The following is a 1153433-nucleotide window of genomic DNA, read 5'->3' as shown; positions in this document are numbered from 1 at the left end:
CATGTCTGGAAATATCTCCAGTGAATAACACACAAGTCATATAAAATTATTAGTGGTTTGCAATGGTAGTTTGTTGTCTCCCTGAGACGGCATGTGGACTACATAGTGGTGACTCTGAGACAGAGGTTCGTCATTCCCAGCATGGGAGATGAGAGTTAATTGTTTATACAGTCACCCACCCATGTATGTTCATAACAGTATGAACCATAATGGCAGTAGCGCAGCGAGAGACCAGTAGTCATGCTGATCTGCTTCTAACACATACATAGTGGAGCCCATAAGATACACATCATGGTGAATGTAGTGGCAGCACTGGTGTGTGGCGTGAGGAGGTGTGGTCCAATGCAGAACACTTGGACACTTGCAGGGACAATATGATACGGTGTTTGTTCAAATAAACGCTTGAAATTGCTTCTATACTATCCCAGCAGTGATGAAATTTGTTTAAACATTAAATACTAGTATAGGCATCACTAGTGCTGTTCATGTTGTCTGGTTATAGTGGCTACATTTTTAAAAAAATATTCTGCATCATTGCTAAAAATTGGATGGGTTGATGATCTAGAAAACGACCCAAAAGTAGACAGCTAAAAGCATAGCAACCCTCATTTCTTATCTGTATGAAACAGACTTTATATGAAGTGGGAGTGTATTTGTTTAAATAATAACTTTGCTAATTACACCATGCGATATCAGCGTAATTTGTAATATCAAGACTGTATTTGTTTAAATAATGCACTATGGTAACACTAAAAGTCTTGTATTTGTATTTATGATAACAAACATGTTTCTTTAGATGGCAATCTTGAAACAATGGATATTTGGAATACTGGCTGAAAATGTGCCCTGTTTCTGCAAATCTGTAACATCCCCAAACTGTAAACATCAATGGAAGGTGGTCATATGTTGAAGCATTGGCAGATACAGAAAAATCTCAAGGAGGGGGCGCTAACGATATCTTGAGTTACCTTTACTTTTACCATAATAAAAAGTAATCAAGTTTAAGAAAGTTTTATTTAAACTGGTAATATACATATGCAAGACAATGCCGACTTATGATGTAAAAAAGTTACAACTGTGGTTCTCGTCCTTAAATGATGAAATCCATGCGCCTGTTCTTCCTGGCAAATTGATTAATTACATCGTCAATATGACAACCAATGTCAGGGTGAGTGTTCAACAGAGCTAAAACATCAAGTCGATCCTCCTTCACTGTCGACCTCAACCATGTCTTTGTACGTCGCAATGTTGAAAAACTTCTTTCTACTCTAGTAATAGATGCATGTAGACAAGCAAATATTTTGCACAGCATGTGCGAAGTAGGACAGTCAGATCTAGGACAAACAGGCAACGCTTGCATAGGAGAATCACGATCATTAAGGGCGTTTATGCTCGTTTTCTCGTATTGAAGAATCTCTCCCATTAGTCTCCTCACCCTGCAAGGAGGCGGTGGAAGAGGTGGGGGGGCGGCGGGCTGCGCCCCCATATGTATCCGTCACTACGTTGGAGTGCCAATGTCAGACATGAATAGTAGGAGTAAGCCACAACTTCGAATGGTGGTGGGGTCAATTACCGCCAATGGGTTAACCTGCCTTTTGTACACTAAACAACTGAACTAGCGGAGCAGGGGATTTATAAGCTAACCATTTTTGGTCATAAATTATAATAACTTGTGAGCATCTGGTCTTAAATTAGGCTTGTGTAAATGCATCTAAGAGTATATGTACCCAATCTATTCAAATTAGGATCATAAATTAGACTTACACAAACATAACTCAAGAGTACAGGTGGGCAGTTTGTTTTAGTAAGGCCGCTAGGCCAAGTGGCATGTTTGTTTACATAAGGAGAACAAGGTTATTTTGTCCTCAAACTAGTAGAGCTCCACTACTATCGTGGCCCAAATTATTGCCTTTAGGGAGTTATTGATAGTATCTAGAGACTAATACGCCATCCATCGAAGTAATTTGATATGTACTACAGATTGTATCCACCATCGCTTCATTCAGTCGATGAAAGAAGGCATGTGTCAACATGGATAGCGAATTACAGTAAAATCCCATCCATCCCGATTTTTCTAGAACAGGCCGTATTTTCAAGAAATAACCTTGGTATATAGTGCACCATGGTTGGTTTTCCCTTTTTTTTTTCGAGTTAACTGGCTACGCACAACGATTTCATTACGAGCACTGTGCTAATTTCCCTTGTATTACTTGCTTTATTGAAGGGTTTTCACGATTGTGGCATAATGCTTTATTCTCTCGAAGCTGTGTCAAGCCTCAAGAGCAATACACAGTATGGATTTTGTTGGAAACTCGAAGGCATCGTGGTCCCATGAACAATGGGACTTGTTCAGACTTCGGTGTTCGTTTGTCACAGCAATATTGTCGTTTGTGGATAATATTATGCTATAGAGTTTAACACATCGCTGGTTCCAGTTCTGCAGTTATAATTTTAGTAAATATTACTGATTTATTTCCTATGATGTAACGAGGAAAAGGTAAGTGGAAGATGAACAGCAAATTGTTTCAAGACTCTTAATTCACAAAATTCATGGTGAGACTGTTTAGACAGAACAGTTCGTAGTGAAAAATTCAGAACTGGACGTGGGAGACGAATTAACATCGCATATCGCAAGAAATTAGACAGACGTGAAGTTTTTGTTGCATACTAACTGTACCTGGCCTGGCTCTGTTGTGTCTCAGTGGAAAAGAAAGTAAAGGGAAAGCACACATTTCTAATATTTACGGGAATTGGATATACGTCCTAATCTCCTTCTCTCCCCTGCTTCTGTCCAACTCCTTCCCCAACTTTCTTTGTACATCTCCTCCTGCTTCCCCACTCTCTCTATCCATCACCTTCTCCCTCTTTCCCCATCCATCTTCTCCTACTCCTCCTCCTCTCCATTTCCTCCTGCCAACTCTCTGCTCGTCTTCCCCTTCCAGTTTTCTATGTTCATTTTTTTCCCCTCTGTCCATCTCCTTCTCTCTCTCTCTCTCTCTCTCTCTCTCTCTCTCTCTGACCTTGAGCCTTGTTTATTGTTATTGCAAATTCAGATTCTGTAGTCGTAGTAGTAGTAGTAGTAGTAGTAGTAGTAGTAGTAGTAATCTAATCGTAAACCAATAAGCCAGGCAGAGTGGCCGAGCGGTTCTAGGCGCTACAGTCTGAAACCGCGCGACCACTACGGTCGCAGGTTCGACTCCTGCCTCGGGCATGGATGTGTGTGATGTCCTTAGGTTAGTTAGGTTCAAGTAGTTCTAAGTTCTAGGGGACTGATGACATCATTAGTTAAGTCCCATAGTGCTCAGAGCCAGAGCCAATAAGCCATAAATACAACTTCCTTGTTTTATAAGAACGTTCCACAATTATATATTTTATAAAATTTTCACATTATTGAAAAATGATATTAGAATGCCACGTTGTCAAAATTTTAAAGCTATCGTTCAAGAGCTTTCGGAAATACACGATGCTGAACAAACGAACATTTACATTTCTGCTTAAGATAAGTCGTCGAGCCTCAAAATAGATGACTATCTATCGGTGAAAATTGTCACTGAGAAGGAAAAGCGAATTGCCAGGTAAGTAGATATATTTGCGTATCACACCTTGATGTACAACCACTGTTTCAGATTAATCGATTGCACTGATGACGAAATTAGGACGCTATCGAAGCAGAAGTTTCAGTGCTCTGAGACTAAATAGAAATAAATTGCTACGAATGTAATTACGCTTATCACTGTGGAACAACTATTGGAAAATACAAGAAAACAGTTTTTTAAAGTAATTATCGATTCTTCCAGTCTCTCTAATTTCAAGTCAGTTCGGTTTTTTACGCATATACAAGTGTCAGAAATTTCACTTCAAAACTTGTAATAAATGCGTGTTGGTAGTGGCATGTCTAATGAGATAATTATTCTCCTTTTTTATAAATAAATTGCTGGAATGTTACAATAATCAAAAATTTAACTACGTCTTGTCTTTTACGTACTTGTTCTAGATTTTCGTGCAATATTTTGTAAATTTCCTGTCCTTGCTTAAAAATAAAATGCGAACACTAGTGACATTATAGTGACTATTTTTCATTCAGTATTGTATTCGTTGCTGTTTGAACTTGGTGTAACCATTGTGTGAAGTGGAGTAGTTGTCGTAGCCATTAGGTACACAGACAAACCGTTTTTTAAATTTCTGTTCAAATATTCTGACGGAAACGGGAAGTGTCGAACTGTGAGCACATTAATCGAACTCTACCAAATCGCTACTCCTGTATTTCCTGGCCTATCGGATATATTGATTAAAATTTCGTCGTTATGCAAGCTTATTTTCTGTACAGAAAAAGTCATTCGATATTTGAATAACGATGTGAGTTTATAATGGCTATTGGATATGTCTATTCTTACAGGAAGTTTTCATGTGGAGATGACAGCACAGTATGCCCAAAGGTCGTGCACGTCTTCGGACTCTGAGAAAAGTCTTGTCAGCGGTATGAGGGACATTGGAGTATCATATCGACAGATAGTAAAGACAGTTGGTTGCAGTCCAACGACTGCAGAACGGAAGATGACGAAATGGATTCAAGACAATAGTGTGGCAAGAAAGGCAGGCATGGGTCATTCCAGCAGGACAACACCATGTGATAATCATAGGAGTGTTCGAGTGCCTCTGACGAATTTTCGGATAACAACAGCTGAAATATGGGTACAAGTTACGGGCAGAATGTCACCACGAACTGCAGGGAACGAAATACTAAAAGCTAGTTTGAGATCTCGAATTGCAATGCGTCATTTACCGTTGACACCACACAACCATACACTGACACCACAGACTTGCACAGCACCGAGTCAAGGTTAACTGGGACATTGAGTGGCATTCTGTGGTGTTCAGCGGTGAGTTACACTGTTTGTGGCGATAAAATAGATGCCAATGTGTTCATAGGTCATAGGAAGCAACAATTGTCGAGAATCATGCCTCTCCAACTACTGGAATTTCTGTGTCGGTAGCTATGGGATATGACAGCAGGACTGATTTGGTAATGCTCGCCAGTATGTGGCATGAACGGTGAACCCTGCTGGCTTACTCCTAACGAATAAAACGGTCTATTCGTGCCAATAGGGGAACACAAGTCACACTGATGTTGATAACCGACAACAATTCCTAATGAAAAGTTTAATCATTTAACGCTCGATATTCGATTGAAATCAACACATAATTGTAGATGTAGATGACAATGTAGATCCATACATATTATCAAAAAGAATGTGTGTATGTGTATGTTTCCACATCTTCTCCTGAACCACTGGACTCATTGAACCAATCTTGGTACACATTCACTTACTGTCCAGAAGGAATCGCTTTGGGTCTAAGAACCATGTACCCATCAAAGGGTTGAGATTGGGAGTGAAACAGCAGTGTGGCACACAAAGCGCGAATACCTTTAGTTTAGTCATCTAGTGCTTGAGAATTAGAGCACTTAGCGACTTACAACAATTTCAAACATTTACGGAACATTTTCTTCCTGACAACCCCACAAAATGATGAAACGAAACAATTTTATAGCTTACTACAACTACGGTGTTGATGCAGTAAATCTACAGCGTGAAGCATGACGTTTTCATGTATTACTTCTCTACTATTAACTATATTCGCGATTCCTGACGCATATTACCGGCAGTATTCAAATACACCACGGAATGTACCAAAAAAATAAAAATGTAAATGCCGTGTGGCTAGAGCCTCCCGTTGAGTGGACCGTTCGTCTGGTGCAAGTCTTTCGAGTTGACGCCACTTCCGCGACTTTCGTGTCGATGGGGATGAAATGATGATGTTAGGGACAACACAACACCCAGTCCTTAAGTGGAGAAAATCTCCGACCCAGCCTGGAATCGAACCCGGGCCGTTAGGTATGACAGTCCGTCGCGCTGACTACTCAGCTACCAGGGACGGACACCAGAAGAATTATATCATTGTACGACAAATAGTTCAGGAGAAATGATCTCATAAATACTGAGATGCATGAAAAATTGCCGCATCATGAATGACGGTTTAATTTATTACTTCTTTACTACTAACTTTATTCCCCTTAGTGTGCCCTGGCAGAAGCTGGAGAAATCCTAGATGGTCCTAATTTTTTTTTCCTGAAGAACAGTGCATCTGTTGGCTACATAACGGCAACAGGCTTTGTGTAGAACATAAAGGAACCACGACGCCAGTCTGTCGCTATGAAGATAATGCACCACTGGGTACCACGGTCTCTGTGAAAGTAGCAGGGAGAGACAGGAAGACATTTACGAGCCTTCGCCCTCGGCAGAACACGTCACTCGAGGAGTGAGGATTTTGTAAAGTGTGAGACAGCAGCTTTCTCATCCCAGAATACTTGCAGTTAGGCCCTTGTGAGAAAAGCAGATAAGAATCTTAGGAGATTTGGGGACACATGCTGTTATATTGAGTAATGCGGTTGTTTGACTAGCCGACAGGACAGAGCCAAAACAATTTCCTTTCTTTAGCTTAAGTAATGTAGCCCTTTGGGTATGTAAATGTGGGAATTTCATGGGAATTTCATTGGACAGACTGCAATGATGTAGTACTTTATTTCGCAGACAGTAGCTACATATACCACTGGATGTACCTGTAAATTCTTTTACTGTACAGGACATAGCTCTGGAAGTATGACGCCATAAACATTGAGCTGCACGAAAGTGAAATTACAGGGTGAAATTCGATAGACATACAGGTGAAGTGTATGTACAAATACGTGTGAAATATTTTATATACAGTATGGCCCACTTAAACGTTTCAGCGCAAATATCTCTGGAACAAAATTAGATATTGAGAAACGACTTTCACTGGTATGAATGTAAGGCAGAGCATCATGAAAATAAAGACCATGAGACATTCTGAAACGTAACCAAATATTAGTTTCAACAGAATCTTATATTTTTTAAATGGACACCCATATTATTTCTTACGCAGTTAATAAAACAAAAAATCAAAAAAAGAATGGCGTTGATTACATTGCAATACGTCAGTTAGAACCCGAGAAACTGCAAAGCGGACCTGATGACTGAAATAAACGAAACACACTGCTGGTGCAAACGTGAACCCCATGTTGCTCATAATCACGATGTGATTGACGTACATAATCTTATTGTCACTGTTGTCATGAGAGCCGAAAGTAATATTAGGGTTTCCTGCCACAAACAGTAATATATGGGGACCACGCTTGTATCTGTGGATGTGCGATAAAGGCGCATTCCGTTCATTTCAAGTGTGAACTTCACTCTGCAATTTCACAGGACGAAATTGACGTTCTGTGATGCAATCAACGCCACTCTTTTTGTGATTTTTCAAGTTAGTGATTGTGTAAGAAATAATATGGAGTGCCCGTTTAAAAATCCCAAGTTTGTGGTGAAATAAGTATTTGCTTACTTTTTAAAATGTCACAGAATTTACTTTTATGAACCGTGCCTTACACTCAAACCCACGAAAGTCGTTTTTCTGTATCTACTTTTGTAACAAAGGTTTAAGTAGGCCAGCCTGTATCTGCTAAATAAACGCTGAAGCGTCAAAGAAACTGCAATAGGCATGTGTATTCAGATACAGAGATACGTAAACAAGCAAAATACGGCGTTGCGGTCGACAACGCCTATACAAGACGGCAAGTGTCTGGTGTAGTTGTTAGATCGGTTACTGCTGCTAGAATGGCAGGTTAACGAGATCTATTTGAGTTTAAACGTGGTGTTATAGTTGGCGCACGAGCGACGGTACGCAGCTTCCCCGAGGTAGCGATGAAGTGGGAATTTTCCCGTACGACTATTTCACGGGTGTACCGTGAATATCAGGAGTCTGATAAAACGTCAAATCTCCGACACCACTGCAACCTAATGGATCCATGAGCTCTTCATGTCAGCAGGGGACTGTTCAAGCTGGTGGAGGCCTTGTAATGCTGTGAGGGGTGTGCAGTTAGAGTGATATGGGACGACTGATACGTCTAGATACGACTCTGACAGGTGACACGTTCTTAAGCATCCTGTCTGATCACCTTCATCCATTCATGTGCACTAAGCCCTCCGACGGACTTGGCCAATTCCAGCAGGACAATGTGACACAACACACGTCCAGAATTGCTACAGAGTGGCTCCAGGAAAGCTCTTCTGAGTTTAACTACTTCCGCTGGCCACGAAAGCTCGCCAGTCGTGAAAATTATTGAGCGTATGTGAGATGCCTTTCAACGTGACGTTCAGAAGAGATATCCCCCCCCCCCCCCCCCCCCTACGCCCACTGTTCTCAGCACGTGTGTCAGTTTCTTTGGCTCTTCAGTGTCTGGCAAGTGTCAAAGCCACGACTAAAACGCCAATCCAAAATTCCAGGAACGACACCAATCAAGTTTGGTGCACACATTAGTTACAAACTGGAAAGAACTATTGTGAGGGGTAAGACCCACCAGCCTCCTATTAGAGTAAACGTGATAACATGGAGAGAGAAGGAGTGACGAGGAAGGGGGAAGGAAGGGGTGGGAACAGATAGTTGGGGGGACGAGGAAATGGACAGAGAGAGGAAGAGGAGGAAGTGGAAAGAGAGGGGAAGAGAGGGAAAGCGACAGAGAAAGGGGAGAGGCGGATATAGAAAAAGACAGGGTGAGGAAGGCATAGGAGGAGATGGACAGGGGAGAGGAGGAGAAGGACTGAGAGAGGAGCCGCAGGAGATGGAAAGAGATTTTGGCGGCGGGGGGGTTGGAGAAGGCGGACAGAGAGAGAGGGTGGAAGAGGAGATGATTAGGGACAGGAGGAAGGAGCAGATGGACTAATAGATGATGGCAATAAATACATACTCAGGCAATGCCCTGGTTCACGGCTAATTGTACGATAAATACCGAACTGATTATTCACGGAGTAACACTTTCCACATTCGTCAGTATATTTTTCACCTACGGTCTTTAGCTTTCATATCCTTATTTTCCTTCTCTAGTGGTCTTGGTGTCGACGAGACGTTAAACGCTTATTTTCCGTCTTCCTTCCTTCTTTGTTATTAATTTCAATAAATTATACTCGACAGTTAGTGGAATCACATGCACACCTAGACACAGAAGGCTTCCCGTACACGGGTAAAATATCGGTGGAGTTTGTCACAGGGTCTCGGACTGCTCCCGGAATAGTGGCTTAAGAAAGCACTTTTCCATTGTTTTGTCACACTACTACGGGGAAGCATTACGTGAGCGCCGGCGCGGGCGCCTGCAGGGTAAATGTTAGTCTTGTTGCGACGCGACGCTACCGAAAACAGCCGCTAGGGCCCTGTAAAAGCACGACGTAGAAGGCTCTCCCAGGAGCACCGACTCCAAGGGCCCCGCCATTAAAGCGGCCGTCCTTCCATAAACGACAGCGGCAGGAGACGACTGGGCGGCGCCTCGGTCTGAGGCAGTTCCTGCACGAGAAATAATATCCTTAATTTTCTGGAGAATCGGCAAGCGGTTATGAATACTGTCTTTGTGATACATGTTTGATAAAAATTTTTTTTATTTATAGACACAAGCACATGTTTATGACACAGTCATAACCGGTTTCGGCCATACAATGACCATCTTCAGATGCCAAAACAATACAAAAGAAAATTTATATTAAAACCTAAAAACAAATGCAATATTTAACGAGGCTTATATAGTGATCTAACTGAATTTTTGCGAAATACATATAGTTCATACCAAAAGGCGGCATAAACTGCACACAGGTTCATGCGTTGTCAAACTAGCTATAAAATGTAAAACACCGGTCTTACATAGATATAAAAATTTGTTAGATTTTTTTGTATGTCCATCCTTTTAGCAGGACGTTTCTGGGACGACGGCCGTTTACTATCGTGACAAAAAATTAAAACACCTAGAGCCGTCCTTATGATTTAATTTTATTTCGTCGCTACCAGTTTCGACTCTTCATTGCGTCATCTTCAGGCTGTTTTGATACAGTACAGGTTGATACGATCCCCATTCATAAGCCATCAGTTGCCAGCATTACTGGATTCGCAGATAACGTGTCAGCCCTCCAACCATAAACCGTCAACTGACACGAGAACGTGTTCATTCTGTTCATTGAGGAGTCTGTCAGGTTCTCCGGGTCCCTGACAAACTCCTCAATGAACAGAATGAATTTGCAACAGACGCATACTTCAACATTTACGACGATCTGTTCATCTGAGCGAATCGTTTTTACTACATACGTGCTTCAGCTGAGGATGGAGCCTTCCGGCGGTCGAGTACTGCACTGCCTAGTGCGGGCCGCAGCAGATGTCAACAACCTCTGAGGCGGTGGAGCGTGCCAGCCACCTGCAGCAGAGCACTACACTCGTCGTCCTGCCCGTGTCGTCCCTGTAGTACCAATGGACAAAGGCATAAACAGGCCATAGCCGGAAATACAGCGCTATCGGGCGTCAGAAATACACTCTACAAGTGCTACTACTATTTTCATCTATAGCAATGTTTCTCCTTGTTCTGAAATGTTATTCTACTGATTTAACGATCTGTTCTGTAATCTTAAATTTTATGTACATTTGACTTAAATATTAAAAGTAAATTTGTATATTTTAGGCTTTTGAAAAATTAAGACTATCTTATAGAGGACGCGCGTATCTAGCGCAAAGAGGGTGAACAAAATCTAACAATTTTTTATATCTATATAAGACCGGTGTTTTACATTTTATAGCTAGTTTGACAACGCATGAACCTGTGTGCTGTGTATGCCGCCTTTAGATATGAAATATATGTATTTCGCATAAATTCAGTTAGATCACTAATAAGCCTGGTTAAATATTGCATTTATTTTTAGGTGTTAATATAAATTTTCTTTTGTATTGTTTTAGCATCTGAATATGGTCATTGTATGGCCGAAACATGTTATGACTGTGTCATAAACATGTGATTGTGTCTATAAATAAACAAAAAAAAAATTAACCAAAGAATCAATCACGCACTCCCTAGACAAAATGTCGTTTTCTCCAAAATACATGTTTGATATTGCGAGTGTGATACAGAGGTATTTATATCGCACTTTTTTTTACACTGTACTCAGGGTAAACAGAATTACATGTTGCACGACATCAACAGTTGAAACTACTTCAACACCCAAAAAGTTAGTCACCCCAAGAGAAATCATTACAACCATCGTTTAATAGCGTGTAATTCCACCCTTGCACTTGCTAACCGCCTGGAACCGTTTGTGAAATGAGACTACAAGCTTGCGCATGTCCTTCGCACCAACGTTAAGATACTCGCTTCGGATTTGTGTGCGTAGTTCAGACAAATTCTGGGGATACTGAGCAGCTGTTCCAACATGTCTCATATCTCTTCTTTTGGGTTCAAGAGGCTTTGCAGGCCATTCAAGAAGTAATAGGGTGTGTATAAAACCAGTCACATATTCTTCCAGCTCGATGAACTTTGCCGTTGTCATCTTTATATTTCTATGTGAGCAAATGATCTCTTGGGAGGTGATAGACTCCAAATGTTCATTGCATGAATTTACCGTCGCAAAGTTCTCTCGCTAGCAGGTCCGGTGTGGTGTGGAAGCGATTTTGATTCACAAGCCGTGAAATGTTTCTCCGACTACAATTCTGACGTTGTGTGGCCACGTGTGTCACACTACTGCTTGTAGACACGTTAAAGTCTGACGCGAAACACCAACAAATCCAGAAGTTTCACACGCGGCCAAACACGACTGCCCCTTTTTGCCACTCTGTCACGCCGTTACATTTAGCCATGTTTACGTAAGATGTCCGCTTGAAATATAAATGTTTCCCTCATCATTACTACCTAACGATCACGTAAGCCCGTGGTTGAGCTTGGGACTCGATTGCTGCGCCGTATCTAAAGGCATAATGATTCATCTGTGACTAATTTTTTTGTCTGAGTTTATGATTATTCCATTGCGGTATGTTTCAGTCACTACTGTCTTGTTCGCACCATATTCTACTGAATGAATTTTTCAAATCGGCTGCAACAGCCGCCAATTTATTGAAAGACAATTCCATTTCCCACCTTGTCTGTATTACAATGTGTGCCTCCACAGCTGAGTGGTCGGCGCTGCTGACAGTAATGCGGGGCACCCAGTTGCTTCTCAGTACTGCCAGCAATTTTTATTTATTTATTTATTTATTTGTGGAAGCATTGTGACGGTGTGCACACAGCTTCGTGACGCCAACTGAGGCTGACTGAGTAGCAACGGCACGGGATATGCTAACTCAACTGCTGCCGGGAAAAGGCTGTGCCTAACCAGTGGCTCTCCACACGGCATCCGCATGCCGCCTCTGGCTGAGGATGACACGGCAATCGGTGGGTCCCAGTTTACCCGCCTGTGACCAGAATAGCAGTGCTTTCGCCTCACACCCCCTGCATTACAATCGCAGTCATTCATTAAGCTGATTTCAGCAATGAGCCATTTTAAACGCTTACTGATTATCTCGTAATTGTACACAGTCGGCTCGCGTGTGTATAATGTACATTTGCTATTCAAATATCTAACTATTGTCATAGTAGACTGGACGCGAACACCATTTATGAATATGGAAATTTCTTCTCATTCGAGTTACCACGGCATCAGTTATGAATGCCAGACGTACATTAAACTGGGTGAAATCAAACTTCGCGTACTGCGACGCCACAGTGCGATTCCTTTCACATTAACAGTACAGAAACGTCCAACATACTCTCGTTCAGTGCATAGTTTCGGCAGAAAATGGACGTAAAAACGAAGGAAATCTGTCAACACTTTAACCACATATAGACAAGCATATTGCTTCGGTAGTACGTAACTGTGTTGCTCAGTGAGTGTGGTAGGTAGCATTTTACGTTGAAATACTCGAGATCGAGATTTAGATTCCGGGTCTGCGTGTAATTCTTTTTTATTTTATTTTATTTTATTTTCGAATTTCAGGCGGGTTGATATTATACAGCAATTGCAGCAGATCGTAAACCAAAAACGTTCCCTTATTTAACACTAACCCACAAATTAGAGTTCCGACATGTTTATAATTTCACCTTTAAAGACATATTTTGCCTTCAAACGCGTAATCTGTTCTCTGTCACGCGCTACACCACTCCACACTTTCCGTACCATCATCAGCACTGCTTCGATTTTCTCCCCCCACTAGACACACACACCCACAAAAACACATACACGTACACACACTCCATCTCCTCCTTGGTCTGTCCTTCTTTAATACCACGTAGTTTTCCTCCAGCCATGGGACATCGTCTGCGTATATTCAATCGCACCACTTGATCAACTACACACATCAAAAAAAATTTTGCATCACCTCGGTTCCGAGACTTCCGGAACCTCTACAGAAAACTGGAACAGAGATTAACATAAACATCATTTCCGCCGTTTTTGTTGCTAATGAAAATCACACTTTACATGTTGTACCACCATACAGCGAGACCTTCAGAGGTGGTGATCCAGATTGTTGTAGACATCGGTACCTTTAGTACCCAGTAGCATGGCGCCTTGCATTGATGCATGCCTGTATTTGTCGTAACATACTATCCACAAGTTCATCAAGGCACTGTTAGTCCAGATTGTCCCACTCCTCAACGGCGATTTGGTTTACACCCCTTGGTTGGTGGGTCACGTCGTCCATAAACCGGCCTTTCAATCTAACCCAGGAATGTTCGATAGGGTTCATGTCTGGAGAACATGCTGGCAACTCCAGTCGTTCTCTTGAAGGAAGTCATTCCCAAGATGGGCACGATGGGGGAGCGACTTGTCGTCCATGAAGACGAATGCCTCGCCAATATGCTGCCGATATGGTTGCACTATCGGTCGGAGGATGGCATTCAAGTATCGTACAGCCGTTAAGGCGCCATCTATGACCACCAGCGGCGTACGTCGGTCCCACGTAATGCCACCCCAAAACAGCAGGTAACTTCCACCTTGCTACACTCGCTGGACTACGTGTCTAAGGCGTTCAGCCTGACCGGGTTGCCTCCAAACACGTCTCCGACGATTGTCTGGTTGAAGGCACATGCGACACTCATCGATGAAGAGAACGTGGTGCCAGTCCTGAGTGGTCCATTCGGCATGTTGTTACGCCCACCTGTACTGCGTTGCATGGTGTCGTGGTTGTAAAGATGGACCTTGGCGTGGACGTCGGGAATGAAGGTGCGCGTCATGCAGCCTATTGCCCACAGTTTGTGTCGTAACACGACGTCCTGTGCCTGCACGAAAAGCATTATTCAACATGCTGGCGTTGCTGTCAGGGTTCCTCCGAGCCGTAATCCTTAGGTAGCGGTCATCCACTGCAGTAGCAGCCCTTGGGCGGCCTGAGTGAGGCATGTCATTGACAGTTTCTGTCTCTCTGGATCTGCTATGCGTCCGAACAACATCGCTTTCGTTCACTCCGAGACGCCTGGACACTTCCCTTCTTGAGAGCCCTACCTGGCACAAAGTAACAATGCGGACGCGATCGAAGCGCAGTATTGCCTGTCTAGGCATGGTTGAACTACAGACAACATGAGCCGTGTACCTACTTCCTGGTGGAACGGTCTGCAACTGAACGGCTGTCGGACCCCCTCCGTCTAGTAGGCGCTGCCCATGCATGGTTACGTCCTTGGGTGGGTTTAGTGACATGTATGAACAGTCCAAGGGACTGTGTCTGTGATACAATACCCACAGTCAACGTCTATGTTCAAGAGTTCTGAGAACAGTGGTGATGCAAAACTTTTTTTGATGTGTGTACATTGAGACTCTCTTGCTATCAGTGCCACGAGTAGAACTCAAAACGTAAGTTACACTTTATTATGGCAGGCCAAGCACCTTTTATTTTCAATGGTACACTAGACTTCAAACTGAAAGATATGTGTTGCACTATTTTTCAACATGCTCGCCAAGACGGACCGTGCTAATACGCATTCAATTCCGCGGCGATAGTTTCCACTCTCGGTCACCGAGTCGTTCTAGAAGTGCTGTGCGAACGTTCTGATCGTAGTAAAATCTTTTTTTCCTCAGATGTTATTTCAGTTTGCCAAAAAGATAGAAACTGAATGGTACGAAATCTGAACTACCGATCAGCATCGGCCGGCCAGTGTGGCCGAGCGGTTCTAGGCGCTTCAGTCTGGAACCGCGCAACCACTACGGTCGCAGGTTCGAATCCTGGCTTGCGCATGGATGTGTGTGATGTCCTTAGGTTAGTTAGGTTTAAGTAGCTCTACGTTCTAGGGGATTGATGACCTCAGATGTTAAGTTCCATAGTGCTCAGTGCCATTTGAACCATCCGATCTGCATCACCCGCGTCTGTGCAGCCCTGGTCAAATTATTAGCACCGTTTCACTACGGCTTGACGCGACACTGCATTTGATCCACATACCGCCACAATTACACAGTTAGTCTGAGTACGATTTACACATTTTGCTTAAAGGGCTCGTACTATCCAGCACACATCCAGTTTGGAGCACATTTCCAGTCGGTGCGCTGTTTCACTCCGACACAGTGAGACCCCTGTTTTCCATACCGCAGCAGAAATGTCTCTGCAGGAAACCCGGAACATGCAGGCCTACTCTCTTCTGACAACGTACCATTGTTGTTACACAGTGGTCTTAGCGTGGGACAACATGCGTAACCTCCTTTCTGAAGTCCCTGCGTTAAATGAAAACGAGACAGATGGAAATAGAGAAAAACGTTCAAATGTGTGTGAAATCTTATGGGACTTAACTGCTAAGTCTCTAACCTTACACACTACTTAACCTAAATTATCCTAAGGACAAACACACACACCCATGCCCGAGGGAGGACTCGAAACTCCACCGGGACCAGCCGCACAGTCCGTGACTGCAGCGCCTAAGACCGCTCGGCTAATCCCGCGTGGCCATGGAAATAGAAATTGGCCAAGTGTAAGACTCACGGTCTAAAGGTTCCTTACAAACCTGGTTAAGTGAACAAATACTTCACCCTTTCCAGGGATCGAGTATCTCGATGGTTTTTGCCCTTATCGGTATCGGTATTGACAATATGTCGAAGTACGAGATATGTTCCAAAAATTCTGGAACATTCGTAATTATGTACCGCTGGTGTGATGGAGTGAAATGCGGTTGGCATCCCTACACACACCTGTATTTAATGGGTAGGTGCCGGAAGTTTCATTGTTGTATGTCTGTTAGCTATTTTTCAGTGCTGTATTGACTAGAATGTTGTGTCGCACAGTTTGAGGATTTCGAGATGGCAGAGTTAGATCAGCAACGCGTCTCTCTTAAATTTTGCATGAAACTCAAGGAAACCTTTACATAGATACACCAAATGATACAGGAAGTCTATAAATGGAAATGCCGTGTGGCTGGGGCCTCCCGTCTGGTAGACCGTTCGCCTGATGCAAGTCTTTCGAGTTGACGCCACTTCGGCGATTTGCGTGTCGATGAGGATGAAATGATGTTGATAAGGACAACACAACACCCAGTCCCTGAGCGGAGAAAATATCCGGCCCAGCCGGGAAACGAACCTGGGCTGTTAGGTATGACAGTCCCTCGCGCTGACCACTCAGCTACCAGGGGTGGACTGGAAGCCTATCGTGACGAGCGCTTAAGCAGTACCCGGTGTTACGAACAGTTCGCGTTGTTTAAAAATGACCGGACTGAAGTTAAAAATCACCCTCGTTCCGAACGCCCTTCGACATTTACCGATGTCAGGAACGTCAACGGACTTATGCGTGCCAGTCGAATAGTGATTTCTGAAAGATTGCAGAAGAACGTAACATTTCAGCTGGATCACGTCATGAATCCTGACATATCATCTTGGAATGCGTCGTGTTGCCACCAAATTCGTCCCACGGCTCGTGAGTCAAGGCCAGAAAGACCTTCGCCTCGCAATCTGTGGACTGCGCTAATGAGACCGTGACGTTCCTTAAGAGAATCATAAATGGTGATTAGACATGGGTCTACGATTATGATGTTGAGACCAAGGTTCAGTAGTCGCAATGGGTATGGAAAATTTCTCCAAGTCATGCTGATAGTTTCCTTTCACTATGAGGGATTAGTTCATCATGAATTCGTGGCACAGGAACAATCTGTTAATAGATGGTACTATCGGGACCTGTTGCGTCGCCTGTGAGAAAAGGTGAGAAGGAAACGGCCTTAAATGCGGCGAGACAATTCATGGCTGTTGCATCACGACAACGCATCCGCCTATTCATCTCTGTTGGTGCGTGGCTCTTCCACGAAATCGTTGTGGTGCCTCATCCTCCGGAGTCTCCAGATCTCACTCCCTGAGGACTTTCTTTTTTATTTCCAAAGTTGAAAACCCCGTTGAAAGGACGAAGATTTGCAACGATAGACGAGATAAAAAAATTCGCAGTCGTCTCTTCGGGCATCCAACAAGAGGCGTACCAACGCTGCTTCCAGAAGTGGAAACGGCGTTGGGAGCGGTGTATCAATTTTGGAGGAGGGTATTTCCAAGTGACGATGCACAGGAAGCAGAAGGTAAGAGTAGAAAAAGTTTGTAGACAAAGTTCCGGAATTTTTTGAACAGACCTCGAAAGTGACATGAATGGCTGTATCTTCTGATTGCATTGACGTAGAAGCGTAACGCTTTTGCATCGGCAATTGACCGTAGAGCTTAGTATGTGGCATAAATTTCAACATGATACGTCTAACCGTTCCGGAAAAAAATGGGATCTTAACAGAGGGACGGACAGCCAGGCAGGACAACACATGATAAAAAATATTCTTTTTCGTCTGATATAGTTATGAATTAAAAATATTCGGATTTTTTCCCTTTTCTTGTACTGTGACGCATTGCTTTTTCCCAAAATTAATGATTCTAGGTCAATGGGAAGTACCCTATATGACTTGATGAGCGCGTTTGAGAGTATCAAAATACGTGACATTTTGTTGTTGTTGTTGTTGTTGTTGTGGTGGTGGTGGTCTTCAGTCTGAGAATGGTTTGATGAAGCTCTCCATGCTACTATATTCTGTGCAAGCTGCTTCATCTCCCGGTACGTACTGCAGCCTATATCGTTCTGAATCTGCTTCGTGTATTCACCTCTTGGTCTCCCTCTACGATTTTTACCCTCCACGCTGCCCTCCAATACTAAACTGGTGATCCCTTGATGCCTCAGAACATGTCCTACCAACCGATCCTTTCGTCTTGTCAAGTTGTGATACAAACTCCTCTTCTCCGCAGTTCTATTCAACACCTCCTCATTAGTTATGTGATCTACCCATCTAATCTTCAGCATTCTTCTGTAGCACCACATTTCGAAAGCTTCTATTCTCTTCTTGTCCAAACTAGTCATCGTCCATGTTTCACTTCCATACATGGCTACACTCCACACAAATACTTTCAGAAACGACTTCCTGACACTTAAATCTATACTCGATGTTAACAAATTTCTCTTCTTCAGAAATGCTTTCCTTGCCGTTGCCAGTCTACATTTTATATCCTCTCTGCTTCGACCATCATCAGTTATTTTGCTCCCTAAATAGCAAACCTCCTTTACTACTTCAAGTGTCTCATTTCCTAATCTAATTTCCTCAGCATCGACTACATTCCATTATCCTCGTTTTGCTTTTGTTGATGCTCATCTTATATCCTCCTTTCAAGACACTGTCCATTCCGTTCAACTGCTCTTCCAAGTCCTTTGCTATCTGTGACAGAATTACAATGTCATCGGCGAAACTTGAAGTTTTTATTTCTTCTCCATGGATTTTAATTCCTACTCCGAATTTTTCTTTTGTTTCCTTTACTGCTTGCTCAATATACAGATTGAACAACATCGGGGAGAGGCTACAACCCTGTCTTACTCCCTTCAGAATTTGAAAGAGAGTATTCCAGTCACCATTGTCAAAAGCTTTCTCTAAGTCTACAAATGCTAGAAACGTAGGTTTGCCTTTCCTTAATCTTTCTTCTAAGATAAGTCGTAAGGTCAGTATTGCCTCACTTGTTCCAGTGTTTCTACGGAATCCAAACTGATCTTCCCCGAGGTTGGCTTCTACTAGTTTTTCCATTCGTCTGTACAGAACTCGCGTTAATATTTTGCCGTTATTGTGTGACATAAAAAACTGTATTCTCTGAGTGAGTTAATGTAGAAGCTTAAGTTTTTTTGCAACACCAAGTGATCGTGCAGCTTAGTATGTGAAATAAATTTCAACGTGATATCTCTACCCGTTCGTGAGTGAAAGGGATCTGAACAGACGAACAGCAGAGAGATCGTATAACGGTTTCGTCGTTACCGACTGAGGTAAGTAAGCTGTTTATTATTTCAAAGGTAATCGCCATAGGTGTTAACGTATTTATCCCACTGCGGGACAAGATAGTCAATGCCTTCATCGAAAAATGTTTGCATTTGCCAACGTAACCATGATTTTAGCGTGCCGTGCTCCTCTTCGACGAAGCAAACAGATGGCCGGGAATGTCTTTCCTTGGGGCTCGAAAAAATGGAAATAGCATGAGGAGGCATCAGGACTGTAAGGAGGACGTATAAGAGCTTCTTAGCGAAACTTACACAGCGTACTCCAAACAAATTTGTCAACATGTGGGCTCGCCCACATCTCGCCACATCTCGAGTACGCTGCATTAAGTTTCGCTAAGAAGCCCCTACACGTCGTCGATTAAGTTGGAGCAGTAAAACAACGCCGTTATGTTCCAAAACAGTATCAGTGCCGAGCTGCTTGACACAGCAACGTCGATGAAACATCTAGGCCTGACGCTGCAAAACGAGAACTTATGGACAGTTGTAGAGAAAAAGGATGGTCGGCTTCGTTTATTGGGAGAATTCCGGAAATGTGTAGCTCAACGATAAAGAACACCGCGTATAGAACATTAGTGCGACACATTATTGAGTATTACTCCAGTGTTTGTGATTCTCACCAGGTCGGATTAACGGAGAATACCGAAGCAGAGTTTATAGAACGGGTATTTGCGACAGACTGCGGAGCAGTCCTATTGTCACCGACGTATACTCGAGCAAGTATCGCGAATGCAAGGTAAGAGGACTCAGGGCCAGGAGCATATAGTCCGTCGTTTTTCCTTCGCTCCATTTGAGAGTGCAGCAGGAAAGGGAATGGTCGTGCTGCAAGGTACCCTTGGTTATGCACACTATGCTAGCTTGCCGACTATGTATGTCGATGTACACTCATGCTCATAAATTATGGATAATGCCCATAAATCGTGAAACAACGTTCTGGTGGGCGGTTTGCGGATTTAAATCACCTCGGGGTATGACCATGCGCTGCATTTGACCTGCGGTCGTCACACGGTGGCGCTGGCAGCAGTCCACATACGCAGAGGTGTGTTGGTGCATGTCAGAGTATGCTCCAGCAAGTAAGTGTGCAGACATTTTCAGACGTGCTATTGGTGACTGTGTGCTTAAAATGACTCAAAAACACATATTGATGACGTTATGACGGATAGAATACTAGGACGACTGGTATGGTTCAAATGGCTCTAAGCACTATGGGACTTACCATCTGAGGTCATTAGTCCCCAAGACTTAGAACTCCTTGAACCTAACTAACCTAAGGACATCACACAAATCCATGTCCTAGGCAGGATTCGAACTTGCGACCGCAGCAGCAGCGCGGTTCCCGACTGAAGCGCCTAGAACTGCTCGGCCACAGGGGCCGGATAGAACGACTGGAGGCTGGTCAAACACAGCAAGTCGTAGCACGGGCCCTCCGTGTGCCACAAAGTGTCGTCTTACGATTATGGTAACGATTCCGTAAGACAGGAACCGTGTCCAGGTGCTACAGTACGGGACGTCCACATTGTACAACACCACAAGAAGACCGATATATCACCATCAGTGCACGAAGACGGAACGGAGTACTGCAGTTAGCCTTGCTCGGGACCTTACAACAGCCACTGGGACAGTTGTTTCCAGACACACAGTCTACAGACGACTGAATAGACACGGTTTATTAGCCTGGAGACCTGCAAGGTGCATTCCACTGACCCCTGGTCACAGGAGAGCCCGTAAAGCCTGGTGTCAAGAGCACAGTACATGGTTATTGGAAAAGTGGTCCCAGGGTATGTTCACAGACGAGTCCAGGTATAGTCTGAACTCACCGGGTTTCATCTGGCGTGAATCAGGAACCAGATACTAACCCCTGTATGGATTTCGTGGTTTGATGGTGTGGGGTGGGATTATGATTGGTGCACGTGCACCCCTGCATGTCTTTGACAGAGGAACTGTAACAGGCCAGGTGTATCGGGACGTCATTTTGCACAAGTATGTCCGTCGTTTCAGGGATGCAGTGGGTCTCACCTTCCTCCTGATGGATGATAACGAACGACTTCACCGAGCTGCCATCGTGGAGGAGTACCTTGAAACACAAGATATCAGGCGAATGGAGTGGCCTGCCTGTTCTCCATACCTAAATCCCATCGAGTACGTCTGGGATGCTCTCGGTCGACGTATCGCTGCACGTCTTCAAACCCCTACGACACTTCAGGAGCTCCGACAGGCACTGGTGCAACAGTGGGAGGCTATACCCCAGCAGCAGCTCGACCACCTGATCCAGATTATGCCAACACGTTGTTCGGCCTATGTACGTGTGCATGATAATCACATCCCATATTGATGTCGGGGTACATGCGCAGGAAACAGTGGCTTTTTGTAGCACACGTCTTTCGGAACGGTTTTCTCAACTTATCACAAATACCGTGGACTTACAGATCAGTGCCGTGTGTGTTCCCTATGCGCCTATGCTATTAGCGCCAGTTTTGTGTAGTGTCACGTGGTGTGGCACCACATTCTACAGTTATCCTTATTTTACGAGCATGAGTGCAGATGCATATGTTGAGCTTGTGCCCGAAGGCCACCTCCATGCTTAGGTAATAGGAATGTGCTACATCATGCTATTCGGTATAATATCACAATATTACTATACGTAATACCAGACCAGTCAGCGCAGAAGAACCATCAATTACAGCCTGCCTCTCACTGACAGATCGTCCACAGGTCGGAAGAGGCTGATGGCAGACAGCCGCCACCACGATCACGGCGATAAAACATGGCAGGACCACCACGTAAATAGTGACTGAACCACTTTGAGTTCCACTACTGTGATTTCTTTAGCAAGGAAGAAACAAATTGCAACAGGGACTGTTAGTGACTTTTGGTCTTTTCATTGAAGAAAGAGGCTGCGTTTGAGAGATCAAATCCTGAGTATTCGACTCAAGTAGCTGTTCAGCATAACAGTCTGTCGGTAATCAGCAACCAGATGTTTTACTGAGTGAGAGATACAGGAAAACTGCTGATTAGGCCAACAGTCGAACACACTCGGTTATCGGAGTAAGTACAGGTTGCATGTGGTCCAGTGTTATCCTGTTGAAAGATAGCGTTATTGAGACACTGAAATAGGACACAGGCACCTTACGTATCACCTCAGTAAGGGACAGGTGTTGTGTTGTCTTCATCATCATTTCATCCCCATCCAGCGCGTAGGTCGCCAATGTGGCGTCGAATGTAATAAGGCCTGCACCAAGGCGACCGGACCTACCACATACGGGGCCTCCCGGCCAATGACGCCAAATGCTCATATCCATTTACCTCAGTAATGTAACGCTCCAAATCACTGTCTGCTCTATGCGAATCAAAGCTGATCGTGTTGCATACCCACTCCCACCCCATATCATAATGCCAGATGCCGGATCTGTATGACGATGACGAATGCAATCTGTCAACGTCTGTTTTCCTTGAATCCTCCTTATGCATACATCCATCATGACAGTGCATGCAGAACCGGAACACGTTTGAATAGACAACGTGGTGCCTTTCCTGTGTCCAGTGTTGTCGTTGGGCGCATCCCTGTCTGCGTGCTTCTCTTTGCTACCACCTCCAGGGAATCCGCAACATTGGTCGCTCTGCTGACAGTTCATAGTGCTTCACACACATCTGTACCGCATGGATACCTATCCTGTTGGAAACAAGCCCATTTTCTGTCTCAAAGTATGAGACAAGGCTGTTGAATCCTCCATGGTCGAGTGAAGAGAGTATCTGTCCTCTCGGGTGCTGGTCATTTGGAATCATTAAGATCCTGCAGGACAATTAGTAGGACCCTCACGAACCCATCGATTCCATACTCTTGTAACAATCAAAGGATCCCACCCAATGTGAGCAATAATAACTCGGATCCCATCTTATACCCAATGGAAGGCTTAATACTTTTTAAGAGGAACCAATACAAATTAGAAAACTGGATGTACTTATACTTGTATGTTTGTATGTACGAGGTGAGTCAAATGATAACCTTAAATTTGTAATAACAAATCAAAATTTCGCGCCGTTATCCTGTAAGTTGCTAAGCGTGCTACAAATGTGCAGAATGACCTGTAGGTGGCAGCATAGTGCAGATGCATACATACCGTCGCAGTATCAGTATAAAGGTGGCTGCCCCACTTGCGACTTGCACCCGGGAAGAACAGCGTTCTGATATTCGGTTTTTGCGTAGTGAAGGTGTGAAACCTATTGAAATTCATCGATGAATGAAGGTTCAGTACGGTGATGCATGTTTGTCACAGCAGCAAGTCTACGAATGGAGTAGGAAGTTCGCAAATGGTGTGACTTCAGTGGAAGATGATCCTCGTCCAGGTCAGGCACAACGAGTTATGACTCCACAGAACATTGCAGCAGTTGAAGCCATAGTGAAGGAAAACCGCCGAGTGACACTGAATGACATTGCAGCATGTTTACAGATTAGTCATGGGTCAGCACACCACATTGTGCATAATCTGCTCCAGTTTCACAAAGTGTATTTAAGATGGGTGCCACGGCAGCTGAATCCTGAAATGAGAGAACGACGTGTTGATGTTTGTGAAGAACTTCTCCGGCGCTTTGAACGAGAAGGTGATGGTTTCCTTGCAAGAATCGTTACTGACGACTAAACCTGGGTTCACTTCCACCAGCCGGAAACGAAGAGAGCGAGCAAGGAATGGCGCCATTCCTCATCACCAAAACCAAAGAAGTTTCGAACAGAACCATCAGCAGAGGGTTATGCTGACTCTCTTTTGGGATGAAAAAGGCGTGATTTTGGAGCGTTACACGCCTGGAGGGACCACTGTCACCAGTGCATCATACACAGATCTCCTAAAAAATCACCTGCGGACTGCAATCAAATCAAAGCGACGTGGATTACTGTCAGCAGGTGTCCTTTTGCAACATGACTATTCAAGGCCCCACACTGCTCGTACAACAGTTCCAACAATCACAGACCTGCATTTTGAGTGTCTTCTTCATCCACCATACTCACCAGACCTTGTCAAGTGCTTTCCATATGTTTGGACTACTCAAAGACGTTCTGATGAAGAGGTACACCACGCGATGCATGAGTGGTTGCGCGGACTACCAAAAGAATTTTTTTCTAAAGGAATTTATGCACTTTGTAAGAGCTGGAGGATTTGCATTGAGCATGGGGGAGATTATGGTTAAAAGTGATACAGCTTTTTACCATTTCTGCACAATAAGTAATATTTAAAAAATATTTAAGGTTTTCATTTAACTCACCCTCAAATGGTTCAAATGGCTCTGAGGACTATGGGACTTAACATCTGAGGTCATCAATCCCCTGGACTTAGAACTGCTTAAACGTAACTAATCTAAGCACATCACACACATCCATGCCTGAGGCGGGATTCGAACCTGCGACCGTAGCAGTCACGCGGTTCCGGACTGAAGCGCCGAGAACCGCTCGGCCACCGTGGCAGGCAACTCACCCTCGCATGTATGTATGTTTGTATGTTCCGCACCTCCTCGTAAATCACTTGACCGACTACAACCATGTTGGTAAGTGTATCACTCACTGTTTGGAAAACATCTCATTTGTGACAATAGCCACCAACCACCTCCTATTGCAGAGAAAATGACGAGGTGACGAGAGATGGTGAGGGGGGCAGCGCGGGGACGACGAGATGAACAGGCAGTTAGGGAAAAGGAAGAGCTGGACGCAGATAGCGCGAGGAGGAGATGGGCAGAATGAGCGGAAAGCAAATGCACACAGAGAGGAGAGTGAAGGAGATGGCCACATGAAAGAAAAGATGGACAGACAGGGGGAAGAAGAGATGCACAGAGAGAGAGAGAGAGAGAGAGGAGGAGATGAATAGAGAGATGGAGATAGAAAATAGACATAGAAAATAAAGAGGAGGATATGGACAGAGAGCAGGAAGCGGAGGAGATGGACAGAGAAAGTAAACAGGAGTAGATGGAGAGGGAGAGGAGGAGGAGGAGATGGATAGAAATAGGGTCAAGGATGAGACAGATAGAGAGAAGGGATAGAGGAGCTGGGCTAATAGAAGATCGAAATTAATACGTACCCAAGCAGCGCCGGATCTTCAGCTAGTATTCTATAAACTTCCATTGTATATAACGTCTTAATATTACAGAACAATGTACTGCACAGTACAAGCATCCATCATAGCTTGCCACACGTTAGCAGATCTTCCACAGGTCAGAAGAGGCTAATAGCAAATCACATTCACCCCCAAGGTAGCACTTCACGCAAATAGTCACCAAGGACCTTTTTGGTCCAAGCCTGATAAAAATTGAGATATCTTTAACAAGCAAATAAGAAATTGGAACGAATATTTTAATGTATATTAGCGACGTCGTCGCTTTCTTTTTTCTAAACCTACGGCGTAAGTGTGAAGATGTCAAGTATGCCTGCTGCTGAATAAGAGAATTACGCGCATTCAGATAGCATTATTTTAATTGAAATGTCTTAAACATTACCGTTGATAATATGATTACTTAAATTTCCACCCTCTGATAAGTATTGATACACATGGCCGTGTTTAGTTATAACATTATTTTTTTGCTGCTGCGTATATATTCCCAGTGGAAGTGGGTTTTAACTAGCTGATGAACGTTACATTGTTTGGGGCGTTGCGCAGCGAGCCGGTATTTCGCTATCAAATTATTCCATGAATATGCATGGGCCGTAACTATCTGCCGGTGATGCTCTCACGTCCATTTGTTTTTGTTTCATGAGGGATGTGAGTGTCCTGCAGGGTTTTCAATTATGATTCCCTCTGTCTTTGTCTCTCTCTACATATATCTAGCACCTCTCTCTCTCTCTCTCTCTCTCTCTCTCTCTCTCTCTCTCTCTCTCTCTCTCTCTGTGTGTGTGTGTGTGTGTGTGTGTGTGTGTGTGTGTGTGTGTGTGTGTGTGTATTCTACAATGGGAAAGGAACTTCCGCTCAGGCAAAATTTATTTAATTGCTATTAAACACAACTGCTCCGCTTTCCACCACAGCCTACCATCATGGTATGAGGTCTGAAGATGGTCAGTATCACACCAAATCTGGTAACAAACAAAATAAAAGTTTCTTGCGGACGAGACTGTTTATGCTCATTTTAATGAACATTTTGCTATAGACAATTTTATGGGAATTAATATAAAAACTTAACCGTTGTTTTACCTTATTTATTTTAAAAGTTACTATTATTTTTTAGTTTCAGTGATAAACTTTATATTTAAATACGAATAAACAGAAACAATCACTGAATAATACACCATGGTATACTGTTAAGGAATTCTTTTCTGTATATAATTCTTCGTCATCTTTGATTATATTTGTGAATATGCCCAATTATAGTTGTGATAACTCTAAGTTTCCTGATTCAATAATTAAATAGCAAATAATAAGTGATAGTAAATTTTTGCTAGGTCCATACGAAACAAAATGTAGAATAGTTGTAAAATGATGTATTGTATCAATTTGTAGGATCTTTATGGTAAAAGTTGTCATCAGTGACCGAATTTGTGCAACAGCGTAAATGTTAAACCGAATGTTCTCAAAATGAGAGGACAAAAGCAGTGATCTGTTTTACGTGCTAAAAATATTCTACAGCCAAGGTCGCATAAATATTTCTTTATTTAAAATAACTAACTTTGACAGGCCTTATTGTCATCTTCAAGTCTTAAAAACCTTTTCATTATGAAACGTACTATTTTTATCCATATGACAACTTGACGTGAGGTCCAGCTTAAAATGAACATATTTCATAATAAAAAGATTTCTTAGGACATTAAGATGACATAAAAGTCTGTCGAAACCAGTTTCAATAAAGAAATACTTACGCGATCTTGGCTTTACTATAGTTTTAGCAAGTAAATATTAAATTTATCATTTAAAGAAAAAGAAATAACATGATAAGTTATCTTCGATATCAAATTGCTCAGTGCTTTAATGCGTATCTAAGTATATTTCGTTATTTTAAAATAGCCTTTTGATTCTAAAGTTGTAATTTCATGTAATTCACTATCTGTGGCTGACACTGTCGCTGAGCCAGATGCTGTCGCCTGTCCTGTTTCACTCAGGCTGCAAGATCCGGGCAATCGCAGAGGATGGGATTATTGGTAGTTGGGAGCTCCAACGTTAGGCACGTTATGGGGTCCCTTAGGGACTTGGCTGACAAGAAGGGTAAGAAATCCAATGTGCACTCCATGTGCATACCGGGTGGAGTCATTCCAGATGTGGAAAGGGTCCTCCCGGATGCCATGAAGAGCACAAGGTGCAGCCAGCTGCAGGTGGTTGCTCAAGTTGGTACCAATGATGTGTGTCACTTTGGATCAGAAGAGATTCTCTCTGGTTTCGAGCGGCTAACAGAGGTGGTAAAGGCTGCCAGTCTTGCTTGCAAGATGAAAGCAGAGCTGACCATTTGCAGCGTAGTCACAGGACCGATTGCGGACCTCTGGTACAGAGATGAGTGCAGGGTCTGAATCAGAGGCTCAGACGGTTCTGCGACCGTGTAGGCTGCAGATTCCTCGACTTGCGCCAAAGGGTGGTTGGGTTTTGGGTTCCGCTGGATAGGTCAGGTGTCCACTATACGTAGATACAGGAACCATTGGTATCACAGTTGTAAATTGTCGTAGCTGTGTTGGGAATGTACCAAGGCTCCAAGCGCTATTGGAAGCACTGATGCTCAAATTTTTATAGGCGCTGAAATCTGGCTAAAGCCGGATATAAGCTCAGCCGAAATTTTTGCGAAGAACGTAACGGTGTTCCGAAAGGATAGGCCTTAACACGGTTGGCGGAGGCGTGTTTGTTGATATCAGAAGTAGTTTAACTTGTCGCGAAATTGAAGTAGATAATTCCTGTGAGTTAGTATGGGCAGTGGTGATTGTTGGCAACCGGAATAAAATAACAATTCTATCATTTTACTGACCTCACAATTCAGATGATACAGTTGCTGAAAGGTACAAAGAAAACTTGATGTCAAACACGTACCCGAATCATACGATAATAGTTGGTGGTGACTTTAATTTACCCTCGATATGTTGGCAAAGATACATATTTAATTCCGGAGGTACGCATAAAATATCATCCGGAATTATGCTAAACGCATTCTCTGAAAATTGTCTCGAGCAATTAGTTCATGAGCCCACGCGAATAGTAAACGGTTGTGAAAACACACTTGACCTCTTACCAACAAATAATCCTGAGTTAATAACGAGTATCAAAACCGATTCAGGGATTATTGAACACAAGGCTGTCGTAGCAAGATTGAATATTGTACTCCACAAATCCTCGAAAAATAAGTGAAAAATATACCTATTCAAAAGAGCAGATAAAAATTCACTTGACGCCATCCTAAGAGACAATCTCCACTCATTCCAAATTAATAATATAAGTGTAGACCAGATGTGGCTTAAATTCAAAGAAATAGTACCGGCAGCAGTTGAGAGATTTATACCAAATAAATAAACAAATGACGGAGATGATCCTCCTTGGTACACAAAACGGGTTAGAACACTGTTGCATAAAAAACGAAACAAACACGCCAAATCCTCCTTGGTACACAAAACGGGTTAGAACACTGTTGCATAAAAAACGAAACAAACACGCCAAATTTAAACAGACGCAAAGTCCCCAAGATTGGCGATCTTTTACAGAAGCTCCAAATTTAGCGCGGACTTCAATGCGAGATGCTTATAACAGTTTGCACAACGAAACCTGACAGAAAATCCAGAGCGATTCTGGTCGTATGTGAAGTATGTTACCGGCAAGAAACAATCAGTGCCTTCTCAGCACGATAGCAATGGAGATACCATCGAAGACAGTCCTGCCAAAGCAGAGTTACTCAACACAGCTTTCCGAAATGCCTTCACAAAAGGGTACAGAGTAAATATTGTAGAATTCGAATCAAGAACAGCTGCTAACACGAGTAACGTAGAAGTAAATATCATCGGAGTAGTGAAGCAAGTTAAATCACTTAATAAAATCAAGTCTTCTGGTCCAGACTGTATACCAATTACGTTCCATTCGGAGTATGCTGATGCATTAGCTCCATACTTGACAGTCATATACAACCGTTCGCTCGACGAAAGATCAGTACCCAAAGACTGGAAAGTTGCACAGGTCACACCAATATTCAAGAAAGGTAACAGGAGTAATCCACTAAATTACAGGCCCATATCGTTAACGTCGATATGCAGCAGGATTTTAGAACATATATTGTGTTCGAACATAATGAATTACCTCCAAGGAAACGGTCTATTGACAGACAACATGGGTTTAGAAAACATCGTTCCTGTGAAACACAACTAGCTCTTTATTCACAAGAAGTGTTGAGTGCTATTGACAAGGGATTTCAGATCGATTCCGTATTTCTGGATTTCCAGAAAGCTTTTGACACTGTACCACACAAGCGGCTCGTAGTGAAATTGCGTGCTTATGGAATATCGTCTCAGTTATGTTACTGGATCTATGATGTCCTGTCAGAGAGGTCACAGTTCGTTGTAATTGACGGAAAGTCATCGAGTGAAACAGAAGTGATTTCTGGCGTTCCCCAAGGTAGTGTTATAGGCCCTTTGCTGTTCCTTATCTATATAAACGATTTGGGAGATAATCTGAGCAGCCGTCTTCGGCTGTTTGCAGATGACGCTGTCGTTTATCGACTAATAAATAAAAGTTATCAGAAGATCAAAACAAATTGCAAAACTATTTAGATAAAGATATCTGAATGGTGCGAAACGTGGCAGTTGACCTTAAATAACGAAACGTGTGACGTCATCCACATGAGTGCTAAAAGGCACTCGTTAAACCTCAGTTACAGGATGAATCAGTCTAATCTAAAAGCCGTAAATTCAACTAAATACCTAGGCATTACAATTACGAACAATTTAAATTGGAAGGACCACAAAGAAAACGTTCTGGGGAAGGCTAACCAAAGACTGCGTTTTGTTGGTAGGACACTTAGAAAATGTAACAGACCTACTAAGGAGACTGCCTACACTACGCTTGTCCGTCCACTATTAGAATACTGTTGCGCGGTGTGGGATCCTTACCAGATAGGACTGACGGAGTACATCGAAAAAGTTTAAAGAAAGGCAGCACGTTTTGTGCTGTGGCGAAATATGGGAGAGAGTGTCACAGAAGTGATACAGGATTTGGGATGGAATCATTAAAAGAAAGGCGTTTTTCGTTGCGACGGAATCTTCTCACGAAATTCCAATCACCAACTTTCTCCTCCGAATGCGAAAATATTAGTGGCGGGCTCTGTTTGACGTTGTGGGTTAGCGCAGAATAAAATGGGTCTTACAGCGGGTGGACAGGGGTAGGAAACTGAGCTGATGTGCAGAGTCTCTTAGAATGCCCGTAATGTATGCGATCGCGCACTGCTAGCCAGGCATTCGTGAGCAGGGACGAGCAAGTAGCTGACGTCTGCGCAAAATACTTGCAGTCAGGGGCGTCTAGCGGGTAGCCTACACTACCTGCGCCTTCATACAAAGGTGATGAGGGGCATGGCGTTCGGCGTTCGGTATGTGGAACGTGATGGTTTTTGGTCTCGGAGAGGATTTTTATCTAGGTCGCGGGACGGTGGTGTTGGACTTACGGAGTGGCCTTCTTTGATTTTCATTACTTACGGAATTTAAAGCTCATTGCCCACACATTAATTTTCTAAAGCTGTATGATAGAATTCTCAAGAGATCTCGAAAAAATTTCCTTTGAAAATTAGAATTCGGAGTGGTGCTAAATACAAAACATTGTAATTAAGTAATATAGTCGTCAGTAGCTGAGTGGACGGCGTAAATATCTGAAATTTATAACACGACTTTTATTACTTTTATTTAAATTCCGAATTTATTAACAAACAGAAATATTAATTAACAAATTGTTGAATTCCAATTTTTAATAAAATAAGATTTTTATTTATAATTACGCATTCCATTAAACTGCCAGTATTGACAATAAATTAAAATTTTGGGAATTTTGCGGCAAAAATGTGGAATTTCATGAAGGGAATTACACAATTTTTGTTTTTAAAAACTGAACAGTATTGACTGATTTAACTTCTTTCATTTAACAGAAAGGGATTTCACAAGTACGTATAGCCACTAATAATATTAAAGCAGCACTCATATGAAAACTAGGCAGAAGAAAGAAAGTAAAGGGTTTATTGTTTCGAAAGTAATTGTTGTAACTCTTAATACATTCGTTACACTGTGAGACAGGACAGGCAGTGCTTACATTGAAAAATGTTTGTATCTACTTGTGAAACCATGATCGTATACAGGTATGCATCTCTTTGTCCAAAGCGAATCAATGGCCACGAATGTCTTTCTTTAGAGATCCAAAAATATGGAAATCTCTCGGGTGTCCACGTGGAAACTTTGAGAAAATTTAAGTGCGCGAACAAACCAAGACATCAGGAATGTTGACAGACAGCAATCTCTCGTTGCAGGATGTCTGCCCGCATGTTGCCAAGGTTATTTCGACTATGCTGCACAAGTTTCACTGGGATGGTTTACATAGCCTCCAAACGGTTCTAACCTCTTCCCTTGGGATTTCCATATTTTTGGAGCCGTGGAGAAAGACATTTTTGGCTGCTGATTTGCTTCAGATGAAGAGATGCACGCCTTGGTACAAGTGTTGTTCTGTAGACCACTGCAAACATTTTTCCACGAAGACGGTGACCATCTTGAATGAGATTTTCACTCTGCAGCGGAGTGTGCGCTGATATGAAACTTCCTGGCAGATTAAAACTGTGTGCCCGACCGAGACTCGAATTCGGGAACTTTGCCTTTCGCGGGCAAGTGCTCTACCAACTGAGCTACCGAAGCACGACTCACGCACGGTACTCACAGCTTTACTTCTGCCAGTACCTCGTCTCCTACTTTCCCAACTTTACAGAAGCTCTCCTGCGAACCTTGCAGAACTAGTACTCCTGAAATAAAGGATATAGCGGAGACATGGCTTAGCCACAGCCTGGGGGATGTTTCCAGGATGTTTCGCAGGAGAGCTTCTGTAAAGTTTGGAAGGTAGGAGACGAGATACTGACAGAAGTAAAGCTGTGAGTACCGGGCGTGAGTCGTGCTTCGTTAGCTCAGTTGGTAGAGCACTTGCCCGCGAAAGGCAAAGGTCCCGAGTTCGAGTCTCGGTCGGGCACACAGTTTTAATCTGCCAGGAAGTTTCGGTTACCATCTTGTCTCTCCTGACAGATTAAAACTGTGTGCCGGACCGAGACTCGAATTCGGGATTTTTGCCTTTCGCGGGCAAGTGCTCTACCAACTGAGCTACCCAAGCACGACTCGAGACCCGTCCTCACAGCATCAATTCTGCCAGTACCTCGTCTCCTACCTCCCAAACTTCACAGAAGCTCTTCTGTGAATCTTGCAGAACTAGCACTCCTGGAAGAAAGGATATTGCGGAGACATGGCTTAGCCACAACCTGGAGGATGTTTCCAGAATGAGATTTCCACTCTGCAGCGGAGTGTACGCTTGCGAGAAAGGCAAAGCTCCCGAGTTCGAGTCTCGGTCCGGCACACAGTTTTAATCTGTCAGGAAGTTTCACATTAGCGCACACTCCGCTGCAGAGTGATTCTGGAAATATCTCCCAGGCTATGGATAATCCATGTCTCTGCAATATCCTTTCTTCCAGGAGTGCGAGTTCTGCATGGCTGCCCATGAAAGGCAAAGTTCCCGAGTTCGAGTCTCGGTCTGGCACATAGTTTTAATCTGTCAGGAAGTTTCATGTCAGGTCTCACTCCGCTGCAGAGTGAAAATCTCATTCTGGAAAAAATAGTTGTTCAAATTTATTCCCTGGTTGTTAATAATATTCAATCCAATTCACTTCCAGCATAATAATTTTGTGCTGTTAACATTCTGTTCTTGATGTATTGCGAATACATAGAAAGAAGGATCCTTTATTGTATGATTATATGATAGCAGTTACTGCTGTAAAATATCCGGGGGTATGCGTACGGAACGATTTCAAGTGGAATGATCATATAAAATTAACTGTTGGTAAGGCGGGTTCCAGGTTGAGATTCATTGGGAGAGTCCTTAGGAAATGTAGTCCATGAACAAAGGAGGTGGCTTACAAAACACTCGTTCGACCTATACTTGAGTATTGCTCATCAGTGTGGGATCCGTACCATGTTGGGTTGACAGAGGAGATAGAGAAGATCCAAAGAAGAGCGGCACGTTTCGTCACAGGGATGTTTGGTAAGCGTGAGATGTTTAGCAAACTCAAGTGGCAGACTCTGCAAGAGAGGCGCTCTGCATTGCGGTGTAGCTTGCTGTCCAGGTTTCGAGAGGGTGCGTTTCTGGACGTGGTATCGAATATACTGCTTCCCCCTACTTATACCTCCTGAGGAGATCACGAATGTAAAATTAGAGAGATTCGAGCACGCACGGAGGCTTTCCGGGAGTCGTCCTTCCCGCGAACCATACGCGACTGGAACAGGAAAGGGAGGTAATGACAGTGGCACGTAAAGTGCCCTCCGCCACACACCGTTGGGTGGCTTGCGGAGTATAAATGTAGATGTAGATATGTTGTATTGGAACTACTGAGCACCGACGTTCGGTCGTCCCTAGACTTATAGGTGGGCCAAAGATATATAAAGAAAGGCTCGCAATTAATATTTTAAAAGGTGGTGTCGTTTATTAGGATTGCTGCCTTATGACTGATGGAAATTGTGTTGAAAAGTAGATTAAGTCAAGTCTTTCACCTGATAACAACACCAATTTAAAAATGGACTTGCGTAAACATCGAACTTAATTAAAAATGCGCCTCCTGTACTGGAAAGAACACAAGATTCGCGACAAAATCCTGGAATAATCCCTGCCTTGTTGCTTCAAATTCGTAATCCCTGTTGGTATGTGATGGACATGGAACTGGTACACATTTCTCTCTCTCTCTGCCTCTGACGCAGCAAGGCAACGCGCGTGTCGTTCTCAGAACTGCGCCCGTTCTGCCGCCACATTAGCAGTGAACCCTGCCGCGCAGTCCCGTGTGATGTGCTGCCTTGCGCGCGTCACGCTGCCACGTACCTGCGCACGCGCCGTGAGCTAGCTGCTGACCTGCGCGTGCTTTGTGTTACAGGGCTCGCTACTCGGACGGCGCAGGGCCTGCCCGGGAGACCAGCCTCGTGCTGCCGCTGCTCGACGGTGAGTTATGAACCTGACAGAATAACACCTGAAGCCACAATAACAGCTAAAATTCGAGTAATAAACTTCTCTTAGTGCAATAGACTTTATGCAATAACAAAAGAATCGAAATACCCGATACAAAATTAAAAAGTACGTGAGTCAATTTATTACTCTAGTAAGGTAAAACGTAGTTAATAACATTTCCTTTGCAAGAAAAAATTGTAATTACGAAACCTAATTACAGTGATCTAACTCGCTTTGAAAAGGAATTTCCTTGCCGTATCTACACTACTGGCCATTAAAATTGCTACACCACTAAGATGACGTGCTACAGACGCGAAATTTAACCGACAGGAAGAAGATGCTGTGATATGCAAATGATTAGCTTTTCAGAGCATTCACACATGGTTGGCACCGGTGGCGACACCTACAACGTGCTAACATGAGGAAAGTTTCCAACCGATTTCTCATACACAAACAGCAGTTGACCGGCGTTGCCTGGTGAAACGTTGTTGTGATGCCTCGTGTAAGGAGGAGAAATGCGTACCATCACGTTTCCGACTTTGATAAAGGTCGGATTGTAGCCTGTCACGATTGCCGTTTATCGTATCGCACATTGCTGCTCGTGTTGGTCGAGATCCAATGACTGTTAGCAGAATATGGAATCGGTGGGTTCAGGAGGGTAACACGGAACGCCGTGCTGGATCCCAATGGCCTCGTATCACTAGCAGTGGACATGACAAGCATCTTCTCCGCATGGCTGTAACGGATAGTGCAGCCACGTCTCGATCCCTGAGTCAACAGATGGGGACGTTTGCAAGACAACCACCATATGTACGAACAGTTCGACGACGTTTGCAGCAGCGTGGACTATCAGCTCGGAGACCACGGCTGCGGTTACCCTTGACGCTGCATCACATACAGCAGTGACTGAGATGGTGTACTCAACGACGCACCTGGGTGCATGAATGGCAAAACGTCATTTTTTCGGATGAATCCAGGTTCTGTTCACAGCATCATGATGGTCGCATCCGTGTTTGGCGACATCGCGCTGAACGCACATTGGAAGCGTGTATTCGTCATCGCCATACTGGCGTATTACCCGGCGTGATGGTATGGGGTGCCATTGGTTACACGTCTCGGTCACCTCTTGTTCGCATTTACTACACTCTGAACAGTGGACGTAACATAGCAGATGTATTACGACCCGTGGCTCTATCCTTCATTCGATCCCTGCGAAACCCTACATTTCAGCAGGATAATGCACGACCGCATGTTGCCGGTCCTATACGGGCCTTTCTGGATACAGAAAATGTTCGACTGCTGTCCTGGCCAGCACATTCTCCAGATCTCTCCCCAAGTGAAAACATCTGGTCAATGGTGGCCGAGCAACTGGCTCGTCACAATACGCCAGTCACTACTCTTGATGAACTGTGGTATCGTGTTGAAGCTGCGTGGGCACCTTTACCTGTACACGCCATCGAAGCTCTGTTTGACTCAATGCCCAAGCGTATCAAGGCCGTTGTTATGACCAGAGGAGGTTGTTTGGGTACTGATTTCTCAGGATCTATGCACCCAAATTGCGTGAAAATGTAATCATATGTCAGTTCTAGTATAATATATTTGTCTAATGAATACCCGTTTATCATCTGCAATTCTTCTTATTGTAGCAATTTTAATGACCAGTAGTGTACTAGTACCCGTTTCCGGCGTGCACAAAACCGCTTCATTCGACACTAGTTTATAACCAGTTAATTGGTGGGGTTGTTTTCTGCACCAAAATTTGTTTTAACATTAATATTATTTTCCGTCGCTGCTTGGCAGAATAGGATAATATTAAAACGAGAAAAAAGCACCTCCTAATCTCCTGCAAAATTATGTCGTTTTGGTCACAAACCAGGTTTCGGCTTGTCGGTCGATCTGCAGGTGACAACTGAATATCGCAAATAAAAAGATGATATGCGATTAGAAATTATTTGTACATTAGGTACAAGTATGAAAGTATTTACACAGGAAAATACAGGGTGGGGCAAATAAAAATGGCCCGTCGTGTAGACACGGTTGGGCGTGAGTGTATGCGCATAACCACAACCCTACAGTTACTTCCAACAGTATGGAGCGATTGCCCATACAGCGGGCCGAGACTCGGAGCGCATTTGCACAGTCTTCACGCCTGACAGAGTTGCTAGCAGAGGTCAATTTGAAACTTCCTGGCAGATTAAAACTGTGTGCCCGACCGAGACTCGAACTCGGGACCTTTGCCTTTCGCGGGCAAGTGCTCTATCATCTGAGCTACCGAAGCACGACTCACGCCCGGTACTCACAGCTTTACTTCTGCCAGTATCTCGTCTCCTGTCTCCTACCTTCCAAACTTTACAGAAGCTCTCCTGCGAACCTTGCAGAACTAGCACTCCTGAAAGAAAGGATATAGCGGAGACATGGCTTAGCCACAGCCTGGGGGATGTTTCCAGAATGAAATTTTCACTCTGCAGCGGAGTGTGCGCTGATATGAAACTTCCTGGCAGATGGTAGAGCACTTGCCCGCGAAAGGCAAAGGTCCCGAGTTCGAGTCTCGGTCGGGCACACAGTTTTAATCTGCCAGGAAGTTTCATATCAGCGCGCACTCCGCTGCAGAGTGAAAATCTCATTCTGGAAAGATCCCCCAGGCTGTGGCTAAGCCATGTCTCCGCTATATCCTTTCTTTCTGGAGTGCTAGTTCTGCAAGGTTCGCAGGAAAGCTTCTGTAAAGTTTGGAAGGTAGGAGACGAGATACTGGCAGAAGTAAAGCTGTGATTACCGGGCGTGAGTCGTGCTTCGGTAGCTCAGATGGTAGAGCTCTTGCCCGCGAAAGGCAAAGGTCCCGAGTTCGAGTCTCGGTCGGGCACACTGTTTTAATCTGCCAGGAAGTTTCATATCAGCGCGCACTCCGCTGCAGAGTGAAAATCTCATTCTAGAGGTCAATTTGGTCGCTACCCTAGATGGCAACCCAGGTCGCCTGATCTGTTAGTGTGCGATTATTTTGTGTCTAAGGCCAACAACCCTCATAATCTTCAAAAACAGCAGCAGAACATTTCGGATGTGACTGCAGCAATTCCAGCAGTCCAGCTTCGATCTGCCTCCAGCAGCTTACTGATCAGGGCCCAAAAGTGCCAAGAGATGAATCTGCTAGAGTCAGGTTAGTACTTTATTTCCTTTCCTGTGCTGTCTTTCTTTGTGCCCTAGAAGTATGTTCTCCAGAACTCTTTTATTTGCCCCACCCAGTATTATTTTTTGCCGCTCAGAAACACTTTACTAATTAAGTAAAAAGATGGTTTTTTATATGAAAATGCATTTTTATATGAAGATACATTTAACAGATGATGAGAAATAACAGAAATTTACAGTTTGAATTTAGTATTTGCACTGAAAACATAATTTAAGAAAGGGGAAATTAAATTAAGTTCTTATTGCAAATACTAGATTCAGACTGCAAATTCATCTTATTTCTCATCAATTGTTAAATATATCTCCACCTAAAAACTTCGTTTAGTCCCCTTTACAGTTTGTCATGTTTCTTAAGCGACAAAAAGTAACGCTTTTCTGTGTACAAATTATCTCTGTGTAAGTCGCATTTAACTGTCACCTGAAGATGGCTTGAAAAGCCGAAAGCCGGTTCTTGATCAAATAAACATAATTTTTTAGAACGTTACAAAGTGTTTTACCTCGTTTTTAACATTCTCTTTGTGAATTCAAACGCCTTTTTCGTGCAGCAATATAATATTTATGTACCGGTATGTTCCACAAGCGTTTTACACGTATTCACAGAGACTTCTCTAGTCGATTTCCCCCTTTTTTTCGTGAGTAGCATAATTTTATTTTTCCACTTACAGATTCAAAACAGTTCATACATAACCTTTATGTGAATGAAACGTCACTTACACTTACTTGTGTGTCATGTCAAAATTGCTTTTCCTATCTGAAGACTTTCGAGATCTTTTCGTTTCCTTGTTTTCACAAATCCCAAATCCCTTTTTTCATTAGCTAAATGATGTGAAGGATTTCACTGCTGATCTAGCTAAAACTTCAGATTTACAGTACAACAATTGTGTATCTGTTTGCTGCTTTGAGTCTCAAAACGAAAACTTTTACACTCATAAGAGTAAAAAGAAAAAAAGTTTCCTTTTTTATTTCCTGTGATGCTTTTCATCAGAAATTTTCTTCGCAGAAACCACCAGTAGTACTGAGTTATACAGTTGCTACACTAGTCATCTGAACAGCAATGGGAATGTAAAACTCTGTAAATAACGAAAATAGACACACAATTCAATGTTTCGGTTGAAGGCCACTTTAGTAATCATTCAGTCTTACATTAGCTTATTAATGCAACAAACCAACAATGGAAATGAATATTCTTAGTTGATTCCTGCAAATAAGTATCAAACACAGACAAGTTTGTCATAACAGTGCATCAGTCTCTGTTTATTTGCCATCATGTGCAACTCACACTCACATGATACTCTAATATCGGTCTTTAGTTTTCCTGTGCTTCTGTATTTTCCGTAATTCTTTAATTAATGTATTTTTTTAAAGTAAACATGCTCCAAATTCATGTAGCTAAATTTTTATGCACGGTAACTTTCACAATATATATATACAGGGTGTATCATGCTCCTAGAGGCTATAGCACTAGTCAAAACTAGGAAAAAAGCTTTATACACAGTTACTAGGCGAGCTGTGAGCTATTCGCGCCAGTGACTGTCATCTGTCCGTGTGAACTCAGAGGCCACGGTACTGGACATCTCGATCAATCTAACCATCGCTCATTTAGAGTTTATATTAGGTGCTATTGTACAAAGTATCGAAAATGTAATGCTGCCCTGTCGCGCACAAAAGACAACTGTTGCCTTTCTGCAAGGACAACGTTCTTTTGTAGTGCGGGAAATTTGTAACAAATAGCGTCTAGTTATTTATCCCAAGTATTTGTTTCCGGACATATGTCTATAGGAATTTTTCCTCAGTTTTGACCATCACTAGCTACTAAAAGTTAAGGATCAGTCTTGTTACAACTGTTCATCTTTCAACGGTATCAAAATCTGTCGTTACCTCTTTTCTGCGGTCTTTGTCAACAGTCTTTCCGCATGTCTTTTAATTATGCGTTCTTCTTTTTCATCGTTCTTTATTCCGTATCTACATCGGTTCGGCTGTTAAATCTTGATTTGACACGTTAGTGCTGTAGGGTGGCCAGATACCCTTGCTGTTGCCACTTTAAATTTGCATTACTTTTGGATATGTTTCAACGTGATTTAATTATTTTATCAGATGCCTTATTTTTTTCGAGTGTAATCTCTACATCTAATCTTAGACTTTTGTTTCCATTTTAGTTGTGATCACCACGCATGTATCCTGAAGTCGAGCGATGAACCCTTATTTCTGTTTCCGGGATTCTTAATTTTTTTCTGTCAGTGTAAAACGATCCCGTGTGTTAAAAATTAAGTGAATCACTCAGAAAAGGAGGAGGAGGAGGAGGACGAGGAGCAGAAAGCGAAACGAAACTTCACTGTTTGAGAGAGTATGTGACGTTATTTCAGTGATTACAATATCGAGTAAAATTTAACAGAGCACCTGGCACTATGAGCCCACTTATCAGTATGACGTTGCATCCCTTCTGGCCCTGATGTGTGCACTTGGGAGAGTGTCATAAAGCGATTGTATCATCTCCTGGAGGAAGCTGCCCCATAACTGATGTAACTGGTACATGACTTCCTAGATACTGGCACTGGGACGGAACTGATGTCAGAGCTGGTACGACACATGTCCCACTGGGGACGGATCTGGGGATCGTGTCGGCCACGAGCCTACCTCAATATCAATCAGACACTTCGCAGAGGCACATGTCCTTTGTGGACTAGCACTGTGGTGTTCAAAAATGGCACCACGGTATCATCACACTGATACTAACATTCAACGATGCAGAATGTCCTTGATGTACAGTCCATACTTCCTGGTCACAGCACAACGCTATACGTAGTCCTTTGTCTTGGGGTGTTAAGGACAGCCTCCGTATTTGTCGGTAATTCCCCACTCCAGCTGCAGCTAGTCTCCGACCAATCATGTGGGATAACACGGAATGTCGCAGGGAGTCCATCATCCGTTTTCGGATGACAGGCGCAGATGTGAAGAGTTATGGTGCGCTTGGTGTGTAGTACGGCAATCCCCCGTTGGGGTGTCGAGACGTGCTCGATCAGAAACTTGACTACAAGTACGCTTGCCCTCTTGTCCCCATGCACACCAACATCGGGCCACTACCGCATCCGAATTCCCCACAAGTCTGGATATTGTAAATTTCTATCAGCCTGCGTAATGGAGTCCCACGACGAGGCCCATTTCAAACTGTGTCAGATGCTGGTAAAGCTGTTGCACTGGAGTACGCAGCATCTCCGTCTCCTTCACGGCCATTACGCAACATCTGACGCTGTTCGTGCCCCTTATACAGGGTGAAGAGAAATTCGCGCACTCGTGCTTCGCAGCGCAACTCCTCGCATACCAGCGATAAAAAAATGTCTTTAGCAAAATTTCATCCGGCGAGTGTATCCGACAGAAATAGGAAGTTAAAGAGAGGTAATCTGGCAACACTGTAACCACGTGTACGGTAAGCAGGTTTATCAGTGGACATTAGCTGTTCTGCACAGTTGCTGCAGTGAATAGCGTTTTTGGTTCGCATGCAGGAAGTGTTGGGTTCGATCCTCGATTGGGGCGCATTTTTTTATTTGCTAATTTCATTCTTACATTTGATACTGTAATATACGCCGTTTCTTACGTCACATGTATCCTAAATTTACAACATTTTTGTAACTCTGTAGACAGTTGAAGCAAATGACCCGTCATGGGACAGAAAAACTACAAACACAATATCAATTTCGAGATGCGTGTTCCATGTAATACGCATTACCCCACTGACAGATATTGTTCTGCACGATTCATACCCGACGTCGCTAATTGTGAAATGTTCTGTTTCGAGTTATGCTGTGTGTCCCTAACGGTAATAGACGTGATGTTTCCACAATCCAGGATAATAATGACAATAATAATAATAATAATAATAATAATAATAATAATAATAATGCATTGAAATGCGTACTAAACAGCGTAGGGTTACCAGACTCAGTGTTGAAAGGCATGGGACCATGGTGATAACACAAACAAATAATAACCGAGTTTGGACATTACTTACAAAGCAATTTGGTAGTCCCATTGGTAACGTAAGGCCCTAACGAAACGCATGGACCTGAACGAGGCAAGAATAATAGTTGCTACTAATTTCTGGGACCATTGGAGGAGGATACAAACAAAACAGGTTTCACATCTAGTGAATGTGGTAATTGTGAAATTTCATGACATGAGAAGAGCTTCTTTCAAAGCTGATCAATCTTCCATTTCTATGATTGTAGTATGTAAGTACTAGTGTTTTCTAGAGGACCCACTGCAATACTGTTGACGATTAAGATGCCGGATACCGTACCACCCGCACTATATTTACCAAATAAAAAACATAGGCCTCAACCCAGGATCGAACCATCGACCTGCTGCATGCTAACCCAAAATGCTATTCACACCAACTGTACAGCACAAAGAAAGTGTACTGACGTAGCTACCGTACATGTGGTTACAGTGTTGCCAGACTGCCAATCTTCCACGTCTTTTTTCTGCCGGATATACTTGCCAGATGAAATTTTGTGACAGACATTTTTTTATCGCTGGCGTGCGAGCAGTTACGCTGCAAAGCCCGAGTGCGCGAATTTCGCTTCACCCTGTATATCCAGTCATCTATGGTAATAACGCTAAATACGAACAACGCTGATGTCCTCTAGTGGTCGTTCTGCGTGTCACAAAGAATTGCAATTCTAATTATTTGCGTACCCGCCGATAGCGCGTATATGAACGAACTTACGTTGACTTGCGGCAATGTCTCCTGGGTCCCTCAGATTTTGTCTAGCGTTGTATGTAAGAAAAGTTCCTTTAAGATGCATCAGACTTAACGTTTCTTCTGCATATATGCGCAGTTCCGAAGAGAGTCATCTGTCAGAATTGTTCCCAGCCATCAAAATAGCGTCAATACTAGACATTCCTTACAGACACTGTGCTGTCATTGAAATCTTGGTTGCCGGAAACCGTAGTGAAGATGAACTTCCATTAATATTTGTGTGCAGTGTATGGTAATGTTGCGTTTGATAGGAATAGAGTGATAGGTAAAGAGAGTCGAAACGCCAGAATCCGTCACGTTATGGCGTCCTGCCATAGCCATTCCTCCTGACATGGTGAATCGTGAGGACCCATTATTCGTGTAGACCAGCGCATCACATATCGGTAATAGCCCATTGCAGGTGTCGAAACATGGGTGCACCAATTTGAGCCGGAAACAAAAAGGCAGTCACTAGAGCGGCACCACTCTGCAATCACAAAGAAAATATTGAAATAAATTTAAGGCAACTTCCTCTGGTGGCCAGTCAAGATGACAGTCATTTAGGACTGTGGTGGCCTCGTTCTCGTGCATGTGTTGCCAGAAGGATCAGTCATTAATTCAGAGTCGTTGCGAAGACGCTGAACCCGCCCAGGGGCTCTATTCTGTATCGTTCATACCGATCGGTGTAGCAGGTTAGTCTCGGTAGTGACGTCATTTTCGGTTCTTTATGGAAATATCCTATTCAGTAAGCTTCTGAGACTTGTTACCGAACGGTCCTGCCACCGATTTTACAGTTGTACCGAGAGGTTTTGGATTTCGGTCTGGCCCTGTCGATCGGTGAGCTGTGGTTTATGTACACCTATAATTTGTTATTTTAAACACATTAAACGGTTTTAGCTTTGGATTTAGTGATTGTGTTACTAAAAAATCACCAGAGGACTTATCCAGTTGGAAAGTGAGTTCGTAATGGACTATTTTCCTTTGTTAGAAGTATTGTTAGGTTAGGCTGTTACTGTGAATGTGAACTGATGTTACTAGTGCCTTTGTGTACTTTGGGTTAGTTAGTAATTATCGAAACGTGTTTACAACTTCCAGGTAACAATGGAAAGCAATTATATGAAGCCAGATATTGGAAACCTTCCAAACTATCACGCATTTATGACATACGCAGCAGCGTTTGGCAACGAAATCAGCCTACGTTGTTCTACACAATAATACAATAATTGCGCACTTTGTGTCTGTTGATTGGCGTGGCCAAGTGGTTAGCGCGCGGGAATACGATTCGTACGAACACGGGTTCGCGCAAGGGTGGATGCAAAAAAAAAAAAAAAAAAAAAAAAAAAAATTCTTCTTCATATATGCAACACGTTCTGAGACACTGTTATTCGTGTAAGTTAAAATTTGTTCTGCAATATTCGTTATTATGTACATGTAAGAGCGCACTTCCTCAGTAGTGATTTCGTGATTTCTGTGTGTTTAAAATACGAAATATGAAATAGCTGTGGATGAAACAACCAACAGTCACCTTTATATTTTTTCTTGTCAGAAATAATTCACCATTTTTCCGAATATGTAGCGATTTCCGAGTGTGCTGTTAGACAGGAATCTAAGAGCACAACTTAAATTACTGGGAGTGTAACTAGCAGCAGTCCTCTTCAAAATCTCGGTTGTCACAAGTATTTATCTGTGATCGAATCCTCAGCCACAGTAGACAGAGATGAAAGATCACTGCCGTAATATTTTAAGACTGATGCACGTTGTAAACTTCGACGAACTGCAGGACCTCTCGAAAATGCGTTTTTTTTTTCAATTTTGTTTTTAAGACCCAAATCGTTGACGTATCATATAGGGTAGTGGGCTACTTAATCACTGGGATCTCTAGGAGCTAGTTATAACCACATTCTGTTTATCTTTTTATTCTTTGAAACTCTCATAATCAATTTTTCGGGTGTTTTTATTGTTGTATTAGTACAATGTGGTACTACTCACTATTACTAACTCATTTTCTGAAACGTAAAATTCAAAACACGATTTCAGTGTGAATGAGAATAAGATGACATAATGCAGCATTTACGACAATCTGCAGAAACACTCAAATACGCTATTGTTATTATGCATACATGGAAACATGGGGTCAGAGAAACTGTAAAAAATTTTATGCATTTCAACTGAGAATCATGGAAATGGATATACTGCGCCTGATGCTGGTAAGGAGGAGGCAAGGGCGATGTAGGCGGGCACGTCAGCTCGATGCGGCGTCATGCGTTATGGCAACGTAAACGCAATTTTCGGTACTTGGAAGAGTAGCGCGCCTGTGTCGTCTGCTAGCCTCTTTGTGTTCGTGGTGCTATGCGCACTGCAGTGCGCATGCGCGGATCTGCGGCCGCTTGCTTTTGATTGGCTTGCGCGACATGAACCGACTACAGCACTTCAGTTCTCTAAGCCCGAACGGTATTGCTACCGAAATGCATACTGAATAATGCAGGGACTCTAATTCGAGTACTAGACCTTTCGGTACTCTTGAATACCGAAACGATCGGCAAAATGGCGTAAAGATACAGAATAGGCACCCAGGTAGCTGTGCGTATTAGCACGCCACTTCCGTGACTCGGGAAAGTACGCCGGTCCCGGATAAAATCCGCCTGACGGATTAACGACGAAGGTCGGTGTGGCGGTCAGCCTGCAGGCGATTTTAGGCGGTTTCCCACATTGGACTAGTGAATACTGGGCACGCACCTTAGTTACACAATTCGCAAACATTTAGAAAACAGTGCATTCTGTTTTTTGTGTACATAAATGATCTGGTGACTGGGTGGGCAGCAATCTGCGGTTGTTTGTTGAGGATGCTGAGGTGTACGGGAAGTTGTCGAAGTTGAGTGTCTGCAGAAGGATACAAGATGATTTAAACAAAATTTCTATTTAGTGGGATGAGTGTCAAGTGGCTCTAAGTAGAAAGATGTACGAAAACACAGCTCTAATGTTCGGGAACAGAATTAGTAGTGTCCTGCTTGATACAGTCGTGTCGTGCTAATACATGAGCGTACCGCTGCAAAGCGATGTGAAATGGAACGAGCATGTATGGATTGTGGTAGGGTAAACGAATGGTTTACAGGACGAATTTTGCGAGAGTGTAGTCCATTTGTAAAGCAGACCACATACAGAACGTTTGTGCGACCTATTCTTGAGTACTGTTCGAGTGTTTGGGATCCGCACCATGTCGGATTCAAAGAACACATCGAAGCAGTTCAGAGGCGGGCTGCTAGACTTGTTACCGGTAGGTTTGAACAAGACGCAAGTGTTATGGAGGTGCTTCGGGATTTCAAACTGAAATCCCTGGATGGACGTTCTCTTCGAGGAACACTACTGAGAAAATTTAGAGAACCAGAATTTGAAGCTGACTGTAGAATGGCTCTACTGCCCCCAATATCTACACTACTGGCCATTAAAATTGCTACACCACGAAGATGACGTGCTACAGACGCGAAATTTTACCGACATGAAGAAGATGCTGTGATATGCAAATGATTAGCTTTTTAGAGCATTCACACAAGGTTGGCGCCGGTGGCGACACCTACAACGTGCTGACATGAGAAGTTTCCAATCGATTTCTCATACACAAACAGCAGTTGACCGGCGTTGCCTGGTGAAACGTTATTGTGATGCCTCGTGTGAGGAGAAGAAATGCGCACCATCACGTTTCCGACTTTGATAAAGGTCGGATTGTAGCGTATCGCGATTGCGGTTTATCGTATCGCGACATTGCTGCTCGCGTTGGTCGAGATCCAATGACTGCGAGCAGAATATGGAATCGGTGGGTTCAGGAGGGTAATACGGAACGCCGTGCCGTACTGGCGTATCACCCGGCGTGATGGTATGAGGAGCCATTGGTTACACGTCTCGGTCACCTCTTGTTCGTATTGACGGCACTTTGAACAGTGGACGTGACATTTCAGATGTGTTACGATCCGTGGCTCTACCCTTCATTCGATCCCTGAGAAAGACTACATTTCAGCAAGATAATGCATGACCGCATGTTGCAGGTCCTCTACTGGCTTTTCTGGATACAGGAAATGTTGGACTGTTGCCCTGGCCAGCACATTCTCCGAGCAACTGGCTCGTCACAATACGCCACTCACTACTCTTGATGAACTGTGGTATCGTGTTGAAACTGCATGGTCAGCTGTACCAGTACACGCCATCCAAGCTCTCTTTGACTCAATGCCCAGGCGTATCAAGGCCGTTATTACAGCCAGAGGTGGATGTTCTGGGTACTGATTTCTCAGGATCTATGCACCCAAACTGCTTTAAAATGTAATCACATGTCAGTTGTAGTATAATATATTTGTCCAATGAATGCCCATTTATCATCTGCATTTCTTCTTGGTGTAGCAATTTTAATGGCCAGTAGTGTATTTCGCGTAAGGACAACGAAGATAAGATTCGAGAAATTAGGGCTCACGCTTTCTCCACCGCTCTCTTTTCGCGTGAAACAGGCATGGAAATGATTAGTAGTGGTACAGTGGACCTTCATCCACGCTTGTGGATTATGTATGTAGTTAACACTAGACGCAGACAGTAGACGCAGACAGTTGGGGTACACAGATTCCATCCAGGGGGAAAAGCGCTGGCGACTGTTCGCGTATCCGGCCACTCTTTAATATTAACAAAGCCAAATCTGAAAATTAAAATGCTGACCATGTGTCGATACGAAATAAAGGCAAAAAAAGGAAGTGTGAAGACGCTGAACAATCTCAACAATAGTTTTCGACGTGTCTGACACGAATCCAAAAGAAATTCTGTTTAAAAGCGATAATGCCCGCCCACACACAGGTCTCAAAAACCGGCAACACATCAGCAAACTGGATTGGACATTACTGTCTTATCCGCTCTGTAGCCCGGACTTAGCGGCCTCCGACTTCTGTTCGTGCCACTTACAGATTCTTTAGGTCGGACATAGTATCAAGATGATGAGAGCGTAATTTAAGCAGTGCAAATGTGACTACTAGCACAGGAAGTGAGATTTTACCAACAGGGGATATGTGCTTATACAAGGCTGGCGTGAGACCATAGAACGTGATGGAGACTATTTAGAACAATAATTCGTGTAAAATAAATTATGACTGATTCTAATTCTTAAGAATAAATATGTGCTGAGGAAAAAATCATGGTGCATCATTTATTGAACAACCCTCGTTACACTAAAGCTAAGGTTACTGGAAGTGAATAATATCACAAATAAATTGAGGCGAATATTCTTAATGCGATTCTATAGAACCTCCGTTCGCGATTTTGGTGTTTCCTGTCGGTGCGGATATTATGTTTCCAGTGTTTTCATAGAACCGATATGATAACAAAACCAGTGAAAAAGCGAAGAGCAACGCGTAATTCTATCAGCAGGCATCCTGGAACAAAAGTTCTGTGAAGGGAACATTCCGGAGAGCGGCGTGGCCATTGTACGGAGCTACATGCTACCCGGCGCTCACCAATACGTTGTCGACCGCTTAACATGTTTCTCCGCATAAACATTTGCTGTTATTCCTAGCTGTGGGGGTGGAGGGATAAAATGTTAATGTTGTCTAATTTCGATGAAATTGAGCGTCCTGTTACTCTTAATTGGCGCTGCCATGAACTAATGGAAAAACTAAAAACAAATAATAAAATAGCTAATTTAATGTCAGAGACCATATGGCACGCAGCCATTATCCGATATGCAGAATAATGCTGGACCAAGCGACAAAAATTCAGCCATTGAACAAGGTCGAATTCGGTATCAGTTAATTAAATGCTCTTTATTGGCCAGTTTTAGAGTCTTCCTTTATCTTCCCTATTTAATTCCCCAATGCTTATGTAAGGAAAATACAGGTCTATGTGTTTCCATCTACTTCGTCTACCTCTCCTCCCCCTCTCCTTCCCACTCTCCTTCCCGTCCCCTCTCCCCCCTCTTCCCCCCCTCTCTCTCTCTCCCTCCCCACTCTACCCGTTCCTCCTCCCACCCGCCTTTCCCCCGTCTCTCTCTCTCTCTCTCTCTCTCTCTCTCTCTCTCTCTCTCTCTCCCTCCCCCTCCCTGTCACTACCTGTCCCTATCCCTCTCTCTCCCACTCTCTTTCCCCCTTTCCCTCACCCCTCTCCCTCTCTTCCTCTTCCACCCTCTCCCACTTCCACTTTCCCCCTCTCTTTTCCTCTCCCCCATTTCTCCCATCCTCCCTTTCTCCCTCTCTTTATCGCCATGGAACACACACACACACACACACACACACACACACACACACACAGAGAGAGAGAGAGAGAGAGAGAGAGAGAGAGAGAGTCAGATAGGGGCAGTGAGAGAGAGAGAGAGAATCAGTCATGGCATACAGTAGTGCCAACAAAACAATCATACGTCTTCTCTGCAATACACTATATGTACGCTGGTGTGCAATCACATGTTTCACAACCGATCGCCATTTGTTTGGCAACTCCGGTATGCGCGCTCCGTCACGAATCCACTCACGGCTGTCAGTGTTTGTCGTGTTTTTGCAGAGCATGCAGCGGAAATACGAGCTTTCATGTTGGCACCTGCTGATACAACACGTCTTTTACATGTCCTAATAGGGAAAATTTCGCGGGGGTTAGGTCCGGCGACAGTGCTGGAAATCCCTAAATGGGACTTCCCCGTCCAGTCCATCGATGTGGGAATTGGTTTAGCGCCTGTCGCGCCACCATGGCAATATGCGCAGGGCATCCATCATGTTGATACCACATTATTTGACACAAATGAAGGGGTAGGTCTTCCATCAGTGCCACTAAGGTACATCTCAGGAACCTCTTGTACTTTTGTCCGTTAAGAGAGCTATCAATGAAATACATGCCAATGATGTGACTTGAAATACCACGCCATACATGGACACTCCACTGATGCTCATGTTCAGCCTGGTGAACCCAGTGTGGGTTTTCTGGTGAGCAGTAGTGCATATTGAGTCAATTGACGTTCCCATGGTTTGCAAACATGGCCTTATCTGTAAACAGCACCCTACAAGTCAAGTCATGCCCTTGCTGCGGAACCCACTGAGAGTATTCCAGGCAATAGTGAACGTCGTTTTCATGGACGCCTTGATGTAGTACCACGTGATACGGATGGTACCTATGCCTGCGCTTGTTCGAGGGATTCCCATCTGCCTCTCCATTTCACGAGTACATGCGTGAGGGTTTATTACAGCGGATGCCAGAACAGCTACCTCTGATGCTTCATGTGTTACTCCTCTGCTTGCGATCCGCGTTCGTAGATTCTAACAATATTCATAAAGGTAGGACGGGTCAGGGTATCGATGGGCATATACCTGCGCCACATGTGTGCCATTTTAGTGACATTCCCTGTACAGTAATATCATGTCAGCTATTTCCTCATTTCTGAATATCACGTCGAATCCCTAGAACGAATGGACATGTAAATTAACATCACGATTATAACAGTGACACTAATCACAGTTTACTGTACACTGGTCTCATGTACTAGTGCGCCCTTCCATTCGATCCCTTCGTAGTCAGTGAGCCGTTCCCACACAGAGCGGCCCAATCTTGTACACCACTGCAGGGGCGAAAGGTAGACCGGGGCGGTGTAATGGGGCGGCGTACACCGGCCGGTACTGTTCCGTAGTCTGTACGTAGATAAATACTGTAAAAACACGTAAGTACGAAAGTGACTTTCGCGTCATGTGTCATTGGCCGTTGGCAGGGGAACATACACTACTGGCCATTAAAATTGCTACGCCACGAAGATGTGCTACAGACGCGAAATTTAACCGACAGGAAAAAGATACGGTGATATGCAAATGATTAGCTTTTCAGAGCATTCACACAAGGCTGGCGCCGGTGGCGAAACCTACAACGTGCTGACATGAGGAAAGTTTCCAACCTATTTCTCATACACAAACAGCAGTTGACCGGCGTTGCCTGGTGAAACGTTGTTGTGATGCCTCGTGTAAGGAGGAGAAATGCGTACCATCACGTTTCCGACTTTGATGAAGGTCGGATCGTAGCCTATCGCGACATTGCGGCTCGCATTGGTCGAGATCCAATGACTGTTAGCAGAATATGGAATCGGTGGGTTCAGGAGGGTAATACGGAATGCCGTGCTGGTTCCGAACGGCCTCGTATCACTAGCACTCGAGATGACAGGCATCTTATCCGCATGACTGTAACGGATCGTGCAGCCACGTCTCGATCCCTGAGTCAACAGATGGGGACGTTTGCAAGACAACAATCATCTGTACGAACAGTTCGACGACAGGAGCGCCTGCGGTGGTGTACTCAACGACGAACCTGGGTGCACGAATGCAAATACGTCATATTTTCGGATGAATCCAGGTTCTGTGTACAGCATCATGATGATCGCATCCGTATTTGGCGACATCGCGGTGAACGCACGTTGGAAGCGTGTATTCGTCATCGCCATACTGCCGTATCACCCGGCGTGATAGTACGGGGTGCCACTGGTTACACGTCTCGGTCACCTCTTGTTCGCATTGACGGCACTGTGAACAGTGGACGTTTTATTACAGATGCGTTACGACCCGTGGCTCTACCCTTCATTCGATCCCTGCGGAACCCTACATTTCAGCAGGATAATGCACGACCGCATGTTGCAGGTGCTGTACGGGCCTTTCTGGATACAGAAAATGTTCGACTGCTGTCCTGGCCAGCACATTCTCCAGATCTCTCACGAATTGAAAACGTCTGGTCAATGGTGGCAGAGCAACCGGCTCGTCACAATACGCCAGTCACTACTCTTGATGAACTGTGGTATCGTGTTGAAGCTGCATGGGCAGCTGTACCTGTACACGCCATCCAAGCTCTGTTTGACTCAATGCCCAGGCGTGTTAAGGCCGTTATTACGGCCAGAGGTGGTTGTTCTGGGTACTGATTTCTCAGGATCTATGTGCCCAAATTGTGTGAAAATTTAATAACATGTCAGTTCTAGTATAATACATTTGTCCAACTAATACCCGTTTATCATCTGCATTTCTTCTTGGTGTAGCAATTTTAATGGCCAGTAATGTAGATTGAGGAAACATTTACCACACATAGAAAGAACTGTTACAGTATTGTACAGAAGCTTATTGAAGAAAATACGCAATGAGACGAACAGAAACTACACTTGCATTCAAGGACAATAAATACATTGAAGTCACCGCGATTCACGTTGACCTCTGGACATTATAAAATGTGTGATATGGTTAATGTGTGATACGGTTCTTAATAGGGTTTTTCATCGCCAGGAATGGAAATGCATGCTTGCTACGTGCTCCCATGCTATTCACAAGGTTGGTAAAATAGTTCTTGGGGTAAGGCATTCTGTTCCTCCACTAGCGCGGTTGACACCCGCAAGACGGTCGTTGGTGCCTGTGGACGTGGTGCAGAATGTCTTCCCAACGCGGATTTCACAAGTGCTCGATAAGATTTAATACGGAGGAACGTGCGGGCGAGTCCATTCGCCGACTATCTTCTCCTTTCAGTAAATCCTCGATTGCACAGTTCGGTTTGGTCGCGCATTGTCATCCCTGAAAAGAAGTACTTTGGAAAGGAGTACAGAGCCACAACAGTGTTTGCCAGTGAATTATGTCCTGGGGCCGTCATGAATTGCGGTGATTTCAGTGTAATTATTATCTTTGAGTAAAAGTGTCATATCTCGTCGTCGCATTGCGTGTTTCTTTCATTTCTGCACGATATTTTAGCAGTTCTTTCTATCCGTGTTCGAAGTTTCATCGAACATGTTACTTGGCAGTGACACGTCACGAGAAAATTACTTTCGTCCTTAAGTCTTGCATACTAGTGTACATGTACACCGGCTGTCCCTTATAAGCGTCTTCGCGCATTTTCTCTGGTTTTTCGGTAGATATTTGCAATTTAGTATTTTCGGTGTGTAGCCTGTAACAAGCCCGGGAGTACAAATAGATGGGGTACCTTTAAACTGGTTGTCGTTTCGACCGTGCCCCCTGACCACACCATGTACCTGGTAATCCCTCGGCGGTCGTATTGTTCTGCTCCACACTGCTGCAGGCTTGCCTGAAATTATCTATCTAAATATGCAAGCGGGCTTAGGGGAGCCAGTCAACGTCAAGCACAACACTGTCCTACGTCTGGTATGAACGTCTGTATTCTGAGACGATAAGAGATCACAGGTTGCACTGCTTGCAGTCTAAGTCATAAGTTTCGATGTCAACTTCCAGGCGATTGTCTGTCCCACAAATCACTTGGACGGACGTACGCGTAAACGAACGCGGTGCGGACGATTGCTGATGACGCGAAAGCCGAGTAATCGAACGAAATTTCTTACGCTCACCACGCATACACAGATTTTTGGTACCAGTCCTCCTTGACACTAGTAATAAATTTTAACACTATTCACAAAGTTAAATTTACAGTTCACAGTTCTCAGTCGTACGAGCGTGTGCGTAACCGTCGCGGCGCGGCTGATTGTTGATGGTGCGGAAACGCGATGACCGAACGCACGTTCTCACGCTCGCTACAAGACACTGGCACCTGGTTGCACTCTTTTATGGTAACTAATTTTTTGCTGATTCACATTAGTTCATTCTGAGAGACGGAACACGACGCGGATGATTGATACTGTACGGTACGACACGCAACGAGAGGATACACAAATACGTTATTAGCAGCACTGCTCATTTTTAAATTACTTCTTGACGCACTTTCCTCTGACTCACTTGCATATTTTATCGCTTTACTGTAATAACACTTGTAGCAACACTTCAGCTTCCATACTAACAATACTTCTTACATGCAGAGCTACACACAACACAACATAACAGTTCCGTGTCCCGCGCTCGACTCGACAGACGCGGCTGCCCGCAAAGATACTCCACAACTAAGCCAGCAATATGACAGTACGCTTACAGCTGGAGTCAGCCCAAACAAATACCTCATCACATTTTGCATGCGACGCCGATTGTCGATAGAAAGCGTCGATTTGTTTATGTAACAAACAAAATATTTCTGAAAGAGTAATTTTACGTGCCCATTAGGTAGAATGGCCCCAAATTAGTGTTGCATGATATTCATTTTATTTATATGTATTAACAGGGACAGTAAAACAGGCAGAATAACCAGTACTCCATCATCGGTTGAGCAGCGCTGCTGCATGGTGGTAGCAGATAATGGTATCGCTGCTGGTGTACTGGTTATTCTTAGAGTTTTATTGTCACTTTTACCAGATATCAATGGAATGAATAACGTACTATACTAATTTCGGATGACTGTATCGAAACGGCACGTAAAATCCCGCTTTAAATATTATGATGTTTGTAACAGGAAAGAACCCAACGATTTCCGTCGACATTGGGCGTCAGATGAAAGATGGGCTGTACTTGTTTGAGCAATTATAACTATATTTACTGTGCAAATAAATTGCCTACTGAGAAACAATATTGTGGTGTTAATTCATCCATGGATAGGTGTTGGCGAATGGTAGCTTCGTTGCAGAATAAGTGAATTCTACGTCGAAGCACCAAAGAAACTGGTCTAGGCATGCGGATTCAAATACAGAGATATGTGAACAGGCAGAATACGGTTCTGCCGTTGCCAACGCCTATATAAGACAACAAGTGTCGGGCGCAGTTGTGAGATCGACACTATTGCTACAATGGCAGGTTTCAAAATTTAAGGGAGTTTGAACGTGGTGTTATAGTCGGCGCAATAGGACACAGCATCTCCGAGATAGCGATGAAGCGCGGATTTTCCCGTACGACCACTTCACGAGTGTACCATGTAATCCGGTAAAACATCAAATCTCCGGAAAAATATCTTATAAGAACGGGACCAACGACGACTGAAGAGAGTCATTCGACGTGACAGAAGTGCAACCCTTCCGCAAATTGCTGCAGATTTCAGTGCTGGGCCAACAACAAGTGTCAGCATGCGAACCATTCAACGAAACGCCATCGATATGGGCTTTCGAAGCTTAAGGCCCACTCATGTACCCCTGATGACTGCACGACATAAAGCTTTACGTAAAGCTTTTTTTTAAATTACCGCTAGCGGTCACAAACTTTGTCAACTATTGAATCACTTATTTATGTAGCGACTCGTTTCGAGGGTTAAACCTCATCTTCAGGCTAAATGGCATTACAAAAACAACTTTACATTAAGGTCATACTGATGGTACATAGACTTTTCGTAAATGCTGGGGTCATCTTTGTTCTTCTGGCGTGGTATTCTCGTTGTGATGCGTTGTGGTGTTTCCGTTTCCGTGGTTCTCTTTGTCACTGTTCACAAGTTGTCGCTAACATAGCAGTAACTTGGAATCACGATCACAGGGTTTGTTTCTTTACAATTATCACTTGTGAACGACCTGTGCACAACGTAAAATCATGTAATTGATTCAGTTTCTTCAAAAATACCAGGTAGATTCTGTAAAGACTTTTACATTAAAGGGATGGCGGAATATTAAAACAAGCGGATGTATCTAATGCGCATTATGGCGCCGAGCTGAAATCCAACTTTATGGTGGTAAAAAAGAGAGCAACTATTCGGTACGCTAGTTTTATTCCGGTTGTGTTATTTGGTCTTGACCGTGTGGCGAGGTATCTTTCCACACAGAGATAACATTTATATTCTTACAGTCTAGACCGGAGTTTACACACAAATGAGTTGGCATACCGTTCGTGCAGGAAAGAATCGTGTAACTCCAATGCGCTAATTTTCGTTAGAGCAAACGAGGAAAGATAAAACAGAAAAAAAATGTGTGCCAGTAGTGAACAGAGATGCACAAACGAAGTGGGTGGGTAGACCAGAGGTGTGTTTTTGTTGGCACACGGTGTGTTGGTTTTGCGCGGACGAGCTCGCTTTGCAGGCGCAGTTACTGCTCGCGCAATTGAGGTACGCAACGCGAAATTCGGCATATCAGGAAAGGTGTGTCGCAAAATTGTCATCCCTGTGTCTACGTTGTTGAAAGCGTTCACCTCGATGGCTAGTCTCAGCTGTCATTGCGTTGCAAGGTGACGGACGAAGCGACTAACATAATAGCACAGCCTCAAAATAATCCTACTTTCTGCTGCGTAGGAAAACAAACTCATTTTGCCGTTGTGGTAGTTGCGTGAAATGTCTATTGTATCATAAATTATCAAACAACATCGGGGTATCGATTTAGTGAGGCGCTACGCAGTAAATCATGCGACACCTAACGTCAACTATGCTTATGACGAAAGCAAGACAGTAAACCTTTATTTAAAAGCTAGTTCTTTCTTCGTAATTTGTTTCATTTTGCCCTTTTCTCGAGCACGGGGTCGCGGGTTCGATTCCCGGCGGGGTCAGGGATTTTCTCTGCCTCGAGGTGAATGGGTGTTGTGTGTATTTCATCATCATTGACTCTCAAATCGCCGAAGTGGCGTCAGCTAAAAAGGACTTGCAATACGGCGGTCGAACAACCCCGCATAGGGTCTCCCGGCCAACAATGCCATACGATCATTTCATTTCGTTTCATAGTCTACTTATAATTATTCCTGTTACAATCATCGATGTACACGTCATACGCCGGCAGTAGTTGTACAATGCACCCATATAGAAATCACTTCTTTTGAATCAGTGTATGCTCATCTCAAATCCTGAGTTGAACTTTTTCTAAGCTCTGTTGCTGTTTTCCTTTATCAAATACTAAACTTAATTTAAATTCCTCTGTTGAATTTTAAAAGCCACAACGAATTTCGAAGGTTTAAACCTCCATTATCAGGTGGATTTACATGTGTTAGTACAACATGTTTTTGTGTTGTGTCTCGACTTTGGGGTAACCAGTGGCACCGTATACTGGGAAAAAAACACACTATTCCATAGCATGGGTTTTGGGAGGTTTTTGAGTAAACTAAACGTATACCTAAAAGTCAAAATAGAAAAGCTAAAACAGAATACCTCCAGTGGTCATAGACTCATTTCTCCGTCGTAATAAATCACTGTCACACTTTGTAAATGAAAATGGGGTCTGGAAACTATTGGGTGCAAAGAACATGTAGTTTTGTGAGTTAGATAAGTTATTGTTCACTACAAAGGTATCAAAGGAAACATGCAAAGCACTAAATTAACTTCTGGAAAATGGGAATAGGGGTGGAGGCATAGAGTAAATAGCCAAATTAATTCATGGAAAATATGAGGGGTTTCTTAAGAGTACATGTGTTACATGCTGTAACAAAATAAATGTTCAAGTAATACATTGGTAGTGCTTTAAAAACACACAGATAGTTATACAATTTGTGCTGTGAGTTGATATATATAGTCTCAAGCTAACAGAGAGTACAAGCTGTTGATGTGATGGTATTTTTGTAAATGAGGTCATTCCCTTGTTCATTTGGGATATGTCAGGGTAACATGACCAATTATTTTATGATAAATAAGAAGGGCAATGGTTTTGGGTGTGTTTGCCACTCAAATTTAAGAGAGCAGAGATGATACTATTGCAAATGTCTTTTTTGTCGTTTAAGATGGATTCAGGTTGTTTTCTTTGGTGTTTGTGTACTTGGAGTGTTTCAAGGATGTCCATTTTATGTCGTGCGGCAGGCTTCCGATAATATTCACATTGTTATCTATTATCGGAAGCCTACCGTAACACAAACTACTATCCACAGTTCCTCCTGTCATCCCACAGCCCATAAAATTGCAGGATTCCGGTATATGACCAACAGAGCAATCCAACTACCACTCCCTGACGATAAATATACAAGAAATTGAAATGATAAAACAAACAGCTATTGGAAATGGCTTTAACAATCCAATTGCAAACACCCTAAAACACTCAGTAGTGGAAAAATAATCACATCACAAAAAAAGGAAAATAATATCTTCCATGTAATTCCATTTCTGGATAGCATTTCATATTAGGCTGCCAATGTCTTCAAACGAAAGTGTATAAGTACATCCTTTACCATGGATATCAAGACTGGGCAAAGGTTACCTCACAACAGAAACACTCGTAATCCCCTTCACCATGTACATGTGTGCAAAACACAATGTTTGGACTGTGACTGTTTCTACATAGACCAGACAGGTGGATCATTTTAAGTTACATTCAAACAACACATGACAGCACTAAAAAACAATAGTTCCCGACATCAGCAATAACCACACACCTGTGTGAAAAAAATCAAAATGTCAACAACACAAGTATCAGCATCCTACAAATCCAAACTAAAGGCAGGAAACTAGACACCCTTGACACACTCCAAATGTACAAACACCAAAGACAAGAACCTGAATCCATATGAAATGATAAAAATGAAAAGATTTACAATAGTATCATTTCTGCCTTAGATAACAGCCTAAATTAATAAATTTGCAATTCACACATACACATACACACAACCTCTACAATCGCTTTATGTTTACCATAAAATAATTAGTTATGTTACTCTGACATTCTCCAAATGAACAAGGGATGACCTCATACAGAAATATACCACCAAAGCAACAGCTTGTACCCCCTGTTAGCTTGAGACTATAAATGTATTAACTAACAGAATAAATTGCCCCATGTCAGTCTGATATCTGTTTATGTTATTAGAGCGTATCTATCTGAATATCATCTACTCAGTATCAGTGTGTAGCTAGAATAGTTACTTAGTTATAACACGTAACGCATGAAAGTTGAACGACTCCACTGCCCCAGCATACCCTAAAGTTAGGTGTCTTTCTAGCAATTATTTCATCCTCTACCTCTGAATTCGTGACCGCTACGGTCGCGGGTTCGAATCCTGCCTCGGGCATGGATGTGTGTGATGTCCTTAGGTTAGTTAGGTTTAAGTAGTTCTAAGTTCTAGGGGACTGATGACCTCAGAAGTTAAGTCCCATAGTGCTCAGAGCCTACCTCTGAATCCCAGTCAAAACTGTTCTGATGGATAATTTTTCTACTGTGGCCAACATAGTTATTGTACTTAAGATTTCCAATACGTCACCTGATTATATAAACGGGTATGAAGTTTAAGATACATAAACGTGCCAGAAAAGGGCTTGTATACCACTTGTATACAGGGTGAGTCGCGTAAGACGTAACACCCCCATTATTCCGGGGGCGATTGCACCTATCGGCATGCGGTTTTCGGCGAATCATAGCCGACTATGGAGCACATACGTTGGTACATGCACAATAATCACAACGTTTATATTGACCGACATAATGAGGCAAGTACATGTTTTTTAAATGGGACGCTATACTTTTTTTACCATCATTCGAACGCTCTGGAAAAGACGCGTATAGTGATGTAACGTATGTTGCTATTGTGATTCAAACTTCGCTTAAAAGACGCTGGGAAAAATTGTACGATTTGAAGGTCGAGACGGTCGGAAGCTGCTGCAGACTGTAAACACGCCTCGCGCGACCAGCAGGCCGAGTTGTCGTGCTCTATGCAGCATACACGGCCTGCGCTACGTAGGTAAATCCTCATCTGCCCTCTTTTACGCGTCTTTTCCAGAGAGTTCGAATGATGGTAAAATAAGTATAGCATCCCATTTAAAAAACATGTACTTGCCTCATTACCTCCGTCAATATAAACGTTGTGATAATTGTGCATGTACCAACGTTTGTGATCCATAGTCCGCTATGATTCGCCGAAAACGGCATGTCGATACGTGCGATCGCCCCCAGAATAAAAGGGGTGTTACGTCTTACGCGACTCACCCTGTATATTCATAATTTTAATCATAGTGTCCACACGTCTTTAAAACATATTATGAAATAATAGTGTTGTTTTCCTACATATTCTTTGTACTTTGAGTTAATGTTTCTGTTTTGCTCATGTTCTTTGCGCCTAATAGTTTCCGCACACTATTTTCATTTACAAAGCGTAGCAGTTGTTTACGTGTGATCTATTGCGACAGAGAATTGATCTTGTGACCACTGGAGGTATTCTGTTTTAGTTGTTCTATTTGCACATTTAGATGTACACTAATAAGCCAAAACATTATGACCTGGGGGACTGATGGCCTTAGCTGTTTAGTCCCCCTTAAACATCCCAACAACCACCACCACCACCACCACCACCATTATGACCACTGCCCAGCACGACCTTTGCTGCGGCCTGGTGGCGTTGCAGGCACTTGACGTGGTAACAAGAGTATGTATGCGGAGCAGACACGGACTGGGTGATCACCCTAGCGAAGATATGGTCTGCACGTGGGGAAATCCTTTGAGATAAGCAGCTTTGACAAAGGGCAGGTTATTATTATGCAGGGCCTGTGAACGAGTGTCTCGAAAATGGCAAGTTGGTCGCATGTTCATGTGCTACTGTCATGAGCATCTACAGAAAGAGGGAGGAGGACAGTCAAACTACCACTAGCTGTGAAATGGTTGGACGTCGACGACTCTTCGCAGAACATGGGTTCGGAGGCTCGTCTGGTATGTAAAGTAGGATCTATGGCACCTCTGCCGAAATAGCACAATGCTGATGCAGCACAAGTGTTTCGGAACGCACCCCTACGTGTTCACATGTTGTCCCAACGATGCTGTAAATTCAGATTGCGGTCGGGATTCAGCCGTCGATCAATGGAAACGTGGCGGCTCCTTGGGCAAATCCCGTTTCTGCTACACTAGGTCGATGGTCGTCTCCGCAAACGCCTTCATCGAGGTGAACTGCCGCTCGAAACGTGCAGCGCAGGCTGGTAGGAGGTCTATTATGCTATGCGAGTCATTCTCCTGCACTTGCATGGGACCTGTGATAGTAATCGAAGACACGCTGGCAGCTGTTAACCTCAGCAGTATAATCGTTCGTGTCACGGAACCAGAACCATGATACAGTGGTTTGAATAATGGTTTCATAATCAACTCAAGTTACTATCTCGGCGACCAAATTCGCTGATGTAAATCCTATGCAACCCATCTGGGTCGCTATTGGGCGCCATTACCGCGTACGCAAATCAGCGGCCCGTTAATTACACGAATTACGTGACCTGTGCGTGGACATGTAATGCCACATACCTCCAAAAACCTACAAACAATCTGTCGGAACCGTGATGCGCAGGGCCAGTGATGTATTTCGTTCCAAAGACGGACAAACAAACTATGAAGCAGGTGGTCATAATGTTTTGGCTCATCTTTGTACTTTTAGTTTAGCCAATAATCTCCCAAAAACGATATTATGGAATAGTGTGTTTGTTTCTGCACTATAGAGTGCCACAGGTTACGCCAAAGTCGTAATACAACACACACACACACACACACACACACACACACACACACACACACACACGTTTTACTGCCGGCTGGAGTGGCCGAACGGTTCTAGGCGCTACAGTCTGGAACCACGCGACCGCTACGATCGCAGGTTCGAATCCTGCCTCGGGCGTGGATGTGTGCGATGTCCTTAGGTTAGTTAGGTATAAGTAGTTCTAAGTTCCAGGGGACTGATGGCCTCAGCAGTTAAGTCCCATAGTGCTCAGAGCCATTTCAACATGTCGTACTAACACATGTAAGTCCTCGTGTTGATGGAGGTTTAAACCTTCGAAATACGTTGTCGATATAAACAAAAAGTGACTGGTAACTGTAAACTTGTTGTTTCATTCGATATACCCTCTTAGCGAAATAATCTATTGTTTACTCCGCCACTTACTGGATTGAACTGAACATTTCTTGCATTATTTGTAACTGATTTCTTCTGCTTCCACTTAGCACACCATATGATCTTATAACATCTTCGTTATGCTTGCTTTTTGCACCGATTTAATATATTATATGTTTGACTAGCATAGAGATGTTGCTGTAGTTTAAATAAACAAAATGTGATGAGGTATACACTTGGAGTTCAGCAAAAAGAACGCAAAAGATAGATCTGAAATTAGACTCTGGCAGTAAAATTTTCTACCAAGTATCGCTGCCTTTGTAATTTACCCGACTATCACATACACCACAAACGGTGAATGATGCAGAAATTGCTACGTTGTAAAGAAACGCCCTCGTTTTGTACGACAGATTTTGTTCATTTCCAATATTTCTTCCCTTTCACGAACGCATCCAAATATATTGAACGAACTTTTGGACTAGTTTAACCAGAGAGGCCATGAAATCGACACGTGAGCAGTACTCCTGCCTGTGTGTACCTCTCTTTTCTCATTGCGCAGCTCCCCCGTCGCCACGCCACGCTGTCCGAGCATGAGGAGCGAGAAGAAGAAGAAACTGGAAAGTGCTACATTTACATGGCAATGCAGTCGTACTGCATACGGCTTGCATTCATATTTTCATAACAACGTAGATCACAAGCAAACCAAAGTTACGTGTTGTTTAATTAATTTAAACGCACTGATGACGTAAGTTTTATCTGGTACCAGCTGTCGGCATACGGACAAAAGTCGAAAATTTCGCAAATTTTCATACTGAAATTGCCACGTAATCGGACTTATTTAGATTCATAATCGAAAGAAGCCTTTCACACATGTATATTGATCCAAATATTTTATCAAGTTTGCAACCTCGTTATCGAGATCTAGAAAAACTTCCTGAAGACAAGAATGTAGACATTCTAGACAGGTTTAACGTAAGTGAATTTGTCTTTTAGATGAGAACTACATTGCAGATTAATCATCTCTATCTGTACATTCTTAGGGGCGCTTTCAACAGAAAAGGCAAACGAACTCGAAAACAGAAAACAGGTGTAAAGTTGGCAGTGTTATCAAACCGTTTAGAAAAGTAAACTTGTAATTCTTTCAAGTTCACAGTTAGTTCTTCAAAACCTCGCCTTTATTTAACGCCAGTTAATTTACAGAAATGGACGGTATTTTTGTCGGAATCTCTAACTTTCATAATGGGATTTTTTTTAATGCATACTTACCAAACCATAAGTAAGTTGTTTCTCACCTCACCTTGCAATGTCTTACTGTGGGCAGTGTGTAGTCAAGTTCACTTAAAATGCGAGGTCTGCAATCCATTCCAGATGTGTCAGTTTTCGCTCCTTCTTTCCTTTTCCCTTCATAAATTCAATATAGCGGGTTTTATATCGCAAAGGCCATTCCAGGAATGTCCTTTGACTTAACCAACGTACTTTTCAGTAATACACGAAGTCTCTATATTCTTCGTTCAGTTCCATCGAAAACTGTTGCAACTGACGCTGTAATAATGCGTGCGACTTGGCTTCACAGAATTAACTGTTCGTATCACCAAATTAAACACCTGCCTCATGCCTACAAATCTGACACAAAGTGGATTTTGCTGTACAGATCGATAAATCCCTTCTGCTGATCATTGTATTCTTTTGCACTTTCATCGTCTACTTTATCTTTAAGGTCTTTCTGGATGATGTTGTATAGCTGTTCCGTAGCAAATTTTCGGTCCTGTCGATTACGCGACATCATAATGTATACTGACACTTCTCGTCCTTCTCTTGCGACAGTCTCATTCATTTTAAAAGCTTCTTACGATGGATTGCTGGACTGCCTTTCTTGTGCAAACATCAAATGTACCTGTGAATTTCCTTTATGCCATGAATAAATATCAAAGTCTAAACAGCACTGACATCACAATTCTGCCGAACTGACCGAAAAGTGCCGCACTGCTGTGTTATATCAAATTCCGCGCTATACCTGGTACTTCTGAGAAGGACCCAGCAAAGCACATATAAGCCGAGCCTTAGCTCTCATGCGTGCAGCACGTCATGTTCATGTGTTGTATGGGACGCGGAGATCGACCCTGGATTAGACAATAATGAATAGACTAAAACTGAAAACTACGATTTTGCGCTGTATTGTGGCATTTGGTGACAAATTCAGTGACTTTTTTCTTCATATGATTTTGGTAGTCCTGTTAGAACTTTCACAAACTAGGGTGCTTTTTCTCAGTTTGCTGTTCAAATAATATAATTAATTATTACATATTATTGTTTCAAACTATAGATTTTCCTTTCTTACTATCCACTATTACAACTGCAACGGCCTTGCTGCAGTGATAACACCGGTTCCCGTCAGGTCACCGAGGTTAAGCGCTGTCTCGCTTGACTAGCACTTTGGTGGGCGACTGCTCGGGTCCAACGAGTGGTGCTGGCAAGCGGGGTGCACTCAGCCCTTGTGAGGCCAATTGAGGACCTACTTGATAGACAATTGGCGGCTCCGGCCACGAAAACTGACAGTGGCCGGGAGAGCAGTGTGCTGACTATTTCCCCCCCCCCCCCCATATAGGAATCCAATGACACCTATCAACTGAGGACGACAAGGCGGTCGGTCGGTATCGTCTGGGGCATCCAAGGACGGAGTTTACGAGTTACAGTGTATGTCCGTGTGTGTCTCGTAAAAACAGTTAAAAATAATAAAACAACTATGTGATAGTTATACCGTGTGATCAAAAAGTCAGTGTAAATTGGAAAACTGAATATATCACGGAATAATGTAGATAGAAAGTTACAAATTGACACACATGCTTGGAATGACATGGGGTATTATTAGAACCAAAGAAATACAAACGTTCAAAAAAATGTACGACAGATGGCGCTTCATCTGATCAGAATAGTAATAATTAGCATAACAAAGTAAGACAAAGCAAAGATGATATTCTTTATAGGAAATGCTCAATATGTCCACCATCATTCATCAATGTGTTGTGAACAGCACTGTAAAGCATGTCCGGAGTTATGGTGAGGCATTGGCGTCGGATGTTGTCTTTCAGTATCCCTAGAGATGTCGGTCGATCACGATACACTTGCGACTTCAGGTAACACAAAAGCCAATAATCGCACGGACTGGGGACCTAGGAGGCTAAGCATGACGAAAGTGGCGGCTGAGCACACGATCGTCACCAAACGACGCGCGCAAGAGGTCTTTCACGCGTCTAGCAATAAGGGGTGGAGCACCATCCTGCATAAACATCGTACGTTCCAGCAGGTGTTTATCAGCCAGGCTAGGGATGATGCGATTCTGTAACATATCGGCGTACCTCTCACCCGTCACGGTAGCAGTTTTGCTGTCCAGAACCATCTGTCAGACATTTTGTGAACTGTGTTTTTTTTGTTTTTTTTTGTTCTAATAAAACCCCATGTCATTCCAAGCATGTGTGTCAATTTTTACCTCTCTATCTACATTATTCCGTGGTTTATTAAGTTTTCAAATTTATATTGACTTTTTGATCACCCTGTATATAAAAGGAATAACATAAAGGTAATATGAACTCAGCTATTGTTGAAATTATTGATACTGTTTCTTCCGGTGTCAGTCAAAGGTGAATTTCATAAATTAGTGTATAATTCCTGCTTTTGTCAATTGTAGTTTTAAATGTGAGCCATCAACAATCTGTAATAGCACACTTGACTTACTGTCTGTCGTCAGCTTGTAAGGTCAGAGTGTTAAGATGAGGACCTTAGGACCTCCATGACCGTCGATTGACATTGTCTGTACATTAGCTGTTTCTCTGTATACTACTTCCAATATATCTGAAACGATCTTATGTATTTGCACATGTAAGTACTTGTTTTAGTTCAATACTTTGTGTATATTGCTTTCCCTGATTGATATTTGTTCAAAAACAACGCCCTGGGGTGCAAAGGATCTCACAACAGTACATATAAATGATCTACACATTGTTGTTGTTGTTGTGGTCTTCAGTCCTGAGACTGGTTTGATGCGGCTCTCCATGCTATTCTAGCCTGTGCAAGCTTCTTCATCTCCCAGTACCTACTGCAACCTACATCATTCTGAATCTGCATAGTGTATTCATCTCCTGGTCTCCCCCTACGATTTTTACCCTCCACGCTGCCCTCCAATACTAAATTGGTGATCCCTTGATGCCTCAGAACATGTCCTACCAACCGATCCCTTCTTCTGGTCAAGTTGTGCCACAAACTCCTCTTCTCCCCAATCCTATTCAGTACCTCCTCATTAGTTATGTGATCTACCCATCTAATCTTCAGCATTCTTCTGTAGCACCACATTTCGAAAGCTTCTATTCTCTTCTTGTCTAAACTATTTACCGTCCATGTTTCACTTCCATACATAGCTACACTCCATACAAATACTTTCAGAAATGACTTCCTCACACTTAAATGTATACTCGATGTTAACAAATTTCTCTTCTTCAGAAACGCTTTCCTTGCCATTGCCAGTCTACATTTTATATCCTCTCTACTTCGACCATCATCAGTGATTTTGCTCCCCAAATAGCAAAACTCCTTTACTACTTTAAGTGTCTCATTTCCTAATCTAATACCCTCAACATCACCCGACTTAATTCGACTACATTCCATTATCCTCGTTTTGCTTTTGTTGATGTTCATCTTATATCCTCCCTTCAAGACACCATCCATTCCGTTCAACTGCTCTTCCAAGTCCTTTGCTGTCTCTGACAGAATTACGATGTCATCGGCGAACCTCAAAGTTTTTATTTCTTCTCCATGGATTTTAATACCTACTCCGCGTTTTTCTTTTGTTTCCCTTACTGCTTGCTCAATATACAGATTAAACAACATCGGGGAGAGGCTACAATCCTGTCTTACTCCCTTCCCAACCACTGCTTCCCTTTCATGTCCCTCGACTCTTATAACTGCCATCTGGTTTCTGTACAAATTGTAAATAGACTTTCGCTCCCTGTATTTTACCCCTGCCACCTTTAGAATTTGAAAGAGAGTATTCCAGTCAACATTGTCAAAAGCTTTCTCTAAGTCTACAAATGCTAGAAACGTAGGTTTGCCTTTCCTTACTCTTTCTTCTAAGATACGTCGTGAGGTCAGTATTGCCTCACGTGGTCCAGTATTTCAACGGAATCCAAACTGATCTTCCCCGAGGTCGGCTTCTACTAGTTTTTCCATTCGTCTGTAAAGAATTCGTGTTAGTATTTTGCAGCTGTGGCTTATTAAACTGATTGTTCGGTAATTCTCACATCTGTCAACACCTGCTTTCTTTGGGATTGGAATTATTATATTCTTCTTGAAGTCTGAGGGTATTTCGCCTGTTTCATACATCTTGCTCACCAGATGATAGAGTTTTGTCAGGACTGGCTCTCCCAAAGCCGTCAGTTGTTCCAATGGAATGTTGTCTACTCCGGGGGCCTTGTTTCGACTCAGGTCTTTCAGTGCTCTGTCAAACTCTTCACGCAGTATCGTATCTCCCACTTCATCTTCATCTACATCCTCTTCCATTTCCATAATATTGTCCTCAAGTACATCGCCCTTGTATAGACCCTCTATATACTCCTTCCACCTTTCTGCTTTCCCTTCTTTGCTTAGAACTGGGTTTCCATCAGAGCTCTTGATGTTCATACAAGTGGTTCTCTTATCTCCAAAGGTCTCTTTAATTTTCCTGTAGGCAGTATCTATCTTACCCCTAGTGAGATAAGCCTCTACATCCTTACATTCGTCCTCTAGCCATCCCTGCTTAGCCATTTTGCACTTCCTGTCGATCTCATTTTTGAGACGTTTGTATTCCTTTTTGCCTGTTTCATTTACTGCATTTTTATATTTTCTCCTTTCATCAATTAAATTCAATATTTCTTCTGTTACCCAAGGATTTCTACTAGCCCTCGTCTTTTTACCTACTTGATCCTCTGCTGCCTTCACTACTTCATCCCTCAAAGCTACCCATTCTTCTTCTACTGTATTTCTTTCCCCCATTCCTGTCAATTGTTCCCTTATGCTCTCCCTGAAACTCTGTGCAACCTCTGGTTCTTTCAGTTTATCCAGGTCCCGTCTCCTTAAATTCCCACCTTTTTGCAGTTTCTTCAGTTTTAATCTACAGGTCATAACCAATAGATTGTGGTCAGAGTCCGCATCTGCACCTGGAAATGTCTTACAATTTAAAACCTGGTTCCTAAATCTCTGTCTTACCATTATATAATCTATCTGATACCTTTTAGTATTTCCAGGGTTCTTCCATGTATACAACCTTCTATCATGATTCTTAAACCAAGTGTTAGCTATGGTTAAGTTGTGCTCTGTGCAAAATTCTACCAGGCGGTTTCCTCTTTCATTTCTTAGCCCCAATCCATATTCACCCACTACATTTCCTTCTCTCCCTTTTCCTACACTCGAATTCCAGTCACCCATGACTATTAAATTTTCGTCTCCCTTCACTATCTGAATAATTTCTTTTATTTCATCATACATTTCATCAATTTCTTCGTCATCTGCAGAGCTAGTTGGCATATAAACTTGTACTACTGTAGTAGATGTGGGCTTCGTATCTATCTTGGCCACAATAATGCGTTCACTAAGCTGTTTGTGGTAGCTTACCCGCGTTCCTATTTTCCTATTCATTATTAAACCTACTCCTGCATTACCCCTATTTGACTTTGTGTTTATGACCCTGTAGTCACCTGATCAGAAGTTTTGTTCCTCCTGCCACCGAACTTTACTAATTCCCACTATATCTAACTTTAACCTATCCATTTCCCTTTTCAAATTTTCTAACCTACCTGCCCTATTAAGGGACCTGACATTCCACGCTCCGATCCGTAGAACGCCAGATTTCTTTCTCCTGATAAAGACATCCTCTTGAGTAGTCCCCGCCCGGAGATCCGAATGGGGGACTATTTTACCTCCGGAATATTTTACCCAAGAGGACGCCATCATCATTTAATCATACAGTAAAGCTGCATGCCCTCGGGAAAAATTACGGCCGTAGTTTCCCCTTGCTTTCAGCCGTTCGCAGTACCAGCACAGCAAGGCCGTTTTGGTTATTGTTACAAGGCCAGATCAGTCAATCATCCAGACTGATGGACTCGCATTCGGGAGGACGACGGTTCAATCCCGTCTCCGGCCGTCCTGATTTAGGTTTTCCGTGATTTCCCTAAATCGTTTCAGGCGAATGCCGAGATGGTTCCTTTGAAAGGGCACGGCCGATTTCCCTCCCAATCCTTCCCTAACCCGAGCTTGCGCTCTGTCTCTAATGACCTCGTTGTCGACGGGACGTTAAACACTAACCACCACCACCACCATCCAGACTGTTGCCCTTGCAACTACTGAAAAGGCTGCTGCCCCTCTTCAGGAACCACACGTTTGTCTGGTCTCTCAACAGATACCCCTCCGTTGTGGTTGTACCTACGGTACGGCTATCTGTATCGCTGAGGCACGCAAGCCTCCCCACCAACGGCAAGGTCCATGGTTCATGGGGAATGGAACAAAGTGGTGCACAACACTAACATACTGAACTCTTACGCGTATCGAGGTACGGGGAGGTTCAGATTACGATCTAGTCAACCAAATTTGGCTTTCATGCAGTTTACGTAAAAATGAATACCGAAATTGTTACACGTTTGTTTGTTTTTGTACGTCGATCTTTTCTAGCATTGATTCGGATACATCTCTAACTTCATCCGTTTTAACAGTTAGCGATACATACAGTGTGCTGTCCACAAGTTCTGGAACAACTTTCTTTTTTCAGTTAAGCCTTTGTATCGAAGCACTGTGTCAGTACGCATTTCGAGCTCTCCAGCAGTCGTATTGAGAGGTAGATGACTAACTGTTGGTGTCGTGGTGTGCGTGTGCGTGTGCGCTCGCGCTCGCGCGCCTGTGTGTGTGTGTGTGTGTGTGTGTGTGTGTGTGTGTGTGTGTGTGTATGTGTGTGTGTGTGTGTGTGAGAGAGAGAGAGAGAGAGAGAGAGAGAGAGCAGGGGGGGGGGGAAGAAGTGATATATATTTTAGATTAAGTTATTTCGCATGCTAGGTTCCGCATGGATCGGTACAAAAATCCCTTATGTCTAAAAAAATCCATATTCTCAAATGCCAAGATGGTGATGAATCTAATCGTGTTTTTCGGTAAGAGTGGCGTTGCCCACAATTAATTCGTGCCTGGAAGGAACACACTAAATAACGTAAGCCCTTGGCACGAAGACGCTCCTGGTCATTCAGAAGTAATGAATAAAGTTTCTATCTCATTGTTGCACCACCTGTCGGGTTCACAGGATTTGTCACTTCCACACTGTTTCTACTTCTCAAAACTTTAACACTACTGAATGGTAAGATATGACTCGATTCCATGAGCACTTCAGTGCTGTGACAGACGAAACCTTCACTATTCCGAAAGAACATATACCACTTACTATGGATATTTAAAAACCATTGTGAGCAAGCTATAGTGCCAAATCTGCCACATTGAGTGAGTCAGCAGGAAAAATACGTACTCTTCGACTTTAAATTTGTTATTATATCAGTCTGAGAACTTGTGTTTTGTACTACGTACGTGCACACAGCCGGTAAGTTCCCTACTCGCCTACTCCAGCGTACATCTTGTGACACACGTGACGAGTTACATGCTGTAGACCTAGCAAATCGCCATCGTCAGATGATTCGGCAATACGAGTTCATCTACGAAGAACCACAGGCTAAAATATTGAACTAGAAATAAAGTTAATGGCCAGACTCAATAACACACCTTAAATTTCGAGTTATCTGTTCTATAGAAATTAGAGTGATGTTCTGACTACAGTGTAATGCACAGGAATTACCTGTAAACGTTTCTGACGTTAAAAATCGTGCGTCTAGCATCCACACAGATGCGCTGTGTTTCTGGCAATGTTCGCTACCGCTAGCGCATCTCGCCTCAACTGCATCACATCTAATACTGTTCTGATTGAGTCGTGCTGACGCCACCAGCGTACGATCCTGTTAAAATTCCGCCTGTGCTGTAGAAAATCACCGACGCCACCGAATATTAATTAAGTTGGCGCAAGGTTCGGGTGCAGCGCAGGTGCACTGCAGGTAGCGTTTCCTATCCCGATCACGCGCCGCGGGGAACTTTGCAGGGGTTGATGACAAGCGCAGGAGCGTGATGCTGCTACGCTAGCGAGTGCACACCACACACCTGCGGGCGTCGAACCGAGCGGAAGTTGTTCGACAGCATCTAAACTCTGCAGATCCACATCCAGCAAAGAGCTAAAGACAACTGTAGAATAACCTGTTAATAAAAGAAGTAATAGTAAGATTTTGTCGGCTGGGAGACATTGATGGGTTGTTCAGGCATCCAATCGGAAATGATTTTCTTCCTTGTGGTTGGAAAGTTATGACTTAAGTGTACAGAGGTTGGATTAAAATGTGAAAACATTGCGAGAAATGGATGCTTAAACGTAGATGCAGATGATAGCCAAATCAGGAAGTAGCGCTTGTGTCGTCCCCTCTCCCCTTACGTTGTCGCTGTTGATGTTGAGCCGCTGCTGCTAGAGCTCGGTCGGTGGAATGGAAACGCGACGCCCAGTGATGGTTGTCCCGATCGGATAACGTGGAACAGCACCTGAAAATCTCTAAAGAAAGTTGTTCCTCGCGTAATGTATGAAAGTCTGTTTGCGAGTCTGCACAGTTTCTCGGCGATGCGAACTGCTGATTTTAATTGTCTGTTATGGTTTTATGATGATTTGCTACGCCCGGTTAGTTAGTTATTGCAGTATCACCGGCGTCGTTTCACACCACTGAAGCGAGGAAAAATTCATTTGCGGTTCAGTATCAGTAGTTGTTGTTACGCTGCTAGGCAGAATTGTCCACTACGGCACGACGTAAATCCGGAGATAATCTATAATGCTATCTTGCTTTCGTGCGTCGTAGTATTATTTCGGCAAAACCCTCCTTTCAATTTTCATCAAGTCACTCTTTCAATTAAAATGTTCACAGTTAATTAATTTTGATCATCAACTATCACACAGTTCAATTAATGATGGAGCCAAATTATGACATTTCCATTACTGACGAACAATTTTTATTGTTCCTTCTTAGCAGTTAGCTTATAATCATCACACCACACGCACACCGATGGATCATATCAATTACGATTCTTTTCAGTTCGGTGATCGTGACAATTACGAAAAGTTTTACTATCGGCGTATTTGCATTATCTTGGTGTGGTCGTATTAATGTTTCCTACTCAAGGCTAATCAGGTAGTGCAGTCTTCGATACTATGTCCATTCTTCGTTGTAACTGTTCACTTTGATGAAGGCTGAGTCCAACAATAATATCTCCCAAGATAAATGTTCATTAATTCGTCGTAGACTATCAGAATATCACTTCAGTTGAAGTTCTCAAGTCAGAATAACTGAGAAGAAAGTCCGCGCATCTCTATCATGCAAAAGTACTTTTTCTGAATAGAACCAGTCTCGTATCGTTCCGTTTGTAGTACTATAACAAACGGTGCTCTCTCACGAGTTGATAGCTAGCAAGCTAGCAAGCGACTAACATTTCCATGATCGAGCATTGTAGACGCATCATTGAATTTCCTTTTCGCGGAGTTTACAACTCTCTTTCACAATAAATGTTATCTCTAACCGACGTATTACTTTGGACTTAACTTTCGTCGTACTGATTTGCAGTTATTACTGAGATGTTTGATGGTTAATGAAAAATAATCATCCTTTCTTTCTACCTTTATATCATGACGCACTCAGTAATTATTGAAATTGGTGTTCATCAAAACTTTAAGGTGTTACATTATTGTCAAAGTTGTCGTACCTGTCAGGGTAACACTGTTCCCTTCTTTAAATTACCATGGCATTCTTATTTTGGTTTCCGGGTTTCTTGGAGTGTTACACGCTGTTGTATTTGACCACAAATGGCACCTATGCAATGGCATCAATACGTTGCTAGTGTCAGTCGTATTCAGAGCACTGTTCTGTGTAGTTGAGACTGCTAAGCGAAGTCGGAGATTGGCAAATGGATGGGGCTCGCATGGTGTGTGCTTCCGTAACCAAGGAGGCCAAAGTGTTTGGTGTTTCAAGAGTCACCGTAAGGAAGATTCACGCCGCATACAGGAAAAGGGGAAAAACATCATCCGCTAGGTGACAACACAGACGAAAGTCAGTGTTGACTCATCGTAACGAAAAGTAAGAGAATGAAACCTGCAAAAGTCATTGCAGAACTGAACGTCGCAGTCCTGAACCCTGGCATTACCAAAACACCACGAAGGGCGTGCTGAAATTCCAAACCTACTCACTAGTGGTACAAACATCCGTAACAGAAAAACGTGGTGCCGAAACCATAAATCCTGGCCTATGGAGCAGTGTAAGAAAGTCTTTTGATCGGATGAGTCTTGTTTCACACTGTTTCCAACATACGGACAAGTTTATGTCCCAAGAGTGGGGTTCAGTTATTACACCAAAGAGCCAAAGAAACTGGTACTCCTGACTAATATCGTGTAGGGTCCCTGCGAGCACATAGAAGTGCCGCAACACGACGTATCATGGTCTCGACTAATGTCTGAAGTACTGCTGGAGGGATCTGACACCGTGAATCATGCAGGACTGTCATTAATGCGTAACAGTAACAGGCGGTGGAGGTCTCTTCTGAACAGCACTTGCAAGGATCCCAGAAATGCTCAATAATGTCACGTCTGGGGAGTTTGGCGGCCAACGGAAGGTTTTAAACTCAGAAGAGTGTTCCTCGAGCTACTCTGTAGCAATTATGGACTGTGGGGTGTCGCACTGTGCTGCTGGAATTGCCCAAGTCAGTCGGAATGCGCGATGGACATAAGTGGCTGCAGACGATCAGATACGATGCTTACGTACGTGTCATCTGTCAGAGTCGAATCTAGACCCATGTCACTTCAGTTGCACACGCCCCACATCATTTCAGAGCCTCCACCAGCTTAAACAGTCCCCTGCTGATATGCAGGGTCCATGGATTCACGAGGTTGTTTCCATACCCGCACACTTCCATCCGCTCGATACAGTTTGAAACGAGACTCGTCCGACCCGGCAACATGTTTCCAATTATCAACAGTCCAACGTCGGTATTGACGGGTCCAGACGAGGCATAAGGCTTTATATCGTGCATTTATCATGGGTGCAGGAGTCGGCCTTTGGCTCCGAAAGCCCATATCGATGATGTTTCGGTGAATGACGGCCCGGCATTAAAATCTGCAGCAATTTGCGGAAGGGTTGCACTTTTGTCACGTTGAAAGATTTTCTTCTGCCGTCGTTGGTCCCGTTCTTGCAGGATCTTTTTTCCAGCCGCAGCGATGTTGGAGATTTGATGTTTTACGGTATCCCTGATATTCACGGAACTCTCGTGAAATGGCTGTACGGGAAAATTCTCAATTCATCGCTACCTCCCTCGTGCGCCCACTATAACACCACGTTCAAATTCACTCAAATCTTTCAAATCTGCCATTGTAGCAGCAGTAACAGAGCTAACAACTGCGTCAGATACTTGTTGCCTTATACAGGCGTTGCCGACCGCAACGCCGTATTCTGCCTGTTTACATATCTCTATATTTGAATTACCATGCCTATACCAGTTTCTTTGGCGCTTCAGTGTATTTGGGTAATCATATCGTAGCATTCCATGAGCCCCATGGTTACTGTGCAAGATCGCATTACTACTAAGCATTATGCGATCACTTTGGCTCATCAGGTCCATCCCAAGGTACAAGGTTTGTTCCCCAGTAGCGATGCTGTTTCTCAAGACTACCAGACCCCTGTTCACACAGCTCGCATAATCTAGGACACGTTTTGACACCACTGGGATGAACTGAACTGTCGTGCCTCCCCTGACCTCCACAGCTACCACATTTCAATATTACTGCGCCTTTGTAGCCTGCTTTGGCCAGAACCGTGCATGATATAGCCACCTCCATCACTGTTATCTAAACTTGACACTATTTTTCAGGAATTGTATAACATTCCCTCCTAAACCACACACGACCTGTATTCATACAACCCGAGAGGACTGGAAGCTGTTTTCAATACTAACGGTTTTCCTACACCGTATTAGTCCTGGTAATGTGATGTAGCTTTGCTGTTTCCGTATTTTTGTCGTTTATCTTTTCAGTGTAGGTGAATTTTAGGCTTGGAATGTCTTTTAGTTGTATGGTGATGAGACCAGGGAGAGGGTAAAACACGATGCCAGCACACAGTCTTTTCCTCTAGAATAGCATCGTGGGAACGATACGCTTGTCGTCTCCATCCCACCCAAGCATCACCATCAAAAGGGTTGCATGCACTTACTTCATGAGAAGCTTGGAATTTAATCCATGACACTGGTGAAAGTCTGACGAGGTACCTTAACGTAACGTGCAACCTCTCCTCTTCTTATCGGTGAAACGTAGGTGGAGAAAATTTCTTCCACCAGCAGGATTCGAACCAAGTACCTCCGAGGCTAACGGTACCTGACAGTCGATCTCGAATACTTTTTTTTTTTTTGGACCTTCCAGTCCATCGTCATAAGCGCCTTCACGCGTGTCGGTTTCTTCCGTCATTCTGTATTTAGCATTGTTATTCCATATAAATTGTTGTAAAGTAAATCCGTCATCCGCACGAATCGGATTTCCACCAGAAACCTTGTCAACTTGATTTGAAGTTGTTGAAATCAGAGGAATGTTCTCTTAAAATGAAACAAAGTTATACTTATGAAACCTTCCCGTCTCCTCTATATCTCTTTTGTTACGCAACCTTCCCTTCTACAATAACCTATGAAACTTTCCCTTAGGATTTCTATCTCTTGCTCAATAATAACAAATCAAATCTTCCCTTTGAAACTAATTCTCTTTCTCAATCTTCGCATACAAATTTAAATGCTATTTATTAAAAGTGATTTTCTTATTATTTCGACGAAACATAGAATGTCGTCGTCGTGGCCCTCAGTCGTTATCTGCAATAACCCAAAACTGTTCCTTGCCTTTTTTACTGTTACTAGATCGCCATCTGACAGCTACATCGAACTGCAACATGAATATACTTCCTCTGTTTTACTTGTAACCTCCCCACAGAATTTTTTTGTAATGACATTAATTAAATGTAAATGGGCATCGTGCTAAACGTAACCTCCCAGCAGATTTTTACAAGACAATATAAATGTTAATGTGAATAGAGCCAAGTGTAATCTCCCCACAAATAATGTAAATGACAATAATTTCCCCGCAAATAATGTCAAAACAATAACCTCCCCGCAAAAAAGTGTAAAAGACTATATTTGAATGTTAATCGAAGTAGAGCCAAATGTTGTTAAGCTCCCACAAAACATCGTTAAATTGAAATAAAAGCGACTGTACCTTCGCTACAAAAATATTGAAAAACAGTGTCCGAATGTAAACTCGACACAAAAATTAAGAAATCAAGATTAATCATTAAACCCACAATAATAGGGCAGCATTGCTGACCTTAGGCCCTGTGCAATAATTAATCTGTTAAATTGATTCTGGGAGGAAAAGCACAGGAAACATTGTTTCAATTGGAATGATTCTTTTCTTAAAAACGATTGCTCTGAAAACAAAATTATTATTGGGGCATTTCTTGAACAAATTAATTACAATTAACTGATGTTATTGGGTGAGCGCAATGCTGCTTCATTACCTTATTTAACAATATACCTCGTCCCGAACCGTGACCAGAGACCCATGTCGACGCCCGCCGACTCCTCACACACTACTCCCGACTGAGTACAACTCGCAACTGAACTCTCGCGCGGTCAAGCGCAGACTAGCAACGTTAAACAACTCTCTGGTCAGAGATTCTGTCATGCCTCGCCATCGCTGGTAATGAAAACATATGAAACGTACGCGTTTCGTACTATACTCTGTTAGCTGCTGGTGGGCTGTCACAATAAGTGGCTGTATTTATTACAAAAGCTGACGTTATTCTTTAATAGCAAAGCTGACGTTTTTCTTTAATTAATTTGACTGAAGTTACGTAATTCATAGTTATAGTTTTTCTTGACAACAATAAAATTTTGCAAAATTTTACGTTGATGGTTTTTGGGATGGATTATAATCAGTAATGCTATATTGCTGTCAAAAATTAATCATATTCTGAATGAAATGATTTTACAAACGTTCAAATGGGACTTACTTTTTACAATAATCTTACAATTAACATTGCGCAAACATACCTTCAGCAGTCTTGAGTTTCTCAAAAAAATAAATCAATAATATAAGTTCCTCTTATGATAATAGTTAGCTGATGTCTCTGTACATCCGTTTATAATCTCTTGTAAATCGTAGCTGGTAGCTGGCAGGCACACCGCTCCTCTCAACCTCTCGCATTAGATCTGCTACCGACTCGCTTCACATCTCGCTTACTACTGACTTCCAACGAGCGCTAAAGTGCGGTCACTCCCGCCAACAATGCTTTCTGGTGTTCTGGTGCAGACAATCCCTGCTACCATTACAAAATGTATCAATGCGCTGTCTCTCCCGCTCTTTTCTTAAAATGTATCCATACGCGGTCTCTCCCGCCCTTTTTAAAATTATATCAATGTGCGGTCTCTCCTGCCAACAATACTTTGAAGCAGACATTCCCTGCTACCACAACTATTCCAGAATGACAAATATTAATTATTCCTACTTAATCCTATTAATAAAATATAAACATCTTTCATAAATTGTGGTTTGACAATAGACAATAGAAATATACACGTATTACACTTACATATCTTAGTAAGTTCGGTTCTTGAATATGCGCAGCGCTCGTACTGCTGCTTGAGTCAATCTTGTAAAGGAACTAATTATAACACAGAATGCTAGAATCGCTCATTCTCGTGTATACACTCCTGGAAATGGAAAAAAGAACACATTGACACCGGTGTGTCAGACCCACCATACTTGCTCCAGACACTGTGAGAGGGCTGTACAAGCAATGATCACACGCACGGCACAAAGGACACACCAGGAACCGCGGTGTTGGCCGTCGAATGGCGCTAGCTGCGCAGCATTTGTGCACCGCCGCCGTCAGTGTCAGCCAGTTTGCCGTGGCATACGGAGCTCCATCGCAGTCTTTAACACTGGTAGCATCCCACGACAGCGTGGACGTGAACCGTATGTGCAGTTGACGGACTTTGAGCGAGGGCGTATAGTGGGCATGCGGGAGGCCGGGTGGACGTACCGCCGAATTGCTCAACACGTGGGGCGTGAGGTCTCCACAGTACATCGATGTTGTCGCCAGTGGTCGGCGGAAGGTGCACGTGCCCGTCGACCTGGGACCGGACAGCAGCGACGCACGGATGCACGCCAAGACCGCAGGATCCTACGCAGTGCCGTAGGGGACCGCACCGCCACTTCCCAGCAAATTAGGGACACTGTTGCTCCTGGGGTATCGGCGAGGACCATTCGCAACCGTCTCCATGAAGCTGGGCTACGGTCCCGCACACCGTTAGGCCGTCTTCCGCTCACGCCCCAACATCGTGCAGCCCGCCTCCAGTGGTGCCGCGACAGGCGTGAATGGAGGGACGAATGGAGACGTGTCGTCTTCAGCGATGAGAGTCGCTTCTGCCTTGGTGCCAATGATGGTCGTATGCGTGTTTGGCGCCGTGCAGGTGAGCGCCACAATCAGGACTGCATACGACCGAGGCACACAGGGCCAACACCCGGCATCATGGTGTGGGGAGCGATCTCCTACACTGGCCGTACACCACTGGTGATCGTCGAGGGGACACTGAATAGTGCACGGTACATCCAAACCGTCATCGAACCCATCGTTCTACCATTCCTAGACCGGCAAGGGAACTTGCTGTTCCAACAGGACAATGCACGTCCGCATGTATCCCGTGCCACCCAAGGTGCTCTAGAAGGTGTAAGTCAACTACCCTGGCCAGCAAGATCTCCGGATCTGTCCCCCATTGAGCATGTTTGGGACTGGATGAAGCGTCGTCTCACGCGGTCTGCACGTCCAGCACGAACACTGGTCCAACTGAGGCGCCAGGTGGAAATGGCATGGCAAGCCGTTCCACAGGACTACATCCAGCATCTCTACGATCGTCTCCATGGGAGAATAGCAGCCTGCATTGCTGCGAAAGGTGGATATACACTGTACTAGTGCCGACATTGTGCATGCTCTGTTGCCTGTGTCTATGTACCTCTGGTTCTGTCAGTGTGATCATGTGATGTATCTGACCCCAGGAATGTGTCAATAAAGTTTCCCCTTCCTGGGACAATGAATTCACGGTGTTCTTATTTCAATTTCCAGGAGTGTAGTTTGTAAAAAGGGAGTGGAGAGATTGGATGTAGGGAAGGGGATGTAGACGGAAGGTATTTGGTCTTGGGATTACGGTGCGGGCGCTATAATGGCGGTGCAGTTATGAAAATTAGGTTTGTATTTCGTTCGCAGGCGCTTAGTTAGATACTAGTGATGAGTTTCATGCTAAGCCCGTGAAATCTTCAAGATCGATATGTGCACTGTGTAGGACATCGTACTCGAAGTTCCATACCAGGTACACGTAGCTGTAATGTTTAGCGAGTGGGAAAAAATCGAGGTCCGAATGTAGCAAACGTGATTGTGTGAGGCGCCTTCCTGGTGTTGAGACTCAGTTTCATTCACGTCATATTCCAAATGACCTTTTGGTTTCTATGCAAGACCCATCGTTCGACGGTACGGGAAATTTGACAGTGGTTGCAGAGAGGGCTCTGTGCAAAATTGGCTCGATTCATTTTCTCCCGTGTAGGCACTGTGTTGGGACCGTACACAGAGGTGCGTATCACTCGATTTGCTCGTCCCACGGACAAATTGAGTTGTGGAAACTTGGCTACGATGGGGCGCGGCGGAAGAGGGCTAAGCAAAATACAGAACGTGAGTGACGGAGGGATGCGAAACAGTCCCACCCGCAGCTGATTCAAGGCTTGGTAGTATATGGTAACTTTTCCTAGTACTTTAGCAGCGGCGTCCCCATGCAGCGATGGATCAATTTGCTGGTGGAACGCTGCATGGAGGTATTAAGTTTTATGTGTCGTTAGTATTATTGATGATTTTCTACGCCCCTTTTAGAAGAATCGTTGTGCAGTAGATTCCTGGATTTTTAAGAGCATGTCCCCCTAACTTGCTGGATGTGGCCGTGGCTTTGAAAAGTACTTTGAATATGTTGTATTGCCAGACATACTAAGATGTTAAGCACTCCGTCTAGTGGCCGCAAGTGGCCCATCGGGACCATGTCATCCTGAGCTGAGGATGCGGATAAGAGGGGTGTGTGGTCGTTATGATGGTTTTCTGTGACCGGAGCCGCTACTATTCGGTCGCTTAGCTCCTCAATTGGCACCACGAGGCTGAGTGCACCCCGAAAAATCGCAACAGCCCATGGCGGCCCGGATGGTGACCCATCCAAGTACCGGCCACCACCAACAGCGCTTAACTTCTGTGATCTGACGGGAACCCGTGTATCCACTGCGGCAAGGCTGTTGCCTCAAGATGTTAAGCCAAGAACTAATTATTTGACCGCTTTAGGCAAGGGCAGCACTGCCCTTATATCCTGCAGTCGCTTAAGAATGCACTGATTGACGAAGGCTTTGGGGTGATCACGGTATGTATCTCATGTCTTGATTACGAAAGGGTGGCTTTCATATTTTGCATCTTAATGCACCAGTTTATCCTTATTTTATCGTTTGGACAGGCAGCAAAGAACATCCCCAACTGTTTCCGGGTGCTTTCTGGTGGCAACCACGGATGGTTATTTAACACGTCGACTGCCACGAGACCTCTAGTGGGTGCAGTACAGCCTCACTCCTCAAGCCGTGTGTCCGCCAGTGGCAACAAGCTCCACTCTGTTTAGTAAAGTATATCTTTTGATGGAAGGTTGTAATTCAGTCACAGGCACACGCGGTTTGTTGTTGAAACATTTACCATAGGCGAACGTGGCCCGCAAATGCGATCTTGGCTTTTACTATCAGTCGTGCCCTCAAAGGCATCTTCAGGGAACTCCGATGATGCTACATCACCGACCTCAAAATCTGTTTCTCCCAACGTCCTCAGTAATTATTCATCAGTAAAACCACTTGTTTTTCGACGTTTACAATGTCGCGTCGTCCCAGTCGTTTCCGGTATGGGATCCATTTGAGCTAAAACCATTTATGCTCACACTATATGAAAAACAAATCCCACTGTCCATAGAAACATATAATTGTCAGTCAGTTTTATAATGGTTGTGGAGCGACGTTGCAATTTCACAGTAAATAATCATAAAAGCGGTACTGAAGGTAAAGTTGCGAAACAAAAGATTCACAACGTTGAACAAGACATCGTACCTGACTTCCTGCACACTGACATCAACTCAGTGAAGAAACACAAATTAATGCATGTCACTGGACTACATGATGAACCAGAACTCCACCGACAAAATTTCGGAGGTTGTTCAGGGATATTTTGCGAGTATTTTGGTATAAGGAAACCGTAGTCTACGATGGCTCCTTTCTGAGTAGTCTTCATTTATATCTGTATATGTATTGCCCTGAAAATATCAGCGTGTACAGTGTTTCTTGTTTGGAAACAGGTGTTCCATTCACTTATAGTACTTGCTGTTGACAACAGCAAAATCCGCATTACTCTTCCGTAATGTCGTCCAGTATATTTCGTTTTTTATTTGTTTATTTTTCTATGATTTAGTCGTCAGTTAACAGTGATATACAGCAGTACAGATAGTTTTTCTGACGTAGATTTTGCAGAAATGCATTTCTTGTATGGGTTCACTGAATGAATTAGCCCGTATTTTACGTTGTCGTATTACAAACCTTTTCATTGTTGTAACGGTATTTTCCCACAAATAAAGGTAACTGAGTTAACACCGAATAAATCATGATTACATCATTACCATTTAACGGCCACAGGAAACCACGGGTTCGTATTACAAAACACTCAGAAAGTATCCCCGGAGAACGTCAGAAATTTTGTCGGTGAAGCTCTGGTTCACCCTGTACTTAATGTTTTAAACAGAGTGCAGCGTGAGGCCACCGTCATTCCCATGGCGACAGGCGGAACGACAGCATGCAATTATCATTAAATCTATTAACGATGAGCAGGGGAGAGGCGTGACAGTGATGATGGAAAAGCTGTCGAAATGTGCAACCAAAGCGTTAAAACTGAGTTAGTCGACAGTATGCAAAGTACAGAGTATGGAACGCGATGCCAAATGGAGTGGGAGTCAATTATCTATCCTAGAAATGAAACACCAAAGTGCACACCCTTTATATCTCATTTACGACGCACAAAAATGTGTAATGGATGGAAATTTATTATACATTACGAATAATACAACTACCACCTTTCCGGGAACTTTGCTGCACAGAGCTATACTTCAAGGCTAGCAAGGAAACACAAAGATAAATTTTTCTGTCTGTCGAGTTTGGTTTTAAAAGTGGTCGGAATAAAAGAGTCAATATGTGCGAACGAGACGTCATAGTATCAGATAATCATATATTAGATCTTTACAAAAAATGGAGCATCAAAATTGTAACGGGTAGTGGTTATGCAAACAAAATGTGGATGCATACACATTTCACTGTGGATCGATGCCACTACAGTGATATTGTATGCAAAGCTTTGTTAAACAAAATGTGTCGTGCAGGGCATTGTACAGATTTTGAAAACTAACTGTCGCCTCCGTCAGTTTAATAGCTCGACCAAAATTCGAAGTATTTGTTTACAGCTGTTTTCTGGCAAGCCCACATGAGAACGCATCTGACAGCAGTTCATGTGGCGGCAACAGTTAACTTTCGCAAGCACAGAGGAAGAAGGGCTCATGAGTATCAGTAGAAAATAAATGAACGTGGTAGTTGTTCAAATGGTTCAAATGGCTCTGAGCACTATGGGGCTTAACTTCTGAGGTCATCAGTCCCCTAGAACTTAGAACTACTTAAACCTAACTAATCTAAGGACACCACACACATCCAGGCCCGAGTCAGGATTCGAACCTGCGACCGTAGCGGTCACGCGGTTCCAGGCTGTAGTGCCTAGAACCGCTCGGCCACCTCGGCCGGCCATGATAATAGTATTATTTAAAAAGAAATTGAAAGAGGAATAACACAGATACGAAGTGTAATAGGATCTGTTATAAGAAAACGTCCCTTCGATGCACATTTTTGTACAGTTTATGTAATCTACCGCAACTCTGAATAATACATACGCTAGAATCATTGATCTTTGATTACTATCGAACCTTTATACGCTTAGAGAACCTTTATATGCAGCGAGTACTTGCTGTACTGCTGCATTAATCAGCAGTCTCCTGTATGATTATCTACTCAAAAATCTTGGAAGTCACTTATTGCACAATACTCATAGCTTGGAAGAATGTGCAAAGCACGAGGCGCTTTCGATAATAAATTCAACACTTTTTAATGAAAGAAAGTTGATTTTATTCGCGATTCCAGATACAATATTATTCCTCACACTTCCGGTTGTAAAACATTCTTTCTCAACATGATGTTCAAATGTGTGTGAATTCCTAAGGGACCACACTGCTGAGGTCATCGGCCCCTAGACTTACACACTACTTAAACTAACTTATGCTAAGAACAAAACACACACACACACACAAACCCAAACCCGAGGGAGGACTCGAACCTCCGGCGGGAGGGGCCGCGCAGTCCATGACATGGCGCCTCAAACCGCGCGCCCAGTCCGAGCCGCTTTTCTCCACATCATCTCCGTTCAATGCAATGGCCTTAGGAACCTTACTGGGAGGGTCTGTATGCCTCCATGGTACTAATCTATTGGTCGACAATGGAGATAACGTTTTGCTGCATCAATAACCTTCCAAGATGCTACTCCAGGCGGGTGTAAAAATAAATGTGCGCAACGGAAAATAATAAACGCTAAAATGAAGATTTGGCCATGTCTGACTACTCCGTGACGCAGATATTACGATCTCTTAATGGACTTTGACATACAAATTACAACCTAAACATAAATTAATGATAAAGGCAACTAATACTACTAAATGATAAACGTTGTTCCTGCTTGCATATTTATTGTATTTTAAAAAGAAACCTTTATATTACAAGGTTTGCATTTCCTAAATAAAATTATAAGTCGATTGCCCAACTCTGCCCCTTATTATGACTGCGCGATCTAATTTCAATAACGCCAAAAGACTGGCATCATCTACGTACCAAACACTAGAGGACACTACTTCAAAGATGACCTACGGTGGTGTGGAACCTTAGTAGAAATAAACTAACGTGATCACAGCTGTTTAGCTTTTATAGCCCTAATAAGCGGAAGCAATTTGCGATATCACCGTATGAACTGCGTCCGCTGCATCGAAGTGATGGTTCTCGTACTCGTCTGTGACGATGGAAGAACTCCATCCACGAATAAACTCTTTCAAACAGTAGGACGGCAGAAGGGGGTTCTCTGACTAATATACTCTAATACTGTCTTCTCCTCTCTGTGTTCGCAAACTCTCAGCCACAAGGACAGAGTTCAGATAACATCTCAACGTAAGTATAGGCAGAGGAAGTGCTCTCAGTTACTGAACGCTGCGTAATCAATGACGACTTCCAACCCGGAGGTGAAGTCCAGAATCGTATAGGTTCGCAATAGCACAGTGCCTAACTGTTCTAACTATAAAATCTCGTGAGAGCAAAGACAGCAAGTCCGTCTGAACCAACAAAAGCTGATATCGAGCGACCGTCACACACGGGCACTCACAACGGTAGACCTCGTCTCTCCACCGCTGGTCTCCCAGCAAGGCTCGACTCCCCACTCTCATAATTCCGAAAACGAATCATATTCCCGAAACCGCGGAATATTCTCCCTCTCTATACATTCTTCCGTACGCCGACCAACCATATTTCAGTCTTTTGTCGTCCAGCGCTGGAAGTTTGCGAGGAAAAATCTATACTCGTACAACGGTACACTTCTGAGTAAAAATCCTCGGAAATAATCCAGCCTGTGTGGTTTCTGAGGTGACGCTTCATCGTTCCTCTCAGCTACGTCCAAGATTTTCGTGACCGAGCGAGGTGGCGCAGTGGTTAGCACACTGGACTCGCATTCGGGAGGACGACGGTTCAATCCCGTCTCCAGCCATCCTGATTTAGGTTTTCCGTGATTTCCCTAAATCGTTTCAGGCAAATGCCGGGATGGTTCCTTTGAAAGGGCACGGCCGATTTCCTTCCCAATCCTTCCCTAACCTGAGCTTGCGCTCCGTCTCTAATGACCTCGTTGTCGACGGGACGTTAAACACTAACCACTAACCACCACCACCAGTAGTTTCCTAAGTACAATCCTTCCGGTTCAGCTACAAAACCGACCGGTCGCGACTCTATTATGCCCCAGCGCTCAGGTGTCCCAACGTCCGTCCATCTTGCTACTTCCTGGGTTTAAGCGGGACCAACACACTTGTGTGGGCCTTCCACACAGGGCTTGAGTTACGCCTGCCGTTTCATTTCCACTGTCGCTCCAACCTCTACTAGTATCATAATAAAGACACTCCATCACCTTTCATGCAATAATCATTAACAATTATTTACAAGGCGTACGCGACAGTGTCAGTCTCCTTGATATATTCATATATACGATGTACAACATATCACATGATATCTAATTGTGTTTGTAGATCACAGCAAAGCGTTTGGTTGAGTGCTTGTAAGGTGCGAAGTTATAGCCACCTTACAACCTCACCATTATCCACGAACTGCTTCCCACGGACTGCATCCTTGATTGGGCCGAACAGATGGAAGTTGGAAGCCGCGAGATCCGGGCTGTAGAGTGGATGAGGAGGAAGAGTCAAATGAAGTTTTGTGGGCTCCTCTCGGTCACGCAAACTGATTCGGGCCTTGTCACGGAGAAGGAGAAATTAGTTTGCATTTTTGTGGCGACGAACCTGCTGAAGTCATTTCTTCAATTTTCTGTGGGTAGCACATGAGGGAAGACATCAGAATAACACCTTCAGAGTCCCAGACGACCGTCATCATGACTTTACAGGTGAGGGTCCGGCTTTCAACTTTTTCTTCGAAGGAGAGGTGGTATGACGCCATTCGATAGATTGCCGTTTTCTTACGGTTCGAAGAGGTGAACAGATGTTTCATCACCTGCGACGATGTTAGATAAAAATTGTCACTATCAGGCTCGTAAGGCGCAAACACTTCCTCACACACACGCCTTCGCTGCTCTTTGTGACCTTCTATTAGGCGGCGAGGGACACAGAGGGCGAAAACCGTGGAGTACCTCAACTGTTCGACGAGTGTGTCAGCGCTACCAACAGAAACTTCCAGTAGTGCAGTGAAGTGTTTGACTGTGACCTGTCTGTCACCTCGAATGAGAGTGTCCGCACGTTCCAACACTGCAGGAGTCACAGCGGTGTGCTGGTGTCCTGCACGCGAGAGATCGGACTGCTTAGCGCGATCTTGTTGCGACGATGACAGATGCTTCACCCAGCGACTAACCGTGGTTTTGTTCAATAAAATAGCTCTCTAGACACTCTTCAAATGGCTATGAATACGAACGATACTCTGTTTTTTTTTTCCAAAAGAAAGTCGATGACAGCTCTGCTTGAGCACACCTCCGTTACAGACGCCATTTTGAAGGCTATGTATAGCGCCGCCGCCACCTATCTGAACTTTAAGTGTAGCGGCTGAAGGGGAAATATTTCACGATACCCACAGCTAATTTCGTATATTTTCAACCGAAACTGGCAGAGAAAAAAATAGCTTATTGAATGCCCCTCGTATATGTGACTGGTGGTACTGTTAAACAGAGCGTTGGAACACAGTATGGCAGTATGGTGATGCGTTAGCAGATGGTTGCGGGGAAAACAAAGGAAGTTTTGGAAGAAGAGTCATATAGATAGTAGGTTTGCTAATAACTTTTTCTGTCAGAAAAACCACTCCTTTTACAGAGTAAGAAGATGAAGATCATTGATAAACACTGAAATTCCAGCTAAGTACAAAATATTCGTCTCTGTACAGACTAAACAATATAATAGTGTAAAAAAATGAAACTGATTTGTTACTGAATGAAAGGGTGGGTTAAAACCTAGTATGATAGTGGATGACAAATGGCAATAGAAGGTGTGGATATTCTGGTCTACTCGGGCGCACGACTCAAACTCACCTACAAGTAACTGAGTTCCATTTTCAGTCTAAATGAAAAAAAAAACTGTACATAACTGCGACGTCAGGAAAATAAGTTCGTCCTACATGAATGCAGCCGGGTATACTATCAATGCGTGTTTTAAGCCAAAAGCATGTATTGATCTCACCAACAAATTTGCAGCGATATGAAGTGAACTCGGCAACCGATAAGCGCGTGGTCGACCAGAACCAAGACAGAACCATGAGTAACTGAATCACAATGGTCCCAAATTTAAGTGAATTCTCACGTCAGGTCTGATGGGCCCCTAGCACCAAAGAGCATCCTGTGTCAAACGTCACGTGCCCAGCTACCTGCGTCTCCCAAGAGCTACGCAAGACAGTACAGCATAGATAGGTACGTATACAGTGTGGTCCACTGATAGTGACAGGGCCAAATATCTCACGAAATAAGCATCAAACGAGAAAATTACAAAGAACGAAACTCGTCTACCTTGAAGGGGGAAACCAGATGGCGCTATGGTTGGCCCGCTAGATGGCGGTGCCATAGGTCAAACGGGTATCAACTGAGTTTTTTTAAAATAGGAACCCCCATTTTTATTACATATTCGTGTAGTACGTAAAGAAATATGAATGTTTTAGTTGGAGCACTTTTTTCGCCTTGTGACAGATGGCGCTGTAATAGTCACAAACGTATAAGTACGTGGTATCACGTAACATTCCGCCAGTGCGGATGGTATTTTCTTCGTGATACAATACCCGTATTAAAATGGACCGTTTACCAATTGCGGAAAAGGTCGATATCGTGTTGATGTATGGCTATTGTGACCAAAATGCCCAACGGTCGTGTGCTATGTATGCTCCTCGGTATCCTGGACGACATCATCCAAGTGTCCGGACCGTTCGCCGGATAGTTACGTTATTTAAGGAAACAGGAAGTGTTCAGCCACATGTGAAACGTCAACCACGACCTGCAACAAATTATGATGCCCAAGTATGTGTTTTAGCTGATGTCGCGGCTAATCCGCATATCAGTAGCAGACAAATTGCGCGAGAATCGGGACTCTCTAAAACGTCGGTGTCGAGAATCGATTGCACCCGTACCACATTTCTGTGCACCAGGAATTGCATGGCGAAGACTTTGAACGTCGTGTACAGTTCTGCCACTGGGCACAAGAGAAATTACGGGACGATAACAGATTTTTTGCACGCGTTCTATTTAGCGACGAAGCGTCATTCACCAACAGCGGTGACGTAAACCGGCATAATATGCACTATTAGGCAACGGAAAATCAACGATGGTTGCGACAAGTGGAACATCAGCGAACTTGGCGGGTTAATGTATGGTGCGGCATTATGGGAGGAAGGATAATTGGCCCCCATTTTATCGATGGCAATCTAAATGGTGCAATGTATGCTGGTTTCCTACGTAATGTTCTACCGATGTTACTACAAGATGTTTCACTGCATGACAGAATGGCGATGTACTTCCAACATGATGGATGTCCGGCACATAGCTCGCGTGCGGTTTAAGCAGTATTGAATAGTATATTTCATGACAGGCGGATTGTTCGTCGAAGCAACATACCATGGCCCGCACGTTCACCGGATCTGACGTCCCTGAATTTCTTTCTGTGGGAAAAGTTGAAGGATATTTGCTATCGTGATCCACCGACAACGCCTGACAACATACATCAACTCATTGTAAATGCATGTGCAAACATTACGGCAGGCGAACTACTCGCTGTTGAGAGGAATGTCGTTACACGTATTGCCAAATGCATTGAGGTTGACGGACATCATTTTGAGCATTTATTGCATTAATGTGGTATTTACAGGTAATCGCGCTGTAACAGCATGCGTTCTCAGAAATGATAAGTTCACAAATGTACATGTATCACATTGGAACGAACGAGATAAAATGTTGAAACGTACCTATGTTCTGTATTTTAATTTAAAAAACCTACCTGTTACCAACTGTTCGTCTAAAATTGTGAGACATATGTTTGTGACTATTACAGAGCCATCTATCACAAAGCGAAAAAGTGGTCCAAGTAAAACATTCATATTTCTTTACGTACTACACGAATATGTAACAAAAATGGGGGTTCCTATTTAAGAAATCTCAGTTGATACCCGTTTGACCTATGGCAGCGCCATCTAGCGGGACAACCATAGCGCCATCTGGTTTCGCCCTTCAAGCTAGATAAGATTCGTCCTTTGTATTTTTTTCGTTTGACCCTTATTTCGTGAGATATTTGCCCCGGTCACGATCAATGGACCACACTGTATATGTGGGTGTCTCTTTTGGTGTGCATGGCAGCATCATGTTAATGGGTCAATGAAACGAGTCAGCGTGGAAAGCAAACGCGTTTCAAGGTATTGTGTGAAGGAATCGTAGAAATAGTGTTCGCCGTACCACCCCGTCCGCATTCGAGGGTTGGATTCCCTCTCTTCTTCATCAAAGAGTTTCACTGCCTGGGCTACTCTCAGGGTGCACCTTCGACGTGGAAGATCCCCGCCGTTTCCCTGCCGTGTCGTCTGCTCGCCGCCGCCGCCGCCGCCGCCGCTTGGTTGCCGCCTTCCGGTCCTCGCCGCCGCCGCCGCCGCCGCCATCCGGTGCCGCCTGGTCGCCGCCATCGCCGCCGTCCTGACCCTGGTCTACGGCCGTCTTCGTCTTCATCCGTCTTCGTCTTTGTCTGTCCCCAGTTTCTGTCCTTTCCTCTTCGTTCTGTTCGTTCTTGTTTCTCTCTCCCGTCATGTCCGCCCCCACCACCACTGTCACTACTACCACCACCGCCATTGTCTATACCTCCCCTTCCGCCGCCTCCACCACTATAACTTGGTGTGCCCAGTCCCACCCCCCTCCTTCCATTCCGCCTCTCCTCACTCTCCCTTCACCCTCTATCTTTGTCGCCCCCTCTCCCGCTTCTTCCTCCCGCTCCTCTCGTTCTGATCCCTTCCCCCCACTCCCCCAGCCTGTCACTGCAGCTCCGGCTCGGGTGGTGGCCCGTCGGGCCACTGCCCACGCCCAGCTCTCCCCGTCACCTTCGCCATCACCGCCGCCACTACCACCGTCATCGTCATCGCCGCCGTCGCCTTCGCCTTCACCGTCACCATCACCATCTCCGGCGCCGACTCCGGCCCCGGGACCTGCCCCTCCCCGCCACATTCCCGTTGTTCCCGTCCCCCACACCTCCTCCTCCACCGTCAAGCACCCCTGTGGCACTCCTGCTTCCTCTGCTTCCAAAAAGGCTGCGCCTCGTCCTCCTTCCCCCACCCATGATGCCATGGAAGTCTCCCCGCCTGTCCCTGCCCCCTCATCCTCCTCCTCTCCCCCATCCTCCTACCGCTACCTCCTCTCCCGTCCTGATCCCTCTCTCCTTGAAGCCCGGAACCTCACCCTCTTCCTTCGCCAGCATTGTCCTGGTGCCCCCATCTCCCTCCTCACTCCTCGCCGAGATTCGGTCCTCATCTCCTCCCCCAGCCCAACCCTCCACACCTACCTCCTTTCCGGCATCCCTGTCACCCGCTTCGGCCCTCATGCCTCTCTCACCCCAGCTCCTTCACCACCTCCCTCCCGCCAACCCCAACCTCCGCATCGCCCGCCAACTCTCACCGCCATGATCACTCGGCTTAGTCCAGTTATCACGGAGGAGGAGGTGTTGGCGGAGCTCAAGGCGCATCCCCATTTGGAGGTGCGTGCGGTTCGCCGCATACATAACGCTGCCAGCCCCACCCGCCTTATGCGGGTTTTTTCTGAGCACGCCCCCTCCATTGACCGTCTCCTGAAGGAGGGTGCCCTCCTTTTTAACCAGCGGTACAAGGTCGACCCCTCCCGTTCCCCTCCTCAATCCCTGCGCTGCCAGAGGTGTCTGCGCTATAACGCGCACCCCACAGCTGAGTGCCGCGAGGCCCCCACCTGCCCGCATTGTCGGCAAGCGCACTTCCTCAGGCAGTGCCCTAACCTCCAGTCCCCTCCTTCCTGCAATACCAGCAATCTCCCCCATCCCACCTACTCCCAAAAGTGTAAAGCCCGACCCCCTCCAACCACTCCTGAACTCACCGTCCCTGTCCGTCCCCTGGACGCCCCCACCCCTCCTGGCAATTCCCTTCGTCCCCCCCCCCCCCCACCGCTGAGGACATCATAAGGTTCCTTACCATCGTCCTCCAGAATGTTCATCCCTTTCAGCGCCCACACACCCTCCAACAGACCTCCCTCGCCACCCGTTCCATATTCCAACTCAAGATGTACGCCACCTACTCCAACAACCAGGCCCATTTCACCTTCTCCCGCCTCGACACCCTCGTCTAAATCCCTATCATGGTGCGACAGCAACGTATCCTTTTCAACAACATCCGCTCCCTACCCGCCAACAGGAACCTCTTCCTGCACACCCTTGCCACCCACCGCGTGGATGCCTTCCTCCTTAATGAAACCTTCCTCCAACCCCACCACACAATTCACACTTCGCCCTACCTCCTCCACCGCTCCGATAATCCCCTCCCGATTGCGCGTGGCGGAGTTGCCATTGGTCACCACCGCCAGATCCCCGTTCGGCTCCAACCTCTCCTTCCCGACCCCACCGAACACCTGATCCTTAGTCTCTTCTTCCCCGGCCTTACCGTTACCTGCGCCACCATCTATGTCCGCCCCAACGCTCCTATTCCCTTCGACTTCCTCTCCCACGTCGATCGTACCTTTTCCTCCTACGTGATCGCCGCCGACCTCAACATCCATAGTCGTTCCGCTGCCCAGTTACGGCGATGGCATCGGTTCCTCTCCACCCTTCAAGGTGACCTCGTCCCCATCCCCCGGCATACCCGTCCTGAATGCAACTCCACTCCTGATGTTATCCTCTCCTCCCCCAACCTCCTTGGCCGCATAACGGTGGATGTCCTGGAGCCTATTGGTAGCGACCATCTCCCTGTCCTCCTCACCGTTTCAGACGGTCGTCGCCCTCGCCCCGACCCTCGTACTGACCCTCCCCCTAAGTATGTCCACGACTATTCCCGAGCCGACTGGAATGCCTACCGGGATACCCTTTCCACCCAGGTCGATAGCCACCCTCTCACCTACCACCACCCTGCCGATGTCACCCATGCCGCCTCCTTTCTCCAGCAGACCTTGTCTGAGGCCGTGGAGGCCCACGTTCCTACTGTCGCCATCCACCCCCACCGTCCTACCTTACCCCCACAGGCCGTTCTCCTCCTCCGTGAATCCCGTCGTCTCTACCGTGCCTTCCTCCGCACGCGTGACCCGGACACACTACGACGCCACCAGCAACTCCAGCGACACGTTCGTAATTTGCTCGCGGCTAAGAAACGCCGGGACTGGCGACAGACATGCACCCGTTTAAATGCAACCCTACCAATAAACTCGTCCAAGTTCTGGACGGCCTTCCGTCACCTTACCGCAACTAAACCCTCCCCCTACTATCCTCTTCTCCATGATGATCACCCCTTCCCTGACACCCTTAGTAAGGCTAATCACTTTGCCTCCTACCTCTCCGATGTCTTCTCCATCCCCGACGATCCCCAGTTCGATTACTCCCTCTTCCCGGATATCCGCGATCGAACTGACACTGTCCCTCCCCTCGCTCCTGGTTTCCAGTACTTGGACAACATTACACACACGGAACTCAATGCCCCTATCACTACACAGGATCTCATTGTTACACTCCGCACCAAACGCAACACCGCTCCTGGTCACGATCGTGTCACCTACCGTCACCTTCGTGAAGCTCCTGTCTCTTTCCTCTCCACCCTGGCCAGGCTCTACAATGTAGTCCTGTCCACCGGTTACTACCCCAACCTGTGGAAAACCTCCCGTATCCTCATGTTCCTTAAACCTGGCAAACCGCCGTCCGCCGTCTCCTCCTACCGTCCCATCAGCCTTACCTCGGTCTTCAGCAAGGTCCTGGAATCTATCCTCACCCGTCGCATCCACCAGCATCTCCGCCAGCACCGCCTCCTTCCCGTCACCCAGTGTGGCTTTCGGCCATCCTTCTCTTCCGACGACCTTCTCCTTCACCTCACTCATCTCCTTTCCGAACAGCTTAATTCCCGTCGCTCCGCAATCTTCCTCTCCCTGGACCTCGAACGTGCATATGACCGCGTATGGCATTCCGGTCTCCTCTTCAAGCTCCAAACCTTCGCCCTTCCCATTAACTACGTCCGTCTGATCGGCTCCTTTCTCTCCTGCCGTCCTTCCTATGTCACCATCCATAACACCGATTCCTACACCTTTTTCCCCTCCGCCGGTGTGCCCCAAGGCTCCGTCCTCTCCCCCCTTCTGTACCTGTTGTACACGGCGGACATGCCGCCGCCGTCACCCCCCGTCCACCTTCTCCAGTTTGCCGATGACACCGCCTTCCTTGCCCTTGCCCCCACCCTACAGCGCTCCCAACGCCTTCTCCAATCCCATCTTGACCGGTTCACCGCTTGGTGCAACCAGTGGTTGCTCAAGGTCAATCCTTCCAAAACCCAGGCGATCATTGTAGGCAAAACCACCCCTTCCTTCCGCCTCCTTGATTTCTATCTCACCGTCTATGGCCGTCCCATCGCCCTCACTCCCACCCTTAAGTACCTTGGCGTCACCCTCGATCGTCGCCTCTCCTGGACTCCCCATCTCCAGACAATCCAAGCCAAGGCACGTTCCCGCCTCCGTCTCCTCAAGCTCCTTTCCGGCCGTACGTGGGGTCTGGACCCCTCCACCATCCTCCACACCTATAAATCCCCCATCCGCCCTATCCTTTGTTATGCCCATCCAGCATGGATCTCCGCTCCCCCTACCTTTTATAAATCCCTCCAAATCCTTGAACGCCATGCTCTCCGCCTTGCCTATCGCATCCGTCTCCCCTCCCCCACGCGGATCCTCTACGATCTCATCCCCTTCCCCCACCTCCTCCTTTTCCTTGAAAGGATACGGATCCTGTACACCTCCCGCAAACTCGATCCTCCTCACCCGCTCGTCTCCCCGATCCTCTCCCACCCCCGCCCGCTGCCGCGCCTGTATTCGCACGTCCCACCCGGTCTCCACCTCTCCACCCTCCTTACCCTCTCCCAAGGTGGCTTCCGCCAGCTCCCCCTCCCTGATGATGCCCTCCTCCCTTCCATCTACCCCTCCTACCAACTTTGATCCTCCCGCCCTCCTCCTGTACTTATTCCTCCGTGCACCCTCCCTCCCTCCTCTCCCTTTTCCCTCCCTCCTCCTTTTCTCCCCCCTCCTCCCCCGGGCCTCCCCTCCCCTGTTCCTCTCCTCCTGCCCGCGACTCCTCAGCCATTGGCATCCTTTTTCTCCCCTCTCCCCCACCTCCCCCTTCTACCCCTCTTGGCAGGTCCCCGGACTCGCACACATTACGTGGACATTCGCGCGCCAGAGGTCGCCGCCATCAGTGTTTTGTGTGTTTAGTGTTTAGTGTTTAGTGTTCACCGTCCCCTCCATCGTTCACCAGTGCCATCATCATCTTCAGTGGTTGTGCGTCGTCTCATCAGCTAGCAGTGTGGATTATCGACGAGTGTGAACGGCTCCGTGATTGTCTCTGTGTGTCTCCTGTTTTATTGCCCACCGCTCTGTGACTTATGTGTCTTCTCACTGTTTTTGCTGCTTGTGTCTTCTATGGCTGAAGAGCAGCGTAGTGTGCTGCTGACAGCCTGCCTGTTGTACAGGTTTTAAAATAACAATAAAGTAAAAAAAAAAAAAAAACACCCCGTCATGTTTACCGGACGTAAATTCACGGTGCTGCCGTCGTGGCCAAGTGTTCATTTCGCTTTGCCAGGTAATACGAGGGTGAGTCAAATGAAAACCTTAAATTTTTTTAAAAATATTATTTGTTATGCAAAAGTGGTGCAAAGCTGTATCACTTTTCAACATAATCTTCCCCACGCTCAATGCAAGTCCTCCAGAGCTTACAAAGTGCATAAATTCCTTTAGAAAAAAATTCTTTTGGTAGTCCGCGCAACCACTCATGCACCACGTGGCGTACCTCTTCATTAGAACAGAACTTCTTTCCTCCCATTGCGTCTTTGAGTGGTTCAAGCATATGGAAATCACTTGGGCAAGGTCTGGTGAGTATGGTGGATGAGGAAGTTCAAATGGCTCTGAGCGCTATGGGACTCAACATCTTAGGTCATCAGTCCCCTAGAACTTAGAACGACTTAAACCTAACTAACCTAAGAACATTACACACATCCATGCTCGAGGCAGGATTCGAACCTGCGACCGTAGCAGTCCCACGGTTCCGGACTGCAGCGCCTAGAACCGCACGGCCACCGCAGCCGGCGATGAGGAAGTGGTTGGTGGAAGTGAACCCAGATTTCGTTCCCAGTAACGATTCTTTCAAGGAAGCCATCACCTTCTCTTTCAAAGCGCCGAAGAAGTTCTTCACAAACATCAACACATCGTTCTCTCATTTCAGATGTCAGCTGCCGGCGGACCCCTCTTGCAGACACTTTGTGAAACTGGAGCACATCGTGCATAGTGTGGTGCGCTGACCCATGACTAATCTGTAAACATGTTGCAATGTTATTCAGTGTCACTCGGCGATTTTCCTTCACTATGGCTTCAACTGCTGCAATGTTCTGTGGAGTCACAACTCGTTGTGCCTGACCTGGACGAGGAGCATCTTCCACTGATGTCACACCATTTGCGAACTTCCTACTCCATTCGTACACTTGCTGCTGTGAGAAACATGCATCACCGTACTGAACCTTCATTCGTCGATGAATTTCAATAGGTTTCACACCTTCACTACACAAAGACCGAATAACAGAACGCTGTTCTACCCTGGTGCAAGTCGTAAGTGGGGTGGCCATCTTTATACTCATACTGCGACGGTATGCGTGAATCTGCACTATGCTGCCACCTACAGGCCATTCTGCACGCTGTTTGTAGCACGCTTATCAACTTACAGGATAGCGGCGCGAAATTTCGATTTGTTATTACAAATTTAAGGTTTTCATTTGACTCACCCTCGTACAGTGCGTGGAGTCACAACCTGTTAATATTCGCCGAAATAAAACGCCAAAAATTCTTCAAAGCAGAAACTAATGATCGGCCGGCCGAAGTGACCGTGCGGTTCTAGGCGCTGCAGTCTGGAACCGCGAGACCTCTACGGCCGCAGGTTCGAATCCTGCCTCGTGCTTGGATGTGTGTGATGTCCTTAGGTTAGTTAGGTTTAATTAGTTCTAAGTTCTAAGGGACTAATGACCTCAGAAGTTGAGTCCCATAGTGCTCAGAGCCATTTGAACCATTTTCAACTAATGATCGAATAATATAAGCTTCTCATCAACTACGTGACTTTCACTTTTACTGTCACTGACGCGTGGTCGAAAATGACAGAGCCGTGTCGTAGAATGTGCTAGAATTACACCGCTTTAGGAAAACAGTAAGTGCAGTGTGCGTAAGATTCTAGCAATAAATTCTCGTTCCGAGTTAACCAGCGTTTTCTCGCAGTGATAAGGAATGGCGCGCTCTGAAACTCTCAGCGAAGTCTAGAACGGAGCTGTGCGAGGGCAGCAGATAATCTGTTTTTGTGTGAGATGCTATTTTTTTGCGCTTGGCACGCACTGGCGAGCTCCCGCAAAGCTAGCTGGCTGGCACTCTCCCACACCCCGCGCGGCTTCTCTCAGCTGGCAGTAGGCAGGAGCGAGCAGTGAGCAGGCAGCCACTGCATTTACACCCTGATGCGCCGCTCTGGCGCCGCTGCCCGCCAAACAACGCGCTTTCTGGACGGCAGCCAACGCCCGCCACAAAGGCCGCTACAGAAAGGCGACACAGTTTCAAAACGCCGCCCGCCAAGGAATCTCTGAAATACGGCTCCGCATCTCGCGTAAAACGGACTTCTGGCTTTAGAAACGCGGTGGTAATGATGTATTCTCAATCTCCGACCGGAGTTTGTAGACTGCAATTTTGATTTGTTACTTGGCGCTCAGGCACATTAGTGCGGTACCACAGCCAGTGTTGCTCACGTCTTTCTTACACCCAAACCTCCAGATGTCAGGCACTCAGATCGATGCCAAACGTTGTATGTTGATAAGAGTGTCGACAAAACTCCGATTTAGTTCGTACTATGTACTGTCGTCCAACAGAACAGACGTAAACGTAATTAAAAGCAGTAAGGACCACAGGAAAAGCACAACTGTGAGTAATTAGTAAGTATGGCTTCCGTGGGGAAATTTTTAGAGTGTTAGATCGTCGTACCAAAGGTCCTGGGTTCACACCCTAATGATGACAATTTCTTGCTGTGTTGTTGTTGTTGTAGTCTTGAGTCCTGAGACTGGTTTGATCCAGCTCTCCATGCTACTCTATCCTGTGCAAGCATCATCATCTCCCAGTACCTACTGCAATGTACATCCTTCTGAATCTGTTTAGTGTATTCATCTCTTGCTCTCCCTCTACGATTTTTACCCTCTACGCTTCCCTCCAATACTAAATTGGTGATCCCTTGATGCCTCAGAACATGTCCTACCAACCGATCCCTTCTTCTAATCAAGTTGTGCCACACACTTCTCTTCTCCCCAATCCTATTCAATACCTCCTCATTAGTTATGTGATCTACCCATCTAATCTTCAGCATTCTTCTGTAGCACCACATTTCGAAAGCTTCTATTCTCTTCTTGTCCAAACTATTTATCGTCCATGGTTCAAATGGTTCAAATGGCTCTGAGCACTATGGGACTTAACATCCATGGTCATCAGTCCCCTAGAACTTAGAACTACTTAAACCTAACTAACCTAAGGACATCACACAACACCCAGCCATCACGAGGCAGAGAAAATCCCTGACCCCGCCGGGAATCGAACCCGGGAACCCGGGCGTGGGAAGCGAGAACGCTACCGCACGACCACGAGATGCGGGCTATCGTCCATGTTTCACTTCCATACATGGCTACAATCCATACAAATACTTTCAGAAACGACTTCCTGACACTTAAATCTATACTCGATGTTAACAAATTTCTCTTCTTCAGAAACGATTTTCTTGCCATTGCCAGTCTACATTTGATAACCTCTCTACTTCGACATCATGAATTATTTTGCTCCCCAAATAGCAAAACTCCTTTACTACTTTAAGTGTCTAATTTCGTAATCTAATTCCCTCAGCTTCTCCCCACTTAATTCGACTACATTCCATTATCCTCGTTTTGCTTTTGTTGATGTTCATCTTATACCCTCCTTTCAAGACACTGTCCATTCCGTTCAACTGCTCTTCCAAGTCATTTGCTGTCTCGGACATAATTACAATGTCATCGGCGAACCTCAAAGTGTTTATTTCTTCTCCATGGACTTTGATACCTACGCCGAATTTTTCTCTTTTTTCCTTCACCGCTTGCTCGATATACAGAGTGAATAGCATCGGGGAGAGGCTACAACTCTGTCTCACTCCCTTCCCAACCACTGCTTCCCTTTCGTGCCCCTCGACTCTTACAACTGCCATCTGGTTTCTGTACAAATTGTAAATAGCCTTTCGCTCCCTGTATTTTACCCCTGCCACCTTCAGAATTTGAAAGAGAGTATTCCAGACAACATTGTCAAAAGTTTTCTCTAAGTCTACAAATTCTAGAAACGTAGGTTTGCCTTTCCTTAATCTTCCTTCTAAATTAAGTCGTAGGGTCAGTATTGCCTCACATGTTCCAACATTTCTACGGTATCCAAACTGATCTTCCCCGAGGTCGGCTTCTACCAGTTTTTCCATTCGTCTGCAAAGAATTCGCGTTAGTATTTTGCATCCGTGACTTATTAAACTGATAGTTCGGTAGTTTTCACATCTGTCAGCACCTGCTTTCTTTGGGATTGGAATTATTATATTCTTCTTGAAGTCTGAGGGTATTTCGCCTGTCTCATATATCTTGCTCACCAGATGGTGGAGTTTTGTCAGTTTTGCTGTGTTATTCCGTAGAAATATTATATGGGACTATTAATACATACGCACGTGTGACGCAATTGTTTCTTTATTCCACTGTCCCGACTGTTTATTCTGTGAAACTACAAATACAAAAACAGCTTTATCACAAGTGGTATCTGTTCTTCGTCCATGTCCTGAGAACACCGCACCTATCTCTACAAATGTACTCAATAGGTTTGCCACTTTCAACTAACGAAGCGAAAGCAGACTGCCAAAAGAACATTGCTACAAACTCTGAAAATTCCTTTTACAAGTCAGAAAAATGTTCTCCCATATCACAGTTTCACGGGCAAACAATTGAAATAAATCGTCATTTTTAGGATCTGGTCGCCAGACCTTCGGTACGACAACCTCACGCTCTATCAACACACCCACGAGAGATCTACAAAACTGTCACTCAGAAACGCATTTCATGTGCTCCGTAGTTCTGGTGCTACTTTTAATTACCGTTTACGCATTTTCTACAGGCAGACAGCACACAGCACCAAGCAAATCGCTGTTTTGGTTGATACTCTGTCTACATAAAACGTTTGGTATTGATCTGAGTGTCTAATACCTGGAGGTTTGGGTCTTAGCGAAAAGGCACAGTGATTAAGACAGTGAAGTTGAACTTCGGACGAAGTGAGGTTCACGTTTTCGCGTGGCCACTTTGATGTATTTTACCAGGGATTCCCTAAATCAGATGAGGCAAGTGACAATATGCTTTCTTAGGCGTGGGCATGACCAATTACATTTCCCACCGTTATTCAATTCAGAGGACTACTGCTTCCAAAGTAGCTATACACAAAACAAAAAATCTTAATTTTTAGTTACCATCGATTAATTATCGTCGCACAATGAACAGCATATCGAACAAAGCTCACTGAAACAGAAGCACCTGTTATTGACGCTAAGGCAGCTACACTTTCGGCACTATGTACTCGTTCGTACCACGGCCAGGAAACTGTTCTTAAGATCGAAGAGGATAAATTGTTGCTCTTACGTAGGTAGCCTTGATGAGAAAATGAAATTGTGAACATTTCATTAAAACGAAAATTTAACTTTTAGTGAGCTATCCCACGGAGAATTAAATAGCCTAGGAAAAGGTCACGGAATGCGCACTCGCACGTTGGGCTTTTTGCCGCTCGGTGATTATGTCATGGGTTTACCGCCAGAGTGCACCCTTCCATTTACATCTACAGCTACATAGATACTCAGCAAGCCACCATACGGCCCATGGTGGAGGGTATTTTGTACCACTGCTAGTCATTTCCCTTCCTGTTTCACTCATAAATGGAACGAGGAAAAAACTACTGTTTCCGTTCGAGTACTGATTTCTCTTGTCTTCACGATCCTTACGCGAGATGTACGTTGGCGGCAATAGAATCGTTCTGCATACAATTTCAAATGCTGGTTCTCTAAACTTCCTCGATAGTTTTTCCCGAAAAATATCTTCTTGTAGCCAGGGATTCCCATTGGAGTTAATTATTTCCGTAATACTCGAATGTTGATGTAACCTAACGGTAAAAAAATCTAGCAACATGGCCCTGAATTTCTTCGATGTCTTCCTTTAATCCGACCTGCCACGGGTTCTAAACATTCGAGCAGTAGGTTAATCAGGAATGGGTTGCACAGGTATTCTGCACACTGTCTCCTTTATACTAGGTCTGTAACTTCTCTGCCGCCATATTTTCTCGAAGTTCGAGGCTTTTTTTTAAAAAAAAAACTTACAAAACATTTACGATTCAAAGTCTTGCCCATCGATAGGCAACACTTTCTCCCATCTTTCGGGCAGCATATGAATCCCGCGGAGGAAGATCTGGGCGTATTTTGAGGATATCCATGAAACGATCTAGTTTCGCACTTGCTCATATGACAGGAAGTGCTGGTCAGCCAGGCCGCGTGCCATTTATAGAGAAAGGTGGTAATCATAGGGTGCGATGTCTAAAGAACACGGCGAGCGGGGTAGGACTTCCCATTTAAACGTTTCCAAATATGTTTTGACGGGTTTTGAGACTTGGGTCCAGCATTGTCATGCTGCAAAATCACATTTTCATGTCTATCGTAGTGCCGTTGTTTGTCTTTCAGTACTTGGCTCAGACGCATCAGTTGCTTTCGGTAATGATCTTCTGCGATCGTTTCCGTCGGTTTCAGTAGCTTCGAAAATTGCTCTTCTACCGCCATGCCTGTCTTCGACGTCAAAATCACCGTTCTTGAAGCGCTGAACTCATTCTCTCCAGGTTCTTTCATTAATAGGTGCTTCACCATTAGTCTTACTCAGCATTTCATGAGCCTCAGCCGAAGATTTCTTCATGTTACAGCAAAAATCGAAACTTCCGCAAATAAATAGAGGTGGGCTCATAAGCTGATACATCAGGTCGAGAATAACTTTATGATACCATCACAAATTGACAAGTAATTTGATAACTTTATCCAGAATGAGATTTTCACTCTGCAGCGGAGTGTGCGCTGATATGAAACTTCCTGGCAGATTAAAAATGTGTGCCAGGAAGTTTCATATCAGCGCACACTCCGCTGCAGAGTGAAAATCTCATTCTGGAAACATCCCCCAGGCTGTGGCTAAGCCATGTCTCCGCAATATCCTTTCTTTCAGGAGTGCTAGTTCTGCATGTTTCGCAGGAGAGCTTCTGTAAAGTTTGGAAGGTAGGAGACGAGGTACTGGCAGAAGTAAAGCTGTGAGTACCGGACGTGAGTCGTGCTTCGGTAGCTCAGTTGGTAGAGCACTTGCCCGCGAAAGGCAAAGGTCCCGAGTTCGAGTCTCGGTCGGGCACACAGTTTTAATCTGCCAGGAAGTTTCATATCAGCGCACACTCCGCTGCAGAGTGAAAATCTCATTCTGGAAACATCCCCCAGGCTGTGGCTAAGCCATGTCACCGCATGATCCTTTCGTTCAGGAGTGCTAGTTCTGCATGTTTCGCAGAAGAGCTTCTGTAAAGTTTGGAAGGTAGGAGACGAGGTACTGGCAGAAGTAAAGCTGTGAGTAGCGGACGTGAGTCGTGCTTCGGTAGCTCAGTTGGTAGAGCACTTGCCCGCGAAGGGCAAAGGTCCCGAGTTCGAGTCTCGGTCGGGCACACAGTTTTAATCTGCCAGGAAGTTTCATATCAGCGCACACTCCGCTGCAGAGTGAAAATCTCATTCTGGAAACATCCCCCAGGCTGTGGCTAAGCCATGTCTCCGCAATATCCTTTCTTTCAGGAGTGCTAGTTCTGCATGTTTCGCAGGAGAGCTTCTGTAAAGTTTGGAAGGTAGGAGACGAGGTACTGGCAGAAGTAAAGCTGTGAGTACCGGACGTGAGTCGTGCTTCTGTAGCTCAGTTGGTAGAGCACTTGCCCGCGAAAGGCAAGGGTCCCGAGTTCGAGTCTCGGTCGGGCACACAGTTTTAATCTGCCAGGAAGTTTCATATCAGCGCACACTCCGCTGCAGAGTGAAAATCTCATTCTGGAAACATCCCCCAGGCTGTGGCTAAGCCATGTCTCCGCAATATCCTTTCTTTCAGGAGTGCTAGTTCTGCATGTTTCGCAGGAGAACTTCTGTAAAGTTTGGAAGGTAGGAGACGAGGTACTGGCAGAAGTAAAGCTGTGAGTACCGGACGTGAGTCGTGCTTCGGTAGCTCAGTTGGTAGAGCACTTGCCCGCGAAAGGCAAAGGTCCCGAGTTCGAGTCTCGGTCGGGCACACAGTTTTAATCTGCCAGGAAGTTTCATATCAGCGCACACTCCGCTGCAGAGTGAAAATCTCATTCTGGAAACATCCCCCAGGCTGTGGCTAAGCCATGTCTCCGCAATATCCTTTCTTTCAGGAGTGCTAGTTCTGCATGTTTCGCAGGAGAGCTTCTGTAAAGTTTGGAAGGTAGGAGACGAGGTACTGGCAGAAGTAAAGCTGTGAGTACCGGACGTGAGTCGTGCTTCGGTAGCTCAGTTGGTAGAGCACTTGCCCGCGAAAGGCAAAGGTCCCGAGTTCGAGTCTCGGTCGGGCACACAGTTTTAATCTGCCAGGAAGTTTGATAACTTTATGTTTACAAATGCCTAAGCTTATTGTACGACACTTACAAGCTACCACCAGCATCACTACTTGCATTGCAAAAAGATGGAAGCAAAGTGGTAGACTTAATAGATGAGCTATACCCATGCAGAATTCTCCCAATAAGCCTAAGTCGACAATTCTCATTCTCTAAAGCCGACGTTATATGCTCGTTCCATTTCATATCGCTTTGCAACATTACGCCTAGATGTTTAACTGACGTAACAACTTGAAGCAGCTCACCACTAATACTATGTTCGAACATTGCAGGACTGTTTCCGGTATTAAGTTACGTTTTTGCACGTTTAAAGTAATCTGACATTTACCACACCAAACAGAAATTCTATCCGAGTCAGCCTGTACCCTCCTACAGTCATTAATGGACGACACTTTCTCATGCCTGTCAGCGTCATCAGGAAATAGTGGCAGATTACTGCTCACTCAAGTTCAAAAATGGCTCTGAGCACTATGGGACTTAACTTATGAGGTCATCAGTCTCCTAGAACTTAGAACTACTTAACCCTAACTAACCTAAGGACAGCACACCCATCCATGCCCGAGGCTGGATTCGAACCTGCGACCGTAGTGGTCACGCGGTTCCAGACTGTAGCGCCTAGTCTTCATATTGTTTACCCCTGACAGTCGCTTTGCTCAGTTCCTTGAAGATTTTGTGGTGTTTCGTAAGGTTGGTGCGCAGAAGAGTTCGTGTGGGTATACGTTGCCACACTTTTTAAAAACATGAAAGTTGAAGTCAACCTTCTGGAACACAGACGGTAAACACGTCGGCTATAGCCCTAAAAGTTAGCTGTAGTCCTATGATGCATGTTGCTTCAATTAATTCAAAGTGACAAAGAGACTGTATACGCAGTTCCAAAAAGACAGTAAATAAAATTCTTCACTCTCGTAAGAATATATTAAGCATCTTCAGTAACACATCACAGACAAAATACCCTGTTTATACTTAATCTGACTTACTTCCTTTGTAAAACTGAAGTACATCATTTGATGAAAATAATCTTCATAGTCTCAATAAATTAGTTCACTACTCTCAGGTAATGATATTCACCTTCACACTGACAATACCTTCCATTTCCAACCAACTTCAAAATTTTTATTGTTGTGTATATATACTGCACATAGAAGTTAACAAGACTGCGTTTTAACATGAACTAACTTTTGAATGCATCAGACAGAACAGGAAATTATAAGGAGTCATTCGAACTCTTATGGTACTGTGACATTACTCGGCGCTTACAGGGAGAATACACGAGCGCTTCTCTGAGAAGCGATGGCCTTCGACGCCTGGCAGATGATGACCATGCAGTCGGCCTCACGTTTTGGTCTTCAGAGGCTTCACGCGTTCTCTCAGTAACCAGCCACTTCATGACAATAAAAAGTTCAGTTTCTGTAGATACGTAGCAAACACATATTTTAACACATAGTAAAACTCGTGAAATGTTAGCATATATATGTGATGCGGTGTTTGCAAGTAGGGAGAGTCACAAATAAGTCCAACGTTGAATTGGAAGGGGACGTTCTATGAAGTATGATAACGTTCAAACTCTAGCCTCTTCGTCACCCTTCTAGGAGTGGATCATCATGGAAGCTACCAAAATCCTACACTTTTTTCCTTTTATGTCTTATCAACCGTACAATTTGTTTATATTTCTCAGTTTCATTTCAGTCACTTTATGAAAACAATTACACATCTACACCAAGACTCTGCAAACTATTGTAAAGGTTGTGGCAGAGCGTACCTCCAACTGCACTGCTTCTTTCTTTTTAATTCGTGTATAGAACACAAGAAGAATAAGTCTTTAAACTGCTGTGTGTGCGCTCTTTTCTTCCCGGTCGCTACCATAATTACAAAGTAGTTAGGGGTTGTAGCATATTCCTAGGTTCCTCAATATTTCTTCTTGAAACTTTTAAGGATAGTGGACGTATGTGGCTCACGTTTTCCTGCTTTTTCTCAATTCTCTCAGATGGCTCAAACAAACCTATAACCATACGTGCTACCACTCTTCGTACTCGTTTAGTAATAGTCTTATTTGATATGAATTCCAAACACTTCAGCAATATTCTAAGAAAGGTCATTCAAGCATTTTGTAAGCAATCTCCTTACTAGGCATTGCACTTTTCACAAGACCGAGCCTATGTGACTGCTCTATCTCATATCATTACAAATAGTTACATCCAGGTATTTCTGTGAGTTGATTGCTTCCGATTGTAAGTAACTAATACTGTGGTCATTTGGCTGACAGCCACTAGGTACATTATCATCACACACCCGAGAAACATGCACATTAGTTGCGCATCTACGTCAAAGTAACATTTATACAGTATTTTGCTTCCTTCTCTTTCAGTTTTATGTATTTTAACGCGTCTAAAACTTCACAACCCATTGAGTTACACAAAAGAAGCAAACACCGTCCTATCAGGACTTGAAGGCCCAACGATATCGACATGCTACCGAGTCATTCTCAGCACTTAGATGTCACCATTTGCAGATATGGAGTGGTATGCAGTCAGCACACTGCTCTCCCCACTGTAGTCAGTTTTCGTGACCGGTGCCGCTACTTCTCAATCAAGTAGTTACTTTATTTGGCCTCATAAGGGCTGAGTGCTGCCCCCCCCCCTCCACCCCCCTCCCCCTGCCCGTAGCACTCTGCAGAGCCGGACGGTGACCCATTCAAGTGCTGACCAGGCTTGACAGCACGTAACTTCGGTGACCTGACGTGAACCGACGTTACCACTGCGCAGGGCTGTTGGTCATTGCATTGCACATGCTGACAAAAGAATTAAGTGCCCAGAAGGGAGGACGAAATTAAATTAATCTTGATCTTGCTTTAGTGATTACGAGATCGACTCTAATTTACAAAAATGTTGACTATCTCAGCCTATTTATCATTATGACAGTGCACCCATTCTGGCCCAAATACATATACACACATCAAAAAAAGTTTTGCATCACCTCAGTTCCGAGAGTTGCGGAACCTGTACAGAAAATTGGAACAGAGATCAACATAAACATCATTTCCGCCCTTGTTATTGCTCATGAAACCCGCGCATTGCATGTTGTACCATCATACAGTGAGACCTTCAGAGGTGGTGGCCCAGATTGCTGTACATACCGGTACCTCTAATACCTAGTAGCAAGTCGTCTTGCTTGATGCATGCCTGTATTCGTCGTGGCATACTATCCACAAGTTCATCAAAGCACTGTTGGTCCAGATTGCTCCACTCCTCAAGGGCGATTCGGCGTAGATTCCTCAGAGTGGTTGGTGGGTCACCTCGCACATAAACAGCCCTTTTCAATCTATCCCAGGCATGTACGATAGGGTTTTTGTCTGGAGAACATGCTGGCCACTCTAGTCGAGTGATGTCGTTATCCTAAAGGACGTCATTCACAAGATGTGCACGATCGGGGCGGGAATTGTCGTCCATGAAGATGAATGCCTCGCCAATATGCTACCGATGTGGTTGCACTATCGGTCGGAGGATGGTATTCACGCATCGTACAGCTGTTACGGCGCGTCCCATTATCACCAGCGGTGTACGTCGGCCCCACATAATGCCACCCCAAAACAGCAGGAAACCTCCAACTTGCTGCACTCGTTGGACATTGTGTCTAAAGCGCTCTGCCTCACTGGGTTGCGCCAAACAAGTCTCCGACGATTGTCTCGTTGAAGGCATATGCGACATTCATCGGTGATGAGAACGTGATGCCAATCCTGAGCAGACCATTCGGCATGTTGTTGGGCCCATCTGTGCCGCGCTGAATGTTATCGTGGTTGCAAAGATGGATCTCGCCGTGGACGTCGGGAGTGAAGTTGCGGATCATGCAGCCTTCTGCGCGCAGTGTGAGTCGTAACACGACGTCTGTGCCTGCACAAAAAGCATTAATCAACATGGTGGCGTACCTGTCAGGGTTCCTCCGAGCCATAATCCGTAGGTTGCGGACACCCACTGCATTAGCAGCCCTTGGGCGGCCTGAGCGGTTCATGTCATCGACAGTTGCTCTCACTCTGTATCTCCTCCATGTCCGAACAACATCGCTTTGGTTCACTCCGTGACTTCTGGACACTTCCCCTGTTGAGAGCCCTTCCTGGCACAAGGTAATAATGCGGACGCTATCGAACCACGGTATTGACCCTCTAGGCATGGTGGAACTACAGACAACACTAGCCATGTACCTCCTTCCTGATGGAACGACTGGAACTGGTCAGCTGTCGGACCCCCTCCGTCAAATAGGCGCTGCTCATGCATGGATGTTTACATCTTTGGGTGGGTTTAGCGAAATCTCTGAACAGTCAAAGGGACTGTGTTTGTGACATAGTATCCGCAGTCAACGTCTATCTTCAGGAGTTCTGGGAACCGGGGTGATGCAAAACTTTTTTTTATGTGTTCATGATTTGGTTGTATCCTCCCCCGAGGCAAGCCGGCCCAGAACTGTTGCAGCTAGTCGTTGATACTCTGGTAACTGCCAATGAGGCAGAGTTCACTTCCAAGCCGGTCAACACATGTTCTCTCAGGGTCGGGTCTGGGGATCTTGCTGGCGACGGGAGTACCTCACCATTACGGAGAAAGATTATTGACGCACTTTCCATATGTGGGCGAGCATGGGGCTGTTGAAAAATGGCATCACGATACTGTCGCATGAGAGGAAACACATGAGGGCGCACGATGTCTTTTCCCTGAATCACTATCAGCCGTGACCTCAAGTCATACACGATGAAACCCACAACTGGGCCTCTCCAAAATATTTGAAGAATGGGACCTGTCCCCAGGTCGCCACCATGCTCCCGTATGAGGCTCATCCAGTGTAGAGCAGAATCGTGATGCCATTATCAGCAGTCTACACTTTTTGATCATGGTACCACCTGAATGGATCTGGTTGTGTTGTACTGTTAACAGGAGCCTACGAGTGGAATGGCAATCCCCTAGTCCATCTGCTGTTAGGTCCCGATCAATGGTGCAGAATGACACTAAATGTTGCATGTAATCCATTATTTGTTCTCGGGTGGCAGGCGCAGATGTGAAGTGGTTACGATGTGCTTGGGGCGATCCTCCTCAATGGAGACGTTGTCGACCAGGTACATGACAACAAGTATGCCTGCTCTCACGTTCCAATATAGTCCAACATTGGGTCACTTTCCAACTGAAGGCCCGAAAAATCCGAAAACTGCAGACGGCCAAATGGAGGGCCTTAATGAACCCCATTCAAACTCTGTCACGTGATGATAACGATGTCTCAGACCAGTACCGGCATTACATGTCCTGACGCTGTTCACGGACGTTATATTTCGTGCCAGGCCTGGTAACAACACTAAAAATGAACAATACCATTGCACTCTTATGGCCTTTCCACCCTGCAAGAGACCCCACCTCCCTCCTTACTAAATCTCCATAAATGTCTCAGTTTAGCCGGTGAGTCCGTAGATTTATTTATTTATTTATTTATTTAACCTGGCAAGATTAGGGCCATCAGGCCCTCTCTTACATCTAACCAGGCTTTCTACTTATTTTACATTCATACGTTTTAGTAGGCATGTTAAACTACATCTACTACAAAAAATGAAATAAACAATTAGAAAGGTACACCTGAAAAAATGGTGGTATAAGGGGTGCACAGTGTAACTGGGCATGCTTACCCACCCGATTTTTGCAGTAATTAAACCATTCCATCCTTGCACTGACTTAGTAAGCCACCGCGTAGGAATTCTACCTACCTGTTGTGTGGTGATGCTCTCGTTGTTTTAAGTCGCCCTGCAGAGCCGTAGCAGTGCCGTCGGATTCTGAAAATGAAATGCTACTTCTATCTTTTGCGTAATGAAGTTATGAGAGCATGGTCTACCGCATGACTAGGTCGAAAGGCATCCTATCCACGACTGCCGACTATGGCGCCCAGTCTATAACTTGAGCGTATCATCGGTATAGTTCGTATAAGATCGTACATCTTCGGTTAGGCCGAATTTATGCATTTATTTATGAAAACCGACGTTCCCTGGCATTTTAAAATTACTGAAAGATAGTATTTGTGACCCGTAGGCTACTCCTAATGTCTGGTTGCAGAAGGCAACTTTCGTTAGCAATTGTTTATTAATAGCAATTACTTCATTCGCGCTAGAAAAACTGTACTTTCCCTACATATCTCTTTGCTGGCGTCACGAGCTATTTGCGCATCAGCACCTCACGCCACTGTCTCTGAAAGCGCCAGATGGTCAACAGCCTCTGATAGCCAGCGTGGGAACCTACCGCTCGCTCCTTACTCCATAGATACAGCAACAGTGATACATTCACTTCACGTGTATAAAATAGAAAAACTGGAAATAAAGTAAAACGCACTTTTATCTGCAAATAAGGAGTACCTTACAGCTTCTCAAAGAGAACTGAAATTCTAATTATTTGCATATCCATAGATGGTCTGTAAGTCAACGAAGTCTCACTGACATTCGATCGTGTCTTCAGGGTTCTTCACTTTTTCGCCAGGTGGTGTATTACGTCGCTCTTTGTAATACAATAAAGTCACAGTAGTGAATGCTTCGAGTTATCGTTTTTTGACGGTTATATATGTTCTCAAATGCATCCTTCGTTTTTCGTTAATACGGTCCCCCTACAGTATACAGGAGGACACCCCATGGAATGCGAGCCACTCGATTCTAAATCTGATAGGAGAGGAATTTGTACCGCATGTGACGACAGAGCTTTCCCGTTCTTCGCCTAAAACGAATAACGTGAATCCCTTTGAAAAGGAGATCGCTGATTTTCTTACATCTCCTTGCTACGTCTCAAATTTGCTCATCTCTGGAGCGTGGAGCCAAATCTTCCATTCGCTTTCCAGACACGTATTAGGTGCATTTCTCGTCATTCTTTACAGGGAGCACCGTACTACTTTCCCTAGTGCCATTTTATTCGGTAACTAGTTAACCAGACTTTAATATGTTGAACGACAGCACAGAGCTCCTCACATTATGGAAATTATAATAACACCATGTGATACAGTACAGTTCTTCGACCGCCAGCGAGCTATTGACCTAACAACGGAATAAAATGCCAAACAGTAATTAAAGAGGATCCACAATTTTCTACGAAATAGAGGAGTTGTTTGAGAGAAAACAGTGTCAGAAACTCTTTTTTAAATGTATGTACGTACAAAATAGCAATTGCTACTGCCAGTCTTGGATTTTTTTGAGTTTATTTACCGCACGTCGCCTTTTGGGAAATGGACTCCATTATCAATTGCATGTTTCGTGTACTATGACGTTTTTTAGGTGTGATGTTTGCAGTGTTTGACCTTATTAATTATTCAGATGATTTTAAATTTCTTGTTGCCTTCTGATGTAGAAACGCACACAAAGCACACATCATTTCACAATATGACTCCACGGCATGCGTTAAAAAAAGGAACATACATAAACAAGCACTGAAAAAGCTATTCATTTGTTAATGTGTGTCTCTGATTTTCATGTGTACTTTGGACTGCGAATCGTGAACTGATGTATTCTGTGTGTGAGTTTCTAGTGTATACTGTGTGTGAGTTTCTAAAGAACAACAGGAAATCCTATACTCACCACATTCATGCAGCAGCTCACACATCGCACACATTGATATTGGGAATTGCTTCCCGAAGCGCTTCTTGCGAAGAACAGAGAAAATTGTGACTGACAAGTTTTCAACAAACATTTCATGTTGGAGAAAAGAAAACCATTTGTCGGTGCCTGATTGAGTCAATCTGAGTAATTGCGTGTGGCAGGTAATCTTATCCATTCAACATTTGAAACTTGCGATGAAAATAACAACTTCTGACTACTGCTGTCCTCTTCTCATTCCTGTAAGTAGCAAAGAGGAACAAAAAAGACCGGCACCTTTGTATATGAGGAATGTGTTAGTATGAGAAAAATAAAGCAGATCCGTTTCTTGTTATTTTTAGCATACAGGAAATAAGAAGTTAAACTTGCAGTTATTACTGATTTATACAACCATGTTATTAGAACCTGTAAATCATTATGTGGTTTTATGGATTTGATTTATAAATATAGCAGTTTAACACGCATAATGTGATCGTACTATTTTGTAGTGACAGACTGTTCTAGTCGTCCGCTGAAAGAGAACAGGTGTGCACGCCCGTGGGAAGAAAGGTAGAAAAACGTGAGACGAAGAAAAGAGTAAAAAATGTAGACGGAGTTGAGGAGCAAGAGAGGGAAAACTGTACATGGGTGCTTCACTGAGCAACCAGCAAAGAAGAAAAAGAAAATTAGAAGCAAGGAGGAAACAACAGAGTCATCAGGGTAGAGGGCACACAAAAAAAGTTGGCAAGTTGTGCAGACGGCGAGGTAGGGGAGGGAGGAAACGCATTGGTGGGGGCTCCACTGTGAAGCAGGGGAGGTGTAGTTAGACAGCTGAAACCTATCTCGCGTAACCTACAAGCGACAGCTAGCGAGTCTCAAGATGCCCATATTAGCAGGTTTTGTCTGTACAACCAATCTAGTCACTTGAAGTCAAGTCAGTAGTTTCCCACCAGAGTACTGAAAAATAGTCTCATAAAGTATCAACCAAAGCACAACAAGTCCAACAACGAGATTCCAGATCTCATAGAACATCAGAGGGGTAAAAAATGTAGCCCAGGAGACAACGTCAGTTACTACAATATTGACAATCCACAACGGAACGCGACTTGCAGTGACGAGCCGGTGGGTGGCACGCAAGGCTGGAAACAAATGATGCGTCGAGAGTAATTGATGGATAAAAAATCGGATGACAGATTGAGGATCTTTTGAAGAGGAGCAAGCAGCTGCTCTGTCCGTAATTTGCACATAGTTTGATTTCGAAGTTTCTAAACTTTCAATTGCAAATTAAAGCAATCTAAATAATTACAGTAACAAAAAGAATGTTGTAATAATAATTCTCTACATACAGAGGAACCGAAACAGACCTCGGCTGCGAAGGAATTAATTTTTTTTCAAAATGGCGGCAGACGTTAAAAAGATTAAAGTTGAAACCGGCGTCTTGTTCGTTTTGAAACGCGCACGAACGCGTAACATCCCACCATCCCAGTGGCCGAGGCTAAGTCAGGTTAGCAAACTTCTGGAGCGAAAAGGAAGCGGCCAAGTCTATGAGCCAGCAGGCGCCAGCTAGACACTTGACCACCCAGCATGTTGGCACCGAACCTACTTCTTTTAGTCGTAGACATATTTGTTTGACGTGTCTACCAACTAACAAAAGCCCTGAGCATCGCCGCTCCAGCCATTCTGGAACGTCTTCCTGGAAGGTCCACTAGCTGCCGTTTCGCCCGCGATCTTCTACTGTCCGTAGGTATTCTTGCCATGCAACGGTAAAGATGAACGGTTCGTGACTTCGGGCGTTGTCTTGTAATGATAATCGTTTTCTATTTCCGTTTCAGGAGTTTGACAATTGTGAGTAATTCGCGAGCAGAGCTAACCATGCGGTAAGGTTCACCGAATTCTGCCACCATCCTACTTTTTTTGCAGAAACACAGTTCTCATGATCCAGTATTCTCTCTCCAAAGTATTCTCGGTTAAACTTGTGTAGCTGTGAGTGAATGCTATTCCTATGTCATTCTGTGAATGTGTATATACCAGTGGAGGTGCTTTCGGTTAACAGCACGTTGTTCCGTGCTAATTTCAGAAAATGTCTCTTTGTGCTAGGTTCTGGACAGTTTATTTGTGTCCCGATTCCTACCACCTTCCCCCAGCATCCATTCAAATCAATAGTTCCTTGTCAGTAGCGTCGTAGTCCACGATTTTCCACGTTCTGATACTGGGTACGATTATAACTTGAGACCCAGATGGCCTATCTGGTATTAATCTCGCCAACTAATTGAGCCAACCTCTTTTCATTCAGGCCGCCCCGGATACGGAAGCTGTGCCATTATATTTAGGTGTGGTTGCGCAGACTGACATAGATGTTTTCCTGTAGCTCCCGTGATAGCTTCTATCTGTACCATGAATATTTAAAGACAGCGGGTTTTTACATATATTGTCCATAGGGGACAGCCCGCTTGTACAAGCAGGTTGGTATTAATGCTCAGTTTTGCAGACGGGCTTTGCATTTTGTATACCAAACAATGGAGGTGACCCTAGAGGAGCACTAAAAGCACTCCGTCTTCAGGCCACAAGTGGCCCATCGGGACCATCCGACTGCCGCGTCATCCTCATTGAGGATGGAGATAAGGAGGGACGTGTGGTCAGCACACCGCTCTCCCGGTCGATTGATGGTTTTCTTTGACCGGAGCCGCTACTATTCGGTCGAGTAGCTCCTCAATTAGCATTACGAGGCCGAGTGAACCCCGAAAATTGCATGGCGGCTGGATGGTCACCCATCCAAGTGCCGGCCACGCCCGACAGCGCTTAACTTCGATGATCTCACGGGAACCGGTGTATCCACTGCGGCAAGGCCGTTGTCGGAGGAGCACTAAGGCGTATAAAATTCTGTTTTCGTTAAAACCATACAGTCAGTAAAGCTACAGCAAGTGTACGGTGAAGATGCACTAAATCGTGCAATACTGTTTAGGTGGTTCAATGGTTTCAGATAAGGTTGACTTGTCTGTATTAAGTAAGGTGGGCCTGGTGTTTCGAATTCTGCTGTGACTGAAATCAACATCAACACAGTTGCTGTGATCGTCCTTGAGGATCGGCGAATAACATTACGTAACCTCAGTGAAGTGTCGAGATTTCATATGACAGAGCGTTCTCCATATGACACGTGTTTGCGCCCGTTGGGTGCCACGTCTGTTGACTCCCGAGCAAAAGGATTTTTGCTGATGGAGGGGATGCATTTCTGGAATCTATTATCACAGTTGATGAGTCATGACTGTATCATTATGATCCTGAAGGAACGAGCCAGCACAGTGTGGAAATCCCAGGTTCTGCAACACCAAAAAGGCCAAAGTTGTTCCATTTGCAGGGAAATTGAGGGTGATCACATTTTTTGATTGTCATGGAATGACTTAGCAGCTTGCAGTTTCTTCTCATACCCACCTACTCTTACAGGAGCATTCTGCACGTCAGTATTGGCTAAATTGAGGAAGAAAATTGCAAGGAAAGGACCAGAACTTTCTGGGACTGTGTGGCGACTTCATCATGACACTGTGTGGCCTTACGTCGAAAATCAAGTCATGCAGTTTCTGGCTCAGTTCAACAATACTTGAGTACTGCGTCCAACTTGTAGTCCCCACACTCCACCCTGAGTTTTAATTCCCGTCACTAAAGGCAAAGATTCGGGGCATTCTATCTGAAATCCCTGAAGCAGTGCTCAAGAAAACTGAGGCGTTTATCAAGGAACTGACAAAGAGTGGTGTGCCCCATGTATTCGGGGCCTGACAAAGACGCTATAAAAAGTGTGTTCAAGTAGGAAGGGAGTACTTTGAAAAAAATTATGTAAACATTGAAATGGAATAGTAAACATCTGTGAAGAAATCAGTCTCAGTGTTTGTGTATCAGCCCCCGTAAAATAAAGAACAGGGGTCACGTGGAAATTAGAATGTCAGTCCCATGAAGCCGTGTTTGGCACTATTACGTAAAAACAAAATTTTCTCCTTCTTTCACATCTCCCTAACGTAGTTAAGACTGGGGAAATACTTGCAGGTATATTCATCTTTTGGTTTTGCTGTATTTACATTGGCGGTGTTTGCAGATAAAATTACTGGATCTAAGGTACACCTGTTATGAAAAACACAGTTTTTCATATGAAGCCAGATATGTTTCAGCACTTTTGTTCCATCGTCCATGCGTTTTCTTTATTCAAATCAATAAAATATGAACATATTTTAAGGGATAATTGATCTACGAAAACTAGCAGACACCCTAAGATACTAAAACTGAGCCTAAAAACAATTGTCAACGTCGTTACTTTAATTTTGAATTATAGGGTCATGCAGAACCCTCTGTTATATATCGGAAACAGTTAGCTTGTCATCTGCAACGAATTACATCTGTTAATGTGAATTTGGTTAACGATTTAACACATAGCTTTACATCTAAATGTAATTTTGTTGTGTGTGTAATTATCTCACGACTACATTTACGATTACTTACATTAAGCTTTCGTAAATTTTTTTAATCTGCGTTCCCGTGAGTTGTTGAGAAACACACAACAAACACTATACATACTTCGCAGAACTTCGTTTCAAAAACATGTTGCTGTTGTTTGTCCAGTCCTAGCTGACGTTCACTTGAGAGAATTTGACGCCAAATTTGAATTTTATTTATTTTCTTCCTCCCTCTCTCTCTCTCTCTCTCTCTCTCTCTCTCTGCCTGTCGCTTTGTGTGTGCGTGTGTGTGGGCGTGTGTCTGTAACACGCTCGGGAGGTGGTGGTGGGGGGGGGGGGGGGGTTACCTTAAACTGACTTCTCGTTTCGTGACCGTGCGCCCTGTCCACACCACGTACCTGATAATCCCGCGGCGGTCGTATTGTCCTGCTCCACACTGCTGTTGGCTTGCCTGAAATTATCTATCGAAATATATTTGGGGGAGCCACTCAACGTTAAAACACAACACTGTCTTATGTCTGGTATGAACATCTACATTCTGAGACGATATGGAAACCACAGGTTGCACTGTTTACACTCTAAATCGTAAATGTTTATCCCAATTAACAATCTTAATGATTAACAGTCCAAAATATAATTCAGACGAGCGTACGCGTAAGCGACACGACGCGGGTGATTGTTGATGTTGCGGAAGCCGAATGATTGTACAAAAGTTCTTACGCTCGTCAAAAATACAGATATCCTCGTTGTCACTAGTAATGATGTAGCACTGTTCGTAAAGTTAATTTTTCAGTTCTCAGTTCTCACTTGTACGAGCGTACGCGTAACCGTCACGGCGCGGCTGATTGTTGATGATGCGGAACGCGATGATCGAACGCACGTTCTCACGCTCACTACAAATCACTGACACTTGATTGCACTCTTTTGTGGTAAATAGTATTACTGATTCACATTTGTTCATTCTTGGATACCGAACACGGCGCGGATGATCGATGCTATGCGGCACGCAACGAAAGGATACATAAATACGTTATTAACGCCACTGCTCATTTTCAATTACTTCTTGACGCACTTTCCTCTGAACCATTTCCATATGTCATCACTTTACTATAATAGCACTTGTATCAACACTTCAACCTGAGTACTAACAATGCTTCTACATGTAGAGCTACACACTACACAACATAACAGTCTCGTGTCCCGTGCTCGACTGTCTAGACGCCGCTGCCCGCAAAGATACTCCACAACTATGCCAGCGATATGACAATACGCTTACATTCCCACACGAAAAAGTTTTCGAATCGTCGAAGAGAATCTCGAAATATGGATAATTCCCTACTGCAGGGGGTTAAAGAGATGGTGTGAGGGGAGGGGGGGTATACTGCCCATCCCACAGTTATATACCATTGCTACTCGTGGACCAGACATGAGTTACACATAATCATGGAAACATAAAGAACAGTTGTCAAATATACGAAATTCTACACAATAAAAGAACCCTACCTACAGTGCAACCTGTATAGCAAAACACAGTTACAATGCAGTGGATAAACAAGGAGTTAATACAATAAGACACTAAAATATTTTCCCTGAAGTAGAAAGTTTACAATTACAAATAGTATGGGTTAGGTATGATAGGCAGGTGCCTCAAAGAAAGAGATAAATACAAAAAAATACAAAAAAAAGAACACGCGTTCACTGCTACTTTTGGTAGATAAATCACCGGTAACACTATTAGGCATGAACTAGAGAACCTCCATCAGCACTAGGCCGTCAAACACAAAAAAATTACTTCACTACTCACAACACTGCATCACATGGGAGCGTTCTTTGCACTGAAAGGGGGCGGGGAGTGACTGTAGTGTCGATGCTGTGCAGACCAGCAGATGTGCAGTATAGTCGTCAGCTCGCCACTCTCGCCTCGCGGTATTCCGTCCATTGGCGAACATGAAACAGGTTAATGGTGTTCTCAATGTTGCCCTAGCAATGTCTATTCAACTTATCCTTAGTCTGTTACTACTACAGTAGACATTACGATGTTCTATATGACATAATAAACACACAGGCTATTAAGAAGAAAAAAATATGGATGTCCACTAAATTAAATTTAGTTACTAAGTGAATGCTACAAAAAAAAATAATCATTAAGCAGGAGTAGTAGGAAACTTCTAAATGAAAACAACTTTTGGATAGCACAACCTACATTAGACTCCAGTAATCACTCAAACCATATCACTGTGTGGGCAAGAAGAAATATATTACATATAATCTAGTTCGAAAGACAGAAAGTGAAAAGAAAGAAGAAAAAAATTGCATATGGTAGTAACACATCCTAGTTAAATCTCACTCGATTAGTGTGTCCTCTTGAAACCTCATAATAATCAGAAATTAATGTCTGTACTTAAGGATAATAGCAGTTGACATATACAGGGTGTTACAAAAAGGTACGGCCAAACTTTCAGGAAACATTCCTCACACACAAATAAAGAAAAGATGTTATGTGAACATGTGTCCGGAAACGCTTACTTTCCATGTTAGAGCTCATTTTATTACTTGTCTTCAAATCACATTAATCATGGAATGGAAACACACGGCAACAGAACGTACCAGCGTGACTTCAAACATTTTCTTACAGGAAATGTTCAAAATGTCCACTGTTAGCGAGGAAACATGAATCCACCCTCCGTCGCATGGAATCCCTGATGCGCTGATGCAGCCCAGGAGAATGGCGAATTGTATCACAGCCGTCCACAATACGAGCACGAAGAGTCTCTACATTTGGTACCGGGGTTGCGTAGACAAGAGCTTTCAATTGCCCCATAAATGAAAGTCAAGAGGGTTAAGGTCAGGAGAGCGTGGAGGCCATGGAATTGGTCCGCCTCTACCAATCCATCCGTCACCGAATCTGTTGTTGAGAAGCGTACGAACACTTCGACTGAAATGTGCAGGAGCTCCATCGTGCACGAACCACATGTTGTGTCGTACTTGTAAAGGCACATGTTTTAGCAGCACAGGTAGAGTGTCCCGTATGAAATCATGATAACGTGCTCCATTGAGCGTAGGTGGAAGAACATGGGGCCCAATCAAGACATCACATCACCAACAATACCAGCCCAAACGTTCACAGAAAATCTGTCTTGATGACGTGATTGCACAATTTCGTGCGGATTCTCGTCAGCCCACACTTGTTGATTGTGAAAATTTACAATTTGATCACGTTGGAATGAAGCCTCATCCGTAAAGAGAACATTTGCACTGAAATGACGATTGATACATTGTTGGATGAACCATTAGCAGAAGTGTACCCGTGGAGGCCAACCAGCTGCTGATAGTGCCTGCACACGCTGTACATGGTACGGAAACAACTGGTTCTCCCGTAGCACTCTCCATATAGTGACGTGGTCAACGTTACCTTGTACAGCAGCAACTCCTCTGACGCTGACATTAGGGTTATCGTCAACTGCACGAAGAATTGCCTCGTCCATTACAGGTGTCCTCGTCGTTCTAGGTCTTCCCCAGTAGCGAGTCATAGGCTGGAATGTTCCGTGCTCCCTAAGACGCCGATCAATTGCTTCGAACGTCTTCCTGTCGGGACACCTTCGTTCTGGAAATCTGTCTCGATACAAACGTACCGCGCCACAGCTATTGCCCGTGCTAATCCATACATCAAATGGGCATCTGCCAACTCCGTATTTGTAAACATTGCACTGACTGCAAAACCACGTTCATGATGAACACTAACCTGTTGATGCTACGTACTGATGTGCTTGATGCTAGTACTGTAGATCAATGAGTCACATGTCAACACAAGCACCGAAGTCAACATTACCTTCCTTCAGTTGGGCCAACTGGCGGTGAATCGAGGAAGTACAGTACATACTGACGAAACTAAAATGAGCTCTAACATGGAAATTAAGCGTTTCCGGACACATGTCCACATAACATCTTTTCTTTATTTGTGTGTGAGGAATGTTCCCTGAAAGTTTTGCCGTACCTTTTTGTAACACCCTGTATACAGATTCAGACATGTCACAATATATCAATCAGTCATTAATCTTGCTCACTATAGTATAGTTTAATATTTTCCACATGGTGTTTGCCCTTGTGGCATGAGGTATGCTGTTGATTACACCCTCAAAAATATGTTATATATGCTTTCCACTTGCTATGTTTCCTGTTTCATACTTGGTCATTCAATGCATTGTGTCTTGAATTCTGATATCCGTAGCAGTAGAGCTACACACTACACAACATAACAGTTTCGTGTTCCGTGCTCGACAGTCTAGACGCCGCTGCCCGCAAAGATACTCCACAACTAAGCCAGCGATATGACAGTACGCTTACATGTTTAGCTGTTTCTGTCAACCCTTCTAGATTTTAGTATTTTGAAATCTATTTCTATTTTAGTTGGGTGATGGGCGTGATCTCTTAAGTGGTCAGCAAATGTGCTACAGGGGCTGTTGCATTTCAAAGCTCTTGGCGTTTTGTGGATATCTTGTTTTAAAATTCATTCACTTATGTCTTATGTATACTGAATGACAAGTATTGCAAGTGCGTGATGCGTTGAATTTATCTGTGGGTGTTTCCTGTGTTCTGAGTTTTTCCTATGTTGCGTTTTCTGTCCCGTATCCTATTTACGGTCCATGTTTCTTTAAAATCTTGCCTATTCTGTGAACTGTTTTTATTACTGTGGCCGCGCAGTGTTGCCGTGCGGTCTCGGGCGTCTTATCACGGTTCGCGCCGCTCCCCCCGTTGGAGGTTCGAGTCCTCCCTCGGGCATGGGTGTGTGAGTTGTCCTTAGCTTAAGTTAGTTTAAGTTAGATTGAGTAGTGCGGAAGCCTAGGGACCGATGACCTCAGCAGTTTGCTCCCAAAGGCCTTACCACAAATTTCCAATTTTTTATTACTGTAGGTGACTACGTGCCATTTTATTGTGTGTGGGTTGCTGCTTTGTTGTGTCTTGTACGTGACCATTGCCAGTGTGTTGTGTTCTTCTGTGTTGTTGTGTACTTGTATCCTGTTCATTGCATTTCCGTTTACGTACTCGTTGTATTAGTTTTTCTGGAATGTGGGTATCATAACAATTTTCCACTGCTTTTGTTTTATTTTGTTTAGCCCCTGTGTGTAGTCCCTTTTCCTTATGGGTGTTCCGTTTAGTCTTTGGAGCATGAACATGAAGCTTGCTTGTATGGGTGTTAATGAATGGTCTGATTGAGTGTGAATGGTGGCGCTCATGATCGCTGGTTCCCTGAAGGTTCGAAGTGTGTCTTTTATTCTTTGTAATGCCAGATCCAGAAAATTTAGTGTGTAATCCGTCTCTGTTTCTAGCGTGAAATGAATATTTGGTTTAAATTGCTTATTTCATTATTTGACTATTCTGTGTGTTGATATGGTTTGTAGATCAGGCATATTATATCATCGGCATAGTTTATCCAGTACACAAGGTGATTCAGGTGTCCCTTCTGATGGATTTTATGCAACATGCAATGCCTTCAAACACCATGCGTGTGATTTTCATATTCTCTCGCTCACTATGCCGAAACTAATAGTCCTGAAGTAAAAATGAACAGGTCTTTTTTGTAGGAAATTGGATGTAGTTAAATTTTGTACTGGAATACGTTTTCGCTAGAGGTCACGATTTTCGTGTTATTCAAGAAAAACGCATGTGAAGTTCACTTTTGTACGTTTTTCTTGAATAATTCACAAACCACACACTCTAACGAAACGTATCTCAGTACAAAATTTAAACACATTAAATTTCCTACAAAAAGGTCGTCTTCATTTTTTTCTGTGCTACTAACAGTTTGCATACAGTGAGCGAGAGAATATGAAAACCTTGCATGAGGCATTTGAAGGTGGAACGTGTTGCATAAAACACATTGGTAAGGATAGCTGAATCACCAGGCTAAGTTTCGTATTGTTTTGATTTTATTATGTGTCTAAAAATCTTGTTCTCTAAGTGATCCCACTGGCAGTCCTTCATGTTAGGACTAATATTCTTTGTTAACAGGAAGTAATTTTGATCTGTAATGGTCCAAAGTACGATTAGCATTTCATCGATTTATGCGTCTGGTGTGTGGACTCGTTTTAGTCCTTGTGTAATGGTGTTGATTGTTTCATCTATTGGAATACAAGTGTACACTGATGTGACATCAAATGATAAAAGGCCTATGTTCTTGATTCTGTCTATTAATTCCTTTGACTTTTCCAGGGTCTGTTATTTTCAGAAGTGTACATTCGCTTTTAATAGTGTGTGTGTGTTGCCTAGATAACAGAAGGAAGTTATGAGGTTAATGACTTTGACTGTGCGCTTTGATAGGGACTGTAGACTGGATGCCTTCGGATATTTCCGTGTCATTCTTTCTATCTGGCAAATTGTGAATGTATTTTTAATGTATGGAATGTTTTGTTGGATGAATTGTTAATTTGGCATTATAGTTGTCCAGGAGATCTAGCATTTGGTCTATGAATTACTTTTTATTCATGTTCTCAATTTTATTGCCTTTATTTACATTTATTTTAGCTTCTTGGATGTGATTTCATCCAGTGTTCTGTTATTGGAGATTGTGGTGGATTTTTGTGTTCTGATTATTTACGTTACTTCTGCAGCTACAAATTCTCTTAAAATTGATGTGCTGAGTATTTCTTGTTTTTTTTTTTTTTTTTTTTTTTTTTTTATAATGTGTTCAGATTTCTTTATGAGTTCTTCTATTGTTTTGTGTGATGTATGTGTGTTAATGTTACGTTTTGGTCCTCTTTTTAGTAGGTGTTGTGACTTGGTCAGACAGCCAAGCCACTATGAGATAGCCGAAAGGCACGCGTTTAAGCTCACGCAGGCTGGCGTGAGGTCTGGAACAGTTAAAGGAGTTGAGTCTAGTAAAAAAAGTTACGGAGCTTCTGGAATACTTAACTTTAATCCATAATTGGTGAACATCGCTCTTGACGGTACATGTTTTATAGCATCAATAGTGACTGGTAATGGCGCCTTGGCTCTGAGCACTATGCGACTCAACTTCTGAGGTCATCAGTCGCCTAGAACTTAGAACTAATTAATCCTAACTAACCTAAGGACATCACACACATCCATGCCCGAGGCAGGATTCGAACCTGCGACCGTAGCGGTCACGCGGTTCCAGACTGAAGCGCCTTTAACCGCACGGCCACACCGGCCGGCTAATGGCGCCTTGCTAGGTCGTAGCAAATGACGTCTCGGCAAATGAGAGCGTAATTTGTCAGTGAACCATCGCTAGCAAAGTCGGCTGAACAACTGGGGCGAGTGCTAGGAAGTCTCTCTAGACCTACCGTGTGGCGGCGCTCGGTCTGCAATCACTGATAGTGGCGACACGCGGGTCCGACGTATACTAACGGACCGCGGCCGATTTAAAGGCTACCACCTAGCAAGTGTGGTGTCTGGCGGTGACACCACAGTAGGCACTTTCCTTGTTTGGTCAGTGTGGTTAATGATTCTGTCATGCAATTTATATGTTCGATTCTGATGTTTACATGCAGTGGGTGTACTTATGCTGTTTATGATACTGTGGAGTGTTTCTCCATTTTTGTATGTGTGCCTTTTCTCTTTCTTCTTATTTCATTAAAGTGAGCTGAATTGCTAATTAATTTAATTTATTGATCAGGCCTCCGCTAAAGACATACACATACAGAGAGAGAGAAAAAGACAGAGAGAGAGAGAGAGAGAGAAAGGGTGGCAGGGGAGAAGTGAAGGAAATTCATATTTGGCGCCAAACTCACGAGACCAAGTTTTACACCGAGTGAGGTGTCGCAGTGGTTAGCACACTGGTCTCGCATTCGGAAGGACAATGGGCTAAATCGGCGTCCGGCCATCTTGATTTGGTTTTTCCGTGATTACCCTAAATTGCTACAGGCAATACTTCCCTAATCGGATGGGACCTATGACCTCGCGGTTTGGTCCCCTCCCCCAAATCAACCAACCACTCTCATTTTTTCCTTTTTCCGTCGTTCCTTATCTGCTTCAAAATTCGTGTAGGCCTACTGAAGTCGTAGATGTGCTAAGCGAAATTTTTCACCTCGTTTAAATGAACTTTTATCTTTAAAAAGGATTATTTCATTTGTTCAGTAAAAGACGAAGTTATTCTCTTCATCTTCATCAGCCTTCGACACGCAACGCTGGCTGAGGATTGCCTCCAAACTTTCCCATTACTGTGTTCAGCTAAATTAATCAATGTCGCTCCCGCAGGTTTTCTAATGCCGTATACACTAAGCAGCCAGAACATTATGACCACCTATCGAATAACTGGTATGTCCACCTCTGTTCCGCCCTAGCAACTAAATAAAAGACAGTTTGTTTTGTGCCACAAGGGTTTCGCTTCTTTAATTTATTGAGCATTTCCAGTGGCCTGTAATACATGTTTCTCTTTATATGCATAAAAATGCATTATGTAGTAGTTGCATGTATGTTGTGTTACGTTTTCTCATGTTTTCCCCTTGTTTTTCAGGCTAGAAGCAACTTTTGTAGCCCGAAGTTCTTGAAGCTATATCAGCGTTTGGTGTTAGCATTTCCAGTGTTGCTACGACATGTGTGTGGTCCTGGAAATGGATTTACTCGGTCCCCATATTCCAGATTGCCGATTTCCAACGTTTTTTCACCGATATCTATTACAACACTTCACTTGTAGTTTTCATTGTGAGATGAACGTGAGTTAGAAAGTAAGCAAACAAACAAATAACATCAAACGATAATTTAACATCACGAAACTTGTACTGGAAAAGTTGTTTATAACCTGAAAAACAAGAGAAAAACAGGATAAAACGTAACATAGTAACTACTCCATAATGTATTTGTTTTAAACACACACACACGCACACACACACACACATATATATATATATATATATATATATATATATATATTTACGTATATTTCAGGCCACTGAAGCGGTTTCATAAAAAAAACGCGAATGGGGAAGGGGAAAAAAACGAACTCCCTTTCATTTAGTTGCGAAGACGGAACACACCTCCATGAATTTATAATGTGTTTTGGCAATCTTGAACAGTGTTGTCTACAAATGAAGTTCTGCAAAATATGTGTACCTTTTGTTTATGCCTTTCAGCAACTCGTGGGAATAGAGATAAAAAGGATTTCCACTCAAATTTTGTATAAGTTTCCATTCTCAAGTGCACAATCCCTCAATCACCGTAGAAAATTACGCCATGGAATGGGGAATTATGCTCAATCCACTTTTCTGATACTTCATTGTGCCGCTATTTTTTTCACATTTACTAGATTGGTGCATAAGTTCGTATCGTTCTCCCATAAGTTTAATAAATACAACAAACACTCCGCAATCGCCCGCATCTCGTGGTCGTGCGGTAGCGTTCTCGCTTCCCACGCCCGGGTTCCCGGGTTCGATTCCCGGCGGGGTCAGGGATTTTCTCTGCCTCGTGATGGCTCGGTGTTGTGTGCTGTCCTTAGGTTAGTTAGGTTTAACTGGTTGTAAGTTCTAGGGGACTGATGACCATAGCTGTTAAGTCCCATAGTGCTCAGAGCCATTTGAACCACTCCGCAATCGAGGCTGATAGTTTCTTATACATTCTTATATACGAATAAAAGAGACAAAATCAATAACACATTCTCCTTCACTATTTACAACAGGCTGCCACTGCTGGCGTAACTTTCCGAGGCCGCGACAGTAGAAATCATGTGATTTTGAGGCGAAGAACTTGTCGAGGCACGTTAGGAGAGCACTTTCATACGCAAAGGAAATTCCTAGAAGATTGTTCGACAGAGAGCGGAAAAGGTGGAAATCTGAGGGCGCGAGATCAGGTCAATAAGGAGGGTGCAAAATGACTTCCCAGCCTCACTCCTGTACAGTGTTTTTTGTCAGTCCAGCAGAATGCGGGCGGACGTTATGGTGAAGTAGCGTCAGTTGACACATTAATTCTGGTCGTTGTTCGTGGATTGCGCTTGCAAAACGTCTTAGTTATTGGCCATAAATATCGGCAGTGATGGTTCCACTTCGGGGAAGCAATTCTTAATTCACCTCATTGTCCCTGTTCCACTAAATGCATAGCATTTTCCTTTGTGAATTCGCGCAGGTCTTTGTACCTGGAGTTGCTGCTATGTTTGGGCGCAACCATTCCTTTGTTTTCCTTATGTTAGCGTAAAGACATCATATCTCGTCACCAGTAACGATACAGGATAGGAATGGTCCGTGTCGTTCACGAGCCAAGTGATGACGAGCAAGCAGAGATGCGCGTATGGTCACCAGCTGATTTTTGTGACTTTCTCTTAGAGCATGCGGTAACCGTACACCCGATTTTTGAACCCGCCACATTGCATGCAAATATCGCACGATGGTGGAATGAACACAGTTGCCAGTTCTCGAGTACACTGTCGCGGATTATGGTGGATTAAAGTGTTTAAACGTTCTTCATGAGACCCCGAAGATCTTCCTAAACATGGAGAGCTGCTAATGTCAAAACAATCTTCCTTAAAACGAGAACACCATTTTCATGCTGTGCTCTGTGCAGTGGCATTATCCACATATACGGCACAAATATTTCTTGCTCGCTGCTGTCACCCCTCTGTTGAACTCAAATAGGAGAATATGTCAGAAATGTTTCGATTTCTCAGCTGGCACTATATTTTTTAGGGTCCGCAGCTCGACTCACTATCTCCAAATGACAAAATTAAGAGGGTCACTCCAAAAGAAATGCACACTATTTTTTTGTAAAAATACAGTTTTCATTCTGCATGTGTGAAACTTTTGCAGTGTGTAGATACATCCTTCCCGCTTGTTTTCAAACTTAGTTCAACCTGTTCCCGTGAGTGGCGCCATCACAGCATGTCTTCAAGATGGCTGCTGCACTTGACGTTCGTCAGAAGCAACGTGCTGTCATAGAATTCCTGTGCTGTGAAAACGAGACAGTGGGAAACATCAACAAGAGGTTGAAAAAGGTGTATGGTGATGCTGTTATCGATCACAGTACAGTTAGTCGGTGGGCAAGCAAGTTACATGATGAAAGCGGGCACGGAAATATTGAGGATTGTCCTCGCAGCGGCAGGCCTCGTACTGCACACACTCCAGACAATGTGCAGAGAGTTAACGAATTGGTGACTGCTGACAGACGCATCACAGTGAACGAATTGTCACGCTACGTTGGGATAGGGGAAGGAAGTGTTTGCAGAATACTGAAAGAGTTGGCGTTAAAAAAGGTTTGTGCCAGGTGGGTTCCCAGGATGTTGACAGTGGCTCACAAAGAAACAAGAAAAACGATATGCAGCGAACATTTGGAACAGCACCAGAATGGTGGAGATGAATTTCTCGGAAGAATTGTGACAGGTGATGAAACATGGCTCCATCATTTTTCACCAGAGGCGAAGAGGCAGTCAATGGAGTGGCATCATGCAAATTCACCCAATAAAAAAAATTCAGAGCTACGCCTTCTGCTGGAAAAGTTATGGCTACGGTGTTTTTCGATTCCGAAGGACTCTTGCTTGTGGACATCATGTCAAGTGGAACTACCATAAATTCAGATGCATATGTGACGACACTGAAGGAACTTGAAGCTCGACTGAGTCGTGTTCGACCACATCGGCAAAAGCAGGATGTTTTGCTGTTGCACGACAATGCACGTCCACATGTCAGTCAAAAAACCATGGAAGCGATCACAAAACTCTGATGGACAACACTGAAACATCTGCCTTACAGTCGTGGAAGAAGGTTTGAAGACGATGACTCTCTTGTGCACGCTGCCAAACAGTGGCTCCAACAGGTTGGTCCAGAATTTTACCGTGCAGGTATACAGGCGCTGGTTCCAAGATGGCATAAGGCAGTTGGAAATTATGTGGAGAAATGAAAATATTGTTCCTAAAGGATGTATCTGCACACTGTAAAACTTTCAAACATGTAGAATAAACGATGGATTTTAAAAAAATAGTGTGCATTTCTTTTGGAGTGACCCTCGTACAATACTTAAACTCAAATAGCAACAGTGAGCTACAAATAAAAAGTGACAGTCGAGAAATAAGCCCATAGCAACTGGATTACCAACCTGCAAATAGAAAACGACTCGACTTATGCACGAACCTCATAAATTTATGTTGTATAATAAGACTTATGCACGAACCTCATAAATTTATGTTGTATAATAAAAATAGAGAAACTACAGCAATTTTGCATAGAGTTAGTTTTAAGTTACTTTTTACGAAAGTGTGAAAATGATATTTTTTACATAAGTGCACACTATTCACCCATTTCCCCATACCCGAAAACTATATCTGTTCTCTTTATACTCAGTGCAGCTTACACATAAAATCTCTCTGTTGGCCTTGCATACAGGAGCTCTACGATAGAATTACAAGACTCAAAGGATAAGTGCTTTTCGGAAAGGAGAATCCGTTCCTTGTCGTTGGTCGCCGCAGAGTTGGCAGTTTCGCAAACAAAGTTTGGGGTTTAACGTAATCCGGTTTGCCACAGTGCGGGTGGTTGCACCTGCGGCTGTATCCCGCACTGAGCCACCACAGAAGAATTTGTGCCGGTGGGGCGAGTACAGTGGAAATGGAATAGCTTCCGCGCGTCCCACCACCAGCCATTCAAGTGCTAACGACTTTGCTACAGAACGGCGTGTTGCCACCCACTCGGGGTGCACACGTCCAACTGCACATTGATATACAAAGTGGGGCGCCCAAGGCCGCTTCCTTGCAATAGTAGCTTACATGAACGACAAGTGAGAAGGCGATTGAATGTACAATGAAATATATGGACCCTTGCAGGTGAGATTACGACCAGGCTACTGTTGCTGAAAAACTCTGTCAGTTGCTATGAATCCTCTTTCAATGCGGCTGAAATAGCATTGTAAGGTGTAACGAGAGAAATTATATTTACTTCTGTGAAGCTTTTAGGTCTTGTGTGGTTTCTGAAAAAATCAACGCCTGTAGTTAAGATAAATTAGTTGCAAATAAAACAACAAAGAGCACATATCTCCAGAGATAATAGTAATGCAGTTGCTCTAGTGTTGCACGTAAATTTGAGCTACTTTCTTAAGCCATATACTTTCTTGCCGCTGTGCTGCGCCTAAGACGATAATAATATAGTTTACTCGTTGTCGATGGTGAGTGGAAACCACGCAACTAAGATGTTTTTTCACTGACGAGTCTTTAAAAGTCCATCGGTGGTGCAAAGCCAACTTATACTGTTCCTCTTTTTTTTCTTTGTAATAAAGTTATTGAGATCTGACTTCGGGCATAATTCAAAGCCAAATAAATGATAAAACCAAATGAAATTGATTTCTATTATCTATAAACAAATAAGTAAAAAGGAAACATACCAGAAACACCATACGACTGGGTTAAAGTATTTCAGTCACAGTGGCTCTAATAGACATAGCGCTGTAACTTCCTGAGATCGCGTAAATTAGCTGACATTTCGGTGGAAGGCGGTAGCTTAACGCCACTCTCTCTCTCTCTCTCTCTCTCTCTCTCTCTCTCTCTCTCTTTCTCTCCCTCTTCCCCTTCCATTCTCAACTCCAAGGAGCAGAGAGGACGGTTTGCCGTTTGGCCCATTAAATAGTCGTGCAGTCAAACGTCCCATCCGGATGAGTAAGGGGCAGAGGGAATCACAATTAGGCATATTTGGGAAGGGCTTCCAGCTCCGCCACTCGCCTGATAATCAGTAGTCCAGTCGGCAGGTACAAGGTCCTCACGAGAGGTCCATATTTTATGAACTTTTGATATGTTGTATATGGGTTCTCTGTGCTGTATAATCCAAGTATTCAACTCACGAACCTGTGCTAACTTGGAGGGAGCTGAACAACCGTGAAAGTTTGGCAATTTTTCCAGGTTTTTCTCTATAATTTTTTTCCTTACGTCGTACTACAAATTGCGCTCATGCTCTTCTTGTGGAGCGTGAAATTTACTACAGTTTGCAGTGGCCAAACGCACATTTACATCACAATATTTACCAAGATACAGAGTGAAGTGTTGGCAGAAGAGCCAACACCGTGTTGCTAGAGGAGGCCGAAATGCACGTTTTTAAGCTCACGCAGACTGGCGTGTGGTCTGGAACAGTTAAGGGAATTTATAGTAGCAAATAAAAGTACGTAGTTGATGTAATACTTAACTTTAATCCACAATTGGAGAACATAGCTCTTGTTTAGACATTATTACAATCTGAATATAAACTGGTAATGGCGCCTTGCTAGGTCGTAGCAAATGACGTAGCTGAAGGCTATGCTAACTATCGTCTCGGCAAATGAGAGCGTATTTGTCAGTGAACCTTTGCTAGCTAAGCCGGCTGTGCAACTGGGGCAAGTGCTAGGAAGTCTCTCTAGACCTGCCGTGTGGCGGCGCTCGGTCTGCAATCACTGACAGTGGCGACACGCGGGTCCGGCATATACTAATGGACCGCGGCCGATTTAAAGGCTACCACCTAGCAAGTGTGGTGTCTGGCGGTGACACCACACAGAGCTTCAAAGGAACAGCAAAATTCATTCATAAAACAATGAAATTATCAGTTTTAAAACTGTCAAAAATATTAAGGCATGTTTAAGAAATATCATTCTACACTAAGGTGACACAAGTCGTTGGACATTTCCTAGTATCGTGTCGGACCTCCTTTTGCTCCACATAGCACAGCAACTCGACGACGACGATGATGATGATGATGTTTGATTTGTGGGGCTCTCAATTTCGCGGTCATCAGCAACCCATACACATTCCCAATCTTTGCACAGTCCAATCTAGCCATGTTCATGAAAGATGATGGAATGATGAGGACAACACAAACACTCAGTCCCCAGGCAGAGAAAATCTCAACCCGGCTGGGAATCGAACCCGGGACCCCGTGATTCAGAGGTAGCAACGCTAGCCACTACACCACGAGCTGCGGACCAGCAACTTGACGTGTCACGGACTCAACAACTCGTAGGAAGTCCCCTGCAGAAATATTGAGCCATGTTGCCTGTACAGCCGTCCATAATTGCATAAGTGTTGCCGGTGCAGGATTTTGTGCAACACTGACCTCACAATTATGTCCCATAAATGTTCGATGGGATTAATGTCGGGCGACTAGGGTGGCCAAATCATTCGCTCAATTTGTCCTGAACGTTCTTCAGATCAATGACGAACAGTTGTTGCCCGGTGACATGGCACATTGCCACCCAAATAAATTCCATCGTTGAATGACTGCAAATGGTCCCCAAGTAGCCGAACACAACCATTTCCCGTTGATGATCGGTTCACTTGGCCCAGACGATCAAGTCCATTCCATGCAAACACCGCCCACACCATTATTGAACCACCATCAACTTGTACAGTGCCGTATTGACAATGTGGATCCATGGCTTCGTGGAGTCTGCGCAGCACTGGAACCCTACCATGAGCTCTTGCCAACTGAAATCGGGACCTATCCGACCAGGCAGCAGTTTACCAGACGTCTAGGATCTAACCGATATGGAGACTAGCCCAGACAAGGTGCTGCAGGCCATGTCGTGCTGTTAGCAAAGTACTAGCGACGGTCGTCTGGTGTCATAACCCAATTCTCTGCGCCTTTTTTGCCGTTGAGGTTTTCCTTGCCACCCGCAGCAAAGGGCCCTTGCATGGTTCTATCATCCAGTCTAGGTGAGATCTCCTTTTGTTTACGAGGTTGTAACTTCTCATTCCCTTTCTTCACCGTTTGCATGATGAGGCCCTGGAAACAGTAGAGCAGTAAAAGAAGATCAGAAAGAAGCAGGAATAACGCACTTCATTACACCAGTCAGAAAAAAATTACCCAGGAAATTCATGATCGGACAACTGGCCTGGCAGAAAAACCCAGGAAGACCGGAAAAACTTGGTCTGATGAGCAGTTTTGCAGTTTTCATAGATATTACTTATGGTGGTTCTACGAAAATTTTCAGATGTAAAACGTCCATAAAAATATTGTAAGAAATATTTTTAAAATCAGCTAAAAAGTGTCAGGTTTACAATGTTTAAGTTTCCTTGCGCACTACACTGTCGTTACTAGTTTGGGGTTTCTGTGCCATATCTCATAAAAAGGGATCTTATTGCGTTGTGAGTCGATGAACGCTAAGAATGGCAACTCTCTGTCTTTTGATTTTCGGTTTCCAATTCCAGTTTAGCTTAAGCAATACTAGAGTCAGCACTTTAATACAGGAGCCAAGGGCAGGAAAGAATACGTAGAAAAATAAATTCGGAAAAGTTCTTCCAAACCGGGTCAAAAGAACAAGCTATAAATTTCGTCTTACTGTACGCGAGTGATGTCCAACCATGGAATAAACGCTGCATTATACCAAGAACTGATGTCCCACTGAACTGAACGCAATGTGAAACCAGAATCTTCACAACGAAAACAACAATATGTTCCCAAGTGCAGTGGTTACTTTCACTGTACCTTATTACAACTTGCCAGTCGATTTCGAGGATTCGGAAAGATGGACTCTGAAAATACGCCGCTCTTATGTTTCAGGTTCATTGAAATATTGACCGACCTTCCACGCCGAAATCTGAAGCAGAAATTACACACAGTGTCTGCCTTCTTAGCTCACAGTCTCGTGATACCAACAGAGGATTTACTTGGGTAATAAGTAGTAGCTACAAGGTTTTGAATGCTAACCACGGCCGGGGGAGAAGTGTGTTGACCCCCTACCACTCTATACTGCAGTCGTATTACACAACTGGCAGAGGATGACACGGCGGCCGGACGATACTGAATCGCCTGACAGGGCCATTAGACAGAGTATTTTAAATACTCTCGGCTGAATCTCACCGAACACGTCATCACTGTTTCTACATGTCAATGTTCATAGAATCAACGGCAGCGGAGGATACTGTTACACGGATTTCAGCATGTTTTTGCGCACATTCTAGATAAGGAGTAGCTCAAAAGACTATATGACAAGCTATACTCTATCAAAGGTCTTTATTATCATCAAAAACTTTCGTCGTACATTGCTGTCACGAATTTCCCATTTTGCATTCTTCCAGCCTGCTTTTTTATTCATTTGGTGTAGCCTTAAGAGACGTGAGAAAAATATTGCGCTGCCCGTTCTGTTCATCGATTTCTGTGTCTTGTTCTGTTTAACGGAGAGTGATCATTTCGGTGTGGCAACTCTCTTATTCAGTGAAGTAGGTGTGAAGTAAAATGCAGTAAAATACATGTTATACATTAAAGTGTATAGTGACTCATACTTGAAACCACTGAACCAAAATTCATTTTCCAAATATTTCTGGATAACTGAAATCAGCTACAGGATATTTTAATCTATATTACGCAACAGCTGATCCGGTTCTTGGCATTCGGTTCCCATTGCAGCCTACCTATATGTCTAACTGCTTCCAGGAACAAAACAAAATTGACTTTCAAATTTTACATATTTTTTGACAGAATTAAAATATTAAAATCCTGTCGTCATCTACGCAGGAATAGATATAACCTCATGTTAAAGACAAATATTACTGTCTGAAACTGTGTATATTTATTCTTCTCCTAGTTTACTGTGCGTAAACACATTTAATAATGAAAGCACTTAACCACCTCCAACAAACTTTAAACATAATTTAAAACATTTTCTAAACTCTTTCTTGCTTACATGTTTAGCCTTAAACATTTAACTCGTGCACTCATTCTTTAAGAAATCAACAGCCCGAAGCTGTTTTATACAGGGGGATTCAGGTGCCCCTACTTACGGGATGTATTTGACCCGCAACACATTCATAAAAAATGGCTCTGAGCACTATGGGACTTAACATCTGTGGTCATCAGTCCCCTAGAACTTAAAACTACTTAAACCTAACTAGCCTAAGGACATCACACACATCCATGCCCGAGGCAGGATGCGAACCTGCGACCGTAGCGGTCACGTGGTTCCAGACTGAAGCCCCTAGAACCGCACGGCCACATCGGCCGGCGCAACACATTCCTAAACCGCCAATCAGATTTTCATATTCTCTCGCTCACTACACAGAAGCTATTATTCGTACAGAGAAAATCAACAGAACCTTTTTGCAGGAAATTTTTCTGTATTTAAATTTTGTACTGACTTATGTTTTCGAAGGACGACAAAGTTCTGGGGTTTTTGAAAAAAACCGTATTTTAAGGTTACTTTTGTACGTTTTTCTTGAAAAATTTTAGTGAAAACATTTCCCAGTACGAGATTTAACTACGTTAATTTTCCTACATATTCATTTTTTTCTGTAAGACTACTAGTTTACGAGAAGTGAGGGACACAATATGAAAATATTGCTCAAGCTATTTGAAGGTGTTGCAGGTTGCATAAAATCCACATTTATGGAAAGCTTGATCACCCTGCATTTGAGAGTCCACGTCTTTAAGGAGTCGGGAGTTTACTGGTATACAGGGTGTTACAAAAAGGTACGGCCAAACTTTCAGGAAACATTCCTCACACAAAAATAAAGAAAAGATGTTATGTGGACATGTGTCCGGAAACGCTCAATTTCCATGTTAGAGCTCATTTTAGTTTCGTCAGTATGTACTGTACTTCCTCGATTCGCCGCGATAATTTCATACGGGATACTTTACCTGTGCTGCTAGAACACGTGCATTTAAAAGTACGACACAACATTTGGTTCATGCACGATGGAGCACCTGCACATTTCAGTCGAAGTGCTTGTACGCTTCTCAACAATAGATTCGGTGACCGATGGATTGGTAGAGGCGGACCAATTCCATGGCCTCCACGCTCTCCTGACCTCAACCCTCTTGACTTTCATTTATGAGGCACTTGGAAGCTCTTGTCTACGCAACCTCGGTACCGAATGTAGAGACTCTTCGTGCTCGTATTGTGGACGGCTGTGATACTATACGCCATTCTCCAGGGCTGCATCAGAGCATCAGAGATTCCATGCGACGGAGGGTGGATGCATGTATCCTCGCTAACGGTGGACATTTTGAACATTTCCTGTAACAAAGTGATCGGTGGACATTTTGAACGTTTCCTGTAACAAAGTGAAGTCACGCTGGTACGTTCTGCTTCTGTGTGTTTCCATTCCATGATTAATGTGTTTTGAAGAGAAGTAATAAAATGAGCTCTAACATGGAAAGTAAGCGTTTCCGGACACATGTGCACATAACATATTTTCTTTCTTTGTGTGTGAGGAATGTTTCCTGAAAGTTTGACCGTACCTTTTTGTAACACCCTGTATACTAAATTATGTACAGATGATATGTAAATAGCCATAAAATTTCGAAAATGACACGTGAGGTATTCCAAAATTTCGAGGAAATTTTGCAGCAGATAACAAGATACTCCTGCATTACCCTGGCTAAAGAAGCGTCATAATTCGTTGAGTAATTCTTCTATAGCGGCTACAACACAATTGCAAGAAATGCTTAGGAGACTTTAGCATCACCTGCTTGATTTAGGAAGGCTGTATTTTCCCTTTTTTTCTTCGAAAACTTCTTTCTCAACGCGCATGTGATCATAAGAAATTGCTTGTATAATGGACATGATATTAAGCCTGCGTTCTCACTGCAGTTCACGCATAAACAGGGCAATTGAGCTTGTTTGCACTTTTCAGTCCGCCAACACATTTCAAAGGGTCATTTAAATTTCGTTTCAGGCGCCCATTATACACTCCTGGAAATTGAAATAAGAACACCGTGAATTCATTGTCCCAGGAAGGGGAAACTTTATTGACACATTCCTGGGGTCAGATACATCACATGATCACACTGACAGAACCACAGGCACATAGACACAGGCAACAGAGCATGCACAATGTCGGCACTAGTACAGTGTATATCCATCTTTCGCAGCAATGCAGGCCGCTATTCTCCCATGGAAACGATCGTAGAGATACTGGATGTAGTCCTGTGGAACGGCTTGCCATGCCATTTCCACCTGGCGCCTCAGTTGGACCAGCGTTCGTGCTGGACGTGCAGACCGCGTGAGACGACGCTTCATCCAGTCCCAAACATGCTCAATGGGGGACAGATCCGGAGATCTTGCTGGCCAGGGTAGTTGACTTACACCTTCTAGAGCACGTTGGGTGGCACGGGATACATGCGGACGTGCATTGTCCTGTTGGAACAGCAAGTTCCCTTGCCGGTCTAGGAATGGTAGAACGATGGGTTCGATGACGGTTTGGATGTACCGTGCACTATTCAGTGTCCCCTCGACGATCACCAGTGGTGTACGGCCAGTGTAGGAGATCGCTCCCCACACCATGATGCCGGGTGTTGGCCCTGTGTGCCTCGGTCGTATGCTGTCCTGATTGTGGCGCTCACCTGCACGGCGCCAAACACGCATACGACCATCATTGGCACCAAGGCAGAAGCGACTCTCATCGCTGAAGACGACACGTCTCCATTCGTCCCTCCATTCACGCCTGTCGCGACACCACTGGAGGCGGGCTGCACGATGTTGGGGCGTGAGCGGAAGACGGCCTAACGGTGTGCGGGACCGTAGCCCAGCTTCATGGAGACGGTTGCGAATGGTCCTCGCCGATACCCCAGGAGCAACAGTGTCCCTAATTTGCTGGGAAGTGGCGGTGCGGTCCCCTACGGCACTGCTTAGCATCCTACGGTCTTGGCGTGCATCCGTGCGTCGCTGCGGTCCGGTCCCAGGTCGACGGGCACGTGCACCTTCCGCCGACCACTGGCGACAACATCGATGTACTGTGGAGACCTCACGCCCCACGTGTTGAGCAATTCGGCGGTACGTCCACCCGGCCTCCCGCATGCCCACTATACGCCCTCGCTCAAAGTCCGTCAACTGCACATACGGTTCACGTCCACGCTGTCGCGGCATGCTACCAGTGTTAAAGACTGCGATGGAGCTCCGTATGCCACGGCAAACTGGCTGACACTGACGGCGGCGGTGCACAAATGCTGCGCAGCTAGCGCCATTCGACGGCCAACACCGCGGTTCCTGGTGTGTCCGCTGTGCCGTGCGTGTGATCATTGCTTGTACAGCCCTCTCGCAGTGTCCGGAGCAAATATGGTGGGTCTGACACACCAGTGTCAATGTGTTCTTTTTTCCATTTCCAGGAGTGTATTTTAGGGAGGTTGGGCTGTCAGTGCAGAAAGTTGTCTCCCCGGCTGGCGTACACTACGACGTCATCATTCGAAATGAAATGAACCTGGGATGAAGCACCACTTGTGTGCCGTGTTAGGCTGCGATGGTGAGTCGTGGCGAGGATGCAGGCTAGTAGCAGATTAGGAAAAAAGGCATCAAATGTTAAATTTTCATCACAACTCATTTCATTACACCCATAGCCTCGTGTTGCAGCGGGCACTCCCCTATCATCACGTAGTGGCAGTTAGCTGACGGCTAGTGGGCCGTGACTGCTGCACCCAGAATCGCTGACACCTGGAGCTTGCCAATTGGCACTCGCCCCAATTAGATGGGGCGCTGCTACTCGTGGACGTTGTCATTGGCGCAGAAGACTGCTGAAATACTTGCAAGGGATGCCAGCCTCCGATGCTGAAACTCGCCCCAGCGAGAGGTGGCAGTGCTTGGTGTAGTCTGCGTCTGATCCATATACAGCCCTGTTGCTATAGCTGGCATGCCGATACCTCAGCCCCCGACTGCGACAACACGCAAAATATAGCGGTGGCTGTATAGAACAATCAAATCACAATAGTGAGACACATTAAGTTGAAGACATTCTAAACATTCTGCGTGGTGTCTGTTTGTTCTATGTCGTGTCTCCCTACCACTTTCTCGCAACGACGCTCTGAGCGTATTTTTTAGGGAATTGACTAGTTTGAACCTGGGACCTGTTGCTGGTAAGGAGACGCCAGACCACACATGACGTGTAGAATTCAGACGAGTGCAGTGAGACTAGCGATGATATAACCAAATGCTTAATGATTTCAGCGTCTGCTCCACTGCACTCCCTCTAAAAGAATCTTAATACTAACTAAATTTAGTGGAAGGGGTTCAAGGCTTACCTATTTTTAGTTAGCTAGTAAAATAATGTCGAAAGAGCAGTTAAGTTTACCATTGGAAATTTTATTCTACTCACGAAACATCGTTTATAAATTGCACTATTGATAAAAGGAAATGTTTCAATACAGGATGGTAAAAACCAACTGCGTTCAACAAAAATGTGAACGAATATTCCCTGGATGGGTTTCCAAGTTCTACAACCTACGCCGTATCACATCTATAATCTAGGTTTAAATTAAGTTTCACGAGAGAGAAAACTATCAAAATTGTCTACAGTGACGCTCAATTATCTTTAATTACTTATCTAACTTGTTGTAAATTACAGTGGCTGATGTGGCTTCTCAATAACTATATAACAGAAAAATCATCGAGTTACAGATTTTTACTTCAAGTGGCAAATGTGAACACCATGAGCTTTAATTGACGATCGACACTAGTATCACGTAAAGGGGATGTAACAGATGAGACTTCTGCAGTTCTGAGTGAAGCCTTATGCGCTCAAAAATGCGGCATCACGTGCGTTCATTACCTCGTCGGTGTTCGTCAGGGGGCGGCGGCCGGCGCAGCTCCGTCCAGCTCGCCCTCTCGGAAGCAACTCTCTTAACTTCTCCTTACTACAATTTACCGAAGTTGGTTTAAAAAAAACTATCTGGCTGTGTTTTCATCTGACCAATCAGGGTCTCAATGTTAACCTTAAGCTCCGCCTACAAAAATTCTGTCTATCCAATGAGAAACGTTATACTTTTCGTGGTGGGGCAATGTTTTTGAAGTTTGCAACGTAACAGAGACGCGAAAAAGTCTCACGCTAAAACTTGCAGCTGGTGTGGTCCTTTTAGCGTTATCGTAAGATCTATACTGTTCTTCTGGAGGGCTCTATCTTTTAACATGGGCTGGGGGGTGGTCCTAACGTAACAGAGACGCGAAAAAGTCTCACGCTAAAAACTTGCGGGTGGTGTGGTCGTAGCGGTTAGCTGGCGACGTGGGTGTCCGTCCATTATCGTAGGGCCTTCTCGCTTAACACGGTTCTCATCTCGGCTTCTGTTCTCGTTTCTCCCCTCGGAACTGCGTCTGTCTCACGGTGGGAAGGTATGACATGCATTTAGGCATTCTTGTGTTAGTCTGTGGTATTCCATTTGCTCGCACATTACTCGTATTACTTTGGTTAATTTAATGTCACGATTTATTTGGAGCTATGTGACATACTACTGGATTTGTTTATCATGTCAGGGTTTTCATGGAAGGTTATGGATTTGCCTGACACCTTACAACATGTCTTATAGTAGTCGCCTGTGGTCAGAAACATCAGCTGGTGCCAGCTGTATACAGATTATCTGGCTCGTAGGTATCACAAACTAGAAGGCCAGAGAACTGCACTTGGTGGCACCTGAGAGTGCTGTGTCGACGCAGAAAGTAAGTATCCGTTTCTGCACGACAAATTTTGCCATTAGCTTTCCATTATGAGTAGCAGTACTAACACCTGGCATCATAGTTCCTGAAGGTGAGCAAGGAAACACCTGGAATGGAGCATCGATCACTTGCTTCGGTTTTTTTTTTTTCTCTAAAGGGTGTGGATTTGGTCTCAAGTCTGGTTATCGTTGTAGAGGAGTATGGAGGCTTCCAGATTCCAGTGTATGTCTTGGAATGCAGTCACAATAGTTCAGCATAGAGATCGGTCGGTTTTGAGCCAGTAAAATGTAAGAATGTTAAACCATGCAAAAAAAAAAAAATAAACAGCTGGCATAAGGGAGAGGTATGGACTGTCCCCACTGTTGTTCAGCTGTGCGCTAGAAAAGATAATCAGGAAATATAGGAAAAGAACAGAAGAAAAACGAATTAGAAGACTCAGAATTGGGAGAAAAGAGGATAATCAGAGTTTTGGCTCAAGTGGCTCTGAGTACTATGGGACTTAACATCTATGGTCATCAGTCCCCTAGAACTTAGAACTATTTAAACCTAACTAACCTAAGGACATCACACACATGCATGCCCGAGGCAGGATTCGAACCTGCGATCGTAGCGGTCATGCAGTTCCAGACTGAAGCGCCTAGAACCGCACGGCCACACGGGCCGGCTTCAGAGTTTTGATTGTCTGGCTTTTGCAGATGATCTTTCTATATTTGTTGAATCTGTAGTAGATACAACAATGCAGATAAATATCCTACAAGAGACAGCTTCAAAAGCATATCTTTGGAAAAAAAAGAGTACGTGACAGATGTGAAGGACGCACCGAAATGTATGGCAACTGGTTATGATAGAATCAAAAAGTCTACAAAATTTAAACATCTAAGTGACATAATACAACCAAATGCTTTAGATAAATAAGGTAACCTATCAAGGGCAAGGGAAATGGAGGTGGCTATTCAACTAACAGAAAATCTGTATAGCACGCATTCTATTTCCATACAAGCAAAACTTCGGCAGTATAAACCAGACAGAATGCCTTTCGTTAAATACAGCCAAACAATCAGGTGAAATAGAAAAGAAGGAAAGGAAAATAATCAGGAAAATCTTGGGACTAAAATATGAGAATGGGAAATTAAACTTCAGAAGTAATAAAAAAGTTTATGAAAGCTAGAGCGAATATCAGACACGGTGAGAAAGAGAAGAGTTGCATTTTATGGACACACAAAAGGCTACATGAAAACAGGATAGCAAAAAGACTTTAATTTCTTTACAGAAACTCCAAAACATCAATGATGTGGATAAAAGAAGTTGAAGCTGACCTGAGGAAAGTGAAAACTATGGAGGACGATTTAGGAGAAAGAGAGAGGTTCAGAGAAAAACTAAAATGTTTCAAGGGCTTCCAACAGAAAACAAAGAAAAAGACAGGTGCAATATTGGCAGAAAAACGAGAGAAAAACATAGCCAAAGAATGAAAAATCACTCAAAAGAAAGAAAAGAGGAAAGAAATAATACATGTTTCTTTATGTGGTCCTCAGTAAGCCCAACCAGTATAAAAGAAAAAAGGGAAAAATGACACACAATGAAGGAATTTTTCGAATTAGACGGAAACATGTGGATGTGATGTAAATATACAGACAAACCCAGTATTACAATATCACAAAAACTAGATGTTTTATTCAAGAGAACAAGTTCCACAAACTGAGCAAGTCAATAACGTCAATAACACACTGAACCACTTCTGGCTCTTATGGAAGCATTTATTTGGGTTGACACTGATTGATAGAGTTGTTGGATGCATCCTGAGGGATATGGTGCCAATTTCTGTCCAATTGGCGAGTTAGATCATCAAAATCCCGAGCTGGTCCTGATCATAAAGCTACAAACGTTTTCAGTTGTGGAGACATACGGCGATCTTGCTTGCCAGGGTTTCGCTTGGCAAGCCATTTCCTTTCATAGCAGCGTCCAATTGATTGTTATCCACGGCGCCGTTACCGCACAGCGGTACGTCGACAATGTTCTACGACCCGTTTTGTTGTCTTTTATGGCAAGGCATCCTGGACTTACATTTCAGAAAGATGATAGCCGCCCACCGCGCACGACGAGAGTTTCTAATGCTTGTCTTTGTGCTTGTCAAAGTCTCCCTTGACCAGCAAACTCACCTGATCTCTCCCCAACGGAGAACGTTTTGAGCATTATGGGCAGGGCCCTCCAACCATCTCGTGATCCTAACGATGTAAGGCGTCCCTTGGACAGAATTTGATACGATATGCCTCAGGAGGTCCTCCAACAACTCAATCAATCAATGTCAACCCGAATAACTCCTTGAATAGAGGCCACAAGGGGATCAGTGCGTTATTGACTTTCTCAATTTGTGAAGATCTTTCTCTTCAAAAAATGATCCATTTTTCTGAAATTGTAATAATTTGGCTGTGCGTGTACATTACATCTACCGATTTCCGTCGCGTTTGGTTAATTCTTTCGTAGTGGATCTTTTTTCTTTTTTTTAGTGTGTACGAAAGAATCAAGCGAATGAAATGGTTTGCTGTTTATGACTTCATGGACCCAAATTACCTTGCTTGAGACCAGTTGAATCTTGCAGTCCGTCGTCGCAGAAACACTTCTCACACAGTGGATGATCTCAGTGAGGGCCACAGTCGAAGAGTGGAACAGGCTTCAGAAGTAAGCAACGTTCGACCACCATTGCGGGCGAGGAAGACCCAAGAATGTTACAATGGAAGAGATGGTGTGACAGGTTGTTGAATGTTATCCACTAGCACATTTTGATTTGGTTATTGATTCGTTTTTATTTCATAGTACACTTTTTTATTTTATTTTCATTTTTCAGTTTTTTTAGATTCATTCTTTCATTCTGTCCCGAGATACTTTCGCAGACAGGAGTTGGTGTGAACCTTTTCTTGGAACAGTTTATTTTCTATGCAAATTTCAGTATGCAGTGAAACGGCAGGAGGAAGGACGCAGTACTTCCTGACTTTAAAAGCGTTGAGCATAAAATTTTCATGACAGAGTGGTTTCCTTTCTTAGAAGTTAACCGTAACCAGAATCTTGAATATTTTCTTGCAACACTTTAGTGTTACTCCAATAGGAAGTAGCAGGAGTGGAAATTATGCACGCTGCGGCTTTCCCAATCTTTCTCTGAATGACACACTAAGGAAAACGTGTAATTTGAAAATTGTTACGCAGTCGTCGAGCAATCACACATCACGACAAAGCCAATTTTTGATGCCGTTTCGTTGATTTCTGCATTATGGTAGTTGCGTTCCATTCTGACTAAGTGTTAGCTTTTGTTACCTTGAAATATGACTTCAGACAGAAGCAGGATTTATTGCTTACAATAAATAATGGGCGTTTCCCCCTACCCTCCTCTCCAAAATAAACTTGTGTTCCGTCTTCAACGAAAACCTCGTAGACGAGACGTTAAATTCTATCTTGCCCTCTTTCGTTCTATGCTGAGTAATATTTTCCATTCACTTCGGTGTTTTCTAAAACTCTTTACCAGTATTATGTATATTACGCTGTGATGCGTTACATGGCTGGTTCTGTAAGTAAAAATGATGTAGGTAAATTTTTTCTTTGCGCTGTATCTAAAAATCTTATTTATCACGTGATGCTTAACAGTCGATTTTCCTGTACAAGTCACAGCAGTCTTTTCTTTTCTGAATGAAACTAACTTTTGGAAATAGAGCTCTCTTCCATGACTGGACATATGGAGGGCTTATTTCAATAGTGGTACAAGTCCATTTTTATCCCATCTGAGATACAGAGTCCTAAAGTTAAATGAGCGCTGAAAAATTTGCAGTTGAGATACCAGAAATATTCAAGTATATATGCTTGAATATTTCTGGTATCTAAACTGCAGATTTTTCAGCGCTCATTTCACTTTAGGACTCTGTATCTGAGAATGAACAAAAATAAACTCTTAACGCTATTGAAATAAGCCCTTCATATGTAGTGCCGATTTTCACTGATCTAGAAGATGACGTACTTCACGTAGTTTTCAAAGATTGCAAAACCTCTACCAAAAATATTTATTTTCGTTTATAAACATCAATCCTTATTTCTAAATATATCTGAATGTTGATCTTAAATCTCTTATTATCTTTCTAGTAATATAATCATATACACAGAGTATAGGAAAACACACATCGTTACCTAGCACTGCGCATACAAAATCCGGTTCACATTCGTAACTATGACGCAAAACTTTTATGCCAATGAAATTTTCGTAACGTAACACAAATGCGCAGATGAGGCACATAAATAAGCCAGATAAAAATGTATATTGCCTAAATGGATGAAAATTGCACAAAGTCGTCCGAGAACTGTGTTTGCAACAGCAAATTAGAAGTCTTGTGTATTCAAGGCGCAATTTAACCGTTATAGCTACCACGTAAAACCCACCCTTGAAGCACTAAGGCAACTTTACTTTGCCACAAAACCCGTTACTGCAGTGAAGTTGTGTGAATTTTGCTCATTTGTATGCCTGCTGAGAGGTTGGTAACAGTGCATAGTTTCACCTGTATAGCTCGTTCACTGGCGCAGCTCGCGGCAGACACTTGCTGAAAGTTAACGCACCGCGCAGTGCATGCAACCCTGCTGGAACACTCCAGGCCTCGGAGCCTGTTGCTGACGTCAGCAGCAGCTAACTTGCGCCCTGCTTCAAACACTAGCTGCCGTAACGCGGCACAAATGAGCGATGGCGTGCTCAGATCGTTACAGCAGCCGCCTGGAGGAGAAAGCAGTCTCATGACCTAGTGATCTACTTACGACTTCATCTGTTCCCATAAAGTTGGGTCACCGTCAGTGGACTATAAAATTCAAAACTCCAGTATGCTTTTTTGACGTTGGGTATGATATTTTGCCTCGATAATCCTCTTCATTCAGAAGAACAGTAGCATTCCCCTTATTAACAGGAAGAATCACTATCTCTTCATGTGTATTTAAATCTCTAAAAATGGTTCAAATGGCTCTGAGCACTTTGGGACTTAACGTCTGTGGTCATCAGTCCCCTAGAACTTAGAACTACTTAAACCTAACTAACCTAAGGACATCACACACATCCATGCCCGAGGCAGGATTCGAACCTGCAACCGTAGCGGTTACGCGGTTCCAGACTGAAGCGCCTAGAACCGCACGGCCACACCGGCCGGCATTTAAATCTCTAAGAGCCTTTCTTCCACCTAGCGTTAAATTACTTTCCAAAAGTTTACTGTGGCACAGTACTATGGTGGCTTCAAACCGGACTGCATTTGCAGTTTCTTTGGGGGGAGTGTGTATATCTGCTTCTACATTCGCGACAATATCCTCAGCCGGCCGAAGTGGCCGTGCGTTTAAAGGCGCTGCAGTCTGGAACCGCAAGACCGCTACGGTCGCAGGTTCGAATCCTGCCTCGGGCATGGATGTTTGTGATGTCCTTAGGTTAGTTAGGTTTAACTAGTTCTAAGTTCTAGGGGACTAATGACCTCAGCAGTTGATTCCCATAGTGCTCGGAGCCATATTATTACAATATCCTCAACTGGATGTCCTCAACCCGTTTTTAGACCAACAAAGAAAATAGGTCAAGTACTCCGATATGTAGAGCATAAACGTCCTCATCTCTCAGCATGTGGCGTGTATACAATTCCGTGAACGTGTCGTAAACTCTATATTGAAGCGACCAAGAAAAGCGTGAATAGATGGCCAAGGGAACACAAAAGTCTTTGCCAACTAGGGAGAATCGACAAATCGACTGTAACAGAACATGCTCTTCAATCAGGAAGTTACGAAGTGAAGTTTTCTGAAACAAAAAAAATCATCGTCGACGCTGAATTATTATCCACGGCTATGTGGAGAAGCTATTCAAATATGTAAACATAGGGATGATTTTAATAGGAAAGAAGGGGCTGTGAAACTTACCGACGCATGGACAGTATCTCTGCCGGCCGCGGTGGTCTAGCGGTTCTAGGCGCGCAGTCCGGAACCGCGCGACTGCTACAGTCGCAGGTTCGAATCCTGCCTCGGGCATGGATGTGTGTGATGTCCTTAGGTTAGTTAGGTTTAAGTGGTTATAAGTTCTAGGGGACTGATGATCACAGATGTTAAGTCGCATAGTGCTCAGAACCATTTGAACCATTTGACTGTATCTCTGCAGAAACGCTAAGCAGTCTTTTGTCTTTGACAAGACGACACACGATAGTTAAATTTAATCTTTGATTAGGATCATCTCTGCTCATCACGTGTAAATCCGGCCACGCCCGCTTTTCTGCAGTATATATGTCTCTCTAGAGTCTGACCAGTCAGACGGCAAGACTCAACGGAAGGGGAACGCCTATGAAGATGTCAAGCGTAGTTCTGAATGAAACGTTAGGAACAGAAGAGGTTTTTGGACCACGACATTATACCCAGAAATATGTACCAGTAGCTACTTCATCCGGTCGTGAATGCATACATTCTACCATATCTTTCTGAGATTCGGTACGATATACTAAAAAATGGATGTTTAATGTGTACTGCGCTGTATTGTTGGTCACCACCGTACAATAAATTGTAAGTTGAAACACATACAGTTTGGGCGATTCTGCGATATATAATTATTGCGAAGGAAATTAGTAGGGAATGTGAGCTGTCATGTATATACACACACATCAAAACTAGTTTGGCATCACCCCAGTTCCCAGAACTCCTGAAAATATATGTTCATTGTGGATATTGTATCACAGACACAGTCCCTTTGACTGTTCAGACATGTCACTAAGCCCGCCCAAAGATGTAAACAACAATGCATGAGCAGCGCCTCTTAGAAAGGGGGGTCCGACAGTCTATCAGTTCTAGTCGTTCCACAAGGAATGAGGTACACAGCTCGTGTTGTCTGCAGTTCAACCGTTCCTAGACGGTCAATACCGCGGTTCGATAGCGTCCGCAGTGTTACTTTTTGTCAGGAAGAGCTCAAATCAAGGGAAGTGTCCAGGCATCTCGGAGTGAACCAAAGCAATGTTTTTCGGTCATGGAGGGGATACAGAAAGACACGAACTGCCGATGACATGCCTCACTCAGGCCGCCATAGGGCAACTGCACAAGATTATAGATCGGAGGAACCCTGACAGCAACGCCATCATGTTGGATAATGCTTCTCTTGCAGCTACAGGACGTCGTGTTACGACTCAAGCCGTGCGCAACAGGCTGCATGATGCGCAACTTCACTCCCGATGTACATGGCGAGGTCCATCTTTACAACCACGACACCATGCAGCGCGGTACAGATGGGCCCAACAACATGTCGAATGGACCGCTCAGGGTTGGCATCACGTTCTCTTTACCGATGAGTGTCACATATGCCTTCAGCCAGACAATCGTGGAGACGTTTTTGGAGGCAACCCCGTCAGGCTGAACGCCTTAGACACACTGTCCAGCGAGTGTAGCAAGGTGTAGGTTCCCTGCTGTTTTGGGGGTGCCATTACGTGGGGCCGATGTACGCCGCTAGTGGTCGTGGAAAGCGTCGTAACAGCTGTACGATACGTGAATGCCATCCGACCGATAGTGCAACCATATCGGCAACATATTGGGGAGGCATTCGTCTTCATGGACGACAATTCGCGCCCTCATTGTGCACGTCTTGTGAATGATTTCCTCCAGGATAGCGACATCCCTCGACTAGAGTGGCCAGCGTGTTCTCCAGACATGAACCCCATCGAACGTGCCTGGGATAGATTGAAAACGGTTGATCATGGACGATGTGACTCACCGACCACTCTGAGGGATCTACGCCGAATCGCCGTTGAGGAGTGGGACAATCTGGTCCAACAGTGCCTGGTTGAACTTGTGGATAGTATGCTACGACGAATACAGGCATGCATCAATGCAAGAGGACGTGCTACTAGGTACTAGAAATACCGGTGTGTACAGCAATCTGGACCACCACCTTTGAAGGCCTCGCTGTATGGTGGTACAACATGCAATGTGTGGTTTTCGTGAGCAATAAAAAGGGGCGGAAACGATGGCTATGTTGATTTCTATTCTAGCTTTCTGTACAGGTTCCAGAACCCTCGGATGTGTGTGTATATACTTTATATTTCACGCATAACGAATTTTGTCACTGTAAATAACAAGGATGTTTAGAGGATGACGTGGTAGTCAAATTCTTCTCCAAAGTTCCTGCGATCTAGCGTATTTTCTAACAGGTGTAACTGCATTAGATCATCATCATCATCATCATCATCATCATCATCATCAGTGTTCTGCCAAAAGGCAGGTTTTCACATGATAGTTCTCTAGGCTGTCCAGTCTTCTACCATCGTCTTCAGGTCTGCATAATTTTCTCTTCCCTTTATGTCGTCTAGCACCTTGTATCTCCTTCTTCCTCTCAGTCTTCTCCCACAAACCAGTCCTTCCAAAGCATCTGCTAGCAAGCACTCCCTTCTCAATGAATGTACCAACCAGTTCTTTTTCCTTCCAAATCATGTGCTAGCAAGCACTCCCTTCTCAGTGAATGTCCCAACCAGTTCTTTTTCCTTTCTCTTAGAACCTTCAGCAGACATCTTCTCTCTCCAATCCTTTCCAATACTCTTTCATTACTCGCTCTTTCCATCCAGCTTATTCTCTCCATTCTCCACCACGTCCACATCTCAAATGCTTCTAACCTTTTCTCATCCTCTCGTCTCAGCGTCCATGTTTCTGCCCCATGTAGTGCCACACTCCAGACAAAACATTTGCCAAGCCTTTTCCTGAGACCTTTATCTAATTTACCACATAAGTCTCCTCTTTCTGTTGAATGTCTCTTTCTCTATAGCAATTCGAATTTTGACCTCCTGGTGACGTCACAAGTCTTCAGTTATTGTGCTTCTAATGTTTTTAAATGCACTTACTTGGCTAATGGTAGATTGTCCTATTTTGATATTGGACAGTCTTCATCTTGTACTGATGACCATACTCTTTGTTTTCGCTATGTTTGTTTGCATCCCATATTCCACGCAAGCTTCATTCAAATCTTTCAGCGTGTTATTCACTGTCCACTCACTTTCTGCCACTAATACCATGTCATCAGTAAATCTTATGCATTCTATTCTCCTTCTACCAATACATATTCCGCTTTTCCTATCTAAGCCTTTCGCAATAATCTCTTCAAGGTATGCATTAAACAATAGTGAGTAAAGCAACTACCTTGTCTAACACCTCGTCCAGTGTTGCTTCCATCTGACATTTCATTTCCAATCTCTGTATCAGTTGTCTCTCTTTCCAATCTACTCCTTTCCTCTTCAAAATATCCATCAGCCTGTTCCACTGAACTCTGTCGAAAGCCTTTTCTAAATCTATAAAAACAGCAAAGATTTCTCTACTTTTTTCCATATATCTTTCCCCTATAGTTCTCAACAGGCCGATAGCATCTCTTGTTCCATTTCCTCTTCTAAATCCGAACTGCTCCTGTGCATTCCCTCTAGCTTGTCAAATAGCCTTCTATTCAACACTCTCAGCAAGACTTTAGCTGTGTGAGAAACCAGACTGATGGTCCTACGCTCTTCACATTATTTAGTGTTTCTCTTTTCCTCTATTGGTATCATAACTGTTGCAAGGAAGTCCTCAGGCCATTTCTCTTTGTCATATATTTCGTTACAGAAGTAGAGTACTTCTTTTCTTGCCTTTTTTCCCAGGCTCTTCAACGGTTCCGCTGGCAAATCATCAGTTCCACATGCCTTGCTATTCTTCATCTCCTTTAGCGCCTTTTCTACTTCTGCTTCCAAGATGGTGAATCCCTTTCCATCTTCCTGCACATATTGCTCCTCTTATACCTTAATTTTGCTTTGTATTTCATCCCCCTTATACAGACATTCTGTGGTGTCACCGCCAGACACCACACTTGCTAGGTGGTAGCCTTTAAATCGGCGGCGGTCCGTTAGTATACGTCGGACCCGCGTGTCGCCACTGTCAGTGATTGCAGACCGAGCGCCGCCACACGGCAGGTCTAGAGAGACGTCCTGGCACTCGCCCCAGTTGTACAGCAGACTTTGCTAGCGATGCTACACTGACAAATACGCTCTCATTTGCCGAGACGATAGTTGGCGTGGCCTTCAGCTGCGTCATTTGCTGCGGCCTGGCAAGGCGCCATTACCAGTTATATTGAGAGTATATTAATGCATGTACAGTCAAGAGAGATGTTCTACAATTATGGATTAAAGTTAAGTATTACTGCAACTGCGTCCGTTTTTCTGAGTTCTCATTTCCTTGCAATGTTCCAGACCTCACGCCAATCTGCGTGAGCTTGAAAGCGTGCATCTCGGCCTCCTCTAGCAACGCGGTGTTGGCTCTTCTGCCAACACTTCACATTCAATATATTTTTCCCATCTGTTCAAAACCTCTTGTGGTTCTTCTGCTAGAGTACCATTCCCTCTTTCTATTTCTCTTCTCGTCTATCTTTTCCAACATGTTTTCTGTTATCCATTCTTTGAGTCTGTGAGCCCTTCCCTCATTTTTATCCATTTGTCATTAACACTTACATCAACACTACCTCTTTCCCATTTTTCCATAAATCTGTTTTACGTATCTGATGCATTTCCTACCACTTTGAGCCTTTCTATGTTTAGTCTTTCTTTTGCTTTACCTCTCCAGACTTTTTTTCAACTTCGCTTGTATTTCTCCCACTACTAGGTTGTGGTCTGAATTTATATCCGCTCCTTGATAACGTTTGGCATTCTTCAAACAGTTCCTAAGCCTTTTTTGTATCAGGATGTAGTCCAACTGATATCTTTCCCTATTCAAATTTTATATCCATGTGTAACATATCCTTTTGTGGTGTTCAAATAATGTGTCACCCAGTGGTAATGAATTTTCTTTACAGATACTGTTTAGTCGTTCACCTCTCTCATTTCTTATTCCTAATTCAAATTTTCCTACTGTACCTTCATCTCTTCCTTCACCCATCACTGCATTCCAGTCCCCCACGATGATAATGCAGGTATTTCTATTTTCTTTCTCGATGGGTTCTTGTATTTTCTCATAATATTCTTCCACTTCTTCATCTCTATGCTGGCTGGTTGGCATATATACCTGTATTAACACCAAATCTTTTTAACTACCCTTCAGTCGTACCATCATCAGTCTTCCATAAATATACTGTACTTTCATTACATTATTTTTCAGCTTTTGCCCCATCATTTTTCCTACTTTATTTTCACCACTCTTGATTTCCTCTGAGTAAAAGAGTTCACAATCTCCACTTTCTATCTCCCCATTCTCTCCTCATATCATTTCACACAAACCAAGGGCATCTAATCTGTTCCTTTTCATGTCCTGTTTTGCATTCTCTAGCTTTCCTGCTTGCAGCAGTGTCCACACATTCCATGTTCCATTCCTTATCTTTCCTTCCTTCACTGTCCCTTTCTTCCATTCAAATATGTCTACTCTCAATGTGTTCCACTCCTGGAGATCCGAATGAGGGGAAGTTTTAACTCCGGAATCCTTCACATGGAGAGACATACCATGTACTGCTTGGGTATGTAATGTGGTAGTTTCCCGTACTTTCCTCATAGGCAATAGGATGCCCAGCCTAAAATCAGCCGCTGTATGTAGGTGAGCTCTTTGTTAACGAACAATCTTAACGCAATTATTTCAGTCTTTACACAGCGTAGACATGCAGTGCTGGTGAATGCAGAATTGTCAGGTAACAGTATTCAGTTGAATCTGGAATTTACAGAAAGAAATTCAGTGAGCCTTCCTCGTCCAGAAGTGACAATTTCTTGTCGCACACTTACAAAAAAAAAAAAAAAAAAAAAAAAAAAAATTATTTAAGAACAGTTAACTGAACATCACTTGTTTCATTCAGAGTAGTGTAGTGGAAAGAACGTAACATTCTTTGCCAACTTTAGTCAGAACCAAAAAGTTATTTTCTGAGGTTAAAGTACGAGGGTTGGAACTTAAATAGTGGCAACTATTTATTCACAACCGACAGAAAAGAGTTACATGTTTGTACCTGTTACTGTCCTTCAAAGTAGTCACCAGCGTTGTGTAGTACCCGGGGTCAGCGATGTGGAAGGCGTAGTATACCGTTAGCAGAGCCTGTTCTGTTGATGGAGCGAATGGAGTGGTCTAAAGTTATGGTGATTCTCGTGTACGACTGTGATGGTGTTATCCTAACGAATTACGTTCCTCCACGACAAACCGTCAGTGCACAGAATTACTGTTCGTTTTTGGAGCATCACCTGCGACCAGCTTTGTGAAAGAAGCGGCGACAAATCTGCGCAACCCACCCATCATTTTGCAAGACAATGCGTGGGCGCATACAGCTCAATCTGTGGCTGCTCTGTTCGGTCGATGGGACTGGGAAGTACTGTACCATCCACCATACTCCCCGGACTTAAGTCCTTGTGACTTTGATTTGATTCCGAAGGTGAAGGAACCACTTCGTGGCATTCGCTTCAGAACTGTTCCAGAGAATCAACAGGCAGTGAACCGCTCCGTTTGCACCATCAACAGATCAGGCTCTGCTAAAGGTATACTACGCCTTCCACATTGCTGTGAACGGACTCTACACAACACTGGAGACTACATTGAAGGACAGTAACAGGTGCAAACATGTAACTCTTTTGTATCGGTTGTGAATAAATAGTTGCCACTATTTAAGTTTCAAATCTCGTAATTTCGAAAATACAATTTCCAAATTTTATAGTGACCCCTATAACAGTCCCAGTCAGGTGGGCCACCAGCATAGGATAAGCCAGACGACACTGTGGAACGTTGTCCACGACAACCACCCTTGTCTGTATCACTTAAAAATAGCAAAGCAAAGCCTTATTACCAACGGATTTACGTCGGCACCGACGGTTTTGTCGCTGGCTTCTGCTGTTTCCGTCTTCCATTCTGTTCACCGATGGTACTACCTTCACAACAGCCACCTGTGAGCTACAAAGAATCCGTGTTGTGCAGTCGAAGCGAACTATCAGCGCCAGAATGGGTGCACGGGATCATTGACTACCGCCTCGTGGGACCAGTCACCCTTTCACAACGTCTCACAGGCGAGACGTATCTGCACTTCGTGCACGTGACCCCGCCTGCCACACTGGAAGATGATGATGATGTTTGGGTTGTGGGGCGCTCAACTGCGCGGTTATCAGCGCTCGTATAACTTCCCAGCATTTTCTCAGTCCAATATTGCCACTTGCGTGAAAGTGAGGACAACACAAACACCCAGTCATCCCGAGGCGGGTGAAAAATCCCTGACCCCGTCGGGAATCGAACCCGGGACGCCGTGCTCGGGAAGCGAGAACGCGACCGCGAGACCACGAGCTGCGGACCCGCTGGAAGAGGTACCCTTGGTTGTACAGAGGATGATGTGGGTACTCCGTGATGGTACTGCAGCTCACTGCCCTCTTTAGTGTGGAGCTAAAACACTAGTACAGACAGAAGATTCCCCTGGAGTAATCTTACGTATGCTATCAATCATTGAAAACTACGTTGTCAAAGATCTTTTATCTCTACGTTCAGGTGGGTGTTAATCAAACGCCCTATTTCCATACGACGAGCTACAGTATATACGAAGGGTATTATAAAGTTTTCATTATCACCACGAAAAAATAAAGTTACATAATTACAATAATTATTTGTTCTTTGCAGATGAACTCTGTTAAATTGGATCGTGACTGGGCCAATCAGTAGAGAAAATTATATGACATCAAACTAAAGCATACACATACGGACTATGAACAAAAAAAATACAGTTGCAATTAGTAATACGTCCAGCCAACCGCAGCGTCGATTAATGCTTGAAACCATGTTTTCTACGTATTCATGTGGAAAAGACCTGCAAATGCGCCGAACCTGCGTTAAAGCTGTATCAAAGTCAAGATCTTTTTTCCTTGAAAGCTTGATTTTGTATAAGACCATACTTTTCAATAGGATTAGCGTCAGGCGACTGTGAGGCCCAATCCAGTGTCCGCACACCTTTCTCCTGTTTCCAGTCGCTGCAAAACCTGCTGCGGTGATTCGAATTATTGCCCTCCTGCAGTATGCAATCTTAGTTTTTGTCGATGATTCAACGTTTGGCCATCTTCGATAAATCTGTAACATCTTCTGTGCATTTAAATTACCAGTAAACACGTTGAAATCTCAGTCAAGAATACAAAGAAAACTAACGCTTTGCGGGCATAGCAAGAAGGACAAAGGTCCTCTCTAGTGGGTTGTGCAAGAAATAAGGCGATATCTTTTACCAACTACACTCCTGGAAATGGAAAAAAGAACACATTGACACCGGTGTGTCAGACCCACCATACTTACTCCGGACACTGCGAGAGGGCTGTACAAGCAATGATCACACGCACGGCACAGCGGACACACCAGGAACCGCGGTGTTGGCCGTCGAATGGCGCTAGCTGCGCAGCATTTGTGCACCGCCGCCGTCAGTGTCAGCCAGTTTGGCGTGGCATACGGAGCTCCATCGCAGTCTTTAACACTGGTAGCATGCCGCGACAGCGTGGACGTGAACCGTATGTGCAGTTGACGGACTTTGAGCGAGGGCGTATAGTGGGCATGCGGGAGGCCGGATGGACGTACCGCCGAATTGCTCAACACGTGGGGCGTGAGGTCTCCACAGTACATCGATGTTGTCGCCAGTGGTCGGCGGAAGGTGCACGTGCCCGTCGACCTGGGACCGGACCGCAGCGACGCACGGATGCACGCCAAGACCGTAGGATCCTACGCAGTGCCGTAGGGGACCGCACCGCCACTTCCCAGCAAATTAGGGACACTGTTACTCCTGGGGTATCGGCGAGGACCATTCGCAACCGTCTCCATGAAGCTGGGCTACGGTCCCGCACACCGTTAGGCCGTCTTCCGCTCACGCCCCAACATCGTGCAGCCCGCCTCCAGTGGTGTCGCGACAGGCGTGAATGGAGGGACGAATGGAGACGTGTCGTCTTCAGCGATGAGAGTCGCTTCTGTCTTGGTGCCAATGATGGTCGTATGCGTGTTTGGCGCCGTGCAGGTGAGCGCCACAATCAGGACTGCATACGACCGAGGCACACAGGGCCAACACCCGGCATCATGGTGTGGGGAGCGATCTCCTACACTGGCCGTTGAGCAAGGATCACCTTTTCAGTCTCTGAATGAAGTCAGTAGGTGACATAGCGGACAATCAGACATACACTGAATGTTACACCATTAAGGACGATGACTCATTAAGAATTATAACCACAAATTAAAGAAGATTCATTTAAAGCAATTAACATCAATAGCAAATAATTAAGTCACGTCTCAGCAAATGTATCAAAACCAAATCTTTCAGTTCTATAACAATGTTGTATCGTGGAGTACGTCGGGTTACCGACTCAGAAGGCTAAATTTGACCGAACAGCAATTTCTCCAAACCTATAACTATCTTAATAGTGTACAATACTTAGGTTAATGCAGAACTACTCTAATTCGCCTTTCTTGGGGATAACGGTGGAGTAAATAATTAACCACTCATTTCATTCTCCTGGAACACTGAGCGGCAATAGACACTCGAGTCAACTCTTACCCAGCGTGACTCGGGAAAGAGGCTGGCTCCACCAAGAGGAGGAGGAAACATTTACCCGAACTGGAAAGGGAACTCGTCTAACACGAGGCACTAGGTTGGACGAATACCAGTTGACGATTTTTAATCATTAGCCAAAACTTGCTGGCCAGCGGACGAAAATTACAGAGGCAAAGGTAGCTTTATTGGAGCTCGCAAGAATTAATAACTTCTGCAAATGAGATTCCGGCAGAACTACCGCCGTAGTATCAATACGGGACTTCGGAGCTGAGAAGAGCAAGTCAACAACGGTCTCTACCCAATAAGCCCAACATTTAAGACAGACCGAGCAACCGACATCAGTCGTGGCTTGGCGGATTACAAAATAGAAACTCTAGCACTACCTTAAATATAATTAAATAGAGAACTTAAATTCCACGGGGACTCAACTCCTTAACACAAGAATATATACACAAGTTAAATGTGCCTACGTACTAAAACACAACGGATATTGATGAACATTAACATAATCTCGCATTTCAGACATCCACAAAATTAATTGGCTCTGTCTCTCCGCGAGACAGTACAAGGTTATTTAACATTTTACAACGTGCTTATCCAAACAGTGGCCTACGGCGTCCATGGGAAAACAACGGCTTGCAGAAGGTCCACATCCAAAAAAAATTCTTTTTTTCCTGTACGACGCCCGCCTTAAGTCAGCATGGCGTTCCAATGCACAATCATGCAAGGGGGCAGTAACACACGCGCAAGGCAATTTCCGATCACAAACTCAAAGCAGAGAAACGTTGCTGTGGTGTCACCGCCAGACACCACACTTGCTAGGTGGTAGCCTTTAAATCGGCCGCGGTCCGTTAGTATACGTCGGACCCGCGTGTCGCCACTATCAGTGATTGCAGACCGGGCGCCGCCACACGGCAGGTCTAGAGAGACTTCCTAGCACTCGCCCCAGTTGTACAACCGACTTTGCTAGCGATGGTTCACTGACAAAATACGCTCTCATTTGCCGAGACGATAGTTAGCATAGTCTTCAGCTACGTCATTTGCTACGACCTAGCAAGGCGCCATTATCAGTTGCTATTGATATTGTAAAGAATGTACAGACAAGAGCTACGTTCAACATTAATGGATTAAAGTTAAGTATTCCACCAGCTACATCCTTTTTTTCTAGTCTAACTTCCTTGTCCTGTTCCAGACCTCACGCCAGCCTGCGTGAGCTAAAACGCGTGCCTTTCGGCTTCCTCTCATAGTGGGTTGGCTCTCTTGCCAATCCACAACAGTTGCCACACAGTTATTAATAGCTCCCACAACGCCGAGAGATTGGCCCCGACAGACGACGACCGTTGCACTAACTAGATGAAAATATTACATTCAGTGACGACACAAGCTTCTGGAGGTTATTGGCAGCCGCAGACGGACTTCATAGCTTCCCCAGCCCATGAATGGAAACAAACGTTGTCCACAGACCTACGGCCTCTTGTGTCCTCACGCCCCGGGTTTTTGGGCTCATCCAGACTTAGCATAGAGGGCCGAACGTCCCGCCGCAGACCGGTCGTCCAGGGCTAAACAGTCGTCTCAACTGCCTCGTCCGCCCTCCGCACGGCACACAGCGCGTCCTCCCAGAGGGCGCGCTAGCAGCGCGCTCGCGTAGGCTACGCGACAGAGTTCAATAACGTAACAACATCCTCTGTTCCTATATTCTTAGCTGATCCTCTGTTATAAAATATTATAGAAGCTTGTGCACTTTCGTGTCCTCTGTTGATAAAAGGGTTTAATGATTGTAAGCATGGAATTTCCAGATGTGATCAGAGCTGGAATACTTAAGTAGGTTCTAGAAATCTTCTGTTGCAGCCGAAGAAAATGTGATTAACATCTTCTCATTGCCACATTCACATGAAGAAGATGCGACCATGTTGAGGCGGTGGATATGTTGCCGGAATCTCCCGTGAATGGAGCGAATTCGTGCCGTTGTCACTATGAATTTTCTGTTGCGTATGCAATTTTGGTACCAAGTACGCGATGGGAAATGAGGCACCACTGCGGCATAATGCCTTTTTTAATTTCGTAAGATTGATGCAGATTTTTGTTCCATGAGGCCTCTGATTGTAGTCCTTATGGTATGAAGAATATCGTTGGGTGGCACTTTATTGTATTTCGCTGAACCAGCGTACGCAACTTCTTTGGCCAGAGTATCCACTTTTTCATTTTCTTTTATTCAGCTGTACACTTTCACCTATAACATGATGGTCGCCTTATTTACACGGTAAAGCTCCTACATTTCTTCTCTGTAAAATGCGATGTACTAGCAAATTTTTGGTATTGTTGACGTCGTTGCATTTTAACAGCATCAATGCTGATCGTGAGTCTGATAAAATTATAATTGTTTCTTCTTACACTTCTTTTCCGCATTTAAGTCCCTTTGAAATCGCTGTAGAGAGTATAGAAGTTAATTCCGAGAGCTCGAATTTGCCTCCTCCATTAGTCTCGCCATTTATGAATGCACCCCTTACCCTGTCTTTTTGTTTGGACTTACCTGTGTAAATCTGTCTTGATGATGACGAAGCTACTAGGTTGTCAGCTATAATTTTCTTATTCAGTGAACCTTGGCTGAATGGAAGGTGCGTCTTGACATTCAGCTTAAGTGACTATGATTTTTACTAATAAATTGTCATTTAAGAATTGTCTGTACTGGAGCATTCAAATGTACCCCAATTAACGTTTTATTGGTGGTATAATATACTGAAGAGTCAACCAAACTGGTACACCTGCCTAATATCGTATAGAGCCCACGTGAGCACGCAGAAGTGCCTCAGTACTACGTGACATGGACTCGACTAATATCTGATGTAGTGCTGTAGAGAAATGACACAATGAACCCTGCAGGGCTGTCCATAAATCCCTAAGAGTACTAGGGGGGTGGAGATCTCTTCTGAACAATACGTTGCAAGGCATCTCCGATATGCTCAATAATGTTTATGTCTGGGGAGTCTCGTGGCCAGCGGAGGTGTTTAAACTCAGAAGAGTGTTCCTGGAGCCACTCTGTATCATTTCTGGACGTGTAGGGTGTCGCATTGTCCCGCTGGAATTTCCCCAGTCCGTCGGAATGCACAATGGACATGAATGGATGCAGGTGATACGACAGGATGATTACGTACGTGTCATCTGTCAGAGACCTACATAGACGTAACAGGGGTCCCATTTCACTCCAACTGCGCACGCCCCGCACTATTACAGAGCCTCCACCAGTTTGAACAGTCCCCTGCTGACATGAGGGGTCCATAGATCGACGAGGTGCTCTCCGTATCCTTACACGTCCATCCGCTCGATACAGCTTGAAACGAGACTCGTCCGCAACATGTTTCCAGTCATCAACAGTTCAGTGTCAGTTTTGAAGGATCCACGTGAGGCGTAAACATTTATGTTGTGCAGTCATGAATGGCACGCGATTGGGTCTTCGGCTTCGAAAGCACATATCGATGATCTTTCGTTGAATTCGCACGCTGACACTTGATGGCGCAGCACTGAAATCCGCAGCAATTTGGGGAAGGGTCGCACATCTGTCACATTGAACGATTCTCTTCAGTCGTCATTGGTCCCGTTCTTGCAAGATATTTTTCCGGCTACAGCAATGACGGAGATTTGATGTTTTAACGGATTCCTGATATTCACGGTACACTCGTGAAATGGTCGTATGGGAAAATCCCCGCTTCATCTCTACCTCGGAGATGCTGTGTCCCATCACACGTGCGGCGCCGACTATAACACCGCTTTCGAACTCACTTAAATCTCGATAACCTGCCATTGTAGCAGCAGTAACCGACCTAGTAACTCCACTAGACACTTCTTGCCTTATATAGGCGTTGCGGACCGCAGTGCCGTATTCTTCCTGTTTAAATTTCCCTGTAATTGAATACGCATGCCTATACTAGTTTCTTTGGCGCTTCAGTGTATGAAATGTCATTAGAACTACAGAAGAAATACATCACAGTCAAATTCCTCTTGAACTCAACCGTCCAACGTAAAAGCTCCCTCCATCATAGATCGTTGTCTACATTGGACCGAGCATTGGCTTCAGGAGGTAAGGACAGTCACAGGTAATTAGATAACAACAGCTACTGACTGAAGACGATGACAACACTGATTCAAAATTCAAGTTCAGGTGAAATGTAGACCACAGGATCCTTACAAAGTATACTCTGCAGTTCAAAGTGTGTAGGGAAGAATACGTAGTATGTTAACATAAATTTCCTCTTTTCTATTCCAGTTGCGAATTGTGCGTGGGAAGAATTATTGTCGGCATATCTATGTATCTAATTTTACTGTTGCGTGTTGGTCGGGATGTGGGGATGAAGATGCTCAGTTGTCTCTATATAAATGAACCAGGCGACAACCGCAGTATTGTGAAACATTTCACTTTGTGATATTTCAGAGGCAAAATTTTTCATTCCTCGCTGTGATAGTTACTTGACGAATACTCTCCACTGCAGCCTTTTCGCCCAGTCGCACCACGAAGAAAAAACGGGAAATGAAAATCCTCTGTGCGTGTTTTATAGCCTACTGATTCGGTAGTGCTATTCTCATTCGATGAAATAAATGTTACCAGCCATAATGACTTTCTCTGATATGAATGTTCATTGCATGTAAATTTTCATTCTTCTTTAATTCATGAGCTGTCGCTTGCTTCATAGATTATTCACACACGCACTCGCTGGTAGAATAAGAATGTTGCCCAGTGCTGTACAATTTTTCGTGACCGGTATTGGCGTATAAAAAGCAATAACGCTTCGATTAATGCAAATTTTATGCGAGAAAGTGGCGCTAGGAGAATATGCATGAACGTAGTAAAAGACTTCAATTTCGCCAGTAACATCGAAGAAACGTGTTCTCATAACAAGAGAGAAACTCACTTCTTTACATTGTCTGCTTCATCTTTTAATTTATTACTTCGTAAGATCTTAAAACTTACGTGAACAGTCTATCACAAATTTTTTTGTAGATTAAATGTATTAAATTTCTCCTAATCTCGTATACTTGTCACTCAATGTACTTACTTTTGGTGTTTTAATTTAGTTCTCATAACGCTGTGATACTGTATTTTCCTTTAATCAACCTTGGACTTTGTGTGTTTCGTATCCGGTTACTCGTTTCACTTAATTTTACCATTCGTTGATATTATGACCTGTACCACGATTTGCGGTTTGCTGAAACACCCCTTTGCAATATTGTCCATTCCATGTAATCACCTAGGCTGTGCCTAACCAGACAAAATGCTACAGTACAATACGGTATGCCAAGACGAAAATATCTGCAAATAGTTCCTACACTGACAGAAAAAAATGGAAACACCAAGAAGGTGTTGTGCGACAAAAGCAAAAGTTGGTAGGCCTGTTTCTACGTCTGAAAGAAGATGTCTATTCAGATTTCACGCCAGTCTCATAAGAGCAGCGCTATTAGCGCTACAATGAAGATGCAGATCAGGTTTGAGTTAAACACACGCTGTTACGGCGTTCAGCGTTATTTACACTGCTGGCCATTAAAATTGCTACACCACGATGATGACGTGCTAAAGACGCGAAATATAACCGTCAGGAAGAAGATGCTGTGATATGCAAATGATTAGCTTTTCAGAGCATTCACACAAGGTTGGCGCCGGTGGCGAAACCTACAACGTGCTGACATGAGGAAAGTTTCCAACCGATTTCTCATACACAAACAGCAGTTGACCGGCGTTACTACGGTCGCAGGTTCGAATCCTGCCCCGGGCATGGATGTGTGTGATGTCCTTAGGTTAGTTAGGTTTAATTAGTTCTAAGTTCTAGGCGACTGATGACCTCAGAAGTTAAGTCGCATAGTGCTCAGAGCCACCGGCGTTGCCTGGTGAAACGTTGTTGTGATGCCTCGTGTAAGGAGGAGAAATGCGTACCATCACGTTTCAGACTTTGATAAAGGTCGGATTGTAGCCTTTCGCGATTGCGGTTTATCGTATCGCGACATTGCTGCTCGCGTTGGTCGAGATCCAATGACTGTTAGCAGAATATGAAATCGGTGGGTTCAGGAGTGTAATGCGGAACGCCATGCTAGATCCCAACGGCCTCGTATCACTAGCAGTCGAGATGACAGGCATCTTATCCGCAGGGCTGTAACGGATCGTGCAGCCACGTCTCGATCCCTGAGTCAACAGATGGGGACGTTTGCAAGACAACAACCATCTGCACGAACAGTTCGACGACGTTTGCAGCAGCATGGACTATTAGCCTGGAGACCATGGTTGCGGTTACACTTGACGCTGCATCACAGACAGGAGCGCCTGCGATGGTGTACTCAACGACGAACCTGGGTGCACGAATGGCAAAACGTCATTTTTTTCGGATGAATCCCGGTTCTGTTTACAGCATCATGACGGTCGCATCCGTGTTTGGCGACATCGCGGTGAACGCATATTGGAAGCGTGTATTTGTCATCGCCATACTGGCGTATTACCCGGCGTGATGGTATGGGGTGCCATTGGTTACACGTCTCGGTCACCTCTTGTTCGCATTTACGGCACTCTGAACAGTGGACGTAACATAGCAGATGTATTTCGACCCGTGGCTCTACCCTTCATTCAATCCCTGCGAAACCCTACATTTCAACAGGATAATTCACGACCGCATGTTGCAGGTCCTGTACGGGCCTTTCTGGATACAGAAAATGTTCGACTACAGCCCTGGCCAGCACATTCTCCAGATCTCTCAGCAATTGAAAACATCTGGTCAATGGTGGCCGAGCAACTGGCTCGTCACAATACGCCAGTTACTACTCTTGATGAACTGTGGTACCGTGTTGAAGCTGCATGGGCAGCTGTACCTGTACACGCCATCCAAGCACTGTTTGACTCAATGCCCAGGCGTATCGAGGCCATTTTTACGGCCAGAGGTGGTTGTTGTGGGTAGTGATTTTTCAGGATCTATGCACCCAAATTGCGTGAAAATGTAATCACATGTCAGTTCCAGTATAATATATTTGTCCAGTGAATACCCGTTTATTATCTACATTTCTTCCTGGTGTAGCAATTTTAATGGCCAGTAGTGTACCTTGACATTGGATGTGGTGACTTCACTTCAGTCAAGAATGCTTTTAAGGGGACAAAGAAGCCGTTATCGACACCTCACTGAGTTTGAACTAGGTCGTGTAATAGGCCTACCCCCAGAAGTTGGATGTTCCTTCTGTGATACTGCAGAAACCCTTGGGAGTAATGTATTCATTATACATAATTGCTGGCAGCAATGGTCATTAGAACGTACTGTCGCAAGAAGGCACGGCTCTGGATGGCCACGTTAAGGAGAGGGAAGACCATCTTGTTGTGCGTATGGCTCTGGCGCATCGCACTGAATCTGCAGCAGCAATTTGTGCAGCAGTTGGCACCACAGTGACACAACGAACTGTTACAAATCGCTTATTTCAAGCACAGTTCCGAGCCAGACACCCTGTAGCGTGGATTCTACTGACCACAAAACACCGCCGTTTGCGATTCCAGTGGTGTCAAGATATAGCTCATAAGAAGGCAGGGTGGAGGTCTGCTGTGTTTCCTGATGAAAGCTGGTTCTGCCTCGGTGCCAGTGATGGCCGTGTGTTGGTTAGCAGGAGACTAGTTGGGGACCTGCAATCAGCCTGTCTGCGTCCTATACGCGCTCGACCTACGTATGACGTTGTGTAGTTTTCGTGTGACAGTAGGAGCACTCTCGTGGTTAACCCACGCACCCAAACTGCAAATTTGTACGTCAATCTGCATGCTTGCATTCAGCATTCTGGCGATTACACCGGTTATTAAAGTGCCAGCATTTCACATTTGCAATACGCCGGCCGCTGTGGCCGATCGGTTCTAGGTGGTTCAGTCGGAACAGCGCGACTGCTACGGTTGCAGGTTTGAATCCTGCCTTGGGCATGGATGTGTATGATGTCCTTAGGTTAGTTAGGTTTAAGTAGTTCGAAGTCTAGGGGATTGATGACCTCAGATGTTAAGTCCCATAGTGCTCAGAGCCATTTGAACCATTCTAAGGGCATTTAGTGACGTACGTCAATATCGTCTACGAAATTTCTAGCAGATAAAGTAACACAGAAGCAATAAACTTAAACGTCACGCACGATATGGTAGTTTTTCACGAATCTCACTGTTTGTGACGTCATATCTCCAGAACTTTGATGGAGGAGGTTGTTCTTTCCCCGACATCGACTGTTGCCTGAAAGTTTAAGAGAGATGTGAGACACACACACACACACACACACAAACACACATTTTTATAGTATGTATGGATTTGGTTTCATTATTATGCGCCGAGCGTTAAATGCTACTCGGATCGAAAAACCCTGTGCTTGCCAACAGATTATAGATGCGTCATACATTACAAAAAAACCTAAACAACACGGCCTATAAGCCGATTTAGAGGCATCAGAAATGTTAACAAAAAATTAACAGCATCTGGAGTGAGCCTGAAGCTTACTATTCAGGAGCACACTGAGGTAAAATAGAAAGACAGCAAAAGAAGAAGAGGTCGCGAAGACGGAGGAAAGTGAACTCGGAAGCAATTATTTCACTGCAATTGCTCGTGCGAGTTTGTCACCAAATTCAGTCAGCTGCCGCAGCCTGCGTACTTTAGTGAAAACGCAACCAGTAGCTGCCAGTTTATTCACACGAAGGCAACACGTGTCCGCTCTCTGGCAGAGAGCAAAGTGCCTATCGGTGTTAACCTTTCCCCGTAGGCGCCGCCGGCCATTTCTGTTGCTGGGAAACGTTCAGCCCCAGGCCGTTGCGCCGAGTGGCAGTTTGTTGCTGTGGCAACTGTCCAGTCGTCCGCATCTAGCATCCACCCACTGCACTGCCGCCAGACCTTCCATGCCTTAGCGTGTTCGCAGAACTGGCGAGCAACGAATCATGTCTAACACACGGTGATGAAGAGACACACACAAACAATAATCCACAAAACTATCCGAACTTTTTTCTTGAAATTATACACTCTAGAAGCACTCAATAATTTACTAGCGTACCTTTCATCTGGAATTTCAGAACCTAAATCTTCGACAGCTTGATTTTCAGTTATTCTTTTACATTAAGTTGTTCATTATCGTTCACTTCCTAAATCTGCCTTGAACTCATCTTTGCGTATCTGCTGCCCTTCTCAACAATCTGTTTTACAGAACGACGTAATTTTCACCATTCTATTTGTTTAGATCTGTTTTACTTAATGTAATCTTGTCTACCTAATAATTTTTCTTTACTTGAAACTGATTATAAGACAGTTTAGATCGGCGTCATGTGGGTGCGGTATGAAGGGGCATGTGGACAGCACACGCCCTCCTCTCTCTCTCTCTCTCTCTCTCTCTCTCTCTCTCTCTCTCTGCCCCCACCGCACCCCCTCCCCCCCCCCCTCCCGGCCGGATTTGCAGATATTGCAGACAGGGCAGCCGTTGCTACTCTGTACAGCAGCTCCTCATTTCGCACACGAGGCTGAGTACACCCTTTACCAGTCCTCCCACCAAGGAAAAATCCTGGTTAGTTCCAGGAATCAATCTCGGATCCTCAGCATGGCAGCCATCTATGCTGACCACATAGCTGTGGTGGTAGAGTAACTGTAAGCTACACTGAACTGCCAGAGAAACTGGTATAGGCATGCGTATTCACATACAGAGATATGTAAACAGGCAGAATACGGTGCTGCGGTCGGGAACGCCTATGTAAGAAAACAAGGGTGTAGCGCAGTTGTTAGATCTGATACTGCTGATACAATGCCAGGTTATCAATATGTAAGTGAGTTTGAACGTGGTGGACGAGCGATGACACCCAGCATCTCCGAGGTAACAATGAAATGGGTTTTTTTCCGTACGACCATTTCATGAGTGTATCGTGAATATCAGGAATCCAGTAAATATCAAATCTCCGGCATCGCTGCGGCTGGAAGAAGATCTTGCAAGAACGGGACTAACGACGACTGAAGACAATCGTTCAACGTGACAGATGTACAACCCTTCCGCATAGTACTGTAGATTTCAATGGTGGGCCATCAACAACTGTCAACGTGCGAAGCATTCAACGAAACGTCATCGATATGGGCCTTCGGAGCCGAAGGCCAATTCCTGTACCCTCTATGACTACACGACACAAAGCGTTACGCGTCGCCTGGGCCCCTCAACACCAACATTGGACTGTTAATGACTGGAATCATGTTGCCTGGTTGGACTGGTCTCGTCTCAGATCGTATCGAGCGGATGGACGTGTGGGGTATGGAGACAACCTCATGAATCCATGGACCCTGCGTGTCTTCAGTAGACTGTTCAAGATGGTGGAGGCTCTGGAACGGTGGAAGGCGTGTTCAGTTGGAGTGATGTGGGACCTCTGACATGTCGAGATACGACTCTGATAGGTGACACGTACGTAAGCATCCTGTCTGATCACCTGCATTCATTCATGTTCATTGTGCATTCCGACGGACGTGGGCAATTCCAGCAGGACAATGCGACACCTCACATGTCCAGAATTGCTACAGAGTAGCTCCAGGAACACTCTTCTGAGTTTAAACACTTCCGCTGGCAACCAAACTCCCCAGGTACGAACATTATTGAGCATTATCTGGGATGCCTTGCAACGTGCTGTTCAGAAGAGATCTCCACCCCTTCGTACTCTTAGGGATTTATGATCAACCCTGCAAGATTCATGGTGTCAGTTCCCTTCAGCACTACTTCAGACATTCATCGAGTCCATACCACGTCGTGTTGCGACCCTTGTGCGTGCTCGCATGGGCCCTACACGATATTAGGTAGGTGTACCAGTTTCTTTGGCTCTTCGGTGTAGTACCCAAGATACCTGATATGTTATCTTTTCATACTTAAATTAACTCCAAAGATATGGATATCAACCTACATCTGAAACAGACGAATTCAGCAGCGTCTCACTTTGGAGTTCCAATAAGTAAGTTCGGAGAGGATTTCTCAAACATCAAACTGATTGACATGTGGAATAATCGGGTCTACTGCCGGATGTTTGTGTCGCTCTGGCACAATATTTCGGCCACGTAACTTGTTGCCTTCTGCAGATGCTACCTGAGACTGCCGTATTGGAGGATCTTGTCCAGTATTGATGCCCAGAGGGCACTGGGTGCTCTCTTTGCCGTCCGCGCCCGCCTGGCGCTGCTTATAATGTGTTGTCTCTTCCCCGGTGCTCCCTCGGACGTCCGCGCCCAACTTGGTTGCCATCTGTGGCAGCTCTCTGAGGCCCGTCCTGTGTCGGGCGTTCCGTTCGCGGTCCGCGCCCGCCTGGTGCTGCTCCTGAGGTTTTGGCCCTTCCCTGGTGCTACCACGGATGTCCGCGCCCAGCTCGTCCACCATCTGCGGTCGTGGCGGCTGTCCCCGTCCTACGTCGGGAGTAGCGTTCGCTGTCCGCACCCGCCTGGCACTGCTTCTGCGGTGTTACTACTTTTTACGGAGTTTCTTGGTTCCTTTCGTTGGGTCCTGATAAGATCCAGAGCCGGACTGCACGCCGAGCTGAGCAGGTAACCGCTGTCTCGGTTTATTAGGTAGTCTGTGACCTTGATCTTGATGGCCTCCTTTATGACACTGTCCCAAAACCTTGGCGTCTGTGTCACAATTTTGGTGTTGTTGTAGTCTATTGAGTGGACGAGCTCCAGACAGTGCTACGGTATGGCAGATTTCGATGCCTGTCCGAGTCTGGTGTGCCTCTGGTGTTCTTTGCACCTGACGTTCACCGTCCTGGTTGTCTGGCCAATGTATGACTTTCCACACTGTCACGGGATGTTGTAAATGCCTGGTTTACATAGCTCCAGGTCGTCCTTCACACTCCCTAGCATTGTCTCAATTCTGGAGGGTGGACAGAAGATACTCTTTATATCATATTTTGAAAGAATTCTGCTGATCTTTGCAGAAGTAGGTCCAGCATATGGCAGGTATGCCACCTTCTTCGTCTCCTCTGGCTCCGCTTCTGTACCCTGTGGTTGGCCGGTAGCACGAAGTGCCCTTTGGATGTCTGTGGAGGAGTATCCATTTCTGCTGAACACCAGCTGTAGTTGTTCTATTTCTGTGACCATAATTTCCGTATCTGACAGAGCCCGAGCCCTGTGAACTAATGTTTTCAAGACTCCATTCTTCTGTGCCGGGTGGTGGCAGCTACTGGCTTGAAGGTATAAGTCAGTGTGGGTGGGCTTACGATGCACACTGTGCCCCAGAGTGCCATCCGCCTTCCTCTTAATCAGGACATCCAAGAATGGGAGTTGTCCATCCTTCTCTAGCTCCATAGTAAATTTTATACTTGGGTGGCGTGAATTTAGATGTTCAAAAAGTCACCTAGCTTCTCCCTGCCATGGAGCCAAATGACAAAAGTTTCATCGACATACCTAAGAAAGCACTTGGGTTGGTAAGTGGCTGATGCAAGTGCCTCCTCTTCGCATCTTTCCGTGAAAAGGTTGACAACCACTGGTGATAAATGACTGCCCATTGCCACTGCTTCAATTTGCTCATAAAATTGACCCCCGTGTGCCAGAGCGACTCAAACATCCGGCAGTAGACGCGATTATTCCACATGTCAAGATCTCGCCGGGAAAGCCTGAAGAGTTACATCAAACTGATTGGTCGTTTGTGCACAAGATCTTGACTGCATACTGAAATAAGGAAATAAGTGTCATTGGATGAAGAGGAAATGAAATGTTGCGCCACCGCAATGTGAGAATAAAAGGAGAGGAGAGGAAACGCAGCTTTGGTCAGGCTCGGAAAACTAAGAGTGTGTTCAGCCATCCAGAGACGCCAATAGAATACTGAAAAAGATCCCAGAAGAAAGCTCAAAACGTGGAGGAGTGAAGAAGTTTGAAGAGAAATGACATTGCCTAACGACTCAGAAGATTTTATCACCAAACTAAAACTGGGCTGGAAATTATTTACAATAAAACTGACGTGGGGTTGATCCTTATTGATGAACAGCGCAGAAGGAAGCCACGGTTGACGTCAATGTAGTACTGTGCTCGATTTATCAGACTGTGTGACGCGAGTAGCAGCTCTGCCTGAGGGATAGCAGCGACAGCGGTTTGAGTGTCCTGCTGCAGCTCTTCCAGTGTGTGAGGATTGTTTGAGTGCAGCTGACACTTCAATTAGCCCAACTGGTATAAATCACAGGGAGAGAGATCAGGCGATCGAGGTGGCCGGGATATTGCACTGCCTCAGGGAGAGCTGCTACTCGTGTCACACAGTCAGTTAAATCGAGCACAGTGCTACACTGACGTCAACGGTCGTCAGTGTTGGCTATTTCTGCTATCTTCTGTGATTTGCATTAACAAGGATCCACCCTGTGACAGTTTCATTGTAAAAAGCTTTTGGCCCAGTTTTATTTTGATGACAAAATCTTCTGAATCTTTAGGCAACGTGTTCTCGCCGAACGCTTCATGTACTTGTGACAAAGCTGATACGGTTCTAACTGCTGTTGTTCCGTCTTGCTGAAAATATCCATACAGTCGTTCATTTTCTGTGAGTTGATCCACATATCGAGTAAACAGTTTCTGAACATACGGGTTAGCGTTATCAGTTTGGTGAAAGAACTGAGCTGATATGTGGACACAAGACATCGTGAACCGAATAACAATTTTGTGATTATGCAATGGCTGCTGAAAGTACTGACGGAGATGTTTTTGATGCATAATGGCGATTGTTCTGTAAAATCACATACCCCGACAGGCTGAACTAGGCCTCATCTGAAGAGATGAAAAGCCGAGAATCCAAAAGACCAGCTTCCACTTCATCCAGAAACCACTGGCTCGGCTGACTGGTGCCTCTAAATCACGGTTTCCAGCATTTTCCGTGATGGACAGTTCTCCTGTTCATTAAAAAGGGTTAATTCCAGATCACTCTTACATTTTCCGAGCCAGTTTTATTGAGCACACCCTATATTCAGAATTTGCGCTGTTTCTAATGTTTACTCTCGTTCAGCTAAACCAAACTGAAGCGATGTAATAATTCTATATAGTTCCTTATAATATACTGTATCAGATACTTTCCCATAAGACACTCTTTAATGTTTGAAACAGAGTAATTTTAAGTTCTGCAAATTTGCAAGTTTTCTGTAACATGGATGTGTGTGATGTCCTTAGGTTAGTTAGGTTTAAATAGTTCTAAGTTCTAGGGGACTGATGACCACAGATGTTAAGTCCCATAGTGCTCAGAGCCACATACCACCGGACTTACGGTAGAATCCCGAAGACAGATAATGTGAGAACTATCGCACAGCTTATGCACCCAAGTTTCTATTAATAATAATATAAAAAATGGTTCAAATGGCTCTAAGTACTATGGGACTTAACATCTGAGGTCATCAGTCCCCTAGACGTAGAACTACTTAAACCTAACTAACCTAAGGACATCACGCACATCCATGCCCGAAGCAGGATTCGAACCTGCGACCGTAGCAGCAGCGCGGTTCCGGAGTGAAGCGCTTAGAACCGCTCGGCCACAATGGCTGGCAAGAATAATATACAGATGACTGAAAAATAACAGTGAGCACCTGTTGGTAGCGTTCATATTAGCTTTAGATGAGATGAAGACACCACGGAGGCAATTCTAGCGTTGCGCCTGATAATGAAGACAAGATTAGAGAAAAATCGTGACACATTCATAGCATTGATCGATCATAAAAAGCCTTCGAAGAAGTAATAATGGCACAAGATGTTTCAAATACTGCAGAAAAGTAGGTATGAGCTGTAGGGTAACACATCTTGGATGCTTTGGGTAAACATATTGCAGCAAGACGTGCGTTCGGGAGGCATGTCCACATGCAAAAACGACCACCCAGCAGTTGCAGTAATAGAAGGCCCTACCAGAGAAACTCCTTACCATCCCCAGCAAGTGAGCACGTTGCAGAGAATGCATTGCCGTTCTTGGAGATCACACACTAAGAACTGTGTCCCGCTTTTTGTAATGTCGCGCCTTTGTGATTCGCAGTTACTTCAGTGTAACTGTTATCTTTGAAAAAAAAATGTTCCATTTCTGTTCATCTCATTGCGTGTTTCTTTTATTTACCTTGTGTACTATATTGTAAGTTATTTCTACGTATGATCAAGTTTCGTCGAGCAATGTTGCTTACCAGTGACATAACATGAAGTTTACTTTCGTCCTTAAGTTTTGCCCACCAGCGTACACTGTGTACAAGAACCTAGGCAAACATTAAACATGTAAAACTGATAGACAAGCGCTCGCATTAATAAGGTCGTAAGGCAGGGATGCAGTCTTGCTCCCCTACAATAAAACCTACATTTCGAAAAAGCGATAACGAAACGAAAAGAAAGTTTCGGGAGTGGGATTAAAATTAAGGTGTAACAGTAGCAATGATCAGATACGATAGTCTCATCATCTCATCTTATTATTGATATTCTTTCTAGAAGAATGGAAAAACACGTAAAGTCGACTTCGGAGAGGATCATTTGGGATTCCAGTTAAATGTAGGAGCACTAGAGGTTATAGTGACCTTACGACTTCGTCACTCTTGTAGACTCAGAGAATACCTTTGACAATGTTGACTGGCATACTCTCTTTGAAATTCCGAAAGTAGCAGGAGTAAAATAGAGGGAGTGAAAGGCTACACTACTGGCCATTAAAATTGCTACGCCAAGAAGAAATGCAGATGATAAACGGGTATTCATTGGATAAATATATTATACTAGAACTGACATGTGATTACATTTTCACGCAATTTGGGTGCTTAGATCCTGAGAAATCAGTACCCAGAACAATCACCGTTGATACGCCTGGGCATTGAGTCAAAGAGAGCTCGGATGGCGTGTACAAGTACAGCTGCCCATGCAGCTTCAACACGATACCACACTTTATCAAGAGTAGTGACTGGCGTATTGTGACGAGCCAATTGCTAGGCCACCACTGACCAGATGTTTTCAGTTGGTGAGAGATCTGGAGAATGTGCTGGCCAGGGCAGCAGTCGAAGATTTTCTGTATCCAGAAAGTGCCGTACAGGACCTGCAACATGCGGTCATGCATTATCCTGCTGAAATGTAGGGTTTCACCGGGATCGAATGAAGGGTAAAGCCACGGAGCGTAACAAATCAGAAATGTAACGTCCTGTGTTCAAAGTGCCGTCAGTGCGAACAAGAGGTGATAGAGAGGTGTAACCAATGGCACCCCATACCATCACGCCGGGTGATACGCCTGTATGGCGATGACGAATACACGCTTCCAATGTGCGTTCACCTCGATGTCGCCAAACACGGATGCGACCATCATGATGCTGTAAACAGAACCTGGATTCATCCGAAAAAATGACGATTTGCCATTCGCCCACCCAGGTTCGTCGTTGAGTACACCATCACAGGCAATCCTCTCTGTGATGCAGCGTCAAGGGTAACCGCAGCCTCGGTCACCCTTGTTCGAATTGACAGCAGTTTGAACAGTGGACGTTACATTTCAGATGTGTTACGACCCGTGACTCTACCCTTCATTCGATTCCTGCGAAACCCTACATTTCAGCAGGATAATGCACGACCGTATGTTGCAGGTCCTGTACGGGCCTTTCTGGATACAGAAAATGTTCGACTGCTGCCCTGGCCAGCATATTCTCCAGATGTCTCACCAATTGAAAACGTCTGGTCAATGGTGGCCGAGCAACTGGCTTGTCACAATACGCCAGTCACTACTCTTGATGAACTGTGGTATAGTGTTGAAGGTGTATGGGCAGCTGTACTTGTACATGCCATCCAAGCTCTGTTTGACTCAATGCCCAGGCGTATCAAGACCTTTATTACGGCCAGAGGTGGTTGTGCTGGGTACTGATTTCTCAGTGTCTATGCACCCAAATAGAGTGAAAATGTAATGACATGTCAGTTGTAGTATAATATATTTGTCCAATGAATACTCGTTTATCATCTGCATTTCTTCTTGGTGTAGTAATTTTAATGGCCAGTAGTGTATATCTGAGAATGTACCTCTGGAGCACAGCGCAGTATAGAAGTGACGTATGGACAACGGGAAAATCAGTAAAGAAGGAAGTAGAAGCATTTGAGATATGATGTTACAGAAGAACGCTGAAAATCGAGTGGATTGTTAAATTAAAAATGAGGAAGTTCTCTGCACAATCTACGACGGAAGGAATATGAGGAAAACAGTGACTAGAAAAAAATGGCTCTGAGCACTATGGGACTTAGAACTACTTAAACCTAACTAACCTAAGGACATCACACACATCCATGCCCGAGGCAGGATTCGAACCTGCGACCGTAGCGGTCGCGCTGTTCCAGATTGAAACGCCTATAACGGCACGGTCACACCGCCCGGCAGTGACTAGAAGAAGGGGCAGGATGATAAACATACGTTAAGACATCAGGAAATAACTTCCGTGGTGATAGAAGTAACTGTGGAGGACTACAACCGTAGAGCAAGACAGATATTTGAATATATCCAAGACATATTAATTGAAGGTGCTAATCTGAGATGCAGAGTTTGACACAGGAGAACGAACACAGGGAAATTAAAAGAAAACGGATTGGAATCGTCACAGATAATAAACTAAACTAAACTCCACCCGAACGAGCCATGAAGGCCCAACGGTATCGACCTGCTGCCCTGTCAGCCTCAGCCCACAGGCATCACTAGATGTGGATACGGATGGGAAAGACAAATTAGCTCGAGTTGTGTCCGCGCAGTTAGACTGGTAAGGCATGAAGCACTAAATTCGCGAAAAGGAAGTTTCATCAAGTGATATTCGTACAGATGTGAAGTTAATCTTGTAACGTCGATAGAATATTATTGCAGTAGCAAGTCGAGATAAATCCAATAAATGACAAGGTCGTAATATTGGTCTTAAAATGGAGCATCACTACAGGTGCCGTATATGAGCAATAATTCACTGAGCTGTTTATGGTGTCAACAATTACATTCAGATGTGTACTAACTGTCAGGACTAGGTCATTGCTTTAACCAATCTGGACGCATTTTCACTCGTTAGCAGATGTGTCTAATGTCCGGTATCGCAATCAGTATCCTGCATATAAAACCGAGCCATGTTACCAATTAGATAGTTAAAACGGTAACAACCTAGTTCCTCGAAAGAAAAGTCTGCAAGGTACTACCTATTCACTGGAAATGAGTACGGTAGCACAGCTCATAGAGAGACGATCAAATGAATGTAATAGCGTATAGCTCAACGATGTGTAGAGAACACGGGATAGTGTGAAAATTGCGATACTAGCTGTTTACTGCATAGGTTAAGGAAATATTTCAAGTTAAAACTAAGATTCACGGTCAAATATTTATAAAGAGAAAGATTTATCTGACAGAAATATCGCGAAAATAGCCTTACAGTTGTATTGGATACAGCGACACACAATTCGGGCATTAAAAAAAGATATTTATTGTGAAGAAATCAACGCTAGTACTACAAAAACATTTTAGCTTTGTAACTCAAATTGAGTATGAGATAGAAAGATACAGAGGAATAGAGTAAGGTCCGATTCCACCCATTTGCTTTGAGTAATAACGTAATACTACTAGTCAAGACTAGCGTTTACCTTGGTTACTAACACAACCACAGATAACAAGCCAATTACACTGTTTAAGACTACGACCACAGGAATAGACCATAATGTTTATAAATAAACGCAAAAATTAGGAGAAGTATTTCAGTCACCACAGAAAATGAAATTAACAAGACAACGGCGGGAATAAGGTGGTTTTGTGAGAGGCAAACTTAAAAAAATGTTTTACAAAGATTCATTCCAGAGCAACCAAAAAATCAAAAGATACGACACGTTGATTCATCTAGAATGAACGGAACGAAAATACATAGAAAATGCAAAACTGAAATCGAATAATTCCCTCAAAAGAAGACAGCGATACCGACAACAGCAAATGGAATGGTGAAAAGCAGTGTCGCAATTTTTATCAGGTTCATACACGTGAAACTCATGGATTATTAACAAAAACATAGCCCTGCAAATGAAGATAACGAACTGAAAAATTGAAAACCGTCCATGGAAATAAATTTCGCTTCTGGAAACAAAACGCAAACATAAGTTAAATAACGGATATCTTTGAAACGTAATTATCATGCGTTACCAACACCAAACTAATCTAGGCTGGCCAGCAAACGTACTCAAACAACAGGCATACAAACACATTTACACAGACAAATACAAGCTCAAACGAAGACAACGACGCCAGTCATCCCCGCCACAGAGGAACCACATACGAAAAATAGCACACAAATTCATTCAGAATAAACGAAAATAAAAGAGGAGACATCCATTTGGAGTAGTACATTTTGCGTGACCTATATAGCTCAAATGAAGACAGGGATATCAGATACACCTCCATAAAGCAACGAAAACGTCGAACAGTACGCATAACTTCTTCCAAAATAAATCGAAAGACAATTTAAAAGCAAACACGTAAGGGTAATTGGAACGTATGCTAAACCTAAATATCTCAAAGAGAGCGATAGCAGTTACCAGCCTCCACCAACCTCAAAAACAGAAATGAAAATAAAAGCTCCAGCCTCCTTAAAAAATTGCAATCGAATTCTCCACTTGACGTAAATAGTTGAAAAGAAAACGGGATGCCATACACAACAGAAAGCAAGGAATCAATCGAAGAAAGGGACACGCAATTTCCTCCAGAATAAACCGAAAGAAAATCCATCCAAAAATTATCATAATACAAACGAAAGCCAATAACCATAAGGAAAGAAAGTAATCGATAAATACCAAAAACACAAGCCAAATCACAAAAACACACGTCCACTGAAAAGTGATCCACCACAAACAACAGCACGACAGCGAAAAGAACAATCGATTTGGTACATGCAATGTCTGCACGAGGTCAAATTTGGGAAAAAAACTCCTAAATATATGTAAGAATCAATATTATAAATAAGGTTATTCCTCGTTTCACTCGCAACCATTTGAGTTGTTCACGTAGGCTCATGCCTAACTTCACAGTCAACATACGTGCCACATTGAGAAAACAATGAAATAAAGCAAATAATATAATAAACAACATTATAATTATAATCACTAATCGTTTCACTCGCAACAGTTTAAGTTGTGCTCTTAGGTTCCAGCATAATATTACCGAGCGCTCAGATTCCAAATTACCACACTCCAGTACATTGTGACATATTTGGAATAAACAACATGGTTTACAAACATCAAAGCTTACAAGAGCTACTAAGACAACCACAATAAAAGACCGCTTACATCCGTCGGAAAGTAAACTCTAGACGTCACACGGGACGTCATGGGTCAAAGCAGATGGATGGAATAGGACCGTGCGCTTGATCCGATACGGATGTATGTACGTATCAGGAGTAAATGGCCATGTTCACACTAACATTAACTGTGTGTCGGAAAGAAAACGAATCGAGCATAGACAGAAAAAGTCTACAGCTGTGATGTGACCATAACACAAGGTACGAATTTTTTTTAAAATATATATCTTGTATCTTACACAAGGCAGAGATTAAGAACATAATTTCTCTCGAAACCTACTAGTATATAACAACGATAGTATGTAAGCAGGCTGTTTAGGTTTTCTTATTGGTAACGCCACGTAGCGCTCTGTATGAACATCACTGGCTGTGCTGTGTGCAGTCTGTGGCTAGTTTGCATTGTTGTCTGCCATTGTAGTTTTGGGCAGCTGGATGTTAACAGCGCGTAGCGTTGCGCAGTTGGAGGTGAACCGCCAGCAGTGGTGGATGTGGCGAGAGAGATGGCGGAGTTGTGAGAGCGGGTGATCTGGACAGAGACAGTAAATTTGTAAGACTGGATGTCATGAACTGATATATATATTATGACTTTTGAACAATATTAAGGTATATACATTGTTTTTTCTCTATCAAAATCTTTCATTTGCTAACTATGCCTATCAGTAGTTAGTGCCTTCAGTAGTTTGAATCTTTTATTTAGCTGGCAGTAGTGGCGCTCGCTGTATTGCAGTAGTTTGAGTAACGAAGATTTTTGTGAGGTAAGTGATTTGTGAAACGTATAGGTTAATTTAGTCAGGGCCATTGTCTTGTAGGGATTATTGAAAGTCAGATTGCGTTGCGCTAAAAAATATTGTGTGTCAGTTTAAGCACAGTCATATACAATTTTTCTAAGGGGATGTTTCAAGTATTACAGAGGAAGACAACTGAAAACGAGCAGCAATAAATGACGTCACAGCAGCCGTCGTCTCTACATAAATGATCAAAGTCGACGGATAATATCTTCTAGACGGTGCAAGGGAATTGATAAGCATTAAAATGAGTATTGCAGCACTGCACACAAGCAATCAATCAAATGCGTGCAATTGCGTTTAGCTCTTCGATGTTCGCACTACTCGGTAGCTTCCCTTCGCTTTTGCAAGTACGTTTATCCTCTATAGTAGTTACATAAGTACCCTACAGCACGTAATTAATGATGAAGGCGTGTTTTATTTGCTGATGTAGAACTGGATAAGCGTTGGGTCCACCTGCCTCTGGTGGGTTTCTCAACGAGTGCTATATGATTTGCCAGGTCATGTTGCTTGCTTCTCCTTCGGTCCCTTGTAGGACTTCGGCCTTAATTTCTTGGCGTTTTCGTCGTCTGCCTTCAAACTATTTATATCATCGTTTCGAATTTCCATTACCTTGCACTATTATGAGGGCTCATTTTTTGCTACCGAAGTGGTCTGAACATTATTTCTGTTGCAAGTGTATTACCGATAATAGGAAAAGCATAGTCTCTGTAGTTCCTATAAACGACTCCTATGACGCTGACATAATATTCATCGCACACCCCGTATAGTTACCACCGAATATCACTACGATAATAAGAAGGATACGAGACCTTATGCCGGTAGTCCAGTACTATTAACTGTCACAGACGAATTTCTATCACATTTTACTAAAGTTCATCGAACTGCTTACACGAAAACCTACCTTCAGCACATTCATACGGTTCCTTGACCCGCAACGAACTTGAGAGACCGACTTCTGTAGTACATCTGTTGCTAGGCAACTGTACTAACACTGTTGACTGCAGAACAAGAGACGATAACATCCGAAATAATTGCTCGTATCCGCTAAACAGCCGCGGAGTTGACATCACGAGAAAGCTGTCAACAGACGCCAAACCGAGCCGACGTTGTTCCTGGAACTCTTTCGGCGAATGCATTAGCTCTGTTTGCTGCGTATATGTGTCCAACTGGCACGGACGGCAAAGAATCTTAAACTGAGTATTCTGAAATAAGGCGCAATAGGTCTTAACTGAATATTTCAGGTGTTACGGCACGCCGGCTAGAGTGGTCGGGCGGTTCTAGGCGCTTCAGTCTGGAACCGCGCGACCACTACGGTCGCAGGTTCGAATCCGGCCTCGGGCATGGATGTGTGTGATGTCCTTAGGTTAGTTAGGTTTAAGTAGTTCTAAGTTCTAGGGGACTGATGACCAAAGAAGTTAAGTCCCATAGTGCTCAGAGCCATTTCAACCATTTTTTGTTACGGCACTGTTAATCAGCATGAGAGAGAAGATGATGTTTTCAAAATCTCATGTATCATACCAAACAATGTCTGCCCCATGGACGGTATAGCACTACCTTGAAAAGTGGTTACCCATAACGTGTCCACAGAGGAATCGATCACTATTTATAATTCATGGATGGTTGAAAAATATGGATATTACTCGTTACAGAAACTTGCCAACACGCGTTTAAAGTCATTCCTCCGTGAGATCATACAACTAAAGTGCCATCAACATACCGAAACCAACAATTAGGCTTCTTATTATGCGTCCGAAGGATTGGTTCTTCCATGCTTCTCTTATATCATTTTACGATAACTCCGCTAGCTGGTTTCCCCATGGATGTCCAACGATACTCATAGGAATTGTCACATTGGACTGATATAAGTGAATCTCTTTTGTTACGGAACAGAAAACAATTCGGACTTCATTCACTAAATTTGTAAAGCATTCTCGGATAATGGTTTCCATCATCCTCTTCACATACGTTCCATGATTTACAGTTTGAGTGAGTATTCAATAGTTCCTACATTTTCCTGTATGTAAAGACATAACGTTTGTCTTGGCAGCCATTTTCGTCTTATGTCCTGCGTAAATTGAAGTTTTTCTTACCAAAGTGTTTTGCTTCTAATAGCAAAGCAGCATCAGTGATTTTAACCACCTGTTGTTCGTTTTACGATTACAACTAAGTTTTTCTTTCGTTGTAACAACTGATTTCAGCCTGAGCTGCACAGCATTTTTATTGGTCAATTCTTCTCTACTCTTAGAAGACGTTTGTTTGTGGAATGTGTACCTACGTAAAGGCTACAAAACACAAACTACTGCAAAGAGCTTTTGCAGGCTACATGCAATATGAAATGAGGAAAAGTCAAGTTTACAAGGTAACTACTACGAATACACGAAAATTTTGAAACAGAGAAGAAACGACCAGCGAATGTGCGGTCCCGACAGACATTAGCCCCTGCTAACAAAGGAAAGTAAAAAACAGTATTTAAAAAAATCGTATTTATATACCACCAAGCGCTGCTGATAAAATATACTGTTACTCGCTACCGATCGAAACCACGCAGCGACTTCTGAAAGTAAGCTACACATGTTCCACGCGAGGACCAGTGCACAACAAGAGTGGTTCCTTGTCACAGGAAGAGTACACGTTCTGGGTTCTCTGCAGATACAGTTACTGACAACGGGTGGGTCACAGTCTGGTAGTGAAATGATGCAGCAACTCGAAACGTACTCCAAAGATCAAGTAGGTGGGATAGTACGATTCTTGCGGGCAAAACGCCTAAATCGAGCAGAGATTCACCGTGAATTTCTGGTGGTTCCGTGCGTTGTTTGTAGAGGCTTGGCGACTATGTTGAAAAATAGTGTCATGTATATGTGTCACATTGAAGTATTGTGCAGCATTCAACAAAGGTTACTTGGTCTGCCATAATAAATGTGTAACTCACTCTTCGTAGTTCATTTATATAATCATTAAGCAACAACAAAATCACTAAAGCATTCTATATGATATCACATATACTGTGGACTCACTAAAAATAAAAATATGAAGATCCTTATTGTAGCTAGGAGTAAGTCGCAGATGTCTTTATTATAATTTTAGCTTCATTTTCGGCACAATAACAGCGAGTGTGGACAAGGTCTGTAGGCAAAGACCTAACCAGTAGCTAGCTAGAGGTGGTTTTTAATGAAACTTATTGACTTGGCGAAGTCTAACTGATGTCAGTAAATTGCATTTCTTCCAGTGGCAATTTGTGTTATGGAGTTGTCACTTGAATGTAAACCTAACATGTTGCATTTGAACGTTTTGTGGAGTTGCTAGGAGCCACCTGCTGGCAGTATATAAACTGTTAGCGATGCATATTTTCCAGTCAAGTGGTCAATATTGCAGTCTTTCTGAATTTAACTACATGCCTATAAAAAAAAAGTGAATCACGCATAAGACATAGTTGGGTGTGAATATAACTTCGTACGCGTACATACCAACAGCAGGTATGTAAATAATTACAGTTACCATTATGATGATTATGATGATGATGATGATGATGATAATGATGATGATATTTGGTTCATGGGGCGCTCCACTGTGCGGTTATCAACGCCCGTACAAATTCCCAATATGTACACAGTCCATTTTCGCCACTTTCTCGAATTATGATGAAATGGTAGGGACAACACAAACACCCAGTTCCTGAGCGGAGAAAAATCCCCGACCCGGCTGGGAATCGGACCCGGGACCCCATGATCGACAGGCAGCAATGGTAAACACCAGACCACGAGCTGTGGTCCTACCAGTCTCTGTGACAGAACGACCACCAGAGAACACAAATGTTTTCATGCTTAAGTATTGTCACCGATCTTGGTAATGTTTATATCGGGCGTGAACAGCGTCAGGTGTTGACTGATCACTGTGAAGGATGCGCAGGCACCTCGTACTCGTGTGAGACAGTACAAGACATGGTTAGAAAACACACCCGCTGTGGATCTCAGTTTAGTCGGCTGGTGGAATAGTGCAGTATCCAGGTTTGAGGTGCGTTCAGATGTGACAGTGGACCGAAGTTGGATTGCATGGGGGCAGGCACACTAATCGTCAAGCTCCCAGTTAATAACGTCTTATCTGCACAAGAGTGAGAGAGGTTACAACGTGGAAAAACGACGTTTAACTTCTTCAGACTTACGTCTGCCATCCGACAACAAGTAATGGACGCCCTACAACGTTCTTTGTCATCCAGCCCATAGCGAATGGCAGACTACGGAATTAACGTCTCGTGGGTGGGCTGCCATTAGCATCACAACACAAAAGGGTGCGGTTGAAGTGGTGCCGTTGCACGGAGACATGGACTGCTGATGAATAGCATCCCACTGAGTTCAACAACGAATCATGTCATGCACTACCCAGCATGACCATCGTCGGCAGGTGAGGCAGCAACTCGGGCAGAGGTGACATCCTTCCAATGTTCTGGGGAAACACAGCTGTGTTGCTCCTGATGTCTTGGCGTGAGGGGACATTTTGTGTGACATCAGGCAACGGCCGATAGGAAATGAAGGAACTGACAACCAACGGTACATCACTGACGTACACTACTGGCCATTAAAATTGCTACACCAAGAAGAAATGCAGATGATAAACGGGTATTCACTGGACAAATATATTATACTACAACTGACATGTGATTTCATTTTCACGCAGTTTGGGTGCATAGATCCTGAGAAATCAGTACCCAGAACAACCACCTCTGGCCGTAAAAACGGCCTTGATACGCCTCGGCATTGAGTCAAACATAGCTTGGATGACGTGTACAGGTACAGCTGCCCATGCAGCTTCAACACGATACCACAGTTCATTAATAGTACTGACTGGCGTTGACGGGCGTATTGTGACGAGCCAGTTGCTCGGCCACCATTGGCCAATTGGTGAAAGATCTGGAGAATGTGCTGGCCAGGGCAGCAGTCGAACATTTTCTGTATCCAGAAAGGCCCGTACAGGACCTGCAACATGCGGTCGCGCATTATCTTGCTGAAATGTAGGGTCTCGCAGTGATCGAATGAAGGGTAGAGCCACGGGTCGTAACACATCTGAAATGTAACGTCCACTGTTCAAAGTGCCGTCAATGCGAACAAGAGGTGACCGAGACGTGCAACCAACAGCACCCCATACCATCACGCCGGGTGATACGCCAGTATGGCGACGACGAATACACGCTTCCAACGTGCGCTCACCGCGAAGTCGCCAAACACGGATGCGACCATCATGATGCTGTAAACAGAACCTGGATTCATCCGTAAAAATGACGTTTTGCCATTCGTGCACCCAGGTTCGTCGTTGAGTACACCATCTCAGGCGCTCCTGTCTGTGATGCAGCGCCAAGGGTAACCGCAGCCATGGTCTCCGAGCTGATAGTCCATGCTGCTGCAAACGTCGTCGAACTGTTCAAACAGTAGAGTTTCGCTTTTGTTTCTTCCTCCGCTTCTGGGTGTTTTTTTTTCCTTTTTTCTTTTCAGGCGACGTATTTTAATTACATTCCTGCAGCTGGCGCATCTAATCCAATATTTTTTTTATTTAAAATGTCGCACACAAATTCATTACTTTAATTGATTTCTCTGACTGCAATAGATGCAATTAAGTCCATTATTTGTAAGTAACAAATGTAATTAATGATCCTCTAATTGGAGAGACCGATAAATTCAGTAGCCCAAAATTAGGTCGCACACGGTGACCTAACAAACTACACAGTGTATGGAAAGTTCCATTCACCTCCCATTTCCCCACCCAGCTCTACACACACACACACACACACACACACACACACACACACACACACAAACCCTCTCCCCTCTGTGCTGGAGAGATGTTTGCAAAACGTCCATGCAATAGCATGTATTCTTGCACGACGGGTGTGCAGATAAATACATATAGTATATAAATAAATGAGCTTCACGCGATGCAATCTATGTGGATTCTGTCATTTGGATAGCACAGTATTTTTTTATCTCTGGGACCGATATAAATTCGCGGCAGTATTGTTACAGTAATAGAAGCAACTGCATTTCGAACAATGTCTTTGAGGTAGTAAGTTCTCTGGTAACGACTGTGGGTGACTTCCTGTTTGCCGGCTCCACGTAATACACTACTGGCCATTAAAATTGCTGCACCACGAAGATGACGTGCTCCAGACGCGAAATTTAACCGACAGGAAGAAGATGCTGTGATATACAAATGATTAGCTTCTCAGAGCATTCACACAAGGTTGGCGCCGGTGGCGACACCTACAACGTGCTGACACGAGAAAAGAATCCAACCGATTTCTCATACACAAACATCAGTTAACCGGCGTTGCCTGGTGAAACGTTGTTGTGATGCCGCGTGAAAGGAGGAGAAATGCGTACCATCACGTTTCCGACTTTGATAAAGGTCGGATTGCAGCCTATCGCGATTGCGGTTTATCGTATCGCGACATTGCTGCTCGCGTTGGTCGAGATCCAATTACTGTTAGCAGCATATGGAATCGGTGGGTTCAGCAGGGAAATACGGAACGCCGTGCTGGATCCCAACGGCCTCGTATCACTAGCAGTCAAGATGACAGGCATCTTATCCGCATGGCTGTAACGGATCGTGCAGCCTGAGTCAACAGATGGGGACGTTTGCAAGATAACAACCATCTGCACGAACAGTTCGACGACGTTTGCAGCAGCATGAACTATCAGCTCGGAGACCATGGCTGCAGTTACCCTTGACGGTGCATCACAGACAGAAGCGCCTGCGATGGTGTACTCAACGACGAACCTGGGTGCACCAATAGCAAAACATCATTTTTTCGGATGAATCCAGGTTCTGTTTACATCATCATGACGGTCGCATCCGTGTTTGGCGACATCGCGGTGAACGCACATTGGAAGCGTGTATTCGTCATCGCCATACTGGCGTATCACCCGGCGGGATGGTATGGGATACCATTGGTTACACGTCTCAGTCACCTCTTGTTCGCATTGACGGCACTTTGAACACATGACGTTACATTTCAGATTTGTTACGACCCGTGGCTCTACCCTTCATTCGATCCCCGCGAAACCCTACATTTCAGCAGGATAATGCACGACCGCATGTTGCAGGGCCTGTACGGCACTTTCTGGATACAGAAAATGTTCGACTGGTGCCATAGCCAGCACATTCTCCAGATCTCTCACTAATTGAAAACGTCTGGCCCATTGTGGCCGAGCAACTGGCTCGTCACAATACGCCAGTCACTACTCTTGATGAACTGTGGTATCGTGTTGAAGCTGCATGGGCAGCTGTACCTGTACACGCCATCCAAACTCTTAGTGACTCAATACCCAGGCGTACCAAGGCCGTTATTACGGCCAGAGGTGGTTGTTCTGGGTACTGTTTTCTCAGGATCTATGCAATCAAATTGCATGAAAATATAATGACATGTCAGTTCTAGTATAATATATTTGTCCAATGAAAACCCGTTTATCATCTGCATTTCTTCTTGATGTAGTATTTTAATGGCCAGTAGTGTACATTATCTCATTGGGGAGACCATGACGGAGGTGCTGACGACACTAGTGGCCCTGCTCCAATACATTTGTACCTCAGTAGAGTGTTCCTTCAGGCCTGTTCTAAAATGCGCTGATGCCTCATTTCGTTGTAACAAGATTTGACGAAATTGTCCCAAAAGCTGCAGTTACAGGTCAAACCAGACATGTAGAATCGCTGTAAGTGTCACCTGATTCATGACTACAGGACATCACTCTCATGACCTAAACGTGTGGCAGACGTTGCAGCTCGTGTCACTGCACGAGGTGGATTCCTTTACAACTCTTCAAAGAATTTTGGATTCTGCTCATACTAAATACACGCATAATTCTCTCTTTTGCTACAGGTAATGGTGTGAAGCAGCATTACATCTAATCTGTAAATCATGTAACTGTTCTTGAGCTGAGGTACTCTTGACGATTTGTTGCTCCAAGATGTAACACGATACATTGGCCATTGTTTTCACAATGCAGCCTAAAAGACCATACGGAACGCAGTTGGGTGGAAGACTAACAGACTTTCTGAATATCACATTACGGTTATACGTTGCGTCGTGTCGTATCGTGATTGCGCCTGTGGATTCCGCAATCTGCGGAAAACAGGCGACCGAGATCTGCTTTATAGTGCAAAAACGCCATCAGAACTTATATCTAGCTTCGCATCTTTGCCCTGTCGTCCAATGGATGCACTAGTCACACCGAGCAAATCATTTAGAATATCAGTAGGGGTTAGTAAAACTCCAAGGCTCCAAACTGTGAACAATCAATGCTGGATCAAATGGCTTCTGATTTTATTAGATCTGTGTCAACTAACAGAAACTATAGTTCCGCATTTAATTTCACTGAATATTATTCTCGTTCCAGTCTTCTATTATACAGGATTATTTTGTTAAATGTGGACAAACTGCACGAATCGATGCCTGAGAGGATAAGGATCAAAAATGGTCAACTGGACATACGGCTAGAAATGCGTTCCAAGCCAGGCATATAGAAGTGAAGGTGGAGATGAGTGACCATGGTATCAGCCATTACACATATCACTTATAATGCGAGCAGGCCTTATCACTTACGGACTTGCCTCCACGGGGATGTTTTTGTAGCTGGATCGTCCCACAGGCCACAAAGGTCCGCGGATTTCTGTTTTCCACCCTACAAATACATGAGACTGCTTTTATGAGGGGGAATGTCCTTAAACTTCGCAATACTCACCTGTGGGCTACGGAGAAACACCATGGTTTGGTGGGAACCAAACATTAGCTCCGGTTCTGCATCAGTGTGTGAATGGGGATTATTGGCGAACTCCTCAAGGGAACAGTGATCCTTCCACAACTCTCCACAGACGAGGCAAATGTGCACTTACGCTGCGGATGACTTCGCCTCCCCCTGCTGGGAGACGTACCTTTGGAGGTAAGAAGGGTAATGTGATTACTATATGATAGTGCTCCATCTCACTGCCCAATTGATTGTGGAGCTAAATTACAGATAGGCAGTACATTCTCTATTTGCCTGGTGTTCTCATGGGTGCTTTCAATCATCGCTGTCCAAAGTCCACCTTCCAGTGGATGTAAGTCGCTTGGAACCCATTTCCAGCCGTATGTCCACGTGATCTATTTTGCTCCTTTTTCGTCTGAGTGATAGTTTCCTGTAGTTTGTCTATATTCATCAAACTCATCCTGTACACACTAGAATGACTGAGCCACTAATTTTTAACTAGGTGCTAAGATCATGAAATCATGAACAATGTAAAAGAAGCAGATCATCTCAATTTTTAACTAGTTGGGAATAGATCAACAAATTATGACCAATCTGAAGGAAGCAGATCATCTCACCGAATGCTGCTAACTGCTAGTCAGGCCTCCACTGCGTCCGTCCGCCAGCCATAAGCCCTAGTGATAAAAGTATTGTGTGAATGGTGTCGTCACAACATGTGGAATGCCACCCAACCGGTGGACGGTAGCTATCTCCACGTTAATTTTGCTTTCAAAACAGTTTATAATGTACCAATACATGTTGTTGTTGTTGTGGTCTTCAGCCCTGAGACTGGTTTGATGCAGCTCTCCATGCTGTTCTATCCTATGCAAGCTTCTTCATCTTCCAGTACCTACTGCAACCTACATCCTTCTGAATCTGCTTAGTGTATTGATCTCTTGGTCTCCTTCTACGATTTTTACTCTCCACGCTGCCCTCCAGTACTAAATTGGTGATCTCTTGATGCCTCAGAACATGTCCTACCAACCGATCCCGTCTTCTAGTCAAGTTGTGCAACAAATTTCTCTTCTCCACAATTCTATTCAATACCCCCTCATTAGTTACATGATCTACCAATCTAATCTTCAGCATTCTTCTGTAGCACCACATTTCGAAAGCTTCTATTCTCTTCTTGTCCAAACTATTTATCGTCCATGTTTCACTAGCATACATGGCTACACTCCACACAAATACCTTCAGAAACGACTTCCTGACACTTAACCAATTTCCCTTCTTCAGAAACGCTATCCTTGCCATTGCCAGTCTACATTTTAAATCCTGTCTGCTTCGACCATCATCAGCTATTTTACTCCCCAAATAGCAGAACTCATTTACTACTTTAAGCGTCTCATTTCCTAATCTAATTCCCTCAGCATCACCCGATTTGATTCCACTATATTCCATTATCCTCGTTTTGCTTTGGTGGTGTTCATCTTACATTCTCGTTTCAAGACACTGTGCATTCCGTTCAGCTGCTCTTCCAGGTCCTTTGCTGTCTCTGACAGAATTATAATGTCATCGGCGAACCTCAAAGTTTTTATTTCTTCTCCATGGATTTTAATTCCTACTCCAAATTTTCTTTTGTTTCCTTTACTGCTTGCTCAATATACAGATTGAATAACATCGGGGAGAGGCTACAACCCTGGCTCACTCCGTTCCCAACCACTGCTTCCCTTTCATGCACCTCGACTCTTATAACTGCCATCTGGTTTCTATACAAATTGTAAATAGCCTTTCGCTCCCTGTATTTTACCCCTGCCACCTTCAGAATTTGAAAGACAGTATTCCAGTCAACATTGTCAAAAGCCAATATATATGCAAACCAAAATATCTTCCCAGATCATTTGGAGCGAGACTGACCGTCTTTGTCAATTTATGTTGAATGAAAATAACATTTTAACATAAATAGATGACACACAATTTAAATGAAAGACTGATTTGTAGAGTCATTATTTGGCGGTAACTGCAGTTCTTTAGGTACGCGCGACTAGCTACAATCTTGTCCCCGTTTCCCGCCACCGAGTAACAGTTCTTCCAGGGGCAAGCAGACGTGTGACCATCCGCCATGAGTGCATTCTGTGCGGCCGCATCAAATACAAAGAGTTACCCTACCCCCCAAACGTTCGCCTCGCATTTTGTTGTATTTCTGAAAGAAGGACGAGGGGGAGTAGGAGTCGGTGCCTTCCGGGAGGTGTTGCTCCGAGTACAGAATTAATCCACATGCAGCAAGAATAACATCATTTGTTCCTTTTGTTAGTAATATAAACTTTTTTATTTACATGTAGGTGAGGTTCGTGTCCCGTACATATGGCGGTAATGGCTTTCATATAGAAAGTGATGTATAGTGCATGGGGAATCTCCTTCCTGATGCAGTTACTCAGCAAAAGAAGGACGCATTTATAAGAGAAAAAATAAAATGAATTTCTCGTTTATTTTGCCGCGAAGAGCCAATTTGGTAGAGCAGAAATGTATGCAATATGCAGGGTACTTACAAAAAGTATCACATATTCTTGCAGGAGGTAGTATCGGTCAAAACTACACTACTGGCCATTAAAATTGCTACACCACAAAGATGACGTGCTACAGACGCGAAATTTAACCGACAGGAAGAAGATGCTGAGATATGCAAATGATTAGCTTTTCAGAGCATTCACACAAGGTTGGCGCCGGTGGCGACACCTACAACGTGCTAACGCGAGTAAAGTTTCCAACCGATTTCTCATACACAAACAGCAGTTGACCGGCGTTACCTGGTGAAACGTTGTTATGATGCCTCGATGCGTACCATCATGTTTCCGACTTTGATAAAGGTCGGATTGTAGCCTATCGCGATTGCGGTTTATCGTATCGCGACTGCTGCTCGCGTTGGTCGAGATCCAATTACTGTTAGCAGAGTATGGAATCGGTGGGTTCAGCAGGGAAATACGGAACGCTGTGCTGGATCCCAACGGCCTGGTATCACTAGCAGTCGAGATGACAGGCATCTTATCCGCATGGCTGTAACGGATCGTGCAGTCACGTTTCCATCCCTGAGTCAACAGATGGGGACGTTTGCGAGACAACAACTATCTGCACGAACAGTTCGACGACGTTTGCAGCAGCATGGACAATCAGCTCGGAGACCGTGGCTGCAGTTACCCTTGACGCTGCATCACAGACAGAAGCGCTTGCGATGTACTCAACGACGAACCTGGTTGGACGAATGACAAAACGTCATTTTTTCGGATGAATCCAGGTTCTGTTTACAGCATCATGACGGTCGCATCCGTGTTTGGCGACATCGCGGTGAATGCACCATGGAAGCGTGTATTCGTCATCGCCATACTGGCGTATCACCCGGCGTGATGGTATGGGGCGCCATAGGTTACACGTTTCGGTCACCTCTTGATCGCATTGACGGAACTTTGTGCATTGGACGTTACGAACCGTGGCTCAACCCTTCATTCGATCCCTGCGAAACCATACTTTTCAGCAGGATAATGCCCGACCGTATGCTGCAGGTCCTGTACGGGCCTTTCTGGATACAGAAAATGTTCGACTGCTGCCCTGGCCATCACATTCTCCAGATCTCTCACCAACAGAAAACGTGTAGTCAATGGTGGCCGAGCAACTGGCTCGTCATAATACGCCAATCACTGCTCTTGACGAACTGTAGCATCGTGTTGAAGCTGCATGGGCAACTGTACCTGTACACGCCATCCAAGCTCTGTTTGACTCAATGCCCAGGCGTATCAAGGCCGTTATTACGGCCAGAGGTGGTTGTTCTGGGTACTGATTCCTCAGGATCTATGCACCCAAATTGCGTGAAAATGTAATCACATGTCAGTTCTAATATAATGTGTTTGTCCAATGAATACCCGTTTATCATCTGCACTTCTTCTTGATGTAGCAATTTTAATGGCCAGTGGTGTAGAAGAAAAGTTGTTATAAGAATATGTCCTGAAAACAATACACATTCAGATTCAGGGCAATGTGTCCTCTTATTCACGTCAGTATTTACGTAGAAATATACACTACAGGCAGTGCTGCATGTGGTTACTACATGTCCTGAATCATCTTTTACCCTTCTACACTGTGAATCTTGCACATTTTCGAATATACCTAGCTGCATTTGGTTTGCATCACATGCTCTGATCACACGCTTCTGTGACATCTGCATTGGCGACGGGTTTCCAAATAGCCAGAAATTCTAATAGTTCCGGTCCAGTGAACAGGGAGGCCATGCTACAGGATCACTGCGACCCATCGATCACCCATGAAATTCGTCGGTGAGGTACTGTCGCCGTAAAAACTGATGTGGTGCCCTGTGGTCCATAAATGACACTCGTTGTATTTCTGTGGGAGTAACGTTCTCCAGTAGCACTGGTAATTCATCGAGCGACATCGATAACCACAGGTGTAGCATCAAACGTTGCCCTTGCTACTTTTAATATTTTTAACTACTTTAAATACAAAACTATAACTTTTTCATTCAAAAACAGATGACGTCTTAACATTGCTGAACAGTGCGATTGACATCGTACCGTTTCTCACTTACTCACACAAGACGCATCAAAGAACAGCCATATTCGACGATGTTCGTCACGTAATTTCTGTTTATATGTTTAGCTTTAGTTAGTTTCTCTAATAAATAATGTTGCAGATATGAAACTTCGGTATGATTAAGGATTCCAGTGAGATGAGCTTGGCTTTTCAATAAGTTATTTATTAATTATTGACCTGTGAAGGCCGCGCGGGGTAACCGTTTCGTCACGGTCCAGGCGGCTGCCCCCGTCGGAGGTTCGAGTCCTCCCTCGGGCAGAGTCTGTGTGTTGTCCTTAGAGTAAGTTAGTTTAAGTTACATTAAGTAGTGCGTAAGCCTAGGGATCGATGACCTGAGCAGTTTGGTCCCATAAGACCTTACCACAAATTTGCACTTTTTAACATCTGAAGTTATACATATTCCTGTCAATTTTCATTGTGAATTTATACAGTCTGCCATAGCTCACGAACAAAGTCTCGTACTGGTTGAAAGTTTCCCGTACTTATTAGGTCCACGTGTGCTGACCATATGTCATTGTAGATGAGTAACCTAACACCTCTTCTGTAACCACACCCACAGCAGTGCTGTAACTCTTAGTGAAATTATATCATCACTCTGAATGTTACGTAAACACCACAACCAGGCACTAAAACTTCTTGTCTCCTCTACAGACGTTCTGTTCTGTTATGCCATTTATTGTAGACTGTCATGCTGAAACTTTACTTTCGTCCATACCTCGGAGCATCCGTAGCTTGCCGCAAAGCCACACTCGCAGCGTCGGACAGAATCCATGCGACGAATTGCTCTACAGATATAATCGGAAACGTTTATAAGTAGACCCGTATTAATTCTCTGCAATGCTACACGTAAAAGCAGTATAAATTCTGGTCCCTAAGCTCGCTCTGCCCCTCGAACAGGGTTAAAATAACAAGTTTGTTTGTGTGGCCATCCTCCGCAGCAAGCATTCTTTCGAAAATAGAACTGCCTTTTCCTGCTGCTAGTTACCTCATTTATCCCATACGCGTTTCGCCTTTTCCTGTTCTAAGGCATCATCAGTTCGATCTATAACGATACAGTTTTTTTGTTTTAGGTTATTAAACAGTTCACTTCGCGATTTTTTGTAAAAGAAAATAAGTACTTGCGATTTGCTAATCTGCATTTCCTCACGTCTGGTCTGGAGGTCGCACTACCACTTTTATCACTGCCATATAATCACAAGTTTGTGTTCTGGCCTTCTTCACACTGTTCACTTTGTTTCTCACTCATTTTTTGGTGGTGTACTATTGTTCTTTTGTCACTCGATACAACTATTTCTTCGTACACTGTTTTTCACAACGAAAATATTGCGACTCCATTACGTGTTTCATCCTCTTTGGTATGTTTACCTATTTGTTGCAAACCTAACGATTTAGATGTTCAGGACTAACTTCTATTTATGATGTTTATATCAAATGGCTCTGAGCACTATGCGACTTAACTTCTGAGGTCATCAGTCGCCTAGAACTTAGAACTAATCAAACCTAACTAACCTAAGGACAGCACACACATCCATGCCCGAGGCAGGATTCGAACCTGCGACCGTAGCGGTCACGCGGTTCCAGACTGAAGCGCCTTTAACCGCACGGCCACACCGGCCGGCGATGTTTATATCGTGTGTGTGTATGAGTGAGAGAGAGAGAGAGCATACAACTATTTCGTCGTAGACTGTTTTTCACAAAGTAAATATTGCGACTCCATTACGTGTTTCATCCTCTTTAGTATGTTTACCTATTTGTTGCAAACCTAACGATTTAGATGTTCGGGACTAACTTCTACGAGTATTTATGATGTTTATATCGTGTGTGTGTATGAGTGAGAGAGAGAGAGAGAGAGCATACAACTATTTCGTCGTCGACTGTTTTTCACAACGTAAATATTGCGACTCCATTACGTGTTTCATCCTCTTTAGTATGTTTACCTATTTGTTGCAAACCTAACGATGTAGATGTTCGAGACTAACTTCTATTTATGATGTTTATATCGTATGTGTGTATGAGTGAGAGAGAGAGAGAGAGAGAGAGCATACAACTATTTCGTCGTACACTGTTTTTCACAACGTAAATATTGCGACTCCATTACGTGTTTCGCCCTCTATTTGTTGCAAAACTTACGATGTAGATGTTCGGGACTAACTTATATTTATGATGTTTATATCGTGTGTGTATGAGTGAGAGGGGGGGGGGGATAGAGCCGACGAGTCTTTTTTTTTTTTTCTCTCTACAATCAGGTAGAACATTTGATGTCAGATACAAAGAACGCATGAGAGCCTGTAAATGTAGAAACCACTCCACATTTGCAGAACCCCTAAGAGAAAATGACCACAAACCAACCGCTAGAGTAGATGACATGAAAATGATTAGAATCGACAATAAAAAACACCTCCTAAGCACGCAAGAAAACTACTTCATACAGAAAACTAAAGCAGAAGGGAAAATACTGGTGAATGACCAAGTAAACATGCCAAACAATTCATTATTAACACTAGTAGATAAAATAATATAATAACGCTCGCAAAAAGAATTAATATAATAATACTGTCCAATATAATAATAATAGAACCCAACATCGTTACACTCACTCATCCATGAACCCCTCCACAGAATATTGAAACGACAAGTCAAATCAGCTGTCACCAAAGTTTTCAACCACTCGCTAACAGCTAGTACATACCACCCCCCCCCCCCCCCCTCCAAAATCCTCGTCGGCTCTACCTTCCCCCCCCCCCCCCCAATCTCTCTTTCTCTCTCTCTCTCACTCACTCATACACACGTGGTATAAACTTCACAAATAAAAGTTAGTCTCGAACATCTACATCAATAGGTTGGCAACAAATAGGTAAACATACCAAAGAGGATGAAACACGTAATGGAGTCGCAATATTTACGTTGTGAAAAACAGTGTACGACGAAATAGTTGTATCGAGTGACAAAAGAACAATAGTACACCACAAAAAAGAGTGAGAAACATGATGAACAGTGTCAAGAAGGCCAGGACACAAACTTGTGATTATATGGCAGTGATAAAAGTGGTAGTGCGACCTCCAGACCAGATGTGAGGAAATGCAGATTAGCAAATCGCAAGTAATTACTATTTTGCGAAAAATATCGCGAAGTGAACTGTTTAATAATCTACGACAAACAAAACTGTATCGTTATAGATCCCGCTGATGATGCCTTAGAACAGGAGAAGCCGAAACGCGTATGGGATAAATAAAGTAACTAGCAGAGGAAAAAGCAGTTCTATTTACAAAACAGAGTTAAAATGCTCACTACATCGAAGTATGTAATTAAAAGCCTTGTAGCAAACCACGTACTTTCGTAAACATTCCGAGTACCGGCCACTGAACTACAGATGTTCACTGCTTCCAATTGGCCCCTAACCTGTCGATAATGTCCGCACAACAAAACAACAGAACAGTTCAATGTCATTAAACGGAAAAGTCTAACTCCAGCACCACACTCAAATTTGAACGATGACATTAGCCAAGTCCGTCAGTTTTATCGGACACTATCTCAGCTATAGCAAGTCTGAAGACGTGAAAAAGCTGAAAGTTCCCGCGCCGAATTCAATAACTGCGCACGAAAAAGTGCTTTCGCTTTGTGGGCTTCCAGTACCGGAAAAGCAACATCGGTAATCACGACGGATCACTAACTATGTAGCTGCGAAAAGATAACGACTTTAAAACACAAACTGCGCTCTAGAGGGTCAAAAACTTGGAACGTCAACCCAACGAGGGCTGCCTGACTATTTCACTAGCTTGAAAACTGCTACACGAAGTTGCGTAACGTATTCGCCTTTCAGCCAATCACAGACAGGAGCACAATGTATGCATCGTAGCTGGCCTTTTCCTCCTTACAGCTTCTCTTTATGGTGCTGCCTTCTAACAGGACACAAGAAATTCTTCAGCAATGGACTTTGGTCACACCCTCCGTCATGGGAAAATTGCTTTCCCTGTAAGCCTTTCACAAGACTGCAGTACACATTTTTTGGGGCTAGGAAAAGACTGGTCCACCAGCTCCAGGCTGAAGAAAAGAAAAATTCCTCCTGTAATGACAAGAATAGCGAACAGGGCTAGCAGACATGGGCATTTACAAGGGGAGACACTAAAAGCAACACACTGTAACATAGAAGACGCTTCTAAGTTGATGTAATCGGCCAGTAAGAAGCAGTATAATTCAAGATCTGGGAAATTCAATTCGGGATGAGACTTCGCCGTTTAGTAGTGTACCTCTAAGGTGTTCACCCATAAAAGTTGTAAAGCGCGATGGACAAAGACTCCGAGAAAATCGGCTCTATGTTTTGCGGGCAACTCATAAATGGTTCAAATGGCTCTGAGCACTATGAGACTTAACATCTATGGTCTTCAGTCCCCTAGAAATTAGAACTACTTCAACATAACTAACCTAAGGACATCACACACATCCATGCCCGAGGCAGGATTCGAACCTGCGATCGTAGCGGTCACGCGGTTCCAGACTGAAGCGCCTAGAACAGCACGGCCACACCGGCCGGCGGCAACTCATATACCGGTAAACTTAAACGTTATGGTAGCTCGGCGAAATGGCTGCGCCTGTAGCGGACTCACTTGGTACAAGGGCGAGCCAGGTTCGACCCTGCCTTCAGGTAACTTTTTATTTCCTTATATAAACTGGTTCAAAAATTATAATAATTTTCAATAAAATTAATGACTTAAAATATTATCAAGTAAATCATAAAAAGTTTTATTTTATTTGTGAAACGACTATTATAACTAATTAACATGAAATGTTAATTACAGTTAACATTTTCTATTTAAAAAGCTCGATAATTACAAATACTTTAATTACAACTGTAACAAAATTTCGGGTAAGGTTTTATTTGCATAAAATTCTTTTACAATATTATTTATTTATCAATTTTGTGTTTTACATGCCAGCAACGGAATGATAATTAGCATCACAAAAACAATGAAAGCGAAGTTTTTATATCTTGCACAGTCTATGAAGAACGATCGTTTACATGAACGATCTCGTTATCATATTTTAAAAGATCTTTTGGAAAACATACTCCGTTAACATTCATGAAAATTTATCTTCCTTCAGAAAGCCTGGAAGCGTACCTATCAGGCATATCGGATCATTTCATTACAAATTGGCAATGGCAGTTGATGATGCACTATTATAACTTTATTTTTATAGAATCTTAAATGGAATTTATATCTCTATTATTTTCCGTCAGATAACTGCCATTTTGTATACGCTTTATTTCATTATTTTACCTGTCTGTAAAAATATACGTCACAAGGTTGAATAAGAGGAGTACATTTCGGAGGAATCACTTTAATTCTACGTGTCAGTTATTCCTCGTCATCTACAAAGATTTTGTCATATAATTCAGGCATTAGTTGTCCTCCTCAAGAGTTAATAATAATAGAAACTGTTCTTTTGCCACATAAAAATTTAAACAACGGGTGAGAACGTCAACATTCAGCACTGACGTTTGTTTCCTTATTTTGAATTTAACATTGTGGGTCATTAGGCAGGGTCGAACCTAGATCGCCCGCGTGGCAAGAGACTCCTCTACAGACGCAGCCATTTCGCTGTGTTCCCAGAGCATAAAAATTGACCTGTATATGAGTTGTGCGTAAGACTTTAGAGCCATTTTTCTCGGAGTCTTCTGGCTAGTGTGCAGACACAAAGTAAAAGTGATTTTTCGTCCTCCACCCAAGACAGCTGCACTTGTGGGCTCCGTCAAAGATGATTTGCTGCTTCAATTTCTGGAGTTTACAAAATTCAATGTGAATGTGGCCTTTAGTACATTGGATAAACAACTCGTACTGCCCAAGAAAGATGTACAGAACCCCAGAGGTACACACGACTTTTAAACCTAACAAGTCGGCAGTGGCAGAGCACTGTATTGACACTGGTCACGGTATGTTGTATGACAACGTCGAAATTTTGGCAACTGCATCACTTTTTTGGGACTCGAAGTCAAGGAGGCAATTGAAATTCGCTTGACGTCGAATTTAATTAATAGAGATAGTGGTTTCAACCTTGATAAATCATGGAATCCCGCACTTGCTGTAATAAACTCACAAAGACGCCGTCACAGTGCAGCTCACAATGATATATCGACATGCCAACACAGATCGACTGCGGAGTCTTAGATGTAACTTGCGCATTGTGCACGTCTCTGCCGTCAACCAACGTCTCTGGCGCACTTGCATCTGTGGCCGCATGCGCAGTTGCACGCTACACGAGTATAAAGGTACGAAGCGAGCACTAGAGCGGCAGTCTTGCTGCTCACTCTGAAGATGGCTGAACGTTACGTGGCCGAAATATTACAAGAAGAAGGAGAATTCTTGCGGCTGCGCACCCGAAACTTAATGGAACAGTCTTTGCGCCACCAATACCTGAAGATTCACATCCTAAGGGTGTTCCACTGGTTTCAGGTCGAGATTCTGGGCTGGCCAATCCGTTTCAGGAATGTCATTGTCCACTTCCCATCATCTCAAAGAAGCTACTTTGTGAGAGGGTATCTAGCTGATACAGTCATCATCTGTTTCTCTACTGCACTGTACGTTTCTTAAATTGGCGTACAGAGACTACACGATAATCAGAGCAAACCCCCCTCCCCAACTTAACACGATTTCCTCTGTACTTCGCTGTTGGCACTAGACCTGATGACAAGTAAATTTCAAAACAGGAATTCGCCAAACCCAGACTGTGGCATCGGATTGGCACAGGGTACGGCTTCAGTCATCACTCCTAATCACTCGTTTCCAGTCGTCCAATGTCCAGTGACCTACTTAATTAAGTCAGTTGTTGTCGGAAGCTTTTAATACCCACTCCCTCATCATCGTTAACTCCAATTATTTCAGGTCGCCAGCCCCACTACCAAAGGTTCACCCCGTGGGACGAAGACCATTATTGGAAACAGAAACCAGTGGTCCACCTCACAGTGGCGAAGAGCCAGCGTTCCTTCATAAGGATCGTCGAACTGCAGGAAAACCAATGCAGAGATGCTGCTGTCCAACACTTCACAGTTTCACTACCGGTCCCGACGCCTGACCAATACTCACTGCCTTCACTACACTTTTCACGCCTGTACTCTGCTACACCAATCTTGGACTCTGCCCTCTAATGATTACCTGTTCCACAGACACCAACAGCAACGAGCTGTCATTGGTCACTCTTTTTCCTGCTACGCCCACTGCCCCTCTTTGTCCTTCCACATAAATTTCTCAGTATAACGTTGGCCTGGGAACCACAGCTACTACTATCCGTGGGAAAGTAACCCTTCGCATAATTGCCGACACACCTCCATTCCGGCTTTGCAAAAGAGCCTCGGAGTTCCCAGAGCCGCCATGGTTCCACATCGACTCAGGGGTCACAATACGTATTGACGAACATTTGCGAGAACGGGACAAATTCCCTGTGTCGAGCGTTCCCAGGGCTCTCGTCAGCGAGCGACCGGCTGGTCACCCTCTCCATCGCCGGAAGCCGCCATCCAGCCAGCCTCTCTGCTAGCAGCCGAAGGGGGAGGCTGCCCAGCCGCTCTCTTGAATTAAGACATGACCAGTATCGAGCTCAACCTTATCTCCATATTCTATGGCCAACTAAATGAGTCGTTACACATTGTATCACATTCTTTTTATCTTCCTGTGCACAGTCTATGTGCTGGACTACTGGTAACACTTTAGGTCTCACGGGGTTTTCCTTCCCTGATTTGGTGCTATCTTTTACAACCACCTTCCGCTTTCTTCGGCGGTCCCTGTCCGTCATTGTTGGAGTTCGCATGATGTTGATTTAGGTGAGGTTGTTCCTACGTGTTCCCACTTTACTACCAGATCACCAATAGTCGACTTAGACAGCTTTAGAAGGTCTGAAACGTATCTGCAATATAACTTACGCGGTGGTATGTACGTTTTCATAGATACTCCAGAACGTACCATATGGTGAGTGGCCGAGGGTACCCTGCACAACTGCTAGTCGTTTACTTTGCTGTTCCACTTCCAAGTAGAGAGAGAGAGAAAAACGACCGTCTAAATGCCTCAGTGAGAGCCATAATCCTGTACTCTTATCTTTGAGGTCCTTACGCGAAATGTATGTTGGCGGCAGTGGAATCGTTCTGCAGTACTCTACATTTTCTCAATAGTACTCTTCGAAAAGAACGTCGCCATCCTCCCAGTAATTCCATTTGCGTCCCGAAGCATCTCCATAATGCTTGGGTGTGGTTCGAGTCTACTGGAAACAAATCTAGCATGCTGCCTGTAAATTGCTTCGATGTCTCCCTTTACTCCGACTCAGTGCAGATCCCAAACACTAGAGCAGTACTCAAGAACTGGTCGAACTAGTGTCCTATAGGCGGTCCCCTTTACAGGTGAACCACGTTTTCCTAAAATTCTCCAAGAAACCGTAGTCGACCATTAAGCCTTCCTTACTACAATCCTCCTTACGTACTCCTTCGATTTCACATCGCTTTGCAACGTTACGCCCAGGAATTTAACAGAGTGGTCTCTCTCAAGCAACAGACTCCTAATGCCTATTCGAACATTACGGGATTGTTTTTCGTACTCATCCGCAGTCAACTCGTAAAATTCGCAAAAGTAAATTACATTATGTGCCATAATATAAAGTAAAACAATTTGTGTCTTATAATTAACAGTATAAATGTAACCCTTAATAAATGGAATGGTTCCGTTTTCTGTTATTTGTCAGTTAAATTTCTGTTAAACCAAGGTGACTAGTAATTACATATAATAAACAGTATTAAATGCTGTTGATCGCCGCTGGGGGTGTTGCCATCTATTCACGTGATCTCAGCACGCCATTTAAGCCCATACGAAGGGTTAGTCTCGCATAGTTTCCAGCCGTTATGTAGACAGGAGTGACACCACCAGCAGTCGACCAATGGGTAACAAATTTTAAATTTACCTAATTGTAGCTGTCGTATAATGGAGTGTTTCTGACGGATATCTCTAATTTCACAGTGTAAACGCGTTGAAGATGACTCCTACGTCGGGTCGAAACCGGCTGGCGGTATAATAATAATAAATGCGATTAAGACTGTTTCTGAATAATTTTCCTAAATGCTTTCTCCGAAAATTATTTCGAGCAGTTAGTTCACGAACCCACGCGAATTGTAAATGGTTGCGAATACACACTTGACCTCTTACCCACAAACAATCCAGAGCTAATAGAGAGCATCATGACTGATATAGGGATTAGTGATCACAAGGTCGTTGTAGCTAGGCTCAATACCGTTTCTTCCAAATCCACCAGAAACAAACCCAAAATAATTTTATTTAAAAAAGCGGATAAAGTGTCACTACAAGCCTTCCTAAGAGACAATCTCCGTTCCTTCCGAACTGACTATGCAAATGTAGACGAGATGTGGCTCAAATTCAAAGATATAGTAGCAACAGCAATTGAGATATTCATATCTCATAAACTGGTAAGAGATGGAGCTGATCCCCCATGGTACACAAAACAGGTCCGAACGCTGTTTCAGAGGCAACGGAAAAAGCATGCAAAGTTCAGAAGAACGCGAAATCCCGAAGATTGGCTAAAATTTACAGACTCGCGAAATTTGGGACGGACTTCAGTGCGAGATGCCTTTAATAGGTTCCACAACGAAACATTGTCTCGAAATTTGGTAGAAAATCCGAAGAAATTCTGGTCGTATGTAAAGTACACAAGCGGCAAGAGTCAGTCAGTACCTTCGCTGCGCAGTGCGATGGTACTGTTACCGACGACTGTGCCGCTAAAGCGGAGTTATTGAACGCAGTTCTCCGAAATTCCTTCACCAGGATAGACGAATGGAATATTCCACAATTTGAACACGAACAGCTGCTAGCATGAGTTTCTTAGAAGTAGATACCTTAGGGGTTGCGAAGCAACTCAAATCGCGTGATACGGCCAAGTCTTCAGGTCCAGATTGTATACCGATTAGGTTCCTTTCAGATTACGCTGATACAATAGCTCCCTACTTAGCAATCATATACAACCGCTCGCTCACCGATAGATCTGTGCCTACAGGCTGGAAAATTGCGCAGGTCGCACCAGTGTTTAAGAAGGGTAGTAGGAGTAATCCATCGAACTACAGACCTATATCATTGACGTCGGTTTGCAGTAGGGTTTTGGAGCGTATACTGTATTCAAACATTATGAATCACCTCGAAGAGAACGATCTATTGACACGTAATCAGCATGGTTTCAGAAAACATCGTCCTTGTGCAACGCAGCTAGCTCTTTATTCGCACGAAGTAATGGCCACTATCGACAGGGGATCTCAAGTTGATTCCGTATTTCTAGATTTCCGGAAAGCTTTTGACACCGTTCCTCACAAGCGACTTCTATTCAAGTTGTGGGCCTACGGGGTATCATCTCAGTTGTGCGACTGGATTCGTGATTTCCTGTCAGGGAGGTCGCAGTTCGTAGTAATAGACGGCAAATCATCGAGTAAAACTGAAGTGATATCAGGTGTTCCCCAGGGAAGCGTCCTGGGACCTCTGCTGTTCCTGATCTATATTAATGACCTGGGTGACAATCTGAGCAGTTCTCTTAGGTTGTTCGCAGATGATGCTGTAATTTACCGTCTAGTAAGGTCATCCGAAGACCAGTATCAGTTGCAAAACGATTTAGAAAAGATTGCTCTATGGTGTGGCAGGTGGCAGTTGACGCTAAATAACGAAAAGTGTGAGATGATCCACATGAGTTCCAAAAGAAATCCGTTGGAATTCGATTACTCGATAAATAGTACAATTCTCAAGGCTGTCAATTCAGCTAAGTACCTGGGTGTTAAAATTACGAACAACTTCAGTTGGAAAGACCACATAGATAATATTGTGGGGAAGACGAGCCAAAGGTTGCGTTTCATTGGCAGGACACTTAGAAGATGCAACAAGTCCACTAAAGAGACAGCTTACACTACACTCCTTCGTCCTCTGTTGGAATATTGCTGCGCGGTGTGGGATTCTTACCAGGTGGGATTGACGGAGGACATCGAAAGGGTGCAAAAAAGGGCAGCTCGTTTTGTATTATCACGTAATATGGGAGAGAGTGTGGCAGATATGGTACGCTAGTTGGAATGGCAGTCATTTTTCGTCGCGGCGAGATCTATTTACGAAATTTCAGTCACCAACTTTCTCTTCCGAATGCGAAAATATTTTGTTGAGTCCAACTTACATAGGTAGGGATGATCATCAAAATAAAATAAGAGAAACCAGAGCTCGAACAGAAAGGTTTAGGTGTTCGTTTTTCCCGTGCGCTGTTCGGGAGTGGAATGGTAGAGAGATAGTATGATTGTGGTTCAATGAACCCTCTGCCAAGCACTTAAATGTGAATTACAGAGTAATCATGTAGATGTAGATGATTAACCATACGGTTTAAATGTACCGGATACGGCCCGTGTCCTGTCAAGAAATGGACCATCCCCCGGCTTGGGTCGACATTGTTAGACAGTGTATCTTACAGTGTGTTTTAGGATGATGTGAGACGGAGCCGCCGTGTTGCAGAGTGCGAGCTGCGGCTGTCGCCGGCGCAGGCGGAGGTATCGTGGCTGGAGGTGCCGGCGCCGGCGGCGTGGGGCGGCTGCCGGCTGCGCTGGCCGGGCCCCTCGGTGCTGGTGACGCTGCTGCGGCTGAACGCGGCCTGCGACGGCGGCGGCGGCGGCGGCGGCCGGCTGCGGCTGGGCGCGCGCGCCCTCTGCGGCAAGCTGCAGGAGCTGCCGGCGGGCGCCCGCTCCCAGCACCTGCCACCGCCCGCGGCGCCGCTCCTGCTGGCCGGCCGGCCGCGCTTCGCGCTGCGCTACCGCCTCGTCGACGCCTGCTACGACCAGCGCCTCGACCGCCGCAACGGCTCGCTCGCCCTCGACGTGCCGCCCGGCCTCGACTGCACCTTCCGCCTGCTGCAGCCCTACGGCCAGCGCGTCCGCCTCGAGCTCGCCGTAGGGCGCGGCGCCGACGACGTCCAGCAGGTACGCTCCCCTCCTCGTACGCGCTTCCCCACTTCCACTGCTATTTCATTTGCTCTTCTCCTGTGGGCAAACTCGGCGAATGACATACGTACGAGCACATGTCGTGCAGGTCATCGACGTGACTATGACAGGGAACAAAATAAAAACAATATGGGATATAGTGAAAGAGGAGAATAATAGAACCTGAAAGGAACAGGAGCAAAAAGCATTAAGCCTGACACATTAGTAACCGATGGGCATAGTGTGGCAAATCTATTTAACAAGTACTTTATATCCGTTACTGATAGAATGTGATTGTCAGGATCAGTAAATAATGCCCTTGATTATCTGAAACTAACCTTCACAAATAACTTCAGGAACATGAATATGTCACTCACTTCACCACAATAAATAACTTCCATAATAAAATCTTTAAAAACAAAGGATTCTAGTGGTTAAGATCAAATATCAACAAAGTTAATTAATCCATGTTCTTGTGAGTTTAGTACAATTCTAAGTTACTTGTGTAACCAGTCAATTATAACTGGCGAAAATATGCAGATGTTAAGCCGCTATTCAAGAAAGCGGATAAAGAGATACCGTCAAACTACAGACCGATTTCACTTTTGCCAGCATTCTCAAATATTTTAGAAAAAGTAATGTACAGTCAGCTTCTCAACTATCTAACCACAAATAACATATTATCAAGAACACAGTTTGGATTTCTGAAGGGTTCTGATATCGAGAAGCCTATTTACACCTACAGTGAAAATGTACTTAATACATTAAATAACAAATTACAAGCAGCAGGTATTTTCTGTGATTTGTCAAAGGCATTTAATTGTGTGAACCACAACATCCTTTTAAATAAATTAGAATTCTATGGTGTCACAGGCAGTGCTGCGAAATTGTCCAAGTCAACAGGAAACAAAGCGTGTCAACGCAAGAGACTAGTGAATTAAGTCGTCAGTCATCACCAGAATGGGAAGAAATTACATGTGGTGTCCCACAAGGATCCATCTTAGGGCCACTCCTTTTTCTTGTGTACATTAATGATCTCTCATCAGTTACACTGCCAGAAGCAGAGTTCGCTTTGTTTGCAGATGACGCAAGTATTGCAATAAATAGTATGTCGACTGTAGTTCTAGGAAGATCTGCTAATTCATTTTCATGGATATTAAAAAATGGTTTAAAGCCAACTCACTGACATTAAACTTCGAAAAGACTCACTATATGCAATTCAGAACCTGTAGGAGGTTTCCACCCAGCATATGCATAAAGTATGAAGAAGAGCAGATAGAAGAGGTTGACAGTCTTAAATTCCTGGGATTACAACTTGATAAGAAATTCAGTTGGGAGGAGCACACCACAGAACTGCAGAAACGCCTCAACAAATCTGTATTTACAATTCGAGTGTTAGCTGACATAGGCGACATAAAAATGAAAAGCTTGCATACTTTGCCTACTTTCATTCCATAATGTCATATGGTATAATATTTTGGGGTAACTCTTCAAGTCAACCAACAATTTTCAGAATCCAAAAGCGTGTAATACGCATTATTTGTGGAGTAAATTCACGGACGTCCTGTAGAAACCTCTTCAAAGAACTGGGTATATTAACTAATGCCACTCAGTGTATTTACTCCTTAATGAAATTTGTCCTAAATAATATATCTATTTTCCCAACAAATAGCTCTGTTCATACATACAGTACCAGGAACAAAAATGATCTGCACAAGAACTTAAAAGCACTTACTTTAGTTCAAAAAGGGGTCCACTACTCAGGAAAACTCACCTTCAATAATTTGCCAGCAAACATAAAAAAATTATTTACAAGTAAAGAGCAGTTTAAAAGGAGCCTGAAAGACTTACTAGTGGGCAACTCCTTCTACTCCGTTGACGAATTTTTTAATAGAAACAAATGATGTATTATATATATTCATACTATTAGTATTGTTATTTCAGCTTTTTTTTTTTTTAAATAATATGTTCCACATCCACGAGGATCTCCTCAGCACGGATCTATGGAACGAAAAACTAATCTAATCCAATCTATGTGAGTAGCCCTTTGGCACATGTCTGTACACTGATAACCCACAACACTACGACCACCGCCCACCGCCACGTTGGATCCCGCTGGGCGGCGCTGGCTCTGTCGGCACGTGATGTAGAAATAAAAGTATGTATGTTGAGCAGACACGGACTTGGGTTCACATTGGCGAAGATGTGGGCTACAAATGGGAAAATCCATTGAGATAAGCGACTTTGACAAAGGGTAGATTATTATTACGCATAGCCAGTGAACGAGTGTCTCGAAAACGACGAAGCTAGTCGAATTTACACATGCTACTGTTTTGAGTATCTACGGCACTAAAAGAAAGAAAAGTGCGAGGTCATCCACATGGGTACTAAAAGAAATCCGGTAAATTTTGGTTATGGGATAAATCGCACAAATCTAAAGGCTGGCAATTCGACTAAATACCTAGGAATTATAATTACGAGCAACTTAAATTGGAAAGACCACATAGATAATATTGTGGGGAAGGCGAAACAAAGACTGCGCTTTGTTGGCAGAACACTTAGAAGATGCGACAAACCCACTAAAGAGACTGCCTACATTACACTTGTCCTTCCTCTGCTGGAATATTGCTGCGCGGTGGGGGATCCTTACCAGGTAGGATTGACGGAGGACATCGAAAAAGTACAAAGAAGGGCAACTCGTTTCGTGTTATCGCGCAATAGGAGTGAAAGCGTCACTGATACGATACATCCTCGGGCATGGATGTGTGTGATGTCCTTAGGTTTGTTAGGTTTAAGTAGTTCTAAGTCTAGGGGATTGATGACCTCAAATGTTAAGTGTCATAGTGCATAGAGACATTTGAACCATTTTTGAGCATTACAAGAGACTACCGTACACCTCTCGTGGTTGTTGAGGGCGATCTCACTGCTCTGCCATACAAAGACGAGATTCTAAAATGTGAGTCACTAACTATTGCTACCAAGAATAACTCCGAAAGTATGATAGGAGCTGATAAGTTTGTGGGACAAAAATTGCACGGGTCAAGGGGGGGGGGGGCATTATATGACGTTGGTGTAATGTAGCTAGGTGGGGTCGCTTCAGAGATATGAAGGTCAACTTTTTTTTTTTTTTAATTGGGTGCTTTAGTTTGGTACTTATTTTCTGATAGAGGCTATCAAGACGAATCCAATGATGTGTAACAGTAAGGTCTTTGAAGGTCAATGAAGGTCACAAAGGTGGCATGAACGTCTATTTACAGAAGGTGTTCGAAGTGAAGACCATTGGTATCAGTTATCGTGGATTGAGTGGTATTCCATAACACGTCGGCAATTATCGAAGCTTATGCTCTGACAATTCTCTCTCGCATATCTTCAGGTGTAGTAGGAACGTCTTTATAAACAATGATTTTTACGAATCCCCACAAGGAAAAATCCAGAGGGGTCAAGTTTGGTGGACGAACCGGCCACGACACATCTCCTCCGCATCCAATCCAACGATCTGGGAACTGCGTCTGTAACTCATTTTTAGCCATCGGGGAAAAATGTGCCGAACACCCATTGTGTTATTACCACATTCTTCTCCTTGTTCCTAAAGGTGTTTCTTCCAATAACTTGCAGGAATGTGGTGTACTTCCTACCAATAAGATTTCCTTCGATGAAATAGGGTCCTATAATACTGTCCTCCAAAATCCCACACCATACACTCACCGACCACCGTGGTTGGTGTGCAACTTGCGGCAGCCAACAAGGATTTTCAGTTGCCCAATAATGCATATTATGCAAATAAACATTTCCGTAGTTCGTTAATGTAGCCTCGTCAGTAAATAAAATCAAATTAATAAATCTGAAGTTGAATCTTTTGTGTTAGCAGAAGAGCCAACACCGTGTTGCGAGTGGAGGTCAAAATGCACGCGTTTTAGCTCACTCAGGCTGGCGTGAGGAGGAAAGAACTATACTGACGTGAGGTCTGTAACATGACAAGGAATGAGAATTGAGAAAGCGGACGTAATTAGTTTGATACTTAACTTTAATCCATTAATGATGAACGTCGCTCTTGACGGTACATGATTCACAATATTGTCTGTTCAGAATACATTCTTGAAGATAGTAATTATAGTAACTGAATATGGCGCCTTGTTAGGTCGTAGCAAATGACGTAGCTGAAAGCTATGCTAAACTGTCGTCTCTGCAAATGATAGCGTATGTAGACAGTGAACCATCGCTAGCAAAGTCGTCTGTACAACTGGGGCGAGTGCTAGGGAGTCTCTCTAGACTAGACCTGCCGAGTGGCGGCGCTCGGCGTGCAATCCTGATAGCGGCGACACGCGGGTCCGACGTATACTAACGGACCGCGGCCGATTTAAAGGCTACCACCTAGCAAGTGTGGTGTCTGGCGGTGACACCACAGAACCCATCGGCAGAATTCAATGCGACGCGTACAATCCGTACTTTGTTCTTGGTGGAGATTGATATGGTAAGGGTGATATGCATGGCGATGCAGAACATGAACAACACTACTCTGACTCATGCCAGATTCCCTTGCAATCTGACGCGAACTAACACAAGGATCTCCAACCACAATGGCCAGAGTATCAATTTCCGTTTCCTCGTTAGTAGCTTTCCTTTCTCGGTTATGTTTCCGATGCGTTAAAGATCCATTTGTTCTCAATTTATCATACACATATTTAAATGTACGACGTGTAGGGTGAATACGTTGAGAATATCTTCCAGCGTATAAGTCACTAGCTCTCACTGAATTTCGTTGGCATTCTCCGTAAATGAGAAGCATATCGACTTGTTCTTCGAAGGAATACATCACTGACATTCGCTTGATTCAACGGTACTAGTCTTACCGTTCCTATTAGTGTTGTATTGCGAAACCGTCGAATGTTGTTTACATGTCAATGGCACGTTAGATGGATACACTGTTTTCGGCAAACATTTACTATCTGCACGATATAAGAGAGACAATTGCCAGAGCACGTGCTTCGATAAGTGCCGAAGTGACAAGGAATACCACTCAATCCATAAGAAGAAGATTGCAGCCCTGTACTGATACCAATGGTCATCACTTCGAACACCTTCTGTAAATGGACGTTCATGCCACCTTTGTGACCTTCGTTGATCTTCATAGACTTTACTGTTACTCCTCTTCGGAGTCGTCTCGATAGCCGCTATCAGAAAATAAGAACCAAACTATAGCATCCCATTTAAAAAAACGAAGTTGACCTTAATATCCCTGAAGCGACACCACCTAGCAACAAAAAAACCAACGTCATATTATATCTCCTGTTGTCCCATGCAGCTTTTGTCCCTCAAACTTTTCAGCACCTATCATACCTTCGGAGTTATTCTAGGTGGTAATAGTTACTGACTCACCCTGTGTAACCGTGGTGGGACCGTATCGCCAACGTTTTAGTTTTATTTACTACTGACTCTGAATCTTAGAACGACATGCAACGTGCTGAGTTTTTAGTATCCGATTCCCTTCTTCCACCTACGTCCTGTACCAACTCATAAGTTTTCACACTTTATCAAACTCCTAAAACAGCTTTGTCTGTCCCATATTTCTCGTAACTATGGGTCTTGGCACTCTAATGTGTCTCATATCCTGCAAAAGCCTGGCCCATACCAACTCATCGCACCTTCAAACCAAATCAAAACTCTCCGAACGTCTTCCATTGTGCTTTTTAATACTCTGAGGGAACATTGAAGTATCACGTGGTGTACTGTTTACCGCTCTTCTCTACAGTACCATTTGCTGCTCTTCTCTACAGTCACATTCAGAGGATGACTTCCGTCTTCATTGGTGCAGCAATGCTCCACATCTGTTCCGGTCAGTTCTGATGAGGTTCAGTAAGCACCATTGTCTTCGGTAAATGAAAAACCTTCTGGTCTCTCCCAGGGAGTTTTAATTAGTTGTTGACGCACGCACCGAAGTTCGCTCCTGCCATTGATTGCTCCAGGAATCTTGAATATTGTAATGGCTGTTCGACTGACTCACTGCTGTGTGCCACAATAGTTATTTAGGCCTTATTCGCCAATGTTCTAAAAAATGAATGGAGTGCTAAATTTATTTTTGCTCACGCGTTCAGTAATGACTGTGATTCTCTTACGGTTTATGGTGTCATATTGCTAAGAACCGGTCCAGTGCGTGTTAGTGGAACGAATACACCCTGTGATGAGGCGCGTTCCTTTATCGAGCCGTGTGCTAATTATTTTGGAGGGTGCACAAGTGGAACAGCGGTATTCTGCAACTGGGTATGAAAGAGCTACGGCTGATGAATTGAGAATTGTTGCAGTGGCGCCCCAATCAGTTATTGTTAACTTCTGGAGTATATTGTTCCGAGTTTTGATTTCAGTTGCCAGGATGGATTACGTTTGTCAATGGCCTGTCTATGGTCACTCTTAGACGTTTTACAGAATTTCATTATTGGAGAGTTTAGCGTTAGGCTTGTAGTACCGCGCGTAGTGGCCGCATGGTTTGAGGCGTCATTTCACGGAGCGCGCGGCCCCTCCCGCCGGAGGTTCGAGTCCTCCCTCGGGCATGTGTGTGTGTGTGTGTGTGTGTGTGTGTGTGTGTGTGTGTGTGTGGTCCCTTAGGAATTCACACACATTTGAACATTTTAGGTTTGTAGTTTGCGTCTTTATTCCGTAGGTGAAAAGTTGATACAACCGCTTTGTGTTTTCAGAACTGGCAATTCCTCATTGGCATTACGCTGCATGAATAAATTTTATGAGATCGCAGTCAGTTCACTACCGCTATCAATTACAATATTGACTGGGATATGCTTTACCATGGCCTTCACAATTGGTTGAATTTGAAAGGGATGGTTCTGTTCTTCTTCTTGCATCAACGAATCCTCCACTGAATCATACATGAGTCTTTTCAGGAATTTCCCTTGTGAATCGAACTTCCTGTAGGATACTTTACTTCTGCCAGTACCTCGTCTCCTACCTTCCAAACTTTACAGAAGCTCTCCTGCGAACCTTGCAGAACTAGCACTCCTGAAAGAAGCTGTGAGTACCGGGCGTGAGTCGTGCTTCGGTAGCTCAGTTGGTAGAGCACTTGCCCGCGAAAGGCAAAGGTCCCGAGTTCGAATCTCGGTCGGGCACACAGTTTTAATCTGCCAGGAAGTTTCATATCAGCGCACACTCCGCTGCAGAGTGAAAATCTCATTCTATGAGGAACTCTCTCTAACCGGAGGCGCATAATATCGTCATATAGAGCCTCTGACCTTAGAACCAGTGTGATATAAATAGCACATACACTGTGATCAAAAGTATCCGGACAGCTAGCTCCAAATGACTAACAAGTTCGTGGCGCCCTCAATTGGTAATGCTGTAGTTAAGTATGGTGTTAGCCCATCCTTAGTCTTGATGACAGCTTCCACTCTCGCAGGCATACGTTCAGTCAGGTGCTGGAAGGTTTCTTGGGGAATGTCAGCGCATTCTTCACGGAGTGCTGCACTGAGGAGAGGTATCGATATCGGCCGGTGAGGCCTGGCACCAAGTTGGAGCTCAAAAACATCCCAAAGGTGTTCTATAGGATTCACGTCAGGACTCTATGCAGGCCAGTCCATCACAGGAATGTTACTGTCGTGTAACCACTCCGCCACAGGCCGTGCATTGTGAACAGGTGCTCGAGCGTGTTGAAAGATGCAATCGCTGTCCCCGAATTGCTCTTCAACAGTGGGAAGCAAGAATGTGCTTAGAACATCAATGTAGGCGTGTGCTGTGATAGTGCCACGCGAGACAACAAGGGGTGCAAGCACCCTCCATGAAAAACACGACCACACCGTAACACCATCGCCTGCGAATTTTACTGTCGGCACTACACATGCTGGCAGATGACACTCACCGGCATTCGCCATACCCACATCCCGCCATCGGATCGCCACATTGTGTATCGCGGTTCGTCACTCCTCACAACATTTTTCTGCTATTAAACAGTCCAATGTTAGCGCTCCTTACACCAAGCGAGTTGTCGTTTGGCATTTACCGGCGTGTTGTGGGGCTTATGAGCAGCCGCTCGACCATGAAATCCAAGTTTTCTCACCTCCCGCCTAACTGTCATAGTACTTGCAGTGGATCCTGATGCAATTTGGGATTCCTGTGTGATGGTCTGGATAGATGTCTGCGTATTACACATTATGATCCTTTTCAAATGTCGACGGTCTCTGTCAGACGAGGTTGGCCTGTACGCTTTTGTGCTGTACGTGTCCATTCACGTTTCCACTTCACTATCATATCGGAAACTGTGGAACTAGGATCTTTACGAGTGCGGAAATGTCGCATACAGACGTATGACACAAGTGACACCCAATCACCTGACCACGTTCAGAGTCCGTGAGTTCCGCGGAGCGCCCCATTCTGCTCCCTCACGGTGTCTAATGACTTCTCAAGTCGCTGATATTGAGTACATGGCAGTAGGTGGCAACGCAATGCACCCAATAGGAAAAACGTATGTTTCTGGGGGTGTACGGATACTTTTGATCATATAGTGTACACGTGTTTGTTTCGAGCGCGAGGAGAAGATTTAGTGTCCTGAGTTTCAGAGATACACGCTGAGGCTGTTCACAAGGTAGTTCTGTTCCGAATGATTCACTGGCTGTTCTTTCAGTTGTTTCTCACGTCGCTTTGGACGCTATACAAAGGACGGCCTTCTAATGGTGACTTAGACCACATGAAGATGGCCAGAGTACCATGGAACTGCAAAGAATCTGTTCGTAAAAATGTGACGGCCAGGAATCTGCTCTCGCAGTCAGTTAGTGAGTAAAGAAGTGAGTCATGGCCTTTCGCCACTGGTGATTTCGGAACGTACGCTACATCGCTGTGCACTTGAAGGGAGGAGGGAAGGCAGATAGTATCAGTAGAGCTACTCCGGAGTAAGAGTTAGGGCAAGAAGGATGTGGAGCGCGTGTGTGACGATGCAGTACACAGGATGGAGATGGCATCCGGTAGATGGCGGCAGAAGTACAAGTAGGCCAAAATCATTATCGGATTTTTAAATGGCTGTAACGCACGGGCTATGGTGTATGTGGAGCAAAGTTAATGAGATGTTTAAGAAATGGCATGTTTGGCATTATTTCCACACAGTGTGGTCTTTCACTTTGTACACCTGCTTAAGCCCTACTGTCGGGTAATGACTACGGAAGAAGATTAACCTGTAACTCGCCACATTCGACGACAATCATTTGTACAGATCCAGAGAATATCAGAAATCAAAGTACAAATGTTGGTCGAGACCCTCGAGACTTATCTAGAACACAAGCGTTACGAAGAGCGCCAGTTCCCGACGTAGTAGCGCTGATTTTTCTTTTCTATTTGCGCTGGACTACATCACACATTACCGGATGCGTATCCCAAATGCTGCCGCGCTACATTCCGATGGCACTCGAAAGGGTACATGTTTTCACTGGTAAAACGATTCTAAAACTGAGAGATGCATTTTGTAGTATACTAGGAATTACATGATAAATGCATGAATTATGGAACAGATTGAATAGGAAGACGTGACTATGGCTCTGATTAAATTAAAATAGAGGTACGTGGGACAAGAAGCCAGACGAAAGGATGGTAGACGTATCAAGCACGTTCTCTGCTGGATTCCAAGGGATACTAGACCTTGGCATAAGAAAACATCCAACGGTTATGTAAATTCGTATCGGTATAGAAAGTATTGCATGAAGAACTGTAGTGCAGGCCTTTGTCCAACAGTGCGTGTTAATTGATATGATGATGATAGAATGGATTCTTGCCCGAATTTTCATAGCCAAACGTTGATTCGGAAACGAACAATTGGGAAATCGAATTAGCCAGCGTGAAGTATAATTTTGCAAAAAAATTGATTAATTAATTAAATATTTAATTATTTACATGTAATTAGGGTGATTAAGAAAAATATAAATAGTGGTTTGAAGGAAAATTTAAATATTTCACGTACACCTACTAAAAGAAGTATAAATAAAGCATCAAAATGGTTAAAATGGCTCTGAGCACTATGGGACTTAACTTCTGAAGTCATCAGTCCCCTATAACTTAGAAATACTTAAACCTAACTAACCTAAGGACATCACACACATGCATGCCCAAGGCAGGATTCGAACCTGCGACCGTAGCGGCCACGCGGTAAGCATCAAAAAGTTTGCCTCTCCGAGGTGTAGCTATTTTGGGCGTAAGAAATTACATTGATGCAACATTTGAGAAATTCTTTCTTTTATGCTGAATAACTAAAGTTAATATCAAATTACAACATAAAGTGAATTGCTGAGCTTTCACCACATCTATATACTCTTAATAATAACAGAATACCGATCGATATATTTCACGCTTTCTAAACAAAATTTTAAAATAAAAAATGGAAAAAACTAGCCAAATGTCTTGTGAAGTGATTTGTCTAAAAATAAGAAATAAAAAAATAGGTTAGAGAAATATGTGACGTGCCTCATTTGCTGTACATCATTTCAAGCGTCGTTCAAAGGCGCATCGTATGTTTCTCTAAGCTGTTTTGTTTCTTACGTTTAGACAAGTAATTTCACAAAACGTTTGATCGTTTTTTTAAAGGTTTTTAGTGTGTTGAACCGTTTATAAAGCTCATTAATGCCGTCCTTGTCATAATCCCGCGTCACCTGTAAAACACAAAAAATACTAAAATAATAAAACTTAAAATATTAAGATATACGACGTTTTGATCGAGCTGCAGCAGCTTTCCTCAGAGTGTGGATTGATTTATTGGGGTAAAATTGAAATACATGTTTGCCTAAATGGTTCATCGGGTTTCAAAACACTGTTTATTGACAAGTATACGACGTACAGAGACATGAAAAAAGAAATACACTCACCAAGTTTAAAAAGCCCACCTTATGGCTCACATGCACGCTAGATTCCAGGCCTGCGATAAGACGCTACAAGATGGCGGCAACGCACGGGAAGAGTTTGCGTGTGTTAAAATGTGCGAACTGTTCGTTGGTTACGAGAGTCCGGCATGCGCTCGTACGCAAATACAGAAAAGCGGTACCCAGTCACCAGAGCATTTTGTATTGGTTTCGCCAGTTTCGTGACACCTGTTAGTGAGGGAAAAGCACGGGACAACCGCCTGTCTCAGAGGAAATCGTGGAGCGCGTGACAGAGAACTTTGCGCGCAGCCCACAAAAATCAACTGTTCGTGCAAACCGTGAACTGGGCATTGCGCAGCAAACAATGTGGACTGGTTTGCGGCTGCGTTTCCATTCCAAAACCTCCTGCTGTTTGTAACTACTACAACGCCCGACACCAGATAATTATGCCCACCAATCGGAGTGCTGTACCCAAATGCAGCAAGCCATGGATATGATAGCGACTTTGCAGGGACACTAATATTCAGCAAGGAGGCGATTCACCATTTGTTAGGAAACGTGAACTGTCAAAATGTGAGAGTGTGGGTGATGAACTGCCGCATGTCCACGTGAAGTTCAAAAATGGTTCAAATGGCTCTGAGCACTATGGGACTCAACTGCTGAGGTCATTAGTCCCCTAGAACTTAGAACTAGTTAAACCTAACTAACCTAAGGACATCACAAACATCCATTCCCGAGGCAGGATTCGAACCTGCGACCGTAGCGGTCTTGCGGTTCCAGACTGCAGCGCCTTTAACCGCACGGCCACTTCAGCCGGCCCACGTGAAGTGGAAAGGGATTCATCAGAAGCGATTGCCTTCTGTGTCGTTTCCAGGAAAAAGATGTATGGCCCCCTTTTTCTTCATCGAACAGACGGTGACAGTTTCCGTGTACCTGGATATGCTGCAGATGTTCTTGTCGCCACAACTGACTACTGACTTCTCGACTTTCATCTTTCAACGAGGCTCCATCTCGCTTGAGCACAACTGTCTGCCAACGCAACGGCCCCTCCCCTCACTCCCCCCCCCCACCCCCTCCCCCACCCATCCACCACTCCACGACATCAAATTTCACGCCTTGTGATTTCTTCCCGGAGTGTTATGTTAAGAACAAAGTTCACGAACCCTCACTGCCAAGAACGCTGCAAGAACTGCCGGCCGCGGTGGTCTCGCGGTTCTAGGCGCGCAGTCCGGAACCGCGCGACTGCTACGGTCGCAGGTTCGAATCCTGCCTCGGGCATGGATGTGTGTGATGTCCTTAGGTTAGTTAGGTTTAAGTAGTTCTAGGTTCTAGGGGGCTGATGACCACAGCTGTTAAGTCCCATAGTGCTCAGAGCCATTTGGCTGCAAGAACTGCAGGAACGCATCACTGCTGCTGCACTGCACACATTGACGGAAACATGCTTGTGAACGTGTGGTGCAAATGGGTTACCGTTAGGGTGTGTGCCGAATGACTGTACTAATTCTCTATTATTAAAATCTCGTACAGCGCGCAGTAAAAACAAACACTTGTATCTTTCGGTGCGAGCTCTGATTTCCCTTGTTTTATTATGGTGATACTTTTTCCCTATGTAAGACATTAGTAGAATCTACTAGAGATATGGTGAGTGTATCTAGTTTTTCATGTATCAGCCGTCTTTGTACGTCGTGTACTTGTAAATAAACAGTGCCTTGAAACCTGATGAGTCATTTAGACTAACCCTGTATTTCAAATATAGCTGCTGCTATCTAGGCAAATGAATGCTGCGTTTCTGTGTCAAAAGACCAACCAACCTGAAATTTCTTAAATTGCCATTGGTTGGTGCTAGGTGACAGGGAAGGGTTGTATGGCAGATCATTCGTGGAATACGCAGCTTGCTGGTAATTAACAGCACACTGCCAACCGCTGACAAGCTTGTGGGAGTTTTTTTTCTTCAGCTTCATTTTGCAGAAAATTGTTCACTCTCCCCCTCTCTCTCTAACACTGAGCAGTGGCAATTAGGGACAATTAAATCTAAGAAATCTGACACCAATGATATTTTAAAACCATTCGAAACGTAACACGTACGCACATCTTAGCTAAATTAGTCTGAGCGGGCCAATCAGCACATCCGAAACTTCAGATGCTTTAGACTTTTTTGGGGGGGGGGGGGCATTTACTAATACACAGCGTCACAGGGTCAGGTCTGGTCCAACTGTCTCGGTGGACAAGTGAGAGGAGACTAAAGAAACGCCTGAATAACAGCCGAGCATAGCACGTTGAAGGTGTGGCGGTGGAACTGTAAGTTCCGTCCTACGGTGGAAGTACAGAGGAGGGGATCAATAATGCGCCAACTCTATCGTCAAAAGGGAAACAGTGGCCGGACGAGAACAAGCCATTGCTTGTGACTGCACGAAACGGATAGGAAAACGTGGTCGTATTGGGCCTTTCGTCAGTCACAGCCCGAATCCGAGTCCTCTAGGATGTCGGTGCCAGCGCCATGGAACTGTAGTGCCGATGGTTTAGAGTCCTGCGACCGTGTCACGGAGGGCGTCCTCTTTATTGTATAGTTGGCGAGCCTTACGGCGAATGGTCGTCTTGAGAAGGGCCGTATTTGTCACCTCATACAGAGTGACAATCCTGGTGAATGGAGGGGCGTGAAGACTCCACCTGAGAACTTCATTCTGTACGTGCTGGAGCGTCAGCATCCGGGAATGACTAATCGTGGCCCACACAGAGAGACCATATGTTAGTGAGGGTAGGACAACGGAGTGATATAGCCGGAGCTTGGTATCTAAATTCAGCTCTCGGCTGAAGAAGAGCGGGTATAAGGCCCTTGTCAACTTTAACCCTTTATGGGTGGTGTATTCTGCGTGGCGGTGGAAGAAAAGTTTCTTATCCAACGAGACCCAGAGATACTTGGTAGCTTGGGCCCACGGGATCCGGACGCCCCTGGCTTTAGTAGCTTAGCGTTTCAGTATTTTATTAGCGACCCTCCCCAGATTCATACGGGTTACGCCAAGTATCCATCGCTGGACAACTTGCATAGTGTAGTGGTGATTTAGGTTATGGCCTACCGCGTAGTCATGGCTAAATTTTAGAGATCAACATTAGGTAACTGAATATCATTACTTTCATACGATTTAAAAGATGCACACAATGAAAGGTATCAGAATTCCATATTCAGTGGGCATTTTGGAGCGACATCTTGTGGCAGTGCTGTGAGGGGTGAACTACTGCGCCAATCGGTTCGCTTAACTGCAGCTCCAGTTCAGTGTGGGCTGTGTCCACTTACTGGCCACGTGAGTCGAGCGTCAGTCTGGCACGACCTACTTTTTCTGTGCGATCTTTTCTCGCATTTTTCCAACGTAACATCGCTGCGGAGCACCGTCTGCTACGAAACATTGCACTGAAGCGTTCTCTGCCATAGTCGATACAGAACACCCTCTGCCACGCGCCGTTAGTACGAAGCAGTCCACCCCGCTTCCCCCTTTGGTGAAAAACACTCTGTGATACGCAAAATTGGTAAGAAACTCTCCCTGTCATGCAACATTGGTACGAATCATCCTTCCCCACGTAACGTTCGTACAAAGTACGCTTTGCCAGTAACATATACACAAAGAAACCTCCGTCATGTAACATCAGTACGGAGCACCTTCTTCCATACAGCATCGATGAGAACACTGCAACGTAACTTCGGTACGAAGCACTCTCTGCCACACAACATTGATATAAAGGATTATTCCAAGATATTCCGACATCCACTGCTATATACGAGTGTAGCAATGTCATCATTTCATGATAGTTCAGTCAACAGATAATACCAACAGCAACAGAAAATGGTACAAACGGAGCAGAATTCGTTATGAATAGGAAGGCAGGACAAGGAGTGAGTTACTGTGAACAGTTCAGTGACAGGGTTCTTCTCGTCAGAATCGACAGCGAATCAACAGCGACACCAGTAGTTCAGGTATACGTGCCGACGTTGCAAACAGAGGATGAAGAGAGAGGGAAAGTATGTGAGGACTCTGAATGGATAATTTAGCACTTGAAGGGAGATGAAAATCTAGTAGCCTTGGGGGATTGGAATGCGGTTGTCGGGAAAGGAGTGGGCGATAGGGTAATGGAAGAACATGTGCTTGGTAGTAGGAATGAAAGAAGAGGTAGACTAATTGGCTTCTGCAATAAATTTCAGCTAGTAATAACGAATACTCTGTTCAAGAACCACAAGAGGAGTAGATGTACTTGGATAAGGCCGGAAGATACAGGTAGCTTTCAATTAGATTACACCATGATCAAGTAGAGATTTTCAAATCTGATGTTGGATTGTAAGGTGTATCCAGAAGCAGATATAGACTCAGATCGCAATTTAGTAACGATGAAGAGTAGGATGAAGTGAAAGGGACTAGTCAGGAAGAAATAATGCGCAAAGAAGTGGGATACGGAAATACATAGGAATGAAGAGATATGCTTTAAGTTCTTTAGGTTTATAGATACAATCATAATGAATATCTCATTGGACATTTCAGTTGGAGAGGAATACACATCCTTAAAGAGAGCAATCGGAGAATTTGGAAATAAGAACGTAGGTACAAGGAATGTGAATGAGAGGAAACATTGGTAACAGAACAAATACATCAGCTGATCGATGAAAGAAGGAAATGGAAAAATGTTCAGGGAAACTAAGTAATACAGAAATAAAAGTCACTTAGGAATGAAATAAATAGGAAGTTCAGGGAAGCCAAGGCGAAATAGCTGCATGGAAAATGTTAAGACATCTAAAAAGAAATGATTGTCGGAAGGACTGACTCGGCATATAGAAAAGTCAAAACAACTTTCGTGGAAATTAAAAGCAAGATTGGAATCTGAATTCCACCGTTAAATGCAGAGGAGAGCGCAAATAGTTTGGGGAAGACTTGTCTGAAGACGTGACAGGAGAGGAAACGGGAGTCGATGGAGAACAAATAGGGTATCCAGTATCAAAAGAGCTCTGGAAGACTTTAGATCAGATAAGGCATAAGGAGTAGATAACAATCGACCAGAATTTCTAAAGTCATTGTGGGAAGTGGCATCAAAACAACTGTTCACGTTGGTGTCTGAATGTAGAAATTTAACGATAGACCATTACACTTTCGGAAAAATATTATCCACATAATTCCGAAGATAGCAAGAGCCGACAAGTGTGACAGTTATCACACAATCAGCTTAACGATTCCTGCATCCAAGTAGCTGAGAAGAATAATGTACAGAAGAATGGGAAAGAAAATTGAAGATTGTTAGATAACGATCAGTTTGGCTTTAAGGAACATAGAGGCATCAGAGAGGCAGTTCTGACGTTGCGGTTGATAATGAGAGCAAAACTGAAGAAAAATCAAGACACGTTCATAGGATTTGCCGACCTGGGAAGAGCGTTCGACAATGTAAAATGGTAAAATATGTTCGAAAGTTTGAGACAAATTGGGATAAACTATAAGGAAAGACAGGTAAGCGGGAACAATAAGAGTGGAAGACCGGTAACGAAGTGCTCAGATTAAAAATGATGTGAGACAGGGATACAGTATAAAATTTTCAGTCTGCCGCGGAGTGAGCGCTGATATGAAACTTCCTGACAGATTAAAACTGTGTGCCAGACCGAGACTCGAACTCGGGACCTTTGCCTGTCGTGGGCAAGTGCTCTCCCATCCTCGTCCTTTTTTTCTTTTTTTTTTCGTTGTATTTGATGGTCGTAGCAGACATCACGTGACATCCATTCAATTTCGTTGTTAATCCTTTCACTCAGTTTTTTATTACACAGTTCCGGCAGAGGTTCGAGTCCTCCCTCAGGCATGGGTGTTTGTGTCTGTCATTAGGATACTTTAGGTTAAGTAGTGTGTAAGCTTAGGGACTGATGACCTTAACAGTTAAGTCCCATAAGATTTCACACACATTTGAATATTTTTTTTTATTACACAGGCCAGCCAGCTCTCTGACCTAAAACACCTGAGCTGCCGTGCCGGCACCATCTGACCTACCCAAGCACCACTCATGACCCGTCCTCACAGTTTTAATTCCGCCAGTACCTCGCCTCCTATCTTCCAAACTTCACAGCAGCTCTCCTGCATACCTTGAGTTCGAGTCTCGGTCCTGCACACAATTTTAATCCGCCAGAAGGTTTCAGGGAAACAGTCTTTCACCTTCACTGTTCAATCTACACATCGAAGAAGCAATGACAGAAATAAAAGAAAGGTTCAAGAGTGGGACTGAAATTTAAACTGAAAGGTTGTCAATGATAAGATTTGATGATGACATTACTATCATCAGTAAAAGTGAAGAAGAGTTACAGAATCTATGGACTGAACAGTCTGATGAGTACAAAATATTGATTGAGAATAAAGCGAAGAAATATGAACGTAATGTAAAGTAGCAGAAATGAGAATACCAAGAAACTTAAAGTCAAAATTGGTTTTCACGAAGTAGACGAAGTTAAGGAATTCTGTTACCTGGGCAACAAAATATCCCGTAACGGACCGCGCAAGAAGGACTTAAAAAGCAGACTAGAATTTGCAGAAAGGGCATTGATGCCAAAAAATGGTTCAAATGACTCTGAGCACTATGGGACTTAACTGCTGAGGTCATCAGTCCCCTAGAACTTAGAACTCCTTAAACCTAACTAACCTAAGGACATCACATCCATGGCCGAGACAGGACTCGTACCTGCGACCGTAGTGGTCACGCGGTTCCAGACTGTAGCGCCTACAACCGCTCTGCCACCCTGGCCGGCGGCATTGATGCTCAAGAGAAGTGTACCACGACTAACATAGACCTCAATTTGTGAAAGAAATTACTGGGAATGTGTGTTCGATGCACAGCATTGTATGGTAATGAAACATGGACTGTGGGAAAACCGGAACAGAAGAGACTCTAAGAATTTGAGTGGGATGGTACAGGAAAATATTCAAAATTAGGAAAATTCGGCGGGCTAATACGATAAAAATGGGAAGGTTCTCAGTAGTATCGGTAAAGTAAGAAACAGATTGAAAACACTGACATACAGAAGGTACGGAACGATAGGACACCTATTAAGATGTAATGGAGTAACCTCCGGAGTAACCTCCATGGTACTACATGGAAATGTAGAGGGTAAAAACTGTAGAGGAAGACAGAGATTGGAATACAAGCAGCAAATAATCGAAGTCATGGGGTTATAAGTGCTACTCTGAGATGAAAAGGTTGGCACAGAAGATTGATGGCGGGCCGCATCAAACCAGGCCGAAGACTGGTGGCTCAAAAATAAAAGTAGTAAGTTCAGCCAGTCTGCACGAAATATTTATAAATTATCTACATAGACCTTCTTTGTGAATCAGTCTATCTATTAGTGAGAACTGTATCAAAATCACTGCAGTTGTTCCCGAGATTTGACAGGAACATGCAAACACAACAGTAGGAGGGGGGCTCCTATTTATACACTCCTGGAAATGGAAAAAAGAACACATTGACACCGGTGTGTCAGACCCACCATACTTGCTCCGGACACTGCGAGAGGGCTGTACAAGCAATGATCACACGCACGGCACAGCGGACACACCAGGAACCGCGGTGTTGGCCGTCGAATGGCGCTAGCTGCGCAGCATTTGTGCACCGCCGCCGTCAGTGTCAGCCAGTTTGCCGTGGCATACGGAGCTCCATCGCAGTCTTTAACACTGGTAGCATGCCGCGACAGCGTAGACGTGAACCGTATGTGCAGTTGACGGACTTTGAGCGAGGGCGTATAGTGGGCATGCGGGAGGCCGGGTGGACGTACCGCCGAATTGCTCAACACGTGGGGCGTGAGGTCTCCACAGTACATCGATGTTGTCGCCAGTGGTCGGCGGAAGGAGCACGTGCCCGTCGACCTGGGACCGGACCGCAGCGACGCACGGATGCGCGCCAAGACCGTAGGATCCTACGCAGTGCCGTAGGGGACCGCACCGCCACTTCCCGGCAAATTAGGGACACTGTTGCTCCTGGGGTATCGGCGAGGACCATTCGCAACCGTCTCCATGAAGCTGGGCTACGGTCCCGCACACCGTTTGGCCGTCTTCCGCTCACGCCCCAACATCGTGCAGCCCGCCTCCAGTGGTGTCGCGACAGGCGTGAATGGAGGGACGAATGGAGACGTGTCGTCTTCAGCGATGAGAGTCGCTTCTGCCTTGGTGCCAATGATGGTCGTATGCGTGTTTGGCGCCGTGCAGGTGAGCGCCACAATCAGGACTGCATACGACCGAGGCACACAGGGCCAACACCCGGCATCATGGAGTGGGGAGCGATCTCCTACACTGGCCGTACACCACTGGTGATCGTCGAGGGGACACTGAATAGTGCACGGTACATCCAAACCGTCATCGAACCCATCGTTCTACCATTCCTAGACCGGCAAGGGAACTTGCTGTTCCAACAGGACAATGCACGTCCGCATGTATCCCGTGCCACCCAACGTGCTCTAGAAGGTGTAAGTCAACTACCCTGGCCAGCAAGATCTCCGGATCTGTCCCCCATTGAGCATGTTTGGGACTGGATGAAGCGTCGTCTCACGCGGTCTGCACGTCCAGCACGAACGCTGGTCCAACTGAGACGCCAGGTGGAAATGGCATGGCAAGCCGTTCCACAGGACTACATCCAGCATCTCTACGATCGTCTCCATGGGAGAATAGCAGCCTGCATTGCTGCGAAAGGTGGATATACACTGTACTAGTGCCGACATTGTGCATGCTCTGTTGCCTGTGTCTATGTGCCTGTGGTTCTGTCAGTGTGATCATGTGATGTATCTGACCCCAGGAATGTGTCAATAAAGTTTCCCCCTCCTGGGACAATGAATTCACGGTGTTCTTATTTCAATTTCCAGGAGTGTGTATGTATAGATAGAAGCAGAAATAGATAGAAGACAGCTAGATAAGACAATACGCTAGTGCACCGAGAGGAATTTTAAGGAGACTAAATGGAAGCCTACGTATATTCATCGTTTACGGAATTATTACGGTTTTGCACTTTAGACAACTGTGACCTGGTGCCCCGAATATGGCAAACTCCCATAATCTCCCGTAGTTCCACATCGAGCCAACTCAGTATGCGAGACGACTTGGCCGGCAATCGGCCCGAATCCGGCTGCGGAGGGAACTTTTGCGCAAGTTTGGCGACCCACTTGCCGGGCCAAGTGGCTGCGGCCCTAATCCGGACGCCTTCTAAACGGCGCCCCACTTCCTGCCCGGCCCACGCGGTATTTAACATTCAGCCCGCCGCCGGCTCGTACATCTCTTCATTTCTTTAGTCGCGCTACCGCCCTGCGCCAACAACGATGCTCTCTAGAGCTGGAGCGAGCCATGCATTACGGCGGGATCGTATTTAACGGATGACGACGCTGCTGAATGCTGCGTATTAAAACTTTACTGACCGTGCGGCAGTAACAAACGAAACTGAGTTCCAGAATGGCTAACTTTGTCAGTTAGTTTCGCACTACACACAAGCGGTTTAAAAACTGTGCGAATAAAGTAGTGAGACTCCCCAGTATAAAGTACGCCAAAACGTCATTCTCCTCGTGACCATTAGAAATACGCCACCAGTATCCAATGGCAGTTCCACCGTAGTAATACCACGTCTTATGTTTTCTTTGCCACGTTTTTCGTCATAAATTCCGCCTTTAGCGACGCTGCTGTAAAACTCACAACCTACAAATCGGGTGCCGGTGGCCGGAAAACCAGGAAATGGACTTAACAATTAAGCTAATGATCACGATGCTTTTTGTCACTTTTCAGAGAATTAACGAGCAACCACCAACGTAGTCCAGACAGAGATTTCCCCTGACAAAGAGGAGGAAAGGGAATGGACTAATGGCCGAAACCTCTTGGCATATGAATTCCCCATGATTCAGCAAAATTAAAATCATCACCCTCGAACTGGAACCTCACATGAACATCGAGTGTAAGAATCTTTCGTTACGAGTGTATAATCTCTCTCAAAGGGTTGCTTTTAGCCGGCCACTGCAGCCGAGCGTTTCTAGGCGCTTCTGTCCGGAATCGCGTTGCTGCTACGGTCGCAGGTTCGAATCCTGCTTCGGGCATTGATGTGTGTGATGTCCTTAGGTTAGTTAGATTTAAGTTCAAATGGTTCAAATGGCTCTGAGCACTATGGGACTCAACATCTCAGGTCATAAGTCCCCTAGATCTTAGAACTACTTAAACCTAACTAACCTAAGGACATCACACACACCCATGCCCGAGGCAGGATTCGAACCTGCGACCGTAGCAGTCCCGCGGTTCCGGACTGCAGCGCCAGAACCGCTAGACCACCGCGGCCGGCGCTAGATTTAAGTAGTTCTAAGTCTAGGGGACTGATCTACATCTACATCTACATCTATACTCCGCGAGCCACCTTACGGTGTGTGGCGGAGGGTACTTATTGTACCACTATCTGATCCCCCCTTCCCTGTTCCATTCACGAATTGTGCGTGGGAAGAACGACTGCTTGTAAGTCTCCGTATTTGCTCTAATTTCTCGGATCTTTTCGTTGTGATCATTACGCGAGATATATGTGGGCGGTAGTAATATGTTGCCCATCTCTTCCCGGAATGTGCTCTCTCGTAATTTCGATAATAAACCTCTCCGTATTGCGTAACGCCTTTCTTGAAGTGTCCGCCACTGGAGCTTGTTCAGCATCTCCGTAACGCTCTCGCGCTGACTAAATGTCCCCATGACGAATCGCGCTGCTTTTCGCTGGATCATGTCTATCTCTTCTATTAATCCAACCTGGTAAGGGTCCCATACTGATGAGCAATACTCAAGAATCGGACGAACAAGCGTTTTGTAAGCTACTTCTTTCGTCGATGAGTCACATTTTCTTAGAATTCTTCCTATGAATCTCAACATGGCGCCTGCTTTTCCCACTATTTGTTTTATGTGATCATTCCACTTCAGATCGCTCCGGATAGTAACTCCTAAGTATTTTACGGTCGTTACCGCTTCCAATGATTTACCACCTATGGCATAATCGTACTGGAATGGATTTCTGCCCCTATGTATGCGCATTATATTACATTTATCTACGTTTAGGGAAAGCTGCCAGCTGTCGCACCATGCATTAATCCTCTGCAGGTCCTCCTGGAGTACGTACGAGTCTTCTGATGTTGCTACTTACTTGTAGACAACCGTGTCATCTGCAAATAGCCTCACGGAGCTACCGATGTTGTCAACTAAGTCATTTATGTATATTGTAAACAATAAAGGTCCTATCACGCTTCCCTGCGGTACTCCCGAAATTACCTCTACATCTGCAGATTTTGAACCGTTAAGAATGACATGTTGTGTTCTTTCTTCTAGGAAATCCTGAATCCAATCACAAACCTGGTCCGATATTCCGTAAGCTCGTATTTTTTTCACTAAACGTAAGTGCGGAACCGTATCAAATGCCTTCCTGAAGTCCAGGAATACGGCATCAATCTGCTCGCCAGTGTCTATGGCACTGTGAATTTCTTGGGCAAATAGGGCGAGCTGAGTTTCACATGATCTCTGTTTGCGGAATCCATGTTGGTTATGATGAAGGAGATTTGTATTATCTAAAAACGTCATAATACGAGAACACAAAACATGTTCCAGTATTCTACAACAGATTGACGTAAGCGAAATAGGCCTATAATTATTCGCATCTGATTTATGACCCTTCTTGAAAATGGGAACGACCTGCGCTTTCTTCCAGTCGCTAGGTACTTTACGTTCTTCCAGCGATCTACGATAAATTGCTGATAGAAAGGGGGCAAGTTCTTTAGCATAATCACTGTAGAATCTTAAGGGTATCTCGTCTGGTCAAGATGCTTTTCCGCTACTGAGTGATAGCAGTTGTTTTTCAATTCCGATATCGTTTATTTCAATATTTTCCATTTTGGCGTCCGTGCGACGGCTGAAGTCAGGGACCGTGTTACGATTTTCCGCAGTGAAACAGTTTCGGAACACTGAATTCAGTATTTCTGCCTTTCTTCGGTCGTCCTCTGTTTCGGTGCCATCGTGGTCAACGAGTGACTGAATAGGGGATTTAGATCCGCTTACCGATTTTACATATGACCAAAACTTTTTAGGGTTCTTGTTTAGATTGTTTGCCAGTGTTTTATTTTCGAATTCGTTGAATGCTTCTCTCATTGCTCTCTTTACGCTCTTTTTCGCTTCGTTCAGCTTTTCCTTATCAGCTATGATTCGACTACTCTTAAACCTATGATGAAGCTTTCTTTGTTTCCGTAGTACCTTTCGTACATGATTGTTATACCACGGTGGATCTTTCCCCTCGCTTTGGACCTTAGTCGGCACGAACTTATCTAAGGCGTACTGGACGATGTTTCTGAATTTTTTCCATTTTTGTTCCACATCCTCTTCCTCAGAAATGAACGTTTGATGGTGGTCACTCAGATATTCTGCGATTTGTGCCCTATCACTCTTGTTAAGCATTTCTTATTACACTTGTAGTCATTGATGCAACCACTGACTTATGATCACTGATACCCTCTTCTACATTCACGGAGTCGAAAAGTTCCGGTCTATTTGTTGCTATGAGGTCTAAAACGTTAGCTTCACGAGTTGGTTCTCTAACTATCTGCTCGAAGTAATTCTCGGACAAGGCAGTCAGGATAATGTCACAAGAGTCTCTGTCCCTGGCTCCAGTTCTGATTGTGTGACTATCCCATTCTATACCTGGTAGATTGAAGTCTCCCCCTATTACAATAGTATGATCACGAAACTTCTTCACGACGTTCTGCAGGTTCTCTCTGAGGCGCTCAACTACTACGGTTGCTGATGCAGGTGGTCTATAGAAGCATCCGACTATCATATCTGACCCACCTTTGATACTTAACTTAACCCAGATTATTTCACATTCGCATTCGCTAATAAGTTCACTGGATATTATTGAATTCTTTACTGCTATAAATACTCCTCCACCATTGGCGTTTATCCTATCCTTGCGGTATATATTCCATTCTGTGTCTAGGATTTCGTTACTGTTCACTTCCGGTTTTAACCAACTTTCCGTTCGTAATACTATATGCGCACTATTTCCTTCAATAAGAGATACTAATTCAGGAACCTTGCCCTGGATACTCCTGCAGTTTACCAATATTACGTTAACTTTTCCTGTTTTTGGTCTCTGAGGACGGACGTTCTTTATCAACGATGATAATGTCCTCTCTGGTAAGCCGTCAGGTATTTTATCGTTTCGCCCAAGGGGGGGTCCCTCTAACCTAAAAAACCCCCGTGTGCACGCCACACGTACTCTGCTACCCTAGTAGCTGCTTCCGGTGTGTAGTGCACGCCTGACCTGTCTAGGGGGGCCCTACAGTTCTCCACCCAATAACGGAGGTCGATGAATTTGCAACCATTATAGTCGCAGAGTCGTCTGAGCCTCTGGTTTAGACCCTCCACACGGCTCCAAACCAGAGGACCGCGATCGACTCTGGGCACTATGCTGCAGATATTAAGCTCAGCTTGCACTCCGCGTGCGATGCTGGTTGTCTTCACCAAATCAGCCAGCCGCCGGAAGGAACCAAGGATGGCCTCAGAACCCAAGCGGCAGGCGTCATTCGTTCCGACATGTGCTACTATCTGCAGCCGGTCACACCCAGTGCGTTCAATAGCTGCCGGAAGGGCCACCTCCACATTACGGACGAGACCCCCCGGCAAGCACACCGAGTGCACACTGGCATTCTTCCCCGACCTACCCGCTATTTTCCTGAGGGGCTCCATAACCCGCCTAACGTTGGAGCTCCCTATAACTAATAGGCCCGCCCTCTGTGACTGTCGGGACCTTGCCGGAGAATCGGCCACTGGCCCAACAGGCGAGGCATCCTGTGGTGGCTCGGAAACGATGTCATCACCACTAGGAAGCACCCCGTACCTGTTGGAAAGGGGTAAGGCAGCTGCCACGCGGCCAGATCCCACCTTTGCCTTTCGGCCAGGCACGCGCGAGCCCACCACTGTCCGCCATTCACCCTGGAGTGATGGCTGACCGGTAAGATGCTCACTGCCGGAAGACGCAGCGACATCAGGGGTTCCATGTGATTCCAAGGCCACCGAAGTAGGCATAGGTCTCACCACAGGTGCCCCAACGCCACTACGAGCCGACGCCTGCGCCTCGAGCTCGATGAGCCTAACAGACAAAGCCTCCACCTGCCCCCGAAGAGTGGCCAATTCTCCTTGCGTCCGCTCACAACAACCACAGTCCCTACACATGACTATGTTTACCCTACTCTATACGGTGACAAATTCCCAAGATAATCTTCTGATGAGCTACTCTGATAATCAAGAAACACTCACTGAAATACGAGACGCGAAAACTACGCTAGGTTTTCCCAGAAAAACTATTTAAAAGCTAAGCGCAGCAAATAAGTACAAAAACGCTTTATACAGACAGTACTCGCTGCTGCTGGTGCTCTCGCTCTGGCTGTCACAAGACAACTGCTGATTCAAGTGACTAGTGGCTAACGGTCGCGAAACAAACAAAAGACGGTTTTAGGGCGCTTTCTGTTCTAAACGATCAAGAAAACACTAAGAAATCTAACACGAAAACTACGTAAAGTTTTATCAAGAACTGTTAGTTACTATGCAGAGCAGATAAACACAAATAGAATCCCTTCCTTAGTGGATGGTCGTAAACAAAATGCAAAATAAACGCTTTATACAAACAGTACTCGCTGCTGCTGGTGCTCTCGCTCTGGCTGTCACAAGACAACTCAGATGTTAAGTCCCATAGTGCTTAGAGCCATTTGAACCATTTGGTTGCTTTTAACGTACATTTTCACGAAAAACATCCGGCATATCGTTGTCATCGCTGTAGCTATTGCCCACATTTCTCAAGAACTGTGGTGTCACGCACTACACATATTTTTGTTTAATGATGTTAATACACTCAGTTTGAATCAAATCATCTTCAGCTATACGAACATTTCAATCGTGAATCATGTCCTCAAACACGATTTTATGCCAAGTAATGGTGAGCGTTAATCCACTGTTTTATAGACGCCAGTTATTTGGCGTATAAATCTCAGCTGAAATTTTAGCTTCGTACAACTGAAGATAGTCTGCAATGTCGAAGCTGTAGCTCATCACGGTTTAATGTTGAAGAGAGTAGTTTGGAAGAACAAATAATGACATTTGCACAAAACTTTATCTAGAGATGTGAGGAAAGATGTAATATGAAGAGAAAGGTCACTACTCTGAAGTTTTAAGCTCTTCGTAGGTACGAGGTATATAGGTTGTCGCACACCAACATTATGGCGTAATAGGAGCGGGGGATTGACACCTTCAGGCGCAATTCTCCTGTGTTACGGTTCATAAATCACATTGTAGGAGTGAAAATGCCACGGCAACTGGAAACGTACTGCAAAGTTGGAAAAACGGGACAGTATGATTCTTCTTGTCAATACGCCTAAATTTCACACAGATTGTGCTTACAATAATAAATTTTCCTTGTTATTGAAAAGTTCATGAATCACTGACTATAACGTCCTCTTGGCAGTCTAGTGCAGTAATCGCCACCCACACGGTTCCATCAACGACAGATGCTCTCTACTTCTTAATTTTCTTCTGTCATGAAAGGAAAGAAAAAAAGAATGTCTCTGTGGTAATTAGGTGCATGAAGTGTATTATCGTTAAAGTGAATGTATTCGTGAGGGGGAACTAGTAGTACAGAACTTTCATTGGCATCACATTTACGTACGAAAAGGATCCATTGATGAACATTGTGCCAATCTACGCTCACTTGACTGCTTAATTTGGATGCACTCATTGCTAAATACAAAACAAGTTCAGTATACCATAGTAGCTACATACATGCCTTTAATACTAGCAGTAGTTAAAGTCGCCGCAGAGGTTCTGAGAGCTAAAACATCGATAGACTTTAAAAATAAATACAGTGTTAAGTTACATACAAGATATAAATATCAATACATGTATACCATGCTTCTAAGCTACTGCCAACTACTCTTAACATGCTCCTAAGTGCCCCAAAACAGGTACTTTATGCAGTCGGTAGCTAAATAAGTTCCAGGAAAGCCTTTATGACGTCAAAAATCATAGCTTTTGCTGCTTGCTTTTCGAATAATAACTTCGTATGAAAGACACAAGCTCTTTCTTTTGCGTCTGCCAAGACTCTAAAACTGGAGTAACACGGTAATTTTATCTCTCTTACTCCCCAGTACACAGAAACAAACTGCTGCTCTGCAAGACAAGTTACTCTGGCGGTTATCTGCGGTGCATTCCTAAAAGCGTCCCAGCACTGACATCTACCTCGTTGAGTGCGTTTTATTTCTTCTTTCCAAGTCAAGAAAAAAGACAAAAAAAAGGAATGTTAAGGGAGAGCGCAACAAGCCACAATGTTTTTAGGCAGCTCTATATTGCTGTCATGGCCGGTTTAGGGCTATTATGCTGATTGTCTGATGGCTACAGTGTTCTAGAACATTGTCAGTGTTCTCAGTAGCATTTCGTCTGCTTGTGTAATACATTGTTGTGAACGATGTTTCTCCTTGTTTCAGTTGTTACGCATTTCTGAGAGAAATCACAAAGTGCTTAAATGTAACCAACATTCACATATTATACAATCAACTCTATCAAATACTTTCAATGCATCTTCTACTGCCGCCGTCGTAAAAAGGGGAAATACGTATTGCCCGACCATGTCTTCACTTCAGCCAGTCCTCATCTGCTTTATATTATCAACAAATATTTGTGAGTTCTTAGTATGATGTTAACGGAGGCCGAGTGCGTGTGTCAGTAGTTAAGTTAAATACTTTTCCGTGCCCTCATATGGCAAGAGATTAGAACACATAATGCACCCAGGAACATTGTTAAACATGACACAGTTTTGATGGTATTGCTGTTATGGTACAGGAAGGCATAACGTTGCCTGGGCATGTTGCCGTCCATGTCTTTGGACACGGCAGACTCACTAGTGAGATTTTTGTAAATCTGTACTCCTTCGATATGTGCATCTTTTCGTGAGTGCATTCGACCCTCATTTCATTTCTGTGGATGACAATGCACGAGCTGTCGAGCAGTGCAGAAGAAGGTAACAAGAAGATTTTCGGCGAATGGACGGACTTGGCAGTTTCTCTGACTTAAATCCCACCGAGCTCTTCTGTGATGTGCGTTAGGGGAAGACGGGTTGCAGCATGTCCTCATGACCAACAACCATCCAGCTGTTGTCAACCTTCAGTCTGGAACCGCGCGACCGCAACGGTAGCAAGTTCGAATCCTGCCTCACGCATGGATGTGTGTGATGTCCTTAGGTTAGTTAGGTTTAAGTAGTTCAAAGTTCTAGGGGCCTGATGACCTCAGATATTAAGTCCTATAGTGCTCAGAGCCATTTGAACCATTTAGTTGTCAACCGCACTGGTGAAGGAATGGAATACCCTGCAAAAAGAACTCCTTACGAATCTTGTGGTCAGCATGAGAGCACGTTGCAGACCACACCCTACCGTCTGTAGTCATCACATGTCCCATAAAGAACCAATCCCGCCCTCTGCAACGCCAAGAAGGCCATCATGAATCACGGTGACTTCAGTGTAATTATTTTCTTTCTTTCTTTGTTGTGATTTCATTCCCCTGCCCCATATGGGCAGGGGAGGGCTGTCAGCAACGCAATACGCTCTTCAGCCAAGTGATATGACAGCTAATACAAGAAGAAAATGTTACATATAAGGCGATAAAAAAGGGGGACATAAAACAGAGTAAAGCGAGATAATGGAGATAAAAATACACTGACATGGAGACGTTCATGGGGGGACAATTAAAAAAGTCTACATAAGATTAAAAAAACACAGCTCGCGATTCGTAGAACATAAAAACGACACTGAATTCACACGCTCAGGTTAAATTTTTCCCGAGGACATGCAGCTTTACTGTATGATTAAATGATGATGGCGTCCTCTTGGGTAAAATATTCCGGAGGTAAAATAGTCCCCCATTCGGATCTCCGGGCGGGGACTGCTCAAGAGGACGTCGTTATCAGGAGAAACAAAGCTGGCGTTCTACGGATCGGACCGTGGAATATCAGATCACTTAATCGGGCAGGTAGGTTAGAAAATTTAAAACTGGAAATGGATCGGAGCGTGGAATGTCAGATCACTTAATCGGGCAGGTAGGTTAGAAAATTTAAAAAGGGAAATGGATAGATATAGTGGGAATTAGTGAAGTTCGGTGGCAGGAGGAACAAGACTTTTGGTCAGGTGATTACAGGGTTATAAATACAAATTCAAATACGGGTAATGCAGGAGTAGGTTTAATAATGAATAAAAAAATAGGAGCGCGGGTTAGCTACTACAAACAGCATAGTGAACGCATTATTGTGGCCAAGATAGACACAAAGCCCATGCCTACTACAGTAGTACAAGTTTATATGCCAACTAGCTCTGCAGATGATGAAGAAATAGATGAAATGTATGACGAGATAAAAGAAATTATTCAGGTAGTGAAGGGAGACGAAAATTTAATAGTCATGGGTGACTGGAATTCGTCAGTAGGAAAAGGGAGAGAAGGAAACATAGTAGGTGAATATGGATTGGGGGGAAGAAATGAAAGAGGAAGCCGTCTGGTAGAATTTTGCACAGAGCATAACTTAATCATAGCTAACACTTGGTTCAAGAATCATAAAAGAAGGTTGTATACACGTAAGAATCCTGGAGATACTAAGAGGTATCAGATAGATTATATAATGGTAAGACAGAGATTTAGGAACCAGGTTTTAAATTGTAGGACATTTCCAGGGACAGATGTGGATTCTGACCACAATCTATCGGTTATGAACTGCAGATTGAAACTGAAGAAGCTGCAAAAAGGTGGGAATTTAAGGAGATGGGACCTGGATAAACTGAAAGAACCAGAGGTTGTAGAGAGTTTCAGGGAGAGCATAAGGGAACAATTGACAGGAATGGGGGAAAGAAATACAGTACACGAAGAATGGGTAGCTCTGAGGGATGAAGTAGTGAAGGCAGCAGAAGATCAAGTAGGTAAAAAGACGAGGGCTAGTAGAAATCCTTGGGTAACAGAAGAAATATTGAATTTAATTGATGAAAGGAGAAAATATAAAAATGCAGTAAATGAAGCAGGCAAAAAGGAATACAAACGTCTCAAAAATGAGATCGACAGGAAGTGCAAAATGGCTAAGCAGGGATGGCTCGAGGACAAATGTAAGGATGTAGAGGCTTGTCTCTCTAGGGGTAAGATAGATACTGCCTACAGGAAAATTAAAGAGACCTTTGGAGAGAAGAGAACCACTTGTATGAATATCAAGAGTTCAGATGACAACCCAGTTCTAAGTAAAGAAGGGAAGGCAGAAAGGTGGAAGGAGTATATAGAGGGTTTATACAAGGGCGATGTACTTGAGGACAATATTATGGAAATGGAAGAAGATGTAGATGAAGACGAAATGGGAGATAAGATACTGCGTGAAGAGTTTGACAGAGCACTGAAAGACCTGAGTCGAAACAAGGCCCCGGGAGTAGACAACATTCCATTAGAACTACTGATGGCCTTGGGAGAGCCAGTCATGACAAAGCTCTACCATCTGGTGAGCAAGATGTATGAGACAGGCGAAATACCCTCAGACTTCAAGAAGAATATAATAATTCCAATCCCAAAGAAAGCAGGTGTTGACAGATGTGAAAATTACCGAACTATCAGTTTAATAAGTCACAGTTGCAAAATACTAACGCGAATTCTTTACAGACGAATGGAAAAGCTGGTAGAAGCGGACCTCGGGGAAGATCAGTTTGGATTCCGTAGAATGTTGGAACACGTGAGGCAACACTAACCTTACGACTTATCATAGAAGAGAGATTAAGAAAAGGCAAACCTACGTTTCTAGCATTTGTAGACTTAGAGAAAGCTTTTGACAATGTTAACTGGAATACTCTCTTTCAAATTCTGAAGGTGGCAAGGGTAAAATACAGGGAGCGAAAGGCTATTTACAATTTGTACAGAAATCAGATGGCAGTTATAAGAGTCGAGGGGCATGAAAGGGAAGCAGTGGTTGGGAATGGAGTGAGACAGGGTTGTAGCCTCTCCCCGATGTTATTCAATCTGTAAATTGAGCAAGCAGTAAAGGAAACAAAAGAAAAATTCGGAGTAGGTATTAAAATTCATGGAGAAGAAGTAAAAACTTTGAGGTTCGCCGATGACATTGTAATTCTGTCAGAGACAGCAAAGGACTTGGAAGAGCAGTTGAATGGAATGGACAGTGTCGTGAAAGGAGGATATAAGATGAACATCAACAAAAGCAAAACAAGGATAATGGAATGTAGTCTAATTAAGTCGTGTGATGCTGAAGGAATTAGATTAGGAAATGAGACACTTAAAGTAGTAAAGGAGTTTTGCTATTTGGGGAGCAAAATAACTGATGATGGTCGAAGTAGAGAGGATATAAAATGTACACTGGCAATGGCAAGGAAATCGTTTCTGAAGAAGAGAAATTTGTTAACATCGAGTATAGATTTAAGTGTCAGGAAGTCGTTTCTGAAAGTATTTGTATGGAGTGTAGCCATGTATGAAAGTGAAACATGGACGATAACTAGTTTGGACAAGAAGAGAATAGAAGCTTTCGAAATGTGGTGCTACAGAAGAATGCTGAAGATAAGGTGGGTAGATCACGTAACTAATGAGGAGGTGTTGAATAGGATTGGGGAGAAGAGAAGTTTGTGGCACAACTTGACTAGAAGAAGGGATCGGTTGGTAGGACACGTTTTGAGGCATCAAGGGATCGCAAATTTAGCATTGGAGGGCAGCGTGGAGGGTAAAAATCGTAGAGGGAGACCAAGAGATGAATACACTAAGCAGATTCAGAAGGATGTAGGTTGCAGTAGGTACTGGGAGATGAAGAAGCTTGAACAGGATAGAGTAGCATGGAGAGCTGCATCAAACCCGTCTCAGGACTGAAGACGACAACAACAACAACAGGTTAAAAGTTGGCCACAGTATTAAAAACACTCCAGAACAGCACACTTTAAACCTACTTGGATCACACACGATGAAGAATAAAACTGCCAGGAGGGACCTGCCGAGGGAGAGGCCTGAGATGATGGAAAAGGAGGGGAGAGCAAGGTGCAGCAGGGGAGGGGGTTTTTGTCTTTTTTTTATTTTATTGAGTTTCTATTCCCCCCGAAGGGGGAGGGCTGACAGCAGCTTAGTACACCACTCTTCAGCCTACAGAATTTGTTTTAAAAAGATGGAGATAATAAATAATAAAAGCAGGCGATAAAATTGGTGACTTAAGTGGTAAAATGGCGGAAAATTATGGAACTTGAAACATAAAACAAAGGGTTGATGATGCTAATAAAATATACAGGACGCAGAAAGGTAAAATAATAGACAAACAATTAAAAAACACGGCGACTGTCTGGTTTCTGTTTACAAGAGATATAAAATTCACACTCAGCAACAGCATGATTTCTGTTCGCAACACTTTGGAAGACACGCAATATTGAACACTCACTTGACCACTGCACTAAAAAGTTGGCACAAATATGGCATACCATAGCCGAGGGCAGAGGGGGGGGGGACCTGGATAGATGATGGGAAAGAAAAGGGGGGAAGGAGAGTAAAAACGAAGTGGGAAGTGGGGGAGGGGGGAAGGAGCCAATGGAGAACCACGACCCGTAAGAGTGGGGGGGGGGGGGGCTGGGCAGATGCGACAGGGATTAGGGAAAGGCAGAGGAGGGGAATGCAAAAGGACTTGTGGGGAGGGGGAGAAGGGAGGCAGAGAGAGGTCTGGTGAGGAAAAAGCAGGTTGGAAGGGGGGGAAGAGAGAGCCCAGGGAAAGAACAGAGGAAAGGAGGGGGAGATGAGGATCAGAGTTAATAGGAGGGATGGATGAAGGGAGAGAGGGCATCATCTGGGAGGGGGAGTTGACGAAAGCCACCTTGGGAAAGGAGATGAAGGGTGTAGAGATGGAGGGTATGGGGGACACAACAGTGAAATAGTGTCAGAGGGTGGGAGTTGGAGAGGAGAGGAGAGGAGCAACCAGGGAATGAGGGGGTCAAGGCGGCGGGAGGTGTAGAGTATGCAGATATGTTTGAGGAATAGGAGCAGATGGGGGAAAGAAATCAGGTCGTAGAGGATCCACGTGGGGGACGGGAGGCGTATAGAGAAGGCGAGGTGGAGTGCATGGCACTTTTGGTCTTTGAACAAAATTGTCATTTATGCTCAGATCATTGCGTATTTCTTTCAGTCACTTTCCTGCACTATACTTTTTTTTTTTTAATGGTGACAGTTTCATCGATCTACGAGAGATACCCAGAAAGTAATGTACCGCATTTTTTTTCTCATACGAAAACAATGCAACGAATGCGAAACGATACGTACGTATTATTTGACGTCTCCTGAGTGAGCGGGCCTAGTTTCCGTCACTTCCGACAGATAGCGTAGCTGCAGGACAGTTTCAAAATGACATCTGTAGGTGATGTACGTTACAAGCAACGTGCCGTCATTGAATTTATCGCTGCAGAGAAAGAAACTTTGGAGAATATTCGCAACCGCTTACGCAAAGTCTATGGAGAATCTGCTGTCGACAGAAGAACAGTTAGTCGCTGGACACAGAGGGTGAGGTGAATAGAACGCGGTTCGCCAGAGCTCCACGATTTGCAGATTTCGAGGAGACCATCCACCGCTGTCACACCTGACAGCCCTGGCCTAGCCCCCTCGGACTTCCACTTGTTCGGTCCATTAAAGGATGGCGTTCTTGGAAGACATTTTGAGGACGATGAGGAAACGATTCATATAGTGAAGCATTGGCTCTACCATCAGGACAAAGATTGGTACCAACAGGGCATACACGCCCTTGTTTCACATTGGATGAAGACCGTAGAACGGGATGGGGATTACGTCGAAAAATAGGGTGCTTAGATAAAACATCATTATTTCGTTTCTGTAATCCTCATTATGTTTAATAAAGAATTATTGAAGAAAAAAATGCGGTGGCAGTGGGAAATCGAGCGAAATTCACTTTCGTCCTAAAGTTTTGCACACCATTGGCGTTTGTCAAGTGATTGTACACTGAGGTGACAAGCGTCATGGGATACTTCCTAATATCGCTGTGTTTCTCCTTTTGCCTGGTGTTGTGCAGAAACTCGACGTGGCGTGGACTCAACAAGTCGTTGGAAGTCACCTGCAGAAATACTGAGCCACACTGCCTCTATAGCGGTCTATAATTTCGAAAATATTATCGGTGCAGGATTTTCTGCACGAATTGACCTGTCATTAAGTTTAAGAGGATACACGTCGACCGATGCCCGTGGCCAAGTCACTCGCCCGAATTGTCCACAATGTTATTTAAACCAGTTGCGATCAATTGTGACCCACTGACATGGTGCACTGTCACCCATAAAAATTCTATCGTTGTTTGGCAACATGAGGTGCATGAATGGCTGGAAACGGTCTCAGAGTCCTGTTAATGATCGGTTCACTCGAACAGAGGGTCAGTCCATTCCATGTAAACACAGCCCACACCAATATGTAGTCACCACCAGCTTGCACAGTGCCTTGTTAACAACATGGGTCCATGGCGTTGTCTGGTCTACATCACACTCGGACCCTACCATCAGCTCTTAGTAACTGAAATCGGGACTCATCTGACGACGGCTTGGTTTTCCAGTAGTCTAGGCTCCAACCGACATGGTCACCAGCCCTAGAGAGGAACTGCAGGCAATGTCGTGCTGTTAGCAAAGGCACTTGCGTCGGTCGTCTGCTGCCACAGCCCATTAACGCCAAATTTCGCCGCACTGAACAAACGGAGACGTTCACCATATGCACCACATTGATTGCTGCGGTTATTTCACGCAACGTTGGCTGTCTTTTAGCACTAACAACACTACGCAAACGCCGCTGCTCTCAGTCGTTAAGTGACAGCCGTCGGCTACTGAGTTGTCTGTGGTGAGAGGTAATGCATGTAATCCAATTGATGTACTCTTTCTACGGGGTCAAACTATTCTCCCAACCAGTTTCAATGATAAGCGACAAACAATCAGTTATCTTTAACGGTATTAAAGGAAATGATTAATTCGCCCCAACGCTTCACTTTAGATTTTGCATTTATTGTCACACTCTTCACTGTAAACCACAGAACAAGCAAGTGTAACAATGAGAGAATATTTGCAATCGTAATATTTGCTATACAATCTAAGAACTAATAAACAATAGGAATCTAAAATTAGTCCTTTTTAACAAACATTTTAATACCATAAACAATAAAGATCAACGGTTAGTAAAGTCCCATAAACTTGAGCGAGGATCACCTTTTCAGTCTCTGAATGAAGTCAGTAGGTGATATAGGGGACTATCAGACGTACATAAAATGTTATACCATTAAGGACGATCAGTCATTAAGAATTGTAACCACAAATTAAGGACAGACCGAGCAACCGACATCAGTCGTGGCTAGGCGGATTGCCAAATAGAAACTCCAGCACTGCCTTGAATATAATTAAATAGAACACTTAAATGCCACGGGAACTAAACTCCTTAACACAAGAATATATACACAATAACGACTAAAGTTAAATATGCCTATGTACTAAACACAACAGCTATTGGCGAACATTAACATAATCTCGCATTTCGGACATCCATAAAATTAATTGACTCTATCTCTCCGCCTGACAGTACAAGGTTATTTAACATTTTACAACGTGCTTATCCAGTGGCCTACGCCGTCCATGGAAAAACAACGGTTTGCAGAAGGTCCACAGCCAAAAAATTTTTCTTTTTTGTTTCTTTACGACGCTCGCCTTAAATCACTATGACGTACAAATGCACGATCATGTAAGGGGCAGTAACACACACGCAAGGCAATTTTTGATCAGAAACGTTGCTACACAGCGACTAATAGCACCCACAACGCCGAGAGATTGGCCCCGCCAGATGACTACCGTTGCACTAACTAGACGAAAAATCTTACTTTCGGTGACGATACCACCTTCTGGAAGTTATTGACAGCCGCAGACGGACTTTATAGCTTCCCCAGCCCATGAACGGAAACCAAACGTTGTCCAAAGATTTACGGCCTCTTGTGACCTCACGCCCCGGGTTTTTGGGCCCATCCAGACTTAGCATAGAGGGACCGAGCGTCCCGCTGCAGAACGATCGCCCAGGGCCAAACACTCAACCCCCTAGTACGCCCTCTGCACGGAACACAGCGCCTCCTCCAAGCGGGCGCGAAAGCAGCGCGCTCGCGGAGGACCCGCGACACCACCTAGGAAAGCGCGGAAACTCCAAACAGGAGTAAACCAAGGGAAAAACAGGAAACTTGGTAAACGACACGGTTCACCGGTATTATCGACACATTCTTGACACTGTGAATCACGAAATTTTTATTTCCCTAAGATTTCCGAAATGTAATGTCCCATGCGTCTAGCTCCAACTACAATTCTGTGTTCAAAATCTGTTAATTCCTGTCGTGGGACCATAATCGCGTCGGATATCTTCTCAAATCTTCTCATATGAATCAAATTGGTTCAAATGGCTCTGTGCACTACGGGACTTAACATCCGAGGTCATCAGTCTCCTAGGACTTAGAACTACTCAAACCTAACTAACCTAAGGACATCACACACTCCATGCCCGAGGCAGGATTCGAACCCGCTACCGTAGCAGCAGCGCGGTTCCGGACTGAAGCACGTAGAACCGCTCGGCCACACCGGACGGTTCATATGAATCACCAGAGTGCAAATGACAGCTTCGCGAATGCACTGTCCTTTTATACCTGGTGGACACGGTGCTACCGCCATCTGTGTATGCGCGTATCCGTGACTTCTATCATCTCAGTGCATGCTGTGTTTGTGTTACATAAAGCGATAGGTTAGGATGTGTGTCGAAGGCAGTGCGGCAGAGCAGGTAGTGGTGCAGCCCATCCTACACGGTGACCTTTTTGCAGGAGTCGGAGCCCTGGCAGTCGGGGCCGCCCGTCGCCCGCTGCGACCCCGGCGTGCTGGTGACGCTGAGCGCGCCCCGAGACACGGCCGACGCCGACGCCGACGCCGACGCCGACGACGAGGCCGGTGCCGACGAGGCGAGTGGGGGCGGCAGCGGCGAGCAGAGGGTTCTGCACTGGGGGCTGTGTGCCGAGCCGGGGACGGCGCCCGTTCGCGTCGTCCTCACCGCCCCCGCCAACGCCGCCACGCTCAGGGTGAGCCGACCAAGCAAGTACTCTGTACCCTACCCGTGACATAGGGAACGTGACACGATACTCTGTTAACTAAACGAAGCATTTTAACCTCCTTTTGCTGAGTTTATTGTTACTGTACAATGTAGGTTTCTCGTAATAAGCTGTTTTCCTAGCGCAAGAGGTTTGTTTTTAGACAGTGTTCGCCCTGAGCAAAGCACTGTTTTTACACTACTGGCCATTAAAATTGCTACACCACGAGATGACCTACTATAGACGCGAAATTTAACCGACAAGAAGAGGATTCTGTGATATGCAAATGATTTGCTTTTCAGAGCATTCCCACAAGGTTGGCGCCGATGGCGACACCTACAACGTGCTGGCATGAGGAAACTTTCCAACCGATTTCTCATACACAAACATCAGTTGACCGGCGTTGCCTGGTGAAACGTTGTTGTGATGCATCGTGTAAGGAGGAGCAATGCGTACCATCACGTTTCCGACTTTGATAAAGGTCGGATTGTAGCCTATCGCGATTGCGGTTTATCGTATCGCGACATAGCTGCTCGCGTTGGTCGAGATCCAATGACTGTTAGCAAAATATGGAATCGGTGGGTTCAGGAGGGTAATACGGAACGCCGTGCTGGATCCCAACGGCCTCGTATCACTAGCAGTCGAGACGACAGGCAACTTATCTGCATGGCTGTAACTGATCGTGCAGCCACGTCTAGATCCCTGAGTCAACGGATGGGGGACGTTTGCAAGACAACAAGCATCTGCACGAACAGTTCGACGACGTTTGCAGCAGCATCGACTATCAGCTCGGAGACCAATGCTGCGGCTACCCTTGACGCTGCATCACAGACAGGAGCGCCGGTATTGCTGTACTCAAAGACGAACCTGGGTGCACGAATGGCAAAACATCATTTTTTCGGATGAATCCATGTTCTGTGATGGTATGGGGTGCCATTGGTTACACGTCTCGGTCACCTCTTGTTCGCACTTTGAACAGTGAACGTTACATTTCAGATGTGTTACGACCCGTGGCTCTACCCTTCATTCGATCCCCGCATGTTGCAGGCCCTGTACGGGCCTTTCTGGATACAGAAAACGTTCGACTGCTGCCCTGGCCAGCTCATTCTCCAGATCTCTTACCAATTGAAAACGTCTGGTCAATGGTGGCCGAGCAACTGGCTCGTCACAGTACGCCAGTCACTACTGTTGATGAACTGTGCTATCGTGTTGAAGCTGCATGGGCAGCTTTACCTGTACACGCTATCCAAGCTCTGTTTGACTCAATGCCCAGGCGTATCAAGGCCGTTATTACGGCCAGAGGTGGTTGTTCTGGGCACTGATTTCTCAGGATCTATGCACCCAAACTGCGTGAAAATGTAATCACATGTCAGTTCTAGTATAATATATTTGTCCAATGAATACCCGTTCATCATCTGCATTTCTTCTTGGTGTAGCAATTTTAATGGCCAGTAGTGTACCTTGTCTTTTTATTTCCCAGAGATGTTTTGCAGAAGTTTCAGCGTCATTAGTGGACTTTTTGTCTTTCTACAAAACAGGAAAAAGCTCTTTACTACTTTTACTCATATAAATTTGAGTTTTTAAGTCATAATTTACAGTTTTGAAAAAGAAAGTTTTGTACCGGATGGTTATAATTAAACTTTCCATATTTTACACGTTATAACAAGGAAACTAACTACTGTACGAGTACAAAAGTAGCATTAATGCCCAGTGTATGGGGTGCATGATTTCCATCCATCACAGCGCTACCCTCCAGTTTAAACTATGGCCACCACATGATCAGTCATCTGGATTCATAGCCTCTCACACGTGACGAGTCGCAGCACTCTTATTGGCGTGTCAACATGAGCTTGGACAAAAGGTACAGGGCATTGTTGGTGAAGCTCTGTTATCAAAACAACAGTAATGGTGCAGCTGCACTTCGACAGCATCGCCGTCTGAAAGGAGCATGAGGATGACATTCGAATCAACTGGAGAACTGAGTGTCGTTCCGGGAAGAGGTCGACGACCGGTTGCACCCCAGATTGATGAAATCGCTGTTGCTATGGCAGACCGCAATTCCCGATCGTCAGACAGTGCGCTTGCTGTGTCACGGCAGTTGAACATCTCGTAGTCTACTGTACTGAAGGCGCTTCGAACCATTCCCAAATGATATCCGTACAGGGTCCTTATGGTACAGCAGCTTGCACCACATGACGCACAACGAGGTGTTCACTTCGCTCTCCACTTTCTCGCAAGGATTGAAGTCGACGAGGGCTGGCCCTGGACCAGCCTATGGACAGAAAAAGTTCACTTTTCTCCGACGGGTGAGGTGAACACACAGATTTTCCGAGTCCGTGGAGATCTTCATCTCCAGTCACTGTGCATGAAGTTTCTCTGTATGGTGAACGTGTCACCATATGATGTGCCTTCACCGTTACGTTCAACATTGGCCTATTGTTTTTTTGAACAGCACCAGAGACGTGCAGTGCGACTGTCCAGCATTACTGCGATGTGCTTCGGCAGCATGTCATACCCGCCCTACAGGAGAGAGACGCGTTGAACTCGAAAGCTTTCATGCAATATGAGTCTCACCGCACATTGCTCGTGACGTTCACCTGCTTCTCCGAAACGATCGAATTATCAGCCGATCGTTTCCAAATGCTTGGCTGGCACGATCACTTGATCTCTATCCATGTGATTTCTGGTTGTCGGTCTACCTGAAGGACAGGGTTTACGAGGGGAACATTCATACATGTGCAGATCTGAAGCGCAGCATACCAAGGGAGGTAGCCAGGATACCTGCGGCGATGCCTCGTTCTGCAGTGCAGAATGAAATCCTGCGCTTTCAGACTGTTCTGGACACTTATGAGCATCATATTGAGCCCATTTTGTAGCAGTAACGGTACCAGTATGTAATGGGGTGATATACCGTAGCAGCACATTAAAAGTGTTTCAATTGAATTCATTCTGTATGTCGTTGACATTACTGCTACCAAGTTTGATAATAGTACGGTATTTAGTTTCCGTGTTATAACGTGTTAAACAAGGAAAGTTTAGTTATAACCTCCCGGTGTATTTTTTCCTAAATTATGTTTTTTTTATTGTAATTGTTTACTTTCACAATTTGTCATCTGCAACCACACAGAAATTAATGTAGAACAGTTATTTACTTCGAAATTTTAAGACTGGGAATGTCACAGTGTGTGTGTGTGTGTGTGTGTGTGTGTGTGTGTGTGTGTGTGTGTGTGTGTGTGTGTGTGTGTGTGTAGGTTAACGAGTGTTTTTTATTTAATTTCTACCTTTTTCTGTTTATATTTTTCATTTTTTAAATAAAAATACGAAAAATGATTTAATTAAATAAACAAAACCCACCCACACCCACACATACACACACAAAATTGCACACACGATTAGTTAATTTGAAGCGTAAGGGTAAGATTTCCAGTCGTTAAATTGTGAAGTAGGTAACTGTTCTACATTAAGTTTTGTATGAGTGCAAATAACAAACTGAGAAAGACTCAACTGCAAGAACAAGCCTCAAAATTCAGGAAAACGACAGCATTTGGTAACAAAATATATATAAAAACTTTGTCTGTTTGTCAGATTTATAAATACTGTCTCAAAAGTACAAGTATCAAAGAGCGTTTTTCCTGTTCTATAGAAAGATAATAAGTCCACTGATGATGCTGAAACTCCAGACAAACATGTCTGGGAAATAAAAAGAAAAGATAAAAATTGTGTTTTACTCAAGACGGACCCTCTCCAAAAGCAAAACGGACAAGAGAGCTTCAACCATAAGATGATTATTTCTACACAAGACTGAGTCCAAACGGGGACAAAGCAAAGATAAACTCGTCAACTTGTTAAACTATGACTTAAACTACGAAAGTTGCTGACAATTTTCACAGAGCTGCATATGTATTTTACAAAATGCAAGCCCACACTCAATAACTGATTGTGCCAGGTCGTATGAAATTAATACAATGCTTGACAATTGCTAAGGAACAGAGACATAGCAGGATAACAGATACCAATAACGTTCATGTTTGACACACATCAAACTCCCAACATAAAGGTCGATATCGGATTCTCAGTATGGAACATGCCCTCCTCGGACACTAATAAACATTTTGCACTTGTTATTCATGCTGGCTATCAAACTGTTGAGGAGTTCGTAGTGAATATTATCCCATTTCTCTCTCAAAGCGGTTTTCAGTTCTTACATAGTTCGGGCAGAGGGTGTTCAATGAGAAATGCGTCTGCCAAGAACATCCCAGGCATCCTCTATAGTCATTACGTCCGGCCAGTACGCAGCTCATTCCATACGTTCAATATCTTCACTTTCCAATGTGTCAGACTCCTCAGATTTCCTGTGTGAATCGGCATTGCCGTCCATAAACAGAAATTCGAGACCTAACAGTAGCTCGCACAAAGATATGCATACCTCCGGCATGCTTTTGCATAGCAGCTCCACGTTCAGCGCCCTTCTGGACACACCCATTACTGTAGCCACAGTTGAGTCACTTTGACCGGCTGCTCGTCCATGATCGTAAGCATTCAAATGGTGGCTTGCAGACGTGTAGCCGTACCATACGAAACGGCGTACTAATCGGTTCCTCAGCAATCTTCGTCAAACACAGTACTGCACCAGCTGTCGAATGCATAAACAGTGTTCGTGCTGCTCTGTTAGGAGCGGCTAAGGCTGTGGGTGAATGTGTTGAAATAAACTGCTCTGACACCTTTTCTTGAGATGAGACCATTTATTGGCAGAAAAATCAACAGATTTGAATTCAAATGGGCAACATGAGTCAGGCCTGGGGTGGCGAGGGTGAGCCAAGACGTAGTGGTGGGCGAAACATAGTTCGCAGCAAACTTAGGCGAAGTTAAAGAAAAGTGGTGGCTGCTATTCAGACAAGTCCGAATGGCGTGGCGGCTACAGAAACAGAGTTCGGCGTCGCAGCACCGGGAGGAGAAGATGATGTTCACAGCCACAGGGCGCGCGCCAGAGAGGGAGCGTTTTCGGCCGACGGGCGGCAAGGTACCTCCAGCACAGCCACGCGATCTCCTCCGCCCTGATTGGCCAGGAGCCGAGCATTTTATGTTATTGTTATTTGTTAATATATCTGCATTGTTTTCAATTTTGCTTTATTCTGTCTGTATTTTTCTTTCAATGGGATCATGTAGTTTCTGTACTGTGTTGTTGGTGTGTCCATGGTTTTGTGCTATGTTCACGATCATGATCATGTTAGAACAAATTTCAGTTAGAAAAAAGATAGTCTTCTTATCATATTAACAGAATCTTCCGTCGGTTCTTGGTAGAACAACATTATAATAAATGCTTTTGTTCTACAATGTTACTTTTATTGCTAACCGGTTTTCGGCTTACAAGGCCATCTTCAGACATTTACTGGGTATTATCACAAAAGAAGTTAAATGTTAGCAGACAACATTGGAAGAGAAGTAACACTTCTAGACTGAAGTAGAAACATACAGTAAGTAACATCTTTGCAATGAAATAGTAAAAACTGAACAGTACATGAATAATAATGGAGTTGACAGGAAAACCTTTAGCACAAAATAGGAATAGCATGCCTACATAACAGTTTCTATTAATAAACAAAACTAATAAAATAAGATAAAATTAGTACTAGACAAGGCTTCATCAAGAGGTATGAAACATGGAGAGTGATACACAACCAATTAAAAAAGAAGAGACAGTTATCAATGTAAATACAGAATACATAAGGACTTAAGCAATATCAATCAGATAAACATAAATTAATAAATGCAGGAAAATGGAGGTGTTTGAGGGAACCTACAGTTCGAGAGTGTGGTGGTACTGCATTTTAACATTAACATTATAATCAAAGCAGTGGCTGTGTACCAGTTTTCATTAAATAAATGAGCAAAGTAAAATATGAACAGTATTTGATGAGACAACTATAAGGGGAGTTAAACATGGACAGTAATACAAGTACAAGTTAAAAGGAAACCCTTGACTATTGAAACTACAGCCTATGTGGAATACAAAGACAACTGCAACAAATAAAACAATACTCAGTAAATGTCTGAAGATGGCCTTGTAAGCCGAAAACCGGTTAGCAATAAAAGTAATATTGTAGAACAAAAGCAAACTGGTGCTTTTCATTTATTATTAAAGACTATTTATATTTATAGCTGAAGTTAAGATAATTGATAAATTCTTCTCGGTTTATCTGCCGAGTTGAGGCATCGTCTTGAAGCTACATTTCGGCGTGTTCCGTTTCTGTACCTATAGGCGAAGTACGAGGTTCCTGTGGGATGTGGTCTTTCACAATTAGTAGGCGGCAGCATTTTCCATCGAAGGAATATTGTGTGAGCCAGTGACTTGCCGCCGTAAAAGTGCGTTCGGCCTGTTGTGGCTGCTGTAGTGGTGGTGATTATGATTATGCCTGTAAATCGGCTGCTTGCGCCGTGCTCACACCGAAGTATTTTTTCTTGCGGTACTTAGTTATAATAGCTGTCACGTTAGACAGGATGGTTGTTTACTGGTGTGTTCAAAATGTTCAAATGTGTGTCAAATCTTATGGGACTTAAGTGCTAAGGTCATCAGTCCCTAAGCTTACACACTACTCAACCTAAATTATCCTAATGACAAACACACACACCCATGCCCGAGGGAGGACTCGAACCTCCGCCGGGACCAGCCGCACGGTCCATGACTGCAGCGCCTTAGACCGCTCGGCTACTGGCATGTTCACCGTGTCTTTGAGTACCCGGTCCAGTAGTAATAAAATGTTCCATCCCACAGAACACCGACATTTTGCCTGGAGATTTCGGTGCTTCAAGCTCACGCCGTCACTTGGCGGATACCCGTAACGACTTCATCACTGAAATTAGCCCAGAAAGCCTACATTTTCATGTAATAAACGTAATATAGTTGAGAAACGAATAGAAACGCTATACTCAAGCAGGTACCAGCCGAGAGGCAATTATATCTACATCTACAGCTACATGGATACTCTGCAAATCACTATTAAGTGCCTGTCAGAGGATTCATCGAACCACCTTCACAATTCTCTATTATTCCAATCTCGTATAGCGCGCGGAAAGAATGAACACTTATATCTTTCCGTACGAGATATTATTTCCCTTCTTTTATTGTGGTGATCGTTCCTCCCCATGTAGATCGGTGTCAACAAAATATTTCCGCACTCGGACGAGAAAGTTAGTTATCCGAATTTCGTGAGAAGATTCCGTCGCAACGAAAAACGCCTTTCTTTTTACGATTTCCAGCCCAATTCCTGTATCATTGCTGTGACACACTCTCCCATATTTCGCCATAATACAAAACTTGCTGCCTTTCTTTGAACTTTTTTGATGTACTCCGTCAGTCCTATCTGGTAAGGATCCCACACCGCACAGCAGTATTCTAAAAGAGGACGGACAAGCGTAGTGTAGGCAGTCTCCTTGGTAGGTCTGTTACATTTTCTAAGTGTCCTGCCAATAAAACGCAGTCTTTGGTTAGCCTTCCCCACAGCATTTTCCGTGTGTTTCTTCCAATTCAAGTTGTTCGTAATTCTAATACCTAGGTATCTAGTTGAATTTACGGCTTTTAGATTAGACTGATTTATCGTGTAACCGAAGTGTAACGAGTTTCTTTTAGCACTCATGTGGATGACCTCACACTTTACGTTATTTAGGGTCAACTGCCACTTTTCGCACCATTCAGATATCTTTTCTATATCGTTTTGCAATTTTTTTTTTTTTTATCTTCTGATGACTTTATTAGTCGACAAACGACAGCGTCATCTGCAAACAACCGAAGACGGCTGCTCAGATTGTCTCCCAATTCGTTTATATAGATACAGAACAGGAAAGGGTCTATAACACTTGTGGTGTCACCGCCAGACACCACACTTGCTAGGTGGTAGCCTTTAAATCGGCCGCGGTCCGGTAGTATACGTCGGACCCGCGTGTCGCCACTATCAGTGATTGCTGACCGAGCGCCGCCACACGGCAGGTCTAGAGAGACTTCCTAGCACTCGCCCCAGTTGTACAGCCGACTTTGCTAGCGATGGTTCACTGACAAATTGCGCTCTCATTTGCCGAGAGGATGGTTGGCATAGCCTTCAGCTACGTCATTTGCTACGACCTAGCATGGCGCCATTGTCATTTGCTGTTTGGCTTGTGATGCATGTACCGATGCTCACCAATTGTGGATTAAAGTTAAGTATTCCAGAAATCACGTAATATTTTTGCTACTATAAGACCTTGACCTGTTCCAGACCTCACGCCAGCCTGCGTGAGCTAAACGCGTGCCTTTCGGCTTCCTCTCCTAGTGACTTGGTTGTCTCGCCAAGTCACAACAACATTACCTTGGGAAACGCCAGAAATCACTTCTGTTTTATTCGACGACTTTCTGACAGGAAATCACAAATCTAGTCACATAACTGAGACGATATTCCATAGGCATGCAATTTCACTACTAGCCGCTTGTGTGGAACAGTGTCAAAATTAAATCTTTATCGCCTTATATTGCAGCATCTCACACTGTGGTACGCCATACTCACTTTGATTTCCTGGAGTAGAAGCGAGTAAATGATGGCGATGTTTTGGAATTGTGACACGGGGGCATTGAATGTACAGGTGACAGTAGCGCAAAAGGGAGCCGTGTTCACGTGCGTGGGTGTCCTCGGAGACTCAACAGGTGGCGCCCGGTGGCTTTGTTTCGCTGCGGCTGCAGCTCCGCTACAGGCCTGTCTCACCCGCGCCCGCACTTCGCGGCACCCGCTTCGATAGTTGCGTACCGAGCACATGCACACTAACGTAAAACGAAAAACGATCACCCAGCAGCAGTGGTCCCAAATGGATGAATTTTTTTCGCGTATCGTACAGACTGTTTGTAACCATAATGGCAGTGCTGTCTCTGGACAAGTTATCTCACACGACATACACATCGTTATCTTCGATATCTTACTGCTGATACACTGCAATTCTAAAAAAAAAGTACATAACCATAACATATACGTGAAGAATATTACCTTAGGAGAGACCATCTCACGCTGCTTCCACCTGTTGTCGCAATGGTTCAAGGAATTTTTTAAGACCTGAAGTGGTCAGACATGTGGAGTATTTGATCTTAATTATCATTAGTGTCTCAGTACATGTTTTGTACAATATAGCAACATACACAGTGATTCTTATTGGTTCAAATGGCTCTGAGCACTATGGGACTTAACATCTATGGTCATCAGTCCCCTATAACTTAGAACTACTTAAACCTAACTAACCTAACGACATCACACAACACCCAGTCATCACGAGGCAGAGAAAATCCCTGACCCCGCCGGGAATCGAACCCGGGAAACCCGGGCGCGGGAAGCGAGAACGCTACCGCACGACCACGAGCTGCGGACTGATTCTTATTAACGTTCAAAAATCACGAAGCAATGTAGTTGACGCTGAGACAAGTAATTTAATGTGAGGCACGTGGCGCCGCTGAAGTCGGGAAGTGACCCAAAAATGGATGATAACTGCCGAACTTGCGACGTCGCCAGACAACGTATCTCGTCACACGTGCAGCGATTGGGATCGTCGATCCTACCGTCAGCGGTAGAGGGCAGTGCTACACATCGCTCCACTAGGTTGCCATTTTCTCGAACACCTTTTGTGTGATATGCGTTAAACGTAGAAGTTACTAAATCATTATCCTATCTGTATACAAGCCGCCCTTGTAGCTAAATGGTCAGCGCAACGGAATGTCATACCTCACGACCCGGGTTCGATTCTCGACTGGATCGGAGATTTTTCTCTGCTCAGTGACTGAATGTTGTACTGTCCTTATCATCATCATTTCATCCCCACCGACACGCAAGTCGCCGAAGTGGCGTCAACTCGAAAGACTTGCACCAGGCGAACGGTCTACCCTACTGGAGGCTCTTGCCACCCGCCATTTCCATCCAAGAAAAGTTGTTATTATTTTATGTTTGTTTCCTTTTGTTACTCCTAGTCTGGTTCACGAACTTAACTTAGTAACAAAAACGTAGGTCATTTACTGGTAACGACACAATTCGAAGCTTATACTCATTTACCTGTGATGCGAATTGCTAGGTTTCTGTTATACTGTAATTTGCTATAAATCTGTAAATAAAATAGTAAATATTACTCTAATGTAGACACATAAATGTCTAGCGCAATGCAAAAATATACTGCGAACATGTGGCATGTTGAACATAAAATGTAAAATGCAAGTGATATATGTGATGTGTTGAGCCAAGTGTTGATGAAAGAACGCCGGAAATTGGACAAGTGGAACATGGAGACTAATGAACACATCTCAAGGACCACACACATGGACCAACAGCGCTGGAAATCGCCACTGAAGATGCATCACAAATAGAAGCGAAAAGCATATGGTAATGAAAAAAAAACCGCCTTCAGTTAGTTGCATAGAAGGAACATACTTACACAAACTTAGAAAATGCTACAGGTCTACTAAAGAGACTTATTACACTACGCGTGTCCACTCTGTTCTGGAGTTTTGCTGTGCGGTGTGGGATAGAACTAACGGAGGACATCGAAAAAGTCCCAAAAATGATAGCTCGATTTATATTATAATGAAATAGGGGAGGGAGTGCGACGGATATGGTAAGCAATCATTAAAACAAAGGCGCTTTTCGTTGGGCAGGATCTTCTCACGACATTTCAATCAGCAATTCTGTCCTCAGTGTGTGAAAATATTTTGTTGGCGCCCACAAACATAGGGAGACATGATCATAAAATAAGAGAAATCAGAGCTCGCACGGAAACCTTTGTGTGTTCATTTTTCCCGCGCTGTTCGTGTGGAACGGTAGGGAAATGGCTTGAAGGTGATACAATTAAGCCTCTACCAGGAACTTAATTTCGAACTGCAGAGTAATCGTGTACTTGTAGATATAGATGTCCATCTGATGTACGCAACACGTAATATTGTAAAATGTATTCATAGCATTTACCGGCGCCTTAAGCACTATAAGAGGACCACATTCTTACCACGAAAAACACTCCGAACCATAACACTACCTCCTCTGTACTTCACACTTTAGACTGGACTTGACAGATAATGTTCTCCAGGAATCTGCTAAATCCAAACCCTCCCATCGGATTGTCGTAGGGTATAGCGTGATTCATCAATCCAAATCACTCGTTTCCAGTCGTTACCGGCCGCTGCGGCCGAGCGGTTCTAGGTGCTTCAGTCCGGAACCGCTCTGCTGCTACAGTCGCAGGTTCGAATCCTGCCTTGGGCGAGGATGTGTGTGATGCTCTTAGGTTAGTTAGGTTTAAGTAGTTCTAAGTTCTAGGGGACTGATGACCTCCGATGTTAAGTCCCGTAGTGCTTGGAGCCATTTTTTTCCCATCCGTACACTGTCCAAAAGTGCCGGTCTTCACACCACCTCAATCGTTGCATAACATTAGGTACGGATACGTGTAGCTTATCATGACTTCTTGACATTGGAAACCTATTCTTTTTTTTAATTACCTACAAAGGGTGTTGCGCTAGATGGACTGCTGGTAGCACACTGGAACTCAAGAGTGTTTGCTTCCGGTGATTTCATGCGATTTTTTGCAACCACAGTCCATAGTAATCGACAGTTGCTTCAAATGGTTCAAATGGCTCTGAGCACTATGAGACTTAACATCTAAGGTCATCAGTCCCCTAGAACTTAGAACTACTTAAAGCTAACTAAGCTAAGGACATCACACACTCCATGCCCGAGGCAGGATTCGAACCTGCGACCGTCGCAGCAGCGCGGTTCCGGACTGAAGCCCCTAGAACCGCTCGGTCACAGCGGCCGGCGCTCACAATTACAACCACGCATCGTTCAGCGTTCAGCGTAACCAAAGCAATTGCTTTTGATGCAAGTACGGTTCACATGCACGAACACACTAAAGTAAGAATCTCTCTCTCTCTCGCTCTCTCTCTCTCTCTCTCTCTCTCTCTCTCTCTCTAGCGCTCTCTCTCTCTCTCTCTCTCTCTCTCTCTCTCTCTCACACCTTGTACTCAACAGAACGTTCTCATTCACGATCACAGGAAAGAATTTCCTGGTATTATCGATGAGAGGGAAAGTTGTTTATGAATAAGAGAAACATGTTTTGTATAAGCTCGACGAAGTACTGTAGCGGTGTTATGTTTTTGTTTTTTGTCTTTTTAGTTTTATCTTTTTCCGATGAAACTGCATTTCCTGGAAACTGTGTGTCAATTTTTTTTCTTTTTACTGCAACATTCTTCTGTTACAAGTAGCTAATCAACAATTTTCGAATAAAACTTGAATTTGACATTGACAGTTTCAATTTTGCTATAAAGACAGTTCATTTGTAAGCAACAGGTAGGAGAATATGTACGTAGAAAAAAATGTTACGCAGATCACGCTGCCCTTTTATATAGCCTCAAGCAGTTTCTAGGTAGTTCATCGGTTCCGGTTTTTTGGGATATTTAACAAGACACTGATTACATACGCATACAAAGCTATCGAAATGAGGTAGCGCCCGTCAAGTATGCAACACACCAACGCCGTTACTATCATAAATGACCAAAGGTACTATAAAAACTACCGTGCACTCCCCGTAGCCTTTGGGATCCTCTTACCCTCTCCCATCAACATGCTCTACTAATGTATAAAATTCCCCAATCTGATCTTCCATCTTGAACATCTCCGAGTATCCTACGTTACGCTTAGTCTACACCTAGTTTCCCCCCTGCTCACCAGTCCACGTGCGTTGCCGCGCCTCTACCACCGCGAACTTCCACACTAAGCCCCCGCATGCTCTCCCAACGAAAATTTAATCGCCTTCCCTTACCCGAACATGAAATCCGCCTCGATGTATAACAGTCCTAATCATACAATGAAGGCTTTCACCACCGGATGTTTCAGCTGGGCCGACCTGTGTGGCCGTGCGGTTCTAGGCGCTTCAGTGTGGAACCGCGTGACCGCTACGGTCGCAGGTTCGAATCCTGCCTCGGGCATGGATGTGTGTGATGTCCTTAGGTTAATTAGGTTTAAGTAGTTCTAAGTTCTAGGGGACTGACGACCACAGATGTTAAGTCTCATATTGCTCAGAGCCACTTGAACCTTTTATTGTTTCAGCTGCCGAGGATTCTTCCGGATTGTATGGCCGTGGTCCATGGAACTCCTTTATCCCTGACATTTCGTCCAAAGCTACGTTGGATATCTTTGGAGGTGCAAGACTCAGCACAACCCGGAACACATATGAAGATGTCCAACGTAGCTTTGGATGAAATGTCAGGGATAGAAAAGTTCCATGGACCACGGCCATACAACTCGGAAGAATTTTCGTCGGCTATAACTCTCCTTCCAGATATAGGAGATCCCTACTATCCACCCCTTGTTAGGGTTCCCTTTCTCTTTCCCTTCGCATTCAATCCTCTCCGTCCACTTTCTAAGTCATGGTTCGCAACCGTATCATTCTCCACTCTTCCTTCCCCAACCCTCTTCCAAACGTCCATCCACACACATTTCGTTTTGTTTTCGGGGGGGGGGGGGGGGGGGGGTAGGGGAGATGACATAGCCATAAAAAAGAAAACTTCCGAAGTCTACGCTTACTCTGCGGGCCGCAGTGGCCGAGCGGATCTAGACGCTTCAGTTCGGAACCGCGCTGCTGCTACGGTCGCAGGTTCGAATCCTGCCTCGGCCATGCATGTGTTTGATGTCCTTAGGTTAGTTAGGTTTAAGTAGTTCTGTCCGGGGACTGATGACCTCAGACGTTAAGTCCCATAGCGCTTAGAGCCATTTGAACCATTTTTTGTTAAGTCCCATAGTGCTCAGAGCCATTTGAACCACTTTTTTTTCTACGCTTACTTATGATAGACTACTGCAGCCTACAGTAGTTTCAAAACTCTATGTGGGGCTAATTGGGTACTTTTGATCAGGCAGTGCACAGTCTTGTGAAATCGCATGATATTTATTTTTTGTGTGTGTGTGTGTGTGTAATCTTGCATCTCGTGTATTATGCCCTCGCCGTAGCTGCACAAGACTGCAAGCCCGGAGGCAGTGGTAAGTGTGGTGACGCAGTGCTGTGGCAGGTGTTGGCGTCGTCGGCGGGCCTGGAGGCAGCGGTGCCGCTGCGGCTGCGCTACGCCGCGGTGGCGGACGCCGAGCTGGAGGCGGGCTGCGGCTACGGCTGGTCGGCGCTGTCGGAGGGCCGGTGCGCCGCCGCCGTGGCCGCCGCCGACGCAGACCAGCGCCTCAGCTGGCCGCGCGCGCAGCAGCGCTGCCGAGACCTGCGCGGACACCTGGTCAGCGTCGCCTCCTCCGCCGCGCAGCTGCGCCTCGACCGCCTGCTGCGCGCCACGCACAGGTGGGTTGCAACGTGTGCGGCTGCCGCCTCACGCTGTGCGCAAGTGGATTCACTTCGTCCCCTATCAGCCCTTGAACCAAAGATATTTAAACAAAACATTGTGCCGGCACGCTTGCTTTAAAATGAAGTTTGCATTTACCTTTTCGCTGCTGTATATACTCTCTGCTGCGTCGTGCCACAGGTGCTGTGGACGTGTAAACATGCGCTGCTTGGTTTTCCCTATAGTGCTGTGGAAACTTTGTGCATCTGAGCAGCTTACAGCATCAAACGAGTTACTTCCTTATCTGACTGAATAAGAGGTTTAAAAAAAAATCCTTATTGCTGTGGTGTGCGTACTGTGAGACCATCAGTACACACACCATCAGATAATTTGACTTGTCGCTCTAACGAAGTAGGCGAGTGTCAGCAATATGTCTCGTGGTCTTATCGTGGCGTGTTTCTCTTCTGCCGTTAGGTCAGACGATAGAAATGCCACTTGCACGCTTAGAGTAGCAGATTGACGGTGACCAACGTTAAACAGAACCTGATTAATCTTCACACACATTTATTAAAATAATAAAAAGCGTAGACATTACGTAACTTGATTCTGGACGCTGTTTACAATTGACAATCTGAAGTTCCTTTGGTCTTGGTACGTTAATCTTATTCTCACATATCTCTGATACTTGACAAAGTGTCTATTCATTTATCTTCATGGCTATGTACAGGAATATGGTAATCTTATTAGGCGCAGACTGAAACTTGACTATAGACTGTTACAGACAAATGCAGACTAATGCAGACTGGTACAGACTGATGCAGACTGACTAATCGGAGGTCTGTACACTAGTTATAATACCTCGAGCGTTCAGGTATCACTGCGCGAGTGTGATCCGCGAGGAGAAAAAGTTCTACGTTAGCAGCAATCTCATTGGCTGCGTTACATATTAATACACGGATCGGCGGAAGCAGAATTTGGTCCGTCTCTAAGGCAGCGCTATCTCGTAGTGCGGAGACGGACGAGCGCTGCGCCTGCGCTGTTGTGCTTAGCGGGGCGCGCTCTAGTGGGAAAGTTGTGTACGCGCTGACTACGCAGAACTATGTACACAACAATTGCAAAACATAATAACAATTATAGAAAATAACCCACCACCTTAATGATTAGTTGGTTCTAATGTTAATACAATGTTGTATGTTATTTGCATTTATTACAGTTAATTTGTAAGCTACAGACAGTGTGAACAGTGGAGGTTGATGGGCAAAATTACGATTTTGTTAAACTATACACTACTACCTACTTGTTAGTAATCCCAAGTGCCTGCAGCGTTACCGATGTGTCAGTATAGATACAAACCTACTACAAGGCCTTGCTCATCGAGCTAGTCCCGATGAGCGTGCCCCTGACACTGGGCAGGCCAAAACTACTAGTCGCTGCAGGTTCCCATTTTAGTATCTATTTCTAATCCTACTAACTACTAACTAACCTACGTCAGACCCGGTGCTGTCATAATCGTGAAGTTGGTGTACCCGTCCACCGAGCCCTGCACGTGTCGGGTTCTAACTAATAAGTCGACCTGTCCACGCACAAGCGGTACATGATCAGGGTACTAGGACACGTTCAGTAGTTGGTTCTAATCGCGAAAGTCCCTCAGGTATTCAGTCAGAACTTTACGTGATACCTCATTTGCCAGGTTATTCAAAGTTTCAAAAGTCTCTTCGTGTCTTAGTAAGTCGTATGTGTTATTGTTTGGTAGTTGTTGAATAAGAGGTTTCGAGTATTTATCACACAACATACACTGACCAGTCAGAACAGTATGACCACCGACCTACTATCAATATAAACCTGTCCAGGTGATGGCAGCCTCACCTGGCGAGGAATGGCTGTTAGTCAGAGACAGATGGTTCAAATGGCTCTGAGCACTATGGGACTTAACATCTATGGTCATCAGTCCCCTAGAACTTAGAACTACTTAAACCTAACTAACCTAAGGACATCACACACATCCATGCCCGAGGCAGGATTCGAACCTGCGACCGTAGCAGTCGCGCGGCTCCGGACTGAGCGCCTAGAACCGCTAGACTACCGCGACTGGCGGTCAGAGACACAGATGGTGCGTGTAGTATCAGTGAGTGTGCTGTCCGTGTGTGACATGGGGAAGGTGCGTGATATATCTCTGACAGAGGGCAGATTTTGATGACCCAGAAGTTCTGAATGTGCATTTCGGAAACTGCCCGACTTGTCGAGTGTCCGAGGAGTACTGTGGTGAGTGTCTTCAACATGTCGTGAAATCAAGGTGAACCACGACCACACATCGTGGTATTGGGCGGCCAACCCTCATTACAGATATCGGATGTCGTAGGCTGGGCAGACTCGTAAAACAGCTGACGAACTGTGGCGGAACTAACATCAACTGAACAGAGTGTGTCTGAACACAGTGTGTATTGAACACTTCTAACGATAGGCTTTCGCAGCCGACGACCCATGCATGTGCCTCGGCAACTACGACTGAAACGGGCACGTGACCATCGGCACTGGACGTTGGCGCAGTGATAGAGCGTTGCATGGTGTGATGAACCCAGATCCCTTCTTCATCATGCCGATGGGAAGGCGCGAATCCGTCATCTTCCAGGGGACTATTTGCTTCACACTTGTACTGGGGGACTCAGACAAGGCCGGCCGGAGTGGCCGAGCGGTTCTAGGCGCTACAGTCTGGAACCGCACGACCGCTGCGGTCGCAGGTTCGAATCCTGCCTCGGGGCATGGATGTGTGTGATGTCCTTAGGTTACTCAGGTTTAAGTATTTCTAAGTTCTAGGGGACTGATGACCTCAGCAGTTAAGTCCCATCGTGCTCAGAGCCATTTGAACCATTTGACTCAGACAAGCCGGCGGTAGCTCCATTGCGCTCTGGGGAACATTCAAGTGGGCATCGACGATCCAGTGGAGCTCGCGCAAGGCACCGTGACGGCCAAGGTGTATCGTACACTGCTTTCAGACCAGATACATCTCTTCATGACGATCATGATTCCCGATGGCAGGGGCATCTTCCAACAGAATAATGCGCCTGTGACAAGGCCAGGAGTGTGATGTTGGTGTTCGAGGAAAACAGCGGTGAGTGCTGGCCTCCCAACTTGCCAATCTGAAACCGATCCTACACATCTGCGATGTGACTGAACGTCGTGTCACAGCTCTTCACCTCTGCCGCCTCCCCGCAATTCACGGGAATTAGGTGACTTGTGTGTTCAGATGTGATGCCAACTCCCTCCAGCTACCTACCAAGGCGTCATTGCTTCCGTGCCACTACACGTCGCTGCTGTTATCAGTGCCAAGCGTGGACGTGCGTCTATTGGGTAAGTGGTCATAATGTTCTCGCTGATCATTCTGTGTGCTTCACTGAGTGCTATAATTTGCAAAAATAAAAAAAAATAAAAAAAAGAAAAAAAAACCTCTATGAGACGTCTTGAATCGTTTGTGAGATATGAAGGTTGTTACGATCAGATGACTAGTAATGTCCAAGGACGTGAAAGGAAACTTCACATGGGACCGTCCAATATAAAACCCAATAACTCGAGAACGAAATTAGATCTCGTTCTGCTCTCAGTTTTAAATAAAATTTCGGTATCTTATCTACATTTCATTAACTGCAATGTACGAGCGAAAATCAACATACGCACCGTTTACGCAATGCATTTTCACCTCTGTTAACTCTTTAAAATTTTGTGCAATGTTTTGCTTAATTCTTTATCGAGTGATGATATCTGACTGTAATATGTGCAAAAATCAAATTTTTCCTCTAATAGTTTTCGAAAAATTGGATGATACTATTCCATATCGGTCGGAACGCCGTTTCTCAGCACGGGCACTAGAATTTAGCGGACAGCATAGCCATAACAGATGCCAACCTCAGCACAGAATGAAGGGAGCACGTCCATAGCAGCGGAAGGATTAAAAATATTTCAAGATTTGTCTCCAATCCATAGCACGAAGTTCGGTAAAATTTAAGTTGTTATAGTTTTTCTTGGGTGAACTACTGCCATAAGAGGCCTAAAACAAAAATTCCCTGGTAAATTTAATTTATTACAAAAATCGCAACAGGCGTCCTAGATTTCGCATCTGACTACATTAAATAACGTTCGGTCGCTATGGGCACCACTAGACGAACCAAATAATAGCAAACAAAGAGGGGAAATGTCAAACGTGGTAAGTGCCACATCTGACATTTGTCGGGAGAATAAAATATCACTATATCTCTTTTTGTAAGCAATTCGCTTATATAAAAAAAGAGAAGATATTAAGATACCACGGAATTATCCTGCTCAGTTAATCACCGCAAAAAGTAATGATATAAATTAGATGATGAATAATTTAGTGCTACCATTGCAGCAGGGAACTGATATTCTACCATGAAACTATTTCTAAGTGCCAACAAAAATATTTTTGTTTGTAGTTCCGTTAATAATCGGGCACTAGACTTTATTTGTAATTATAAAAGTTCAGAAATGCAGCGTTAACATTTTAACTAGCAGAACTATACTCAGCCAAAACCATTTCTAAACCTTTTAAATGTTTTACAAGAAGCTAACACAATTAAATTAAAAAAATATCTCTCAGTATTGACTTCTGTTTCTTCCGGAACTCCGTTCTTGCGGTAAAGTGTGCTACAGAACTCACTGCGCTGTTGAGGATTAAATGGCAACATCGTCTACGGGTCTTTGTGTTGTGCAACTGATAAATGTGGCTGGTCTTTTAGATGCTGTACTGCATGGCAAATAGAAGTTATCGTCTTTCTTCTTTTGAATACACTGACATTTTTCCATTCTTCTGCATCGGAGTAACAATTCTACGTGGATGAACTTGAGACAGGTTTTTATTATACTGCATTTGGATATCTTACGCGCCTGAATTGACAAAAATGCTTCAGAATCACCTTTAAAATTCAATACGTCGGTTGTATGTATTAAAAGAACGTGGAATAAGTTCACAGTTTCAGACGACTCAACAGTCTTTTGTAACTCTTGTGGAACAAAACCCTTGCGTACCTTTCTTGTATACAGTTTTTTACTAGTTTTGAAACCGAAATTATTCCCTTCCATTCCAAAGACTTTTTATTGACATAGACATAAGTTTACACGCACTGAGCTTACCACACAATCATCACAGCAACTAAATGGAGGAGACTTAAAGACTCTGACGTAAGGCACTTGGAACTTCATAGGGAAGCAGTGCTTGGCACAAAGACAACACATCATCAAATAATGAATGTTTGAAACCTTGTTTTCATTTATTTTGCACTTGGAATAAGTGTAGGGACGTGTTACGTACTACCAACAGCACAACAGTACGACAGCACTCAAAATGCATTTTGTGAAAAATATAGCACTTGGAACGTTTGGATTTTCTTCTCTTCAACTGATAAATTGAAGAGAAAAAGTTTGTCTCAGCTTAACACACCATTTTTTAAAAAATTATATTGTGCAAAATTACTGAGAATAATATGAGAATAGTATCATTTCAGTTCACGATGTAAAATCAAACCACTATTCTCTGAATTTAAAACACAGAATATGTTCTCTGAATATTATTACAGACACTGCCCCTCGTTGAAATAACTAGCAGTCTTTCAAAAATACCAGTCATAGCTGCCGTAGCTCTGGCGCAATTATACATCGATCTCTCCAGAAAGAACACAATACAACGACTGTCCATTACGATGTCAAATTTGTCTTCCTTTCTTCGTCCCAAAGAAGGGTTGCGGATGTTCTCCTCTTTGGGTCACAGCTCCGTGCAACAACCGCATCCACATCAGTGTCACACGTACTGCATTCCTCAGAAGGCGAAGCTGTGTATCAGTTCAGGTATTAATTTCAGTTTACGTGAAACAATTCTTTTCACAATTACTAACTAAATTATTTTTGCTAGTTAACATTCTTCTTGCAACATTAAGAAACAGTTTGTTATTCATAATCCTATCATTAAGTTTGAATTTACTATTTTCTTCGAGAAATAAAGCAACGTGTATAGCTGGAACGTTACAAGGTTCAAAAGTTAAAAAAAAAACATAGTGTAATGCGACATCTCCACTCGTCATTACTGTTGACAACATAATGATGGGGGCTGGCTTAAACAGCCAGACATTTCACTCGGGAGTTGCAGGTGGCACATGGCGAATGTCCTTTTCACTTACGTAGAGTCTTCTATAGCCATGTCCCTTACGCAGAAGATACCACACGAACGTAGATCCGTTGATAGCACCGATAATGACTGTAATGAGGATCGCAACAAGTTCCGTGTGCTTCTCGGCTATCGACGGCGTTTATTTAAATAATTTTTAGCAATGCAGCACTTTCTTTGACAGTTAGTTGTTTGAAAATATCTCAGAGTAAACAACTAATTGTCAAACTTAAGTTTCTACGACTGTCAAAATAATAAAAAGTTTATTATAATACTTGTGCAACAAAAAATTATCGAACAACTTTCAAACGTTACTGAAAAAAATATTATATCCAACAACTACAGATTGCAGTAATAGTTTATTCGAAATTGACATATATGCATTACGATGTCATAATCTGTACTGATGAAGGCAATAAAGGCGAAATGAGCTTACATACGAAAATAAAATATCAAGCAGCATACTGTCTACCAGTTCTCGACATACTCTTATAAATTACACTCAGCAGGGTATCCGAACAACAAGTATTGTCTCCTTTCTTATGGATTGGTGGACTACCCCTAAGGTCCACTCTTCTGACATTCTTTCCTAATCCTGTATCAGCTTGACTAGTTTGTGGATTCAATTATGGAGACCAGTTCCTCTATTTTTCAACAGTTTTGCTGTTATTTCATAAGTTCCTGGTGCTTTGTAGTTTTTTAGACATTGCACTACCTCCTGTTCCTCCTGTAATGTGGTTTGTTCTATCGCTGGATCTGCAGTGCAATAGAGTGGCTGTACACTTCAGGTAGGACTGTCCTCCAGAAATCCCTTGAAGTATTCTCTCTATCTATCCAGAGCATCTTGTTTATCTGTCAGCAAATTTCCCTCTTTGCTCGTACATTCAGTTATTTTCGATCTATATTCTTAAGTTGTTTATTTAATTTTCTTACAAGACTTTTTGTAATGCCTAATTTGAGTATGTACTTCGCTGTAGGCATTTCACTCTTGACTCCTTTTTCTGTTCCACTGCGTGTCCGCGCTCATCATGCTACCAATCTTCCTTTCTAAGCCTCCTTGTTTTCCCCATTATTTCATGTAATATTGTCAGAATAGCATTTTTGATACAATTCGATTCTTTGCCTATATCGTCTTCACCATATTTTGTTTATAACTCCTGTCTCATTGTGTTCTGATACTCTTAAACAGTAGACGTATCTTTCAGTTGTTCTATATTCCGTTTGTTTACTCTGGTACTATTTCCTTTGGTAGCCACAGCAAGTTTCTGCCTCATTTTGGCTCCTGCTATATAATGGTCTGAATCTGAATCAGCCCTTGGAAAATTGCGCACATTTTCCTTATCAGGTAATTGTTCCTTGTATTTTCCAGGTCTTTTTGTAGGTATCTTTCCTTGGGAAACAAGTACTTACTGACTTTAATTTATTCGCAGAGTAAAATGGGCATTCGTCATAGCAATGACAGATCTGCACACATCTTTAGATACTACAAACCCAACTCCAAGCTCCCCTTGTTGTTCGTCTTTTGCCTGAATAATATAGGGAGAATTTATGCTTATGAATCTCACCCTTCCCCTTCCACCTGATTTCCTAAAGTGCAACAACTCCCATTCCATACCTTAGTGTCTCTCTCTTCTGCAGTACTATTCATAACTCCTATATGCAGCAGTGTAAGCACTTTCCATATTCCAAGTTTAAGTGCCGGTATATCCACATTCCTGTTCCTTGTTGGAATTCGTTTTCGTAAGGGCAGTCTAGCATTCCTTGTTAAATTATTCGCGATGATAGGCGTTTTACAAGGCAGGGGTATCGGCCCTAAGCACTATCTCCAACCTGGAGGACCAGGCTTTTACTTCGAGGTTAGCTTCCCTAGAGGGGTTGGCGATCTAATTTTTAGAATCCCTCCTGCCCTACGGTGTCGAGAAAGTTTCATCTGGCTCATCTGCTGGGGCCAATCCGGCATGGGTGATCCTGCTAGAAGCTACGCTACCGCCGTTACAGCCCACAGCTTCTTCAGAGCTCAGAGGCCATCCCGCCCGGCACATAAGGTGCCTTCGACAAGCGGTATCCTCTGGGGAGGCCATTTTGGGTTCTATTAGTTATTTATTCATCGATCCAGTTACGTACTTGCGACGATACGCCACATGGTAGTATCTTAGTTAGTAGCGAACATGGTGTTTCAGTATCGAACGCCTTACGAAAATAAATTGTAGTCACTGTTCATCCAGAAAGTCCTCTCCATGTTCAAAGCATGGTTCTCGCACTCGGCGAGATTTAGAATTCGCAACCCCATTTTGAACTTATTTTTCGAGCAAAACACTGACAATCTACATCTGGCGAAATACTACAAATTAGCCAGACAACAGAAGATTCCCCAATGCAACCAGTTGTGAGAAATAGTATCTATTCTTTTTTATCAGGTTTCTTTCCTTACTGTTGTGATAATACTTTTCGTCTTGGTGTTATTTCCTCATTTCAGCCATCTGTATTCTTTCAACTTCATTTTTCATCGTCTGTCTTCGGTTTTTTTCTTCTTCTTTGTTCTTCTTCTCTTTCGCTGTTACGAGTCTGACTTCGTAACACCACGCCCTTCTTCGCTCACAAACTACATAACATGAGCATTTATGTAAGATTTACTAGTCTGTTTTGAAGCCAAGCAGTTTTACTGTGGCATAACTGATATTCGTGAATCGCAGCATCATACATTCTCTACGAATATTCGTTATTCATGGGGAATGTTTCCTAAATGTCAGCCGGCCGTTGTGGCCGGGCGATCCTAGGCGCTTCAGTCTGGAACCGCGCTGCTGCTACGGTCGCAGGTTCGAATTCTGCCTCGGGCATGGATGTGTGTGATGTCCTTAGGCAGATTTAAGTAGTTCTAAGTCTAGGGGAGTGATGACCTTACCTGTTAAGTTCCATAGTGATCAGAGCCATTTGAACCCTAAATGCCAGTATGTAGTGATGAGCCAAAACATTATGACCACCTGCTTAATATCTTGTTTGTCGCCTTTGGACCGGAATATATCACTGATTCTGCGTATCAGGGATCCGAAAGTCCGTTGATAAGTTTGTGGAGATCTATGGCAACAGATGTCTACGCACAGGTCATGTATTTTGCGTAAATAACGGGCCGCCGTTCTGCGTACGCGGTTATGGTGACCAGTAGCGACCAGGTGGGTTCCATAGGCACTAAATTAGGCGAATCTAGTCACCGAGACATCAACTTGAGTTTACTTTAATACTTCTCAACTTGAGTTTACTTTAATACTTCTCAAATCATTCTAGCACGATTCTGGTTCGGAGAGAAGGACAGTTATGCAGCTGAAAGATGACGTCGCTGTCGGGGAAGTCATCTAGTACAAAGGGATGCCTATGATTTGCAGCTGTCAGCGTGTCTTCGATTACTACCACAGGTCCCACGCAATGGCAGAAGACTGTCTCCCATAGCATAATACTGATCCCACCAGGCTGCGTCTACATCTACATCTACATTTATACTCCGCAAGCCACCCAACGGTGTGTGGCGGAGGGCACTTTACGTGCCACTGTCATTACCTCCCTTTCCTGTTCCAGTCGCATATGGTTCGCGGGAAGAACGACTGTCTGAAAGCCTCCGTGCGCGCTCTAATCTCTCTAATTTTACATTCGTGATCTCCTCGGGAGGTATAAGTAGGGGGAAGCAATATATTCGATACCTCATCCAGAAACGCACCCTCTCGAAACCTGGCGAGCAAGCTACACCGCGATGCAGAGCGCCTCTCTTGCAGAGTCTGCCACTTGAGTTTGTTAAACATCTCCGTAACGCTATCACGGTTACCAAATAACCCTGTGACGAAACGCGCCGCTCTTCTATAGATCTTCTCTATCTCCTCCGTCAACCCCATCTGGTACGGATCCCACACTGATGAGCAATACTCAAGTATAGGTCGAACGAGTGTTTTGTAAGCCACCTCCTTTGTTGATGGACTACATTTTCTAAGGACTCTCCCAATGAATCTCAACCTGGTACCCGCCTTACCAACAATTAATTTTATATGATCATTCCACTTCGAATCGTTCCGCACGCATACTCCCAGATATTTTACAGAAGTAACTGCTACCACTGTTTGTTCCGCTATCATATAATCAAACAATAAAGGATCCTTCTTTCTATGTATTCGCAATACATTACATTTGTCTATTTTAAGGGACAGTTGCCACTCCCTGCATCAAGTGCCTATCCGCTGCAGATCTTCCTGCATTTCGCTACAATTTTCTAATGCTGCAACTTCTCTGTATACTACAGCATCATCCGCGAAAAGCCGTGCTGCACATTTCGAACCGCCGTTCGCCTCGACCACGGCGTTTGTGGAGACGACCATCGTCCTAGTGTGGCAAACGTGTGATTCACCCGAAAATCCGACAAGTTTCCATTGATCGACGGCCGAATCCCGACGGTCCAGTGCCCCCTGCAATCGTAAATGACGATATCGTTGGGTCAGCATGTGAACACTGTGCTCTTTCGGCAGAGATGCCGCAAATTTCCACCTGCACTACTTTACAGAGCATACAAACCTCAGAATCCAACTATTTAGCACCTGTTGGTAGTTTCACTGGCCTTGTACCACTTTTCGTTGATGTTCACGACAGTAGCACGTGAACATTCGATCAGCTTCGCCGTTTTCGAGATACTTCTCCATAGGCTCTGCGTAATAGCAATCTGTCCTTTGTCAAAGTCGATTATCTCAATGGATTTTCCCATTTGCAACCCATATCTTCGCTACGGTGATCCCTTGTCCGTGTCTGCTCAGATTCGTACTTTCGTTACCGCGTCACATGTACGCAACGCCACCAGGCTGCATCCAACGTTGCGGTGACCAGTGGTCATTATGTATCGGCTTATGAGTGTAAATGTGTATCATTACAATGATGCAGCTATACATTCTAGAAGCAGATACTTGAGTTTCACTTATTTGTTTTTTTATCTGTCCCTCCGCTTCTCGTTCCCGGTCTTCGAATAGTTGCCACAAGAACTTCACTAGTTTTGTCGTCTATTACAGAAAACGTGAGAAGAAGGAACTAATGCCAGACTTAAAACTTGAAATAGGCCACTGTGCCAAAGGTCCTTCTTTCTGTTTATCTTTTTTCCAGTGCATGAAAATAATGTAATGTTTCAGCAATACCTCACTTCATGCTTAACTTTCTGATAAATATGCTGACAAAATTCCATATCCTTCTTTTTACAGAAAGCACACCAAATAAATTCGAAAGACAAAATCATCCTCAAATACTTTGCATCCTGTCGTTTGTGGAGAATTCTTCATGCGATTTCCGAACTTCATAGTGTACCTACTGCGTTAACTACGCCTGAAAATTGAAATGCAGTTCTAGAGAAAAAGAATTTTCAAACAATAACAATAGGCTGTTTTTCCACACCACGGTGCCCTACAGAGAAACTCGTCAGTCGTGAAAATATCTGATCTTTACAATGTGTTGGAAAAAATGGAGAATTTTTTCCAATTTAATTAAATCCCTGAGATTAAAATTCGCAGCTTTCGCCTTTGGAGACAAACAGTCAGAGGAGCATTAAGAGACTATTTCCGACAGGAGATGAAAATTAAAAAATATTACCTGTCCTTAATAACTTCGATCCGAAGCGCCGGCTTTGGAATGAAACGCATTCCGCCATCCGGTAGTCCCGTTATCCACAAACAAATACATTTGAAGGTAAAAACTGATTTCAAATGTAGCTTATTATCGAATACCATTAAGCCACACGCCTAATATTGAGGCGTACATTAAATAATATTAAGCAGTTCCTAACACTCTCAATTATCTTGAAATATTTTCCATAGCTGTTTACGCTTAATTACCAGATTTTTGCACTGTGAATATTTTTATACATGCAGGTGCATCAACGAACCATTTCCGGTTTATTAATGACAGGAAATAATTTCTAAAGTAAACTGTTTCATTAATAAAATTGTTTCGGAGCGATTGCAGAAATTTCGTAAGAGGTATTAATAACCACTTGTGGTTTGCCTTCTTTGAAGAAAAAAGAACGGTATTATTAGTAACGACGTCTTTATTTTTATATACGCTAAAAAATTTAAGTAACTTTACATATGCAACAGTGAAAGATGATTTCATGTCTAGGCCATATGAGGTTTGGAAGTTAATGTTGCGAATTATAGCATGTCGTTTGCAGAAAGAAATTTGCAAGTAAAGTATGGAAGACTGTCTTCAGAGTATTTAGAATAAGAAAAAGATGTGTCCAAAGTTTGTTCTGCACACCGTGATCCCCGAACGAAATCAAAGACTCCGATTTAAAAACAGGGACGAACGTTAATCACAACCTGCAACACTTTCTTACACGACATTGGCCAAAGCATGCTTAAATCTATACGATTGGCTCTAAGGCGAGGTGGGGGTGGCATACGCCTCCTTTGGCTCCTCTAACGACACATATTAAATATTTGCACTGCCGACTGAATCGTCTATCCACACGGCGGAGTTACTGGCCGTCAGAGAGACTATTTATTATGACAAACGGAATTTCTGGTCCGTTTTGATTCTCACGAACTCACAAAGTGTGCTGCAGAAACAACAACATCCGGGGTTCTATGAACAGATTAACAGATATTCCGGGATGTCCTGGAGACCCTACTAGAAGTGCGGGCCGGCCTGAGTGGCCGAACGGTTCTAGGCGCTACAGTCTGGAACCGCGCGACCGCTACGGTCGCAGGTTCGAATCCTGCCTCGGGCATGGATGTGTGTGATGTCCTTAGGTTAGTTAGGTTTAAGTAGTTCTAAGTTCTAGGGGACTGATGACCTCAGAAGTTTAGTCCCATAGTGCTCAGAGCCATTTGCACCATTTTAGAAGTGCGGACGTTAGGTATTGACGTTCGCTTACTGTGTGTAAAAAGTTATAGAGGCTTTTTCCGCAATGACACTGTTGACCGCCTCACTAAAAGGACCGTTACGGAAGGACAGTTTCACCCAACACCAATCCCGTATATGGATTTCAACTAGACGCTCAAGCAAGCTGCTTATCACGACTGGAATTGTGAATATCACACTTAACAGCAGTATAAGAGCGGTCACCTGGTGGCCATACAGCCGAAATTCAACCATGGTTCACCTCGGTAAAGCTTAGCAGATGTCATGTGACCCCTACCATCCGCATAAGGCTGGGACACGGGTGCTACCCCGCTTACCTATACCAGTTGAAAATCATCGCTTCTCGACACTATGATCAAGACGCAACGGCGTGGCGGATCTGAACCACGTCATACTGGCGTGCACCACATACTCGGCCATACAGGCGGTCCGGAACAAAAACCCCGTTGTGTGAGGCTACCCCCTCCCAACAGGTGCAACTGCTTTAATTCCCTGGTTCTATATATGTACATACTCTTTGCTCGCGAGCGATTTAAAAGACGCCATTATCCAGCTTTGACCTATAAGTTTTGTGGATCTTGTCTTATTATGGAACCAGCCTGGTTCAAATGCTGGAAAGTCTGTTTGTGTTTTTACACTTTGCATTACGAACTTATCTCTGTAAACAGCGCCGTTATCCAGCTTTCAGTTATAGGTTACTGTGAGTGTAATTCTCCTCTGGAGCCGACTCATTTCGAACCCAGTGTCGTAATTTTGTGTTTTGTAATTCATATAACTAATTCATCTCTGTGCTTCATACTCTTAGCATTGTTCCATTGTGAAAATTGCACTATTGTTATCTTGGAACTGTTGTAGATATTTCTGGCTGTCTACTGTTCGTCTTTAAATGTTTCTCTTTTATTTTACATTAAGAACTTATGTGTATTCATCAAACTCTCTTTATTGTTCTACCGTGGATATTGCAGTTATGTAAATATGGCACATTTGTAACTACTACTGGCTTTATGGTTGTTGCTGCCCAAAGCCAAAAGACAAATAAATAATAAAATCAAAACAAGTGGATGTCTGCCGTGACGTGACATTTCTTTTATGGCAAAAATAAATATGGCTGAAACGACTTGATGTTATCGATACGAATCTACCAAATGGTTCAAATGGCTCTAAGCGCTATGGGTCTTGACATCTGAGATCATCAGTCCCCTAGTCTTAGAACTACGTAAACCTAACTAACCTAAGGAAACCACACACATCCATGCCCGAGGCAGGATTCGAACCTGCGACCGTAGCAGCAGGCAGTTCCAGACTGAAGCGTCTAGAACCGCTAAGCCAGAACGGCCGGCAGCGTGTCACAGAGTCATGTAACGCGAATGGGACAGAGACAGGGCAACACGTGGTGCCGCCGATAAGGATATATGAATTTCTACTTCTGTTTTCGTTGCACACGCTAAATCTCTAGAGAATAGACCTTCGAATTGAGCATTTTCCCGGTCCTGATACGGAACGTTTGACGCCAGTGCATGCACTGATTCCTGTATAGAGAATCCGAAATCTTTGAGTGCATCGGGACGAAAATTTTTTCTACTCCAGCATACTTCATAACAAATAGAGAGATATTTCTGACAACCTCTTTACATGACGCTTCTGTTCGACACGGGTCTGGTACCGGAACGCTGTGGCCACCGTAAGACGTGACAGTTGTAATGAGTTGTAATGTTTATTTCTAACGCAGCAATTCCGATCCGAAGATAAGAGTGCCAACTGACCAGTGACGCTGAGACACTCGTGTCCATCTGGAAAGTGACTGTGGCCTACGAACAGATCGATTAATAATTTGTGCGAATTACCCTAACGGAGACTAAAAACTAAACTCCACCCGAACAGGCCATGAAGGTCTAACTGGACCGACCGGCCGCCGTGTCACCCTCAGCCCACAGGCGTCACTGGATGGCATATGCTCAGCACACCGCTCTCCCGGCTGTATGTCAGTTTACGAGACCGGAGCCGCTACTTCTCAGTCAAGTAGCTCCTCAGTTTGCCTCACAGGGGGCTGAGTGTATCCCGCTTGCCATCAGCGCTCGGCAGACCGGATGGTCACCCATCCAAGTGGTAGCCCAGCCCGACAGCGCTTAACTTCAGTGATCTGACGGGAACCGGTTTTACCACTGCGGCAAGGCCGTTGGCGCCTAACGGAGACGCTGTCTAGTAATCTTGTAGACTTGTTTGCAGGAGGGATAGACGCGGTGGAAACACTGCCTATGACATACAGCTACGAAGTTCTACAAGGTAAAAAATACAGCATTTTGATACCGGCAGCGACGCTAACGCTCCAAGCGGCTAGCCTGTAGTAACAAAATAATGGCATAATATAAACTGAAAATTGCTGTTGTAATGCTGTTACTTCCATATTTCCCATTCACTAATTAGGGCGCTGAATTTTCCAATAAGAATAGGAAAACGAAATTAAACTAACGTCCCATCTTCTGCTAATGTGGACATATATTAATGAAATTTGGGCGCAATGTAATCGTTTCATCGAAAAACATTTTCGGGCAGCAGGTACCTTGAAAATTATGAAAATGTGAAATTTCTTTTTACTGATGGTTTAAAGTCTGCTTCGTGCGAATAAAACAGTATTTTGGGCCAGATCCTTATTTAAAGCTCCAACGTCAATTTAAATGGCAGCTTGCAGTGTTAGCAAGCCTAATGGTTGCTCCGTCACTTCACTTCTTTTTATTTATAAGGCTAGGCGTATTTTTTTCCGTTGATTTGAGATAGCAGTCGCTAGCTACATTCCAGAATGAGATTTTCACTCTGCAGCGGAGTGTGCGCTGATATGAAACTTCCTGGCATATTAAATCTGTGTGCCGGACCGAGACTCGAACTCGGGACCTTTGCCTTTCGCGGTCAAGTGCTCTAAAAACTGAGACTGAGGAGACGAGGTACTGGCAGAAGTGAAGCTGTGAGGACGGGGCGTGAGTCGTGCTTGGGTAGCTCAGTTGGTAGAGCACTTGCCCGTGAAAGGCAAAGGTCCCGAGTTCGAGTCTCTGTCCGGCACACAGTTTTAATCTGCCAGGAAGTTTCGTTAGCTACATTGTTTATTGTCTTGCATTCAATTGTTTCCTGTAGTAATAACGCAAGAAGTGCTTTTTTTTTTTTTTGCTTCTGAGCAGAAAATGCTGAGATCGACCTCCAAAATTATCAAGAGAAGATCTGAAGGACATTGAAGAAAGAAAACAGTGAATATAGTGAAAACAATATACGGTCTGTGTGTGGCCTGCACAAAAATTCAGAAATATAATTCTTCACTTCATGCTGCTTGCAAATCAGTGGCATGGTAATTTATAGCAGATACAGTGAGGAAAGCCGTGAATTTAAATGAAGAGTGCGTACCAGGAATGACTTTGTAAGTGCAATAAAACTTTGAAATAAAATTCCAGTAACTTCTGTTTTTTGTAGCCTAATGTACCTTTGCTCTGAAACCATTTATCCCAGAGCAACGAAATTCTAATAGTCAGCTACCGTTGTGCACATGCAAGAAGTGATATTTTTTGGCTTTCTAGCTATATTACAAAGGAACGTATGGTCTTTTTTATTTTAAAAATTTGCCCGAAAAATGGAACATTTTAAAAAATTATAAATTTAATGTACTAGTCTTGAAAAATGTCAGATCGTTAGCAAACAGTTTAAATGTATGTGAAAAAAATTTCAGTACTCTTCTGTTAGCACTTCCTGAGAAAAGGTACACTGAAAACTGTCAGTTTAACATGGAAGAGATACAAGATACCTTCTCCCCTTAAGATAAGAAATGAATTGTAACCTGAAGTGTTTAAGTTCAAAAGGAATTAATTCCGAGTATATCCTTGTGCTTTTCACATATTTTCTAATGCTTTGCACCGATTGTAGTACGTTTTGCGAGTTTCTTTGTGGATTTCAGACATATTGTAATAATTAAAAACTAGGTACGAGTTTCTTAACACTGTCGCACGTTAGCCTCTACATCTTCTTACAAAAGCCCTGTTGGGATGTCGTTTCTTTTATACCTTACGCGTGTCATGTTTATCTATTCTGCTTCCCAGGTATCAATTTTGTATATCTCTTCAAGATCCTCTATCCTGTCTGTAACATTAAGTCCTCTATCATGTCCACGTCTGATGCACATGTTCCATTACATTTAGCATAAAACCCAATTTCTGATCACTTTCGGCTATCACTACTGCATCATCAGTGCATTGAACTGTGCTAATTTTTCTGTCTTTGAGAAACAATCAGAATCCTTTACGTGCCTCGTTGCCTTTTCAGTGTACAAAATAAGCATTAGTCGCGACAGTGAACATCCTTGCCTTGCCTTGCATCTTTCCCGATTTTATTTCCTACACAATTCTGTCAGTACTCTCTGTACTGATTCGTTTGAAGAAAGACAGTGGGTTTCCATTTCTCTCTGTTATCTATACCACACTGTTTAAAAAAGTTTAATCCCAGACTATAAAAAGCTTTTCCATATTTATAGCACCACACTAAGCTTTAAAATATTATGTCATTTGCATTCTGAAAGTGCTTTCCACTCCATATATACAACGTAAAATCGTTTCGAAGCGGGTTTAAAGTCCAGCCGTTTGGCAGCGCTTCACCAACAAAGTTGAAAAAAAAAAAAAAAACCGTGGGAATTGCGTGACTCGTTGTCTTGGAGTCTTGGACTCTGGCGAGATTTACAACCACGGATTAGACTCCATAAATCTGTCAATCTGTCACCCACGCCTGATGCGACTGGTTGCACGTCTTGTGACACTTGTTCAATGCTAGTCTATACGATGATATTCTATGTATCATATACCGCCATATACGCGAGAAAACTGCAATTCTTGATGATTCTCTAAGGAACACAATTTTTGAAACATCTGAGCCCCCTCCTAAGGAGACCAAAAGAAGAATAAATGGGTTGACGAGACGGATCCGCTACTTTACTAAGCACGTTATTAGTGTAGTCGCTGAAGATATAATTTCTACTCGTCTACTCCTCGTTGAGCGGGTCAGACAAGGATGACGCTCGATTTTGGAAACGATATTCATGATTATTTTCGATAAAATAACTAAAAAATCACAAAACCGACTCTAGAACTTTACTGCACATCCTTAAGTTTGTACTGTGTATTTTTTAGCTAAAAAACTTGTACCTATAGGACACTACATGCCACTGACGGCAGATATTCGCCTAGTGCGAGGTTGGTTGATGGGAGCTCTGGACGACACAAGTTTCAACCTGCTTTCAAACCGATATCATGTCAATGTCTAACGTAGTACAAATGTATATTTTAAAACAAGGTTTTTAACAGAATGGCGGCATTCTGAAATAAAAGTCAATGCGGGGATCGCCAGAAGGAATCCTTCAGAGCACTCTGTCGTTGTTTCATGGGAGCCAGCCTGTCCCTGCTTTGCTGAAGACACTCGAGGAGAAATTGCTCCATGATAGGCGCCCTCAGGTTCGGAAATTCTCATCGCAATTGTTACGAACAGTGAAGTCCTCCGCTCGTGTGGCGTCTTTGGCAGGCGAGACGTTTCAACTCGAGTGGGGTGCAGTACTGAGCACTTTGGTCTTGCTACCTACGTAGGCGTCAGTGTCGGATATACTGTACCACATTCCATAGTATTAACATTAACCTCTTCACTCGTGAGATAAAAGAATTGGAAGGAAATTTTTCTTTTCACGTTGTCCGCCAAACGAATATACAAGCACGACACAAATGCAAATGAAATATTTTTGATGATTCACATATGTTGACGTCAAGTCTCACTTAACGTGAAAACGTACTAGTCTTTTTGCAAATTTGTCATATGATGGCATGATGGAGACCGTGGCTGTTGTTTGAAGACAAATTTTCATGGTGTTGGGACAGAAACCAGACACAGATTTACTTTCAGTTCCTTTATTCAAAGGGTACCGTTACCAGTTTCGAATCGTTGTGATTCATCCTCAGACTGTTTACACGCTTTCTGTATGCCATGTGGTGTGTTTTTTACAGATTAATTGTCCTAAAATATAAATAATACATAATTATAAACACGCCGCACACAGATGGTTGCGTTACAGATTTTTGTTGCATGTGACTTACGTGAAATGTCGGTTTGGAGTGTTTGTTTTCATAACATTCGTCCAACAGATGTGAATACATTCCCACTGCATTCTTATTGTTGCACACGTAAATTTTCCTCACTGAACACTTTAGATTTGTCACTGAGGAGATTTCTACCATGCACCACATGTTTTGATTTATACAAAGAGTTTACAAACATATGAATACCGAAGATGCTATGATATATTGTAATATTTGACGATGATGTCCTATGTTTACAAAGGATCATATATTCATTTACGCAACTGTAATGCCTTTTACACTAGTGCAGAAACATTTATTTTTTGAGTTGATATTGTTACATTAATTATAAAGAGTTTTTTAATATATATAATAGTACATTATTTAATTACATTTAGCATCATGAAAATTATAGTAACATATAAATTTTCTATCTTACAGAAACTAGCAGTACGGCAATAACAGCCATTCAAACACGCCACTAACGGCAATCAAGTAATTTATAGCAATACAACAACTAAGAAAAAAATTTAAAAAAAACACAGAAGCTAGCAGTACGGCAATAAACTACCTTTTAAAACACGCCACTAACGCCAATCAAAGTAATTTATAGCAATACAACAATTTTAAAAAATTTAAAGAACATTAGTAAACAGGCTACAAAAGTAAATACAGAACTTTGTTAATAAAGTACGGTGAGGTAGTGAAGCTACCAACACCGCCATAAAAAAAATTAAACAGGTCTGAACAAACACAATTCATGGCAATAAAAGGAACTGACAAACTTGGAGGAATTTAAAATTTTTTTTAAACAAAAGTGTCCTGGAATATCATCTGAACTAAACAGATATGACGGACCCATGTAAGGCGACCACAAATCACCCACCCAGGGATGCTCAGGCTAGGCAGAGTACTGACCAATTTAAATACGCCCTTAAACACAATTGCCACTCTCAGGCTGGTCACTGCACCGACTTTTAGCCAGCGAAAACTTGTTATAAGATGGCTTAACTTGCTGACAGAATTAGAGCTAACCTCGTGCAAGGAAACATTACACCACACAGTCCTGAATGAGCGACCACATGATCAACCAAAAAGAAGCATGAATTTACTCGTAACACACGACAGAATAGCGAAACAACTAAACTGCCAAAACTACACCTCCCATCGGACAGTAACGAGAGGAGGCGGAAAGATCACTAATTACACCAGTGATGGGGACAGGAAACCCGGTCGCCGGTGGCCACAAGGCAGAAGAGACGCTGGTTACACAAAATTATTACTTAATGATTAAACCTTCCACAAACTTAACTTGCAATTATGCTCAAACAGGCAGTACACGACCTCCGATGGCAAGGATCCACACACCCGACCGCGCACGCGTCGACAGCGTATCCAACACGCCACGGTCACACGACAACACGCTCCGTCACTGGAGTTCACGTCTTCTTTGCAACGTTGACGGGTAGTGACCGCTTCTTCATGTTAGGCGTCTCCTTTTAAACTCCAGTGTTGAAATGGGGGATTTAAAGAAGCTTGTTACCGCCCCACCAAGGCGAAATGAACAACAAGTACTCGTGGGGCGGTTCTGTATACGACCAACACGCGGGGAGCTCTTCCGTCTACTCGACCCTCTTGTTTCACACAGCCGACATACATCACGTGGCGACGCGGTACAACCGACCACGCCTGCTTCGCGCTGGAGAGCCATACTGCCCACCCGTGTCCTCCACACTCTCTCTGCGCGCAACGCCCCTACTTCCGCGCCACCACACGAGGTTACAACTAGTCAAAGATCTCACTTCCTCCATAGAAGTTACAGGGAAGCAAAAACGCAGATATCGATAGCAGAGGGAAAAGACAACCAAGCAGCCACTTAATGACAGAGAACATATGAAACAAACATATCAGGGAAAGAAAAGGAAAACCAATGCAATCTAAACACAAGGTGTAGCACGAGTCGATACACGGCTCATATATAAACACTTTATAATTAATGTAACAATATCAACTCAAAAAAATCAATGTCTCTGTACTAGTGTAAGAGGCATTACAGTTGCGTAAATGGATATATGATCCTTTCTAAACATAGGACATCATCGTCAAATATTACAATATATCATAGCATCTTTGATTGTATACATCAAAACATGTAGTGCTTGGTAGAAATCTTCTCAATGACAAATCTAAAGTGTTCAGTGAGGAAAATTTACGTGTGCAACAACAAGAATGCACCGGGAATGTATTCACCTCTGTTGGACGAATGTTATGAAAATAAACACTCCAAACCGACATTTCACGTAAGTCACATGCAACGAAAATCTGTAACGCAACCATCTGTTTGTGGCGTGTTCATAATTATGTATTATTTACATTTTAGGACAATTAATCTGTAAAAAACACACCACATGTCATAAAGAAAGCGTGTAAACAGTCTGAGGATGAATCACAACGATTCGAAACTGGTAACGGTACCCTTTGAATAAAGGAACTGAAAGTAAATTTGTGGCTGTTGCTGTCCCAACACCGTCAACATTTGTACTAGTCTTTGCTTAGGATAAATTCAGTTCAATTTTCTGTTTGCAATGTGTGTGTGTGTGTGTGTGTGTGTGTGTGTGTGTGTGTGTGTGTGTAGCAAATTGTATATGCTAATGCACACAGAAAACTGGATTTGAAATATATGACTTCCAATGCAGGTTTTTGTTGATGCACTAAAACTACTCTTAAAACCTTACTTCTGAATCTGGTTGCAACAGAGCTCTTCTTGGCATTTTATCTATATTTTCTATAGCATTTTCGTCTTCACTATCAGAGGAATTCACTGTGCAAGGATGTCCTCTTTCTCCCAGTTATTGGCACGACATCTTCACGTTATTATTGTTTACCAGCCAGTTTCACCAGGCTCAACGGGACCAGTCTTCAGTCAAAAACAAGAATTCGTCATCCTCGCAATTAGATAATTCCGGATTTTGTCATTAAAAAGAGCTTCTAGTTCCTCATCAGTCAATATTTCATGCATTTCTGTAGAGTATAGAAATAAGTTATTTCAGTATTCCATTATCGAAGATCAAATTAATAGTAGCGAATATGCATTACAACCTGAGGTCCACGTTCGAGGATCTACAGAAAATGAGTTTTTACATAGTAACGAACAAAATTTATACACGTCTGAACTAATTCTCAGTATCTAGATTTTTGGAGATCGTTAGGAAAAATATATATTCTCAGCCTAGTAATTAGCACAACAATTATTTACATACCTTTTCTATGTGTATAAGTAATCATTGTCCGCGAAAGAACTGCTATAAACTAGCACGAATAGTACCTTGCAATGTGCTTCACACCGTTTTTAGAAGGTCCACTTTCGCGGACCATCGATCTATAAGCGGAAAAGTATTCCTATTCACGGAGGGGGAAAAAAAAAACGAACGAATGTTCACCATGTGTGGCTCGAGTGAAGCAAAACAGAGGAGGTGAAAGCGTTTTTCACTTTATGCTGACAAAGCAGTAACGTGGCATGTTTTTGTTTGTGTGTGCAGCGAGGACGCTGACGTGGCCTACTGGATAGGCGCCACCGACCGCACGCTGGAGGGGGACTTCCACTGGAGCGACGGCCAGCCCTTCCAGTATTCCAGTGAGTACTGCAGCTTATGGCACATTTAATATCCAGAGAAGAGCGAAAAGACAATTTGTAAAGCGTCATTTAACACACTAACACATTTGATACATCATCATCATCGTTGTCGTCGACGACGTCGTCGTCATCATCATAATCATCATCATCAGCAGCATCATCACCACCACACATTCGCGGTATTTGGCATGCTCTCGTTATACTGCTAGATAAATTGTTCCACCTAAATACCTCCTTCCTTGGGACTGATACTAGAGCATATTCTGCTGCTGGTAAAGCCTCTGATCAGTACGCTACTTCATTTATCGAGTGCTTCAGAGAGATGCCATAGTAGTTAAGAGCCAAGACTCGCATTCTGGAAGAGTAATTTGGACTTTCCATAATCGCCTTCAATCTGTGAATGATAATGGTGGGAGTATTCCACTGAAAGGGACACGACCGATTTCCTCCACCTCCTGGTCTCATCCGAGAGATGCTCCGTCTCTAACGACCACGTCATCAACGGAACAGTAAACCCTATCTGTGTTCCCCTAAATCAGTTTGGGAAAAGTGCGTTAAACCTAAATCAAGACAGCCGGACGGAAATTCGAGGTCGTCGTTTTCTTACATTTAAGGATTGCGCATATGTCTGTCCCGTATTCGTAAAGTGTAGTAAGTCCATCGTTTCCATGATCGACCTACTTAACATCCCACTGCGTTAAATCAACCTTGCTGAGAATTCGTGTACTAGTTCGCAAGGTTCGCGTTTTGGCACTTACGGATGTGAAGAAGTACGATACAGATATACAAGGGGCGTTCAATAAGTAACGCAACGCATTTTTTTCTCGAAGCAGGTTGGTTTTATTCAGGATTCCAAAACAACATACTATTCCCCATTCTGTTGGCTAAAAAACCCAGTTTTCAATATAATCTCCTTATCAGGAGAGCCTGTGCGCCCGCATACGTTGACGTCGGGGCGAGCGTCTTGCTGCATCAGTAACCTCCCCTCATCCACGAACTGCTGGCCAAACAGATGGAAGTCGGAAGGTGCTGGATATGGGCTGTAGGGTGGAAGAGGTTGAGTCCAATGAAGTTTTGTGAGATCCTGTCGGGTGAGCAGACTTGTATGGCGCTTTACGTTGTCATGGAGAAGGAGAATTTCCTTTGCATATTTGTGGCGGTGAACACGCTGAAGTCGTTTCTCCAGTTTCCTGAGTGTAGCACAATACACTTCGGAGTTAACCGTTGCACCATGAGAGAGGGCATCTAACAGAGTAGCCCCATCGGAGTCCCAGAAGACGGTCGCCAGGACTTTACCGGCTGAGGTAGCGGCTTTGAATTTTTTCTTCGGAGGAGATGTGGAGTGGCACCACCATATACACTCGTGCTCATAAAGTAAGGATAATTGCAGAATGTGGTGTCACATAGTGTGGAACTACACAAAACTGGCGTTAATAGCATAGGCACATAGGGAACACACACTGTGGTGTCACCGCCAGACACCACATTTGCTAGGTGGTAGCCTTTAAATCGGCCGCGGTCCGTTAGTATACGTCGGACCCGCGTGTCGCCACTATCAGTGATTGCAGACCGAGCGCCGCCACACGGCAGGACTAGAGAGACTTCCTAGCACTCGCCCCAGTTGTACAGCCGACTTTGCTAGCGATGGTTCACTGACAAAATACGCTCTCATTTGCCGAGACGATAGTTAGCATAGCCTTCAGCTACGTCATTTGCTACGACCTAGCAAGGCCCCATTACCAGTTACTATTGATACTGCATCGTGTACAGTCAAGAGCGACGTTCACCATTAATGGATTAAAGTTAAGTATTCCACCAGCTACGTCCGTTTTTTCTAAATTCTAATTTCCTTGTCCTGTTCCAGACCTCAAGCCAGCCTGCGTGAGTTAAATCGCGTGCCTTTCGGCTTCCTCTAGTAACACGGTGTTGGCTCTCCTGCCAACCACAACACACACGACATAGATCTGTAAGTACACGGTATTGGCGATAAGTTGAGAAAACCGTCCCGAAACACACGTGCTAAAAAAAGGCCACTGTTTCCGGCGCATATACCCTGACATCAGTGTGGGATATGATCACCATGCACACGTACACAGGCTGCACAACGGGTTGGCATACTCTGGATCAGGTGGTCGAGCAGCTGCTGCGGTACAGCCTCCCATTCTTGTACCAGCGCCCGTCGGAGCTCCTGAAGTGTCCTAGGGGTTTGAAGACTTGCAGCGATACGTCAACTGAGAGCATCCCAGACGTGCTCGATGGGGTTTGGGTCTGGAGAACTGGCAGGCCACTACATTCGCCTGACATCTTCTGTTTCAAGGTACTCCCCCACGATGGAAACTCGGTGGGGCCGTGCGTTATCATCCATCAGGAGGGACCCATTGCACCCCTGAAAAACCGGACATACCGGTGCAAAATGACGTTCCGATACACTTGACCTGTTACAGTTCCTCTGTCAAAGACATGAAGGGGTGTACGTGTACCAATCGTAATCCCACCTCACATCATCATACCACGACCTCCAGACACGTCCCTTTCAAGGACATTAAGGGGTTGGTATCTGGTTCCTGGTTCATGCCAGATGAAAACCCGGCGAGAAACACTGTTCAGATTATACCAGGAATCGTCCGTGAACATAAACTGGGACCACTGTTCCAATGATCATGTACTGTGTTTTTGACACCAGGCTTTACGGGCTCTCCTGTGACCAACAGTTCAGTGGAATGCACCTTGCATGTCTCGGGGCGAATAAACCGTGTCTGTTCAGTCGTCTGTAGACTGTGTGTCTGGATACAACTGTTCCAGTGGCTGCGGTAAGGTCCCGAGCAAGGCTACCTGCAGTATTCCGTGGCCGTCTGCGGGCAGTGATGGTGATATATGGGTCTTCCTGTGGTGTTGTACGATGTGGACGTCCGATAGTGTAGTGCCTGGACACGTGTACTGTCTCCTGGAATCGTTGCCATAATCTTGATGTGACACTTTGTGGCACATGGAGGGCCCGCGCTACGACTTGCTGTGTTTGACCAGCCTCCAGTCGCCCTAGTCATCAGCATGTGTTCTTTGAGCCATTTTCAACACAAAGTCACCATTAGCACCTCTGAAAACGTCTGCACACTTACTCGCTGCACCGTACTCTGACATGCACCAACAAATCTCTGCGTATGTGGACTGCTGCCGGCGCCACCGTGCGACGACTGCAGGTCGAATGCACCGCATGGTCATACCCCGAGGTGATTTAAACCCGCAAACCGCCTACCAGAGCGTTGTTTCACCGTGTATCAGCATTATCCGTAATTCATGTGCATGAGTGTAGATTGCTGTTTTGTTTCCGGTTCGAAGTGTTGAATCCATGTTTCATCGCCTGTGACGATATTCGACAAGAAATTGTCACTATGAGCCTTGTAACGCGCAAGCGGTTCCTCAAAAATAGTCCTTCGTTACTCTTTATGGTATTTTGTTAGGCGGCGAGAAACCCAGCGGGCATACACCTTTAAGTACCCCAATTGGAGGACGAGCGTGTCAGCACTACCAATAGAGACATCCAGTTGACCAATGAGATTTTTGATTGTGATCCGTCAGTCACATCGGTCCGCATGTTCCAACATGTAGGAATCACAGCTGTGTGCGGCTGGCTGGCACACGGGAGATCGGACGGATTTGCGCGACATTGTTGCAATGATGACAGGCCCTCGCCCAACGACTCACCGTGCTTTTGTTCACTGTCAGGCCTCCGTAGACCTTCTGCAGGCGCCCACGAATATCTGCGGTGCTCTGGTTTTCCTCCAAAAGAAGCTCAATGACAGCTCTCTGCTTGGAACGTACCTCCGTTACAGAGACCATTTTGAAGGCTATTAATAGCCCTCCTACCAATAGGAACTTCTTGAAACTATAGGCGCTGAAGCGCGGATATTCCACGATGCCCCACAACAGCCTTCGAATTTTATCTACCGAAATTGCGCGAGAAAAAAGTGTTGCATTACTTATTGAACGCTACTCGTACTAGAAATCCCATAGTTGCTTGGATGACTGCAGAAAACAAGACAATGGTAGCTATAAGTTACCCCATCCCTTCACTTCAGAAAACACCTTTGTCCTTTCGTTCATACAGTGGTGTCGAAATACCCTCCGGTGGCTAACTGCTGTCCTGTGTGACAAATTCCCGTAAGCTGAGTGCGGCATCCATTCCATCAACCTGCGGCTGAATACCGCGAGAGACTATTGTTCGGCAAATGTAATTAAAAACGGGGACATTAGCGCCGGAGGAATAAATCTGCCAATTCCACGGTAATTGCCTTTTCATTTAACCACAAACGCCTCTCTGCGGTGCGGAAATATGTCAGCGGCGGTCATTAAAAAATACACCGACGGCGCATGCTGTTGCATACGCGCAGCCCGGTAATAGGAGAACACTTCCAGCCCTCTCCCCTCCCTCCACACACCTACCCCTCACCATGCAGCACTTTTAAACTGAACCTCCGTCCCCTCCAGTCCCCGCCTCACAAACACACACCCACACACACACACACACACACACACACACACACACACTCACACATTCAAGTACATTCCTCTATTCGTCCAGTATGCTAAAATTTTTATTTCTTACAGGAAACCACCGCGAATGAAAAGATCGTTCTATCGTAACTGCCAGCTTTCAATAATTTTGCGTTAAACTAGCTTTTTACAGCGAAATTCGCGCACTCGGGCTTCGCAGAGCGACTCCTCACATGTCAGCGATAAAAAAATGTCTGCTACAAAGTTTGGTCCGGCGAGTACATTCGGCAGAAAAAGAATGTTGCAAAGTGACAATCTGGCAACACTGTAACCACATGTGTGGTAACTACCTCTGTCAGCACATATCACCTGTGCTGTAGAGTTGGTGCAGTGGATAGAGTTTTGGGTTAGCATGTAGGAGGTCGATAGATCGATTCTGCGTTGGGGCATATGTTTTTTATTTGGTAAATGTAGTGCAGGTCGTACGGTATCTGGCATCTTACTGGTCAACAGCGATTGCAGCGGGTCGTTTAGAAAACATTTACACTTACATACTACAAGAGCAGAAATGGAAGATTGGTCAGCTTTGGAAGAAGCCCTTTCCACGTCGTGGACGTGAATTTATTCGCACCACTTCAACCTGTTTTCTTCGTACCCTACCACAATGGTCCCATAGACTAGTACCAACTATTATTTTTGCCTCGTCCAGGTCTATTACGTTTCGTTAGGGCCTTATACTGCCAGTAGGACTAGCAACATGCTTTGCGAATAATGTCCAAACTCTGTATGTATTATCACTATGGTCCCACTAATTATGCCCTTCAACACTGAGTCTGGTAACCGCATGCTGTTTAGTACGTACATCAGTGAGTTATTATTATTCTATCAATCATATTGTGGAAACATCACGTCTATTACCGTTAGAGAGTCCGCTCGTGGTAGCTGAGTGGTCAGCGCGACGGAATGTCATACCTAATCGTCCGGGTTCGATTCCCGGCTGGGTCGGAGATTTTCTCCGCTCAGGGGGGTGTTGTGTTCTCCTTATCATCATCATTTCGTATCCATCGACACGCATGTCGGCGAAGTCGCGTCAACTCGAAAGACTTGCACCAGGCGAACGGTCTACCCGACGGGAGGCTCTAGTCACACGGCATTCCCATTTACCATTAGAGAAACAGTGTAATTCTCGAAACCACACATTTCACAATTAGCGGTGTCGGGATGAATCACGCAGAACAATACCTGTCAGACGTCAGACGGGTAAGGTGCGTTAGGTGGAACAGCATGTACAACTGACGGCGTGCTTGTACGTCATGCGCAGTCCACCAGAGAGAGACTAGTGGCGAACGGAGTAACGAGCCCGTGAAAGACTGCAATGTACATACGTACGCGTATCGAATTTTCTCATTGTAAATCTCTAAAACAGTGTGGCAGACGTATGGCATGCATTTTTTTTTTTTTTTTTTTTTTTTTTTTTGTCATCAGTCTACTGACTGGTTTGATGCGGCCCGCCACGAATTCCTTTCCTGTGCTAACCTCTTTATCTCAGAGTAGCACTTGCAACCTACGTCCTCAATTATTTGCTTGACGTATTCCAATCTCTGTCTTGCTCTGCAGTTTTTGCCCTCTACAGCTCCCTCTAGTACCATGGAAGACACTCCCTCATGTCTTAGCAGATGTCCTATCAGCCTGTCCCTTCTCCTTATCAGTGTTTTCCACTTATTCCTTTCCTCTCCGATTCTGCGTAGAACCTCCTCATTCCTTACCTTATCAGTCCACCTAATTTTCAACATTCGTCTATACCACCACATCTCAAATGCTTCGATTCTCATCTGTTCCCGTTTTCCCACTGTCCATGTTTCACTACCATACAATGCTGTACTCCAGACGTACATCCTCAGAAATTTCTTCCTCAAATTAAGGCCGGTATTTGATATTAGTAGACTTCTCTTGGCCAGAAATGCCTTTTTTGCCTTAGCGAGTCTGCTTTTGATGTCCGTCCGTCATTGGTTATTTTACTGCCTAGGTAGCAGAATTCCTTAACTTCTTTGACTTCGTGACCATCAATCCTGATGTTAAGTTCCTCGCTGTTCTCATTTCTACTACTTCTCATTACCTTCGTCTTTCTCCGATTTACTCTCAAACCATACTGTGTACTCATTAGACTGTTCATTCCGTCCAGCAGATCATTTAATTCTTCTTCACTTTCACTCAGAATAGCAATGTCATCAGCGAATCGTATCATTGATATCCTTTCACCTTGTATTTTAATTCCACTCATGAACCTTTCTTTTATTTCCATCATTGCTTCCTCGATGTACAGATTGAAGAGTAGGGGCGAAAGGGTACAGCCTTGTCTTACACCCTTCTTAATACAAGCACTTCGTTCTTGACCGTCCACTCTTATTATTCCCTTTTGGTTGTTGTACATATTGTATATGGCATACATAAACGATGAATAAGTGGGTATGCTGCTGGTCCGCGTTGCATCTGATAGCCGAGCTGGTGTTGCCGCTCGTGAGTATACTGCTAGATATCCTCGTCAACTCCATCCAAATAAAAACGTGTTTCGTCAGCTGGAGCTGCGCCTTCGGGAGTCAGGTTCTCTCCTTCCACCATCGCGTGGCAGAGGTCGTCCATGGACTCGACGTACTCCAGCTACTGAGGAAGCTATTCTGGAGATCATACACGAAGAGCTCCAGTGAAGTACACGTAGCGTAGCGAGGCAGCTGCGTGTCTCACAACGCACGGTCGTTAACTTGCTGCACGAGCATCGGCTGCATCCCTATCATTATGCTTTCATGCAGCACCTGCATTCTGCAGATCGCCATCAGCGGATGCAAATTCTGTGAATGCTTCCAACAACAACAGGAAGCCAACGATGACTTCGTGAACATCCTAATATGATCGGATGAAGCAGCATTCACTCGTGAGGGGTGTCTTCAATAATCACAATGCCCACCATTAGTGTGAGGTTAACCGGCACGTCACTCGCAACCGTGGATATCAAGTCTGCTATGGTATCAACGTGTCGGCCGGAATATTGGGCGACAGGTGTTTGGGCCCCTATATGTTGTCTGACAAGTCGACTGCACGAAGGTATCATGCATTCCCCTCAAAGTATCCGCCTGACGCTCTGGAAGAGGTCCACTACATGTTCGGCAGAGGATATGGTTCCAACATGATGGTGCACCTCGACACTCTGGAATTAATGTGCGACAGCATTTGGACGGAAAATTTCCAGGGAAATGGCTCGGACGTGGAGGTCCAGTTGTATGGCCATCGTATTCACCTGATCTACATCCCCTGGATTTCTTCCTGTGGGAACACCTGAAGGAGCACGTGTACTCTACTCAGCCGACGAATATGGTAGAATTGTCATAGCGTGTTCACGCTGCTCTTTTTACTATGGACGCAGCTTTGCTTGGAAGGGTCCAGAGCTGTATGAACCGGCGGGTTTCGCAATGTTTGGATGTGCAGGGATGTCGCTTTGAGCATCTGTTGTTCTGAGGACAACTTATTCTGTTGTGAAAGTCGTGCGGTCATTAATATGGACATTATTATTGTCGCTGGTTGCTAATGTGCGACATCTGAGCGCTCACATTACGTGTAGTATAAATGTCAAGTAGATGTGTTACATTACTATGCTGTCATCTTTAGCATCTCGAAATTTATATTGTTTTGTGGTTATTCTATCCTATGATAGGTCATTTGTTTCAACTGTCTATTTCTTATTTCTCTAACCACGTGTTTCTTATGTTCGCGTTACAAAATATATCCCAACCCAGGATCGAAGCCTTCACCTCCTGCAGGCTAACCCAAAACTGTATCCACTGCACCAAATGTACAGCACGACTGCCATTTACTGACAGAGGTAATTACTAAGCATGTAGTTACAGTGTTGCCAGATTACCACTCATTAACACCCTTTTTCTGCCGGATCACTCGCAGGACGAAATTTTGTGAGAGACATTTTTTTCTCTCTGGCATGTGAGGAGTCGCGCTGCGAAGCCAGAGTTCGCGAATTTCGCTTCACCATGTACAGGATGTCCCGTTTATCTTGACCCCCCCTAAATAACTGTTTGTCGAGATGCAAATTACAAAATGTTTCAAGCAAATGTTCTTTAGCCGTCAGGGGGACATCAATCAGCATGATTGCCTTCGTTGTACCTTTGATTTTTACAAAGATATGAACAGCGGTATGACTTTTTAAATGGCACCGTGTATTTTTTATTCGGTAATTCATTTCCATTCTTAAAGACATATTCAAAAATGTATACAGTGTACCATTTACTGAAACACAATGTTATTAATTACATAACACAACACTGACTTTGAGCCCGGGATCAGAAACTCATCCACTTGCAGGAATTGTCAGAAAACAAAAGAAAACCAAGTAAAAACATAGCACAAAATTGACTTTGACTCTCCTGTACCATTGCCCAGGAGCAGATCATTCAAAGGTGCTCAAAGTGGTGACCCTGGACACCGATACACTGGTACACTCGTTGAATGAAAGAAATATTTACTGCTTCCAGTGTTGTCTGGTGACGAGAATTACAAGCAAGCACGATACGTTCCTGCATGTCCTCTGGAGTTGTTGGAATATCGCGACAGACAACGTCTTTAATGCATCTCCAAAGAAAAAAGTCCAGAGGATTTAAATCAGGAGACCTAACAGTCCAAGTAACGGTTCCTCCTCGGCCAATCCATCTGGCAGGATACCATCGGCTCAGAACACGACTGCAAGCAAGGCATTATGTGCTGTACATCCATCGTGTTGATACCACATAAGCATTCTGGTTCTTAGCGGCACTTCATCCAAAAGAGGAGGAAGAATTTGTCTGAGGAAGTTGGCATACGCGGTGCCGTTTGGACTACCATTGATGAAATAAGGGCCAATAAGTGTAGTACCAAGCATCCCACATCAGACGTTAACTCTCCATTGACACTGATGTTCCACCTGTCTAAGCCATCGTGGGTTGCCGCTGGACCCATAATGCACGTTCCTTGTATTTACCTGTCCTTTGTTTAAGAAGGAACATTCATCGGTAAATAGAACATTGGAGAAGGAGTTCGGGTTGGGGAGGATTTGCTGCTGTGCCCACTGACAGAACTGTACACGATTCTGGAAATCATTCCCATGCAATTCTTGATGTAGGTGTACACGGTAAGGATGGAACCGGTGACGTGTAAGAATACAATGTACACTGGTTTTAGGAATGCCAGTTTCGTGTTCAACCTGTAGTGTGCTCCCATGTGGATTCATAGCAACGGAAGCGAGAACAGTAACTTTGGTAGCTTCGTCTGTGCGAGTCCTACGACGATTGCGTTGTCGTGTGTTGAAACTTCCCTGAAGCGTCGCAACAAGACGAGAAAACATCCGTCGGGAAGGTGGGTTCTTGTCAGGAGATCGCTCCCTGTACAGTTCCGCTGCCTGCGTATAATTTCGCCTACCTTGAACAACAACAACAATGAAAGAAACGTTTTGTCGATGCAGTTTGTACGAAGGACAGCCTTTACTGTATGCCTACACTACACTACAGTATTTAAAAAGGACTAAACTACTGTAGTAAATGAACCTGTACGTAAGAAAACAGTATAGCAACTACTGTTCTGCTAACTAAGATTCCCCATAGATGAGTAGCATTTCTACCTTCTCTTCGTTGGCGTACATTCTACTCACACAACTCTTCAACTGACGATGGTTGACGGAATGACTGGTGTGCGTTCTACTTGTGTTTACATTTGTCCTCTGTCAACGTCGGCACGTGGATGTGTTCCATTACCCCGAGTACCTGGACTAAGCGCTGGGAGCGTCAACGTCAATGTTGTGTTATGTAATTAATAACGTTGCATTTCAGTGAATGGTACACTGTGATACATTTTTGAAAAGGTCTTTAGGAGAGGAAATGAATTACCGAATAAAAAATTACAGGGTACCATTTAAGAAAAATCATACCGCTGGTCATATCTTTGCAAAAAACAAAGCTACAACGAAGGCACTCATGCTGATTGATGGGTGGTCCAAATAAATTGGACACTTTTTCCTGCATTATCATTTGAATTCTGAGGAAACTGTCTGCTTCTCCGCTGATTTGACATCATGCGACTCCAGACAGGTCTCCATACGTAATTGTGATATAAAAACTTTTCGCATGATCTTTGGCCCCAAAACATGCTGAAAACTTGTTTACTCCCTGCTGTACTCATTCTCGCGATCTGGTTGACGCATTGAACAACACAAGTTAAGGTAATAAGGGGTGACATGTATAATTGTTTGACAATAACCTTCTGGAAATTCTTTCCTGTATTCAGTTGACTTACCTCTGCCCTAGGGGTAATAGAGGTCTCTTATTAGTTCAGCATTTCTATGCAAATAGTGAGTCATGTATTTACCAAATTTGGTTGAAATTTCTCCAGGCCTCCTTGAGTAATGCTTTTATGTCACATCCCACAATCACCACCGTCAACAATAGCTCTACTTCGGCAATCTGACTGTTGTAGCAATTTTTTCCGTTTCGCAACTGATATTTTTACAAAGTCTGATAAAAATTACTTTAGATGTTACAGATATATGCCGACAGGTTACTGTCTTTCTGTCATTTCGTTTCACACACGTCTAGGGGTAGAACGTCAGTGGGACTGTCACCAGTGACTCTAGCGCCACCGAAAACTATGGACTCTACTGATATCGGTCGTGATCGAATATTTATACATGTGGTGGTTTCTGAACCCATATGCCCACCTCCTTCACTACAGGAGTTGTAGGAGTATGGCTGTACTAATTCAGAAGCCTTAGGAAGTGCATACACAACAGCTCACCAGAGTTTCATTGTAATCGAATGAATGGTATGGAAACACATAGAAATGAACAAACAACCAAACAAATATCCATTTTGATACATATTATTTGTTGCAGGCAAATTCACAAGAAATAGCGTGATGTCAAATTAACTAACAGTCTGCAGTGCGACAATAAGCTATGGCTAGCGAGTTGACGTAGATTAGTAATTAATGTAGACTTTTAAATTTATTGTGCGCCTTCATTATCAGCAGCCGCAGCAGCAGTATTTTGACATCTTTTGCTGGAAGAAGGCTTCTGCCAAAATTTTTTTTTTAATGAATTACAGACTTCAGCAATATTCACCCATGCTACTCCAGTGTGTATGCCAGTGCCATCCACCCATTTCTATTAGATCGTCTAGGTTTCCCTTTATCTCTCGGAATTGACCAAAGGGTCTCTTTAGACACAGACAGTCGCTTAGGAACGAAATAAAGTTCAGGGGAGCTAAGGCGAAGTGGCTGCAGGAAAAAGGTACAGTAATCGGGAAAGAAATGGTGTCAGAATTACTGATTCAGCATACTGAAAAATCAAAACAACTTTTCGTGAAATTAACCGCAAGGGTGTCAATATTAAGAGCATATTCGCGATTCCAGTGCTAAGCGTAGAGGAAAGAGAGGACAGGGGGAAAGAGTACACTGAATGCCTCTATGAGGATGAAGACGTGAATCAGGAAGAAATGGGAGTAGATATGTAAGACCTAGGAAATCCAGTATTAGAGCCAGAGTTTAATGCAGCTAGAGTTTAATAAGTCAAATGGTATGGACAACATTCCTTCGGAACTTCGGAAAAACAGCGATCAATTGACTATTCGAGTTGGTTGTGTAGAATCTTTGAGTTTGGAGACATAACGTTAGACTTTCAGAAAAATCTTATCCACCGAATCCCGAAAGTAGAAAGTGCATATGAGTGCGAGAGGCATCCAAGCTGCTGACAAGAATCATGTAAAGAAGAACGGAAAAGAAAAATGAGGATCTGTTAGATGACGCCGGCCGAAGTGGCCGAGCGGTTCTAGGCGCTACAGTCTGGAACCGCGCAACTGCTACGGTCGCAGGTTCGAATCCTGCTTCGGGCATGGATGTGTGTGATGTCCTTAGGTTAGTTAGGTTTAAGTAGCTCTAAGTTCTAGGGGACTGATGAGCTCAGATGTTAAGTCCCATAGTGTTCAGAGCCATTTGAACTTTTTTTTTTTTTTTTTTGTTAGATGACAATCACTTCGGCTTTTGGAAAGGTAAAGGCATTAGATACGCAGTTCTGATGTTGCTACTGATACTGCAAGCAGTAGTTAAGAAAAGTAGAGAAACGTTCATAGGGCAAAGCTACCTGAAAAAGTCTTGGACTAAATTAAAAAATTCTGTTGCCTTAAAGAAAAATATCAACCCGCGGACGAATCAAGGACGACATAAAGAGGAGGACAGCACAAGAAAAGAAGTCTGCTAGTTCCAAACATCGGCCTTACCCTGAGGAAAAGGATTCTGCGTTTGTACGTTTAGTGAGTAATATTGTATGGTAGTCGATCATGGAACGTAGCAGAACCGGGAAAAAGAGTGTCGAAGTGTCTGACATGTGGTGATGTGGTGCCGTAGTAGGATCTTGAAAATTAGGTGGACTTATAAGGACTGACTAGATTCTCCGCGGAATCAGCGAAAGAAGGAACATATGGGAAATACTGACATGAATTTGGGCCAAGATGGTAGGACAATTGTTAAGATATCAGCGAATAGTTTCCATGGTACTAGAGGCCACTGTAGAGTACAAAAACTGGACGGGAAGATAGAGATGGGAAATATCCGACAAATAATAGAGAACGTTGGATGCAAGAGCTACTCTGAGATGAAAATGTAGGCACAAGGAATTCGAGGCTGTCCACATCGCACCAGTCAGAAGACTGATAACTCAAAGATGACATTTGCACGTGCTATCTGCTTGTCTACATCTGCGAACCACATACATTTCATTTTCATTACACTTAAAACTACATTTCCCAATCCAAAAATTCCCTGATCCATCGGTTTGTTTTCTGTGTGTCTTTCCAGTTCCTATTATGTACTAAACAGTCCCCATATTTTGAAAGTTATTCACACTGAAAGTGCAAGTCACACTGCCATAAGTCAAATTTGTTGTAACTCAGTCATTGTAAACATTCCACTTCGGAAGAATTGGAAATTGATTTCCGAAAACTCTGTTTATTTCCCAAAACGGGTGCACGAAGTTATTAATCTTCTGATCAAGTCTATAGCCGTTAATCCAGTCGCTGTCTTGAGCTACACTAAAAGCGAAAACTCATCAGTTTGTTTTACGATTTCATTCTTCATTGCTACTGTTTTCTTACAGATGTGTCGTCCTTACATTGTCGTTTCTGTATTCTTCATTACAAAAACTGGTTTGACGCAGCTCTCCAGGCTACTCTGTCCTTTGGAGGACTTCCAGTCTCTGCATTACTGCTGCTACCTTCTTCAACTTTTCCCTACAAACTGTATTCAAGCCTGGTTTTCTCTCTGCAAAATTAACTGCCCCACACAAATCCCTCGGTTACTAATTATTGGTTCATACTCTCCTGTTTCTGCTTTCGATCAGCTTGTGCTATAAAGGTATTTTCTCCACTGTTCGGTTCAGCACGTTTTCATTAATTATTCGGTCAACCCGTTTAATCTAGCGCATTCTTCCGAAACACAGTATACGAAAAGCTTCTTGTCAGCACTGTTCATTACCCTCGTTTTACTCTGGGTACAGCACTGCGCTCCAAACAAATACGAGTAGTCTGATGAAACTTCCTGACAGATTAAAACTATGTGGCGGACCGATACTCGAACTCGGGAAGGTAGGAGACGAGGTACTGGCAGAATTAAAGCTGTCGGGTCGTGAGTCGTGCTTGGATAGCTCAGTTGTTAGAGCACGTGACCGCGAAAGGCAAAGGTCCCGAGTTCGAATCTCGGCCCGGCAAACAGTTTCAATTTGCCAGGAAGTTTCATATCGGCGCACACTCCACTTCAGAGTGAAACTCTCATTCTGGAAAGTTTGAGGAAAGAATCCCTGACACGACCAAGCGAGGTGACATAGTGGTTAAAGAATCTGGATTGCACTGGAGAGGGCGGCTTTCAGATTCAAGTTTTGCAATCGAAACTTAGGTTTTCCTAAATCATTTAAGGCGAATTCCGGAATGGTTCTACTGAAAAGGGAAAGTATGACTTCTTTTCTCTATCCGATCCTGTTCATCTGTTCTGACATCGTCATAAGCGGGACTCTAAATTCTAAGCTCTCTTACGAGTCTTTTTTCTCATTTTTTACTCACACTAAAATTTATTTCGATGTTAACATACTTCACTTTTACAAAAATCTTTTCTTCTTACCACCAGTCTGCATTTTATTTTGCCTTAATTCTGTTGTCGTCACTTATATATTAGTTGAAGAGTCTCATTTACTAGTATAATTTTCTCACCATTACATGATTAATATGAAACGACAAGTAAAATAAGGAAAGGATATGAGATGAGATGAGATAACATAAGGGATTAAAATTGAGTTACGGGTTGGACAAGGCCGTTGTCTTTCATCTAACCTGTTTAATGTCTGTTTAGGTAATTAATTGGAAAACTGCTTTAACCGAAAAAGTCTGTAGGGCAATAGGAAAAGGATAATTAAATGTACAAGATTTGCGGATTTCAAAGTACTAGTAAATCAAAATGAATAACCAATTAACAGTATGTTAAAGCGGCTGAACTTCAGATGTGAAGAATATGGAAAGAAAATACATTTGCAAAAGACTAGGGTATGTTTAGCTAATTTTTTTCAAGGCAGTCAAGGGACAAAAGTGAAAAGCTAGTCAGCTATTTATTATGCAAAGTAACCAGTTACGTGATTTGTTAGCAATAAACAACCATGAAACTAGCTACTGCAAAAGAAATGTTTCACAGAAGTACTAGTGCTTCTTGAAGTGCTTTGTATAATGTGTTGCTGGGCATGGTATCGAACATGGACGGTGCGACGGTGTCCAAAGATGGATAAACAATTATTATGCAGGAGGTCATAATGTTCTGGCTCATCAGTGTATAACAGTTGAGTTTCAGGCTGTCTTACTTAATTTCCTGCAGCAGGAGTAAACAGGACTATGTCATCAGTAAAATAAAGTTCGTTCAGATATTTTTCATGAACTCGCGTTCCTTGTTTGTTTTCCCATATTAATAGCGTTATACACCGCCTGACAAAAAAAGTAAAGCAACCGGAACGGGAGGAGGAAACGATATGAATCTTCACAGCTTAAGAGGTTGCTAGTATGATCCTACTTGTCAGTATAACACTGCAACTGCTGTGACCTGGATGCATGCACTCATTCGCTTGGGAGAGGTTATATTACCTCCTGAGGCTAGTTAGCCCACAAATATTGTAACTGGTCAATGATATCCTGGATACTGGCACTGCGGCTGAGTTGAAGTCCCAGCTGGTTACACACGTATTCTATCGGGATCAGATCTCGGGATCTTGCAGGCCACGGGAGTCACCCAGACGGTTCATAGATATGCATGCCATGTGTGTATGATCATTGTCTTCTCAGAAAATTACACCACGATACTTTCGTATCAGAGGTAACACATGAGGACGTAGGATTTCCGTGTTGTACCAGCGTTTCCTCAGATTTCACTAAATAATTACCAGCCGTGACGTGAAGTTACACACGATGGCTCATCAGTGCATGAGGCTAGGAGTAATACTGCCGTGCCTCTCTAAAACACTGCATGAATGGAACATCTCCACAGTTCTCCATCACACTCCCCGACAATGATCATCCGGGGTAGCGCAGAACCGCCATCCATCACTGAACACAGTGGGACTCCATTCATCAGCATTGCATGCTTCACGGTCGCGGCTCCATTTCAAACGCAGACGTTTATGTTGGTTTCTGAGAGCCTACACACGGAACGGTAATTTAGTACAGCTGCTGCTAGTCTCCAACCATAGGTACAGGATTTCACAGAATGTTGGAATGAGCCCATAACTTGTTCTCAGATGACAGGTGGAGTCCAGTATCTGGCTATTGTCACATCTGAATGCCCCAAAAATTGAACGATTCGACCAGCCGGCCAAATGGAAAACCACACATTCTAAGTCTGTCAGTTTCTGATAACGCTGTCTCACACGTGTACGCGGCATCTCCGTGTCCTTCACAGTGATCACTCAGCATCCGACGCTGTTCACGCTCCTTATATAGCCTACCAGACCTTTTAACAATAATGAACATGAACAACACCAATGCACCTCGGTGGCCTTTCTACCAGTCACAGTGAGTTGCAGCTCTATAATCATTTACATACCTGTCGATGGTTACATTCACATCCGATCATGTGTTCTGGTGCTTCACTTATTTTTTGTCACTTATTTTTTACGTATCGACCACTGTGTGCGACGGCTCTCGTAATCTTGATATTCGTTGACTAGATGGCAGTGGTTAGTCTGCGTTAATGTTGTATTTCTTCTAATCTGAGGGCGTGTTAACAGTTTTACTTTTCGTACAATGAAGGCTTTCACGACCGGATGTGCAGCTGCCGAGAATTCTTCCGGGTTGTATGGTCGTGGTCAATGGAACTCTTCTATCCCTGACATTTCGTCCAAAGCTACGTTGGACATCTTCGGAGGTGCTCCTGGTTGTGCTGAGTCTGGAGCACCTCCGAAGACGTCCAACGTAGCTTTGGACGAAATGTCAGGGATAGAAGAGTTCCATGGACCACGGACATACAACCCGGAAGAATTATCGGCAGTTTTCCTTCTTTTTTTCAGAAGATACCACAAATTACTGTCTTAAAAATTTGTCGTAAAACAGGATTCGTAGTAGAACTGAATATTTCGTAATATCTTTATCTCTTTAACTTTGATTGGTTAATCAACGAATGAAGTCGATAACCTTTGAGCAAGTCCCGTCCAAATTAATTTTACACTTTTGCAAGTAAGTTAAATTCACGGGAAAAGCTATTTTTGCGAGTTATTATAAAGTCAATATTCATTAATGCTGGCAGTCAAAGATCCTATGCGTATGTTAATTTTGAGTTCTATTTTATTAAAAAATGGGCGATCGCCGCGCAGGGCTGTGTAATGTAGAAATAAAAAATAATTAATTTTCTCATAGTTTAAGCTTTGAATTAATTTCTGTCCATTGAAACCCCCTATCTCACTTCCCTGAATTCGCTTGAAAAATTAACTATCATTTCCTTTTTAATAATACAACTGTTCCCTCTCACAAAGATAATTACTTTCAGATAAAGGGGAAGGTACTTGCGAAATTAAAATTTTGAATACTTTCACGGTATATACACACATCAAAAAAAGTTTTGCATCACCTCGGTCCCCAGAACAGCAGATTGACGTTGACTGTGGATATTGTATCACAGGCACAGTCCCTTTGACTATTCAGAGATGTCACTAACCCCGCCCAAAGATGTAAGCAACCATACATGAGCAGATCAGATCAGTGTGTGTAGTCTAACCACGCCTAGACGGTCAGTACAGCGGTTCAACGGCGTCCGCATTGTTATTTTGTGTCAGGAAGGGCTCTCAACAAGAGAAGTGTCCAGGCGTCTCGGAGTGAACCAAAGCGATGTGAACTGTCCATGACATGCCTCGCTCAGGCCGCCCAAGGGCTACTACTGCAGTGGATGACGGCTACCTACGGATTACGGCTCGGAGGAACCCTGACAGCAACGTCACCATGTTGAATGACGCTTTTCGTGTAGCCACAGGACGTCGTGTTACGACTCAAACTGTGCGCAATAGACTGCATAATGCGCAACTTCACTCCTGACGCCGGCTGGGGTGGCCGAGCGGTTCTAGGCGCTACAGTCTGGAACCGCGCGACCGCTACGGTCGTAGGTTCGAATCCTGCCTCGGGCATGGGTGTGTGTGATGTCCTTCGGTTAGTTAGGTTAAGTAGTGCTAAGGGACTGATGACCTCAGAAGTTAAGTGCCATAGTGCTCAGAGCCATTTGAACGATTTGAACCACTCCTGACGTCCATGGCTGTACGATACGTGCATGCAACCATTTCGGCAGCATATTGGCGAGGCATTGGTTCTCATGAACGGCAATTCGCGGCCCCCACCGTGCACATCTTGTGAATAACTTCCTTCAGGATAATGACATCGACTAGAGTGGCCAGCATGTTCTCAGACATGAACCCTATCGAACATGCCTGGGTTAGATTGAAAAGGGCTGTTTATGGACGACGTGGCCCACCACGTTGATGAGTGGGGCAATCTGGATCAACTTGTGGATAGTATGCCACGACGAATACAGGCATGCATCAATGCAAGAGGACGTGCTACTGGGTATTAGAAGTACCGGTGTGTACAGCAATATGGAACACCACCTCTGGAGGTCTCGCTTTATGGTGGTACAACATGCAATGTGTGGTATTACTGAGCAATAAAAAGGGCGGAAATGATGTTTATGTTGACCTCGATTCCAATTTTCTGTACATGTTCCGGAACTCTCGGAACCAATGTGATGCAAAATTTTTTTTGATGTGCATATTTTCACAATAAGCGGTCAAACGAGCTAACACAATGCAGACAACGTAAGGCAAGATGAGGTGGAATAAAACGACAAAAAGAGATCGAGACACTACTGCCTCAACTATTTATAGACTTACACAAAACAAATGTTGACATAACTATAATTTCTTACGTCTTGTAATATCTCTTTATATTCGATGAATTATCCTGATACAATTCTACCCTTGAATGACGTTTACTAATTTTCTATCTTCGTACTCGCAGAATCCATGCGCAAAATAGTTTCATACAATAGCTATTCCATGAGCGTATAATTATTCTTTGTAGTACTCTCTCTGGTGGTTGTTAGAAAAAAAGCTTCCGAGATTGTCTTCGTGCCGATTAGCCTGAGCTTTGTTTGAAGAACTGTAATTTGATTATTGAGATTTATGACGGAAGATAACTGATACGAACTGTACGATTAAAAGGTTCAAAAATGGTTCAAATGGGTCTGAGCACTATGGGACTCAACATCTTAGGTCATAAGTCCCCTAGAACTTAGAACTACTTAAACCTAACTAACCTAAGGACATCACACACACCCATGCTCGAGGCAGGATTCGAACCTGCGACCGTAGCAGTCCCGCGGTTCCGGACTGCAGCGCCAGAACCGCACGGCCACCGCGGCCGGCAAATTAAAAGGGAAATATACATATATATTGCTCCTTCATACAAAAGGTGTGTATTTGACATTTGAGAATTAATGATATTCTTCGATATATTGCGTAGTTGTTAATCAGAAGGGAACTTCCGAAAGACTGGATACGAACCTGCATTTAATAATCCAAGAGCTCCATTACTTCTTCAGAAGGTCAAACTTCATTAAAGCCAAATATCCGCTTAATCTGATGTTTCTGGACTGATTATACAACGCTCCCAAAAATTACGAGGCATTTTATTTTTACAGATTAGCAGACTGCCGCAAAGCACGAGCCTCCAGAGAAGAAGATTCATCGCCTGATTTCATTCTAACAAGTAAAATTTCTGAATCATTTTGAGTGAATGAGCTATGACTGCGTTTCATGTTATGAATTACTGATTGCTCGAACGAATTGAGAGCTACATAATTACGTAGATAGGAGGAAAAATTACAGTCTAAAGGTTCTTAGTATACTACTTATTCTTTTGAAATGGTTGTTCTTAAATAATTCATAATTATACGCAAAATAGTAAAGACGTTATTTTAAATTATGCCTTATATCTGTGTAAGAGTGGCTTCATGTGCCAGAAGCACACTAGACAGTGTTCGCAAGTAACGGCAGCGTGTCCGTGTTGTGTGGTGCCGGCAGACTGGTTCCCGCAGCAGCCCAACGACGACGCGCTGGCCGAGCAGAACTGCGTGGAGGTGCGGCGCTCGCTGGCCGGACACCGCGACCGCTCCTTCCGCTGGAACGACCGCTCCTGCGCCGTCCGCAACGCCTTTGTCTGCCAGCGGCGGCGCGACACTCCCAAGCAGCAGGTAAGAGCAGTGCTCCGTACCAGCGCAGACTGTCTGCTCGAGGGCGTGAGCGCCTGTGGCGTTCTGCCTCACAAGGGGAAGGCCTCAGACATGGCCAACCGATTCGGCTCAAATTTGGCAGGTCGCTTGTGTACAACCTAAAACGAAGAATCTAAGATATTTTGGGTCAACACCCCCTCGTTTTTGAGAAAATCACCCCCAAAGGTAATGACGAACAATCGACTCAACATTGGAGGGATCGATAGATAATTGTAAAGACAGCATTTTTCATCATCAGGTATGGGGTCCGCAAACGCAAACTTTTCCAGAAATCGAGGTAAGAAACTTTTACAACTGCCGCTTTTGTACCCACATGGTAAACTCCTCTCGCCGCCATCATCGATAGAGAAACGGCCAAGATAACTGCCTGGGAATCGGAGAACCCGGGTTCGAATCTCGAAGAAACCTAGCTGATATTATTCGTTTGTGTTTTTCCGTATCTCAATTGATAGGGATAGGAGGGTTAATAAGGTAAGTAAATCAATAAGGAATGATAATAATAAGGTAGTCAAACTAATTTTGCAAACGCCGTGAGTTACTTAAGTATTAAACTTTTAAGCCCTGTAAGAGTGCTGCGAATTCCTCACGAGGGATCACAGATAGCCAACCGCGCGACGCTTGTTTACAGCGAGGCACGGGACAGAATCCACGCGGGGAGAGTTATGTTGTCCCGGTTGCGTCTTCGTCATATCATGGTTGTGAACCTGGAAGAGTGAAGGTGTCCAGCACGAGCCTTATAGAAGGCAATCGGAAAGGGTTGTTTTCCGTCATTAGGCTGATGATGATGAAAAATGCTGTATTTACAATTATCTATCGAGCCCTCCAATTTTGAGACGATTGCTCGTCATAACCTTTAGGGGCGATTTTCTCAAAAACGCGGGGGTGTTGACCCAAAATATCTTAGATTCCTTCGTTTTAGGTTGTACACAAGAGACCTGCCAAATTTGAGCCGAATCGGTTGGCCGTGTCTGAGGCCTTCCCCTTGTCAGTTGTGCGACTCGCTTCGTGATTTCCTAAATCCACAGTTCGTAGTAACTGACACGAAGTCATTTAATGAATCCGAGGCGATATCAAGAGCTCTCCAAACAAGTACTGTTATAGGCCTGTTGCTGTTGATCCCAACCTTGACGGGCGGGAGGGGGGGGGGGGGGGGTTGGGGAGGGAAGGTCGTGAGAGATTTGTTGGTGGGCACAGTCGGATAAGTCATAATTTTGTACTGGGTGTTTCCGTAAGAGAGTGCAAAAATTTAACAGAACAATGATGATGCTCCACTGAACAGCTTGATGCAGGCAATTTTGGGTCGGTGAAGTCAGCGTAAGGAGATAATGGGAATAAAATCACAGTACTGTGTACTTTTTTATTTAATTAGATACAGTTAACTGCAAATACCATCAATGACACAATGGACGTATCATTTGTACTGTATCTTACAAAACGTTCCCAAAGTGTCAGTCATCAACCTCAATGCAAGCGTGACGTCGGCGAACAAGATTCTGACACATGCTGACAAATATCTCTGGTGTGTTTCGAATAACGGCACAGACAGCTACAATTCTTGCAAATGGCTCTGAGCACTATGGGACTTAACTTCTGAGTTCATCAGTCCCCTAGAACTTAGAACTACTTAAACCTAACTAACGTAAGGACATCACACACATCCATGCCCGAGGCAGGATTCGAACCTGCGACCGTAGCGGTCACGCGGTTCCAGACTGAAGCGCCTAGAACCGCACGGCCACCCCGGCCGGCCACAATTCTTGCAACTGATTCCATTTCCGTATCCACTGGGGTCTCATACACAAGTGACTTAGTATATCCCCGATGGAAATACTCAAGATGATTCACGTTAGGTGACCTCGTAGGCTATGGAATAGGACCTCCCCTTACAATCCAGCGACCAGGCATTACTTCCTAGTAATCAGGTTCGTCGTCCTGGTTTCCTTGCAGGAAATCGAGAATGTACATGTAAATAAACAACACAGTACTTGTAAACTTGTACGCATATTAGTTGTAAATAAGCTGGAAAACAGTACCGTTAGACACAACGGTAGTCAAGTTTACCTCCATATCTCCTTAAGCTGATTTCTACACCCCCGGTTCCCTACCTCAAATTTTTCAATGTTGCGTTCTCTACGTTCTGTTACGTTTTTGCACGCTCTTGCGGAAACACCCTGTATATATATGACATGTCCGAAAGAACAGACACCATTTTGATCCAACAGCCACTACGAATTAAGACACAAAGAAATCACAGGAACTGGCTGCGAGTGGGCATTGATTTAAATCAATGGGGAAAGTTAGAAATTTGTGCCGGACCGGGATTCGAACCTCGGTCTCCGACTCACTACGTGGATGCTATGACCACTTGCATTTCGCCCGTTGTATTTGGTCGTAGCGGACGTCACATGACATCCGTTGAAGTTCGTTATTGATCCCTTCACTCAGTTTCTTTATTACTGGCACCAGCGAGCTCCGTGACGAAACCGCTGAGCTACCGTGCCGATAAAGCCATCCGGACACAGTGGTCATCGCAATTCACGGACTACCCTAGCACGCCTCCTGTCAGCCCGAAATTCTCAACTTATCCACACACTACTAATGTAGTGCTCCTTCCCCTTTATCCTCATTATTCGCAGGATTTCGCCGATTCTGTAAGGGGACGACCAATAGTCACTTCGGTGCGGACGTACATCAGGTTAGGACTATTACGGAAATCGGCGAAATGCCACAAGTAACGAGGATAATGGGCAAGTGCATTAGGAATGTTTGGCTAAGCTGATAGTTTGTGTCTGAGGGGAGGCATGCTAGGGTAGTCTGAGCAGTTGCGATGACCACTATGTCAGGATGGCTCAGCAGTCAGTCTCTAGGTAGTTCATTGAGCCCTTAAATATGCACCACTGATCAAGCATGCACTGTAGCTCAGCGTGTTCGATCAGAGGGCTGGCTGCACTCTGTAATTAAAAAAAGGGGGGAAGTATTCAATGACGAACTGAAAGTGCTGACATGTGACGTCTGTCCAGACAAGACGCCGAGAGCAATGACGAACAAAGTGAAAGAAAATAAAGTGGTCAAAGCATCTGCTTAGTATGTTGGAGGCCCGGGTTCGAATCCCGGTCGGGCACAAATTTTCAACTTTTCCCATTGATTTAAATCAATGTTCTCTCGCAGTCAATGTCCGTAATTCCTTTGTGCCCTTCACCAAGTTATTGCTGACACGACACATTCTTCAGTCTGTGCTCTGCATTCCCAATTCAACATTACGCATCTTGTGCTCTGTAGAATTAACAGTATTTTTATTGGTTTAATACATTAAGTGACAATGTCTGCTAGAAGAACACTATAATGAATGACATATTAAGATTCATGTTCGACGAACAGTGCAAATCTTGCAAGATTATGTAGATCTTATAATTAAAATTTCCCCAAGACATTTAAGTCTCACGTTTATCTACCATAATTATGGAAGCTGAAGAAATGAATTAAAATTTGTGCCACGGCTGGAACTCGAACTCGGGTCTTCTTGCTTACTATGCTGACCATAGTACTGCGTTGGTGTAATGGTCAGCATTTCTGCCTAGTAAGCAAGAAGACCAGGATTCAAGTCCCGGCTGTTGCACAAATTTTATTTTATTTCTTCAGCTTCCATCACTATCCTAGCAAGATCACCCTTCACAGTTGATATGCATGCACCTCCTGATGAAATACGAGAGGATGCAAAAGAATTTAAATGCGAGTCAAGTACTAAAGAATAGTGTCAACGAATGGGATTGGAAGAATTTTGGGCCAGTTTCTTCCTATTTATGCGTCACTGGTAAAAGAAGCCTTCAATGTCCATACGAGACCGGATTCTCGACATTAGCCGTCACGAAAACAAAACACCGCAGTCACCTACACGTGGAGAGTGACTTTAGATACGCTTTAACTTGTATGAAACCAAACGCTCAGGAGTGATTAAGGATAAACAATTTATTCTTTGATTTTCTCACACTTGATCTGTTGTCATTCGCCTAGAACAACAATTTCAACCGCCTCCTAATGTTTTGAAATTTGCTTGTGATTTTCAGCACATAAATAAAGTTAGATGTGAAACATGTTGTTCAATTGAAAACAATGTCGTTAGATATTTAAGTAAAACATAAAGACATTTCCGGCCCCTCCCGCCGGAGGTTCGAGTCCTCCCTCGGGCATGAGCGTGTGTGTTGTTCTTAGCATAAGTTAGTTTAAGTTACTTTAAGTAGGGTGTAAGTCTAGCGACTGATGACGTCAGCAGTTTGGTCTCTTAAGAATTCACACACATTTGAACATTTTTTGAACAGAAAGACAGTTCTATTGTGGCTTAGAATTCCTTTGAAACACTATAGTTTCGCAGTACTCTACAACCGATAATTCTCTATTACTAAAGTTCGGATTGCATATTATTGTTAAATAAAGTTTTTCGAAAGAAGCAAAAACATTACTTAATAAATAAAATAAGTAAACATAGGGGGCATGAGATTCTCTGCAGTTGCAAATGGAGGTATCAGGTAGAAGAGTTTGGGGATCGCTGATCTAAATAAACCATTTACGAGACAATCTGAACAACCCTCTTACACTGTTGCAGATGATGCTGTCGTATACCTCTAGTAAAGTCATCAGAACACAAGAGCGAGTTGCAAAATTATTTAGATGATTGCTTGGTGCGGTAAATGGCAATCGGCCCTGAACACTAAAAATGTGATGTTCTGTACACAAGTACCAAAAAATCTGTTAAATTGTTTTACGCAATAAATAACACAAATTTAAGGACTATACATTGAACTAAATGCTTAGGGATTACAACTACTAACAACTTAAATTGGAACCATCGCATAGAAAATGTGGAGATTGAGAATAAAAGCCTGCGTTTCAGTGGCAAAACACGTAGAAGAACCAACATATGTACTAAAGAGACTGGTAATCTCCTCGGGTTAGCTGCTACATCTGAAAATAATCATGATATTTCGAAGGGCCATCTGTCCGCCAACTTCAGGAGAGATGCTGCTACCACTGAGTCCTGTGGAAAACTCATATCAAGACTGGAACTCGTCCTTTTATATAATCCCCCCTACCGTACAAAGCACGTGCGCCACCCAACACGCACTGCCCGCAGTACTGCGCTTATGGCGCCGCCCCTAGTGGACTCCGGGGCTGACGATTTATCGAACCAAATGTCAGCCTCAAAGACTCAAACAGGTCACACCACAGAAAGTAGAACTTTTATAGGGATAATACTGGATTTCATGTCCTGCTAAGAGGAGTATCTATCAGTCAAGGTGTCTGCCAACCTAACTTCAGTAGACTCCTTATAAAAACTGTCCCAAAAACAGCACGTATCGTAACTCTAAGGATCTTGCCAGATCTCATCCCGCGTACCTCGTTTAAACACAGCTCTTCGACCGCCGAATTTTCACGTTGTTCTAGCCTGGTGTGACGGCCACGTTCTGTGCACTTGTGCTGAACTGTCCGAATCTACCAACTGATGTAAGACTACCCAGTCTGACCAAAGCCACAAATCATCTTTGACGGAGTCGAATAGTTCCCTAATTTTGGTTCAAAAATGGTTCAAATTTCTCTGAGCACTATGGGACTTAACTTATGAGGTCATCAGTCCCCTAGAACTTAGAACTACTTAAACCTAACTAACCTAAGGATATCACACACATCCATGCCCGAGACAGGATTCGAACCTGCTACCGTAGCGGTCGCGCGGTTCCAGACTGTAACGCCTAGAACCGCTCGGCCACGCCGGCCGGCTAATTTTGGTAGATGGATGGAACACACTCTTGATATTAATATTCCTTAAAATTCTTCCACTCTGAAAGGATGCGATCCTGGCATAAGGAATAAAAGCCACAGATCTATACTCTTCTTCTTGCACGTCCTGAGGTGATCCAAATTTCGTAGCCCAACTAATCTACTTCTCGGAGTATCCATTTTCCTTAAACACAGACGACAACTGTGCCATTTCCTTTGTTAAATTATCTCCGTCAGAAATAACACTTTCTGTGCAAGGGACTCTGCTACACAGGGCATATGCTGTTCCCGAAGCGAATAGTCTGAGGAAAACGTCTACCTAGGAATAGCTAGATCACAGATTCAGGGTTGTAGAAACGCGCATAACTAGGGGAAACACAGACGACACCCCTACGCTTTAACAAAAGAGCACATTGGAAGAAAGAGAAGCAGCTAAATGAGTATAAAAAAGCTCACATGGCAAGCCAGTACTATTCAATGAAGGGAAAGCTGAAAGGTGGAAATTATACGTAGAAGATCTATATAAGGGAAAAAAACTATAGGACGATAAGCCGTTCAGACAAGGTGGGAACAGAAGCTTTTGAAATGTGATGATGTAGACAAATGAAGATGATTAGATGGGTTGATGGAATAACAAATGAGGTGGTAATGAATCGAATTAGAGAAATAAATTTATGGTACAACTTGACTGAAAGAATGGATCGATTGATAGGACACATAATGACGCACCATGGAAGTGTTAATTTGCTAATGGAAACAAAATCTGTAGAGGAAGACCAAGGGATAAAAAAAAGTAAGCAGATTCAGTTGGAATTAGGTTCCGATAGTTATGCAGAAATCAAGCGGCTTGCACGGGATAGATTAGCATGGAGAGCTGCATCAAACCAGTATTCGGGTTGAGGACCACAACAACAAACAACCAGAGTCCTAAGGACGTAACTGCCTTAGCACGGCGGGTGGCAACTTTATTCATGAAAATGTCGGTCATTATTCGTCCGTTTCTGGTAATTTCCAAGAATACCATCACGTTTTCGTAAATTATTACATCCAAAACTCCAATCTTTCATTTTAATCCTCCATGGTAAACGTGTGACTTGACGTTGGCATGAAGACATTTGAAGTGATCCAAATACATCATGTCCCCGGGTCTAGACAAAAAGCGTCAGCGCATCTCCCGAAACATTTGGGTTTCAGAGCCGATGTTCTCACTGCTCTATCCTTAAAGTCCTCCACTTGTAAACAGCTATTTCTGACGTGTATAGTCTAACATAGAATCTGGCACACTTGGCGTACGTGTAAGGGAAACTGATAATCTGAGAAGATTCGTCGATGTAAAGGATTTGGACCGTCTTGAAGATGCGTGAAGAGCAGTATAGATCGGTGGCTCTCATTTCTTAAGTTGGCGTGAGACCCTTAATGACTGGAACAGTCTTAAGGAGATTTGATATTAAGAATGTTTTCTGTCCATCTGCAAAGATTAGGGCACAACACGACTCCATCAAGGATGATTTGGGTTTTGGGACTTGGAGATTTGGGACCTAGGCAGCTCCGCGTATACAAAATTCCGTGTCATAGTGAGAAGGGCAGGTAATGCGCACAATTCAGGACTGGTGGGTGGAACTACTCGTCATACGAGGCTACAACAGCCTGAAAAATCGGCGGTAGCGGAGCACTGTTTAAATGAGATATACGTTTAAAGCGTGACGCAACCCTAATAGTGGCTGGTGCGTCCGGTTTCCAGAACGTGTTTATAAGGAGGCAACTGAAATTGGGTCGGAAGACAACTTGATAATAGAGACAAAAGTTTTATTTTTAGAAGTATGTGCAACTCTGTTTTATTCCGCATGAACGTGCAACGTTCTTTGGTGCGGTCGGCACGAGTGTTTGCTGATAGTCTGACTGCGATGCGTCGTAACGCTGTCGTTTACTACGGGCGGTGCAACAACCCGTCTTTGGGGGCAGCACAGGTGTTGGACTGTGCATGCGCCCAATACAGGACGGTAGGCTACATAGGACGATCGTTTCCAGCTTTGGAATCGGTTTTCAGCGGGATTCAGCAGTTGCAGCGTCTTTCCTGAAGATGGCGGATAGATCGAACGCTGAAACATCGAGTAATTTTGATTTTGGGATCCCACAGCAAGCTCCAACAAAATGCCAATATGTACTGCCCCTGGAAAGCCTGTGCACTGTTACTAAAGAGAATACCTCCATTGTCCGTCTTCTTGTGGAGTATTGTTGCTTGGTATGAAATGCTTACCAGATAAAATTTCCAGGGGACATCTAAAGAGTTGAAAGAAGGGTAGCTTGCGTTTTATTATTCTGAAATAATGAAATGAGTGTCACAGGTATGATGCGTTGACAAAGTCGTTTATCGTTGCAATCTGCAGGACATGCTGGTTTTCAGATACCAGCAAACTATACAGTACCTATGAACTGTGTACTTTTAGAAGAGAATATTTTTAGTAAGGATGTACTTTTAGCGTGAGACATCCGCTAACAAATAACGCGATTGGCGCGGAAAGGAAATCGAGCCTATTAGATGTAAGCAGAGAGCAAGTTTAGCAGGACAATAAGGGAACACAATAACCGCTGCATAGCTTAAAACGATGCTCTCCTTGAGTGCCAGTACAACGTTTGACGACGTCGCCATTAGATGGTGATATTCCATTCACTGTGCAACAGAAGCGGGCTCTGCCCGACTCACTTATCTCATACCTGACTCGTCATGAATGTTGTGACTTAGGAAGTCAGGATTAGCATGGAAGATCAAGGCACCTATCACGTCACTCCTTAAACACAACAACTAGTAGATTAATAAATTAACAATTTATTAAAGACCACATTTATAATATAGCTAACATACAATCAACACATGGCCGTCTTAAAAAGAATATCCAAAATGACCAATAACTTCCTTTTCACGCAAGCAGCAAATTAAAATTACTTAATGAACAATAAATCTGAAGTAATTTAAAGGTGGCTCAGATTTTTTTTTAGCAATACACAACCAGGTGCCGGCCGGTGTGGCCAAGCGGTTAAAGGCGCTACAGTCTGGAACCGCGTGACCGCTATGGTCGCAAGTTCGAATCCTGCCTCGGGCATGGATGTGTGTGATGTCCTTAGGTTCAAATGGCTCTGAGCACTATGGGACTCAACTGCTGAGGTCATTAGTCCCCTAGAACTTAGAACTAGTTAAACCTAACTAACCTAAGGACATCACAAACATCCATGCCCGAGGCAGGATTCGAACCTGCGACCGTAGCGGTCCTGCGGTTCCAGACTGCAGCGCCTTTAACCGCACGGCCACTTCGGCCGGCTGATGTCCTTAGGTTAGTTAGGTTTAAGTAGTTCTAAGTTCTAGGGGACTGATGACCTTAGAAGTTAAGTCCCATAGTGTTCAGAGCCATTTGAACCATTTTTTTAACACAACCAGGACAATACGTTACACTTAATATAATTCATTGGCAAGCGAAGGTAATTTTTTTTTTAAGTACATGAGGGATGTTGAAACGTCCCCTTCGAAAAATTAATGATTTGCTGTGCTGATAAACCTCTACGTTATTTGATCTTCAAACAGCTGAGCAGAACTGAACGTACTCAGACATTTCTCTATTTACTTATTCTGATAAACACTAAACTGACACACAATATTTTTAGCGCAACGCAATCTGATTTTCAATAATCTGTACAAAAGAATGGCCCTGACTGACAATAACCTATACCTTTCATGAATCACTTACCTCACAAAAATCTTCGTTACTTGAACTACTGCAATACAGCGAATGCCACTACTGCCAGCTAAATAAAAGATTCAAACTAGTGAAGGCATTAACTACTGATAGGCATAGTTAGAAAATGAAAGATTTCGATAGAAACAATGTATTTACCTTAATAGTGTTCAAAAGTCATTATATATATATATATATATATATATATATATATATATATATATATATATATCAGTTCATGACATCCAGTCTTACAAATTTACTGTCTCTGATGGACACACGTCCAGATCATCCGCTCTCAAAACTACGCCCTCTCACTCCCCACATCCACCACTGCTGGCGGCTCACCTCCAACTGCGCAATGCTACGCGCTGTTAACAAAAAAAATGGCTCTGAGCACTATGGGACTCAACTGCTGAGGTCATTAGTCCCCTAGAACTTAGAACTAGTTAAACCTAACTAACCTAAGGACATCACAAACATCCATGCCCGAGGCAGGATTCGAACCTGCGACCGTCGCGGTCTTGCGGTTCCAGACTGCAGCGCCTTTAACCGCACGGCCACTTCGGCCGGCCGCTGTTAACAGCTAACTGCCCAATACTACAACAGCATATACTCCAACAATGCAAACCAACCACAGCCTTCACACAGCACAGTCAGTGATTTTCATATAGAGCTAAATAAAAGATTCAAACTAGTGAAGGCACTAACTACTGATAGGCATAGTTAGAAAATGAAAGATTTCGATAGAAACAATGTATTTACCTTAATAGTGTTCAAAAGTCATTATATATATATCAGTTCATGACATCCAGTCTTACAAATTTACTGTCTCCCGATGGACACACGTCCAGATCATCCGCTCTCAAAACTACGCCCTCTCACTCCCCACATCCACCACTGCTGGCGGCTCACCTCCAACTGCGCAACGCTACGCGCTGTTAACAGCTAACTGCCCAATACTACAATAGCATATACTCCAACAATGCAAACCAACCACAGCCTTCACACAGCACAGTCAGTGATTTTCATATAGAGCGCTACGTGGCGTTACCAACATAAAAACCTAAACAGCCTACTTACAATGTTAGATATTTATCAAATGGGCAGTGTCTCCAGCCTTCCCTGGACAAAAGGTGACGTAACTTAAAATGCCGGAAGCAGCAGACCAGCCGTCCAAAACAACACCTAAACGCCCGGACCCGACCGGGAGTCACTTCCCATTAGACGACACGCCACAGCTTCTGAGCACCGAAGCGGAACGTGGCGCCACTCCCACGCACCCCAACTCGCAGAAAACTGGAACACAAACAGACTGCAGAAAACACGGCAAACACCAAGCAAACATCAATTAATGTAAGTTAAGGGATCAATAAACAATATAAGTTAAAAAAAGATAAGTGCATTCAATGGAAACTAGTTAAATTTTGCACCAATATCAATGCTGTAAAACATTTAAACGAAGACTTGTACACAAATGGAATGCTGTAAAATAATATAGTTTAAATGGTTCAATACCTCTGAGCACTATGGAACTTGCCATCTGAGGTCATCAGTCCCCTAGAACGTAGAACTACTTAAACCTAACTAACCTAAGGACATCACACACATCCATGCCCGAGGCAGGATTCGAACCTACGACCATAGCAGCGCCTAAAACCGCTCGACCACAACGGCCGGCTCTTATAGTTTACCCAACAACATTTACACATATGATTCAGGCCGACAATGTGTACCAAGATGAAATGGAAATAATTTCAAGATAATATCACGTTATTCAAATGCACAACTTCACAAAAGAAACTAGATTTGTGCTCATTTTAAAATATAGGCTATGAAACAACTTTCGGTGAAATTAAAAGCAAAGGCGTCAACATAAAGTGTGCAAGAATAATTCCTATAGATCGAAAGAGTACGTTGAAGGTTTCAACGAAGCGCGTTGACAGGCGGAGAGACGGGAATTAACTATGACGGGACAGGAATATGATTTGGTACGGATTAGTATGGAACACATAACGTGTCCAGTACTAGAGTCAGAGTATAGTAGAGTTATGGAAGACCTGTCAACAAATAACGCTGAAGGCACAGACAACATTCCTTCGGAATTACTAAAATCACTGGGGGAAGCAGCAACGAAACGACTATTCAAGTTGGTCTGTGGAATCTACGTGTCTTGAGACATATCATCCACAAAATCCAGAAGATAGCAAGGGCAGATAAGTGTGAGAAATATCGCACAGTCAGTTTAACATCACATGCATCCACGTTTCTGACAAGTATAATATGCAAAAGAATGGAAAAGGAAACTGAGAATCTATTACATGACGATTAGTTTGGCTTTAGGTATGGTGACAGCACCGGAGAGGTAGTTCTGACGATGCGCTTGATAACGGAAGCAAGACGTAAGAAAAATGGAGACACATTCATGACATTTGTCGACCCACAAAAAGGTTTCGACAGTGCAAACTGTTTCAAAGTGTTCTAAGTCCTCATGGAAGTGTGTATAAGCTAAAGACAAAGACCGATAATATAAAACATGTACAAGAATCAACACAGAAAAACATGAATGTAAGACCAAGGACGAAGTTCTTGGATTAAGAGGGTTATACAACGGAGCTGTAGTCTTTCGCCCCTACTGTTGAATCTATACGCTGAAGACGCAATGATTGAAATAAAAGGAATGTTCAAGAGTGGGATTAAAATTCAAGGTGAAATGATATTAATTGACAAGATTCGCTGGTGACATTACTATCCTTAGTGAAAGTGAGGAATATCTGTGTGACCTCCTGAATGGGATGAACAGTACACAGAACATGTATTGGGTGTAAACTGAAGAAAGGCGAATGTAATGAGGAGTAGCAGAAATGAGATTATCGACAAAGTTAACATCTGAATTTGGCGACGACAAAATAGACGAAGTGATAGAACACGGTTAATTTGGAAGGAAAATGATATATGGCGGACAAAGCATGGATTCTAAGAGCAGACTGGCTTAGGCAAAGAGGTCATTTCTGGCCAAAACTAGTCTACCAGAATCAAATATTAACATTAATTTGAGGAAGAACTTTCGGAGAATGCTCGTTTGGAGCACAACATTGGACAGTACTGAATCACAAACTCTAGGAAAATCGAAAAATAAGAGAAACGAAATGTTTGAGATGTGGTGCTAATAAGGATGTTGAAAATCAGGTGGACTCAGAAGATAAGAAACGAGGAGGTTCTCTGCAGAAGGCGCTAGGAGAGGAACGTGTGGAAAACGCTGATAAGGACAAGGGACAGGATGGTAGGACATGTATTAAGACATCAAGAAAAAGTTCCATGGTAATAGAGGAAGCTGTAGAAAAACAGCAGGGGTAGAAGATATTGAAATACGAGTATATCCAACAAATAACTAAAGGCATTTGGTGGAAGTGTCACTCTTAAGATTGGTTGGCAAGGGAGAGGAATTCTTGGCGGGCTGCATCAAATTAGTCGGAAGACTAATGAGACAAGAAAAAGAGAGAAAGCATTGTGTGGTCTTTTCAAGCAGTCCTCTAGCAGTTCTTCGAAAATGAAGCCTAAACAAAAATTGTGGTATGTATATTTGAAATCCATCGAGGGTCTTAGTTGTTCTGTTACTTCTCTCTGCCAGCATCATAAGAATGTCATCGATGATATTAAGAAATACGAAGCAAATGGAGAATGGTTTCGCTTGGATAAGAGACGGTAGGATTCCTGAATCTATTCCTTTGGCAAAACATTTGTTCGTAGACTTTCAAAGCTACTGGATGGCCGGACGATAAATTACTACTATAAAATTTTGACGTAACTGGTACCGGTGGAACAACCAAGGACAGAAGAAGTAGAAGACGAGAAGTGCGTTGATGGGATGTTTTTTACGTGAGACTGCACAGTGGTGCATGCTCGCACAAAGCAACTCATATTCATATCTCGTCGGCTTGCCACGAACGCATCTACGTTCTGCGTGCTTGACCTTTCGCGCTGCGGGACAAAAAGCTGATGCGGGCCTCTAAAGTTTATGGCTAATAATGACCCGTATGCATACCGTCCGCTGTGCGCGGTTTTCGACGAGCCGTGGCTAATAAGCAGGTTTACAGCGGTGACCCCTTCCCGGTTTATGCGGCGCGGATATTTACCAGGAGAAAAGCCCTCGTTTAGTGGAGGGCATCTCCACAGGCCATTGTCCTTCCGTATACAAGCCTTTCTTTGTACGCTGGCCTCTGGCATGTGGAGTAATCTCAAATTCCTTCATAAAAAAAAGTTCTCTGAGGTTTCACTACGAGATTCATCTTACAATAAATGTATTGTTGCCTCTTTTTATGTCCTGTACAAGTCTACAATTTGGCAACAACATGCTCTAATGTGTTATATTACCTGAAAGCTATCCGATAGGCATGTCTTACAACCCAAACAGACTTTCTCGGTGAATTAAAGTAATCAGTAACACAAATCAACTATAAAAAGACGTTTTCAATAACAGTGGCTAACTCTTGTGGTTTTTAGTGTAGTGGATCATAATATAATAATAACGGAGCCGTATCGACGACAGTTTTTTTTTTTAGAATTAAGACTACATACTCTAAAAAATATATACTTAGCGATACTTTTTTTCCGTCATCAGTCTTTTGAATAGTTTGAGCCTGCTCGTCACAAATTCCTACCATATGCCAACTTCTTTATCTTAGAGCAGCACTTGACCCTACGCCCTCAGTCATTTGTAGAATGTGTTCCAGTTTCTGTATTCCCCTACAATTTTTATCCTCTAAAGATCCCTCTAATACAGTGTAAGTTTTTCGCTGAAACCTTAACCATTTTATTATCGTATCCCTTCTTCTTGTCTATGTTTTCCATGTGTTATTATCTTGTCCGATTCAGCGTAGAGCTTCATCATTCATTATCTTATCAGCCTACAAAATTTTCAGCACCCTTCGGTAGCCCCACACTTGACATGCTTCGATTCTCTTCTTTTTTCGGTGCTCCCATGCTCCATGACTCACTGTGCTGTGCTCAAAACGTATGTTCTCAGAAACTTCTTCCTCAAATTAATATATTACTATTTCAGTTAATATCAAGCTGAAATTTCGGTGGAAGTGCCGGCACTGGTTACTTAATATATTTCATAACTATTACGAAAAAAAGGGTTCATATTACAGTTGTTGTGGCAACATGCTAGAAAAGTGAAACAAGTTAGAATTTTTATGAACATCAAGAGTCACTTTTTTAACAGTCACCTTGATTGCTTCTCCCACTCCCCGTCCCTCCCCCTCCTCCCTTGCCATCAAAAATCTGTACGCTTTCACCAGCAGTACATTTAAATGATGAAGAGATAGCATCAAGAATACGAACTCCACTGTATTAGTTCACCGAGACGTACAGTTGACATTTCATCGGACCTAGTTTACAGTGCCTTTTTAATAATATTTTAATGTTTATGTACATAGTGAAAAATTAAATCATTTTCGTTACAATTTCATGTATTCGCTATCTATTTTTTTGTTTGTTTTGTTTATAATGAAATCACGTTGTGGCATATCCAGCAGCAAATAATATCTTCAGATCAAGCTGTTACCTAAGAAAAATATTTTGTCGTTGACCTGTGTAATTTAGAATACGTATAGAAATAATGTTAACTTCAGTTTTTGTGTCTGTTTTGTATCTATTCACGAGAAAAGCGAAACAGTGGGCTTCACAGGAAGTGCTTCGTATGGCTATGAAATGATTTTCATGCTGAATTGTGCGTTCGTGTTTTTATTTCTTCTCGTGTTTCGGATTTTTTTCTTTCAACCGTCTGCAAAACACGAAATGTTTGTATTTCAGTTTTGTTACACAGAAAGTGACAAAGACAATCATTTTCACTTTTTCAGAAAACAGAGGCTAAAAGTATGAAAATCTCGGCACTTTTTTTAATTTCTCATTTATTTGTGGCTGAAATAATACGGAGTTTTTAAGGGTCTGCCCCAGCAGGATGTTCACTACATTAGGGATGATTTCCAAGAAAGGTTGGATGGATGAAGAACTCGCAATAGACAACGTGGTCTAATACTGAACAAGAAGAAAAGGATGAGAAATATGTTGCGGCTCTCAGTGACATTCTACTGCACAAAGACAGTGTATGATCTTTTGTCAAGGAACATAATTCTTTTTAAGCTGTCTTTTACGAGTAAAAGACGCAAGACGTTTCTAACGTCTGACAGTAAACAGCAAATATTATGAGCAATTATTAATGATATGTTCACATATATTTGCAATACATGTCTATTCTGTCGTCACTGTAACTTATTACATGTTTGGTATCTTCCCAGAAGTGACCACACAGTACCGTAGAGCGTGGCAACAGGCTCTTTGAGGTAGACTTACTAGACTCAACTGTGAGCATTCCGACAGTTGAAACAACTCGCAATTGTAAAGTAGGCGTCATCTATCAAAAATGGTTCAAATGGCTCTGAGCACTATGGGACTCAACTGCTGTGGTCATTAGTCCCCTAGAACTTAGAACTACTTAAACCTAACTAACCTAAGGACAGCACACAACACCCAGCCATCACGAGGCAGAGAAAATCCCTGACCCCGCCGGGAATCGAACCCGGGAACCCGGGCGTGGGAAGCGAGAACGCTACCGCACGACCACGAGATGCGGGCAGGCGTCATCTATCAGTAACACTTGTTTTCTGGAAGGCGACATTACTAGATGATGAACGAACACTTTGTACATTATGTGATGAGTGCACAATCCCGTATTCGTGTTCATGTTGCTTTAAGTTGCCTCTATATCTACGTGTATAGGATGTTTCAAAGTCTCGGGGTTCGAGATCACGTCATGAGGAACAATTTTTGTTTGAGACGAAATGTCCATTGATGCTTCTACGCTAGGTCCAAGAGATTTCTCCGAATTAGCAGGGTCTACTAACCAGGCGCGCTGCACACTACCTATCCAGTAAACTGACAGAATGATTTATCAAACTGAAAACTTTAACAAAGAGTGTCTCTAAGCAGAGAAAGATATTTTAGAAGCAACTTTAATTTTGCTAGGTCCATCCCCTTTCACATAGAGCAGGCGACAGAATTATAACCAACACATAAGGCATTTTGCACACCGCAGGGTGCCTATGCACTGCGCTCTCAGGAGCGCAACTAATACAGAAGGACGCCTAGTGTTACTGGGAGGCCGGCCAGGGTGGACGAGCGGTTCTAGGCGCTACAGTCTGGAACCGCGCGACCGCTACGGTCGCAGGTTCGAATCCTGCCTCGGGCATGGATGTGTGTGATGTCCTTAGGTTAGTTAGGTTTAAATAGTTCTAACTTCTAGGGGACTGATGACCTCAGAAGTTAAGTCCCATAGTGCTCAGAGCCATTTGAGCCATTTTTTCTGTTACTGGGATGCGTCAGCCGATATTTCGTCTCTAATTAAATCGCCACCGCGCTAATAGGGCATCAGTCAGGAAATATCTAAAATGGACTTCAACACATTGACGTGCTGCTGAAGGGTAGCCACAGCTTTTAGTGCTAGAAGGCATTTAATCAGATGGATGGGTATGAAAGGAACGAGCTACAGAATTCATGTTGTATGCTATGAGGAAATCAGTGACTGAAGCTCTTCTAGCAAGTAAACGGTGCCTTTACAACAGAAACAAGCTATCCGGCAACACAACGAAAGCTTTCCCCTAAAAGGAAGTCATTAAGCTGGAAAGGATGTAAAGTATTTAAATGGCAGGCTTAACATTTTAGAGATGCATAAATTGTTTAAGGAGAAACATTCCCACATGCAACATTTTTCAAGGAAAATTTCAGTTTGTATTTCGGAGTCCCTCAATCCACTGCTACTCTACATGTGAAGAGCTGAAGGAGAAAATGAAAAGCCCTCCATCACCTTCATGATGTTGCAAAGCGATGTGCTAGTGGAGAGAGAAGGGTTCAGAAGAGACGGCCCAAAAGATTATACTAAGTTTACAGCAGAAGCTAAAAGGACCGACGAGCCCCATGCAGGCCAACCTGCTATTAGTTTTGACCACATGTAAAATGTCCAGATTGCACAGATTTCTGCCCTGCATACAATTTATCTGCGACAGTTAACAGCTGGTGTATTTTGTATTCATGACATTACAAGAAAAAAAAAATTATGTACACATACATATACACTGCCCTCCAAAAGTTTGGAAACACCAAGTGATTATGGACAATGCAAAGGAAATACATTATAAAATTGCATTTTATTGTTTTCTAAATGTCTATTAAGCTCAAAGGTAAGTGCAACTATTAAATTTTTGATTCCTCAACATGACCACCCTCTGTTTTAATCATTGCCTTGCCCATTCTCGGAATGCGAAGGATGAATTTTTCCAGGGTTCCTTTTGGAATTAGTCTCCATCCTTGCAGTAAGACCTTCCACAAGTGTGCCTCACTCATGATTCCCCGTTTTCGGCTCTTTCTGTCCAGCTCATCCCATAGTAACTCGATTGGATTACAATCAGGCGACCGGAAAAACCACTCCATGTTTTTCAAAATTTTCTGAACCTCTATAAACTGCACATAGATTGACATAATCGGGATGTGTGTTTCAGGTTGTTGGCTTGCTGCACGACAAACCCTTGCCCAATCAGATGCAAACCAGATGTCTTAGCATACCGCTGGAGAATAGTATTATAATCCTTTTGGGTTATTTTTCCATCTGCTTGCACTAGATTTTCTACTTTATTCCCTCCAAAGGTCCTCTTACCATCACAGAACTACGCATTGAGAATTTAAGCGCTCATGGTGTAAACAGCGTGCGAATGGACGGCTTTTACTTCTAAATAATTCGATCCTGGATTCATTAGTAAATAAGACTCTTTCCCAAAACCCCGCTATCCAAAGTTGGTATGTCGTAGGCCATTGAATTCTACTCTTCATGTTAACCGGTCGCAATAATGGTTTCCTTGGTGCTACATAAGCCTGGAGGTTGTTTTCTGCCAAGCGTCGTCTCACTGTTGACTTACTCGCTCGTGCATCCATAGTTGTCTTTAGTTTAGCAGTCAATTCACAGTTGATTTTGAATCTGTTACGTTTACTGGTCACTACCAGATACCGTTCCTGGTGTTGTGATATAGTCCTGGGAGCGAGGACCATCGACATAGGAGCCTGTACCTCGGTGTATGGTCCTTACAACTACGCTACCGGATATCTTCAATTTCTTTCATATTTGTCTGACACTGTTGCTCTCTTGGTGCAAAGTGAGTTTTTTCCTCGTGAATGATAAGGAATCTTGCATTATGGGGACATTTGCAATTACTTTTCTGCGTGTACTACCTTCCTTCATGGCGTGTTTTACCTTCATACAAACGAAACTACAAGTGAACAGGACTGCAAACAACGTACCTCTACAGAGTCGTGCCGTCTACAGGCGCCGCCTGGCGTGTTTAGTGGTACTGCTTGGGCAGATAAAGTCATTTTATATACAACAGAGCTTCCTCTTTAGTTAGTGCCATTGTCCCACAGTTTTCACAGAGTCGGCATGGTTACAATCGGACTTGGGATGGTTAATTAGAAGGGGTGGCCAGATGCTCTTTCCGCCGCCACCCCGTACCTCTCCCCCGCACCCTCCCAGGATGGAATCAGTGTACCCCAGCTGTCTGCGTCTAGAATAAATCATGAAATAGTGTGAAAGTGTTTCAAATGTCTGCGAGTCGTGTAACTGAGGCAAGACGTGGGGACCAGCCCAGTATTCACCTAGTGGGGTGTGGAAAACCGCCTAAAAACACATCCAGGCTGGTCAGCATAGGCTAGTGCATGTATATAAAACAGAGCAATACCAATACATACCAAAATGTATGTATATGTACTATAACTTTCTGTACAATACAGCCCGGTATTCACCTAGTGAGATGTGGAAAACCGCCTAAAAACCACATACAGGCTGGTCAGCACACCGGCCATCGTCTTGAATCCATCTTGTGGATTCGAGATGGGGCCGGCGCTGGGCGCTCCTACCCGAGGCCAGGTAGCAGCGCATTAGCGCTCTTGGTTAACCTGGCAGGTGTTTTATATACAACAGAGCAATACCAATACATACCAAAATGTATGTATATGTACTATAACTTTCTGTACAATACAGCCCGGTATTCACCTAGTGAGATGTGGAAAACCGCCTAAAAACCACTTACAGGCTGGTCAGCACACCGGCCATCGTCTTGAATCCACCTTGTGGATTCGATCCGGGGCCCGCGCTGGGCGCTCCTACCCGAGGCCAGGTAGTAGCGCATTAGCGCTCTCGGTTAACCTGGCGGGTGTTTTATATACAACAGAGCAATACCAAAATGTATGTATATGTACAATAATTATCAGTACAATACTGTGTCATTATTAATCGTTACCGGAGCATTCTGATCTGTGGCCTAACCATTAACTCACATAGATCACTCCCATCTTGCTTCGTTGTAATACGCAACTTGGTATTTCCGAGGCTAGTGCATATATATAAAACGAAGGCAGTGGCAAACAAGGGCCCAGCGAAGTATGAACTTTCTCTATAAATTTCTGGAGAGCGTTGCTATATTAGTTACTGAATTAAACTTATAATACGAGAGGTGTTGAGGACAGAACAAAAAGTGTGTAAAGTATGTTCTATCGAGAATGTTATTACTATTGGCCAAGTGTAGCTGGTTAAATTTATTGTGGCAGAAATTTGCTAATATTGGCTATCATTCAAGCCACGGTTGAACGCGTTCACTAAAAGAAAAAACAGGGGCTACTACAGGAAATCCCGAAACGTGCTAAAAGAACCTCAGGAAACGTGCTAAAAGGACCTGAGTCCTCAAAGTTTAAACTTTTTTATGTGCAAAATTTTTATTTTTCATAATGTGAAACGAACCCTGATATTCAGAACAATAGTGTGCATTACTGATATTTTTCAGAGAAAAAGAAAGAATAGTTTACGTGTAGTTACATTTTTATCATTTTCTCGAAACTGGGTTGGAATGACCATTCCGTTGTTCACCATAATGTGATCTATCATCCCTAGATGTTGCATGCAAAGACTTCGAAACACCCGTCGTACACTGCAAACCATTGTGAAGTGTAAAGCACATGGTACTTAGAATGGTACCACATGTTATGATCTGTTTCATCTCCATTCGTGTGTGGAGCATGGCGAGGATTACTGCTTAAATAGCCGGATCCTTGCCGTAATTAATCTGATCTTGTCTTCACAATCCCTACGGGAGTGACACGTAAGGTGATGAAGAATATCTCTGTATTCTTCACTCAACACTGGTTCTTTAACGTGTGTAAGAAGGCTTTCGCGACGTAAGTTGAGTCCATCTTCAAGAACCTGCAAAATTTAGGTTTACCCAACATTACCGTAAGACTTTAATGTGAGTCAAAATAACCCGTGACCATTCTTGCCACCCTCCTTTCTGTGTTCAGTTCCCTGATTAGTCCTGTTTGGCTTGGGTCCCACTCACTTATCCAATATTCTTAAATGAGACACAGAAGCAGTGTCCCTTGTAGACTGCATTTTATCAGTATACTTTCAGTGAACCAAAGCCTGTCAGCTGCCTTACTTACGACCAGGCTTACGTGATCATTCCATTTCATAACCCCCTTACTCTAGTAGCCCAGGTATTTGTATGAGTTGACTGATGCTAATTGTGAATCAGTGACATTGTTTTCATACGATACTACCTCCTTTTGTAAACAGCATAATTGTGCATGTATTATAAATCGACAGTCTTTGCATAACTATCAAGATCTGACTGGATATTTGTTTACATTCTTTCCCGACAGTATTTCGTTCTAAATAACTGCATCATACTCAGTATGTCTGAGGTTACTTTTAATATTGTATGCCAGGTCATTAATACACAAGGCAGCTGCTTCCGTTAATGCAACAGCGCAAGCAAGTACAGCCTTCGTATGTAAATTATTTTTACGAACTCTATACAGGAGCGACTTGTTTTCAGTTACTTTTGTACTTAGTAGTTTAATTCTTAAATTTCTTGCTTATTTGAATGCTTACTAGGCATAGTCTGGTGTTTTAATAGCTGGGTGGTTTAGATTTATGCCGCCTTTGGTATGGATAGGGACTATGATTACTGTATTCGGATGCAGGCCGAGTTGGTGACCTTCTGCTCCCATCTCCTGGCGGAGCTGGGTTTGGCCACGCAGCTCGAGGCTGTTGCCAATGGATGTCACTCTGGGACACCGCATGTGGGGATTCGAGGGACGTCTATTACGTCTCACGTGTCTTCCCACTGGTCCACTTCTGTGGCTGTCTTGGCTACTGACTGCACTGAGGTTGACCCCTCACCTGTCGCCTAGTGGGAAGCCGTCCGTGGTCTAGCAGACCGACTTTCCGGGAGGCCGATCGAAAAGCCTCCTCGGTTCGGTTTAAGGCGCTGTCTGTGGTTTAAGAAATCCTGAGCCAGATGTACTCGCTTGTCCTGTTTTAGCGGAAGTCTCTCAGCCTGCAAGATACGGGCAGTCGCAGAGGGTAAGATTTTTGGTAGTTACGAGCTCCAATGTTAGGTACGTAAGGGAGCCCCTTAGCGAAAGGGCTGCCAAAGAGAGGAGTAAGTCCAGTGTGCACTCCCTATGCGTGCAGGCAGAGTCATACCAAGTATGGAATGAGTCCTTCTGGATGCCATGAAGATCACAGGGTGCAGCCAGCTGCAGGTGGTGGCTCATGTCAGTACTAATGATGTGTGCTGTTTTGTTTGTGTGTTCTATTTCCGGCTGCTGTCTGAATCGGTAAAGACTGCCATGCTTGCTTGCAATATGAAGCCAGAGTTCACCAACTGTGGCATCGTCGATAGTACCGATTGTGGACCCCTCGTACAGAGCAGATTGGAGTGTCTAAATCAGAGGCTCAGATGGTTCACCAGGCGTGTAGGCTACAGGTTCCTCGACTTGCGCCATAGGTTGGTGGGGTATAGGGTCCCGCGGAATAGGTCAAGTGCCCATCACACACAGGAGGCGGCTACACTGGTAGCGTGGACTGGGCTGTTTTTTTTGGGGGGGGGGGGGGTTAGAGGATCTCGGAAAGCAACAAAATGGTTTCACTATCAACTGGTGCAGGTCACAAAGGACAAGGGCTGATATATGAACCATAGGTATTATAGTGATAAATTTTTGTAAATGTGTTGAGGAACAACCAGAGCTCCAGGCTCCAAGAGAAAGTACTGATTGAAGCACAAGTCGCTGTAGCTACCAAAAGTTAGTTAAAGCCGGAAATAAAATCAGCCGAAATTCTTACAAAGGACCTGACAGTGCTCAGAAAGGGCAGGTTAAACTCAGTTGGTGTTGGAGTGTTTGTTGCTGTTAGAAGTAGTTCATCTTGTAGCCAAATTGAAGTAGATATCTCCTGTAATATAGTATGGGTCGAGGCTATACCTGACAACAGGTACAAATTAATTATATTGATTCCTTTTACCGACTTTCTGACGCAGATGATACAGTTGCTGAACAGTTGGGAGAAGACTTAAATCTCATATCAAATACGTACACTATTATGGTTGGTCGTGACTTCACTCTACGCTCGATATCGTAGTGAAAATACTTTTTTAAAGTCGATGGTAGGCACAAAACATCGTCCGGAATCGTGCTAAGTAAAATTAGTTCAGAATCCCATTCGAATTGTAGATGTTTGTGAAAACACACTCGACCTCTTAGCAAGAAATAATCCTAAGCAGATAGGGAGCAATATGACGGATACAGGTCACCAACCAAAAGGTCGTTTTAGTGAGATCGAGTAACGCGACATCCATACCAACCAAAAATAAACGCAAAATATATTTATTTAAAAAAAAACAGATAAAAATTCGCCTTTCGCCTTCCTAAGAGACAACCTCCATACATTCCGAGTAACTAAGTAAGTGTAGACCAGATGTGGCTTAAACTCAAAGAAATAATATGCACAATGGAGAGTTTTATACCAAATAAATGAATAAGCGACAGAACTGACCTCCCACAGTACACAAAATAGAACACTGTTGCAGAAGCAAAGAACAAAGCACACCCATTTTAAAAGAACACAAAAAAATGAGAACGGGGGAAATTTTGCAGGAGCTCGAAATTTAGAGCGAACTTCAATGCGAAATGCTTTCAATAATTTCCACAACGAAATCTGGTGGAAAATTCAGAGAGATTCTGTTTGTATGTGAAGTACACCAGCGGCAAGACACAATCAACAATTCCAGTGTTTGACAGCGATGGTAATGTTACTGATGACAGTGCCACTAATGCAGGGTTACTAAATACGGTTTTCCGAAATTCTTTCATCAAAGAAGAGGAAGTAAATAATGCAAAATCAAGAATTGCTGCCAACAGGAGTAACTCTGAAGTAGATGGTGTAGCAAAGTAGCTTAATAAAGGAAAGTCCTCCGGTCCAGATTGCACAGCCATTAGATCGCTCGACGAAAGATCCACACCTAACGACTGTAAAATTGCGAACATCACACCAATAATCAAGGAAGGAGAAATAAAACAATGAGTTACAGACCTACATCAGTGACATCGATTTGCAGTACGCTTCTTTTGGAACATACTAGTACAGTGGGTTCGAACATTAAGAATTACCTCGAGGAAAATGATCTGTTGACATGCAATCAGCTTGGATTCAGAAAATTTCATTCTTATTTAACAAAACAAGATTTCTATTCTCACGAAGTAATGAGTGCTATCGATAGGGGATCTCAAATCGATTTCATGTTTCTAGTTTTAAAGGCTTTTGGCACCGTTCCTAGCAAGCGGCTTCAAATCAAATTGAGTGCTTTTGGAATATCGTCTCAGTTCTGCGAATAGATTCGTGATTTCCTGTCAGAAAGGTCACAGTTCGTAGTACGAGGTACATTCAAGTTCTAAGGCCTCCGATTTTTTTTCTAATTAACTACTCACCCGAAATCGATGAAACTGGCGTTACTTCTCGACGTAATCGCCCTGCAGACGTACACATTTTTCACAACGCTGACGCCATGATTCCATGGCAGCGGCGAAGGCTTCTTTAGAAGTCTGTTTGGACCATTGGAAAATCGCTGAGGCAACAGCAGCACGGCTGGTGAATGTGCGGCCACGGAGAGTGTCTATCATTGTTGGAAAAAGCCAAAAGTCACTAGGAGCCAGGTCAGGTGAGTAGGGAGCATGAGAAATCACTTCAAAGTTGTTGTCACGCAGAAACTGTTGCGTAACGTTAGCTCGATGTGCAGGTGCGTTGTCTTGGTGAAACAGCACACGCACAGCTCTTCCCGGACGTTTCTGTTGCAGTGCAGGAAGGAATTTGTTCTTCAAAACATTTTCGTAGGATGCACCTGTTACAGTAGTGCCCTTTGGAACGCAATGGGTAAGGATTACGCCCTCGCTGACCCAGAACATGGACACCATCATTTTTTCAGCACTGGCGGTTATCCGAAATTGTTTTGGTGGCGGTGAATCTGTGTGCTTCCACTGAGCTGACTGGCGCTTTGTTTCTGGATTGAAAAATGGCATCCACGTCTCATCCATTGTCCAACCGACGAAAAGAAAGTCCCATTGATGCTGTCGTTGCGCGTCAACATTGCTTGGCAACATGCCACACGAGCAGCCATGTGGTCGTCCATCAGCATTCGTGCAACCCACCTGGATGACACTTTTCGCATTTTCAGGTCGTCATGCAGGATTGTGTGCACAGAACCCACAGAAATGCCAACTCTGGAGGCGATCTGTTCAACAGTCATTCGGCGATCCCCCAAAACAATTCTCTCCACTTTCTCGATCATGTCGTCAGACCGGCTTGTGCGAGCCCGAGGTTGTTTCGGTTTGTTGTCACACGATGTTCTGCCTTCATTAAACTGTCGCACCCACGAACGCACTTTCGACACATCCATAACTCCATCACCACATGTCTCCTTCAACTGTCGATGAATTTCAATTGGTTTCACACCACGCAAATTCAGAAAACGAATGATTGCACGCTGTTCAAGTAAGGAAAACGTCACCATTTTAAGTATTTAAAACAGTTCTCATTCTCGCCGCTGGCGGTAAAATTCCATCTGCTGTACGGTGCTGCCATCTCTGGGACGTATTGACAATGAATGCAGCCTCATTTTAAAACAACGCGCATGTTTCTACCTCTTTCCAGTCCGGAGAAAAAAAATCGGAGGCCTTAGAACTTGAATGCGCCTCGTAGTTGACGGGGAGTCATCGAGTAAAACAGAATTTATATCTGGCGTTCTCCAAGAATGTATTATAGGCCCCCTGCTGTTTCTAAGCCATTTTAGATTGTATGCAGATAATCCTGTCATTTACCGTCTCGTAAAACAATCAGAATATCAGAGACAATTGCAAACTGACTAATAGAATATATCTATATGGTCAGAAAAGTGGCAATTGGCCCTAATAATGAAAAGTGCGAGGTTAAATTGCGGTTACGCCATAAATCACATTAATCTAAAGGCTGACAATTCAACTAAATGCCTGTTGTTGTGGTCTTCAGTCCAGAGACTGGTTTGATGCAGCTCTCCATGGCACTCTATCCTGTGCAAGCTTCTTCATCTCCAGGTAACTACTGCAACCTACATCCTTCTGATCTACTTAGTGTATTCATCTCTTGGTCTTCCTCTACGATTTTTACCCTCCACTCTGCACTCCAATACTAAATACTACGCCTCAGAACACGTCCTACCAACCGATCCCTTCTTCTAGTCAAATTGTGCAACAAGTTCCTCTTCTCTCCAGTTCCGTTCAGTACCTCCTCATTAGTTACGTGATCTACCCATCTACTAAATACCTAGAAATCACAATTACGAATAACTTAAATTAGAACGATTACATAGATAATGTTGTGGGGAAGCACAACAAAGACTGCTTTGTATCGGCAGAACACTTAAAAAAATGCAATGAATCTACTAAAGAGACTGTCTACACTAAGTTTGTCCGCCCTCTGCAAGAGTATTGTTGTGCGATATAGGATCCTTACCAGATGAGATCGATGGAGGACATCCAAACAGTTCAAAAATGGGTGGGGGGGGGGGGGGAGGAGAGGTGGGGGGGGGGGAGAGACTGTCACGGATATAATAGGCGAGTTGGGGCGATTATAATTAAAACAAAGCCGTTCTTCGTTGCGGCGAGGTCCTCTCATGGAATTTCAATTTCCAGTGCGAGCCTCTAAATGCGAATATATTTTGTTGACACCCACGTACACAGGGAGAAATGATCATCATAATAAAATAAAAGAGTTCGCACGGAAAGATTTAAATGTTCGTGTCTCTGGCTCGCTAGAGAAATAGCTTACACTTAAGTGTGAATTACAGATTAGTCATGCAAATGTAGATGTAGACACAACATGAACAGCAAGGATTCCAGTACACTTTTCAGGCCTTGCCTAAATTTACATCTGATTCTGTCGCTGATTCACTATCCAAGATAACACTCTGTGTCCTGCCTACCAAGAATTCCTCAATAAGGAAATGACAAAACTTTTCCACTTGGTGCGTAGCATATATGAGGCGGGTGAAATATCCTCAGACTTCAAGAAGCATATAAAAAGTTAACTTCCAAAAAAGGCAGGTGCTGACACGTGTGGATATTACCGAACCATCAGTTTAATAAGTCATGGTTGCAAAATACTGACACGAATTATTCGAGGAATATCAGTTTTTGTGCTAGAGGATACCAGGTTTACATTTATAATATATAATCAGTATGTTTGTGTATTCATGGTTGTCGTCTAAACAGACAAGTCACCAGACCCGGAAGTCTTTGGATCATACTGCAGGTGCGGGGGTGTAATTTTACTTTTCCGATTATGCTTCAACTATCCAATGCTTCTTCACAGCTGTATCTGCTTTAATATCTTTTGTAACTGATTTCAGTAGATCTCGGCTTTTGTTTTACTTGATTTCCTAATATTTTGTCGTTTTCTTTCCTGTTCTTTGCAATTAAGGTCTAGTTGTCTTGACGGTGCTCATTTAGCTTTCGATATTCGCGTATGTGTGTTCGGCTGAGATAAAGATGTAGTTTTTCACAGATTGTCTAATGACTTCGTTTTATGTGTGTACAGGATTACACATTTTTGGGTTCGTGGTTAGCACAAGGGCCAACGGCCTTGCCGTAGTGGTAACACCGGTTCCCGTCACATCACTGAAGTTAAGTTCTGTCCGAATTGAACTCAGAACCTTTGCCTTTCGCGGACAGTTTTAATCTGCCAGGAAGTTTTAAAGGAAACATGATTCCGTATTTTATTGTCGCTGATACTGGAGACTTTTCTTGTGGTGAAGACAGGAGCACTCCGTGTCTGCACAAGAACCTGAAAGTAATACCTCCGAGAACTTGTATTGCCTACTACTCGTCGCAGTAATTTCAAAACTCTGTCTAGACCAGTTATTTTCTCATCCGCGGATAATAAAGCAGCTCTTCTACCATTGGTCTTCGCCGGTAAATACATGCGCTGCATTTTGTCACAACTGAGCGATAATCTGTGTTCGACAAGCGACGTAGTGTTGTTACTTACTTCGCCGTTTGATACATCGAATACATTACATTGCCCCAAACATTTTAACAAACGTACTGATGGCAACTACGAATCAGCCGTATGATATCTGGCATTATATTACTGATACACTTCAACTCACCTTCAAAACAACAAAGCCCATATCAATGTTGATTCCTACATTCCTTTGTTTTACAGCTTGCTCAAACCTCATGCGTACTTCTGGTAATCCATTGTAGTTTATGACAATTGTTTGAGGTTTGAATTGTTTCAAGCAATTTTCTAATATCAATGTTCTTTTTCTCTCCAAGAAAGAAAGAAACACGCTCATCAATTATTCTTCAAAATTTCATATCTGCTTGTCAGACTCATATCTTCAGTTTATACATTTGTACTTTACTTTCGCTTCTATATGTATGAACTGGAACAGAACTAATATGCGTATATCCCTTCGTGAAACATTAGTCATATTCCTCTGAATATTTCCTAGGATGCTTCGAAATTTGTTCTGATTCTCATGAAGGTGTACGTTCTTTCCAAATATACTTCTAAATTACTTAAGATGTTTTAGAACTATACACTTTAAATAATTATAGAACAAAAAGTACAGGCTGTTTTACGTATCTTGCAAACGTGTTGCAAGGTTAGTTTAGGTTAGTGTTTTTTAACGTCCCGTCGACAACGAGGTCATTAGAGACGGACCGCAAGCTCGGGTTAGGGAAGGATGGGGAAGGAAATCGGCCGCGCCCTTTCAAAGGAACCATACCGGCATTTGCCTGAAACGATTTAGGGAAATCACGGAAAATCTAAATCAGGATGGCTGGAGACGGGATTGAACCGTCGTCCTCCCGAATGCGAGTCCAGTGGTGTTGCAAGGGAGTCAATAAAACGGTACCTGAGACGCAGGTTCCGATTTAAAATCTAGAGAGACAAAAAGGAATTTCGTTTCACATCTTGCCAACTGAAACTTTATAATTAAACAGCTAGATCCAGTTCTACCGAAGATAATATGCCGCAGTTCCCTTCGACAAAAAGCTGTCGACTCAGTTTCTGAAGTTGGTGGAACTGCGCGCCAGCTGCCTGTGACTTCCGGCAGTTGTTTTGTCAAGTCGGCTGTAATTCTCCGGGAATTTATTTCTTTCCAAACTGTGACGTGCGTAGCCGTCTAGAGTACTCTCGGATGGTGGAAATGACGAGAAATGCGCGAGCCTGAAGCACTGCTGATGCAAAACCTTTGTGATCTAATGACAGAGACCAGTTGCGCTCCTCGGTAATTTTCTTCTTTTCACAGTTCATTCGCCCTCTGATATTTTGTGGTGGTTTTAAATTAGGTGCAAACTTAATCATGGGATGAAATTTTCTGTGTTATATTTATTAGTATTATCACTCATGATGATGGTCAGCTGTAGAATGGTGTTCATAACTTTCATTCAACAGCTCAGAAACCTTATATACAAATGACGAAAATCGATAATTACATAGCACTAGACGACATGTAAATATGCTGGTTGACACAGAAATTTACAAAATTCGTGCTAACACAAACTGACTTTAATCAATGCGTTATATGTGTCACTAATTGACATGAAGCTCCACCTCACGAAATTGGGCACCAAGTGGCTGCGCATCACTTCACATACCGAATACTAATCACGAACTGACTTAGTTTGTGTATTCTTTGAATGCTCGCCACCTATTGACTCACATACACTACATGGTCAAAAGTATACGGACACGTGGCTGAAAATAACTTACAAGTTCGTGGCGCCCTCCATCGGTAAGGCTGGAATTCAATGTGTGTTTGACCACCCTTAGCCTTGATGACAGCTTCCACTCTCGTAGGCATACGTTCAGTCAGGTGCTGAAAGGTTTCTTGGGGAAGGGCAGCCCATTCTTCACGTAATGCTCCACTGAGGAGCGGTATCGATGTTGGTCGGTAAGGGCTGGCACGAAATCGGCGTTCCAAATCATCCCAAAGGTGTTCTTTAGGATTCAGGTCAGGACTCTGGGCAGGCCAGTCCATTACAGGGATGTTGTTTTCGTGTAACCAGTCCGCCACAGACCGTCCATTATGAACAGGTGCTTGATCGTGTTGAAAGATGCCATCGCCATCCCAGAATTTCTGTTCAATAGTGGGAAGCAAGAACGTGCTTAAAACAGCAATGTAGGCCTGTGACAGTGCCACACAAGACAACAAGGGGTGCAAGCCCCCTCCATGAAAAACATGACCACACCAAAACACCACCGCCTCCGAATACTGTTGGCACTACACACGGTGGCAGATGACGTTCACCGGGCATTCGCCATACCTACGCCCATCCATGGGATCGCCACATTGTATACTGTGATTCGTCACGCCACACAACGTTTTTCCACTATTCAGTTGCCCAATGTTTACGCTCCTTACAACAAGCGAGGCGTCGTTTGGCATTTACCGGCGTGATGTGTGTTTTATGAGCAGCCGCTCGACCATGAACTGCAAGTTTTCTCACCTCTCACCTAACTGTCATAGTACCTGCAGTGGATCCTGATGCAGTTTGGAATTCCTGTGTGATGGTCTGGATAGATGTCTGCCTATCACACATTACGACCCTCTTCAATAGTCTCTGCGGAGCACCCCATTCTGCTCTCTCACTATGTCTAATGACTACTGAGGTCGCTGATATGGAGTACCTGGCAGTAGGTGGCAGCACAATGCACCTAATATGAAAGACGTACGTTTTTGGGGGTGTCCGGATGATTTCGATCACATAGTATACAACTTTACATAATGACCACTGGAGACACATGGACTTGAAAATAATAGTGATTCACACTGAACGTTAGAACGATCGCATAGATAATGTTATGGGTAAAGCGAATCAAAAAGTGCGGTTTATTGGCAGAACACTTAGAAAATACAACAGGACTGCTAAAGAGACTGCCTACACTACGCTTGTCCTCCCTCTCCTGCAGTACTGCTGTACTCTATAGGATCCACATCAGAGAGGATTGACAGAGAACATCGAAAATGGTCATAGAAGAGCAGCTCGTTTTGTATTATCGCGAAATAGGGGGGAGAGTGCCACGGATCTGATATGTGAATTGGTGTGGCAGTCATTACAACAAAGACGTTTTTCGTTGCGAGAGGATCTTATCCGGAAATTTCAGTCACTGACTTTGTCCTCCGAAAATATTTTGATAGCGCCCACCTAACACAGGCAGGAATGAGTATCGTAATAAAATAAGAGAAATCAGAGTTCGCACAGAAAGGTTTAAGTATTTGTTTTTCCTGCTCGCTCTTCGAGAGTGGAACGGTAGAGAAATAGCTTGAAGGTAGTTTGCCGGGTAGTTGATTGAGAATTGTAGAGTAATCTTGCAGATGTAGAACATTTCACAGTATATTCGACCATCATTCAGGTGTGGATCTTGAACAGCAGTATTTCTTCTTCCAATATTTCCGCTGATAACCGTATACCCACTTTCGAGGTGAGTCGGAGTCTGAATTAAAACCACTTGGCGCAATGATATACTGTGAGGTAAAAGCCAGTGCGTCAGAGATAATAAAGTCGGTACAAGCATGGAGATACAATAAGAGGAGATGTCATTACGTCAGAAACTTGAAGCCGCCACGTTAGTTACCCCAAACATTAGCTTCTGATGGAATTGTTCTGGTAAAAAATGCCAGCATGCGTCATCTGCTAATCTTTTTTGATTATAGTCTAAAGCGTAAAGGAATCACGTTTCAATCGTAGGTGGACTCGCTCAAGCGATATTCTTCTTTAGAGGCAAGAATTTTGGTTGCGAGATTTGCTTATACTATAGTGATTTTAATTCTGTCTATTGACTTCGGATTTCCTATTAGTCCTTGTCGAAAATCTGTTTGGGTGAACTTTGTGAGAAGGAAAGATTGGAAGGCGACGAAATACAGCAAAATATGTTCTCATCCTTTTCGGGAAGATGATGCAGATCGAACATCAGTTTCGTCAGTCTGCCTCTCTTCTTGGTTAGGTACTGGAAACGTATAATGAAAAGAAGCGAAATGCGTCGTATAACTGGATCAAATATGCACGCGTCTAACTATGCCTTCCTGTGTTAGTCACGAGTGCACTGCAACATTTTCTATTTAAAACAAATGTTGCGTGCGCACGTCAGAAATTAAGAACAAAACGCAATCATCTGCTAGTGTTCTGAGGTATCTAACACGGCGGCGCCGGTTTCAGAACCAAGTACAGCGTAAGTCTGTAGCGTCATCTTCCCTTATTATCCCTCCATGGGCAAAAGAGCGTCGGTCATAGATAAAGCTCTGTGCGTCTGAGAATAAAACGTAGCAACTGCTCAGTCAGCAAACACACAGTGTTTATGAATTATTTGCTTGATTATTTTGTATTAACAAGAGGTAATGTGATTAATTATTAAAATAAATAGCATTTGTTGGAATGTCACGCAGCGAAGACTCAGAACAATAATTTCTGTGAGATGGTAGGCATAAAATGAATTGTTTACAAGATTTGTTGAGCTGTAAATCCACGTCTCGGTTGAGCAGATCGTCAGCTGAAATACCGGAAGAAGAAATATTCCAGGATGAAAGCACGAATGGTGATGGAATATTCTGTCCGCTGGGAACACTTCAAGAAACAGAATCTAGTGCAGGGTTTGACCTGTTGACTGCAGGCTACAGACTGACAGTGGCTTGTGCTCGACACCTATTTAAAGCCGAGTGTACATCAGATATTGCAAAATGTTAGACTATAAGGCTACCACATTTTACACGTTGTCTTCCTTTTTTCTACGTCTTTTTCCGCAGTTGCAGTTGCAGCACAATGAATTTTTCACCCTGCATCGGAGATAGCGCTATATGAAACTTTCTTGGCAGATTAAAACTGTGTGTCGGAACCAGACTCGAACTCGGGACCTTTGACTTTAGCGAGCAAGTACTCTACCGACTGAGCTACCCAAACACAAATCGGGGCCTGTCTACAGAGCTGTACTTTTGAAAGTTTCGAAGGACAACTTCTGTGTAGTTTGGAAGGTCAGAGATGAGATATACTGGCGGAAGAGGAATTGTGAGGACGAGTCGTGAGGCGTAGTGGTGTAGCTCGGTCGGTGGGGCACTTGTCCACATCTCAAGACTCGGTCCGGCATGCAAGTTCAAATCTGTCAGGAAGTTTACTTCCTTGTTAGCAGCTTGTGGTCTAATGGAGCCAGTCTGCCATCGGCTGTGCTACAGTGCGGACACGTGCCTGCGTTCGGTGTGTGGGCAACGCTTGCCTTGTTTGTTTTTATATCGGTCGCTACACGCAAGGCGGCTGTACTGGCAAGACCACACAGGGAACTAATCTCTTAAAGCATCCCTACGATTCACGATTCGCGACCCAGAGCACTCGATGTGTAAGGGCTTTTAAGAGACAAGATAAAGAGGCCATCATCGGACATCATAGGCATACATTTTTTCCATCGTAAGCAGTACAACGTACGTGAAGATTATTAATGACGCCACGTGTGACAAGACCATCACGGAGGCAAGTCAGGAACTCTGCTTCTGTCACGCGGATGAAAATGTAGGCACTGTGACCATTGATCACGATTGATTAGGCGTCCGAACAATTAGAGTTTTCGATCTGCCTCTTGAGCTATCAGCTGGAGCTGTGATATCCGCCCTCCACCCCTACGGCACGGTTCTCAAACACGTAACCGAGAAATAGGCACAGTCCAAGACATCTCCTGTCTTGAATGGTGTGCGACAAGTGCTTCTCAATCTCCGTAACCATGTACCCTCGTACCTCCGCACTGAGACATGTACGACAACGAACCGCGTACGTGCTCGGGATCCGGAAACGAAGGACAAATTCGGTCGGAATGTATACAGTGGCAGCTTGCACAATTACCATCTATGGACGTGACGCCCCTACCTAACCCGTCTGCTCTACCGCCGACGTATGCAGCAGAGATTTACCCCGCCACGATTTCTCGAAGCCTGCCACTTAGCCTCCCCATCCCCAATACACATCACAGAGTGACGATTTGGACGACGCGAAGGGACCAAAGGTAAAGGGCAGTAAAGGAGGCCACCACACAGCAGCGTCCTCCACCCAACACTACGACCGGCGTTGCCACTATATCAGCACCTGGTTCCCTCGTGGTGCCGATGGAAGCATAGATGGCAGGACTCGATGCAATCTGTGCAGGAGGATATGTTCGCAAACAACGTTCACGACGCTGGTGCAAGCGGAGGTACAGGTCAACACCAGGAACCAGTGACTATTCCATGCACGAGGATGACGACGTCACGTGTGCGAACGACGCCCACCTCCCGATGTCAGCCGACGGTGACAGTGACGGACAACCTTACAGAACGATCCGGCCAATGCCCGTCCTCTCTGCGGACGGCGTAAAGAAAACCGCGTGGATGGAAGCAGTTGTCTCCATGCTGGTATCGTACAACCACCCCGTCATAGGGGAAGACCTTATGGACACTGAACACTCCGCCGCCACAACGACATCGGGAGATGATGAAGACACGTCGGTCATCCCACTGCGATCGACGCACCCACTTAGCCCTACTCACCAATGACTTACAAGTGTTTCCCCGGCAGCCAGGAGGCAGATGGGGTGGGGGGGGGGGGGGAAGGAGAGTGACGTCACAAGTTGACTAAACTCACATCCTCTCTCAGTGATGGTGGATCAACTCTCAGCAACACCGCTACAAGCGTACATAGTGGCCACAGTCAACACCAATATGATTCGCAGTATGGTGAAGATACAGTTACTCTGAGACATGTTTACCACGTCAGATGTCGACGGTTCCGTATTACAGGAGGTGCATATTTCAACGATTCTCGAAATTTGTAAATACACTAGTGGCCATTAAAATTGTTACACCAAGAAGAAATGCAGATGAAAAACGGGTATTCATTGGACAAATATATTATACTGGAACAGACATGTGATTACATTTTCAGGCAATTTGGGTGCATAGATCCTGAGAAATCAGTACCCAGAACAACCACCTCTGGCCGTAATAACAGTCTTGATACGCCTGGGCATTGAGTCAAACAGAGCTTGGATGCCGTATACAGGCCCATGCAGCTTCAACACGATACCACAGTTCGTCAAGTGACTGGCGTATTGTGACGAGCCAGTTGCTCGGCCACCATTGACCAGACGTTTTCAATTGGTGAAAGATCTGGAGAATGTGTTCGCCAGGGCAGCAGTCGAACATTTTCTGTACCCAGAAAGGCCCGTACAAGACCTGCAACATGCGGTCGTGCATTATCCTGCGGAAATGTAGGGTTTCGCAGGGATCGAATGAAGGGTAAAGCCACGGGTCGTAACACATCTGAAATGTAACGTCCACTGCTCAAAGTGCCGTCAGTGCGAACATGAGGTGACCGAGACGTGTAATCAATGGCACCCCATACCATCACGCCAGGTGATATGCCAGTATGGCGATGACGAATACATCCTTCCAATGTGTGTTCATCGCGATGTCGCCAAACACGGATTCAACCATCATGATTGTGTAAACAGAAACTGGATTCATCCGAAAAATGACGTTTTGCCATTCATGCACCCAGGTTCGTCGTTGAGTACACCATCATAGGCGCTCCTGTCTGTGACGCAGCGTCAAGGGTAACCGCAGTCATGGTCTCCGAGTTGATAGTCCATGCTGCTGCAAACGTCGTCGAACTGTTCGTGCAGATGGTTGTTGTCATGCAACCGTCCCATCTGTTGACTCAGGGATCGAGAAGTGGCTGCACGATCCGTTACAGCCGTGCGGATAAGATGCCTGTCATCTCGACTGCTAGTGATACGAGGCCGTTGGGACCCAGCACGGCGTTCCGTATTACCCTCCTGAACCCACCGATTCCATATTCTGCTAACAGTCATTGGATCTCGACCAACGCGAGCAGCAATGTCGCGATACGATAAACCGCAATCGCCATAGGCTACATCTGACCTTTATCGAAGTCGGAAACGTGATGGTACTCATTTCTCCTCCTTACACGAGGCATCACAACAACGTTTTACCAGGCAAAGCCGGTCAACTGCTGTTTGTGTATGAGAAACCGGTTGGAAACTTTCCTCATGTCAGCACGTTGTAGGTGTCGCCAACGGCGCCAACCTTTTGCGAATGCTCGGAAAAGCTAATCATTTTCATATCACAGCGTCTTCTTCCTGTCGGTTAAATTTCGCGTCTGTAGCACGTCATCTTCGTGGTGTAGCAATTTTAATGGCCAATAGTGTACGACTTGTATCACTCCACTGGTAATCACGCCGGGTGCAGGGTGGCGATATCCGTCCAAGAGGGGCTACTCGCCATAGATGTGACCGTAGTCCCATCCACATGCGACATGGTCCTTATCATATTCGAAATGTATACCATCAGTCTGTATGTTCCGTCAGGCACATACAACAATCGTTCTACTTCTTACTCTGTAGTCATCGCCATCCTTTTCTTGGTCTTTTCGACCACACTGTTCGTGGTGGCGATTTTAATTGCATATTGCATCCGAAAGGCCAACATCTCAGCTACTCACTGTGCCCTGCCCTACGTACAAAGGTGGCAGAACTTCGCCTTATTGATTCAGGGCAGAAAGTCTGCAGCGACACCCCTGGTCATACACATCTTACAAGTGTTTCTGCCAGCAGCATAGATCGCATCTACGTCTCCCACACACACAAGTCCGGAGTGCTCGCTGCGGAAAAATGGGAAAATTGCCTTTTCCGACCATTGCTTGCTCACCGGCTCTCCCCTACTTCCACCGCAGTCAGTCTGGCGTAACCGTGGGACATGGAAGCTTAACACGTCCCCATTCCATGACCGAGTCAGCAGCGTGTCGCAGCGGTGTGGACTTCCTGCGAACACCGCCTTCCCAGCTACCCCTCTACACCTTTGTTGAGGCTCAGCTGTGCCAAATCAATTATCACGAGGTAGTTGGTCCAATGCAAGAAGAGTCGGCTGCGTGGCAGCGCGGAACTATCAGTTATCACCATACCATGCTGCGGGAACTCGACATCCAACCTCCAACACCCGAAACCCACAGGAAGCGACAACACTTTAACGCCAAGCTCCTTTCATTGACACGCTGTAAGATACAGGGTATGATGCTATGCTCCATACCACTTCCGACCATCGTCATCGTCGTCACAGCTTTAATAAGCTCAAGAAAGACGATAGGGGTGTCAGTATACAAGCGAGTATTGCCTCCACCATTGCTGTCCACTAGACGACTGTCGAAAAATTTACAACGACAGAAAAGCAGACGATGCGACATCTGAGGACGATCTCAAACACGTCACACGTACTCTCGGCGCTACAGAGGCTACATCCTTGGCGGCGCCAGTTACTACGGACGAGGTGGCAGACGCTATCGTCAAGGTGCGACGAAGAAATAGCTAGATCCAGATGGCCTACCGGCTGAATTATATCGAGTATTCTGTGACCTGATGATCCAGCAGTGAACCAATGCTCCAGGAGCTGCTCACTCACAAATTCCAAATATCAGCGGCCTTTGCGACAGGCATTTTAATTCCAGTACATAATCTGTCTTCTCAGTGTGGACTATAAGGTCTATACGCGCCTACAGGCGCTGATTCCTTTGACCAGAGCAAACGTCACACAGCCGTCGTGCCAATTTGTAAACTGCCACAGGAGAATGTCGGGATCTCGTCATGCTCGCCACGTCCTGCCGTCTCCGTACGTCACTGGCGTCGATCGACTTCGATAGTGCCTTTGATAAGGTCCGACACCAGTACTTTCTGTCGGTGGTGAAGCATATAGCTCTCCTATCCATCGACAGCCTGGGACACGTGCGTGCAGGTGCCACATCAAGTATTCAAGTCAACGGTCGACAGGCGGTACCGATTCCAATACGGCGTTCCGTCAGACATGGTTATCCCGTGTCCGCTGTGCTGTTCTCGATCGCCCTCAAACCACTTACCAGAGGTCACCTACTTCGCCTCACGGGATTCACCCTATGCAGCCAAACCTTCCATTTCTGGGCATACCCAGATAACCCCCTGCTCTTGCACTTATGGAAATACACAGCGCCTCTGTATTGACCCGACAGCATGGAAGAACCTCGGGAAACATCCTCAATGTGCTCAATGTGGCCAAATTAGAAATTATGAACATCTCTCGTGATCTCCAAGACGAAGGGCACATCTGGCGCCTATAGTGGACAAACACCGGTACATGGGTATCACATTTACCGGACGTACCCACCGTAGGACGGCACTCAAATAATGCCTTTTTCTTCAGACGATACGAGCCAACATCCAACATAGCCTCCGCCACAGCTTGAATCCGCTCCAGTGAGTGGCCTACATCGACAGCTATGTCGCGCCCAAATTTTCCCTTTGCAGTGGCCCCAGAACGCCCAGTCACCTTTTGGGTGCTTCGTATTGACAGAAGCCATCTTTAAGGTCCGCTACGACAACCTCACCGTCTACAGCAGGAGGACTCAGTCTCGTCCATGTTAGAGCCGGGATATCCGCTTTATACTGTACTTAACTGCTACAAGGCGTTGCCGCTGCCCTTCAACGTCCCTTACACGCAGCCTCTTGCACGTTCTTACGCCGGCCTGTCACATAGTTCAATGTGGCCCACACTGCCCCAACACTTTCCCACATATCGACCTACTTTGTCGAACTCAGCATTGTACCCGATGCCCTTCTGACCACGCGCGCATCACGGGGAAGACTTTTACAAGTTGTTTTCGCAACGCTACCTCGTAATAAGTTCGAGGACACGGCCGAGATACTCGTTGGTCACCAGTGTACAAGAACATCCATGTACCCTTGCTTGCAACAGTTGCACGAGCCCCGTGGCGCCGCATCATTTATGATAAATACCTGACAAACTAGCGATTACACCAAAAGTGGACTGGCCGAATCACCGTTATATACTTGCTATATCACCGTTTCACATGTCCGTCGAGACACGATGTCTGGCAACTCGTGCAACGGATACTGGCATGTTACCTCTGTGCCTGCTGACGTCTGTCAGTCGCAATTTTTTCTCCTTCCAGAGTACATACATTTTCCACTTACCCAGCGCCACACTATCAGACGGTTCAAGGGTCTGACAACTGCATACCTCTCCAGCGACGGTGCGCACTCCAAGCTAGACTTTTGGTTTCGTACCATGTTTTGGATGCTCACACTGCACATGAACGAACTCAGTACTACCGCCGTCAGTTTGCTGATTACTTAAACAGTGTAATTTACGACACCCCGCCTCCCCTAAGTTGGGGGATACCCGACATTCAAAGTGCCTGATACCTCACACACCATTTTTCCCTACGATATGGTGTACAGCCTAATCCTGGCCAGTGAGTGGGAGACGCGCTCCAAGAAGTGCTCTCTACGCCTCCCAATTTATCTTTCTTTGTTTTTTCCTTTATTCTTCCTTCTGGTTTCTCTCTCTTCTCATGGCCCCAATGTTTGTAGACCTCGAGCCGTTGCAAAAGTCTGCCCTTATGAAACACAGTCAGGACAAATAAAAATAACAAGTAAACTAAAAATCATAAAAAAGTTCTATACATTTCCTAACCCATGCAATCGTTGTCTCTCTTCCTTAAAAAAAAAAGTGCTTAGCATGCCTGCCTGTAGATTACTGGGCCCCAGGTTCGATTCTCACCCTTGTTAGGCATTTTCTGTGCTTGGGACTATGTTTATGTGTTGTCTAAATCGTTTTATCTCTCTTTCATCTGATGCATAATTCACCAAAATGGCGTCAAATAGAAAGACTAGCCCCTCGTTTCTGAAGAGCCAGGGAGGGTATTTCGCGTCCAGTGGTGCAGCAAAAACAGTATTTCCTTGCGCCTTTACTGTGGGCATTTTAATTTCGTCCTTGCAGCTACGGGAAGTGCGTGTTTTGTCACCAAATGCGTTTTTTTTTTCATTGAAATAAAACATCACTGTCTATAATGACTGACTTGCGTTCCAGGCCGAAAAACAGTTCGTTACAAGATATTGATTTTTACTTACGGTACAATGGCGTTTTTTGCTCACGTCAGGAACCTCTGTCTGCAAGGACGTTTTCGGGTTATTTCTGCGATTGCCTCTGTTGATTCTGGCCTAATCCCACACTGCTTAGCAAAGACATGCATTTTTTAAGGTTAAACACAACACAATGTAGTACGGCCACTGTTTATTTGTATCCTTGTGGCTACATATATGTGTATGGCTAAATATAGCCGGCCGGTGTGACCAAGCGGTTCTAGGCGCTTGAGTCTGGAACCGCGCGACAACTGCGGTCGCAGGTTCGAATCCTGCCTCGGGCATGGATGTGTGTGTTGTCCTTAGGTTAGTTAGATTTAAGTAGTTCTAAGTTCTACGGGACTGATGACCTCAAATGTTAAGTCCCATAGTGCTCAAGTCGGCCGAAGTGGCCGTGCGGTTAAAGGCGCTGCAGTCTGGAGCCGCGAGGTCGCTACGGTCGCAGGTTCGAATCCTGCCTCGGGCATGGATGTTTGTGATGTCCTGAGGTTAGTTAGGTTTAACTAGTTCTAAGTTCTAGGGGACTAATGACCTCAGCAGTTGAGTCCCATAGTGCTCAGAGCCATTTGAACCATAGTGCTTAGAGCCATCTGAACTATTTTTGAACCTAAATATATATTTAGCCACAAAGGTACGAATAAACAGTTGTAGTACTACATTGCGTTGTGTTTAGCATAAAGAAGCACAGTTTTGCAGTGTGCGATTAGGTCAGAATCAACAATGCCAGACGACAAAATAACCTAAAAATGTGCATGTAGACGGTTTTTCCTGCTTTGAGCGAAAAACAAGGCATCGAATGCCGTAAGAAAAATGAACAGCTTGTAATAAACTGTCCTTCGACCTGGAATGCAATTCAAATCTAAATGTCTTTTATTACAGACCACTCGTCCATATTCCATTTCAGTGAAACGAAAATCGTTTGCTGTCAAAACACGCAGTTTTATTTAAACGAAAGCAGTTTGCTGTCAAAACACGCAGTTTCTCGTAGTTGCAAATACGGAATCAAGATACACTCAACAATTGTAGAGCAATTAAGGACAATATGACCACATAAATGAAGAACCCAATGCATTTGTCCGAGCCAAACTGGGTAGCCGAGCGGTATGAGGCGGCTTGCCACGGTTCGTGCGGCTGCCCCTGTCAGAGGTTCGAGTCCTCCCTTGGGCATGGGTGTGTTTGTAGTCCTTAGCGTAAGTTAGTGAAGATGGATTAAGTAGTGAGTAAGCCTAGGGACCGATGACGTCAGCAGTTTGGTCCCCAAGGAACTTACCACAAAAATTTACCATTTGTCCGAAGTAGCATGTTAACTACGGTGTGCCGGCCGGGGTGGCCGAGCGGCTATAGGCGCTACAGTCTGGAACCGCGCGACCGCTACGGTCGCAGGTTCGAACCCTGCCTCGTGCATGGGTGTGTGTGATGTCCTTATGCTAGTTAGGTTTAAGTAGTTCTAAGTTCTAGGGGACTGATGACCTCAGAAGTTAATTCCCATAGTGCTCAGAGCCATTTGAACCATTTTTTAACGACGGCGTAGCACGTATCAGTGAGACACTATATAACAGCGAGGCTCTGCTGGTGCGCTGTGCAGGCGGGCGGCGCAGACACGGAGGCGGCGTCGGCGGCGGCGTCGGCGTCGGCGTCGTGCCGGCGGTCGGTGCGGCTGTCGAGGGAGGCGCCGCGCGCCACTGCCTCCTCCCCCGGCTTCCCCCGCCACTACCCGGACAACGCCGACTGCTTCGTCGACGTCGCCGCCCCGGACGGCTACCGCATCGTCGTCGACTTCGAGGAACTCGTCCTCGAAGACGAACCCACGTGAGTACCACTACTCAGCCTACAGCCCTCCTCGGCTATATCTAATCTACAAATATGTTTCGTAAATAAACTGGCGGAGCGACCATCTGTCGCCTATCATTCACATATTCAGAGACGGAAAGATGTCTGTACATCACTTCTTGTTTGAACGACATAAGTTTATGGGAGTGACAGTGACAATATTATAAAACAAACGTAATTTGAATGAAATTTATTAAAACATTCAGTACAAAGATGAGATTAGATAAGCAATCACCTGTTTAGTTAATTTTCTAGCTCCATTGCACCCAAATGATCTTGTGTTTATCTTGTAGCGTTCAGAATTTTTTTTCTTTTTCTTTATTGTTATTTTTAAACCCGTACAAACAGGCAGGCTGGTAGCAGCAAGTTACGCTGCTCTTCAGCTATAGAATAGACAAAGAAACAACAGAAGGAATACACATAAGTTACATAACAGTGAGTAATAAAACAGTAGACACATAAAGACAAACGCAGAGCCGTTCACACTCGACGATAATCCACACTACAAACACTGAAGACGTCGATGGCACAGGTGAACGATGGAGTGCAACGGTGAACACTGAACACTAAACACGACGGCACACACGAGACACTGGTGGCGATGATCTCCGGCGCGCGAATGTCCACATAGCGTGTGCGAGTCCGGGGATCTGCCAAGAGGGGAAGAAGGGTGAGGGGGGGAGAGGGGAGAACTAAGATGCCAATGGCTTAGGAGATGGGAGGAGGAGTAGAGGGACAGGGGAGGGGAAGCCTGGGGGAGGAGTGGGGAGAAATGGAGGAGGGAGAGAAGGGGAAGAGAAGGGAGGGAGGGTGCCCAAACACAGGAAGAGGGAGGGAGGATGAAAGTTGGTAGGAGGGGTAAATGGAGGGGAGGAGGGCGTCATCAGGGAGAGGGAGCTGGCGGAAGCCACCTTGGGAGAGGGTAAGGAGGGTGGAGACTGGGTGGGAAGTGGGAATACAGGCGCAGAAGTGGGCGGGGGTGGGAGAGGATGGGGGAGACAAGTGGGTGAGGAGGATCGAGTTTTTGGGAAATGTACAGGATCCGTATCTGTTCAAGGAAAAGGATGAGGTGGAGGAACGGAATGAGGTCGTACAGGATCCGTGTGGGGGAGGGGAGATGGATGTGATAGTCGAGGCGGAGAGCGTGGCGTTCAAGGATCTGAAGGGATTTTTAAAAGGTAAAGGGGGGGGGCGGATATCCAGGCTGGATGGGATAGGGCGGATAGGGGATTTATAGGTGTGGAGGATGGTGGAGAGGTCCAGACCCCACGTACGGCCGGAAAGGAGCTTGAGGAGACGGAGTCGGGAGTGTGTCTTGGCTTGGATTGTCTGGAGATGGTGTTCCAGGAGAGGCGACGGTCGAGGGTGACGCCAAGGTACGTGGTGGGGGTGAGGGCGATAGGACGGCCATAGATGGTGAGATAGAAATCAAGGAGGTGGAAGGAAGGGGTGGTTTTGCCTACAATGATTGCCTGGGTTTTGGAGGGATTGCCCTTGAGCAACCACTGGTTGCACCAAGCGGTGTAGCGTTCAGAACAACATCTGCACTCTTTATGCACCTTTTCTTCCTTTGTTTCCAGCTGGTGTTTGCTTCTTCATGACAGGAGCTCCTTCACATGAATGCCGTATGAGCGTATCTGCAACTGTTTTCGAAATTTTGTGATGGATATTTTACATCTTGGAACGTATACAGGGTGGTCCATTGATCGTGACCAGGCCAAATATCTCACGAAATAAGCGTCAAACGAAAAACCTACAAAGAACTAAACTTGTCTAGCTTGAAGCGGAAAACCAGATGGCGCTGTGGTTGGCCCACTAGATGGTGCTGCCATAGGTCAAACGGATATCAACTGCGGTTTTTTGGATAAGAACCTCCAATTTTATTACATATTCGTGTAGTACGTAAAGAAATATGAATGTTTTAGTTGGACCACATTTTTCGCGTTGTAATAGATGTCGCTGTAATAGTCACAAACATATGCCTCACAATTTTAGACAAACAGTTGGTAACAGGAAGGTTTTTTAAATTAAAATATAAAACGTAGGTACGTTTGAAAATTTTATTTCGGTTTTTCCAATGTGATACATGTACCTTTGCGAACTTATCATTTCTGACAACGGATGTTATTACAGCGTGATTACCTGTAAATGCCACATTAATGCAATAAATGCTGAAAATGATGTCCGTTAACCTCAATGCATTTGGCAATGCGTGTAACGACATTCCTCTCAACAGCGAGTAGTTCGCCTTCCGTAATGTTCCCACTTGCATTGACAATGCGCTGACGCATGTTGTCAGGCGTTGTCGGTGGATCACGATAGCTAATATCCTTCAGCTTTCCCCACAGAAAGAAATCCGGGGATGTCAGATCCGGTGAACGTGCGGGTCATGGTATGGTGCTTCGACGACCAATCCACCTGTCATGAAATATGATATTCAGTACCGCTTCAACCGCACGCGAGCTATGTGCCGGACATGCATCACGTTGGAAGTACATCGCCATTCTGTCATGAAGTGAAACAGCTTGTAGTAACATTGGTAGAACATTACGTAGGAAATCTACATACATTGGACCATTTAGATTGCCATTGATAAAATGTGGGCCAATTATCCTTCCACCCATAATGCCGCACCATACATTAACCCGCCAAGGTCGCTGATGTTCCACTTGTCGCAGCCATCGTGGATTTTCCCTTGACCAATAGTGGATATTATGTCGGTTTACGTTACCACTGTTGGTGAATGATGCTTCGTCGCTAAATAGAACGCGTGCAAAAAGTCGTCCGTAGTTGCTCTTGTGCCCTGTGGCAGAACTGTACACGACGTTCAAAGTCGTCGCCATGCAATTCCTGGTGCATAGAAATATGGTACGGGTGCAATCGATGTTGATGTAGCATTCTCAACACTGACGTTTTAGAGATTCCCGATCCTCGCGCAATTTGTCTGCTACTGATGTGCGGATTAACCGCGACAGCAGCTAAAACACCTACTTGGGCATCATCATCTGTTGCAGGTCGTGGTTGACGTTTCACATGTGGCTGAACACTTCCTGTTTCCTTAAATAACGTAACTATTAGGCGAACGATCCGGACACTTGGATGATGTCGTCCAGGATACCGACCAGCATACGTAGCACACGCCCGTTGGACATTTTGATCACAATAGCCATACATCAACACAGATATCGACATTTTCTGCAGTTGGTAAACGGTCCATTTTAACACGGGTAATGTATCACGAAGCAAATACCTTCCGCACTGGCGGAATGTTGCTTGATACCACGTATTTACATGTTTGTGACTATTACAGCGCCATGTATCACAAAGCGAAATAAGTGGTCCACCTAAAACATTAATATTTCATTACGTACTACACGAATATGTAATAAAAATGGGGGTTCCTATTTTAAAAAACGGAATTGATACCCGTTTAACCTATGGCAGCGCCATCTAACAGGCCAACCATAGCGCCATCTGGTTTCCCTCCTCCCCCCCCCCCCCCCCCCGAGGCTAGAGAAGTTTCGTTCTTTGTAGTTTTTTCGTTTGACGCTTATTTCGTGAGATATTTGACCCGGTCACGATCAATGGACCACCACTCACAAATGGCTCTGAGCACTATGCGACTTAACTTCTGAGGTCGTCAGTCGCCTAGAACTTAGAACTAATTAAACCTAACTAACCTAAGGACATCACACACATCCAGACTGTAGCGCCTAGAACCGCACGGCCACTCCGGCCGGCGCGCACTGACAACAGCGGGCTTCAAAAAAAAAAAGATCGAATTCTAACTTTCAGTATCATTTTACTGTCTTTCCCAACGGACCGCTAATAGTACTCGCCTGATCAGAGAGGTCAATAGCAGTTTTTCCGTTGTTATTCTCAGTATCAATTTTTGGTTTTCTATATACCCCTCTTTTGGCTGTCATCTTTTCCATTTTAATGGAATGTCGGGCAAAAAAACAAAACGTCATTTTTTGTCTTTCCATTTGAAGAATGTAATTCCTTGAGTCTTCTGTTTTGTAATCACTTCCCTGCGTTACAATTTGGTGGTTACAATTTCTTTTGAAATTCCTTTTCAATTTACCCGAAGGGGACTAACCAACAGCCTTTTTTTTTTTATCCGTTTACTTAACAAATCTACACTGGTATACCAGTTATCGGTACATTGTATATAACCCTTATTGAATAAATCTTGACACAAAATCATCAAACATTTGTTGGCGTGGTATTTTCTTCATCAAGAACTTTGACAGTGTAAATTCTAATACTGTAGCCTTTTGTATTAAATACTGCTTGAATATGATTCGTCCTCGGAATGGTATTGCAGATTCATCCCCACATAGTATTTCGGAAGGGTTATTTAGTTATTTATTTACTTAATTTATTTCTGTTCAGTTCGTCGACAATGCAAAGTATTTGATATCTGAACATCCACAACTGTGGAATATATTTATAGGCTCATCTTCCGTTGCCAGTAATTTCGTAATTTATTGCACGAGCTGTTTCGGCCGATGATCTCGCTGTTAGGCCCCTCCCCCAAATCAACCAACCAATCATCGACCAGTTTCGAAGCATAAAGCTTCATCTTCAGGTGTTACCAACTGCTAACAACAGGAGGGGCCACTAGTGTACAAGTACTATGACGCTGACATACCAGAATGGTCGTCGATAATGAAACGAACTTTTGAGAGACGATCTAAAGCATTAGCTTTCGTATTTTCTGCAAAACGCACCATTCTCAATACAATTTCGAAATTATCTCTACACATTAACTTTCGTGGGAATGTTTGAATAATCAGTGGATCCTAAAACCAATATAAATGTATGGAAAAAAGTTTCGCCAATCCCCATCACAAAAACAATCCAAACAACCGTTTTATTTCATCCTTGTTTGTTGGCACCCATTGATTCAAACGTTTAGAAACTATTGTCGTTTCTGCAGGATAAGTATTTGTTTGTTCCCTGATGCCTTCAAATATTTCATCTTTCGTCGAAATTCATAAAACATTTCGACTTTGTTACACTTTTGTACATTTTTATCACTCACTTTGGCACTAAGGTCACTCGTAAAGTGCACAGTGTTCAGGTGATTGCCTCGAGGATCATTCCGTGAACTTTGATCACTTACTGAACAATCAGACGAATTCCCACCTTCGGCTGATGGCAGTCGCATTACACGGCGACGTTTACGTGGTACAAATAACGCACTCGATGAATCACTGTATTCTCCTCGCGACGTTTTTGCTACTATAAGCTACAAAGGTTTTTGAGAATAAGCGCTGTGAAACTAACCCCTCATACCCAATCGTGACTTCTCTAACTGGTCGTTCCTTGGAGGCTGTCTTCTGAGCATACCACTACTGAACAGTGGTGTGCCGGGCCGGTGTGGCCGAGCGGTTCTAGGCGCTTCAGTCTGGAGCCGCGCGACCGCTACAATCACAGGTTCGAATCCTGCCTCGGGCATGGATGTGTGTGATGTCCTTAGGTTAGTTAGGTTTAAGTAGTTCTAAGTTCTAGGAGACTGATGGCTTCAGATGTTAAGTCCCATAGTGCTCAGAGCCATTTGAACCATTTGAACAGTGGTGTACATACATTTTATTTATTTACCCAGCTCGGCGGCAGTTGCCGAGCGAATTTTCGCCACAGCTAGCAATTTCAAGGTAATTTTAATAGAAAAGAAGAGGCCTTGAAATTAAGCGAGATGTGGACAGTGGCGTTACATAATCGATAAGTGATTTTTATCTATGATGGACTATTATCGATAGTTACATTTTATCTTTGACTAGTTTTCTCTCTGCTACTATGTGCAAGCTAGACCACGCCCACTTTCCTCAGTATTTAGGCCGCTCTCCGACGCCCGACTTGTCAGTCGCCAGGACTCAACAGGACCAGCCATACATCTGAGGATGTCCAACTTAGTATTGGACGAAACGTTAGGAATAGAAGTATTCCATGGACCACGGCCATATAACCCGGAAGAATGATCAACAACAAAGATTTGAGCAATTGGGAAAGATTTTAGTACAAAGCACTGTTACTACGAACAGGTTCTGATCGCGACCAAACAGTGCGCCAGCAAGCAGTTGCATTGCGTTTCATCGTGATCGCCTCGTGGTACCGCGGCATAGCGTGTCCCCACTGGACAACAGCATCTTCTGCATGTCCAGCCTGTAGCCCGCCCCGTCTTCAACTGTCCGCCGTTCGCTCCTCAACACCCCGGAGAGGTCGCACTTTCTGGCGCACATTTCGTCCAATCACGGGCCTAGCTTCCACGCGCAATACAACGGCCCAATCGGTTCGCGTCAAAAAGTGTGCCCTACAGATCCATTGTTCGTCAGTTTTAACTGACAGAGTTGCTCGAAAGAACTAGAAGTTTCTTCCGCGACCTTCCAGTAACCAATGGAAACACATGGCCACGAATTCTGGCGTGAAAGAGCGTTGCACCTACGCGCTCCAAGTCACGTTCGCCAAGACAGAGAGGCGTGCGGTCCTCTGCCATCATTTCTCTCGTTCCCCCACCCCATTTCTTCCTGCTATTATCCTGTGCGGGCTCCAACGAGTCAGCCCTACGTTTTCAAGCTCGGAGAGAGCAGTAAATTCGCCTTATCCCACAGCCAAACTAACATGATGCGTTTCATGCAAGACAGGGAGTGTTCATGAAATAGTGGCTACTGGTTATAAAGGGAAAGTTAAAGGTTAAATAAAACATCTCCCACAGATCAATTCCTATAGGCAGTGGTCCGAGTAGAATTTGATGAAGATGGCATATAAAAAGGGTAAAAAGACCTAACCTAATTAATAGGATAAATTCTAATGAAAGATGTACCCACATGAAACGTACGTCTTTCAAAATTTAATGGCCCAGTTTTCTGTTGCTGTCCAGTCACTTGCTGGAGCAGCGCAGGCAATAGCTTCGTTTACAAACACGTCTCCACAGGCATATTCACTTTAAGATGTCCTGTGATGTTAAGGAAAGTGTCACTGTTAGAAATGGGTCAGTTTGAGGGAAAACCATCCCCAGAAGTTAGCTGTTTAGTCGTGCTGAAGGGGGAGACTATAACGACTGTCGAAACGTCGGTTTAAACAGCGGATTTAGTTTCAAAATGACGCTGTGTAATTTCCACAATGATTTCAATCAAATACACTGCTGGAAAAAAATTAGTACCCCCTTTTAGAAGTCTACAATTCACTCAACACTTATTGTTGCAGTATTTCATATGGAGCACATGAAATTATTACATTTACAGATCAATAGAACAAACGCGTCTGTGGTACCAGGTATGGACTCATGCTGAAAGACCCATATTATTACGCCGTGTAGCTTCCACGGGAGGCAATACAGGCGCTGACTCTAGCATCCAGTCGACTCCACAGCTGGCGAATACTGTCCTGGGGTACGTTGTACCACACCTACTCGACGTACTTTTGTAAGAGTTGTTGGCTAACGAGTCAAAAACATGGTTCAAATGGCTCTGAGCACTATGGGACTTAACCGCTGAGGTCATCAGTCCCCTAGAACTTAGAACTACTTAAACCTAACTAACCTAAGGACATCACAAACATCCATGCCCGAGGCAGGATTCGAGCCTGCGACCGTAGCGGCCGCACGGTTCCAGACTGTAGCGCCTAGAGCCGCTCGGCCACTGTGGCCGGCGCCAACGAGTCACACGAATCATTTCTCGTCCCATCATATCCCATACGTGCTTGATTGGAGACGAGCCCGAAGATTATGCTGTGAAAATAAGTTACTGCACTTCTTACAGAGCACGTTGAAGTTCACGGGCAGTTTGTGGGCGGGCATTATCCTGTTGGAACAACACATCAGCTCCCTGTTGCGAGAATGGCAAAACAATGGGCGTAACAACTATCTGCACTTACCGAGCGCTGGTCAGCCCTATAGAAACAGCAAAGATCAAAGAGAGTTGTAGCTTATCGCACCCCCGATCATAAGGCCTGGGGTTTGACTAATGTGTCTTGGACGAATGCACTCCGTGAGCCAGCCTTCACCAGGTCGTACGCACAAACGACCATCTCTTGCGTGCAGGCAGAATCTGCTTTCATCGCCGAAGACCACCGCGCTCCGTTCCATCTTCCAAGATATCCTCTGACGGCGCCAGTGGAGTCTTGTACGTCTATGCTGTGGCTTGAGTGAAAGATGGGTTAGAATTGTGCACCACTATAGTTCCACTGCTAATAACCAGTTCGCAACAGTCTAGTTTTACATGTCTGGGCTCACAAACCCTCTTATCTGTGTTGTGGTAGCTGTTCGAACCGCCGCTGCTGCCTTTACAATACGACTATACTGGCGGGCGTCTGCACTGCATGTGCATCCAGGACCTCCTCTGCAGGTGTAAAAATTTTCATGTGACCACTAACACCAGCGTCGTTGAACAACTGACGCAGCACGTCCGACTTGGGTGGCAATTCTCCAGGAGGACCATCCCACCACTCGGAAGGTCACAATTTGACCCCTTTTACAGTCGCTCATTAGGCTACAGGAAGCACGAGTGCGTCTCTGTAGTATGGCTGCCTGCTTGTTTCACGCATGTGCACCACAATGAACGTTCTGTTTTTTTTTCCTTTATTGAGTTTCGATTCCCCCTGAAGGGGGTGGGCTGGCAGCAGCTTAGTACGCCGCTCTTCAGCCTACAGAATTTTAAAAACAGAAGAAGATAATAATAAACAATAAAAGCAGCAATAAGAACGGTGACGTTAATTGTAAATTGGCGGAAAATTGTGGAAGTTGAAACATAAATCAAAGGGTTGGCGATGCTAATAAAATACACAGGTACCAGACAGGTAAAACAGTAGACAGACAATTTAAAAAAAACACTGCGACAGTCTGGTTTCTGTTCGCAAGAGATATAAAAATCACACCCAGCGATAATATGATTTCTGTTTGCAAAACTTCGGAAAAGACGCACAACACTTAACACTCACTTAAGACACTGCACTAAAAAGTTGGCACGAAGATGACACACCACAGCCAAGGGCAGATGGGAGGGGGGGGGGTACCTGGACAGATGAGGGGGAGAAAAAAGGTGGAGGGAGAGGAGAAACGAAGTGGGCAGAGGACTCATAAGGGGGGCACGGCAGGCGCAAGAGGGAGTTGGGAAAGGCAGAGCAGGGGAATGCAAGGACTCAGGGGAGAGAAAGGAGTCAGAGACAGGGTAGGCAGGGAAAAAACAGGATGGAAGGGGGGGGAGCCCGGGAAAAGAACAGAGGAAGGGAGGGGAAGGTGAGGGTCAGAGTTGATAGGAGGCATAAATGGAGGGAGAGAGGGCATCATCTGGGAGGGGGAGTCGATGGAAGCCACCTTGGGAAAGGAGATAAAGGCTGTAGAGGTGGAGGGTAGTGGGGTCACAATGGTGAAGGTGCAGCAGAGGGCAGGAGTTAGAGAGGAGAGGAGCAACCAGGGGATGAGGGGGATCAAAGCGGTGGGAGGTGTAGAGGACGCGGATATGTTCGAGGAAAAGAAGCAGATGGGGGAAAGGAATCAGGTTGTAGAGGATCCGCGCAGAGGACGGGAGGTGTATACAGAAGGCGGGGCGAGGTGGAGTGCATGGCGCTCGAGGATCTAGAGAGACTTTGGGGGGGGGGGGCGGATATCCAGGTGGGACTTGCACAACATAGGATGGGATGGATTAAGGATTAGTAGGTGTGGAGGATGGTAGGGGGGTTCAACCCCCATGTCCGACCAGAGAGGAGTTTGAGGAGTCGGAGGCAGTTGTGGGCAATGTGGATTGGATAGAGCAGAGATGGATCATCCAGGTGAGGTGACGGTCAATGGTGAGGCCAAGGTAGGTGAGACAGGATGGGTGCAGATGGTAAGGGAGAAATCAAGGAGCCGGAAGGAGCGAGTGGTATGACCTACGATGATTGCTTGGAAGGATTGATTTTCAGGAGCCACAGGTTACATCATGCAGCAGAAAGGTCAAGGTGATTCTGGAGAAGGCGTTGGGACCGCTGAAGGGTAGGAGCGAGGGCAAGGAAGGCGGTGTCATCAGCATACTGCAGAAGGTGTACTGGATGGGGGGGGGGGGGGGGGCATATCTGCCGTGTACAGGAGGTAGAGGAGAGAGGTGAGAGGACAGATGAGCCTTCTGGGTGTGAGCATTCCCTATAAATGAGTAGCCACAGTTGGCGCTCTGGTAGCTATGCTACTACGTTATCTGTTGGCAGATGAAGTTGAAACATGTGTCACCCCCAGGTTGCATATGCCATCATCGGACCATAATCGACGTAGACTTTCCAGGTGTATCTTTTTTTTTATCCTGGTGGTGTATAATTCAGCCTTTCGATGGAATCAAACGAAAATTGTTTTTCCCCTTTTCATTGGTGCTGTCGAAACAGGTAGTCTAACAGCACGCGACTATTATTCACGTGTGCGAAATGACTGTAGATGGTGAAGTATTATGAGCGAGTGTAAAACCGAGTTTGATAAGTGGCTCTCGGCATAAAGCGGCGTGCACCGGGCTACAGCGGCAGTAAAATCGAGAGAGCGGCCCGACGAATTAGAGCGCTTTTACGCGGCGTCGCGAAAGCCGGCCGGAAACACGAGTCGGCCACGGCGGCTTTTAGCCGTCCTCGTAAAGGTGCTCTTTATGTGCCGCCCCACGGCTGCTAATGGCCGCCACGCCGCCGGAGAGTTTTCACGCTGCCTGGTGCCTGCGACACTCTAAGGTCGCGCTCTCCGTCTAGCTGCGCCTTTACCCCCGTAAGAAAAGCCGATAAGGAAACGGCAACGGGCCACAAGCTGCTGAACACCTAGCCGACAAGCCTTATTACATTAGACGCTCGACCATAACATTACCTGCTTTGTAAAGTTTTCCGTCGCCCTCAATAGAAGAGTTGATTCCGGGTGTCAACCCAACTTGATGAGTCAGTTTTCAGCGACTACAGCGAGGAAAATGCAGAGACATGGCCAGTCACAGTAGCCCAGGAAAGGAAGATGGAAGTGGCGGAAATGAGGATGCTGAGGTGGATGTGTGGGGTAACAAGGAAGGACAGGATCAGAAATGAATTTGTTAGAGGAGCTGTGAAAGTGGGACCCATGGAGAAAAATATACAAGCGAGCAGACTAAGGTGGTACGGCCACTTACAGAGAAAATGGGAAGAGTATATCGGAAACAGTTGAAGATATAAAGATTGAAGGAGCGAGAAGGAGAGGAAGGCCGAAGATGAGGTGGAAGGATAAGATATCCGTTGACCTAAGGGAGAAAGGATGGAAGAAGGAAGAGGCAATGGATAGAGTACTATGGAGGAGAAGCATCCAGAAGAGCAACGCCGACCCTACGTGACGTGGGACAAGGCGACGATAAAGAAGAAGAAAGGAAAATGCACTAAAGCGCCAGAGAAACTGATATAGGCATGCGTGCTCAAATACAAAGACATGTGAAAGGTCGGAATACGGGGCTGCAGTCGGCAACGCCTATGTGAGACAGCAAGTGTCTGGCGCAGTTGTTAGATCGCTTACTGCTGCTACAATGGCAAGTTATCAAGATTTAAGTGAGTTTGGACGTGGTGTTATAGTTGGCGTACGAGCGATGGACACAGCATCTCCGAGGTAGCGATGAAATGGGGATTTTGCCGTACGACATTTCACGGGTGTGCCGTGAACATCAGGAATCCGGTGAAACATCAAATCTCCATCGCTACGACTGGAAAAAGATCCTTCAAGAACGGAACCAACGGCGGCTGAAAAGAATCGTTCAGCGTGACAGAAGTGCAACCTTTCCGCAAATTGCTGCAGATTTCAATGCTGGACCATCAGCAAGTGTCAGCATGCGAGCCATTCAGCGAAACATCATCGATATGGGATTTCGGAGCCGGAGGCCCACTCGTTGACCCTTGATGACTGCACGACAAGAAGCTTTAGGCCGCGCCTGGGCCCGTCAACACTGACATTGGACTGATGATGACTGGAAACAAGTTTGCTGGTCTGAGACTCTTGTTTCAATTGTACCGAGAGGATAGACGTGTACAGGTATGGAGACAACCTCATGAATCCATGGATCCTGAATGTCAGCAGGAGACTGTTCAAGCAGGGGGAGGCTCTGTAATGGTGTAGGGCGTGTACAGTTGGAGTGATATGGGACCGCATGTACGTCTAGATATGACTGACAGGTGACACGTACGTTAGCATCCTGTCTGATCACCTGCATCAATTCATGTCCATTGTGCATTCCAACGGACTTTGGGAATTCCAGCAGGACAATGCGACACCCCAGACCTGCATAACTGTTAAAGAGTGGCTCCAGGAACACTCCTCTGAGTTTAAACATACTTTCGATAGCCACCAAACTCCCCAGACAGGAACATTATTGTACATATCTGGGATGCCTTACAATGTGCTATTCGGAAGAGATCTCTACCAACTCGTATTCTGACGGATTTATAGGCAGACCTCCGGAATTCATGGTGTCAATTCCCTCCAGGACTACTTCAGACATTATTCGAGTCCATGCCACGTTGTGTTGCGGAAATTCTGCGTGATCGCTGTGGTCCTGCACGATATTAGGCGGGTGCACCTGTTTCTTTGGCTCTTCAGTGTAGAAGCTGTTACACCATTACCAATTCGATCGAACGCTGCCATCCAACACTTCTGTATTCTAGTACAGAATAAAGACATTCATATACATGTTCCGTTAGGACTGTGGCTATGAAAAATAGTAGTTGTGAATTATCCTCATAAAATCACTGTATTTATTCAACATCGTGTCTCACTGAATTAAAACACAGCTGAAATCGTTTTAAAACTGTTGTGAAACAGTTACTGTAGTGTTTTTTTGGAATTGCATTAATACTGTAGTACAATTTCCTTGGCTGTCCTTAACTGCGTAGTAACGGTGTCCATTCACTGTCAACTTCAATCTGGAGAACAACCAGAAAGTCGGATATGGCCAAATACGGCGTGGGTTAGGGCGTCGTCGTGGAGGAGTGACTAGGAATCTGCGTCTCGGTATTTGGGGCGAAGTCGATGAATTCTTGCCCACAAACACAAAACTTAACACAGGAGTTGATGTTCTACATCTACATCTACATCTACATTGATACTCCGCAAGCCACCCAACGGTGTGTGGCGGAGGGCACTTTACGTGCCACTGTCATTACCTCCCTTTCCTGTTCCAGTCGCGTATGGTTCGCGGGAAGAACGACTGTCTGAAAGCCTCCGTGCGCGCTCTAATCTCTCTAATTTTACATTCGTGATCTCCTCGGGAGGTATAAGTAGGGGGAAGCAATATATTCGATACCTCATCCAGAAACGCACCCTCTCGAAACCTGGCGAGCAAGCTACACCGCGATGCAGAGCGCCTCTCTTGCAGAGTCTGCCACTTGAGTTTATTAAACATCTCCGTAACGCTATCACGGTTACCAAATAACCCAGTGACGAAACGCGCCGCTCTTCTTTGGACCTTCTCTATCTCCTCCGTCAACCCGACCTGGTACGGATCCCACACTGATGAGCAATACTCAAGTATAGGTCGAACGAGTGTTTTGTAAGCCACCTCCTTTGTTGATGGACTACATTTTCTAAGCACTCTCCCAATGAATCTCAACCTGGTACCCGCCTTACCAACAATTAGTTTTATATGATCATTCCACTTCAAATCGTTCCGTACGCATACTCCCAGATATTTTGCAGAAGTAACTGCTACCAGTGTTTGTTCCGCTATCATATAATCATACAATAAAGGATCCTTCTTTCTATGTATTCGCAATACATTGCCTCATTGCTCCACCGTCATTTTCCGACGTGTGTTAGACACTGTCATATTACCCTCCCACACATCAACATTAAATTTTCCAGTATCTTCATTAGTTTCAAAAGCTTCGAGAGGCGTAAGGTACACAAGAAAAAGCTTTTTTGCTTATCTTAATTTTCTCGGTGTTGGCTGCAGTCACGTCTATGGGCAGGACCTTTTTTCAACTCTGGATGTTCCAGTTGACATTATAATGTTTGAAGATTTGCTTGTCTTACTCTTGAATTTCATTTTTTGTCACATTTTTTTCAATATCGCACCGTCTTTACAATTTCCACTTCTATAACACCACAAACTACATTGTTGTTACCAGAAATAAAAACACATCCGATTCCATCCGAGGCATGCCCACTACTACTAAACTCATTATGCGGTACTAACAATATTCCAATAGTTCTGCAAGGTTCGCAGGAGAGCTTCTGTAAAGTTTGGAAGGTAGGAGACGAGATACTGGCAGAAGTAAAGCTGTGAGTACCGGGCGTGGGTCGTGCTTCGGTAGCTCAGATGGTAGAGCACTTGCCCGCAAAGGCAAAGGTCCCGAGTTCGAGTCTCGGTCCGGCACACAGTTTTAATCTGCCAGGAAGTTTAATATTCCAAAGAGTTTACAAAACAAAATGGTTTACGAACTTTCTTGACAAAAGAAGGATCTTCATCAAGTTATATCTTTATTTTATAAATGACACCAGAAATAAATTTAATAATTAGTCGCCGGCCGGAGTGGCCGTGCGGTTCTGGGCGCTACAGTCTGGAACCGAGCGATCGCTACGGTCGCAGGTTCGAATCCTGCCTCGGGCATGGATGTGTGTGATGTCCTTAGGTTAGTTAGGTTTAATTAGTTCTAAGTTCTAGGCGACTGATGACCTCACCAGTTAAGTCGCACAGTGCTCAGAGCAATTTTTAACAATTAGTCGTAAATTGTGAAATTATTAATATGATATTGGAAGGTAGGTATTTCGTAGGTCAGATTTTTCAGATATTTCGTAATTTCAGATATTTCTAAAAGAAGAGTAAGTTTAGCTGTACATATCGATTGTAACAAATTAATTTCTTTTTATGCATTTTAGCCTGAAATATAATGTATTGTATACAAAATGATATTAAATTCATTTAGTTGAATAACTGAGATAAGGTTCACCTATACAAGATTCGAAATCATTCCTAGCATCGGCTACTATTACATTCGCGGCCAGGGTCGCTACAGCGATGTTAGAAGGGCTTTGACTTAGTACACGGCCGCTGTTGGAAATGAGCGTTTGGCGTTATTGGGCGGGAGGCTCCTTACGGGGCAGATCCAGCCGCCTTGGTGCAGGTCCTATTACATTCGACCCCACATTGGGCGACCTGCGCACCGGGCAGGGATGAAATGATGATGAAGACAGCACAACACCCAGTCCCTGAGGAGAAAATTCCCGACCATTCAGCAATCGGGGCGGACACGGCTGCTGTTAAAATGTCAAGAATCGTAACGTCGCAATTCGCCACGAGATACCGTTGCAGTTTGGAATTTCACACAAGCAATCCTAACGGAACTGAAGTCATACTGACAAGGGAACATCCCCATCGCAGCCCCCTCAGATTTAGTTATAAGTTGGCACAGTGGATAGGCCTTGAAAAACTGAACATAGATCAATCGAGAAAACAGGAAGAAGTTGTGTGGAACTATGAAAAAATAAGCAAAATATACAAACTGGGTCGTCCATGCCTAAGATAGGCAATATTAAGGGCAATGTGAGCCGAGGAGCGCCGTGGTCCCGTGGTTAGCGTGAACAGCTGCGGAACGAGAGGTCTTTAGTTCGAATCTGCCCTCGGCTGACAATTTTGCTTTCTTTATTTTCGCAAATTTATGATCTGTCCGTTCGTTCATTGACGTCTCTGTTCACTGTAATAAGTTTAGTGTCTGTGTTTTGCGACAGCACCGCAAAACCGTGCGATTAGTTGACGAAAGGACGTGTCTCTCCAATGGGAACCGAAAACATTTGATCGCAAGGTCATAGGTCAACCGATTCCTCCACAGGAAAACACGTCTGATATATTCTATACGACACTGGTGACAGCATGTGCGTCACATGACAGGAATATGTTGTCGACCCACCTAACTAGTACACTTGGCGAATGGGTGAAAAGATTCTTCTACCTTGCCCGATTTAGGTTTTCTTGTGGATGTAATAATAACTCCAAAAAAAGTGATGAAAACATAAGGGTTTGTCACATAAACTGAAAATAAAAAGTTAAAATTTTCGGTCGAGGGAAGATTTGAACCAAAGACCTCTAATTCCGCAGCTGATCACGCTAACCACGGGACCACGGCTCTCCTCGTCTAAGACTGCCCTTAATATTGCCTATATTGGACATGGACGACCCAGTTTGTATATTTTGCTTATTTTTTCATAGTTCCACACAATTTCTTCCTGTTTTCTCGATCGATCTGTGTTCAGTTTTTCAAGGCCTATCCACTGTGCCAGCTTATAACTAAATCTGAGGGGGGTGCGATGGGGAGGTTCCCTTGTGAGTAATGGCTGTCATACTGAGTAATGGCTGTTGGGTGTATTGGAACCTTTCAGGTGGAGATCACAGCACAGCAAGGCCAGAGCTCATGCATATGCAGCTTATCGCCATTTCTTTAACTTTGCAGAAGGACGAATAATATGGAGCACGGCAACATCATACACATAGATCGTTCAGACAGTTGGCTGTAATGCAACGCCTAGTGATGAGGTGGACTCAGGATAAAAGCATGGCAAGAAGAGTAGATACGGGTCGTTCCACAGAAGTATCTCTTGAGAGGGAAGGACATAGCATTGTTCCACCGGCTCTGACAAATAGACGAATGCCAACAGCTTAAATCCAGGTGGAGGTTACAGGCAGAAAGTCACCATGAACTGTCGAGAACACATTAATCATTTGCCGCTTACGCCTCAGTCAACAGATACTTTCATGGCATAGTACCCATAGTCAGACTGGACATTTGACAATCTACGGTGTTCAGCGACGAGTCTCGCTTTTATTTGCGGCGTTCAAATCGAAACCAACGTGCCCGTTACTTCTGTTTTAGAATTTAATTCCTGTTACTGGTTATTTATGGAGTCTTCCTTTTTGCCATATGTCATGCGCTTCCTGCAACTTCTATTGGTAAGCAGGTAGAGTCTCTTTACATCCTAATTCCACCGACATGCAATGTGAAGTGAAACCGTTAAAAGAATATGACCCTTCAAATTATATCAAAAACGCATAGGAAATTTGATTACGATTTCACACGACTGTCAACGGGATTGAGTGTATCAAACTACTCTTCTTATTTGTCAGGCAGGCATTGTTATTTCTAGTGATACTAATTTTGCAGAGGATGTGGGAAGATGGCGGAATGCTAGTGCAGGTAAGGGAGGGGAGACGAAGAACGAAACCTGAATTACTTTACATAAGATGTAACATTAATTGGTCTCTTAATCTCCCCTTCCTCACCTCATTCATCATGTACAATAAACAAATGGTTCAAATGGCTCTGAGCACTATGGGACTTAACTGCTGGGGTCATCAGTCCCCTAGAACTTAGAACTACTTAAACCTAACTAACCTAAGAACATCACACACATCCATGCCCGAGGCAGGATTCGAACCTGTGACCGTAGCGGTCGCGGGGTTCCAGACTGAAGCGCCCAGAACCGCTCGGCCACTTCGGCCGGCTACAATAAACAGAACAAACTTATAGCTATGGTTCCTTAAGTAGGGGACGAGGGTGTGGGTTTCCAACAAATATCAGCCTTGGTAAAGGACCATTATGGAGGTGTACTTGTTAACGTAATAAGTTCTAAATACTCGTAATATTCCAACACTTGTACCATTTATGCAAGTAAACTACAGGAGGGAAGTACACAACCAGCGACCGCCCGGATAGACGCGCGAACTAACGCGTTGCTTCCTGAGCGGGAAGGCGCGCCGTTCCCCGGCACGAATCCTCCCTGCGGATTAGTGTCGAGATCCGGTGTGCCGCCAGCCTGTGGATGGTTTTTAGGCGGTTTTCCATATGCCTCGGCGAATGTGGGCTCGTTCCCCTTATTCCGCCTCAGTTACATTATGCCGGCGATTGCTGCACAAACACTGTCTCAACGTACGCACGTACGCGGACACCATAATTACTCTACCATGCAAACATTTGGGGTACACTCGTCAGTATGAGACGTTCCTGAAAGGGGGGGGGAGGGGGGTGTCCACTGGGGGACGAATCGCACAATAACCCCGGGTTCGGTGCGGGGCGGCGGTGGGGTGGATGAACTGCTGTGGCCTGTTGTGGGGTTGTGAACCACTGAGGGCTACGGCGGGACGCAGCCTCTCCGTCGTTTCTAGATCTCCGGTTCAATACACAAACACAACCGGAATGCGATCTCATCACAGGTGAATGATAAAGCAAAGCCCAGAAACTAAGTTCACCCTGCTCATGGGGATTCTAATAATCCCAGCAGATTTTCGAACTACTGATGTCTCCCCCGTCTTGCCTGCGTTCATAATTCTCAAGAACTTGCGTAGAATAAGACGCTGTGGCAGTATTATGAGCGAATCGACACCTTAAAAGTCATTCTTCGAAAAAAAAAAAAGAAAAAAGAAAAAAAAAAGCAGAGATAATTCGTCAAAGTCGTCACACACAGACTTAGATATCGATCGTGGTGCCTGTTCTAGCCAGCTTAGAATGCTCTGATTAATCGTTAGAGTGATAATTTGATTCAAAACACTGCACTAATGCCTTGAAAACGTAAAAGCAACCGATATTAGAAAAATTATTTTCTGCACATGTTACCAGTGGATATTAACACTCTTGGAACTTCAATTTAAGTAACTGAATAAACGCCTACATTGAATTACAAAATAACCAAACCGAACTTGGAAGTTTGTGATAAGGTCTTATGGGACCAAACTGCTGAGATCATCGGTCCCTAAGCTTACTCACTACTTAAGCTAACTAACAAGAGCCTCGACCGCGCGGCCAAACGGAAGAAAACAGAATGAACTCATGTTAGAAATGGCCGCGAGAGAAAGTCTTGCTGACCTCGTGGTCATAACTTAAATGTTCTCTTCAAACATTTAAAATATTCACACTAGCCTCCTCTTGGCCAGCGCGTCTTTACAGGGTGGAGGTCGGTCAGTCGCCAAAACTACCTGGCAACGCCAGGCGCTCGTACAATCCGGTGGGCGTTAGAAAACCGCCAGAAATTCGCTTTCTTGTTCCCACCGAAGTTACCAAACAATATTCGAACAGGAAAGTCAGTGGAATTTCCCACAGCTTCCCACGCTTGTTTTTATTTGACCAGTCACAGAGTGTACTTTTTAAAAAGAGCGGAAAGTTCGTTGCCTACGGCGAGCCCAAACCACAAGCCAGGCGTAAAAAATAAAATTCAACTGAAAATTACTGAGCCTCTACAAAGAAGGAATAAGGCAACCTACCCTGATTCTCTAGTTACAACTGAACGTTTAATTAATCATTCATCTGCGCATTAAAGAGGTTGTTGCTGAGGTGATGCGTAGCAGAAGGGTAACATAGGATGCTGATGTGGATTGATGCATAAGTTCGTTGTGTTTTTTCATAAGTCTATTAAACATAACAGATAGTCATAACAGACACTAGTCATCAATTATACATTTTCACTCAGTATTTACAACAGTGGCCAACACTGAGGTAACTTTTCGATTCCGGACTGTAGAAATCACGTGAGTTTGAGTTGAAGAACTCGTCGATCCATGTTCGGAGAGCATTTTCATCCGGACGGTTGTTCAATAGAGAGGGAAAAACCTAAAAACCGAAAGGGCACAGGATCAAATGAATAAGATTCGTGCGGAATGACTTCCTAACCCCCAACTCTTGTATAGAGTTTGTCAGTCTCGCAGAATGCGTTAGGGATTATCGTGGAGTAGCATCACGCCGCTTTCCTAGTCGTTGTTCTTTAACTACGTTTCTGTTGTTGGCAATAAGTGTCAGCAGCGATGGTTTCACATCGGGGAAGCAGTTCGTAGTACACCACATCGTCGCTGTTCCACCAGATGCATAACATCTTTTGTAGATGCGTGCAGGTCTTTGTACGGGGAGCTGCTGCTTTGTTTGGGCTCAACCATTCCTTTCTTTTCCTAATGTTAGGGTAAAGATACCATTTCTCGTCAGCAGTAAGGATACAGGATAGGAATGGCCGGTGTTTTTCACAATCCAATTGATGAAAAGCAATAAGAGATGCGCATATGGCCACCTGCTGATTTATGTGATTTTGGCTTAGAGCATGCGGTACCCATACACCCGATCTTTGAACCTTTCCCATTGCATGCAAATGTCGCACGATGTTGTAATGATCACAGTTCACTAAATTTGCCAGTTTTCGAGTTCACTGACTTTTATCAACTTTTAACAGAGGTGGAGCCCCTCCACGCCCACACCGGAATGATGGCCAACTCAAAAGTTCTACTGCCATATCTGCTTAAGGATTAGTTTTCAATAAAGTGAGGTGTCGCAGGATGTGGGTACTGCGATGTTTGCGTGCATCTGGTTAAGGTTAACCATTAATACGCGCTCATCTGGAGATAGATTGGGTCGAAGTCGAACGAAGGGTAGCGGTTTGAATGGCTGAGCAAAAAAAGTGCCAAGGCAAGAGCCAAGGGAATAAAACCTCTGCGATAGTTATGTCGGGTGGTAAGAGCAGTAGCGGATGTCTTGCTGCCTGCGATAGGTCGTGCATGGGTAGGCTTTGTTAGTAGTGGGTGTCATGCATGTCAATACCTTTGACGTTGTGCGGTGGTGTTGCTCGGCGGCTGCCGCTGGGTGCCGGTGTTGAGCTCTCGTTGAGCGTCAGCAAGCTGCAACAGTTAGGTTTATCCTCGTTTTTGTGTCCGATAGGTTATATATCGGATGCACAGTGTAGGGTGATGTTGGCGAATTGTTTGTGCGTCAGTGGGCGAGCTCGTCGGTGTCCCTGCTGTGGCCTGCTGGTCGGCTCTAATAGCAGGTGGTAATTACCAGTCAGTGTTGCTGATATGCAGGGGCTTGCCGACGTTTATCGCTTGTTGGTGTATGTTAGTTTACCATAGGTGGCTATGCCCTAGCTAGTAGTGTCTTTGGCCGCTTGTGCTTCCACCTATGGTTGTGATGACTTCTATCAACGTCGATTAATGCGTTTAAACATATCTTCCTCCAACCCCGATGGTCTTCCTGAACGTAGAGTGTCACTAACGTCAAAACGATGTTCTCTAAAACGGTAAAACCATTTTCTTATCGTACTTTGTACAACAGTATTATCGTCACATACGGCGAAAATTTTTCTTGCTGCTTCCTCTTCTGTCGCCCGTCTATCGAACTCAAACAGAAGAATATGTCGAAAATGTTCCGATTTCTGCAATTGACACTCTATTTTCTAGCATTCACAGCTTCACTTACGGTCTCCAAATGACAAAATGGCAACAGCGAAGTACAAATATAAAATGACAATTGATAAATAAAACCTTAGCAATCTGAATGTTACGAACTTATGCACCAAACTAATGGTAAAACGAAATCAGTGGACAATTGTTCCCTAGACAATCTTTCTTCCAGTTATTATTTATGAAAAGCAAACGGCAGCAGAGAAACCTGCTACATAAACTGAACCTAAATTGACTATTCCTGACGAGTATTGCGTGGAAGGGACCTGCTACAGTACACTTTCAAATAGATGACCTGGCGAAATGTCACAGGAAGCAATGCCTCGCCAACTCGTTGTATGGGGAGCTACTAGATTTAACAACAGGTTTGATTTGCTTATCGTTTGAAGGCAGGGGGAATGCTCTTCAGTAAATGGCACGAATGGTAAACCTGTTGCTTTATTCTTCATGAGCAGGATACCAGATGTCACATTCCAGCAATGTAATAGAAGATCCCCACACAGCAGTTTACACCAAAAACAGCTTGAGGAATGTATGCATCCTTGACTGACCTGCCTGATCCTTGATTTCTCTCTTAAATCATACGTCAAATGCCGTGGAAGGACACACTTTTACCAGCCACCTGTCAACAATGACCATGAAATGAAATGACACAGCAGGTTTTTCAGACATGGAAAGAAATTACAGACCAGTGACCTTAACATCAGTTTACTGCAGAATTCTAGAATATGTTCTGAGTTCGAATTTAATAAATTTCCAAGAGAGTGACTTCTTAAGTAATAGAATCCAGTTTGATATATGATCTGCCGGACAGGGTGGGCAGCAATGTGTGGTTGTTTTCTGATAGTGCTGTGGTGGACGAGAAGGTGTCGACGATGAGTGACTGTGTGATAATACAAGATGACTTGGACAAACTTTCTAGTTCGTGAAATGAATGGCAACTAGCTCTGAATGTAGAAAACTGCGTTACCAAAAACAAACCTGTAATGTTCGTATACAGTATTACTAATGTGCTGCTTGACGGAGTCATGTCGTTTAAATATATGTGCGTGACGTTGCAAAGCGACATGAAACGGAACAAGCAAGTGAGGATTGTGCTAGGGAAAGCAAATAGTCGACTTAGATTTACTGGGAGAAATTTAGGAATGTATGGCTCATCTGCAAAGGACACTGCATATAGGACGTTAGGGCGACCTATTCTTAAATACTGCTCGACTTTTGGGATCCGCACTAGGTCTTACTAAAGGAAGACATTGATGCAATTCAGATTCAGGCTGCTAGATTTGTTACTGATAGGTTCGAACAACAAGTAAATGCTTCGGGAAATGAAATGGGAATCCCTGCAGGGAAGGTGACGTTCTTTTCGAGGAACACTACTGAGCAAGTTTAGAGAACCGGCATTTGAAGCTGACTACAGAACGAGCCTGCTGCTGTCAAAATAAATCTCGCGTAAGGATCATGAAAATAAGATAAGAGATATTAGGAGTCATACTGAGGCATATAGACAGTCGTTTTCCCTCGCTCTAACTCCTAGTAGAAAGGGAGAGGAAACGACGAGTGGTGGTACAAGATACCCTGTGCCATGCACCATACGGTAGCTTGCGGAGTACCTACGTGGATGTAGCTGTAGAAATTTCTCAAGATGGCATTCACAGCCTGTTTGCTTTCATGCCACAGAGCATATGGACATCCATGAGAATGACACCCCATACGAATGTTGAAAGTAGACATTAGTTCCGAACAGAATTAAAGTTTAATCATGTAATAAGTTACACGTTATATAATGAACATCTCTACTAAGTCTGATAAATATCGGGCAGGTGCTTCAAGATGTAGCAGGTTCCACTTCCGTCAGTGTACACTCCTGGAAATTGAAATAAGAACACCGTGAATTCATTGTCCCAGGAAGGGGAAACTTTATTGACACATTCCTGGGGTCAGATACATCACATGATCACACTGACAGAACCACAGGCACATAGACACAGGCAACAGAGCATGCACAATGTCGGCACTAGTACAGTGTATATCCACCTTTCGCAGCAATGCAGGCTGCTATTCTCCCATGGAGACGATCGTAGAGATGCTGGATGTAGTCCTGTGGAACGGCTTGCCATGCTATTTCCACCTGGCGCCTCAGTTGGACCAGCGTTCGTGCTGGACGTGCAGACCGCGTGAGACGACGCTTCATCCAGTCCCAAAAATGCTCAATGGGGGACAGATCCGGAGATCTTGCTGGCCAGGGTAGTTGACTTACACCTTCTAGAGCACGTTGGGTGGCACGGGATACATGCGGACGTGCATTGTCCTGTTGGAACAGCAAGTTCCCTTGCCGGTCTAGGAATGGTAGAACGATGGGTTCGATGACGGTTTGGATGTACCGTGCACTATTCAGTGTCCCGTCGACGATCACCAGTGGTGTACGGCCAGTGTAGGAGATCGCTCCCCACACCATGATGCCGGGTGTTGGCCCTGTGTGCCTCGGTGGTATGCAGTCCTGATTGTGGCGCTCACCTGCACGGCGCCAAACACGCATACGACCATCATTGGCACCAAGGCAGAAGCGACTCTCATCGCTGAAGACGACACGTCTCCATTCGTCCCTCCATTCACGCCTGTCGCGACACCACTTGAGGCGGGCTGCACGATGTTGGGGCGTGAGCGGGAGACCGCCTAACGGTGTGCGGGACCGTAGCCCAGCTTCATGGAGACGGTTGCGAATGGTCCACGCCGATACCCCAGGAGCAACAGTGTCCCTAATTTGCTGGGAAGTGGCGGTGCGGTCCCCTACGGCACTGCGTAGGATCCTACGGTCTTGGCGTGCATCCGTGCGTCGCTGCGGTCCGGTCCCAGGTCGACGGGCACGTGCACCTTCCGCCGACCACTGGCGACAACATCGATGTACTGTGGAGACCTCACGCCCCACGTGTTGAGCAATTCAGCGGTACGTCCACCCGGCCTCCCGCATGCCCACTATACGCCCTCGCTCAAAGTCTGTCAACTGCACATACGGTTCACGTCCACGCTGTCGCGGCATGCTACCAGTGTTAAAGACTGCGATGGAGCTCCGTATGCCACGGCAAACTGGCTGACACTAACGGCGGCGGTGCACAAATGCTGCGCAGCTAGCGCCATTCGACGGCCAACACCGCGGTTCCTGGTGTGTCCGCTGTGCCGTGCGTGTGATCATTGCTTGTACAGCCCTCTCGCAGTGTCCGGAGCAAGTATGGTGGGTCTGACACACCGGTGTCAATGTGTTCTTTTTTCCATTTCCAGGAGTGTATTTTGACGACTGATCTAGTCGTTTTCCTCTCGTCCTGCGATAGTCTTAAATGTAATCTGCAGTCTGTACTGCGATATCATGTTGAAACGGAACTTCTTGTCCTATTCCACATTTCTCTCAATAAATTCCGGTACAGGAGAATTGTAATGAGAGTTTTTTTTTTTTTTACTCTGCAGAAGTAAGTCTGTGGGTAACAAGCAGAAGAGTATGGGCCAAGCGGTGTTTATTTATTTCTTCATTGATATTTATTTCGTGTGTGCCGCGTTTCCTTGCATCCTTTCCCATATGCGGCCTTGGACTGTATGAATGAGATATTATGTGAAGTAGCAGAAAGTTTTGGTCAGAGGTCGTAGCATTGCATGCGTAGAGTGGTTCTGTGGTAGCATAGTACAAACCCCCTAAACGCGAACAAGTCTGGCAAAGATAGTGTGCAAGTCAGGTCAGAGAGAGCGCGAAGGTACGAGTATTGGCTCTGTCAGGTTGACGAGCCATCCCCTCCACCACCTTTTGAACGAACAACGGTTAGGCGAGGTGTCCGGAGGGCCACTTGTTCCTGGGTAGCGGCGCTGGACAGACATGAAGACGCAGCTCTCGATTTTGGTAATGTTAAAAAAGATATCAGAATGTCTCAAAACTGCTAATAATAAAGTCCAGATGTTGAAAACGGGTGTGAGATTACCACCAAACCTCCATAAGGGAGTTTAATTCCATAATTTAGTCAAATTTCAGTAAGAACTTTGCGTTTGTGCCTTGGTCAGGCCACGCACCATGGGCCTTAACCTCACAGTCGCATTATTGCTCTGCCTATAACGGCATTTAATGTATTTTAATGTGGTTTTCCTTTTACAGTAATATTTTGGGAGATTTTTATTTGTTTTTCGTATGTTTCCTTTGTGTTCCTGCTTTTCCGCCACGTGGTCGGTTGGAGCAACTACCACATTAGTAAACTGTAGTTTCGGTCTGGAAGTGTATAGTAGACGAGTGTATAACCGTATGATAGTGAGTGTAAGATAGGGAAGGAATGATGTTATCTGTCCATATTTTTGAATTTCTGTTGGTTACAACTACTTGGCCAAGTGTGAGGAATAGTACTGATGTGATAGTTAATGTTTCTTGTGCCCCCCCATAACTATTTGATTTGCTCACAATGAAGTGCAGTACGTAATATATACGGGTTAAACACTTGCGTCTAGGAAAGTTCAGGTTTTAATGCCCATTGATGGATTGAAGACTTGCAAAAGTTTCCTGCCATATGATAGTAAATGTTATTTCCCCCAAGCTCAGTAACGTGGTGTTTCTGAAAACAAGATTAAACCAAAATTGGCATTCTTAGTTAAGTGCACCTCTTGCTACCCCTTCTTCAGCGTTCGTTTTAATGAGAATTGAAATATTTAGGCAAATACTTTGCTGAACTTGTTCTGCGTGACCTATAGTAATTGATTGTAATAAGCATGGGTTTAGGTATAATTGCGTCCCTGCATAAAATTACATTGAAGCCACGTCTGCGCTCCCCTCTCCCTCTCCCTCTCCCTCTCCTTAATTACGTGGCGAAAGTGAATCGTGTTAACTAGAGAGACCAGTTGTGATGATGTATATTCCAACAGCTAAACGGCTAGTTATTGAAATGTCATCGGTATTGAATAAATACCAATTAACCTATACCCTCAACTGATTATATCCTCCCTTCATCATAAAGAATAGGTGAAAGTCAGTACCACAGTTGAATGCTGGGTAATGAAAGTAAATAATGGCTCTATGCTTCCTATTAATCCCTGCGTAGGTCCCTTCTGTAGTGGTTCTAAAAAAATATTGCGTTATCCGTTGCGTTCTAATTTTTACCGGTTGGGTTAAACCTTCCGCTAGAAATTATTAGTACCCGTCAATAACTCGCAGGGGCCCGTAATTTCGTGGACCACATCAATTTGATAAACCATTACTACAGCCGGAGTGGCCGAGCATTTCTAGGCGCTACAGTCTGGAACCGCGCGACCGCTACGGTCGCAGGTTCGAATCCTGCCTCGGGCATGGATGTGTGTGACGTCCTTAGGTTAGTCAGGTTTAAGTAGTTCTAAGTTCTAGGGGACTGATGACCTCAGCAGTTAAGTCCTATAGTGCTCAGAGCCGCATGACAAGCAACTGTAATCTTCCTACCATGGCGAGTTATAACCTTAACTATACCACCACCAGTACGAAAGTTACGTTGCAATGTACTTGCCCGACGTTTCTACATCGTTAAGACACAGGATGTGTGCATGAGAAGAAGCAGGGCTCACATTCCCATCTGGACCTTCTAATTACGGATGAGGCATCTCTTCCCTGTACCATTTAATCCTTTCCTTCCCAAACTATGAAAAATTGTACCCAACGATTTAATATTTGTGAAAGCTATTCCACTGCTCTCAGTTGCAACAGTTTCCGTTGAGAGAAATAAAATAAGAGTATGAAACTGTACCATATGTTATGGCAATGTACGTTGGTTAAGTGAAGGGGCATGCCTGGAACGATTACTTTATTTAAAACCCACTATTGTAGAATTTATGAAGGAAAGAGAAGAGCAGGAGCGAAAATTGGAACTTCGAGAATGGCTTGCAGACTTAGTATTTTAAGTGAACTTGACGTACACTGCCCATAGTAAGACAATGCAAGGCAAGAAACAACTTATTTCTGATTTGGTGGTGGTGCATTTGTAAAGAAAATCGCATTGCGCAAAGGATAAATTCTGACAAAAAACACCATCCTATTCCCTAAGCTGAATGGCGTTAAAGAAAACGAGAATTCATTGTGGCTTTGAAAGAATTACTAGGATACTTTTCTAAAGGTTTCAAGGCCCCTATCAACTGTTTTCGCGCTGTCTTCTACGCCATTTGCCATTTCAGTTCAAAGCACCACTGTGCATTTCCAGATAGAACTGGCTAATCTGCAAGGTACAGCCCGCCCGGCTAGCCACGCGATCTAACGCGCTGCTTCCCGAGCGGGAAGGCGTGGCGCTCCCCAGCTCTATTAGTGTCTAGGTTCGGTGTGCTGGCCAGTCTGTGGATGGTTTTTAAGACGATTTTCCATCGGCCTCGGCGAATGTGGGCTGGTTCCCCTTATTCCGCCTCAGTTACATTGTGTCGGCGATTGCTACACAAACACTGCCTCCATGTACGCATACACCACAATTACTCTAACACGCAAACATTTGTGGTTACACTCATCTGATGTGAGACGTTCCCGGGGTGGGGAAGGGGGCCCCTGAGGGCCGGACCGCACAATAACCCTGGGTTCGGTGTGGGGCTGAGGGCTACGTCGGGGACGAAGCCTCTCCGTCGTTTCTAGGTCCCCAGTTCAATACAATACAATCTGCAAGATAATTCCTGTTTTTGAGGACAAATCGGCTTACGTTTAAATAGTCCAGGTGGTCTATGTTGTTTTCATTTGGAAGACTTTCCACGTCTCCTCAATGAGGTTTCAAACGTGAAAAAGTATTTCGATCGACACATATGAGTGGGAGGCTTGTTTCGATTATGAAACTAAATAAGTCATAATTACGTGGCAACATGAGTGCGAAAATCTGTGAAATCTTTGTGTCTGTCCGTATGCCGTCAGATTGTACCAGATAAAAATTGTATTACGTCTTCAGTGCGCCAAAAATGATGAAATAATGCCGAAAATTTGTTTCTTTCTGATATTTGATATTGAGAAATATGAGATCAAGTCGTATGCAGTGCGACTGCATTAGCATTTAAATGTGTCTCTTTCTCAGTTTTCTCCTCTTCCCCCTGCTCACGTACAGACAGTGTGGTATGGCAGTGGGGGAAGTGTGTAACCAGGTGAAACAGCTGCGGCATGTGATCAAAAGCACGGCTTGCATTCTAAATTCTTCACCATCAGTGTCTTAATTAGTAGATTATGACAGCAAAATTCGGAAAATAACTGTAGGAACTAGTGAAAATCAAATTTTGGTTGCCTTTGGAAACCGTTAGACAGGCAGCGAGCTACTGTGACCTGGTAATATACGGGCTGTAACGGGTATTTTTATGTGTGATTCCTTAATATGAACAGCCGCGCGGTGTAGCCGCGCGGTCTCGGCGCCTTGCCACGGTTCGCGCGGCTGCCCCCGCAGGAGGTTCGCGTCCTCCATCGGGCATGATATGTATGTTGTCAGTGGAAGTTAGTTTAAATTAGATTAAGTAGTGTGTAAGCCTAGGCACCGAGGACCTCAGCAGTTTGGTCCCATAGGAATCTACCACAAATTTCAATTTTTTATTTTTATTTTACATGCACACACGTCAGTGTGTTGGTTGTTTTTTCTTTGCATCGAACAGTATTCCCACAAATACGTCACAAACTTCCCGCCATGCCGTTTTCTGAATGGTTCTAACTGCAGCACTAAGTGGACTATACCTGTCAGTATAGATTAATCGCGGGCCTGAGTGGCCGAGCGGTTCTAGGCGCTACAGTCTGGAACCACGTGACCGCTACGGTCGCAGGTTCGAATTCTGCCTCGGGCATGGATGTGTGTCATGTCCTTAGGTTAATTAGGTTTAAGTAGTTCTAAGTTCTAGGGGACTCATGACCTCAGCAATTAAGTCCCATAGTGCTCAGAGCCATAGATTAGTCGTTTTGCATCCGTGCCTCCACACATACCTAAAAACATATGACTTGTAACATCTATAATTATTAGTCAGCAGACGACGTAAATAGTGATGTAATGTTCACCAACCTCAGTCACCAGCATAAATACATTCCGTTACACCCCATAGATTAGTAATAGAGATTTTGAAATTTCCTGGCAGATTAAAACTGTGAGCCGGACCGAGACTCGAACTCGGGACCTTTGCCTTTCACGGGCAAGTGCTCTACGGGGCGTGAGTCGTGCTTGGGTAGCTCAGTTGGTAGAGCACTTTCCCGCGAAAGGCGAAGGTCCCGAGTTTGAGTCTCGGTCCGGCACACAATCTTCCAGGAAGTTCCATATCAGCGCACACTCCGCTGCGGAGTGAAAATCTCATTCTGAATAGAGGTTTTGTTTTCTCTTATGGTGTGCAAAGACTTTAATGCCACGCAGTGCAGTAAAGAGTTAACAACGAGAATGCCTGAAATGTATAGGTCGGCAGGCAACAACAAGCTGAGGTGACTGAACCGTGAATTTACTTTCAAAACCTTTTCTTAATAATTTACTTTATTTACTAGCGATTCATCAAGAACATTAACACATTTAATCACACTATGTGAGCGTGGAAGTAGTTGCCAGTGGGTAACTGATGAAAAGAAATTAAATTTCTTTCAATAAATGGGAATTTTATTCCTAAAAGCCCTTTTTTCTTTTTTAAAACAGATTGAAACTTAAAATCAGAAAGCACCCTCTAAATATCGCCGTAGTCACGACCGCTCACAACAACCTCTGAAAGACTGCACTGATGCAAATCTGCAACACACCAGATTACTTTAAACTAAAAATTTTAACAACTCACACAAGCACATAAACTATGCACCGCGTAGGAGGGATGGAAATGGTACAAAACACCAAAAATTAAAAAAAATCAACTTGCCACCGAAGGTGCAACTTGATTTAAAAAAAAAACTCTTACGGTGGAAGGATGGCAACTTTATATACTAAAATGACCATTTAAATAAAAGCCCATGAATTGCAGTCTTACATAAAGTATACAAACATGCTCTACATTACACTTATACCGCCTCTCAAGATGATAGGCAAGATAAAAACATACTTCAGGAATTCGGCCGTTACACTTAAAGGAATAAATTCGTTAACACCGAATCCGACAAACATGACAGAGGCAGCAATTAACGCATGGCAGACCGACAGACAAACAGGCAGACACTAACTGCCTAACACATGCGGACGGGAGACAGATGAGCAAGCTGGGGACGAGAGACTGACCAAGAAAACAAGTAGAATTTAACAAGTAAATGAAACAGCATTTCACGAGTCACTTAACTTTTAATAAACTGCAATGTCTGGCGAAGACCTGCCGCAGCACTCCCAAAACGCTCTCCTGAGCCGTCCGCTTCAACGGACGCAGGAAGGCGCGCCGATCTCCCGTCTCACGGCGTCGCAGCTCGCGCTGGCCATACCGATGTCGTGGGTTGACTCCTGTTGCTCTCGTGTCGGCCGCGAAGCCACTACCCCTCGCTATACGGCGCGGCCCACTGGACTGACGTGGCGACCTCACATGCGCCAACGCTCAAGACGGACAAGTCATCTTCTGTCCCAACACGCGACCGACCAAACCGATTTTTCCAACCGCCAATGACAATTGCCTGACCAAACTCGAGCAGACTGGCGGCCTAACACATACTAGCTCTTCGGACGACAGACAGACAGACAGACAGACACTAATTGCCTCACAAATGCGGACAAGAGACAGACCCAGACTGACTCGGGTGACCAACTGACTAGACTCCTCGTCTAGCGAGCTCATAGCGCCCCTTAAATGCACGTGAACCGGCTACCTTTCCCCTTTCCCACCAGAGGGAGACACAAAAACTGCGATTACCACAGCGGCGCCACCGCCAGAAACCGAGAGCGACAGCTTCACACTACGCGCTGCGGCGCGCTCTTCAAAACAGCAAATTTTACCAAGGCTCAGTGACCGCCACTTCGGAACAAGGGGATGATATCACCCCGCTCTCACGATGAAAATGCGTTTCTGCTGCGGTACCACGAGATTTTGCACGAGCTGTACGTCGAACGGCTCCGCGCTCCCGATCAGTATCGCTGAATAGCTTTGATAGAGACCGATGCATGCTTGTGATCCTGCAATAAGATAGAGGACGGTGAGATTCAGTAGGATTTCCCGCGCGACTCTTCACTCATGTACATGAGGAGGTGGCTAGCGAACGCCGCCGTAAAGGTCACGGTCACGAGTGGCGGGGTTTTTACTCACCGTTATCTGGCTCGCGCCCCTGTGAGTAATTAATCTGGCTGACGGCGCTCGCCCTAATGAACAGCCACAGTGGTCTGTTCTGGCTACCCCCGTGCCAGCGCCCTCCGCCATTCAGCGCGCCCGCCGTCCCGTCTGCGTCAGCGTCGCCGGCGCTCGTGAGTCATTAATCTCGGCTGCGCGGCGCACAAACACTCCCGTGGCAGCCAACTGTTCCCCCAGCAATTAGCGGGTCCTCCTCCCACCAGAATGGAGACTTGCCTCTCCACGTCAGAAACCAACGTTGCTGTGGTCGTCTGCGTGGAAGCAGCAGCTCGCGTTACAATCTGTCACCATTTGTAGCACTACGAGAGTGCTTCCTTGCACTTCCTCCCGTCTCTTTCTTGTCTTTTTGGCCTTCTGGCATTGGAGAAGGCGACGCTGTCGTCAAAACTATGCGGTGTGAGCTCCGAGATTCAGTGATCAAACGGCAGCTTGCAGTGTCAGCCCAATTGTGGAACTTTTAAACAGTTTAAATCAGCCAGTGAGATGTCTTGCTAGAACAAGTTGAGGCAGAGAGCCAAAACAAGAATTCAAGGAAATTCTTCCAATACATAAAATATCGGAAACGTGGATTTCAGAGCCCACCTCTTTTCATTAGAGATACACTACTGGCCATTAAAATTGCTACACCACGAAGACGACGTGCAACAGACGCGAAATTTAACCGACAGCAAGAATATGATGTGATATACAAAATATTAGCTTTTCAGAGCATTCACACAAGGTTGGCGCCGGTGGCGACACCTACAACGTGCTGACACGAGGAAAGTTTCCAACCGATTTCTCATAGACAAGTAGCAGTTGACAGGCGTTGCCTGGTGAAACGTTGTTGTGATGCCTCGTGTAAGCAGGAGGAATGCGTACCATCACGTTTCCGACTTTGATAAAGGTCTGATTGTAGCCTATAGCGATTACGGTTTATCGTATCGTGACATTGCTGCTCGCGTTGGACGATATCCAGTGACTGTTAGCAGAATATGCAATCGGTGAGTTCAGGAGCGTAATACGGAATGCCGTGCTGGATCCCAACGGCCTCGTATCACTAGCAGTCGAGATGACAGGCATCTTATCCGCATGGCTGTAACGGATCGTGCAGCCACGTCTCGATCCCTGAGTCAACAGATGGGGACGTTTGCAAGACAACAACCATCTGCATGAACAGTTCGACGACGTTTGCAGCAGCATCGACTATCAGCTCGGAGACCGTGGCTGCGGTTACCCTTGACGCTGCATCACAGACAGGAGAGCCTGCGATGGTGTACTCAACGACGAACCTGGATGCACGTATGCAAAAGTCATTTTTTCGGACGAATCCAGATTCTGTTTACAGCATCCGTATTTGGCGACATCGCGGTGAACGCACATTGGAAGCGTGTATTCGTCGTCGCCATACTGGCGTATCACCCGGCGTGATGGTATGGGTTGCCGTTGGTTACACGTCTCGGTCACCTCTTGTTCGCATTGACAGCACTTTGAACAGTGGACGTTACATTTCAGATGTGTTGCGACCCGTGGCACTACCCTTCATCCGATCCCTGCGAAACCCTACATTTCGGCAGGATAATGCACGACCGCATGTTTTAGGTCTTGTACGGGCCTATCTGGGTACAGAAAATGTTCGACTGCTGCCCTGGCCAGCACATTCTCCAGATCTCTCACCAATATAAAACGTCTGGTCAATGGTGGCCGAGCAACTGGCTCGCCACTATACGCCACTCACTACTCATGATGAACTGTGGTATCGTGTTGAAGCTGCATGGGCAGCTGTACGTGTACACTCCATCCAATCTGTGTTTGACTCAATGCCCAGACTATCAATGCCGTTATTACGGCCAGAGGTGGTTGTTCTGGGTACTGTATTCTCAGGATCTATGCACCGAAATTGCGTGAAAATGTAATCACATGTCAGTTCCAGTATAATATATTTACCAATGAATACCCGTTTATCATCTGCATTTCTTCTAGGTGTAGAAATTTTAATGGCCACTGGTGTAAGAATGGCAACTTGGTAAATGACCAGGAAAAAATTGTAGAAAGATGGAAAGAATACTTCTCATAACTGTTGAATCGCCCAGACCAAGATGAGGTATTACCTGCACTACGGAGGAAAGATAAGATGAAGTAGCGTGGGAAGTTAGTGAAGAAGAAATGAAGATCGCAATCAATGGTGTCAGAAACAACAAAGTCCCAGGGGAGGACAGAATAACATCATAATTAATCAAGGAGGGAGGTGAGAGCTTACACTTAATATATATAAACTGATCTAATTGATATGGAAGGAGACACTGCCAGAAGAATGGAAACTGGCAATAATATGCCCAGTATACAAGAAGGGAAGCAAAATGGAATGCGGTAACTACAGAGGAATCAGCTTGTTGAATGTAACGTGTAAGGTGCTGTCCATCATTATCCTCAGAAAATTGCAACCATTCGTAGAGAACAACATACAGGAGTACCAAGCTGGTTTTCTACCAAACCGATCGACAATAGATCACATTTTCACACTAAGACAATTGTTTGAAAAGCACTGGGAATATGATAAAGATATCTACAGCCTGCTCGCCGATTTTCAACGTGCGTATGACAGCACCCACAGGAATAGCTTATACAATGCAATGTGTGACTTCAGAATACCTGAGAAGCTAGTGAGAATGGTGCAAGCTTGTATGGAAGGGTCAGAGGGAGCAGGAGGAGGAGCCACATCAGAAACATTCAAGACTGAGACAGACCTCAGACAAAAGGATGTTCTCTCATGTGTTCTGTTCAATGTCCTCTTCGAGAAAGTAATAAAATAGTATGGGCATCAGGCTCTGAGCACTATGGGACTTAACATCTATGGTCATCAGTCCCCTAGAACTTAGAACTACTTAAACCTAACTAACCTAAGGACAGCACACAACACCCAGCCATCACGAGGCAGAGAAAATCCCTGACCCCGCCGGGAATCGAACCCGGGAACCCGGGCGTGGGAAGCGAGAACGCTACCGCACGGCCACGAGATGCGGGAATGGGCATCAGGAGTGGGCTGGAGTAAAGATGGACGGTAACTTTAGTTGTCTCGCTTATGCAGATGACATAGTACTACTAAGTGAATCAAAGCACGAGTTGAAAGAAATGTACCATAAAATGGACAGGTATGCACAGAAACTAGGGCTCGAAGTGAATCGAGACAAAACAGAGTTCATGCAGTTAGGAAGAAGACCAGGAAGAAAATCTTGAGATAGATGGCAAGAGGTTCAAGAGAATATACCGCTTCAAATACTTGGGATCTTGGTTTACCACGGACAACAACATAAAATGAACATCAAGGAAAGAATAGCAGTGGGAATGGACGTTCGGTTCTAAATCGATCTCAGTGAACACTGATATGAAAATCTACAAATGGTTCAAATGCCTCTGAGCACTATGGGACTTCACATCTGTGGCCATCAGTCCCCTAGAACTTAGAACTACTTAAACCTAACTAACCTAAGGACATCACACACATCCATGCCCGAGGCAGGATTCGAACCTGCGACCGTAGCAGTCGCACGGTTCCGGACTGAGCGCCTAGAACCGCTAGACCACCGCGGCCGGCTAAAAATCTACAACACAGTGACATGCCCAGCAGTAATGTACGGTTCAGAAACATGGAGCATGACTAAGAAAAACTATTAATATTTGAAAGAAGAGTAGGGACCAGTTTTAGACAACGGAGAATGGAGGAGGAGGAAAAACGAGGAAATCTACCTTCTGGTGCGACAACCAGCTATCCTACAGAAGAGCAAAAGAATACAATGGGTAGGCCATGTAGCCCGTATGTCAGATGTAAGACAGGCGAAGATGGCACTAGCGGGGAAACCAAACACCAAAGGCCCCATTGGACGACCAATGCAGCGCTGGATGGACGACCTGGCGAAGGACCTAGGAGCCCTGGGAATTGAAGACACCTGGAGGAACCGAGCACAGAACAGGAAGGAATGGAGGCAGTTTGTGGAAGCAGCGCGTGGTTTGCAGGGCCTGTGATCGCTGAATTTCTATCTATCCATCCATCCGTCTATTAGTGAGATGTCAGAGGCTGTAAATACTACGATAATTAGTGCCGCGTTAGGCAGTTCAGTGGGAAAGAAGTGGACGTCCCTAAAAAATGGCAATCACAGGATTCGGACAGACAAACATAGGTACAGGCAATGTAAATGTGAAGAAAACTAGGATAACAGAAATAATACTCGTATTTCACCTTGGTCAATGATAAAGGTAAATACAAAAATATATGCAGGAAAATAAAATAATATCCCAACACAAGTAATTTGGAAATAAAATCAATAGTAGGTGCAAGTGAGCGGAAGCGAAATGGATACAGTAAAAGACGGAGAACCCGAAAAATAAATTGACGCCAAAAGGACAGATTCGTCATATGTCAAATCAAACACCTCTCAACCGTCTAATTTCCAAACTGTTATTTCTATTGGTTACCAGTTTCGACGATTTATTACACGATCTTCAGGTCATCTGACCGATGTATGGGAAGATTCCAACCTTGTTACGGTCAAAATGGGGCCAGACTGGCATCTACAGGGTGTTACAAAAAGGTACGGCCAAACTTTCAGGAAACATTCCTCACACACAAAGAAAGAAAAGATGTTATGTGGACATGTGTCGGGAAACGCTTACTATCCATGTTAGTGCTCGTTTTATTACTTCTCTTCAAATCACATTAATCATGGATTGGAAACACACGGCAACAGAACGTACCAGCGTGACTTCAAACATTTTCTTACAGGAAATGTTCAAAATGTCCTCCGTTAGCGAGGATACATGCATCCACCCTCCATCGCATGGAATCCCTGATGCGCTGATGCAGCCCTGGAGAATAGCGTATTGTATCACAGCCGTCCACAATACGAGCACGGAGATTCTCTACATTTGGTACCGGGGTTGCGTAGACAAGAGCTTTCAAATGCCCCCATGAATGGAAGTCAAGAGGGTTGAGGTCAGGAGAGCGTGGAGGCCATGGAATTGATCCCCCTCTACCAATCCATCGGTCACCGAATCTGTTGTTGAGAAGCGTACGAACACTTCGACTGAAATGTGCAGGAGCTCCATCGTGCATGAACCACATGTTGTGTCGTACTTGTAAAGGCACATGTTCTAGCAGCACAGGTAGAGTATCCCGTATGAAATCATGATAACGTGCTCCATTGAGCGTAGGTGGAAGAACATGGGGCCCAATCAAGACATCACCAACAATGCCTGCCCAAACGTTCACAGAAAATCTGTGTTGATGACGTGATTGCACAATTGCGTGCGGATTCTCGTCAGCCGACACATGTTGATTGTGAAAATTTACAATTTGATCACGTTGGAATGAAGCCTCATCCGTAAAGAGAACATTTGCACTGAAATGAAGATTGACACATTGTTGGATGAACCATTCGCAGAAGTGTACCCGTGGAGGCCAATCAGCTGCTGATAGTGCCTGTACACGCTGTACATGGTACGGAAACAACTGGTTCTCCCGTAGCACTCTCCATACAGTGACGTGGTCAACGTTACCTTGTACAGCAGCAACTTCTCTGACGCTGACCTTAGGGTTATCGTCAACTGCACGAAGAATTGCCTCGTCCATTGCAGATGTCCTCGTCGTTCTAGGTCTTCCCCAGTCGCGAGTCATAGGCTGGAATGTTCCGTGCTCCCTAAGACGCCGATCAATTGCTTCGAACGTCTTCCTGTCGGGACACCTTCGTTCTGTAAATCTGTCTCGACACAAACGTACCACGCCTCGGCTATTGCCCCGTGCTAATCCATACATCAAATGGGCATCTGCCAACTCCGCATTTGTAAACATTGCACTGACTGCAAAACTACGTTCATGATGAACACTAACCTGTTGATGCTACGTACTGATGTGATTGATGCTAGAACTGTAGAGCAATGAGTCGCATGTCAACACAAGCACCGAAGTCAACATTACCTTCCTTCAATTGGGACAACTGGCGGTGAATCGAGGAAGTACAGTACATACTGACGAAACTAAAATGAGCTCTAACATGGAAATTAAGCGTTTCCGGACACATGTCCACATAACATCTTTTCTTTATTTGTGTGTGAGGAATGTTTCCTGAAAGTTTGGCCATACCTTTTTGTAACACCCTGTATAGATTTCTGCTTGATACAAGGTGATCACTGTACCAAGCAGACGTCTACAGATACCAGTCTGGTCCCAGTTTGACCGGAACTGTGGTTGGAATCTTCGTACACATCGGTCAGGGGGCTTGAAGATGGGGTAATAAATCGCCGAAACTGGTAACCAAATAAAATAACAGTTTGAAAATTAGACGGATGAAAGGCGTTTGATTTGACATTCTACACTGGACACCCGAGTTCCGCATCCGTCTCTGAAACGATAGATACACAGAGATTCAGCATATGAAAAAGTCAGCCGGCCGCGGTTGGCGTGCGGTTCTAGGCGCTGTAGTCCGGAACCGCGGGGCTGCTACGGTCGCAGGTTCGAATCCTGCCTCGGGCATGGATGTGTGTGATGTCCTTAGGTTAGTTAGGTTTAAGTAGTTCTAAGTTCTAGGGGACTGATGACCTAAGATGTTAAGTCCCATAGTGCTCAGAGCCATTTGAACCATTTGAAAAAGTCAAAATAACTTTAGGTTAAATTAAATGCAGATGCGTCGACATTGAGAGTACAAAATGAATTCTACTACGAAACGCAGCGGAGGGAACGTATAGGTGGAAAGAACACACTGAGGGCATCTACGAAGGTTATGAACTGCTTGCTGACTTGACAGAAGAAGAAGAAGTGTGTATCGATTTGAAAAACATAGGGGCTACACTATTAAAGTCAGAGCTTTACAGAGTTCTGGGAGACTTGCGGTCAAGCAAGGCTATCGGCATATATAAAGTTCTGAAATCATTCGAGGAAGAGGCAACAAAATGGCTATTCAAGCAAGTGTGTAGAACCTGTGTGTATAACCTGTGAGCATATTCAGGAGAACATTATCCACACAGTACCGAAGACAGCTACGGCAGACAAATGAGAGAACAGACGAGCTTAACAGCACATGCAACCAAGTTGCTGACAAGAACAATACGCTCTAAGAAAAAAAATATACCACAAACGAATTATCCGGATGGAAGGGAAGTCGGTATATGTGATGTATACAGGGTGGAGAAATTATTCGCCCACTCGGACTTCGCAGTGCGATTCCTCAGATAGTAACAATACAAAAATGTCTCTCACAAAATTTCGTCCTGCGCATATTTCCGGCAGTAAATGGACGTCAGAGATTGGTAATCTGGCGACATTGTAATCACGTGTACGGTAACTACCTCTGTCAGCATGTCGGAGTAGTGCTGTGCCGTCGGTGTAGTCAACAGCCTTTTCGACTAACACGCTGGACGTTGAGGGCTTGATTCTGGATCGTGGCGAATTTGTTTTTGTTAGCTAAATGTAGTTTACGTGGTACGGTATCTGGCGTTTTAATCGTCGTACAGTGATTACGGTGGATCTTCTACAAAAGATTTGCACGTACGTACTACGAACACAGAAATGGAAGTACAATCGTTTTCATTGGTCATTTTTTAAAGAAGTCATTTACACGTCGTGGACGCCAACTGTTTAGCACCACTGCATCTACTAGCTTCCAAACTGTTTTCTGTGTACCCTCCCGCAATTCCTCATCGATTAGTACCAAATATTATTCTTATTGTGTTCAGGTTCATTACATTTCGTTAGGAATGTACTATGTAAATGTCGGACACGTGTGGCTTAAGTTAAGGTGTATACTACAGTATTGTGCGGCATAACAAAATTGACAAATAAAAACAAACACTCCTCGATCAGGAATAGAATCCTCGATCTTCTGCATGACAACTCAAAACGCTATCCACTGCACCACCTGCATAGCACCAGACCTGTGCCCTGGCAGAAGTAGTTACTGTACATGTGATTACAGTGTTGCCAAATTTGTCAATCTTTAATGTCCGTTTACAGCAGCAAATACTCGCAGACGAAGTTTTGTGAGACTTTTTGTATTGTTAGTATGTGAGTAATCGTGCTGCAAAGTCCGCGTGCACGAATTTTTCTTCGCCCTGTACGTACAGGCAAACATCTACATCTACATGAGTACTGTGCAAATCTCATTTAAGTGCCTGGCACAGGGTTCATCGAACCACCTTCACAATTCTCTGTTATTGCAATCTCGTATAGCGCGCGGAAAAAAACGAACACTAATATCATTCCGTACGAGCTCTGATCTCCCTTATTTTATCGTGGTGATCGTTTCTGCCTATGTCGGTCGGTGTCAACAAAATATTTTAACATTCGTAGGAGAAAGTTGGAGACTGGAATTTCGTGAAAAGATTCCGACGCAGCGAAAAACGCTTTCTTACAATGATGTCCAGCACAAATCCTGTATCATTTCTGAGACACTCTGTCCCATATTACAGGATAACGTGCTGTCCATCTTTGAATTTTTTCGATGTACCCCGTCAGTCCTATCTCATAAGGACCCCAACCGCGCAGCAGTTTTCCAAAAGTGGACAGAGAAGCGTAGTGTAGGCAGTTTTCTTAGTAGATGTGTTACATTTTCAAAGTGTCCTGCCAATAAAACGCAGTTTTTGGTTAGCCGGCCCCACAACATTTTCTGTGTGTTCCTTCCAGTTTAAGTTGTTCGCAATTGTAATACCTAGGTATTTAGTTGAATTTGTGGATTTTAGCACTCACGTGGATGACCTCACATTTTTCGTTATTTAGGGTCAACTGCAAATTTTCACACCATTCAGATATCTTTTCTAAATCGTTTTGCAATTTATTTTGATCTTATGATGACTTTATTAGTCGATAAACGACAGCGTCATCTGCAAACAACAGAAGACGGCTTCTCAGATTGTCTCCCAAATCGTTTATATAGATAAGGAACAGCGTAGGGCCTGTAACACTACCTTGGGGAACGCTAAAAATCACTTGTTTTACTCGATGACTTTGCGTCAATTACTACGAACTGTGACCTCTCTGACAGGAAATCACAAATCCAGTCACATAACTGAGACTGAAATCACTTGTCAATAGCACTGAACACTTCATGTGAATAAAGAGCTAGTTGTGTTTCACAGGAGCGATGTTTTCTAAACCCATGTTGACTGTGTGTCAATAGACCGTTTTCTTCGAGGTAATTCACAATGTTCGAACACAATATATGTTCTAAAAGCCTGCTGCATATCGATATTAACGATATGGGCCTATAATTTAGTGGATTACTCCTACTATATTTCTTCAATATTGGTGTGACGTGTGCAACTTTCCAGTCTTTGGGTACGGATCTTTCGTCGAGCGAACGGTTGTATACGATTGTTAAGTATGGAACTAATGCATCAGCATGCTCCGAATGGAACCTAATTGGTATACAGTCTGGACCAGAAGACTTGCTTTTATTAATTGATTTAAGTTAAGGATATTTACTTCTACGTTACTCATGTTGGCAGCTGTTCTCGATTAGAATTCTGGAATATTTACTTCTTCTTTTGTGAAGGCATTTCGGAAGGCTGTGTTTAGTAATTCTGCTTTGGCAGCACTGTCTTCGATAGTATCTCCATTGCTATCGTGCGGAGAAGGCATTGATTGTTTCTTTCCGCTAACATACTTCATATACGACCAGAAAATCTTCGGATCGTCAATCTTTGGGATTTTGTGTCTGTTTAAATTTAGCATGTTTGTTTCGTTGTTTCTGCAACAGTGTTCCAACCCATTTTGTGTACCAAGGAGGATGAGCTCTGTCGTTTGTTAATTTATTTGGTATAAATGTCTCAGTTGCTGCCGATACTATTTCTTTGAATTCAAGCCACATCTGGTCTACACGTATATTATTAATTTGGAATGAAAGGTGATTGTCTCTCAGGAAGGCGTCAAGTGAATTTTTATCTGCTTTTTTGAACAGGTATATTTTTCGCTTATTTTTGGAGGATTTGGGGATTACAATATTCAATCTCGCTACGAAAACGCTTTCACTAATCCCTGTATCGGTGTTGATGCTCGTTATTAACTCAGGATTATTTGTTGCTAAGAGGTAAAGTGTGTTTTCAGAAATTTTACAGTTTCAGAAAAATTGTATGATTCATTCAAGAGGAAGACTTTCACAAACTGAGCAAGTTTGTTGGCCCACCACCGGCCTTTAAGCAAGCAGTTATTCGGCTTGGCATTGACTGGTAGAGTTACTGTACGTCCTCCTGATGGATACCGTGAAAAATTCTGTCCAACTGTCCCCCTAGATCGTCAAAATCCCCAGATGGTTGGATTGCACTGCCAGTAATGCTACAAAGGTTCTGAGTTGGGGAGAAATCCGGCAACCTCGCTGGCCAAGGCAGGGTGTGGCAAGCGCGAATGCAGGCAGTAGAAACTTTCGCCGTGTGCGAGCGAGCTTTATGTTGCTGAAAGTTAAGGCTAGGATATGGTGGGCGACAGTCATGTTCGTATCTCACCGCTGTCGGGGTGTCTCCAGACACGTCTTAGGGCTGGAATCTCGTTGACTGGAGTAGAATTTTCTTCAATAGTGAGTCACACTTCGTAATGAGGCCAGATGACCAGTGACTGGTGATGGGGTTTTACAGAGTGTATATGGAAAAAATGGAAATTAGAACTAACAGTCTGTTACATGAGATCAGTTTGGATTTAGGAATGGTAAAGGCACCAGATAGGCAGTTCTGACATTGCGCTAGATAATGGAGAAAAGACTGAAGAGTAATCTGTCTTTCATAGGACATGTAGACTTAGAGTTCGACAATACAAAATGGTGCATTTTACTTGCCGTTATTGGAGAAACTCGTATAAATTATAGGTAAAAATTATATTCCCCTCCCCGTCCGGCAGTACAAAAAGTTGCAAGACTGGATTAATAAAAGAGTAAAGAAAAGTTGACACGGTGGTTTTACTGCTTCATGTGCTCCACATAGCCTTCCTCCACTTGAGTACAACGCATAGAACTTCATAGAACCACGTGAAACCGTCAGAAAAGTCCTTCTTTGGGATGCTGTTAAGTGGATTGAATATCGGTTCTGTTGTAAGATTTCTGCACTTTGTCATTTTGTGATAGGTTCGTACTAATAACACCAAATCTTGTCTCCAGTGATTATTTTCATTTTGCATTTCAATCAAGTCGTGGGAGTCGTCCACACGTTGTTGTTTTTGTTAATGAGTTACATAGTGCGGGACAAACTTTGCATACACTATTCTATTCTTCCAAACGTTCTGGAGAATGTCTTGAAGACCAGCCTTACAGATGTTGCTCCATTGCGTTTTTAGTGCAATAACGTTGACACGCTGCGGCCCAATGTCCACTATTTAACACTGACGACTGTTCCAGCGCACATATTTTGTTTGCAGCTGTTATTTCAAGCTGTCACCATACTCACAGCGCTGAAATCGCTTATACGCCGGGAATGAAATCATTCTCGGAACTTTTTGGACGGACAGTATACAGTACGTACGTGAACCAAAAGGGAAAAATAAGAACTGAAAACAAAGAACAGCTCTGAACGGATAACACAAGAAGCAAGAATTTCGTATTTCTTCCCTACCTTTCAACCTTAACTTAGAAACAAAATGAAAGTTCAGAAGGTGGACTAAAATTCAGGGGAAACGGATATTAATGACAACCTTCGCTGATGACATCGCTGTCCTCAGTGAGTGTTGTAGCTATTCTTATTTTTTGCGTTTGCTAATAAAAACTGAAGAGAAATTTCGCTTCATGCAAGACACCGTTTTATAGCTTTGTTATTAACCAAACATGATTCTGCACATTTTGTGCAAATTATTGCTGATCCAAATGATTCAATTTTTCCACTTTTTCCACGAAGAAATGACAACATCAAAAGAAATAGGTGCTTTCACAAACAAGAGAAGCGACGCCACTACATTAAAAAGACCATGTCAACCTAATGGAATCACGTGGGAACGAAAGAAAATAAACAAAAATATCCCACAAGAAATAGCGCAAAAATGCTGAATCATGTTTGAGTAGTAACAAAACTAAAAAATGTCTTGTATCAGCTAAAATTGCTCTCCAGAGTTAGAGGAAGAATTACTGCATGTGTTAAATGGAATAACCATTGTAATGAGGGGGTGGGGGGGGGGGGAGGGGTCCTGTAACTTGAGACACTGCTGATCATGATTCGTCTGTTGGATTTGGCTCCCTTGTTATTATTACATATTAGAAGACTATGCCCCGCCGTTTGGTATTTCCTTTCCGTTTTTTTTTTATTTCTGTGGTACTGCATAAGGAGACTCACACGTAACTCTGCACGCCAAACGCTTTAACCCAGGCTGTAAAGGGTGAGGCAACCACGATAGGCCAACAAAAAAAATATACAGGAGAAATTGTGGCGTAGTCTTTGCTGAGTTACAGCGGACAACACGGTAAATTTCCTGAAGCTCCTGGGACCCTGGACGTTTTGATTACTAATTAAAGACACTATCCCCAGGCCATTGTAAACTTATGCCCTTTCAACTTTCAATCCAAGAACTTCTCTCTCGGTCTCGCAGATTATTATCCCCTCCTGGTTATTGTACGAGGGCAGTTCAATAAGTAATGCAACACATTTTTTTTCTCAGCCAATTTTGGTTTAAAAAACCGGAAATTTCTTGTGGAATATTTTCAAACATTCCCGCTTCGTCTCGTATAGTTTCATTGACTTCCGACAGGTGGCAGCGCTGTACAGAGCTGTTAAAATGGCGTCTGTAACGGATGTGCGTTGCAAACAACGGGCAGTGATCGAGTTTCTTTTGGCGGACGACCAGGGCATCTCAGATATTCATAGGCGCTTGCAGAATGTCTACGGTGATCTGGCAGTGGACAAAAGCACGATGAGTCGTTGGGCAAAGCGTGTGTCATCATCGCCGCAAGGTCAAGCAAGACTGTCTGATCTCCCGCGTGCGGGCCGGCCGTTCACAGCTGTGACTCCTGCAGTGGCGGAGCGTGCGAACACACTCGTTCGAGATGATCGACGGATCACCATCAAACAACTCAGTGCTCAACTTGACATCTCTGTTGGTAGTGCTGTCACAATTGTTCACCAGTTGGGATATTCAAAGGTTTGTTCCCGCTGGGTCCCTCGTTGTCTAACCGAACACCATAAAGAGCAAAGGAGAACCATCTGTGCGGAATTGCTTGCTCGTCATGTGGCTGAGGGTGACAATTTCTTGTCAAAGATTGTTACAGGCGATGAAACATGGGTTCATCACTTCGAACCTGAAACAAAACGGCAATCAATGGAGTGGCGCCACACCCACTCCCCTACCAAGAAAAAGTTTAAAGCCATACCCTCAGCCGGTAAAGTCATGGTTACAGTCTTCTGGGACGCTGAAGGGGTTATTCTGTTCGATGTCCTTCCCCATGGTCAAAGGATCAACTGTGAAGTGTATTGTGCTACTCTTCAGAAATTGAAGAAACGACTTCAGCGTGTTCGTAGGCACAAAAATCTGAACGAACTTCTCCTTCTTCATGACAACGCAAGACCTCACACAAGTCTTCGCACCCGAGAGGAGCTCAGAAAACTTCAGTGGACTGTTCTTCCTCATGCACCTTACGGCCCCGATCTCGCACCGTCGGATTTCCATATGTTTGGCCCAATGAAGGACGCAATCCGTGGGAGGCACTACGCGGATGAGTTATTGATGCAGTACGACGCTGGCTCCGACATCGTGGAATGGTACTGTGCAGGCATACAGGCCCTCATTTCAAGGTGGCGTAAGGCCGTAGCATTGAATGGAGATTACGTTGAAAAATAGTGTTGTGTAGCTAAAAGATTGGGGAATAACCTGGTGTATTTCAATGCTGAATAAAACAACCCCTGTTTCAGAAAAAAAAAGTGTTGCATTACTTATTGAACTGCCCTCGTATATATTGTATATTACTGGTCGTTTGATACCAGTAGACACCACACAATACATTATTTTTTGTGGAATTCGAATATCGTGTACCATTTTCCGTTGTCGAACTTTTTTGTAGCTCGAAAAAATTCGATGAACGGGTCTTGTTAATTCTTAAGTCTTGCCTTCATTATAAAGCGGAGTTTCTGGACAGCCTCTCTGGTGTTTTTACCTTTCCTCGAGTCGAGCTTGTCGTCATGTAACTCATACTCATACACATTGTCAGTTCCTTATATTATTCTTGGCAGTAATCTGGATGCATGATTGTGTGATAGTTATTTTCTGGATTATGTGGACGACATTCTTCAGAGATTCTGAAGATATGTCTGCTTTCTCCCAGATTCTACGCACCTACTTGAATAACCGTTTTATTACCACTTCGTCCAGTAGCTTTATAATTTCATAACTAATATTATGTTTGGCTCCTGCCTTATTCAAGGCAGGCAGACGATCTCTGGCTCTAATACTAGGTCTCATATGCCTTCCAAATCGACTTCCATTGCTTCTTCTACAACATCACCAAGCAGTTCTTCCCGTTCATAGAAGCCTTCAAAGTACTTATACTCACTGCACCCATCCGTTCTCCTTCTGCGTTTATCAACGAAATCGTTTTCGCACTCTCAATGTTGCCGTCATTGCTTTTATTTTCAGCGAAATTTATTTTGACTTTTTATGCTGTCTTTTCAAATATCATTTAATTTTTTGATTTCGCAACTTTTTCCTGTAGTCATCATCGTTTAAATAATTGCGAAAACCATGTTAATATTTTATCTGTTTAACATTTTTAAACCTATTTGTTTAAATGCGTGTTGCTGACGAGCGGCGTTTTGTACCGCTAGCAGACCACTAAAAATATCTGTGTGAACAGTTCGAGTCCATGCTGTAGATTTTCTTTAAACGACCGGGTTAAATCATAACAAGTATTTCGTATTAATTTCAATTTTAATAACCAACAGCCTCAGTTGCACTGTTTACCTAGAATTTACCTAGGTTTCAGTTTGGATAACCCATCTTTCTTCAGAATGAAAGTAACTACCGTTTGTCCATAGTGGACATAGTTAAGCTAAAACTAAAAATCCCTAAATTGTCGTCAGACTGTAAAAACTTATCTGAAACTGCCTCGGCCCCACTTCGCGACCGCTATGCGGCAGCCACGAATGCTGTACTGGAACTATTCGCGGTCGCGAAGTGGGTCCGACACAGTTTCAGATAAGTTTTTACAGTCTGACGATAATTTAGGGATTTGTAGTTTTAGCTTAGCTATGTCCACTATGGACAAACGGTAGTTACTTTTATTCTGAAGAAGGTTGGGTTATCCCAACTGAAACCTAGGTAAATTCTAGGTAAACGGTGCAACTGAGGCTGCTGGTTATTAAAATTAATATTTATACAGTTGCTGACAGGGCCGCGAAATGTTGAAAATACTTATTTCGTATTAATATGTAATATAATTATCAATCTCTTTAATATAGTAACTACACAGGGTAGTATAATGGTTACAGAATATATTAATCATAGTTCTGGAGTGTCACAGGCCGCTGACTGCAAGACGGGCCGGCAACATAACAACTTTGCGCTGTTTTTCGGTTTGCTTTTCGACGCTGCCGTAACTCTCGCATTCACTCGCCACTGGACTTTTCAGGATTTTTGCATTCATTTCGACGCGAGCTTTCCCCTCACTTCAGTTTTCTATCATTCCGAGCAGATTTACGAGTCATATGAAACACTATCCTTCATTATTTTGTAATTATCAATTTAATATCCATTTTCACCTATATTCCAGAGAATATCGTCATTGTCTCACTTTCTGTCTTAGCAAGACAGCTCTGCAAGCTCTTCACAGTGATACAGAATCAGCTTGCTATCTATAGCGTTTGGATACTGCACCAGTTTATAACTTTACACAAAGCTAATTCGTAACAATCACATTTTTGCGCCTACATTGGTATCGTGACGTTACGGACAAAACAAATACTTTGCGACAAACACGTGCAGATATGATAATTGTTTACGCATTATTCATCTTGTAGCTGAAAGCGATTCAAATCTTAAGGTATTTTCTTTTTTATAGAAGCGAGTTCTACCGACGGGTGAATGGCCCTTAGATGTTTTCATGTCAAAAAACAGACATCATGTTTAGAACCAATTCTTATAGTGGGTTATGAACCTTATCGTAAAGAAAGTATCTCTGTAATATCAATGGTGATAAAGCTCGGCATCGCATGGTGAATCGGCTAGTGTTTTGTCAAACTGACGGCGTCCTCTGATGGAAGTACTAGAGGACTGTGTTGTGTATCTGCAGCAGAAAACGCTACGCTGAGTGGGTCAGGGGCTGCTCGGACAGGCGGTGTGGCGGGCGGCCGACTCTGAAGGGGCTCGCCTCACGCCACGCCATTACGGGGGTGGATGTAATGAGGTGACCTGGCCGCTAACCGTCCCTAATTGGGGTGAGCACCCCCTGACATCCTGCTAGACGATATTCTGCGCTATTCTCGTGTCTAGAGGTCCGTTCACCTAACCACCTGCCGCTTCGTGCAAAACATAGTTTGCCTACAAAGTTTCACGAAGAGACCGATAGCTACAAAATAACGTTTGTTAAAAATGCGTGTTTCGAAAACATGAACAGACGCATGGGAAGAGATGTCAAGAATTGTCCCCAACGAAGCTTTTTTGGTGAACTGCAAAAGTTAAGGTAGACAAGAAAAGCCTAAACAACGACCCTGTGGAAGGCGATCATATGACAGTTGGGCATACGTTTAAATGAAAATAGTAATGCAGTGAAAAACTAGAGGGTGCTTTGCCCAACCCTGGATTTCAGATTTATTATGATGTAATTATTACTATTACTTTTATTATTGTTATTTACTTTATTTATTTATTTAAATTGTTTAGACCCATGGAGGAACACACAAAGCGAACTACGATCTGTGGCTTCTATTTTTCTTGTCGTTTCAGAATTGTTTCATCCTCCCGCTCTGTTTACCTCGACGTTCTTTCGCCCAATTACCTTAGATCTTCTGGGTTTTTCTCCTGGTGCAACTTCCCACCAGTAGATCTTCGATCTGCGGTGTCGGATCTGATGTTGGCACTTTTGAGATCAGTTTGAAATTTTTTGATCCAGACTGTCGTCGTTTTTAGTTTCTGTGAGTATATTAGAATTTTCTTTGTTAATCTGTTGTCATCCAGTCTCATGATGTGTCCATAGAACTTCAGTCGTCGTTTGCGGAAGTCCGTTTCAATGTTGTCGTGTTTCATTGTAGGCGATATCTTTCGTCTGTGACCTTTGGACCCACGATTTTGTGAATGATTTTCCTTTCAACTTTTCTGACGTTGTCGGGATCCCCTTTGTAATTGAGGTTTAGGTCTCGCTTGCATACAGTGTTTCGGGTTTGGTGACAGTCGCATAGTGTCCAATTTTTGTTTTGATATTCACCCACCTTTTCTTGTAGATGTTCGCACTTTCCCCTTATGCTTTTCGCATATTGACTTTTTCACTTTGCAGGATTTCTTGGAGGATCTCTGTGGTTTCCTGAAGAGATCGTGGCCCCAGATTATTGTTATTATTGTCTTGATATTGACCAACTGGGATTACATAAGTACTTCATTTCTTCTGTTATTTCCTATTTTTTCAGTACTCACTTATCTTCTCCCAATGTTGTCTTTTCCTTTCTTCCACCCATGCTGCTCTCCTTGTCCTATTTATCCGATTTGGAAACTTTCTAAATTCCCTAACATAAATGCATAATCTGCAGCTGTGATACATATTATGTAAACTGAAGATGGCTGGGGGAGAAGGGAAGGGTAAGGGAAGGAGCTAATGGCATCAACTGCATCGGGAATTTATGCACAATGTGTGCCAAACTGGGACTGAAGCCTAGGTCTTCTGCTCACTGGGCAGCTGTGTTAACCACTGCGCTACCTGGTAAGAGCTGAACCAGTCGTTCGGGAAACGTAAAATTGCCGGCAACGCTCAGGACGCAACGCTTCTGAAATTTTTCCTATGGGGAAAAATAAAGCAACAGAACACCGACGACTCCTGTAAACATGTATTGATCTATACCAAGCGCTTGTGCTACTGTAATTCCAGGTGAAGTACGACGTACAGTGTTGTCTGCCCGGAATCGCTCTTCAATATTTAGCAGTGTTTTAGGTCAACATTTTGGGCACTTGATAGGACAGTCGTAATAATAAACATGCGAACCCTACCTGAGTTGCACGACGTTTTTGAGACCTCCTGACTGCCGAACAGTGCTTTCTTGCTCTCTTATTATTCAATCAATTTACACACATGTTTTGTCGTTGATTCCTCTTCTAACTCTCTTTACAACACCAAAGAAAGAGTATATAATTCTGTTAAGAAACTTTCCTAATTTGGTAGACATGAGCGTTAAAAATTAGTTTCATTAATCAGAGAATTGACCTCATCGTCCGCTGTCGGAGTGATCTCCCTTCGGTGCTTCATCCTGTATACAGCGCCAAAGAAACTAGTATAGGCATCCTTATTAAAATACAGAGATACGTAAACAGGCAGAATATGGCGCTGCTTTCGGCAACGCCTATGTAGGACAACAAATGTCTGGCGCAGTTGTTAGATCGGTTACTGCTTCTACAATGGCAGGCTATCAAGATTTAAGTGAGTTTGTACTTGATGTTATAGTCGGCGCACGAGCGATGGGCCACAGCATCTACGATGTAGCAATGAAGTGGCAGATTTCCCGTACGACGGGAGTATACCGTCAATATGAGGAATCCACTAAAACATCGAATCTCGACATCGCTACTGTCGGAAAAAGATCCTGCAAGAACGGGATCTACGACGACTGAAGAGAATCGTTCAGCGTGACAGAGGTGCAACCCTTCCGCAAATTGCTGCAAATTTCAATGCTGGGCCATCAGCGTACGAAACATTCAACGAAACATCATCGACATGGATTATCGGAGCCGAAGGCCTACTCGTGTACTCTTGATGACTGCTCGACACAAAGCTTTCCGCCTCGGCTGGACCCGTCAACACCGACATGGGACTGTTGATGACTGGAAACATGTTGCCTGGTCGGATGAGACTTATTTCAAATAATATCGAGCGGATGTACGTGTCCGGGTATGGAGACAACCTCATGAACCCATGGACCCTGCATGTCAGCAGGGGACTTTGAAACTCGTTGAGGCTCTGTATTGGTGTGGGGTATGTGCAGTTGGTGTGGGACCCCCGATACCTTTAGATACGACGCTGACGGGTTTACACGCAGGTAAGCATCCTGTCTGGTCACCTGCATCCATTCATGTCCATTGTGATTTCCAACGGATATAGGCAATTCCAGCAAGACAATGCGATACCCTACACATCTAGAATTGCTACAGAGTGGCTCCAGGAACACTCTATGAGTTTAAACATTTCCGCTGCCCACCAAACTCCCCAGACATGAACATTATTGAACATATCTGGGATTCCTTGTAACGTGCTGTTGAGAAGAGATCTCCACCCCCTCCTACTCCTACGGATTTATGGACAGCGCTGCAGGATTCATGGTGTCACTTCCCTCCAACAGTATTCAGACATTAGTCGAGTCCATGCCATGTCTGCGTGCTCGTGGGGGCCTTTCACGATATTAGGCAGATGTAACAGTTTTTTGGCTCCTCAGCGTAGGAAATATATTGTCTGACATAAAATGTAAAGCACACAGAAGACATAGACGAATATCAGTATAACTTACACACCATCGACAGGTACGTAAATGATTGGCGTTGCAATTCTCTGTGATTAGTAGAACGCCCACCAGAGTGTATTAGCGTTGTTCGCGTTTAGCGTTGTCACCAGGCCTGGTAGGTTATATAGCAGCGTAAACACCGTCAGCTGTTGAGTGATCGTTCTGAAACACACGGGTATGCTGCGTACTGGTGCGAGACAGCGTTATCAGCAACCTGATATGATTTGAAAGTTATCTCATAGTGTGTCTCCATTTGCCAGCTGGTGGAATCGTGCAATTATTTGACACTCGGATGCGACAATAGCTCGATGTTGGCCTGAATGGAAACGAGTCGTCAGGGTTCCGGTCGACCATGTTTGATCACTACAATCGATGGTCGTCGTATGCTTCATCACGTACATAATAACTACATCACATCTGCAGCTGCCATCCGAGAAAAAATGATGAACCCTTTGAAACAGCCGGCCGTTGTGGCCGAGCGGTTCTAGGCGCTTCAGTCTGGAACCGCGCGACCGCTACGGTCGCTGGTGCGAATCCTGCCTCGGGTATGGACGTGTGTGATGTCCTTAGATTAGTTAGGTTTTAGTAGTTCTAAGTTCTAGGGGACGGATGACCTCAGAAGTTCAGTCCCATAGGGCTCAGAGCCATTTTGAACATTTGCAACACTCTGCGTCATCCTGCACCATTGGTCGGAGAATAACAGCAGCTGGAGTACGGAATTAGCATCCCAAGAGTAGGCTAGTGTTAACACAACAACACATATGGTTTCATTTGCAGTAGTGATGAGCCAAGGAAGGATGACTGCTCATGAATTGAGTCGCGTTATTTTCAGCGATGAGACGCGGCTCTGCACTACCCCGGATGAACATTGTCGACCTTTATGGCGGTGGCTTGAGGACTGGTCTAATTCTCTCAATGTTTTGGAAAGGTACAGCTGTGTTACTCTTGATGTCAAGGTGCAGGGAGCCATTGGGTATGACGTGAGGCCCCGACTGGTAATGATTGAAGGAACTCTGACTCAACAACGGTACTTCAAGGACATTCCGCTTCCTCATGTGTTACCTCCCATGTGAGAGTATCTTGGTGCCATATTTCAACAGGCCAATGCTCGTCCACGCATGGCACTGTCTGCTTGATGATGAAGTACTCCAGTGGTCAGCAAGACACTCAGATCTGTCCCCGATACAACGTGTATGGGAACAGCTCGGACCACTACTCCTTTCCAGCCCCAGTATTCACACTGGATGAGGAATTACGCCTTATGCAAGACATCTTTTGAATTTTGTTTTACCCAGACCTGTTTAAGCATTTTTTGTGCTATCTTCAGTGGATTCCTTTATTCCCTTTCTTACATGAAGCGACTGAATGGCCGGCCGCGGTGGTCTAGCGGTTCTAGGCGCTCAGTCCGGAACCGCGCAACTGCTATGGTCGCAGGTTCGAATCCTGCCTCGGGCATGGATGTGTGTGATGTCCTTAGGTTGGTTAGGTTTAAGTAGTTCTAAGTTCTAGGGGACTGATGACCTCAGAGGTTAAGTCCCATAGTGCTCAGAGCCATTTGAACCATTTAGCGACTGAATGTTTACATTGGTAGCTGTAAGTCTGCTGCACAATCCACAACTTGTCATGCTTTGGTATTGTGGTGTTAGTCTCCTTTGTTTGTGGTTTGATAACACACAGATTTCTACCACTTTTGTAGTTTCACAGGCATTTTCTCCGATTTTTCGAACTTGCACAGTGTTTTTGCCGCCATTGCGGAATTCCTCATCCAACTTTTCTTAACAATCACGGAAATAAGAACTGCAACCTCACAAGATGCTAATACCCAGGACATTAAGGATCCGTTACAACAGTTTGGAGCAACCTTACCTCAGAATTGGATACAACGGTCTTATGATATCCTTCAAAACCGTATCCAGGCCGTAGGGAATGCACCGTACTGACAAATAGGCTCATAGTGGCAGGTTCTCCGTAAATTTGACTCAATTTTGTAATCGCTCGAATAGCATCACATACTTTCTCAACCCATGTAGCTATATTTCGTTTCTCCCCCCTCCCCCACCCCTTTTTTTAGGCAGTGTATACAAATGTGAACTGCTCGTAGTATGTCTGGAGATGAACATTGTGTTCTAAACAAGTCATCGAAAATCTGTGAGTACATGCAACAATGACAAAAAATAGAAGCAGTGAAGTCACTACTAGTTATTGATCCATTCAACAACATCATACCAAAATTCCAAGACCAAATGTATGCCCCTAATTGTCTCATATTGTATAACAGGTACAATAGACAGTCAACCAGTATCAATAAATGGTGGTTTTCAAATAACCTCGCCGGCCGGTGTGGCAGTGCTGTTCTAGGGGCTTCAGTCTGGAACCGCGTGACCGCTACGGTCGCAGGTTCGAATCCTGCCTCGGGCATGGATGTGTGTGATGTCCTTAGGTTAGTTAGGTTTAACTAGTTCTAAGTTCTAGGCGACTGATGACCTCAGAAGTTAAGTCGCATAGTACTCAGAACCATTTTTTCAAATAACCTTTATCACTTTTCGACCAATTTAAACCCGTCCTCCTCACAAAGGTAAACAAACTTCGCATTAACAACCAGTCAGTAAATCTGTCTCCACATAGTCTATGTATCGGCAACGGTCTGTATGATCATATATAAAAATTAAGGCCCCTACAATCAAGGATTTATCACATCATTAAAACCAGTCTCTTAAAACAGACCGTTTTAGTAGCCACAAGGCGACTGAATCTTTCTGAGGAAGATGGATTTGAATCCGTTGAAACCATGGTAATGCTTATTTGAAAACCACCATTTATTGTCAGTTGTTGTCTGTGTGTTATATCTGCTATCCTGTAACCGTTGCTGTAGTGCAGCCATGTTCAAAATATTCATACTGTATATCTTTCTTTGCGCCGTGACGTCGATCACGATGGACGCGGAGAATAACTGATGGCGGCAGTCTCGGAGTCTGAACGCAGAAAAGTCGGTATGTATCAGCCTTGCTGGCCGAGCAGAGCCGAGATAAGCTTGCGCTGGAGGACCCCTGCCTCAATATGTCCGCTACGTTGCGACCCTTTCTATCTTTCCAGAAACCTTGCAACGCCACAATGCGCCCCGGGCCGTCTTGTGAATACTCTGCGAGATAAGCCCGGTGCCGCTACCAAGTTCCGCATAAAAACGAGCAGCTTCGTTGGTTGGAGATTGTGGCATGGTGCCAGAGGGCTGTGGGGGTTTCCCAACAGGCGTCGGAGGAGAAATAAGCGAAATAAGCGTCCAATCCCAAAGAAAGCAGGTGTTGACAGATGTGAAAATTGCCGAACTATCACTTTAATAACTCACAACTGCAAAATACTAACGCGAATTATTTACAGACGTATGGAAAAACTGGTAGAAGCCGACCTCGGGGAAGATCAGTTTGGTTTCCGTAGAAATATTGGAACACGTGAGGCAATACTGACTCTACGACTTATCTTAGAAGAAAGGTTAAGGAAAGGCAAACCTACGTTTCTAGCATTTGTAGACTTAGAGAAAGCTTTTGACAATGTTGATTGGAATACTCTCTTTCAAATTCTAAACGTGGCAGGGGTAAAATACAGGGAGTGAAAGGCTATTTACAATTTGTACAGAAACCAGATGGTAGTTATAAGAGTTATAAGGAAACAAAAGCAAAATTCGGAGTAGGTATTAAAATCCATGGAGAAGAAATAAAAACTTTGAGGTTCGCCGATGACATTGTAATTCTGTCAGAGACAGCAAAGGATCTGGAAGAGCAGTTGAACGGAATGGACAGTGTCTTGAAAGGAGGATATAAGATGAACATCAACAAAAGCAAAACGAAGATAATGGAATGTAGTCGAATGAAGTCGGGTGATGCTGAGGGAATTAGATTCGGAAATGAGTCACTTAAAGTAGTAAAGGAGTTTTGCTATTTGGGGAGCAAAATAACTGATGATGGTCGAAGTAAAGAGGATATAAAATGTAGACTGGCAAAGGCAAGGAAAGCGTTTCTAATGAAGAGAAATTTGTTAACATCGAGTATCGATTTAAGTGTCAGTAAGTCGTTTCTGAAAGTATTTGTATGGAGTGTAGCCATGTATGGAAGTGAAACATGGACGATAAATAGTTTAGACAAGAAGAGAATAGAAGCTTTCGAAATGTGGTGCTACAGAAGAATGCTGAAGATTAGATGGATAGATCACATAACTAATGAGGAGGTATTGAATTGAATTGTGGAGAAGAAGAGTTTGTGGCACAACTTGACAAGAAGAAGGGACCGGTTGGTAAGACATGTTCTGAGGCATCAAGGGATCACAAATTTAGCATCGGAGGGCAGCGTGGAGGGTAAAAATCGTAGAGGGAGACCTAGAGATGAATACACTAAGCAGATCAGAAGGATGTAGGTTGCAGTAAGTAGTGGGAGATAAAGAAGGTTGCACAGGATAGAGTAGCATGGAGAGCTCCATCAAACCAGTCTCAAGACTGAAGACCACAACAATAACAACAACATGTGATGCTCAAACATAGCCTTCAGAGTGCTCTTGCAAATACTGCATTTCTTTTATGAACTTTATTGTATTCTCCGTGCGTATTCTGTGTAAAAGTATAACGATTAGCTGCTACAACTATTAAATAAAATTAAGACTACCACATTCTAAGGATTTGCAACACACTAGAAAGTAAGAAGAAGAAGGTTGTACTCCAGCGTCAACAAACAGAAGTTTGAATTAGAAAGGAGTCAGATAAAATGGGGATGGAGAAGGGGAGGCGGGGAATGACACAGGACTCTGTTTAGCGTCCGTTGCTTTTCTTGACATACATCAGTGATCTAAAGGTAAACAAGACATTACTCAATTCTTTTTCTCTTTGCTGTTGACGCGAGCCCTATTGTGGAAAACGTAGAATGTAATGTAAATGATGTAGGGTAGTCGGGAACATCAGAACTTAGTTTTGAGAGAACAGATTAACGCTTAACTATAACAAAACACGTTGCATAGAGCTTGTGTCGCGGAAATTTCATTGCCCAAGGTACAAAACAGTCAGTAAAGTCGACCACTTCAAATTCATAGGACTGAGGGTTTGTGGAAAGCTTTCTTGGAAGTATCAAGTTCTCGTGCAAAAATTGACTGCTGTTACCTCCACTTGAAAAATAATCTTCACTATACTAGACGAAGAAACGCCAGTGCTTATTTGCTTACTTTCACTCTACTATCTCATAATGCGTTACATTTTGGGGCGCCTCTTTGCACTCAAGAAGAATATTCTTAGCGCAGAAAAAGTTGGTTAGACTATCCTGCAGAGTCATTTCGCGAACTTTTTATAGATTGTCGTACCAAATTCCAGCTCTGTAACTCTGTGGTGTCTCAAATTTGAAGATAATTTTTTTTTGTAATTAAATGTTTTTATAGATTTCTTTGAACAAATCCAAGTGTTGTTTGGAAATTAGCTAACAAAATATTACATGGGCTCTGAGCTTAGAGCTTTCGTTTGCGACGTAAATTACAGCACAGTTCTTAGTCACATTTGCTTTGACAATCATGACTTGTGCCTTGCATCTCGTTACTGTGACTGCGTGTGGTAAATGCTGTTACAAGAAACAATCAACAAAAAAATAATCTGCTGACGATAAGTGTCAGTCACTACGTCTACGTAAAATACCTATTTTCGCACCGCAGAGTCAACTATGGCGCTGTAAATGACTATCATTATAGCTATTTCTCATTCTAATGGTTTAACAGTGCTTAGTCTCACACATTTCCGATATAACATGACTTGAAATTACGTCTTTGTTGGTTCGTAGCCAGGCCAACTCAAAAATCATTTGTTGTTCATCTACTTGTTTCGACATAAATAAAATCTCCTCCAGATCCGCAGGCTCCTGTGAAATAAAAATCTTGTACTAGCTACGAGACCATTTGCGAGACTGCAAATAAAAGTATTAAAATTCTAATTTGCTTCGTAATGGCGGCTATCTTGCAACTCTTGCGATGCTACATTGTCTCAACTGCCAGCGTGCTAGAACTGTTCTAAATGCTTCGTTATTTGACACAAGGCGATTACAACAACGAAATGAAAGCATTAAAAACAGTTTAAGTTAAAAATCTATTCACAATTAATATCACATTATACAGCCGTACAGACCTGGAACACGCAGAGCGATCTTATAACAATGACACAGTCAGGGGAAGAGCGCCAGAAAAATGGGCATTCCATTAGCGTTTCTGCTATGAGGAGCAGAATAGTACCCCACGGCTTGAGTTCACATTCACTTTAATGTTTAGCTTATGAAAATTTGCATGACATTTCATCATATCTACTTTCTTACAGGTTGAAATTAAAATTTATGGAACTTATAAATTCGTATTTTGTATTGCATGTTGTAATGTATATTATTGCAACTTAACTTGTACCTGCTTTTTAGGGCTGCTTGAAAGTAAACAGTTTAGCACTGTTCTTATAAACTACTTTTGTTTGGAATGGAGATTTGTTAGCTTGAGTCGATAGAAAGTTTGTGGTTCTCCTATTACGGTGCCATTTACTGGGGAAACGGCTTGAAAGAGCAAGAAAGGACCTGTATCCACTCCCAGTTGGCCCACGTATTACTTTCGTCTAGCGTTTGTAAAATATTTGATTCAATGAGAGCTATTATGCTACCATTTTAGAGCTATGTATACATCCGCGGATCAAACGTGAATGCATAATTATTTTTTCTACAAGCATGAAGTTTTACAGAATTTCTCTAAAGAGAGTGGCTTTCCAGTTATACGGTGCAAATATTCTTAATTCTTCAATATTCTCTGTCGTATGAAGTCTCCGACAACGTAGGCGAAGTTTTGCTGCCGCGTCGTTGCAGACCGAGGCAGTCTAGGTGTATATGTTGAGAAACACCCGGGAGGAACATTGGGTCGAACTCCGAACTCCCAGGAGACAACTACTTGGCTGCTGCCGCCAACTTTTCTCTGCCTCGTGCCCGCGAACTTGGACTGATTTCGGCGGCACAGCTCCACCATGCGTGTCCCTTAAAATGATTAAAGTACAGCATTGCACACAGATTAACTTAGATGTTTCATGCTGTTGTAGGATGAATGACATGAGTATTATCCATTATTATTGTTCATTCAGGACCAGTGCTCAAGATTATTTGGCTCACCGATTTATTCTCACACGTCTTCCACATTTATCGAACATGCCACTGTTTTCGGTACGCAGAATTTGATACACGTAAACACACCGTTGTCACATGACTTTTCTATCGTTTGTAAATTCACAGAGCGCGGACGCTCGCGGGTACACTGCGTTCTGCATACATCCAGTGCTGCGATCGTACATTGCCTGCGGCTCATCACCGACAGTTAGTGAGGTACGTGGACTGTTGTCTGCGAGTGGATTTCAGCAGTCCCACACACATTGACCTCATCTCATCCGTACGTAATCACTGCCTATACTACACGACTGGCCATTAAAATTGCTACACCAAGATGAAATGCAGATGATAAACTGGTATTCATTGGACAAATATATTATACTAGAACTGACATGTGATTACATTTTCACGCAATTTGGGTGCATAGATCCTGAGAAATCATTACCCAGAACAACCACCTCTGGCCGTAATAACGGGCTTGATACGCCTGGGCATTGAGTCAAACAGAGCTTGGATGGCGTGTACAAGTACAGCTGCTCATGCAGCTTCAACACGATACCACAGTTCATCAAGAGTAGTGACTGGCTTATTGTGATGAGCCAGTTGCTCGGCCACCATTGACCAGACGTTTTCAGTTGGTGAGAGATCTGGAGAATGTGCTGGCCAGGGCAGCAGTCGAACATTTTCTGTATCCAGAAAGGCCCGTACAGGACCTGCAACATGCGGTCGTGCATTATCCTGCTGAAATGTAGGGTTTCGCAGGGATCGAATGAAGGGTAGAGCCACGGGTCGTAACACATCTGAAATGTAACGTCCACTGTTCAAAGTGCCGTTAATGCGAACAACAGGTGACCGAGACGTGTATCACGCCGGGTGATACGCCAGTATGGCGTTGACGAATACACGCTTCCAATGTGCGTTCACCGCGGTGTCGCCAAACACGGATGCGACGATCATGATGCTGTAAACAGAACCTGGATTCATCCGAAAAAAATGACGTTTTGCCATTCGTGCATCAAGGTTCGTCGTTGAGTACACCATCGCAGGCACTTCTGTCTGAGATGCAGCGTCAAGGGTAACTGCAGCCATGGTCTCCGAGCTGGTAGTCCATGCTGCTGCAAACGTCGTCGAACTGTTCGTGCAGATGGTTGTTGTCTTGCAAACGTCCCCATCTGTTGACTCAGGGATCGAGACGTGGCTGCACGATCACTCACAGCCATGCGGATAAGATGCCTGTCATCTCGACTGCTAGTGATACGAGGCCATTGGGATCCAGCAAGGCGCTCGTATTACCCTCCTGAACCCACCGTTTCCATATTCTGCCAACAGTCATTGGATCTCGACCAACGCGAGGAGCAATGTCGCGATATGATGAACTGCAATCGCAATAGGCTACAATCCGACCTTTATCAAAGTCGGAAACGTGATGGTACGCATTTGTCCCCCTTACACGAGGCATCACAACAACATTTCACCAGGCAACGTCGGTCAACTGCTGTTTGTGTATGAGAAATCGGTTGGAAACTTTCCTCATGTCAGCACTTTGTAAGTGTCGCCATCGGCGCCAACCTTGTGTGAATGCTGTGAAAAGCTGATCATTTGCATATCACAGCATCTCCTTCCTGTCTTCCATCTTCGTGGGGTAGCGATTTTAATGACCAGTAGTGTACTTCCACTGCCACTTTCACACAGGTTTTGTACGCCCGTCTTTAATACATAGCTTGGATTTACGAGACAACAGGCCGATATCGACGTTTCGACGTAGTCAGTGTTTTTACACATAATGTTCAATATTGCACTGTTTTCTACCAAGTTGTGTTCATTCTTCAGTACACATATATTGTGAATCACAGTTTCAAGTCACTAACACGCTTTTGTGTTATGGACGAGAACATGAGTGCTGCTTGCTGGTTACCGATCCTGCCCTGACTTTACAATAATCTTTACCGTATAGTCAAATCATAATTATAATTACTGTCAGAAGTTAAATCCATTTGTATATTAATTCGTTAGGAGTACAGTGTATGTTCCCTATTACAACAACACATGCGAATCCTGAAACTAAAGAATCATGGCTATTCATCCACTTCCATGTGAAGTTGTGCGTGGAGAAGACGCACACTTTTCCTATAATGTTTTACTCTTGTACAATGCACAGTAGTAGTCTGGGTATTACAATACAAAATCTCTACTAGTTTCAAATTCCCTATATGGCATTCAAACATTATTGCTTAAGGCACTTTACATTACTTTTCAATTCAATATTTACTTTGACCTGCAGTAAGTCTTGCCTAACAGGAAGGCTTTCCTTTGGCAAATTACTGTTCATTATACTGCTGAAGACACTTCTTCCTTTATCTACAAATGTTCAATCCTGCCTGGTGGCCAAGTAACACACACATACATCCTAAACACAAAACACATTTCACACGTAAATGGTTGGAAAAATACTAATTACCATAAACTTATATCTACTATTTACAACTTACAACTACTGTATACATTTCTATAAGTCTTTGTAGGGATACAAACCCTTTATTTTATTTGCCTTGGTGACAGCTAACAGGTAGATACACCCCACGTGGTATCCTTATTATCCTGTATGGCCCTCCGTGTAGCATTTCCAACTTCTTGTTTATTTTGCGCGTAATAGATGACTTCGTGTGAGTCCTTAACAATACCAAATCATTTTCTCCAAACGATAGTGCAATCTTCACACCACGGTCATATTTTAATTTCCTTGCTTGGGCAGACTTCGATAAGTTAGCCACGACTTCTGAGTATCTCTGTTCTTTTGACTTTCCTATCCTTGGTAAGCCAGGTAATGGAACAATTCATTCGTTTCTTTCCTCCCTACCTAGTGAGCAGCCATTCGCGACATGTGGCAGATAATTATGAATCTACATCTACATCTACATGACTACTCTGCAATTCACATTTAAGTGCTTGGCAGAGGGTTCATCGAACCACAACCATACTATCTCTCTACCATTCCACTCCCGAACAGCGCGCTGGAAAAACGAACACCTAAACCTTTCTGTTCGAGCTCTGATTTCTGTTATTTTATTTTGATGATCATCCCTACCTATGTAGGTTGGGCTCAACAAAATATTTTCGCATTCGGAAGAGAAAGTTGGCGACTGAAATTTCGTAAATAGATCTCGCCGCGACGAAAAACGTCTTTGCTTTAATGACTTCCATCCCAACTGGCGTATCATATCTGCCACACTCTCTCCCCTATTACGTGATAATACAAAACGAGCTGCCCTTTCTTGCACCCTTTCGATGTCCTCCGTCAGTCCCACCTGGTAAGGATCCAACACCGCGCAGCAATATTCTAACAGAGAACGAACGAGTGTGGTGTAAGCTGTCTCTTTAGTGAACTTGTTGCATCTTCTAAGTGTCCTGCCAATGAAACGCAACCTTTGGCTCGCATTCCCCACAATATTATCTATGTGGTCTTTCCAACTGAAGTTGTTCGTAATTTTAATACCCAGGTATTTAGTTGAATTGACAAGCTTGAGAATTGTACTATTCATCGAGTAATCGAATTCTAACGGATTTCTTTTGGAACTCATGTGGATCACCTCACACTTTTCGTTATTTAGCGTCAACTGCCACCTGCCACACCATACAGCAATCTTTTCTAAATCGCTTTGCAACTGATACTGGTCTTTGGGTGACCTTATTAAACGATAAATTACAGCATCATCTGCGAACAACCTAAGAGAACTGCTCAGATTGTCACCCAGGTCATTTATATAGATCAGGAACAGCAGAGGTCCCAGGACGCTTCTCAAAGATTGGCACATAATCCGCCAACTTACTGTGTTGATTAGGTATGTGGGTTCTTACATTCTCTATTACCGACCTTAGGTGCTCGTTCCATTTCATATCCTTTTGCAAATACGTAAATGTATCAAGTATTACACATTAATACCGGACTCGAAAGCTAAAGGTCTTTTTTTCTTACTGATATGCAGTAACATTTATTTTCCTACATTTAGAGCAAGTGGTCATTCATCACATGAGATATCAGTTCTGTTAAAGTCATCCTATATGCTAATACAGTCGCTCACGGAGAGTACTTTCCAGAACGCCACAGCTCGTTAATACACGCTCCAAGATTAATGCTCATCGTCTCCGTCAGTTTCTTACTGCATTGCTCAAATTCCGTTGTGCGTGACGTAACTAGTCTAGCGTATTTTTCATGGTCCTTTTTCACGCTCTACACTTAAAATGGTTTCTTGAAATTTTGTGGGTGAGAGTTTCGTCATTCTGCTCCTTCATGTTGTCTAAATCCATCTCCCCACCTGTATAGGCCGTTGTCTCGCTCTTCTCGTATTGATTTGGAATCCAGTGAAGAAGTTTCTTCATCATACAACACCCATTTGCCTGGTTATCTGTCTCGACCACTTCTATCCACTTTTTGGCAAGATGGCCACATAGCCAAGAGCCATAGAAATTTATTACAACACAGAAGGTACACGATAACGTTGAGCAACTGAAACAGCTTCCTAGTGAAGGCAATATAAATATCGTCCTAATCAGCTGTGAAAGATTGTCACTAATATGATGTTGTTGTTGTGGTCTTCAGTCCTGAGACTGGTTTGATGCAGCTCTCCATGCTACCTTATCCTGTGCAAGCTTCTTCATCTCCCAGTACTTACTGCAACCTACATCCTTCTGAATCTGCTTAGTGTATTCATCTCTTGGTCTCCCTCTACGACTTTTACCCTCCACGCTGCCCTCCAATGCTAAATTTGTGATCCCTTGATGCCTCAGAACATGTCCTACTAACCAGTCCCTTCTTTTTGACAAGTTGTGCCACAAACTCCTCTTCTCCATAATTCTATTCAATACCTCCTCATTAGTTATGTGATCTACCCGTCTAATCTTCAGCATTCTTCTGTAGCACCACATTTCGAAAGCTTCTATTCTCTTCTTGTCCAAACTATTTATCGTCCATGTTTCACTTCCATACATGGCTACACTCCATACAAATACTTTCAGAAACGACTTCCTGACACTTAAATCTATACTCGATGTTAACAAATTCCTTTTCTTCAGAAACGCTTTCCTTGCCATTGTCAGTCTACATTTTATATCTTCTCTACTTCGACCATCATCAGTTATTTTGCTCCCCAAATAACAACACTTCTTTACTACTTTAAATGACTCATTTCCTAATCTAATTCCCTCAGCATCACCCAACTTAATTCGACTACATTCCATTATCCTCGTTTTGCTTTTGTTGATGTTCATCTTATATCCTCCTTTCAAGACACTGTCCATTCCGTTCAACTGCTCTTCCAAGTCCTTTGCTGTCTCTGACAGAATTACAATGTCATCCGCGAACCTCAAAGTTTTTATTTCTTCTCCATGGATTTTAATACCTACTCCGAATTTTGCTTTTGTTTCCTTTACTGCTTGCTCAATATACAGATTGAATACCATCTGGGAGCGGCTGCAACCCTGTCTCACTACCTTCCCAACCACTGCTTCCCTTTCATGCCCCTCGACTCTTATAACTGCCATCTGGTTTCTGTACAAATTGTAAATAGCTTTTCGCTCCCTGTATTTTACCCCTGCCACCTTTAGAATTTGAAAGAGAGTATTCCAGTCAACACTGTCAAAAGCTTTCTCTAAGTCTACAAATGCCAGAAACGTAGGTTTGCCTTTCCTTAATATTTCTTCTAAGATAAGTCGTAGAGTCAGAATTGCCTCACGTGTTCCAATATTTCTACGGAATCCAAACTGATCTTCCCCGAGGTCGGCTTCTATCAGTTTTTCCATTCGTCTGTAAAGAATTCGTGTTAGTATTTTGCAGCTGTGACTTATTAAAATGATAGTTCCGTATTTTCACATCTGTCAACACCTGCCTTCTTTCGGATTGGAATTATTCTATTCTTCTTGAAGTCTGAGGGTATTTCGCCTGTCTCCTACATCTTGCTCACCAGATGGTAGATATTTGTCAGCACTGGCTCTCCCAAGGCCGTCAATAGTTCTAATGGAATGTTGCCTACTCCTGGGTCCTTGTTTCGACTCAGGTCTTTCAGTGCTCTGTCAAACTCTTCATGCAGTTTCATATCTCCCATTTCATCTTCATCTATATCCTCTTTCATTTCCATAATATTGCCCTCAAGTACATCGCCCTTGTATAGACCCTCTATATACTCCTTCCACCTTTCTGCTTTCCCTTCTTTGCTTAGAACTGGGTTTCCATCTGAGCTCTTGATATTCATACAAGTGGTTCTCTTTTCTCCAAAGGTCTCTTTAATTTTCCTGTAGGCAGTATCTATCTTACCCCTAGTGAGATAAGCCTCTACATCCTTACATTTGTCCTCTAGCCATCCCTGCTTAGCGATTTTGCACTTCCTGTCGATCTCATTTTTGAGACGTTTGTATTCCTTTTTGTCTGCTTTATTTACTGCATTTTTATATTTTCTCCTTTCATCAATTAAATTCAATATTTTTCTGTTACCCAAGCCCTCGTATTTTTACCTACTTGATCCTCTGCTGCCATCACCACTTCATCCCTCAAAGATACCCATTCTCCTTCTACTGTATTTCTTTCCCCCATTCTTGTCAATTGTTCCCTTATGCTCTCCCTGAAACACTGTACAACCTCTGGTTTAGTCAGTTTATCCAGGTCCCATCTCCTTAAATTCCCACCTTTTTGCAGTTTCTTCAGTTTTAATCTACAGTTCATTGCTAATAGATTGTGGTCAGAGTCCACATCTGCCCCTGGAAATGTCTTACAATTTAAAACCTGGTTCCTAAATCTCTGTCTTAACATTATATAATCCATCTGATACCTTCTAGTATCTCCAGGGTTCTTCCATGTATACAACCTTCTTTCATGATTCTTGAACCAAGTGTTGGCTATGATTAAGTTATGCTCTGCGCAAAATTCTACCAGACGGCTTCCTCTTTCATTTCTCTCCCCCAATCCATATTCACCTACTATGTTTCCTTCTCTCCCTTTTCCTACTGACGAATTCCAGTCACCCATGACTATTAAATTTTCGTCTCCCTTCGCTACCTGAATAATTTCTTTTATCTCATCATACATTTCATCAATTTCTTCATCATCTACAGAGCTAGTTGGCATATAAACTTGTACTACTGTAGTAGGTGTGGGCTTCGTGTCTATCTTGGCCACAATAATGCGTTCACTATGCTGTTTGTAGTAGCTTACCCGCACTCCTATTTTTTTATTCATTATTAAACCTACTCCTGCATTACCCCTATTTGATTTTGTATTTATAACCCTGTATTCACCTGACTAAAAGTCTTGTTCCTCCTGCCACCGAACATCACTAATTCCCACTATATCTAACTTTAACCTGTCCATTTCCCTTTTTAAATTTTCTAACCTGCCTGCCCGATTAAGGGATCTGACATCCCACGCTCCGATCCGTAGAACGCAAGTTTTCTTTCTCCTGATAACGACGTCCTCTTGAGTAGTACACTGCCAAAATCCTAAAACCTGTGTCATGCACTGCACTCTGAGGAATATAGTCGCGGCACTGCCAAAATAGATCGTTGATGACGAGCCTAGAACGCATACAGATTGGCGAGGTATTGGGCGATATTCTATAAAGACCGTAGCGGTCGCTCTGTTCCAGACTGTAGCGCCTAGAACCGCTCGGCCACGCCGGTCGGCATCGTGAAGTTGTCTAATATCACGTGGTTCGTGGACGAGAGCTAGTGCCGGCTCCACCGGTGGATGTGGCGCACCCAGTAGCGCAGTCGTTGTCGCAGTCAAGATGAGCTGCAGTCGAGTTGCAGGCGTCTTGAAAGGCCGGCTACCCGCAGCACTCGGCTGTGTGGCTGGTGGCAGCACCAGCCAGACGCTACAATATTCATTACAGCCACTACGCTGTAAGGGGGGACAAAACTTTTCTTCGTGGTGCCTGAAATTTTTTAATTGGTTCTGTGGTTTTTGGTGCTTCTGATTCCTAAACTGCCATCCATTTTGTTCTGTCAGCTCTAATTTATGATCTATTAATGACATACATTTGTCTTACGATTACTTTTTTCTTACCCCACTGTTTGTAAATTGGTTGTTTGCAAAAGACTAATGGATTTTATTCAAGATCTATTCATGTTGTAATTCTTCATATTTTCCCGCCGATGTGTTTACATGTTCAATAATCTGGTCTTCTGCCGGCTGTTCACGTCGTCCTCGCACGATGTTTTGACGGCGTGACTCGCTGTCTTCTTCAGGTGTTGTTGATACTTATGTAATTTAACAATTCTGACATCTGTTTTTTGTAGGCAGTAACATGACTTCATCAAAAAGGAAATGTATGAATTATCTTCATGTGTTTTGTTTCATCTGCAGCGGGTACACATTCAGGAAAAAGAACCCATAATGGGCTTCATAAAAATGTTTTTTTTTTTTTGCTTATTTCAAAGTAAAGTGGGAGACCAGGATCAGACTTGGCACCTCACATAGTATATAAAACGTGCAATGTGCATCTGTGCCAATGGACAAATGGGAAATGGAAGTGCTTGAAATTCGGGGTAACAATGATATGGCAAGAACAAATAAACCACAGTAATGACTGAATGTAACGGGTACCAGTTGCAATAACGGTAGAAAGTGAGTGTGTCCCATTCTACCCACCGCAAAAAGCCCTGTTCCACATTCAGAGGAGATGTCTGTTCCTGCATCCGTCTTCCTGACTCATCAGAAGAAGAGAACGAATCAGCTTAAAGCTGCACTCAGCTCGGTGACAGTGATTTTACAAGACGTTCATCAGCTGCAACCGACTTTAACCAATCGGAACTGAATGCCCTCATCAGAGATCTAAGTCTTCCAAAAAATGTCGTAGGGATAGTTAGCTTCAAGGCTGGCAGAGAAACACCATTTGTTACGGGAAACAAAAGTCATATTCTATGGCAAAAGGGAAACAGATTTTCTGCCATTCTTCACAACACCAGACTAATTTCTTTTTTGCAGCATCGTTGAAGGACTGTTAACGTAACTGAGTTAAGAAAATACACACCAAGTGAATAACGGTTATTTGTAGATAGATAGCTAAATGTGTCCTTTTGTACATTGAGAACAAATGTAGGTCAATCCCAATTACTCAGTTGCTTAGAGAGAAGAACAAGCTACAGTAGCATCAGTCACGGAGAAGATCTACCGCAGTCATCAATGGCTTATCCTTACCTGGATCGATCTCAAAATGGTGGGTTTCCTTCGAGGACAAGAATGGGGCTACACGTAACACCCATGCTGTATGTGTCTTTGTAACTGTAGAACAAAACTGGTTGAGAAAACAGCGGCTTGTTAACGAAAGCATGATCCTTGGACAAAAAAAGGTCACCACGGAATCTTTGATTGATAGAAACATCATCATATTGCTACTAGTGCATATCAATCTTAGGTTCTGAAGCAGTCAGTCAAGGCTTTGAATAGAGATGGAGCTTGTTTGGATATATATGTATAAAATTTCCTGCACTGAATATGTTGAAAATAAAAACCGCTATATCTGATGGATCACAAATCCGCCAAATCTTAAATCACCAGAAATTTCAAGATTCAGTTAATGATACTGATGCAGCTGCCTGGTCGTCGTTCTGTATGGTAGTGTGGAATTACCTCGGAAACTATAAGGCTCCTAACTATGAAGAAGTAGTGAAAAATATGCTCATTACTTTTTGTGCCCTTGGTTGTAAAATGAGTATAAAATTATACTACCTGCACAGTCATTTGAGTCGATTTCCAGATTGCGTTCGAAATGTGAGTGAATAAGAGACAGGGTAAGCGTTTTCACCAGGAAATAAGTTCATTGGGATAACAATACTGTGGACGACGGGATACAGATATGATGCCGGAGTACTGTTGGAGTATCTAGCGTGAATGTACAAGATCAGTACATTGGAGGAAATCACTGGAACGAAGATTCAGTGACTTAAGGGAAGAAAATTAATGAACCAAATGCGACTTATGTGTAATAAGTATGGGTGGTTAAATTGATGCAATTTCTTAATAAAGTATATATATGCACATTGAAGCGAGAAATGAGAATTTGTACCAAGCTTGGAATTCAAACCTAGGTCTCTCAGCCCAACTGCACGAATACTCGATATATAACAGATGTTTGCGACTTAAAATGTCTCTGGAGCCAAACAGTTTCATTTGAAGCAAGGAAGTGCCTGAGTCAGCCACGCGTCTTCCGTATTTAATTGTATGTGAATAGTGTAGTTGTATATGCGGACCAGTATGATAAGATTGACATATCATGCGAATAAACTGCATCTAAAATACTAGAGCTGATAGTGCAAAACTGAAAGCACATTTGGAATGAGTAATCCAAACATAACCAGAAATAGGTCAAAACTGTAGGAGACCAAAATCATTTTTCCCCATGTTATTGCTCCATTTTTTCCACACTCTACAATTAATTGTCAATGCCCGTCTCTCCGCCGCTGGCTGATGAACCCTCAGTTCTTGTATGGTTTTCGCTTCCTCTCTCTCTCTCTCTCTCTCTCTCTCTCTCTCTCTCTTTCTCTCTCTCTCTCTCTGTTGCAAGTTAAGACTAGTAATACAGATTGAGTACAGACTTAAGTAACAGAGGAGGAATCCAGTAAGATAACATACAGAATAACAGAGCTATGTCGTCATAAAATTCGCACTGAAATGATTGTCTCTGAGTATACGTACCGTCATTTTTTTTCATTTGGCGACAGTAAGTGGAGCTGTGGACACTAGAAAATGAAGTGGTAAGTGGAGAAATCGGAACATTTCCGACGTATTCTTCTGTTTGAGTTCAGTAGAGGGGTGGCAGCAGCGGAGAGAGCCAGAAACATTTATGCTGTGTGTGGGGATAACGTCACTGGACAGAGTACGGCAATAAAATGGTTTCCTCGTTTTAAGGAGGAGCCTTTTGACATTAGCGACTCTCCACGTTCAGGAAGACCTTCAGGGTATGACGAAGATCGCTTAAACGAATTAATCCACAATGATTCACGTTAGTGTACTCGAGAGCTGGCAGGTGTGATGGACTGTGATCACTCCAACATCGTGCGACATTTGTATGCAATGGGGAAGTTTAAGAAATCAATTCTATGAGTACCGCATGCTCTGAGCCAAAATCACTCAAGTCAGCGGGTGTCCATATGTACATGTCTGCATGCTCGTTATCAATTGTCTCGTGAACAACACCGACCAAGCCTGTATCGGTACTGGTGACGAGGAATGGTGTCTTCATGCTAACATGAGGAAAAATAAGGATTGTCTGAGCCCAACTCCCCGTGCAAAAGAGCTGTGCGCGTCTACAAAAGACGATATATACAACTTGTGAAACAGCGGGGGTGCGATGTGCTACGTATTGCTTCCACGAGATGTAACCATCACAGCTGACATTTATTATCAACAACTGAGACGTCTTGTAGACGGAATCCAAGAAGTAATGTTACTCCAAGATAACGCCCACCCGCATTCTTCTAGACTGACAAAAAAACACTGTATAGGAGTTATGTTGGGCAGCCATTCCGCACGCACATTATTCACCTCATCTTGCGCCCTCGGGTTTTCACCTTTTCCTCTCCCTATCGAACAACCTTCAAGAAACTTACTTTCCAGATGAAAATGCGCACCGAACATGGCTCGACAAGTTCTTCCCCTCAAAACCACGTGATTTCTACAGTAGCGGAATCGAAAAGTTAACAGCGTAGGCATACTGTCGCTAATAGTGATGGAGAATATACTATTGATGACTGAAGTCCCTGTGTGTGAAAACCATACGAACGTATGCTGCTGACCAATACAACGTGCACAAGCATTAATTTAACCAAGAAGATATGAACAAGTCCTACTGCTGCAACGGGAAGTACCGTTTCACACATTCCATAACCATTTCGGTCACGTTCTGAAACTTTCACAGACGCAGTAATATGGGATACACATATTCCGTCCCCGGGAAAAAAGAGTGGCGAAAGGAAGGGCATCCGGTCACGCTCCACCATTCAAATGGTTCAAATGGCTCTGAGCACTATGGGACTTAACATCTATGGTCATCAGTCCCCTAGAACTTAGAACTACTTAAACCTAACTAACCTAAGGACAGCACACAACACCCAGCCATCACGAGGCAGAGAAAATCCCTGACCCCGCCGGGAATCGAACCCGGGAACCCGGGCGTGGGAAGCGAGAACGCTACCGCACGACCACGAGATACGGGCGCTCCACCATTAACATTTCCAAATCCACACTAACATGCATATCCTGCGAATATACAGCTTAAGGCCAGAAAAAAGAAGAGCAAACACCAGCAAAAACAAAACAAAATGTAACACTGAAGCAGAAGAAGACGTTAAGAAAGTGAGCACAATACAAGAAAACGTAAGTAATCTAGAACAGTTCAGAAACATTATATAAAAGCCTTTTTTGAGTCATCGGTCTTCTGACTATGATGCGGCCCTCCACGAACCTCTCCCTTGAGCCAACTTTTTCATCTCACAGTAGCACTTGCGATCTACGTCCTAAAGTATTTGCTGGGTGTATTCCAGTCTCTGTCTTCTTCTAAAGTTTTTGCACTCTACGGCTCCCTCTAGTATCATGTAAGTTACTCCCTGATGAAACTTCCTGGCTGATTAAAACTGTGTGCCCGAACGAGACTTGAACTCGGGACCTTTGCCTTTCGCGGGCAAGTGCTCCACCATCTGAGCTACCGAAGCACGACTCACGCCCAGTCCTCACAGCTTTACTTCTGCCAGTATTTCGTCTCCTACCTTCCAAACTGAGTCGTGCTTCGGTAGCTCAGATGGTGGAGCACTTGCCCGCGAAAGGCAAAGGTCCCGAGTTCGAGTCTCGGTCGGGCACACAGTTTTAATCTGCCAAGAAGTTTCATATCAGCGCACACCCCGCTGCAGAGTGAAAATTTCATTCTGGAAACATTACTCTCTGATGTCTTAATGGATGTCCTCTTATCCTGTCCGTTCTTCTTTCAGTGTTTTTCGAATATTCTTTTCCTTACCTGTTCCGCGGAGAACCCCCTCATTCCTTACCTTATCAGTCCACGTAATTTTCAACATTCTTCTGTAGCACCACATCTCAAATGCTTCTATTCTCATCCGTCTATTCTTTTCCTATAGTCCATGTTTCACTGCTATACAATGCTGTGCTCCAAATGCACATGCTCAGTAATTTCTTCCTGGGGTCAGGACCTACGTTTGATACTAGAAGACATCCGTTGGCCACAGTATACACTTAAACAAAGGGAGAACACAACGAACACATGAAGAGAACTTTGGGAAGAACGAACGACTAAAAGCAAATAATGACGAATCAAGTTCAAACGCTATCTTAAAAATGCATATTCGAAAGTAGTACTAATAAATAATAATATTAATGCTAAATGTGAAAAATGTAGTAAGATATAAGAATAAAAATGTTAGTGCTCTAGTCAATTCTAAGAAAGAGAAATGCAGGGTTATGTCAGCTTTGGGATAAGGGAAGATCTCGTGGCGATAAGAGAGTAATGTGTTGGAACGGAGTGCGAGTGCGTCCAAAATCAAGAGGAAATTCTTGTTCTCGGCGTAATAAAAATGACTCATGCGGAATAAAACTTTATACAGTAGACAAAAGAGGGGAACTGTGAAAGGCTTTACTTGCTGGCGTTTCTCGCCGCCAGATGCTGTCAGAATAGCGAAAAATACCCACCGGAAGAGTTACGCAAAGGGCCAGCTGGCAGCTGGAGAGAGCGCAAAGAAATAAAAACGTCGGTGCGGCATGTAGCGGCCTGGCACGCAGATTGCACGGCCTCAGTGACCGCGAGAAGCGACAAGTGTTTAAACTCCCCCTTCCCCCTCCACCTGCCGCACTCCCTGATCCCCCACTCCGCAAGCACCCTCCACCCCCACCACTGCCTCTGTTCCCCCTCCACTGCGCTTACTCCGCGACAGGTGCTGCACACTCCCCTGTTCTAATCTGAGCCGCGACCATCACCCAGAATGCCACACCATCCCCACCCCTGCCACTCTCCCTCTCCTCTCCGTACTCAACAACCCCACTCCAACTGCCAACTGCTCCTCTCATTCCATTTTTTTTTTTTCACCTCTTCCCTCCATCTCTTTCCACCCGCGCAACTGTTTCTTCCTTCCTCTCAGCGTTTGAGGGAGCGGAACGGTGAGAGTTATCTCGCAGATTAAATTTCTCGCGGGATTTAACTGAAATTGCAACCGCGCGCTGTTGGCGCCATCGGCCGTGCCCGGCGAGTGATTTGTGAAGCGGCTCTGGTGTCGAGGCGAGATTACCGGGCCTCCTATTCATCTGATAAATACAGAGCGGCCGTCATGTTATAGCGACCCCTCCAGGGAATCTGTTTGACTGAAACGAAAGCTTTTCACGAGGGGTAACGGCACGGGCTCCTCGGGTGTAATGTTCCCCCTATACCGGGCTATCATGCTGAGCCCACAGCGAAATCCTCTGGAAATTCAATTTAAATTTCTTCCATAAGTTACTTTTGAGAAGCACCATTCTCCTCCTGATTTCTGCTGCTGACTTGGTACTAGAAGACCAGTGTTAATCTGCCAGCAAATACACATACGTTTATAAACAATGGCAGTTCTGATTTCCTATGAGCAAACAACACGTTTTTTGCCCCTTTTTCCCATACAGTCAAGACAGATGATCCTGTGATTTTATTCTAGTAAAGCTATTCCTAAATCCTGAAACTGCCACTATATGAACCAATGATCACAAAACGCACACGCGCACATATTACAGGTGAAACGTCCCCTTAGAATAAATTAATAAATTACTGTGCTGATAAACATCTTACGTTATTTGATTATCAAATAGCTCAGCAGAACTGCTCAGACATTTCTCTCTTTACTTATTCCGATCATCACTAAACTGACACACAATATTTTTAGCGCAACGCAATCTGACTTTTAATAATCTCTACAAAAGAATGGCCCTGACTAACAATAACCTATACCTTTCATGAATCACTTACCTCACAAAAATCTTCGTTACTCGAACTACTGCAATACAGCGAGCGCCACTACTGCCAGCTAAATAAAAGGTTCTAACTACTGAAGGCACTAACTACTGATAGGCATAGTCAGCAAATGAAAGATTTTGATAGAGAACAAACAATATATTTACGTTAATAGTGTTCAAAAGTCATTATATATATATATATATATATATATATATATATATATATATATATATAAAACCCCAAAATTTCAACAAAAGGACACCATTAATCCCCAAATTTGACACCAGTAAAATCCAACCATCATTATTAGCAGACGAATTTGACAAAACAAGTGCACAAAATTGTGAACAACTCAAACACAAGATTATCAAAACAGCTCAAGATCAAATTCCTTTACGAAAACACAAGAAACATGCTTGGTGGAATGAAAACTGTGATCATGCAATCAAAGCCAGACAAGAGACATTTAAAGCATGGAATAGCAACAAGACAGAAGACACATATGATACATTCCTGACAACTAGAAAAGACACTTCAAAACTAATTAGACAAACAAAAAGACAATATGAGAATAGTCAACTCTTAGAAATTGAAGAAGATTTTCAGAAATACAATACCAGAAATTTTTATAAAACTTTTAAAACCAAAATAAAGGGGTACCAATCCCAGAATCTTTGCTTCAAGAAGGAAAATGGACAGTTGGCTCTTAACAACCAAGAAAATTGCAAAGAACTTTCTAAATATTTTAAGAATCTTCTAAATTGCCCCGAGCCCACAGAAAGATTTCCACCAAAAATTCCCCAACAATGCAATCCAGTTTCACTTGCACCAAATGAAGAGGAAATCATTAAAGAAATTCATAGGTTGAAAAACAACAAAGCATCTGGTGAAGATGGAATTGTTGCAGAACTTTTAAAGGCAGCTGGTCCAAAAACCGTTAAAGAAATTACTTCAATCATGCAAAACATTTGGCAAACTGAAAAAATTCCTGATGAATGGAAAACCGCCTTGATTCACCCACTTCATAAGAAGGGAGACAAAACTGATGTTAATAATTACAGAGGAATTTCTCTTCTTCCAGTCACATAAAAAATCCTCTCTCAATGTCTTCTGAACCGAGCACAACAACAACTTGAATGGAAAATTGGCGAATATCAAGCAGGTTTCAGGCCAAATAGATCTTGCCCAGAACAGATTTTAGTCCTCAAACTAATTCTCAGACATCAAAAAATTTACAATAAAAAACTAGTTTGTACCTTTGTAGATTTTAGAAAGGCTTATGACTCAGTGGATCGTGAATCTCTTTTCCAAATTGTGAAAGAACAAGGCCTGGATCCTAAAACCACGGCAATTATCAGAGACACGCTAACTGGTACAAAATCAAAAGTAAAGTTCAGAGGAGAAATTTCAGAATCCTTTGAAATAAAAACAGGCGTGAGGCAAGGTGATGGACTCTCTCCGTTGCTATTTAACTGCGTTCTAGAAAAAGTAATACAAGAGTGGCGCGAACGAAAATTGGAGTTCAAAATTGACCAACCAGTGAAATTAGGACGAACAAATATTCGAATAGACTGTTTGGCCTTTGCAGACGACTTGGTTATTCTAACGCAGGACATCCAAATTGCTCAGAAACAAATAGAAATTCTTAAAGAAACAGCAGAAAGAGTAGGTCTCCAAATCTCATTTGAAAAAACACAGTATATGACTAGCAACAAACTGGCACCCAAACTTTTGGAAACTAAGTATGGAAAAATCAAAAGAGTTTCGCAATTCAAATATTTAGGTGAAACAATCTCAGAGACTGGTCTGGAAAAAATTGGAAATGAAATTCGTTGTCAAAAGATGGAGACAGCTTTCAGACTTACAAAAGACATCTACAACAAAAAATGTCTCTCGAGGTACTCTAAATTGAGACATTACAACACGGTCATAAAACCAGAGTGCCTTTATGGGGCTGAAACGCTAATTTTAAACAGAAAAAAGGACATTCAAGAAATCCAAAAAAGAGAAAGAAAAGTAATCAGAAAAATTCTAGGTCCAAAATATACTGAAGAAGGAACATACAGGCTAAGAGCAAATAGTGAAATTCAACAATACACCAGCATACATTCGGATATGAAAAAACGCAGATTAAAATTTTATGGGCATATTAAAAGAATGGATGCTACCAGACTAACTAAACAAGTAGTGGAATTCTACGAAAATCGAAGTAAAGCTAAATTTGAGACAATAAAATGGATTGCTGCTATAAAAGAGGACATGAAAGAGGCAGATATAAAACAAGATGAAATTCAAGACAGAAAATTATTTAGGCAAAAAATTCATGACTGGGTAGTTGGTCAAGCTGAAAAACCAAAGAAAACTGGAACCACATGGTCTGATGAAAGGAAAAGAGCTCATTCCGAGAGAATGAAAACAATTTGGGCAGAGAGAAAGTCTAAAAGAAAATAACTGAATGCCCCGTGATTGTACTTCGCGTGGTCCAGTAGGGCCCAAACGTGAATAATAATAATAATAATATATATCTATATATATATATTAGTTCATGACATCCAGTCTCACAAATTTACTGTCTCTGATGGACACACGTCCAGATCATCCGCTCTCAAAACTCCGCCATTTCTCTCCCCACATCCACCACTGCTGGCGGCTAACCTCCAACTGCGCAACGTTACGCGCTGTTAACATCCAGCTGCCCAAGGTGATCCGGTATAACGTCAGAGACCAAGACCAGCGCATATTGCAGACAGTCGACACAGATATAACAGTTAATAATAAGAAGCGCTGAAGACAGTTTAAACCGAACATTCAGACACAGGGAAACATTAAATTCCCGTACAAGGCTGGGTGCGTAAGACGCGAATGTTGTGTGATGTTTAGTGCGTAAAGCGGACGATTACATCAACTATACTAAATACACGCTAAAGAAACTGGTATAGGCATTCGTATTCAAATATAGAGATATGTAAACAGGCAGAATACGGCGCTGCGGTCGGCAACGCATATACAAGACAACAAGTGGCTGGGGCATTTGTTAGATCGGTTACTGCTGCTCCACAGGCACGTTGTCAAGATTTAAGTGAGGTTGAACGTCGCATTATAGTGGGCGCACGAGCTATGGGACACAGAATCTCCAAGGCAGCGATGAAGTGGGGATTTTCCCGTACGACCATTTCACGAGTGCACTTGGAATATCAGAGATCCAGTAAAGCATCAAATCTCCGACATCGCTGCGGCCGGATAAAGATTCTGCAAGAACGCGACCAACGACGACTGAAGGGAATCGCTAAACGTGATAGAAGTGCGACACTTCCGCAAACTGCTGCAGATTTCAATGCTGGGCCATCAACAAGTGTCAACGTGCGCACCATTCAACGAAACATCGATGTGGGCTTTCGCAGCAGAAAGCCCACTCGTTTACCATTTATGACTGCACGACAGAAAGCTTTACGTCCGTCCGGGCCCGTCAACACCGACATTGGACTGTTGATGACTGGAAACATGTTGCCTGGTCGGACGGGTCTCGTTTCAGATTGTATCGAGCGGATGGGCGTGTGCGTGTATGGAGACAGCCTCATGAATCCATGGATCCTGCATGTCAGCAGGGGCTACTCAAGTTATGGAGGTTCTGTAATGGTGTGGGGCGTATGTCGATGGAGTGATACGGGAGTCCTGATAGGTGTAGATACAGGTCACACGTACCCAAGCATCCTGTCTGATCATCTGCATCCATTCATGTCCATTGTGCATTCCAACGGACTTGGGCAATTCCAGCAGAACAATGCCGCAACCCATACGTCCAGAATTGCTACAGAGTGGCTCCAGGAACACTCTGGAAACCAAACGCCCCACACATAAACATTATTGAGAATATCTGGGATGTCTTCTGAACAGCATGTTCAGAAGAGATCTCCACCCTCTCGTACTCTTACAGATGTATGGACAACCCTACTGAATTAATGGTGTCAATGCCCTCCAGCACTACTTCAAACATTAGTCAAGTTCATGCCACATCGTGTTGCGGTACTTCTGCGTGCTCGCGTGGGCTCTAAACGGTATTAGGTGGGTGTAGCAGTTTCTTTGGCTCTTCAGTATATATCGTAATGCCAATAACTCATTGAGATAATAATCTATACTATGGAAACAGCGTAGAAATAAGATAGGCTTGTGGTATTGTAAGGTGCAATGTTGTGATAAGGGGCAGTCAAACGAAAACGTGACAGATGGGAAGAAGTAAGTAAACTTTGCTATTTCAAAAGTAGTTGTCACAAATGTTACTACATTTATCCCACTGTGAGGCAAGAAGCTGCTGCGGAAGCAAAGGGAACTTCACAACAAACATAAACATAGCCAAAGCCTTGCAGACAAACAAAAATTACGCGAAGCGAAATGTAGTGTGAGGAGGGCTATGCGAGAGGCGTTCAATGAATTCGAAAGTAAAGTTCTATGTACTGACTTGGCAGGAAATCCTAAGAAATTTTGGTCTTACGTCAAAGCGGTAGGTGGATCAAAACAAAATGTCCAGACACTCTGTGACCAAAATGGTACTGAAAGAGAGGATGACAGACTAAAGGCCGAAATACTGAATGTCTTTTTCCAAAGCTGTTTCACAGAGGAAGACAGCACTGTAGTTCCCTCTCTAGATTGCGCACAGATGACAAAATGGTAGATATTGAAATAGACAACAGAAGGATAGAAGTAGTGGAGCAATGGGGCTTCAAGCACCAGCGACGTCACAGCCTATCTCTGACGTCACAACAACGTAATGATGACGTCACAATGACGTAATGATGATGTCATAATGATGTAATTATGACATCACATTCTCAACCTATCTATGACGTCATAATGACGTAACTATGACGTCATAATGACGTCATGCTTATTTCCGCATGTTTTGATACTGACCTTACATAATATGACATCTTTAGCTCAATGCAAAAATTTTTTTTATGAAGTTATGATATACTTGGTGGACTTTTGCCAACAGCGTTGACCTTATTTCCACATGTTTTGATACTGACCTTACATAATATGACGTCTTTAGCTCACTGTGATAGTGTTGACAGTGCCACAACCTACATAGCTATATTTTGTTAAGTCATGATGATGGCATGGTGATGTACTTGATGGCACTGACCTTACGTAAAATTCACACACACACACACACACACACACACACACACACACACACACACACACACACACACAAGGTGTGCAATAAAAACAAGCTTATATGTTTATTCAGATATCATTTAATGTAAAAAAAATAATTTTATTACAAAATGTTATTAATTTATTTTACACTTTTACTTAAATCTACTACATCATCTGCCAGATCAGGTTTATTTTTCAACCATAAATACATGCAACCAGGGAACCAGCGATAGTGTTCACCCCATGGATCATCACCATCAACCCAATCATGCAGTGTGCCACCACAGTAGAAGCAGGTAGTGTGATCAGCAGTACCAGAGTAGAAGAAACCTGCTTCAGCCAGTTCTTCAGCCTTTACTGGGATATACGAGGGCCAATCATGGAAGGACTGTTGACGTACTTGTTGACAGCAATACTGAGGCCATGCTGGTTGTGCTGTATGCATCAAAGAGTGTTTTTTAACTGTACAACAAGGACAACATGTGTTGATACCACCAAGATGGTATGATGCAGGACATATATGTCTCAGAAATGGTATGTCATCAAATTGCCAGTTACTCTCTTCAATGTTACAATACATACATTTTACAGTATCATCGTTACTGTTGTGATTTGGTCTATAGAAGCCCATCTCTGCTAGGTCTTCAGGCTTCAAAAAGTCGATGGGCCAGTTACCATTCTCAAAAGTCTTTAGACGCTCAGCAAATGTAGGGTACATTGTGTGGCCTGCTTACAATTCTTAGTGCACATGTGTTATGTGGTCACTGACTCGTTATTTGCTCTTTATATATTCTAATGATTAGATAACCAACTCTTACATAATTATTCCAGCTTCTCGTAATTCTTCTTCAATAGAAATAATCTCATTGTCATGTGATGAATTACCTGCTGCTTTTGACCCATGCAAAAAGAAAAGACGTTCAACAAGTTCATTTGGGTCATCCCAGTACACATAATCAGGAGGTAAATTGCTGCTATGTGTCTTCCACTGTTTTACTTCTGGAACATTACCTTCTGTTTCTTTCTCATCTACAGTAATTCCTTTACCACTATGAATACTAGGTTCACTTTCCAAAGTTTCCTCACTTAGCTGACGATGTGCTTTTAGTAAATTTGCTCGAGATGATTTTCGAACTTCGCTTACATCAGACCGATTTAAATGAAGTATGCGTCGTATGATTGTTTTATATTTTATACTGTTATTAATATTAACTGGTTTATGAGCAGAATAACCTTTCTTATGGGCATTGGTAGCTTTTAAAATTTTTGCATACGTAAGAAGATCAGATTTTGTATAGCTTCTAGCTAAAGGTTTTTTTCTAAGAAGTAGATTATATAATCCTTTTGAACCATTGTATGTTACATCATTAATGATTATATCCGCTCCATCAATTACCGCTTTTTCATTCCCTATCATCCACCCATTACGGAGATCATATCTCATACCATACACTTCATCACGTTCTTTAGGAGGAATTTGCCTTAATATTGATGATACTAATGTCTCATCAGGTGAAGTGAGAATATCTGGTTTCTCATCATCTTCCACTTTTTCCTCTTGATCATATGATATAACATCGGGTGAAATAAGATTTTCTGGTTTCACTTCCTCTTTATAATGAGATGCTGTAATTGTAGGATATGAAAGTTTTTCTCTTTTACTAATAGAAACAAGTTCTCTCAGAGGATCAGAAACTGGCTTCAATTCTTCCTCCAATTGTTTTTTTCTTTTAATCTCTTTTTCCTTAAGGGATAAAAATTTTTTACGTATATTTCTTCTAGCAGACATAATTTGCCTTTTCAATTTTATATTGCGGTTTGCAGCCTGTTGAAGCATTTCAAGTTATTTGTATGGTTGGCACTAGATAATGATTGAAACAGGTACTGAGGTTACATCTCATCTGAGAAATATAGTCAAATTACAGCATATTTATATTACCTCATATTCAAATTCCACGTGAAGACCATAATTTCCCAATTGAAATGGGTGCGGTTGTTTAAAACTGAATTTATCTCCTTCCTTCACGCTTAAGGGTACATTTAACGCAAGCTCAGTTTCCTTGCCATTGTGTACAAATGTAATCACTTCCAAATCAGGTGATGCTGAGCGTAGTTTCATAGTTCCTGTATAAGGAATATCATATTCATACTTTCCATTATGTAACAAATATTGTATAGAATTAGGATTTGTGGAAGGTATGCTATCTATGCGTAAAATGAATTTCTGACTTACTTTAGAGAGCGTTTTATCTACATATGCTTTGTTAGCTGCATCTGTTTCTATTATTGGTTCTCGCAAATTTGCAAGACGCTTATGTTGCATATCAAACACTCGATCTGTTACACCAAAGAGATCTAACATATTTATATTAGGCTGTGACATTTTGACTCGAATATTATTCTCATTTTCTAACATAGATGTTACTTTATGATCGATTTTTTTTACAATATTTTCAACATATTTCTTATTAACAGCATCATACATATTAATTGGATCCAAAACATTTTCAATTCTCATATTGTTTATATCAAGAACACCTTCCCTGACTGATAAATTATTCAGTAGTAAATCATTCTGAGGAATCTTATAGGAATCGACAAGTGGTCTGATTTTTACTTCTAACTGATTATATTTTCTATCCACATAACCCTTTGTAGCCACATCACTTGATATTAATGGATCTATGACCCCACTTAGTCGTTTACCTTTAAGTTGCATGACATTGGTTCTATCATCGGACTCTAAGAAGCTCTTGTTTTTCAAGTCCATTTTTTGCTCAAACTGCTTCTTAAGCTGTATAAATGAATCATCCACATATTTCTTTGTGCTAGCATCATTATTTTCCTTAGGAGAAGAAAGGTTGCTAATGCGTTTCGAGTTTAGTCTGATAGAATCACTTAAGACATCGAATGCACTTAAAACAACATTAAGTTTGTTCCAGGTAACTATATTGTCAACAAACCTTCTAAGACTAGTTATGGAACTATCAACATACTTTTTGGTAGATGCATCACTGTTCTCCAGTGGATCTCGCAAACCTGAAACACGTTTGTTTCCAAAGTTGACTGCATCATGTGAAAGATGTAGTATACTGAAAAATGATTTTAGCTGCGGAATCCATTTACTGATTGAAGCTAAGAAATTGTCAACATATTGCTTTGTAGCTACATCATTCACTGCTTGTGGTTCAGAGAGAACAAGCTGAACATTTCCAGAGGACTGCATTGTGCAAACTAAAATAAAAGTAATGCGAAGTCTTCTTAAATGCAAAAGTACTCATCAAACTTCTTGCGATAACGTCCATTGTGAATTTTATCATCTTTGCTGATAACTAAGAAACTGTGTGGTTCACTATCCCAAACTTGTTTACACAAGTTTAGAAATTGAGCATAATCCATATCTGTATTAACATGATCATTGTATACATGCCTTAAATTACACTCATCTTGTTTGAATAGTATAATCATGTTAGCATTATCTCTAATCAGTTGCTTTGGGATCCGGCTGTATGTCTGACATAGGTAAAGGCAGTGAATATCATAATGTCGCCCCATGCAAAAATAAGCCCTTATGTTGTCCTGTTTGTCGCATATAACATCATCAAAAACAAAAACTGAAGATGGTAAGGCTTTATCAGGTAAAATAACATCTTCATTGTTTGAAAATGTAAAGAATTTGATCCCTTCAAGCCCAGATAATATGTGTGTGAGAAATTTATACTTCGCTTGATGCAACGATTTTGAATATATATAAATATTCTGAAATTTTAGACCATTTTCATGAATTAGAAGATTCACTACAACGTTAGTTTTTCCACAATTTGAGGGTCCGCAAATAATGCATCGCACAGTATCTGGTAACAAATCACCATGTTTCTTCCTCTTACCATCTACATTATCAAATGAAATATTTGTAACTGGTAGTTGGAGTACATGTTTCTTCAAGCGCATGTTGGTTAAAAGTGTTACAGATGCTTGGTGTAATGTATATAAAAGTAGATTTTTCCTACCAATCTAATCATTTAATGGCTAGACACGCTCAGAGGAAGGTTGGCAGAGGTATTTTAAACACAGCTATTAACAAACTCCCTATAGAATTGCACCTACCAGGATACAATTATTGTGGTCCAGGTACCAAACTACAGAAGAGATTACAACGTGGTGATCGTGGTATCAATCCACTAGATGATGCATGTAAAGAGCATGACATAGCATACGCCACATTTCCAGATAATCTTTCACAAAGACATAAAGCTGATGAAATGTTAGCAAAGAAAGCTTGGGAACGTGTTAAAGCAAAATCCGCAAAGCTTGGTGAGAAACTGGCGGCATTAGGAGTTGCAGGAACAATGAAAGCAAAAGTTAAATTGGGGATGGGCGCAAAATATACTTCAAGGAGGAAGAAAGACACATTGAAGAAGGTTATTACAAAGGTAGGTAGAGCTATGAAGGGATTAAAGAAGAATGGGAATCTTCTTAGTACAGCTAAGATTGCTCATAAAATAGCGGTAGACAGTGTTCGAAAGACAGGAGTCGAAAATTTGCAAAAGAATAAGACTCGTTTCATACCTATTCCAAAAACAGGTGGTGCTTTACCTCTTATACCTATTTTTGCAGCTCTTTCTGCTATTGGAAGTCTTGCAGGTGGAGCCTCTGGTATAGCTAAAGCAGTTAATGATGCAAAAAGTGCCCGTAAGCAGTTGGCAGAGATGCAACAACATAATAGAAAGATTGAAGCTATAGCTTTGCAAAAGGGTAATGGCCTTTATTTAACCCCATACAAAAAGAATGGTATGGGACTTTATCTAAATAAAGGAACTAAAAAAAAAAATTCAGTTGATCTTACCAGATCGACCTCTTACAAATATCGATTTGAGACTCTATGCAAAAAAGTTGAAAATACCTAATTTCCGAGGTGTTTTCATGAGAGACACATTACCTAAAACAGCAAAAAAATTTGAAAGTGCAATTGTGAACTTGAACACTTCAAAAGAGCCTGGATCACACTGGGTTGCATACAAAAAGAAGAATGATACTGTCTACTACTTTGATAGCTTTGGTAATCTACCACCACCTTATGAAATCTTAAAATATTTGAATCATTGCACTTTTAAATATAATTACAATACCTTTCAAGCAATTAGTAGTTACAATTGTGGTCACCTGTGTTTGAAATTTCTTTGTAAAGAATAAAAGGAGCTACAAGTGTACATACATATGCATTCACACAATGGATATTGGACAAGGTAAAACATTAATTGTTAGTGGAAAAAAATCAGTGCTGGTAACAAAATTTAATCCAGCACTGGACGTATCAAATGGTGTCTATGAAATAGCGCTTCTGAACTATTTTTCATACAATTCGATACCTAATGTTACTCCACAGAATTGCAATTTCTATTTTTCTAAACATAATGAAATATTCCAGAAGTTTGTCATTCCCACTGGTTCATACGAATTGCAAGATATTTTCTCTGAACTGTTAAAACAAACAGATGAATATAATGCAAAATTAGCAAGCTCATCTCTCAAAATTTTTCTTGACTTTGATTATGATAAACATCTTAATCGATGCAAAATAAAGCACAATGTTACACTAAACTTTGATTTAAATAACAATCTTGGATCCCTTCTAGGATTTACAAAAGGAGTGTTTAAAGGCAATAAAGATGATCACATTATATCAATAGCTAACCATTCTGTGAATATTCAGAACATAAATGTTTTAAATATAGAATGTAATATATCAGGTGGTTCCTATATTAATGGTGAACCTTCTCATGTTATTCACCAGTTTTGGCCAACAGTAGCTCCAGGATATAAGATTGTGGAAACACCAAATTCACCCATTTATATGCCAGTCATTACAAGATACATAACAGATTTGATAATATCTATTTGTGACCAAGACGGGCAAGTTGTACCACTAGATGAAGACGAAATAACTGTTAGGCTTCACTTGAGACGAATTAAGTAATGGGAATTGTGTATAAGGAGAACTGTAATTTTAGTAATGGAAGTGGTGTCACTATCAAAAAAGTAAGAAAAACTAAAAAAAAAAAGTTTTTAACTATATACAGTAAACAGCTATTGAAGTCATTAGGGTACAAATTAGTATAAATACTATAACACCATAGATGGTAACAACACTTCTGCATGGATTGCTAAACAGTGAAAAAGGAACGATGAGCAGTATTTTGAATGTTCGTGAAACCATTACTTTCGATGATTCAATTCATCGAATTGAGAACCATGCATACAAACCGTATGGACAATCAGTATTTGGGTATAATGATTCAGTATCAATTGTCATTCAAAATGAAAACAGTTACTTATTACCTTCGGAAAGTAGATTATTCATTGAAGGAAAAATAGTAAATACGGCTAAAACTAAGGCAACTGATGCTAATTTAGGCAAAAACTGTGCACTTTTCTTATTTTCAGAACTTCAATATCGTCTTAATAATGAAGTTGTTGACCATGTTCGTAATCCTGGAATTACTACACTTCTGAAGGGAACCGCATCTTTTACACCTGATCATTCCAATATACTGTTAAATGCAGGATGGGGCTCAGTTGCAAACATCAAAGAACTTGTAGATAGTAAAGGACATTTCAACTTCTGTATTCCTTTGAAAATGATATTTGGCTTTTGTGAAGATTATAAAAAAATTATACTGAATGCACGACATGAATTAGTTTTAATTCGTAACAGGAATGATACATCGTCCGTATTAGCAACTAAATCAGATCCGGATGTGCAAATAATACTGGAAAAAGTGTGGTGGGAAATGCCTCATGTGCATGTATCAGATAAAAATCAAATTCCATTGTGGAATATTTTGAAAAATGATAGAAGTTTAAGACTTGCCTTTCGTCATTGGGATTTAATAGAAAGCATAGCACCAGAGATTAATTTTTGGTCCTGGCAAATTAAGTTCACAACACATCTGGAAACTGCTAGATATGTAATTTTGGGTTTTCAAGTTGATAGGGAAGCCTATGACAAAGATTCTAGTATATTTGATAGTGTAGATATAAAAAATTTGAAAGTGTATTTAAATTCTGTGCGATATCCAGAAGAAAACTTTCTATGTGATTTTGAAACCAAAACATTGGCTCAAGCATATGATTTATATTCAAGATTTCAGCCTTCATATTATAATTATAATGGATTAAGTAAACCACTTTTCAGTCCAATTGAATTCCATAACAACCCCATATTTGTTATTGATTGTTCAAATCAAAATGAATCAATAAAATCCTCCATAATAGATATGAAGATTGAGATAGAAACAAAGAATCCTTTTAAAAGAAACACAATGGCATACTGTCTTGTAATACATGATGTTATTATTGATATGAACCCCACTACCAACCGCGTGATAAAACGTGTGCAGATATAAGCTTATAAAGTTATATTCTACTGTTAGTACTGCTCTTGTAACAGACTGTATCAAAATGAATAAGGTAATAATCATTGAATCAAGACACAATATTGTGACTTGTTTAATGGTGAACTTGATTGAGGATGCTGAAAAAATATTAAGTGTTCATACTGTACCTTATTCAGCAAGTACACTGGAAAGTCTTATAAGAACCTTGCTTCTAGCGCACAGAGAGTGTAAAACAATTGCATACTCTAGAAATCATCTGCAAATGGAAATTCTACGGTGCTTGAAGAATGTTATTCCGGATGACTTAAATCTCATACAACTTGAAGATTATGGTTTCCAAGAAGATGAGTGCGACGTTTTTATGGTGTTTCAGTGGTTAAAGTCAATAAATGTTTGTAAAACTATATTTAGAATATATCTTAAACTGGGACAACCTCAAAATCTAAATGGTTTAGATTATTATCTATTTCCTGTCAAGCTCTTACCTAAGTTAATCTCAGTTCCACAAATCTTTAAACTGTTACCACAATGTATGCAAGATGATGAATATTTAAAATGTTACCAATATTGTTATCGACTTCATGCCAATGATGTTAGAGATAATTGTTAAATGTGAATGTAAGTGATAAGGTTTATTTTTTTAATAAAATACTGAACAACTTATATAGACTTACTATTTTTATTTACTTTATAAGTATACATTTTACATATCACAAGTTTTGATAATGACATATTGTGCTACACATCCGAAAGTTTTTCTATCCTATAATGTCCCCATGGTAATGTATATACACCATTTTTTTCCACATACCTTTTATCATCATCATATGTTAATGCTAATTTTCTTTGCTTTATAGTGTGTACTATATGACAATTAGATTGAATAGTGTATTGTGTAGTCATTTTTGGTACATTATCCAATATGCAACTACGATAGTCATCAATACTTATTTCCTTCAGAGATGCACGTTTCACACCTTTCGCCTTCTTTATAGTAGAATGAGAATCAGTATCTATTACATACATTTTTGCTCTGAGACCAATAAATTCAGTTACAATCTCTCCATTAAATTCATCTTTCATTAAACCAATTACACGTTTGTTACATATTGGAATATTATATCTATTTTCAGATGAATATCCAGAGGTATCAAACATACAATTAATGTCGGGTCTGATATCACTATACAAATCACTTGTAGATATAAGATATACAAAGCTGTCAGTATCAGTGTAACACATTTTCACTTTTTGTAGAGGATACTTTTTCAACATATAATTATAATGGAAGTTAAACATACTTGTTTTAGAAATGTCAAGGATTGTCATTCCTACCGCAATCGGTTTATCAAATACTACTGATGTTTTTGCCATTTCTATAGCAACTAAAGATTCATCGAAAATAACCCTCTTCTTAAAATTTGGTTGGGCAATATATGCTGCTGCACCATACCTACCATTCCATGAGGTTACCAATCGAACATCTCGCATTTTTCTTACATTTTGCATAGTCTTACCAAAGGTACTATTATTCATTAACTTAAAAAAGTTTTTTTCAAAATCGTTTTTAGCTTGAATCCTTTTTCTTGTGTTGATTTCAATATATGGTTTCATCCATGCCTTCTGAGAAAATGATAGAATTCTGTGAATCTTTTCTAATTCAAGACCTAAAGAGAGGCTTTGTTTAAGATTTCTGTAATGTAAAACATATTTCGTTTTATCATAAAGTGTACACATTAATCTAGGTGGGGCTTTACTATTACTCTTAGGAGATTTCATTTTCTCAGGGCACAAAGGAAAATCTTGATGTTGGTCATGACATTTTTTGGGATACTTCAGATCAACTTCTAATATGTATCCAACATCAGCTTCATCCAATACATTCATTACATTGAATGTTTGTACCTCATCTGCTGTTAACCACTTAAAATTACCAACAGGTAAGTATTGCATCATTTCCCACCCATACAGATTATTTACATCAAAATATCCAATGAATGATTCTTCCTTAGAAGAATCATAACTCTTCATATGCTTGTTATTAGCTACAGCATGTCTGTGTGAGCAATGAACAATACCTCCTCTGATTCCTCTTTCAACAAATTGTAATTGGGTTACATCTGTAATTAACTCCAATATTACATTTGTAGATTTAAGAAGAGCATCCCAAGCTAAACCTGGTGATGTTACATAATGAGCAGGATCTAATTTATATGTATCAAGACATAATTTTCTGAAATTTTCAAATACATCTGCAAGCAATAGAACATCAGATTTTAAGTATATATCTGAATAATCCCCAATAGTTTTACATTTAAAAAGAGCCCATACATCATATGCACGTTTATACTCTAAGTGTGATACAGTTTCACCAGTTAGAAGACTTTGGAAATGTTCTCTCTGTGGTAGTTTTGTTTCTTGCAATTTCATTTCATCAGTGATATACTCATATGGGAATATACCTTTCTGACATACTAAACTGAACTGATTTTCATCATTAAAATATTTTCTTGTTAGTTGTAAAGAGCATTTATCCATATATGAGACACATTTTTCTAATGAACAAGCTAAAAAATGTAGAGAGTCTATAAATCGGTATTTAATGAAGCCAAATGATTTATCACCTATTACTTTTTTCACATATTTTGTAAATGACTTGTATTTTTCAGTATTTGTAGGTATTAAGGTGACACGGCTTTCATTCTTTTTTGAAATTTCTTTCTCCTCATCAGATACCTTGCATTCACATAAATCTTTTATAAGAAAGTGAGCATCATAGTTCGTTAAGTTATGGAATATTACTGGTATTATCACACTAGGCTTATAATTTAAATTACAAGATTGATGTGCTGCTCCACGAAATTTTCCAGTAAAATGACAATGATCCTTGACTCTTACATCAGTTGTAAGGAAGTGTTTTTTACATATATGGCATGTTTTAGCGTTTTCAAAGAACTCTTTGTCCTGATCATTCATCTGTAATTGCTTTTTATTCTTAAAGTACTGTAATATATTGTCCGAAATTGCATTTAGATTATCAGTAAACCACTTCATACAATCTAACCCTCTATACAAGTAAAAATTGGAATATTTTTCATCATGAGTACAATGTACATACATTGCAGCACTGTATGGAACATGAACATGAACAGGTTCTGAATGAGATCTCTCACTACTTTGAGAACATGTTGTGAGAGGTTGTAACATACATTCAATATCACCATAAATAACAAATGGTACCTTTTCCTTATTGCAGTAGTTTTGAAATTGTATAGTTTTAGTTTCTTTACTTGGCATTACTGTTCTCACAGCCTGAAATTTAATACAATCTTCCAAATGCACCTTCAGTTTATCCTCTGTGTAAAAGTAACACAAACATCTTTCACAGAAGTGAATCGATTGTTTATGGCTTGTTAGTGAAGATCTCATCAAACGAGATAGATTGGTTATGCAGTAGAGGTGATAAATATTAGAAAAATCAGTTTGAAGTACTAATAGATTTGCATGCCTATTATATCTTTGTTTGCTTATATGTATAGGTACAAAATTAAACTCTTTATTTTGAGTAATATTTTTCCTTGCAACCATCCAATCACCATTATCATACTGAATTCCATAGACATTAACTGATATACCTGGATTCTGCCTCTCGAATTGAGTAAGATATTTAAACTCCATTGGAAATGGAATTCCAGTAAAATTAAGTTCATTTTCAAATTTTTTATAATTAGACAACTTATATTTATTCTGTTTCACTGGATACAAAGCACATAACACTGCCCATTTAAAACATTCATTATCACTGCTATGTATGCTAACTACTGCTCTCTTGTCTCTAATTACATCAGGCAATTCATGATTCCTCCCAACTCGAAAGCCTTTATTTACATTAAGATTTACACAAAGCTTTACAATTTCCTTTAATGCTAAACCTGAATCTCTCTCTTGAAATGAATCAAATTTTTTCATGATTGCCTCCACAACATGTTCTGTGTACCATGCATATATATCATCAGAAATAAAAAACTCTTTATTTTTAGAAGAAATATAAATTTCCTTTTCCTCAGCAGATATTGGTGAGAGGAATATGCACAAAAGAGAACAATTGATTTTCAAAGCCTGATGTTTTGTTTCAACATTTGTTTTAAACAATGGAAAACACCTTTCCAAAAAAAGTCGTGGGTCTTGAATGTTATGATTATATATTTCACCAGTACAAATACGTTTTCGGAATGCTGATTGTCTATCAGTCCATTCTAATTCTACATCTGCTTGCTCACTTCTTCGCTTTTGCGGTAGAGCACTAGTAGCCATGCCCCCACAGTTTGTACAGTCTATCTGTACCGAGAAGTAATTGCTTACAATTTGAATATACACACTTGATTTCTCTGTTTGAGAAATCTGTTTTCAAATGATACTCTGCTTCACATTGGTCATATCTACAGAACACAGAATCTGATATCGAAGATGTCTGTAATATATATAACAATTCTTTGAAGTAGTGTACTCCAAGTTCTTTTGGATTGAATACGAAAAGTTCAGTCTCATAAGTACACTGGAGTTTGCTGTATCTCAGATAAGCTAAGTAATGCTCACCTTTACAGAACTTGTCATTTATTTCTTTCAAAATTACTTCTTCCAGAAGCCTTTTATATTCTAAAAAATTGTTACTGACACTGTGTAATCTAAACCTGAAGTTGAGTGTATCCTCATCTTTAAGTTTTCTATCACACCCATCATCCACAAAACTGTTGACACCTACAACCTTCACATTCCCATGTGCACATACTTTATTAAATTCTAAAGACATTTTTCTTCTTTCTAAACGCAAAGTAATTAGTCACACTATAAAACACTCTACAAGACACACTATAAAACACACTATAAACACTCTTCTTAGTCTACACAAAAACTAACTGTGTCCATATTATTTTCCTCAACTCTTCCAGTATATGTTAAATGAACTTTTCCACTGTTGAGGTACTCCAAATCTTCATCGCTCATCTTAGAAAACCGAGTAGGAAGAAAGACTTTTGTGCTTTCTAATTCCACAAGCACCGCTGGACCAAAGGGTGTAGTAACCCTTTTTGCTCGTAGTATTGTGAACTTCTCATTTATAGGTAATGTTGACAACCTCGTTGTTGCCTTCTGTATGCTAGCCCCACTGCCAAGAGCATTAAGGTTCTGCAATGAAGGATTCCTATCTTAAGATATAGTATAAACTATTTCATGTTTATGTTGATGCTTAACTATGCTTAAAGCAATACATATACTTACATTTTGGTAGGTCTTTGAAGCAAGATCAATAACACAGCTATTGACTTGTAGAACTCTAACTTCTCTGATCTGTGAATGAGCTTATATACACACTCCACCAGGATATCTCTAAAGTTCCACTTTTTTGACTTAAAAGGTTATCCAGAAGGTTAGAAGATGTAATGCTTTGCAGCTTCTACAAAACTAAAAGGTTATCCATTAGGTCAATGTGCTGAAATGTGACATCAGCATGCAGGCTGATGAAATTTGTGTCCCACGCAGAGGGTTATCCATAGGTCAACAGTCTAGCAGTCTTAATTATAACTGAAAGCCAGCTAATTAATCGATGTGATACCAACCAGTTGGCAAACGAAATGTTTACAGATTATCCATCAGGTCAACAGCTTGAATTGTGATGTAAGCTTGCTGGCTGATGAAATTTTACCCTATGCAAAGGGTTATCCATAGGTCAGCGAGCTAGTAGTCTTAATTACTCCCAGTGTCTGCTAATTAAACGATATGCGATTCTGGTCTGTCTGACAAAATTTTACCACATGCACAGGGTTATCCATAGGTCAACAGTCTAGCAGCCTTAATTATAACAGAAAGCCTGCTAATTAATCGATTTGATACCGGCCAGTTGGCTAACGAAATGTTTACAGATTATCCGTCAGGTCAGCATCTTGAACTGTGACCTCAGCCTGCTGGCTGATGAAATTTTATCACATGCAAAGGGTTATCCATAGGTCAGCGAGCTAGTACTCTTAATTACACCCAGTATCTGCTAAATAAACGATATGCAATACTGGTCTCTTGGCTGACGAAATGTTTACCACAAGCATAGGGTTATCTACATAGGTCAATAAAACTAATGATTTGTTAACTCCATGAGGAAACACCCTTTGAAAAAGGTTATTCATAGGTCAGCGAGCTGGTGGTCTTAGTTCCAACCAGCAACTCATAATTAATCGATAAGTGGTATCAGTCTGTTGCCTAACGAAATGTTTAGCGTATGCAAAAGGTTGACAATAGGGTCAACACACTGCTTAAAAATACTCAGCTCTTTATTATATAGCCAGCCCTTGGAAGAGGGAATAAAGTGGAAGCTATTTACGACATTGCAATGAGCTAAAGGCGTTATATTTATTTATCTGTAAATTATCTCCTCAACCAAACTAAAATGTATTTATACCACAAATTTGTGAAGCTTATTAGTCAGTTCACTCTTCACCATTCTGGTGTGTGTGTGTGTGTGTGTGTGTGTAAACTTCTTTCAAGATGTATACTGTAATCTTTGACTGTCAAGGCTTCAAGACATGTGCGAATGAATTTGTTCCTAAGGACTTAGCATTCCAAATGCTGTGCGATGATGGAACAGTGTTTGCCTCTGGAAGCTACATTCTTCAATGTACAACACCGCATTATGAACTTGATATCGAATCAGCAAAATGGTTGGCAGAGAACCATCACCACTACAACATTAATTCAGTTGGAGTCTCGCTAGATAGTGCATTAAACTCCATCAAATCAGTGGTACCAACTAACTGCATTGTACTTGTTAAAGGTACTGAAAAAGTGAAATGGGTAAGAGAGTTCTTACCTGACTGCCTAATAACTAATGCGGAGGAGAAAGGCTGCCCTTCACTACATGCTCTACGTATGCTGAATGGTATTGGCAGGTACCAACCAGTAACTGCGAAATTGAACACAAATCTGCTGGTGAAGTGGTACAAAGAGTACTACTTAAAAAATGATGCCAAACAGTGTGGTGTAAAGAGTGTGATGGACCCATACTAAAACAGGCAAGTGTGAACTGATAGACAATTGTGAATCCTGTGAAAACTGTGAAGCTTATTTTCATTTCCTAGTATTCAGACCTTTTTTGTAAATGCTTTAAAAATTCCTGATGTGTTGTTTGATGGTGTGCATCTGTGGTATAACTATTAAGAACTTGAAGAAGCAGTTGTTCGTTTAGTATATCTTTAAAACATAACTGTAATTTTATATAATTCTTTAAAAAAACTGTAATTTTATATAATAAAATTACATGTTATGTTACTGTAATCCAACTGTTATGTTTTCTATCAAAACCTAACCATTTCACAAATGCTTTATTTCCTTTCCTGTACAATACTTTCTCTACTAGATAAGTATTGGGGTATTTTGTTTTTTGTAATTCATGACCATAAAACGCACCAGCAATATTATTTAGTTCAAAATCTTGCAGAGTGTATGTCCTAGGATTTGTTTCTTGGACTCCAATTATCTTAAATATTTCTGTAGACCAATTTGGTGTGTATCCTTTATCAAAAATGGCTTTGTTTTTACTGATTCTTACGAACTCTCCTACTTTAAATTTCTGCTTTGATTTGTCTATGGTACGTATTTTATTATATACTGTGGATAAAAGGTGATTATCATTAACATCGCAAGGTCGCATCTTAATTGTGGAATGCTTTGTTCTATTATATTTATCAATTAAATGTGGTAGAATGTTAATCCACCTGTAAGAGCCTGTAGCTGTAAATTCTTTAAACATTAGTCCTTTTAATGTTCTGTTGAAACGTTCAACAACTGAAGCCTTCAGATTGGTATAAGTAGAATAATGATGGATGTTAAGTCGCAGCATTAACATTTTAAATTTTGAATTATAGAATTCTTTTCCAAAATCTGTTTGTAAAAATGCGGGTACTCTCTCACTGTGTTTGTACAATTTCTTAATAGCTTTTGTAACTTCATCTCCAGACTTGGTCTTTAAAGCAACTGCCCAAGCATATTTCGAGTACACATCAATCAGTGTTAGTATATACTTGTAACCTGAATTGTATTTAGAATATGCACTCATTTCCACTAAATCAGCTTGATGCAAGTCATCAAGTCCTTTGGTAATAACTGCTCGCCTAGGATACACTTTTCGAGCACTACGATGGAGCTCATTAGCAATGGCACGTTGTGTCATATTGAGTTGTGTAATTAGAGAAAAGTGATGTCATTTACACATGTCTGATGTTCTTTATACGTGCAGAATATATGAAAAAATTCAATGTCACTTCAGTGTGTGTGTGTGTGTGTGTGTGTGTGTGTGTGTGTGTGTGTGTGTGTGTGAATTTTACGTAAGGTCAGTGCCATCAAGTACGTCACCATGCCATCATCGTGACTTAACAAAATATAGCTATGTAGGTTGTGGCACTGTCAACACTATCACAGTGAGCTAAAGACGTCATATTATGTAAGGTCAGTATCAAAACATGTGGAAATAAGGTCAACGCTGTTGGCAAAAGTCCACCAAGTATATCATAACTTCATAAAAAAATTTTTGCAGTGAGCTAAAGATGTCATATTATGTAAGGTCAGTATCAAAACATGCGGAAATAAGCATGACGTCATTATGACGTCATAGTTACGTCATTATGACGTCATAGATAGGTTGAGAATATGATGTCATAATTACATCATTATGACATCATCATTACGTCATTGTGACGTCATCATTACGTTGTTGTGACGTCAGAGATAGGCTGTGACGTCGCTGGTGCTTGAAGCCCCATTGCTCCACTACTGATAGAGAAACAATTAAAATCGCTCAAAAGAGGAAATGCCGCTGGACCTGATGGGGTACCAGTTTGATTTTACGCAGAGTACGAGAAGGAACTTGCCCCCTTTCTTGCAGTGGTGTACCGTAGGTCTCTAGAAGAGCGTAGTGTTCCAAAAGAGGGCACAGGTCATCCCCGTTTTCAACAAGGGACGTCGAACAGATGTGCGGAACTATAGACCTATATCTCTAACGTCGGTCAGTTGTAGAATTTTGGAACACGTATTATGTACGAGTATAATGACTTTTCTGGAGACTAGAAGTCTATTCTGGAGTAATCAGCATGGGTTTCGAAAAAGACGATCGTGTGAAACGCCGCTCACTCTATTCGTTCACGAGACTCAGAGGGCCATAGACACGGGTTCACAGGTAGATGCCGTGTTTCTTGACTTCAACAAGGCGTTCAATACAGTTCCCCACAGTCGTTTAATGAACAAAGTAAGAGCATATGGGCTGTCAGACCAATTGTGTGATTGGGCTGAAGAGTTCCTAGATAACAGAACGCAGCATGTCATTCTCAATGGAGAGAAGTCTTCCGAAGTAAGAGTTATTTCAGGTGTGCCGCAGGGGAGTGTCGTAGGACCGTTGTTATTCACAATATACATAAATGACCTTGTGGATGACATCGGAAGTTCACTGAGGCTTTTTGCGGATGATGCTGTGGCATATCGAGAGGTTGTAACAATGGAAAATTTTACTGAAATGCAGGAGGATCTGCAGCGAATTGACGCATGGTGCAGGGAATGGCAATTGAATCTTAATGTAGACAAGTGTAATGTGCTGCGAATACATACAAAGAAAAACCCTTTATCATTTAGCTACAATATGTCATGTCAGCAACTGGAAGCAGTTAATTCCATAAATTATCTGGGAGTATGCATTAGGAGTGATTTAAAATGGAATGATCATATAAAATTGATCGTCGGTAAAACAGATGCCAGACTAAGATTCATTGGAAGGACCCTAAGGAAATGCAATCCGAAAACAAAGGAAGTAGGTTACAGTACACTTGTTCGCCCACTGCTTGAATACTGCGCAGCAGTGTGGGATCCGTACCAGATAGGGTTGATAGAAGAGATAGAGAAGATCCAATGGAGAGCAGCGTGCTTCGTTACAGGATCATTTAGTAATAGCAAAAGCGTTACGGAGATGATAGATAAACTCCAGTGGAAGACTCTGCAGGAGAGACGCTCAATAGCTCGGTACGGGCTTTTGCTGAGGTTTCGAGAACATACCTTCACCGAGGAGTAAAGCAGTACATTGCTCCCTCCTACGTATATCTCGCGAAGAGACCATGAGCATAAAATCAGAGAGATTAGAGCCCACACAGAGGCATACCGACAATCTTTCTTTCCACGAACAATGCGAGACTGGAATAGAAGGGAGAACCGATAGAGGTACTCAAGGTACCCTCCGCCACACACCGCCAGGTGGCTTGCGGAGTATGGATGTAGGTGTAGATGTAGATGTAGATGCCTTCATGCAAGAATGTTTGCGGTTGCCTACGGAACCATGATTGTACGCAGGCATGCACCTCTTCATCCGAAGCAAATCGACAGCCATGAATATCTTTCTTCAGGCCTCCAGAAATATGCTAGTACTCTATGTAGGATGTGTAAGGGCGCGTACACGTGTTGAAGATATTACTTCGAGTATGCTGCAGAAGTTTCTCTGGGAAGCCCTTTCACATGTTTCACGCAGTCCCGATCACTCCCCACGCAATATACGTAGTTTTGGAGCCCTGCAGAAACACATTGGTGTTCCTCGATTTGCATCGGACGAAGAGCCGCTCGGCTGGATATAATCGTGTTCTCATGGGCAGCCGCAAACATTTTTCCGTGAAGGCACTGCCCGTAATTGTCTCACAGTGGGATAAATGTGTTAGTAGTTACGGTGATTACTTTTGAAATAGTAAAGAGTTTACTTTCATCTGTCTCGAATGCGTTTCACTGCCCCTTGTACAATGAAATCTAAAGGCTAGGGGCTTTAGTTTTTGCTAATGTGCAAACAGGATAAATCAAATATTAATTTAGAAGGGTAGATCACTGAGGGTGAACTAACAATGGAAAGAAAGAAAAAGATTTTGGACGCTCCTATTTGGCACTAGCCAAGTTAGTTATTTTTACCCATAGCCAGTGCCACCTAGCTGATGGTCCACGCCCTCCTCTACGACCTCTTTTGAGTCCACGCTTACTCATCTACAAGACTCGCTGAGAAAAACGGGAAACTATCTAAGGAAATAAAAGAAAGGTTCAGGAGTGGAATTAAAATACAAGGTGAAAAGATATCAATGATACGATACGCTGATGACATTGCTATCCTGAGTGAAAGTGAAGAAGAATTAAATGATCTGCTGAACGGAATGAACAGTCTAATGAGTACACAGTATGGTTTGAGAGTAAATCGGAAAAGACGAAGGTAATGAGAAGTAGTAAAAATGAGAACAGCGAGAAACTTAACATCAGGATTGATGGTCACGAAGTCAATGAAGTTAAGGGATTCTGCTACCTAGGCAGTAAAATAACCAATGACGGACGGAGCAAGGAGGACATCAAAAGCAGACTCGCTATGGCAAAAAAGGCATTTCTGGCCAAGAGAAGTCTACTAATATCAAATACCGGCCTTAATTTGAGGAAGAAATTTTTGAGGATGTACGTCTGGAGTACAGCATTGTATGGTAGTGAAACATGGACTGTGGGAAAACCGGAACAGAAGAGAATCGAAGCATTTGAGATGTGGTGCTATAGACGAATGTTGAAAATTAGGTGTACTGATAAGGTAAGGAATGAGGAGGTTCTACGCAGAATCAAAAAAAAAAAAAAAAAAAAAAATAGTTCAAATGGCTCTGAGCACTATGGGACTTAACAGCTATGGTCATCAGTCCCCTAGAACTTAGAACTACTTAAACCTAACTAACCTAAGGACAGCACACAACACCCAGCCATCACGAGGCAGAGAAAATCCCTGACCCCGCCGGGAATCGAGCCCGGGAACCCGGGCGTGGGAAGCGAGAACGCTACCGCACGACCACGAGATGCGGGCTCTACGCAGAATCGGAGAGGAAAGGAATATGTGGAAAACACTGATAAGGAGAAGGGACAGGATGATAGGACATCTGCTAAGACATGAGGGAATGACTTCCATGGTACTAGAGGGAGCTGTAGAGGGCAAAAACTGTAGAGGAAGACAGAGATTGGAATACGTCAAGCAAACAATTGAGAAAGTAGGTTGCAAGTGCTACTTTGAGATGAAGAGGTTAGCACAGGAAAGGAATTCGGGGCGAGCAGCATCAAACCAGTCAGTAGACTGATGACAAAAAAAAAAAAAAAAAAAACTAAGCAGAATCCGACGCCCACGCACGGGAACGCATTTTTGTCTGTCTTCTGTCCCGCGTTAAGTAACTTTCTTGATCACGTAGGATGATCTAACCCTGACTTTAAAAATTCACAAATGAAAACGCCACCTCCAAGCCTGAGCACACACCCTCGACACCTGCCGGCTGGCTACTAGGTTTTGCAAGCTCCAAACTGCTCCGCGAAATCATTCGACATTCAGGCCTGTCAGCCAGTTAGACTGAGCAGCCGAATGTAGACATTTTCATGGGGTTCCGTAAGGTGCTGCTTTCTGACAGGACCTTTAGAGCTCACTCTGCAAAGAGTGTTGGAAACAGCGGCCGTCCTGGTGAAACTACTCGCCCTTAAAATCCGTCTAGTTGGCTCGGACCACCACCCATTTAGGAAGATTACGGAAAACCAGTCCACAACCTTCAGGCGTAACAAGATCTTCCTTACCCTCTAGCTACGGAAACCGGCTGAGATAAATACAAAAGCAGACAGAGCTAGTGCGAATGCTAGCCAGAAAATGGTATGTTGCAAATATACGGCGTACTTACAAGGGAAACTCGCCGTGATTCCTCCCCCCCCCCCCCCACGACACCCCCGCCTCCTCCCCCCCCCCCCCCCCCCCCCCGCAACTCAGATTCAGACGGAGTCCCGGGTTAGATTCTCACGGGATCAGAGATTTCCACCTGTCTCGAGATGACTAGGTGTTTGTGTTGACCTCATCATTTCATCATCATTCATGAAAGTGGCGAGTTTGGACTGAGTGAAGTTTGGGAATTTGTAAGGGCGCTGATTACCGCGCAGTTGAGCGCCCCGCAAACCAAACATCGTCATCATCATCATTATCATCATCATTTCTCAGATTCAGTTGTAAGAGGGCCCAGTGGACAGGCCGTCAAAAACTGAACACAGATAAAGATGAAAACAGGAAACAGGTGTACTGCACTGTAAAGAAAAAAGGCAAAATATAAACAGCCTGAAAGAGCAAATGGTTCAAATGGCTCTGAGCACTATGGGACTTAACTTCTGAGGTCATCAGTCCCCTAGAACTTAGAACTACTTAAACCTAACTACCCTAAGAACATCACACACATCCATGCCCGAGGCAGGATTCGAACCTGCGACCGTAACGGTCGCGCGGTTCCAGACTGTAGCCCCTAGAACCGCTCGGCCACTCCGGCCGGCCCCTGAAAGAGCAAAGGCGTCCAACATAAGTGGTGACGGTGTTGGACTGCCAAACGAGCGACCCGTGTTTAAACCTCGCTTGTGCCATTTTTTTCGCCTTCGCTGTATTCAAATTTGTTACTGTGTCGTGCGGTAACGTCCGGATGCAACAGCGACGTGTAAGGTAGGGGCTTACACTACTGGCCATTAAACTTGCTACACCAAGAAGAAATGCAGATGATAAACGGGTATTCATTGGACAAATATATTATACTAGAACTGACATGTCATAACATTTTCACGCAATTTGAGTGCGTAGATCCTGTGAAATCAGTACCCAGAACCACCACCTCTGGCCATAATAACGCTCTTGATACGCCTGGGCATTGAGTCAAACAGAGCTTGGATGGCGTGTACAGACACAGCTGCCCATTCAGATTCAACACGATACCACAGTTCATCAAGAGCAGTGACTGGCGTGTTGTGACGACCAGTTGTTCGGCCACCATTGACCATACATTCTCAATTGGTGAGAGATCTGGAGAATGTGCTGGCCGGGGCAGCAGTCGAACATTTTCTGTATCCAGATAGGCCCGTACAGGACCTGCAACATGCGGTCGTGCATTACCATGCTGAAATTTAGGGTTTCGCAGGGATCGAATGAAGGGTAGAGCCACGGGTCGTATCACATCTGAAATGTAGTGTCCACTGTTCAAAGTACCGTCAATGCGAACAAGAGGTGACCGAGACGTGTAACCAAAGGCACCCCTTACCATCACGCAGGGTGATACGCCAGTATGGCAATGACGAATACACGCTTCCAATGTGCGTTCACAGCGATGTCACCAAACACGGATGCGACCATCATGATGCTGTAAATAGAACCTGTATTCATCCGAAAAAATTACGTTTTGCCATTTGTGCACCCAGGTTCGCCGTTGAATACACCATCGCAGGCGCTCCTGTCTGTGATGCAGCGTCAAGGGTAACCGCAGCCATGGTCTCCGAGCTGATAGTCCATGCAGCTGCAAACGTCATCGAACTGTTCGTGCAGATGTTTGTTGTCTTACAAACGTCCCCATCTGTTGACTCAGGGATGGAGACGTGGCTGCACGATCCGTTACAGCCATGCGGATAAGATGCCTGTCATCTCGACTGCTAGTGATACCAGGCCGTTGGGATCCAGCACGGCGATCCGTAGTACCCTCCTGAACCCACCGATTCCATATTCTGCTAACAGTCATTGGATCTCGACCAACGCGAACAGCAATGTCGCGATAGGGTAAACCGCAATCGCGATAGGCTATAATCCGACCTTTATCAAAGTCGGAAACGTGATGGTACGCATTTCTCCTCCTTACACGAGGCATCACAACAACGTTTCACCAGAAATCGGTTGGAATCTTTCCTCATGTCAGCACGTTGTAGGTGTCACCAACGGCGCCAAGTTTGTGTGAATGTTCTGAAAAGCTAATCATTTGTATATCACAGCATCTTCTTCCCGTCTGTTAAATTTCGCGTCTGTAGCACGTCATCTTCGCGGTGTAACAATTTTAATGGCCAGTAGTGTATAATGACAGTTGGTAATGCACAACTACTCTATTAGCAGCCGAAAGGAAGTGGCTTTCGAATGGGAACCCCCTAACGTTTGATGACAAGAAGGCAAATCAACCGAATCCTGCACACAGACAGATAAAGTAAGAAATGAAGAAGTTCTCAATATAATGTATGGGAATCGAAAATTTGTGGAAGAATGTTTTCAGAAGAAGGGAAAGGCAAATGGGATGCATTATACGGAATCCAGGCACAGTTAATTTATCGCTGACGGGAGCAGAAGTAAGAGACAAAATAACGAGCACGAAAGACTAGAGTATGCAAAACAGTTTATGGACGATGTTGGGTGTAATAGTCTGAAACGCGTCAGCTGCCTCCCTTTACATTAAAAGAGCAAAAATATGAGACATTATGAGAGATATGACCGACCATCTGCAGGCTGATGCCGTGTTTTTCCAGCTCCTTTCCTGCTGTGAACTGTTACAGCAGTCCGCTAGCAACTTTCATAATGTCGCCAGTTGTCAGTCTCCGTACGTTTGCTTCTCTGAATAGATATGGTGATAGCTGGGCAGAGATATCAAGCGTCTTTAGTTGCAGAATACGGCAGGGTCCCGTATTTTGCGATTGCCTCGCACGCTCAATATTATTGACACAATAATACTGTGCAATTTTATGACCGGTAAGCTTCAGTTAAAAATTTACCTTCATAGCGAACATGTCGGTGTTCGATGATGTCGCTCGTATTGTAATCGAGCTGTTTGCCTTGCAGTAAGTAACAACTGTTGTAAGCGAAATAAAACAATGGCTTACTGATTACTGACTGCAACTTACATTATCTTCGGCCTGTGCTGTGACAACTGTTGCAAGATAAACAGACGTGTACGCTCACTTAAAAGCTGATTTTATTTGTCAATGCTTAGGACTGCTAAAAATATAACAAATAATTCCGCCTACTTTCATCAAACCACGATCTTCAGTTTCCTCTGCTGTTATGAACAACGAGATATCTGGAGTTTCCTGATCAGTCAGGAATTTCATTTCACAAAGTGCCAAGTGGTGCTTTCATATACGTCTTCAAGCCAACTTTCATATCTGTTGTCATTTACTTTTTTCAGTTCTACCGGAAGTTCGTTCGGAGATAACTGAATTTTCCATCTTGTCGGCAGGAACTGCCGTGTACTACGCAGTACCACTCTTGCACGGTACAATACACTGAGCGAGAGTTACTGTTTTCAAAACGTCTGCAACAATCTTCAAAATATTGCGTAAACCGTCAATACCTATCTCATATTATCAATATTATTGCCAAGTACTCAGTACTTCGCAATAAATATTGAGCGGTTGAGGGCCCGTTAGATTTTGGCGGGATGCCTGGGGAGGGGTGGGGGGCGGAGGGGGGGGGGGGAGTGTAACATACCGTCGAACGTGATCCCACGCCTCTATTTGACAGTGACATTGTCTTCCCTCCAATTGGTTCTGTTCTCTTGACATCAAGTCTGAATTCACCTTTAGCATCTTTGTTTGTAGACAAGGTCAGTATTTTATCATTGATGTCCTCGTATTTATTACGATCATTTCCTTCTATTTTTTCTATCTAGCCTGAGGTAGGTACAAATCTTTTTCATTATGTGTGTGTGTGTGTGTGTGTGTGTGTGTGTGTGTATGTGTGTGTGTGTGTGTGTGTGTGTGTGTGTGAATTCCTAAGGGACCAAACTGCTCAGGTCATCGGTCCCTAGACTTACACACTACTTAAACTAACTTATGCTGAGAACAACACACACATCCATGCCCGAGAGAGGACTCGAACCTTAGGCTGGAGGGGCCGCGCAATCCATGACATGGCGCCCCAGACCACGCGGCCACTCCGCGCCGCTCTTTTTCATTCGGCTCAGTCTTGTACAAGAGATCTGAATTCTTAAATCTTAATTCTCATCACCATTGATTGTTTTCCATGTTCCGGGTGATCAAAAAGTCAGTATAAATTTGAAAACTGAATAAATCACGGAATAATGTAGATAGAGAGGTATAAATTGACACACATGCTTGGAATGACATGGGGTTTTATTAGAACCGAAAAAATACAAAATTTTAAAAAATGTCCGACAGATGGCGCTTCATCTGATCAGAATAGCAATAATTAGCATAACAAAGTAAGACAAAGCAAAGATGATGTTCTTTACAGGAAATGCTCAATATGTCTACCATCATTCCTCGACAATAGCTGTAGTCGAGGAATAATGTTGTGAACAGCACTGTAAAGCATGTCCGGAGTTCTGGTGAGGCATTGGCGTCGGATGTTGTCTTTCAGCACCCCTAGAGATGTCGGCCGATCACGATACACTTACGACTTCAGGTAACCCCAAAGCCAATAATCGCATGGACTGAGGTCTGGGGACCTGGGAGGCCAAGCATGACGAAAGTGGTGGTTGAGCACACGATCATCACCAAACGACGCGCGCAAGAGATCTTTCACGCGTCTAGCAATATGGTGTGGTTCTAATAAAACCCCATATCATTCCAAGCATGTGTGTCAATTTTTACCTCTCTATCTACATTATTCCGTGGTTTATTAAGTTTTTAAGTTTATACTGACTTTTTGATCACCCGGTATTCCTCCTGTGTGCAGTCCGGAATCTTGCCTTCTTCCTTTTGCCTTACGACACTGAGTCCATCATTCATACTAGGCTTCATATTTAAAAAAATAATTCTGCATCCACTGAAGAGAGATCCTGCGGTAAGTTCTATCGGTATGTTATATATATATATATTTAAAAACAAAGATGATGTGACTTACCATACGAAAGTGCTGGCAGATCGATAGAAACACAAACAGACACATACATACACACAAAATTCAAGCTTTCGCAACCAATGGCTGCTTCGTCAGGAAAGAGGGAAGGAGAGGGAAAGATGAAAGGATGTGGGTTTCAAGGGAGAGGGCAAGGAGTCACTCCAATCCCAGGAGCAGAAAGACCCACCCCAGGGGGAAAAAAGGACAGGTATACACTCGCACACACACACACACACATCCATCCGCACATACACAGACACAAGCAGACATTTTCAAACAAGTCTGCTTGTATCTGTGTATGTGCGGATGGACATGTGCGTGCGTGCGAGTGCACACCCGTCCCTCTCCCCCCCCAAGGCAAGTCCCCCCGCCCCTGGGACTGGAACGACTCCCCACCCTCCCCCCAAAACCCACATCCCCTCGTCCCCCCCCCCCCCCCCGACACGAAGCAACTGTTTGTTGCGAAAGCCCGAACTCCGTGTGTATGCCTGTGTCCGTTTGTGTGTCCATCGACCCGCCAGCGCCCCTGCTTGGCAAGTCTCATCATCTTTGTTATATATATCAATATAATAGAGGGAAACATTCCACGCAGAAAAAAAAAAAAAAAATATATATATATATATATATATATATATATATATATAATCTGTCTTTCGACTGATTTGATGCGATTCTCCACATTTACCTACCTCGTGGTAGGTCATTTGACGAGTGCGAGAGGGTCTCCATTTTCTTCAATACCCCAAGAAAAACATGTTCATTTGATTGTTTTTCACGTACGTAACTACGAAGATAATTTATTTTAATAATGGGCACCGACGTACAAGGTCAGCGGATAGGCCCTATGTATATTCAGTTTATTCATTTGGATCAGTTATCGTTAAGCTTTCAATAAACCACTGGAGGTGAAATAATCTCAATATTTATTCGTTCGAATAATGCACGCGCTAGTTTTATTCACTCAATAATAATTTTGAGGCCATATACTCACTGGACATAAAAAAAACCATCATACTTTTTACAATAACTCAAACTAATCACGCGTATTTGGGAGCGGAGGACCCGGATATTGAGAGGATAGTTGCTTGTCCAGTCGTTTCGTACGGAAAGGTGAAAGTGACGTTATAAGATACCTTCGAGTACTAAGGAACTATCTTGTTAGAGGTTGTTAATGGACAAAGAAAATTCATAACAGAAGTTATTGACAAAAATTGCTTGATCGCGAAAATATATACGCACAAACACATCAAACAATATTTAGAAGACAATACATACAGCCTATTTATATTTCCATCGTGCCTTGATTTCTTTCTAATTGTCAGTTATCGTCAGAAACACTTGCATTTTTCTTATTATATGAGCTGACTTTTTCGCTGTTAAAATGATTTTTAAATAAAAATTATTTCATCAATTTACGTTCTTATTTGCTCAAAATATAAGCTTTTCCCATCTCCTAGGTACTATAAAATCTATTTTTTTCTGTTTTAGATATTTAGTTACTTTTGTGGAAGAACCCTGCTCGGAATAATATCGACGTCCTCATGGAATCTTGGCAAAGTGTAATGAAAACAAAGCAAACAATCAAGTAAACACTAAGAAGACAAAAAAGAACGTAATCGACTGCTATAACGTAAGTGACCGGAAGCGGAAAGGAATCGTTAACTATCGATGTTAGGAGCAACGACACACACTCTCTCTCTCTCTCTCTCTCTCTCTCTCTCTCTCTCTCCCTCCCTCCCTCCCTCCCTCCCTCCCTCCCCACCACATACCTTCGTCAACGTCAAAACGACGACTCCCTTTTGCGTTCTGTTCAGTTACGTTGAAGGTCTTAGGCAATTATGCCATTTTAAATGCGTTGTGCATCTTGCGCATTACTTTTAGATTCCATTCAATCCCACTCCGTTCCATCAAGTGTGGATTGTGCTTAAGACGAACTACTTAGCCATCCACATTGTGACGAGTGTGTGCTGCGTTGTGCTTCGGAGAGAAACAGACAGAGCAATTCAAAAAATACGAAACACCATCCTTTAGAGTCCATGTTACAGGGATGTCATACAATCCTGACCCATTTCTAAAAAATTCTGCTTCATCTCCCAGTACGTACTGCAGCCTACATCCTTCTGAATCTGCTGAGTGCATTCATCTCTTGGTCTCCCTCTACGATTTTTACCCTCCACGCTGCCCTCCAATACTAAATTGGTGATCCCTTGATGCCTCAGAACATGTTCTTCCAACCGATACCTCCTTCTAGTCAAGTTGTGCCACAAACTCCTCGTCTCCCCAATTCTATTCAATACCTCCTCATTAGTTATGTGATCCACCCATCTAATCTTCAGCATTCTTCTGTAGCACCACATTTCGAAAGCTTCTATTCTCTTCTTGTCCGAACTATTTATCGTCCATCTTTCACTTCCATACATGGCTACACTCCACACAAATACTTTCAGAAATGACTTCCTGACACTTAAATCGATACTCGATGTTAACAAATTTCTCTTCTTCAGAAACGCTTTCCTTGCCATTGCCAGTGTACATTTTATATCCTCTCTACTTCGACCATCATCAGTTATTTTGCTCCCCAAATAGCAAAACTCATTTACTACTTTAAGTGTCTAATTTCCTAATCTAATTCCCTCAGCATCACCCGAGTTGACTCGACTACATTCAATTATCCTCGTTTTGCTTTTGTTGATTTTCATATTATATCCTCTTTTCAAGACACTGTCCATTCCGTTCAACTGCTCTTCCAAGTCCTTACTGTCTCTGACAGAATTACAATGTCTTCGGCGAACCTCAAAGCTTTTATTCCTTCTCCATGGATTTTAATTCCTACTCCGAATTTTTCTTTTGTTTCCTTTACTGCTTGCTCAATAAACAGATTGAATAACATCGGGGAGAGGCTACAACCCTGTCTCACTCCCTTCCCAACCACTGCTTGCCTTTCATGTTGGAACACGTGATGCACTACTGACCCTACGACTTATCTTAGAAGCTAGATTAAGAAAAGACAAACCTATACTTCTAGCATTTGTAGACTTGGAGAAAGCTTTTGACAATGGTGACTGGAATACTCTCTTTCAAATTCTAAAGGTGGCAGGAATAAAACACAGGGAGCGAAAGGCTATTTACAATTTGTACAGAAACCCTCAAGTGAAAAGACGTAAAATCATGAAAACAAGAGGAACACTCTGCCGAGCACGTTAAATATGATTTGCAGAGTAGTCAAGCAGATGTAGATGTAGGTGCTGCCTCCGATGTAGATACATGTGCCACAAAATCCTAGATTAATTGCTGGAACCTGGAGCAGACTTCCAAGAGGATAAGTCAATGAAGTGATGCTAGGTATAAACTCGGATCAGAGTTTCTCATCTGTCATTTACGCTCTTCTGTCTAGTGGCCTCTCGTTTGTCCAAGGCAGCTTCCCACTGCCTCCCGAGAGGACGAGCCATCACGTTCTTCAGTCGAGAAGCCTTTAGTCTACTCAACGCTGCTTACGTCTGCTTTCAGAGAGGGCGAAGCGAGAAGTATTCCTCGCCAGCACTCGAGTGGCTGCCACGCTGGGAATGCGACGGCAAGGTACTCGCGCAACGGCGAGGGAATGCGCCTATGTTGGCTCCGTAGCGCCATAGAACTGCTTTCCGGGCAATGTGGCCCTGCCAGCCCAAGAGCTTGTAGAGGGCAAAGCATTCGTGAAGAGAAACTGTCTGGAATATCACTCGCCGGGGACATCGTGAAGGAGACTCCGGGCGGGACGAATATCGTCATTCTGTGACACACAGCTTTTCCTGAAGGGTGAGCCTTCACGAACTCACATCGAAGCCCGTAGTGCTACCACAGGATCTAACGAGGAACTAACATGGCAAGTGCCATAATCCGATTTCCCAGGAAATTTGGTCAGTGGAAGACGATTCAGAATAAGCGTGTCTCGGCTTGTCGGTAGATTCACGTCCGTTTCTGAAAAAACGACGGTCAAAATTTTCGAGGTATTTTCCATGCCTTTTACTGTGTCCCCGGAAGCAGTGGTGGCATAGTGTTTAGCGTCGCAGGGTCTTGCGCACAGTGTTCGAAACCCGATAACTGTTTTTTATTAATTTTTATTGTCTTCATGTACCTACCCATGTCCGTAGAAGGTTACTACACGAATGCTTCTTGCCATATCAGGGGATACAAGGGCAACATATTAATTGTAAAATTATAATTGGATTTCACAATAAGTGTCACAAATTTATTGTACAGGGTGTTACAAAAAGGTACGGCCAAACTTTCAGGAAACATTCCTCACACACAAAGAAAGAAAATATGATATGTGGGCATGTGTCCGGAAACGCTTACTTTCCATGTTAGAGTTCAATTTGTTACTTCAAATCACATTAATCATGGAATGAAAACACACAGCAACAGAACGTACCAGCGTGACTTCAGACACTGTTACAGGAAATGTTCAAAATGTCCTCCGTTAGCGAAGATACATGCGTCCAGCCTCCGTCGCATGGAATCCCTGATGCGCTGATGCAGCCCTGGAGAATGGCGTATCGGATCACAGCCGTCCACAATACGAGCACGAAGAGTCTCTACATTTGGTACCGGGGTTGCGTAGACAAGAGCTTTCAAATGCCCCCATAAATGAAAGTCAAGAGGGTTGAGGTGAGGAGAGAGTGGAGGCCATGGAATTGGTCCGCCTCTACCAATCCATCGGTCACAGAATCTGTTGTTGAGAAGCGTACGAACACTTCGACTGAAATATGCAGGAGCTCCATCGTGCATGAACCACATGTTGTGTCGTTCTTGTAAAGGCACATGTTCTAGCAGCACAGGAAGAGTATCCCGTGTGAAATCATGATAACGTGCTCCATTGAGCGTAGGTGGAAGAGCAAACTAAACTGAGCTCTAACATGGAAATTAAGCGTTTCCGGACACATGTCCACATTACATCTTTTCTTCATTTGTGTGTGAAGAATGTTTCCTGAAAGTTTGGCCGTGCCTTTTTGTAACACCCTGTATACGTGTGTGTATGATAGGTTGGTGATTATAACCTTTTTAATTTCTCATATCCTGATATTTCATTCTCTTGTCAATTCTTATATTCTGTCCGTATGTTTATTTCTCAGGAAGATTTAATGCATTCCCTTGGATGATACCGATCGTAGAAACATTCGAAACACAGTTATTCCGAACACCACGAGCATCCCATAAATGTTGGTTTGCCGCAATGACGTTTCTTCGTATGAATCTCACTCGGGAAAGAAAGGTCGTCAACACTGGTTAAGATTTCGAGCGTTGGCAATACTTTCGCGGTAAACCATGTATAACGGATCACTTTTTACGAAAAGTGGTGCTTGCAGTTGACTATAAATAAAGATTGTGTGTGTGTGTGTGTGTGTGTGTGTGTGTGTGTGTGTGTCTGTGTGTATTGCACCGGGGACCTAGAAACGACGGAGAGCCTTCGTCCCACTGTACTCCTCAGTGGTTCACAACCCCACAACAGGCCACAGCCGTCCACTCACCTCACCGCTGCTCCACAGTGAATCCAGGGTTATTGTGTGGTTCAGCCCCCAGTGGACACCCTCCCCCCCCCCCCCCCCCCCCACCCCTACCCCCCTCAAATGTTTGCTTGGTAGACAGTGTTTGCGCCGCAATCGCCGACTTACTGTAACAGAGGCGGAATATGGGGAACCATCCCGCATTCACCGAGACAGATGGAAAGCCACCTTAAAAACCATCCACAGGCTGGCCGACACACCGGGCCTAGACACTAATCAGCCGGGAGGACTCGTGCTGGAGACCGCCACGCCTTCCGACTCGGGAAGCAGCGAGTTAGACCGCGCGACTAGCGAGCGGGTTATAAATATACACTACAGGAATTTCAGCGAAAGCAAATAATCCTTATTCTTTTTTCTTTGTTTTTTTTAAATTCATCTGATATCAGAAAGAGGTCCGACAATATGTTAGGAGGTATCCCTTTATTACCTCAGTGTATCGCACCACGTACCCGTAACACTACAAACCGGCATACAGTCTTGTCATCATGGTTTGTCTCATCAGTGTACTTGTGGTGTGATATGCATACAGAATGCCTGCCACAGGTGTTTGTGTATGTGTTGTTGACAGATGCAGCTACGACTACCTGCAGATCCTGGAGCGAGTGGGAAACAGCAACAGCAGCGTAGCGACGCGACGCCTCTGTGGAGACTGGAGCTCTCGCCTCAAGAAGCTGCGCTACGTCAGCCAGGGTCCCGCCCTGCAACTCAGGTTCTTCTCCGACTACTCGCACCACTACAGCGGCTACAAGGCGCGCATCTCCATGGAACAAGGTCCGTACATCAAGTTTTGGTTAACAGCTGAATATTTTAATTGTCATAACTCATTATTTTATACTACTCTCTCCCTCTCTCTCTCTCTCTCTCTCTCTCTTTCCCTCTCTCCCTCCCTCCCTCTCTCTCTCTCTCTCTCTCTCTCTCTCTCTCTCTCTCTCTCTCTCTCTCTCTCTCTTTTATAAAACACCCACCCACACACACACACACACACACTTCATTAAATCTCTAATTTATTCACCCTCTGTCCGCCCCCGGTAGCTGAGTGGTCAACGCGACAGAATGTCAATCCAATGGGCGCAGGTTCTATTCCCGACTGGGTCGGAGACTTTCTCCGCTCAGCGACTGGGTGTTGTACTAATCATCATCATTTCATCCCCAGCGACGCGCCAGTTGCCGAAGTGGCGTCAAATCGAAAGACTTGCACCCGGCGAATGGTCTACCCGACGGGAGGCCCTAATCACACGACATTCACCCTCTATTTGATCCAATCTCATTCAGTCACACTGTAATTTACTCAAATGTCTCACTCGTTCATTTGGCCTCTCGTTCACTTATTCACTCACTTCATCTCTCACTCAGTCAACTCGACACGCAAGTCGGCGAAGTGGCGTCAACTCAAGGACTTGCACCACGCGACCGGTCTACCGGACTGGAGGCCCTAGCCACACGGCATTTCCATTTGCTCACTCAACAACTCATTAAGTCATTTTCCCTCACTTATTCAGTGTGTCGTTCACACTTCCGCTTACTCAGCCTTGCACTCGCTCAAATTCTTACTAAAACCCTCATTTAGTCACTCTCTCCCTCGCTGGAATTCATAACTCATATTCTCACACATTCAGTCTCTCACTCACAGTCTGCCCTATTCACTTACTCACTCACTTACTTAGTCTGTCACACATTCGCTGATTCAGTCATTCACTGTCTGTTACTTTGTTTTCCTCTTTTAACTGAAGAAAACAGTATATCTGGTCTCCAACCCTGAAATAATCTTCTGTATCGATGTGCTATGTTTTGGCGTTACTAATAACAGTACCAGGTTGTCATAATTAAACTGCCAAGCTTGGTAGCATTAATGCACAGTGCAAGGGCTGCCTGATTTCCATGCGTCACAGCGCCGCCGTCCAATTACAACTATGGCGCCACGTGAAGTTATCAGTCATCATGATTCGTAGTCTCACACTCCAGTCACAGCGCACTTGTTCACGTGCCATCGTGGGCTTGGACAAACGGAGCAGGACATTATTGGTGAAGCTCTATTATCAACACAACAGTAATGCTGGCAGCTGCACCACGAGAATATCGCCGACTGATAGGATTACGGAGGGGTCCTCTTACTCCACCTACTGTGCGGAGCGTTATGAAGAAATTCGAATCAGCTGGAGAACTGGACGTCGCTCCGTGAAGAGACCGACGACGGTTTGCACCACAGGTGGTTGATGAAGCAGCTGTTGCTGTGGCAGACAACGCAGCGAGCAATCCCCAATCGTCAGGCAGTGCGCGTGCTGTGTCAAGACAGTTGAACATCCAATGCACCACTGTACTGAAGGTGCTTCGAACCATTCTCAAATGGTAGCCGCACAAGATCACCTGCTTCTCCGAAACATATTTGGGAAAAATTGAATTATCAGCCGATCATTTCAGAATGCTTGGCTGGCCCGATTACCTGATCTCACTCCCTGTGGTTTTCGGTTGTGGGTTTACCTGAAGGACAGGGTTTATCAGGGGAACATTCACACATGTGCTGATCTGAATTGCAGCATATCAATAGAGGAAGCCAGGATACCTTCGTTCTGCTGTGCAGAATGCAATCCTGAGCTTTGAGACTCTTCTGGACACTGATGGGCGCCACATTCAGCCACTTTTCTAGCAGTAATGGTATCGGTATGTTATGATATGACTTATCGTAGCAGCACATCAAAAGTGTTTCAATTGAATTGATTCGTTTCTTCCCCATTTTCCTGAGATTAATGCTACCGAGTTTGGTACTCGCACGGTAATTAGTTTCCGTGTTATAACGTGTTAAATATTGAAAGTTTAATTATAACCATCCGGTATTTTACCGAAAAATTCTTTTCCATATTCCATACTTAGCCAAGCAGAGTTCATTTGACGACTTGTTACATACACATTTAACAGCATACCTTTTACCATGATCAGTTTTGACTTAACTAGGTCATCTTCAAAAACTGCTTGCTCTCAGCCTGAATGAAAACATTCTGCCACATTAGCTGCCATTGAATGGATTAAATATCCCTTTACTTTGATTTAATTACTAAGCTGTTTAGGCCGCTTAGCAGTTTGCAGACGATTGTCTGAAATACAGACCAGACGTAATGTATTTCAAATACAACATATAAATCAAACATTAGTTTTTTAGTCGAAACCATAAGAGGTCTTAATGCCTCACGTATCAAATGGACATCCTCAGGGTGTACTTCAAGCACTCTTGATATCACACAACAGTGTGCAATAAAATTCAACTTACGTTAAGAAGACTTAGGAACGGTGGACATACAACCAAGAAAAGATTATATAGCAAAATAGTTTACAAATCGCCGCATTACAGAAATAACAAGTACGTCTTGGACAGCAGTGACGTAGCGTACCGCCTAGAAGTGTAAGAGTGACTAGACTTTTTCCTCATGGTCAGCTGCGCGACAACATATGACCTATGTGTCGTTTAAATAATTTTCCATATAACTTTTTACCCTAATGAAGTGACACAGTGCAACTTATGAATGGAACAAGGGGAAGAGGGATTAGGGTTCCTGTATTCTGTGAACAGGGTTCATAGTCTCGTCATTTGTTCATCTTCTCTCGAGGTAGAAAAAACGGGTATTATCGTAACTACAGTTGTTATGATGGTAAAAAACGATATCACTTCAGTAGCAATTTTGTTTTACACAGATACGGAATATAGAAAATTGCCCTTAAGCATTATGTCGTATTTATTTGGATTAAACTGATGTTGTAGAAAAAGTTTGATACGTGCTGAGTTTTGAATCTATACTTATCTACAAATAATGCGTTGATTTGCATAAGTGGACAGGTCAAAGTTCCTTTATGACTTTTGATCCTTTTATCCAAAGGTTCATTCATTGCTGTTATTGTTAAGAACGAAGAAAGTGTGTTTTCATGTAATTTTTTCCACTTTCACCGTGATGAAATGTAGGTAACTATATATTTAAAATCAACATTTGTTAATTTTTTAGAAAAATACTTACAGAATCAGTTTCTGTCTTCCTTCTTACCAACAGTAGTAAAGGAAAACTTCAATGTAACAGATGAAAAAGTAAACAGACAAAAAGACTTAAATCAGGCTCCTAATTAGTTTTATACAACCATATATGTTACAACCACAATGAGATAAAAGTGACAGTGAAACCAGTACGTTAAAAGAAATACAGGCTAGTCTCCACACGCATTTCTCTTTGTTATTCTTAGAATCCGTAGCAATAAAAATAACTGCATAAAACTAAAATCTTTAATAACAAAAAGGCGGAAGTCAGGGGCCCACACAGAGCAATCCCAAACTCCATCTGTGTAATTTCATAGGTTTTTCAGGAATATTTTCACAGCATTTTGTGTAAGAAACTCATGGTGTCCAGTGGCTAGTTACAAACTGAGATGGTTTCGTTTGATTTCTTACCTATATTTACCTCTGCAGCTGTACTGCCCTTAATGTATTTGCACAATAGCACAAATTTCGAAGGTATAGGCTCTGCATCTTGTACAGAAACAAACTTGTTCCATTCACTGACAGTACTTTCTGCCGACAGTATGTGTTCCCACGTTATTCTGCGTCATTACGCTTGCTATCAGTATTACTCGCTTCTGACTCAACTTTTTCCGATGCTGTTAGTTGTACCACAGTCTAATAAATACAGTTACCACACACTCTGGTTAGGAAGTTGTTACCGTTTGACGGCTGGAGCGACTCTAGCGCTCCAAGCGGTGAGAAAGCAGTCACTCACATGTGTCGTAAGGACAACGTTCGTTTTTAATTATTTTCTACTTAATTAATAAAATACTTGCCATAATTGTGCTTTCCATGCATTAGTAAACTACAAAAAAAGATGAATTATCATCAAATGCATGTAAAACCAGCCGAATGACACTAACTGAATGACATAAGCTATAGCTTGTTTATGAAAACATACTTTCGAATATGTGTATATTTGCAGCTTACGCCGTTGAAAGAAAATAATATAAACATTTATACCATGCATGCGAAACCCATAGTGCTGTTGTTATCTGTTGTTGTTATCACAGACACACTCCTCGACACTTAAAAATTTTTATGGAGTCTAATGATCCGTTCATTCTTACACTTCACTCGGCTTTCTAATACACGGATAATTTTTGTAAATGTAATTACTTTCGCTTCAAAAATGAATGTGTTGAAAATTCTTGCCATTTGTGGCTCAAATTTAGAAACAGTTGTAGACCTGGCTTACCCTACTTTGGGAAACAATTATCATCACTTGCCTATGGTTTTCTCTTAAGCTACAGCTGTTGTGGCTTATTTCACACATTAAACAATGTAGTTATTACAGTCCACGTAGGATTTCAAATTCACTGTTTTGGCTGAAAGTGTAGCGAACAAAACTCCACTTTCTTGTTATACAACGTCTTTCTGCAAAGTGTCAGGTCTTCCGGTATTTACCAACAATTTTTTGCTGTTAAAGGAAAATGACATTATTCGGTAAATAACTGTGCGTTACAAGAGAATCGTAAATGATGTGCCGTGTAATGTACCGTTTCGTACGTTCCAGGGTTCTTAGGAAATTAATGTATGTCAAATGTCGTATCTTTTTGTAGTTATTGTAGATTGTAATGGCGCAACATAGATTCCCTGTTGTACAAATTATGTTACAGATCAGTACAAACGTTAGTATTCGTACTCATCAGATCCCGCGACTGTTACTTTAGGCTGTGGTTACACGCAGCAGTATGGACAGGCTCACTGATATGTGTCTCGTGTGTGAATGCAGTGAAAGGGCGGCGCAACGATACTAGTCGAGCTGTTGCTGCAGCAACGGAAATTATACTCATGCTAATATGTTAAGGATAATGCTGATACATGGTGAGACAACGCTCTGGTGGGCGGTTTGCGGGCTTAAATCACCTCGGGGTGTGACCATGCGGTGCATTTGACCTGCGGTCGTCGCACGGTGGCGCTGGCAGCAGTCCACATACGCAGAGGTGTTGTTGGTGCATGTCAGAGTACGGTGCAGCAAGTAAGGGTGTAGACGTTTTCAGATGGGCTAATGGCGACCGTGTGTTGAAAATGGCTCAAAGAACACATATTGATGATGTAATGTGGGGTAAAATAACAGGGTGCCTGGAGGCTGGTCAATCACAGCAGGTCTTAGCACGGGCCCTCCGTGTGCCACAAAGTGTGATCTCCGGATTATGGCAACGATTCCAGCAGACAGGAAACGTGTCCAGACGCTACAGTACGGGACGTCCATAGTGTACAACACCACAAGAAGACCGATATCTCACCATCAGTGCCCGCAGACGGCCACGGAGTACTGCTGGTAGCCTTGCTCGGGACCTTACAGCAGCCGCTGGAACATTTGTCTCCAGACACACAGTCTACAGACGACTGATCACACATGGTTTATTCGCCTGGAGATCTGCAAGGTGCATTCCACTGACCCCTGGTAAAGCCTGGTGTCAAGTACACAGTACATGGTCATTGGAAAAGTGGTGCCAGGTCGTGTTCATGGACGTGTCCAGGTACAGTCTGTACAGTGATTCTCGCCGGGTTTTCATCTGGCGTGAACCAGGAACCAGATACCAACCCCGTGATGTCCTTGAAAGGGACCTCTATTGATGTCGTGGTTTGATGGTTTGGGGTGGGATTATGATTGGTGTACGTACACCCCTGCATGTCTTTGATAGGGGAACTGTAACAGGTCAGGTGTATATCGGGACGTCATTCTGCACCAGTATGTCCGCCTTTTCCGGGGTGCAGTGGGTCCCACCTTCCTCCTGATGGATGATAACGCACGGCCCCATCGAGCTACCATCGTGGAGGAGTACCTTGAAACAGAAGATATCAGGTGAATGGAGTGGCCTGCCTGTTCTCCAGACCTAAACCCCCTCGAGCACGTCTGCTCTCGGTCGACGTATCGCTGCACGTCTTCAAACCCCTACGTCACTTCAGGAGCTCCGACAGGCACTGGTGCAAGAATTGGAGGCTATACGCCAGCAGGTTGTGGACCACCTGATCCAGAGTATGGTAACCCATTGTGTGGCCTGTGTATGTGTGCATGGCGATCATATCACATATTGATGTCGGGGTACATGAGCTGGAAACAGTAGCTTTTTGTAGCACACGTGTTTCGGGACGGTTTTCTCAATTTATCATCAATACCGTGGACTTACAGATCTCTATCGTGTGTGTTCCCCATGTGCCCATGCTGTTAGGGCCAGTTTTGTGTAGTGCCACGTTGTGTGACACCACATTCTGCAGTTATCCTTAATTTGTGAGCATGAGTGTAGATCACTCGACTTTGGAATCTGAATGTGGTTGCGTTATTACACCACAATGAGCCACCGCGGATGACGACTACCAAAAAACTCGGAAAAGTCTCTGAAACATCGACGGAGTCAACCAGTATTAGCCATGATGAAGTTCTAAAATCAGTTAGGACCACAGGCTAAAATTCAGAAAACAGACAAACCACACAGATATACACGGTCCAGTCATATCAACACGACTAACACCTATGTTCGGCGTCAACGTGCAATGACCACGCATAGACAGCAGGTCGCAGCATTAGAAATGGAGAGTATATAAAGCATGTCGGTGGAACGTGGAAATCCAGATCCTCGAGCGCCACACACTCCACCTCGCCTTCCGTATACGCCTCCAGTTCCCCACGCGGATCCTCTACGACCTGATTCCTTTCCCCCACCTGTTCCTATTCCTCGAACATATCCAAGTCCTCTACACCTCCCACTGCCTTGATTCCCCTCATCCCCTGGTTGCTCCTCTCCTCTCCAACCCCCGCCCTCTGCAGCACCTGTACCCCCTACCGTCCACCTCTACACCATCTCCTTTCCCAAGGTGGCTTCCGTCCTCCCCCTCCTGGATGCTGCCCTCTCTCCCTCCATTTATCCCTCCTATCAACTCTGATCCTCATCTGCACCTCCCTTCCTCTGTCATTTTCCTGGGCTCCCTCTCCCCTCCTTCCATCCTGTTTTTTCCCCAAGTACCCTCTCTCTGTCTCCCTTCTCTCCCACGAGTCCTTTTGCCTTCCACTCCACTGCCTTTCGCACTGCTTCTCACATCCAACCAACCGCCCTTTTTTCTACGCCCCTTCCTTCCCCCTTCCTCGCCTTTTTATATATCGTTTGTTCTCTCACCATTGTTTGTTTAACTTTCCTATCGGCTGTAGAGCAGCGTATTGTGCTGCTGTCAACCTGCTCCTCCCCGGGTGGGTGGGGGGGGGGGAGGGGGAGGGAGGGTATCGAAAATCAATACAGGAAAAAAAAACGCTGGTAGCAGTGCAGCCATTGTCTTAATGCAATTTGTAAACCGTTAGCGTGCCACCGGGTTTAAACTGTATGGTGCATGGCAAATAGGCCCCATCCAGAACAGGCACCGAGTTAATTGTGGTACACCACGGGTCGTAGATGAGAGGGGCAAACGACGGCTGCAGAGAAGTGTGTTAGCGAATAGGCGTGCAACTGTTGAACAACTGACTGCACAGATCAACCAGGAGGCTGCCACAGTATCTCCTCAACGATCGTTCAGTAAACGTTGCTGCATATGGACCACCGCAGCAGACGCCCGGTTCGTGCACCCATGCTGAATGCTGGTCCTCGGCGATGAAAGCTGGAATTTACATGTCAGTAACGAACCTCGACGTCCACTGAGTGGCAATAGGTGGCCTCTTCAGATGGATCACGTTTTATGATCCATCGGACAGATGGCCGTTAGCGTATAAATCGTGGAACGTCTGAAAACAAACACCCTAAAACAATCGTCGTGTGTCTCGCGGCCGGAGGATGGAGTGTTGTGGTATGGGGAAAGTTTTTGTGGCATACACTGGGTGATCTTGTCATTCTGGAAGGCACAGTGGCTGCGCGGGGTAGCCGCGCGGTCTAGGGCGTATGCCTTGTCACGGTCCGTGCGGTTCCCCCCGTCAGAGCTTCGAGTCCTTCCTCGGGCATGGGTGTGTGTGTGTGTGTCGTCCTTAGCGTAAGTTAGTTTAAGTTAGATTAAGTAGCGTGTAAGCTTAGGAACAGATGACCTCAGCGGTTTGGTTCCGTTAGAAGTTAGCACGAATTTACAAATTTTTCCGTAGGCACAGTGCATCAACATAAGCATGCTTGTCTCCTAAATTCTGTTTCTTTTTCCTCTGCACGATAGCATCTAGCAGCAGGATAATACAACGTGTCACACAGCTCTTACTTTACTTGCGTGGTTCGAAAAGCACCAGGAAGAGTTTATATTACGCCCCTGCCCACCAACCTCCCCGGATTTAAACTCAATCGAGAATCTGTGGACTACTTACTACGGATACTCGGCCGAGAAACCTAGCGCAGCGCCTGAACGTCTCGCAACGGTCCGCGCTGTGAAAGCTGGTTATTCAGGGTTATGACAAGTGGTCACATTAATGTGACTGGACACTATATATAGCCTCAACGCAAGCAACATGGATCTGGAACATAGTACATGCCTGTCTCAAAATGTAAAGCACAGGGTAAGAATGGGGCATCTTAATCCAACCATTGAGAGACAGTATCGAAGAACAATATCGTTCACTCAATTTATGATTACTACGGATCCAACTGCGGCTAAAGTAATGATTATTGGTTGTTGTTAGCACGTCTTTAAATTATTGTACTTGCTATTTTAGAAGACGCGAATAATAGGAGAGACAAACAAAATAGATCAACACAAGGAAGGAAGTGCTTAACTTACGAAATTCTTTCTCTGGTCCAGTAAAATAAATATCAGTACAAAATTTACTACTTATTAAGTAAATTTACAGGTGATAGTAGCAGCGCATTGGTGACTGAAAAAATGCAGAAAACAGTAAATGTACATCAAATTATCGTAGAAGATCTTGGTAAGTATACTGTGTGATCAAATGTATCTGGACACCTGTCAGAAAATGACCTACAAGTTCGTGGGGCCCTCCATCGGTAATGCTGGAATTCAGTATGGTGTTGGTCCGCCGTTAGCCTTGATGACAGCTTCCACTCTCGCAGGCATACGTTCGATCAGTTGCTGGAAGGTTCCTGGGGAGTGGCAACCCATTCTTTACGGAGTGCTGCACTGAGAAGAGGTATATCAATGTCGGTCGATGAGGCCTGGCACGAAGTCGGCGTTCCAAAACATCCCAAAGGTGTTCTATAGGATTCAGGCCAGGACTCTGTGCAAGCCAGTCCATTACAGGGATGTTATTGTCGTGTAACGACTCCGCCACAAGCCATGCATTATGAACAGGTGCTCGATCGTGTTGAAAGGTACAATCGCCACCGACGAATTGCTCTTCAACAGTGGGAAGCAAGAAGGTGCTGAAAACATCATTGTAGGCCTGTGCTATGATAGTTCCACGCAAAACAACAAGGGATGCAAGCCTCCTCCATGAAAAACACGACCACACCATAACACCACCGCCACCGAATTTCACTGTTGGCACTATACACGCTGGCAGATGACGTTCACGGGGCATTCGACATAGCCACACCCTGTCATCGGATCGCCACATTGTGTACCACTTGCAGCGGATCCTGATGCAGTTTGGAATTCCTGTGCGATCTTCTGGATAGATGTCTGCCTATTACACATTACGACCCCCTTCAACTGTCGACGGTCTCTGTCAGTCAACAGACGAGGTCGGCCTGTACGCTTTTGTGCTGTACGTGTCCCTTCACGTTTCCACTTCACTATCACATCGGAAACAGTGGACTTAGGGATGTTTAGTAGCGTGGAAATCTCGCGTACAGACGTATGACACAAGTGACACCCAATCACCTGACCACGTTCGAAGTGAGTGAGTTCAGCGTAGTGCCCCATTCTTGTCTCTCACGATCTCTAATGACTTCTCAGGTCGCTGATATGAAGTCCTGGCAGTAGGTGACAGCAAAATGCGTCTATGAGAAACATACGTTTTTGTGGGTGTCCAGATACTTTTGATCACATAGTGTACCAGTATTTCGAAATGATGAAACCACAGATTGTTGAAACCTTAAGCTACGGCAGACAGTAGTAAAGATACATAATGGGAATTGAAGAAATCCGTTCAACAAAACGAGCTCTATCGTATATTCTCATACAATGGAGAGAAAGCGGGCAGTCATCGACGACTTGGGAAAAAAAGGGATGCGTATTTCCATGTGGCTGTGGTGACCTAGAGGATAGACCGCTAGACACTGGCCCTACGAGTCCTTGGTCCAATGTCGGGCAGGAACTGTGATATTTCCTCTTCCAGCCCCTCCAGGACCGGCCCAGCCTGCTGTCAAATTGAACCCAGGGGTGGGGGGACAGGGGGAAGAATGGAAGGTGGGCAGAGCGATGGCGTAGTCAGCCTCTCTTTCCTAGTGCCTCGACGAACGAAAGGCTACATCTACCATCAATCACCAGAAGACGTTGCAGTGTTGAGCTCCACAGACTTTGCATTTTCACATTTCCATGCAGAAAAGAGATTTAAAGTTGCCGCGCCTACGTTTGTCTCCACCAACCCTTTCCATAGACAGCCTTTAAAACACAGTAGTTTTCCCAATATATACACAAATTTTCTGTTTTATTAGACTACTGTCGGTTTCAAATATATTGGGAGTTTACGTTATTTATATACTTCGGATCATAATAATAATTAAGAGAGACATATCGATGCCGGAGTAGGTAACCGATCTCCCATGCACAAGGAGTCGAGTGTTGATTGTAGAGGCTTACTAACATGAATGGTCGGGAATTAATGAAAACTGTGGTGGAAGAACTTAAGTCTTCTGGAATAGGTGTTTGTGGTGAGAACATAAACGATTAAACGATTGCGGTATTCGTTCGGGACAGCTCTACTGCTGTTGGAGTCAACAAATAGGTAACCATTATAATGAACTAAATACACACATAAAAAGAAACTGAATCACCCCCCACCCCCCACCCCCCACCCTCCGGCTCCCAGAAATCCTGAAGATAGACGTTGATATTGTATCACAGACAAAGTCCCTTTGACTGTTCAGACATGTCACTAAAGTCACCCAAAGAAGAAAAGAACCAAGCATGAGCAGCGGCTATTAGACGGAGGGCGTCCGACAGCTGATCAGTTCCAATCATTCCACCAGGAAGGAGGTACACGGCTAGTGTTGTGTGTAGTTCAACCATGCCTAGACGATGCGTACACATTGTTACTTTATGCCAGGAAGGGCTCTCAACAAGGGAAGTGTCCAGGCGTCTCGGAGTGAACCAGAGCGATGTTGTTCGGACATGGAGGAGATAACAGACAGACCGGAGCTGTCGATCACATGCCTCTCTCAGGCCGCCCAAGAGCTACTACTGCAGTGGATGACTACTACCTACGGATTATGGCTCTGAGGAACCCTGACTGCAACGCCACCATGTTGCATAATGCTTTTAGTGCTGCCACAGGACGTTGTGTTACGACTCAAACTGTGCGCAATAGGTTGCATGATGCGCAACTTCACTCCCGACGTCCGCGGCGAGGTCCATCTTTGCAACCACGACACTATGTAGCGCGGTACAGATGGGCCCAACAACATGCCGAATGGCCCACTCAGGTTTGCCATCACGTTCTCTTCACGGATGAGTGTCGCGTATGCCTTCAACCAGACAATCGTCGGAGACGTGTTTGGAGGCAACCCGGTCAGGCTGAACGCCACAGACACATTGTCCAGCGTCTGCAGCAATGTGGAAGTTCCCTGCTGTTTTGGGGTGGCACTAAGTGGGGCCGACGTACACCGCTGGTGGTCATGAAAGGCGCCGTAACGGCTGTATTGTACGTGAATACAATCCTCCGACCGATAGTGCAATCATATCGGCAGCATACTGGCGAGGAATTCGTCTTCATGGACGACAAATCGCGCCCCCATTGGGCACATCTTTGAATGACTTCATCCAGGATAACGATATCGCTCGACTAGAGTGGCCAGCATGTTCTTCAGATGTGAACCCTATCGAACATACCTGGGATGGACTGAAAAGATCTGTTTATGGACGACGTGACCCACCAACCACTCTGAGGGATCTACGCCGAACCACCGTTGAGGAGTGGGACAATCTGGACCAACAGCGCCTTGTTGAACTTGTGGATAGTATGCCACGACGAATACAGGCATGCATCAATGTAAGAGGACGCTCTACTGGGTATTAGAGGTACCGGTGTTTACAGCAATCTGGACCACAACCTTTGGAGGTCTCTCTGTGTAGTGGTACAACACGTAATGTGTGGTTTTCATGAGTAATAGAAACGGCGGAAATGATGTTTATGTTGATCTCTATTCCAATTTTCAGTACAGGATCCGGAACTCTCGGAATCGAAGTGATGCAACACTTTTTTTGATGAGTGCATTTCTCATTTGACTGATCTTCTTTTTAAATGTTAATTTCTAGAAGACAGCCGTTATGAACCATAAATCACGCATTAATGGATGTGAGACGTCATGTAGGCTAGGGTTGCACAGCCAACATGTTCGGCGAGTGCGTGCTGATTGCGTATTCAAATGGTTCAAAACTCCGAGCACTATGAGACTTAACATCTTAGGTCATCAGTCTCCTAGAACTTAGAACCACTTAAACCTGACTAACCTAAGGACATCACACACATCCATGCCCGAGGCAGAATTCGAACCTGCGACCGTAGCAGTCGCGCGGTTCCGAACTGAAGCGGCTAGAACCCCTCGGCCACCGCGGCCGGCTGCTGATTGCAGACCTGCGACCAATGAGCACTGAACTGTACCCCTCTCACACAGAAATAGTAGACATCGCCTGTTTCTCATTCTAATTGATTTTGTTATTTTTACAACAAGAAGTGTGTAAGTCACTGTATATTATGTTTCATTCCTATAAATGAAACAAGTAAGCTACAGAAGTAATGCTGCCACATTATTTCATTATTACGTTACTGGCCATTAAAATTGCTATACCAAGAAGAAATGCAGATGATAAACGGATATTCATTGGACAAATATATTATGCTAGAACTGACATGTGATCACATTTTCACGTAATTTGGGTGCATAGGTCCTGAGAAATCAGTACCCAGAACAACTACCTCTGGCCGTAATAACGGCCTTGATACGCCTGGGGATTGAGTCAAACAGAGCTTGGATGACGTGTACAGGTACAGCAGCCCATGCAGCTTGAACACGATACCACAGTTCATCAAGAGTAGTAACTGGCGTATTGTGACGAGCCAGTTGCTCGGCCACCATTGACCAGACGTTTTCAGTTGGTGAGAGATGTGGAGAATGTGCTGGCCAGGGCAGCAGTCGAACTTTTTCTGTATCCAGAAACGCCCGTACAGGACCTGCAACATGCGGTCGTGCATTATCCTGCTGAAATGTAGGGTTATGCAGGGATCTGATGAAAGGTAGAGCCACGGGTCGTAACACATCTGAAATGTAACGTCCACTGTTCAAAGAGCCGTCAATGCGAACAAGAGGTGACCGAGACGTGTAACCAATGGCACCCCATACTGTCACGCCGGGTGATAACGCCGGTATGGCGATAACGAATACACGCTTCCAACGTGCGTTCACGCGATATCGACAAACACGGATGCGACCATCATGATGCTGTAAACAGAACCTATATTCATCCGAAAAAATGAAGTTTTGCCATTCGTGCACCCAGGTTCGTCGCTGAGAACACCATCGCAGGCGTTCCTGTCTGTGACGCAGAGTCAAGGGTAACCGCAGCCTTGGTCTTCGAGCTGATAGTCCATGCTGCTGCAAACGTCGTCGAACTGTTCGTGCAGATGGTTGTTATCTTGCAAACGTCCCCATCTGTTGACTCAGGGATCGAGACGTGGCTGCACGATCCGTTACAGCCTTGCGGATAAGATGCCTGTCATCTCGACTGCTAGTGATACGAGGCCATCGGGATCCAGCACGGTGTTCCGTATTACCCTCCTGAAGCCACCGATTCCATATTCTGCTAACAGTCATTGGATCTCGACCAAAGCGAGAAGCAATGTCGCGATAGGATAAATCGCAATCGCGATAGGCTACAATCCGACCGTTATCAAAGTCGGAAACGTGATGGTAAGCATTTCTCCTCCTTACACGAGGCATCACAACAACGTTTCACCAGGCAACGCCGGTCAACTGCTGTTTGTTTATGAGAAATCGGTTGGAAACTTTCCTTATGTCAGCACGTTGTAGATGTCGCCACCGGTGCCAACCTTGTGTGAATGCTCTGAAAAGCTAATTATTTGCATATCACAGCATCTTGTTACTGTCGGTTAAATTTTGGTGTCTGTAGCACGTCATCTTCGTGGTTTAGCAATTTTAATGGCCAGTAGTGTAAATAGGTACATATTTCTCACATTTCTTAATCAGTCATTACACATGAAAAGATTTTTAATCAACTTTCGTATTCTCGAGCTTCTTGCTCTATTTCCATTTGCATGAGCGTTGGTGCGTATTGTATATGTGGCGTGCAGTTCAGTTTTCAGCCTGAAGATGAGTTTCTCAAACGTTTGTTATCGTTTCTCATCGTTGAAAGTAGTTGTTCACATACGTACGTGGAATGCTACATTCGTACTGCATCTGTAGCCGCCTTATCGAGCGAGGAACCTCAGTGGTTAGCACATTGGCCTCGCGTCCAGGCGTGCGACTGCTCAATCCCGGATCCGGCTACCGGGATGGCTCCTGTGAAAATGCACGGCTGGTTTCCTTCCCTACCGTTCCCTAATTCCAGCTTGTACTCCGTCTCTAATAACGTCGTTGTCTAAGGGACGTTAACCGCTTATCTCCCCCCCCCCCTCCCCTCTTCCAGCAAGCATCTTGCATAACCGAGGAAATCGATCCTGACGAAAATGCTTGTATAAATCTGAAATGTTTCTCTTGTTATTGAATTTTTCCTTCCATTCCCTGCTGCACTAAAAGTAAGTTACGTCGAGTTGCAGAACAAAGCAAATTTAATCCCTGTACATTGAATATGGAGAGAAAAACGGATGCAGGTCGCCGCGCGGATTGGCCGTGCGGTTAGAGGCACCATGTCACGAATCGCGCAGTCCCTCCCGCCGGGCTCCCCGCTGTGACCGAGCGGTTGTAGACGCTACAGTCCGGAAGCGCACTGCTGCTACGGTCGCAGGTTTGAATCCTGCCTCGGACATGGGCGTGTGTGATGTCCTTTGTTAGGTTTAAGTCCGGTTTAAGTCCAGGGGACTGATCACCTCAGATATTAAATCCCATAACGCTTAGGGCCATTTGAACCTCCCGCCGGAGGTTCGAGTCCTCCCTCGGTCATGGGTGTGTGTGTTGTCCTTAGCGTAAGTTAATTTAAGTAGTGTGTAAGTCTAGGTGCCAATGACCTCAGCAGTTTGGTCCCTTAGGAATTCACAAACATTTGAACATTCTGATGCAAGTCATTTTGTACTTCGGTCAAAATGGAAATTTTCCTTAAGATTAAGTAGAATAGGTGGATAACGTCCAAAATTTGTTAATAACGAAGTCCTTCCGTGAACACAGCTTTGGAAAATGAACTCTATTCTCTATTCGGGTCTGCCCAAAGTGACAATTTCAGTTCGAATGGTTTTATACGGCTGATGAAATGCATTATCAGCAGATCTTAAACCTAAGATATTCAAGCCGTTCGAAGGCTGGTTGTATCGTTAAGGAATGGAAAATCACTATTCGATGGAGGTTGTTTCATTTCAGAAATACACACGTTACTAATTTTCATAAACATACCTCCCTCGTCTAAACGACAAAAAATAATCGATTTAATAACGAACTCCGATTAAGCCAGTGCACCCTACTGTAATAACGTGGACTTCTTTGCTAGCTGTCGTTATCTTTAAAGAAATTCTCTAACTGGCGCTGTTGAAGTCCATGCTCTCGTGTATCGTCAGCTGTACGAATAACACTCATTACATTTTTCAAAGTGACGTTCTTTGCACATGATGACTCTTGCAGAGATCACCTCTGATTTCAATGGCTACTAGAATTTTTTTCATTCTTTCGTTCATTTGCGCTACGAGTATTGATTTATTTTTAACACGGTTCACACTCCGCCTCTCGAAACAGAACCTAATAAATTTCCTACGCTTTCTTCAAAGCTGCTAAGAATCTTCCTCATTACTCCTAAGAAATCGAGCTCTTCTCAAGTTCACTGTTTACGCCTCTGATAAAAATGGCTAGCTGCGCTCTAGCAAACTCTTTTCAAAGATTTGCTAACTGACTGTTGAAGCCGTCTGCCATATCACGTATGCGACGCACTATTGTCATCTTTGATAGCGGCGCTTTGCGAAGCTGAAGATTCCTTCCATTGCGGCTTGAAATTCCAAGATATTGCCCTTATTAATTATTTGCAAGCGATTATTTTTAGGTACGATGATAGAAACGAGAATCTGTCGCCAACCTTGTAAATTCTTCGAAATTCTAAGGACTCATTCACTACTCAACCATTAACGTAGTACGCACGTTTTAGTTAACCATTCTTTCTTCGTAATCGCGCAATCAGTGAGCATTCATAGCTAATTTGTACTTTCACAATTTTTAGATGACCACATAACAGCTATCCCGTATCTTCGGTTCTTTGCCAAGGCCTTGCACATTTCACGCTAAGCGATTATTCATTCTGTGTTGTTCACGGTCATGAATTTCACTGCGAGCTTGTAATCAAAGTCGTATTCAAGTATTTAAAGGGCAGACTATTGTAATAAATTAATTTTGTTTGGAATCCTATTTCATTTCGTAGGCAGATGATGTCCCTGTAATTAATTACATATTGCTATGTGGTTGATTCATAACTCATGTTTTATCAGGGCCAACCTCTTACATTTAATTTAATCCGTTGTACACAGTTTTAATTAAAATACATGATCCCATGGAAGCTTACACATTGCAAACGGTATAATGGACTTCAGGGATCTATATGAGATAGTTAAACGAAATTTATTTGGGGATCATCGTTTATTTACGCATCTTATATCACTTAACACTTTTCTATTGACATAATCATCCCGTACCCAGCTACGGCGTCTACAAACAACACACAGATTCAGATGCCATCTACCCGGCCATTTACCTGAATCACACATCCTCGTATACCGTGAATAGTAACTATCCCTGAGGTACACCCAGAGCTCCATTCGCTTCTGTTGATGACTGAGAACGGCGAACTGATTTCTGTTTGCAACGAGCATTCTGTTTCTACACGAGAATTTGTCTTATTCTGTGTGGAGTTCAGAAATGGCTCTAAGCACTATGGGACTTAACATGTGAGGTCATCAGTCCCCTAGAACTTAGAACTACTTAAACCTAACTAACCTAAGGACATCACACACATCCATGCCCAAAGCAGGATTCGAACCTGCGACCGTTGCGGTCGCGCGGTTCCAGACTGTAGCGCCTAGAACCGCTCGGCCAACCCGGCCGGCTCTGTGTGGAGTAAACATTGGGTAGAACGCATGTGACAACTTGAAATTGTGTCCTGGAACCGGCCTGTGAGCTATCAAGTACACCATCTAAATAAGCGTCAAAGTCTCAAATAATGGCAGACTCCTCCACTTTCCTCCCAAACTCAGCACTATGGCGCTGTGAAATTAGCACCACCGAGAGGAAGGTAACAGTGGGGAGTTTGCTCATCCACAGCCTCACCGTTGTTGCCGAGAATTAACTTTCCTGCTGCATGTCGAATATACTCCACGTTGATAGTAACTCCAAGTCTGGGCGGAAAGAGGGGAAGTTGTCTGTAAGTTGAAGCTTTGAGTATATCAGTGCTCTGATGTTGAAACAGAAAGGACATTGCCCACATCAGACAGTGATCCAGTGATTAGTCCTGGTACAGCATACAGCGAAGCTTATCACGTAAAAGTCTTCGGTACCTAAATGAAAATAATCAGTCGTGATCGCAAGTTAAAAAACTTTGTTGTAGAGGGACTGATGTACAAGGTGTACGTATATTGGAGTAGTTCCTGACATCCCTAACACTTGTCTGAATATGTTCTCCTAAGACTTAAATCAGTCACCAGTAATTAAATGAAACAACATTTGCGATCATGTAGAATGCAAATTTATTACACTCACTGGTCACACTCGTAGATGATGAGCAGAACTGTAGCATACGCCGGACGTAGGGTTGCCATATCTAGCGGGAAACTCGTCGGGACCTTCTGAGGTGGTGATGTAGAAATGAAGTAAAAAATTTGTTTCATGTAATTACTTTTTACATACAACGTAATTATATGGAACTTGTTGCGCTAGTAGCAGTTGGTAAACTATATTTTTCGAAAGATTTCGCTTTTTTCAATACGTCTTTCTTCGCTTTTTCGTATTTATAAAACTCCATGCAAGTCATAATACCCATAGTAAACACTTCAAACATTACTAACTTGCTCTCGTTGTTCGTATTACGTTTAGAAAGAATTGTCTTATCAATTTGCTATTCAAATGGTAACTGCCGGTTCTTCCCCGTGGTACTGCTTACATGCAGTGAAAAGCCAAAGAAACTGGTATGGCTGCCTAATATCGTTGCAGAGCCGACGAACACGCAGAAGTACCGCAGCATGACGTGGCATGGACTCGACTAATGTCTGAAGTAGTACTGGAGGGAACTGACACGTGAATCCTGTAGGGCTGTCCATAAATCCGTAAGAGTACGAGGGGGTGGAGATCTCTTCTGATCAGCATGTTTTAAGGCATCCAACATATGCCCAATAATGTTCATGTCTAGTGAGTTTGGTGGCCAGCGGAAGTGTTTAAACTCAGAAAAGTGTTCCTGGAGCTAATATGTAGCAATTCTGGACTTGTCGGGTGTCGCATTGTCCTGCTGGAATTGCCCAAGTCCGACGGAATGCACATTGGACATGAATGGATGCTGGTGATCAGACAATATACTCACGTATGTGTCACCTGTCAGAGTCGTATCTAGACGTATCTGGGGTCGCATATCACTCCAACTGCACACGCCTCACACAGTTACAGAGCCTCCACCAGCTTGAACAATCCCCTGCTGACATGCAGGGTCCATGGATTCATGAGGTTGTCCGCATATCCATAAACGTCCATCCACTCGATACAATTTGAAACGAGACTCGTCCGACACGGCAACATGTTTCCAGTCATCAACAGTCCAATGTCGGTGTTCACGGCCCCAGGAGAGGCATAAGGCTTTGTGTCGTGCAGTCATCAAAATTATACGAGTGGGCCTTCGGCTTCGAAAGCCCATATCGCTGATGTTTCGTTGAATTGTTCGCACCCTGACACTTGTTGGTGGCCCAGCATTGAAATCTACATCAATTTGCCGAAGGGTTGCACTTCTTTCACGTTGAACGATTCTCTTCAGTCTTCGTTGGTCCCGTTCTTGCAGGATCTTTTTCCGGCCGCAGCGATGTCGGAGATTTGATATTTTACTAGATTCCTTATATTCGCGGTACACTGGTGAAATGGCCGTACTTCGCTCATTGCTATTTCGAAGACGTTGTGTCCCGTCGCTCGTGCGCCGTCTGTAACACCACGTTCAACGTCATTTAAATCTTGATAACCTGCCACTGATGATGGTCGAAGTAGAGAGGATATAAAATGTAGACTGGCAATGGCAAGGAAAGCGTTTCTGAAGAAGAGAAATTTGTTAACATCGAGTATAGATTTAAGTGTCAGGAAGTCGTTTCTGAAAGTATTTGTATGGAGTGTAGCCATGTATGGAAGTGAAACATGGACGATACATAGTTTGGACAAGAAGAGAATAGAAGCTTTCGAAATGTGGTGCTACAGAAGAATGCTGAAGATTAGATGGGTAGATCACATAACTAATGAGGAACTACTGAATAGGATTGGGGAGAAGAGAAGTTTGTGGCACAACTTGACCAGAAGAAGGGATCGGTTGGTAGGACGTGTTCTGAGGCATCAAGGGATCACCAATTTAGTATTGGAGGCCAGCGTGGAGGGTAAAAATAGTAGAGGGAGACCAAGAGATGAATACACTAAGCAGATTCAGAAGGATGTAGGCTGGGAGATGAAGAAGCTTGCACAGGATAGAGTAGCATGGAGAGCTGCATCAAACCAGTCTCAGGACTGAAGACCACAACAACAACAACAACAACCTGCCACTGTAGCAGCAGTAACCGATCTAACAATTGTGCCAGTCACTTGTTGTCTTATATAGGTGTTGCTGACCGCATAGCCGTATTCTGCCTGTTTACATATCTCTGTATTTGAATACCCATGCCTGTACCAGTTTCTTTGGCGCTTCAGTGTATTTTCCTCACTGTAGTAGCTGAAAAATGGAATCATCAAGTCGGGTTGACACCCGAAATTAAATTTTCTACTAAGGGCGTCGGAAAACATTACAAAGCAAGTAATGTTATGGTCGAGCGTCTAATGTAATTAGGCTTCTCGGCTAGGTGTTCAGCAACTTGTGCCTCGTCGCCGTTTCCTTATTGGCTTTTCTTACGAGGTAAAGATGCAGCTATATGGCAGGACGCGACCTTAGAGTGCCGCTTCACTGCAGTTCCAGCCCCGTACTCTGGTATTTTCTCGAATGATGGCTCTAGGTTCTAAAGGTTGTTGCGTCACCGATACAGGATATGCAACATGCATCTGTGAGACGACATTGACAACATAAACTTGTTGACAGAAATAAAACTGACGAGGGCTGCTTTTACACGTTCCGCTAACAGACGGTGTTACTTCATTACTTGAGACAAGCTCGTAACAGTATTCTGCAAAATCTGGATCAAAATGAGTCTTTTCGGGATGTTGGTACACGAAGGTCCGTAACGGTGACGGATGGCAACCCTGGCCAGGAGGCACCTGTCGTCACCAGCTGTGTCACACGCGAATGCTACGCGTTATAAAGGAGAAGCTCCATCCATCGTTCTGCACGCGATCAACGAAGAAACCGTTGAGAATTAAAACCCCATAACTATCGTATGTCTAACATGAAATTACGCGCAATACGAATTTAAAGCCGTAAAAATGCATCTAAACAACATTTACAATAATTTAAAAGGGAAAACGAAAAAAGAAAGCGTGAAAAAGGCTAGGATCAGAAGTAGTATCCGATTTGTGTCCGTAAACTGGGATAAAGTGGATGAAAATTTTAAGTTTTTTTTCTTTTTTCAAGAAATTAAGACTTTATTAACGATCATCTACAAGAAATAGCTATTATTTTACATTTATGGTCTTCCACATGTCACAAACATTGTACTTTTACAGGACACAGTTGCCAGCATACAAATTTTAAGGGTATAAGAAGCTTTAATTCATTACTTAGTGTAAAGCGGATTTTCGTATTTAAACTACTTTATTCCACTCAAGGTCTAAAGTGGATCATTGTTAAGAAATTTTAAAAGAAACTATGGCATAGCTTTAAATAAAAAATACGTTCAACTTTAAAATTACATTAGAAAATATCGTTTTCAAAAACTTGAACAGCGATCCAACAACATAATAATGTTACAAAATCAAGTGGTTCAAATGGCTCTGAGCACTATGTGACTCAACATCTTAGGTCATAAGTTCCCTAAAACTCAGAACTACTTAAACCTAACCAACCTAAGGACATCACACACACCCATGCCCGAGGCAGGATTCGAACCTGCGACCGTAGCAGTCCGCGGTTCCAGACTGAAGCGCCAGAACCGCATGGCCACCGCGGCCGGCACAAAATCACATATGGCAATTCTATTACTCCACAATGTTCACATTAATCTCTGCAACATCATACCTGCCCCTTCTCAAATATTTCCCCTTATCTTACAAATGCCGTTTGATATATAAACTTTGAATTTCAGCTACATCACGACTCACAAAATGTGTCTGTTTCTTGCCATCACTTTTTCTTAAAAAACTGTTCAAAGCAGTTCTTTACCTGCCTTCTAAGTCTTTCCTATATGACATCTATCTCTTTTCTCGTTGTTTAAGGAAGCCAGGATGTAGTAGCCTTTGATATAATGAATTTCAGAAACTTTTCCCAAAGTCATTACTTTCTGTTTACTTTTTTCACTGCTCCGCGTATTTAAACTTAATTATAATGTCTTTTTTCTCTGCTCCAAGCTTCTTTATATATTTTCGGGGTATGACTTCCTTTATCCCCGCATTTTACAAAAAAGTCATATTTGGCACAATAACGAAAAGTAAAAGTTCTCTAAAAAGTGAATTTTACGTAGATTGCACATAGGCCTACTGTATATCTTTGATATAATTCAGCTGAAAAATAGGTGTAGTTTCTCACCTGTGGGCACTGCAACAGTTTGTTTACGTTGAAATGAAATGACAAAGATTTAAAGGCACTGTTGATAATAATTGGTTGCCCGATTTTCGTTTCTCGTGATACAGGTAAGAAACATAGTGGTCACAGCTTTGGAAATACATCTCAGTTTTTGTGTTTGTTTCTCCCGTTACTCAGATGGCACTGATTCCGTGCATTGTGTCTTTGAACCACTGTACCCCTGTGATCCGCTTTACCCTATTTTACCCGCTAGTACATAAAACTAATCGAGCCTGTCGCCAAGATGTAAACATGCGTCCCTTTTCCACCCAATAAAACGACGTATGCATCGTCATATTCCTGTCACATATTATGAAACATTTACATAGACGAGAACAGCGAATTCATATACAAACGAAAAAATAATATATCTGAAAATCGAAACTTATTGAAAATTCTGTTTTAGTTAAGAAAATACACATTGAGCAGGGTAATAATTTATAAGTGACGCTAGCTCACAAAATTATGAATAAATACAACATGTAATGAAGAAGAGTAACATTATTATTATTTATAAAACAAACATCGTCCGAACAGGCCTTGAAGGCCCAACGGTACCGACCAGCCGCTGTGTCTTCCTTAGCCCTTAGATATCACCACACTCAGATACGAAGGGGCATGTGGTCAGCATATTGCTCTCCCGGCTGTTGTCAGTTTTCGTGACCGTTGTCGCTAGTTGTCAGTCAAGTAGCTCATCAATTGGCCTCACAAGGGCTGAGTGGACCCCGCATGCTAGCAGCATCTGGCAGACCCAGACGGTGACCAATCTAAATGCTAGCCAAACCCGACAGCGCTTAACTTCTGTGACCTGACGGGAACCGGTGAACCAGTGCGGCAAGGCCGTTGCCAGCATTATTATTTAATTTGTACTAAATGAGAGAATCCTCTGAGCAAAACTATAATGATGTAAAGCAAATTCTATATTGCAACAAATGAGTGTGAAAGCGCTAACAATGTCGCTAAATATCGCGAAATTTCCAAAAAATAAAAAAAAATGAAAGAAAGACAGTGAGGAGCTGATAAGTTAAAATATGTAAAACTTTAAAATCTTAAAAATATATAACATTAAAATCTTGAAAAACAGAGGAGCAGCATAGCTTTATAACAGGTCTTCTAAAATACCATAAAAATATTTCTCGTTGAAACTGAGTTGTTCGTTCAACTGACTTGTGACTGATTTTTATGTCGAACTATAAATCACCTTCTTCTCTTCGAGTGCATCTAGTAAAAACCATTTAGAGGCGTTACGTCATTGATTGACCCTTCTGAATATTTACTCTGTTCCAAATTTTGACGAAACAAATATTTGCTACATGTAACACCCATTGTATGTTCTTTGAAACGTATCGTAAAGTTACGACCCTTTCGTCCTCTGTATTCTTTATCGCAGTCGTAGGAGGTGAACATTCAGGAAGTTCAGCCTTCAGTGTCTGTTTTGATTATCCTAAGCAGTATTTTGTTTATTTCATCCTTAATTTGCTCTATAACTGCCAGAGATTGACTGCTAATTCTGCTAAAAATGGTTCAAATGGCTCTGAGCACTACGAGACTTAACTTCTGAGGTCATCAGTCCCCTAGAACTTGGAACTACTTAAACCTAACTAACCTAAATACATCACACACATCCATGAGTCAGGATTCGCGAACCTGTGACGTAGTGGTCGCGCATTTCCAGATTGTAGCGCCTAGAACCGCTCGGCCACTTTGGCCGTCCTAATTCTGCTACGCTGAAGCTGTGAATAAATGAGGAAAGCATAAATACCTTTCTTTCCTCTCTTTCTAATAGTGACGAATAACCGTAGCAGTCCAGTGTAAAACATTTTGCGAGTAAAGGTCTGAGTTTTTATGAAATCGTAAAGTAGCAGTTACAAACGCGGCTTCCAACGCGAGAATTCTAAGTGGCCAATTAATTGAAAAATACCAGTCGAGAACGGCAGCGATCCCACCGCGGTATCCCATTTGCGTCGCGCATCACCCTGGGCCGTTTGGAGGGGGAGGTGGAGGTGATTTAAAAGCGGAGGGAAGCGTCCACCGCGTCGCCTAAACGGCTTCCTCTGCAGCGTAGCACAATGGCGGAATCCGGCGAGAGATGCGCGCTTTATTCGCCTTTGAAGCGGTGTCGGTTTTTGCGCTCTTTATCCGGCCCTTTTCCTTTTAATTAAATCGTCCCCCCTCCTCACCGCTTACGCCCGCCCCGATCCCGAGGTATTAATACTGCAGCGCGGATGCCGCCCCGTCGTGATAGCCGTCATTAGGCAGTGCTGCAGATGCTTCGAGTTCTCGGATTCGGCCTCTTTGTTCCGAAAATCGTCTCGCAGCTACGACAACGCTCTCTTCTTCCTCTCTCTCCCCCTCTCTCTCCCTCCCCCCCCCCTCTCTCTCTCTCTCTCTCTCTCTCTCTCTCTCTCTCTCTCTCCGCCTTTGTCGGAGTCCCTCTGAGCGCCAACGCCACAAGCACTGTCTTTGGGGATTTCCGTAGGCTCGAAGGAAAGGAGTAAAGTGCGGTTAAATCTTACAGTCTTAGTCTGTGAGTACGAAACTTAGGCGACTTTCTCGAAAATTGTACTGTACACGTTTTTAAGATTAGTCAACAGATTCTCGGGAAGAACAAGAATTCAAAAGAAAGTTGTTATACCGAAGGGACTGAGACAGGGATGTTTCTAAGAATAGACATCAGCCTCTTCGGAAATACAGAAATTTAAAATAAAACTGTGATACCGAAGGAACTGGGACAGGGTTGTAAAGCATCCCCAGGTTATTCAGCCTGTGCCACGATCAAGTACTAAAACCAATTAAAGAGACATTTAGAAAGGAATTTAGTGCCCATAGAAAAATAATTAATAACTTTAAAGTGTATCGATAGCATTGCAGTTCCGTACGGGACTGAAAAGAACTTTGGGATCAGTTGAACAGGATGTTTAGTGCTTGAAAAGAATACCAGCTAGGTTCACATGGTTTTATAAGTAGTGCTTTGAAATTTCCTCAATTTTGTCCCACGGAAATTTTCTAACAGACATCGCATTTTAACTTAGAAACACCTGAACGTGCAAAATAACAGGACTGTTCTATGTTACGACAAATTTGTGATATCAATGTGTTCAGTGATCTGAAGCCTATTTTTAGGTTGCTTTTCTGATGTGCAAGTTTGATTTTATGTGGAATTTTTCCCCAGTCTATTGTAACGGTGAGCTGTGTACGTTTGCTATAATTCGTCCTTTTAACGTAATGTTGTATTTTGTTTTATTTTTATGTGTGTGTAGTTTTCTGTTACAAATTTTGTCAACAATGGGAGAGTTGAAATCATTTTTTACTGTTCTTCTTAGAGTTTTTAATACAGATGCTATGTTTTCTTTAGTCAATGGATACTTGTTGGGCTCTTTGCATAGGTTCGAGAGTATGCTTCTTTGTGTGCTTTTGAATGACAAGAGCTATTGTGTATTACACAGTCTGTAGTTGTCTGTCTACGGTAGATATTCAGTCCATGCATTGGTCCATTCCTTGTGATTTCAAGATCTAGAAAGATCTACTGTAATATTTATGTTCGAGTTTTAACATAATATTTTTATGTAGGCTATTCCATAGTGAGTCGAAGATGTCTATTTCTTTTCCTGTTCTTCAAATAAATTAATGTATCAGATTGAACATTATGGTTCCATAGACCTTAAAGTCTGAAATCTACGATGTATACATCCAGACTTAAGCGACCAATGAAAATTTTCATAGTTGTCAGAGCTTGTACCAGAAAACTAGACACACGTGAAAACAAGAGACTACATTACCTTAAAAGGACAAATTATAGCAAAAACAAACAGTTCACTGTGATATTATACTGGAAAAAAAATTTCTGCTAAATCAGACTTGCATTTGAAAAAGCAACCCAAAAATAGGCTCCAGTACACACAACACATTGCGACCGCAAATTTGTCGTAACATAGATCAATCCTGTAAATTCTCACGTTCAGGTGTTTATAAGCTAAAATGTCATAATCGTGAGACAACTTACATGGAACAAACTGGAAGAAATTTCACAACAAGAGTTAAAAACATCTGAACCTATCTGACATGAAAATGTCTTCGTTTATGGACACTTCAGAGAACAAAACCACACAGTCTGTGACATGAACAATGATACTCTGTGCTACAGATTCCTGATAAAGGCAGCTTACTAAATATTTTGGAAGAAGCAGAAACTTCAACATATATAACTAAATACCCTGACATTATTTTAAACGAACAGACCGGGCTTAAAAAAGATTGTCGAAAATTTCGGTAGTGGTCCTTAATGACAACAAAATGGGAACACATTTTTTAGTTCAGCTAACAGAGAGAATACAAATAAGAAGTAGCTTTATGTGTACAATATAGTGTATGATGTATATTAAAAATAATATTTACACGCACAGCAATTGCCAATGGTAACTGCGTACATTTTGGTAAAAAATTCCTTATGCAGATTACCTATAGAAAGTATAACTTATGTAACCTTATTATAACATGAATATTACAAAACATTTTGACTGACATATGCTAGAGATCATTACACACAAGACAGGTCACATTAAAATACACTGAAAACTCTCATACTCCTAACACACTACTACATACACCGTAAGTAACGTACTGTAGGAAACATGTGTCTCTTTTATAGAACAATTCCGTAGATAATTGGCAACGCCCGACACTAGTCCGGTAAAATAAAGTACTACCAACAAGCAGCTCCTGTCAAACTACCAATAATAAGACGCAATTCACAGTAAAACATGCAAGGCAAAGTGTAGTCGAACCAGATCGGGTGATTTTGGATAAAATAATTTTGGGAACTAGACTGAGCCATTGTGAACTACCAAAACAACTAAATTTCCGACGTTTCGACCGACTTGCTGCGGTCCTCTTGAGGGCAGTTCGCTGCGAACAGTGAACAGCCCTGAAGAGGACCTCAGCAAGTCGGTTAAAACGTTGGAAATCTAGTTTCTTAATAGTTTACAATGACACTACCCAGTCCCCAGAAACATTTTATCCGGAGCGACACCGGCCCTGGACGCTTACGAATTTAAATGAGGTGATATTTTATGATCAGTTGGTTATCGTTAAAAGCCGAAAGTAACAGGATATATTTGTCCGATTTGGAGATGTTTCGTGTGTGACGCCCGAATGTTAGAGCTAGATTGTATTGTGATGCTGGTTTGCCGTGGTGCAAATTGGTAATGGACCCCCGAAACAGCATATAAGCATCCAATGCCCTATATGCTGATAATCTAAAGTGAGCGACGAAGGAACTTAGCCGCACGGAATTAGCCGAGGGGTCTCAGGCCCTGGAGTCATGGATTGTGCTGCTGGTCCCAGCGGAGGTTCGAGTCTTCCCTCGGGCATGGGTCTGTGTGTTTGTCCTTAGGGTAATTTAGGTTAAGTAGTGTGTAGGATTGGATTGGATTGTTTGGGGGAAGAGACCAAACAGCGAGGTCATCGGTCTCATCGGATTAGGGAAGGACGCGGAAGGAAGTCGGCCGTGCCCTTTCAAAGGAACCATCCCGGCATTTGCCTATAGCGATTTAGGGAAATCACGGAAAACCTAAATCAGGATGGCCAGACGTGGGATTGAACCGTCGTCCTCCCGAATGCGAGTCCAGTGTGCTAACCTAAGTAGTGTGTAAGCCTAGGGACTGATGACCTTAGCAGTTAAGTCCCATAAGATTTCACACGCATTTGAACATTTTGAACAGAGGAACTTACCATTCGGTAACTACAATCACGTCGCTGGTTTATAATGGCTACAAGATCAAGAATGGAAATTGACGTACCTCCCTTTGGCTTAACTATGCTCTTTCGCAGTTGGAATAAAGCAAACGTACGCAAGGGATAGACGCATAGAGATCGCGCACTGAAATTTTAATACAACGTAAACAACTAGAATCTCTGCTTTGGTCCATATATAAATGCTTAAATAGCGATTATGTATGTCTTACCCTTTCGAACGATAAAATATTGTGCCAAAATCTTAATTAAATATTAACTTCTGTCTCAAAGTTTTAGAGTTTTTGAAATATGATCATTTGACCTGTCTTTTATCACTCGCCAATTATAGTAGCAAAGCTGTAGATAATTACGAAATACTATTCATCAGAGAATGGTCAACGGCAAATGGATATCGTTCACAGATCGTGCAATTATATTCTTTAATTTTTTTTTCTTATGTACTTTTCGAAACTGTTTCCTTTCCTCTACGTATTTTTATCATTATAGATTAAAGTTAAGTAAGAAACTGGCTGCGAGTTATTCAAATAGTATTAGCGCCTGTCCATAATCTACCGTACATAAAAACCCGACATATTTCTATCTACTTTTTTCTCTCTTCCTTTAAGCTTTGATCATGCAACAATAATAATTTATATTTGAACTCTATTGATATTAATTTGACTTTACCGTTTCCTCTAGGACCATAAGTGCTTACTAATACATTAACTAATACTGAATGAGAAGGTCACAATTTATGCTATTTAACACTTTAAAGTCGAATAGTTTTATTTTCAAAGAATATCAAGTATACATGCCGAAATCGGGCTCCAGTGTAATGAGACATAACTGAGCCTCTGCTCTTAAAAATATTATGTGCCATCGCTGCTTGATCCCTACCAGTACTACATTAATGCAAATATGTACAACTTCAGGCGTTGGCGACTTATTGTTGTTGTGGTCTTCAGTCCTGAGACTGGTTTGATACAGCTCACCAAGCTACTCTATCCTGTGCAAGCTCCTTCATCTCCCAGTACCTACTGCAACCTACTTCCTTCTGAATCTGCTTGGTGTATTCATCTCTTGGTCCCCCTCTACGATTTTTACCCTCCGCACTGCCCTCCAATACTAAATTGGTGATCCCTTGATGCCTCATAACATGTCCTACCAACCGATCTCTTCTTTTAGTCAAGGTGTACCACAAATTTCTCTTCTCCCTAATTCTATTCAATACCTACTCAATAGTTATGTGATCTACCCATCTAATCTCCAGCATTCTTCTGTAGCACCACATTTCGAAAGCTTCTATTCTCTTCTTGTCTAAACTATTAATCGTCCATGTTTCACGCCCATACATGGCAGCACTCCATACAAATATTTTCAGAAACGACTTCCTGACATTTAAATCTATTCTCGATGTTAACAAATTTCTCTTCTTCAGAAACGCTTTCCTTGTCATTGCCAGCCTACATTTTATATCCTCTCTACTTCGACCATCATCAGTTATTTTGCTCCCAGATAGCAAAACTCATTTACTACTTCAAGCGTCTCATTTCCTATTCTAATACCCTCAGCATCACCGGATTTAATTCGACTACATTCCATTATCCTCTTTTTGCTTTTGTTGATGTTCATCTTATATCCTCCTTTCAAGACACTGACCATTTCGTTCAGCTGCTCTTCCAGGTCCTTAGCTGTCTCTGACGGAATTACATTGTCATCAGCCAACCTCAAAGTTTTTATTTCTTCTCCATGGATTTTAATTCCTACTCCGAATTTTCCCTTCGTTTCCTTTAGTGCTTGTTCAATATACAGATTGACTAACATCGGGGATAGGCTACAACCCTGTCTCACTCCCTTCCCAACTACTGCTTCCCTTTCATGCCCCTCGACTCTTATAACTGCCATCTGGTTTCTGTACAAATTGTAAATAGCCTTTCGCTGCCTGTATTTTACCCCCCCCCCCCCCCCTACCATCAGGATTTGAAAGAGTTTTTCAGTCAACATTGTCAAAAGCTTTCTCTAAGTCTACAAATGCTAAAAACGTAGGTTTGCCTTTCCTTAATCTATTTTCTTAGATAAGTCATAGGGTCAGTATTACTTCATGTGCTCCAACATTTCTACGGAATTCCAACTGATCTTCCCCGAGGTCGGCTTCTACCAGTTTTTCCATTCGTCTGTAAAGAATTCGAGTTAGTAATTATCAGCCGTGGCTTATTAAACTGATAGTTCGGTAATTTTCACATCTGTCAACGCCTGCTTTCTTTGGAATTGGAATTATTATATTCTTCATGACGTTGGCGACTAACTAACCCTATTTCCCAATGTTTGTTATAGACGTGGTATGGTATTCGATTCTGCTTCCATAAAGTGTCTAATAGCACTGCACGATGTCCTGCTCAATAACAGAATGAAAATTGGAATTCATTAAAACAATCTCGTTATGTTAAGGGTAAATATGCCTTGCTAACGGCTCAAACCTTCCGGTAGCAATGACATTGTGCCTGCTGCAACAACAAATCTGATCTTGTGTGTCACACTATTAGTTAAAGCAACTCAAAATATCCATCATACGATGAAACAGCAACCACTCTCACTCGAAATGATTCTGCGCAGGACCACTACTACACGCCGTAACTAATCGGAACTTATACCATTCCAAATATTATTCTACACACACCAACAAAATTACGTTCAAATTGTTATAAAAAATGTGCTTTTTAGCAAACAATTCATTGTGTCCGATGACCGTCAAAGCATGTTTCAGCGGTCGGCTGTGGCTCGTTGTATACAGGGTTTGGATAAAAATATCAACAGTAACATGCCTCATAGGAAACCTGTTCGCACCCATAAGAGCTTCCAGTCCTCTAGGAATGGACAACTACAGTTCCTGTATGGTTTTAAAGGGAATCTTACATCATTCTTCCTGCAAAACACAGACAATTTCAGCAAACGACGATGGAAACAGCTAGGCATGACGCACTCTTCTCTCCAAAGTAGACCACAAAGCCTCGATATTACTGAAGTCGGGTGACCGAGCTGGCGAGGGGAGAGGTGACAATACATCCTCGTGGTCCCAAAATCAGTCAGGGACGATGCGAGCTGTGAGCTGTGTTAACGAGGGCCCTGTCGTCTGGAACACAGAATCACCGTTGGGGAACAAACGTTGTACTAAGGAACGAAACTGATAAGCCAAAGTGGTCACGCAATCCTGAGCAATAACGCGGCGTTGCAGGGCAACCAAGGGGCCCGTAGATTCCTACGATACAGTTGTCTAAATCACCACCGAACCCACGCTATGTTTCACTCTTGGGAAGTAAACTCTGCCACAAGTTGGAAGATATGTGAAACTATTAGACCAAATGACTTTCTTCCATTGTTCCAAAGTCCAGATTTTATGACTTCGGCATCATATTTTCTTGCTATGGGCATTTGCATAATTGGTGAGCGCTTTTGCAGTTCCAGCCCATCCTGCAATTCCCTGCTTATTGAGATTCATTCGTGTTGTATCGTTCCTGACACGGTTCGCGAGTGCAACTTTCAATTCTGCAGTGACTTTTGCAGCTGTCGTGCTCTCATTTTTCGTCACAGTCCTCTTCAGAGAGGTCTGTCACCAACGCTCAACGCACACTTTCCAAAACGTTGTGACTTAGCGGATGATGTTTTTCTGCTTTCCCTGTATGCCGTATGGGTCTTACATGCGGCGCCTCTTGAAACACCAAGCATTTCGCCTCCTTTGGTTAAGGAAGACTGTACGAAAACCAACAATTAGCCCACGTACGAATTTATTCAGCTGCGACGTAGTGCACACACAAAACACTGTACTTACCACGACTCACTCTTGCAACGTATCGAGAGCATTGCACAGGTGTCTTTCGCTGTCAAATGCGACATCGCAACCTGCAGGCTTGGTTGACATTAGCATTCATGCTCAGGCATCCATTTTTCGCGGTATTCCCACATTTTTGCACAACCCCTGTACTCTTTGCCACCAACAAGTTACACCATAGCTGGATACCCTCCACACAAACAGCTCGCGGGATCTTTCTCTCTGCCTTCATCTACAACAATTTTGTACAATAATTTACATCAAAGAGTCTCAAAGAAATTACAAGAACCTTTAATTCATGTTTTTGTTGTTACCGCCTAATGCTTGATCGGTGAATAAGGTTGGGCGACAGATGTTTCGTTTTCCGGTGACAAACGCCGCGTAAATTTTGGCACGTTACAACACCCCGGCGAATGATGAGAGTGTAGCCACAATATCTGAGCAGGCTGTTACAGACAAGTGAGTAGTGAGAATTGTTGTCTACGACTTCGTACACAACAGTAAGGAGAGGTGGCCTACGGAGTTATGTGGCAACTATCGTCGCAAGAATGACGGACAGGAGCAGAAATGATTAGCAAACAAGATAACACAGCAGACAGAATATTGAATTAACTTGTAATAAATGATAATCGGTAGTTGGCTTTTGTTCTACAGTATTAATTTTATTGTGTTGACCAGTTTTCGGCTTACAGGGCCATCTTCATACATATACTGACTATTTGATAATTAATTGAAACCCTCAGCTGCCGACAGGTGTTGTTGATATACCTCGATGGGGACAGCTGAAAATGTGTGCCCCGAGCGGGACTCGAACCCTGATCTCCTGCTTACATGGCAGACGTTCTATCCATCTGAGCCACCGAGGACACAGATGAATAGTGCTACTGCAGGGACTTATCCCGTGCACGCTTCCCGTGAAACCCACATTCACAACTGTCCATAATCTACATACGTAATGTTGCTAAAAGATATTTGCCCATCCATTCATTACTCGCGCATACCAAGGTGACGACGCCCGTAAGAGTTCGAGGTATATCAACAACACCTGTCGGCAGCAGAGGGTGCCAATTAATTATCATTTATTCTAGAGAAGCTGCACGGTCATCAATGGTACCTGTTCTTTCGAGAGAAATTACTATCATCATATTTACTAACTATTGTTGCCAAATAAGTTACAATGTTTGTAAACGGTATTGGAAAAGAAGTTACAAATCTAGATTGAAACAGAAACGTACAGTAAATGAAAATTGGAAATTGTGGTGGGATCTTATGGGACCAGACTGCTGAAGTCATCGTTTCCTAGTCTTTCACACTACTAAATCTAACTTAAATTAACTTACACTAGGACAACACACACATGCCCGAGGGACGACTCGAACCTCTGACGGGGGATCCGGTACAGTAAATAACGACTTAAAGAGTGTGGTAGTAATGCAAAGTTAAAAGCACTAGTTCAAGGCTACTAATTTTGTTTTATTTTATTGGTTTTATTTATTAATGTAAACTGGTATGTAGGCTTGCTGTTACAGTTTTGCGTTAAGGTTTTTTCCTGTTTACTCTATTTGTATTTATTTATTTATTTTATACAACTTTTTACTTTTTACATAGCATTAGTACCTCACTGTCAAAGATGTTATTTACTGTACGTTTCTGCTTCAATTTAGATATGCAACTTCTTTTCCAATACCGCTTACAAACACTGTAACTTCTTTGGCAACAATAGTCAGTAAATGTCTGCAGATGGCACTGTAAGCCAAAAACCGGTTAACACAATAAAAGTAATGAAACTTCCTGGCAGATTAAAACTGTGTGCCCGACCGAGACTCGATCTCGGGACCTTTGCCTTTTGCGGGCAAGTGCTCTACCATCTGAGCTACCGAAGCACGACTCACGCCCGGTCCTCACAGCTTTATTTCTGCCAGTAACTCGTCTCCTACCTTCCAAATTTTGCAGAAGCTCTCCTGCGAACCTTGCAGAACTAGCATTCCTGAAAGAAAGGATATTGCGGAGACATGGCTTAGCCACAGCCTGGGGGATGTTTCCAGAATGAGATTTTCACTCTGCAGCGGAGTGTGAACTGATATGAAACTTTGCAAGGTAGGAGACGAGATACTGGCAGAAATAAAACTGTGAGGACTGGGCGTGAGTCATGCTTTGGTAGCTCAGATGGTAGAGCACTTGCCCACGAAAGGCAAAGGTCCCGAGTTCGAGTCTTGGTCAGGCACACAGTTTTAATCTGCCAGGAAGTTTCATATCAGCGCACACTCCGCTGCAGAGTGAAAATCTCATTCTGGAATAAAAGTAATACTGTAGAACAAAAGCAAACTAGCGTTTTTCATTTATTATAATGTTGTTCTACCAAGAACTGACGGAAGATTCAGTTAACATGAATTAACTCGTGTTTCCCCTAGTGTACAAAGACTCATTATAAATACTGTGGCAATAAATAGAGACCAGCTCCTACAACAGCAACAAGGATCAGGCTTTTCTGAACTAAAGCACACCGATAGTGTCGGAGCCATGACTAGGTGGCGTCCATGTGACGTCAAGAAGCTAAGTGGCTCCGAGTGTGAGTGGGCTGTGTGGTTCTCTTTTTTCTTCTCCACTCCGCCACTCTTCAGCCGAGTGACATGACAGCTAATACAAGAAGAAAATGTTACATATAAAGACGATAAAAAGGGGGGACATAAAACAGAGTAAGTGGAGATAATGGATGTAAAAATACACTGACATGGAGATGTTCATGGGGGGACAATTAAAAAAGTCGACAGAAAGTTAAAAAACGCAGTTGGCGATTCGTAGAGCACAAAAAAGACACTGAAGTCACATGCGCAGGTCAAAAGTTGGACACAGTATTAAAAACACTCCAGAACAACACACTTTAAACCCACTTGGAGCACACGCGATGAAGAATAAAACTGCCAGGTGGGACATGCCGAGGGAGAGGCCTGAGAGGATGGAAAAGGAGGGGAGCAGCAGAGGGGCCGGAATATAAAGAGTAGGGGTGTCAGCAGGTGCACCAAGAGGCAGGAGACAGGTGTGGTGGGAAATGAAGAGGGAAGACAAGGCAGGAGGGAGTGCAGAGAGACTCAAGGGGAGCACGGGAGAGGGAGGGGTCGTAGGAGGGGAAAGCCACTCAGGAAAATGGAGGGGGAGTAGAGGGAGCCCTGAGGAGGAGGCAGGAGGAAGGTGGGGTTAGAGTTGGTAGGAAGGGTAGACACGTGGGCGAAGCTCATCATCCAGGAGGGGTAGATGCTAGAAGTTGCGTTGCGAAATGAGGTGGAGGGTGTGGAGATGGAGAGAGGGTTGGACACAGTGGTAAAGTCACAGCAATGGACTGGGGTAGAGAGGAAGGGAGACACCAGGGGGTGAGGGGGATCGAGGCGGCGGACAATATACATGGTGCAGATGTGTTCAAGGAAAAGGAGAAGATGGGGGAAGAGGATGAGGTCGTAGAGGATGCACATGGGGGACGGTAGGTGGAGGCGGAGTGCGAGGATTTGGAGGGCTTTATAGAACCTGGGAGGGGCTGTGTGTCTGCCGCTGGCCTTCTTATATCGCAGTGGCGGAGGGCGTTCGTGGTACAGAGGGTATGGAGCCACTACAAACGTGGCTCAGTGGGCGCACACCATTGGCTCCGCCAGACCCTGCACGACCGCGATCGGCGTCTGACAGGTACTTACAATTCCGTTGCCAACATCAGGACGCCTGTGGAGAGGTATCAATATGTGCCAGCACAAGAATGGCAACATGTCACGACTTAACCGATTTTGAATGTGGGTTGATAATCGGTGCAAGACACATGGCTCATAGCATATCGTAGATTACATAATAATTCGGGCTTCTACCGTAAACAGCGTCTAGAGTGCATCTTCAGCAGGGGAGAGACAATGTTTCCACACGAGTGAAATGCCGCACAGCATTACAAGTGTTTGGCAAACGGACGCCACGTCAGCTCTATAAAACCACAAGGGGTGATCGATGGTCTTCTGTGAGTCAGATCGCCGCCGATTTGGATGTGTGGCGTCAGGAACCCATTTCTGCCTCGACTGTACGGAGAGAAATGCACTGAATAGCATTCAGCAGCCGACTGACAATGTTGATATTCACTGCTCTCACACAACAGTTGGCCAGTCAGTGTATTTTCCACGCCTGTCATAATTCGAAATAATTACGAACTTTTCTACTGTACGCTTCAATGAAATTCATTTTTCTTTGCTTGCTTGAAGGTTCCTTTATTTTAAAAGTTGTCTTTCACATTCAGAACTTTAAATAAAGAATTTATTTCGCTTGCTTTTAGATGGTCTTCAAAGATATATTCTGTACCGCGCTATCGGTCTCTGGAAGCACAATTTTCTTTGATACGTTCAGCAAATGGCAGGAGCAAACTCTTTGAGGTTCCGATATCCGCGAGCCAGTGAGAAACAAGCGCCGCACGTGTCCGGGTAGAGAAAGGTGTGTTTGAAATGACAAACAGAGAGTTGTGTGGTGTCCAGTTTAGTTGGGCGCTGCGTCTTGAGATAGGCAGGTGTGGTAAAATTCTTTATACGTGTATAAGATTTGATTACAGTTGAAGTCAGAGTCTGCTGTTAACTCGCAGACGTATTAAAATTACTGTGTGTCATTTTTCTGGTTCGTACTGCAAGACTTGGAGTGGTGATATTCGCAGTATTTTCAGAACTTTAGTGAGTGATTTCAATGTCGATATGATGCGCTCGTAGTTTTGTAAAGTGGGTGAATAGCAAAGAACGGTACAGAATTGTTTCCGTTAAGTCACTCGAATATCAGAGCACTTAAAGTTGTCACATTATCATTGAATGAACTTGTTTCAGTATTTTCTGACATGTACAGATCTTCTTTTGTTGTAACGCTTCAGGTGTTGTGGTTGTTTGTACCCCGTGCTACGTACACGTATGCTGTGTGTGTGCCTTGACTTAATCATACTTTGCCGGCCAGGGTGGCCGAATGGTTCTAGGCGCTTCAGTCTGGAACCGCGTGACCACTACGGTCGCGGATTCGAATCCTGCCTCGGGCATGGATGTGTGTGATGTCCTTAGGTTAGTTAGGTTTAAGTAGTTCTAAGTTCTAGGGGACTTATGACCTCAGAGGTTAAGTCCCATAGTGCTCAGAGCCATTTGAACCATTTTATCATACTTTAAATGCAATTATACATTTTCCTACTCAAACATTTTAATACTCACTTGTGATCTCTTATTGTTAGTTTCAAATTCTGATGTCTTTCCGGCCAAGTTATACTTCGCAGTCAGCAACAAGCAATTCCGCGTAATATGCTCTCAAGTTATTCCGTGCGATGTGAATTTTGTCTTCAGCAAAGCCAGTAATTTTTCCGAATTATCACTGCGAACATTATTATGTATTTGAGTAATTGGATTGAGCAAAACGCTTCATCTTTTTCTGCATGATTTAAGAGAAGTGAAGCTAAATCAGTCGCTGCAGTTGCTAAGGGAGCGGGCTGTTCATTACTTAAAATAAAGCGTGATTGATACTTTACGCCTTACATTTTCAGGTTTCAGAACAGGAATGTTATGCTAACAGACTGAGCCAAGCGTACCCTATACATAGAACGTAGGTACAAACCCAATTGCTAAGACAATATTCACGTGAATGTTTACCTCAGTTTAGCAGCTGCACGCAATTCTGTTAACTATTTACTTATGCCCACTATTAGTACTTCATGCAAAGTAAGTTACTTCTGTTCTTTTGTCATATTTCCGTAACAGCGCAGTCAGATAGAGATAATACATGAGTTCGTCAGTCTAAATTTAATATACCCTACTGGCCATTAAAATTGCTACACCACGAAGATGACGTGCTACAGACGCGAAATTTAACCGACCGTAAGAAGATGCTGTGATGTGCAAATGATTAGTTTTTCAGAGCATTCACACAAGGTTTGCGCCGGTGGCGACACCTACAACGTGCTGACATGAGGAAAGTTTCCAACAGATTTCTCATACACAAACAGCGGTTGACCGGCGTTGCCTGGTGAAACGTTGTTGTGATGCCCCGTGTAAGGAAAGAAATGCGTACCATCACGTTTCCGACTTTGATAAAGGTCGGATTGTAGCCTATCGCGATTGCGGTTTATCGTATCGCGACATTTGCAAGACAACAACCATCTGCACGAACATTTTGACGACGTTTGCAGCAGCATGGACTATCAGCTCGGAGACATGCTGCGATTAACCTTGATGCCGCATCACAGACAGGAGCGCCAGCGATGGTGTACTCAACGACGAACCTGAGTGCACAAATGGCAAATCGTTATTTTTTCGGATGAATCCAGGTTCTGTTTACAGCATCATGATGATCGCATCCGTGTTTGGCGACATCGCGGTAAAAGCAGATTGGATGCATGTATTCGTCATCGCCACACTGGCGTATCACCCGGCGTGATGGTATGGGGTGACATTGGTTACACGTCTCGGTCACCTCTTGCTCGCATTGACGGCACTTTGAACAGTGGACGTTACATTTTAGATGCGTTACGACCTGTGGCTCTACCCTTCATTAGATCCCTGCGAAACCCTACATTTCAGCAGTACAATGCACGACCGCATGTTGCAGGTCCTGTACGGGCCTTTCTGGATACAGAAAATGTTCGACTACTGCCCTGGCCAGCACATTCTCCACATCTCTCACCAATTGAAAACGTCTGGTCAATGGTGGTCGAGCAACTGGTTCGACGCAATACGCCAGTCACTACTCTTCATGAAGTGTGGTATGGTGTTGAAGCTGCATTGGCAGCTGTACCTGTACACGCCATCCAAGCTCTGATTGACTTAATGCCCAGGCGTATCAAGGCCGTTATTACGGGCAGAGGTGGTTGTTCTGGGTACTGGTTTCTCAGGATCTATGCACCCAAATTGCGTGAAAATGTAATAACATGTCAGTTCTAGTATAGTATATTTGTCCAATGAATACCCGTTTATCATCTGCATTTGTTCTTGGTAAAGCAATTTTAATGACCAGTAGTGTACATTAGAAGGTATTTCAATTCAGGCCATATTTAGGATACAGATTTCGATGTAACCCAAATTCAATGAGGCTTTAAACTTCGTTGATAATACGGATAAAATTTGTGTGTCATGAATCTGGATGTTAAAGCACTACTAAATGGGAAGCACGAATTATCTGAGTTGCCGCTGTGAGTGACGTGTGCCACTTCAGTTTTTCCACTAATTGTCAGTGAGTCTGTTTGCTTGTTTGCTGTTGCAGCCGCGGTAGAGTGCGCAGACGAGCGGCTGCAGGTGTTCAACAGCTCGTGCTACCTGTTCGTCAGCTACCCGCAGGTCTCGTGGCAGACAGCCAGGCAGACCTGCCAGGACAGGAAGGTGAGTGTCACACAACTGTTCGCAACGTAAGCGTCCACGCACAGACCCTGTCGCACTGAAACGCTGAAGTCACAGGTTGGTGAGTAACAGAAAAAATGGACACACCGTTCTAACATTTGGGGCATCCATTTCGACCTGGATTAGCCTGATACTCAGCATATGTGGACTTTCATTCATTTATTTGCTTATCTTTTCCTCGTGGCTTCAATTTTACTTGTCCCACAGACATACTGCACATATCTGCTCATCCTTCTCTCTGCCCATCCCTCCTCCCTCCTCCCCCTCTCTCTGTCCATCCTACCCTACACCTCTCTCTCTCTCTCTCTCTCTCTCTCTCTCTCTCTCTCTCTCTCTCTCTCTCTCTCTCTCTCTCTGTGCGTGTGCGTGTGCGTGTGTGTGTGTCTGTGTCTGTCGTCCCCCACTACCTTCTCTCTCTGTCCATCCCTACACCATATCTTTCTCAAACTTCTCCATGCTGTGCCCATCCGCAGATGTAACCCCTGCAAAACAGATACACAAAGCAGCCCAGTGTTTATCTTACAACACACCTGTTGGGCAGGGCAGCCTATGTGTTGAGGACTGCAGAAACGTTTCTTGCACCTGATATGCAGGCTTCCCTGCAAAAGCAGGTCGCTAAGGTATGCTGATACTATTGCCACACAACATGCCTGTCATATAGGGCAGCTTATATAACAGAGGTGAACCAACAAGCAACTCTAGTTGTGTAGGAGTTAGGAGGTTATGAACTTCCTAGTGCTGATATTCGTGAACACTGCTATTCATGTGTCAAATTTGAATGAAATTGATCAGAAGGTTTCGAAGATCCTGGAAGTATTGCGTGTGTGTGTGTGTGTGAACATCGAAGTCCTCTGTCTGGACATCACATACATGCTGTCTATTCCCTCCACCCTCACACACACACACACACACACACACACACAGTTCCCTCCACTACCAAACTATTCCCTGATACCTCAGGATGTGTCCTACCAACTGATCCCTGATTATAGTCAAGTTGTGTCATATTGCTCTTTTCTCGCCAACTCGATTTATTGCCTCATCATTAGTTATTATTGTTGTGACGTCACAAGACTGTTACGCCACACTGAAGTAGCCGAAAGAAAGGCACGCGTACACACACGCCGACTGGCGTCAAGTCTGAAACAGTATAGGTGATGAAAGCTATAAAGAAAAGAACGGAGCTTCTCATATACTTAACTTTACTGTCTTGTTGTACATTGTTCTTGGTAATACAAGTGAGACTCTCTCCAGATATGAATAACTGCGCCTTGCTATGTCGTAGCCATGGACTTAGCAGAAGGCTATTCTAACTGTCTCTCGGCAAATGAGAGAAAGGCTTCGTCCGTATTGTCGCTAGCAATGTCGTCCGTACAACTGGGGCGAGTGCTCTATCGTATATCGAGACCTGCCTTGTGGTGGCGCTAGGTCTGCGATCACACAGTGGCGACACGCGGGTCCGACATGTACTAAATGGACCGCGGCCGATTTAAGCTACCACCTAGCAAGTGTGGTGTCTGGCGGTGACACCACATTCCTCCCCCGCAAATCGGCGAACGGTCGTGTGATAAGGCTTCCGCCCGCCGTGGGGAGGACCCCATGTTGACGTATGCGATGAGGTGGGGAGCCTAACAACAGGCAAGGCTGTGCCACCCGCACCCAGCCATTCGGTCCGAGGGGATCTAGGAAGCGCCTGAAAACCTAGTCCAGGGTGCACGTCAACATGCAGTGTATGCGCCCGTAAAGAGACAGGAGGGGCCGAAGGGTCGACCTCCATTGCGTCGGGGTACCCGACGCGCGATGACGCCATGTGGTCCGGAGTGGGCAAGAGGTCCATGGCGGAGGACGGCTGGTCACGGGAAGCGATCGGCGGCGCGTGACCCAGGGAGGCGCTTGGCGGCTGCAGCGAAGCGTCGAATGCGGGCGGCGCCAGCGGGAGAACAGGCGGCGGCGGCGGCGGCGGCGGCGGCGGCGGCTGCGGCTGCGGCGGCGCGTCGCCACTGTGTGATTGTCTGATCTGAGCTTTTTCTGGCAAACACTTTGAACATGTCCTTTCCTATTGCAGAAAAAGCAAATAGCTTGGCGTGACGGGCAATGTTCACGCGAATGTCGAGTAGCACACCGCGGGCATGATTTCACTGCATTTGTGTGCTGGCGCGGCACACGTGGCTTAGAGCGCGGCGGCAGCTGCTTCGACGTGCGCGAGGGCAAGTTACCGGGCCGCGCAGCTCGCCCGGCAGGCTGGTTAATGTTACACACGGCTGGCGAAGTTTCAAAAGATTTCTGATCACAGTCAAGTGTGTCTTGTCTATCCAATATGTCTATCACTTGTTGAAGGGAGGGATTTACTAGTTTCAAAATTTGCTCCCGTATGCGAACATCAGAAATGTTCTGTGCAATTGCATCACGTACCATTGTATCTGAATAAGAAAGGCCACAGTCACAGTCAAAGGCACAGTCCCTAGTAAGTCCTTGCAATGTTGTTACCCACTCCCTATTAGATTGACCGGCCGTACGTTTTGTACGAAAAAACGTATACCGTTTTGCAACTACATTAACTGTTTCTTTGAAATAGGCATCTAAAGCAGACAAAATTTCTTCGTAGGACAGAGCTGCTACGTCGCGTCGGGGAAACAATTTCACTATCACACGGTAGGTGGACACACCGACACAAGAAAGCAAAAACGGCTGCCGCTCATTACCTTGAATTCTGTAGGCGGCTAGATGAAAGGCGAACTGGCGGGACCATTCTGGCCACGATTCGTGCGCCGCGTTAAAACTGCGAAACGGCGGTGCAACGACATGGTGTGGCTGCGGGAGCGGTGAAACGGCGGGTGCCGCATCGGTTTGAATGGCACGTATACCCTGGACGAGCTGTCCAAGGGCATCCAATAACACCTGCGTCTGCTGATTCTGCAAGCGATAAAATTCGGACAGTACATCTGGATATTGTGGCGAAGCCATGACACAAAGAAATGTAAGCAATTAGAAAGAACAAAACCCTTTCCGTTGCCTCGTCGCCAATCTGTTGTGACGTAACAAGACTGTTACGCCACACTGAAGTAGCCGAAAGAAAGGCACGCATACACACACGCCGACTGGCGTCAAGTCTGAAACAGTATAGGTGATGAAAGCTATAAAGAAAAGAACGGTGCTTCTCATATACTTAACTTTACTGTCTTGTTGTACATTGTTCTTGGTAATACAAGTGAGACTCTCTCCAGATATGGATAACTGCGCCTTGCTAGGTCGTAGCCATGGACTTAGCAGAAGGCTATTCTAACTGTCTCTCGGCAAATGAGAGAAAGGCTTCGTCCGTATTGTCGCTAGCAATGTCGTCCGTACAACTGGGGCGAGTGCTCTATCGTATATCGAGACCTGCCTTGTGGTGGCGCTAGGTCTGTGATCACACAGTGGCGACACGCGGGTCCGACATGTACTAAATGGACCGCGGCCGATTTAAGCTACCACCTAGCAAGTGTGGTGTCTGGCGGTGACACCACAATTATTTTGTAACACAACATTTCAGAAGCTTCCATTCTCTTCTTGTCTGTACTTCCGTACAAGGTTAAACTTCTAACAAATGCTTTCAGAGAATACTTCTTAACACTTAAATTTCTATTAATTGTTGACAGATTCTTCTTTTTCATAAAATCTTTTCTTACTGTTTCTGATCCGCATTTGATGTCTTCTGTACTTCAGCCATCATCTTCCAAAATACTAAAACTGATCTAAAACTTGTGGTTTGTGATTTCCAACCTACTTGTCTCACTACCATTAATGGACCTAAGAAAGACTGTAACCTATAACCAACCTTATTTAATAGATACATAAATTATTTTATCAAGATTTGGATACAGGAAGTAAATCTAGGTAAACACACAAATTGAAATGAATATGTTAATATCGTTTTGGATGCACATGATGTAACAATTCTGGAAGGAACTGAAGATGAGCTACTGAAAGTAGTGTATAGACAACAACATGTAGAGGGAAAGGAATGTAACCATTATATATCCTTCATGTTAAATACCCCATCTGCACAAAAATGATAACAGTTAATGTACCATTTGAGCAAGTCTACAACTTAAATTTTTTATGTGATGTTAGGAACGAGAATATAGGAAATAAGATTAAAAAATATCAGTGTATATACTGAATCATAAATAAAACATTTTAAAGCAGATTTAAAAGTTTATAAAACTGTGGCTACATCTGTATTGCTATACAGAAATGATTCGTGGTCCCCTAAAAACCTGATAAAAATAAACTGCAACCAGCATAAACGAAAAGTTTTACCACATAAGATCATATAATAAATGAGGATGGAATCAACTAGATTTTTGTTACATTAATGAAAAGAGTGAAGAAAATAATACTTCATGGTAACATCAAATACAAAGAGAGAGTGTAAAGAGAATTCCACGTCAGGCCATGCCTTAACATCCAATAGTCGAAGGAGACGTAGGAAGATTCAGAATGCAATGACTTTGGAAACTGAAGATGAACTGGTTCAGTTCCAAACATCGAACAGCAGAAACAGAAGAAGAAGAAGAAGAAGAAGAAAAAGAAGAAAATGTCTATGCTCAGCACCGCCTAATTTAATTTTACTACATTCCATTACCATTGTTTGACTTTTATCAATATACTCATCTTGTAGCCTCTTTCCAAGACACTATCTATTCTATTCAATGGCCTCCCATTTCTTTTGCCATGTATCACTGAACTGTAATTTCGGCAAACTTCAAAGCTTTTATTCGTTCTCCCTTAACATTAAACCCCTTTCCAAATATTTCCTTGGTTTCCTTATCTAGTTGCCCAATGTACAGACTGCGTAACATGCGTTAGGCTACGACTCTGACTCACTGCCATCTCTACAACATGTTTCCTTTCACGTCCTTCGAGCCTTAAAACCGCATCTGGTTTCTGTTCAAGTTACAGACAACTTGTCACTCCTTGCATTTTATCCGTTCTTCCTTCAGATACGAGGTGTTATACAAAATTTTTGGGACTGGTGCTGCCATCTGTTGAAAAACTTACGAGGGCAGTTCAATAAGTAATGCAACATATTTTTTTTCTCGGCCAATTTTGGTTGAAAAAACCGGAAATTTCTTGTGGAATATTTCCAAACATTCCCGCTTCGTCTCGTATAGTTTCATTGACTTCCGACAGGTGGCAGCGCTGTACGGAGCTGTTAAAATGGCGTCTGTAACGGATGTGCGTTGCAAACAACGGGCAGTGATCGAGTTTCTTTTGGCGGAAACCCAGGGCATCTCAGATATTCATAGGCGCTTGCAGAATGTCTACGGTGATCTGGCAGTGGACAAAAGCGCGGTGAGTCGTTGGGCAAAGCGTGTGTCATGATCGTCGCAAGGTCAAGCAAGACTGTCTGATCTCCCGCGTGCGGGCCGGCCGTGCACAGCTGTGACTCCTGCAATGGTGAAGCGTGCGAACACACGCGTTCGAGATGATCGACGGATCACCATCAAACAACTCAGTGCTCAACTTGACATCTCTGTTGGTAGTGCTGTCACAATTGTTCACCAGTTGGGATATTCAAAGGTTTGTTCCTGCTGGGTCCCTCGTTGTCTAACCGAACACCATAAAGAGCATAGGAGAACCATCTGTGCGGAATTGCTTGCTCGTCATGTGGCTGAGGGTGACAATTTCTTGTCAAAGATTGTTACAGGCGATGAAACATGGGTTCATCACTTCGAACCTGAAACAAAACGGCAATCAATGGAGTGGCGCCACACCCACTCCCCTACCAAAAAAAAGTTTAAAGCCATACCCTCAGCCGGTAAAGTCATGGTTACAGTCTTCTGGGACGCTGAAGGGGTTATTCTGTTCGATGTCCTTCCCCATGGTCAAACGATCAACTCTGAAGTGTATTGTGCTACTCTTCAGAAATTGAAGAAACGACTTCAGCGTGTTCGTAGGCACAAAAATCTGAACGAACTTCTCCTTCTTCATGACAACGCAAGACCTCACACAAGTCTTCGCACCCGAGAGGAGCTCACAAAACTTCAGTGGACTGTTCTTCCTCATGCACCCTACAGCCCCGATCTCGCACCGTCGGATTTCCATATGTTTGGCCCAATGAAGGACGCAATCCGTGGGAGGCACTACGCGGATGATGAAGAAGTTATTGATGCAGTACGACGTTGGCTCCGACATCGACCAGTGGAATGGTACCGTGCAGGCATACAGGCCCTCATTTCAAGGTGGCGTAAGGCCGTAGCATTGATTGGAGATTACGTTGAAAAATAGTGTTGTGTAGCTAAAAGATTGGGGAATAACCTGGTGTATTTCAATGCTGAATAAAACAACCCCTGTTTCAGAAAAAAATGTGTTGCATTACTTATTGAACTGCCCTCGTACCTTTGGACTACTGGTCACCAGCACCCTCGAAGAAGTTCCCATCCGAAGGTACACACCGGTCCCAGCGCTTCTGCCACTGGTGAAACGTTTTCTGGAAGTCCTGTTCTATGAGGTTATTTATCACCGTCTCTCCACAGTGTCGAATAGACGGCCTTTGAACTTGAGCTTCAGTTTTGGGAATAGCGCGAAGTCGCAAGGTGCCATATCTGGTGAGTACGGTGGGTAGGGTACAACCGCCATGTTGATTTTCGCCAAAAAGGCACTGGTGAGGAAGGACGTGTGACAGGGCGCGTTGTCGTGATGCAGCAGCCAGTTCCCTTGACGCCAAAATTCGGGCCGTCGCTGCAGCACGTTATCACGAGGTAGTCGCTAAACGTCACAGTAGTACGAGGAATTCACTGTTTGGTTGGGTGGGATGAATTCATTGTGTACAATTCCCTTGATATCAAAGAAAACGATCATCATGCTCTTCACTTTGCTCTTCACCTGTCTCGCTTTTTTTGGGTCTTGGAGAGCCCAGGCTCTTCCACTGGGACGATTGTTGCTTTGGGTCATAACCGTAAATCCAGCTCAGGCTGCCGGTGATAGCCCTTGACAAGGAGGTCGGATCATCAGATGCGGTCTGACGAAGGTCCGTGTACACTTCAACACGCTGTGTCTTCTGATCGGCAGTCAAGATCCTTGGCAAAATTTTGCGGCGACACGATGCATATCCAATTCATCAGTCAACATTCGTTGACATGTCCCATAACCAATAGCCACTTCATCCGCAAGGTCTTGAATGGTTCGACGTCGATCCGCAAGAACCACTTGTTGAAGTTTGGAAACTATGTCTGGCGTTGTGAGGGTAACGGGCCTTCCAGTGTGAGCATCACCTTCGACGTCTGTACGGCCGGCCCCGAACCGAACATGCTACTCAAACACACACGTAAGGCTCATGCTCTGTCCCCCAAACACTTTCTGAATCATTGCAAGGGTCTCCGTAGCCCTTTGCCGAGATTCGCACAGATACACACGTTCTGTTCTGTTCGCGGATCCATGGTAAAATCGCCACACACCAGAGTATTACGGAAATCACTGTGGACATGCAACACGTCCTGCTGAATGCCACTCCGCACACTGACTCATCAGATATGCAGCTCTCACCAGCTAGCGGTGCAAAGATCTTCTACTCCTCCTTTCCAGATGGCAGCACCAGTCCCGAAAATTTTGGATTCCACCTCGTATAATACATAACGCAAAATAATTGAAGGGTAATTTTTGAAAACCTGTCATTTTCCCCCATTATGAAGCAGAAGAGTTAAATATGGTTCAAAGATACCTAAAATCTTCCTTTGTAATCGTGGATTTCGTTTAACTGTTTTGAATGGTCGCTGGTGGTTGTACTATCTGTACCAGGTCATCAAGAACATCGTTGTGTTACACGTCGCAACTCAAAATTCGTTTTCGACCGTGAAATGAGTTTAAACTAACGCCCCCAAGGCAAAGGACGATTCCGTTGATGCCATTTACGCCACCCCTCGAGTCGATTCTGAGCGGCAGTGAGTCTGAAATGTTTTCTTCAGCCACCTATAAGAAATCTGCATGATTTCAACGCTGGACGTCTCTGTTCTGACCTGCATCACAGAGGTGTCAAGAGAAGGGTTTATGTGTGGGTAAGAGGATGATGTGACGGGAGCCTTCCCTTCGTGTTATGGTGGTGGTGGGGAGAATTTTGGTGAAATTTGGTGCGAATGTGGCACTAGTAACACATCTTACACGTAGCATGAACTACTGAGCCCTGCACTTTTTTTCGCATGCATGGACACTTTACTTTTTGAAGCGCCGCCGAGACAGATAGCGACGTTATACAGGGTGTTCGGAAATTCTCATTACAAACTTCAAGGATGTTTAGAGGGGAGTGAGTACATGATAGTTTCAACAGGAGCACATGTCCGGAAACATGTCGTTTCCGTTCTACGACAGTTTCAATTCAGATGTGTTACTTATCCACTTCTGCTGGATGAATTAAATTCGGTATGACGCAGTAGGGCCTACAGTTATTAGATAACAATTCTAAAGGAAACATAACGAAACACCCATTTATCACTTAAGTATATTTTTATATTAACATTTAAGCATTACTTGTTTGTATTATTCCGAAATAAAAAAGAATCCAGTATACTGTACGTACAGAACAGTAATGATGCATTACAACAGCAGCACGATGTGACAACCGCCAATGTTGTTAGAGACGTCGTACCTACGAAGCACGTTCTGGTACACACACTATATCCTACATAGTATCTCCTCAGTTTCTAGTGCAGCGGCGAGAACTCCTGCCAGCACATCTTCCTGTGTCTCTACAGAAGTTTGGTCAATTAACCTTTGCATACGACTCCATAAGAAATAGTCATTAGAAGTTATACCCGGCGATCGCGGGGGTCACGCGTTTGGACCACCTCAACTATCCGTCTTGAGGTGTCTCCGAAACGCACGTGAGAAGTGAGATCGTGCTCCATCACGCTGAAACCAATTTCTTGACGTACTTTCAGTGGCACAGCTTCCAAGAGCGGGTTCAATACATTTCGCAGGAAGATCAACTACGGAGGACCAGTAAGCTTGAGTGGAAGGAGGTATGACCGTCCACACGTCAATATCAAACCGGTGCTGAAATCCCTTAAAGTGTGGGGCACGAGAGTTTTCGTCTGCCTAGACACGGCTGTTTCGCAAATTTAGAACAGAGTCCGTAGTGAACTGACAGTCATCTGTGAACAGAAATCGTCGTGGAGGCAAGGATGTGTCGATGCAGCGGTGCAGGAACAACGTGCAGTAGGCAACGCGTTGTGGAGAATCGACTGGACGAATAGCGTGAAACCTTTTGTAAGTGGTACGGATGTAACTGTAGCTCACGCTGAACGCCCCAGACGATAATGTGACTAACACCCACTGCACCCGCAATTGTTCGAATACTCGTTGACGGGTTCTCTTCAGTGCTATGCTTCTTTAGATTCGGGCGTGCGGCGTTGCCGTGGAGCACCACAGTCCTGTTTCCTCACCATGGAGATATGTTTTTCGGAGCCGCTGTATAACTTGCACAAAACGTTTGTGCGATGGCGTGCTACGTTGCACCAGATGTTCGTGATGCAGACGACTAGGCAGCTATTTCGTTGCCTCGAGCTTCGCGGTACACAACGAGCATGTCTGTGTATTCCGAAAAATTGTACCGAACCACATTCATTGCATCGAAGACGCACAGGAATTAACAGGTCTCGTAGCAAGGCGGACGTTGAGCGACGTCAGGTGACCATCTGACGTATCGCACATCATCCTGTCTACCCAAGCGCATACCAGAAAAGTCAACTCTGAGACTTTTCTCTTTCCCTCAGCAGACGTGGACGCCTTACACATCTGAACTGAAACCGTCGTCGAACGGACCCGGTACGAACCGCACGTGGGTTCCTACTCAGAATACTTTACATCAAAAAACGTTTTGCATCACCTCGGTTCCGAGAGTTCCGGATCCTGTACAGAAAATTGGAATAGAGATCAACATAAACATCATTTCCACCCTTTCTATTGCTCATGAAAACCACACATTGCATTTTGTACATCATACAGCAAGACCTTCAGAGGTGGTAGTCCACATTGCTGTACACTCCGGTACCTCTAATACCCAGTAACACGTCCTCTTGCATTGATTCATGCCTGTACTCGTCGTGGCATACTATCCACAAGTTCATCAAGGCACTGTTGGTCCAGATTGTCCCATTCCTCAACGGCGATTCGGCGTAGATCCCGCAGAGTGGTTGGTGGGTCACGTCGTCCATAAAAAGCGCTTTTCAATCTATCCCAGGCATGTGCGATAGGGTTCATGTCTGGAGAACATGCTGGCCACTCTAGTCGAGCGCTGTCGTTATCCTGAAGGAAGTCATTCACAAGATGTGGACGATGGGATGCGAATTGTCGTACATTAAGACGAATGCCTCGCAAACATGCTGCCGACATGGTTGCATTACCGGTGTCGGAGGATGGCATTCACGTATCGTACTGCCGTTACGGCGCCTTCCATGACCACCAGCGGCGTACGTCGGCCCCAGATAATGCCACTCCAAAACAGCAGGGAACCTCCACCTTGTTGCATTCGCTGGACAATGTGTCTAACAAAGGGAAAGCCTCAGACACGGCCAACCGATTCGGCTCAAATTTGGCAGGTCGCTTGTGTACAACCTAAAATGAAGGACTCTCAGATATTTTGCATCAACACCCCCGCAATTTTGAGAAAATCACCCTTAAATGTTATGACGAGCAATCGACTCAACATTGGAGGGATCGATAGATAATTGAAAGAAACTTTTACAACTGCCGCTTCTGTACCCACACGGTAAACGCCTTTCACCGACAGCGCCGATAGCACAATGACCAAGATAATTGGCTGGGAATCGGAAAACCCGGGTTCGAATCTCAAAGGAACGTAGTGGATGTTATTCTTTTCGTTTGTATTTTTCCATATTTCAATTGATAGGGATAGGAAGGTTAATAAGGTAAGTAAATCAATAAGGAATGATAATAATACGTACCTCACTAACCCTCCTATCCGTATTAATTGACATATGGAAAAATACAAACTAAAAGAACAACATCCGCTAGGTTTCTTCTAGATTTGAACACGGGTTCTCTGAGTCCCAACCAGTTACCTTGGCCGTTGCGCTATTGGTGCTGTCGGCAAAAAGCGTTTACCATGTGGGTACCGAAGCGGCAGTTGTAAAAGTTTCTTACTTCGATTTCTGCATAAGTATGCAATTTCGGCCCCTATACATTTTTTTTTTCATCAGTTCAGTGACTGGTTTGATGCGGCCCGCCACGAATTCCTCTCTTGTGCTAACCTCTTCATCTCAGAGTAGCACTTGCAACCTACGTCCTCAATTATTTGCTTGACGTATTCCAATCTCTGTCTTCCTCTACAGTTTTTGCCCTCTACAGCTCCCTCTAGTACCATGGAAGTCATTCCCTCATGTCTTAGCAGATGTCCTATCATCCTGTCCCTTCTCCTTATCAGTGTTTTCCACATATTCCTTTCCTCTCCGATTCTGCGTAGAACCTCCTCATTCCTTACCTTATCAGTCCACCTAATTTTTAACATTCGTATATAGCACCACATCTCAAATGCTTCGATTCTCTTCTATTCCGGTTTTCCCACAGTCCATGTTTCACTACCATACAATGCTGTTCTCCAGACGTACATCCTCAGAAATTTCTTCCTCAAATTAAGGCTGGTATTTGATATTAGTAGACTTCTCTTGGCCAGAAATGCCTTTTTTGCCATAGCGAGTCTGCTTTTGATGTCCTCCTTGCTCCGTCCGTCATTGGTTATTTTACTGCCTAAGTAGCAGAATTCCTTAACTTCATTGACTTCGTGACCATCAATCCTGATGTTAAGTTTCTCGCTGTTCTCATTTCTACTACCTTCGTCTTTCTCCGATTTACTCTCAAACCATACTGTGTACTCATAAGACTGTTCATTCCGTTCAGCAGATCATTTAATTCTCCTTCACTATCACTCAGGATAGCAATGTCATCAGCGAATCGTATCATTGATATCCTTTCACCTTGTATTTTAATTCCACTCCCGAACCTTTCTTTTATATCCATCATTGCTTCCTCGATGTACAAATTAAAGAGTAGGGGCGAAAGGCTACAGCCTTGTCTTACATCCTTCTTAATACGAGCACTTCGTTCTTGATCGTCCACTCTTATTATTCCCTCTTGGTTGTTGTACATATTGTATATGACCCGTCTCTCCCTATAGCTTCCCCTACTTTTTTCAAAATCTCGAACAGCTTGCACCATTTTATATTGTCGAACGCTTTTTCCAGGTCGACAAATCCTATGAAAGTGTCTTGATTTTTCTTTAGCCTTGCTTCCATTATTAGCCGTAACGTCAGAATTGCCTCTCTCGTCCCTTTACTTTTCCTAAAGCCAAACTGATCGTCACCTAGCGCATTCTCAATTTTCTCTTCCATTCTTCTGTATATTATTCTTGTAAGCAGCTTCGATGCATGAGCTGTTAAGCTGATTGTGCGATAATTCTCGCACTTGTCAGCTCTTGCCGTCTTCGGAATTGTGTGGATGATGCTTTTCCGAAAGTCAGATGGTATATCGCCAGACTCATATATTCTACACACCAACGTGAATAGTCGTTTTGTTGCCACTTCCCCCAATGATTTTAGAAATTCTGATGGAATCTATCCCTTCTGCCTTATTTGACCGTAAGTCCTCCAACGCTCTTTTAAATTCCGATTCTAATACTGGATCCCCTATCTCTTCTAAATCGACTGCCGTTTCTTCTTCTATCACATCAGACACATCTTCACCCTCATAGAGGCTTTCAATGTATTCTTTCCACCTATCTGCTCTCTGCATTTAACAGTGGAATTCCCGTTGCACCCTTAATGTTACTACCGTTGCTTTTAATGTCACCCAAGGTTGTTTTGACTTTCCTGTATGCTGAGTCTGTCCTTCCGACAATCATATCTTTTTCGATGTCTTCACATTTTTCCTGCAGCCATTTCTTCTTAGCTTCCCTGCAGTTCCTATTTATTTCATTCATCAGCGACTTGTACTTCTGCATTCCTGATTTTCCCGGAACATGTTTGTACTTCCTCCTTTCATCAATCAACTGAAGTATTTCTTCTGTTACCCATGGTTTCTTCGCAGCTACCTTCTTTGTACCTGTGTTTTCCTTCCCAACTTCTGTGATGGCCCTTTTTAGAGATGTCCATTCCTCTTCAACTGTACTGCCTACTGCGCTATTCCTTATTGCTGTATCTATAGCGTTAGAGAACTTCAAACATATCTCGTCATTCCTTAGTACTTCCGTATCCCACTTCTTTGCGTATTGATTCTTCCTGACTAATGTCTTGAACTTCAGCCTACTCTTCATCACTACTATATTGTGATCTGAATCTATATCTGCTCCTGGGTACGCCTTACAATCCAGTATCTGATTTCGGAATCTCTGTCTGACCATGATGTAATCTAATTGAAATCTCCCCGTATCTCCCGGCCTTTTCCAAGTATAGCTCCTCCTCTTGTGATTCTTGAACAGGATATTCGCTATTACTAGCTGAAACTTGTTACAGAACTCAATTAGTCTTTCTCCTCTTTCATTCCTTGTCCCAAGCCCATATTCTCCTGTAACCTTTTCTTCTACTCCTTCCCCTACAACTGCATTCCAGTCGCCCATGACTATTAGATTTTCGTCCCCCTTTACATACTGCATTACCCTTTCAGTATCCTCATACACTTTCTCTATCTGTGCATCTTGAGCTTGCGACGTCGGCATGTATACCTGAACTATCATTGTCGGTCTGCTGTCGATTCTGATTAGAACAACCCGGTCACTGAACTGTTCACAGTAACACACCCTCTGCCCTACCTTCCTATTCATAACGAATCCTACACCTGTTATACCATTTTCTGCTGCTGTTGATATTATCCGATACTCATATGACCAGAAATCCTTGTCTTACTTCCACTTTACTTCACTGACCCCTACTAAATCTAGATTGAGCCTTTGCATTTCCCTTTTCAGATTTTCTAGTTTCCCTACCACGTTCAAGCTTCTGACATTCCACGCCCCGACTCGTAGAACGTTATCCTTTCGTTGATTATTCAATCTTTTTCTCATGGTAACGTCCCCCTTGGCAGTCCACTCCCGTATACCTAATGATGAAAAATGCTCTATTTACAATTATCTATCGATCCCGCCAATTTTGAGTCGATTGCTAGTCATAACCTTTAGGGGCGATTTTCTCAGAATTGCGGGGGTGTTGACCCAAAATGTCTGTGAGTTCTTCGTTTTAGGTTGTACACAAGCGACCTGTCAAATTTGAGCTGAATCGGTTGGCCGTGTCTGAGGCCTTCACCTTGTAAGGCATTCAGCCTGACCGAGTTGCCTCCAAACACGTCTCCGATGATTGTCTGGTTGAAGGCATATGCGACACTCATCGGTGAAGAGAAAGTGATGCCAATGCTCAGCGGCCCATCCGGCATGTTGGCTGGGTCCATCTGTACCGCGCTGCTTCGTGTCGTGGTTGCAAAGATCGACCTCGCCGCCGACGTTGGGAGTGAAGTTGCGCATCATGCAGCCCACTGCACGCAGTTTGAGTCTTAACACGACGGCCTGTGGCTGCACGAAAAGTATTATTCAACATGGTGGCGTTGCTGTCAGGGTTCTTCCGAGCCATAATCCATAGGTAGTAGTCATCCGCTGCAGTTGAAGCCCTTCCTCTGTGTCTACACCATGCCCGAACAACATCGCTTTGGTTCACTCCAAGACGCCTGGACATTTCCCTTGTTGGGAGCCCTTCCTGGCAGAAAGTAATAATTCGGACGCGATTGATACGCGGTATGTACCGTCATGGCATGATTGAACTACAGACAACACGAGCCGTGTACCTCCTTTCTGGTGGAATGACTGGAACTGATCGGCTGTCGGACCCCCTCTGTCTAATAGGCGCTGCTCATTCATGGTTGTTTACATGTTTGGACGGTTTGAGTGACATCTTTTAACAGTCAGAGGGACTCTGTCTGTGGTACAATATCAACAGTCAACGTCTATCTGTAGGAGTTTTGGGAACTGGGGTGATGCAAAACCTTTTTGATGTGTGTATTATGTACTGACTCGCTCTACATGTCCTGTAACGGGAATTTCCGATCACCGTTTAGAGGAAAACGCTTTCGAATCATTATAGAAGGAGGTTTTAGGCAACTTTGAGCCAAATTTCACACTTCTGCATCGCATGCGTATGAGTAGAAAGAACAAACTTGTAACGTTCGGCTACTGCGTTACTAGTGCCCTGCTTGACGCAGTCGTCGTTAAATATCTGAGCGCAGCGTTGCAAAACGATATGAAATGGAATCAGCATGTGAGAACTGTCGTAGGGAAGCCAAATGATGGATTTATTGGGAGAATTTTAGGAAAGAGAGGTTGACGTGTAAAAAAGACCTCATATAGGACGTTGGTGCTAGAGTGTTTTAGGTACGTACCAGGTCGGATTAAGGAAAGACATCGAAGCAATTCAGAGGCGAGCTTCTAGATTTGTTACCGGTAGGTTCGGACAACACGTAAGCGTTACGGAGATGCTTCGGGAACTCAAATGGGAATCCTAGGGGGAAGGTGACGTTCTTTCTACATCTACATCTACACTCCACAAGTCACCTGATTTTGTGTGGCGGAGGGTACCTTGGGTACCTCTATCGGTTGTCCCTTCTATTCCAGTCCCGTATTGTTCGTGGAAAGAAAGGTTGTCGGTATGCCTCTGTGTGGGCTCTAATCTCTCTGATTTTATCCTCACGGTCTCTTCGCGAGATAAACGTAGGAGGGAGCAATATACTGCTTGACTCTTCGGTGAACGTATGTTCACGAAACTTCAACAAAAGCCTGTACCGAGCTGCTGAGCGTCTCTCCTGCAGAATCTTCCACTGTAGTCTATCTATCACCTCCGTAACGCTTTCTAACGTAGTCTATCTATCACCTCCTGTAACGAAGCGCGCTCCTCTCCGTTGGATCTTCTCTATCTCTTCTATCAACCCAATCAGTATTCAAGCAGTGGGCGAAGAAGGCTACTGTAACCTACCTTCTTTGTTTTCGGACTGTATTTCCTTAGGATGCTTTCAATGAATCTCAGTTTGGCACCTGCTTTACCGACGATTAATTTTATATGGTCATTCAATTTTAGATCACTCCTAATGCCTACTCCCAGATAATTTATGGAATTAACTGCTTCCATTTGCTGACCTGCTATATTGTAGCTAAATGATAAAGGGTTTTTCTTTCTATCTATTCACAGCACATTACACTTGTGTACATTGTGTTATGTCCGCACTATAACACAATAAATATTCCGTGATAACCAAATCTATTTTACCTTCCGTCACTCAAAACAAAACTTAAGTTCGACTACACAACACTTCTCTGGCTGTAGCGCCAAGGAAAAATCAGAGTCACTAGTAGAGAATAAAAATCCAAACCACTGTCAATCAGTCGATACCGACGCGTCGCAAGTTTCCAGCCAGGGAGGCCACAGTACGGTTCGGTCGTCGTGAATCCAACAGCCGGGTAGTAACACAGTCATCGGCGAAGATTGAACTGGTTAAACGGCCTCCGGGAGCTCGCTTAAATCCGCAGGTCCGGTCAATCAGAGTGTTGATAGATGGCGCCCTTATACGGTTGCTCACTCTGGTGGCAAGGGCAGCGCCGCCAGGGTAATCCGTATCGATAGTGGTGTGTACGCTGCCGCTAACCCCGCGACGACGCGTTCACTTGCGCCAGTTGTTGACATCGTGTGCGGCGCCAGTGGTACTCGCTGTGTGCCGCGCGTGTTGTAGCACGCCTCGCCGAGTTGACGGCTGCTGTGCGGCGGCCGATACGACACATTGAGATTCAATTGCCATTCCCTGCACCATGCGTCAATTCGTTGCAAATCCTCCTGCATTTCAGTACAATTTTCCAGAAACACTGTTGATTAAATTTAGAGAACCGGCATTTGAAGCTGACTGCCGAACGGTTCTACTGCCGCGAAAATATGTTGCACGTAAGGACTACCAATGTCGACAGTTGTTTTTCCCTTGCTCTGTTTGCGAGTATAACAAGAAAGGAGAGGACCAGTATTGGTATGGGGTATCGTCCGCCGTGCACCATACGGTGGCTTGCGGAATGTCTATGTAGATGTAGATGTTGATGTAGAATGGGGGAAAATTAAGGGGTTTCAGAAAGATTGCCCTTTAATTGTTTCGTGCAGTGTACTTCGCAAATATTGTCTTAGTTTCGTGTTTACAAATACTAGCTAAGACCTTGATGGGGAGCTGTATCTGCGTTGAGGGGCACGTGTGGTGTTTGCAGGCGGAGCTGGCGAGCATCGGCAGCCCTGAGGAGCAGAGCTTCGTGACTGCGAGCATCCGCAACTCGCCGGAGTACAGCACGGCCGCCGTGTACTGGCTGGGAGGGCGCGCCGTCCCTGCCACCAACCCCTCCAGGGGGCGCGGCGCATGGATCTGGGCATGGGCCGACGGCACGCCCATCTCCTACTCCGGTCAGTACACATCATCTGCTGTCACTTCAACAGATGCAGGGCGCCCACCGCGCATCGTGATCAGGAAAAAACAGAACACCTTGAACGACTACAGACAGGACGTTCATATTCACAGGACATGTACATTGCTGTGTTGTGCAGAAATGATTAGCATTTGAATTGCGTCGGCCCGCGGCTTCAAGGTCAACATCGATATCGCGGCGCAACACCACCTACCGGCAAAATATGCCTGTTGCTCTCGTTGTTGCTACACTACTGGCCATTAAAATTGCTACACCACGAAGATGAAGTGCTACAGACGCGAAATTTAACCGACAGGAACAAGCTGCTGTGATATGCAAATGATTAGCTTTTCAGAGCATTCACACAAGGTTGGCGCCGGTGGCGACACCTACAACGTGCTGACATGAGGAAAGTTTCCAACCGATTTCTCATACACAAACAGAAGTTGACCGGCGCTGCCTGGTGAAACGTTGTTGTGATGCCTCGTGTAAGCAAGAGAAATGGGCACCATCATGTTTCCGACTTCGAAAAAGGTCGGATTGTAGCCTATGGCCATTGCGGTTTACCGTATCGCGACATTGCTGCTAGCGTTGGTCGAGATTCAATGACTGTCAGCAGAATATGGAATCGGTGGGTTGAGGAGGGTAATACGAAACACCGTGCTGGATCCCACCGGCCTCGTATCACTAGCAGTCGATATGACAGGCATCTCATCCGCATGGCTGTAATGGATCGTGGAGCCACGTCTCGATCCCTGAGTCAACAGATGGGGACGTTTGCAAGACAATAACCATCTTCACGAACAGTTCGACGACGTTTACAGCAGCATAGACTAGCAGCTCGGAGACCACGGCTACGGTTACCCTTGACGCTGCATCAGCCGGCCGTTGTGGCTGTGCGGTTCTAGGCGCTTCAGTCCGGAACTGCGCTACTGCTACGGTCGCAGGTTCGAATCCTGCCTCGGGCATGGTTGTGTGTGATGTCCTTAGGTTAGTTAGGTTTAAATAGTTCTAAGTCTAGGGGACTGATGACCTCATATGTTACGTCCCATAGTGCTCAGAACTATTTGAACCACCAACGCTGCATCACAGGAGCGCCTGCGATGTTGTACTCAACGACGAACCTGGGAGCACGAATGGAAAAACGTCATTTTTTCGGATGTATCCAGGTTCTGTTTACAGCATCATGTTGGTCGCATCCATGTTTGGTGACATCGCGGTGAACGCACATTGGATGCGTGTATTCGTCATCGCCATACTGGCGTATCACCCGGCGTGATGGTATGGGGTGCCATTGGTTACACGTCTAGGTCACCTCTTGTTCGCATTGACGGCACTTTGAACAGTGGACGTTATATTTCAGTTGTGTTATGACACTTGACTCTACCCTTCATTCGATGCCTGCGAAACCCTTCATTTCAGCAGGATAATGCACGACTGCATGCTGCAGGTGCTGTACGGACCTTTCTGGATACAGAAAATGTTCGACTGCTGCCCTGGCCAGCACATTCTCCAGATCTCTCACCAACTGTAAACGTCTGGTCAATGGTGGCCGAGCAACTGGCTCGTCACAATACGCCAGTCACTACTCTTGATGAAGTGTGGTATCGTGTTCAAGCTGCATGGGCAGCTGTACGTGTATACGCCATCCAAGCTCTGCTTGACTCAATGCCCAGCCGTTATTACGGCCAGAGGTGGTTGTTCTGGGTACTGATTTCTTAGGATCTATGCACCCAAACTGCGTGAAAATGTAATCACATCTCAGTTCTAGTATAATACACTCCTGGAAATGGAAAAAAGAACACATTGACACCGGTGTGTCAGACCCACCATACTTGCTCCGGACACTGCGAGAGGGCTGTACAAGCAATGATCACACGCACGGCACAGCGGACACACCAGGAACCGCGGTGTTGGCCGTCGAATGGCGCTAGCTGCGCAGCATTTGTGCACCGCCGCCGTCAGTGTCAGCCAGTTTGCCGTGGCATACGGAGCTCCATCGCAGTCTTTAATACTGGTAGCATGCCGCGACAGCGTGGACGTGAACCGTATGTGCAGTTGACGGACTTTGAGCGAGGGCGTATAGTGGGCATGCGGGAGGCCGGGTGGACGTACCGCCGAATTGCTCAACACGTGGGGCGTGAGGTCTCCACAGTACATCGATGTTGTCGCCAGTGGTCGGCGGAAGGTGCACGTGCCCGTCGACCTGGGACCGGACCGCAGCGACGCACAGATGCACGCCAAGACCGTAGGATCCTACGCAGTGCCGTAGGGGACCGCACCGCCACTTACCAGCAAATTAGGGACACTGTTGCTCCTGGGGTATCGGCGAGGACCATTCGCAACCGTCTCCATGAAGCTGGGCTACGGTCCCGCACCCCGTTAGGCCGTCTTCCGCTCACGCCCCAACATCGTGCAGCCCGCCTCCAGTGGTGTCGCGACAGGCGTGAATGGAGGGACGAATGGAGACGTGTCGTCTTCAGCGATGAGAGTCGCTTCTGCCTTGGTGCCAATGATGGTCGTATGCGTGTTTGGCGCCGTGCAGGTGAGCGCCACAATCAGGACTGCATACGACCGAGGCACACAGGGCCAACACCCGGCATCATGGTGTGGGGAGCGATCTCCTACACTGGCCGTACACCACTGGTGATCGTCGAGGGGGCACTGAATAGTGCACGGTACATCCAAACCGTCATCGAACCCATCGTTCTACCATTCCTAGACCGGCAAGGGAACTTGCTGTTCCAACAGGACAATGCACGTCCGCATGTATCCCGTGCCACCCAACGTGCTCTAGAAGGTGTAAGTCAACTACCCTGGCCAGCAAGAGCTCCGGATCTGTCCCCCATTGAGCATGTTTGGGACTGGATGAAGCGTCGTCTCACGCGGTCTGCACGTCCAGCACGAACGCTGGTCCAACTGAGGCGCCAGGTGGAAATGGCATGGCAAGCCGTTCCACAGGACTACATCCAGCATCTCTACGATCGTCTCCATGGGAGAATAGCAGCCTGCATTGCTGCGAAAGGTGGATATACACTGTACTAGTGCCGACATTGTGCATGCTCTGTTGCCTGTGTGTATGTGCCTGTGGTTCTGTCAGTGTGATCATGTGATGTATCTGACCCCAGGAATGTGTCAATAAAGTTTCCCCTTCCTGGGACAATGAATTCACGGTGTTCTTATTTCAATTTCCAGGAGTGTATATCTGTCCAATGAATTTCCGTATATCATCTGCATTTCTTCTTGGTGTAGCAATTTTAATGGCCAGTAGTGTATTAACCGAAGGCAACGGATCAGTGTGACTTGAGCAATCGTGCAGGATGCCTCGCGGACATATGCGCGAACCGTATCGTCAAATCAGTGGGTTTGAAGGACTGCACGTTATTGGCACGACGGAAAGTGATGCATCCGTCCTGGAAACTGCTGGTCGTGTGGCTCGAAGCATTTCGGCAGTGCAATGTGTGTGTGCAGAATGGTTCACGGAAGGCCGTACTACACGACGAGATGGGTCAGGTCTCACCACCCAGGCACCACTCCCCCTCCGCCCTCCAAGAAGATCGACGCCTCAACCGAATGGCATTCGAGGACAGATGTACGTCTTCTTCGTTTCTGGTGCAACAGTAGAACACATTGTACACTGTCCATTATAATTATCCGGGCTGTTATGCCGTGGTCGGTTGATGAATTCTGTGTCAATTCCCAACGAGTTGCTCGACGCTGAGAGGGAACATCTCCACAATGGACTAATGAAGAACGGATATTCGTCCGCCGAAATAAAACGTGCGTTGAGGCAGCCACGCAGAAATCATACTGACGTACAGGCTACTGCAAAATCTAAGGTTCTCCTACCGTTTGTTAAAAATGTAACGTAAAGAATAGGGAGGATCTTGACGAAGCGGAATATTACCGTAATTTACAAGCCCACCAGGAAGATACAGGAATACCTTAAGCCTGCCAAGGACGCTCGTAAACCATTAGAAAAAGCTGAAGTGCATAGGATCCCATGCAGCTGTGGAGATGTTTATGTGGGTACCACCAAAATAACTGTTTCAAAACGTTTGGAAGAGCACAAGGGCAATTGTAGAAGAGGAGAAACGGAACGGTCAGCTGTTGCGGATCATGCTTTCCAGCCAGGTAACCACCATATTCATTCCGAGGAGACGCAAGTACTAGCGGCCACAAGCGGATATTACGAAAGGCTATACAGAGAGGCATTCGAAATCGCCAAACACCCTAATTATTTCAATCGAAAGGAGGGCGGCGTGAAACTAAACGGTATATGGATGCCGGTGTTCAAGTAGATGTGTACCACCCGTCCACTACTGGCTGATGGCAACGGCGATCGACGGCAGCGGACAGCGGCCACTTCACTGACGTTTTCAAAACACGTGACGTCACGCCTCGACGCAGGAGCGCGCGGGCACGGAATTTAGCGGCAGTCAGTAGCGAGCCAGTGTGTGTGTTGGACTCTCCATCGAGCTACAAACCCCCTTGAAGATGTCCCCCGCAGACGGGGACGAAACGTTGGGAATTAACGCAGAATTCATCAACCGATCACGGCATAACAGCCCGGATAATTGTAATGGACGTGACATTTCCGGCCGTAAAAGTCTACATTTTAGTAACATTGTACACTATCGGGAGTGACATCCGTCGCCGTTTATTGCGGGATCGTTACGTGCACCTCGTCCACTTCTCCCCCTACCGTTGACTAATGTGTAGAAAAGCACTAGACGGCAATGGTGTACGGAACAACGTCACTGGGGACAGGAATGGTATCAGATAGGTTCTGTTTGTTTGAAAATGATGGCCGCATTTTAGTTTGTCTCAGACAGGGGGAGCGGCATAACAGGTGACTGTATTCGCATAAGACATATAACACCAACTCGAGGTCTTATGGCGAAGCGTGCTATTGAGTACAACCACAAATCACAGTTGCTGCGTGTCCAAGGCTCTGTGACCCGTGTGACCTATGTGAATGACATCCTGCGATCCGTAGCCATACCCATTTTGCACAATATCCCAGACGCCACTTTTCAACCAGACAATCCAGGACCACATCTTGCTGCACGATATGCCCTACACACCCACCGTCGTGGCGACTGCACAGATATCGCTTCACCATTTCCCACCGGCAGCGGAGCTGATCTCAAAAGCTTGTGTATATATTGTCTCGACTAGTTAAGAGCCATTCCCTGCCGTGTGCGTCGGGCATAAAGCATCTCTGAATCACGTTGTGAATCTAATTGTGTGAACTAGCAGTTGAAAATTGATCTCGTTTTCTATTTCCAGAGATATTTCATGCACTTTCAGCCACGACGGATCCAAAGACAGTGATTTTATTGGCGGCCGAAGTGGCCGTGCGGTTCTAGGCGCTGCAGTCTGGAACCACGAGACCGCTACGGTCGCAGGTTCGAATCCTGCCTCGGGCATGGATGTGTGTGATGTCCTTAGGTTAGTTAGGTTTAACTAGTTCTAAGTTCTAGGGGACTAATGACCTCAGAAGTTGAGTCCCATAGTGCTTAGAGCCATTTGAACCATTTTTTGATTTTATTTACTGCTCGGGAATAACATGGCAATCGGGTTCCAGTCTATTTTTTCTAATTTTTGTTTCCCAAATAATTTGATTTAGTTACCTTCGTAGTCAATATGCCTTCGTTAAATCCTATTATCTATAACAAGTTGATCAGTTCTCAATAACCTTGAATATTCACAGATATAATTGTCTATGTACTAGCTGATTTTTGGCATTTAGAAAACACGGAGAATGTCTCGTATATATTCTGTTTTATTGACACAATTCACTTCTTAAATTAATGAGAGATGGCATTGGGGAATCAGTGGAGGAGAAGTTGATCCTAGTGTGTATCGTTTCGGTATAATAACAGTCAGTCCGTACCACATTCCTTCGCGTTCCTATCACCAAAGATATGATTTCCCATGAAACTGTCCTTTACCATTAATATCTGATAAATCATAAATATGTCTCTGGCTTTACATTGTCTAAGCTTCTTAGTTCTCATAACACGAAATTAATTATAAGTTCGAGTTCTTTCAATATCTGTTCAGCACAGATTTAGTCTTTTAACGGGCACTATATCTCACGTCTCGTTTATTAGCAGAATCGCCTTGACAACGATCGGCAAAGATATTAGAATGATAAGGTCCAACTATTTTCTCTCCCAATATATCAAAATAATAAAAATGGCTCTGAGCACTATGGGACTTAACATCTATGGTCATCAGTCCCCTAGAACTTAGAACTACTTAAACCTAACTAACCTAAGGACGTCACACAACACCCAGTCATCACGAGGCAGAGAAAATCCCTGACCCCGCCGGGAATCGAACCCGGGAACCCGGGCGTGGGAAGCGAGAACGCTACCGCACGACCACCAGCTGCGGACTATCAAAATAATATATTATCCATCACTCCACTGTCTAATCCAGTTATCAGAATGATATTTCATAAGGGCTTACAATCCATAACTTCCGACTACCACGGAAGACTGCGAACATGCACCATTGAGAACAAAGACTCAAGAGAGCTAACAATGCTGCGCATTTTGTTTGTATATTATATTCGAAACAAGACGCAGCTCTGTTATATCTTCCTTGGATTCCCTTTGTACTACTTTGCGTTACTCTATTTCAAATATCTACTCTTTGTAAAATTTTATCTAACTATTACTTCGAAATACAACTACCGTTTTTTGGCTCTTGGGTCATTTCGTACTGAATTTAATATTCGTTTCTGAACACCCACTCTCGAAAGAGCGGTTACAACTAACACGTCCCTTCTTGGTGTCACGGGATCTCAGCTTTTCGCCCCTGCCCGCCAGATCACCAGACTTGTCGCCAATCGAAAATGTGCGCGATAGAGAGAAACGACAACTGCAGCGCTGTGACTCGATGCCGACTGCTACACATGAACTTTGGAACCAGATGAATGCAGCTTGGACGACAGGATGCCATTCGCGCCTTATATGCGTCGATGCCACCACGAATGGAGCAGTTTATCAGGATCCATGGCAGACCCTCTGCCTACTAGGCAGCAGGACACGTGCTGGATCGAGGTGCCTCACTTTCTGCATAACACGCTAATGTACATGTCCGGTGAATATGATTGTTCTATCTCTAGTCGTTCAAGATGTTCTGCTTTAACTGAACGTGAGTCCACATTAGCTTCTTATAGTACATAGGCTGCATGACGTAGTGAAGACCCCAACACCGCTACAAAAGCTCTTTCTCCAACGTCATCCTATACATCCCAGAGTCTGCAAAAAAAGTGAGATGAAGAAATGAAATGAAACTTCACGAGTTGCGAGGGTATGTGATGTTAATTCCGTGATTACAAAATCGAGCCAAATTCACAAAGATGCTGACCGACCATTTATCAATATGACACTGCCCACTCTGGTCTAGATGAAAGCACTGATTCGGTTGGAAAAGGGTGTCATACAGCCGTTATTCCTTCTCTTGAGGCAAGCAAGCCCAAAACTGTTGTAACTGGTCAGTGATATCCCGGATATAGACACAGGGACAGAGTTGACATATTGTACATGAGAATCTCGAAGGCTGTGAGAGTACTTCAACATCATGCAGACAGTGTATATGATACGTCATACGCGACACGATCAAAAACTAACCAGAAATTTTTAGTTTTGAGGACTTCATACATCCGATTTTAAAAACTCTTTTACTTTGTTGATACACATGTTCCTGATGAATGTTTGCATTTTCAGCTGTTTTCAACATTTAGTTTCTTGTTGACCGTTGAAAATGGCTCAAATGGCTCTGAGCACTATGGGACTTAACTTCTGAGGTCATCAGAACTAAGAACTACTTAAACCTAACTAACCTAAGGACATCACACACATCCATGCCCGAGGCAGGATTCGAACCTGCGACCGTCGCGGTCGCGCGGTTCCAGACTGTAGCGCCTAGAACCGCTCGGCGAGTGCTAGGCGAAAGTAAAAACACTTACGAAAAATATGGATAAAATAATTTGCATTTTGATTTGAAAATGTCATAAAGTGCAGCACCCCACTCTAAATGTTGACTACCAGCCCGGTTAGCCGTGCGATCTCACGCACGGCTTTCCGAACTGGGAAGGAGCACCTGGTCCGCGGCAGGAATCCGCCCGACGGACTTGTGTCAGGGTCCGGTGAGCCAGCCAGTCAGTCGATGGTTTTTAGGCGGTTTTCCATGTGCATCGGCGAATGCGGGCTGGTTCCCCTTCAAAGTATTCCGCCGCAGCTACATTACGTCGGGGATTGCTGCGCATACGAGTTCTCCACGTACGCGTACACCACCATTACTCTACCACGCAAACATAGGGGGGGGGGGGGGAAGGGGTCCACCGGGGAACGAACCGCACAATAACCCTGAAAGAGTAGTTCGATGTGGGGCGGCGGAGGAGTGAAGTAGACTGCGTTAGTCGTCGTGGGGTTGTGGACCACTGCGGCTGTGGCGGGGACGGAGCCTCTCCGTGGTTTCTAGGCCCCCGGTCAGCACACAATACAATACTATACTATGAATAAGACAAGAGCTTACGAGTGGTATAAACGTTTCAAAGAGAGTCGAGAAGACTGAAGATGACGACCGCCCTTGACGCCCTAGCACATAAATTACTGTCGAAAATGATGAAGAAGTAAATAAAATGGTTGTGGAAGATCGCCGAATCACCATCAGGAAGATTTGTGATAATGTGGGCATATCCTTCGACTCATTCCAAGCAATTATTTTCTGATTCTTTGGACGTGAAACGTGTAGCAGTAAAGTTTGTTCCGAAACTGTGGAATTTCGACCAAAAACGACGTCGTAGAGTCATCGCTCAGAAATTGCTGAATGAAGTCGACAACGATCTAGAACTTCTAAAGAATGTTTTAACAGCTGATGAAACCTGGGTATACGGGTATGACGTTAAAACAAAGGCCCAACCATCCCAATGGAAACTGCCTGGCAAGCTAAGACCGAAAGTATGAGGAGTTCGATCATAGGTGAAAATTCTTCTGTTTTCTTCGATTACGGTGGGATAGTGTAACATGAGTTCCTGCCTTATGGTCGCACGGTCAGTAAGGACTACTAGCTGGAGATATGCACCGTTTGCGTAAAGCAGTCCAAAGAGAAGGACCTGAATTGTGGAAAAGCACTCGTGATAATTGCATATCGATAATGCTCCCGCTCACACCTCAAATGGTTGTTCGCAATTTTTTTTGGCAAAAGAAAACAGTTATGTTGCCTCAGCCACCGTATTCTCCGAACATTGCCCCATGCGACTATATTCCTGAGGCTGAAGGAAACCATGAAAGGACGCCGTTTGACACTACCTGATCAAAACAGAATCTCTGAAGAAGTTGAACACCATACCGAAAAATGAGTTCAAGAAGTGCTTCCAAGATTGTAAAAAACGCTCACACAAGTGTATTTTATCTGAGGGGGAGTACTTTGAAGGGGAGGAAGTTGATGTTGATGTCCTTATTGTACAGTACGGCAATCCTCCTTTGTGGTGGTCAGACGTCGTAAGCCCCAACCTCCACAAGGAGCATGCCTGAGCTCACGTACCCAGGCCGTTCAACATCAGGCCATTCCACTCGTCGTCAGTTACAGTACTGATTCAAGAGGGATGTGTGAGGAGACACGGAACGGTATTTCTGTGTTCTCGTAACAATTTGAGCGCAAATTTTAAATTCCGGGAACTTTTGGATACCACCTCGTAAATCTAGTCCTATGGAAAATATGTCCAAACTAATACGCTAAGTAAATGATCGTTCAACCGGTATTCGTTCATCGTTCTGCGATCTTTATAGAGTTGGATTAATGAAAGAGATGCAGGAATTTAGAAAAAACACTGTGGTTCGTCCAGTTTCTTTATGTAGGCCTAGAACGTCACAGAAATGCACCTCTATCGGGAGACGGCACGAGAGAGACGTTGTGGACCGTGGAAAATGTACTCTCAAAATTCCGAGAATCCGCGTTCCAGTTCTAGTCAAGAAATATATTAAAACTTCCTGGCAGCTTGAATCTGTGTTGCAGGCCGGAACTCGAACCCGGAAGGGGAGAGGTGATGATGATGATGTTGTTTGTATGGTGCTCAACATCGTGGAAACTCAAACACCCAGATTCTGGACGGAGAAAATCGCCGACCCGCCGGAAACCGAAACTGGGATCCCGTGATCCAGAGCCCCTAGACGACGAGCTGCGGACTAATGGGAGAGGTACTGACCGAACTGAAGCTGTGAGTCGTGTCTGGGTATCTCGGTTAGTAAGAGCATTGCCCCCCAGGGTCAAGGCTCCAGGTTCGGGTCTCGCCCTGATGCGACGTTTTAATCTGCCAGGAAGTTTCAAAAGAGAGCACTCTCCGCTACAGAGTAAAAGATTCATTTTGGACGAAGCAAATTCCTTCGTCCAACATATATCTTTCGTAATGGGTAACAGAAGGCATACGCGTACTTCAAATGATAGACGAATGAATGAAGTACAAAGCGTTCAGATAAACTCAGGACTGAAGAAATATACGACACTTAGGAATGAAATAAACATAAAGTGCACCAAAGTCGAGGCGAATTGGCTGCGGAAAAAAATGAAGTAATCGAAAAAGAAGTGGTTGTCTGAAGGGCTGATACAACATGTAGGACAGTTAAAATAACCTTTGGTGAAATTGAAAGCGAGGATGTCAACACTAAGAGTGCGATGGGAATTTCAGATGAAAAGAGTACATTGAAGACTTCTGTGAAGTGAATGACTTGTTCAGATGACACGATTGAGAGAGAAATGGAAGAGCACGGGGGATCCAATATTAGAGTTTAATACAGTTTTGGAAGACTTGCGATCAAATAAGGCAGATGGGATCGATAGCTTTAGATAGGAATTTTTGAAATCATTGGGAGATACGGGAACCAAGATACTATTCTAGGTAGTGTGTAGAATTTCTGAGTATGGAGACATACCGTCATATGTCCGGAAAAATATCATCCACAAATTCCCGAATATAGCAAGAGCAAATAAGAGCGAGGCGTATCACACAATTAGCTTAACGGCCCATGCAGCCAATTTGCTTACAATGACAATATACAGAAGATTACATAAGAAAATTGATAATCAGCTTATATTTCGGAAACGTAAGGGCACCAATTACTTTGCAATTGATAAAGGAAGTAAGACTCGGAAAAAATTAAGACACATTCAAAGGAATTCTCGATCTAGAATAAGCGGTCGACAATGTAAAATGCACAAGATGCTACAAATTCAAAGAGGAGTAAGTTATAGATAATAAAAGATAATATACAATATGTACAAACGAATGGAAGATCAAGAACGAAGTGCTCGGGTAAAAAGAATCTAGGACAAGGCTATAGTCTTTAACCCCGACTATTCAATCTATGCATCGAAGAAGCAATAACGAAAACAAAATAAATGTTCACGAGCGACATACAGATTCAGAGCGAAAGAAAATAAATATCAGGACTCGAAGAAAGATGAAAGTTATGAAGAGTAACAGAAATGACATTAACGATAAACTTAATGTCAAAATTTGTGATCATGAAGTAGACAATGTTACAGAATTCTGCTGCCTTGGAAGCAAAGTAACACATGACGAACGAAGCAAGACACAAAATGCTGACTAGGACAGTAAAAGAGGACTCTGCAGGCCAAGAGAAGTCTGCTAGTATCAAAAAATGGGTCAAATGGCTCTGAGCACTATGGGACTCAACTGCTGAGGTCATTAGTCCCCTAGAACGTAGAACTAGTTAAACCTAACTAACCTAAGGACACCACAAACATCCACGCCCGAGGCAGGATTCGAACCTGCGACCGTAGCGGTCTTGCGGTTCCAGACTGCAGCGCCTTTAACCGCACGGCCACTTCGGCCGGCTGCTAGTATCAAACATAGGCCTTAATCTGATGATGAAACTTTGTAGAATGCACGTTTGGAGCACAGTTGTATATACAAGTGGACCATGGACTGTAGGACAACCGCGAAAGAAGTGAATAGAAATGATAGTGATGCGGTGCTATAGAAGATATTGAAAGTTAAATGGAACGATGAGGTAGGCAATGATTATGTTCTCCGTAGAATCCGCGAAGAAACAAATACACTGAAGCACCAAAGAAACTGGTATAAGCATGCGTATTCAAATACAGAGATACGTAAACAGGAAGAATACGGCGCTGCGGTCAGCAACGCCTGTATAAGACAACAAGTGTCTGGCGAAGTTGCTAGATCGGTTACTGCCGCTACAATGCAAGTTTATCAAGATTTAAGTGAGTTTGAACGCGATGTTATAGTCGGCTCACGAGCGATCGGACACAGCCTCATCAAGTTAGCGATGAAGTGGGGATTTTCCAGTTCGAACATTCCACGAGTGGACCGTGAATATCAGGAATCCGGTAAAACATCAAATCTCCGGCGTCGCTGCGGCCGGAAGAAGATCCTGCAACAACGGGACTCTCGACGACTGAAGAGAATCGTTCAACGTGACAAAAGTGTAACCCTTCCGCAAATTGCTGCAGACTTCAATGTTGGGCCATCGACAAGTGTCAGCGTGAGAACCATTCAACGAAGCATCACCGGCATGGGCTTTCGGAGCCGAAGGCCCACTCGTGTACCCTCGATAACTGCACGACACAACGCTTTACGCCTCGCCTGAGTCCATCAATACCGACATTGGACTGTTGATGACTGGACACATATTGCCTGGTCAGAGGAGACTGGTTCAAATTGTATCGAGCACATGGATGTGCATGGGTGTGGAGACAACCTCATGAATCCATGGACCCTGCATGTCTGTAGGGGACTGTTCAAGCTGGTGGAGGCTCTGTAATGGTGCGGGGCGTGTGCAGTTAGAGTGATATGGGATCCCTGATACGTCTAGATACGACTCTGACGGGTGACACGTACGTAAGCATCCTGCCCGATCACCAACATCCATTTATGTCCATTGTGCATTCCGATGGACTTGGGAAATTCCAGCAGAACAATGCGACATCACTCCACATGTCCAGAATTGCTACAGAGTGGCTCCAGGAACACACTTCTGACTTTAAATACTTCCGATGGCCATCAATCTCGCCAGATATGAACATTATTGAGCATATCTGGGATGCCTTACACTTGCAACGTGCTGTTCAGAAGAGATCTCCAATTTTACGGATTTATGGACAGCACTGCAGGATTCGTGGTGTCAGTTCCCTCCATCACTAATTCAGACATTACTCGAGTCCATCCTACTACGTGTTGCGGCACTTCTGTGTACTCGATATTAGGCAGGTGTACCAGTTTCTTTGCCTCTTCATTCCGATACCAGAAAACATGGAAGACACTGACAGGAAGATCATACAGGATGATAGGGTATGTGTAATGACAGCAGAGAATAACTTCCTTGCTCTTAGAGAGAGCTGTAGAGGGTAAAAACTGTAGGAGAAGACGGAGATTGGACTAAATCCAACAAATATTTGAGGACGTAGGGGAGACACGTGTAATGACATTAGAGAATAATTTCCATGGTCTTAGAGGAAGCTGTAAATGGTATAAATTGTAATGGAGTACGGAGATTGGAATACATCCAACAGGTAATTGAGGACGTAGGCCGCAAGTACTCCTCTGAGATGAAGACGTTGGAACAAGAGAGGAATTCTTGGCGGACCGCATCGGAGCAATCAGAAGACTGATGACTTTAAAAAAGACATAAATAAAGATGACCACTACGATTGTATTAGAGCGAGGGGTTGAGTAGAGCTAAATAAAAACAACTACATCTACTAGGAATACTGAGGGGTTGAGGAGAGTTGAATAAAAACTACTACATCTACGGCATCTAGTAAATGCAGTCTTCCCGAAAGCACATTGAATCTTCAGAGTTTCCAAGAAAAAACAAAACTCATTGGCGTTTTGGAAAATTTCTCAGTCTTCCGACAATTTGGCTGCAAACCACGTGTAACGAGACATTTTCGTAAATATCCTGCCGAAAACTGGCGAAGTACGATTGAATGTATTTTGATAGCATCTTCATGAGAAGCAGTTTCTCGTTCGTTGTCAGTCAAATACGAAGACGTGTGAAGGCTCTTGATAAAGTTTTTATATTGCCTATAGAAATAAAAGTAGCATGATATTTATTGTAATAATAAACATTAGTAAACAGCAAAAAATATTGAAAATTCAATTACGTTTATGCAGATACAGCTGTCTCCTTATTATATTACCTTTGAAATATAACATGAGCGAAATAATATCACTAGTGTTGGAAAAATATAAATTTACAATAAAGGATGAGAGGGTTTCGATTCAGCGATCCCCCGATTACGGAGCTTGAACGCTAACAGCATAACTGGCACCATGTCGTACTTAGGGGCGCAACGCACCGGTATATCACTGACGTTTAAAATTTCTCTTCTGATTTTCTCGAAATCGCCTAAGTAGTACGCCTTACTACTTGCACTCTACGTTGTCCTTATGGAATACTAAAAGTGTACGAAGTTCGATGTAAATCCGTGACCCGAACATCACGACCTCCCCTTGTGAGTATACGGAATGAAATTTGCAAACACGTTATGGCCTGGTATCGGTATGTCACCTGTTTACTATCCTCAGCAATTCTGCTGTGCCATTGAGCACTTTCATTCATCGGCCGCCAGAGTATACAACTATTCATTTTGCGTCAAAACCTGTATTAATGTCAATTCGTACATCTCCTTTGTGGTACAACACAGTTTTTTTTTTGTCTTACAGTACATCTAGATGTGAAGGGTAGAGTTGTAGTGTAGTGTGGTCAGGTCTTGTGGTGCTGCTGCTGATTAGATTAGATTAGATTAGTACTTGTTCCATAGATCATGAATACGATACTTCGTAATAACGTGGAACGTGTCAGGTTAATAAAATGTGTCTATACAGATATTACATTACACAAAATATTACATGAGACTTAATGTTTTTTATTTATTTATTTTTTGGGTGGGGGTGGGGAAATTACCCACTTACTATATCCAAAAAATTAACTAATGAGTAGAAGGAGTTGCCATTCAGAAATTCTTTAAATTTGCTTTTAAATTCTATATGGCTATCTGTCAGACTTTTGATGCTATTAGGTAAGTGGCCAAAGACATTTGTGGCAGCATAATTTACCCCCTTCTGAGCCAAAGTTAGATTTGACCTTGAGTAGTGAAGATCATCCTTTCTCCTAGTGTTGTAGCCATGTACACTGTTATTACTTTTGAATTCGTTCGGATTGTTAATAACAAATTTCATAAGTGAATATACAGGGTGTTACAAAAAGGTACGGCCAAACTTTCAGGAAACATTCCTCACACACAAATAAAGAAAAGATGGTATGTGGACACGTGTCCGAAAACGCTTAATATCCATGTTAGAGCTCGTTTTAGTTTCGTCCACCTACGCTCAATGGAGCACGTTATCATGATTTCATACGGGATACTCTACCTGTGCTGCTAGAACATGTGCCTTTACAAGTACGACACAACAAGTGGTTCATGCGCGATGGAGCTCCTGCACATTTCAGCCGAAGAGTTCGTACGCTTCTCAACAACAGATTCGGTGACCGATGGATTGGTAGAGGCGGACCAACTCCATGGCCTCCGCGCTCTCCTGACCTCAACCCTCTTGACTTTCATTTATGGGGGCATTTGAAAGCTCTTGTCTACACAACCCCGGTACCAAATGTAGGGACTCTTCGTGCTCGTATTGTGGACGGCTGTGATACAATACGCCATTCTCCAGGGCTGCATCGGCGCATCAGGGATTCCATGCGACTGGGGGTGGATGCATGTATCCACGCTAACGGAGGACATTTTGAACATTTCCTGTAACAAAGTGTTTGTAGTCACGCTGGTACGTTCTGTTGCTGTCTGTTTCCATTCCATGATTAATGTTATTTGAAGAGTAATAAAATGAGCTCTAACATGGAAAGTAAGCGTTTCCAGACACATGTCCACATAACATCTTTTCTTTATTTGTGTGTGAGGAATGTTTCCTGAAAGTTTGGCCGTACCTTTTTGTAACACCCTGTATATATTGTGAATGTCTGGTCTGGTTGGGGCAGGCTGGCTGCGGGACCAAGAACACACGCCGCAGTCGGGCGCGTGCCTGGGTCTGCAGTGGGTGAGCTCGCCCAACCCGCAGGTGCCCAGCGGCCTCTACTGGCAGCGGCAGCGGTGCTCCGCCGTGGGCGGCTACGTCTGCAAGAGGAGCAACCAAGGTGAGCACGCGCCCGCTCCCCCAGCCCGTGAGTCCACGCCGCTGCCGAGAGACTGCGCATGCGCCGTGCCATTCGCTGACCTCCAGCAACCCCGAGGTACAACGACCGCACGCTAATAACAACCAACACACTCCCAACTGCTAGCCTGCAATTTCTCTCGAAATCGATAACTGTCCTGTAGAGAGCGTGTCTGATGAAGTACATGTGTAACGAAACGACCACGCATTACGCAGAATGGTCGCAGATCACGAACGCTCTGTCTAGCACAGCGTTTGACGAGTCGCATACTCGAATGAAATGTGTCTTCGCCTGCAGGCAGGTTCGCAGCAAAGCTCTCCCAGTAATTATTAATGGCTATGTTTCACATTTTGCAACAAAATACACGACGGCAAAAAATCACAACACCAAAATACAATTAATTCAGAATAATGAAATTTCTAGCATTTGTAGACTTAGAGAAAGCTTTTGGCAATGTTGACTGGAATACTCTCTCTCAAATTCTGCAGGTGGCAGGGTAAAATACAGGGAGCGAAAGGCTATTTACAATTTGTACAGAAACCAGATGGCAGTTATAAGAGTCGAGGGACATGAAAGGGAAGCAGTGGTTGGGAAGGGAGTGAGACAGGGTTGTAGTCTCTCCCCGATGTTATTCAATCTGTATATTGAGCAAGCAGTAAAGGAAACAAAAGAAAAATTCTGAGTAGCTATTAAAATCCATGGAGAAGAAATAAAAACTTTGAGGTTGGCTGATGACATTGTAATTCTGTCAGAGACAGCAAAGGACTTGGAAGAGCAGTTGAAAGTAATGGATAATGTCTTGAAAGGAGGATATAAGATGAACATTAACAAAAGCAAAACGAGGATAATGGAATGTAGTCGAATTAAGTCGGGTGATGCTGAGGGAATTAGATTAGGAAATGAGACACTCAAAGTAGTAAAGGAGTTTTGCTATTTGTTGAGCAAAATAACTGATGACGGTCGAAGTAGAGAGGATATAAAATGTAGATTGGCAATGGCAAGGAAAGCGTTTGTGAAGAAATTTGTTAACATCGAGTATAGATTTAAGTGTTAGGAAGTCATTTTTGAAAGTATTTGTATGGAGTGTAGCCATGTCTGGAAGTGAAACATGGACGATAAATAGTTTGGACAAGAAGAGAATAGAAGCTTTTGAAATGTGGTGCTACAGAAGAATGCTGAAGATTAGATGGATAGATCACATAACTAATGAGGAAGTATTGAATAGGATTGGGTAGAAGTTTGTGGCACAACTTGACTAGAAGTAGGGATCGGTTGGTAGGACATGTTCTGAGGCGTCAAGGGATCACCAATTTAGTATTGGAGGGCAGCGTGGAGGGTAAAAATCGTAGAGAGAGACCAAGAGATGAATACACTAAGCAGATTCAGAGGGATGTAGGCTGCAGTACGTACTGGGAGACGAAGAAGCTTGCACAGGATAGAGTAGCGTGGAGAGTTGCATCAAACCAGTCTCAGGACTAAAGACCACCACAACAACAACAGCAATGAAATTTTTGGAATACATTTGTCTAGGTGACATATTTAAACGATTAACATTACAAAATCACATCCACATCCACATACATACTCCGCAATCTACCATACGGTCCGTGGCGGAGGGTACTTCGTACCACAACTACCATCCCTGTTCCACTCCCAAACACAACGAGGGAAAAATGACTGCCTATATGCCTCAGTACGAACCCTAATCTCTCTTATCTTATCTTTGTGGTCTTTCCGCGAAATGTAAGTTGGCGGCAGTAAAATTGTACTGCAGTCAGCCTCAAATGTTGGTTCTCTAAATTTCCTCAATAGCGATTCACGAAAAGAACGCCTCCTTTGCTCTAGAGACTCCCACCCGAGTTCCTGAAGCATTTCCGTAACACTCGCGTGATGATCAAACCTACCAGTAGCAAATCTAGCAGTCCGCCTCTGAATTGCTTCTATGTCCTCACTCAATCCGACCTGATAGGGATCCCAAACGCTCGAGCAGTACTCAAGAATAGGTCGTATTAGTGTTTTATAAACGGTCTGCTTTACAGATGAACCACATCTTCCCAAAATTCTACCAATAAACCGAAGACGACTATCCGCCTTCCCCACAACTGCCATTACATGCTTGTCCCACTTCATATCGCTCTGCAATGTTACGCCCAAATATTTAATCGACATGACTGTGTCAAGCGCCATACTACTAATGGAGTATTCAAACATTAGAGGTTTCTTTTTCCTATTCATCTGCATTAATTTACATTTATCTATATTTAGGGGTAGCTGCCATTCTTTACACCAAACACAAATCCTGCCCAAGTCATCTTGTATCCTCCTAGTCACTCAACGACGACACCTTCCCGAACACCACAGCATCATCAGCAAACAGCCCCACATTGCTATCCACCCTATCCAAAATATCATTTATGTAGATAGAAAAAAACAGCGGACCTACCACACTTCCCTGGGGCTCTCCAGATAATGCCCTCACCTCCAATGAACACTCACCATCGAGGACAACATACTGGGTACACGTTAACATAAGCGTGAGATGAGCCATTGCAAATACGAAACTCTGGTACCTTAATAACGGGTGTAATCGTCAGACTGTTGAATGTAAGTATGCAAACGTGCATGCATTGTGTTATTCAGGTGTCGGGCATCAGTTTGTGAGATGGAGTTCCATGTTTGTTGCGCTTCGTCGGCCAATACAGGGACGGTTAATGCTGTTTGTGCATGAAGCTGGCGTTGTCGTCCGATGATATTCCATATGAACTCGATTTGAGACAGATCTGGTAATCGAGCAGCCCAAGGCAACATGTCCACACTCTATAGAGCACGTTGGCTTGCAACAAAGTTATGTGGACGGGCAAATCCTGTTGGGAAACACCTCCTGGAATGCTGTTCATGAATATCTGCACAACAGGTGGAATCACCAGATTGACGTACAAATTTACGGTTAAGGTGTGTGGGATAACCACAAGGGTGCTCCTGGTGTCATACTAAATCGCACTGCAGATGAAGTGTGCCTAGCACGCAGAGGGTTTGGTTGCGGGACGTCAATTGGACTACTCCTAACCAACACACAGCCATCACTGGCACCGAGGCAGAATCAGCTTTCATCAGGAAATATAACAGACCACCCTGCCCTCCAATGAGCTCTTGCTTGACCCCACTGGAGTCGCAGATGGCGGTGATTTGGGGTCAGTGGAATGCACACTACAGGGCATCTAGCTCGGAGGTGCCCTTGAAGTAACCGATTTGTAACAATTCATTGTGCCACTCTGGCACCATCTGCTGCTCAAATTGCTGCTGCAGATGCAGTACGATGTGGCAGGGCCATTCGCCGAAGACGGTGGTCTTCCTTCTCGATAGTGCCACGTTGTCTCCCGGAGCCCGGTCTCCTTGCCGCGGTACATTCTCCTTATCACCGGTACCAGCAATCACTTATAGTGGCTACGTTCCTGTCAAGTGTTTCTGGAGTATTCCAGAACAAACATCCAGTTTCTCATAGCCCTATTACATATTCTCGTTCAAACTCAGTGAGGTATTGATAATGACATCTTTGTTGCCGTAAAGGCATTCTTGACTAACATCAACTCACCACGTCCAGTCTCAAAGGCAACTAACCCTCACCACCGTTACGCCGTGTATTTAAGGCAAACCTGATTTGTTCCCTCACAGTTGCGCTACTAGCGCCACTCTTACGCTACTTTTGCCAAATTTAATAGACACCATCTTTCAGGTGTAGAAACATGCCTACCAACTTTCATGTCTGTCGCACAACTCGTTCTTGATGTTCGGTTTTTCATTTCGTCAGTGCACCTAATCGTTGTATTCGAATACGGCCATTGAAATCTAATTCAAGTAGACCTCTCAATGAGGAAAGTATCCACCATAACTTACCTTCAAACGAAGAGCTTTGCTCAAATAATCTTTTGGAAGCGCGTGTATGGTCATAGGGGAGACGTTGGCTAGTTGGCACATATTTTGGGTTTTCGATTTTTCTATTTTCTGCGCAATGCTTGGAGAGATTGTAATAAATGCGGCAGGTAGCTTGACATTGTGACTGCAGAATCATGCACGACCCATTAATTAAATAATGTTTAGGTAACCCCAAAAATACATTTTATAAAAAGAATGAGATTTTCACTCTGCAGCGGAGTGTGCGCTGATATGAAATTTCCTGGCAGATTAAAACTGTGTGCCCGACCGAGACTAGCAGACCGAGGTTCGCAGGAGAGCTTCTGTAAAGTTTGGAAGGTAGGAGACGAAATACTGGCAGAAGTAAAGCTGTGAGTACCGGGCGTGAGTCGTGCTTCGGTAGCTCAGTTGGTAGAGCACTTTCCCGCGAAAGGCAAAAGGACCCGAGCTCGAGTCTCGGTCGGGCACACAGTTTTAATCTGCCAGGAAGCTTCACATTTTATAAAAGTTTACATCTATTCAGGGTTAGTTGGCAAATCCCTAGAGGCTAGTTGGCGCAATCTGATTTGAATAGAGATACTTAGCCAGAAAACAGTAATATGCGAGGAATAAATTTTTCTTTAATCAAAACGGAGTAACTTCCTTTTCGAAGAATAAATTCTTCAAAACACAAATTCCTCTTGAAGAAATAATGCGTGAACAAAAGTAAATTCTGCTCGAATGTATAAACAGTACCATGAACTTAAATTTATGAGCAAACAATGGATTATTCAAGGACAATAAGTTCTGCTAACTGTTATAGCTACCTGTAGTTATTCAAAAAAGTTAGCTCATTTAAGTCTGCAGGCTTTCGTGGCCGTTGTCACTGAAGTTAAAATCTTCTGGGTTATTAGGCCGCGTCATGTTTCTTCTAAAATGTTTGACGTTTTATTAGGCCGCGTCATGCTTCTTCTAAAATGTTCGACGTTTCGACCCCTCTGCTGGGATCTTCCTCAGGATCTTTCGGTGTCCACTACTGCTGCTCTAGCAGTAGTGGACACCAAAAGATCCTGAGGAAGATCCCAGCAGGGGGGCCGAAACCTCGAACATTTTAGAAGAAACATGACGCGGCCTAATAACCCAGAAGATTTTAACTTCAAATTAGTTCATTGTTTTGAATCAATCGTGAATGTAGGAGTAGGGCGCTCGCGTATTTGAACAAATGGTTTAAATTTTTTTGCTCAATTTTACATTGTTCGTACCAAATTGAATAATCCTCGTCTGTCTATCTATCTCCAATTTTCCACTTTTCGACCATGGTGGAAACGAGACTCTCGTTGGCATCAGTTTCGACAAACTTTCCAGGCTACTGACGGGCATGATAGTTCACCAAACCAAAGCGATTTAAATGTATTCAGGCTATCAGGAGGCCCTTGAGAATCTGGGGCATTCCTTGTTGGCCTTTTTCGACGTGACCTGTTGGTATAGCTACGCCAACTGATCCTATAACTAACTATGCCAATTAGCCCCAAATCGATATGAAAAACAAAATCAGTACCACACAATGCCATATATCAGAAACAAAAGATTATGATAACATTCATGCAACCATAGTCATTCACTCTTTCGAAAACCGCCATCAGGAGCGCCTCAATCCGATGTACAAAAGAAAAAAATTACGACTAAAAAATTTGTCCAGTCCGAAAAACGATGAAACGGGGTCCTTGCTCTGTGAAGTTTCCAAACAAACTGAAGCATAACCGCAGCGCTGTAACACCACGGTGGCAGTCAACAGAAGCTGTGTGCTGCAAACTAGGTCGTCTAACCCTGGTTTTCCCCTCTAGCATGTATTTCTGGATTAATGACACCGACATCCTTCTCCCTACGTTTCTGTAATGAAAAAATAAATACAAACAACAAAGTAAAATTCTATTTTTAAAGAAATAATTGTTGATTAGCATGGGAAACAGATATTGTGAAATATACATATTTCATTAACAAAAACCCTTCGTCTGTCTGTGTTTCAGTATTTTAGGTTTTTATTCCCGATATTTATTTCAGAACGGAGCCCCATCATCAGATTCAAGATTCACGTTAGGCTTTTCGTGACGACCTGATGAACCAATCTGACCTGTATATTGCAAGAATATGCTTCGCTATTTGCCCGTTGGCGCAGTTCCCCAAGGTTCTTTTGTTTTCTTTGCACATGTTCGCCTACAAACTGAATTATGAAAGCACTGAAATGGATCACCTGTGAAGTAGATTCTCGCAATTTTTAGGTTTGACTGCTTGGCCAGGTAATAACGAAATGACTCAAGTGAATCTTGAAAGCCCTGAAGGTTGTGTTATCTCCTTCAAAAACTAGAAAAAAAAGAAAACAAAATACTTTCGACAGACGTTTATTCATAACCTACGTAAGAAAATTTTAATTGTGTTCTTTCATTTGTAATTTTTCTGACTCATAGAGACGAGACGGATGGAGAGGCGCATTGTCAATTAAATAAAATCGGTCGTCTCCGTTGAACTACAGAGTAGTGAAACCTCTACCCAACACTGTTTATGAAAGACAAACACACAGCTAGCGTAACTAGGAAGTATATGTGTCACTGCTGTTTGTTGCTGCCTTTTGACGGATAGTTACTTGTTAGTGTACGGCTACGTTCCACTACAGTGCATTATTGTGAATGCTGTTGTGCTTGTGTAAATTAGCTTATTTAGTCCTCAAGAAGTTAGCTGTAGTTGAGGCCTCACTTCGTTCTCAGTTGTTTGAAGAAAAGCATAAAGTGTTCGTTGATAAAATTTCCGAATGCCATATCCCTGCGATGAATAGTACACATGATTTAGTTAAAAGATGGCGTAGGACAGGTTCGCTTTCAAATGCAAAACGAAATAGGCAAGCTTCCTTTACGGCTCCACAGGCCTTTACCGATCATGTAAAGAGAATTATTGCCAGTCCAAAAAAATCAATATCCCATCAATTTGCTGTTAAATATAATTCTTACCTAAACTGAGGATGGAGGGTGGACAAAGGAAAGGAAAAGGAAGGAACTATTGATGACAGCTGCATCGGGACTTCGAGGAATCAGCGGCGACGTGTAAAAATTTGTACCTGACCGGAATTCGAGCCTAACTAGGCGGTTGTGTTAACCACTGCATCACACGGACACAGCCTTTATTCCAACGGTCGCGACCGTTTGTAGCTGTAGTTTATGACGGGTCATGGTCCATAGAATATAGGCCGGTGTGAGGTGGAGCGTACACAATTAAGTTAAGTAGTGGTTTTGACTTTGTACTTATGTATTGTTTGTGTTTTTCTTTTCTTTTTCGTTTGTAAATGTATAGCTATGGTGTTCTTTTAATCATTGGCAAGGGTCTTCTTAGGCATTTGTGGGTTTTATTGTTGTTCTGAAGAAGGTGTAGTTATCTACGCCGAAACCTGGGTTAACACTTAACACCAGGTACTTTTTTCGCAATCGAGGCGGGTTTTTAGTTTTTTAATATAAGTTCCCATCGGTCGCGAAATGGAAACCACAGTGAAAACCAGAAACATTTTATTTGCAACAGTTAGGTACACCTTCCACCTACTTCTCTACATAGTCGCAACTCCAACTTCGAGTTTTGTCGTAGTGTTGTATCAACTCTCCAATATCCTCGTCATAGAAAGCAGCTGCCTGTGCTTTCTGCAGCTCGCTGCCTGTGGAAAAGTTTTGTCTTCATAGGCAGCGATTCTTGTGAGCAGAGATGGGACTCAGAGGGAGCCAATTACGGACTATACTTCTAATCGGAAACGCTGCACGAGCGTCTTCATTGCCCCTGCAGTGTGCGGCCGAGAATTTGCATGGAGAAGGAACTGCTCGACAGTTGTGTTATGTGGGCTGCGTGACGCAGGCGAAATCTCTAAGCAGGCCCTCACACTTGGCGGGAGACGCTATTCCCTACGCATCTTTACGCGCTCACTGTTCACTCAAAACTGAAAAGAGCGGCGCAACACGATGGCCAGGCATACTAGAGACACTGTCCATCACATCTGTGCAAAGCTTTACCGGATTTTCGCACTGGTTTCCATTTCGCGACCGATCGGAAATTACTTTCTGGACAACCCTCCTAAATACAAATCTTGTCATAAAATTCTTCATGAATTGAAATTGAACTGAAGGAGCCAGGAAAACTGAAACGTACTGATTACTGTAACTGGCTTCTCGAAAACATTACTGCTGGACAGGCAGACTCAAAGTATTTCTTGTCAGACGAGGCATTGTCTCATTTATCGGGCCATGTTAATCGGCGGATCATCAGATATTGGAATGGAGGAAATCGTCGCGAGACGTTCTAGCGTCCACTTCATGATGAGAAAATTGGTGATTGGTGTGCCGTTTCCGGTAGTGGTATAGAGGAGCCAATAATTTTTGACTGGACTGTCAATACACAAGTTTTCATGACAAATTTCGAAGAATTTTATGAGTAATTAACAGATAGTGGAAATGAGTACAGCTTCTTTCCAACAAGATGGCGCATCGTAGCAAACGACTCACTGAATCGCCTTCAAGCAGCTTACACATCTGATAAAAGTTCTTTCAGACATGCATGTATGTATCACAAGCATAGGTGGACAAACGACAATAACAATACTGGTCTCAATTCCTCGTGGTCTCATTCTCCTTGTTGCGGGAATCTAAGTGATGGATTTAGTGGAGTACAGTAATAGTATGTATCCAATGTGACATATGGAAGTTTGTGCCAATCCAGGAAGCGTGCACGGATAGCCGAAGCTGTTAAGGTGACCACTCGCGATAAGAGGGAAACCCGGGTTCAAGTCCCGATCCAGCACAGTTTCGTATGTCACTATTGAGTAATAGATCTGTACCTAATACAGCTGATGTCAAGTGTGTCTCAGTCAGCAGATTAATTTCGATGTATGTCAATAATTATTTTGAACCTGTCGGTTCTAATCTGAATATGGTTGAATCGTACTTCGGCTCCCTGTATTTAGTAACTGACTGTAGATCGGGGCATTATGCAAACTACGTATGTAAGATACTAAAGATGAAGGAAGAAAATTATTTGCTCAAAGTGACGTAGTCCCTGAAGTAATTACCGTATTTGGACGATGGATGTTGTAAATAATTTCTAATTCGAGTGTTCGAGTGAGTGGAGAGAGAGAGAGAGAGAGAGAGAGAGAGAGAGAGAGAGAGAGAGAGAGAGAGCGGTAAAGTGGAATGAGGGCGTGAACGTTTGCTACTTTAGAAAGCTAAAAGCATCATTAGTTTTCAGTACGAATATTACGTGTATTGAATGTATATGCCTTTCAGCTAATGAGGAAATCAGTTAATTACTCTCATGAGTGGCCGTAGCTGCTCCAATCATAGCTGGAGTTCGATATCTAAAGCTCGATGTGGGCTTGAAATCAGCACAGGCAGAAGCACATGATGCAGCGAAGAAGTTCACGTTGTAAATTTGACATTCATTTTTCTCATGAGGAAAAATATCAATGGAGGGGCTGTTAATGAAATATATCAAACATCTTAACCAATGAGTTTTATCCCAGTTATATGGCATTGCAGAAATGTTGTTGCAACCGATTGATATTTCTTGCATAAAAAAGAAAAAGTTGGATGGCAATTGAAACATGGGTTAATGCAATAGTCTTTTAGAGTTTTAATTATTATTTTCAGTTTTCTTCGAGGGAGTATTCAATACAATTACAGATTTGATGCACGTATCTATTTTAGAGATTTAGCGTTCGTAAGAACTATAAGGCAAAAATGCAAGTCGTAGAAGTAGTTACACGAAATAGCATGTATTTTTTCCATGACGCCAAACTAATGTACTGAACTTCACATCACACACAGCTGACGATAGGACCATAATAACTAGCTAACTGGTAACAAATACAATTCTTTTAGATTGATTCATTGTACAAAATGTCAAAATGATACAAATATATCAATTTCATATGGGAATGGGGACTCTACTATGTAACCGGTGATAGAAGTGCATGCTTATGATGGACGATAGGTACCGTCTACAATACGTCCAATCCATAAACCATGATGCTCAAGGTGGGGGGGGGGGGGGAGGGGGGGAGAGGGGAGCGGAGAAAGAGGAAGAGTAGTGGCTAGGCTGAAACTCCGCGATACTTGCATAAAAGGAGTTGAGACAATGCAGTAACTGTGCAACGTTTTACGTCTTCATTCGCCGGCACGTGTTCCCTTATTTGGATATGAAATCATTAGCTCCCGCTTAAGATTGTAATTAATTTGAACTTCAAAAAAGAGAATTCCCAAATTATAGATACTCATTTTCTCCCAACAACTTACCAAATTTCATAAACTGAGACTCCGTTGGGTACTTCTCTTCCAGATCTAAAATACTAGCAGTAGAAATGAAACTGATTTTGATAACTCTGTTATTATTACTGGTATAACAAGGGAAAAGGATGGAAGATACGGGAAGAATCCTGTTAGATTACATCACCATCAGGCACAGACACCGAGATCAGATATTGGATTGTAAATGTACCCAGGAGCAGAAACAGACTCAGATCACAGATTAGTAACGGTGAAGAGTAGGCTGAAGTTTGAGAGACTAGTCAGGAAGAAACAATGGGCAAAAAAGTGGGATATGGAAGTACTAGGGAATGAAGAGTGGCTATAGATACTGAAATATTGAATAGCCCAGTAGGCAGTACAAATGAATAGGAATGGACATCTCTAATAAAGGCAATCACAGGATTTGAGAGAAAAAAAATAGGTACAAGGAAAGTAGCTGTAAAGAAACCTTGCATAGAAGAAGAAATACTTCAGATGGTCGAAGAAAAAGGGAAATGTAAAAATTTTCAGGGAAAGTCAGGAATACAGAAATACTTGTAATTTAGGAATGAAATAAACAGAAAGTGCAGGTAAGCTAAGGCGAAATGGCTACGTGAAAAAATGCGAAGAAATCGAAAAGAAAATGATTGGCAGAAGGACTGATTCAGCATATAGAAAGTCAAAAGAACCTTCCGTGAAATTAAAAGAGACGACTGCAACATTAAGGGTCTAATGGGAATTCCACTGTTACACGCAAAGGAGAGAAAGGATACGTGGAAAAAGTACATTGATGCACTCTTTGAGGGGAGGACTTGCCTGATGATGTGATAGAAGAATAAACAGATGTCCACATCGAGGAGATAGGGGGTCCAGTACTAGAGTCAGAATTTAAAAAAAAAAAAAAAAAAAAAAAAAAAAAAAAAAAAAAAAAAAAACTTTGGACGAAATAAGATTAAATAAGGCAGAATGCATAGATAACATTCCATCTGAATTTCTAAAATCATGGGGGGAAGTGACAACAAAACGACAATTCATATTGCTGTGTAGAATCTGTGAGACTGGCAATATACCATCAGACTTCCGAAAAAACATCGTCCACACAACTCCGAAGATAGCAAGAGCCGACAAGTGCGAGGATTATCGCACCACCAGCTTAACAACTCATGCATCCAAGTTATTGACAAGAACAATATACAGAGAAGAATGGGAAATAAAATTGACGATATGTTAAATGACGATCAGTTTAGCTTTAGGAAAGGTAAAGACACCAGAGAGGCAGTTCTGACGTTGCGGTCGATAATGGTAGAAAGACTAAAGATAATCAAGGCACGTTCATAGGATCAGTCGACCTGGAAAAAAGAGTTCGACAATGTGAAATAGTGCAAGATGGTCGAGATTCTGAGAAAACTAAGGATAAGCTATAGGGAAAGACTATGAGAGAACAAAAGACTGGAGCACAAAGAGCGAAGTACTTGAATTAAAAAGAGTGTAAGACAGAGATGTAATCTTTCGCCCTCCTTTTCAAATTACATATCCAAGAAGCAATGATGGAAATAAAAGATAGGGTCATGAGTGGGCTTAAAATCCCAGATGAAAGGATATCAATGATAACAATACAGTACCTAATGACAGTGAAAGTGATGAAAAGTTACAAGATGTGTTGAAAGTAATGAGAAGTAGCAGAAATGAGGCTAGCACAGGCAAAAATGTCATTCCTGTCCAAGAGAAGTCTACTAGTATCAAACACAGGCCTTAACTAGAAGAAAAAATTTCCGGGAATGTACATTTGGAGTTCAGCTTTGCATGGTAGCGAAGCATGGACTGTGTGAAAACCGGAACACAATCGAAACATTTGATATGTGGTGCTAAAGAAGAATGTTGAAAATCAGGTGGACTGATAAAGTAAGTAATGAGGAGGTTCTCCACAGAATCGGAGAGGAAAGGAATATATGGAAAACACTGACAAAAAGGAGGAACAGGATGACACGACATTTGTTAAGACACCAGTGTTAAGGCATCAGGGAATAGCTTCCATGGTACTAGAGAGGAAGAGAGTTTGGAATACATCCAGCAAATAATTGACGACGTAGAGAAAAGCTGGCACGGGAGAGGATTTCTTGGCGGGCGGCAGCAAACACATCGGATGGATAAATAAAAGGGGGAGGGCAGAATATACGTACTGTATATATCGTAGAGTGGGCTCTGTTACGTTTGCTATGGATGATAACGGATGACAATGTCTTTGAACGGTTCTGGAAATATTCCAATTTTCCAGGTAGATACGAATAAAAAGAAAGAACTGGACATAATGAGTGATCCACAATCCTTATTTCTGGAAAATGCACTTGTTTCCAGTATGTCGATTCTGGAAATATTCCAATTTTCCAGGTAGATACGAATAAAAAGAAAGAACTGGACATAATGAGTGATCCACAACCCTTATTTCTGGAAAATGCACTTGTTTCCAGTATGTCGATTCTGGAAATATTCCAATTTTCCAGGTAGATACGAGTAAAAAGAAAGAACTGGACATAATGAGTGATCCACAACCCTTATTTCTGGAAAATGCACTTGTTTCCAGTATGTCGATTACTTTATTATTGTGGTAAGATTGCCAATTCCAGGTACTATAGCCCGTAATCCTAGACGCACAGTAATCCATTTCACAGAAACAGTCTCGCTGTAGTGTGTCCATAAGAAGGTGATCGACTGACTGAAAATACATTTAACTTCTATAAACAGTCTGTTAATTGGTTGTTAACAGAAATTCTCGCAGCTCAAAGCAGAGTTTCACAAAATGAGCGAAGGTTCTGCACTTCTTTTCTTCAGGTTTCCCTAACTGGCGTCATCCGTGCTCAATCGTATCAGTTGCTGCAATCTAGGAAAATACTCCTCGCTTGGAAGTCCAGTATTTAACAATACGAGCATCAGACAACAGAAGACGCCCAAAAAGCCGATATGCATATTTAGAATACTTATTCGTGACACAAACTGTTTTTGTGTACGATCTGCATCTGCATAGTTTACGAGGTGTATGAGTAAAGTAATGAGACTGGCAACAATGCGAGTGATCTGACAACACTGTGTGGTTCTACTTGTGTAGAGCGGTGTGTTCATCCCTTCCAGATGCTCAGTCCGAGTTTTAGCTCCTTACACTCGTCACGTGATTTTTGAGAGCGCCATCAGTGAAGTTGTGTTTTTGTTGTGTTTTACAAAAAAGGAACAGCGGAATTTAGGGAACGTGTGCGTGCTCTTGTGAGATCAGGCCAACGTTTAACAATACGGATGACGGGTGAGCTGTTAAACCTGAACACTTTCCCCTTACATCAAATTTTGAGCGAAGTTGTGCACTTGCGAAAGGTTTGTGCCGAAATGGTGCCGAAAAACCTCACAGCTGAGGAGAAGGACACTGGAAGAAACGCGTGCGTTGATGTTGAGAGGACTGCCAATGACCACCATTGGTTCAGTGGTGTGATCACAAGTAATGAATCCTGGATTTTTGTGTACGATCGTGAGACAAACCGACAAAGGAGTGGCACACTGAGACATCTCCTCGGCCGAAAAAAGCTCGAATGAGCAAATCAAAGAGCAAAACATTGCTGATTAGCTTTCTTGACAGTGGGGGTATAGTTAATAAAGAATTTGTTCCTCCAGGATAAACCTTGAACTAAGTGTTTTACAAAGATATCCTTGAAAGGCCCAGGAAAAGGGGGAATCGAGTGAGACTGGACATCGGAGAAAAATGGATGCTGAATCATGACAACGCCCCACATTACACGGCCACTTCCATCACGAAATTTTTGACCTCAGAAGGCATTGCTGTTTTTCTGTTGTTCACAGCCCCCCCCCCCCCCCTATTCACCTGATCTGAGTCCATGTGCCTTTTTTCATTTCCCTAAATTTCAAAAGTCTTAAAAGAACTTCATTTTGGGACTCTGGAGAAAAGTCAACACAATGTGGCCTATTTGTTAACTCTACCAACTCAACCGTTTCAGTGGTGCTACCAAGACTGGGGATGACGACTCAACTGCCAAAGGGAACTACTTTGTAGTGGACAATATTGATGTTTGAAAAAACTAAAAGCTTTGGTGGATAAAAAATCAATCTCATTACTTTTCTCGTACACCTCTTATATTCAGACATTCCATGCTTTGACCGGTTTCCGTCAGATCACCGAAGTTAAGTGCTGTCGGGCGTGGCCGGCACTTGGGTGGGTGACCATGTGGGCCGCCATGCGCTGTTACCATTTTTTGGGGGCACTCAGCCTCATGATGCCACTTGAGGAGATACTCTACCGAAAAGTAGTTGCTCCGGTCAAAGAAAACCATCATAACGACCGGGAGAGCGGTGTGCTGACTGCACGCCCCTTCATTCCGCATCATCAGCTGAGCATGACACGACGGTCGCATGGTCCCGATGGGCCACTTGTGGCCTGAAGACGGACTACATTCCATGCTTTGAGATAGAAGGAAATGAAACCATACGTTTCTAAATCCAAAGTGGAGAGCATAAAACCTAACCCATAACATAGTCACCAAAGAATATAGAGATTATGCTGGTATGAAATTTTATGAATGATGTGAATTTAAATGTGACACTTACTAACATTATTATTACAAATGATGTGCAGAATGTCCATGTGGGGTGTCGATGCACTTGTGTGCTTGGTTTATCATTGTCCAAGGCAAATCGCTGTTGTCAGTTACGTTGATTTCTCGTTGAACGTTCACCTTCAGTTCCTAGATCATGCGGGGACTAGATGCTTAAACTCTCTCCCTTAAGTAACACCAAAGGAAAAAAAAATAGCAAGTGCACTCTTTGGGGATAGCTGTTTATTTAGAAAAGTACCTTTTCTAAGTAAACAGCTTTTATCATTAGCAAAATACGGCCTGCCGATGTGGCCGAGCGGTTCTAGGCGCTTCAGTCTGGAACTGCGCGACCGCTATGGTCGCAGGTTCGAATCCTGCCCCGGGCATGGATGTATGTGATGTCGTCCTTAGGTTAATTAAGTTCAAGTAGTTCTAAGTTCTAGGGGACTGATGACCTCAGATGTTAAGTCCCATAGTGCTTAGAGCCATTTGAACCAATCAGCCCCAAAGGGATATGAAAAACCAAAACAATACCACGTAATCCCATACATCAGAAACAAAAGATTATGATACATTTATGCAACCATAGTCAATCACTCTTTTGAAAACCGCCATCAGCAGCGCCACAATCCGATGCAGAAAAGAAAAAAATTACGACTAAAAATTTCCTCACCAGTCCGAGAAACGATGAAACGGGGTCCTTCCTCTGTGAAGTTTCCAAGCAAACTGAAGCGCAATGGCAGCTCTGTAGCACCACGGTGGCAGTCAACAGAAGCTCTGTGCTGCAAACTAGACCCTTATGCCGTCTAACCCCGGTTTTCCCTTCTAGCAAATGTTTCTGGATTAATGACACTTGACATCCTTCCTCCCTGCGTTTCTGTAATAAAAAAAGAAATACAAACAACACACTAAAATTCTATTTTTAAAGAAATAATTGTGGATTAGCATGGGAAACAGATATTGTAAAACATACATATTTTATTAATAAAAATCCTTCGTCTGTCTGTGTTTCGGTATTTTAGGTTTTTATTCCCGATATTTATTTCAGAGCGGGAGCCCCATCATCAGAATTCAAGATTCACGTGAGGCCATTTGAACTTATATATAAAAAATCAGTCTACAACCAGAGGGTTAGCTTTGTTCAAATGGCAAACAAAACAGTTTCCACGTCAGTCACTCGATCATTTTGCTACTACGCTTTCCCATGGTTCATACCATCATCTTCAGGTGAAGAATTATTTATTTACATGGCTGGTGTTGGGGAAGAGTACAGACATCTTTTCACAGTCGCAGACCAAGGGCAGTATATATATATATATATATATATATATATATATATATATATATATATATATATATATATATGCAAAGTAATCTACACTGCCCTTGGTATGCGACTGTGAAAAGATGTCTGTACTCTTCCCCAACGCCGGCCGAAGTGGCCGTGCGGTTAAAGGCGCTGCAGTCTGGAACCGCAAGACCGCTACGGTCGCAGGTTCGAATCCTGCCTCGGGCATGGATGTTTGTGATGTCCTTAGGTTAGTTAGGTTTAACTAGGTCTAAGTTCTAGGGGACTAATGACCTCAGAAGTTGAGTCCCATAGTGCTCAGAGCCATTTGAACCATTTGAACTCTTCCCCAACACCAGCCATGTAAATAAATAATTCTCCACCTGAAGATGATGGTATGAACCATGGGAATGCGTAGTAGCAAAATGATCGAGTGACTGACGTGGAAACTGTTTTGTTTGCCATTTGAACAAAGCTAACCCTCTGGTTGTAGACTGATTTTTTGCCCCTGCGAGCGCCAAGTAGTGACGAATTGTGTGGGCCGGCAGTGACGGAGGGCGGCGTGCAGCTGAACCGGACGGTGAACGGCACGGAGGGCTTCCTCACGTCGCCCAACTTCCCGGGCGGCTACGGGCCCAACCTGGACTATTGGGTGCGGCTGGCGGGCCCCGCGGGCTCGCGGCTCGTGCTGCGCTTCACGCGCCTCGACCTGGAGCCGCAGCAGGACTGCCTCTACGACTACATCGAGCTGCGCTCCCTGCTGCCGCAGCCCGCCACCGGCGACGACGACGCCGACGCCGAGCGCGCGCCGGATTCGCGCGTCGTCCGTTGCGGCCGACACGACGACGCCGACCTGCACAGGTAAAACACGGCGCCTCAAACAGATCCCCAGAGCAAAGTGATCGCATAGAAAAGCGTAAAATAACGTTGTCTTCCACCAAGTATGTGGATTCTGTGAGAGATTTCGCCTGTAGCTATGCAGCCCACATAACATGAATGTCATGCGTTTCTTTCTTCACAACAATTTCAGCCGTATTCTGCAGGGACAATGAAGACGCTCCTGCAGTATTTTCCATGGGAAGTGTTTGATCACCCACAATACAGCCCTTACTTGGCTCCCTCCATTGTTCATCTCTGCCTGTAGCTGTGCACCACACATAACATGAATGTCAAGCGTTTCTTTCTTCACAACAATTTCAGCCGTATTCTGCAGGGGCAATGATGACGCTCCTACGGCGTTTTCCATGCAAACTGTTTGATCACCCACAATAAAGCCCTTAATTCGCTCCGATCATTGTTCATCTCTCCTCACATGAACTGCTGGCTACAAAGACAACATTCTGGCAAAAACAACGATTGGCAGACCAGCATAGAAAATTTACAGGAAGTACATGTGGCAGCTTTCTTCGCGTCCCAACATCCCTACAAGACTCAGTTTGATCCCGATTTTGCAGAATACTGTTACGAGCTTATCTCAAGTAATGAAGTAACACCGTCTGTTAGCGGAACATGTAAATGCAGCCTTAATTAGTTTTATTTCTGTCAACAAGTTTATGTTGTCAATTTCGTCTCACAGATGGCGTTGCATGTTGCATATCCTGTATCGATGACGCAACAACCTTTAGGACCTACAGCCATCATTCGAGAAAATACCAGAGTACGGGGCTGGAACTGCAATGAAGCGGCGCTCTAAGTTTGCGTTCTGCCGTAAGAAAAGCCAATAAGGAAACGGCGACAAGGCACAAGCTGCTGAACACCTAGCCGAGAAGCCTAATTACATTACACGCTCGACCATAACATTACTTGCTTTATAATGTTTTCCGACACCCTTAGGAAAAAATTTAATTTCGGGTGTGAACCCGACTTTATGATTCCATTTTTCAGCAACTGCAGTGAGGAAAACACACTGAAGCGCCAAAGAAACTGGCACAGGCATCGGTATTCAAATACAGAGATATGTAAACAGGCAAAATATGGCGCTGCGGTCGGCAACACCTATATAAGACAACAAGTTTCTGGCACAGTTATTAGATCGATTACTGCTGCTACAGTGGCAGGTTATCAAGATTTAAGTGAATTTGAACATGGTGTTACAGTCAGCGCACGAGCGACGGGACACAGCATCTCCGAGGTAGTGATGAAGTGGGGACTTTCCCGTACGACCATTTCACTAGTGTACCGTGAATATCAGGAATGGTAAAATATCAAATCGCCGACATCAGTGCGGCCGGAAAAAGATCCTGCAAGAACAGGACCAACGACGACTGAAGGGAATCGTTCAACGTGACAGAAGTGCAACCCTTCCCCAAATTGTTACAGATTTCACTGCTGGGCCATCAACAATTCTCAGCGTGCGAACCATTCAACGAAACATCAGCGATATGGGCTTTCGGAGCGTTTCAAATTGTATCGAGCGGATGGACGTTTACAGGTATGCAGACAACCTCATGAATCCACGGATCCTGCATGTCAGGAGGGTATTGTTCAAGCTGGTGGAAGGGGATTGTTCAAGCTGGTGGAGGCTGTGTAATGGTGTGGTGCGTATGCAGTTGGAGTGATATGCAACACCTGATACGTCTAGATACGACTCTGGCAGGTGACACATACGTAAGTATACTGTGTGATCACCTGCATCCATCCATGTCCATACTGCATTCCGATAGACTTAGGCAATTCCAGCAGGACAATGCGACATCCCACACGTCTAGAATTGCTACAGAGTGGCTCTAGGAACACTCTTCTGAGTTTAAACACTTCCGCTGGCCATCAAACTGCCTACACATCAACATAATTGAGCATATCTCGGATGCCTTGCAACGTGCTGTTCAGAAGAGATCTCCACTTCCTCGTACTCTTACGGATTTATGGGCAGCCCTGCAGAATTAATGGTGTTAATCCCTCAGCACCACTTCAGACATTATTCGAGTTCATGTCACGTCGTTTTGTGGCACTTCTGCGATCTTGCGGCGTCCCTACACGATATTTAGCAGGTGTACTAGTTTCTTTGCCTCTTCAGTGTACATCACTGAGTTCGTATTTCATCAGTAGTCGGACTGCTTCCAAGCGTGATGTTTCAGAGCGTAATTCGCACAGATCCTAGTAAAGCTGATTTTCGTAGTTGGCTCAGTGATACTTTCATCATTGCCAATGGTTTTCAAGTGTCCAGCATGATCTTTTCGCATTCTTCCCGTTGTGTCGAGAACCGCTGGTGCCGTTTTCACTGGTTCACGTCGAATCGCTGTAGTTTGACTTTCGAGTCCTCGTATCTGATAGGTTTTCAACTTGTTTCTCGTCGATTCTGCTATCACCTGGAATGGCAGTGTCATGCTTGCTTCACCACAGTTTTGAAGTCTTGTGTACTTTGTTCCAGCATTCGACCTGTCTAAAGTCGGAATCCCACAGTAATTTGGCAAGTTCGTTCCAGAAAACTTTTTCTGGCTTGTGTTGCCAGCATTTCCTAGTCCTTGGCAGACGGTAATTATAGCATAAGTTCCAGTGGCTCTTTCATGGCACGACATTGTGCATCTGCTTGTAATCGGTCTGGTGACATGGTCACTTGTATCGTCAGCTCTTTTGCAGACCCTAAACTTTGAGTCTTTTGCCGCTTTCTCGATTCTGACTTTGATTACGTTAGTTCCAATTGATTGTTCATGTGCAGCCTATATCAGTACTTCAGTTGTTATTGTTATTATTATTATTATTATTATTATTGGTCTTTGGTTTACCAGCCGACAGTCAAAGCTGGAAATCAGGTATTTCCACTTCTACACTCCTGGAAATGGAAAAAAGAACACATTGACACCGGTGTGTCAGACCCACCATACTTGCTCCGGACACTGCGAGAGGGCTGTACAAGCAATGATCACACGCACGGCACAGCGGACACACCAGGAACCGCGGTGTTGGCCGTCGAATGGCGCTAGCTGCGCAGCATTTGTGCACCGCCGCCGTCAGTGTCAGCCAGTTTGCCGTAGCATACGGAGCTCCATCGCAGTCTTTAACACTGGTAGCATGCCGCGACAGCGTGGACGTGAACCGTATGTGCAGTTGACGGACTTTGAGCGAGGGCGTATAGTGGGCATGCGGGAGGCCGGGTGGACGTACCGCCGAATTGCTCAACACGTGGGGCGTGAGGTCTCCACAGTACATCGATGTTGTCGCCAGTGGTCGGCGGAAGGTGCACGTGCCCGTCGACCTGGGACCGGATCGCAGCGACGCACGGATGCACGCCAAGACCGTAGGATCCTACGCAGTGCCGTAGGGGACCGCACCGCCACTTCCCAGCAAATTAGGGACACTGTTGCTCCTGGGGTATCGGCGAGGACCATTCGCAACCGTCTCCATGAAGCTGGGCTACGGTCCCGCACACCGTTAGGCCGTCTTCCGCTCACGCCCCAACATCGTGCAGCCCGCCTCCAGTGGTGTCGCGACAGGGTTGAATGGAGGGACGAATGGAGACGTGTCGTCTTCAGCGATGAGAGTCGCTTCTGCCTTGGTGCCAATGATGGTCGTATGCGTGTTTGGCGCCGTGCAGGTGAGCGCCACAATCAGGACTGCATACGACTGAGGCACACAGGGCCAACACCCGGCATCATGGTGTGGGGAGCGATCTCCTACACTGGCCGTACACCACTGGTGATCGTCGAGGGGACACTGAATAGTGCACGGTACATCCAAACCGTCATCGAACCCATCGTTCTACCATTCCTAGACCGGCAAGGGAACTTGCTGTTCCAACAGGACAATGCACGTCCGCATGTATCCCGTGTCACCCAACGTGCTCTAGAAGGTGTAAGTCAACTACCCTGGCCAGCAAGATCTCCGGATCTGTCCCCCATTGAGCATGTTTGGGACTGGATGAAGCGTCGTCTCACGCGGTCTGCACGTCCAGCACGAACGCTGGTCCAACTGAGGCGCCAGGTGGAAATGGCATGGCAAGCCGTTCCACAGGACTACATCCAGCATCTCTACGATCGTCTCCATGGGAGAATAGCAGCCTGCATTGCTGCGAAAGGTGGATATACACTGTACTAGTGCCGACATTGTGCATGCTCTGTTGCCTGTGTCTATGTGCCTGTGGTTCTGTCAGTGTGATCATGTGATGTATCTGACCCCAGGAATGTGTCAATAAAGTTTCCCCTTCCTGGGACAATGAATTCACGGTGTTCTTATTTCAATTTCCAGGAGTGTATTTTCCACCACGTTTGCCGGCCGGTGTGGCCAAGCGGTTAAAGACGCTACAGTCTGGAACCGCGTGACCGCTATGGTCGCAGGTTCGAATCCTGCCTCGGGCATGGATGTGTGTGATGTCCTTAGGTTAGTTAGGTTTAAGTAGTTCTAAGTTCTAGGGGACTGATGACCTTAGAAGTTAAGTCCCATAGTGCTCAGAGCCATTTGAACCATTTGAACCACCACGTTTCTTGACTCGATATGAGACACCTACCCTTTCACTGGTGGATGTGCAGTTACTTTATACTGGACAGTGAATTCTGTAGATCTGTAGAAATAAGATCGTGACTGACGCGTCCGAAAGGATAAAGGAGGGTTGCAAGCCAGTGCGCATCATATGAAGAGTGCAGTGTTCTAAATATGGCGTAACATGCAACACAATAAACATTTGTTGTCCTAGAAGAAATTTCGACTGAATAATGGTTCTGTGACTGCCTTAATTGCCTGTCGTATGTGCACTGTAGTGGAATTGTATCATTAGCAGCGAAAGGAGTCAGGCATCGTCCGAGTGCCGATTATCAAATGAGTCTCGGAAGTATCAGGTCTTACGCACTGTCTATAATTTACTTTAAGACATGGAATTACTATAACAATCGATAACAACAGGTATTAGCTAGGCGTTTAGTTATAAGACAGTATATAATTTAAATTTAAGAGAGGTGATGGTTATTTCAGAACTTGAAGGACAGTACTGAATAATGTATCAGACATTATACAGTGAATAACGACATCTCATCACGAAACTCATCATTTCGATACTAACAAAGAACGTAGACATGGTGTGATGGGAACAAATGTTCCTTGCTGGGCACACAACTTGACTATTCCTGACGGGTTTGCGTTTGTGTTTACTCCCATCTATAGGAAGTACCGTTAATAGTGCGGAATAAGTAATGGCGAACTCTATAACGATTGACATTCACATCCTTAAAACATGCAACGGTAATACGATACCTAGGTATATACTTAGAAGAGTGTAATCTACCCCCTCCTTCCTACTTGCAGCTATTGTCCACAATAAGCAAAGTTTTTTATGAAAAATCTGAGAGGAGCAAAGATTACAATAAACTTTCTAATTTTCTTAGCTTTTCGTGTAGAGTTGGTTCCAGTTCTTCTTGTCTAGGGGTCTGATTCTTGAAGCTGAAAATATCACAATTTAGGTCCTCACTGTTGGATTGATGTAAATAAATTTGAAAATTCTTGTTGCAGAATTTTTGTTGTTGCGTTAATATATTTTGTCACATTTTAGTACATTATACAGTCTTTTGATTTTTCACATTAACCAAGTCGCAATTACATTGTTTGCACAAAATACAAAAAAATGTCCGATCACATCTGAGGCATGCGTACTATTGTCTCACTCAGCGAAAATAACTATACTCCAAATGGTTTGCAATTTCTCTTGACAAATGAATTTCTATTAGTTTCTGTTAGATTATTAATTTTGATTATCATTTCATAAATGAATCGAGAAATAAACGTAGTAACCAGTACAGTATTGCGTAATTAATAACAGAAATTTTAAGTGTGCCAATAGTTCGTAATTTCAAATGTTTCTAAAAAAAATTAACTGTACATTCAGAACTAGTACATATCGATTGTAACATTGAGACTAAAACATTTTATAAAGTAATTGATTTTCATAAATTTTAGTTTGAAACATAACATACTGTGTATAAAATTATACGAAAGTTTTCAGAAAAGCAACTGAGATAATACTGACCTGTCCAAAATTCGAAAAATAACAATGGTATTGACAACTACTGTTGAAGAAAAGTAATGCTAGAGGAGGATGTCCCGTTACAAGAGGAACTGTCATCAGAAGTCATGTGAACAAACGGAGTGAAAAGTAATTTAATAATGTGAATGAACAGTGGATACTCCACAATGTTAACGCATGCCCGCGTACGGCCTACATTATTGAGGAATTTTTGATAAAAAGGAAAATGAAAGTTGTGCATCTTGATGTTTTCGCAGGGTAACGATTGATCCATTGCATTTCGGGAGCAGAGTCGCATAATCTATTCTAATATTTCGGCCGTATACGATGTGGCCGTCTTCAGACTGAACTAACAGGTTAAAGATACAGTACACTTTAGTACTTGATCTGTCGTTTTAAACCACAGAAACACAAGCACCAGACACGCTGAGCGGTGGCAAACTATATGCACCAACTGAATCTGTGGCTAGCCGGTGGATCAATACTGTGATATCGATGTGTCATTATTAGCTGCACTGTGGCGACGTCTTTGCAAGTTAGTTAAAGAAAGCGTCAGATTCCATGATTTTTCCACGTTGGAACCGCTACGTTTATTAAGTAAAGTATTCACCAAGCGAATTTCAACTGCTACTTTCACCATCTAGTGCTATAAAGATTAAGTCGACACTAGAATTGCATTTTCATACCACACAGAGTAACTGGTCTCGATGCATTGCGTGAAAATGTCGGAATTTTTCCGTAGACTTCATCTTTTTGGAACTCGGTGGTGAAAAAAGCAGTTGAAATTCGTTTAGTGAAGAAGTAGCAGAAGAAGTAGCATCCATCATAAAAGCATTAAAATATAAGTATTCCAGTGGGTATGATAACACGTTATCGAAATTAATCAAAGAGTGCTTATGCAAGTTGAGTTCTATTTTAATTATTTGTGTAATCAATCTTTTATCAGCGGGACATTTCCAGATGGGCTAAAGTGTGCTGAAGTTCAGCCTCTTTACTAGAAGGGGGATAAAGAGATATCATCAAACTATAGACAAATTTCACTTTTGTCTGCATTCTCAAAAATATTTGAAAAGGTTGTGTTCAAGCATCTACTTAAGAATCTGACTGCAAATAATATATTGTCCAACTCACAGTTTGGATTTCTTAAGGGTTCTGATATAGAGAAAGCTATTTACACTTCCAGTGAGAATGTACTTAATTCATTCGATAATAAATTTGAGGCTACTGGCATTTTCTGTGACCTGTCAAAAGCCTTTGACTGTGTGAACCACAGCATTCTCTTACATAAATTAGAATATTATGGTGTCGCTGGCAATGCTGAAAAGTGGTTTGAGTCTTAGCCATCTAACAGGAAACAAAGGGTGTCATTGCGAAATACCTGTGCAGTAAGCAGTCTTCATCCGATTGGGAATTAACTACATGTGGTGTCCCTCAAGGTTCCATCTTGGGTCCATTGCTTTTTCTTGTATACATTAATGACCTCTGCCGGCCGGTGTGGCCGTGCAGTTCTATGCACGTCAGTCTGGAACCGAGAGACCACTATGGTCGCAGGTTCAAATCTTGCCTCTGGCATGGATGTGTGTGATGTCCTTAGGTTAGTTAGGTTTAAGTAGTTGTAAATTCTAGGGGACTGATGACCTCAGCTGTTAAGTCCCATAGTGCTAACAGCCATTAATGACCTCTCGTCTGTAACATTGCCAGGTGCTAAGTTTGTTTTGTTTGCAGAAGATGCAAACATTGCAGTAAATAGCAAGTCAAGTACTGATTTGGAAATAACTGCTAATCAAATTTTCGCTGACATTAATAAATGGTTTACAGCTAATTTACTGTCATTAAACTTTGAGAAGACCCTCTATACGCAGCTCAGAATCTGTAGGATATTTCCTTCCAGCTTGTGTATAACATATGAAGACATGCAGATCGAAGAGGTTGATAGTGTTAAATTTCTGGGGTTACAACTCGATAATAAATTCAGTTGGGAAGAGTATACTATAGAATTGCTTAAGCGCCTAAACAAGTGAGAATGATGTCAGATGTAGGAGATGTAAATACAAAAAACTTGCATACTTTGCTTACTTTCATGCTACTATGTCGTATGGGACCATATTCTGTGCTAACTCATCAAACCGAGCAAAAGGTTTCAGGTTGAAAAAGCGTGTGATAAGAATCATTTGTGGTTTAAATTCAAGAACATCATGTAGAAACCTGTTCAAGAAACTTTGTATTTTAACCACTGCTTCTCAGTATATTTATTCCTTAATGAAATTCGTTGCAAGTAATATATCTCTATTTCCAACCAACAGCTCAATACGTAGTATCAATACTATGAATAAGAACAATCTACATAAAGACCCAAAATCACTTACCTTGGTCCAAAAAGGGGTCCAATATTCAGTAACACACATTTTCAATAAATTGGCAGCAACCATTAAAAACTTGGTTTCAGATGAAGTGCGGCTTAAACAGAGTTTGAAAGACTTTTGATAGGCAACTCCATCTGCTCTATAGATGAATATCTTAACAGAGACTGTTAAGCAAGATCAAGTAAAAGTAGATTTCAGTTTTGACAGCACTTGGTCACAACAGTCAACATTACGAATTTTGTGTATGATAAAGTTATTAATAGTGCATAACAATGTTTCATTCTGATAGCATATTAATTCTGTAAATATTAGCTGTTCTTGTTTACCGCATTTTATTCACCTATTTAGACAATCTTTTGACAAATTATCAGGGTTTATATGATCAGGTATTATATATCTCAAATGGTGTGACATGTTCCACACCCACCAGAATCATTTAATGTTTTGGGTCACTGGAACGAAAACTGAACATAATCTAATGTTTAATTAATAAACGTAGCGTTTCCAACCTGGAAATATCTTGGAATGTGACACTTTATTTAATAAATTCACAAAGACATCGTTACACTGCAACTAATAATGAGACATCGATATCTCAGCAAAGATCGACCTTATAGCCACAGTGTCAATTGCTGCATACTCTTTTCCGCCGATCAACTTGTATGGCGACTGCGTTTCTGTGGTTTAAACCGACGAAGCGTAACATTCATTTCACAGGAATTCCTGCAAACTTGACGATTTTTTGACGTCACATCTAATATCAACAACTACAGGAACTGCTATCGACTTTCGTCTGCGTTTGGTTTGGAGGAAGCTATTGAAATGAGTGTTACCTGTAGAGTATTTATGACGAGGAAGAATACGAATTTTATTGCTGTTCGTTTGAATGGTAGCGATTAAAGCTGTCCTCTTGGGTTCCTGCCTAACAACACACTCGGAAATCGTCATATATTCGGAAATAAAAAACCAAGTATTTATTTTACCCTTCGTTCTCTAACCATATGAAAATCTTAAATATTATCGCATGTTGCAGAACATACTTGTATTACATTCATGGAAAGTCCCAGAATGTGTTTACAATGCTACGATGAAAAAAAATTAACATGTAACAGGATGCGAACCTGCATCCTTTACTTCCAGTAACCACAACACTATTCGTACCGCTGCAACTATATCGTCCGATTTTTGTCTCATGTCTCGGTTATCATAGCATCTCTGGAAGGCTTCTACTGTTGACACGTTTAATGATAAGGGTGACGTGGTTCAATGCGCCATTGCGTTGAAACAGCATAGTATTATTATAAAAAAACATCTAATTATACCAAAACGAATATGGTGCCTGCCGCATAGATTGTCGATATTGGTGTCGTTTGCAGGAAGTCTTGTGAAATGAGTGTTAGCCGACAGCGAAACAGGTACGGTGGTGTACTGTAGCTATGTTCTGCCTGTTCACCCATGGCCAGAATATTAAAACAAATATTAGAAGAAATGGAGTTTATGCGACGAGTCCACAAATTTAATGAATCGAGATGACAGTTGTTTCCCACCTGCCGTACTCAACTAGACTTATCCCCGAGTGTCTCCTTCCTCTTCCCCAAGATGAAAATAAAGTTGAAAGGGCGTAAATTTGATACAGTGGAAGAGATTCAAGTGTAACCCTAGTGGGTACTAAACACCCTAACAAAGAAAGACATCCAGCATTACAAAAGTGCCAGAAACGTCTGTATCGGTGTATTCACGATGAATGGTAAGATTTAGGTACGACGTTGTGATTTTTATTCATATATTTCCGGAAATTTTGATTACCATCTAGTAATTTCCGTAGAGGGCATCGACACTGCAAATATTGTCTGCTACTGCCGTTCAAAGACTAGGTCGTAATCAGCTTGTGTGTGAGTGCCGGGTACCCAGAAGATGGAAGGTAGTATCAGTGACAGGGATGAGACGGTGATGACTCTGCGGAAGTGGAGGCGAGCCGAGGCGAGGAAGGGCGCGCCTCCTGCGTGTGAATAATGCAGGGACGCCGTCGGCGGCTGCTGCTGCGGCCACAGGTGCCGGGCGCGCTGCATCTTTGATACGGCCGCCTCCCAGCACTCATCTGCAACCGCGTTAATCTTGCACCAGCCGCGCTGATGAGGGCGCGCCGAACGTGTTCCCCACTACCGCGGCTGCAAAGAAAGTCTGCAGCAGGCGCCTGGCGAATGAGTTTCAAGCGTTCCGTCTCACGTTTCCCTGTGCTGTGTGGCGGCCAGTGCACTGGAATCTGTCCACGACGTTCTTTCATACGAGGGGCGTTCAACAGGTACTGCAACAAATACTTTTTCTTGGTCGATTTTGGTTGGAAAAATGCGCAATTTGATGTGGGACATGGTGGAATATTCCCGCTTCTCTCCCTATAGTTTCATGAAGCTCAGATAGGAGGCGGCGCTATAGGTAGCCTTCCAAATGGCTTCCTGTTTTTGGCGGAAAAAAGAGAGCATCGCAGATGTTAATAGCCGCTTGAAGAATGCCTACGGAGTCCTGATATTGAATAAAAGCACTATGAGTCGTTGGGCGAGTGTTTGTCATCACAGCAACAAGGTCGCGCAAACCTGTCGGATGGACATCTGCACACAGCTGTGACTCTCGATAGATTGGGACGTGCGGACACTCTCATTCGAGACGATCTAAGGATCACAACCAAACATCTCGCACCTCAGCTGGACGTTTCTGTTGATAGTGCTGATATATTTATCCACCTGTTGGGGTACTCAAAGCTGTGTGCCCTTTGGGTTCCTTACCGCCTAACAGAATACCATAAAGAGTAATGACCATCTGTGCGGAAATATATGCGCATCACTAGGCTGATGGTTCAAATGGCTCTAAGCACTATGAGACTTAACATCTGAGATCATCAGTGCCCTAGACTTAGAACTACTTAAACCTAAGGACATCACACACATCCATGCCCGAGGCAGCATTCGAACCTGCGACCGTAGGAGCAGCGCGGTTCCAGACTGAACCGCCTAGAACCGCTCGGTCACAGTGGCCGGCTACTAGGCTGACCGTGACAATTTTTTGTCGAACATTGTAAGAGGCTATGGTACACGGGTTCATCACATCAAACCAGAAACAAAACGGCAGTCCATGGAGTGGTGCCACACCATCTCTCCTCCGAAGGTAAAGTTCAAAGCTGCACACTCATCCGGTAAAAATGTGACGGTCTTCTGGGACCCTTTTTTTTTTGGTCGTCAGTCTACTGACTGGTTTGATGCGGCCCGCCACGAATTCCTTTCCTGTGCTAACCTCTTCATCTCAGAGTAGCACTTGCAACCTACGTCCTCAATTATTTGCTCGACGTATTCCAATCTCTGTCTTCCTCTACAGTTTTTGCCCTCTACAGCTCCCTCTAGTACCATGGAAGTCATTCCCTCATGTCTTAGCAGATGCCCTATCATCCTGTCCCTTCTCCTTATCAGTGTTTTCCACATATTCCTTTCCTCTCCGATTCTGCGTAGAACCTCCTCATTCCTTACCTTATCACTCCACCTAATTTTCAACATCCGTCTATAGCACCACATCTCAAATGCTTCGATTCTCTTCTGTTCCGGTTTTCCCACAGTCCATGTTTCACTACCATACAATGCTGTACTCCAGACGTACATCCTCACAAATTTCTTCCTCAAATTAAGGCCAGTATTTGATATTAGTAGACTTCTCTTCGCCAGAAACGCCTTTTTTGCCATAGCGAGTCTGCTTTTGATGTCCTCTTTGCTCCGTTCGTCTGGGACCCTAAAAGGGGATTACTCTGTATAAGAACCTCCCTTATGGTGTAACGGTGAACTCGGAAGTGTATAGGGCTACCCTCAGAATATTGAAGAAACGACTTCAACGTCTTTGTCGTCACAAAAAGGCAAACGAACTTCTCCTTCTCCATGTCAACGCAAGGCCTCAGACAAGAATGCGCACCCGAGAGGAGTTCACAAAACTCCACTGGACTGTTCTCCACCCTACAGCACAGATCTTGCATCTTCCGACTGTCATCTGTTCGGATCGATGAGGGATGCACTCCGTCGGAAGCAGTAAGTGGCTGATGAGGACATTGTTGATGCAGCAAGACGTTGGTTCCGACGTCGGCTTGTAAATGCTACCATGGTAACGTAGCGTAAGGCCGTCGCATAGAACGGAGATTGTGTTGAAAAATAGTATTTTGAAGCCAAAAGAGTAAGAAATAAAACCAATATCCTTTCCGAAAAAAACGTTGCATTACTTGTTGAAAGCCCCTCGTAATTTCGTTTCATCTTGATCGTAACTGTACATGCTGCTTGTAAGTAGGCTGTTTAGGTTTTTATGTTGGTAACGCCATGTAGCGCTCTATATGAAAATCACTGACTGTGCTGTGTGGAGTCTGTGGCTGGTTTGCATTGTTGGAATTTGCTATTGTAGTGTTGGGCAGTTGGCTGTTAACAGCGCGTAGCGTTGCGCAGTTGGAGGGGAGCCGCCAGCAGTGGTGGATGTGGGGAGAGAAATGGCGGAGTTTTGAGAGCGGATGATCTGGACGTGTGTCCATCAGAGACAGTAAATTTGTAAGACTGGATGTAATGAACTGCTATATATATTATGACTTTTGAACACTATTAAGGTAAATCCATTGTTTGTTCTCTATCAAAATCTTTCATTTGCTAACTATGCCTATCAGTAGTTAGTGCCTTCAGTAGTTTGAATCTTTTATTTAGCTGGCAGTAGTGGCGCTCGCTGTATTGCAGTAGTTCGAGTAACGAAGATTTTTGTGAGGTAAGTGATTCATCAAAGGTATAGGTTATTATTAGTCAGGGCCATTCTTTTGTAGGGATTATTGAAAGTCAGATTGCGTTGCTTAAAAAATATTGTGTGTCAGTTTAGTGTTGATCAGAACAGGTAAAGAGCGAAATGTCTGAGTATGTTCAGTTTTGCTCAGCTGTTAGAAAATCAAATAACGTAAGGGGTTTACCAGCATAATCATTCATAAATTTTTCTAAGGGGACGTTTCATACTGTCTGATCAAAAGACTCCGGACATTACTACGTAATGCAGAATTGACCACTATACGTCACGAGAAGTGGATCCGCCATATAAAAGGAGACAGAATGGGCCCGTCCGGAGAGATTACTACCATCGAACGTGAGCTAATCACAGGGTGTCACCTGAGTAGTATATAGTAAAATATGAAGGGGTTAGAGAGATATGGTCATAAGCCACACGAAACTAGTTTGGAGATACTGCAATTTTAAAGTTTCTTGGAAATCTAAAAATGTTTAATACAAAATAGAAACCTTCTTTGTACTTCAAACACTTCCATAATTTTTGCAAAGCATTTAATGATATACTCAACTCTCTTTATGCTACATGGTATTAATTTTAGAGCAAGTTTAATTAAGAATTAATAATTTAAAACATGAAATACAAATTTGTGACGATTTATTTCGAACTACTCTTATACAGTGACTGGTATTTATATTTTTTACACATTTATACATACATTACAAGTAACTGAGACTAATAAGTTATATTACATTGTGACAGTCACATCAAGGAAGTTCCTCTGCCTCATCATTGTTCACGTTATTTACAGTACATGATCGAAAGAAACCTTAGTTTTCTGTAGGTGCGTGTGCCACACGCGACAGTAAATCATCAATTTTTTCTGGTTAATCGGAAGTGGCAAACCGGGGTATCTGCCCAGCACGGCATTTTCAGGGAGGGGGTGGGGGTGGGGGGGGGGGGGGGGAATTTATATTCCTGATGAAAAAAGTCTTGTTTCACAAAGCTCCTAGCATCCGGCGCACGTTGGTCTGTCGATTATTCCTACGATTTTGAGACGCATCCCTGTTGGTTTTGAACATTTTTGAACACATTTTTGTTGATTTATGGACGAATCATAAGTTGATTTTTAAATGCGCGCATAATATACGCGATGTCTCTGCCAGGGGAGTCCCTGTTGTATCTAGAAATAAAAATTTTCTCGCAAAAAAAAAAGAGATCGCGGCTATCTGAGCTGAGCCGAATAAACCTGAACGGGTGAATGTCAATCTCTGTTCAGCTCACTTACCCATCCAGTTATAGGAGACCAACAGTTTAACGTGGATTCCGAACCACGGAGCAAATCGGCATTTTTCGCATCGAAAACCATTACCAGAGGTGAAAGAAGTAATAATTGACACAGAAAAATCCTAGTATTGACCGAGAATCGAGCCTAAGGTTTTTGGATTTGTAGTCTGGCGCTCTTTAAGCGCTGTCGGGCGTGGCCGGCACTTGGATGGGTGGCTATCCGGGCCGCCATGCGCTGTTGCCATTTTTCGGGGTGCACTCAGCCTCGTGATGCCAACTGAGGAGCTACGCGACCGAATAGTAGCGTCAAAGAAAACCATCATAATGATCGGGAGCGCGGTGTGCTGACCACACGCCCCTCCTATCCACATCCTCATCTGAGGATGACATGGCGGTCAGATGGTCCCGATGGGCCACTTGTGGCCTGAAGACGAAGTGATTTTTCTTTTAGTCTGGCGCTTTACTACTTTCTTCTTTTTTCGACTTTTTTATTTTATTGATTTATTTTTATTTTTTAGTGAGTTCTATATCTCGTATGACAACGTGTGAGCTCATGTTGACCTAGTATGTTCTTTTTTTCCCAGCACTCTAGTTTTACTTATCTATTTATTTTTATTGTTTTAGTGGAACATATGAGGGAAATATAAACTATGTTCCCAAAGAGACAATACACCAAATGAGCAGATAGTCAGAAAATGCAAATTGGGAAAATTGGCCGTTCGTCGTAAGCAGACGGAAGATAGGGTGACGGGAGATGATTACGTGTAGGCCGCCTCCATCTCGATGGCAGAGCGGGAGATGGACTGGGCAGGGGTCGAACACATGAGACCTGGCCACGACATCCCCAACACCACCCAACCAACCAACCGGAAGTCAACAAGAGGGACAGTCAAGGGAGGATATAATTACAACCATGAAATTTCACCGTGTGACACAGCAGTGGTAGGTAGGGGAGAAGGGAATGGAAAACAAGGACTGTACGGCATCAGGCGCTGCGCCTGCTACGGGTTTTGAAGTGTGGTGAGGGGTTGCTAGTAGTACACCTCGAGAGCAGTCGAGCTAACCGCGCCAGAAACGTTCCAGCTGAGCGGGGATCGCGGAAAACCCCGCGGAGGTAATAGGCGAAATAGGCGATGTAGCGTGGGTGTCGTTCAGTCATCACATGTTCATTCTGTAGGAGGGATTTGTCCCCATCTCCATAAAGGTAAGAGACCGTCCATCGTTTGACCCAGGCTATCGCAGCAGGCAAACACACGTCCTCCAGGGCTAATGAAAGCATACTGTTCTACCATGGATGGAGGGGCGTGGAGGTAACAGGCGACCATTTGCTGCCCCAGCGTCCAGACTTCACGAAAACCAGCTCAGGCCAGGCTATAAACTTCATCGTCCACTGAGTGACATGTGGAGCATAAAAGAGTTTCACACCAAACTAATCGCATGTAAATGCTGGTTGGTGGGGAATTTTCCACATGCGACTTAATACCGTGTCGCTCAGACTAATGTCGTGAGGTATGGCTGTTCAAAGTTACGCCACACCACCTTGTTAATGGATACTTGATCTCAACGTTGTTGCAAGGTACACCACGCAGCAGTTGAATGTAGAAATCCTTCAGACAAGACATGGACAGAGTGTGGAGTGCATCGTACATGGGAGACCAGTATGTACGTAGCTCAGGTCTACAAAAGACAGACAAGCGTTCAAATAGAGGCACAACATATCGTACGGAGACCGGCAGACAGATGGAGACTGGTGTGTAAATGCCTGAGACTCTTTACGTGAGTGAATTCCCTGTGTCCGATCACTGTTTGTTCATGGTTCTCCGATACAAGACCGCCTTGGTGAGTCTAAGTCCCCTGGCTTTCCAGAGGAGTGTGAGTGTGTTATATTTTAACTTAAAAATGTTACAAGCCGTCATGAAGTAGCTCAATGCAGCCTGTATGTTGCAACCAACCGCCGGCGACATCGGAAGGTCGTGGTCTATGTGCACCAGCTGGAAACTACATGAACGTTCAGATATTCCACACACTACAGTGCATCAAGGCAGTGGAGGCGATCTTGGCGAAAGGTCATCCAGCTAGCCTGGAGGGTCCGATGGGTGATGGAAGTAAAGACGATTCCAAGGTATCGAAAGCTCTGGACGCAAGGTAGAGGAGCCAGTTTTTATCGAGTGAGTCCGAGGCCAGTTGACATCGTTGTAGATTTGGCAGCACTCAAAGCATTGCCTGCCACGTCACCATACGTGGAGATCAGATCAAGTATGTGTGTGACCTCTTCCTGTGAGTATACCACAGAAACAGGTTACCTGCATAGGCATGAGAGTGGAACGTGTATTGCTGCAGTGTGGATCCTGACAAGTGCGTTCTGAGACGGCCAATAAGTGGTTCCAGGGCGAGATTGTAGAGAAGCATTGATGGTCAATATCCGTTACGTAACAGCCAGCGGATCAGTACCGGTCATGCGATATGATTATTAGTCTGGACAAGGGAGCAGTGAACTGGCATAGAGACGTCGTAGGGTACCAGTGAAGGTGACCGAAAGGCACATCCGATCCATGACAGCAAAGATTTAGCCATGTTACACCCAATCAAAAGTGCTATCAAAGTTACGGCTACCAGTGGTGCATGGATATTGCACACAGCCCATTAGAGCAATTTCACCTTCACGTTCACCAGCGGCCGTCTGGGCATTGTGGGTCCACCTGGAATCGTCTGTTCCGTGGATACTATACTCAGAAGGATCCGACGGCATCGAGTCGCCGTAAAACGTGCAAATATCTTGTAGTCGGCACTGAGTAAGGTTAGGGGGCGGTGATGCGCAACTGTACTCCCCTACGATGGCCTGTGGGATAATGATGGCGGCGGAACCGTGGCGGCTGTCGTCAGCAGTTCTTCGAACATTGTGGTCAGCCTTGGAGCCATGAAATCTTGGAAAGGCCGGTAAAATTCCACAGGGAGACCATCCACACCAGCGACCCTTTGCTATCGCATCCTTGACGTCGTCACAGGTGATGTCCTCCATCAGCGTTTCTATTTCGACACCCGAGATGGAGCGAGTGCTGTGGGACGAAACTGGCTCCATATCCTGAACTTGATGTTGCTCTTATTGGTAATGTAGCGAAATTGTTCCACAAAGACAGTGACGATATCCGTCTGCTTTGTGACCCAAGAACTTTTTTATTGAAGAGTATTTTCATTTCTGCAACAATGTGTTGTCCTCCCATTACACGCAGTCTTGCCGGCCGGTGTGGCCGTGCGGTTCTAAGCGCGTCAGTTTGGAACCGCATGACCGCTACGGTCGCAGGTTCGAATCCTACCTCGGGCATGGATGTGTGTGATGTCCTTAGGTTAGTTAGGTTTAAGTAGTTCTAAGTTCTAGGGGACTGATGACCTCAGTAGTTAAGTCCCATAGTGCTCAGAGCCATTTGAACACGCAGTCTTGTCTGCTGCGGATTAAATTTATTATTTCACTTCTTGTACTGGATAGAACGCGGTGAACCAATGATTAAGACAGTGAACTCATATTCAGGAGGATGGCGGTTCAAATACGCATCCAGCCATCCAAATTTAGATTGTTCTTGGTTTTCTCTAATTTCTTAAGACTAATGCCGTAATGGTCGTTTGAAAACGAATGATTTCTCCTCAAATACGAGCTTGTACTGGGTGGCAGCTACTCACAGAGGTCCAGCATGCGTTGCAATTGTCGTATGGCAGCGAATCTTGGTAAATATTCTAATGTGTTAAAGTGGAATTAATTTATACTGGAAAAAATTAATTGCAGCTTTGGCCACCTGGTGCAAATCTGGCGGTGTGAATGCAAGAAAGAAGTATAGACATGTTTCCGTATGTAATGGATTAGGCGTGGGACGTGGGTAGAAAAGGTCAAACAAGTGAGAAAGGCATAATTTTGATATTATTATAAACTGCCGCTTACACAGTTTGTTCAATATGAGCACCGGGGACCTCGACGAGATTCTGCACAGCGCGAGATTTGCACCTGGTTACCAAAATTGGAACTTTTTTCCAGCGTAAACCGCTTCCGCCTTAACTCATTAGCATATCTATCAATTTTCACTGCCATCAGATAATTGCAGCCTACCCTGGACCTCTGTGAGTAATTGCACTGTAATTACACCCGGTACTTCATCCTTAATTACCTCGCATTCGACAGGACGCTCAATCCTAGTCTCCCTTCCATTCTTCCCTTTCATTTTTGGTTATAACGAAAGCTCATAATTATCTACAATTACATTACTTTCTAATCCCATTAACACTTTCCTTCTCAGCCTTCTGTCTTTCACATCTCTGCCTCTGCTCATTTCCATTCTCTCATCTTTCCTAATCTTGCATTTTCCTTAGTTCTAGTAAGTTGGAAGGTAAGAAGGTGGGATGGAGTTTAACATCCCACCGATATTGAGTTCATTACAGATGGCATAAGCTTGAGCATTTCCTCAGTTATACTTGGATTTTAAAACACTATCACGCCTACCCCTGCACCAGTTTCTCTGTTCTTAACAATTCGCTTCTGTATTGCATTACTTCTGAAGCTACCGAATTACCATCAGTGTGTCTATAAACGGCTAGCATAACTCATAAAAAATAGAAAAGAACCATAATACACGAAGAAATCAAGAAAATTTTAGCAACAGAGAAATGTGTTAGTGAATTACGCGGCGGGTGAATCTAACCCATGTTAATTTACGCATGTATTTGACTCATTTCTGAAAAAAACTATTTGATGCAGGACCTTAATATTTTTACTGTATGTTACATGATGCTAATAGAGTCAACTGTACTAAAATCTACTATATCCATTTCATAGTTTTTTAAAGAAATACTTTTTCAAATTTATCAACAAAAAATATTAATTTTTTTATGCAGAAAATATTTTTTGTGAACTTCCTAATGGGGGAATATTAATGAATGTAGTACCAGAGGTGGCTTTTTATGTTATGCAGTGTATCTGAAAATTTCGTTCATTTATCTATGATATTTTCTGATATAATGGGGTATTTGTACTGAAAACTTTAGTTTGTGGGAAATTGACTTGAAAGAAAAAAGTTTTGAAATTTGTCACTCACAGTTAATTAAAACTGTTCTGCTGCATGTGATGGCCCTTCTTTGGCCTCTAGTAGGTCTTACAGCTTCTTTTTCACCTTCCTGGATGTTATCCTTCCTTTCTTGGCGATATTAGATGCAGACTTGTCTGGATCGGCTATCCTCATTTTATCGTAATGTTGCAGCCCAGTGATCATATTTTCACCAGGATTAATTCCTAGCTTTTTCAGAACCCAACACTTTCCAATATTACCACAATTTAATGTAATAACAGCATCATGAGCTCCTAGTTTCATTGTATGCATGCCTACAAATACAGTTTCAGGAAGGCGGTTCCAAATTATGCTGTTGAAACATTGATTTGGGTTCTGTGTCTGCCCATGCAGACATTTCCTTAGAAGGTCCGGATGAGCAAAATCTCTGAAAATAGGTTTAATTGCTGCAATAACGGTAGCAGGAAGAGAATGCTGGTGAGAATAAGATTCTCCAGTTGTCTGAGGCCTATGTATTTGCACCACGAATTTTCTCCTGATGGACACAATCCATGACATGGCTTATGATCAGTAGAGGACTTATGGAAGAATATGGCCCAAACATCTCTCTTCATTGCCTCCAGCCTTTCTTTGTTTCTCCTTATTTCCTGCCCATAGGATACCTGCAAGTATTCTATTTCAGTTTTAGTTAACTGACCCTGTCCGGTCAACAATTTTCCATCTTCTAATTTTTTTCCTGTCATATCAACAGTGTTTTCCCAGCCTTGAACCCAAACGTTTTTGAACATGGCCTACACATTCTATTTTGGTAATAATGGCATCTTCATATGGCTTAGAGAAGGCAGTGGGTAACAGAAAAGTGGGCGTGGCACATAAACACAAGTGGTAGGAAAATGCTCTTTAAATGCTCGAAAAAAAAATTTTTCAGCAAAATCCTTTTCAGAGTACTTAAATAAAACCTTAATCTATCGACATATGATGAAAACCGAAAATCGATTTTTTTGGACCTGAACCACGGTGTGGTCCCCTTAATTCTTAGTAATGCAGTATAACAGGAGCAGCATTGTTTCTTGGAGACGTACGTTAACAGTAAGGGAAACGTAAATTAGATTTAAATAAATGGAGAATGCCTGATATTTTACGCTGTTGCGAAAAAAATGGTAGGAAATGAAAAGCGGCTTTTACCACAACAAGAAAGGGCTGCTGGATTTTTAAAGTTCTATAAAATTGTCAAATGGAAACTGAGTTGATTATATTTAATTTCCTGCAACAAGATAACATTTTCTTGAGCTGTCGATTGAAAATCAAAATCTGTCTCGTCTCAGTTACATTTAATATAATATTTGACAGTAATTGTCGAAATGCTACTAACATAAGGGCTAGAGATGGGCGTGTATGTGTCCATATGAACAAATATAACACTGGTTTCTTGTTACGTACATGTAAATAGTCTGCAATGGGATGTTATGTTGTATATGAAAAAGAAACTTCAAAGAAATTCATACTTTCTTACTTACACTGATTAACCTACTACACACATTAATTTGTGTTACGTTTGTTTTGTTAACTATATGTATCCATACACTTCCAATTTTTACTTGCTATTCTAGACTTTTACCAGTATTCAGCAGCAATGTGAAGTTAAGTCTTCCCAGCTCGGAAATATAGAAAGACAATTTGTGCTTGTAAAACAGAAAGACGTTTACAGAAGGCAGCTACGTAAATCTGGTAAAGCCTTTTCAGTGTATGATGAAGCTGTTGTCTCTCGCAGACTGAACTTCGTGTCGGAGAGCAACGAGGCGCTGCTGCACTTTCACTCGGACTACTCGGTGTCCGGAGGAGGGTTCTCGGCGTCGTGGCAGGCGGTCGACGTGTCGGGCTGCCCCTTGCAGACGCTGACCGCGCGCGAGGGCCGCCTCACCAGCCCCAACTACCCGCACTTCCTGCTGGCGCATCTCGACTGCGCTACCACCATACTGGCGCCAGGTACGTGTGGCACAACCCACTGCCCCAGTCACCTGCACTTCCAGCAGGTCCACCTCGACTGCGCTACCACTACACTGGTGCCAGGTACGAGGGGCGGTTGAAAAGTCCGTGCAAAATAAAAACTACTTACGCGTTTGGGGTAAACCTTATTTACTTTTCGAAATAGTCTCCTTTTAGACTTCGTCCAACGCTGTTCTAATTTGTTGATCCCTCCCGAATAATAAGAATTGTCCAAGTCAGCAAAACAGCTATTAGCTGCTGCAATCACCTCCTCGTTTGAATAAAATCTTTGTCCCACCAGCCATTTCTTCAAATTGGGGAATAGCTAACAGTCCGAGTGAGCCAAGTCTGGGGAATAGGAGGGATGTGAAACGAGTTGGAATCCTATTTCCACTAATTTTGCGACCACAACTGCTGAGGTGTGTGCTGGTGCATTGTCGTGATGGAAAATGACATTTTTGCGGTCCAATCACCGGCGTTTTTCTTGCAGCTCGGTTTTCAAACGGTCCAATAACGATGAATCATATTCACCTGTAATAGTTTTACCCTTTTCCAGATAGTCGATGAGGACTATCCCTTGCGAATACCAAAAGACAGTTGTCATAACATTTCCGGCCGAAGGAATGGTCTTCGCCTTTTTTTTGGTGCAGATTCTCCCTTGGTAACCCATTATTTAGATTTTTGTTTGGTCTCAGGAGTATAGTAATGTATCCATGTTTCATCCACAGTGACGAAACGACGCTTAAAGTCCTGTGGATTCTTCCTGAACAGCTGCAAACCATCCCTGCAACATTTAACACGATTCCGTTTTTGGTCAAGCGTGAGCAATCGCGGAACCCATCTTGCGGATAGCTTTCTCATGTCCAAATGTTTATGCAAAATATTATGTACCCGTTCATTCGAGATGCCCACAGCACTACCAATCTCACGCACCTGAACTCTTCTGTCATCCATCACCATATCATGGATTTTATCAATGATTTCTGGAGTCGTAACCTTCACAGAGCGTCCAGAACGTTCAGCATCACTTGTGCCCATATGGCCACTCCGAAAATTTTGAAACCACTTATAAACTGTTCTAATCGAAGGTGCAGAGTCACCGTAATGTTTATCAAGCTTCTCTTTAGTCTCCTGAGGCGTTTTGCCTTTCATAAAGTAAAGTTTAATCACCACACGAAATTCTTTTTCGTTAATTTTTTGACAATCACTAGACTTCCTTGATTCACATGAATGTCAAACACAAAGAAATAGACCAATATGGGTGAAACTTGGTGTGCGTTCTTTCCAAAGATGCTACTAACTAAACATGACCTCTATACGCGCTGGTGGTGCCGTCTTTCGGACTTTGCACGGATTTTCAAACGCCACTTGTATGTGCGGAATATAGCGTCACGCCTCGCAGACCCCAACTACGTGCATTTCCTACTGGCACATCTACGCTCTGCTACCGTCATACTGGCGCCAGGTATGTGAGCAATACAGTGGCACACCACGTTTGTTCCAACAACTCGCACTTCCTGTTGGCACACGTCAACTGAGATACCATACTAGCGCCACATAAGTAGGCAATATTGTGTAACTTCTTGTACTTCCTGCTGGTGTGCGTTGGCTGCCTTACCGTCGTAGTGGTGCCACGTTTGTGAGCAATGTAGTGTAGCAACACGTCAGCGCTAACCACCTGTACTTCCTGCTGGCATACCTGGACTGCGCAACCCCTGTACTGGCGACAGGTAAATGAACAATGTAGTGCCACATCGCGCCAGCTCCAGCAATCTGAACTAATACCCACGCTTCCTGACGGCGTTCAATCCCGCGTCCGGCCATCCTGAGTTAGGTTTTCCGGATTGCCCCGAATCGCTTCAGGCAAATGCCGCTATGCTTCCTTTGAAAGGCACATCCGACTTCCTTCCCCATCCTCCCCTAATCTGATGAGACATAACCTCGCTGTTTGGTCTCCTCCCCCAAATCAACCCAACCCAATCATGCTGGTGCTCTTCAATGCGCTTCCTTAGCCGGCCGAAGTGACCGTGCGGTTAAAGGCGCTGCAGTCTGGAACCGCAAGACCACTACGGTCGCAGGTTCGAATCCTGCCTCGGGCATGGATGTTTGTGATGTCCTTAGGTTACTTAGGTTTAACTAGTTCTAAGTTCTAGGGGACTAATGACCTCAGAAGTTGAATCCCATAGTGCTCAGAGCCATTTGAACCATTTGCGCTTCCTTCACACTGTTGCCAGGTAACAGGGCAATATAGTGCCGCACATCACCAGGGCCAACTATCTGCACTTCCTGCTGGTTAGCATTGCTGCATCTGGATCATGAGGTCCTCAGTTCGATTCCCGGTCAGGTCGGAGTTATCTCCAACGGGGGACTGGGTGTTTGTGTTGTCCTTATCATTCCATCATCATTTGGGAAAGTGGAAAGACTGGACAGTGAAAAGATTGGGAATTTTTATGTCTGCTGATAACTGCACAGCTACCAAATATCATTATAATCACACTGCTGGTGCACATTCACTGCATTACCAACATACTGGCAACAAGTAAATGGGCAATATAGTGTTCCCTCATGCCAGCCGCAACTACCCACACTTCCTGCTAGTGTATCTTGACTGCCCTACCACTATACCGACACCAGGTATGTGGACAACACGGTGTTACACCGCATCATCCCCAACTACCTGCACTTTCCATTGGTGCACCTCGACTACACTACCAGCATACTGTCGCCAGGTAAGTAGGCAACATAGTGTCACACATTGTAGGTCCCAGCTAGCTGCATTTCCTGCTGTCACACATCGACTGCACTGTCACTGAACTGGTACCAAGTAAATGGACAATATAGCCTCACATCCCTACAGCCCAAACAATCTGCAGTTCCTGGTGGTGCTCCCCTACTGTGCTACCGCTAGGCAGGTAAGTGGGAAATACAGTGTCACACCTCGCAGGTGACAACTACCTACACTTCCTGGTTGCACCACCAGCATACAGGCTTCAGGTAAGTACATCCACCCACACGGCTATTACTCTGCACCAGATCAACTACCGAATCTTCTGGCTGACATACCTCACTGCACTATCACCATACTGGTACCAGGAAAGCACACTGAACAAAAAGTTAGACCTCCCCGGGATTCACGCTAATAAGGTGTAATGCAGTCTTAATAATCTTCACAGCTCAGTGAGGACGGACGAGAGCCCACAAGTTTCTTCAAGTATCCCTTATCCAGCTGATGCCTATTGACAATTAGACCCGACTGAGCTACCAAGTAGTGAGGATGGTTCACCTGCTGTTCCAAGTAGTCCCAGACATTGTATATGCGATTAAGTTCGTGTGATTGAGACATGAAGTTTCAGATAACCATTCAGGGCCTAATTGTTCATCAAGCCATGAACGTATATGTGTAGCCCTGTAAGCTGAGGTCATCTTGGAAGATGAAAGTGTCCACAGCATACTAATCATCAAGATGTAGAAGAAAGCGTAACACTTAATCATCAGTATTGTCGAAATAAATACCCTGGTTGTTATTTGTGGCAACTTGAATGATTGGGCCCATGTCATGGAATAGCAAACACCTCCAAAACATCATAGAAACATCAAAGGCCTGAGTCACATCCTCTGCACATCACAGACTGAACGCTTCATTAGGTCATCAATATACTCGACGCCTTGCATCACTTAAATAGTGGCAAGATCGTTGCTCGTAGCACCAGACTACCCAGCAGTCATCAACCGTCGAGTTTCGTGTTTTTTGGTCCACTGAAGACTGAGATCTTTATGTGCCACTGTGAAAAATGTCCTTTTGTGAGGTATCCGACTCCAAACGTACATTCTTTTGCAGATCCTTTCGTAAAGTAAAACTGATTCAGCTGGACCTGCCATTACTAGAAGCAGCTACTTCGGTCATGTCTGAAACCGATTGTCATTGACAAGGCATCTCTGGTCCCTGACAGTACCGATCTCTTTACTACCGCAGTTCTTACGCCATGTTACACTCCTGCAGGTGGTACATTCTTTTTTCTGGATACGATGGACAGTCAGCATTGGTATACCATACAAATTGGGCAATTTCTTTCACCGCATGGTCATGTCCAAATTTAAATACTATAGCTCACATCTGCCATTGTGTAAGTTTTCATGTGGTCACATCCTACTACGTTGATTTCATACAGCTTACTGACACACACACACACACACACACAAACACACACACACACACACACACACACACACACGTCATTTTACATCTATAATTTACGTCAGCAGTGGAGTGTCAGATGACCATCTGGGGCCGGCCGGTGGGGCCGTGCGGTTAAAGGCGCTTCAATCTGGAACCGCGTGACCGCTACGGTCGCAGGTTCGAATCCTGCCTCGGGCATGGATGTGTGTGATGTCCTTAGGTTTGTTGGGTTTAATTAGTTCTAACAAGGGAACCTCCCCATCGCACCCCTCTCAGATTTAGTTATAAGTTGGCACAGTGGATAGGCCTTGATAAACTGAACACAGATCAACTGAGAAAACAGGAAGAAGTTGTGTGGAACTGTGAAAAAATAAGCAAAATATACAAACTGAGTAGTTCATGGCAAGATAGGCAACATCAAGGACACTGGAAACGCAGGAGCGCCGTGGTCTCGTGGTAACGTGATCAGCTGCGGAACGAAAGGCCCTTCGTTCAAATCATCCATCGAGTGAAAAGTTTAATTTTTTATTTTCAGTTTATGTGACAAACTCTTATGTTTTCATCACTTTTTGGGAGTGATTATCACATTCACAAGAAAACCTAAATCGGGCAGGGTAGAAGAATCTTTTTACCCATTCGCCAAGTGTACAAGTTAGGTGGGTCGACAACATATTCCTGTCATGTGACGCACATGCCGTCACCAGTGTCGTATAGAATATATCAGATGTGTTTTCCTGTGGAAGAATCGGTTGACCTATGACCTTGCGATCAAATCTTGTCGGTTCCCATTGGAGAGGAGCGTCCTTTCGTCTACTAATCGCACGGTTTTGCGATGCGGTCGCAAAACACAGACACTAAACTTATTACACTGAACAGAGACGTCAATGAACGAACGGACAGATAATAACTATGCAAAAATAAAGAAAGTAAAATTTTCACTTGAGGGAAGACTTGAACCAAGGACCTCTCCTTCTGCAGCTGCTCACGCTACCATGAGACCACGGCGCTCCTGAGTTGACAGTGTCCATGATGTTGCCTATGTCGCCCATGAACTACTCAGTTTGTATATTTTGCTTATTTTTTCACAGTTACACACAACTTCTTCCTGTTTTCTCAATTCATCTGTGTTCAGTTTATCAAGGCCTATCCACTGTGCCAACTCATAACTAAATCTGAGGGGGGTGCGATGGGGAGGTTCCCTTGTAAGTTCTAGGCGACTGATGACCTCAGCAGTTAAGTCGCATAGTGCTCAGAGCCATTTAAACCATTTTTTGACCATCTGGGAGCATTTCTCATCATCTACAGCGCTTCAAAGCGACCAGTTTGATCTTTTGAGGGTGAGCTTAAGTGTCTGCTCAAGATTGTCACAACTTCCTACTGGCGCTACCACCATAGTGGCGCACTGTTACACACAAGCTCCATTAGTTCTTGCACTCGCGCCACTATTGCGCTGCCACCACCAATGGCGACAGTTAATATGCAAGAGTGCAAAATACTATCACTTCTCAGCAGATAAATCATGGCACATTCTAGTGGAAATATAACAGTTACTTGCGCCAGATAAGTGCTCGTGTGTAAATTGCTGTCGCACACCAACCCCAGAAATTCCCGCTGACATATTTTAACTATGCTACCATTCTCAGTGGCTACAGTTAAGTGCCTCTGCAGAATCTGTCGCGACATCTCAGTAACACAACAAATAGTGCTTCCTGCTGGCCCCACAGCCACAGTGGCATCAGATAAGAGCTTCTGTGCAAACTGTCGTTATACACCAGCCCCAGCACTTGCTGCTTCCCTATCTCGACTCGAGTACCGCCCTATTGGTACTAGGTAAGGGCCTTGTTGCAGACAGCTGTCACAGCTTCGCGCTTTCCCACGTTGACGACTACACTGGAGCCACGTAAGTACCTCGAAGCACTTGGCTCTCACACGTCACCAGTGTCAATTATTTGGATTTTCTACTGGAAAACTTCGAGATCTCTAACACCTTACCAGCGTTAAGTGCACACTGTTTTTACGTCTTACCAAGCCCAAACACCAACTTTCTGGTCCTCGCTACTGTACTTGCGTTTGGTAAATGTTACGTCTAACAGTTTGATACGCCCCCTAAACCCACTGGGCAGAACAGGTGATTAAGATTGTGGAAAGGGCCAAATAAGGTTGGGGTCAGTTTCACCTTAAAATTGTACTTTATTGTAATTTAATAACACATTTACAACCGAAGCAGCACATAGCTGAACTTTTACGAGTTTCAAACTCCCCATCTTTCATGGCTGAAGGCCTCCAAACAGAAATCTTAAAAGGCAACGAGATAAAATGCAGTTAAAATTGCAAATAAAATTATAGGTGTGTGTGGCAGGTAGGTTGAAAGCCTCAATTCAAGGGTGGATAGACAAACATAAACAAGATGCAATACAAACGGCTGAAGGCCCACAATAAAATTTTCAAGATTTTAAAACAAAGTACCATAACCTTTCAAAGGCAGAAGGCCGAAATGTTTAAGCTGGAAAGGTAATTTTAAGAATAAGGTTCCAAGGCTGAAGGCTCACAATTAATTTTCCAAAATTTTAAAAAATATATAACCATAGGTCTTAAGACTTAAGCTGCTGAAATCGGACTAAAAGAAAAGACAACACAATGGCAGTAACCTTTGAGCAAATATCCGCTTGCCGGAATTCAAACTTACATAAAAACAGTAAAACCAAGAATTTTCTTTTATCATTGGCTATGATAGATTATAAATAGACAATTAAACACTGGTGAGAAAAACAGTAAGACAACAGTACTCAGTAGCCTCCACGGGGTCGATCTGCCCTTGTTCACTTAAGTGAGACAGGTGGTGAGCCCAACTACACTTGATACGTCGGAAACCCAACAAAGGGACAGCCACGGACCGACCGACAAAACGACTTGCTTGCCACCAATCGGTACATGAGAACTCAAACACAAAATGTTACGAACATCATTATCCACAATGAAATATGTATTAAGCTGTCAAAACTACACACCACGTTGGACAGCGACAACAGGTGAGGAAAGGACGCTGCCCTGAAATTACGTTAGTGGCCGGGGCAGGTAACCGAAACACTAACGGCCACAAGGCAGAAAATACCGCTGGTACACTTGAATTGTAGTCATCCAATATAGTTAATTCCACCGCATGGCTGCTAAATTTCAGCAACAAACACTCGGTGTTGCTCACAGGAAAATCTCCCCAACAGCGAACCACCGAAACGAACCACACAACATAAATGGACGTGGCTTGGATACTTAAAACACAACTCAACTTTGACGTCCTGGGTCGGTGAGCCACGAAGCTCGTAGCGATCGGACAGCTCCACACACGCTCCGACACAGCGCAGGGACCGCCAGCAGATCCAGCCGACTGCACCGCGCGGAGATAACTTCCCTGGTCCGCAGCAACCGACCGACTCCTCTCAGAATGCCGACAACATCTAAAATAGTTGTCAGTGGAAATAACGCCAACTACACACACAACCTGACAAACACTTGCACGAAGACCTGAACGATACCCAACAGTAAATAAGCACGCACGAAGACAAATCGGGAGTCGATGCACACACACATAGCCGAGTCATGAACGATCGGCGAGCCAAAACGCTTCTTCCGGTAGGACGACCGACCGACGATCCACCAAGACCGTGGCCCGGCTCAAGTGATACGTGGCGGCAATGGTCATGCGAGCCACGTCGACGCAGACTTCACTGCTACTCCAACCCGACTGCACTAGTGCCGCATTGCAACTCCCAACTGACTGGCAGACCCGAACTGCCTTACGACAGACAACAACCGGGAAGTAATAGTAGTGGAGCAAAGATACTACGAGAGCGGATATATCGATAGGCGCTGCTAGCGCCGGTCACGCTCAGGCAAAGCAGCTACTCAGTGAAATTAGTAATTTAAATTAACGTAGTGAGGTGGAAGTACGTTAAAAACAGGGTGTAAAATACAGGGTGATTCGAAAAGAATACCACAACTTTAAGAATTGAAAACTCTGCAACGACAAAAGGCAGAGCTAAGCACTATCTGTCGGCGAATTAAGGGAGCTATAAAGTTTCATTTAGTTGTACATTTGTTCGCTTGAGGCGCTGTTGACTAGGCGTCAGCGTCAGTTGATGCTAAGATGGCGACCGCTCGACAGAAAGCTTTTTGTGTTATTGAGTACGGCAATAGTGAATCGACGACAGTTGTTCAGCGTGCATTTCGAACGAAGTATGGTGTTAAACCTCCTGATAGGTGGTGTATTAAACGTTGGTATAAACAGTTTACAGAGAATGGGTGTTTGTGCAAAGGGAAAAGTTCTGGACGGCCGAGAACGAGTGATGAAAATGTAGCACGCATCCAGCAAGCATTTGTTCGCAGCCCAGGAAAATCGACTCGCAGAGCTAGCAGAGAGCTGCAAATTCCACAAGCAACTGTATGGAGAATCCTACGAAAAGGTTAGTTATGAAACTTTATCGTCTGAAATTGGTTCAAGCCCTGTCTGCAGCTGATAAGATTAAAAGAATCGATTTCTGTGATTTTATGCTTGCTCAAATGGAAACAGATGAATCTTTCGTTTCAAAAATTGTGTTTAGTGATGAAGCAACTTTCCACAGTAACGGGAAAGTCAACCGTCACATTGTCTGTATATGGGGCACTGAGAATCCGCGGGAAACAACTTAGTATGAACGTGACTCGCCTAAGGTGAACGTTTTCTGTGCCATTTCAGCCAATAAAGTTTTTGGTCCCTTTTTCTTCGAAGGTGCTACTGTAACTGGACTACAGTATCTGGAGATGTTAGAGAGTTGGCTGTTCCCTCAGCTCGAACAAGAAGCACAACAATTCATATTTCAGCAGGATGGAGCGCCACCACATTGGCACTTATCTGTCCGTAACTACCTGAACGTCAACTACCCGAGGCGATGGATCGGCCGCCAGGCAGCCCGTGACAGAGCAGTTCATCACTGGCCTCCAAGAAGCCCTGATCTTACCCCCTGCGATTTTTTCTTATGGGGGTATGTTAAGGATATGGTGTTTCGGCCACCTCTCCCAGCCACCATTGATGATTTGAAACGAGAAATAACAGCGGCTATCCAAACTGTTACGCCTGATATGCTACAGAGAGTGTGGAACGAGTTGGAGTATCGGGTTGATATTGCTCGAGTGTCTGGAGGGGGCCATATTGAACATCTCTGAATTTGTTTTTGAGTGAAAAAAAACCTTTTTAAATACTCTTTGTAATGATTTATAACAGAAGGTTATATTATGTTTCTTTCATTAAATACACATTTTTAAAGTTGTATTCTTTTTTAATCACCCTGTACATCATGGTGAGAACGTGAGCCACGTACGGCTCAGTTATCCCTTCTCGACATCCCAGTTTACTGCTCACCAAAAATTAATCCCCAGTGCACACTAGGAGGTTCATCCTTGTTCTGTAGGTTGTCTCTGTTAACGTTTGTGCAGCGGGAAGACGCGTATGGTTGGAGTTCTCGGAGTTCTCGATCGGCGCCGGCGAGGCGCTGCTGGAGGTGGACCTGGGCGGCGGGCAGGCGGCCTTCCAGCCGTTCCAGTCTCCCACGCACCTCACCGACGGCGTCTTCCTCTCCGTGGGCGAGCGCCTCCAGGTGCGGCTGCGCACCGCCGACCGGCCCTCTGGCGCCGGCTTCAGCGCCGTCTACAGGACAGGTACCCGTGTGTCTCTGCACTAGCCGCCCTCTGTGGCTCTCGCAGATGGTGTGCTGCTGCTTAAGACCTTATCTGCCAATTAAATAATTTTCAGGCGCTGTGTTGCACTGCCTGAACAGTCTTAGTAACATGGAATGAAGACTGGGGATGGTTGACTGTACGTTTGGTGTGCATTTTCCTTGCATTTCATTTATTTACGATCAGCTCCAGCAAGTTATGTTAGCCCTGGTACTTGTATCGTCTGCTAGTATAGGAAAGTCAAATTCAGTTTTGTGTTAAGTTTTCAATAACGTCAAGTTTGCGTAAATGGAGCACAGTGATGAAGTTGTGGACAAGTATTGAGGCGATGAAGTGGACTACCAAATAAAAAAAAAATACAGAATCCTGCTTAAAAAAGGCTTAGTGGTGTCCATGTCTTCGTAACGAGCGAGGTTACAAGAAAGGCAGTCATATTGCTTAATGTCTCTTTAATAGCGAAACAATAATTACTTGATATATTTTTTATTTTATTTATATATATTTGGAGAGAACATTATTTGAGGTGGTGAAGACAGACAGGAAAACATGTATGTCTCGCAATCTTGAGAAAAAGATTAGAGAAATTATAGCGTCTAAAAAGGCATATCCATGCATATTATAAAAATGGGTATTGTGTATATGTATGTACGGGCAACGTCTGCTCCTAAATCACTGGACCGATTTCAATGAAAGTTGCTTGACGTATCGCTCACTGTCTGGATGGAATCGCTGTAGGGGTGGGAACCACCTACCAGTTAAGGTGCGGGGTTAGAGGTGAAAAGGCACTGTAACTCACGACGTACGAATTCTCAGATTTTATTCATCCAGTTTCTTAACAGTGAGAGCACTTAATGACTTGCAACAAACTGGAAATATAATTTCAAAATCCTTTCGAAACTTTTTCACCCCGACAACTTCTACGAAACGATGAAACGAAAAAAGGTTTATCTTTTAGTACATTTTCGTCGTTCACACAGTGAAATTGTTGCATTAGGCATGATATATTATTACTTCTTTACCACTAACTGTATTCACAACGTATTTTGCAGACAGTATTCGCATGTACCACTGAACGTACGTGCCTAATTATATTATTGTACAACACATATTTCCGGAGATATAACGTCATAAACACTGCGTTGCGTGAAAAGCTGCAGCATCTTGCATGTCACTTAAGTTTATTACACCTTTACTGCTTATTCTATTGGCAACACATTTCGTAGACAGTATAAAAATATACCACGAAATCTACCGGCAAAGTTATATCTGTATAAGACACACAATTCCGGAGATATGACGTCACAAATACTGAGATGCGTGAAAACCTGCAGTACCATGCATGACCTTTAAATTTATTATGTCTTTACTGCTAACTCTAATTTCGCAGACAGTATAAAAATTTACCACGGAATGTAGCCACGAAATTCTATCATGGCACGACACATTGTTCAGGAGATACACTCCTGGAAATGGAAAAAAGAACACATTGACACCGGTGTGTCAGACCCACCATACTTGCTCCGGACACTGCGAGAGGGCTGTACAAGCAATGATCACACGCACGGCACAGCGGACACACCAGGAACCGCGGTGTTGGCCGTCGAATGGCGCTAGCTGCGCAGCATTTGTGCACCGCCGCCGTCAGTGTCAGCCAGTTTGCCGTGGCATACGGAGCTCCATCGCAGTCTTTAACACTGGTAGCATGCCGCGACAGCGTGGACGTGAACCGTATGTGCAGTTGACGGACTTTGAGCGAGGGCGTATAGTGGGCATGCGGGAGGCCGGGTGGACGTACTTCCGAATTGCTCAACACGTGGGGCGTGAGGTCTCCACAGTACATCGATGTTGTCGCCAGTGGTCGGCGGAAGGTGCACGTGCCCGTCGACCTGGGACCGGACCGCAGCGACGCACGGATGCACGCCAAGACCGTAGGATCCTACGCAGTGCCGTAGGGGACCGCACCGCCACTTCCCAGCAAATTAGGGACACTGTTGCTCCTGGGGTATCGGCGAGGACCATTCGCAACCGTTCTCATGAAGCTGGGCTACGGTCCCGCACACCGTTAGGCCGTCTTCCGCTCACGCCCCAACATCGTGCAGCCCGCCTCCAGTGGTGTCGCGACAGGCGTGAAAGGAGGGACGAATTGAGACGTGTCGTCTTCAGCGATGAGAGTCGCTTCTGCCTTGGTGCCAATGATGGTCGTATGCGTGTTTGGCGCCGTGCATGTGAGCGCCACAATCAGGACTGCATACGACCGAGGCACACAGGGCCAACACCCGGCATCATGGTGTGGGGAGCGATCTCCTACACTGACCGTACACCACTGGTGTTCGTCGAGGGGACACTGAATAGTGCACGGTACATCCAAACCGTCATCGATCCCATCGTTCTACCATTCCTAGACCGGCAAGGGAACTTGCAGTTCCAACAGGACAATGCACGTCCGCATGTATCCCGTGCCACCCAACGTGCTCTAGAAGGTGTAAGTCAACTACCCTGGCCAGCAAGATCTCCGGATCTGTCCCCCATTGAGCATGTTTGGGACTGGATGAAGCGTCGTCTCACGCGGTCTGCACGTCCAGCACGAACGCTGGTCCAACTGAGGCGCCAGGTGGAAATGGCATGGCAAGCCGTTCCACAGGACTACATCCAGCATCTCTACGATCGTCTCCATGGGAAAATAGCAGCCTACATTGCTGCGAAAGGTGGATATACACTGTACTAGTGCCGACATTGTGCATGCTCTGTTGCCTGTGTCTATGTGGCTGTGGTTCTGTCAGTGTGATCATGTGATGTATCTGACCCCAGGAATGTGTCAATAAAGTTTCCCCTTCCTGGGACAATGAATTCACGGTGTTCTTATTTCAATTTCCAGGAGTGTATGACGTCGTGGAGACTGTTCTACGTCAAATCGAAACTGGAGAACAAGATTCATTACAGATGCCGGTGAAATATGTGAACAAATATGTGTGAAATATATTTAATATATATGAAACATCAGTGACGTGTGCACTCCGCCATAGCTGTGGCTAAAAAGCTCCTCCCAAGCACCTGGATGGATTACAAGCAAACGAGGTACACGTATTACTGTATGTTAAGAGATACTGTGGGGTAAGAGCCAGCAACCTTCTACTGGGGACTGGATTATAAATTGGAGAGAGAAAGGGAAGAAAGAGGTGTACAGAGCTAGGGAAGGAGGATATCGACAAAGATATGAGTGAAGAGGAGCTGGAGATAGCGAGGGGCCAGGGGGAAGTGGACGGAGGGGGCAGGAGGAGATAGATGAAGGAAGAGGAGGAGACTGGCAGAGAATGGTGGAGGACGAGACAGGCAGAGAGACAGTAGAGGAAAAAAACAGAGAAAAGGAGGAGGGGATAGAGAGAGAGAGAGAGAGAGAGGAGAGCTGGAGGAGTTGGACAGGAGGAGGGAGCGGAGGAGATCAGACAGGGAGAGGGGGCAGGAGGAGATAAAGGGAGAAACAAAGAGATAGAGGGGCAGGACGAGGACTGAAAGGGAGAGGTGGAAGAGATGGATATAGGGGGAAGGAGCAAATGGACAGATGGGGCAGGAGCAGATGGACAGAGAGAGTGGGGATTACAAGGTGGACAGAGAGAGGGAAGAGGAGGAGATGGGGAGAGAGAGAGAGAGAGTGAAGGAGGAGATGGAATTAGATGGGGGAGGAGGAGGTCAGAGGGGGAAGGAGCAGATGGACAGGAATGGGGGCAAGATCACATAGACAGGGTAGGAGATGGAGAGAGGAAGAAGAGGATATGGTCAGAGAGTGGTGGGATGGAAGATGTGGGCAGAAAGAGGGGTTGGAGGAGATGGACAAAGGGAGGAGGAAGGAGGAGATGAGCTAATACGAGGTGCATTCAAGTTCTAAGGCCTCCGATTTTTTTTCTAATTAACTACTCACCCAAAATCGATGAAACTGGCCTTACTTCTCGACGTAATCGCCCTGCAGACGTACTCATTTTTCACAACGCTGACGCCATGATTACAGGGCAGCGGCGAAGGCTTCTTTAGGAGTCTGTTTTGACCACTGGAAAATCGCTGAGGCAATAGCAGCACGGCTGGTGAATGTGCGGCCACGGAGAGTGTCTTTCATTGTTGAAAAAAGCCAAAAGTCACTAGGAGCCAGGTCAGGTGAGTACGGAGCATGAGGAATCACTTCAAAGTTGTTATCACGAAGAAACTGTTGCGTAACGTTAGCTCGATGTGCGGGTGCGTTGTCTTGGTGAAACAGCACACGTGCAGCCCTTCCCGGACGTTTTTGTTGCAGTGCAGGAAGGAATTTGTTCTTCAAAACATTTTCGTAGGATGCACCTGTTACCGTAGTGCCCTTTGGAACGCAATGGTTAAGGATTACGCCCTCGCTGTCCCAGAACATGGACACCATCATTTTTTCAGCACTGGCGGTTACCCGAAATTTTTTTTTCTGGATTTAAAAACGGCATCCACGTCTCATCCATTGTCACAACCGACGAAAAGAAAGTCCCATTCATGCTGTCGTTGTGCGTCAACATTGCTTGGCAACATGCCACACAGGCAGCCATGTGGTCGTCCGTCAGCATTCGTGGCACCCACCTGGATGACACTTTTCGCATTTTCAGGTCGTCATGCAGGATTGTGTGCACAGAACCCACAGAAATGCCAACTCTGGAGGCGATCTGTTCAAACAGTCATTCGGCGATCCCCCAAAACAATTCTCTCCACTTTCTCGATCATGTCGTCAGAGCGGCTTCTGCGAGCCTGAGGTTGTTTTGGTTTGTTGTCACACGATGTTCTGCCTTCATTAAACTGTCGCACCCACGAACGCACTTTCGACACATCCATAACTCCATCACCACATGTCTCCTTCAACTGTCGATGAATTTCAATTGGTTTCACACCACGCAAATTCAGAAAACGAATGATTGCACGCTGTTCAAGTAAGGAAAACGTCGCCATTTCAAGTATTTAAAACAGTTCTCATTCTCGCCGCTGGCGGTAAAATTCCATCTGCCGTACGGTGCTGCCATCTCTGGGACGTATTGACAATGAACGCGGCCTCATATTAAAACAATGCGCATGTTTCTATCTCTTTCCAGTCCAGAGAAAAAAAATTGGAGGCCTTAGAACTTGAATGCACCTCATAGAATTGGAATAATTACATACCCAGGCAATTTCGGTTACTCAGCTAGTACAAAATATGCGAGAATGATATATGCCAGAAAACAATACAGGTATGATGTACTGCCCACCACACAGTGTACAGTGGCCTACAGAGAATTTATTGAGATACAGATATTTTTTTATTATTTCTATTCACCTATTGGACGATACAGACACCTGTACTGGTCAGAGCTTGTGTAAAACTAGTATCACGTGACGTTCACTACACCTGTGGCTGGCAGTGGGCGCGGCGCTGGAGCGTCGCGTGCTGCGGCTGGCGAGCGGCGCGGTGGGCTCTCTGCTGCACCTCAACTGGCCGCGGCCGCCGCCCCCGCACGTCGACCTGGCCACGCTGCTGGTGGCGCCGCCCGCGCACACCATCCTGCTCGAGCTGCACCACGTCGCGCTCGCTCTCGCGCCCACCCCCGCCGCCGACGCCGCGCCCCCCGCCTCCGGCACCGCCGACGCCGCCACCCCCTCGTGTCCCGACGGTGCAGGGATACTCGAGGTAAGCACTTCCCAGTTACTTCGACTTCCACACGCAAAAAGGTTACAATTTCCCCAGTCTGCCAATTAACTACATCCGAGAACAGATCGTACCTTACTGTACTTGCCCTTACCTGACAAACATCTTGGGATACCTCCTTCGAACGTCCTAGTGCCCCGCATACTGCAGCAGCATGACGTGGGACGGACTCAACAAATCGTTGGAAATCCTCTGCAGAAATATTGAGCCTCTACAGCCGTTTATAATCATAAAAGTGTTTCCGGCTCAGGAGTTCGAGCGTGAACTGACCTCTCTATTATATCCCATACATGTTCAGTGGGATTCATACCGAGCTATCTGTGTGGCCAAATCACTCCCGAATTGTAGACAATGTTCTTCAAACCAATCGCTAAAAATTGTGGCCCACTGACATGACATCATTGTTCGGAAACGTGAAGTCTCTGAATGGTTGCAAATGTTATCCAAGTAGCTGAACAAATCCATTTCCAGTCAATGATCGGTTCGGTTGGGCCAGAGAACCCAGTCCATGCTATGTAAACACAGCCCACACCATTATGGAGGTACCACCAGCTAGCACAGATCCTTGTTCACAATTTTGGTCCGTGGTGTTTGCCCCACACTCGAAGACGCTCCAGTCGGTCGTCTGCTGCCACAGACCATTAACACCAAATTTCACCGCGCTGTCCTAACTGATACGTTCTTCTTATGTCCCTCGCTGCTTTCTGCGGTTATTTCATGCAGTGCTGCTTGTCTGTTAGTGCTGACAACTCTACGCAAACGCCGCTGCTCTCGGTCGTTAGGTAGAGGCCGTCGGTCACTGAGTTGTCCCTGGTGAGAGGTAATGCCTGAAGTTTAGTATTCTCGGCACGGCCTTGAAACTATCGATCTCGGAATACCGAATTCCATAACGATTTGCGAAATGGAATTTCCCATGCGTCTAGTTCAAAGTCCGATATTCCCCGTCGTGCGGCCATAATGACGTCGGACTTTTTCGCATGAATCACCTGAGCACCAATGACAACTCGCATATGCACTGTCGTTTTATACCTTCCGACATCTCTATATATGCATATGGCTATACCATGACTTTTGTCATCTCAGTGTACTCATGTTAAGCTCCCTTTACACCGAAGCTAACACAAGCGAACACGCAAAAGCGAACGAGAATTCTCTCTGGTGTAAACAACTGGCGAGTGGTGTTTGGCCTTGTGTGGGTCGCATTCGCAAGCGTTCCCTTGTGATCAGCTAGGTGTCAGTTTTAGAGCGAACAATAAAAGAAAGTTAGCGTCTCTCCGCTTCGGCGCTAACTTCGAAGATATACACAGCGCATTCGCTTTGCCACAATGTTCTATTTTTCGTGCGCAACGTGTTGCTGGTGTTGTTTATTTTGATATTGCGTGGTGACGGAGCGATTGGGTGAAGGCGTAGTTTCGTTGATAGAAAAGTACAGATCCCACAGGTGTTTATGGGATCATTAAGATCACCATCAAAAAATGTTAAACAAACAAAATGATGTGACTCTTCAGGCTTTCCCGGCGGATATGTTGTAAATAATCTTCACGGGTGTGCCGCCGGATGACGTTGTGCAAATCCCACACTATTTCTTCGGAGCAACTGTCCGACATCATCAGGTGGTTGAACCTCGCTGGTGGCTAGGTACGACTGACAAGATCCGCATGTCGACGCCGCTGTATATAGAGCACGCGCGTGAAGATTGCGCAGGCGCGGGAACCACACATGCGCAAAAATTTACAGATAGATGGCGTCAGACTCAAACGCCCTCTGCCGGGAGACGTAGAGCGGCCGTTCTGCGCGTGCGCTGACGCTGTGTTTACTAACATGCTGCCAAAGTTATGACGGGTCTATTGTCGAAAGCTCTTCGCTTTCTCGTCGTGATTTAACAGCAGCCAATGCAGGGTTCCAGGCTGTACTCAATTGAAATCCCGCATCCCTGTTGATAAGGTTATCAGCTGTACGGATATGTATTGCCTCCTTAATGACGCAATCCCAGAAAGAGGATGCTGGGGATAAAACTTCCGTCTTTTCATAAATCATGCGATGTCCTGTGTTCAGACAGTGTTCTGCAATTGCCGACTTCTCCGGTTGGCGTAGGCGTGTAGGACTTTGAAGATAAAGCACTACAGTCAGCCACTCTCAAACCCTCTTGTTTTCTGCAGTATGTTGACGATACGTTTGTGGTGTGGCCACATGGACTGGATATTCTACCTACGTTTCTTCAACATCTAAATTCGCTCCATCCCAATATTAACTTCACTATGCAAGTGGAAAAAGATGGCACTCTACCTTTTCTTGATGTTTTGGTACGAAGGAAAGCAGATGGAACCTTGGGACACAACGTATATCGCAAGCCAACGCATACAGATCTATATTTGCAGGGCACAAGCTGCCATCATCTAGCACAATGCGGTAGTGCATTACGCACGCTAGTTCATAGAGCGCGTTTGGTATCTGACTCTGCCGAGTGAGATGCAACATTTGAAGACAGTCTTCCGTCAAAACGGTTATTCTGAGAGACAGATACGTTATGCATTCAGGCCCAAGCGAGTTCAATCTATGGAACAGAATGAAGATACGAAGACACCCACCACCTTGGCCTTCTTGCCGTACTTTGGTGCCATGTCGTCAAGAATCGGAAGAGTCCTTGAAAAATATGACACCAAGTGTGTGTTCTGACCATCTGAAAAACTGAGGAACCTGTTAGGTTCGGTTAAGGATGATCTCGGTCTGAGGAAACGTGGTGTGTACAAGATTCCTTGTCAGTGTGAGGCGGCATAAATAGGTCAGACATGTCGGACAGTACAAGAACGTTGCAATGAACATCAGAGTCATACACGCCTACGCCAACCGGATAAGTCGGCAATTGCAAAACACTGTCTGAACACAGGACATCACATGATTTATGAGAAGACGGAAGTTTTATCCCCAGCATCCTCTTCCTGGGATTGCGTCATGAAGGAAGCAATACATATCCGTACAACTGATAACCTTATCAACAGGGATGCGGGATTTCAATTGAGTACAGCCTGTAACCCTGCATTGGCTGCTGTTAAATCACGACGAGAAAGCAAAGAGCTTTCGACAATAGACCCGTCATAACTTTGGCAGCATGTTAGTAAACACAGCGTCAGCGCACACGCAGAACGGCCGCTCTGCGTCTCCCGGCAGAGGGCGTTTGAGTCTGGCGCCATCTATCTGCAAATTTTTGCGCATGCGTGTTTTCCGCGCCTGCGCAATCTTCACGCGCGTGCTCTATATACAGCGGCGTCGACATGCGGATCTTGTCAGTCGTACCTAGCCACCAGCGAGGTTCAACCACCTGATGATGTCGGACAGTTGCTCCGAAGAAATATTGTGGGATTTGCACAACGTCATCCGGCGGCACACGCGTGAAGATTATTTAAAACAAAATAATGCTCGGCAAGAAATTGCCCAAATGCTGGCAGTGCCAAAAAAAAGCAAGTTAAGTTGTCACATGTACAGTAGTTTCTGTAAGTAAAGTAAATGTCATTAAAATAAACAGACACCGTAGATAACTTAAAATAAAAATACACAAAAACCTGGGCATTCCGCGTGGCTTACATTGCCGGTATCAGTCTTCAGAAATGTGTGTGAAATCTTATGGGACTTAACTGCTAAGGTCATCAGTCTCTAAGCTTACACACTACTTAACCTAAATTATCCTAAGGGCAAACACACGCATCCATGCCCGAGGGAGGACTTGAACCTCCGCCGGGACCAGCCGCAGGCGTACCGGTCCCCGGCACGAATCTGCCCGACGTATTGGTGTCGAGGTCCGGTGTTCCGGCCAGTCTGTGGATGGTTTTTAAGGCGGTTTTCCATGTGCCTCGGTAGATGCGGGCTGGTTCCCCTTATTCCGCCTCAGTTACATTATGTCGGCGACTGCTGCGCAAACACTTTCTCCACATACGTGTACACCATAATTACTCTACCACGCAAACATTGGGGTTACACTCGTCTGGTAAGAGACGTTAGGGGGGGGGGGGGGGAGATCCACTGGGGGTCGAACCGCACAGTAACCCTGGGTTCGGTGAGGGACGTCGGTGGGGTGAGTGGACTGCTGTAGCCTGTTGTGGGGTTGTGAACCACTGAGGGCTACGGCGGGAACGGAGCCTCTCCGTCGTTTCTAGGTCCGCAGTTCCAATACAGTCATAAGGATACGTTTTATGCTGTGTTACACGCACATAGGCTGAGAGGTAATGCGGGACAACAGCTTTACCGGTGCATTAAACTTAGACAGCACTGGTCTACCAGTGGTCTAACTAACCTGCAATGAAGTAAGCAATTTCAGTTCAGACGTAAAACGAGACGAGCAAAGAAAGAATATAGCTTCGAATGTCATTTAATTTTTAAAGAGCATGAAATAATATTCGACTAAACTCCAGCACTATCGCGCGTTTCTTAGGTGACCAGACGGAAAGCATAAAATGCTCACGTTCTCACCTATCATAGTATTCTAATTACGAAGAAGAGTGATGAAAATTCCTACCCTTAACACAGGGTAATTTTTCTGAGCGAGCTATGTGTGGTGCAAAAGCATACTGCAGGCATTTCACCGGTTGAATACTGAAGCCATGAAGGTATTAATTACAGACAGTCGTCTGGTATTCTCTTAGCTCCTTCCCTATCCGAATCCGAGATACACATTTCCGTTCTGGAACCGTCATCTGCTACTTTGATAACGAGACGATAAACAACGGCATCCACGAAGCCAATTTTCTCCTCTTCTTTTATGACGAGCCGTTCTACATCCCGCCAGCGTTCGACAGTGACAGGTGAAAGAGCTGTGTGCTTCAGTTCCAGTACGTCTGGCAGCTAAACAGTCTTGTCATTTCTCCGGAAAAAATCCCTTGTCTTGGCTCTAGATCAGTTCTGTTGGGTACTGTAATGGTGAACTAGCAAACAAAGAAATGCAGCATTTGTACTGTGTGTTCGATGCTGCGAAAATGATTTTCATGTTTCTACTACACTTACCTACATCTGTGGTATAAAACAATGGACATAGTCCAAATAAAGAATATTTGGTTTTTCATTTTTGCTTTAAGAAAGTAAATTGTTGTGTTTTCTTAATTTGAGCAACTTTTATTAACAGTATTTCATAAAATATCGATGATTAAGAATTTATGTTTGAAATGGAAACAGGAATTTCGCGTGCCGCATGTAATTATATACAAGAAGACTTGCATTATTCATAAAAATGATGATGAATTTTACATAACGAGATGTAGGTATTTCAGATTGAACGAGAAGAGAAAAATGACTCAGATGTTATTTGGACCAGCATACCATGAATTGCAGTTATTTATCAATCCACTACGCTACCGATTTCACTACGTATCTACCTCGTATTTCTGTAGCTAATACAGTCACTTGGAGATCTTCATAGCCGAATATCTCTGTAAATTTACGGAAAGCGTTAAGAACAGCCTGTTTATTGGCACCTTTTATCCATGTTCTACACGCGTGTATCACTTCGGACAGGAAGCAGACTCAGTCATTTTCGTACTGCGTATTAACAGCGCGACAATCAGATCACAACAGTGCAGAGGCTGTGACTGTACAGGATTTTTGTGGTAAAAAGTATATAGCTAAAGCGTGATTAAGTAAGACGTTGATTGCTGTTAACATATCTGAATATCTTAAAGTTTCATTTAACGTAACTTAGTAATAATAAATCTAATACATAAGTAGGACCTACTTAAAAGAGCGCATCAACGCCAGTGTACGTGTGCTACGACGTATGACCAATCATCGCTATTGTGTTTGTTTACTTCAGGTTTGTCCTTATGATGAACGGAGTAGAGTACTGATATACGAATAAGATGAGCAAATAAATCCTCGTTGCTTTGACAAAATAATACCTGCAAAAATTAAATCTTACAGATAAGGCGAGCGAATTCTATGGTTCAAATGGCTCTGAGCACTATGGGACTTAGCCGGCCGAAGTGGCCGTGCGGTTCTAGGCGCTGCAGTCAGGAACCGCGAGACCGCTACGGTCGCAGGTTCGAATCCTGCCTCGGGCATGGATGTGTGTGGTGTCCTTAGGTTAGTTAGGTTTAACTAGTTCTAAGTTCTAGGGGACTAATGACCTCAAAAGTTGAGTCCCATAGTGCTCAGAGCCATTTGAACCACTATGGAACTTAACTTCTGAGGTCATCAGTCCCCTAGAACTTAGAACTACTTAAACCTAACTAACCTAAGGACATCACACACAACCATGCCCGAGGCAGGATTCGAACCTGCGGCCGTAGCGATCGGGCGGCTCCAGACTGAAGCGCCTAAAACCGCTCGGCCACCCCGGCCAGCCGAATTCTATGCTCCCAGCTTTGACGGAATAATAAAAAAGTTATACTTGTAGTGGGCCACTGTGCACTAGAGCAACTCAAACGCACTGTAGTGAACTAATTTGAAACATAGCCCCGTTATATTTATTTTTAAAGGCTAGTCTAACCAGAACAAGTTGAAAGGTCTTCAAATCTAAGTCACGACTCAAAACGATGGTAATTTATTTGCTCTAATGATTGACATGAGGCACAATTAAATTAACACACAGAAAATTTCTACGTTGTTAAAACCAGATTGCAAAATGATGCTAACACAGAGGGGTCTACGAAAAAACTGTGGAAAACTGTATGGAGCTAGCACACAAGATCTGCTTATCTTGGCACCTCGTGTAATGGAGGACAACGTTAGAGCAAAGAGCCTCAAATGTAATCAAAATAAGCAACACAAGTTGTGTGTCAAAGTCAGCAAGTAACGAGCTGCACAAGACATGGATCGCTACCGCAATTGTGTAACTTACATCCACTTAAAAACCTAATATGGGCCATCAGCTCCAAACGGTGGTTGGAGATAAACGACGGTCCGTGGCAAAGTGCTCAGTATCCATGTTCACGACCCTCAGCCCTCTGTTCTCAAAAACTCTACATACTGTAGAGGGGATGCTGTTGCCATCGTTATGGGCGACCGTTGTTGCTAAATCTGTGAAGGAGCAAGGGACAGCACACGCAACTTCCCTCCTTTTGCGTACAAAAAGCACATTTTAACACGAATTAGGCGTTCGGCAATAGCACTGCACAAAGACCTCTATCCAGAGCAATGCAATACTATTGGCTGAACCAAATTTTTAGAGCGAACGCCACCGATTCTCCCATGCTAGCAAGTTGGTGCCTTGGCATCTCCCTTTTGAATTCATGCAGAAAAGAAGGAATGTTGCTCTCAATCATTCTCTGGAGGGCTGTAGGGTGGCCATGGCATACACTGTCCCCGAGTAGGGAGTCGGTGGGAGTGGGGTTTGCAGGAGTCAGCCTGGCTTTGAATAGCCACATATTGGCTCTTTGCCCAAGTTCTGCTAACTGCCTATTCGCCCCGCCCGAGTTAATGAGATGCAGCGACGGTCTTTCTGCGAACAAAAGAGGCTATAGGAACGCTTCCAGCCGAAAATAACCGGCCACGGCGTTTGCAGGCCTGTTTTCGCAGACACACTGCTCCAAGTCACAGGCGGCCGCTGTGGTTCAAAATGGCTCAAATGGCTCTGAGCACTATGGGACTCAACTGCTGTGGTCATCAGTCCCCTAGAACTTAGAACTACTTAAACCTAACTAACCGAAGGACATCACATACACCCATGCCCGAGGCAGGATTCGAACCTGCGACCGTAGCAACAGCGCGGCTCCGGACTGGACGGCCGCTGTGGCCGAGCGGTTCTAGGCGTTTCACTCCGGAACCGCGCTGCTGCTACGGTCGCAGGTTCGAATCCTGCTTCGGGCATGGATGTGTGTGATGTCTTTAGGTTAGGTTTAAGTAGTTCTAAGTATAGGGGACTGATGACCTCAGATGTTAAGTCCCATAGTGCTTAGAGCCATTTGAACTATCTAAGTCACGACGTAGCTGCGTAATAGTCGTAGAAAACGGGATATGTGACTGAAACGTCATCAGGTGTTACGATATGGGCGTGTTTTCTGCAGATAGGGTGTGGTCTCTTCATTGACTTTCAGCAAACATTTAATGCAGAACGGTGTGAACGCATTCTACAGTATCTGTACTGTGTACAGTATAGGAACAATACAGAGGTGGTTACTTTATCAGCATGACAATGCCTCCTGTCATAAAACAGTACTTGTGACGAAGCTGCTTGAGGAGAATAACATTCCTGAAATGGACTGGCCTGCCCATAGTTCTGATGTGAACCCAGTGGTACACCTTTGGCCTGAGGTAGAACGTCGATTTCAGTCAAGATGTCAGCATTCAACATCGCTACCATCTCCGATTTCGGCTCTTGAGGAAGAATATGCTGCCATTCCTACACAGACATTAATACACCTCACTGGAAGTGTCCCCAGTAGAGCTCAAGCCGTCATACAGGTGAAGACTAGACACAGCGTAATTTATGTCCGCTAGTAGGAGTCTGGATATTTTTGAACAGATAGTGTATATACGATATGAAATCGTACCTTATTATACTTGCATTACATTACTAATATTACTGGTATTTACCATGTAAAAAGTGTGTATCTACGCCTCAAAATGCTGCGTGATCTGTCTGATTTAAGATGTGGTATGGTCACTGTAATCATGGCCTATGGGCCACTCTCACTGTCCGTCGCTCATGGAGGAACGTCAATCCCGTAGCCGTTCTTTCACTCAGGCGTTGAGAGTTCGTTCAATGGTCCAGGGACTCAGGAGTACATCCAAGGTGAGGATGGCTGCACCAAGACGGATGTATCTCATTAAAACTCGCCTAAGCCCAAGGTGTCTTCGTGCCCACTATAGCAGAAGCGGCCGTGTCTGAAGACCACGTACGCTGCTTAGGTGATCCACGTGTGCAATGGCCTCAGGGACAGGAATGGTGCAATAAGTGGAGCGAGACGCAACTTGGTATCGACCTGCCATGTTCGCAGGATTCAATTGACAGCCTGGAGGCATCGAACCTCGGATCCCGTTTTTACTGGATAACTAAAGCACGGCAACTTGTCCTGCAAATTTCATGGTGCTAAACTGACTCCCTAACCGCCCCCCCCCCCCCCAAAAAAATCCGCGGATTTGCAGAAGTTTCTCACTGGCAGAGGAGTTCGTTTTGAGTTTTTTCTTTGTGGTGCATTCCTTAATAGCCCAAATTTGGACACTGCCGTTATAGAGTATAAATGAATCATCAGGGAAGAAAGGGCAGTTACTTGCGGTCCACGTGCAGCAGCTTATTAAGAGAAACGAAGAAGATACTACCGTATACTTGTGAACGCTTCACACTGTTGATGTGACATTTGTTTATTTACTTATTTATTAGCTGGTATACATATTGCCTGCTACACGGAAACTATAACAGACACTAAGTTTTAATTGTTTATCACAAGTATATTTCTACAAGTTCATTTAATAACTATACTGTTTCCCAGATACTTCCCTAGAGACTATTAAAACACCAATTACTAGCAGAATTTAACTTATTAGTAAGTTTCCGGGCATTTCGTTTTGCATAGATACTAAGTTACTCATGACATATACGGTAGCAGTTCTAATAATTATTACTGTCCTTCATAAACAGCCTGAAATTTATAACTTGACTGTACTTCAAAAATAAAGGGTGTAGAACTTTGCTTCCGCCGTTTGCCAATAGGTGGCGACAACGGTAAGTAGCGGTCGAAAGAATCAGATCGCAGACGTCAGGCAATTAGCTTGGACGTCGGTCAACATAACCTCATTCAAATATTAGTCGATTTGTGTCTGCATCATAAAGTTGTTCTTGATTGAAAATGCCAGTTTACGAGCCTAATTCTCGTCATTTGCGGGAGGTATTACTGTTTTGTTTCAATATTAAGAAAACAGCGGCTGAATCTCATCGAATGCTCTCATTCACGTATGGTAAGGCCGCTATTAGTGAAAGAACTTGTCGTGAGTGGTTTAACGCTTCAAGAACGGTGATTTTAACGTCGTAGACCGACGTAGTGGTGGAAGAGAGAATGTTTTCGAAGATGCAGAGAAATTGCTGAGTGAAGGCCCCCATCAAACATAAGAAGAATTGGCACGATTAGTGGGAGTGACAAGGAAGACATTTCAAAACGTCTCAAGGCTATGGGCATGATTCAGAAAGAAGGAACTTGGGTCCCGTGAGCTAAAACCAAGAGACGTTGAACGGCATTTGTGTGTTGAGAACAGATTCTTCAGAGGCAAAAACGGAAGGGATTTCTGCATCGCACTGTGACCGGGGACGAAAAATGGGTTCATTCCGATAACCCCAAACGCAAAAAATCATGGGGATATCCCGGCCATGCATCCACGCCGAAGGCCAAACCGAATATTCACGGCTCCAAGATCATGCTCTGCATTTGGTGGGATCAGCTCGGCGTCGTGTACTATGAGGTGTTAAAACCAAGTGAAACAATCACAGTTGCTCGTTATCTAACGCAATTAATGCGTTTGAGCAGAGCATTAAAAGACAAACGGCCGCAATACAGCGAGAGGCACGATAAAGTGATTTTGCACCACACCAACTCTCGACCCCATGTTGCAAAAGAGGTCAAAATGTACTTGAAAATGTTAAAATGGGAAGTCCTACCTCACCCGCCGTATTCTCCAGACATTGCTCCCTCTGACTATAGGACGAAACTGCTGAGGTCATCGGTCCCTAGGCTTACACACTACTTACTCTGACTTAAACTAACTTACACCCAAGGACAACTCACACACCCACGCCTGACGTAGGACTCGAACCTCCGACGGGTGGAGCCGCGCAAACCGTGGCAAGGCGCCCAGACCGTGTGGCTACCCCGCGCGGCTAAACAAGTTTTTCTGAAATAAGTTGAAAACTGTGGCCTCCAAAGAAAACGTACACCAGTTTAAAATTTAACTATTTTAAATGTGGTACAAATGGTCCAGTTCATTTTTTTGTCTAAGAGTAATAGTTTGTGCATAGCGAGCAGAGGAATGTGAAAATCTTTGAAGGTGTTGCGGGTTGCATAAAATTTATACGTAGGGGTAGCTGAAACACCATGAGTGGAATACAGACGAACGGCGAATGATTCTTCGCAAACGCAAATGGAGAAAATCAACTGACATAAGCAACTGTGAAAAAGGGCAGATTGATACGGGCCTGCACCTGAGAGCGAGCATCCCGGAAATGTTGAAACTGGCTGGCTGATTGCATGCTATTGTGTCGGCATCTATCGAGAGTTTTTGAAGAGCTACGAAACCTTGATTAGTTAAAAAAGTGTTAGACGTCCACGCCTCATCAAAGAACGCTGAGAAGGGAGGCAGATCTGACGACAGAGTACGAGACTGGTGCAGACACAACTGTTTCAGAGCACATTGTCTCGCTCACATTGTTGAACATGGCACTCCACAGCAGCTGATCCGTATGTGTTCCCATGTTGAGCGAACGACATCGTTACTTACGATTACTCTGAGCATGGGATTATGGAAATGTGACTCTGTATCAGTGGGAAAGTATCGTCTAGTTGGACAAATTGCGTTTCTTGTTACATTAGACTGGCGGGCGTGTCTCGGTACGTCATCACCCTGGTGAAACACTACTAGAAAAATCCGCATGGCGACGGACGCAATCGGAAAAGGCAATATTGTGTCATGGGGCACATTGACATGGTCTACCACGGTAGCTGATGTTATTGACTGTATCATGACAGATGTGGACTATACGAACATTATTTCGGACGACGTGAATCTCTTTTTGCTTCATGTATTCCCTGACTGTAATAGAATCTTCCAGCAGGATAATTGTGGGTGTCACAAATCCAGAACTTGCTTAAGTGGTCTGAGGAGGATAACTATGAACTTGATCTCTTGGCCATAAAATTCACCTGATCTGAAACTGACAGGACACATTTGGGACCCTATTGGGCACCAGCTCCACGTCCAGAAACCGCCGATCCGTAATTTATGGAAATTGCGTGACCCATACATAGATGTCTTGTGCCACTTATCTCCAAAAACCTTCGAAACACTGTCAAATTCATGCCACTCAGAGTCGCTGCTGTATTCCGTTGGACCAACAAGCTACTAAGCAAGTGGGAGAAATGGTTCAAAAATGACTCTGAGCACTAAGTGACTTAACATCTGAGGTCATCAGTCCCCTAGAACTTCGAACTACTTAAACCTAACTAACCTAAGGACATCACACACACCCATGTCCGAGGCAGGATTCGAACCTGCGACCGCAGCAGTCCCGCGGTTCCGGGCTGCAGCGCCAGAACCGCTAGACCAGATGTCCTTAGGTTGGTTAGGTTTAAGTAGTTCAAAGTCTAGGGGACTGATGACCTCAGATGTTAAGTCCCATAGTGCTCAGGGCCGTTTGAACCATTTGAACGCCCTCATAGTCCTAGAAGACCATTGCCATGACTTTACTGGCAGAGGATACGGCCACTTCATGGATTGCTGTTTTGTTTTCCGTTCGAGGTGATAAAGCCATGTTTCATTGCCTGTAACTATGTTAGACAAACCACCGTAGCCTCGTAATGCGCAAGCGGTCCCGCACAGATGGTCCTTCGTTGCTCTTTATGGTCTTCTTTTAGGCGGCGAGCAACCCAGCGGACACACGCTGTTGAGTACCCTAAGTGGTACACTAGTGTGTCAACACTACCAACAGAGCCGTCCAGTTGTGTAGCGTGGTATTTGATTGTGATCCATCCATCACCTCCAATGAGAGTGTCCGCAATGCAGGCTTTGAAATAATAGATGATGTGATGGTGTGGTGATGCCCCTCAGCTAAGTACCCTCTGACTCAAAGTTGAAATATTAAAAGTTTTGGCTGGTTTCATTGTCTAGGGGCTGGGATATGTAATTGCAACATTAAAAGCTAAATACTGCTGACTCTAAACAATGTGAATAGACACATGAATGGATGGTCGAAGGTTCCTATCACTCGGCAATTGCGAATTTTGAATGTTGTATAGAAATTTATAAATGAAAGATTGCAATTAAATAAATTCTGCAGGTACTATTTTAATGACTCTAAATGATGGGTACAATAGCAGAAGTACCTTCAAGAATGCCCTTTATTACTGTAAAACACTTATTGGTGTCGATGGTCCAGCAATTAAATACGAGTTGAATAACAGGGAAACAATAGATTACTACCTCACGTAATTAGTTATGAACAACAACATAGCTCGCAAGATATTCACTTATAAGCGCATACTACGTCTTCACTGTAGAAGCCACGGGAACAAGTGCACAAGCTGGCACTCCGAAGGATTTCTATCTCCCGCGACCACACGCAAACCGCTCCACACTCTCAAAGTCTCTCCTGCGACTGTGCGTCAGTCGCGGCGTACTTTCCAGGACTCTCCGTGTCCTGTACGACTGTCCGTCGCACTGCACTGTCCTCTCCCGAACGGTGCTCCTCCCCCACCTCCATACGTCCTCCCATGTGTCCTTTTTGGAACGATCGCTATGACTGGCTAGAGCGCTCCCACCCTGTCTCCAAGCCAACGTACACTCACAAACATAATGAAACACGTTCCAAATACTGGATTTACATTTAAATAACTGGAAATTAAATAAATATTGCTACGGCTGGACCATAAGCCCGCTCTAACATACATTATTAAATACACAAACAAATTAAATAAACATATATCAAAGGAATAGAGGCAACGGCCTTGCCGCAGTGGATACACCGGTTCCCGTCAGATCACCGAAGTTAAGCGCTGTCGGGTGTGGCCGGCACTTGGATGGGTGACCATCCGGTCCGCCATGCGCTGTTCCCATTTTTCGGGGTGCACTCAGCCTCGTGATGCCAACTGAGGATAGCTGACCACACGCCCCTCCTATCCGTATCCTCTTCTGACGATGACACGGCGGTCGGATGGTCCCGATGAGCCACTTGTGGCCTGAAGACGGAGTGCTAAAGGAACAGAAGTAAAGCAGTAGCGTAATGTATCTGTGCTTTCTAAAACACAGTAAATGTTTGACCAATTTCTTCATGAATAGTATATAAACAAAGACATAGACGAATAAATATATCTATAAGCATGCTGCTACCAAATCTGTTCAAATGCGTGTGAAATCTTATGGGACTTAACTGCTAAGGTCATCAGTCCCTAAGCTTACACACTACTTAACCTAAATTACCCTAAGGACAAACACACACACCCATGCTCGAGGGAGGACTCGAACCTCCGTCGGGACCAGCCGCACAGTCCATGACTGTAGCGCCTAAGACCGCTCGGCTAATCCCGCGCGGCCCATGCTGCTGCCGTTTTTTCGTGTAACTGTGGAGCACTTATGCCCTGATGCGATCAATAGTAATAAGCCACTTTGACCTGCAATAACTCATGTACTATTCAGGTTACATGCCTGTAATTTATACCAATTTAGGTTTACACTAATAGCTTTCTAAAGACACGTCGATCGAGAAAATCGGATGAATCGTTTACATTTTGGAAATTCGTTTCTGGGTGTTACTTGTATAATTTATTGACAGATACTAAACTTTTAACTAATAAAGATATTGAAAATGTGGTTATGCAAATAATGGTAATGTACATGTATCTTTTTGAGGTATCATCTGGCAACTATTAATTTCTATACGAATTGTGAAATGTCTGCCATGGTGGTTTAACAAAGTCCGCCATCTTTGGCACTCTCGCCATACAAGTTTTTTTCATCAGCATAGCGTCACCAAGGAATTCCCAGCCACGTGGTCGGCCTGGACCCCGGCTAACGTTCGGCAGCACGCGGCCCGCCGAGAGGCCCAGCGCGGCCACGCCTACTCCGAACTTAGAATATTTTCAGGGCGCCACAGCTCGCCCGTTACCTCACAGCACGTTCCAGGTTTGGGGGACTTCGTTTCGGTGATGACGGATGTCTCGCCCAAAAACTAACCGTGCTTTTGATCACTGGCAGGTCTACATCTAAATTCATACTCTGCAAGCCACCCAACGGTGTGTGGCGGAGGGCACTTTACGTGCCACTGTCATTACCTCCCTTTCCTGTTCCAGTCGCGTATGGTTCGCGGAAAGAACGACTGCCGGAAAGCCTCCGTGCGCGCTCGAATCTCTCTAATTTTACATTCGTGATCTCCTCGGGAGGTATAAGTAGGGGGAAGCAATATATTCGATACCTCATCCAGAAACGCACCCTCTCGAAACCTGGCGAGCAAGCTACACCGCGATGCAGAGCCCCTCCCTTGCTGTGTCTGCTAAACATCTCCGTAACGCTATCACGCTTACCAAATGACCCTGTGACGAAAGGCGCCGCTCTTCTTTGGATCCTCTCTAACTCCTCTGTCAACCCGACCTGGTACGGATCCCACACTGATGAGCAATACTCGAGTATAGGTCGAACTAGTGTTTTGTAAGCCACCTCCTTTGTTGGTGGACTACATTTTCTAAGGACTCTCCCAGTGAATCTCAACCTGGCACCCGCCTCCGTAGACATACCTCCGATACTCTGGTTTTCCTCCGAAAGTAACTGAGTGACAGCTCTCTGCTTGGAACGCACCTCCATTACAGACTCCATTTTGAAGGCTACGCATAGCGCCGCCACCCATCGGAAATTTGTGAAACTATAGAGTCTGAAGCAGACATATTCCAGGACGAAACTTCCTGGCAGATTAAAACTGTGTGCCGGACCGAGACTCGAATTCGGTACCTTTGCCTTTCGCGGGCAAGCGCTCTACCGACTGATTTACCCAAGCACGACTCACGCCCTGTCATCGCACCTTTAATTCCGCCAGTACCTCGTCTCCTTCCTTCCAAACCACAGAAGCTCTCCTGCGAAGCTTCTGTGAAGTTTAGAAGGAAGGAGACGAGGTACTGGCGGAATTAAAGCTGTGAGGACGGGGCGTGAGTCGTGCTTGGGTAGGTCAGTCGGTAGAGCGCTTGCCCGCGAAAGGCAAAGGTCCCGAGTTCGAGTCTCGGTCCGGCACACAGTTTTAATCTGCCAGGAAGTTTCATATCAGTGCACACTCTGCTGTAGAGTGAAAATGTCATTCTATATTCCACGATGTCCAACAATTGATTGCGCATATTTTCAACCGAGACTGGCCGAGAAAAGGATGTGTTGCATTACTCACTGAACGCCCCTCATATTTATATGGTAAGTTACTTATGGTGACTGAGGCGTTCTGCTCTCTACTGTATAGATTGTCGGCTAGGTGTGAGAGTGTTTGCGTGTCGCAGGTGCGGGACAGCTACGCAGACAGCAACGGCACGGCGTGGCTGCTGTGCGAGGCGCAGAACGTGCCGCCGCTGGCCATCGCCTCCTACCTCAACACGCTCACCGTCCGCCAGCGAGGGGCGGACGCGGGCGTCACCCTCAACGCCACGGTCCGCGTGCAGCCCGGTCAGTACTCTGTCTGCTGCCTCATCTCCTGCTGCACCTCAGGGGCAGGGAAAACCTACCTGTATGTTAGTTCTCAGTAACCGATATCTTGCAGTATCTGTTTGGTCTCGCTCATAGCAGGTATTTTTTAATTTTTTACTAATAACCGAGTAAAAACCCGAAATACGAGGGTCACTCCAAAAGAAATGCACACTATTTTTTTTAAATCCATCTTTTATTCTACATGTTTGAAAGTTTGACAGTGCGTAGATACATTCTTTAGGAACGATATTTTCATTTCTCCACGTAATTTCCATTCCTCTCAACTGCCTTACGCCATCTTGGAACCAGCGCCTGTATACCCGCACGTTAATATTCTGGACCAACCTGTTGGAGCCACTGTTTGGTACGTAACGTTAGCGACAACCCCGGCGGACAGTGCACAAGTCCCGCCCAATCACCCCCCACCACCCCTCCCCCCCGCTCCACACCAATCCATATCCTAAGCTCCGCCCATGGTCTGCCGCATGTTCCAACATCAAAGTTGTTCGTATCACAGATATGCCAGTCATAACAAGGGAGAAAATCAGTAGTGGGTATGAAATACAGTTTTTCCGGTACCATTGTGAAAACAATTAGAAATATGTTAATTGAATATGCTAGTTGAAAAATCATCAATAAGAATGGAAAATAAAAATGGTATCCACACTGTCTTTTTTATTCCATGAGCTTTCATCTGCACTGTATCAAAACATCTGATATTTGTTAACTGCAGTGATCGCAAATTTCCGTCACCTCGCGTAGTGTAAGAAATTCTGTTGGGAAATATTAATTGGTAGTATCGCCAAGGATGCTGTCCATTATCTTGATTGTCTAAAGTCAATGTTATGCATAAACAAGGCAAAGTCGATGTCTTGGTTTGTTTCTGATTACCTCATTAAGACTAAAGAACATAAGAGTGGGATAATGTAGAAATGCGTAATGCAAGGAGTCAGATATTTATACAGTGACATTCTTCATAAATATTTGCCTGTGTAATGGGTGAATTTTTACTTGTGAGCTCTTATATGTTGTGACTTGGCGAGACAGCCAAGCCACTACGAGGTAGCCGAAAGGCACGCGTTTAAGCTCACGCAGGATGGCGTGAGGTCTGGAAAATGACAAGGAATTGAGACTAGCAAAAAAGGTACATAGCTGTTGGAATACTTAACTTTAATCCATAATTGGTGAACATCGGTCTGACGGTACATGCATCACAAGATAAATAGCAAATGATAATGACGCCTTGCTAGGTAGTAGCAAATGACGTAGCTGAAGGCTATGCTAACTATCGTCTCGGCAAATGAGAACGTAATTTGTCAGTGAACCATCGCTAGCAAAGTCGGCTGTACAACTGGGGCGAGTGCTAGGAAGTCTCTCTAGACCTCCCGTGTGGCGGCGCTCGGTCTGCAATCACTGATAGTGGCGACACGCGGGTCCGACGTATACTAGCGGACCGCGGCCGATTTAAAGGCTACCACCTAGTAAGTGTGGCGTCTGGCGGTGACACCACATAATGACTGCATGCTTATAGCAGACACGAGATTACTTTGAGTTCTTCTTCAGTGTTTGAGAGCTTTAGAACAGCCTATTGTTAAACATATGTACATAATTTCGTCAGTGTCATTCCAACACATGTTATCGTACTTTAATGTCTGTTAGATATCAAGTTTGACAGCAGTTGGCCACAACAGTCAAGATTAGAGTCCTTGTGTATGATAACTTTATTGAGAGTGCATATCTATGTGTCATTTTGACAGTATTACACAAACTGCTAAGAAGTACTAACAGCACAACACTGCTGGTATGAACAACCGGGGTAAAACAAAAAATGGGCGGGGCTTGTGCAAATGAACGGGGGCTGTCGCTAACGTTTCCTCTCTTTGGCAGCGTGCACAAGGGAGTCATCATCTTCGAACCCTGCTCCACGAAGAGAGTCTTTCAGTTTCCAAAAGAGATGACAGTCACATGGAGCCAGGCTAGGACTGTAAGGCGGGTGTTTCAGTGTTGTCCATCCGAGTTTTGTGATCGCTCCCATGGTCTTTTGACTGACATGTGGCCATGCATTGTCGTGCAACAGCAAAAGATCCTGCTTTTACCGATGTGGTCGGATACGACTCAGTCGAGCTTGAAGTTTCTTCAGTGTCGTCACATATGCATCAGAATTTATGGTGGTTCCACTTGGCATGATGTCCACAAGCAAGAGCCCTTCGGAATCAAAAATGTTCAAATGTGTGTGAAATCTTATGGGACTTAACTGCTAAGGTCATCAGTCCCTAAGCTTACACACTACTTAACCTAAATTATCCTAAGGACAAACACACACACCCATGCCCGAGGGAGGACTCGAACTTCCGCCGGGACCAGCCGCACAGTCCATGTCTGCAGCGCCTCAAACCGCTCGGCTAATCCCGCGCGGCCCTTTCGGAATCGAAAAACACCGTAGCAATAACTTTTCCAGCAGAAGGTGTGGTTTTGAATTTTTTTTTTTTTTCCTTGGGTGAATTTGTATGATGCCACTCCACTGACTGCCTCTTCGTCTATGGTGAAAAATGATGGAGCCGTGTTTCATCGCTTGTCACAATTCTTCCAAGAAATTCATCTCCACCATTCTCGTACTGTTCCAAAAGTTCGCTGCATACTGTTTTTCTTGTTTCTTTGTGAGCTACTGTCAACATCCTGGGAACCAACCTGTCACAACCCCTTTTTAATGCAACACTTTCAGTATTCTGCAAACACTTCCTTCCCCTATCCTAACGTAGCGTGACAATTCGTTCACTGTGATGCAGTTGTCAGCAGTCACTAATTCCTTAACTCTCTGCACATTGTCTGGAGTGTGTGCAGTACGAGGTCTGCCGCTGCGAGGACAATCCTCAATATTGCCGTAGCCGCTTTTATACGTAACCTGCTTGCCCACCGACTAACTGTACTGCGATCGACAGCAGCATCTCCATACACCTTTTTCAACCTCTTGTGGATGTTTCCCACTGCCTCGTTTTCACAGCACAGGAATTCTATGACAGCACGTTGCTTCTGACGAACGTCAAGTGTAGCAGCCATCTTGAAGAAATGCTGAGACGGCGCCACTACGGGAACAGGTTGAACTAAGTTTGAAAACAAGCGGGAAGGATGTATCTACACACTGTAAAACTGTCACACATGCAGGATGAAAACTGTATTTTTACAAAAATAGTATGCATTTCTTTTGGAGTGACCGTCCTACATTTCAGCGATAGCAGCACTACTAACTTTTTTTCGTTTTTAAATAAACCCCTTTTGAATAAGAAGTAATTTTTATTTATATAATTTGCAATAGTTTGAAACCGCGCGTTGTTATAGAAAATGGGGAAAGAAATCAGTGTTATTTAAGTAACAATGCCGAGAGAAACGAGCAACGAACATGTGGCTTAAGAACTGATACAGCATTGCTGAGACAATAATATCCCTGTTGCAGTGTGCTTTGATTTAACGTACGTGTGTACGTTCAGTGTTCCAAGACTTGTCCACACTAGGTCTATTTTCTCGCTGTTGTCGCTGGACATCTGATGTATTGCAGAATGGCACCAACCCTAGTCTGGAAATACTTTTATGAAGCGACGTAGAAATGAAATACAATGCTTCATTTGCTTTAAAACATTAAAGATTAATATACTATTTCTATGAAATAATAAAAGGGGAAGGAAGTTATGGTAACAGTAACAAATTTAAAACCTAACAACAATTCAGTCATAGTATACAGTACAAACAGAAAGTACCTGATATGTTGCCTTTGTCTACATGATATACCTTTATCTGCTTGTAGTGCTTGAAAACAAACAAATTAACAAGAAAAATATTCTTAAATCTCAGTTTTCACCCTTTAGCACTCACTCTGTGTAATGCCCAATGCGGTTGTTGTTGTTGTGGTCTTCAGTCCAGAGACTGGCTTGATGCAGCTCTCCATGCTACTCTATCCTTTGCAAGCTTCTTCATCTCCCGGTACCTTCTGCAACCTACATCCTTCTGAAACTGTTTAGTGTATTCATCTCTTGGTCTCCCTCTACGATTTTTACCCTCCACGCTGCCCTCCGATACTAAATTGGTGATCCCTTGATGCCTCAGAATATGTCCTACCAACCGATCCCTTCTTCTAGCCAAGTTGTGCCACAAATTTGTCGTCTCTCCATTTCTGTTCAATACCTCCTCATTAGTTATGTGATCTACCCATCTAATCTTCAGCATTCTTCTGTAGCACCATATTTCGAAAGCTTCTATTCTCTTCTTGTCCAAACTGTTTATCCTCCACGTTTCACTTCCATACATGGCTACACCCCATACAAATACTTTCAGAAAAGACTTCCTGACACTTAAATCTATAATCGATGTTAACAAATTTCTCTTCTTCAGAAACGCTTTCCTTTCCATTGCCAGTCTACATTTTATATCCTCTCTACTTCGACCATCATCAGTTATTTTGCTCCCCAAATGCAAAACTCATTTACTAATTTAAGCGTCTCATTTCCTAATCTAATTCCCGCAGCACCACCCGATTTAATTCGACTGCATTCCACTATCCTCGTTTTGCTTTTGTTAATGTTCATCTTATATCCTCCTTTCCGTTCAACTGCTCTTCCAATTCCTTTTCTGTCTCTGACAGAATTACAATGTCATCGGCGGACCTCAAAGTCTTTATTTCTTCTCCATGGAATTTGCTACTCCCAATTTTTCTTTTGTTTCCTTTACTGCTTGCTCAATATACAGATTGTTGGTATGACTCCTGATTACAAAATGAGCTCTGAGCAATATTTTAAGCAACTGGAATCAGCAAGAGAGTACTGGTGATTTTTTGTAGTATTCGAACACGTATCACTTCTGGAGAAAAACAGCGAACCGTAGACAGACTATTTAATTAAATATTTGGATTATATGTATCTTGAAAATGAGTAAGTCAAAATTTTTCGAACTTTGTCCGATTTCTAGATTTACTACAGGAAATAATAGGAATAGACTACCAAAAATCGGTTATTCCAGAAACCGGTTGTTCCAAGCGGTTTTAACAGTCAGGTTAAACTAGCGTGGGAAAAAACCGATACTACCGAAAACCGATTGTTTCAGGACTGCATCATACAGGTCTGCTATGCTATACATGTATCTATGAACGTACGCCCATTAAAGTGGCCCCATCAAGGAAATAGTGAAGTAAGCGACTGAAAAAGAATAAGTGTGGAAGAAGAAAGTGCTGCAGTGCCCGCTGTGAAGAGAAAAAAGACTCTGCGAGAGAATGGTCGGGTAATATGGTGAGTTTCGGAACAAAAGTTACGTGCAAATAGTGACCGTTCGTGCTTGGCATCAGTAATTGGCTTCGGTACCTTCAAAGCCTCCTGACTTCAGCCCTTCATTCCTGTAACAAGTGAGGACCCTTAACGACGACCTGTTTAATTATGAAACATCCCTGTCAGTATGTTACGAGGGGTGGTTAAAGATTTAATCAGCACTACGAAAAAAATCTAATTGTTACCATGACATTTGGTGATGGTGTTTGCCTTACTCTGCTTACTCACTCTTCAATGCGACACATTTTCTCCAACGACGAATGCCCTGGTAGAGGTCTTGTTTTTATAAGACTGCATTTCGGCCGTTCAGCAAACACTCCATCTCGGAAACACATAGTCGCCACACTGAAAATGCCTGCAACGCAATGGTTTCTTCGATCGAGGAAATAGGAAGACGTTACTCCGTGCCATGCCAGGAGAATACGAGGGATGAGACAATCCAAAGAAGCGCAATGAGCTTGGACGTCGTGGAGCAGCAATACCACCACTCTGCAGTGGAATGTGCACTGATCTGAAACTTCCTGGTAGATTAAAACCGCATGCCGCACCGAGGCTCGACCTCGGGACCTATTCCTTTCGCGGGCAAGTGCTTTGCTAATCCAACAAGCATCGCAGGAGAACTTTCGTGGAGTTTGGAGGATAGGAGATGAGGTGCTGATCGAAGTATTACTTTGAGGATGGATCATGCGTCTTGCTGGGGTATCTCAGTTGCTAGAGCTACTGCCCGCACAAGGTGAAGGTTCCCAGTTCAGGCCTCGGTCCGGCACACAGTTTTAACCTGCCCGGAAGTTTAATATCACCATGGATAGCTTCCTGCGACGCTTCGTCATGAGTAATGTAACCTTGTCAGAAGATTTTGGTAGTATGTTCCTAGTATGTTCCTGCGACTGTCTGCCCTTTATGAGCATGTTCTGCTAGCACGCTGAAAACCGATCCACTGTCCCCTCGATTGTGATACGCTTATGGTTGAGTACCAGGACCTCCACTTCCCTTATGATTCCCAGTTCTTCACAGAGAGATAGCTTGCTACTTCGTTATTCGTGTTTCAGACTTGTTTGACCAAAATTGAAGCGTCTACTTCACCTAATCACTGTGTCAAACTATGGTGTACTGTTACCGTAAACTGCCCGCTAACTGTGCATGGATTGTCGCAGCTTTGTTCCCCTTCGAAAAGATGAGATGAAATTTCCCCGCGATAGGTCTACTACATTTTACCAACGCGATTTCTGGATTTTTATAATGCCTTGGAAGTAAAAAGGACAGTACCTCTGATTGTCAGACAATAGGTTGTGACTAGTATGGTCAGCAATGTGGCCACGGCGTACCTTCTTCCGACTACACAGATGAGATGAGGTCCTTCTCTCTGATCTTAATTCAGAACACAACCTTATGACCCATGGCTTCTTGCTCCAGCGAAAGAACGTTCCAGTATGTCGTGCTGTTGATGTACTGATCACAGTGCACTACATTGTAGTTTACTGTGTTTTATCTTCAGACAAGAGGGCAGGGATTAATTTACTTCCATATTTGGTGTCTATTTTACCTCACAATCAGATTAATGAGGTTCGACTTTTAATGTTTAGTGAAACGTCCGACTCGAAGCCAAGAACACGACGCACTACGAAGGAATTTTCCGAATGGGACGTAAATCGATGGATGTGATGTACATGTACAAGAACGAACAAACGTATGATTAAAATTTCAGAAAAATGGTATAAGTTATTCAAGAGAAAGAGCTTCACAAATTGATAAATAACATGTTGGTCCACCCCTGGCCCTTACGCAAGCAGTTATTCGGCTTCCCATTAATCGATAAAGTTGTTGCCGCCCGGAGTGGCCGAGCGGTTCTAGGCGCTTCAGTCTGGAACCGAATCCTGTCTCGGGCATGGATGTGTGTGATGTCCTTAGGTTAGTTAGGTATAAGTAGTTCTAAGTTCTGGGGGACTGATGACCTCAGATGTTAAGTTCCATAGTGCTCAGAGCCATTTGAACCATTTTTTTTTTTTTTTTTTTGATTAAGTTGTTGTATGTCCTAGTGAGGAATATCGTGCCAATTTCTATCTAACTTGTTTGTTAGAAACGTCATAATCCCGAGGTGGCTGGAGGGCCCTGACTACAATGATCCAAACGTTCTCAAATGGAGAGAGAGCCCGCGAATTTGCTGGCCAAGGTAAGGTTTGACAATCTCGAAGACAAGTAGTAGAAACCTCGCTGTGTGAGGGCGGGCATTATCTTACTAAAACGTCTTTGCTAATCATCGGGTTCAATTAGATGTGGAATTCGTCAAGCAAGAGAATTCTACTCAGTCAGTGAGATTCCAGGCCGAAGACGTGTCTGGAGACACCCTAGACAGAGACGGGATACCAGCCTGACTATCACCAGTCATATGGCCCCGACAGCCAGGGATGATGCTCAGGCGTGCCATTTCTCTTCCTGTAATCGTTATCCGCGGCACCCTAACAGCACAGCGGCACGTTTCTTTGCCCCTAGAGTCAAGTCTTTCTGGATTTACATTTCAGATTGTAGCTGCCCACACACGGTGAATTTCTACTGCTTCTCTTCGTACTATCCAAACCCATCTTGGGCACCAATGTCGCCTGATTTCTCCCCAATTGAGACTGTATGGAACATTATGGGCAGGAGCTAACGCCCCATTTCGACAGAATTAGTCACGATATCGCTCAGGAGAACATCCAACAACTCCCTCAATAGCTGTGGAGCAATACAACAGCTTGCAATAGGCTCAGAGGTGGATCAACGTGTTACAGACGTGCTCAATTTGTGCAGTTCTTTCTCTGCAACGAATCCTCCGATTTTCGATAAACTGTTATCATTTATTTGTCTGCACGCATACATCACATCTACCGAACTCTGTCCCATTCAGATAATTGCATCACTCTGTGTTGAATTTTTTTTTTCTCAGAGTATGTTAGGGAGTAGTGTTTAATATGTTATCATAGAGGCTGGCCGACCCATGTTTACTGTATTCGATCAGCTGGCCGCATGTCTTTATTGCTGTTTTAGCTTTACTCTCCTAACTTCCATAAATTATAAGGAAAGTTTAGAATATTTCACCAAATTAACAGAATTTTAAAGGTTGTATGATTGTGTGAATATGCGGATGATCGTCACAGGCATTAGAGGAGAGAGCGTGCTACATTAAGCAAGAATGTCCTTACCTCCTTTCAATGTTTTAGACTTTTTAACGACATTCCTTTCTAATTATTTTGATAATGGCACTGATAACCTTGCCAAATTCAATCTCTCTCCTTTCTCTCTCTCTCTCTCTCTCTCTCTCTCTCTCTCTCTCTCTCTCTCTCATCTACATCTACATGAATACTCTGCAAATCGCATTTAAGTACCTGGCAGAGGGTTCATCGAACCACCTCCACAATTCTCTATTATTCCAATCTCCTATAGTGCGCGGAAAGAATGAACACCTATATCTTTCCGTGCGAGCTCTGATTTCCCTTATTTTATCAAAAAAAATGGCTCTGAGCACTATGGGACTTAACATCTGTGGTCATCAGTTCCCTATAACTTAGAACTACTTAAACCGAACTAACCTAAGGACATCACACACACCCATGCCCGAGGCAGGATTCGAACCTGCGACCGTAGCGGTCACGCGGTTCCAGACTGAAGCGCCTAGAACCGCAAGGCCACACCGGCCGGCCTTTATTTTATCGTGGTGATCGTTCCTCCCTATGTAGATCGGTGTCAACAAAATATTTTCGCATTCGGAGGAGAAAGTTGATGATTGGAATTTCTCTCTCTCTCTCTCTCTCTCTCTCTCTCTCTCTCTCTCTCTCTCTCTTTCTTTCACACACACACACACACAAGCAAGCATTGGGATGAGCAAGAAATTTTCTGTTTCCCTCCTAACATATAAACAGTGTAGACTACTGCAAACAGCGTACAGAAGCTGTTAACAGTATAGCTCGGATGACCTATTTGTTGCAGACGCCAACTACAAGCTGAAGCTGCTGCGAGGTTCTGAGGACGGCAGCGTGGAGTCGTGCAACCCCAGCCCCTGCCTCAATGGAGGCCGCTGCCTCAGCAGTGGCAACCGCCACTCCTGCCAGTGTACCAGCCACTACACAGGTACACGGCTCACAGCCATGTCCAGCCCTTACAGTAACACCTCGCGACAACCGGAAGTAAATCAACTTCAAACCTAAACTAGAACTAACCTTTATTACAACAAATGCACCATACCCATTTAACTTTAATAAAAACCAGCAAAAATCGTTCTGCCAGGAATGGAAGCTTCTACATGAGCCTTAGAAAGCCAAAAATGAACCAAAAACATTGTTAATCTTTTCATATTTTTGGGCCACAGGCCTGTCATAACGTTTGACTGATTTTATACCTTCAGCAACTGTACTATATAACCAAAGAGATTGGTGTATACACTGCGACTCTGTCACATGGCACTTGGTATATATTTGTTTAGAAACAAGCACGCTTGATATAGTCTTATGTTACCTCCTTCACCTTTCTGTCCCCCTCCCCACTTCCCTACCCCACGCTTCCCTTAGCTGGTGCTAATTTTTAATCCTGAATAGAGTTTTGTGCTTATCCATTAGTTCCACCTTGTGTAATTACTACTTCTCTTTTATAATCCTATAACACACACACACACAAACACACACACACACACACCTCATTCCACATTTACAAACATCCGATTTTTACATGAATTGTACATTTAACACCTTATATTTCATGCATTCTATCTCTTCTACAATATATTGGTTATGACATATAATGTCTGAATGGCAAACTTCCGTAATTTTCTGTACCATATTTCTGTGTAACACATGGACCCACTTTATAACAAGATTAGACAGGTGTGTTCTGTCATAATTATAATTGTTCTACGCTGTACTGACGTATGGGTGTTTCTTATTTAAACCAGTTTATGATGTAGGTCACTCCTTTCGGCATGCTGTCATATTTTCGCCCTACCAATCAACCAATAACTTCGATAGTATATTTCCAGATCATTTCCACTGCTGATGTATCTACTGTATTGATGTTCATGCTAAGGCTTAATTGTTTTATGGCTGGAAAATATGTTTCTTACTTGTCTGCCATACATTTCCGTGATTTAGTATTTACCTACATGCTGGAACACCCAATTCAATAGATCTTGATGACTTCACTTAAACAATTGTAATTATATCCAATAGGTAAGTAGTATTATTTCGATTATTTTTAACCTAACATTGGAGTGGAAAACTTATATTAGATTCTGATCCTTCTCACTTTCTACACATTTGTACAAATTTTTTTTCAGTGCTGTACTTGATCATGTCTTAAGGCCAAAATCATGATAGTAATATAAAATGAAATTATACAGTCAAATGGCAGTAAAATCATTCAAACAAAAACATTATAATATTAACTTAAAATGCCAGAATTATAAAAACATAAAGCATAAAACAATATGAACCAAAGTCAAACAATGAAGGAAAATAAAGATCATTAGCAAAGTCATAAACATTAAATAATACTAACATTGAAGGTAAACTAGCAACAGAAGTACAAAAAATTAACAAACATCAGCCTGAATGCGTTCATGTTGATAATCTCAACCTAAAATTAAAAGTAAAACAGGAACAAATCTCTCCATAAAAGATAATAAACTCAATCTTGGACATCAACAATAGAAGATGATCATTAAAATCAGAATCATAAACACAAAAAAATGGTTTGATAAGGATATAAATAAATACAAACTGTAGCAGTAAGCATTAAACAACAAATACAAAAACTAAATCAGACTAAAAGAAAAATAATCAATACACATTTATATCTAATTATATTTAAATCAACATATGAATAAATACAAATGATAAAAACAAAACTAGACAGAATTATTAGAGAATGAACCAATCTTTAAGAATTATTTAATAAACATAGAGGAATTAAGTACATAGTTACAAATATTATTTTAAAATAAAGATAGCCAAAAGAATTAAGGAAATCATTACCATGAGAACAAACTGTTCAAATCAAAATTGAATGAAGCTCAGAACAATATAAAAAGATGTGTGTTATCTATTAAATTATTTCACACCACAATTTTTATATTGGTATGTAAGCTGTTGTAAACAACTTCAGGTCACCTGAGCAATATCTGAAGACTGAAACCAGTTGTGATTAAAAATTATTTATCAGTATGTCTTGTTGATTGAAATATGACTTTGTTTTCAAATATTTAAGAGACATTGGGCACAAAACGCGTAAGATATCCGTACTCAGCACACACTGATCTTCCTGCATTAAACATTTTTAACTTGAATGCATATAATCAGTTCTTCTGGATCAGTGAGCTCTGCGAGGGAAATGGTTGCTATGTATGCGTTTCACATGTGGCTGAACGCTTCCTGTTTCCTTAAATAACGTAACTATCCGGCGACTGGTCCCGACACGTGGATGATGTCGTCCAGGATACCGAGCAGCATACATAGCACACGCCCGTTGGACATTTTGATCACAATAGACATACATCAACACGATATCGACCTTTTCCGCAATTGTTAAACGGTCCATTTTAACACGGGTAATGTATCACGAAGCAAATACCGTCCGCACTGGCGGAATATTACGTGATACCACGTACTTTTACGTTTGTAACTATTATAGCGCCCTCTATCAGAAAGCGAAAAAGTGGTCCAATTAAAACTTTCATATCTCTTATGTACTACACGAATATGTAAAAAAAGAAAGTGGGGGTTCCTATTTAAAAGAACGCAGTTGATATCCGTTTGACCTACGGCAGCGCCATCTAGCGGGCCAACCATAGCGGCATCTGGTTTCGCCCTTCAAGCTAGACAAGTTTCGTTCTTTGTAGTTTTTTCGATTAACGCTTATTTCGTGAGATATTTGGCCCGGTCACGATCACTGGACCACCCTGTATACGTTTCTGTTATAGTGCAGCGGCTCCTAGACGTTTGTTTCAGTGCGGGTGTTCTAATATTGTCCGAACTCCTATGAGAATCAATAATATGAGATTAGGGGGTTAATGGATGCTGTATTGGAGCATGTGATAAGTTGGTTACTTGAGTCGGCCAGGGACCTTGTAGGGATGACGAAAGCGGCCAAGGTAACTGCTCATGGCCGGCCAGTGTGACCGAGCGGTTCTAGGCACTACAGTCTGGAACCGCGCGACCGTTACGGTCGCAAGTTCGAATCCTGCCGCGGGCGTGGATGTGTGTGATGTCATTAGGATAGTTAGGTTTAAGTAGTTTTAAGTTCTAGGCGACTGATGACCCCAGAAGGCTCAAATGGCTCTGAGTACTAAGGGACTAAACGTCTGAGGTCATCAGTCCCCTAGAACTTAGAACTAATTAAACCTAACTAACGTAAGGACATCACACACATCCATGCCCGAGGCAGGATTCGAACCTGCGACCGTAGCAGCAACGCTTGGCTACACCGGACGGCCGAGGGAGGTGGCGCAGTGATTAGACACTGGGCTCGCGTTCGGGAGGACGACGGTTCAAGCCCGCGTCCGGCCATCCGGATTTAGATTTTCCGTGTTTTCCCTAAATCACTCCAGGCAAATGCCGGGATGGTTCCTCTGAAAGGGCACGACCGACTTCCTTCCCCATCCTTCCCTAATCCTATGAGACCGATGACCTCGCTGTCTCGTCTCCTTCCCCAAACAACCCAGCCCAACCCAACCCACACCATTTGAACCATTTTTTTTTTAACTGCTCACGAGAAGCAGTAAATCCGGACCCGACTTCAGTTGCGCCACAAATTTTGAACGTTCGTCATTGCAATACCACAGTGCCCTGTACAGCTGGAAGTCACGGATTCCCACCCATCCCTCCATTTTCTTGCCTCATTCTCTGTTTCGTACACAGAGGTCGTGTAAATGTACGTGCTGGCCTGTTTGCCTGAGTGTGTTTACGTGGTGCGCAGGCATGTTCTGCGCGCTGACGCTGTGCGAGCTGGAGCCCTGCCTGCACGGGCAGTGCCGGCTGACGGAGACGGGGTACGCCTGCCACTGCCAGCCCGGCTTCACGGGCGCCACCTGCGACCGCAAGCAGCGGCCGTGCGCCGACAACCCGTGCGAGGGCCGCGGCGAGTGCCTGGAGCGCGGAGACGCCTTCCACTGCCGCTGCCACGCCTGGTGGGAAGGTCAGCCGCGGCTGCAGCCCCTCACTCCACACAAGCAGCGCCCACTCACCGCACGAACTACACATTGATGTTGCCAAAAGCCGAGAAGCGATTCTTCTTGGTGTTTTAGTTCTCTGGGGCACTCTGGGATACTCTCTGAGGTACTCTGGGATTCTCTCTGGTGCACTCTGGGATGCTATCTTTATCTCATTTTCATTATTTGTCTCCATCCTCTGATTATCTATCTATTATTTTTAGATCCTTTATTTCTTATTTTTAATTTTATTCTTCATTATAAAGTTGCGAAGCATCCTTATCTATCTCGTGAAATTTTTTTTTTAAAGTTTATCTCCAGATTAATTTTAAACTCTTGTCTTTTAGATCTCTAAATTAATTATTTATTAATTATCATTATAGGCCGCCTTATAGGCAAGATCAATGTGTAGTTCTATTCAATAGATAATTTAGAGATCTAGAAGATAAGAGTTTAAAATTAATCTGGAGATAAACTTTTAAAAAAAAAGAATCTCACGAGATAGATAAGGATGCTTCGCAACTTTATAATGAAGAATAAAATTAAAAATAAGAAATAAAGGATCTAAAAATAATAGATAGATAATCAGAGAATGAAGACAAAGAATGAAAATGAGATAAAGGTAGCATCCCAGAGTGCACCAGAGAGAATCCCAGAGTACCCCAGAGAGCATCCCAGAGTGCCCCAGAGAACTAAAACACCAAGAAGAATCGCTTCTCGGCTTTTGGCAAGATCAATGTGTAGTTCTATTTAATAGATAAATTCTTTGTCTTCATTCTCTGATTATCTATCTATTATTTTTAGATCCTTTATTTCTTATTTTTAATTTTATTCTTCATTATAAAGTTGCGAAGCATCCTTATCTATCTCGTGAGATTCTTTTTTTTTTAAGTTTATCTCCAGATTAATTTTAAACTCTTATCTTTTAGATCTCTAAATTAATTATTTATTAATTATCATTTCTGTGTGGGTTTCAGGGGTTAAGACCTCTGGGGAGGTGGGTGGGTGGTTATGCATGGCTGTGTTGACCGCCTTATAGGCGGGTGACCTTGAACCGGACTTTGCCGCAGCGGATCGCGCTAAGTTTTAACTAAGCGCGATCCGCTGGAAAGACCCGCTTCCGGTGCCGCCATTGCGGTTTATCAGCACGCTACTTCCGGTGCCGCGCCCAGTTGGGCGGCCCTTATCACTAACAACATCCGTTCTGGGGTACTCTGGGATTTATTTTTACCGAGCTTTTATCATGTTACATACTCTAACAACCCTACCACAACAAAGGTCAAAAATTAATTATAATTCTAGTGTTGCTCACGCTGCTAAATATTGCATTTTCGGGCAACAACAAAGTTATATTATGTGGCAGGTATCATTAGGGCGCAGTTAATAAAGTCATTTCATGAAATAATGGATTAACTAGGAACTCATCTTTTCGTGTTTCCCACGCTGGTCTCGTTGTGAACTCATGGCTCAATCGTCGAAAATCTAGGTAGTGATGATTCCAAGCTCTGATGCAAAGAGGCCTAGGTGTTATTCTGCGATATTCAAAAGTTTTATAGAGCTATATAAGAATATGGAGCTATATAAGAATATACAGCCCACAGTTGCTATGTAAGAATATACAGTTGCTATATAAGAATATACGGCCCACAGTTGCAGGTTAACTTTATCGTTTACCTAGGTTTCAACGTTAATAATAACGTCTTCTTCAGAACCTTTTTTTTTTGTTTTTTTTTTCTTTATTGTATTTCAGTTCCCCATCAGGACGGGCTGGCAGCAGCATATGCGCTGCTCTTCAGCCGAAAGACATAGAACAACAGAAGACATTTAAAAATAACAAAGGAGAGAATATGGCGAACATAGATATAAAAAGGGGGGAACATCATGGAAGGCAATAGACAAAAAACGGGGTGACCGTGAAATGGAAATAAAAAAACTGTTAAAACTGTTTAAGATTAGCACACACAAAAAGCCACACACTGCGACAATTAAAAGAACACAAGGCACAGTATGACTGGAGCATAAAAGGTATCGACAGATGGCGTAGCACACAACAAACACTGACGGCGAACCTCAAGGCATTACACAATTAAAATCACACCTCTTGACGCACAGGAGAAACAGCACTAAACACAACACTGATGTGGCACACTGACGATGATCAAAACGGAGGATCTGCCGGGCGCAAAGAGATGATGGAGACTGGCAGAAGGGAGGGAGGAGAAGAGATGGGGGAGATGAGCGGGGGGCGCACTGAAGAGGGCCAGGTAGGGAGGGATGTGGGAAGGAAAGAGGCAAGTATGAGGTGCATGGTCTCAGGGGAGGGGGGGGGGAGGAGGAAAATCCGCTCTGGGGGAAGGAGGGAAGAGGAAAAAAGGTGGCCCTGCGGAGGGGGGGGGGGGGGGGGGGGACAAGGCCAGGTTATAGTTGGAAGGAAGGGTAGATGTCACTTCAGAACCTGTTTTTTTTTTTTTTTACTTTATTGTTATTTTAAAACCTGTACAAATCAGGTAGGCTGGCAGCGGCACACTACGCCGCTCTTCACCCATAGCGTTTACAATAGTATAAGAACGGAGAATGATAATGAACAAAGTGACGGGCAACAGAGAGAGGTCACAGAGACACAAAAACACGGAGCCGTTCACACGTGACGATAACAACACTGAAAACACGTTGGCACGGCGCACAGAACACTGATGAATCCGACGGCACAAGTGAACATAGTAGTGGGACGGCAGACACCAAAAAACACTAAACGACGTCACACACACGAGACACAGAAGGCGATGATCTCCGGCGCGCGAATGTTCACTATGCGTGTGCGAGTCCGGGGACCTGCCAAGAGAGGAGGAGCAGGAAGGGGAGTGGGAGAGCGAGAGGGGAGAGCAGGGATGCCACGGGCAGGGGTGAGAGGTGGGGAGGGAGGAAGGGGGAGAGGAAGCCCGGGGGAAGAGGGGGGAGGGAGGGGATGGGGAAAAGGAAAAAGAAGGGAAGAGAAGAGAAGGGAGGGAGGGTGCCGAAAGGAAAGGACACCGGAAGTGGGGGGCGGGGCTGGGTCAAAGTTGATAGGAGGGGTAGATGGAGGGGACGAGGACATCATCAGGGAAAGGGAGCTGGCGGAAGCCACCTTGGGAGAGGGTAAGGAGGGTGGAGAGATGGAGACTGGGCGGGACGTGGGAATACAGGTGCGGCAGCGGGCGGGGATGGGAGAGGATCGGGGATACGAGCGAGTGAGGAGAATCAAGTTTACGGGAGGTGTATAGGATCTGTATCCTTTCAAGGAAAAGGAGGCGGCGGGGGAAGGGGAAGGGGATGAGATCATACAGGATCCACGTGGGGGAGACGGATGTGATAGGCTAGGTGGAGAGCATGGCGTTCAAGTATTTGGAGGGATTTATAAAAGGTAGGGGGAGCGGAGATCCATGCTGGATGGGCGTAACAAAGGATAGGGCGGATGAGGGATTTATAGGTGTGGAGGATGGTGGAGGGGTCCAGACCCCACATACGGCCGGAAAGGAGCTTGAGGAGACGGAGTCGGGAACGTGCCCTGGCTTGGATTGTCTGGAGATGGGGAGTCCAGGAAAGGCGACGGTCGAGGGTGACGCCAAGATACTTAAGGGTGGGAGTGAGGGCGATGGGACGGCCATAGACGGTGAGATAGAAATCAAGGAGGCGGAAGGAAGGGGTGGTTTTGCCTACAATGATCGCCTGGGTTTTGGAAGGATTGACCTTGAGCAACCACTGGTTGCACCAAGTGGTGAACCGGTCAAGATGGGATTGGAGAAGGCGTTGGGAGCGTTGCAGGGTGGGGGCAAGGGCAAGGAAGGCGGTGTCATCGGCAAACTGGAGAAGGTGGACGGGGGGTGACGGCGGCGGCATGTCCGCCGTGTACAACAGGTACAGAAGGGGGGAGAGGACGGAGCCTTGGGGAACACCGGCGGATGGGAAAAAGGTGTAGGAATCCATGTTATGGATGGTGACATAGGAAGGACGGCGGGAGAGAAAGGAACCGATCAGACGGACGTAGTTAATGGGAAGGGCGAAGGTTTGGAGCTTGAAGAGGAGACCGGAATGCCATACGCGGTCATAAGCGCGTTCGAGGTCAAGAGAGAGGAAGATTGCGGAGCGACGGGAATTGAGCTGTTCGGAAAGGAGATGAGTGAGGTGAAGGAGAAGATCGTCGGAAGAGAAGGACGGCCGAAAGCCACACTGGGTAACGCGAAGGAGGCGGTGCTGGCGGAGATGCTGGTGGATGCGTCGGGTGAGGATAGATTCCAGGACCTTGCTGAAGACCGAGGTAAGGCTGATGGGACGGTAGGAGGAGACGGCGGACGGCGGTTTGCCGGGTTTAAGGAACATGAGGATACGGGAGGTTTTCCACAGGTCGGGGTAGTAACCGGTGGACAGGACTACATTGTAGAACCTGGCCAAGGTGGAGAGAAAAGAGACAGGAGCTTCACGAAGGTGACGGTAGGTTCAGAACCTGCAACAAGTTAATATTATAATGCGCTAGTAAATTATATTAGATATGGTCATCCTACACGATGCAACGTATAGTACTTACATAAATTATTATTTAAATGTTTGCCTAAAACAGGCCACGTCCCAAGTCAACTTCATTAAACTTGATGCATAACTGTAAGGTTTTGTCACTTCTATTAAAGCAGCTGTAGAAATTCACTCGAAGCCCGTTGTATGGGCCTCGTCGTGTGACCAGAGACTGCGGACCGCGAGGGCTTCGCGGTCTGCCTCACAGAGGGCGACGCGCATGCGCGAGACGTATAGAGTCAAACTTATTACGCACGCGTCAGATAACCTTTTTGCTATGAATTAATTTTATATTTTACTATTGTAAGTTAGTTACAATATCCAGCATGACTACGTTTTACATTCTGTTACAGAGTTTTCTAAACTGACCAACAAATCTCGTATGAACATCTGTAGGAAAGGATCTATTATTACAGAAACTGTGAGGTCACATGCATTATGAATTATTGTAAACCTAGTATAGGTTGGAAGCCTTCGAAGTATGCCCTATTTTTTAGACACAGTTGATCGTTCAGTAAATTGCCTCTATCTGTAATTAGGTGTGCATAAATTTGTAGTTCCTCAAGCGTGTCGAGTCTATATCCCTTAACTTCATGATGTAGTACCTCTATGTCACGTAAAGGTTTAGGTGTATGAGCCATTTGCATCAGATGTTCCGCAAAGGCTGACCCCCGTGTTCCTACGCCCTTTATTGGAAGATGTTCTTTAAACCTTACTGCTATAGCTCTGCCTGTTTGACCTATGTAATAACATGGGCAATCATCACACATAATCTTATATACGTCTGATTTCGCTGACTTGTCACCGTCTTTCTCAAGGGAATGAACCAAATTTTGCTTTAAACTATTACTCGTCGAGTAGAAAATTTTAAAACCTGAATTTTTCAACAGACGCCCTATCTTGTATGAGACATTACCTATATAAGGAACCGACAACCATTTCTTGGTCTGATCTTGGGTTTGAGTATTTGTGTTTACTAAAGTCGTTGTCCTTTTTCGCGTTTTCTTATGATGTTAAAAATTATTTTATAGATGCGTTTCATAAACCATTCTTGAATATTACACTTTTGCAAGTTAGCACAAAGGTGATGTAAAAAAAAAATCAGCACTCCTAATTTACGTTACACTTCTTTTTTATTATTTTTGTAGCAATATCACTTCACAATATAAAACATACTTGAAAATATCTTCTTCACTGTTAAAGTTCGCATTTCATAAACTGACTACAATTTGCGTCTTTTCAACATGACGACCAAGACTTGACTCTGCCATAACCGCTTACGCGCCCAAAAATCAGAGTTACAAGTACGACAAAGATCGTAGTGACAAAAGAAAGAATACACATAAGGATAATATCATTGCAATATAAACATATCGATGTATCAAAGTACCTGTACATTAATGAAATCAAATCTGAATGTTGTCTCAGAAATATGTCAACTACTTTACTGCACGCCCACACCGCCATGATGGCCAACACAAAAGGTCTACAGCCATCTCTGCATAAGGGTTAGTTTTCACTGAAGTGAAAGATTGTCGGTATGCCTCTGTGTCGGCTCTAATCTCTCTGATTTTATCCTCATGGTCTCTTCGCGAGATATACGTAGGAGGGAGCAATACACTGCTTGACTCCTCGGTGGAGGTATGTTCTCGAAACTTCAACAAAAGCCCGTACCGAGCTACTGAGCGTCACTCCTGCAGAGTCTTCCACTGGAGTCTATCTATCATATCCGTAACGCTTTTGCGATTACTAAATGATCCTGTAACGAAGCGCGCTGCTCTCCGTTGGATCTTCTCTACCTCTTCTATCGACCCTATCTGGTACGCATCCCACACTGCTGAGCAGTATTCAAGCAGTGGACGAACAAGCATATTGTAACCTACTTCCTTTGTTTTCGGATTGCATATCCTTAGGACTCTCCCAATTAATCTCGGTCTGGCATCTGCTTTACCGACGGTCAACTTTATATGATCATTCCATTTTAAATCACTCCTAATACCTACTCCCAGATAATTCACGGAATTAACTGCTTCCAGTTGCTGACCTGCGATTTTGTAGCTAAATGATAAGGGATCTTTCTTTCTATGTATTCGCAGCACATTACACTTGTCTTCATTGAGATTCAATTGCCATTCCGTGCACCATGCGTCAATTCGCTGCAGATCCTCCTGCATTTCAGTACAATTTTCCATTGTTACACCCTCTCGATATACCACAGCATCATCCGCAAAAAGCCTCAGTGAACTTCCGATGTCAACCACAAGGTCATTTACGTATATTGTGAATAGCAACGGTCCTACGACACTCCCCTGAGGCACACCTGAAATCACTCTTACTTCGGAAGACTTCTCTTCATTGAGAATGACATGCTGCGTTGCGTTATCTAGGAACTCTTCAATCCAATCACACAATTTGTCTGATAGTCCATATGCTCTTACTTTGTTCATTAAACGACTGTGGGGAACTGTATAGAACGCCTTGCGGATGTCAAGAAACACGGCATCTACCTGGGAACCCGTGTCTATGGCCTTCTGAGTCTCGTGGACGAATAGCACGAGCTGGGTTTCACACGATCATCTTTTTCGAAACCCATGCTGATTCCTACAGAGTAGATTTCTAGTCTCCAGGAAAGGTTCTAGGCGTTTCAGTCTGGAACCGCGCTACTACTACGGTCGCAGGCTCGCATCCTGCCTCGGGCATGGATGTGTGTGATGTCCGTAGGTCAGTTAGGTTTAAGTAGTTCTAAGTCTAGGGGACTGATGACCTTAGATGTTAAGTCCCCATAGTGCATAGAGCCATTTGAACCATTTGGCTAAGTTTCATTGAAGCTCGAAATTTAGTGCGGACGTCAATGCGATATGCGTTTAATAGTTTCCACAGTCCACCCGGTTGGCCGCGAGGTCTAACGCACGCCTCTCCGGGCGGGAAGGAGGGCCTGGTCCTTGGCACGAATCTGCCCTGCGGATTTGTGTCGAGGTCCGGTGAACCGGCCAGTCTGTGGATGGTTTTTAGGCGGTTTTCCGTCTGCCTCGGCTGGTTCCCGTTATTCTGCCTCAGTTAAACTACGTCGGCGATTGCTGCGCAAAAAAGTTCTCCACGTACACGTACACCACCATTACTCTACCACACAAACATAGGGGTTGCACTCGTCTGGTGTGAGACGTTCCCTGGGGAGTCCGCCGGGAGCCGAACCGCACAATAACCCTGAGTTCGGTGTGAGGCGGCAGAGGGGTGAAGTGCACTGCTGTAGTCTTCGTGGGTTTGTGGACCACTGCGGCTGCGGCGGGGACGGAGCCTGTGCGTCGTTTCTAGGTCCCCGGTTCACATTCAATACAATACAATACAACACAATAGTTTCCACATTGAAACATTGTCTCAAAATATGGTAGAAAACCCAATGAGATTCTGGTCGTATGTAGCTACAGTCAATACCGTCACTGCGTGATAGCGATGGAAATATTACCGATGATGGTGCCACTAAAGCGGAGTTACTAAACACAGTTTTCCGTAATTTCTTCACGAAAGAAGACGAAGTAAATATTCCATAATTCGAAGCCAGAACAGCTGTTAGCATAATTGACATAAAAGTAGATAGGTGTTGCGAAACAACTCAAATCATTTGAGAAAGGCAAGTCTTCCGATCCAGCTGGTATACCAATCAGGTTCCTTTCAGAGTATTCAGACACAATAGCGCCTTTCTCAGCAATCATATATAACCGCTCACGTGACGAAAGGTCTGTTCCTAAAGACTGGAATGTAGCACAGGTCACACCAATAGTCAAGAAACGAAATAGAAGTAACCCATTGAATTACAGACCCACATCACTGACCTCGATTTGGAGCATATACTGTACTCGAATATTATGAATCACCTTGAAGAAAACGACTTTTTGATACATAACCAACACGGATTCCCATAAGGTAATGAGTGCTGTCGACAAGAGATCTCAGATCGATTCCATATTCCTAGATTTCCAGAGGGCTTTTGATATCGTTCCTCACAAGCGACTATTAATCAAATTGCGTGCATATGGAATCTCGTCGTCAGTTGTGTGACTGGATTCGTAATTTCCTCTCAGAGAGGTCACAGTTCGTACTGATAGACGGTAAATGATCGAGTAGAACAGAAATATCTGACGTTCCGCAAGGCAGTGTCATAGGCCCTCTCATGTTCCTGATTTATGTAAATGATCTAGGTGATAATCTGAGCAGCCTCTTTAGCTTGTTTGCAGATGACGCTGTAATTTATCGTCACGTAAAATCATCAGACGGTCAATTCCAATTACAAAATGATCCAGAGAGGATTTCTGTATGGTGCAAAAAGTGGCAATTGGCACTAAACAAAGAAAAGTGCAAGGTCATCCACATGGGTACTAAAAGAAATCCGATAAATCTTGGGTATACGATAAATCACACAAGTCTAAGGGGTGTCAATTCGACTAAATACCTAGGAATTACAATTACGAGCAACTTAAATTGGAAATACCACATAGATACTATTGTGAGGAAGGCGAAACAAAGACTGCGCTTTGTTGGCAGAACACTTAGAAGATGCGACAAACCCACTAGATAGACGGCCTACATTGCACTTGTCTGTCCTCTGCTGGAATATTGCTGCGCAGTGTGGGATCCTTATCAGGTAGGATTGACGGGGGACATCGAAAACGTGCAAAGAAGGGCAGCTCGTTTCGTGTTATTGCGCAGTAGGGGTGAGAGTGTCACTGATATTGTACGCTAGCTGAGGTGGCAGTCACTGTAACGAAGGCGGTCTTCTTTGCGGCAAGCTCTATTTACGAAATTTCAATCACCAACTTTCTCTTCCGAATGCGAAAATATTTTGTTGACACCCACCTACGTAGGGAGAAATGATCATCATAATAAAATAAGAGAAAGATTTAGGTGTTCCTTTTCCCATGCGCGATTCAAAAAATGGCTCTGACCACTATGGGACTTAACTGCTGTGGTCATCAGTCCCCTAGAACTTAGAACTACTTAAACCTAACTAACCTAAGGACATCACACACATCCATGCCCGAGGCAGGATTCGAACCTGCGACCGTAGTAGCCCCGCGGTTCCGGACTGCGCGCCTAGAACCACTAGACCACCGCGGCCGGCTTGCGCGATTCGACAGTGGAATGGTAGAGAAGTAGTATGAAAATGTTTCGATGAAACCCTGTGCCAGACACTTGAATTGAAGAGTAACCATGTAGATGTAGATGTAGCGGTCTCATAGGCTATGGGCACTGCGATGTTTGCGTACTTCTGATCAACGTGAACCATTAATACACGCCCATCTGGATATAGACTGGGTAGAAAGTTGAACGAAGGGTAGTGGTTTGAAACGCAGAGGGAAAAAAGTGCTGACGCAAGAACCAAGGGAAAAAAACGTCTGAGATAGTTGGGTCGGGTTGTAAGAGCAGTAGCGATTTTCTTGCTGCCTGCGACAGTCTGCAAGGGTAGGCTTTGTTAGTAATGCAGGTCGATACCTTTGTCGTTGTGCGTTGGTGTTACTCGACTGCTGCTGCTGGGTGACGGTTTTGATTTCTCGGTCAGCGTCAACATACCTGTAACCGTAGGGTAATGTTGGCGGTTTGTTTGTGCTTCAGTGTGCGAGCTTGTCGGTTTTCCTGCTGTAGCCTGTTGATCGGCTTAGATAGCAGCGGGTATAGCCAGTCAACGTTGCTGATATGCAGGGGCTTGCCGATGTTGTCGCTTATGGGTGTATGTTAGCTTGCCATAGGTGCTTATGCCCTAGCTAGAAGTGTCTTTGGACGCTGATACTGCCACCTATGGTTGTGATCGTAGGTTCCCAGAGTAAGGATCAAAGGATTATTCGAGTATCTCGAAGTCCTTTACAGTCGTGTGGTGTGTTTTTTGAATACTTTCTTGAGGATCTCAAGGTGGTATTCATTGTGAAGATCAAGGGGGCGTGTGTAGCGTGGAGCGTTGTTAATGCTGCGTGGCACTTTGTTCTGTATGATCTGCAGGCCGCGCAGACGTGTAGGAGCGGCGTATCCCCAGACGGGAGCTGCATACGTCATCAGAGGTCTAATCAGTGTCATCTATATGGACCTCGAGACCTTCCTATTCAGTGTACTCTCCTTGTTGAGCACTGGGTAGAGTTGTTTGAGCCTATTGTGTTTTCTGTTGGCAAAATATTCAAAATGGTTCAATGGCTCTGAGTACTATGGGACTTAACTTCTGAGGTCATCAGTCCCCTAGAACTTAGAACTACTTAAACCTAACTAACCTAAGTACATCACACACATCCATGCCCGTGGCAGGATTCGAACCTGCGACCGTACCGGTCGCGCGGTTCCAGACTGTAGCGCCTAGAGCCGCTCGGACACCGCAGCCGGCAAAATATTCGATGTGGTCCCCACATGTAAGTTTCCGGTCCAGCCAGACACAGAGATTTCTGATTTCTCTAGGAAACGTATTGGGAAAAAAAAAGCAGGGCAACAAACATGCGTTCTCCGTTTATAGAAAACAAACTATGACTGATGCCGTGATCCCGAATGATTCATGCCATCCGCAGGCTTATAAAGAAGCTGCTTTCCGTAGTCTCGTGCATAGGGCAACCAATATACCTATGAGCGAAAAAGGTAGGGAGACTGAAATTAATACCGTTAAGAGAATAGCGATGAACAACGATTACAGAATAGATATGGATAAAAAACTGTTACGGAAAAGTAATAAGCGCAAAAAGAAAAATCGTGATGGAGAGAAAGTGAAAATTATCACGATGCCATACTACGGAACAGTCTCACAAAAGATAGCAAATATTTTTAAGCCACACGATGTTAAAATAGCTTTTCAGTCTAATAACCTAGTGAGGTATAGCCTTAAGCACGATATTGGCGAGAAGAGAAATAAGTTTGAAAGATCGGGAGTTTATAAGATTCAGTGCAGAACTTGTGATGCAGAATATATAGGGCAGACACGAAGATCAATCGCGATCCGGTATAAAGAACACAAAGATGCGTTCAGCTTAGGAAATTATGACAAATCAGCTTTTGCGAACCATATATATGAAACAGGCCGTCCCCTTAATAGCATAGAAGACAACGTAGAAATATTGCATGTAGAAAAGAAAGGGAGGAAACTTGATTTATTAGAGGAATTCGAGATAGCTATCCATGAAAAGAAACAAAGCAATATTCTAAATGCACAAGATAATTTTAAAGAAATGAGATTTTTTAGCGGGTTTTTAGAATTATTTTAGGGTAGGTATGCGACTTTAAACTTGTAGCATGTCACTGACGTAGTTGCGAGAGGCTAACGATGGCAGACCAATGCAATAAGGAAATCAGGCGCCCAATAGCATAGCGTTACCGTCAAGCACACGGCTGTAACCACGCCAAAACACCTAGGAACGTCAGTCCACAACAGCTCCCGAGCCGGCACAGTGCGACAGCATACTTGGTAGCTATGGGACGGCCATCGACTTGTGTCAACAACTTCAATGTAAGACGAGGACCCACAGTCCAATATACTTTTAATTCTGTTTTACTCTACGGACTCCCAACTATTTATGATGGTATTTTGTCTTTTTAGTCCGTTTAATTTCATGACATAGATTTTACAACCTGATGATTGGAGCATTGCCTCTTGAAACGCGTTGTTAAAATATATGTATAAGAATCGCGGTTGAATGCTAACAGTGATAACCAGTATTGGACGTACTTGTTGTTACCTGTCGACAGTGTTGATGTTTGCGCAGTAGCTTCGGTCTGCCTGTGAACAGAACTGCTTCGCACTTGGCGACGTATACTTTAATACGCCATTATTCCAACCAAGGCTTGGCAGTTCTGAGTGCTGTCTGTATTGGTGAATTTATGTTCAATGGTTTCCAATCCTGCGCAAGGATGGCTCTGTCATCCGCGTAGATGGCTAAAGTCATGTTTTGTTTTGCTGGATAGTCATTAACGTAGAGGTTGAACAAGATGGGCCCCAGGATGCTTCCCTGGGGTACTCCAGCTTGGATACCGGGATGTGTCGATTGTTTGCTCTGCACGTCAGTGTGAAAACATCTCTTTGTGAGATATGAGTGTATGAGACGTACTAGTCCGCCGGGGAAACCAGCATCGCTCAGTCTGCATATAAAGCCATTGTGCCAGAGACGGTCGAAAGCTTTTTCGATATCCAGGAACACGGCCCCTGTGGCCTGGTTTCTTGTTTTAGCCGTGTGTAATATGTTCGACTACACGGAAGAGTTGTGTTGTTGAGTTATGATTCCTAAAGCCGAATTGCTCCGGTCTTAGGGTGTGGCTCTGAGCACTATGGGACTCAACTGCTGAGGTCATTAGTCCCCTAGAACTTAGAACTAGTTAAACCTAACTAACCTAAGGACATCACAAACATCCATGCCCGAGGCAGGATTCGAACCTGCGACCGTAGCGGTCTTGCGGTTCCAGACTGCAGCGCCTTTAACCGCACGGCCACTTCGGCCGGCTAGGTCTTAGGGTGTCATTGGCAATGCAGAGCCTACTGATGCGCTTTAGTATTACGTTCTCAACAGTCTTGCTGAGCGAGCACAGCAGAGTGATGGGTCGGAAATGTTTCAAGATGCCATTCGTTATGTGTGCAAGGTATTCTACGGCTCTATCTGTGAACTCGTGGAGGACACGGTTTTGAATGCCATCGGGCCCAGGGGGGGGGGGGGGGGGGGGCTTTCCTAGCATTGACATGTTTGATAACCCAAGTAATATCGTTTGTACTAGTACGTCTGATTTCGTCGCTCGTGTGCTGGGCTACAAGTTGTGTAACTCGTCCGTTTCAAGTGTAAGTACTGGGACTCAAGAGCAAGATTCGGAATGAAAGACGCTGCAAGTGTTGTGGCCATAAGCTCTGCCTTCCCCTTCTCGGAGTAAGCTGGGCCGTCTGGTCCTTGTAGAGCGGGATGTGCTACAGAGGAGACGGCGTGCTTTATAACACCAGCTGATATTGGGAAGCATACTACCACATCCGTAAGACAATGAAGACGTGCTGACAATCAGATAAAAATCTCCAAAAACATCTGCAGAAATGCTATGGCTCTGAGCACTATGGGACTTAACATCTATGGTCATTAGTCCCCTAGAACTTAGAACTACTTAAACCTAACTAACCTAAGGACATCACACAACACCCAGCCATCACGAGGCAGAGAAATCCCTGACCCCGCCGGGAATCGAACCCGGGAACCCGGGCGTGGGAAGCGAGAACGCTACCGCACGACCACGAGATGCGGGCAGTAATGCTATGAGCGCACAAAAATAAATCACGTGATGACTAAAATGGGCGAGTAGTCTGATACGTGTCCTGCAAAAATAAAAATAAACAAGTAGCCGTGTCTGATAAGGTGTTTCAAAGTCATTGCGACAACCGCCTAGGAGTGATAGATCAAGTCATGCGGTACAACTTTTGTTAGAGACGAAATGTTCGCTGATGCTTCCCGACGACGCTAGGTGTCTTATAGAATTGATTAAGTCATTATACCCTTGAGAGGCGGCAGGACGTAGGCAATCTGAGTACTACACAATATCTGTTGCCTATAAGCCAGTCATCTGCACCATGTGCAACCATATTGGCCGATCTTTTAAAATACACTATAAGAGAAAAAAAAAAAAGGCGGCCGATGTGATCGAGTGGTTCTAGGCATTCAGTCCGGAACTGCGCTGTTGCTACGGTAGCAGGTTCGAATCCTGCCTCGGGCATGGATGTGTGTGATGTCCTTAGATTAGTTAGGTTTATGTAGTTCTAAGTCTACGAGACTGACGACCTCAGATGTTAAGTCCCATAGTGCTCAGACCCATTTGAACCATTTTGAACAAAAAGAAAAGCACACACCATGAATGAATAGTCCAAATGGAAAGAAATCGATCGATACACAATTTCAGAAAAACTGGATTATTTTATCAAGAGGAAGACCTTCTGGTGGGCCCTGCCCGCAATGCTCTAAATGTTCTCAATAGGGGAGAGACCCGGTGAACTTGCTGGTCGAGGTATGGTTTGGCAAGCACGAAAACAACCATTATAAACTCTCGCCATGTGCGGGCGGGCATTATCTTGCTGGAATGTAAGCCCAGGATGACTTGCAATGAAGGGCAACAAAACGATGTGTAGACTATCGTCGACACACTGCTGTGTTGTAAGGGTATCGCGATAACAACTAAAGGGGTCCCGCTATGAAAAGAAATGGGCTGGTTGCCGGGCCATATGGCGGGCGACAGTCAAACCTCTACATCTACATGATTACTCTGCTATTTACAATAAAGTGCCTGGCAGAGGGTTCAATGAACCACCTTCAAGCTGACTCTCTACCGTTCCGCTCTCGAACGGCACGCGGGAAAAACGAGCACTTAAATTTTTCTGTGCGAGCCCTGATTTGTCTTATTTATCGTGATGATCATTTCTCCCTATGTAGGTGGGTGCCAACAGAATGTTTTCGCAATCGGAGGAGAAAACTGGTGATTGAAATTTCATGAGAAGATCCCGTCGCAACAAAAAACGCCTCTGTTTTAATGATTGCTACTCTAATTCACGTATCATGTCTGTGACACTATCTCCCCTGTTTCACGATAATACAAAACGAGCTGCCCTTCTTTGTTCTTTTTCGATGTCATCCGTCAGTCCCACCTGATGCGGATCCCACACCGCACAGCAATACTCGAGAACAGGGCGGACAAGCGTGGTGTAAGCAGTCTCTTTAGTAGACCTGTTGCACCTTCTAAGTGTTCTGCCAATGAATCGCAGTCTTTGGTTTGCTCTACCCACAATATTATCTATGTGATCGTTCCAATTTAGGTTATTTGTAATTGTAATCCATCAGTATTTAGTTGAATTTACAGGCTTCAGATTTGTGTGACTTATCGCGTAATCGAAATTTAGCTGATTTCTTTTAGTACTCGTGTGAATAACTTCACACTTTTGCTTATTCAAGGTCAGTTGCACTTTTCGCACCATACAGATCGGTTTTGCAAGTCGTGTTGATCATCTCATGACTTTATAAGACTGTAAATGACAGTATCATATGCAAACAATCTAAGACGGCTACTCAGATTGTCTCCTATCTCGTTAATATAGATCTGGAACAATAGAGGGCCTATAACACTTCCTTGGGGAACGCCGGATATTGCTTCTGTTTTACTCGATGACTTTCCGTATGTTACTGCGAACTGACGTCATTCTGACAGGAAATCACGAATCCAGTCGCACAACTTAGGCGATACTCCGTTGGCACGCAGTTTGGTTAGGAGACGCTTGTCAGGAATGGTGTCGAAAGCCTTCTGGAAGTCTAAAAATATAGAATCAATTTGACATCCCCTGTCGATAGCACATGAGTATAAAGAGCTAGTTGTGTTTAACAAGAACGATATTTTCTGAAACCGTGCTGACTATGTGTCAATAAATCGTTTTCTTCGAGGTACTTCATAATGTTCGAATACAGTATATGTTCTAAAACCCTACTGCATATCGACGTTAGTGATATAGGCCTGTAATGAAGCGGATTACTCCTACTTCCCTTTTTGGGTATTGGTGTGACTTGAGCAATTTTCCAGTCTTTAGGTATGGATCTTTGTGTGATCGAGTGGTTGTATATAATTGCTAAATACGGAGCTATTTTATCAGCATACTCTGAGAACAACCTGACTGGTATACAATCTGGACCGGAGGCCTTGCCTTTATTAAGCGATTTAAGCTGCTTCGTTACTCCGAGGATATCTACTTCAGTATCCCATCGCCGTCCGAGGCATCTCCAGGCGCGTCTTCGACCTGGGATCTCACTGACAGGACCAAAATTGCCTTCAGTGACGAGTTCCCTTGGCCAGTGAAGGATTGTCTGGAGGCGTCCCAGGTAGTGGTAGGATATCAGCCTGCCTGTCGCCCAGCGTACGGCCCGACAACCAGGAACGATGATCTGGGGGCGGGGTATTTCTTTTCATAGCAGGATCCTTTTGGTTGTCATCTGCAACACTCTTAGAGCAGAGCGGTACAACGACGATATTCTATGCCCTATTTTCTCTCCCTTCATGGCAGGCCAACCTGAGCTTATATTTCAGCAACATGATGTCCACGAGAGTCTCTACTGCTCGTATTAGTGCTTTCCAAATCCTTCCTTGGCCAGAAAGGTCGCCGGGCTCTCACCTATTGAGAACGTCTGGAGCATTATGGGGAGGGTCGTCCAACCAGCTCGGGATTTTGACCATCTAACGCGCCTTTCCGACAGGATTTGGCACGATATCATTCAGGAGGAGTTTCAACAGCTCTGTCGGTCAATGCCAAAGTGAATATCTGCTTGCATGCTAGCCACAGGCGCACCAATGCGTTATTGACTTGCCAGAATGAGATTTTCACTCTGCAGCGGAGTGTGCGCTGATATGAAACTTCCTGACAAATTAAAACTGTGTGCCGGACCGAGACTAGAACTCGGGAACTTTGCCTTTCGCGGGCAAGTGCTCTACCAACCGAGCTACCCAAGCACGACTCACGCCCCGTTCTCACAGCTTTACTTCTGCCAGTACCTCGTCTCCTACCTTCCAAACATCCCCTAGGCTGTGGCTAAGCCATGTCTCCGCCATATCCTTTCTTTCGGGAGTGCTAGTTCTGCAAGGTTCGCAGGAGAGCTTCTGTAAAGTTTGGAAGGTAGGAGACGAGGTACTGGCAGAAGTAAAGCTGTGAGAACGGGGCGTGACTCGTGCTTGGGTAGCTCAGTTGGTTGGGAAATTGCCCCCGAACGGCCAAGGTCCCGAGTTCGAGTCTCGGTCCGACACACAGTTTTAATCTGCCAGGAAGTTTCGTTGTTCAGTTTGTGAAGCTCTTTGTCTAGAATAAATCATCCAATCTTTTTTTAAATTTTAATAATTTGTTTGTCTCTACATGGACATTACATCTCCCATTCGCATAATTTCTACAAACACTCATCCTCATAAATTAAGGATAATGTTGATACATGGTGAAACAACGCTCTGGTGGGAGGTTTGCGGGTTTAAATCACCTCGGCGTATGACCATGCGGTGCATTTGACCTGCGGTCGTCGCACGGTGGCGCTGGCAGCAGTCCACATACGCAGAGGTGTGCTGGTGCATGTCAGAGTAAGATGTAGCGAGTAAATGTGTAGACGTTTTCAGACGTGCTAATGGTGACTGTGTGTTGAAAATGGCTCAAAAAACACATATTGATGACGTTATGAGGGGTAGAATACTAGGGCGACTGGAGGCTAGTCAAACAAAGCAGGCGGCCCTCCGTGTGCCATAAAGTGTGATTTCAAGATTATGCCAACGATTCCAGCAGACAGGAAACGTGTACAGGCGCTGCAGTACGGGACGTTCACAGTGTACAACACCACAAGAAGACCGATGTCTCACCATCAGTGCCCGCAGACGCTCACAGAGTATTGCAGGTAGCCTTGCTTGGGACCTTACCGCAGCCACTGGAACAGTTGTCTCCAGACACACAGTCTACAGACCACTGAACAGACATGGTTCATTCGCCCAGACACCTGCAAGGTGCATTCCTCTGACCCCTGGTCAGAGGACAGCCCGTAAAGCCTGATATCAAGAACACAGTACATGGTCATTGCAACAGTGGTCCCAGGTTATGTTCACGGACGAATCAAGGTGTAGTCTGAACAGTGATTCTCGCCGTGTTTTCATCTGGCGTGAACCAGAAACCACATGCCAACCTCTTAATGTCCTTGAAAGGGACCTGTATGGAGGTCGTGGTTTGATGGTGTGGGGTGGGATTATTTTAAGTGCACGTACACCCCTGCATGTCTTTGACAGAGGAACTGTAACAGGTCAGGTGTATCGGGACGTCATTTTGCACCAGTATGTCCGCCATTTCAGGGGTGCAATGGGTCGCACCTTCCCCCTGATGGATGACAACGCACGGCCCCACCAAGCTGCCATCGTGGAACAGAAGATATCAGGCGAATGGCGTGGCCTCCTGTTCTCCAGACCTAAACCCCATCGAGCACGTCTGGGATGCTCTCAGTCGACATATCGCTGCACGTCTGCAAATCCCTACGACACTTCAGGAGTTACGACAGGCTCTGGTGCAAGAATGAGAGGCTATACCCCAGCAGCTGCTCGACCACCTGATCCTGAGTATGCCAACGCGTTGTGCGACCTGTGTTCGTGTGCATGGTGATCATATCCCATAATGATGTCGGAGTACATACGCAGGAAACAGTGGCGTTTTGTAACACATGTATTTCTGGACGGTTTTCTCAACTTATCACCAACACCGTGGACTTACAGATCTATGTTTTGTGACTTCCCTATGTGCCTACGCTATTAGCGCCAGTTTTATGTAGTGCCACGTTGTGTGACACCACATTCTGCAATTATCCTTAATTTTTCTTCTTAGAGTGTATCTTTCTCCACTTAGAGACACTCATTCTTCAGATTTTCTTGCTGATAATCAGTCGATTTTTTAGACTATGCAATGTAGCATACCTGTTTAGTAGACAGAGCTAGTTTGCTGAAATTTCGTCGTCCCACGGCCGACAAGTACGCCACGTGGCGTCAGCAATCGTACGGGAACGTTTTGTCTCTAACAGATGTTGTACCCCTAGACGTGATCTAACATGACAAGATGTTTGTTGCAACAACTTTGAAACGCCCTGTATTTATAAATAATCTCATTCATTAAAAGCATAGCCCTGTTCTTTTGAAATGAAAGATTAATTTTTATAAAAATTTAATTTTTATATGTGCTAGAGTAGTCTTCTACGACCACTGTCACCTTCAACAACATGTTTCCAGGCATATAACCACATTAGCATCTTGTTTTTATATACCAACATTTCGCTTCCTGTTGCAAGAAAGAGGTCTTCATCTGTATAGTGGTATTTAATCCTTCACCAGGCTCTTCGTATTTACTCATTCTGGTTAAGGCCCGTGAAACAGGGATCGAAATTTTAGTCTATAAAGCAGCATAACGAAGTGGTTAACTACACAGATAAATATTATTGAACGTAATTTTAATGACTGCTTTATGTGGCAATCTCATTGCTTGTATAGTGTGAAAGTTTTTACCAGAGATAACAGTTGTCTTAAGGGCATATTACACTACTGGTTTACCTGTTTGGTTCACGTGCACACACACTCTCACTATGGTACACTTCAGAGGCTTCCAACTTCGCTTGTGATCAGTCGGACGCTCCCTTGTTCATCTACATTCCTCTTCAGCTCCCCCCATCATTAATTCCATTCTTCACGGAGTATAGGAAGGAATGTACATGAACATCTTGGACAAAATAGAAATCTGTACATATTTGGCAAAAAGTCCAAATAACATTTTAAAACGAACGAACGGAACTCAGAAAGAAAAAAAAGTATTGAGAACTTCGATAAAATTCTTATGAGTGATAGATAATTCAGGACAAAAGAGAGTCCTAAGTTTAACACGTTACACAAATCAATTTTCATCAGAGATATTATTTTAATAACACGTCATATCTCTGAACCATTATTATAACAGGCATGTACAAACGTGACAAAACAATAAATACATACAATATCTTATTATGCAAGCAAAACTGATACATACAACCAAAACGTCGTCTGTACATGGTCTTTCAAAATTACACCAACAAACTGCGAGGGTATGCAAAAGGCGCCTTCAGAAACAGAATGATGATGGGAACCTGCGTTCGTAAAGGCCATCCAATGACAGTATAAAGCGTCGAAATTATACGCACGGGCCCCTGCTGCTAGGCCACCCCTTCAGCAGCAAACGTTACTTTGTACACTGATGGACGGTAGGCGGAACGTCTCGCAGTGATGTTTGTTATTCAGTGATCGCTACTGATTGCCTAGATGGACAGTGAAGAAGATGGAACTAGCTGGTGCGGAGACAGGCTATGTCTCCTATGAATGTAGTGCTCTGTTGCCTCCGTGGATGACGGTTGCAGACATGGATTTCCATCTCCAGTTCATTTCTCTCCTGAGTATCGAAAAATATATGAGGTTTTAGACGGTTCCAGCATAAAAATAAACTATGGATAGAACAACCATGTCTGAAACCGTCATCCAAGATAAAAGAGCATCAAATTCTTAGCAGACAAGGCCTTTCTACATAGCATCTACGTTAACCTCCTCCACTGGCGATAGTTGAAATCAGACGCGATCGCTGAATAACAAGCAACACTGCGAGACGTTCCGTCTACGGTCCGTCAGCGCCAAAGTCAAGTTTGCTGCTGAAGGGGTGAACTGGTGGCAGGAAATTACGTCTATATCTTCGACGCTCTGTAGTGTTCATGGATGATGTGGCACACATTCGTATCCTCGATTTCTTCCTCAAGACACCTTCTACTGCCCCCTGAAGTTGGCTGGTGTAATTTTGAGACACCCGGTATCCACCGCTTGTCATACCCAAGAGTCATCAGCCGCATTTCCTCTGGTGTTTCTGCAGATATCTGCAATTTCGATTTTTCAGTGTGTAGATGGAGTCGGTCCAAACAAATGTTGTTCATCACGTCTTGCGTATAATGCCCGGTGTCAGCAGAAAGCGTCGGTTTGCTCCCCTTTACAGATAAAATTATTTTTAAAGCGTAATATTACATGCCTATTCGGTAGAGCGGCCCCAGATTAGTGTAATGTAATATACGTTATACCTATATGTACACTATTGGTCATTAAAATTCCTACACCAATAAGATGACGTGCTACAGACGCGAAATTTAACCGACGGGAAGAAGATGCAGTGATATGCAAATGATTAGCTTTTCAGAGCATTCACACAAGGTTGGCACCGGTGGCGACACCTACAACGTGCTGACATGAGCAAAGTTTCCAACCGATTTCTCATACACAAACAGCAGTTGACCGGCGTTGCCTGATGAAATGTTGTTGTGATACCTCTTTTAAGGAGCAGAAATGTGTACCATCACGTTTCCAACTTTGATAAAGGTCGGATTGTAGCCTATCGCCATTGCGGTTTATCGTATCGCGACATTGCTGCTCGCGTTGCTCGAGATCCAATGACTGTTAGCAGAATATGGAATCGGTGGATTCAGGAGGGTAATACGGAACGCCGTGCTGGATCCCAACGGCCACCTATCACTTGCAGTCGAGATGACAGGCATCTCATCCGCATGGCTGTAACGGATCGTGGAGCCACGTCTCGATCCCTGAGTGAACAGATGGGGACGTTTGCAGACAACAACCAACTGCACCAACAGTTCGATGACGTTTGCAGCAGCATGGACTATCAGCTCGGAGACCATGGCTTCTGTTACCCTTGACGCTGCATCACAGACAGGAGTGCCTGCGATGGTGTACTCAACGACGAACCTGGGTGCACGAATGGCAAAACGTCATTTTTTCGGATGAATCCAGTTTCTGTTTACAGCATCATGATGGTCGCATTCGTGTTTGGTGACATCGCGATGAACGCACATTGGAAGCGTGTATTCGTCATCGCCATACTGGCGTATCATCCGGCGTGATGGTATGGGGTGCCATTGGTTACACGTCTCGGTCAGCTCTTGTTCGCACTGACGGCACTTTGAACACTGGACGTTACATTTCAGATGTGTTACGACCCGTGGCTCTACCTTTCATTCGATCCCTGCGAAACCCTACATTTCAGCAGGATAATGCACGACCGCATGTTGCAGGTCCTGTACGGGCCTTTCTGAATACAGAAAATGTTCGACTGCTGCCCTGGCCAGCACATTCTTCAGATCTCTCACTAATTGAAAACGTCTGGTTAAAGGTGGCCGAGCAACTGGCTCGTCACAATACGCCAGTCACTACTCTTGATGAACTGTGGTATCGTGTTGAAGCTGCATGGGCAGCTGTACCTGTACACGCCATCCAAGCTCTGTTTGACTCAATGCCCAGGCGTGTCAAGGCCGTTATTACGGCTAGGGGTGGTTGTTCTGGGTACTGATTTGTCAGGATGTATGCACCCAAATTGTGTGAAAATGGAATCACATGTCATTTCTATAATAATATATTTGTCCAATGAATACCCGTTTATCATCTGCATTTCTTCTTGGTGCAGCAATTTTAATGGCCAGTAGTGTATTAACATGGTCAGTAAAATGCGAAGAATAGCCTAATCTCCAGCAGCGATTCGTGTGCCGTCCTGGCCCTCCCTCACTGCTGCCGCAATGCAGCAGAGCTGCTCAGTGGCTGCTGGAGTACTGGTTGTTCTCATTGTTTTAATGTCCATATTAATACATATAGATATAATTTATATGACACTAGACTAATCTGAGCAAGTAAAATTTCTCTTTAAAAACTATTTTGTTTGTAATGGGAAACAAACCGATCATATCCACTGACACTGAGCATCTCATAAAAGTCGTGATGTGCAGTATTTGTTTGGACCAACTCCATCTACATATTATAAAAACTAAATGCTAAATGACAAATACCTGCCGAAGTACTCTAGGTACCGCTTGAGAATGAGTCATAAGCAGTTCTGATGGGTTACTATTACAATCATATGCATTTCATACATTTTGAAGAGGCCCCAGAGTAGTATACATAAGAAATATACAGTACAGAATAAATTCGCTGGTTTGCTCGACATGTGTCGCTGTCATATAGAATGTCCTCTTTTTTTTTTAATATTTTCAACCTCCACTCCAAGGACAGGAGCTGGCTGTTCAAGATCCGGCCTATTAAGAGTCACGATTTTACTCAGGCAATTATCAGAAAAGCTAGTAGCGGGGTTGACGGGGATCCCTACTGGGAATAAATGGAAGGGGCTTATCAGTTCTGCCATACACCTTGCAACCAAGGGAAACCCCTTGGAAACTTTGGTCGAGACAGGGGATTGTAACATTATTTATTTGTTTCTGAGACATCGTACTTCATCTGCAGCCAAAACTTAAAATGTTGTGTATCCATAAAGTGTATATATGTCGTATGTATCGCACCCCGGCAGGAACAGTGACACAATTCAGAAATGCAGCACTTGAGAAATAACGAGTTGAGGAATAAATTGTATAAAACTGATAATGAAATAATACTAGCTTCTTATTTTTTTAGTTGTGTCACTTTGATTGCCAGAGTGTGATGTACAGACCGTAGTCACAAATAAAAATTTATACCAAGGCCAGTGTTCGAACCCGTGTCTCGTTTGCCATCTTGGCACACTGGCTTTCCATTACTGCATGGGTTGTCCTAGCACACCCCCCTCCTCAATTCAAATTCCCACCCACAAAACAGCCCAATTGGTATTCCCCCTAAACTCGAACAGCATTGCAGAGGCTCTTCAACTGCATCGGAACAGAAACTTGGCATCGAAGGACAGAAGCCGGCGGAGTGGCCGAGCGGTTGTAGGCGCTACAGTCTGGAACCGGGCGACCGCTACGGTCGCCGGTTCGAATCCTGCCTCGGGCATGGATGTGTGTGATGTCCTTAGGTTAGTTAGGTTTAAGTAGTTATAAGTTCTAGGGGACTGATGACCAGAGCAGTTAAGTCCCATAGTGCTCAGAGCCATTTGAACCATTTGAAGGACACAAGCGCCGGCCGAAGTGGCCGTGCGGTTAAAGGCGCTGCAGTCTGGAACCGCAAGACCGCTACGGTCGCAGGTTCGAATCCTGCCTCGGGCATGGATGTTTGTGATGTCCTTAGGTTAGTTAGGTTTAACTAGTTCTAAGTTCTAGGGGACTAATGACCTCAGCAGTTGAGTCCCATAGTGGCTCTGAGCACTATGGGACTCAACTGCTGAGGTCATTAGTCCCCTAGAACTTAGAACTAGTTAAACCTAACTAACCTAAGGACATCACAAACATCCATGCCCGAGGCAGGATTCGAACCTGCGACCGTAGCGGTCTTGCGGTTCCAGACTGCAGCGCCTTTAACCGCACGGCCCCCATAGTGCTCAGAGCCATTTTTGAAGGACACAATCGGCCTAATAAGCGTAAACAAGGTCCATAGTAGGCTGTAATGCAATGTTTATTTAATCGTGCGATTAGCTAATTTCGACGAAGCGTCATTATCAAGCCTACTTGTACCATCTGTATTTCATGCCATTTTTAGATCACTCTTAATTACATGAAAAACTAGGTGCTTTAATCACCTGAAACTACGTATTTTCAGAGACCTTTTCAAATTCCAAACATGCATGGTGGATACAGGGTGTTCGGATACTCCCATTACAAATTTCCAGGACTTGTAGAGAAGAGTGAATACATAATATTTTGAATAGGAACCCATCTCCTGAAACGTTATCCAAAGACGCTACAGAGCGCCAAAGTTATAGGCACCGGCGCCTGTAAACGTATGTATATGCAGGGCGACTCCACGATGATGTTAGTAACTTGAAGATTTCTCAGGATGATAGAGACATACGAGGTATGTCCACAAAGTAAGTTCCGTTTGGTTATATAAAACAAACATGTACAGATACAGAAAAAATATTTATTGTACAAAAATCAACAACTGCAACTGTAAAACAACTTTTCTACATAGCTTCCGAAATTTTGTACGCACTTGTCATAGCGTGACACAAGTTTTTGTATGCCTTCTTCATAGAAGGTTTCCGACTGTGTATTCAACCATGTGGTAACATGTTCTTTCAGCTCGTCATCATCGTTGAAGTGTTGACCACCAAGGACAGATTTTAGGTGTAAGAACAGATGAAAGTCCTAGGAGCGAGGTCCGGGCTGTACGGAGGATGATCAAACGCGACCCAGTGAAATTCCCGTAAGAGTTGTTTGGTTACATTCGCCGTGTGAGGTCGGGCATTATCGTAGACAAAAAAAACACCTTTTTACAGTAATCTTCGGCTCTTGTTCTGTATTGCGCGGCGCAATTTCATAATATATGGAGATGGTATCTGTTCTTTCGGACATGTACGAAAGAGCAGATACCATCTCCATATAGGTAAGGCTAACCGGCCATTGACCTTCTTCTTCTGTTCGGATGCACACCCATTGCCCGAACTCTTACGGGACTCGGTAAGATTGTCTACCGCGAGTAATGAGTGTAGTGGGCAGGGGCACTACTAATGTAGTGTGTCGACATTAAGTTGGGAATGTGGGTCTCACGGGGAGCGTGCAAGGGATAAATCCCTGCAGTCGCACTATCCTCTGTACCCTCGGTGGCTCAGATGGACAGAGCGTCTGTCATATAAGCAGAAGATCCCGGGTTCGAGTCCCGGTCGGGGCACACATTTCCAACTGTCCCCGTTGATGTATATCAACGCCTTTCGACAGCTTAAGGTATTGATTTAATTATCATTTTAATTTAGTAATGGTCTCGCAGTAACCATGTGCATTGATTGTTTGGCCTCATGGTAAGAAATCAATCAGCAAAATGCCTTTTATGTCCCAATAAAACGGTGCACTTAACTTTGCGAGGTGTCAAGATTTGCTTATGCTTAACCTTCATTGGGGATGACGTGTGCCTCCATTCCATTGAGTGCCGCTTTGTTTCAGGGTTGTCTCACGATACCCACATTTCATCCCTCGTGACTATCCTTCTTCATTGTAGCGTGTCAGAAACTGAAGTTCACTGCCCATCCGTTGTTTTTTACGTTGTTCAGTGAGAATTTTGGGTACCCAACGTGAGCAAAGTTTTCGAAATTTCATTTTTTCAGTAACAATTTCATGAATTAGTGATCGTGCGATTTGCGGAACTTCCATAGCGAGGGCACTAAGTGTAAACTTACGGTTGTGCTGAATCCTCTCTTCAATTGTGTGAACCAGTTCATCAGTAACCACAGACGGGCGTCCACTTCGTTCTTCATCGTGCACTTGATCACGTTCTTCATCGGACAGTCTGACCCATCTCCTAACCATTGAATCACTCATAACATTTTGTCCGTAAACCTCGCAGATTTGCCTATGAATTTCCTTTGGTTTAACTTTCTTTGCATTTAGAAAACGAATCACAGATCTCATTTCACACGCGGTGGCATTTTCAATTACGGCTGACATTATAAAGAAGTACTACAAAGCACACGTCGACAGCAGCGATCTGAAAATGGCGTACATGTCTTCTCCTTGAGTCAGAGTAACTGCCGCGCATGCTCGGAACTGCGATCGTAGCGCTGCCGCGGATAGAAACAGAACTTACTTTGTGGACGACCCAAGTACAAATGTATCAGTTTGAGGTGAGGGTCCCTCTACCAGAAACGAACGACTCGAAATTTATAAGCGAAACCCGTTCTGATACCTCTGACAGCGAACTACATATACCATGAACTAGTAGTGCTGTTGGACAAAAACAAAGAAAATGAGCTCTAGAATGTGTGCCTTAAGAGCTGTGAGCACTTACTCAGCCGTTTGTGAAAAGTGCAACACGGAGAAGAAATTACCCGAATAGTGCCACACTTTGTGGAAGTGGCAACGGGTATGCAAGAAATACGTGATACTTTTTGCGGCGACATGGGGTACACGTAGGCCGAGCAGAGCCCTCTCGTGTCGGTCCGACAGGGTCGCCGTTGCGACTAATATAGGCGATGCAGAACTGTCACACAAGGTGGAAACAATACAGTGAGTGTCAGTATGCCTCGTCGACGTGAAAGGGAGCCATATTGCCATGCGAGAGAGTTCGAACCGGGCAGAATGATCGGTCTCCAAGAAACTGGGTTGTCATACCGAGACATTTCGGCTCGCACAGGACATGCTGCTACAACAGTGATGCGTGTGTGGAAGCAATGGATAGAGGAAGGTCGTGCGCACCGACGAACGGCAACTGGACCACGGAACATGACCACAGCACGGGATGACCGTCATCTTGTCCGCATTGTCGTTACGGACCGTACAGCGTTGTCCACAGTGTTGGGTCGTCGCTGGAGCATTGCAACAGGTGTGAACTTGTCTGCATCGACGGTTCGTCACCGTCTGCTGCAGGTTGGCCTGGTTGCACTTATGCCATTACGTTGGCTTCCATTGTCCAGAAACCACAAGCTCCTCCGACTGCAATGGGCACGTGAACACCGTCACTAGGGTGATAAGTGGCAACATGTAATCTTTTCGGATGAGTCCCGCTTCAACGTGTCCTACAGTGATGGCCGCATACGTGCCCGGAAGTACCGTGGTAACCGCAACCTGGACGGCTGCATTGTAGAGCGGCATAGCGGACAAACACCAGGTGTAATATTCCAAACTTTACAGAAGCTCTCCTGCGAACCTTGCAGAACTAGCACTCCTGAAAGAAAGGATATAGCGGAGACATGGCTTAGCCACAGCCTAGGGGATGTTCCCAGAATGAGATTTTCACTCTGCAGCGGAGTGTGCGCTGATATGAAACTTCCTGGCAGATTAAAACTGTGTGCCCGACCGAGACTCGAACTCGGGACCTTTGACTTTCGCGGGCAAGTGCTCTACCATCTGAGCTACCGAAGCACGACTCACGCCCGGTACTCACAGCTTTACTTCTGCCAGTACCTCGTCTCCTACCTTCCAAACATCCCCTAGGCTGTGGCTAAGCCATGTCTCCGCCATATCCTTTCTTTCGGGAGTGCTAGTTCTGCAAGGTTCGCAGGAGAGCTTCTGTAAAGTTCGGAAGGTAGGAGACGAGGTACTGGCAGAAGTAAAGCTGTGAGTACCGTGCGTGAGTCGTGCTTCGGTAGCTCAGATGGTAGAGCACTTGCCCGCGAAAGGCAAAGGTCCCGAGTTCGAGTCTCGGTCGGGCACACAGTTTTAATCTGCCAGGAAGTTTTATATCAGCGCACACTCCGCTGCAGAGTGAAAATCTCATTCTGGAAACATCCCCTAGGCTGTGGCTAAGCCATGTCTCCGCTATATCCTTTCTTTCAGGAGTGGTAGTTCTGCAAGGTTCGCACCAGGTGTAATAGTTTGGGACGCCATTGGTTACAACAACAGATCTCTCCTGGTTCGTATTGCGGGCACTCTGAACAGCAACCGGTACCTAACGGAGCTTGTGGGGCCTGTGGTACTCCCCCTGCTTCAGGCATCTCCACAGGCCACATTTCAACAGGACAATGCCAGGCCACTTCTTCGAAGAGCGACGGGTACCATTACTTCCCTAGCCTGCATGTTCGCCAGACATGTCGCCCATCGAACATGTCTGGGATATAGTTGGTCGGCACCTGGTGTGTCACGGTCCTACAGTAACTGGTGTCACGGATTTGTGGGCTCGGATACAAACTGCTTGGAGTGAAATCCCTCAGGAACGTATTCAGAACCTTATTGATTGAATGCCACGGCGTGTAGCAGCTCTAATTGCAGCGTATGGTGACCACACGACATACTGAATAGTAGGGCTCAAAGAACATGTACAGATTTGAAAAGGTAAACATTTGTTACTTGTCATCTACCTAACCTGTGGTATTAAATTAATTGAATTCATGCGTTTCCTTCTTGGTATTGCAATTTCCACAAACGGTAGTGTACGGGGGGCGTTTGAAAAGTCCATGCAAAGTCCGAGAGATGGCACCACCGGCGCATCGAGGTGATGTTTATTTAGCAGCATCTTTGAAAAGAACTTACACCAAGTTTCAACCATATTGGTCTATTTCTTTGTGTTTGGCATTCGTGTGAATCAAGGAAGTCGAGTGATTGTCTAAAAATGGACGAAGAAGAATTTCGTGTGGTGATTAAACATTACTTTATGAAAGGCAAAACGCCTCAGGGGACTAAAGAGAAGCTTGATAAACATTACGGTGACTCTGCACCTTCGATTAGAACAGTTTATAAGCGGTTTCAAAATTTTCGGAGTGGCCATATGGGCACAAGTGATGCTGAACGTTCGGGACACCCTGTGAAGGTTACGACTCCAGAAATCATTGATAAAATCCATGATATGGTGATGGATGACAGAAGAGTTAAGGTGCTTGAGATCGCTAGTGCTGTGGGCATCTTGAATGAACGGGTACATTATATTTTGCATAAACATTTGGACATGAGAAAGGTATCCGCAAGATGGGTTCCGCGAATGCTCACGCTTGACCAAAAACGGAATCGAGTGAAGTGTTGCAAGGATGGTTTCCAGCTGTTCGGGATGAATCTGCAGGACTTTAAGCGTCGTTTGGTCGCTGTGGATGAAACATGGATACATTGCTATACTCCTGAGACCAAACAACATTCTAAACAATGAATTACCAAGGGAGCATATGCACCAAAAAAGGCGAAGACCAGTCCAAAGGTTACGGTGACTGTCTTTTGGGATTCGCAAGGGATAATCCTCATCGACTATCTGGAAAAGGGTAAAACTATTACAAGTGCATATTATTCATCGTTATTGTACTGTTTGAAAACCGAGCTGCAAGAAAGACGCCGGCGATTGGACCGCAAAAAGGTCCTTTCCCATCACGACAATGCACCAGCACACACCTCAGTAGTTGTGGTCGCAAAATTAATGGAAATAGGATTCCAACTCGTTTCACATCCCCCTATTCTCCAGACATGGCTCCCTCTGACTACTATTTGTTCCCCAATATAAATAAATGGTTGGCGGGCCAAAGATTTTATTCAAACGAGTAGGTGATTGCAGAAACTAATAGCTATTTTGCTGACTTGGACAATTCCTATTATTTGGCAGGGATCAACAAATTTGAACAGCGTTGAACGAAGTATTTAAGTCTAAAAGGAGGCTATGTCGAAAAATAAAAAAGGTTTACCCCATACACGTAAGTAATTTTTATTTTTGCACGGACTTTTCAAACCCCCCTTGTATTAGGGAATATATGTTTCACACTATTGAAGATGAACAAGTGCTAATAGCTCCGCACGCATGCATTTTAGAGCTCATGGTTAATAGACAGTTTTTCTGGTTTTAGTGCACACTCTGAAACTTGCTTAACTTACAATCTTAGCAAAAACAGTACCGGTACATGTATTCTGATGTCAGAAGTATTGGAACCGTTTTCGCTCATAACTTTCAAGTCTTTCGTTTCTGGTACAGGGGCCCTTGCCTCAAACTGATACATTTATCCTTCTCCATCGCTCTTGAATGTTTGTCTCTCATCACGGAATCACCCTGTATGTACATATACTAACAGGCACCGGCGCCTATAATTTTAACGCTCTGCGGGGCTTTTGGAAGACGTTTCCGGAGAAAGGTTCCTATTCAGAACATAACGCACTCACTCCCCTCTACAGGTCCTAAAAGTTTGTTACAGGAATTTCCGAACACCCTGTATATGCAGACTGAAGTGAGCTGAGACTTGATTGAGGAGGGAGGCGTACTCGGAAAGTCCATGCCATTGTGCAAAGCCTCTGTGTCAGTGGTTAGCGCTTCTTCTTCGTGAGCAGGAGACCGAGGTTCGAATATCGGCATTGGAACAAATTTTCATTCATTGTTTCAGTCTCCATATACAGGGTGGTCCATTGATAGTGACCGGGCCAAATATCCCACGAAATAAGTATCAAACAAAAAAACTACAAAGAACGAAACTCGAATAGCTTGAAGGGGGAAACTAGATGGCGCTATGGTTGGTCCGCTAGATGGCGAGGCCGTAGGTCAAACGGATATCAACTGCGTTTTTTTTTTAATAGGAACCTCCATTTTTATAACATATTCGTGTAATACGTAAAGAAATATGAATGTTTTAGTTGGACCACTTTTTTCCCTTCGTGATAGATGGCGCTGTAATAGTCGCAAACGTATAAGTGCGTGGTATCACGTAACACTCCTCCAATGCGGGCGGTATTTGCTTCGTGATATATTACCCCTGTTAAAAAGGACCCTTTACCAACCGCGTAAAAGGTCGATATCGTGTTCATGTATGGCTATTGTGATCAAAATGCCCAACGGGCGTGTGCTATGTATACTGTACGGTATCCTGGACGACATCATTCAAGTGTCCGGACCGTTCGCCGGATAGCTACGTTATTTAAGGAAACAGGACGTGTTCCTCCACATGTGAAACGTCAACCACGACCTGCAACAAATGATGATGCCCAAGTAGGTGTTTCAGCTGCTGTCGCGGCTAATCCGCACTTCAGTAGCAGACAAATTGCGCGAGAATCGGGAATCTCAAAAACGTCGGTGTTGAGAATGCTACAACATCGATTGCACCCTTACCATATTTCTATGCACCAGGAATTGCATGGCGACGACTTTGAATGTTGTGTACGGTTCTGTCACTGGGCACAAGAGAAATTACGGGACGACGACAATTTTTTTGCACGCGTTCTATTTAGCGACTATTTAGCGACGAAGCGTCATTCACCAACAGCGGTAACGTAAACCGGCATAATATGCACTATTGGGCAACGGAAAATCCACGATGGCTGCGACAATTGGAACATCAGCGACCTTGGCGGGTTAATGTATGGTGCGGCATTATGGGAGGAAGGATAATTGGCCCCCATTTTATCGATGGCAATCTAAATGGTGCAATGTATGCTGATTTCCTACGTAATTTTCTACCGATGTTACTACAGGACTACTGAATGACATAATGGCGATGTAGTTCCAACATTATGGATGTCCGGCACATAGCTCGCGTGCGGTTGAAACGGTACTGAATAGCATATTTCATGACAGGTGGATTGGTCGTCGAAGCACCATACCATGGCCCGCACGTTCACCGGATCTGACGTCCCCGGTTTTTTTTCTGTGGGGAAAGTTGAAGAATATTTGCTGTCGTGATCCACCTACAACGCCTGATAACATGCGTTGGCACATTGTCAATGCATGTGCGAACATTATGGAAGGCGAACTACTCGCTGTTGAGAGAAATGTCGTTACTCGCATTGCCAAATGCATTGAGGTTGACGGACATCGCCGGCCTGGGTGGCCGAGCGGCTCTAGGTGCTACAGTCTGGAACCGCGTAACCGCTACGGTCGCAGGTTCGAATCCTGCCTCGGACATCGATGTGTGTGATGTCCTTAGGTTAGTTACATTTAAGTAGTTCTAAGTTCTAGGTGACTGATGACCTCAGTTGTTGAGTCCCATAGTGCTCAGAGCTATTGTTGTGACGGACATCATTTTGACCATTTATTGCATTAATGTGGTATTTACAGGTAATCACGCTGTAACAGCATGCGTTCACAAAGGTACGTGTATCACACTGGAACAACCGAAATAAAATGTTCAAATACGTTCTGTATTCTAATTTTAAAAAACGTACCTGTTAGCAACTGTTCGTCTAACATTGTGAGCCATATGTTTGTGACTATTACAGCGCCATCTATCACAAAACGAAAAATGTGGTCCAACTAAAACATTCTTATTTCTTCGCGTACTACACGAATATGTAATAAAAAATTGGGGTTCCTATTTAAAAAAAGTCCGTTGATATCCGTTTGACCTATGGCAGCGCCACCTAGCGGGCCAACCATAACGCCATCTGGTCTCCCCCTTCAAGCAAGAGAAGTTTCGTTCTTCGTAGTTTTTTCGTTTGACGCTTATTTCGTGAGACATTTGGCCCGATCACGATCAATGGACCACCCTGTGTACATCATAGATGTTTGAGACTTGAATAGGTCTCTGGCACCGCATAGTTTCACGTGTGTATGTATGGTGTATGTGTGTTTGTCTTACTGAACGGAGTGAAGTGTTGTATTCAGTATGTCTTCTTACGTAGCGCAGTGACGAGGTAGAGCAGCTGCGACTTGTGGAACGGACGCCGGTGGTGTACGGCTGGGCGCGCGCGTGTTGCAGGACAGAGGTGCGAGCGGCGGATGATGCACATCCCGTTCAAGCCGCTGTCGGAGCGGATGCTGCAGGAGCCGTTCTGGCTGGGGCTCATCACTGTGACGGTGGTGCTGCTGCTGATCGGGCTGGTGTGGTGCGCCAAGCGGCACTTCCCGGAGAAGCTGGAGAAGCTGCTGGCCGAGGAGGCCGACCGCAGTCGCAGTAAGCTCAACATGACTCCCCGCTCGCTCGCATTCGGACATGCACGCTACCGCTGCACGGACTCTGTCGATGGAATGACCGTTTTCAGTGTTGCAAGATAGTGGTCCCCACACACACTCACTCACTCGCTCTCTCAGCCTCTACTCCTTCAAACTTTAAGTTTCGTGTGCAGTTCTGTGTGGCCGAGAACCGGCGTCAAACTTTATGTCATAATTGTACAGACTATACCTTTGACGATATTCTGTACTGTCATACGTTACGCCATTTCTCTCAGATGAAATGCATGCTAATGATATGCTAACTGAAAACCAGAGACTATCTGTCTGTAGTTGTATATCTTTCGAACCAGAAAGATAATACACACTATCTTGTAAATTTACGAGTGCATTTTTTATGTAGCTTTTATATGTTTCTTGAGCAGCTCTTTCTATTTATTTTCTGTCACCTCTTTGTAAAATTATTGGTCAACTGGGTTTAGTTTACTTCTGTATTATTTTTCTTGTAACGCATATTCAGTAAGTTTTAAATTTCATATCTTAATAATAATATAATAATATAGATTGTAATTCATCAGTACAGAGTAATGACAAAAATCGTTCTCCTCCTTCAGGATTTCAAAGAAAATTCAACTTAACTTATTTTGTGGTTATGTAATTAAGAGCTCAATATTTTCTGAGAAATAAATGTTGACGCAGATACATTTACTGAGTGATATGACGTCTCTTTCAATGTCTGTGAGTGACGTCTGTCTTGGAAAAATTGTATTTTACAATGCAGCTAACTCTCAGACGTATATTGTGTAAAGCACTGTGTGCAACAAAAATGGTGCAGAAGCTGTACTCTATGATATCCTGAAGGATCAAAGCTAGATTGGTTAAGGTCGCTGTCATCTAATGTAGGTAAGAGAAGATAATAGTATTTTGTGTACCTACTGGAGGCACTTTGTACAGGTAAATAATTTCTGCCATAATATCGCATCGCTTTCCTATGTAAATGAAGTGTAGCGAAATCATATGTAAAACATATTTTTCATTGATTGTCTAATAAAGAATTTTCGATTAGTTTTTTGCTACAAATATAATGCACTTTCATTTTTACCCATTTCCCTTCACATCTAATTTCATTTTATTTTTCATGCACCAATGCAAATTTTTGGAATGCCTTGTATTTCATTCTTCAGTCAAATTTACTTCACAACCTCTTGCTTGATATCTTTTGCAGCGACCAGTGTGCCAAATTATCTAAGAAATAAGCTAGCATTTTGCACATTTTGTTAACCCTACTTTTATATTTGTAATAAATCCAGTTTTACTTTCAGCATCCTCAATAAGAGCACCAGATACACCACCTTGGATGTACAAGTAATACCCATTTCAGCTACAGTAGTAGTGTTCTCAAACTATAAAATGCAAATGTTCTGGTGAACGAAAACATAGCTTTACTTGGAAAACACGTTTAATGATATGATATCAAGGAGATAAAGACAGTTAATACCAAGTAAATACATTTATGATAGAGTTTGCTATTATCAGTAACTTATGCATGGTACCTTGTTACTTGTTATTATATATGGTATGACATATCATATACTTTAAACCAACATTTTTCACCATTTTAGTTTATTATTTAATAAATTTTTGTTGCTATTCTAGAATTAGACATTCACTACATACACAAATTCATTTGTTTTGAACACTGATCTGAGATTTTTATATTGTGTATATTACTATAAAGCAGAACTGCTTGACAGAGGAGTAAAGATTAACAAAGTAATCATGAACTTGGGAAATGCATTTCTCTAAGAGAATAACAAAGCAGAAAAGAATGATTTACATCATTGAATAATTAAAGTTTTTTTAACTGTTCTCCACAAAAATAATTAACTTTGAAAATTGCTTATCCATTTCACTCAACAAGAGTTTTTCAGTTCCAAGGAGTCATAATTAATTGAAGTACAGTTATATAATTATTCTATGTTATAATTAACAATTTTAAAACCAGAAACTGTTGAGTGATGTAAGTTCTCAATCACAGAATAGCTGATGAAACTGTGGAATAATAGCTTCTAGCATTAGCAAAGTATGGAAGATAATAATCAAGTATCATGTACCATCGCTTTCTTAAGTACAGTGGCGTCATACAGACTTTTCATCTATCAAACATGCGACTGAATTTCAATCCACAAGTTCAGTTTTGATTTTTAGTACTTGTAGTATCATAAACTTGTCTGCAAGATTCTCAGACACTATCCTTGTGTAAATGAGACACAAGGAATTCCTAATTGCAATATATTTTAATTTGACTCATCTGCTCTGAGTTATTATTGCTGCCACGTGTACTGGCCTTTGTGATATGCATTCTGAGTCGTTGGAGCTGATCATCAGCTCTAGTTGGTACATGTTTCAAAAAATTACTACAGATAATTGAAGTGTCTCTACTTTTGTAAATTGATTAGAGTAAGGTACTTTCAGCACTTAATATAAGTGGATAAGTCGCTCAGTCACAAATTAATTTATTCCATTTAACTGAAGTTCAGTTATCTGGTTCATAAATTTCAGATTTTGACTCAAATTTCAAGTATTTACACAACAAAAAAGAATCGAGTACTTAACTAAGCACAAAGAACTTGCCCCAATGTCTGTGTTCATTTCTCCAGAGCTATTCTGTCGGTATTTTAAACCTTTAGTGATATATTAAGATTATGTGGGATACCCTGTTAAATAGAAATGGACCCAGTATTGATCCCTGTGGAACACAAGCAGTGCTGTGTCTGCTGTCTACATATCTTTATTCATTGCGCATGATCTGTGTGTGTCAGTTAGTAATCAATAACTGCATAAGAACTTGTGCCCTCTGTTCAGCTCCCTTACATATAATCAAAAAATTTAAAAAATTGTTTCATCAAATTAGATTAATAAGTCTGGAAAATTTTTACAAAACAGCAAGAAACTCTGAGAAGTGTTATGATTATTGGTAAGCGTACTTGAACTGATAAAGCATGCAGCTCATGCCACACTTTTCATACAAATGACTAGTGTTGAGTATCTTGTAATAAAATATTTTCATTTTAAACAAGTTGACTGCAGTCCATATGCACATCAGGATTTGGGAGGTGGAGAAGGGGGGGGGACTGAAACACCATTACAGATTTCTATTGTAGAAAAATTAATTTAAATGTTGTTCTATGAGCATTGCTGATTTGGCTGCAGATGGCCAGTTGTTTCTTTTGAAGAAATGATGACAGAGCTGCTATCCATTAGTACAGCGTTGGTAAATTCCAGACAAAAAGCATTCAAGGAAGGACACTTTTAAATCACGTATGGAAAAACGCAAAGATAACAGATGTGCTTCTGGCATCGTTATGAGACTGTAGACGAAATTTCGACCACTTCGATCCCTGGATCCAAACCTATAGTCAAAATGAATTATGAAGTGTGATTGTATATACCATAGAGTGACTGATATGAAGTACTTGAGCCTGCTCACATATGAGCCCTTACTATTGCAAAGGTGTGCAAAGTGGATCTCAATATGCCCTGTTGCATACAATGGGCCTCTCTTTCTTAACATCAAATTGTTATATGTACAGAAGAAATTTCAATTGAATAACGGGTCGTTTGTGCTACAATGCAGTATTAATTGAAATCAGTGTTTATTATCTCGGGAAACAAAGATATCAGAATGCCTCTGCATTTAATTCATCAAACTAAATGTAGATCACTCTGAGAAATATTATTTTTGTTTTGTAAAAAATTAAGTTGCGTATTAAATTTTTTACCACACTTCGGAGTTAACCCTTATAATCGAACAGTAGTGAGATCTAACCACAATTCTATAGATGTAGATGAAAGTTATACCTTTTATAGGACTGCAAAGCTGTTACATAAGTCTGTATATCTGTTTGACACAATTATCTCTAAAACTAGTAGATCATTTTATGGGGTTGAGCGTAGCTTGGAGCAACATATAGTTTTCGTTTATTAGAATCGGATCACGGGGAAAAAATTGTAATTACAACTGTTATCTAAAACAGTCGTATCTGTCTCTCTTTCTGTTTAAACGCATTAATCTCTGTAACTACTAACGAAATTTCATCGGGTTCTCATATACAACGTGATCATAGAGTGAGGCAATATACAGGCTTAATTTCATGAAAATCAGATCCTGGAATAAAAAATATACCGTAATATAAAATTTTATCTGAAGTAGTCACGTCTGTCTGTCTGTCTGAATACACTTATTTCCAAAACTACGAGACGAATTCTCGCGGAGTTTTCTCACGTAAATTGAGAGTAGCTTGTGGCCACATTCAGGCTTTACTTCATCAAAAGCGGAATACAGAAAAATATCGTAATTTAAAGTTGTATCTAAAATTGTGTGTTCATCACGACGTAGTACGCCAAGAATCAACAGATGACGATGTTAGTTTTTTTTTTTTTTTTTAGCTCTGTGACAGATGTAATTTCTGAAGTTCATGCACTGCCATTTTATCTTTGCGAGTACAAACTGACATTGAATTTACTTCCCTATGATAATGGGATTTACAGATTGCGCTTTACGAGAGGTTTTATTCCTCTTCTTTGCTGGAAAAACGCATTTATTCAGTTTGCGTTGAGATTTGGGTTTCCAAAAAATTGTATTTTTATATCATTTTATTTAAGAATAAAAATTTCTGGGAAACAATTCTTTCTGAGTACATCAGAACATATAAAAGATTGAGGCTTTTGCGGTCTGAAGAATCCAATGGACATCATGAGATGAAAACTGCTGTGGGTTACAACGCCAGGCTTTAACTCCTTGTTTGAAATGCTTTCCACATGTGAGGCGTGACGTAACTCTAATGGATAATGTCATGCATTATCTCTATCCTCAGAACCCTTTACCCACACAGAAAACCACCGAAGTTCTCAACGTTTTTGCACAGCTGCATCACTGCCTCTCTCATTTTAATAAAGCAAACAAGCTCTTCGTTCACCTCCTCAGTCACACTACTTCAAACATTGTATACAAAAAAGCTTTATCAATCAAAAATAAATTTCATTTGTAGAAAGTATTTGAAGCAGCTATATAAATTCCTTGGCAATTCCAGGTTTTTCAGGTAGTCATTAATAAGTCTTAAAAGGTTAGAAGCAAGTTGTCTCCATCTCAATAGTGTTCTGAGGCTCTATGTGATAATTTTACTGTCATCATCATTCCATGAAATGTCACAGTTCTACGTTCTAATCGTTTCTCATACAAAGTTCGTGATTATCCCATCTTCCATCTGCAAATTACGAGATATTATGCTTCCTCTCGCTCATGGAGATCTGTCTGCCATCTCCCTTGGAAGATTATATAACATGTACTGATTATTGTTTCTGTAATTACTTCCCAAATGAATACATTTGGCTCTATTTTTTCTGTTTACCTTAATGTCTAGTTGTGCAGTGGTAACAAGCTCTCAATAATTACCAATTGTAAGTAGATGCAGACAGTTTCCATACTGAATCAACAGCAGACTGGACAAATTTGATTTATTACTGGTGTGCCACAGAGTTCAATTATTGGTCTGTTTTTATTCCTGTTATGTGTAAATGTGTGTTGAACTAGATATGCATGCCTATGATATAAGAACTATTACAACTAAATATAGCTGAGATATGTGAATATGATGAAAGGCAAGCTATTTTTTAACATTATTAATATATTCATGCCAAATGGGCCTCTTATTTTATCCACGTCTCCTGCAAAAATTTCGCATGTTTCAAGTAATATCTGTGTCAAAAGACCATTCCAAATTACAGTTGTTTGATCACTGAAGTTATTATTATAAGTAAATGAGTTGTTCTTGTTGTTTGAAATGGATACCAGGCTTGATAATTTACTCCCAGAAAAGGAAATAAATATCTCACATATGAGTAAACATAATAATAATTACGACTGATAACATAATCTACAAAGAATTTACAATGTCTTGCATCGTCTATACCATGTGTTAATGTATTCTTGAAATATAGTTGCATATCCTATGATGCAAGAAACAATGCAAATAAATGTAGCTGAGATAAGTGTGTGTACTTATATGACCAATATGACATAAAAATTATACTATGTTAGCCTCTTACAATAAATTCAGCAGGCGTTTGTTACAATATCTGTCAGTAAAATGTTTGTAATGAAGCGTTTCACAGAAGTAACTGGAACAGTGGTGATAATAAAAACCAAGGTATGAGTCTATGCTTCATTAAGTGCTGCTGATAATGGAAGGAAGTGAAACTGCTTTGTGCCTACGAGAAAGGCACTCACATTTAACACATTTACTGCCTGTTTTTGTGAAATAAATTTAAATAAATCTTTAATGAATGTTATATCACCATATCTCTCTTACCAAGAGCTATAAAGGGCATTTCTAAAAAAAATGCCATTTCTAAAAAAATGCCGTTGGCTCTGTATGTGAGTAACGATACAGTAAATCAATTGCTTCATTGTGTATAGTCAATTACTTGCTACTTCACCTACTAAGAGTTATCAGAAACCTTGTTTTAATATCATCAAACATTTTTTAATTTTTTCTGGGCATATGAGATGCAAGAAGAATGAAACTAGACCTACTAATCCCTACGACATGCCAGTAGTAATTTGTCCCCAATCTGATGAACTTTTTTAATGTGTACTAACAGAAAAATTTTATAACAATAGGGAGAAGTGAGAAATAAAAACACATTTATCTGCCTCTGACAGTCAGACCCAGCACTCAAAAATCACAAGTATCAAGCATGAGTTACAGTAATCACACCGTGATATTGTAGTGTGGTAAATGTGAATTTCTGTAAGGAATCCACCAGCACTGCAGTACCTTCGAGTCATTTGTGTTTACTTTTAAGATAGTAAGTTGAGTACTCGTTTGTATGCCTCATTGGGTTACTGACAGTGCTGTAGCGCCATTCTCCATTTGGGTTAAGTCAGTTAAGAAGTCATAGGCAAGTAAGGGAGCATTATATCCATCTCATCATCCCAAAAAGCACTGTGATCTGCTAATCAATCTCAAAGTTACACCTCTTACTTTTTTGCTAAATAAATTTATCGATGTACATCTTCCACAAATTAATATTCTTGTACAGTAAATTTTGGTTACAATTTTGTTTCATCACAAATGCCATCTTCTCCAGTTTTTTACATTTATTATTTCTGGACGTTTCTACTAGCATAATTCATATCAGGCCAGCAAGTAATTTCAGTCCCTGTGTTTTTGTTTTTATTTACCATAACATACGTCCTGTATGTATTAACAAAGAGGATGGAATTTATGAAGCAGACTATACTTCTTCAGTGTGTGGCAATCTGTAAAATATTGAAGAAACGTTCTGTCTTGGATTCCAAACAAATGTTTTAACATAAATTTTCACATTGTAGTTGTATCTTGTCTGTACTACTTCCGATGTTTTTTATCCTATTTCTACCTTCTCTACTGTTTGGATTTCTCTCTGAAAATCGTTTTCGTGCACCTTGTTTCATCAGAGCAGTATCACTGGTACACACAAAACAGAAAATAACTTGTACAAAAGAAACAGCCTTTTTTTTTTTTTTTTTTTTTTTTTGCTCATTTCATCACGTTTATCCCCCATCCCATCCGTCCCCTGTGCTTCAAACATTTTGTGATTTTTGAGTGGTGGACCTGACTATCAGATGCAGATTTGTATTTCTCACTTCTCCCTAAAGTTGTAAAAAAATGAAAAAAATTGTGTAGCAATTCTGTTTATAGGGTATCTTTTAATACTTCATTTAATGTGGCAAGGTTTTGGTACACAGTACTGAGTAGTGGTACGTAGCTGCCATGCAATTACAGATCATCTTCTGCCATAGAGAGCATCAGCGTACATTACCTTACTCGAATCACACAGCAAGAAGCCCAAACATAGATGTTTCTGGGGTGTGAAAAGACTTCACGAATGTCTTTTTTTTTTTAATACAGTACATCATGACTATTTGATTTTATGAAATATTACAGTGTTACACTGCTGATGTTAATTATTCTAAAACTCAATACACTAATTTCCACAGCCACTGTGGAGATACTATTCAATAGTGTAGAAGGTATTACCTAATGAGTTCTTTAGTTCACTCTTGAGCTCCACTTTGTTACCTACATGACATTTAATATGGTGTGAAAAGTTGTTGACTGTACATGCAGTCATGCATATGACACCTTCATGTGTTAATTTTAAAACTTCTAATTCTATATAATTGTTGCTTTGGGTCCTAATATTTTAGTCACGCTTTGCACTTTTTATGAGAACATCAGTGAACATATGTACTGTCAAAGAGTTGATAAAATACAAAGCTAGAAATTGGCAATTTGTGGTAAGTTTCCTATGGGACCAAACTGCTGACGTCATCGGTCCCTAGGGTTACACACTACTTAATCTAACTTAAACTAACTTACGCTAAGGACAACACACACATCCATGTCTGAGGAAGGACTCAAACCTCCGAGAGGTGGCACCGCGCGAACCGTGGCAAGGCACCCTAGACCGTGCGACTAGACCACGTGGCACAAAGCTGGAAAAAGCATTCTCGGTCTTTCAGCGACTTCCTCTGCCAACATCGTCAAAATTTTGTTGTCATAAAGTGCAACAACAACTTTAACTGGGACAGTGGCTGTACTCTTTTGGGAGCTTGATGCTGAAACACTGCAGATGCTGAAAGGCTGCAGGTAAATAAACTGAGTTATACATCATACGACAGAGGAAGTCACTGAAAGTATGACAGAATAAAGAAATGTAACTCTGCTAGAAATAGCGAGAAATATTTAAACAAGAATGTCGCCACCAAAACTACTTCCTCATAAAATACAAAGTTATTTTTTATTTTGAAGTTCAAAGTTCGAAGTTCAGATGCAAGTCTTACGAAACTCGTAATGCGAGGTTGCCATTCTATGTCCATCTTTCTGTAACAGAAAAAACTGGGCTCAGACTCCCCTTTGTATTCCATTCTTTGAATTGCACGTGTACTGGCTGTCCCTCATTAGACTCGTCAGGCGAATTTTCTCTGGCGTTTCGGCAGATATTTACAATTTCGTTTTTGAGATGCAGCTGGAGTCAGCCCAAACAAATATTGGAGATCACGCCTTTCTTTCGAAGCCCAGTGTCGATAGAAACCACCGGTTAGTTCCCCATTTCAAATCAATATATTTTGAAGTGGAATTTTAAGGGACCAGATTAGTCTAAAGTGCGATATTCGTTTTAGCAATAAGTATTAACAGGGACAGTAAAACTTAAAAAACAAACAGTACTCCAGCATCGAGGGCACCACCCAGGCTCACAATGACTGCTACCACCATGCAGCAGTGCTATTCAGTCACTGCTGGAGTTCTGGTTATTCTTCATATTTTACGTTCCTTGTTAATACATATTGGTAAAACAAAATTGAACGAGACTAATTTGGAACCAACCAATCGAATGCGCATATAACATCCCACATTAAACATTATCTTGTTTTTAACGGGAGAACCGACGCTTTCTGTCGACCCTGTGACCCACATGAAACAAGTAATCAGCAGCATTTGTTTGGGCTACACATTGCAGGAACTAAATTATAAATATCTTCCGAAACAGCTGAGAAAATGCGTCTCTGTGTAATTGTATGAAATTAGTGAGTTCATGTGTGCAGAGTCCTTGAAAATTTTAATGATAACGATTTGCCATAAACCATTTTTAAATCTTTCCAAAATTAGCATTATTGCGGACAAATAACTACTGGTATTCCTCAGAGATCGATATGTGGCCCACTTTTATTATTTTCTTACTTGAATATTTCCCACTCTACCACAAAAGGCCATATAGGACTGTGTGGTGCTCCGTAAGTAGCTTAAATGTGATTGAAGACAATTTGTGGTGCGGCGGCGCAGAGCGAGCGCTCCCGTGCAAGTGTGGGCGTGTGGTGTTCGCAGGTGTGCACTCGCGGCCGCCGTCGGTGCGCGACCATCTGGCGGGAGCCGGCGCCGCCGCCGTCGTCGTGGTGCCGAGCCCGCAGCCCGGCTGCCCTCGCTCCCTGCTAGGCCGCCTGGGTATCCGAAAACCTTCGCTCCTAAGCCTCACCAGCCCACACGGCTACAACAGTCACCCATCTGCTGCCACAGCAAGAACCTTTAGTTTGGACGATTTGCTTAAACCACCACCCAGAAGTAAGGCGTCCGCCGGAGAAACACTCTCTCTATCTCTCTCTCTCGTGTCGTTCGTGTCTGCACTCGCAACATGCTCGTCTCTGCCCCCTGTTGTTGTTGTTGTTACTGTTGTTGTTATTGCCTTCTCTTTATTTAATGCTCTTCTGTCCAGGCACTGCACGGGTGTCTCTTGTGCACTCCTCAGTTTTATTTGGTGTGTGTCTCCCGCCTCCAGGGAAATGCGTGGGGTGCCTCTGCTTCACAGTGGAAGAACTCACCAGTGTCTTCCACTCACGTCAGCTTGCCCGAAGCCATCGCACATAGACCGTGCCTGAATGGAATCCCAGTCTCCCTTCATTGTTCTTGAGCACATCGTTACTGAATTCTGCTTTTGTTTGACAGTTGTGTATGCCTATTGTAAACGGTGTCTGCAAAAAGTTTCAGTTTTATTATGTCTACCACGTACCTTTTCTAACCCTGCTTCTTCTTCCTGTGCATGTTTCTGTCTGGACAGTGGAGTAAACGTAATTTTGACTGATTCTGTAAATACTTGAGAATTGCCTTTCTAAAACAAACCCATTGACAATTGGTAAAAAATTGCGCCACAGACGTATTTAAGCAAATCTAATAGTGAAATATGTGTATTATAATCATTCCCCTCCTTTGCATATTAGACCCCATAACAGACTTCCTTTTAATTTTTGTGCTTGTAAGTTAACGTCTGCTTTCAATGTTGGAATGATCTGGTAATATTTTTGTTTGCTGTTGATGTTTTCCTGTGCGCCACTCACATTTTTGAGCCATGAGTGACCTGCAAATCAAACCGAATGTTTCATCAGATGCAGACTTTATCTCATTATTACTGAACATTGACAAAGCATTAGTATCTAATTCTTCATTTAACTCAAATAATGTCTCCTTTCCCCCTCTTCTCGCTCTTAAAATGACTCTCTTATACCCTACAACAAAACTTTGTTACGTAAATAGAGTTAAATACGTAGTTAAGATATAAATACTGTATCACTGAAGAGATGTCAGCTCACTCTGAATTCATATTTATTCTTAAGTTCAAATTTAAGCTCCTTCCCACCTGAGGGACTTCAGAAACGACGGTACTTAATAAGAAAATGATTCCAATTCAACAAAAAATAGAAGACGTTAAGAAGCATTAGTAGTTTATATTTAAATACCTTTCTGGCAACAGAATCATTTGTTGAATGCTTCTTGGCGTTTTTAATTGTAGCACTAGATCTTATAAAAATATTTTAATAGATACTCCCTCTAAGTAATGACTATCTCAAACTGTCAGTAAAAAATGAGATAAATTTCTGCATATATGTAACATTCAATATCCCGTCACATATATATTTACTGTATGCTATGAATGCTTTTCCCATATCAGTAGAATGTGACTACCTTGGCCTTGTGTGTTGGGTGTTGTGTGCACAGTAGATATACTAGCTGTTGCTGTTATTTTATTATTCTATTCATTGTGTTTTGTGACTACTCACTACTCATGATGTCTTTGTCAGCACTCATAAACTAGTCACTTCAGAAGTGAAGTGAAATGACACATTTGATGGGGCAAACTCATCTATGTATGTCGGTACTTCGCTATTTACCTTGCATGGTGCCTGAATACAACATAAAAAAAGGAAATGAGCAGATTCAGAGTTATTTCCTCCTTTAAAGTCAAGAGTTCATAATTTGGCCTGCCCATAGCAACCACCACTGGCTGATGTATTTTGATGTTACATATTATCAAATGGGGAAATGGTGGGATGAAGTAAATGAAAAATGTAGGCACTTAATCCAAAGATGAATGAAATGATGCAACTAGGAAAAATAAGTATAGGAACATTAGCAAATTATTAATATGTATGTTAGAAAGAAGTCAGTATTTTAAATAAGGAGCAGAGAAGAACCAGAGAGACTGGACAGAAAGAATAGAATTAGCAACGAGATATTATTAAATTTCAGAGTATTTTAGTGGAAACCATTTCAGCCACACTATAAATCATTTACTTTTAATATTGCAATTAATGACTCATTAGATAGGCATGATGTGTATCACAACATGAGATGCTTTAGAAGAAACTTAATTGCTAAAGTTTCATCATTTATTATTCGAAATCATTCTGTTCTCCATACTTAAATGATGTCTCCATGTTTGCCTTGACTGCAGTCAATATCTGAATCAACAAGTCTTCCTCTCAGACAGCTTTAACTGAGCTTATATACTTCACATTTGTTTACCTATATGTCTCTCTCACCATTAATGTCATTCTGCATTTTCATTTAGCTTTAGTTTCTAAAGAATAATAATTACTTTTATTTTCTATGTGAATTAATTTAATTTAACTGACATTCATTTTTACTCTTTAATAATATTTTGGCATCTGTTTGGATGATATCACAATTTTTTTTCCATTTTTCATCCTTGATTAAATTCCCAAAAACTAAAACATCTCCTCAGATGTACAAATACTGGCAGCATTTACAGTTGGCTTGTTACTCACGCTGCTTTTAGAGTTGTTACATTGCATTAGATTTTGAAGGACTTCCTCTGTGACTTGAGTACAGCTGTCATTCTTATTTCCTCCTATCTATCTTTAAGTTAATTGGTTAACACATTTACAACACCCACTTAATGATACTTAGTTACAGGAAACCTTGGCACTTTTGCTAGCTAAATTTATATATCTTATAGGAAGTTGAAGCTAACAATGGATTACTCAGAAAATAATGTGTCAGTACTGATTTCATATAACATCGATGTAAGTCTCAACTGAAGAACAAATAGATGAGACAAAACTAATGATTTTACATTAACAGATTCCTACAGTGTGGCAATCTACTAAATGATACATCAATCATTATAGGAACAATACAGTATAGTGCAAACAGTTTACAGGATAGTGTGAGTATGTAAAATTTTTCATGTGCAAGTTGTATATGTTTCTCATACATTTTAACATAGAAAGAAAATTTTCTTTGATATTATTGTTTCGTAGAATTTTACATGATACTGCATTGAGTTCCATACACAGTATCTAATATACTTTCACTACTGATATAAAAATCGTTAAAGGAAATTGTGATAATATTTTATACAAGTATGAGTACTGGGTAGTCAACAATTATGAAAAATTTACTGTAAAAATAGCAGTAATGCATAAATGTCTGTACTAATGTAGTTTCCATAGTAATGTTACTGACTTGTATTTGTCAACCATCTCTGTTTCACTACAGAATTTCATTTACTGTATCTTGTACTGGCAAGAAAACTACATTAATTGATCAAATATAAAATTATCTTGCATAAGAAAGAAACTGAGTAGGTTATATAACATAATTCTTCTGCCAAACCAAACATTATATAGAGCACAGGTTCTTAGAATGTGACACCTTCTTTGTAATTAGATTACAAAATGTTACAGAAATTGTGTTGAATTTTCAGTTAAATAATTTTTTGTTATCATACAGCAAATGAGTAAGAGTAAGAAGCATATACTGCTTCATAAATGTTAAATAACCTCACGTAAGAAGTAGAAGTTAACATATTGTATAATTCTTGCATGTGATTGCAACCATCATCATATCAAGATGTTCAGATGAGATATTAAATGTAGTAAAATTAGTGTCTCTTTATGCCTGGAGTCAAAGAAGCTCTTTTTGGTGGTAGACTCTGTAAACAAATACACAAGTTCATAAAGCAGAAGGACTCCCAGCAGTACAGTAACTATTCCCTCACAAACCCATTTTTGTTGCATTTAAAAATTACACATGATTACAATATTATGTTCGATGTATAGCAATATTTTAATTCATATCAATGCTGTAGGTCGAATGTGCAAGCCTATACATCCCTGTTATTCAGTCTTATAAGCCTCTGGAATCTTTTAAACAATTACAAATTTCTGTTACAGGTAATTTTCACACCACAATTTTTACAGTTGCACTTCTTATGGAAAATTAATATGTGAAATACCATACTGGTATCAAAGTCTTACAGAGCTATTAATATGTTCACTGTACATCACTTTAATTTAAAATTTCCACACTGTGGAACAATATAATGCTGTACTCTTCACTAAACCTTAAGGAGGTAGTTATACCTGCTTACACTTCTGTAGGTTATTAATATTTTCTTTATCACCATATTGTTTCTGTTTCAGTAAAAGTGTTTATACTTTTACAATTGACACACATGTACCAAGCAAATCATGACTGATTAGTGTTCATAGAAAAATACTTCAAAATACATTTTTCATCTGCTGCAAGCCCCGATAGCTGAGTGGTCAGTGTGACGTATTGCCATCCTAAGGGCCCGGGTCCGATTCCCAGCTGGGTCGGAGATTTTCTCCACTCAGGGACTGGGTGTTGTGTTGCCTTCATCATCATTTCATCCCCATCCGGCGCGCAGGTCACCCAATGTGGCGTCGAATGTTATAAGACCTGCACCAAGGCGGCTGGACCTGACCTGCAAGGGGCCTCTTGGCCAATGACGCCAAACCCTCATATCCATCTGCTGCAAAACATAAGCACAGTTATAAGTAAGAATTCGGCAAATCCAAACCTGTGAACTACGTCACTGAGTAGGAGATTTTGTCCCACAGCTGCTTGAGGGTAGTTTATTGATTTGGTACAAATCAGAACTCTCAAATTAAAAGTAATATTATTGCAGTATGAGAACTCATTCTGTATCTGCTCTTCCTTCCATATTCAATTATATGAGTTCATTATGATCATATTTGTATGGTAAAACATTCTATGTTTTCACAACATTCACTCCATGTCACATCCTGGAATCAAATTTTCTGTATCGTTCAATCTTGTGGATATCAATCTATCACTTTCATCATATTATTTGTTTTTGCTTTAAATCCAGTTTACAGAATTTGGTAGAAACATTGTAATCATAGATTTTCTCATGAGAGGTTATTTTTATGTAGTACAGTGTATTATATACACACAACTGTCTTTTTCAGAATAGTGCTTGTACTTGCCAGTTTATCGTTTTAAGATCTAAATACTATCCTAACTACATTTCTTGCCTAGTTCAAATTTACACAATTTGTTGTTGTACACTCTCCATCCTCATATTTATGGGGAATTAACAGATGAGTAAAAGTGAAACAGAGCGACAGTAGAGCAACATCGTTGCAAAATAATATTTTATTCTATTAAAATAATGTTTTTCTACTGTCTTATAAGTATTTTTCAATTTTATGTTCAAAGCTAAATGAGTTGGTGAGATGTCAACATAAAAACTATAATCTTTGTGGTTTCGTATTACAAAAGAGGCATATGCATTCAAGAGCTTTTAAAAGTACTGCATTCAATAAGTTAAACATTTTGCAGACATCAATGTAACAGCTAAATTGAGGCAGCTGTGCTAAAGATATTCACATTTCATATAAGTTCTTTTGCTAACATGATTCAATAATCACTGGCAAGGAGCCAAAGAGTAATTAACGATTCTGACAATGTGTACTGTGTTTTAGGAGGTACTAGTAGAAGTAATTACAAAGACTTAGCTTAGATAGTGAAATCGGTTTTTAAGAAATCACTTTTAAGTGAGCATTGTCTTGTTTATCTACCCTAGGTGAACGTCTTTTCACGTAATTTCGATATGTATTTGTTTTTTGTCTCGTAGTGTACTTTTCCCTCATTAATTTTGTGTATATAGTAACACATTTCTTACTTATGATTTCAACTGAAAAGATTTACAATTATGCATCCCTAATTCCATTACTATGTTATCTGCAATGGAACTGACAGCTAGAATTTAAACAATTTCTGTGATCCTGTGCGGATAACACATGACTTAAACTTCTTAATGCATAAGAATATTAATGCTGTTTCAGTAAATTAAGATAGTTTGAATTTTTGTCTGACAATAGTTAAAACGAAATGAACAACATCCACTACGACATATACAAGTCAGTATCACGTATTACCTAGTACACAGCAATATAATAATTATTTAGAAATTAGTTTTAGATTTAGCAGTAGTGCAAGTCATTCTTGCACCAATGATGAAGAGCAAAGTTTGCATTCTTTAAACCATAGTACTCAAAAAAATATAGCACTGGTCATAAACTTTTCAGTTTAATAACAGATTTGATAAAAGAGTTGTTAAATCTATGTTTAATATTCTACATGTGTCACTAATGTCGCTACACTTCAGTTCAAGTTTTTCATCTAATTGTAACAAAATAATTCGTACCCAGAATGTGGGGTTTATCAACGCTGCGACTGGGAGAAGAATTTGATATGGTTCACAGGGTGCTGTCACCTCGCTTAGATTAGCTTCGTTTTCCTGATAGTTGAAGGTCTCGCATCTTATTCAAGGGATGACTGAGAGAATAGTTTACTGTGTGAACTTCTGTGGCGCTTGTGGGTTTCCTCAGGGCCAATAGTTTCTTTTACCGCTAGAAATATTTGAAAATTATTCTATGTTGTTTAGGAGTAGGTCTTGGCTCTTCCTCAAAGGTTGCGAACTAAAACACAGACTTGTAGATCTTGTTCAAAGTTTCATCTGAGAGTTAGGTTCGCCGATATTCTGGACCCTGGCACTCAGGGATGTTATATGTATGACGGAGAAACGATCCACGAGTTACATTCTCCTGTAAAGCCTTCTTCTACTCATCAGCAAGTACTCTGAAAAGAGAAGCCTCATGATAAGGCAGCTAATATTCATCATTGTTTGGTCTGAGGCTCCAACAGCAGTCGTGTTTGCAGGTCAAATTACGGGAATTCAGATCCGCCTGTTATGCTAACAACACATCTTTCAAAACGGTTCAAGTGGCTCAGAGCACTATGTGACTTAACATCTGAGGTCATCAGTCCCCTAGAACTTAGAACTACTTAAACCTAACTAACCTAAGGACATCACACACATCCATGCCCGAGGCAGGCTTCGAACCTGCGACCGTAGCGGTCGCGCGGTTCCAGACTGAAGCACCTAGAACTGCTCGGCCACACCGACCGGCCCAACACATCTTTCCTTCATTCTGTTGCCCGACTATGTTTCAGGATCTTCGGTCGTTACCAGTGATCAGTTTTATTCAGATCTGTAAATTCGAACTTGGCTCAGAACAGAAATATTGTCCATTTTTACGTTAATATGCGTTAAAAATAGATACCGTGTTTTTGTGTATGAGCATACTGATGAGTATAGCACCTAAGAGAATATATGTGAGTAAGCACAAAATATAGACCTAAAATAATTTCTCGCAACGAAAGTGAGTCTATGCGTAAATTGATTTGTTATCTCGCCAACCAACCTCACAAAGAACCATTTCGCAGCAGGTGACAAGCTATATTATAATGTAAAGAAGGTCCTACAGAACCAAACGTTCAAAAAAATAGTGTAATAATCGCGACAGATACAAATTACTTACTTGAAACATGTTTTTATTTTACAGACTTGAATGAAATAATGCTAAGACAGATGTGTAGAAACATGTTTGGACAGTACAAAAAATTTTTGTTTCCATAATAAGCCGACGTGACCCCACATAATATCTAATACTATATAGCATCGCCTCTAGTTCGAATGTCACACCGACAGGCATTAAGCAAGGTTTCAGTCCACGGTAAAACTTCTTGCTTGTTTTATTTGAGAGAGTAAACTGTTTATTTTCATTCCGCATCTGAGCAACGTTCCGCTGCATGGCGCATGATTGACATATTGTAAGAAAACTGAAGTGACCTGGAGTACTTTTGATTGGTTGTATGTTGTAACGAAATCATCTGCAAAGGTAAACCTCACTTTCACAGAATCATGCATTGGACTGTACTCTGTCGTACCGATTACCTATTTAATATTTTCCGCTGTTATTCCCAAACTTTTCACTTCAAATACAAACTAGGGTTCAAAAAACGTGTATACCCGTATTTACTGCTAACGAACAGATTACATCCTCAGATTTAAACAGAGAATTCGGTACTTATTTGCAGTAGATTATTTCACTCTGTAATCTACCACCAGCGTTTGTTTTCGCATGTATCTTATAAGTACAACATATTAGTTTGAGGAAATGCGCCATTTTATCGTATTTTTACAGAGGGGGACTGCCGCGGTTGGAGCAAGTATATATTGGTTTTTGCCGCCACAACCGCCTTTTATTTACAAAGTCGCTATCCGTTTCGGATGAGGCCCAGGTACAGACCATGATCGTAACAAGAATCTTCACATGGCACTTAGCAACTGGCATGTTTTCTGCTGATTACAGGTATGGATGCCTCACAATTACTGTAACAAATGTGAAAGAAGATTGATATCACCAGAAACTGATAAATAGTTCACAAATCCAAAGCGATAATGACGTTAGTATACAGCATACTTTTTATGCTTCCTACTTATGGCGCATATTATTCTGTACGATTATTATGTATGCGGGTCCAGATTATGAGCTTACGTCTTCAGCTATACAGAGGAAACATCACAAATTAAATTATATTAACCTCTTTGCCGTCTAACAACGCCTTACATCCCATTTTTGTAGACAGCAATATTTAGATAATTATTCGATGACTACACACGTCCAAGAAATAATAGTCCATCAAAAAAATAAATAATTAAATTAAAAAAATTAGCTGCCTATACTGCTTCAATCACCCTACTAGCGTATGAGTTTCAACCATAAAAATAGTCTTTTTTTTAACAGTGTGATTTTCTTTACCAGCTTTCTTAGGTTCTCCCCAAGCCTCCGTCCACTATAGATCTAACAATTTGTTTCTAATGTGCGATTGCACTATGCGTTGTCTGTTCTGCTTGAAATTTTCTTTCATCCTGGCTCGTTTCAGCACCGTGTTTTCAAATCCTTTGTTATCTCAGTTTATCACGAACTGTGATATCTTCAATTGATATGTTGGCAACCTTCCGTTTGTAAATACTTTGTCCCTTGATCCTTGTGTTCTAAGTGTAGATTTAAAGAGCTTTTTTCACTCTCTTATTCGCACTGGTTTCCAATACGCATGGGGCACAGTATCAGGATGATGAACTCACATTCGGAGGGACGCAGTCAGCCAGTAGTTAGGCGAGGTTTGCATGGACTTGCAGTGTTCCCTCTAGGAGACCCGATTTTTTTTCTCCGAAGAGCCGCACCTTCCCGTTAATCTTTCACACGACTCGCGATGTACGGCCCTTACATTTTCCGTAACGAGACGTTAGTTAGGTGCCCATGACAGAAGTGTCTTGCCTCGATGATGATGTGGCCTAAATGTCCCAGCCACTTGTTCCCACATGCAGATTTTGTTTTCTTTCACGTGTTTGGCACCCGTGCCGCTAAAAGTAGCTTCCTCTGAATCTTCCTAGATTCTCGTATATGATTCCACTAATAAGACATCGGTGGCAACTAAAGTCATGCGCGATACATTCCTAAAAAATATTCAGATGTCCCCTGAATTTTTCTATGCTTCTCTTTAATACTATATGACTGCAAATAATAGATTTCAGCTATCAGTCGTCCTTTGGAACTTTTATTGGCAGATCTAGATTTCAGCTAGAAACTAGCCATTCTCAATGCACTATCACTTTTGATCAATGCATGTAATGCCTGCTGATCGGGCTTAATCCACAGTTCATTGAACCTGACCAACGGGCATTTCATGCATTGATCAAAAATGAGAGTACATTGAGAATGGCTAGTTTCTAGCTGAAATCTAGATCTGCCAATAAAAATTCCAAAGGACGACTGATAGCTGAAATCTGTTATTTACAAAGTCAATATAACAGTCGCTGCGTACAACGCCTCTGAATGGAGGGTAACCTGATTAAATAACTGGTTAAATCATTTGACAACATATCAGTCACATTGCGTTTTAGATCGTCAGCCATAACATAGAAGTCACTTTGTATTGCATTTTACTAGTTCCCATACCCGTAACTACTCATTTAACGGAGAAGAACTGGTTCGAACATATCGGTGACAGCAATTTCGTTTTTTCCCGAAACCTTCACATGCAGCACCCACAGAGGAAGCAACGCCGAAAATTTCTTCAGTTTCGTGTAAAAGCGAGTTGATTCTTTGTTTGTCGGGTATCGAACAGACACTATTTGATCATCAGTATCCCGACGCCTCTTAGTGGAGATTTATGACGGCTTCAACTCTACTGGGAACACTTTCAGTGACGTGCCTGAGTGTCCGTGAAAGAGTGGCAGACCATTCTTCCTCTAGAGCAGCATGCAAAGAAGGTAATGATGTTGTACACTGGGATCCGGAGAGAAGACGACGTTCAGACATCATCCCAAAGATGTTCCATTGGATTCAGGTCGGCCATTTCAGGAATGTTACTGTCCACAAACCATTGCCTCACAGATACAGATTTATGACAGCGTACATTTTCACGCTGATGCAATCAGTCACCGTCTCCTAAGTGTTCCTCTTTTTTTTTGTGTCATCAGTCTTCTGACTGGTTTGATGGGGCCCGCCACGAATTCCTCTCCTGTGCCGACCTCTTCATCTCCGAGTATCACTTGAAAGCTACGCCCTCAATTATTTGCTGGATGTATTCCAATCTCTGTCTTCCTCTACAGTTTCTGCCCTCCACAACTTCCTCTAGTACCATGACAGTCTTTCCCTGATGCCTCAACAGCTGTCCTAGCATCCTGACCCTTCTCCTTATCAGTGTTTTCCACATATTCCTTTCCTCTCCGATTTTGCGAGAACTTTCTCATTCTTTACCTTATCAGTCTACCTAATTTTCAACATTTGTCTGTAACACAACATCTCAAATACTTCGATTCTCTTCTGTTCCGGTTTTCCCACAGTCCATGTTTCACTACCATACAATGCTGTGCTCCAAACGTACATTCTCAGAAATTTCTTCCTCACATTAAGATCTATGTTTGATACTAGTAGACTTCTCTTAGCCAGACGGCCCTTTTTCCTAGTGTTAGTCTGCTTTTGATGTCCTTGCTCCGTCCGTCATTGTTTATTTTGCTGCCAAGATAGCAGAATTCCTTAACTTCATCCACTTAGCGACCACCAATCCCGATGTTAAGTTTCTCACTGTTCTCATTTCAGTTACTTCTCATTACTTTCGTCTTCCTTTGATTTAATCTCAGTCCATATCCTGTACTCATTAGATTATGCATTCCATTCAGCAGATTATGTAAGTCTTCTTGACTTTCACTCATGACAGCAATATCATCAGCGAATCTTATCTAGAAAGAAATTTTTCACTCTACAGCGGAGTGTGTGCTGATATGAAACTTACTGGCAGATTAAAACTGTGTACCGGACCGAGACTCGAACTCGAGTTCGAGTCTTGATCCGGCACACAGTTTTAATCTGTCAGTAAGTTTCAGCGAATCTTATCATTGATATCCTTTCATCTTGGATTTTAATTCCATTCCTGAACCTTTCTTTTATTTCCATCATTGCTTCTTCGATGTCATGATAACGGTCATTTGCTTCCATTCATACTATTCACTGCTGAACCCATCTTTACAGGAAATGGAACAACAACACATGTAATAATCGTCGGTGGTCGCAGGAAAATCCTTACGCTATAAATTTGGAAATTTGTGATAAGTCCCTATGGGACCAAACTACTGACGTTCAAATGTTCAAATGTGTGTGAATTCCTAAGGGACCAAACTGCTGAGGTCATCGGTCTCTAGACTTACACACTACTTACACTAACTTTTGCTAAGAGCAACACACACACACAACACTCATGCCCGCGGGAGGACTCGAACCTGCGACGGGGGGAGCCGCGGGAACCGTGGCAAGGCGCCCAGACCGTGAGGCAACACTGCACCGCCTCACGCTGCAATGCAAACCAGTTTCCGGGTTTATTTTTCGATCAGTGTTCAAAATGTACAAATGTGTGTGAAATCTTATGGGACTTAACTGCTAAGGTCATCAGTCCCTAAGCTTACACACTACTTAACCTAAATTATCCTAAGGACAAACACACACACCATGCCCGAGGGAGGACTCGAACCTCTGCCGGGACCAGCCGCACAGTCCATGCCTGCAGCACCCTAGACCGCTCGGCTATTCCCGCGCGGGTTTCGATCAGTGCTTAGTGCGGGATGATCGGCAACTTGTTCATAGGTCTAGTCATTTTAGAAGAGCGAACGAAGGGATAGTATTTCTGCATTTTTGGAAAATTGGCTTGTTGAACATGTTGCGGACGTACTTCTGGCGACGGGGACTGCAATGTTCTTCCAGCATGACTGAGCACCCCCGTATTTTACCTGACGTATGAGGGAACATCTCAACCGCACTTAGCCTCATCGATGTACTGGTCTTGGTAGTACAATTAAGTCGTCACCAAGATCGCCGATCTTACGCCATTAGATTTTTGTTCATGGGGTTGGACGAAATCTGAGGTATACAAACAAAAGGTGAATATGCGAGATGAAATGCTCGGTCGTGTCATGGACGATGCTGTCCTCATAAGGAAACGTGCAGAGGTACTCAGACATGCAACGCAACATGTTCCCCCAGAGTGCACAAATGCAATGAAGCTGACGGTGAGGTAATCCAACATTTGTTGTGAATTGTACAATGTGACAAGTGCGATAACGCTTAGAAGTTAATGTGTTAAAAAATACGCATTTTTCGATTGTTACTTTGTAAAACGCGTGTTATAATGTTTCGTACAGGTTTACAGTCCGCAGCTCATGGTCTTGCGGTAGCGTTCTCGCTCCCCGCGCACGGAGTCCCAGGTTCGATTCCCGGCGGGGTCAGGAATTTTCCCTGCCTCGAAATGACTGGGTGTCGTCGCCTTCATCATCATCATTCATCCCCATTACGGTTGGAGAAAGGCAACGGCAAACCACCTCCGCTAGGGCCTTGCCTAGTACGGCGATGCGTGTCTCCCGCATTGTCCCCTATGCTCCTCGGAGTATGGGACCTTATCATCGTCACAGGTGTACATGTTGAAACTGTATAAGACGCGAGGATATGGGTGTGGTAAACCACGGGGCACAGGCTGAACAGAAAAGAGCTGTAATCTTTAAATCAAACAATCATATTACTCTTATATAAGACCACATAGCATGAATTGTCTTTTTCCAAAGCTGTTTCACAGAGGAAGACTGCACTGTAGTTCCTTCTCTAGATTGTCGCACAAATGACAAAATGGTAGATATCGAAACAGACGACAGAGGCATAGAGAAACAATTAAAATCGCTCAAAAGAGGAAAGCCCTCTGGACCTGATGGGATACCAGTTCGATTTTACACAGAATACACGAAGGAACTTCCCCTACTTCTTGCAGCGGTGTACTGTAGGGCTCTAGAAAAGCGTTGCGTTCCAAAGGATTGGAAAAGGGTACAGGTCATCCCCGTTTTCAAGAATGGACGTCTAACAGATGTACAGAACTATATCTCTAACGACGATCAGTTGCCGAATTTTGGAACACGTATTACGTTCGAGTATAATAACTTTTCTGGAGACTATAAATCTGCTGTATAGGAATCAGCATGGGTTTCGAAAAAGACGATCGTGTGAAACCCAGCTCGCACTATTCGTCCACGAGACTCAGAGGACCATAGACACGGGTTCACAGGTAGATGCCGTGTTTCTTGACTTCCGCAAGGCGTTCGATACAGTTCCCTACAGTCCTTTAATGAACAAAGTAAGAGCATGTGGACTATTAGACCAATTGCGTGATTGGATTGAAGAGTTCCTAGATAACAGAACGCAGCATGTCATTCTCAATGGAGAGAAGTCTTCCGAAGTAAGAGTGATTTCAGGTGTGCCGCAGGGGAGTGTCGTAGGACCGTTGCTATTCACAATATACATGAATGACCTTGTGGATAACATCGGAAGTTCACTGAGGCTTTTGCGGATGATGCTGTGGTATATCGAGGGGTTGTAACAAAGGAAAATTGTACGGAAATGCAGGAGGATCTGCAACGAATTGACGCATGGTACAGGGAATGCCAATTGAATCTCAATGTAAACAAATGTAATGTGCTGCGAATACATAGAAAGAAACATCCTTTATCATTTAGCTGCAAAATCGCTGGTCAGCAACTGGAAGCAGTTAATTCCGTGAATTATCTGGGAGTAGGTATTAGGAGTGATTTAAAATGGAATGATCGTATAAAGTTGATCGTCGGTAAAGCGGATGCCAGACTGAGATACATTGGAAGAATCCTAAGGAAATGCAATCCGAAAACAGAGGAAGTAGGTTACAGTACACTTGTTCGCCCACTGCTTGAATATTGCTCACCAGTGTGGGATCCGTACCAGATAGGGTTGATAGATGACATAGAGAAGATCCAACGGAGAGCAGCGCGCTTCGTTACAGGATCATTTAGTAATCGCGAAAGCGTTACAGAGATGGTAGATAAACTCCAGTGGAAGACTCTGCAGGAGAGACGCTCAGTAGCTCGTACGGGCTTTTGTTGAAGTTTCGAGAACATACCTTCACCGAGGAGTCAAGCAGTATATTGCTCTCTCCTACATATATCTCGCGAAGAGACCATGAGGATAAAATCAGAGAGATTAGAGCCCACACGGAGGCATACCGACAATCTTTCTTTCCACGAACAATACGAGACTGGAATAGAAGGGAGAACCAATAGAGGTACTCAAGGTACCCTCCGCCACACACCGTCAGGTGGCTTGCCGAGTATGGATGTAGATGTAGATGTGGTATCCATTTGAAAGGCTCGCAGCAGGCTGTTGAACAAGTCAGAATTATTATTATAATTCATAACTTTACAGAGTATCGCTGCTTGGTGAAATACGCTAGACTGACGAAATAAAATACTACGACCACCGACTATGCGAGACTGGACGCCGACCGGTGGCGTAGAGGGAACGTGTCGCGGTAATGAAAGTACTCTCTAAGACACAATAAAAAAGAACGACGCAGCACGAAGTAACAATCCGAATGCGACGGAGCTCTGTGGATGTGCGTTACATGTAAAGACAAACAAATAATCACACTTTCGGAAAAAATTGGATGATTTATTCAAGAAAAAGCGCTTCACAGTCTGGGCAAGTTAATAACGCGTTGATGCACCTCTGGTCCTTATGCAAGCAGTTATTCGGCTTGGTATTGATAGAGTTTTTGGATTGTCTGGAGACAGCTAGGACGGCCGTTGGATTCCAACCTGTCTGGTTCCCGCCTTACAGCCCGACAACCAGGAGTGAAGGTCTGGAGTGCCATTTTCTTTCATAGCAGGATACTTGGTTGTCATCCGTGGCACCCTTACAGCTCAGCGGTACGTCAACGATATTCTACGTCCTGTTTTGTTGCCTTCATGACAAGCCAACCTGAGCTTACGTTTCAGCAAAATAATGGCCGCCCGCACACGGCGAGAGCTCCTGCTGTCTGTCTTCGTGCTCGCCAAACCCTACCCTCCCCAATGTATCAAATACCCTACTGGTCATTAAAATTGCTACACCACGAAGATGTCGTGATAAAGACGCCAAATTTAACCGACAGGAAGATGATGCTGTGATGTGCAAATGATTAGCTTTTCAGAGCATTCACACAAGGTTGGCGCCGGTGGCGCCTACAACGTACTGACATGAGGAAAGTTTCCAACCGATTTCTCATACAGAAACAGCAGTTGACCGGCGTTGCCTGGTGAAACGTTGTTGTGATGCCTCTTGCAAAGAGGACAAATGCCTACCATCACGTTTCCGACTTTGATAAAGGTCGGATTGTAGCCTATCGCCATTGCGGTTTATCGTATCGCGACACTGCTGCTCCCGTTGGTTGAGATCCAATGACTGTTAGCAGAATATGCAATCGGTGGGTTCAGGAGGGTAATACGGAACGCCGTGCTGGATCCCAAAGGCCTCGTATCACTAGCAGTCGAGATGACAGGCATCTCATACGCTTGGCTGCAACGGATCGTGCAGCCACGTCTCGATCCCTGGGCCAACAGATGGGAACGTTTGCAAGACAACAACCATTTGCACGAACAGTTCGACGACGTTTGCAGCAGCATAGACTATCAGCTCGGAGCCCATTGGCTGCGGTTACCCTTGACGCTGAATCACAGAGAGGAGTGTCTGCGATAGTGTACTCAACGACGAACCTGGGTGCACGAATGGCAAAACGTCATTTTTTCGGATGAATCCAGGTTCTGTTTACAGTATCATGGTGGTCGCATCAGTGTTTGGCGACATCGCGGTGAACGCACATTGGAAGCGTGCATTCGTCATCGACATACTGGCGTATCACCCGGCGTGATGGCATGGGTGCCATTGGTTACACGTCTCGGTCACCTCTTGTTCGCATTGGCGGCACTTTGAACAGTGGGCGTTACATTTCGGATGTGTTACGACCCGTGGCTTTACCCTTCATTCGATCCCTGCAAAACCCTACATTTCAGCAGGATAATGCACGACCGCATATTGCAGGTCCTGTACGGACCTTTCTGGATACAGAAAATGTTCGACTGCTGCCCTGGCCAGCACATTCTCCAGATCTCTCACCAATTGAAAACGTCTGGTCAATGGTGGCCTAGCAACTGGCTCGTCACAATACGCCAGTCACTACTCTTGATGAACTGTGGTATCGTGTTGAAGCTTCATGGGCAACTGTACCTGTACACGCCATCCAAGTTCTGTTTGACTCAATGCCCAGGCGTATCAAGGCCGTTATTACGGCCGGTGGTGTTTATTCTGGGTACTGAGTTCTCAGGATCTATGCACCCAAATTGCGTGAAAATGTAATCACATTTCAGTTCTAGTATAATATATTTGTTCAATGAATACCCGTTTAGCATCTGCATTTCTTCTTGGTGTAGCAATTTTAATGGCAAGTAGTGTAGCAAGATGACTGGCATCTTGTTTACAACCACATATTGGCGGAAACTGATTCTTATGTAAAAGACTCATGTCATTTCATTAAGAAACTGAAGGGACTAACTTTGGCTCCTGAGGATATTCTTGTCAGTTTTGACATAGTGTCTTTATTTACGATGATTCCGCTTAACGAAGTTATATTTTACAAAGCAGATGTTTTCCCAGCAGATTTGACTGCTCTTTTTAGACACGGTCTCACTTCTAGGCAGTTCCAGTGGGAGGATGAGTTTTATGAGCAGGTTGATGGTGTGACCCAATGAGTCCTACGATCGCCAATATTTACATGGAAGAATTCGAGCAATTAGCTCTGGAAAAAGCGAATAAAGAACCATGTCGATGGTATCGATACGTGGAAGGTACATTTGTGGTTTGGTCACATGGCAAAAAAGCTTTAGAGGAATTCTTTTGTTATTTTAATAGTATAAATCAAAATATCCAGTTTACCATGGAAATGGAGAAAGACAATGCAATAGCCTTCTTGCATGTCTTCGCCATGAGACAGACTGATTGCAGCTTGAATCATAAAGTCTTTCGGAAGGTTACACATACCCACAGATACTTGCATAAGGATTCCAATCATCATCCACAACAGAAAAGGGGTATAATTAAAAGTCTAGTGGACAGAGCTAAAAGAATTTGTGGGCCGGAATACCTGGACGCCGAGTTAAAACATCTAAAGCACGCTTTTGAGAAGAATGGGTACACTAGTAAGGAAAAAAAAGTAGAGTTCTGCGACCGAATAACAGGAGGCCTAAGGACAACGATAGGACACAGCGATGGAAGAACACGGTTTCGCTACCCTTCATCAAAAAAGTAACGGATCCAATCGGCAAGATTTTAAGGAAACATAACGTTCGACCGATTTTCAGACCAACTAAGAAAATAGGCCAAGCACTTCGTTCCGTTAAAGCGTTAAGGATAAACGTCTCCCTCTGTCTGCAAGTGGTGTATACAAGATTCCGTGTACGTGTGGTAGGGTCTACATTGGAACTACAAAGAGAAGAGTGAATACACGGTTGAAGGAACACAAAAGGACTAGGGAAAACAGACAAGTCAGCTGTGGCGGAACACATTCTTCACTTGGTACTCACGTAGTGAAATTTTCGGAAACTGAGGTTTTATGTACTATGATGAACTATTATCCACGCCTATATAGAGAAGCCATCGAAATATATAAACATGGGGATAATTTTAACAGAAAAGAAGAAGCTATGAAACTAAGCGATATATGGACAGTGGCGCTACAGAATCGATGAGAAGTTTTTATCTTTGACGTACTATGATCGATAGTTATATTTTATCCTTGACAAGGTTTATCTCTGCTATCACGTGAAATCCAGACCACGCCCACTTTACACGATATTTAGGCCGTCCTTCGACGTCGACTCGTCAGTCGGCAAGACTCAGCACAACCGGGAGCACCTCCGCAGGTGTCCAACATAGCTTTCGGCGAAACGTCAGGGATAGAAGAGTTCCATGGACCATGGTCATACAACCGGAAAGAATTCTCGTCAGCTTCAGCACAACATTCCTCATGAGGATGTCCAACAACTATGTCATCAATACCAAGCCGAATGACTGCTTGCATAAGGGCCAGAGGTGCACCAACGCACCATTGACTAGCTGCATTTGTGAAGCACTTTTTCTTTATTAAAAAAGAACTGAACTTCTAATTCTTTTTGTGTCTGTAAATGCGTTTCACATCTACCGATTTAAGTCCCATTCGGATAATTCTTCCAGCATGATAACTATCCGTGTCAAAAAACCAGAATCATTCGTAGAGTGAACTCGCCTGGTATGAACCCAATGATACACGTCTCGGATGCTACAAGGGGCGAACCGCGATCACAAACCGTAATTTACGGGAAATGCGTGACCTGTGCGTAGACATCACGTGCAACACACCTCCGGAAGCCTCCGAAGGCTTTGTAGATTCTATGACACGCAGAGTCGCTGCAGTGTTGCATTCCAAATGTAGACCAAAGCTCTATTAACTATGCGACCAAAATGTTTCAGCTCATTAGCATATGTGGCCAAAATTGCCCACATACCTACTATTATTGCACTAAAGACGCCAACTATCAAAAAGTTCTCATCCCCATCCTTCCAATCGTTTTATTACTTTACTGTTAATTGTTTGCGCAGTCATCTGTTTCGTCGAAAAATCGTTTCACTTGTCTTTCGAGTTCTCACGGCAAGCATCCAGGTACGATGTGGGCTAGACGTGGACTTCGGTTCATTAGTTTATAAAACATACATCGTGCTACATTTTCCGAGTATTTCAGTCGTGACAGGGAAAACGAAATACTGATGAAGATATCAATCTGAAAAAAATCCTGAGTTTTTTATCACACCTTCAAGAATAGATTATTGTGTCACTAAGCAATAACTACTGATGAAGATATCAATCTGAAAAAAATCCTGAGTTTTTTATCACACCTTCAAGAATAGATTATTGTGTCACTAAGCAATAACTATTTGTTTCAAGAATGTGAGGATAGAAATAGCTTAAATAATACCAAAAACTGTAAATAGTTCTGCCTAGAAGTAAATCGCAAATCAGAATTCTCAGACTTCTATGAAAATCAAGGTAAAGATGTGCCACCGTCTGTTAGACCAGCCAGGGAAACAATCAGAACTCTGAAAATTAACGTAGCCAGTAGGGGAGATTCCATAACAGCTGAGCTAACTTCCGGAATCATCATAAACAAAGATTACGAGAGATCTGGCAATGGGTTTTGAAGAAATGCGGAAAACGGAAAAGGTTACAGAGGAGTGGAAAGTCGTGTAAATATGAAGTGTGTTCGAAAGAATAGGTACGAAGGAACACCGTGGGTATAATTGAAGTCAGACCAGAGGTCTGAGCACAACTATCCCACTGTTTCACGAGCTGAAGGATTCCCCATTCCCAGAATTCCTATTGTTGTGACAGGACCCCGTCCTCCACTGTGTCCTTCAGTTCGTCCTCCGAGTTGAAATGCTTCCCTCTGAAATATTCTTTTAGCGGACCAAACACGTGGAAGTCGCAGGTCGACGTGTCCGGGCCTTAGCTCGGATACTCAAGCTGTTTCCAGTTGAACTTGACCATTGTGCTTTGTGTGACCTTGGAGACGTGTTGACGTGTGTCGTCGTGGAGCAGAATCACCCCTCCGTGAGCAGCCCAGGCCGTTTGCTCCTGATGGACTTCCGGAGACTACGGAATGTCTCACAGTACATCACTGTTTATTGTTGCTTCGTGCTACAGGTATCCAATGAGTATCGGACGTAGAAAAATACGGAGAGCATCTCCTTGCCTACTGATGACACAACTTTGAAGTTTTTAGTGGGAGGTGACAACGCATCATTCTCATCCCTAAGTGTTTCACTACATTGCCCCAAAGCGGCATATGCAAATATCAACCAATTTGGTTGTTACGACGTTTCGTACTTTTTCATTTGAACAATCCTTATACATCCTCCTCATAAGAAAGCCGGCAATACAGGTATTAGTAATTACAGGGAACTAGTTCTACAAATATTTTCAAAAATTCTGTTGAACAGAATTGAAAGAACTCACTAACGGCAATTAAAAGAATGTCAAGGAGGCCTTAGAAAAGGCCTACTACTATTATTGCGCTTCATCTTCCGAGAAGTCTGCACGAGTAAATTCTGGTACAATGAAAAAATGGCTCTAAGCACTATGGGACTTAACATCTGAGGTCATCGGCCCCTAGACTTAGAACTACTTAAACCTAACTTAACCTAAGGACATCACACACATCCATGCCCGAGGCAGGATTCGAACCTGCGACCGTAGCAGCAGCGCGGTACCGGACTGAAACGCCTAGAACCGCTCGGCCACAGCGGGCGGCGATACACTGAAGGACGAATTCCTGGAGGCTGGTGAATAGTTGTGAACGAATTTTTGTTCGAATAGATCTGTTGTGTCCCAGTTCATTTCAATAATATTCTATACTTGTTTTGGCGGGGCGTTTAGTATGCTATTAGTGTACATGCATCTGATTTTCTTCGCACCGATATTTGATGGTATTTTCTCTGTAGACGAAAATGTTATGATGCTCGTACTGAAAAACGTCAGAGTCCAAAGTGAGATGAAAGAAATGGAATGATCGTACGGCACTGATGAACACGAGCCCCCCCCCCCCCCCCCCGCCCGCCCTCCGGGAAGTTCAGCCATCGAATTGCAACTCTTTCAGCGGACGCCACACTGGGCGACTTGCGTGTCGATGATGAGTAAATGATGATGATAACAACACAACAGCCAGTCCCCCAGGGGAGAAAATCTCCGTCCCGGCCGGGAATCGAACCCGGGCACGCTGTATGGTAGCCAGACGTACTGACGATTCAGATGAAGGCGGGCATTGGCAAGCTATTGCCATAACAGGTAGAACATACCTTTGTCTAAAATGTCCACCACTTTACCATTAACGAAAAATGATGTTTCGAACCGAAACGAGGGGTACCATCCCCAGAGCAGCACTCTGTCTCCACTAAATTTTCTTGGAAAGAACTGTTGGGTTTGACTTTCCGCTGATAGTCAGGTCGTTAGAGATATATCACAGTCACAGGGTGGTAAAGGATGTGGATGGAAATGGACCGAAGTCTTTTAACAACTCAAATCAAATGGGTTGATTTGGGGGAGGAGATCAAACTGCGAGGTCATCGGTCTCATCGGATTAGGAAAGGATGGGGTAGGAAGTCGGCCGTGTCCTTTCAAAGGAACCATCCCGGCATTTGCCTGAAGCGATTTAGGGAAACACGGAAAACCTGAATCAGGATGGCCGGACGCGGGATTGAACCTTCGCCGTCCAAACAACTCATTTTGCTATCAACCTTATGTAGAACCCAAAAACCAGGACAACTGGAACGAGAACTGAACCCCAAACTTTGCGAATGCTAGACCAGAGTCCGAACCACTGCGTCACCTCGGTTGGTCCCACTGAACTTGACTTTAGCACCAGAAGTCCAATATCAGTCGCCAGGAGTCAAATGTTCAAATGTGTGTGAAATCTTATGGGACTTAACTGCTAATGTCATCAGTCCCTAAGCTTACACACTACTTAACCTAAATTATCCTAAGGACAAACACACATTCCCATGCCCGAGGGAGGACTCGAACCTCCGCCAGGACCAGCCGCACAGTCCATGACGCCAGGAATCAAACAGATGCACAGAAGCCCATCTGAGAGCTACAACATCCAACGTAACTCACAACCCCATAAAGTTTTTTTTTACTGCTCAGCACTTGATAGCCCCCTTGGTACTCTTCGAAAGGAGAAGGCTATATGTTAGCACCGGGTTTTACCCTTTCCCTTCCCTTATCGTCTCCAACATGAGCACGACACTATACTACACACACCGTTACAGCCATCTATACTTAACAGGTACACTAACTCAGCACTCATACTTCGCGAAGGGAAAGTATGGCCACGGGGGATAGGATTTCCAGGTATGTGGCTGAACCTGCTCTTCTTCGTCTCCCAACCATTCATGACGTACCGTTTTACTTTACTGTCCAACAGACCAGACATGGCTTTGTTTGCACTGCTGTAAACGACGTATTACATCCGTTCATATAAACAGAGATTCCTGGGCAGCATGGTGAGAGGGAAAACCAAGTTCTGTAGTCCTCTTGACTGGCAATACTGCCCCTGACGTCTATCTGTAGCTAGTCAATAACGGAAGTATCCCACGGTAGTTGACAAGCGTTTCTACAGTTTTCCTCCTACAGCATGATCACGATCAGCCGACAGTACCAGGTTCTGTTTTAAGCGTAGTGGATTACTCCCAAGATTCAGTGATTTCTTAATTTTTTTCATTTCACAGTGATGTCGCTGTCACTGGGTCGTAGATAAAACTCTCTTTCTTGGTCCCTCTACAATTGTGTCCGCTCTAAGATCGCCCCCATTCCCTCCGTCGACTCATTTTTATACCACCTGCTTCATGGTCTGAAGCCTTATACAGGAAGTTCATTGTGATTTCTGGGGACTTTCGAGGGTAGGGACGAGTAGGCAGATGTTGAGGACGTTCCAAAGAGTCAACCAGTTTTACATTACGATAACTTCTAAATAAATGATGATGGAAATTTGGGGTTAATTTTAACTTAGGCATCGAAATTAAAAGTGGATCTTGGCGCCAGTTACAAGTTGTTCCTTCATGTGGGTGCCAACAGCGATCCCCCTGGAGTAGCTCGCAAGTTTGTTACCCTGTTTGCATCGAATCCAGATGGCAGTAACACAGCAACAAAAGGCATTTGGCATACTCCATTTCCACAGGTGCAATTCAGTTACAATTGTGCGGCGTGATTTTCTCTGAGAGTCCTCTTCTCCTACAACTTAAGCCATAGGGGGTGTACTGCTCTGGCGTTCCACCACAGGCTTCCAAGGTCTCCTTGTCTCATGGTACGCTATGTGCCTTCCAAAATCTGTGGGTGGACTATGGATCTGCATAGCAACATCATTGAATGCTGTAGCTCCAGACGATACGCTCGCAAATGTTAATCGTGCGTCTGGTGGAGGCCACATTGGACACCAGTGTAAAGTAAATCAACATTTAAATCCTAAACGTTATTCCAAGAAGTTCTCCAAGGTTGCTTGGGCAAGCATATACAGGGTGAATCACACAAAACTTACATCGCAATAGCGCGGAAATGGGAAGTGCTATTGATGTGCGGTTTTCACAGAATGGAAAGGACTCGCATTGTTAGGCAATAAACAGACTTTAGTACTACTTAAGAGAGTGTATTTTTTGGTCAAACATAACTTGTTTGAATAGAACAGTGCCTGTTGAAATTAATAAAGTAAAAGAAGGGCAAATTAGAATATCAGAGGTGTTTGTTGCAAGAGTCTAGTGCGAGTCGTTTACAAGACATCGTATTTTGAAAAGTTCCTACACCGACACTAGTTCGTGCCATTCGACCTGCATAGTTGTTACGTTTGCTCACAGTGTGATTCTGTGTTCCTTCAGGGCATTGCGACTTGCTAGTCAGCGTGTGACAGTCCAAGCAGTAGGTGGTGAGTGGACGATGCGATTTACCAATGCAGAAAAAGCCGACAAGCTCATGGTGTATGGAGAGAGTAGGAAGAATACAGTTCGTTCTTGTACAGTGTATGGGACAAGATACGCCAATAGACGTCAACCATCTCGGCAGTTATCTATCAACCTCTTCAACCAGTTCAACACCTATACAACGTAACAGAAGGAAAAAAGTGACGACAGAAAAGGGGAAATTTATGTCCTTGCTGATGTTGCAGTTAATCCGCACGTTAGCTCCCGTGCAATCCCACAAGGAAGTGCCGCAAGTCAAATGTTCAAATGTGTGTGAAATCTTATGGGACTTAATTGTTAAGGTCACCAGTCCCTAAGCTTGCGCACTACTTAACCTAAATTATCCTAAGGACAAACACACACACTCATGTCCGAGGGAGGACTCGAACCTCCGCCGCAAGTCAGGCAAGTGGCCTAGGCATTCTTCATCGACAGAGATTCCGTCCATATCACATCTCTTTCCATCAAGAGCTGCATGGAAACGATTCTGTGAATCGTGTTAAATTCCGTACATGGGCATTAAGGCAGGATACTCCAGATGTATCATGTATCTTGTTTATTGATGAAGCCATATTCACGAATCATGGCCGGGCTGTTGTGTTGACAATCCCCGTTGGCTTCGCCGGGTGGAATGTCAGCGTCCATAGTGTGTGAAGTGTGATGTGGGATAGCGAATCATCAGCTCATAGACCCGTTTTTCATAGATGAAACAATGAACGAGCACAATTATCGCAGCCTCCTAACAAATCGTCTTCCACGGATGCAGAAAGACGTTTCTCAGAAGGCTAGGAGAAACCTGTGGTACCAACATGGCTGTCCAGCCCATAACGCATAAAGTACTACAGCATGTCTTCATGAATTGTTTACAGATGGTTGGATTGTACGCAGAAGACCTATACCTCGGCCGGCCTGTTCCCCGGATTTGACGCCGGCAGACCTTTTTCTGTGAGGAAAGTTGAATGACGCTATCTACAAGGACATACCAATCAAACCCGATGATATGCAACGACGTATTACTGCAGCCTGCTCGGACATCTCTGAAATGCTAGCACGTGTGCAGCAGTCGTTCCAAACCATTCAGGAGGCATGTATTGCCGCTACCATTGGCCATTTTGAGCACAACCTGTGATGGTCAATTGCCTCGTTACTGGCCAGAGTCCACATATTTAGTGTATCCACTTGTGTTGTTCATTAACGTGGCAACTTTTCAAAATTCGGTATCTCGTAAATAATGACTCGCACTAGAATTCTGCAACGAACACTGCTGATATTCTAATTTACCCTACTTTTAGTTTTTTAACTTCAATAGGCCTTGTTCCATCTTCAAAGTGCATGTTTGTACAAGAAATACGCTTTCTAAGTACACTACTGGCCATTAGAATTGCTCCACCAAGAAGAAATGCAGATGATAAACGGGTATTCATTGCACAAATATATTATACTAGAACTGACATGTGACTACATATTCGCGCAATTTGGGTGCAGAGATCCTGAGAAATCAGTAGCCAGAACAACCACCTCTGGCCGTAATAATGGCCTTGATACGCCTGGGCATTGAGTCAAACAGAACTTGGATGGCGTGTTCAAGTACATCTAACTCATGCAGCTTCAACACGATACCGCAGTTCATCAAGAGTAGTGACTGGCGTATTGTGACGAGCCAGTTGCTACGCCACCATTGACCAGACGTTTTCAGTTGGTGAGAGATCTGGAGAATGTGCTGGCCAGGGCAGCAGTCGAACATTTTCTGTATACAGAAAGGCCCGTATAGAACATGCAACATGCGGTCGTGCATTAACCTGCTGAAATGTAGGGTTTTGCAGGGATCGAAAGAAGGGTAAAGCCACCGGTCGTAACACATCCAAAATGTAACGTCCAAAGTGCCGTCAATGCGAACAAGAGGTGACCGAGGCGTGTAACCAATGGCACCCCATACCATCACACCGGGTGATACGCCAGTATGGCGATGACGAATACACACTTCCAACGTTCGTTCACCGCAATGTCGCCAAACACGGATGCGACCATCATGATGCTGTAAACAGAACCTGGATTCATCCGAAAAAATGACGTTTTGCCATTCGTGCGCCCAGGTTCGACGTTGAGTACACCATCGCAGACGCTGCTGTCTGTGATTCAGCGTCAAGGGTAACCGCAGCCATGGTCTACGAGCTGATAGTCCATGCTGCTGCAAACGTCGTCGAACTGTTCGTGCAGATGGTTGTTGCCTTGCAAACGTCCCCATCTGTTGACTCAGGGATCGAGACGTGGCTGCACGATCCGTTACAGCCATGTGGATAAGATGCCTGTCATCTCGACTGCTAGTGATACGAGGCCGTTGGGATCCAGCACGGCGTTCTGTATTACTCTCCTGAACCCACCGATTCCATATTCTGCTAACAGTCACTGGATCTCGACCAACGAGAGCAGCAATGTCGCGATACGATAAACCGCAATGGCGATAGGCTACAATCCGAATTTTATCAAAGTCGGAAACGTGGTGGTACGCATTTCTCCTCCTTACACGAGGCATCACAACAACGTTTCACCAGGAAGCGCCGGTAAACTGCTGTTTGTGTATGAGAACTCTTTTGGAAACTTTTCTCATGTCAGCTAGTTGTAGATGTCGCCACCGGCGCCAACCTTGTGTGAATGCTCTGAAAAGCTAATCATTTGCATATCACAAGATCTTCTACTTGTCCGTTAAATTTCGTGTCTGTAGGACTTCATCTTCGTGGTGTAGCAATTTTAATGGCCAGTAGTGTATTATTAGAATCTGTTGATTGACTAACAGTACGAGCCCCTGATTACCAATCCATTCTGTGAAAACCCTACACCAACATCAGGTTCCATTTCTGCAAGACTTGCGCTGTAAGTTTTAGGTGATTCACCCTCTATTACTTTGTAAATCCGGATGGTTCTTCTGAAAATCCTACATGTTGGTTAAAATTTATGTTTTTGTCTTCATTCATTCATGCAGAAGATATAGTTTTTTGAAACCCAAGTAATCTTTCTGAAACGCCCTATATATTCGTATACCCTTGCCGACAGTGAAATGACTGGAGTATGCGTCCAGCACTACGTGGTGGCTTCTTTTGTTTCAGTGATTCTTTAGTAGTGATAGTACGGAGTATACATAAATAGTATAGTGACGCTTCATGTCCCTTTTTACTCGACCTGTTAGCTACTCAGAGTACTACCATCAGTATCAACAGCACGACGAACGGTTTTTCAGCAAGTGTGCTTACCCCAATTAGGTTTCAGACATGAGATATGTAGAATCTTAAGAACCACGAATGCCTCCTTCAGTCGTACAAGATAAGAAACTGAGGTACCGACACTGCCAGATGTCTGGTTCTCTGCTACAGCAGTGAAATATTTAAAGATTAATACCAGGTGTACCAGTATGAAATGAGCGTTAAGATACAAATGTGTCGATAGGGAACATTTGTTGTGAACGAGCCTTAATTTTTTTTTTGTTTGGTTGGTATGGCATCTCTCAAAGATATTTATTACACATCAAGTCATGGAGCAAACAACATCATATGTTTTCATCGTGTTAACAATGTCGAATTTTGTACCAGAAAGTGATTATTTGCGGAAAGCATTAATTTTTTGTTTTCATTTGAAAAAAAGTGCTGCAGAGTCGCATCGAATGCTTGTCGAGGCATATGGTGATCATGCTCTATCAGAAGCAACATGCAAAATTTGGTTTCAACGGTTCAGAAATAATGATTTCGATGTAAGAAATGAAGAACGTGGAAGACCACCAAAAAAGTTCGAAGACTCCGAATTGCAAGCAATATTGGATGAATATGATAATTTGAGTCAGAAGCAAATGGCAGCAATGCTAAATTTTGCACAACAAATCATTTCTGACCGTTTGAAAGCTATGGTAAAGATCCAAAAGTGTGGAAAATGGGTGCCACATGAATTGAATGAAAGACAGATGGAAAACCGAAAAACCATTTGTCAAATTTTGCTTCAAAGATATAAAAGGAAATCAATTTTGCATCGAATTGTTACTGGCGATGAAAAATGGATTTATTTTAAGAATCCTAAACGGGAAAAATCATGGGTTAATCCGGGAAAACCATCAACATTGACTGAAAAACCAGATCGATTCGGGCCGTCCGGGGTGGCCGAGCTGTTCTAGGCGCTACAGTCTGGAACCGCACGACCGCTACGGTCGCAGGTTCGAGTCCTGCCTCGGGCATGGATGTGTGTGATGTCCTTAGGTTAGTTAGGTTTAAGTAGTTCTAAGTTCTAGGGGACTGATGACCTAAGATGTTACGTCCCATAGTGCTCAGAGCCATTTGAACCAGATCGATTCGGCAAGAAGACAATGCTCTGTGTTTGGTGGGATCAGAAAGGTGTGGTGCATCTTGAGCTTCTAAAACCCAGTGAAACTGTGAATACTAATCGCTACAGACAACAAATGATCAATTTGAACTATGCATTAATCGAGAAAAGGCCAGAGTGGGCCAGAAGACATGGCAAAGTAATTTTTTTTACACGACAATGCACCTGCACACAAAGCAAAACTGGTTCAGGATACAATCAAAACACTTGGCTGCGAGCTGCTACCCCGCCCGCCGTATTCACCAGACTTGGCCCCTTCCGACTACCATTTGTTTTCATCAATGGGACACGCATTGGCTGAGGAACACTTCGATTCCTACGAAGAAGTCGAAAAGTGGGCGTCTGATTGGTTTGCTTCAAAAATACGAACATTTCTATTGGCGTGGTGTCCACAAATTGCCAGAAAGGTGGTAAAAATGTATAGAAAGCAATGGTCAGTACTTTGAATAAACTTTTTTTTACTTTTCAATTCAAAATTAGTGCTTCATTTTCACAAAAAAAACGCTCATTTCACACCGGTACACCTGGTAGACTACATTCCTTTAATAGACAGCACTGTACACAGAGTAGGCGGCAGTAATAGTTGTAGGGAAGTGTGAGCGAGCCTGACGTATCTTCGATTTCCAGGAACCCCTTCGCCTCGTAAGAAGCGCAACAACTCGACACCGACCAAGAAGAACGCGGCGGAGAAGAAGCAGATCCTGCAGCAGCTGATCAACCAGCAGCCGTCCCGCAAGGTGAGCATCGGGGAGCTCATCCAGCTGAGCGAGCGCAAAGCCCAGGAGCAGCAGCAGCAGCAGCACGCGGGCGCCAGGGAGGCCGAGACCGCCTTCGGCAGCACGGAGGGCACCCCTGACTCCGGCGCCATCATGGACGCCAAGCTGGAGAAGAAGGTGAGCGCTCCTGCAGCCGCTCCTATAGTCCTAATCCTGGTAGCCACCACAATTAGAACCGTAAAAGTACGGAATAAATCTTGTATCGTTTTATATTGTCGCTAGACATACCTTTTACATACGAGGTGCGACAATAAAGTAATGAGACTGGTTTTCTTTGCAAGATGTGGCAACCCTGCAGGCTTGCATAGGCACAATATCTTTGATCTTGGTGTGTATGCTGCTTTTAGTCCAAGCCACAGAACAACAAGAAAAGAGAAGTGCAACTCCCGTGTTAAAAGAGGGCAACACTGACCGATAGCAGCGCCTCTAGTGGTATGGAGATGAACTAAAAAAGGATAAACATTGCGAGTTGCATCCCTCCTAGCTTATGTACGCTGTTTTTTTTTTTTTTCCTTTTAATTTTCTTATCTCAGCTTTCTGGGCGTGCTATGTAATTATTTTGGCTAGCATCATAATAAAGTAATTTAAACACAGCTACAGCACACTGCAATACAGCAGTGACAACCTATTACTCACAAATATTTGTAGTCCAATTTAGCTGCAACAATTTTATTTAGCTTCAGCTATTTAAGATACAAGGTTGTTTCGACTTACTGTCAGTTTCAAGAGTTGAGTCTAGTTTTTATGACGCACAAAACATCCTGGAGCACTTATATGTTGATAGAAATCAATACAAGTGTGTCAGTTTACAACTCTATTCTTGACGTTTGCGTCTTACAGTCGCTGCTTCTATGACCTTTTCTTAGCAGCAATTGTCAGGCGCAAACATCAAAAATAGACTTGCAAACTGACACACTTATATTGATTTCTATCAACATATAAGAGCTCCAGGACGTTTTGTGCGTCATAAAAACTAGACGCAACATTTGAAATTGACAGTAAGTCGAAACAAGCTTCTAGTCTAAATAACTCTCACAAGCTAAATAAAAATTGTTGCATATAAATTGAGCCACAAATATTCCTGAATAATATCATACTTTGATATCTTATAAGCTGTGGGGTCAATGGAAGAAAAAAACTATTATTAAGAGGATAATCGGCAGTGAAAGAGGTTCAATTAAGAAATCTTTGTCACAGTGTTAATGAATGAAGAACTCCAAAATTTGTAACAACTATGTTTCAGGACTGTAATTTCTCGGTAATTACCCAGGAAACGTGCACTACTGACAATTAATTTCTTAAAAAAGTTCCTACATCTTATAACTGTAAACGCTTCAACACAAAAAAGAAGACATCAATATTAAGTACCAAAAATAGGAAAGGTGGATAAAAACAGTGAAATGAAAACAAAACTTACTTTTTATTTGCTAAGCACACAATAAAAATTTCACTACGAGCAACAGTTTCACCTGATTTACTACTGATATTAACAATTTCACATGGAACACCTGTCACATGTTTTGGGAACTCACCTCTGTTTAGCCTCTGCCTAGTTTTATTCATAAAATCTTCCTCGAAAAAATGATCTTCACAAACAAAATAAGTAGCACAATTCACATCAGGTCACAGTTTACAACACTTTTCCGCTTCAGAAGCAATCCTTGAAATAGTTTTGGAAACTTGTTGAAATGCTTGTTCCTAACTTTCTCCGTTGAACCGACGTAATATCGAGATGAACAGCCAGGGAATTTACAAGAGTATTTCTACGTCAATTTGTTGTGTTGAATATTCTGAAAAACATAAAATTCTTCATCAAATAAAACTACTACTGACATATCAAAGTTATTTAAGTAAGCAAACAGAAATCACACAGCTTCATTCACAACAGAAGAGAATACATTTCATTTATACGCTACGAGATTATTTATTGAAAATTAAATGTCTTACCTTAGGATCAATTGTGGACATTTTTTCTGCAGAAAATCTCTTCAGTTCCACAGTGAACTTTATGAAATTTAAAGTAATAAACCTGTTTATAATGAAGATGAGTAGTATGTAAATATGAAGCATGTACAAAGACGACTGTAACCGTGGACTTCAGTACAGAGCAAGACGATATAATATCACTAACCGCCACTAGACAGTTCTCATTGGTCAATTGCAGCTTCGTTTGACCCATAGCGCCTCTAGTGGTCTGGAAGGAACTACCTGGCTTGTTACCTCTTTCCCATATAGCTTTCACCCCCGTGATCCAAGCGGCACATCGATGCAACTGCTCAGTCGTGAGTTGCGCTGTAATAAGTTAACACGTGTTTGTCTCTCGTCACGGAAATGGAACCGCATAATATTGCTCAACGGTATGCCATTTCTTTTTGCGTTAAATGTGGTGAAAACGCGGCGACAACTTACGGTAAGCTTCAGAAGGCTTTTGGAGAGGAGGTTGTGTCAAAAGCTCAAGTTTTTCGTTGGCATAAAATGTTTAGTGAAGGCAGAACGAATATGGAAGATGAAGACCGCAGTGGACGACCATCAACATCACGGATGGATGTCAACTTGGCCAGGGTGTGTGAACTCGTATGATCTGATCGAAAATTATCCATGAAAATGATTGTAGAAGAACTGAACATCAATCGAGAAACAGTTCGTCTAATAATAACTGAAGATCTTGGTATGAGAAAGATTTGCGCAAAAATGGTCCCCAAAAGTCTCACACCACAACAGCGAGAAACACGGAAAAATGTGGCAGCCGATCTGTTAGAGCAAACGGAAATCAATCCAGAATTGTTGAGCCGTGTTATCACTGGTGATAAAAGTTGGTTTTTTCAGTACGATCGAGAGACAAAACGCCGAAGTTCGCAATGGTGCTCAAAGGGATCACCCAGACCAAAGAAAGCTCTCACGTCAAAGGCAAAAGTGTGCTTCTTTGATTCCAAGGGAATTGTTCATAAGGAGTGGGTGCCTCCTGGACGAACAGTTAACCAATATTACTACAAAGAAATTTTAGAAAGGCTTCGTAAAAGAGTTCTTCGTGTCCGTGCCAACATTGTTGATAATTGGATTCTGCATCACGATAATGCGGCATTCCATACTACTCTGTCAGTACAGCAATTTTTAACCTCAAAACAAATTTCAGTTCTACTACAGCCGCCTTATTCACCAGATATCGCTCCGTGCGACTTTTTTCTATTTCCAAGAGTCAAAACGGCGGTCAAGGGACATCATTTTCAAACAACACAAGATGTCCAAAAAACTGTGACGAGGGTCTTGGAGGATATTATAGATGAGTTCCAGAAATGTTACCATCAATGGCAGAAACGCTGGAAAAAGTGTGTGCAATCAGAAGGGAACTACTTTGAAGAAGACAACACTAAACTTGACTAAAACGTTAAGTAACATTTTTTTTCACATCAGTCTCATTACTTTACTGTCGCAACACGTAGTACGCTTATTCATTACACGTTGCTGGGCCACATCTTCGTTTTCTTGTGTACAGCGTGTTTCAGAAGCACACCGAGAAACTTTGACGAGATGTAAAAGGTGTCTTCAGGAACAAGATGAGGATAGGAACCCATGCCCAGAAACGTCATCTGATGACGTTACAGACTGTCGAAGTTACAGGGGCCAGTATCTGTACATGTCTATACACACAGGGGGATTCCGTGATGATGGAGAATGACAAATATGTCAATCTGGTAGCCGTGTTTCTACATCTGAAAGATGATGTTCGTTCAAATTTGGCTCCAGTCACATAAGAGTCATGAGGACGCAAATCAGGTTTGCTTTAAATACATGGTGTAACAGCCGAAGGCATTAGTTCCCTTTGAGATTGGACCTTGATGTTAGTCAAGAAAGCCTTTAAGGCGACAAACACGCCTTTATCAACCCCTCACTGAGTTTGAACGAGGTCGTGTAATAGAGCTACAAGAAGCTGGATGGACACTACTGGCCATTAAAATCCCTACACAAAGAAAAAATGCAGATGATAAACGGGTATTCAATGGACAAATATATTATACTAAAACTCGCATATGATTACATTTTCACTGAATTTGGGTGCATGGATCCTGAGAAATCAGTACCCAGAACAACCACCTCTGGCCGTAATAATTGTCTTGATACGCCTGGGCAATGAGTCAAACACGATACCACAGTTCATCAAGAGTAGTGACAGGCGTATTGTGACGAGCCAGTTTCTCGGCCACCATTGACCAGACGTTTTCAATTGGTGAGAGATCTGGAGAATGTGCTGGACAGGGCAGCAGTCGAACATTTACTGTATACAGAAAGGCCCGTATAGGACCTGCAACATGCAGTCGTGATTTATCCTGCTGAAATATAGGGTTTCGCAGGGATCGAATGAAGGGTAGAGCCACGGGTCGTAACGCGTCTGAAATGTAACGTCCACTGTTCAAAGTGCCGTCACTGCGAACAAGAGGTGACCGAGACGTGTAACCAATGGCATCCCATATCATCACGCCGGGTGATACGCCAGTATGGCGATGACGAATACACGCTTCCAATGTGCGTTCACCGCGATGTCGCCAAACACGGATGCGACCATCGTGATGCTATTAACAGAACCTGGATTCATCCGAAAAATGACGTTTTACCTTTCGTGCACCCAGGTTCGTCGTTGAGTACACCATCGCAGGAGCTCCTCTCTGTGATGCAGCGTCAAGGGTAACCGCAGCCATGGTCTCCGAGCTGATAGTCCATGCTGCTGCAAACGTCGTCGAACTGTTCGTGCAGATGGTTGTTGTCTTGTAAACGTCCCCATCTGTTGACTCAGGGATCGAGATGTGGCTGCACGATCCGTTACAGCCATGCCTGTCATCTCGACTGCTAGTGATACGAGGCCGTTGGGATCCAGCACGGCGTTCCGTATTACCCTGCTGAATCCACCGCTTCCATATTCTGCTAACAGTCATTGGATCTTGACCAACGCGAGCAGCAATGTCGCGATACGATAAACTGCAATCGCGATAGGCTGCAATCCGAACTTTAACAAAGTGGAAACGTGATGGTGCACATTTCTCCTACTTACACGAGGCATCACAACAACGTTTCACCTGGCAACGCCGGTCAACTGCTGTTTGCGTATGAGAAATCGGTTGGAAACGTTCCTCATGTCAGCAAGTTGTGGATGTCGCCACCGGCGCCAACCTTGTGTGAATGCTCTGAAAAGCTAATCATTTGCATATCACAGCATCTTTTTCCTGTCGGTTAAATTTCGCGTCTGTAACACGTCATCTTCGTGGTGTAGCAATTTTAGTGGCCAGTAGTGTATCTGCTGCGATACGGCAGAAAGACTAGGCATGAATGTAGCCACTATACAATATTGGTGGCACCGGTGGTCAAGAGAATGCACGGTCACAAGAAGGCCTGCCTCCGGACGACCATGTGGCACTATCCAGAGGGAAGACCATCGTGTTCGGCGTATGGCTCTGGCGCATTATATTGAAACTGCAGCAGTTGGCACCACAGATTCACAACGTACTGTTGCAAATCGGTTTCTTCAAGGACAGTTCCGGGCCAAACGCCCTGTGGCGTGCATTCCATTGATCCCAAACTACCGCCATTTGGGACTTCCGTGGTGTCAAGCAAGAGGTCATTAGAGGGCAGGGTGGAGATCTCTTATATTTTCTTATGAGAGCTGGTTCTGCGTCGGTGCCAGTGATGGCCGTGTATTGGCTAGTAGGCGGCCAGTTGATGGTCTGCAACCAGCCTGTCTTCGTGCTAGACACGCTACACCTGTTAGTTCACCTGATCTGTCCCCAACCGAACATATACGGGACATCATGGGACAACAACTCCAACGTCATCCACAAGCATCAATAACCTCATGAGCAAGAGGAACAGGTACGGAACTCCATTCCACAAACTGACATACGACACCTGTACAATATAATACATGCACGTTTGCGTGTTTGCATTCAACATTCCGATGGTTACACCGGTTATTAATTTACCAGCATTTCACACTTGCAATGGCTTATCTCCCGCTTACATTAACCTGTGATCTTGCGATCTTAACCACTTAAATAAATATTCCCGAAATTTAGTCTACATTAAATATTTTTTGGCGTTGTAATTTTTTTCCGTCATTGTGGCTCAGTATGATGAACTTAAGTCCCCATCTCTGTGAAAAATATTCTGTTGCCGTCTAGCAGGTGACTTGCAGAACTCCTTGAAATCATCCAGACATATTAGGAAGCCCGAATGCAACGACAGGGTGGAGGCGCCAGTTATTATCAACTTTTTCAAAAACTTGCTATGCGGGACATATAAAACATTAAACTGGTAAGAACATATATTTTGGAATAAAGTTTAAGGAGTGAGAAGGTAAATGCGAGAAAATGTCACACAGGAAATATATCTCAGAGGTCTGTTTCTGCACTAGGACAGCCACAAAGAGGGCACAGTTCACTGGTTATATTGCGATATAAGATATCTCAGTTGAAGTTATTTTTTGTTGCTAAATTTGATTTCATATATCTTAAAATGCTGAGGCTTTTTGTGTCGAAGCTTGATTGTGATTTTAAAAATGCTGTTTCTAGCAGCCGACGCACTGGAGAGCTATAAAAATGCGTCGTTTTGGTAAGATCTGTTAAAATTACGCGATATAAAATGGCATGTTGAGATAAGCGGAGCATCAGGTAAAACAGTACTCAGTAAATATTACAATGGAATTGTGTAACTGGGTCCCAGGTAACGTAGTAGTTAAGCATAACCGGAGTCTCCTACAACAGAAAAAGGCTGGAGATCTTTAACAGTCAGTTTTAGTACTAAGTCATTTCTTCCCATACCATATTCATAACTACTTTTACAAAGCCTGAGATGTTTGTCTGTCTTGACTTTTTGTAGGAGGGCTTTCAGACTGCACAGTACACTTGTCGCTAATACCTTCCTGAGCACATCTACGCTGTTGACTCGAAGACGAGGGAAATACAATGTTAGAAACGTATAGTAGATAAGCCGCCTTTTGGAAACAGACATAAGTAAATTGACATTTTGTTCGTTTTTTTTCAGATTTGATATGAACCTTTCTCTGACAAAATATGATTGTTCGACATAAATCACACTTTGCTATGTCCCCTGACTTTCTCTGAAAAAAGCCTAGATTTTGCTTATTTTCCGCTCCGCGATGATTGTGATAATTGTACTACACAGTGAGAGAATGTGCTAAATTACCGTCAGTGTGAACGAATACTAAAATAAGACGACGTATAACAGATCTGATCTCTCCATTCAACTTAGATCATTTAATTTTACAATCGAACTGAACACTTTGCAAAAGAAACGTAGATATGTCGAACAAAGCGATCCTAAAGACGTACAGTTCTCACAAAAGTCACTCGCGCCTTTTACTACAAGCTCAGAACCAAAGCACTGAGTGACCATCACACTGTAGTAGCTGTTTCCCACATGAGGCCGCGTAACAAAGTGCTCCACATCAAGTTCCCCCGGAATTACACAAAATTTTCCATGTGGTTTCCCAACATCTAATTGGCGAGCTCAGATTCTTCCTCACAACAACTGAATCATTTGTTAGCAACATCCAGTGCCGCTGCACAACGCCCTCTTTCCTAGCACTAAAAGCAGCAGAGTCGTCAAGAATGTTCCTTCCTAAAAAAATCCCATAATAGTCTTGAATGTACTTACCTTCTCTGATATCTGCAATACTCTGTGTGCTCGTCCAGTTTCACTGGACTTACAGTACCTGGGAAGAGCGCATCCTTGGAGTTACATTGCCCAAAATGTCTGTCTGCTTTCTCTGTCTAGTATCCAGCCCAGCTCACCTCACACAGACGTTACATTCAATATCAAAGCATAGTAGTAATGTAACACGTTGCAAATTTTACGGTCTGCTTATGCACTTTCAGGTGACGTTCGCACGCTTGTTGAGCAAAGTGTCGGCGGAGATGAGCTCCGGAGGCTCCGACGGCGAGGTGGTGAGCCGGCCTGCGCAGCTGTCAGGGCTGATGTCAGCTGCGGCCTCTGGGAGCAACGGCGCCTCTGGAGCAGCAGCTGCGTCCCTGCCGCGCTCCGCCAGCAGTCCTCACAGCACCAGCAGCACACAGGTGCAGTCCATGGCACGTAACAACTACACCCCATACTCTACTACTCTACAGCACAGGCGCAAACCATGGCACGTACAACTCCATACTGTACTACATTACAGCACAGGTCCAATCGGTGGCACATACATCTCCACTCCATACTGTACTACTTTACAGCACAGGTCCAGTCCATGGCATGTACAACCCCACTCCATACTGTACTACTTTACAGCACACGTCCTGTCTATGGCACGTACAGCTAGACTCCATACTGTACTACTTTACAGCATAGGTCCAGTCCATGGCATGTACAACTCCACCCAATACTGAACTGTACTACTTTACAGCACAGGTTCAGTCCATGGCATGTCCAACTCCACTCCATACTGTACTACTTTATAGCACAGATCCAGTCCATGACATATACAGCTACACTCCATACTGCACAACTAGAAAGCACAGGAACAGTCCACAACATTTACAACTACCCTCCATAGTATACTACTCCACAACACACTGGTGCCGTTCATACCCAGTGCTACTACACTCCATACTCTACCACTCTACAACACACAGGTTCCCTCCATGGCATGTACAACTACACTCCATACTGTACTACTCTACAGCACAGGTGCAGTCCATGACATGTACAACTACACTCCACACTACAGTAGTCTACAACATGGATGCAGTCCATGGCACCTACAACTACATTCCATACTATACTTTCCTAATGCACACAGATGCTGTCCATGGCACATATATCTACACTGCTTATTATCCTACTCTACAGCACACAGTTGCAGTCCATCACATGTACAAATACACTCTGTACTCCACCACTACTCTGCAGCACACGTGCAGTCCATTGTATGTACAACTACAGTCCACAGTACGCTACTCTACAGCACGAATGCAGTCCATAACATGTACAGCTATACTTCATATTATCCTAACCTGCAGCACACTAGTGCAGTCCACACTGCATACAACTACACTCTTTATTACATTACTCTACAGTGCAGAGGTGCAGTCCATGGATGCAGAAATATACTCGATACTACAATACATTAGAGCGCACTGCTGCCGTGCAAGTCAGTTACGACTCACTTTATGTTATACAGTAATACAGCACACTGATACAGTCCATTTCATAATGCACTGTATCACTAGAAACTCGTAGTTGCAATTCGTGCCACAACTTGCTATACCCCATACTACACACCATCACACAGATGCGTTATACAGCACTGCTATGCTTTATACTACTCACACAGAACAATCTGTAGGACTCACTGCTACACTCCAGACCACAATGCATAATCAGCAACATACACTGAGATGACAAAATTCGTGGGATAGCGATATGCACAAATGCATATGGCAGTAGTACTGCGTTCACAAGGTATTAAAGGGCAGTGCATTGGTGGAGCCGTTATTTGTACTCAGATTCATGTGAAAACGTTTCGACGCGATTATGGTCGTACAACGGGAAGTAATAGACTTTAAACGCGGAGTGGTAGCTGGAGCTAGACGTGTGGGACATTCCATTTCTGAAATCGTTAGGGAATTCAGCGTTCCGAGGTTCCCAGTGTCAAAAGTGTGTCGAGAATGCCAGATTTCAGACATTACCTCTCACCACGGACAACGCATTGGCCGACGGCCTTTACTTAATGACCGAGAGCAGTAAATCTGAGTAGAGTCGTCAGCGCTAACAGACAAGCAACACTGCATTAAACAACCACAGAAATCAATATGGGGCGTAGACGAACGCATCTGCTTGGACAGTTCTGCGAAAACTGGCGTTAATGGACTATGACGGCAGAAGACCGACGCTAGTGCCTTTGCTAACAGCACGAAATCGCCTGCAGTGCCTCTCCTGGGCTCTTGACCGTACCACGTAGACCCTGGAGTACTAAAAAACCTGGACTTGTTGGACGAGTCTTGAATTCAGTTGCAATGAGCTGATGGTAGGGTTCGAGTACGGCGCAAGCCATGGATCCAAGTTATCAACGAGACACTGTGCAAGCTGGTGGTGGGTCGATAGTGGTGTGGGCTGTGTTTAGATCGAATGAACTGGCACATTGACTGAAAATGGATATTCACGGTTACTTAGAGACCTTTTGCAGCCATTCATGAGCTTCATGATCTCAAAGAACGATTGAATTGTTATGGATGGCAATGTGCCATGTCGATGGACTAGAATTGTTCGCAGATGGTTTGAAGAATAGTCTGGAAAATTCGAGCGAATGATTTGGTCACCAAGATCGCCCAACGTAACGCCCATCGAACATTTATGAGGCAATATCGATGAGTCAGTTCGTTCACAGAATCCATCACCGGCAACAGTTTTGCAATTATGGACAGCTAGAGTGGCATTGTGGCTCATTACTTCTGCAGGAAACATCCAGAGACTTGTAGAGTTCATGCCACGTCGAACTGCTGCACTATCCTCGGTGAAAGGAGATCTGATACATTAGAAGGTATCCCATGATTTTTGTCCACTCAATGTATAGCTCAGATGCAAAGCTTTTACTGCTCCTCTCCCACTCCGCCAAAACACACTAAAATACTAAACACACGCACTCCGTGTCACTGCTATGCACTATCTGTATCACTTCACCAGAATGTGAAGTCCAAAGCAAGTTTGGCTGCACTCTTTCCTGTACCGTAGCAGATAGTCTAAACCATGGCACTTACTTCTACAGTGTATAATGCTACACATCATCAGCAGGACGCCGTAGTAATGTAAAACGTAGCTAACCACACGATCTACTTATGAACTTGCAAGTGCACGCACTCAACGAAACGTACTGCTACATTTCATACCATGCGACAGCACGCAGATGAATTCTATAGCACTCTTAGGCTCCATGCAAAACTTCAGCACCAGCAGCACACAGGTGCAATCAATAGCCAGTAAAACAACAGCAATTCTTATTTTTGTCTGGAATCCGTCACAACGAACACATCTTGACAATATTCTTACGCAGTACGAAACATAACGTGTAGCCCAAGAGTTTGTCAGAAACGTACACTCTCTGATCAAAAGTATCCGGACACGCTATTAATGCGTAATCGACCAACAGATGTCACGATATGTGGGCCTGCGAGTGTAAAAGGCTGAATGGGTCGGCTGGGAGAGCTCAGTGACTTCAAACTTCTATTGAGCATTGGGAGTCATCTGAGTACCGATCCATCAGGGACATTTCAATCCTTCTACAGCTGCCCAAGGCGACTGGTGGTGTGACTGTGAAGTCGAAGTACGCAGGAACAACAACAGCTAAAGCAAGGCCAGACACGGACCCTTGAGCATTACGGAGGGTTGCAAAAAATTGCATGAAATCGAACGAAGGAGTCACTACAAAGAGTACCAAAGTGCTACCAGAAGTCCAGCTAGCGCAGTGACTGTGCGTAGGGAGTTAAAAAGAATGGGGTACAATGGTTGCGTAGCTCCTCATAAGCCACACATTCCTGTAATCAATGACAAACGACGCTTGAAGTGCTTTACAAACCGATACTACTGGGCAATAACTGGAAACGAGAAACCCTGGAGTGATGAATCACGCTTACCTAGTGGCAATGCGATGGAAGGATTTGGGTTTGGCGGACACCACGAGAATGTTACCTGCCATCACGTTTAGTGCCAACAGTGAAGTACGGTGGAGGTGGTGTTACAGTACGGATGTGCTTTTCGAGATTAGGGCGCGGCGCTCTTATTGCCCTTAGGAAAATTTGTGGTAAGGTCTTATGGGACCAAACTGCTGAGGTCATCGGTCCCTAATCTTACACACTACTTAATCTAACTTAAACTAACTTACGCTAAGAACAACATACACACCCATGCCCGAGGGAGGACTCGAACCTCCGACGAGGGGCTATTGTGCTTAAAAAATCGCTAAGTGCCGAAGGATATGATCACATTTTACAGCACTATAGCAAAGGAACAGCTCGGAAACGAAGACTGTACCAGCAAGACGAATCACCCTGTCGTAAAGCAGTGTCTGTGATGCACTGGTTTGTGGCCAATGACGTTATTGAAACGGAATGACCTGCCCAGAAACTCTACCGGAACTCAATGGCACGCCTTTGGGATGAGTTAGAGCATCTACTTCGCTCCAAACCCCAGTATCCTACACCATTAACTTCTCTGGTTTCGATTCTTGGGCAAGAATGGGCTGTCATTACTCCACAGACATTAGCATACCTCACTGAAATTGCAGAGTTCAAGCTGTCAGAAAGGCGAAGGGTGGAAATTATTGTCCGCCAGTCAGGTAGTGTACTTGATTGTCGAGTGACCTGTGTGTGTCTGAGGGAAGTAAACGGTTTCTTCACTTCGCAGTATTTTCATTGGTTTTCTTGCGCCCTCTAATGCTCCTTTTTTTTCTTTCTTGTATCGCACGTGATTTATTTGAAGTGTTCATTATTATTTAACATAAGGAGATCGTGAATACAGTATCTAATAAAGATACAATTCATGGTACTTTTAGCTAATGGGCGAAAAACACATGTTATGATACAAAGAAGTCATGTGACAACTCAATTATCTGTGCTTCATCTTCATGGTGATTTCAGAGGCGCTAACAACTCTCAATATAGCAATTCATCAGTCGTTGGATAAATGCCTCTTATCTAGTTTTTCATGTATTATGTGCTTCAACAACTCGCATCCGTGCTACTTCTTCATCTTTCTTAATGTCATCATCTTGCTTTCCATCAGGCCGTCATCTTGACCTTTTCTGATCTCTTGGAGTCCAGCATGAAATTCCTTGGTCTATATACCATCTTCACTGAAGAGCCATAGAAACTGGTACACCTGCCTAATCTCGTGTAGGGCCCCCGCGAGCACGCAGAAGTGCGGCAACACGACGTGACGTGGACTCGACTAATGTCTGAAGTAGTGCTGGAGGGAACTGACAACATGAATCCTGCAGGGCTGTCCATAAATCATTAAGGGTACGAGGGGGTGGAGATCTCTTCTGAACAGCTCGTTGCAAGGAATATTCATGTCTTGGGAGTTTGGTGGACAGCGGAAGTGTTTAAACTCAGAAGAGTGTTCCTGGAGCCACTCTCTAGCAATTTTGGACGTGTGTGGTGTCATACTGTCCTGCTCGAATTGCCCAATGCCGTCGGAATGCACAATGGACATGAAGGGATGCAGATGATCAGACAGGATGCTTATGTACGTGGCACCTGTCGAATCTAGACGTATCAAGGGTCCCATATCACTCCAACTGCACACGCCCCACACCATTACAGAGCCTCCATCAGCTTCAAAAGTCCCTGCTGACATGCAGGATCCATGGATTCATGAGGTTGTCTCCATACCCGTATACGTCCATCCGCTTGATACAATTTGTAACGAGACTAGTCTGACTAGGCAACGGGTTTCCAGTCATCAATACCGGAGTTGGGGGGCCCCGGCGAGGCGTAAAGCTTTGTGTCGTACAGTCATCAAGGGTACACGAGTGGGCCTTTGGCTCCAAAAGGCCATATCAACGATGTTTCGTTGAATGGTTCACACGCTGACACTTGTTGATAGCCCAGCATTGAAATCTGCAGCAATCTGTGGAAGGGTTGTGCTTCTGTCTCGTTGAACATTTCTCTTCAGCCGTCGTTGGTCCCGTTCTTGCGGAACTTTTTTCCGGCCGAAGCGATGTCGAAGATTTCATGTTTTACCAGATTCCTGATATTCACGGTACACTTGTGAAATTGTCGTACGGGAAAATCCCCATTTCATCGCTACCTCCGAGATGCTGTGTCCCATCGTTCTTGCGCCGACTATAACACCACGTTCAAATTCACTTAAATCTTGATAACCTGCAATCAGTAACCGATCTAACAACTGCGCTCCTCGACCGTAGCGCCGTATTCTGCCTGTTTACATGTCTCTGTATTTGAATACGCATGCCTATACCTGTTTCTTTGGCGCTTCAGTACACTTACCTGACCACGTATGCCGGCCACTTCATTTGTTCCCCACGGTCAGAATTATATCTTCACTGAACTCTATTTCCGGATCTATTACCGAGCGAGGTGGCGCAGTGGTTAGCACACTGGACTCGCATTCGGGAGGACGACGGTTCAATCCCGTCTCCGGCCATCCTGATTTAGGTTTTCCGTGATTTCCCTAAATCGCTTCAGGCAAATGCCGGGATGGTTCCTTTGAAAGGGCACGGCCGATTTCCTTCCCCATCCTTCCCTAACACGAGCTTGCGCTCCGTCTCTAATGACCTCGTTGTCGACGGGACGTTAAACACTAATCTCCTCCTCCTCCTCCGGATCTATTTCCTGCCGCTCCTAGCGATACCCAACATTCATCTCTAAATTGCTCGATGCACGACCTCCAGTTTTTGAATGGTTTCGCATTAAAAGGTGAAAGCCGGCCCTACTGACACATTAACTGATTTTATTTAGCTCAGACACTTCCTGTGTCAAATTATCATACTGGTTGATCCCTGGTAGAAAATACTGTTTCAAGTCTTTTGTTAATTTTTTACGATATATGTAAGCTATGACTGACTCTTGTTTCTTGAGTATGGGTAGTGTTGTTAATATAATAATTATAAATATTCCGTCTGACCAAAGAAGTGAAGCACCCAGAAGGATAAAAGGAAATGAAACGTCACGGATTGAAGGGTATGTGATGTTACTGCAGTGACTACAAGATCGAGTGAAATTTACAAAGAACTCGGCAGTTAACTTGACGGTGTCACATTGCTCCCCGCTCGTCATTGGGGCTCAGTTCGAAGGTTCACTCATCACTGGCGACGATTCCACTCGAGTCAATGAGATTCCAGGCCGAAGACGTGTCTGGAGGCGCTCCGGACAGTGGTAGAATACTAGCCTGACTTTCGCCAGCCACGCGGCCCAACAACCGAAATTAGTGGTCTGGGGTAGCACAACACCGTCGGTTATCGTCCGCGGCACCCTTACAGCACAGGGGTACGTCGACGATATCCTGTGCCCCGTTTTTTGCCCTTCATGGCAAACCATCCTGGGCTTACATTTCAGCAAGATAATGTCCTCCTGCACACGGTAAGAGCTTGTACTGCATGTCTTCATGCTTGCCAAACCCTATCATGGCCAGAAATGTTGCCGGATCTCTCCCTAGTTGAGAATCTTTGGAGTAATACGGGGGGGGGGAGGGGGGGCTTCCAACCAGCTCGGGATTTTGTCGATCTGATGCGCCAGTTCGACAAATCTGGGACTATATCCCTCAGGAAGACATCTAACAACTATTCAATCAACGCCAAGTCGAATAATGCTTGCACAATGGCCAGAAGCAACTTGTTCAATCTGAGAAGCTCTTTCTCTTGAATAAATTATTTAATTTTTCTGAATTTGTAATCATTTTTTTGTCCGTACATGTACATCATATCCACCGATTTCCACCCCACTCGGAAAATTTCTTCGTGGTGTGCCACTGCCGTTTGGTTTTCTTTTTTGCCTTAGAGTATATGTTTTCTTCAATGTCTTTTCTTGTTAATTGTATTATGAGCTTATTCCCGAGAGACAGCAATCTTCACTCAGTTAATGATAGACAGAAATCCTGTCTGCATTTGTATAGCGCCTCTTTGACTCTTGAGCAGAATGGGATGCTGTATTCTGTTGAGTCCATTTACAATAAGCTACCACAAGAATTTAAAAATCTTAGCAGTAATGCACCCACTTTCAAATCGAAACTGTAGAATTTACCTCCTTCTATTCTGTCTGGGAGTTCCTTGAGAAATGTTAAGCAAATTATTGCGTTATGTTGTTGATGTGTTACTCTACTGGATGTTCAATTGATCTGAAGATATTGAAATATCTCGAAAACTACACACCGGCTCCAAACAATTTATAGTTAAAATATGTTCGTCTCGGAGACAGACATCCGATGATTCCAAACCCGACCATCCACCCCACCATGGAGGGCGTGGGTGGGTGGGGGTGGGGGGGGGGGTAATTGATTTGTCATTGGATAGCATTTTGAAATATATGATTTTCTACCCATTTTGTTTTTTCCGATTGCAGCACCTTCTGTCGCGTAACCAGAAATACGCCAGACAAACCTTATGTATTTTTTTCCGTAAACTCCGAATGGGGTTTCCATTTCAAATTTCCAAGTTGCCTCCCACCCCCACAAACGGTGTGCGATGAGCGGTTGAATTTGATGTCACTGGGTGTCCACTTTTCGAGACGAACAAATTTTAATTGTAAATTTTTTTATCTAATGCGTTGTTTTGGAGATACTTAAATGTCTTCATATAAAATGAACACCCTGTATACTCAACAGCTCGTTATCTGTATACGATTCCTGTATATTTTATTTTATATGTTATTACCATTTCTGATGTTAATTTCATCTACTGACCCGTCCCATGACCATGGAGATTTACCTCTTAATTTGGTCCTACGTACATAGACGTGTAAAATGAAATAATCAGTTCGTGTCTTACCATCGTAAAGTTGGAGACACACACCAAGAGACGAATCACGTAGTCTGGTCACACAAGTCTGTCAGCAAGCGTGTATTCACAACGCAGATGAGATACAGTAAGTAGCTCGGTCACATAGGCACATTGTCAGCGAGGTAGACACTAGAGCACAGCACAAGACGAAGTGAGCTCATGTTGGCGAGGAGGCTGCTTTCATTTCGTGCATGTCGTTAATGGTCAAGCCCAAGTGTATACAACAGACTGTCGACCGCACCGTCTGAGGACGCAGACACTTTGCGTTCTGGGAAATCTTTTTGCTGGGTCGTAGCAACTCGACAGTTACACAAGATTCGGGTTCACGGGGTCAACATTCTCTAGGGTAGATCTTTAGTGTTGCGTAAGATGACGTTTCCACATGAATAAACCGCCACACGAGCCGGCCACAAGCGTGTGACAAATGGACGTCACGTCTCTTCTGCAGAGCCATATAGGTTGATCGAAGCTATACTGCGGACAGATTGCAGTCGTCAGGAGCCCGTTTCTTCCAGGGCTGTATGGCGACAAATACGAAGAATAGGCGTCAGCAGCCCACGGCCAACTTGTGTCCCAGTGTCTTGCCATGACTTTTGCCCATTCAGAATGAATCAAGAACAATCATGGTCCTAAACTGCTACCTTGAGGAACCCATATATTAATGCAGTTTTGATTTGGTAAATGTTTCATTCAAAATTACACTTCATTTAAGAACCGTACTATATCTACCATCTGTAGAATGTTTTCAACATGTAATTGGTGCCAATCGTTCGGTACTCCTCTTACTTGCAATGGTTCTAGTTTCGGTTTAATCCATGGTGGATGCGAGATAGTGGTTGTTAAACTCAGTGTTAAAATCTAGGCTCCCAGCGATAACGCTGAAATTGAGGTATTTTGAAGGAGTGTGCCCTCAGTTTGGATACTGTGGCGCACCAGTTGTTCAAATATGTGATTTAACTATCAGAACATACTTCGGGACAACACTACCCTGTTATTAAGTTCTTGTACAGGGTGTTTGACTGTTATAGACAGGAATGAAATGGAAGAGTAGATGGCATGTTGCGTCAGACTGGTCTTGGTGTGACCTGCGTGGGTTTATTTTGATTTTTGGTCAGCCTTTATACCAGGGATGAGAGGCAGTATATCGCCTTGGCTAGAAGCGATTACGTTACAGAAGCTTGGTAATTCTCGTGGAGTTGGCAGGATGGTTTCCTGAAGTAGCAAGTTATTACTCTTCCTTTAGTCAATGTATTGTTCTAATGAACACGTTTGCTTAGTGATGCTCTCAATAATTATTAGAAAGGTTCTCTAACACAGACGAGTGTTTGTACTGTCGCTCAGTCTGCTAACTACTGACCACTTGGCCTAACTAATCATTCAGCAGCGCTGTGAACTAATTCACTAGTACTCAAGGGCCACTTGGCCTACCGAACATGAAACGAGTACCAAGTCGTGAATTGTTCCTGCTATTCTCTCTATTTCCTCTATTCATTCTCCTTGAAACAGGGACAGGTAGTTTCTGTTCAGCACCTGGGACGTTAACAGTGTTGTAACACTGACGTGACTGCACTTGTATGACATGTCTGGGAGAGCATTGGTTTGACGACCTATTTTTGTCAGAATTAGTTGCTCGTTTCATTGTCCTCTACTTGCATCTTTCTTTTGTACCTGTAATAGCCCTACATCCTGTATATTTTTATATTTAAAAATGTTTTAATGTTAAGTCACACTCCGCTATCCAAAATTAAAGCAACAAACCGCTATTTCCCCGTCCTGTTTCTAATTCACGATGTAATAGTACTGTCAACAGATATCCTTACGATCGTGTTCTGCACGGAAGATGGCATTTCGGTCAACGGAAAACAAAGCCAACGATGACGTCAGGACACCTATCAAACGGAGCAGTGTTTGCTTGGTAGACCCACATGCACGATTTCTGGGTATACAGTCACAGGTAGTGCAGCACGGCGCACAGAAGACGCCTACCAGACTCTCTGCGGTGGAGGGCCATCGGAAGGATGGAAGCTGACAGTCGCAAACTCATGTGGCCCAATGGCTTGACGTAAATTGTTGTTCCTCGCATGTGTGGGGAGTTTATAGAGCCGAAACTGTATGACCAAGACAAGGCCGACCCTGTGTGACATCAGAAAGCGAGGATTTGTTATTTGGCTGTAAGTTCACAACGGTACCGCCTTAGTACTGCGCAGCAACCGGCATCTGACCTCGCTGCATCCATTGGACGTGTTGTATCGAGGCAAACGGTGTAGAGAAGGTTTCGACAGTGTAGTCCTTACTGCCGTAGACCTGCTGCATGGGTGCCTCTGAGGCGTATTCACAAAAGGGAACGTCTGGAGCGAAGTCATCAATATGCCACCTAGACAGTCGAGCAGTGGGGCAATGTTATTTTCGCATATGAGTCCCGATTTGGTCTGGAGAGTGGTTCTCGGAGGATTAGCATCTGAAGGGAATGTGGAATACCATTTTAAGACCCGAATATTGCGGAAGGAGGCCGATATCGGGGAGGATCACTAATGGTGGTGTAACGTGCGCGCGGGGCCCACAATACTCATTACAGCCTGTACTGTGGTAAGTGGGTGGGGTTCACCTTACGAGACAGGATTTTTGTATAGATATTGACCGCGTGTACCTGAATGGTGGCAAATCAGACTTACACCCACTCTGTAATAACAATGATACGTCAAATAAGCCCGAAATGCAACTACACGTCAGGACGGACGAAAAGCAACACAGCAGATGCTACCAATTTGTTAGTAATACGGTCGCCAGCCTAATTAGGCATTAACTGAGTTTCTTCCCTGTACAAGTTGGCTGATATTCGTGCAAAGCAACAAGTAGTAACACTGCATAATATGGTAGAATTTTAGAACCAGAAAATCTATTGAAGTGATGGTTTCACGTTCTGTACTGATATGAAAAAACCATAAATACATAACACTACACTATAATGTATACTACAAAACTTCGTACTGTCTATTGATCTGATTAAAATCTGGCATAGGTTACCCTAGAAATAGCACTTTCGAGTCACACATACAATGTCAATTTTGATAAAGATAAAACACTGATAAATTTTGACTTTTATATGGACTTTTTAACTTTTGCTAGCCAAACCAATTTAGAACACTTCAGAATTCAAATGAATAAAAAAAAAGGGGGGGACCCTGAAACTGTTATGATCACTGTATTAAAAAAATTGATTACTTAAATCATTATGCGCTCAAGATTTCCAATATATGAGTTACTACTCTTTTTATCTTATTTCCTATTCATTTAAATACCTTTATATCTGTCTCGAAATAATTAAACTTCATTACTAAATCAATATTAAAGTTATCTTCCAACTTTGTCAGACCTTCGTTATTCATTTACTGGTTCATTAACAAAACAGTTCTTTAAACACCATTCTAACATAGCTAGGTCTGCAGGTAATTATTATTAACACAAACTTTAATTTTTCATCTCGGGACACTCGGATTGCACAACATTTGGAAAGGACCCTGTCTAGGTTAGTTGTGAGGATAGTTAAATGATAGGAAAGTTCTGGTAAAATTTAAGTTGTTATTAAGTTGTTATTGAACAGTATGGAACAAAAGTAACGCTGGTCCATACGAATACAGTACTAAAAGTTTCAACCTGTTTGTATCGATGCGGCGGTTGGCAGGCGGCGAGATGGCGAGGCACAGAGCACACATACAACCACAGCTATGGCTCTTGACGTACCGGCACTTTATTTCTTCATAGCGTCGCAATACTTTTCCGTTTAGTGCCTGTGTAATTTTGCCATGCTGTATGGGCGTAGGAACGGCATGCCCGAGGCTCAATGAAACTACGTCTTCCAGGAGAGCCTCCTCGCTCCAGAACGTGTTGCTCAGACCAGTGCCAAACTCCAACTACTACTGCTGAGCCCGTTGTGCCGTGCAGCGCCCGTGCGCATTTTCCCGCGCTCGCCTGCCATCCACCTTTTACCGCTCCCCTTCAGACAGGGTATTCACCCGAGGTTTTGCATTCTACATATCCTAACACATTGCCTACGTATGGACCAGACGCACAGTTACAATTTCAAACATGTTACAACAGTTTCAAAATTTGTTACCTTTCAATTCTATTACAATATTGCTTGACATTTGACATAAACATTAATATTAACATTGAAACTTGTTTACAATTTTCTTAACACAATGGCATGAAACAAGAAAACAAATGAAATCAGAACATCAATTACTCAAGTTTAACGAAAAATCAGAGAAAAAAAATAGTATTTATATGTACAATAGTACAACGTCGTTGTTGTTACAGTGTGAGCAGGGATCATATTGATCACGAACATCTCTTTGTGAAATGGTACGGATAAATCGGAAAGGTTTAACTGCTGTCAGGTATCGAGAGAGGCCCTGGGACCTCACGTACGGTGCTGTGCAACCCAGACTTCAAACTGATGGACGATAATACTCGACCTCATACAGCACGAGTGGTTGATGTGTTCTTGGAAACGGAAGATACCGCACGGATGGCGTGGCCTGCTCGCTCTCCCGGTTTGAATCCCATAGAGCATGTCAGGGATGAACGGGAGACAGGTTGCATCACGTCAGCATTCACCAACCACTATCCAAGAGTTTCGAGCAGCTCCGCAGGAAGAAAGGGTGCTATTGCCTCTACATGACATTGATGAAGTTATTCACACCATGCTCCGTCGTTGTCAGGCCTGTATTGTTGCCTGAGATGGTCACACCCCATAGTGAGCACATTAACCAGTTGTCGCAATGTGTGCGCAAATCTGTTAAGTTGGAAAAAACGAAGAACATTTTCGTCTACTGTTATGTATGTTGCAGTTGTTTACGTTCTGTATTCTTTATGTTGCTTCTACTTTGCTATTGCCTGCTTATACTGTTTTGTGGCAAAATAAACGCAACCTTGCAAAATTTCCGTTTGTTGCTTTAATTTTGGACACCAGTGTATTTTAATCTTTATCGCTTTTATAAGATTCTTGTAGAATAGTTCTGATGATGATGGCTTGCCCTTTCGAAACGCGACAGTTTCAGTGCTTCTGCGTTGTGAAAGGTGACTGAACCTACATTTTAGTGTTTCTTTTAGTTTCTCCAGTAGACTTTTATGGACGCCTTGGACAGATCTAGAAATATGCGGTGTTCGTCCTGCTTACGGTGCTGTTTGCGGTGTGCAGGGCAGCGACTCCGTGTCGAGCGCGGAGGTGTCTCGGCGGCGGGCGTCGGGCCCAGCGGCCACAGGAGCGCCGCCGTCGGCCGACGCCATCCTGGCCATGTTCCGCACATTCGCGCGCGCGCCCACACCCTCCACGGCCTCCAGCCCGCAAGACGACGACGACGACGCCTCCTCCACCACCTCGTCCGTGCCCTCCTCCAGCCTCACGGTAAGAGCGCGCGCAGCCAAGTGGCACAGTGCTTCTGTTTAAGCTTAGCTTGGATCATAACACATTTGTGGTGTCCACATGAAACCTCCCTGACTGTCAAATGCAATTTAAAAAAAAAATACTGCAATAGCAAATTAATCTTTGCGGCATCATATAAAGTACCTCAAAAACATTGAGCGGAAGGTACTACAGGTCAGTATGGTCTCCTTTTGTAACATGTAAAATGTCTAGACTATACTCTGCCTCTACCCATGTGCGCGGAGGCACGCCCGGGGTGATGTAGGCCACTGCATACACAATTTCAGAGATCGCGAAGGGCACATACAGGCGAGGCACATACAATGTCTTTCACATAACCCCACATGAAGAATTCCAGAGGGGTAGGTGCAGAGAGAGAGAGAGAGGTGACAACTTGGTTGGTCCATCACATCCTATCCGTCGCTGTGCAGATGTTCGCTCCAGGAAGTCACCAACAAGTAGACTGCAGTGCGGTGGTATACCATTCTCTTGCAAGATCACATTTGGCTGAAGAGGGAGAAACTGAGGGACATGAAATTGCATTATCGTGTCCAGACCACCGGAAAAATGCTCCTATCGGCAGCTATAGGCGAATATGCTCCTGTTTGAAAGGCTCTGAGTGGAAAGTGGGTTGTCAACTGCCTCATTCTGCCTTCCTCTGAATCTACACAAATTTTTCCAAAAATTTTGGCATGCGAACACATCTGCGTTGCCTGTTTAACATGCAATTCGTCTCTCACTCCAACAAGCTTCCCTACCTGTACTCGCTCATACCCAATAATCCACCGCTGCAAGTCGCTCATACCCATCCACTTGCCCATTCCCACTCACTCCTTCAGCCCAACTCACTGCCATTATCTCTAATTTTCACTGTCTCCTATCTGACGCCGGCCAGGTGTGGCCGAACGGTTCTAGGACCTTCAGCCTGGGATCGCGCGACCGCTACGGTCGCAGATTCGAATCCTGCCTCGGGCATGGATGTGTGTCATGTCCTTAGGTTAGTTAGGTTTAAGCAGTTCTAAGTTCTAGGGGACTGATGACCTCAAATGTTCTCCCATAGTGCTCAGAGCAGCCGGCCGCGGTGGTCGAGCGGTTCTAGGCGCTGCAGTCCGGAACCGCGTAACTGCTACGGTCGCAGGTTCGAATCCTGCCTCGGACATGAATGTGTGTGATGTCCGTAGGTTGGTTAGGTATGAGTAGTTCTAAGTTCTAGGGGACAGATGACCTCAGATGTTAAGTCCCATAGTGCTCAGAGCTATTTGAACCAAGCGCTTAGAGTCATTTGAACCATTTTCCTATCTGACAGCCACAGCCTCCTTCGTTCTGTCCTACTACTGCTGTCTCCTCTCACTGTCATTTTCTCCCTCTCGCCCTCTCTTACTGCTACTATCTCATTCATTTCTTCCACTGACACTGCCTCTGTTCATTGTCAATATCTCTCTCTTCCTCATCTACATTGTCACTATCTCTCTCTTCCTCATCTACATTGTCACAGACTCTCGCCCACTTCCACTTTCTCCTTCTCTTTATTCCTCTCCCGCTTTCACTGTCTCCTTCACCCTTTTCCCAGCACTTTTCTGTCACTGTCAACTCTGTTCCACTGCCATTGCGTGCCCCTTTTTCTCTCACACTGCCATTGTCTCCTTCTTCTTTCTATACGACAACCACTGTCTACCATCTGCCACTGCCTCTGTTCACTGTCACTATCTCTCTCTTCCTCATTTCCATTGTCACAGACTCTCGCCCACTTCCACTTTCTCCTTCTCTATATTCCTCTCCCACTTTCACTGTCTCCTTCACCCTATTCCCAGCACTGTTCTGTCACTGTCAACTCTGTTCCACTGCCACTGACTGCCTCTCTTTCTCTCACACTGCCATTGTTTCCTTCCTCTTTCTATACAACAACCACTGTCTACTATCTTCGAGTGTTTATTACTTTTCCATCTCTTTTCTGATGCCACTATCTCCTCCTCTTTCTGCACAAAAAAGCTCGAATATGTTCGCCTGCCAGAATTTTTGAGAAAATTTTTAAAGACGCTGAGGAAGGTAGAATGACGCAGGTAGTACTCCAATTTTCAGTCAGAGCCTTTTTTGCGCTTCGATGGGATCATTTTTCCGTTGATTCCCTTCTTTTCCTTGCCACAGCAGGGTATGTCACTCATATGAAAAGAGATTTATGGATCAGTAAAATTTTGATCGTTTACTTATGTGAAACTGAAATAATGTAAGACTAATTTTACACGTCAGACCGGTAATTTACGTGCACAGAAATTTGAATGTGTTTCATTATTACAACATGGAGTCCCAGAACCCTTCTCATGGTAACGGAGACATTTTACAGCATATTTCTCCTTCCTAAGTCACTACGTTTTCGCCTCACTGGATTGTACGTGCGTGTATAAGAAGGATGAATTTGAACCTCTGTATCTCGAAAACGGACAAAGATACCAAGAAAATTTCCACTGATGTTCGGTATCAGGATCTTAGGAATACTGCATAAAAATTTCAGCCATGTACTGTGCATAGCCGTCTTGGAAACCCCAGCTCGGCTTTGGTACGAAAAAACGGTAAAAACGCACTTTTGGGGGTGTCTAAAGAAGCGGCGATGAGTTAATGGTGCCTCCATAAGCACCCTACGGTCCACTCTAGACAACATCAAATGCAAAAAGAACCAACCGATTTTCTCCATTTACCTAAGCAAGAGGAAATATATAATATTCATACTTGGACCCTGTCATGTAGCATAGTGACACTAAGGCGATCCTCCTGTTGAATATACAAATGGTCCCTAGGGCTATCTAAAACACTTGACCCTACCTTCCCATCACCGACAGAAACAGAGGTATGGGCCCCGGAAGAATCTCGGTTTTGTGCGCCTCGTTACGGAACACATTAGGTAGCGCATGGTGTCGCATGCGTACTGCTAAATTCTTCCTGTTACTGTTTACTCGGTGAAGAATAGTGATCCATCTACGCTGTTTTTCAACAGCACATACCCACGTTCATCTATTCCCTGTCTTTGACATGTTCCAGGAAACTGTTGTGTTTTCAGAATTCTAGACGCAGTTATTGTGCCAGTTAATCTTCCTGCATGTGTGAAATATTGCTTCATCAGAGAAAACGACGTTTCGTATATAGTTGGGGTTTCGCTCGATCCGGCCAAGCATCTCAACAGCAAATTCGTGGCTAAACTGGAAATCATTTCGCTTGAATGCTTCCACAGTTTGGACTTTGATAAGTTTGCAACGAAGCGGTTGATCCAGCGCCTTATGATCTCTTGAGCGAACGATCTTTAGGTCTCATGATGGCTCGCGAACTGACGTTGATGGGATTTTCTGGGAGGTCTCTCTGATCTCGTCTACAATTTGATCAGACATGCGTTTTTTGCCAGAACCTCATTGTCTGTTTACACTCCCAGTGGCTAGGAGCTTAACGCCTGGTGGCTTCCATTTGAAATCCACGGCGAAAATTTCTTTGGACAGCAATGGGTGATTTCGTTTCCGCGTACCACACTATGCACTGGGCTCTCGCTTAAGTTGTGGCCATTTCCGGCAGTTATTTATTACCGGAAACAAAACGAAAGGACTCGTTTAAGAAAAATCTATACAAAACTTTTTGAGTTGCTTTACGTGATGCCACAAATAGCAAGTGTCTTTGTGCCTTACCCTTTTTTTATTGCATTTGGAAATTGAGGAGGTTTCATGTGGACACCATATATTTACCTGACTACCCATCATTATTAGTCTTGTTCGCTATTGTGTAACGGGTACTCAAATGAAAACGTGCGAAACACCGTAACAACCAAACCGGTAGAAATTTGTATATGCCGCTTTGGAATAACGTAGTGAGTAGTGAGACTAAATCGGAGAAAGACGAAAGTAATGAGAAGTAGCAGAAATGAGAACAGCGTGAAACTTAACATCAGGATTGATGGTCACGAAGTCAATGAAGTTAAGGAATTCTGCTACCTAGGCAGTAAAATAACCAATGACGGAAGGAGCAAAGAGGACATCAAAAGCAGATTCGATATGGCAAAAAAGGCATTTCTGGCCAAGAGAAGTCTACTAATATCAAATACCGGCCTTAATTTGAGGAAAAAATTTCTGAGGATGTACGTCTGGAGTACAGCATTGTATGGTAGTGAAACATGGACTGTGGGAAAACCGGAACAGAAGAGAATCGAAGCATTTGAGATGTGGTGCTATAGACGAATGTTGAAAATTAGGTGGACTGATAAGGTAAGGAATGAGGAGGTTGCACGCAGAATCGGAGAGGAAAGGAATATGTGGAAAACACTGGTAAGGAGAAGGGACAGGATGATAGGACATCTGCTAAGACATGAGGGAATGACTTCCATGGTACTAGAGGGAGCTGTAGAGGGAAAAAACTGTAGAGGAAGACAGAGATTGGAATATGTCGAGCAAATAATTGAGGACGTAGGTTGCAAGTGCTACTCTGAGATGAAGAGGTTAGCACAGGAAAGGAATTCGTGGCGGGCCGCATCAAACCAGTCAGTAGACTGATGACCAAAAAAAAAAAAAGTGAGACATCAAGGCATTGGAAGTATGCGTCGTCATCTCCCCCTAATAGTTCAAAGCTGTGCCCTGAGCAGGGCCGGCCTCGGTGGCCGTGCGGTTCTAGGCGCTGCAGTCCGGAACCGCGCGACTGCTACGGTCGCAGGTTCGAATCCTGCCTCGGGCATGGATGTGTGTGATGTCCTTAGGTTAGTTAGGTTTAAGTAGTTCTAAGTTCTAGGGGACTGAAGACCACAGATGTTAAGTCCCATAGTGCTCAGAGCCATTTGAACCCTGACCAGGAAGGTGATGCGTGCCGTCGTTTTCGACGCATGCGGGCATATTCATTGAATTCCTCGAGGACTGAAAGACCATTAACAGTGACGTGTACTGTGAGACACTCCGTAGCCTACGCAAGTCCATCAAGAGCAAATGGCCTGGATATTCACGGAGGGAATGACTCTGCCCCACGGTAACACGCGTCCATACGTCTCCAAGGTCACACAAAGTATAACGGCCAGCTTCAAGTGGGACCAGCTTGAGCATCCGCCATACAGCCCGGAAATGTCGTCCTGCGTCTTCCATGTGTTTGGTGCCATAAAAAAACATCTCAAAGGGAAGCGCTTCAACTCGGAAGTCGAGCTGAAGGACACAGCGGAGGAATGACTTCTGTCACAGCCACAGGGATTCTGGCAACAGGGAATCTGGCTTGTGAAACAGTGGGATAGTTTTTCCCAGCCATCTGGCGGTTAAATTTGAAAAAGACTTCAATTATATCCACAGTGTTGTTTGTTACCTTTCCTTTTGAACACCCCTCATACTAATCTCGTTCAGTCTGCAGTTGCAGAGTGTAGGGGTGTTTTATTAAACCTGAAGATGATGGCCTGGTCATTCCCTGATCCTCCTAAATGGGTGGTGATCGAACCCGACTAGTTTGGTTTTAGGGGCGAGAAATTTCCCAGTGATGGTCGATGTTTCGAACGTTTGTGACCAGGAGGCAGCATCTTACAGAAGCTCTTCTAGTAGGAGCAGGAAATGGCCAATGAAAATGCATACATTCTGGTCCTGATTCTGACTGGCTGGAAGGCCCGAATGTTAAATAATTTCGTGGATCTGTTTGGAGCTCGATAAATCGATGAGCCTAGCGACAGCCCTCATTGATGTCCACCCCTTACAAGCAGTAACTAGTGTTCCTACACCAAAATCGAATCCCCATGTGGAAGGAACCCAACGGAAATCTATCACATTTTGAAAGAGATGTGTGGGAATAGTGTAGTGGATCGTAGCACAGTATCACAGTGGTCTGCTTGTTTCTGTGAAGATCGGGTAAGCACTGAGCACAACCCAACAAGTGGAAGCCATCAACGGCAACATACTGCACATCTCAGTTTATTGGTAATGACATTTTGAGAGAGGTTCGACGAAAAACATGTGAGTAAAATTGCATATGACGACAAAATGTCTGTAAAGTCAGTTTACAGAAAAGTTAATGATGAGAGAAGTTGCTGTCAGATGGGTTTCGCACGATCTGAGTGCAAGCCAGGAAGCAGGTTGCTAAATAATCGCAGAAGAATTACTTAAACGTTATCGAACCGATGGAGAACAGTTCCTGAAAAAGATTTTATCACTTGATGAAACTTGGATACGAGATCTTGAGCAGGAACTGAAGTCTCACTCGTCACAGTGGAAAAGTTCCGGATCTCTAGTCCCGTTAAAAGTCCTCCGCCAACAATCAAAGGTGAAACTGATGATGGTCTTTACATATGAATGAATGGAATTACAGCTGCAAACAGAGTGCCCCAGGGGACGTCTGTAACAGGAGTGCACTACAAGCTGTTTCTGCAAAATGTTTTGCACCCGAAGATTCGTCAAAGAAGGCCTGGCATGCTTGCAGCTGGTGTCCTCATTTTGCGCGATAATATTCGTTGGCTTGGTGAGTAAAGGGACCAAACTACAGGGTCATCACTCCCTGAAAGATAATGCAAGACCGCACATAACTCTACCAGTAAGAGAAACGCTCGTCAATTATGGATGAGAAATACTTCCCCACTCACCTGATATGAGGCCAACAGACTGATCTGTTCCTCAGGCTGAAGCAATAACTACCTGGAAAACGGTTTGATACAACTGATGAAGCATCCAGTGAGGTGAGCCGAGTAAATCATAGAGCTCAAAAATGAAGGTACCCTTGACGAAGTGCAGAAGTTGGAAAACAGTTGGGAAGCTGTCTTAATTATTTTCAGCGTAGATCGGTTAGGCAATGATGAAGTGGAATATCTACCAACCTTGCACCTCTGTGAGCTGCTAGGGAACCAACTACGGAAAACTTGTGTGTTCTTGTTTTTCTAGTACCTTCCAGATCCTCGAGGATCTTCTCTTTGTAAAGCCGATCTCACACGACTCGTGAATTGGATCGTTAAAGTGTTGTATAACAAGCTTCTGACGTCAGAGCTTGGTAAACGCACGTTGCCGAGTCTTTTCGAAGGTACAGAACAATATTAATCAGGTCAGATATTCTGAACGCGCATTGGAAAGTGAACCAATGACCGAGCGAGGTGGTGCAGTGGTTACCACACTGGATTCACATTTGGGAGGACGTCGGTTCCGACCCGCGTTTGGCCATCCTGATTTAGGTTTTCCGTTCTTTCCCGAAATCGCTCTAGGCAAATGCCGGGTGGTTCTTTCGAAAGGGAACGGCTGATTACCATCCTTATTCTTGACACAATTTGACACAATCCGAGCTTACTGACCTTGATGCCTACGGGATGTTAAAAACAATATTCTTTCCTTCCTTTTCTTCTGTGAACCAATGAGCGGCCGTCACCTGCCCATGCAGGTCGCTTCTCAGCTCAAACAAGGAGCGTGCCACGGTTCTTGGACATGGCAAGAATTACGCTGATGAACCAATACATTATGACCACTGCCTATCGCGAGACTGAACGTCGCTTGGTTGAGTTGTGTGCACTTGGCGCGGTAAGAAAAATAAGAGGGGCAGTCAAATGAAAAGTGAACATACACTACAATGGAACCATGGAGTGGTTCCATTTAAAAGTAATCACCACACATGTTAAGATATTTATCGCACCCGGAGACGAGGCGATTAATTCCTGATCCGTAGAACGCGATCAGCCGCTGACGGATCCACAACCGTACCCAGTCTTGAACTTCCTGCTCCGACTGAAACCGATGTCCACCCTTGTCTTTCTTCAGATCGCCAAAGATGTGAAAATAACGTGCTAAAAGATCGGGGCTGTATGGAGGATGTTGCAGTGTTTCCCAGCCAAACCGCTGAAGCGTAGCCTTCCTCCGATCGGCGGTGTGGGGACGGATATCATCTAGCGACAGGATCATTCTGTGCCGGGTAAGTCGACGAGCAGAGTGTCCCCGCAGTCGAAGAAGAAGGTAATCGATACCTTATCGGAACTTGAATGAACGTCCTCCCAAATGTAAATCCAGTGTGGTAACCACTGCACCGCCTCGCTCGGTCATTGGTTCACTTTCCAATGCGCGTTCAGAATATCTGACCTGATTAATATTGTTCTGTACCTTCGAAAAGACTCGGCAACGTGCGTTTTCCAAACTCTGACGTCAGAAGCTTGTTATACAACACTTTAACGATCCAATTCACGAGTCGTGTGAGATCGGCTTTACAAAGAGAAGATCCTCGAGGATCTGGAAGGTACTAGAAAAACAAGAACACACAAGTTTTCCGTAGTTGGTTCCCTAGCAGCTCACAGAGGTGCAAGGTTGGTAGATATTCCACTTCATCTTTGTCGAACCGATCTACGCAGAAAAAAAAATTAGTCTCAATGCAATAAAGACGTATAGAAATATTTCCATACATAATGGATTAGGGACGAGACTTCAGCAGAACAGGTAGGTCAAACGACTGAGAAAGGCATAATGTTAATTTGATTCTTAACCGTCACATACACAATTTGTTCAGTGTGGGTACCGGAGATGTTGACGAGATGCTGCAGAGAGCCAGATTTGCACATGATGGCCGAAATTCGAACTAATTTTTTTCCAGCGTTGATCGGTTCCGCATTAACATATTAGCATATCTACCTAGTTTCGCTGCCATATAATACTTACAGCCACAACGGACTCTGTGAGTAGCTGCATCCGGTGTTTATGGTAAATCAGGTTGCACCAGCGTCAACTTCTATGATACCGGTTATTATCGCTGCAAGTTTCGACTGTTACTACTAAGAGCCATAGGAAGTTTTCAAAATTGGATTAAATGGCTCTGAGCACTATGAGACTTAGCATCTGAGGTCATCAATCCCCTAGAACTTAGAATTTTGAAAACTACGTAAACCTAACTAACCTAAGGACATCACACACATCCATGCCCGAGGCAGGATTCGAACCTGCGATCGTAGCAGTTGCGCGGTTCCGGACTGAAGCGCCTAGAACCGCTCGCCCACAGCGGCCGGCATAGGAAGTTTTCAGTTATAGTATTTGTGTTGACACATACAAGATGTTTCAACCTTCTTTGCATTGTGTCATAAACACTAACTGGACACTAGAACTTTATACAGAAGTTAAATGTTGCACAGAAGATCCAATTTTTCAGTAAGAATATAGTACAGCGCATCCAGTCTCTGGCGACGTGTAAACTATTGAAACAATGTCACAGTTAAACGTCTGAAACGTGATATTGTTACTTTCGATCTTCTGCTCAATAATTCATTTCATTATTTAGTTTCATAGTTTTTGAACATAATTTTTGCTGGTAAATGATGCTAGGATTGAGAAGCGGGTCAGAATTCCGCGTTTTGCTCTTGACATGCCACACTGACTCAGTGATTTTACGTCATAACTGAAGTCACCACGAAAGCTATTATTTCCCAAGGCAGAAATAGCTTCTCCGTAACTACTCCAAGAGCACCAAAGGTATCTCGCTCTGCTGTTCATTCCTTCAGTGAGATGAGATCTAATGTTTCCTCCCGAATGTATCGCGTTTCGTTTGCTGTCCTAATAACTGCGTCGTGTCTGCTATATTCCGCGACTCATCCAAGGGAAAAGGAAATGCAACACTTACAATGGTTTGAAAAAGGGACGCTGACAGGAGCAGTGGAACAATTCGTGGACACAGTGCCTCTGTCGCTATTAAAACACCGGGTATTTCAAAAATATTCGTCCGATTTGAGACAATGAAAAGTTCGTCATTTATTCGCTCTAATTAGCTTACCTAAAACACATTTTATCCGAAAAAAAAAACAGACAAATCATTTCGTGGAACAAGTGGATCTACATTACGTCTGAAAGACCCTGCATATACTGTCAGGTCTGATACAAGCTTAGGCGCCGACAACATTAATGCAGACTTGTGCCTGTTTTAACCATTGCAATAGAACAGAACAAATAAGTAAGGAGACAGCCAGTTTAGCGTCAGGTGCTGTGGTTCTGGTAATAACTGACGAGAGTTGGATGCCGGAGTGGAAAGGGGCCAGACAGGCTTGGCTGCTGTTTGAAGAGCGACGATAGCGCTTTGTGAAAGTATGGGTTGGAATGAGGCACGTCGAATTTCGAGCCACCAGGCTAAAAAAACGTTTACCAGGATGCACCAGAGAATGGTCCATTCAATCCTGCGTGCCTAAAAATGGACCAACGACTCACAGACCTGCGTATAAATTGTGTACATACTATCTCTTATAAAAACTAATTTATATATTGAAGACATAAAGGAGGGCTTGTTCCACACAAAATCATCTGGGAAGATTAGTTACTATAAAATGATATTAAAAACTAATTTAGCGTAGAGAAAGGTTCCACTTCCGATTACCTGGGACAAACAATCGGCGTTCGAGCCACTGTGGAGATAATATCGGTCTTCCTGTCCCCTAGTGAGCAGCGGACATACAAGACGTCTTCATCAACATTTATAAGCTTGCCGACAGGTTTGAGTATACTGCTGCACAACATTGGTGAAATATATGTGATTCACTTCGTTCCATTAGCGTTGGTTATCCCTACCTCTGGACGATTCATGGCGTAGCCATTTTAGGATAAATAAATAGTGTTAAGATTTAACAATTGCTTGCTAAAAGCAAATAAAAATGTGTTATGGTTGGTGCGTGATTATTGTAAAAAACAGTTTTGTCCTGACATATTGTTGTTGTTGTGGTCTTCAGTTCTGAGAGTGGTTTGAGGCAGCTCTCCATGCTACTCTATCCTGTGCAAGCTTCTTCATCTCCCAGTACCTACTGCAACGTACGGACATCCTTCTGAATCTGCTTAGTGTATTCATTTCTTGGTCTCCCTCTACGATTGTTACCCTCCACGCTGCCCTCCAGTACTAAATTTGTGATCCCTTGAGCCGGCCGAAGTGACCGAGCGGTTCTAGGCCCTACAGTCTGGATCCGCGTGACCGCTACGGTCGCAGGCTCGAATCCTGCCTCGGGCATGGTTGTGTGTGATGTCCTTAGGTTAGTTAGGTTTAAGTAGTTCTAAGTTTTAGGGGACTGATGACCTCAACAGTTAAGTCCCATAGTGCTCAGAGCCATTTTTTTTTTTTTTTTTGTGATCCCTTGATGCATCAGAACATGTCCGACCAACTGGTCCCTTCTTCTTGTCAAGCTGTTCCATAAGCTCCTCTTCTCCCCAATTCTATTCAATACCTCCTCATTAGTTATGTGATCTACCCATCTAATCTTCAGCATTCTTCTGTAGCACCACATATCGGAAGCTTCTATTCTCTTCTTGTCCAAACTATTTATCGTCCATGTTTCACTTCCATACATGGCTACACTCCATACAAATACTTTCAGAAACGACTTCCTGACACTTAAATCTATACTCGATGTTAACAAATTTCTCTTCTTCAGAAACGCTTTCCTTGTCATTGCCAGTCTACAGTTTATATCCTCTGTACTTCGACCATCATCAGTTATTTTGCTCCCCAAATAGCAAAACTCCTTTACTACTTTAAGTGTCTCATTTCCTAATCTAATTCCTTCAGCATCACCCGATTTAATTCGACTACATTCCATTATCCTCGTTTTGCTTTTGTTGATGTTCATCTTATATCCTCCTTTCAAGACACTGTCCATTCCATTCAACTACTCTTCCAAGTCCTTTGCTGTCTCTGACAGAATTACAATGTCATCGGCGAACCTCAAACTTTTTATTTCTTCTCCATGGATTTTAACACCTACTCCGAATTTTTCTTTTGTTTCCTTTACTGCTTGCTCAGTATACAGATTGAATAACATCGGGGACAGGCTACAACCCTGTCTCACTCCCTTCCCAACCACTGCTTCCCTTTCCTGCCCCTCCACTCTTATAACAGCAATCTGGTTTCGGTACAAATTGTAAATAGTCTTTCGCTCCCTGTTTTTTACCCCTGCCACCTTCAGAATTTTAAAGAGAGTATTCCAGTCAACATTGTCAAAAGCTTTCTCCTGATAACGACGTCTTGAGTAGTCCCCGCCCGGAGATCCGAATGGGGGACTATTTTACCTCCGGCATATTTTACCCAATAGGACGCCATCATCATTTAACCATACAGTAAAGATGTATGCCCTCGGGAAAAATTACTGCTGTAGTTTCCCCTTGCTTTCAGCCGTTCGCAGTACCAGCACAGCAAGGCCGTTTTGGTTAGTGTTGCAAGGCCAGATCAGTCAATCATCCAGACTGTTGCCTCTGCAGCTACTGAAAAGGTTGCTGCGTTTGTCTGGCCTCTCAACAGATACCCTTCCGTTGTGGTTGCACCTACAGTACGGCTATCCGTATCGCTGAGGCACGCAAGCCTGCCCACCAACGGCAAGGTCCATGGTTCATTGGGGGGGAGGGGGGGGGATCCTAACATAGTTTCCTGTATTTGTGGATTAAAGCTAATGCACATGTATACAGCATGTGCATTAGCTTTAATGGGAACTGATAACAACGGCACGGTAGCCTCCGGTTCCCAACCAATCCTGACGTAGTTTCCTGTATTTGTGGTTGGGAACCGGAGGCTACCGTGCCGTTGTTATCAGTTCCCATTAAAGCTAATGTACAGGCTGTATACAGAATGTTGTGTGCATCCATTGTGTGACAGTTGTGCTGGGCAGTGCAATGCAGATCTAGAGACGCTGGATTCCGCAGGTTACATAATCCAGACGCATTAACACAACAGCAACAGCAATGCAAACAATTAATGCCACAGACGACTTATACCAACATCGACTCAAAGGAAGGCCTCGGCGCTTGTTGGTGACGTCACGTCAGGTAGGCACGGCGAACGCCAGGTCTGCTGCAGGCAGAAACGCCTGGGCGTGCTTATCACTATAAATCTCTTATTTTTGGACAAAATGTTTGGTATTGTTTTGGATTCTGCAGTTTTATTTAGATAAAAGATTTTGTTACTATCGTGAAGCTACAAATGAAGATCATAGTTCTGCATTACTGAATCATGTCGAAACAAACGTAGATCAATATGAGAAGATGCTTTGGCCCATTGCAAGCTTCGGAAATTTTACATCCAAGTAACTATATTTACTTGATCCATTTTGTTATCAAAACTTACCCCAACCCCCTTACAATTAACTCGTTTCTTTTAATTATTTATATATTTTCGCTTGACATCGTCACTGGAAATGTGAACTAATTTACATGTGTAAATGTCCAACTGTTGCCAGTCATTAGATTACAGTCGTTTTCAATGAAAGGAATTCTAAACAGGAAACAAAATAGCTTCATACACCGAAAATACTGCTGAGCTTAAACTTTTTTAAACATGCACATTAGAAAAGATAAATATTCCCCTCTTGCAAGTGAAAGGAGAAACTTTATAAGATAAAAAATTTTATTTGTTAAAACAAGTATCTCTCTTTTGCCTCTTCTTCTGTCCCCCACCCCATCCCCCAACGTGTACAATCGCAAGATATTTCATTAACATTCAGTGCTCCTCACCCCATAGTCAACCAAGATACCTAAAGAAGAGCACCAATATGTTCACAGTTTCTTGTAAAAGCGACCCAGTACAAACGTAACTTCCTCAGATTTACAAATAAGGTAAAGAAGCACGAATTCTGTTGCTGCTGGACCATGAAGCTGTTTTTGTATGTCAATCCTTAAAACAGGTGGAAATTTACGTTCAGGAGGACACTATCTGTTAAGAAGTGTAATGAATTGCACAATTAATTGATTGCAGAAATCTCTCAGAACAATGTGTGTTGGTCAATTACCGCCAATAGTTTCACATTTTCCTGTGTCAGAGAGGGAGACACCACCATTATGCGTACGCCTGCAACAGATCTGGCGTTCGCCGTGCCTAGCTGACGTGACGTCACCAACAAGCACCGAGGCCTTCCTTTGAGTCGGTGTTGCTTATACCCTCTCTCGATCAGGAGCCATTGCAACGCTAAAAACCCAAGTATCCATATGCGCACTTGCGCCTCCATCGGACTTTTCCTCCCAGATGCTGAACTTCGGTTGTTAGTGAGTGTGCAACTGTCGGCCGGCAGGTGGAGTCGCCGCCGCCGTCGATGCGCAACACGATCGAGGTGCCGGTGCTGGACGCGCTGTCGCCGCACCGCGGCTCCTCCAACCTGCTGCACCCGCCCAGCATCCTGCTGGAGCTGCCCGCCAAGTGCCTGTCGCCCATCACGGAGATGCCGACGCCCGTGCCCACGCCCATCATGTCCCGCCACGGCTCCTGCGCCGCGCTGCCCGCCATCACCCTCACCCCCAACGAGCACGACGACGCAGAGGTGAGGCCGCCGCCAGCTGCCTACTGCACGCTCGGCGAAAGAAGGTCCGTAACAGCTGTAGTGTGTTTGTGCGCCGCTCTCAACCAATCACGTAACGCGATTTTGTATATGTCTCTTTGGCAACGCCTTACTGTTGTTGTCGCTCTGTAAAACACTAATGTCTCGCCTGCAATGGTTTGCGAAACACAGTTGAAAACTGGCAACAACGCTGACAGCTGTCAGGGATCTTCCTTCATGGGCCCAATCAAGACATCACCAACAATGCCTGCCCGAACGTTCACAGAAAATCTGTGTCGATGACGTGATTGTACAATTGCGTGCGAATTCTCGTCAGCCCACACATGTTGATTGTCAAATTTACAATTTGATCACGTTGGAATGACGAAACTAAAATGAGCTCTAAGATGGAAAGTAAGCGTTTCCGGACACATGTCCACATAACATATTTTCTTTCTTTGTGTGTGAGGAATGTTTTCTGAAAGTTTGGCCGTACCTTTTTGTAACACCCTGTATAAATGATCTAGTAGAAAGCATGGGACGCTCTTTAAGGCTGTTCGCAGATAATGTGGTTGTCTATAACAGAAGTAGTAACCCCAGAAGATAGTAACGATTTGCAGAATCGCCTCCAGAGAATTGACGAATCGTAAAGACTCTGGCAGTTTAAGATTTTTAGCATATTACGGCCCCGTCAGCAACTGTGATAGACTAATACATTGAAAAATTCGCCTCAGTTGCGAAAATTTTCTGGTTGTTTTGCAGGTTTCGGCTAGAATAATCTAACCTTCTTCAGAAGCATAAAATTACTATAACCACGTCGAATTAAAACTACTTAACTGAAGTCCAGCCCCGGCATCACTTCACCACCCGGTTCGACATGATACCACGGTACTATAGGTTTTAATTTTTAATGTTGGCTGTGCCGTACTCTGTCATGTTATAGTAATTTTATGCTTCTGAAGAAGGCTAGATTATTCTAGCTGAAACCTGGGTAAAGAGCAGAAAATTTTCGCAACTGAGGCGGATTTTTCAATATATTGCTCTGGCAGATGACATTGAATGTAAATAAATGTAATCTATTTAGGAAAATAAACCCACTACAGTACAGCTACACTATTGAGAAGTAACCGCTGGAAACACTATCTACCATAAAATATCTAGGAGCAACTATCTAGGACGACGTTAAGTGGAATGACCACATTAAACAAACAGCGCAGAAAGCAGATGGCAGACTAAGATTCATAAGAAGAATCTTAAGGAAATGTAACGCATCCATAACGCATCCACGATGGAAGTGGTTTACAAACCGCTTGTTCGAGCGATTCTTGAGTATTGTTCATCTGCCTGGGATCCCTACCAGGTAGGACTGATAGAAGATTTAGAAAAGGTCCAAAGAAGAGTGTCGCGTTTCGTCACGGGATCGTTTAGCCGAGCGAGACCGCTAAGGAGACGTTCATCAAACTCCACTGGCAGACATTATGAGAGTGACGTTGTGCATCACGGAGAGATTTACTACTGAAATTTCGAGAGAGCACTTTCCCGGAAGAGTCGGACAACATATTATTTTCCCGCTCATGCGTCTAGCGTGATGACCACGATGACAAAAATCGAAAAATTAGAGCCAATCCAGAGGCTTACCGACAATCATTCTTCCCATGCGCTATTCGCGAGTGGAATAGGGTTGGAGGGCTCAGTTAGTGGCACAGAAAGTACCCTCCACCGCACACCATTAGCTCGCTTGCCGAGTATGATGTATATGTAGAGGAAGAATTAATGGAATAACACAGATGTTGCAGTGCTCACTATAACCAGATATTACACTGGTGTCGACGATGGACTGTGTCTCGTAACGTCTCTGTTCGATCACGATCTATAATTCGGGACATACGGTATTCCTGTGCTGTCCTGAAAATTTCCTGAGTCTCTAATAGGTCATTATTCAAACAGCGCACTCTAACCTCATGAGAAGGGAATGAAAGGCATTGTACATGTACGGTCTCTCGGTATAAAGTGCGTGCTTCCACGTACTGTTGAGTTCGTAGCCCGTGTCCCTGTTAAAGTTGTTGAGACACGTTTCCGTTGCCACAGCCTCTTTGATGTTTGAAGTGTGGGCTTGAATCCGTGTCTGCTCAAAACTAGATTTCACAGCGCTGTGTTCGGAAAAAGCAGGTTTTTATATATTTCTGTATCGAAGTGCTGCTGATATTCGGTACAGCGCTGAAAAACGGTTCGAACAGGCCTTACCATCAGGTTACTGTCATATTCACATGGAGTACTGTAAACAACTGGGACTTTGTGGTCATGATTATCCTGCACAGGGCGTAATATACACTCTGATTTTCTTGCTTTACCGAAAGACGGTTTTAAAACCATGCCTCTTTAAGATTCATACAGTTTTTTTTATGTTCAATACAACGAAAGGAACTTCGTGTATTGATCTTTGTGTTACTCGATGAGATATGGATTTGTTTTCCGGACACAGCTGTCTTTATATCACGTGCCCAATATCCGTTTTGTTTCAAAACAGTGATTAGACGGATTATTTGGGCACTTAAACGGTTCCTGTCAGATGTACTTCTGGCTCTATATATCAGAATCTTCATCACAGCTCTGTTTTGTGCAGGACGATGTAAATTGTGCCAGTTGTGACAACTGTCTGTTTGGCTCGGTGTACGATTCACCGAACGTCCATGCCGATCTTCCAGCTCCTCCTCAACTAGAAAGGCTAATAAGAGGAGTTTTCCTTCAGTTTGCATTCACTCTTTCCTGACAAGGGCTAGTACATCGTGAACATTTAACACGGCAAATCAGTCGTGAACGCCTTCATGGGTATACCGAACAAATTGTATCTTAAGAATTTTCAGTACTTCATGAACTCTTCTCTTACCCCAGGTCTTCATTACAAACAAGTGTAATATTCCAGAATGAGATTTTCACTCTGCAGCGGAGTGTGCGCTGATATGAAACTTCCTGGCAGATTAAAACTGTGTGCCCGACCGAGACTCGAACTCGGGACCTTTGCCTTTCGCGGGCAAGTGCTCTACCAACTGAGCTACCGAAGCACGACTCATGCCCGGTACTCACAGCTTTACTTCTGCCAGTACCTCGTCTCCTACCTTCCTACGAGGTACTGGCAGAAGTAAAGCTGTGAGTACCGGGCGTGAGTCGTGCTTCGGTAGCTCAGTTGGTAGAGCACTTGCCCGCGAAAGGCAAAGGTCCCAAGTTCGAGTCTCGGTCGGGCACACAGTTTTAATCTGCCAGGAAGTTTCAAGAGTAATATTTTTCGATACGTCGTGATTCACCCTCTTTCTCGTACTTTTCCTCGTTAAATGGGTATCTCACAATCTGGATGGGACAGTGCATACGTCGTGCTTCTCTTCAGTATCATACCGAAAAACATTAAAACCTGTTCCTACACAGGTAGTAAACGACCAGTCCCAAGCTAATACCAGAATTTAAGCAAAAAGGAAGATCCATTTGCATAAAAACGTATTTATCGTCACGACTAGTTTCGGCTCCTACGCTATTTTCATGAGGCCAGTTAGTTTTAACATCAACGGTCCTGATGTAAGTCTCTGCGTGCTCCGGGAACACGAGATTCAGCTTCCACTACCCTCGTCCACCTCCTTACTACCTCTACCCCCACACACACGCACACGCACGCACACACACACACACACACACACACACACACACACACACACACACACACACACACACTACGATACTCCAAAGTACCTGCGAGTAAAAGTGGATCATAGACTCACGTTCAAAAATCATTGCCATAAAACAAAGTTTAAAGTATCTACCCGGAACAACGTCATCCGTAAACCTACGTATTACCATCGCCTGGGGCTCACAGTCAAACGTGCTCCGTACATCTGCCCTGGCACTACGCTTCCAGTTTGTCAGAATTCCACACAAGCCAAGTAGATGGACGCATTGTGACTGGTTGCCTACGACTAACTCCCGTCACCAAAATTTATCAAATTACGCGTATAGTGCCACCTTACATCCCAGAAGAACAGACCCAGAAAAGGAGGAAAATCGATCCCAGACACACACTGTTTGTACGAACCACAAAAACCTATGTTGAGGTCAAAGCGGAGCTTCATGCATACAACGTAAGCAATTTCATCAGCACCTTGAACTTGCAGAACAGAGCAGCGAAATACATTAACCGAAAGGGTTGGGGAGGCATCAAGGAGCAACGTGCTGTGGGCTTTCATCTGCTGTAGGTGACATGGAAGCCACTAAACCGATTGAACAACAGAGTGACGATGCAAGACAAACCTCATGAATTGGGGCTTCATGACTGAAGATCAGTTTTGTGAGTGCAGTGACCTTCTAACAATACCACCACTTGCAAAATAGGTTAGAAATAAGATTAATAATGTTGCTCAGGCAGCATATGTTCGTTTTATCGGGCAACAACAAAGTTATTGACTGTGGATGGTATCGTCAGAATGGAAATAATGAAGTCACTGTAAAAAAGTCATTAATTTTGGCACTTATCTTGAATGGATTCCCACGTAGATTTCGTCGAAATTATGGCTCATCTTGTTGATTCTAGGGTGATTGCACTTTGACCGCTAGAAGTTCCAGATCTGTATTTTAGCAATATTTGAAGACCTAACAAATGTGTTTTTCAGGAAAATCTTAATGATCAAACAATCCCAGATCAAAACAATGGTATGATAGAAATAATTTTTGACTTTGTGTTCACGATCCACATTTTTATTAAACTTCTTGTAAATTCACATATACTTCTTCTTAATTGTCACATCATCAAGAAAATAGTTTTGTATCAATCTTCATATATTTAATTTCCGCTTTAACCAAACACAAGACTTGAGTGTTCTTTTACAAAGCGAAATAACAACTTAACTTCTGCAAAGTGAAACAAAGACTGCTCTGTACGCATTCGCGCCAAAACGGTTACAAGTAAGTCAAAGATTATGAGAGTCTCACAGAAATGAATACACACAAGAACCATATCACTGTAATATACCGATACATCGGAGTACCTATACATTAATAAAACCAAACGTGAATATTGTCACAAAATATGTCTGTTACTTCGCAGAAAAGTAGTGCGATGTTACTGGTATCGAGATCTGGGGATGGAGTGCCGTAATGGTCACGTAAATAAAGAACCATTACAACCTGCAAGACCCACAACGTCTCCTGGTCGGCAGAAACCTTCCTGATAACTGCAGCACAGAAGATTGATATGCTGCAAGTGATAAGGTCATCAAGACAGCGGCGTACTTGAACTTACTGTCTAATGTAACAGAAAATCAGCAATGCCCTGCAGAATTTTGTTATAGTTTTTATTACTCTGTATTATCTAGGTTGCAGACACGTAAAATGAAATAAACGAACAATAAATCGACATATCGCCAACTCCCCCCACTTCACTCTCCCCCTCCCCCCTACAAATACAGGAGTGTATCCTGAACACTTATCAATTTACGATATGGTTACTGCTGAAATAACCAACTGATCACTCCAAAATAATGTACAGGCCGAAAATGTTTGTAACAATAAAACGTTTTTATGGACAGGAATCTGTATATTGAGCAAGCAGTGAAGGAAACAAAAGAAAAATTCGGAATAGGAATTAAAATCCATGGCGAAGAAATAAAAAGTTTGAGGTTCGCCGATGACATTGTAATTCTGTCAGAGACAGCAAAGGACTTGGAAGAGCAGTTGACCGGAATGGATAGCGCCTTGAAGGGAGGATATAAGATGAACATCAACAAAAGCAAAACGAGGATAATGGAATGTGGTCGATTTGGTCGGGTGATGCTGAGGGAATTAGATTAGAAAATGAGACACTTGAAGTAGTAAAGGAGTTTTGCTATTTGAGGAGCAAAATAACTGATGATGGTCGAAGTACAGAGGATATAAACTGTAGATTGGAAATAGCAAGGAAAGCGTTTCTGAAGAAGAGAAATTTGTTAACATCGAGTATAGATATGTCAGGAAGTCGTTTCTGAAAGTATTTGTATGGATTGTAGCCATGTATGGGAACATGGACAGTAAATAGTTTAGACAAGAAGACAATAGAAGCGTTCGAAATGTGGTGCTACAGAAGAATGCTGAAGTTTAGATGGGTAGATCACATAACTAATGAGGAGGTATTGAATAGAATTGGGGAGAAGAGGAGCTTGTGGCACAACTTGACTAGAAGAAGGGATCGGTTGGTAGGACATATTCTGAGGCATCAAGGGATCACTAATTTAGTGTTGGAGAGCAGCGTGGAGGGTAAAAATCGTAGAGGGAGACCAAGAGATGAATACACCAAGCAGATTCAGAAGGAAGTAGGTTGCAGTAGGTACTGGGAGATGAAGAAGCTTGCACAGGATAGAGTAGCACGGAGAGCTGCATCAAACCAGTCTCAGGACTGAAGACCACAAGAACAACAACATGGACAGGAACTGCTGTTTAATCATACTAATAACAATAATAGCTGATGTCCTAAATGAGCACCATATGGGATATAACACCTGACGCCAGACTATCATCATCTTTGGGGGTCCCCGGGGCAACTGGTCAGTAGTGAGTGACACATGTGCTTACTTACCCCCAGCAACTAGCGCCGCCCAAAGCCCAGTGGCAGAGTACGAACACGAGGCTGTCGGTGTGCCAGCAGAGCCGGCAGTCGTCTGGCGGCCGGACGTCGCCCGCCGCCGCCGCCGCTGCCGCTCCCGCCAACCACTCGCCTGCGGCCTCCGCGGCGGCGCCGCCCCCGCAGGCCGCCCCCGCCGTGTCGGTGCCCACGCTGTGGGTGCAGCACGCGTCGCCGCCGGCCACGCCGCGGGCACGCTCGCTGTCGACGACGTCAGCCGGCGCGCCCGGCTCGCCGCCCCCGCAGCAGCGCCGCCAGATGCTCAAGGAGCTGGACAAGCCCGCCTCCCTGGACCTGCCGTGCCCGCCGCCCATCATCACCGTCACCTGCAACCTTAGCGACCCCGACTCGGACGACGACGACGACGACGACGACGACGTGGGCGCGGGCGCGAGGCGGCGGCGGCCCGCGTCCGCGGCGAGCGCGGGGGGCGGCGGGGGCGGCGGCCCGTCCGGGCTGGCGCCGGCCGTGGCGCCCTCCATGTGCTACCTCAGCCCCTTCTCCATGTGCTCGCGCGCCGACCGCACCGCCTCCGAGTCCAACCTCAGCTCGTCCGGCTACAGCTCCATGGCCAGTCCGGGCCCGTCGCGCTGCGGCTCCAACAACCCGCTCTGTCCCAGCGAGGTGAGTACGCTACTCCCCCTTCTCCTTTCGACATGTTTTGGGCCACGTAACACGTTACTTGTGAAGTTATTGAAATTTTCCACGCTACTAAGGTAAGGTTCAAATGGCTCTGAGCACTATGGGACTTAGCTTCAGAGGTCATCCGTCCCCTATAACTTAGAACTACTTAAACCTAACTAACCTAAGGACATAACACACAACCATGCTCGAGGCAGGATTCGAACCTGGGACCGTAGCGGTCGCGCGCTTCCAGGCTGTAGCGCCTAGAACCGCTCGGCCACTCCGGCAGGCACGAAGGTAAGGTCGAATGGGCTCCGCGGGTAAAACCAACATTTCATCCCAGTCTCCTCGTGGCTTCGATTCGTTCCACAGACGAAACGTTTCGTTAACCAACGAAACCCAGTCAATAACAGTTTAGCAGCGAGGAAATATTTAAAACTGGACATTCATGGCAGTGAAGAACTTACACTTTATATCATTATTCCTTGTTCTTACTGTCGGTTTTGGTCCTTTTTTTCTTGGCGCTCTGACACTAGTCTAACGCTCAAAAAAATCCAGGTAGTCCTTGAGAATGGCGTTTTAGCTCCGAAAGGAGTTGCACTAAAGCAGAGAAATAAAATAATGTAAACAAAGAGGGCGTATAGATACACTACTGGCCATTATAATTGCTACACCAAGATTAAATGCAGATGATAAACGAGTATTCATTGGACAAATATATATTAGAATTGACATGTGATTACATTTTCAAGCAATTTGGGTGCATAGATCCTGAGAAATCAGTACCCAGAACAACCACCTCTGACCGTAATAACGGCCTTGATACGCCTGGCCATTGAGTCAAACAGAGCTTGGATGGCGTGTACAGGTACAGCTGCCCACGTAGCTTCAATACGATACCACAGTTCATCAAGAGTAGTGACTGACGTATTGTGACGAGCCAATTGCTCGGCCATCATTGACCAGACGTTTTCAGTTGGTGAGAGATCTGGAGAATGTGCTGGCCAAGGCAGCAGTAGAACATTTTCTGTATCCAGAAAGGCCCGTACAGGACCTGCAACATGCGGTCGTGCATTATCCTGCTGAAATGTAGTGTTTCGCAGGGATCGAATGAAGGGTAAAGCCGATGGTCGTAACGCGTCTGAAATGTAACGTCCACTGTTCAATGTGCCGTCACTGCGAACAAGAGGTGACCGAGACGTGTAACCAATGGCACCCCATACCATCACGCCGGGTGATACGCCAGTATGGCGATGACGAATACACGCTTCCAATGTGCGTTCACCGCGACGTCGCCAAACACGGATGCGACCATCATGATGCTGTAAACAGAAACTGGATTCATCCGAAAAAATGACGTTTTGCCATCCGTGCACCCAGGTTCGTCGTTGAGTACACCATCTCAGGCGCTCCTGTCTGTGATGCAGCGTCAAGGATTACCGCAGCCATGGTCTCCGAACTGTTAGTCCATGGAACTGAAAACGTCGTCGAACTGTTCATGCAGATAGTTGTTGTCTTGCAAACGTCCCCGTCTGTTGACTCAGGGATCGAGACGTAGCTGCACGATCCGTTACAGTCATGCGGATAAGATGCCTGTCATCTCAACTGCTAGTGATACGAAGCCGTTGGGATCCAGCACGGCGTTCCGTATTACCCTCCTGAATCCACCGATTCCATATTCTACTAACAGTCATTGGATCTTGACCAACGCGAGCAGCTATGTCGCGATACGACAAACCGCAATCGCGATAGGCGACAATCCGACCTTTTTCAAAGTCGGAAACGTGATGGTACGCATCTCTGCTCCTTACACGAGGCATCAGAACAACGTTTCACCAGGCATCGCTGGTTATCTGCTGTTTGTGTATGAGAAATCGGTTGGAATCTTTCCTCATGTCAGCACGTTGTATGTGCCGCCACCGGCGCCAACCTTGTGTGGATGCTCTGAAAAATGGTTCAAATGGCTCTGAGCACTATGGGACTCAACTGCTGAGGTCATTAGTCCCCTAGAACTTAGAACTAGTTAAACCTAACTAACCTAAGGACATCACAAACATCCATGCCCGAGGCAGGATTCGAACCTGCGACCGTAGCGGTCTTGCGGTTCCAGACTGCAGCGCCTTTAACCGCACGGCCACTTCGGCCGGCTGGATGCTCTGAAAAGCTAATCATTTGCATATCACAGCATCTTCTTCCTGTCGGTTAAATTTCGCGTCTTTATGACGTCATGTTCATGGTGTAGCAATTTTAATGGCCAGTAGTGGATATTATGTACACTGACCGAAATGGAAATTGTTACACGTGTGCGATATTTATCAAACTTTGTGGGGTTGTTCATCACATGACGGTAATTGAATGATTAAACTTTCATTCCATACGGCAGTGATGTCCACCATCAGCAACAGTATCAGTTGTTACCCCTCGACCCCCCGGCATGAATACACTCTCGCTCTCGCTGCGGAATTGAAGCACATATCCTCCAAATGTCATGATGAGTAATTCCTTACTAATCCTGAAACACATACTGTGATAGTTCATGAATACTGCTTGGAGGATGTTCGTATAACAGTATACCTCTTCGCATCGCATCCAAGACATGGTTTGTTTATGACAAATCAGTCCGGATTTTGAACAGCCCGCTCCACTCCTTGGAGTGGAAAAAAAATCAAGCCATGGTCTCCCCTATAGTTTATATCCCCCACCCACCGCCCACACCACACATACACACTACACACAAACACACACATACAAACGCAGAGAGACAGAGAGAGATGGTTCAAATGGCTCTGAGCACTATGGGACTTAACTTCTGAGGTCATCCGTCCCCTAGAACTTAGTACTACTTAAACCTAACTAACCTAAGGACATCACACACACCCATGCCCGAGGCAGGATTCGAACCTGCGACCGTAGCGGTCCCCTGGTTCCAGACTGTAGCGCCTAGAACCGCTCGGCCACTCCAGCCGGTCAGAGAGAGAGAGACTTCGTCCGTTATCAAACAGACGATTCATTGGTGCCTCACGATGTGCGCTGTCAACCGATCCCTTCTTTTAGTCAAGTTATGGCATAATTCGATTCAGTGCTCCTCATTAGTTACTCGGTCTACCCAGTTAATTTTCAGCGTTCTTCAGTAACATCAAATTTCAAAAGCTTCAGTTCTCGTCTTGTATGAATAACTTATCGTCCACATTTCATTTTCGTACAAAGTCCACACTAGACTAATAACTGCAGAAAAGACTGCCTAACACGTAAAGGGAATTAAATTATCGTATGGCATTGAAGGCCGGGAGTCCTCGCCGAGTTGCAAGTCTTTTCAGGTGACGTCACATTGGGCGACTTGCATGTCGACGATGATGAAATGGTGACGAGGGCAGTACAACACTGAGTCCCCGCACAGAGAAAAATCTCCGACCTGGCCGGGAATCGAACCCGGGCCCTATGTATCACACTCGGACGCGCTGACCGCTCAGCTTTTCTTTTCAAAATCTTTTATTGTACTAAAACACGATGAATTACAATGTTATACAAAAACTGATGTAAACTCACGGGATGTGACAATTATATTTATATTAGATATTAACAAACTGCTCTTTTTCAGAAATTCTTTTCGTGCTGTAAGCCAATGTGGCCTTTTTTTTCTCTCTACTTCGACCATCAACAGTTACTTTGCCGCACAAACAACAAAACTCGTTTAATACTTTCAGTATCTCATTTTCTAATGTAATTCCCTCAGCGTCGCCTGATTTAATTTGACTGTATTCCATTATGTTTATTTTACTTTCGTTGATATTGATCTTTATAACCGCGCTTCAAAACATTATCCATTCCCGTAACGTTAAGCACGCCAAATATCCGTCATGTAATCGCACCAGTCTCCACATATACAAATGCCTTTTTCCTACGGTATAAATAAGTTCACATAAGGATGAACTTTCAATCAACATATTGCACACAGATAGAAATACTTTGAGTACCAGTTTTGTAACACTTTCCATATTCTTCAGTGTGTAAGTTACAGTCAGGCACAGGCCGTGCGAAATGGCTGTCGACAGTGAGACGATAGAGCTGCGATTACCAAAACTACGGTTCGGTTGCTTGGGTAAAATACATAAATGACGTAATAAATAGTAGCATTACCGGTAGTATTGGTAACACTGTTAGGGAAAGGAACGTAAATGAATGTGTGAGAGGGGAACTGGCAACAGACAACTTCTCTTTGTTTTTTGTTTGTTTGGTTGTTTTGCACATAACAGAACCGCACATCAAAAAAGTGGTTCAAATGCCTCTGAGCACTATGGGACTTAACATCTCAGATCACCAATCCCCTAGAACTTAGAACTACTTAAACCTAACCAACCTAAGGACATCATACACATCCATGCCCGAGGCAGGATTCGAACCTGCGACCGTAATGGTCGCGCGGTTCCAGACTGAAGCGCCTAGACCCGCTCGGCCACACCGGCCGGCAACCGCACATGGTTCAGCGCTAGTCCAGTGTGTATTTTATGTTCTTACAAAATATAAATCGCATTTTAAAGCTAAAAGAAGTTAGCTGCTTGCGTAACTTACTCTCTTTTATGTAATAATTACCTTTGATGCAGGCACATTTTGCATGCACAAACACAAAAAATCTATATATTATTGTTGTCATTTTGTACTCATATGGTTCAAATGGCTCTGAGCACTATGGGACTCAACTTCTGAGGTCATTAGTCCCCTAGAACTTAGAACTAGTTAAACCTAACCAACCTAAGGACGTCACACACATCCATGCCCGAGGCAGGATTCGAACCTGCGGCCGTAGCGGTCTCGCGGTTCCAGACTGCAGCGCCTAGAATCGCACGGCCACTTCGGCTGGCGTCATTTTGTACTCACCAGATTTTCTTGACCATGATCAAAGGCAAGAGTTTCCTGTTAGTATCGATAAGTTGCTTATGAATAACAGAAACGTATTTTATATGAGCTCCACAAAGCACTGAAACGATGTTTGATGCTATTTTGTATTGCATTTTTTTTTATTTCTCATTTTTTGAAGAAACTGCATGTTGTAGCCCTATATGAAAAATTTGTTTTTTACCACAACATCCTTCTGTTTTATGTTACAAATCAACAAGTTTCGAATTAAACTTACTTAAACAATTACAAGTTCAATTTTCTATGAATACTGTTTATTTAAGTAACAGACTGGAGGATAACTACATAGAACAAAAATATTCTGTAGGTTACTCGGCCCTTTATACAGGGTGTCCGAAAAGTCTTTCCTTGATTACATAAATTGATAACTTAGGCTAGAAGTAAGATACAAACATGAACTGGTATCTAATTGCTCACAAACTATCAAAGTTTTTCTCACACATCAATAAACTCCCACATGAGCTCCCTTGGTAGCACGTAGCACATCTAGGCGATATTCAATTTCCGTCCACACATTAGCCAACATCACTGGAGGGATCGATTCAACGACTGTGGTTATCCGTTGCCGCAGGGTTTCAAGATCTGGTACACGTGTTCGGTAGACCTCGTCCTTGACATAACTCCATAAAAATAAGTCTAATGGGGTTATGTCAGGAGAGCGTGGAGGCCAAACCGTTGGTCCATCACGACCAATCCATCGCCCAGGAAAGGTCATATCGAGATAGGCACGGGCATCCAAACCCAAATGAGGCGGTGCACCGTCTTGCTGAAACAAGACATCTGGGTGATACTGAAGCAGCTGAGAAACAGCATACAGTTGCAACATGTCCAGATACACTGCAGGTGTGATGGTAGTCTCATCGAAGAAGAATGGCTCGATAATTCGATCGTGCAATAACGCACACCAAACATTCACCTTTGGACTGTCTCTGTCGACGTGTACTATCATTGGGCAACAAGGCCGGAACGATTTGCACTTTGTAGGCACGAAACAATAAACGTTCGTGTAAAAAAGTCATGGAGAGAGCTTTTTAGCATCTGTACTTCACGTGAGGCCCTGCGCACCGATTTCTTCGGACTTCGCAGAAAAGACTGCCTTACAGCGTCCACCCTGTCTGCTGAGGTTCTTGGTCGACCAGACCTCGGAAGGTCAGCAACCGATCCTGTGTTCTTGAACTTCTCATACCAGGCTTTAATGCTCTTGACATCAGGTGGATTCCTTCCAAATGTTGCCTAGAAGTGTCTCTGCACTGTGGTTGGTGCTCGTGTCTCATAGTACCACAGGACACACTGTGCCTTCTCCTGATTGGTTAACATGGCTTTCTGGGCACTGCACCTCATCCACTACTTACGTACTGCGAACCTAAAACAGAAAAAAAATTTTGATAGTTGTAAACAATTACACACAAGTTTCATATTTGTATCTTACTTCTAGCCTGAGTTATCAATTTACGTAATCAGGGAAAGTCTTTTCGGACATCCTGTACATCTACACCCAGTTTCTATACATTTCGCCATTTCCGGCTTCTCAGGGAAAGACACTGATGGCATACGCAAACAAAGCGATCAAAATGAGGTAACCCCTAAAAGGCATGCAACACACCTAACGTACACATAACGCAGATATAATAGTAACTGACCAAAGCTACTTGGAAAACTACCGTAATCTACTTTTACTTAGGATAGACTTGGGTAGTTTCGCAACTGTAGGAGGCGAGTGTTTTGGCAGACGGACGAGCCGCCGCCCCCCGGCCCCGGAGGCCCCGCGCCGCCCTCCTCGGGGCAGACGTCGGCGCGGCGCGCGTCGCCGCTGCTGCTGCTGCCGCCCGCCGGCTCGCAGGCGCCGCCCACGACGCAGCTGCGCCACCTGCACACGCAGCACGACGCCGCCGCCCTCGTCCTGTCTCCGGACGCAGACGCCGGCGGCGACGGCACGCCTCCCGCAGGCGCCAGCGGCGCCGCCCCCACCGCGGCTGCGGGGGCGGTGGCGGGCACCTGCACCACCGCCGGGGGCGGCAACGGCACCGCCACGGGCGCCGGGGGCGGCGCCTCCCCCGGCGAGGCGGGCTGCCCGCGCGCGCGCTCCGACTCGGAGACGCTCTCGGACGACATCTTCCTCGAGTCCAACGACGAGGGCATCGGCACCGACCACATCGACGAGAAGATCGAGGAGGGCGAACTCAAGAGCGCCAAGGAGCTCGAGGTACACACACCTTCATCTCTAGCTTCTACAACTGTCATCCGCGTTTTATTGCCCGATTAAAATTACATGATGACACTTCACGCATTGTGAGGTACTGAATGGGTTAAGGGGGGTAGGGCGTCAAACGGGCCGACTTGGAGCAAGAGAGTCACCACAGGACATTTTAATTTCTACTGTCTATACTTTTACAAATAAATTCGTAAAACTTTGTCACCGTGAAAGGGAAGGATTGAGGACTCACACTCATCGCAGTGGAAGTTCAAAAACGTAGCAAAATACCTTTTTTTTACATGTGAAACTTCATCATTTTTTCACTTATTACTGGCTGCATTTGTTGCTATAGGTACACTTTTCTTCCTAAGAAAGAGAGATTCTTCGATGAATTTTTCATAGGATACAAACAGTAGTTACAGGTGTATGAAACTCTATAATTTTCCAAATCTATTAAAAAACTGTGGAAAAATTGAGATAATTAACTACAAAACTTGAGTTTTTTCTAAACGTGAAGTTTAAAATGTAACAGTTCATTCATTTTTTCATAAATTAAATAACTTCTAAAGTTTCATACACCTGTAACTATGGTTTGTATGCTGTGCAAAAGTCATCGAAGAATCTATCTTACTTAAGAAGAAATGTGTACCTGTAGCAACAAATGCAGCCAGTAGTAAGTGAAAAAATGATGAAATTTCACATGTAAAAAAAACGTGTTTTGTTACGTCTTTGAGCTTTCACTCCTATGAGTATGAATCCTGAATCCTTCCAGGTCATGCTGTTAAAGTTTTATGAATTTATTTGTAAAAGTATAGACAGTGGAAATTAAAATGTCCTGTGGTGCATCTACTGCTCCAAGTCGGCCCGTTTGACGTCCTGCCCCCCTTAAACAAACGGTTTCGAACGCGAGGCATATTTTTTTATTTAACTTAGGCATTTGATTGTGTTGATCACAAAATATTGCTCCAGAAGTTGGACCATTATGGAATACGGGGAGTAGCTCACAATTGGTTCACATCCTAATTTAGCAACAGACAACAAAAGGTAGTTATTCACAATGTTGATAATAGCTGTGATGTGGGGTCTAAGTGCGGTACAGTCAAGCGGGGAGTGCCCCAGGAATCAGTGTTGAGGCCGCTCCTGTTCCTTATTTATATAAATTATATGCCCTCTAGTATTACGGGTAACTCTAAAATATTTCTGTTTGCTGATGTTACTAGCTTGGTAGTAAAGGACGTTGTGTGGAACACTGGCTCGGTTTCAAATACAGCAGTACATGACCTAAGTTGTTGGCTTGTAGAAAATAAATTAACTATAAATCACAGTAAGACTCAGTTTTTATAGTTTCTAATACACAATTCAAGCCGGCCGGAGTGGCCGTGCGGTTCTAGGCGCTACAGTCTGGAGCCGAGCGACCGCTACGGTCGCAGGTTCGAATCCTGCCTCGGGCATGGATGTGTGTGATGTCCTTAGGTTAGTTAGGTTTAAGTAGTTCTAAGTTCTAGGGAACTGATGACCTCAGAAGTTGAGTCCCATAGTGCTCAGAGCCATTTGAACCATTTTGAACTGTTTTGGTTGATCAGATCCATCTTGTGACACAATGCTTGTTGCCCATTGGTGATTCTATGTTCCAAAGTGACAGGGCCCCTGTTCACACACACGCATCATCCACAACTAGTTTTGCGAGCATGAGGAAAAATTGTCGCATTTCCCCTGGCAAGCCATAGTCACCAAATCTCAGACTCTGCAGTCCACTTTGGAGAGAAGGATACGTGATCGCTATCCATCTTCATCATCGTTACTTGAGATTATTTTGCAGCAACAGTGGTCTATAATTCTCTTGAAAACCATTCAGGACCCGTACGTTTATTTTCAGAGACGACTGGAAGCTGTTTTGAATGTCAATGGTCTTCCTACACAAAACTGGGTATGGTAATGTGCTGCGTTTTTGGTGTTCCCACATTTTTGTCGACCCTACGTATAAGGCCAACGACACTGAGTCTGGTGGTGCCGGCAGGTGTTCATCGGGAAGGAGCTGGTGGAGTCCGGGAAGACGCTGCTGGGGCTGAGCGCGAGCCGGTCGTCGCTGCAGCTGCCCAGCATCGTGGTGCACGGCCAGGAGCAGTCGCCGTCGCCCGTCAGCTCGCGCAGCGACAGCCCGCTCAGCGAGAAGGCCGCCAACAGCCTCGCCCTCGGCCTCGTGGGCTCCGGAATCGCCAGGCTGACGCGCGGCGATTCGGACGGCCTCTACGAGTGCGCCACGGCCGGCGCGCACGCCACAGAGCTGCGCCCCAGGAGGTCAGTACACAGCCGCACGGCACCAGGCAACAGTTGCTTTGATAGTGGAGGGAAGTGTGAGGGGCAAACGGTTTAATTCATATTTAACTGGAAGAAGGCAGAAGATTGAAATTAACAGTACAGATAGTCTGCAAAAATCAGCAGATTCTTCTAACTGGGAAGTCTTCAAGAAAGGTGTCCCACAGGGTTCAGTCTTGGGTCCCATAATGTTCTTAATATACATTAATGACTTGCCACTCTACAGGGTGGTCCATTGATCGTGACCGGGCCGAATATCTCACGAAATAATCGTCAAACGAAAAACCTACAAAGAACGAAACTTGTCTAGCTTGAAGGGGGAACCGGATGGCGCTATGGTTGACCCGCTAGATGGCGCTGCCATAGGTCAAACGGATATCAACTGCGTTTTTTAAAATGAGAACCCCCATTTTTTATTTCATATTCGTGTAGTACGTAAAGAAATATGAATGTTTTAGTCGTACCACTTTTTTCGCTTTGTGATAGACGGCGCTGTAATAGTCACAAGCATATGGCTCACAGTTTTAGACGAGCAGTTGGTAACAGGTTTTTCAAATTAAAATTCAGAACATAGGTACATTTGAACATTTTATTTCGGTTGTTGCAAGGTGATACATGTACCTTTGTGAACTTATCATTTCTGAGAACGCTTGCTGTTACAGCGTGATTACCTGTAAATACCACATTAATGCAATAAATGCTCAAATTGATATCCGTCAACCTCAATGCATTTGGCAATACGTGTAACGACTTCCTCTCAACAGCGAGTAGTTCGCCTTCCGTAATGTTCGCACATGCATTGGCAATGGACTGACGCATGTTGTCAGGCGTTGTCGGTGGATCACGATTGCAAATATCCTTCAACTTTCCCCACAGAAAGAAATTCGGGGACGTCAGATCCGGTGAACGTACGGGCCGTGGTATGGTGCTTCGACGACCAATCCACATGTCATGAAATATGCTATTCAATACCGCTTCAACCACCCACGAGCTATGTGCCGGACATCCATCATGTTGGAAGTACATCGCCATTCTGTCATGCAGTGAAACATCATGTAGTAACATCGGTAGAACATTACGTAGGAGCCGCGCGGGTTTGGGACGCGGTTTTGGGCGTCATGTCACAGACTGCGCGGCCCCTGCCGCCGGAGGTTCGAGTCCTCCCTCGGGCATGGGTGTGTGTGTTGTTCTTAGCATAGGTTAGTTTAAGTAGTGTGTAAGTCTATGGACCGATGACCTAAGCAGTTTGGTCCCTTAGGAATTTACACACATGTGAACATTACGTAGGAAATCAGCATGCATTGCACCATTTAGACTGCCATCGATAAAATGGGGGCCAATTATCCTTCCTCCCATAATGCCGCACCATACATTAACCCGCCAAGGTCGCTGTTGTTCCACTTGTCGCAGCCATCGTGGATTTCCCGTTGCCCAATAGTGCATATAATGCCGGTTTACGTTACCGCTGTTGATGAATGACGCTTCGTCGCTAAATGTAACCCGTGCAAAAAATCTGTCATCGTCCCGTAATTTCTCTTGTGCCCAGTGGCAGAACTGTTCACGACGTTCAAAGTCGTCGCCATGCAATTCCTGGTACATAGAAACATGGTACGGGTGCAATCGATGTTGATGTAGCATTGTCAACACCGACGTTTCTGAGATTCCCGATTCTCGCACAGTTTGTCTGCTACTGATGCGCGGATTAGCCGCGACAGCCGCTAAAACACCTACTTGGGCATCATCATTTGTTGCAGGTCGTGGTTGACGTTTCACGTGTGGCTGAACACTTTCTGTTTCCTTAAATAACGTAACTATCCGGTGAATGGTCCGGACACTTGAATGATGTCGTCTAGGATACCGAGCAGTATCCATAGCACACGCCCGTTGGGCATTTTGATCACAATAGCCATACATCAACACGATATCGACCTTTTCCGCAATTGGTAAACGGTCCATTTTAACACGGGTATTGCATCAACGAAGCAAATACCGTCCGCACTGGCGGAATGTTACATGATACCACGTACTTACACGTTTGTGACTATTACAGCGCCATCTATCACAAAGCGAAAAAAGTGCCCCAACTAAAACATTCATATTTCTTTACGTACTACACGAATATGTAATAAAATGTGGATTCCTATTTTAAAAAATGCAGCTGATATCCGTTTGACCTATGGCAGCGGCTGGCCGGAGTGGCCGAGCGGTTCTAGGCGCTTCAGTCTTGAACCGCGCGATCACTACGGTCGCAGGTTCGAATCCTACCTAGGGCATGGATGTGTGTGATGTCCTTAGGTTAGTTAGGTTTAAGTAGTTCTAAGTTCTAGAGGACTGATGACCTCAGATGTTAAGTCCCATAGTGCTCAGAGCCATTTGAACCATTTGAACCTATGGCAGCGCCATCTAGTGGGCCAACCATAGCGCCAACTGGCTACCGCCTTCAAGCTAGACGAGTTTTGTCCTTTGTAGTTTCTTCGTTTGATGCTTATTTCGTGAGATATTTGGCCCGATCACTATCAATGGGCCACCCTGTATATTCACGAAGATGCAAAGCTAGATCTTTTTGCTGATGATACAAGTACTGTAATCACACACAATAAACAAGATTTGGCTGACGAAGTCGTAAATCAAGTCTTTCAGAAAATTCTTAAGTGGTTTTCTGCAAAGGGACTCTCATTCAATTTTGTGAAAACGCAGTATACACAGTTCTGTACAGTAAACGGCATAACACCATTCATAAAAATAAATTTTGAACAGAAGTCTGTTACTAAGGCAGAATATTCAAAATTTCTGGGTGAGAAGAAACACATTGATGATCTGCTGAAACGTTTAGGTTCAGCTACATGTGCTATTAGGGTTATTGCAAAGTTTGGTGGTAAACAAATCAGTAAATTAGCCTTCCATGCCTATTTTCATTCACTGCTTTCATATTGCGTCATATTTTGGGGTAATTCGTCATTAAGAGAAAAAGTATTCATTGCACAAAAGCGAGTAATCAGAATAATATCTGTAGCCCACCCAAGATCATCCTGCAGACATTTATTTAAGGAACTCGGGATATTCAAGTACCTTCGCAATACATATATTCACTTACGAAATTTGTTACTAATAACCCATTCCAGTTCAAAAATAACAGCAATGTGCATAGCTACAACACTAGAAGAAAGGACGATCTTCACTATTCTGGTTTAAGTCTGACTTTGGCACAGAAAGGGGTGAATTACGCTGCCACATAAATCTTTGGTCATTTACCAAATAGTATTAACAGTCTGACAGATAGCCAATCGGCATTTAAAAATAAATTAAAAGAATTTCTAAATGACAAAACCTTCTCGGTAGATGAATTTCTACATATGAAGCAGTAATTGTAAAAAAAGAAAAAAATTACATCATGTAAAGAAAACTTATGTTAAACTGACAAATTCCGCATTATTACGAACTGTCGTATTCATGATCTATGGAATAAGTATTAATGTAATGTAATAGAAAGGCACAAAGATTTGTTTGCAGTAGGCAGGTTGAAATGTATTCACGATGTAGCAGCATTGCGGATATACAGACACTTGCACAAGAAAGGTACATAGGACAAAAAATTAGTCAGTACACTAGATATTTTCACGCTAATATTGTTTAACATTACCTCTGTATTGATAATGGCCTCAGTTTGCCAAGGATTCCTCAGATATGCCATTTTCAGCTGAAGCCACTCGTTGATCATTAGTTCTCGCAGAACTACCGAATAATGGGAGTGTTGGCTCCTCCATTTCACCCGCTGTTCTGAATAGTCCCAGACGATTTCTGTGGGATTAAGATCAGGTGATTTAACGGTCCTATCGTGTTACGACAGGCTGACATTCTGTGACTATAGCTTTCCTCATCTTAGAAGACAGGGGTGTTTTAGCATTCTCTCCATGAAGATATAGAAGAAACGACAACAGCTGGCCACGAAGAATGCTGAAATAAAGATGCTGGTTCATGTTGATAGTAAACTAAAAAAGTGGACCCAGGTACGAAAAACTGCACCAAAACATAACAAAACTACCTCCACCCTAAACTACATTTTCTAAGCCCTGCGAGTTAAAAGCTTCACTGAGCGGTTTGTGCACTCATCGCCTTGCATTATTTGAAGAGAAACAAAACAGTGACTCGTCGAACCACACCACGCGCTTCCAGTTAGTTACAGTCCAGTTTCTGTGTTGTTTGCCCCACGGAAAACATGCAAGTTTATGGGCCTTTAGGGATGACCCGACTCCAGATGTCCATTCCATGCAATTCCCTTCGCGATGCTCACTCAGAAGCTAGTAGCAATGACCTTCATTTATTGAAGCAGCAATTACTTTGGGGTTTGCAACCGTTTGTTGTCGGTAACACGTCACACACATCTCTGGTCCTTGTAACATAGGATCTGTTTACGACCACTGTTATCACTCCGTGTTACACGGCTACAAGTGGAACACCATTCTTTTCTAGACAAACTGGATAGCCCTCATTGATAACCAGCAACAACGCAACTTCATTCCCGGTGTGGTCCACGGGTACCTCCCAACACGACAGCTCGTTCGCAGCTTCTTTCTGTGTTAATCCCTTACAAGCGACTGGCTGCAACATAATCTGATCAGAAGTGTCCAGATACCTATTAGTGGACATTAATGTGGGTCGTGTCCACGTTTACGACTATTTGAACTCTGCTGGGGAGTCTTTCAATGAGATGTCTGAATGCCTGTGGAGGGAAGACAGGAGATTCTTCCTCAACAGCCGAAACCAGTTACAGACCATCACCTCACGGATGCTGCTTTGTGACAGGGAACATTGTCGTTCTGATACAATCATCGTCTCCGAAGTTTTCCTCCATTGTACACAGTACACAATGCTATTAAATGTGTCTATACCCGCCCGTCTTTAATGTTTTCCGAGGTGCAGTAAGAGGACGACCTCACTGTTGGCCCTACACATGGTGGTTGATAACGTTCTCCAGGCCTTTGTCGAGTCCAAACTGCTGCTTCGGGCTGCAGCAGGATACAACGCGATTCATCACTTCAACCCACTCGTGCCAGTCATCCACCGTCCAATGGCTTCGCTCTCTGAACCACCTCAAATGTTGCTTAGCAACGACTACACAAAAGTGTGGCTTATGAGGTGCTGCTCAACCATTTTATCCTCTTCTTGTATCCCCTTCTTTTTAACTCCTTACACACGATCATTGTCCTAGCTGGACTACTAGTAGCACTTTTGAACGCACGGATATTTCCTTCCGCTGATATCAAGCGATTTTTTCCAAGCAGCAATGCTCGGCGGTCCCTGTCCATCTATGAGGTCTCGATGGACTGTGTTTAGCGTTGGTTCTCCCTTCGCTTTTCCGCTTCACAGTCACAACAGTCGACTTGGGCAGCTTAAGCAGGGTACAAATGTGTCTGACGAATTTTTTGCTCAAGTGACATTAAATGACTAGTCACCATTCGAACTTACTGAGCTCTCCTGACAGATCCTTTTTCCTGCTGTTACTTCTCTAGTGACAATACACTCCTCGTCTCCTTTTATACTTGCAGGTCTACCCCTCGTGACGTCCAGGGGTCGGTTCCACATTACATATGGGTGTCTGGCCCTTACGTCGCCTCTTTGTCTCTTGTAGGCTTGTACCAAGGGAAGCAAGGAGGCCACTATCGTCTTTCTATAACACAAAATGCATGCACATATGAACTGGGTTCTTTATTCCTAAGAATAAGAAATCTACTTAACTTAAGCTAGTTGTTGCGTGGAACAACCTCTCTGTAATCGTCCACAGTAGCCTTAGTGCTGGTGAAGTACAAGACTGCGATGTACACTATTCAGGTCGTTATGTGCTGCCTGATTCTGAGCTATAGGCTGTGACTGCGACAACTCAGTGACTCGCTGAATAACAGACTGGAACTCACTCGGTGCGACAGACTGGCCTTCCGATCCGTGGTGGCTGCCTAAATACTGGCGGCCGAGAGGGCGTTGGCGGCACGTTTCCTGCGAGTCTCTCGTTGGTCTCTATCGATCTTCTCGCAACTTTTACCCCGCATCTACATCTACATCTACATCCATACTCCGAAAGCCACCTGACGGTGTGTGGCGGAGGGTACGTTGAGTACCTCTATCGGTTCTCCCTTCTATTCCAGTCTCGTTCGTGGAAAGAAAGATTGTCGATATGCCTGTGTGTGGACTTTAATCTCTCTGATTTTATCCTCATGGTCTCTTCGCGAGATATACGTAGGAGGGAGCAATATACTGCTTGACTCCTCAGTGAAGTTATGTTCTCGAAACTTCAACAAAAGCCCATATCGAGCTACTGGGCGACTCTCCTGCAGTCTTCCACTGGAGTTTATCTAACATCTCCATAACGCTTTCGCGACTAGTAAATGATGCTGTAACGAAGCACGCTGCTCTCTGCTGGACCTTATCTCTTCTATCAACCCTATCTGGTACGGATCCCACACTGGTGAGCAATATTCAAGCAGTGGGTGAACAAGTGTTCTGTAACCTACTTCCTTTGTTTTCGGATTGCATTTCCTTAGGATTCTTCCAATGAATCACAGTCTGGCATCTGCTTTACCGACGATCAACTTTATATGATCATTCCATTTTAAATCACTCCTAATGCCTACTCCCAGATAATTTGTGGACTTAACTGCTTCCAGTTGCTGACCTGCTATATTGTAGCTAAATGATAAAGGATCCTTCTTTTTATGTATTCGCAGCACGTTACACTTGTCTACATTGAGATTCAATTGCCATTCCCTGCACCATGCGTCAATTCGTTGCAGATCCTCCCGCATTTCAGTACAATTTTCCATTGTTACAACCTCTCGATATACTACAGCATCATCCGCAAAAAGCCTGAGTGAACTTCCGACGTTATCCGCAAGGTCATTTATGTATACTGTGAATAGCAACGGTCCTACGACACTCCCCTGCGGCACACCTGATATCGCACTTACTTCGGAAGACTTCTCTCCATTGAGAACGACATGCTGCATTCTGTTATCTAGGAACTCTTCAATCCAATCACACAATTCGTCTGATAGTCCATATGCTCTTACTTTGTTCATTAAACGACTGTGGGGAACTATATTGTGGTGTGCGGGTGTGCATGGTGTACTGGCGCCAGAGTACATCAGCACACTGGATACTTTTGATCAGATACTGTATTCAACAGTTGCGTTAGCAGTGGGTAATGACATGACTGTCTCACTTGGTACCAGTTATAGAGCATCTACGGCGCTCCAAAGCGACCAGTGTGCTCTTTTAACCTTTGTTGTTGTTGTGGTCTTCAGTCCTGAGAATGGTTTGATGCAGCTCTCCATGCTACTCCATCCTGTGCAAGCTACTTCATCTCCCAATACTTACTGCAACCTACATCCTTCTGAATCTGCTTAGTGTATTCATCTCTTGGTCTCCCTCTACGATTTTTACCCTCCACGCTGCCCTCCAATACTAAATTTGTAATCCCTTGATGCCTCAGAACACGCCCTACCAACCGGTCCCTTCTTCCTGTCAAGTTTTGCCACAAACTCCTCTTCTCCCCTATTCTATTCAATACCTCCTCGTTAGACCCATCTAATCTTCAGCATTCTTCTGTAGCACCACATTTCGAAAGCTTCTATTCTCTTCTTGTCTACAATGTTTATCGTCCATGTTTCACTTCCATACATGGCTACACTCCATACAAATACTTTCAGAAACGACTTCCTGACACTTAAATCTATACTCGATGTTAACAAATTTCTCTTCTTCAGAAACGCTTTCCTTGCCATTGCCAGTCTACATTTTATATCCTCTCTACTTCGACCATCATCAGTTATTTTGCTCCCCAAATAGCAAATCTCCTTTACCACTTTAAGTGTCTCATTTCCTAATCTAATTCCCTCAGCATCACCCGACTTAATTCGACTACATTCCATGATCCTCGTTTTGCTTTTGTTGATGTTCATCTTATATCCTCCTTTCAAGGCACTGTCCATTCCGTTCAACTGCTCTTCCAAGTCCTTTGCTGTCTCTGACAGAATTACAATGTCATCGGCGAACCTCAAAGTTTTTATCTCTTCTCCATGGATTTTAATACCTACTCCGAATTTTTCTTTTGTTTCCTTTACTGCTTGCTCAATATACAGATTGAATAACATCGGGGAGAGGCTGCAACCCTGTCTCACTCCCTTCCCAACCACTGCTTCCCTTTCTTGCCCCTCTGTGCAAATTGTAAAATAGCCTTTCGCTTCCTGTATTTTACCCCTGCCACCTTTAGAATTTGAAAGAGAGTAATCAAGTCAACATTGTCAAAAGCTTTCGTTTAACCTTAAGACTAATAATTTGTTGCACGAGTTTACAGTAGCCTTGACAACTGCATCGAACCACTTCTCTGGCTGATGGCATCAAGACGAGAGCAAGAGCAAAGAAACATGACGTTCCTCGTGTGACTTGGACGTGGGGTGCAGCAGATGTTGTCGCGACAGATCCGGCGGTCGCCGCCACCGGCACCGCAGCGGCGCCCAGCCGGGATGCTCGACGTCGCCCGCGCAGCCGCTGGCGCAGCCGCTGCCGTCGCTGCCGCCGCGCGCCAAGAGTCCATTGCCGGAGCTGCTGGACGTGCCGCTGAGGGAGCGACGCAAGCAGAGCCCCAAGCGCGCGCGCACGCGCGTGTCACAGCTGCCCGCCTCCACCTCCTCCTCCTCGGAGAGCCTCGACTCCGCCAGGTACGTCACCGCTCCCCTTACGCCATACATTACACAGTCTCTGGTAATCCATCATGGGAAGTGGAACTGTAGCCGGACATAAAGTACTTGAATAATGGCTGTTGTATTTGAATCCAACGTCGTTTATACTACACTACTGGCCATTGAAATTGCTACACCAAGAAGATGACGCGCTACAGACGCGAAATTTAACCGACAGATGCTGTGATATGCAAATGATTAGCTTTTTAGAGCATACACACACGATTGGTGGCGCTGGCGACACCTACAACGTGCTGACATGAGGAAAGTTTCCAACCGATTTCTCATACACAAACAGCAGTTAACCGGCGTTGCTTGGTGAAACGTTGTTGTGATGCCTCGTGTAAGGAGGGGAAATGCGGACCATCACATTTCCGACTTTGATAAAAGTTGGATTGTAGCCTATCGCGATTGCGGTTTATCGTATCGCGACATTGCTACTGGCGTTGGTCGACAACCAATGACTGTTAGCAGAATATGGAATCGGTGTGTTCAGGAGGGTAATACGGAACGCCGTGCTGGATCCCAACAGCCTCATATCACTAGCAGTCGAGGTGACGGGCATGGCTGTAATGGATCGTGCAGCCACGTCTCGATCCCTGAGTCAACAGATGGGGACGTTTGCAAGACAACAACCATCTGCACGAACAGTTCGACGTCATTTGCAGCAGCATGGACAATCAGCTCGGAGACCACGGCTGCGGTTACCCTTGACGCAGCATCACAGACAGGAGTTCCTGCGATGGTGTACTCAACGACAAACCTGGGTGCACGAATGGCAAAACGTCATTTTTTTTTCGGATGAATCCGGGTTCTGTTTACAGCATCATGATGGTCGCATCCGTGCTTGGCGTCATCGCGGTGAATGCACATTGGAAGCGTGTGTTCGTCATCGCCATACTGGCGTATCACCCCACTTGATGGTATGGAGTGCCATTGGTTACACATCTCGGTCACCTCTTGTTCGCATTGACGGCACTTTGAACAGTGGACGTTACATTTCAAATGTGTTACGACACGTGGCTCTACCATTCATTCGATCCCTGTGAAACCCTACATTTCAGCAGGATAATGCACGACCGCATGTTGCAGCTCCTATACGGACCTTTCTGGATACAGAAAATGTTCGACTGCTGCCCTGGCCAGCACATTGACCAATTGAAAACGTCTGGTCAATGGTGGCCGAGCAACTAGCTCGTCACAATACGCCAGTCACTACTCTAGATGAACTGTGGTATCGTGTTGAAGCTGCATGGGCAACTGTGCCTGTTCACGCCATCCAAACTCTGTTTGACTCAATGCCCAGGCGTACCAACGCCGTTATTACGGTTAGAGGTGGTTGTTCTGGGCACTGATTTCTCATGATCTATGCACCCAAATTGCGTGAAAATGTTATGACATGTCAGTTCTAGTATAATATACTTGTCCAATGTATACCCCTTTATCATCTGCATTTCTTCTTGGTGTAGCAATTTTAATGGCCAGTAGTGTATATGGTAGGCATCTGCGATCCTGTTGGGCATAGCGAACAATATGCCTGTCCTCTTGGCCCCTAATTGCATGGAGCTGTTGTGATCCTACATAACCATAAATAAGTCGAACATTTTCTGTATCCAGAAAGGTCCGTACAGGACCTGCAACATGCGGTCGTGCATTATCCTGCTGAAATGTAGGGTTTCGAAGGTATTAAATGAAGGCTAAGCCACGGGTCGTAACACGTCTAAAATGCAACGTCCACTGTTCAAAGTGCCGTCAATGCGAATAAGAGGTGACCGAGACGTGTAACCAATGGCACCCCATACCATCACGCCCGGTGATAAGCCAGTATGGCGATGACGAATACACGCTTCCAATGTGCGTTCATCGCGATGTCGCCAAACACGGATGCGACCATCACGATGCTGTAAACAGAACCTGGATTCATCCGAAAAAATAACGTTTTTCCATTCGTGCACCCAGGTTCGTTGCTGAGTACACCATCGCAGGCGCTCCTGTCTGTGATGCAGCGTCAAGGGTAACCCCAGCCATGGTACCCGAGCTGACAGTCCATGCTGCTGCAAACGTCGTCGAACTGTTCGTGCAGATCGTTGTTGTCTTGCAAACGTCCCCATCTGTTGACTCATGGATCGAGACGTGGCTGCACGATCCGTTATAGCCATGCGGATAAGATGCCTGTCATCTCGACTTCTAGTGATACGAGGCCGTTGCCATCCAGCACGTCATTCCGTATTATCCTCGTGAACCCACCGATTCCATATTCTGCTAACAGTCATTCGATCTTGACGAACGCGAGCAGCAATGTCGCGATACGATAAACCGCAATCGCGATAGGCTACAATCCGACCTTTATCAAAGTCGGAAACGTGATGGTACGCATTTCTCCTCCTTACACGAGGCATCACAACAACGTTTCACCAGGCAACGCCGGTCAACTGCTGTTTGTGTATGAGAAATCGGTTGGAAACTTTCCTCATGTCAGTACGTTGTACGTGTCGCCACCAGTGCCAACTTTGTGTGAATTCTCTGAAAAGCTATTCATTTGCATATCACAGCAACTTCTTCCTGTCGGTTAAATTTCGCGTCGGTAGCACGTCTTCTTCGTGGTGTAGCAATTTCAATGGCCAGTAGTGTATGTTCAATCTGGAAATGGGTTTGTTTGGAGGAAGCCAAGTATCTGTGTGACGATGTAGTAAGTTCTATGGGAAACTAGCACAGCCAACATTGTTGTGACTTCTTTGACGAGCCAGCACAGAGGGGTGCGCCGACAGTGATGCGCCCATCGACGATACTCTACACGGGAGTTGTAGTCCTGTGCACAGCGTCACAATGGATACATCCGTGTGCAGAGAACGAACGCTGCCAGCTTGCATTCGTCATTGCAACAGGAACCCAGTACTTAGATTGATAGTGTGGTGCTACAGGATGCCATTGGGTACACCACATGATCACATCTGGTTCGCGTAGCTACACTCATGGCCATAAATTAAGGACAATTGCAGAAGGTGATGCCACACAACGTGGCACTACACAAAACTGGCGCTAATATCATAGGCACATAGGGAACATACATGACACAGATCTGTAATTGTACGGTATTTGTGACAAGTTGAGAAAACTGTCCCAAAACACATGAGCTACAAAACGCCACTGTTTCCTGCCTGTACCCCAACATCAATATGGGATATGATCACCATGCACACGTACAAAGGCCGCACAATGGGTTGGCACACTCTGGATCAGGTGGTTGAGCAGCTGCTGGGGTATAGCCCCCCCATTCTTGCACCAGCGCCTGTTACAGCTTCTGAAGTGTCCTAGGGGTTTGAAGACGTGTAGCGATACGTCGACCGAGAGCATCCCAGAAATGCTCGATGTGGTTTAGGTCTGGAGAACAGGCAGACCACTCCATTCGCTTGATATCTTCTGTTTCAAGGTACTACTAGACAATGTCACCTTGGTGGGGCCGTGGGTTATCACCCATCAGATGGAAGGTGGGACTCACTGCACTCCTAAAAAGGCAGACATACTGGTTCAAAATGACGTACCGATACACTTGACCTGTTACAGTTACTCTGTCAATGACATACAGGAATGTACGTGCACCAATCATAATCCCACCCCACACCATCAAACCACGACATCCATACAGGTTCCTTTCAAGGACATTAAGGGGTTGGTAACTGGTTCCTGGTTCACACCAGATGAGAACCCGGCGAGAATCACTGTTCAGACTATACCTGGACTCGTCCGTGAACATAACCTGGGACCACTGTTCCAATGACCATGTGCTGTGTTCTTGACACCAGGCTTTACGGGCTCTCCTGTGACCAGGGATCAGTGGAATGCACCTTCCAGGTCTCCGGGCGAATGAACCATGTCCGTTCAGTCGTCTGTAGACTGTGTGTCTGGAGACAGCTGTTCCAGTGGCTGCGGTAAGGTCCCGAGCAAGGCTACCTGCAGTACTCCATGGCCATCTGCGAGCACTGATGGTTAAATATCGGTCTTCTTGAGGTATTGTACACTGTGGACGTCCCGTATTGTAGCGCCTCGACACGTTTCCTGTCTGCTGGAATCGTTTCCATAATCTTGAGATCACACTTTGTGGCACACAGAGGGCCCATGCTACGACCTGCTGTGATTGACCACCCTCCAGTCGCCCTAGTATTCTACCCCTCATAACGTCATCAATATGTGTTCTTTGAGCCATTTTCAACACACAGTCACCATTAGCACGTCTGAAAACGTCTGCACACTTACTCGCTGCACCGTACTATGATATGCACCAACACACCCGCAAGCTGCCCACCACAGCGTTGTTTCACCATGTATCAGTATTATCCTTAATTTATGAGCATGAGTGTATTAATTTGGACAGCAGCCATTTCGTTTCTGACGTGTTGAGGCCAGTGGCTGTACCATGTGTTCAAAGTCTCTGTAACGTTATATTTATGCTGTCTCGAGCCAACTCAATAAAGAGGGTGTTCACCTGTTGCACTGACCACTACAGAGCTCTGATCGCCTGAAAACATTTGCTGATGAGTTGCCGAGAGATTGGCACTAGTATTTATGAGAACTCTAGAACAGAGTTGAAGCAGCATGGAAAAACATATCCATATCTGTCACGCAAGCTCAATTCGCCACGATGCCATGTGAGGTTTGTTCTGTTGGTGCTGCCTGTGGTGGCAGTCCTTTCTGCCAGAACTGGAATTCGCATCCTGTACAATTCGCAAAATCACCTACAAATTTAATCATGTATTCTGCTGACTGTACTATATGTGCACAATAACTAAAATTTAGTTATTTGCTATTCTTCCTGGTACTGCAGTTGTAATTGCAGCACGGTTTTTTCGTGCACCAATCGCTAAACAAGACGACAATATTACAGTGAAACTGTCTCGCATGAATTACTAAAATAAGGAACAAATATAGAGTTATCCGTAAGTATTATTCTGGGCTTCAGAAGTCTATCTTGTTAAAACGACAAGAAATAGAGAAAACAGATTCATATCAGTGGATAGGGCATCTCTCCAGATTTTTAAATCAAATTGCAGGTGTTCAGTATGGGCATTATTTGTGACCCACCAAACGTCACGACGATAATCAAATTCTTGCTCTACACATCTCAATACGTCACCGTCGATATCAGCGAGCACATTATCCTTTCTTGTCAGTCGTCTAAATTAACTGGCAGCAGAGGTAGGAACCTACGATCTTCGACATAATCCCGTAGGAATAAATCATAAGTATTTAAGTAAGGTGATAGTGTGGCCACTGCGAAAACAGTCATCCTCCAGTAGCTGCTTCATATCATTGCAAAAGCCAATGCCGCTAGTAGTTAGCGTAAGTAACAGCTGCGGCTGGTAAAATTTCACACACGGGCGTTTGCGTGGAACATGTCAGGTAGCTGGCAGTGGCTTCTGTAGTTCCCTGCTCGCACGGGTCGTCGATTTCTTCGTGCTCCTGAACACGCTACACTTTCACTGCTGACGGCCCCTGCCAGTTTGTTTTCTCTGCACCACATAACCAGCCAGTCTCACGCAATGTCTTATACCACCCAGCACTGTTTTGTATGTTGGACAATTTACCTGAAATTTGATACGAAATCGTGGCTGGACCGTCACAGTTGACTCACGTTTAACTAATTCAGGGACATAAAACGCACAAATTTCTCCATTATATGCCATGTTCTGACACGGCTGCTCCCTAGTGGTGGCACTGCGTCTATTACGCATCTAAGCTCGGTAGATACTCCATTCGCAGATCCTTTTTTTTTGGGGGGGGGGGGGGGGGCTTTATTCCCTACTTTCACGGCATGATAATCTGGATTTGTCAATGTCAGAAGAAGAAGGTGCCGATTCTTTTCCTGTCGCCACTCCATCACCGGCATCCCCACCCTCTACCCCCTCCAAAGGACGGAAATTGTGTACCCTTTTGTAACTGTGACCGGAATGGTCGCGGGGTTGCCGTGAACGAAAGCGCAGTGGGACCGAATGGGAGCGGCCTGCGAACAAACAAGACGGACGAACGGGAAAGAATGGACACATACAACGACAGACGACCAAGCATGACACCAAGAACAGCAACACGCAAGAAGCAACAGGGTCACAAGCGAAAACCTCACGAAATCAACAACGTCCACTCGGACAAGGGAAGAAACGAAGTAAACACAATGTCTGTAAGCGAGATATCGAGAGACTCACGCGAATATCAGACTGCCTCGCTGGGTGAGAGGCAGGCGCTTAAATACATGATAGGGTAGTCGCTATTGGCCGCTGAGGCCATGTGCTCCACAGTGGTGCACTCACGTTATACACGGGCCAGGAGCGCTCGCAGCCACGGCTTACAGCGCGACGGCTGCAGAGACCTCTAGTGGTAATCGAGGTCCACGCCGTATGGCGCTGATTCGAAACCCGCGGCTCTCGGTACCAGATACCCCATCTGTTTGCGCCTAGTGTTATCCATGTGAAAGTGTGAGAACGTTTCCGAAATGTTTGCGAAGTGTGTAACTGAGGCAGGATGTGGGTACCAATCAGGTACTCACATAGACTGATTTGGGAAAGCGCCTAAAACTCAGATCCAGGCGGCCAGCACGTCATCCCTTGTCGTTAATCTGTCTGATGGATTTGATTCAGGTCCAGCACTCCTTCCACGAATGCCACAACCAGCGTGCTAAAGCTCGGCTCGGCTCGGCGGGTATCCAGTATACAGGTTGTCAGGCGAGCCACAAGTGGTGGGATATTTGTCTTGACGGTTGCTGCTCTCTGGTCCTTCAGAGTGCTGTGCTTGTTGCTTGCCTTGGTCTAGGCCTTGGCTGGCGCGGGCATACTGCGATATAGGTTGATTCACAGGCACTGATACGGTGTCACAGCAGGGCCCTACGATAGGCTGCCCCTCGGGAAGTGGTGCGTCGTACGTAGCCTCTCCTTCTCAAACAGATCTAGTTCAAAGCGAAAGTAAAGCATGCATTGCACAGGGGAACTTGTGTCTTACTGGCATAACATCTGCCCCTGTCTTGAGCGACTTCAAAGCCCCCAACCCATAGTGAAAGTGAAGGATGCCTGGCACAGGGGAGAGCTGTGCTGAGAGGAAACACAATGTCAGTGGTCCCACTTTCCAGCGACCTGTTTTTCCAAAGTCGGATCCTGAGCAATGTCGGTAAGGGTGCCCCGCTGGGTCCTTTTAATGGCGTGCACTGTCACGCCCAGAGGGCAGTGACGTCTCCTCAGTTTGATTAGGTGGATCCAGACCCAGGTACGTCTAACTCACCAAGCCACGGATTGAGTGGGAGCGGATCCCTAGTCATTGTGGTGGGATCTCGGGACAGCAGAGGGTGAAGGACATATCTGCCTCTCCGGACTGCAGGGTGCACTTGCCAAGGTGGGATGGCTGAAATCGTCGATGACGATGCCGCTGAAGGTGACCAGTGAACTGGCAGTGACCAGTGAACTGGCAGTGGTACGCTAGTGGCTTGACTGCTGGGCGAACTGTAGTCCTACGCCCGAGGTGTGTATAAGAATGGACAAAACCATAAATTTGATGCCGGAAATCAACATATGAAGCACGATAGGAAACAATAGAAGGTCGAATGGACACCTGCAAAGAATAGGTACTGAAAGATTAGCAGTGCGACTAAAGAACTACATACAGGAATGAAAATGAGGACCCGTAAAACAACGGAAGAGATGAGAATCGTTACAGGGAATGAACAGCCTAAAACAGGAAGTGAAGAAGAAAAAGAAGAAGATTAAGAAGGACAAGATCTGAGAGGCGTAACAAACGATTACAACCCTGAAATTCCTTTTGGATGCAGCCGCGAGAGTAAACCGACGATGGAAGGATTCATTCGCGGTAAATAGAACTTTTTAAGAATATTTCCTCTTAGAATGGATGGAACAAGCATTATTCGCGATAATTTCATAGGAAGTTGATCAGCTGTCTCCAACAGTACTGCATTTGTTTTCAGTTTCTTGTCTGCCACTTTTCACTGTCATTTTTTCCTACTTTTTCAGGGAGATGACGCTGCGGCTGTCGTCGTCGGAAAAGGCGCTGTGCCCGGAGAGGCATTGCTGGTCTGGCGGCTCCTTTGATGAGGGCCGGCGCTTGTCCATAGAAGCTTCCGGCGAAGACACGGGAGAGGTAATGTACCTCGCTAGCTGAACACACTACTCTAGTTTTGTTATTTCCCTCACATGTATAATAAAAAAGGCAACTATCTAGCGTTCTGCAGTTTTACTCGATACGGTGTTATATCTCACAAGTAAACCTACCCAACGGATATACTTCGATTTCGATCAGCTTTGAGTATGTTGTATTGTAGAGCAAAATAAGAGACACGTTTCTTTTTATACGTGCCCTTCCGGCCGTTAAAGAGGTGAAACACCCCCTTGAAAAAACTGTATTTAAAATTTTAGAATGAATACCCTCGAAACGGTAACAGACATAAAAAAATTTCAAATAAATGTTCTGTGCTATGCTTTTTAATGTACGCTACAACAGCTACCACGATATGTCGAAAAAGCCACTTTTTTTATATTCCCTCCCCCCCTTACTGTTTTGTTTTTCGTTTCGACATTTGACTAATAGCAAAACGTATAGCATCGTTAATTCCAAATTCATTAGTAGATAGCGAAGTTGTATTCCAAAGATACATTTGTCATAAGTGAACTAGAAATATCTCTATATTGCTGTATGCGCGCCAGGTTTCTGTCCGCTTCAGTGCTAATTGTCATGATGAGCTTTTAACAAGTCCTTCCCAGATAAATATGTTCTGTATACATTCAATTAATTTTATGCAATATAAAATATTTTGCGTTGCATTTGTGTTTTATTTTTACATTTGGTGTATCTTTGTTATTTTCAACTTACAACCTCTTCATATTTAATTATATTATATTTGAAACTGTTGTAAAATTATTGTAAATCTGTACAATAATGAGAAAGGCACAAAATTGTTCAGGTCAAAAAAATGCTGAATGCACTTTAATATACGGGTATTTCCAGCTTAGTTCTGAAAAATTCGTCTTTGGAATACCACTCATCCTTTACCATTGATTTGGTGTTAGTGTTGCTACACGTTTTGATATTACTCAAACGTCGAAATGAAAAACAAAATAGTGGAGGAAAAGGGATATCGAAAAAAATAATTTTTTGGATAAATCTATCAATATTGAAACGTACCGGTACGTTGAAAACCGTGGAACTTTGATTTGATTTTTTCCCATATGTGTTACTGTTTCAGCGGTATTCATTCAGAAATATTTAATTCAATTTTGAGTGTGTTTCACCTCTCTAACGGCCGTACGGAGAGATATAACAAAATCTGACTCACTTATTATGCGCCGTCTAGTGTGGCCGTGCGGTTGGTTCTAGGCGCTTCAGTCTGGAACCGCGCCGCTGCTACGGTCGCAGGTTCGAATCCTGCCTCGGGCATGGATGTGTGTGATGTCCTTAGGTTAGTTAGGTTTAAGTAGTTCTAAGTTCTAGGGGACTGGTGACCACAGATGTTAAGTCCCATAGTGCTCAGAGCCATTTGAACTTATTTTGCTCAACACCACAACGTACTCAAAGCCGATCAAATCGGAGTGTATTCTCTAGGTAGGTTTCCTTGTAAGTATGAAATCCCAAAGCTAACAGAGGAATGGTGCTGCTAAGTACAATGACCTATTTAACCGGCTGTTTTGACCATCCAATTATGCAATTTCTAGAGGCTTAATACAACTTAATACAACAGGATAGTTAATTACGCACAGAATATGAAATTCTTCATTTGGACAAATGACTTTTAAATTATTATCACCTTAAAAAGTATCCTCCGCTGTAAGTTAAAGGTAGTATGGTCACGCCATGAGAAGCCCACTGTCAGAAGAGCGAGAGGTACGCACGGTAAGAGGAAACTGCCATGAACGCATGCGCAGTGTGAATAACGAAGTCCTATAGGCAAACACATCAAACGTCACATTGAAAAGGTGCATTCCCACATTTGCATCGTTCCGTGATGATCCCTGACGGCTCGTAGCGCTGTTGCCAGCTTTCAACTGCGAAGCGCTGACAGCTGCAGGCGCAAACAGTAGTCGACATTTTGCCGTAGGCACGTTTATAAAATCGCTCTACGTTATTGGTTGAGGTAGATTGGCGGCGAAGGTGCCGCCTGCAACTCTCAGAGATCAAATCACGCCGACTCAACTACAATGGTGGTTATTAGTATACAGGCATATGGTTATTAGTGGGAAAAAACGTGTTTATTTACGTGTTTTGTATTGCAGACTTTTTTCAAGTACAATTTATAACAAATCAAAACAAAATACATTCTCATTTCTCCATTAGATTTAGGTTGAGCATTTAAAAATTTAAAAAAGCGGTCTTTCGGATAGGAACTGCAGTTTCAGTGTAGTGTTTTTCATATAGAAATACAATTTATGTATTACATACCTTTGGAAATAATTGTCTTGGAAAAAAAATGCAGTCATGCATGCTAACATAAGACAGTATCATATGCAATCTCATAAGGAATGGTGGGAAATTCTGTTAGGTGCAAATTTCCTGTGACAATCTCCCATAAGCACTTCCAATCATGTGGCACGAGGGAAAAGAGATTTTCCTAGAAAGGCTTCAACATACACAAAATACATATTAACATCATACAGTATCTTTATACAAGAATCATCAATATATCAATATAAGCCTCATCATTGGAGTGAAGCTCAACACTGCACAGAGTGCTACTGCACGAAGAAGTTTTGGTGTATCACAGTATTCGAATCCAGCTAAGCAGAAACGGTAAAAGGAAGAACAGTATCATATGCAATCTCATAAGTAACTGTGAAAAAAATTTTTCGGATGCAAAGCTTCTGTGACAATCTTCCACGAACATCTCCAATCATGTGTCACAAGGTAAGACAGATTTTCCTAGAAAAGACGCAACATACACAAACTATTTATTAACATCATACAACATCATTATACAAGATTCATCAATATAATCCTCATTATTGGAGTGCAGGTCTGGGAATGAACACTCATGAAACATCAATATTCAATCATTGTTCCAAAAATTTGGTCCAGCACATTGCATGAACACTCACTAAATGTTCTAACAATACTCTTATATCTAACACAAAATGTGGATAAAATTATCCTTAATCCTAAATCTTTATAGCCAATCTGCCTAATTTACCTAGTACACTAACAGGAAAATGTTCATAAAGGCGTCCCAGGAAACAGTGTGAGAAGTGTCAATGGTGTTAAGTATACCACATAAGTTGCTCTTGTCATACTTTCTATGTAATGCTGACCTGCACAGCTTTATGGATGGCACATTTCACACTTTCATGTGCTTCTATTTATGAGTACAATGTCTCGTTTGGATACAATGAGACTTCGGTACATTGGTTCTGCAAAATATACAAAATGGATGAGTATACGCAATGGGCATGAGTTATGCAAGAGTTATATCAAATTATAGCACAAGACGGGGCATGAATGGAAATGCCGCGCGGCTAGGGCCTCCCGTCGGGTAGACCGTTCGCCTGGTGCCAATCTTTCGAGATGGTAAGGACAACACAACACCCAGTCCCCGAGCGGAGAAAATCTCCAACCTAGCCGGGAATCGAACGCGGGCCGTTAGGTATGACATTCTGTCGCGCTGACCAGTCAGCTACCAGGGGCGGACAATGTTTAGTAAAAGCATTAGAAACAGTTGTAGCAATGGCTTTTCGTAGTGGAGTGAAAGATACAAATTTCGAAGTTAGTTCTACAGCAACGAATTCTTGGAATGGATACACATAGATTAACAGCTGCCTTATGTCTTAATTTCATGGGTACAGTGGGGTACAGAGGGATAATGTGAGATGCTGTAGAAGATTTGCCTTTTTGACAAATTCCGGAAGTCGCCATCGACGAATACGCTGTTCCATATTTGTGAAATAACAGTTCTGTCGTAGAACCCAAACGCATTTGCGAGCATTCAAATGGGCGTAGCTCAGTTGTATACCAGATTAATTAATTGACAAATTCTTCAGGTATGCGGAGAGTCCAATTATCGCTGCCAGGGCGAGCGCGGCGAAACAGAATGTTATTGCGCACGGTATAGTAAGTTCTGATTGTTGTCTGGCTTGTGTCACACCACAGACGTTTGATCTCTTTCCGGACGTCGTCTTTGCTCTGCACCCTGGCGATGTCTTTTAATGATGCTGAAATAAAATTTTCAAAAACTGCCTGTTTAATATAGAGAAGGCTGAAATTAGTTTGACAGAAATTAGCGGCGATTTCTTGCTGGTTACTGGACAGTGAACGTAAAAGTGTATCTGCTACAGTATTCTGGGTTTCTAGGATTTGGGCAGTCGTAAAATCAAATTCCTGCAAATAAAGTTGCCAACGACTAAGCCTGTCATGTGTGAATTTAGCTGATAAAAGAAACTGAATAGCTCTGTGATCTGTGTATGCTGTTGCGAGTTCGCCGTAGAGCAAGTAACGAAACTTACAATTAGTGCAAGCCCAAACAACACATATTGTTTCGAGTTCGGTGATAGGATAATTTCTTTCAGCCGATGTGAGGATGCGACTAGCAAACGCGTTGTTTTTCTGAAATATATCGACACCAAGAGCAGTCTTGGAGCTTTCTGCAACAATCGAAAAATCATTTATCGGGTGAGGATGTGATACAAGTGGAGCGTTAAGTAAAGCATTTTTTAGATTGAAAAACTCGGACTGTACTTTGGCATCCCACGACCAGATAGTATTTTTACCAGTAAGATGACATAAACTAGGGGTATCTAGTGCAGAGTGATGTATGAAACAGCGAAAAAAATTGATCAAACCGAGAAAGCTGCGAAGTTGTTTTTTGGTAGATGGAATTGAAATTTCACGGATTGCTTGTAGTTTCTCGGGTTCAGGCGTTATGCCGTCTGCCGAAATTACGTGACCTAGAAATTTAATGGATGTCTTGCCAAAATGAGATTTACTGAGGTTCACGGTAACACCTTCTGTAAGAAAAGTTTGCAGTAGCATGTGAAGAACAGCATTATGTTCCAACCAAGAAAGTTCTGCAATTAGAATGGTGTCAATGTATGTGGTGATTCTGTCTTTTAATTCATTTGGAAGAATAGTATTCATCGGATGGATGAATGCAGCGTAGCTAATTGTTAAACTAAAAGGCAATTTACATAATTGGTAGCAGTTACCGAAACATATTTTCTGCCATTACGATGCAGTTGAATTTTCCAGAATCCAGATTTTAGGTCCAAATTAGAAATACTGACGTTCCGTGAAATTTTTGCAAGAGCTGTTTCAACGTTTGCAGACGATCGGTTTCAGTAATGATGATGTCGTTGATCTGACGTGAATCCAACACAAGACGAAGTGAGCCGTGCATCCAACACAAGATGAAGTGAGCCACGTTTCTTCTTAACAATGTAAAGAGGGTTAATGTATAGACTAACGGCTGGTTCAATGATACATTCGTCTAACATAGCCTGAAGTTCTTGATTGACGTGATCTCTGTAGATGAGAGGAATGCAATAATGATTTGCGTTAAATGCATTATGCGCTTTTGCTTGGAATTCGTAAACAAAACTGGACATGGTTCCTGATACATTATTAAATACTTCAGATTGCTGTAAAAGGATATTCTGCAACTGTTGTCGTTCATCGTCGGTCGAAGCTTTACATTCATTTACCTTACTGTTGATCGTCTGCACAACGTCGTAGTCAAAATTATCAGGGATATTGTTAACTACGGAAATAGGTGTCTGTAAAAAATGTTATATGCCAGTTATTATTCTTAGATGCTGAAGTGACCTCTGCTCTGTTAATGTCTTGCTCCTCAGCTGACAAAGTATTGTGAAACGTGACAACTAGTTGCGCCGGCCGGAGTGGCCGTGCGGTTCTAGGCGCTACAGACTGGAGCCGAGCGACCGCTACGGTCGCAGGTTCGAATCCTGCCTCGGGCATGGATGCGTGTGATGTCCTTAGGTTAGTTAGGTTTAATTAGTTCTAAGTTCTAGGCGACTGATAACTTCAGAAGTTAAGTCGCATAGTGCTCAGAGCCAACTAGTTGTCGCGAATCAGATCAATATAAACAATGACTTCTTAAAGTTGATAACAACGTCATGTTCAATAGGGAAATCCATGCTAAGGATGATGTCGCTTGTTAAGAGGGGAACGATCCAGAAATTAGCATGAAATGTGTAATCAGCAAGTAAAAAAGATAGGTGTGTTTGCTGTTTCACAACTACTCCCTTGTTGGAGACCGCACACCGAACTTTCGTTTTGCCAAGTGGAAAGGTTGTTGTTGTGGTCTTCAGTCCAGAGACTGGTTTGAAGCAACTCTCGATGTTACTCTATCCTGTGCAAGCTTCTTCATCTCCCAGTACCTACTGCAAACTACATCCTTCTGAATCTGCTTAGTGAATTCATCTCTTGGTCTCCCTCTACGATTTTTACCCTCCACGCTGCCCTCCAATACTAAATTGGTGATCCCTCGATGCCTCAGAACATGTCCTACCGATCGATCCCTTCTTCTAGTCAAGTTGTGCCACAAACTCCTCCCCAATTCTATTCAGTACCTCCTCATTAGTTATGTGGTCTACCCATGTAATCTTCAGCATCTTCTGTAGTACCACATATCGGAAGCTTCTATTCTCTTCTTGTCCAAACTATTTATCGTCCGTGTTTCACTTCCATACATGGCTACACTCCATACAAATACTTTCAGAAACGACTTCCTGAAACTTAAATCTATACTCGATGTTAACAAATTTCTCTTCTTCAGAAACGCTTTCCTTGCCATTGCCAGTTTACATTTTATATTCTCTCTACTTCGACCATCATCAGTTATTTTGCTCCCCAAATAGCAAATCTCCTTTACCACTTTAAGTGTCTCATTTCCTAATCTAATTCCCTCAGCATCACCCGACTTAATTCGACTACATTCCATGATCCTCGTTTTGCTTTTGTTGATGTTCATCTTATATCCTCCTTTCAAGACACTGTCCATTCCGTTCAACTGCTCTTCCAAAGGTAGGACTGGTATTATCAGCGTTACATTTTAGAAATGCTGTTTCATTTATCACTGTTACAGGTGAACCAGAGTCGATCACTGCATAAAATAAATACAAGCCAATTTTAATTTCAACTATGTGATTAGAAGTATTCTTTTGAGTTTGGTGTCTCTCTTGTAATAGTGTGTCCCTAATGTCGTCGAAAGTGATAACGTTTTACTGAACGCTATCATGAGTAGCAGAATGACACAGTTCGTTTTTAGTTGAACAGCGTCGGTAGTTTCTAGTCATGTATTACTAGTGCGCTGATTGGTGGAAGAGGATTGCTGTGGTAGATCAATTATTTATACTCTGTGGTTGTTTTGGTCTGCAGAAAGCTGCGGCGGATGGAAACGAACATCAGGTTCATTAAGAATGAACTGAGACTGCTGAGGCCGATTGTGATGAAAGTTGTTGTTGCCAAATTAGCTTAAATTGGTGGTTATTCCCTTTGTATCTGTGGTGAAAATTACTTTGTCGTTGATCGCTTCGATGTGACTGCGACCATTGGCTTGTGTGGGAGAAATTATTCCTTTGCGGTTACGTAAAATTATTAGACTGGACTGTACTGGCACAGCTGGGCGGTGGCACATTGACTTTCGGTTGAGCTTGTAGACCGTATTGTTGTTGAATATTTCCGGGCTGCTGCGGTTGCGGCAAGAATCGCAGCTGGAAACTATGACTGTTGGCGTCGCAATTCTGATATTGTTGCTGCTGCTAAACAAACCGGTTATCAAAATGTTGTCTCTTATTAAAATGTCCATGAAAATCGTTATCGAAACGAAATATTTTATTTCTGTTGTTATGGAATGGGCGGGATTGCTCGTTGTAACGGAATGAGCCGTTACCTTGATTGCTGTTATTAACGTTCTTACTGACAAATGAGTAGTTGGACTGCTGAATTTCTAATAATTCTAATGTCTCTGAATGCTGAAATACTTTCCTTTTGCTGTCCGGTGAGAAGGGAAACTCGTAATGAACACGGAAGTTTTGAGTGCGTAATTGTATGAGCGCAGATTGGCTATACTGCTCGGTCAGGTACTGGTTTTGTTGGTCCACATACTCAAAAACTGGGTGATAGTGGGAAAACTGGAGTGTTCACCTGGGTAAACTGATAAGCTGGTCTTTAATGCCTCGCTGACTCGTTTCCGACCAATACGCAGATAGAAATGCATTTTGGACTCTTCGACGGAGTGACATTGTCTTGCTACGGCTCTCAAACGTATGGAAGTTTCTCCCTCTAAGAGGCAACAGATAAATTCCAGCTTATGTGTCACTGGCTAGTTTGGTGGCAGCGAAAATGAAAATTGCTGCACCCAATGGAAGGGGATGCAGGTCTGTGCTGTTATTTCTAAACATCTTGAAATTCTTTACAGACAGGAAATGTTTATAGTCGAATCCTTCGTGTTGTAGATTTTGAGGTTTGCATCAGTGTCACGCACTCTTTGTAGTCTGCTCATATTATTGTGAGGTTGGAAAGTAGGTGACTTGCTGTTGCAAGTTAGTTTATGCTAGCGAACTGTTCATCATTTTCGTTATTCCTTTTAACCATCCTTTCATTATTCTTATTAAATCGTTCATTGAACATGTGCATGAGATTTTGAAGCATCGCTTCCATATTACTTTGAATTGATGCGACGGGTGTCACCCGTGTTGTGCTTTGTGCTGTGGAGACATCATCTACAACCATAGACGTCTAGTTTGTTGCATTCTATGCATAGTTACCGTTCATCAAATGTGATAGATTTTTAAAAACAGACTGAGTACTTTGCACTACTGTGTCCTCAGACACACTATTGGCATTCTGATTGACTGCGCAAGAATTGGAATGTTCATTGGCCTGATTCGGTAAAAAAAATCCTGTTCTGACACCTGCGAGTTAGGAAAATCTACCTCAGCTTCGTCCGCTATTCCGGAATCAACAGTCTGAGCACAGGGTAAACTAGGTGAAATCATATTGTCAACAAACCGTACATTATTTTGTAAAGCGGAAATCACGTTTTCAGTGGTGCTTCGTAACTGTTGCACCGCAGAGTGGTTACTATCATTATCAACGTTGCTGTCAATAATCGGAAATTCGTCCATTTCGGTATGTTTAACTGTCAGATTATGCGCCGGAATCTTAACACTTTTGCGCGGCATCGTAAATGAAACACAGGGTACAAAGTCAAAGACAAAAAATATTGAACAATCAGATCAATGGAAAACAAGGCGGAGCATAAGAACGTCGATGAACTGTGGAAGAAATTTTGTACAAGTTAGTAAATTGCGTTGCGCCAAAAAGTACCTAACTACTGTTGTTGCTACAGAGTGGTTGAGAGAACAGAATATATACACCTGACTATTTTAACATCAAAGCTTTCACAAAACGAACGAGTGCGAGAGCTGTCGCCAAGAGTAACGTTCTTTAAAAAAAATACTTCTTTAGATTACGTTGAATGAATGTCTGAACTGTAGAATGGATACATAACTCAAACTACCGTGTAGCGTGTTGTAACTGCAAGCGGTGTGCTCATTCATTCATTTCCATGTCCGGTCAGCATTTCCAAAAAATAGCAGCTGCGATAGCTTTGTCATTTCCTTCGGTTTTTTTTTTGTTTCTTTTTTTGGTCATCAGTCTACTGACTGGTTTGATGCGGCTCGCCACGAATTCCTTTCCTGTGCTAACCTCTTCGTCTCAGAGTAGCACTTGCAACCTACGTCCTCAATTATTTGTTTGACGTATTCCAATCTCTGTCTTCCTCTACAGTTTTTGCCCTCTACAGCTCCCTCTAGTACCATGGAAGTCATTCCCTCATGTCTTAGCAGATGTCCTATCATCCTGTCCCTTCTCCTTATTAGTGTTTTCCACATATTCCTTTCCTCTCCGATTCTACGTAGAACCTCCTCATTCCTTACCTTATCAGTCCACCTAATTTTCAACATTCGTCTATAGCACCACATCTCAAATGCTTCGATTCTCTTCTGTTCCGGTTTTCCCGCAGTCCATGTTTCACTACCATACAATGCTGTACTCCAGACGTACATCCTCAGAAATTTCTTCCTCAAATTAAGGCCGGTATTTGATATTAGTAGACTTCTCTTGGCCAGAAATGCCTTTTTCGCCATAGCGAGTCTGCTTTTGATGTCCTCTTTGCTCCGTCCGTCATTGGTGGTTTTACTGCCTAGGTATCAGAATTCCTTAACTTCATTGACTTCGTGACCATCAATCCTGATGTTAAGTTTCTCGCTGTTCTCATTTCTACTACTTCTCATTACCTTCGTCTTTCTATCGATTTACTCTCAAACCATACTGTGTACTCATTAGACTGTTCATTCCGTTCAGCAGAACATGTAATTCTTCTTCACTCTCACTCAGGATACCAATGTCATCAGCGAATCGTATCATTGATATCCTTTCACCTTGTATTTTTATTCCACTCCTGAACCATTCTTTTATTTCCATCATTGCTTCCTCGATGTACAGATTGAAGAGTAGGGGCGAAAGGCTACAGCCTTGTCTTACACCCTTCTTAATACGAGCACTTCGTTCTTGATCGTCCACTCTTATTATTCCCTCTTGGTTGTTGTACATATTGTATATGACCCGTCTCTCCCTATAGCTTACCCCTTCTTTTTTCAGAATCTCGAACAGCTTGCACCATTTTATATTGTCGAACGCTTTTTCCAGTTCGACAAATACTATGAAAGTGTCTTGATTTTTCTTTAGCCTTGCTTCCATTATTAGCCTTAACGTCAGAATTGCCTCTCTCGTCCCTTTACTTTTCCTAAAGCCAAACTGATCGTCACCTAGCGCATTCTCAATTTTCTTTTCCACTCTTCTGTATATTATTCTTGTAAGCAGCTTCGATGCATGAGCTGTTAAGCTGATTGTGCGATAATTCTCGCACTTGTCAGCTCTTGCCGTCTTCGTAATTGTGTGGATGATGCTTTTCCGAAAGTCAGATGGTATATCGCCAGACTCATTTATTCTACACACCACTTCCCCGAATGATTTTAGAAATTCTGATGGAATGTTATCTATCCCTTATGCCTTATTTGACCGTAAGTCCTTCAAAGCTCTTTTAAATTCCGATTCTAATACTGGATCCCCTATCTCTTCTAAATCGACTCCTGTTTATTCTTCTATCACATCAGACAAATCTTCACCCTCATAGAGGCTTTCAATGTATTCTTTCCACGTATCTGCTATCTCCTCTGCATTTAACAGTGGAATTCCCGTTGCACTCTTAATGTTACCAGCGTTGCTTATAATGCCACCAAAGGCTGTTTTGACTTTCCTGTATGCTGAGTGTGTCCTTCCGACAATCATATCTTTTTCGATGTCTTCACATTTTTCCTGCAGCCATTTCGTCTTAGCTTCTCTGCACTTCCTATTTATTTCATTCCTCAGCGACTTGTATTTCTGTATTCCTGATTTTCCCGGAACATGTTTTTACTTCCTTCTTTCATCAATCAACTGAAGTATTTCTTCTGTTACCCATGGTTTCTTCGCAGCTACCTTCTTTGTACCTATGTTTTCCATCCCAACTTCTGTGATGGCCCTTTTTAGAGATGTCCATTCCTCTTCTACTGTACTGCCTGCTGCGCTATTCCTTATTGCTGTATCTATAGCGTTAGAGAACTTCAAACGTATCTCGTCATTCCTTAGTACTTCCGTATCCCACTTCTTTGCGTATTGATTCTTCCTGACTAATGTCTTGAACTTCAGCCTACTCTTCATCACTGCTATATTGTGATCTGAGTCTATATCTGCTCCTGGGTACGTCTTACAGTCCAGTATCTGATTTCGGAAATTCTGTCTGACCATGATGTAATCTAATTGAAATCTTCCCGTATCTCCCGGCCTTTTCCAAGTATACCTCCTCCTCTTTTGATTCTTGAACAGAGTATTCGCCATTACTAGCTGAAACTTGTTACAGAACTCAATTAGTCTTTCTCCTCTTTCATTCCTTGTCCCAAGCCCATATTCTCATTAACCTTTTCTTCTACTCCTTCCCCTACAACTGCATTCCAGTCGCCCATGACTACTAGATTTTCGTCCCCCTTTACATACTGCGTTACCCTTTCAATATCCTCATACACTTTCTCTATCTGTTCATCTTCAGCTTGCGACGTCGGCATGTATACCTGAACTATCGTTGTCAGTGTTGGTCTGCTGTCGATTCTGATTAGAACAATCCGGTCACTGAACTGCCCTACCTTCCTATTCATAACGAATCCTACACCTGTTATACCATTTTCTGCTGCTGTTGATATTACCCGATACTCATCTGACCAGAAATCCTTGTCTTCCTTCCACTTCACTTCACTGAGCCCTACCATATCTAGTTTGAGCCTTTGCATTTCCCTTTTCAGATTTTCTAGTTTCCCTACCACGTTCAAGCTTCTGACATTCCACGCCCCGACTCGTAGAACGTTATCCTTTCGTTGATTATTCAATCTTTTTCTCATGGTAACCTCTCCCTTGGCAGTCCCCTCCCGGAGATCCGAATGGGGGACTATTCCAGAATCTTTTGCCAATGGAGAGATCATCATGACACTTCTTCAATTACAGGCCACATGTCCTGTGGATACACGTTACGTTTCCTTCGTAAGCATCTTGTATTGTGCAGGGGGTTGTCCAGGAGGAGGTATACAAGTAGGTGGATTGGGTCTTCTTCAGCCCCGCAGTCGCAAAAGGTGTCAGCGCTCACTGGAAGAATTCCCCATTTCTTCAGGTAGGTCTTGCATCGGAGAACGCCAACTCTTGGGCGATTGAGGGACCTCCATACAGAGTATTGTAGGTTTGCGCCAGGAGCTAGTTCTTCTTCTGGTGAGACGTCTACGGGCAGTGAGCTCTTCCATGTTGCGAGACGAATTGCCTCTGGTGCTCCCTCCAGTGGCGCAGACCTAGCAAGGAAACTCTTGCGGGATTTAAGGCGGGATCTTGCTGCCTGATGACCGTACAGAGGATGTCGGCGGTCATTCTCCTGCTTTGTTCTCTCATTGTCTGCAGCAGTGGCCCTCCGGATGTTGGGTGGGGCTATTCCAACAATCGGACTGTTGGTGGCTTCAAGCATCCTGAGATGACCCTTGCAGTATCGTTGACAGCAATATCGACTTGCTTAGCATGAGCTGAAGCGTTCCACACAGGAGCAGCATACTCAGCAGCTGATACACAAAGCGCAAGTGCAGAAGTCCTTAGGAGGTGCGGATTGGCTCCCCAGCTGCTGCCAATCAGCACAGTATCCCATTGCGAGCAGTGACCCAGATTTTGCTGCGCTTCCTTGTTTCGTAAGTGGAAGGCGCTCACTTGAGTTTTACTGGGATGGGGTTTCAGGTGGTTGGCATCATAGTACTCGGAGAGTTCATCCATTTCTCGAGACAGTTTTCCCTCTACTTCTTTAAAGGTTGGCCCCTGAACAGCTACTGCTGTATCATCGTGATAGTGAAGAGCCTGGTACTTGCTGGTGTTGGCTGACCATTTGTGTAGATATTGTACAGTGCTGGAGCGAGCACACTGCCTTGGAGGAGACCGTTCTTCTGCGTTCGCCATCTACTGCTCTTACCCTGTAATGAAACTTGGAATCTTCTGTTCTGAAGGAAGGTGCTAATAAGGGACGTTAGTTGGTAGTCCTTAGTAAGGTCATACACTTTCTCTAACAGTTTCCTATGATTCACAGTGTCGTATGCAGCTGTTAGATCAGCAAAAGTGACTACAGTAACATCACCACGCTCAACACCGTCCTCGATGTGCTGGATTAGATTCAAGGTCTGACTACAGCGTGATTTGCCAGCACTAAAGCCTGCTTATTGCGGAAAAAACTTCACTTCGAGGGTGGCACTGATTCGGTTAAGTACCAGCCGTTCTAATATCTTAAAGGTGTGGCATAAAAAGGAGATAGGTCGAAAAAAATTTTGGATCGTTTGGTTCCTTTCCAGGCTTAAGTATTGCAATGACTCGAGACTTCAAATGGTTCAAATGGCTCTGAGAACTATGGGACTTAACTTCTGAGGTCGTCAGTCCCCTAGAACTTAGAACTACTTAAACCTATCTAACCTAAGGACATCACACACATCCATGCCCGAGGCAGGATTCGAACCTGCGACCGACTCGAGACTTCCGCCACATTTTGGGGATGTGCAGCTGGGCGACATATGTGTTCATTAGGCTTAGTAGGCCCTCCATCGTTTTACAGCCGAAGTTCTTTATCTGTTCAACTCTAAGGTCATCGACACCTGCAGCCTTATGCATCTTCAAGCTGGAGATGGTAGCTTTCAGTTCAGCCACGGTGAAGGGATCCCTCAGAAAATAATGCTCTGATTCTGGGTTGCGCTGGAGAGCTGCTTTGGGCGTCCTTCCCATTATTTTGCCGTTCTGCAGGAGCTGGGTTGCCACTTTATCAGGAGTCACACTCGTAAAAGTGTCTTGTGATTTTACAGGGTCGTCACACAGGTTTTTAAGCAGTTTCCAGGTCTGTCTATTGTTCAGCTTAATGTCGAAGTTCTCTACCAGATTACTCCACTTGGCCTTGCGAGTTGCTGAAATGGCTTGCAGCAATATTTCACCAGCTTGGATCGTTTCTTCTGTAAATGGATCCTCTTCATAGAGAGTTTGGTATTTTTCTAACAACAGTTTGTCGTCACTGGGCATGCCTCGAACATACAGAGTCCTTCATCCTGCATCCTCGAAACTTGTTGGACGCATTTGATGAAGGTTTGATTTGATTTCAGGTTGCGATGGAATGTTTATTACTTTTGAGTCAAGCTCTTCACTGAACTTCTGCCAGACAGCCTTCTTGAAGTTAAACCTCCGCTTGAATGGTACCTCTTCAGGCGCTACTACAGGATTCACAGTGCATATGACAGGTCTATGTTGGGTACAGGGGGTGGGCTCTCCTACAGTCTTCAGACACTGTACAGCTACCTTTGAAGAAACAAAGATGTTGTCAACCTTGTATCCTCTTTTTCACCTGCCACTGTTAAAAGTGGGTGGGAGCTTCGGATCAAGGATCAGATCAGATGTAAGTCATGAACCTCAGCAGATTTTTCTAGACTCGTTCCGTTTGTGTCGGTATCTGGGTACCCCCATGATGTGCTTCTGTGATTGAAATTGCCTGTGACAAAGTTCACGTCCTGATCGTTGAAGTTGGCTGGTGTTTTATTGCTCAAATTGGTATCGGGTGGTTCGTAGACCAATGTTACACAGAAGAATGGAGTTCGCACTGTGAGGAGCTCGATGTTGTCGTCTTCAGTCAGTGAGGTCTGGCACTGCACTATTTGTCGTGAGGCCTTTCCAGTGTTAATTTCATACCAGCAATTCTTGGACGGTTTTTAGTACTTCCCCTGTGTGTTTCATGGACTAACAGAATGTCACATGCATATTTTTGCCATAAATTTGCTACTGAAACTATTTTCTCTTGAGAAAATCCCTCGATATTTATGGAAATAAAAACAAATGGTCTTGAGAAAGACCCATCAGAATGCAGTCCATTTGAATGAAGACCGGTTGTGAAAGGATCTGCTGTCAGCACGCTTCGTAGCGTCTTCTGACCTTCCCCAGGGTACAGCAGATTGCTACTCATTTCTTGGTCTTCTCTTATTGCAATCTTCGAGGAGGTTCCTTTCATGTACCCGAGTGGTGTGCTTACTCAGTGTTACTGTTAGCAAAAATAGTGGTGTGCTTACTCTGTGTTGCTGTTAGCAAAAACTCTATACACATTGATTGGGCAATGCAATTTCCAATACCAATAAAGATATACAGTCACTGCAAAATCACATTTAGCTCCATAGGCACTGAATCCTCTGGCCCTGTTCAAAACTGATAACCTTGGTCCCTGTGCACATAAAAATAAATTAAATTGTCTTACTTCCAACGCAGTGACGGTGGAACGCGATATATTCTGGTCTCTCATTTAAAAAATATGAATACTATCTACAGGCTCAGCAGCATGCAATACTGGCCATAATACTTGAAATGCACATGAAATTCTTCTGACTGATAAATGAGGACATTTAAGAAATTCCAACTACTTTGAAAAATGTATCACCTGGACAGGGAGGCGGTACTGATAGTGATGAATTACTAACACTGATTTGTTTGAAATTATAAAGCAAGTTAAATTTGGCTTTTCAAAAACATTTGACACCTGAAGTTACATTGGCCAAAAACAAGAATATATCATATTTACTAACTAACCCACAAACAATTACATTTATTACAGCAAGTATTATATAACCTCACTAATCCAGCAAAAATGCAAATCATCAAATTACATATAGCTCTGTTAACAAATCTTAGAAGCATCACCTAACCAGCCTTTTTATGAAGCAGTTTATGTACAGTCTGGGGTTACTCAACAATTACAAATTATCAGCCAACTCATCTATACTAACGCCCCAGCAAACCGAAAATCATAATTATTTAACATCTCTACCTTGCTTACATAAAGACTTCTGCTTCCATGTTCTCGTAATTCCTACATTAATCTAACACTTAGTGGCTTCACAGAGCACACCACAAAAACTGCCTACTCCAGCATCTTTCACTCACAGACAGCTACCTACAACTATGTGCCCAGCGCTTTCTTACTCCAACACTACTATCTCAGACCAGAAGCAGTATCTTTGGCTCTGCGGTCGTGCACAGTCAGTGATTCACATTATAAAGCCTATCAGAGACATACATCACTTATAAAATCATATACTAGTTTCCTTTTATTTTACGTTAATATTATTATCGTATTTGGGTACCACATACAAGTGTGCTCCAGTAGACTCCTTTCATCTGGTGCATAATTCTATATTCAGAAACTATATACCACCACCGATATTCTCCCTTCTGGCCACATAATGGCGATGAATTTTCGTCCACTGCCATGAATCGAATCACCTATTTTGGGATTTAATATCATACCACAAATGTGCTTCACTGACCTTGTCTACCGAGGCATGTACAGCAGTCATTCAGTGTTCTGAAAGTCATTAGACAGATATCAAGAGTATACGCAAGCACTTTCATTTAGAATGCTTCTGGCGTTATCTTTTAGACTTTATTTCGGTTTATGTAATGGTCTGTAGATCATAACACACTATATGACTCTCATAACAGTATTTGTCTCTAAAAGTGACAACATTACACAACATTACACTGCCTGATAAAAGAGTGAAGCACCCAAGAGGGGAAGAAGAAACGAAATGAAATTTCATTTGTTAAGAAGGTATGTGATGTTATCTCAGTGAATACAAAATCGAGCCAAATTTACAAACAACGCCAGGAGTAACAAGGCTGTGCCTCTCCAAAATACTGTAAGAATGGCACCTCTCCCAGGTCGCTGCCATACGTCAGGCAATGGTCTTCCAGGGTAGAGCAGAATCACGATTCATCACTGAACCCAATGCAATGTCGTTCATCAGCAGCGCCATTCCAGATGCATCCCTTTGTGTTGAGGTGTCAACGGCAGCCTACGCATTGGCCGATAATTCACTAATCTAGCTGTTGCTAGCCTCTGACCAGTGGTACAGGACGACACAGAATGTCGCAAAGAGCCCATTAATTGCCGGCAAACGCAGATGTGGAGGTGTTATGTGTTTGGAGCACAATGCTGCAATCTTCCATTGTTCAATTTTTTTATCTTGGCGGTTCGCGCATGGCCGCCCAGACGCGGGAGATTGCTGCGTTGCCAGTTGCATGCGCCAAGAGAAGCAGCGCCATAGTATAGTTCGCAAACTTACGTTTAGGGGAGAGCGCGCAGTTTATGAAGTAAAGCCACAACGGCCGCATTAACCCTTTCACTACTACAGAGACGTGCTCCCCGCATTCCGCGCTGTGCGCGATTTTGTCATCACTGCACTGCTCGCCTGTGCAGACGCATGGTGTTTCGACTGCTTTGACACACTTAATCATTCGATTTCACAAAAACTGTTTGGTGCAAAAATTTGATTTTTACACATCTTCTTGACTGATACCTTCCCCCCATAAATGACTTAATTGCATTGAACATCGAAACAAAATTATTGTGCAGCATTACATGTAGTAAACCATTGCACGAAATTTTGAAGAGTTTGCAGGGTAAAAGTCCACAGCGTATACTTTCGGTATGGTCGATTTTAGTTGCCACTAGAAATTTCAAAAAATTACATTCAAACGAATAAAATTCATGAATTAAGACACTTCGATATTGTTTTTAAATAAAGAAAGTATCAAGTACCGAATAAGGTTTGAGCTCAGAACCCTTCGCTTAGTATCCAAACACTTAACCCATTGCCCAAATGCTGCTTGTCATTCAATAAACTCTCCAGGAGGAGTTTCAAATATCACGCAAAATACCGACAAACATTTGGTATGACTATGAATTACTCACGTTTCGTCGAAGTACAATAGGAAATAAACAATTACCGCTGTTCTTTATTGCGAAAAAGCGGTTAGTGAGAATGATACAAACAGCTTTCCTTGCTATCGCCTGAATTAGAAGGCTTATTGCTTGTTTGGTTTAATTAATATAATATGAAGCAATTGGTATAAAGAATGCTTTTTCCAAACCTTCTATAAAAGAAAGTCTGCTATCAAGACATTGCTTTTGTTCAATTACTTTATTTATGACTGAACGTTTCTAAAACTGAAGACACTCGTCCGTGCTCTGCACTGCAGTCAAGCTCTGGCAATGTCGTTCTCTGTTCATTGGCTGACAGTGTTTTGTGACGTCAGATGCGCAGAACGAAGCTAAACTCGGCCGCCGTCGTAAATGACGCGCACTTTAGTATGTCTGCCCTCACGTTCCAATGCAGTCCAGTACCAGGCCACGTTCTGTCCCATCCAAATGCCGCACAAATCTCTAAAATGCACTATTTGACCAGCCCGCCCATTGGAGCCACAATGAGTTCCGTTTTAAATCCTGTCAGGTGCTGATAATACAGTCCCACACAACTACGCGGTATTTTCATGTCCTGCACAGTTATCTCTCAACATCTGACACTGCTCATGCGCTTACACGCCCGACAAAGCATGGTAACGCCATTAAACATTAATATCGCTAATGAAACGTGGTAGCTGTTCTATCTTCTGTCGAGAATTTCATCTGTAATCATTTACATACCCACTGATGGTGTGTACGTGTTGCAAGTTACACTGCAATCAAAACATGTCTTTTGAGTGTTTCACTCTTTTGTCAAGCTGTTTATATTGAATGAGTTATAAGAGATTATGTAGCTAACAATATCAAAGAGCATTATTGAAAATTGTGCTCTCGACTGTTTCTGTAGTAATTGCTTATAGTTAAACCTGTATTCCTGCTATTCTCATACATTCCCAGTCTCGATAAATAATAATTCATGTCATAAAGCTTCTCCTTCTGTCGTTATTACCTTCATTTAACTTCTCAACATAATGTTTTTTTCTACATCTTCTTCATCTTCTTAAGACCTTCTCCACTAACTTTCTGAAATCATCTCTACGGCGTTTTGCCAAAATCTGAAGTATTTCACGAACGCTAACTTCTACAATTAAAATTTTGCTAGCGAAATGCTATTCTGGGTACACTTTAGTATAGTTACAACTGCTGTCAACATATTATTTTTAATGAAAATGAGGGTTTTCATATAATGTGGTGCTACTTTCCTTCGCAATGTGACACTAAACAAATAGTCGTTCTAAGTGTAAAAGTTTATATGATGGTACAGTACCACAGTGTTTTGCGAACAGAAGTTAGTTAACACATATTTAAAACTTGAAAATGCAGGTAAGTAACATGTGAAACGATCATCCTCGTTCATAGTTTACTCCACCTGGACAGTGTGTAAAACATGTGCTATTGAAACTTTGCATCACTGTGGCATTGTTAATGTGAAAGGAAGAAGGTTAAGGAAACGGAGCACAACTTTTTAAAAATTGTTGGAATGTGGTGCATTTATATTGGGAAAACCAACAGTTTTGAGAGGCTTCTCAGCATTGAGTATACATACAATTGTCAGTCAGTCAGTCCCTTTCTGAGAGAATATTCGCAGTGTAAAGATTGTTGTATGTTTTATTTACCTTGTTGTTTATAAATATTCTTACCATGGTAGCAGTCTGCAGTTGTTAACTAAAAAAACTGTTATTCGAAAAAGCAGAGAACAGCTGTGAACTAAAATAAAGATTGTTATTCATGAAGCGCACTTTGTGAAATTGGACGTGGCTGACATTAAGGTAATGTTTGATGGAGACGACTGCAGGAACTGGAAATGAATGAAGGAAATGAGTCTGAAAATGAAGAAAAGCTATAAAGTGGCCTCAATAGCAAAAACGAGCATGGAAGACATTAATATTTGTGATGAACAAAATCCGAGTTCGAACAAGCAGTTGGAATTTGTGAATGATAAGCAAATTGCACTTCAGCGAATGAAAAATTTCGACGAATTATACTCTGGGGAATCGACAGCGCTGCCAATTGTTTACAGAAACATGCTGAACAAATAGGGGTTAAAAGACTATAGTGAAAGGAAAACATTCTTCCGTATTTTTGAAAAAGCAGTGAACGAATTAAAATTATGAGGCACGACAGTGACAGAAAAGGAGAAGCTAAGCTACTAGTTGAGAACCTTGCTGGAATCTTTGAACTATATCAAGGACATGGTCAATGTTTTGAAGGAAGATCAGACAGTTTAATATCTTAAAAGTATAATTCAAATTATGGATATAAAGACAATGGTGGAAATGAAGGTGTAAAATCCAGTGCATTTCTTACTGAAAAGAAAACCAACATGAGCAATCAGGAGCAGTAGTGTTACAGATGTGACAAACCAGGGTATTACAAGAGGAACTGACACAGGCCTAGCACATCCGACGGTAAGCAGCAGTTCAGCAGGTAGCTATATGAATCAGAGACAGTATTTTCGTACCGAAGACTGTCTAAAATTCCGAAAATCCTTCAACATGGACGGAGGAACATCCAAGGATGTGAAGACCGCATGGAGAAAAGAGTGACAGTGGATAGCCGTGAAGAGCTGCCTGATGCCCAACGGTGCAAGTGCCAGCTTTGACCTGCCACAGAGGTATTTGGCTACACTGAAGGATGCAGACAATTAACAGCAAAGTGAGGACTTGCCGAAGATCCCAAGTCTGACTATGGAATGTAACAGACGACAGACCATATTTTAAGTTGTGATGTGCACAGTTTTCCTGACAGATGTCTCAACGACATCCACATATTTACAGACAGCGCCAAAGATTGGGTACAAAATTCCATGTTCATATTGTAATCCATATCCATACTAATTGTATGGAGTGTAGCCATGTATGGAAGTGAAACATGGACGATAAACAGTTTGGACAAGAAGAGAATAGAAGCTTTCGAAATGTGGTGCTACAGAAGAATGCTGAAGATTAGATGGGTAAATCACATAACTAATGAGGAGGTACTGAATAGAATTGGGGAGTAGCTTGTGGCACAACTTGGCAAGAAGAAAGGACCGGTTGGTAGGACATGTTCTGAGGCATCAAGGGATCACAAATTTAGCATTGGAAGGCAGCGTGGAGGGTAAAAATCGTAGAGGGAGACCAAGAGATGAATGCACTAAGCAGATTCAGAAGGATGTAGGTTGCAGTAAATACTGGGAGATGAAGAAGCTTGCACAGTATAGAGTATCATGGAGAGCTGCATCAAACCAGTCTCAGGACTGAAGACATCAAGAAGAAGATCCATACTAATACTATAAATGCAAAGTAACTCTGTCACGTCCAAACCGCTGAACAGATTGAGATGGAATCTGGTATGGAGATAGCTTGAACACTAAGGAAGAACACAGGCTACTTTAGAAAGTTTGTGGTACAACATATTTATTTATTTGAAAACTAGTTATGGGGTGCCCCGAGGTTCGGTGCTGGGACCCCTGTTGCTCTTGATGTTTATAAATGACTTGCCAAACTATTTAACACAAGCTGATTGTGTACTTTTTACTGAGGTTACAAGTCTCTTTATTACAGCTCAGAATGAGACTGACCTTAACAGGAAAGTTGAAACAACAATAGTCGAAATAAGTAAATGGTTCAGGGACAACAGTTTATTTCTGAATGAGAAAAAAACATTATGGATGAATTACAGACATGTGTCAAATAATGTGAAGCCCAATATAACTGTGAAGCTAGGCCAACAGAATATACTACAGACGCCAAATACAAAATTCTTAGGAATTTGGTTAAATGAGCATCTAAAGTGGGACAAGCATATAGATGTGCTCAATAAAAAATTAAGTAAATGCTGCTATGTATTTAGAATGCTCAAAAATTGCTGCAGTGATCAAACAGTATTGTGTACATATTATGCATTTATGCATAGTCTTTTGCGATATGGTGTCATATTTTGGAACAATTCAAGTCAGGCAAAACGCTCTTTTATTATTCAAAAACGCGCGATATGTATCATAAAAGGAGCTGCACCTAGAGATCCATGTAGCGAATTTTTCAAGGAATATAAAATCATGACTCTTCCATCCATTTACATCTATGAAAGTACATGCTTTCTGAAGTCTCACCCTCAGTTTTCTTCTTTAAACAGTGAGTTCCATGACTATACAACAAGACAGAGTAATGACTTTCACAGAGAAGTGCATAAGAAAGCCCAGTACAACAAGAGTGCAATATACCACTCGAAAATTCTCTATAGTGCTCTTCCCTTAAAAATTAAAAGGATTCAGAAGCTGAGCAGTTTTAAAAGTGAACTCAAAAGAATGTTGATTAGTAATAGTTTTTACAATGTTAGTGAATACATGAATTCTTCAGAAAGATAGCGTGCCTTCACCTATCTTATAATTCACTCATATACAAACTTGTGTCGTGGGGTAGACTCTTTTATGTACACGCAAAAATTAATTAATTTGTCAATATAGAGTGCTATAATCATTGTTTCTTGTTGCTGTCCATTATACACAGAATACATGTAACTTATTTGTGTCCTATATTGTTACAAATGTATATCATGTAAGCTATAATTGTTTTTGCCTGTATATTTAATTCAGATTTGTTCACTGATATTTTTACATAATATGTTGTTATTCATATTTTTCTGTATGTAACACATGACAAATCCCATATCATTGTACATGACAAAACGGGTGCTCAATTAATCAAATCAAAAATCAAATCAAATAACACGAAAAATGGAACAATAATTAGCCTTTGAAAAGCTATTTACTCTTTGACTGTTGAACTTTATCATATACGTGAAAAAGCTTTTATTGTTTGATATGTTCTCTGATATACAAATCAACACAACGAATACAATGCTTATATAACCCCCTGTGTGTTTAATCCATACTTACATCCTAATATCACTCATGAGCGTGACACATTTTAGTTGCTTAGCATCATACGTCTCTTATATTTCCTGACGCATGTAAGATTCACATCAACAGCTTATTTTATTGTATGTTTATTTAATTTAAAAAATATAATAACGCAACAATTTGAAGGACGCTTTGATAGTGATTGGTCTTATACCAACTTTTGTATAACATTGTAATTCATTGTGTTTTTTGGTAGAGAAAAGATTTTGGGAAACAATTCACATGTGGTTACCATTGCTGGCTCTCGACCATGGGGTCCCAGTTTCGATTCCCAGCCAGCTCGGATTGTTTCCATTCTCAACTCAGTGGGTGTGTTGCACACATAATGTGATTACGTAGGCTTTCCCAGTGTAATAAGTCGTGAAAGTCTCTTCGGGTTTGCTGCCGGATCTTAAAATCAACTTGACATTTCGGCGATCCAACTGGTCGCCATCTTCAGGAAAATGCTGCTTCTGCTGATGAGTCCCACTGAGAACTGACACCAGGTTGCAAATCGACGTCCTATATAGGTCACCGTTCAGTGCACGGCACATGCGCCGCCCATCACAGTTTCTGCCTTCCAAAACAGGGAGGTGGCGCCGCCCTTAGTGAAACACTGCTTTGTCGTCATGTGCTGATCTCCACGTATTTTTTATTTAATGGTAACATTTTTTAACAGAATGATGGAGTGGCTATGGGTAGTCCTTTGTCACCCATAGTGACATGGCACTGAGGACTTCAGCTTTGCAACCAACGTGCTTCTAGAGATACGTGGAAGATACCTTCTTCGTCTGGCCGCATGGACATGATGCTCTTAACAGATTTTTGGACCACTTCAACTGTCTTCACCCCCGTATCAAATTTACTATGGAGGTTGAAAATGATGGGATGCTTCCATTTTTAGACGTAATGGTTTATAAAAAACCAGATGGAACTTTGGGACACAGTGTTCACTGAAAGCCGACACACACAGATTGGTATCTGCATCCTAAGAGTTGTCATCCACCACACCAACGTAGTGGCGTCCTTAGGACTTTGGTACAGAGAGCATATGCCATTTCCGATGCAGACAGCTTAACCCAAGAACTTGAGCATCTGATGACTGTTTTTAAGGAAAATGGATACACCGAGAAGCAGATTCGTCGGACTATGGAGTTTGGACCATCTCCGGAGGTGTACGAAGAGGAACATAGATCTGTGGCCTTTCTTCCTTATACTGGAGGCTTATCGTTTAAGATTGGACGAATTTTAACATTAAGAGTGTGTTCTGTCCACCTTCTAAGATTAGGGCTCTGCTCGGCTCTGTGAAGGATGATTTGTGGCTTAGGAACCGCGGGGTGTACAAAATTCCGTGTCAATGTGGGAAAGCTTAGGTTGGCCATTCTATTCGCACAGTGCATGACACGTGTGTGGAACATCGCCATCATACGAGGCTACAACAGCCGGAAAAACCGGCGGTAGCAGAACACTGCCTAAATGAGGGACGCAAAATGAAATTTGAGGAAACTGTTGTGGTTGCCAACACTTCCGGTTTTTGGAACAGTGTCCATAAAGAGGCGATTGAAATTAGGTTGGCTGATAATTTAATCAACAGAGACAATGGGTTTCCTCTTAGCAAAACGTGGATTCCTGTATTATCTCGCATCAAAACCGAACGTTCTTCGGAGCGGCCTTGATTGCGACATATCGTTGCCACCTCCCTGTCTCGGAAGGCAGAAACCATGATGCGCGGCGCATGCGCCGTATACTGAACGGTGGCCTATATAGGACGTCGATTTGCAACCTGGCGTCAGTTCTCAGTGGGTCTCATCAGCAAAAGCAGCATTTTCCTAAGATGGCGACCAGTTGGATCGCCGAAATATCGAGTCAAGTTGATTTTAGGATCCGGCAGCAAACCCGAGACTTTCATAATATTATCTTCATCAGCGTATAAGCCGCCAAAGTGGAGTCAAATAAAAAGACTTGCAGCAAGTGTCCAATCAACCCAATGAGGGTCTCCCAGCCAATAAAGCTACATGCTCGTTTCATTTCATTTTATTGATGCATGAGCACAGCTGTGAATAACAGCTAGTAACATATATTTGCGTGTCTTGTTGCTTTTTGTTTAGTTTAAAACTTATTTTCTGTTGTCTGGGTGGTGAAAGCAAAATAAATTAAAAAAGACACCAGTCGGGAACAAGCACAAATTCATGGACATGTGGTAGACATCATCGAGGAGGCAGTCGTGGCAGTTGGCAACGTGAGCAAAAAATCAACAAAGGAGTGACAGTAACTGGTCACATGGTCGAGGTGAGCAGTATGGCCCAAGAGGCGATCGTCATCAAGGACACTGAAGCTTTTACGTCAGTTAGATAGTTACATGTCCCACAGAACATCTGAATGATTCTTTTATTGAAACGATGAAGACTGAATCAATATACAGATATACATGCTACATTATTAATGACATTATTTTTTAGTCCTATTCGTGCCACTACTTTGCAGGTTAGCAGTTCCGAAATAGAAATTCTTTCATGGAATAGAAGGAGTTGTCCAGATGAAATGATTTTAAGTTAGGTTTAAATCTTACTTTGCTACCCATCAGCCATTTCACGGTATTGCACAAATGATCAACAATCACATAACGGGACTGGCAGGTGGAGCCGAGTAATGGAGGTACAGCTCAGGATGTCATGTAATAATACTGAGTCAGTCAACAATGTGTACATAGGTTAGTTATTGGATAGTAACTGCACAGTTCATGTTGCTAATAATGAATATTTTTTTTCTGAGAGAAAAAAAAGCACTCCGTCTTCAGGCCACAAATGGCCAATCGGGCCCATCTGACCGCCGTGTCATCCTCAGATGAGGATGCGGATAGGTGGGCGTGTGGTCAGCACACCGCTCTGCCGGTCGTGATGATGGTTTTCTTTGACCGGAGCCGCTACTATTCGGTGGAGTAGTTCCTCAATTGGCATCACGAGGCTGAGTGAGCCCCGAAAAATGGTCACCCATCCAAGTGCCGGCCACACCCGACAGCGCTTAACTTCGGTGATCTCACGGGAACCGGTGTATCCACTGTGGCAAGGCCGTTGCCGTTTTTCTGAGAGCATAACTGTAAAATAGCCTGTTAATGTAAGTGTTGAGGGGAGTAAAGATTTGCTAGAAACAAAAATAGGATATATAATTCGTTATTTCCCTGTTAGTGACCTCAAAGACATGGTGCGAGATTTGATTAGTTATATTAAAATTTACAGACGAATGGAAAAACTAGTAGAAGCCAACCTCGGGGAAGATCAGTTTGGATTCCATAGAAACACTGGAACACGTGAGGCAATACTGACTTTACGACTTACCTTAGAAGAAAGATTAAGGAAAGGCAAACCTACGTTTCTAGCATTTGTAGACTTAGAGAAAGCTTTTGACAATGTTGACTGGAATACTCTCTTTCAAATTCTAAAGGTGGCAGGGGTAAAATACAGGGAGCGAAAGGCTATTTACAATTTGTACAGAAACCAGATGGCAGTTATAAGAGTCGAGGGACATGAAAGGGAAGCAGTGGTTGGGAAGGGAGTAAGACAGGGTTGTAGCCTCTCCCCGATGTTGTTCAATCTGTATATTGAGCAAGCAGTAAAGGAAACAAAAGAAAAATTCGGAGTAGGTATTAAAATTCATGGAGAAGAAATAAAAACTTTGAGGTTCGCCGATGACATTGTAATTCTGTCAGAGACAGCAAAGGACTTGGAAGAGCAGTTGAATGGAATGGACAGTGTCTTGAAAGGAGGATATAAGATGAACATCAACAAAAGCAAAACAAGGATAATGGAATGTAGTCTAATTAAGTCGTGTGATGCTGAGGGGATTAGATTAGGAAATGAGACACTTAAAGTAGTAAAGGAGTTTTGCTATTTGGGGAGCAAAATAACTGATGATGGTCGAAGTAGAGAGGATATAAAATGTAGGCTGGCAATGGCAAGGAAAGCGTTTCTGAAGAAGAGAAATTTGTTAACATCCAGTATTGATTTAAGTGTCAGGAAGTCATTTCTGAAAGTATTCGTATGGAGTGTAGCCATGTATGGAATTGAAACATGGACGATAAACAGTTTGGACAAGAAGAGAATAGAATCTTTCGAAATGTGGTGCTACAGGAGAATACTGAAGATTAGATGGGTAAATCACATAACTAATGAGGAGGTACTGAATAGAATTGGGGAGTAGCTTGTGGCACAACTTGGCAAGAAGAAAGGACCTGTTGGTAGGACATGTTCTGAGGCATCAAGGGATCACCAATTTAGTATTGGAGGGCAGCGTGGAGGGTAAAACTCGTAGAGGGAGACCAAGAGATGAATACACTAAGCAGATTCAGTAGGATGTAGGTTGCAGTAGGTACTGGGAGATGAAAAAGCTTGCACAGGATAGAGTAGCATGGAGAGCTGCATCAAACCAGTCTCAGGACTGAAGACCACAACAACAACAACATATTAAAATAATAGAAAAACATGAAGTTTTATCTTATGGCAATACCTTAAAAGTTTTTGATAAACATAATAACTTAATTGTGATTGCTTTTAAAGAAGGGAGTCGGTATATAATGAAAAATAGAATTTACAAGAAAGAAATTGTAAGTAGTGTAAGTAGGAAGAATAGTGCGTCAGTAAAGAATAAACGGCATCATCCACGGGGATATGTGAATTTCAGAGAGTAGAATATATTGTGTAAACATTAATTAGCATATGGGTTAGCTTAAAGTTTGAACCAAATTTTTTGAAGTGCAAAGTTTGTATTTAAAAATAATATGCACAATTTAAATTTTGGAAACATCAAAAGTAAAGTGAAAGTCATAACTCTATTCGGAAAAAGGAAAGTCAATTTCCCATACAAAACAAAGCTCAAATCTAAAAACTCTTTACTGTTAACACGAGGAAAAACATCTCGAAATGCATGTACAACCTTGCTGGAATCTTTCGAATCGCAGAGGCAATTCGCATTTTCAGTTGCAAGCATGCAAGCAGAATAATGACAAATGGCGTAATATTTTGGAGATTTGACAAATAAATCCCGAGAAAACTCATTTCAATACAATCTGGAAATAAATTATTTTCTCCCACTATAAATCGCGTGCAGAAATTCGTGCCTATACAGAAGTGAAAGATACCATAGTAACTGTACTTTCCTCATACTGTAAAACCGCAAACGGAATACAAAGAAAAATGTCATTCTGCTACAGCACGTACCCAGTGCAACATATGTATGTTAGCTTATATGGATACAAATTTGCTGTGGGTGGAAATGAGTTCACAGTTTCTTATACTACACGTACTCCATTTCATCGAATAAAGAGAGAGAATCACATTCTCCCAAAGTGAACTGGCTAAGTCACAGGAAGCTTGTATTATCTGGACCAGATTGTACATGAAAACACTTGACACTTCGCAGAGTGTGTTACTAAAATACACAAGTCAGACATTTGTGGAATTCACATCAAAATAATAAACCAGTATCACATTCTAATATACACTCCTGGAAATGGAAAAAAGAACACATTGACACCGGTGTGTCAGACCCACCATACTTGCTCCGGACACTGCGAGAGGGCTGTACAAGCAATGATCACACGCACGGCACAGCGGACACACCAGGAACCGCGGTGTTGGCCGTCGAATGGCGCTAGCTGCGCAGCATTTGTGCACCGCCGCCGTCAGTATCAGCCAGTTTGCCGTGGCATACGGAGCTCCATCGCAGTATTTAACACTGGTAGCATGCCGCGACAGCGTGGACGTGAACCGTATGTGCAGTTGACGGACTTTGAGCGAGGGCGTATAGTGGGCATGCGGGAGGCCGGGTGGACGTACCGCCGAATTGCTCAACACGTGGGGCGTGAGGTCTCCACAGTATATCGATGTTGTCGCCAGTGGTCGGCGGAAGGTGCACGTGCCCGTCGACCTGGGACCGGACCGCAGCGACGCACGGATGCACGCCAAGACCGTAGGATCCTACGCAGTGCCGTAGGGGACCGCACCGCCACTTCCCAGCAAATTAGGGACACTGTTGCTCCTGGGGTATCGGCGAGGACCATTCGCAACCGTCTCCATGAAGCTGGGCTACGGTCCCGCACACCGTTAGGCCGTCTTACGCTCACGCCCCAACATCGTGCAGCCCGCCTCCAGTGGTGTCGCGACAGGCGTGAATGGAGGGACGAATGGAGACGTGTCGTCTTCAGCGATGAGAGTCGCTTCTGCCTTGGTGCCAATGATGGTCGTATGCGTGTTTGGCGCCGTGCAGGTGAGCGCCACAATCAGGACTGCATACGACCGAGGCACACAGGGCCAACACCCGGCATCATGGTGTGGGGAGCGATCTCCTACACTGGCCGTACACCACTGGTGATCGTCGAGGGGACACTGAATAGTGCACGGTACATCCAAACCATCATCGAACCCATCGTCCTACCATTCCTAGACCGGCAAGGGAACTTGCTGTTCCAACAGGACAATGCACATCCGCATGTATCCCGTGCCACCCAACGTGCTCTAGAAGGTGTAAGTCAACTACCCTGGCCAGCAAGATCTCCGGATCTGTCCCCCATTGAGCATGTTTGGGACTGGATGAAGCGTCGTCTCACGCGGTCTGCACGTCCAGCACGAACGCTGGTCCAACTGAGGCGCCAGGTGGAAATGGCATGGCAAGCCGTTCCACAGGACTACATCCAGCATCTCTACGATCGTCTCCATGGGAGAATAGCAGCCTGCATTGCTGCGAAAGGTGGATATACACTGTACTAGTGCCGACATTGTGCATGCTCTGTTGCCTGTGTCTATGTGCCTGTGGTTCCGTCAGTGTGATCATGTGATGTATCTGACCCCAGGAATGTGTCAATAAAGCTTCCCCTTCCTGGGACAATGAATTCACGGTGTTCTTATTTCAATTTCCAGGAGTGTAAAAGAACCACATCTTGAAATGAATAGTCTGTTCAATTACGTGGTTGTGACAGCATTTCTAGTCTTATACATTATGTGTTATTCATTTTGCTTACTTAGGTATGATTGCAGTGCATTTTTTAATCTATAAAGGGCACTCAAATATAAACATGGCAGATGGAAAAAAAGTAGGTAAGCTGTTTATTATTTCAAAAATAATCACCATAACTGTTCATACATTTATCCCACTGTGATACAAGATGGTCAGTGCCATCATGGGAAAACGTTTGCAGTTGCCAACAGAACAATGGCTCTACATAGGCATCACCTGTTCATGCAAAGCAAATTGACGGCCGTGAATGTCTGTCTTCAGGACTCCAGAAATATGTAAATCACATGGGGAGAGATTAGGAGTGTATCGATGACATGTAAGGGCTTCCCTGCAAAAATTCTGCCGCATATTTAAAACAAACTTCGCAACATGTGAATGTTGCCAAGGTTATTTAGACTACGTTGCAGAAGTTTCACTGAAAAGCCCTTACACATCATCCACACAATTCTGGTCTCATCCCATGCGATTCCTATGTTTTTGGAGCCCTCAAAGAAGACATTCGTGGTCGTGGATTTCCTTTGGACAAAGAGGTGCACTCCTGGATACAGTTGTGGTTCCAAAGGCAACTGCGAAGTGTTCACCACCTTGTCTCACAGTGGGATGAGTTTATTAACTGTTATGGCGATTATTTTTAAAATAGTAAACAGTTTATTTTTTTCCATCTGTCACATCTCCATTTGATTGCGCCTTATGGAAAGAGTTGCAGTTATGTCCCACATGAAACCTGTATGAGTCTCTTTCACTTCAGAGCGTGTTGTGCTCTCATTCCCATGAATGAGATCTGCTTTTCAACTTTTATGTTCATTCACAAAATTTTATTTTTGTTAAAGTGATGCATGCTGTATGGAACTGAATAGTTTTGTGCTCTGACTGGGTGGTCAAGGTATTGCTGGTTTACAGCCCCAGCAACACAAACAGCTGCTTGGGGTGTCAAGCACAAATTTAGTAATGTGCAAGATTTATATACAACACATATCACAATTAGTAGTAAAAATGGCCACAGTATGAGGGTACAGGGAGGGGGGAGGAGCACCAAGTGATAAGTCACTTGTTTGGCAAAATGCTATCGAACCAGCCCTGATTTCACAGTATTAATAATGGAGAGTAACTGCAAGTCAAAAGTAGTTCGATTTAAGGAAAAGTAATACATAAGGCATATTTCAACGTTACTGTGAATGCAAAGACATTTCTTTCTCCTTCCAACTAACAGAATACTGATATGTTATTTAGTATAATTTGTGTCACTACTGTGACAAATTCACAGCATGCAAATAATGTGTTCATGTAATTAACTAAGATTTTCATATTTCAGACACAAACTGTGCTTGAAGAAAGCAAACTGAAAGAATCCACAGACATGACATGACTTCGAATCTAAGTAACGATGATATTTCCAGAATGAATTTTCCCTCTGCAGCAAAGTGTGTGATGATTTTAAACCTCCAACAGATTAAAACTATATGTTTAAATGGGACTCGAACCTGGACCTTTCCCTTTGGAGGGCAAACCTTCTATTGACAGCTGTCCAAGCACTACTCACACTCACAGCTTCACTTCTGCCTGTATACCTCTCCTACTTCACAGAATCTCTCCTGCATATCTTGTAGGACTACTATGGAAGGTAGGAGAGATACTGGTGGAAGTAAAGCTGTGAGGGTGGGTCCTGAGTCGTGCTTGGATAACTCAGTCATTTTGCACACCAAATGCAAAGATTCCAGGTTTGAGTTGTGATGTTGCACGCAGTTTTAATCTGCTGGGAAGTTGCAATGATCATATTCCTGCCTTTTGTGTAGATTTAGTTTTGCCTAGATGAGGACTTAAAAACAGTTTTCTGAAACACTTTTAGATTATCTCTCTAATACTAGTAGCTTAGCTCCTCAATGTCTTCACAGCAGTTATGATAAGAGAATCCAAAATTGTTGATGGAAATAATGCGATATTCCCCAGGTAGAGCTAAGTGCTTGAGAAAAAAGTAATTACCTTGCATTGCATATCTTATAATAGTTAATGAAATGTATGTAGAAATAATTTCAAAATGTCGGTATTCTAGTCTGCTGATCTTGTTTTTCTTTTTTTTAATTACAGTGTGTATTAATAAGCACAGAAGTACTAAGCAATGTAGGCTGCTAATCTAAAAAAGCAATGCTTCCTCCACTCCTTAAGCTTTAATTAAACAAGCAATTATGTTGAAAACTGTTACACTCTCATAGATTATTGTGCTGACAGTAATGTATTTAAAACTGCTAAAGTTATATTATTAACAGACTAATCAAGGGCTACACCTGTACCCTGCTTGTTATACACCCAACTGTTTCAGCTCTTGTATGGTAGTAATGAGAAGTGTAGCTTTTTAGAACAATTCTTATGATGGCAATTTGTCTCTAGTAACATGCTTCAGCTTCTTCTTTAATTTTTCTGTTAACAGGATGTAATGAGCCAGATGTTGCCTAAGACCTTGCTCAGAGGGGAAGACTTGCCTAAGTCCAGTAAGAAGATCAGTCGACTACGTACTATCGGTCATCAGATTAGGTAAGGTACACCTATGGTTGTAACAGAAGAAATCTGTCTCTTGATTTTATCATATCTCCAAGAGAAGATGACAGTGTCTCTCAAAATGGCATTGTTGCTAAGTGCAAGAATTATGTATGCCTGTGTTAAATAATATTTTATGTGGCTGTTTTGGAAAGTAAGGCAGGTCATTCAGAGCTCCAAGGGAAAGGGACGTACCTGTTGATAGGACATGAGTAATGCTCATCTTCTCTACTGGTAGGTCTCTTTCACCCTGAGATGTAAATGACCTTCCCCTCCTTTCTAACCTTCCCCAACCTATCCCTCCAACCTCCATGAGGAAGGAGATTTAGTACACTTTTAAATGTATCTGTAGACAGTAATGAAATGTTGACCCATAAAGATACATAGCTGCCAGCCATTCTGTTTCTTTGTAATTTTATAGTTTTGATACAATATGTAGCTGTTTTCCAATAATAAATAATCATTGACAGGTAGAATATGTGGGTTGGGCACCAGTCAGCCTATCATCTTCCTGGGGAAGCAACAGCTGTTGTTCAGTTTACTGATAACCTTCTGACTGTATTCAGTGGCATGCAGTTGGTTGCATATACCTGTGTGAATAATTTAATGTTACAATGTCATTTGCGTGTGCTCATTTGTAACAGAATCCCAGAGTGAGATCCTCTTGGTTTTCAAACTACATAAAATAATACAGCATCCTCAGCATGAGCTGGTATGAACAAACTGCTTACGTTCTGAACATCCTAGAAGAGGCATGGATCAAAACAAGAATCAGACAACCCACAGCAGACATGACACATCTCAGTCTTGTGGTGGCATCATAGAGTGAGAATGGCTGTAGACATTTCCCCCTTCCTTTAAGCTTCAAACTTCTGTCCCAAAAGACCAGTCTCAGCTGACACCTCTGTAGTACCATTTTTGTGAGCTATTTGATACCTTACACATCATTGCAAGATATCGTGAATGGGATCCCCGGTACATGAGATTGACCAAATGTAAAAGCAAGGAGGAGTGTGAGGGAGGAGGTAGGGAAGGCGTATGGTCGTCATGTAGATAGGAGCTGCAAGCTGTAAGGAGTTTTTTAAGGAAAGACACTGCACTCAGAAGAAAATAACACAATCGCTGACTTTCTGAGCATATGCAGAAATGATTTAAAGAAACCAAATTCCATCATTTTCACACTTGCAGAGCTGAAGCCTAAATCCCGGATTGCAGTGCTAAGTGTGGCATACAGATAATGGTGGTTGCACGTTTTCATTTTAACTTTTATAAATTATGACGCTGACAATGTTGAGAGAAATTGTTGCTATTGCAGGGCTTAAATAAATTGCATGACACATGTACTTCTCAAATTTTCAGATGTATGCTTTCCAGATACCACATTTGTCTAAATTGCAGTTTTGTGGGAGTTATTTTAAAATGGTGTACTAAGCAACAAATTAAACACATTATTATTTTATCAAAACATTTCACTTGTGTTATTGCAACCAAATAATTTAGTACTATTATATTAAAACATCTACAAAAGAGAAACACACACCATCGTACACACAGGCAAGCATATCTCATGCACACATGACCACCAACTTAGCATGTCTTCTTTACGATAAGTATCAATCCACCTTTTCCTACATTGTCGATATTCCTATCTGGAGTTTCCATTGATTGGCATTGCTGAACAGATTTTCTTCCATCCTACAAACCTGTGATGTTTTTCTTTGTTACTCTTCTCTACATCATTACTTTCCTCAGTGTACGTTCTTTCTCTACTTCCTGTGTTTAGTCACTACCTTTCAAACTGCATCTATTGCTGAGTCACACCGTATCAACAATCATCTTTTAAAGAAGGCATTCCAGTCTGTGATGCTGGAATTGGCGGCCATGTGTGCATGAGGTGTTCTTGCTTGTGTGTATAAATGATGCGTGTTTCTCTTTCACTAATTAAGGCTGTTGCCAAAGGTTCTATGTAAGTGTCTCTTAATTGTGCTTGTCTGCAACTAACATACTTCTTTATGCTAAGTAGCAATCTGTCTTTTCCTACATTGTTGATATTTCTACCTGAAGTTTCCATTGTTTGATATTAAAGATGTTGTATTTTTTACTATTATTATTATTAAAATCATAGGTATCTGTGGTACATTAAAAGTTGGGATGGCAAGTTATACAGGGTGATTCAAGAATCCAACAACATAGGACAATTCCGTTATTTGTGCAGGTACCAGAAAAACAATAGAAGGCAAAATTGTTTGAAATACATTGTTTTAAATCACGAGCTTAATTGTTGTGATATAAGATTCACCATAGCCTGCTTGAAATAGCAAATTTAACAAAAACTTCAAAACTGCAAACTGAAACAAACGCAAACAAATCAGTGTCAAATCCATATATCATTAACGACTGAACAACAAAATTGACAATCACAGTAGCAAACTCAGGGAGTGGCAAATTGTAACAAATTAATTTTGAACTGCTATATCCTGCTACTGCATCACTTGGACACTACTTCAGGAATTGTTCAAACTGAATGCTGTCCTGCTGATAGCACATCTGTGTACAGTTCATGAAACTCTTGCGCACAGTATGTGAGACCAAGAGTGTTATTGCTGTCTAGGCTCCTCTGATTTTTCCCATGGTGTTTCTGACCTGTTTCTGTACACTACAGATCTGAGATGGTCCCAGAGGAAAAATTCAAGTGGTGTCAGATCTGGTGACCTAGGTGGTCATCCCACTAAACCCCTTTGACCTATCCAACACTCAGGTAAAACTTCGTTCAGCAATTTGTGAGTTGTTCATCCAAACTGCAGTGGCATTCCATCTTGCTGAAAGAAAAACCTGCATCATTTTGCTAGAGGTAGATTATTCAAATAGGGCAGAAGTGCCGCCGCCATATCAGTGTTGCCTCAGAAGCAGGAATGAAACTGGCACTAGGAGCACTGCATTCCTTCACAGTGGATACCAGCAGGTGATCCAAGGTCTGAGGCTATACAATGGGCAGTCGTCAGTCAGAACTCAGCTATATACCTGTCGCATTGACTTGCTTCGGTTTTACCAGGAATAACTGGACTTCATATGCCTGTACACCAGTGTGCATCATCCTACTTGGGCAGATCATAACACCTCAGGCATCTCTCTAAGTCTTCCGATGGCATTAGAGCGTAGCCATCTAAATCTCGGGATGTTCTCTGTACAGTTCAGCAATGAGCTTATTTTTAAGAAATATGGGACTGATGAGAACATCACTCCATATGCTACACCACAAATTTAACCTTGGATCAGTCTGATGATGAGCATCTACAGGAATGTATGGGTTCTCAGTTGCCCACTAAACAACTTTATAACTATTCACTGTTCTGTTCAGATGGAAACAGTACTCATCACTGAAAGAATATCAGCTTCTAGGTATGGCTGGTGCATTTGTATTTCTGTAAAACACACAACTGCACCCATCTATCCGTGTCATCTTCAGGAAGTTCCTGGAGAAAATGCATGTGATATGGATGGAAGTTATTTCTGGATAATATTGTGGACATGGATGCTTGACAGATGCCACATTCTTGAGTCACTTTTCTTGTTGACAATGGCAAACTGACTGCTAACTTAGCCAGTACACTAAATGTGGTGGCATTATTTGTTGCTGTACGTGACCGCCCAGACCATCAATCATCATGGATACTGCCTGTTGTCTTGAATGCTCCAGTAAATGACCAATGGTTACATGATATGGGAGGTTGATCAGGATGCTGTCCGTGATGTTCCTCCGCACCTTCCTGATGTCTTCACATTGGATAACAACTATTTCCATCTTTTACTGATTTGTGTACTGGGGACATTGTTATTGATTACTGATAAAATGAAAAAAAATACAAATTTAATATTGAGGTCATGATTTAAAACATATGTCCAACAATTTTTCCCTCTATCATTTTTCGGTATCTGCACAAATAACAGAGTTGTCCTCTCTTGCGACTTTTGAATCACTTGTACATATGGGGTGGGGATAGCATTTGGGGTGGAGAGAGACAATAGGAAATCCCTCCACCCAATGACTAAACACTGGATCTGCATCTTAAACTGAGTAACAAATAACTCTACTATTCCTTTCTGTAACAGGAGCAGTAAAATAATTTTAAAAATTAATGTGTCCTTTGTGTAGATTCCTGCGACGTCTAGAGCAGAGCTTGAAGCGGCGTGAGTGTCTGGTGAGCCCGTCGGACAGTCTGGATGAAGAGGAACCTCCACTGTTGCACAAAAGTAGCAGCTATGGACAGTTGCAGGCAAGCGGCCATGGGCACCACCGCAACCGCCGGCTGCGCCGCCAAGGTGGTTTGCTGGTGCCACAACTACGAGTCACCAGTGCCAGTGGTGGGCACAGCAACTGATGTGATGGGGCAGACTTAAAACTGCTTATGCACATCACCTAACAGCATATAAGTGATGTGGCAATATACAATTGCACAAATGGTGCCACTGATTGTGGACAGCAGCACCAACCATTTATAAAGCATCTGAAGCGACAGTGCAGAGGCAGGCATCTCGTGCTATGTTGGGGGTTTCCAGTGCCTCTGAAAGACATAGTAATGATACAGGATGTGTCTCCTACATTTAACCAGAACATCTCCACCAGCACAAAGCATCACATTGGTGTAATGACACATGGATAGACAATGGCAGACCAGTTATAGAATAGTGGCATCAGTAATGGACAAAGCTGGAGGTACAGTGACAGGTTACCAGTTCCATAAACAGAGAACTTGTGTTCATGATGATGTGGTGACACAAAGCCTGACTGCTAGTGCCAAAGCTCTGTGTCATCAGCATCAGTGGCAGACTGTGTTGGACACAGCAACTGTGATGGACACAATTGTAATGGACACAGCAACTGATGTGACAACGTAGGGGAGAGGGTCACTGCACGTCAGCAACGCCGACTCTCGGTGCGGCAACCCCGTGGCCTACTGGCACACCAGCTACCAGTCATGTCTGCCAATCTCTATAGAGGAAGACCACCTCATCGACACAGTGCAGATGGTGCCTGAAGTGTTACAATTAGTCCATGGAACTCTTATCTATTAACAGGTTATGTGTGTGGCAAAATGGCATCACTGCTGCTACTATAAAACTAATCATCTGCATTGTTTGCTCTTACTTTGTCAGGCAATGAACTGTGATGTCTTTGGTAAGATGGTCAAACCTTTTACATTTTTATGTAACTTACATCAACAATGCTACAGCTGCAAGCATTAATATGATACCATTTATTGTATCTGCACAAAAGCAATTGTCATTTAATCATTGAAAATTATGTTTCTACGTGAAAAAGAAGACAGTATTTTTTCTATTCCTTGCTGCATTTCTCTATTAACCTTCTCAGCTTGACAACACTCTATATCAAGACATGTAATCCAACAGGAACATTGCAAACTTCCTCAACCAACTATCAAAATACATCAGTGGATTGTGTGATTCAAGCTATCAGCATGGAAAAGAGTGAAAACAGCATAGCAAGAAAAATGTATAAAAACTTTTTCAGGCACTATGTGTCCTACAGTGGTGCTGCTCCTACCTTCATTATTTTCGTAACTCCATTCTGAAGCAATACTGTCATCTGAGAGAAGTCACAGCATTATTTTTGAAGAAAAAATTATTTTGATATAATTTGCTTGCAACTGTTCTCTGGTACCACAGTTTATGAAGTGAACTCTAAGTTAAGCTAGTAGTGATTACAATCAACCTGTGCACTTCACTGACAATTATAGACTGAGTTTTCTATATCCTATTTCAAAGGAGTGCTGTGCTAAGGAGTTCTGGTCTCTCATGAATAAATACTGTGTTCCTGCACTAAAATACGTGGTATGACATCCATCATACCAGTAACTATCCTCGTTAGAGATATTGCTCACTGGCAACACATTGTGGGTATTTGTGCCTCTCCGCAAAAATCGAAGTATGAGTAGTGCGGACCAGGAAAGAGAGTGGACCAAGCTTGATATGTCTTTCCTTTGTTATTAGTTATACCCAAGTTGTGTTCATGGTAATAGTCAACTCTTTTTCCTTTTCATGTCTTCAGGTATATGCTTGAGTCACCAGTCAAGCTTAGTACTTTTGCTTGTGAACTTGTTTCTTTTAGAATTTCAGAGTCAGTGTACATCCACATAAACCATTTGCTAGCATTATCAATTCTAGTAGGTGGAACACAGGAACTCCTGAATTACTGAAAATCAGTTGTTTTTGTTCTAATTCTACTGTGATGAGCAATGATAAAAACTAACCTTTATTGTCATTCTCGTTCACTTCATTGGTAGAAACTGAAAACTTGCACTCTGTACTGTGATCTACATCAGCTTTCTTACACTTTTACCAAAATTCATAGTGATATATACACATTTTCAAACTGTGAGAAGATTATTTGTATAGTTCCATTTCGCCAGAGGCTAAGCAATCAATTGTGGAGTAAGAGAAAAAAAGATTTTTTGAAATATATATATTTAATTTTGTTACAAGATATTTATGCCTTGACAAAAAGTGAATTATTGTGGTATTAACTCTGCTATAATGATTGTGTTTAAAACTAATGGTCTTGCTTGTCCTGCAGCATATTTCTGCAGTGATAGTCCCTTTGCCAATATTGAGCTGCATCCAGAGAGCAACCTCATGTGTGTCTGAAACTAGATATTTTGTGAGTACTATTGTCGTTCTTTGATGTTTTGATCTCATTTTAAGTACTGGTGGCATTCAATATTGGGCACAGGGACTACTGCTCATTAGTGGAGAACACCAAAGCTGTGAATTATTTGAAGACTTGACACTGTTATTAATCAGGAACTTTGTCCAGTTAAAAATTTCATTTTTATCATGTATTGTTTCATATTTACTAATTATACTGAGTGTCAAATTCATTTACAACATTTTTATATAATAATATCATGGATTCAGTATGAATTTCATGGAAATAATGTATAAGGAATATGATCACTATAATCCATTACATCATTGTGTTTTTTGTTCTGTTAATAAATTATGCTCTCAAGGTATCAGTCCAGCTGAACTTCAGAAACTAGTCATTTGAGGATAACAAATTTTTATAACAATAAAAATTGTTGTACAGATCTCATTCATTTCATACCAGTTAAAAAAAATTATGTGCTCCTTTGGTGCCATGCAGTCTAATGATTTCTTACATTTTTCTTGAATATTGTATTACTTAATGCCAGAAACTGCTATCTGTTTCTTTACGAAACTTATTTTTGTTATTTCTTGAACTGAGCAGTTCCAAAAAAGCAAGAGATTAATTTTTGAAATGTACTCTGGCAAGTTAACATGTGTTTGGTGAAGTCCTCTATTACATATATGAACGATATGCCAAAAGCAGATCATCTGAGCAAAGGTAATTTCTTTGAGATAAATAAATTCAAAAAATTAAACAAAAATTAAAAAGTGCATAAATATTCAATTTCCAAATAATTCTGGCCCTAAGAAAATCACATATAAATAATTAATAAAACTGAAAACATGGTAACTAATTAATTTTGTTTTTACAGATCAGGATGATTATTCATCATGTTTAAATTTTGCTAAAATACAAACCTTTAAAGATTGCCAGGAGAAAACTGTTGACTGTAGTGAAGTGCAATGAAATCTTGTTCTTAACTACGACTTGTATGTAAGCTACTACAAGTTCCATTTTGATAGAAAGTGCTATTGTATGCTGTGCTAAAGTACTTGTGATTTTCTGTAGATAAATATTCATAATTCATCACTTACCTAATAGACCACTGTACTTCCCTCTGCTCTCTCAATTCATTTTCCGGTCTCTACATCCCACTTCATGAAAACGTTTAGGTCATTGTATTCTTTTTCCAGAAGACATAGAATCTTACATTTTATTTCAGATTTAGACTTTTATCTCATTCATAAACTGACTAACATGTGCAGCCTTTAGATGGAAGGATTTCTGATATAAGAACCCAGCTGTCATACTCATGAGAGCAGTTGAGATAGATATTTCTTCAAATTGGCTCTAATTTTCTCTTATTATTATACAGTAGGCAGAAACTGATATGCTATTTTTATGAAAATTGTACAAAGTCACTTTAAAATAGCTATAAATCTTCTAGATAGGCTAATAGAAAGTTTTTGTCTTGCTCTAGTGCATTGTGAATTGTCAGGCACACAATTGTGAAAATATTCATCATTAATCTATCATCTACTAATTAATACGGGTAGCAACATTATCAGTAATAATGGTTACAATATAATACATAGTAATCAATTACACTTACGTAATTGAAGACTACGAAGAAAATTTCAAAAACAGGAGCAGAGAAAAGGTACCTTTGTTCTTCACTGTGACAGTCTGAACAATCATATAGCAGGTGCTGATTCAAAATGATCTGTGATAAAAAGCACAACATGAGTTCACACATTATTAACCTTGTTGCTAATAAGTTATAGGCAGAGTAAATATTAATCTGCCTTCATCCTTGTTATGGAATATGTTGATGAAATTCTACACTAATTTCAAACAAGAAAAATGTTCCACAAGTGCTAAGATTTCCCATAAATCCTAAATATGTGAAGAGAAATATGCACCGTGCCAGGCTGTGGAACAGTATACTTTGAAATCTCTATTGCAGCAATACTTCCGTGTGGACAGATTTTTAAGATTTTTGTAAATTCAGATATAAATATATTTATCTTATCAGTGAAAATAATGTTCAGCACATACTGCATTCATAAAAGTTTCATAAACTCATCCTCTTGTTATGCACATTATTCAAATGTAATGACATTTGTAAAAACCATAAAATTTCTTCAGTTTCTCGTTCTTGGTGTAACAATAATAAATTTGCAGCTGTAAATAATTGTTGTTAATAATATCTGTTTTATATCTATTCATTTGCTCTGAGAAAAATGTTCTGTATTTTACTCAGAAATAATTTTTGCTTATTTTATGAACAAAGACATAACAAACAATTTTTGATCATCATACTAAATCTTTCAATTTGTCCTGTTTTTATAATAAATAAATGCAAGAATTACATGTATTTCATGCTAAAATTGTGTAAAAGTCATATGTTTTTCACCTCATTATCCAGTCACTCTGTTATTCGATTATTGATTATTTGAACTTTGTGTCATCATCATCATCATAAGCCAAGAACTATTTCTTACCATACACTGGTTGCTATACTGCTAGTACAATTCCAAAACATTCAAAACAAAATAACGCTATGTTCCACCTAAGCTATTTTGCTATCACTGACAATTTTTTCATTACTTTGTCACTGCTACAGCTCAAAAATTACATAATCTCCAGGGCTGAATAGAAACAGAATAAAGTCACAAAGGATAAGGAATGACTGAAAGTTCTCAAATGTGCTTTTTTATATAAAGACACCATGTTCTAAAAGAGTAGTTGTTTTCACAGAGAATTGCAATTCAAATTCTATCATATTTACTTTGTAAAATAGTAATTAATGGAAGAAGCTGAGGTGTAGAGCACTCGAAAACCCATAACCAAGATCAAAACTGTTGAAGATCATTCAGACGGTATCATCTTTCAGAGCTAACAAACAAAACACGTACAGACATTGTGCAAGTTGACTACATTGTCCTGGTGCAGTAGCCACTCCTTATTCTATAATTTAGGTACCACCCAGGATTTTCTAGTATCATGTTAAAACTGCAATTACTGAAGGAAGTGACAAAGTAGTCAGGTACTGGACTAATATTTCAGAAGACAGCAGATCCCGCTCCAGTCAGCCTGAGGTGTTCTGTGATTTTTCGATGTCACTTTAGGTGAATGTCAGGATGGTGCCTTTCAAAGGCTGATTTCCATCCCCATCAGTGCTTGTACTCTGTCTTTAATGACGCTTGTCAACAGAATGTGTAATAACAATCTTACTTTCCTTTCTACAATAATTCCAGTTATTATTATGCTGATGCTATTAACATATTTATGAGTTGTAAATGTATTAAAATGAGTCCACTCTTACAGTGGCACATGAAAATTAGAATCAGGAGAATATACAGATCATTTCAAACCTTTAGGGTTAAAATTATGCAGATGGCAGACAATCTCAAACTGAGTTTTTTAAGATGATCAGAAATGAACAACTGAAGGGGAAAAGGTCCTGAATGAGTTACGTGTGTGAAATCTCTGGAAACTGGATATGTTTCAAGTTAATAATAAACAAGTACCTGTTGCATTGACACTGATGGCTTTAACTTGAAAAATAATATACAGTTGTCTCACATGGGGACTGTACAAACTTCCCATCACTGATTTGATTCATATTGACATGACTTGTAGGTAATGCTTAGGACTTCAACATATGTAAAGATGAAGACACAACTCTCAACTGTTTTTGATGAAATCCAGTTTGACAATTTTAGGCATGCTTATGTACTTTGAAGGGTCACAAGTGTCCAAGGAGTCCATAACCTAGTAAGTAAGCATAGTCACTGGATCGAATCTCAGTGCTGGTACCACATGCCTTTTTTTGTGAGCTATCTGTACCACTATTCCATGATACACTTAAATATGTGAGGTATGCCATGAAATTGTGTGATGACCAAGAACTGTTCATGAATGTAAACCAAGTTTGTTTTGCAACAAACGTATTGAAAAAATTCATCATGCGTTACACATGCTATATACCACAACACAGGGTGAGTCACTAACTATTGTCTTCAAGAATAACTCTGAAAGTGTGATAGGAGCTGAAAAGTTTATGGAAGAAAAGTTACATGGGACAACAGAGGCCATAATATGACGTTGGTTTTTTGTTGCTAGGTGGGGTCGTGTCAGAGATATGAAGGTCAACTTTGTTTTTCTAAATGGGCAGCTATAGTTTGGTACTTATTCAATCAAGTGTAACAGTAAGGTCTTCAAAGGTCAAAAAGATGGCATGATTGTCCATTTACAGAAGCTGTTCGAAGTGATGACCATTGGTATCAATGCAGTGGTGCAATATTCTTATCATGGATTGAATGGTATTCCTTATTACATCAGCACTTAATGAAGCACATACTCTGACAATTGTCTCTTGCATATCTTCAGATGTAGTTGGAATGAAAAAATCCAGAGGCATCAAGTCTCGCGAACAAGCCGACCACAACACATCTCCTCCACATCCAATCCAACAATTTATTGTGGCGTACTTCCTACCATTAAGATTTCCTTCAATGAAATAGGGGCCTGTCCTGCAGAATCCCACAGCATACATTCTCTGACAACGGTTTTTGGTGTGCAACTTGCCGCAGCCAACATGGATTTTCTGTTGCCGAATAATGCATGTTATGCAAATTAACACTTCCATGGTTCATGAATGTAGCCTCCTCAGTAAGTAAAATCAAATTAATAAATGTGTCATCCCTCTAAATCTGAAGTTAAGCCCATTGGCAGAGTTCAGTGGGATGCATACAATCCATACCAATTAATTCTTGGTGGAGACTGATATGGTAAGGATGATATTTATGGCGATGCAGAACACGAACAACACTACTTTGGCTCATGCCACATTCCCTTGCGGTTTGACATGAACTAACACAAGGATAACGAACCACAGTGGCAAGAGTACAGTTCCCGTTGCCACATCAGTTACTTCCCTTTGCCATATATGTTTCCAATCCGTTAAAGACCCAGTTGTTCTCAGTTTATCATACACATATTTAAATTTACGATGTGTAGTGTGAGTGTATTGAGGATATCATTCAGTGTGTAAGTCTCAAGCTCTCACTGAATTTCATTGGCTTTTCCATAAATGAGAAGCACATTGACTTGTTCTTCGAAGGAATACATAATTCACATTCACTTGATTTGACAATACTAGTCTTACTGTTACTATTAGTGTTGTATTGTGACCCATCGAATGGTGTTTACATGTCAATGGCACGTTAGATGGATATGCAGCATTCAACGAATATTTACTGTTTGCATTTTGCAGAGAAATGCAATATAGTACTACAATATGATTCTTTGGAATCATACCTCTCCATAAATGGTTGACAAGCAGAAGTGCATGATAGCAACAAATGCTACTGAAATACAATGCAAAATACTGGCTGCAACAACACTAAACTAAAAATCTAGTGATAATTTTCAACAGTGTCCTTATAAAACTCTTCTGCTCCTTCTGGTATGTTAAAATACCTGGGAAGTTTTAAGACTTACATTTTTTCCCTTGCTGACAATATTATTCTTTTTCAAGGTAGCAGCTTTCACCACACCCTAGCTGCAGTTTCTGGATTTCTGTACTTCAGCCTCTATAGGGTTTTCATTATAAGTGTCTGATACTGATAAGAATACCTTCTTCTTAGCCTTTTTGTAAGCCATCACTTGCTGAGAACTTACTTTTGAAAGGCATCTTAGATCGTAGGGCTTCCAGTGTGCTGGACTTGAGATCCTCTGCAACCTAATCTTTATTTAGTATTTTGGTGATGCTATGTTGATCCAGCACATTACAGTATTTGGTCAGTGAAAGAATATCTTCCTTTTTATGGTAATCTTTATCCTCTGTATCAAACACTTTGCCAGGATTATGGTTGTCAACACGAATAGGGAAGTAATGCACAAGCTTATTAAATTTTCTGCTTTTTTACGCAAAGGCCATTAGCGTGCACATCAATACTGTATTTTAATTTAGACTGGTACAGGAATCAGAAAATAAATTTTGTTGCTGGGATGCCTCAAGGTTTCTGGAAAATCCAACGGAGTGGAGGCTACTTGGCTGTGTACTTTGTCCTTTGGTTTGAAGCCAAGTCTAAAAAGCAGTCCTTTCTCTTTTCTGTGATCTTGAATGAATCATAGTGCACAAATTGTATAGCCAAACCTGGCTTGAGTAGAATACTTCACCGACAGAGAGCTCTGGCATCAACTGATTTTGTTTTATATCAAAACATACTCTAACCACATTTGGATTTTCCTCCTCCATTATTGAATAAAGCTTTTTTGTATGAAGTTTGTGCTATTCACTGGACAAGACCTCCCTCTCTAATCCAAGGATGTGGTTATCTGTTGTTTAGGTGTAAACAGACATTAATGTCAAAGTAGAGGGGTGCACTGTCATATTGAAACACATATTCTTGTGGAATATGAGAGGTACAGTCACCAACACTTGAAGCAGGACATCTTGAATGAACACTAGGCAGCATGCGTGATTAAAATAGGGTGTTAGCAAACAAGGTTCTGTTGTTATTTGTATTTTTATGTTAGCAGTCACAATGCAAGAGGTAGCAGAAAAATACAAATAATTATTCCACACAGTCACAGTTCCTAGACTTAGCCAGCGTGGCCACAATAAATTAAGGTTATTTTGTGTCTGTATGTGTGTGAAAAAACAGTCAAACCATCACTGATGGCAGAAAATACAGCTATACTAGCCAATAGTGGCTTGACAACAAACAGAGGAACTGAACCCATGAAGAGGGAACAAATATTGATATATAATTCAATCTATGGGTGAGCAGAGAGTCCAAAAATCATGTAGAGACAAGCACGGAGTGAAACACAACATGACTGGTGCAAGCAAATGAATAAACTAAGAACATTGAAAACAGAGCACAGCATGAGATGGAGGCCAGGCCGATTTGCTGGTTGTCAGTGTAAAAACTGCCAGGCCAGATCTATTGCCACCACCTGGATCAATGGCCGTGCCCCAACAGTGAGAAAAAAGGTTCTGTTAGTTGATCTTGTACAATTCCATCACAGACAGTTGGAAACATCATCACAATTGAAACAGACCTAGCTGTGGAAAGAACAGCACTACAGTAGTTCTTGGACCCATTATCTGGACACTTTGTTTATTGTTTGGGTGTAGCTGATGCTCAACCAGTACCCACCATATTGCATTCATGAAGTGTACACTTCACAGGTGAGTTGATAGGTGCTTATTGGTGAATTTTATCAGACATGTTTCAACACCATCTACTCCAGTTCTGCTGTACAAACAATTCTTTGTTAAGATTCTTGGCCAACTATCTGTGGCTTGAATGATATGGTTTTTGTCGGGCAGAATAAATTTCTTAATCAGATTGATGATTGTTGCTAAACTTAATCTGGTACATTTGTCCAGCATTTATCCTGCACCCTCATAAATTAAATACATGTCTGGAAGGGTATGTAATGATTAATGTCTCATCCCTGACAACCAATCATGATGTGTAAACAAAGAGAAACTCCCCCATGGACCCATCTCACAGAGGGTTGGGTTAAGCAAAGTATATTCACAAAAGAGACCATATGAACTTCCCCTCATTGATTTGATTCATACTGAGAGGGTTTGCTGGGCATGACTGGAACTTCAACATATGTAAACCAATTTTGAGAATATAGAGTATGAAAATTTCAAGCATCCTTATATACATTGTAGGGCCACTAGTATTCGAGGAATCTGCAGACGAATGAATAAGCAATTAGTTTAATAAGGGTGAAGTTTCTAGGTCAAATCTGGCCACTGGTACCTTTTTTTTATTCTCACGTAATTCTAACAATAGATTTATTATGATTGTACAAATTATCAGTATTAAATGATTCAGTTATTATGTACCTGATATTTATGTTCATAAAATATACAAAAATTGTCTTAACAGTATTATAAATAAGACAATGATGCAGAAGAAATTTCAATCCAATCAGTACAGTCATTTTATTTATATTATACAGTGTGAGTCACTAACTATTGCTACCTAGAATAACTGTGAAAGTATGATAGCAGCTGAAAAGTTTGTGGGACAAATGTTGCATGGGATAACAGGGGCCATAATATGACATAGGTTTTTTGTTGCTTCGTGGGGTCATGTCAGAGATATGATCAACTTTGTTTCTTTAAAGTGGATGCTATAGTTTCTTACTTATTTTCTGATAGCGGCTATCAAGATGAATCCAATGATGTGTAACAGTAAGGTCTTTGAAGGTCAAAAAGGTGGCATGAACATCCATTTACAGAAGGTGTTCGAAGTGATGACCATTGGTATCAGTCCAATGCTGCAATCTTCTTATCATGGATTGAGTGGTATTCCTTATCACTTCAGCACTTATCAAAGCACATGCTCTGACAATTCTCTCTTGTAGCTTTGCAACTAATGTAAAAGATAAAAAACAAATGAAAAAAATCAATTTGAATGTCTATACTAACAAAACATTTAACTTCCATCTTTGCTTGTTTATCAACTTTAGAAAAAAAACTTGGAAACTTCGTCCATCCATTCTGAAATAAACAATGAAAATTTTGGAAAATTCAAACTGTCAATTGCAATTGTACCTACAAAAGCTGTGTGTAAATGTTATGTTGTTTTTGTAATTAGTATTTCAGTATGATATTTGAAAGACATGTTCCCAGAAAAATTTACTTTTTTCGTTTCTCGAGTTTTGAAAAAATACTCCCCAATTCTGGATCTCACTCCTATAAATCACTACTATACAGCTGCATTAGCTCATTATTGTATGAAACCCCAGAAGAAACTGAAAAGGAACTGATTGGCAGGATCCTGTCTGCCTATGTTGTACAACAAACTACAGAGGTATTTGAGAAAGTGCTGAAACAATTTATGTGGCACTATTATATAGGCCCTGAGATTAGCAGTCATCACTTTGATCACTTGCTATGACCTTAGCTCTTGCAACCATTAATTTCTGTCTAAAAAAGCTAATGATTCATTTGAAACCGTTAGTTTCTTATTTCAAAGAATTCGTTTTAGGATCCTCTCACATCTGTTTCATTTTGACCTTAAAGGCAAAACCTTACCAGTATTTCATTTTTCTGTGAGTTTTTACTTCACATAAGATCAAAACTACATGAATAAAATCAGTTTCTGATATGTTTCATACCAAAAGTGGTCTCATATTTAACTTGTTATTAATGGCACATTAAATTTTTTCAAAAAAGAAAAAAAATGTTTTATCACATCTAAAAATTAAAAAGTGAGTTGTACATAACAAATAATATACTAATAAAAATAATCAATTGTTGAAAATATAATGTAATTGGATAGATAAAAAAATCTACTCTCCAAGCAGCAGCAGGAGAACACAAACATAAAAAAGAAAGGTATTAGTCAAACCAATTTTCAGAGCCAGTGGCTCCTTCGTCTGGAGAGACGAAGGAAAAGGACTGGAGAGGTTTAGGAAAAGGGGTAGAGTCAGGGGAGAATTACCACATGGGATGAGATGGAAAGACTGAGTATTGGGGACTGCACTAGACAAGATTTGAAAACCCGAGAGCTTAAGTGCAGTTGGAATGCCCTATCCTGACAATGTTAAATTTAGTGACTTGGCTTCCCTGTATTTCAGGAACCACTGTAGCCACTGACATGAAACTTTTACAGGACATTAAACTGTATGTTCTCAGTCTGCTGAAGTACAATAATTGCTTTTCAGCCACTGCTTTCGGAAATACAATATTTTAATTACACGGTTAAAATGTTGTGTACTTTTTTTGTATGTTATCCTAAATAATTTTAATTATGCCTAACATTATGTTCTTGTTTTAGTTCAGTAGACTCAGGATATGTATGTTATTACTCTATGAAAAACTCAAAGTGGTTTCTGAGATTTAGCGAAAAATGCAACAGAAAATGTAAATTTTCAGGAATGGCTTCTAAAGTTTCAAAAGACTGTAATTCACTTAATATACGCTTTATTTTTTATTTTTAGTCACTTAGAAGCACCCTGCACCATACTGCATATCATCCTCTTGATATTTTGCCAAGTTTTTTTCTTTTCTTCTTTCTGGACTCCTTAGTGGCCAACTGTGCTGCGTGCCATTCTTTATAAATGCAAACTTTATCCATCCGATCAATTTCTCTGATGCAATTTGCTTCAGGATTAATTCCCATGTGCTGTAGCACTTTCACCCTGCCAATGTTGCCATCATTAAAAGCAATAACAGCATCACTGCCCCCCACTTTAGCAGCTTCATTCCAACAAAAACATTTTTTGATAAGCAAGTCCATATAAGATTACTGAATGACTCATTGAGATTTTGAGTTTGATCATGCAGATGCTTCTTCAGTAATTCAGGACTTGATAGGTCTCTGTAAATAGGTTCTATGATATCCATGACTGCTGCTGGGTTGGAATGTTTATGGCTGTATGAACTGTTTGAGTACTGGACATTGCAGCAATTGTGCCTTGAATCAGGTCCAGGAGGGCAAAGGTAGTTTACTGGTTTTTCATCAGTTGACAGTCTGTGGAAGAAGGTAGCCCATACTGCCTGCCTCATTTTCAACAAATCCTCAGTATTATTTCTAATGGCCATCCCATAATACTGCTGTAGTTTATGAATCATTTTGTCTGTCAGCCTGCCTCAGCCTATTTTACCATCATAAAGTTTCTTGTCTCTCAAACCTTGTTTCAACTTCCTCAACCTGCTGCCCATCCTCTTCTGAACATGACCCGTACAAACACGTATGGCAAGTTAACCTTTATAACACAACAATCCACAGCCTTCTACATAAAAAAATTACTGATTTTATTAGATCTTGAAGTAATGCAAGTAAAAATTTCAACATTTTCAACCGGCATAGATTACATTTAAAAAAATAAAATAAAATATTTCCCATGTGAGTTCATAAGTGATATACATATCATTTTATTCAGAAAATTGCAAATTTTATAATGAGATAAAAATCAGAAAATGTGAAAAAAAATCTGTTCTAATTCCCTTTAAATGTGGAAGACAGGATGATACGCAAGACAGATATCACTGCTCTTATTAACTTGCGCATGATGTTTCAGCAGTAATCTCTGTCTTGCAGATTACCTTATCTTTTACCTCTAAGCTCTCGGGTTTTTATATCTCATCTAGTGCAGTCCCTAACAATCTATCTTTGCTCCTCATCTCATCTCGTACGTCTCCCCTGACCCAGGGTTCTGCGTGACTTTTTCGAGCTCTACCCCTTTTCCTAAACCTCATCAGTTCTTTTCCTTTAATCCTATTCCTTTCCCTTCAACCCTTCTGCCAGAAGAAGCACTCACTGGCTCCAAAAGCTTGCATGAGTAATACTTTTTTTATATGTATGTGTGTGTTCTTCTGCCACCACATGGCTAGTAGATTTTTGTATCTATCCAATTATACTAAATAAAATACTGAATTGCGAGCAGGTATTACCTCTCCATTTCCATTATTAATTCTTATTCTTTTTCCATTATTGTCTGTTTAATGCATCTTAGTGGTAATGTGGAAAATAGTAGCCACTCAGTTAAAAATGGCAGGGAGGGAGGTCAGAACTCAAAATCCTATGATCACCACAGATGTTTCAAACTACAGTAATATTCACCAAAGTGCATGGAAGCAACATGTATGCAATTCAGAAAGTAGACAACAATGATGCGCAGGTAACCCTTCCAGCTGTATAACTAAGGATTGAATAAATTATCATGCTTGCAGCTAGAATTGTAAAAATAAGTTAAAGAACTCACGTGTAACTGGAATATTTAACTGGTGATGATGATGAGGTCCCATACTCCGAGGAGTGTAGGGGACGATGCAGGAGATCCACACCACTGACTGGTATTGGCATAACTGGTGTTGGCATAGTAATGTGGTTAGTAGGCCAGTCTGAAGCAGAAGAAGAACAAGAAAATACCCAAGTACAATGAAAATTGTCACTAGTTAAACAACATAATATCAAGAACTTATCTAGAGGCACTGAATAGAGATCAAATTGAGATCAGTTTCTGGCAGAATTAAAATTTTGAACACTTTGTATTGTGAATAACTTCATCAATTGTCGCTTTTCTGTGTCGAAAACCAAGTAATTTTGTGTGCATTTTTCAAAATATTGGATCACCTTAGAATTGTTCCAAACAATTTAATTAGTAAAATGAAAATGAAACAAATCATTATAACAAATATCAGTCATAGGACAAAACTAGGGTGGCTGTGTCATTACTTAATCATTGCCACATCAATTCCATCAATACAAACATGAAGCTGAGCTCCAGAGATGTGGAAGACGCAAGTTGTGCATTTTCAGGCAGAAACATGCAGTGCTGGCTACATCTGTAAAGAATACTTATTATGAGTAGTGTTACACACTTATAATTATGAGTATTACTTCAAGTTCACTTTATATATGTCTATTAGGGAAAAATACAGCTATTTTGAAAATACAAACACTACTACTCCTCTGATATTACTCAGTTGCTGTTTTTATCTGGTATTTCAAACAATGCATTTCCTTTACACAGACCACAAGCAGCTGTTTTTATACTGACAAAGTTAACAGCTGTTTAATACAAACACTAGAGCTATATGAATTTACAAATTCCAAATAGAAGAAGTCTCTAATGAGATATTCTTACACTTTTTTAAATCTCTTTCTTTACTCTCTTAATGTCCTGTCTGATGTCTTCCGGCAAGTTAATATGTACTTTTGCAGCAAAGTATAAAACTCAGTTCTGAATCTGGAAGGCTATATTAGTGGTGATATCAGACTTTTTGCATATGATGCTGTTATCTATAATGAATCACTGTCTAAAAAAGAAGCTGGACAAATGTGATCATACTTCAAGGAGATTCAAAGACTGACAACTTGTTTTAAATATTTGGAAATGTAAAACTGTAAACTGAAAACTCAGAAAAGTTGTATCCTATGACTACAACATCAATCAGCTATAACCGGAATCAGTCAGCTCTACTAATACTAGGTGTAACAATTCATAGGAACAGGAAATGGAATGATCACGTAGGCTTGCTGACAGGTGAGGCATGTGGTATACTTCGGCTCATTGGCAAGATATTGGGAAAATGCAGTCAGTCTACAAAAGAGACTGCTTACAAGTTATATGTATCCTTTAAAAACAATTAATTAATTAATTTTAAAAATTTTCATTTCCATGTTTGGGATTTATAGGTGTGACTTCTAGCTGCTTGGTTCACTGAATGAGAAATTCTTCCTTTCTTCCACTGAGTTGTTTCCTCTCATAATCCACTTGTCCATCTACATTTGCTTTGTTCTAGGGAATGTTTGTTGTACAGCAAAAGGTGTCAGCACTGTATGTAGTAAAACATACCCTGTACACCTGCTTTAAATGAATGCGACCTAAACTGTAAGGTCTCGCAGCTGTTGCATGTCACAGGCTCCAAGTAAACAGTTGCACTGTATGGATTATGGATATGTAGGGGTGCTTGTTAGTGATTTGGTAAATCAAACTGTGTTTTTGTGTTTCATAGTAGCCTCTGGGACTTGTGCTATCTTTAGTGGTTGAGTGTTAATATTTAGCATGATGAAGTAGTGCTACGTTCCTGGTGCAACCTTCTGCTGGTTCTCTACTGTGATATTGTAAGCTGAAGTAGAGTCAGATCAGGGGCTAAGACTTCCTATTATTCAATCTTGCTCATTTACTATTTCAGCACACTCGCCAACCTCTTCCAATTAAACTTCATTTCTCAAAGTTCTGCTTTCACTGCTGGAAGTTAAGAGTAAAAATCCTAATCCAAATGCCAAAAGAAATATAATCCTTCCGATAATCAACACGTTGTATATTGTACTCTTGTATACAGCAATCATTAATTATATAGTTATTTCAACATTCAAAACACCACAATTGCATTTATAAGGACTAAGTCCACAAACGGACTGTCTTATTTAACAGATACCAATTGAATGAGTATATAACAAATTTTCTGTTGTCCCCATGACATCATAAGCATTGTCATGGCTGATCTTCCTCCAAGGCTCATGCAATATCTCCATGATAGGACTCAACAACATAGAATAAACTACCCAACGAGCAGATAGCACAGAGGTGGTATGATGTTTATTGTCATCCTCGCTTGAAAATATGCTGTGTCCATCCATTCATGTCACATGTGCATAAACAAAATGTACATCCAAACAGTACATTGTTTGATTCATTATGAAAATTAACTTTTTATGATTTGTTGGTTCGAAAAATGCTTGTGCAACCCATCACTTCACCAAAGTAATATGTTACACTGTAGACTCCTCGCCCTAGGTGAATGGTGTCATCATCATTGTGAAATGCTAACCAAACAATAAATATGTGAAGTTCAAAACTAGCTTTAACCTTCACCCTACAATCATCAATGTCAAGTGCATCTTTGATGTACAATCATAGCTGACATTACATTGTGTCTCATTTGCAATAAATATACTTATTCATTATAATGAAATGAATAGCCCTAGCTGCATACAGGCATTGATATAAGTCAATGGGACAGTCAAAAATGTGTGGCCTGACCGGGATTTGAACCTGGGATCTTATGTTTACATGGCAGACGCTCTATCCATCCGAGCCACCAAGGACACAGAGGATAGTGCGACTGCAGGGACTTATCTCTGGCATGCCTCCTGTGAGACCCACATTCGCAACTTATTGTCCCACACTACATTCATAGTGCCCCTGCCCATTATACTCATTACTTGCGGCTTTACTGCCGATTCCCATACGATCTCAGGCACTGTTTGTGCATCTGCACAGAAGAAGATGGTCAAATGGCCAGTGAGCCTTAACTATATATGTCCAAAAGAACAGATACTATCTTCATATACATATAGTTAAGGCTCACCCTGCAGTGCACACTATCCTCTGTGTCCTCAGTGGCTAAGATGGATAGAGCATCTGGTATGCAAGCAAGAGATCCTGTGTTTGGGTCCCGGTCAGGGCACACATTTTCAACTGTCCCCATTGACTTATATCAATGCCTGTATGCAGCTAGGGGTATACATTTCACTGTAATTTCATTTAACGAGCTGCATGGCCAACGATGGTATCTGTTCTTTTGTACATGTCTGAAAGGATAGATACTGTCTGAAAGAACAGATACCATCTTCATATATATACTTATTCATGTTTATTAACTGTGGAATGCTTCATAATACTTTGTGAACTATTGATCATAGGTATGTATTTTCCTTAATTGCACTATGGTTAAGTTTCTTAACATTTCTACCAGGTAATCATTCATTTACTATGGATAAAGGTGCTCAGATAATGAATCCATATGGATCATTACCCAGTCTTACAATATTTTCATGTTTTCTCTTGTGAACTACTTATTACCAGGGCTTATGGTCCAAGTAGCTGTTTAGTCTAAGTGTCTATTTCATCTAATCAAATATGTTGCTTCAAGAACTCTGGCTTTTCTAGCCCTGTTTGTAATACTTTTGGAAATCACTGTATGTGTGCTATACTGTATTGCTTATCATCTTCAATAAAAATAAAAAAAAGAGATTTGTCTAGGAGGAGTATATGAGACACTAAAAAACTCACAGAGCTGTACTGGGATTTTATCCTGCGTAGATGTTACAGGGAACGCCACATTCATTGTCAGAGGCCAATTTCCTCATCAAATAGCTTCAGGATTCATAAATTGCCACCAGACCAGAGGAGTTACATATTTTAAACAATTAACAAGCATCTGTTAATGGGCATTCTGTGATCAGTCACCCTACCTTCCCAGTCCTGAAGGGTAGCATACAAAATTCAGAGACTTGCCTTTTTATTATGTCATTTTTAAATTAACATATGGAACAGATAACGATTTCAGGTAAATTCATCTACTTTTCAGGAACGTTGAAACTAATGTTACCAACTTATGTAGTAACTGTCAATATATGCCTGTTTCCACAAAAATATTATCTCTACACAGTCACGTAATTATCCACGGTAATAGTGCCCCTATTTAGATGTGGTCCTTTTTCTCTTACGTATTGATCAACCGTCTGCCCTAGGTCCACCTATACTTTTGATCACATCATAGATACATACAGGTTATGGTACAATATCCTGTTGACAGCCTTTACACCACTATCTTCTCCTTTTATACATCTATATCAAGGTAACCTATTCCTAACATAGTCTTTATGCATACCCAGCTTTTAATCTGTCTTCTGCGCTATATTTATCATTTTTCCCTGCACATATTCGTTCACTACTGTAACTCTCAATGTCCTTCTTTTGTGTATTTCAACAAATGTCCTCCTATTATATGCTGCAACAATCATACTTGGATGTCATCCCATGATGCTTGCACTTCATAACTGAAAGTGTATTCTCCTTGATCCCTCCATCAAAAGTAATGGACCTAACATCCATCTCCATTAGGAAAAGGAAATAACTCATCTAGGTTCTGCAGTTTATTTGCTGACTAAAGTTTGTTAAGTTCTGTTTTGCCACATACTAATGTAAAACTATGTTAGCTGTGAAGGGATGTTTCTTATGATACACATCTTTTGACCACATATTATAGAGACCTTTTTCTTTCCCACCCAAAGGATTTACTAAGAAAATAGGCTTTGAATGTGGAATCAATATAATTTTGTAAGGACCTTCATAATGATGGAAAAACTCGCTCATTTCTTTCTTTAATTGTGAACTGTGATGAAAGACTTTCAGTAGCAACATATCATTGAGTTTAAAATTAGGGGTGCTTGCTTTTAAATTACGTTCTTGCACTTGACATACTGTGTTCTTATTTAAATTCATTTCTACTTTTTCTTATAATTCACTAGTTGCTATCATTTTTATTTCAGGCCAAGAAAAATATCTTAACGATGATTCTCCTACAAAATTTTTATTCAACACTTCTACTGGGGAAAATACACCTGAAAAGTGAGATAATTCATTAAGAATAACCTGAAACTCCAGGATCATCTGTACCCAGGTCATGTGTTTGATAAAACAAAACAGTCGAACCCCTCTCGTCCACTCTCAGCTGGTCCGCCACTTCAGAAGATGCACCCATGCTCAAGCCAAAATTACCCCACCTCATGGTGGTGACTCACTCCCCATTGCACCAATGTTGTTTTCTGTATTGTTGTTTACAAGTGATTGTTGTTATCGCTTATCCATTTTAGGGCTCGATCATCTCTCATATCACTGCCATCGTTGTCCATGTTTTTTGTCCATTACTGCGCTGTGAAGTTTTCAGTGCTCACTGTTCAGTAGTTTTATGACATTGTTCTTCTGTGTTCATTTCAATACTTTACATATTTACTTTGCGTTGTGCATACTGTACACGTGTGAGTTTTTTTCAACATGTCAGGAGTGAAACATAAACATGTTACTTTTTCATTAAATGAAAAATTAGCTGTGGTACAAAGACTGGCCAAAGGGAATCACTGCAAAAAATGGCCAGGGAACTAAATGTAGATATCGCGACAGTAAAAGATTGGAGAATAAATTGAAAAGACATTGAATCATGATGACAGATGGTGAAAACACTCTTAATAAACTGGAACTGCTTGACAATACATTGTGGAAGTGGTTCCAACAAGAAAGAAGAAAGGTAATGTTGTTATCTGGGCCCATTATAAAAGAAAAGGCAATAACTTTGCATAAAAATCTAGAAGCCAGAAGTGAGTTCATAAATAGTGAAAGCTGGATTCATCGCTGGAAAACCTGTCATTGCATTTGGTTCATTTCAATTTCTGGTGAAAAACTATCTGCTGATGCCAATGTGGCTAAGGAGTTTCCTGTGAAGTTTCATAAAATTGTCAAGGAAATTGAACTGTTACCTTGGCAAGTCTATAACACAGATGTGACAGGCCTAAACTATAAAATACTACCATACAAAACACCATCTGCATCAAATGAAACTGTGGCAGGAATAAAACTTAAAAAAGATGGGCCAGCCATTGTTACTTGCAGTAAGACTGACATCTACATCTACATGGTTACTCTACAATTCACACTTAAGTGCCTGGCAGAGGGTTCATCAAACCATTTTCATACTACTTCTCTACCATTCCACTCTCAAATGGTGCGTGGGAAAAAGGAACACCTAAATCTTTCTGTTTGAGCTCTAATTTCTCTTATTTTATTATGATGATCATTTCTCCCTACATAGGTGGGTGTCAACAAAATATTTTCGCATTCAGAAGAGAACGTTGGTGATTGAAATTTTGTAAATAGATCTCATCACAAAGAAAACCATCTTTGTTTCAGTGACCGCCACTCCAACTTGCATATCATATCAGTAACACTCTCACCCCTATTCCGCGATAACATGAAACGAGCTATCCTTCTTTGAACTTTTTCGATGTCCTCCATCAATCCTACCTGGTAACAATCCCACACTGAGCAGCAATATTCCAACAGAGGATGGACGAGTGTAATGTAAGCTGTCTCTTTAGTGGGTTTGTCACATCTTCTAAGTGTTCTGCCAACATAGCACAGTCTTTTTTTCACCTTCCCCATAATATTATCTATGTGGTCTTTCCAATTTAAGTTGCTCGTAACTGTAATTCCTAGGGATTTAGTCGAATTGACAGCCCTTAGATTTGTGCGATTTATTGTATACCCAAAATCTATCGGATTTCTTTTAGTACCCATCTGGATGTCCTCGCACTTTTCTTTGACAGTACATACAGGCTCCCCCTGGTCATTATTGACAAATGTAAGAAGCCCGGGGCATTGAAAAACACTTTTAACTTATTTCCTACCCAGTTCATTACCACAATAAAAAATCTGCTTGGATGGTCTGCAACCATTTCAAATCTTTGGTTTTCAGTGAATTTATTCCATTGGTTGAAAAAGACTTGAAACAAAAAAAGTTCCCTATTCATGTTCTATTCCAATGGGATAATGCACCATCACAACCATATGAGGAGGATTTAATGAAAGAGAGCATAAATCTATCTTCCTTCCACCGAATGTCACATCACTTATCTGCTCTATCAGGGAGTGACAGAATGGTTGAAGAGGTGATACATCATCTCAATTTTAGAAAAGTGTCAAGAAGGTTGTAACATACTTGAAGCTATGGAATACCTCAATGTCAAAGATACTATGTATGTGATTGCAAAGACATGGGAGGAACTAAAACCGACACACTGCAAAAATCCTGGCATAAGCTTTGGCTGCAAGTTAAGACCAAAAGTGACTAGATCAAAGGTGAGCAAAACAACACCACACAGGAAATCATTAAAAATTTACAAACTATACAATCGAATGTCCCTGCCAGTGAAGCTGAGGAGTGGATTGTCTAATTTGACAAAGATTGTGAAGCCAGTGAAGAGCTCAGTGCCAACCAGATTATTGCCTCTTTATATATATATATATATATATATATATATATATATATATATATATATATATATATATAAAAAAAACAAAGATGAGGTGACTTACCGAACAAAAGCGCTGGCAGGTCGATAGACACACAAACAAACACAAACATACACACAAAATTCAAGCTTTCGCAACAAACTGTTGCCTCATCAGGAAAGAGGGAAGGAGAGGGAAAGACGAAAGGAAGTGGGTATGTGTGTGGATATGTGTGTGTGTGTCGAGTGTATACCTGTCCTTTTTTTCCCCCTGAGGTAAGTCTTTCCGCTCCCGGGATTGGAATGACTCCTTACCCTCACCCTTAAAACCCACTTCCTTTCGTCTTTTCCTCTCCTTCCCTCTTTCCTGATGAGGCAACAGTTTGTTGCGAAAGCTTGAATTTTGTGTGTATGTTTGTGTTTGTTTGTGTGTCTATCGACCTGCCAGCGCTTTCGTTCGGTAAGTCACCTCATCTTTGTTTTTTATATATATATATATATATATATATATATATATATATATATATATATATATATATATAAACAAAGATGATGTGACTTACCAAACGGAAGCGCTGGCACCTCGATAGACACACAAAGAAACACACAAAATTCAAGCTTTCGCAACAAACTGTTGCCTCATCAGGAAAGAGGGAAGGAGAGGGAAAGATGAAAGGATGTGGGTTTTAAGGGAGAGGGTAAGGAGTCATTCCAATCTCGGGAGCTTGTCTGTATATATGTGTGGATGGATATGTGTGTGTGTGCGCGAGTGTATACCTGTCGTTTTTCTCCCCCTAAGGTAAGTCTTTCCGCTCCCGAGATTGGAATGACTCCTTACCCTCTCCCTTAAAACCCACTTCCTTTCGTCTTTCCCTCTCCTTCCCTCTTTCCTGATGAGGCAACAGTTTGTTGCGAAAGCTTGAATTTTGTGTGTTTGTTTGTGTGTCTATCGACGTGCCAGTGCTTTCGTTCGGTAAGTCACATCATCTTTGTTCTTAGATATATTTTTCCCATGTGGAATGTTTCCCTCTATTAATATATATATAAATTGAACAGATGTCAGTTGCAACACCTGTGGACATTTTGTGTATCAAGAAATAGAGGAACACTGCAGCTAAATCTAGAATTTCATCTACTGCACAAAAATGTGTAACTGGCTCTCTTCCTAAGTAATTTTTTACTAGTGTATAGGCTACCTTCAATTTTTACAATACTGTACATATGTAGTGTATAGTATGGTAAATACATACTGTACAGCACTGCACTTGTTTAGTATGTAGTAATAGCAGCACTTGTGCAGTTTATTGCAATGTTTTTACTGTATAGAATGATATACATACATGTAGCAGTCATTTTTTAGTTCAAAGGTTGTTTATTTTAGTGTAAATCTGAATTTTTCTGTATTTTCTGATAATACAACCTTTCTGCATCCCACCCCATACTCTAGCACCCAAAAGTGATGGACTACAGGGGCTGTACTGCATATAAATCTTCCTATCTCTCACATAATTCTTTCAGATAACAGTAAATAAGTAATAAACAAGGCTTCACACCTACAATTAAACAGTTTCAATATCCTGCTCAACCGAATCTGCAGTTCACTCCTTTCTATTAGAGGCACTGATAGCATTAGACAACAAAAAACTTACCATGGTCATATTTTTAGATTTGTCAAAGGCATTTGACACCATAAATCATGACAAATTGCTACACAAGCTAGAAAATCTTGGCATTAGAGGAACAGCTAAAAACTGGCTCAGCTCTTACCTTAAGAACAGGGAACAATATGGGGAAATAGATCAAGAATGGGGCAATGTCATTAGGAAACATAATTCCAAGCTACTGACTGTTAAATATGGAGTGCCACAAGGATCAGTAGTGGGTCCTGTTCTGTTCTGTTCTGTTCTGTTCTGTTCTTACTCAATGTAAATGACCTAAACATAAGCAATGACAGGAGTAAAATATTTCAATTTGCTGATGATACGAGTGTTCTAATTACAGGAAACTCAGAAGAAACTCTTGTAAAAAACATAAAAGAAGCCACTGACAGGCTAACATGTTACTTTGATGACAATGACTTAATAATAAACACTGAAAAAACTGTAGCTATGGATATACACACAGCACAAACAAAAAATCTGATGTCACCCAATCTAGAGCTATATGGACAGACAATTGCCGAAACAGCCTGTACCAAATTTCTTGGACTTCATCTGCAAGACAACTTGAAATGGAAAGCAAATATTGAGCAAATGAACAAAATATTGAGTACTTCTTGTTTTGTGCTGCGTACATTAAAAAATTTTACCAGCTACAACACCCTTCAGTGTGTATATGATGCAGTTGCACACTCTCACCTCTGGTATGGGATTATGTTCTGGGGAAATTCTGGAGATGCCATCAAAACATTCAAAATTTAAAAAAAAAAAAAATAAGAATAATGAAAGGGGTTTATAATCGCAAATCATGTAGACCATTGTTTCAAAAAAGGATGATCCTGCCACTTCCTTGCACATATATACTTGAAAATATAATATATTTAAAGCAAGACTTACATACAAAAAGACCACTCATCACTCAAAATCACACAATACACAGCTATGACACAAGACAAAAATTGGATGTACATGTTCAAAGTGCCAACACAAAGTTATTTCAAAACAGCCTTATCCATCCTAGTATCAAACTATACAATGCCTTACCAGATACCATTAAACACATACAAAACATTGGTCACTTCAAATCTAAACTGAAGTCATACTTGGTTGATCACTGGTTTTACACAGTAAATGAATACCTACAAAACTAAATTTTTGTGTGTTTACCCAATTTAGTCTCATTCAGAAGAACATTTGTATTTTATCTCTCTGTATATAGCATAACAACATTTATTTAAGTATTCACCATTAATTGATATATTAATGTGTGCTATTATATACATAGGTATATTATATGTAAAACTGTTAATATTAACAAAAAATCCAAATATCTCTTGCACTTTGTGCAGTTGTAGATGAAAAATGGATCAATAAATCAAGCAATCAATTCATTACTAACAGCCATTAGGTCAAAGTAACATGTTCTTTCATTTATATAACCAATAATGATGTAAATTCACATAGCATAAGATGCCTTGCACACTATGGAAAAATTCTTCTCTACAACGAAATACCATTACATATTAAATCCCAGTCTATTAACTATGTGCATTAACGTGCATTATCTGTACCTTATGTGAGGGATAACTTAACTTTAATCTTATACCTTGTCCCCGAACCAGTGATTATGTTTAAACACCTGCTTTTTCTGCATTTTGCTAACGTTACACAAATTCATCTTAACACTACTCTCACTATCCTTCTTCTTCAACAGTGAAGAAATAACTGTATAGATAATGCCATTGCCTCAGGTAAGAGTAAATAAAATCATAAAAATCTTAACCAACTTTGTAAACTAACTAAAAATGCTTGCAGTTCAGGTACTGGTTTTTGAGAGGCACATCACATCAGACATGTACTGTGGTGCACTCAGACATGCCAATAGACATAAATTGAATCTAGGCTTCTAACTCTTTCACTGTACAGTTCACTTCTTGTTATTTATCACAAGCATCTACACGTGGGAGCATATTTAAAATTATGCAACATACACTACTAAATAAACCTTCCTATTACCACACATAATAATAAACTGCATAATAGTTTACATAAAACAACTTCACGGAATAGTGCTCCATTTAGATGCACAGTTCTATTCAAATACTCCTCATAATAAAAATTAAAACCACAATTTGCTTTGGTACATCCACTTGTATCACCTCTCCTGACACAGAGTGTGCTCAAGGCTTACATATTCCTCAGCATACTCATTTCAGTTTAAATACTTTTCAAAACTAGGTTTCCAAGGATGGTATACTTTTGTACACTTCCATGGATATATAAATGTTTGCTTACAATCTACTTCAAAGGAGTTTGTTACTTCAGAAACTTCCATCCTTAGGGCACCAATAGCTTTCTCCTTTTCTTTCCTCAACCTCTCCATCTGTGCTGTGGTATCAGTGCTTAGATTATGTGTCCCTTGAAAGATTCCTTCCTTCATCAGTTACTTTGTTCCAAATTTTCTGTAGCTCACACATTGTTCTTTTTGTTTCTGCATTAGAATGAAGTGAAGTGTGTTTACAGATGATCCAATTATGTATCACACTTTGTTACCAGTGAAGTCAACTACTTGCCCTTCCAAATGATCACATGTAGAGCCTGGAATAGTGGCTTTATCTTAATCTTCACTTTGTTTTAACACTCTCAACCTTACTTGTGTGCCTCAGGTTTCATCAGGTATTGTGTTAAATTCCTGCTCACTTAACCCTTTTAATTGTCTGAAATCCTTGTTCACATCTCTAAATTCTCATTCATGTCATTTCAGACTACATCACACTGTTTCAATATTTCCTCTGGTAAGGTGGAAAGTATCATCTCTAACTGTAATATGCTGTTTTTTATTTCTTGCTGTTCCTTACACTATTCGTTGATATGACCTTCTAGTGTGGTATCTGTCATTTTTATTTAATTTTTTACTATGGCTCTAGCACTCACTAGTTTCATGTTTGTCGTTTTCATTTCATTTTTCAATTCAGATTTATTATTCTCTAGTGTCATGTTAGTTTATCTGAGTGTGGCAGTTAACTCTTTTATACCATTAGAAAGTTGCTCAACAAATTTTCTGAACCAAGTGAGGCTATCTGCATCCACTTTTCTCATCACTATGGGCATTCAGTGCCCACAATAACACAAGTTTAATTAGTTTCAGCTTAGTAGTGTAACAAGGCTAGTTACACTGCTGTAGTACACCCACAAACTCTGGTTATGAAACCATTTGCAGTTTATCCCACAACACAAACAGCACCACAAAAAAAAGAACTTTTGGAAACTAATCAACTCAGATTTTTTAAGCTCGCTAGAGTCTCATCATGTGTAGATTCCGATGGGTAGCTGAGTAGGCGTGCGGGCCATATTGCTTCACAGGAAATGGGTGCATTGTTGATGCTGTCCTGCTGCAGATGGATGAACTGCAGCTGCAACTGCTGTTGTATACTCATCATGTCATTAATACAATCAAAGCCCTTTGTAGTCCACATCAAAATTGTCTGACCTGAGGACTAATTATTTTCTTCTCCATCATAATTGTAATCAAAGGATTTAATAATTATTCACTGACTACTCAACTCTTTTCAACAATCTTGATTTGCATTGCTAGCAACTGATTTTGCACTGGAGTGTAATCTTGGCTTGGCCATAGATCTTCAGCAACAGATTTCAATGATAAAATTTTCTTGGGTGATCAGCTGAATGAGGGCTTTCTCTTGTTGCAGTGTTTCAATAAGTTCCTAAATAATTCCCTTGGTATACAAAACAGCATAAAATTCATCACGGTGATATAAGAGAATGGAAGCCTACACGTCTTGGACATTTTGATCAAGAGAAGTCCAGATGGCATGTTGGGACACTTTGTCTACACGAAGAAGATGTGTACAGACCTTGACCTTAATGATCGGAGTTTCCACCATCCAGCACAACACAACTCAGTATTAACCATTTTAGTGCATAACCAAGTCCATCTGCAACAGGATGACTTTATCAAAATGAGTTATAGCATCTGCGGAATACTTTCCACAAAAATGATTACAACGATATGCAAATAAGGCACACCTTAACAGCAGATAACAGGAGGGAACACAAACCAGAAGAAGAAGAAGAGGGAGAAGAAGAAGAAGAAGCCAAATGTAATTTTCCTGCCATATGCATGGCTGCTGAAAGCCAAGATTTATTTATTTATTTATCCTTTGACAAAGGACATTGTATGGATCAAGATATATTTTCATTTCATGCACCAACAGGTACATAGTTTTTACTGTCTACTGTTTAACAAAATATAATTTATTACAAAATTATTCTAGGGCTATTTCATATTAAATTAGATTTTGTACAGTTGTCTTTTGATAAAATAATGGTATTGCAATTGTTTTGAACTGCAGTGCACATAAATTCATTAACACTGTAATAACAGTTTTCTATTAGAAAATTTTTTGTTTATTTCTCTCAAGATTGAAAGAAGTTTTTCAAGGGCTTTTGGATCATTGTATGATGGTTTTTTTGTATTTTGTGGTGTTGTGTGTAGGCTCATGGAAAAGGTTCCATTTTCTTATGTCATGGTTGTGTTGTGTGTTGTTATCTTTAGTTTCGGCAGAATATTTGAATTTTGTCCAGTGAAGGAGTTCTTATAGGTATATACTGGGTAATGTTAGTATTTTGAGAGCTTTATATGCTAGTTTACGTGAATCTTTCCTTTTAAGGTTGGCTGTCATTCTTATGGCTCTTTTTTGTAATTTAAATACTTTGTTAATGTTTGTTTTTGAGGTACATCCCCACAGAATTACGCTGTAACTTAATGTCATATGAATTAAAGCATAGTATATTGTTTTCATAATGCTTGTATCTTTTAGATAGCTGAGTTTGTGCAGCACATATAGGTTTGTGCTAAGTTTCCCCCTTGTATATTCTACATGCTTACCCCAGTTTACATTTTCATCGCTAATTATCTCAAGGAATTTTGTATATTTGGTGTTCTCTTCTATGCACTCATCTATGCATACATTGATATCTTCACTGTGAAACTTTTGAAGTCTGAAGTTTACACAAAGTATTTTAGTAATATTGTTGTGCAATTTTAATTCAGTAAATAGTTGGATGGCATTATTTACTTCTACATTGGCTTTCATTTCTAGCTTTTCTGCATCTTCATCCACGAATAGAAGGGTTATGTCATCTGCATAAGTAACTATACTACCATACCTAATCACATCTGGGATGTGATTTGTGTATAGAATGAAGAGTATTGGCCCAAGAATGGAACCGCGTGGCACAGAGAAGTATAAAATTCTTACTTCAGATCTTATTTTTTCACCATAATTTTTTGCAATTTGAGTATATTGGCTCCTGTGTCAAGTATGAGAGGATCCAGTCTCCAGCATTTCCTCTTACGCCGTATACTCCTAATATTTCTACTAAGTTTTATGGTATACACAGTCGAATGCCTTTGTTGTCCTGCATTTCCTCTTACGCCGTATACTCCTAATATTTCTACTACATTTTATGGTATACACAGTCAAATGCCTTTGTTAGATCCATAAATACTCCTATACATTTATTTTTAGAGTCCAAGTTTGTTATGACATTTTTGATGAGATCTATTACTGCATCTACGGTGCATTTATCTTTCTGGAAGCCAAACTGATTCTTGTTGATTATTTCATATTTCATCAGAAAAGCAACTAGTCCCCGTGCATAAGCTCGTTCAAATATTTTTGATATGATTGGTAAAAGAGCTATAGACCTATAATTTTGTGGATTGTATTCATTCCTCTTTTTATGTAATGGTTTTATCAGTGCTGTCTTTAAGCACTTTGGAAAAGTTCCTTCCAGGAATGATGAATTGATTAGTTGTGTAAGAGGTTTCTTGAGTTCCTGCATACAGTGTTTAATTTCTATGCTTGATATTCCATTTATTTGTTTTTTTCTTTTAGTTTTTGGCCTACTGTGGCAAAATTGTCATTTAAGAGATTTATGATTTTATTCTGTTCAGTTATAGTTTTTTTGCTGATCATGAACTGTATTTTGCTGTGTTCCTATGAGTTGGAGGGTTTGCGATTTGTATTTATAATAGACCAACAACCCTTGCTTTTATTATCAGCACTATTTATATACTTTTTTTACTTCTATTAGTTTGGCTACTTGCAGTAGTTCAGCACACATTATTTTATATTTTCTGTAGTACTCTTTAAAGTTTTCATCAATGTTAGTTTTATACATTCTGTGCATCATTTTTATCTTGTTTCTAGAGATCAAAATGCCTTTTGTTATCCATTTTTTGTTTTTATTTGTGGTTTTGGCTTTAGTTTTTATTACTGGGCATGTAATATTGAGATGGTAGGAAAGTGTGTCAATAAAATGAGTCACTTTATGATCTACTGATGGAGTGTCTTTTTTCAGTATTTCCCATCCTTCTTTTTCAAGTTTTATCCTAAGGGCCGTTAAGTTTTGTTCATTTAAGCTTCTTTTTTCCCTTATTATTGGCATGTTTTCATTTGTGGTGATATGATTTAGACATATTTTTATTGCATCACGGTCTGACAGGGCCATTTCTATAACTTCACTTTTGTACTAAAAGTCCCTTAAATTTGTGAAGATGTGATCTATTTGAGTACATCAGTTTGCAGTTATACTTGTTGGAGTAGCTATTGCAGTGTATAAGCCATATGTTTTCAGTGTGTTTAGCAGCTCCCTACAGTCATTGGTGTCTTGCAATGTGTTTATGTTTAGATCACCTAGTAATACAAGTGCACAGTTCTTGCTTAGGATGATATGTAAGAGCTCTCCTATGTTTTCAATTAACATTTCTATGCACCCTTTTGGCAGTCTGTAGATGTTTAAGATGTACAGCGAGGAACTTTAAACTATTTTTTGGCCTGTTACCTCAACTACATTTTCAATGTTATATTTTTTACATAATTCAAGGCTTTTTATATGGTTTCTGTTTACATTTTATGGGTTAGTATAGCAGCTCCACCACCCTTACTATTCCTCCTGCATGAACTAGCTGTTACATTGGAATTTGCAACAGTAAGATTTAGAATTTCATGCTCATTTAGACCATGTTCTGTCAGAGCTAGAATGTTAGGAGTTTCTTCATTTAGCATTATTTCTAATTGGGTTACCTTATTTTTTATGTATTGTATATTCTGGTGCATTATTATTATAATTGAATATCCTGATTCTATGGTTGTTTTTGTCCTATATTATTTTTTGTTAGTATCACAGGTTTTTTTGTGAATATCAGATTTCCTGATTTTTCACTCCCACTATACAATGTTAGTTTCCCTTCTTTCTAATGATTTTACAAACACCTGCATACATTCTGCTGAGTGTTACCAAATGCAATGTATTTGAATGTGTGCCGTCCTTTCGCAGACAATTTTCACACAGGAATTTGTTTGGGTCTATGAAGATAGCACCAAGACAATCACACTCTTGTTTGATGGCACCATTTATTTTGGATATGTCTTTGTCACTCACTGACCTCCTTTTTATGATTCTGCTAAGTATGAGCCTGGATCCTTCATAAGGACTTCTTGCTGCACAAATCATGTTTCTTATTTCATTCACTAATTCACCTTCATTGCTGCTTTTAAACAAGTTTGTTCCAACATGTATAAAAACGCCTTTGTAATTTCGTTTGTGTTCCATGTCCTGTTCTGTAGCCACTTGTTTTGCAATATTTTTGAATTGTTTGCTGAGTTGTTGCACTCTAATTCCAGGTCGGATGTCAATTTCACAATTAGGGACAGCAATATTTTTCAGTAGCGAATCTCCTATTACTAGAAGCTCACTATTTTGCACAGCTGTGGGCTTTTTTCTTCTTTTGGTGTATGTCATAGCCTTCCACTTATATTTATCTGCTGATGTTCGACCTGTTGACTTTTTCACATCTTCAGGCGCTGGGTTTTTGTTTTTGAAGTTCAAGCCTTCATATGGAGCACAGGTTATGTTACCGGTACTCGGAATGGCAGATCAGACACGCTCTCCGCCCCACCTCTATGGTACAGCATGTGGAGATGGACAAAGTCATGGAGGAAGAGATAGCCACCGCCTATATACCGTATACTGGCGCACTATCAGGGAAATTAGGACGAATATTGAGGAAACACTAAGTAGAAACTGTCTTTTGGCCACCCAATAAAACATGAGCATTATTGGGAAGTGTCAAAGATGATGTCGGTTTGCGGAAGGCCGGCATATACCAGATTCCCTGTGAGTGTGGGAAGACTTACATTGGACAGACAGTGCGCACCATCAAAGATCGTTGCCGAGAACATCAGAGGCACACAGGACTTATGTACCCCAACAAGTCAGCAGTCGCAGAGCACTGTTTGTCCGAAAATCACGAAATGGACTACCAACATACCAGGGTCTTGGCACAGACATCTAAATACTGGGACAGTATCGTTAGAGAGGCTATCAAAATTCATAACAGGGATGGACTCATCAACAGAGATTGCAGCTATAACCTGAGCAAGGCATGTGAACCAGCACTGAGTCTAATTAAAAAGAGGCTCAGCAAAGAAAACAAACGAGCAACCAGGGCAGATGAGGCAGTTACACCGACGCCACCACAGATGCCGACGCCAGCCTCTCAGCGACCGCTGACATGTGGCCGTGGATGCGAACCGCGGAGAGAATGCCTCGCGGGGGAAGGGGATTTAGGACGGCCGCCCGCCCTCAGGAGCTCAGTTTGTCAGCGCACCTGACGATAGCGACATGTCTGATCACCAAAATATTGTGCCTGTTGGACACTATGGACCGGCAGTATACCCATGGACTGTTCAAGTATTAACTTATTATTTTCTTTCTTTATCTTTATATTTTCTGTTTTTAACGCCTCAATATCCTCTTGTAGCAATTTTATAACTTCATTTTTTTTTTTAGGCTACTTTATTTAAAAGTTCGGCAGTTTCAGCACATAAACAAACTTGGCATGTCCACAAAATATCGTCACTGTTGAACTTCAGGTTTACCTTCATGCACTTTTCATGTAGCCAGTAGTTGTACTTTATACACAATATACCTTTCATCACTCGTTTTTTGCATTCTATATGCAAATAACTGTTTGTTTTTTGCCTTTTTGATGAGAGCGAAGTGTCACTACACTTTCCTAATGATGCTATATTTTAATGGAGAAATATCAAATAAAGTCTTCCATGCAATGCGGAAAATTAAGTACATGTTTGGCTCAACCAACGACCAGCTGGGACTACAGAAGCTAGGCATAAACAGCATTGAGTGTGAATTTGTATTGCAGCACCTCAGACAGACACAGACGATGCATCTCACAGTGCCATATGGAACACATTAGAAACATTTGACTTGGACAAGCAGACAAGTCTGCAGTAGTAGAGCATAGCATCCATGAGAAACATATCTTCAATTCTGAACAAACGAAGAAGTTCTGCAGTGCCACTGGGTTCTGGTGCTCAGTAGTCAAAGAGGTGGCAGAAATATGTCTACACAACAACCTAATAAACTGGGTTAGAGGATTTCAATTCAGCACAGCATGGAATTCTGTAACAGAAAAATGTGACAGGAACACTGGATTCTGAAGGTAGTGGCATTTGCAGACAGAATGGACAGACAATGGTACTTGCCACCACCCACAAAAGAGCTGCGCATGTTCCACCACCACCAGCACAGCACCATCTTCTGGAAGTGCATGATTGGCATCCAATCTGAAGAGGTCAGTGGTCCAATGGCTATACAAATATGCAGGACACAGCATCCCAACACTTTGCCTGAATATGATGAGGGTGACAAGATGATGCCACCAATCAGCTGATCACCTGAGAAGATGCTATCATTAGAATATGCTAAGAAAGCCTACAATCACATACTTCACACCTTTACAGAGAGGATATCCAGTGCAGCTTCAAGATGCTGTAAAAACTATGAATGAAGAAGGTGAAGTTGCTCAGTAGACTGATCTTCTTGGTACACAGTCAGGATAAGGAAGTTATGTCACAGTTTGCTAACTTACTGCTTCCTGTGAACATGACCAGGACAAGATGCATATTATGACAAGTAAGTTCGACCTTTGTATGGAATCATATCCATGTTACCAGACTGGAACTTAACAATAATGCAAGAGATATGCTCACTCAAAACCTGTACCTCGCTTCCAGTTTCCCAGCACATACATGGGAGTGGATGGATGACAACACTGACGCAAGCAGTGAGCTCTACAAGAAGAGAGCCACCAGGAAACAGTGTGACAAGTTCCTCCAACTTCCAGGGACCCAACGGCAGGAAGACAAAACCACCAATGCTAAGACTGTCATCAACCTGACAAAGAGAGAACTGGATGAGCCAACAATTTTCATGAAGTCAAAATGCCTAAACTTCACTCTAGTTCCAAGAACATTACTGAAACATGACATCATCAGCTTCATTGAGCATGCCATACATGGACTCCCTTTGAAGGCTGCTGAAGATGTGAGAAGAAATATGCAGGGTTCCCAAGAAGGCAAGAATGGCAAAGAACAACATTTTGGCAGCAGAGCAGTGTGATGACATGGATGTGTTGGTCTTAGCAGCAGATAAAGGCAATGTGACAGTGCCACTGTAATCAGAAGGTTACTGGCAGAAGATTCAAACTTTAGTGCAAAACACATCATACAAACAAGTGGGGAAGAATGTGTTGACATACGGGGCACATATGACGATCAATCTACTCAACAGCTCAGGACTAGATAGCAACACAATCAGAAAGCTTTTCCTGTAGGGACCAGCACCACCATGACTGTATGGTCTCCTAAAAATACATAAAGAGTGGGTTCCACTGCAGCCTGTACTGAACACAGTAAACTCGCTGATATACACCATAGCCAAACATTTGGCACAACTGCTAAAACCTCTCACAGGTCAGCACCAACATCATGTCAAGAACTCCACAGAACCTCTGAAGGTACTGTAAGGATTATAGTTTGTTAAGGCCATGGACAAAACTGGAGAAGCATTTCTCTAATTGTGCAAGAAATTTCCATATCTTCGTGAGGCAAAAATAAAACAGGGATATTTTTGTGGGTCCCTAGGTACACAGACTGTACATAGATGAGCATTTCAACTCCATCCTGACAGGTTATGAAAATATAGCTTGTGATGTCTTTGTCCCAGTGTCAACAAACTTTCTAGGAAATAAGAGAGCAGAAAACTATAAGGATCCTGTGGCAAATCTGCTGCACTGCTACATTAGACTGGGATACAATATGTCTTTAAAGTTCCATTTTATAGATTCCCACTTGGACTTATTTTCTGACAACTGTGGTGCTGTAACTGATGAGCATGGAGAACACTTCCATCAGAAAATTTTGGACATGAAAATGGATATGAGGGAAAGTGCAGTGCATCATTGTTAGCCAATTACCACTGGACACTAATTAGAAAATCAACAGCAGAAAACTACTAATGCCAGGCAAAGTGGTTGGGCTTTCAGTGACTTTCCTCCAAAGGATAACACCAAGGTAAATACATGCATAAGTGTATATAAGTAACAATGTGAAGTTGTCATACTTCAAAATAAGAGCTAATCTTACATTTTCATTGACATTTTTATTATCAGCACACTGAAAAACATAAAGATTAGTTGTTTTCATGCCATTTACAGAAAAGAAGTAAAATTTTGTTGGCTAGTGTAATCAATTTATTGTACATTGTGCTCTTGCATACAGTGATTATTCATTAGTTGTTTCAAATTTTGGAATATCACAATTGTATTGATAGGAATTAAGTTCACACATGGTCTTTCTTATTTAACAGATTCCAATTCAGTCAGTATATAACAAGTTTTCTCTTATCCCTGTGATGTGATAGGCATAGTCATGGCCACTCTTCCTCCATGGTTTGCACCATGAGAGGGAGGACCAGGCAACATGGAACAAACTACAAGACCAGCAGTTCCACAAACATAGTATGATGTTTATCGTCATCCCAGATAGCAGGTGCACTGAATCCATCTAGTCATGACACACACACACACACACACATAAATAAAACTTATATCTAAACAGTAGATTATATGATTCATTATGAAAATAAATATTTTATAGTGGCACTCGTCATTCACTCCCCCAATGAACCCTGGACCTTGCCATTGGTGGGGAGGCTTGCATGCCTCATCGATACAGACGACCGTACCGTTGGTGCAACCACAACAGGGGGGTATCTGTTGAGAGGCCAGACAATCATGAGGTTCTTCAGGAGGGGCAGAAGCCTTTTCAGTAGTTGCAGGGGTAACAGTCTGGATATTGACTGATCTGGCCTTGTAACACTAACCAAAACGGCCTTGCTGTGCTGGTACTGCAAATGGCTGAAAGCAAGGGGAAACTACAGCCATGATTTTTCCCGAGGGCATGCAGCTTTACTGTATGGTTAAATAATGATGGCGTTCTTGGGTAAAATATTCCAGAGGTAAAATAGTCCCCCATTCGGATCTCCGGGCGGGGACTGCTCAAGTGGACGTCGTTATCAGAAGAAAGAAAACTGGCGTTCTACGGATCGGAGCGTGGGCAGGAACAAGACTTTTGGTCAGGTGAATACAGGGTTATAAATACAAAATCAAATAAGGGTAATGCAGCAGTAGGTTTAATAATGAATAAAAAATAGGAGTGCAGGTAAGCTACTATAAACAGCATAGTGAATGCATTATTGTGGCCAAGATAGACATGAAGCCCATGCCTACTACAGTAGTACAAGTTTATATGCCAACTAGCTCTGCAGATGATGAAGAAATTGATAAAATGTATGAGGAGATAAAATAAATTATTCAGGTAGTGAAGGGAGATGAAAATTTAATAGTCATGGGTGACTGGAATTCGAGAGCAGGAAAATGGAGAGAAGGAAACATAGTAGGTGAATATGGATTGGGGCTAAGAAATGAAAGAGGAAGCAGTCTGGTTGAATTTTGCACTGAGCATAACTTAATCATAGCTAACACTTGGTTCAAGAATCATAAAAGAAGGTTGTATACATGGAACAATCCTGGAGATACTAGAAGGCGTCAGATACATTATATAATGGTAAGACAGAGATTTAGGAACCAGGTTTTAAATTGTAAGACATTTCCAGGGGCAGATGTGGACTCTGACCACAATCTATTGGTTATGAACTGGACTGTAGATTAAAACTGAAGAAACTGCAAAAAGGTGGGAATTTAAGGAGATGGGACCTGGATAAACTGACTAAACCAGAGGTTGTACAGAGTTTCAGGGAGAGCATAAGGGAACAATTGTCAGGAATGGGGGAAAGAAATACAGTAGAAGAAGAACGGGTAGCTCTGAGGGATGAAGTAGTGAAGGCAGCAGAGGATCAAGTAGGTAAAAAGAGGAGGGCTAATAGAAATGCTTGGGTAACAGAAGAAATACTGAATTTAATTGATGAAAGGAGAAAATATAAAAATGCAGTAAATGAAGCAGGCTAAAAGGAATACAATCGTTTCAAAAATGAGATCGACAGGAAGTGCAAAATGGCTAAGCAGGGATGGCTAGAGGACAAATGTAAGGATGTAAAGGCTTATCTCACTAGAGGTAAGATGGATACTGCCTACAGGAAAATTAAAGAGACCTTTGGAGAAAAGAGAGCCACTTGTATGAATATCAAGAGCTCAGATGGAAACCCAGTTCTAAGCAAAGAACGGAAAGCAGAAAGGTGGAAGGAGTATATAGAGGGCCTATACAAGGGTGATGTACTTAGGGACAGTATTATGGAAATGGAAGAGGACGTAGATGAAGATGAAATGGGAGATACGATACTGCATGAAGAGTTTGACAGAGCACTGAAAGACCAAAGTCGAAACAAGGCCCCCGGAGTAGACAACATTCCATTAGAACTACTGACGGCCTTGGGAGAGCCAGTCCTAACAAAACTCTACCATCTGGTGAACAAGATGTATGAGACAGGCGAAATACCCTCAAACTTCAAGAATAATATAATAATTCCAATCCCAAAGAAAGCAGGTGTTGACAGATGTGAAAATTACCGAACTATCAGTTTAATAAGCCATGGCAGCAAAATTCTAACGCGAATATTTTACAGATGAATGGAAAAACTGGTAGAAGCTGACCTCGGGGAAGATCAGTTTGGATTCTGTAGAAATGTTGGAACACGTGAGGCAATACTGACCCTAAGACTTATCTTAAAAGAAAGATTAAGGAAAGGCAAACCTACGTTTACAGCATTTGTAGACTTAGAGAAAGCTTTTGACAATGTTAACTGGAATACTCTCTTTCAAATTCTAAAGGTGGCGGGGGTAAAATACAGGGAACGAAAGGCTATTTACAATTTGTACAGAAACCAGATGGCAGTTATAAGAGTCGAGGGGCAAGAAAGGGAAGCAGTGGTTGGGAAGGGAGTGAGACAGGGTTCTAGCCTAACCCTGATGTTATTCAATCTGTGTGTTGTGTAAGTAAAGGAAACAAAAGGAAAATTTGCAGCAGGAATTAAAATCTATGGAGAAGAAATGAAAACTTTGAGGTTTACCAATGACATTGTAATTCTGTCGGAGACAGCAAAGGACCTGGAAGAGCAGTTGAACAGAATGGACAGTGTCTTGAAAGGAGGATACAAGATGAACATCAACAAAAGCAAAACGAGGATAATAGAATACACTAAGATTAAATCAGGTGATTCTGAGGGAATTAGATTAATAAATGAGACACTTAAAGTAGTAAAGGAGTTTTACTGTTTGGGGAGCAAAATAACTGATGATGGTCAAAGTAGAGAGGATAAACAATGTAGACTGGCAATGGCAAGGAAAGTGTTTCTGAAGAAGAGAAATTTGTTAACATCAAGTATAGATTTAAGTGTCAGGAAGTTGTTTCTGAAAGTATTTGTATGTAGTGCAGCCATGTATGGAAGTGAAACATGAACGATAACTAGTTTGGACAAGAAGAGAATAGAAGCTTTCGAAATGTGTTGTTATGGAAAAATGCTGAAGATTAGATGGGTAGATCACATAACTAATGAGGAGGTACTGAATAGATTTGGGGAGAAAAGGAATTTGTGGCACAACTTGACAAGAAGAAGGGACCGGTTGGTCAGACATGTTCTGAGGCATCGAGGGATCACAAATTTAGTATTGGAGGCCAGTGTGGAGGGTAAAAATCGTAGAGGGAGACCAAGAGATGAATACACTAAGCAGATTCAGAAGGATGTAGGTTGCAGTAAGTATTGGGAGATGAAGAAGCTTGCACAGGATAGAGTAGCATGAAGAGCTGCATCAAACCACTCTCAGGACTGAAGGTCACAACAACAACAATCATCATTCATTGGTATGCAGTGTACAACACATCATTTCACCAAAGTAACATGTTACACAACACTATCTATGCCACTAATTAAGATGAGAACAACAGTGTTCACATTTTGAAATTCGGAACCACTGAAGATATGCACACAAAGTAGATATCCAAGATCAAGATGGATAATTTCTTTCTTAATAAACATTCTGTACTATGTAGATACCTTTTTAACCATTTACTGGTGTCAATAAATTGATGAAATTATGTAACAGTTTAAGACTGATTCAAAGTATAAGTTTCAGCAGTGATACAACAAAGTATTTTTCTTCATATCACAGGTTGGTATTTTCATTTTTTATGAGGTGTTATATTGTAAGAAATACATGAAGTAGACTGGAGAACAGGGACTGCAATAACTGGATCTATAAGCAAGTCACAACATGGAAAAACTGTTCTACCTCACAAATGTCATAACGGCTTTTCACTGCACTCTAAAACAATGCAAGTTATCAAACAATGAGCAGCAAATAAGAATAAATCTTGATTTCATTCCAGCCAATGAAGAACTCTTGATAGATCCTGTGGCATTCACAAGTAGAGTTGTGTATATCCAATGTATGGACAAGTGTCAACATTTTGTTTAATAATTACTGCAAAACGGAAATATGTATAGATTATCAATCAAGAGAAAAAAAACTATATCAGTTTTAAACAGTGAAACTAAAAGAGCTGTGCATAACTTTAGCTGTTGGAGTTTCATTGCTTCTTACAAGAACTTAGCATTTGTTGTGTTCACATTCATGTCTACTTACACCAGATATGGTTATTCACAGATATTTTTTCCTCTTAGTGAGCCACTTATTTGTTTAAAAGTTTCTTTAATGTACTTCCATTGATGTGTGCTTTCTGAACTGTGTCAAAATTTCTACAAGTAATCCCAGATACAATTCTTAAAGTTCTGGTAACTTGTAGGTATCTGACATCAGAATTTTGGTGCACGGTTTTGTACCAAGTTTCTGTATGTCCTTCATTGTCTGTGTGCTGTAGTGCATGTATGCATAGTTGTTTAAGATATTATCTTTTTGAGATGATGTGTTGATATTTCTGCACACTGCCCCCCCCCTCCCCCCAAACTGGTGCTGATGGAATCAGTTAGGCAAATGAGATACTAAGAGTAATAGATGAGTTTTGCTATTTGGCTAACAAAATGGCTTATGATGGCTGAAGAAGAAAGGATATAAAATGCAACCTGACATTAGCAATAAAAGAAGAGATTAGAAGCTTTTGAAATGTAGTACTGTAGAAGAATGGTGAAGGTTAAATGAGAAGATCAGATTGCTGATGAAGAGATAGTGAATCAGATGGAGGAGAAAAGAAATTTATGGCAAAACATAACTAAAAGAAGGAGCCAGCTTTGCGGACAAAACTTTAGGCACAAGCAGTCATCAATCTGGTAATGGAAGGAAGTGTGGAGGAATAAAAATTGTAAAGGGAGACTATGGCTGGAGTACAGTAAAAAAGTTCGAATGGATGTAAGTTGCAATAGTTATATAGAGATGAACAAGTTGCACGGAATAAACTACTGTGGAGTAGTGCATTCCACTAGTCTTAGAACTGCATCTAAATCTTGAACTTGGCTGTAAACAGCAACTGTGAAGTGATAGTCTTCAAAAGACTTAAGAAATAAGCCAGCCAGCTGTATAACATAAGTTTATTACAACCTTCAACCTAGGTTTCAATAATTACAAAATTGTCTTCATTGTAATGTCATACAGGCATAACATCAGAAGTAACACAAACCAAGAATTATTCTGCTTCCTATTGAAGAGATCCACAATAACACTGAATGAAGTTTGCAACGCTACAAACTCTCATAACTATAGAACACATCAATTTACAGTCTCGTAGGTGAACATACAATAAGCAGGTAAATAGGAATGAAGTTAAGGGCCCAGCATGCTTGGGTTATATTGGGCTGTTGTGCACAAGCCACAGTGCTTGTTTCATCATCTGTCCGTGTTGTGAGGTGACCTGTCTAGTCATGCACTGTTTGGTTACATGTGCTCACACTATACGGTTACCTATAGGGTTACAACACTCCTTCTCTCTTGGGGAAAAGTGTTCAATGAGGAGATGTCAATGTCTTGATCAATAAGTGGTGACTGTTGGAGCAGGTGTAGTGCTGTCACAGGAGAATATGTCTAAAATGGAATGGCTGCAGACAGGTGTGGCTCCCAATCCCCTGTGAGAGGCTATATAAGGGAGCACTGCTGATAATGGTGCTGTATTTATATCCACATCCTGGCAATGGAGAAGGCACCAATCTTGGTTGGCAACAGGAGCTACAGAGATAGAAGTGGCCCAGGACTGATTACCCCACCAGAATTGGCAGCACCCAGAGGGAAGATGGTACTGGAGCTGGAGGAGGTATAGACCATGCCATGGAGGCTGGCACAGATGATGGATGTGGCCACAGGGGCAGATGGCTCTCCAGAGTGTGGTCGGCCATGCATGGACAGAGCTGGTCATAGTGTCATGACACCAAGCCATTGGAGGTCTGCCTGACACAGAGGCTGTGGCCTCAGCAGCAATGGATGACTGCTGGTATTCACTTAGGGCACTGGCCAAACTTGTGGACCCAGAGGGTGAAGCCAGGATGGAATCACTTTGAGGCAGACACTGGCAGTTGGCTGGCTATTGGTTAGAGCAGATGAAGCAGCATACAGGGCCGGTGGCCATGAAGTAGGTCCGCTGGACTATAGTCACCAACTGGAGTGAGCCTATATGAACTCAGGAACCTATCCAGGGCTTCCTCAGGAGAAGATGGAGTGACATATTTTTCCATCTGGGTTCTGAATGTATGAATCAACCACTCTGCCTCTCCATTGTACTGGAGATGAGACAGAGCAGCCATAACATGCCAGATGTACAAAAATCTTCAAAATCTTGAGACGCAAACTGTAGGCTGTTATCTGTCACAAAAATATTCAACAATCCTTCTATGGAACAAAAAAATCTTTGAGGGGGCTGGGGCTGTAGCTGCTGTGGACAAGCAATGAACCATAGAAGGAAATTTTGAGACGGCATCAACTACTACAAGACAAAAAGAGTTAGCAAACAGACCTGTAAAATCAGCATGAATATGCTCCCAGTGAGGCTGGGGTCCAGGTCACAGGGAAGGAGAGCCCCGTGGCACTGCTTAATTGGTGATAAACTGCAGGCAGGCTGTCTCAATGTGCATCATCTCAGTGTCAATACCCAACCCAAATGCATGGCAGAGGCCCAGTGGTCCAGGTGGAGAGGGTGCATGACATCCTGCTGCAATGTGAATGGATCACAATTCTGGGCACTATGTCTTCAGTAACCAGCAGTAACACACCATCAAGAACTGAGAGGCAGTGACAGAAAGCACAATAATTACATAAACGATCTGACACAGTTTATCCAGCCAGCCGTGGTTGACAAATTGAATAACTTGATGTAAGACAGGATTGGTCACAACAGTCACCAAAATATGAGGACTGGTAATGTGGAAACCATCCACAGTGTTTTGGAGCTCAGTGTCTAAATGGAAGCACAACAGTTCACCCTGATCAAATGATGGATTGAGGCCAATCAACAATCAAGAAAGAGCATACGCATTAGGGTGTTCCGCTGTGGATTGCAAATGAATATTGTAGTTATAACATGACAAAAACAGAGCCCAGCATTGCAGCCAATGGGGAACTTTGGCTGGTAAAGATGCTGACTGACTGAGAGGAGAAAACAGAGATTTATGATTGGTAATCAAATGAAACTTAGAACTGTATAGGAAAACATGAAATTTTGAGAGTGCATACACAATAGCAAGGGCTTCTTTTTCTACTTGCAAGTAGCAACTGATTCAGAGTTTTGGAAGCATATGCAATAGAGTGTTTGAAACCGTCTACATATTTGCATGTGACAACAGCCCCAGGGCCATACTGAGAGGTGTCTTTGAACAAAACAGCACATTGGGCTGGTTGGAAAGTAACCAAGCAAGGTGCTAAGTGTTTTTGACTTTACTAGGGTAAAAGCACACTTGCAGGTGGGCAACCAGTGGAAAGGAACACATTTGTGTAAGAGAGCACAAAGAGTTGCATCAGGAAGAAATTTGTGGTGGTATGAAATCTTTCTAAGAAAGGTTTTAAACTCTTTGACATCAGTAGTATGCAGCAAAGCTGCATGGAATTTACGTTCTAGTGTGAGGCCTTGTCACCAGTGCAGAGAGTTCAAAACTGAGACAGGCAATAGATGGCTGAAAAAATTGTGATTTGGCCAAGTTGTGTTCAAACCAGCAGCCTGTAGCACCATGAACAAGGCACAAAGATTCTGCAAATATTAATCTATTGAGGACCCTGAGACCACAATATCATCCAGCTAGTTAATGCATCCAACTTGGAGGCTACAAGTTGCTCCAAAAATCATTGAAAAATGGTAGGGGCACTAGCCACACCAAATGGCAGGTGCTGGTATTGTTATAACCCAAATGGTGTATTCACTATGGGGATGTATTTGGAATCATCATCTAGAAGCAGTTGTAAGTAGGCTTCTGTCAAGTCTATTTTGAAAGAATATTGGCCCCTGGAAAGTTGTGGTAAGAGTTCATCAGGATGGGGTAAGGAATAGATATCAATAACAGACTGTGAATTTACAGATGTGTTCAAATTATTAGACTAAATGATTACTTTTTTTACTCTTAGGTTTTCTGTTGTAAAATAGGAGAGAAAAGTGTAATAACTGATTTGTTTTAATGGTTTGACTGATGCCACGAAATTTCCTTTCCAAGTCACTCACAGATCACTGAATTTTTCACAGTTGGTAACAATTGTCATTTTCCCTCCAAATCGTGTTGGTGTTAGTTGTCTATATACTTGCTTTGAAACTGTGTTTACAGTAATGTTTTATGTTTCTTTGTTGTACTTCACCTTGCTATTTATTCTATCAATTTCGTGCTACATTAACAATACTTTATATAGCTTGTGAACTTGCATATTTTTAGCTATAGGAATAAATTGTGGAGTTTCCAAAGAAATTGAGATTATGAAGAAGACAAAGGATGTTTCACCTCAGTAAGTTTCGGCTATGGTAGCACTTCTTGCTGAAACTTGTTATACACAGTAAGAAATTGCTGACAGCATGAGAATATAAGAGAAAACTCAGCAGAATCTAACTTTCAGTGCAGAGAGGTCGTGACTACATGCCAAACAGGAAAGTAAAATGAGGACGTAAAAATTAGTCCTAGAACAATGAGAAGACTTACAAATACGGCAACAATGAGCCATAAACATACTTCTAAAGACATGAGTCATCAGCTGAAAGGTATGGGTGTTGAAGTTTCACCTGTGACAATGAGGAAGAGGCTGTTTGAATGTGGTTTAAAGGCACACTGACCAAGAAAAAATCAGAAAATCACCCCTGCCATGAAAACCAAAAGATTGTAGTGGGCTAAACAACTTCAGCAGTGGACAAGTGAGGAGTTGGCTAAGGTATGTGCAATGATATGGTAAATTAAGTGGGCCTCATCTCAAAAATTAGCAGTTTTGGCTTGAAATTGTGGTGTTTTATTGATACTGAAGAAATGTTCATTTGAATTTTGGGAGTGTTGAGGTCTCCTATGCTGCTATTCCCAACTTTTCTAACTTGCAATTTTGTACATGTGCTTCAGGTATGCTTCAGTGATGAATCTTTATTCACTGTGATGGAAGAAAGCAGCCAGTGTGTTCACTGAAGACCTGGAGAATAGTTCAAAACTGAGTGTGTGCAATGATGTATGAAGCATCCAACTTTCATTACGGTCTGGAGTGTGATGTCCATGAAAGGTCCTGGCAGATTACACATTGTTGAAGGGGCAATGAGGTAAAAACAATATAAATGACTGGTTTCCTAATAAAGATGCCATTTTTATGCATGCTGGGGCAGCTTGCCACAAAGTCAAAAGTGTTTCCAAGTAGTTGAAAGAAAAGCAATTGAAAGTGTTGCCCTGGCAGGGAATAGCCCCAATATGAACCCAATTGAAAATTTGTGGGCTATTGTGAAACAGAAGATAACGAAATTTACAATAATCACCAACAAGATCTCATGGAGAAACTAGAGGAAATCTGGTACCATGACAATGATATGAAAAGTTAATAAAATCTATGCCAAACAGTATAAAAATGCTGATTAAGAACAAAGGCATGCAAACAAAGTATTGAATGTACAAATATAATCTGTATGTGGTTGTAAATGTGTACTAAATGTGAAGTTTCAGAAAAAATGTCGTTAGTCTAATAATTTTAACACATCTGTACAGCAACTTTAAAACCAACAACAGAGCTGATGGTTGCTATTAGATTTTGTGACAATTACCAGTGGAGTAGACCATTCACTAGAAGAGATAGGTGTGATAACACTCAAAAACATAACTCAAGCCAGTTCCAGTCTGACTTGTTGCCATAAAGATATTGGGACTGGGCAGATATGAAAAAATGGGGGCACACTGTTGGTATCATTTTGCTGTGGACCTTGAAGCTGATAGCACACCCTAAACCTCCTGATAACAGGGAGGAATATTCTCAGCAGGACATGCCCAGTTGTTGGTAATGAACTTGATCCAATAACAGATGATCATCATCAGAAATCAAGTAACCAAAAATTTTGAAGGATTCTAACCCAAATAAGTTTTCATTGTTGGCATCATCCACTACTAGAAAGGTCAAAAGACAAATTGTTGTTTGTTGTAACTCACCAACCAAAGAGAGACAGGGGACAATGTCAGATATGTAAGAACCACATAGAATGAGAATTTAGGTCACTGCTGCACCCAAGCCCATTTGCATTTTTAACATTTTGTCCATCACATGTACTTCAATGTAGAGTTTGTTTGGGGATACCATCACTTGGGAAACACTGTTCACATCCATGTTCAAGTCTGGAGAAGGAGGCTGAGCATTACACACTGAAACAATATGTCCCTTTTTTTTACGATGGTTGCACTTTGCCCAATGCTTTGGGCACTGCAGACCACTCATGTTGAACAAAACAATTAAGGGCACAATGGAAGAGGAGCATGCGGCTGCTGTTGTGATGCTGACTACCGCAGCTGCTTAGCATGGCACTGCCCCATGCAGCATGGAGAACACAGTTGCACGGCCATGATGTCATCTTTGCCCCATGAGCTAACTGATGGCAGTTGAGGAGAAGAGGAAGTAATATTGGCTACTTCACACCACAATTCTGTCTGACTGGCTGCTAACCTAGATACTTCAAAAGACTGAGTAAAGTTCAGAACATCCACGAGTGAGAGATTTTCACATTGCAAAGCACATTTATAAATTTTCCTATGAGCGGCTGGGCATATTATATCATCACAAACCATCAACATGTGAGTCCCAGTGGGCCTCAGTAAAAAACTGGCACTGACAGCAAAGACTATGGAGTTCTACCGCCCAAGTTCTGTACAATTGTTGCAGCTGCTTTTGACAGCAGTAGAACTCAATGTGAGCAGCAATAACATGAATATGTTTACAATGATATTTAGAGAGCAACTGACAAATTCCATCAAAAGATAGACTGGCCATTCCTGAAGAGGAGCTAGCTGACACTAAAGGTGATACACAGAAGAATAAATCCATGACAAAAATAAAACATTGCACAAGTTGGGGGTCAGCAACCCCAAAAGGTAGAAAATGTTACTAAAAGATTTTTTCATATGCATCCCAGTCTTTCACAGACTCATAATATTGAGGAAACAGTTGGGCTTGCATCAGCAGTGGTGGAAACTGGTGTGTCAGTGAGGTTACGAAAATATTTAGTGTCATGGCAAGAGCCTGTTGCTGATTACTGAGAACTTGCCGTTGTTCAAACAGAGATTGAAGCACTTCTTCCAGTGACATACTGGCTGCATATCAAACCAGTAAAACAAAACACATAAAGTAGAATCTTATCCTCATCGCCAAGTATTTTGTGAGGTTGTACAGACATAACATCAGAAGTAACACCAACCAAGTTTTATTCTTCTTCTGCATGAAGAGATCTGCAGTAGCACTGAATGAACTATACAACAGTAAAACATCTCATAATTATAGAACACATCAATATACAGTCTCATAGGTGAGCATACAATAAAAAAAAAAGTCATGTGACTAGGACCTCCCGTTGAGTAGACCGTTCGCCAGGTGCAAGTCTTTCAATTTGACCCCACTTTGGCGACTTGTGTATTGATGGGGATGAAATGATGATGATTAGGACAACACAACACCCAGTCACTAAGTGGAGAAAATCTCTGACCCAGCCAGGAATCAAACCCGGGCCCTTAGGATTGACATTCTGTCGCACTGACCTCTCCGCTACTGGAGGCAGACAACATGCAATAAGAAAGTAAACGTAAGTGAGACAGAGGGCCTAGTGTGACAGGCTTATATTGGGCTATTGTGCACATGACACAGCACTTGCTGTGTCATTTATCCAGGCTGCAAAGCGGCCTCTCTAGGTTGGCCATGGTGGACTGGTATCATGTGCTTGATTGTGTGCATTCAGACTACAGAGTTGCAACAATCTTATTCAGGAGGAAATTATAATGGCCTAGAAATTACATATTGGTTACAAAAGTTTCAAATAAAACAAAAACAGCAAGTGTCTATAAAATATTGTAAGCCAAGGGTACACAGTTACTTGTTACATATTATATTGAAACTGTATGTTAGAATAATGCCTTTTCGCTCTTGTCAGGTAAAAATTCAGGTAAAAAACTATAAAATAACAAGTCATGGCAATCAGATAACCATGTACTCTTAGGATATAACATCCATATTTGCTGTTTTTGTTTTATTTGAACCTTTTGTAACCAACCTCCGCCACACACCGTTGGGTGGCTTGCGGAGTATCAATGTAGATGTAGATGTAGAATGTGTAAATTCTATGTCAAATTACTTTCCATTAGAAAAGTAGAATGTGCCCAATTACTGTGATATACCTAACTTTCAAAATGATAGAGACCAGCAATCAGTCATTGTTTCCATTCTAGCATTATCAAACACATCCCGATTTTGGCTAGTAACTAGCGATTATCAATGCAGTATTTCAGAGTTGTTATACCTGCCCTAGTACATCTACAGCTGCCAAACAACAACTCTGAAACATTGCATTGATAATGGCTAGTTACTAGCCAAAATCTGAAACTGCTTCAATAAAGCTAGAACAGAAACAATGACTGAGTGCTGCTCTCTGTCATTTAGAGAATAATTTCTAGGTTTCTACAATTTTCTTCTAAAGAAGATAATTTTATAATTATTAAAACCTAGGTCAACAGTTCTAATAAACCTGTTTTACACTACTAGTTGGCTTATCTTTTTTTTTTCCTTTCCCAGAACTATCACTATTAAAAGACATTGTACATCTGATAAAGGGAATTTATTGAATGAAATAAAGGAGCTCCATTTTGCACATTTACATTTATTATAAAGTTTGCTTCTTTTTATGTTACCAAAAGCATAATGTTTTATTTATTACAAGTAGGCTGTTTAAAGAATATATGGATGTTTGTTGATCATTTTCTTCTTCTCATACTTCTAGTGATTTGGTTCAGTTTTATCAGTATGCAACATATATTGTGATGTACCTTCACTCATGATACAAGCAATATCAGTAAGAATGCATCCATACAGTTCACAGACCCACTTATAGAGTTCACCCGAGTTGGCCCCCTGACATGCTGTGGTGAGCTGCTAAAGGAAAAACATTATTTACGTGATCACAAATAATTGCTCAGTCTATTCTTTACATTGTTTTACTGTTGTATGGTCAATGTGTCAGTGCTATGCACAACCTTTATTTTACATGTTGCTTTATAAGGTATTACAGTATGTTCCACACATTGTGTTTGTATTTGCTGCAACAAACTTGGTGACAAGTGAGGGTTATGTTTTCTCCATGTTAGTGTCAGTGCTAAGTCGCTCAACAAACATCTTTGTGGAAGTAATACTCCAACATCTCATTGCCTAGCAGCAAGCTTTTGCAGAACAACAGCAGGTTCTAGCCACCACTCTCAATTGAGTGGCATCTGCGTGTTCACAGTATATTACTCTCCTATCGCTGCAGCTGTCACCCTTTCTGGTATATTATGATTTGGTTGAAGATTGGGACTCCTATTAGACACAGTTACACTAACATTTCCCAGTTTTTTGCATGGGGGATGCAAACCTGTGTGGGGATTTCTTTCTTTCCAGGCTTTTGCCACATATGTATCAGTTGTTGTTTCAACTTGCACCTTTGCAAGAACTGGCCAGCTTATCATATGATGAAATGTGCAAGTTTCTCTCAACCTATTACTGTGGTAGAACACATGTCATTGTAGAATTTTACAGTTTCATATGGTTGTATGCAATGTTGGTTTTGTGGAAAGAAGTTAAGTGATACTCTGAGTCTAAGATTTAAAAGTGTAAGAAATTATAACATTATTTTAATGTGTACCTTAAAGTAAGCGAATAATATAGATTTATAATTAATATCTAGAATTAAAATTAAAAGACGTTCTTTGCTAATGAACCTCATTGTTTAACACATAGACTGTCACATGCTTAGTGATAGATAGTCCACTGCCAGGCCCGGCCAGAAACATGGCATGTAGAGTGAGGCTCTGCTGTAGCCGTTGATGGCCACACGGTGCCAGGTGTATGGTTCTGCTGTTGCCTCTGGCAGCCAGTTGGCAGTCAATGGGTTAAAGCAGGTTCCAAATCAGCATCAGAATATCACTATCATATTTCTCCTGTTTCTGATCCTTACTTTTGCTGTCTGTAGCCAGGTGTCTTCCTTTCAGCACCCAGGCTTCTACTTAGAAAATTGAGTTGAAAAGTTGTAAAGGAGGTCCCACTAGTCTGATGAATATAAAGTTGACAACATTATTCAGGTGCTGTGATGGTCTTAATGGGGTTAAAACAAGGTTCATTTGTGAAAATCTCCCCTCACATTCATTGGTGGATACTGGTATGCAGTTTCCCTATTTTCCTTAGTCTCATCTCCTCTTCCACTTTCATCACCACCATAAAACAAGTTAATCTTTTTACTCGGTGCAGATGAGAAATCCCATGTAACCTTATGGTTCATTTCTACTTTGAAACTCTAATAAAGTTCCACACTTCACCTTAATCTCATCAACACTGAGTACAGAAGTGAACAAACAATGCTACGCACCACTGCATAAGACTTATTTATTTATGTGACTCTTAAAATTCACACATGGAGTGACTTCAGTAATATTATACAGGTTGATAGTCTATTCATGTTTTGAAAAGGCTGCTAGATTAGCTGCCATGACATCTAAAAGGACTACCAACATACTGTTTACAAATACCCCAGACACAGATGAAATCCAACACCATTATCTGCTTTTACTAATAATGTCATTGGTACAATCTTTCTGCCTTTTAATAGAAATAAAATGTAACTTTCCCCCTCTCTGATGATTAAAAAAGTTTGAGGGAACATATTCCTGATCATAACCTCAGAAACTCAGCACTGGTTGTATGTATATTCTGTGCATTGCACTCAAGTGGACAGGACTATGAAGAACATCTGAAGTATAAAATTTTTCTCTATTTTTTATTCATCTAGTTTCAAAAGTTTTTGGACTTATGAAGTAAGTCCATCCAAAGGTGTCATCATGCTTCACAGACTGTGTGTTGTCAGAACTTCAGTTCACTAAATGTATAAAATGTCTAATACTAATAGCCTCTGCAGCAAGCTGATTCACCTAGAGACTGTATTCGAGAAAATGGATATTCACAACATCAGGTTAAAGATGCACCACATGTCAAACTGCCACACTACCAACAACAGGAATATGAGAGTAATGCTTTCATATGTGGGAAAAGGTACTGCAAAAATTCTTTCTGCTGTCAAGACAATAGTCCTCCTGGATATTGTATCAGATGATCTGCATTTCTAAAAGGTGGGAGTCTATAAAATTCTAAGCAAGTATGGTAAATGTTATGTAGAACAACCTACACACAGTGGTGCACTGAACTCGAAAGCCACATTTGACTCTGATACACAAACAAATATGCATTAGCTTTGTGCCACTCATGAATGATGCCAGCATTCAAATAATGACCTCACCCTCATCAGTTTTGCATTCTACTGGCTAGAAAATATGGAAATACAACTGTCTGACAAACTGATCATCCAGGATGGGGCCCTTCTTTTAGAAAATACATGGAAACCTTTCATACCAGCTCTTTGCTCTCACAGACAAATCTGTTCTGAGTCTTTACTGCCTGACATTCAGTCACCTGCCACCAATACGAACTATCAACTACTTGACTAATAAGCAATGCAGATTAGTGGTTCCTTCAGCAACTTCGAGTTTTTTTTATACTCGGTCAGGCAGTAATAGCCGATCGAGACAGACGCAGCAACAGGGAAGTAACTGCTTTTGTGACATTTATGAGTTCCTAACCAGGAGAGAATTTTATTATATGATCTGTGTGCTTTAATAGTTTAGTTTATTGAGTTTCTGAGTGTAAATTTAATATCTAACAGTCACTGTTCTCGCATTTTCGTTTGTGTTGGAAAGTAAACTGATTTTTTGATGTATTACAAGTTCCTAATCATGGGCGAATTATTTAGTTATACATGGGGGCTTTGGTAGTTAGGTTTCTGAATATCTGCATATAAATCCTACGTTTTCATCAGGGTCTACAGTAGAGTTGTGCAGCACATGTCAATAGTCCGTTTATCTGCATAGTTTAGTTTTCCATGGTCTTTAGTATGGACAGAGACTGCGATTGTTGTGTGCAGATGTGAGCCGAGTTGGTGGCACTTCACTCTCAGCTTCAGGCTGTGACGGCTTTGGTTACACAGCTTGAGGATGCAGCAGATGGGCACCATTGTTGTGGGCCAGCAGTGGGGATCCAACGGACATCCAGCACGTCCAAGTCCTCTAATTGGTCCTCACTAGTAGCCAACCCAGTTACTGCTCGCACTGAGGCTGACCGCTCACTTGTGGTTGATTGGGAGGTCGCTCCGGGATGAAGCAGGTGGTGAAAGACTTCCCAGGTGGCCGAACTTGAGGCCTTCCTGGTTGGTCTGACAAGCAGGTTCCAGGTGCTGTCTGTGGCTGACACTGTTTCTGAGCCAGATGCTGTGGCCTCTCCTGTTTCAGAGGAAACCACTCAGCCTGCATGATCCGGGCAATCACAGAGGGTGGGATCATGGGTAGTTGGGAGCTCCAACGTTGGGCGTGTTATGGGCCCCCTTAGGGACTTGGCTGATAAGAAGGGTAAGAAAACCAATTGTCCGTTTATCTGCATAGTTTAGTTTTCCATGGTCTTTAGTATGCACACTCCATGTGCATAATGGGTGGAGTCATTCAAGATGCAGGAAGGGTCCTCCCGGATGCCATGGAGAGCATAGGTTGCAGCCAACTGCAGGTGGTTGCTCACGTCGGTACTAATGATGTGACCGAGCGAGGTGGTGCAGTGGTTAGACACTGGACTCGCATTCGGGAGGACGACGGTTCAATCCCGCGTCCGGCCATCCTGATTTAGGTTTTCCATGATTTCCCTAAATCGCTCCAAGCAAATGCCGGGATGGTTCCTCTGAAAGGGCACGGCCGACTTCCTTCCCCATCCTTCCCTAATCCGATGAGACCGATGACCACACTGTCTGGTCTCCTTTCCTAAAACAACCAAACAACCAACAACCAATGATGTGTGTCACGTTGGATCAGAAGAGATTCTCTCTGGTTTCAAGCGGCTAAAAGAAGCGGAAAGGCTGCCAGTCTTGCTTGCAAGACGAAAGCAGATCTGACCATTTGCAGCGTAGTCGACAGGACCAATTGCAGACCTCTGGTACAGAGCTGAGTGGAGGGTCTGAATCAGAGGATCACATGGTTCTGCCACCATGTAGGCTGCAGATTCCTGGGCTTGCGCCAAAGTGTAGTTGGGTTGCAGGTTCTGTTGAATAGGTCAGGTGTCCACTATATGCAGGAGGCAGCTACACGGGTAGCAGGGCCTGTGTGGCATGGACTGGGCGGTTTTTAGGTTAGAGGGTCTTGGGGAAACACAAAAAGGGCTTCAGTCTTAAAGAGTGCAGGTCGGACACAGGAAGGACGTAGATCTAGGAACCATCGGCATACAGCTGTAAATTGTTGTAGCTGTGTTGGGGAAGTACTAGAGCTCCAAGCACTAATAGAAAGCACTGATGCTCAAATTGTTACAGGCACTGATAGCTGGCTAAAGCCAGCTATAAGCTCAACCAAAATTTTTGCGAAGAACCTAACAGTGTTCCAAAAGGAGAGGCTAAACACGGTTGGTGGTAGCATGTTTGTTACTGTTAGAAGTAGTTTAACTTGTTGCAAAATTGAAGTAGATACTTCCTGTGAGATAGTACAGGCAGAGGTCATCGTTGGCAATAATTGGATCCTTTTACCAACCTCCCAATTCAGATGATACAGTTGCTGAAAGGTTCAAAGAAAAATTGAGTTTGATTTCAAACATGTACCCGACTCATACGATAATAATTGGTGGTGACTTTAATTTACCCTCAATATGTTGGCGAAAATACATTTTTAATTCCGGAGGTACACATAAAATATCATCCAAAATTGTGCTATATGCATTCTCTGAAAATTATTTCGAACAGTTAGTTCATGAGACCACGCGAATAGTAAATGGTTGTGAAAACACACTTGTCCTCTTAGCAACAAATAATACTGAGTTAATAATGAGCATCAAAACTGATACAGGGATTAGTGAACTCAGGGTTGTCATAGCAATATTGACTACTGTAATCCCCAAATCCTCCAAAAACAAGCCAAAAATATACCTATTATAAAAAGCAGATAAAAATTCACTTGTCGCCTTCCTGAGAGATAGTCTCCACTCATTCCAAATTAGTATTGTAAGTGTATACAAGATGTGGCTTGAATTAAAAGAAATAGTATCAGCAGCCATTGAGAGATTTATACCAAATAAATTAACAAACGACGGAGCTGGTCCCCCTTGGTACACAAAACGGGTTAGAACACTGTTGCAGAAACAATGAAACAAACATGCCAAATTTAAACAGATATAAAATCCACAACATTGGCGATCTTTTACAGAAGCTTGAAATTTAGCGTGGACTTCAATGTGAGATGCTTATAACAGTTTGCACAATGACACTTTGTCTCAAAACCTGGCAGAAAATCCGAAGAGATTCTGGTTGTAACTGAAGTACGTTAGCAGCAAGAAACAATTAATGCCTTCACTGTGTGATAGCAATGAAGATACTATCAAAGACAGTGCTGCCAAAGCAGAGTTACTAAACACAGCCTACCGAAATGCCTTCACAAAAGAAGACGAAGTAAATATTCCAGAATTCAAATCAAGAATAGCTGCCAACATAAGTAACATAGAAGTAAATATCCTTGGAATAGTGAAGCAACTTAAATCACTTAATAAAAGCAAGTCTTCTGGTACAGACTGTATACCAATTAGGTTCCTTTCGGAGTATACTGATGCATTAGCTTCATACTTAACAATCATATACAACCGTTAGCTCGATGAAAGATCCGTACCCAAAGACTGGAAAGTTGCACAGTTCACACCAATATTCAAGAAAGGTAGTAATCCACTACATTACAGGCCCATATCATTAATGTCAATATGCAGCAGAATTTGGAACATATATTGTGTTTGAACGTAATGGATTACCTAGAAAAAAATGGTCTATTGACACACAGTCAACATGGGTTTAGAAAACATCATTCCTGTTAAACACAGGAAGTGTTGAGTGCTATTGACAAGGGATTTCAGATCGGTTCCGTATTTCTGGATTTCCAGAAGGCTTTTGGCACTGTACTACACAAGCGGCTCATAGTGAAGTTGTGTGCTTATGGAATATCGTCTCAGTTATGTGTCTGGATTTGTGATTTCCTGTCAGAGAAGTCACAGTTTGTAGTAATTGACAGAAAGTCATTGAGTAAAACAGAAGTGATTTCTGGTGTTCCCCAAGGTAGTGTTACAGGCTCTTCACTGTTCCTTATCTGTATAAATAATTTGGGAGACAATCTCAGCAGCAGTCTTTGGTTGTTTACAGATCACGCTGTCATTTATCAACTAATAAAGTCATCAGAAGATCAAAACAAACTGCAAAATGATTTAGAATAAATATCGGAATGGTGCAAAAATTGGCAGTTGACCTTAAATAACAAAAAATGTGAGGTCATCCACATGAGTGCTAAAAGGAACTTGTTAAACTTTGGTTACACGATAAATCAGTCTAATCTAAAAGCTGTAAATTCAACTAAATACATAGGTATTACAATTACGAACAACTTAAATTGGAAGGAACACATAGAAAATGTTGTGGGGAAGGCTAACCAAAGACTGCATTTTATTGGTGAGACACTTAGAAAGTGTAACAGACCTACTAAGGTGACTGCTTACACTACACTTGTCTGTCCTATTTTAGAATACTGCTGTGCAGTGTGGGATCCTTACCAGACAGGACTTATGGAGTACACCAAAATAGTTTAAAGAAAGGCAGCATGTTTTGTATTATTGTGAAATATGGGAGACAGTGTCACAGAAATGATACAGGATTTGGGCTGGACATCATTAAAAGAAAGGCGTTTTTTGTTGTGACGGAATCTTCTCATGAAATTCCAACTTTCTCCTCCAAATGTGAAAATATTTTGTTGACACCAACCTACATAGGGAGGAACAATCACCACGAGAAAATAAGTGAAATTAGAGCTCGTACGAAAAGATATAGATGTTCATTCCTTCCGCCCGCTATACGAGATTGGAATATTAGAGAATTGTGAAGGTGGTTCGATGAACCCTCTGCCAGGCACTTAAATGTGATTTGCAGAGTATCCATGTAGATGTAGATGTAGATGTAGATGTCGGTGTTGGCAACATTTTTATCTTTGATACCTACACCTTATTCATGACAGACATTGCTGCATCAACGAAGTCACCTGTGATGCAGGAGCATAGAACTCTACATTGTAGCTCTGTGTCACAAATTTTTGGGTCTCTGAGAATAGACAGGTTTGGTTTCACACTCAGCAGGCAGCCACCAACCCAAATGCTGGAAGCACAATGAGTACTTTAGTGTGATGACAGGGCACAAGAGTACATAACAAATTCACACAGCACCTGTCAAATACTCCAAACAATGTTTTGCTAACAGATGGCTCAATGTATAGTAACTAGTAGCACCAAGGATACAGAATATTCAAATATGAACTGGTGATAATAGCTAAAAATGTACAATGCTAAGAGGTTATTTCACTGACCACGTGAGTACTACAAAGGTAATGGTCTGAAACTGAAAAATACATTGAAAACTAGTCACTAGTAACTCAAATGTGGATACAACCAAGACAGGAAATATCAAGATTAAATACAGTTTCTGGTCCTTTTGCCAATAAAAATGTTGAAATTCCACAAATTGCTGGAAGTCTCCTAACCTAAATTTTAGAAGAGGGAGTGACAATGTCCTGGATACATGCCCCAAAAATTATAGAATAATGTGTGTAGCATTCACTTATTCATTCACATATCACAATGGGCTGAGATTTGCAGTGAGTCAAAATGCTTATCATCACAGAGCTGTGGGAATTGTTTAATACTTCTTTAGATTAAATTGTAACTCATTATTGTTTAAGATATCTGAATTATATAATTTTCCAAAGATACTGTTTTCCATTTGAAAATGAAGCAAAATAATGTTTTACATAATTATTGTGGAATCTACTACTTTCAGCAGAAGCTGCTGCTTTGATAAGTACACTGTCCATCTACTACTTGTATGCTATGATATTCTGAACAAATTCTCAATGTGTACTGATTTTGTGAGTCATCAGTGTTCTGATGCAGCTCATCACACATTACTCTCCTGTGCCAACCTCTTCATCTCAGAGTAGCACTTGAACCCTATATCAATTATCTGTTTAGATGTATTCCAATGTTTGTCTTCCCGTAAAGTTTTTACCCTCTACAGCTCCCTCTAACACGATAAAATTATTCCTTGATGTCTTAACACAGGTCCTATCATCCTGCAACTTCTTGTTGTGTTTACCACATTATTGTCTTTACCTTCTAATTCCTTACTGTATCAGTTCACCTAATTTCCATCATCCTTCTATAGTACAATAGCTGAAACACTAGAGTCCTGTTCTTTGCTGATGCCCCTACAATCCATGATTAATGTAGAGCAGTGTTTTTCAACCTGTGGGTCATGACCCCCTGGAGGGTCACAAAGCCTCGCTCAGAGGGTCACGGTCACTGGAGAAAAAAGTGCAAAGACCATAATCATGTCATACTTGCTGGCATACTCAGACAATTGATTGTAGTGATCGAAAACGCACGACTACACCTCCACTGACCCCTTCTCATCCCCATACCTCTACTGCAGCAAAAAATACAATTATATCTCTGCCCACAGAGTACTGCTATCTCTTTTCACATTGCACTTGATTCCTTGATTGGTATACTGTTAACAGAAAGAAAATTAAATATGTTACCTTTAAAATCACTGACATATGTTTATTATGGTTCTGGGGGTCGCCAGAATATTTTTTCTAGGAAAGGGGTCATGTATTCAAAAAGGTTGAAAAATACTGATGTAGAGTAATAACAGTCCTTACACAAAGTATGAAAGAGGGTTACTGATAATGCATAATGCTTTTTATAAAGATAATAGGGATTTGCAAAGTGTGACCTCATAGGAGTAGCTAATTAGACATGAATATAATTTAGTTTTGAATTTTTATATATTTTCAATTTTTTGCTTACATCTGTGGATTACTTGCTAAGAATATTTTCATCAGAATAAAGAACTCTTCCTAGCAGACTAGATAGGTGACTGAAGGGAGGTTGAATGGGATAGGAACAAATATAATATGTTGAGCTACATTCTTTACAAGTGGGTGACACAGATGATTCATCACTGTGGATACCTGAGATACTCGTGCCCATGCACTATTCATTAGTCGCAGTGATGGTGACAGGAGAGATGGCAACCATTACATATGGTTCTACCTCTGCTGGACGACATAATTGGAGTGACAGGGCAGCAATAGACGTTGGTGCACAGATGAATGTGCCACAATGATGTAATCTGAGGGTCTTGGGATTGAAAGCAGGATAGGCAGAGGGAAGGATAAAAGAGAGTGAATGCAAAATATCATGGCATTTTTGCCTGAAGGATGATACAGTACTAGGCTGATCAACGCAGATGAGAAAATACCAACACATTAGTTCTTCAGGTATCATAATTCCATCCATAGGGAAGTCTTTGCGAAAGAAAAACTGAAAGTTAAAAAGGAAACATTTTAGGACAGTTACTGTAGGCAGTCACATTTATTATTCTTCCTGATACTTGTTTTGGACAGGTTTATTTATGTCAACTAATAAGACATGAATTTAGAGTACATACGACTGCTGGATAACCCATTCCACTGTCTTTCCCTAATACAGGCTATTTTTCCAGTTTTACATTTTACATACCCTTTCTATAAAAAGAGCTTGCACAGAAAGATTTAAGTGCTCATTTTTCCCGCACATTGTTAGGGAGTGGAACAGTAGAGAAAGAGCTTGTTGCTGTTGCCTCTGCCATGCACTTAATTGTGAACTGTAGAGTAATCATGTAGATGTAGATAGAAAACAGCCTGTGACCACTGAAAAACAGAGCATGTGGTTATCAAAAAGTTGTATGTACACATCACCCATGCCTTATTAACTGAGGTAAATACATCTCATGTTCAATGTATAGTCTTTCAAAACATGCAGTAGGAAGAATAATAAATGTGACTGGCTACACTGCTATCCTCTTCCAATTTCATGAGTTATTTTCTGAGTAGTGGATCTGGACTAATTCCCGAAAATTTTGGAAAATCTTGGAGGAATGGGACAAGTTTGCAATTAGAGTTTACATTTCAATTTCAAGAAAAGAAGATTAGAGTTTAACATGTAGTCAATGAAGAGGGCTTTAGGGATTGAGCACTTGAAGAGAAAGGAAATCAACCACATCCTTTTCAAAACATAATTTTAATTTGTTGTTCATCACATTCTGTAAATAACACTTTAAAAAACAGTAACATCTTGCTAAAAGTTATTGCTACGAGACACTATCATCACTAACCATTTTGCTGGAGTTGTTCGTAAACTATCTGGTAAGTTCATTTTTGTACTGTACCATGTACATATGTATGAGGTCGATTCAAAAAATTCCAGAACTTTGTTCACAAAATATTTATACACTTACCTTTTACTTACTGTGCAAGGCCTCATTGAAATACTTGCCTCCACAATTGACAGATCACTCCCAATGTCCTTTCCACTTCCAGAAGTAGTCTTGGTATGCTTTTTGCTGGATCACACAAAGTGCCATCTGCAAATTTTCTTTTATCTTGTCTATTGCTCTAAATCTTCATCCTTTCAACAGGGTTTCTAACTTTGGAAATAAAAAAAATGCTACAGAGGCCAGGTCTGAAGTGTATGGATGATGATTTCGTTTTTTGTGCAGTATTAACACACCAATACGGATGAATTTGCAGGTGCATTATCATTATCTAGGAGCCACAAATTCTCTCTCCATGTTTCAGACAATTTCCTGACCATTTCCATACAGTACATTTCGCAACACATCTGCATAACACCATTAATTAACAGTTTGTTCCTGTGGCATGAATTCACGATGAACTAATCCTTCAAAGTCAAAGAAAACTATCAGCATGACTTTGACATTTGACCTGACCTGATGAGTTTTTCTGACGCACTGTGAAGACTGCACCTTGGTCCCAACATTATAACCATAGACTCATGTCCCATCATTTATGATTCTCTTAAATAATGTCTAGTTCTAATTTGCATGATCCAGAAAATACTCACAGATTGCGAGGGGGAGGTATTTCTGGTCTTCACTCATGAGCCGTTGGACAAGATCAGCAGCAACACAGTGCATTCCAAGATGCTATTTCAGCATTTCATGACATGATCCAACTGAAATGTTACATTCTTCTGCATACTCTCAGACAGTGAGTCTTTAATTGGTAAGCACAATTTTGTTAACATTCCCAACATGAGCATTGTCGGTAGATGTCGAAGGGCGCCCTGAACAGGGTCATCTCTAACTTCCGTCCGGCCATTTTTAAACCGTGTGAACAATTTTTAACACTAAGTATCACTCAAGCACTCATTATCTTAGGCTTCTTGCATCATTTGGTGTGTCTCTGTTAAGGTTTTCTTGAATTTCATGCCATATTTAATGCAGACGCATTGCTCCTCTAACTCTGCCAGCTTGAAATTCACACACTGAGTGACAGTGTTATACTCAGTGCAGTATTGAACAATAACTAACAAAAATACAACAAAGAAACTTCTTGCAGTTATTCATTAAACCCAGTCATATGCAGGGATGTGAACCACATTCCACTCCAACACACCATTGGCACAAGATTAGGAATGTTCCAGAATTATTTTTAACAGACTTCATAAGTATGTATGTAGTATGTATGTATGGATGAGTGTGTCACATAATGAAGCACATACAGCCCATTGTGCGCAGTCTTCCTCTTCTCTTTTTTGTTTCGTGAAACATCTTTTCCTGGTAAACTGGCTGCAGGAGAGCACAATGTAAAATTATAAATGACTGATTTACATTAGGCAATCATATTAAATAAATATTTTAAATCAGGCTATTCCAAAACCCTCACATCAGGCCAAGACACCCATGAGTCCTCATCGGCTCTCCCATGGGCAAGCATAAGTAGTATAGGCTACGCATTTATGCCTTGCCCTTCATATATGCAAGCCATTTACCCATCTCTTTTCATGGATGATTGGTTGAGGCAAACAGTTGCGAAGGTTCCCTACATGAGCTGTTTGTGCACCCCTTTTCACCTGTGTGCAAAGGTATCCAGCTGACTGCAGGAAGGCCCCAAGCTGGAACAGCTGTTTTAAATAGTGTTCCATATTTTCATTTTGTTGATAGTTGTGGTGCCCTGAAATACAGTGGAACCTCGCACGAAAAGCATAATTTGTTCCAGAATCTTACTCACAGTGCTAAACACTCATAAAGTGACACAATTTATCCCATATAAATTAATTTAAAATACAATAATGTGTTCCATGCAGAAAAGGTGCTACAAGTTTTAACTTCTTCATGCCATTTATTCAAAGAAAATTATACATACAGTATTATGTACTATATTATTAATGATACATAACTAATTCTTCTTTACTAGGAAGCTATCTACAGTCATTCATTTCTGCCAGTGCTTCAACACTTGGCGAAAGTGCAATGCAGCATTTATTGTCAAATAAATTTGTAGCACATTTAGCCACTGCTTTACTGGAGTGATGATTTTCAATGTGTGATGCAACTGATTCCCATGCTTTTAGCATTTCTCTTATTGTGCCATAAGACTGATGCTTTGCTGTTACCTCCTCCTCCTCCTCCTCTGAAGAACTCCTCTCCATAACTTCCTGCTGTGAAACAGACTGCAACTAAATAGCTCTTTGGTGGTCATTTCTTGGCTATGATCTTCCACAACCTCATTGATTTCATTGTTATCCACTTCTAGCCCCATGCTCTTGGCCAAAGGCAAAATCTCATTGACTACAGACTCCACTGGTACTGATTATCTTCTTCCATACAAAAGGGCAAGTACTCTTGGTGACCCCTTCCCATGCCTTTTGGATCATCTTGACACAGATAATGATGTTGAAATGATATTCCGAAAACTATCTGAGAGTGAGATCAGTAGCTTCAGTCAATCCAAAATAATGCTCAAAGAGCACTTTAGTGTAGAGCTTCATAAAGTTAGGAATAATCTGCTGATCCATAGGCTGGAGTAAAGGAGTGGTGTTGGGAGGCTGAAATTGGATCTTGATAAACTGAAATTCTTCAAGGAGGTGGTCTTGTAAGCCTGGAGAATGGGCAGGAGCATTGTCCATAACATGAAAGACATGGAGTGGCAGACTCATTTCTGTTGTTTGTTGTTGTGGTCTTCAGTCCAGAGACTGGTTTGATGCAGCTCTCCATGCTATTCTATCCTGTGTAAGCTTCTTCATCTCCAAGTAACTACTGCAACCTACATCCTTCTGGATCTGCTTCGTATATTTGTCTCTTGGTCTCCCTCTATGATTTTACTCACTTGCTGCCCTCCGACACTAAATTGGTGATCCCTTGATGCCTCAGAACATGTCCTACAAACCAATACCTTCTTCTAGTCAAGTTGTGCCACAAATTCCACTTCCCCCAATTCTGTTCAGTACCTCCTCATTAGTTATGTGATCTACCCATCTAATCTTCAGCATTTTTCCGTAACAACACATTTCGAACGCTTCTATTCTCTTCTTGTCCAAACTAGTTATCGTTCATGTTTCACTTCCATACATGGCTACACTACATACAAATACTTTCAGAAATGACTTCCTGACACTTAAATCTATCCTCGATGTTAACAAACTTGCCATTGCCACTCTACATTTTATATCCTCTCTACTTCAACCATAATCAGTTATTTTGCTTCCCAAATAGTAAAACTCCTTTACTACTTTAAGTGTCTCATTTATTAATCTAATTCCCTCTGAATCACCTGATTTAATTTGAGTGTATTCTATTATCCTCGTTTTGCTTTTGTTTATGTTCATCTTGTATCCTCCTTTCAAGACACTGTCCATTCTGTTCAACTGCTCTTCCAGGTCCTTTGCTGTCTCCAACAGAATTACAATGTCATTGGCAAACCTCAAAGTTTTTATTTATTCTCCATAGATTTTAATTCCTACTCCAAATTTTTCTTTTGTTTCCTTTACTTACACAACACACAGATTGAATAACATCAGGGTTAGGCTAGAACCCTGTCTCACTCCCTTCCCAACCACTGCTTCCCGTTCATGCCCCTCAACTCCTATAACTGCCATCTGGTTTCTGTACAAATTGCAAATAGCTTTTCACTCCCTGTATTTTATGCCTGCCACCTTCAGAATTTGAAAGAGAGTATTCCAGTCAACATTGTTAAAAGCTTTCTCTAAGTCTACAAATGGTACAAATGTATGTTTGCCTTTCCTTAAGCTATCTTCTAAGATAATTCATAGGGTCAGTATTTCCTCACATGTTCCAACATTTCTATGGGATCCAAACTGATCTTCTCCAAGGTCAGCTTCTACCAGTTTTTCCATTTGTCTGTAAAGAATTCGCATTAGTACTTTGCAGCCATGATTTATCAAACTGATACTTTGGTAATTTTCACACCTGTCAATACCTGCTTTCTTTGAGACTGGAATTATTATATTGTTCTTGAAGTCTGAGGGTATTTCACCTGTCTCATACATCTTGTTCACCAGATGGTAGAGTTTTGTCAGGGCTGGTTCTCACAGGGCTATCAGTAGTTCTAATGGAATGTTGTCTACTCCTGGGGCCTTGTTTCAGTTTAGGTCTTTCAGTGCTCTGTCAAATCCTTCACACAGTATCATATCTCCCATTTCATCATCATCTATGTCCTCTTCCATTTCAACAATGTTGCCCTCAAATACATCTCCCTTGTATAGAGCCTCTATACACTCCTTCCACCTTTCTACTTTCCCTCCTTTGCTTAGGACTGGTTTTCCATCAAGCTCTTGATAGTCATACAAGTGGTTCTCTTTTCTCCAAAGGTGTCCTTAATTTTCAAGTAGGCACTATCTATCTTACCCCTAGTGATATATGCCTCTACATCCTTACATTTGTCCTGTAGCCATCCCTGCTTAGCCATTTTGCACTTCTTGTCAATCTAGCCGGCCAGTGTTGCTGAGCGGTTCTAGACACTTCAGTCTGGAACTGCGCGACCGCTACAGTCGCAGGCTTGAATCCTGTCTCAGGCATGGATGTGTGTGATGTCCTTAGGTTAGTTAGGTTTAAGTAGTTCTAAGTTCTAGGGGACTGATGACCTCAGATGCTAAGTCCCATAGTGCTCAGAGCCATTTGAATCATCTTGTCAATCTCATTTTTTAGACGTTTGTATTCCTTTTTGCCTGCTTCACTTACTGCATTTTTATATTTTCTCCCCTCATCAATTAAATTCATCTCTTTTGTTACCCAAGGATTTCTACTAGCCCTTGTCTTTTTACCAACTTGATCCTCTGCTGCCTTCACTATTTCATCTCTCAAAGCCACCCATTCTTCCTCCATTGTATTCGCTTCCCCCGTTCTTGCCAATCATTTCCCAGTGCTCTCTCTGAAACCCTCTACAACCTCTGCTTCTTTCAGTTTTTCCAGGTCCCATCTCCTCAAATTCCCACCTTTTTGCAGTTTCTTCCTTTTCAATCTACAGTTCATAACCAATTGATTGTGGTCAGAGTCCGCATCTGCCCCTGGAAATGTCTTAGAGTTTAAAACAATGGTTCCTAAATCTCCGTCTCACCATTACATAATCTATCTGAAACCTTCCAATGTTTCAGGCCTCTTCCACATATACAACTTTCTTTCATGATTCTTAAACCAAGTTATAGCTCTGATTAAGTTATTCTCTGTGCAAAATTCTACCAGGCTGCTACCTCCTTCATTCCTTACCTCCATTCCATATTCACCTACTACTTTTCCTTCTCTCCCTTTCCCTACTATCAAATTCCAGTTCCCCGTGATGATTAAATTTTCGTCTCCCTTCACTATCTGAGGAATTTCTTTTATCTCATCATACATTTCTTTAGTCTCCTCATCATCTGTGGAGCTAGTTGGGATATATACTTGTACTACTGTGGTAGGCATGGGATTTGTGTCTATCTAGGCTACAATAATGTGTTGACTATGATGTTCGTAGTAGCTTACCCATGTTCCTGTTTTTTTTATTCATTATTAAACCTACTACTGCATTACCCCTATTTGATTTTGTATTTATAACCCTGTATTCACCTTACCAGAAGTCTTGTTCCTCCTGCCACCGAACTTCACTAATTCCCACAACATCTACCTTTAACCTATCCATTTCTCTTTTAAATATTCTAACCTACCTTTCTGATGAAAGGATCCGACATTCCACACTCCAATCTGTAGAACGCAAATTTTGTTTCTCCTGATAATGATGTCCTCTGAGTAGTCCCCACCCGGAGATCCGAATAGGGGACTATTTGACCTCCGGAATATTTTACCCAAGAGGATGCCATCATCATTTAACCAAACAATAAAGCTGCATGCCCTTGGGAAAAATTACAGCTGTAGTTTCCACTTGCTTTCAGCCATTTGCAGTACCAGCACAGCAAGGCAGTTTTGGTTAATTTTACAAGGTCATAGACATATAGTAAGATGAACCACAATCTCTGTTACGCACTTCACATATTTTAAATGTACAATAAGCAATAACTTCAGCTCTTAAAAGTCTCCAGCCCTGATACCATGAACTAGAGCCACAGTAACCCAACCATTACAACATGCACTAGTATCAACAATAGTAAATGTAAAATTCAGTATGCATCCACAAAACAATGAAGGATGATGAAGAATAAATTGTGCACCTACTCTGCTCTTCATAGTAATAGATATATTATCAATAGTTTTATACACTGTAAGGCCTTCTTCTCCTAAAATAATGCGGCACAACTAGTCTGTGTCGGTGCTGCTGCACGTGCGGCTGCTCAACGACTGACACCGTCTTACCAGAAACGTAACTTATATAGATGCCAGTTATCATACCACAATTTCTGGCCACCAGTAGCGAGCCAAGTCCCTTATCTACTTCCGCTCTGGGAGCAGTAGCGCATGCAACACTAAGCAAAACTAGAAGCGTCATGCTAGAATGCCCTTGCACCGCATGGTACCTAGAATGCCGCACACAGCATACCAGCATAACGAAGATATATATTGTAGCAACTGGCATAAAATGTATATAAATATCAAAGATGATGCTGCATGCCCTTGGGAAAAATTACACCTGTAGTTTCCACTTGCTTTCAGCCGTTTGCAGTACCAGCACAGCAAGGCCATTTTGGTTAATGTTACAAGGCCAGATCAGTCAGTCATCCAGACTGTTGCCCCTGGAGCTACTGAAAACGCTGCTGCCCCTCTTCCAGAACCACATGTTTGTCTGTCATCTTAACAGATATCCCTCCATCGTGGTTGCACCTATGGTACAGCTATCCATATTGCTGAGGGATGCAAGCCTCCCCACCAACAGCAAGATTCAGGGTTCATGGGGGAGGAGGGGGGGGGGGGGGGGGGAATCACCTCTAGCAATTTTTTTTTATTTGTTGGACCTCCACAGCACATTTAACCAGCTTCTCTGGACTTTACACTTCTTGAAGGCTCATGGAGTTTCTGAATGGTAAACAAGCAGCAGTTTAATTTTCAAATCGCCGCTTGCATTGGCATGGGATAGCAGCGTGAGATTGTCTTTCATTGGCTTGTGACCGAGCAATGTATTCTCCTCTACTGTTATATTTATCTTCAGGGACATTTCCACAAAGGTTATTAAAATTTGCACACAAAAAAATGCTCTGTGAAAAGAAATTTAAAAAATCTTGAGCACAAGCTGCACTAAGATGGTAGCAGAAAGAGCACTAAACCCAGACTGCAGAATGTACTAAAGACACAGTTCATATGCCACTGCCAACAATGAAAGGTGTTCATATTGTTAAATATTTCCGCCTTCGCATGCAAACAGCTGGTGACATCACACTAAATCGTCATCACTCATTATGCAAAATGTTGCTCATTAAGTGCGTCCTTTTTTTACAATTTGTTTTGCTTGTTATCCAAAATGCGCATAATGGGAATGAGGCTCCACTGTACATGGACCTTTCAAACTACTTAATGAAGTGAACTGTGGAAAAAGCACTTCAGAAGTTTTTGAAATTGATTTTGAATATTTGTGGAAATTTTAATATCTTATACATATATAAAAGGAAATCACAAGCGAGAGGGAGGCGTAGACTTTCAGAAGAAGTCATTACTATAGATAAAGAATGTTGAGAATGAGTGAATAATTGTTTAAAGCAGATTCCATTTTATCTAAATATTTTATTTATTTTTTGGGTTGGTGCCATAAGCAGCCACATATATGTATTAAAGATGGCCATTTTACTGGGAGCCAGTTTCCTTTCACAAATACCATAATAAAATTGTTAACGTGTAGTCTACTGTCTAACAAATGAAAAAATACATTAATTTATATCTGCTTGCAGTAGAATGCTACTACATAGTTATAGTCTTTTTATTCCATTATTCAATCACAGCTTTGTTCTCAAGGGGACGTCCTGCATAGAGTCCTCTTCTGGCAATCTGAAATGGCCAAGGATGGATCATGAAATTCTGTAGTATGTCAGAGGACTATGTACTATCTACCCCAGTACTGTTAGAGGAAACATACACACCAGACATAATATTACTGATCACATTAAAAAATCAAGTAGCAGACAAATTAAAGTTATGACAAAAAAGACAATAAAAACATTTCTCTTGCCCAGTATTCTCATTCCACATACTTTAAATATTTAATCATTGTAACAAAACTATAAAAATTTTCTACACTCATCAAGATTTATGAAGTACAAGATCAAGTAAATTCCTTACTCTTCAACAATTTGCTCTGTAACTTGACCTCTTACATTACATTTTACACTGCAGTCAAATGAAATGTGAATTATTAAAGTGTATTACATTGCAGCTTTAAAACCAAGCATTTGACACACAACAGTGACAACTGAAGAGTAGCTTACACTTACAAATGTAATTATAACAATAAGAATAATAACAAAATACCATTTAACAAAATTTTATGCTGAGGATAAAAAGAGATGGAGAAAATACTAGAAAACTTTTGATAGAATTGTCCTTCCTCACAGCTTAACAATATTGCAATTAGTAAAAAGTTTGAAAGACAGACGAAATTGTAAATGTAAATGTTGTGTGACTAGAGTCTCCTGACGGGTAGACCGTTCGCCAGGTGCAAGTCTTTTAGATTTGACACCATTTCGGCGACTTGCGTGCCAATGGGGATGAAATGATGATGATTAAAACAACACAACACCCAGCCCCTGAGTGGAGAAAATCTCCTACCCTGCCAGGAATTGAACCCAGGCCCTTAAGATTGACATTCTGTCACGCTGACAACTCAGCTACTGGGAGCGGACAGAGGAAATTGTGAACTGGGAGGAGGAAAATGAAATTATGACCTGATTTCACACAAACAGAGAAAAATAAAAATAGCAGAGTTTAATCAATGATAGTTGCAATGTTTTATGTAAGTGGCTAACAGCAAGATATGTTTTCACTCCATAATTTTATAACTCTTGTGAGAGAATGGGATATCTGTGTTCCTCCTGGATGAAGAACAACTCAGACTCATGTTGCTGTGTTTTGCGATATGATCTGATGCATGCATTCAATTCTTTTTTTAACTTGATCTTTGATTGATTTTCAAAGTAATTAAATGTTGTAATTTGTGGATAATGAGCTGCAAAATACTACATATTAATGTCAGGTAAAAAATTGTATTTTTGTCACCATATTCTCTTTCCTAAAAAATAAAGCAATCAATACTGCAACTATTTATTGCATTCTACTTATCCCCTCTCAACCAGTATGTCAAGTCAGTCACTGTCCTTTTTAAAGTGAAACAGAGCATAGTTTCTTTTAAATGTATGGCTTTCAATGAAATATAAAAAGTATATCAACAATGCAAGCCATGTAGCATATAAGGTACCTTGGCCTCACAGAATCCAGTGATTAGTGCTTATTGTACTTGGTGCCAGAGTCATGTTGTTCTTGCGTGAAATAATACTAATAATTTCAGTATCATAACAAATAAGAAAAAGAAGATCATAAAAGCATTTTCATTCATTCACATATCATGTTCTATAAATTCCATCATTTCCATCATGAAGGAGAGCCTTCAGAAATGTGGATTAAGTTCATGTTATATGTGAAAGAGAAGAAGAAGTCAATGCAGACTACTTCCATAAAGCATATCAAGAACAAATAGTGACTAATTCCAGTCTACTCACACTGATAATTATGTTATTACTTTATATATAAATATACATTAGGAGAAAATACCTAGTCTGAAAAATGCTGCTGCTCCTTCTCCTATACTAATACTACTCTGCAGCTGTCCTTGTCTAATACTTCAAATAAAGCATTTACATAAATAATTTAGGAGTAAAGGAGATCCCTCAGTGAAGGAGTCATTGACAGACACACAAAAAACAGAAAGAAAACTTTCCAGATTTTTGAACAAAAGTTTTGTCAAGCTACAACACACACACACACACACACACACACACACACACACACACACACACACACACACACACACACGTACATTGTGCCAGCTGGATACACAATGCCGAGACTGCAATTCAGCAGGTAGACCAGAGTGGTGGAGTGGGGATTGTGCCAAATGGGGTGGGTAGAGGGAGACAGAGGCGGGAGGCAGAGAGAGGGGTTTGGGTTCGGTGGCTAGTGACTCAGAGGAAGGCAGTAGGTATGTGGCTAGGAACATGTAGGGAGGGAGGGATGGTAGATGTACCAGCTAGGCATGTGATGCATGGTTACCACAGCTGAAAGTGACGTGCAGATATGGATTGGGAGGGGATGGCGGGACAGAGGAAGGGGAAATTGTTGAGTGGGGTGTGTGGGGACAGTGGGTTAATGAAGAAAATGCCAGAAGGGTTACTCAAGAGAAGGATGTGTTGCAAGGATGACTCCCATTTGTGGAGTTCAGAAAAGCTGGTGGTGGAAGGAAGGTTCCACATAACCCGGGATCTGAAGCAGTCATTGATATCAAGCATGCAGTGCTCACCTGCATGTTACGCCACTGGGTGACCAACTTTATTCTTGTCCTCAGTTTGGCAGTGCTCATTCATTCTGATGGACAGCTGGTTCATCATCATACTAACATTAAAAGCAGTGCAGTGATTGCAGCAGAGTTGGTACATGACATGGCTGCTTCCACAGGTGGCCTTGCCTCTGGTGAGATAGGAGAAGCCTGTGACAGGATTGGAGTAGGAAGTGGTGAGTGAGTGGACTGGGCAGGTCTTGCACCTGGGTTTTCCAATGGGACATGAAACCTGTAGCAAGGGATTTGGAATAGGAGTGGCACAGGGATGGACAAGGATGGTGTGTAGGTTGGTTGGGTGATGGAATATCACTTTAGAGACATAGGAAGTTTCTTGGGTAAGGATGTCTCTCATTTCCAAGCATGATGATAGATAATCAAAGTCCTTCTGAAGGATGTGGTTTAGTTGTGCCAGTCCAGTGATGGTTGTGTTATTGCAGTCCAGGCTGATATTGGGTGATGAGAGACATCACACACAAGATCCTTCCCACCTCTCCTAAAATGATATTCCATCACCTACCCAACTTACTCTCAACCCTATGCCACTCCCATTGCAAGTCCTTGCCTTTCCTGTGGAAGATGCAGGTGCAAGACCTACCCTATCTACCCACCCAACAAATCCTACTCCAATTATACCACAGGCTTATCCTACCACATTAGAGGCAGGCCTACTGGTGAAAGCACCCATATCATACACCAACTCTGCGGCAATCACTGCACTGTTTTTTTACATTGGTAAGACAATGATCAGCTGTTCACCAGAACTAATGGCTACTGCCAAAATGTGGTCACCAACAAAGTTAACTACTCAGTAGTGCAACTTCCTGCCAGCTGTGCAACAGGAAATGAATTTTTCTCTATCACGGGCCTTGTAATACTATGGCCTATGTCCAGAACTGGCCAGCCCAACTACCTTAACACCTTCTTTACGTGGTTGCACCCTCTTTAAGTAGATGTGTAACTAAACACAACACATCTTTAACTCAGAGTGCCTATGTTAATGACTTATGGCACACAGATACACACATGTTCACAGGGGTATCCCAGAGACACAGAGAGCACCCTAGAGAGCTAAAACACCATGAAGAATTGCTGCTTGGCTTTTGGCAATATCAATGTGTAGTCTTTTTATTTAAGGTCAACACTTTATTTACGATAACACAGAGTTAAGTCACCAACACTGCTTGCACAACCGGAAATGAATTTTTCTCCATCATGGGCCTAGTAATACTAGGCACTCTGACCCCAAGCAGCTTCACCCAAGCTGCTGTCAGAGTGCACTCTGCACCTGCATGGGCAACACCCATGTCACATGACCCAGATGTGCAGACACCATCTTTTACACTCGACTGACTTAAATGTACACCAGACATAGAAGGCTGATACACATCAAGGTATCTCTCCAGATCACACTGGCCACATTCAACTACCATACCACCACCAGTAGAAGGCAACCTGCGTATATGACCACCATACTCATCTCTGTTATGAACATGAACACCAAAGAAGTCACCAGACAACATTTAAGCAGGTACATCAGGATCTTCTGACAAAACATCACTAACCAGAAAATCACTGTCCAGAAGATCATCTAAATTACTCATCATTAACTGTTAACATGACTGTACCAATAACTTTCTTTGTTAAGAGCTTACTTAAGAGCCATATATTGTTAACGTAGGTACTTAGAGTTAAAGACATGTTGTGTTCAGTTAGGAAACAGCTTAAAGAAGGCACAACCACTTAAAGAAGGTTTGACCTGACTGGTTCTCGTCACAGGCCCTAGTACTACTAAGCCCGTGATAGAGAAAAATTCATTTCTGGTTGTGCAACTGGCGGGAAGTTGAGGTTGATAAGGCTGGCGCTGGGCTAGAAATAGCCTCATGGAGCTGATATCACCACAACTCTGGCTTGGAGCTGTACATATACAACAGCATTGAATGGCTCACAATGGGGTGCCACTATTGTCATTATTGTCGCTCGTGTGCGACTGTGTATAACGCAATAGGCAACATCGAGTTGAAGACTGAAGGCATCCATGACATACACCAACTCTGCAGCAATCACTGCACAGTTTTTTTACATTGATATGACAATGACCAGCTGTCCACTAGAACTAACGGCCACTGCCAAACTGTGGTCACCATCAAAGTTAACTACCCTGTGGTGCAGCATGCAGCTGAGCATAAAATGCTCAACTCCAATGGCTGCTTCAGAGTCTGGGCCATCTGGAACCTTCCCTCCACCACACATTTTTCATCACTGTGCAGATGAGAGTTGTGCTTACAACATGCCCTTTGCTCCTATGACACTCCTGGTGTCAATCTCTGTTAATCCACTGTCCCCACAACCTCCACTTAAAACTTTCCCCTTCCTATGACCTGTCCTCCCTTCCTAATCCACATATCCACAGTAATTTCTGCCACACCTATCCAGCTCTGGTACCTGGACTTCAGATGCATATCTCACGCACCTGCCACCTCCCACGCCCACATTCATAGCTGTCAAAACTGTTGCCTCCCTCCGAGCCACCAGCTACCCACCCCTAAATTCTCTTCCTGCCACCCATTCTCTCTCCCTCTACTCATCCCACCTGACACAACCCCCTCCCTAACCTGCCCGAGCCTACTTGCTGAAATGCAGTCTTGGCATTGGTGCCCAACTGCCACAATATAATGGCACATTTGTTTGTGTGTGCGTTTCTACTCTAGCTTGGCACTGGATTTATTCTGAAAGCTAGCAAGTTTTCTTTTTCTTTTGTGTTGCCTGTCAGTGACTCAATGCTTCTGCTATTCAGTGAGTGGTCTCTTTACTCCTAAGTTATTTACATTTGGTCAGAACTTTCATACTATACTTAAAGTATGTATGGACCTTTACACAGGTCACTATCAGTTCTGTATAAACTGGCAAACTCAAGATGTATGTAATATGCAGTTAAGGTGACCGCTTGTGTGAAGCGGAAAATCCAGGTTTGAGTTCCGGTCTGGCACAAATTTTCACTTGTCACCACTGCACTCATTTCAATGCCCAATTGTGGCCAATGTCAGAATTTATTTCGTTACAACAAATATTAGAGTGACATGGAATTCACATGCCTTGAGTCAAAATATTCTAATAAATTATAGAAGTAGTGGCTAATGCAGTATTCTTTTGCTTTGTTTATGGATATATGGAGATTTTCAGTTTCCAACCATATGTCTACTGGTAACTTTTGCACCAAAGTATAAAACTCCAGTTTGAACCCTAGAGCAATATGCACAGTCTACAAGAAAATCATTTTTATTTCTAGTATTTTTTTGTGAATTGCATTTCATCCCAAATCACTCTTATTATTAACTGTAAATACCCTTAGGGAGTATATGCTTTGGTGCATAGTTTTAAGAATACCCAGGCCCCTGGAGAGGCTTCTCCAAGATGATTGATTATATACTTGGCACAATATTCTTATTGCGCACTTCTACAGAACAAATGCTTTTTTCCTACTTAGTTGCTTTGTCCGGAAGATTATGTCCTATCACTTACTGAAAGTATGAAAGGTAACTTGTCTGCAACTCAACACAAAGAGAGAAAACTCTAAGTGGAAGGCAGGCAGACCTGAATTTTAGGTTAAGTTATCCACATTCTGGGTACCCAGAAATGTCACACATAGTGTGTGTGCTCATTGATTTCTGCTTCTGATACATGTAATATTAGGAAAAGGATAGATTGCTACTCACTGACTTGCAGGCAGGTGCAACAAAGACACCATTACAGACTTAGCTTTGGCCTAAAGCCTTCTTCAGGAAAGAAGGCAAACATACACATTCACACAAGCACTTCGCAAAAAAATTAGCTTCTGTTAGTAATGTAATAAACAAAAATATATTTTAGAGTTAGATGCAATATGAAAAAAGTACAACAGCATATTTGTGGAAATGTATATTTCAAGAACAGTTTCTAAGGATTTTCTTTGTATTAATTATATGCCAATCAATGTAGCAAAGATAACAACCAGAGGATCATCACTATTTGTGTACTGTACCAGGACTTCATGTTACTGATGTAACAGTTTGTAATCATGCAATATAAATGATGTGGTATCAACAGAAAAAACTGATTCAGCTTAAGTTGTATTCATGGCATGAAAGCTGTACAAAAATGTTCATGAGGTTCATAAATATTGTGAATCTTTTCATAAAACAAAACTGGTTTTTAAACTTAGAAAGGAAGTACTGATTGCACAAAAGTGAGCAGTTAGAATAATTTACCCACATACATCATGCTGGTACCTTTTCATGCAGGTAGGCATTTTAACTCACCATCACAATACATACTTTGCTAACGAAATTCATCATAAATAACCCAATATAATTTGAGATGAACAATGATGTCCATACCTAAAACACTATAGGGACAAATGACCTTTATTACCCATTGTTAGAGTTGTCAGTGGCTCACAAAGGAGTTCAATATGCAGCAACAAAAAAGTTTTTGATCATTTGCCCAATAACATGAAATGTCTGACAGATAGTGAAGCAAATTTTAAATCTAATTCAGAATCATTTCTCCTGGATAACTCTTCCTAGAGAGGGAGAGTTGCATGAGTAGGACTAAAAATAATAATGTATTTATTAATGTTAACACTAATCATGTGCTCGCTTCCCACGCCCGGGTTCCCGGGTTCGATTCCCGGCGGGGTCAGGGATTTTCTCTGCCTCGTGATGGCTGGGTGTTGTGTGCTGTCCTTAGGTTAGTTAGGTTTAAGTAGTTCTAAGTTCTAGGGGACTGATGACCATAGATGTTAAGTCCCATAGTGCTCAGAGCCATTTGAACCATTTGAACTAATCATGTATTCATATCCTGCTGTAAATTAACTCATTCCACATAATTTTAATAGAAGAATCATTCAAATTACCTATGTAACATGTAATTAAGTAACTAAATGTGGGGCATTTGAAAGATTACATCAGTAAACATGGAAGGAAAAATAAAGAAAAGATGTAAACTTAAAAGCTGAAACTGACACAAATATGGGAACAGAGAAAAGTTTTGAGAAAAATAACTAGTAGCTTCTGATATTATACAACAGAAGAAACTAAAAGCAAAATATCTCACAGGAAAATCAATGACTCTTATATTAAATAGTAGAATCAACAAAGACAATCAAGAATTATCGTAGGAGAAAACTCTAGATATAGCCATATTTGATTGTTGCTTAGCCTTATGGAGTGCAAAGCAGGTTGAATTTATTGAGGAAAAAAATCAAAAAGAAAAGTGCAAATGACACACATAAGATATTAAATTTAAGAAAAGCCAAAGAAATACTCAAGATAATACAAGAGGCAAATTAAATAATCATTATTAGATGAGAAGTTGCAAAATAATTATGAAAATTGGAGGACTGTATTACTCACATTACTGTAAGTTTATAACTGGATTATGACTGCCATTGTCATTATACATGTAAGACTGACAACCTTTTGAAATAACCTATAGTTTTTCTATCATGCAAACTTCCTTTGTCATCAACTAGAAGACAGATTGTTGCAGGATAGGGTTCCAGATTTAGTGACAATAACATTGTTAACTGATACTACAGAATTCCTGACTATGTAAACTTCCCTGACAAATTGGAATTGTCTGCCAACCAGAACTTTAACCTAAATACTTGCCTTTCATGTCACTTCTCTGCAAATGAGTTATGCAAGCATGTCTGATGAAATCATTCAAAGTCTCCTTCAGTAGCTAGGAATTACATACAGTTTTGAGCTGAAAATGTTCACAAGAAGGCTAAAATTATGCTTTCGGCAATACTCAGTTTTACTGAGTCAGATGAGCCATCCATAATCCGAGACTCTCACTTTGATATGCAGAGGGAGAGGGGGAGGGAGAGATGGGGAGGGGGGAGAGACAGAGAGAGAAAGAGAGAGAGAGAGGAGAAGGAGGAGGAGGCAGCAGCATTGTTCCAAAAACCCATACTCATATCCTCAAGAAAATCACAATGATCTTTTCTTAAGCAGTCACTGAAACAAAATAACAAAATCAGCATGGTCACAGCACCCTACAGGCAAATAACTTGTCAGGATGTTTATGAGACATTGCAGCTTTAGGTAAATTTCTTAACATTATGGAAAATGAGGCAGAGGCATGACACCAGTAAAAAATTTTTGGAAACTTAAGTGTGTAATAAGGAATCAGGCTCTGAACCAAGGTGATTCTATCCACCTCAAGGTTATTATACAATAACATGATTACTTCTGACAAAAGATTCAGCTTTAAAGCCATGATGAGCTAATCAGAAATAAAAAGACTTATACTGTACTTATATTTTTCTAACAATCACAGTCATTAATTACACAAATACATACTCATTCCTTCCATCACTTAAATAAACAGAATTTATTTGTTATAAAGTGTATACATAAATTTATCACATATTTATTTGTTTGCTTTGCTCATAAAAGTAGTAACACATTCACATTTACATACACCTTCCAATACACCTTTTAATTTGTACATACACAAAGTTGTTCAGTACAGAATGGTCATATCTTTAAAGTCAATCAGAACTTTAATTATGGATGATTATCATATTTTTTTCATATGTAGCACTTGTGTGAAATCATTTACCAGTTTGTTTATCACAGACTGTTCTCACTGTTAAAACTGGTTAGACAGTTATCACGGGGGCCTGATATTTAATACAGAAACAGTTATGGAGAAAACTCAACTAACTGACACAGTAGTTAAAGCACAGAGGTGCAGGCCCCTGCCTCTTACATTCCACAACCTAAAAGGTTTGTTATAAGCATACCAGTGAAGAGTAAAGATATATTCAGCAATTTATTCTAGCTGTACTTATGCAAACAGATAACAGTCGTAAGTTAAGAATAGTGAGGTTTCTCATCTTTTCTGTTTGAAACATTGCATTATGCCCATTTTACTGAACCACTCTGTTTGTTTAGAAAACAATGGTGAATGGATTAGAGAAGAATATACAAGAGTAAAAATACTATAAAACAATCTTCAGAAGTACAAATCTGATAAAACAGCTGAAAACTGTCCACACATATGAGTATTTTAATCCACTGTCATGTTTCTGATTTCTGTAACACCATAGGCACTATTGCAGAAGTCAAAAATTCAGGATGAGTCACTTACTCTGGAATATAAGCGTTGGGATTCCTTAATCTGTGGGCAGAAACAAATTTTTTAAAGTTATTAATATCAGGAAACATCTGTACTTCAGTAGAATCTACCAAAATATCAATATGTGAAACCTATAGTTATGCAATTGTATGACAGAGATTATAAATAGTCACATGGTGAGGCACATATTCTGTGATTTTGGAATGTGAAGAGTTATGTAACTGGAATACTCACATCAGAACGTGTATTTGAAGAATCATAAATGTATCATCATACAGAACTGTACACTAAAATACTTTCAGTGTAAATACTTCAGATATTCATATTCTATGATCATTTCATAAAAATGAAGCTACTGTTGCTTCTTCTGGAAGGAAGCATGAAGTATAATCCAATGCATTTTCCAATAGAATAACTTGAATTAAAAATCCTTCCAACCTCTTCTAAAATGATATTACATGAGCTGCTAAACGTTGATTTATCCTTATCAGTACTAGCATCACCAGGCCTCCAATCCATTCTCAAAATATGTGTAAGAGGTATGTTCAAGACCTTTCCCATGCAGCCATCCAGCACGGCCTATTTGAAAGCAGCTATGTCATATATCAATTCTGCTATAATTACTGCAGGGCTCTTATTACAGGGGACATGACTGTCTGCCCATCACTGAAAGTAACCACACAAATCCATGGCTGAGAACAAGTTTCACCATGTACCGTAGTTGTGTAACACACTTTGACACTTTCAAACACAACCTGTTGTTCTACAATAGCTGCTTTGCAGCTCATACATTTGGATTTTTCACCCCTAACACCAGCCTCTATGAATAGTATATTTGCCCACTCAGCTTGCAGTACCAGAAAAAAGTGTGTGTGCGGGGAGGGGTGGGGGGGGGGGGGGGGGGTGGGGGCACACACTCTGTAGAAGAATGCATTTGGAAGCTACAGTGCTGTATAACACATGTTCTTATTTACATGCTTATCCAACAATCAATTCTCCACTATGTAATGAGGAGATTTTCTTTACTCACTCCTCTCTGCAAGTGTTCCACACAATAATTTTGACTATTTTACTAACAATGGACTTTTACTATGGTAAACATGCAATTTCTCAATAAATATAAAAGAGAATTAGCCAAACAGATTTTATAAGGTTTTCCTGTACCAATTGAGAAAAATTCATGTTGTAGTCACACCATACTCTTTTGGGTCAAAACAGGAGGGGTGACAGAGAAACCAGAGATGAGTACTTTGAGGAAACTAAAGATAATGAATTTTAGCTCAAGAATATTGCAATTTTGCATGAAGATGAAGGTGTAAGAACAAACTAGATATTGACTTAATGTCCATGACACATAGAAACAATCACTCAACTAAACAAGAAATTATCACAATATGTGTAAACAGAATAAGTTGAGTATAAAGGACAGTTGTTATTGCTTGTTTGTCCAAGTTTGTGAGTTGCATACAACATGCTCTGACAAGCAAGCATTTAGTATCAGACAAGATGTAATGCTCAGAACCAAGTTCTAAATGGATGTTTCCAAGCAAAATGTAATCTATATTAAAGGATTTTTTTTCCAATTGAAAAGCACTTGCATGAAAGATGACCATTTAAATCCTCAAAATACATGCAGTTTGCTACGCACATTGTTGAACAACTGCAGTAAAGTTGGATAGTATGGTCTATATCCACATATTTGCTATGTAAACCACTGTGAAATGCACAGCAGAGGGTACTTAGCATAGTACAAGGTTTAGAGTCTCCTCCCATTCCAATCACATATGGAGCACACAAAGAATGACTGCTTAAATGCCTCTGTGCTTGCTGTAATTAGTGTAATTCTGTCTTCATGATACCTATAGTGCTGACACTTACAAGGTGAAGAATGTCTCTAGATTCTTTATACAACATTCAATCTTGCAATTTTGTAACTATGCTCTCAAGGGATAAATTGCATCTCTCTTCAAGAGATTGCCAACTTCATATTTTCAACATATCTGTGATGTTCTAACATGAATCAAACAATCCTGTGACCATTGGTGACAGCCATAATTGTACACATCTGATATCCCCCATTAGTCCTATTTGGTATGGGTCCCACACACTTGAGAAGTATTCTGAGATGAGGCACACAAGTGATTTATAAGCATTCTCCTTTGTAAATTGATTGAATTTTCCGTGTATCCTACCAATGAGCTAAAGTCTGCCTCTCACATTGCCTATGATTGAATCATTAACAACAATATAGAAAGGACAGATTGCTGCTCACCACATGGAGGAGGCACTGAGTCATACACAGGCACAATGAAAAATAATGCTAAAATATTAAGCTTTCAGGATAATTTATCATTCTAAAATAGAAGAAAACACACACACATTCCCACAACTCGTACATACATGACCATTGTCTCTGATCTCTTGGGCCTGACTGCAAATGTGAGAATGTGTTGTTTTTTTCTATTTCAGAAGGAGGATTTCAGGGAGGACTTTGTCTGAAAGGTTAATATTTTAGTAGTCTTTTTCCTTGTGCCTATCTGTGACTCAGTGCCTGCTCTATGTGGTGAGTTGCAATTTATCCTTTCCATATTGTTGTTATTCTATCCTGGACTTTCCATTCTGTGCAATGATTCTGTTTCATATCCCTACAAATTGTTATACACAGATATGAGCTGATTGGTTCTAATTCTGAATGGCTGCTATTGTAGTAATAGAGGTTGCTGTTAATACTGTTTGCAAGATCATGAATATACAATATGAACAAGAGTCCCAAAATACTACTGTATTCTGAGGTGCCTCTGAAGTTATTTCTACTTCTGTTGATGATTCTCCATATAAATCTACATGCTGTGTCCTGCCTCCCAAGAAATACTCAACCAAGTCACACACTTTGTTTAATACTTCACATCATTGCACTCTGGACAATAAATGTTGATATGGCACTGAGTCAAATACTTTTAGGAAGTCAAGGAACATCTCATCTACCTATTTTCTTCCTATGGCTTTCAAAATGTCATGTGAAAAAGTGCAAGATGGGTTTCACACAATCCAGAATCCCTGCTGGTTGGCATGGAGGAGGTTCAAGTTGTCTCACTCTGTTTGAACTCAGAATATATTCTATGGTTCTACAAAACATGGAGGTCAGTGAGACTGGAGGGTTGTTTTGAGGATCATATCTGTTAGCCTTCATTGAGACAGGTGTGACCTGCACTTTCTTCAAATCCCTGAGCAGTTTTTTGTTCAAGGAACCTGCTGTATATTATGGTTTAAATTGGAGATAACTCTGTTGATAATTGCTTATGAAATCTAACAAGGATCCCACCTAGTTTTGGAGCCTTGTTTAATTTCAATGATTTTAGCTATTTCTCAGCACCCTTGAACACTGCTGTGTCACTCATTTTTGCAATGGTGCAAGAAGTAAAATGGTGCAGTGGCAATGCATCTGTCTATTAAAGGGAAACTTGAAAATAGAGTCCAGTTTTTCCAATATTTCTGATTTTGCTTTCTTACCCTCATTTTCACTTTCTCATCCATGAGCATCTCTGCACAAACTTTAGTGCCACTGATCAGAATTTCTTTGGATTTTCGACAGATTTTTCAATTATATTCTGCTGTTGTAATCTCTAAATGCTTCATACATTGCCTTCTTGATGGTCAATTGTGCTTGAAACTTGTTTTATACCTATTATGAAGAAGATGTTACTCTTTCTATGTAAGTTTCTTTATACTGATTGTAAAACAAGGAGGGTCCCACCCATCTTAAACTGTTCTACTAGGTACATACTTATCCAGTGTGTGGTCAACTATTCTTTCAAACTTCAGCCACATTTCATCTACATAGCTTGGGATCAAACAGGCACTGATCTCGTTATTCGTGCAGTATGGATTTCAGAGAGCACTGTGTGAAACATATAAAACATGATCATGTTAGTTCATAAATTTACCATGAGAGCACCACCAACAGTCTCAATTTGCATACACAATGATATTTATCATTTTGTAATGTGGTAGTTGTTTATCATTGCCAATGAAAATAATACATTGTTTTTTTTTTTCAAATAAGTCTGTCATTTTTCTATGACACTAACAAACAACATTGCAGCCATGAAACTTTATCCGCAGATCTTGAGTTACTTTGCATCTAGACTTACTTAGTCTAAATTGACTATATTTGACCTGAAAAAAAAAGTACCCTCATACACATGTGCTTGTTCACTGACTGTCACTGCATCTTCCTCATTGATTTTCCTCATATGTACTGAGCATGTGTTAATAACCTTTACATAATTTATTGGTATTTTGATGTTTTTAGATGGTCTTCTATGCCCATATGGTGATGAATGATCAACAACAGTGGGTCAGTCACCACTTCCATCCCTCAAAATACAAATACAACAAGGAATGGGCGTTAATAAACACACACTGAGATTCACAAAATCTGAGAAAATAGTCTCAAAATGCATCCCACTAAATTAAATCTTTTTGTTATTATAGTGTGTTACTCATGGTCAAGTGGAATGTTAACTGCCTGTAATAGTAGACATCAAACTAATTGCTTTTGGTTCGATAATAACGCACACAACTATCACCACTAGTTACCAGCAGTAATTTCAAGTACACTTAACAACAGACAATATGTTTTCTGCTACTCAAGACTACTTATAACTTTCTTTCAACCTATGCATATTCATTCTGATGCTATATATGTTTAACATTAAAACTGAAATTGTCAAAACAAATGGTTATAGGAAAAAATAATTATGTCATATAACACACCAAAGAGCACAAGGAATGCAAAATTAACAGTATAATAATTGAAGAATGTGTAATGACAGCCATCTCATTGGATCACACTGCACTGTTATGGTAAATGCTAAACTTCCCTCATTTATGTTTCATAACATCACAACTACAATTTAAATGACAGACTGAAATATATCTACATTGTCCAAAAATAAGAAATCCAATATAGAAAGCTTTCTGTAACACTACATGTTTGATAGAATTAACAATTCTAATAACATGCAGTACATTTTAACTTTTATTAATAAAATTAGAAGGAGTAATTTCACTTTAACTTTTATTAATAAAATTACAATGTGTATTTTACTTAAGCTTATAATAGCACAGTGTCATGGTCCCAGAAGGGCATGAAAATTATATAGAAACAGTTTTCATTAACAGTTCATATATATCACATCATAACGATTAAAAAGTAATTTTGGCAACACAAAACAGTATCTTTTTGCAAGAATGCCTGTAAAATAGCACTGAACACAGTATAGTGCAAAAAATCTGTGGCAAGTAAACACGTTAACATTACACTTTAATGTTAAAATTTATGAGTATAGGTTATATTTGTTGACATTCATAGATTTAGTACTTATTTTGTACATCACAAACCCAAATAACACACAGAAAACTTCCACTGCATATTATGTGGCAAATAACTCAGATACACAGAATGGAATACTAGCATATTTTCCCACTATTATTTGTAACACTACTGACAATGTACTCCACACTAGTATTGTATGCAGGAAAAATACAGCAGTTTACATTAATACTGATGCATAGACTGTGTTTAGCACCCTAAAAAGTAACAAGCCTGAATATGAAATAAAATTACATAACTGTCTCTTCAAGCAGTGTTCATCTGTCGGAGTAGTTATTTCATATACTGCAGTATTAGAGTACTCTTTTTCCATTTCAGGACTACTTTGTCTTTTAAATAAAATCAAACAATGGAACATTCAGGATGGAATGTAACAATACCAGAGAAGGAAAGTTGCTACTCACCATATAGCGGAGATGCTGAGTCGTGACAGGCACAACAAAAAGATTCACACAATTATAGCGTTTGGCCATTAAGGCCTTTGTCAGCAGTAGACACACATACACTCACGTACACACACACTCACCCAAATGTAACTTGCACACGTGTGTGCAGTCTTAGAGAACTGAAACTATATTGCAGACGTGTGTGCATGTTGTGTTTGCGTGAGTGTGTGTGTACGTGTGTGTATGTGTGTCTACTGCTGACAAAGGCCTTAATGACCGAAAGCTATAATTGTCTGAATCTTTTTGTTGTACCTATCGCGACTCAGCATCTCCGCTATATGGTGAGTAGCAATTTTCCTTCTCTGGTATTGTCTTTTAAATATTTACACAAGGCTTTCAAAATAATAATTGATCATGCAAGCTTATAATTTTTTTCAAACATCTTCTCCTGTCATACTAGCAAACATCTCATGCCCCTTAAACAAACTGTTAAATTCATCACCAGCAATGTAAGCATGAACAAAAAGTGTGCTTCATAATAGTAATTGAAATATCCTTCATATATTCAATAAAAGCAGCTTTTTATTCTGGTGTCCTGTCAAAATATACTTCCATGTTTCATGGATCATACTCTACAGTGATTTACATTTCAGTGATTGCGGGTTCTACTCACTTTCATTGTCAGGAGTTCCAGTGACTTGACTCATGCTAATCTGGTCTTTACATACAATAAACATCAATCATTTAGAAGACGTGGACATTTATAGAGCTTTTAAGTCAATAAATGGTAGTCACATTCTTAGTTCTCATGTTCTTGCATGGTTTAACACTTGTCAGTCTCATGAGACATGTTTTGTAATTGTCTTCATGGAATGTCTGGGAAGTTTGATGATATGTAAAATCTGCATGCACTGGACATGTAGTGGCATAGTTTTATTAACAAGGGAGTCTCTAATTGTGTCACATAACCAGAAAAGGCAGATAATCTACAGTAAAAACTTTGACAAAAATCATGAAGTGGAATATCAAGTTTGTTTCTCCACAAAGAAAACAGAAAAACTCATTCAGTGCCTAGAATTGGTGTAACATCTGTGATCTACTGTGAGACCTCTTCATATCAGCATAATTCATTCTAGTAAAATTACTTTGTAGATAAAATGAGAATGAAGAGAGAGACAGACAGCTACTGTACAACAAAATTTGTAACCAAGAAATTCATTTGCATTTCCCTTCCTCATGCACAGTTCATGAGTGCTATAGGATGATCACCATTAGTTACAAAAACCCAACTTACACTTGACACAACAGTGTATACACAAGCTCTGTCCTGCTCTGTCTGTGGGAAACATATCTCAGAATCTTAGAAAAGAGGTATGTTCAAAAAATTCTGGAACATTATTAATTTTTTGCCAATGATGTGATGGAATGAAATGCAGTTCACATCCCAGCACATGCCGTGTTTAACGTGTTACTCCAAAACGTTTCATTGTTGTACGTCTGTTAGTTATTGCTCAGTGCTGTATTGAGTAAAATGTTGTGTCACACACTTTGCGGTTGAGATGGCACAGTTAGATCAGCAATGCTATGAGTAAAGACTAGAAAGACATTTGCCTCGCAATCTGTGAAGAGCTTTTGCATCTCGCAAATGAGAAAAGATGTTCCTTAAGATAATCATAACTGTTGATGAGACATTGGTCTACAGTTACAATGTTGAGACCAAGGTTCAATCTTCATAGTGGGTTGGGAAAGGTTCTCCAACATCAAAAAGAGCTCACCAGGTCAGGTCAAATGTCAAAGCCATGCTGATAGTTTTCTTTGACTTTGAAGGATTAACTCATTATAAATCCATGACATAGGGACAAACTACTAATTGATGGTACTAGTGACACATGTTGCAACACCCATGAGAAAATGTGAGAAGGAAATGGCCTGAAATATGGCGAGATAATTCACAGTTTTTGCATCACGATAACGCACACATATATTTATCCCTGTCGGTGCATGACTGCTGCACAAAAAAAGAAATAACTGTACTTCCTCATCCTCTTTACTCTCTAGACCTGGCCCCTGTTGACTTTTTTTATTTCCAAAGTTTATATTTCTGAAGTTCAAAACCCTGTTGAAAGGATGAAGATTTGCAACAATAGGCGAGATAAAAGATAATTTGCAGATGGCATTTCATGTGATCCAGCAAAAAACATACCAAGACTGTTTCTGGAAGAGGAAATTGCATTGGGAATGGTGTATAAATTTTGGATGAGAGTATTTTGAAGGCAATCATGCACAATAAGTAAAAGGTACGCATAGAAAAATTTTGTGGACAAAATTCCAAAATCTTTTGAACAGACCCCATATTCTCTTCCTAATGACAGCTGTGTGACTTGAAGTGGATTGTTAACATTTCATCAGCAATTGTTCTTGTATACTGGTCACACAAACCCATCACTGACAAAACTTTATTTTGCCCTTACCCTCTGAATACAACTAAAGGATCAAAAAATTCTATTACCCTCTGAATGTTCATTTGCAACAAGAATAGCCCCCACAAAAAAAGAGGAGGAGAAGAAGAAATAGAACTGAACAACCCAGATTCACTAGTACCACTGGACAATGTGCCAGACTGTATCCCTAAAGGAACAATGGTACCTCCTTTGTTTCTCCCGTCACACACCTTTTACACAAGGCTGTCAGCACAGTTATGATGTGTGCTTGCACTGAAGATAACTGTTCATTTGCTGGTAATCGGACAGCATTGCCAGCAAGCTGATGATAAATGGAAAACTTGCAGTACTTCACACACATGTCCCAAGAGTCTATCTTTTAGCAGCTCCATTTATTGTGAGTTGCTTCTGTTTGCAGATGTTGGCCAGCTTCTTCTCAATCTGGACACACAGTCATATTTTCTATCCATCAGTATAATTTATTAAACAATAATATAGTGTCTTCCTAAGAAAACTACACAAACAGTACTCTTAAGCAAGCTAACCCAAATCAAGAATAGCAACTGCTGTGGATTATGCATGAATAAGTTACTATCCACAAATTAAATATTTTGTAGGTTGTATTAAAAAGCAACCTATGAGTGTTTTCTTATCAACTGACACAATATAAACAACATTTAGTGTAGTATATTCACTTAACAATAAAAACACTAGTATATAATTATAATAGAGGGAAACATTCCACGTAGGAAAAATATATCTAAAAACAAAGATGATGTGACTTACCAAATGAAAGTGCTGGCAGGTTGACAGACACACAAACAAACACAAACATACACACAAAATTCAAGCTTTCGCAACAAACTGTTGCCTCATCGGGAAAGAGGGAAGGAGAGGGAAAGATGAAAGGATGTGGGTTTTAAGGGAGAGGGTAAGGAGTCATTCCAATCCCGGGAGCGGAAAGACTTACCTTAGGGGGAAAAAAGGACGGGTATACACTCGCACACACACACATATCCATCCACACATATACAGACACAAGCAGACATATTTGGTCTTTAAATATGTCTGCTTGTGTCTGTATATGTGTGGATGGATATGTGTGTGTGTGTGCGAGTGTATACCCGTCCTTTTTTCCCCCTAAGGTAAGTCTTTCCGCTCCCGGGATTGGAATGACTCCTTACCCTCTCCCTTAAAACCCACATCCTTTCGTCTTTCTCTCTCCTTCCCTCTTTCCTGATGAGGCAACAGTTTGTTGCGAAAGCTTGAATTTTGTGTGTATGTTTGTGTTTGTTTGTGTGTCTGTCGACCTTCCAGCACTTTCATTTGGTAAGTCACATCATCTTTGTTTCTAGTATATAATTACTATGATTAGAAGCACATTACCACACTAACATAAGGTACAAAAATAATTAAATAAAGGAGTTAGTGAGATCTAAAACTAAAACAGGAGTAGCATCACTTAATGATTAAAAAGCACACACAGGAGATTTGATTACAATGTATTTATGCATCTTCAAGAGAACAGAAAATGTCATTCTTTAAGTGAGGTGTCTACCAGGTAATACCAACTACAAACAGTGGAAAAAATCAAACCAGTGAACAACTGAGACAGAATCAGAATAGCAAATAACTTAGACAGTTCTACATAGTGTCAATACAGATGGATTTTAAAGTGATATTAAATATCTGTAAATTTGTGTTATTCCCCTAAGCTCCACTATGATTCAAATTTTCAGAGAAATATTTCAACTTTGCCTTAGCTGTTGACTTAACTGTCAGTTTATGCTGTTGACTTAACTGTCAGTTTATGCAAAAACAATGCAAGCTTAAAAAATAGTACAAACCAGTGTGGTGTTGTTCTCAAAATATTATTATTATGTGGAGATCAAGAAAGTGTGTCAATGTGAATAACATACTAGTGTAATTGATAAAAAAAACAATAAGAATAGCAAATGTCTTGAAAGGGCATGGTGCAAGTTGGAAATGTAACCAACAAGTGGGACAATGACCCCCAAAGATTCATGACAACTCTGTTCAGAAGGTTTTCAAGGATTGCACATGGTATGATTGTCTGTCCATAAATTATAATGAAAACAAGTGTGTTTGTAGGCTTACAAGATACAGTAGTTCACATCAAAGGACAAAACACACCACTAAACTTTTGCTTCCAAAATGCTGGCAAAAATAAAAGCTTCTTGCCACATTTTATGTATTTGATGCAGTAAACAAGCACAATATTTTGATTTGTTGGTCTGAATAACTATTCAGAAGTATGGAATTTACAAGAGGCAGTTATCAAATGAAACTCTGGGGATAATGAGTCAGCTTTAATAGATTCCCACTGACAACCATCTAACAGCAGGCATCCCAGATAAAGACCTTCAAGGTTTTAGAACAGGGCAGCAGGTAGCCAAATACCTATTATCACTCTGTGCAAACAAGTTGCTCACCAGTATGTATACAGGCTATTTATAAATCAAGACATCACTTAAGTAACTGCAAGCTGAAAGGTTTATGCTACGTGGCAGTCAACACCACAACAGCAGTGTCATTTGTAGCCACTACCACAGAGTCACTGGGACCACTTTCACTCACACTTCATGAGGAACTTTCTACAGTGTATATGGATGGTAGTAACAGATACCTACTCGCATTTACACTGTGTGGTACAAGTGCCCTCCACCACAGCAAAAGCTACCACTTTGGCATTAGCCTATATATTTGCAATATAAGACCTACAGGTTTTGGAATTAGAGGAGCCTCAGCATTTGTATGACACTGCAGCAGTTGGCTTTGATTTCCCTCCTAAATGAGCCATACAGAGTAGTACTAAACAGGTTGTGCCCATAGCTCGTGCACTGCAGCACACAAAGTCTCAGCCAAGACAGCGACATACCGTAAACAGATTCACTGTGCCAGGCAGAAGACTAGCAGTGTTAAACCATGCCATTGGTGTTTCAAAGCACACAAACACTAGGAATGCCCCTGTCACAATGCTAAGTGTTATCACTGTGGCAAGTACAATTGTGTTCATGTTTGCAAAAAATGCAAGCCCAATATGCACTTTACATGTTATCCAAAGTCCATTTTTCAAAGCCAAATAGTGACTCTCATATAACACAGCAATGAAACACACTTCTTCTAGTAACATCAGGAACATAAATTGTTTGCCACTCTGTAAATTGCCATATGCAAAATACACATGCAGCTGGACACTGGTGCCTCAATTACTTTGTTGAAAAGAAGCATTTATGAAGTGTTAGGCAAGCCTAAGTATTAGGCACTTGTGACCTACCAGCCACCTTTCATAACGTTACCAAGACAGTTTCATTCATGGTTCTGTGCTCACGTAACAAAGAAAACATGTTTGGCCTGGATTCCTTTGATTTGTTTGGTTTGCATATTCAAGACAGTGCATCTCTGTGGACTCTTTTGTGCCTATTCACATGATAGTTGAACTGTGTTACAAATTTAGTGACTTTTTCAAGATAACCTAGGCAAAGCTACTAATTTTGAGGCTCACATTACCATCCAAGACAATGCACAACCACAGGTTTATGAAGTACAGCCCATCCCTCATCCTATCTGAGATCAAGTGGCAGAAGAACTCTTATTCTGACAAGAAAATGGTGTGATTTCCTCTGTAGCAGCCAGTCAGTGGGCATCACCTTTAGTGCATCCACAGACTGTGATTGACTGTTTTCCTCTGCCACAGTCGAGGAACTTGCAGACAAACTCCATGAAGGTCACTTCTTTTCCAAGACTGATCTTCATGATGCTTATTTGCAGGTTCTCTTGGTGAAACAGTCATAACAAGTTTTTGTGACCAACACCCACCTGTGGTAATTTACATTTTTGAAGTTGCCCTTCAGCAGTGTGCCCACACCTGCAATTTTTCAAAGTTATTTTTCACAGTTGACTGCTTCAGTTTCTTATTATTTGAACTATTCAAATGACACAGTTATTTTGGGTCATACTCCCAATGAATATCTTCCCATCATTTTGGTTCACACTCACTATGACCATCTCTCCAATCTCAGTAAATTGTTTCAAGTGTTTTCAGATGCTAGGTTAAACTGTAATAAAGACAAGTGCTCCTTCTTCCAGACTGAGATTGAATATTCAGGACATGTGATTAACAGACATGGTATCCACTATCCTAGGAATATCAGTGAATCCCACTAAGCTAGTCAAACTTACAGTTGATGCATCCTCATACAGGACTGGAACTGTTCTTTCACACAGAGTTGGGTAAACTGACTTATTACATTCAGTTCATTCTGAACGTGGCACAGATTGCAGCTGCACTGCATCATCTTCAAATATGAGTGGACTACAGAGTATATTGGGTCACATTTCAGAAAGAAAAGATGCTTTACTGGGCAATTATTGTTTGATACATTTCAATTCCACTAAACCAGTTTTGCCTGTAGTTGATGCATCCTCTTACAGCACTGGTGCTGTTCTTTCATGGGATCACTGAATAGGTCAGTTGCCTTAACATCCAAACTCCTCAACAAGGCACAGAGCAATGACTCACAGATTGATAAGGAAGCTCTTGCTATCATATGTGGGGCGGCCACATTCCACTGATACCTATATGGCAGAAAATTTTACATGGTGACAGATCACAATCCTCTCATCTCTTGTCCAGCCCTTCCAAGGTAGTACCTCCATGCAAAGCATTAAAGTTGCAGCATTGGTCTCTCCTCCTCTCAAATTATTAGTACAAAATTGTGTATAAGTCAAGGGCTAAGCATTTGAATGCAGACACTCTCTCTCACCTCGCAGTTGTCACTGATTCAACGTTAGACATTTCTGAAGATTAGTTTCCACATTGATGTTCACGACAATGAAACACTTGATGCTTTTCCCATCAACTACCAATGGATTGCTCAGACAATGGCTGCAGACTCCAATCTCAAGATTTTGTTTCAGCATCTCTGCATCATTGGCCACATTCATTTAACCAGATTAGTGATCCAGTTGTGCGCCATTATTTTGCTCTTTGGCATAAATTATCTGTCCAGCAGGGTGTTATTACACACAGACAATGAACAGTCCTGAGTGGTTGTGCCATATTTGCATCAGAAGGAAATTCTTCACCTTATTCATCAAGGACACTAAACAGCTTGACCGACACCATTGCACACAGTTTGGTATGGACACTCAAATTGAACAACTGACTTCACAGCCTGGCATGTGCAGAACAACAGGCTGGTCCACTCAGAAATGTTTTGATTGGCCCAAGTTCATCACCCCTTGGCAGTGTCTGCATAAAGACTTTGTGGGTCCCTACTGGAATACTTGTTGGCTTGTGGTAGATGCATTTAGCAAGTTTCTATTTTGGGAGCCCATGCAATCCATTATGACAGCTAATACTATCAAGACTCTGACATTGACTTTTTCTACTAAAGATGTACCAGAAATGCTGGAATCCATTTCACATCTGCAGAATTTCAGCAATTTTGTGGCACTAATGGCATTAACAATGTCATGTCAGCGTTGTTCCACTCTCAATCTAATGGTGAAGCAGAACACTTTATCCAAACAGTCAAGCAGCAGATGAACAAATTACGCACTTCTCTTATGCAGATGTGAGCACTGGTGTCCTATCCTCCCATCAGGCTATGCCCAGCCACAGAATGGCAGGTCACTGGCAGAAATTTTGCATTGATGCTGACATAGGACACTGCTGCAGTTGCTGCATGCTGCACACCAGTTGGTCATCCTCCATAGTGCTCTAAGGGTGATGTTAATGATGTCATCTTTTTCAGAGTGTTTGGCAGAGACAGATGCTGGGAATGAGCCATTATCAGTGAAGTCTTTGGCCATTCTTTCACTGGGCTGCGGAACTGCAATCAGAATCAGCTTTGGTTGTGTGGCCTACATACATCTGTCACTAGTTTTTATTTGCAAATTTGGTGCCTAGGAGAAATCAGCAGCCTCAGCCACCTTCACCTCCCTCATGTCCCATGCTGCTAGCACTGAACTGGGAACCAACGGCCATCAACACTGCACCACTGCTGTCACCACAGTGCCAGAAACCCTAGCCATCAGAAGTGGGTCCCCTTCGTCCTACCACCTTCCTGTTGGCCACCGTGGACTCTTTCAGTCACCATCCTTCACCAACAGAAGATGATGTGTAGATCCTATGCCTGGTTTTTAGGCGGCTGTTTTTGGCCATTCACAAGACAAATGCCAGGGTATGGGCAGGGACTTGTTATTAGCTGCTGTTTCAGATTCTGCTTCATCAGTCGCTGCTCAGACCTTGACACTGCTTCTGGCGGTACCAGTAGACAGTGACAAAGTTTAGGATTCTTTTTTTTTTGTGGGAGTGGGTGAGGGGTATGTGTTAACGTACACTATCAACACCATGTCAGGCATTCTACATCCAGATGTTGACGGGAACATGTGACTGCCCAGCCAATCCGGCGCCCATCTGAAGAAACTCCCTCTTCTGCAAGCACCACTGAGCTAGCCAGTCTAATCATGGTGTTCACTTGGAGCCTTCACAGTGTTACAAGTTTGCTTCTCTGTTAGAGTGACTATTCATGATGAAGATGCCTGTGTAACAGACAAGATGAAGATTCTCTGCAGACTTGTTGCTTTACATTCAGTAAAGTTAAGAGTGACATACATATTATGTTTGCTCCTAATTACTTTGCTCTGTGTCTCAGCACGCACCTATTCTTCAGCATCCACATGTGGATCAACTCAACACCAACCAATAGCATGAAGTCTAACCTCCCATATTATTATATTCCTTCACTGACTTCCACCATCTACGTCCCTTTAACTCCTGGGTCCCTACTCATCGCTGTTGATGCCACCATCCCTCACACCCATGGCCTTGCCATTTCAAACACTACCTCTCCCAACATTCTTCAGACTCCAAACACACTATCTCATTTCTTATACATCTTATCAACTACATCGTGGCATACAACTACTTTTCCTTTGAAGGGAACATATACAAATAAATCTGGGCACCCTTATGGCACCCTCCTATTCCAACCTGTTCATGGACCACCTACAGGAAACCTTCTTACGATCCCAGGCCTCCCAACTCCTAATCTGGTTCAGGTTCATTGATGATATCTTCGTGATCTAAACTCAGGACCAAGACATCCTATCATCATTCCTTGACAACCTCAACATCTTCTCTCCCATCTGCTTTGACTAGTCTTCCTCAACCTAATGTGACACCTTCCTGGAAGTTGATTTCCATCTTTCTGATGGCTCCATCCACACCTCTGGCCATGTTAATCCCACTAAGCACCAACAGTATCTGCATTTTATCAGTTGGCATCCCCTCTACACCCAAAATACCCTCCCATGCAGTCTGGTCACCCATGGACAACATATTTGGATTAACAAGAATGAACTCCCTTGCCCAGTATGCTAACGATTGCATGAAGGCTCGCAGACGCCTCAATACAAACCTAGCCTGAAAACAGATTTCTGTGCCACATCCTAACACACCCCCATTCCTCTCCATTTCCAAGAATTAGCTACAAAGGATGCCCTTCTTCTCACCCAATATCAACCTGGTGTGGAACAGCTGAACCATCCCTGGACAAGTAAACCACATCCTTTGCCATGACTTTGATTATCTTTCATCATGACTTGAAATGAGGACATTCTACACAATATACTTCCAATCCTTCCTACAGTGGTGTTATATCTCCCAGAAACCTCCATAACATTTTAGTCCATCCCTATGCCACACCCACTGGGATCATATCCCTGTGGAAGCCCCATGTGCAAGACTTGCCCAATCCATCCACCCAGCACTTCCTACACCAGTCCTTTCATAGGTTTATCTGACCCCATCAGAGGCTGTGCCACCTGTGAAAGCAGCATCGGCCATACACTAACTGTGCTACAATCACTGCACAGCCTTTTAGACCAATATGACTACCAACCAGCTGTCCACCAGGAAAAATGGCTTCCTCCAACCTGTGGCCCAGAACAAAATTGACCACCCAGTGGCACAACATGCAGCTGAGCATAACATACTCAGTTTCAGTGGCTGCTTTGCAACCTGTGTCAACTGGATCCTTCACTCTAACAGCAGCCTCTCTGAACTACACAGATGGGAGTCATCCTTGACTCTTGTAACTGTCCTGGCCTCATTCTCCAAGACCCCCTGACCCCATATGCTCCATACAACAGTTCCCGTCCCTCCCTTCTGTCACCCTCTTCCATTTCACATCCCCACATCACCCTCAGCATGTTTTGCTCCTCATTTCCTCCAACAAACATGCATGACATGAATAGCCTATGCAACTGTCACACATCCCTCCCACATTCCTAGCCAGAAAATGGGCTGCCTTGCCCCAAGCTCCTAGCCACCTATCCCAAACCCTCACCCTGCCTCCTGCCTCTCTCCCTCTCTACCCAACCCATCCAACACAACCTGCAGCCCACCCCAATCCACCTACCGAAATGCAACACCGGTATTATGTGTCCAGCCAGTGCCATGCAGGAACACAGGAGTTTGTAGTTGTTGTTGTTGCTGCTGGTGATGGTTTGTGTGTGTGTGTGTGTGTGTGTGTGTGTGTGTGTGTGTGTGTGTGTGTGTGTACTTTTACACTTTTACTCTAGCTTGAAATATGTTTATTCCAAAAGCTAGCAAGTTTTCTTTTTTGTGTGTGTTTACTGACAACTCAACATTTATGCTTTTTCATGAATGGTCTCCTTTACTCTTGCAGTATTTACATTCTTCCAGACCTTTGCTACAAAGTTTGTCTGATCTAAACCTCACAACATGTGGGTCCCTCTCATCATGAAGTGCAAGTGACTTACCCTTCCCTTTTTAACATTCCCTACCCTATCCCTCAGTCCTCCCTGACAAAAGAACTAATAGTTATGAAAGCTGTAAAGCTGTAGGATATTTTCATGTACTGTTATGAGTCTATTGACAGTTCTAAACACTCCATCAAATGAAGGTGATTGTTTGCTAGTACCTCTGTTTCATAATTTTCTAGTTTTTGAAACTGAATTTTTCTTTTGATACTACTAGTGAGTACTCCAACACACGCAAGTTCTGGATTAGTCACTCATGCCTAAAGCATCTACAACATAAGAACTTCAAATGTATACAACTACCAAGAATATGATTCTTACTGAATGTTGTCAGTGAGACTTGTTGTTTCTTCTGATGGTGGTGGCTGCGTTAATCTCTGTGGGGCATCTCTTATGGACTGAACAATGCTCATCACTTTCGAGTGCCTCTTTGATGAATCCCTTGCATTGGAATTTTCCATTATGGTTGGCAGTCCCAGATTAACACTCATCACAGGTGACTGGGTTTGTGCTGGAAAAAAAGAAACAAATGAGCTAGAAATGCATTTCATTTTCAAATGATTTAAAATGTATCTATATGTTTGTAGACTCATTGCTTCTATGCTCATTCAAATCACTCATAGAGATTTGTTTGTATTACTAATTGTCAAACTGACAACAGCTAAAAATGAAAGTAAAAAGTAACAGAAGACAGATTTTCAGCTTGCATTTGTATAGAATTTCTCTACGTAAATATACAGAATGAGTCAAAAAGGACTTTACAACTATGGAATGACACAGAAATTTATTGAGATAACTCACAGATTGGCAGATGTGACATTTTGTAGAAAACAACACCAAGTTTCACACAAAAGTGCCAAGTGTAATTTTGGTTTGATGCAACTTCCATTTCGGATGTGGATAATATCCCACTGGTAATCAATTTTTTCCCACACTCATCAGCAAATTGAACATAACTTGTGCAACGGCAGTTGCAAAGGTTCAATTTTTCAGGTCACCTAAACTGTTTGGTAGAGGCACAACATACACAGTCTTTGATGAAACCTCAGAGGAAGAAATTCAGCGGTGACACACAATGTTGTGTCTCCAACCATCAACTACCAACTGACTCTGTTGGTAGTTGATGATTGAAGACACAACATTGTTGTTACAGTTAGTCTGCTTAAACCAGTTCATACACATTGGCAAATTATGCAATTGTGTATAAGACATGAGTTAACCCCCTCAGCAACAGTTAAGACCTGAAGGTGGTACATGAAGCACCTAAATTGGTAGTCATATAATAAATAACATCATAAGGGTGGTTGTAGGTGTTCCATTTTATTATATCAATGAATGGCTGAAGTCCTTTAAACCTCCAATCAGAAGGATGGACATACAAAACAACATGGATGTAACCTATACAGCAGATAGACAAATTGCAAATAGACTATGTAGGCATTGATTTCCTATGCAGTCCAGAAAGAGATCCATGACATTCAAGGCTGCAGAGATGCAAATGTTGATTCAGACCACTACCTATTTCAGATCAAAATCAAATTTACATTGAAGAAAATCCAACAGAAAAGAACACACATAGAGAAGTCTGATATGCAAAAGTTTACAGAATCCAACATAAAGCAGGAATAGGGAAGATAACAAGAAAAAATGGGAAGAATTCCATACAAAGATCAGACAAAGTAAAAGAACTAGTACCATGGAAAATGAACACTAAACATCCTTGGTGGGACTCAGAATGTGAAAATGCACTAGAAAGACACAAACAAGCTCCCAGGAATACAACTTTAAAATATCCCTGGAAAGCTTATATCAGTTTAATGAATTAAGAAATCAGGCTGTATAACTCATTAGTCAAACCAAGATAAAGTACATGAAAGAACAACTGAGTGCTATAGAAGAAAACTTCTGCAACCACAACATGAGAGAATTCTGTACAACTTTTACTAGAAAAGTCCACAGGTACACACCTCAGAACTCATGTTTCACAAAGTAGGATGCAAAACTCACACTAACTAATTACAAGAATTATCAGGAACTGGCATATTGATTTCCTGAACCTGAAACAATATTTCCAACACAGGACTGCACCTCCACTCATCCAGTATTACTTCCACCAACATGTGAAGAGATCCACAAAATATATATTTAAACTAAAAATAACGGGACATTCTGTGAATATGGCATCATCACAGAATTACTACATGGCTCTGAGCACTATGGGACTTAACATCTGAGGTCATCAGTCCCCTAGAGCTTAGAACTACTTAAACCTAACTAAACTAAGGACACCACACACATCCACGCCCGAGGCAGGATTCGAACCTGCAACCGTAGCGGTCACGCGGTTCCAGACTGAAGTGCCTAGAAACGCATGGCCATCACGGCTGGCAGAATTACTATAAAAATTCAGATCAGAATCTGTAGAGGAACTTAAACAAATGATCAGAACCATCTGGCAAACCAAAAGATTTACTGACAACTGGAAGTGTGTACTTATCCGTCTGCTCACAAGAAAGGAGAGAGAATGAATGTGAACAACTACAGATGGATCTCCATGTTACGAGTCACCAACAAAATTTTCTCAGCTTGCTTACTCCAGAGAATGCAAGAACAATTACAACACAAAATTGGTGAAAACCAGGCAGGCTTCCGCCCCAGTCATTCAGGCACAGAACTAATCTTCAATCCGAGAGCAGTTGTACAAGGATTGTTCTATAGGAAATGTAATGCTTTTTTTTCTGACATCAGGTTGGTTTTATTCAGGATTTCAATAGATTATATTAGTCCCCACTCTTTTGGCTAAAAATTACTATTTCTCAACATATCTCTGTTCAAGGTGGCCTTAGCTGCCTTACTGGGAGGGTTTGTATGCCTGCACGGTGCCGTTTTACTGGTAAACATTTAAGCCAATGTCTTGCTGCATCAATAACCTCCCCATCATCCACGTACTGATTCCTGCAGAGTGCATCCTACATCGGGCCAAACAGACGGAAGTTGGAAGGTGTGAGATACGGGCTGTAGGCTGGATGACAAAGAACAATCCAATAAAGTTTTGTGAGCTCCTCTCGGGTGCACAAACGTCTGTGAGGCCTCACATTGTCATGCAGGAGGAGATGTTCATTTGCATTTTTCTGGTGATGAACACACTGAAATAGTTTCATCAATTTCCTGAGAATAGCACAATACAATTCAGAGTTGATCATTGGACAATGAGGGAGGACATCAAACAGAATAATCCCTTCTGGGTCCCAGAAGACCACTGGCATGACTTTACTGGCTGAGGGTATAGCTTTGAACTTTTTCTTCACAGGAGACAGGGTGCAGCACCACTCCGTGGATTGCCATTTTGTTTCTGGTTTAAAGTAAAGAACCCATGTTTTGTCATGTGTAACAAAGCTTGACAAAAAATTATCACAAGCAGCCTCATAACATGCAAGCCATTCTGCACAGGCGGGCCTTCGTTGCTCTTTATGGTCTTCTGCTAGGTGGCGAGGAATTCTGTGGGCACACACCTTTTGGTGCCCCAACTGGCGGACGACTGTATCAAATGCTATCAACAGATATGTCCAGTTGTGCAGTGAGGTGTTTGATTGTGATCCATCAATCACCTCGACTGAGGGTATTTGCACATTCCGACACTGCAAAGTAACAGCTGAGTGGGGCCAGCCAGCATGCAAGGGATAGGTTTGTGCGACCTTGTCGCAATGGTGACAGACACCTCGACCAATGACTCGCCACGCTTCTGTTCACTGCCAGGTCTCTGTAGGCATTCTGCAGACGCACACGAATATCAGCGGTGCTCTTATTTTCCGCCAAAGGAGACTGAATGACAGTTCTCTGCTTGGAGCACACCTCTGTTAAAGATGCTATTTTGACGGATACATAAAGTGCCACCATCTATCGGAACTTCTTGAAAATACAGGGGCTGAAGTGGGAATATTCACAATGTCCCACACCAAATTCCAATTTCCAAAATTGGCTGAGAACAAATGTATTACATTACTTATTGAACCCCCCTTGTAAAATACAAGGTCATCAGGGATGTTCCAATTATAAGCACCTTCATAGATTTCAAGAAAGCATTTGATTCTATTGACTGTCAATCCTTGTTCAAAATCTCAGAACAACAGGGATTCAACACAAAACACTGTGACTAATCAAACAGACAATGGCTGACACAAAATCAAAAGTTAAATTCAAGGGTGAAATCCCAAATTCCTTCATGATAAAAACTGGAGTATGCCAAGGCAACAGATTATCCCCACTACTGTTCAACCTAGTACCGGACAAAGTAATGAGGGAATGTGAAAAAGGACACTGGAAACTGTCATGACTAGGACATCTAGGAAATCTCAAACCTAGCTATTACAGACGACCTGCCCATATTCCCAGATAATAAAGCAACAGCGAACACACAAACAGAAGTACTAAAAGAATGTGCAGAAAAAGTTGGCCTGCAAATCTCTTTCCAGAATTCTGAATTCTTTTGTTCACATACAAAAATTAGATACAAAATACAAAAAGATAACCAAAGTTGCACATTTCAAATACATAGCTGAAGCCCTCAAACCAATTGGAAGAGAAAAGATCTCACAGAAGAACTGATGACAAAAAATGGAGAGAGTATACAGCAAGAAACAGGACATATATAATAAGAAATGCATGCCCATTAACACAAAGATCAGACAGTACAACACAGCAATCAAGCATGAAATACTGTATGCAAGTGAGACACTATCACTCCATATGAAAAGCAACATGGAATGCATTTTAAAGGAAGAATGCAAAATCATGCAAAAAAATCTTGGCCCAAAGCTGACAGGGCAACGGCCTTGCCACAGTGGATACACCGGTTCCCGTGAGATCACCGAAGTTAATCGCTGTTGGGCGTGGCCGGCACTTGGATGGGTGACCATCCAGCCGCCATGCGCTGTTGCCATTTTTCGGGGTGCACTCAGCCTCGTGATGCCAATTGAGGAGCTACTCGACCGAATAGTAGTGGCTCTGGTCAAACAAAACCATCATAACGACCGGGAGAGCGGTGTGCTGACCACACACTCCTCCTATCTGCATCCTCATCTGAGGATGATACGGCGCTCGGATGGTCCTGATGGGCCACTTGTGGCCTGAAGACGGAGTGCCAAAGCTGACAGAAGAGAGATCTAGATTACTCTTTAGGAAACCCACAGAGAAGAAGTCAAATCTAGCACCAGATGCCAAAAAAAGAAGGTTAAGGCTCTTCAGGCATGTCAGCTACCATAACATTAATCATGAATCATGAACAGATTTCTTACACACACACACACACACACACACACACACACACACACACAAACACACACACACACACACACACACAAAGGGTCACACACACACAAAGGGTCAATTTAACAACACCATGAATCACACAACCTAAACTTGAAATAGAAAAAGCACAAATTGATGCAACATAAACTGAAGACAGAAACATATACAGAGACAAGATACACAAGTGGAACATCAGATCAGGGAACGAAGACCCAAAGACACTAGGGATAAAATGGATTGAAGACAGAAAGATACTCCATGGATAAAAAATGAGAGAGCTGTGGAAGATCAGAAACAATGCTCAAATGAGACAGAAAGCTTTGTGTGACACTACACGATTTCAATGCAAATAATAATAATAAAACCTCTTCAATGGAGTACAAGGCATCTAAAAACAGAATTTTACAAAACTTAAATAAATTGAGGTAGAAACTTAATCCACATGTAATGTTGCAATTAAAATTCTAACTACCAAGAGTAAGTTGCAAGCCATGGTTGGATCCTTCTATCAGACATTAAACTCACTGGCAGAAGTAACTGGAAACATCAAAAATGTCTCAGTACATTAGAATGAACATTATATGTTATACCATAACTCAGGGTGATAAATCATTAATGTAACCACATTCACAGTATGCAGCTGACCACCAAGGATAGCTGCTGTGCCCACAGCACAGGTGCCAAGAGGTCCATGCCAAGAGGTCCACAGTAAATACCGGGTGATCGAAAAGTCAGTATAAATTTGAAAACTTAATAAACCACAGAATAATATAGATAGAGAGGTAAAAATTGACACACATGCTTGGAATGACATGGAGTTTTATTAGGAAAAAAAAAGAAAGAAAAAGAAAAGTATTGCTAGATGTGTGAAAGATCTCTTGCGCGTGTCGTTTGGTGATGATCGTGTGCTCAGCCGCCACTTTCATCATGCTTGGCCTCCCAGGTCCCCAGACCTCAGTCCGTGCGATTATTGGCTTTGGGGTTACCTGAAGTCGCAAGTGTATCGTGATTGACCAACATCTCTAGGGATGCTGAAAGACAACATCCGACGTCAATGTCTCACCATAACTCCAGACATGCTTTACAGTGCTGTTCACAACATTATTCCTCAACAACAGCTATTGTTGAGGAATGATAGTGGACATATTAAGCATTTCCTGTAAAGAACATCATCTTTGTTTTGTTTTACTTTGTTATGCCAATTATTGCTATTCTGATCAGATGAAGCACCATTTGTCGGACATGTTTTGAGCGTTTGTATTTTTTTGGTTCTAATAAAACCCCATGTCATTCCAAGCATGTGTGTCAATTTGTACCTCTCTATCTACATTATTCTGTGATTTATTCAGTATTCAAATTTATACTGACTTTTTGATCACCGGGTTTACTACAGTTTGTCACATAAATTATTTCTAACATAAACACTTAAACATAAAAGCAAATATGCATATTTATTACACAAGGAGATTCTGGAACTGCATTCCTTCAATACTACATTAGGCTTTTCAGAACTACAGTAATGGTTATTTTGTGAATTAACATACCTACTTAGGTGAGACCATGATTCATTCAAAAAGAAAGCTAGGTAACGGACAATTTCCCTGTCATGCACCCTATTCAAAATCCAGTCACAAAATTGCAATCTTACTGCAGGGCTACCCAGTTTAAGTCTTTACACTGCAGTTATTTTATAGGGGTGTAACTTCAGTAACTTTGTAGCCATTGGAACACAGCCTTAGCAAATTCCCATTTGCTGAGAAATATGTTGAACTGATTTTCTGGGAGACCTTTCTACAGCGTAACCAATGGTATCGAGAGTTTCTGATATGAGTACTGTACATGGTTGTCTATATTTCCCATCAAGAGCAATTCCAGTTTCATTAAATGTATTTATCAATTGATGATCCATACTCCAATTAGGAACTTGAACATCAGGAGATTCCTCTTGAAATAATCTCATTGTGGCACATGTTGATTCTCTATGCTTGTATGAATCATACATGAAAACTCTTTAGTGAACAGAATACTTGGATTTTGCCATTTCACTTGAAACACTTTCACTCAATACACTGTATCCCATTACCCAACAGTCAAGTGCTACCTGTGCAACAGTTCTACACAAACAAAGGCCTTGCAATGGAGGGGAAATATACTTCCACCAGCTGGCTGTGGGCAGGGCACAAAATGTCTGCCAGGTGATTGCAATTAAAGGACTGATCACCGTGTCATTACAGATGTTTTTAACACCTTACAGTAGATTGTGAAATTACAATATCACAAATGGTAGATACAAGAAAACTTCATGTAAAACTGTCACAACTTTTACTCAAAAAATTACCTGGAAGATGAAGTGTGAAAATCCAGCCATGACAAAAAGTACCATATTAGATTTATTGATGGTAAACATGCCTGATTTCTCTCAGGATGCTCACAAAGAGTGGTCAAGAAGCTGTTGTGCCATCAATACACATAAAGATATAAATGGATACAAAAACAAGCGCAGACGTATACAGCTCTGGTGAATTAGATAAAATGAAGACTACAGCATTTTTCAGACATGGTCTAGAATCATTTAATTTACAAATGAAATGAGACAATTTCAGAGACATTACTGGTCTCATACAGATATGGTTTTATGTATATTGACTGAATTGGTGAATGAAAATTTGTACAAAGGCTGCAATCAAACCTGGCTCTCCTGCTTATGAGGCAGGCGCAATAGCCACTAAGCCGCCTTGGCACAGGGGTTCACTCCACAGATTACCCTGGCATGGCTCCCTCACTGCTGCCCCTGGGTTCGATTACTGGCCTTGGTACAAATTTCCACTATGTGCTTCAGTCAATGAACATAAAATCATACCTGTATGAGATCAGTAAACTCTCCAGACACAATACGACGGCTTGTGGAGTATGTATGTAGATGTAGGTGTATGAAAGGAATAGATTGATACTCACTGCATAGAGAAGGCATTAAGTCACAGACAGACACAATGAGAAAGACTGGTAAAATGTTACACTATCAGGCAAAGTCCTTCTGACAAAGCAGAAAATATCCACATATTCAGACAAGCACAAGTCACACACAAATAGACACTGTCTCCAGGCACTCATTTGGTTCTATACCTAAAATTGTAGTATCTTCTTTCTTCAATGCACTTTCTGCCTTCTTGATTTTCTTCTCCTCCATTTCCTTGATCTTGAATTTCTTTTACTTGATTGTTAGTGTCATTTGCTACTTCACTGATAATAAAAATAATCAATTTTTGAAAATATAGTGTAGTGCAATTGAATACATAAAAAGTCAACTCACAAAGCAGTGGCTGGAGAACACACTTATAAAAAGTATTAAAATTTGAAGGCTTTTGGAGCCAATGGCTCCTTTTTCTGACAGAAGGGTTGAATGGGAAGGAAGAGGAGTGACAGAAAAGGCCTAATGAGGTTTAGGAAATGGACAGAGTTCAGAAAAGTAGCCCGGAGCCCCGGGTCAGGGGACGCTTACTAGATGGTAAGTCTCCCCTGACTGAGGGTTCAGAGCAACTTTTCCAAAATCTACCCCTTTTTTTAAAGCTCACCAGTCCTTTTCCGTCACCTGTTATTTTTCGTCATCCCTCTTCCTTCCCCTTGAACCCTTCTGCCACAAAGAGGAGCCACCTGTTCCAAAAGCTTGCAAACTTTAATACTCTTTGTATGTGTCTTCTCCTGCTGCCACTTAGATTTTTTATCCGCCCAATTACATTATATTCACCAGTAATGAGATACTTCTGTACAGTTTCTTTGGCACTTTCAGCTCAAATTTGATATCTCTTGACACAACTGTATTTCTTCTTTCTGCACCAGTCTGTAGCTACATGGAGCACAAGCAACAAAAATGGTTGGATTACTTCTTTCATCTAGATTTTGGGAAAAATCGTGTTTCAAAAGAATGAAGTCATGACAGATCTGGTCTTCTATGAAACCACGTTTCTGTTGGTGCTGCACTTTGAAAGTTGGGCACCCATTGATTAAATTTGTAGCTGTGAGTACTGCTTCTCCACATAGCTCCCTCTTCAGCTTATTATCGAAGATCAAACCTCTTGCTTTGTTCATTTTGTCAGATTTAGTCTCTTTGCTTTCCCAGTGGTTTGAGTACTATAAGGAATGCTACAGTCTAGCACAATTCCTTTTCAGTTGTACCAATCCTTAAACTCATGACTGGTATATTCACCTTCAGGATCACATTTTATTTTTGATACTTTCACAATGAACTGTTTTTTCACTTTCTAACACATATTTTATCATAAATCCTGCAATCTTGTTAACAAATAAGTCACAAAAATAAGTGAAATCTAATGCTGCCATGTAATACCTGTACCCATTAAACATTGGGGGATCTATCTCTGCACAGATATCGGCATGTATTATTTCAAGTGGTCCTGTTACTCTTTGTCACAGAGTAGAAAATGGCTTTCTTGTTAGCTTAGCTTTCACACAAACATCACACAATTTTTCTGCTGAACATAAACTATTAGTAACTTCTTGATAAGGAAAGAAAGCACAGCATGATCTGGAGAAAATAAATGGTTACTGGGGGAGATAAAGTGAGATGCTCCAACACAGTCCCAGATCTAGCCAATATTCATAAATTGTTGAACAGTAATGGGGTCTCATGATTTCCCAATGTTTCCAGTGCCTTGTGGAATCAAGACTTGTCAGTATTAAAGTTGCTACAGACAGAAACATGTTACATACTACTCAGAAATGATTTTAAATTGTCATAACTAGCTTCATTATAGTGTTACCTCCAAATATAGTTCTTTCATAAAAATTAACAACAATATGTTCATCATGCATATAAAAATATGAATATGGACTAAACATTTGCTTAACTAACCTGGCGGACTTTGCAAATCATGACTGGAATGAGACCCTCGTCTCACAGACTGCTGCATTGAATGTCCTCGACTGGTCCGACCCTGTGCAGCTTTCTGCTGGCCCACAAGTGTTTGAATGAGCTGGTCCAGTGTAGCAGGGTCACTGAATGGTGTTTCTGGATCCCCACTTACATGACTGCGACGTTTGTTGGTACTGCCTATCCCAAGCGAATGAGTAACTTGCTGGAAGAACAGAAAAACTTGATACAGTCTTCTAAATTAATTCACTCACACAATATGACAAGTCTGGATTTAATACAATACTCAAAAATATATGTCTGTAATACAAACAATGAGTTCAGTAAAGATAATTACTATGGACACAGGGGAAGCACTGAGAGGTTGATACGGACATAAATCAAATGTCTGGTTGCAGTAACTGGACAACATAAATGAGTGTGTATGTTTGTGTTTACATGCTCTAAAGAAAAATGAAGGTATGGTAGGTGAGCTAACAATGTCTACTTCTTGTTAATGTCTCAAAACAGCTCTAATAATCAGGAAGATGGATCATGACACACACCATGATTCCGTCAAGGACACCCTGGACGTGTCATATGTCACACTAAACAAAGAAAGATAAAAAGAAAGAAAGAAGAAGAAGAAAAAGTTCAGTGACAATAACACAACAACAGGTCAAATCTTTGCTCACCAGATAACTGCAGATGATTACAGCTGGCCTACAGAACTAAGCCCATTGCCAGAGCCTGGTCAATGTCATTCTCCAACAAGCCACAGTTGTTCCCTACTGCATCATAGTTTCCAGTATCTTGCTAAATTTTCAATATCATGAAAACTACACTAGGTATCCAAGTGTAGACATTTTTCATGGGCAACAGTTGCCAAGATGTTGGGAAATCACCTTCAATGACAACTAACTTTCCAGACATTAGCGAATTCTGAGGTGACACTTTTTGCAGTACTGAATCCCTACTGTCGCCATCTAAAGAAGTTTACATTTCATGATTCAAAAATCATTTTGCTGAAGAATGCCAACATAAATTACATCCAGATGACAGGAGACTATGTTGTGACAATAACTATCAGTTATAGTACACAGCTCTTCAAATTTGTAGTTTTACCAGAATGCTATTATAATGTTATCCTTGTATGAGTGTTCTTGCAGGCATCACAAGCAGTCACAGACTATGGAAGATTGGAATCTAAGATTGATGAAACTACTCCAACAAATTCACACAGCAAAAGTTTTGTTTGTGCAATTATCTATCACTGAAGACACAAATACTCCACTGTCAAGGAGTCAGTGGGTAGACACTCAGTTAAATTGTGAAACTCTAATTTAATGCAAAAAGTTACTCAGCCTCACAGAAGAAATTATATACCAACAACAATCATAACAACTGAAGATGGACAAGCACAGCTCCGATTAACTACCTGCTATGAACAACCTGAATTCCTCCCTATAGATAGGGACAGTGGGAACATCCCGGAAAAGACAGATCATTGGGATTGATGAAGAAACATGATGCTGCCCTGGCCTTTATCCTGTACCTCCACAGGGTCGGCAAGTTAATTAATTGAGTTTGCACTGTTAGTGTTAGAGGGTGGCTGGATGCCTTTCCTGTCTCCACATTCCCCCCTGGGATGAATTTGTGTATGATATCTGTCTGTCTAGTGTTATCCCATGTTCTAAAAGTTTATGAATTGTGTAAGTGAAGTGGGACATGTCTACCAGCCCAGTATTCACCTAGCTGAATGTGAGAAACCACCTGAAAATTACATTCCAGCAGGCTGACACACCAGCCATCGCTGTTAGTCTTCCAGGTGGATTCTGTCCAGGGCTGGCACACTTGGCAGAATCCTGGACATAGTGTGCTAATGTATGTGTCTCTACAGATGGGCACCTTTAACAACTGCTGAATTATTGAGCATCCAATAGATCCCAGTTTGATCAAAATGTGACTCTCGTTAAGTGTTAGCTACACCCCATTGATTTACAGGTGGATTCAAGTCCACTGTGATGTTACAGCAAAACACACAACTCAATGTGAAACACCATATCAACATCGGGTATCATCCCTCCATCAGTCAGTGGCCATATAGAGTGTCTACAGCTGAATGAAAAATAATTCAACGGGATGTGGAGAAAACATGCAAGACAACATTATTTAGTCATCAGAATATCACTGGATTTCTCCTGTGGTCCTAGTGAATCAGAAAGATGGCAGTCATGAAAGACTGTTAGTACCTCATATCACTAACACGACATACACACAATGAAAAAATACAAGCGTTTTTAAGTCAGTTCCTGATGGATGAATGAAATCATCAAAACAAATGTACACCTATTGCCACAAACTGATGACACTTTGGATTGCCTTAAGTGAGCGAAGTGCTTCTCAACTATGGAAATGCAGACTAGCCCCTGGCAGATCAAAGTTGATGAGGCTGACTGGGAAAAGATTGCTTTCATATTACCTGATGGCCCTATGTGTTCCAAGTTATGCCATTTGGTCTATGCAATGCTCCAGCCACCTCTGAATGCATGATGGATAGTCTATTCAAAATCTGACTATCTAGATGACACTGTGGTTTTCTCAAAGACATATAAAGAGCATCTGAGCAATTTGTCTGCTATGCTGAAGTGTGTCCATTATGCAAGACCTCACCTGAAACCAAGAAAGTGCTTCTTTACTTCCCAGGAATTAGCACCTAGTTAACAGTAACAGTCTGTTCTGATGCAGAAAAAGTAGGAACTGTAGCAGATTTTCTGACTCCTCTGCACTTGAAGAGGATATAAAGACAGAATAATACAGCGATGCTAATGGCTATGGAAACAGCTGAGAGAGTGATTGTTTACACATCCAGAATAGCTTCCAAGTCCAACAATAGTTATTCTAGGCTGAGGAAGAGTGTCTACCTATAAGTCCTGACCTCATTTATATGGGAGACTGTTCACTATTGTGACTAACCACCATTCTTTAAGCTGGCTGACAAGCCTGAGGATGCTCCTCACATGGGCACTGAAGTTTCAGGAACATGGTCACAGTAATCAACAAAAACACAGAATAGTATATGTATGCACAAGGATATGAACTGCCTTTTACAGAATCAACTGGAGTAACATTACTGTGCTGTTGATATCTAAGTCATCACTGCATTAATGAGCACTGCAGCATAATAAATATAAAATCCAGTATTAGTGATGGACCACAAAGATCTTAGAGGAGGAAGAAGTAGTCAAAACAGAATTCAGACTGATATATGAAACAGTGTATAAAAGACATTACAATCCAATAAAATTGAAAGGATTGTTCATTATCCCAGCTCATTTACAGTCAGCCACATAGAAATACAGGGGTCCATAACTTAAGTTCCAGTTTCAGAGCACCATACAAACTAGAACCACTGCTCATAATGACGTCACATTTGACCAGCATATTATTTATTGATGCACAGAGAAACTTCACAGGCAGGAAAAAAAATTTAAGGAAAATTTTACCAATAGATGGTGCTGTAAGCGTCTTAACCTAAATGGGTTGGCTGCAAATGATAAGTGAATTGCAATATGATATGCAAGATGATTTGAGTTGCACTGTTCAATGTGCATGTCTGCACAAATTTGGCACTCAACAGTTGTAGCACTGTTAGTTAGGTAAGATCTTCCATCAAATCACGATAGTAGCACTTTGGATGGAAAGATCAGTTTTTAATAGTCCTGAGGCTAAAAACCACATAAAAAGCAAAATAACACCGGTTTCTATTGTTGTGAGACTGGCACAAAGCATGTTCAATATGCTTTACACTGTTTTCTACCACAAGTTGAAATTGAGAAACAGCACGTTCAGCAACAGATCATAGTGTCTCGGGGGGTCACGTTCAGAATGCATAGTACATGTGTGCCATCAGTTTGTAGCTGGAGCTCTGAACACATTTTTTGGATGACCGCACAGTCAGAAGTCGACAGATTAAGATCAGGTGATATGATGGCAAGGCTGTAGGGAAATGATAGCTAACAATTCCAGTATTTCCTAAATGCCTCTGCAGCATCCAGTTCACTGGCTGTGCAATGTGTCACCTTGCATAAAAATGACTTTCTCACTCATCCATGCTGTTGAGGTGTTGGAATGATGTTGGTGTGCAAAAGATTCTCACAGTATTTACCAGTGATTGTACAGATAAAAGAACTGACGGGATTCATCTCCTCCAAAAAATACAGCCCTATGATAAACAATGCTGTCAACTGCTGTCAGCTTTGTAGAATGAATTAGTACTGACTGATGTGTGTGTGTAGATTACTGTTGCCCGTAGTCTGCAACTCTGCATACTGACATGTCCTAAAAGATGGAAATCAGCTTAATCTGTCTACAGAATGCTCCATGGCCATTCACTGCCTATTTCCATGTGAGCAAGGTACTCCAGAGTCAACATTTGTCTTGCTGGCAGGTCAGCAGGAAGCAGCTCCTGAACATGGGTGATTTTATATGGATTGCAATGCAGGATGCTTTGTTGGATTTTGTTGTTGTTGTTGTGGTCTTCAGTCCTGAGACTGGTTTGATGCAGCTCTCCATGCTACTCTATCCTGTGCAAGCTTTTTCATCTCCCAGTACCTACTGCAACCTACATCCTTCTGAATCTGCTTAGTGTATTCATCTCTTGGTCTCCCTCTACGATTTTTACCCTCCACGCTGCCCTCCAATACTAAATTGGTGATCCCTTGATGCCTCAGAACATGTCCTACCAACCGATCCCTTCTTCTGGTCAAGTTGTGCCACAAACTTCTCTTCTCCCCAATCCTATTCAATACTTCCTCATTAGTTATGTGATCTACCCATCTAATCTTCAGCATTCTTCTGTAGCACCACATTTCGAAAGCTTCTATTCTCTTCTTGTCCAAACTATTTATCGTCCATGTTTCACTTCCATACATGGCTACACTCCATACGAATACTTTCAGAAATGACTTCCTGACACTTAAATCAATACTGGATGTTAACAAATTTCTCTTCTTCAGAAACGCTTTCCTTGCCATTGCCAGCCTACATTTTATATCCTCTCTACTTCGACCATCATCAGTTATTTTGCTCCCCAAATAGCAAAACTCCTTTACTACTTTAAGTGCCTCATTTCCTAATCTAATTCCCTCAGCATCACCCGACTTAATTAGACTACATTCCATTATCCTTGTTTTGCTTTTGTTGATGTTCATCTTATATCCTCCTTTCAAGACACTGTCCATTCCATTCAACTGCTCTTCCAAGTCCTTTGCTGTCTCTGACAGAATTACAATGTCATCGGCGAACCTCAAAGTTTTTATTTGTTCTCCATGAATTTTAATACCTACCCCGAATTTTTCTTTTGTTTCCTTTACTGCTTGCTCAATATACAGATTGAACAACATCGGGGAGAGGCTACAACCCTGTCTTACTCCCTTCCCAACCACTGCTTCCCTTTCATGTCCCTCGACTCTTATAACTGCCATCTGGTTTCTGTACAAATTGTAAATAGCCTTTCGCTCCCTGTATTTTACCCCTGCCACCTTTAGAATTTGAAAGAGAGTATTCCAGTCAACATTGTCAAAAGCTTTCTCTAAGTCTACAAATGCTAGAAACGTAGGTTTGCCTTTCCTTAATCTTTCTTCTAAGATAAGTCGTAAGGTCAGTATTGCCTCACGTGTTCCAGTGTTTCTACGGAATCCAAACTGATCTTCCCCGAGGTTGGCTTCTACTAGTTTTTCCATTCGTCTGTAAAGAATTCGTGTTAGTATTTTGCAGCTGTGACTTATTAAGCTGATAGTTCGGTAATTTTCACATCTGTCAACACCTGCTTTCTTCGGGATTGGAATTATTATATTCTTCTTGAAATCTGAGGGTATTTCGCCTGTTTCATACATCTTGCTCACCAGATGGTAGAGTTTTGTCAGGACTGGCTCTCCCACAGCCGTCAGTAGTTCCAATGGAATATTGTCTACTCCGGGGGCCTTGTTTCGACTCAGGTCTTTCAGTGCTCTGTCAAACTCTTCACGCAGTATCGTATCTCCCATTTCATCTTCATCTACATCCTCTTCCATTTCCATAATATTGTCCTCAAGTACATCGCCCTTGTATAGACCCTCTATATACTCCTTCCACCTTTCTGCTTTCCCTTCTTTGCTTAGAACTGGGTTTCCATCTGAGCTCTTGATATTCATACAAGTCGTTCTCTGATCTCCAAAGGTCTCTTTAATTTTCCTGTAGGCGGTATCTATCTTACCCCTAGTGAGATAGGCCTCTACATCCTTTTATTTTTGGATTTTATGCCCCTGATTACAGGCATGACCAACATTTGAGTAATTTCCTGTGCACTGTATGTTTGCACACCACCGTTTGACACCTCCTGCAATGATGTGGCCACATCATTGACAGGCATCAGATCAACTGCTTTTCTCCCTCTGCTACAATGCACTTCAAAGGAACCTTTCGTTTTGAATTTTGTAACCATTTTCTCCAGACCCTTAGCAGACATCGGACCAACACCATTTTTCATGCCCTTGAGTGTCCAGAACTACTGCAGGGCTGCTGGCAGACACTCAACATCATTGTGAAAGAACTTTACCAGCAGCACATGATCCTTCTTGGAGACAATCAAGTTGGATATATCAGAACCAAACTGAGGAATGACAGCCTGCCACACATCTGCTAGTGCATATTATGTGTGTTTTTGGTGCTTACGGGCACTCAATGCCAAGGTTATCAGTGCCCTAACACATTAAAAGAAACAAATGTGGAAAAAATTAGTAAAATGTGGTCATACATGCAAAGACAGCAGGAAAAGACTGAAGATGCTATACAAGAGACAAAAACATACGTAAAATGAGAAAGGAGCTAAAAAGATGCCACAGGAAATTGTCACCATCTGGCCACTTGCGTAAAATATGGGTGAGCCAGTCACCCTGTAAACAAATTAAAACCTTCTCCTTAAAATCTTGGTAAAAATGTTGGACAATTCACAAAACTTTAAATCTCTAACCACATTCACTTGATTTTTACCTAAAAGAGATTGCAGGTCCATTGACAAATCACCTGCAGCCTGCTGTCAGAAAATAAAATGCAGTCCAATAAAATGTGATACACAGTGATCTGTACACCAGAAGCACCACACATTGGAGGGTCCTCTCGCTGGAGCAAGAAGCCATGCATCATAGGGCTATGGCCTATGCAAAGACATGTGAGGAGAGCCTTGTCCAGTCTATGATGTACGCCATAACCATGTTGTGGGCTTTACTAAACAAAGCTTATTGTTGCTAACTTCCAACAACTCATCCTCCCACTGACGCAAGACCCTTGATATCAACAGTGAGATGATAGCATGCAGGAAATATCTGAGGATCAAGACATGCCTCCTTGGCTGCTAGATCTGCCCTTTTGTTCCCGGCAATGCCGATGTGCCCTGGTACCCAGCAGCAAGCCACCTCCTTTCCCTGTCATTATAGTTGGAGGAGGGCATCCTGGATGGTCTGGACTACTTTATCTGCTGGGTACAAACAATTCAGTGAGTGAAGGGCACTTAGAGAATCGGAACACACAAGAAATTTAGCATTGGAAGAATGTTTCATCTGCTCCAGTGCCTGAAATATTGCAGACAATTCTGCATCAAAGACAGTAAATACCTGAGGCAGTCGGACCTTGAGAACAACAGAGCAACCAACAGAATCCCGCTGTTTCGACCCATCCCTAAAAACACCTACTTAGTTGTGGTGCTCAGATAAAATTTCAGAGAATATTGCATTAAAAATGAAAGCAGGAGTACAATCTCTCTTGTACCGCACCAAATCTAAAATCATTCTGGGTCTTTTCAGTAATCAGGGTGACAGACATACTGCCATACTGGCTCCACTCTAAGGAGCCAGCACACATTGCACACAGATGCCAATCGGCATTGTGGCTCAATGAGGGTAGCAAAAAAGACATTCTAGAGGTGGATGAGCAACAGTATGGTGTGTGGGTGAAGTCGGAGCTGTGAGGAACGTACATGCCTAGCACAGCAGGAACAGCTTACACTGGATGGTAAGTGGCAGTTCCTTGGCCTCATCAGAGAGGCTGCAGAGGCTGAATTTCGGACTGGTTCAATAAGCACCTGTGGCACCCGGAGCCCCTCACGGTGGACAGTGTCAATGATCTTCAAATAGGAAGGCCTTGTTGATCCATACACCATGCACCTGTAGGCCAGTCAGGAATGCATTAAAGCCCTATAAAACTGGAGGAGATGTACCCTGTCAGCTCCCCAAGACGTGTGGCTAAGGCACTTTAAGATATTCAGTGCTCTCAGGGTACTGGCATTCAGGTCTCTCTGGTGTGGCAACCATGACAATTTGGAATTAAAAATGAGGCCCAGAAAACGCACTGAATCTCTAAAATTTAGGATGGTGCCAAAGGTTTGTCCCCAAACAGCTACTGCTGTGTCATCAGCATAGATAAAGAGCCTAGTACTTGCTGGTATTGGCTGATCATCTGTGTGGATATTGTACAGTGCTGGAACAAGCACACAGCCTTGGAGGAGACCATTCTTCTGCGTTCACCATCTACTCCTCTTACCCTGTAATGAAACTTGGAATCTTCTGTTCTGAAGGAACAGATGTTCTGAAGGAACAGATGTTCTGAAGGAACAGATGTTAGTTGGCAGTCCTTAGTAAGGTCATACACTTTTTTTTCACAGTTTCCTATGGTTCACAGTGTCTTATGCAGCTGTTATATCAATAAAAGCGACACCAGTAAACTCACCACGCTCAAAACCATCCTCGATGTGCTGGGTTAGATTCAAGATCTGACTGTAGCCTGATCTGCCAGCACAAAAGCCTGCTTGGTGTGGGATAAACTTCACTTTGAGGGTGGCACTGATTTGGTTAAGTAGCAGCCATTCTAATATCTTGAAGGTGTGGCATAAAAGGAAGATAGGTCGAAAATTTTTTGGATTGTTTGGTTCCTTCCCAGGCTTAAGTATTGCAATGACTCAAGACTTCTGCCACATTTTGGGGGTGTGTAGCATGGCGACACGTGTGCTCATTAGGCTTAGTAGCCACTCCATCATTTTACAGTTGAAGTTCTTGATTTGTTCAACTCTAAGGTCATCGACACCTGCAGCCTTATGCATCTTCAAGCTGGAGATGGCAGCTTTCAGTTCAGCCATGGTGAAGGGACCCCTTAGAAAATAATGCTCTGTTAAGGGGATGCACTGAAGAGCTTCTTTGGCCGTCCTTCCTTTTATTTTGCCATTCTCCAGGAGCTAGGTTGCCACTTTATCAGGAGTCACACTCTTAAAATTGACTTGTGGTTTTACAGGGTCGCCACTCAGGTTTTTAAGCAGGTTACTCCACTTGGCCTTGCGAGTTGCTGAAATGGCTTTCAGCAACATTTCACCAGCTTGGATCATTTCTTCTGCAAATGGATCCTCTTCATAGAGAGTTTGGTATCTTCCTAACAACAGTTTGTCATCACTGGACATGCCTGGAACATACCGAGTTCTGCATCCTCTCAGAGTAGTTCTCGTCTAAACTTGTTGGATGCATTTGATGATGGTTTCACACATTTCAGGTTGTGGTGGAATGTTTATCGCTTCTGAGTCAAGTTTTTCACTGAACTTCTGCCTATCAGCCTTCTTGAAGTTAAACCTCCTCTTGAATGGTACCTCTTCAGGCGCGACTACAGGATTCACAGTGCATATGACAGGTCTATGTTGGGTACTGGGGGATGGGCTCTCCTACAGTCTTCATACATTGTACAGCTACCTTTGAAGAAACAAAGATGTTGTCTGTGTTGTACCCTCTTTTCTAACTGCCACTGTTAAAAGAAGGTGTTAGCTTCGGATCATGGATCAGATGTAGGTCATGAGCCTCAGCCCATGTTTCTGGTCTTATTCCACTTGTGTCAGTATCTGGGTGTCCCAGTGATGTGCTTCTGCAACTGAAATCACCTATGACAAAGTTCACATCCTAATCATTGAAGTTGGCTGGTGTTTTAATGCTAAAATTGGAATCGGGTGGTTTGTAGATCGATGTTACACATCACTGTGAGGAGCTTGAAGTTGTTGTCTTCAGTCAGTGGGGCTTATGTGATATTCACATAAGGTCTGGCAAAGGTGGCACTGCTGCATTTGTCATGAGGCCTTTCCAGTATTAATTCCATACCGGCAATTCTTGGACTGTTTTTAGTACTTACCCTGAGTGTTTCCTGGACTAACAGACTGTCACATGTATATTTTTGGCATAAATTTGCTACTAAAGCTTCTTTCTCTCAGGAAAATTCCTCAATGTTTATGGAAATAAAAACAAATGGTTCTGAGAAAGACCGGTCAGAATGCAGGCCATCTGAATGGAGACCAGGTGTGAAAGGATCTGCCATCAGTGCGCTTTGTAGCGTCTTCTGACATTGCCCAGGGTACACCCGATGGCTACTCATTTCCTGTTCTTCTGTTATTGCAATCTCAGAGTCGATAATATGAACTTCGAATATGAACTGCTTGGAGGTCAGTAGCGAGGGAGAGAGCAGAGGAGTGATGCATGTTACTGACAAACACAGCAATACCTCCCTTGGCTCTGTCCCCAGTCAGGTCATCCTTTCAGTGAAGGGTATAGCCATAAAGTACAGGGGAGTCAGTGACTTTAAAATGTGTTTCTTGTAAACACAGGAACAGATGGCCTTCCTCTCCTAGGAGTTTCAGTTCCTCCAGCTATCCTGAACTCATTAATGTCCCACTGTGACATGGAAGCCATCTATCATGGGGGTTACACTTTCAGCCTGTCTTTACACCAGTGAGGGGAGCAAGTAATAGGCAGAGGCTCAGTCGTGGGGTGAGATAATTTCCCCAGTGCGACATCAAGCTCCATTAATTCTAGGGAAGAGTCAAGAGAGACATCATACAGTAAGATGTCCACATTGTTGGACTGTTTACTTCCAGACTCTGTCAGTGGTGGATGCTTTTCCTTTGATTTTTTGCCCTGGGTAGACTTCAAAACTGCAGCAATGGTAGTGCCACCACTGGACAGTGTACCAGACTGAACCTTTGGAGGTGCAGGGAGCTCCACAACATTAGCGACAACAGACTTGTCTGTTGTTTTGGGAGTGGGATGTGAAGGAATTGCAGTAGAAAAAGTGCACTGGCAAATGCAGGTGCTAGCGCTGACACTAGCAAACTCTGTTTGGGTAGCAGCATTGTTCTTTGGAACTGGTTAAGAGTGGATGCAAAGGAGGTAGCAAATGTTGGAGGCTGCATGGTGTTATAGATCTTTTTTACCTCTTCACATGAAATATGTCTAGTTGTTTTAATTTCCTGTGTCTTCCTTTCTTCAAAGAAGACATTTCAGTCCCTACTCCAGACAGGGTGATCGCCAGAGCAATTTACACACTTTGGAGGAGATGCACAACCAACACCTTCATGGGTGGCCTTACCACATTTGTCACAAGTGGCTGCCCCCATACAACCAGAGGTGGAGTGCCCAAAGCACTTGCACGTAAAACAGCACACTGGGTAAGACAAATAAGGCTGCACGCAGAGGCAGAGGAAACCCTCCTTAATGTGACCGGGAAGTTTTGTGCTGCAGAAAGTCAGTGTAAATGAGTCCAATTTCATGAGATCGCCATCCACCCATTTCATTATATTCCGTACATCAACGACACCTTCCTGGGACCAATCAGCTCTCAGTTCTTCTCGAAGAACATCAATCAGATTCCTGCAAGTCACAACACCTTTGCTATAGTTCAAGGTGTTGTGCATTTCACTTTCTATTGTGTCCTCCCTGTGGCACTGATCTTTCTGGATGCTCTTGACTGGTTGGGAATTGGATGTTTCTACCAACAGGGTCCCATTTCACAAGCCCTTGACTGATTTTAAGCTTCCATTGATTCCCTCTAACCCTTTTTGTATGTAAAAAGATGAAACTTTCTCGGTAAGCTCCCTTCTTTCCATTTTGTTATAAGAAACACATTCTGGCACCAGCATGCATTCTGTTACTCAATACTGACGGAGTCTGCATAGATTCCAAGTCTGGAGGACTGGTTACACAAGCCCTCTTGTTTGATTTGGTGTTGGTATCAACCAGCAGCTCACTCTTTCTGCTGGGAGGAGGAAGAGAAGATTTCAAAGAATCCATCTCAGTCCCACGAGCAGCTAGGGATCTGAAAGTGCACCTAAACAGATCCCCATGTGCCTAGGTAAGCCTTATACAACTGACATGTGGCAGGTTTCCCAGAGGTTGCTCACTAACAACTGTTCCACCTCAACAGCCATGCATCTCATCAGTGTGCAGCGCGCCTTGAGATTGAGGCATTTTTATAGAGGTTTTCATCATCTTCACAATCCGGGCAGTCAAGCCAAGATCCCCATTCCCTGTGACACACAACATTCCACTGCCGCACCATGCAGTGATCGTTGAAGCATGCCCAGAGTTTATAGTGACAGGAGACTGGTGGTGCTTAACAGCCCTCAGTTCAGGAACCCTGGGGTTGCTAAGCCAGTGCTCAGAAAACAAATGTTGAGCCCATGAGGGGACATATGCTTGTGTGCCTATTCTGATGCTTACAGCATCATCTATTCATCACCTTTTGCCGCATGATATTTCCCCCTGCATCAATAACATGCTGTTCAAATTTGACATCATTCTGAGCTGTGGTTTTGTTTCTACATCAATTTGAAACTGGAACTTTAACTATGTATACCTTGTATTTTCATGATGCTCTGACATTAGGTCATCTGAGACATGGAAAGACCCCCTACAAAATCAGAAGCAGATATAATTGGTGAATCTCTACTGTTTGTCAGACATTATGTAAGAGACTGAAAGGAATATGAACTAGAGAAGCATGTGTCTTAGTTACCCTCAAGATGTCTAGTACCAAGTCCTCCTGCAGTTGCTTAATTCCACTGGTTTGGACTGGACCTCTTGGGGAGGTTTCTCAAATTGACCAACATGAATAAATGGATAACAGTGTGCAATGACTACCTTGTCAGCTATACTGACTACTGATGCTCCACGTTTCTCATTGACGACATAATTTTGGAACAAGGTGGACAATGTGTAATAATCTCTGACTGTGTAATAGTGTTACGGACACGATTGATGTCAGAAATAACTTCACAATGCAACTGGTCATGGGATGAAAGCTGCCTACTACCCACAGACAAATGGCTTTACAGAATGCTTTAATAAGATATTGGCAGATATGCTCTCGATGTACGTTAGTGTCAAAAAGAGAAACAGGGACATGATACTGTAAGTTGTGATATTCATATACAATGCAACAACTTAACAAACAACATTTCCATTCCATTCTTTCTGGTTTGTGAGTGAAAGTCATTACCTTTGTTTCCCTTCCAGTCTGATAATGCTCAAGAGTATTACTTTAAACTGCTGATCACCAGAAGAACAAGGAAGACAGCTGGCATACATAAGCATCTTGAACATCAAGGATGAGGACCGTTAATATTATAACATGAACCACTGACCCATAAACTACAAGACAGGGGAACTTGTACAGATTTTTAGATTAAAGTGCTGCTTTGGCCATTCTGAATCCTAACTCACTTGCTGCATACCCCCGATGAAGTCAAGGAAGAGACACTAAGATGGCAAAAGCTCAGAGAATAAATCCATATCTTTTGTAAGAAGCCTTTTCTTAGTCCTGAGGTGCAGGTTAGAAATGAGGGCTTATGATACAAAGTACATACAAATCTGCCTCAAGATCATGATGCCTTGATTGAACACAGCAACATGGCCAGCACCACCAAAGGCTTTGGCAGTGCTACCAGTATATTTAGATACTTCCTGTTTCTCACAGCAGATGCAGTGCCAATGGGTGCCAAAACCATTCAGGAGGGATTTTTTAGACATGGATAATTCCTGTTTCTCACAGCAGCTGCAATGTCCATGTGTCAAGTTATACTTACAATGCTATCAGAATGTATGTATTCCCAAATGGAATTCAGTCAGGTGACAATGTTGTAGCTAAGCCAACACCTCTCATGAGTACAAGTGAGTCTTCTCAGAAATGTGTCAATAATCTCACTGAATGCATGTCACACAGATGTAAAACAGTATAGGTCATTCGCAGTGAACAAATATATTAGAAGACAGAAAATATTGCTTAGCCTATTTTTAAGCTTTACCACTGATACCAAAATTGTCATCTTTTGTTTCTGGTCATATGTACAAGAATTATATCAGTAATATAATTGCAGTGTCTGAAAGTGAAATACAAAACATTCTTGGATTTCTTACCACATCAGTTCAGGATAAAACCTTGAGGTTTCAACGATATCCACCATCATCTTTGCCACGAGCAACTGACTGACAAATTGCTACTATGATGGCCTTACACACCCCAAAGATGGCTTCTGATTGGTCAGGTTTTTTTTTTTTTTTTTTTTTTTTTTTTTTTTTTTTTTTTTTTTTTTTTTTTTTTTTTTTTCCCCCCCCATCAGTTCTGAGACTGGTTTGATGCAGCTCTCCATGCTACTCTATCCTGTGCAAGCTTCTTCATCTCCCAGTACCTACTGCAGCCTACATCCTTCTGAATCTGCTTAGTGTATTCATCTCTTGGTCTCCCTCTAGAATTTTTACCCTCCACGCTGCCCTCCAGTACTAAATTGGTGATCCCTCAATGCCTCAGAACATGTCCTACCAACCGATCCCTTCTTCTAGTCAAGTTGTGCCACAAACTCCTCTTCTCCCCAATTCTATTCAATACCTCCTCATTAGTTATGTGATCTACCCATCTAATCTTCAGCATTCTTCTGTAGCACCACATTTCAAAAGCTTCTATTCTCTTCTTGTCTAAACTATTTATCATCCATGTTTCACTTCCAGTAGTTACATTATGCTATTTCAGATGGTGTCACCATCTGTGCTGGTGGTACCACCACTCCTGCCATTATGTAAAACTGCAACAAATATCTCTGGCTCCTCTCTGCATCAAGAGCTCACTTCCATGCACCTCAAAGATTATATCTGCCATAACTGTTGAAGGTTTTCTTACGCATTCTTATTCCTACAGCCTCTGTAATTATAAAGTACCAGTATGTGGGAGCCTGGAACAAAACTTTGTTAAACAGTATTTTATGTTTGTTTGTGAGGCTGTCCTCAGCAACTGCAGATTTCTCCAGTTGTCCATTTTTAACATGACAACATTCTGCACAGCAGTTGGGAGGACGTAGGAAAGCAGATCTGATACCTCGCCTTCCCAAACTCTGCCTATTTTGCTGGATGTAGCTCTGCAGAAGAGAAGGAATGCAATTGGTGGCTCTTATGGTATACTGAGGGCCTGAGATGTTCATCTCACTTTTATTTTACCAGAATATTTAAAAATGGCAGCCTTCCCTCCTTCTGTGTCTTGATGGTGAACTGGATGTTTGGGTGCATGCTGTTCATGTGTTCCTGAAAGTGCTCAAGAGCTTCTACACCATATGGTGAGATGATAAATGTGTCGACAACCTAACAATAATATTAAGAGGGATGAAGGAGACCCAAATGTCATGTGCATTACTCAAAATCTTCCATAAAAAAGTTGGGCATTGCTGGAGACAACAGAGAATCCATAGCCATTCTGTCCATCATTTATAAAACTTACTGCCGTACAAGAAGTACGTGGTCACCATAACATGTTGGAACAATGTTTCAGGAGGAAAATGCTCTGCCAACAGTTTCAGTGTGTCCACCATAGGAACTTTAGTAAACAGTGATACCATATCCAACCTGACTAAAATCTAGTTTTTGATGTGATGTTCACAGTGCCCGACTATTAAAGACATCAACTTAGTTAAATATTTGGCTAGCCTGTAGGTAGGAGAAATAGTGGTGCTAACAATTGGCCTCAATGTAATACCTCCCTTGTGGACTTTAGGTAATGTGTACAACCTAGGAGATCTATGAGCTCATGCTGTAAGATTTTTTATGACATCCTCTGGTAGACCAGAACTCTCCAGGAGCTCCACCATTTTTCTACTGTATGACACAACTGGTTCCCATTTTAGGCATTTGTAAGTGCTATCTTCCATAACGATCCCACTTTGCAGTGATATTCAGTGGTATTAAGAACAACCGTGGCATTTTCCTTGTCAGCAGGAAGTACCACAAGATCATCATCTTTCTGAAATGCACGAAGTCTCTCTCTCTCTGCTCTGCTGATGTTAGATTTCATTGGCTTAGCTGACTTATGGGAAGTCATAAGTCATCGACAGTACCTTGTAAGAGACTTTGCACTGGCTGTTCTGCTAATGAATACAATAGGTGCAGCATCTCTCACAATACAGCTCCTGAAGAATTCTGGTATATCAGAGGCTGTCATCAAAAATCTAAGATCATAAGCTCATAAACCTCCTAGGATGTTCTGATTATGTAAAGTCCACAAGAAATGTATTCCATTGAGGTCAACTGTAAGGTCCACATGAAAGGTATTCCACTGTGTCCAATTGTTAATGCTATTGGTTCTCCTACCAACAGGCTGGCCAAATATTTAACTAAGTTGATGATTCCAATAGCTGGCCACTGCAAACATCACATCAATAACTCTCAGATGTTCATGGAGAAAATTAAACAAATTAGAGTTGGCTCAAACTATATTTTAGTCAGGCTGGATATGGTCTCACTATTTACAAGAGTTCATACGGGGGGGGGGGGGGGGGGAGGGGGGGGGCATTAAAACTGTTGGCGGAGCATTTTCGTCCTCAAACAAAAATTTGTTCCATCATGTTATGGTGAGCACCTACTTCTTGCACGGCAGAGAATTTTATGAAATGACAGATGGAATCGCTATGGGTTCACTGTTGTCTCCAGCAATGGCCAACTTTTTAATGGAAAATTCTGAGGAACAAACATTAAATTCAGCTCCCATTCATCCATATTCATTTTATTGTTATGTTGACGACACGGTGTAGAAGCTACTGAGAACTTCCTGGAACACACAGACAGCATGCACCCAAACATCCAGTTCACCATCAAGTCAGGGAAAGGGGGAAGGCTGTTGTTTTTAGATGTTCTGGTACTGAAAGTTGGATGGACATCTCAACCACTCAGTGTACTGCAAGCCAACGCACACCAATTTATACATTAGTGCCCAGAGTTTTCACCATCCAGTGCAGAAGAGAGCAGCCTTAAATACAACAGTACACAAAGCAAAAACTGTTTTTGACAAGAACCACTTGGATTCTGAAATTAATCATGTGAAGTATGTGTCCTGAAAGAACAGGGATGGGTCACGTGTTATTAAGTCAACATTCTCCATGAAAAGGAAATGTGGAAAGGATGAACATTCATGTGATGAGCCACCAATTACATTCCTTTCCTTCTGCAGTATCACATCCACCAAAATAGGCAGAGTTCTAGGGAGACGAGGTATCAGATATATTTTCCTACCTCCTAATAAAATAAGGCAGATGCTACACCCCGTTAAGGACAGTCTCAACCTCAAGATTCCTGTGATTTACAACATCCCATGTGAGTGCAGATGCAATTATATCAGTCAGTCCATTGCGACCATTTCTGACCACTGTGCAGAACATCAATGGCATATTAAAAATTGAGAACTGAAGAAATCTGCAGTTGCTGAGCACAGCATCACAAACAAACATAAAATACTGTTTGATGCAACAAAAGTTTTGCTCCAGGCTTCCACATACTGGTACTCTATAATTAAAGAGGCTGTAGAAATAAGAATGTGTCAGAAAACCTTCAAGTCTGGTGGTGGATATAGTCTTAGCAGTGCACGGAAGCAAGCTCTCGATGCAGAGAGGAGCCAGAGACATTTGTAGCACTATTTACGACACAGCGAGGGTGGTGGTGTCACCAGCACAGACATAACTACCGACCAATTAGAAGACATCTATGGGCTGCATAAGGCCACCACAGTACCAGTTTGGATAGTCAACCACCAAAACTTTGAGGTTTTACCCTGAATCAATAAGCCAAGAAATCTGAAAATGTTTTATACAACAACGCTGTTGCAAAAAACTTTGTTCTCATCTGAAAGTGTAACCTGCTATGTATGGTATAAGAATTAATTAAATCTTATATTTATATTATGTGTGACATTTTATTTGATTCATTAATCCATTTGAAACACTACATACTGTGGAGTGATAACATCACAACAAATTACATGTTAAATATGACATACTGAACTACAAGTATATACTTACATCCGCTGCAGTTCGTGAGTAGCTGAGTCTTTTTACTTTGCGGAAAGTAGGGTCATCCATTGCTTCTCGAACAGCTGCTTCCAGTGTTGCACCCAAATTCTCTGGTGGCAGTTTGTTAAGGCCATCCATAAACCTGTATTAAATTTTAGATTAACCAGTACGATAATTTAAGTCAATGGTATTTTAGCCAGTAAGATTCTCATAAATTTCTAATAATGCTGTATCAAGTTGTTAATTTATAGTGGGCTGCTACAGTTTCTTCTACTTCTTCTTCTTCTTCTTCTTCTTCTTCTTCTTCTTAGTGTTAAGTCCCATCTTGTACAGGATCTGCTGTACCCACAATTTAGCAAATTTATTTTATATAAGTTTGAGGCCAGATGCCCTTCCTGATGTCACAGTCATCAGTAACCTACAGGGGGGAAGTCTTGTGCAGCAACTGTCTGCGGATTGTGTAAGTTTTCTTCTAAGTGTGAACGTATTTTAACTGTTTGTGTATCGTACTTTCTGAGGTGGGAATTGGAGACCAGTCCAGCATTTGCTTAAACAACAATGGGAAACACCATAACAAACACACTCAGGCTGGCCACTGCAAAAGTCATGATCATTTACCTGCTGCACACATTCAATCAAGACCTGCCTCACCTTCCTGTCTTGCAAGCTAATGTGCTGCACAGTACACTATATGAGCAGGTATATATTTTTCTCACTCTAACATGCAAAATAAATAAATAAATAAAAAGAATGAAATCAATGCATTAAAATTTTATGCACAAATTGAGAAAATTAAATCATTGTTACTGATTCATGTTTGTATTGACAATATCCATGTTCAAAGGAAAATAATACTTAAGAGCAGATTTGACTACAAGGAGAAGGGTTCTATTTTCTGCCAAACTGCGAGGAAACAATAAACTGTAACATGTACTGAAGTATCTGGTTTCTGGGAAGTATGCAGAATTAATGAATATGTATTGTGATATTAAGGCAATGGATAACATAATATTTTATCTTACACACTTAGGAAACAGTGCACAGTATTTAGGTATATTTTGTAGCTAGATCTTTCATATATCAATTGTAAGAAAAGAACATCAGAGGTTTTCATTCAGAAATGTATAATCAATAAATTGTCAAGAGCAGAACCTCAGAATGTTAACCATGGCCTGATGGTTTGGAGCAAAGTTGAATAAGGATATTATGTAGATTTGGTTGGTAGGAAACCACTTTGAAGACTGTGAAGAGGATTTTGTGCAGGGTATCTCTCACTGCAAAACATGACAAAAGGTAATCAAAGCACTGGTGACAGATAGTTTTTCCTACCACAACAACCCCCCATCACATTGTAATGATGCAAGAATTTTCATGAAATAGAATAACACAGTACGACAAGTCTGTAGGTATATGCTACTCACAACTATATAAGCAGTTTCTGTGAGCATTCTTTGTTTTATGGGAGGAGCTGTATTGTGTAGAAGAGATGGTAGCTGTTGATTTTTATAAAGTCAATGAAAAGGTAGAACGAGAGGCTGACACTTAGATACCTCACTTATCAGGGAAAGTGGGACTATGGAAAATGAGTTTAAGAGAACGTGTTAATGTCTGAACAAATGAAAAAGTGTTTCTTCAACAAGCATCTTGACAATATCATCTACAAAAATCTAACAGGCAAACTGTAATGGAATAAAGTGTTGAAAGACTGAAGCATAGAAGGTCTAGCTATTATCCAATGTTGTCCTGTTAGTGGAAGGTTTGGCTAGAAGGTCAGTTTCCTCTATTACCAGGGGATGCCAGGTATTTTTTCACACATATTTCGCATCTTCAAAATACCATACGTGGAGGCACCTTCCATATCCCCCTGTTGTTATGTTGGTAATCTGGAACCTTACACAGCTTTTCTGTAACCATGTATAAGATCATGGACTATCTTCATGTTGCCATTCATTTTTCATCCTGAATTAATTATGTAATACTGATGTGTGGATACAAGTATTATGAATGATGTAATAGTTACTTATTCATATCTTGATAAGCACCAGAACATTCTAACACCTATGAGGATCAGCACAACAGCTTGTCTTCCAACAATGTGCAATATCTTATCTGAGTCTCTAATAGTTTTGGCTAGTGTTTGTTGGATGGTGGAGTGTTATTCTGGGATGTCAAGATGTATCTTTTCTGTAATATCAATCTCACTTAAGGAAAGAGCTTGTGGAAGAAGACATACCTGTAGCAAAGCTGTTGATTGATAGATGCTTGTCCAAAGCATTGTGCAATAAGAGGAATATTCTTTTTGTCTTGGTATGGGCACTATAGTACAAGAAATGATACCAAATGTATGAAATTGCAAAGAAGATTGTATTTACAAGAAGTCAGCCACTAATTTCTAGAATATGAGTTAAGTGTAAACACATGCTAAAGGTGAAGGAAATATGGATTTTTGGAAAAAACATATGAAAGTATCAAATAACTGACTGGAATTCTTGAGATACCAGTTATTGAGGTACTGCATACCTGGCAGAAAAAAATCAGAACCTGGTCACAGGAAGCATGAAAATATGACAATAGAAAATATTCATTATAAAACAGCATATTTACATCAAGGAACAATAACGAGTCAACATACAAGCTCTTGAATGCATTGTAGCCACACCAGATAACAATGCCTTATGATGGACTGATATGCTTGTGGATGTGTAAGGCATCAATTAAATGTTATTTGCCTAAAATGAAGTCTTCATGCTTAGGAATTTATTTCAAACTGTCAAAAAACAATAAATAGAGCCTACTGGAGAAAACCTAGCCTCCGTCTGTCAATGTCAAAATATATTACATGATGTAGGTTAACAGGTCCAGTCTGTACACAACAGCTACACAGGTCATCTTGGGTGAAATTTCAACAAGCAAAACATTTTCATTCTCCACTGTAACACACACTGCACCTTTGCCACTTGTCTTCACCAGTTGTCTAATGCTGTGCAACTGCTCAACCCAGCTCTGTGCTCTTGGAGCAGCTCAAGACACTGAATACTACAATACTATACACTGTGCATCAGATACTGCAATACTGACTTAGGTCACAAATTAGACAGTACATCACTGTTTGTCGTGTCTGGGGAACTCCAATTAAGAAACAAACATCATGGTACTATTTCTGACACCTATTTATGTACTCATTAGTTAATAAAAGAAAGAAGATTTTCTAGCGAATTGTAATTACAACCATACTTGTGACATAAAAATGTTTAAATTGAGAACCAATTTAATGGTAGGTAATATTTAATTTACTTTGATTATGACCACATCTCATGTAAAAAGGGGGAAAATCAACCAATTACAGAATACAAACTGATACATAATATGACAAAACATTTAACTTCAAAAGTTACATATTTGTAAAACTTCATTATTTTTTGATAATTTATAGCCCATTAGGAATTTTAAGAGGCTGGAGCGAACACAGTGCACTTTAATTCCCATTGAAACTGTTGACTTGGGTTAAAATCCAATTATTAAACATGTAAATTATGTTTCAAATATAAATTCTGTAACACACATAATTCTCACCTCTATTTCTACTGGCAACATATATGGACTTTTTGTAAAACTGAAACAATATCTAGAAGCTGGAAAGTCTTTTCAGAGACTAGTCAACATTAAAACGTGTTCTGAACTTTCTGAGTATTAAAGCAACTGCCCAAATCAAGTTCCTTGCACTGTTAAAAGCAAGAATACTAAATTATATTCTTTTAGTTATAAATCATTATAAAGATGTAGAAATAGTACCTGAAAATTACCAACATCTGTTTTATATTTAATATAAATATGAACATTTATTAGTGACTGGCATAAAGAGATTAAAATGTAATAGTGTATTGACCTCCAAGTGAGTGCACCATCTTTAAGTCGGGAAGGACAGATGTTAATGTAATGTGTTAGGAAATAGACATTTTGTGTAAATGCACCATATGTTCTGATATTGTGCAATGTTGGCACTTTTGTCGCAAATTTCATGATCCTGAGAAATATGTGAAACAAGAACAATGAATAAATTATGAAGACACAAATTATGCTGTTCAGCATTATCAAGAACACTGGGAGATGAGGTAAGTATATTTTGTCTGTAGCGCTGATGGCACATGCTGATTCTGACCAAGAATTTGACCAGCAGGTCACAACACACAGCCCTTGTGCATTGTGGAATTCTGTCCTTGAAGTGGCATCATTCTATGACCATAATTATTTATCAAGTGTGGCTTTAATATGTCTGCATACAACATCCAACTAACATACATCTGTATCACTGAGTGTAATTCACTGTGCTCTCATTGAACTGCATTGATTTAGCTTTCCTGAAGCAGTGAGTAAGGTTGTCATGGCCTAGACAGGCATTCCTGAACCACCGTGTCACAATACATTGAAATCACTGTCAGGTGTATTGCAAGATGTCTTCTATTCTTCTGCAAATAAAATATCTAGAACATAAAAAATTTATTCATATTCATGAGCCTATGCAATAAATTTGTAACATTTGTATCTCATAGTTGTTCCATAATTTTTAAAAATGTATTGTATGTACTTTATGTCTTTGCTCGTTTATATCTAGTAAAAAAAATCATATGTAAGTGTGCCATGAAAGTTTGAAACTACTTTGGTGCCCTCCAAAGGAAAAAAAAAGATTACAAAACATGAGCCTAGACCTTAATGACCACCATGAAAGATGACACATCAAGTTGATCTTATAATTTTACAGCATTGCCAGTTAGTGATAATGTCAGACGTCAGTAAAAATTTCAGAAAAAATATTAGACATCTCTATTTTTAATCTAGAATATGATGGAGTATTTTCTAAAATAAAATTCTTGAAAGTTGTTACAAAAAAAAACGAAAATAACAACTAGCATTACAAGAAACTTTCAAGATTTTTTTTATGTCAGTCTGTGAAGAAAGCAGAAGCGCTAACATACGTTCTAAGACAAAAATATGACACATCATGAAGGAGTTATGCAAATTGGTCACAAATTGATATTCATACAGATATCAGCAGAAAATGCTGCCGATGGATGAATGTGTGATGCTTCAGCACAGCTTCAGCATGCAGTTGGCAAGGACAATAGACAGGAGATGTGGTGATACGAGGGCATAAGGTCTTTGCAAATTTCATTTCATGTATTCAGTTGGCCAGTATCTATGCCTCATAGACAGGCCCATGAAGAATACATGAAGATTTCAGAATTTGGAGAGAATGTGTAGATGGGCTAAAGAAGCCAGTTGGAGTAATCAATAGATCACCTGACATTTGAATAATAGAGATGTTACTTTTTGACGATGTTGGCAGGAATGGGTGACCCATGGCCAAACACAGCATCAAGAAGGAAGCGGTCATCTGAGAGAGATGACAGAATGAGAGGACCGAGCAATTGTCAGAGAGACACTCAGTGCCCCTGACTGATCATTATCATCGATTCGACATGCAACTGGTGCTTTGGTAACCACAAGAATCACTAATAGGTGGCTTACAGAAAGGGGGCTGAGCTCATGGTGCCCCTTGCACTGACTACCATTGACCTCTGTACACCAACCAGCCAATTTTCGGTGGTGTCTGGCGCATTAGGTCTAAAATCTCATCGAATGGAGTTGAACTGACTTCTGTGCAGAGTCCTGATTTGAACTGAGCCCTGATGACCAGCAATGATGTGTCTGGAGACATCTCAGATAGTGGCAGAATACCAAACTGACCATCACCCAGCATATGGCCCAACAACCAGGAGTGATGGTCTGAGGTCCATTTCATTTCATAGCAGAATGCCTTTAGTTGTCATCCATGGCACCCTTCAGCACATCAGTACAGCAGTCTATGTCCTGTTTTGTTGCCCTTCATGGTATGACATCCTAGGCTTACATTTCAGCAAGATAATGCCAACACCAACTGGTGAGAGATTTTACTGCTTGTCTTCATGATTGCCAAACCCTATCTTGATCAGAAAGGTTGCTGGGTTTCTCCCCAATTGAGAATGTTTGGAGCACTAAGGGAAGGACCTTCCAATCTGCCAATCTGCCAATTGGACAGAATTTGGCACCCTATCCCCAAGAAGGACATCCAACAACTCTATCAATCAATGCCACGACAAGTAACTGCTTGCATAAGGACCAGAGGTGGGCCAACATGTTACTGACTTGTTCAATTTGTGAAGTTGTTTCTCGAATAAATCTGTACATGCACATCTACAAATTTGCATCCCATCTGAACAACTAAAATAAAAATATGGACATTCTCAAAGTTTGTAAATGCATGTGATACATATTTTATCTTGAAAACATAGAAGCATTCTGAGATAAAACAAAATGAAATACCATAAGAGGTGTGGAACTGTCTTGTCTGTGTACTAGAAATATCAGTGCTGATGTATTTACGTTCTTTTGAGCTTTGTAAAAACTCCCAGCAACTAAGTTGTTAAGAAAAGTGTAAAATTAATTTTGATAGCACATGAGACATCATTATTGTATCGTACTGCTGCACTTTCTAAACTGAAAATCAAGTGAGAAGCAAAGATGAAAATGAAGATCTCTGAGCCAGAACAATTAATTTTTTCATGGAGATCGCCCAGTATTTTACTAGTAATTGGAAACCCTCCTCTGTCATAATAACCAAGTACAATTCTACACACTAACTTTTGGTTATATTATTCCTGGCTTCCTCACAGCTGGCCAGATCAATAAAAGAACTTCAGTATGTTCGACACTATAATCTTAGTTTGCTTTCAATTGTCCTGTCACTCTTTATGCGCATCAACTGGTGTAGCACTACAATTAGGCCATTTCTCTTGCATTTCACTCACTGCAAAACACAAGTCAAAGCAACTTTATATGAACAATGGAAGCCATGTAATATCACATAGGAACACTGAATATTCAGCTGATGCTGATCTCCTTTACTGCTGCAGTGTGCATGTGGTAACAAAGTTGTGAAGAGGACAAATCACAATGTTTCATGTCTGAAGACACCACACAGCAGGTATACCCTTGAGCTGCCTATTTTTGTGATGGCCACTATAATTGTGATGGTCATTGCTTAATCAAGTAATTTTATCATCAGAAGGTCATAGAGCTTGTGTAAAGTATTTTGCAGAGTACACACAAATGACAAACATGCCCAGCTTATAAAATTCATTGTGGACCTTAACATTTAGGGTCAGTTTAAGAAGTAGTTCCCAAAAAAATTTTCATTGACTTGGACCAATATGTGCTGTACTGTAAACATCACAAAGACGATTCTGAATTTTCCTTAATAAGGAAACACTCCTCTACTCACAACAGGAAAAAATTACTTATTTTGTCTTGAAATTTGGTATACTAGAGAACAACTTAGAAACATTTCACTGAATTAGCACAGTTGCATTATGTAGCAGCAAACTAACATGTCTTGATGTCCAGCTCCACTACATTGTGCATCTAACTTTTTGTTTGTACCATACCTTATGTTACAATGTTTTTGTCTTCGCTTCATGCACACTTGTGGGAATTTCATTGTAACAATACCAAAACCAAATTATGTCATGTATACATCTTTTCCAATACTATACCACAAAAACATATCAAAACAACTTTACATACATTCTAAATGTCAAGATAAGTGTGAGGTTTTGTGCTGGTGCTTCTACACTATCAAAACAAAATTAAATCAAAGCAGATTTAGCACATAATGATGTACCATTGAATATAGAAACTGATTAATTTAGCAACTAACAGTAAAGAGGCTGGTGCAAAAATACAAATAGAAAATATCCCAAACTGTCAGATGAATAAATAAACAAAGAAAGAACTAGACTTTATTAAAGGGACTAAGACACATGAAAACTGAAAAAATTAAAGATAAAAAATAACTTATATATGCAGTCAACATGACTCTACAATACAGGTAAGATAAAATACAAATAAAAGACGAAAATGAAAATAAAATTTTCCAAAGGCTAAAAGTGCTAGAAATCAGATTTGTACCAAAATCACACTTCACTCAGTACAAAAGCAAGCTTTAAAAAGCGCCTCATAGAGGTTAAAAAGATTACTAAAGTAACATCCATCACCAGTATTTAAATTCAAAGTCACCACCTCACTTAATATCTTGAAAGAGACAAGTGTGCACGATACAATCAAATAAGCAATGAAATCTAGCCATTGGATGTGAACCTGTCTTTACAGTGAGAGTGGAGGCAGCATGCCAGTTATTGTAGTGACTGTACCACAACACTGCTACAGCGATCTCACTGCTAAACTGTAATATTAAATCTTTTACATGTGTTAAACACAAGGGCTGATGTATTACAGCATAAGTGGTCATAAACTATGATCACTTACAGTAAATACAGTAGCAGTTTTTTACCAGAGTTAGTTAAAAGTACATGCTTTCAGATTAGAGATGCACGTGATAAATATTGTTATAATTTGCGAGTACTGTTTCACTTTTAGTGATATTGATCTGATTCTATAAAGCATTAGGGTTAGATAAATTGTAATGAGATGCGGGAATATTTGATCTAAACAGATTCTTCTGCTTGACTGAGCAGACAATATTAACAAAACATTCGATTAGGTCAGAGGTTCGTGTTAGTTTCACACATAATCAAGTTAGTTTTATACAGGGTGTCTCAGGAGGAATGGTCAATATTCAGGGATATGGCAGCAAAAAAGTATAGTGTACATGGTCTCTCTCATGTATACCTTAAGAGCTATGATCACTTCCTCATCTTCAATACTATGAAGCCAATTGCTTCTACTTCAAGCTCTTTGCTTTCCATATTTTGAAAAATGATAGTATGGTGCAAAACAAGAAAAATGTGTTCAGTAAGAATGAGGACTAAATTGCATAGCTTAAGAACTATGAGCATTTGTTCAACTTTGCTACAGTGAAACAAATCTCTTCTACTGAACAAGGGCTCATAACTCTTGAGGTATGTATTTTAGAGGCCATGTTTACTTGAAAATTTTTTCTTGGTTTGGTCCATGATACCTCCTCCCAAAGTATGGAAAGCAAAGAGCTAGCAATAGAAACGATTTGTTTCACAGTACCAAAGATGAAGAAGGGATCATACCTCTTACTGCATATACAGGGTGTTTCAAAATGAATATACCGGTTTTAATGCTTTGTAGCACATATTACATTCATCTTACATTTATAAATAATACACCAAATGAAAGAGAAACACAAACAGTATTTCTTATAATTATTCAGTGTGAACACTGATCACACACCGAGTCGTTGCCGAGTTCTTCCAAAACCTTGATCAATGTGTAAGGAGTAACTGTTGCAATAACACTGTTTCTGAAGTCGGATAGATCAGCTGGTATCAGAGGCACATGCACATGATCACATCAGATTGTGTGTGAACCTGGAGGTCATGCATAAAATGCTGTGTCAACTGGCCCCTTGTGCCCAATCCACTGGTCGGATACAACGTCATTAAACCAGTCGCGTACTGAGTTATGCCAGTGAGGCAGCGCACCATCTTGCTCCCAAATAAAGATGTGTTGTTCAGCTTCTTCCCATTGAGGCATGGGCCATAGCTGTAGCGTGATAAAAAAACATCAGTCGCAGTTGTTTCACCAAAAAAGGATGGCCCATAAACTATCCTCAGGGATATTTCTTGGGGCTGAGCGTGAAAGACTCGCACCCATTCAACATGTTTTTCAGTCACTCTTTGTCATTCCATACTCTTCCAATTGTGCACAAGTATGCAAACAAAACTGTTTGAGTTGCTCTTTCATATCATGTATTATTTACAATTGTAAGTTGAATGTAATAAATGCTACAACACCTTACAACCAGTATGTTAATTTTGAAACGCCCTGTACTTTAGGACCCAAGTTTACTAGACTCTTTAGCTTCAAATGATCTTTCCTGCCACATTCCTAATTATTGAGCTTTCCTCCTAGGTTACTCTGTAGTGTGCTACAAATTTCATTTGACAACTAAACCTCAGAAGTATAATATACTTAGTCATTAACAGAGAAAATTGAAAAAAACTCTGATCACTTAAGAAGGCACAAAGAAGTTATCGTGATGAAACAACTAAATGTTTAACGTAGCTGTCAACAGGTTCTGGAGATTAATGGGTTCATATCTGAAAGAGGTAATTAATGCTTCAGTAACTTCCTACATCTCATTACATTTACAATGAAGTAAAGAGTGCTACTGAAATGATACTCACTCTTTGTTAGTATTCCTGAAATTTGTTGTGTTTGCACCATCCACAGTCCCTCTATTAACGTCTCTAGCCATCCGTATATCATGTTCCCAAAACCTTCGCAGGTCTGGTGATGATGTATAAGGTGCAGCTACCTCCTTCACCTAAAGATACACAGTTTATGCTAACCAACAAAGCAATAAAATAGATGCTGAACATTTCTTTGCGTTATACTAAAAATATATCAAAAACCCAATAAATTTTCTTCTTATTAAGTAATTGCATTATAAATATATCTTTTAGTTTGTTTGCTTTGTGCAGCTATGATATTTATAGTATTATGAATCATTATTATTCTCAATTTGAGTTTTAAATGAATAACATTAATTTGTGTAGAGATTTGTGCACTAATTCATTACATTCACATATATTAACATCACAATTCTGATAAGTGATACCATAAGCTGGAAATAATAACAGTGAGCTACAAAAGCTGGAATTAACGAAGTAACATCTCAAAATGACACGAATTAAGCAAACACCAGTTGTGATGACATATTATAAGAAAAAATAAGCCTTATACAGGTTTCAGTGAACAAATATATTGAGTTAACCAATTCTTTACTGGGAGCATTTGATGTTCTTTCACTCCCATGTAACAGTATACAGCAATTAAGTCATCTTCTTTTCATCATGCATATGGCAAGTTGCATTGCAGGCCACTTCCCCTATGATGCATATACCAACACACCTACCCAAGAGTGTCATCTACAGGAAGTGGATCACGAAATGTTTTGTGGGTATGAATGATTATGAAGTATCCACAGAGCAAAAGGCATGTACTGGCAGGGGAAAATTATCCAAATATCTGTACTGATGTGAAGGTAAAATGAACAGGCTAAGTGACAGCCATGAAAGCATTACTACACTCATCTGTATCCAATTCCAACCCTTCTGTATATTCCACCCAGCTAAAAGTCTCTAACTGAAACGGTGCTCTGTAATAATGTAAGGCATACCAGAACAATCTTAACATGAGCCTATCTCATTAGATTAAATCTACACTCCTGGAAATGGAAAAAAGAACACATTGACACCGGTGTGTCAGACCCACCATACTTGCTCCGGACACTGCGAGAGGGCTGTACAAGTAATGATCACACGCACGGCACAGCGGACACACCAGGAACCGCGGTGTTGGCCGTCGAATGGCGCTAGCTGCACAGCATTTGTGCACCGCCGCCGTCAGTGTCAGCCAGTTTGCCGTGGCATATGGAGCTCCATCGCAGTCTTTAACATTGGTAGCATGCCGCGACAGCGTGGACGTGAACCGTATGTGCAGTTGACGGACTTTGAGCGAGGGCGTATAGTGGGCATGCGGGAGGCCGGGTGGACGTACCACCGAATTGCTCAACACGTGGGGCGTGAGGTCTCCACAGTACATCGATGTTGTCGCCAGTGGTCGGCGGAAGGTGCACGTGCCCGTCGACCTGGGACCGGACCGCAGCGACGCACGGATGCACGCCAAGACCGTAGGATCCTATGCAGTGCCGTAGGGGACCGCAGCGCCACTTCCCAGCAAATTAGGGACACTGTTGCTCCTGGGGTATCGGCGAGGACCATTCGCAACCGTCTCCATGAAGCTGGGCTACGGTCCCGCACACCGTTAGGCCGTCTTCTGCTCACGCCCCAACATCGTGCAGCCCGCCTCCAGTGGTGTCGCGACAGGCGTGAATGGAGGGACGAATGGAGATGTGTCGTCTTCAGCGATGAGAGTCGCTTCTGCCTTGGTGCCAATGATGGTCGTATGCGTGTTTGGCGCCGTGCAGGTGAGCGCCACAATCAGGACTGCATACGACCGAGGCACACAGGGCCAACACCCGGCATCATGGTGTGGGGAGCGATCTCCTACACTGGCCGTACACCACTGGTGATCGTCGAGGGGACACTGAATAGTGCACGGTACATCCAAACCGTCATCGAACCCATCGTTCTACCATTCCTAGACCGGCAAGGGAACTTGCTGTTCCAACAGGACAATGCACGTCTGCATGTATCCCGTGCCACCCAACGTGCTCTAGAAGGTGTAAGTCAACTACCCTGGCCAGCAAGATCTCCGGATCTGTCCCCCATTGAGCATGTTTGGGACTGGATGAAGCGTCGTCTCACGCGGTCTGCACGTCCAGCACGAACGCTGGTCCAACTGAGGCGCCAGGTGGAAATGGCATGGCAAGCCGTTCCACAGGACTACATCCAGCATCTCTACGATCGTCTCCATGGGAGAATAGCAGCCTGCATTGCTGCGAAAGGTGGATATACACTGTACTAGTGCCGACATTGTGCATGCTCTGTTGCCTGTGTCTATGTGCCTGTGGTTCTGTCAGTGTGATCATGTGATGTATCTGACCCCAGGAATGTGTCAATAAAGTTTCCCCTTCCTGGGACAATGAATTCACGGTGTTCTTATTTCAATTTCCAGGAGTGTATATGTACCTTTCTGGAATCTTGTAGATTGAAATTTGATCATTTTTAAAAACAGATTCATTGCTTCTCAGAAACAAAACATTGTTCCTTTATCTTCTTTTTCTCTTCAAACACCAAGCTTTCAATCTATTTTCATGTCCACCCATCTCCTTGGCAGTTATTTGATATTACTTTTCCCATGGTGCTTATGCAACCTCTCTGTTCATTTTAATTTTTGGTGCAAATTACTCAAAACACATACTTTCGAACAGTTCATTCCAAACTATATTTACCTGTTCACACTCAAATTTTAAGAAGAGAGTTCTTCCCTTGGTAATAGAGATCATCAATGTTTCTTATACATATGACAGATTACTCGCCTTACTATTAAAGTATCAGGTAATGACATTTCATATTATGATATCTGCTACATTCTACACACAAGACAAAGTATACTTGTACATAAATCCACTTTTTTTTCATAGGATCATTACCATAATTTTTTCTACTTCATTCATTCTATGTTGTACATGCAGATTTTAAAGCTCAGTTTCAGGCTATATATGTCTGGGAAATACAATACTTAGCAGAGTACTTCAATATGTATTACTTCACAACATAAAACAATGTTTGTACAGCAATACACTCAACTCAAATAACATGACAATTAATAATAAACACTTTTTGAGATGAGTAACGGATTTTCAAAGTGAGTACACAATCTGTTAACATCCCTGCCTGCATGAGAAATTAACTACCTCTCACTGTTGCATGAATAAAGAATGCAAATATGGCAAGTGCATTTCTTGGTCCTGGCTGCCAGACTACTAGCACGTGCAGTGTGAAGGAAGCAGTACAACAAGTAATATACAAGATGTAAAGATTACAGATTAACAAACTACACAACAGGGTCACTGCAGAGTTGCTTCTAAGGGTACAATAGTTATCATAGTTCTTTGGATCATCAAATGTTGAACTGCTCTGTTATTTACTTTTTGTCCTACAAAATAATTTTCTGATAGATCATCAGGAAAATGAAGTTAAGAAACTGTTATATTCTGTGGAGACACAATGACTGGTCAGTACTTATTTTCAGAATACAAATCTTCAAGTACTGCCAATTAAATACTTAAAAATAGAAGAAACTACTCCAGACTTTCAGAATTTTTTACTTCCACCATTGGGGTAAAAAGAAGGATTGGGTGGGGGAAGTTGGAAGGATGGGCAGCTAACTCAGACCCCAAGTTGAGGGGCAGAGGATACAAGTTGAGGGGCAGAGGATACACATATGGAGGGGAAGGTGCTGTGATCTCCACCAAAGCTGGATGCCTCTCTCTGGTTGTCTGAGCATCATGACCAAATATGCTTGTACTTTATGGTCACTATATTGTGGTTAGGTGAGAAACTAAGTGTCACTACAACACAAAAGAGAATAGTTTCCAAGTCTGAGCTCATGTCAATTTTTTACATCAGATACTTCATATTTATGGAGAAGAACATGCTGAACTGTTTCAAAATTAGTGAAAGAATTGCTACCAGTTCTGCTGCATCATTTCAAAACTTGATTGTGATCTGTACATTGGCAGGTTGACCATAAAACTGTTTCTGCTTTATTTCCACACATGATTTAGTCACCAACCCCATTGTCATGCAAAACACCACTATGAGATGCAGCACAAATCGATAAAATAGATACCATATTACCCGAAACTTTATGCTCTTGTAATTTGGAAAGTCAACCATTCGTAACAAAGCAGTGTTACCTTGAACATACTTGACATTGTTTACTCCAATATGGCATGATTCATGATATGCAAGTATTTCTTAAGGAGAAACTTGTATTACACATGGGATTCTGCTTCTGAATGCAAAGTGAAGAACATTTTTATGTATTTCATGTCTGAAGGAATATATTGCCTACCACCACTTTTGATCCCACTTTGTGATATAGAAACACGTGCTTCAAATTTCTCTCAACATGACATTAAATGTCATGTTTTCAGAAGGATAATCACCTCCCTTGGGTACTAAATTTGGTCTTTTTTGACAACAGACATACATGTACAATGTGACAGCAAATGGATTTCAGGAGCAGTATTGCACATACATGTCAATTAATTACACTGAATGTGCTTTCATAATCGTAATTAAATAAGTTAACAAAGTTTTCCTGCTACCATTTTCAGAAAACAAGAGAAAATGTAAAATTCTCAGCTTATGTGGAGAAAGGAATTACTCTGGTTCTAATGTAACATTGCGATCTTCTGTCTGTCTAATAGTTCCCTGCTTCATATACTGTTTCAGTCAACATGAGACATAGTAAGGTAGAGTAGCTCCATTGGCTATAATTCAAATGCTTAAATAATTTTTCTTGTTTTTTCTGATTTCCACTGGACACATAATATACATACCATGTGCACAAAAAATCCCAAATTCTTATTCACCCAGCATTTCAATAAACTTTATTATTCATAGGATAATTCACAGTTTGTTGATGGTAGTATAAACAGTTCATGTAGAAATACTTTATTTACAGAAATTCTAAAATTATGATACCTTGTAAACCATGTGCACATCAAAACTCAACCCTGCTAGTAATTGTTTGCTTTTTGATAATTTATTTCAATGCCCTCATTCTCCCCTTTCAAACAAATAATTTTATCTTTCAGAAAACTTAATATTTCAAGACTTATTTGAATTCAAAATTTAAAATGTACTCAGTGTAGACTCTCACTAATCCGGCCATTCCTGGCACATATGGGTGCCGGATTAGCGGAAGTGCAAGACTATTGAGTGTCTGAAATATATTATATTGTTTTATTTTGTTTCTTATTTATTTTGAAAACATGGGGGACACAGTGTACTGTACTTCATTAAACTGAAGGATACAGTTTTAAAACATAGAGGATATACTGTATTAAATCCAAAAATACATTAATTTTCAAAGAAAACTTAGTCCTTGAGTGTATACAGTACATAATTATACAGTCATATCACTCACTATGAAACATCTCCCTAATTTTTAACTGTCACAATGGTGATACGCGACGGTGGCATGCTTTATCACACAACTGCTTTAAAAGTTCTACATCAGTACTGCACGTATCTGGTTGTTGCATAATGTACTCCAGGAAGAACTCGGCAGCTTCAGCACCAGTAGTCTGAGAAATCTTCATGCTCTCTCCTCCTGTGTCATCTTCTTCATCACTTTCATCATTACTTTCTTGCACACTTTTGATTATTCCTTCGTCTGTTAAAGTGTAGTCCATATCACAGTTTTCCTCTGTACATTGTGGCAGCCAGTTAAGGAATATTTTAGGGAATTGGTTTAAAAAATTTATTTCAAAGGCCCTATCAAATCTTTACAAGTTTATTCCTAGAGCAACTTATGCTGTGCCTACGTGACACAAGTTGCCTGTCTTTCAAAACTGAGGCAGTTCTGTTCAGTTAAAGCTGCTGACAAGAGGTGCCCTGAGACCTCTGCCAAAACTACTAGCGAATTCACGCCATCGGTTTTAGCCAGAAGCGTGCACAGGATACAGGTCACGTATGTGGACGCTGGAGTGTTCTGCAGTGTGGAACACAGTTGCCTCTCTCTCTTGTAATCCAGACCTCGTGCAGAACAGACATCTTTTCGGAAGGCAGAGCCTCTGGCTCTGCTTTTCATGATCGGCCTCCAACACAAGTCAACATGAACTGCTTCCCCTTCCTTTGCCCATTTCAATTAATTGTTCGACCTCCTAGACTGGCCTAAACCTGGTAACTTCCGGCCCTAGGTGCACCCCTTGTATACCATACACTGAAATATATTCTCCTTATTGTATCTAATTTCCTGTTATGTCATTTACGGGGGCCCTGGATGCCCACTATCAAGTCCTGACCGCTCCACCTCCTGCACAGCTTCATCACGAGGCATACATAACAACCTTCTTCCCCCTTCCCTGACCATATACAGTACATTGGTGTCAGAATTGCGAATCATTCTCACCTTTCAGTCCATAGGGTAGCCGTTTACTTTTAGTTCATGTTTGACATTTTGTGGTCGGTCAGTATTCACCACTGGTATTCTGCTGCGATCCGAGCCTGGATGCTGCAGAGCATCAGCTACAGTGCTGCTCCAATGCTGCATCCATACATACCAGCACCCGGGGTAAAGTCTACTGCCTGCCTCTCACAGCGTGCCGCAGCATCAATTGTGCGCTCAGTACAGCGAGCTGCACCTCACAGCCACGTGCTTAATTTGTGCGTTCTGGCCTCAGTTGATGGTCCAACCGGCCCAGTTTCTCAGTCACCGCCAGCTGACTCTGAGTTGGGTGTGGAAGCACGAAAGGAAAATGTGCAATGCATCCTCACCAGTGCCGTGGCTTGCTGAGCGCACGGGTGCACTGTTCACAGTTGGTGTGGCTTCTCTGCCGCTGCCGCCATCCACCTGCTGCCCCATGTTGGCCGCCGGTCAGCTCCCCATTGCCATCTGTGTTTGGGTCCTGGCCTCAACACTCGGGGTGTGTTCTTTCAGCGCCGTGCAGCCAGACACCCCGCCATCCACACCACTGCCATGCGGGTACCAGTGCATATGGTCCTTAGCCGCTGCTTCTGCACGTTGTGACACAACGACTGTACTGTGAGTGTTGGCATGTAGTGAGGCACTTGCAGTCATTTGTTTGGAGAAGAGATCAGTAAATTATAGTAAACAGGTAAATTTTGTATCTTATGCAGTTATTGCCTGTTTTTTGGAGGTGTCTTTACCTAGGACAATTTGAACTTTGAAATTTTGTGAGTCTGATTACTATAAGGTATCTTGAATGTGTATTTGTTCTTAGATAAGCACTTCACCTGTTTGTTGGTTGGATAGTTAAAAAGTTTTTTTTTTTTTTTTTTTTGAGGTCTTTCAATTAATCTCCAGGGAAGTGCAGCTTGCACAATGTGTTAGGCAACCACAAAGTCTCCTAGCTGTTCCGTTTCGTTTTCGTGTCATGATCAACTCTTTTTTTCCTTTCATCTTTCCTATGAGCATCATTTCTCCACCCTATGATGAAAGTAGGTTCCTTCTCCTTGCTCCACAGACACAAGTGCTTTAAGGGCTCTGTAACGCCATGTGCCATCATACCGCGTCTGCAAGGTTTCTGAAATCAATGGTGCACTAAATCTTTTTACCTTGATGGGAGTTCGTTTTTATTGCAAGACCACAGATGTGAAATCAGCATTCAGGCCTTGTAAGAAAAGCAACAAACCATTGGATTCTGACGGTCCTGGTGAGGTCTGTTGTTTACTACTGGGCCTAGGCGACTTTAGGCCCCGAGCACATACACAGTCATAATTACATGATTAGCACTTGTGTTGCCGAAACTGATAAGACGTTGTGTGACATGTCAGATTGTGGAACGAAAGGAATGAACTTCTTCTACCTTCTCTTCCTTTTCTTTCTTGTCCCTCTGCATCCTCTTTCCTGGCCATTTATTCTTTTTCTGTCTGTGTCATCTGTTTTTCGTAAGTGGTAGTTCCTTGATTGGTTAACTCAATGCACGAAACTACGATGTATTACACAATTTACCATAATAAAACTTATAATGAGGAAAGAGAATTGATCTGTTCCACCCCTCTAAGTTGATAGAGGATTGATGACTTCTAGCTGTTACCCCCAGAGGGCAGCGAAGTTTTGTTGATATGAAGATATGTAATATGTTGTTTTATTGAGGTTATTAGTGAGCAGGCACAAGATCCGGCGGTCATGTGGTTGAAGATAATTATGTATAGGCAAGAGTTCCTGTGTGTGTTGTTGTAGGTTATGTTAAATGGTCTGTTTTATACTGCCACCACAGAGGTCAGAGCAGATCCATTAGCCATGATTCATTTTACCAGGCAACGAGTTTCCAGTTGATACACAGTTTTGGAGTCATTTAAATTGGATGTTATGTTACCAGTGAACACTTACTATAAGCAGAGCATGGTGCAAACACATGGACTAGCACAGCTGTCACCTTGCGATAAGCCAGTTACGCCCCCAAATGCTACCACTTCTCTCCCTATTCTTCATCTTCCCCCGTAAGTAAGTATTTTAATATAATTTAGAAGTCATTTATTGTATAAGTTGTGAGTGACAATGTATGGAGAGTATTATATAGAGTATAAATATTAAGTCATCGTAAGTAACAGTTACAATTTTGTATGAGAAGGATGGCCCAGGTGCACACCTACAGTATTTGTATTATGTGGGAAGTTTAGGTATTTTGAAGAATTTGAGGTGTTTAAAGGTGCCGTCTCTCAACTACTGTATAGGTCTTCACGATGTGGTGAATTAAATTACTTGCATTATTCAGCTTTGTTGCAGAATTTTGGTGTTGTACTGTATTTCACTTGTAGATCTCTTCTATTGACTAAGATATTGTTTTTCCTTTCAAAAGAATGCATCAAGTTTACCTTACTAAAGTTTTTCTACAATGCTACTTTTTACAAGCGTACATCATTGAACTTTTCATTTTGTTGTCAAACCTTGCGGTGTCTATCCTATTTGTCTTTTATTGTTCAATGGATTGTGATACTTCGAAGTTTCATCTAACTTTTGGAACTAATGTTCCACTGCTTTGCAGATGAACTAAGTCCTTTCACAGTTTACAAGCATTTATTTCCCTGTTTTCTTTCAAGCTGTCACTAAGGGTTAAAAATGATTATGTGAGTTTAACTCTCATGTCTGCCAAATTGATTGTTTCCCTTCAGTCTCTCTTTACAAAACTTTCCTGACCTGTGTCCCATGAAATTAACATTTACTTTTTTCTTACCTACATCTTGTGCACAATATATTAAGTCCTTCAGTACTCTGTCATACACTCCGGCCATTACATGTCAGAATTTTCATCATCTTGAGGCAACTCTGTTGTAGTCTTTATGCAGACAACAAATTCCTATAACGGATGGCCAGTGTTTTATGAATTCTGTGTTTCCTGAAAATCAACACAGAGATGCACTCTGTTGTCCAATATCTATTTAAGAATTAAGGCACATTTTGTACTAACAATCTTAACTGAGCCTTCTTAAATGTTGTTTACTGTACTGCCATGCATTTGATTTTGCCCTATGACAGTTAGGATCTCTTCATGTACAAATTTTGTGTTGCTCTCTGCCGATCATTACCAGTGTTTGACCATCTGTTATCCAGCATTGTCTTTCTCTGTTTTTACGCATACTTTGCATTATGCCACTGGTACACACCACCAGCTGCGCTTCAAAACACATTTTCTTCTAGATTACCTTAGCAGGCACACCTGTGCTGTGCCAAGTGCTGAAAGTGCCACTGCCTCTTCTCCTTCACCCCTCTCACACTTTCTCATCCCTTGTGCTTACCTCTGCGCTCTTTCCCCTCCCACATCATGTGTGTTGCACCACAGATAATATCCCCTCTATTACCCTACTAGAGAGAAGCGCCATTAAAGTTTGTTGATGTCACAGAAGCATATCTCTCCTTTCCCGCCGGGCAAGCCATGTGCTCTTCTCCCGTCAGTCGAAGTTTGTTTACAAACAATGTGTGAGCTTCTGTCACACAGAACCACATTCTAGATGTGAATCTTTTCATATTTAATGAACTGATTATAAACTCACTGCGTTCTTTCCCTTTTTTATGTGAAGTTTTATGAAAAGGATGAGGCTATTGTTAGCTGTTTTTTCGCCGCAAACACACATTTTAATTATCTTTTCTAGAGTTTTGCCTGTGTGTTTCTCCATGCCTATAACTGTTTCTTACAAGCTCATTTTATGTCATATGACAGTCCCATGATAATCTGAAAACAGTAAACTCTAAGAACAGTTGATGGGACATATATTTTTCTTGCACATTGCCGTTTTAGAGTAAAAAATAAGGTTGTAACCAGTCCTCATTTGCAATTGGCACTCAAACAAGGGCTGTTCTGGTCTTGTTCTTCAGTTTTTATAGTTGTAATTTTACTATATAGAACAGTTTGTTAATAATTACCATAACAGATTTGTAAAACATTGTGGTTGAGTCATATTATTAAGAAAAAATTGAAACTATTGACGACTGAGAAGTTCTTAACCATTCAGACCACAACTTGGTCACATTTCAACCTTGTTAATTTGCATTTGCCCCACTTTTAACTAATTAATTTACATGACAAAATAAGTGATGTGCATAAGGAATATTATCCTGAGAGGTAATTTAAATGTGTAATCTTTGCTATCCCCTGACTTCATCCTTAATTTCAGTGTTTTGTCAATATAAGAAAAGGCTTTGTACTCTGTATTTTACCATATATTAAGATAGATAAGGTTTGAATTATATGTGTTTTATGGTACCCCATCTCTTGTACTTTGTACATCAATCCTCCATTTTACTGAAATGTGTTAATATTTCATAGACTCAGCAACTTTGTGCAACTACTACCCTCAAAAATAGTCAGATGACATAGCAAGATTTTACTAAGGTTATTCCTCTTTTTCAAATGTACTTAATCAAATTCCAACCAAGCCAGGTGTTAATGCTCTGCAGTAAGTCGATTTATTATATTTCTTACTCAAATACTTTGATTACCATAGAATTAAATATTTTGTTATAATCGTCGGTTTTCTGTTGTATTTTGTTATACTAATGATTTCAGACATTGTATTTCTGCACAAAATTTGAATAATTAATATTTTATTATTTTCTTAACTCATGAAATTTGATAAACTTGACTGCATGTAAGTCCCCTCCCACTTACATACACTAAATGAAATCTTGTAACAGATCCCTCCCATAGTATTAAGGCCCCTATTAGGGCAAACTGTCTTTCCAGAGAGTGACGGATGCCATTTTGTAAACAATGTTAGTCACCACTTCTCTGGAAGGGGGAAGGAATGTACATGGTAGCAGTCAATCAAGGAATATTTTAGGGAATTGGTTTAAAAAATTTATTGCAAATCCCCAGTCAAATGTTTACAAATTTACTCCTAGAGCAACTTATGCTGTGCCTACATGACACAAGTTGCCTGTCTTTCAAAACTGAGGCAGTTCTTTCCAGTTAAAGCTGCTGACAAGAGATGCCCTGAGACCTCTGCTGAAGCTGCTAGTGAATTCATGCCGTTGGTTTTAGCCAATAGCATGCATGGGATACATGTCACATGCGTGACACTGGAGTGTTCTGCAGTGCAGAACACAGTTGCCTCTCTCTTTTGTAATCCAGACCTCAAGTAGAACAGATGTCTTTTCGGAAGGCAGATCCTCTGGCTCTGCTTTTCATGACTGGCCTCCAACATAAGTTAACATGAACCGCTTCCCCTTCTGTTGCCCATTTCAATTAATTGTTCAACGTCCTAGACTGGCCTAAACCTGGTAACTTCTGACCCTAGGTGCACCCCTTGTATGCCATACACTGAAATATATTCTCCTTATTGTACCTAATTTCCAGTTCTGTCATTTAATGGCAGCCCTGGATGCCCACTCTCAAGTCCTGACTGCTCAGCCTCCTGCACAACTTTGTCACAAGGCATATGTAACAACCTTCTTCCCCCTTCCATGACCATATACAGTACACCTCATTCAGCCACTTAGTAACATCTTCATCATCAATTTCTTCTCCTCATGAAAGGTTGTGGAACATGTCAGTGTATGAAGTAATTGACAATTCCAAATTGACTGGCTCATCGTTGTCCCTCATTACTGGGTTCAACTCGGCATCAATGGATGGCCACAATTTACTCCAGCTCTTCATTATGGTAGCATTCTCCACTTCATCCCATGCTTCGGCTGCTTGGAAAACAACATAACATATGTTAATTGCTTACCATGCCTTCAGCATAGTCTCGATAGAGTCACTTTCATTCAGCAAGGAGACGAGAAGTGAATGTTGATAATGACGTTTAATTGATCCCAAAATTCCCTGGTCCATGGGCCAAATTAGGGCTGTCACATTGGGTGGGAGCAAGAGTGCTGGTACATGTATACCATCAGACTTTAGAGAAACATCTGAAGGATGACTGGGAGCATTGTCAATTATAAGGATAGCTTTCTGTGGAAGCTTTTCCTTCTTTAGCTCTTTTCTCACTGCTGGTACAAATGTTTCATGGAACCACTGAGAGAATATTTGTCTGTCCATCCATGCTTTCTTCTGAGTGCAATCCTGCACTGGTTGAGTATTTATGTCAGTGTGTTGAAAACAACATGGATGTTGAAATTTTCCAATCATCACAAGCAGTAGTCTATGACTCCCATTTGGATTACAACACACGCTGTTTCTGTTGCTTGTAATCACGAGCTTCCTTCTTGTTCTTGGCAGCTAATATTTTTGAAGGAAACATCTTGTAAAAGAGTCCTGTTTCATCAGCATTATACAAGGCATCAGCAGTTAAATCTTGTTCCTCCGTTATCTTCTGTAACTTGGTTATCATAAGCTGAGTGACTGTCAGATGCCGAATGCTGTGTTGTTTTCTCCAGTTTGAGAGCCAACCTTTGCTCGCTGCAAACAAGTTACTACTGGCAAGTCATTTGTTACATCCAGCTGCTTTTTCCTTTATAATCGGGCCACTGACTGGAATCCCTTTACTGCATTGTTGTATGAACCATCTATAAACAGCTAGCTACGTCCAGTTCTTCATTCTCACTCTTTTGCATAATCTTCCATTTTCCCAAGTCACTATCCATTTGTATTGAGTACTGTTGAATAACGTCTTTCTTTTTGACATCATAAATAGTTGCTCATCCAACACTGAACTCAGCAGCAATGGCTTCCTGTGAAGAACCTCAATTTAACTTATGTAAAATTTCGAGTTTCTGCTTGAGGTCTAGTGTAACGTGTTTCGTTTTAGAAGACATAATTCCAAACTGTAAAGAAAGCTACAATTTCAAATACAGTATATAAAGCACTGTTTGACTAAGCATTGTTGTGCACAATAATTCATTGTGCACATGTTTTTGGATGTGCACTGGATTACTGACAGGTCGTACTAGTGAGGGCCAGATTAGTGAGAGTCTAGTGTAATTCTTTCCAAAATCCAGTATTACAGTTTTGCAGCCTCAATTTTTCTGCTTCCAAAAGATGCAACATTCCTAAAATAACATGTCAGTTAACAAAATATGCCAGAAAGAAAATATAACTTTCAGTAAATTCTTGACAGGGTTTGAAAATCCCAATGTACCTAAAAACTTCTCTCTCGTGAAACAGTACCTATTATTCTGCCATTTTGCAGTCATACAGCTTTTGGTTGAACAAATTTAGTTCATTAACAATTGCATCTTTGTACATTTTAATTTTCCTGCCTTTTACATTAATATCCAAAATTTAATAGCTTTCCAGGATCTCCTCCCAAAACCCTGAATCGATTTCAACCAAATTTGTCAGAGAAACAACAGGTCTTACAGTTATAAGCAATATGGGGTTTATAACCTCCTAACTCCAACAGGTGTAGAGATATGGCAAAAAATTCAGCCACTGGCATACATGCTGCCCCTCACAACAGGCTTGTTGTGTGGGAACAGTATCGGCCTGCCAACCTTCTTCACAGGGCAGCCTGCATCTGGGGAAGAAACAATTTTGCAGGCCCCAACATGTAGCCTAACCTGCCTGACAGGTATGTTGTGGGACTAGTCTGGCCTGTGTTACTGAACTGTGTTGCAGGGGCCTATGAGCGTGGCTAGGGACAAGGCGAGAAGTATATAGGAGGGGATGGACAGATTGAGGTGGAGGAGGAAATGTACAAAGGGATATGCATAAGAGGGAGATGGAAGATGTAGAGGGGTGGTAGTCAGGTGAAAAAGGGAGAGGGGGAGTTGGAAATGGAAAGAGAGAGGGGATGGAGGAAATAGACAAAGAGAGAGGGGATGGAGGAAATGGACAAAGAGAGGGGAAGAGACTGAGAGTATGGGGAAGAGGAGACAGACAGAAGTGGGAGGAGGAGGTGGACAGAGAAAGCGAGGAAGAAGTGGACACAAAGAGGGGAAGGAGTACATTTGAACTATATATGTGTCGAACACATTTGCAGATAAAGCCACAGGGAAAAGGCTAGTATTTTAATGTCTGTATGTCTATAAACAGGTGTCAAGCACCAAGTTGCAGTCAGTCACAGCCCAGCAACAAAATTGTGATCTCCTATGTCAGTTCTGAGTCAGTAATTTGTTTCAATGCAGCACATTGTGTGGTATCAGCAGTGCCTTCATCAACTGGAAACAGTGCATCGTGCTTCACTCGTATCTCTGTAGAATAAACATTCAAATAAGCCACAGCAAGCTGCTGTTATAGAGCTCTAACTATATGCTGTCAGGTAGCACTACATATGTCTCCAATTGCCACACTAAGAGCTCAGCCTTAGATTACATTCAGGTTATTGCCAGTCTACTCTCACACCAAGCATAAAGATAGCAGTGGCACGAGATCTTACAAACCTAACATGACGTCGGTGAGAACTTTACAAACCTAGAACAATGCTATTGCTCTAGTGAATATTGATAACTACCACTAGTGGAAAAATGAGAGAGGAGGGAGAGGGAGAGGGGGAGGGAGGGAGGGAGGGAGGGAGGGAGGGAGGGAGAGAGAGAGAGAGAGAGAGAGAGAGAGAGAGAGAGAGAGAGAGAGAGAGAGAGAGAGAGAGAGAGAGAGAACTACATTATGCATAGTTATGTACGCTTTATACTGAATACACTGTAGATAAGTACATTTATGCTTTAATCATTCTACAGTGTTTGATGTATACTACAGTGTTCATCTATTTCATTACACTGATGGACACAACATATGTTACGTTAAGCACTATCAAGTCAGTCAGTGTTTTGGTTTCATCATGTTCAACAGACAGATAGTGTTCAACAATAATCATTACACAAACATCTATGTTAATCCGTCTTTGTCACTTATGAACAATACGAAACCAAATACAGAATGTGAAGCTTACTGATCTGTGTTGTAAAACCTATAATATTACCTTACAAATATTACATCACAAATTAAAAATCTTACACCCAAAATGTTTACAAAGAATAAACACGAAGTGAACATTAATCTCATCTGAGTGTGACACTCATTTTACAACTGTCTGAAGTTCTTGATATAGATCAAAAAGAAGTAAAGTGAGGAAGAACTCCCTTGAAACTTCATAGGCATCAAACAAGACAGGAAGACTTCAAATGGTATAAGGTTTGTAACAAGAAATAAGTAAGTAATTCTCATCATACACAGAACAATCAAAAGTTTTTGCCTAATTGCAATGTGGTGTATAAAGCAAACAACAGGAAGTTACACATATGCATAAAGTTCTACACTCCAAGACCAGAGTTCTCCATGCAGGTAGTATAGAGACCACATGAGTTTTCAGAGAGGTAGAAGGTCAAAGGTAAGCACCATGCCAGATTCAGTTTAGAAACCACAGAATGAGAAATGAAGATGCATTACAGAGGAAGAGAAATGAATAATTTCGCTAAGAATTGGAAGGAAACTCCCAATTTTCTGAAGGTAGATTTTCATTATTTATTCAATAACTTTTCACTATCCTTCACCTTTACTTCTTATTGTGTCCCTTCTATCATGTTTGAGCTGAAGCTGACATAGTATCTGCCTTTGATCTCCTATTCTCTCTGTAGCTGTTCCCTTAATGTTTGCCTGTGTCCTCACAATAAGTATTTTCCTCCCAACCTCATCCTCACTTAAGGAAGATGTAAAACATTCCAAAAGCTTTGAATATTTTTTTCTGCTTTTAAGTGTTTTTATTGGCAGTACTAAAATTTTGCTCCTAAAATAAGTACTGGCCAGCCACTCTATCTTCTTGTAAAATAAATGTTCCCTCATTTTACAATGATATATGATTCACCCAGTGATGTATTCATCTAATGAGAACCATTAATTTATTATTTTATCCTTTGTTATAATACATTACTTGCTTTTGCAGTGTCTTTTTATGAAAAATGAATTTTTTTCACTCTTTATTTATCTCCTCAGAGGAATGACCACACACTTCATTTACATATTTGTAAAAGACCTATAACATGCCTCCAACATCTAAGATAAGCTGTCTGAAAAATAATGGTTTATTGAATACCTCCATGAAACTGTTAAACAATTTTATATGAAAGGTGCTAGCACAGTGAAGATTGTGAATGAAGTTTCCTCAGAATTTTTGTTCTCAAAGGCACTGCAAAGAAGCTGCCTAATGCCATTAACTCTCTTCAAGATATACTTAGGTCATGCCTTAAGTTCAGTAGAGGGAAATTTAGTTATATGGGAATGACCCTTATAATTGTGAAGATAGTGAAAATAAAAGTTGTGCGTTTCAGAAGGAGGCTTACCATGTGTCCAGCATTAGCTCAGACACTTTAGGATTTTTAGTGCTGTCTGAAATTGCAGATTTCTCCAGGATTGCAAAAATGTCTGGCATTTGAGAACTTTGAGAGCCAAGGACTTTTTTTTTAAATTTAGACTTGCTTGTTTGACATCACATATTTAAAACTTCTCTTACAGCTGTGCCTCTCTCAGCTAACCCAGGAGTAAGCACTGATATGAATGGGGAGGTGTTGCTATCAGGTCCACCACAGCTTTTCATGTAGTCATTTAGCATGACAACAGGTGCAATGTGCTTATGTTGTTACCATGTGTAAAGTAACTCATTTAAATGATTTTGATCATTCTATCTCAATTCATTTTTCACCTCCCGTTTAGCAATAGAAAATGTGTGTTTAATGTTTTATGCTATCTCCTACCAAAGAATTTCTATGCACTCTAAAAGAAAATACTGATGCTCAGAAACAAACAATGGAAACTCCAGGTAGGAAGATATGTCATGTTGTTGACAGGCACAATTAAAAAAGTTCACATATATCTTTCGGCCAAGGCCTTCATCTGTAAAAGAGAGACACATACACACACTATTGTGTGTGTGTGTGTGTGTGTGTGTGTGTGTGTGTGTGTGTGTGTGTGTGTGTTTTACTGAGGAAAGCTGTGGCTGAAAGCTATATGTGAGTGTCTCTTAATTGTGTCTGTTTCCAACTTGACCTGTCTTCTTGATCCTAAGTAGCAATCTGTCTTTTCTATATTGCTGATGTTCAGGAACAAAAATTATTCTCAAGTGTACACAATTTTCATAATCCTAGTACCCAGTACTCATGAGTTTTCTTAAAGTTAGAAAGTTTCAGTAAATAAATTTATGAACTGAAATTATCTGATCTGATTCAGAAGAAAGTGTAAAGGTAGTTAACAAAATTATAAAAGATTCCATAAATATTGATGACCCACTTAATGAATGCACATTGTTGAACCAGGTAACTATAAAGCAAATGGTAGACTGTGGTTCAAGTTCTGAAAAGGAAATCAATTCTGAAAATTGGAAATCAATTTTTAAGGTGTTTCAAAAGACTGGTATTTCATGTTGCAATATTTCTAAAATGGTTCAGTTTGTGACATCTTTGCCTGATATATCTTTTCTAGTTTAGAGAGTTTTTTCAATTGTGAAGAACATTTGGTTTGTAAAAATGGGTACACTTTCAGTATCTATTGTTAATCATCTGCTAAATTTTAAAATTAATTAAGAACTTTCTAATTGTGACTTTAATGATGTAATTAAAACAAACAAATCATTTCTGAAAAAGTTGTGTCTAGTGAAAAATGGAACTGAATAAATAAAGAGTAATGCTGCGGTAGACTATTAAGACTTTTAAGTACTTTCAAAAATACGGTAATATGTCCTGGGTAGGACCCAGGAAAATATGGTAAGCCCATTCAAAAGCTGGAGAAGAGTAGGCCTATGATATATAAAGGCTTATAATTAATATACAGAGAACTGAATATCTCTATGTAAGACATAATGAGGGACAAATTTAATCTGAATGATGAACTCACCTTCAGAACAAGTATTGCACAGATAAATATGCAACAAATGTTGATTAAAGTGAGACACAGACTAATAATTCCCATGACAGACAGTTCTTTTGCTTTGCTGTCATCGTAATATAGTGGTTCATATCCTGATGTGAAGTTGGGCTGCGATGGGTCTTCACCCTGGAGAACTAGCACTGTGTAATTTTTATCATTCACCACAGTACATGCTAGAGCCCACATAATGCCCTAGAATGAAAAAAAAATAGATTTTATGTGTTGTCTAATAATTTAATGCAAGAGTACATAACAGGAAAAAAATACCTACACAATTTACAGCTGGTGGCAGCAAGGATGCAGAAATGGCAACACCAATCAGTGGTCCAGCACTGCCTTGAAGTAATGCTAAGGCAACGCCAGTCCCTGAAGGTAAAGCCCACATTACACCAACCCAAAGAGAACGATAGTTCCCTCTGAAAAAAAGTCCATGGATTTCAAAAGCTAAAGACATTAAAAAATCGTGTTCAAAAGCCAGCATGAATGTAGAACATTGGTTTATATTTGCAACCATATAAATACAAAACCTGAATTATTATATATTGACAGCAGGATCTTTAGACGAAAAACAAAGAGTATTAAAGTTCAGGAAGATTTATAAAGTTCTTATCAAGTTGGGAAAGGCAACAAAAATCATAATAAAAAGTCTTTTGGCCATAGAGTCTGACAATCACAGTCCTGAAACAAGTTCTGATCATAAAAAAAGTGGATGATGATTTTAATTTGAGTTGCATGATGGAATGGGATGAATTGAAAAGAGATATATATTAACAGAAAATCAAGAACTGGAAATCATCACAAAGTTAAGTCGGCTGACCATGGTAACAAAAAAGAAACGGCTCACATCAAGAAAACAAAGGACACTTATGCAAGGATACTTAAACATGGTTAGAAGTGAGAGCAAATGTACTGGGTGAAACAACAATAACTCACATAAACCATGTAGACAACTGTTTAAATAGATTGATGTGTTTAATTTCTCCCATTATGATAGAAACAGAATTATTTTTCCTTCTCTCATTCATTTTACCTTAATTCATATATATTCCTGTTACAAGTATGAAACAGTCAACCACTCAGTAACCTTGCCAGATGTGCAAATTAATCACACAAACATACTGATACTTGTAACATCGCCAATAAGCTGCTCACATGAGTGTTCAGAGTGGGCCAAATAAAAGGCTATTTAGCCTCAATTTGCTACTATAGAACCACCTTCGTAAGCAGACTTGTAGTGCTGATTGTTTATCATGTGTTTGGTGCAAGGGATCCTGAACTTGTGGTTTCCACCATCTCTTGCCTATGTGGGACTTTGCTTATGAAATACATGTTAATCAGCTAGTCACACTGGGACGTCGTCCTTCTACTCTAGAGCAGTCTCCTAAAGGTTTCTCTTGTGACTCTGACGAATATCCCTCCAAGAACTGTTTCTGCTTTGATTCATGGACATTCACATGTTAGAGAAGTTGTTTAAGTTAATAAACATTGTGGCCCAAATTGAGGGTTAAAACACTGGTAATGAGGAAGTCCTCATACAAATCTGAAGACAGTATGGCCCCTCCCTGGCTGAAATGTTGTGAATAACGTGACATTTCACATATGACCGGGAAATCTGGGAATTTCTTTTCCTTGTTTGTGTATACACCCTGTATTAATATAGCAGGATGCCTTTTGACATGGCTAGTGCCCACACAATTTTCCTGAGTTTTCTTGAATAGACTACTGCCAGCATTCCATACTGTGTCAATAACCTTGGTGAAATTCTTGTCATTGGTAATACCATGGATGCTGTGCAATCTCTGCTTGGTTTTTGCAACCTTTACACATATATTATTTATGTGTAACTTGTAAAAACATGCCTTCTTTCAGCCTTTAATCACTTATAAAGGTTGTACCCTCAATGAAAAACGCTTTCAGCCTGCCACAGAATATGTCGAAGGTATTCAGAATATGCCTGTGCCTATATCCATTAAGAATCTCCAAGTATTCCTAGGAAAAGTGAATGACTATGTGTAATTTATTCCCCAGGCAACCTCCATATCATGTCCATTCATAAAAATTGTACCTTTCCAATGGTCTGAAGAGTGCAATCGTGCTTTTCAGAAGTTGAACCCTTCCAATCAGCCTTCCAGTCTTGTGACTTACACGTCCCATTTGCCATTAGTGTTGACCCTAGGTGCATCTCCACACAGATTAAGGGAGGTTCTGATTCATAAATTAGAGAATGGAAGGCCAATTGTATTTATGCCAAAGGTACTTACTCAAGCTCAGATGCTTTACTCTCAGAACAAAATGGAAGCACTGGCCATCATTTTTGGTGTCCATATATTTTGAAGATTTCGTATTATCACAGGTATTACTTTATCACCAACCATAAGCTGCTCGTGTCATTTTTTGTAACCAAGGGTCACATTGTTAGAGCACACAACACATAGTCTTTGTTGTTGGGTTTTCTGTTTTGCAAATTTCGAATATTCTATTTTTTGTCACAATTCACTTAGCATTCTAATGAGCACATGCTATTTCACCTGGTGGTAGGTGTGGATCCTGAATTTGACTGCCCGGAAACAGTCTCTTTCATATCAGATACTCAACTAGATGAATCATGCTACAATATCTCAGTTTAACCCACTTCTTCAACAGATCCTGTAATAAGTCGACTCAGGTTGGCCTTCCAAGACCTCTAGAGTTGACTCATCTGGCCTTAAGTGACTTTTGGATTGGTGGCACCAAATTCAGCTCCAGTAATATGTGGTGCTCCTTACAGAAGATGACAAACTGTGCCAGGTGGTGGCATTGCCCTCTCTGCAATATCAGGTGCTTCAACGTATGTATCAGTTTGACTGAGGGATTTGCATGATAAAGCAACTAACACAATGATATGTCTAATGGCCCTGTATGGACGCGATTTTACACAGGTGATGTTTGTCAGGCACACCGACTGACACTACCAGTGTTCTGGTCATAACCACACTGACACAGCCCTGGAACCAGGTTCATGCCAATTTCATGGGCTCTTTGCCAGGAGACATATGTTTAATTGTCATGGACTTTTTTTTCCCACTTCCTGTATGACTTCAGCTGATAACAATGGAATGGAGATTGCACCCCACATGCTGGTAACTGACAATAATCCCTAATTCATGGAAGGTGATTTCCAAAGCCCCTTTCTATCCAGCCTCAAATTGGCTTACAGTATGAACTGTTCACACCTGCAAAATCAGGAAGCTTTAGGATGTACAAAATTGGCTTCAGTGATAAACACCTTGTTACTTTCTTACAGATCCATGAACTCCAGTGGTCAAGATCCTGCATGGGCACCCTCACTTCTGAATTTCCTGTGTACACCATCAGAACACGAAGAAGACACTGCCATGCCACTCCATGTGAGTGTCTTAGTGTAGGCACATACATTTGGGTACAGTCCAGGCCAGATCCTGAAACCCATGGCAAAACACATGTGCCAGATGGTACTGGTAGCTACATCACTTTTGGATGCTGTGTCAACTTCACAAGCAACACCAGCTGCAACAACCTGGGCTGTGGCTTCTTTCATCTGTACATCCACCATCTTCACCACTGCAGTCACACCATAGTTTTCTCCACTTATAAATCTCAGAGGATGGCCACTTTGTTCTTCCTTCCTGCACGCTGTGAGATAAGCAATTGGAAGTTTATCTGGCCTTACCAACAGCTGAACCACTGGGTCTACTGGTCTTGCAGGAGCACCTCCACTTCCACATATCTCTGGGTTTATGAAAGAAGCTCCAGATCCAGAAGCAGTGTCACTGGCAGCCTCAGATGTCTCCTAGGAGCTACTGTCATTACACCACCCATCTATTGCCCACTTCCAGTGTGTCCTCTCCTTCACTGAGCAGGTGATGGCACTACACACTGGTTCAAGGCTGGAGGCTCTTAATAACCCTCTACAAGTAGACTTGGCAGTGCTGATTTTTTTTCCATGTGTTTGTCACAAGATCCTGAACTTGTGATTCCACCACCTCTCGCCTATGTGGAACTTTGAAATATATATTAACTGGTTAATTGCTTGGGACCTTGTCCTCCTACTCTGGAGTGATCTTCCAATAGGTTCTATTGTGATTCTGAAAGATAATGCTCCAAGAACTGTTTCTGCTTGATTCATGGACTAATTTGTTATTTGCTTATTTCAGAAGCTGTTTATGTTAAATACTGCATCCCAAAGAAAGTGTTACAGTTAACCACATTCATATATTACTTGCAAGAGATATCACACACTGTAAGTCATAAATAATAAAACAACATCAAATCAAGTATTGACACATAGTGACACACTAACGGTATGTCAACATAAGCCAGGTATCACCTGCCCTCACACTTCACCTTAAACTATTGTCAAGCCTATCACTGGCTACCACTTCAGAGCATGTAGTATTTAAGGGGACAAATTAGAACAGTTATGCAGAATGGTTATACACTGAAGAGCCAAGGAAACTGGCACACCTCCCGAATATCATGCAGGGCCCATACGAACACGCACAAGTGCCGCAACACAATGCGGCATGAACTCAACCAATGTCTGAAGTAGTGCTGGAGGGAATTGACACCATGAATCCTGCAGAGCTGTCCATAAATCCATAAGAGTACGAGGGGGTGGAAATCTCTTCTCAACAGCATGTTGCAAGGCATCCCAGATATGCTCAATGATGTTAATGTCTGGGAAGTTTGATAGCCAGTGGAAGTTTTTAAACTAAGAAGAGTGTTCCTGGAGCCACTCTGTAGTCGGGTGCTGCAGTGTTCTGCAGGAATTGCCCAAGTCTGTCTGAATGCGCAATGGACATGAATGGTTCAAATGGCTCTGAATACTATGGGACTTAACTTCTGAGGTCATCAGTCCCCTAGAACTTAGAACTACTTAAACCTAACTAACCTAAGGACATCATACACATCCATGCCCGCGGCAGGATTCGAACCTGCGACCGTAGCAGTCGCGCGGTTCCAGACTGTAGCGCGTACAGCCGCTCGGCCACCCCGGCCAGCAGACATGAATGGATGAAGGTGATCAGACAGGATCCTTATGTACATGTCACCTGTCAGAGTCGTTTCTAGATGTATCACTCCAACTGCACATGCCTCCACCAGTTTGAACAGTCCCCTGCTGACATGCAGGGTCCATGGATTCATGAGGCTGTCTCCATACCTGTACATGTCCATCCACTTGACATGATACAATTCAAAACGGGACACATCTGAGCAGGTAGCATGATTCAAGTCATAAACAGTCCAATGTTGGTGGTGATGAGCCCAGGCAAGGCATAGAGCTTGGTGTCATGCAGGCATCAAGAGTACATGAGTGGGCCCTCAGCTCAGAAAGCCCATATCAATGATTTTTCAATGAATGGTTCACATGCTGACTCTTGTTGATGGCCCAGCATTGAAATCTGCAGAAATTTTTGGAAGTGTCACACTTCTGTCACGCTGAACAATTCTCTTCAGTCTTTGTTAGTCCTGTTCTTGCAGGATCTTTTTCTGGCTGGAGTAATGTCCAAGATTTGATATTTTACTGGATTCCTGATATTCATGGTACATTTGTGAAATGGTCATAAGGGAAAATCCTCACTTCATTGCTATCACAGAGATGCTGTGTCCCGTCACTCGTGTGCTGACTATAACGTCACATTCAAACTCACTTAAATCTTGATAACCTACCATTGCAGCAGCAGTAACCGATCTAACAACTGTGCCAGACACTTGTTGTCTTACAAAGGTGTTGCCGACCACAGTGCCATATTCTACCTTTTTTGTATATCTCAGTATTTGAATATACACTCCTATACCAGTTTCTTTGGCACTTCAGTGTAGGCAAAGTGGAGACATGACTGGACTATAGCAGAGAGAATCAGGAGCATACGCTGGATTTTACCTGGAAAGGGGCAGTGAGAAAACTGTTTATCAGGTTTGTTTACATATATCACTGAAGATGGGAAGGAGTTAGATATTACACAGCACACACATTAATTGATATTGTCAATAAAATATACATTCAGTGGTTCTGTTAAGAAATTTGCCAATGAAGCAGAAGAAAATAACCACCATTACGTCCTGTAAACTTCTCTCAAACTTCATTTTATAAATAGCTAACCTTTTTATAGATTCTGGAAACTCATTAAAAATGTTTATTCCTGGCTAATGAATGACTTTTTGGATCATTGTAAGTGATTTTAAGTCATTACCTTATTCACATTACTGATTCAGTGAATTGAGCTGTTGGTTTGAAAGAGAGACTTAATATTCACAAGACATTTCAGTAAGGAGTACATACAGGGTGAAGCAGTGAAGACAGGCCACATCAGATATATTCAGTGAGCATAAATGTGTTAAGATAGAGTTTTCAAAAAGTTATAGCAGATAGTGTGCTGAATTTTCTGATGTATGTGTGGAAATTTTAACATAGCTGCTGAATATGATAGAGTTTCTCTAATGAAACTAAACACCCGTTTCTGTGGCATTAGAAATAGGATCTCAGTGTAGAGCTTGAACTAATAGTAACACAATAACAGCTACACAAATCACTGTCTCACCATCACAAGAAGAGGTTCCACAAATGTCTGCCCTACTAAATTAAATGTACACAACCATGTGTGTAATCAAGAAGGGCAAAAACATATATTATGCTCAGCAAATTAAACAGGGCAGCAGAAAATCAGAACCCATGTGGAAAATTATAAAATCTGAAAGAAATAGAGGCAAAACTTAGAATGGGGAGCAGAAAATGTCATGGAAAATGGAACACATAACAAAAATCTGAAAAGAGCAGCTTCAGAATTAAATAACTTGTTCCTCTCTGTAATTGAAGACATAGGAATGCAATACACACAGCCTCCCTTAGAAGCTATGAAACTATGTAGTCTTACCCAACATACGCCAACAACACTTAACTTGAAATCCATAACACCCAACGAAATTGTAAACATCAGATCCCTAAAAAGTACCAGCTCGTCTGGGTATGACAAAATATCCAACAGATCACTAATCAACAACATATTGTGTTATTTATATGACCTGTCTATGAAACCTGGAGTATTTGCCTATTGATTAAAATATGCTACAGTGGTGCCAACATACACAGATGTTGAGAAACATGTAATATCTATTGACCTATCTCTCCATTGCTAGTTCTTTCAAAAATATTTGAAATGGTATATGAACACCTAACACAAAACGGCTCACTGACACTCTCCCAGTTTGGCTTATGCAAAGGGCTATCAACCAAAGTGAGAGGGCAATATTCAGTCTCACAAAAGAATTCCTAGACTAACTGAACTGTAGAAGGTATTCTGTGAGGATTTTCTGTGACCTCACTTATGTTTTTGAATGTGTAAAAAATAATACTTTAACACAAGATCTCCCATGCTATGGTATCAAAGACCAACCACAAACTTGGCTGGAACAGAAAACAAAGAGCTGCTCTAACAGGTGCAAGTGAAGCAGTAATACCAGACTGGGGAACTGTTACATATGGTGTTTCCCAAGGCTTGATTCTTGGACCACTGATCTTAATGGTAAACATTAATGACCTACCAGCACCAGTAAATAACAAGGCAAATAAAATAATCTGCTGATGATACAAGTATCCTGATCAAGGGCATGAAATCCTCAATGCAGATTACAACTGAAACAATATCACATCAAATACACAAATTTTTCGAAATTAATATGCTGACTGTGAATTCCTTGGCATCAATTTTATTAGGAACAGTTCTACTACCCAATAGTGACATATGAAAATTTGTGTTGGACCATGACTCAAACACAGATTTTCCATTTATCACGAGAGGTTATCTTAAGTGCAGATGCAAGGCAAAATAACGAAAAAATTTAAAATTTTAGTTGTTGATTAATTTATTATATTGATGATTGAAGGATGACATCTCAAAGTTCCATAATTCAAATCTGCCTAGAAATATGTTTCAAAAATTTTTCTTTGGCCATCTGTACTTACCACATTTCTTTTTTTCCACACTGCAATTTACACTTTCTCTACGGTAGTTGCTTGTGTTAATTTTGTGTGGAGCAAGTTCAAAAGTGAATGGGAGGCAGATTTTTCAGACGGGAGGAAGAAATGAAGTGCAAGAAATTAAAAAATAGAAAGGCACTGGCAGATGCTAACAAATTGGCAGACTAAGAAATTCACACATTACAAGTATAGTATGGAAAAGGTATTAGGGACAATGTATGTAGTGTGGGCAATATTCTTCCACAAACTTTCTGCAGATGAGAATCCTCAGCACTTCCTCTGTCACATATCATGGTGCAAATATCTTCAGACAGAAGCCAGTGAAACCCATACACTCAAACACTGTTTGCCACTTGCTGTTTTAAATGTTATAAAGCCAACTTTCAGAGACCTGGCCAATCCTGAACTGCTCAAAAAATGTGTGCATGGGAAAATGCACATCACATTATATGGATGCATTGTCCAAAAGTAGTGTTGTGTTGTCATATGTTGCAAAGACAGCTGCATTTGATACCTCCCTAGTGTTTAATAATGAAAATACATGTAGCATTGGTGCCTGCACAGACTAGGTTCCACCTATGTGCATTCACACTGAAGACAATTAAAAGTATCAATGAAGCATGACTTGAAAAAGCCCAGGAAGCAGAAGAAAATATGCAAAAGTTGGCTAGGCAAAGGAGGCAGGGGAAGAGAGTATTACAGGAAGACAAGGAAGAGAATGAAGATCATGGATACAGACACCATTCGTGACTAAAGGTATGGCAATATTGTTAAAGATTAAAATAAAAACTCTAAAATAGATTTGCTATACAGTCAATATTAGGAGAAGGATAGATTGGTACTCACCATATAGCGGAGATGGTGAGTTGCATACAGGCACAATAATAGGACGAATAAACACATAAGCTTTTGACCAGAAGGCCATCTTCTGAAATAGATAAAACACACCATACACACACACAAATGAAGCTCACACACACATGACCACTGTCTCTGGCTGCTGGTGGCTGTCTGGCCCTGGCATCCAGAGACAGTGGTCGTTTGTGTGTGTGTGTGTGTGTGTGTGTGTGTGTGTGTGTGTGTGTGTGTGTGTGTCTGTGGTCTATTTTTTTGTGCCTGTTTGCGACTCAATGTCTCTGCTTTATGGTGAGTAGCACTCTATCCCTCTCATAATATTGTCATTTTTCCATCCAAGATTTTCCATTGTTTGATTAGCTATAGAGAGATTTTTCTCAAAACCTAAAAAAGCTGACATACTGAAATTTGGCACAGTTCTTAAAAAGCACTCACCACATAATCCTGTGCAATGATTTTTCTTTATCTTGTATCTGATAAAAGTTTTCCTTTACTGTATGAGGAGACAGCCTTGGTAATCATAAAACTGAAAGATTAATTTTAAAGTAACTATGATCTTAACCAAAAATCTGTTGCACACGTTTTACCAGCCTTTTATTTGTATGTAATCTGTAAAGTTTCAGTTTTAATGGTTGCTTACTTTACAAGAAAAGGTACATCATACATACAATGGTAATTAAAAATTCAAATCTTTATAAAATGAATGTCCATGACCATTATCAAACAAAAACCACATATAATGTGCATGAACAGATAAAAAAAATCTGTGCACCAAGTGACTGCAGGGGAACACGCATACAAAAGGATTTAACTTTTACAAGCTTTCGGAGCCAGTGGCTCCTCCTCCTGGTGGAAGAGTTGAAGGGGAAGGAAGAGGAGTGAAGGAACAGGTCTGGACAGGTTTAGAGAAAGGGGTACAATTTAGAAAAGTCATCCAGAAACTCAGGACTTGAAAGACTTACCAGATGGGGTGAGAAGGAAAGACTAATTGATGGAGACTGCACCAGATGAGATTTGAAAATCTCAGAGCTTAAAGGTGGAAGACAGGATGCAAGACAGAGATTACTGCTGAAACATTGTGCACAAGTCAGTAAGAGGGAAAAGCTAAATGGATTGTATCTAACAGAAGTGGAAGGGGGGGGACAGCAAATAATACGACGGTTGTTTTTTAAGTAAGGGCCGTTCGCGCGTATAGTCCTGTAGTTCATGCGGACGCCGCAACAAGCCACCGCGCCACTTGCCGGCATCCTTCCCGTTCACACTGATGCAAGTTGCAGCTCTGTAGCTGACGTGTACACATCACTGTGCTACTTTATAATGTTTACGATTATTGAATCGCCCACCGCGTGTGAGATACGGTCAGTGATTCGTTTTTTGACCGCGAGAAGCCTATCAGCTGCAGAAATTCATCGTCAGTTAGCAGAAGTTTATGGCTTGAATGCAATGAGTGAAGGTAAAGTGCGTCAATGGGTTAAAGAGTTTATAAATGGCCGTCAAAACGTCCATGACGAAGAACGCTCAGGCCCGGCCCTCTGTGATCACTGATGATTTGGTGGCTGCAGTCGAACCAAAGATTCGTGAGGACAGAAGATTCACAATTTCCACTCTTTCTCTGGAATTTCCACAAGTTTCAAGATCGGTTTTGTACAAAATTGTGTCTGAAAACCTAAACTTTAAGAAACAGTGGGTACCCAGACTCCTCACAGAGGACCACAAAGGGAAGAGATTTGCCACTTCATTGGACTTTTTGATTCATTACGAGGAAGAATGGGATGACATGTTGAGTCAAATTGTCACTGGAGATGAAACATGGGTATCCCATATCACTCCCGAAAGCAAGCGACAATCGATGGAATGGCGACACACAACCTCACCCGTCAAGGTCAAAGCCAAACAGACGCTGTCAAAGTGCAAGATTATGGCAACTGTGTTCTGGGACTGGTGCGGTGTTTTGCTAGTGGACTTTATGCCATGAGTAACGACAATCAACTCAGATGCCTACTGTGCAACTCTAAAGAAGCTCCACAGAGCAATTCAAAACAAAAGGCGCGGCATGCTGACAAAAGGAGTTTTGCTCCTGCACGATAACACTAGGCCTCACACCTCTCAAAAGACTCGGGATTTGATTGATTCTTTTGGCTGGGAAGTTTTGGACCATGCACCATACAGCCCCAACCTTGCTCCTAGCAATTTTCACCTTTTCCGGTACCTGAAACACCATCTTGGCGGGCAGCGCTTCAATGATGACGATGAAGTGAAAGCGGCCGTGAACTCTTGGCTGTCGGAGCAGGCGGCCGAATTCTTTGAAGAGGGAATTAAAAACTTAGTTGTATGGTATGACAAGTGCTTAAATAAACAAGGCAACTATGTAGAAAAATAGGTAAAAGTGTGTAGAATCAAAAAATAAAAGTTTTGTTACAAAAGTATTTGTATCTTTTTTTAAAAATAAAAACGGCTCTTACTTAAAAAACAACCCTCGTAGACAAGTCAGAAAATGAAAGATGTAGAAAAACAAAATGGAGTGAAGAACAAAGTAGATACTGAAAATAAATGCTGAGATGGAAGGAATTAACATAAATCAAGGCCAGGTGGCTGGCAAGAGCCAAGGACATGACAACAGCTACTCAGTGTGCCACTGGGGTTGTCTGTTGTTTCTGATACACATAAATGATATTCACGTGGTGCAACCAGAAGATGTAAATATGGTACACTTTGCAGATGATACAAGTCTATGAAAAAAAATTAGTACCAGTCTTCTTACTTAAAAGGCAGCTAATGAAATATTCAAAAATACTGACTCAATTCTAGGTAGATGGATAATCATTACAATTTGACAATACTCAATGCATACAATTCAGTATTTCTCACAAAGCTCCACAATCGATTGAAATAGATTATTCAAACAATAGAATACACAAAATACACTCCTGTAAATTGAAATAAGAACACCGTGAATTCATTGTCCCAGGAAGGGGAAACTTTATTGACACATTCCTGGGGTCAGATACATCACATGATCACACTGACAGAACCACAAGCACATAGACACAGGCAACAGAGCATGCACAATGTCGGCACTAGTACAGTGTATATCCACCTTTCGCAGCAATGCAGGCTGCTATTCTCCCATGGAGACGATCGTAGAGATGCTGGATGTAGTCCTGTGGAATGGCTTGCCATGCCATTTCCACCTGGCGCCTCAGTTGGACCAGCGTTCGTGCTGGACGTGCAGACTGCGTGAGACGACGCTTCATCCAGTCCCAAACATGCTCAATGGGGGACAGATCCGGAGATCTTGCTGGCCAGGGTAGTTGACTTACACCTTCTAGAGCACGTTGGGTGGCACGGGATACATGCGGACGTGCATTGTCCTGTTGGAACAGCAAGTTCCCTTGCCGGTCTAGGAATGGTAGAACGATGGGTTCGATGACGGTTTGGATGTACTGTGCACTATTCAGTGTCCCCTCGACGATCACCAGTGGTGTACGGCCAGTGTAGGAGATCGCTCCCCACACCATGATGCCAAGTGTTGGCCCTGTGTGCCTCGGTCGTATGCAGTCCTGATTGTGGCGCTCACCTGCACGGCGCCAAACACGCATACGACCATCATTGGCACCAAGGCAGAAGCGACTCTCATCGCTGAAGACGACACGTCTCCATTCGTCCCTCCATTCACGCCTGTCGCGACACCACTGGAGGCGGGTTGCACGATGTTGGGGCGTGAGCAGAGGACGGCCTAACGGTGTGCGGGACCGCAGCCCAGCTTCATGGAGACAGTTGTGAATGGTCCTCGCCGATACCCCAGGAGCAACAGTGTCCCTAATTTGCTGGGAAGTGGTGGTGCGGTCCCCTACGGCACTGCATAGGATCCTACGGTCTTGGCGTGCATCCGTGCGTCGCTGCGGTCCGGTCCCAGGTCGACGGGCACGTGCACCTTCCGCCGACCACTGGCGACAACATCGATGTACTGTGGAGACCTCACGCCCCACGTGTTGAGCAATTCGGCGGTACGTCCACCCGGCCTCCCGCATGCCCACTATATGCCCTCGCTCAAAGTCCGTCAACTGCACATACGGTTCACGTCCACGCTGTCGCGGCATGCTACCAGTGTTAAAGACTGCGATGGAACTCCGTATGCCACGGCAAACTGGCTGACACTGACGGCGGCGGTGCACAAATGCTGCGCAGCTAGCGCCATTCGACGGCCAACACCGCGGTTCCTGGTGTGTCCGCTGTGCCGTGCGTGTGATCATTGCTTGTACAGCCCTCTCACAGTGTCTGGAGCAAGTATGGTGGGTCTGACACACCGGTGTCAATGTGTTCTTTTTTCCATTTCCAGGAGTGTAGACAGTATTAAGTTTTTGAAACTATTGATAGACCATAATCTTAAAGAGAAAACCTACTTCCTAGAATTAATGGAGCACCTTTGCGTAATAACTGCAATTAAGTGATTTAAAAGTTAGTTAACTAGTTTATTCTGCATATTTTCATTCACTAATGGGTTACAGAGTACATTTTTGGGTACACTCAACATAATGAGATAATATTTTCACAATATATGAATCTTCTATAGTACTAATATCTGGCTTTAGTTACAGAACGTACTAAAGAGGTTTCATAATACATGCATTCATTGTCTTTTGGTATTCCCAATATTTCTCTTTTAAAAAAAAATGACAAAAAGAATACTAGGACAAAAAAAACTTCCAAAAAAGCTTCAGATACTTAACATTAGTACAGGAAGGAGTCCAATACAGGAGTGCATATATATTTAACAACCTGCCAGGGCATATCTTGTAGGTAACATGGTGGATCTGTTGGGCAACTTTTACTTAATTTAAGATTATCTAGACCGTGAACTGTAAAACATATACAGTGACAATGCAGGCCTACTTAATTCATTAGACAATGAATTATATGTTATTGGTATATTCTGCGATATAGCAAAGGCATTAGGCTGTGTAAATTATCACATTGTTTTAAGACAGTTAGAATATTATGATGTTACAGAAAATTCTACAAATAACTAATATTAACATTGTAACACCATAATAGTTCATCATGTTCAGTCATTCCATTATAATACATTTAAATAAAATGTGCATTCTTTTTGCACAACCCAGAGACCATTTTCCACTGGACCCATTCTGTGCAATTAATGTAATCATGTTAGACATAAAGATTGTTGTTCTCACTGAGGTGGCACATACAGAAGCAATAAGAAGTGAAACTGGTGTGTGGAAACTACTCAGTTTTCTACCAAAGCAATTAATTATTTAATGTATACCTCAGTAATAGTGGAAAAGTCTTCTAACTGAAATAATGAGTAAATACAGACTAAAATTTCAAGATAGAATGACCATAGTTAAAGAGAGAGAGAATGACAGATAGATAGATAGATACATAGAGAGAGAGAGAGAGAGAGAGAGAGAGAGAGATAGAGAGAGAGAGGTATAGATAGAGAGATAGCTAGATAGAGAGTTTAGTATGCTCACCACTGTTTAGGTTATTATTGCCCTTTCTGAAATTTTTCAGTGAAATGTGGTTAAGAATGTCTAAACTTAAAAAATTGTACAGTGTAAACTCATTACAAACTGTACTTACTCTCTCCCATTTTAATTCACATTCACATGCACATTCACACTTCCACTCGAATAGTAAAGCTATGAATGTGTTCTGTGTTCTAAAATGTGCTAAAAAAATATCTTAAATATCATCTCATCATCTGTTAAAATAAAGAGCAGAATCGTGGTAAACTAGTGTCTGTCCAAATATAAAATAAAATCATTTAAAAAATGATAAACTGAAATCTGTGTGCTATCAGGTTGGAGGACTAATTCCAAATCAGGAAACTATGCATCATTATAGAATGTCCTATCAGTAAACAACTAAGAATAAATTCATCCTTTCATAAAGACTGGGAGGAAGTATGCTGTGGATGAGAATTGTCTTTCATAAACACAGCTTCCAGTCACATATTTTCCACAAACACATGATTCTATTCCTCAACAAAGAGGTGACAACATGGAGAGGAAGAGTCCAATGAGACATGGGATTTTCAGTATGTGCTCCTGATAATGTCTGAGCAGTTGCTGGAGGTGTCTTCTGACACTTATCACTGCTCTGCTTGTCATTTCTGTTCATCAAATTATGAGATATGGTCTGATGATGATCTAGATATGATTGAAATTGGTTACCCCTCACATATTATTTTTAATTTTTAATACAAATTTGCAGTCAAGTCTGGTTACTATTTCAAATTACTTACATCCTGTGACAATCCAATAGAAGGGTTCAGGGTTGGTGAATTTCTGGCAAGCATTTATCTGCCATCATGTGTAGTGCCAACAGTGAAGTACAAAGCAGGTGGTTTAGGCACATCACTCTCAAATCTATGGTGGGACCCCATTTTTTTTCATAACAGGTCTGTACCATTCACACTTCATGCTCAAATGCAAGAAGAATTAGACAGACTGACAGTTTTAGGTGTCGTGGAAACCATTTCATCTAGACAGCCGGCTACACAGTCTTTCAGGAAGGTGATGGCCATACTCCATCTTTGTGGAGACTTAATAATGCGATGGTTACTTCACAGTCCATGGTCGATACATACTCTGAACTTATGATGAAGCTGTCAGGCAGACAATATTTTTCAAAACTAGATTTGTTGGAAATACTTAAAGCTGTCACTAGATGAAGATTCATGTCAACTTCTTATTGTTAATATGGCATATGACCTCTTTGTTTCCAGCATTACAAGTGTGCCAGTCATTATTGAAAATTATTTGCAGAAGCTTACTCAACAAATTCCTTGTTGTATCAATTACATTGATGGCTTTGTCATTACTGGTCCTGCCACTGAGGACCATCTTTGCAACCTTTGTCTGTGCATGATACAGGTCTTCAGTGAAATTTGAATAAGTCACATTTCTTCCAACCTCTACAAAATACATGGGGCATGTTACTTCTCATTGGGGGATTCAGCTGATGGACAACCATATATTGGCTATTGTAACCCTCCCAAGACCACAAACGTGGAGGACCTTTAAGCATTCTTAGGCAAAGTTGCATATTACCACACGTTCCTTCCACAGACACCTTCAATTTCATATTCCCTAAATCAATTGCTTAAGAAAGGTGCAGCATTTAAATGGACCCCTACCTGCGACTACTCGTTCAAGACACTGAGAGATGGTTTGTGTTTTGCCCTGTATTTGGCCATCCGTATACCTGGGCTCCAGCTTGTAGCTCCAACAGTAAGGTGTGCATGCTGTATTGTCTCAGTACCATGCTCACAGTTCAGAACAGCCCATTATTTCTTCACTGAAGACACTTAACATTGCATAGAAGAATTACTCTCAAGCAGAGGAGGCTCTCGCTATCATTTATGCTGTCAAGAAATTTCATGTGTTTCTATACAGTGTTAAGTTTCGTTTGGTGACTGGTCACAAGCCATTAGTGCCTCTCTTTAGCCCCACAGCACACTTACTGGACAAGACAGCCCATAGGCTTCAACTGTGGACCCTGTTCCTTAGTACAGTTATGAGATTAATTTTTGCCCCATGGCTCAGCATTCAAAAGCAGATGCTCTGTACATTTATCAATGGGACCTGACCTTGGTTTCAATCAGTATGAAGTACTTCATTTTTATCTGAATGACGAAGCACAATGGGCAGTGTATTGGATTCCCTATCACCAATTCTCACATCACTCAAGCTGTTGTTGCCAAACTTGTTCTTCATGAAGTTCGATGACATATTCAACAATGGATTGCCCGAGAAACCTCCGACTTGTGCATCAGATTCCATCCACAATTATTTTCTGTCAAAGTTCAGACTCACTCTCATGAATAGTGTTATATTCCTGTCCACAAAAAATGCTGTTCCACGGGTAGTTGTTCCAGCAGCTCCCCAGCATGACATTCTTTGACTTCTGCATCTGGATCATTGGAGTATCTTGCTCACAAAGATGCTGGATTGCTGCCATATCTACTGGCCTGGAATTGATCATGAGATTGAACATTTAATCACTACTTGTCCTAAATGTGCTGATCACCAGGCCTCTCCCTGGCAAAGTTATTCGCCATGTCCTGAGACATCACAGCCTTGGGAGTGTATCCATGAACTTCACCAACCCCTTCTTTGATGCTTATTGGTTGGTGGTCAATGCCTACTCCCAATTTCTGTACATTGTCACCTGCTGCTCCACCACAGGAGATGCAACAGTACAGGCTCTCATTCAGATCTTCTCCATCAAAGGCCTCGTCTGCACCCTGATAACTGACAATGGTTCACTATTCATACCTCAGACTTGATCAGATTTTTGTGCCCATCACCGTATTCACAATATTCATGTTCTCTCATTCCATCCTCAGTCAAATAGGTAATTTTAAGATATGGATGAAGAGGTATATTGGCAACGCCCCTGTGGACAAGATACTCACACGCTTACTTAGTTCCTTCAGCTCCATGCCCATTGGTGAGAATGGTCCAGTGAAGCTATGTCATGGCTGCCAGCCATGCATGGTACTGAATCTACTGCTCTCCACACCAAAACCTCCCATGGTCCCTCTGACGAGGCATTACATGCCTAGGAATCTGGACTGGGCTCACATTATGATCACTGTGAGTGTTGGATTCTGGCAATCATCTGCAGCCAGTGCAGTTGGCATGTCTTCACCTTGCAGATGGAAGACAGGCTAGTGAGCCACTACTGCAATTAACTCTGCCCCTGACTGCAGGACCAGCCTCTGCCACCTCTGCTCATACTGAGATCATCTGCTCTTCATGCATCAGTACCTCAGTCACATCCCCTCTCAATGGCCCGGCTACTGGTTCTGCGCCCATATAATACTATACCTTGCTCACATTCCACCAGTCCCCCAAGGGCTGAGTATGGTCAGCAGCTAGAGGCACCACATGGACAGCAGGGAATGGGTCCTGATTCAGTACCAGCCCCCCATGCCTTCCCATGCCACCCACATAGCCAGTGACCCACCCATGGGCACCTGCCCACAGCAATGCCATCACTGTCTATGTCATTTCTCGCGCAATTCTCCAGTGCAGGCTTACACAGGGCTCTTTGCAGCACAGAGGTCATCCACCAACAGTGCCTCAGAAAACTTGGGCATTGTCTTCCTGAGCACCAAGTGCCATTGCATGCTACAGGAGGGGGTGGGAGGGGGGGGGGGGAGTGAGGGTGGGGGGGGGGGGGGGGCACTAAGTTGGCACTAGCTTACATGTGCCCTGAAAAAAGAAGACAACAGTGGTAAACTGTGATTAACATCTCAATCGCAATGGCATCTCACCATCCATCAAAGTGCAGCAGGATACAAGACATCAGCCTGTCAAATACCATTCAGTCAGCCATGCTGGTGCATGGCGGTTAACCTCAGCTGCCAGGAGGTGTCATTTTCAGGCAGTGCTGACAGCCGTGCAACAAGAATGCTGCGTGTAGCCACCACCCAGTGCCACCTAGTGGAAACGTTACATGTCATTCCATTTTAATCCACACCAGAGTGGCTTCTGCCTCATTCTGTAATGGTTTATGCTCTTGTTAACTTCATTCCACTCATGGAACATTGCATGTGAAACCTGTACCAATTCAGCTATGTACAAGGATGATGTACTGAATGTGTTCATGATTTGAGCATGAAAGTGATTATATATTTTTTTTAGAATTCTCAATTGTGCGTGTTACTACAACTCTCTAGAGCACAAAAATCTGCATCAAATAATGATCATTTCATAAAAAGGTCTTGTGCATATTCTCAGCGAATGCCACACAGTAGCAAAGAGAGGCCCCTAACTTGGATGCATCTGTGAGTTATTTTATACAGTACCTATTGGGACTCACTTAGAATTTAATATAACATTGAGTAAAAAACATGTCTAAGAGTACACCTCCACTGAGACTCAATAAATCTAAAATAATTCCAGGTCTCTTTGGTCAACTGCAAGTCTAGCATGGGATTTGTCCCATATCAAGTGCCAGTAATTTTTGTCTTATGCAGTGTGTGTTGTGTGTGTGTGTATGCGTGTGTGTGTGTGTGTGTGTGTGTGTGTGTGTGTGTGTTTAATTTTACAGGTGTTGTCTTAACAACTTTTGTGTAGAAAGTGCCTCCATTACTTTCTCATCCTTCAAAACTGTAACATTTCTCATCTTTCCAAACTGTAATACATTATTCAACTATTGTGTTTCTCCACAACCACCTAGACAAGAGGTGCAGTAATCAAGAACTATCAGCCACTTGAAGGACTGATACAATGGACATCTAGAACACATAACATTCTAATGGTACCAGCAATAACCTCATGCTATTACATTCTGCATTTCTACTTTCGTATCAACTACTCAGTATGAAATTTGTGATTGCCTCTTAAATGTTCTCATACCATTCTGAACTGATGGCAACAAAGCAGTTGCTGCCATGGAGATGGTGCTATTCATTTCATTGGAATATGTTACAAAGTTCAGCCTGCACTATTTAAGTCACTATCATTCATTTCCATCCATTTCCGCACATTTCAACGGTTATCTCAAATCTGCACAAGAAGCAGTTCCTCTCAACACACTTCTACATTTTATTTAAAATTCATGTAACTAGTGTATCTCATAGCTCCTGGCTCCAAGTTCCTCCCAATAAGCTAATACAATTTTTCATTCAATAATTTTCTACAGATTTATGTTGCGGGTATCACATATGCTCTTTAAGATACAAAAGATACATTGCATACAAGTATGCAGTAACAACAACATTTGGTGCTAATCAACAATAATCTTTGCATAATTATTTAATGGCATAGGCTTCTTAATACCCTGCAACTAACCCTGAACATAGCGCAAGCAACAACGTTGTGTTCAGAAGACCATATCCAGCATAGTTTGGGTCACGATTTTCTCAACATATAGACCACCTATTACACGAAAATTGAACTCATTTTATATTAAACCAATGTACAGACGTCTCACTACCTTGACAGTTACCATCTTGCTAGAATAACTTCAAAAGAAACAGTAGCAAATGTAAAAGCTGTTGTTGTGACCGACTAAACCAACATATGCTTGTACAGTCATGTGTTTTGTACATATACTCATTACATTAATCCTGCTACAGATATGTCATGTTTGTTGAGTGAGAAGTTTGTTTGGGAGCAAAGGAGGAAGAATGCAATGGTTCTGGACCAGGAGGAGAAATATTCAAGTTCAAATAGTCTGAAAATGATTCTTCTTCAGGTAAGCTGCCATCTGCTACAATTTTTCATTGCCAGTGTTGTTGCTATAGATACTGCTGCTGTAATTATGATTCATTTCTGCTTTATCTTTCTTAATCTCATCTTTTCTACAGATGAATCTCATGATGAAATGGCATATAACAGGACAGGATTCCAAGGTTTGTTTGAAGAACATGAGACAATTTACTGGGACAACAAACGCAAAAGAAACAAACTAGTACCTACTGTCCTGATTGCAACACCTCTCTGAATACCAGAATACTTCAGACATTTCCATATAAAACCCTGTTACCTGTGAAACTGCTCAAGAATTCACGTTACACATTCTTGTAACGATAACAATTATACTTTTTGCCATCATCATTGTAAAATATTTAATCTATTAAATAACTGAAATAAATATGAAAAACAGACCTTCAAGCTTGTTGTTTCTTAGTGTGTATTACCCTTCAACATACACCAGACACAAATTTGGCAGTAACATTTAAAATTATAGCCTAACTGTCTGGTTTTCTGGACCCAAATTTTTTCTAGGTGGCTGGACCTCAAAGTGTTAATAAGAGCAACAGAGTGAAATATATTCTATTCAGGAATTTACTTGTGTATAACCAATCTGATTTCACAAAGGATAACAATGACCAAAATTACAAACCTAGAAGAAGGATAATCTTCATTACCGTCAGCCTTCAGTCTGACTTTATCTTAGGAAGATGTGAATAATGATGCCACTATAAACTTCTAACAAAAACTGAAGAGCTAAATTTGGAAGAAAAAAAAACTTTCTTCTACAAAAATCTTTCTGTTTGATAGAAATTTTATTTATAGGTCTGTAGCTTTGGTATGAAAAAATAATTACCTACTTACACCAGATATTAAATTAATAACTTCCTAATACTATAGAAAACTGTCCGTAAATGGTCCATATACATTTATATGTAAATACAAATAATCTTAGTCAACATGTAAACACTTTCTTTACAGGCAGCTGTGGTATACCATGCAAATCACTAATCAAAAACATAAGTAACTGCAATAATTATTGATATTTCATACTGTTGCTGTTTTCTTAACACTTCAGCAATCTGTCAGCTGTATTCAAAATTTTGCCCCTGGAGAAAAAGTTCTGGCCAGATATTCTGTCTCCTTGCAATTTTTACAGTTTTCTCAAGCGAACTATGTTTTTACTTAATCATTTCAAAGAAATTTAGATGGTATCAAGGTAAAGCCTCAGATATATATCTGAGAAGAAGTATCAGCACTCCATCTTTTCTCTCAGCTCCTCTGAATTAAATTACTTCAACTTCCAAATTTCATATTTTGTACATGTCAAACAATCAATGTATTTATATCTAAAAACAAAGATGCTGTGACTTACCATACGAAAGCACTGGCACGTCGATAGACACACAAACAAAGGTAAGTCTTTCCGCTCCCGGGATTGGAATGACCCCTTACCCTCTCTCTTAAAACCCACATCCTTTCGACTTTCCCTCTCCTTCCCTCTTTCCTGATAAAGCAACTGTTGGTTGCGAAAGCTTGAATTTTGTGTGTATGTTTGTGTTTGTTTGTGTGTCTATTGACCTGCCAGCGCTTTCATTTGGTAAGTCACATCATCTTTATTTTTAGATATATTTTTCCCATGTGGAATGTTTCCCTCTATTATATCCATATATATATCAGATTTTTCTAGGCATCATTACTATCAGTAACACATACCTGCCTTTCATTTCTTCAGTTGGCCAGTCTCCATATCCCCAAGGTGATTCTGTTGTACCAAGTAGAAGGCCAAAAATAAATCCAAACAGTGTAGACAGAAGTAACCCAATAGCTTCACTGCGTAAACCAATCTTAAAGAGTTTCCAGTCAGCTATGATTGTACCAAAAGTCATAGCCATAACAGGACCCTTTTGTAAGTAAAATACGTGTTGCAAATTAATTTATCTATCAAAAATTTAATGTTTGTATTACTATACAATTAAACTGTAATTGGATAGATAAAAAATTTACTTACCAAGTGGTGGCAGAAGAACACACATATTAAGTTACTGATATTTGACAAAACTCCAGGTTAGGAAATTATTAACATAAGGAAAAGATAGATTGCTATTTAACATAAAGATGACACATTAAGCTGCAGACAGGTACAACTAAAAGATAATTAAACATTAGCTTTCAGCCACAGTCTTCATCAGAGAAGGAAACACACAGAAACATTCAATCACACAAGTAAGTACACCTCACATACATGACTGTCATTTCCAACAGTCCCATCCATCTTTACAGTAAGTAGCAATCTATCTTTTCCTTATATTGTTGGAATTGAAATCTGCAAGTTTTCAGAGCAAGTGGCTTATCTTCTGATAGACTGGTTGCAGGGGAAAGAAGACTGGTGAAGGAAAAGGACTGGTGAGGTTTAGGAAATGGCGAGAGTTCTTAAAAGTCATCCAGAACCTGGATCCACAGAAATGTTTTAGACCTTGTAGCTATATACAGGTCTGGCCTTATCAGCAGAGTCAGTACAGAGATAGGGATTACTGATCATAATGCCATTACAGGGACAATGGTTACTGAAGTTAATAAATACACCAAGAAGGCTAGGGAAGTATTTATGCTGGAGAAAGCAAGTAAACAGTTGTTAGCATCTGTTTTAGACAACGAATGGACATAGAGGAATTGTGGGCAAAATTTAAACTGATTGTAAATCACATTCTGGAGACATTTGTGCCATGTAAGTGGGCCAAGGATGGAAAGCACCCATCATCATTTAATCATAAAATTGGAAAATGCTGAGGAAGCAGAGATTGTTGCTCTCTCAGTTATAAATGTTCAAATGCAAAAGTTAGTGGAATTTCATGCATTCATAAGAAGATCGCTGCACAAAGCATTCAACTTCCACTGTTACACCTTAGTAAAAGACCTTGCCATGACTCCAAGCCAGTGTCAAGTTCCAAGTGACTGGTGAAAAGTGCAGGTCATTTTTTATGTATGAAAGGTAAAAGGACAGACTAACATAATTACACAAGACTATCCTTTAACATCAGCTTGCTGCTGTGTTCTTGAACACATTCTAATTCAAATGTAATAAATTTCCTTGAGACAGAAAAGCTTCTGCCAAAAATCAGAATGGATTTAGGGTGCTTGGCTGTTTTTCATTTATTATCCTGCAAAGAATCAGTGAAAGGTAACAGGCAGAGTTCATACTTCTAGATTTCCAGACAGAATTTCACATGGTGTCCCGCTGCAGACTGTTGATGGAGGTCCAAGCATAAGGATTAGTTTCCCATATACTCTATGTTATCAAAAATCCAGACACCCCCAAAAACATACATTTTTCATATGAGGTGCATTGTGCTGTCACCTACTGCCAGATCCTTCTTATCAGTGACCTCAGCAGTCATTAGACATTGTGAGAGAGCAGAATGGGGTGCTCTGCAAACTAACGGACATCAAACATGGTCAGGTGATTGGGTGTCACTTGTGTCATACGTCTGCGTGCAAGGTTTCCACACCCCTAAACATCCCTAGGTCCACTCTTTCCGATGTGATAGTGAAGTGGAAAAGTGAAGGGACATGTGCATCACAAAAGCATACAGGCCAACCTCATCTGTTAACTGACAGAGACCACAGACAGTTGAAGAGGGTCATAATGTGTAATAGGCAGACATCTATCCAAATCATCATATAGGAATTCCAAACTGCATCAGGAACCACTGCAAGTACTATGACAGTTAGGCAGGAGGTGAAAAAAACTGGATTTCATGGTCAAGCATCTGCTCATAAACCACACATCACGCCAGTAAATGCCAAATGACGCCTTGCTTGATGTAAGGAGCATAAACATTGGACGATTGAACAGTGGAAAAACATTGTGTGGAGTGATGAATCATGGTAGACAATGTGGCGATCCAATGTCAGGGTGTGGGTATGGCAAATGCCTGGTAGATGTCATCTGCCAGTGTATGTAATGCCAACAGTAAAATTTGGAGGTAGTGGTGGTGGTGTTCTGTGTGGCCATATTTTTCAGGGAGGGGGCTTGCACCGGTTGTTGTTTTGTGTGGCACTATCACAGCACAGGCCTACATTGATGATTTAAGCACCTTCTTGCTTCCCACTGTTGAAGAGCAAATTGGGGATGGTAACTGCATCTTTCAACATGATCGAGCACCTGTTCATAATGCATGGCCTGTGGTGGAGTTTTTACACAACAATAACATCCCTGTAATGGACTGGTCTGCATAGAGTCCTGACCTAAATCCTATAGACCACCTTTGGAATGTTTTGGAAAGCCTAATTTGTGCCAAGGAATGCCTACTTTGTGCCAAACCTCACCAACCGACATTGATACCTCTCCTCAGCGGAGCAGTTCATGAAGAATGGGCTGCCATTCCCCAAGAAACCTTCCAGCACCTGATTGAACATATGCCTGTGAGAGTGGAAGCTGTCATCAAGGCTAACGGTGGGCCAACACCATATTGAATTCCAGCATTACCGATGGAGGGCGCCATGAACTTGTAAGTCATTTTCAGCCAGGTGTCTGGATACTTTTGATTGCATAGTGTACATGAGTGATTCAAAGACTTTTTAAGTCACAGAACCCAGTACATTGTCCTCGACAGTGAGCGTTCACAAACAAGTGTATCATCAGGAGTGCTACATGGAAGTGTGACAGGACAGCTCTTTTTCTCTATATTTATAAATGATCTGATGAACAGGGTGAGATAAATTCACGGTTGTTTGTTGATAACATTGTGGTGTATGAGAAGGCATCATCATTGAGCGACTATAAGAGGCTATAGAATGACACTGATAGAATTTCTAATTGGTGTGATGAAAGGTAGCTCACTCTAAACATAGAAAAATGTAAGTTAATGCAGGTGAGTGGGAAAAACAACACAGTGACATCTGAATACAGCATTAGTAGTGTGCTGCTTGATATAGTCACATCGATTGAATATCTAGGCATAATATTACAAAGTGGTATGAATTGGAATCAGGTTGGTAATAGGGAAGGTGAATTTCATTTTATTTGAAGAATTTTGGGAAAGTGTAGTTCATCTATAAAGGGCATGGCAAACAGAACATTAGAATGACCCATTCTTGAGTACTGCTTGAGCATTTGGGATCACCACAAGGTTTGATTAAACACCAGAGCAGTTCAGATGTGTGCAGCTAGATTCATTACTGGTAAGTGCGATCAGCACACAAGTCTTACGGAGATGCCTTGTGAACTTAAATGGGAATCGCTGGAGGAGCAATGATGTTCTTCCCATGAGGCACTATTGAGAAAATTTAGAGAATTGGCATTTAAGGCCAACTGCAGAATGATTGTACTGCTGCCAACAGAAATTCTGCATAAGGACCACGAAGATAAGGTAAGATAAATTAGGGTTTTACAGAGGTTTATAGACAGTTGTTTTTCCCTTCCTCTATCTGCAAGTGGAACACAAAAGGAATTTTCTAGTAGTAGTAGTAGTAGTATAAGCTACCCTCTGCCATGCACCATACAGTAGAGTATGTATGTAGATTTAGATGTCTATATTTCTGTCTCGGTCCCTTACTAGCTGCTCAAAGTTGAAGCTGTTCAGTTGGTGGAGCTGCAGTCTTGTACTGGTTAATTTCTACTTTACTTTATGTTTGTTCATTATTGGTTTTAGATATTGTTCTTTCCTTGTCTTTGTGTATCTACAAATAGTACGCAACAATTTTGCTAAGAAAAACACGTATTATCAAAGTTTCACACAGGAATAAGTCTTGGCGACAAAACATGGCAGAAAGAATGAATTTTCTCCTACTAAATTTTGAAGTAACTGTTTTAACATGGCTATATCAGTAAGTAATAGTACACCAGTCTACATTTCATGCAAGAGGTATAATTGATAGGACTTTGGTGTCTGAAACATTTGAATGAGATGGTGAAGATCTTGGAAAATAATTCCCAGTTGTCAGAACAGAAAGATATAGGATGTGACAAGCCTAATTCCTATAGCACCATATTTCTTCCCATGATTCAAGTGAAAAAGCTGAAAAGTAGCAGTGAGTGGTCTAGAGATTTAGTTTTTGGAAGACTCTTGTTTTCAGCAAAAGGTTGTTCTGAGATAGCTTTGGGTTAATTTTCAGTATGTAGGCCTTTGTACACTACTGGCCATTAAAATTGTTACACCAAGAAGAACTGCAGATGATAAACAGATATTCATTGGACAAATATATTATACTAGAACAGACATGTGATTACATTTTCACGCAATTTGGGTGCATAGATCCTGAGAAATCAGTACCCAGAAAAACCACCTCTGGCCGCAATAATGGTCTTGATATGCCTGGGCATTGAGTCAAACAGAGCCTGGATAGCATGTACAGATACAGCTGCCCATGCAGCTTCAACACGATACCACAGCTCATCAAGAGTAGTGACTGGCATATTGTGATGAGCCAGTTGCTCGGCCACCATTGACCAGACGTTTTCAGTTGGTGAGAGACCTGGAGCATGTGCTGGCTAGGGCAGCAGTCGAACATTTTCTGTATCTAGAAAGGCCCATACAGGACCTGCAACATGCCGTGGTGCTTTATCCTGCTGAAATGTAGGGTTTCGCAGGGTTCGAATGAAGGGTAGAGCCACGGGTCGTAACACATCTGAAATGTAACATTCACTGTTCCAAGTGCCATCAATGTGAAAAAGAGGTGACCGAGACGTGTAACCAATGGCACCCCATACCGTCATGCAGGGTGATGCACCAGTATGGCGATGACGAATACACACTTCCAATGTGCATTCACCACAATGTTGCCAAACACGGATGTGACCATCATGATGCTGTAAACAGAACCTGGATTCATCAAAAAAAAATACGTTTTGCCATTCGTGCATCCAGGTTCATCGTTGAGTACACCAACACAGGCACTCCTGTCTGTGATGCAGCATCAAGGGTAACCACATCCATGGTCTCCGAGCTGATAGTCCATGTTGCTGCAAACGTCATCGAACTGTTCATGCAGATGGTTGTTGTCTTGCAAACATCCCCATCTGTTGACTCAGGGATTGAGACGTGGCTGCACAATCCGTTACAGCCATGCGGATAATATGCCTGTCATCTCAACTGCTAGTGATACAAGGCCATTGGGATCCAGCACGGCGTTCCGTATTACCTTCCTGAACCCACTGATTCCATATTCTGCTAACGGTCATTGGATCTCGACCAACGCGAGCAACAATGTCACGATACGATAAACCGCAATCGCGATAGGCTACAATCCGACCTTTATGAAAGTCGGAAACATGATGGTATGGATTTCTCTTCCTTACACGAGGCATCACAGCAACATTTCACCAGGCAACGCTGGTCAACTGCTGTTTGTGTATGAGAAATTGGTTGGAAACTTTCCTCATGTCAGCACATTGTAGGTGTCGCCACCGGTGCCAACCTTGTGGGAATGCTCTGAAAAGCTAATCATTTGCATATCACAGCATCTTCTTCCTGTTGGTTAAATTTCATGTCTGTAGCATGTCATCTTCATGGTGTAACAATTTTAATGGTCAGTAGTGTAGTTTCAAGGAATCATCATCATTCAACAATTCATTGAATCCAAATGAAGTAGATTTAAAAAAATGAACATACACAGCAACTGTTGGACTGATTATGTCTAAGATATTTTATATACAGATGCAAATGCGCAAACTGAGTTCAATAATACAGTAAGTAATGACATTACTGTAGTAACACAAAATAAAGGCCTCTTTGGTACAGAATCATACTATGACTTTTCAGGCTTTTCTGGTTGATTGTTGTAAATATGCTTTTCTTGTTTGCTGCCAGATTCCGTAATGCTAAGTCCCACAATATTTCATAGAAGCAACTGTTTGGCACTGTCAGTTGCCTGCAGCAGTTACTGCCACAAGATGTGACAAGTGATATTTGAGCAGTGTCCAGATTTATTGGGCCTATGGACAGGAATCATGTGTGCACAAAAAAGCACTTCTAGTTGCAAGACAGCTGGTAGCCCAAGAGAGGCCTTCCATGTGGCAACATGTGCAATTGTTGTGGTGCTGGGCATTGCTGTGGTAAAAAAAGCCAAATTAAAATTCTGCAATAAGCTGCATCAGATCTGTAATCAGAGGATCCTGTTTCTTCAGTTTTAATTTAATGGCAAACAGCACTAGATGTCAATCCTGCACCCCTGTAAATTAGCATGTATGCCATAAAGGTACTATGGCTTCCTTACTAACACAATCCCAGAACAATGACGCTAAAGATAAAACTTCAGTTCTCCCATAAAACATACAATGCCCCTTGTATAGACAACACTGTGTTACTGCTGATTTGTCAGAATGGCTGATGTGTATCTATTGATGGAATTCAGCTCAGCATTCTTGCAAAGGGCAGCATATCTGCTCAATTAGGACTTTCTGCACTAGCATGGAATCTTCTATATGCTGTATTTTATAAGGACAAGGTCATTTTTGACTGAACATAGCAGATACCTCAATCTTGCCAGTAGATGAAAACCAAACATAAAGTCAGTTTAAACCTATGTGTCAGACCAGTACTCTATCCTGGATTCCTTGCCTTTCACAAGCAACTGCTCCACTGACTGAGCTATCCAACAATGAGTCAAAATTTTCCCTCATAGCCCTACTTCAACCAGTACCTCCTCTACTACCTTACAAACTTCTCAGAAGTTCTCCTGTATACCTTCATGACTAACAATTCAGGAAGAAAGGAGATTGCAGAGAATTGGCTTAGAGACAGCCTAAAGGATTTTTCCCTGAATGAATTTTCACTGTGCATGGTACAGCAGACAGTTTTAATCTGTCAGGAACTTTCAAATCAATGCCTGATGCAGACTGAAAATTAATTCTGCAAGCAATCCCCTAGGCTGTGGCTAAGCCAATTCTCCACAATATCATTTCTTCCAGGAGTGCTAATTCTGCAAAGTATGCAGAAGGACTTCTGAGAAGTCTGGAAGGTAGTTGAGACGGTTCTTAAGGGAGTCAGGCTGTGACTGTGGGTCATGATTTGTTCTTGGCTAGCTCAGTTGGTACATCACTTGTTCATAAATGGCAAATGTTCCAGGTTCAAAGCTTGGTCCATCACAAAAATTTAATCTGCCACAAAGTTTCAAATCAGCACTCATTTCACTATAGAATGAAAATTAATTCTGTGCTTAATGCCATATCTCTTGAAGAACTTTTCAATTCTTGAATTCCTGCCACCAATCTATGGCAAGCTGGCCTTTGCAGTGAGTGGCTCCACATCTTGAATTTGATTCTTAGACTAAACTCCTATGAAAAACTGGCAGTCTGTCCTGCTGTACACAGTTCATTTGGAGTTCCTACAGTTTTTGCCTTGTTATGCAACAAGCAATGTCATCACAGAAGATCCAAGGAAGGTGATAAGAGATTAGAAGCGAGCAAATAAAGAGAATTTCAATTCGCCCACTTTGCTCAAAACATATAACTGTATTTTGCATATGCCACCAATGGTAATTGAGGAAATGAGCATTTCAAGGACTATTATACTAGGTCATTCAAGCCTGAAAAATGTTAGTTACTTTGAATATAAGGCATTCTTTTGTGACACTGAAGAAAGACATTCTTCCAAGATGTTTCATATATGATAAAATATTACTATTTGATTTGTTTTTTAATTCATAATCAAATTTTCACTTTAGAATGTTGTTTTACAATTTTTAGTGCAATAATGAGACAACATTCAACAATATAGTGAAATCACTATATAAAAATAATTTTGTATTATGTAAGTAAAATCAAATAAAATAACATTCATTTTTATTCATGTGTATAATTTGTCTCATTAGCAACCTAATGTGCAACATACAATACATACTCTAAACAATGTAAAAGCATTGCAAAGGGTCAGGGAACAGGTAAAATTCCATTTATGAAGTGTTTGGCACCAAGCATTTAATTTTCCACTTCATACAGTTTTGTATATCCCCCCACCTCCCAAGAACCATGAACCTTGCCGCTGGTACGGAGGTTCGCATGCCTCAGTGATACAGGTAGCCATACCATAGGTGCAATCACAAGGGAGGGGTATTTGTTGAGAGGACAGGCATATGTGTGGTTCCTGAAGAAGGGCAGCAGCCTTTCCTGCAGTTGCAGGGCTAACAGTCTGGATGATTGACTGATCTGGCCTTGTAATATTAACCAAAACGACCTTGCTGTGCTGGTACTGCGAAAGGCTGAAAGCAAGGGGAAACTACAGCTGTAATTTTCCCCAAGGGCATGCAACTTTACTGCATGGTTAAATGATGATGGCAACCTCTTGGGTAAAATATTCCAGAGGTAAAATAGTCCCCCATTTGGATCTTCAGGTGGGGACAACTCAGGTGGATGTCATTATCAAGAGAAAGAAAACTGGCATTCTGTGGATCAGAGCATGGAATGTCAGATCCCTTAATCAGGCAGGTAGGTTAGAAAATTAAAAAAGGGAAATGGATAGCTTAAAGCTAGATGTAGTGGGAATTAGTGAAGTTCGGTGACAAGAGGAACAAGACTTCTGGTCAGGTCAATACAGAGTTATAAATGCAAAATCAAATAGCGGTATTGTAGGTGTAGGTTTAATAATGAATGAAAAAATAGGAGTGCAAATAAGCTACCACAAACAGCATAGTGAATGCATTATTGTAGCCAAGATAGCCATGAAGCCCATGCCTACAACAGTAGTACAAGTATATATGCCAACTAGCTCCACAGATGATGAGGATATTGAAGAAATGTATGATGCAATAAAAGAAATTATTCAGCATAGTGAATGCATTATTGTAGCCAAGATAGCCATGAAGCCCATGCCTACCACAGTAGTACAAGTATATATGCCAACTAGCTCCACAGATGATGAGGATATTCAAGAAATGTATGATGCAATCAAAGAAATTATTCAGCTGGTTAAGGGAGATGAAGATTTAATAGCCATGGGGGACTGGAATTCGATAGTAAGGAAAGAATAAGACAGAAAAGTAGTAGGTGAATATGGGTCTGCTTGGTACAGAACAGGTGGCAGCTGTCGAAGTGAAGGCATCGCTGGTGGTTAGCAGGTTTGATATGGATGGAGGTACTGATGTGGCCATCTTTGAGGTGGAGGTCAACATTTAGGAAGGTGACTTGTTGGATTGAGTAGGACCAGGTGAAACAAATGGGGGAGAAATTTTTGAGGTTCTGGAGTAATGTGGATATGGTGTCCTCACCATCAATCCAGATCACAAAGATGTCATCAATGAATCTGAACAAGGTGAGGGGTTTAGGATTCTGGGCTTTTAGGAAGGATTCTTATAGATGGCCCTTGAATAGGTTTTCATATGATGGTACAATGTGGGTACACATAGCCGTACCCCAGATTTGTTTGTAGGTAATGCCTTCAAAGGAGAAGTAATTGTGGGTGAGGATATAGTTGGCCATGGTGACTAAGAAGGAGGTAAGGAATGAAAGAGGAAGCCGCCTGGTAGAATTTTTCACAGAGCATAGCTTAATCATAGCTAATACTTGGTTTAAGAATCATGAAAGAAGGTTGTATATGTGGATGGGGCCTGAAGACACTGGAAGATTTCAGATACATTATGTAATGGTATGACAGAGATTTAGGAACCAGGTTTTAAACTGTAAGACATTTCCAGGGGTAGATGTGGACCCTGACCACAATTTATTGGTTATGAACTGTAGACTAAAACTGAAGAAACTGCAAAAAGGTAGGAATTTAAGGACATGGGACCTGGATAAACTGAAAGAACCAGAGGTTGTAGAGAGTTTCAGAGAGAGCATTTGGGAACGATTGACAAATACAGTGGAAAGAAATATAGTAGAAGAAGAATGTGTAGGTTTGAAAGATGGAAGGCAGCAGACGATCATCTAAGTAAAAAAAAAACAAAAACAAAAAAAAAGGGCTAGTAGAAATCCTTGGGTAACAGAAGAGGTACTGAATTTAACTGATGAAAGGAGAAAATATAAAAATGCAGTTAATGAAACAGGCAAAAAGGAATACAAATATACCAAAAATGAGATCACAGGAAATGCAGAATGGCTAAGCAAGGATGGCTAGATGACAAATGTGAGGATGTAGAGGCATCTATCACTCTGGGTAAGATAGATACTGCCTACAAGAAAATTAAAGAGACCATTGGATAAAAGAGAACCAGCTGTATGAATATCAAGAGCTCAGATGGAAAACCAGTCTTAAGCAAAGAAGGCAAACCAGAAATGTGAAAGGAGTTTATAGAAGGCCTATACAAGGGGCAATATTATGGAACTGGAAGAGGATGTAGATAAAGATGAAATGGGAGATATGATACTGTGTGAAGAATTTGACAGAGCACTGAAAGATCTAAGTCAGAATAATTCCACCTCATTCTGTCACATCTGCCATCCCCCTTCTTCACTCTTATCCACCCTCAGGTCTGCTACCAACAGTAATGTATCTATAATTTATTCTCCACTTTGATCCTCATGACATCTCGCCAATTTTAGTGAGTTCACACATTTTTCTATCGTTGACTCCCTCAAATTTCATCTTGTTTCCACCTCTGGCTTCCATTTCAGTCTTCTCATGATTTTTCCCACATATTTGGGAGTATTTTTCCAAAATTTATCAGACATAATTCTATGTTATTTACATGATTTTTTGCTCATTCCATCTGCGTCAATACAGAAAATTTTCCTTATCCCTAGTCAGATGCCAATCCCACATACTGTACCCGCATAGTTGGTTGGCTCATGAAAACCCCCGAAATGGCCTTACCATCAAATTACCCCTCCCTCCACAATGACCTCCATCTGATCCTATTCCATCAATCCTTAGCCCTCACCAAAATAGTCCTGCAAAACCAAATCAACCAGGCCGAAACCACCTTACAGTACCTTCTCTTCATCCACAAAATTCTCCTGCTATGCAATCCCAAATTCCTGGAACCCATAACACACATAGAAATTCTTGCCCTGCAGGAACTTGAGCAGCATGAACAAAGCCACCTCTAATGCTCTCCATTCTGCTCAATTCCTATTCCCGCATTGGAGTACCACAGTCCGCCGCCTCTACAACAACCTTGAAACCTCCCGCACATCCCCTCATAGCTGACAAACTCTGTCTTGCAGACGTACTACACTTACCCCACTCTCCAAAACTCCCTCCCACCACTGCACAGAATCCAGAACCTAAATAGACCCTTAACACAGTTATGAACCCTTCCTCCAGAAGCCTTAGCCCCACAGAAATATCAGGCCCCACTTTTTGCCTCACTCCCAAATTCAATCATGCAGGGCTTGTTAAAGATCTTCTGTCCTTCCCTCGGTCCCTACAGTGAAAACACTTTTTTGCTAGCAGTGCTACTAATCAGACTCAACCAAAGACCAATATTGAACCCTGCCTAACTCAGTTCACTTCTCCATCCAACTGTGATCCACTCCCAGTGCCCCCAAATAACCCCCTGTTAATTTCCCAAATTTCTTAACCTCGAACCTTGCCTCACCATCATTCCCCAAATCTGTCAACATGCAAACTAACCTCGCATCTGCAGAAACAATGGCATTCCACCATCTAAAAACTGATCCCTACAATATAATCTTACCTACAGACAAAGACTCCACCACTGTTGTTTTGAACCGCAAGGATTAGCTGGCAGAAGGACTCTCCCAGCTGTCAAATACTTCCACCTACAAACCTTGCCACAGTGACCCCATTCCAGAAATCCAGTAGGATCTCCAGTCACTACTCAAATCCTTAGGCTTATCCCAGAACCTCTCCCCAGAGTCCATCTCTCTACTCACCCCTACCGTTCCCTGTGCTCCTACTGTCTATAAGCTTCCTAAAGGTCATAAACCCAACCACCCAGGACATCTCATTGTGGCTGGTTACTGTGCCCCCACTGAGAGAATCTCTGCTCTCACAGACCAACACCTTCAACCTATTATCCATACCTACCCTCCTATATACAAGATACCAACCACCGACCCTCCACAATTATTGTCTCTTTACCACACAGCGCCCTGCTCATCACTATTGATGCCACCTCTGTTTACACTAACATTCCTAATGCCCATGACCTTACTGCTATTGAATACTACCTTTCCCAATGCCCGACAGATTCCAAACCAACAACCTCCTTCTTAGTGACCATGGCCAACTATATCCTCACCCACAATTACTTCTCCTTTGAAGGCATTACCTACAAACAAATCTGGGGTACGGCTATGGGTACCCACATTGTACCATCATATGAAAACCTATTCAAGGGCCATCTATAAGAATCCTTCCTAAAAGCCCAGAATCCTAAACCCCTCACCTTGTTCAGATTCATTGATGACATCTTTGTGATCTGGATTGATGGTGAGGACACCATATCCACATTACTCCAGAACCTCAACAACTTCTCCCCCATTTGTTTCACCTGGTCCTACTCAATCCAACATGTCACCTTCCTAAATGTTGACCTCCACTTCAAAGATGGCCACGTCAGTACCTCCATCCATATCAAACCTACAAACCACCAGCGATGCCTTCACTTCGACAGCTGCCACCTGTTCTGTACCAAGCAGACCCTTCCATACAGCCTAGCCACCTGTGATCATTGCATATGCAGTGACGAGCGGCCCCTCTTGAAATATACTGAAGGTCTCACTGAAGCCTTCACAGACAACCTTGTACAAAAACAAATCTCCCGTGCCTTATCTTTTCAGTCTCCCACCACCTCCCAAAGTCCCACCATCCAGCCATAAAGGAGCAATCCCCTCATAACTCAGTACCACCCAGGACTGGATCAACTGAATTACATTCTCCGCCAAGGTTTCGACTACCTTTTGTTGTGCCCTGAAATGAGAAATGTACTGCCCACTATCCTTCCCATGCCTCCTACAGAGGTATTCCACCATCCACCAAACCAATACAATATAATTGTCCATTCTTACACAACCACTGCTCCCAACTTCTTACCTTATAGCTCATACTCCTGTAATAGACCTAGATGCAAGACCTGTCCCATACATCCTTCCGCCACCACCTACTCCGGTCCGGTCACGAACATCACCTGTCCCATCAAAGGCAGGGCTACCTGTAAAACCAGTCATGTGATCTACAAGCTAAACTGCAACCACTGTGCTGTATTCTATGTGGGTATGATAACCAACAGGCTGTCTGTCCGCATGAATGCCCACCGACAAACTGTGGCCAAGAAACAAGTGGACCACCCTGTTGCTGAACACGCTGCCAAATATGACATCCTTCATTTCAATGACTGCTCTATGGCCTGTGCCATATGGATCCTTCCCACCAACACTGACTTTTCTGAATTTTCCAGGTGGGAACTCTCCCTGCAATATATCCTATGTTCCAGGAACCATCCTGGCCTCAACCTTCGTTAGTCACTGTCCTTACCCATTCAGCCCCTTCCCTGTTCCCTTTCCAGCACTACACCACCACCATTCCACCATCACACTCAGTCTTTTTACTTCTCTCATTTTCTGCTACTTCCCCCCTCCCTACCTCTCCCCTGCCCTATGTCTAACCTGCAGCACTTCACTGTCCACCACCCCCACCATACTATCCAGCCTTCCTGACCCAGCCTCCTCCTTACCCCCACCCAGTTGACCCTCCCATCATGCACTGGTGCCGCTGCTTGCAGTGTGGTTTCAGTTGCCTGAGACTGCAGTCATGTGTGTGAATTGCGTTTGTATGTGTGTGTGTGTGTGTGTGTGTGTGTGTGTGTGTGTGTGTGTTGTATGTGTATGTGTGTGGCTATGTCTATTGTTAAAAGGCCTTAATGGCCGAAAGCTTTATTTATTTGTGACAGTCTCTTTGTTGTGCCTATCTGTTCCTATCTCCGCTATATGGTGAGTAGCAACTTTCCTTTTCATAATATTGTTACTTCTGCAAAAGTGGAATATGTTAACATGTAACTTAAATTTAAGTATCAGGAAGCCTTTTCTAAAGGTCTTTGTGTGGAGTGTAGTCTTGCATCGAAGTGAAACATGAACAACAAGCATTTGAGACAAGAAGAGAACATAAGCTTTTGAGATGTACTGTTACAGAAAATTGTTGAAGATTTAATGGGTAGATCGAATAACTGGTGAGGAGGTACTGAGTCAAATTGGGGGAAAAAAAGAAATTCATGCCACAACCTGACTATTAGAAGGGATCAGTTGATAGGACTCATTCTGAAGGATCATGGAACAATCAATCTGGTATAGCAGGAAAGAACGCGAATAAAAATTGTAGAAGGAGACTAGGCACGAATGCAGTAAGCAGGTTCAAATAGATTAGATTGCAGTAGTTACACAGAGATGAAGAGGCTTGCACAGCACTGGCTAGCATGTTCAGTTGCAATAAACCAGTCTTCAACTGAAGACAACAAAAACAACTTTTACTACAAAAAAATCGGTCAAACATTGATTGGCTCTTACTATACAATATTGCTGTAACATTTTCAAAACTAAAGTAGAAGCAATGAATACTAAGACACAAAAAACAGCTTTGGCATCAGGACAAAGAATTTGTACATGTGGCAACCTCAGAGGTAGTAAAACTGCATGAGCTGGGCTACAGAAGAATTGGATATGACGTATTTCCAATATCTGCAAACTGCAGAACACTACTTGTTCAATATAAAATAATTCCCTAGCTACCTTATTCTGCTGATTTCGGCCCATGACCTTTTTTTGTTTCCTAACCCAGCTAAGGCAGCAGAATTTTGTTATTCTTAATGAATGACAAGGTATCTGCACTGCAAATTAATATTAAGCTACACAGAAAATGAATCCATTTCCTGAGAGAATAAAACAATTGTAAAATGTTTCTCTTTGCTGTGTAGTTTACTGCACTTATCACTCACCTCATGAAACTGAAAAAATGTTTAAATGTCTGTTTCCAGGTGTGAAAAATATGAAAATATTAGCAGAAAAAACTGTAATACTGCCAACATAAAATGATATAATTTTTTCCACATAAATTATTTATCCAGAAATATTAATTAATATATTAAATTTCAAATCTGTTAACAGGTAACATCCACCATAAATACTCACCATTAGTGGCGAGACAAGCATAGCTGCTACAATGTTGACAGAGTTGTTCTCCAGTAGGCCAACGGCAGCAATTATGCTATAAGATACAAATGTCACAGGTGAAAATAGTGTAAAATTATGAAATGACAGCAATGGAAAAAATATAATGACATTTTGCTTCAGTGTTTGCCATTTAAGCTTTCAGTACACATCAGTATTATAAAAGGAGAAATAAGTGAATTTTATGAGAGGAGCACACAGTCTGGAACCAAGTGTCACCAATTTTGAGGTCATCATAACTGCAGTTTACTTAACTTGCATTCTACCATGAAGATGTACAGTGCTGCCCAGAATAAGATATGTGTACAGTACATCTTGAAGTTAAGAAAAAACAGATTGCTACTCACCATACAGAGAAGATGCTGAAATGCAGACAGGCACAACAAAAATGCTGCTATACGTGTGTGCTTTTGGCCAAAAGTTCTTCTTCTAACATAAAAAAAAAAAACATTCACACAAGCACATCTCACACACACAAACACACAATCAGTCTCTGGCCACTGAGGCCTGACTGCAAGCAACTGTGTTTGATGGGAGAAGCAATCTGGGTGGTGGGGGGGGGAAGGAGGAGGCTGGGGTGGCAAGGGGGAAGGTATAGCAGGGGAGAGACGGGAGGGTGTAGCACTGGGATGTGGTGAGGATAGTGTAGTTAGTTAGTTAGTGTAGGGTTGCTAGGTGGAGTTGGAAGGTTTAGGAGGAGAGAGCAGGAGAAGTAGTGGAGAGGGGAAGAAAGGAGACAGATTAGTTGTGTGTTGTGCTGGAATGTGTGGAGGGAAGGGGATAAATGGATGAATGTATGAACTAGCACAGGTTTATGCCTGTTTGGGACTCAATATCTCCTCTTTTTGTGAGTGGCAATATATCTTTTTCGTAATATTGTCGTTATTCCTTCTAGGATTTTCCATTGTTTGATATGCCATGAAGTGACTTTCTATCAAAACATTATTTAGCATATATGAATGTCTTGAATTGAACAAATCTGCAACGTTCCCTTCTCAATAAATGAGTTAAAAAATTATATCATAAAAAGAGTACTGTGAATGTGATTATTAAAAGTGTTACAATTAAAAGCCCATGGATTCACAACAGAGTTAAAGTATTCATCTCTCTTTATTGTTAGTCACTACAAACTGGATTAATCCCAAGGAAGAAGGTGTGAAAATGTGTGAGAAGGAAGGGTTGAACTTCCCAGAAGGGGCAGTTAACTAAACGAATGGCAGAGGCATTAAGTTGTCAACAGATGCCATGCCCACGGAAGGTTTGTGCTATGATTTTCCTCATTTCCAGTCACAATTATAGATAGTGGAAGTCTTAGTAAATATTGCGGTTCAGCTTTTTCAGTCCAGAATGGATAGTGCGTGTGTCTGAGGGCCTTAGTGAAAGTTTGAGCACAGCAAGTGCTGTCTGATACCTCCACCCAGCCCTTCCTACTCCGATTTCATCACAGGCTTCCCTACTCAACCAAAGGCAGAAGCGCCAGTTAAACAGTCATGTCATATACCACCTCTACTGTAATTTCTGCACAGCATTTTATGTGAGCTTGACCATCAACTGGCTGCCCATCCGAACTAATGGCACTGCCAAACTGTGGACTCGAACTGAACTGACCACCAAGTGGCAAAACTGCTGCTGAGCACATTTTCAGTTTCAGTGGCTGCTTCGTAACACCTGCCATCTGGACCTTTGCCCCCAAGGCATTTTTTCTGAACCATGGAGTGGCAGTTGTCCTGCAATACATTCCGATACTCCTCCTGGCCTCAGTCTCTGCTAGTCCCCTGCTCCACACCCACCCTATCCTATTGCAGGAATCTTGTCTTTATTTAACCTGTGCCCACAGCCTCTTCACAACAGTCTCCCCTTCCTCTGTTCTGTAGTCACCTCCCACCCCACTACTAAATTCTATTGTCATCTTTGTGCACTGCTCGAACTAACTCATCAGTGCCAGTATCACTGTTGCAGTCCCATCCATGCAACTGCTGCCTCTCCCTCCTGCATACCTATTCCATGCACCGCCTCCCTCTCAGCTGTCAACCACCTTACGCAACTGTCCTCCTCGGCCCAACTCCTTTCTACCCTTACCCACTTCACCTGACATACCTGATACAATCCATCACACAGGTCAAGCTGCAGAACTGCAGTCCCAGCACAGTGCATTCTGCCTGAACAGTGTAGTTATGCAGATAGAGTGTGTGTGTGTGTGTGTGTGTGTGTGTGTGTGTGTGTGTGTGTGTGTGTGTGTGTGTGTGTGTGTCAACAGTAAACACAGATTTCAACAGGCTAATTACCAGAAGGCAGAAGAACACATGCATCATCAGCCACAATATAAAAGGGTCATACAAGATAGTTGTGAATGAATTATTTGACAAGTATCTAAACTGATACAAAGTGTCTGACTTCTCACGGCCCTTAGCAGAGCCATGAGGAAGAATGACTACACTGCTAATACACAAAAAAATAATATTTGAAGCAGGTTGTAAAATTGTTCTTCCGCCTTTTTGTGTGTTCAGCGCAAGTCCTTAAAGACAAGGTAATGCAGGAAAAAGTAGACGTTCCTAAATGAAATGAGAAAGAGACTGCTCGATATGAACCACCGCAATTATGCACCATAAAGTGGTTTGATCTATATGTATGTTTAAGTAAAAGATAATTCAGATTAATTAAAAGATATTGTCAACTTTTAATACAACTGAAACCTTACATTACATTTTTAAAATTAAACAAGTCTTTGAAGAAACATTATACAATACTCAACATAATGAAACAACTAAAAACAGAAGTGAATAAAATATTGAATATCTTACTCTGCTGTCAGCACCAATAAAAGATAATCAAAGGATAATTCTGCTCCATTCCTTACACCGTCAACTACCTGTTTCACAGTAAGCTTTGAGCGAACTGATTGCACAAAATTATTCCAGTTTTTCTTGGGTATTAATTCACCACTGTAAAAAACAAAAAGAACAGGGAATCAGAATACACTTAAGTCACATGGCAGCAGCTAGAGTAATGAATGCTGAAGATTTTACTTACACAGTGTCATCTGGATTAAAGTCCGCTGTCCCGTCATTCATCCCATGGTAGAAAACATTGGAGGGTACAACACTGTTGGGAAAAAATATTCATAAGTCAGTCTTCAACACTTATTTTTAAATTTAAGTTTGCCAGAAATCAAAGTTAAGGATAACAAAAAAAAGAAAAAGAAAAAATGCTCCTGAAACTCGCCATTTCAGCAATAAATATTTATTTTCATGTGCTAATGAGATCAAATAAGTGTGATTAATATATTATGCTGATAAGGAAAAGAATGTCACTATGAACACTGCCTACATAAAATATAAAACCAGATGGGAGGCACTTCAGAAAATGTAATTCCACAGATATTAGTGGTATGACTGATATAACTGACAACTAACAAAAAATATCAGATTAATATTTTTATATAAATCAATTTAAAATATATAGATCCAGGTTATCAGGATTATCTCTTTGTTAATTTTTTAAGGAAATTAGAAATACCAGGATGAAATTTTCACTCTGCAGTGGAGTGTGCACTGATATGAAACTACCTGGCAGATTAAAACTGTGTGCCAGAACGAGACACGAACTCAGGAAACTTTGCTTTTTGTGGGCAAGCGTTCTACCTTTCTTTCAGGAAAGCTAGTTCTGCAATGTTTGCAGGAGAGCTCCTGTGAAGTCTAGAACATAAGAAACAAGGTACTGGCTGAATTGAAGCTGTGGGGATGGGTCGTGAGTCGTGCTTTGGTAGCTCAGTTGGTAGAGTACTTGCCCATGAAAGGCAAAGGTCCCGAGTTCAAGTTTCAGTCCAGTACACAGTTTTAATCTGCCAGAAAGTTTCATATCAGTGCACAATCTGCTGCAGAGTGAAAATTTTATTCTGGAAACATTCCCCAAGCTGTGGCAAAACCATGTCTATGAAGTATCCTTTCTTCCAGGAGTGCTAGTTCTGCAACGTTCACAGGAGAGCTTGTGTGAAGCTTGAAAGATAGGAGATGTACTGGTGGAATCAAAGCTGTGGGAATGGCTTGTGAGATGTGCTTGGTAGTTCGTAGAGCACTTGCCTGTGAAAGGCAGGTCCCGAGTTCGAGTCTCAGTCTGGCACAAAGTTTTAATCTACCATGAAGTTTCAAATCAGAAATAGTTTATATCATAAAAGACTATCATCTAACAATGAACTTGGTGTAAATCCTAAATATGAAAATCAAATTAACATTAACAGTGTCACAAGAAAACACATAGTAATATCAATGATTAAAATTTTATATGCAGTGCCTCTGAATAGGAAGTTATAAAGATACTACAGTGATACTGTTAGGTATTCAAAAGAATCATATGACAATATTACATCACAAGTGCTAATAGCTCTCACATTCAAAAAGATTAATGCAATTTTATAAGGAGACATGCACAAACTTCATTCTCACTTAATTTCAGGAAATACAGATTTTTAAAACATTTCCACAATTTCTGTTTATTGTTTCTTCTTCCTTATGCTTTGATGAAAGACTCAGCAATCAAAGTTTATCTTTGAAGGATACAGTTTACTGAAATGAAACTGGTATTGCAAACAAATTTTTAACCAACCAAAATACTGAGTGTTTTAAAAGCAACATGTCTAATGGAACATTTTATGACAGCTGAACTGAGATCTGACAGTTTAACCAGTAAGAGATATGTACATGAAAATATACCAGTTAATGTATGCAGTGGAGTGTAAATGACAAGCCAGCCCAATAAGATGCATGCCTGGATAATTTAATCTCCAGTTTGATGAAAGATGAATATCTGTATGGAGAGATCCAATGTTATCTGACTGCCACAGCCTGTAATTGATCATCAACTGTGAAAACATTCTGTTCAGCAACCCAAATACATTAAGTGGATCAGACTGATATATCCAGGCAACTTTACACAGCTAAGACAAAAACTGTCAAAACTTGAGTGGGATACAGTATATAATTGTTATGACAATGATAATGCTTTTAACTTATTTATTAAAACTGTTGCTCACAAATGACCAAAAAGGTGTAAACAGATGGTACAGCACACCAAAAAAGCAGAACAAATGGTTCACACATGAACTGCCTAACCTGAGAAACACTGTTGTTGTCCTAAATAGAATGGCCAAAACTTTTAACCTAGAATTGAAGCAGAGATACAATGAAGATAGGAAAACATACAAAGTACAGGCTCAAAGTACAGACAGAAATACACATAGAGCCAATGATGCTTTCATTGAAAATTCTGGAAACAAATGCAAAGCTGCCTGGAAGGTAATAAATACAATAGCAGTTGCTGTAACTACCAAATTTGCGTGTGTATTGCTTCATAGTTCGCGCATGAAGTTTGTTCTTAATTCAGCCACTAGAGGCCACCCAGCCTGCTAGTACAACAGCAACAGTATGTGCAGCCTGCCAGCTGCACCCCCTGTTAGAGCTAATGGCTATTATGCCAGAGCACAAGGCTCTGCAGACCACTTGGGTGTTGTCTGTTGTATGTACTTTGTCTTTAATGTGTTTATGCTTTTTCATCTAATAAAGTTACAGTGCTTTTTGGGTTAGAAAACTTTGGCAATGAGTATGGTATTTGACTTCACATGTTCTATTTCAGTGATTGGTTCTTTGAGCTTAATTTGCATGAAGGCAGTGCTTAAATCTCTTCTTGAGCAACAGTAGGCACAGACATTTGCTATTTCCAGTTTAATAGCTACATTGGTACAATTTGCAGCACCATCCACAACATATCCGCTGCCATTCCCTGTGTACAATGATACAACGGAAGACTGGGACACTTATGAAAAATGCATGTGACAAAGTTTCCTGGCATTTGGGGTAACAGATGAAAACTTGTGCAAGGCTCTTTTTTGTCGTGGATCTCAATTGATGGGTATCAGTTGTTGTGTCAGCTCGCCCCTTACAAGAACCTTCAAGTCTTTCTTTAGATCAGATGTGTGTCTATCACTGTAAATGTACTCACATTATTGCTGCTCGTTTTGAGTTTTACCATTGTCAAAACAGTCATAAAGGGCGTGGGCAGCAGAACTACATGCACTTAGTCACTGTTGTAATTTTATGACAAATGTTCATAAGTAATCATAGGCAGATCATATGGTTTAAGATGCAGTCCTGTGTTTTGCTCCTGATAGGGAAGCTCAAGAGCAAGATCTACAAAGAGAAAATCCTATGCTTACCGAAGTATTAAATGTAGTTCAGTCATTTGAAGTATCACATGATGCAGGTAGACAGAAACCTTGTCGAAAGTTTCAGAAATCAGTTCCTCTCACCCCTCCCAGCCTTCAGTCAATTCATAAGATAATGGAGAAGTTATTGCAGCAGTCCAACGGACATCTCAGTGCCATATAGCTAATCATCATTTGTGACAACAAAAGTCCACGTCACAACAGCAACAGCCTTATGCCCAACTGCTATCATGCCCATCCTGCTTCATTCACACATGACACGAATGGATCACATGTCCCAAGTACTGGGCAACTTGTTACAGGTGGCATAAAAAAGGGACACATTGCTTCTGTGTGTAACTCTCTTCCAAACCAGAGTGAGGACAGTATGGATGTTGATGTGAACAGTATGTCAGTAGTGATGGAGTCTCCAAGCAAGTTATACATTGAAGTGTGTGTGTTTAACAAACTGCTGTGAATATGATGAAACAGTTTTCCCGCCCCCATTTTTCTGGACCTGCCCAGTGATGGTAACTTTAGGGAATCAAGAAAAGCGGAATCAGACCATCCTCAATTCCTTGAGGTTATTTGACCTATTTCTTCTAATGAATGGCCAACACCATTGGAGTTAGTAAACAAACCTACAGGTAAATTACACCTCTGTGCTGATTTTTAAATAATCAGTGAATGTAATTCAATCACTGATATATATCCTTTACTACGCTGTGATGAGCTGTCACCAAAATCTTTTACAAAGATTGACTTAGCAGATGCACATTTACAAGTGCCATCTGATGAGGAATTTGAATGTCCTCTAGTTATAAATATGCCATTTGGGCTTCGTCAATACCAGCATTTGCCTTTTGGTGTGGCAACTGCACCAGCCATTTTTCAACACTTTTTAGAGCAACTTATTGCATAAGTTCCACATTTCACCACATATTTAGATGACATAGTAGTGTCTGATGTCTCTGCAGAACCTTCCTACTCCATTTTCTGTTTTACAGTCTGCAAGGTTAAAGTGCAGTTTGGACAAGACAGTTGTTTCAACCATCTATTATGTTTTTAGGTTTTGAGGTGTTGCATGCTGGCATTAAACCATGGTACCTGCATATTGATGCTATTGCCATGTTGCCACACCCCACAGCCATCAAGGAATTACCACACCCCATGGCCATCAAGGAATTACAGGTATTTTTGGGAAAAATTATGTACTACCACAAATTCATAGCACACACTGATACTGTGGCACAACCACTCCATGCATTATTATGCAACAATGTTCCTTTCCAATAGTCCCCAGTTTGTGACTGGGCGTTCAAGTTGCTGAAATCTAAGCTGCAGTTGGCCCCTTGTTTGGTCACTTCTCAGCCAGTCCAATACCTAGTGTTAGCCACAGATGCTTCTCAGTTTGACCTTGACATTGTATGTGGACAGATAAAAACACCCTATTGTATATGCCTCTAAACTCTTAAATTCAGAGCAACAGCATTATTCTCAGACGGAAAAAGAATGTTTAGCAATCATGTATGCTCTAAAACAATTTCATGTTTTTCTATGTCCAAGTTTCACCTGATCACAGACTACAAACCACTGCTATCTCTTTTTAATCGTTTGTCATCCTTGCCAGACACAGCTGCACATCACTTACAGGAGTGGATTTTTTCCTGTCACATTCCAATTATGAGATATATTTTCGACCTACGGTGCAACATGCAACTGCTAATGCCCTATCACATCTGCTGATTGATCTATATCCACAGTTTGATAAAGAAGAATTGCTTTGTTTCCATTTAGACATGGAAGCTCAGAATGTTTTTGATGGTTTTCCTATTACTAGCACTAAAATTGGAGCCATAGATCCTATTTTTTGTAAAGTTGTTTCTTTTGTAAAACACAGTCGGCTGGATAAATCTTTGGGCTGTGCTTCTGACCCTTTAAGAAAGTATTTTTACACTCAAAATCATCTTTCCGTTTAGGATGGAGTTCTGCTGTTAGCTATAGAGGGCACCACTCCTTGGATCGTAGTCCTGTCCACCCTTCGGTCTGAGGTTATGCACTTATTACATGTGAATCACTGGGTTGTCTCTCATGCAAAGGTGTTAGCATGCATACATGTTTTTTCAGATAGACATTAATGGGGAAATAACATGAGTTGCTGCAATCTGCCCACAGTGTGCCACCCATCAGGTGTCTGCCATACATCTTTGTCACTGTGGCGATCTCCACAGTGGCCTTGGGAATGAATTGATGTACATTTAGTAGGATCTTTTTTGAATTTCTACAGACTTGTTATGATTGATGCATATTCTAAGTTTCTGTATGCGGTGTGTTGTCTGTCTATTTCTGTGGCAATAACAATTTCAGCTCTACAAAAATTTTTGCAATTGAAGATCTTCTGTAAATGTTAGTTACATATAATAGCCCCCAGTTCATGTCTCAGGAATTTGAAGGATTTGGAAAAAAGTAGTGTTCACCATGTCATGGCTTCTCTTTACCACCATGACTCAAACAGGGAAGCAGAATGACTAGTACAAACATTTAAGACTCAGATGAAAAAAATACATTTTGGATGTGTCACGTGAAGTGGCTCTTGACCAGTTCCTCGGTTCTTATAGGTGTACCCCTTTTGAGATAAGAGTTCAGCAGAGTTGTTACATTGCCTCCCCCAGGCTCTCCTACATTTGCTTCAACCAATGCCAGGACATCTGCCAACACTGGCGCTGCAACACTTCCAACCTGGTTTGTGTTTTGGCCACCAACCGAAATTGATGTCAACAGTAATTGAGAGCTACCATGGCCATCTCCTCTACATCACCTGCACTTCTGAGGGGAGGCTGTCACAACATATTGACCAGCTATGATCTCAAGTGGGCAGCTGTGCCCTCATGTCCTCCATCTGCCTGGCTGACTCTTACAATGCAGTCGGTGCCCTCAGCTTCTCCTCTACCATTGTTGATGCCTTCACAACTGTCTCCTCTGCAGTGGGTGCCCCCTTCAGCGGTGGTGGGCCAAGGTGGGACACCAGTCCCAGCATTGTCACCACTGACACCTCTGCCATTATCACCTTCATGCAGCCAGTGCTGCCTGTTCAGCAGCCTTGGACATGGAAATTAAAGCCATGTCAGTGACACCTGTCCTACCAATGCTCTCTCACAGGGATTGGGCACCGCACCTGCCCACACTCGTACCACTTCCAACTCTACACACTGGTGGCAGCACATGACTCAACAACCAAACATGATGACAGAAGAAATGGACATGAGCACAGTGCTCACTTCTTTGCAACGGAAGAAGAGTAACTACCAAATCTTTGTGTTTGCTACTTCACAGTTCACACATGAAAGTTGTTCTTGATTTGGCCATTGGAGATCACCCAGTCTGCTAGTATGACAGCAGTTGCACGCAGCCTACCAGCTGCACTCCCTGTTAAAACTAATGACTATATAGGCAAGACAATGAGGCTCTGCCAGCCACTTGTGTGTTGTCTGTGTATGTACTCTGTCTCTTATGTGTTTATACTTTTTCATGGAATAAAGTTACAGCGTTCTTGGGCTGAACAGCAGGGAAACATAAAAGAGTCAACAAACTCTGAGACCATCAAAAATATTAAATGAATTCTTTATAAACAACACTAGGTGTGAAGTTTCTACTACATTCACACCATATAGTGCAACATATGGAAGCACTTTCCATAAGATACTTCACCTAAATAACTTACATTCTAAACGGAAACAGATTACGTGTCAACTGTATAAAAAGTGGTCACAAACCTAGGTAACTCTTATAGTGAAGATCTCTATTGCATCTGAAACACCAGCCTGAAATGAACAGTCAACATTCCTGTAGATCCTCTTACCTTTCTGATATCAGTAATACTTTCAAGACTGGAAAATTCCCTGAGGTCCTGAAGGCTACTATTGTTATACCAGTTTACAAGAAAGGGGATAAAAGCAAACCTGAAAGATGCTGTCCAATATTCCTCATATCTATTATATGGAATATAATAGAATATTGTATTAAATTATAACTTGCAACTACACTCCTGGAAATTGAAATAAGAACACCGTGAATTCATTGTCCCAGGAAGGGGAAACTTTATTGACACATTCCTGGGGTCAGATACATCACATGATCACACTGACAGAACCACAGGCACATAGACACAGGCAACAGAGCATGCACAATGTCGGCACTAGTACAGTGTATATCCACCTTTTGCAGCAATGCAGGCTGCTATTCTCCCATGGAGACGATCGTAGAGATGCTGGATGTAGTCCTGTGGAACGGCTTGCCATGCCATTTCCACCTGGCGCCTCAGTTGGACCAGCGTTCATGCTGGACGTGCAGACCGCGTGAGACGACGCTTCATCCAGTCCCAAACATGCTCAAAGGGGGACAGATCCGGAGATCTTGCTGGCCAGGGTAGTTGACTTACACCTTCTAGAGCACGTTGGGTGGCACGGGATACATGCGGACGTGCATTGTCCTGTTGGAACAGCAAGTTCCCTTGCCGGTCTAGGAATGGTAGAACGATGGGTTCGATGACGGTTTGGATGTACCGTGCACTATTCAGTGTCCCCTCGACGATCACCAGTGGTGTACGGCCAGTGTAGGAGATCGCTCCCCACACCATGATGCCGGGTGTTGGCCCTGTGTGCCTCGGTCGTATGCAGTCCTGATTGTGGCGCTCACCTGCACGGCGCCAAACACGCATACGACCATCATTGGCACCAAGGCAGAAGCGACTCTCATCGCTGAAGACGACACGTCTCCATTCGTCCCTCCATTCACGCCTGTCGCGACACCATTGGAGGCCGGCTGCACGATGTTGGGGCGTGAGCGGAAGACGGCCTAACGGTGTGCGGGACCGTAGCCCAGCTTCATGGAGACGGTTGCGAATAGTCCTCGCCGATACCCCAGGAGCAACAGTGTCCCTAATTTGCTGGGAAGTGGCGGTGCGGTCCCCTACAGCACTGCGTAGAATCCTACGGTCTTGGCGTGCATCCGTCCGTTGCTGCGGTCCGTTCCCAGGTCGACGGGCACGTGCACCTTCCGCCGACCACTGGCAACAACATCGATGTACTGTGGAGACCTCACGCCCCACGTGTTGAGCAATTCAGCGGTAAGTCCACCCGGCCTCCCGCATGCCCACTATACGCCCTCGCTCAAAGTCCGTCAACTGCACATACGGTTCACGTCCACGCTGTCGCGGCATGCTACCAGTGTTAAAGACTGCGATGGAGCTCCGTATGCCACGGCAAACTGGCTGACACTGACGGTGGCGGTGCACACATGCTGCACAGCTAGCGCCATTCAACGGGCAACACCGCGGTTCCTGGTGTGTCCACTGTGCCGTGCGTGTGATCATTGCTTGTACAGCCCTCTCGCAGTGTCCGGAGCAAGTATGGTGGGTCTGACACACCGGTGTCAATGTGTTCTTTTTTCCATTTCCAGGAGTGTATTTTGAAGAAAACAATCTGATCCCCCATTTGCTCTTTGGTTTTACACCAGTTTTATAAATAGTAAATATGCTACAACCTCTTGTTACAGATATTCTTGATGGCTTCGAGAACATTTCCTTCACTTTTGTGTTACTACTAGATATGAACAAAGCATGTGACATTGAGTCTCACGATATACTCAAAATAAGCCACAGAGCTATGATATCAAGACTAATGAGCCGACAATAATTGGATACTATTTGACTAACAGAATTCGTGAGGCTAATGTAAATAACTGCCATCAAATGCCCAAATGCCCTATCAGTTGTTAGAGGCATGCTGCAAGGCTCTGTTCTTGGACCATTCCTTTTACTGGTGCACATGAATGAATTGTCTGTTTTCTTGGCTCACAAGTCCATAAAGTATGCTGATGACACTGTATTGCTCTACAATAAGAAGCTTATCCTAAACAATAGCATAACTGAAACTATGTATTTCTCCTGCACAATCTAAATGGAAAAGTAAATGCGCCTAAGTAAATGAGTCTGACACTGTTAGACTTCTATGAATCCACCTGGATGCCAAACTGACTTGTAACAGACACACTGAACAGTTATGCACCAAATTATCTAGCATGGATGTGTGTGATGTCCTTAGGTTAGTTAGGTTTAATTAGTTCTAAGTTCTAGGTGACAGGTGACCTCAGAAGTTAAGTCGCATAGTGCTCACAGACATCTGAACCATTTGAACCAAACTATATAGAGTAGCAAATCAAAAACATTAGTTTGCAGACAACAACCACTGCCTTCTTACTACACATTCTTCCAGTCTCATCTGCAATGTAAAACAACAACATACATTTTGTTGCAGAACAGCTATCTATTCCCATGAAACCTAGATGTAGGTTTTAAACATACAGGAATGAAGCTACAAGGACTATCCACAAAGTACATTACGTTTTGGAATTAAAAATAAATAAAGTATTCGAATTTTTTTTTTATTATATACAGATGAAAGCCACACTTCAATACTACTTTTCTACATAGTTGCCATTTAAATTAAGGCACTTATCGTAGCGATGGACGTGCTTGGAAATTCCTTCGCCGTAAAATTCGGCCGCCTGCGCCTTCAACCTCGTGGTTAGCTCTTCTTGAAGCTGTGCGTCATCATCAAAACGCTGCATAGCCAACCACTTCTTCATTGCTGGGAATAAGTGGAAGTTGCTCGGTGCCAGGTCGGGACGAGTGGCATTTGCTGTGTGGGCCCGAGCGTTGTCGTGAATCAGCAAGATCTTCGAGTTCAACTTTCCCCTGCGCTTGTTTTGTATTGCTCTTCTGAGGTTGTGCAGAGTTTTGCAATACCTTTGAGAGTTTATTTTAGTGCCTCTTTCCAGGAAATCCACAAAAATTGTATTTCTACCGGGTTACTGATTAACCACGTGGTTGAAGGCGCCGAATTTTACGATGAAGGAATTTCCAAGCTCGTCCATCGCTATGATAAGTGCCTTAAATTAAATGGCAACTATGTAGAAAAGTAGTATTTAAGTGTGGCTTTCATCTGTATATAATAAAAAAAATTCCAATACTTTATTTATTTTTAATTCCAAAACGTAATGTACTTTGTGGATAGCCCTTGTATGTAACAAGCTACTGCCATCAGTGACAGACTTGCTTTGTGATAATGAGGAGGAGCTCATTCATAAGCCCTTAGCCTATAAGTGTGTTCTAGTATTAAAGAACCTGAATGTAGATAGTAAATTCCCATGCATTGTTCAAACCCATAAATGTTTAAGTGTACACAAAAGCTTCAAATTTGAATAACACAGAGTGTATATGGTCTTTCTTACAGTTCCAAGTGCACAACATCCACCTGACAGTTATAAGGCAAATTTCTAACAATAAGATGCTAAACTATGAAATGTGATGTATAACTGGGATTGTACAATTGTGTATTTCAACATAGGTAGGTTAACAACAAATACATAAATAAATAAATATTTTGGAAATTAGAGTATGATAATCAATGATACTACAGCAATGTACTATTGGTGAAGAGTTCTTGGTACAATTTGGGAATGTGATTGATGTGAAGCTGCATGAAAATTACTGAACTATTAATGTTGTGCTGAACACTAAAAATGACAATGAAGCTACAATATGATGACCAGCATAGTGATGAAACACACTCAACATCAAACAATATAATAAATCATTGTTTAATAAATCTTCAGTAATAGTTTGAAAGATTCATACTCTGAGCATTTTTACTGCTTGATGAGTTAACCCATAAAATCAGAGCGTTTAGGTGGAACATGTTACAGTCTTTGTGATATGCATATGAATTCCTTACTGCAATGCAACTAGCATCCAACTTATAATTATCTGTGAAAATTATTACAAAAAAGCAACTAAGAGCAGATGATTATTAATTACTTAATTATAAGGAAAGAAGTAATAGATTTCACAAATCTATTAATACATGATGATGCAGGATACTAATCACCCTTATGGTGATTATTGTTTTCATATTGTTGTAGTTAGAGAAAATTATGTTTCACGATGAAGTTCGAACCAAGTATCACTTCGCTTGTATATACACTTTTATATATTGAATAACCATCATGCCTTTTGTATCATATTGTGCAACAGCTGTTTGATGATGTTGATAGCTACAGTGAGCAATGTCACTGGTGTTTATGAAACCTAATATTTCATCTCCATACAGTTGCATTATCATTTTGATAGTTGTATGTATAAGAACCAAGAGAGACTTCTCAGCATACCTGGTATTAATTAATTTTTCACAATTTATTAAGTGTGATACAGCAGGCCAAATCTTATTTGCTACTTTCTATAATACAACACAATCTCTGTTTAGGAAGCAGAACATTTAAAACTTCCTGAAGGGTTAAAACAGCTTATCTGAACAGCACTATAATTCAGATTATTATCTATCATGGACATTTCTCTTGTCATATGAGCTATTAAGACATGCCTCAGAGCCAACCTTGAAGTTTCAATCTGCTGGTACCTTTCCCTTTTCAAGGGGAGTTAGAACGGAATTTCTTTTTTCACATTTTTGGATTTTTACCTCATTATAAAATTTGCAATTTTCTGAATAAAATGATATATATATATATGACTTATAATCTCACATGGGAAGTATTTTATTTTTTTAAATATAATCTACAACAGTTGATAATGTAAAAATTTTTATGTGCATTACCCCAATATCTAATTTGTTGTTGTGGTCTTCAGTCCTGAGACTGGTTTGATGCAGCTCTCTGTGCTACTTTATCCTGTGTAAGCTTCTTCATCTCCCAGTACTTACTGCAACCTACATCCTTCTGAACCTGCTTAGTGTATTCATCTCTTGGTCTCCCTCCATGATTTTTACCCTCCACGCTGCCCACCGATGCTAAATTTGTGATCCCTTGATGCCTCAGAACATGTCCTACCAACCGGTCCCTTCTTCTTGTCAAGTTGTGCCACAAACTCGTCTTCTCCCCAATTCTATTCAATACCTCATCATTAGTTATGTGATCTACCCACGTAATCTTCAGCATTCTTCTGTAGCATCACGTTTCAAAATCTTCTATTCTCCTCTTGTCCAAACTATTTATAATCCATATTTCACTTCCATACATGGCTACACTCCATACAAACACTTTCAGAAACGACTTCCTGACACTTAAATCTATACTCGATGTTAATAAACGCTTTCCTTGCCATTGGCAGTCTACATTTTATATCCTTTCTAATTCAACCATTATCAGTTATTTTGCTCCCCAAATAGCAAAACTCCTTTACTACTTTAAGTGTCCCGTTCCCTAATCTAAATCCCTCAGCATCACCTGCCTTAATTCCACTACATTCCATTACCCTCGTTGTGCTTTTGTTGATGTTCACCTTATATCCTTCTTTCAAGACACTGTCCATTCCATGCAACTGCTCTTCCAAGTCCTTTGCTGTCTCTGACAGAATTACAATGTCATCAGTGAACCTCAAAGTTTTTATTTCTTCTCCATGGATTTTAATACCTACTCTGAATTTTTCTTTTGTTTCCTTTACTGCTTGCTCAATATACAGATTGAACAACATTGGGGAGAGGATACAACCCTGTCTCACTCCCTTCCCAATCACTGCTTCCCTTTCATGCCCCTTGACTCTTATAACTGCCATCTGGTTTCTGTACAAATTGTAAATAGCCTTTTGCTTCCTGCCACCTTTAGAATTTGAAAGAGAGTATTCCAGTCAATATTGTCAAAAGCTTTCTCTAAGTCTGCAAATGCTAGAAATGTAGGTTTGCCTTTCCTTAATCTTTCTTCCAAGATAAGTCGTAAGGTCAGTATTGCCTCATGTGTTCCAACATTTCTATGGAATCCAAACTGATCTTCCCCAAAGTCGGCTTCTACCAGTTTTTCCATTCGTCTGTAAAGAATTTGCATTAGTATATTGCAGCCATGGCTTGTTAAACTGATAGTTCAGTAATTTTCACATCTGTCAACACCTGCTTTCTTTGGGATTGGAATTATTATATTCTTCTTGAAGTCTGAGGGTATTTCACCTGTCTCATACATCTTGCTCACCAGATGGTAGAGTTTTGTCAGGACTGGCTCTCCCAAGGCTGTCAGTAGTTCTAATGGAATGTTGTCTACTCCCGGGGCCTTGTTTCAACTCAGGTCTTTCAGTGCTCTGTCAAACTCTTCACGCAGTATCATATCTCCCATTTCATCTTCATCTATATCTTCTTCCATTTCCATAATATTGTCCTCAAGAACATCGCCCTTTGTATAGACCCTCTATATACTCCTTCCACCTTTCTACTTTCCCTTCTTTGCTTAGAACTGGGTTTCCATCTGAGCTCTTGATATTCATACAAGTAGCTCTCTTTTCTCCAAAGGTCTCTTTAATTTTCCTGTAGGCAGTATCTATCTTACCCCTAGTGAGATAAGCCTCTACATCCTTACATTTGTCCTCTAGCCATCCCCGCTTAGCCATTTTGCACTTCCTATCGATCCCATTTTTGGTACGTTTGTATTCCTTTTTGCCTGCTTCGTTTACTAAATTTTTATATTTTCTCCTTTCACCAATTCAGTATTTCTTCTGTTACCCAAGGATTTCTACTAGCCCTCGTCTTTTTACCTACTTGATCCTCTGCTGCCTTCACTACTTCATCCTTCAGAGCTACCCATTCTTCTTCTACTGTATTTCTTTCCCCCATTCCTGACAATTGTTCTCTTATGCTCTCCCTGAAACTCTGTACAACCTCTGGTTTAGTCAGTTTATCCAGGTCCCATCTCCTTAAATTCCCACCTTTTTGCAGTTTCTTCAGTTTTAATCTACAGATTGTGGTCAGAGTCCACATCTGTCCCTGGAAATGTCTTACAATTTAAAACCTGGTTCCTAAATATCTGTCTTGCCATTATATAATCTATCTGATACCTTCTAGTATCTCCAAGATTCTTCCATGTATACAACGTTATTTTATGATTCTTGAACCAAGTGTTAGCTATGATTAAGTTATGCTCTGTGCAAAATTCTACCAGACGGCTTCCTCTTTCATTCCTTACCCACAATCCATATTCACCTACTATGTTTCCTTCTCTCCCTTTTTCTACTCTCAAATTCCAGTCATCCATGACTATTAAATTTTCGTCTCCCTTCACTACCTGAATAATTTCTTTTATCTCCTCATACATTTCATCAATTTCTTCATCATCTGCAGAGCTAGTTGGCATATAAATTTGTACTACTGTAGTAGGCATGGGCTTTGTGTCTATCTTGGCCACAATAATGTGTTCACTATGCATTCTGTAGTAGCTTACCTGCACTCCTATTTTTTTTATTCATTATTAGACCTACTCCTGCATTGCCCCTATTTGTTTTGTGTTTATAAACCTGTATTCACCTGACCAAAAGTCTTGTTCCTCCTGCCACTGAACTTCACTAATTCCCACTATATCTAACTGTAACCAACCATTTCCCTTTTTAAATTTTCTAACCTACCTGCCCGATTAAGGGGAGTTGGAATGCCGGAAAATGGAAAAAATTCACATTTTCAGTTTTTAACCTTATAACTTAATTTGAAATTTTCTGCTTAAAATGGTGCAAAATTTGTTAAGAAATTCCAATTGGAAGTATTTTTATTTAATTTTTCAAAATTACATGTGCGCCCAGCAAAGTTACCCATCTTGTGATTTGTACACATTTAAATCTTCGCATTTCCGAAAACATTACATATAGAAGGCTGTGGATTTCACTCTTCAGTTGTAGAATCTTTGATCCTTCCATAGGTACCATTGTTTTTACGACTAGCTGTGTTTATTGTTCAGTTTTTGATCTGTGAGTGTTTGTTTTGAGCCTCGAGTTTAGTTTGTCGCTCATTTGGAGTTTGTTATCTGTCTTGTTTTGACTTTCAGTGGTGAGTGCGTAGTTTCTACGATGCCTAGGAGTGCATCATTATTTAAAAAGCGAAAGTTTCGCGGTAATAGATTTACAAATAACGTTTGTTCAAGTGATTCTGCTTCAGCACCTGTTGATGCTGGTGAAAGTTCTGACGTTTGTACAGCTGAGATGTGTGAAGGAGACACGCCCACCAGTGCATCAAAAAAGAAGTTATCAAACTGTGCAAGTGAAATTACAGATGAAGCTTCTAATGAACAATATGTTTTAGTCGACTTTCCTGTTTTTACTGAGTTTATGAAGAAATGTTTGTGTTGTAATCTTTGTGGAGGTTCTTTTGATATGAACATAACAAAATCTATAGGACTTTCCTGCAAAATTGCTATAGTTTGTGCCAGTTGTGAAAATGAGACCTGTTTTTGGAGCTCTAAAACATGCAGTAGCAATTTGTTTGAGAGTAATATCAGGCTAATGTATGCAATGAGAGCAATTGGTAAAGGACATACTGCTGCTCAAACATTTTGTGCCATAATGAATCTTCCACCTCCACCTGCTAAAATTGACAATTACACTGAAGTGATAGGAGATGCTGTTCAGTCTGTAGCAGATTTATCAATGAAAGCTGCTGCCAGTGAAGCAAAATATATAAATGAAGGAAACCCAGATATCCCTGTTGCTTTTGATGGAACCTGGCAGAAAAGGGGTCACACATCCAAAAATGCTGTTGCTACTGTTACTAGTGTGGACAGCGGTAAAGTTTTGGACTATGAAGTGCTCACTAAACATTGTTACCATTGTGCATCTGGTAAGATAGAAGCAGCTCACATATGTAGCAAGAATTATGAAGGTACGAGTGGAGGCATGGAGGCTGCCGCTGCTGTGAAAATGTTTAGCAGATCAGAAAAAGAACGGGGAGTATTTTACACAAAATTCCTTGGAGATGGGGACTCCAAGGCATACAAAAGTGTTACAGAATCCATGCCATATGTCAATAAGACAATAACTAAACTAGAATGTGTCGGTCATGTTCAGAAACGAATGGGCACTCGTCTAAGGAAACTGAAACAGAATCTGAAGGACAAAATTTTGTCAGATGGTAAAACCATTAGAGGTCGCCTGTCAGATAAAATTATAAATGAATTACAACAATACTATGGTATGGCAATAAGAAATAATGCAAATAATTTGCAGGAAATGAGACAAGCTGTATGGGCCACATATTTACATCGATCATCAACTGATGATAATCCTCAACATTTTGCTTGTCCAGATGGTCCTCAGTCATGGTGCAATTATAGAAAATCTCAAGCTACTGGGGATCCTTATCACCATAAAAATTATATTCCATTGGCTGTTATGGAAGTAATTAAACCAATATATAGAGACTTGGGGCATCCTGATCTTCTGCGAAAATGTCTTCATGGTTGTACCCAGAATCAAAACGAGTCGTTCAACAACCTCATTTGGACTCGTGTACCTAAGAATGTATTTGTTGGGATAAAAACATTGAAATGGGGAGTCAGTGATGCTGTTATTTCATTCAATGATGGTCATATGGGTAGGCTAAAGGTCATGGCAAGGCTCGGCATTGCTCCTGGTATCAACACCATCAGAGGTCTTCAGCTTCTGGACAGCGTGCGAGTAAGGAAGGCTCAGTATGCAGCTGAATTTAATACAAAAAAAGCAAGGGCAGCAAGGAGAAGAAAGCTTCTAGGTGAAGAAGAAGAACTAGAAGATGACCCTGATTACTCTGCTGGACACTTTTGATAATAGAATAAAAGGTATTTGTGAATTTTCATAATAAATTACTTTAATCGCATTTTCTGGCATTTGACATTTTTAGTGTTACATGTACCTTTATCTCATAAACCACTCAACCAACAACATTCAAATTTTCAGAAATGCTGCAAAACAGTTCAAAGAGGCCACTGAACTAGAATCATGACAAGAACTGGCTTATTCTCTGAACTAGGGAAGTTTATGTTATACTTTTTCCAATAAAAAATGGCTTAATGGTAAAAAATTCATAAATACTATACCAACAAAAAGAAAACATTGGTTCTAGTTCAGTGGGCTCACAATATATGCTGAAAACCTCTGCCAGAATTTCAAAGTTCTGAAGATAATAGTTCCAAAGAAAAAGGTACACAAAGTTAGCAAATTTAACATTGGCGAGATAGGGCATTCCAACTCCCCTTAAGGGATTTGACATTCCACGCTCCGATCTGTAGAACGCCAGTTTTCTTTCTCCTGATAATGACATCTTCTTGAGTAGTCCCCACCCAGAGATCCAAATGGGGGACTATTCTACCTCCAGAATATTTTACCCAAGAGGACACCATCATCATTTAACCATACAGTAAAGCTGCATGCACTCAGGAAAAATCACGGCTGTAGTTTCCCCTTGCTTTCAGCCGTTCACAGTACCAGCACAGCAAGGCTGTTTTGGTTAGTGTTACAAGACCAGATCAGTCAATATCCAGACTGTTGCCCCTGCAACTACTGAAAAGGTTGCTGGCCCTCTTCAGGAACCACACATTTGTCTGGCCTCTCAACAGATACCCCTCCATTGTTGTTGCACCTACAGTATGGCCATCTGTATCACTGAGGCATGCAAGCCTCCCCACCAATAGCAAGGTCCGTGGTTCATGGTAATTTTTTATACAGAAGGCTGTGGATTTCTGTGGTTTCTAAAGGTTGTGTCCAGAAGAGGATGGGCACCAGGTTGAGGAAGTTGAAACAAAGTTTGAGAGACAAGAACTTTCTGATGGTAAAACCATGAGAGGCAGGCTGACAGACAAAATGATTGATGAACTACAGCAGAATTATGGGATGGCGATTAGAAATAATACTGAGGATTTGTTGAAAATGAATCAGGCAGTATGGGCTACCTTCTTCCACAGACTGTCAACTGATGAAAAACCAGTACACCTCCTTTTCCCACCTGGACTTAATTCATGGTGCAATTAATGCAATGCCCAGTACTCAAACAGTTCATACAGCCATAACCATTCCATCCCAGCAGCAATCATGGATATCATAAAACCTATTTACAGAGACCTGGCAAGTCATGAATTACTAAAGAAGTGTCTGCGTGGTCAGACTCAAAATCCCAATGAGTCGTTCAATAATCTTATATAGACTCGCTTACCAGAAAATGTTTTTGTTGGAATGATGACACTAAAGTGAGGGGTCAGTGATGCTGTTATTGCTTTGCTGTTATTGGAAGGGTGAAAGTGCTACAGCATACAGAAATTAATTTTAGAGCAAACTGCATCAGAGAACTTTAATGGATGGACAAGGTTTGCATTGATAAAGTAGATTATGCAGCACAGTTGGCAACTAAGGAGTCCAGAAAGAAGAAAAGAAGAAAAAACTTGGAAAAAGATCAAGAGGATTATATACAGTATGGTGCAGGGTGCTTCTGAATGACTAAAAACAAAAAATTAAGCATATATTAAGTGAGTTACAGTCTTTTGAAACTTTAGAAGCCATTTCTGAAAATTTACATTTTCTGTTGCATTTTTCCCTAAATCTCAGAAATCACTTTGAGTAGAGTATTGAAGTTTTCAAGGAATAATAACATACATATCCTGAGTCTAATGAACTCAAAGAAGAACATAATGTTATGTATAATTAAAATTATTTTGGATAATGTACAAAAAAAGTACACAAAATTTTAACCATGTAATTAAAAAATTTTATTTCCGAAAGCAGTGGTTGAAATGAAATTATTGTAGTTCAATAGACTAGGAACATACAGTTTAATGTCCTGTAAAAGTTTCATGTCAATGGCTACGGTGGTTCCTGAAATACAGGGAAGCCAAGTCACTAAATTTAACATTGTTGGGATAGTGCATTCCAGCTCCCCTTAAACTCTATAGAGGATCTTGTGTATACCTCGCTGGAGTAGGATTCATGGAAGAAAGTGTGAGGTCTACTTAAACTTGAAGTCATTTGTTCTCCAGAGTTGCAGGCCCACAAATTCATATGTATGTTTGTGGTGATCTTTTAACTTTCTGAATAATAACCACAAACTTTGAATAATCTGTTTATTATTCTTCTGTATAGAAACAACAACATGAGATAAGAACACCGAAATATCTTGTTGCCTCAGTGACTCATTGCTGCAATCTTCATCCTTGGCAAATACAAGTCATCACCATCTTGGACACATACCTACATCTGTCATCTGCTAAAGTGTCTGCCAAGACTAACCATAACAACTTCCCATACAAGTGAAGCTACAGCCAAGAAGGTTCATCCTGTAGCTGTATCTACTGGCTTCATTCTACTGGCTGATGAGGCCATTCCCATGGTGTCAGAGAAGCTCTACATCAGAATTATGATACGTCCGATGATTCAAATTAGGTATCGTGTAAATTTAAGTTCACTGATGAATAATAATACAGATAATTCAATGCATCCAAATGACACTGAGATTTCTGATTACCTGCTCTGGTCACATGCAAATTGTGATTATAATGTTTTGTCTGAATCATGATCACAGAATTGGAAGGGCCAAAAGCATACAAAAGTAAAAATCACTAGAAAAACCTTAAAATAAAAATCAAACAGATTGCTACTGTCTTGTAAATCATACATATCTGAGGATTACCAAACTATAAATGGATTTCATCTTGGTAAAGTATTGTGAAAGTTATTTATATGTCTTTGTTGACACTTTAACACAAATTAAATCATCATCTTTCAAGCATAACTGGTTGTCGGAAGCAAGCTATTTTGGCCTCTGGCTTTGATTAAAATGAATCCATTGTTTCAAGAAACTTTTCTAAATAAGTATCAAAAATAAGATGAACAATGTTCTCTTGGCAGTGTTTGCTGATGGAAGTCACCCCCCACAAAACCTGTCATGTCACTGCGAATAAGAGGTAGTTCAACTTCCAATACATGTTAGTAAAGCTGGGGATAATGTCTCAAAGACAAACCAAATATGAAAATTTGAAATGCACAAAGAAACCTTATAAGGTAGATAAGAGTAAAATGACTGATATGCTAAGGGATGGATAATTTCAAGCAGTGTCATGTAGCAGCCAAAATTGTCTGTTATGTTACATCAGAACTCATTTTTATTGCGTAATATGTAAGTTATGATGAAAAAAATCAGTTTTTATCTGAACCAATTAACCTGGAGCAGATCAAAATGTCACAGCCAATCTTGGACTTATGAAAGCCATAGTGAGTTGAGCAGAATTATATCACACATGTATAGCAGAATATAGCATAGCCACAGCATAAGTTTGCATTCTGAATTAATGTTTCACACTGCATTAAAGTGTACACTTTGGAACAGAAAGTATCTGGGTTTGATTCTCATTCATCAAAGACTTGTCAAAGATCTACTACTCCCCTTCTCCTGATCCCTGCAATGGAAACACTTCTTTGCCTCCAAGTGCACCATCTAAAGCCAACATAATCCCAACATAGAACCCAGTTCATACCACCATCCAACCATGATCTTCATCCCCCCCCCTCCCATCCTCCTCCCATCTAACCACCCACTGGTCACCTTCCAGGAATTCCTTACTTCCAACATGGCCTCACCAGGTCCCTTTCCCAGGTCCCTTCCTCAGAAAAGCAGCCTTTCAGCAGAAGAAAGAATAGACATACAAAATTTCAAAACTAATCCTGAGCTAATCATCCTATCTGCAGACAAACGTTTCACCACTGTTGTTATCAGTTACAAAACTGGCAGAAGGTCTCTGCCAGTTACCCGACAACTCCACCTACACACTCTGGCAGAATGATCCTATCCCAGAAGTCCAACATAACCTCCAATCCCTACTTAAAACATGACACCCTTCTCAGAACCTCACCCCTGTGAAAATCCACACACTCCCCCTCTACATGCTCTCCAAAATCTACAAACCCAACAATCCTGGACCCCTTATTTGGCCCTCATTGACCAACACCTTCAACCAACTGCCCATAGTCTAGCCTTCAACATCAAAGATAACAACCACTTCCTTCACTGACTCTCCATCATAGCCACCCATTTACCTGCTGGATCCCTACTCATCACTGTTGATGCCACCTTCCTATACACAAAGATCCCTCATGCCCTTGGACTTATCGCTATTGAACACTACCTTCCCCACCGTCCTTTGGACTCCAAACCCATTACCTCATTCCACACACAGGTTATTAACTTTATCCTAACTCATACCTACTTCCATTTTAAAGGGAAGATATATAAACAAATCCATAAGATAACCATGGGCACCCGCATGGCACTTCCTAGCCTCCCAAAATGCCAAAACCTTAGTGTGGTTCACATTCATTGCTGATATCTTCATGATCTGCACTCCAGGCCACGACACCCACCTTCACTCCTTCACAACCTGAACACCTCCTCTCCCACCCATTTCATGTGGTCCTTCTCATCTGGCCATGCCACCTCCCTCCAGTCTGATGGCTCCATCTGCAACTTTGTCCACATTAAACCCATCAACCACCAACAGTAGCTATGATATCTTTCACACCAAAAAGCCACTCCCATACAACTTGGTCACCGGTGGATGGCATATCTACAGTGATAATAACACTCCCTGACCCAGTATGCTGAGGGCCTCACCAAGGTCTTCACAGACTGGTGCTATACCCCATACCTAGCCCGCAAAAAGATCTCCTGTGCCATTTCCCCTCACACACCCAATCCTCCCATCACCACCAAGAACCAGCCACAAAGGAGTGCCTCCTCATCACCCAATACCAACCTGGACTGGAACAACTACAATAATAATAATATTTATTCAACATTGAATAATCAAATACAATCCCTAGAAATAATACAGTTTCAGGACAACATACAAATTATTTTTCTGAATACGTCAGTTTATAAATTACAAACTAAAAATTCGTTTGTATTAATAAATTTTACATTTTGATGGATTTTACATTTGGTAGTATACAATCACAATATTACAAATATTGTTTTTATCAACATTATATTAGTTGTACGTTACTTAAAACTATGAGCTTGACATACTTATGAAGCACTTTTCATACAGATATAATACTCGACTAGGGAATAAAATGGGTTTTCAATTAGAATTCTTTTTAGCTGATCTTTTAATTTGTTAATAGGAAGGGTTGTGAGACTTTTTGGTAGGAAATTGGCTAGATTCAGCCCAGCATGAAGTGCATTTTTTTCATAAAAAAAGCTGTTTTGTGCCTATTTACATGGTATCTGAACTTTTTCCTTGTATCGTACTGGTGCAGGTCACAGTTGAAATTTGGATTTATTGTTTTCACAAGGAATATAACTTTCAATATGTGTACACCTATAATGGTAAGCACATCTAATTTTGGGAACAGATTCCGACATGATTTTCGAGGTTTGGCACCACAAATAATTCTGATAACTTTTTTCTGTAGTATTAATAATGTGCTTAGGTTGGCTTGAGTTGTTGCACCCCATATTTCTACAGCATAGTTTAAGTTTGATGAGAATAGGGCATGATAAGCAGTTTTTAGTACACACATGTCCTTACAATATTTGCTAATCATATTTATAGCAAACACATTCTTCGACAGCTTATATGCTATGGAATCAATATGCGTGTCCCATATGAGGCTGTCCTGGATTGTAATTCCCAAGAACTTTGTCCATTTTTCCTTTTTTACAATGTCATTTCCTATGGATAATTTCATGTCAAATTCTATTCGTTTCCTTCTGTAAAATTCCATCATTGCAGTCTTTGAAGTACTTATATTTAGATGGCTTTCATTAAAATACTTGACTATTTCATTAGGTACTGTTGCACAGTACCTCCAGACTCTCATAGTCTTTGTGTTTACACACTATTGATGTGTCATCTGCATACAATATTTTTGTGCAGTTAGGAGAACAATACTGTATATCATTAACATAAATCAAGAAAAGAAGGGTCCCCAGACAGAACCTTGAGGCATTCCATATTTGATATCAGTAATTTTAGATTTAGTTTGTTTTATGCAAGACAAATTGTTTTCTATTGCTCATATACGATTTTATTAGCTCATAGCCAGTTCCTCTGATACCCAGGTTCCACATCTTGTCAAGTAATATGGTGATGTTGACACAATCAAAAGCTTTTTCTAGATCAAGGAACACTCCAGTTACATACTCCTTGTTCTCTATGGCCATTATTATTTTGTCTATTAATTGTGCTGCTGCTACTGATGTTGACTTGTTTTTCATAAAGCCATTCTGATTTTCAAATACTAAATTGTGTTGACTCAGGAATGTCATTAGTCTAGTATAAATAACTTCCTCAACTACCTTAGAAAATGCAGGTAAGATTCTTTGCCAGGGCTTTGATTATCTGTCATCAAGCCTTGATATGAAGGACATCCTACCCCAGATCCTTCTCACCCCTCCTGAAATGGTTCCATTACCTACCCAACTTCACAACATCCTAGTCCTCCCCTATGCCACCCCCAATCTGAGCCCCTTGCCACAAGGATCATATCCCTGTGGAAGACCCAGGTGCAAGACATGCCCAATCCATCCACCTAGCACTTCCTATTCCATTCCTGTCACAGGATTATCCTACCCCATCATAGGTTGGGCCACTTGTCAAAGCAGCCGTCATATGCCAGCTCTGCTGTAATCATTGCACAGCTTTATATTAGTATGACTACCAACCAGCTGTCCACCAGAATGAACGGCCACCACCAAACTGTCACCAACACCAAAGTAGACCAGCCTGTGGCACAACATGCAGCTTAACATAACATGCTTTATTTCAATGGTTGTTTCACTATGTGAGCTATCTGAATCCTTCCCTCCACCACCAGCTGTTCTGAAATGTGCAAGTGGGAGGTATCCTTACAACACATTCTCTACTCATGAAATTATCCTGGCCCCAACCTATGGAAACATACTGTTCCCACACCCTCCATCTATCAGTTTCCACACACTCTGTCCTATTACTTCCTCCCTATCCTTGTCTCTTTGGGTGCTGCCCGCTGCCAACACAACCGCTCATCTTTCCCCACTCTTCTCCTTGTTCACTCCATTTTCATCATCTCCCTGCCCCACAGCCTCCCAAGGTAGTGCCTGTTGGCAGCCATTGTCCCTGCACACTCCGCCAGACAGTGTTCTTCTCTCCCCCCATCTACACACTTCCCTTCCCCTTCCCTGTCCCCTCCATATTGCTGCTTCCATTCCAACTGGTAGTTGCATTTTGGTTTGAGCTGCCTCAGTTGGAGGTCATGTGTGCATGAGGTGTGCTTGCTTCTGCGAATGAATGGTGTGTGTTTCTCTTTCTTTTGCTGATAATGGATATGGACAAAAGCTAACGTGCAAGTGCCTTTTAATTGTGCCTGTGTGCAACTTAATGTGTTATCTTTGCAGGAAGAAGCAACCTATCTTTTCCTTACATTGTTGCCATTCCAACCTGGAGTTTCCACTGTTTAAGGTAAAGATTTTGCTAGAAATATACTTCATGTAATTGCTGCTGCAGAATAAAATAATATGGACAGAAATTCTGCAGGCATAGTATTTGCAGTGCACTTGCTTTTCTTATTCAAGTGGCCCTGTAAAGTTCTCCCATATGGGAGACTCTGAGTCGCAGATAGGCACAACAAACAGACTGTTCCAAATAAAGCTTTTGGCTTGTAAGACCTTCATCAAAAAGTAGACAACACACACACACACACACACACACACACACACACACACACACACACACACAAACAAGTTGCATATTTGTGTGTGTCTGTTTTTGTCATCTACTTTTTGATGAAGGTCTTACAGGCCGAAAGCTTTATTTGGAACAGTCTGTTTGTTGTGCCTATCTGTGACTCAGCATCTCCGCCATATGATGAGTAGCAACTTCCCATTTCATAATATTGATACATTCCATCCTGGATTTTCCGTTGTTCAATCTCCCAATGACAGTTTGAAATAACAAGTGCAAATAAAACATATTAGTTTCATTCATAGCAGTCTTTCATTTACCTTTCGTTTTTAATTTCCAGTCACCTTTCAGTATGAAAGTTTGCATCTTCATCTCATTTGCCATGAAAACAGTGTCCAGTTATTATAACTTACACCATATATTTTGATGGTTTTCTCTCTCTCTCTCTCTCTCTCTCTCTCTCTTCTGTGAGACACACTGTAAATAAGAAGAGCGTTAAGTTTTTCTTCTTTCATTTATTTAAACTTATATCACTTCTGATTATAAGTATTGGTGTAGCACTGTCAGGAATATCACATTAGTTCAAGCATGAAACTTCTTGCTGTTTGAAGCTAAGATTAACTTTTTACTGTTCATTACCGTCACCCTACAAAAATGAATCATCTTTATGGAAATCAAACAATGGAAAATCCGGGATGGAATGTAACAATATCATGAAAAGAAAAGTTGTCACTCACCATATAGCAGAGATGCTGAGTTGCAGATAGGCACAGTCTTTTTGTTGTGTCTATCTACGACTCAGCAACTCTACTATATGGTGAGTGGCAACTTTCCTTTTCATAAAATCATCTTTGTGGATTACTTGTGCCTTTCCATTTGTGTTTTACCTTTAATTGCACACCTCTTGCTTATATTTTCGGATTCCATTAATATAATTGTCTGTTTCCAGTTAAAATGCATGTTTGGTTCTGTTTCTTCATACACACATAAGTGCTCCATATAGTAGTAGTTCTGTACACCTGAAGCAGGTTTTGGATGTTCTCATGAGTACATCAGCTAAGGAGACATTTATAATCACCTCCCAAGTTTTGACAGAATGGAAGTTGAACACATCAGCAAAATCAATGGAAATGTACCAACATTTCAGAATACTGCCAAAGATGCTATAGTACAAGGAAAAACAAATTACAATGTTAGTGAGCTGCAGATGAACGAGATAGCAAAAACCAAAGAAATGGGGTTATAGCTGGTATTAGTATTACTTGTCCAGTTCCTTTCACTAACAGTAAAAGACAAAGAAATGGGGTTATACCTGGTATTAGTATTACTTGTCCAGTTCCTTTCACTAACAGTAAAAGATAAACTCTAAAATTGGTAAACTGATCTTGAGTTGTTCTATGTCTCGCACAGAATGAAGAATGGATTAGAAATGCCAAATATTGTAATATGATTTTTGACATGTGTCTGACTGGTTTATCCTAAAACTAAATATTTATAACCAGTGAACAAGTACAGTTATTTAAGCATGAAATCAGTAGTCAGTTAAGACTTTATATACTGACTGAAACAAAAGACAGACATTTCTATGAGGCACAGGGACCAAATCAAGCATTTTAAAGATGTCTACATTTTCTCTTAACCAAGTAATGTTAATCAAATGTTGCTGTATATAGCCTCACCTCACAATTGAGTTGTGTTTTTTTCCAATACCCAGCTCTGTAAGACAATGCAAACAATTTTCTGTTGGATCTCCAGCCCCCAAGGGAAAGAAGACCTGCAATTGTATAAACCACAAAATAATATTTTTTATTGTCTCCTGATACAAAAAAATAAATAAAATACCTTTCAAGAAAGACATTAAATTGTTTGATTTCAATTTTTCCGTTGTATAATTTTCACACCAATATACCATTAGACAGTAATCGAATTTTATGCTACCATCTCTGTACGTCTTCCCAGCAAAATACTAGAGATGAAAATTTCTTTCTATATTTAAAATTATTGAATTATCTTCTTTCAAACAAAGTACTGTCATGAATACTGGATCATGTAAGAGAAAGACGTAAGCTATGGTGAAATAAATACAAGCTATAGTGGCTAAATCCAAAGATCCCCCCCCCCCCCCCCCAAATAAGCTGAGATACACCAATGCTCACAAAAACTGTAGTATAGTAAACAAACCACAGTACAATATGAACCTCACTGGAAACTCAAAGCAAGAAACAAAAAGGGTATGTGTGAGAGACCATAAAAGTCCATGTTTCAAAGTGCATTGCTAATAAAATGATGGTCTGGTGTGATGGTCTAAATTGCCAATTGGTTCACTCAGAGCTACAAAGCTCAAATGATAACATTATGTCATAGCATTTCTGAAGCTGTTTGCCAAGAGAGTAGTGCTCATAAGACGTTACAAACAGCTGTCCAGCCACTTCAGGGTGTACACACAGACGAGAAAAAAATTCCCAGATTTCCCATTTAAAATACTTTTTCCTCAGGTTAAAGTACATTTTTTCCCATGTTAAGTGACAATATTATTTCCCTCAGACCTGTGATACTTATCAGTCCTCTGAATGGTAAAGCTTTTAAACTCCAGCATAGAACTTTATGGCATCTTAGGGGGGCAAAAATGTTTTGGGAAGATCTTTGATGCATGGCAACATTTGCACTGCATATTTTCATATTATGAAAGTATAAATACAAATTTCACCCAATACAGCATGGTAGCTTCCAACATACTGAAACTGAGATTACTATGTGTTTTTGTGAGCCAGTAATAGCTCATGCCATTTGATCTCACAGCCAATGGCAGCAGATATTCAGAGTATAGGGCCCTTAGGGCATTTTATAAGGCATTTAAACTTAGGTTAAATGGAAATGGCCTTAGATCAAGCTTAACCGGGAAATTTGCATTGTCTAAACATTAATCCAAGATCATATAGCCATGAAGTAGGACCGTATTTGACTGGCCATAATTCACAGTTCAAAGTCAGGTTCAGCTCTAATATTCAGTTTATAGTATAGTGGCACTATGATTCATTGATTTTGTTTTTAGCACAAACCAACTGAAATAACACAAAAGTTTTATTAACACAGAAAGTAGCAAGTAAATATGTGACTATGCTATTTCCACACAACTGATGCTCAAAATACTTCTTTTTTTTCAGTCTGGAAAGTTAGGTTAAGGAACTTACTGACTACCATGTGTCCTTAATGATCAATCTCATAATAGCTCTTGGGAGATGATTCATTATTTATGTGATTAGTTCAAAGGTATTTTATAGGCACTTTGCAGCAGAGTAAGAAAGGAAAATTAAAATATTTGCAGTGAACAGTTAAGTATGGGAATTTTGATAGCAGCTAATAACAGTTCAACCTCACTTGTGTATTTTCTCTTTCATCTCGGATAGCAGTAACTATGCAATTTGTATTAAATTTTTAACTACTGCACACGTCCTTAAACTGTTATGACAATTCCATGTGTGTTGGTAAGTAGAACATAAGCAAGTATTTTGAAATGAAGTAACTCCATAGCTCTGCTTCATTAATTTTGAAGGCTCAGAGGTTGCTTTGTAGTCTGCAGTGCAGAAGGTCCAGAAGGTCACATGCTCGAACCCATCTCAACTCTTGAATTTTTTTTCTATTTGCTACTATTTCCTCTACTTTATTGGTCATAAAGATAATTATAGTAACATTACCATATGATTCCATACCATTTAAACCATAAAATATTCTCTGTTTTCCAAGCATTCTGGACCACTGTTGGGCAAAATTCTGTGTGCAACAACACTACATGATGTGAATTACATTGTTACCTTTCATTTACTTAACAAATATTGTGTGCACAGAGGATGATGATGACAACGCAACAAGCTTGTCACACATTCTGTGAAAGCATGAAACCACTCTTGGAGTTAAATAACAAATCATTTAAGCTGAGGTTTCTTTTGGAGAAAAATGCTGTAAAGCAGTTGCAACTAAGGCTCAGGAGAAAAGTATTATAGACCAGTTGCAAATAAGGCTCAGACACTATCTTATAAAAGCAATGAAAAGTAACCAAACACTGACTGCAATGTGCATGTTGGTGTTAACCTTAAGATTTTATGCCACAGGAACCTTTCAAATAGTGGTTGTGATCTGTTTAAAGCAGACATAGCAACAGCTTGGAGAGCTGTCCATAAGGTATCAGCCTTTCGAGAGAATTAAAGTCAACAGCAGCTTCTCTCCATGCCTATACCTTGTTGGCTACAGTGACTTTATCAGTGTTTTTGCACTCAGTTATATCTTTATTTTGGTCCATCAAAGTTTCCAGCACCAAACCTTTCTCGTATTAAGGGAAGTCTGATGATTGCTTCTTTTTCTGTTTACTTGCTCCCATGGTTACAGCATGACACCTTCGATAATAAATACTGTGTATCTATGATACCTGATATCTGCAGTTGAAATGCAATAATCATGTCGATAGCTGATTTTAGCTATATTGCCAAGCATGCTACATGCTACCTAAGATCAAATCTGAACCAGCTTTGGTGGATCCAAGATCAGCATTATACAATGGAGCTGAGTCCTGAACGTAGTTCAGTTTCTGATCTAATGTCAAATTTGATCTCCAGTCAACAATGTTTATAAAATCGGCCCTTTATGTACTAGGTCACACATTTTTACTCGGCCCTCTCTGTGATTGACGGAAGACAGCTGTGTTCATGCCACTCCAGAAAGTTTATGCTCATTGCCACCCTTCACTACATACCAGTATTGTGTGCCACAACAATAAGCAGCCATTGTGAATATCATGTTGAGCCCTGTGCATTGCTGTGTGTAGTAATTGTTAATGTCATTTATAAAAATCAGTGATGAGGCTGCACCTGGTCCTTCTCACCATAAACTTCCATGTCACTTCTGTGACACATTAATCCATTACATATATGCTATAAGCTTGCTGCTTTGGGAAAAGAAGGTGAGTGCTTGTCTCGGCAGCCAATGCACTACAAGCTGATCACAAGGTCCACTCCCAGTATCCTCCACTCAGAGGCCAAGTAAAAGTGTGCAATCAACCAATAGTGATATCACTGATAACCAGCACAAACACACAATTAGAAAAAGTTAATGGTGTAAATTAATATACATGCAGTATAGCTACAACAAAATCTTAGCTTTCACTTATAATACCGGTCATAAATAATGGTTTTGCTGTTTTTTCCAAGGGTGTGGTTGGGCAAGATCCTTCGAGCACAGCTTAAATTGCAGCAGCTGAATAATTCTGACAAGCAGGATTAAAATTTTAGCATTGTGCACTGAATATTTTGTGAGTTATTTGGCTGAGTACATGTTACATCAAGCACTTCAACATTTCCATAGAAAAGCCAATTACATGTGAAATTGCTCAAGAACTCACCTGGCACTTTTTTTTTAAGGTTAATTAACTTTTTGCCATTATTGAATAATTTCTAATATATGAAACAACTAACAATTTAGCAGCTGATCATGTCTGGAAGTTCACTGATTAGTAGCTAACATACAATGGTTAGCTCATACATAATACAGCACAGCTTTGAACTATACTATGAACTATTTAGAATGACGTTTCACAGACACCACTAGAACATGTTTCATTCAGTGCCAAGAAGTGATGAGATTTCTGCCATATATTTTATCACCTTCGCAAAACAATGATACAAGGCATGTGGTGATGTTTCAATGTATATTGAAACATTTGTTTTTAACAGTATATGTTAAATCACATTAATTTTTAATTATTCCTGCAGTGTTGCAATTTTTGAAAATATTTCAGAGCACAAGCTTGAACTGGTGGAGGATAAAGTAGGAATTCGGGGATATCCTCTTCAAAGAAACCATCGTGAGAGTTGCTTAAATCAGTTTACAGAAAACACAGAATATCTGGCCAGAGTACCACTGAACACACTAAGCTCATGCAGTCTTGCTTGCAGTAGTCACTTAAATGTAATGAGTGTGAAGAGTGCTAGCAGTGTTCAATTTGCCAAAAAATAAAATTATAACAGAGATCATTCACTGGGTATGGAACTGAAGACTTGACCGTAATATGTGATTGTAGGGGGATCAAATAGTTCTAGGATGGAAATAAAACTGCGCTGATGATGCATCAAATTCAGTTTGACTGTAAACAAGAATAACGACATACAACATTAAGTAAGTGCAAGAGATGCTGGCACAAAGTTGTTGACTGTCTCTGGCACTGTTATTGCAGAAACTGGGAATTAGCAATACATTTTAATGCTATGGTTTACAAAGATTTGGGTAAGCTGATGAAGTGTTATGAATTTGTAGAATGCTAGATGTTTTATTTAAATGTCTGTGATCCGATTATGGTCAGAGGACATGGTACTTAATGGTAGCAGTTCAGTTCACAGTAGTATTTATTGCACAAAAGATATCATTAGAAATATGTGTGAGGTTCACACATCTACATCTTGCAGACATCTCTTGAAGCAGCTTGGAGTATTATTACAGCCTCACAGTACATTTATTCATTTACAAAATAGTTCTGTTGAGATGTTCCACAACATAATGTTTATTGAGAATATGATCTATGGAACATGTAACTAACTTATTAATTAACTAAATAGGTCAGCCAACCACAATCATGTCAGTGTGCTGGTGTTTGCATTCATATTTTAACAGATGCCTAAATGTGTGTGACATCAGTGGTTCACTTGATTTCATAAGAACTCTTCCCTGACAGTTCCCAGCAACTTTGTGATTGTTCCCAAAAATGTATTGTGGTCAACAACATAGGTGTTTTACATGGGCAGATGATTTAGAAGAAGTATTAGCAACTGATAGCCACACTGGAAAGTAGTTGAAACAGAGCTAGCTGGAATCTCCCATCAGCTCTTATTACACCTGTGCCAGTAATTAATTTTTTCTTTAATGACTATTTAATTCTGCTTTTCTATAACATGTATTTGTAGTTGTAGTGTCGAAGCTATTACGTGACTGCAGATTTTTGCAGTAAGTTTTTTACTTTATGGCAAGCTGTTTTGGAAGCCTGCAGTATACTAGCGTTTGGTGGCAGCAGGTATGTGGCCTGCCGTATGCGTCATAGCCCCACCTGTCACTAAAGTGGACCGTGAGAATGCTCACTGCGGCACATACTAAAATCACTTATTCACCACACCTAAGAAACTAAATAATTACGTTAAATATTAGCTGTTTTATTCCAAATTTGGCACATGGCCTTTTGTTATTCAGACAAGCTTTGTGTCAAAATTTTATATTGCTACCTATAATAGTATCAGAGATACAAAAAACCTATTCAAAAAGTACTTAACTGACACTTAAGAAAGCAAATTCAGATAGTAACAATAACAGTTTATATTTCTTTTGTTATTTGAAAACAGTAATAGCACTCTTAGTGAGCTGATTTATTTTATAGAGATTTTCAATTCGAAACTTTCGATAATTTTTCATTCATAATGGAAGTAACAGTTTAAAAATTAATATTTATATTTTGTGTTAGGGTGAGAGTAAATGAGAGTGAATGTGAGTGTGTACATGGAACATACATCAAATTTCAATTCTATATTGTTATACACCTTACGTAACTAGCAAGTGTTATGCCACCAGAATGTCATGAAAAACTGTGAATCCCTCTAACTGGCGTATGACATGTCTATGAGCGTTTGCTTTTGTGATAAAGCAGCCACAAAGGTAATAAGGAGATAATAAGTTCTAAAGCATATTTCAAGCATAGTTTTCTCTTAGTTTTCATTTAGTTTAGTTCAGCGGAACATTTTGATAATTGTTGCAGCATGAAATGATGTAGATGCATCTGCTAAAGTTGATTGGAGTAAAGCAGTTTGAGAGCAAATATGATCATGAAAGATTAATCTGATTGGCTGTTCATTTTGATCAACCAATGAGAGTAAAGTCTTTCCCGTGCATTGGGATGAGTTATATGCCCTGAAAGCAATGGCATTCAGTCAGTCATGGACTAGCTGCCAGACGGGTAGGTCATGTTAGACATGTCCAAAAAAATTATTTGTAAGATGAAGAAATGACTGTTATATTGCGTTTGGTTTATATTTCTGTTCAAGCAGATGCAGTTACGGACAGTTCTGTGAAGTTTGGGAGATTTTGTAGTGTTTGTTGTACAGAAAACTGCATGTGAAACTATCGGCCTTTGTAAAGAATTCTGCATGGCGTGTTCGGTATGCATTTACATAATATTTTTGGTGAACATTGGCCTTTGTAAGGAATTCTGCGTGGTGTGTTCAGTATGCATTTTTGGAGAACATCCTCATTTGAAGAATCCACTGAAAAAGACCATGTGTGAAACTCATTTCGTAGCAGAGTATTGACTGTATCAATCTCATAATATTTTGGGCTGAACTTAGTGCATTTCTGGCTGTCTTGCATGTGACATAAGCTGCTTGAACTAGTAGTGGATGTACTATCAACATAAATGTGGGCTTGTTGACACCATAACTAAAAGACAATAAAAACATTAGTATCCATAAAAGTAGACATTTTCCACAAGGAAGTACCCACGTTTGCCCATTATTACTAGAGATTTACAGCTTTATTTTGTTACCGGAGTTACGTAAACTTTGCAATCCTAAGTACGGACAGTGGTTTTCTTCAATGCTGCTTTTCACATCATCTATATAATACCTTCGAATGCAGAGTAATGGGTGGTGAACGGACGCTATACTGAGGAAGGTAGACATTAATTTGGCAGCTTGCTTCACACAGAAAGCACCCCACATTGTCACATAGTGTAGGCAGGAATTTATCCATTTATTATTTACACCAGATCCCATTCAGTTTTATTATGCCAGCTATAGTCTCAGATCAGCAGATTGCAAAGATGTGATTAGATTTGTTTAAAACCATTATTATTAAAAGTTTTGCCCTTGAAATCACATCATGAGGAAAATTTTTTGAGTTAATAGATACATGTGATAATGGTGACACAAATTACTAGAAGGATCCACATCCAGACTTTATAGTAATGTATTTTCAGTTTACTGACACCAGTTAACAGATAATGCTAAAATTCAAACATACCTAGACTCTCCATTGGGAATTTAGAAATTGTACTTGTTAGATTCCAGCTTTTACAACCATACCACTATGCTTTGTCACCCACCATTTCCAGGACCAAGTAAAGCCCTTCATTAATTAATTAAGCCATTAAGTAAGAATTTGCTAAAAGTGGTGTAAATGATTGTAAATATAAATATGGCACATGTAAATGAGTTAATCCAAACATGGATGCATAATATAATTCCATGATCTTTTGTGTTTCCTGACCCATCACATATTTTGTAAACAAGATTATTATCCTAATATGTAGTCCATCTGGATTAGTAAAATCTAAAAAAAAGATATTTTTCAACTCTCAAAATGCAGTTTAGAAAATCACAATATGTTCATATGTCAGTCTTTCAACACCTCATCCCATCCCAAAACAAGTTTGTGATCAGCAATCAAATAATACCTATGTAACATTTTCAGGAGAGTTCAAGTCCATAATATTGTACAAAAATTGGCCACCAGCATTGTCCACTTAAGATATACTTGTGACTCAACACATTAACTTTAAAAAAAGTGTATGATTTTGTATACATTTCATGGCATGTCCGCCCCAGTAGCTGAGTGGTCAGCGTGACGGATTGCCGTCCTCTGGGCCCGGGTTCGATTCCCGGCTGGGTCGGAGATTTTCTCCGCTCAGGGACTGGGTGTTGTGTTGTGTTCATCATCATTTCATCCCCATCCGGCGTGCAGGTTGCCCAATGTGGCGCCGACTGTAATAAGACCTGCGATATGGCGGCCGGACCTGCCCCGCGAGGGGCCTCCCGGCCAATGACGCCAAACGCTCATTTCATTTCATTTCATGGCATGAGAGTCACATATCACAGTATGATATTTGATTATTTTTCTACTTATTTCACTGATATTTTTGAGAAGACTAAATGGCTTGCTAACTCAGAAAGAAGGCTTCACATTTCCTGGTTAGAAAAAGCTGGCCACAACTATTTGTACCATGGTTTGGCTTGACCACAGGAAGTCAGTCATAGAGGCTCTAGAGAAGGGCTCTGCAGTTTGTGGAAACTGGGTGCAGAAATACCCTGTGGTTTCCTCTTTTGAAGGCAGTCTGCCACTAAGCCACTGCATGGCACTAGCATATCAATGAGTATGACAGATTCACCTGCTTGCACACAGCCTTACGCTCCAGAAATTTTAATCCAATCAAATGCATCTTACCCACCACCATGCCTCGGTGGAAATGGATTGACCAACAGGCGGAACATGGCTAACACCCAATACCAACCTCTTGCATTCTGTAAGCAAAGATGGGAAATTTCTGCAAGGTTCCATTGTATTCATGCAAATAAAGCAACAATATTAGAGAAGGAAAGTTTCTACTCACCATATAGCGGAGATGCTGAGTCACAGATAGGCACAACAAAAATATTCTCACAATTATAGCTTTCGGCCCACCCAGTCACCACTCCCATGATGCTCTGGTACTGCTGCTTGCAGTGTGGTTTCAGTTGCCTGAGACTGCAGTCATGTGTGCGAGTTGCATTTGTGCAATTTTGTGTGTGTGTATTATTGATTATTATTGACAAAGACCTCAACGGCCGAAAGCTATAATTGTGAGAATATTTTTGTTGTGCCTATCTGCAGCTGTTGCTGAACACACTGCCAAACATGATAGCCTTTACTTTAATGAGTGCTTCACAGCCTGTGCCAAATGGATCCTTCCCACCAACCCCAGCTTTTCTGAATTGCGCCGGTGGGAACTTTCCCTGCAGTACATCCCACAATCCTGTAACCCTCCTGGCCTCAACTTTCGTTAGTCACTGTCAACACCCATCCAACCCCTTCCCTGTTGCCATTCCAATACTACACAGCCATCATTCCACCATCACACCCAGTCTTTTTATTTCTCTTCTTTTCTTCTTTTCTGTTACTCCCCCCCCCCCCCTCCCCCCACATCTCCAATGCCCTCTGCCTAACCTGCAGCACTTCAGTGTCACCCCCCGCCCCACCATAATATCCCTCCCCCTCCCTGACCCAGCCTCCTCCTAGCCCACCCAGTCACCACTCTCAAGATGCACTGGTGCTGCTGCTCACAGTGTGGTTTCAGTTGCCTGACACTGCAGTGGTGTGTGTGAGTTGTGTGTGTGTGTGTGTGTGTGTGTGTGTGTGTGTGTGTTTGTTTGTTTGTTTGTGTGCGCATGCACCTATTATTGACCAAGACCTTAATGGCCAAAAGCTATAATTGTGGGAATCTCTTTGTTGTGCTTACCTGCGACTCAGCATCTCCACTATATGGTGAGTAGCTATTTTCCTTCTCTAATATTGTTACATTCCTTCCTGGGTTTTCCATTGTTTGATCTGTAAATAAAGCAACATTTCTTTGGTCAGGTTAACAGTAGCTGTGAGTCGTCACTGCCACACAGTGGGGAGTTAGGTTTAGAGGAGGATAATTGTGGAGATTTGCAGTTCTGCCATGGAGGAGAGACTTCTGCTCCTGGTGCCGAGTGTGGCACATGCTCACCAACACCAATTAGGGTGATTTTGATCTGGTGGTGATCAGCACAATCTAGCATACTTTTGCCAAGTTTTGAGTAAGTGTTGCATTTCACTTTAGTGCAATCCATTTCCTGAGTAGGTCAAAATTTGCAGGATTTGCTACTCCTGATTAACTGTATTGTTTCATGGTCCTTCGTGTCATTTACTCTGCATTTGCAAACTGCACAAATTAGGAAAGCTTGTAGTGTTTCCCAAGAAGTGTTCATGTTCCATATGAATTACGTATCTTCCCACAGTGTTACCAGGACATTCTTGATTAAATTTAGCTTCTAGAGAGTTTTGTGTTTCAGTATTTTATATGACTTTGTGATCATTGTATGGAACAATTACGTTCATTTCATTGGAAACTTATTGTCTGTCATTATAATGTGGTTTGCATTGAGATCTTAGAGTAAGTAAAATGACTTATTACTTCAGACTTGATTTGAATCTCAGAATCAGACTATTGTCCTACAACTGAACCTAGTTAGGAGACACTCTACAAAAATAAATATACCCAGCTGGTCTGCATTTTTAATTTGTTTATCTCATTCTGGTGGTGTCCTGCTTCATTACAAAGGCCAAACCTTCTGATTATGCAGCTTATATGGAAATATTGTGATCAACTGTTTAATTTATGTATAGCAAGCATTGCACTCATTTGTCTAGCATGCTTTTCATGGTAACATATGTAAACTCAGATTCCATACTACATGCACCAGACAGAAATAAATGATGAGTACATTTGATGTCCACACTGATCCAGCAGATATCATAATGCAAACATTTTATGTTGACCCTTATCCAGCATGCTTCTGCAATCATCTGATGTCCCGCAGTCAGAAAGGCACAGTGAGACACATCTTAGAAAGCAAAGTCAATTGTAGCAACCACCTGTGGTCGCCATTTTGTCTCACTTGCACACTGTTCAGCAGCGGCACCATTCCTTGCATGAACTGTAATTTATTTGCTTGTAATGTGACCACTTTTTTGGGGATCCAATTAGGCTGCCTGTGAAGATATTTTTGACTTGAGAGTTTGTATTTTTCTTGTGTGTTTCGGTTTGTTTAGTTGTGTCTAATTAGATGTTAGTGACTGTTTGCTGAGTAACAGGCGCCGATAACCTCATTGTTGTGCGCCTTAAAACACTAATCATCATCATCATCATTTGCTGAGTAGCAGATTTTATAGTTACACTGTTTAATATGGATTGTGCTAGAAGACTGCCCTAGAGAGGTAGAAAAATCACTAGGTAGGATGGTTCAACAGAGCTGTTGGAAATAATGTTGGAACTTTTTCAAGGAGAAACACTGGCAGGAGTCTATTACCTGAAACACAGGAAACTGGACTGACAACTAAACAGTGTGGTATGGGTTAGCTTGCAAAACAGAGTCAAATGCAGTGCTGAGCAGCTTATGTTCTGGAATTATGGGTTCAAACAGTTGTTAGAAGAAGCAGAAACAGACAGGAAAGTAGCACAGGAGAAAGATACAAAAAGCCAAGGCAGACAGGAAAAAAGCAAAGAAGGAAAGAAAGAATTTTGGAAAAAATGGCAGATCTAGAAAGAAAGTTAGACTCCCAATTGAAATAAGTTGATGACAGGATTGAAGTTTCAAAAACTGTGGACAGCAGCATGGCTAGGCTGGTCCAGGCAGAGTCAAGATTGGAAAAGGAGAGGAAACCAACACCTCCCTTTCAAAAAGGGTGCAGATGGCAGGAGACAATACAGCAATATATCAATATCAAATGGCAGAAGAAATCAGTACATCATTAAGTAAAAAACTGCAAACTCTGGAGGACTGAACAGTACCAGGGATGACAGAACCAGTATAATTTGCACAAACAGAAATGTTCATCTCACTCACAGAGTGACCACAAATCATAGAGCCATTAATACCGATAGCAGACACTAGAACGAGGCACAATAATGAGTGAAACATTTCCAAGAGTTTGCAGTCTAGTGGCCTATCTTCATCTGTAACAGAGAGGATTAGTGTGAGAGAATCAAGCACAGCATCGGTCTTTATGGCCGGTAATGGGAAAAACTTCAATTATAAACCATTTTTCTTATTGATAAAATATCTTACTTATACCACAAGCGGAGACCTGGGTATCAAAACATGGATGGCACAATTTATGAACAGTCTACTGAACTCCTGGCCACTTAAGAGGAAATTAGAGCTCATTAGTAATCTCACAAGTAATGAAGTAATTGCAAAGGTATTGCCAGTGATAATAAGCTGCACAACATAAAAAGAATTTGACTCAGAAATTATGACATTGTACTAGTCTGCTGCAGAGCAAAATAAGGTGCACCTGAGCATCATAAACACTATGCCATTCACAACAATACGATTTCAATTTATGCAACATACTTCAACATGATTCTAAAACCAAATCAGTTGACCACCCATACAATACTGAGGACCTGCTGCATTTATTCATAACCATAATACAAGCATAGCATAAGAAATCCCTCATTTGCATTGAGAAGAATGACCTGGAGACATTCAGATTAATTTTAACTGGCCATGATGAGTGTGTTCAAGAAGAGAAGAGTGTGGACATTACATCAGACAGGCACCAATGTGGAAACTTGGGGGGTAATTAGCACATGAATGGGAATGCTGGAGAGAGCAACAGTAACAGTAGGTCTCAAAGTCAGAGAATGAACTGACATAACCAGAGATGTAGACTTTATGAAGAGGGAGATTGATAGGAAGCTGGTTTTCAAGAGCAGCCAAGAGAAGGAGAAAATGGAGCAGTGGTGATTGTACACAGATAGGAAAAGATCGCAGCACCAAGAAGGAGTCATACAACATAAATAAAAGTTGGTAGGCATGTTTCTACAGATGAAAGATGATGACTATTCTCATTTTATGCCAGTTGCATAAGAGGCACTAGTAGTGCCACTACGAGGATGCAAAACAGGTTTCCTTTAAATACACACTGTAACGATCACAAGGGTCAGCTACCTTTGAAATTAGATGTGGTGAGTTGATGCTAGTTGACAATGCCTTGAAGGTAAGAAAGATGCCATTATGAAAACTCAACTGAGTTTGAATGAGCTCATGTAACAGGGCTACAAGAAGCTGAATTTCCTTCTGCAATATTGCAGAAAGACTTGGAGGAATGTATCCACTGTACATGATTACTGGCAGTGGTTGTCATGGGAATGTACAGTTGCAAATAACACCAGGCTCTGTCCTGCCATGTGACGCTACCGAGAGGGAAGACTATAATGTTAGGTATATGGCTCTGTTGCACTGTACTGAATCTGGAGCAGCAGTTGGCACCACACTGTCATAGCAAACTGTTACAGATTAGTTACTTCAATGGCAGCTCTGAGCCAGACGCCCTGTAGCGTGCATCTCACTGTCCCCAAACCATGGCCACTTGCGACTTCAGTGGTGCCAAGTGAAAGTTCCTTGGAGGGCAAAATGGAAGTCTGTTAAGTTTTCTGGTGAAAGCTGGTTCTGCATGGAGCCAGCATGGCCATGTATTGGTTACAAGGAGGCCAGTTGACGGTCTGCAACCAACCTGCCTGTGGACTAGACAACTGGATCTACACCTGGACTTACAGTCTGGGGAGCAATTTCATATGACAGCAGGTGCACTTTTGTTGTTATCCCATGTACCCTGACTGCAAATTTGCACGTCAATATGGTGATTTGACCGTCTGTGCTGCCATTCATTAACAGCATTTGAGGCGGTGTTTTCCAACAGGATAACACTCACCCACACACCACTGTTGTAACTCACCATGCTCTACAGAGTGTCAACATATTGCCTTGGTCTGCTCAATCAGCAGATCTGCCTCCAATCATGCACATATGGGACATCACTGAATGACAACTGGAGTGTCATCCAAAAACATCATCCCTGTATTGACCAGCCAAATGCAACAGCCATGGAACTTGTAAAGGGACATCGTCCTCTAGCTTTACTTTTCCTCAACAGTAGTAGTTAATGCCAGTAATATTTTTCGAATTTTGGACAGGTCAATATTATCTCAGCTGCTTTTCTGAAAAATTTCATATAATTTTATATGCAGTTTGTTATATTTCAAGCTAAAGTTTATGAAAAGGAATTACTTTACTTTCGTTGTTACAATCAATATGTACTAGCTCTGAATGTATGGTTAAAAATTTTTATTTGAAATTACAAAATATCTGGCACACTAAGAATTTCTATTATTAATTATGCAGTCTAGTAGTGTTTATTATGTTTATTTCTGTATTCAGTTATGAAATAATAATTGGAACTAATAGCAATTAATTTGACAAGATAAACTGTAAACCCTTTGGAATACTGTTAGTACCACAGAGTGAGATAGTGGTAAGCATGCCTCTGATGTGATTGGACATATTATTCTATTTTGGGTGAACAATGTAATTTTGGCTTTGTTAATGTGAAAATTCAAAAAACTGTGTGATATACAAAAATATGACATAATAAATTAATGTAAAAACAAAAATTCTGCAATGACAATCTTCAAAATTATTTAGATCAATGAAACCACGAGAACCTAAAATGTGAGAGTTTTGGCTTCACGAATCAGACCCCTAGACAAGAATAATTGGAGTCAACTCTACAAGAAAAGATAAGCAAGGGCCATTCCACATCAAGTGTCCTAGGGGTCCTGGTCCCCACTCAACCATCTCAGATTCTGTTAAAAATTTATATGTGTATACATTTGTATGTTTTAGGTCACTGTGCAAAATTCTGGCTCAATTCTTTCAGTGGTTCCAGAGCTAGGGCCACCTTAGTGGATCCATACCAAATCATAAAGTGCATGGGGTGAATAATTTGGCCAACTCTGGTATAGCTTTGGGCATCTGTTGTGACATTTATCACCTCGAATTTTTGTTCACAAGTACTACTTTTAGTGCTGAATGCAGCTATAGCACTCAAATTGCTCATAAATTGCTATCCTTTATGCTACTTGGTCTGAAAGTGCCTTGTATAATTTATCGTGAAAGATTTAAGTCATACTTTAAGCATCTTTTACTATAAGGGAAAAGCAGTTATGACCTGGATTTTTGAGCCTCTAGCCAACAACCAGGTGCTCACCATACAACACCAGTATTAGCATTTATGAGTATATATTTCTGATTTCATTGACCCGTGTCTCACGTGTCAAATTGCAAATTGCAAATTTACAGCATTTTCCAGGACCAGTTTTTAATATGGCCACCACCTCTGATCTTCTTTTAACTGACACCATCGGAAAGAGCTCATTTTTTGCTACAAGAAACATTAAAAGCAGAATAGTAATATTCCATATCAGATTTTTAAACTAGCTTCAAAGATGCCTTAGCTTTTGCATGTACCGTGTGCTTCACAGAATAACTTTAATGAATGGCATTCAAAACTGAGCAAATGAACAACATTGTTGTGAACATAAAAAATCAATAAGTTCACAGAATGAAACAAGAATCATAAATTTGGTGCTGGAGTTCATGAAACCATTTTCATGGCTCTAAAATTCTCTTCAATGCTCTTCAACACCTCTGATGGGTAAGTGTATCTCTGACCTATGGAATTGACCCTTGGATCTGCCAAAATGCTAACTATCTGCTGCTCTGGGATCCAGCAGGTGTCCTGCCCTAGAGGCCAATGGAATGAATTAGTTGGACCATGCGGATGCATGAAACTGACTAAGGCATCTCGTACTTCCAATGATGTGTCACAGATGTTTCCAATCCACCATTTGCTGTCATAAATGTAGGCTATGTATTGCCCAGATTAGACATTGTCAATTGGAACACTCGAGAAGTATGCTGATTGATCAACACTTGCAATAAATGATGCTATGTCATTTGGAACTCTGCTAATTTGTAACCGTTTCTCATTGACTGGTCGGACGCAGTGGTTTTCTCTGGTCCCTGCAACCATGCAACCATTTTCAAATCTCCTTTCTTGCAAATGTCTAGCAGCATCAATTTCTTCCTTTGTGATAAAAAGGAATTTTATTATGTGAACTTGTTCATCACAAAATCAGAATAGATCACTTTATGTTACAATTTGATCTGAAGATGGCTGCTGGAGACTTGTTCTTGCTACTAATCACTTTGTTATGTCCCCAATACCATCACATGGAGACTTTCCATGGGTTGTGGTGAAGCAGTTCATGAAGTTCTTGAAATTTTGTATTGGGCAGCTGATCCATTGCTGAAATGGTTGATGGGCTTCAGCACTGGAAAGTGGATTTGCATGTGATCAATGAGCTCGGAGCAGAAAACATGAACTACAACTGTATCATATCACAAGCAATCACTGATGATGCAGAAGCTAAGAGACTCGATCTTTCCAGTCAAAGCCTCGTAATAAATAACAAAGGGATGTAATGTGGCCTGACTATTTTCCCAACGGTAACCTTGTACAGTGTACTGCACAATAACTGAATAATTTTCTGCAAAATCCATCTTCATCTACATGGCTACTCTGCCATTCACATTTAAGTGCTTGACAGAGGGTTCGTCGAACCACAATCATACTATCTCTCTACCATTCCACTCCCGAACAGCGCGCGGGAAAAACGAACACCTAAACCTTTCTGTTCGAGCTCTGATTTCTCTTATTTTATTTTGATGATCATTCCTAACTATGTTGGTTGGGCTCAAGAAAATATTTTCGCATTCGGAAGAGAAAGTTGGTGACTGAAATTTCGTAAATAGATCTCGCCGCGACGAAAAACGTCTTTGCTGTAGTGACTTCCACCCCAATTCGTGTATCATATCTGCCACACTCTCTCCCCATCAGAACAACCAGGTTTCCACATTCTAGATTTTCTTTGGTTTCTTTTAGGTAGTTGCTTTGAGGCTTTGCTATGTAATGCTGCGGTGAGAGATTCACAATTTTGGTCCCAATGTTTTGGATAAATCCTTCAATCATTGACTGCTTTGTCTCCAAGGTATCTCAGTCAGTGTGTATCCATTCCTTGTATTCAATCATTTCATCAATGTCATTCCCTTCAAATGCAGCTTCTACAAATCTTTCCAAGACTTCTAATCCAGGGCATTGGTCACATCATTGGAGCATGCAATTTTTGAATCCATTTTGCAAACCATTTTGGTTAACAAACTCTTGTAAACATCCTTAATTGGAGTCATTGCTAGCATTTACCTGACATTCTGATGAGCTGTACAAACATAAACTGAGTGTGTTCCTGCTGAACCAACTGCGATGCACCACTTTGGACGGAGCTCACAAAATTTGGAAAAGCCAACTTCTGGTAAATTTTGTCTGCAATATTTTTGATAGGCTTCTTTCAAGTTACAAAGCAACAGACGTATCTGCATATGAACTTTTGGGCCAGCTGGTGTCCTTATGGCAACGAAGTCCTTTTTTTCCAGGGCAGATATGGCTGACTTCATCACTGTCATAGAATATTTCTACACTTTTCTTAATATCTTCTTGCAAAGCTTTTCCTTGCTTTGAATCTTGTTTCAGTCTACACTATTCGCTTAGACACATTGAATTCTTCCATTGTTTTTTAACGCTCCAACTGCTAGGGGCCAAATTTAAAATATGAATTTTCTCAAAAATTGAGGACACCTCCAGCTTTGCTTTCAATTCATTGATGAGCACTTTGTACGAAGACCAATCATGGCATTTTGACCTGGTTGCAGTTCTATGACATCATCTGCTTCAAGCCCACCAATTTCAGCAATTTTGGTAGCCACAACCATTTAAACTTGCCTTATCTTTCGTTTCGCATATCCACTATAATTCCAGTTTGAAACTCAATGAAATTTTAGTGGTGGCACACCAATTGCTGTCAAGCTAGAGTTCAAGCTCTCTGAAGTAACTGTAGCATCATCTTCATCAGACTCTGATGATGGCAATGGCTTGGCCTTTTTTGCATTGATGTCAACTGTACAAGCAGGGCAAAGCTTCTGTCCAGGCTCAACATCAATGTTGTAAGTTGTTTCAAAAATCAGCTGCTGCAAAATCAATAGGACGCAGACCTCTGTTGAGCATGTGATTCTTCTTTTGACATGGATTGCAGCATGATTTCTACAGATATTGAAATCTGGTCAACAGTCCTGCTTCATGATGTAAACATATTTTGGCGTCACAGTCAAGCTGAAATCCAATTCGTCGAATCAGCAAATTTCGATCCTCCTCATAGAAGTCACTAATTGATTTCATAAGGTGTTTGTCCTTGGCGAAATTAGTTAAATGACATGCAGACTTGTTGATTTATCCAATGGTGCACTGCTCTAGGTCCATATTTCCATTGTTTGAAGCCATAACAAGTTGTAACTTCATCAATGATTCGACAATGGATTGAAGGAATCAACCAAGCTGCAAGGTAAACATTCACATGTAATAACCACAAATGATACAGTGATTGACAATTTACATACAAACATGAATGATGCCTAAATCAAATTACACCTTATATAGTGTGAATGTATAAAATGAGAATACTGGAGAATATTCCAGAACATTGCAGAAAATTTTGGAAGTTTCTAGTGCCTTGTTATAAAACTGTTGTACCTGCATACAATTTTCTGGAATCCATGCCTTGTTTTATAAAACAGTTATACCTGTATATCAAATACTCAGAATATTTCCGAAGCCCATGCCCTATTATAAAATACTCATACCGTCATATTAAATTTCCAGAGGTTTCTGGAATCTGTTATAAAACAGTCATACCAATATATCAAATTTCCAGAAGTTTCTGGAATCCATGCCCTGTTTTATAAAACAGCAATATCTGAATCTCAATTTATAGAAATTTCTGGAACCCATAAAACAGTAATACCTGCATATCTAATTTCCAGAAGTTTCTGGAACCCATATATGAAACAGTTGTACCTCCAAATCAGAGGAACAAAAGTATCCTGCTGCAAATACTTCGTACTAACAAATCACAAGTGCCTTGACACTCTCCAGCACAACAGCTGACAACATGGTAATACACACTTTAAGCGTTACAGCTTAGGTTTCTTTTAATCTGTTTTAAATGCCTTATTTGGAATATTACCATTCTACGTTTTCAAGTCCCTTATAGCAAATAATGTGCTCTTTTCAATGGTGTCAATAAAAAGAAGACCAGAGTTGATAGCAATATAGTCAGCCGACTGAAGCGGTGGCCTCAACACGTGGCAGAACCGGTGCGCACGCGGCACGCGGACCTTCGCATAGCTGTGAGACATCGATTGTCCGCGCGAGGGCCGTCCACTTCCCTGGACACTGGGCACCCACCCCAGCCTGAGCGACATCTTCCATAACGAGCAGCCAACGCCTGTGGGCTCTCCTGACGCGTTTGCTGGCCCTACTACCAATGCACGTCTGTTTCCACTAGGCACCCATTTAGGATCTGTGAGTGAGAAGGCAATAAAGATAGTTAAGTGCTAGAAATTTTCAGTTTTCAATTTGACACTTGAGACACGGGTCAATAAAATCAGAACTATTTACTCATAAATGCTAATACTAGTGTAGTATCTGGTTGTTGGCTAGCAGCCCAAAAATCAAAGTTCCACCTGCCTTTCCCTTAAAGTAAAGGATGGTTAAAGTAGGGCTTGAATCTTTCACAATAAATTTTATGAGGCACTTTCAGACCGAGTAGCATAATGGATAGTCATTTCTAAGGAATTTGAATGCTTTAGCTCCATTCAGCAACAAAAGTTGTACTAGGATACAAAAATACAGAGTGATAGATATCACAGAAGATGCACAAAGTTATAACCAAGGTAACCAAACTCTTCACATTGTGCACTTTGTGACCATTTTTTACTCAAGGGCACTTGACGTGGAATGACCTGCAAGCTAAAAAGTTTACTATAATTTCACCAGTGCCAAATCTTCAGAAAAGACTTTGCACATTGTTGAACAACAGCAGCAACAAGGATGGAGGGGGTAGATTACAAGTAGGGGTATCGTACGTGATTATTTGACTAATAATAACGTTTTGTCTGTTACACAAAAGAAAGTGCTTTATTTTTTGTACAATTCATGCATGAATAAATTTTTGTTCACATGAAGCAAAAACGAAAGGCTGCCCCACAAAGCAAAATCACACCAACAGTGATGATGTACCACTAATAATGACTAACCAGACAAAAGAAACGGAAGAGGACTTTACAACTACAACCAGGGACATCAAAAAGGAAAGATAAGAACAAATTATTTGTGAAGTTGATTTGTTTGTGGACTCGTGTGCTTGTTAACAAAATGAATAGTTATGAACGCAAAAGTGAGGTAGAAATGAAAGCTGTAGGATCCAATCAGGACATGTCTGAGCTGAGTGAAATTGTAGTCAGTAAAGAAAAAGTAAAAATTGATATTTTGCAGTTAATTTTGGCAAAAATAGAGGAAATGAAGACAAAGAACTATAGCAAATTGGACAGTGTACAATATCAGATAGAATAAACTTAGTAATCAAATTCCAGAGCTAAAAAATGAGTTGTCATGGGGGTTAAAAAGTGTGTATGAAAAAGTTGATGTTTTAGAAAATAAATTTAATCTTTTGGAAAAGAGTTTGTAGCTGAGTTGGCAAAACAATCAAAACCTGTTGACAACATCAGAGTACAGAAGACCATAGTGGAAAAAACTCAACAAAATATCACCAGTTTAAACTAAAAAAATTTAAATGTAGAAAACAATATGCAAACTAATGTAACTGTTTTAGTTCAGGAAATTTGTCTGAACCAAAGTCTGTGAGCAAACAATGGTATTGCAAGGTCCAACACTCCTATTAAAAGTTTTCCATCAGATAATTTACATCCAGTTTATTTTCTGCGCCACTGCAGAGACAGTTTTGTGTCGGGCATGAATGACAATTAAATTTGTTAAAAGATTTCTTGAATGCGAAGCTCTGTAATGGGTAAAATTAAATTTAAGTCATTGGGAAACATATCAGGGTTTCGAGAAAAGTTTCTTAAATAAATTTTGGTCAGAAGCTGAACAGGGGAGAATCAAAAGTGAATTTTTGAATGGTCCTAATTATAGGAATAGGGATGGCACTTTGAAAGTAGGTCCACAGTTTTCAGATGAGGAAACATAACAAGCACAGGATGCCCAAGTTACATTTACAGTTAGACAATAATAACAGTGAAGTTTTCGAATTTTATATTTAATAATGGTGATGTAAATGCTAACCACAAGCCAGAATGTGAGAGGTGTGGGAATTTTGATGTAGTATGTACTAATGATTTCTTTTCTTGGTCGTAAAATAGTGTTATTGATGTATGTCAATCAGGTGATGACTATATTTGATGCATTTTTTATGTAGATGTGAATGAGAGCTGCAAATTAACTGAGGTTTGTAAGTCTGAGACTGATGACTTATTGCAAATGAAGGTAGGTGAGATAAATGACTTTGATGGAGATGAGACTTTTATTGTTAGTGATGTTGTTGGAGGAATGGTATCAGGTATTTGTGGACTTTAAGAATAATGAAGTTTCGAAAATATACACTATGTTTGCAGGTTCATACAACTATATAATTCTGTTTTGTAACAGATTTGTGCTTTAGAATTTGATACATATACTCCATGTGAGTAAATGAGTAGATCCTTTTACAGTTTTCAAATGGGACAGTGTCATTAAATATATAGTAATAAATTTCTTATCTTAGAATGCTGTTAGTGTTAAATATTATTATTATTCCTGTGTACTCTGCAGAAAATAATAATATTTAACTGTCACGAGCTCTCTTGGGTAAAGTCATGGATTTTTTGGTAAACTGAGTGAAGAGTTGTTTTATTCATATGTATTATAAATATTAGGAACAGTACCTTAAACTTTCTTGTGTGTACCCTTTTTAATCCATTCTGCTGTAAACCCAGTGTACGTATTTTTTCAATATAGATATGCAAAACATATGCCATGTAATGTGAGGCAGGTATTGAACTGCATACTTAGTAAACAAAACAATGTTTCAGGATTCAATGTGAAAGCTAGACAGGAAGTTACCTATAAGTTGGAACATGTGATGAGAAATCTAGGGAGGAAACTGAAAGATGTGTTTGGATCCACTCCCTGACTCCTGTATGACTGCACCCTTGCTGAACTAGTTAGCTTACAAGAGATCATAGGTTCTGGGTAATGTACTCAAGCATCTGTGAACTATGTCAGTCCTGTGACTGAAATTTGTAAATTGTTAGTCAAGAAATTATTCTATATGAAGAATTCGTGGAACTAACAGGGTGTTCATAAAGTCCAGGAACACTTTAAATCATTTATTACACAAGAACTAAATACTGTACAGATGTCAAAGATATCGCATTTTGAAGAGAAACTCTGAATTTTTTTTTTTTTTTTTTTTTTTTTTTTTTTTTTTTTTTTTTTTTTTTTTTTTTTTTTTTTTTAAACATCCATTGAGCAGCTGTAGCACACTTGTTTTTGGTGAACTCCAACACATACCAAGCTCGCTCTGCATCTGAACTCGCCATGTTCGCGACTAGCAAACTATCAGCAAATAAACAAACTACACTGTGACGGCATACATGAAAAAAACTTTCAGGGTTTCTCTTCAAAATGACATATGTATGATATCTATAAAATGTTTGGTTCTTGTGCAATAAATAATTGAAAGTGTTCCCAGAGTTTATGTACACCCTGTATTTGTTTATAAAAGTAGTCACTGCTATGGACAGTATTACTCCACATAAATATATGTCTTTTTCAAGTAGGGGATGGTTCAAATGGCTCTACACACGATGGGACTTAACATCTGAAGTCATCAGTCCCCTAGACGTAGAACTACTTCAGCCTAACTAACCTAAGGACATCACACACATCCACGCCCAAGGCAGGGTTCGAAACTGCGACCATAGCAGCAGCGCGGTTCTGGACTGAAGCACCTAGAACTGCTCGGCCACAGCGGCTGGTAAGTAGGGGAATTAACTTCCCAATACATTATGTAACTTTAAATAATGCTGTGCAAGGCTGATGTTCTATGACAGACGATACTGAACCATGTTGTAAATAATTATCAGAATCTGATAAAATTAGTCACTGTTAGGTTAGTAGCCATACATTTCAATGAATTTTCTTATCTCAACACACAGTATATATATTTTTATCAGTTTTAAATCAACCTTCTAGGCTTCTATGTACATAGGTTAGTTTGTATGAACAATTAGCAAATAGTGTGGAAGACATTTATGAGTATAGACTGTATAACAAGAAGTATACATTTATGATCTCACGCACTGATTTTGGTCCCCAAGCTAATCGATTATGTCATCATTCAGAGCTATTTATAACTCTGATTATGCCGGCCGGTGTGGCCGTGCGGTTAAAGGCGCTTCAGTCTGGAACCGCGTGACCGCTACGGTCACAGGTTCGAATCCTGCTTCGGGCATGGATGTGTGTGATGTCCTTAGGTTAGTTAGGTTTAAGTAGTTCTAAGTTCTAGGGGACTGATGACCACAGAAGTTAAGTCCCATAGTGCTCAGAGCCATTTGAACCATTTGATCTCTGATTACCTGTATTTATCCTCAGTACTGCATTATTATATCTCATTGGAACTTGAGTTGCGTGCAAACTCATGCTCAACTCTGTTCTGTGTACCCCTTGTCATCATGACTCTGTGTGTGTGTGTGTGTGTGTGTGTGTGTGTGTGTGTGTACTCAAGGAGAGTGTGCAACTATTGACTGAGGCTATAAGTTTCCTACAATTATCTTTACATATGACTGAATTTTTTGGTAAATGATTATGAACTTTATTATTTTGTTGTGTCGAAACATTTCTGCTGGTGTGTACCCGGTGGGGTTTGGATTCAAGGATCGGTCCCCACATCATAAGCATATGTCTTAATATTTTTTAATTATTTTCTCCTTTCATTAGTCAACATATCCTTACATACTCTGGTTTCTGTAATTCATACATTTTATGCTGTACTCCTACTTGTGATTGAGTATATTCTTCTGGTCTGTACCAGTCGTCGTGAGCTTTTCACATCAGCTCACTTGTTGTACACTTAGGCTCTGAATTTTTTTTTCTTCTCTTTTAATGATTTTGAAGGTGTGACTTTATAGATATAAACTCGCAATTTGTGATTCTAGTAATTTACATTGTCTCTGCACTTGTTTCTATAGTTTAGTGTTGTAATATTGTAATTTTGACTTGGTATCATTTGTCTTGTGACAGAATGTTCCACAGATCTGAAAATATGAATGCCATGTCCTCATAATATGTATAGGTTACGACTTGTATAGTCGATATTTTTCTTATGTTTTCTGTAGTATGTTATGTATCAGATACTTCTATACATCTGTATCCTATCTTCTGGCATCATTTTGTACACGTTTGGCAAACCTTATAGTAAGTCACATAATATTGTAAATGCATTATTTCCATATTATGTGAGGGGGTAGATTACAAACTTCATCCCACAAACTGATGTCCGCACACCTGTACAATACAATGCATGCCCATCTGCATGCTTGCATTCAACATTCTGTGGTTACTCTGGTTATTAAGGTACCAGCATTTCACATTTGCAATGGCTTATCTCATGCTTACATTAACCTGTGGTCTTACAATGTTAATCACTTAAATATGTTATCTAGACAAATGTATTCTAAAAATTTCATAACTCTATATTAACTATCTTTTGGTGTTCAAAAATGTTCAAATTGGTGTGAATTCCTAAGGGACCAAACTGCTGAGGTCATTGGTCCCCAGACTTACACACTACTAAACCAACTTAAATTAACTTATGCTAAGAACAACACACACACCCATGCCTGAGGGAGGACTCGAACCTCCAGCAGGAGGGCCGCACAATCCATGACATGGTGCCTCTAACCGCGCAGTCACTCCGCGAGGCTATCTTTTGGTGTTCAATGTTTTTCCCTGTCAGTACAGAATTGAGAAATCCAGTTCCAGATTGCATTTAACCAGCCTGACAAGAATGATCAGTTTTGTACAGCAGGGATATTTTTAAACATTCTATGCAATGATTTGAGATGTGTGGGTCTGTGTGCAAACACAATTTAATTTCACATCCACTTGGGAAAGAATCCTTAACTGTAAGACTGTAATACATGTTTTACAAATGTTCTACATTAGAATGCACAACTGCAACAGACAAGGACTATCAGCAATCGTGTCGAGATGTGTTGTTGATGTACTTTATTTCACAAGGGGAGGCCGCCAATTGTGAAATTCAGATTCGATTCATACTGCTCATAATAAATGGCCAGAGGTGTAATGTGGCAAAGCACCAAAATGCACTTCTCAGCCGTTGTCGAGAAAATCGACATTAACTGTCGCTGCGCTGCCACTGTGGCGAAATACTCTCTACGATTAATAATTTTCTACAGCGTCGTGGCACAGCGGTAAGCCCTCGGGTTCGTAATCCAAAGGTCACCAGATCGTATCCCGCGCCATGCAACTTTCTTTTATTATTTGTTTTTTTGTAATTAAAATGTATACACACACACACACACACACACACACACACACACACACACACACACACATTATATATAATTCCCGGCAATCAGTTGCAACAATTATGTATATAATAAGTTGTTGAAAGAAGACGTAGAAACGATATTCCGAAACGAATTGTTCTTGTAGAAACGCTTCGTTTATCAGATGTGCTCGATGTCGTGCTGTTTTCTGTTTTCCATGTTTCTATGATAACTATCACTCTGGTTTGTGTGATACCCCAGCTACTTCTGGTCACTAATTGTTCATGATGTGCGAGTGTATACAGAACTTTTCAATAAATTGTATCCGCTTGAATATTATTTGTGATATTGTGTTTCATTTCAAGTATTATTTTTCCACGACAAACGACTTTCAACAACTTATTATATGCATAATTTTTGCAACTTATTGCCGGGAATTATATATAATGTGTGTGTGTGTGTGTGTGTGTATACATTTGAATTACAAAAAAACAAATAATAAAAAAAAGTTGCATGGCACGGGATTCAATCTGGCGACCTTCGGATTACAAACCCGAGGGCTTACCGCTGCGCCACGACGCTGTAGAAAATTATTAATCGTAGAGAGTATTTCACCGCAGCGGCAGCGCAGCGACAGTTAATGTCGATTTTCTCGACAACGGCTGAGAAGTGCATCTTGGTGCTTTGCCACATTACACCTCTGGCCATGAGCTTTTATTATGCGCAGTATGAATCGAATTTGAATTTCACAATTGGCGGCATCCCCTTGTCAGTGTCAAGAAGTCTACCTAAGATTAACCAAAACATAAGGTATTCTCCCTCTAGGGATTTAGTGTTTATTTTCTACAGGACCTCATTTCTTTCTCCTTTGATGTCTGGTCCATATAAGATGTGTTGTATGTTTTATGTTGTGACATATTGGATTCATTCTTTCTAGGGAGAAAACTTTTGTCTCTGCAACTTGTTTAAGAGTTTAGAAGAGCACAAATTTATGCATTTATGAACTGAGAGTGGGCTTACTGTGAATGAAGTGAGGAGGAGTGTTGTTTGTTTTTCTTTTAAAGTTCTATGTGGTTGTGGTATGCACTGCAGATGTTTTTGGGAGATCTGGCCTGCCACCGGGTGTGAATAATGTCTTGGAGTATTTGCCAGTGTGATATAATGATTTGTCTGTCACCAATGTGAGCCAGGTGAGTGCGAGTGAGCTTAATGATATTTGTGTAAGGGATATTATTGTCTTAATAAGTGCTGTACAAGTTGGATTATGCCACCTTCACTGAATGTGTCACCAAGATACTGCATCTCACTAAATTGATCACATGGTCAGACTTGTAAATTAGCGCACCAGATATGTGTTAAATATAAGAAATTTTGGGGAATGCATTTTCGTTTTGTTTAAATTAATTTCTGCTAGTTTTGCTGCAATACACCATGTGTTCAAAGACTTTGCTGCTGATGGAACATTTTGAGAATTTCAGTATTTTGACGGAACCACCTCATTTATTTTGAAGGTTTATAAAATTTAAAAAAAACAAAAAATACTGTTTTATTCAGATTACTTCAATTTCAAATCAAAAGTAATTACACAAAAATCATTATATTTTTAAAATATAAGAAAAAATTCAAAAAAAATCACACAACGTTGTTAATAGTTTTTACCGGAGCACTTATTCAGTTCTTGTGGAACCCTGTCTTAGAGCGAATAAAATAAATTATTACATTCAGATTTGATTTGAATCTTGCAACCAAATTACTGTCCTACAACTGTTCCTGGTTAGGAAACCTTCTAAAAAAATAAATATAGCAAATTTATTTGGTTTTGAATATGTCTGTCTCATTGTGTTGGTGTTCCATATCAGTACAGTGGTCAAATCTTCTGATCTTTCTGCTTGTACATAATATAGTGATCAATTGTTTAACTGCCATACAATGAGTATCACACTCACCCATCTAGCATACTTCTGATGATATCATAAATCAAGTTGAACAGCATACCACATGCACCAGATAGGAACAAATGACGAGTAGATTCATGTTGATCTTGGAGCACAAGATTATAACGCAAATACTTCAACTTCTTTTGAACATGGGCCCTGTTTCAAGATTACACAGGCGCAGTGCTATGTTAATGTAATTTTCTAAAAGGACTACGACTCCATAACGTGATTGCGTGATTGCAGTAGCCACCCTGCAGTAAAACATTGAATGGCAAAATGGCAATTCATACCTGCCTCAAAACAAGCTTTCCCATTATGCTAACTTTTGGCTATAGTGTGGTGTGTACAAACATGAGGGAGATGAGCAGCGTGAGCTAAGCCACTGTATCATGCACCTTAGTCAAGCTTACCACAAACTCCTCACCAACTTCCATGAGACTTTAATTTAGTGCTGTTTGTGTTATTTTCTAGTGTCTGTGAAAGACACTGTGCCCAGCGGTTCAAGAAAAACATCATTCACTTTCGAGTGAGACACAACCTGTTGTTCTCCCATGATCATGCGACCAGGCAATACTCTCATAACACTGTGGAGCACACACCCTCTGGAACCAGTACTCCAGCACTGTGGCATGTGACAAGAGTGAGCTATTTGTGCTAATAGTATTCACTGTGGCCATGCAATCATGAGTGATATTTACAAATGGAACTCAGTCACCAGTTGGCTGTGTATTAATTTGCGAGGAATAAATGAACATTTGATAAACATCCTCTTTCTCAGTTCCCGACACCACATCATCACTACGGCCTCCTTCCAGGACACAGTGCATGGATGTGGCAGTATATCTGGCTCATCACATGGCTGAGTTGGAAGTGGTGATACCCAAATATTTCTGTTTCACTGGTGACCCTAACATGTGGTGTGATGAATTTTCATTGTTACGAGAGAAACCAAACTGCCAATTGTCTATAGCACTTACATCCTCACATAAGAACAATGGCTTATTAGTGAACAAATTTCTGTACCTTGAGTATGCTGGGGTTGAACAGATCAGCAACTTTTATGTGATTACAATATCTATTACAAGAACCATCATAAGCTGTGTAGGAAGTTTTATTTATTCAATGATGACAACTGATCCATTATCACACATTCTGAAGATTCAAGTACAGCAAATGTTATGATACATAGCAATAAAGGCTTGCCAAAATACCAATACTTCCTGAAGTATTGGTGTGTGCATAAGTCTTTCATTACAACCAGACATGCATTACAGGCTACAAAACATGTCAATACCGCATAATACAGTGTGGCAGTCACATATAAACATTGTTGGATGTCAAAATGTAAACTGATACTATGGGGTAACTCCAGTGAACACAAAAGTTAAGCCAGAGGCTGCTAGTAGTGGTTTGCACCAAAGGATTGGAACTTTTTATTGTAGTAAAAATAACAATTTATGAATTGTTGGTAAAATACAGCCTTATAAAGGTGTGAACAGTCTACATTGATAATACATTATAATGTATAAAATAAAAGTACAGTAGGTGCTGTTGTTGTTGTTGTTGTGGTCTTCAGTCCTGAGACTGGTTTGATGCAGCTCCCTGTGCTACTCTATCCTGTGCAAGCTTCTTCATCTCCCAGTACTTGCTGCAACCTACATCCTTTTGAATCTGCTTAGTGTATTCATCTCTTGGTCTCCCTCTATGATTTTTACCCTCCACGCTGCCCTCCAATGCTAAATTTGTGATCCCTTGATGCCTCAGAACATGTCCTACCAACTGGTCCCTTCTTCTTGTCAACTTGTGCCACAAACTCCTCTTCTCCCCAATTCTATTCAATACCTCATCATTAGTTATGTGATCTAACCATCTAATCTTCAGTATTCTTCTATAGTGCCACATTTTGAAAGCTTCTATTCTCTTATTGTCCAAACTATTTATCATCCATGTTTCATTTCCATACATGGCTACACTCCATACTTTCAGAAACGACTTCCTGACACTTAAATCTATACTCGATGTTAATAAATTTCTCTTCTTCAGAAACGCTTTCCTTGCCATTGGCAGTCTACATTTTATATCCTTTCTACTTCGACCATTATCAGTTATTTTGCTCCCCAAATAGCAAAACTCCTTTACCACTTTAAGTGTCTCATTTCCTAATCTAATTCCCTCAGCATCACCTGCCTTAATTCGACTACACTCCATTATCCTCATTTTGCTTTTATTGATGTTCATCTTATATCCTCCTTTCAAGACACTATCCATTCCATTCAACTGCTCTTCCTAGTCCTTTGCTGTCTCTGACAGAACTACAATGTCATCAGCGAACCTCAAAGTTTTTATTTCTTCTCCATGGATTGTAATACCTACTCTGAATTTGTCTTTTGTTTCCTTCACTGCTTGCTCAATATACAGATTGAATAACATCGGGGAAAGACTACAACCCCGTCTCACTCCCTTCCCAATCATTGCTTCCCTTTCATGCCCCTCGACTCTTGTAACTGCCATCTGGTTTCTGTACAAATTGTAAATAGCCTTTCGCTCCCTGTATTTTACCACTGCCACCTTCAGAATTTGAAAGAGAGTATTCCAGTCAACATTGTCAAAAGCTTTCTCTATGTCTACAAATGCTAAAAATGTAGGTTTGCCTTTCCTTAATCTAGCTTCTAAGATAAGTCACAGGGTCAGTATTGCCTCACGTGTTCCAACATTTCTATGGAATCCAAACTGATCTTCCCCAAGGTCGGCTTCTACTAGTTTTTCCATTCATCTGTAAAGAATTTGCGTTAGTATTTTGCAGCTGTGACTTATTAAACTGATAGTTCGGTAATTTTCACATCTGTAAACACTTTCTTTCTTTGGGATTGGAATTATTGTATTCTTCTTTAAGTCTGAGGGTACTTCGCCTGTTTCATAGATCTTCCTCACTAGATGGTAGAGTTTTGTCAGGATTGGCTCTCCTAAGGCCGTTTGTAGTTCTAATAGAATGTTGTCTACTCCGGGGGCCTTGTTTCAACTCAGGTCTTTCAGTGCTCTGTCAAACTCTTCACACAGTATCATACCTCCCATTTCATCTTCATCTACATCCTCTTCCATTTCCATAATATTGTCCTCAAGTACATCGCCCTTGTATAGACCCTCTATATACTCCTTCCGCCTTTCTGCTTTCCCTTCTTTGCTTAGAACTGGGTCTCCATCTGAGCTCATGATGTTCATGCAAGTGGTTCTCTTATCTCCAAAGGTCTCTTTAATCTTCCTGTAGGCAGTATCTATCTTACCCCTAGTGAGATAAGCCTCTAAATCCCTACATTTGTCCTCTAGCCATCCCTGCTTAGCCATTTTGCACTTCTTGTCATTCTCATTTTTTAGACATTTGTATTCCTTTTTGCCTGCTTCATTTACTGCATTTTTATATTTTCTCCTTTCATCAATTAAATTCAATATATCTTCTGTTACCCAAGGATTTCTACTAGCCCTCGTCTTTTTACCTACTTGATCCTCTGCTGCCTTCACTACTTTATCCCTCAGAGCTACCCATTCTTCTTCTACTGTATTTCTTTCCCACATTCCTGTCAATTGTTCCCTTAAGCTCTCCCTGAAACTCTGTACAACCTCTGGTTTAGTCAGTTTATCCAGGTCCCATCTCCTTAAATTCCCACCTTTTTGCAGTTTCTTCAGTTTTAATCTACAGATTGTGGTCAGAGTCCACATCTGCCGCTGGAAATGTCTTACAATTTAAAACCTGGTTCCTAAATCTCTGTCTTACCATTACATAATCTATCTGATACCTTTTAGTATCTCCAGGGTTCTTCCATGTATACAACCTTCTTTTATGATTCTTGAACCAAGTGTTAGCTATGATTAAGTCATGCTCTGTGCAAAATTCTAACAGACGGCTTCCTCTTTCATTTCTTAGCCCCAATCCATATTCACCTACTACATTTCCTTCTCTCCCTTTTCCTACTACCGAATTCCAGTCACCCATCACTATTAAATTTTCGTCACCCTTCACTATCTGAATAATTTCTTTTATTTCATCATATATTTCTTTAATTTCTTCGGCATCTGCAGAGCTAGTTGGCATATAAACTTGCACTAGTGTAGTAGGCGTGGGCTTTGAATCTATCTTTGCCACAATAATGGATTCACTATGATGTTTGTGGTAGCTTACCTGCATTCCTATTTTCCTATTCATTATTAAACCTACTCCTGCATTATCCGTATTTGATTTTGTGTTTATAACCCTGTAGTCAGCTGACCAGAGGTCTTGTTCCTCCTGCCACCGAACTTCACTAATTCCCACTATATCTTACTTTAACCTATCCATTTCCCTTTTTAAATTTTCCAACCTACCTGCCCGATTAAGGGATCTGACATTCCACGCTCCGATCCGTAGAACGCCAGTTTTATTTCTCCTGATAACGACACCCTCTTGAGTAGTCCCCGCCCGGAGATCCGAATGGGGGACTATTTTACCTCCGGGATATTACCCAAGAGGACGCCATCATCATTTAACCATACAGTAAAGCTGCATGCCCTCGGGAAAAATTACGGCTGTAGTTTCCCCTTGCTTTCAGCTGTTCGCAGTACCAGCACAACAAGGCCGTTTTGGTTAGTGTTACAGGGCCAGATCAGTCAATCATCCAGACTGTTGCCTTTGCAACGACTGAAAAGGCTGCTGCCCCTCTTCAGGAACCACACGTTTGTCTGGCCTCTCAACAGATACCCATCCGTTGTGGTTGCACCTACAGTACGGCTGTCCGTATCGCTGAGGCACGCAAGCCTCCCCACCAACGGCAATGTCCATGGTTCAGACAAGTGAACGTGATTTTCCTGAGCAATAACATCACTTGCAACCTCGCCAAATTTGGGCATGGCATGAGTGAACTAGACCAAAACCACACCTTTGTCAAATGCCTTAACGGCCAAAAGCTAAAATTGTGTGAGTCTTTTTGCTGTGCCTATCGTGTCTCAGCATCTTTGCTATATGGTGAGTAGCAACTTTCCTTCTCTAATATTGTTACATTCCATCCTGGATTTTCCATTCTTTGAAAAAAGAAACTTAAGTATATAAAGTACATAGACAGAGCTAACATGGAAAAAGGGAACATAAAAATAAATCAGCCAAACAAAAATAATTGCTTGGAAGAGAAATGATAGAATAATTTTCACAGAATATGGAAAACACATTAGAAGTACTAAAAGAAGTTAAAAAAATAAAAATAAAATATAAACTTATTTTCCTGTATCAGTTATTTGGAAATTTCAGTTATGAGCTGTGTGGATATAATTGAAACACAGATGATTAGGTGATATGATATGGCTAGCAAAAGAAAATCTATTCAACAAGTGGTGGCAGAACATACATAAAAGATGTGGAAATGCATCAGCTTTTGAAGCTGGCTGTTCCTCCTGGCAGAAGGGTTGAAAGGAAAGGAGGAGTACTAAAAGAAGTTAAAAAAATAAAAATAAAATATAAACTTATTTTCCTGTATCAGTTATTTGGAAATTTCAGTTATGAGCTGTGTGGATATGATTGAAACACAGATGATTAGGTGATATGATATGGCTAGCAAAAGAAAATCTATTCAACAAGTGGTGGCAGAACATACATAAAAGATGTGGAAATGCATCAGCTTTTGAAGCCGGCTGTTCCTCCTGGCAGAAGGGTTGAAAGGAAAGGAGGAGGGATGAAGAAAAGAGACTGGTGGAAATGGCAAGAGTTGTGGATAAGTCACCCAAAATCACATGCCATGGGAGACTTATTGGACAGGATGAGAAGGAAAGGGAATGATCATCGAAAAGAAATGCAGTTACAACAGAATTTAACATAAATTTAAGTGGTTGTATGAGGGTGCATCAGGAAAGTCTATCAGTGGGAATCGTCGCAGATATAGGTACCACAGGGCAGTGATATGGCTACAGAAGGAGCATAAGGTATTGTGGAGACTGGGAGGGAGGTGACAAGAAGTTGTTCTAGATGATGAAGGTAAAATATTCAACAGAATAGACCTCATGCCAGGGCACAATTATAAGAAGTCCTAGCCCTGCCAAAGTAGCTGATTAATATGTTCAAGACCAGGACAGTACTGAGTAATTAGGTGTAATCCTAAGTTGTCTTTTGGAGGGATATGCAGTAACAGGATTTGACTGGGTGGCATGGGCCATCTAGACTGGTGGTAGTGATGAGTGGGGTGAGAATTGCTGTAAAGAGTCAACATATGAACAAATACACTTGCCTTGAATCTCAAGGCTGTTTGAGCAGAAAAATGAGTCATGGAAAGGATGGCAACTGTAATAATATAAGTACTGTTGTTTATTTGTAGCTTTAATGAGAAAGAAATGTGTAGCTGACCATCAGCAAGAGTGAGGTCAACATAATGAAAAGTGGCATGGGTTTGGAATAGGAACATGTGAAATTTAATTGGGAGAAAGTATTTAGAGATTCCAAAAATTTTGACAGGTCAGTCTCATCATTAGTCTGTATGGCAAAAATGTCATCGCTGTATCTAAACTAAACAAAGGACTGAAAGGCTTATGGATCCCAGCAAAGCCCTCACCAACTAACCCATGAAAAGGTTGGCACAGGAAGGAGTCATCTTCTTTCCCATGGTCATACCCTGATATACCTGTATTCCACTCCTCAAAGGTGAAGCAGTTGATGGTAAGCAGAAATTTGATTGAGGTGTGCAGAAAAGACATCAAAAATTGTGGAATCAGGTGGGCATGTTTGAGGTACTGTTCAGCGTCACACAGACTATGTACATGAGGTATGTTGTATAGAGGGAGGTGGTATCAATGGTGACAAGCAAGGTGTGCATTGGGAGCAAGATGGGCGCAGATTACAGATAAACTAGTAAATGGCTGGTATCTTTAATATAGGAGAGGAGTCTCCATACTTCTGTTGCAGGTGTTGACCAACCACGGGAGAGATACAGTGTCTGATCAAAAATATCTGGATAACTATATACAATGTAGAGCTGATCACTTGGTGTTCAGGGAGGTGGACCCATGGTAGTATTGTCATGTCAGTAGAGAAGCAGTAACAGCAAAATGAGTTGGCCAGAAGAGCTAAGTGATAGGGAAATCAAATGTTCATTCATACAATATGCATAAAACATAACAGCTCATTAAGTGAACTTGATTAACCACAGGTATTGCCAGACAAACTTCAGTTAAAAGGCTGAAAAAGAAAGAGAAATGCTTACCTCAAAATAATTGCCAACCTTGTCCTTGCACCAGACCACATGTTCAATGCCTAATTTCTTCAGCAAATCTTCCAAAACCTGAAAAACAATACAATCAAGACATGATCTGATAAACACATTCAGATAAAATACATAGAGTAAATATGCATGTAAGATATAAGTTGTTTGGAGTCTTAATATATCATGCAATTCTGCAGCAAAACACATTGATTTGTTCTGTTGATTACAGATGGAAAACGACTCTCCAGACAGCTCACAAAGAACCTTGGAAGCTGTAGCTGACATCATTATTTGCCTTAAAATCCATACAAACTAAAAGTGTTATCCATTTAGCTCTGTATACCAGTAAGATATAAAGAGCATATACAGCTGCTCATTCTTGTAAATGTATATACAATGACAAACATACATTTTACATAGAACATATTTAAGCTTTATGAAATTATACTGCTCAAAGAGCTACTACCTACATAATATTAATATGATAAGGAATGTTGTGGCATAATGTAAATGAGGAGACAGCTCACCGAACACTAGAAGTGACGAGCCCCGATAGGCATACACACAAAAAAAGAAAGAATGAAAACTTCACTAGCTTTTGGAAATATCCTTCAAACACACACACACACACACACACACACACACATACACACACACCAGCTACATGATGTCAATTGAACACACCATGCTAGGATTGCAGTTAGTCACGTATACTGGGGTGACAGGTTGTGTCAGGTTGCATGGAGTGGGGTGCATAGAGGGAGAAAAGACACAGGAAGTAGGACCATGGTTTGAGGAAGTGTGGTTGATGGCTCAGGGGGACGCAATAAGTGGGAGAGAGATGCAACAGGTCCACAGGATAGGAATGTGACACATGGGTAATAGAACCAGTGATTTTGTACAGCACATGATGACAGCGGCATGGGCAAGTGAACTGGAAGGGAGTGACAGGAACAGGTATGAGAGACTGTTGGGTGGAGGGTGTGGGTGCAGTAGTGTAGTGGGTATTGAGGCTGGGTGATCATAGGAGCAAAGAATGTTTTTCAACAATTGTCACCCATCTACATAGTTCAGAAAAGTTCTTATTGGGGGAAGGGTGCAAATGACATGGACTGTGAAGCAGCCATTGAACTTGAGTGTGTTGTGCTCAGCACCACACTCCACCACTGGGTGGTCAACTTTACTCTTAGCCACAATTTGGCAGTGGTCATTCATTGTGGTGGACAGCTGGTTGGTGGTCATGAGCACATAATATGCTGTGCAGAAATCACAGCAGAGCTGGTGTATGACATGGTTGCTTTCACAGGTGTCCCTGCCTCTGATCAGTAGGATAAGCCTGTGACAGGTCTAATATAGGATGCACTGTGTGGGTAAATCAAGCAGGTCTTGCACCTGGGTCTTCCACAGGGATATGATCCCTCTGGCAAGGGGTTGAGACAGGGAGTGGCATAAGAATGGACTAGAATAATATGCAGGTTGGTTGGGTGTGGATAATATCACTTTAGTGTGGGAGGCATTATGGGTAGGATGTCTAATTTCCAGGCACAATGGCAGATAGTCGAAGCCCTGGAAAATGACATAGTTCAGTTGCTCCATCCAGCATGATATGGTTGATGAGGGGGGAGAAGGGCTCCTTGAAACTGGTTCTTGGACATGCTTGGAGTGTGAGAATTTGGCATAAAAAATCTGTTTTGACTTAGTTTGAGGGACAGTGTCTGTATGTGAAGGCTTTTGTGAGACCTTCAGCAAGGGGATTTTCATCACTGCAAATATCACATCCATGAGTGGCCTGGCAACTTGGGAGCAATTTTTTGGTGAGGAAGGTAGAACAGTGTTGTGACAGTGCCACGACATTTAACAGTGCCGCCACGACAGTACGCGCAAACGGCGATAGAGGTGCTCCGCAACTCGGCTGAGCGCGGGAGCGCCACCTAGCTACAAACGGTGCCGGCCGCATGGCACGGCACGGCAGTTGAATAAGAGATATTGAGTTGTTATCATGTAACCAGCTATTTTTTCTAAGTGAGTGTTTTTGAATATCCACGCAATTATTGGTGATTAAAGGTTATAACACTTTTTGGCGACGAGGTCGGATATTTTCACTGCATTGTGGATTTGTGTGTTCGTGACGGGGCAGACATGGAACAGCTTATGCAAGTGCTCATTGAACAACAAACACAGCTGACAGCTGCTATTCAGGCACCACAAACACAGCTGATGGCTGCTATTCAGGCGTTGTCGATGTCGCTTATTCATCGTCTGTCTTCCTCTTCTCCGCCTCCATTCCCCCCTTACGACGAGGCCGCTGAAGACTGGGAGGATTATGAGAAGCGTTTGCAGCAACACTTCTTGGCTTTTGGCATTGTTGACGCTCCTATGTGTAAGTCGTTACTTCTATCTTGGATTTCCCCACGGATCTATCAGCTGCTATCTCAGTTAGCCCCTCTGCGGGAACCTGCCTCTCTGTTCTTCCAAGAAATGTGTGACTTATTGTCTAACTATTACCGAAAAAACACCCACATCGTTGCTGCCCGCGTGGCGCTCTACCGGTGTTGTAAACAGCCCCATCAATCTCACCGGGCTTGGGCGGCGGAACTACACGGTCTGAGTAGGAAATGTCAGTTTGTCAAGGACACTCATCATGAGTCTTATGCTGATTCAATGGTTAGGGATGCTATTCTACGGCTTGTTCCTGATAAAGAAGTTCGGCAACGTGCCCTACAACTGCCAAACCCGTCGTTGTCGGAAGTTCTAAGCATCTCTCAATCCTTTGAAGTGTCTCACGCTGCTGGCGCGCAAATAGACGCGTGGTGTGATGTAGGCAGTGTACAGTCAACTTTCGACATGGACAATTTGCCTGTTTCACAGGAGAGCGAAGATGTGGTGGCGGTTCACTCGCGTAAACAACGTCGCGTTTGGCCGCAACGCTCGCAGCGAAAACAGCAACCACAGAAGCATGTTCGTTCCGCACTTCCTTCTTGTCCACGTTGTTTTGTACAGCATGACCGGGCCGCGTGTCCAAAACATTGGGCCACGTGTAATTCATGTAGGAAAAAAGGCCACATTGCTTCTGTGTGTCAGTGCCCTAAAGTTCCTGTCGACAAGGACGAGGCATCAGACATGGATGTTAACTGTGTGCTTTCTCAAACAAATAAGTTGTTTGTTACTGTTCATGTTCTGGATAAAGACATTCACATGCAAGTGGACACTGGCTCTGCAGTAACTCCCATTAATTCTCACACGTATTTGGAGTTGGGCTCCCCTCCCTTGTCTCCAGTTACGCGAAATCTGAGAACTTATAATAAACAGAAAATTCCTATCATTGGCCAGTTTGATGCTTCCACTGCCTACAAGTCTGTTGTTAGGCCCCTCATGTTTTATGTGGTGTATCATGCGGGCACTGAAAACCTGTTCGGTTATGATGCTTTCCAGTTGTTCAGGTTCTCCATTGATGATGATGTGCACCTCATATCTGAGGATATTCCGTATCAACAGCTGGATGGATTGCATTCTGAATTTTCGTCCGTGTTCTCTGCTGGTCTGGGTTGTGCCAAGGATTTTGAAGCCCACATTACTCTTAAACCTACAGCTCGCCCTAAGTTTTTCCGGGCACGCCCTATTCTGGTGGCGTTGCGTGCACCTGTCAAGGCTGAGATAGACAGGTTAACAGCTTCAGGGATTCTCCTTCCTGTTACCTCCAGCGAATGGGCATCGCCAATCGTGGTGGTTTCTAAACCAAACGGGAGTCTGCGATTGTGTGGTGATTTTAAAGCCACTGTCAATGCTCAGAGCCTCATTGACACTTATCCTCTTCCCCGTCCTGAGGAGTTATTTACCAAGCTCGCTGGGGGCCAGTTCTTTTCCAAACTTGACTTATCGGAGGCGTACCATCAGTTGCCGTTGGATGCTTCTTCCAAGGAATTTCTCGTCATCAACACTCCTTGTGGGTTGTATCAGTACGCCCGCATCTCGTGGTCGTGCGGTAGCGTTCTCGCTTCCCACACCCGGGTTCCCGGGTTCGATTCCCGGCGGGGTCAGGGATTTTCTCTGCCTCGTGATGGCTGGGTGTTGTGTGCTGTCCTTAGGTTAGTTAGGTTCAAGTAGTTCTAAGTTCTAGGGGGCTGATGACCGTAGCAGTTAAGTCCCATAGTGCTCAGAGCCATTTGAACCATTTTTTGGTTGTATCAGCACCAGCGGTTACCATTTGGCGTCGCTAGCGCGCCGGCCATTTTTCAGGGGTTTTTGGAACAGCTCACGGCTTGCATTCCCGGCTGCATAAACTATCTGGATGACATTGTTGTCACGGGGGCCTCCACTGAGGAGCACCTTCGCAATTTGCATTCACTGTTTCGGGTTTTGCATTCGGCTGGGTTGAGGTGCAATCTGGACAAGTCACAGTTCTTCCAACCCTCCATTGTGTATCTTGGTTTCCACTTGTCCCGTGAGGGTATACGTCCTCCACGTCAGCACGTTGCGGCCATTAACGCTCTACCCCGGCCGTCTACAGTCAAAGAACTTCAGGCGTTTCTAGGCAAGATTGCTTATTATCACAAATTCATTCCATCCGCGGCGGCGGTAGCTCATTCTCTGCATCAGCTGTTATGCAAAAAACGTCCCTTTCTGTTGGTCCGACGAGTGTGAGCAGGCTTTTGTCTGCCTGAAGGCTCATTTGCAGTCGGCGCCTTGTCTTGCCACATTCCGTCTGGGTCAGCACTTGGTTCTGGCGACTGACGCATCACAGTATGATCTAGGGGCTGTTCTCGCCCATCGGTATGAGGATGGGTCGGAACGACCCATCGCCTATGCTTCCAAGACCCTCAACGATGCACAACGGTGTTACTCTCAAATCGAAAAGGAGGCGCTCGCTATCATTTATGCTCTAAAAAAGTTCAGCATTTTTTTGTATGGCTGGCCACGGTGGTCTCGCAGTTCTAGGCGCTCAGTCCCGAACCGCGCGGCTGCTACGGTCACAGGTTCGAATCCTGCCTCGGGCATGGATGTGTGTGATGTCCTTAGGTTAGTTAGGTTTAAGTAGTTCTAAGTTCTAGGGGACTGATGACCACAGCAGTTAAGTCCCATAGTGCTCAGAGCCATTTGAACCATTTTTTTTGTATGGTTCTAAGTTTCACCTCATCACCGACCACAAGCCGCTGGTCTCTCTGTTCAGCCCATCAGCGTCGCTTCCGGATAAGGCAGCTCATCGCCTGCAACGTTGGGCCCTATACTTGTCTCGTTTTCACTATGAGATTCACTATCGCCCCACGGCCTAGCACGCCAACACTGACGCATTGTCGCGATTGCCGATGGGCCCCGACCTGGTTTTCAATCGTGATGAACTATTCTGTTTCCACATTGATGAGGAAGAACGTCGTGCGGTCGAGGGTTTTACACTTACAGGTTCGCAGGTTGCATCGGCTACTGCGCGGGACTCGGTCCTGCGCCAGGTGATCAGTTTTGTTCAATGGGGTTGGCCGGACAGCACCAAGGCCCGGGCATCAGATCCCCTTTGCAACTACCATGCCTTGCGCCTTCATCTGTCTGTTCGTGATTGTGTTGTTCTTCTGGCCACGGATGGCGCATCTCCATGGGTCGTGGTGCCAGCCTCTCTTCGCAAAGATGTTCTCAAACTGTTGCATGAAGGCCATTGGGGTATTTCTCAGACTAAGTCCCTAGCCCGCAGGCACGTTTGTTGGCCTGGTATTGATTCGGACATCGGCCACATGGTTTCTGCGTGTGGTCAGTGTGCTCAACAACTGGCTGCACCTCGTACAATGCCCTCTCCGTGGCCTGATCCGGCACAGCCATGGGAACGGGTGCACGCGGACTTTGCCGGCCCCTTCCTCAGTACTTATTGGCTACTGTTGATTGGCGCCTTCTCGAAGTTTCCGTTTGTTGTTCGATGTCCGTCACCCACCACTGCGGCGACGACGCTGGCTTTGTCCAAAATCTTTGCGCTAGAAGGTCTTCCATCCACAATCGTCACGGGCAATGGCCCTCAGTTCTCCTTGCAGGCCTTCCGTGATTTTTGTACTGGACAAGGGATTCATCATGTTACAGCACCGCCCTTCCATCCACAATCGAATGGGGAGGTCGAGCACCTTGTCCGCACTTTCAAAAGCCAGATGAAAAAATTCCTTAGTGATTTTTCCACAGATGACGCTCTGCTGCAATTTCTGAGTTCTTATCGCTTCACGCCTCTGGGTGATCGCAGCCCTGCTGAACTCTTGCATGGCCACCAACCGCGCACTCTACTGTATCTGTTTCACCCTGTCAGGCCTTGCGCTGTGTCCCCTAGTGCGGGAAAATACTCGGTGGGCGCCGATGTGTGGGCACGAGGGTATGGATCTCGCCCTAAATAGATTCCAGGGGTGGTCAAGGCTCTTCGCGGCCGCCGGCTTTGTGAAATACGTACGGACGATGGCATGGTTGTTCGCCATTACGACCAGATGCACCCACGAGTGGTGACCACACCAGTGCCACCGCCCCTCCCTTCGCCTCCACCAGCCCGAGAAGCCAGTCCTGTCGCTGCTGCCGATCTACCATACATGCTTCCGAGTACACCGGATCCGGCCCTAGTCGCGACGCCGCCGTCTCCGGGACCCATCTCTCTGGAGCACACCCCCAGGTCCACAACACCTATGGATGCTGCTACGGAGTTTTCACCCATCATCTCGTCCAGGAGGCACGTTCGATGCACGAGCTTCCGTCCTGGACATTTTCGACCATACTCTCGTGTCTCTCCGCGGGATCTTCTCGGGGCCTCACAAGAGGCCATGGATGTCTCCGCACTGTCCATGTCTCCAAGGAAGTGAGTGTTTTTTTTTCAAGGGGGGGAAAAGTGTTGTGACAGTGCCACGACATTTAACAGTTGCGCCACGACAGTACGCGCAAACGGCGATAGAGGCTGAGCGCCACCTAGCTACGAACGGCGCCGGCCGCATGTCACGACACGGCAGTCGAATAAGAGATACTGAGTTGTTATCATGTAACCAGCTATTGTTTCTGAGTGAGTGTGTTTGAATATCCACGCAATTATTGGTGATTAAAGGTTATAACAAACAGCTGTCAAAATGCAGGTACTTTGGATGGTTAATGGGCTTGATACAGGTAGAGGTATGGATGGAGCCATCAGAGAGGTGGAGGTAAACATCCAGGGAGTTGGCACAGTGGACTGAGAAGGACAAGGTGAAGTGAATGGGAGAAAAGGTGTTGAGGCTGTGGAGGAATGTGGATAGTGTGTCTTGGTCATAAGTCCAGAACATAAAAAAATTATCAATGATCCTGAACCGGACAACGTGTTTCGGGGTTTTGGAGGCTAGGAAGGTTTCCTACAAATAGTTCACAAATTGGCATAGGAGTGTGCTATGTAGATGTCCATGGCTGTGCCACTGATTAGTGTACATATCTTTGCCTCAAACGAGAAGTAGTTGTGTGTGAGGATGTAGCAGGTTCAATGTATAAAGAATGAAGTAGTGGGTATGGAGCTGGAAGGACATAATCAGAAGTAGTATTCAATAACATCAAGAGCATGGGCAGGGAGCTGTAGGTGTACAGGAGGATGGCATCAACAATGACAAGTAGGCATCTAAGTGGTACTGGAGTGGGGGTGGTCGAGTGTCAGTGAAGGATGTGGTTTGCATCTTCAATATGAGAGGCTAGGGTTCAACCAATCAGTTGGAGTTGTTGGTTGACAAGACTGGAGATTCATTCATTGGAGGCATAGGAACTAGCTGCTATTGGGTGTTGGCTGTCCAAGATTGTTGTGTTTATGAATTTCTGGAAGCATTTAGAAGGTGGGTATGTGGGGAGTTGTTGAGGTGAGAAGGGAGATGGATTCAGGGGAAATATTCTTGGAGATTAGAGATTATGTTGAACTTCTGGGAGGGAATCACTATGGCAAAGCTTGAAGATGGAGAGTCAGACAGTTGGCAGATCCCTTCTTTCAGGTAGTCACTGTGATTCGTCATAAATGTGGTAGAGCCTTTTCCTGCAGGGAGGATGATTAAGTCAGGGTCTGTCTTCTGTTGAGAGGTCTGTGTTTTTGGCAAGGCACTTGGGGAATGATGGTGAGGCCAAATTGGAGGCAAGGAATTCCTGGAAGGTAACTATGGAGGGTTATATGGGAGAGGGCAGGGTCACAATTGGATGGTGGTATGAACTGAAGAGGCAAGCTCCAATGCTGGGATTAGGATATCAAATTATGTTTTGTCAGAGGGATTGGTAGCAAAAAAATGTTTCCATTTTAGGGTTCAGGGGAACGAGGGTAGGTTTATGATGAATGCACCATGGTTCAAATGTATTTGTTTGAAAGCTAGGAACAGACATGCAGGCACATGCACATGCACACACACACACACACACACACACACAGGCGCGCGCACGCATTCTTAAATCATAATCAGTTGAAAAGGAGATACATGCTGTGTTGGAGAGAGAGTGTTCCTATCATTAGTCATCATGGCAAATAGCTCATGTGACTAAACTGTGATCAAATCTCATATTGGTTATTTCTCTGATGGGCAATTGAAAGGTAGACAAGATGTGCAACATCAGCTCACTTTCTTACAGTCAGACAGCAAGTGGCCAATTGATGTGGTACTCTGTCTTCATGGTCACGTAAGTACTGGGCTTTTCATGTGCCAGAAAATCAATAGTAAGTGCTGTGAGTAAATTACTATGTGCAACAAAATGCTGAAGAGAGAGGTCCTGTCAGGTAGACTGGCCACAGAACAACAAACCACTTACTAATTCAGTGAAGGACAACAGCAACCACTGAGTAGCTGCACCATCTGCAGCGACATAATGGTTACAGAAGCCACTGCCTCACATATGTACCTCTATTCACTGAACATCGCAGGCCACTAAACTCCAAAAGCATGAAAAAATGGAAGGAAAATAATATTAGGATTTAACATCCCACCAACAACAAAGTCATAAGAAATGGAGTATAAGCTCACAATGGATGAGAATGGTGTAGGGGACTGGCTGTGGCCTATTCAGTGCAGTCATTCTGGATGTCACCTTAGAACAGTGGAAAACATAAATCTGTATGAGTGTTCATGGATTTTAATCTTACTCCTCCACTGTGTGAGTCCAGTGTGTTTAGATGTAATGCTAACAAAATACTATAGAAGCTCACATAATACTAAGTATAGAAAGCTGGTTGAAACCTGAAATTTATATCAGTGAGATTTTTGAGCAAATTTTGAGAGTATATCGAAAGGATGGGCTAATGGGAAATGGAGGTGGCGTATTTGTCACAGTAGACAAGAAACTCAAATCCACCAAGATAGAAATTGAAGCTGTGTGGGAGAGTGTTTGGGAAAGACACAGTGTCAGGGGTGGGCATCATAAAATGATAATTGGATCCCTCTATTGCCCACCAGACTCATCTTTAGAGAAAACTTCAGCTCAGTTATATGTAAGTTCTCCAATCATACTGTAATCATTGGTGGAGACTTTAATCAACCAACAATCAATTGGGAATACTACAGTTTTGTTAGTGGATGGTGTGACAAGACATCCTGTGAAACATTACTGAATGCCTTCTCTGAAAACTACCTAGAACAGATAGTTAGGAACCCCACTCATGATGAAAATATACTGGATCTAATGGCAACAGACACAGCCCTGACCTCTTTGAAGTTGTCCACATCGAAAATTTCAGCACAGGTCAGGAACATGTAGAGTAACTATGGCTCAAGTTTAAAACAATAGTTAACCATGCACTGGATATATACATACCCAGCAGAACAGCTCATAATAGGAGGGAACTTCCATGGTATACAAGGTCTCTAAAGAAACAGAGATTACTGCATAACAAGTGTAAAAAAAAGCATAAGGCTATAGATAGAGAGATGCTGAATGAAATGCATTTGGCTGTCAAAAGAGTAATGCATGATGTCTTCAGTGACTACCATAGTAGAATACTGTCAAATGATATTTCACAAAACTCAAAGAAATTCTGGTCATACGTGAAGGTTGTTAGGGACACCAACAAATGGAAAAGGAACTAAAATTGATGGTAGCAATGCAACAGCAGAAATGCTTAACTTTGTTTTCAAATGTTCCTTCACGAAGGAAAAATCAGGAAAATTTCCCCAATTTAATCCTTGTAGTATTGAAAAGATGAATGAAATAAGTATTAGTGGCAGTGGTGTTGAGAAACAGCTCAAATCGTTAAAACTGAACAAAGCTCCAGGCCCTTATGGAATCCCTGTCAGATTCTATACTGAATTTGTGGCTGAGTTAGACCCTCTTCTATCTATAATCTATCGTAGATCTCTCAAACATAAAACAATGGTCATTTCCTGGAGAAAAGCACAGGTATATGTATCCGTTCTACAATTAGGGTAGGCCTAGTACAAGTGTTCCACAAAACTACTGTTCAGTGTCCTTGAGATCAATTTGTGGTGGAATCTTAGAACATATTCTGAGGTCAAACATAATGAGGGATCTTGAGACCTTGAACAGAATGACCTCCTCAATGCCAGCCAGCATGGATTCTGAAAATGCTGATTTTGGTATTTTATGTACTATTACTTAGCAGGCATCCTAATGAAGAAAGAAAAAAAACCTGTTAAATACTCAATTACAGAAAATATTAAACTGAATGGGGATGCAATACGCCCACTCCTTGCAGGTTCCATTGTTAACGGCAAATAATGCAGGGTATACAAGGTAAGCAAAGCTATACAATGGGTGACAATTTTAATCTATCAAAAGAATACCGCAAAAGGTCCAGGGTTTTTCATGCTGAAACTCTGATTTTTTCTGACCTCATTACTGTTGAATGTGAGACAAATTTACAGACACATTTTTTTACTTACACTGGAACTTATAAGTGAGTATTTTGAGTGCGGCTAGAATTAGAAACATGGTGTGTAAAAAAAGGTAAAGCCATGAATGAGCTTCTGACCTGACTGCAAGAATACTGCAGCCTTTCATTTGCTGTGCTTCTAGGAAATGGAGGGAAATGAGCCCACTGCCTCAGCTTTCGTTTTACCCCCAGAAAAGATCCCTAGTACACAACTGATAGCAGCCTGAGTGGACCTGGGGTCACCCTGGAGGAACTGAAACAAGAAAATATGCCCACTCCTGCTCAGGATTGAAACTGGGACCTCAAGGGCAAGAGTCTAGCAGACATATATACAAATACTAATTTTTATTATTTTTAAATAAATAATGTTTCACTTCTTACATGGCACCAGTGCTGAAGTAGCCTGCAATTTTTGTGATGTCGCTTTCTATTCTGAATGCATGAAGAATGTACTATCATAACACAGCACACAAGCAAGTTTGCTACGGCTACATTTTATGTCGATTTTCTATCAGAAAGTACTGACCATGGGCATCTAAAGTTATTGACGCCCAGTACTGGAATAATAAGCAGCATAAAATTCTCTAAAAGTATTAAAGGACACAGTGCAACAGCTATTAAAAATTTGTTTTTAGGTTCAACAAACTGCAGTGATTTAGCCATAAAACCAATAGCCAATGGTTTATCTGGTCATGATGGTCAAATGCAAACAATTAAATGTACTGACCAGTTAGGAATAGATGAAAAGTGTTCTATTTCAGAACTGTAAACAATGACTCAATCACAGTGCTTAGAGAGAAAATATGGGCAGAAAGGTGGAAAATTTTAAAACAGAGAGTCTGGCTGGAAAATTTAACTATTTCTTAAACATATTCGTACAGTACTTTGAATTTTGTTTTCTCCTGAAACAAAGAAGAGAAAAATTGAACAAAAGCATGTAAAGGGATGGATAATCCCTGGGATTAAAAGCATTTCATGCTAGGAAGAGAGAGCTTTACCTAATTCACAGGAAAAGCTGTAGTCAAAAGTTCAAACTCCATTATCACTAGCATTGTAAAATCTTCTGCCTGTCACTGCAAAAGCAATGGTTTACTCAAAAAATAAAATACACTAGGAATAAGGTAAAAACTATTTGGGGCATTATTAAAACAGAAATGAAACTAGTCATCCAAAAGAAACTGAGCCCGCAGAAAACAGCTCTGATAGAAATGGTGATACTTTCTAATCATTGGTCACCAAATTTACTGAATATTTCCGCACAGTGACAGCAAACATTGCACACACTGATGAACAACCAAATACAGATGCATTAGATTTATTTGTACATACACCTCATGCACCATCAACAGACATTAGTTTCAAAACAAATACAATTGCTAAGGAGATCGCAAAATTCATAAGGTCACTAAAAAGCAGCAATTGTGCTGGCTTTGATGATGTTGCAGAACATCAAACCCTGGCACTGACTTGATAGCATTACCCTTAGTTTATCTTCATAACAAATCAATGACTTAGAGCTTATTTCCTGACAGACTTAAATATGCTGTAGTAACACTCATTTAGAAAAGTGGAGATATGTAAACCACCTCTATGACAGACCTATTACACTCTTTTGAGTCTTTCCAAAAGCATTTCAAAAACTGGCCTATGATCCACTTATACCAGCAAAACTGAAAACTCTTTATGTGCTTTCATAAAGGATCCCATGCAGAAAAAGCAAGGCATGAACTCACAAATTAAGTGCTACGGTAGCTAAACACAGAGAATTATCCTGTTGGCATATTTTGTGACCTTGTCATGAAACTCTACTTGGCTAACAAAATGTTATAGCATAAATGGCATCCCCTCTTGTATGGGTGAAGTCACCTTCATACCAGAAAACAGAGGGTTTCAATGACAAACTGTCTCACAGGCAAGAAGCTAACTTCAGAATAAGGGAACATAACATGTGAGATGCCACAGGAATTGGTACTGGTCCCACTCCTGTCCAATAAGGTTGGTAGCAAAGCAACATCCAATTTACGACAATTAATCAAGGCCCAAACTCAACCTTAATTGACATAACTCATATGATAATGGGGCAGGCCTGCAACTGGTTTACAAGTAACTGTTAATACCTTAATCTCACAAAGACCCATACTATGCAATTCCTAGAAAGCAATAATGTCCTGTTACTGCCAGTAGTTGAAATTAATTGTCATACTCTAAATGAAAAACATAGTGTAAGATTCCTTGGGGCAAGAATGAGGGAGTAAGGAAGCGGCTCACATACTCAGCTGCGCCCAGCCAGCGATGATGCATGACATCTCAGTAAATAAACCATTTCATCTACTGAGACAAAAACGAGATTTTTCCAGTGTTTTTTTTTTCAAATTTCCCTGATATTTCCCTGATTTACCTGACACATTTGAAATTCCCTGATATTCCCTGATTTCCAGAAATTGTGGCAACCCTGGTGGTACTGAACACATTAGTACACAAGGCAAAAATCATTTATGATAACGGCCTTCTAGACTCTGAATTTCAGCATGCATTTGAAGCATGCATTCGGAGAAAATGATTACAGCAAGGGAGAAATTGCTAAAGCTTCCAAGTGCCACAGACAAAAGACACCTTGTGACTCAGTGGGGCTGCCAAGCTAGCTTCATTCTTCCCAAACTGTGGAGCAGCTACTAGCAAGACTGGGCACATGCTGAATAGAAATGGACTGAGACTAGTGTCTGGCCCCACCAACAAAATAAGAGATATGTTATGTCCTGTTAAAGACAACATGGGTCTTCAAGTTACTTGTGTGTATGGTGTCCACTATGAATGTGGCAGTACAGGATGACACAGAATATCGGGAATGCTTGAAATGAGTAGCGACGACTGTGGGCAGGTGGCAGCACTGAGGGTTCATGACAGTTAGGGAGTAAACAGTCCGCTATTTCAGTAATCATGGATCAGTGGAACAGACAACAGCATGCATTAGCCATAAAAATGTTTTATAAAAACAATGATAGTTTGGTAACAGTGCAGAGGGAATTTCGGCGTTTTTATAATTTAGGACGTCATGATGCTGTTCCACCAAAACACGCAATAAAACATTGGATTAATAACTCTGAAGAGACTGGATCTGCCCTCAAGAAGAAACCAACAGGGCAACCAAGAAGTGTGCGTTTTCCACCAGACACTGATGTTGTTTGCGAGTCTGTATTACAGAGCCCACGGCGTTCAATTTGTGAGCAAGCAGCAGTGGTTCGAATGTCCCGGGAGAGTGTTCGCAGAACTCTTCATCTCAATTTAAAATTTCATCCTTACAAACTACAGATGGTGCAACAATTGAAGGACAACGATTACCAGTTACGGTTAGGATTCTGCCAACAAATGATAACAAAAATAAACAATGACAATGAATCTCTAAACAAGCTGTGGAAGTCAGATGAAGCACATTTTCATCTCACTAGTTATGTGAACAAACAGAACTACCATTACTGGGCAAACACAAATCCTAATGACATTCATGAGCGACCTTTACATGTTAGTAAACTGACGGTATGGTGTGGTGTTTCATCACATGAAATTATCAGACCATATTTTTTCACAGATTAACAGGGAAATATAATAACTGTCAATGCTGATTGTTACATGGACATGTTACGGACTTTTGTTACAAATGCATTGAGCAACTTTTCAAACGTTCAAGAAGCAGCCTGGTTTCAGTGGGATAAAGTGACATCACACACTGCACGGCAATCAACGGCATATGTGTGAGAATTGTTTGGCAATTGTGTGATCTCATGATTCAGTAACATTCCCTGGCCCCCTAGATCACCAGATTTATCCTTTTGTGATTTTTTTCTTGTGGGGCTACCACATGAGCAACGGCTACACGACTCGACCTAGAACCCTGGATGAGTTAAAACAGAGAATTCAGGATGCAATTCACAGTATCCCAGCTGAGATGTTGCAGTGGTCAATGAGGGATCTCAATAGCAGATTTCACGAATGTGTTCATACAGGAGGATGCCACCTAAAGTATGTAATTTTAAAAAAAGGATAAATGCCATCAATGTTTCATAAATGGGAAAGTTGTATGGTTTCAACTACTATGAATGCAATTTCTTTCGTTCATCACTTCTAGTTTTATTGGATTGTGGAAATTTTCCCATTTCTCTGTATCACCCTATATTTACAGAGGTTAAATCATTTGCACTGTGACCGAGTGTAGTGCACAGCATTCACAACATATTAAATGGAGAGAACTTGAGGTGTTGGCCATGGTTGAACCATGCCTAGAAAAAAAGCATAAAATACAATTTGAAAAAAACAGTAGTTTTGGCTCAAACAACATAATACTGGGATTCCATTATCAAAGAAGCAGCTGAACTTAGAACAAATAGCAACAATTTTAAGAGAGACCAGGGGTACGCACTTACTAGGGCATGGGGTCAGGCTTTGGACACTGAGCGGAAGCAAAGACGTAGGCTTGATGCTCTTAAGGACACAGGAGCAGCAGTTTCAAACTGGCATCAGCTGCTCGCACCATATGACGTTACTCAATCCCACAGCAGGACAGAGCCACTAGGAGCTGCCCAACTTGACTTACATGTGTTCACTTGTCAATGGTTAGCTAAAAACTGGTTGTTTCTGCAGTCCTAAAAAATTCAGGTATGCACACTACATATGCCTACAAATACAGAGTGTAAACACACACTTTGTTACCATTGTTGGTTTCAACAATAAAAAATAAGGTCAGATACTTTTTGAACAAACCCTTATGCATGCACAAACAATGACAAAATCTTCCAAATAGTTTGCAATCCTCAATTACTTAACTAATAAAAATAAATTCAGATACTGCAACTATCATTCATCGTTTAGGTAGACAATGGGCAACACATCACATTACAGAAGTGATACGTTACACCACAATTTACATACTCTGGTAGACAAATATTCAACTAACAAGAAATTGGGATTCTTAACCAATTCAAAAGAAAATTGAAAACATACTCCATTAACCACTCTTCCTACAAATTATCTGAATATCTAGAGCCAGGCATTGAAAAGTTCTGTTAACTACATGGCAAGCAGCAGTGTAGCAGTTGTAAAAGCTGCATGACAAGTAATAATGAACTGTAAACAGGATTTATTTCCTTTGAAAAACAGCATTGTAATCGTGTAATATTAAGCTGCCAATAGCAGGTAAGTAATAGCTATACAGCATAACTGAGAAGACAACAGCTCTTTTCAAAGTATTGGCTTTTTTCTAGTTTACTTGACTAAATGCAGCAGTCACATGGATGAGTAGCAGTAAACCGCGTAGTGATAATTTTCTGTTAATGCAGTGTGCACATGAAGTTTCTATGATTTGCTTGTGTGTAACATGTTTCACATCCCTCAATGTTCTCCTCCTTCATGGGATTGCAAAACACAGTGAATGAATGAATAAATGATATAGGCCAGCATGTTGTGGTCTGAGATCACAGACTTGATGACATGTAACAAATGAATCCTTTTTCAAATTCTCAGATACCTTTCATTCACAGAGAAGCTCCACTCCACAGTCATATTATCATTGCAGATGAAGGAAAGGTGCCCATATCACATGAACAATGTCTCTGCAGAAATGATAAACTTATTCTTCTACATGAATAAAGGTTCTGAGTGCATCAGTTGTTCATAGAAGTTTTATTATTTTGTTGAATTTGTGAACTGCAGCATCGACTTTGGAACCATAAAATCAACACTTTTCGATGTGTATTTAAAGAAGTGTCTTTGACCACTTTTTACTCAAATCAGCTTTACATCCAGATAAAGAGTGCAAGCAATTTGTGACAACAGTTAAATCAACAGGAGTCAGAGGATTTTTGCAAATGAATTTTTGAAGATATGCTTTACAGTCTTCTTGAAATTGAAGAAATTCTGCTATCAATGTTTTTAATTGCCTTCAGTTTGTCACAAGTTTTAAATCCCTAAGAAACTAGCTTTGTGGAGGATTGACTACTGCAATTTTGAAAAGCCTTAAGTGTTCCTCATGCATACCACAATATTTCAAGCCACAGAAATCCTTCCAACTACTTTTCCAAAAATGATTATCAGGGCAGTGTGTAGAAATATAACTAATGGAGGCTTAAACTGAAATTCTCAAAGGAATGGCTCCACAACACATGCACATTAAATAAGAAATGCAAGTTTAGCATATATCACTATTGGTAAATTTTATGCCTACTCAGTATCAATTGAAAGGTAGCATTGATAATCTTTATGAACAGTACACGGTGTTTCTAAAAGATTCGCCCAGTTGCACAAGGTTATGTCTTCTATACAGTGAAGACAAAACCTGGAGGTTGATTTTAACCTATGCATCAGAACTAATAGTTTACCTTGCGGCAAGTTGTAAGCTGCTGACTCATGTGGACAAAGACTCTCTCATCCTAGAGTTGAGAGATCTAACTTTCCCCAATCTATCTTCCCAAAGGAAGGAATTATTAGTTCCGAAAGCTAGGAAAGGTTGAAAGGTCTCTGTTGGATCCCTTTCATGTTAATTTCTTAAATCTGTTGTCATTTACGGCATAAATTCCTCTTCCAAATTTACTGTGGTGTTTCTGACTATCTGGGAGGAGACTGAGCAGTGAAACGTGTTACTTTTACACATAAACAAGAACGATCTGTCACACTACTACACTTTAAAACACTGTTTCTATGTTATTCATGTCACACAGTCTCATATGGAACCTACATCCGCTTTCTTTTATATACTGTATATGATAAGATACTGACATCCCCCTTCCCTTCTGTGTGAGAGGATGAATGAGCAAATGTATTTCTAGTTGCATGCTTGATGGTAGCAGACAAGCCTGTCTGCTAGAGAACAGTAGGACCAATGTTGGAACAGGTAGCTACGCTTTCTAGAAGCAAAGAGGTTTCTATTCTTAGTATGGTCCTGTCCGTCCCTTGTCATGTTGGTATAGGGAGCTGCCTCTCTGGTCACTTCCGTTCGTATTTGTGAAGCACGCTCGGTAGGAGCCCAGGTCAGTCTGTCCGTGGCGAGCGTCTGAAGTGGTAAGATCTCCGGCTAAGCACGTCTCTGCTAAGTCCGTAGGACACTGGATTTCTTAAGTTCAGCCTAATTGAAAATTTAATCACCTTTATTTCAGGTTTAGCTCTAAAATGTCTAATGTTATCTTAAATTGCAACGCAGTGTATTCTGAGTGTGAAGTTCAGAATATCTTCCAGTAGTTGCTTTGTCACTACTTTGGGAGTAAAGTGGAACCATGTGTTGATCAGTAACTCTAACTAAGATCATCAATCTTAAATGCGAATGTGCGTGAGATTATAACGTCTCGTCTTGACAATATTTTTCAATACAGCAACTTTTCTTTATGTTCAACCCACGTGGGGTGTACTTTGTGAGACCAGTACCACGTGCTTATACAATTGTTTGACCCATCAGGTTAATAATAAGACGACAGTAACCAGTTCGAGGTTTTTCTTTAGTAAATTGCGTTTCGATGTAATTTATTTTAATTATCAAAATTATTGTGGAGTTACACTCTTTGTGTAAACCAAGTTGACCACGAGAAGCATGTGGTGTAAGCATCAAAGTAGCCCTCAGCTATTCTTTTTGGGAAGATTTCACAGAGAGTTAGTATGAATTTAGTATACCAGTGTGTGGTAATTTCATGACGGACAGGATTGCGCTACCAACGTAACTTCTTTGGGTGAAAATTGAATCGGTTGGTTGTGGTTAATTTCCTCTTGCATATGTTTCAACGTTCTTTGTGTGCTATTTTATGAATGCAGTGTTGTATGCAGTCTCCTAATCTTGGCTCCATATTTGATGTGTTCCGTAAGATTACAAACTCACATTTTCACAATCTTAAATAAGGCACCAGTTTAGTTATGAATTTAGTATGCTGAAATTTCAATGATCAATGTTAAAATAAATTTCCAAATATAAACTGATTTATTTCTTTTTATTTAAATTCTCTTTTATATATATATATATATATATATATCACTGGTTGTCATATGACTATTAAAAGATTATAATTAATGTTAGTCTGGTTGGGAATTTGGTAAGCTAGACTGGATACCTGGTGAAACAATTGCGCAGTAATGCAAGGTTAACTTTCCCAGACAGCTCACAGCTGCAACAACATTACAAGGTTCATTTTTAATTTTATTCGTGCCTATCTGCAACACTACACATTTTGTCTCCTGAACATATGTACTGGCCAGCAACAATTTATAGTCTGTGGTATGCATGACCAAGATTTGTGCTCGCACTCCACATGTGCAGCTGGGTCTGCTCAGTGCTTCGGTTTCTCCCATCACTGCGCTGCACTGAGCAGGGGTGTGTGAGATGGCTATGTGCCAGAAGTTACACCTGGGTGTATACGCAGACACGGAAAAAAAATTCCAGGATTTTTCCCGGATCTCCAGGTTAAAAATACATTTTCTTGCTTGTTAAGTGACAGTATACTTACCGTCGGAACTGTAAAGCTTATCAATCCTTTGAATGGATATGGTTTTATAAAGCAGCGTTGAATTTCTCGGCACTTTAGAAAACGAAACTCAAGGGGAAAAACGTTTTGGAAGATCTTTGATATGCAGCAACATGTACGCTGCATATTTTCGTATTACGAAAGTATAAATTCTAATTCCACCAACAGGAAAAGTTAATGTTTTAAGTTAAAATACATAGTGTTGTTACAAGTAAAGCAAAGCTTTCGCATATAATATTTGTCCCGAAGATTAATAAGGTACAAGTGATGCAATACTTTCACATATAATGTTGATCTGTTTAGCGCATGTTACACTTTCAGATACGTCACACAAATACGCATTAAATTTTTTAATACCGAAATAAATCTCTGATCTTCTGTGATCGAAATTCTTGTAAATGGCTCGTCATCAAAGATTTGATTTTTAAATGAGGGCAAACGCTCTGTGATTTAAGAAATTCATCGTACATTCTCGCACATAGCTCATCTTGCGTAAAAGGAAATTTACTTTGAAAATAACGCTTTTTGAACCATAATTCGCAATATTTCCCCGCGACCTGTTAGAAATAGATTCATTTCAGAAGTTGCCAGAGAGCGCCAGATTAGGGGAGTCACGGCGCTTGCGCAGCTACGATGACGTAGGAAGCCCGTATGTTCGTACGTGTAAAACATTAAAAGATCTTTCTTACATTATGTCATAAAAAAAACAAGTCATCAGAGAATACTCCAAGAGCGTCGAATTTCGTGGACCATACTAAAATGCACAGTTCGCCTTAAAGCGCACATTCGTATGTCCAGATTCCCAATCCAGGCCTCGACCTGATATTAAGCTTTTCGCTGTGGTTTTCGGGACGCAAATTTTCTTAGACGACCAATACTGTATTACCTCAAGTTTGGTTCTTTATTATGGCATAATGTCATACGTGCTAGAAGATGTAAAGGTGCACTTTCAATGCAACGAACAGTTGAAACTAGTCAATAGTGTGGAATTAAACACTTCGTTTCAAATAAATTTACTGCCTCAGCAGGAAAGCTTAATAAAAGCCAAATTTCCTTAGCAACCCGCCAAAAATAACTTTATTGTTCTGCAAGGCGATTAATGCTTGACTGTCAGAAAGGTGGAAATAAAATAAACTCTGAAAATAGTAACATATTTTAGTCTTCCGTAATTATGTGAATGTATCTTAATTCACCTGATAGCCCCCAGCCCCAGAAATCCGTCTTGTTTTCATTTGAAGTGAGAGCAGTAAACGAAGAGGAAACAGAAAAATCACTAAATGTAAACACGGGTCACCTGGAGACTCCTCCCCCACTATAGTGTAAAAAAAGGGACTTTTCAAATAAGTTCATTTTGTAGCGCACATCTTTCGCAAGAATCTGATATATAAAACATATATCTTCGAGGAAATGTAAGAGATATTTGGTCTGAAGTGGGACGATGTGCAGCGCCACGCCTCTTCAAACAACATTCTTACACCGCATGTCACTGTATTTCGCTCTGTGGAACTCAAACGCGTATATTTTTTATGAATGCCACCAAACTATTGCAGGACAGTGGAAATTAAAATGTCCTCTAGTACCTCTCCTGCTCCCAGTCGGCTGGTTTGACATCCTGCCCCTCTTAAAATTAAAATTTTAAAAAAATTTAAAAAAATTGCAATTAATACTGGATGGGATAATTTGTAACCGGGAGAATAAGAACTCTCCAGAAAATCTAGACTCTTTATTGGCTATTAGGTAATAACTTGCTCTTCTGTATGACATAAAATTTGATATAGGATATCTAAAACCAGTAAAGACAAGAGACAGGCAAGACAATACACATTTCTTCAATCCTTAGCGAACGACGATGTGCATAGTCCCTTGCACGTAGGCTACACGCGCAACGGCGGTGTTGTGTGGTACAGCTGCCGCTCCCAAACATTCCGCGTATCCCCACACTCAGGGCAGCATCCTACTGTATTTTACAGAGTATAAGAAGCTAGGACTATAAGACGCACCTCAATTTTTAATCAGTTTTTTTAATAATAGCAATTTTACCATCTGTATTATCAGATCGCAAAGCCAGACAAAAAATTCTTAGTTTATAAAACCGAACCAACCTTTAAAATCCCTGAAAATCGACGTCTGAACTTTCTTCTTCTTCTTCTTCTTCTTCCTCTTCGTCACCATCGTTGTCCTCTTCATTCACTTCCATCGACAGCGTTACTTACGCCGCACTTGTTGAAAGATTTAACAGTAATGTCTTCCCTCACTCTAGACCACGGCTATTTTATCGACTGATACACCTGTTTGACTGTAGGTCGTTTTAAAGCTCCCTTCGGCGTGAATTCATGTTGAGTTTCATCCATCATCCCATTTATTCTATTCCTCTCTCACTTACACTTTAAATTGTATTTTTATCGAAACGTCAAGAGGTTGAAATTGTCAAGTAAGTCCTCCCTGGCTCAATTTCTCTTTCACATAATTTTTCAAATGACTATTAAATTGATATAGCATAAGAACAGAACTCTTCTTCAATAAAGCATATTTTCTTAGCATAAAAAGAGAACTCTTCTTCAATAAAGCATCTTTACTTCTCTCTCACACTCTGTTAGTCCATAATTCCGTACCAGCCTCATCCATCCAACACTTGCCATGTGCGTGGACAACACCTGACGGTATTTCAGAAGATTTTGGCGTTGTTTTGTGCTTGAGAATGACCACTGGATTAAGTTTATAACCGTTAGACAACATGAAAGGACCAGAGTGTAGCGCATTTTTTTATGTCCACTTGTTTTTATAGTTGCAGTTTTAGCACCTTTCATGGAAACTCTTCTGTTAGTCGGCACATTGAATGTCAGAGGAGTTTCATCCATATTCGCTGTTTGGCTTAGTCCCACACTGGTTTCCTTTCCATGTTGAATGACAAAGTGATGGAAAGATGATATTTTCTCTTCATCTTCTTGTGGCATTTTCTGAGACATGTTCGTTTTGGTTCGCGTGCTAAGTCCATGCCGCTTCATAAACCTGTAGCACCAACCAATAGCACCCGTAAATTCTATAAGTTCCGCCGTAGCGCTAGCTTACGAGAGTGTATTTGAGTCATTTTTGTATTAATTCCAACGTTATTTTGACGGTATTCTTTAGTCCATTTCAATACGTCATCTTCTAGTTTTGGCCATTTTGCGTTCAGTCCTCTGTTTGCACATTTAGTCTTCAAGATTTTTTTCAGTTCTTCTTTACTAGTCTGCCAATCGCGAATTGCTTCTTTTTCTGTTGGTGCCGGGCTGAAATGCCGTTCAGCTGCTCTGTTTCCATGTTTTTCTGCATGTGCTATTACTTTCACTTTATAGCCCGCATCATACGAATGCCATTTACCTTTTTTTCATTACGGAACCAGCTACTGACGACAATATTATACTGTTGCTAATAACAAGAATCACTTTCAGTTCAAGTTCACGGGCACCATAGATTGCAATGACGCATCATAGGCTAGATAGTGTTCTGGGTTTGTGATGGCGGAACCGGAGGGAGACAGTGTTAGCAAGCTTGTGAATCTCCGCAACTCATGTTCGTAGCATCGGTACACTGCTGCTGCCAGTTGAAGATAGGTTTCCCGCGGCATCGTTTTTAAGACGGCAGGGAATTTTAAATCAAACACTGGACATTTTTGTATTATTACAATGAAATGAACACCCTTAGCTGCTTACAGGCGTTGACAAACGTCAACGGGGACAGATTAAAATGTGTGCCGCGACCGGGACTCGAACCCGGGATCTCCTGCTTTCATGGTTGACGCACTACCCATCTGAGGCACCGAGTATAGCGCGACTGCAGGGATTTATCTCTGGCACGCCTCCCGCGAAACCCACATTCTCAACGTATTGTCCCGCACTACATTCTAACGAGCTGCATGGTCGAAAAAACAGATACCATCTTAGTATACATCCTCTTCTTCTGTGCGAATGCACAAACAGTGCCCGAACTCTTACGGGAATCGGCAACGCGCCGCGAGTAATGAGTAGAATGGGCGGGGGCACTACGAATGTAGTGCGGGACAATACGTTGAGAATGTGGGTTTCGCCAGAGATAAATCCCTGCAGTCGCGCTATCCTCTGTGTCCTCGGTGGCTCAGATGGATGCCGGCACGGTAGCTAGCAGCCCTGTGTAATAAAAAAACTGTGTTAATGGATCAGCATCGAACTAAAATGGGTGTCTTTCGACGTCCGCCCAGAGCAGTTCCGTTTCAGCCGCGCTCGCGAGTAGCCGCTGTTAACTGTTGCGCTGCACTTCAGTGTTTACATCGCTGTACTTGTGCTTCGCCTAGTGCCGTCCGTCCGTTAATCTCCGTGTTCGTTCCTGTTCCTTGTGATCTGATCGCTCTTTCTGGTCTTGCTGCTGCTACTTGGAATTTCGGTTGTTTAACCGAAATTGCTTCGCTGGATTAACCATGGCTACAAACCTCAGGAAGAATACTCTGGTATTTGCGTTTGACAAGGAATCCCGTCCTGTTCAGCCGACATCCCTGAAAATAGATGACTGGATTACACAGGTAATTGGACTAAATTCTGAAACCGTTCATACCTGGCAACTGGATCAGGAAAAATACTGTGTTTTTGTCAAGTTAATCAGTGTTTCGACTGTTGATAAAGTATTACGAAAGTGGGGCTATGAAGTAGATTTTGTGCATAGAAATCGTTATAAAAGTAAGGTTTCCATCTATAGAGCGGACATTCATTACAAAACCGTTCGTGTCTTGAATCTTTCCATTGAAATTGAAAATGATAAGATTAAGGAAGCTCTTTCAAACTACGGAGACGTTAAATCAATTGCAAATGAAAGATGATCGCCTCGCTTTAAACTGCAGTGTTTTAACTGGGTCCGCAGAGTAGAGATGGACGTTAAGACGAATATTCCGTCTCACATAACTGTTTGTGGGTATAAGGCACAAACTGTTTATACAGGTCAGGAAGCTACATGTCATATATGTAACGAAACCGGCCACTTCAGACAGGAATGTCCGCGGCGAACTGTTGTTCTTAAAAGTAATTTGATACAGCGTCATAAGCTTACCTTAAATGATCTGTTACCAAAGAATAGCCCGGAACAAATGGTTGAGGATGTTACCGTAGCAGGCCAAGCTGATGTGTCCCTTCACGATAACAGTCAATTTCCCCCGTTAACAACAAAAGGAAACCCTGTTGCCACTACTCGTGAAACTGAAATGCAACCGAAAAAACGACCTCTGGAGATAACTGATAGTTGTTCAGAGGACGAGCTGTCTTGTCCCACTCCCTCACTTCGCAAGCAAAAACACTGCGATGAGGAGGCAGAGGAAGCTGAAGGCAAAATCCGAATGGAAACTAATGAACAGAAAGATAATACACAAACGGTATCAGAAAATGAAGAGGGTGTAAACAGCATTAATTTGCAAGAAACAACAGGTGCAGTAGCCGATTGCAAAGATCAGAATCTATCTGATAATAAACAAATTCAGGGAGAGGTTGCAAAACTGCAGTCTCCATTTGTTTCCCTCGATCAGAAAGTGAGTGAAATTAATAAAGAACGAGGAAGTGGTGGCTAAACTGAAATCACGGTCGACACCTTAAAATTAAAATTTTAAAAAAATTTAAAAAAATTGCAATTAATACTGGATGGGATAATTTGTAACCGGGAGAATAAGAACTCTCCAGAAAATCTGGACTCTTTATTGGCTATTAGGTAATAACTTGCTCTTCTGTATGACATAAAATTTAATATAGGATATCTAAAACCAGTAAAGACAAGAGACAGGCAAGACAATACACATTTCTTCAATCCTTAGCGAACGACGATGTGCATAGTCCCTTGCACGTAGGCTACACGCGCAACGGCGGTGTTGTGTGGTACAGCTGCCGCTCCCAAACATTCCGCGTATCCCCACACTCAGGGCAGCATCCTACTGTATTTTACAGAGTATAAGAAGCTAGGACTATAAGACGCACCTCAATTTTTAATCAGTTTTTTTAATAATAGCAATTTTACCATCTGTATTATCAGATCGCAAAGCCAGACAAAAAATTCTTAGTTTATAAAACCGAACCAACCTTTAAAATCCCTGAAAATCGACGTCTGAACTTTCTTCTTCTTCTTCTTCTTCTTCCTCTTCGTCACCATCGTTGTCCTCTTCATTCACTTCCATCGACAGCGTTACTTACGCCGCACTTGTTGAAAGATTTAACAGTAATGTCTTCCCTCACTCTAGACCACGGCTATTTTATCGACTGATACACCTGTTTGACTGTAGGTCGTTTTAAAGCTCCCTTCGGCGTGAATTCATGTTGAGTTTCATCCATCATCCCATTTATTCTATTCCTCTCTCACTTACACTTTAAATTGTATTTTTATCGAAACGTCAAGAGGTTGAAATTGTCAAGTAAGTCCTCCCTGGCTCAATTTCTCTTTCACATAATTTTTCAAATGACTATTAAATTGATATAGCATAAGAACAGAACTCTTCTTCAATAAAGCATATTTTCTTAGCATAAAAAGAGAACTCTTCTTCAATAAAGCATCTTTACTTCTCTCTCACACTCTGTTAGTCCATAATTCCGTACCAGCCTCATCCATCCAACACTTGCCATGTGCGTGGACAACACCTGACGGTATTTCAGAAGATTTTGGCATTGTTTTGTGCTTGAGAATGACCACTGGATTAAGTTTATAACCGTTAGACAACATGAAAGGACCAGAGTGTAGCGCATTTTTTTATGTCCACTTGTTTTTATAGTTGCAGTTTTAGCACCTTTCATGGAAACTCTTCTGTTAGTCGGCACATTGAATGTCAGAGGAGTTTCATCCATATTCGCTGTTTGGCTTAGTCCCACACTGGTTTCCTTTCCATGTTGAATGACAAAGTGATGGAAAGATGATATTTTCTCTTCATCTTCTTGTGGCATTTTCTGAGACATGTTCGTTTTGGTTCGCGTGCTAAGTCCATGCCGCTTCATAAACCTGTAGCACCAACCAATAGCACCCGTAAATTCTATAAGTTCCGCCGTAGCGCTAGCTTACGAGAGTGTATTTGAGTCATTTTTGTATTAATTCAAACGTTATTTTGACGGTATTCTTTAGTCCATTTCAATATGTCATCTTCTAGTTTTGGCCATTTTGCATTCAGTCCTCTGTTTGCACATTTAGTCTTCAAGATTTTTTTCAGTTCTTCTTTACTAGTCTGCCAATCGCGAATTGCTTCTTTTTCTGTTGGTGCCGGGCTGAAATGCCGTTCAGCTGCTCTGTTTCCATGTTTTTCTGCATGTGCTATTACTTTCACTTTATAGCCCGCATCATACGAATGCCGTTTACCTTTTTTTCATTACGGAACCAGCTACTGACGACAATATTGTACTGTTGCTAATAACAAGAATCACTTTCAGTTCAAGTTCACGGGCACCATAGATTGCAATGACGCATCATAGGCTAGATAGTGTTCTGGGTTTGTGATGGCGGAACCGGAGGGAGACAGTGTTAGCAAGCTTGTGAATCTCCGCAACTCATGTTCGTAGCATCGGTACACTGCTGCTGCCAGTTGAAGATAGGTTTCCCGCGGCGTCGTTTTTAAGACGGCAGGGAATTTTAAATCAAACACTGGACATTTTTGTATTATTACGATGAAATGAACACCCTTAGCTGCTTACAGGCGTTGACAAACGTCAACGGGGACAGATTAAAATGTGTGCCGCGACCGGGACTCGAACCCGGGATCTCCTGCTTTCATGGTTGACGCACTATCCATCTGAGGCACCGAGGACACAGAGTATAGCGCGACTGCAGGGATTTATCTCTGGCACGCCTCCCGCGAAACCCACATTCTCAACGTATTGTCCCGCACTACATTCTAACGAGCTGCATGGTCGAAAAAACAGATACCATCTTAGTATACATATAGTTAAGGCTCACCGGCCACTTGACCATCCTCTTCTTCTGTGCGAATGCACAAACAGTGCCCGAACTCTTACGGGAATCGGCAACGCGCCGCGAGTAATGAGTAGAATGGGCGGGGGCACTACGAATGTAGTGCGGGACAATACGTTGAGAATGTGGGTTTCGCGGGAGGCGTGCCAGAGATAAATCCCTGCAGTCGCGCTATCCTCTGTGTCCTCGGTGGCTCAGATGGATGCCGGCACGGTAGCTAGCAGCCCTGTGTAATAAAAAAACTGAGTTAATGGATCAGCATCGAACTAAAATGGGTGTCTTTCGACGTCCGCCCAGAGCAGTTCCGTTTCAGCCGCGCTCGCGAGTAGCCGCTGTTAACTGTTGCGCTGCACTTCAGTGTTTACATCGCTGTACTTGTGCTCCGCCGAGTGCCGTCCGTCCGTTAATCTCCGTGTTCGTTCCTGTTCCTTGTGATCTGATCGCTCTTTCTGGTCTTGCTGCTGCTACTTGGAATTTCGGTTGTTTAACCGAAATTGCTTCGCTGGATTAACCATGGCTACAAACCCCAGGAAGAATACTCTGGTATTTGCGTTTGACAAGGAATCCCGTCCTGTTCAGCCGACATCCCTGAAAATAGATGACTGGATTACACAGGTAATTGGACTAAATTCTGAAACCGTTCATACCTGGCAACTGGATCAGGAAAAATACTGTGTTTTTGTCAAGTTAATCAGTGCTTCGACTGTTGATAAAGTATTACGAAAGTGGGGCTATGAAGTAGATTTTGTGCACAGAAATGGTTATAAAAGTAAGGTTTCCATCTATAGAGAGGACATTCATTGCAAAACCGTACGTGTCTTGAATCTTCCCATTGAAATTGAAAATGATAAGATTAAGGAAGCTCTTTCAAACTAAGGAGACGTTAAATCAATTGCAAATGAAAGATGATCGCCTCGCTTTAAACTGCAGTGTTTTAACGGGGTCCGCAGTGTAGAGATGGACGTTAAGACGAATATTCCGTCTCACATAACTGTTTGTGGGTATAAGGCACAAATTGTTTATACAGGTCAGGAAGCTACATGTCATATATGTAACGAAACCGGCCACTTCACACAGGAATGTCCGCGGCGAACTGTTGTTCTTAAAAGTAATTTGATACAGCGTCAGAAGCTTACCTTAAATGATCTGTTACCAAAGAATAGCCCGGAACAACTGGTTGAGGATGTTAACGTAGCAGGCCAAGCTGATGTATCCCTTCACGATAACAGTCAATTTCCCCCGTTAACAACAAAAGGAAACCCTGTTGCCACTACTCGTGAAACTGAAATGCAACCGAAAAAACTACCTCTGGAGATAACTGATAGTTGTTCAGAGGACGAGCTGTCTTGTCCCACTCCCTCACGTCGCAAGCAAAAACAGTGCGATGAGGAGGCAGAGGAACCTGAAGGCAAAATGCGAATGGAAACTAATGAACAGAAAGATAATACACAAACGGTATCAGAAAATGAAGGGGGTGTAAACAGCATTAATTTGCAAGAAACTACAGGTGCAGTAGCCGATTGCAAAGATCAGAATCTATCTGATAATAAACAAATTCAGGGAGAGGTTGCAAAACTGCAGTCTCCATTTGTTTCCCTCGATCAGAAAGTGAGTGAAATTAATAAAGAACGAGGAAGTGGTGGCCAAACTGAAATCACGGTCAACACCTCAGGGCAGGCGCCGGCAACCGAAATTGCGAAAGCGTCTGCTGCTGCTCCAGATAAGCCGCGAAGTAAAATACCGACGCAACCAAATGAGAATTTAGCTCGTAACCAAGGGAAGGGAAAATCCGGTAGGGGCGACCCAAGCCCAAAGAATGTTCAGTCCGAAACGGTCGTACACGAATCACTGGAGGAAAAATCAGAAAGTTTACCAGGAAATCATTCTGCTTGCGTTACAAGAGAAAACATCAGAAGTAGAAAAAAACGGGACAGTAACTAATAAACAGATGGAAGTGTTATTCCATGTTCAGCCTTCCGAGAAAACTGTTACAGCTTAGCTGAACCCTGAACAAAAGGAAACTAAATTAGTTCATCAAAACAACTACATAGTGAAAGCACAATGATGCAATCTTATTCTGTCATCACTATAAACATAAATAAAATCACGGCCGGTTTGAAATTATCGGCCCTTAAGGAATTTTTGTACGAATCCGCGACTGATATTGCCCTGTTACAAGAAGTTCTAATTTCGGATTTGGTAATTCCCGGCTTTGTCAGTTACATAAATGTGTCTCCCGAAACAAGTGCTGGAACAGCTATTTTGGTGAGGGAAGGGATTACAGTAAGCGAGGTGGAACGACTGGAATCTGGAAGGGGAATAGGACTAAATATCGATGATGTGACTATCATCAACTTGTACGGCCCTTCAGAAAGTTCTCATCGAGCTGACAGGGCACGTTTCTTCAAAGATGACCTGATATACTTGTTAAGGAAATCGCCAAGACAGTTATTACTTGGAGGTGATTTTAATTGTGTTTTAAATCGAAAAGATCAGTTACCTAATTTTAATTTCTCAAGTGAACTAAAACAACTAGTTACTGGTTTAGAATTAAAGGATATATGGGAAATCAAATACCCCTCCACTGTTGAGTTCACTTATGTCACGGCAACATCACGTAGCAGGATTGATAGACTATATATTTCTAAAAATCTTGAAACTTCCGTGACATAAGTAGAAACCATTCCTACGTACTTTTCAGACCATTCAAGTGTCTTAGCTTGCATAAATCTAACAAGACAGCCGGTTCGCAGATTCAAGAATCAGTGGAATTTGAACACTTTCTTGTTAGTAAATCATGATTTAGAAGATCTGATTAAAGAAACATGGGCAATATGCCTGCGAGCCCGTAGTAGATATGCCACTGCTATTGACTGGTGGGTTAAAATGGCAAAGCCAAAGTTGAAGAAAGTTCTTATTCAATACAGTGCTCAGAGCGCAAGGGAAATGAAATGCGCTATAGAGTATTACTATTCCGTTTTGAGAGATCTATATGATCAAGTCTCAGCAGGTTTCTCACTTCGGATAGCAGACATCAAAAAACTCAAAGCCAAGTTACTTAATATCAAGAGAAGTCAAATGGAAGGCTTGAAAATAAAATCGAAGGCAAATTCGGTGTCAGAAGATGAAACTACTTCCCTATATCATTTAGTGAAGCATACGAAAAACGGGAGAAGGACTTTTATTGATGAAATTCGAACAAAACTCGGTACGACTCTTAGAACCCAGCAGGATATCATGGACGAGATTTATAGCTATTATTGCGAGCTATATTCTGTACATCAAAGTAGTGATGCTTCCTTGGAAGAATTCCTTGACATCCTAGCCTAGCCCCACAGCTGACAGAAGATGACAACGAAAATTTTCTCGAGATTGTCAGCGAAGAAGACGTGTATGAGACTCTGTGCGCCTCACCACCAAAAAAATCCCCAGGACCGGATGGTCTGCCAGCAGAGTTTTACATCCGTTACTGGCCAATAGTAGGTGCGAAAATCACGGACATTGTAAATGAGGTTATTCAGGGTAAAATGATTCCGGCTGAGTTTAAGGAGGGTAAAATTGTTCTGGTGCCAAAAAATAATGGAAACAAAGATTTAAATAATTTTCGTCCAATTTCACTGCTGAATTCTGATTATAAATTAATAGCTAGAATAATAAACAAGAGAATTTCATGCCTTACAGATAAAATTATAAGTCAACATCAGAACTGTGCGCAAGGCAGAACCATTTCTCAAAATCTAGCGGAATTCAGGGATATCATTGCAATAACTTCGGTAACAAACATAAAGTGTGCTTTATTGTTTTTAGATTTTTATAAAGCGTTCGATGTAGTAAATCACGAATATCTTCTACAGACATTGAAGAAAATAGGTTTCAACGATAGGGTCATACAGTTGATTAAGAACATAGCAACTGGAATAAATGCTAAAATAGCGGTGAATTGTCAACGATCCAGGCCGATGCAAATACAACGAGGTGTTCCTCAAGGAAGTCCTCTGTCCATGTCGCTTTTCGCCATTTCGCTGGAACCTTTCCTCCGACATGTCCATGCTAGATTAAACGGCTTAACATTATCAGGAAATAAAACAGTTATAAGAGCCTATGCTGACGATATAGGGGTCATTATAAGGAACAATGACGAGGTAACCACGCTAGCAACAGTGATTAATTCGTACTGTAGAGCATCGGGAGCCAATGCAAACGAAAAAAAAGTAAGATGTTAAATCTCAGAGGTTTTGATAATATAAACGTCGAGTGGGCAAAATTAGTCCGACAACATAAAACACTTGGGATCACCCTGACAGCATGCCCTATGGAAATGACGGCTTTAAGTTGGAAAGTTGCAGCAGATAAACTGCAAGGAGCCATTGTAGAGAATTTAACTCGATATATGAACAAAGTTCAAAGAACACAGTGTATCAACTCATGCATCCTTGCTAAGGCTTATTATACTGCCCAGCTGTTTCCAATACCGAGAATGATAGCGAGGAGAATAATGTCTAAAATCACCAACTTTTTGTGGAGAGGTGAAGTGTTCAGAGTACCTGCTAAAGTAGCCACTTTAGATCCTAAAAATCGTAGACTAGGATTAACTGATATAACGGATAAAGCCTCTGCTCTTTTTATCAAAAGGCAAGTTAATTTAATAAGAGACTCGCGAGAAAGCATAACCAGCCAACTTTTCAAGATCATTAAACCTCCAAGCCTGCTTCCCCCGATTGACGTGCAGAATATCAACAGTCGCTTACAGCACGTGAGGATTTTCTATGTTGAGTTTAGTTATGTCAGTGTCGAACTCAGGCAGTCCCGACACCTAACATCGAGAGCCATAATGCGGGAACGAAAGAAAAGCGAAGGAAGGAACAAAATAGAACGACAATTTCCAAACATTGAGTGGACTGAGATTTCGAAAAACATTAATTCTAATGTGCTCACGTCTAATATAAAAACGTCATGGTACAAGACAGTTAACAACATAGTTTGCACCAATGAAAGACTGCATGCAATCGGACTCTGTTAAACAAATTTATGTCAACAATGCCATCTAGTTGACACAGTAATTCATAGATACACTTGCAGTGGTCACATGAATAGTTGGAAGTGGATGCTGGAGCAAATAGCTCTGATTACAAGAACATCCCCTGAGTATATATCGCTGTCATTGATACACAGGCCTGAAGCACGCTATTTACCAGAAGCAAAAAATAACGCTGCGTACTGGTTGCTGGGAAATTTTGTTAACTACGTCCTTAACAAATTAGGATCCGATAGCATCATAGAGTTCAAGGTACACATGCTGTGTAAATTCCACAAAATTAGAAGCTATTCGAATCACAAGAAAAAGTTCGGTAATATGTTAAAAATTGTATTTGAAAGAATGGGCATTGGTTAATATAAAAAAAAGGCTGTGTTGACAATGATGTATTGTAGTTACCTTAAGGATACAATTTACGATTTTACAGTATATTTATGATGTGTGCTTTTTCTACTTCAGAGAGTAGTGTTTGAAATTTATAAGCTAATGTACAGAACTTATGTGACATTGAGATTGTGTGTCTAATAGTGTCAAAACACAAAACATTAAAGGTGCATTATTGGCTTATATTAGAAATTTGGAAATAGACAGTTTTTTATAGAAATGTCCTTATCGATTGGTTAAAACCATAAGATTCTATCTGATAAATGTAATATTCAATGGCTGGGACATTGCCCTGTTCATTTTTGCACTGTGATGTGTAAGTCAGTTTCGCAGTGAAAGTCTGATTATATAGATCTGATCACTTCAGATACTTAAGATTCCATTAATGTCCAGAAAGTGTAGTTGGAAGGCTAGTCAACTTTATTATATATCTCCTTTCCGCCATTCTCAAGTATTTCAGAAATTGCGTAATACGATTATTAAATTGTTTTATATTTAAAATTATCCCACGAACTTGCTGATATCCATCATAAAGAAATTATGCTTCTGTAAAGATTGCAGCTCACGTAATTCAAAGTGCAGATCTTACTTCTTCAGATTGAAGTTCGAATGCCTTTAAAAAAAAATTTCTTGATGTTTAACGTAATTCTTTCTGGTAATTTAGTCAGTAACACAATCTTCTGTTGTCTTTCCTTAACGTCAGCGTAATTGAACTGATCAAACCGTTTTGTTTAAATAACTTCATGTATGTATAACTTAGTATGTATTTGGAATGTGTAGCTTTGTTTTTTTAATAAATATTTTTATGAAAAAAAAGAGCAGATACAACGAACGAAAACGATAAAAATATAATTAAAAAAAAAAAAAAAAAAAGAAGATGGATAGAGCGTCTGCCATGTAAGCAGGAGATCCCGGGTTCTGGTCCCGGTCGGGGCACACATTTTAATCTGTCCACGTTGACGTTCGTCAACGCCTGTAAGCAGCTAAGGGTGTTCATTTCATTGTAATTTCATTCTAACGAGCTGCATGGTCACCGATGGTATATTTTTATATTCCGAGTATAAGCCGAACCTGAATTTTGGAGACAATTTTCCGAAGAAAAGACTGCATCTTATAGTCCGTATGGTACTTCACTTAAGAACTGATTCCCACATTGCGATTACGCTGCGCCTCAGCTGTAGAATGTTTCAGAACAAATGAAAATTTGTTCTGGACCGGGACTCGAACCCGGATTTCCCTCTTGTCGAGAGCGGTCACCCTACCACATCGGCTATCCGAGCACGCTTCCAGGAGCGACACAAACCTTCATTTGTCCTGGTGTCTACACATGCCACGCTGAAGTACACTGCCGTGATTCCCGCACAGCCTGAGGCAGTTTTTCAATTGTCACCTCGCTCTGCTATGGAGTGAGGTACTGTGTTGTAGCGCAGTGCCTGTGTTGTCCTACATAGTGCGAAGAAATTTTCCTTCGAGCATGCATGCCACTGCCGATGTATCCTCACTGGGGTCTTCGGTTCACCTACATGTGCGGGGATTTACCTGCGCCAGCTGCGCATATGCAGCAGTCGTCGAGAGCGCCATCCACGGGACTTTTCGTCACAGCGTGCTGGCCACCTGCTAGGGTCCTGACGCCGCACATCGCTCGCCAGGCTGCCTTGCACGACAGGGCAATGCTTTCGAAGGCCACATACTGAGCCCAGCACACTCCCAACATTCCGGGACCAGGTTGCATCCATGGATGCTGACTACAGCAAAACGGCATTAAGACTGCTGTACTTTACACACGGAAAAAAATAAACTGTCTTTACTACTTCGACGACTTTTAGTTGGACACCCATATGACTTCATGATTTCATGTACCAGTATCTGCTGTTCTGTTAATCAACTCGCAACGCCATCGCTACCAGTAATGGAATTTCTACACTGAAGTGCCAAAGAAACTGGTATAGGCGCGCGTATTCAAATACAGAGATATGTAAACAGGCAGAAGACGGTGCTGCGGTCGGCAACTCCTATATACGACAACAAGTGTCTGGCGAAGTTGTTAGATCGGTTACTGCTGCTACAATGGCAGTTTATCAAGATTTAAGGGCATTAGGCGATGGAACACAGCATCTCTGAGGTAGCAATGAAGTGGCAATTTTACCGTACAATTATTTCACGAGTGTACCGTGAATATCAGGAATCCAGTAAAACATCAAATCTCCGACAACACTGAGGCCAGAAAAAGATGCTGCAAGAACGGGACCAACGACGACTGAAGAGAATCGTTCAACGTGACAGAAGTGCAACCCTTCCGCAGCTTGCTGCAAATTTCAGTGCGGGGCCATCAACAAGTGTCAGCGTGCGAGCCATTTAATGAAACACCCACATCTGCATCTACATCCATACTCCGCAAGCCACCTGACGGTGTGTGGCGGAGGGTACCCTGAGTACTTCTATCGGTTCTCCCTTCTATTCCAGTCTCGTATTGCTCGTGGAAAGAAGGATTGTCGGTATGCTTCTGTGTGGGCTCTAATCTCTCTGGTTTTATCCTCATGGTCTCTTCGCGAGATATACGTAGGAGGGAGCAATATACTGCTTGACTCTTCTGTGAAGGTATGTTCTCGAAACTTTAACAAAAGCCCGTACCGAGCTACTGAGCGTCTCTCCTGCAGAGTGTTCCACTGGAATTTATCTACCATCTCCGTAACGCTTTGGCGATTACTAAATGATCCTGTAACGAAGCACACTGCTCTCCGTTGGATCTTCTCTATCTCTTCTATCAACCCTATCTGGTACGGATCCCAGACTGCTGAGCAGTATTCAAGCAGTGAGCGAACAAGTGTACTGTAACCTACTTCCTTTGTTTTCGGATTGCATTTCCTTAGGATTCTTCCAATGAATCTCAGTCTGGCATCTGCTTTACTGACGATCAACTTTATATGATCATTCCATTTTAAATCACTCCTAATGCGTACTCCCAGATAATTTATGTAATTAACTGCTTCCAGTTGCTGACCTGCTATTTTGTAGCTAAATGATAAACGATCTTTCTTTCTGTGTATTCGCAGCACATTACACTTGTCTACATTGAGATTCAATTGCCATTCCCTGTACCATGCGTCAATTCGCTGCAGATCCTCCTGCATTTCAGTACAATTTTCCATTGTTGCAACCTCTCGATACACCACAGCATCATCTGCAAAAAGCCTCAGTGCACTTCCGATGTCATCCACAAGGTCATTTATGTATATTGTGAATAGCAACGGTCCTATGACACTCGCCTGCGGCACACCTGAAATCACTCTTACTTCGGAAGACTTCTCTCCATTGAGAATTACATGCTGCGTTCTGTTATCTAGGAACTCTTCAATCCAATCACACAATTGGTCTGATAGTCCATATGCTCTTACTTTGTTCATTAAACGACTGTGGGGAACTGTATCGAACGCCTTGCGGAAGTCAAGAAACACGGCATCTGCCTTGGAACCCGTGTCTATGGCCCTCTGAATATCGTGGACGAATATCGCAAGCTGGGTTTCACACGACCATCTTTTTCGAAACCCATGCTGATTCCTACAGAGTAGATATCTAGTCTCCAGAAAAGTCATTATACTCGAACATAATACGTGTTTCAAAATTCTACAACTGATCGACGTTAGAGATATAGGTCTGTAGTTCTGCACATCTCTTCGACGTCCCTTCTTAAAAACGGAGATGACCTGTGCCCTTTTCCAATCCTTTGGAACGCTACGCTCTTCTAGAGACCTACGGTACACCGCTGCAAGAAGGGGGGCTAGTTCCTTCGCGTACTCTGTGTAAAATCGAACTGGTATCCCATCAGGTCCAGCGGCCTTTCCTCTTTTGAGCGATTTTAATTGTTTCTCTATCCCTCTGTCGTCTATTTCGATATCTACCATTTGGCATCTGTGCGACAATCTAGAGAAGGAACTACAGTGCAGTCTTCCTCTGTGAAACAGCTTTGGAAAAAGACATTTAGTATTTCGGTCTTTAGTCTGTCATCTTCTGTTTCAGTACCATTTTGGTCACAGAGTGTCTGGACATTTTGTTTTGATCCACCTACCGCTTTGACATAAGACCAAAATTTCTTAGGATTTTCTGCCAAGTCAGTACATAGAACTTTACTTTCGAATTCATTGAACGCCTCTCGCATAGCCCTCCTCACACTACATTTCGCTTCGCGTAATTTTTGTTTGTCTGCAAGGCTTTGGCTATGTTTATGTTTGCTGTGAAGTTCCCTTTGCTTCCGCAGCAGTTTTCTAACTCGGTTGTTGTACCACGGTGGCTCTTTTCCATCTCTTACGACCTTGCTTAGCACATACTCATTTAACGCATATTGTACGATGGTTTTGAACTTTGTACACTGATCCTCGACACTATCTGTACTTGGGACAAAACTTTTTTGTTGAGCCGTCAGGTACTCTGTAACCTGCTTTTTGTCAATTTTGCTAAACAGAAAAATCTTCCTACCTTTTTCAATATTTCTATTTACGGCTGAAATCATCGACGCAGTAACCGCTTTATGATCGCTGATTCCCTGTTCTGCGTTAACTGTTTCAAATAGTTCGGGTCTGTTTGTCACCAGAAGGTCTAATATGTTATCGCCACGAGTCGGTTCTCTGTTTAACTGCTCAAGGTAGTTTTCAGATAAAGCAGTTAAAAAAATTTCACTGGATTCTTTGTCCCTGCCACCCGTTATGAACGTTTGAGTCTCCCAGTCTATATCCGGCAAATTAAAATCTCCACCCAGAACTATAGCATGGTGGGGAAATCAACTAGAAATATTTTCCAAATCATCCTTCAGGTGCTCAGCCACAACAGCTGCTGAGACAGGGGGCCTATAGAGACATCCAATTACCATGTCTGAGCCTGCTTTAACCGTGACCTTCACCCAAATTATTTCACATTTCCGATCTCCGTCAATTTCCTTCGATACTATTGCACTTCTTATCGCTATAATCACGCCTCCCCCTTCACTGTCCAGCCTGTCTCTGCGGTATACATTCCAATCTGAGTTTAGGATTTCATTACTGTTTACGTCTGGTTTCAGCCAACTTTCTGTCCCTAGTACTATATGGGCGTTGTGACCGTTTATTAATGAGAGCAGTTCTGGGACCTTTCTATAGACGCTCCTGCACTTTACTATTAGCACATTAATACTGTTATTCCCTGTTGCATTTTGCCTACTCCTACCTTGCCGCGTCTCAGGAGGCATCTTGTCGGGCCTAGGGAGGGAATTCTCTAACCTAAAAAACCCCCATGTGCACTCCACGCGTACTCCGCTACCCTTGTAGTCGCTTCCGGCGTGTAGTGCACGCCAGACCTATTCAGGGGGACCCTACATTTCTCCAACCGATAGCGGAAGTCGAGAAATTTGCACCCCAGATCTCCGCAGAATCGCCTGAGCCTCTGGTTTAAGATCTATCATCTCCGTAACGCTTTCGTGATTACTAAATGATCCTGTAACGAAGCGCGCTGCTCTCCATTGAATCTTCTCTATCTCTTATATCAACCCTATCTGGTACGGATCCCACACCGGTGAGCAGTATTTAAGCAGTGCGCGAAAAAGTGTAGTGTAACCTACTTCCTTTGTTTTCGGACTGCATTTCCTTAGGATTCTTCCAATGAATCTCAGTCTGGCATCTGCTTTACCGACGATTAGTTTTATATGGTCATTCCATTTTAGATCACTCCTAATGCCTACTCCCAGATAATTTAGGGAATTAACTGCTTCCAGTTGCTGACCTGCTATATTGTAGGTAAATGATAAACGATCTTTCTTTCTATGTATTCGCAGCACATTACACTTGTCTACATTGAGGTTCAATTGCCATTCCCTGCACCATGCATCAATTCGTTGCAGATCCTCCTGCCTTTCAGTACAATTCTCCATTGTTACCACCACTCGATATACTACAGAATCATCCGCAAAAAGCCTCAGTGAACTTCCAATGTTATCCTCAAGGTCATTTATATATATATTGTAATAGCTACGTCCTACGACACTCCCCTGCGGCACACCTGAAATCACTCTTACTTCGGAAGACTTCTCTCCATTGAGAATTACATGCTGCGTTCTGTTATCTAGGAACTCTTCAATCCAATCACACAATTGGTCCGATAGTCTATATGCTCTTACTTTGTTTATTAAACGACTGTGGGGAACTGTATCAAACGCCTTGCGGAAGTCAAGAAACACGGCATCTACCTGTGAACCCGTGTCTATGGCCCTCTGAGTCTCGTGGACGAATAGAGCGAGCTGGGTTTCACACGATCGTCTTTTTCGAAACCCATGCTGATTCCTACATATTAGCTTTCTAGTCTCCAGAAAAGTCATTATACTCGAACATAATACGTGTTCCAAAATTCTACAACTGATCGACGTTAGAGATATAGGTCTATAGTTCTGCACATCTGTTCGACGTCCCTTCTTGAAAACAGGGATGACTTGTGCCGTTTTCCAATCTTTTGGAACTCTACGCTCTTCTAGAAACCTACAGTACACATCATCGATGTAGGCCTCCACAGAGAAAGGCCCACTCGTGTACCCTTGATGAGAGCCCGACACTGAGATCAATGCCTCGTCTGGGCCCGTCAACACCGACATAGGACTGTTGATGACTCGAAATGTGCTGCCTGGTCGGACGAGTCTCGTTTCAAATTGTATCGAGCGAATGGACGTGTACGGGTATGGAGACAACCTCATGAATCCGTGGACCCTGCAGGTCAGTAATGGAGTGTTCAAGCTGCGATTGCTTTGTAATGGTGTGCGGCGTGTGCAGCTGGAGTGATATGGGATCCCTGATACGTCTGGATACGACTCTGACAGGTGACACGTACGTAAGCATCCTATCTGATGACCTGCATCCATTCATGTCTATTGTGCATTCCGAAGGACTTGGTCAATTCCAGCAGGACAATGCGACACCCACACGTCCAGAATTGCTAAAGAGTGGTCCAGGAACACTCTTCTGAGTTTAAACACTTACGCTGGCCACCAAACCACCGGATATGAACATTATTGAGCATATCTGGGATGCCTTGCAACGTGCTGTTCTGAAGAGATCCCCACCACCTCGTACTCTTACGGATTTATGGACAGCCCTGCAGGGTTCATGGTGTCAGTTCCCTCCAGCACTAATTCAGACGTTAGTCGAGTCCATGCCACGGCGTGTTGCGGCACTTCTGCATGCTAGCGGGGACCCTACACGATATTAGGCAGATGTACCAGTTTCTTTGGCTCTTCTGACTCGACAGAAAGTCATGGGATAACGATATGCACATACAGTGATGGCGGCAGTATCGCGTACACAAGGTTTGATAGGGCAGTGTATTGGCAGAGCTGTCATTTGCACTCCGGTGGTTCGCGTGAAAAGGTGTTCGACGTGATTACGGCCGCACGACGGGCTGACCTCAAAAACGCGTAACAAAGAGATAAAACAGAGAAAGAAACAGGACAGAGTTTACGTTATTGATATGAGATTTCTCCCCTCGAGAAAGGTTACTTTCCAACGCCACGAAGGCAAGAGGATCACAAAACAAGTACCAGACTCACGATGTGCATAGATTACGCCCCTCAACATAAGGAAATGCAGCGCATTGAGCAATAATAAACAGTGACACTAATTATTGATCGAATGTATTTTTGTGGAATAATCACTGGAAACACTACTGGCAGTAAGGTACACAGAAGTATGTGTCAGGAACTATTTAAAGTGTAACGGCTACATAAAACTAGTTGCAGGAAAAATAGATGCCAAACTGAGATTCACTGAAATGAAAATGTAATTCACCCACAAAAGGGGTAGCTTACAAAATCCTCGATCGACCAATTTTTCACTATCCTTCAGCAATCTGGAATACTTACCAGGTAAGATTAATAGAGGAGATAAGGAAAATCCAAAGAATAAAGAGCCTTTCGTCACAGGATCGTTTAGTTGGCGCGTGGGCATACCTGATATGCTCAACAAACACCAGAGGCAGACATTATAAGAGACCTGTTGAACGTCACGGAGAGTGTTACTGTAACTCTAGGAACGTACGTTCCAAGGTGAGTGAAGCATCTCATTGCTTTTTTCCCACATAAATAGCTAGCGAGTAATCAACAGAGTAAATAAAAGATTAGAGCTCATAGGAAGACTTATTAGACTTTTCTTGTGGACATCAGAGAATGAGAGGGAGAATATGTCATAAGTATCCAAAATATCCCCTTCCACACATCGTTAGGCAGATTGTGATGTACCATGAATGAATGTTTATCATAAGAAGAGCTGAAATGCTATTTCATTTTATATATAACGGGTCTCACTCCTAAGAGTCGTCAGGCGCCGTTCTTTTTTTTTTTTCCTCTCTCTCTCTGGAGTTTTGGCACATACAGGATGGAGCAGAGGAAACGCATGTTTTTCACTATAGTACTACTGGGACACGGTTTGATAAAATTAATAAAAACAAGCATTAAGCGACAAATTTTTTTAATGCAGTTTTGAAATATACACACTTTAATTAGGTTCGAAAAATAATGTCTTAGAGATGACACCCTTCTTGCTGGATACAAATTTTGACCCTCTCCCGAAAGTTACGCATGGCTCTCTCCAACATTTCATTCGGCACGGCTTCAGTTTCCTGACGAATGGAATCTTTCAGGTCATCGATTGTGCGAGACTTGTTCATGTAGGCTTTTGATTTTATATATCCCCACAAAAATAAGTCGCATATCGACAAATCGGGTGAGTGAGGGAGCCAATAAGCATCACCATATCTTGAAATATCATGTCCTGGGAACATTTGTCGAACCACTTCCATGGATGCTCTCACCGTGTGAGCTGTGTGGCACCGTCCTGCTGAAACCATATTTCTCTCAGGTTCACTTGACGCCTTTCAAATTCTGGACGAAGAATGTTGTTTAACATTTTAACGTAACGCACTGATGTAACAGTAACTGCAGTTCCTTCCTCTTCTAAAAAATAGCGTCCAACAATCCCCATCTTTGAAATGCAGCACCACATTGTTACTTTTAGACTGTGGAGAGGTATTTAGTGTAATTCTTGTGGGTTCTCCGGAGCCCAATACCGACAATTTTGAACATTGACTTAACCGTCTACATGAAAATGTGCTTCATCACTCATGAAGACTGTAGCATTCTGCATCTTCCGTAAAAATTTCGTCCATTACGCCACAAAACACTCTGCGCTGCACAAAATCCCCTTCACTAAGCTGCTGGACGGTCATTATCTTGTACGGGTGAAACTTAAGATCATGATGTAAGATGCGGTTAAGCGAACGACGTGATATACCCAGCGCTACACCCTGTCGCCTAGCCGATCGTTTCGAACTAGCAAGAACTGCCGTTCTCACTCGGTCTACATTTTCCGGAGTACGAACTGAACGAGGAAGACCAGGTGGTTTCTTTTTCATCACAGATTCAGTACTACTAAACGCTGCAACACATCGGAGTACAATATTTGGATCAGGCGCTGCACCTCGACATCCAACTCTAAAACTTTGACTGAAAAGACGATGCACTGTGACTACGGAATCATTGTTTCTAAAGTACTGCTCGACAACGAACACACGATGCTCTACGCTCCTACACTCCATAGCGACCCAGGGGCGGCCCAAATGGCCTGCACAGATCGGCGAATATTTCGTCGTTCTGCGCATGATGTCAGCATAGCAGCACGTTGTGTCGAGGCGCCAAAAGAGCTGTTTTACCGGTGTTGTTCTTTTGCTTTAGTGTGTGGTGTTGTTGCGGTGATCCGTAAAAGTGTTGCGTTAAAATGCCTGGGTGTGCTGTAACAGGGTGTCTGTCGTACAGCCGAAAGACAAAAGGCACGGATATAATTTATGATTCGTTCCAAAAAGACGTTAAAGTGCAGAAGGCCTGGATTATGAAGTGCCACCGAAAAGATCGAATCAATGTTGCGACGTCAACGGTTTGTTCATTGCCTTTCACATCCGATGATTATCTACGTGACTTGCGAGCAGAACTTCTCAATCTACCGCCGAAGAAAACACTTAAACCAGACGCAGTGCCGAGTGTGAATATACCAGGAAGTGTTCCCAGTGTTAGTGGAAATTCAGGCCCTGATGACACAGTTTCTCCGAATAGGGCAGACAGGTTGCAGGCAAGAGAGACAATGAAAAATGCAATTGAGCACCTGGTTAGTGTGTCTCCGAAAAAAAGAAAAATAGACCAGTCAACAGCGACAGATGACCGTGACACTGATAGGAAACAAATCAGCGAACTCTGTAAACGTATAGAAGAATTAGAATACGGGAACCGCAGACTGACAGCTATGTGTGCAAATCTCGGGTGTAGTGAGAAGCGTTTGAAACTCAAAGTGAAAGCTTGTGGTGAGAAAATAAAATATCAACAAAAGTGTCAAAAGAAGCAAGTGCAGGAGAAAGTGACTCAAATATTAGGCAAATTGTTTTCAAAAACACAGATAAACTGCTTGTTGAGTGGAAAGAAACGAGCAAAATGGCAAAGGGAAGATATTTGTAAAGCGGTCACACTTCGTGCTGTGTCTAGGAAGTATTACTTGTTTTTAAGAAATCAGGTCGGTTTCCCACTTCCAGGACTGTTAACACTTAAGAGATGGACGTCACGCTCTTTCAGATGCTTTCCTGGTGTGGTGACAGACGTTTTGCAACTAATGAAAGCCCACTCATCTGTATTGACAAAAACTGAACTTGTGTCTGTGCTATCATTCGACGAAATGAATGTAGACAGCAATATTATTTATGATCCTGTTGGAGATCGTGTTGTAGGGCCACACAGTAACGTGCTATTTGTTATGGTTCGTGGTTTGTTTCTGGGTGGAAGCAACCCATTTACTATGATTTTGACACACAAATAACAGCTGATCGGTTAAATAGTATTATCTGCTCTGTACAAGATGTTCGTTACGATGTTGTTGCGGTAGTGTGCGACCTTGGAACAAAAAATCGATCTGTGTGGAAAGATTTTAATGTGACAGAAACAAATTCCTGCTTTTCCAATCCGCAGTATGAAAATAAACGAATGTGGGTGTTTTCAGATGTTCCGCATTTGTTTAAATTAATGAGGAACTACTTTCTGGATGACGGACTAAAGCTTCCAAGTGGGAAAATTGTTAATAAATCTATTGTAGAAAGACTGCTCGCATTAGATAGGAGTGAAATGAAGTTGTGTCCTAAACTGTCACAGCTTCATCTCAGTGTCAAGGGGAGAGAGCGTCAAAGGGTTTATTTGGCAATGCAACTTTTTTCGAGTACCACAGCTAAAAGCCATAAAGTACTTAATGCCTGAAGAAGAAGAAGCAAACGACGCATTTGACATTCTGAATGCTCGGAAGTACAATAAGAATGTGTTATCATGTGGTTATGGGATACATAAGGATGTTCAAGAAAGACTATTGAGAGAACTGTATACATGTGCCGAAAAAATGCCCGTAGACAATGCAAATCACTTGCTCCCATTCCAGAAAAGCATTATGACAACTGTTCGGTCATTATTTGGACTGTTTTCAGATCTTCAGCTCCTACAAGTAACATATATTTTAACTACAAGATTGAACCAGGAAAATTTTTTCTCACAGATCAGAGGAATTGGTCATTTCCATTTGAACCCTCCTCCAACAGAAGTAAAATATCGATTACGGCTGTTACTGCTGGGACACAATGCTCATGACATTCCTCTGTCAAGTGACACATCAGCAGAGGCAGATGAGTGTGACGGATTTTTGAGGTCACATCTGTTCACAGGAATTTTGCCTGACATGAGCGAAGCACTGCAAATGATAGATGGTGAAAAAGAGCTACGAGATATTGCCTTTCCTGTTCAACCTGCACCAGAAGAATCTGCTGTCAAAGAGGGATGTGACTGCTCTGCAGAAGGATTCCTTTACCTGGCTGGCTACATTGCATATCGTGCAAAGAACTGTGACAAGACACTGGGAACGCCGTCTGCTGATATTTTAAGTCCTCCAACAAATGAAAATTATGGTTGGATTGAATTTCTATCTCGCGGTGGGCTTACAGTTCCAACAGATGAGTGGCTACATAAGGTGTCTCAGTTTGAACTAATTTTTAATGAATTTAATGGATTGGATAGTATTTCCAAGGAAAAAAATATAGTGAAAACAATATGCACTGCTGTCCAAACTAAATATCCGGAATTTTCGTCACACGTTATAAAACTGTATGTCAGAACACGACTTTTCATTCGTATGCGGTTCCTCAATACGAAGCATAAAATGCAGAAAGCAGCAGCAGCACAGAAGCGGAAATCAAGACAGTGGCACTCTTCTTCTACTGCAAACATCTAAACAGATAAATCAACTGTTTTAAATAATTTCCTGAGAACTTATTGGTGTTATAAGTAGTTGCTTGTCCTTAGTAAGAGTCGCTTGCTGCGCTAGCCGCTGCTTCGCTTTGCTCCTACAGTGACGTCACTGCGCCAGCCAATCACAGCCGATTTAGCTTTTAAATAACCTTGATAGCGACTGAAACTGAATTGTATGGGCAGTCTGCTGTAGTGTTCCCTTCTCCTCAGGGTTCTGCCGTGAAAAATAGAAAATAGAAAATCTGATTGGGTTTGGAATTTTGGTGGTTTCAGTTACGCATAAGGCGGACTTCGTATTATTGATTGAGATCGTGCTGTAATTTGACCGTGCATGGCAGACCGGGTCGGTAACACTACAAAAAGCGACTGTACGGAAATAGCATCAGAAACTAATTGAAATTTACCTTATAATCTTGTTAGATACGCAGTATTAATTACAATGTAGTCTTCATGGCTGTCCTCCTAATTTCTCTTGTAGGACGACCCGTCTTTCACTTTTCTCCGTCTGTTGAAAACTTCTTCAAGTTGTCACTGTCATGATCAATTTACAAATTTGATGATAACCACCTCGAATCACTATTGAAACAACCTCGCTTTGTAATGTAATTTTAATTTCCACCCAAAAGCACATTCAACACATCGCCGAAAAATACACGTCTTTCGTATGAAGACAAGAGAGAGAGTCTAATCAATTAGTTGTTAAAAACAAAAACCTACGCAAAACTAAAAAGACGAACAAAATTATTTATAAAAATCGGTCGCTGGCGCAGCGCTCTTCTGGGTGCGCGATCGTAAATTATATCTTTGTATTGGCGGAGGCGCGGAAGTCAAAGTACCATTACACTGCCAACATTCATTCTACGTCAATACCCCCTCTTGTTGCCGCATACTAGCGGTTCAAAAAACATGCGTTTCCTCTGCTTCACCCTGTACTTGCAATTTTGTTTTTGCAGTGTGTAGCTGGAGTAAGTCTAAAGAAATACTGCTCATCACGTCTTTCGTGGCACGCCCACTGTCGACGGAAAGCGACGGTTATGTTTTCCATTTATAAACAAATTGATTTTAAAAGCGGAATTTTATTTGCTCAGTCAATAGAGTGGTCCCAGATTACTCAAGTGTGATATTTATTTTATCGATATGTATTCATATGGACAGTAAAAGACGAAGAATAACCAGTACTCCAGCAGCAACAGCACTGCAGCACTGCCCTGCCCCGCAGTCACTGTTACTGGCATGCAGCACTAGTACCTAGCCGCTGCTTTGGTAATGGTTATTCTCTCTGTTTTAATGTCCCTGTTAGTCCGTATCGATAAAACGAGTACCGCACTAGACTAATTCTGGACTGTCCATCGAAAGAGCACACAAATTCGACTTTAAAAATAATTTTGTTTGTAACGGGAAACAAACATTCTTCTTCTTTCGCTTGTGACTTTTCCCGTGGTCAGGCAAGGTCGGCATGTTAACCGGATTTGGCAATGTAAGTTTAAGGGGCGGCCAGTTGCCCTTCCTGCCGTCACCCCGTACCCCCTAGGACGGAATTAGAGTACCCCAACTGTCTGCGACTAGCGTAATCCATGGAATAGTGCGAATGTCTGCGAGCCGTGTAACGGAGGCTGGATGTGGGGACCATCCCGGTATTCACCTAGGGGATGTGGAAAATCGTCTAAAAACCACACCCACGCTGGCTGGCACACCGGCCGCCGTCGTTAATCCGCTGGGCGGATTCGATCTGGGGGTGGCGCGCCTACCCGAGTCCAGGAAGCAGTGTATTAGCGCTGTCGGCTAACCTGGCGGGTAACGCGAAACAAACCGTAACAAGCAGTATTTGTTTGGACTGAGTCCAGCTACATACTGCAAAAACAAAACTGAACAAATCTGCCGTAACACCATAGAAATGCGTCTGATGACTCTTAGGAAGCACATACAGCAGATAATAAAAGAAAAAATGACATTATTCTACATTAAGGTTGTCTTTAGCACAAAAGAGCGTGCACAATGCTACCACAAAAACTTTTTATCACTTATCTAGTGATACAAAACGTTTGACAGATAGTAACGTTAAATCTGAAAACAAAGTGAAAAAGTTTCTCCTTGACAGTTCATTCTGTTCCGTAGAAGAATTTCTAGTTTTTTAAATGCATAAGAGGTCGTGGTAGGAGTTACTAATCCATATCTGTATTTAAACAAACCGCTTGTAAATGATCAGCATAAAATGTGTAATGAGAATGTAAAATGAATCATTCATCATTACAATTCATAGTACAAATGATCCATGGAATGGGAAACAAACTGACTACTCGTATACGACTTCACTGATTTCATCCCCGCAGAGCCATTCATTTTATTTTAGAGCACTTACGAAGAAAATAAACTGTGAAAGACTACAGTGAAGTAGCTGCGGTTTAATTGTACACATGGCCGCTGAAAAAAAATTAGTGTCGTAGAATACCCATGGAGATATTATACCTGATGTCTTTAATTGTGTTTCGCAGAAAATTACAGTGCGAAATACGGTATACTGGAGTAAAAATAACTTATTGCTCCTTTCTTTATTTATTGCAACCATAAGTTACACCGTAACCGTAACAACAGAACAAAAAAACAAAGATATAATTTTATAATGTCATGGAACACGGCCACACACAGAATAAAGATAAATATCTGGTGCATTCACACCACGAAAACAGAAAATGAAGCCACAAAAAAGGCTCAATACAAGCTCACTGCTGTTGTTTTATTGAGTTTGTTTTGAGATCATTGACAGAGCTTTTCTGTTTGATATGAATTTGTCTCTAGTTAAAGGTTTTGTGAATAAGTCTGCCAATTTTTTATAAAAAAAAATAATAGACTTCAATCTCATTATTTTCAACATGTTCACGTGTATAATGGTATTTAATGTCAATGTGCTCGGTGTGTTTGTGATGTTCTCTATTTTTAATCAGGCGAATGGCACTCTGATTGTCAATAACGAGTGTTACTGGTTTGACTAACTGAAAACCAAGTTCACTGAGAAAACCACGCAACCAAACAACTTCAGTAGCACCGTCTGAAGCTGCAATGTATTCGGCCTCCGTTGTTGATCTGCTTACACATTTCTGCAGACGTGAACACCAGGTTACAGGCCCACCTGCTAACAAGCTCACATAGCCAGTTGTTGACTGACGAGTGTCACAGTCACCAGTAAAGTCGACACCTGAGTAGGCCACCAGTCCAATAGAGTCGGCTTTGTACCTTATGGTCAGGTCCCTGGTCCCCTGTAGATACTCCATAATTCTTTTAACAGCATGCCAATGATCGAGACCTGGATTATGTACTCACCATGCTCACAGCGAACATGATGTCTGGCCGCGAGACAGTTGCTGCAAACATTAAGCTGCCGACTGCCGCCGATAAGGTTTGCTTTCCGTCTCCTTTACCTCATATTGGTTTGCAGGACACTGCCCACTGTGCAACATGATTTCAGCATCAAAAGGAGTCGAGTTCGGTTTTGAATCATCCATGTTGAACTTCTGAAGCAAACAATTGATTTATCTTTGCTGGTCTATATATAATTTTCTTTTCTAGAAGGACTGTGTTCAATTTCCAATCCACAGAAGTATTTTCCATTGCCATCAGTAATTTCAAACATTGATCCCAGTGCTGTTAAAACATTTTCCAGTATTTTAGGAGACTTACAAATAAGCAAGCCATCATCCACATAAAGTCCCAGGTAAACATCAGCGTCACCTGTTAACGAATGGAAAACACATGTGTCTGCATTCAGTTACACAAAGCCAAACACTGTCAGAAACTATACGAATTTTTGATTCCAACAACGTGGTGATTGTTTGAGTCCATATAGACTCTTCTTCAGTTTGCAAACATGATTTGGTCATTCTACAACAAAACCTTTTGTTTGCTCCATGTAAACGTCTTCTTTCAAAGCCCCATTCAGGAATGCAGTCTTAACATCAAACTGCCTAATTTCCATATCTCGTGAAGCTGCTACGGCTAATAAAACTCTGATTGAATCATATCGAACCACATGAGAGAATGTCTCTTCATAATAAATGCCTTCTCGTTGTGAATAACCTTTTACACGTAATCTAGCTTTAAAGCGGTCAATTTTCCCCTTGCGGTTGTGTGGTTATGGTACTAGGTCCCAGGTTTTGTTCTTCTTCAGGGATGTCATTTCCTCTTCTATTGCTTGTTTCCACTTTGATGACTCTTTCTATGCCATTGCTTCTTCAAAAGTTTGAAGTTCAAAGATAACGGCAGAACAAGCTACATCTTGGTCCCAAAAACGAGCAGATTAGACCCACCTCTCAGATTCATCCTTTGATTTTCCTTCCTTTTCTTCACCAGTGTCATCCTCTTCAGATTTCTCTCGAACATATTTTTGATTTTCTTTCATTTGTTCACCAGTATCATCCTCTTCAGATTCCTCTTGAACATCTTCTGCAGCATGGTCTTCCAGGTAACATTCAGTATATCTTTGTTCTACGTATAAGCTATGGGTTTGTTCTTCATTGAAAGAGACATTGCAGGAGATTGTAATTTTCTTTGACTCAGGATTGTAGATGCGATAATTGGTACTATACTCATCATAGCCAACCATGATAAACTTCTTTGATTTACTATCCCATTTTGATCTAAATTTATCAGGAACGTGTACGTATGCTGCTGATCCAAACTTCCTCATGTGTCCTAAAGAAGGCGGCTTTCCAAATCGTTTTTCATATGGCATAACACTATCGTTTGCTTAACATGGTCGACGAGTTAAGGTATATGGAGCACAGTTTACTGCCTCTGCGCACAGTTCGTGAGACAAGCCACGACTTAATAACGTAGTACGTGCACACTCAGCAATGGATTTGTTTTCTTGTTCAATTCGGCCGTTCTGGTGTGGTGTATAGGGACTTGTTTTCTATTGTATTATATCATTTTGCTTGAAATAATATTCAAATTGCTTATTTATGAATTCAGTTCCATTGTCGCTTCTCAAAACTTTGATTTTGTTTCCAGTTTGTCTTTCAATTAATCTCTGAAATTCCCAAAACACAGGGAAAGTATCATGCTTACTTTTAAGGAAATACACGAACCTGTATGAAGTGCAATCATCCTTGAAAACTACGTACAATTGTGCACCTCCTTTTCTCATCCATACACTCAAATCTACATGAATAAATTCACCAGGAACTTTCGATCTTGATTCCAAATTTGAATTAAAAGATTTTCTTTTCATCTTGCCATACTGACACGGTTCACAATGAAGATTTTCAACTCTCTTCGTATTGAAACCTGGTATTAAGTTCAGATCAGCCATATTCTTGGGCCACTGAAATTAATGTGCCCAGGTCTCTCATGCCAGATCATGGTGAAATTCAGGGAAGCAGGATTTGCCTGTAGTGCATCTGGACGTTTAAACAACATTTGATAACACTGATTGTCCATCTTAATTCCTGCTGCAATTAGACCTGAACTGCGAACTTCCATTCTGCTGTCGTCAAAAATAAATTTCATTCCTCTTTTTGTGACTGCTCCCACCGAAAATAAATTTTTCTTTAGCTTAGGAATATACAATATGTGTCCCATAGTGCGAGGTTGCCATTTGCCCTCAACTGATGACAGTACTTCAATTGATCCAATGCCTTCTGCTTTGCCGGCCGAAGTGGCCGAGCGGTTCTAGGCGCTACAGTCTGGAGCCGTGCGACCGCTACGGTCGCAGGTTCGAATCCTGCTTCGGGCATGGATGTGTGTGATGTCCTTAGGATAGTTAGGTTTAAGTAGTTCTAAGTTCTAGGGGACTGATGACCTCAGCTGTTAAGTCCCATAGTGCTCAGAGCCATTTGAACCATTTGAACCTTCTGCTTTGATGATCGCGTTGTCTCCAGGTTGGACAAATGAGTCATCCGACTGAATTGGCTTAAATGTGTTAAACTACTTTTGTGACGTCATATGTTTTGACGCAGCACTGTCAGCTAACCAAATTTTTTTGCAACCTGAAGCAAAAACATACGCATGTTCTGCACTCAATGATTGGTGCTCAGACGTATCAGTTTTCGTATTAAGTTTTTCTAAAAGTTTCCTGCACTCAGATTTAAGACGTCCCTTTTTGTGATAGTAATAACATTAAACGTCTTTTCTACTGACCATGTTAGACGCACTGTTATCACCGGTATTTGAACTGAAATTTTGTGTTTTGTCCACATTAACTCCTGCGAAGGCTGTTGAGTTTACATCACATTGTAAAAGTTTTTGTTCTTCTTTAAATAGCCTTAAAGTCAAATTATCAAACGTTTGTAGATCTTCAGCACACGAGTCCCAGGCAGTTGAAAAAACTGCGAACTTTGCTGCCAGACTTCCAAAAATTTTAGCCATTTTGTCAGCTTCTGTAACAGGTTCCTAATATCAGCTAATGCTTGTGCCAAGGTCTCAACTTGACTGATGTGCTGTGCGATTGTGTCTGTTGGCGACATTTTGTAATCAAATTTCTGCTTCAAGGCCATTTTATTAACAGCGGATCGCTGTTCATGAATAGTCTTTAGTCTGGCACACATTTCCGCTGCATTTGTGGACGTCATAACAGATTGCAATTGGTCAAATTCCATCGCAGTAGATAGAATGAGCATGGCCTTCGCATTTAAGTCGTCCCAAGCGGTTTGACTCTCACCAGCTTAATTTGGTCTCGGTTCCCCCTCGACGATATCGAGCACTTTTTCAGCACGAAAAAATTTGCAACTGATACCTCCCAAGCTGGAAATTTTTACCGTCAAATTTCTGGTTACTCTACGTTATCAATTTATCCATCTTAGTGTAGGCTGAATGTAACACTCAGTTCAAAACAAAAACGCAGGTTTTCCACAATAGACTTGCGAAATAAGACGGTTCCAGAACTTACGCGACACGGTTCACGCGAATCAAACTCCGATAAAAGCAATGAATTCACAGAACAGAAAGAAATACCGTATGTATGCGTTTGTCTGGGCCTATAACCTGATGTCTTTAATTGTGTTTGGCAGAAAATTACAGAACGAAATACTGTATCTTGGAGTAAAAATAACTTATTGCTCCTTTCTTTATTGCAACCTAAAGTTACACCGTAACCGTAACAATGGAACAAAAAAAACAAAGATATAATTTTATAATGTCACGGAACATATATATATCTGGTGCAGTCACATCACGAAAACAGAAAATAAAGCCACAAAAAAAAATTCAATACAACAAGCTCAGTGCTGTCAACAATACCTCTATGGGAATAGCTGGATGTCGAAAGCAGAGATCACTAAGCAATATATGGCATAGGTTTTCTGTGCTGGCAAGATCATTGTTCGCGGCTGAAACTTCACGTGTGATAGCATACTTGGTTTAATATCGAAAGAAATAATCACAAATTATTTTCAAAGCATGGGCTGCAGCGTATTACGGTTCCTTGAAAGATACAAACGAAGTGTTCAATATAGAGATACAAGTGCAATAAACAAGAGGCGCTTATTGGAGATGCCTGTGACAAAAGTTGAAAACCTGCAGCAGGTTTGTCCCACCATTTCTTAAACAGATTGAACAGTACACATCACTTCGCATTATGCATTGGCTTTCTGTGCTTTTTCAGGGTTTTTCAAGCGACGATTGTTCCAACGGATCGAGAGAAATATCCCGTCGGCTTTGACCACTGACGTAATAGCGATGGCTGCTGTGACGACATTTCTTGGTGCGTATTATGAATTCTATTTTTCCACAGCGTTGTTCATCATCATATTTTCGATGGTTTCGAAAGAAATTATTTTTTTCTATGCTCTGCTTTGTGTTGGAAAAAAGTAAAAAAATACTTTCTGTTTCGGTGTGCTTGTAAACTTTAGGCGTGTTATTAGTCACTTTTATTGCGGAGTATGAGGATGGTAACGGGTCTGAGTATAATGACTGATTCTGCTAACATTTTTTAACATAGCGTGAAAGTTTATAGATAGATTCCAGGACTGCGTTTCACTATTCTTAATTTGATTGAGAAGACTAGATATCCGATGACCTTCATTAGATTCTTGAAAACTTATAAATTTCATACTGCGATAACAGCTTCGATTTGCGCTTGATACGCACGTTATCGTACCTGCAATCGTAACTATAATATTACTTTCTATATGAACTATAAAGTTGAAATTTATTTTGGTATACTACCTTCAATTTGTTCATGATGACTTTTTAAAACTGTATATCGTGCAATCCATTCCAGCTACAGAATATTTTTTCAATACTCTGCGCTAAATATAGTAACATTTCTTTTCATGGTAACCGCTTCAATTAATTCGCTATTTGTATATATATTCATAACTGTATATTGCAGTATCCACTTAAACTACATAGCTAAAGTTTATTTTGCGATACCAGATTCGATTTTGTATATAATGAAACCTTTTATTTCCGACAAACTGTTGAAGTTACTTTTCCGATAACCGCTTTATTTTCCTATGCTGCCTTCGATCTCTTTTTAATAGATTTTTTCATGGCTTCGAACTGCATATCGTTGACTCCATTCAAGTTGTGAAGGTTTCTTACGATACTCTATCGTTGTTCTTTCCAATACTATAACTATTTCCTTTCATAATCTGTAATCAGTACTACTCACGAAGTTTACGGGAGTAACTTGTGGAAGATTAAAACTGAATTTAGGAAAACTTTTTACGCTACCGCTTTAATTTTAGGCGTCAATCTATTTTGCAAACCCGGTAACATATCGATTTTATACGAACGTCAGCTCTTGTACACGATTGGTGCCTGTTTTACAGATGAAAGTTGTGATAATCTCGCGTCTTCATCCATACGAAATTATTAATAAAGAGAGAATACGATATCCTTTTGGCTGTCAGTGAGCTCGTAAGGTGGAGGAGGAATAAACTGTGCAAGAAGAGATGTTTAAAAATATTATCCAAACCAAATAATCCGTTAGAAATTGTTAGATTAACCCACATAAATTGCCCGCATTGTGGGGAAAAGTCACTGGTGGAAAATTATTCCATTCAGGCATTATATGGAATTAAAATGATAGAATACATAGCGGGAGAGTAACGACACATTCGTATTTATGTAAATAGAATCAGTGAATGTTTTGTCACCAGCCAATGATTGTGTACGAACGCCGTTGTCATTAAGAGAGATAGTTTGACTAATAGAACCCGTTGTGTTTGACGGCGAATGTTCCACAAAAACGAACGTCGGGTGTGCCCCAAGAAATCGTAATAGGACTTTTGATATTTCAAATGCTGTATGAACGATTTATCAAACAAAATCAGCAGCAGTATAAGATTATTCGTTGATGGTGCTGTTGTGAACAGAAAATTGTCGTCGTTGGACGATCGTAATGAATTACTGGTAGATTTAGACAAAATTTCTACATGGTGCATGGATGCTGGGTCTCACTAAAGTAGGTAAATGTTAGATGAAGCCTATAACAAACAGAAAGGGCTGACTGATTTCAAGAATAATAGTGAGCATCTAGACCTTGTCAAACCATATTTAGGTATACCGATAATTTTAGGGAGAGGTATGAAATAGGAGAATCACCTAAATTAGTGTTAAGAGAGGTGAATGGATGAGTTAAGGTACGTTTAGATGGGCGATAAAAATTGCGTGTCGTCGATAATACATCTCGACAATACTGCCAGACAACATTGCGGCCACACGAATCGCGATCGTACGGCAGTGCTTGGGGCAATATGTTTCCAGGCCAGAAACGTTTACAAGGAGCCACACTATTGCCACAAAATGGACGAACGCGAGCTAGTGAACGTCAGTACAACTCTACTACTTTTACATCACATAAGGGATAAATTCAGAGAGAACAAGAGACATCGGGCTTTTTGGATGCGGTTTCTATTTTTTTCTTTTCCTTTACGAGGAACTACAGCCTAAAATGTGGATTCTTTTTCAAAAAAATTTTGATGGTTATTTCATATCTTCGGGGTATTTAATCTTAGATCACAAAACGATTTGACTGTACCCAGATTATAAGTATATTTAAGAAATGTTTGAAATACAGAATGCACGAGGATCCATGCCACACTTACAGCTACAAAAGTGGTGAAGATATTACGTGCCTATCAGAGACTTGCGTCTGATTCACAACAGACAAAATGGGCTGATAACAAGACACAAAATGCAAATGAAAATTTGCGCATTTGGTCTAAGTATCACAAAAAAAAATAGATATTTTTGCGTCTTCTAGAAACTGTTTCTCAGGTCAACACGGGATGTTTGAAAGAAACAGGAATCCTAGCACTTCCTTTTCACCCATCCAGAAGAAGATCTGCTCGTCTAGGGATCGACAACAGCTCAACAAGTCCACATGACGTTGTCTAGAAAAGGAAAAAAACAAAACAAAACAAGAAAACGCTACCCTGCTCTTGAAATTACAAGAAGAAGCCTTACAAGAGCAGAAAGGGAAAGCATATGGTGCTAGTGAATTTTAATGGGTATGTGTCTTGCACTAGCATTTATTTTTTAATAAAATTTTAAGATCCATGTTCCCATAAGTTTGTACTTCTAAGTTCAATGCTAACTTTTTTATGCTAAATATCAACCAATCTCAATGATATTTTTGCAGGGAGTAGTCTTAAGGTATTTGCATACTTATATGCATTAATATCGAAGATGTACTTTGTACAGTTTATTGTCACGTTTATGTACCAATAATTAAACGAAATTTAAGTTTGAAACTTGAAAAAAGTCTGAATGTAAATTAATATCCTTTCTCATAAAATGAATGCACAGAAGTGTTGCTCTATGTCCTGTGCATGTACATAAAAACTCTAGAATACAGAAATTGATGACTGAGTACCAAATGTTGATTTTCAAAAATGCCATTAAAAATCATGTTAAAAATTCGAAAGTCAAAAATCAATTAAGTCCTGGGCTTAAGAGTTTGGATGTTGCTACATCTTTAGGATGCGCACAGAAAGAAAGCGTGTTACCTGTTCAGGAAGGGGTAAAAGGGCGGGGGGGGGCAGTGTGAGTCGGCTTGACCCAGCGCGGAAAATATCGTCTTGTTATCTAACGAGGCAGCTCACAATGGCAGTAGGGTAGCGGTGCCGACTGGCGTGGTCCCGGCCTGCCGGCGAGGCCTGAATGGAAGATTCTTTGCCCGTTTTCGGCACGCCTGTTGGTGACGTGTGCTCACAGAATCGAGACGCACGCGCTGCAGTCTTTCTGAAATGATTTTACAGAAACTAATCGTAAAAAAGACGATTTTCACTTTAATTATAGCTTCGTATGCCAGTTTAGATAAAGTCATATTTAATGTGATATTCGCATTTAAATATCTCACTATGCGAAATTCGAAAAATTTGAAACCAAAAATAGAAGTCGCTATGACTTTGCATTTGGTGCATATTACACCATATGTTGCTGTGAATGTAATTTAGCTAAGATATTGAATTTTTCTTTAGATTTGGGAGAAGGTCTCTATCTGTCTAATTTCGAGAAAATTGAATCTACGTAGCACGTTCACTTCCGACCGCAAATGCACGAGAATGAAATACTCATAACGTACTTCACACCACCTAAACCGTTCGAGGTATCGAAACGAGATTTTGGCAAATGATAGCACACAATGAGGATGTATTTAGTCATATGGTTAACACATAGAATTTATTTAGTTCTATATAGGCTCAAAGGTGTCTATAACCTATATATATAACAGTGAAAAAGCGTAGCGCCCTTCGACATCATCCTTGGGCTCGACGATGTCCTCAAACCGTAAGGTGTCGACAAATGCGAAAAAAAAACCAGAGCTCAGAAGTTCTTGTGAGGTACAAGGTCGTTAATGATGTCACAATGGCATCAAATTTCACCGCAGTTCTGCCCAACGCCAACGAGGTCTTGTCACACGATTTGAAGAACGTCACAGGCTTTCTTACCAACGTTTCACCCTTTCTTACGACGCTCGGCGACGGAAGTCGAATCCGCGACGCCCAGCGTTGAGATCACACAGTTTCCTTACAGATGGCCGAAAAAAAATTTTAGACACACGCAGCTCGGAATCGCCACGAGAAGACTCCTGGGGAGTTACTTCCATTGGGACATTGATTCCCTCGCATTTTGCGGCCTAAAACGTCAGTTTACAGTGTGAAAAGCAACAGGACGACGTTCTTGACAACATTTGACACTGCTGACTCCCGTCTCACGATTCAACCCTTCTCTAAGGATATCATGGACCAGCAATCCCAGTGAACGTGATTGCATCCATTTGGAGTGTGGCGCGACTGCAATTTTTCTCTAGTGAACAGGGTAGTACCACTAGAGACCATTCAAAACCATTCGACAAAATTTGGAGGCGATCCGAAGCACCAAACGCTGCTTATGCTTTGTCTAATCTCCTGTTTCACACACTCCTTTTGCGCGATGAGGGGAGATTGGACGGGCAGGAAGGGTGTGACATTGACACATGTGTCAACAAAATGGCGAAGTGTCCCTCTAAGATCTCCCCCGTTCGACAACACCCTCGGTGCCACCCATGCAGCTCTGTTGAGCACTTTAGAATTGCACCTGTATAGTGACAACCAGTGCCGGAGTTATATGCACCTGCAGGCAGGCAACCCCGTGACACATCTCCGATTCCATATACCCACTAGCAGGGGCTAGAGCAGCAGTGGGAACTCGAAACGCACATTTCTAATGTGTTTGTGTTGACGACTTCATATACGCCTCAAAATGTACAGATTAATACTTAGAAGTTGCCTGTGTGATCAATTTAAACCTTTTTTTGATTCATTGTAATTCTCACCGATGTATTGCTATATACTAAATGGTTATAGCTGCTTGCAAACGCTATATTAATTTTTAAATGCACTGTACCACTTTTGCTAAAACATTATAGTTTTTACCATGTGGAAATGAATTTCAAAGCTAGCAAGGAAGCTCTGGGAACAGTGCCTCTCTCTGAGTGAATTAGTTTTAAAATGTGCCAAAATCATTGAGTTATCATGTGGGGATGAGAAGACATCGCTTTTAAGAAAAAGAAAGGAAGCGTCAGAGTTAAGGCGGGCAGTACTGTACAGAGAAGCAACATGGATCCACACACTTTAAACTGTAACTGTCACACTGTCAGTGTGCGAAGGGTATTGTTATACAAAAGTGCCTATTAATCTTTAATTGTTGTGCTATGCGGGGCATAAGCGTAATGACGGAGAGCGTATGACAGCGCTCCACTAGCAAAAGTATGTGGAGCTCGTACCTTCCTCCCTCTTTCTCGGGCGTAAACGCTATGAACAGCCACCATGACTAGTTCTTCAGTTCTCTTTGCCGGTTAATAAGTTACGAATGCAGAGACACTAGTTCGAGAGAAACAGGGCGCAAATCCCCACACGGTCATTCAGATTTCGGTTTTTTGTAGATTCTTCAAAAATGACTAAGATAAATAACAGAATCGTTCTTTCAAAGAAACTCAGGCAATTTCTTTCAGTCACCCCTTCTCTTGCGTAACTTGAATTCTTGCTTCGTCTCTAATGTCTAAAATGTCAGTTTGATTCTAAGTTGGTGAACCCACAGTAGGAATGTCTAAGGACTGAGTATAGTATACTGCACATGTCACCAACATCAAATAGGAAACGTCACGTAACTTTTGGCATAAAGCGGTTGTTTACATTTTGTGCGCAGTCTTAAACTTTATATTGTTACACGTATTTGTCCTGATTTTACGGATTTATTTGTTAGTAACGACGAGTTAATGCTGCGGGCACAAATGGATATACATGTAATGAGAAACAGTTACTTTTCATACACCTACATCTACATATATACTCCGCTACCCACCCAACGGTGTGTGGCGGAGGGCACTTTACGTGCCACTGTCATTACCTCCCTTTCCAGTTCCAGTCGCGTATGGTTCGCGGGAAGAACGACGGCCGGAAAGCCTCCGTGTGCGCTCGAATCTCTCTAATTTTACATTCGTGATATCCTCGGGAGGTATAACTAGGGGGAAGCAATATATTCGATATCTCATCCAGAAACGCACTCTCTCGACACCTGGACAGCAAGCTACACCGCGATGCAGAGCGCCTCTCTTGCAGAGTCTGCCACTTGAGTTTGTTACACATCTCCGTAACGCTATCACGCTTACCAAATAACCCTGTGACGAAACGCGCCGCTCTTCTTTCTATCTTCTCTATCTCCTTCGTCAACTCGATCTGGTACGGATCCCACACTGATGAGCAATACTCAAGTATAGGTCGAACGAGTGTTTTGTAAGCCACCTCCTTTGTTGATGGATTACATTTTCTAAGGACTCTCCCAATTAATCTCAACCTGGCACCCGCTTTACCAACAATTAATTTTATATGATCATTCCACTTCAAATCGTTCCGCACGCATACTCCCAGATATTTTACAGAAGTAACTGCTACCAGTGTTTGTTCCGCTATCATATAATCATACAATAAAGGATCCTTCTTTCTATGAATCCGCAATACATTACATTTGTCTATGTTAAGGGTCAGTTGCCACTCCCTGCACCAAGTGCCTATCTGTTGCAGATCTTCCTGCATTTCGCTACAATTTTCTAATGCCGCAACTTCTCTGTATACTACAGCATCATCCGCGAAAAGTCGCATGGAACTTCCGACACTTTATATATATTGTGAAAAGCAATGGTCCCATAACACTCCCCTGTGGCACGCCAGAGGTTACTTTAACGTCTGTAGACGTCTCTCCATTGAGAACAACATGCTGTGTTCTGCTTGCTAAAAACTCTTCAATCCAGCCACACAGCTGGTCTGATATTCCGTAGGCTCTTACTTTGCCTATCAGGCGACAGTGCGGAATTGTATCGAACGCCTTCCGGAAGTCAAGGAAAATAGCATCTACCTGGAAGCCTGTATCTAATATTTTCTGGGTCTTATGAACAAATAAAGCGAGTTGGTTCTCACATGATCGTTGATTCCGGAATCCATGTTGATTCCTACAGAGTAGTTTCTGGGTTTCCAGAAACGACATGATACGCGAGCAAAAAGCATGTTCTAAAATTCTACAACAGCTCGACGTCAGTGATATAGGTCTATAGTTTTGCGCATCTGCTCGACGACCCTTCTTGAAGACGGACTACCTGTGCTCTTTCCCAATCATTTGAACCTTCCGTTCCTCTAGAGACTTGCGGTACACGGCTGTTAGAAGGGGGGCAAGTTCTTTCGCGTACTCTGTGTAGAATCGAATTGGTATCCCGTCAAGTCCAGCGGACTTTCCTCTGTTGAGTGATTCCAGTTGCTTTTCTATTCCTTGGACACTTATTTCAATGCCAGCCATTTTTTCGTTTGTGCGAGGATTTAGAGACGGAACTGCAATGCGGTCTTTCTCTGTGAAACAGCTTTGGAAAAAGGTGTTTAGTATTTCAGCTTTACGCGTGTCATCCTCTGTTTCAATGCCATCATCATCCCGGAGTGACTGGATATGCTGTTTCGAGTCACTTACTGATTTAACGTAAGACCAGAACTTCCTAGGATTTTCTGTCAAGTCGGTAAGTACAATTTTACTTTCGAATTCACTGAACGATTCACGCATAGCCCTCTTTACGCTAGCTTTGACATCGTTTAGCTTCTGTTTGTCTGAGAGGTTTTGGCTGCGTTTAAACTTGCAGTGAAGCTCTCTTTGCTTTCGCAATAGTTTCCTAACTTTGTTGTTGAACCACGGTGGGTTTTTCCCGTCCCTCACAGTTTTACTCGGCACGTACCCGTCTAAAACGCATTTTACGATTGCCTTGAACTTTTTCCATAAACACTCAACATTGTCAGTGTCGGAACAGAAATTTTCGTTTTGATCTGTCAGGTAGTCTGAAATCTGCCTTCTATTACTCTTGCTAAACAGATAAACCTCCCCCCATGAACCATGGACCTTGCCGTTGGTGGGGGGGCTTGCGTGCCTCAGCGATGCAGATGGCCGTACCGTAGGTGCAACCACAACGGAGGGGTATCTGTTGAGAGGCCAGACAAACATGTGGTTCCTGAAGAGGGGCAGCAGCCTTTTCAGTAGTTGCAGGGGCAACAGTCTGGATGATTGACTGATCTGGCCTTGTAACATTAACCAAAACGGCCTTGCTGTGCTGGTACTGCGAACGGCTGAAAGCAAGGGGAAACTACAGCCGTAATTTTTCCCGAGGACATGCAGCATTACTTTATGATTAAATGATGATGGCGTCCTCTTGGGTAAAATATTCCGGAGGTAAAATAGTCCCCCATTCGTATCTCCGGGCGGGGACTACTCAGGAGGACGTCGTTATCAGGAAAAAGAAAACTGATGTTCTACGGATCGGAGCGTGGAATGTCAGATCCCTTAATCGGGCAGGTAGATTAGAAAATTTAAAAAGGGAAATGGATAGGTTAAAGTTAGATATAGTGGCAATTAGTGAAGTTCGGTGGCAGGAGGAACAAGACTTTACTGCCTCGTGATGGCTGGGTGTTGTGTGATGTCCTTAGGTTAGTTAGGTTTAAGTAGTTATAAGTTCTAGGGGACTGATGACCTAAGATGTTAAGTCCCATAGTGCTCAGAGCCATTTGAACCATTTTTTGAACAAGACTTTTGGTCATGTGATTACAGGGTTATAAATACAAAATCAAATAGGGGTAATGCAGGAGTAGGTTTAATAATGAATAAAATAATAGGAGTGCGGGTTAGCTACTACAAACAGCATAGTGAACGCATTATTGTCGCCAAGATAGACACAAAGCCCATGCCTACTACAGTAGTACAAGTTTATATGCCAACTAGCTCTGCAGATGATGAAGAAATTGATGAAATGTATGACGAGATAAAAGAAATTATTCAGGTAGTGAAGGGAGACGAAAATTTAATAGTCATGGGTGACTGGATTTCGTCAGTAGGAAAAGGGAGAGAAGGAAACATAGTAGGTGAATATGGATTGGGGGGAAGGAATGAAAGAGGAAGCCGCCTTGTAGAATTTTGCACAGAGCATAACTTAATCATAGCTAACACTTGGTTCAAGAATCATAAAAGAAGGTTGTATACCTGGAAGAATCCTGGAGATACTAAAAGGTATCAGATAGATTATATAATGGTAAGACAGAGATTTAGGAACCAGGTTTTAAATTGTAAGACATTTCCTGGGGCAGATGTGGATTCTGACCACAATCTATTGGTTATGAACTGCAGATTGAAACTGAAGAAACTGCAAAAACGTGGGAATTTAAGGAGATGGGACCTGGATAAACTGAAAGAACCAGAGGTTGTAGAGAGTTTCAGGGAGAGCATAAGGGAACAATTGACAGGAATGGGGGAACGAAATACAGTAGAAGAAGAATGGGTAGCTCTGAGGGATGAAGTAGTGAAGGCAGCAGACGATCAAGTAGATAAAAAGACGAGGGCTAATAGAAATCCTTGGGTAACAGAAGAAATACTGAATTTAATTGATGAAAGGAGAAAATATAAACATGCAGTAAATGAAGTAGGCAAAAAGGAATACAAACGTCTCAAAAATGAGATCAACAGGAAGTGCAAAATGGCTAAGCAGGGATGGCTAGAGGACAAATGTAAGGATGTAGAGGCTTGTCTCACTAGGGGTAAGATAGATACTGCCTACAGGAAAATCAAAGAGACCTTTGGAGAGAAGAGAACCACTTCTATGAATATCAAGAGCTCAGATGGCAACCCAGTTCTAAGGAAAGAAGGGAAGGCAGAAAGGTGGACGGAGTACATAGAGGGTTTATACAAGGGCGATGTACTTGAGGACAATATTATAGAAATGGAAGAGGATGTAGATGAAGCCGAAATGGGAGATACGATACTGCGTGAAGAGTTTGACAGAGCACTGAAAGACCTGAGTCGAAACAAGGCCCCGGGAGTAGACAACATTCCATTAGAACTACTGATGGCCTCGGGAGAGCCAGTCATGACAAAACTCTACCATCTGGTGAGCACGATGTATGAGACAGGCGAAATACCCTCAGACTTCAAGAAGAATATAATAATTCCGATCCCAAAGAAAGCAGGTGTTGACAGATGTGAAAATTACCGAACTATCAGTTTAATAAGTCACAGCTGCAAAATACTAACGCGAATTCTTTACAGACGAATGGTAAAACTGGTAGAAGCGGACCTCGGGGAAGATCAGTTTGGATTCCGTAGAAATGTTGGAACACGTGAGGCAATACTAACCTTACGACTTATCTTAGAAGAAAGATTAAGAAAAGGCAACCCTACGGTTCTAGCATTTGTAGACTTAGAGAAAGCTTTTGACAACGTTAACTGGAATACTCTCTTTCAAATTCTGAAGGTGGCAGGGGTAAAATACAGGGAACGAAAGGCTATTTACAATTTGTACAGAAACCAGATGGCAGTTATAAGAGTCGAGGGGCATGAAAGGGAAGCGGTGGTTGGGAAAGGAGTGAGACAGGGTTGTAGCCTCTCCCCGATGTTATTCAATCTGTATATTGAGCAAGCAGTAAAGGAAACAAAAGAAAAATTCGGAGTAGGTATTAAAATCCATGGAGAAGAAGTAAAAACTTTGTGGTTCGCCGATGACATTGTAATTCTGTCAGAGACAGCAAAGGACTTGGAAGAGCAGTTGAACGGAATGGACAGTGTCTTGAAAGGCGGATATAAGATGAACATCAACAAAAGCAAAACGAGGATAATGGAATGTAGTCAAATTAAGTCGGGTGATGCTGAGGGAATTAGATTAGGAAATGAGACACTTAAAGTAGTAAAGGAGTTTTGCTATTTAGGGAGTAAAATAACTGATGATGGTGCCGGCCGAAGTGGCCGTGCGGTTAAAGGCGCTGCAGTCTGGAACCGCAAGACCGCTACGGTCGCAGGTTCGAATCCTGCCTCGGGCATGGATGTTTGTGATGTCCTTAGGTTAGTTTGGTTTAACTAGTTCTAAGTTCTAGGGGACTAATGACCTCAGCAGTTGAGTCCCATAGTGCTCAGAGCCTTTTGAACCATTTTGAACTGACGATGGTCGAAGTAGAGAGGATATAAAATGTAGACTGGCAATGGCAAGGAAGGCGTTTCTCAAGAAGAGAAATTTGTTAACATCGAGTATAGATTTAAGTGTCAGGAAGTCGTTTCTGAAAGTATTTGTATGGAGTGTAGCCATGTATGGAAGTGAAACATGGACGATAACTAGTTTGGACAAGAAGAGAATAGAAGCTTTCGAAAAGTGGTGCTACAGAAGAATGCTGAAGATAAGGTGGGTAGATCACGTAACTAATGAGGAGGTATTGAGTAGGATTGGGGAGAAGAGAAGTTTGTGGCACAACTTGACTAGAAGAAGGGATCGGTTGGTAGGACATGTTTTGAGGCATCAAGGGATCACCAATTTCGCATTGGAGGGCACCGTGGAGGGTAAAAATCGTAGAGGGAGACCAAGAGATGAATACACTAAGCAGATTCAGAAGGATGTAGGTTGCAGTAGGTACTGGGAGATGAAGAAGCTTGCACAGGATAGAGTAGCATGGAGAGCTGCATCAAACCAGTCTCAGGACTGAAGACCACAACAACAACAACAAACAGATAAACCTTCCTCCCTTTTTTTATATTCCTATTTACTTCCATATTCAGGGCTGCTGCAACGGCCTTATGATCACTGATTCCCTGTTCTGCGCTTAGAGTCGAAAAGTTCGGGTCTGTTTGTTATCAGTAGGTCCAAGATTTTATCTCCAAGAGTCGGTTCTTTGTTTAATTGCTCGAGGTAATTTTCGGATAGTGCACTCAGTATAATGTCACTCGATGCTCTGTCCCTACCACCCGTCCTAAACATCTGAGTGTCCCAGTCTATATCTGGTAAACTGAAATCTCCATCTAAGAATATAACATGCTGAGAAAATTTATGTGAAATGTATTCCAGATTTTCTCTCAGTTGTTCTGCCACTAACGCTGCTGAGTCGGGAGGTCGGTAAAAGGAGCCAATTATTAACCTAGTTCGGTTGTTGAGTGTAACCTCCACCCATAATAATTCACAGGAACTATCCACTTCTATTTCACTACAGGATAAACTACTACTAACAGCGACAAACACGCCACCACCGGTTGCATGCAATCTATCCTTTCTAAACATCGTCTGTGCCTTTGTAAAAATTTCAGCAGAATTTATCTCTGGCTTCACCCAGCTTTCCGTACCTATAACGATTTCAGCTTCGGTGCTTTCTATCAGCGCTTGAAGGTCCGGTACTTTACCAATGCAGCTTCGACAGTTTACAACTACAATACCGATTGCTGCTTGGTCCCCGCATGTCCTGACTTTGCCCCGCACCCTTTGAGGCTGTTGCCCTTTCTGTACTTGCCCGAGGCCATCTAACCTAAAAAACCGCCCAGTCCACGCCACACAAACCCTGCTACCCGTGTAGCCGCCTGCTGCGTGTAGTGGACTCCTGACCTATCCAGCGGAACCCGAAACCCCACCACCCTATGGCGCAAGTCGAGGTATCTGCAGCCCACACGGGTGCAGAACCGACTCAGCCTCTGATTCAGACCCTCCACTCGGCTCTGTACCAAAGGTTCGCAGTGAGTCCTGTCCACGATGCTGCAGATGGTGAGCTCTGCTTTCATCCCGCTAGCGAGACTGGCAGTCTTCACCACATCAGGTAGCCGCCGGAAGCCAGAGAGGATTTCCTCCGATCCATACCGACACACATCATTCATGCCGACATGAGCGACCACCTGCAGATGGGTGCACCCTGTACCCTTCATGGCATCCGGAAGGACCCTTTCCACATCTGGAATGACTCCCCCCGGTATGCACACGCAGTGTACATTAGTTTTCTTCCCCTCTCTTGCTGCCATATCCCTAAAGCCGTCGGCACACGGACCGTGCATCCGAACGTTGAGCGTTGAGCGTGCCGAGTTTCTAGCGTCATAGCGTGGAATAGCACGTTCAGCCGTCGGCACACGGACCGTGCATCCGAACGTTGAGCGTTGAACGTGCCGAGTTTCTGACGTCATAGCGTGGAATAGCACGTTCGGGAGTCTTTCCGAACGTGCAGAGCAATATCTAGCGTGTCAGATATTCTGAGCGTGCGTCTGAGCGTTGACCAATGAGACGGAACAACGCCACCTATGTCACACGCACGCCATCTCCCTTCAGTACAGAGTTGTGAGGCGCCATATTGGCATTCATTTCAAGCCTAAATGTATATATGCCGTATCTGAGCACCAGCAAATTCAGAATCACTGGAAAACCCGTTGTTAGTTGTGTGATTCGATCCAATAAAATTATAACAAACATCATATTGGAAGGCAAAGAATTATTGTAACTTGCGTATTATGAGAGTAGCTATTTGAAGGCAGCGACACACACTGAACATCCACCCAAAACGCATTGTTCTTGGTACATTTTGTTATAATCAAATTTCAATTAGTAACATAATTATCTACGATTAACGTTTTCAGCAGGCGTAAGATAATATGATTAAATACAGGGAGCCTGTTGTCGGTTTAGCGTAGTGAGTAAGTCCGCCTTTCGCCGCGGAGCAGCTCGGACTTGTTTACGTCTCGGCTGCGATCGGTCGCGGAAGAAGCGGTGTTTACACCGTCGTCACTCGCGTGTGTTACTGTTTGAATCGAACGCAATGGCACACAATTTCCGAAAAACCGCGATACAGTTCACGTTCTTTAACGAGTATGCAAGACCGAAGGCTTTCGAAATCGAACGTTTCTTGAGGGACGAAGTGCATCTCAACTACACGGAGATTATTGGAATTCATTTATCAATCGTGAGCAGCACTCTTTACGTAAAGATGATTGACGACGCAGCATGTGATAGGATCATTGAAGCCGCCAAACGAGGATTCCAGTTCCGACACTCCGATGGTCATATTGGCGAAGTTTTAGTCGCTCATTCGGGCCTGGGCGTGCGTACGATTCGAATCTTCGAGCTGCCTTTCGAGGTACCCGAATCATTGGTCACTGAATCACTCCAGCCATATGGCAGAGTTATTAGTCATACGGCCGAACGCTGGGCAAGTTTTAGCACTTATCCAGTGCTCAATGGTGTCCGACAGGTGCGAATTGCCCTTACGAAACATGTGCCATCGTACATAAACATCGGCGGCTGTAGAGCTATTGTCATCTATGATGGACAGCCCCGGACATGCTCCGGGTGTGGTGGTGAAGGACATCTCCGATCAGCGTGTATGCAGAGGAGACTCGTGCAACTCCCCAGCGGAGACTTCCAGAATCCGACTACACCAACGTCACTGCCGATGACTTACGTGACGGCACTTCGCGGGGAGGTGACGCCGAGGTCGGAGCGCACCATCGAACCGACGCCGCAGTTGATTGAGGCGCCTTCGGACGCCACTGAAGAAGGAATGGCTCCGACCAACCTCCAATCTCAGACACTACAGGTGGCGCAGAAAGAGGATGAGAGCATCACAATAGGCATGGAAGCTGAAGTGGAACGGCCCCAGGGCATTGTGGCGGCGGCGGGAACGCAGGAGATGCAAGATGCGCCAACACCAGAGGCAGAGGTTAGGGCCCGCAAACAACGCTCGCCAAAGCGCCGCAAGAAGCGCCGACTAAACTCTGCGGAGACGCTCCATTCTCTTCTAGGGAGCCCAGACGAGTCTAACACTATGGACCTGTCTGACACGGAACCACAAGCTTCGGATGTCGCAGATCATATGAATTCGGACAGTGAAATGATGTCATATCGTTCAGACGACGCATCCGCTCAGGGGCCTGCTACCCCTTCGGCGGTAGAGTCTACAGGTGCGAAAGAACAACAGATGTCACACATCAATGCCGCACAGGAAAATTTGGAGCACACCAATAGTATCAGCTGGTATGAGCAGGACGACGACATCACCGATGCGGACCATTCTATTGGCGGGGCCTTGCATCCGTCCGCATCTCAAGAAACCTAATGCCGCAGGGACACTTTCCTCGGGCGACCCTCGGCGGATGTGCAAAGGGACTATCGACACGGTGAAACTTTGTCATTTTAACATCATGTGGAGATGACAGCTACTCGACCCCAGGCATACAGAATAGGGACAGTGAATGTAAATACCATTAGATCGCCCGTGAAACAGCAGTTGTTTAGGGACATGATATACGTGTCGGATGTGGATATACTGATGGTGCAGGAAATTTACATTCCTGAGTTCCAGGAAGTACATGGATACATCTCCTACACCTCGCCGCCCTCGAACAACGACAGTGGAACGGCGATATTGGTCCGGGACGGGATTCCGGTCCGAGACCTGGCTTATCTACCTTCGGCACGAGGACTGGCGATAACTGTTAATGGAATTCGCATTCTCAATGTTTATGCCCCTTCCGGCACAGAAAACAGACGGGCGCGTGCGAGATATTATTCGGAAGAGATTGTGCCCTTATTTACCGGCAGATTCGATCATTTCATTATAGGTGGTGACTTCAATTGTGTTTTAGCCCAAAAAGACCAGACACCACATTACAATACCTGTCGTGAATTGCATGTGCTATGCCGGGATCTGGAGTTAAGCGACACCTGGGACATGATTCATAGGAACCGTGAGGGATATACTTTTTTTACCAGTCACTCGGCGAGCAGACTCGATCGAATATATGTTTCGGTTGGCCTACAGGATAAGGTGGTCGACGCGGAACGATGGCCTGCGGCATTTACTGATCATCTGGTTTACATTTGTACCATGTCACTCCCTAGGCAAAGTGTGTGGAGAAGCCGCGGGACATGGAAACTCAATTCGTCCCTTTTGGCGGACCCCGAATGTCGTCAGAGAGTCGAGGAGGTATGGGCCACATGTCAACGCCGTCTACCAACGTATACCTCCGTGCTTCAATGGTGGCTCGAGTGCACTAAGCCGGCAATAAGAAGAGCTCTAATACAGTATGGTCGGGATAAGGCGAGATGGCAGAGAGACACTCTTGATTATTATTACACCATGCTTCGTGAGCTGTCCTTCCAGGTGCCGTCTGCAGAACATCATGCGGAAGTTCATCGTGTCAAGGCACAAATCCTATCGATCACGCGACGACGACTGGGTGGCATCCCAATACGGGCAAGATGTCTCGACACCATCACTGGGGAACGTACCTCGATGCACCATGTGTCGCGGGAACATAAGCGTTACCGCCGGGCATTGGTAACAGTGCTCCACGGTTTAGATGGCCGTCAACTGACAACACAACAGGACATTGCAAATGAATTTTTAGAGCATTTCCGCCATCTCTATGCCGGTACACCGACGGACCGTCAGGTAGGGGAAGAGATACTGCAACATCTGCAAACGACACTGACAGAGACGGATAAGGCAGCGCTTATGGAGCCACTCACAGAAGACGATATAAAGGTGGCACTCACAAAAGGAGCAGCCCATAAATCACCGGGGCCAGATGGGATTACGCTAGAGTTTTATCGAGAATTCGTGGACATGATGATGCCACAGTTGGTGTCGATGTACAATGAGGCGATGAGTCCAAACATGCGCCTACCGTCGGATTTTGTGACGGGCTTTCTTCTTCCCATCCCGAAGATGGCGGGGAGTCGCAGTGTTAATCAATATCGGCCTCTCACTATGCTAAACACCGATTATAAAATTTTTGCACGGCTACTAGCGTCTCGTCTCAAGCTGGCGATATCCAGGACAATATCCCCTGATCAGGCTTGCCTAGGGGTGCGAAGCAACATCTCCTCGGCGTTAAGTGAATACCGTGACGTTATCGCCCTTGCGGAAACTTGTAAAATGCGAGCAGCGATGATATCTGTGGACTTCGATCGTGCGTTCGACAGGATAAACCATGACTTCTTGGCGTCAGTCATGAGCCGAATGGAGATTCCACCTGTTTTCATCTCCATCATTATGAGGCTAATAAGAGGGGCTACGTCGAAGGTGATTGTAAACGGTCGGGAAGCGGGCTCGGTTCCTATTAACAGCTCCGTCCGACAAGGGTGCCCACTCTCCATGATGCTGTTTGCGATAGCGCTTGAGCCGCTGATGTGTGTTATGAGGCGCTCACTTACTGGGATAGCGCTTAATGAGACCTCCTTCGTTTGTCACGCATATGCGGACGACCTGATCCTTCTTGTCAGATCAGGTCATGAAGTGCATCAGGCTGTTGAATATCTAGACTCTTACGGGACGGCGGCAGGCAGTGTCATTAACATGACGAAATCCAAAATTATGCACATTGGACGGGGTCTGGAAGACGTACCGGGACCGTTTCAGACGGTGGAATCGCTGAGATGTCTGGGGATCACATTTACCCGTTCACTACGGCGGTCAGTGGCGGCGAGTTCTCGGCGGCTTCTGCAAAATGTTCGTCTGGCGATACGGAACAACTCACTGAGAGCCTTTGACATGATCCAGCGTGTGACATACACTAACGTTCACATAGCGTCACGACTGCCCCATTTAGCGCAGATCCTACCAATACCGAAGGGTATTGCAGACCGCCTCATGGCTGCCTTTGGTTACTATGTTAGTACTGGTATGTTATTTAAGATCACATATGACACGTTAACGCTACAATTCCGGAACGGTGGCCTCAACCTCACAAACGTGCGAAACAAAGCTCTGGCGCTTTACATGCGAGCGATGATACGAAATTGGCAACACCGAAAGCACACCATAACGTCAGCTCTGATAGAAGTACTTGTTCCGCCTTCGTACGAACCCCCTATTGCGGTGGGCAATATTTCGCCTTCTCTTGCACACATTGCCTCATTTCTTGTTGATTACAGTTATGTTCGTCTGAAAGTACCTTCGACGAGAATATCCACCACTCGGGAGATCTATAGGTGCTTGATGGATCACCATGCCCGCAACGTAATGGAATTCAAATACCCGTCGAGAACGTGGAACCACATTTGGTGTGCAGTGCATACTCCATTACTGTCAACAGCAGCGAGATCGATGTGGTACATTCTTATAAACCGTAAACTTGTGACCAGGAGTCGATTACATACAATTCATATGGTCGATTCTCCTCTTTGCACAAACTGTGGCCTGTTAGCAACGGAAGAACATGGTTTAGTGTGTGGCGCAGCGAGGGACGTCTGGATGCTGACGCGTCGAATATTGGCCTTCCTTCGGCGCACTAACTACACAGAGATCACATCGGATGTGCTTTTTCTACCGGACAAGACCTTTTTTCCCAAACAAAAGACGTATGCGGTCAATTGGATCGCTGGACATGCGACGAAATATTTGTATTCGTACGATATTAAGTCCGTGGTGGATTATTGGATGTATTTACAAGAACAACACGAGCTCATACGGAGTCATACGAAATACAGGACTTACTTTTCCAATTTTTTAGGAAGCGTTTTTCACAATCCGCCCGACAGCTGGGGTGTCTCAGAACTGAGAAGACTCCTGCAGCAGAACGACTAGAGACAATACTGCGCGGTTCAGTTATATTGGCATACAGCACACTGAGAAGAAAACTGGCCCTACATGGTCGACGCAGGAGAAATACATAAATATATGCCGCCCACAAAGGCAGAAATGGTCATGATTATATGGCTGTCTGCCAGATTTATGATACGACACCGTGTGCTGCAGGGATTGTGCTGCAGATGATAACTTCAGTTTCACTCCCGCCCGTGACTAGGATTGTCATTTACTTTATTCATGTTACACAAAAAAAAGGGCGGCCTTTACGTTGATTTTCTGGCTTCCAAATTGTTTTTGCCTTGTTTTTGCTTTCTCGATCCTTTTCTTATTCCTAAGATGGTACAATTGTACGAATAAAGATTGTTTGTTTACCCTGCCTTCCTGCTCCCACAAACAAGATAAAAAAATCCGCTTGGAATACGGATTTTTATTTATTTTTTATTATCACCTTCATTTAACTTGTATGTAACTCTTATTTATGTATTTGTAAAAAAAAAAAAGTGGTAAGCGTGGCGGAATGTCACGCCAAGGGGCCCAGGTTCGATTCCCAGCTGGGTCGGAGATTTTCACTTCCTTTTTTTTCCTAACATTCGCGTTTTTATTAGGTTCTGATACTTTATTATTAGTTTAATATAAGTATATAATATAATATTTGATGTTATGTAAATATAAGTTCACCTTTTTTTGAGAGGTGACTTTGTTCGATTGGCTTAATCTACAGGACAGCTTGCGCTACTTGTATAAAGATATTTTGCTCCTTTTTCTGTTAAGCTTCATAATCCACATATTGCAAAGATTCTGCTACTGGGTAGGAACAGTGATCAAGTAAGGCTGACATTGGGGTTTTACTAAAATGTGGGAATGATGAAATAATGTTTATCTATGCGGAGAAGTATTCCAAATTTGTACCGCACTGTTTGTAATCGAACTTTTATAAGCTGTGTCCTTATTGATTGGACATGGTACTTTCCTTTTTGTGGACGATGAAGGAAATGTGCGTTTTAAGAGAGCTAACGTGGGAATTTTACGCGCGTCCGTTGAGTAAACAGTGTGATTTACGAGCTAGAAACATCCCACTACTGCCGCTAGAGTGCGTTGCGATCGCGTATACCACGTTGGGGCCCACGTACCGTGTGCACAAGTCGCATCGTTCCTGAGCGTTCAGCAGCACGTTGAACTCGGCACGCTCAACGTTAACGTTCGACAGCACGGTCCGTGTGGCGACGGCTTTCGGGGCCCCATTACGCGCCTGACGTTGTAGCTCCCAACTACCAGTAAGCCCACCCTCTGCGACCGCCAGGATCTTGCAGACTGAGGGGCAACCTCTGGAACAGGACAAGCAGCCATGTCCGGCCGAAGATCAGTATCAGCTAGAGACAGAGCCTGAAACTGGTTCGTCAGACAAACTGGAGAGGCCTTCCGTTCAGCCCTCCGGAATGTCTTTCACCCCCTGCCACAACTCGAGACGACCTCCCACTCTACCACGGGTGAGGGTTAGCCTCAATGTGGGCAGTATCCCAGGCAGCCACAGTCGTAGTCCGATCGGGAGATGGGGACGAGCTGGCCGTTCCCGACAAACCCCCATCCGTATCCCCACAGTGATGCCCATTGGCAACAGCCTCCAGCTGTGTGACCGAAGCCAACACTGCCTGAAGCTGGGAGCGAAGGGATGCCAACTCAGCCCGCATCCGAACACAGTAGTTGCAGTCCCTATCCATGCTAAAAACTGTTGTGCAATGAACGTGTGAACTAATCCACAGAGAGCACAAACAATTCGACACAAAATTTAAACGATTGTTAAAATACAAGATTGCCTAGTAAATGCAGTAATGCTGCTACTTGCGCACTGCTGACACACTGCTCGGCTGCGGAAAGAGACTACGCGATTTTACATAATTCAGGTACTAAAACGCAATGCTACAACTCTCAAATACTATAATACGCCCGAAATTTATGAATTAAACAATGCAAGTACCCAAAAACACGCAAAAAAATTAAGAATTAAACTATGTAACAAAGAAATGAGCTAAGAGTATACGACTTGCTGCTGGCAGCTGCTTATCCAACGGCGGCAGGTTAAGTATACGTCGTCACGTGATATGAGAAACAATTGGTGTTGTGGGAATGTTAATACGTATTCCCCTTTTTCTTGCGATTTAGCTAGGCATTGTCAGTACCCTTTTTGTAACGACCTTACCAGCGAGAAATGGCTGGCTACATTATAGTATGCGTACGTAAATCGATGATGCAAGAAACTCCAGAAAGGCATAATTGTTATTTGGGGGACTGAGCGTAAAAAGGTTTTCATAACAGATAACCGCCGAAAAATTCAGCTGAATAAGTCCGTATGTAGATAATCTATTTGCAGTTCTCTTTTGTCACGCTGCGAGCGTGCAATCCAGACAGAACAGAAAGCTGACAATGTTTATATTGCCTGTATCTTACGTTTTGTAACATTGTTTGTGGTGGCAAACTGATTTGTAGTGTAGACCGAGGTCTAGGTTATAATGAAAGATGTCAGTTTGATTCTAAGTTGGTGAACCCACTGTAGGAATATCTAAGGAGTGAGTACAGTATACCGCACATGTCACCAACATCAAATAGGAAATGTCACGTAACTTTCGGCATAACGCCGTTTTTTGCATTTTGTACAGTCTTAAACTTTATATTGTTACACGTATTTGTCCTGATTTTATGGATTTATTTGTTAGTAACAGCACGACCAGTTAATGATGGGGACACAAATGGAAATACGTGTAATTAGAAACTGTTATTTTTCATAGGTTAAGTATACGTCGTCACAAGATATGAGAGACAATGCATATTGGCAAAAAAAATTTCGTTCTTAGCTCCTAAACTTTCACTCCAAAGATATTCAACGAATGTGGTGTAATGAGAACACGTTCTACTTACGACATTTGCTTCACCTGAGTGACTGATAATCAAAGATACAACTCACAGCAGCAGAAAAATTAGTTCGCTGATTAATAGCAACCTGAACGTCGTAAAAATGTGCTAACGACAGCCGCTTTTACTTTTTCCTTATTTTATTCCTTTTTGAAGGTTTCGTGCCTCAGTCGGTAAAAAAAGGAACCCTAACAGAATCGAACTGTTGCCCATCTGTCTGTTCGACTGTTAAAAACCCTTTTTCTCAGTAACGGTTAGACATATAAGTTGAGATTTCTGTCACATACTGAGGTCCATGGTCCGCTAAAGATGTAAAAATTTGAAACTTCTAAGTGAATGTAATCAAAAGATACGGCCACTTAAGTCACATATTTTGATATTCGCAAACACTTGTCAAAATCCATATCGTACTTCCCGACGGGCTAGAATCATGAAATTTGGCAAGAGGCAAGGTTTCACAGTACACGTGAATGAAAAAATCCGAAAACTGTTGATCTGTAATTATATCAGGTGAAAAAATACTTCTTTTGTCATTTGTTATCCGACGTAAAACTTGGAAATTAAAACCCTTATTTTATCCATTGTCGTTGGAGAACATCGGAGCTGTTTTTGTAAATTACACTTGTGGTTGACTGCAGTATTTCCTATAGTTTGGAATTAAAACACTCAGTAGTTTTGTGTTCAGGGGACTGGTTCGCAATGGTAAAATCAAACATCAGGCAAGAAATGACTTTATTGCTCATATGACACGTTTCCGAATTTATACATCATCAGATATCCAGGAGCGATTATTGCACGTATATATGGCGTTTCAAGTTGTTTGTGTGCGAATACTTGTTTCACATACACCTTGAAACAACTAATCTGCGAATATTTGTTTCACACACAACTCAAAAAAATAGTTCAAATGGCTCTGAGCACTATGGGACTCAACTGCTGAGGTTATTAGTCCCCTAGAACTTAGAACTAGTTAAACCTAACTAACCTAAGGACATCACAAACATCCATGCGCGAGGCAGGATTCGAACCTGCGACCGTAGCGGTCTTGCGGTTCCAGACTGCAGCGCCTTATCAGAATCGACAGCAAAGCAACACCGATAACGATAGTTTAGGTATATATGCCGATGTCGCCAGCTGAAGATGAACAGATTGTATGAGGATATTGAAAGGGTGATGCAGTATGTAAAGGGATATGAAAATCTAATAGTCTTGGGAGACTGGAACTCAGTTGTAGGGGAAGGAGTAGAAGAAAAGGTTACAAGAAAATATGGGCTTGGGACAAGGAGTAAGAGAGGAGAAAGACTAATTGAGTTCTGTAACAAGTTTCAACTAGTAATAGCAAATACTCTGTTCAAGAATCACAAGAAGAGGAGGTATACTTGGAAAAGGCCAGGTGATACGGGAGGATTTCAGTTAGATTACACCATGGCCACACAGAGATTCCGAAATCAGATACTGGATTGAAAGGCGTACCCAGGAGCCTTTAACCGCACGGCCACTTCGGCCGGCCTCACACAACTCGAAACGCCATATCTACGTACATAATTTTTTTTTCATAATGTGGAGCCACAGTCATAATATATTTCTTTGAAGTCATTACCGCCATTAGACTGTTTTTCTTTTGCAGTGTTACATTTACACGATCATGATTTCGGCTTTATACGTGCCTTTATCAAGTGTTTTAATGTTGTACAGTGCCTAAGATAGCATAATGTATTTAAATAGTGTATTTTAAATACGATAGTATGCCATCTTAGGTACTGCATAACATTAAAACACTTGATAATGGCTAAAGCCGAAATCATGATCGTGTAAATGTAACACTGCAAATGAAAAACAGTCTAATGGCGGTACTGACTTTAAAGAAATATCTACGTGCAGTAATCGCTCCTGGATATCTGATGATGGATAAATTCCGAAGGCCTCATATAAGTAATAAAGTAATTCCTTACGTGACGTTTGACCTTTATCTCTGCGACCCTGTCAGCCTGCATGGAGAACTACTAATTATTACAAAGACAGTCGCCGGCCTCCTGCATGACTTTATGTCAAATTTATGTTATTAAAATTAAAACATTTTCAAAGACCGTGGAATCCCTCGGTCCGATATCTTGTCAATATTAATAATAGGCAAAAATGGCCGATGTTCTCGATTCCCGGACTGAATGAACTGTCTATATACGTAATTAAGTTTGTTTTTTCTGCATAATTGCCAGTAATATATATAAAAAGAAAACTACCTTTGCTTTCATGGTCATATATATATACAGTACCGGTGTCCAGTTGGCCCGGCTACGAACTGATTAGCACCAGCGAACGGCGCTCATTACCGCTTATTATATACTCCATACGACGTCCGTCTGGAGAGCAACCTCGTTTTCCTGTGCAAAGACAATCGCTGACACAGACAAGCACGTTCCTCTCTGAGACAGCTCGAAACGTCTAGAACATTCTGAACTCATATTTTAGAGAAAATGGTGGAGAAGGGGGAAAGGCTGGGGGGAGGGGGAGGGGAGTGAAGAAGTCGACAGGGGAAAGAAGGAAAGAGATAATCGTTCATAACAGTTAACTAGTGACATATACACACGGTCAATGATCGAATTGTCTTTGCCACAAGTAAACTTAGGCTGAATATCTTCATAGTGATAACCATGGTGATTAGTGTTTTTAAGTGACGTTCCACATTATGCTAATGCTGTTTTATCTTACCTGTCAGCAGTCAAGAACACTATCTCATTTATTTGGACTGTTAACAGCCGTGAAGAACAAAACTATCATCAGTTTCAAGAGCAGTTATACTCTATCAAAGATTTCTCTCTTCAGAAAATTAAAGGAGTGAATAATGACATAAAACATCATCGACAGCAGAATCAGCAGAAGCCATTATTATCTAGTGCTTGTTGTAGGTCTCTTCCAAACTTCCCCATAAATTATAATCTTAAGCTTTATGCAGCTTACTTTGTTCTGATGCTTGTTTCTTTATTTCGTTAACTTATCTTATTTTATATCTTTTCGCAGGAACTCAACACACAATATCGTTACTCCATGGTGCATCATTTCGTCTTAATACATGTTCTGCCCATCTCCTTTTCAGATTTGTAACAGACACTGTTACACCCTCAATTACTGTCTTTTCTCTTATCCACTTGTTCGTTTTTCTTTCGGCCCCCATTCATGGCTAATATGCACCTTTCCAATGCTCATTGTACAACCCTCAATTTTTGACCTCATGCGCATGTTTCACATCTGTAAGTTAATAATGACTGTGTAACTACACTGCTCTGCAAAACTTAATGACGAGATAACATATTAACTGCTCGGTGGAAATGAATGAAAGGGCGGGATCATGTTGTCAGAGGTATCCCAGTCGTACATAGTAAGTTGGGAGTCACATAGCGTGAGATCAACGTGACTACAGCATCAAATGGGACTAACTCTGCAACACAAGGCAGCTGCAGCAACAGGAAAGGCGGCGTATGGCAATCAGCGAGAAGTTACGGTGTACTGTAGTGTTCTTCATTACAACAAGGCCCGGAGACAACATCTGGATGACTTTGCAAGGGAAAGAATCATTGTGAAACTGGAAGAAGGACGAAGTGTAACTGGTGTAGTCCAGGAGTTCGGTTATTGCTCACCGTACTGTTTCACGTGCGTGGGGAGCGTTCTGGACCAAAGGCACTGCTGCGCAGAGGAGGTGGTCGATCACTGTCAATTACAGCAACAAATGACCCATACATTGCGCAAAAGGCAAGAAGGGACCCACGTCAAACAGTGGGTGCGATTCCAAGCCTCGTTAAACAGGACTGCAAGGCACGCAACCTAACACCCCACCGTGACACGGTGACTGCTTGACGGTAGTCTCTTTGACAGACGACCAGTACGTTATGCACTGTTGATACCAGCACATCGACGGCACCGTCTGAGACGGTGCCAAGAGCATAGCTAATAGACTAATGTGTACTCTTCTCGGATGAGAGCAGATTCAGTCTGAGTAGTGATTTTGGACGTACCCGCACATGGCGAGAGATATGAACACGTAATGCACTCAGAAACGTTGTCGAACAAATCGTTTTGAAGGTCCAGGTGTTATGGCGTACGGAGGCATAGTCTAGCATGCGTGTGTAGACCTCCAAATCTTTCAACACAGTACAGTCGCCGGTCAAAGTTCTTGTGATACTATACCCCTTTCCGACGTGCTTCTTTTCGGGGTGCATTCGCTCCTGACAATATTTCTACGGACGACAGGGGGTGACCGCATCGAACAGTGAGGGTGGACGAGTTCTTGGAACGAGAGAATACTCGGCAAATAGACTGGCCTGCCCATTCCCCGGCTTAAATCCCATCGAGCATGCGTGGAATGAGCTTGGGAGACGTTCTGCAGTATGTCCGCATCACCAACTACCGTCCAGCAGGTGACAGCAGTACTGGTGAAGGAATGGCACGCCGTATCACAAGAACTTACCAACCTTGTGACCAGCGTGGGAACACTTTGCAGAGCATGCGCTGCCCTCCATGGTGATCACAGACTACTAAGAACCACGTCCCACCGTTTATAATGTCCAGAGAATTCTCAATAATCGCGACTGTCTTTGAATGAAAACATCATCTCTGTTCGTCTGCACGATACTGTTGCTGTTCTTTCTGTGTATGGTCCAAGTTTCATAGAGCAATGTTACTTAGCAGTGATACTTATGCTAAAGTTACTTTCGTCCTTAAGTTAAGCACAGCAGTGCATTTCTGCTGCCGCCGCCGAAGGTGCAGTTTAGATAGCCTACGCGGCCCTGATGATATTGTAAACGTTACTATAGGGGCGATTGGGACATGCTGCCGCTGCATTTGGGATGTGTGTGTACTCCATAGTAATTGCGTATAGTACTTAGTTTCATCTTCCCTGTTTGTGAATATCCAATCGCGCCACTAAATAGGGTTGTTAAACAGTTTTATATAGTTCCTTTCTGTTTCCAATCATTTTCTACTGACTCCCACCATATGAGTTCGTATGGTTACTTGTACGAGTGTGGAAAACAGTTGAACATCGGAATTTCGACAAGCGGAGGGTATATGCATATTTCACGCACACGTCGCAAGGGAGGTTGATGATTTACGATTTCACTTGTAATAGTGCAGTGTTTTACATGGATCTGTTGTCTCTGAGAAAAACTATTCCAACAAAGTTGTGAAAATACATTGTCTTTCGTCTTTGTGAACGATTCTTCAGCATAAATTGACAAAAACTTTGAGACGAATATCATCGTATCTGCCAGACGCGAAAGAAACGTAACTTGTGTGTGCGTGCTAGTGTATGTTTATGTATGTGTATGTGTGTCTGTGTGTGTGTGTGTGTGTGTGTGTGAGAGAGAGAGAGAGAGAGAGAGAGAGAGAGAGAGAGAGAGGGAGAGAGAGAGAGAGGGGGGATTAGGAGGGGGGCGGGAGCGGAAGAAAATTCATTGTTTACAAGAATGATGACGATGATGATGATGTATTTGTCGTGTGGGGCGCTCAACTGCGCGGTTATCAGCGCCCATACAAATTCCCATTCTTTACAACAGTCCAATCTCGCCACTTTTCACGAATGATGATGAAATGATGAGCACAACACAAACACCCAGTTCCCGGGTGGCGCTTACAAGTATTTGCAACATCACGATCTTGCACCAAGCTTCAAGACGTTGGGAACCAAATGTGAGAGGTGAAACATATACGCTAATCGATTAGTGTCTGCAGCAAAGGAGTTATTTTACTGTTCGTTATGATATTAGTGAAATACACACCGAAGATTGTGCTGGAAAGTTACAAATAACCACAGGACCATAACATAAAACATAAAATTCTATAGCTGCATTGTTGCACAAGGGAAATTAATGGAAGAGCTGCTTTTTATATGAATACCACCGATAAGGACATTTAACAAATATATTTGCGGGCTGTTATCTCACACTTGGAGAGCAAACAATGACGTTTTTGAGGTGCTAATAAATAATGGTGATGAGTATCTGAAGTGAACGGAGTTAGGCACTTGCTTTACATTTATAAAACTAGAAATTATTGCCTATAGAACGTGAGATAAATTTTTAGTTCTTTTTCTAATATATCTATGTGAAAGAGAAAGACAGCACCTGTGTATCTTCGCTTGGCGTGAAAGGATTGGATGGACGTACACAGCGGAGGCCTGATATGTGAATTTATTGAGTGTGAAATTACTATTCGCTGAATTCTTGAGCCCCTGGAAAGCTGAGCGATTGTCCCATGTCTTACTTGTCTTACATGTTAAAAACAATGGGTGAGAGGGGATACTTTTGTCTAGTAAAGTTTTAATTATCACCTAGAAAAAAGAGTACACATGTACATCTACAACAAGGGTTGGACCTTTTAGTCTGTTCCATCTTCTTCACGATTGGTCAGGTTATCTCTTAATTGGTCTTCAAAAAAAATGGTTCAAATGGCTCTGAGCACTATGGGACTTAACTTCTGAGGTCATCAGTCCCATAGAACGTAGAACTACTTAAACCAAACTAACCTGAGGACATCACACACATCCGTGGTCGAGGCAGGATTCGAATCTCCGACCGTAGCGAATTGGTCTTCCTAAAGATCTTTTGCCTCTTGGTTTACATTGTTTTATGGGTTTAGTGATTCTTGCATCTGGCATACGGTCTATATGTTCTTTCCGTCTTGACTAGTGTTGGTTTATTATGTCAATTATGTTTTGCATATTAGTAAGCTCAGATGTCATCATTTCTATTTTTATCCATCAAAGTATATCCAGCCACCTATCTAAGGAAATTCACTCCGCATGCTTCTATTCTCTTTTCATCTCTCTTCTTAAGAGCCCAGTTTTCGCATCCACAAAGAGTGCTGGTGTAGCCATAACCTTACAGAACTTTAGTGGAATATGTCTGTGGACTTCCTTTCCCAATACCCTGCGTGAAGGTCCACAGTTCCACAGAAATAGTTAAATACGTCTAACCTATTTTGTATTTTACTGTTTCCCCTATACGTTTGTTTTTGAGTCCTCAGTCTTCTGACTGGTTTGATGCAGCCCACCACGAATTCCTCTCGTGTGCCAACCTCTTCATCTCAGCGTAGCACTTTCAACCTAAGTCCTCAACTATTTCCTTGATGTATTCCAATCTCTGTCTTCCTCCACAGTTTTTACCCTCTACAGTTCCCTCTAGTACTATAGAAGTAATTCCCTGATGTCTTAACGGATGCCCTAGCATCCTGTCCATTCTCCTTGTCATTCTTTTCCACATATTCCTTTCCTCTCCGATTCTGTGCAGAACCTCCTCATTCCTACCCTATCACTTCACCTAATTTTCAATATTATTCTGTAGCACCACATCTCATCTATATGTAATACTGCACCCTAAATATTTACACGTATTAACTTGCTTCATGATCTGCTTGTTAATTTCAGCTTTAACTCGAATGGGCTGGTGTCTTAAAAATACCATTTATTTTGTCTTGGTGATGGAGGCAATCAGATTGTATTCCCAGGCTATTTTACTTAAATTAAAGACAGCTTCTTGTAAGTCATTTTCATTCTGACTAATAATTGATCGAGCGTCAGCAAAAAGTAGTGTACTAACATCCATATCGTTAATTTTAAATGTTTTATTGTCTGTAAGCAAGTTCTGGTTACACATATGTTGTTGTTGTTGTGATCTTCAGTCCTGAGACTGGTTTGATGCAGCTCTCCATGCTGCTCTATTCTGTGCAAGCTTCTTCATCTCCCAGTACCTACTGCAGCCTACATCCTTCTGAATCTGTTTAGTGTATTCATCTCTTGGTCTCCCTCTACGATTTTTACGCTCCACGCTGCTCTCCCGTACTAAATTGGTGATCCCTTGATGCCTCAGAGTATGCCCTACCAACCGATCCCTTCTACTAGTCAAGTTGTGCCACAAATTTCTCTTCTCCCCAATTCTATTCAATACCTCATCATTAGTTATGTGATCTACCCATCTAATCTGCAGCATTCTTCTGTAGCACCACATTTCGAAAGCTTTTATTCTCTTCTTGTCTAAACTATTTATCGTCCACGTTTCACTTACATACATGGCTACACTCCATACAAATACTTTCAGAAACGACTTCCTGACACTTAAATCTACACTCGATGTTAACAAATATCTTACATGTTAAAAACAATGGGTGAGAGGGGATACTTTTGGCTAAGTCCTTGATTTATTTCAGCCATATTAAGTCTTCTGCCTGCTATTTTTATTTTTATTTTGTTATTCATATATAAACACTGTACATCTAATAACATGAGGTGAAACGCCACTGTTTCTTAAAATTTCGCGCACTTTGTTTCGATTTATTTTATCAAACACCTTTTCGTAGTCATCTAAGGCAAGACAAGTTGGTAAATTGAATTCACAATGTTTTTCTATTAGTTGTGTCATGGTGAAGATACAGTCCGAGCATGATCTGCCTTTTCGAAAGCCATGTTGGGCATCAGACAGTACAGTTTTAACGATTGGGGATAGTCGTTTTGTCAGAATTCGGGCATACAACTTATAACAAGAATTCAGAAGACTAATAGCCCTGTAGTTCTGACATTCATGTCTGTTTCCTTTCTTTCAGACTTGGCATATACGGGCTACATTCTATTCTTCACGTATATAACAACTTCGCCAAACTGCGTAATTAACATTTTGTTTGTTTAGAGGTATGTACCTACAGCCCTGGTACACATTGAAACATATCGTCGCAAACGGTAGAGGAGCCAAAATAAAATATTGCAGCCCATTAATAAAACGGAGTGTCGTGTGGTAGTTCGTTTTCTCCATTTGAAGGGGAACAGCACTGCAACATCCGTGCCGAGTTAGTGGAAGTGTGCATTAACAGAATCACGAAGAAGAAATTGGTAGGTAATATATTCAGTTCGTTCAATATTAATTGGCACTCTCCCTGTAACTCCTACAAAGTAGCAGCTTGACATGTGTCTCAGTGTATGAGCGATGATTGACTACAGTACTCGCTCCTGCCACCAGATGGTGTTGCTGCATCCCGTAGGCGCATTGTTCTCCCTAGAAAGAACTATGATGAGAATGACTGCTTCAGCCATCCAGAAGAGGTTAGTAGTGATATGTGGGGAGACTGCACCAAGTTGCAGATTCGTGTATCGTTGTGTGTCAGAGGTCAGAAATGGCAGGGACTGTGCTGAGAGACCCAAAACTACTGGGCGTCCAGCAGCTGCGCCAAAAACCAAAAACCAAACAATGCCCAGCGTGTCAATGACTTGATAATCGCCGGCCGCGGTGACCGTGCGGTTCTGGCGCTGCAGTCCGGAACCGCGGGACTGCTACGGTCGCAGGTTCGAATCCTGCCTCGGGCATGGGTGTGTGTGATGTCCTTAGGTTAGTTAGGTTTAAGTAGTTCTAAGTTCTAGGGGACTTATGACCTAAGATGTTGAGTCCCATAGTGCTCAGAGCCATTTGACCCATTTGAACTTGATAATCGGCCACAGGCGAAAGGCGAATCACGTTTGATGATCCATGAGGATTTGAAGACGAAGAAGGTGTGTGCACAGTGGATGTCATATTCTCTTACCACTGCGCAGAAAAAGAAGGCTGTGCAGATATGCCAACAGTTGGTGCAACAGAACAGTGCAGAGCCAGCGGAGTTCTTTGAACGTCTAACTTCTGGTCACCACCGACGTGTCTAGATTCTTCCATGAGACTCCAGAAAATAAGCACCTGTCTGTGGCTTGGAAGCATACTGGGAACTCTCGTCCCAAAAGTCACAGCCGGGAATATTCGTGCAGAAACAAATGGCAACAGTGTTCTTGGATCAGGAAGGAATACCGCTGGTGGATTGTTTCCCTCCCAGAACCACCTTCAACAGTGAACGTTACTGCAGTTCTCTGCCCCATTAAACAACGCCTCTGTGGCAAGTGGGGTACTGGCATTCTGCTCCAACTCGAAAATGGGCAGCCACGTGTAACCCACCAGACCATTGCCACCGCACGTGATCTAGGGTTTACTGTGCTGACAAATCCTCCATATTCACCTGATCTGGGTACTAGCAAGTATGCCCTATTCGTCGCAATAAAGACGTCATGTGGGGTAACAAGTTCACCACCAATAACGAACTTGGAGCAGTCTACCAGTGGCGCCGGCGTGCCCTCAAAGAATGGTTTGCTATGCAGCTGCCAGAACTTTGGCAACAGTGCAAAGACACTGGAGGAGAATACCTGCAACACATTCTGAATTCATTTATTCAGTAGATTGTAGCGACAATCACTTTTGAATACCCAAAAACTGGGAATTGCGAGAAAACTGGTGGCTCTGGTGCTTGAAGACCGACGTATTACAATAGAAACGAAGGTAAAGTCAGTCAAGCATAACTTTTAAATATCTTGCGTCACATTTTGAACGCGACGAACGTCACCGTCCGCTTGGTTCTGTTATTGCCGAACTGGGGCAGCAGTGAAAATGTTGCAGCTGTATCAGGCTAATCAAGATGACTTCTTTAGCCACACAACCACCATGGATGAGTGCTGGGTGCTTCATTGTGATCTCATGACACGGCAGGTCGGGGGTGCACTTGGGGCATCTTGGGTTTGTATGATGGCAGAGGAGACAGTGCGACTTTGTAGCAGGCTGCAGAGAAAGTCTGTGAACAAAACAGTTACAACATCTGATTTGGATAGCTATTTTCGGTGCGCCCTCGTCTCTGGCCCGTATTGACGTTGTCTCGTAATATTTCTTTTGGGAGCGGCAGCCGAAGCAAACAGCCTGCGACATACACATTCTGCTGGACATACACCCACCTAAGATTTCAGATGTGAAACATGTGATACTTGTGTGCCTGTGTTACAGCAGACATCCGCGAGAGTTTCCAACGGCCTTTATCATACAGTAATTCCCCAGCCTGCATCTGTGATAGCCTTGTTTCGGCACTGTCCACAGCTGATTATGTCAGTATTACCCTTTTTCTCCAAGAAGCGGATATACAGTTATACATCAGCCACAATGGACCCAGTGTGAGAAGTTGCATGTACAAAGTGTACCATATTAGTGTTATCTAATATGCTTATATTATATTTGTTTGGTGAATAAGTTCGTAGAGTTTTTCCTTAAGTTTATAGACTTAACATAGGCTTTAATCATCAATAATATATTATCCTTCACTATTTTCAACAGTCTGCCAACGTTGGGGTAACACGTGGTTTTGAGGAGAAGAACTCATCGGCTCATGTTCGGAGCACATTTTCACCGGAAAGGGAGTTCATTGAACGTTGTTTGATAGAGAGTGGAAAAGGTGAAAACCTGAAGGCGTAAGATCAGATGAGTAAGGTGGGTGAGGAATGACTTCTCAACCCAACTCCTGTATAGCGTGTTTTGTCAGTCTAGCAGAATGCAGGTGGGCATTACGGCGGAGTTCCATCACTTCATCCAATCTTCCCGGTCCAACGACCATCTGCAAGACGTCTCAATTGTTGACGATAGATGTCAGCAGTGATGGTTACACCTCGGGGAAGCTATTCGTGGTACATCAAACCGCCGCTGTTCCACCAGAGCATAACATTATCTTTCGTGGGTTCGCATAGGTCTTTGTACATGGAGTTGCTGCTTTATTTGGACTCAGCCATTCCTTTCTTTTCCTTACGTAGCATAAAAACACAGTTTCTCGTCACCAGTAGCGATACAGGATAGGAATGGCATGTGCTGTACACGAGCCAATTGATGGCGAGCAAGCAGAGATGTACATGTGGCTTACCCACTGATATTTGTGATTTTGGCTTAGAGCATGCGGTACCCACACAACGGATTTTTTTACCATCTCTGTTGCATGCAAATGAAACAGGATGGTGGAGTGATCACAGTCCGTCACATTTGCCAGTTCTCGAGTATACTGACGTGGATATTGTGAATTAATGCTTTTAAACGCACTTCATCAAACCCCAAAGGTCTTCCTAACGTGGAGAGTCACTAACATGAAAACGATTCTCCTTAAAATGAGAAAACCAGTTTCTTTCCCTGCTCTGTCCGATGGCATTATCCCCGTACACGGCGCAAATATTTCTGGCTGCCTCCGCTGCTGTCATCCCCCCCCCCTCCCCTACTGCTGATCTCAAACAGAGGAAATATTCCGATTTCTCCACTTCATTTTCTAGCGTCCACAGCTCCAGTCACTATCTCCAAATGACAAAATGTCGTCTCAAATACCAGCAATGAACTACAAATAAAAGATGACAATCGATAAACAAACCAGTAGCAACCAGAATACAAAACAAAAGCGCTACGAAGTTATGCACCAACCTAATACGTAGGATATAGCACACCAGGTTTTTCATTACTGATTCTCCGGCTAAGTCGTTGCTGCCAAAGGCCAATACAGAAATAAAAACTTAAAAGAATCTCACACGCTGCTGGAAGGCACGCAGCTTAACACACAGAGTGGAGACTCTACGGGTGCCGACACGGCAGCGGCGATGACCGGAGTATCTGGCACGGCTCTGCTGCCGGCACGAGGCAGCCAGCGGCGTCTTCTACACTACTGGCCATTAAAATTGCTACACCAAGAAGAAATGCAGATGATAAACGACTAATCATTGGACAAATACATTATGCTAGAATTGACATGTGATTACATTTTCACGCAATTTGGGTGCATAGATCCTGAGAAATCAGTACCCAGAACAACCACCTCTGGCCGTAATAAAGGCGTTGATACGCCTGGGCATTGAGTCAGACAGAGCTTGGATGGTGTGTACAGGTACAGCTACCCATGCAGCTTCAACACGAGACCACAGTTCATCAAGAGTAGTGACTGGCGTATTGTGACGAGCCATTTGCTCGGCCGCCATTGACCAGACGTTTTCAATTGCTGAGAGATCTGGAGAATGTTCTGGCCAGGGCAGCAGTCGAACATTTTCTGTATCCAGAAAGGCCCCTACAGGACCTGCAACATGCGGTTGTGCATTATCCTGCTAAAATGTAGGGTTTCGCAGGGATCGAATGAAGGGTAGAGCCACGGGTCGTAACACATCTGAAATGTAACGTCCACTGTTCGAAGTGCCGTCAGTGCGAACAAGAGGTGACCGAGACGGGTAACCAATGGCACCCCATACCATCACGCCGGGTGATACGCCAGTATGGCGATGACGAATACACGCTTCCAATCTGCAGTCACCGCGATGTCGTCAACCACGGATGCGACCATCATGATGCTGTAAACAGAACCTGGATTCATACGAAAAAAATTACGTTTTGCCATTCGTGCACCCAGGTTCGTCATTAAGTACACCATCGTAGGCGCTCCTGTCTGTGATGCAGCGTCAAGGGTAACCGCAGCCACGGTCTCCGAGCTGATAGTCCTTGCTCCTCCAAACGTCGTGGAACTGTTCGTGCAGATAGTTGTCGTCTTGCAAACGTCCCCATCTGTTGACTCAGGGATCGAGACGTGGCTGCACGATCCGTTACAGCCATACGGATAAGATGCCTGTCATCTCGACTGTTGGTGATACAAGGCCGTTGGGATCCAGCACGACGTTCCGTATTACCCTCCTGAACCCACCGATTCCATATTCTGCTAACAGTCATTGGATCTCGACCAACGCGAGCAGCAATGTCGCAATACGATAAACTGCAATCGCGATAGGCTACAATCCGAACTTTATCAAAGTCTGAAACGTGATGGTACGCATTTCTCCTCCTTGCACGAGGCATCACAACAACGTTTCACCAGGCAACGCCGGTCAACTGCTGTTTGTGTATGAGAAATCGATTGGAAACTTTTAATCATGTCAGCACGTTGTAGGTGTCTCCACCGGCGCCAACCTTGTGTGAATGCTCTGAAAAGCTAATCATTTGCATATCACAGCGCCTTCTTCCTGTCGGTTAAATTTCGCATCTGTAGCACGTCATCTTCGTGGTGTAGCAATTTTAGTGGCCAGTAGTGTAGCTTTGCAGGAGGCGACGGTGTGGTGCCGCCCAGACTCCAACTCTGTACCGTCGGCGGGTACCCGGCGGTCTCCGACGACACAGTGGTAACAGGTTCGTCGGAGAGCGGTCTCGCTGAGATGGTGGCGGAGTGTTGGCTGTCAGTGGTCTGGGAGATCAGGCAGCGGTCGGCAGTTCGTGGCCTGAAGACGACGGTGGAATTTCCTCACAGCTACAGTCTAGAATCCAAGACTGCGACCGACGCAAAATGTACATAGCAAAATTGTCCAGCTGTCTGAGCTGATAAGAGGCTAACCCTAGGGGCTTAAGACCAGGGTCTCTTTCAAAATGGTTGAAAATTCGATTTTTATTGCATTTTTTGTAACGTGGGCTACATATGTCTAGAACGTTGTCCGTCCCGATAGCCGAATGGTCAGCGTGACGGATTGCCGTCCTACGGCCTGAGATATTCGCTATTTTTGACTTCATTAAAACAGCAAATACGAGTAGTTAATACTTTCAGCCAGAAGGCAAATACTTGTTTGTAAATAATGATTAATGTATAATGAGGCGTCGCATAGCGACGGTGGAATTTTCTAGTGATGTAATTTGTCGTCTTTGGGCGGCAATAAAAACAGAAAAATACGGATAGATATACGATCCTTCACTATTTTGTTCGAGGGAGAACAAATGAAGCCTGGAGCGCTAAGAAGACTTTTACTGTTTTTCTGAAGTAAGACGGACGCAGATTTGTGGCGGTCTGATCTAATTATTTTTACTAAATGTATAAAAACGTGTACGTCTAAGTTTTGAGTGAAGTGTAGGAAGAAGAACTGTTGTAACTTACCGTGACGAAGCACGAGCGACTCAAGAGGACAATGGCTATATAAAAGAGCGCTCCATGGACATGATATGGACATAAAAATCTACCGTTATTGTAGTATTAAGCTTAAGGTACGATATATGTTTTAGTTATAATAAATATTTGTTCTGGGAATACTGAATCATTCAGCAGTGCTCATTTCTATTATCTCCTCAGTATTATTTTCATTTTAATTATGCATTTTGCTAATATTACAGACTCCAAGATCAGCAGTCCAATGTGCGTGTTACATTGATAAAAAGAAAACTGTTTTATCGTCTTCTTGCATCAGCTTTAATATTGAATTTCTCTTTTGTGTGATGTTACAGTTGTTTTTGCGCCCTTAAGAACTTTCTGGTCCCTTAGGAAATTTTTTTTGTCATAACAATAACTTCACAACCGGGTATGATCGTATCTACGATCATGAAGTAATTAGAAAGACGATAACGCAACTTCTTAATCAATAGCACGCTAGTTGTGACTGCCTCAAGCCACGCGAAACCGCAAGTAAAAACTATTCACATCTCATAATGCAATATTTTATGACAATGGTCAATCCATGATTCTTACGCCAATTGTGATTGATAAAACAGTAAGCTAAATCTTAATTTCCAACTTTCCATTGAATAGCTACATCACTTCTATTTTGTAACATCACACTTGGCGCCCGAACAGGGACATGACCAAAAATTAGTTCAAATTCTTGGAAAATTTTCTATGTGCTTGTGTTAATAAATGTTCTGTCGTTTCATGTACACATCGTCTCTCTGTGAGAATAACGGTCGATAACGCGGTTTAATTACCGAGAGAAAAGAAAAGAAAAGAGACGTGAATTTGCTGAGACAACATAGCGGTATTCAAGCCATCAAAAAGTAAGTCAGAATTTTGCATACGCAGTGTAGTGCTTCAGTAGCAACGTTGCTTTTCCAAGTCGATCCACATCCTTTCTATCTCCTTCCCGCTATAGAAAATCTGCTTTATTTTATCTTTCAAAGTAAAATTATTCGTAGTCTGATAATAGAAATTATTTCTCCCCATTGTTAGTATAGCTGTATTACATTTTCAACATGGTGGATAGTGTGTGCAATTTGCAGTGAAGAGCATCTTCATTCATTTGTCTGAAACGTTTAGGTTCCATCTTGTCTTCTCGCAAGATAGAATTTCATTTGTTGCTCACGCGAGAGCGGTGGTCTTAGCGGACTCACCACGTCACTGACAAACGACGAAAGCCTTGCGTAGCACGTGGTTTACTGACGAAAATGGCAGATAGTAAACAGAGACAGGTGACAACAGGAGACGGGAGTGAAGACGTTAATAGTATTCCATACCCTTTACGATCGCGAACGGTAGGTTCCCGTGTGGAAACTGAACTAACCATGTCTGTAACAGGGGAAAGTGACCCTAAAGTCCAAATTCTTCCCGCTGCAGCTACAAATGACCTCGGTGCGTTAATGGAAATGCTGAAACAACAGTTTGACGCAGTAAATGAGACTATAAAAACACAAAATGAGACTGTTACCGCCCGATTAGATGCTGTAAGCGAATCAGTAAAAACACAAAATGAGACTATAAAAACACAAAATGAGACTGTTAACGCCCGATTAGATGCTGTAAGCGAATCAATAAAAACACAGCTAGGCACAATCAAAACAGATCTGCATAAAGAAATTACGGCTGAATTAAATACCCATTTGGGTGAGGTGCAAACTAAGATCAGTGATCAAATTCAGAAAATGCAGAAACAGGTGAAAAGTGAAATAGCTGAAGTATCTGGAACATTAAACACAAAAATTCAGGCAGCTACCAAAGAAATAAACTCAGTTAGAAATGCAGTATCTGACATTGAAGGTGTAGTGGAGGATCTGTCGAGGCAGATAGACTCAATCAGTATTGAAGAACAGGTTAAGAGCACCGTGAAAGCACACGCGGAGGCATTGTCGGAACACTACGGTGAATGGATAAAGGGTAAAGATATTTTTATCGAAAAGAAGGTCAGGGAGGAGCTTAGGGAGACTGTCAAGGATGTAACTTATGAAATCTTAGCTGCTCCTGGTAAGTCTGGAGACACAGTGGTTTCTGAATTGGGACAGATTCGGAGGACACTTACACGGGATCTTCCCGAGTGGAAGCAGCAAGTAGTGGACGAAGTCAGAATGCTGAGAAACTGGGTAGAAAATCCGCACACACATACGCAAACTATAGGGAACAACTCTTTAGACGGTGACGAATGTCAGTCAACTCCTTATTGTTCACCGCCTGATTACATGCAAAACAACAGTCCTGTTGAGTCCCGAGTAGGGAAAATAAATGATCCGCCCACAATCGTGAGTTTAATGCAAGAGGAAAGTGTGATTAAGCATCGCACTTTTCCTGTTTTTCATCCGCAGAAGCGAGAAATACACCCCATCGTGTTCCTAAAGAATTTTTCCGGCATATTTCCCAGGAGCTGGACAGACAGACAGCGTATTCAGTTCGTCACTGGCTTTATTTCTGGTGATGCAGCATTATGGGGAACGGAAATGGTAGACACGTGTAGGAATTATGAAGAGTTTGAGAAAATGTTCTTGGCAAAATTTTGGAGTAATGGGGTACAGCAAAGATTAAGGAAGGAGGTGTATGGTGCGGAAATTTTCAATGAGGAGCATGGAAGTCTCCGGCGATACTTTGAGAAGTATCTAGCAAAAATTAAATTCTGGGATTCTCCGATTTCTTCCAAGGACGTAATTATGATTCTCAAAAGCAAACTCCCTGTGTCTATTAGAGAGAAATTAGTAAATGTGTCCGAAGAAGACACGGATGTATTCCTTTCTGTGCTGGATTCCTTAGATTTAATTAGCGAGGATGTGCGCTCCAAGGTTGGCAGCGGCAAATTCTTCCCTGGCAGCCAGCAGAATGCATCGCACGCGGACAACAATGCGCCCAAGGAGAGAGCGAGCTACTGCGACCGCTGTTACCAACCTGCCAGCGGTTGTCAACACGCAAACGGCAATAACTTTAAATGGAAGCAGAAAACCAATTACAGTAATCAGCAGAGATACCACCCAATTTACAACCACCAGGTACAACATCAGTACGGAAACCCACCCTTTAATTCTGCGCCTGAGCAGTATGGAAATTCTCCACAAACTAGTGGTAATTTTTCAAATGGGCCAGTGTACAATCAAAGTTATAGGTCGAAATATAGCAAGTGGCATGGGCAAGGCGGGGGCCACCCAGCACAACATAAGAACAACTATTCACAGGATAGAGGACCGCGGAACAATTTTCAAATGGTACCAAATGCGAACTGTCCTTCACAAGGAAATGGTTTTGCCGGCAACCAAAAGATCGGGCGACATCAGCCTTCTCAAGTATTCTATTCACAAGTGAATGCACCCAGTGGATTTGACCCCTTTACACCGGCATTTGTACCACATAAAATGGTTCAAATGGCTCTGAGCACTATGGGACTCAACTGCTGTGGTCATAAGTCCCCTAGAACTTAGAACTACGTAAACCTAACTAACCTAAGGACAGCACACAACACCCAGCCATCACGAGGCAGAGAAAATCCCTGACCCCGCCGGGAATCGAACCCGGGAACCCGGGCGTGGGAAGCGAGAACGCTACCGCACGACCACGAGATGCGGGCTGTACCACATAACCAGCACCAATATGAAACGGAACAAACACTTAAGGCAATGAATGACAAATAGGTTAAACATCCTGCGGAAAATTAGAGGCAGCGCCTTTCAGCCTCCAAGAGGTCGCTGCGGATTTTGAGTGGGGGCACTAATGAATACTCTGATTCTGAGCATGCTAATGCGATACGGTACGACCATGAGACCGACTTACGAGATGACCTTGCACGTGACAAAGAAGCTCAAGATATTAACAACATTTATGATGAACAGGTCCAGGCTGCGATTAAGATTTCTATTACTAACATTCCTGTCACAGCCATTGTTGATACAGGAGCAAACATCAATGTGATGTCATCATGTCTTTTCAGACAGGTGTCTTCTGTTTCAAAAGTTTTATCATTGCCGATTCAGTGCTGCTCCATATCGGGAGTGATTGGTCCATTGAAACAGAGAGTTAGTTTACAGACACAGCCTCAACTGCAGATAGCATCTGTTTTGGTTTCTCACCTCTTGCGTACTGGAAATTTCCTTGTGTGAACTGTTAATAATAAGTATTGTGTTGAACAGCGCACTGACTACATGGTAACGGCTACTACATGTAAACTTTAAGTATTAAATGTTAAGTATGGAAGAATTGTTTATAGTGATGGACATTGAACTGATATTTCTTCAACAAGCTGAAGCAGGAAACTGGGGTTGCACCAAGAATTTCAATTTAATTTTAAGTTAGTATTAAAAAAAAAAGTGCTTGCGAGGCGATTGCCCGGAGCTATATAAATATGTAAAGGTGAGAAATGGAGAAGGATGCGTAAATAAGCACTTCTCTCAAGGTACAAGAAGATTTATAGATTTATTTTTAGTAATGTAAGTACTTGAAGTTCTGTTGTAAAAGCCCAAATTACCTGCTTAAAAAAAAAAGGTACATGTTCAAACACTCCAGACAGTGGACAGGAGTAGAAGAAATAGCTTAAAGTTCAGTTAAAGCGTGCTGTTAAATGGAAAAACAAGTGGTAACCCGCATGTGTTCACGCAAGGAGACAATAAGCTGTAGTAAACTAAGTAAGGTGAAATACAGTACAAATGGAGGCAAACCATGAAGCATCAATAATGTAGCGTAAGTACTCCACGAGGCCACTAATTGCTATGAAAGTAAACTATTTCCCTGTGATCTGAGCCCAATGTAAAGAGTATATGAGGAATGTTAGCTGACGAATTGATTTCAGTAAAATCAAGGTACTAAATAACCACACAGCAAGCCCCCTGTATCATAAATAAGTCCAAGTAAAGATCTTCAGAAGATTTGTAGTGTAATCTAGCGACCATTCAATACCCTAATTGAAGGCTATTCTAAAGAACAAGCAATGCAGTGATATTTAAACTTAATACTGACTATAACCAGAGTAAGACGTAGAAGTAGCAAAGCATGCTGTAATGAAAGAGGTTGAAATTTATATATGTGCCTATGTTTATTACGATAATTTTATTTACGTGCAGATTTTATTGCAAAAATGTCTCCTAAGACACTCCTCTTATGAAATCCATTTTCCTTCTGCCCGTTCCTTTTGATCCTGGTTCATTAACCCAGACCAAGGGTCGACTTGTAAAAGGCACGTGTGCTTCGGGGCAAAGCAGTGCTTATGAGAAATGAGACACGTAACGTGATGAACTTCGCTAGCTTTGGTAATGTTTGTTATGGACCGGTTGCGTAAACCCAGTGAACTGTCGGTAATTCCATTCATGCGAAAAATAGTAGACACGCGTTACCCTATTTTTTTTAACAGAGAACGATTGCTGAGTACATGAAGCGAAGAGGGAGACCTATTGTTATCCAGTCTGCCCTCAAATTTATATATATATAAAAAAAAAAAAAAAAAAAAAAAATTCAGCGTTAAATGCGTACTCGTTATGTAGTAGATATGCTGCGTGGCAGTAGAAAATGATCTTGGGTGCACTAAAGAATAAATGCAACGAGTGTTGCGAAACCTGTAGTTTTCATAATGAGGAGATGAGCACTTAAAAGAAAGTTTGAAAGAATATTTTTAGGTTCACTAGTGAAAGTAAACCTTGAGATATAAAGAGTCCATTCATAAAGCAGTTGTTCACTGGACTTAACAAAAGGAGTGACCATTAATTGTAAATATTAGCTCGTAAGTGATCTTTTGTAAATAGTAGAATATAAGTCTTTCTGTACCAATGGAGGAAACTTGCAAAATTAATTGTTTTGTAAATGAACTCCATCGGCGAAGGAACTAAGCACGAATGCTGTGTGAAGATGCACACTAAAGTGCGACGTGCATAATAAAAGTAACTGTTCACTGTATATTAGTGGTAGTGTTGTACTGCAAGTGTAAAAAGAAGTCAAGGCTACGACAACAGGTGCAACGCAAAGTTCAGTGTTGTTCTAAGTGCAGCGACAGCTAAAACATTCGTCGTCACTTACCTGTGAGCCTCATGGGAGGCAGTTGACAAAAGTATGGAGGCAGCTTCAGTGTCTGGCTCCTCCGATGGAAAACGCGCGCGAGGTGTTTGTATCGATGCACTCGTGTGATACGAAGTTCATAAAAAAAAAAAAAAAAAAAGGAGCACTCGACGACCACCAGCTCTGTTACAGCCTTAGCGCGAACGGATACTGAGTATTGGAGCTCACGCAACACTGTGCAGCCGCTGTGAGTGGCTGACGTGTGGGTGACGAAACAATCCAAACTTTAAACTGCTAACCGCCATGACTTCCATTGTACATACTGGAGGAAAGACATTTGTACACTTGTGTGACTACATTTTCATACGTAAATTAAGCAATTTTCTTGAGTTGAAGTTAAGATGAGTGAGAAGTAGATTGATAGATTACTCAGGCCTTAAAGCCATTAATACCGGCACTCCTGAACACTGCTAAAATGAATTATAATCCTGTCTCTTGATGGACAAAGAAAATGAATGTGCACTATAGGAAGACCCTAAACTCCAGACCAGGCCCGATCCTTAACAAATGTATCCAATAGGTTATAAGTTATACTAATAATTTTCCACTTCTTCTGTTTCATATTGTAAATAAAAACCCGGGAAACCACTTGAATTCCTGGCACCACAATGGAAAGGACAGATGTACTGCATGATGAACGCCGTAGACAGCTAACACAGAAAGTGAAAGCATCACGAAGTGTAGTGCTACGTTATTAAACTGTAATTGAACCACAATGAGTCAACAGATGCTCGAACATTGTCCACTCTAGTTTAGTGAAAATAAGCACTCACTGTACTCATGTATTAGTTGTTAAGCTCAAGAGAAAGTAATTTCTGAATTCTATCCCCTGAAGAGCGAAATGAACGTTCACTTATTGTTATAAGCAAATATGGACCAAACTTAAAAATGCACATAAATGTTAGTCTTGGTATTATGGAATGAAGTGACTGATGAACAAAGAATGAAAAACTTTATTTTGAAAAATGATAAATATCTGATATATGTTTATAAATGTAATTTCAATTTAAGTACATAGTACGCCAGTAACATTATGTAAATGTCACACCAAAAATCACGAATATCTCATGAGGACATGAGGATCGAGGTAATCCTTCGGCATTCCCTCTCTCCTCATGGGAGGCAATGAGATATTCGCTATTTTTGACTTCATTAAAACAGCAAATACGAGTAGTTAATACTTTCAGCCAGAAGGCAAATACTTGTTTGTAAATAATGATTAATGTATAATGAGGCGTCGCATAGCGACGGTGGAATTTTCTAGTGATGTAATTTGTCGTCTTTGGGCGGCAATAAAAACAGAAAAATACGGATAGATATACGATCCTTCACTATTTTGTTCGAGGGAGAACAAATGAAGCCTGGAGCGCTAAGAAGACTTTTACTGTTTTTCTGAAGTAAGACGGACGCAGATTTGTGGCGGTCTGATCTAATTATTTTTACTAAATGTATAAAAACGTGTACGTCTAAGTTTTGAGTGAAGTGTAGGAAGAAGAACTGTTGTAACTTACCGTGACGAAGCACGAGCGACTCAAGAGGACAATGGCTATATAAAAGAGCGCTCAATGGACATGATATGGACATAAAAATCTACCGTCATTGTAGTATTAAGCTTAAGGTACGATATATGTTTTAGTTATAATAAATATTTGTTCTGGGAATACTGAATCATTCAGCAGTGCTCATTTCTATTATCTCCTCAGTATTATTTTCATTTTAATTATGCATTTTGCTAATATTACAGACTCCAAGATCAGCAGTCCAATGTGCGTGTTACATTGATAAAAAGAAAACTGTTTTATCGTCTTCTTGCATCAGCTTTAATATTGAATTTCTCTTTTGTGTGATGTTACAGTTGTTTTTGCGCCCTTAAGAACTTTCTGGTCCCTTAGGAAATTTTTTTTGTCATAACAATAACTTCACAACCGGGTATGATCGTATCTACGATCATGAAGTAATTAGAAAGACGATAACGCAGCTTCTTAATCAATAGCACGCTAGTTGTGACTGCCTCAAGCCACGCGAAACCGCAAGTAAAAACTATTCACATCTCATAATGCAATATTTTATGACAATGGTCAATCCATGATTCTTACGCCAATTGTGATTGATAAAACAGTAAGCTAAATCTTAATTTCCAACTTTCCATTGAATAGCAACATCACTTCTATTTTGTAACATCACAGGCCCCAGGCTCTATTCCCGGCTGAGCCGGAGATTTTCTTCGCTGAGGGACTGGGTGTTGTGTTTTCTTCATCATTTCATCCCCAACCGGTGCGCAGGTGCTCAATGTGGCGTCGAATGTAATAAGACCTGCACCAAGGCGGCCGGACCTGCCCCGCAAGAGGCCTCCCGGCCAATGACGCCAAACGCTCATTTCCATTTCTAGAATGTTGAGACGGAAATATTTTTTTAATCCGTGCGTTACGAAAATTTCTACAGCCCACTGTTCGAAGCAGTGTGTCACGGCCGCCGCGGGACGCTCTCAGCCGGTGATGCCTGGCTCACGTAGAAAACTCGTGCCGTGATGCACGCTCACAAAATGGTCTATACTGCAGTACGCATGCAAACATATTCACCGAAAATACTGACGAATAACATGTCCAGGCTGTCGAACGCAGCATATCCAGCTTAGCCATATCGGCTTTCCTCGTCAAGAACTAGGGAATATGATCTCGAGGAACAATTCGAGTTAGAGGAAGGCCTCATATACAGTCCTGGAGTTACAGACTAAATGTAAGTAACTACAACACTTTTTTGGTCAAATTTTGGTCAAAATTGGTCAAAACATAATTTTTGGTCCACGATATTGGATTAGCCATTTTGATTTTTGAAAATCTAACTTCAGGTCTGCGTTCAGCGACATCAAAAATATATAACAGCGTGTAGTTTTTATGCAAATTGAACTAATAATACGTATAAAAGTTTTCCCTCAACCTCAAATAGGTCTTTCTCGAGAAACGATTTTTCAAAACTGCGTGCTGCATAAAATAAAAACGGTTCGACTTATTAACTTACACCTTTGACTCCCGAAAAGTAAATACTTTTCTTGGGAGCTTATACCTATAGTATATGAAATTTGTTAATATGAAGCCAAGCGAGGAAGAACGGGCTAACCCTCAAATTTAAAAACTAAGGAGATAAGTGTTGCCATCTCTTGCTGGTCCCACCCCTTAAAATCCTAATGTGATATTTAGAGTTGAGACAAATATCAATTTTGATAGTTCCCGCACCCATCATCAGATGGCAACACTTAGCTATAACCTTTTATATTTGAGGGTTAGCCCCTTTCTCCTCGCATATAACTATTTTTTGTGAAGCCGTAAAGACTGAATGAAACCCCCAAAACTCGAACTCAAAGTTCGATTTAGCACAATATCGTTAAATTTAAGTTTATTTCATTGTGGTTAGGTATAAGCTCCCATAAATTTAATGTAGTATCGACTGATGTTATCCATTTTTGATTTCAGATAACTCCTGAGGGTCTACACTGCACGCCCTTGACCAAACCATAACTATGAGCGCCATTATGTTTTTATAGAAAATCTAAAATAAAGTTCAAAGTATTGTCAATCATAATTCCCAAACAGATCCTTTGTATGTCTATTCATTGTCTCAAAAAAAAAATTCCAAACTTTGCCTACTTTTTGCTCATTTGAACCAGAGCCTGGCCTTAAATACCAATGTCCGCGCTTCGCGCGGAAGCTGTTCCATTTCCGTGTCACGCAGAAACGTCTCGAACACAGGCCAGTGACTGAGGTCCGGTTGTTGCCATCCGGTAGTGGGTCAAACTGCGCAAGCCTCCTGCATGTGCGTCAGTGACGCGAGGAAGTAACGTCTGGAATCATATCGCTGCTGCAAATCAGGACGGTATTGTCTGTGTTTAAGCCCTCATTATGACTCTGGGCTGTGGCTGTGTTCTAGGCCGTTAGCAGTGGATTCACCCCTGCTGAAAATCAAAAACCCAACAATCATTGGACAAGGTGATGCTGAGTGTTTCTTGGGAATGTCATGTTGTGGCGCTAGCAGATTATGCTCTCAAGGGTCAATCCTTCACAAGAACATATTGCCAGAATCTCCTGATACAGTTAAAGGGGGCCGCCAAGACGAAGTGTCGCGGGAAGTTGTTCACAGTTGTGTTTTTACTATGACAACGGCCAAGCTCTTTCTATACACGACATAATCACACAATCTGTTTCTTTGGACTGTCAAATTTTACCTCTTTCCTTGTGTTCTCCTCAAATGGCATCCAGTGATTAATTCTTCTTTCTTCAAATGAAGAAACCATATTGTGGCAGGAATTTCCAGAATGATGAAGAGATGACCATTCAAAACGCAGATTTCTACAACCAAGGTCTTCGCCACGATAGTCATCGTTGGGAAAAATATGTCGCTTGAAGTGTGAATATATAGAGAAGGCTTCGTTTATTGACATAATAATTAAAACTAAACTTCATAAACCACCCCAGATGCCGGCCGGTGTGGCCGAGCGGTTCTAGGCGCTTCAGTCTGGAACCACGAGACCGCTACGGTCGCAGGTTCGAATCCTGCCTCGGGCATGGATGTCTGTGATGTCCTTAGGTTAGTTAGGTTTAAGTAGTTCTAAGTTCTAGGCGACTGATGAAAACGTGGCTCTGAGCACTATGGGACTTAACATCTGAAGTCATCAGTCCCCTAGAACTTAGAACTACTTAAACCTAACTAACCTAAGGACATCACACACATCCATGCCCGAGGCAGGATTCGAACATGCGATCTTAGCGGTCGTGCGGTTGCAGACTGAAGCGCCTAGAACCGCTCGGCCACACCGGCCGGCGGGGATTGGTGACCTGAGATGTTAAGTCCGATAGTGCTCAGAGCCATTCGAACCACCCCAGATATAATACGAATCAGTCATCACAAGAGATAGTCTTGCCACTTCCATGTCGTGTTATGCACATTAGCGAGCTCTAACAAGTGTCGCAAACAGCTGCTACAACTGCCCAGCAAAAATGACATCACTATAGTCTCGAAAATGACGGAGCTAGCATGTTTACCGTTTCAAATCAGCCAGGAATTTCTTCAATACTGCCCACTTAACAAAAGTTATGTGCGACAGATGTACCACTTTCAAGCGATGTAAAACCGTTTCGCGTCTCTTCCCTTCGCTACATTCTTGGAAGTAATCCCACCTATTGTCACTCTCGGTTCACATTGGTAACAGAGATTCAAATCGAGAGGCCATCATTAAACTCACTGTCCAGCTCATCCATCTGTTCCTCCTCCGTAGAGAATATAATGCGTATGATGTGCTACGGGATTTTTCTACCACATGGCCCCTGGGAGCGAGCTGTTGGAAGCGTTATATCTCCAGAAGGGACACAGACTAATTCCGCACCACCGATCCATCGATACACTCTCTCCTCAGTGGAAAGTATTCGAAGTTTTTACTCCAGCACCCATTTTAAGATCTGTATTTACCTGATAAACTGAAACACTCCTTAAAATAAACCACAGAAATGGACGCTTAGCAAGACTAACTAGACACTATAAAGCCATCAGGCTCTTTGAACATTTTGACAGATATCCAAGGATGCGTGGGTCACAATAAAGCTGTGATCCATCTGTCTATTGATGTCTCCATTCCAAGGTCTTCAGGCCACGGAGTTAAGCGTAGGACTCGGTAATCAAGGGCTGTTGCGTAACTCAATGGAGTTCAAATTCCAACCAGAGAATATTTCTACCTTTCGCGTAGCGAGAGCTATCTTTCGCCGAATTATGAAGGAGACCAAACAGAATCGGCGCCGTGAATTCCTGAGCACTACATACCGTTCCACAAATCCACGATAGAATTGAAGACCATAATTAGGACTTTTTCAAGAGATGGGAAGCGCTCAACTACTGGTGTAATTAAGAATGGCTGCATATGTACATTGTACATTTTCCAGATAATAAAGGAACATTTGATGCTGTGAGCGCCCCACCAGCTGTGATGCAGTCTTATATAATTTTAGTGACGTTGCTGAGAGGAGTAATTCCTACTACAGTTCAACCAACGAGAAATAAAACTGTCTCTTCTCCATGTGGAAAGTGAATATGACATGACCTGCTATTTACGATGGCATTGCATTTGCGATTTTGGAACTGGTTTTTAGCATATTTTTCTCCACTTCACCTTTTTAAGCATTTTTATACACTGAAGAGCCAAAGAAACTAGTACACCTGCCTAATATCGTATAGGGTCCCCGCGAACACGCAGAAGTGCCGCAACACGACGTGGCATGGACTCGACTAATGTCTGTAGTAGTGCTGGAGGGAGTTGACGCCGTGAATCGAGCGCGGCTGTCAATAAATCCGCAAGGGTACGAGAGGGTGGAGATCTCTTCTGAACAGCACGTTGCGAGGCATCACAGATATGCTCAATAATGTTCATGTCTGGCGAGTTTGGTGGCCAGCTAAGTGTTTAAACTCATAAGAGTGTTCCTGAAGCCACGCTGTAGCAATTCTGGACGTGTTGAGTGTCGTACTGTCCAGCTTGAATTGCCCAAGTCCGTCGGAAAGCACAATGGACATGAATGGATGCAGGCGATCAGACAGGTTGCTTAAGTACGTCTCACCTGTCTAAGTCGTCTCTAGATGTACCAGGGATCCCATATCACTCCAACTGCACAGGCCCTGCACCATTACAGAGCCTCCACCAACTAGCCCCCTGCTGATATGCAGGGACCATGCATTCGTCAGGTTGTCTCCATACCCGCACACATCCATCCGCTCGATACAATTTGAAACGAGACTCGTCCGACCGAGCAACATATTCCCAGTCATCAACAGTCCAATGTCGGTGTTGACGAGCCCAGGCGAGGCGTAAAGCTTTGTGTCGTGCAGTCCTCAAGGGTACATGAGTGGGTCTTCGGCTCCGAAAGCCCAATTGATGACATTTCGTTGAATGGTCCGCACGCTGACATTTGTTGATGGCCCAGCATTGAAATCTGCACCAGTTTGCAGAAGGATTGCAATTCTGTTGCGTTGAACTATTCTCTTCAGTCATCATTGGTCCCGTTCTTGCGGCATCTTTTTCCGGCCGCAGCGATGTCGGATATTTGATGTTCCACCGGATTCTTGATATTCACGGTACACTTGTGAAATTGTCGTTCGGGAAAATCCCCAATTCATCGCTACCTCGGAGATGCTGTGTCCCATCACTCATGCGCCGACTATGACAGCAAACACACTTAAATCTTGATAACTTGCAATTGTAGCAGCAGTAACCGATCTAACAACTGCGCCAGACACTTGTCATATATAGGCGTTGCCGACAGCAGCGCCGTATTCTGTCTGTTTACATATCCCTGTATTTGAAATACACGTGCCTATACCAGTCTGTTTGGCGCTGCAGTGTAGATGGCAATGCAGTCACACTGCATAGGTTTGGTTTCATTTTTCTCAACAATAAAATGAAATGATCTTATGGCATTTATTGGCCGGGATTCCCCTTCGGGGTCGGCCGCCGTATTGTAAGTCTTTTTAGTTGACGCCAGTTCGGCGACTTGCGTGTCAATTATGATGAAAATGATGAGGAACACACAACACTCAGTCCAGTGCGGGGAATCGAACCCGGGCCCCCTTTCGTGGTAGGCGGTAGCGCCATCGCTGCGCTACAGAGGCGGACTTCTTAACAATGTAGATCAGTATGATTTTATTATTTCTGGCGCACTGTAGGTATAGTATAATTTTTATCTTGTACAAGCTGTCAGCACACGCAGACAATTTCATAGATTGTCGCACTAAGGTTGCAATGTGATCATGTCTTATTTAGTTTCATAATTGGCCTTTCGCACACACATAGTCATCGAAGTATTTTATCATGTTTACAACCTCATTATGAGGACGTGGAAACTCTACCCGAAGGAAAAAACGTAGATCTGTAAAGAAATTTGTCTTTTAAACAGGAATCACCCTACAGATGAATCAGTTCCATCTGCACATACATATGGGTACTTGTTGAAACGGCGTGTGGTCTCGACTACATATGTAAGATTGGCAGTGTCCTCAACGCATTTAGAGAACTTCCCTTGTAATTCTTTCAAGACCACTATGAATTCTTAAAAACTCGCTTTTTCTTTAATGTCAGTCAGCTCAGAGAAATGGACGGTGTTTTTTTGTCAGAATTTGCCCCTTCCACGATGCGATTTTGTTTTTCAATGCATTGCCATCAAATTACAAATAAGTTGCGTCATGTTGCAACGTCTTCCTGTGGATAATGTGCTTTTTAGTCCACTGAAAATGCGGGGCCTACAATCAATTCGAGACGTTCTGATTTTGGTTCCTGCTTTCTTTTCCTTCATAAATTCAACAACAGCAGGTTATAATCGCAAAATCGTTCCAGGCATGCTCTTGACTTCAACAACATACTTTGTAGTAACATACGGGGTGTTCAAAAAGTCTCTCCGCAGTGCCGTATGATTGATAGCCGCGCATGCCGTATGCCGCAGTGAATATGTTGTTGTTGTTGTGGTGTTCAGTCCTGAGACTGGTTTGATGCAGCTCTCCATGCTACTCTATCATGTGCAAGCTTCTTCATCTCTCAGTACCTACTGCAACCTACATCCTTCTGAATCTGCTTAGGGTATTCATCTCTTGGTCTCCCTCTACGATTTTTACCCTCCACGCTGCCCTCCAATGCTAAATTTGTGATCCCTTGATGCCTCAAAACATGTCCTACCAACCGATCCCTTCTTCTAGTCAAGTTGTGCCACAAACTTCTCTTCTCCCCAATCCTATTCAATACCTCCTCATTAGTTACGTGATCTACCCACCTTATCTTCAACATTCTTCTGTAGCACCACATTTTGAAAGCTTCTATTCTCTTCTTGTCCAAACTGGTTATCGTCCATGTTTCACTTCCATACATGGCTACACTCCATACAAATACTTTCAGAAACGACTTCCTGACACTTAAATCTATACTCGATGTTAACAAAATTCTCTTCTTCAGAAACGATTTCCTTGCCATTGCCAGTCTACGTTTTATATCCTCTCTACTTCGACCATCATCAGTTATTTTACTCCCTAAATAGCAAAACTCCTTTACTACTTTAAGTGTCTCATTTCCTAATCTAATTCCCTCAGCATCACCAGATTTAATTTGACTACATTCCATTATCCTCGTTTTGCTTTTGTTGATGTTCATCTTATATCCTACTTTCAAGACACTGTCCATTCCGTTCAACTGCTCTTCCAAGTCCTTTGCTGTCTCTGATAGTATTACAATGTCATCGGCAAACCTCAAAGTTTTTACTTCTTCTCCATGAATTTTAATACCTACTCCAAATTTTTCTTTTGTTTCCTTTACTGCTTGCGCAATATACAGATTGAATAACATCGGGGAGAGGCTACAACCCTGTCTCACTCCTTTCCCAACCACTGCTTCCCTTTCATGCCCCTCGACTCTTATAACTGCCATCTGGTTTCTGTACAAATTGTAAATAGCCTTCCGCTCCCTGTATTTTACCCCTGCCACCTTCAGAATTCGAAAGAGAGTATTCCAGTTAACATTGTCAAAAGCTTTCTCTAAGTCTACAAATGCTAGAAACGTAGGTTTGCCTTTTCTTAATCTTTCTTCTAAGATAAGTCGTAAGGTTAGTATTGCCTCACGTGTTCCAACATTTCTACGGAATCCAAAGTGATCTTCCCCGAGGTCCGCTTCTACCAGTTTTTCCATTCGTCTGTAAAGAAATCGCGTTAGTATTTTGCAACTGTGACTTATTAAACTGATAGTTCGGTAATTTTCACATCTGTCAACACCTGCTTTCTTTGGGATTGGAATTATTATATTCTTCTTGAAGTCTGAGGGTATTTCGCCTGTCTCATACATCTTGCTCACCAGATGCTAGAGTTTTGTTATGACTGGCTCTCCCAAGGCCATCAGTAGTTCTAATGGAATGTTGTCTACTCCCGGGGCCTTGTTTCGACTCAGGTCTTTCAGTGCCCTGTCAAACTCTTCACGCAGTATCTTATCTCCCATTTCGTCTTAATCTACATCCTCTTCCATTTCCATAATATTGTCCTCAAGTACATCGCCCTTGTATAAACCCTCTATATACTCTTTCCACCTTTCTGCCTTCCCTTCTTTGCTTTGAACTGGGTTGCCATCTGAGCTCTTGATATTCATACAAGTGGTTCTCTTCTCTCCAAAGGTCTCTTTAATTTTCCTGTAGGCAGTATCTATCTTACCCCTAGTGAGACAAGCCTCTACATCCTTACATTTGTCCTCTAGCCATCCCTGCTTAGCCATTTTGCACTTCCTGTCGATCTCATTTTTGAGACGTTTGTATTCCTTTTTGCCTGCTTCATTTACTGCATTTTTATATTTTCTCCTTTCATCAATTAAATTCAATATTTCTTCTTTTACCCAAGGATTTCTATTAGCCCTCGTCTTTTTACCTACTTGATCGTCTGCTGCCTTCACTACTTCATCCCTCAGAGCTACCCATTCTTCTTCTACTGTATTTCTTTCCCCCATTCCTGTCAATTGTTCCCTTATGCTCTCCCTGAAACTCTCTACAACTTCTGGTTCTTTCAGTTTATCCAGGTCCCATCTCCTTAAATTCCCACCTTTTTGCAGTTTCTTCAGTTTCAATCTACAGTTCATAACCAATAGATTGTGGTCAGAATCCACATCTGCCCCTGGAAATGTCTTACGAAATAAATAGTGAAAGGTAAACAGCACTCACACCATGATTCTGCCGACCTAAAGAATGTCATGCCAACCGAAAAATGCTGCTCTGCAATGCTAAATTAGATGCCGTGTGGTACTGTCTACTTCCAAGAAGGACTGAGCAAAGCCGATACAGGCCAAGCCACAACCTGCACGCGTCCAGCACAGCACGTCGTGCTCGTATGAAGTTTTGCACATCTTGACCGATCCTGATCTAGGTCTTTTCTTGTAACAATAAAATGTTCCATCTGTTTGTCAGACTACATGCCCCGCTCATCGCCTTTCTTAATAGAGAAAATCCTGCAGTGTCCGATAAACAGTAGAGTTATGGTAAGTGGCCAAAACTCATGGAAAGGCGCTCAATGTGATGGATGTCTTCGGCTGCTGAAGTCTATGTCGTTATTTGTCATCAAACAGTGCTGGTAGAAATGGGTTCCTGACGCCCCACATTTAAATCGGCGACGATTTGACTCACAGTAGCTGGTCGATCGCCTCATATCGCTCTCCAGAGGCGTCGTAAGACCTATTCGTCAAGCACTTGGGGTTGTCCCTGTACGGCAGTCTACGTATGCTGGAACATTTCTCTGCAATACTAAAGACCCACACCAGACAGTGTTGACCGTGCGACCCTGAAATCTTATATAATCTCCAACATTCAACAACCTATACGTCTTGCACCGATTGTGCTCCATCGTTCAAAATCGGTTAACTCGCATCATGCTGCATGTTTACTACAGACCAGTCTGTAACAGACGACTTCAGATTTCGTGTCTACGTTCGGTCCATATACAGTATCTAGCTGCACCATTCCAACTTCATGCACTGCACGTCTTCAAATGCGACATTCCTTCCCATGGCCTTTGATAACTGAATCTAAAATCAACACAGGTTTGAGAAAGCAGATTTTGTTGGATACTTTATTTTGATCCTGCATAGTTCCCTTCTCATACAATACCACATTGTATTAACTGAAACTGTTTACACTGAAGACACCGCAGTCATAACACACGATTTCTGTCGGCAGAGATACTTCCTCACAAACACTGTCTGATAAGAAGTATCCGGACACGTCTATGTAATGCGGTTGGATGTCAAAATCCACAGTTCGTGATCTAGTGGCTAGCGTTGCTGCCTCGGGATCACGGGGTCCCGGGTTAGGTTCTCGGCCTGTTCGGGGATTTTCTCCGTCCAGAGACTGAGTGGTTGTGTTTTCCTTACAATTTCACCTTCATTCGGGGAAGTGGCGAGACTGGACAGTGAAAAGATTAGGAATTTGTACAGGCCCTGATAACCACGCAGTAGGAGTACCCCACAAATAAAATATCAGCATCATCACTAGATGTCACAAGAGGTGGATCCGCTAATATAAACGGTGCCGGGCATATTGTGTTGTCAGTAGAGAACCAGTAACAGCAGAATTAGTCCATCATCAGAGCTCAGTGACGCCAAACGTAGAATAGCCACTGCGTGTCACTTGCGTAAAAAGTCTGTCGGACATTCCAACCCTTCTAAAACTCCCCAAGCCGACTGTTGGTGATGCGGTTGTGAAATGAAAACGCGAAGGAACAATCACAGCTGAAGCACGACCACGCAGATCTCTTGTACTGAAGAACAGGAACCATCGAGCAATGCGAAGGATTGTTGTAAAAAATCGCACGAGAAGAGCGGAAGGAATCATTTGTGAGTTCCAAAGTGCTATCAGTAGTCCAGCTAACACAATTACTATGCGTAAGGATTTAAAAAGAATGAGGTTCAGTGGTCGAGTGGCTTCTCATAAGCCGCATACAAACGTAGTTAGTGATAAGCGTCAACTGAGGTGGTGTTAAGAGATACGTTGCCGAGCAGTGGATTACAGAAAACGAGTGACGAATCACGCTGTACCCTGCGGAAATCCGATGAAGCACGTTACCTGCCAACATGTATGGTGCCAACAGTGAAGTACGGCGAATGTGGTGTTACGGTATTGGGTACTTTTCGTGGTTACGGTGTGCTCGCCTTATCGCACTTAAGATAACGCTAAATGCGAAAGGATATGAGCACAGTTTAAAACATTGTATACTGCGTACATCGGACGAACGTTTCGGAGACAATGATGATTGTATAGTCATTGGGTGTCACTTATGTAAAAAATATGTCAGTCATTCCAACTCTTCTGAAACTGCCACAGTCGGCTGTTGGCGATGCGTTTGTCACAAAATAGGGCTCTTGATATTTTTAAAAAGATCGGGAATACGATGTATCGATATTTAAAAAACTAGATAGTATATGGCTCTCGATGTATCGAAAAGAGGCATCGATATGTAGGTAGTGTCCTATAAAAATATCAGCTACACACTGTAAATATACTACCGGTTTTAGAGCTGTATATTTAAGCATTGATTTATTATTAGATATTCTGTACACCAACAAGATAGCAGCCTGCGTATCCGACTTAGGGCGAGAACTGGAAAGAAAGCGACGCACGTTCACGCTTGGCGACAATCACTTTACTTACGATGGTAACTGCATGTAAGTGTCACAATAAAAGGTGTCCGATTGATCCGTTGTTCGGTTTCGTCACACATCGGGTTTGCCCGGAACAGTTCATGTAGACTTCCCCGTTTTGTCATTTCTGCCGACGCCAGCGACCTAGCGGTTGTAGTGTCGAAATTTCGTGTTGAAGCTAAATGTTGCCGTCTCTGTCGGTACAGCCGAGCGCCGATTCCGTCAGCATCGCCCCTCACACGTCTCAGCCCACCGCAAAACCTAATCTTGTCATTCAGATTTTTGTTCACCATTTTCAGCAACTGTTTCTGAAGAATGCCGATGTGAAGAAATAGCACAATAGTTGCGTTAATTTTTTTCCGTCGGACCGAGAGGGATGGCGCAGTGGTTAGCACAATGGACTCGCACTCGGGAGGACGACGGTTCAACCCTGCGTCCGGCATTCCCGATTTAGGTTTTCCGTGATTTCCCTAAATCGCTCCAGGCAAATAAATGCCAGAATGGTTCGTTTGAAAGGGCACGGCCGACTTCCTTCCCCGTCCTTCCCTAATCTGATGAGACCGATGACCACGCTGTCTGGTCTCCTTCCCCAAACCAACCAACCAACCAATCCTAATCTAATTCCCTCAGCATCACCCACTTTTTCCGTCGGAGGTTCGAATCCTCCCTCTGGCATGGATGTGTGTTGTTCTTAGCGTACGTTAGTTTAAGTTCGATAAAGTAGTGTGTAAGCCTAGGGACCGTTGACCTCAGCAGTTTGGTCCAATAGGAACTTAACACAAATTAATTTTTTTTAACGCGTCTGTTGTGCTATTTCTTCTCATCGGAAATCTTTTTATTCCATTCACACCGTCACCCCAGTGCAATCAGACTTCTTCTTTTGCACCACGTATACTTGCTTCATCCATTCATAAAGTGAGAGTGGATGTGATGAAAGCTCAACAATTAGTAAGACTACTTCACGCCATTTTGATATCGATGTATCGGGAGAAAAAATATTGGCGGTATATGTTGTTGTTGTGGTCTTCAGTCTGCAGACTGGTTTCATGCAGCTCTCCATCTTGCTCTATCCTGTGCAAGCTTCTTCATGTCCCAGTACCTAGGGCAACCTACATCCTTCTGAATCTGTTTACTGTATTCATCTCTTGGTCTTCCTCTACGATTTTTACCATCCACGCTGCTCTCCAATACTAAATCGGTGATCCCTTGATGCCTCAGAATATGCCCTACCAGCCGATCCCTTCTAGTCAAGTTTTGCCACGAATTTCTTTTCTCTTCAATTCTATTCAGTACCTCCTCATTAATTATGTGATCTACCCATCTAATCCTCAGCATTCTTCTGTAGCACCACATTTCGAAAGCTTCTATTCTCTTTTTGTCTAAACTATATATCGTCCACGTTTCACTTCCAGACATGGCTACACTCCATACAAATACTTTCAGAAACGACTTCCTGACAGTTAAATCTATACTCGATGTGATGTTAACAAATTTCTCTTCTTCAGAAACGCTTTCCTTACTTACCATTGCCTGTCTACAGTTTATATCCGATACCATTTGGAAAAAAATATCGATATTTTATCAACAGCGCTACCATAAAGCAATCTCTGGGAGGCAATGATTTGTGGACAAAAACATTCCTGAAACAGACTGGCGTGTCCAGTGTTCCGACATTAACTCAATGGAACACCTTTGGGATGGGTTACGGCGTCACCTTTGTTCCAGAACCCAGCGTCCCAAATCTCTACCTTCTATGGTTTCTGCTGCTGAAGAAGAATGGGCTGCCATTCCTCCACGGACATTCAGACACCTCATTGAAAGTGTCCGTAGTAGTGTTCATGCCGTCATAATGGTGAAACGCTTACACATCCCATATTAATACCCGGATTCTTTTGGTCAGGCAGTGTGCTAGACGGACCGCGACGTCTTTAGATTCGGCCTGAAAGAGTCCTGATCTTCTTTTGTTTATTGTGGTGATGTTAATGCGAAAGCATGTAATAAACAGAATTTATTAGCGATGCTTCCTTTCCTGCTGGTTGCTAAAGGAAGAAAACCGCTAGCTCCACGTGGCATGAAATATGCTTGCTCTTCCATCCCTCACTCTTCCCCTGCTCCCTTCTACATCCTGCCACGTGAGCGAAATGAAATTAGCGCTCCCCACCAGCTCTGGCATGTTAGCGTCATTAGTACGTGCTAAATTTCCGATGACGCAATTAGGACGGCGCTGTTTCTACGGAGCCCGAAGATCAGGTCTGTGCATACCAGGAACCATTACATGCTTCAAGATTGTACAGGAGACACATCTTACCGATGATCTACCGACCATTTAAACAAATGTAGTGTTATAAACGTGTAAAAAGGTAGTCATCCATGGGTGGAAATAAATCCTTCCCTTCTCGACGAACTGTCTTTTACAGAACCACTTTCTAATTTCGGTCTTAGATATATAAAAGCTGTATCTTTTGTGTCATCTGTGTGCCAAAAAATGGAGGCAATCGACAGTTAAGAGACATTTGTGAGCACGTCGGTACATGGTCACATGGCTTGCGCCACGGAGCTACTAAGATCTTGCAAGGTGGTGTAGCAGTTAGTGTACTGACGGATTTTTCAGGTTAATTGGGGGTTAAATCTTCAATCTGTCACCATGATTTTCATGTTTTACCTAAATCGCATGAAAAGGGTGCCGAGACGGGTGCTTCAGCATGATCGTAGCCAATGTTCTTCCTTATTTTTGTCCAACCAGAGCTGATATTCCGTCTCGTGTCAGCTCGATGTCATCTTTTGGGCGTTACCCCTAACCTACCTTCCTTTCGAAGTAAGTGAAGAGTTACCAAATAAAAGCTCAACGACGGGTGGTCACGTTTTCATAGTGTCACAATGGTTCCCGAATCTACGTCACAACTTTCGGAATTCAGGCGATAGATCAAATGGACGGTAGGCTTGACCAAACCGTGTTTTATTTTAATCTGCCCGTATATCCTTGTAGCTAAGTAAAGCATTCTGTGACAAAGTACAAGGGGAAGTAGATAGAAAAATACTGCGAGGAGATGCTCAAATGTTAGCGAATGGCGAGGAGCTAAGGAGAGTTGCGAGAAAGACTAAGCAGGTACGAAATAACGATGATCTACCACGCGTCTCGAAGAACGAAGTGCCGCACATGAGCACATGAGCACACAGATACCGAGCGAGGTGGCGCAATGGTTAGCACACTGGCCTTGCATTAGGGAGGACAACGGTTCAAACCCGCATCCGGCCATCCTGAGTTAGATTTTTCGTGATTTCCTTGCGTCGCTTAAGGCGAATGCGGGGATGGTTCCTTCGAAAGGCGACGGCCACTTCCCTTCTCCATCCTCCCTAATCCGAGCTTGTGGTCTGTCTCTAATGACCTCGTTGTCGACGGGACGTTAAACACTTATCGCCTCCTTTGAGACGTAGATGTTAAATAGGAACTGGGCAGTGTGTGGCATCCAAACCAAGATATGAGACGTCCGCGAATGGGGAGGCCAGCGGCTCCGTTTTAGGAAAAGTTATATGGAAATGGCTGGTAGAACAGTGAAGGGATTAATTACCTATGCGTCTGAAAGGACAAATTATACGTTATTGATCTTGAATGAGGACTATCCGAAAAGTAAAGTTAGAAATGAGTGGAAAAAATAATCGAGGATTTCTTTACTGTACAACAATATTCGTAGACAAACGGAACACGATTTACTTGTACATTTTACATTTGTGAAATAGGTTTAGAGCGAGGAGAATAGCAGCTGATTTTGTAGCGTTTTACCATTCATAGTGTGGTATTAACACTGGCGTTCCAACCTGAGGCCATAGTTCATGCGGGTATTCGATTTGTACGGCCAATGAAAATATTAGCTGCAGAAATTCATTGGCAGTCTACGGGAAACACGTGATTAAACACTACATCGTCGTAAAATGATGTGGGGTAGGTGACCATTTCAAACAGAGTCTCGCTGGAGTTGATTTCGAAGGCTATGTGCGAATAATGAAAGTTGACAAAAAATGTGTAATACGTTCGATAATAGGTAACAAGTCTTTATAAACTATCATTTCGCTTTTCTTTGCTTCGCCGTGCGGAACACACGCGAAGATACTGGTCACTGACCCCCTGAGAGTATTGTAAACTGAGACATGAAGTGTATCATGTTCTCAGTCTTTCTGAAATGACGTTTAACTGAGAACAAGTAACCACTTCAATGTCTGCCCAAAATTATATCTGTCGAATATTTAAGATCACAGTTTATCCAGAAAATATGCCTTCCAACACCAATAAACCATATTTATTGGGATGTACTGAACTGGTTTATGAGTTTTTGTATTTACAGTAGTTGGAGAAGACGATTGAATGGACACAAAATAAAGAAACAGAAAATTAAAAATGGTTTAGAGACTTTTGGCAAACTAAATGATATTTTCAAACAAAGATTCCAATCTATCCGAAACCGAAAGCTTAGAATCAATTAGTATCACCAGATTTGATTTCTGGCAGTCTGACACGGACGAAAGAAAACCATTCGTGACGGGAAGGCTGCTAGGTGAGCAGTGGACAGATGCGCGATGGGATTTATTCGAAGAGACAGGAATAAAAACAAATGGATAAGAGGAAAGAATGAAGTGCAAACGTAATTATGACTATCCTGAAAATTAGATGCAGGTGGACGGGACATGTAGCTACGCGAATGAGTGACAGATGGGTGCAGGAAGTTCTTTCCTGGATTCCAACTGATCTGAAAATACCGAGGCGACGACATAACGGAAGGTGAGGAGATGACATTGCGTCAGTCGAGATAAGAGGGGGAAAATAAATGTATGAAGGTCTAAAAGATGTCCTTTCCAAGAATTAGGACCTTCTTAAACTCTCTGGGAAGCAACACAACGCAACGTGCGATCATAGAGTTTCGAATCATACAGACCAGTTGGCATAGCTGCTTAGTAAAGTCACACATTGGTTCAGTTTTCGGCTATTAAGTCATTTCTACCTTCGGCTGTTGAAAGCTGTTTCTACCCGCCTCTGTGAGTATGGTTTTGGGATGTTTCCCACATTTATGTACTAGGCTGCTGGTCTCGTGTTACACTTTATCCAAACAAGGCGAAAAAGTCAGTTTCTAAACTACGCCCTTTAACATTAAATAATAAGAGGCATGAAAATAATACAATAAATTCATTACCGTAGTCAGATCTGACTTTTGTATGGAAACGACTTGTTATAGACGGGATCAAAATTGAACAAGAGTTTTTTAATGTTTACGGCTAGTGTCTCCACTTTGAGACATATTAGTTTGGTATTCTGTGGTTATTTTTGTTGATATACAACAGTATTTTCTCAATCATGCTTTCTTTAGATTCCTAACTTCAAGTGTCAACCTATCATTATCGGTATATTATTATTGTTTTATAAGTCATTAAATATCCTGGATTTAATAACGAGGTTGACGTAACTCCACACCGTTGAATCACGAACTTACCAATTAGATATCAAAGTAATCTAGCTGGAAACCCTCGAGTGAATACCAATCAGTCGTCTGATATAATTAAGTATTCCTGTCGAAATTAGTTCGTGAGGCGCGATACTTACTGAAGCTCATCGAAATAGTTGTATCAAAAATATTAATTTTAAAATCTTGCTTCCTCTCGGATAAATTTCTGCAAATACCTTGTGTGCTGCCTTGGACCGTTCGTACATCTGCACCTACAAACATCGCACATCACCGTATAGCGTATGGCTGAGGAGACCTCATACTGCTTCTATTCATTTCCTTCCCTGTCCACTCGCAAAGTGAGCTAGGAAAGAACGACTGCCTGCTTTCGTGCGAGCCCTGAATTCTCTCACTTGTCTTCTACATCTACATAGATACTCCACAAACCACCGTACGACCCGTGGCGTAGGGTACCCTGTACCACTTCTAATCATTTCCTTACCTGTTCCACTAGTAAATAGGGTGAGGGAAAAACGACTGTTATGTGTCTCCGTATGAGCCCTAATTTCTCGTATTTATCTTCGTGGTCCTTACGCACGATGTGTGTAACGGCAGCACAATCGTCCTGTAGTCAGCTTCAGATGGCGGTTCTTTAAATTTTCTCAACAGAGTTCCTCGAAAATAGCGTCGCCTTCCCTCCAGGGATCCCCATTTGAACTCCCGAAGCATTTCCGTAAGATTTGCGTGTTGTTCGAACCTAGTGGTAACAAATCTAGCAGCCAGCCTCTGAATTGCTACGATGTCTCCCTTTAATCCGATCTGGAACGTATCCCAAACTCTCCAGCAGTATTCAAGAATAGATCGCACTAGTATCCTACATGCGGTCTCCATTACAGATGAATAACACTTTCCTAAAATTCTCCCAATAAAGGGTCTCCCATTTGAGTTCTTGCGTAGCTTCGCGTGTTTCTCGAACCTACCGGCAACAAATTTAGCAGCACACGCCTGGATTGCTTCGGTTCCTTGCTTTACTCACACCTGGCGGGGACACCAAAGACTTGACCAGTGCTCAAGAATGTATCGCACAACTGTTCTGTACGCAATCTGATTTATAGATGAACTCCATTTTGCTAGAGCTCTCCCAATAGACCGAAATCGACCTTTCCATCAACAGATCTTACGTGCTTGTTCCATTCCATGCTGCTCTGCAGAGTCAAGCCTAAATATTTAAATGACATGACTATGTCAAGCAGCAAACCACTAATACTGTATTCGGACATTACACGATTGTTTTTCTCACTCGTCTGCATTAATTTACATTTTTCTACATTTAAACCAAGCTGTCGATCGGCAGCAGTAACAGCCAGTGACAACACCGAAGATGCAGTACAGCATTACCCCAAGAGCTGCATGGCTACTCTCCCATTTACACTAAAGTACCTGAAGATGGTTCATCTAACCACTTGCAGGCTGTTTCTCTACCGTTCCAACTTAAACAGTACGCGGGGGAAACAAACGCCTAAAGCTTTCCGTGCTAGATCTGATTTCTTTCATTTTACTACGATAATCATTTCTGCCTCTGTAGGTCGGCGTCAACAAAATATTTTCGGATGAGAAAGCTGGTGATTGAAATTTCGTGAAAAGATCTTGCCGCAACGAGAAAAGCATTTGTTTCAACGGTTACCATCCCAACTCCACCAGTGTCATATCCGTGACACTCTCTCCCCATTTCGTGATAGTACAAAATGAGCTCCCCTTCTTTGTATTTTTTCGATGTCCTCCGTCAATCTCATTTGGTAAGGATCCCATACCGCGCAACAAGATCCCAGCACAGGACTGACAAGCGTAGTGTAGACTGTCTCTTTAGTGCACTGGTTGCATCTTGCCGGTGTTTCCCAAATAAAACGCAGTCTTTAGTTCACCTTTCTAACAATATTACCTATGTCGTTCCAACTTACGTTGTTCGTTATTGTAATTCCTAGGAATTCACTTGAACTGGCAGCCTACAGGTTTGTGTGATTTATCAGCCACGCAATATGACAGAAAGCCGCTTGTGAGGAACGGTGTCAAAAGACTTCAGAAGTCTATGAATACATAATCAGCTTGAGATTCCCTGCCGATAGCATTCGCAGCTTCATGAGAATAAAGAGCTAGTTGTGTTGCACAAGAACAGCATTTTCTGAATCCGTGCTGTCAACAAATGGTTTTCTTCGAGGCAATTCATAATGTTCGAACACAGTATATGATCAAAAACCCTACTTCAAATAGAGTTACGTGATATGGGTCTGCAATTCACGAATTATTCCTATTTCTTTTCTTGAGTATTGCTATGACCAGTGCATTTTCCCATTCTTTGGACAAGTATCTTTCGTCGACCGAATCTAGACTGGAAAATTAGTCTTTATTAAGTGATTTGAGTTGCTTCGCTACACCGAGGACATCTACTCGTCAGTTACTCATGACGGCAGTTCTTTATGCGAATTCTAGAATATTTTCTTCGTCTTCCTTTGTGAAGGAATTTCGGAAAACCATATTTAGTAACGCTTTTTTGACAGTGTCATGAGTAACATTATCATCGCTGACGTGCAGTGAAGGTATTGACTGTACCTTGCCACTGGTGTACTTTACAGACGACTAGCATCTCTTTGGATTTTCTGCCAGTTTTCGAGACAAAATTTCGTTGTGGGAACCATTAAATGCGTCTCGCATTGAAGTTCACACTAAATTTCGAGCTTCTATCAAACTTCGCCAATCTTGGGTTTTGCGTTCTTTTAAAAGTGGCATTCTTTTTCGTTGCTTCTACAACAGTGTTCTGATTTGTTTTGTGTACATGGGGCACTAGTTCCTTCTCTTATTAATTCATATGAATCTGCCAATACTGTCGATATCATTGCCATGAATCTAAGCCACGCTTGATCTACGCTTACATACAAACGAGTCCAGAAAAATGTAGACAATCTTTGATAGTTAACATATTTGGAACAAAATGACGTATCGTTGCAATTTTGCGCGGTAGCGTAGTCCATTGTTTTCTCAACAGATCTTGGCCCGTGTTTTCCAACAGATGACAGTGCAGCAATGAATGAAGTAAGATTGTCGTTTGAACAACGCAAGGCCGTATAGAAATGGTACTGGAAGTACGAAGACATGATGAAGGTACAATGGCAATGGCGTAATATGTAGGTAACTCAGCTACCAACACGTACAACAATTTATCGTATTCGGAAAAAATTTATAGCCGACGATACTGTCCAGGATGAGCATAAGGATAGGTCTGACCGATCAAATACATCAAGAGTCCAGATTTCAGCGCTTATGTGTTGCAACATTTTACTAGATCACCTCAAAAATCTGTGAAGCAGGGTGCATAAGAAAGCAGGGTTAGCCGATCAAACAGACGACGAACTCTGAAAGCGGCAAAGTGGAATAAGTATATTCCAATATCGCTTTACGTTATGAACAAGAAAGGAGTACTGCGTAGATGAATGGTTTGCAGGGATGTTTATCTGGTCTGACGAGGCGCAATTGAAACTGAACGGTACTGTAAACTGCCACAACTTCATGTACTGGGCTTCTGAAAATGCTCACGTTCACGTGGACAAACATGTTAATCTACCGGGTGCTAATGTATGGTGTCGTTTGTCATCGCGCGGTTGGCCCATTCTTCTTTGAAGATATAGTAACTGGAGAGGTGTATCTTCATATAATGCAACCATCGAGTTTACCTGCCATCTGAGAGGTGTTGGAAATGAAAGATTTTGCCTATGATAAGATGGGCGTTTCGTCTCACTGCTACAGACTGTCAGAGCTTACTTGGGTGGAAATTTACCTGTGGAGAGGAGCTGTCTAGTACCCACCACAGTCTCCACACTTGACACCTGTTGACTTCTCCCTATGGGGACGTCGGAGAATGAAGTTTATCAAGAGAAGCCAGCTACACTGAACGAGCTACGAGAAACCATCGAGACGCCCTGTGCGGCTAGCACACCGGCAACACTGACAGCCGTATTTCGGTCAACAGTTCAGTGGCATCGACGTTGTTTCGTTGGCAATGGGTGTCACTTTCAACACATAAAATAGCCGGTAACTCTTCGTGATATTGGCAGAGTTTACCCAGGCTATGGCAAAAAGGGAATTGTTGCCGTAGCGTACACATCACATGGACTTTCACATGACAACACCGACAACGAGTAAGGTAAGTCTTCTCCTTTGTAATTACAAGTATTTTTGTAACGCTCTTTTGTCGTTGCTGTAGTGACCACCGTAAACGGAAATACAGAAGCGTCCGATCTTACCCGTCGGCTTTGACCCATGACGTCACAAATGTAGCGGAAACGACTATAAACGACAATTCCAATATGGCGGATATAAAAACATCGCATACGTATTATCCAATATGGCGGATATAAAAACATCGCATACGTATTATAAACACTGAAATACACAAGTTTCACAAAAAGGCTAATGACTCTAACGGGACAAGCGTGGGAAATTGGGGGTTTTTGGGTGGGGACAAACTAAATATACACAAATGTAGCCACCGACCGCCATACAAAACCACGCAAAACAACGAAATAAATCAGCATCACAAAACTGACCAAATACCAAAAAACACATTCCTATCCAGAATCGGAGACTTCCCTTGACCTATGTAGCTCAACAGAACCTACCGATCACATCCTCCAATACAAAAAAAAAACGAACACTTCCCTTACACCTACATACATCTACAACAGCTCCCAATCACATAAATTACGATCGAACAAAGATAATAATAAACAAGTGGTACTCGAGGCCAGGCAGGGGGGGGCTGCGCCCCCCCCTGACCCCCCCCCCCCCCCCCCCCGCCAAAAAAAACCTCCCAACCTAACCTCGTATTCAGGGCTACGCTACAGATCAATGTGTAGGTCCCTAACGTCACGGGTCAAAGCCGACGCGTGAGATCGGATGTTTCTGTTGACACAAAACACACATCAAAAACAAAAAAAAACGGAACTTACCTCAAAAAAGTTCCAGCCCCACAAACTAGAAATGGCTCTGAGCACTATGGGACTTAACATCTATGGTCATCAGTCCCCTAGAACTTAGAACTAATTAAACCTAACTAACCTAAGGACAGCACACAACACCCAGCCATCACGAGGCAGAGAAAATCGCTGACCCCGCCGGGAATCGAACCCGGGAACCCGGGCGTGGGAAGCGAGAACGCTACCGCACGACCACCACAAACTAGATTGGCCACCACAATCACACACAAATGCACCCTAACTAACCACTTTCGGCCTATACATTTTACCCACAGCCCTTAAAAAAACCCGAAAAATGCAATAGGCCTCTGGGACACTCTTCCGCCAACAGTACTCATCTAAATGAGACTGAAGGTTGGAAGAGCGCCTCTTCCCCCTCCCAAGAACTGACTTAACCGCCCCCCACATCCCCTCAATTGTGTTAGTGCAAGCCCCAGTATCATAATTCTTAAATTCTAGACGGTGGTTCACTACTAAATGATTAAATCCCCTGTCACCCAACCCCCTATAAGAAGAAAAAGCATCAGAAACTATTGTGGACCCGGGCTCTACATACTCCTCAATTAACCCCACTAATTCAGCCTTCGACCTCCCCTCCACAACCCTAAAAACACATTCAGTACCCCCACCCCCGTGAACAACAGCCTCCCACACCCAAAGACCAGCCACAGACTTCCCCCTCCCATACTTCCTTTTACCAAACTGCCCACCCAACTTACCCCTGTACTTAATAAATTCCGAACACACTTCACGACAAAAGGAATACCAGTCTAAAACAGTCCTCTCACTCACACCAGTCTCAAACGCGCAAAAACTCTGTGGGCATCTATAACAAAAATAATATGTAATAAGCACAATCTCACGCATGCCCAATCTAGACTTCTCGAACCAGGTACCACGCCTTATAGAACGCCATACGCCATCTTTCCGGCAACTCCACATGTATCCGTCGCTGGTCCGAGAGGCCGGAACTTTAACCAATTTCATCCCCTCAAGGCAAAGAGAACACTTAACAACTTCGGCGATTAAACCGAATAGTTGTAAGAACTTGATAAGTTCTAACGCTGTCTCGCCCATCATCGCCCTCAACCGAACACTATTAAGGCGGTCTTTCATATCCATTCCTAAACAAAAAACCACAACCAAATACACTCAATAACAAACTCACCCGACATACAGCAATGAGCATTAAATTAAAACAAACGAAAACCATGAACACAACACCAGAGAGCACCACAAACAAAAACAAGACTAAACTCCGCGCCGTAATGACGTCACACACCACAAAACGCTTACGTCACGGGTCAAAGCAGACGAGTAAGATCGGAGGTTTCTGTTGACCCCCGTAAACATATAACGCCCGCCACCAGAGTCCCGTGATCGATTTAGGATCGCACATTCGATATGTATCGTTTGGACCCCGCGACTTCGATAGTCAATCATTCTTTGGAATTACCAAATAACCTTCCCCCCGTGCAAGAACTGTAGCGGTATGTCATATTGTCCGGTGGTACTGATTATCAAAGAGTGTCTAAATTTTCAAAGAGTGTCTAAATTTTTCTGTGCCCCTCTGTAGTTAGTTTGGAAGGAATGGAGACTGCCTCTTAGGCAGGCGTCAAGCAAATTTTTACCTGGGTCGAGATGAAACTTGTCAAACATTTCGTGTGTGTGAAATAATGATTGGCAAATAGAAGACGTACAACTACAGACGTGACAGTTGTGGGGTTCGTACCTGCTCCATGGGGAGCTGGCCGAGGGGCGCGGGCGGCGGCAGGCGCGAGCGCAGCGTGGGCCCGTCGAGGCGGCGGAGCTCGGGGCCCGCCTTGGCCGCCAGCCGCAGCTCGTACTCGGCTGTCGGCACGCACACCACGAACAGCATGCCCGGCATCTCGGCGCTGACTGCCCGCCGCGCGCGGAGACTGCGCCGCCGCCGGCCGCTCGGGGTGCGTCTGCACTGCTGCCAACATCTGCCACCTTACAAACCGTCTGTCCAGGATTGCCAACGTCCCTTATAGTAGATGATTTCCCTTACTTGGTGGTAAGAAAATTAAGCCTTCTTGTTTTGTCATCAATCCTTCCCGCCACGAATTTCTCTCCTGTGCTAGCCTCTTCATCTCAGAGTAGCACTTGCAACTTACGTCCTCAATTATTTGCTGGATGTATTCTAATCTCTGTCTTCCTCTACAGCTCCCTCTATCGCCATGGAAGTCATTCACTCATGTCTTAACAGATGTCCTATCATCTTGTCCCTTCTCCTTATAAATATTTTTCACATATTCCTTTCCTCTCCGATTCTGCGCAGAACCTGCTCATTCCTTACCTTATCAGTCCACCTAATTTTCAACATTTCGTCTGTAGCACCACAACTCAAATGCTTCGATTCTCTTCTGTTCCGGCTTTCCCACAGTCCAAGTTTCACTACCATACAGTTCTGTGCTCCAAACGCATATTCTCAGAAATTTCTTCCTCAAATTAAGGCCTATAATTTGATATTAGTAGACTTCTATTGGCCAGTAATGTGCCGTTGCTAGTCGTTTAATGAACAAGTAAGAGCATATGGACTATCA

General features: G+C 42.6%; 2 protein-coding genes, 1 non-coding gene and 1 pseudogene across 3 annotated transcripts; 3 read left to right on the top strand and 1 right to left on the bottom strand.

Moving 5' to 3' along the window:
• Window positions 1-249153: 249153 nt before the first annotated feature.
• LOC124606012 lies at window positions 249154-781752 on the top strand. The gene is made up of 31 exons (XM_047137975.1): window positions 249154-249162; window positions 250098-250255; window positions 272909-273003; window positions 293165-293334; window positions 334877-335100; window positions 444577-444779; window positions 472790-472800; window positions 484021-484125; window positions 501410-501599; window positions 517660-517815; window positions 534458-534770; window positions 556107-556321; window positions 565968-566189; window positions 571604-571869; window positions 588042-588204; window positions 597498-597638; window positions 601473-601691; window positions 634781-634975; window positions 644904-645137; window positions 673958-674223; window positions 681990-682041; window positions 682096-682187; window positions 695820-696026; window positions 710014-710259; window positions 717122-717514; window positions 724158-724631; window positions 726640-726920; window positions 735410-735649; window positions 743677-743803; window positions 776414-776517; window positions 780674-781752. Exons 1-31 carry the CDS (start codon window positions 249154-249156, stop codon window positions 780897-780899), a joined length of 5997 nt encoding a protein of 1998 aa, XP_046993931.1. The 3' UTR covers window positions 780900-781752.
• On the top strand, window positions 627296-627369 carry Trnai-uau. The gene has a single exon. It is a non-coding gene; the product is annotated as a tRNA-Ile (tRNA).
• A 97469-nt stretch (window positions 781753-879221) lies between the features above and the next one.
• LOC124607728 lies at window positions 879222-879338 on the top strand (annotated as a pseudogene).
• Window positions 879339-884697: 5359 nt separating this feature from the next.
• LOC124606011 lies at window positions 884698-1152754 on the bottom strand (the record flags this gene model as incomplete). The annotated part of the gene is made up of 13 exons (XM_047137974.1): window positions 1152599-1152754; window positions 1116360-1116569; window positions 1032151-1032228; window positions 997734-997828; window positions 971394-971465; window positions 971165-971305; window positions 968325-968400; window positions 953018-953205; window positions 931488-931632; window positions 931184-931408; window positions 912942-913081; window positions 902740-902872; window positions 884698-884799 (listed from the first exon to the last, which is right to left on the bottom strand). Coding segments are annotated over exons 1-13 (1761 nt in total), but the record flags the coding sequence as incomplete, so codon positions are not given.
• Between the last annotated feature and the right edge of the window lie 679 nt (window positions 1152755-1153433).

This window comes from Schistocerca americana, chromosome 3 (assembly GCF_021461395.2).
Source record: "Schistocerca americana isolate TAMUIC-IGC-003095 chromosome 3, iqSchAmer2.1, whole genome shotgun sequence".
Lineage (NCBI taxonomy): Eukaryota > Metazoa > Arthropoda > Insecta > Orthoptera > Acrididae > Schistocerca > Schistocerca americana.
This window is presented reverse-complemented; position numbering and strand designations above follow the sequence as displayed.

Excerpts from the sequence above, each read along its gene's own strand:
- LOC124606012 (XM_047137975.1), top strand. Across the intron at positions 517,816-534,457 it reads CTGCAAGAGGAGCAACCAAG|TGACGGAGGGCGGCGTGCAG; the intron begins GTGAGCACGCGC and ends GTGGGCCGGCAG. Across the intron at positions 597,639-601,472 it reads GTGTACCAGCCACTACACAG|GCATGTTCTGCGCGCTGACG; the intron begins GTACACGGCTCA and ends CGTGGTGCGCAG.